This window comes from Bufo bufo, chromosome 2 (genome assembly GCF_905171765.1).
Source record: "Bufo bufo chromosome 2, aBufBuf1.1, whole genome shotgun sequence".
Lineage (NCBI taxonomy): Eukaryota > Metazoa > Chordata > Amphibia > Anura > Bufonidae > Bufo > Bufo bufo.
In genome coordinates, this window is record NC_053390.1 from 610,200,421 (window position 1) to 611,353,853 (window position 1,153,433).

At 43.6% G+C, this 1,153,433-nt stretch overlaps 6 protein-coding genes and 1 long non-coding RNA gene across 9 annotated transcripts; 5 read left to right on the plus strand and 2 right to left on the minus strand.

The window, feature by feature from the left end:
• Window positions 1–30,077: 30,077 nt before the first annotated feature.
• On the minus strand, window positions 30,078–40,422 carry LOC120989946 (caltractin). The gene is made up of 5 exons (XM_040418416.1): window positions 40,074–40,422; window positions 37,590–37,739; window positions 36,038–36,166; window positions 35,437–35,574; window positions 30,078–31,425 (listed from the first exon to the last, which is right to left on the minus strand). Exons 1-5 carry the CDS (start codon window positions 40,074–40,076, stop codon window positions 31,336–31,338), a joined length of 510 nt encoding a protein of 169 aa, XP_040274350.1. The 5' UTR covers window positions 40,077–40,422; the 3' UTR covers window positions 30,078–31,335.
• Window positions 40,423–40,608: 186 nt separating this feature from the next.
• On the plus strand, window positions 40,609–51,316 carry BBS12 (Bardet-Biedl syndrome 12). 2 transcript variants are annotated; one of them, XM_040418417.1, is made up of 2 exons: window positions 40,609–40,681; window positions 49,283–51,316. In XM_040418417.1, the coding sequence occupies exon 2, from the start codon at window positions 49,286–49,288 to the stop codon at window positions 51,284–51,286; it is 2,001 nt and encodes a 666-aa protein (XP_040274351.1). In that variant the 5' UTR covers window positions 40,609–40,681; window positions 49,283–49,285; the 3' UTR covers window positions 51,287–51,316. The 2 variants fall into 2 exon arrangements, with proteins under 2 accessions (XP_040274351.1, XP_040274352.1); XM_040418418.1 differs by lacking the exon at window positions 40,609–40,681 and adding an exon at window positions 41,910–41,972.
• Window positions 51,317–101,200: 49,884 nt separating this feature from the next.
• On the plus strand, window positions 101,201–111,216 carry LOC120991715. Its single transcript, XR_005776776.1, has 3 exons — window positions 101,201–101,212; window positions 101,781–101,784; window positions 111,081–111,216. It is a non-coding gene; the product is annotated as an uncharacterized LOC120991715 (long non-coding RNA).
• Window positions 111,217–147,492: 36,276 nt separating this feature from the next.
• FGF2 (fibroblast growth factor 2) lies at window positions 147,493–220,838 on the plus strand. Its single transcript, XM_040418421.1, has 3 exons — window positions 147,493–148,187; window positions 194,981–195,084; window positions 220,623–220,838. Exons 1-3 carry the CDS (start codon window positions 148,010–148,012, stop codon window positions 220,806–220,808), a joined length of 468 nt encoding a protein of 155 aa, XP_040274355.1. The 5' UTR covers window positions 147,493–148,009; the 3' UTR covers window positions 220,809–220,838.
• A 216-nt stretch (window positions 220,839–221,054) lies between these two features.
• On the minus strand, window positions 221,055–257,138 carry NUDT6 (nudix hydrolase 6). Its single transcript, XM_040418420.1, has 4 exons — window positions 256,968–257,138; window positions 252,629–252,684; window positions 223,183–223,237; window positions 221,055–221,464 (listed from the first exon to the last, which is right to left on the minus strand). The coding sequence occupies exons 1-4, from the start codon at window positions 256,993–256,995 to the stop codon at window positions 221,076–221,078; spliced, it is 528 nt and encodes a 175-aa protein (XP_040274354.1). The 5' UTR covers window positions 256,996–257,138; the 3' UTR covers window positions 221,055–221,075.
• Window positions 257,139–269,137: 11,999 nt separating this feature from the next.
• Window positions 269,138–673,640, plus strand: SPATA5 (spermatogenesis associated 5). Its single transcript, XM_040418419.1, has 16 exons — window positions 269,138–269,311; window positions 279,834–279,958; window positions 281,292–281,449; window positions 304,049–304,110; window positions 311,509–312,120; window positions 316,578–316,707; window positions 319,165–319,221; window positions 328,395–328,518; window positions 329,939–330,194; window positions 352,571–352,725; window positions 363,139–363,348; window positions 378,449–378,502; window positions 379,934–380,013; window positions 420,761–420,884; window positions 637,513–637,677; window positions 671,916–673,640. Exons 1-16 carry the CDS (start codon window positions 269,194–269,196, stop codon window positions 672,090–672,092), a joined length of 2,607 nt encoding a protein of 868 aa, XP_040274353.1. The 5' UTR covers window positions 269,138–269,193; the 3' UTR covers window positions 672,093–673,640.
• A 22,055-nt stretch (window positions 673,641–695,695) lies between these two features.
• SPRY1 (sprouty RTK signaling antagonist 1) lies at window positions 695,696–699,089 on the plus strand. Of its 2 annotated transcripts, none has more exons than XM_040418423.1 (2): window positions 695,696–696,172; window positions 697,005–699,087. In XM_040418423.1, exon 2 carries the CDS (start codon window positions 697,060–697,062, stop codon window positions 698,017–698,019), a length of 960 nt encoding a protein of 319 aa, XP_040274357.1. In that variant the 5' UTR covers window positions 695,696–696,172; window positions 697,005–697,059; the 3' UTR covers window positions 698,020–699,087. The 2 variants fall into 2 exon arrangements, with proteins under 2 accessions (XP_040274357.1, XP_040274356.1); XM_040418422.1 differs by lacking the exon at window positions 695,696–696,172 and adding an exon at window positions 696,227–696,583 and having other exon boundaries at window positions 697,005–699,089.
• Window positions 699,090–1,153,433: the final 454,344 nt, after the last annotated feature.

A 1,153,433-nucleotide genomic window follows, 5' to 3' on the forward strand; every position in this document is an offset into this window, starting at 1 on the left:
TAATTCCCCTGCTCAAACTAATCACCCTTTGGTCTGGGAGACACAGAAGGCCTATATTAGGGGCATTTTCATTTCCTTAGAAACCAGGACGAAAAAGAAACAGCAGAAGAACTCAACTCCCTCTTTAGGCCTCATGCACACGACCGTTGTGTGCATCCATGGCCGTTGTGCCGTTTTCTGTTTTTTTTCGCGGACCCATTGACTTTCAATGGGTCCGTGGTAAAATCGGAAAATGCACCGTTTTGCAGCCGAGACCGTGATCCGTGTATTCTGTCCGTCAAATAAATATGACCTGTCCTATTTTTTTGACGGACAACGGTTCACGGACCCATTCAAGTCAATGGGTCCGTTAAAGAACACGGATGCACACAAGATTGGCATCCGTGTCCGTGATCCGTGGCCGTAGGTTACTTTTTATACAGACGGATCTGAAGATCCGTCTGCATAAAAGCTTTTTCATAGCTGAGTTTTCACTTCGTGAAAACTCAGAACCGACAGTATATTCTAACACAGAGGCGTTCCCATGGTGATGGGGACGCTTCAGGTTAGAATACACTAAAAGAACTGTGTACATGACTGCCCCCTGCTGCCTGGCAGGTGCTGCCAGGCAGCAGGGGGCAGCCCACCCCCCTGTAGCTAACACATTCGTGGCCAGTGCGGCCGGCCCCCCCCTCCCTTGTAGTTAACTCATTGGTGGCCAGTGGGCCCCCCCTGTAGTTAACACATTGGTGGCCAGTGCGGCAGCCCCCCCCCCCTCCCTCTCCTGTAGTTAACTCGTTGGTGGCCAGTGGGCCCCCCTCCCTCCCCTGTAGTTAACTCGTTGGTGGCCAGTGGGCCCCCCTCCCTCCCCTGTAGTTAACTCGTTGGTGGCCAGTGCGGCCAGCCCCCCTCCCTCCCTTGTAGTTAACTCGTTGGTGGCCAGTGGGCCCTCTCCCCTTCCTCCCCCTCCTAATTAAAATCTCCCCCCCCTATCATTGGTGGCAGCGGAGAGTACCGATCAGAGTCCCAGTTTAATCACTGGGGCTCCGATCGGTAACCATGCCAACCAGGACACTACTGCTGTCCCGGTTGCCATGGTTACTTAGCAATTTGTAGAACCATTATACTTACCTGCGAGCTGCGATCTCTGCGTCCGGCCGGGAGCTCCTCCTACTGGTAAGTGACAGGTCTGTGCGGCGCACCAACGAGTTAACTACAGGGGAGGGAGGGGGGCCCACTGGCCACCAACGAGTTAACTACAGGGGAGGGAGGGGGGGCCCACTGGCCACCAACGAGTTAACTACAGGGGAGGGAGGCGGGCCCACTGGCCACCAACGAGTTAACTAGATATTGCTCCGGTAGAGATCAAACGATTGGCCCTCTTTGCCCACTGGAGCCATGTGGGAAACGCCGCCAAGACCTCAGAGGGAGGTCAGACCACCACCTCCAAAGACACAACGCATTACCAGAAGACAAGCTGAACAGTCCGGGTCGTCCATGGAGGAAAACGGACAAGAAACATAGATGAACGGTCCTACTAAAGATCTTTTTTTTTGTCCTTAGCGTGACATGCTTGGTTCAGATGACAAATCTGAGTCGGGCATGTTGTGTCCTATCTGATGTTATTGTATAAGTCTAGATAAGTAATACCTTACAATAGTATTCTATCTCCTCCATTTAAAAAAAAATATATATACTAAATAATTGTGCCCTCCTATGGAGGCTTGCTTGACGGGACCTGTTCCATCCGTAAGAGGAGGGGTGCTCGGCTGGTGACCTCCATGGGTATGGCGAAGTGTATCATTTTCATTTGCTGTCCGATGCTCCATCAACACGGTTTCTAATACTAGAGCCATCTAGCCTCTCTCACCGGGATACAACGGTTGGGTTTTGACTTCCATTCGGGAGGCGGGCTATTGGTTGGAGTAATCCGGTGGGCGCAGCACCATACCCCACATCGGTCTTACAACAATATGTGACCTGAACGACCCAACAGAGTTCTTAGGGGACAACCTTTTATCTAGCAAGTTTATTATAGCAAAACTCCTATACTCAGAGACCGACATAGTCCTCAACGACAAGATTATAATGTTAAGTTCCTGATTTGTTGTTTTTATAGGCTATATGCTTATCCAACAGTTATTATATGGTTCGATAAAATGACATCATTTTGGGACCTGTTGTGGACCCGATGCTTATAAATGTTATGTTATACATCTGACCTCCCTCGGCGCTTGGCTTCTAGGGGCCCAATTGCTCATATCTAGAGCTGGCTCATTGGATAGTCAGGCGCAAGGGATGTGGCACAAACTGATTTTATAGATGACGTTAACCTTTAATAAATACACTTGCTAATGGAATGATCTCACGATCAGAAATCCATAGACCTTAGATCTTTACTCATTAACAGTTACAGATTGGTGATGTTTGTATTACACTGTAGTTTTCCAGATTAATCTGTAGGATCTCCCCTGTAGCTCCCCTGTAGTTAGCACGCTTCCACATAGGGACTCACATCTCCCTTGATGTGAGATATTATCTTTCCCATCAACTATTCTCTGGCATCAATCTGAGCCCCTTGTGTAATCATCAGGTTCAAATTGGTAATCTTATAGTCTGATTTTCAACCCGCAACTTATCTACAGTTCTCTCTCTTCATCCATCTCAGCTCTCTTCCTAGTTTTTTCATAAATTTCCTTTTCTTCTTTCCTTGATTTTCCCCTCTTCACCCCCCCCCCCCCCCACCTCGCTCCCCCTCCTCCTCTTTTTTTTTGGGCATCCCCATTGTCCCATCCCATACCAAACAGAAATGACTGCTTTAAAGATAGGCTCCATAAATGTCCGAGGATTTAGCACACCCAATAAACAGTCTCAAATTCTATACCATATGCATAAACAAAAAGTACTTATCTTGCCACTTCAGGAAACTCATTTTAAAGAAGAACATGTGCCGACGCTATGTGACAGGTATTACACGCTCTGGCATCATAACCCAAGCTCAGACTCTCACTCGAGAGGAGTTTCAATAGGCCTACATAAATCATTACAGGGGTCGGTGGTGGATGTCCGAATGGATGGAGAGGGGCGCTACATCTTCCTTAAGATGAGGATAAACACAACGTTAATCACTGTAGTCAATTGGTACCTACCTAACCAAAGACAAATCTCTACTTGCAGATCCTTCCTCCTACAGCTAGCCGACTTTGCTGAGGGACAAGTGGTAATTGGTGGAGATTTTAACTTTACTCTGGATCCGTTGGCAGATTCCTCTTCCGTCTCGAGCGCAACATCCCGTCAACAATTGAAATCCTTATTCTCACACCTCCACTCCCTACAGCTAGTAGACATATGGAAGATACTTCATCCTCAAGGTAAAAACTACACATTCTATTCTACTCCGCACCAGTCCTATAGCCGCATAGATCTTTTCCTTGTTAGTCACCACACCTTAGCCTGGAATCCACAGGCCTCTATTGGAGACATATTGTTTTCAGACCATGCTCCAATCAACTTGAAAGTAAACTTACCTGACACACTTTCCAAACCTTGGAACTGGAGGTTAAATGACAACCTTCTTAAGGATATCGTATGCACAGCAGATATCCAAAAAACAACTGAAGACTTCCTTTTAATACACGCTACAGATAGCATCCCCTTACCCATGCAATGGGAGGTGTTGAAATGCATCCTTAGAGGGATCTTTATAAAACATGGAACAAGATTGAAAAGAGAAAGGGCACATAAACTAACTAACCTTCATACTCAGGCACACAACTTGGAAACATTACACAAACAAACACTTTCACCCGCCACACATATAGAATTAATCAAAGTCAGAGATTCCATCAGAACATTGATGGATCAACAATAAAAAAAAGTACCGGGATCAGGGAAAATGCTTCTTATACGAACATTCCAACAAGTGCGGTAAACCTTTAGCTCGATATCTACATCCTCGAACTTCTCAAACCTATATCTCTCATATCAAAAAGCTGAATGGTAGAGATACACATAACCCCAATTAAATACTAGAGGTGTTCAGATCCTATTACTCACAACTTTATAACATTAGAGGCCAATTTGCGGACATGGCACCCTCATGTTTGTCCGCACGCATAGATAAATACACAACCAAAACAGCACTACTCAACATTTCTGAACAGGATAGAGAAGGATTAGAAGATGACTTTTCTAAAAAGGGAAGTGATGACTATCATAAAAAATTCTCCATCAGGGAAAAGTCCAAGGCCTGACGGATTTACAACCGCCTTCTACAAACGCTTCAATGAACTCATTTCCCCCTTTTTAACCAGTTTTTAATAGCATTGGATCGAAGTCCTTGTTTCCCACCCAATCATTGGAAGCCCATATCAGCGTCTTACCCAAACCAGGAAAAGACATCACCATATCTTCTAACTACAGGCCAATTTCTCTGATTAACATAGACATAAAAATTTATTCCAAGATACTTGCAGATCGGCTAACCCCCATAATACCCAATCTAATTCACACAGACATGGTAGGCTTTGTACGTGGAAGAGAGGCTCGTGATAATACTATTAAAATCCTGATTCTCACCAACATAGCAAAAACGGATACCTCCCCCATGTGTTTATTATCGGTAGACGCCGAGAAGGCATTTGACCGCGTTCATTGGTCATTCCTGAACTCCACCCTACGACAAATTGGTCTAGGACCAAAGTTCCTCCATAAAATTAGCGCCCTCTACACCAACCCCACAGCCAAGGTTAGAGTGAATGGGCTTCTATCTCCTTCTATACCTATTGGAAATGGGACCAGGCAAGGATGCCCGTTATCACCGCTACTGTACGTTCTAGTGATGGAACATTTAGCCAATGCTCTCCGCGCTAACTCATCAATACATGGCCTCATATTTAAAGGATCCCATTATGAAACAGCCCTATATGCAGACGATCTCCTAATGTATGTTACTCAGCCTCATATATCCCTCCCTTCGGTTCTATATGAATTTGAACGATTCGGTCATCTAAGCAAGTTAACTACTCAAAATCTGACATTTTAAACATATCCATTCCCCGGAATGAATTCACCAGACTTCTCACAGCTTTTCCATTTAGACACCAAACATCATCACTTAAATATCTAGGAATCCTTATTCCTATGAATTTTGACCAACTTTTCAATCTAAATTACCTTTCTTTACTGGAACGAACAACAAAAGATCTTGCCACTTTTAATAAAAATAATCTATCATGGTTCGGTCGAATAAACGTTCTTAAAATGGACATTCTACCAAAATTCTTGTACATATTTCAAACCATCCCATTAACTCCACCTTCGTCTTTCTTTCGTAAATTGAGAACAGCAATTACTCGATTTGTTTGGGGACAGCTTAGCCCTAGGATTGGATACTCTACAATAACTAGACTTAAATCGAATGGAGGAGTTAGCCTTCCTGACTTAAAATTATATCACACAGCAGCCTCCCTTACGACAGATATACAGTACAGACCAAAAGTTTGGACACACCTTCTCATTCAAAGAGTTTTCTTTATTTTCATGACTATGAAAATTGTAGATTCACACTGAAGGCATCAAAACTATGAATTAACACATGTGGAATTATATACATAACAAACAAGTGTGAAACAACTGAAAATATGTCATATTCTAGGTTCTTCAAAGTAGCCACCTTTTGCTTTGATTACTGCTTTGCACACTCTTGGCATTCTCTTGATGAGCTTCAAGAGGTAGTCCCCTGAAATGGTTTTCACTTCACAGGTGTGCCCTGTCAGGTTTAATAAGTGAGATTTCTTGCCTTATAAATGGGGTTGGGACCATCAGTTGCGTTGAGGAGAAGTCAGGTGGATACACAGCTGATAGTCCTACTGAATAGACTGTTAGAATTTGTATTATGGCAAGAAAAAAGCAGCTAAGTAAAGAAAAACGAGTGGCCATCATTACTTTAAGAAATGAAGGTCAGTCAGTCAGCCGAAAAATTGGGAAAACTTTGAAAGTAAGGGCTATTTGACCATGAAAGAGAGTGATGGGGTGCTGCGCCAGATGACCTGCTCTCCACAGTCACCGGACCTGAACCCAATCGAGATGGTTTGGGGTGAGCTGGACCGCAGAGTGAAGGTAAAAGGGCCAACAAGTGCTAAGCATCTCTGGGAACTCCTTCAAGACCATTTCAGGGGACTACCTCTTGAAGCTCATCAAGAGAATGCCAAGAGTGTGCAAAGCAGTAATCAAAGCAAAAGGTGGCTAATTTGAAGAACCTAGAATATGACATATTTTCTGTTGTTTCACACTTGTTTGTTATGTATATAATTCCACATGTGTTAATTCATAGTTTTGATGCCTTCATAGTCATGAAAATAAAGAAAACTCTTTGAATGAGAAGGTGTGTCCAAACTTTTGGTCTGTACTGTACCTACCATGAGGGAATGGTACCAAGAAATGCTACACATTGCTAGAATGGAAGAAATCTCCTCAGATGCGAACAATCAGTGCTCTAAATATACGACCGTATGGTCAAGCTGGTTAGAATTTCAGTCCTCTCCGGATCTTCCAACATTGCTCTCTTCTTGAGTAATTCCTTATGGGATATAGTAGAACACTTACATCAGGCAGCCACCCCTTTATTTCCCCCCCTTTCCCCCTCCCCTTTTTTTTATTTTCTCTTCCCCTCTTTCTTCTTTCTCCTTCTTTAATCCCTTCCTTTACTCGTCTTCTCTCTTACCTCAATCACTTTACATTCTTTACTGGAAACCTAGAAGCGAGGTTTATTAACTTGCACTTTGCAATTATCATTTATACACCAGGTGGAATTGTAAAATGCACTTCTGTATATGTCTTTTGATGAGATATTAGACCCCTGCTGGGGATAACATGCTTTATTGTTATGTTAAACTCTAAAACTCAATAAAATCATTTAAACATAAGAAATTCCATGATGTCCTACTCCCACATCTGACTTTTACATGCAACGCTTTACTCCAGGGCAACTTCTTACCTAGACAGCCTCAGGAATCCAATGTCACTCTCATGCAAAAAGAGGGTAAGTACCCAAGGTATGTGGTAGTTACAGACCTATCTGATTATTAAATATAGGGGGTCATTTATCAAACTGGTGTAAAGTAGAACTGGCTTAGTTGCCCATAGTAACAAATCAGATTCCTAATTTCATTTTCCAAAGGAGCTGCCCAAAATGAAAGGTGGAATCTTATTAGTTGCTATGGACATCTAAGCCAGTTCTACTTTACACCAGTGTGATAAATGACCCCAAAGACTTAAAGATATTGGCAAAACGTATGACTTTCCTCCCACCGTCTGTGCCCCTCTCCTTGACTGGCATTCGTATCACCTCCTACATTCTATACATTTAGCACATAAGACGAACATGAAAACCCTAGCTGAACAACTACAGAAAAAAGGAAAGCTCTTTTGGAGTCATTTATCAAACTGGTGTAATGTAGAACTGGCTTAGTTGTCCATAGAAACCAATCAGATTCCACCTTTCATTTTTGACAACTCCTTTGGAAAATGAAAGGAGGGGTAACTAAACCAATTCTACTTTACACCAGTTTGATAAATTACCCCATTTGACTTTAAAGTCAACAATACCAAATCTAAAGTCCTGAATATTCCCCTGCCTTTCGCGCAAGCCAATTCTTTACAAACTGCCTCTCCTTTTCATTGGACAGTGGACAAATGGCCCCCTAAAATATCTGGCATTTCAAGTTCTTAGGCATTTAAATGATTAATACCCCTCAAATGATTTTGATCGTATCTAGTCCCATACAGAATAGCCAATGCAGTGTCAGGCTACCCTTCTACTGTTTTAGGGCAGCCTACTTTTTACGTAGCTTATCAGTCCCTTGCTGATAAGCTACCTATCTGGTGGGCCCCCAGGTTAAAAGACTTTGGATTCAGTTCTATTTCCTCATTAATTCGGTAACGGATAACAACCTCTGGAAGGGCCTTTGGGAGGTTCTCTTGAACAGAAGGATCTCAGAGGTCGCCCGAAATCTCAGAGATTATTTGTTTTTTATTTTCTGGCTACTAAGCGGCTTGGAAGAGGAATTCTCTGGATTTCTCTGGGGTCAAGTGATGATTATACTTTTATATGATTAATGAGAAGCTGACTTCTCATTAATTCTTGGAGATCTGGACCCCTTGAAATGACTACTCCCTTTCTGACCAGCAGAACAGGACATTGCTCTCCATTTAAGAGTGTGCCTACTCATGTTTTATTATAACCAGTTTCGGCCACCATCCTATAACAGAACCTTCCCCCCTTCTCATTTGTCTTGAGTGTCTAATATTGATCGTGGTTCACCCACGCCTGGTAGTTTTCCTTTTCTTTTCAGCTCAGCACTCATTTATCATTAGTCCCTCTTAAAGGATTTTTCTATTGTTCACAGTATTACATGTTTTTGCAGACCATTTATTGTTCATTATGCACTGGATGTCTTGCCTTTTATCTTTTGTACCATCTTATGTTTGAACAAAACTGGAAAACAATCAAAAAACTATAAAGATTATTGTAAATGGAAAAAAAAACTTAGCTTTTACATGTAATTAAAAATGTTGTATAGCTACTGAGTTATTCAATAAAATGTAGGAAAATGAATAAGCAGGCACACTCTAATTGGGTCAATATGTTAATTTATTTATATATATATGGTCGATGTGGAGTATATTAAAATATAGTCGATGCAGGGTGTATAATAAAGGTAAAAATGAAGTAAGTAAATTTCAGCTAAATGTCCTTTTGAGTAGGTAGAGGATAATGGATGTCATTCAATGGTGACCAGCTGGTATTGAGAGTATTGAAGAAATGACATATAGGAATGATAAAATGTGAAAAAATGAAAAAATAAAACAAATATATAAAAAATATATATATATAAAAAATGCGCTGGATAATGCGCTAAAAAAAGATGGGCTAAAAAAAGATGTCCTTCTATAAGAGAATAGTTCCGAGATTCTCTTATAGAAGGACATCTTTTTTTAGCCCATCTTTTTTTAGCGCATTATCCAGCGCATTTTTTATATATATATATTTTTTATATATTTGTTTTATTTTTTCATTTTTTCACATTTTATCATTCCTATATGTCATTTCTTCAATACTCTCAATACCAGCTGGTCACCATTGAATGACATCCATTATCCTCTACCTACTCAAAAGGACATTTAGCTGAAATTTACTTACTTCATTTTTACCTTTATTATACACCCTGCATCGACTATATTTTAATATACTCCACATCGACCATATATATATAAATAAATTAACATATTGACCCAATTAGAGTGTGCCTGCTTATTCATTTTCCTACTATTTACCTACTCCTGACTGGGTGAGTCAGTTTTAGCAGCCTTGCACCTCAATCATTTGCCTGAGCAGTAGAGCCGTCTATCCCCCTATTATTCAATAAAATGTATCTGCATAGTGCCGCCTGCTGTTGGTTATTATTTTTATTTATCCATCCACCTCACTGAGGTGGTTCAGCTGCCACCAGCCATATCTCCTGTTAGAAGCTGTGGCAGTTACAGGTAGAGCTACAGCAGAAAGGACATGCCCTCCGAGAGGCTCCGTTCGCCCACCTCTTTTTTCCACGCCCTTGTGCCTTGATTGACAGGGCCAGGCCAGCGTTGGTTCTCCTGCTGGCCCCGTATGCTGTGTAAATCTTGCGCCTGCACCGTCCCGTTCAGTATCCGGCGCAGGCATAGTGAGAAAGCCGGCAGCCGCCCCGTTCAGTATTCACTGTGCCTGCGCCGAATACTGAACGGGGCGGCACGTTCGCAAGATTTACACGGCAGACGGGGCCAGCAGGAGAACCAACGCTGGCCTGGCCCCGTCAATCAAGGCAGAAAGGTGTGGAAATGAGGTGGGTGAAAGGAGCCTCTAGGAGCAGGTGCAACGCCACCCCTGCTCCTAGAGGCTCATTTGCATATAATAAAAGTTAACATTACACAAAAAGTTACCCTTAATGGTAACTGGATTATACTATTGGGGTATATTGCTGTAGTACTACGGCAGATTCCTATCCGCTCTTATTAAGATGGTAACTGGATTATACTATCGGGTTATATTGTTGCAGTACCATTCAGACAGACTTTGATATTGTGATCTTTAATATACTAGTTATACAGCATTGCTTCCTTTATGTGTAATTTTTGATATGTAACCCGAATTTGACCATTATGGGATCTTTGGGATATGTCTTCTGGCGAAATGTGGAGTCTATTTAAGACGGTAGATATTTTAATGTAACAATCTATTATTATCTTTTATTATGTTTAATAAAAATGTACTATTTATGGATCCTGTGTGGTCTTCTGTTTGTTGCTGTCTATGTAATTCACCAAAATCCAAAAATCCAGTGTCTGTGTGCACCACTTATAAAACTTAGCAGTAGACTATATATATATATTTATATATATTTATATATATATATATATATAATGTATAGGTGCCTTTATGAACAGTAATAACTGACATAACAAATATCACGTCACTGATTAAAAAGCAACTCATTAAATATAATCCCTGAAGCAGTTTAGCGGTGTAGTTTATACAGATTTGCATTTTAACATGTGTTACTTGTGGATTTTGTTGCAGTTTGATAATTAGTTATAGTGAATCCCTTTGCCCAGAAGGTGGCGATGGTGCTTCACGTACATAGACACCAATGTTTATACAGTATTTACAGAGTATTTCCAAAATGTTTATTCTATTACTATAATCACAAGTTAATTACTTAGATAATAATGTTCTACATGTTGGGATGACTATTACCAGAAAGGCACTCCTTTGTGATTGCATCATTACAAATCAGTTTTTTGTTAGCACTATATCTCAGCTGCAGTGTATCTTTTTCTGGTAACTCTCGGGTTTGAAAATCTGCAGCTTGCTCTGTGCCACTTGTGGATGGCGTTTTGAAAAGGCCATCCACATGTCTTGTACAGTAGATTAAAACAGGTTATTAGTGCAGAACCGGCAATCTCCTTGTCTGAAGGTGGCGGACGTGGGGCGACTTCCCTTCTTAGAAAATTGTGTAAGCATCTTAATACCAATCCAATGCAAATCTGTTTCACAAGTGATCTAAACACTACTTCAATATGTTTTTGAGTATTTTTTGAGTCAAGGGTCTCACACAAAATACAAACAAATTTAAATGGGGGCTGTATACCTATTGTGATATGGATTAACAACCTAAGCATTTCGAGAATGAGGCCATAGTAAAAAAAAAAAAATAATTGTCATTTAACAAAGAGTTGACAGGACGGTGAAAGAAATAGCCAATAAACACAGACACTTAGTTTTTTATAGCCATTTTGCATCAGCATCAGCTTCTGGCCGTGTATCCGTTTTTAATGGTTGTTTTTAGGCTTGAGCAAATCGAGCTTCAGAACATATATCTGAAGTTGATTTGTTAAAAATTTTTGCTTGTAATGTTGTTTCTGTACAGCATTAAAATGTATGGGCTCTGTGTAGCCAAACTTTGTCTTGGCCGAAGTTGTGCGAGACTTCGGTGAATGACTTCGGTATTCCTATCTGTGTATTTAAAAACATTTTAAAATAGGAATCCGAAGTCGGGTTTGGTACTGGCTGGTACCTCGGTACCAAAGTCAACCTCAGATTCCTATTTTAAAATGTTTTTTAATACGCAAATAGGAATACCGAAGTCATTCACCGAAGTCTAGCACAACTTCGGCCGAGACGAATTTTGGCAACATGGAGCCAATACATTTTAATGCTGTACAGAAACAGCATTACCACTGAAGTTTTTTACCAAATCGACTACAGATCTATGATCCAAAGCTCAATATAGTTGTTTTGCATCCATTTTTCAATGGACATTAAAAACCGATGTAGTTCATTGGCTTTTTTTTTTCTTTAACAAACCCAACCCCTGCAGTGCCCTCAGTATACCTAATGTCCCCATAGTACTCACTGAACATCAAATGCCCTCCATAGTGCCCCCCAGTAAAATACTCACCTCAACCACTTGCATGCACCAGAACACTCGCTCCTTCCTGGAGGCTCTCCCAACATGATCATGTGATGTCACCCCGCTAGGGAGGATCAGGTCCTGCTGCCTCTAGTGAGGAGCGAGTGTCCACATTTGCAAGTGGTTGAGGTATTCATTTTTGTTTACATAGTGTACCCATTTTTAACAACAGGTTCATTGATGTCAAAATGGGTGCTAAGAATGATTTCAATAAGGCCCGCCTGGCCACAAAAATGGGCACATGTCCTATTTTTTTTAGAAAGCTGCATTTGATTGGCAGCTTAAAAAAAACGGCCATATGAATAGCCCCATAGGATTTAACTGGTTATAAAAACGGCAGTTTGACTGCTGTTTTTCACTGTTGTGTGAACACAGCTTTACTAGATGAGTCACTTCCCCCCTGCATGTCTACCATTTATTACTTCCGATTTGTCATGCCACCTGAATTAGCATGGTAGATGTACAAGTGCAGTTCTTTACTTTCTACCTCTTTTATGTAGCAGGGACCAGATTTATGGTAGTCATCATGGCTACCAAGGGATGGCAATGCTTTAGACTACCATATGCACACAGTAGCATTTTGTGGGCATCAAAATTCTGAGAACTTAGCAGCTCCAAGTTTGTCGGGACATTTAAATCCCACCTATTAGACCAACTGGGAACATCCTGAAACAGCTCACAAAACGTCAGCCAAGGGCAGATTGGCCATAGACCTTACCGGGAAATTTCACGGTGGGCTGATGCCCAGGGGGCCGCCTGAGCCCCGCTCACAGCCGGCCAGTGGAAGTTTTTGGGAATGTATTTTGTGCTGCTGGCGGCAGTATTTTGTGATGGGCTGTGGTATTTACACTGTTGGGGTGGTATAATGTGCCACGATATGGTATTGCTGGCCCTCTCCTACTTGTGTTGGCCCTGCCTTCCATGAATTTGGACAAACTACAAAACGGAGCAACTTTTAGTATTTTCTCCATGGTACGTCCACCCATGACGGCAGCTTATGCAAGCCACACCCCTGATTTGTGGCATGTGTGGAAAATGTGAATGGGCTGACTGACCTTTCCCCTGCTCCCGCTCTCACCACGTGGAACATCCCTTTTCGTATGCACAGCAGCTCTTAACAGGATAAGAAGACTTATTGCTGCTGCAGAACCTCTTAATACAGACTACTGGTGCTACAGAATCTTCCAGGTTACAGCAGTTGCAGAACCACAGCTCCTGCAAATAACCCGGGACTGGTACTTCAGCAAATGACATTTATTATGTAGAGAAAGTTAATACAAGCCACTTACTAATGTATTGTGATTGTCCATATTGCTTCCTTTGCTGGCTGGATTTATTTTTCCATCACATTATACACTGCCTGTATCCAGGGGTTATGACCACCACTGCAGTGCAGATACAAGGTGGCCGGTACAGGAGCTGCAGCGCTTGCGTGCCTATGTCCGCTCCCATGGTCCCGGCCACCAGAGGTGACCGCACATTTTTCTATACTGTGCAAGCACGACCCCCACTGCTGAATTGCAGGGTGGCCATAAACCCTGAATACAAGCAATGTATAATGTGAATAAAAAATGAATGAAGCTGGGAAAGGAGGCAATATGGACAATCACAACACATTAGTAAGTGCCTTGTATCAACTTTCTCTACATGATAAATGTCATTTGCTGAAGCAAGAAAACCCCCTTTAAAGGAACAGAGGAAGACCCTACCCCAAAGCCAGGTTGCTGGTTACCTTCCTTTCTCAAACCTGTCAGAAGGTGGAACCATGCAGCCAAACTAGTGAATGTCGAACCTGCGGCTCCTACGCAAAGCACTAAATAATGGCTCATGAAAAGAAATGACATGACAGTGTTCTGGAGATTTTTTGAATTGATTATACATTCTTCATATAAATTGACTGATTAATGCTGAAAAATAAATGTCAGCGGTCGGGTGTTACTTTCCTCTCAAAGCTTTTAGCAGGAACAGAGATGGCAGCTTGTTGGTAGGCCTCAAATAGCACAATGTCTCCTGAGGACTTCATCTAATGAGGTAGGAAAAACAGCTCATCACTGGAAACACGCCAGAGGATGTTATTGTCTACACAATACTTAGACCCAGGAGTCCTAAATTATATTTGGCTCCTCTTTAGTAGCCAGGCCCTCAGAGCTAACGTGTAGCATAGCATTGGACGTAGCAAAGCTATAACTCAAACCTGCAATTAATGGCAGTGATGCTGATTGTTTGGAGCTTGGCATCCCAGTGTGTTTAATGAAGAGCGGTATGTTATATCTCCTGGGATAACCTTCATTCACACAATAACACTTCTCTCTCTACTGAAAATTTTCCTCCAAATCATCATTTCTGCAAATTCGAAAAAGGACTGTGGGGGGGAAAGATTTCTGGTAAGACGTCCACCCACACAGATCTCCTGCATAAATTAGAAAGTGGATTATTCAGGCTTTCAGTCTGGTGAGTCACAAGCTTTTCTGTTGCGCTTCCTTCCTAATGCACCTTTATAATCCAGCTGTGTAAGCGATGGCCACCTTCGGCCATAACCGACCCTGAAATATGGCAGACGCCTTTACCATATCAGTGGTCTATAACCGTCAAACACCCTGGGAAACACATGCTGGGAGTTGTGGAGAGCCAGATATATCATAACACATTGCAATGCAGAAATGGTTTAGAGGGCTCCAAAAGACACTTCGAGATTTACTGAAGAGAGCACGGTATGGGGGAGATTTATCAAACTGGTGTAAAGGAAAACTGGCTTAGTTGCCCACAGCAACCAATCCGATTCCACCTTTCATTTTCTAAAGGGGCTGTCAAAAATGAAAGGTGGAATCTGATTGGTTGCTATGGGCAACTAAGCCAGTTCTACTTTAGACCAGTTTGATAAATCTCCCACCTATATTCTTAGGCCAGACACATACGAGGGTGCAAGGGTGTATCTGTCCCATTCTGACCTCCCCTTCTCTGACAGGATCGCAAGTCCGCAAAACAGGGATACCGGCCGTGTGTGTTCCATATTTTACGGAACGGAATGTAAAACAGACAAGAATAGGACATGTATTTTTTTTACAGGTGCAACGGAAGGGACAAACGGATGTGGACAGCACAAGGTGTGCTGTCCGCATCTTTTGCGGCCCCGCTTAAGTGAACGGGTCCACATCCAACCTACAAAACATGCCAACTAAAACAACGCTCGTGCGCATAAGCCCTTATATTGATTAAGGGCTCATTCAGATGACCATATGTTTCTGCTGCCCACAAATTGTGGATCCGCAGAACACGGATACTGGCCATGTGCGTTCCACATTTTTCCCGAATGGAATGGCCAGCCCTATAATAGAAATGCCTATTCTTGTCCGCAATTGCAGACAAGAATAGGACATGTTCTATCTTTTTTACAGGGCCACAGAACGGAAGTTCGCATTTGCAGAACGGATGCGGACTCAAATATACAGGGAGTGCAGAATTATTAGGCAAGTTGTATTTTTGAGGATTAATTTTATTATTGAACAACAACCATGTTCTCAATGAACCCAAAAAACTCATTAATATCAAAGCTGAATATTTTTGGAAGTAGTTTTTAGTTTGTTTTTAGTTTTAGCTATTTTAGGGGGATATCTGTGTGTGCAGGTGACTATTACTGTGCATAATTATTAGGCAACTTAACAAAAAACAAATATATACCCATTTCAATTATTTATTTTTACCAGTGAAACCAATATAACATCTCAACATTCACAAATATACATTTCTGACATTCAAAAACAAAACAAAAACTAATCAGTGACCAATATAGCCACTTTTCTTTGCAAGGACACTCAAAAGCCTGCCATCCATGGATTCTGTCAGTGTTTTGATCTGTTCACCATCAACATTGCGTGCAGCAGCAACCACAGCCTCCCAGAAACTGTTCAGAGAGGTGTACTGTTTTCCCTCCTTGTAAATCTCACATTTGATGATGGACCACAGGTTCTCAATGGGGTTCAGATCAGGTGAACAAGGAGGCCATGTCATTAGATTTTCTTCTTTTATACCCTTTCTTGCCAGCCACGCTGTGGAGTACTTGACGCGTGTGATGGAGCATTGTCCTGCATGAAAATCATGTTTTTCTTGAAGGATGCAGACTTCTTCCTGTACCACACAGTGTACAGTCGTGTGATTGGGCCCTTATAATGCTGTGTGACCATTAGGCCTCTTTCACACGGGCGTCACAAATTTAGGCTGGAAAGTATGCGGGTGCGTTGCGGGAAAATGCGAGATTTTTCCGCGCGAGTGCAAAGCATTTTAATGCGTTTTTCACGCGCGTGAGAAAAATCGGCATGTTTGGTATCCAGACCCAAACTTCTTCACAGAAGATCGGGTTTGGGTTAGGTGTGTAGATTTTATTATTTTCCCTTATAACATGGTTATAAGGGAAAATAATAGCATTCTTAATACAGAATGCTTAGTAAAATAGTGATGAAGGGGTAAAAAATTTTTATAAAATTTAACTCGCCTTAATCCACTTGTTCGCGCAGCCCGGATTCTCTTCTGTCTTCTTCTTTGATGCCCAGGAGGAAAAGGACCTGTGGTGACGTCACTGCGCTCATCACATGGTCCGTCACATGATCCTTCACCTTTTCCTCACAGATCATCAAAGAAAAAGACAGAAGAGAAGTCGGGCTGCGCAAACAAGTGGATTAAGGTGAGTTAAATTCTTTTTTATTTTTTTTTAACCCCTCCATCCCTATTTTACTAAGCATTCTATTATAAATAATAATGATCGGGTCCCCATCCCGATCGTCTCTTAGCAACCATGTGTGAAAATCGCACCGCATCTGCACTTGCTTGCGGATCCTTACAATTTTCACACATCCCTATCCACTTCTATGGGGCCTGCGTTGCGTGAAAAACGCACAATATAGAGCATGCTGCGATTTTCACGCAACGCACAAGTGAAAATCACCACTCATCTGCACAGCCCCATAGAAATGAATCTCGCCCGTGTGAAAGAGGCCTTAGAGTCCTGGAATCTGACAGCATAATGTGAGTAGAGAAAATTAGACCCGCTGTCGGGCTAGAACTCACAGCATCATAAATCATTTCAATTTAGCTCAAGTAAGCGGTGGTTGGTCTGGGAAATGTGGCATTCACACGGACTGCATTTCATAGAGAACATGCGGCCATGTGAAACCAGTTTAAAGGGCCCTTTACACGGAATGCTAGTCAGCAAATATCTGGCAGTGTAAATGTACCACAAGCAAAACGTTCATTCATCAGGTAATCCCATCGTTTGTGCACACACTAAAATCGTTGTTCGCCTGTGGACGATCGCGCTGTGATCTGCTGCTGGCAAACAATGAGTCAGTATGGGGAAGAGCGATACCATTAGCGATCGCTCGTCCCCATACTCTGGAGCAGATCGCTGCATGTGGCGGTCTCCTCCAGCAGCAAGCAGCAGATTGTTGGGAGGGAAGCTTCCTTCCCGACAATCTACTGCTCTGTTGTCCCGTGTAAAGGGACCTTAAAGGGTTTCTATCACTTCGTATGACATAATTAGCTGTCAGACACTAGCGATCCGCTAGTGTCTGCTCTGGCCAACCATCCTACTATAATCACTTGTGGGGCAGCGGTTTTGCTAAAAAACTAACTTTTATAAATATGCTAATGAGCCTCTAGGTGCTATGTGGGCGTCATTAGCACCTAGAGGCTCCGTCTACCTTCATACACAGCCGCCGCCCAGCGTGTCCCTCCAGCCCGCCCATGTCCTCCTCCGTGTGACGCAGCGGACGAGTTCTCGCGCATGCGCCGTGCGCGGCTGTATTCGGCGCATTTGAGATCTCAGCTCGGAGCGGTCAGACATTCAATGCGCATGCGCGGCTGTATTCGGCGCATGCGCATTGAATGTCTGACCGCTCCGAGCTTAGATCTCAAATGCGCCGAATACAGCCGCGCACGGCGCATGCGCGAGAACTCGTCCGCTGCGTCACACGGAGGAGGACATGGGCGGGCTGGAGGGACACGCTGGGCGGCGGCTGTGTATGAAGGTAGACGGAGCCTCTAGGTGCTAATGACGCCCACATAGCACCTAGAGGCTCATTAGCATATTTATAAAAGTTAGTTTTTTAGCAAAACCGCTGCCCCACAAGTGATTATAGTAGGATGGTTGGCCAGAGCAGACACTAGCGGATCGCTAGTGTCTGACAGCTAATTATGTCATACGAAGTGATAGAAACCCTTTAAGGCCTAGTTCACACTTCAGTGATTTGGTCAGTGATTTCTATGAGCGATTGTGAGCTAAAAACAGAAGTGGAGGCTCCACAGACATAAGGTATTGTGGCTTGTGCACACGACCGTTTTTCACAGATCCGTTCCATATCTGATTTTTTTTTCTCTGATTTAGTCTACATGCACACGAACATTTGTGTTTTGCGGTCCGAAAATTGCGGATCCGGCTAAAAAAAAACGGATGACGTCCGTATGGCATCCTTTTTTTTTTTTTGCGGATCCATTGTAACAATGCCTACCCTTGTCCGCAAAATGGACAAGAATAGGACATGTTCTATTTTTTTTGCGGGGCTACGGAGTGCTGTCCGCATCTTTTGCGTCATTACTGTAATGTACTGTAATGTTTGTAAACAGTAAACACATGGGCAAAGTGCACATGGATCCGCAAAATACGGATGACATACGGATGTGTTCCGTATGCATTCCGTATTTTTTGCGGACCACTTGAATGGAGCGACGGAACGTTATTTGCGGACAATAATAGGACAAGTTCTATCTTTCAGCAGAACGGACATACGAAAATACGGAAACGGAATGCACACGGAGTACCTTTTTTTTTTTTCAGAACCATTGAAATAAACGGTTACACATACGGACCGCAAACGGAAATTGCAAAAACGGTGCAGAAACGGAAATAAAATAAGTTTGTGTGCAAGAGGCCTTATTTTGAGGCTAATTTTGGAGTCCTCTTTGTTTAGTTCCTTATTTCTGATGTATTTATGTAGGCGCGCCTCTTTTTGAGTCTGAATTAGGTGCATAAACAGTCCTATTTCTACTCACCCCTGACAAGGAGGCTTATTTTTCCTGTCTGTTTTGAGGGGGAACTTGCACAATGTTTTTGCATTAAGACAGAGTTGGGACTTTTTTCCGGTCATTTGAGCCATTTTTTCAAGTGCAAAGCAATGAGACAAGTCTTTGTGAATATGAACCTGTCTCGCAAGAAAACAACCACTACAGGTCAGACTTAGGGCCCTTGTACACGACCGTATGCCCTCCGAGACATACGGTCCGTGAGCGGGCCATATGTCCTGCAGCGGGTGTGCACGGGAGTACACAGCATCATAGATTACAATGATGCTGTGCATGTCCGGCCGCCCGCGGGACTATTGTCCACACTCATAAGATCATATAGTCCCGCGGGCGGCCCGACGTGCACAGCATCATTGTAATCTATAATGCTGTGCTCACCCGTGCGCACGATCAATGCCGCTCTGGGACATATGGCCTGCTCACGGACTGTATGTCTCGGAGGGCATACGGTCGTGTACAAGGGCCCTTAAACCAAACATGATTAAGCTGATTTAGGGCTCATGCAAACGACCATTGTTTGGGTCTGCAATCGAGCCGCATTTTTTGCTTGGATATGGACCCATTCACTTCAATGGGGCCGAAAAAAGATGAGGGCAGCACTCTGTGTGCTGTCCGCATCCGCTGCTCCGTTCCGTGGCCCCGCAAAAACATAGAACATGTCCTATTCTTGTCGTTTTGAGGACAAGAATAGGCATTTCTATAATGGGCGGCCTGTTCTGCACTGCAAATTGCAGAAAGCACACGGGGTGGACCGCAAAACACAGTCGTGTGCATGAAGCAATTTAAAGACAGGCTTTTTCAACTCCTATAAAAAGGCGAGATTAATAAATTTGCCCAAGTATGTTTTTCTCTGTCACTGTCAGGCCTGTAAGGGAGGATGCTGTGCTCCATCGCTTCCTCTAGAGCGCAATAATTTATTACAATTGACTCCTATTCATTTCAACTGAAAGGAGGCACACTCTCTGCTGCACTATGGATACAGACAATACATGAAGGCATAAAGCATCCCTGATACCGCTGCCAATTTCTCGCCTACATACCTGCACCTAATTAAGAAAACAAAAACAAATAAAGGAGATATTTTTACAATAAGCCGTCTTTAAAAAAAACCCTAAAGGCTATGTTCACCTTTGGGGGCAATTTTTTTTTTAATTATTGCAAAGTACCAGGCACACAGTTAGAAAAACAGGTAACCCTTTGTGACAGAATGGCCCAAAATTTTTAATAAAGGCCAATTGAAAATACGATTTTCAGCCAAAAATAAGTTAAATTCAATCATAAAAAAATTGCATCCAAAGGTGTACATAGCCTTTAAGGTTATAAGGCTACATGCACACGACCGTGCCGTTTTTTGCGGTATGCGGAACGGAACGGGCGGCCATTGATATAGCTGCCTATTCTTGTCCGTTTTGCGGACAAGAATAGGAGTGCTGTCTGCATCTTTTGCGGCCCCATTGAAGTGAATGGGTCCGCATCCGAGCCGCCAAAACGGCAGCTCGGATGCGGACCCAAACAACGGCCGTGTGCATGTGGCCTTAGTGTGGCATCCTAATACAGCTTTACTAGCAAAGTTGCCCCCAATCTTTGAGGGATTGCTCTGAAAGGGTGCCTTCACAGATTTTGTGGCAGAAAATTCTAAGACTGAAAATCAGTTCCATTCATTTGAATGGGGCAGCAAGCGCATGGATTTCTGCAAGCAGGGGAGTAACCACAATAGCGGCAGACCATGCGACTGCTATGGGGCCCAGGGCAAGAGGGGGCCCAGTCTTAGTTGGTATCATCTCCTCTTCTACTGGAGGTGAAAACTTGGTCAGGACTCTACCCTCTAAAGGAACAACTTTTAGCAAATGAAGCTGTGAAAAATGGCCCAAGGGTCATTGAAAAGGGTTTAGGCAGATACCCTTCTGTCCCGTGTGGGGGGCCTGGTTTGATCCTAGCTATGGGGCCCTTACTTCTCTATGTACGCCACTGTCTGGAAGTCCCATTAAGATGAATGGAACTGATTTTCAGTCGCTAAATTTTCTGCCACAAAATCTGCCGTGTGTGAAGGCACCCAAAAAAGGTTTCAAAGTTGGCTCAAATGGCTTGTTTCCATGGTCTTCTGGGCACAGACATGCCATCAAGGTCGAACAACAAGTCCCAAAGGTGGGACCACACCGCCTATGTTCAGAACAAGGCCCCCCCAAAGTGAAGTAGAGCACACAGCGCATGCGCATCTGCTATTCATTGCTATGGTCTGTTTTTTTGAAGTCGCATAGCAGAGAATGGAAAGCACATCGTGCACACCACTCCATTCACCGCCATATGGCTGCCAAAACTCCCATAGCGGTGAACGTGAGGTGGCTGTGCATGCGCAGCTGCAGTCCATTCAATGTAGGGGACCCCTTTAGGGGATAGTAGCAGGTCTCAGAGGTGGGACCAACACCCATCTGCCATTGATGGCATATCCTAGGGACATACCATCTCTGTCCCAGATGGGCCGCTCCCTTTAAAGGTACAGACACACATGGCGTACACGCTGCAGATCTTCTACAGCAGAACTGAGTGAGGAAAATCCACAGAGTTTACAGTAGCAGCAAGGTGGCCGAGATTATAAAAATTACATTTACAGGTTGCAGCAAAAGAATCCACATAACTTGACATGCGGTGAGGGTTTCAGCTCTGCAGCATGTCCATCTATCCTGCAGATTCCAGCCACAAATTATTTTTTTACTCTTTGCAAAGCAGAGGGAAATCTGCATTAAATTCAGCATGTCAATTCAGATTTACTGCGGATTTTCAGAATCAAAATACGGAATATATGAAAGTGCCCTAAACGTCCAGGAATTTGGAATTCAAATGTTAGTAAGGCCTCATGCACACAGCCGTTGTGCGGCCGTTCCGTGTATTGGGGACCGCAATTGCAGTCCCCAATACACGGGCAACATCCGTGCAGCGGGCCGGACCCATTCAACTTGAATGGGTCCGTGGTCTGTCCACACCGCAAAAAAATGACATGTCATATTTATTTGCGGTGCGGAACAGAAAGAAACACCATGGAAGCACTCCGTAGTGCTTCCGGTGTTCCATTCCGTGACTCCGTTCCGCATCTCCAGAATTGCAGACCCATTCAAGTGAATGGGTCCGCATCCGTGATGAGTAGTGCACACGGCCGGCGGCCGTGGATTGCCGACCCGCCATGTGCGGGCCGCAATACGGCCACAGCCGCCCAATGGCCGTGTGCATGAGGCCTAAAAGTGATGAGCAAATCGATTCTTATGAATTCACATCATTCAAAAATAAACATCCGTGAGCAGTGAGGGGCTGGCCTGCTGCTCAAGAGACTCGTTCCTCCCCCTGATTGGCGGGGCCGGACATCTAACCTGGACCTGTCCAACTCATACCTGCGTCGTTGTGCAGTAGTAGTGCTGTTGCTACCTGACTGTGCATGTGTGGCTCACATCTGAGTAGACCACATGCCCTGCTGCAGCTACCTGACTGAGCAGGTGTGGCTTACATCTGCATAGACCAGAAAGTGTAGTGGTGTATGCACAGTTCACATCTGCACTGCTACTCGGAGTAACGGTGCATAATTTATCCCTCATCATAAAATAAGCACAACCTCTCCAGTGTAGCTTTTCATAGGTATCCTTACATTTAAAGGGGATTTCCAACCAAGATATTTTAACTGATGACCCAACCTCAGGATAGGCTATCAGTATTTGATTGTGGGGGTCTGACACCCAGGACCCCCCCCCCCCCCCCCCCCCCACCCCGATCAGCTGTTTAAGAAAGTACCGGCACTCAAGATAGCGACGTGGTCTTCTCTCCCCTCACCACGCACAGCACTTTACAATGTATAGCAGATGTGCTTGGTATCACACCCCATTCACTTCAATGGGGCAGAGCTGCACCTATGCCGATGAACATGACGTCACATGGCCTAGGCAAAGCTGCGAGAAGGCCGTCGCTGGTGTCTTCTCAATCAGTTGATCAGCTGGGGTCCCGAGTGTTGGACTTCCATCGATCAGATACAGTTAAAATATCTTGGAAAACCCCTTTAACCCTTTCACGTATTTGGACATAACTGTACTTCCAAAATACATGCAATGTAAGGCAATCGGGCGGAACAGAAACATTCAAATTGCTATGCGGGGCTGTGACACTATAAAGCTGAGACACCGGAGAGGCCGGCAAGGGACCAATCAGAGTGGTCTCTTGCCGGCAATCGCTCTGATTGGCCAGTCTCTGATGACTAACCAATCGGAGCATGGCAGTTTGAAAATGCCAGTTTCAGGCTTTGATCTCCACTCTGGAGATCAGAGCCTGAAATCAGGCATAACCTCCCCTGTGCCCCCTGTTCCGCAGATGCCCCACTTGTGTCCCCTACAGCCCTCTCTCTGCTATAATCTGATGGCAGCAGCTCAGGAAGGGAGCCGCTGCCATCATCAGTGTCAGCTGTAACATACAGCTGAGACTGCTGAAAGGGTCTAAATCGGTGCTGGCACCGATCTCGGCTGTTTAACCCCTTAGATGCTGCGGTCAGTAGCCACCCGCAGCATTCATAGGGTTAATAGTGAGAGGGGGGCTCCCTCTTTCCCCCATGGGACCGCTGCACTGGCCCGATGGTTACCATGGCAACCGAACACCTGAGAAAGGCATCCAGGCTTGCCATGTAGCTAAGCTTGATCAGACCCTGAGGGTCTGATTAAGCTTAGTGTTAGGGCACATTTACATCAATGTGGTTTGGTTCCGCATCCGAGCTGGATTTTTTGCAGCTCGGATGCTGACCCACTTACTTCAATGGGGCCGCAAAAGATGCGGACAGCCCTCTGTGTGCTGTCTGCATCCGTTGCACTGTTCCATGGCCCCGCAGAAATTATAGTTCATGTTCTATTCTTGTCCGCTTTGCGGACAAGAAAAGGCATTTCTATAATGGGCCACCCGTTCCGTTAATTGCGGAACGCACACAGGCAGCATCCGTGCTTTGCAGTTAATAAATTAATTAATACAAATTAAATAAAAATGTAAATAAAAATGTAATAGTTTTATCCCATATCCGTTCATCTATAAGTACTCAAAAAAGGAAATAAAAAAATAAAACTACACATAATTGGTATCGCCGTATCCGTAATGACCTGATCTATAAAAGGATCATGGTACTAAACCTGCGTGGTGAACACTGTAAAAATAATAAATAAAAACAATGGCGGAATTGCTGGGTTTTTTTCACCTCACCTCCCCAAATTTTTTTTATAAAAAGCAATATGTATCCCAAAACGATACCAATAAAAACTGCAGTCTGTCCCTCAAAAAACAAGCCCTCATACAGCTTCATTGGTGAAAAAATAAAAATGTTCTGGATGTTAATATACGGCGATGCAAAATATTATTTATTTTTAATACAAAAATGCTAAAAATAAATAAATAGCAAAACATAGATGAACTATATAAAGTTTGACGACTATAACCGTATCAACCCACAGAATAAAATTGTCATATCATACATATATTTCAAAAACTAAACTTTCCCTTTAAGTGCAAGGATGTGGTGTGTTAAATAACAACTCCTTACTACTAGTGTCCAATAGGACTAATTACACCTATTAATCCTGCACCTAACTGATTAACTAAGACTTAACTTTTAATAATTTTTACTAATAGTACTTAAATTAATAACTAGATCTTTAAAACTTCCAGCAATCACTGGCCTTGAAGTAACAATAGAATTGCCCTGTCAGGACGTCTCCTGTCCAGGTTGCCTGCTAGTGAGTAGATACACACTAGTGCCTAGCTGGCTGCGCGCTGCCAGTATAGTGTATAGGCACTGTGTGATTCATTGGCAGTGCCCTAACCCCTGAAGACGCCGGTACACGGCGAAACATGTCGGGGGGCAGCGTGAAGCTCTAATTTTAAAACAGTACATCACTGGAGCCTATTATTACAGTACCAATGAATCACACAGTGCCTATACACTATACTGGCAGCGCGCAGCCAGCTAGGCACTAGTGTGTATCTACTCACTAGCAGGCAACCTGGACAGGAGACGTCCTGACAGGGCAATTCTATTGTTACTTCAAGGCCAGTGATTGCTGGAAGTTTTAAAGATCTAGTTATTAATTTAAGTACTATTAGAAAAAATTATTAAAAGTTAAGTCTTAGTTAATCAGGTAGGTGCAGGATTAATAGGTGTAATTAGTCCTATTGGACACTAGTATCATACATATATACCGCATGAGGAACCCTATAGAAAATAAAAAACACTGACAATTAAAAATTTTTGCCCACCTTATCTCCCAAAATATGGTATAAAAAGTGATCAAAAACACATATGTACAAACTACAGACCGTCCCGCAAAAAACAAGCCCTCACACAGCTATATTGGTGAAAAAATATAAATATTACGGATGATAAATATTTTGCATCACCATATACTATTTTTAATACAAAAGTAATATTACGCTAAAAAAGTTGCAAAACATAAATAAACTATATTAATTTGGTACCGACATAACCGTTTTAACTCACAGACTAAAATTATCATACCATATATACCACATGAGGAACCCCATAAAAAACACTGAGGGCCAGATTTATCATTACTCCACTTTCACATATGGCTAAAGTCAGTTTTAGCCAAGTCAGATTTATGATCGGCCCTTTAAGACTGTAATAAATGTGGTTTGACGGTAGCAGTTTATCCGTCAGTAAGCAGCTTTACAAAAGTCGCACGTCTTTACGAAAAAGTCGCATGTTCTATTAAAAAGTCTCATAAGATAAGCATGGTCCTCACTGGAGTGAAATTGTGCATTTTTTTGCGACTTTTTAAATAGTCGCAATAGTAAATCTGTCTAGAGATTCATTTACATAAGAAACAACACCCACTTTCAGAAAACTGGCGAGCATAGTGCAGAGCAGAAAAAAGTCGCAGATTTTTGCGCAGTTTTAGCGATTGTGCAAAAATTTGCGACTTTTTCACTCCATTATTCTGACTTGAGCTAATGATAAATCTGGCCCTGAGAGAATTGCAATTTTTGCTGACCTCACCTAGTAATTTTTGCCTACCTACAGCTTGTCTTACAAAAAACAAATCCGTAGTCAACAAAAAAATAAATAAAAACGTTATGGCCCCTAAAAAACTATTTCAGCAAATTCCATGTTAGAAAATTCCAATGCTGCATTCCCAAACAGCAGTTTACGACGACATATGGGGTGTTACCGTATTCATCTCCTTTTCCGCCTTGTGAAAATGAAAAATTTGGGGCTAAAGCAACATTTTATTGGAGCTAAAATGCAATTTTTCATTTTCACAGCCAAGGGTTTCTAAATTCTATGAAAAGCTACTTGGGTCAAAACATTCACGTCACCTCTTAATCAATTTCTTGAGGGGTGCAGTTTCCAAAATGGGATAACTTTTTGTAGTTTTCTTTCTGTGCAGAAAGCGGTCAGACATTCACTGCGCATGCGCCGAATACATACGCTCACAGGGAGGATCGCATTCCGGAGGAGATGGGCGGGCTGGAGGGACGCGCTGGGCGGCAGCATTTTGTGAAGGTAGACCGAGCCTCTAGGTGCTAATGAAGCCCCCATAGCACCTAGAGGCTCATTAGCATATCAATATAAGTTGTTTTTTTTTGCGAAACGGCTGCCCCAAAAGCTATTATATTAGGATTGTTTGGTAGAGCAGACACTAGCGGATCGCTAGTGTCTGAAAGCTTATTATGTGAAAACGAAGTGGTAGAAACCCTTTAATCAATTGAAACCATCGTGTCCCAGGGTGCAGCACAACAAGCTCTTCCACAAATCCTACAACCATTTGATTTTCCTCTCTTTACTTTTACTTCTTATTTCATGGGATATCTCTCCTAACCCCGGCCCACCCTGCCCCCACATCAACCCCTCCCCCATCTCTCACAGAAACCTTGCAAACCTCATCAACATTTGCTGTCCACCTTCTTTCCCCTCTTTTAACTGGAATTCACGGTGGGTCTGCAACAAGCTCCCCTACATTCAAAACTTCTTTTAAACTAACTCTCTTAACCTGCTGGCCCTCACTGAAACCTGGATTCAGGAATCTGACACGGCTTCCCCTACTGCTCTCTCCTATGGCGGCCTACACTTCTCCCATACCCCCAGACCTGAGAACAGACATGGTGGTGGAGTTGGTATTCTCCTGTCCCCACAATGCACTTCCCAGGTCATCCTCCCAGTTCCATCACTCTCATTCCCTTCTTTCGAGGTTTACACCCTCAGGCTCTTCCATCCCCTCTCCCTCAGAGTAGCGGTTGTATACCGTCTCCCTGGCTCAACCACCCAGTTCCTGGATCACTTTGTTGCCCGACTGCCACACTTCCTGTCGTCAGAAATACCAACCCTTATCTTGGGAGACTTCAACATCCCCATAAACGGCCCCATCTTCCCATCTGCTTCCCAGCTTCTCTCCCTAACCTCCTCTCTTGGCCTTTCTCAACTCTAACTCTCAGACACACAAAGACGGTAACACACTTGACTTGGTTTTCTACCGGCTCTGCTCAATCTCCAACTTTAATCACTATCCTCTCCCGCTTTCTGACCACAATATCCTTTCCTTCACTCTCCCAAATCTGCACCCATCCCAACACTCCCCTACCTATTACATACACAGAAACCTACAGGCTATCGACCCTCATACACTTACAGACACTCTACATGCATCATTGTCCCCAATCTCTTCCCTTTCCTTCCCCGATAAGGCTGTAAATCACTACAATGACACCCTAAGACGCACCCTGGACAAAGTAGTGCCCCCTACCCTCAGAACCTTCAAACACAGACCAAAGCAACCCTGGCTTACACAACAAACTCGCTTCCTCCAGGAGTGCTGAAGGCCTATGGAGGAAAACGCGCACACCCGAGAATTTCCTTCATTACAAATTCATGCTACGGACCTATAACTCTGCTCTCAACCTCGCTAACAGACCTACTTCACCACTGTAATCTCCTCACTGTCCAACAACCCAAAAAAACTGACACTTTCCAATCCCTCCTCAGTCCTAAAGTTCAGGCACCCACCACAGACCTCTCTGCTGAAGACTTAGCCGCCTACTTCACAGAAAAAAAATAGAACATATCCGTCATGAAACCAGCTCCCAGCCACTAAGTGCTATTCATCATCCCCGCATCTCCTCTGGCTCACTGTCCACATTTGACCCAGTCACGGAAGAAGAAGTCTCCAGACTCCTATCTTCCCCTCCTCTTTCAAACACACTATCATTACTCCATTAATAAATAAAAAACATCTCTTGACCCATCCTGCACAACTAACTACAGACCAGTCTCCAATCTTCCCTTCATCTCTAAACTCCTGGAGCATCTGGTCTACTCTCGCCTTACCTGCTATCTCTCCGATCACCCTCTCCTCGATCCACTACAATCTAGTTTCCGCCCCCTGCATTCCACAAACTGCCCTCACCAAAGTGACAAATGACCTCCTGACAGCAAAATGTAACTACTCTCTGCTCATTCTCCTTGACCTCTCTGCAGCTTTTGACACTGTAGACCACCATCTCCTGCTCTCCATGCTCCAATCCATCGGCCTAAAGGACACCGCCCTCTCCTGGTGTTCTTCCTATCTCTCTGGTCTCTCTTTCAGTGTATCATTTGCTGGTTCCACTTCCTTACCTCTCCCCCTTGCTATTGGAGTTCCTCAGGGTTCAGTCCTAGGCCCTCTCCTCTTCTCCTTGTACACAGCACCAATTGGACAGACCATCAGCAGATTTTGTTTCCAGTACCATCTCTATGCTGATGACACAACTATACACTTCATCCCCTGACATCCAACCTGCTGTATTACAGAACAACAGTGACTGTCTTTCTGCCGTCTCTAACATTATGTCCTCTCTCTATCAAACTAAATCTTTCAAAAACTGAACTTCTTGTGCTCTCTCCATCTATTAACCTACCTAAACCTGATATCTGCGTCTCGTTGTGCAACACAGTCATCACTCCTAGGCAGCATGCCCGCTGTCTCGGGGTGACTTTTGACATGGATCTCTCTCCTACTCATTCGCCCCTTTCTCACTATGGAAACAAAAACTCTCATTGTTGCCCTGATGCTCTCCAGTCTTGATTACTGTAACTCACTATTAATTGGCCTCCCCCTCACCAGACTCTCCCCTCTCCAATCTATTCTTAAATGCAGCAGCCAGGGTCACCTATGTCAGTCACTGCACTGGCTACCCATACACTATAGAATCCAATTCAAACTGCTTGTCCTCACCCACAAAGCCCTCCACAGTGCTGCACGACCCTACATCTCTGTCTACCACCCTACCCGTGCTCTCCGTTCAGCCAATGACTTACGACTGACTTCCACAAAAATCCGAACCTCTCTCTCTCGGCTTCAAGATTTCTCCCAAGCTGCACCGGTTCTCTGGAATGCCCTACCCCAAGAAATCAGGCTTAATCACAACATGCACAGTTTTAAGCGTTTGCTAAAAACACATCTTTTCAGGGTGGCCTATCACCTCCCTTGATCTAACCTCCCCATAGCCCATTTATCATTCCCTGAAGCTGAGCCTCCACTGCACCCAGAAGCACTTCGTATATTGGCTGCTGACCGGCTCATGTGGCTTTATATCTGCTCCCCTATTCTCCCAAGATGGCTGGACTATCGTACATAACAAGCACTTCTACCTTTTATGTCACCCCTTTCCCCTCATAGATTGTAAGCTCTTGCGAGGAGGGCCCTCATTTCTCTTGTTGTAATAATCGACTTGTCTGTTGCTATGTTATTTATGACTGTTTGTACATGAACCCCTGAATTGTAAGGCGCTGCGGAATATGCTGGAGCTATATAAAGATTATTATTATTAAAGCTATAATCAGCATGCATACATGTGTGTGTAAATGTATGACAAAGCTGATGAGCTCCCCCTAGTGGAAGAGTGCAGGGGTTACAAGAAATGTAAAAGAATAGAAAAAGAAACGCATAGTTTACCAACCTAATGAAAATAGAATGCCAAAACTGAAGCAAAAAAACTTTGAAAAAATAGGTTTATTACAAAATATTCAAGTCCATATACTACAGTGCACTTTAACAAACACAAAGCCAAGAGTAAAGAATGAACCACCAGCCATTCATCCAACGCAAATAAATAAAAAACAGGTGGCAAGACACAACAGGGTAGAAAAAACTAAGCTATGCCCTATTTAAAGGGAAGAACAGGAGTAAAGATTAGTAAATCGATTCATACGTCAACAACAGTCTCTATCCGTTTCCTCAACAAACGTTCTTCATCTGCGAGGGGCTGTCCCTGCTGGTGAAGAAGAAACCCCTGACCCTTGATTGACAGGGCTGGACATCTCACCCGGCCCTAACAAACTTGCGCCTGTGTCTCTGCTCCGAGCAACGACGCAAGAGCACTGGCTTTGTTCCACAGCAGCGACTGTTGATGCGCTGCTATCTGGAAGAGTAGCAGCACACACAGTTACTGCTCCGGATGCTCTTGGGGCGCTGGTGCAAGATTGCCGATGCCAGGTGAGATGTGCAGCTATGTCAATCAAGCAGCAGGGGGAGCTTCTTCAGCAGCAGCACAGCCCTTTGTGGGTGAAGAACTGTTATTGAGGAGACAAATCGATACACTCATAGCATATTGCTAATGCTCATGTATCACTGTGTACATGTCAAAACACAGCTAATAACACAGATAAGTGGTACAGACATGCTCCGAGTAGTGGCACATTTCAAAGGATCCATTTAAAGACATGGCATATAACAGAACAATACACGTAGCTTTGACGGTCCAGATGCAAATCTTAGGACAGGCCATTCCAAATAGCTTTTTTTTTGGTTTGCTTTTCGGTATATATCTTCACAGTGTTAAAGGGGTTGTCCACTTTTTTTTTTAAATATTGGGATAGGTCAATATCGGATTGGTGTGGAGCCGACTCCCAGCACCCTCGCTGATTAGCCGTTTGAAGAGAATGCAGCGCTCTTACTAGAGCGGCCTCCTTTTGTTTACCTGCTCACTGTTGCAGACGCAGCAGTGAACAGGTGTAATTACAACCGCTCCGTCTCCATTCACGTCAATAGGACAGCTCCTTCCTGTTCACTTGAACAATCGTAATTACACCTGCTCACCGATGCAGTTGCGACAATGAGCAGGTAGACAGTGAAGAGAAGAAGGCAGCGCTCATACAAGCGGGGAGTCGGCACAACGCACATCTGATAATGATGACCTATCCTGAAGATAGGTCATCAATGTAAAAAAATTTAAATAAGGGGACAACCCCTTTAATATGTTTTCCGCAACCAGCTTAGTAAAGGCTCGTCTTCCTCATGATCCGAAGAAATTCCTGTTCATTAATTTCCCCATCTCCATCACGATCGGCTTCGTCAATCATTTCCTAAATAAAACAAAATGATGACATTTGTGAAAACCTGGACAGAAAGAGTCAGCACGATGAAGCATAGCCTTGTAGGATGCCTACACTCAGAACATAGATTGTGTATTTAGTAGCTTCTAAATTACCAGTGTGATGAGCTCATTTGTAGTCCCAGGTTAAGAAAAAGATTACATAAAAGAAATGTCAAAGGGGTTGTCTCATTTCGAGACAATAACCCACAGTAAGCGCCGGCCTGGCGTGGCGCTCCCATTATGGAAACGGCTTGCAGACCCATTAATTCCCATAGGGCCACAAAAAAAAAAAAAATGCAGACAGCACACAGATGTTTTCCATGTGCTGTGCCGTAAATGATAGAACATGTCCGTTTTTACAATGTGGCCAGCTAAAAGTGCGGGATGCAGGCGGACTGCATCCGTATTTTGCGATATGGATATGGACATGTGCAGGAGGCCTAACTCTGGCTCCGTGGGCCAGAGTTTTCTGTGGGTTATTCCCACCTTGGCCAGGAAAGTGTGAGATGGGACAACCCTGAGGTAAATGACATCTAAACATGCCCACTAGGTTTTTCAGGCGGTAGATGTTCTGCATGTTTCTAAAGCAAAAACATCAAGGAATCTAGCAGAGAACGTGAAAGGCAATTTCCTGCTGATCTCTTTCTGTAGGTGAAGCTCTAGAAAAAGGGTCAGGGCTCAGGGTCTCTGTTCTCCTGACTTTTAGTAGTCAGACAAGAAGAAATCCATGGGAACCATTAACAAGTTAGTTCTAGGCATATTGCCGAACTGGCCCCTACATTTCCCCAACCTCAAATTCACAAATCTACTGGTTGCTACTGCTTACCCACCCTTAAAGGGGTAATCCAGCTCCCCCAAGCAATCTAATAGTTATCCCCTATAGTGACAAGTCTGTTTTAGCAACTACTCATATTCCCCATAACAGTTCTGGAGCATCTTTTCTTATAACTGTGCTGTTCCACTCCTCTGTTATTCCTGCTAGAAATGTATGAATAAATGAAATTGCTATTATGCAGCTGAACAGAAAGAGAATGGAACAGGCCCGTTTGGGACCCAAGAGCCCGCAGCCTGTGTGAGTGCATCTGTGGAGCGAGGGGCAGGAGAGTATCATCTTTCAGGACAGTACGAAGGACTGATTTTCCTATAATACCCCTTTAATGGGTTAAATAAACAGTTGCATGAAATGTTTAAACTACAAGAAGACAGGATCATCAGCAGCAGTGAGCAGGTTACATAGTTAATACAGTTGAAAAAAGACATAAGTCGGGATGCAAATCCCAGAAGGAAGTGCAACTCAGATTTCTACACATTTTCATAAAGCATTAGGCCTCATGCACACAGACTTTTTTTTGCGGTCCGCAAAACGGATTTCCGTTGTTCCGTGATCGTTTTTTCCTCCGTGGGTCTTCCTTGATTTTTGGAGGATCCACGGACATGAAAAAAAAAAAAAGTCGTTTTGGTGTCCGCCTGGCTGTGCGTCGCCAAACGGATCTGTCCTGACTTACAATGTAAGTCAATGGGGACGGATCCGTTTGACATTGACACAATATTGTGCAATTGCAAACGGATCCGTCCCCCATTGACTTTCAATGTAAAGTCAGGAGTCTCTATTATACCATCGGATCGGAGTTTTCTCCAATCCGATGGTATATTTTAACTTTAAGCGTCCCCATCACCATGGGAACGCCTCTATGTTAGAATATACCATCGGATTTGAGTTAGATCGTGAAAACTCATATCCGACAGTATATTCTAACACAGAGGCGTTCCCATAGTGATGGGGACGCTTCAAGTTAGAATATACTACGAACTGTGTACATGACTGCCCCCTGCTGCCTTCGACCTCCTGACGAAGCCGTTGAGGTGAAACATGCGTCGAGGTCTCGCGCACAGGGTCTGACATTCTATCCACCACCATGTCCTCAGGTACGTCCTGTTATTAGTATCGTTTCACACTGCCCATAGGGATCTCTGCTTATATCCATAGTGAGTCCCTTATATATTTTTGTGCATACTGTTATCAACTTCCTTCTGACTGAGACATTGTTTCTTATTCCGAGTGCCCATTATTGCATCGGTCGGTCTAGATATTTATGCATTGTGGCATGTGTGGGATAGCTCATGGATTACCAGGTATGGTCATTTGCACTTGTTGGGCATAGCCTTATTGCGGCGACTTCAGTGTCCTGCTATCCTGGTTCTCCTTAAGCTCTTATCCTGATCCATAGATTGTACCTTTCTGTGTGCTATATTTCACAGACTTATTGGTGACTGTTTGGTGTCATTGACCCTGTGCTTCTCCGTATTTTTGTATACCATCCTGTAGTTTTTCCATATTTTATAATAAATAAATATTTTGATACATCTTTTCCACTTGTTCGTTTTGGTCTGCCCCCTGCTGCCTGGCAGCACCCGATCTCTTACAGGGGGCTGTGATCTGCACAATTAACCCCTCAGGTGCCGCACCTGAGGAGTTAATTGTGCGTATCATAGCCCCCTGTAAGAGATCAGGTGCTGCCAGGCAGGAGGGGGCACACCCTCCTCCTTCCCCAGTTTTAAATTCATTGGTGGCCAGTGCGGCCCTCCCTCCCCTGTATTACTGTACATTCATTGGTGGCCAGTGCGGCCCCCCTTCCTTCCCTGTATTACTGTACATTCATTGGTGGTCAGTGGGCCCCACCCCCCTGCCCTGTATTACTGTACATTCATTGGTGGCCAGTGCGCCCCACCCCCCTCCCCTGTATTACTGTACATTCATTGGTGGCCAGTGCGGCCCCCCCTTCCTTCCCTGTATTTCTGTAGATTCATTGGTGGCCAGTGGGCCCCCCCTCCCCTGTGTTACTGTACATTCATTGCGGGCCAGTGGGCCCCCCCCCTCCCCCAGTTTAATCGCTGGGACTCTGGTAACCATGGCAACCAGGATGCTACTGCAGTCCTGGTTGCCATGGTTACTTAGCAATTTTAGAAGCATTATACTTACCTTCGCTGTCTGTGACCGGCCGGGCGCTCCTCCTACTGGTAAGTGAAAGGTCTGTGCGGTGCATTGCTTATAGCACAGACCTGTCACTTACCAGTAAGAGGAGCGCCCGGCCGGTCACAGACATTGCAGGTAAGTATAATGCTTCTAAAAATTGCTAAGTAACCATGGCAACCAGGACTGCAGTAGCGTCCTGGTTGCCATGGTTACCGATCGGAGGGGGGGGGGGAGAATTTTAATTAGGAGGGGGGGCCGCACTGGCCACCAATGATATTCAAACTGGGGAGGGGGCAGTCATGTACACAGTTCGTAGTATATTCTAACTTGAAGCGTCCCCATCACTATGGGAACGCCTCTGTGTTAGAATATACTGTCGGATCTGGCGTAAAAAAGACGCAAACCCCAGGTTTGGGACCAATTAAGCACCACTAGCTGCGTTCCTACACCACCCTCACTTTATGAAAGAGGGGGAGTGGTAAACGACGCAGATTGTAACTATAGTTATCTATGTACTCTTCGCCGGGATCTGTATCCACAATAACGTAGAAACATTTCTTGGCATGGGGTTATAGCCATACACGCAGTGTGGACACTCTGCATGTCTCCAAGATGGGAGCATACACAGTGGGTGGAATTTATCATTCCCTCCACGTCAGTTTTCTGGCATAAAGAAAGTCAGTCATTGCATGCTTTCCGCATCAGTGCGTCAGCTCCGCAAAAAATAGAACTTTTATTTGTACTCAAAGTCAAGTCAAAGGGTCCGCAACAAAATGCTGCATGCACAAGGACGCATTCCCATTTTGTGGATCCGTGGTTTGCGGACTGCAAAATGGACATGGTTGTCTGCATGAGGCCTTACAGGTGGCACTGCCTAGTTGTGACTGCCGACAACCTGTTGTTGGGACATTTGGCTGCCATTTAGAGAAACCCCAGGCCAACCAGTGGAACACTGTCACTTATGAAAAACTATTTTACTGACAGGAACACTTAGAATTTTTTTATTATTATGGTGCCATAACATACCTGTAATTCTTCATCTGTCAGGTTTTCCCCCAATTCCTTGGCAACCCTCTTTAGGTTTTTGAAGGAGATCTTTCCTGTGCCATCATCGTCAAATAACCGGAAAGCTTTCATGATTTCTTCTTTAGAGTCTTTCTCACTCTAGTAGTAAATAAAGCAATGCAAGATTGGAGAAACAAGTTGTGCCGGCATCTTATAACAGAGAATGAAGCCAATGTGAGGAGATTTATGATGGGTGGAATTCTTCAAGGCAGCTTGGATTGGGTCTGCTTTGGTGTGCTTTGTGCCAAATGTGTCAGATGGCACATGTTGCCTGATAAAGGTTATATTTAAAGATTCAACAAATTTATCTATCTAAAGAGGTTACTCCAGTTTATACGCCACCCTCCTACTGGAGTGATTTTTTGCGAAATTTTAACAAAGTCACATTTGATCAATCTAGCTTATACCTACCCAACCATCCCCCCCACTTTTCAAAAGTGGTGAGAGAGTGTAAAATCACAAAAAAGCATCAACATTTTTGTGCAAACATTGTGTGCACCAAAAAAACTGAGAAAACCACCATACGGGGCTTCATAAATTGCCCCCAGTGTCTCCCACTTACCATCTTAAGCGTCATTAGAGATAGGAAATCCTCAAAGTCAATGGTACCAGAACCGTCTTTATCAATGTCAGCGATCATTTTTTTCATTTCTTCTTTCTTTGGCTCGAAACCTAAGGCACGCATGGCTACCTGTATGAAGACCAGCAAAAATGTATTCAATGCATCTATGGTAGTACATCATAAGAGCACAGCAATGCCTCTCTAAACAGCAGTAGTATGAGCACCAAGCTACACTGAAGAGTGCTGCCAATGTGTCGGGAAGGAAGGAACAGTATATATTTTATAGTAGGTCCATCCCCTTCTAAGCACTGTACAGAACAAGTCTGAGAAAAAGGATGCTACAGCAGACAGCCTTTCCATCATTAAAGGGACTAAAGCCGAGTGCTGGTAGACATGCATGCTCGACCACTCTCCCCAGAGCCAGGGCTCCGTATAGTGATAATAGAAATAGCTATCTGCTGCTTGTCTAGGAAGGAGCAGATCCCCAGCAGTACCATGGCTCTATAGCTCAGAAGGCTCAACACACTTTGTCAGGACTGTAAAACTGGATAGAAGCGTAAGAAAGGACTATATTGTCAGCTGCCAGAGGGGGGAGGAGTATCACAGCAGCAGCACCAAGAAAGACACATGAAAACTAAAGATTATAAAAACGGTATTTGTTATGCTAGAAACTGCCCGTTCTGCTCCTCCTGTCCTGGCTCTACAAGGACCCCTCAGCTAATCACCAGTAAGACCAGTGGCTTTTACTAGTGTTTTTGGCTTTGTCGAGCTGAGACAGGAAATGCAGAGCAACAGGGACTAAAGGCAGAAATGGGGGGGAGTGGAGGCGAGCACAAATTCTCGGCGGCTTTTCACAACTTCTGATCAGCTGTTTGAAAAAGCTGCGGTGCGTCAGGAGGATGCAGTGCTGCGTTCTCTTCAAACAGCAGATCGGTGGCAGTGCCGGATGTCAGACCCCCATGATCTGATAGTGAAGACCCATCCTGTGGATAACTCATCAATTTCCCACTCGGAAACCCCTTTAAATAAAATAAATAAATTCCCCTGGTAGAACTCTACATAAGAAAACACTTCTCAGCAGGTACATAAATCCAACTGAACTCAAATCTATAACAGGGCAGATACAGCAGGTACAATGGTTCTCCTCGTCTTAAAGGGAACCTGTCACCTGGATTTTGTATTTAGAGCAGAGTACATGGGTTGCTAGATGGCCGCTAGCACATCCGCAATACCCAGTCCCCATAGCTCTGTGTGCTTTTATTGTGTAAAAAAAACTATTTGACACATATGCAAATTAACATAAAAGAGTCATATCTTACTTGTGTGACCAGAGAAGAGTCATATTTTCCAGCTCTGACTCATCTCAGGTTAATCTGCATATGTATCAAATCGGGTTTTTTACACAATAAAAGCACACAGAGCTATGGGGACTGGGTATTGCGGATGTGCTAGCGGCCATCTAGCAACCCATGTCCTCAGCTCTATACACAAAATCCCGGTGACAGGTTCCCTTTAAGCGTCAGGTAAAGGTATGTTACATTTCAGAACCTACCTTCAGTTCCTTAACATCTATAGTACCAGACCCATCTGTGTCAAACAAATCAAATGCTTCTCGGATCTCTTGCTTTTGCTCTTCCGTTAATTCAGGTTTTGCGCCGGTTTTCTTACGCTGGGCAAGACCAGGTTTTCTCATTACAGATGCCTAATAAGCAATAGAAAAATGAGGAATTTTGTTTAGTTACTCTTATTGGTCATCATAGATACAGTATGTCTGCACCAAAGAAAAAAAAGAAAACGTGGTATGAAGTTCCAGACATGGATGTAAATCATTACAATGCACCAGTGAGCGAAGAGTCCATGTGAGGCCTCATGCACACGGCCGTTGTTTGGCTGTTCCGTGCTTTGGGGACCGCAATTTGGGGTCCCCAATGCACGGGCACTATCCGTGCGGCTTCCGTGACGAATCCAGGCCCATTCAACTTGAATGGGTCCGTGATCAGTCAGCACAGCAAAAAAAAAATAATAGAACATGTTCTATTATTCGCAGTACGGAGGCACGGAGAGAAACCCCACAGAAGCACTCAGTAGTGCTTCAGTGCCTCCGTTCCGCACCGACCTTCTGGATTGTGGACCTATTCAAGTACATTGGTCCGCATCCATGATGCGGTGAGGACACAGCCAGTGCCCGCATATTGCGGAACCCGCTGCATGCGGGCCGCAATATGGGCATGGCCGGGCAGCAGCCAAAGTGGTTTTCTCACTTCAGTAAGTGGCATTTATCATGTACAGTAGAGAAAGCTAATACAAGGCACTTACTAATGCACCTGGCAAATAGTTCTTCAATAGTGTTGTGCGAACTTGTGTTTTAAGTTCGGCGTCTAAAGTTCAGGTTATCGAAGAATCGCGTTATGGATTCCGCTACCACGGACCATAACGGAATTTAGAATCCATAACGGGATTCTTCGATAACCCGAACCTTAGACGCCAAACTTAAAACACAAGTTCGCTTAACACTATTCGTCGAGTATCCCTGCGTATTGTAAGGCACCTCAACCTCACCACGTCTAAATGCCATACAATTACAATGGCAGGCTAAATGGGACTTGTACAATCTGGTAGTCGTCATCTGGAGTTCATCCATCCTATAGTCATCCATTCAGAGGGCCCTGAAGCCTCCCTACACAACACACTTATCACCCAGGCTGAAAGGCGCTGTACATGAATTTAGGTTAGGAAATCTCATAGCTGGCATCATAAATGGCATTACCGTCAGGCCCGTCTGCAGTCTGAAAACAGGGTATGTTGGCTGGAGCGGTGGAAACAAACGTCGAGGCAGTACTGGACTGGAAGGATTAAGCACAGACGAGGAGGATCCCATACTGATTCACTACTCGCCCGGAGTGACTGATAGATACGGAAGCAGCGCGCTGGTTCCCCTCATCCCCTGAGGTTTGTAGGATCATGGTGACATCAGTCATTGTGTCGGCGCAGTGCACATGTAAAGGGGGTCCACCAATATTTTGGTTTCCTTTTCGGATGCCCACCTCATTAACAATATATACTATACAGTGACGTCTCTTACCTTCTAGAAAAGGGCCAGACCGCGTGTGTAAGGGGTGCAGAATAGATCCAGAGTAAAGCATTTGGCCGACATCTACCTCAGTTGTATGGTCATCTTTCAGGTCCTATTACACAGCACGATTTTCTGGCCAATTATTTGGAACAAGTATTCATAATAATTGGCCCATATAATGGAGCGGATGATCAGCCAATGAATGAGAATATGGTCGCTCGTCGACTTTAGGATGAGAGATGCCCGTTTATCGGCAGCACGGGGCTGCTGCTAGCCCACGTGACCAATGCAAAGCTGGGAGAAAGCTGCGGCACTACTGCCAGTGGCACTGCCTCCTCATACAGCTGATCGGCGGGGGTCTCGAGTGTCGGACCCCCACCGAACAGATAGTGGTGACCTATATATAGAGAAAAAACCCTCATCTGACCTCCAAACCAAAATGAATACCGCTGGGAATATGCATAAAATAAAGAAAAAAAAGCAGCTCTGTCCCAGCACTGAGGGTTCCTTCCTCACAGCTTCCGGCGCCCACAAGTGTGACATTGGGTCCATGGTGACATGTCCCCAACCAGCACGTGATACCCCTTAGGGTGACACCACCGCAGAGGCCAGCGGATGGCTGCCATGGTGCACCAGACCACAACACTGGACAGGATTCTTTTGGTTTGGGGATCACTGGTCAGACTACTCTTGACTCCACTAACACATTGTTACAACTGCATCTGTAAAGACATTTGGCATGGACAGGTTTTCAGCCTCATTCACTAACAGCAAGCAGAGGTCATGAAAACAGTAAAGGGATGGGGGACAGATATGCGCCATTCTGGGTGTATTGCACGTGCCCCAGATGCCTGATGGGTGGTCTTATGGCTGGACCCCCACTTATCAGCCTCTCTAAATGGCACTACAAGTCTACAGTAGCGCTGCTCCCCTATGTCCGATACAGCGCACACGACCACCTACCATTTCCTGGAGAGCCGCTAGTATGACGCCGTGCACACCGGGAGAAGTCCTGGAGCGCGTCTGTTACTGGGTAACGGATCTGCAGAGCTCACTCTCCCCCGGGAGCCGCCCAGTCCCTCGCATTGATGCCTAGAAGAACCCGCCCACCGTCGCCTCAGTGTCAGGACGGCGCCTGCAATGCCCGCCATTCAGCAGAACGTTCAACGTTGCCAAAACAGACGCTAATGAGAGCGTTTCCATGGCAACGCCACGCCCTCTCCATTGCAACCCGGATAGCCTCTAGAAACCCCGCCTTTCCCCCCCCAGGTTGTTACCAACCGGCAGGTATTATATGCGCAAGCGCAGTGATTAACGAGGCACCACGTTTAGCACAAGCGCAAGGATCTGAGGCGCACAGTAATAACATTACAGCAATCTGATTGGACACCGCAATCACTTCCGGTTTACCAGTGACACCAGCTAGGGATAACCAATTAGGTCGGCGTTTCTATCAACTTATTCCCTGGTTGGAGCGGCACCCGGAAGTGATTGATGCGCTATGGTTCTCATGACAACGGGGTAAACGCTTGGGTTCTGGAGAAGACAGTTACCCCTTGTAGGCTGATCGGGTGAGAGAGAGCAGAATCTCCTACTGCTGGACCTGCTTTGTCCCATGACTGGTTTGACTCCCCGTCTTGTTTTAAAGTGACATGCAGGGATAGATATTTGCCACTAGATCAGGAATCAGCACTCCAGCTTCTGTAAAACTACAACTCCCAGCATACACACTTTTGGCTGTTCTTGTAATTCTCCTCGAAGTGAAATGAGGATTCTGGGGGTTGTAGTTTCAGAACAGCTGGGAACCCAAGATTATTCCTAGGGCTGCCAGTGATGACAGTAGTGCCATGTGAACCTGTGCCATTGAATCCAATGATTGTCAGTGTAGACCTGCAGCATAATGCCACCACAACACCCAAGTCATGGGAATGGGACGACCACTACACAGTGCATGGGGCTGGACCCCCGGGATGGGATATTGATGACCTGTCCTAAGTATCGGTCATCAGTATTTAGGTCTAAGAAGAGCCTTGTAAAGCTCTTCTAATATATCTCATCAGGGTAAAGACCTTTAGTAGTTCCAGAATTGATAGCATGTATGGGGAGCTCCATTCCTTCCCATCAAGACCAGGTTCTCACTGATGTAGCCAGCCACTGGAAAAACGTTATAAGGGTTTTCTAGGATTTCACTACTAATGACCTGTCCTCTGGATAGTTCATCAGTATCTGATCGGTGGGGGTCCGACACCCGGGACCCCTGCCGATCAGCTGTTGGAGAAGACACCGGCGTTCCTGTGAGCACCGCAGCCTTCTCCGTGCTCATCAAACACAGCGCCGTACATTGTATAGCAGCTTTGCTTGGTATCGCGCTCAGCCCTATTTACTTGAATGTGGCTGAGCTGTGCCTAGGCCACATGACCCATGAACGTGACGTACCATGGCCTAGGGCAGTGGTCGGCAAAGTGCGGCTCGCAAGCCACAAGCGGCTCTTTAGACCCTTGAATGCGGCTCTTTGGTGCGGGCTCCCACGAAACCAACCCATCCTGCACTAGAGAGGAATCTTGCCTGTGGGACGCATTTGCGTTCCACAAAGCAAAAGAGGGCGTGTTGCTCCTGCATCGGGTCCAGAGTCCTGCCCTTGCACCTCTGTCACTGACCTGACATCAGTGACATTGCTCCGCCCCTCCCTCTCCTCAGTTCTTATGATGGACAGTGACCAGCAACAGGACGGACCGGTGTGGGCAGAGCTATAATAGCTCCGCCCCTTTTCTACCCGCGATTCTTGCAGCCTGATTGAACCTTCCAATCTTCCATGCCCAGCAAGCTGAACATCAGGTGTATTGCCACAACTGCACCATTGATGTGAGTAGCTGGGGAATTACTGCGGTTATATTCAGCTTTCCCAGACTGTGCACATGTGACCTGCAGTACAGTAGGAAAGCTGGGTGAATTATATCATGAAATGTCATCCAGCTTCCCTGCTATCCTGCATGGCACAAATGCAGGGGCATTAGAGTATGGGGGAGAGGCACAGCAGGAAAGCTGGGTGTCTATATACAGGGAGTGCAGAATTATTAGGCAAGTTGTATTTTTGAGGATTAATTTTATTATTGAACAACAACCTTGTTCTCAATGAACCCAAAAAACTCATTAATATCAAAGCTGAATATTTTTGGAAGTAGTTTTTAGTTTGTTTTTAGTTTTAGCTATTTTAGGTGGATATCTGTGTGTGCAGGTGACTATTACTGTGCATAATTATTAGGCAACTTAACAAAAAACAAATATATACCCATTTTAATTATTTATTTTTACCAGTGAAGCCAATATAACATCTCAACATTCACAAATATACATTTCTGACATTCAAAAACAAAACAAAAACAAATCAGTGACCAATATAGCCACCTTTCTTTGCAAGGACACTCAAAAGCCTGCCATCCATGGATTCTGTCAGTGTTTTGATCTGTTCACCATCAACATTGCGTGCAGCAGCAACCACAGCCTCCCAGACACTGTTCAGAGAGGTGTACTGTTTTCCCTCCTTGTAAATCTCACATTTGATGATGGACCACAGGTTCTCAATGGGGTTCAGATCAGGTGAACAAGGAGGCCATGTCATTAGATTTTCTTCTTTTATACCCTTTCTTGCCAGCCACGCTGTGGAGTACTTGGACGCGTGTGATGGAGCATTGTCCTGCATGAAAATCATGTTTTTCTTGAAGGATGCAGACTTCTTCCTGTACCACTGCTTGAAGAAGGTATCTTCCAGAAACTGGCAGTAGGACTGGGAGTTGAGCTTGACTCCATCCTCAACCCGAAAAGGCCCCACAAGCTCATCTTTGATGATACCAGCCCAAACCAGTACTCCACCTCCACCTTGCTGGCGTCTGAGTCGGACTGGAGCTCTCTGCCCTTTACCAATCCAGCCACGGGCCCATCCATCTGGCCCATCAAGACTCACTCTCATTTCATCAGTCCATAAAACCTTAGAAAAATCAGTCTTGAGATATTTCTTGGCCCAGTCTTGACGTTTCAGCTTGTGTGTCTTGTTCAGTGGTGGTCGTCTTTCAGCCTTTCTTACCTTGGCCATGTCTCTGAGTATTGCACACCTTGTGCTTTTGGGCACTCCAGTGATGTTGCAGCTCTGAAATATGGCCAAACTGGTGGCAAGTGGCATCTTGGCAGCTGCACGCTTGACTTTTCTCAGTTCATGGGCAGTTATTTTGCGCCTTGGTTTTTCCACACGCTTCTTGCGACCCTGTTGACTATTTTGAATGAAACGCTTGATTGTTCGATGATCACGCTTCAGAAGCTTTGCAATTTTAAGAGTGCTGCATCCCTCTGCAAGATATCTCACTATTTTTGACTTTTCTGAGCCTGTCAAGTCCTTCTTTTGACCCATTTTGCCAAAGGAAAGGAAGTTGCCTAATAATTATGCACACCTAATATAGGGTGTTGATGTCATTAGACCACACCCCTTCTCATTACAGAGATGCACATCACCTAATATGCTTAATTGGTAGTAGGCTTTCGAGCCTATACAGCTTGGAGTAAGACAACATGCATAAAGAGGATGATGTGGTCAAAATACTCATTTGCCTAATAATTCTGCACTCCCTGTATGTGTATTGTATATGTGTGCGTCCATGTATGTGGTGACTGTGTGCATGAATGCATCCATGTATGTGGTGACTGTGTGTATGACTGCATCCATGTATATGGTGAGTGCGTGTATGAGTGCGTCCATGTATATGTTGAGTGCGTGTATGAGTGCGTCCATGTATATGTTGAGTGTGTGTATGAGTGCGTCCATGTATATGTTGAGTGTGTGTATGAGTGTGTCCATGTATGTGGAGAGTGTGTGTATGAGTGCATCTATGTATGTGGAGAGTGCGTGTATGACTGCGTCCATGTATGTGGAGACTGCCTCCATGTATGTGGAGAGTGTCTATCACTGCGTCCATGTATGTGGAGAGTGCGTGTATGACTGCATCCATGTACAGTCATGTGAAAAAATTAGGACACCCTTTGAAAGCATGTGGTTTTTTGTAACATTTTTAATAAATGGTTATTTCATCTCCGTTTCAACAATACAGAGAGATTAAAGTAATCCGACTAAACAAAGAAAACTGAAGAAAAGTCTTTTCAAGATCTTCTGTAAATGTCATTCTACAAAAATGCCTATTCTAACTGAGGAAAAAGATAGGACACCCTTGCCCCTAATAGCGAGTGTTACCTCCTTTGGCTGAAATAACTGCAGTGAGACGGTTCTTGTAGCCATCTACCAGTCTTCGACATCGGTCTGAGGAAATTTTACCCCACTCCTCAATGCAGAACTTTTTCAGCTGTGAGATGTTTGAGGGGTTTCTTGCACGTACAGCCCTTTTCAAGTCACCCCACAGCATCTCAATGGGATTCAAATCTGGACTTTGACTTGGCCATTCCAGGACTCTCCATTTCTTCTTTTTCAGCCAATCTTTGGTTGATTTACTAGTATGTTTTGGGTCATTGTCATGTTGCATGGTCCAGTTCCGCTTCAGCTTTAATTTTCTAACTGATGGTCTCACATGTTCTTCAAGCACCTTCTGATACACAGTAGAATTCATCGTGGATTCTATGATGGTGAGCTGACCAGGTCCTGCTGCAGCAAAGCAGCCCCAAACCATGACACTTCCACCTCCATGCTTCACAGTTGGTATGAGGTTCTTTTCTTGGAATGCTGTGTTTGGTTTACGCCAAACATGTCCTCTGCTGTTGTGTCCAAATAATTCAATTTTGGACTCATCTGTCCAAAGAACATTATTCCAGAAGTCCTGGTCTTTGTCAACTTTATCTCTGGCAAATGTCAGTCTGGCCTCGATGTTTCTCTTGGAAAGCAAAGGTTTCCTCCTTGCACACCTCCCATGCAAGTTAAACTTGTACAGTCTCTTTCTGATTGTAGAGGCATGTACTTCTACATCAACAGTAGCCAGAGCCTGCTGTAGTTCTCGAGATGACACTTTAGGGTTTTTGGAGACCTCTTTTAGCATCTTGCGGTCTGCTCTTGGGGTGAACTTGCTGGGGCGACCAGTCCTGGGCATGTTGGCAGTTGTTTTGAAAGCCCTCCACTTGTAGACTATCTTCCGGACAGTGGAATGGCTGATTTCAAAATCTTTTGAGATCTTTTTAAATCCCTTCCCAGACTCATAGGCTGCTACAATCTTTTTTCTGAAGTCCTCTGACAGCTCTTTTGCTCTCACCATGGTGCTCACTCTCACTTCAACAGTCAGGAGCACACCAAACTAAATGTCTGAGGTTTAAATAGGGCAAGCCTCATTCAACATGCAGAGTAACGATCTACTAATTATGTGCACCTGGTGTGATATACCTGTGTGAGATCTGAGCCAATTTAAGAGGGAATACATGTGAGGGTGTCCTATCTTTTTCCTCAGTTAGAATAGGCATTTTTGTAGAATGACATTTACAGAAGATCTTGAAAAGACTTTTCTTCAGTTTTCTTTGTTTAGTTGGATTACTTTAATCTCTCTGTATTGTTGAAACGGAGATGAAATAACCATTTATTAAAAATGTTACAAAAAACCACATGCTTTCAAAGGGTGTCCTAATTTTTTCACATGACTGTATGTGGATAGTGCATTTATGACTGCGTCCATGTATGGAGAGAGTGCGTCCATGTATGTGGAAAGTGCGTGTATGACTGCGTCCATGTATGTGGAGAGTGCGTGTATGACTGCGTCCATGTATGTGGAGAGTGCGTGTATGACTGCGTCCATGTATGTGGAGAGTGCGTGTATGACTGCGTCCATGTATGTGGAGAGTGCATCCATGTATGAGGAGAGTGCGTGTATGACTGCGTCCATGTATGTGGAGAGTGCGTGTATGACTGCGTCCATGTATGTGGAGAGTGCGTGTATGACTGCGTCCATGTATGTGGAGAGTGCATCCATGTATGAGGAGAGTGCGTGTATGACTGCGTCCATGTATGTGGAGAGTGCGTGTATGACTGCGTCCATGTATGTGGAGAGTGCATCCATGTATGTGGAGAGTGCGTGTATGACTGCGTCCATGTATGTGGAGAGTGCGTGTATGACTGCGTCCATGTATGTGGAGAGTGTGTGTATGACTGCGTCCATGGCTGCAGTATGAAAGGTACAGAGGCTAAAATACTTGTGGATATGTAGAGGTAAATCAGACGGGTCTATTACAATTGCAGCGCATGCACTACTTTTTTGCGGTGCGGAGGCACAGCCAGAAGCACCACGGAAGCACTCTGTAGCACTCATATCCCGGATCCTGGACCCATTGAAGTGAATGCGGGCTGCACATGGCCGTGTGCAGCCCGCATCATGGACCCATTCACTTCAGCATGCGCTTCTGTCCTATATATTTTAGGTTTTAAAAATGTGGATCTCCAAAAAAAATTCAATCGTGGTTTTGGCGATATTTGGCTCAGTTGACAAAAAAGTTTGCCCACCACTGGCCTAGGGTAAGCTGTGAGAAGGCCACGGTGCTACTGCATGCGCTGCTGCCTTCTCAAACAGCTGATCGGCCGGGGTCCTGGGTGTCAGACCCTCACAGATCAGATACTGATGACCTATCCAGAGGATAGTTGAAGTAGAAAAGTCGCAGCAGCATCTCTGGTTTTTTCGCATTAAAAAGAAAAAAACAGAGATGCTGCTGCAACTTTTCTACTTCAACTTTCTGGTGTGACCGCTGTGGATCCGTGGTCCTCTTGGCGGCTGTTGCATTCTGGTGACCCGATGAGACCGTGTGTGCTGCTTTCATTCCTTTTTCTACTATCCAGAGGATAGGTCATCGTTAATAAAGTCTCAGTAAACCCCTTTAATTAAAAAAAAATAATTGTGGGAAGCTGAACTTCTGAAAGGCCTGCTTTAACTTTGCTGCTAGCTCTAGTGTGCATATGCACCAATACCTCCTGCCTGATCTAGCCCTGCTGTGTGTACAGTGCATTCAGAAAGTCTTCAGACCCTTTTACTTTTCTCACATTATGCTCTGTTGTGGCCTTGTGCTAAAAAAAAAAGTTTGCCCCAATCAGTCTGCACTCCATACCCCTTAATGGCAAACTGAAAGCAGAATTTTATAACAGTTTTCAAATTTATTAAGAAGGGAAAAACTAAAATTTTCCATGGACATAAGTATTCAGACCCTTTGCTATGACACTTGAAAGAGCCTCCCATATCAGAGCAAAAACCAAGCCATGAGAAAAGAACTGCTTGTAGAGCTCAGAGACAGGATTGTGTGAAGGCACAGGTCTGGAATACAAATAATGGGAAAAAAATTCAGCTCTATTAAAAGTTCCCAAGACCACAGTGGTCTCCATAATTCTGGAACAACTAGGACTCTTCCTAGACCTACCACACTAAGTAACCAGGGGAGAAGGGCCATAGTAAGAGAGGTGACTAAGAACCCAATGGCTGAGCTCCAAAGATCCTGTGTGCAGATGTGAGAAATTTCCTGAAGGTAGAACATCACTGTAGTCTCGCATCAATCTGGACTTTATGACAGAGTCCACATGAACTTTGCAAAAAAGGACTCTTAAACTGAGAAACAAGATTCCTTGGTCTGTTTAAACCATGATTGAACTTTTTGGCCTCAATTCGAAGTGTCATGTCTGGAGGAAAGCAGGCACTGCTCATCACCCGCCTCATACCATCCCTACATGCATGGTGGTGGCAACATCATGCTGTGGGGCTGTTTTTCAGCAGCTAGGACAGGGAGATTGGCCAGAGTTGAGAGAATGCTGAATGGAATAAATTACAGAGATAGTCTTACTGAAAACCTAATCCAGAGTGTTCTGGACCTCAAACTGGCCCAAAGGTTCAGCTTCCAACAGGACAAAGTCCCTAAGCACACAGCCAAGACAACACGTTGCTCAGCCAGAGCCCTGAATTTAACTCAATCAAACATCTCTGGAGAGACCTGAAAATGGCTGTCCACCGACGGCCCCCATCCAACCTGACAGAGCTTGAGAGGATCTGCAGAGAAGAATGGCAGAAAATCTCCAAATCCAGATGTATAAACCTTGTGACATCATACCCAAGAAGACTGGGGGCTGAAATCGCTGCCAAAGGTGCTCTAACTGAGTCGTGAGTAAAGGGTCTGAATACTTATGTCAGTGCAAGATTTTAGTTTTTCCTTTTGGATAAATTAGCAAAGATTTTAAACATTGTTTTCACTTTCTCATTATGGGGGATTGAGTGCAGAATGATGGGGGAGAAATGTGAACTTTTATTTTAGCCACAACATAATAAAATGTGAAAAAACTCAGAGGGTCTGAAGACTTTCCGAATGCTCTGTATACTTTGTTTCAATGTGATTCTCTTGTACTGATCTGTATGTAGATTAAAATAGCACGTTCATGAAAGCAGATCTCGGTAATATTAATCACTGCTGAGGAATAAAGGCGTGCACCGTGAAATATATGTCTTAACAATACAGGGATCGCTCTGAATCCAGTTGTTCCATAATCAGTCCTTGAGGTGTTTTCCAGTATTTTGATACTCATGACTAGGGATGAGTGAATCGACTTCGGATGAAACTTTCGAAGTCGATTCGCATAAAACTTTGTTCTAATACTGTTAGGAGCAGGAGCTACGTACAGTATTAGAATGTATTGGCTCCTATGAGCCGAAGTTATTGCTTCACAAAGTCTCGCAAGACTTCGCATAATAACTTCATAAATCAATTTCTACTGTAAAAAAACATTTTCCGAACTCGGGTTCAGTTCCAAGTGGATGTTTCATCCGAAGTCGATTCGCTCATCCCTACTCATGACCTATTCTCTGGATAGGCTATCAATATTTGATTGGTGGTGGTCAATCACCTGTTTCAGGTTAGCCCTGGAATGACTTGGCTCCGTCCATTGTGTAGTGAGTGGGCGAAGCTGTGTAGTTCTGGCTCCACCAATCTGATAATGATGGCCTATCCTAAGGATAGGCATTGCATATCAAAATCCTAGACAACCTCTGTACATGTAGCAGTTTACATGTGGCAAAAAAAGATGCACACAATTTACTGCCACTTGCCATGGATTCATCATATGGCAATGGCTAATGCCACTATATGTATGGACACACTTACTTGGTTCAGTTGAAGAACCTATTTACAGCTAGATATGACCAACACAATACATCTATTCTGTTTAACCTTAGGCCATGATGTCTGCTATGAAATTAAGAGGCCACTTGGGACTGATTGAATTAGTCAACATCTCATCTTCAGTGAAGACCTTCCTAGGACCAAGAAAATCATACAAGTTTATTTACGATCAAGATACTCAAGAAAGCACTTTGACTTGTTCCTCATTTAGACTTCTGGAGAGCCTCGATTTATCCAGTGCAGTTGGACAACTCTTCAATGAAACAATTCAAGCCCATCATAAAGCATATAAAACTGGTACGACAACTCTGTTTTTCCTTGTTGGAGTATGGAGTAAAGCTGTTCTGGAATGCCTTCACCAGGGAGTTCCTGTTTCATTGATTGTTTCAGTAATGATAGAAGGTCTAAACTCTTGTATTGACAGTGTTGAGGCTTTACACATACCACTCTTTAACATACTTGCGACAAATCAGAACTCAAGTCAAAGTTCATCAGTAGTGGACGGAAGGACTGGTTATGTTTCTAATAATCAAAATCATTTCTTCTCTTCAAGAGGAGAAAACTTTGGTCTTGAACGTCAAGGACACATTGCCAAAACCATAAAGCATGCCGAAATTACTGTGCCTAGTAAAGGAAATTTATATAGTCAAAAATTCCAAATGAGGAAACTGTCTAGTAGTAGACACTTCTCAAAAATAAGAAATTTTCAGAATCCTTCACAAACCAGTAGACACAGTTTAGAAAATCTGACAAAGTCTTTGAGTCATGGGAATGGGGAGATAATGGAACTTGTAGAGAAGGCTGCTACTCTTCTGTTTGAAAATGCTCATGAAATATCTGTGACCAAAGATCTCTTTCAGGCTTCCTGTCTTAATATTTGCTTTTTAAGAGGTCTATCAGATGTGAACTCAAACGCTACCTCTGGATATGTGACTTTTCTAACACCAGAGTATGCTACCATTGTCCAAGATTTAGAGGGCAAACCTTTGAAAGTTCTACTTTTGGATGGCGAACTGACAGAAAACTACAGACATCTGGGCTTTAATAAGGCAACTGGTCTAAAATCTGTATCTGAGTTTGCAAACAACGAAAGAAGAACATCTGAAGACTTATGGATAAGTACAGCATACCGGAGAATAGTTCAAGCCAATATAGACTTAATTTTAGTGAAGGGTGATGCCTGTCCACAGCTTGTAATGCAATGTATGCATAGAAATATTCTTATTATTACTCATATAAAGCCGAATATTCTTCAGGCATTTAGCGACTGCACAGGCGCAGAACAAGTGGCCTACCTCACACAGATAAGTCACCATAGCATAGGCTGTGAGGTTTATGCCAAAATATGTCCACAATGGAGTTCAGAATCAAGCCAAACAATTGCTGTCAGCCTCCTTGCACACAGGATGAATCTGGTTACTGTCATTCTAAGCTGCAGGCTGATGCCCAAAATGCAGGTGTTGGAAGATCAGTATTGGGCCTGCTCTTATAAACTACATAATGCTCTTCTTGACCAAAAAGTGTTTCCTGGTGGTGGCGCAGTTGAACTTTTCTGTCTTAATCATCTTAGAAAGCTTGAAGAAAGGCTAATATCTGTTAGCTCTGTGAACAGGGAACCACAGTTCTTTACATCATCATGGCTGTACACCTCTGCCATCCATTACAGATCTTCTGTCTATAGGTGCCTTGCCCAGGGCTGGATTAAATATCTTTCAACTCTTCTTTTCAACATTGGTGAATATTCTTCAGAATTCGAAGCCATGACTTTTATACAGAATGAAACCCAAAAGCTTGGTGCTTGCTCCTCTCCTTCTTTATACTTATTTAATGAGTACTCCAGAAACGTTGTATTTGTTGATGACCTAGAACATCCCCAATTTGCACCTAGAAAGGTCATGGTGTATGATAATGTTATTCCGAAGGTTGAGGCATGGCGTAGTGCTGTGCATCTCGTTCTCACTGTACTTCAGTCAGATGCAGAGATCATTACAGGCTCTACCACTCAAAAACAGATCATTACTGGAGAATCTGGACGTGGGGATTATGTGTTTCTCTGATGTGTATGTATTGTGATTAGACAAACGTAAGCTGCAATCATGTATATTTCAGGTGTTATTTTTCAGATTAAATAATTTATTACAGCAAATTACCTTCATCTTTGCCTTAAAAAAAAAAAGCAGTATAGTGTTATGCAAAAGTTTGGGCACCACTTGTCCAATTGCTTGTTCTGATGATTGCTGCGTTTATCACCGTAGAAAAAATGAAGCATAATATTTGACAAGTTAAAAGGTTTGGACAGAACCCCTTTTGTGCTGCAAAATTCCACTTTTCTGTTGCAGCGCAGGAACAGAAAACTGGTGTCGAAGTATGCAGCATATGGTGGATATCACCAGTGCCTGGCAGATGCCTTAAAAGGGTTGTCTCCAGTGTTCCCTCTACGCCTTGGCGGCTGCTGAGCGGGGTCGGCTCAGAGCTGGGCACAGCGCCATCAAAGGTGGGCGATAGGAAAAACCTAGGATAATTGTCACATCAAAGAGCATACAGTGTAACCCCTGTGCCATCCCGTACAATACAGTGTAACCACTGCACCATGCTGGGTAATATACAGTATAATTCCTGCACCATGCTATACAGAATACATTATAATCCCTGCACCATGCCGTACAATATATAGTATAGTTAATACACCATGCTGTACAATATACATTATAACCCCTACACCATGCTGTGTAATATATATTATAATCCATACACCATGCTGTGTAATATATATTATAATCCATACACCATGGTGTACAGTATACAGTATAATCCCTGCACCATGCAGTACAGAATGCATTATAAAATCCCTGCCCCATGCTGTACGATATACAGTATCGTTCATACACCAGTGGGCTTATGCCTTTTGATCAAAATGTACCCTAATGCCTTTTGTACAGCATGTAGTATGGGGGCTGTACACTTTATTATTGCACTGAGAATCGAGTTTAATTAGCTCTAAGCATAGCATTGTGGATGTGCGATCCAGTTCTGTTTCTCCCCTTGGTATGCACCATGCTGTACAATATACATTATAATCCCTGCACCATGCCGTACAATATACATTATAATCCATACACTATGCCGTACAATATACACAATAACCCCACAGTGTAGGTGTTATACTGTATATTATACAGCATGGTGTATGGATTATACTGTATATTGTACAGCATGGTGCAGGGCTTATAATGTATATTGTACAGAATGGTGTATGGATTATAATGCATATTGTACGGCATGGTGTATGGATTATACTGTAAATTGTACAGCATGGTACAGGGCATATAATGTATACTGTAGTCATCTATAGTGCTATTCGTTTTAGCACAGTAATCTATAGCGCCATCACGCTGTTGTTTTTGGCAAGATTAAATTACATGGTAGATGGTAATGCTATAGGTGATGGCCCTGTGGATTAAGGTGATATAGGTGATGGCACTGTATATGGGGTGCTATGGTGATGGCACTGTGGATGAAGGTGCTATAGGTGATGGCACTGTGGATAAGGGTGCTATAGGTGATGGCACTGTATATGGGTGCTATAGGTGATGGCACTGTATATGGGGTGCTATGGTGATGGCACTGTGGATGAAGGTGCTATAGGTGATGGCACTGTGGATAAGGGTGCTATAGGTGATGGCACTGTATATGGGTGCTATAGGTGATGGCACTGTAGATGATGGTGCTATAGGCGATGGCGCTGTAGATGAGGGTGCTATAGGCGATGGCGCTGTAGATGAGGGTGCTATAGGCGATGGCACTGTAGATCGGGTGCTATAGGTGATGGCACTGTAGATGGGGGTGCTATAGGTGATGGCACTGTAGATGGGTGCTATAGGTGATGGCACTGTAGATGAGGGTGCTATAGGCGATGGCACTGTAGATCGGGGTGCTATAGGGGATGGCACTGTAGATGGGGGTGCTATAGGTGATGGCACTGTAGATGATGGTGCTATAGGTGATGGCACTGTAGATGATGGTGCTGTAGATGAGGGTGCTATAGGCGATGGCGCTGTAGATGGGGTGCTATAGGTGATGGCACTGTAGGTGGGGTGCTATAGGTGATGGCACTGTAGATGGGGTGCTATAGGTGATGGCACTGTAGATGAGGGTCCTATAGGTGATGGCACTGTAGATGAGGGTCCTTTAGGTGAGGGCATCATAGCGGAGGGCAGCACCAGGAACCAAAAGGATGAAACAAGTGTAACCTGTAAATGTAACGCAGCCACAGCTGTGGACATGTTCGAGTGTATCAGCTAAACTAAATAACAAGAGTCTGTGAGAAGAAAAGCTAAGAAGTGTGAGGGGTTAATGTCTGACAACCCTGTGTGATCTGGGGTATCCCAGGGTATTATATTGCTGCAGTATGTGGGGTCCCAGACTCCCAGGGGTCCCTGGACCCCGAGCCTCAGATGGATACATTCCTGCGCAGTCTATTATGCCCTTTTGAAAACCCATGAGTTCAAATGTCTTTGCTGAGCTTTTACCAATGGGTTACCCTGACAGTAAAACCACTCTAGCCTCAGGCTCTAAGATGACACCGCTGACGTTACCTCGCCTGGCTGCTGCGTGCTCAGTCCAGTCCTCCTCTCCTCTTCCGGTCAGAAAAAGGAGGAGCCGCGAGCGGTAATATGTGTAGGCGGCGCCACGCTGAGCCGCACAGGTCGCATCATCTTGAGTGTGGGCATTAGTGTAGGCATTAGTGTAGGCATTTTGCCGGCGGCAGGGTGAGCGGACATGAGCGGGGTCACAATAATTGCTGCGCGGTCGCGCACCCGCACAGCTTAGAGGGAACACTGGTTGTCTCATCTAGCCATTACTAAGGCGAGATGAGAACCATTCCCGTCCGGGAAACAGCAGATCGCTCTGGTGCTCGCTGTTTCAGTAGCTCCCATTGCAGTGCATGAGAGCTACGGTGTCACAAATAATGGGAAGGGGAGGGACACCAGAATAACAACAGAAGGGGAAAGACAAAGAACTAGGCCTCAAAGCTAGGGAGAGGTGTACGGTCACCTTCTAGGCAGCCCCTAAACCTGGCCCTGACTCCTGTCAGTATGTATAGACCCTGAAGGTGTGAAAATACATACGCCGGAACCTAAACCCTAGGAGTAGGGTTGAGCAAATCCGAACTTTACAGTTCGGGTTCATATCAAACTTTAGGATTTTTGGACCCCGGACCCGAAGCCGAACATTTCAGTAAAAGTTCGAGTTCGGTGTTCAGCGATTTATTGGCGCTTTTTGAAAGGCTACAGAGCAGCCAATCAACAAGCGTTTAACTCTGTGCCCTTAGAAGCCATCACAGCCATGCCTACTAATGGCATGGCTGTGATTGGCCAGTGCAGCATGTGACCCTGCCTCTATATAAGCTGGAGTCACGTAGCGCTGCACATCACTCTGCTGTTACTAGTGTAGGGAGAGGATGCGGCTGCTGTGAGGGAGAGAATAGGAAAGAATCTTTAATCAGAACTGCAATTGAACTCAGCGATCTACATAGGTTTAGTTGTGTGGGTGCAGTGCACAATCTTTTTACCCAGCCCTGAGCCCAGTGACAGAGAAAAATAACTTTTGTCTGTCTGTTAGGTGGGTGGTGGCGGCCATTTTATGCAAGCTCAGTGCACCAGCACTGCATATGTGCTTTTGTGACATTGAAATCCAAGCTTGAAATACTGCAATAATAATCTGGGTTTAAAAAAACACCCAATATCCTAGATCTGGTGCCTTTGCAGCATTTGTCAGTGTGCCAATTATGCTAGAAATACAGCTATAATTTTCTGGGTTTTAAAAAACACCCTTTTTGGACAAAATACCAAATTTTATAACATCTGTACATATGAAATTCAAGCGTTATATACTGCTGTCATATTCTGTTAGTAAAAAAAAAAACACCCATTTTGGGCTAAATACACAATTTTACAGCCCTTGCTGCATCTGTACGTGTGAAATTCAAGCGTTATATACCGCTGTCATATTCTGTTATTCAAAAAACACCCATTTTGGGCAAAATATTTAATATTTCAGCCTTTGCTGCATCTGTGATTGTTAAAAACAAGCTTGAAATACTTCATTATTTTCTGGCTTTGAAAAAACACCAATTTTTGGCAATACCCTCCCTCTGGGGCCTCTGCCACATTAGTCAGTGTGCAATTTAAGCTAGAAATACAGCTATAATTTTCTGGGTTTAAAAAAACATCCAATTAGGGCAAGATACTTAAAGGAAACCTGTCACCAGGATTTTGTGCATAGAGCTGGGGACATGGGCTGCTAGATGGCCACTAGCACATCCGCAATATCCAGTCCCCAGCTCTATGCACAAAATCCTGGTGACAGGTTTCCTTTAATTTGCGGCCTTGTCAGCATCTGTCAGTGTGAGATACACACTTTAGATACTGCTGTGCTATTCTGGTATTAAAAAAAACACCCATTTTGGGCAAAATACTTAATTTGCGGCCTTGTCTGCATCTGTACGTGTGAAATTCAAGCGTCATATACTGCTTTCATATTCTGGTATTAAAAAAACACCCATTTAGGGCAAAAATCTTAATTTTGCAGTCTTTGCTGCATCTGTCATTGTGAGTTACACCCTTTACATACTGCTGTGCTATCCTGGTATTAAAAAAACACCCATTTAGGGCAAAAATCTTAATTTTGCAGCCTTTGCTGCATCTGTCATTGTGAGTTACACCCTTTACATACTGCTGTTCTATTCTGTTATTAAAAAAACACCCATTTTGGGCAAGATCCTAATTTTGAGAAATATGAGGAGAGCGTCAAATAAGGGACGTGGCCCCGGTCGTGGTACTGCTGGTGGAGCTCCTGTTGCAGGGAGAGGACGTGGTCGATCTGTGCCAGCTACATGCACAAGTGAAACACCTTCCTCAGGTGCGAGTAGGCGACAGAACCTGTAGCGGTATTTGGTCGGGCCTAATGCGGCTCTACGAATGGTGAGGCCAGAACAAGTACAGGCGATAGTAGATTGGGTTGCTGACAGTGCCTCCAGTTTCTTCACATTGTCTTTCACCCAGTCTCCTGCTGAAAGATCAGAGTTGGCACCTGCAGCCGATGTCCATCAGTCTTTCACCTCACCCGCTTGCAGATCAGCCAAGCAGTCTGAGCCCCAAGTCATGCAGCAGTCTCTTCTGTTTTTTGATGACTCTGTTAGCAGGGTTTCCCAGGACCATCCACCTAGACCTGCCCCAGAAGTGGAAAAGATTGAGTGCACTGATGCCAAAACACTTATGTTTCAAGATGAATACATGGGAGGACCATCGCAGCACATCTCGGATGATGACAAAACATAGGTGCCGCAAATAAATAACAGATGAAGGCTCCAGCACTCAGTGTGCTGGAGCCTTCATCTGTTATTTATTTGCTGCACCCCTTAAAGGAGGTTGAAAAGCCAGGCACCGTGCACACGGGTACATCTGATCCGCAAATTTGAGTGAGCTGGTATCTGCACTGTATTTTATTTAAAAACAGGTGCCAACTGCTGGGGCTTTCGAAAGTGTGCAGACCGACAAGGAGGGCAGGGGTGAAGACTGGGTGGAAGATAATGTGGAGGACGATGAGGTCCTCGACCCCACATGGAATCAAGGTCATGCCATGACCTGTGTAGTTCGGAGGAAGAGGCGGTGGTCGCATAGAGCCACCAGCACAGCAGAAGAGGGAGCAGGGTGCAAAAGCGGAGCGGCCGTCCCCATGACAGTACTCCTGCTACTGCCCACCGCAACAAGGGACCGAGCACACCAAAGCCAGCTCAAAGGAGTTCCCTGGCGTGGCAGTTCTTCAGACAATGTGCTGACGACAAGACCCGAGTGGATTGCATGCTGTGCAATCAGAGCCTGAAGCGAGGCATAAACGTTCTCAACCTGAGCACAACCTGCATGACCAGGCATCTGCAGTGAAGTAGACACCTCAAAAACCAAGAAAGGTCTCTGGCTCCTCCTGCTTCCTCTTCTGCTGCAGTCTCGGCCTCTTCATCCACCTCTGGAGTGACAGTGCCACCTTCCACCCCGCAAACAGAGGATCTGCCAGCAACACCACCATCTGGGTCACCAAGCATCTCCACAATGTCCCACGGAAGCGTTCAGCTCTCCATCTCCCAAGCACTGGAGCGGAAGAGGAAGTACCCCCCTATCCATCCGCGATCCCTGGCCCTGAATGCCAGCATTTCAAAATTACTGGCCTTTGAAATGCTGTCATTCCGTCTGGTGGAGACAGAGAGTTTTAATAGCCTTATGGCGGTGGCTGTCCCACAGTACGTCGTGCCCAGCCGCCACTACTTTTCCAGGCGTGTCATCCCTTCCCTGCACAACCAAGTAGGGGACAAAATCAGGTGTGCACTGCGCAACGCCATCTGTGGCAAGGTGCACCTCACTACAGATACGTGGACCAGTAAGCACGGTTAGGGACGTTTTATCTCCATAACAGCACACTGGGTAAATGCAGTGGCGGCTGGGCCTGAGGCAGATAGCAGTTTGGCGCATGTCCTTCCACCACCGAGGATTGCAGGGCGCTTCAGTTTGCCTCCTGTTGCTTCCTACTCCGCTTCCTCATCCGGTCAGCGTGACACCTTCACCACCAACTTCAGCACAGCTAGGGGTAAACGACAGCAGGCAGTTTTAAAACGTATCTGTTTGGGGGACAAACCCCACACCGCGCAGGAGCTGTGGACGGGCCTTGAACAACAGACCAATGAGTGGTTGGTGCCAGTGAGCCTCAAGCCCGGCCTGGTGGTGTAAATCTCGTAGCAGCTCTGGGACTAGCCGGTTTGACGCACATCCCTTGTCTGGCGCATGTGCTGAATTTGGTGGTGCAGAGGTTCCTTAAAAATTACCCCGATATGTCAGAGCTGCTGCATAAAGTGCGGGCCGTCTGTGCGCACTTTCAGCGTTCTCACCCTGCTGCTGCTGGCCTGTCAGCGCTGCAGCGTAACTTCGTCCTTCCCGCTCACCGCCTCATATGCGACGTGCCCACAGGGTGGAACTCCACCTTGCACATGCTGGCCAGACTGTGCGAGCAGCAGCAGGCGATAGTGGAGTTTCAGCTGCAGTGTCATTTATAAGGGAAAATAATAATGATTGGGTCTCCATCCCTATCGTCTCCTAGCAACCGTGCGTGAAAATCGAACCGCATCCACACTTGCTTGCGGATGCTTGCGATTTTCACGCAGCCCCATTCACTTCTATGAGGCCTGCGTTGCGTGAAAAACGCAGAATATAGAGCTTGCTGCGATTTTCACGCAACGCACAAGTGATGTGTGAAAATCACCGCTCATCTGAACAGCCCCATAGAAACGAATGGGTCGGTATTCAGTGCGGGTGCAATGTGTTCACCTCACGCATCGCATCTGCGCGGAATACTCACCCGTGTGAAAGGGGCCTTACAGGCATCAGCCGCCAAAAAGTGTTTGAACAAAAGGTACCAAATTCAGCAGTGCAGTGTGTTTCTGAGGCTACTTTCACCGTTGCGGCTGTTCCAGCTGCTGCAATCCCCAATTATCAACTGTCGTAGATGGGGTAGTTTCGTCAATAAGTACTAATAGGGCATGTGGGCAGTTGTCTTGAGACAACCTTTTTAACTCTTTGACTTTGTGAATTGCTTTAGAGCGCTGTATCAGGAAAACAAAGCTCCGACCCTGAAATAAATTGGCACTGAAGCTAGATGTGTTCTGCCACTAGATGGCACACTCTCTATGTTTGCCAGGCTGCTACAGTGTGTTGTGCCTAATTGGCTTTGCATTTTTTCAGCAGTTCTATTTTTACATTTATTTCAGTAATTAAGTGCCCTTTTTGTAAAATGTCTTTAATCCGTAGTGGACGAGTGCCATACATGTACGGCGCAGTGGACATTGCGTTTGCACACAGCGTCATACTGCACTCTAATTGGGCCACCAATCAGCTGTTTGAGAAGGTACTGGCGCTCCTGTGAACGCCGCAGCCTTTTCTATGCTCACCAAGCACAGTGTAATTTATAGTATAGTGGCTGTGCTTAGTATCGTGCTCAGCCCTATTCACTTGAATGAGGCTGAGCTGCGCCTAGGCTACGTGACCAATGAACGTGTCGTCACTGGCCTAGGAAAAGCTGTGAGAAGGCTGCAGCGCTCACACAATCGCTAATGCCTTCTCAAACAGCTGATCGGTGGGGGTCCTGGGTGTCGGATCCCCACCAATGAAATACTGATGACCTATCCTTTTCCCCTCTGAACCCTGCAGTGTACCCAAACAGCAGTTTACATCCACATTTATGGCATTTCAGTACACAGTAGAACCTGCCTAACAATTTAAAGGAAGTGGTGTGTCTCAGATGGCACCAGCTGGGCACAGCATATTGGGCACTCAAATGCGATATCTGTGGAAAACTCCATTTTCACTTCCACAGTCCATTGCGTATTAATTTATTCAAAACACTTGAATAATCAAATGATCATGAGGGGTGTAGTTGAGGGGGTGTAGTTTAAAAAATTGGGTCACTTCTTGGAGGTTCCATTTATTATTGCACCCCAGATCCTCTACAGTTGTCATTACAAGCTATGTAAGTCACCACATTGTGGCTCAAAATGCGCATGGTGCTCTTTTACTCCTGAGACCTCTCATGCGTTCAGGAAAAAGATTACGGCCACATGGAGGGTGTTTCTAAAACCAGGAAACACAGCATAATAATAAGGGGGCTTGGTTTTCACACTGGCACATGCTGGGCACAGCATATTGGGCATTGAAATGACATTTCTGTGAAAAAAAATTGCGATTTTCACTTTTCACAATCTGTTGTAAATAAATTTTTGCAAAACACCCTTGGTTATATACACTATTAACTGCCTGAATAAAGTACGTTTAAGAACATTTTATTGAAAACTAATTAAAAATTGGTTTTCCACCAAATTCACAAATCAGGCTGGGGGTGCGAGTTGGAGTCTGGAAACTTATATATATATATATATATATATATATATATATACCAGCTCTACAAGACTCACACCCCCACAAATATCTACTATGACAGATATAGGGACTATAAAAAGCCCACAAATTTAATGGGGTGGTTCAGTCCAGACCACTACAACTTGGTCTGTCCTAGTACAATAGATCACCCCAATAAGTATTAAAGGTACAGCCACTAGTGGTGTTATTGAAATGGACCCCCTCCCCACCGAATCAGCGGCTCAACATAGGTATGTATCTATTGAAACTGAACATAACAAGGTGCTCTGTATTGCTCAACGCGTTTCCCTGCCGCTATTGCGCGGTATTTCCTCAGGAGCAATGGCAACCTAATCATAGAGGGCACTGTTCAGATTAAACTACATCACTCTAATGGTGAGTGTGCAGTAACATATATTACATTGAACAAAACGCTACACGCCTCTAATGGCGTGCGTGCAGCAAGGTAGAGCCTCCGACACTATGACGGCCGTAGCGCATGCGATTCCAGCGCTGTTTAAATGGAGAACTCTCCGCCCCCCCGATCTGTCAAGCCTCCAAAACAGAAGCCAATGAGGTGTTATCTGTACTAACTGCCACGCCTCCTCCTGTCATCATACTTTTGCTATCGGCGTCCGGGGCCACTGTGTTATTGTGATCCATGCTTAAGTGACCTTACATCTCAAGGAACTGTAATCCTCTACAGGTAAAGACACTCCCAATCACAGCTATTCATAACATAAGGTATATATGTTGCGCTTTGCAGATGTACTTAAAAGGATACAAGCGCAGCATAGAAAAGACATAATGACATTCAGTGAGGACTAATACATATACATCTCTCTCGATACATAGAGATAGTGTACAGTACAGTCTGGAAGACACTATTGACATATGAAAAACGCCACAATCTCATTCCTGAAAGAACCGCATATGTTATGTGCCTATACGATAACTCAAGTGTGAACATTGCTCTGTGAACTCAGATTGTAACAGTCCACAAACATAAGAGCCCCACTATATATACCACATCAGTCATGATTATGTGGGATAAAAGTAAGATGGTGCCCCTCAAATAAAGCATGCATAAGTGTCATGCCCTGCCCTGACTATGTGCGGAGGTCGGCCAGAATAGCAGCACGAGTTTAGTGTTTTGTTTTGGAGCCGTGCTGGATCCGCCTCCCATCAGGTGCACTTGGTGGGGTCATTAGTTTAAATAGCACTCCAGCCCAGTGCTCTGAGCGGATTATAGGAATCACTTTGCTCTTGGAAGCTAGGAAGGAAGGTTGTCTGTTCCAGCTCAGAAAGATAAGTGTGGTTTCTAGTTTGATTGTTTTGTGTCATCTCTCCCATCCAGGTTCTGTGCGAGCAGGCTGCTCCTATTTCCCCTCTTCACCATCTCAGGGAATTTAGGGTGTTTTAGCCCAGGCACGGGGACACATCATACCTACCACCACAAAGGTGTAACAGGGATCCGGAGGGTAGCGTTCTGGACCAACAACCAGAGAACGCAGCAACACAGCTCCAGAGGGTCAGAATAGATGTACAGGCAGGAAGCTCTATATCTGGCAACCAGAGAAGTGTGAGAGGGGAATATAAGGAGGTTGGGAGTGCTGGACAAGGAACAGCTCAGGAGAAAGAGCTACGGATCCCTAAGTGAGCCAAAAGGGTTTGCAAAGCAAACCCAGAAAGCTACCATAAGGAAACAGCCCTATCTTACATAGAACACGCAGCCAACCGCTGCGACTTCCTGACCCCGGGTATAATGGAGTCAGGCGTGGTTCTAGACACCCTCGTGACAATAAGATATTGAATCATTGCGGCCCCTGGGCTTAATCGTGTCAAGGGTGAAGATCCATTGGGCCTCCTTTCTCAGGAGTAAGATGTCTATATCACCCCCTCTTGGTGATATCCTCACATGCTCTATACCCTGGAAAATGACACAGTTTCTCATTGTGGGATGGTTAACCGCAACATGTTGTGCAATAGGGGTATCACCACAATTGTTGATCTTTAATAGGGGCTCCCCTATTCGCCTCCTAAATTCACGTTTTGTTTTGCCCACGTATTGTAGGCCACAAACACATGTTGCCAAATACACTACTCCCACTGTTCTGCAATTGATGAAGGACTTGATGTCATAACTGCGTCCAGTGACAGAGCTTATAAACTGACCTCTTTTTCTAATGGCCTTACAGGCAACGCAGTTGCCACATCTATAAGTGCCATTAGGTTTTCTTGCGGTCAACCAGGTTTCACTAATCGGAGAGCTGAACGCACTGTGGACCAATTTGTCCCTCAAATTCCCTCCACGGCGATATGTCACCCTGGGGTATTCGCCCACTAGGTCACCCACATCTGGGTCAGATCTCAAAATGTTCCAGTGTTCTTTCAGAAGCGCATGAACCTCTCTGTGCTCTATCATAGGTCCCTATGATACGCACTTGGACATCATCTGATGCCCTGTTCTTAGGATGCAACAGGTCCTCCCTTTCACATGCAGACGCATGGAGGTAAGCTTCCTTTAAGGGTGCCCTCGGGTAACCTCTCTCCAGAAATCTCCTCTGGAGATCACGAGCCGATTCCTTGAAATCTGCCCACTGGGAGTAATTCCTTCTTACCCTCAAATACTGCCCCTTAGGAATCTCTCTTTTGAGTGGGTGTGGATGGCTGCTATCCCACTTCAAAAGGCCATTGGTAGCACCTCAAAAGGGCATTGGTAAACCCACTGCTACCAATGCCCTTTTGAGGTGAGATAGCAGCCATCCGCACCCACTTTTAAACGAAATGAGTTCAGAAGTACCAGACAAAGCTCGCTTCGCTCAACACTACTTGTAAAATATGTAATTTTTCATTTTCATGGCCAAGTGTTTCTAAATTCTATGAAACTTTTGTTAGGCCAATGTGCTTACTACACCCCTTGAAATATTGCTTGGTGGTTTAGTTTTCAAAATGGTGTAACTTTTTGGGGTTTACACTATAGGGGTACCTCAGGGTCTTTTCATGTGTGACATGGCACCCAAAAACCATTCCAGCAAAGTCTGCCCTCCAAAAACCATTTATTGCTTCTTCCCTTCTGAGCCCTGCAGTGTGCCCATACAGCACTTTACAATCACATATGGGGTGTTTATGTAAACTGCAGAAACAGGGTAATACATTTTGAGGTTTGATGGCTTTTAACCCTTGCTGTGTTACAGGAAAAATTGATTAAAATAGAAAACCTGCAAAAACAATCAGGGGAAATTTGGAAATTTCACCACAATTTTCCTTTAATTCTTGTGGTACACATAAAGGGTTAAAACCTAAACAAAGTTTGTAAAAATCTATTTTAATAATTTGAGGTGTGTACTTAGTTTCTAAAATAGGGTCATTTATGGTTGGTTTCTGTTATGTAAGCCCCACAAAGTGACTTCATAACTGAATTGATCCTTTAAAAAGTTTTGAAAACTCTCTTAAAAAGTTAAAAAATTGCTTCTAAAATTATAAGCCTTTTAATGTCCTAAAAATAAAATGACATTTATAAAATTATGCCAACATAAAGTGGACATATGGGGAATGTAAAGTAATAACTATTTTGTGAAGCTTCCCCAATTTTTTGTACGTTTTGGATTTTTTTTAAATAAATAAAGGTAAAACATATTGACTCAAATTTACCATTAACATGATGTACAATGTGTTACAAGAAAAAAAAAATCTCTGAATGGCTTGGAAAAGTAAAAGCATTCCAAAGTTATTACCACATTAAGTGACTCAGATTTGCTGCCTGGTCCACATGTCAGCCTGGTCCTTAAGGTGAAAACTGGCCTGAAGGAGTTAAAATCCTATTAGTATTATGTTTCCAAAGTGTTTTCCCAAGTAAATATTTTTTCTTATTACTGCTGAAGCAAGAAGCCGCAGACTGAGAAAAAAGGATGTAGAATAGCACATGTTGATCTGTCTTCACAGCACAAACCACCGGCTGCAAAAACAACTTGTTTGCTATATTTTGGAGAGCTTGTTAAATAATATTATCTTATTTTTTTTTTAATCTTCTATGAAATTATGGATTTTGTAGTAAAATTGTAACTATATTTACCTTTTAATAGATGTGTAACACTTCCAATCTAAAGAGCTGCAGAAAATGGATAACATTGGAAGAGCATTATTACAATACTTTAAAGAGCTCATCCTCAAAATAGAACCCTCCCCCCTCCGTCCGGTGATGAGCTCATGGAAATGGGTCCAACTTCTAAACCCAACAAAGTACACTGCTCAAAAAAATAAAGGGAACACTTAAAGAACACAATGTAACTCCAAGTCAATCACACTTCTGTGAAATCAAACTGTCCACTTAGGAAGCAACACTGAGTGACAATCAATTTCACATGCTGTTGTGCAAATGGGATAGACAACAGGTGTAAATTATAGGCAATTAGCAAGACACCCCCAATAAAGGAGTGGTTCTGCAGGTGGTGACCTGACCATTTCTCAGTTCCTATGCTTCCTGGCTGATGTTTTGGTCACTTTTGAATGCTGGCGGTGCTTTCACTCTAGTGGTAGCATGAGACGGAGTCTACAACCCACACAAGTGGCTCAGGTAGTGCAGCTTATCCAGGATGGCACATCAATGCGAGCTGTGGCAAGAAGGTTTGCTGTGTCTGTCAGCGTAGTGTCCAGAGCATGGAGGCGCTACCAGGAGACGTGGAGGAGGCCCTAGGAGGGCAACAACCCAGCAGCAGGACCGCTACCTCAGCCTTTGTGCAAGGAGGAACAGGAGGAGCACTGCCAGAGCCCTGCAAAATGACCTCCAGCAGGCCATAAATGTGCATGTGTCTGCTCAAACGGTCAGAAACAGACTCCATGAGGGTGATATGAGGGCCCGACGTCCACAGGTGGGGGTTGTGCTTACAGCCCAACACCGTGCAGGACGTTTGGCATTTGCCAGAAAACACCAAGATTGGCAAATTCGCCACTGGCGTCCTGTGCTCTTCACAGATGAAAGCAGGTTCACACTGAGCACATGTGACAGACGTGACAGAGTCTGGAGACACCGTGGAGAACGTTCTGCTGCCTGCAACATCCTCCAGCATGACCGGTTTGGCATTGGGTCAGTAATGGTGTGGGGTGGCATTTCTTTGGAGGGCCGCACAGCCCTCCTTGTGCTCGCCAGAGGTAGCCTGACTGCCATTAGGTACCGAGATGAGATCCTCAGACCCCTTGTGAGACCATATGCTGGTGCGGTTGGCCCTGGGTTCCTCCTAATGCAAGACAATGCTAGAACTCATGTGGCTGGAGTGTGTCAGCAGTTCCTGCAAGACGAAGGCATTGATGCTATGGAGTGGCCCGCCTGTTCCCCAGACCTGAATCCAATTGAGCACATCTGGGACATCACGTCTCGCTCTATCCATCGACGTCACGTTGCACCACAGACTGTCCAGGAGTTGGCAGATGCTTTAGTCCAGGTCTGGGAGGAGATCCCTCAGGAGACCGTCCGCCACCTCATCAGGAGCATGCACAGGCGTTGTAGGGAGGTCATACAGGCACGTGGAGGACACACACACTACTGAGCCTCATTTTGACTTGTTTTAAGGACATTACATCAAAGTTGGATCAGCCTGTAGTGTGTTTTTCCACTTTAATTTTGAGGGTGACTCCAAATCCAGACCTTCATGGGTTAAAAAATTTGATTTCCATATTTTTTTTTGTTGTGAATTTGTTGTCAGCACATTCAACTATGTAAAGAACAAAGTATTTCAGAAGAATATTTAATTAATTCAGATCTAGGATGTGTTATTTTTGTGTTCCCTTTATTTTTTTGAGCAGTGTATGATTGTCATTGCAAGGGGAAGCTGTGGGCTGTGAGTGACTTTGAAATACATTATCATTGGTGAGTTCTTCCACAGATAGAAAAAAGTTACTGCATTCTTTAGTACTAATAACTAAGCTGTATTCTTGTCCAGCTTTTATTAAGTAATGGCCGATCCTCATGATATGCCGTCACTAGCTAATTGGTGGGGGATCTGCCAACCCTCACTCAACCAATCAGTTGATCAGCAGCAGCTCCAGCACTAGAACTACACTGTTCCATCTGTGTGGACAAAGCTTGTCACTGCAGCACTGCTCCTGTAAGACAGACTCATGGTCAGACTTGTCCACCAGAGTACTAGAAGATCCTTCAGTGTGCCTAGGTTCTAATACCATAATGGGCCCCCGAAGATCCAGGGGGAAAAAAAAAACATTCGGCTATCTTTGGAGCCAATCACTTTCCACTAGGGTCTATTTCTTTTATTCAAAACTTATTACACTTTATTGATGATATAGGGGCTGGGCCTTGAGAATAATATCCTCTTGTGGGCCCAAGGAACTCCACTCCAACACTGGAGAGACTTAAAGGGAACCTGTCATCGGGATTTTGTGTATAGAGCTGAGGACATGGGTTGCTAGATCGCCTCTAGCACATCTGCAATACCCAGTCGCCATACCGCTGTGTGCTTTTATTGTGTAAAAAAACTATTTCATAGATAAGCAAATTAACCTGAGATGAGTCCTGTCCCTGACTCATCTGACGTACAGGACTCATCTCAAGTTAATTTGCATATGTATCAAATCGTTTTTTTTAACACAATAAAAGCACACAGAGCTATGGGGACTGGGTATTGCGGATGTGCTAGCGGCCATCTAACAACCCATGTCCTCAGCTCTATACACAAAATCCTGGTGACGGGTTCCCTTTAATAGAAAATCTATGAATCCATCTTCATTTCATCACCTGCAGCATGATTGCTCTCTGTTCCTGTCATGCAGCCAATCCAGGTGAACCCAGAATTAAAGACTCTTCAGCCTTCCATGAAGGGGATAGGGTGATATTACGGGCAACAGAACTCTCTTGCCTGTTGCTCACTTATTTTATTTAAAGCAGTTGCTATGCAGGTGCTTTAAAGGGATTATCCAGCAATTACTATTGATGATCTATCCTCTGGATAGGTCATCAATATCTGTTCATCGGGGGACAAAAAGTATCTTGTTTTTTTAGCTAGTTTGTGTCTTGTTAGTGTAGTTATGGTCTTGTGGTTATTATAGTCTAGTCCTTGCTTCTAAGTTTGTTTCTTTTTATATAATCTGTCTTGCTGTCATGCACTAGTGTGGGAGGAAAACCCCAAACCTAACATAGGAGGGAAAGGGGAAAGGAAATAAGGCCTGACAACTAGGGAAGGAAGATGGACACCTCCTAGTAAAAACCCTAACCAAAGCCCTGACTGACTACCAGTATGAACAGACCCCAGAGGTAGGTGAGTTCATACACAGGAATACCTAAAGTCCTATCTAACCCTAAAGGACCCTGGTACTAATGACAGGAATGAGACAACCTGTTCCTCCAAAAGGAAGGATGAACGGGAGTCTCCATAAGGCCTAATGCAAAACGACAAGGAAATGCAACAGACAGAAAAGCCAAAATACAAAGAAGCAATGGCAGCACCAGGAACTCAGCCCAGATCCAAACACCAGCTAGCCACAGGTCCAACTAAAGCTATAGCATTGTGGGAGAAATAACTATAAATAGGGAAAGTTAAATGACCACAATAGCAACACCTGGTGGTTAAGGGTGTGGCAAGTACCAGAAACAACACAGACGCCTATTGATCCACAAGGTAAACATGTCAAATTAAGCCACGTGTTGCCAATCTCAAAGATCTCATGCCGCTCACTGACGTGGGGACGTCCATATGTCTCGGTACGTCCGTCCATGACAGTACCCCCCTTCTACGATTGACCTCCGGGCACCAGCACCAACCTTATCCGGGTGAGACCTGTGAAAAGCTTTCACCAAACGACTGGCATTCATGTCAGATGCCAGTACCCACATCCTCAGGTCCATAACCCTTCCAGTGAAAGAGATCTACGGAGAACTCGAGAGTCAACTATCTTGGCGATCTGGAATTCCAAACTACCGCCCACCATGACAGGAGCGGGTGGCAAGGAAGACCGCTCCAAAGGTTCAACATATCTCTTCAACAAAGATTTATGAAACACATTAGGTATTGCCAGTCTCAAAGATCTTCTGCCACTCACTGACGCGGGGACGTCTGTATGTCTCGGTACGTCCGTGACACTTGCCTTGTTTCTAGTTCAGCTCTACTCAGTTTGGGTTTATTGTCTTAATACCCTTTTGTTGTTCACGTTATGGTCAGTATTACGGGGCAGAGTTTCCATTGGGGAAATCTTTAGGGATAGTGAGGGCCAGTCTATCGAGGTATTTATCGTTATGGTCAGTGTTTTGGTACAGATCTTGGGTCAGATTTAGGGAAATCTAGAGAAAGGGTCAGTTACTGCTGGTTTGTTCATCTGTTCACCACCTCAGGACCATCATTCATTTGCTCCACCCTCGGATAACCCTGTTCCAGTCATCTATTGGTGAGTTTCAATTGTCTTGCATTCTTGTTTCAATGCCTTCTAGTATTGATATTTACTCCATATTATTGTTTATACAACTATCCATCTGCTACAAAATTTATCCCTGCTCTTAGTCATGGGGGTATCTGACTACTGGAAAACAAGTCCAGATATGATGTCTAGTGTCAAGCCAGCATAGTTACACAAATATTGTAACTTTAAGGCCCACAATGACAAAATAAAAGTAAAATAAATAATTTTTAGCAAAAATACTTCTGCCAAACGAATCTGAAGTTTTGGTATTTTGCCTGCCATTTTAATTTAAATATTCAGTACACTAGCGATCACATGACCCGAGGCAGGGCCCCAGCCAGCAGACTTGCCCACAATGTTTTGCAGGCAGTCTGACAGCCAGTCAGGAGGGAAGATATTGGCCTGTCTATTAGCCTCTGTGCTAGCTTTGAAGAACAGATGCCATTGTCAGCTCAGCCACTGATATGAGAGGATATGTTTAAGGCTACTTTAACACTACCATTTGGTGCGGATCGGTCATGGATCTGCACCGATAATACAACCGCATGCATCCGTTCAGAACGGATCCGTTTGTATTTTCTTTAACATTGCCAAAACGGAACCGTCTTGAACACCATTGAAAGTCAATGATGGACGGATCCGTTTTCTATTGTGCAATATTGTGTCAGTGAAAACGTAAGTGACAATGCAAGTCAATGGGGACGGATCCGTTTGGCTTAGTTTCATCAGACGGACACCAAAACGCTGAAAGCAGCGTTTTGGTGTCCGCCTCCAAAACGGAATGGAGACGGAACAGAGCCAAACTGATGCATTCTGAGCGGATCCTTATCTATTCAGAATGCATTAAGGGCAAAACGGATCTGTTTTGGACCGCTTGTGCGAGCCCTGAGCGGATCTCACAAACAGAAAGCCAAAACGGCAGTGTAAAAGTAGCCTAGCATGTCTCTGACAGACACTAATTATAGACACAAGCTAGTCATTTTAGGGTCTTGAAGGGATATTTAGTTTACGTACATTGAATTACTAGTTAGAAAGTCAGTCAGTTTTATCAGTGGGGAGAGCATAGGACAGTTAGTGAGCATAGGACAGACTGGGTGTCTTTCAGTGAGGGCAGCTGCTGGTGCTGTCCATTACGGATGAGCGAATCGACTTCGGATGAAACATCCAAAGTTGATTTGCATAAAACTTCGTTCTAAGTTACCTTGGAACCGAACCTGAGTTCAGGAAATGTTTTTTTACAGTACAAATTAATTTATGAAGTTAGGGCTCTTTCACACCTGCTTTCTTTTCTTCCGGCATAGAGTTCCGTCGTCGGGGCTCTATGCCGGAAGAATCCTGATCAGTTTTATCCTAATGCATTCTGAATGGAGTGAAATCCGTTCAGGATGCATCAGGATGTCTTCAGTTCCGGAACGGAACGTTTTTTGGCCGGAGAAAATACCGCAGCATGCTGCGCTTTTTGCTCCGGCCAAAAATCCTGAAGACTTGCCGCAAGGCCGGATCCGGAATTAATGCCCATTGAAAGGCATTGATCCGGATCCGGCCTTAAGCTAAACGTCGTTTCGGCGCATTGCCGGATCCGACGTTTAGCTTTTTCTGAATGGTTACCATGGCTGCCGGGACGCTAAAGTCCTGGCAGCCATGGTGAAGTGTAGCGGGGAGCGAGGGAGCAGCATACTTACCGTCCGTGCGGCTCCCGGGGCGCTCCAGAGTGACGTCAGGGCGCCCCAAGCGCATGGATCACGTGATCGCATGGACACGTCATCCATGCGCATGGGGCGCTCTGACGTCATTCTGGAGCGCCCCGGGAGCCGCGCGGACTGTAAGTATACTGCTCCCCCGCTCCCCACTACTACTATGGCAACCAGGACTTTAATAGCGTCCTGGCTGCCATAGTAACACTGAAAGCATTTTGAAGACGGATCCGTCTTCAAATGCTTTCAGTACACTTGCCTTTTTCCGGATCCGGCGTGTAATTCCGGCAAGTGGAGTACACGCCGGATCCGGACAACGCAAGTGTGAAAGAGGCCTTATTGTGTGAAGTCTCGAATTAACTTTGGCTCATCGGAGTCATAAAACCTAGAGCCTAGCGTTAGGATCTCGCACAAACCCTTCATAGACATGACAGAGCCATTAGAGGGGTCATGAAAAGGCTAGCGTTCTCTCCAACCGAGGCCATACATAAAAACCCTACAATCTGATATACATCAAAGAAATACATGTGCATGGCCTAATCCATATTTGGGCAGCGTGCTTCCTCATGAGAACTCAGGCCATTATTCTGATTCTACTGTATCGAAGTCGAATGGATCACAGCTCGGTAACAGGGAGCAATTAAAGAATTTACCCAATATTGTCATTACTCCCTCCATGTTTGGCATGCATGTGTGTGGGAAATTATGAATGTAATATAAAGTTGCTAGGCGGCCCACATATCTTAATAGAAAGATTTTGAGGCAGAATCATTGTACAGCAGGTATCCTAAAAAACACATTAAGGGTCTATTCACACGTCCGTTTTTTCTTTCCTGATCTGTTCCGTTTTTTCAGGAACAGATCTGGACCAGATCTGGACCCATTCATTTTCAATGGGTCCTGGAAAAAAACGGACAGCTCAATGTCTGATTTTTTCCAGGACCCATTGAAGATGAATGGGTCCAGATCTGGTCCAGATCTGTTCCTGAAAAAACGGAACAGATCAGGAAAGAAAAAACGGACGTGTGAATGGACCCTTATATATTCACTGACCACTCTCTTGCATCAGAGCAGGGGGGCTAGTGGCGGGGCCTACATATCCTTTTTTAACACTTGTGTGCATTCTAGCAAACTGTCATTTCTTTTGGGAAAAACTAGCTTGATGAATCTCCTGCTTCCCCAGGCAACCTAACTTAAACCGTCGCGTCACAAATTAAGTTCTGTTTTTATCACTTTTATTTTGCATTATATGTATATGTCTGTATATTTTATGTTTTATTTTCTTATGATAACTACAATTTTTGTACGCACCGTCCTTTTTGATATTAAAACTTTACTTTAATAAGAGCCTTCTTGTGTTCTAACAAAGCCACGACCTTAGAAGAAGCGTTACCAATATTGGTGTGTATTGATCCTGGGATGCTAGAGAGCATAGAGTCTTAGGGCTCATTCAGACGGCCGTAGTGCTTTGCGGATCCGCAAAACACGGATACCGGCCATGTGCGTTCCGCAATTTGCGGACCGCACATGGCCGCAACCATAATAGAAAATGCTTATTCTTGTCCGCAATATATTCTTGACCGCGATTGCGGACAAGAATAGGACATGTTCTATCTTTTCTGCGGAGCCGCGGTACGGAATAACGGATGCGGACAGCACACGGTGTGCTGTCTGCATCTTTCGAGGGTCCATAGAAATGAATGGATCTGCAGACCTTCCACAAAATTGCGGAACAGGTGCGGATCCGTTTATACGGCCGTGTGAATGAGCCCTTAGAGTGTACTTGTGTGTTGTCTAATGCAAGGTGTCTCATCAGCCTGATAGGATGAGTGGTGGCAGCTAAAATCGCTTAGATTTGGATGACGGAGAGATGACAGAGGAAGGCCTAGTGTGACCCTGCACCTGCATGCTCCCATCCTGAGTCTAAGTCATGATCCTGACAATCACTAAAAAAGTACAGTGTGTTTGCAGCAGGGGATGTTTAACCACTTTCCTACCGCCGCAACGTATAAAGTCGTAGGTAGGCTCTTATCTGTAATCCGACGTATAAAAGCGTCGGGTCACATCGCTATCTGCCGGCGGTCTGTGCCGCCGCAGATCGCTGTGACTAGGGTTGTTTCGATACCAAAGTTTTGATTCGGTTTCGATACCATAAAAAAGTATTGCGATACTCAATATCATACGATACCACACAAAAAAAATAAAAACACAAAAAAAAGCTGCATGCGTTACGCATTTAATGGAACATCCGGTCCATAATCGAACAGTCCTATCCTACTTTTTGGGGGAACAAGACAACTAAAAAAAAATGGCGAATCACGCAGTTTTTATTAATTTTTTTCTGTTACAGCATTCACCGCATAGGAGATTTTTTCTATATTTTAATAGTTTAGACTTTTCGGACGTGGCAATATGTAATATGTTTATTTATTTATTGTTTATATATTTTTACTTTCTTTTTATTTTAAACTTTTATCTTAAACTATTTTCCCCCTTAGGGGCTAGAACCTGGGATCTTTTCATCCCTTGTCCTATTCACCCTAATGGAGGTCTATTAGGGTGAATAGGACTTTACACTGTCCCTGCTGCCCTGTGCATAATACACACAGCAGCAGGGAACTTACCATGGCAGCCAGGGCTTCAGTAGCATCCTGGCTGCCATGGTAACCAATCGGAGCCCCAGGATTACACTGCTGGGGCTCTGATCAGAACTGCCACTGTACCACCAATGAGGAGGAGGGGAGGGGACCCTGTGACCACTGCCACCAATGATTTTAATACTGGGGAGGAGGGGGGGAGGGCGCACTGTGCCACCAATGATTTAATACTGGGGAGGAGGGGGGGCGGGTGCACTGCGCCACCAATAATAATTAACGTTTAATACAGGAAGCTGGGTGCGGGCAGCAGAATCACATAGCCGTCACCCAGCCTCTATGACAGGAAGCTGCGATCAGCGGCACTTAACCCATAGAGGCTGGGCGACGGCTATGTGATTCTGCACCCAGCCTCCTGTATTTGTATTAAACATTAACTTTCATTGGTGGCGCAGTGATCCCGCCCCTCCTCCGCCCCTCTCTCTCCTCATTGGTGGCAGCAGCAGCAGAGGCACAGGGGGAGGGAGACAGTGACTCCTTCTCCCCTGTGCTGCTGAAGAGAACACAGAGCGTGCTGAGAGCAGCGCGCTCCATGCTCTGTGATACTAGACTGCGCAGTAGTGCATCCTAGTATCGAAAAATGTCAAATCCCGGTATCGAGGCCGATACCGGACAAAAGTATCGAATGGGTATCGAAAATTCGATACCCGAAACAACCCTAGCTGTGACCAACTGCTGGCTTTAAAATGAAATGTCAGCCTGCAGGCTGGGAATTAACCTCTTCCTGCCTTGACTGTGGCAGAAAGGGGTAATTCACAAAAAAAAGTAAATAAAATAAATAAATAAATAGATAGATAAATAAAAAATAATAATAACATTTTTTAAAGATATAGCAATAGTTACTAGTATTAGCAATAGTAATTAGACTACGTACACACCCATACAAACATCCCGCCCCTTTTTTGTTCATCAAAAATAAAATTTAAAATATATATTTGCTATATTTATTAGTTTTAGCAATAGTATAGTGGAATTTGTATATGTAAAATATGCAAACATACACACAGTTGTTTACTTAAAAATCTAGGCATTTGTTTTAGCTATATTTTGTATAGCAGGGTTTGTTTTCTGCGTAAAACGCACATAAAAATGTAAAAAAAAAAAAAAAGAAGAAAAAAGAAGAAAAACCCTTAACCACCTCAGCCCCCAGTGCTTAAACACCCTGAAAGACCAGGCCACTTTTTACACTTCTGACCTACACTACTTTCACCGTTTATTGCTCGGTCATGCAACTTACCACCCAAATGAATTTTACCTCCTTTTCTTCTCACTAATAGAGCTTTCATTTGGTGGTATTTCATTGCTGCTGACATTTTTACTTTTTTTGTTATTAATCGAAATTTAACTGAAATCCTAAAGGTGCTCTTTGGAATATGGGCCCCTTTGCCCACCTAGGCTGCAAAAAAGTGTCACACATGTGGTATCGCCGTATTCAGGAGAAGTTGGGGAATGTGTTTTGGGGTGTCATTTTACATATACCCTTGCTGGGTGAGAGAAATATCTTGGCAAAAGACAACTTTTCCCATTTTTTATACAAAGTTGGCATTTGACCAAGATATTTATCTCACCCAGCATGGGTATATGTAAAATGACACCCCAAAACACATTCCCCAACTTCTCCTGAGTACGGCGATACCAGATGTGTGACACTATTTTGCAGCCTAGATGCGCAAAGGTGCCCAAATTCCTTTTAGGAGGGCATTTTTAGACATTTGGATACCAGACTTCTTCTCACGCTTTGGGGCCCCTAGAATGCCAGGGCAGTATAAATACCCCACATGTGACCCCATTTTGGAAAGAAGACACCCCAAGGTATTCAATGAGGGGCATGGCGAGTTCATAGAATTTTTTTTTTTTTGGCACAAGTTAGCGGAAATTGATATTTTTAATTTTTTTCTCACAAAGTCTCCCGTTCCGCTAACTTGGGACAAAAATTTCAATCTTTCATGGACTCAATATGCCCCTCACGGAATACCTGGGGGTGTCTTCTTTCCGAAATGGGGTCACATGTGGGGTATTTATACTGCCCTGGCATTCTAGGGGCCCTAAAGCGTGAGAAGAAGTCTGGAATATAAATGTCTAAAAAATTTTACGCATTTGGATTCCGTGAGGGGTTTGGTGAGTTCATGTGAGATTTTATTTTTTGACACAAGTTAGTGGAATATGAGACTTTGTAAGAAAAAAAAAATAATAATTCCGCTAACTTGGGCCAAAAAAATGTCTGAATGGAGCCTTACAGGGGGGTGATCAATGACAGGGGGGTGATCAATGACAGGGGGGGTGATCAATGACAGGGGGGGTGATCAATGACAGGGGGGGTGATCAATGACAGGGGGGTGATCAATGACAGGGGGGGTGATCAATGACAGGGGGGGTGATCAATGACAGGGGGAGTGATCAATGACAGGGGGGGTGATCAATGACAGGGGGAGTGATCAATGACAGGGGGGGTGATCAATGACAGGGGGAGTGATCAATGACAGGGGGAGTGATCAATGACAGGGGGGTGATCAATGACAGGGGGGGTGATCAGGGAGTCTATATGGGGTGATAACCACAGTCATTGATCACGCCCGTGTAAGGCTTCATTCAGACGTCCGTATGCGTTTTGCGGATCCGATCCATCTATCAGTGCATCCGTAAAAATCATGCGGACATCTGAATGGAGCTTTACAGGGGGGTAATCAATGACAGGGGGGTGATCAGGGAGTCTATATGGGGTGATAACCACAGTCATTGATCATGCCCCTGTAAGGCTTCATTCAGACGTCCGTATGCGTTTTGCGGATCCGATCCATCTTTTAGTGCATCCGTAAAAATCATGCGGACATCTGAATGGAGCTTTACAGGGGGTTGATCAATGACAGGGGTGTAATCAATGACAGGGGGGTGATCAGGGAGTCTATATGGGGTGATAACCACAGTCATTGATCATGCCCCTGTAAGGCTTTATTCAGACGTCCGGATGCGTTTTGCGGATCCGATCCATCTATCAGTGGATCCGTAAAAATCATGCGGACATCTGAATGGAGCTTTACAGGGGGGTAATCAATGACAGGGGGGTGATCAGGGAGTCTATATGGGGTGATAACCACAGTCATTGATCATGCCCCTGTAAGGCTTCATTCAGACGTCCGGATGCGTTTTGCGGATCCGATCCATCTATCAGTGCATCTGTAAAAATCATGCGGACATCTGAATGTAGCTTTACAGGGGGGTAATCAATGACAGGGGGGTGATCAGGGAGTCTATATGGGGTGATCACCACAGTCATTGATCACGCCCGTGTAAGGCTTCATTCAGACGTCCGGATGCGTTTTGCGGATCCGATCCATCTATCAGTGGATCCGTAAAAATCATGCGGACGTCTGAATGGAGCTTTACAGGGGGGTAATCAATGACAGGGGGGGTGATCAATGACAAGGGGGTGATCCGGGAGTCTATATGGGGTGATAACCACAGTCATTGATCATGCCCCTGTAAGGCTTCATTCAGACGTCCGGATGCGTTTTGCGGATCCGATCCATCTATCAGTGGATCCGTAAAAATCATGCGGACATCTGAATGGAGCTTTACAGGGGGGTAATCAATGACAGGGGGGTGATCAGGGAGTCTATATGGGGTGATCAGGGGCTAATAAGGGGTTAATAAGTGACGGGGGGGGGGGTTGTAGTGTAGTGTAGTGGTGCTTGGTGCTACTTTACTGAGCTACCTGTGTCCTCCGGTGGTCGATCCAAACAAAGGGGACCACCAGAGGACCAGGTAGCAGGTATATTAGACGCTGTTATCAAAACAGCTTCTAATATACCTGTTAGGGGTTAAAAAAAACACATCTCCAGCCTGCCAGCGAACGATCGCCGCTGGCAGGCTGGAGATCAACTCTCTTACCTTCCGTTCCTGTGAGAGCGCGCGCCTGTGTGCGCGCGTTCACAGGAAATCTCGCGTCTCGCGAGAGGACGCGCCGGCGCGTCCACCCAGAAGAGCAGGGCCGCCGCAAAGACGCAATCCTGCGTACGGCGGTTCTGAGGAGGTTAAAGGGACACTGTCACATGGATTTTACTTACTGAGCTAATAACATCACCACATCAGTCTCCACGATTTACATTAAAATATAATAGTATTACTGCCCTGTGTCTTTTATTTGGTCTATGAAATCGGTTTTATTAATACGCAAAGCACCCCGTTTGTGCAGCTGGCGCATGTGCAATGAGTTCTGTGAGGCCGATGCCAGGACACCGCGCGGGCGCTGACATGTGTATCCAGGGCGCATGCGCGGGATTACGGGCGCTGCACAAACATTACGTCGGCGCTGAGCAGTGAATAAATTAGCAGTGGGGTGGTGCTGGGCTCCGAAGTAATGGGCGCGGCTGGGCTCCAACTGCCGAAGGGATGTCCCCTTGGGCTCCTTATTGAGGTTCTTTGCATATTAATAAAACCGATTTTATAGACCAAATAAAAGACACAGGGCAGTAATACTAGTATACAGTTGCAATAAAAAGTATGTGAACCCTTTGGAATGATATGGATTTCTGCACAAATTGGTCATAAAATGTGATCTGATCTTCATCTAAGTCACAACAATAGACAATCACAGTCTGCTTAAACTAATAACACACAAATAATTAAATGTTACCATGTTTTTATTGAACACACCATGTAAACATTCACAGTGCAGGTGGAAAAAGTATGTGAACCCCTAGACTAATGACATCTCCAAGAGCTAATTGTAGTGAGGTGTCAGCCAACTGGAGTCCAATCAATGAGATGAGATTGGAGGTGTTTGTTACAGCTGCCCTGCCCTATAAAAAACACACACCAGTTCTGGGTTTGCTTTTCACAAGAAGCATTGCCTGATGTGAATGATGCCTCGCACAAAAGAGCTCTCAGAAGACCTACAATTAAGAATTGTTGACTTGCATAAAGCTGGAAAGGGTTATAAAAGTATCTCCAAAAGCCTTGCTGTTTATCAGTCCATGGTAAGACAAATTGTCTATAAATGGAGAAAGTTCAGCACTGCTGCTACTCTCCCTAGGAGTGGTCGTCCTGTAAAGATGACTGCAAGAGCACAGCGCAGACTGCTCAATGAGGTGAAGAAGAATCCTAGAGTGTCAGCTAAAGACTTACAAAAGTCTCTGATATATGCTAACATCCCTGTTAGCGAATCTACGATACGTAAAACACTAAACAAGAATGGATTTCATGGGAGGATACCACAGAGGAAGCCACTGCTGTCCAAAAAAAACATTGCTGCACGTTTACAGTTTGCACAAGAGCACCTGGATGTTCCACAGCAGTACTGGCAAAATATTCTGTGGACAGATGAAACCAAAGTTGAGTTGTTTGGAAGAAACACACAACACTATGTGTGGAGAAAAAGAGGCACAGCACACCAACATCAAAACCTCATCCCAACTGTGAAGTATTGTGGTGGTTGCATTATGGTTTGGGGCTGCTTTTCTGTGTCAGGGCCTGGACGGACTGCTATCATTGAAGGAAAAATGAATTCCCAAGTTTATCAAGACATTTTGCAGGAGAACTTAAGGCCATCTGTCCACAGCTGTAGCTCAACAGAAGATGGGTGTTGCAACAGGACAACGACCCAAAGCATAGAAGTAAATCAACAACAGAATGGCTTAAACAGAAGAAAATACGCCTTCTGGAGTGGCCCAGTCAGAGTCCTGACCTCAACCCGATTGAGATGCTGTGGCATGACCTCAAGAAAGCGATTCACACCAGACATCCGAAGAATATTGCTAAACTGAAACAGTTCTCTAAAGAGGAATAGTCAAGAATTACTCCTGAAGTTATTGCTGCCAAAGGAGGTTCAACCAGTTATTAAATCCAAGGGTTCACATACTTTTTCCACCTGCACTGTGAATGTTTATATGGTGTGTTCAATAAAAACATGGTAACATTTAATTCTTTGTGTGTTATTAGTTTAAGCAGACTGTGATTGTCTATTGTTGTGACTTAGATGAAGATCAGATCACATTTTATGACCAATTTGTGCAGAAATCTATATCATTCCAAAGGGTTCACATACTTTTTCTTGCAACTGTATTTTAATTTAAATCGTGGAGATGTGGTGTAGTCCCTTTAAAATGTCCAAATTTCTCCAAGATGAATACCTTAGGCGAATAAGTCACTTTGAAAGGGCTTGTAGCGTTTTGGCGCTGTACAAAATTTTTCTGGCAGTACGGTGCTATAGAACCAGCAATAGAAGAATAGACCGCCAAAATCCAAAATGCGCTCCAGTCTTTTGAAGTCTTGCGGCGGGCCCAGCGAGTAGATAAATTAGTTAAATAGCACTTATTTTCAGAGTACAATAGTACGGTAATGGTTTTAGAAATGTTTTGTCTTGAAACCTTTTGTAATAGTTAGAAAAAAAATTGATAAGAAAGGGAAAAAAATAATTTTTCATAATTTTTACAGCTTTTCCTTCATTTTTATTTTTTTATATTATATTCATCATTTAATGGCACAAAAGAAAGATCTAAGGTGTCCCAGGAAAAATAATATCAAATACATGTAGGCTGGCTCAGAAATGAATCAGTTATTTGCAGTTAGATAGACGCATTGCTACAACTGAAAAACTGGCCTGGTAAGGAAGGGGGATAAACACTCCGGCAATGAAGTGGTTAATAGCATTTGTATACAAATAAACATATTTTCCAGCATCACCGGCCGCATATACCGTAGATTTGGCTGCAGACTGTGTCCAATTGCTCCCTTTTTTCAAAACAACTGCTGAAAATTGCATTAAAAAAAATCTACGGTATTTAGCATAGACTTGTGTACCTAACCTTACGTATTGGTCTGTTGGTGTAGGCTGAAAAGCTGTGTCAGACCTAGGGCAAACTTGGATGGTGGGAGCCGTAAAAGAGGTAATTTGTCTCCAGAATGCCGGCCATTATTTTATTGGAATCTGTCCAAATCCCAATTTTTTCTAAAAATAATTATGAAAATTGTCTGACAAAAACTCAGTGTATCAAAGTCGTGTACCTGACCTAACATTGTCCATTGTAATAAAAGTTATTTTCCAAAAACTGCTTGTATCGGAATTTATGTACCTGACCTAGCGTTCATTGGCCCAGATTTACTAATGTGTCTGTGGTGTGCCAAAAATAGTACATTAGTACCTCTGGCCAGCTTTTAAAAAAAATATTTTTAATTGATTAAAATTGTCTCGTTCTCCAAATATTTTTCAAAAATTGTCTTGCAGTTTCACACATTCATCAAAATATAGTTCTGGTCTTTGGTCTTAGTACTTCTGGCCAGCTGTTATTTTTTTACATTTTTTACCCTTTAGTGACTAAACTATTTTGGCCCTTACTAACCACGGGATATTTTCATTGTCGCCTTCCAAAAGCTATAACTTTTTTATCTTTCCCCATGTATGGGGTTTGTTTTTTGTGGGATAAGTTGTAGTTTTTACTGATGCCATTTTGGGGTACGTATAACTTACTGATTAACATTTAATAACTCTTTCTAGGAAGGGGATAGGAAAAACAGCAATACTGCCACTGAGTTTTTACGTTATAAATTTTGCGGCGCTCATTTTTTGCCATTAAATAACACGATAACTTTATTCTCTTGGTCAGTACAATTACAGCGATACCAAATACATATATATATTTTTTTACGTTTTACTACTTTTGCTCAATACAAACCCCTTTTTTTAAAAATGAAGATCTTTCTTTGCATAGTCGCATCCCAGTCGCTTTCAGCTGCAAGGGAGACCCTAAGGCCTCTTAGTGATCACCGTAAAAAAGTGTATGGGTGGTCACTAAGGGGTTAAAATTGTCTAATCCATGGTATTCCTGGAGCCAGGATTGGCTCTCAGGAATATGAATTGAATTTATTTGCAGATGATCTCCTTTTAACCCTCACCAAAACTTTAATCTCATTACCCAATTAATTGTAAGTCTTGGGCAATTTTACTAGGGTCTCGGGGTTACATATCAATGCAACTATCAAAGTGCAGAGGGCGCAGCAGCTGCAGAGAGAGCAGAGCCTCTAGGTGTAATGACAACGCCCCCGTTGCTCCTAGAGGCTCATTTACATATATTAAATTATAATTTTTCTCAGCCATGCAGGCACATATGAACATAGGACCAACACAGATGTCTTCAGCTGTCAAGTGTACAGGTAACAGGTCAGTCAGTTTCATAGGTACAAATCTGCTGACAGATGCCCTTTAGGCTACAATCCGAACTTTTAGCTCCTTATTCTTGGGCACTTAACTTGCTTGCTATATTTGTTCTCTTTTCTCGTGATCTAACTATATTCTTTGTTGGCATTGCTGCCTCCTGTGATGCAACATCACAGAAACAGTCCTATTGAAACTTCCATGTTTGTGCTGGTCTGGTTTCCACACCAGGTTCTTATCCACATCCTCCCTCCATGTCCGTCTCAATGAGCTTCCTCCCGTTGCTAACAGAAATAGGACAGATCGTTGCTTCCACCACTGCTTTGAAGAGCTGCAATGCCATCCTAGTACTGATGAGCGGGATGATGGGCAAGAGAAGCCACACAGTGGATCAGTTACTAATTTGCATCAACTATAAGGCTAAGTTCACACGAACGTGTGTGATCTGTGGCCGTATTGCGGCCCGTAAATCGCGGCCCGCAATACACGGCCACAGTTCCGTGTGAATTCCGCATCACGGATGCGGACCCATTCACTTCAATGGGTCCGCTAATACGGAATCGCGGAACGGCCGCACGGGACGGGACCCCTCGGAAGCACTACGGAGTGCCTCCGTGGGGTTACGTCCCGTACTTCCGTTCCGCTAAAAGATAGAACAAGTCCCATTAAAGTGAATGGGTCCGCGATCCGATGCGGCTGACCTACGGCCGGCGAACGAGCATTACGGCCCGCTATTTGCGGCCCGCTGCACAGGCACGGGTCACACACGTTCGTGTGAACCCGGCCTAAATGTCCTGCTAGATGTCTACCCGCCAACTACAACTGGGCAAGGTGGTCAGCGACAATGGCAGGAACATGGTGGCTGTGCTACATGCTGATGCAGGACACCACCACAGCGGGGAGCATGTATTATTTTCAGCTCAGTCATCATCAGGGCAGTATTTTGCACTCTCAGGCTCTTCAAAGAGGTCACCAGGTTTTTCAGTAGTTCTTACACATTCAATATGCCACGCATAGGGAGCATTCAGTTCAAAGAGTTTCTTAACAAACTTTGCCCCATACTGAGTAACTAATTTACTTCTACTGAGAAAGGATTAAATTTCACCCCAAAATGCATCTAGAAGCTAACATATCACCAACATAACATATTTTGCCATATACTGCATGCTACAAGAACAAATCAATGCTCATACAGTATATGCAAAAAATAACTTCACAATACAGTAATATGCATATAGTGAATTAAAATGCAGACTAGAAATTCCATTTTTTTACATATACATTGGAACAGGATGTATCATGTTTAGTGAAAGCAGTTCTGGCTCCTTGACATTTGCGATGCAGCTATTACAGCCAATTATCAGCTGTTGTAACAACTGTCTGTAAATCACAGGGAGACATACTGCATATGGCAGATGGGCACTAGCACAGCTGAAAATGTGACAACAAACGTGCTGCGAAGAGTAGCCCAGGCTTGCTTAAGATGTAGAAAGAGTCAAGTCTGTATGGAAAGGATATCTGTATATGAATTGGGAAATTATGCTCAAAAGTCAAACGCTATTGCATGTGACGATAATGATGTGGCAGAAAGCCTAATCACTACCACAACGAAACAAATGCGGCATAAAACATGGAGGAGAATGTTAACAAAATCACTACTATATGGCATGCCGCTGTTTACAACATCCTGAATCAGAGATGTAACTATGTAAGTAACTTAAAGCTCCTGGGCCCCAAATCTGTAACTGGCCCCTACATTCCATGGGCCATTTATAAAAAAAAAAGCAGCGTGCATTACACATTTTATGGAATGTCCGGCCCATAGTAGAACAGTCCAATCCATTTGTTTCGGGGGATAGGGTGACTAGCAAATGGCGAATTGCGTGGTTTTTATTTTTTTCTATTACGGAGTTCACTGCGTAGGGGATATTTTTTTATATTTTAATAGTTTGGACATTTACACACGTGGTGATACCTAAGGCTACTTTCACACCTGCGTTAGGTGCGGATCCGTCTGGTATCTGCACAGATGGATCCGCACCTATAATGCAAACGCTTGTATCCGTTCAGAACGGATCCGTTTGCATTACCATGAACAAAAAAAACACACTTTTTTTTTTTTTTTTTAATGATAATGTAAACTGATCCGTTTTGACTTACATTGAAAGTCAATGGGAGGCTGATCCGTTTTCAATTGCACCATAGTGTGAAAACTGATCCATCCCCATTGACTTACATTGTAAGTCAGGACGGATACGTTTGGCTCCGCATCGTCAGGCGGACATCAAAACGCTGCAAGCAGCGTTTTGGTGTCCGCCTCCAGAGCGGAATGGAGGCTGAACGGAGGCAAACTGATGCATTCTGAAACGGATCTCACAAGCGGACCCAGAAACGCCAGTGTGAAAGTAGCCTAATATGTTTATTTTTTTATTGTTTATACATTTTTATATGTTAAATTGGGAAAGGTTTGATTTAAACTTTTAATATATATATTTTTTTGTAACTTTTTATTTAATAACTATTAGCCACCTTAGGGGGCTAGAACCCTTGTCCTATTCACCGTAATAGAGATCTATTAGGGTGAATAGGATTTTATCCTACTAAACTTGAGTAGTCTCCAATTATCATTATGTAACTCTTTCATATGTCTTGCTACAGGGGTGTAATCTTTCTGAATGCCTGTCACATGGTCCCTGTATTATCGTGGGATCTGAGGTTCGGGAAAAATAGACTTAAGACAACTTAGGTGCATAAAAGGTTTTACTAAACTATGATAAAAGATATGTACAGCAAGATATACAAAAAATAAGTAACAGTCACTGCAGGTCATGAAACAGGTGGGCTGGCTCCAGGTCGACCAGCCCCCAACATGGCACTCGGCTAACTCCCATATGATACAAAGGTGATTGTAGCAAGATATCTTACCCTGATGATGTTGTCAATGGAGCTGATCTCTTTGTTACAAAGCTGTTTTCTATTCCCCTGGCCCCTCCTAGCCCTATCTAAAGGTTAGTACGCATGTACAGTTACCTCTTACTGCAGAAATGCAGCCACATATAGACATAACTAAACAACTACATGAAATTAAAGGGGAAGAACCACTTAAAAACCTTACTTTACACTCCCTAATGCTGAGTTTTAGCTCTCTGATGGTCTACCTTATGTAGTCACGGGGGCAGGTATATGTGGCCATGTAGATAACACCTAAGGTTCTGCTATTTATAAAGTCCCTTATTTGAAAGGTTTGGCCCGTTGAGGCACTAGTGTTTGTCTTACACAAGGCAATCAACTCACAGGCCTTACAGTTACCACATCTAAAAGGTTCAGTCCAGCCAGATACTGCCCGCCCTAGGGGCCACATAGTGTTTCCTAACCAGTTGATCTTTTAGGCTTCGGCCTTTCTTAGATATGCCAATAGGAGCTCACATAAGTCTCTATCATATAAGAGTACTTTCCAATACCTAGAAAGTATCTCGCAGATCTCACTTGAGAGATTGTCATATCTGCCAATCACTCAAGTTGGTCCTCCATTCACCTTTATTGTGTGTGTCTGAGCTTAGCATATCAATGCAATTTTGTCTGAGTGCAAATTCATAATAATTATGGAGGACCTGTTTGGGTACCCTCCTCTCTGAAATTGCTGTTCTAACTGTTTTATGAATAATGTAATTTGAGAGCAGTTTCTCCTTAAAGGGAGTCTGTCACCACAATTTGCCCTTATAGACCACTTACATAGCACTATAGCATAACTATAGATCAGTCAAACGGTACCTTTGTCTTTTTGTTTGGATGTTCACCAGGGGCAAAAACTGAGTATTATTCATATGTAAATGAGGGCTTGCAAGTGCCCAGGGGCAGCGTTCGGGCTGTAAGTGCCCAGGCCGCTCTGCCTTCTTCTCACATAACCCCTCCCCAGCCTGTTGCTTGGCCCGCCCTGTAAGCCTCTTACGTCATCCAGTGTACTGGCCGATATCCCTCCCGATATCGTTTTGTGGACAAGAATAGGCATTTCTATAATGGGCCACCTGTTCCGTTCTGCAAATTGCGGAAGGCACACAGGGGGCATCTGTGTTTTGCGAAGCCGCAATTTGCGGACCGCAAAACACGGCATGGTCGTGTGAACAACCCCTAAGTTGGAGCTCCGGAGCTGGTGGAAGATTACAGAAAGTAATTTCTATGCAACATAAAAAACACTACAATTGCAAAATGAGCTCATTATGTAATGTCTCCACAAAATTTTTAAGCTCTGTATCTATGTATATCCCCACATTTTGGGTCAATTAGTGTACGCTTCAGAGGATTCATCTTTTTATGGTGTGTTGGTGTGCACAAAGAGTTTTTATTTTACACTAATCAACTTATTTTGGAATGACATGTTTATTATATCCTCTATTTCTTTCATGTACTTAGTTGTTGGATCTTGATCCAAGATCTTATAACAATCTTGATCTCTGAGCATCCTCCAACACATGTCTCTATAGTCTCCTGAATCCAGGATTACAATGTTTTCTCCCTTGTCTGCCTGTTTTATTATGACGGAGTCATTTTTTCCAGCAATAACATTGTCTGGGTTTCCTGGCACCTGTGTATAGTCAAGTTGTTTCAGTTCCTCAGTCACTATATCCAAAAAGATGCCAATACAAGATAGTCCATCAATGTGGGAAAAACGGGGGTGGGGAAGGGATTGTACTTTTAAGACATAGTTGGGTAAAAGGTCCCTCTCCTCTTGGTGGTTCACTCTGTTCATTCAGTAATTCAAGGGTCTTTACTGTCTCTGGATGAGATAGCTCAATCCCTAATTCAACACATTGGTCATTCTACTTTGTGTAGAAGTTTTTTGCCTATTTTTAAGCTTTCATAGAAAAAGATTTATATCCTTAATCCATAAATGGTTTATATCTCACAGTCTATACAAATGAAATAACTTTTTTAATTAATGAGATCTCTGGGGTAGTCAAGGTGTAACTAGGTAAATTGATAATCTGTAGTTTATCTTATAACTAAGGAATTTGGCTGTTCGAAGCTGATATTTTAGTTTTAGTTAAAAAAAGATGTAGATAAAACAGAGGAGGAAGTTCCAGTGCCTAGAGGGGTTTGGGGGTTTGTCCTGATTGCTGAGTTGGACTGCTAGTTCCATGTTTGGTTTCCTCAACTTTGCTGGTTCCCTCAACTCCCAGCCCCCCCTTTTCCAATTTTGTTGGGGATTCCTTTCTATATTGGAGAATTCTGAGGAGGAAACATCCATCTCCATCTCCTTCTTCCTCCCCTGTCTAGTTCCTGCAGAGTAAGAATTCCTCTCTTTGAAATGTTGAAGATCTCTCACAAAGAAATTGTGTTTCTACTCCTTAATACTTGTTTGATGTTTAACTAATTTGTTTTGAAGATCACCATCTTTTGCTTCAAACTCTAGTTCTTGTTTATATTTTAATGCTACTTAAGTTTTTTAGCTCTATTTTCAGGCTATTTTTCTCTTCTAAAAGGTGGCGCATGAATCTAAGTTAAGATTTAACACCAAAAAAGAGAGACAAGGCTAGCACAAATAGTAATGGATGTAAACTTTATTATAGTCTCAACAAGAGACAAGAATGTATTAAAATGCACATAAAAAACAATACAATGGTAAGTGGGGAGCACTCAAGATGATGGAGCACCACTGAATAACAGAACATATCAAGGCTGGAAGAATGATACAAATATCCTACAATGTGTACGTATGGCGCAAAGCCAAATATCAAATATATAAAACCTAGCCAAGGCTAATAGGCCTGGATCAGAATGAAATACAATACATGCCAAGATATAAAGTGCATAGTGCAGAACATGACAAAGTGCATAAGTATATCACATGAAAGGGGCCATAGAAAAGCTATACAGAGGAAGGTCTAAATTGATAGAAGGTGGGGCCAACACAATAAGGGCCGATTCAAGTGAGCAATCCAATAGGCAGGGCCAGCAACACCATAGTCCAGCTTAAAATACCGCCCCAGTAGAACCAAATACACAGCATAAACTACCTCCCCAGAAGTAGATCTATTTTGGCCAACACCAATTGCCAAGTTCTATCCTGCTCCACCACTTATCTCTTATTAACATATGGAGGGGAGGCGGAGGAGGTGAGACCAGCATGCTGCCTGGTCTTTCAGTGTTTCCAAACACAGAAGAATATAGTATTATGTACCTATTACATTTAGTGATGTCTCCTTTGATCATCTTCCTCATCTTCTCCATTCGACCCAGACAGTCATCATGACATCTTTTAGCCACATCTCATCTTTCCCTAGGCATCGACTCACTGGGAAGTTTCCAGGTAGAGTCTCTGGTTAGTCCACCCCTTTACAGCTTTACGTGGTAGAGGAGCCTTTGTCCTCTCATGCACCAAGTTTGGCGACATCACAACCTACAGCTTTGTCTCTGTTGTGAAGTTTTCAATAGCACTATGTACAAAGGATTTCATAACATTTCATTCACAACAGTGTAACATCCAGCTGTAATTTACCATAGTAGAAATCAGATGGTAAGAACACTGAGGCAAATTTACTAATCCAAAAGCAGTGGCCGTGCTTGCACACTATAGGAAAAAGTCCCAGCTCCTGTGCTGATCACCTTGTATCTGCACTGCAGGGGTTGCTTTAACCCATGGAAACGAGTAGTGTGTGTAATGTGATAGAAAAATGAATCCTGCCAGCAAGGGAGGCAATATGGACAATCCCAATACATTAGCAAGTGCCTTGTATTAACTTTGTCTGCATCAGTGTTTCCCAACCAGTGTGCCTCCAGCTGTTGCAAAACTACAACTCCCAGCATGCCCAGACAGCCTTTGGCTGTGCAGGCATGCTGGGAGTTGTAGTTTTGCAACAGCTAGAGGCACACTGGTTGGGAAACACTGGTCTACATGATAAATTAGGACCTAGTTTTTTGTTTGTTGAGCTACCAAAATAGTTTTTGTGAATTTTTTACGTAACACATAGGGCTTTTATTAAAATGTTTTTAGAGAATTTTTTTTTCTTTTTTAGTTTCATTTGGCTTTGGGAAAAACTGCAAAAAAATTTAAAAAGTCACTTTTGTTCAAACTCGCTCTTTATTCTTTAAATATGCAAAATGACACCAACATAAGTTATTAAAATGGGTTCCCCTTGCATGAACGGGATGACAATTGCAACAGGGTTAGTTATGGTTTTTGTTTTTTTTTTGTTTTCGTTTTTTTCCCCTCATATTTGTATTTTATTATATATATTTTTCTGTTTTCTTATTATATTTTTGGAACACAATATGGGACATTATTAAAAGACCTCCAGGGGATATTGTCTTACTTTTCACTTTTCCAATGGGGGAGTTGATCAGGGTCTACTAAGACCCAGCTGCTCTTCTATGTCTTAGACACCCAGCGAGCATATGATTACTGAGACCAATAGAGGAAGCAGCATAACCACTTCCTCCATTCATTGGAGTAGCACAATGACAGTGTGGAGGTGGCAGCAGCATCAGGAGACCGCAAAGTGGCACAATGACAGAGTGTGGTGGTGACAGCAGCATGAGGGGACCACAGAGTGGTACAATGACAGAGTCTGGAGGTGGCAGCAGCATTAGGAGGCCACAGAGTGGCACAATGAGAGTGTGGAAGTGGCAGCAGCATGAAGAGACAACAGATTGGCACAATGACAGATTCTGGAGGAGGCAGCAGTATTAGGAGGCCACAGAGTGGCAGAAAGACAGAGCCTAGAGGTGGCAGCAGCATGAACAGACCACAGAGAGGCACAATGACAGAGTCTGGAGGTGGCAGCAGCATTAGGAGTCTGCAAAGAAAAGGGGGTTAGTCAGCACATCCCAATGCGCAGGTGCACGCTGCCATGGCTGAAAACAGAGGAAAAAAAGGGAATGCAACAGCACCCTGCAAACCAGATAAAGTACAATAATGCCATAGTCACAAAAAATATTATAGTGCTAATGCTACACTTATATAACAAGTGAGATGCTTGGCAAATGCATTTTGTGCAAAACAATTTGAGCCCGTCTGCCGAACGTCAAGGCGATCTCTTTAAGATGGGTCCTAACACTAAATACTACCTGTTATGCACCATAATGGCCACCATAAAGTTCAGGAAGTGTTGGATCCACATGCATGCTGGGTCCACTCTGCCTTTTACCGTTTTAGTGCCAAAATGGCCTCCATTACTTACAAGGGATGCAGGTACCAACATGCATGCTGAGCCTACTCCATACCTTTCCTTGTGCCAGACAGCTTCCAATGAATGTAGTGAAAGCAGGCCACAGCTTTATACTGAAAATAATCTAAATCAGCCTATGGGGCAGACAGGCTAATCAGGAGTGCACAACTCGCCGGAGTGCCACACTGGATCCAACACTTCCTGAACTTTATGGTGGCCATTATGGCGCATAACAGGTAGTATTTAGTGTTAGGACCCGTCTTACAGAGATCGCCTTGACGTTCGGCAGACGGGCTAAAATTGTTTTGTACAAAATGCATTTGCATACCATCTCACTTTATAAATAAGCGTAGCATTAGCACTATAATATTTTTTGTGACTATGGCATTATTGTACTTTATCTGGTTTGCAGGGTGCTGTTGCATTCCCTTTTTTTTCTCAGCAGCATTAGGAGGCCGCAGAGTGGCAAGGTGACATAGTGTGGAGGTGGCAGCAGCATCAGGAGGCCACAGAGTGGCAAGGTGACATAGTGTGGAGGTGGCAGCAGCATGAGCAGATCACATAGTTGCACCATGACAGAGTCTGGAGGTGGTGGCGGCATGAGGAGGCCACAAAGTGACAAGGTGACATAGTGTGGAGGTGGCAGCAGCATCAGGAGGCCACAGAGTGGCAAGGTGACATAGCGTGGAGGTGGGTGGCAATACCAGTACCCTCTGAAGATGGGGGTGAAAGAAGGAACACTTGGCATCAGATATGTGGCATCGAGCGGGTGGCAGCATCAGAATAGTAGCTGAGTCATGTAGCCAGAAGAAACCGGTCTCTTTTGTCAAAGTGTTGGTGTGGCACCATGGATGATCCAGTCTGATGCATCTTAAATTGGTGTGTGAAAATCCTAGCTGATCCACGCCTGATTCATCTTGACAAAGGTCATTCTCTCCACATTTTGGGTGGACAAGCGAGTTCTTGGGGTAACTATGGCCCCCGCTGCACTAAACACCCACTCTGATGCCACACTACTGGCCGTGCAGGACAGATTTTCCAGGGCAAACTCGGCCAGTTGTGGCCACAAATCCAGTTTGACTGCCCAGTAGTCCAGCGGATCTTCAATGATGGCTGGCAGGGTACACTCCAAGTATGCTTGTTCAGGTTCTGCTCCAGGTCTAGATGCTGCTGCTGGTGAGTAGTTTCTTCACTAGGCAGGTGAAGAAAGCTGCTCCTAAGTGACTCTAGACTAAGGCTGCTGCTGATGGAGCTGGTACTGCTCCTGCAACCCCACCCTTCCCCACCAGCCATGGCTGTGGCACGTGAGCGCAGAGGGACCCCGGTCAGACCTGCGAGAGGATGGACGATAGCACAGATAGGCAGCCGCCAACTGACTACATAGGATGTTTCTATAGTAGTTCAGTTTGTCCTCTCTCTCAGAGGGTGTAAAAAAGGCCCCCATTTTGGACTGGTAAGGAGGGTCCAACAAGGTGGAGAGCCAGGAGTCATCCCGCTGCCAAATGGTGACAATTTGGCTGTCACTACCCAAGCAAGTGAGCATGCAGTGGGCCATTTGCGCAAGTGACTCGGAGGGACTCCCTGCCTCCATCTCCACTGCATACTGCCACGGTGTGTCTGGGTCCTCTGCCTCATCTTCCTTATCTCCCTCTAGCTCCTCTGGCTACTCCTGCTCCTCCTCTCCTGTAACCTGTGTAGAAAAACCACCCATTTCGCTAAACATTGCTTGTGCTCCAATGTCCTCCTCCTGCTCCTCCAGTTCAGCCCTCACAAGGCTCATGTGGCCATGAGATCTAGGTGCCACGTTTCCAGTCCCCTGACCAGACACATTTAACCAGCATCTGTTCCAGGACATGAAGCAGTGGAATGACATCGTTCATCCTGTAGTCCTGGCGACTAACAAATAACGTGGCCTCCTCAAAGGGCCTGAGCAAACGGCAGGTGCTGCCACTGGCTGACATCGAAGTTACACAGGGGAGTACTCCTGTCCGCTTGGATCATCAAGAAATCGTTTATGGCCTTTTTCTATTCGTACTATCGGTCCAACATATGGAGGGTGGAATTCCAAAGGGTGGAAACGTCGCATATCAGCCTATGTTGGGGGATGCCATTCTGCCGCTGCAGCTCAAGAAGGGTGTGCTTTGCGGTGTACGAGTGGCTGAAGTGCATGCAAAGTTCCCTGGACATTTTTAGGATGTCTTACAGATGGGTGGAAGACTTCAGGAACCGCTTGACAACCAGATTGAACACGTGTGCCATGCAGGGCGCATGGCTCAGCTCTCCTTGAAGCAGCGCCGACACAATGTTCTTCCTGTTGTCAGTCACCATGTTTCCGATTTTTTTTTTAGTTGTCGCGGAGAAAGCCAGGATTCGATTTCTTGCTGAAGGACACAGAGCAGTTCCTCCCCTGTGTGACTCCGTTCGCCCAGACAAATGAGGTGCAGAACAGCGTGACACCGCCGCGCCCTGCACATGTGGTATGCTGGAGGGGCACTGTGAACTATCCCTGCAGTGGAGGCTGAGGACACAGTGGAGGATGAGGAGGCAGAGGCGGACATTATCGCAGGACCAACGGTGTGAGAACGTGGAGGCGGAAGCGGTGTCACCTGGCCAAGTTGCTATTGTGGCTGGGCAGGAACCACATTCACCCAGTGGGCCGTGAAGTACATGTATTGTACCTGACTGTAGTTACAGCTCCACACGTCGGCGCTACTGCGCACTTTGGCAGACACCGACAGGCTCAAGGACTGGCCACCTTCTGTTCTACATGTGTGTGCAGGGCTGGTACTGCCTTTTTGCCAAAGAAATTACGGCTTGGGACTCTCCACCTTGACTCGGCACAAGCCATCAGTTCCCTGAAAGGTGCAGAGTCCACCACTTGGAAAGGGAGGGACTGCAGCACCAGCAACTGGAACAGGAGCACGTTCAGCTTCTGCACAATTGGATGAGTGCATGCACACTGTTGTCTCTTCGGAATCGCTTCCGTGATTGATTGCTGATGGAATGACTGACGTGGAGTAGGAGGAGGAGAAGCAGGAGCATCAGGACCAGAACATGATGGGAAGGACAGACAGCTCCCTTCGGCTGAGGTGGTGGAGCCTTTACTGCCTGAAACCAGGTGCGTGCCACTGGGTGATGCAGCGGTTGCTGCGGCAGGCTGGACCACCACATCGGAGCCACGGTTCTCTCACGCCACTTTATGGCGATGCTGCATATGTTGACGCAAGTCCGTAGTGCCAACATTGGCACCCTGGCCACGCTTCACCTTCTGCCCACAGATTCTACATATGGCCATATTCACCTCCTCCGGCGGCTTAACAAAAAACTGCCACACCGCAGAGTAGGTGATTTTATCCGCAACACTACGCACTGACTGACTGCTACTGCCGCTGCCTCCGTGAAACCATGCACCGCTACCTTCCGGGCAGGTAGGCTCCCGCGAAGCATGTACTCTAACCCAGGCATGTTTTTCTCCCGACCTCGCACTGCTGCCACCCTGCTGACTTGCTGGCTCCACTGCTGCCTCATGGGCAAGCTGCCACCCTCTTCCCCTGATGATGATGAACTACCCTTCGTCACCCGGCTTCCAAGTGCGATCAGCTACATCATCATCATTGAGTACTGTCTGCATGTCACTGATGTCCTCCTCTACTGTCTCTGGGTCAGGAGCCTGACCACTCGCAACACCTGCTCCCATGACACTCTCTCCATCACTAATTGCCCGCCTAGTGGAGAAAGCGGCGGATGTCTCCTCCAGATCTTGGCTGGGCAGAAGCTGCTGACTGTCCTCTAGTAGCTCGTCCTCACTGTATAGTGGAGCTGATTCCACAGCATGCAATACTTCTCTGGCTGAGGGCACAGAAAAGGACAGAGGCAGGTTGAGGACAGGTGAGGGCACAGGGCCTGCTCCTGGGCCATGCCAACTAAGCATCGTGTCAGAGGAAACCACCGATTCTTGGCTGGGGGTGTCTGATGTCACTTGGGACGAAGTGGATGACCGAGTCAACCATTCAAGAACCGCTGGGTTGCTGGTCAAGACACGACCGCTAGATGACACCGGGAGCTCAGGCCTCTCGCTGCGACCCCTGCTGCCACGCCCCCTTACTCTGCTGCGAACTGTGCCTGCGCCAGAAACATTTAGTCCTCTGCCACTCCCCTGTGCAGGGCCTGGCTCTTGTCTGTCTCACATACTGTTAGATCAAATAACTAAATAAAAAGGAAATTTAAACACCCCAAAAAAAATAGTAATTTTCTCACTAAAGCACACAACGGCTAATAAGCCCCTTTTTTTTACCACTAATACACACCAAATAGGGCTGTAGTTTTCTCACTTCACCACACAACGGAAAATACTTTTTTGTGCCAGTAACACACGCCAAAAAGGGCTTTAGGACATATAACTGCATTGCTAAGCGCCAACTATATTTTTTCTTTTTCCGCTAATACACTTCACAAAAGGCTTTACCACAGATAACTGGACCGCTGAGTGGCAAATATATATTTTTCCCTGAACTGGTAAATCGCTTTTTCTGTACAATTAAATTGTTTTTTCTAACACTGTCCCTAGCGCCTGCAGACTTCTCTTTTGCACTCAGTACAATGGTAAATTGCAGAATCTAAGATGGCTGCCGCTATTTATAGGGCTATGACATAACAGGGATGGCTGGCTGCTGATTCGCTGCATGCATGCATGTCAATCTGGGTGATCCCGCCTTACCAGAGTTCCTTTCTCCATGTCCTCACACATGCAGCGCCCATTTTAGGAAAAAATGCGCTTCGTTACTGAAATTCGGCTTCAGCGTGAATCAAATTTTTCCTGAAATTGGGATCGAATTCCACTTCATCAGCTTCGATTTGCTCATCTCTACTGATAATGCTTGCCGCATTCTCGAGGTGTAGTACATTGTGTGGGGTGACCCACACCATAGGCCCCAGACCTTGTCAAATTTTTGAGGTTTATTCCGGTCTTTATTTTTTAAATCAAATATTTTTTTATTGATTTTATAACATTTTATAGTGAACAGTACAACAAAATAGGAAAAACCCCTCCCCGTCCCTCCCACAATCCCCTCCCATATCCACCCTCCCCAGCCCATTCTTGCAGCCAATATAATAAACAATATAGATTAAAGTTCAAAGGTCCATTTTTTTTAATGTCTTCTTATTGGTCACAGAACGTCCATGAAAGCAGGGTAAAGTCCTTCACTAGGTTCCCCACATCTCACCATCACAGCATTCATTACTCTCACATACATTTACTACAGCTTACTATAGCAATACTATGCAGGGTAATATTCAATTTTCAAAGATCCACTTTCCCGCTACATTGTAACATTTAGGACACTAGACTAAAACATTGTAATGATCTATCCACAAAGACCATATTTTATTAAATTTTTTATTGTTCCCTCTTTTCTGGTACACATAACTTTCTAGTTTGACTAGTATATGTATTTTGTTTATCAGTTGCGATAAGAGTGGAGGATCAGGAGCAATCCAATAGAAAGCTATCAGCTTCCTGGCTTGGTATAATATTCTCAGGATAGCCAGTTTCAATTCACTAGAGACTGGGATATCTCCCATATGACCTAGTAAATATACCAAAGGGGATAAATCAATCTGCACATGATATACAGTGTTAATTAATTCCCGAACATCTATCCAGTAGCGCCGAAGTCTCGGGCAATTCCATATCATGTGAACCAGGTCTCCGTTATGAGCTCCACATCGCTGACAGGTATCATCTGACCGATAACCCATTCTAAACAGCAAAGCCGGTGTCCTATACACCCTATGTAATAGAAAGAGTTGAGAGACTCTATGAGCCTCACTTACTGCCACATTTGGAAAGCTTTCTACTACCTCTTCCCACTGCTCTACTGACAAACCGGGAATATCTTGCTTCCATTTGTCATATAATTTTAACGGTTGAGATTTCTGAATTGCTTCCAAGAGGGTCAGATAATGAAGTGAGATGACTCCTTTTGTCGCCCCTCTAGTAGAAGCAAGGTCTAGTATGACATGCTTTCCAGCGGGAATTATTTCCTCCTGCTTCCCCTGCGCCTGAATAGCATGTCTAACTTGCAGGTAAACGTAAAAGAGAGATTTAGGTAACTCATATTCCTGTTGTAGTACTGCAAAACTCTTAAGGGACCTTTCTGTGTATAGCTTATACATTCGGTCAAGACCATATCGTTCCCAGGTCTTGGCAGACGGGATCTTATCCAGTTCCTTATAGGTAAAATTCGGCCATATCGGAGTAAAGTTCGTGTATCCACAAATTCCTGCTATATTCCTAGCTTTCCACCATACCTTATGTATAACACGCAGAAGGCTATATTGTCCTCCCATTTTGTCAAAAGTACCGTCTTCTAGGGCTGCCATTATACATCTACCACCAATAAGATGTTGCACAATCCTTCCTACTGTGTTAACAGTGTCATTTTCTCCCCAACCTCTGATATGTTGTAATTGGGCCGCTAAGTAATACACCCAAGGGTCTGGGACACCCAACCCTCCCTGGGTCTTGGATCTACATAAAGTCGCAAGCTTTATACGTGGAATCCCTTTCTTCCAAATAAGGTCACGGAATATCGCATTAACAGTGTGGAAGATTTTAAGTGGTATCCAAGTCGGTGCATTATGAAGGATATACAAAAGTTGCGGCATAAGTATCATTTTTAAAAGATTAGTGCGACCAATTAATGTCAAGGGTAATTTAGACCACACCTGAACCTTTTTCCTAAACTTATCTAGGAGTGGCAGTATATTAAGGTTAGCAAACTCGTTAATTTGTGCTGACACTTGAATGCCTAAGTATTTAAATGCTGATACTACCTGCAAACCTGCTGTATGACAGGGGTCAATCTCTAGATTTGGAGACAGTGCCATAATCACCGACTTGGACCAATTAATGGATAAGCCTGATAATTTCCCAAAATCGTTAATGATCGACATGGCCTTAGGAAGGGATGAACGCCAGCTCTCCAGAAACAATAATAAATCGTCGGCATATAGAGCGACCTTTTCAGTCAGTGTGCCATACACCATACCTTTCACCTCACTTGCCTTTCTCAGGGCAGCAGCTAACGGTTCCACCGCCACTGCAAATAGCAATGGTGATAGGGGACATCCCTGCCTAGTCCCTCTATATAATCTAAAGGAGGCCGATAGTTTTCCATTCACCTGAATCCTGGCAGTAGGACAAGCGTACAGTAGCCTAATCCATTGTATGAATCCTGCCCCTACCCCCATAGCCTTAAGCACCGATATTAAGTAGAGCCATTCCACACTGTCAAATGCCTTGGCCGCATCCAGAGATGCGACCACTGCATCCGAGGTGCGGACCTGGCCTGCCTGAATATTAAGGTATAACCTTCTAATATTCACTGCTGTCGACATATTGGGCATAAATCCAGCCTGATCAGTATGTATCAATGAAGTAATTACTGAGTTGAGGCGTTTGGCCAGGACTTTTGCCAAAATTTTTACGTCAACCTGCAATAGGGAAATAGGACGGTAAGACTCTGCTTCTAGAACATCTTTTCCCGGTTTTGGGATCACCGCTATGATCGCTTCGTTCATAGTTGCTGGGAGTTCGCCTAGTTGTTGGGCATCTTTCAGCACCTCTAGTAGCTGAGGTAATAGCACAGATGAGAAAGTTCTATAAACCTCAACAGGTAGACCATCACCCCCTGGTGATTTATTATTAGTCATATCACCCACAGCCATTTCTAATTCCCGCAGGGAAACAGGAGCATCCAATATGGCTTGTTGCTCAGTTGTGAGAGTGGGAAGGCCCAGTGGGTGCAGGAAACCTTCTATCTCCGATTCAATGGCTGTAGATTTGGATGTATACAGGGAGGCATAGAACGTATACATGATCTGTGCTACCTGCTCAGGTGAAGTATGTAACACTCCATTAGAATCTCGCAATGCTGCTATAAAGTTAGTCTGTTGTTGAGCCTTGGTCAGCAGGGCAAGTAATCTCCCTGCTCTTTCTCCTTCCTCATAATATTTCTGTTTCTGAAAGAATCTCCTGTTCTGTGCATTTAATAATAGTCTTTCATTTAACTTTTGCTGAGCCTCTTTCCATTGGCCTTCATGTTCTACAGAGGGGGTCATTACGTAATTAGTCTCAGCATTTTTAACCCTTAGAAGCAATTCCTGTACTTTAGCCCTACTTTCACTTCTCCTCCCATTAACTTTGGCAATCAATATGCCCCTTAAAAAAGCCTTCATGGCATCCCATACAACAAGTCGGGAGGAAGTATGTGTGTTGAATATGAAAAACTCATCCAACTCCTCCTTAATCTGAGATGTGTCAGCCAGGACAGTTAACCAGTATGGGTTAAATTTCCAGCACCTATCTCCCCGAATTAAAGGGGATACTAAACAGACAGTAAGTAGGATAGGGGAGTGATCGGATAGTCGCCTAGGGAGATTATTCCGGTCTTTAAACACCAACACTATATATGGTAGAATTTGGTTTATCTGTAATTTCCACATGGACAACTTCGGTGTATTGGGGTTGTACCATCTCAAAGCAATACATTTACGAGCCATAAATAACGACTCCTTCAAAAATGTTGTCATGTAGTGATCCCAGTTATCCTCTTCCAGTATTTCCAGCAGGTAGACCTTGGGGGTGCAGGCCACCCGAACTGGCAGCAGATTGGAGAGAAAAGCAGTCACTTCCCCCCAGAATGTAGCAATCGGGCTGCATCTTCACATCATGTGCCAGAAGTCTGCCCCCAGCTACCCACACCGTGGGCATGCCGTGGATGACGCTCTACCCATTCTATATAGTCTAGTTGGTGTGAGATATGTTTGATTAATGATGTACAGTTGAATTATTTTATTATTGACTGCTGGTGAAACCTTTTAAATGCGATTCTAATAAATCTGATATATATTCCTCTGTAAGTGTGGGTATGAGTCTTTTCCATTTATCTATGATCGTGAGGGGATTGGCTCTAACCCTTGCTTATATTAGATATGAGTAGATTATTGAAACTACTCGTCTAGGTCCCTGGGTTTTAACAATTCCTATGAGTGGGTACTTAGATACCATGGTATTGACGTTCGGGAATTTACTCTGTATGGCTGATCTTAGCTGTAAGTACGAAAATAAGTGGGTACGGGGAATGTTGTACTTCTGAGATAGCACCTTGAATGTCATTAACACTTCCTGGTCATATTTATCTCCGAGGGGTTTGACTTCTGCCGATTGCCATCTGTCCGCCCCCTTAACTACCTGCATATGCGGCAATGATTGATTTGGATGTCAGTTTTATGTAGCAGGAGAGGTAGTGTTTGAAGTAGAAAGAGTCATTTAGGGAAAGCAACCATCTTAATAAGGTGACATTTACCTGAGAAAAAAAGAGTGAAATGTTGAAAGGAGTGAATCATGGAAAGAATAGCTTCCAATATATGTTTGCATGTTGCTGCAAGGCACAGTGTTCTACACCACTATACAATCTCTGCAGCCAATAGCTGTTTTTTAACGTGATTCGCCATGAATTAATTCGGATCAAATCAAATCTTTTCGGAAAATTCGGCGAACCGACCGAATCAATTTTTTTTTAAATTCCCTCATCTCTAGTGGCAGCATCATGTTGTAGGGTTGTTTTGCTGCAAGAGGGACTGGTGCACTTCACAAAATAGATGGCATCATGAGGAAAGAAGATTATGTGGAAACACTGAAGCAACATCTCAAGACATCAGCCAGGAAATTAAAGCTTGGGCAGAAATGGGTCTTCCAAATGGACAATGACCCGAAGCATATTGCCAAACTGGTTACAAAGTGTCTTAAGGATAACAAAGTCAATGTTTTGGAGTGGCCATCACAAAGCCCTGATCTCAATCCTATTGAAAATTTAGGGAAGCCCTAATTACACTTATCCTGAAACCTGGGAAGGATCCTATTTTTCCGGACTCATACCGCCCTATTTCATTGATTAATACCGATAACAAAATATTAGCACAGATTTTAGCATCCAGACTTGGGGGGGTGATGTCAATGCTAGTTCATGGGGATCAGTCGGGTTTCATGTCGGGTAAAACTACAACTGAAAATATTATTAGATATTTTATGAATATCCAATTGGAACCCACAAATAAGGGAGAGCGCATGATCTTAACCATAGATGCCTCAAAAGCGTTTGATACTATAGAGTGGCCCTTTCTAATGGCAACATTGAAGAAAATGGGATTCGGCGATATATTTTTTTCTTGGATCAAGTTGCTATATACCGAAATCTCTGCAAGGGTGATTTTGAATGGAGAATACTCAGATAATATAGCTATTGGTAGAGGGGTTAGACAGGGATGCCCCCTCTCCCCCCTGCTATTCGCTATAGTTATGGAACCCTTAGCGGATATGATTGGACAAGACAAAGAAATTGTGGGTTTTAGGTTCGGATCCCATGAAGAAAAAATTGCTTTATATGCAGATGATATTATGCTGTTTGTGGGCTCCCATGGATCACTTGCCAAGATTTTCCAGATATTTGACGATTATAGTAAATATGCTGGATTAAATATTAATTGGTCTAAATAGGCCTGTATCCCGATTGATCCCCTGAATAATTTAATACCAGGGTCATTGGAAATTAAGAAACCAGATGAACCCTTAAATATTTAGGCATTCAGATAACCCCTAATTCCAAGGATTAGTTTCAGCTAAATGTGCTTCCTAAAATACAGGAAATTAGGAAGAAAATAGAGGTATAGAAAAAACTAGATGTTTCAATGGCAGGGTGCATCTCCCTAGTGAAAATGTGTATTTCACCTTCCTTGAATTATATTATGTGAAATGCTCCTGTATTAATTCCCAATTTTTTTTTAAAAAAATAGCTTCTCTGCTGGCGGATCTGATATGGCGAGGCAAAAAACCTCAAATACTGCATATTCGAGAGAGAGATGGTGGTTTGTCGGTCCCGAATCTGGAACTCTATTTTTTCTCCGGCCATATTAGAAATATGTTAATATGGAGTAACTCACAAAGATATAAGACTATGATAGCAGGGATCAATAAAAACTTGGACAAATGCAGTATCTTCCAATTGGTGGAGGCTGATATTTTGTCTCAAAGTAAACCCCTAAAATACCGCTATTTGGCCTGTGGGCCAAAATCTGGAAAGAGGTAAGAGAACTGTGGCCACAGACCAGATTACATACAGACACCCTACTGTGGGATAATACTTAACTTATAGAGTTAAAGTTAATTGAACAGGAAATCAGGTTGAAATATGGAATTTTTTGATTGGGTCAAATATGGAAGGAGGGAGATATTATTACATACCCTGACCTTAAAAATGAGTGTGGAATTGCAGACAGGGATAGGAGTTTCTTCTATCTACAATTGAAACATGCCTTGCGAGTGTCGTTGGGAAGGGGAGCACAAATTGTTACTCTCCCACGCCCCCTAGCTAATATTTCTAAACTAACAGTGGGGAAGAAACTGGTGTCCAGGATATATGAAGGCCTGTTACATCAAAAGACAGAAGTAGAAGGAGGGGAGATTTTTAATTTATTTAATTTATTTTTTTCCCCTAATGGGGGGGAAAGGGCAGCTGGGGAATGAGGGTGGTCAATATGTATAATTACATATATGTTTGTTTGTAATACATTTAAGTGATATGCTGATTTATAATGTAACGAAATTAAGTGATTGTTGAAGATGTATGGAACTTGAAATAATAATAAAGATTAATTTATAAAAAAATAAAAATAATAATAATTTATGGGCAAAGCTGAAAAGGCGGGTGCGAGCAAGGCGACCAACAAACATGGCTTAGTTACACTAGTTTTGTCAGGAGGAATGGGCCCAAATTCTGACCAACTATTGTGAGAAGCTTCTGAAGGGATATCAAAAACGTTTGACCCAAGTCATACAGTTTAAGGGCAATGGTACAAAATATTAATGAAATGTATGTAAACTTTTGACTTTACAGAAAGTAATAAAAATGCCTTAAAACTAGGGATGAGCGAACCCGAACTGTATAGTTCGGGTTCGTACCGAATTTTGGGGTGTCCGTGACACGGACCCGAACCCGAACATTTTCGTAAAAGTCCGGGTTCGGGTTCGGTGTTCGGCGCTTTCTTGGCGCTTTTTGAAAGGCTGCAAAGCAGCCAATCAACAAGCGTCATACTACTTGGCCCAAGAGGCCATCACAGCCATGCCTACTATTGGCATGGCTGTGATTGGCCAGTGCACCATGTGACCCAGCCTCTATTTAAGCTGGAGTCACGTAGCGCCGCACGTCACTCTGCTATGATCAGTATAGGGAGAGGTTGCAGCTGCGACGTTAGGGCGAGATTAGGCAGATTAACTCCTCCAAAAGACTTCATTCTGTGATCGATCTGCAGCTGTGGATCATTGAAGTGCTATTATTGACTTGCTCACTTTTTTGAGGCTGCCCAGAGCGTTTTTAGATCACTTTTTTTCTGGGGTGATCGGCGGCCATTTTGTGACTTGTGGTGCGCCAGCACGAGCTATCACCAAGTGTATTTAACCATCGATAGTGTGGTTATTTTGTGCTATATCCTACATCAGCTGCAGGCTGAGCCTGTGTCACCGAAGTGCATTTAACCATCAACAGTCTGGTTATTTTTTGGCCATATATTACATCAGGGGCAAGTTGAGCCTGTCACCCAGCGCCTAAAAAATAGACCTGACATTTCTATTCAACCAAATCTGCACAGTTTTAGCTGGTCAAGTTATTTGTAGTGACCGTAAAAGCAGACTTTTTGTTCTGGGTTGAAAAAGCATTCCCAAATTTGCCATTCTGAAAATAACTAGTTTGTGGTATTTGAGGCCTACTTGAAATCTATCCCAAAAAGAAAATCTTACATTGAAGGTATTGATAGTGTCATTCAGAAAAACCTAAGACACACGCTAGCGTGCTGATAGAAGTGTCATTCTGTGATTAAACCTATAACTGTCACACAGCGCAAAAAAAAATAGGTCTCACATCTCTATTCAACCAAATCTGCACAGTTTTAGCTGGTCAAGTTATTTGTAGTGACCGTAAAAGCAGACTTTTTGTTCTGGGTTGAAAAAGCATTCCCAAATTTGCCATTCTGAAAAAAACTAGTTTGTGGTATTTGAGGCCTACTTGAAATCTATCCCAAAAAGAAAATCTTACATTGAAGGTATTGATAGTGTCATTCAGAAAAACTTAAGACACACGCTAGCGTGCTGATAGAAGTGTCATTCTGTGATTAAACCTATAACTGTCACACAGCGCAAAAAAAAACAGGTCTCACATCTCTATTCAACCAAATCTGCACAGTTTTAGCTGGTCAAGTTATTTGTAGTAACCGTAAAAGCAGACTTTTTGTTCTGGGTTGAAAAAGCATTCCCAAATTTGCCATTCTGAAAATAACTAGTTTGTGGTATTTGAGGCCTACTTGAAATCTATCCCAAAAAGAAAATCTTACATTGAAGGTATTGATAGTGTCATTCAGAAAAACCTAAGACACACGCTAGCGTGCTGATAGAAGTGTCATTCTGTGATTAAACCTATAACTGTCACACAGCGCAAAAAAAAACAGGTCTCACATTTCTATTCAACCAAATCTGCACAGTTTTAGCTGGTCAAGTTATTTGTAGTGACCGTAAAAGCAGACTTTTTGTTCTGGGTTGAAAAAGCATTCCCAAATTTGCCATTCTGAAAATAACTAGTTTGTGGTATTTGAGGCCTACTTGAAATCTATCCCAAAAAGAAAATCTTACATTGAAGGTATTGATAGTGTCATTCAGAAAAACCTAAGACACACGCTAGCGTGCTGATAGAAGTGTCATTCTGTGATTAAACCTATAACTGTCACACAGCGCAAAAAAAAACAGGTCTCACATCTCTATTCAACCAAATCTGCACAGTTTTAGCTGGTCAAGTTATTTGTAGTGACCGTAAAAGCAGACTTTTTGTTCTGGGTTGAAAAAGCATTCCCAAATTTGCCATTCTGAAAATAACTAGTTTGTGGTATTTGAGGCCTACTTGAAATCTATCCCAAAAAGAAAATCTTACATTGAAGGTATTGATAGTGTCATTCAGAAAAACCTAAGACACACGCTAGCGTGCTGATAGAAGTGTCATTCTGTGATTAAACCTATAACTGTCACACAGCGCAAAAAAAAACAGGTCTCACATCTCTATTCAACCAAATCTGCACAGTTTTAGCTGGTCAAGTTATTTGTAGTGACCGTAAAAGCAGACTTTTTGTTCTGGGTTGAAAAAGCATTCCCAAATTTGCCATTCTCAAAATTGTGGTGAACGGGAACAATGAGGAAAACATCTAATAAGGGACGCGGACGTGGACATGGTCGTGGTGGTGTTAGTGGACCCTCTGGTGCTGGGAGAGGACGTGGCCGTTCTGCCACAGCCACACGTCCTAGTGAACCAACTACCTCAGGTCCCAGTAGCCAGCAGAATTTACAGCGATATTTGGTGGGGCCCAATGCCGTTCTAAGGATGGTAAGGCCTGAGCAGGTACAGGCATTAGTCAATTGGGTGGCCGACAGTGGATCCAGCACGTTCACATTATCTCCCACCCAGTCTTCTGCAGAAAGCGCACAGATGGCGCATGAAAACCAAGCCCATCGGTCTGTCACATCACCCCCATGCATATCAGGGAAACTGTCTGAGCCTCAAGTTATGCAGCAGTCTCTTATGCTGTTTGAAGACTCTGCTGCCAGGGTTTCCCAAGGGCATCCACCTAGCCCTTCCCCAGGGGTGGAAGAGATAGAATGCACTAAAGCACAACCACTTATTTTTCCTGATGATGAGGACATGGGAATACCACCTCAGCACGTCTCTGATGATGACGAAACACAGGTGCCAACTGCTGCGTCTTTCTGCAGTGTGCAGACTGAACAGGAGGTCAGGGATCAAGACTGGGTGGAAGACGATGCAGGGGACGATGAGGTCCTAGACCTCACATGGAATGAAGGTCGTGCCACTGACTTTCACAGTTCGGAGGAAGAGGCAGTGGTGAGACCGAGCCAACAGCGTAGCAAAAGAGGGAGCAGTGGGCAAAATCAGAACACCCGCCGCCAAGAGACTCCGCCTGCTACTGACCGCCGCCATCTGGGACCGAACACCCCAAAGGCAGCTTCAAGGAGTTCCCTGGCATGGCACTTCTTCAAACAATGTGCTGACGACAAGACCCGAGTGGTTTGCACGCTGTGCCATCAGAGCCTGAAGCGAGGCATTAACGTTCTGAACCTTAGCACAACCTGCATGACCAGGCACCTGCATGCAAAGCATGAACTGCAGTGGAGTAAACACCTTAAAAACAAGGAAGTCACTCAGGCTCCCCCTGCTACCTCTTCTGCTGCTGCCGCCTCGGCCTCTTCTGCTGCTGCTGCCGCCGCCTCGGCCTCTTCCTCCGCCTCTGGAGGAACGTTGGCACCTGCCGCCCAGCAAACATGGGATGTACCACCAACACCACCACCTGCGTCACCAAGCATCTCAACCATGTCACACGGCAGTGTTCAGCTCTCCATCTCACAAACATTTGAGAGAAAGCGTAAATTCTCACCTAGCCACCCTCGATCCCTGGCCCTGAATGCCAGCATTTCTAAACTACTGGCCTATGAAATGCTGTCATTTAGGCTGGTGGACACACACAGCTTCAAACAGCTCATGTCACTTGCTGTCCCACAGTATGTTGCTCCCAGCCGCCACTACTTCTCCAAGAGAGCCGTGCCTTCCCTGCACAAACAAGTGTCCGATAAAATCAAGTGTGCACTGCGCAACGCCATCTGTGGCAAGGTCCACCTAACCACAGATACGTGGACCAGTAAGCACGGCCAGGGACGCTATATCTCCCTAACTGCACACTGGGTAAATGTAGTGGCGGCTGGGCCCCAGGCGGAGAGCTGTTTGGCGCACGTCCTTCCGCCGCCAAGGATCGCAGGGCAACATTCTTTGCCTCCTGTCTCCTCCTCCTCCTACTCAGCTTCCTCCTCCTCTTCTTCCACCTGCTCATCCAGTCAGCCACACACCTTCACCACCAACTTCAGCACAGCACGGGGTAAACGTCAGCAGGCCATTCTGAAACTCATATGTTTGGGGGACAGGCCCCACACCGCACAGGAGTTGTGGCGGGGTATAGAACAACAGACCGACGAGTGGTTGCTGCCGGTGAGCCTCAAGCCCGGCCTGGTGGTGTGCGATAATGGGCGAAATCTCGTTGCAGCTCTGGGACTAGCCGGTTTGACGCACATCCCTTGCCTGGCGCATGTGCTGAATTTGGTGGTGCAGAAGTTCATTCGCAACTACCCCGACATGTCAGAGCTGCTGCATAAAGTGCGGGCCGTCTGTTCGCGCTTCCGGCGTTCACACCCTGCCGCTGCTCGCCTGTCTGCGCTACAGCGTAACTTCGGCCTTCCCGCTCACCGCCTCATATGCGATGTGCCCACCAGGTGGAACTCCACCTTGCATATGCTGGACAGACTGTGCGAGCAGCAGCAGGCCATAGTGGAGTTTCAGCTGCAGCACGCACGGGTCAGTCGCACTGCGGATCAGACCCACTTCACCACCAATGACTGGGCCTCCATGCGAGACCTGTGTGCCCTGTTGCGCTGTTTCGAGTACTCCACCAACATGGCCAGTGGCGATGACGCCGTTATCAGCGTTACAATACCACTTCTATGTCTCCTTGAGAAAACACTTAGGGCAATGATGGAAGAGGAGGTGGCCCAGGAGGAAGAGGAGGAAGAGGGGTCATTTTTAGCACTTTCAGGCCAGTCTCTTCAAAGTGACTCAGAGGGAGGTTTTTTGCAACACCAGAGGCCAGGTACAAATGTGGCCAGACAGGGCCCACTACTGGAGGACGAGGAGGACGAGGATGAGGAGGAGGTGGAGGAGGATGAGGATGAAGCATGTTCACAGCGGGGTGGCACCCAAAGCAGCTCGGGCCCATCACTGGTGCGTGGCTGGGGGGAAACACAGGACGATGACGATACGCCTCCCACAGAGGACAGCTTGTCCTTACCTCTGGGCAGCCTGGCACACATGAGCGACTACATGCTGCAGTGCCTGCGCAACGACAGCAGAGTTGCCCACATTTTAACGTGTGCGGACTACTGGGTTGCCACCCTGCTGGATCCCCGGTACAAAGACAATGTGCCCACCTTACTTCCTACACTGGAGCGTGATAGGAAGATGCGCGAGTACAAGCGCACGTTGGTAGACGCGCTACTGAGCGCATTCCCAAATGTCACAGGGGAACCAGTGGAAGCCCAAGGCGAAGGCAGAGGAGGAGCAAGAGGTCGCCAACGCAGCTGTGTCACGGCCAGCTCCTCTGAGGGCAGGGTTAGCATGGCAGAGATGTGGAAAAGTTTTGTCACCACGCCACAGCTAACTGCACCACCACCTGATACGGAACGTGTTAGCAGGAGGCAACATTTCACTAACATGGTGGAACAGTACCTGTGCACACCCCTCCACGTACTGACTGATGGTTCGGCCCCATTCAACTTCTGGGTCTCCAAATTGTCCACGTGGCCAGAGCTAGCCTTTTATGCCTTGGAGGTGCTGGCCTGCCCGGCGGCCAGCGTTTTGTCTGAACGTGTATTCAGCACGGCAGGGGGCGTCATTACAGACAAACGCAGCCGCCTGTCTACAGCCAATGTGGACAAGCTGACGTTCATAAAAATGAACCAGGCATGGATCCCACAGGACCTGTCCATCCCTTGTGCAGATTAGACATTAACTACCTCCCCTTAACAATATATTATTGTACTCCAGGGCACTTCCTCATTCAATCCTATTTTTATTTTCATTTTACCATTATATTGCGGGGCAACCCAAAGTTGAATGAACCTCTCCTCTGTCTGGGTGCCGGGGCCTAAATGTGTGACAGTGGCCTGTTCCAGTGGTGGGTGACGTGAAGCCTGATTCTCTGCTATGACATGAATACAGATTCTGCGCTGACATAAGGCCAGATTCTCTGTTACGGGACCGCTCTCCTCTGTCTGGGTGCCGGGGCCTAAATGTGTGACAGTGGCCTGTTCCAGTGGTGGGTGACGTGAAGCCTGATTCTCTGCTATGACATGAAGACAGATTCTGCGCTGACATAAGGCCAGATTCTCTGTTACGGGACTTCTCTCCTCTGCCTGGGTGCCGGGGCCTAAATGTGTGACAGTGGCCTGTTCCAGTGGTGGGTGACGTGAAGCCTGATTCTCTGCTATGACATGAATACAGATTCTGCGCTGACATAAGGCCAGATTCTCTGTTACGGGACCTCTCTCCTCTGCCTGGGTGCCTGGGCCTAAATGTGTGACAGTGGCCTGTTCCAGTGGTGGGTGACGTGAAGCCTGATTCTCTGCTATGACATGAAGACAGATTCTGCGCTGACATAAGGCCAGATTCTCTGTTACGGGACCGCTCTCCTCTGTCTGGGTGCCGGGGCCTAAATGTGTGACAGTGGCCTGTTCCAGTGGTGGGTGACGTGAAGCCTGATTCTCTGCTATGACATGAAGACAGATTCTGCACTGACATAAGGCCAGATTCTCTGTTACGGGACCGCTCTCCTCTGTCTGGGTGCCGATGCCTAAATGTGTGACAGTGGCCTGTTCCAGTGGTGGGTGACGTGAAGCCTGATTCTCTGCTATGACATGAAGACTGATTCTGTGCTGACATAAGGCCAGATTCTCTGTTACGGGACCTCTCTCCTCTGTCTGGGTGCCGGGGCCTAAATATGTGACAGTGGCCTGTTCCAGTGGTGGGTGACGTGAAGCCTGATTCTCTGCTATGACATGAAGACTGATTCTGTGCTGACATAAGGCCAGATTCTCTGTTACGGGACCTCTCTCCTCTGCCTGGGTGCCTGGGCCTAAATGTGTGACAGTGGCCTGTTCCAGTGGTGGGTGACGTGAAGCCTGATTCTCTGCTATGACATGAATACAGATTCTGCGCTGACATAAGGCCAGATTCTCTGTTACGGGACCTCTCTCCTCTGCCTGGGTGCCTGGGCCTAAATGTGTGACAGTGGCCTGTTCCAGTGGTGGGTGACGTGAAGCCTGATTCTCTGCTATGACATGAAGACAGATTCTGCGCTGACATAAGGCCAGATTCTCTGTTACGGGACCTCTCTCCTCTGCCTGGGTGCCTGGGCCTAAATGTGTGACAGTGGCCTGTTCCAGTGGTGGGTGACGTGAAGCCTGATTCTCTGCTATGACATGAAGACAGATTCTGCGCTGACATAAGGCCAGATTCTCTGTTACGGGACCGCTCTCCTCTGTCTGGGTGCCGGGGCCTAAATGTGTGACAGTGGCCTGTTCCAGTGGTGGGTGACGTGAAGCCTGATTCTCTGCTATGGCATGAAGAGACTGATTCTCTGCTGACATGAAGCCAGATTCTTTGCTATGGCATGAAGAGACTGATTCTCTGCTGACGTGAAGCCAGATTCTCTGCTATGGGACCTCTGTCCAATTGATATTGGTTCATTTTTATTTTTTTAATTTTAATTCATTTCCCTATCCACATTTGTTTGCAGGGGATTTTCCTACATGTTGCTGCCTTTTGCAGCCCTCTAGCTCTTTCCGGGGCTGTTTTACAGCCTTTTTAGTGCCCAAAAGTTCGGGTCCCCATTGACTTCAATGGGGTTCGGGTTCGGGACGAAGTTCGGTTCGGGTTCGGATCCCGAACCCGAACATTTACGGGAAGTTCGGCCGAACTTCTCGAACCCGAACATCCAGGTGTTCGCTCAACTCTACTTAAAACATTCTCTCTCTCTCATTATTCTGGCATTTGGCAAATAATAATAATTATGGTAATCCTAATTGACCAAAAACAGGAAAGGTTTATTCTAATTTCATGTCAGATATCGAGAAAAACATGCATATGTGTCTTTTTATATAGTGTATGTAAACTTCTGGTTTCAACTGTATGTAATTAATTCCGACCGCCATTGAAAAGGAAATGTATGCCCCCAATGTTATGTAGATGATTTCTGTTTGTCTTGCTATTTCAGAAGAAATGTCAGTGGTATGTGTACAAATATTCAGAATGTCAAAGTTAGAGTCAACCCAGTGAAGCAGTCTTAAACCATTGTGTCATAGGGAATTACTTTTCCACAACATGTAGCGTATGCCAATTCTACACGACTGAACTCCACCCGTTGTCACAGTACTGAGGATGTTAATGAAATCGTCCTTGATCTTCCACATCACTGCACATTTATTGTATTGCGCAAGGCTGTCTCTAAATGTTATTCATAATGTCTTCTGCAATCAGATGCAACAGTCATGGTCCAATATCATTGCAAAGAATAAAGGCACAATGTGATGTAATATGATTACAACCCTCTTACTTCATTGTCGGTGACATTAGGAACACACAGATGGCGTGACTAAGTCAAATCCCAAAGATGGGTTGTTAGACATTTAAGTGAGATCAGAAAAAGAACCTAATTCCTAAGAGGTGAGTGATCATCATGTTATGTGCAGTTTCATAGCTAATCAGAAAAGATGTTCCTGGGTTCAGCGCTTTCTGGAAGATAGCTTCCATAAAACGTCAGCCAGGAGACATGACTATGTGGACCTTGGGTCTGTTACCACCCAAGAGCTCCTCTTTCAGTTTCAATTAATAGGAAGAAAAAATGTGGGGGATTCAGTCAGCACAACCCTGTATGCAGGTGCACATCGCTATGGCGAAATACACATACAAAAGCAAAAACACAAATGCAATAGCACTCTGCAACCAGCACTCTGCCCTGCCTCTATGCTGGATGTTGAATGAGGCATTGGTGTACATTTTGGCCAAAGCGTAATAAGCCACTCACCACGTCAAGGTCGCCTCTATGAGTGGTCCCTAACACTAGTACCTACCTGTTATGGGCCATGGTAGCCACACAAAATCCAGGGAGCGCAGGTACAGCATGGACACCAGGCACACTCTGCTTTTAACCCCGTCCGGTGCCATTACAGCTTTCATCGGATCCAGGGATGCAAGTACCAACATGCATGCTGAGCCCACTATATACTTCTCCTGGAGCCAAATGGCTACTGGTAGGCGCTGTAGCAGTAGACTCAGTTTTATACTGACTTTAAAACCAACCTCCAGGGCAGACTAACTGGTCAGGTGTGCATGACTGCATGGAGATCGCCACGCCTCCAATATATACTACAAAGAAAAAATGTGGGGGATTCAGTCAGCACAACCCTGTATGCAGGTGCACATCGCTATGGCGAAATACACATACAAAGAAAAAGACACAAATGCAATAGCACTCCGCTTTGGCCAAAATGTACACCAATGCCTCATTCAACATCCAGCATAGAGGCAGGGCAGAGTGCTGGTTGCAGAGTGCTATTGCATTTGTGTTTTTGCTTTTGTATGTGTATTTCGCCATAGCGATGTGCACCTGCATACAGGTGTTTTTTAGGGGGAAGTGGGCCAAACTTGAACCAATCCAATCCCTTGCAAGCTTATCCACTACACAATCAGACCCAACCTCCTCCAAACCCTTAGGACCCCAAGTCGTCAATCTCTCCTTCCGCCCCCTAAGTACTGCTAAGACTCAAGTTCTTCAACTTGGTCTCTCCTTCGTACTGACTCCGAACTTCAAAAGATTTGATATTATTAAGGACCTTAAAGGGACACTGACAGGCAAACATATTTAGTTATTCCTATGCAGTCATAGGTCTATTAAAGTGGATTACAATCACATAAGAGTACCCTCTGTCTGCATTTTAAACCATGTAAAAACAACTTTATAATCATCTGTCAATCACCTTCCTTTATGCCCAAGGGGCGGTTTTTCACATCTCTTTATGCCCAAGGGGCGTTTTTACTCGTACCTTTGTAGCAGGAGACCCTGGCATTGAACTCACTTGTACCTTCTGCGCGTGCACCGGATAACTTGCCCGGCACCCTCACTCGCAGTGCGCCTGCGTCCCTTATTCAATGCCAGCGTCTCCTGCTGCGCCTGCGTCGGCTCGGGAGGATCGGGGACTGTAAAAGCCGCCCAGCCAGTGAATAATAATGAGCTGGGCGGCGCTAGGAAGCGACAGTTGAGGCGCGGCTGGGCACAAAGGTACGAGTAAAAACGCCCCTTGGGCATAAAGAGATGTGAAAAACCGCCCCTTGGGCATAAAGGAAGGTGATTGACAGATGATTATAAAGTTGTTTTTACATGGTTTAAAATGCAGACAGGGGGTACTCCTTTGTGATTGTAATACACTTTAATAGACCTATGACTGCATAGGAATAACTAAATATGTTTATCGGGCCTGTCAGTGTGCCTTTAACCTGTTTGTTCGCAAGCTTCGCTGGCACAAATTCTACAAACTGCAGGAGAAAAAACAGTGTCGCAAACTAGGTATTCCCCTGGATATCCTTTTAGACGTGCATCTGCTTTATGATCTCGAAAGGGAATCTGAGCAACAGGAAGGTTTGGGTCAGTTTACCAATTTAAAACTCAAAAGTAACAAAATGCTACCGATTTCTGCTGAATTATCCTGTGTGGATGTTTTTCTCAATACTGTCTCACAACATATCGAGGATCTATGCCCCCCTAATTTCTCTAATCTTGACCCGGTCCATGCCACTCTCATCTCTGATCTTAATCCGAACCCTCAGACAAGGGGGGAAATACAGTGGTCATGGACCATGGTCAATACAGGGAAATGTGTAAATCTCTGCTACATGATTCCTCTACATACGAAGTGCTAGCCTGGGACCTGATGATTTCAGAGTGGAACTTAAAGCAATTCTAGATGAGGCCAAACTATCACAAATCATTACTGATGATGAGTAAGATTTTTGTTACCTGTTTGCCCCCGCATGTCTACATTTTAATGCCTCCCCAAATTACACAAGGGGACGCACCCACTCAAAGGATGACCCATTGTGTCAGGGGTGGGGAACCTTTGCCAAAATCTAGGGATTTATGTCGATCAGATTCTGGCCCCCTTTGTGACTGCACTTTCCTCTTATACCCATGACACCACGGATTTGTTAAAACAGCTTGAGGGGATTCACATTGAGGAAGGTAGTTTACTAGCCAGCATTGATGTCGAGGCGCTGTACTCTAGCATTCCTCACTCCCTAGGTATCAAGGCGGTTGAGTATTTTCTGAGCACTCAAGGTTGCCAGTACTGCATCCACAGTCTCTTCGTCCTCCGTTTATTGGAGTTCACGTTGACCCGAAACGTGTTCTCCTTCAATGGTAGGGTCTACCACCAGCTCAGGGGCACAGCGTTGGGGAGCCCCATTGTACGCCAACTTGTTGCTGGGCTGATGGGAGGAGACCCTGGTCTTTACAGAGGCACCCCATGATTTATTGCCCGGAAGATCCCTTACTGTCTCCAAGATTGGAGGAGTAGAACCGGCGCTGCTCGTCGCCAAGGTCTATTTGGACTGGGGCGCCATTCGAAGAGTAAGGGAGGTGGGGGTATCCTCAAATATCCCTGCCAGTGTTTTGCTGGGGACGGATCTGGGGCGGCTTGTGTCTAAGTACGTGGCCGCTGACACACCGAGGTCGGATCACTCAGAATGTGATGTCATGTCCACCCCTGTTGATACTGTTAATGTACCTAACCTGCCTGTTGATGGGGATGTGGGGGATGTAATGTGTGCCTCTCCCCTCAGTGAGGAGGGGGTCATCCAAGCCCCAGGGTGTGGCCAGCGAGCATGCTGGAACCTGTTGTCCTCAGGTGTGGCTACTGAGGGGACAAACAGGGGGCAGACAGCTGGGGAGGAGGAGGATGCAAATAAGGTCAGGGCTGTCCTAGGAGAAGTAGGGCTCCCAGGTAAAGCCTCAGTGCAGGGTTCCTCCACAACTGGGATGTCAGAGGGCCAGGTTAGTCCGTCTGGACTGGCAACTTGGTCGGAAGTCGAGGGGAAGCAGGCACTACCAACGGTGGCAGCGGCCATAGTTGCTGTCATGTACAGTGGGAGTGCCTGGGCCCTAGAGGCCCCTCAGGGGTCTGATGGCTTTCCCCCTTCTGACCAAGTGGCTGCCGAGTCAGATGAAGGCCAGGAGACAGGTCCCGGGGACCTGACAGGGGACATGGCGGTCTCGTCTATTCTGGCCACGTCCAGTCAGGTGTTTCAAGGAGCAGACGGCACAGCCCCCCTCGGACTCAGACCTTGAGCGGATGGTCTGGGACCAAGGACGGCTGTACCTCGTTACGGTCCAGCAGGGCTCACCGGAGGCGTGGCCTAGGGACCAAAAGCTAGTAGTACCCTATCAGTTCAGGGCGGAGTTGTTGCGGGTTGCGCATGATATTCCGATGGCTGGACACCTAGGGGTCGCTAAGACAATGGCCAGATTAGCCCAGCATTTCTACTGGCCAAAGATGGGGGCCGATGTGGTTGCCTACTGCCGTTCATGTGACACCTGCCAGCAGGTGGGGAAGGCGGTGCCTGCGCCCCAAAGACCCACTGGTAAAGCTGGCCAAAATTGAAGAGCCTTTCAGGAGGGTTGCTGTGGATCTGATTGGACCGCTGTCCGGTAAACATTTCATATTAATGGTAGTAGACTATGCCACCCAGTACCCGGAGGAGGTAGCATTGTCATCCATACGGGCCGACAAGGTGGCCACCGCCTTGCTGGAGATTAACTCCAGAGTGGGCTTTCCCCAGGAAATGCTCACCGACCAGGGGACCCAGTTCATGTTGCAATTGATGGAGTCCCTCAATAGGTATACCCAGGTGCAACATCTGGTAACCAGCCCGTACCACCCACAGACCAACGGCCTGTGCAAATGGTTTAATGGCAACCCTTAAAGCTTAAGATGTTAGTAGACTCCCACAGGCGTGACTGGGAGCGGTACCTCCCACATCTGCTATTTGCCTACCGAGAGGTCCCACAGGCCTCCACAGGGTTCTCCCCCTTCAAGCTCCTGTACGGGTGATGTGGGGGGCCCCTGGCTCTGGTGAAAGAGGCCTGGGAGGGAAATATAGCCACCCCTAGAGTGCCGGTCATCGAGTATGTCATGCACTTCTGAAACAAGATGCAGGCCGCAACTGGTGCACTATAATATGGAGCGGGCCCTGGCTTACCAGAAGCGATGGTACGACCAGAACACCTGTGAGAGGACCTACCAGGTGGGTAAAAAAGTATGGGTACTAGTCCCCGTACCTCAGGACAAGCTTCAGGCGGCCTGGGAAGACCCGTACCTTGTGCATCAGCGCCTCAACGCAGTGACGTACCTGGTCACCCTGGACCACGACCGGGGAAGGCGGAAGGCCTTCCACGTGAACATGATGAAGGCACATCAGGAGAGGGAGGCATGTGCCCTCCCTGTCTGCAACCTTCCAGAAGAGGGGGAGGAGGAAACCCTCTTGGACATGCTTGCCCAAGTGAAGGCGGGTGGGTCCATCAAGGATGTGGAGGTGGGCCGACAGCCCTTGAAGGACCAACGGTCCCAGCTTTGGGCCACCCTTCACCCCACGGGAGTTGTTCAGCAACAAGCCCGGAAGGACAGAGTTGGCCGTCCATCACGTGGACACCAGGGATCACCCCCCAATCCGGCGTTCAGCAAATCGGGTTTCCTTGGAGGTGCAGCAGCACATGTGCCAGGAGATTGACGAGATGCTGAATCTGGGGGTCATCCAGGCATCCAACAACACTTGGGCATCGCCTGTGGTCCTAGTCCCAAAGAAGGACCGGACCACCCGGTTCTACGTGGACTACAGGGGACTCAACGATGTCTCGGTCACCGATGCGTACCCAATGCCACGCATCGATGACCTACTCGATCAGTTGGCCGGGGCACAGTACCTGACCATCATGGATCTGAGCCGGGGGTATTGGCAGATTCCCCTGACCCGTGAGGCGTGAGAACTCTCTGCCTTTATAACCCCCTTTGGATTGTACAAGTCCACTGTGATGCAGTCCGGCATGAAGAATGCCCCTGCCACTTTTCAGCTGATGGTCAACACGCTGCTTAAAGGGGTTATCCCACTTTGCATTTTCATACTTACCTGCTGCCTGCGCGCTGTTCACTTCCTGGATTCTGGCTGGGGGCGGGCTTCATCTTGATTGAAGCCCTTCTCCCGGCCAGGCCGCGTGCTGGACTGAACGCGCACGCCGCCGCGCATGCGCCATGGTGACTTATTTCTGGCCAGTATAGTACAGAGCCGGCGTGCGCGTTCGCAGCTCTGTACTATTCTGGCCGGGAAGAAGTCACCATCGCGCATGCGCAGCAGCATTCGTGTTGAGGACAGCCAGCGGCCTGGCCAGGAGAAAAGAAGGAGTCTTCTGCGCAAGCGCGGCCACTGGGATTCCGGAGAAGAGCTGTGGACGTAACCAGGGGAGACCGAATGACAACAATGAGGTAAGCGGGGATGAATTTTCTCGTAAACTGTGGGAATGGGTTAATCAAATATATTTACAAAAATTATCACTGTCAAATCATTAACAGTGATCATTATGATGGGATAACCCCTTTAAGGGACTTGAAGAGTACGCAGCCACGTACCTGGATGACGTTGCCGTCTTTAGTCCCACATGGGAGGATCACCTAAAGTACCTGACGCAGGTGCTCGGGCGGATCCGCCAGGCAGGCTTGACCATCAAGCCGGAAAAGTCCCAGCTGGCAATGAGCGAGGTCCACTACCTGGGGCACCGGGTAGGAGGGGGGACCCTGAAGCCAGAGCCTGGAAAAGTGGATTCCATTGCATCCTGGCCCACCCCCAGGACCAAGAAACAGGTTATGTCCTTCCTGGGCACCACCTGACAAAGCCCTTGACGGACCTCACCAAGAATAAATTGGCCTCCGCAGTCGATTGGACAAATGACTGCAAGACGGCCTTCCAGGCGCTGAAGGCCGCCCTCTCAACTTCACGCGGCCGTTTATAGTACAGACTGATGCCAGTGATTTTGGCCTCGGTGCCGTACTCAGCCAGGTCGACACTATGGGCCAGGAACACCCCGTTTTGTACCTGAGTCGTAAGCTCCTGCCAAGAGAGGTGACGTACTCCACCATGGAGAAGGAGTGCCTGGCCATTGTCTGGGCACTGCAACGGTTGCAACCATACTTATACGGGCGCCTCTTCACTGTAGAGATGGACCACAACCTCCAGTGAACTTCACAGGAGGGCCCTGCCTTAAAGCCCAGCCATATGGCAGAGAACTTCTTGCAGGCCACCTTTGGTTATAATTTCTCACCTCCATTGAGCCAGCCAGGAACCCAGCTAATGGAACAGGAAAAACCTCTCTGCAGGCATCTGGGCCATTCCCTAGTACAATCAAAATTTATCAGACATATTGGAGATGGTGGTTTATAAGGAATTATGAATCGCCCGGCCATCACAGGCACAAACCGGATACATATTTGTGTCCCTGTGGCCACGATGAACAGCCCCGTGGACATAGTCTGGCAGTGGGATGCCAGGGAGGGGAGAGATTCATATCTCCCCACAGAAACCACATAACGGTACCATGCTTGGACTCTACTGGTAGACGGAACCCAGGCGGATCCATTGTCCCCAGAACCATCTCCCTGCGACATTCTGGTCCGGAGCCATGAGCCCTAATCGCTTTTGTGGCTCATGTGCTGCCAGCCCAGCAGAGAGGGGGTGAACCCCTCCCAGAGCCGGGAGGGGAGGGGCCGGGTGCAGGTTAAAAGGCTTGTGCCAGCAAGCGAGTGTGTCTTTTCTCTGAAGGAGGATTACATTGTGCCATGTGTTTAGAGGGACCTGCAACCTGCTGACATCTCTGCCCTCCATGTCACTACAGCAAAGGACTCATTACAACCCAAAAGGACTCATCCATCTGTTAAACTGACTTTTGCTCTGTTTAATCCTGTTTGTACCATACTACCTGCATTTGTAACCTCAGACCACTGTATATATCCTTGTGTGTATAGTGTATTGTCTAGTGAGCCCTTAAGGCGATTAAATATACAAACCGGATTCCAAAAAAGTTGGGACACTATACAAATCGTGAATAAAAACTGAATGCAATGATGTGGAGGTGCCAACTTCTAATATTTTATTCAGAATAGAACATAAATCACGGACCAAAAGTTTAAACTCAGAAAATGTACCATTTTAAGGGAAAAATATGTTGAATCAGAATTTCATGGTGTCAACAAATCCCCAAAAAGTTGGGACAAGGCCATTTTCACCACTGTGTGGCATCTCCCCTTCTTCTTACAACACTCAACAGACGTCTGGGGATCGAGGAGACCAGTTTCTCAAGTTTAGAAATAGGAATGCTCTCCCATTCTTGTCTAATACAGGCCTCTAACTGTTCAATCGTCTTGGGCCTTCTTTGTTGCACCTTCCTCTTTATGATGCGCCAAATGTTCTCTATAGGTGAAAGATCTGGACTGCAGACTGGCCATTTCAGTACCCGGATCCTTCTCCTACGCAGCCATGATGTTGTGATTGATGCAGAATGTGGTCTGGCATTATCTTGTTGAAAAATGCAGGGTCTTCCCTGAAAGAGATGACGTCTGGATGGGAGCATATGTTGTTCTAGAACCTGAATATATTTTTCTGCATTGATGGTGCCTTTCCAGACATGCAAGCTGCCCATGCCACATGCACTCATGCAACCCCATACCATCAGAGATGCAGGCTTCTGAACTGAGCGTTGATAACAACTTGGGTTGTCCTTGTCCTCTTTGGTCCGGTTGACATGGCGTCCCAAATTTCCAAAAAGAACTTCGAATCGTGACTCGTCTGACCACAGAACAGTCTTCCATTTTGCCACACTCCATTTTAAATGATCCCTGGCCCAGTGAAAACGCCTGAGCTTGTGGATCTTGCTTAGAAGTGGCTTCTTCTTTGCACTGTAGAGTTTCAGCTGGCAACGGCGGATGGCACGGTGGATTGTGTTCACTGACAATGGTTTCTGGAAGTATTCCTGAGCCCATTCTGTGATTTCCTTTACAGTAGCATTCCTATTTGTGGTGCAGTGTCATTTAAGGGCCCGGAGATCACGGGCATCCAGTATGGTTTTACGGCCTTGACCCTTACGCACAGAGATTGTTCCAGATTCTCTGAATCTTCGGATGATGTTATGCACAGTTGATGATGATAGATGCAAAGTCTTTGCAATTTTTCGCTGGGTAACACCTTTCTGATATTGCTCCACTATCTTTCTGCGCAACATTGTGGGAATTGGTGATCCTCTACCCATCTTGGCTTCTGAGAGACACTGCCACTCTGAGAGGCTCTTTTTATACCCAATCATGTTGCCAATTGACCTAATTAGTGTTAATTGGTCTTCCAGTTTTTCGTTATGCTCAAATTAACTTTTTCCAGCCTCTTATTGCTACTTGTCCCAACTTTTTGGGGATTTGTTGACACCGTGAAATTTTGAATCAATGTAATTTTCCTTTAAAATGATACATTTACTCGGATTAAACGTTTGATCTGTCATCTACGTTCTATTACAAATAAAATATTGACATTTGCCATCTCCACATCATTGCATTCAGTTTTTATTCACAATTTGTTTAGTGTCCCAACTTTTTTGGAATCCGGTTTGTATTATTTAATCTGGTGCTGTCTTGTATCTCGATCACCAATTCCCACGACCCTGTTTCAGCCTAGTTATACCCTATCGCGGGTTGGTTTCTTACCCTATATAATCCCGTTAGCAGACCAGGCTTATATCAAACAAGAAACTCGTGGCAGTCTTCCCGGGCTGAGAACGCGCTGTTTCACTGGGGCAGTGAAAAGGCTCTCTCAGCTTGTTGCCTCTCTGTGCCCATGTGGACAGGAGGAGTCTGTGAAAACTGTACCAAGACTGACCTTACCCGCTCCTCCAGGAGGGCGTAATGTCACGCCTTGGTAACCAGTGACTATACCGTATCTTGCTGGCTCTACGTAGTTAACGTCTGACATCAGTTGGAGTACGGTATTCGTCACACTTGACATTACACTTTTTGTGATGTAAGGTAACAAAAAATTTATATATATTTTAAGTTAAATTTTATAGAGCAGGTCGTTATGAATGTGGCAATACCTAATATGTATACTTTTTTTCATTTATTTAAGTTTTACTCAATAATATTTTTTTCAACAAAAAACAAATCATGTTTTAGTTTCTTCATAGTCTGAGAGCCATAGTTTTTTTTTTTTTTTTGGGCGATTATCTTAGGTAGGGTATAATTTTTGCGGGATGAGATGGCGGTTTGATTGGCACTATTTTGGGATGCATATGACTTTTTGATTGCTATTACACTTTTCGTGATGTAAGGTGACCAAAAATGGCTTTTTTTTTTACACTATTTTTATTTTTTTACAGTGTTCACCTGAGGGGTTAGGTCATGTGATATTTTTATAGAGCAGGTTGTTACGGACTTGGCAGTACCTAATATGATAACTTTTTTATTTTACATTTTACACAATAAAAGCATTTTTGAAAGAAAAAAAAATCATTGTTTTAGTGTCTCCATAGTCTGAGAGCCATAGTTTATTTTTATTTTTTGGGAAATTGTCTTAGATAGGAACTCATTTTTTGCGGGATGAGGTGACGGTTAGATTGGTACTATTTTGGGGGGCATACACCTTTTTGATCGCTTGGTGTTGTACTTTTAGTGATGTAAGGTGACAAAAAAATGTGTTTTTTTTAGCACAGTTTTTATTTTATTTTTTTGACGGTGTTCACCTGAGGGGTTAGGTCATGTGATATTTTATTAGAGTCGGTGGTTACGGATGCGGCGATACCAAATATGTCTGTTTTTCAAATTTTTGGGGGGAAAGGGCCATTTATTTTATTTATTTTTAAACTTTATATTTTTCTTTGTTCTTTTTTTACTTTTTATTTTTGTCCCACTCTGGGACTTCAACTTCTGGGGGTCTGATCCCCTTTACAATGCATTACAATACTTCTGTATTGTAATGCATTGGCTGTAAATGTATTACCACTCTAATACACTTACAGCTTCCTGTCACGAGGGTATCAAGAGCCACGTCTGACTCCGTTATACCCGGGGTCAGGAAGTCGCAGCGGGTGGCTGCGCGCTCTATATCTAAAGATTACGTTGTTTCCTAGTGATTGTTTTCTGTGTTTGCCTTGCTATCCTTTTTGTCTCTCTCAGGGATCCGTAGCTTCTCCTCCTCAGCTGTTTCTTGTCTGCCACTCCCTACCTCCTTATATTCTCCCCTCACACTTCTCTAGTTGCCAGTTATAGAGCTTCCTGCCTGGACATCTATACTGACCCACTGGAGTGGTTAATCCTGGTTGTCGTTCCTGAGTGCTACCCTCCGGATCCCTGTTGGGCTTATTGTTGTCTCCTGTTGTCGCCCACCTGGGAATATATGTTGAGTCTGTGTTGTCTGTCCTCCCCTTGGTGTTTTCCCTTAGAGTTAGTGGTGCGGACTAGTGTTCCCATTGCCCTGTTCACTACCTAGGGCTCAGCTCAGGGAAATCCAGGGCTTTAGGCACGTGATCGGCGTATGGGTGAGGAACCCGTCTAGGGACGTCAGGGCAGCCAGGTGCCAGCCGCCAGGTGAGTCAGGGGTCACCATCTTCCCTCTCACTTGGGCAGGGCCTTCCTCGTTCCCTCCCTCTGTGTCACGTATGTGATAGCCACGCCGACCGTGATATTATAACTGGCCCTTACTTTTTGAAAAAAAAAAAAATATTTTAGAATTTTTTATTTGTTGTTTTTTTTTTTTTTTCTCTCTCTACTTAGAATCCAATATGGATCCTATTGATGCCTTGGCAGAACAGCTTCAAAGCCTGTCTTTGGAGGTGGCAGGATTGAAGGCGTCTGTTCTCCAACAACAGCAGCAAATGCAGCAGACCGCACCCCCAGCGGTTGCTATGGGTAACCAGGTTGTCACTGAACCCAAGGTTGCTCTTCCCGACAGATTTTCTGGGGGAAGGGAAAAATTTGCGACGTTCCGTGAGGCCTGCAAATTATATTTTAAGTTGCGCCCTTACTCCTCAGGTCATGAAGAACAGCGGGTAGGGATTGTCATTTCCCTGCTTCAGGGGGATCCGCAATCCTGGGCGTTCTCGTTACCCCTGGTTCTCAGGCTCTTCGGTCAGTGGAGGGATTTTTTGGGGCTTTGGGTCTCATATATGATGACCCTGACCGAGTCGCCCTGGCTGAGTCGAAGTTACGGAGACTCCTACAGGGAGATCGGTCAGCAGAGGAATATTGCTCAGAGTTCCGTAGGTGGGCTACGGATACTCAGTGGAACGACCCGGCTCTCAGGAGTCAGTTCTGCTCTGGGTTATCTGAAAGGGTTAAGGATGCACTGGCGCTGTATGAGACCCCCCTTTCCCTTGATGCTGTTATGTCCCTCTCTATCAGAATAGATAGACGTCTTAGGGAGAGATCGAAAATTCCGGAGCAATTGGTTACCTCTCCCAAGCAACAGTCAGCCTGTACTGACTTAGATGAGCCTATGCAGCTAGGCGGAACTTCTCGTCAGGTCCGTCCTCCCGAGGTTCGCCGTAGGGGGGGGGCTTGTTTTTTCTGTGGGGGGAGGGGTCATTTCATTAATGTCTGTCCCTCCTTTCTCAAAAACAAAAGACCGTCGGAAAACTACTAACCCCGGGCTGTGCGGAGGATGTCAGCCGGGGGGTATACGTTTCCTCCATACGAACATCTCAATTTGTGTTACCAGCGGTCATTGTTTTTGGTGTTAAGACGGAGTCTATTTCTGTTTTTCTAGACAGTGGAGCAGGGGTAAACTTGATTGATGCCCATTTTGCCCGCACTATGGGTTTGTCTCTCTGTACGCTGCAGAGACCTATTCCCGTATTCGCTATAGATTCTGCTCCTCTGTCTCAGAGAAACCTCACCCACATTGTTCGTAATTTACACCTTCGGGTAGGGGACCACCATAATGAGTGTCTTTCATGTTACGTTCTGGAGGGCCTTCCCTCTCCGGTGGTATTGGGTCTTCCCTGGTTGGTAGCGCACAATCCAGTGGTGGATTGGCAGGCCAGGGAGATATTGGAGTGGAGTGAGCATTGCAGAGAGAATTGCTTAAATAACAATTGCTTAATCGCCTCCATAGCTTCCCTACCTACATTTATTTCGGACTTTGAGGACGTTTTTTCTGAAAAGGGTTGTCAGAAACTACCACCTCATCGTCCTTATGATTGCCCAATTAACCTGATTCCCGGGGCAAAATTACCCAAGTCCAGGTTGTATAATCTTTCGGGTCCCGAGAGACAAGCCATGAAAGATTATATCTCCGAGAGTCTGGCTAAGGGACACATCAGACCCTCTTCTTCACCCGTGGCTGCAGGGTTTTTCTTTGTTAAAAAGAAAGATGGGGGCCTGCGTCCTTGCTTAGATTTCCGTGAGTTAAACCAGATAACCATCCGTGACCCATACCCTCTTCCTCTCATTCCTGACCTTTTTTAATCAGATTGCGGGTGCTAAGTGGTTCTCCAAACTTGATCTTAGGGGGGCCTACAATCTGATTCGTATCAGGGAAGGGGATGAGTGGAAGACAGCTTTTAACACCCCTGAGGGGCATTATGAAAATCTAGTTATGCCTTTCGGTCTGACCAATGCCCCTGCTGTCTTCCAACATTTCGTTAATGATATTTTTAGTCATCTCATCGGCAGGTTTGTAGTCATATACCTAGATGATATCTTAATTTATTCGGCTGATCTGAAAACACATGAGGTGCATGTCAGGCAAGTACTGCAGGTCCTACGGACGAATAAATTATATGCGAAAATTGAGAAATGTGTCTTCGCTGTTCAGGAATTACAGTTCCTGGGATATCTATTATCTGCTTCAGGTTTCCGCATGGATCCTGGGAAGGTCCAGGCAATTTTAGATTGGGATCTTCCTGAGAACCTTAAAGCCCTACAACGGTTTTTGGGTTTCGCTAATTTCTATAGAAAGTTTATTAAAAATTATTCAGTGATCGTTAAACCCCTTACCGACATGACTAGGAAGGGGACGGATTTTTCCAAATGGTCTGACGCCGCTAAAGATGCATTTTCCTCTCTAAAGGAGAGGTTTACCTCGGCACCTGTTCTAATTCAACCTGATGTCTCCCAGCCTTTTATTGTCGAGGTAGATGCGTCAGAGGTGGGAGTGGGAGCTGTATTGTCTCAGGGTCCGTCTCCTGGCAAATGGCGTCCTTGCGCTTTCTTTTCCAAAAAATTATCTTCTGCGGAGAAGAATTATGATATTGGAAATAGGGAACTGTTGGCGATTAAACTGGCGCTTGAAGAGTGGCGTCACTTCTTAGAGGGAGCAATCCACCCCGTCACGGTGATTACGGATCACAAGAACCTTCTGTACCTAGAATCGGCTAAGCGTCTCACCCCTAGACAAGCTAGGTGGTCGCTATTCTTTACCAGATTTAACTTTGTAATCACCTATCGTCCTGGGGCAAAAAATACCAAGGCAGACGCATTATCTCGTAGTTTCCCTGGAGGGGGTAATGTTTGTGATCCGGTACCTATTTTACAAAGAGGAGTGGTTGTCTCTGCTGTACACTCTGTTCTAGAGGGAAAGGTGTTAGAGGCTCAGGGGGACGCCCCGGCCTCTTGCCCCTCAGAGAAATTGTTTGTACCGTTAAACCTGCGTCTTGAATTATTAAAAGAACATCATAATTCGGCACTTGCTGGACACCCGGGTAGTAAGGCAACCTTGGAGCTTTTATCTCGTCGTTTTTGGTGGCCAAGGTTGCGTCAGGATGTAATGGATTTCGTGTCTACTTGTTCTACTTGTGCACGCGCGAAAGTCTCTCATACACGTCCAGCAGGGTCTTTATTGCCACTTTTAATCCCCAATAGGCCATGGACACATCTGTCAATGGATTTCATCACTGACTTACCGTTGTCGGCGGGTAAAACAGTTATCTTGGTAGTAGTAGACAGGTTTAGCAAAATGGTACACTTTATTGCGCTACCCGCACTTCCTAATGCTAAAACTCTCGCTCAGGTGTTTATCAGTGAAATCGTGAAGCTTCACGGGGTCCCTTCCGATGTGGTTTCGGATCGGGGAACCCAGTTTATTTCTAAGTTTTGGAAAGCTTTTTGTTCCCGTTTGGGGGTTCACTTGTCCTTTTCCTCAGCTTTCCATCCTCAGTCGAATGGACAGACTGAGCGTACCAACCAAAACCTAGAAACATATTTAAGGTGTTTTGTGTCTGAAAACCAAGAGTTGTGGTCATCATATTTACCGTTAGCTGAGTTTGCCATAAATAATCATTATCAGGAGTCCACTGGCAAGTCACCATTCCTTGGTGCATACGGTTTTCATCCCCAATTTTGTACTTTCAAAGAGGGGGGGGTCTTCTGGGGTTCCCGAAGAGGAAAGGTTTTCTTCATCTCTTTCATCGGTATGGCAGAAGGTGCAAGTTAACTTGAAAAAGATGAGTGGTAAATATAAATGCATGGCCGATAAGAAACGGTCGCCAGGTCCGGACCTAGGAGTGAATGACTATGTGTGGTTGTCTACTAGGAATATTAAGTTGAAGGTTCCTTCTTGGAAACTGGGTCCTAGGTTCATTGGTCCCTATAAAATAGTAGCCGTCATTAACCCTGTGGCTTTTCGCCTGGAGCTACCTCAGACTTTTAAGATCCATAACGTCTTCCATAAATCGTTACTCAAGAAGTATGTTCCACCTCTAGAAACATCGCCGCTGCCACCTCCTCCTGTCATTGTGGCTGGTAATCTGGAGTTTCAAATAGCCAGAATTGTTGATTCTCGTCGGGTCCGCCGCTCTCTTCAGTATCTGGTGCATTGGAGGGGTTACGGTCCCGAGGAAAGAATGTGGGTTCCAGCGTCAGAGGTAAACGCCAACAGGTTAATTCAGACTTTCCATGCCTCTCATCCGGAGAGACCTGGTCCTGAGTGTCCGGAGGCCCCTCGTGAAAGGGGGGGTACTGTCACGAGGGTATCAAGAGCCACGTCTGACTCCGTTATACCCGGGGTCAGGAAGTCGCAGCGGGTGGCTGCGCGCTCTATATCTAAAGATCACGTTGTTTCTTAGTGATTGTTTTCTGTGTTTGCCTTGCTATCCTTTTTGTCTCTCTCAGGGATCCGTAGCTTCTCCTCCTCAGCTGTTTCTTGTCTGCCACTCCCTACCTCCTTATATTCTCCCCTCACACTTCTCTAGTTGCCAGTTATAGAGCTTCCTGCCTGGACATCTATACTGACCCACTGGAGTGGTTAATCCTCGTTGTCGTTCCTGAGTGCTACCCTCCGGATCCCTGTTGGGCTTATTGTTGTCTCCTGTTGTCGCCCACCTGGGAATATATGTTGAGTCTGTGTTGTCTGTCCTCCCCTTGGTGTTTTCCCTTAGAGTAAGGGCTCATTCAGACGGCCGTATGCTGTCCGCAAAAATACTGAATGCTATCCGTTTTTTTGCGGATGCGCAAAAAAACGGATCTGTAAAAAAACAGATAGCATTCAGTATTTTTGCGGACCCATAGACTTCAATGGGGCCATGTCCTGATTTTCACGGACAAGTATAGGGCATGTTTCATTTTTTTTGCGGATCCGCAAAAAAACGGATAGCATTCAGTATTTTTGCGGACAGCATACGGCCGTCTGAATGAGCCCTTAGTGGTGCGGACTAGTGTTCCCATTGCCCTGTTCACTACCTAGGGCTCAGCTCAGGGAAAGCCAGGGCTTTATGCATGTGATCGGCGTACGGGTGAGGAACCCGTCTAGGGACGTCAGGGCAGCCAGGTGCCAGCCGCCAGGTGAGTCAGGGGTCACCATCTTCCCTCTCACTTGGGCAGGGCCTTCCTCGTTCCCTCCCTCTGTGTCACGTATGTGATAGCCACGCCGACCGTGATACTTCCTGCCTGCGAGATCCAGGAGGCTGGATCTCACAGGCTCTCACGGAAGGCAGCCACGATGCCTAAGGAAGGCAAGGATGCCTTCCCTGCCATCGGGTCCTCGTCACAGCAGCACGGGGACCCGATGGACACCCCGCACCCAGCAGGATACCGCACGTTCCGCGGGCAGCACTGACCGTGACAGTGCAAGGGTTAATGCGCCGGCATCTGTGTTTTCACCAATGCCGGCGTATGCACCCGCCCGATCAGCATGACGTACATGTACGTCACTGGACCTTAAGTCACGTCCAGCTATGACGTACATGTACATCATGGGTCCTTAAGAGTTTAAGAAAATGAAAATACTTAAATGTTACTTTATTATAAATATATTCTCAAATCCCTTTCATTATTTATAATGGCTCATTTTGTCTAGGGGGCAATCATCAGGGGAAACAAAATGGCCGCTGTCCCATTAGTTCACACAAAACATGTCCTGATCACACATGAGTAGGGTTGAGGGAACCCGAACTGTAAAGTTCGGGTTCGTACCGAACTTTAGGATTTTTGGACCCGAACCCGAACATTTCTGTAAAAGTTTGGGTTTGGGTTCGGTGTTCGGCGCTTTCTTGGCGCTTTTTGAAAGGCTGCAGAGCAGCCAATCAACAAGCGGTTAACTGTCTGACCTTAGAAGCCATCACAGCCATGCCTACTAATGGCATGGCTGTGATTGGCCAGAGCAGCATGTGACCCAGGCTCTATATAAGCTTGAGTCACATAGTGCTGCACGTCACTCTGCTGTTACAAGTGTAGGGAGAGGATGCTGCTAGACTGGTGATTTCAGGGAGAGAATAGGAGAGAATGTAACTCAGCAATCTACATAGAAATAGTTGTGTTGGTGCAGGGCACAATCTTTTTACCCTGCCCTGAGCCCATTGACAAAAATAAAATAACTTTTATCCGTCTGTTAGTTAGGTGAGCGGCGGCGGCCATTTTATGCATCTGAGCTTTTGGTACATTGAAAATCACATTTTTTTTGGCAATATACAGCATCTGGATTAGTCAGTGTGCAATTTAAGCTAGAAATACAGCCATCGTTTTCTGGGGTTTTAAAAACACACTTTTTTGCCAAAAAACTGCATTTTCCTGATCTGCAAGTGTTAAATTCAAGTTTAATATATGCAGCTTTCATATTCTGTTACCAAAAAAAAACACTTTTTTGGCAATCTACAACATCTGGATTAGTCAGTGTGCAATTTAAGCTAGAAAAACACCCATCATTTTCTGAGGTTTTAAAAACACACTTTTTTGCCAAAAACCACTATTTTCCTGATATGCAAGTGTTAAATTTAAGTTTAATATATACAGCTTTCATATTCTGTTACCAAAAAAACACTTTTTGGGCAATCTACAACATCTGGATTAGTCAGTGTGCAATTTAAGCTAGAAATACACCCATCTTTTTCTGGGGTTTTAAAAACACACTTTTTTGGTCAAAAAAACAGTATTTTCCTGATCTGCAAGTGTTAAATTCCAGTTTAATATATACAGCTTTTTATATTCTGTTACCAAAAAAAACACTTTTTGGCAATCTACAACATCTGGATTAGTCAGTGTGCAATTTAAGCTAGAAATACACCCATCATTTTCTGGGGTTTTAAAAACACACTTTTTTGCCAAAAAACAGTATTTTCCTGATCTGCAAGTGTTAAATTCAAGTTTAATATATACAGCTTTCATATTCTGTTACCAAAAAAAACACTTTTTTGGCAATCTACAACATCTGGATTGGTCAGTGTGCAATTTAAGCTATAAATACACCCGTCATTTTCTGGGGTTTTAAAAACACACTTTTTTTTGCCAAAAAACACTATTTTCAGGCCTTGCAGCATCATTATTTCATTAATAAAACACCCTTTTTGGGACAAAATACACAATATTTCAGACCTTGCAGCATAAGTACGTTTGAAATTCCTGGGTTATATACTGCTGCCATATTGAGTTATTAAACAAACACCCGTTTGGGCAAAAAAAGTTCATTTGGCAGCCTTTGCTGCATATGTCATTGTGAGATACACCCTTAATACATTTGGGTTAGATTCAGAGATTTGAAATACCGCCATTTGGTGCACCAATACTTAATTCAGGCCTACAGTGGGTCAGGCTGTGTGAGATACACCCTGTATATACAGGGGTTTTATTCAGTCATTTGAAATACAGCCATTTCAAATACAGCCATTTTGGGAAAAGAAATCTTTAATTCAGGCCTACACTGATTCAGGCCGTGTGAGTTACACCCTCTACATACAGGGGTTTGATTCAGGCATTTGAAATACAGCCATTTTGGGCAAAGAAATCTTTAATTCAGGCCTACAGTGGGTCAGGCCATGTGAGATACACTCTCTACATACAGGGGTTTGATTCAGGCATTTGAAATACAGCCATTTGAAATACAGCCATTTTGGGCAAAGAAATCTTTAATTCAGGCCTACACTGATTCAGGCCGTGTGAGATACACTCTCTAAATACAGGGGTTTGATTCAGGCATTTGAAATACAGCCATTTTAGGCTGTATTCATTTTTAATTCAGGCCTACAGTGGGTCAGGCTGTGTGAGATACACCCTCTACATACAGGAATTTGATTCAGGCAATTGAAATACAGCCATTTTGGGCAAAGAAATCTTTAATTCAGGCCTACACTGATTCAGGCCGTGTAAGATACACCCTCTACATACAGGGGTTTAATTCAGGGATTTGAAATACAGCCATTTTGGGCAAATAAATCTTTAATTCAGGCCTTCAATGGGTCAGGCCGTGTGAGATACACTCTCTACATACAGGAGTTTGATTCAGGCATTTGAAATACAGCCATTTTGGGCAAAGAAATCTTTAATTCAGGCCTACAGTGGGTCAGGCCATGTGAGATACACTCTCTACATACAGGGGTTTGATTCAGGCATTTGAAATACAGCCATTTGAAATACAGCCATTTTGGGCAGAGAAATCTTTAATTAAGGCCTACCACTGATCAGGCCGTGTGAGATACACCCTCTAACATACAGGGGTTTGATTCAGGCATTTGAAATACAGCCATTTGAAATACAGCCCATGTTGGGCAAAGAAATCTTTAATTCAGGGCCTACCACTGATTCAGGCCGTGTGAGATACACCCTCTACATACAGGGGTTTGATTCAGGCATTTGAAATACAGCCATTTTAGGCAAATAAATCTTTAATTCAGGCCTACAAGTGGGTCATGCCGTGTGAGATACACCCTCTACATACAGGAATTTGATTCAGGCATTTGAAATACAGCCATTTTGGGCAAAGAAATCTTTAATTCAGGCCTACCCTGATTCAGGCCGTGTGAGATACACCCTCTACATACAGGGGTTTGATTCAGGGAATTTGAAATACAGCCATTTTGGGCAAAATAATCTTTAATTCAGGCCTTCAATGGGTCAGGCCAGTGTGAGATACACTCTCTACATACAGGAGTTTGATTCAGGCATTTGAAATACAGCCATTTTGGGCAAAGAAATCTTTAATTCAGGCCTACAGTGGGTCAGGCCATGTGAGATACACTCTCTACATACAGGGGTTTGATTCAGGCATTTGAAATACAGCCATTTGAAATACAGCCATTTTGGGCAGAGAAATCTTTAATTAAGGCCTACCACTGATTCAGGCCCGTGTGAGATACACCCTCTACATACAGGGGTTTGATTCAGGGATTGAAATACAGCATTTGAAATACAGCCATGTTGGGCAAAGAAATCTTTAATTCAGGCCTACACTGATTCAGGCCGTGTGAGATACACCCTCTACATACAGGGGTTTGATTCAGGCATTTGAAATACAGCCATTTTGGGCAAAGAAATCTTTAATTCAGGCCTACAGTGGGTCAGGCCATGTGAGATACACTCTGTACATACAGGGGTTTGATTCAGGCATTTGAAATACAGCCATTTGAAATACAGCCATTTTGGGCAGACGAAATCTTTAATTCAGGCCTACATGATTCAGGCCGTGTGAGATACACCCTCCTACATACAGGGGTTTGATTCAGACATTTGAAATACAGCCATTTGAAATACAGCCATGTTGGGCAAAGAAATCTTTAATTCAGGCCTACACTGATTCAGGCCGTGTGAGATACACCCTCTACATACAGGGGTTTGATTTAGGCATTTGAAATACAGCCATTTTAGGCAAATAAATCTTTAATTCAGGCCTACAGTGGGTCAGGCCGTGTGAGATACACCCTCTACATACAGGAATTTGATTCAGGCATTTGAAATACAGCCATTTGAAATACAGCCATTTTGGGCAAAGAAATCTTTAATTCAGGCCTACACTGATTCAGGCCGTGTGAGATAAACCCTCTACATAAAGGGGTTTGATTCAGGGATTTGAAATACAGCCATTTGAAATACAGCCATTTGAAATACAGCCATTTTGGGCAAATAAATCTTTAATTCAGGCCTACACTGATTCAGGCCGTGTGAGATACACCCTCTACATACAGGGGTTTGATTCAGGTATTTGAAATACAGCCATTTTGGTCAAACAAATCTTTTATTGAGGCCTAGTCTGGTTCAGGCCGTGTGAGATACACCCTTTACATACTGTCGTTCTATTCTCCTATTAATTAAACACCCATTTAGGGCAAGATCCTAAATTCCAAAAATATGAGGAGAACGTCAAATAAGGGACGTGGCCCAGGTTGTGCTGCTGGTGGAGCTCCTGTTGCAGGGAGAGGACGTGATCGATCTGTGCCAGCTACACGCACAAGTAAAACACCTTCCTCAGGTGCGAGTAGGCAACAGAACCTGCAGCGGTATTTGGTCGGGCCTAATGCGGCTCTACGAATGGTGAGGCCTGAACAAGTACAGGCGATAGTAGATTGGGTTGCTGACAGTGGATCCAGTTCCTTCATATTATCTCCTACCTAGTCTCCTGCTGAAAGACCACAGTTGGCACCTGCAGCCGATGTCCATCAGTCTTTCACCTCACCCCCTTGCAAATCAGCCAAGCAGTCTGAGCCCCAAGTCATGCAGCAGTCTCTTCTGCTTTTTGATGAATCTGTTAGCAGGGTTTCCCAGGGCCATCCACCTAGCCCTGCCCCAGAAGTGGAAGAGATTGAGTGCACCGATGCCCAACCACTTATCTTTCAAGATGAGTACATGGGAGGACCATAGCAGCACGTATCGGATGATGACGAAACACAGGTGCCAACTGCTCTGTGGCTTTCGAAAGTGTGCAGACCGACATGGAAGGCAGGGGTGAAGACTGGGTGGAAGATGATGTGGAGGACGATGAGGTCCTCGACCCCACATGGAATCAAGGTCATGCGAGTGACCTATGTAGTTCGGAGGAAGAGGCGGTGGTCGCACAGACCCACCAGCACAGCAGAAGAGGGAGCAGGGTGCAAAAGCGGAGCGGCCGTCCTCTAGACAGTACGCCTGCTACTGCCGACCGCAGCAAGGGACCGAGCACACCAAAGCCAGCTCCAAGGAGTTCCCTGGCGTGGCAGTTCTTCAGACAATGTGCTGACGACAAGACACGAGTGGTTTGCACGCTGTGCAAATCAGAGCCTGAAGCGAGGCATAAATGTTCTCAACCTGAGCACAACCTGCATGACCAGGCATTTAAGTGCAAAGCACGAGCTGCAGTGGAGTAGACACCTCAAAAACCAAGAAAGGTCTCTGGCTCCTCCTTCTTCCTCTTCTGCTGCAGTCTCGGCCTCTTCATCCACCTCTGGAGTGACAGTGCCACCTGCCACCCCGCAAACAGAGGATCTGCCAGCAACACCAACACCTGGTCACAAGCATCTCCACAATGTCCCACAGAAGCGTTCAGCTCTCCATCTCCCAAACGCTGGAGAGGAAGTACCCCCCTACTCACCCGCGATCCCTAGCACTGAATGCCAGCATATCTAAATTATTGGCCTTTGAAATGCTGTCATTCTGTCTAGTGGAGACAGAGATTTTAAAGGCCTTATGGCGGTGGCTGTCCCACAGTACGTCGTGCCCAGCCGCCACTAATTCTCAAGGCGAGCCATCCCTTCTCTGCACAACCAAGTAGGGGACAAAATCACGTGTGCACTGCGCAACGCCATCTGTGGCAAGGTGCACCTGACTGCGGATCCGTGGACCAGTAAGCACGGTCAGGGCGGTTATATCTCCATAACAGCACACTGGGTAAATGCAGTGGTGGCTGGGCCTGAGGCGGATAGCAGTTTGGCGCATGTCCTTCCACCACCGAGGATTGCAGGGCTCTTCAGTTTGCCTCCTGTTGCTTCCTCCTCCTACTCTGCTTCCTCATCCTCTACCAGCTCCTCGACCGGTCAGCGTAATACCTTCACCACCAACTTTAACACAGCCAGTGGTAAACGACAGCAGGCAGTTTTAAAACTTATCTGTTTGGGGGACAAACCCCACACCGCGCAGGAGCTGTGGACGGGCCATGAACAACAGACCGATAAGTGGTTTGTGCCAGTCAGCCTCAAGCCCGGCCTGGTGGTGTGCGATAATGGGCGAAATCTCGTAGCAGCTCTGGGACTAGCCTGGCGCATGTGCTGAATTTGGTGCTGCAGAGATTCCTTAAAAATTACCCCGATATGTCAGAGCTGCTGCCATAAGTGCAGGCTGTCTGTGCGCGCTTTCAGCGTTCTCACCCTGCTGCTGCTCGCCTGTCAGCGCTGCAGCGTAACTTCGGCCTTCCCGCTCACCGCCTCATATGCGACGTGCCCACAAGGTGGAACTCCACCTTGCACATGCTGGCCAGACTGTGCGAGCAGCAGCAGGCGATAGTGGAGTTTCAGATGCAGCACGCACTGGTGAGTCGCTCGGCGGAACAGCACCACTTCACCACCAATGACTGGGCCACCATGCGAGACCTGTGTTCCTTGTTGCGCTGTTTTAAGTACTCCACCAACATTCAGCGTTACTATCCTACTTCTATGTCTACTTGAAAAAACGCTCCTGGCGATGATGGAAGAGGATGTGGCACAGGAGGAGGAAGATGAAGAGGGATAATTTCTTAGGGTTTCTGGCCAGTCATTCCCAAGTGGCTCCGAGGGTGGGTTCCTGCACCCACAAACCCAAGGTACACAATTGTCCAGCCAGGGCACAGTTCTGGAGGATGACGAGGTGGAGGATAAGGAGGAGGAGATGGAGGAGAAGGAACCATGTTCACAGCAGGGTGGCACCCAGACCAGCTCATGGCCATCACTAGTGCGTGGATGGGGGGATACAGAGGACACAGACGATACACCTCCCACAGAGGACAGCTTTTCGTTGCCTCTGGGCAGCCTGGCACACATGAGCGATTACATGCCGCAGTGTGTCCGCAATGACCGCCTAGTTGCCCACATTCTAACTTGTGCTGATTACTCGGTGGCCACGCTGCTGGATCCCCGTTACAAGGACAACGTACCATCCTTAATTCCCTCACTGGAGCGTGATCGTAAGATGCGCGAGTACAATCGCATGCTGGTAGACGCGCTGCTGGTGGCTTTCCCATCTGACAGCGGGGGCACAGTGGAAGCACAGGGAGAAGGCAGAGGACGAGGAAGAGGTAGACAACACAGCTGGGGCACCGCCAGCACCTCAGAAGGCAGGGTTAGCCGAAATGTGGATAAGCTTTGTCAGCACGCCACAACAACCAGCACCACCAGCTGATATGGAACGTCTTAGCAGGAGGCAGCATTTCACCAACATGGTGGAGCAGTATGTGTACACACGCCTACACGTACTGAATGACGGGTCTGCCCCCTTCAACTTCTGGGTCTCCAAATTGGGCACATGGCCTGAGCTTGCCCTTTATGCCTTGGAGGTGCTGGCTTGCCCTGCAGCCAGTGTATTATCTGAACGTGTGTTTAGCATGGCAGGGGGCGTCATCACAGACAAGCGCAGCCGCCTGTCCACAGCCAATGTGGACAAACTCACGTTCATTAAAATGAACTAGGCATGGGATCCCTCAGGACCTTGTCCATGCCTTGTGCAGAATAGACATGTATACCGGCACAAACCAGCCATTCTTATACCGCAGCGCAATTGCTCATTCTTGTATTTTGGATATTTCACACTCTTTTACAGTGTACCCTAATAAAAAAAAAAAAATTAAAACCAAAAACCTGTGGTTGGCTACCTCGTCCTCCTCACCGCCGCTTCTACCTACACCGCTACGTCCACCGCCTCCTCAAACTCCTACTCCATATGGAACTCCACCTCATAAATCCAATTTTTTTTTGTTATTTGTACGTATTTTATTTTATATCATTTCACTACTTATTCATTTACATTTTTGGGTAAAATTCACCAATTTTTGGGTGTATAGTACCACTGCTATACCTAGTAGGCCGGTTAAAAAAAAAATTGTCATTAACATTTTTGGGTGAAATTCACCAATTTTTGGGTGTATAGTACCACTGCTATACCTAGTAGACCGGTTAAAAAAATATAAAAAAATTGTCAGTTACATTTTCTGGTGAAATTAACAAATTTTTGGGTGTATAGTACCACTGCTATACCTAGTAGACAGGTTAAAAAAAAAAATTGTCATTTACATTTTCGGGTGAAATTCACCAATTTTGGTGTGTATAGTACCACTGCTATACTAGTAGACCGGTAAAAAAATAAAAAAATTTGTCAGTTACATTTTTGGGTGAAATTCACCAATTTTTGGGTGTAATATACCCCTCCTCTACCTAGTTGGACAGCTCAATAAATTTCAATAATTTTTCTGTTACATTCTTGGGTTGACATTATACAATTTTAGACATGAAGAAACACCTGCTATGCATAGGTGACAGGAATAAAATTTTATATATTATTCAGTAATTAATCCTTTCATTAAATGCTTAAACTTTGAAAAGTTTGTCACACTTTTATGCTTTAATAATTTCTCCCATATTTCAACTCTATAATTGTAAATTTAAAAAAATGAATCCTCCCTTGGATGTGGTCTCTCTTTCTCACGCTCCCTCTCTGCCTGGAACCCTGATCCCCGCCACCCGTGATCACATGGTAGGCGCATAAAAGAACATCAAAAGTTGATAGAGCAGATATCAAATTGGATCGTTAACATCACAGGGACGTGCGACATGGTGGGGCAGTAAGTGTGCACACGCCTACACGAACTGACTGACAGGGGTCAGCCCCTGCAACTTCTGGGTCTCCAAATTGGGCACATGGACTGAGCTTGCCCTTTACCCCTTGGAGGTGCTGGTCTGCCCTGCAGCCAGTGTATTGTCTGAATGTGTGTTTAGCATGATGTCATGCCCTGCTCTGACTATGTGCGGAGGTCGGCCAGAATAGCAGCACGTGTTTAGTTTTGTTTTGTTTTGGAGTCGTGCTGGACCCGCTTCTCATCAGGTGCACTGGGTGGGGTCATTGGTTTAAATAGCACTCTAGTCCAGTGCTCTGAGCGGGTTATAGAAATCAGTCTGGCCTTGGAAGCAAGGAAGGAAGGTTGTCTGTTCCAGCTCAGAGAAGATAAGTTGTGGTTTCAGTTTTGTTGATTGCTATCTAGGTTGTGTTTGTGTCATCTTTCCCCATCCAGGTTCTGTGCGAGCAGGCTTCTCCTTTTCCCCTTTTCACCATCTTAGGGAATCTAGGGTGTTTTAGCCCCAGGCACGTGGACACTTCATTCCTACCATCAAGGTCTGAATGTGGGCTGAGCAGTGCAGGAAAGAGGTCAGGGTTTAGCTAGGAGGTGACCCTTCCCCTGCTTCTCACCTAGAGCCTGGTCGTTGGTTATCTGTGTGTCTGAGTTCCCCGTCCGCCGTGACATTATAACCCGCCATACTGAGACTGCCATTACTCAGCGGTTTTTGTGATGGCGTCAATTGATGCACTGGTTTGACCGCATGCAGGGATTATCCATGGAGGTTGCGGATCTGCGTGGTTCGGTCACACGGTGTCAGAATACTCTGGATCAGGTGCAGGTCAAATTGTGTGGAGCCAAAAGTGGCTCTTCCTGATCGATTTGCAGGGGTACGGATGACTTTATCCGTTTTAGAGAGTCTTTGCAAATTGTATTTTCGGCTGCGTCCATCGTCGTCAGGTGATGAGAGTCAGAGGATAGGTATAATCATTTCTCTGCTTAAAGGGGACGCGCAATCCTGGGCCTTTTTTCTCTGCCGCCCGGATCTCGGGCCCCTCCGGTCGGTGGAGGAATTTTTTAAGGCCTTGGGATTAATCTACGATGACCCAGATCGGGTCTCAATGGCGGAATCGAGATTACGTAATTTATTTCAGGGTGAACACACTGCAGAGGCTTACTGTGTTGAGTTTAGGAGATGGGCTACCGAATCAGAGTGGAATGATCCCGCGTTACGTAGTCAGTTTTGTCAGGGGTTATCTGAGAGATTGAAAGATGCCCTTGCTTTTCATGAGTACCCAGATTCTTTGGAGAATGCAATGTCTTTAGCAGTACGGTTAGATAGACGTATTAGAGAAAGGTGTAGGGCTCCCTCCGCGCAAGGGATCCCTTCTGTGAGTGGTTTCGTCTCTACTGCTTCCCAGGGTGATGTTACAGGTAGCTCTGGGGTAGCAGAGGAACCCATGCAGCTGGGTCAGGTTTCTTGCCGTTCTGATAGTAGAGACTTTAGGAAATTGCACAAACTGTGTTACTACTGTGGGAAAAGTGGTCATTTTATTTTTGCTTGTCCTTTTGTTAAAAGCACAAGGTGGAAGAGAAAAAGAAAAAAAAAACTTTCCTGACTCTTGGTGGCGTGAATGGTGTGGTGGAGCAGGCAGGTATGCAAGCTCCCTGCAGTTCCCATTTTCTCCTTCCAGCTGTGGTGGCGCTAGAGTCAAGAAAGATTTTTGTTGAAGTATTCCTTGACTGTGGTGCTGGGGTAAACCTAATTGACTCTCTTTTTCTTAAAAATCTGGATCTAAGTACTTGCACTTTAGAAAAAGAGATTCGGGTTTTTGCAATTGATTCTTCCCCTCTTTCTCAAAGGAGTCTTACTCACATTGTTCATGGTATTCACTTAAGGTTGGGTGATTCACATGTTGAGATTATGTCTTGTTTTGTCATGAAGGATTTGCCAGCTCCTATAGTTTTGGGGTTACCATGGTTGACTAAACATAACCCAATTATAGATTGGCAAGCGAGACAAATCATTGGTTGGAGTGAGTTTTGTTCGGATAATTGTCTTGGCACATCTATCGCTGGTGTGTCCACTACGGCTTTACCGCAGTATCTCTCAGATCATGCGGATGTCTTTTCGGAGGGTGGGGCTCAGGAATTGCACCCTCATCGTGACTATGATTGTCCAGTTAATCTCATCCCAGGGGCTAAGTTGCCAAAGTCTCGGCTTTACAACCTTTCTCAACCCGAAAGAGAGGTCATGCGAAAGTATATCGCCGAGAGTTTGGCAAAAGGTTATATTAGGCCATCTAAGTCTCCGGTGGCAGTAGGCTTGTTCTTTGTAAAAAAAAAAAAAGGATGGATCGCTGAGACCGTGTTTGGATTTCCAGGAATTGAACCGTATTACGGTCCGGGATCCATATCCCCTGCCTTTGATCTCTGACCTTTTTGATCAGATTGTTGGAGCCAAGGTGTTCTCCAAGTTGGATTTGAGAGGGGCCTACAATCTGATCAGAATCAACGAGGGGGATGAGTGGAAAACGGCCTTCAATATGCACGAGGGTCATTTTGAGAATCTGGTTATGCCTTTTGGGTTGACGAACGCGCCAGCAGTATTTCAGCGATTCGTCAATGACATTTTTCATCATTTGGTGGGGAGATTCGTGGTGGTTTATTTGGATGACATTTTAATTTACTCTCCTGATCTGAAGACCCATCAGGATCATGTGAGACAGGTCTTGACGATCCTTCGGGAGAATAAATTATATGCTAAATTGGAGAAATGTTTGTTTTCGGTGCAGGAGCTTCCGTTCTTGGGATATCTACTTTCTGACTCTGGTTTTCGTATGGACCCCGAAAAGGTCCGGGCGGTTCTGGAGTGGGACCGACCAGAGAATCAGAAAGCTTTGATGAGGTTCCTGGGGTTCACTAATTATTATAGAAAATTTATTTGGAACTATTCTACCATTGTAAGACCCTCTCACTGATATGACTAAGAAGGGCGTTGACGTCTCTGTCTGGTCGGATGAGGCATTGCAGGCCTTTTCGGCTATTAAGGAGCGTTTTGCGTCTGCTCCCATTCTGGTGCAGCCCGATGTGTCTCAGCCATTCGTAGTGGAGGTTGATGCATCTGAAGTGGGGGGTTGGAGCGGTGCTGTCACAGGGTCCATCTCCTAGCAAATGGGTCCCGTGTGCCTTTTTCTCCAAGAAGCTCTCGGTCGCCGAGAGGAATTATGATGTTGGAGATAGAGAGTTGCTGGCTATCAAGTTGGCCTTTGAGGAATGGCGTCACTGGTTGGAGGGGGCGTCTCACCCTGTTACGGTATATACAGACCATAAGAATTTGGCTTACTTGCAATCTGCCAAGCGTCTGAACCCTAGACAGGCCAGATGGTCACTGTTTTTTTACCAGGTTCAATTTTGTGGTTACCTTTCGCCCAGGGGTTAAGAACGTCAAGGCGGATGCCTTGTCTCGCAGCTTTCCTGGGGGAGGTGATTCAGAGGATCCTGCTCCGATTTTGGCTGATGGGGTGGTGGTCTCCGCTCTGTACCCCGAATTGGAGATGGAGGTGTTGGGAGCTCAGGAGGTGGCTCCTGGTTCTTGTCCCCCAGGGAGGTTGTTTGTTCCTGAAGGCCTGCGATACAAGGTATTCAAGGAACATCACGATACTGTCCTTGCTGGACATCCTGGTGGTAAGTCCACCTGTGATCTGGTGTCTCGGAGGTTCTGGTGGCCAGGGTTACGTAAGAGCATTGAAGATTACGTGGCAGCTTGTGAGACCTGTGCTCGGTCAAAGGTTGCTTATACTCGACCGGCTGGTTCACTTCTTCCATTGTCAATTCCGTCTCGTCCTTGGACGCACTTGTCTATGGACTTTATTACGGATCTGCCGAGTTCCTCCGGAAAAAAAAACAGTAACTTTTGGTGGTAGTTGACCGTTTCAAAAATTGGCTCACTTTATATCTTTAACTAGTTTGCCTAACGCCAAGACTCTTGCGCAGATTTTTGTGGATAATATTGTGAGATTGCATGGCATTCCTTCGGATGTGGTCTCTGATAGGAGCATGCAGTTTGTCTCCAGGTTTTGGAGGGCGTTCTGTTCTCGGCTGGGCATTTAACTTTCGTTCTCTTCAGCTTTTCATTCACAGTCGAATGGACAGACAGAGCGTACTAACAAAGCCTGGGAGACCTACTTGAGGTGCTTTGTGGCTGAGAATCAGGAGGACTGGTCCTCATTCTTGTCCCTAGCAGGAATTTGCTTTGAATAACCGTAGGCAGGAGTCCACGGGTAAGTCACCATTTTTTGGATGCATACGGTTTTCATCCTCAGTTTGGTACCTTTTCTGGGACTGGTTCCTCTGGGATGCCAGAGGAGGAGAGATTTTCTTCTGCCTTGTCCTCTATCTGGCGGAGGATCCAAGGGAATTTGGAGAAGATGGGTGAGAGGTATAAGCGAATGGCTGACAAGAGACGTGTGACTGGTCCAGACCTGTGTGTGGGTGATCTGGTGTGGTTGTCCACTAAAAATATTAAATTGAGAGTGCCATCTTGGAAACTGGGTCCAAGATTTATCGGTCCGTACAAAATATCTTCCGGTAATCAATCCAGTAGCGTTTCGGCTGGATCTTCCGCAGACTTAGAGGATCCATGATGTGTTCCACAGGTCTTTACTAAAAAAAATATGTGAAACCGGTGGAACCATCGGTTCGATAAGTATTAAGCATACTCTTTGTTAGGATGCACATCTTAGGGCAGAGAGAGAGCGGGATCTCACGCAACCACAAAAGAGCATGTCTATGCACTCCCAATAGAGTTCTTTCTATATCTAAATAAGGGGCCTCTAATTGGTCATTGGCTAGGAGTGCCCATCTGGATAGCTGGATAGCCTTATAATATATTGATATATCAGGCAGAGAGATACCACCTTTACCCTTCTTTTGGGTTAAAAGTGAGGAGGCTAATCTAGGTCTTCTATTTTTCCACAAGAAGGATGTGAATAAGCTCTTAATTTGAGCATAGTAGGAGGACGGTAGATGTTCGGAATAGCCTGTAGGACGTATAGAAGTTGAGGTAAAACAAACGTGGACAATAAGTTTTTTCTACCAAACCATGACATGTATGGCACTCTTAAAGAGGACATAAAGGATCTAACCTTGGATAGTATTGGAGTGTAATTAAGTTTAAACAGCAGGCTCAGGTCGGCAGGGACATGCACACCCAGAAACTTAATGGCAGTTGGGGGCCATTTAAAAGGAGAAGAGCGTTTAAGTGGGGCTAAAATGGTGGGTGAAATGTTAATCGGAAGGGCCTCTGATTTGGAAAAATTGATCTTGAAATTAGAGAGCACACTGTACTGGCTGAATATGGACATGATAATGGGGAGGGCCTCAGTCGGATTGGATACTATAATTAAGAGGTCGTCAGCAAACGCCGCAGACCTATGATGGTACTGACCAAGGGTGATACCATGTATTTTATCTGACTGTCTAATTTTTAGGAGGAGCATCTCTAGGCATAAAATGAATAGGGAAGGAGAGAGGGGACAACCTTGCCTAGTCCCATTTCTGATGGGGAAGGCATCCGACAGGGTACCATTTACCAGCATTTGCTCCGTTGGGTATGTACATAGTGAGAAAATAGCTGTAACAAAAACAGAAGGGAAACCAAATTTCATCAATGTAGCTTTCATAAAGTCCCAGTTGACCCTGTCGAATGCCTTCTCCGCATCAGTACCCAATAACAACATGGGTGTATTCCTTACATGGGCATTGTGGATCAAGTGGATCAGTCTCCATATATTGTGTTTCCCTTCCCTTCCAGGAACAAACCCTACATGTTCAGGGTCAACAAGTTTGTTTAACAGAGGGGATATTCTGTATGCCAGTAACTTTGACCACCATTTCAAGTCACAGTTGAATAGAGAGATGGGTCTATAGCTCCCACAGTCCTCAGGGTCTTTCCCTTCTTTGTGTAGGATTGTTATATGTGCCCTCAAGGCCTGGGGAGCCAGAGACGACCCCCCCCCCCCCCCCCCCCCAACAGTGAGTTGCAGAGGTCCGTGAAATGGGGAAGTAAAAACTGTTTGAGTTTCTTATAGTAGACAATTGGAAGTCCATCTTTGACCTTACGTCTGAGTGTGATCAAAGCCTCTTTATGTACATCAGAATGTGTTAATTTATGCAATTTTTCTTGCGTTTGAATCTGGGAGAGTAACGACATCAACTCCTTTGTGGCTTTTCTCTTAACATAAGAACCTAAGGCTATCAGTTCGCCCCTTATGTAGGCCTTGTGAGCCTCCCAAAGTATTAGTGTGGATGTTTCCGGTGAGGTATTAGTTTTGAAATAGTTTTCTAACTTTTCTCCCAATGTCTTTAGGTGTGTCTGCGTATTAAGGGCTCTTTCACACCTGCATTCTTTTCTTCCGGCATAGAGTTCCGTCGTCGGGGCTCTATGCCGGAAGAATCCTGATCAGTTTTATCCTAATGCATTCTGAATGGAGTGAAATCCGTTCAGGATGCATCAGGATGTCTTCAGTTCCGGAACGGAACGTTTTTTGGCCGGAGAAAATACCGTAGCATGCTGCGCTTTTTGCTCTGGCCAAAAATCCTGAAGACTTGCCGCAAGGCCGGATCCGGAATTAATGCCCATTGAAAGGCATTGATCCGGATCCGGCCTTAAGCTAAACGTCGTTTCGGCGCATTGCCGGATCCGACGTTTAGCTTTTTCTGAATGGTTACCATGGCTGCCGGGACGCTAAAGTCCTGGCAGCCATGGTAAAGTGTAGCGGGGAGCGGGGGAGCAGCATACTTACCGTCCGTGCGGCTCCCGGGGCGCTCCAGAGTGACGTCAGGGCGCCCCAAGCGCATGGATGACGTGATCGCATGTCATCCATGCGCATGGGGCGCTCTGACGTCATTCTGGAGCGCCCGGGAACCACGCGGACTGTAAGTATACCGCTCCCCGCTCCTACTATGGCAACCAGGACTTTAATAGTCCTGGCTGCCATAGTAACACTGAAAGCATTTTGAAGACGGATCCGTCTTCAAATGCTTTCAGTACACTTGCGTTTTTCCGGATCCGGCGTGTAATTCCGGCAAGTGGAGTACACGCCGGATCCGGATCCGGACAACGCAAGTGTGAAAGAGGCCTAAGTGTGGTATTCACCCTCCACGACCATGCTTTATGTGGGAGACATTGTAGAGAGAGTGACAACATGACAGGGGCGTGATCTGATATCACCAAATTTCCAATATCTGCACTTTCACCAATGGTATATGGGAGTCAGGCAAGAGTAAATAGTCAATGCGGCTGTATGAGTTGTGAACATGTGAGAAAAATGTGTAATCCCTATCAGTGGGATGAATAGTTCTCCAAACATCAACCAGACGCATTTCCGCCAATGCCATAATCAATTTCACCATTTGTTTCCTAGGAATTTTGGAAGATCCCTGGAACGGGGTGTCCAAGGATATATTAAGGTCACCTCCTACTATCAGCATACCTTCAGTATAATCTCTAATCGTCTTGAGTGTCCCAAGTAACCAAGGGACTTGGTGTGAATTAGGCGCGTATACGTTAGCTATAGTAATTTTTTAATTAAAAATCGTGCCCTGTATAATGAGCAAACGGCCACCAGGGTCAATGTAGGATTTAACAAGACGAAAAGGGATGGAAGAGCTGATGGCTATAGACACTCCTCTAGAAGCAGATGAGTGTGTGGCATGAAACCATTGTGAGTATTTGGATGTGGATAGAGAAGGTATATGGCTATGGCGGAAATGCGTCTCCTGCCACAAGACTATATCTGTTTTATGTTTAAGTAGCAGGTTGAAAATCTGTCTCCTCTTTTGGGGAATATTAAGCCCGTTCACATTATGGGACCATACAGTTAAATTAGCCATACCCCATGAAAAGAAGTATATGTCGCTGCCTACTGCGAGCCTTTTAAGGGTGGTAACTAATAGGAACCAATTTTTACAACAAACAGTAGTAACAAACAGGAGATTGGTGGTGGTAAATGATATAGCCATTAACCGAGGTGCTTGTGTTTCAATGAGCTCACCCATGCCACCTCCAGTGTGTAAATGGAGAGGATGGATTCGGCCCGGAGGAACACAACACCCCTGCTAGGAAGGGAGGAAAACCATTATCAGCAAGACTAGCTGCTTTTTGTGAACAGCTAAAGTTACACATAGCATTGTATAACGGGTACAAACAAGGAGATCTCAATAGATCCTAAAAGGTGAAGAATCTATATAAAAAAGTCTTTTAAAACTTATTGGAAAAAAGTGAACTATAGATGCAGTTTTGAGTTCACCATCCACTAAAAGAATAATGGACTAGTGACCCAAGAGACATGAACATAATGCTGACCATATCAAGGTGAATATACGAACTGCAGTTATATATATAACTGAACTGCTGAGAAAAACAGTTAGAGGGTCGCCAGATGACCCATTAATGTCGCATCTGGTGTAGAAGGATAAAGGCGACTTTAAAGGTGTAGTTAAGGTGGACTCCAGTCGACCTTTAGGTATTCTTCCTATTTTTGGGGGACTTTGCTTTCTTGACCACTTGCCACTTTGGGATCACAGGTAAATCCGGAATTTGAAGTTCCTCAGGCACAGGCAACCACGGATGAACCTCCACTGGTGCAATATCTAGCTTTTCCCAAGCTGCTGTTAAGTCCTGTGGCGTTCTAATCACAATTTGCTGCCATGCTTTAGAGGTAGCCAGGCCAAAGGGGAACAACCACCGCACTGGGAGTTTGTGCGCCCGGGGGGCATCTGTGAAAGGTTTTAGGGCTCTGCGTTTCGCCAGTGTACTGGAAGCAAGGTCCTGGAATAGTTGTATTTGCGCCCCATTATAAGTGATGTCCTTAGTATCTCTCGCAGCGCGTAAAAGAGAGGCCGTGTCTAGATAATTTAGTAGGCCGCATATTATGTCCCTAGGTGGGCCGCTTTCAGACGGTTTCGGCCGCAGGGCTCTGTGGGCCCGCTCAATTATTATCTGTGAGGCCTTGTCTTCTCCCACAAGGGAGGCAAAGATGGCGGTGACCGCACTTGAAATCTCTCCAGGGGGAATGTCTTCTGGCACACCTCTGATGCGGCCATTTTTCCGCCTGCTCCTATTTTCCTGATCTTCCAGGTGGAGGAGAGCAGAGGTAAGGTATGAGTTGTGGTCCTGCAGGACCTTACGCATGGCCTCACTATGATTAACTAGGGCCGCTTGGGTCTCTTCTAGTGCGAGTACACGTTCCCCAATTTGCTTTACCTCAGTTTTGATGTCTGAGATGTCCTTATGCAGGGGTTGGAGAGCTTTGTATAGCGTCTTTTTGAAGAAGGCTCTTGATAGTGGTAGATCGGAGGCCTCTGCTCCCTCTGACATGGCGCAGGAACTTTCTCCATCTGAGTCTTCCGGCTGAGCGGCTGCTCTGGCACCCTCCGGCGCCATCTTGCTTCTGCATTCCGGGGAATGACCTCTCTTCTTGAGAAAACGGTCCATTTAAGACTGTGTGTGGCATGATCTTTGTGAGCCTGGGGTGTTCTCACTTCTTTCTTTGTTGGGTTTCACCATGTTAGGGGGATAAGGCACCCGTTAAGCTGGTAAAAGCAGCGGCGTCTGTGAGGAGCTCTGAGATCAGGTGTCCATCTCGGCTCGCGGCTAGCTCCGCCTCCCCTAGTTGAGGCATTTTAATGACTCCTTTAGTCATATGACAAGCTGGACAATATTTAACTACAGTTACACTGTTTTGGTAGTGTCTTCCTTTCATAGAGGGTTTATTAGTGTTAAATAACACCCTATAATGCGTTGTTGCAGTTCGGTTGCGTTATCTATACATTTCATGTGTAATTTCTTACTTTTGGGTACTTTTTGTATATTTTTAAATGTTTTGTTTTTTACACTGAACAAAAATATAATAACACTTTCAGTTTTGCTCCCATTTTGCATGAGCTGAACTCAAAGATCTATTTTCTACATACACAAAAGACCCATTACTCTCAAATGTTCACAAACATGTCTGAATCTGTGTTAGTGAGCACTTCTCCTTTGCTGAGATAATCCATTTCACCTCACAGGTGTGACTTATCAAGGTGCTGATTAGACAGCATGAATATTGCACAGGTGTGCCTTAGACTGCCCACAATAAAAGGCCACTAAGAAATGTACAGTTTGATCATACAGCACAATGACACAGATGTCGCAATGTTTGATGGAGCGTGCAATTGGCATGCTGACTGCAGGAATGTCCGTGCAATGAATATTTATTTCTCTACCATAAGCCGTCTCCAAAGGCGTTTCAGAGAATTTGGTAGTACATCCAACCGGTCTCGCAACCGCAGACCACGTGTAACCACACCAGCCCAGGACCTCCACATACAGCATGTTCACCTCCATGATCGTCTGAGACCAGCCTCCCGGACAGCTGCAGCAACAATTGGTTTGTATAACCAAAGAATTTCTGCACAAACTATCAGAAACCGTCTCAGGGAAGCACATCTGCATGCTCATCGTCCTCATCGCGGTCTGGACCTGACTGCAGTTTGTCATTGTAACCGACTTGAGTGGGCAAATGCTCACATTCAATGGTGTCTGGCACGTTGGAGAGGTGTTCTGTTCACGGATGAGTCCTGGTTTTCACTGTTCAGGGCACATGGCAGACAGAGTGTGTGGTGTTGTGTGGGTGAGCGGTTTGCTGACGTCAACATTGTGGATCGAGTGGCCCATGGTGGCAGTGGGGTTATGGTATGGGCAGGCATATGTTATGGACAATGAACACAGGTGCATTTTATTGATGGCATTTTGAATGCACTGAGATACCGTGAAGAGATCCTGAGGCCCATTGTTGTGCCATTCATCCACAACCTCATGTTGCAGTATGATAATGCACGGCCCCATATTGCAAGGATCTGTACACAATTCCTGGAAGCTGAAAACATCCTAGTTCTTGCATGGCCAGCATACTCACCTGACATGTCACCCATTGAGCATGTTTGGGATGCTCTGGATCGGCGTATACAACAGCGTGTTCCAGTTCCTGCCAATATTCTGCAACTTCGCACAGCTATTGAAGAGGAGTGGACCAACATTCCACAGGCCACAATCAACAACCTGATCAACTCTATGCGATGGAGATGTGTTGCACTGCATGAGGCAAATGGTGGCCACACCAGATACTGACTGGTTTTCTGACCCCCAACCCCCCCAGTAAGGCAAAACTGTGCACATTTCAGAGTGGTCTTTTATTGTAGGCAGTCTAAGGCACACCTGTGCAATATTCATGCTGTCTTATCAGCACCTTGATATGCCACACCTGTGAGGTGGGATGGATTATCTCGACAAAGGAGAAGTGCTCACTAACACAGATTATTACAGATAACAATATTTGAGAGTAATGGGTCTTTTGTGTATGTAGAAAATGTTTTAGATCTTTGAGTTCAACTCATGTAAAATGGGAGCAAAACCGAAAGTGTTACTTTTATATTTTTGTTCAGTGTATTTTAGTTTATGTTTTGTTTCTTATTCTTGTTTTTTTTTTTTTCATATACCTTCTTTCTAAAAGGCTATATAAGACCAAAACTAATACTGCTGTCATTGTACTACTGAACATCAGCCATTGTACATTTTATTCCAGTGTTCACAAGATCCACTTTGAATAATAGGTGTGCAGTACTTTTTTTCTACAAATAAAGCTTTTTAAAGCAATGCTTGGTAAACTGCGAGAAGGCCGCATCATGAGATGGCTTTGCTGATTTATTAGAGTCTACACAGCACAGCTGGAAAATGAGCTGATGAATATATTATTTCTCATAAAGTAAAAATATGTTTTGATATCAAAATCTCATTTGCATATTCTGAGTATTACTTTGTCTTTCCTTTTTAAACTTTCATACCATATAAAAGAACAGCCAAGCCTAGAAATAAAAACTAGTAAACATATTTATATTAGGGAATTACATACCGTATATAATAATAATCTAATATACTTCTATTATCGGATGGGAGCAAATTTATCATATATTAAGACAAGGGAGCAAGTACAGCAAAAAAAACATATTAAGTCATTTCTACAGATGCAATATAATCTCATTCTGTAAAAAAAAAAAAAAAACATTTGTAATTATTGAACAATTGTTCATTCAGTCCATATGACTTGGGGCCTGAACAGCTAGAAAAGAAGATATTGCTGGTAGTTTCATTGCTGTGACGCCTGCTGCTCCTCTCCAGAGTTCTTCTGAAAGTTAGCTGAATAATAAAAGTACTGGCAAGCTCCTGTTGCATAAACCCCCCCATCTCCTCTCCTGTCTTTCCCTCCTCCCTAGATTGCCCTGCAAAGTAACTCAGTGCTGGGGGGAGGGAGCCTAATGCTGAGAAGTGACTGGCAGAGCCTGTCTTAGAAAATACCCAGGAACACTACACTGCTTCTTATAGTCCATTCGCTTTCTGGCAATGTGCTTTCATGTAGCTTCCTGGGAAAATACAGAGTGCTCACAACATCACTAAGGAAAAGCAGCAGAAGTAGAAGGAAGAAAAAGAAGGAGGTGGAGGAGGCCTTCACCTACATAAATAAATAAGACATTTTGACAGAACAAGTCCTAATGGTAGAGGGCTGGACCAGGATGAAGAGCAGCCTGCACAGTGCCCCACGCTCCAGCCCTCATCACTGAGGAGCATGGGTGACACAATTTTAGGATATCAGGAGGCAGACGTATTGTTCCGGATGAAACATCCTCATACTTACATCATGCATCTACAGTAGAGTGACTCCTAAGCGTTAGCCTTACTTCCAGCTGCCAGTAATTGAATGAACAGTGACGAGGCCTTGCCGAGGAGAGACGGTGAACACAGGACATTTATCCGAGAAACACTACTACCTGCTGGACCTCTTCTGGATCAGTGCCATCCTGCCAAGAACCAGGGGAAAGCATTTAATTTTGGAGGTGGGGATGGCAGCAGGGAGTATCACCACTCTCCCAATAGGACCAGATGATGGGGGTAGCACTCCATTTCCCCCAGGAAACTTTAAAGACCCCAAGAGACTCTACTGTAAGAATGGAGGATTCTTCTTGAGGATTAATTCAGATGGGAAAGTAGATGGATCTCGTGAGAAGAGTGATTCACATAGTAAGTGTTTTATATTGAAGCCTTATTTTGAATTTGAATATGTTGGTAAGAAATGATGGAAATATAACATCTAGAACAGAACCACTGCTAAAATGACATATCCGTAGAGTTTGGTGCAACAAATTACAAATATGTCAGATTTTATGAAGATTGAAGTGCATTGTTAGGTTGTGGTTAGTGTGACAATTCCTGGGTGTCCCATGCTTCATTAACAGAATACTTCACATTCTCCTATACAAATGCTAGGTGACAACCACTAATGGCAGCCATTACAGTCACCGCACAGCTATTCAACACCAAATCTGCATTTTATATACTTACATCCCCTGCTGCCTACTGCTATATCTGTGTAACCTTTACTCTGCAATTATTATGATGAACGGTGCTATAAATCCCGTCCAGATGATTCAACATGTGAATTTCCTGAACTAAAGGTAAATGGTAAAACTTGTATTTTAATAGCACAAACATATTCTGCTGAAAACATACAGAATGACACATTCTGAAAGCCAAGCATCTGGCACTAATGAAATCCAGGACAGAGGCATCTGCCCTCAAGGGCTTACAATTGTAAGAAACCCCTTGTGACTAGCAGCCAATGATAAACCATTCCTGTAATCAACAGATGCCCCCTGGAGTAACTCTTTAATCGTGGCCTTCTTTTATGAAATTGTAGAAGTGCAACTTTTGTTTGCACCCATGACCATGTATGTATGCCATGTATTTTTCCATACTGTACCTACGTACCACCATATAAAAAGGATTTGCAGCATTATATCCTCCAATTTTGCCAACCAAATGGAGTACATGATCTTCATTGAAGTTAAGGAGGATTTACACCGCCCAGGTAAAGGTGCTGCCGATCACCTGATAAATGAGCGAAATGCTTAATAATTGGGTGAAAGTATCTTTCATGCAGCACATTAAATCAGACTGTGCTGAGGAGGAGAGATGGCAGTACCCTTACAGTCCCCATGCAGTGGAGGTAATCGCTCAATGTATATGTAGTTCTCCACCTCCACTGACGAGCAGGTAGTTATCGGGAAGGAACGGTCCCACTCCCTTACTGATAATTGCCTGCTCGCTCAGCACACCTACTGTAAATGAGTCATTAGTTGCTAACCTATTCTTGTGGTAGTAGGGGCAACGGGGCACCACCAAAGAGGCGAGGTGAGGAGACTGCCTCAGGGAGCACCAGGTAGGGGCAAGAGGGGGATTATCTGTTTCTGCAGTCAGGGCTGGCATTAGGGGGGGACAATCTGGGCAATTGCGCAGGGCCCCCATGGTCTAAGGGGCCCCCTGCTTCAGTGCTGCTGTTCAGCTGAATGTCCGTGAAAGCAAACGGGCGGACAGCTGAAAAGCTGCACTTTACAATGCAGTGTAAGGTCCCCTCCCTGTACACATAACACAAGTCATTACCACAGTGCTGCTCTGCAAACTGACAGCTCCGGACACCAGCAACACTCTTCTACTGGAGCTGTAGGACCTGCCATGATGTCACATGCAGGAGGCGGAGCTCAACAGAGAAGAGGGGGATGAAGGACCTGCGATGACCTCACCCTCATGTGACCAGAACAGGAGGCGGAGCTCAGCAGTGCATTAAAGTAATGAAGAAGAAGACCAGTGATGCATGGGAAGAAGTGAAGGATTCAATGTAAGTGCCAGGGAAGTGCTGGGAGTTGTAGTCCTCTCCTCTTATACCTCCTGTTATATAATATCAGAGTACATTACAAGATGAGGTATGAGGAGAGGACTAAAACTCCCAGCATGTCCAGCTTGTTATGTAATATCAGAGTACATTACAAGAGGAGGTATAACAAGAGAGGACCACAACTCCCGCTAGGCCTCAAGCCTGTGAGGCATTAGAACAGCGCAAGAAGCCGCAATGACATCAACACAACCTCCTGCGCTGGGTCTCGCATGATGACATGATCATGTGAGACCCGAAGCAGGAGTGGTGATGTCATTGGGACGACATGCATCAGGACCCAGCAACACAAGCAACAGATAAAACTGTGGTCTGCATCGCAGAGAGTGGCAGGGGATGGGAGGGAGGCGTTTATTTTATTTTTTATACTAAATGTCCCCACTGCTGGGGCACCGGGAAAGGGGGAAGGAGATCATAATATATACCAGGCACTACTGGGGAGGAATCGAGGAGCATTATATACTGGCACTACTGGGGAACATTATATTTACTGGCACTATGGGGGGGAGCATTATATATTGGAACTAGTGGGGGGCACTACAGGGGGACATTATGGTTATATTATTACTACTAGGGTACTGTAGGGGCACCTGGCACCCCATGCCAATCAGCTGTTTGAGGAGACGGCGTGCGCTGTGCGCATGTCCCGTCTCCCTTCTCTCTTCCTGCTCACTGCTGTATGTCTATGGGACAGCACCAGTGAACAGCACGTGCCGTCTGCTCAAACAGCTGATCGGCGGGGGTGTCAGGTGTCGAACATCAGACAAGATATTACAAGATTTGGGGCCCCACTTTTGATTTTGCCCAGGGCCATATTTTGTCTAAAACCGGCCCTATCTGCAGTATAGTATTGGGAAGCAGGGTGGGCACAGTATGTGGCGCTGTATGTAATGTTTTCCAAATATGTCTTTAACAGTAGAGCTGGAGGGAAGGGGTTAGGTTAAGAAATTGTCATTGGGGAGTTTAGGGTGCGTTTCAGTTTTTGCCTCAGGCAGCCTAGGTGCACCCCTGAGTAGGACGATATTCCCCTAACTCCTTAGCCTGCCAACCAAATTAAATCCCAATATGAATCACTGTTGTAATGAAAACTAAGGGCCCTTTTACGCAATGTGAGGATTGTGGCAATTATTGGGAATGAACGTTTGTACAACACTGACTCCCAATAATTGCCCCATGTAATGCATGTAAAAACGCTTGTGTGTCGGGTGATCATATCTTTCATATGTTACCACAGCACATTGCCCTGTGTAAATGGTTGCTGGATGTAAATACAACAAATGAGCAGGAAAAATCAGGAATAGACGTTCCGATCATTGTTCACTCTAACAGGCAGGGTAAAAGGGCCGTATACTAATAACTAGAGATACAGTTTCTAGTAATAAAGGAATCAAAGCATCTGTTCACACTAGTGACATAGCTTCCATTTATAATGGAGCCATAATAGCTAGAATCCTGACAGGTCCTCATTGACTCATATTGACAAAGTTATTGTGGATAGCTCACCCCCTTCCTCTGTGTGGCAACGGTGCTCTAGCCAGAAAACTGATCACCCAATCAGTCAAGAGCAAGAAAAAATGAGTAAAAAAGTGGCTGGCACTCACTAAATGGTTCACATCAACAGCATTTATTAGCTTCCTACTCAATGTTGGAGTGTGGACAGCATGGATAAAACAATATAAAATCAACACAGTACAATTGCAGTAATAAGAATATAAAATGTACAGTACACTGATAATTGGTGGAGAAGTGGTCCTCTTAATATCCAGCCACCTGATAATTTATCTGATGCTTGAGTATAATGTCAAGAGTTCACTGTTGCTGATAGCTAGTAATACAGGTATCTTCTCAACACAGCGAATGTAAATCCAGATCTATAATTGGGAAATGCTGGCTCTTTATGTAAGGCTGAATGTTAACATAAGAACCTCTAAATTTCCACAGTGAATGAGCGGTGGACCTTTTGCTTGATACTGATAGCAAATGGTACAGGTATCCTTTCAACACAGCGTGTAAGTCCAGATCTGTTATTGGGAGTGCTGGCTCTTTAAGTGACGCTGGATGTTAACATGGGAGCCTCTAGCTGCCCATAAAAATGAACGGTGAAACTTTTACTTATGTTGAAAAGTCTCCGGTCCCTCCGGTGTTCAGTGCTGTGGGGAATAGATATGCTTACCGGTATAGATGAAAATCCCCGGCAGTCCCGTCTCCCAGCTTACCGCACCGCTCGAAAATGCTTCCGGCGTCCGCGCTGCTTGGTATCTGTCACGTGTTTGATCCAAGGTATCGCAGGACTTGGTTGCTTAGTTCCGGGTTCCTGTGAGAGGTACTCACGTTGAATAGGAAAAAGTGGAGCGCTCCAACTTTTGAGACTTCTTACAAGATCTTGATCATGTCACTGTCCTTATGGTGAGCAGAGGTATGACGCCAGACGCGTTTCGGGGATTTCTCTCCCCTTCCTCATTGACTCATATTTTTGTTAAAGAGGTTTTCTAGTCCTTTTATATTGAAGGCCTATCTTCAAGATATGTCATCAATATCTGATTTCATTTTTTTGTGCATACACTTACAAATCCTACGCTACTGTACGTGTGACATACTTTCAAGCATATATAACATTTAATATGAACGAGCAGTAAGGGACAGGAAAGTGGCCGTGATGCTGATGGTGCACGCATAGGCCGTGGACCTGGGCGCGTTGAAACTGTGACTGCTGCCAGAGCACAAGAAAAACAATCATCCACGATATCTAGCTTCATGTCCCAGTTTGCAGGGCGGCGCAGGACACCACTCTCGAAGTCAGACCAGTGCGACCAGGTGGTCGGTTGGATTGCAGCAGATAATGCTTCCAGTCGGTTAAGCACCACCCTGTCTTCCACTAAGTCTAGTCTCAGTAGCCAAGAGATTAAACAATATCAGTCACAAAATACACATAGATTTGCGTTCACATATAGTGATCCTATGCGAAAAAGAACACCCTACAGTAACGTACCCACTCAGTGTACATAAACATACACAAACAAAACATAAACTGAGACTAAACAGGTTTAGTAGCAAAATGTAAATATACTTTATTCAATAATTCATAAAAGATATATGTATGATGTAATACATCAGATAAAAAAGTGGACTACACCTGAGGTGACATGACACAATCAAACAATAGGTGGAAGGCAATAAGGTAACCACAATTAACTAAAGTATACACCAAATACACTGATATGTAAAAGTATCACATAAATATCAAAAGTATCTAGATCATATAAAAGTGCAAGTGTGTATCTCTATAAATACATCTATACAGGTAATAACTATCGATATCCTTTAAATATCACAAATATCCAGATCGCATCAAAGTACAAATACATGTCTCCATAGGTACTCAGAGAACAACTATCAATGCCCTGAAAAAATTGAGCCATAAATGAAGGTATATACATGTATAAAGATCGGTCACTTGAATTGCCGTGTCCACTGTAAGTGAACACAAAATTCACAGAGATCAATCTTCCTGTAACATATATCAAATGACCAAGTGTTCCAAAAATAACATATGCCACTTATGCAAAAAACGACCTCACACCATAAAGTAACATAACCATGAAACAGTAGTGTCCAACTCAGGAGAGCCACGTACCCCGACGCGCGTTTCGGCTAGAATGCCTTCCTCTGGGGGATGTGGCTCACCCTGTACATGTGCCCATATTTAAAACGCCTAGCTCACCTGTGTATTGTTAAGTTAAATTAGCAGGCTGAAGATGACGTCCCTGGGGAATGCTGAAGATGCTGAAGATGACGTCCCTGGGGAATAGGTGGGATGTGCCCAGCCGCCCGATGGCCAGTCAGGCGACAGCGCACATAGACCCGCCTCATGACGCGGCGGTCACGTGATGGCCAGTCACATGACCGCTCGCGTCACACTCCGGGAAGGTCCTCAAACCATAAACTAAAATTTCTCTGGAATGGATAATAACAAAGAAAAGGGGGAAATATCTAAAGTATAATGGTATAATAGGCTCGATGTCCCAGATTACTTAAAGGCACAGCCCAATACCATTCTACATATATAAATATACAAACATATGTGAATTAGTGTACATGATTTATAAAATATATTAAACTAATAAACAAGACATATATCTCATAAATATAGAAAAATAACAACTCATAAATTGATTTAAAAAGTGAAAATACATAATTCATAAGTAGATACAATTATAATACATAAATATTATATAAAGTGTACAATTCATAAATAATTAAGGTGCAAAAAAGGAAAAATATACATAATATAAATAGTGAATATAATAAATATAATATGTATCTCTCATGTATACATAAAAATTATATATACAACTCAAGATATATATCTCTCATAGGTGTATAGAGAAATACTACTCATAAATAGATGAAAATAATACATAATGCATAGGTGAACATAATTATAATACATAAATAAATATCATATAAAGTGCGCAATTCATGAATAAAAAAAGTGCAAAAAATATATATATATATACTTAGTATTGTTAGTGAATACAATAGATATAATATATATCTCATATATAAATAAATAAATATATACACATATCCATGTATGCATACACACATCCATATATTAATATCAATAGTTCAGATTGACACAATCGACGAACATCCAATATATATTCCTTCCTGAGTTTCTCCAGGGGTCATCAAAAGATGACAACACATACACATGATGGAATAGGTGAACTAGGTAAAGATAAAAAAAAAATAGGCAAATATATACATAATTAAGAAAACATAGACAAAGACAAGCACAATATAAATAAATAAAAACGGAGAGCCTGCTAATTTAACTTAACAACACACAGGTGAGCTAGGCGTTTTAAATATGGGCACATGTACAGGGTGAGCCACATCCCCCAGAGGAAGGCATTCTAGCCGAAATGCGCGTCGGGGTACGTGGTTCTCCTGAGTCCTGAGTTGGACACCACTGTTTCATGGTTATGTTACTTTATGGTGTGAGGTCATTTTTTTGCATAAGTGGCATAAGTTATTTTTTGTACACTTGGTCGTTTGATATATGTTACAGGAAGATCGATCTCTGTGAATTTTGTGTTCACTTACAGTGGACGCGGCAATTCAAGTGACCGATCTTTATACATGTATATACCTTCATTTACGGCTCCATTTTTTAGGGCATTGATAGTTGTTCTCTGTGTACCTATGGAGATATGTACTTGTACTTTGATACGATCTGGATATTTGTGATATTTATAGGATATCGATAGTTATTCCCTGTATATATGTATTTATAGAGATACACACTTACACTTTAATATGATCTAGATAGTTGTGATATTTATGTGATACTTTTACATATCAGTGTATTTGGTGTATATTCTAGTTGCCTTATTGCCCTCCACCTATTGTTTGATTGTGTCATGTCCCCTCAGGTGTAGTCCACTTTTTTATCTGATGTATTACATCATACATATATCTTTTATGAATGATTGAATAAAGTATATTTACATTTTGCTACTAAACCCGTTTAGTCTCAGTTTATCTTTTGTTTGTGTCAGTAGCCAAGAGCCCTGATCCTCCTTCCCCCCACCATGGAGAGTCTTGCCAAACAAGTGATCCCACACTCGGATATTCCGAGGAGCTCTATTCAGCGCCATTCCTTCATTTGGGCCTCTCGACATTCCGCTTGAAGAGGGACATGAGATCTTGTGCCCTGATTTCCAAACTCTTGATCATCCACAGTCACAAGAAGATGACGGTGGGGAACGGCAATTAGTGTTTCACAAGGTGGATGATTAAGATGAGACACAGTTGCCAATAAGTCAACGGAAATTAGTGTCTGAAGAGGTTGATGATGAGGATGAGACACAGTTGTCAATAACTGAGGTTGTTATTAGGTCAATAAGTCAGGAGGATAAGCAGAGTGAGGAAGTGGAAGAGGAGGTAGTGGATGATGAAGTCACTGACCCAACGTGGGAAGGTGGCAAGCCGAGCGAGGACAGCAGTACAGAGAGGGAGGGACCCGCAGCACCGCAACAGGCTGGAAGAGGCAGTGGGTAGGAAAAGGGAGAAGGCGGGCCACACCAAACAGGCCACAGGCAACTGTTCCCCGGAGCACACCCTTGTGGAAATCTCCCTTGCCAAGGGGCAGGTGTTCAGCAGTCTGGCGCTTTTTTGAGGAAAGTGTGGAAGACAAAAGAATTGTAATTTGCAACCTGTGCCATACAAAAATGAGCAGGGGCGTGAACACTAGCAACCTCAACACCACCACATGGCATCACAGCACCATAATAGGTGGGCCGAACACCTGGGTCCACAATCTGTGTCTGCGGGTCACACCACTGCCTCCTCTTCCCCTGTGTTACATGCTGGCCAATCCCCTGTCGAAGGCACAGGCCCAGATGCCTCCCGCCCTGCACCTGGACCTTTGCAAGCACCATCAAAGACCGCATCCACTTCCGTGTCCCAGTGCAGCGTACAAATGTCCTTACCTGAGGCATTTGAAATGTTGCCATTGAGGCCTTCCGCAGCCTGATGTGGGCAGCCGTCCCTCGTTACGCAGTCCCCAGACGCCATTATTTTTCATGGTATGCCATGCCCGCCGTACACCAGCGTGCGTCCCATAACATCACCCGTGCCCTGACCTACGCGGTTACTGGGAAGGTCCACTTAACCACTGACATATGGACAAGTGCTTTCGGCCAGGGACGCTACATTTCCCTGACGGCACACTGGGTGAACATTGTGGAGGCCAGGAGCGAGTTGTACCCTGGGATGGCACAGGTGATACCGACGCCAAGGATTGCGGGCCCTACTTCCATCCCCTACATTACTGGCTACAACCCCCACTTCTCCTCCTCCGCCTCCTCCTCCACTTCCACCTCAGAATTATCCTCTTGCAGCACCAGTCAGCCATCAGTCGGTAGCTGGAAGCAGTGTAGCACTGCAGTGGGGAAGCGTGAACAGGCCGTGCTTAAGCTGATCTGCTTAGGAGACAAACAGCACACCACTGCAGAGCTGTGGCAGGGGATAAGAGACCAGACTGAGCTGTGGCTCTCGCCACTCAACCTAGAACCAGGCATGGTTGTGTCTGATAATGGCTGTAAGTTGGTGGCAGCTTTGGAGCTCGGCAAGCTCACACACATCCCATGCCTAGCCCACGTCTTCAACTTAGTGGTTCAGCGGTTTCTCAAAACCTACCCCAATTTGCTTGAGCTACTGGTGAAGGTGCGGTGCGTGTGTGCCCATTTCCGCAAGTCATCGACAGCTTCCATCGGTCTGTCAACGCTGCAGCAGCGCTTACAATTGCCAGCTCACCTACTGTTGTGCTCCTCCTGATGGCGACAGCGAAGTCTTGCCTGTTGGGACTCTGGCACACATGGCTGACTTTATGTTAGGCTGCCTTTCCCGTGACCCACATGTTTTACACATTTTGGACACCGATTACTGGTTGTTCACCCTTCTCGACCCCCACTACAAAGAGAACTTCTCATCTCTCATTCCTGTGGTGGAGAGGACGAGCAAAATGGTGCAATACTAGAAGGTCCTTGTGGAAAAATTGCTCCAAAAATTTCCAGCTGACAACGCTGGCGGCAGAGTACGTAGTTCCTTGGGCAACCGAGGAGGGGAGACGAGGGGAACACACAGCAGAGTTCCAACAGAGGCAGGGCAACACTTGCCAAAGCCTGGGACAGTTTCATGACACCTCGCCAGCACCCTCAACCTGATGCGTGGCCTAGTGTCACGAGGAGGAAAAAAATTTGGAAGATGGTGAAGAAGTACGTAGCAGACTGTGTCAGCATCTTCAATGATCCCTCTGTGCCTTAATGCTACTGGGTGTACAAGTTAGACACGTGGCATAAACTGAAGCTCTACGCCTTGGAGGTGCTGGCCTGCCCTGCCGCCAGCGTTTTGTCAGAGCGGGTATTTATTTAGTGCTGCTGGGGGCATAATAACTTATAAGCGCATCTGCCTGTGAACTGAAAATGCTGACAGGTTGACTCTTATAAAAATGAACAAGGCATGGATTGCCCCTGACTTCTCTACTCCATCAGAGGAAAGCGGCTGAACATAAAAGCACTTTAAATGTTTTTTATATAATGTACTGAATACACTGTATTTCCATGCACCATTTCCACCACAAAAAAGGTATATGGTTCAATCTTCCTTTTCTCGTCTTTCTCTTCCATCATATCAACATGCTTATTAGTCTGCCCTCGCTCCTAATGTTGTAGAGGGTCAGCGCACCTGCAGGCCCTTGCATATAATGTTTTAGAGGTTCAGCTCACCAGCAGGCCTTCACCTACAATCTTTTAGAGAGCCAGCTCACCTGAAGGCCCTCGCATATAATGTTTTAGTGGGTCAGCTCACCAGCAGGACCTCACCTACAATCTTTTAGAGGGTCAGCTCACCTGCAGGCCCTCGCATGTAATGTTTTAGAGGGTCATCTCACCAGCAGGCCCTCATCTACAATCTTTTAGAGGGTCAGCTCACCTGCAGGCCCTCGCATATAATGTTTTTGAGGGTCAGCTCACCAGCAGGCCCTCAACCATAATGTTTTACAGGGTTAACTCACCAGCAGGCCCTCGCCTATAATTTTTTCAATGGTTAGCTAAGCAGCAGGCACTCGCCCATTATTGTTTCAATGGTCAGCTCAGCAGCATGCACTCGCCGATAATTTTTTCGATGCTCAGCTCTGCAGCAGATCCTCACCCCTAATGTTTTAGAGGGTCACCAGCAGGCCCTTGCTCCTAATGTTTTTGAGGGTCACCAGCAGGCCATAAATCATAATTTTTCAACGGTGTATAATGCCCTCCTTTATCTGTAATAAAGGGTGTATTGGAGTGCCGGTTCCTTGTAATTTTTGGAAGCCCTTTCACTTCACATCGTTCCCAGCAGCAACCTGGGAGTCCAAGATGCATCCAGACATTCTCCCTATGCTGTTCCTGAACCATTTCAGTGGTGTTTCCATCAATTTCTGACCTTTTCCTATGAACCAGACACCCTCCCCTCTTCAGAGCAGGGGGTGCCTGGTTTATTGCTCGGGTTCGCCCGTTGACTTCCATTGTGCTCGGGTGCACCCGAGCATCCCGAGGTGTTCGACCCGAGCACCCGAACACCCAAGCACTTTGGTGCTCGATCCGCACTAGTCAACATCTACGTAGCAGTCCTCCAAAGAATTTTCTTTGTAATGGCCCAATAAACTAAACACTCTAAACATTGCATGACTTTATTATCACTGTCATTAATGATAAACATATTCATTCTTAAAGGCAATGGTACGTGAGGCAGTTAAAAGCACAGCGTTCAGTAATATAGGTCTCTTTCACACGTCAGTGAATCATGGATATGTGCTGCCACAATTGACACACATATCCATTGAGTTTAATGTGTATATAATAACACATCAGTGGTTTCCAATGACCGTGGGTCTGTGGTTACACTGCGGAAGTGTGCCCTATTTTTTATTATGGATCCCTCACACACACCATTGGTGTTTGGTCAGTGGTTTTCTTAGATTGTTGGTAGGAATTGCTCTGGAAATTATTTTTAAGCCTCATAGTGTCCAAGGAATATGGATGATGTCCATGGAATATGGATGATACAGGGAGAGTGTCCATGGAATATGGATGAAACAGACACATGAACCAAACACAAATTCTTTACGAACATCTTCACTGATGAACAATTGACCTGCTTGTCACAGATATCATGACAGACATGAGCACAAAAAATATTCATTTAAATTGAAGAGACCCCAAAAAATAAGTGAAAAAATATTTACTAGGAAACATATAATTAACGATAAGTATCTTTACATGCTCCTGCCTACAGCATGTACTATTTTTCACTCATTGTGGACAATAGCATTCATGACAAGGGGATGGCGTAATAGGTGGTTGCCTAGGGCACCTTTAAAGTTCTGCCTTTCAATTTCTTTATACAGTATCTAAATGGAAACTGTATATACATACTGTGTGTGAACATTACAACTAGGCTTGAGCGAAATTACCTTTGGATCATAGATCTGAAGTCAATTCTTTCAAAAACTTCGTTGGTAATGCTGTTTCCGTACAGCATTTAAATGTATTGGCTCCGTGGGGGAAAACTTTGTCTCACCCGAAGTTGCGCAAGACTTCGGTGAATTACTACGGTATTCCTATTTGTGGATTTAAAAACATTTTAAAATAGGAATCTAAAGTTGGCTTTGGTACTAAGGTACCAGCCAGTACCAAACCCGACTTCGTATTCCTATTTCAAAATGTTTTTAAATAGGAATACCGATGTTTACCTAAGTCTCGCGCAACTTCGGGGGCAAGACAAGGTTTTCCTCCACGGAGCCAAAAAATTTTAATGCTGTATGGAAACAGCATTTCAAATGAAGTTTTTGCACAAATTGACTTCAGATATATAATCCGAAGCTCGATTCACTCAAGCCTAATTACAACCAGGTACACTACATGCATGCTTAACACAGCCAAATGTTTATGTTACTGTGTGAATCAGAAGAGACTTCTTCAGAATCTTGCATTCTATTCTAGGGGTAAACTTGTTGGGGTGGTCTAATCTGGACCAGTTAGTAGTTGTTCAGAATTACTGATATTCAATTGTTTGTCAATCTTTCAAACTGTTTTCCAGACTTTTTTACTCTCGTCATTAAGTCTCATAATAGGCTGACATTTTTATGTTCTGTAGAGATCACTATTCAGCAGCCATCTCATTATCACCACAGGCATGATTACTATAGAAGCATACACCTTTATATAGATGACACAGGATCCACCATTGACAATAGACGATGGTCACTGCTCACATTGTCCCCCTCCCTGCACAATGATCTCTGCACAGTTCACAGAGTATTCTTAAAACTCTCTCCAGCCAGCAGTTCCTATGGTCCATGTGACTGCTGTAAGGCATATTGTTGAATAGTGCTAACAACAGCAGTAAATACAATAAAAAAAAACAGCAGTCAGAAAATAAAAACATATGAGAAAAAGGGAATATATTCCATTTCAGTGTTTGGTTTTAATTCTCTTTCTGCATGACTATAACCAACCAATTCTGGCAATGAGGACTAGGCACCCTGTCTAGCAGGGCTGTCCATACACTTGATCCTCTTTTGTCTAATGGGAATTTTTAGCTTTTACTACTTACTTTCTTACCTCTCTATTTTTGCTGAATTAAAAATATCAATTTCCAACACTGTGTCCTTACTTCCCTACAAACTATCTACTATTCATTTTATATGAAATTTGTACAAAACATTTAGGATTATTAGATGTATAACATATCTAAACGAAGCCTCCTTGAATTTAGGATGCTGATGATTCCATTAAGATTGAATTAAAGGGATTCTGTCACCTCTTTTTACCCTATAGAGCTGCGGACATGCACGGCTAGATGGCCGCTAGCATGTCCGCTATATACCTGTTCCATATCTCTGAGTGTTTTTTTGGAGGGTAAAAAATGATTTTATATATATGTAAATCAGCCTGGTAAGGAGCCCAAGGGGCTGTACTAACCGTTCTGGAGCACAGCACCGCCTGTATCCACGAATCTCCTCCTTGCTCAGAAAGTCAGATCGCCGTAATCTTGCGGTGCGCGAGCTCGCGCATGCGCAGTTCCTTCCCTGAGGCTGATGCCAGCACAGCGAAGGAACACTATGCCGGCACTGCGCATCGCGAGATTACGGCGATCTGACTTTCTGAGCAAGGAGGAGATTCCTGGTTACAAGGGGTGCTGGGCTCCTTCACAGGGGTGCGTGGCTGGGCTCCAGAACGGTTAGTACCGCCCCTTGGGCTGCTTACCAGGCTGATTTACATATACAGTACAGACCAAAAGTTTGGACACACCTTCTCATTCAAAGAGTTTTCTTTATTTTCATGACTATGAAAATTGTAGATTCACACTGAAGGCATCAAAACTATGAATTAACACATGTGGAATTATATACATAAAAAACAAGTGTGAAACAACTGAAAATATGTCATATTCTAGGTTCTTCAAAGTAGCCACCTTTTGCTTTGATTACTGCTTTGCACACTCTTGGCATTCTCTTGATGAGCTTCAAGAGGTAGTCCCCTGAAATGGTTTTCACTTCACAGGTGTGCCCTGTCAGGTTTAATAAGTGGGATTTCTTGCCTTATAAATGGGGTTGGGACCATCAGTTGCGTTGAGGAGAAGAAGTTATTCTGATAGAGGTTCTTTGGAATAAAGCTTCTCCTATGCATCTCAGTTAATATCATGTAAAGAAAAACGAGTGGCCGTCATTACTTTAAGAAATGAAGGTCAGTCAGTCAGCCGAAAAATTGGGAAAACTTTGAAAGTAAGGGCTATTTGACCATGAAGGAGAGTGATGGGGTGCTGCGCCAGATGACCTGGCCTCCACAGTCACCGGACCTGAACCCAATCGAGATAGTTTGGGGTGAGCTGGACCGCAGAGTGAAGGCAAAAGGGCCAACAAGTGCTAAGCATCTCTGGGAACTCCTTCAAGACTGTTGGAAGACCATTTCAGGGGACTACCTCTTGAAGCTCATCAAGAGAATGCCAAGAGTGTGCAAAGCAGTAATCAAAGCAAAAGGTGGCTACTTTGAAGAACCTAGAATATGACATATTTTCAGTTGTTTCACACTTGTTTGTTATGTATATAATTCCACATGTGTTAATTCATAGTTTTGATACCTTCATAGTCATGAAAATAAAGAAAACTCTTTGAATGAGAAGGTGTGTCCAAACTTTTGGTCTGTACTGTATATAAAATAATTTTTTACACTTAATAAAACCACACAGAGCTATGGGACAGGTATATTGCGGACATGCTAGCGGCGATCTAGCCGTGCATGTCCGCATCTCTATAGGGTAAAAAGAGGTGACAGAATCCCTTTAAAGTCAGGGAAACTCCTTATTCACAATCTTAGCAGATCAGGAAATGAAATGTTTTTCTGCTCTTAACAAACTCTTACTTATGCCTCAATCTCAGCACACAGTAGTGAGTACATCATTATGCGCACTAACATCCTTATTCATGAAACCTAGCTGAACCAGAAAATTGAGACATTGTCCATCCCACCCATCATATACCAATATTAGGCGCAACTCTTTCCCATTTATCCTCACTAGTTTTCATACTCAAAGCTTTGAATGGTTCAAACCACCTGCCTAATATTGTATAAGGCCACCTTATGCACATAGAAGAGATCTGAACCAAGACATGGACTCCACAAGACTTCAGAAGGTGTCCTGTAGCTACATGGTGAAGAATCCATGGACTTTTTTCCAGATCTTATAGATGACTGAGATCTGTAGAATTTGGAGGGCAGTCAATCCGTTTAACACTAACACTCAGAGGGACAGTCAGAGATGTACAGTCACTTATACTCATAAGAACAGTCCGGGACAGGCTTATACATATAGCAAGCAAACAAAACATAAAGCATATATACATACTGTATACACAAACTTTCATGCACACATATACACCTTACACACACATATACAGAATAGATAAATATATACAGAGCAAGAGCAGACACAGAGGATTACACCTAAGAACAGGAGAAGTGGTACTGCGCAGTGTTCAGATGTACAGAATAATCCAAATAATATCAGATATAGGGAATTACACACACAAGACTGATGAAGTTGTACTGTGCAGTGTCTTTATATATATATATATATATATATATATATATAATATTGGTAGATACTGAGAAATACACTCAGCATACAGGACAAAAGAAGTCTTGAAAGAGTGCCATCTGATGGAAGAGTGTCAACTTGCTTCATGGCTGATGCATCCCTGTATTATATGTGTCAAAATAGCTTCCATGTGCCAGGACCAGTTTTTCCAGCAGAACATTGGCCAGAATATCACAATGCTGTCGTTGAATTGCCTTTTTCCCATTGTGCATCTTGGCGCCATCACTACTCCAGGTAGAGATGCACACACGCCTGGGCATCCACATGCTGGGAAGAAAGAAAACATAATTCATAAGACCAGAACACCTTCTTCTATGACTCCATGGTTCATATTTGATGCCCACATGCATTTTGTAAGTGCTTCCATTGGTAGACATGGGTGAGCATGGACACTCTGATGCAGCCCAATATGCAGCAAGCTGTGATGCATGGTGCATTCTGTCATCTCTAACAGCCAGCATTAACTTTTTCAGAAACCTGTGCCACAGTAGCTCTTCAGTAAATTTGGACCAGACGGGCTAGCCTTTGTTCCCCATGCACCTCAGTGAGTAAAAAGCAGCAAAAACAGAACAAAAATGTTCTGTGTAAAACCAGACATAAAAGAGTTTTAGTAAGAACCTAGTCAACGCTGGGGAATGGTCTGCAATAAAAAGCACTGCTTACATATAGCAGATCCAGCGCCACCATTCTGGTTCTCCTGGCAAAGCTCTTTTTACCCTTCTGCTGTGATGACATCATGTCGACAACACATGACCACTGCAGCCAATCTCTGACCTCAGTGATACAACCAATCACTGACGTTTTCGGTTTAACAGTCATGTGTTGTAAATGCGATGTCATTGCTGCAGCTGGGTAAGCACAGACTAGCAGGAAGATCAGGAGCTAGACTCCGAAGGTAAGTACTGATCTGTTCTTTATTGCAGTCTTTTCCCCAGTGTTGACTGGTTTCTTACTAAAACCGGACAACCCCTTTAATGTTTTTGCTGATTGTGTATGCCCTAATAGGTTAGGACAATCACTTTATAGTTCTACTACAATGACAAACTGTAGACATTATTCGGGTAATGCACAAGTGCATATGTTTAGGGTCATTACATATCGACACACATATATAATATTATTTTACTGAATAGTTCCATGAGTCACATTTCCGAATGGTTTAACAATGAGTTCATTGATGAAAATGGTAAGTATACAGAAAAATATTAGATGACTTAAAGTACATGATTATGGAAGAATGTCGGTCATTTCCACTAAAATCAACTCCAAATAGCTCCTTAAACAAATTTCTTCTGTTTGGAATTACGAAAAAAAGTGTTCCAAAATAAAGTGAGGGGTGAAACGGTGAATAAATACATACTCACTGTTCTGGGTGACTATTCTGACAGGAAGCTCTTAAAAACAGAGTTCATGATGAGTGTTAGAAAAATAGAACACATCTATGAACTATTTTACTGAAAGACAAGGGGCCAGATTTATCATTAGCTCAGGTCAGAATAATGGAGTGAAAAAGTCCCCAAAAAAGTCCCAAACGCTAAAACTGCGCACAAATTTGCGACTTTTTTCTGCTCTGCACTATGCTCGCCAGTTTTCTGAAAGTGGGCGTGTTTTCTTATGTAAATGAATCTCTAGACAGATTTACTATTGGGACTATTTAAAAAGTCGCTAAAAAGTCGCAATTTCACTCCAGTGAGGACCATGCTCATCTTATGAGACTTTTTAATAGAACATGCAACTTTTTCATAAAAACGTGCAACTTTTTCGTAAAGATGTGGGACTTTTGTAAAGCTGCTTACTGACGGATAAACTGCTACCGTCAAACCACATTTATTACAGTCTTAAAGGGCCGATCATAAATCTGACTTGGCTAAAACTGACTTTAGCCATATGTGAAAGTGGAGTGAGCTGTCAGAGTAATGATAAATCTGGCCCTAAATGTGTTTTATGAAAGACAAATCTGAGATTTCTTCTTCTGTAAAATCGCTTCATATATTAATAATTTCTGAATAATTATGCTTAATTATAATTTTGGGTTTCAAAGATGATAAATTGTAACAGTGACGAAAACTGGTTATACACTGCAGACTGCTTTCAGCTGACCGTTCGTTCAGCCAACTGTTTTTCTGGATTCATCCCCTACTTCATATACATGCACTCTTGGCTCAGCCAAGGAAGGAGGGAGTAAGGGTCCATTCACACGTCCGTGGAATGAATCCGCATCCGTTCCGCAATATATAAAATGGGTGCAGACCCATTTATTCTCAATGGGGCAGGAATGGATGTGGAGAGCACACTATGTGCTCTCTGCATCCGCATTTCCGGAGCGCGGCCCCCGATCTTCCGGTCCGCAACTCCGGAAAAAAATAGAACATGTCCTATTCTTGTCCACAATTGCGGACAAGAATAGGCAGTTCTATGGGGGTGCTGGCCGGGTGCATTGCGGATCCGCAATACACTACGGACGTGTGACTGGACCTTGAGTGTTAGGTAATTTCCAGTGAAATCCAACTAATGCAGACCATTTACACAACAAAAAGGAAAAAAACACTGCAGTCATGTGTTTGCTCACATGATCGCCATGTCAGTCTAGTCCCGCCCCCACTAGGTGCTTTTGCCTCCACTGATTGGCTCTCAAGTACTGGGGCTCCAACTCCATTGGTGCTGGCGTCATTCAGGTCCTGCAACCTTAATTATCTTCCACACACCTGTGTGGGCACTATATAGGGGAGATGTTTTTATATGTTTCCATATCCCCGGAAGTAGCCAGGTCTACTGGCGAAACGGCGTTGGGTCAGGAGTCGGCCGAGAGATCTTTGCACTACTCAGGGTATGTCCAACTTTGTCCTTTTCATCTTAAACCTCAATCTCTACAATCGCCTCCTTTGCACTTTGTTTGGGGCGTTGCTGCCATGAGGTTCTGAGGTATGCTCTTTCAGCTAGTATTCTTTTTCCCTGTTATTTTGTGCACTGATCTCCCGGCCTCTCCTTGGGTCCTGCTCCTCATCTGTGTGTCCCGCCTTGTGCTGCCTGTTTTATTATATATGTATGTATTGTTTATATATATTTACAATAAAGCTTTTTGGATTTTCATATATACAAAAGTCAGTTTAATTTTTTGGTGGTTATTATGACTCCTTGGGGGTCCGTTTTTTCGATATTTATTCTGTCCGGTTAATATTGGTTGAACAACAAAAAGGAAAAAAACACTGCGGTCATGTGTTTGCTCACATGATCGCCATGTCAGTCCAGTCCTGCCCCCACTAGGTGCTTTTGCCTCCACTGATTGGCTCTCAAGTACTGGGGCTCCAACTCCATTGGTGCTGGCGTCATTCAGGTCCTGCAACCTTAATTATCTTCCACACACCTGTGTGGGCACTATATAGGGGAGATGTTTTTATATGTTTCCATATCCCCGGAAGTAGCCAGGTCTACTGGCGAAACGGCGTTGGGTCAGGAGTCGGCCGAGAGATCTTTGCACTACTCAGGGTATGTCCAACTTTGTCCTTTTCATCTTAAACCTCAATCTCTACAATCGCCTCCTTTGCACTTTGTTTGGGGCGTTGCTGCCATGAGGTTCTGAGGTATGCTCTTTCAGCTAGTATTCTTTTTCCCTGTTATTTTGTGCACTGATCTCCCGGCCTCTCCTTGGGTCCTGCTCCTCATCTGTGTGTCCCGCCTTGTGCTGCCTGTTTTATTATATATGTATGTATTGTTTATATATATTTACAATAAAGCTTTTTGGATTTTCATATATACAAAAGTCAGTTTAATTTTTTGGTGGTTATTATGACTCCTTGGGGGTCCGTTTTTTCGATATTTATTCTGTCCGGTTAATATTGGTTGAACAACAAAAAGGAAGGCAAAAATTATTCAGACTAAGGGTCCATTCACACCTCTGCAAATTGAGGATCCGCAAAACCCTGGGCCGACAGCCCAATAGAAATGCAGCTGCGGACAAGAATAGGACATGTTCTATTTTTTTGCGGAGCCGCGGACCGGAAGTTCGGAGCCGCAGACCGGAAATGCGGATGCGGACAGCAGACAGTGTGCTGTCCGCATCTTTTCCGTCCCCATTGAAAATGAGTGGGTCCGCACCCGTTCCGCATAATTGCAGAACGGATCCGGACCCTAAGTGCGGACGTGTGAATGGACCCTAATAGAGATTTCCCTGGTGCTCTGACATATTGGAAGGTTAATTTCATCATCTTTGGTGGACTAGTGCAGTGGCAAAGTTTTAATGCCTGCTTGCCTGGTCGTCTAGGGTAGTAAGAGGGTTAATAGGACAACCATTGGTTTTCCTACCTGGAGATCTAGGATAGTGTAAGGGTTATTATTTGCTTCCTTGGAGATCTAGGGTAATGCCTTCTTTGGTGGTCTAGACTACAAGGTGGAGTTCATACCTGGTTGTTCACTTGTCTCCTCAGTCTCCATTAAAGAGAACCTGTCATCAACTTTATGCTGACCTCACTGAGAGTTATTCATAATCTCCTGCTCTCCCTGCCCACCTGCTGATGATTGGCAGTTCTCTTCTAGACAGAAAGGGAGAAAACTAGGTAGAAGCCTGGTCAGTCATCAGCAGGTGGGCAGGGAGAGCAGGAATTTATGAATAACCATGACTCTTCTCAGGTGGCGTTACTCTTTTCCAGGCCTAGTCTGCAAGGATTGTGATGTTGGTTTTTGGCATCCACTTACTTTTAACTTATAAATGACAGACCGCTGAAATCAACTCATCTGTCTCTACTTTATTCTGCCGTTAGTATGGGTGCAATAACGGTGATGACAGGTTCCCTTTAATGTGTCCTGCTATGTCCTGTCACTGATCTGAATGTGATGTTCTCATGTCAGCTAGATTTCTCTGGTGCTCTGAAGTAGTGGAGGGTTAATTTCATTATCTTGGGTGAACTATTGTAGTGGCTGAAGGATTCTATTGCAGTCCAAAGCCTATTTTTATATTAGCTTATATTTCATCATGATCTGTACATTAATACATTACGCACGCAGGGACACGTAGCAGGTGAAAGTCCATATGAAAGCTATTACTAAGAGGTTTTGCTCACATGTTATGTATAGCCTTGGACTCTGGTAAAAAGATAAGATAACTAGCTGGCTAAAAACATGTGTTACTGGTTAACTTAAACATTATGTCATTTAGGACTATATATGTCTCACGAGATCAATAAAAACCTCAGAGTCATTTTGAACTGCACAGAAGTGTGTCTTGCTTCATTATCACTCTCTCTGGCGTCAGATAAGGATCAAATCAAGCTGAATACCGAAGTCTTGTACCTGGGGTACAAAATAAGGGAAAGATAAGGATATTTCCTTACAGTGGCAATGTGTTAAAGGGATTCTGTCACCAAGATTTGTGCTATAGAGCTGCGGACATGCACGGCTAGATCGCCGCTAGCATGTCCGCAATATACCTGTCCCATAAAGCTGTGTGCTTTTATTGTGCTTAGGCACGGCTGGGCTCCAGGAAGGTTAGTACAGCCCCTTGGACACATACAAGACTCATTTACATATATATAAAATAATTTTTTAAGCACAATAAAAGCACACAGCTTTATGGGACAGGTATATTGCGGACATGCTAGCGGCGATCTAGCCGTGCATGTCCTCAGCTCTATAGCACAAATCTTGGTGAAAGAATCCCTTTAAAGCCTGCTTGCCTGGTGGTCCAGGTTAGTAAAGAGGGTTAATAGTACTACCTTTGGTGATGTAGGGCAGTAGAGATGTTAAAGCTTTCCTACCTGGAGATCTAGGATAGTGTAAGGGTCATTATATGCTTCCTTGGAGATCTAGGGTAATGCCCTCTTTGGTGGTCTAGACTACTAGATGGGGTTAATACCTGGTAGTTTATTCACCGCCTCAGGATCCATTAATGTGTCACTAGTAGAGATCTGAATGTGATGTGCTCATATCAGTTAGATTTCCATCCTGCTCTGTGGAGATCTTACAGATTAGTGATGGGCAGAGGCAGAGAGAATTGAGTCAGTTGTGAACAGCTGCGCAGTTTTCTCTATTACCTGACACAGAGCTTTATGAGCAGGAATAGTGAGGGGCATCTGGCACAGTGTTCATGATGGAGACTTTACAGCATTACATAAACTATGTTCTTTATATAGAGTGTGTGTGTTGGCCAGTCTGAAATTTCTTTCAGATCTGCATGATTCAACAAACAATCAATGGAAACCCGCGCTGCCTTATTAAGTTGATAAAAAAGTGTAATATTGTTACTGAATAACACTCGCGTGAGTGCATCGCTGCTGGTCTATAAAAGGGATAAATTGCCTAAACAAATGAATCAATAAAACCAAAGGAAGTAAAGATAGATCGCGGCTGACTAAACAGTGTCAAATGGTAGATCTCGTGGTTGGCGCCACATCAAATGAATGATGTCCCCAACTATGTATACACCGCTGTGTTTAAATCTTCAGGTTTCCTCTGCAAGCACGCGCGGTCCCGGCCGGTGACTCGTGCGCGCGAGGGAAGCCCTAGCTGGTGATCCACAAGAGCGTTACTTCCGTGTGCATGATTATTATTTGATTACTTTGTCTTGGAAAAAGTATTCACACTTCTTTAAGAGGTTGTCCAGATTCTAGATATTGGTAATGTCACGACTGTGACTGATCCAGACAGGTCTGGGAGGAGAAGGTCGCAGCGACTTGCTACTCGCGATAGCTTGTGAGTTTGCTTCGTGGTTCAGGGTATGTCATCTGGGTTTTGCCTTGTGAACCTTTTTGTCCTGACTGGGAGTTTGTAGGCATCCTTCTCAGGTGAGTCCTGTCTGCCACTCCCAGGCTACTATATTAGTATTCAGGTTTCACTTGCAGTCATTGCCAGATATAGTCCTTACTTCCAGTGCTACTCTGACCTTGGAAGGAGATCTTTGATGGGTTTGCTGTGGAGCTCTTGTCCGGCGTGGACTGTCGTGTTTGGGATCGCCTTCTCTGCTCGTGACTGGATAAGTCTATCTCTGCTGTTGTTTGTTTGTTGCTGTCTTCCCCTGTTGTTTTCCTAGACGTGAGTGATGGTGACTAGCGCTCCCATCGGCCTTTCCCCAGTCCAGTGTTAGGGCGACTGAGGGTTTAGGCATCCTGCTCGCCGCACGGGTTCACACCCCGTCTAGGGTATCAGGGCAGACAGGTGCCAGCTTAGGGTTAGTCAGGGGTGGCCATTCTATTTCCCATCCGTAGATAAGGGTCCCCCTTCCCCTCCATCTGGTGCGACACGACTGCTGCTGGGATAGCGGTCGTGACAGTATATCTGGCCTTTTAAAAAAAATAAAAAAAGTGACATTTCATTTTTATTTTTTTTTATTTTTTGCTTGCTGTTTTGCTTTGTATTTTGTCTGTTCCACTATGGATCCGGTTTCGGCGAAACAATTACAGGGGTTATCCCTTGAAGTGGCAGGATTAAAAGCAACAGTGCTGCAGCAGCAATCCTTGGGTTCCACCGTTGCTATGGGAAACCAAGGTACTCCTGAGCCAAAAGTGGCTTTACCTGATAGGTTCTCAGGAGGGAGAGACCAATTTGTAACCTTCAGAGAAGCTTGCAAATTGTTCTTCAGGTTACGCCCTAGATCCTCCGGCGGTGAGGAACAACGGGTGGGCATTATAATTTCTCTCCTGCAAGGAGATCCGCAGGCTTAGGCTTTCTCCCTACCATCAGACTCTCCGGCCTTACGATCAGTGGAGGAGTTTTTTGAAGCCCTGGGTCTCGTATATGATGACCCGGACAGGGTCTTACTGGCTGAGTCTAAGCTACGTAGACTTCGGCAAGAGAACCGGTCTGCTGTACTATATTGTTCCGAATTCCGTAGGTGGGCTACTGATACGTTATGGAACGACTCGGCCCTTAGGAGTCAGTTCTGCCAGGGGTTGTCTGAAAAATTAAAAGACGCGCTGGCAGTATACGAGGTCCCTGGGTCTCTTGAGGCTGCTATGTCTCTGTCCATAAGAATCGACAGACGACTCAGGGAGAGACTATTAAATTTTACGGAGGCCTCTATAGGGCAGGGATCGGTCTGTTATGGTCCAGTCGAACCAATGCAAATAGGGTGTCACAAGCAGACAGCTGAGAAGCTCTGATATGAGCCGTTCAGATCCTCCCCCTTGAGTTTCTTTGTTTTGGTTTCTGTTCCTCACCTCGTTTGGCTATCTCAGCTGTCATGCAGTCAGACTCATTACCTCCCTTTATATTCTCCCCCATAAGGTAGTTGGGTGTGGCTGATACAACTTCCTGGATTGAGTGTGCATGCTGTCTTTAGCTCCCAGCTCCCAGCTCTCAGTTCACAGTCGTCTGCAGATCAGCTCCCAGCTTCCAGCTACCAGTTCGCAGTTCACAGTCGTCTGCAGATAAGTGCTGTTTTAGTATTTATGATTTTCTGTTGTCTGGATCCAGGTGACCCTGACTCCCTCCGTGTCTGTGTAGGGAGCCGGTGGTCGTGTCCCCTCACTATTGTAGGGCCTTCAGGTTAAGATAGCCGAGGTACGTGGATATGCGCCCATTCACCTTTAGAGTGGTCGCATAGGCTGAGCAATAAGGGAGAGCGGCAGGTCGATTGCAGGGGTCTCCCTTTTTGTTCCTTAGTTGTGGATCCAGTTAGTCATCGTTTGTTATTTGTATCATATTGTTTCCTGTACACCATCCGTGACATTATCAGCCACCAAAACCGTTTCAAGCATGGATCCGGTTACACTTTTGGCTGAACGCTTCCAGGGTCTTTCATTGGAGGTAGCTGATCTCCGTAAGACTTTTTCTCAGTTTCAAGTGACCGGTTCAGCTTGCGTTCATGGAGTTTGTGCTGAGCCTAAGATTTCGCTCCCGGATACGTTTTCCGGGGGTAGTGAGAATTTTGTACGTTTTAGGGAGGCTTGCAAACTCCATTTTCGCCTTCTTCCCCATTCTTCCGGTGATGAAGAACGAAGGGTGGGCATCATTATATCGCTGCTCAGGGGTAATGCTCAGTCCTGGGCCTTTTCGCTGCCAGAGGGGGCACAACCCCTCCGTTCAGTGGATGAATTCTTTTTAGCCCTGGGTCAGATATATGATGATCCGGATCGTATTGCTCTGGCTGAGTCTAGACTACGTCTATTATGCCAGGGTAAACAATCCGCAGAGATATACTGCTCAGAATTTCGGAGATGGGCAGCAGATACGGGTTGGAATGATGCTGCACTCCGAAGTCAATTTTGCTATGGTCTTTCTGAGGGATTAAAAGATGCATTTGCCTTTCATGAAAGACCTACCTCCTTGAATTCTGCTATGTCTCAGGCTGTTCGTATTGACAGGCGTCTTAGAGAGAAAGGAGAGATCTCTCCTTCCTGTCATACTCAGTCCCGGGACAGTGCACCGGTGTCATTCTGTGCACAGGGGTCTCAGTCGCTGTCAGCCCCTTCTGAGCAGGAGCCCATGCAGCTGGGGTTGATTGCCTCTGATAATAGAGGATTCAGCCCGCAGGGCAGGGTTTGCTTTTGTTGTGGAGGTATAAATCATCTGGCAAATGTTTGTCCCTCTAGGAGATTCAGGCAGTTTTCTGGGAGTAATAAAGAGACAAAAAGGAAGAAATCTTTTAAGAATATTCCGTCTGTTACTATTGGCAGGGTTGAGGCGGAAATTGAAGGTTTTCCGTTTGCTTGTAGTTCCCGTTTTGTCCTGCCTGCTAGGGTGGCGCTAGAGAGCAAGAACATTTTTTGTGAGATTTTTGTGGATGTGGAGCAGCTGTCAACCTCATTGATAACCAATTTGCAATAACTCATGGTTTCCAGGTATGCACTTTGCGAAAAAATATTCCTGTTTTTTCTATTGATTCAGCTCCACTTTCTCAGAAATCATTAAAGGGCATAGTTCACAATATCCGTTTAATTGTGAATGATACTCATGTTGAGGATGTGTCATGTTTCGTCCTTAGCGTTTTGCCTACTCCTCTAGTGTTGGGGCTACCCTGGCTCACTAAACATAACCCCACCATGATTGGCCAGCGAGGCAAATAAAGGGTGGAGTGACTTTTGCAGAGAGAATTGCCTCATAACATCTGTTTCTGAGGTTTCTACTAAGACTGTACTCACTTTCCTCTCTGAATTTTTGGATGTTTTCTCTGAGAGTGAGAGTTCAGGATTTGCCTCCGCACAGGAGTATGATTGCCCCTATTGATCTCATCCCGGGTGCCAAGCTACCTAAATCTCGTTATACAATCTTTCCCAACCCTGGGAGAGGGTCGCGATGCGTGCGTTATATCTCTGAGAGTCTGAGAAAAGGACACATACGACCCTCGAAGTCACCTGTTGCCGCTGGTTTTTTCGTTGTTAAGAAAAAAGATGGTTCTTTAAGAACTTGTCTGGATTTCAGGGAGCTGAACAGTATCACTATTCGAGATCCGTATCCGCTTCCTTTATATCCAGAGTTTGTTTAACCAGGTTGTTGGGGCGAAAATCTTTTCCAAATTAGACCTAAGAGGGCATACAACCTGGTTAGGGTTCAGAGAAGGAACGAATGGAAGACGCTTTCAATACCCCTGAGGGCCATTTGAGAATTTAGTTATGCCTTTTGGTTTGATGAAGCCCCAGCCGTTTTTTCAGCATTTCGTCAACAGCATTTTTTATCATTTAATGGGAAAAATTTGTATTAGTGTATGTGGATGACATTTTGATTTTTTCTCCTGATTTCAAAACTCATAAGAACACTTATGTCAGGTCTTACTCATCCTGCGGAGAAGAAATTATACGCGAAACGGGAAAAGTGTGTGTTTGCGGTTCCGGAGATCCAATTTCTGGGGTTTTCTTGTCTCCGCTGTCTGGTTTTCGCATGGGGACCCCGTGAAGGTCCGCGATGTGCTGTGAGTGGGAGGCTTCCTGAGAATCAGAAGGCGCTGTGCGTTTTTTGGCTTTGCTAATTATTACAGGAAATTTATTGTGAATATTCCTCTGTTGTTAAACACTCGACGGAGATGACAGAAAGGGGGTAGACTTTTTCTTCTGGTCGGCAGAGGCGGCGTAAGGCCTTTTCGAATATCAAGGAGAGTTTTGCTTCCGCTCCCATCCTAGTACAACCTGATGTTTCCTTACCCTTCTAGTGAGGTTGATGCTTCTGAGGTAGGGTGGGGCGGTCTTGTCTCAGGTTCCTCTCCTGCCAAATGGCAACCGTGGTGCCTTTTTCTCAAGAAGCTCTCCTCCGCAGAGAGAGAATTTATGATGTGGGAGATAGGGAATTGTTGGCCATCAAGTTGGCTTTTGAGGAATGGCGCCATTGGCTAGAGGGAGCCAGACACCCTATTACCGTGTTTTACTGGACCATAAAAATCTGGCCTACTTGAGTCAGCCAAGCGTCTGAACCCGAGACAGGCCAGATGGTCTTTGTTCTTTTCAAGGTTTAATTGTTGTTGTTACGTTCCGCCCTGGGGTTAAGAATGTGAAGCAGATGCCCTGTCACGTTGTTTCCCGGGAGGTGGGAATTTTGAAGACCCGGGTCCCATTTTAGCTGAAGGTGTGGTGGTCTCTGCTCTTTTTCCTGAATTGGAGGCAGAGGTGCAGGCAGCCCAGTCAGAAGCTCCTGATCTTTGTCCTCCTGGGAGGTTGTTTGTGCCTCTCGCTTTGAGACACAAGATTTTTTAAGAACACCATGATACGGTCCTTGCTGAGCACCCGGGGACAAGAGCCACACTGGATCTCATTGCTCGGAGATTCTGGTGGCCTGCGCTTCGTAAGTCGGTTGAGGGTTTTGTGGCAGCTTGCGAGACTTGCGCTCGTGCCAAGGTCCCTCACTCACGGCCATCAGGTCTCTCCTTCTTTGCCCATTCCTTCCCGTCCTTGGACACATCTGTCCATGACTTCATAACGGACTTGCCTCGTTCCTCGGGGAAGTCTGTGATTCTGGTGGTGGTGGACCGTTTTAGCAAAATGGTGCACTTTATCCCTTTTCCGGTTTGCCAATGCTAAGACGCTGGCGCAGGCATTTGTTGACCACATTGTCAAATTGCATGGGATTCCTTCTGACATAGTCTCTGATAGGGGCACGCAGTTTGTTTCCAGATTCTGGAAGGCTTTCTGTTCTCGCTTGGGGGTTCGCTTGTCATTCTCTTCTGCTTTCCATCCGCAGTCGAATGGCCAGACAGAGCGTGTCAATCAGAATCTGGAGACATATCTGCGCTGTTTTGTGGCGGAGAATCAGGAGGATTGGTGTTCGTTTTTGTCCCTTGCTGAGTTTGCTTTAAATAACCGTCGTCAGGAGTCCTCTGATAAGTCACCATTTTTTGGTGCATATGGGTTTCATCCGCAGTTTGGGACTTTCTCTGGAGAGGGCTCTTCTGGTTTGCCTGATGAGGACAGATTCTCCTCGTCTTTGTCATCTATTGGCAAAATATTCAGGATAATCTAAAGAAATGAGTGAGAGATATAAGCGTGTGGCGGATAAGAGACGTATGCCTGGTCCGGACCTGAATGTTGTGATTTGGTGTGGCTGTCTACCAAGAATATCAATTGAAGGTTCCCTCCTGGAAGTTGGGGTCCTAGGTTATTGGGCCTTACAAGATCCTGTCTGTCCTCAATCCCGTTGCCTACCGTCTTGATCTTCCTCAGACTTGGAAGATCCATAATGTTTTCCATAAGTCCTTATTGAAACCTTATGTTCAACCTATTGTACCTCACCTTTGCTCCTCCTCCGATTATGGTTGATGGGAATCTTGAATTTCAGGTCTCTAGGATTGTGGATTCTCGTCTTGTCGCGGTTCCCTCCAGTACCTCGTTCATTGGGAGGGTTATGGTCCTGAGGAGAGGATGTGGCTCCCAGTGACGGACATTAAGGCCTCTCGCCTCATCAGGGCTTTCCATAGGTCCCCATCCTGAGAAGGTGGGCCCTGAGTGTCCGGAGTCCACTCCTAGAGGGAGGGGTACTGTCACAAGCAGACAGCTGAGAAGCTCTGATATGAGCCGTTCAGATCCTCCCCCTTGAGTTTCTTTGTTTTGGTTTCTGTTCCTCACCTCGTTTGGCTATCTCAGCTGTCATGCAGTCAGACTCATTACCTCCCTTTATATTCTCCCCCATAAGGTAGTTGGGTGTGGCTGATACAACTTCCTGGATTGAGTGTGCATGCTGTCTTTAGCTCCCAGCTCCCAGCTCTCAGTTCACAGTCGTCTGCAGATCAGCTCCCAGCTTCCAGCTACCAGTTCGCAGTTCACAGTCGTCTGCAGATAAGTGCTGTTTTAGTATTTATGATTTTCTGTTGTCTGGATCCAGGTGACCCTGACTCCCTCCGTGTCTGTGTAGGGAGCCGGTGGTCGTGTCCCCTCACTATTGTAGGGCCTTCAGGTTAAGATAGCCGAGGTACGTGGATATGCGCCCATTCACCTTTAGAGTGGTCGCATAGGCTGAGCAATAAGGGAGAGCGGCAGGTCGATTGCAGGGGTCTCCCTTTTTGTTCCTTAGTTGTGGATCCAGTTAGTCATCGTTTGTTATTTGTATCATATTGTTTCCTGTACACCATCCGTGACATAGGGGGCGCCACTAGACGGGTGAATCCTCCTAAATTCCGCCGTAGGTCAGAGGTTTGTTTTTGTTGTGGGGGAGGGGTCATTTTGGTAAAGGTTTGTCCCTCAGAACCCAAGAGACCACAAACAAAGGAGCCGCCGGAAAACTAGAGTCCCCAGATTGTGCGGAGGAGGAACAGTCTGGGCGTATTCGTTTCCTCCATACGCATGTCTCAGTTTTTGTTGTCCGCTACCGTTGAGGCGGGCAATAAAACTGAGATCTGTTCCGTCTTTTTGGACAGTGGGGCGGGGGTCAACTTGGTGGATTCACGGTTTGCTCAGGCTCTGGGTTTTACTCCGGAACCGGTATGCAGAACTATTCCTGTTTTTGCCATCGACTCCTCCCCTCTTACTCAGAGAGAGTAAACTCAGATCATCCATAATATCCATCTGCAGGTAGGGGACCTCCATAAAGAGCATATCTCTTGTAATGTCCTGGACGGTCTTCCGGCTCCTATAGTATTGGGGCTTCCCTGGCTGGTGACTCACAATCCAGTGGTGGATTGGCAGGCCGGGGAGATTGTGGAGTGGAGTGAACGTTGTAAGGACAACTGCTTGAGTAGTAGGTGCTCTACACTCTCTGTAACATCTTTACCTGCCTTTCTGTCAGATTTTATGGATGTATTCTCTGAGAAGGGTTGTCAGGGGTTACCACCTCATCGTCCATATAATTGCCCGATTAATCTATTACTTGGGGCAAAACTACCTAAAACCCGGTTATACAATCTTTCCGGCCCGGAGAGGAAGGCTATGAAAGATTATATTTCGGAGAGTTTGGCTAAGGGACACATCAGACCCTCTTCTTCACCTGTGGCTGCAGGGTTCTTTTTCGTTAAAAAGAAAGATAGGGGCCTACGTCCTTGCCTGGATTCCGGGAATTAAACCGGATAACTATCCGAGATCCCTATCCTCTTCCTCTCATTCCCGACCTCTTTAATCAGGTTGCTGGTGCTAAATGGTTCTCCAAAATGGATCTCAGAGGAGCCTATAACCTGGTTCGCATCAAAGAGGGGGATGAGTGGAAGACGGCTTTTAATACTCCGGAAGGGCATTATGAAAATCTGGTCATGCCATTTGGTTTTACTAATGCGCCTGCGGTATTCCCAACATTTTGTCAACGATATTTTTAGTCACCTTATCGGGAGATTTGTTGTGATATATCTTGATGACATCCTGGTCTATTCCCCGGATCTGGATACACATAAGATCCATGTGAGACAAGTGCTGCAGATATTAAGGGCCAACAAATTGTTTGCTAAGTTAGAAAATGTGTGTTCGCCGTAAAAGAACTGCCATTTCTGGGGTATGTGTTGTCAGATTCAGGTTTCCGCATGGATCCAGAGAAGTCCGGGCGATTATAGACTGGGATCTGCCTGAGAACCTGAAGGCATTGCAACGCTTCCTGGGGTTTGCCAATTTTTATAGAAAGTTTATAAAGAACTATTCCTTGGTGGTCAAACCACTGACGGACATGACCCGAAAGGGATCCGATTTTTTCCAAATGGTCACATGCAGCCAAAACTGCTTTGCATCTCTGAAGGAGAGATTCACCTCGGCCCCTATTCTCGTACAGCCAGATGTCTCGCTTCCTTTTATTGTAGAGGTTGACGCATCAGAGGTGGGGGTGGGAGCGGTACTATATCAGGGCCCGTCCCCTGGTGAATGGCGTCCGTGTGCTTTCTTTTCGAAGAAATTGTCTACTGCAGAAAGGAACTATGATATTGGCAACAGGGAACTTTTGGCTATTAAGTTGGCTTTTGAGGAGTGGCGTCATTTTTTGGAGGGGGGCGGTTCATCCCGTCACAGTGATTACTGATCACTAAAACTTATTATATCTGGAGTCTGCTAAATGTCTCACCCCTAGACAGGCTCGGTGGTCGTTATTTTTTACTAGGTTTAATTTTGTAATAACCTATCGCCCGGGGGCAAAAAATACTAAGGCGGATGCATTGTCTCGAAGTTTTCCTGGAGGGGGTGATGTTGAGGTACCAGAGCCCATTTTGCAAAAGGGGGTGGTGGTCTCTGCATTACACTCAGGTTTGGAGGGGAGGGTGTTGGAAGCTCAGGGGGACGCCCCGGCCTCCTGCCCCTCGAGTAAAACGACTGGAGATACTAAAAGAACACCATAACTCCACACTGGCAGGACACCCAGGTAGTAGGGCAACCTCTGAGTTAGTGTCTCGTCGGTTCTGGTGGTCTAAATGGCGCCAGGAGGTGTTGAATTTTGTGTCTGCATGTGCTACCTGTGCTCGTTCTAAGGTAGATCATACTCGTCCGGCGGGGCGTCTTTTACCTCTGGCCATCCCCAACAGGCCTTGGACACACCTGTCAATGGATTTCATTACGGATCTACCAGTATCAGCGGGGAAGACTGTTATTCTTGTAGTTGTTGACAGATTCAGTAAAATGGTGCACTTTATTGCTCTTACCGCATTGCCTAATGCTAACACACTGGCTCAGGTTTTTATTGACCACATCGTGAAGCTTCACGGGGTCCCTTCCGATATTGTTTCGGATCGTGGTACCCAATTCATTTCTAAATTTTGGAAAGCTTTTTGTTCTCGTTTAGGGGTTCATCTGTCGTTTTCTTCATCTTTCCATCCACAGTGCAACGGTCAGACTGAACGTACCAATCAAAACCTAGAGACATATTTGAGATGCTTTGTTTCCGAAAATCAGGAGGAATGGTGATCTTATTTACCGTTAGCTGAGTTTGCCATTAATAATCGTCGTCAAGAATCCACCGATAAGTCACCATTTTTTGGTGCGTATGGTTTCCATCCTCAGTTTTGTACGTTTAGTGAGGGGGGGCCGTCTGGGATTCCCGAGGAGGAACAATTTGCGTCTTCACTTTCTTCAGTGTGGCAGAGTGTGCAAGAAAGTTTGAGGAGAATTGGTGGCAGATACAAACGTGCGGCTGATAGGAAGCGCTCTGAAGGTCCGGACCTTGGGGTGAATGACTTGGTGTGGTTGTCTACCAGAAATATCAAGTTGAAGGTTCCCTCGTGGAAATTGGGTCCGAGATTTATTGGTCCTTATAGGGTAATTAAGATCATTAACCCGGTTGCTTTTCGTCTGGAGCTACCTCAGACTCTAAGGATCAATAATGTCTTCCACAGATCTCTGCTTAAGAGATATGTAGAACCTCCTGAACCATTGCCACTACCGCCTCCACCGGTGGTTGTTGATGGTAGTCTTGAGTTTCAGGTAGAAAAGATTGTTGATTCACGATATGTTCGCCGCTCTCTTCAGTACCTGGTGCACTGGAAAGGTTATGGTTCCGAAGAGAGAATGTGGGTTCCAGCATCAGAGATAAAAGCGGACAGACTCATTCGGGCTTTTCATAGCTCCCATCCGGAGAGGCCTGGTCTTGAGGGTCCAGGGGCCCCTCGTAGAAAGGGGGGTACTGTCACGACTGTGACTGATCCAGACAGGTCTGGGAGGAGAAGGTCGCAGCGACTTGCTACTCGCGATAGCTTGTGAGTTTGCTCCGTGGTTCAGGGTATGTCATCTGGGTTTTGCCTTGTGAACCTTTTTGTCCTGACTGGGAGTTTGTAGGCATCCTTCTCAGGTGAGTCCTGTCTGCCACTCCCAGCTACTATATTAGTTTCAGTTTCACTTGCAGTCATTGCCAGATATAGTCCTTACTTCCAGTGCTACTCTGACCTTGGAAGGAGATCGTTTGATGGTGTTGCTGTGGAGCTCTTGTCCGGCGTGGACTGTCGTGTTTGGGATCGCCTTCTCTGCTCGTGACTGGATAAGTCTATCTCTGCTGTGTTTGTTTGTTGCTGTCTTCCCCTGTTGTTTTCCTAGACGTGAGTGATGGTGACTAGCGCTCCCATCGGCCTTTCCCCAGTCCAGTGTTAGGGCGACTGAGGGTTTAGGCATCCTGCTCGCCGCACGGGTTCACACCCCGTCTAGGGTATCAGGGCAGACAGGTGCCAGCTTAGGGTTAGTCAGGGGTGGCCATTCTATTTCCCATCCGTAGATAAGGGTCCCCCTTCCCCTCCGTCTGGTGCGACACGACTGCTGCTGGGATAGCGGTCGTGACAGGTAACCTATCCTCAGGATGGTCATCAATATCAGATCAAGTGAGGGTCCAACCACAGGCATCCTCTCCAATCACCTGTTCTTAGAAGCTGTAGGTGCCAGGAATAACACAGTTGATGGAGCCGGAAGCATACAGCTCTGTTCACACTGTGGTGATGGTGTTGGATTCCTGCAGCTCAGCTCCCATTTACTTGACCTCCACCAATCTGAAAATAGATCATCAATATCTAGAACCCGGAAAAACTCTTTAATGTCTTTCTGGTTTGATATAACTAATGTTTCATCCTAGATGAATTGTGTTTCTGTTTCTAGTACAGCTAGAAAGTAGACTTTGCTTAGACCCATTTCGATATCAAGCTTCTATCCCTGATTGTTTCGTCTGTGACTACTATGCCTGCTGTCTTTTGAAAAATGAGACAATGGGTGTGCCCACTCCACTTTGTAATACATCACAGAATGTCTGAATAAGAAATGGACTGAGGTGACACCTAGTCATATGGAATTAACATTATCCCAGGTTTTACTAGTGGACTGCTGTGTCTGGATATTAATAATTGGAAACCATTAGTAGTTGGTGGAAGTCTTCTACTAATCCTTACACTTACGTCTTCCTAGAATTCCATAAATAGGTTTGGCTCCATTCTTTTTATTCAGAATTGGCAGATCCTCTAGAAGCTCCCCACCTTAAATTGTTGTTGTTACAACAATATGGTTTATGTGAGATGAACAAAAAAGAAATCTATACCTTAAAGACTTTTGTTCAGTTTGGATAACTACACCTCTGTACTAGGTTTCCACAATATTTGCTGATTGCTTTGGGGTCCTGCTGGGTAAACACCCACAAACTCCAGTTATCCATGGGTAGTGCATGCTTATTCAAAGAAAAAGGGAGACACTCTTGAGTAATTTAGCAGGGTCTAGAGTGAAGGCTCACCCCGTATTATAGCTGCATGTCTAAAACAGACAACCCTTCTAAATAGATCCTATGACCACAAATGTAAAAGTGTAATCTGCATGTTGTAGAGCAGGAGGAGTTAAGCAGATTTATATATAGCTTTATGGGAAAAGATGCAGCAAAAGTTGTAATTTATACATTTAAATATCTACTCTTTTTGATTTCAGTTGTACACAGGAAGTTATAGAAAATGCTTTTGATTACTGATAAGGCAGCCCCTGTATACAACTGAGCTCAGAAAAAGCACAGACTTAAATGTATAAGTTACAGGTTTTGCAGAATCTTTTCCCATAAAATTATATATATAGCATGTTCAGCTCCTTCTGCTCTTTAACATGCTGACCTCAGATTGCACTGCATTTTGTGGTGACAGGTCCTCTTTAAGTTATGACCTACAGACAAGCCTCCTCATGCTTCTTCTCCATCAGATCTGTGGCAATTCTGTCTTGAGCTTTAAAGTTAGTTTACATCCTTAAAATTATTTTCTTAATAGGTTAAAATTTTGGAATCTGAGTTTTTTTTCTAATACTAAGGTTCAAATCCTCCACAAAGACACAGAACCGCATTTATGGCATTTGCACCTTTCATGGTGCATTTACTCCAAAATAACATCTGAGCTGTGGTGACATATTTCTAAACCATTTGCACCAGAATTTAGAGACATTTATATAAAACATACAGAAAAGTTAATTCAGAATTGATAACAAATGATGTACAGTATGTCCTACCTTGTGATATTTACTAATAAAATAAATAAATAATATTAGTAATTATTAAACCCTGACCACATTGTCTCCTTTGGTTTTTTGACTTTGTAAAACTGAAATAAAAAGCTTATTGCTTGGACAGTGTAACGGACCGTTTCAGCATACAAGGGGTTAAAATCCGTTCAGGCGATAAGCCCCTTTCTGAGAGACAGGCACAGCTACTGCAGGATACACCAAACTCCCGAACTGGATACAAAATAGCACTCCAAACTGGAACCTCACGAATAGCTGCTAGCAGACGAACAGGAATCAGCTTACACTCCTGGCAATCAGTCCCTAACAGCATACAGCGGATCCCCCCAATAACGAGACAAGGCTCCGTGTTGAGGGTCAAGCAGTGGTCTGACTGTACTTCACGTACAGCCTCTTTTATTCATAAACCACAAACATAGTACTGCCCACAGGGGTTTGAAATACAACCAATCAGTAATTTACAACACATACAATGTAACTACAGCAACCAATCGTTCACACCCCCAGAGGACCATAATGAAGACTGTGACATAGGACAGATACAACATATCCCCACAATGCATCATGGTCTCCTCCTCTCTGTCCCAGAGACAACCTGAGGAGCAATCCAATTATCTCTGAGGACAAAGGGAGATCGCCAATACACATGTGAGGACAACAGAACAGACATCACCATTTAAGCACACAATGGCACAATAGAAACACACCCAGCATTTTCCTCCCAAGCTGACAAGTTACACTTATTATAAATTGTTACAACTTTGTGAGTTTACATTGGCCATACATATAACTTACATCAATTTAAACAGTATAACTTGGGGACAAACCTATCCAAAATTCACTTGAATAGGTTCAGGGGTTTAAAAGTTAGTATATGGCCCATAATCCAGGGGCAAGAGGCCAGCAGCCAGTCCTCTCCAAAACCCAGTGGCGAGGTTGGTTTCGCCACACATCTCCCCCCCCCCAGGGAAGACTAACCAGATACCTGACCTCACGCCGGTCGGTACCTGAGTTAGTCTGGCAGCCCACCCACAACCCAATACAGGACCTGTTGAATTCAGTAGCCTGTCTCTGTCCAGTGAGTCCACCAAGGTTATGTTGGAAGCTGGTACTCCCGGTCTCTGTGTTGCTCCCTGGCTTGGAGTGGAGGTTGCTTTGTGGGCAGGGATCAGCGGTACTCTGCCCTGGTGCCAGCGCTACCACGGAAGAAGCCTGGTTGGAGCCTGGTTGTTGGAGGGGGAGACCGACTGTCTCTACCCCCTGTGCTGTAAGTGCAGAGACCACGGTCCCATCTGCACTGTTGTGGGGCTTACTGTCTCCCCCTAGTGCGTTAAGCTGCCGCTGGGGAGAGGGGGTAACAAGCTCCTCTCCCATACATACTTCCAGCCGCTGGGGAGGGCGACCGACCGTCTCCGCTCCCAATACAGTGTCCTGTTGCTGGGGAAAGGAGACTGGGCTCTTTTCCCTGCTGGACACTCTGCCGCTGGGGAACAGGACCGACTGTCTCTGCCCCCTGTAACTCCGCCTGCCGCTGGGGAATGGAGACTGGGCTCCCAATTCCCAAAAAATCATGCTGCTGCTGGTGGGCAGGAACAACTACCTCTGCCCCCTGTAACTCAGCCTGCCGCTGAGGAGGGAGGACGCTGCTCTCCTCTCCCTGCACTTCACACTGCCTTCCCGGCATATCACTCTGCTGCTGGGGGGCAGGAACAACTACCTCTGCCCCCTGTAACTCAGCCTGCCGCTGGTGAGGGAGGACGCTGCTCTCCTCTCCCTGCACTTCACACTGCCTTCCCGGCATATCACTCTGCTGCTGGGGGGCAGGAACAACTACCTCTGCCCCTGTAACTCAGCCTGCCGCTGAGGAGGGAGGACGCTGCTCTCCTCTCCCTGCATTTCACACTGCCTTCCCGGCATATCACTCTGCTGTTGGGGGGCAGGAACAACTACCTCTGCCCCCTGTAACTCAGCCTGCCGCTGGGGAGGGAGGACGCTGCTCTCCTCTCCCTGCACTTCACACTGCCGCTGGGGAATGGAGACTGGGTTTGTCACCTTACTGTCCTGCTGAGCCTTCTCACTGGCGTGGAACAGCTGCTGGTAGCCCTGTTCCAGCTCCATCTCCCGGGTCGCCAGGTGGACCAGGTCCTGCTCAATCTCATGAGTGTCGTCCCAGTCATACCTGCTCTCCCTCTATTCCAAGAGATCATGGAACCGGGCTTGTGTAGGGCTCCCAAACTCCAGCTCTGAAAAAGTCTCCCATAACAAGCCAGGACCATCAAACTCCTCTCCCTCCGGCTTTTCATGCTCAGCTGTCCTGGGTAGGTACTGTGCCCCATACCACCAGAGCGCCTGGTAGGCATCTTCCAGCCACAGCTCCCGCCATGCTAGGAGTTCCAATTCCTTTACCCATTCCTCCCGGGGCTGCTCTCCCAGGAAGGGCATCCGCAGGGCTACTCGCTTCTGCAACCGCTGGTCTTCCGTGGGGAGTCTCTCGTCCTGCATATACTCCACAATACCCAGTACCTGGTACCAGATGCCTTTGCGGACTGCATCTCGGTCATCCATGACACCCTCATCGTACTCCACTGCTGTTTCCATTCTGGTGCTGTCAGGGTCGCTGTACTGGGACATGCGTTGCCCTCAAATTGTAATTCCAGGGAATGATGTTTCTTTGTAGCTGTCCTTCTGGGCTGTGGGAACGATCCCGCTGCTGCCACCAATGTAACGGACCGTTTCAGCAGACAAGGGGTTAAAATCCGTTTAGGCGATAAGCCCCTTTTCTGAGAGACAGGCACAGCTACTGCAGAACACCAAATCCCCGAACTGGATACAAAGTAGCACTCCAAACTGGAACCTCACGAATAGCTGCTAGCAGACGAACAGGAATCAGCTTACACTCCTGGCAATCAATCTCTAAACAGCATACAGCGGATCCCCCCAATAACGAGACAAGGCTCCGTGTTGAGGGTCAAGCAGTGGTCTGACTGTACTTCACGTACAGCCTCTTTTATTCATAAACCACAAACATAGTACTGCCCACAGGGGTTTGAAATACAACCAATCAGTAATTTACAACACATACAATGTAACTACAGCAACCAATCGTTCACACCCCCAGAGGACCAGAATGAAGACTGTGACATAGGACAGATACAACATATCCCCACAATGCATCATGGTCTCCTCCTCTCTGTCCCGGAGACAACCTGAGGAGCAATCCAATTATCTCTGAGGACAAAGGGAGATCGCCAATACACATGTGAGGACAACAGAACAGACATCACCATTTAAACACACAATGGGACAATGGCACAATAGAAACACACCCAGCATTTTCCTCCCAAGCTGACAAGTTACACTTATTATAAATTGTTACAACTTTGTGAGTTTACATTGGCCTCACATATAACTTACATCAATTTAAACAGTATAACTTGGGGACAAACCTATCCAAAATTCACTTGAATAGGTTCAGGGGTTTAAAAGTTAGTATATGGCCCATAATCCAGGGGCAAGAGGCCAGCAGCCAGTCCTCTCCAAAACCCAGTGGCGAGGTTGGTTTCGCCACAGACAGGTTTTGGACAGGAAAAAAGTCATAAAAAAATCAGAAAACAAGCTGAATCTTTACTCCACACAGACATTGGCATAGAAAAAGAGGTACTATTTTAGCCCATCAGCAGTGTCTGTGCTTGTACACTATAGGAAAAAGCACCAACCTATGTGCACCTCCATGGTCCTGGCCACTAGAGAGTCCAGCGCTTTTTCCTATAGTGTGCAAGTATGACCACCGCTGCTGGATTGCAGGATGGTGGTAACCGTGGATACAAGTGTATAATCTGATAGGAAAATGAATCCAGCCAGCAAAGGAGGCAATATGAATAATAACAATACATTAGTAAGTGCCTTGTATTAACTTTCTCTACATAATAAATGCCAGATGCTGAAGTGAGGCAATCCCTTTAAAGGGGTTTTCTGGGACTAGAATGATGTCCTATCCTCAAGATAGGTCATGTCTGATTGGTGGACTTCCAACGCCTGGCACCTGTGCCGATCAGCTGTTTTGGAAAGGCCTCTTCGTAGACCAATGATGTCACATTCATCAGTCATATGGTCCAGGAGAGCTTATTCCCATTCAAGTAAATGAGCCTGGGTTGCTATACCAGGCTCAGCCAATATACAATGAATAGCGCTGTGCTTAGTATTCTATGAAGAGGCCGATGAGCAGCCTTGTCAAGCAGCTGATCGGTGGCTATGTTGGATCCATACAGATTTGATATTGATGGCCTATCGTGTGAATAAGTCATCAATATTTTTTGCCCAGAGAACCCATTTAAGTTAAAGTCTTGGGCTTACGTCTTTAGGTAACTAGCTTTGTATCATACAGTCAACATATCCCTAAAGCCAGACTGTACACTTACGAGAAGGATGAATGGATTAGTGGTTAATGTGCTGGCCTTGAATACACAAGTTTGTGGGTTTATGCTCGTCCTTAGCCACTTAGCCTCTGTATGATGTCGGGCAAATGCCTTTCACTCTCCTTTTCCTGGTTTAGCCACCTGCACTGGAGAATTAAAAATGTTTTCCTAACACCCTCTGGGATTTTACTGTACAAAGTGAAATGTGTAGCTTGCTTCCCATCCAGCAGCTGTGGCATCCTGAATTCTCTGTGGTGAACACCACCAACGTACAGTATCATCAAATAAATCTTATTATATTTACCATGTCAGGTGTGAGGTTACATTACTAAACTGCAAGTGATTTAGGATTAAAATGTTTCAACGGCATACAGCAAGCCAGCTGTTTTATTCCTGTACAGTTTGATAGCAAGTGGTCCATCTTCTGCCCCTTCTCTCTCTTGTGGCTGCAGTAGTCTGGTTAAACAGTGCAATGGGGTGGGGGGAAGGGGCAGATATTGACAATAATTAATCACTAAAATGGAGTTATGTTGGAGGAATGGAATGGTAATTATTAGACTGTTAATTTGGGGTAAAGTTACTACACTGATTTCAAGGACAGTTTTAGTAGATTTGTAAAAACACTTCAATACATACTGTAGGTTGTACTTATCCTAAATTACACCCAGAGCTGTATGCATAGTTCTGCTTGTCACTATAGGAAACAGATGACAAGCTTGCCTTTTGACTTTGGCTAAGATGATATAATTTAGGGGCAGACAGTTTTTTCTACAACAGATAACTGTACAATTTCTGCTTTAAAGTCTACATGTCCAAGTATAATAAAAACTAAAGTAAACTGTGCAGACACTGAACCAGCAGGGGATGCTGGTGATTTTACCTTTGAAGCTTGTAGAAATAGTGAATGCACCCTAGACCATGACGCAGACTGTATTGTAGAGTGCACACAGTGGCTCCGTTTTGTATGCAGATCACTTCTATATCCAAACTGTAAAAATGTCGTTGGTATGGATCAAAAAGGTATAGAAGCTTTCCCTCCAGAAATCACTACTCAGAACTGTTCAGAAGGAACTCAAGGTCAAAATATATATTTTTAAATATGTAAATGTTTTATAGCCATTCTGCATGGCCACATTCAGAATAAATTTAAGACCACTTCAAATACACTACCTGGTACCTGGAATGTGAAATACAGATGACATCCCCCCCCCCCCCCCCCCCCCCATTTGATTGACTTTGCACGTTATATAGCGCTATTTATCAAAAGACCATCCTTGGACTAATGGAATATTATGTACAGTTTTGTGCACCTGTGTGCAACGGGGAGGAGAAGAAGACCATGATCTGTCACTTGTGTACCCCTGGTGCAATCTGATATAACAGTACTGCCAGCATCAGAGAATATTCAGATGTTCAGTATACTGTCAAAGGGGCAACCCAGCAACATATCTATAGGGGGTACAGAGGTAGCAGTTGCACCCAGAGCCTGGTAGACCCCTAATAAACCTGACATACTGTAAGAAGATACTAATATTAAAGGCAGCACATGGCATGTGGTGGCTACTGCTACAGATTCCATAGATTTTGCATTTGGGACAAACAGCTGTTCTTGTTATAACATATCAGTAGTATGCTGAAACAGATGTCTGTGTATACTTCCACGTACCAGCACAGTATAGTGGCATACCTAAGTATTTATTTATTTCATGCACCTATATAGCGCTACTATATTCTGCAGCGCTTTACAGACATTAGCATCCAACTGTCCCCATTGGGGCTCACAATCTAAGGTCCCTATCAGTATGTGTTTGGGGTGTGGGAGGAAACCGGAGTACTCGGAGGAAACCCACACAAACACGGAGAGAACATACAAACTCCATGCAGATATTGTCCATGGTCGGATTCGAACCCAGGACCCCTGCAAGGCACCAGTGCTAACCAATGACCCACCGTGCTGCCCCACTGAGCCTCCGTGCTGCCTAATATGCCAGTTTATTGTAATTAAAAAATGAGCGCAAAATAGAAGTCTCCATGTGGGACAATAAAAATGCAGGGAAAAAAAGCTAAAATAAAGTACTGTAAAAAATGTACAAGAAAAACTCAAAGCGCAAATTACTTTTGATGGAACCCATACAGACCTTATTATTGTATGGCATCTATACGTTTCCTTCATAGAGACAAGCTCTCAATGTTATAGTTTAAAGGGGTATTCCTATCTTGGACATTTGTGACATATCCACAGGACCCCCTGGGACCCACACCTCAGATACTGTGACTGGAGAGGTCCCCCTGCACGCATGGCTCTCTCCATTCACTTTCAGTGTGTACTAAACAATGCCTACTGACTGATAATCTTGCTGTTTTAACTGTGGGTTCAGGTAATTACTTTTGAGGTCAGATGATTCAACGCGTTTTTGTAAAGTTTTATATAGTTCACTTTTTCCATCTGATGCCTGTCTAACTTTCATGACCGGAATAACACTTTATAAGGCTCTTCACTGTAATGCTGAACACATAGACTATTAGTGGTTTCCTTTGGCTGCTGGCTGGAGTTGTGGGGGCAGGATCTGCAGCACGCAATTACAAGTTTTGGAACCAAATGAATAACAATACTACCGCAGGATACTGTAGCTGGGGGACTTACTCATCTGGGCCTCTTTAACCCCTGGAAAGCTGGCGTGACTAGTCCTCAGCTAATTAAATCCTCTTGTGCAGTTCATCCTTTGCCAGCTTGGAGGGTGATGAATAAGCATGTTTTTTTTTTTTTCATTTTTAATAAACTAAGTGGTATCTGAGGCCGCTTTCAGTGTTTGATCAGTGATTTCCATAAGTGATTGTGAGTGAAAACAGGTGCGGATGAAAAACACAGAAGAGGTGCAGATCTTTTCCTTATACCTTATGTCTGTGTAGCCTCCACACCTGGTTTTGGCTTACAATCACTGATAGAAATCACTGATCAAACACTGATTATGTGAAAGTGGCCTGAGTAAAGCAGTATCATGCTTATATTCATTATTACTTATTCCATTACACATAAATACTGACATGCTTTAAAAAGGGTTAACCCTTAAAAATGTTTGCTATAAAATTATCAAAAAAGGGTTTTAGATCCTGCACTGTGGTGTATGACTAGACCACACTAAAGTTTTGTCTACTTCCAGGATATTGCTTTCATTTTATGCAGCGCTGTGAAGTATTGCTATCATTTTATGCAGCGCTGTGCAGAGATTGTCATCATTCACACCAGTCTCCAAATTTCTTTTTTATTTATTATGAGCATGAACAATAGGGTAACACTGAATCACAAAAGGAAAATTTTGTGGAATGTTTCCAAGCCATGTCCTGAAACTTCTCTGTCCAGTCATACAGAATAAAAAAAAAGTGAATGTCGTACAATGGTACTAATAATAAGGGAAAAACATATGTTAGAACTAATAGCATACGATTTGTAAAAAAAAACACAATGCAGTTACACAACACAATGCAGAAGCACTCTGCAAACACAGAATATTTGTACAATACTCACTATATGAATAAATGTGTGCCCATCCACCACAGCAAGGTGACCTATTTAGGACAGGAACTTATGATAAATGCTACCTCTTTTGGTGCCAATGGAACTCAAAGTTGCATTGTATTAGATTTTTCAGCCATGTTGATATACACCCGCTCATTAGGATGTTCGCTCATTAGGATGTTTCTAACTTTGTGTAAAAATGTTACCAACACATCTAAAAAATACCCAACACGTTCTGAATATTTTAAATGAAATAAAATGGGAATCGCACTACATCTTGGGGACACTAGATGTAAAATCGTTGTATACAATAATTGAGAACAAAAAAGGGTGTGATGCTGTTAAATTGTGTCTGCAGAATCAGGGAGAGTTAGCACAAAACCAGATTGATTTTATTGGAGACTGCATCATGTTTATTTTAATGAAAAACTATTTTATATTTGAGGACAAATTTTATATGCAGCAGTGGGGTACTGCGATGGGGACGAGATTCGCACCGGGGGGTCAGTGGGAACATCAGGTTATCCACCCCAATGGCGAGCTCCGGGCGAATCCTGTGGAAAAGATTCATAGATGACGTGATATTTATTTGGGGGGGGGGGGAGATGAATTAAAAACATTTTTTAAGGAAATAAATAAAAATGAATTTTATCTGGAATTTACACCGGTATTTAATAATAGGGAAATTTATTTTTTAGATCTCACAATTTACATTGAGGAAGGCAAAATACAGACAAAAACATATAACAAACCGACGGATGTAAATAGTTTCATTTCATGGGTTAGTTGCCATCTTCCACAATGGTTGGAAAATATTCCAAAAAGTAAATTTATGAGGATCAGACGGAATTGTACAAAAAAGGAGGAGTATGAAGTAGAGGCAGACAGATTACAACAAAGATTTGAACAGAGAGGATATAATAAAGAAAAATTTATAAAACAAAAATGAATTGGTAGGGAAATTAAATAGACAGCATCTAATGAACAAAAAGATCAAAAAACAGGAGAATAATAACAAAGAGGGAGAATTCTTTGAGATACCGCATATCATCACGCAATATAATTGTCAGACAGGAATATTGAGGAAGATCATCAAAAAACATTGGGAGACTTTGAAAGAAGACAAAATAATAGGGGAATATATTCCAAATAACCCCATATTCATATATAGAAAGGCAAGAAATGTGGGCAGTCTAGTAGCTCCTACAAATAAATGTGTGAGCAAAAAAAGCGAGAACTAGACAGTAAGTGGGGGCAAAAGAGCAAGACCACAAGCAGGCTTTTTTCAATGTGGCATATGTGGGGTGTGCAAAAAATAAAAACTAAGTAGAAAACAACATATAAATATGCAAATAAAAAATGAAAAGATAGCAAACTTAGTTACATATAATATACGAGACCACATTACTTGCAGTAGCCAGGGGGTTATATATGCAATAATATGCCCATGTAAAAAAGTTAGATATAGGACGCACAAAAAGAACCCTAAGTAAGAGAATAGGGGAACATATTTATAACATCCGGAGAAAATATGAAGGTCATCCCCTCTCAAGACATTACAAAGAGAAACACCGGGGAAATAGCAATGGTACCACATTTAGTGGAATAGAGATAGTTAATAAAGACGAAAGAGGGGGGACGTCATCAAAAAAATATAAAACAGGGAAAGTAAGCAGCTCTCACCCACCGTCCACCTGCCTTGAGCACGGATGGCAACCTCCGGACTTGATTGCTGTGAAATATTCAAGACCAAGAAAAATCCAGCTTCCAAGATGCAAAAGGTGGAATCTTTATTGTGCGTTTAAAATCCAAATGCAAGACATCACAGGTTACAGTAACGCGTTTCAGACCGCAAGTAAATCAGGGTCCTTCATCATGACAATAAACTTGTGTACAAAACTCAGTTTAAAAAGGCTAATCCACACCTGCCACCCCAATCATTGAGTCACATGACCTGATTAGACTAACTCAGAGCATGTGTCAATCATGAAGGGAGGGGAGGGAGGAAAAGACACTTGGAATACACATGAAAAGATACACATGAAATATATAGAAAAACATAATAACAATGTTTAAAATTGGCAATGTGTAAAAAAGCGTCATCAAAAAAATGTCCCGAGCAGAGACCCGGATTTTTAATCTGAATACATTAGTACCATCAGGATTGAACTCAGAAATCAAACAGTTTGCCTTTGAATGAATGAATGCTAGAGTGCAGAAGATATGAGGGGGTTAAATGAAGGAGAAGAAATGGACCTATATAAGCAGCATTAGGAGACCGAATTAGTATCCCTGACGAAGAATAACGTTTTATTCTAAACGCGTTGAAGTAACTTTGGTCTTCCTGACCATCCGTAGCTCAAATCGTGACGTCTCACAGCGCTCCGTGTGAGCGCGAGCGAGTAAACATTTGAACTAGAGCTGTGCCACCGGCCGGGGCAAGCTCAGTAAAAGTAATAGGGTCTAGCCTCCCGAATCCCTTTCATGTTGATGTGAGAGCGAGAGAAAAAGCACGAACATACAGTCGAATAAACAAGAACCTAGAAACAGGTAATTACCAATCTGGAGTTGTATAGCTATTGTATATTGTGTTTTTAGGGCACTGACAGATAGTGAAGGTGGACAGGGAGTGCATTGCGCAGTACCATAGTACAAAATATACGTGAATAGCAGCGGCGGCAATACCGATGCGGTATCGCAGCGTTGGTGATTAGGAGGTGCAAGCGCCTGTGTAACAGAGAAAAATAAGGAATGTTTCTAACTTTGTTTCCTTGTAACCTTGTCTTTGCAGTGTGCATTTGGAGATGTTGCTGTCTCCATTTTAGTCATGCACTCCTGACCAGCCCATCTTTCCCACATGCTGATTTTAATTAGCATAATATAAAGCTAAAGCCTGTTCTCCCTATATTCATTTAAGGCAAGCTGACACCAGAAAAGGTAGCATACAGTGTGGGTTTAGTATATATGTGGAACCTGCCTTCCCTAAATTCATTGGAAGCCAGGTGGCACCAAAAGAGGTAGCATTTAGTGTAGGTTTCTGTTCAAAAGAGGTTGCCTTGATGTGGTGGACAGGCACAAATGATTTTGTTCCCAATACATTTGCTAAGTACCTCATGTTTATTTATAGAGTGAGTATAGCATTAGATAACATAGATTCCGTAGTCATATGTTTTGTGTAGGAGCTATCGCAGTAACGAAGTTGTGTCATAGTGTTGCATAAATTGAAGCCAGGAGTTCCAAATCTGTTTCAATTTGTTGGGGGTCAGCAAAATCTCTTCTGATCTAGAGATATGAGTGACCTTTTGTATCCAGTGGGAGAACGACAGGGCAGTTGTATTCTTCCAGTACGGGGGTATGATGGCTTTGGCGGTTACTATTAATGGTTCCTACAAAGATCTATTGGAGAATGAGATGGGAATTGAAATTTGGGCGAAAGCCCCAGGAGTATAAATGTTGGGGTTAGCGTCGGAGCCTTAGGGCATATTTTGGAGATAATTCCCTTGACAGTCAGTCAGAAAGGTTTAATCGCCTCCAACTCCCACCAAATACGAATACCTTAAGATCCAACATAACATAAAGTGACCACAGTGAATTTTTCTTAACCATAATGACAACAATTTGTGGCCACCAATTGATATTTCAGTGTCTTGCTGGTCATATTGGTTGTTTTAAGGGTCACTGAGCTTTCACATAACTTTGAAAATGAGGAGAGAGAAGTACTCACATAGCGATATCTCTACTCTCGCTGCAGGAGCCTGTCTTGATTCTGTCTCCTGCAGCAAGTAGAGCGTGCTTCTCTCTCCTCGTTCTAGTGACCCGAGGGGGTTATAGCACTCAGACCCCACTAATGAAAACCTTTCATTTGCCACTATGATACAGCAAAAGTTTTTTTTTTAAACTCAGTGACCCTTTAAACATTTTTTGAGATCTATTCTTACAATTATTAAATTTTTTACAAAACAGGTGGGTGCAACCAAGCTTTTTTCATTGGTACTGTTAAAATGCCTTTACTTTATATTGTGTGGTTCGGAGCAGGAGGCAGAAGAGATCAGGGCAGCGCCTCTCAAAAAAATAACTGCAACATTTTTACAGGTACATTTTTTGTTTCTGAGAAAAATGATGATGAGATTGATGATTGTAAAGAGGTTAATATACTATACACAATTTTATTTTGTTTGCAGTAAAGTTGCAGCTTCAAGCAGAAGAGCGAGGCGTTGTATCAATCAAGGGAATCAGCGCAAACCGATACCTTGCAATGAAAGAAGATGGAAGATTAATAGCACTGGTAAGTTCTTCACAGAAAGTGTACGATATGTGAATGGGTAAGAACCAATTTTTGGTAAATGTGTAAAGTCATAGCCATATGCTTTATTGGATCTCTTACATATGTCACTCTGATATTCTGTCGATTGGAATAAAGGGCATCTGTCAGCAAATTTGTACCTATGAAGCTGGCTGACCTGTTGCATGTGCACTTGGCAGCTGAAGGCATTGGTGCTGGTCCCATGTTCATACATGCAAATGAGCCTCTAGGAGGCTCTGCTCTCTCTGCAACTGCCATGCCCTTTCCACTTTGATTGACAGGACCAGGCAATGAAAACGTTATCACACCTGACCCTGTCAATCAAAGTGGAGAGGGCTCGGCAGTTGCAGAACCCCCATTACTCCTAGAGGCTCATTTGCATATATTCAAACATTTTTCTCAGCAATGCGGGCACATATGAACATGCGACCAACACAGATGCCTTCAGCTGCCAAACGCTCATGCAACAGGTCAGCCAGTTACAAATCTGCTGACAGATGCTCTTTTAATGTCTTTTCAGGGGTCTTCCCTCCTTAAAGTATGCCCCTATCTCACTACACCCTCCTCCTCTGGCTTGGAGAGCCCACTCGAGTGCTGGCCACCGCCGGGCCCATTATGGGAAGAGGCACTGATCTTAACAGTGCGCATGCACAAGCGGTGACCGGCGCTCGCGTGAGATCTCCAAGCCAGAGGAGGAGGGCGGGCCAGAGGACTGCAAGAGGAGTGGTTATCTGGGAACATAGCTGAGGGGCCTGGGCACTTGCGGCTTTAACTCCGCCCCTGGGTACTTTATAAAGTACTTTTTTCAGAATCTCTACGTGAGACAGAAACAAGAGAGGTACTACTTTAATGGGGGGGAAACGTTCTATAGAGTGGGTGACAGACTCCCTTTAAGCCTTGGACACATTTATGAAGCCATTTAAACCACAAAAGTGGAGTTAGAAAGTCAAAAAATTATGGTGCACACCCTATTTGAGCCATAATTTGCAATTTTTTGAGCTTATTGGCAGTTTTTTTTTTTTTAAAGGGGCAGGCTTGGCAGGAGATGTCGGAACCTCCATAGCCCATCCAATGAGTTTCTGGCACACAGCAGGCCAAGCATGCACCTAATTTATTAAGAGGCAGCTGCACACTGAACAGTAAGACAGGAGAAAAAAACGCCAATCTTGATAAATCTCACCCATTGTTTTTGGTCATTACGTCTCAACATTGGCTACACGCATTCATGTATGTAGAGTTTCAAATACAGAGCAGTAGTAGTCATACAGAACTTGATTCAATGATGCCAACACAGCAAATAAAGTGATCAAATACAAGACATGGCAAATTTTCCCACAGCTAAATCGAGAGGCTGACGTCTACATTTCAGTATCCGGGGCACAATAGTCACCTTGTTTCACGGTAAAAAGATGGCAGATTTACAGCATTTAAAGCTCTGCTTAAGTGTGAACGTTTAGAATAATGCTAATGAAAGGCAGTTCTGTGAGAGGTTTCTATATATTTTATATACCGTATAACTTTTTTTTCCCTCTGGAATGGTATAGTTCGTATACTGAGAAGTAAATAGACTGAACAAAAAATATATATTTTTTGATAGACAGTGCAATGAAATCCATAGCATTTGACCAAAATACAGTGGAGGAGGATACCATCTGTGGCTAATGTGGGCTGTAATGGGGGCATCTGTGGTTGGTGCATACTGTAAAGAGGGGCACTTGAGCCTGGCACACTAAGAAAGTAACCAGCAGGGTCAATAATAAGGTCAAAATAAAGTAACATTTATAATATGATACATTGATTGCATTTTCTTTTCCCACTGTGGGGGCAGACCCATTTAGTCAGTTTTCTGTAGATCACTAGACTTTGCCCAAAGAGTAGTTGGCATACTATAAGAATCTGCCTACTCCTGCCATGATACATTGTAACAAACAGCTGTATGAGGAAGATTAGGTCAGGATGGATTTTCAGCCCACAAACTGAAACAAATGTTTCAATGCATTGACGGAAAGCAGACATTTTTGAACAGGTGAAGAACTGAAACCCAAAGTCTACTGAAAAGTCATGAATAGGTTGTATTAACAGAATAGTAGACTGTTCATTGACAGCATGGAGGGGCAAATGCTGAGGAATCCAAAAACGTTATCAAACAGTTTGGAAATCTGTGAAAAAGAACTATGATTATTGAGACAACCAAACAGTTCTGCAGACATGGAAATATCCAAATAGGCAATATTGAGGGCACAAAACCGCTGAAAGATTCACTTTACAGGATCTGCTGCTAATGTCTTAGTGCCAGATACCACAAAACAGCTTCAGATGTCTTGTGAAGTCCATGCCTTAACGGGTCGCAGCTGTTTTGGTTCCACGAGGGGGACCTACACAATAAATTAGGCAGGTGCATTTACTGTTACAGCAAATTGGCATTTAACGGGAATCTGTCACCAGCGGCGCCCTAGCAAACTGCTTGCTTAGGCACATAGCTGTAGTTCTTCTGATTAAAACGCTGTTTTTTGTTTTTGATCTGAGGGTCTGCTCAGGAGTTATGATACTTTTTCTTAATATGCCTTTGGTGCAATAAGGGAGTTACCATTACTCTTGTTGCACCCAAGCTCCACTCCTTTCTTTGTCCCGCCCCTCTCTGGGTGCTTTGCCATTGGCTTGGGTGCAACAAGAGCAATGGTGACTTTACATATTAAGAAAATGCATCATAAATCAGGTGTGGATCATAAAAGGAGTGAATGCATTAAGGGCAGATACTACTTTTCCTAATTTATTTGAATCAACTCCTAATATTCATTCATTATAGTTCATTACAAGTGCAGTGACTAATTGAAACGAAATCTGTTTAGTACATGGCATATGATGTTAGATACTTTGTTTAAAGGGGTTCTCCGGGAATTAAGAAAATGAAAATACTTAAATATAACTTTATTATAAATATATTTCCAAATACCTTTCATTAGTTATAATGGCTCGTTTTGTCTAGGGAGCAATCATTAGGAGAAATAAAATGGCTGCCGTTCTATTAGTACACACAAAATCTGTCCTAATCACACAGCAGCACAAGTTACTTCAGAAGTTATAGAGCTGCCTCATCCTCCTCTCCGCTCTACTTGTCAGGGATTATGATCCTGAATACAGTTTAATATGATCTTAAGCTAAATCTCTGTAGCAATGGAGTTCTTGAGGAGACATGAAGTACAGAGAGGTCAGACAGGACAGACTGGAGACTGCATAAAAGTGCTGATGCTTATTAGCCACATCCCCACCCTCCTCTCTGTACTTCATGTCTCCTTATGATCTTCATTCCAAGAGTGATTTGGCTGAACACCTTATAATCTGTATTCAGGATCATAATCCCTGACAAGCAGAGCAGAGAGGAGCATGAGGCAGCTCTTTAGCTCAATGATGTGAAGTAACTTGTCCTCCTGTGTGATTAGGACAGGTTTTGTGTGTACTAATAGGACGACGGCCATTTTATTTCTCCTAATGATTGCCTCCCAAACAAAGAAAGCCATTATAAGTAATGAAAGATATTTGGCAATATATTTATAATAAAGTAATATTCAAGTATTTTCAGTAATTTTTATTTTCTTAATTCCAAGGAGAACCGCTTCAAGCAGTTTTTGGCACACGGCATCATGCTGTTGGCAAACTAATGCATTTTTTTGGGGATGTAACAAAGAATGCATCTATTTAGAAGTAAAGTATATTGTTATGGTGAAAAATAAGATTGTATCATGGAAATAAATCTGCAATCTGGACTTGTACAAGCAAAGATGGATCAACCTCATGCGCTGGCTGCAAGACTCAAGGGAGCTTACTTGAAGGCTTTCCCAGCATTTCCTGTAACTGCTAATACACTGATGCTGTGACCTGCTGTACATGACATGGTTTTCCATTTAAAAAATTTACATTATTAATATTTCCATCAAATGAAAGTCATATCCTCATTGTAATATATTATTTCAAGGGAATGTGTCACCAGTTTTATGCTGACCTATCCAAGGGCAGCATAAACTGGTGACATATACCTATAAACAACATTGGGGGGTGAGCTGGGAGATCAGGAATATGAGATCTCCACGGTGCGTGCCGTGCATAGAACCGCTATAAAGCTTGGTTTGCTCTGGAGCATTTCAGTACAGATTTTTAGCAAAACAACTGGGTCAATCCAAGTAAGTGACCAAGTGTTTTGTGTCAGTAGTTTATTCTGCCCTCAGATAGGTCACATTCCCTTTAAAAGCGTTATTCAGAACTGAAAAAAAATGATGACCTATCCTTAGGACAGGGCATTAATATCACATTGGTAGTCTGAGTCCTGGCATCCCTGCTGATCAGCTGATTGAATAGGCCATGGTGCTCCGCTGAGTGCTGTGCCTCCGCAATTAGTTACCAAACAGATCATATCTGTCTCATATTAAATCAAATATATTCAATCAAAAGTGAGAAGTATAGTTCATCCAATCATTTATGTACCCAGATACCAATCAGCAGCATGAGATTTCAGTCACAATGTGCCTTTTTCAAGTTGCATCTGGAGAAAAATGAGATCTAGTCTTGTCATTTAAGAGGTTTTCCCATGAAAAATATTCTACAGTTTCCAAACCAGCACCTGGATCTGAATACTTTTGTAATTGCATGTAATTAATAATTTGATATAGCCACTGAGCTAGTTAATAAAATGTATTTGTATAGCGCCACCTGCTGTTTGTTCTTAATGTAATTTCTCTGTCCACCTCACTGAGGTGGATTCACCTGCTCAGTTCTATCCTTCAACTGCCACCAGCCGTAGCAGACAGGACCACCCCTTCCTCCTGAGAAACAGCACACCTTAGTCGGCTAATTAGAATATAAGGCGCCCAAATCAACGGGGGACAACAGCAGACGAACGGGGGGGGGGGGGGGGGGGGCACTCTATAAGGTAAGACCCTAATTAGACTAGGGTTAAACAGATGAAAGGTCCTCTTTAAGCATTGGATAACCTCTTCAAAGGGCATCTGTCAGCAGATTTGCACCTATATTCATAGGTACAAATCTGCTGACAGATGCCTTTTAACATAATGGTACACTTTAAAGGGTTTCTGTCACGAGAATTAACCCTAATAAAATGGCTGACATTAGCAGGGATCTCAAGTCTCCCGGAGGTTCAGGGAGTCTCCCGCTATTAGATAGCAGCTCCCTGACACCACATGTGAAACAATATATCCCGGAAAGGTTTACTGATAGCAGAGCAGAGAGATAAGAGAAGTGACAGGACACAGAGTTTAGATTGCAGGTTGAATTAACCCTTTAGGGTCAAATTGGCTTCTCAAGGAGATATATATGTTAAAGGCATCCCTTCTTCTGTCTCATTCAGTAGCTATATAACTGTTGAGAGAGATGTATTTTTTTTAAATACATTTACACATTTAACCCTCCATTTTAATTATATTATTTACCCCAGTGTTAAATTCACACCCCCTGGATGCTTGTTTTTTTTCCTACAGTGGGGTAGATAATTACACACAGGGTTCTAAAGAATAAACTTACTGACTCAGACCAAGAGCCGACTCAGCGAGTCAGCAAGTGAATCGAAGCGCGTGCGCACAGTGCAAGAAGAAGCCGATGCCAGCAGTCTGCAACAGCGCATCAGGCTGAGCCTGTGCGCACGCGCTGGATCGCAAAGCGGGAGGGGAGGGAGGGAGAGGCGGCACTGAGGAGTAGAAGGCGGCGCTGGGCACGAACGGCGATGCGTGCGGCCGGGCACCATGCATCCACAGACCTCCCCTGCTTGGGCACCTTAATTCAATGATTGACAGGGTAGTAAAACCAGTTTTTCTGCAGAATAAAGCCACAAATAGCTTTTATAAGGCCACCTTAGAAATCAGAATGCTGCCTGGACATGAGCATATGTTTAGCTTACAGGGCTTATAGGTGGTGACAGAATCCCTTTAATCATATACATAAATATGATAATTTGGGGCAGGGTAATGAGCCCAGTCCTCCACACCATAGAACAAAGTGTGCAGATACTGCATATGTTTGGAAAATGTAATAAAAAGTTTGTGAAAGAAAAAAAAAGAAAACCTCCCTGAAATGAGAAGTGCACCTCCCTGAAATGAGTTTTTGCAGGTTGGGATGTCTGCATTAGTGATGTGCTAATGTCAGCAGACCCTAACTCTCCTATTCTTATGCTTATTGATGCTCGCCTTACTGCACAATTCTAACTTTGATGATATGCGAATTAGCCTCTAAGAGCTGGGGAAGGAAGGGGGGGGGGGGGGGGTCGCTGCTCCTGCTCCTAGAGGTTCTCCCACCTCAAATCTGAGTGTGGATACATATTACCGAGAGTTTTGCCTGATATTTGAGTGACCCCCTATCCAAGCTTTTTACTATATAGATAATTAACTGACCTGCCAAGATGTAAAGGGCTATCCAGGTCTGAATTCACATAAAGAAAAGTAAGATGTAAGCAAAATATAACTGCTACCCAACGCCACCTAGGGCTAACATGCTGTTACAATGTGTAAACCATATGGCGCTCTGTGGTTCCGTTAAGTACATGCCGCGAGGGGTCAGAGCTGTTTTGCTAAATACGACCCTTCTTCATTTTGTAGTGTGCCAGGCAGACTCTTCTCTGGCTCTTTCAGGTACCAGACCAACTGCGCCAGCTCTGTCAAGTACTGAAGTCCTCTGTGATCTCATTACAACAGGTCTGTTCTATACAAACCAGGCGGATAAGCAGGGGTGCACCACCCATGAGGCCAGGTCTCAGGCAGCACCAGGTCGGGGCAAGAGGGGGGCAGTGGAAGGGCCATGGGCAATGAGCACTTGGGTTCGTTCAAGAAATTGGCATTCGCCATTTCAGTTTTCGCCTCAGGCAGCAGAAAGGCTAGGTGCACCCCTGCGGATAAGTAAACGAAAAAAATACATTTATCATCACAAACAACGCCTAAATGAATTGTATAAAAATAAGATTACATATACTGTAGTTATATGTTTCCACAAAACCCTGGACAGTCCTTTGGAAAAGAAACCTTAGTCATAGGTCTTGACATACTGTACTATGCATAACACGGTAGCTGTGACATCTTCCCATGACACTGAGGTTGAGTCACCAGAAGTGGCAGGAAAGTGGGCAGATTTGGGCTGGATGTAAAGTTGTAAGGTGGATGGAGCGACGACTCCTGCTTGTATTAGGGTCAGGGCTTAAGAGTAATCCACGTCAATGATTTTCCTGGCCCCTGGATTATCAGCGATGCATTCAGTCCACACAGTAAATGTTTCCATGATGTGAGCTACAATTATGTACTGAATATAACAGATCTTATTTGGCAAAGAAATCCTGGGCCCATGATAACTGTGCATCTGAGACTTGGAATATATTGGATGTACAGTAACAGCTATTACTACTTCTTACCTCATTTGTGTTTTAAACAGGGGCTGTATTGTTTATATGCCAATGCGTCTTCCGCTAAGCATAGACAAAAACTAAAGTCTCCAGAGGGTGAATCCCATGGGGATTTTGGACAAAGAGAAAAAAGGTTGCCATCAACCCCAAATTGATCCCTGTGCAGGGTCACCCTTGAAATGGTTAAAACTTAAAGGGGTTCTGCAGTTTGCTTAAACTGATGATCTATCCTCTGGATAGATCATCAGCATCTGATCGGCGGGGGTCCGACACCTGGGACCCCCGCCGGTCAGCTGTTTGAGAAGGCAGCGGCGCTCCAGGAGCGCCGCGGCCTTCTCACTGTTTACCGCTGGCCGAGTGACGTCACGACTAGTATCAAAGGCCTGGGCGGGGCTAAGCTCCATTCAAGTGAACAGAGCATAGCCTCGCTCAGGCCAGTTGATACTAGTCGTGACGTCACTGGGCCTGCGGTAAACAGCGAGAAGGCCGCGGCACTACTGCCAGCGCCGCTGCCTTCTCAAACAGTTGATCGGCGGGGGATCCCGTGTCGGATCCCCGCCGATCAGATGCTGATGATCTATCCAGAGGATAGATCATCAGTTTAAACAAACTGCGGAACCCCTTTAACCTTTAATGTTTATATTATTAAAAGGATATGACAAGAGTAGTCCATTAAAACTATCAGTGTGCACCTTGTTTTTTGTGGCCCAATATCAATGAATGTAATGGTGGAGTGCGTTGTTGGCTCTCCCCCCTTGCTCCTTTCTTACACCCCTAAGTGGAGGAAGGAGAGGGAAGACACCAGGAGTGGAAGAGGTTTCTCTCCACACTGAGTATAACTGCTTTGAATGTGAATATTCAGCCTCTGGATTCCGCAAGCAGCTTTAAACTACACTACATCTAGTTTGCCAGAGCTGGGACTGAATGGTCGGAGTGTCGTCTTTCTCCCCTCTCCCTCTCCTTCCCCCACTTAGGGGTGTAAGAAAGGAGCAAGGGGAGAGAGCCAACAACGCACTCTACCATTACGTTCATTGACATTGGGCCACAAAAAATAGTTTTAGTTTTAATGGACTACACTTGTCGTATCCTTTTATAAATATAAACATTAAAGGTTACGTTTTAACCATTTAAAGGGTGACCCTGCACAGGGATCGATTTAGGGTTGATAGCCCTCTTTTTTCTCTTCCACTAGGCAAACACATGTTTTTACCAATGGGTTAGTACTCATTAGGTACACATTGCCCTCCAATCCTCTTGGCATGTAAGAAATTATTGCTAGAGACAGCTGATTTAGGGCTGACATTTTGCTTATCAGCTCTCCGGCCAGACTTCTTTGGATCTGACATTGCCGGATGCTACCGGAACGCCCGCCGGCCCCATTGACTATAATTGGGTCGGACAGAGATTCGGCTGCTACCTGGCAAATATGCCAGGATTGGGCTGGACAAAAACCACTGAACGCAACGGTTTTAGTCAGGCAGATTCCCGGCATTCTATGCTGGAACAGCCTGTGCCGTGCCGCAATTGTGAAAGAAGCCTAAATTGCACCATTACTCGTGTGTTAAAAAAGGCATGTTCATATCATAATGTAGTGGCAATTCGAAATCACTGTTGTCTATGCCACTAGTGGTAAGCACAGGCTACACAAAGGATTGGAGTCTAAATAATAGGTTGGTCTACTGAGGTGCCAACTGCAGTCCCTATGTCCCTCAGTTTTGCCCCCCAACCCATTAGATGCCACGCAATAACAGCTGTGGCATGTAAGTGGTTAGATGAAGGGAGGGTCCCTCAGCTCTGAGCAGCTTCCATGGCAGCAGAGGCCTCACTGAAAGCTCCCTTGCCTGTCATTCTAGTACTATACAGCTCTGCTGAAGGCAGAACCTAATGGGAAGCTACAATAGGCACAACACACAGAAGTATTGCAGTGTATTATACAACTGATCTAACAATCACGAGTTCAACACAAACATCGTTTTTTTTTAATCCTTTCAAAATGTATAATACAAAAAAAAGCTATTGGTATTGCTACATACAAAAATGTACAAAATATTACAATCTCATGTTATTTATCCAAGCATACAAAGCTAAAAAAAATACTAGAACTGATATTTTCACCTCGCCTCCTGAATAAAATGAAATAACAAAAGATCAAAAAGTAACATGTTACAAATTAAAATTTCAGCTCATCCTGCAAAAAGAAAAAAAAAATAAGGCTACTTTCACACTAGCAGCACGGACCTCCGGCAGACTGTTCCGTCGGGTGAACAGCTTGTCGGATCCGTCCTGCCGCTAGTGAACGTGTGCCCCCGGAATGCCGCTGCGTCCACATTTACTATAATGGGGGCGGGGCGGAGTTCCGGCAGAGGAACGGCAGCGCACGACGAGAGGCTGCTGGAATAAATTAGTCAATGGGGACGGAGCGGCAGACCGGGGGCACACGTTCACTAGCGGCAGTACGGATCCGACAGGCTGTTCACCCGACGTAACAGCCTGCCGGAGGTCCCTGCCGCTAGTGTGAAAGTAGCTTACGGTAAGTCCTCACAATGCCGAGTCTAAATAAAAATGTTATGGCTCTCAGAATATGGTGACAATCCAAGCAAATGGTGCCCATGTAATATAAGAATGACTTTTGCCCCAGGAAGAAGCTCAGTTTTTTTTAGCAGCTCTGATTAATAAAAGGGATCCTGAGACCTTACAGATATGTTTCTAACCAACTACGGTAGTTTTGACAACTGAAAAAGCATTAAAAAATTATTACTTTTTGCTTCACATCCAAGTGATCTACCATACTTCCAAGTTTCTAATACACAATTAAATGTGTAATATTAATTAGTATAACAATGGAATTTGTAAAAATGTATTTATTATTGAGATATCCTATTTTTCATTTTCTAACACCGTCCCTTAGCCCCCACACTCCAAAAAAAACCTCTTAGGCCTCATGCACACGGCCATTGTTTTGGTCCGCATCTGAGCCGCAGTTTTGGCGGCTCGGATGCGGACCCATTCACTTCAATGGGGCCGCAAAAGATGCAGATAGCACTCCGTGGGCTGTCCGCATCCGCTGCTCCGTTCCGTGGCCCCGCAAAAAAAATATAACCTGTCCTATTCTTGTCCGCGCGTTGCAGACAAAAATAGGCAGTTATATTAAAGGCTGGCCGTTCCCCAAATTGCGGAACGCGCACGGACGCCATCCGTGTTTTGCGGACCGCAAAACACACAACAGTCGTGTGCATGTAGTCTAACACAAAGCAAATTAAGAATTCGTACAATCTGTCCATAATTTTCTGTGTAATATTGTAACATCCCAAAGTTATGTTACAAAACTCTTTAACCCCGCTACAACCTGTTAAGTGTATCTGCATTGTCATCCTGTGTAATTTAACATCACATCCTCACTAATGTGCATTGAAACCCTTGTTAAATGTATTTGCTGTAATTTCCATGTTCACCAGCAGGTGGCATCAATGTGTTTACCAGGGACTTAGTTCAGTTTAGCATTTCTAGACTGGAATAGTACATTCCAGTTTAGCTCCCCCTCTTTGAGGAGGTGTGGAATGTTCCCACATCCTGCCTCATGGGTGGGGAAGGAAGTTCAGTTAGTGGGCCAGCAACCCCGGCTCGGGGAAGGCTGTGCGAGTAGGAGCTCCCAGTTCTAGGGATCCAAGCCAGTCTCTTCTGAGACAAAAGATCATCATTCCCAGCCTGAGCCTTCAGCCTCAGCTGGTGGAAAGCAAGCAGCCACCTCCAGAACTCCAGGAAGAACCATACCCTGTGAGCACAACTGTGAGTACCGTCCAGAGACCAGGAGAAGCCAAATTCCTCCTCAGCTAGTCAGTCCCCAATACAACAGAAGACAGATAGCGCAGAAGATAGTAATTCCTGCCATATTACAGAGCCAGTAGCAGACGACTTATCCTGCAAGAGAGCTCCAGGAACATGATAGAAGCAGAAAAGATAGATTCCTGCTGAACAAAAACTATAGACTATTATACTCATATCCTGACCCACTGCATAATTGGCGTCCGTGTAACTGCACCCACGGTCCGGCTCATTGCAATATGTACGCCAAAAGAAATGACATTAGTCAAATAAACAAAAGTAACAACAACTGTGCACGCAAGATTTACCAGAGATGTGTGGAAATGTTCTTGTTCTATGAGAAATCATTGCTGCTCTTTATTTATAGTCAGTAACACGGCAATATAATTACTACTTCACACAAAAATTCCTTGTAAAATCTTAAAATGCTATTCTATCCAAAAATGTGTACTTACAGTGAATTAACTGTCCTTATTCTAAAGAATTGAATTTCTCAGACATTAAAGAGGTTGTCTCACTTCAGCACGTGGCATTTATCATGTAGAGAAAGTTAATACAAGGCACTTACTAATGTATTGTGAATGTCCATATTGCTTCCTTTGCTGGCTGAATTCATTTTTCCACCATATTATACACTGCTCATTTCCATGGTTACAACCACCGTGCAATCCATCAGTCGTGCTTGCACACTATAGTAAAAAGTGCCAACATCTCGGATGGCGGGGACCATGGGGACTGTACATAGGCTGGTGCTTTTTTTCTATTGTGTGTAACCACGGCCACCACTGCTGGATTGCCTTGTATTAACGTTCTCTACATGATAAATGCTATTTGCTGACATGACCCAACCCATTTAAAGAGGAACTGTCACTACAAATACCCTATCTGTATAACTTAAAAATTATTAGCTGTCACCAAAAGCAATCTTTTTCAATTTAAATTCTTGGTAAGGAGATTGTGGTATGTCCAGTGTCTTAACACAAAAATGCTAGGCACCTCCAGCATGATATAATAAATAAATACGCGGATGTACATGGCGACAGAAAAATGAGAAAAAAATAGAGAACATAACAGCACTCTCAAGGCACTAAATTCAAAATCTATATATAAACTAATACCACATTTGATATGATAAAAATGAGGTTCTTTGCAAATATATTTTGATCAAAAAATATCTGTGCCCACCCACCACAGCAAGGTGACCTCAATCCAGGCAGGAACCTACTGTATTTAATACCTATCTCTACGCTAGTGGGCATCTAAATTCAGTAGAGCAGATCCTACACATATATGTTGTTACCACAATTGTTACCTCTGTGTGCCATCAGACATCCAATGAGAGAAAGAGCAAACTTAGCTATATGTATCACACTTGTGCAATGGATGGGATAATAGAAGCGCATTCAGACTTGGAGGTGGCCGCAAAAGGTTTTTCTGACCCATTTTCACCATGTAAACATATGGACTCTGGTTTGTTTCCATGCTGTATGTAACACTTCCTGTTGCTTTATCCAGCCAAACTCATGATGCACTTGTAGTTTTCATTGGTACTATTTTGGGGTACATAACATTTTTTATTCTGTTCTTCTGACATTTCTAGTATAGTGGCACTTAAGAGGAGTTATCTCCCAGAATCATCTATGCACTGAATAGGTCAGGACATAGGGATGGGGGGGGGGGGGGGGGGGGGATCCCCGTTAGGTTCAGAGGGAGCGTGTGATATCACGCCACAGCTTCCACACTCTGAGAAATCTGTCATGTGTTCTACTGATCCAACTGGACATTTCCTCGAATTGGCAAATCTGATCAGTTTTGCTAGCCCATTTCTGCACTGAAGGGAGGCTCACATCCAGCCAGTGCAAGGGGATTAATGATCTTGCGACTGCTAATAAATGTGTAATAATATCCTTCTTAGAAGGTTTATATAGCTTATTAGGTCTTGCCAGGACTAACATATCCAGTGAGACCTGAAAGTCTGGGCATGTAAGTTTCCGTAACACATCCTGTACTCCGTCCCAAAAGGGGCGTATCACAGGGCAATGCAACCAAATATGTACCCACATCACCTCCGCATCTCCAACAGTGTGACAAGTCAGATAAACAACTTTTTAACACTTTTAACTCCCTTCTCCGTCCCCCAGCGCCCCCACCCTCTCCTCTCATCTCAGCTGAAGACTTTGCCAAATACTTCAAACAAAAGATAGTCAACATCAGAGAAAGCTTCAGTACACAGTCCCCACGGACCCCCTGCACAACTGCTCGGTCCTCTTCTCCCAAAACCCGCTTCTCCACCATTACAGAAGAAAAACTCTCCACTCTACTCTCCAGATCTCATCTGACCACCTGCGCACTTGACCCAATCCCATCCCACCTCATCCCTAACCTCACCACAGTGTTTATCCCTGCCCTAACTCATCTCTTCAACCTATCACTAACCTCTGGTGTCTTCCCCTCTGCTTTCAAACATGCTACTATTACACCCATCCTCAAAAAGCCTTCACTTGACCCATCTGCTTTGTCCAGTTATCGCCCCATATCACTTCTTCCGTATGCCTCAAAGCTACTTGAACAACATGTCCATTCATAACTGTCCTCTCACCTCTCCTCTTGCTCCCTCTTTGACCGCCTACAATCTGGCTTCCGACCCCACCACTCAACTGAGACTGCCCTTATCAAAGTCACCAATGACCTACTAACAGCCAAAACCAAGAAACAATACTCTGTCCTCCTTCTCCTTGACCTATCCTCTGCCTTCGACACTGTTGACCACTCCCTTCTGTTGCAAACTCTCTCATCTCTTGGCATCACTGACCTGGCCCTCTCCTGGATCACATCATACCTCACAGAACGGACATTTTGTGTCTTCCACTCCCGCACCACCTCCTCGTCTCATTCCCTCTCTGTTGGTGTCCCGCAAGGCTCTGTCCTAGGACCCCTGTCTTCTCTACACTTTTGGCCTGGGACAGCTTATAGAGTCCCATGGCTTTTAGTATCACTCCTATGCTGATGACACACAAATAACAAAAGATCTGGTCCAGACATCACCACTTTACTATCAAGAATCCCACAATGTCTATCTTCTATATCATCCTTCTTCACCTTTCGCTATCTAAAACTTAACATGGATAAAACAGAATTCATCATCTTTCCCCCATCTTGCTCAACCCCCCCAACAGACCTATCTATCACGATCAATGGCTGCACACTATCCCTGGTCAACCAAGTCCGCTGCCTTGGAGTGACCTTGGATTCTGCCCTTTCCTTCCGACCGCACATCCAAGCCCTTTCCACCACCTGCCGCCTCCAACTCAAAAACATCTCCAGGATCCGCGCTTTCCTTAACTTTGAATCTGCGAAAATGCTTGTACATGCCCTCATTATCTCCCGCCTGGACTACTGCAACACTCTCCTCTGTGGCCTTCCATCCAGCACTCTCACACCCCTCCAATCTATCCTCAACTCTGCTGCCCGACTAATTCACCTCTCACCCTATTACTCCTCTGCCTCTCCCCTCTGCCAATCCCTTCACTGGCTCCCCATTGCCCAGCGAATTCACTTCAAAGTACTAACAAATAAATACAAGGCCGTCCATAACCTGTCTCCTCCCTACATCTCTGAGCTACTTTCCCGATACATCCCCACAGGCACTTTCCGATCCTCACAAGACCTCCTTCTCTCCTCTCCTCTTATCACCTCTTCCCACAATTGCCTCCAAAATTCTACCGCGCATCCCCCATACTCTGGAACTCGCTACCCCAACATATCAGACTCTCACCTAGAGTAGAATCCTGAAAAGAAACCTGAAAACCCACAGACAAGCCTACAACCAGTGACCCTGCTGCCTCTATACCGCCATGACCAACTTCATCCGCACCTACTGTGTCCTTCTCCCATACCATGTAGATTGTAAGCCTCACGGGCAGGGCCCTCTCTCCTTCTGTACCAGTCTGTAACTCGTCTTGTTTATGATTAGTGCAATTGTCTGTATTATGTATGTGCACCCCTTATCATATATACAGCGCTATGGAATGAATGGCGCTTTAATAATAAACAAATAATAATAATAACCCTCTCCTATACAGCAATTCGGGAGTTCTATACCATCTATAGAGTAGTTTGTAATGACCTTCCTGGATGCGAATGCAAGGTGAAAAGCCATGTGATGATGCCAACACTGCCTTCGTCTCCTTGTCTGACAGCACTAAGCCCAGTTCTTTCTCCCCCTCCACCAGGAAAGGAGGTTTAACCTCTTCCCTGACCTCCCAACAGTGAATATAGAGCAGAGACTTTCTTGTGTTTCAGAATCGGGGAGGCAGTAAGCTTTTCAAAGGGGGTTAATGTAGTTCATATTTCCTCAAGGCACTGCGGCAGACCGTTTGAAAGTGAGACTGGTATAGAAAGAAGGAAGAAGATTGTCTGAGAGAAGCAGGGAGGGCTAGAAGAGGTGGAAACTTTCGTTCCTGAAAGAATTCCCCTAAAGTAGTAGAGGCAAAAAAGTTCCATAGTTCCCAGCTGGAGTTCCCATAAGGTCTGGAAGTATTCTGGCCGGCATTAGCGGGGAAGGCCCCTGAATAAGTGTGCTACGTACTTTGGACCATGTCTCCCACAGTCCAATGAACAGAGGATCACAATCCTCTGAGTCTGTAAGGTGCCAGTTTGGAAGCCAAAGGCGTCAGAGGAGGGAGGGGCCTGTAACATGTTCCGCTAATCTGGCTACATCAATCTGTCTCTTTGGATCCACCAATTCTAGCCATCTGTTTAATTGTATAGCCTGATATTACATATAGACATCTGGTACCCCCAATCCTCCCTCTTTTCTGTGCCTAACCAATACATTATAGGGGATTCTGGCCCTCTTCCTCTTCCACAAATAACCCAAGAAGGCCCGTTTTATGTCTGCAAAAAATCTAGAGGGTAAAGCAATTGGGACCATCTGGAGTGTATACATGAGCTTGGGGAAAACGTAAGCCTTCAGTACATTCTTACGTCCCACCCAGGATAGGAAAGGGATGTCATATTTTCATAGTAGTCCTTTCACACTTTCCAATAGGGGAGCATAATTAACCATGTAAAGCTCTCGCAAGTGACTGGGGAATTTGATTCCTAGGTATGTCAGGGGTCCCTTCGATAGTGAAAAAGGTGAAATGGTACACGTGTAGTTTCCTCCTTAGAAAGTGTAATATTTATTAATTCCAACTTTGAGAGGTGAACTTCAAAGTTAGAATGTGTGCTAAAAGCTTTAAGTTTGTTGTTCAAAGCCAGTAGCCCCGTCTCCGGATTGGTGACAAGAAATAGCAGATCATCAGTAAACGCTGTGCACTTAAGGTCCCTCTCGCCATATTGGATGCCCGTAATTAAGGGTTCCTGGTGAATTGATTGTATCAGCATTTCTGCCACCAAAACAAACAGAGAGGGGGATAGGGGGCATCCCTGTCTTTTTTCCATTTTAGATATCAAAGACCGGGAACATTGTCCCATTTATCCGCAGCCTGGCATGCGATTGTCCATATAGCGAAAAAAAATCGCTTGAATAAATGTGTCGGGGATGTCAAATTGATGAAGTGCCATCCTCATAAATGCCTAATTGACCCTGTTAAATGCTTTTTCAGCATCGATACTCAAAAACACTAAGGGAAGTTTAATATGGTGCGCCTCATAAATGGAGTGAAATATATACGATGGGCGTTTTCCCGACCCTCTCTACCTCTCACAAATCCCAATTGCTCACACCCTATGAGCAGCGGCAGGACAGAACCCAATCTATTTTAGCCCATATTTAAAAGTCAATATTTAAAAGGGAGATGGGTCTGTAGCTTCTACAGCACAATGGGTCTTTTCCTTCCTTAGGTATAGGTATGACAACGATTGTGGATTACTGCTCTCACCTCTTCCTGGGTAACTTGTCTAATCAAATGGGCTCCCATCTCTGATGAGAGAAGGCAGGTTAAGGGATTTTAAGAACTGTGTCGTTTGGTCTATTCTGTTAAAGGGTTTGTCCTGCCCTACTCCCTTATTAAGGCTGTATAGGGCAGAGTAAAACTCTTGTAAGTAATAAAGACCTGCAGTTCCTGATAGCAATGGACATGTTGTGTTAGACAACTGTTCACATGGTGCAGTACTGCGTGTGGCCTTTGTTTTTGTGGCGCTGTGCTGGTGGGTTGCAGAAATCTTAAAGTTGGCTGGATCGTCATCTTGCCTTGTGGCTTGACTGTCTGGGGAGATTTATGCTTAGCAACTTTGCTCCATGGGTTCAGGCGAGGGAAGGCGGGCAATTGGGTGGTGAGTGTCAGCGGCAGCCAGGAAGGAACCTCCATCGGTGGCAAATCTAGCGCTGGCCATGCTTTCTCCAGGTCCTCTGGGGTGTGAATGACGATACGTCTGCTCCGTTTAAGGATGGAGAGGCCGAAAGGAAAGAGCCAGGTACATGGGATCTTTGCGGCTTGGAAAGCCTCCAGTAGCGGTCTCAGGGGGTGGCTTTTGGCTAGTGTAGATGGAACTATGTCCTGATAAATCGCTAGTTCTGCCCCCTCGTATGTTATTTGGTTTCTTTCTCTGGCTGCAGTCAGAATACGCGCTGTGTCCACATAAGACAGTAGGCCGCAAACTACATCCCGCAGTCTCTCCGCGGGTTTTGGCATCGGTCTCAATGCCTGGTGAATACGTTCAATTATAATTGACTGAGCCCCCTCCTGGCCTACCAGGTTGGCGAACACTTCCATCGCTACCCTGTGTAAGGCTTCTGTGGCCCATGTTTTCGGGAGACCTTTGATACGGATGTTTTGTCTCCTGCTCCGGTTCTCCTGGTCTTCAATCAGAGTTAAGGCTCTGTTTATTTCATCAGTGTGGGTCACCACATGTCCTGCCAGGGCTGTGGAGTACGCCACAATCTCCATGGCCGTGTTCTCCAGACTCTCCACCCGGTGGCCCAGTTGTATAAGCTCCGACTTAATGTCCGATAGTTCACCGGTCTTAGTGCCTGCTCCAGAGCTTTAGTGAGGAAGGCCTTGGAGATGTTGGTGCTATCCGATCCCTCCTCCTCCTCTATCCCCGTCTCTGAGTCTTCAGCTGCAGTTGCCAAGGCCATTGATCCCGCGGCCATCTAGGATCCACCTCCTTGTGTCTGCACTCCTTTCTGATTTGAAGAATCTCTACATATCTTGTTGACCTTTGTGGGGTCTAGGGGTGTCTAGGGAGTCGGCACCTCTCTCTCTCTCCCATATTTGACCATGACGGGTCTGGTCACTTGCTTTTTTTTCGGGTCTATAGTGCTCAGGTACAGAGGAGCTGTGGCCCAACGCTGCCATCTTCTCCAGTGGCCAGGCTCCGCCCCCGATTTTTATTTTTAATAAAACTTTTACTACTTATTACTCCCACAAGGAGACTTTGACATGCGATCCTTCCATAATACACTGAACTACATGTAGTACAGTGTATTATGCTGCCAGTAGGAAACTGACAGGAAATCTATTAGGCCTTGCCTCTGGCACAGCCTAATAGGCATGCACTAAAAGACAGACAAGGGGGCCCCACAATCGTGTTGGTACTGATGGGTGATAGAGGAAGCCCGAGCTCCCACGGTCAATAGCATGGTTAAACGGTTTGGATCGGTTCTTCTGCCAATTCAGGTCATTAGAGCAGGGCTCCTTAGAATATTCATAACTTTTTTGTTTGTCCATGTAGCTGTATGACCACTATAGCTTATAGTTTTTAACTTGTATTAACTGACGGCCATCAGAGCGCCGGAGCCCTAGCACACAACAGTTCGGGTGTACTTCTCTTGATATAGGCATCTCTTTATTAAGCTCGAGCTGATGTTAAGTTTCAGGACACGGCTCTTTAGGCAGGGTGTGCATTAGATGTGGCATTTTACTGTTTAGCCACAGTATACTGACCGCAAGAGAGTGGATGTTTGAGAGGCTGGCCTGAGCACTGAACTGTATGAGGGCATGTGTGTGTCCACATACACTGAATAAACGCTACACGCTGTAGAGTAATCTGGATGAGTGATGCTACAGATAAGTGGCTCCAGGCATAGCGGTGTAGGGTATATAAGTGTGGAGCACTGGTCTGAACCATAGACCATACGTTTATTGCCTAGTACAGTCAGTGCGGCTAACATAACACAGCCCCATCCAGCCAATAACCAGCTGATGCAGCTACATTGGTCAGTACAATCCAAAAGGTTCACTTGCAGCACACCAGTGTCCATTAAAAGTTTGGACCGTGTCCTGTTATCCTGCTTGCAGTTGATTAGCAGCTACTTGCTAGCAAGTCAGGAATTTAGTCCAGACTTGTAACAGTGCAGAAGGTTATTGTATAGTCCCTTTCTGTACTTCTCAAGTCTGGTTGCCTGGTGGTCACAGACTGTGACATATAGGCCCTTTGCCCCCTTTTAAACAGACTTTATTAAAGTTTTTCTTTTAACGTTCATCAGGCTGTGATAACATTACAAACAACTAAACCTTCTCTGTAGTCTCATCCAGCAGTCAGGGGTGCACCACTAATGAGGCCAGGTGAAGCGATCGCCTCAGGCAGCAGCAGGTTGGGGCAAGAGGGGGTCAGCAGAAAGTCCATGGGCAATGAGCTCTTTCATTGTGGCAAAGGGGTTAGGTTTCAGGCAGCAGAAAGGCTAGGTGCACCCCTGCCAGCAGTTATGTGCTATTCCCCAGATTCTTGATAACCCACCCGAGAGCACTGCAAAACACCTGGTGAAAGGTCGGTGGTTCTCTTATAGAAATCATAGTCAGTATTAGGGAGATGGAGGGAAGGGGGACAAACGCATTCAGGTTATACCATTGAAAGGAAGATCCTCACTTCTGAATGCCCACCGTTCAGAGACAAGATGTCTTAAAGAGCACACATCAGCTGGATGTGTATTATATTAAATCAGACATATTGCCTGTTAGGGTTAACTCTGCTGATGTTTCTTGTGAAAATCACTTGTGCTGTTCCTGAGAAAAAAAAAAAAAAAAACTTTTATTCTTTATGCTGCTGGTGGTCCTCACTGGTGTTGCAGTGATGACATCACATACATCTTTCACATAACCACTTCAGCATTCATGTGCCACATACAGTGCCTTGAAAAAAAAAAAAATATAACATACCCCATGAACATTTACATATTTTTTTTACGTTACACCCACAAAATTAAATGTATTTTTTTGGGCATTTTATGTGATAGAATGAAAACCAACAAAAGATAATGGGTCACTTGAAGTACAAAAATGCATGTAAATCCACAGTAATCACAAAATAACATAATTTTTATTGAAAATCACAGAGACATGATTGACACAAATCACAATAAACAATTAACGCAAGCCACAATACATTTAAAATATTAAAAACCAAGAGGACCGATGGTGGGCTGTCGTGTATATTTCAAAAGCTAAGGTGAAATGTGCGTTGGGGAGCGGACTGGTGGTGGTCGTGTGCGGTGTACAAGCTTGGTTGGTTAGTATTTGCTATGTGCATATTTTACTTTGTTGCTTCCCTGCTCCAGTTACTCTTTGTGGTGTGTATCATCACCCACATGGTCAAGTGTTTGTTGTATATACTTGCAGATGAATTTTGTTATCATGTATTATTAAGCCATAGTGGTCTGGTTTAACCAACCTCTCTACTAGCGACCAACCACGATTATTGCACTTGCACTTTTTTCAATATACACCGACAGCCCACCATCGGTCCTCTTGGTTTTTAATATTTTAAATGTATTGTGGCTTGTGTTAATTGTTTATTGTGATTTGTGTCAATCATGTCTCTATGTGATTTTCAATAAAAATTATGTTATTTTGTGATTACTCTGGATTTACATGCGTTTTTGTACTTCAAGTAACCCATTATCTTTTGTTGGTTTTCATGACATAGTCAGGTGTGGGTCCTAGACTTTGATTTTGGGCAATATATAGGTCTCTTCCCATTTTATGTGATAGACCAATATAAAGTAGCAAGTATGTGAAGCAAAAGGAAAATGATACATGGTTTTCAAAATTTTTAAGAAATAAAAATCTAAAAGGTGTGGCCTGCATTTCTATTCAGCCTCCTGTACTGTAATACCCCTAAATAAATTGTGACCAATTGCCTTCAGAAGTCCCCTAATTAGTAAATAGAGCCCATCTGTGTGTAATTTATTCTCAGTATAACTACAGCTGTTCTATGAAGGCCTCAGAGGTTTGTTAGAGAACATTAGTGATTAAACAGCATCATGAAAAGCAAAGAACATACTAGACAGGTCAGGGATAAAGTTGTGGACAAATGTAAATCAGGATTATGTTATAAAAAAAAAAATATCCCAAGCTCAGAACTTCTCACGGAGGACTGTTCAATCCATCATCCGAAAATGGAAGGAGTATGGCACAGCTGCAAATCTACCATCTAAACTGTCAGCCTAGGCAAGGAGAGCACTAATTAGCAGCCAGGAGGCCCATGGTCACTCTGGAGGAGCTGCAGAGATCCACAGCTCAGGTGGGAGAATCTGTCCACAGGACAACTATTAGTCGTGTACTCCACAAATTTGGCCTGTATGAAAGAGTCTTAAAAAGAAAGCCATTCTTTAAAGCAAGCAATAAGTCCTGTTTGCAGTTTGCCTAGGGGACACAGCAAACGTGTGGAATAAGTTGCTCTGGTCAGAGACCAAAGTTTTGGCCTAAATACAAAATGGTATTCGTGGTAGAAAACTAACACTGCACATAACCCTACAAACACACATTGAAAATGGAGGTGGAAGCATCATGCCCTTGAGATGCTTATCTTCAGCAGGGTCAGGGAAGTCAGCCAGAGTTGATGGGAAGAAGGATGAAACTAAATAAAGGGCAATCCTGGAGGAAAACCTGGTAGAGGTTACAAAAGATTTGAGGGATGCTTTTCTTCAGCAGGGACAGGGAAGCTGGTCAGAGTTGATGGGAAGATGGATGAAGCTAAATAAAGGGCAACCCTGGAGGAAAACCTGGTAGAGACTACAACAGACTTGAGACTGGAGTAGAAGTTCACCTTCCAGCAGCACAACGACCCTAAAAATACAGCCAAAGCTATAATGGGATGGTTTAGATCAAAGTATATTCATGTGTTAGAATGGCCCAGTCAAAGTCCAGACCTAAATCCAATTGAGAAGCTGTGGCAAGACTTGAAAATTGCTGTTCACAGATGTTCTCCATCCATGAGGTTGAGCCATTTTGCAAAGAAGAATATGGAAAAATTTCAGCCTCTAGATGTGCAAAGTTGGTAGAGACATACCCTAAAAGACTGTAATTGCAACTGTAATTGCAGCAAAAGGTGGTCTTACAAAATATTGAGAGGGGGACTGAATACAAATGCACGCCACACTTTCCAGATTTCTATTTATTAAAAATTTGAAAACCAGATATAATTTTCTTTTTACTTTACACATACTTTCTACTTTGTGTTGGACTATCACATAACATTCCAATAAAATATATTTAAGTTTGTGGCTGTAACGTGAAAAAATGTGGAAAAGGGCTATGAATACTTTTTCAAGGCACTGTATTCTAGAGTTACCAGTGACAGGAAAAGTGGGGGCCACCAGATCAACAGTGCTCGAATGGACTGGGATTTAATGGGTAATTCATAGTTATTTTTATATTAATGGGGTTGTCCGCGTTTTTTATATTGATGACCTATCCTCAGAATTGGTCATCAATATCAGATTGGTGGGGGGCCCGATTGCTGACACCCCTGTCGATCAGCTGTTTGAAGAAAAGGCTGCGCTCATACAAGCGCTGCCTTTTCTCCACTGTTTACCTGCTTGCAGTTGCAACTGCAGCGGCGTGTAGTGTAATTACAGCTCCTCCATCTCATTCACTTCAATAGGACGGCTCCTTCCTATTCACTTGAGCGCTTCTTTCTCTTCAAACAGCTGATTGGTGGGGGTGCCAGCAGTTGGTCCCCTGCCGATCTGATATTGATAACCTATCCTGAGGATAGGTCATCAATATAAAAAAAGCAGACAACCCCTTTAAAGCATTTCCTGCAATGTCAAATTTCTTAAGATCCCAGACAACCCCTTTAGCTCTATTTGTGTAAACCAAAATTCTTGAATCACTGTTTACTATACGTTACCTCCTCTGGCATTCAACAATGTTTATACCATTTTAAAACAAATTTCCAAAGACCTAAATATTAGTTGACACAGGAAATACTGTAACCTCATTGATGTCATATGACAGAAAACAGCATCTGCTGTGGCAGCCATCATTGCTCTCTATTGAGTTTACCCTTTACAAACATAAGAGACACAGTTCTGAACCAATTAGCTAATCAGACCAGTGGGAATGGGCGATACCCCTGAGGTGAGTTAAAGTAGTATTCCTGAATCAGGATATTGATGGTCTATACTCAGAACAGGTCGGCAATATCAGATCTGTGGGGGTTGTACTCCCACATATCAGCTGTTTGAAGGGGAATTCTGTGGCCTCTTGTTGTTCACATGGCGCTGTTGACTTAAAGAGGACCTGTCACCTCTCCTGACATGTCTGTTTTAATAGCTTCATGCATTCCCCATGTAATAACAATTCTGGGGCATCTATTCTTATGGCTCCATGTCAGGGATGCCCAACCTGCGGCCCTCCAGCTGTTGCAAAACTACAACTCTCATCATGCATGGAAAGCCTACAGCTATCAGCCGACAGCCGAGCATGATGGGAGTTGGAGTTTTACAACAACTAGAGGGCCGCAGGTTGAGCATCCCTGCTCTATGTTGTGCCATTCCTTTATTATTTCCACTAGAAGTTATGGATGAATTGCTAGCAGTCTGCCGTAAGGGTACAGAGGGGAGGTAACCAGTTGGGGGTGTGTACCTGTGCAGTCTGACACCAGCAGCACTGATTGGATAGATTGAGACTGTGCAGGCACATGCTACAACTGGTTACCACCCCTCTGTACCATTACCGCAGACTGCGAGCAATTCATTCATAACTTCTAGTAGAAATAATAAAGGAATGGCACAACATAGAGACATAAGAATAGATGCTCCAAAATAGTTATTACACGGGGAATGCATGAAGGTTATTTTTTAAGGGGGGATGGTGCTATTAAGATAACTATGCATTTGTCTATTACTTAGGTTTGGGTTGAAACAGTAAAGTATTTGAAAACATTGCGCTCACCATGGGCTGTGCACTCATCTAGGATCTGGGCAATCTGGGAGCGAAATAGTACCCCCCTCCCCCCCCAGATCATAGAGGAAAATATGGCCAAAGAAGTCAGTGCACTTTCCTCCATGGAAATCCCACGGAAATCACCCTACTATATGATGTGGTCAGTACTGACTAGTTAAAGAGGTTGTCCCATGAAAAATATTCTACATATTTCAAACCAACACCTGGGTCTGAATACTTTTGTAATTACATGTAATTAGAAATTTAGCATAGCCACTCGGCTATTCAATAAAATGCACCTGTATAGCGCCACCTGCTGTTTGTTATTATTCTTATTTCTTTGTCCGGCTCACTGAGATGGCCGCACATGCTCAGTTTCATCCTGATCTGTGAAAGGGAGAGAGCTGCAGCAGAATGGACACGCCCCCTGAGCTGCAGCAGAATGGACACACCCCCTGAGCTGCAGCAGAATGGACACACCCCCTGAGCTGCAGCAGAATGGACACACCCCCTGAGCTGCAGCAGAATGGACACACCCCCTGAGCTGTGATAGGGAGAGCTGAGACACGCCCCCCTGAGCTGCAGCAGAAAGGATGTTCCATTTGAGCTGTCAGCTTGATACAAATCTAGCAGAGCAATGAATGGGGAGATCTCTGGATCCAAGTCAGGTACAGGGCTGGTTCTAGCTTTGTTAGAAAGAGATTGTCATGTGACTAGATGATGTCTGATTTTCATTTTTTACATAAGTCATAGTAAAAACTGGACATAACAAAAAAAAAAATAGGTCATGCTTATGCGGAGTTCAATTTATACAATATTCTGTGCCAATCAATTATGTCATTCTAGATAGGAGTTAGGTGTCGGACCCCCGCTGATCTAATATTGATCCCAGCTGCCGTGTCTTTTATTGAAGACAGGCCTGTTGAGAAAGGCAGATTGCCGAAACGCGTCCTGGTTTATTGGATGTGACTTATCAAGTGTGAAATAAAGCAGATATTCTTCAATACTGAGGATCGAGTGCTGGCCGGATTGCTACCTACCTTGATCTAATATTGATGACCTATCCTGAAGATAGGTCATCAATATAGGAAACCAGACAGCCCTTTTAAGACATTGAGGTGAACTACTAGATAAAATGTCATGATGATACAGTAATCCTAAAGAGTAACCCGCTTTAATTTCTCTTCCAGAAGTGCATAACTGACGAATGCTTCTTTTCCGAACGACTAGAAGCCAACAACTACAACACTTACCGGTCTCGCAAATACAGCGATTGGTACGTGGCACTAAAGAGAACTGGGCAGTACAAAAATGGATCGCAGACTTCACCAGGACAAAAGGCTATCCTGTTTCTTCCCATGTCTGCAAAGAGCTGATCCTACCAAAGAAGGAATTCTAAACAGGCTATATTGTACATATATTAAATGTGATCAGAAGGGATTTATATACGTTATTTTGGAAAAGTACATATAATCATGTTAAAATATACCATAATTACATTTAAAAATGCTGTAAATACGTAGCAAAACCTGTGTACATATTTGTCACACATAGGTTGCCCTTGTTGAGGTATTTTTCACTCCTGAAGAGTCAGTTGGGTATAGACTGACACATGTGTTGTTTAATGTGAAACTTGTCAGCGGTCATTTCGGAGTTTCATAGGTAGCTGGCAATTCTTTGTGGTACAGGGAGTAAGAGAGTCCAGAGTAAACCGCTGGAAAGGTCCTCCTAGTAAGGTCAATGTTGTGAAAGCCCTCCTCGTATCCATAAAGTAGCAGCTTAGCGATCCTGCTGGTGACGGGGGTGGTCTGGCTAGTGTATGCAAGTTCTTTAAGGTCCATCCATTCACACCTCAAGCATTCCTGGGGGCAGAAATGAATGTTGTAGGACAGTGGCTTCAGACGGCATATGATATACATGTCGGACTTCCCAAAGGCACCAGGGTGGTTATGCTGCTGCCTAATGCTCAAGAGGGACTGAAACTCTGACTTAATGCCAGTCTCTTCAAGGACTTCCCGTACGGCAGTAGCTCCTGCAGGGCAAAGGACAACAAGAACATATGTTAGGATTACTGGAGCAGCAGTATTCCAGTACGTCAGCAGCGGAAAGAGGACATGAAATGTCACTATATATTGTATCATGAGCTCACGTTACATCTGGACACAGCATTATAAGAACAGTGCATTTGTATGTATGAAGTATGCAAAAAGCTCAGAAACTTTGACCATGCATTGCTTTCTCTATCACTGGACAGCCCAGCGGTCAGAATTCTGCAGAGCCTTCTCCACACGGAGCTGCAGCACTTTACAATACCAGCATAGTGAATGAGATTTTAACAAAACTCATCCACATGCTACAAAAAACAAAACAAAATCCAGCGTAAATTGACCTGCGGTACAGATTTTAAGTGTGTAGTATGTCAGTTTATGCACTGGCAAATCCACAGCAAAATCTGCAGCTTAATTTCCTTGTGAAAAATCTGCCCGGCGTGGCCGAACCCTGTTGTAGTCTTTGCACCAGGTATAACCTGATGTGAGATAGATACAGTATATTATATACACACAGTTAATGATTTCAGGTTTGTTTTCAATCTTCAAAAAAGATTGGTCAGTAAACCCCAAGTGATTCCACAAATACAGATAAGAGAGGACTTTGTTAATTGGGACATACAGTAGGTCAATAATATTAGACTATATAAAGAGCTCCTGTCACCTATCTAGTTTTAATTCAACTATTTAAAGGGGTTATCCAGGAGTGTGGCTGGGGAAGAACCGAGGGCATGGAACAGGAAGGCGCTCCGTTGTGGCTGTGGAGATGAAAAGATGAAACTACCTGACCATCGCCCCCCGCTACGCTTATGCTCCTCTATTCTGGAAAGCAGAGAGGGGCTTTAAAAACGAGCCTTCAGAAAGCTGATCTGAGGGAAGGAGAGCTGCTTGCTATACTGTATATTATCAAACACACAAGTTGTAGAAGTAGTGGTTTGTTAATTCAGTGCAAGTAAAAAATGTCTGCAAAAGTGTCCATAACCTTTACCTACTGGACAGCCTACAGGTATTTGTTAGGCTACTTTCGCATCTCCGGTGTGAAACTCCGGCATGGCCGTTCCAGCAGACAGGCGGATGATCGACCTGACACAAACCGCAGCATGCAGCGGTGTGTGTCTGGCCGGTTCTCAATTTGTCTGCTGGAATGCGTATGGATCTGCACTGGACCCCATTATACTTAATGGGGCTGGTGGACATTTTGTCCACATCTGGCAGTGCCAGATCCAAAGAAGTCCGGTAATCTGTTCTCTGCTGGAATTCAAACCAGAGATGTGAAAGTAGCCTCAGTCTCTGAGCAAGGTGAATGTTAGAATGTTTCAAAAAGATAACCAGTTTTATGTTATTTCCCTGTCTGTACTGTATGGAAATGTGCTAGTGAAAGGACCGGGCAGACTGCTACTTCTACGGTGCCCACGGAGCACTGCTGTATTGAAAATAGCGGCAATAGGGGCTATTCAGTAAGTGCCGTCAGTGAGAGAGTATGCCCCCCAACTGGTAACACCCAGGTGGACTGCTGGTCATTCATGAACATTTAGTTTTAGCTTAGTAGGAATAATAGAGGAATGGCACAACATAAGAGTCATAGGAACAGATGCTCCAGAATTGGTATTACACGGGGAATGCAAGTAGTTCGTAAAACAGCCATGTCAGAAGAAACTCCTGTCTCATACATTTATCCTCTTACAAAGCAAAGGGTACTCACCGATGTCTTCACCGGGGTCCGACAATCCTCCTGGGAATTTCCATGCATTTAGAGTCTGAAATGTTAAATGACAAATGTTACACTTCTTTTTTTTTCTCTACATGTTGATTTATCAGACAAATTGTACTTGAGTAAATAAGAAAAATAACTACAATCCAGACATGGCGGGCATTTTTCCAGATTCTGCTACTGTATAGGCATACGTCACATGTAGTCCATAGCCACCAATGTTAACAAAGCTCACTATATGGGAAAGCACAGCCTCACTTATTCTACACTCAGTCCCTTCAACGCTGCTCCTTTAGTATATATAATGTAAATGTTGAGGAAGGATTTCTATCATTAAAATATTCAATCTTTTATTGGTCCCTATTAAAAACCATTACAGTGTATAAAACACAGGGGGAACCAGGGGTTGTGGTTACACTGTGGGTGATTTGTAAATAGTCCCTGTTGGGGTTTAGATATCTGGGGTATATATACAGAGTTACACCATTGGGGTCTGCCTATAGTAGACCCTAGTGTAGTAACAGTGTAGCCCTGAGTTGCAGCTACCCTTAGCTCTTGGTATTGTAGCTGGGCCCCCGTCCTTAGAAGAATGACCTCATGACCACTGGAACCTTACCCTGTTCTCCCTGCACTCACATTCCCTGGCTCGTCAGGGAGACATACAGGCACAATCAAGTGTGCAGGACAGACAGTGGCTTTCCACTCTTTCTAGGTTAAAGTAGGTATACCAACGCATGGCACACCAACAAAGGCCAAAACAACACCCTTTCAGCATCTGTTTGGTAAATGTGGGCCTATAGATAAATTTGACATATGCGCTGGGAGCTTTCTTGGCACATCTTTCAAACACTATGTGAACAAAGGCTATGCTTTCAAAAAGGGAAAGTTGTGTTGTCCTCCTCTTTCCTACTTACTTGACGCAGTCACCTATAGGCAGGGCCCCAGCTAGTCCGCAAAGTCTGACAGTCACTTCACCCTCACCCTAATTTGCCATGATGTTCCATAATGAACCATGGTTTGTGAGTACCTTGTATCATATTCATGAACAGCCACTGTCTATAAAAGCCTGGTAAAGGTGTAAAATCTCAAATACCCTATGCAGCCAGGAGTTCACGTTAGTGAGGCCTAGACTACAGGCATTGCCACGCGGGATGGATTTTCCACAGAGGAACTTCTGCTGTGGATTTTGCCATGATTCCATAGATAAATCGGCAACAAATCCATAGGAAAATCCACGTTACATGTGGATTTGTCCCGAATTCTACTGCATACCCGATATGGAATTCAACCTATTCATTGCAAAGCGTTAGAATTTGCAGCATGAATTGACATGTCGCGGATCTGTTCCTCGGGTCGAGGATATTATGCAGCATTACTGCTAGTGTAAAAGGTGTGGACCCGAACACAATGTTATGGCAGAAAATCTGCAGCATATTTGCCCCGTGTGGCAGTACCTAACCTCTTGGGGCAGATTATGGACTGTATTAAATAAGCAAAAAGTGTGGTAGGTGTATGGAGTCCTGTTATTTGTATCTGATGGGGGTATCACTTTCCACTGTATAAAAAAGCTAAAACACAAGATACTAGACATCTAGTACAATCAAATATGTAACAAATGGCACCAATCATTCTACCTTTAAAGGCTATGTACACCTTTGGGAGCAAAATTATTTATTATTGCATTGTACTCATTTTGAGCTAAAAAACATTTTTTCTATTGGTCTTTATTAAAAATTTTGAACCACTGTCTTTGTGCAGCACTGAGTTTCTCTAGTAGCGGATCTGAATTTTTACTCTGTTCCATCTGGAAGCTCTGCTGATGGCCCTCGTCTCACCTCCCTGTTTGCTGGCTGCCTTGCTGCTCTCTAAGATATAAAGCAAGGCATGCCGGGCAGGGAGGAAGTTACCCCTCCCCTTGCTTGTGTGTGCTCGCTTCCGAGGCTGTCACAGTAGAAGATTCTGTGTCAGCCTCTGGGATATCAGAGCAGATCGTGACATCCAATGGTAAGTTGCTCGTCACAGTCTGTTCTGTGTGCTGTGTAAAGGTTCCCCTTCTGTCATCAACACACAGTTTACTGCCCTAGTGTGACTGAAAACAATTACCTTTATATATCACAGTTGCAGGGCTGTAGCGCACGCCCTGTAACTGTGATAATGGTTCCTGCTGTATTGACAGCTCATACGAGGGGGATGGGAGTGAATGTGCATGCGCAAGTGGTAATGTGCGCTCACCCCCGTGAAACCCGGCCACATCTGTAACCGGAGCATAGGGGATTAGTGCGCTTGCGCGGCCACCACTACTAACATTAAAGCAGTGGCCATAACCCCTAGAAATGAGCATGCAGTTTGGGGGTATAAAAAGGATAATTACAGGAGTTACATCCAGATTAGAAAAGGGATGTATATTGAAGAAACCATTACTGGAGGCCAAGGAATTGATATACAGTGGATTAATGAGGCGAGACCACCCTTTAGATTTCTGACCTCTGACCTTATAAACACTAATCGTAGCTCAAGCCTTATCTTACTGATGTGGCTTAAATAGGTGTTTATGGCCTTCTAGTAATTTAGAGATTAGGTTTATTAGTTGACCAGCACAAAGTGAAAATACAAAGCACATTCACACAGCTAGAAAAACAGTTAAGCCTTTGTGACAGAAGGGCTCAATATTTTTAATAAAGACCAATTGAAAAAATTATTTTTAGCCCAAAATTAGTAAAATGCAATCATAAAAAATGCCCCCAAAAGGTGTACATAGCCTTTAAAGGGGTTCTCCAGGAATTAAAAAAATTTAAATACTTAAATATTATTTTATAATAAATATATTCACAAATACCTTTCATTACTTAGAATGGCTTGTTTTGTCTAGGGAGCAATCATTAGGAGAACTAAAATGGCCGCCGTCCTATCAGTACACACAAGTTACTTCACCACAATGAGCCATAGTGCTGCCTCATCCTCCTCTTTGCTTGTCAGGAATCATGATCCTGAATACAGGTGAATCTCTGTTGGAATGGAGATGAGGATAAGGTTTGGATAATGAGCAGCAGCACTTGTATGCAGTCTACATTACCACAGCAACACATTACCACAGCCTATTCATCCTCTCTGAACTTCATGTCTCCTTATGAACTAAATTCCCCAGAGAATCAGCTAAAGTTCTTATCATCTGTATTCAGGATCATAATCCCTGACAAGTAGGGAGGAGGAGAAAGAGGATGAGGCAGCTCTTTACCTCAGTGTTGTAAAGTAACTTGTCCTCATGTGTGATCAGGACAGGTTTTGTGTGAAATAGGACAGCGGCCATTTTCTTTCCCCCGATGATTGCTCCCCAGACAAAACAAGCCATTATAAATAATGAAGGGTATTTGAGAATATATTTATAATAAAAGTAACATTTAAAGTATTTTCATTTTCTTAATTCCCGGAGAACCCCTTCAACTTAAATAAGCTAATAATTATAGTGTACAAAAGTATGAGATGTTAATACTAGACGCATCATGCAGTTATTTATATACAGGGTGTACAATTATTGTACTGTAGTACCGCTGTCACAGTACTATGGGTTAGGCTGCCTGAAACATGGTATGCTTCTCTGAAATTAACAAAGCCGCTGCATGATAATAAGTGCAATACATGTACAAACCAAAAATCAGAGCCAATGAGGAAAAGTGGAGAAGTTTTTCAAGTGACTTTCCACACAGATTTACTATTCAAGGGTGTAGGAAAATAAGGTCTCAGGCAATACTTGTGCCTAAACTTGGTCAAACACAGACAGAAGTCACAAATGGCTCAATAGCATATAAGTAGTACTAAGTCAGAGCAACTGGACTTGTATTTTTAATCCCTGAAGAGGTTTTGCTAGTCATCCGACTGGCATTCTCAATTAGAATGGCTTGTACGAGAAATCTCCGGCACTAAATAGGGGTGACGTGCTTCAGTCATGGAGGTGTTGATGGCATTTGCATGACTGAAGCTATTCGGTGTGATTAAACTGCTTAGGAAGAAGTGTTAAAATAGCAATGTAAGTGGCAGACAACAGATGTCGCACCCCTCCAACTCCACTCAAACTTGGTTTCTCCGATTTAACATAAATAGCTTCTCTCACACTTCTTTTGAACCAGTCTTCTTCTGTGTCCAAGATGAGAACCTTGCTGTCATAAAATGTAGGTACACAGCTGTGTCTTGACCGCAGGTGTTGGCTCTTCTGTGCTGGGCTATATATTGGTTTAGGTGTTGTTGTGTCCCTCATGTACTATTCCTGGCACTGGACTACATACACAATGTTACTCTTTTTATGTTTTTGCGCAGGGTCTTTTGGGGGGGGTCCAGCTGCTGTCTCAGTGTGTTGCCAGGTTTAAAGAAAACAGGAAGGTGATGTTTATTAAAAATTCTACAGATACCCCCTGTCGGACACCCCAGCTACAGTATATACGGAAAAAAGCTAATTTTTCTGTCTGCCCTGCTACCCACCCTTATTGGCTCTATGACTGAAGCATGAATCACCGGTATTTAATGCCTGAGATTTCTAAGACAAGGCGTTCTAATTAAGAAAGCCAGTTGGAGGACTAGCAAAATGTTTTTGAGAAAAAAAATATAACAAGTCCAGTTGCTCTAACTCATTACAACTGATATACCATGACCTGGCTAAATGAGAACCTTCACAGAAGACCGAATAAAATAATCATCTTGACAATAGGCACATGACATTTTCTTTTTTTTTGGATTGATTTTTCACCTTGTGATACATTTAACAATATAGTATATAGAGCAGAGACACCCTTTATAACTAGATATATGCGCAAGTTTCACGGCCAATTAAACCAAAATGATTTATATACACACACACAGCAAAGCTATTTCCATGTAAATCTTAATTAAAAGGAACCTGTCACCAGTTTTATGGTGTCCTAACTAAGGGGAACAAACTAGAGACATTCCCCCTTAGATAAATGCTGGGTCACTTTTTTTTAATTGACCCAGCCCTTTTGCCAAAATCTTGTATTGAACAGCTCTAGCGCATACCAATGACTCCCCATATTCATTAGCTCATGGCTCTCCCCGCCCACCTGCTGCTGGTTCATATGGGAAAACTGTCAATCACAGGCAAGTGGGCGGGGAGAGTCATGAGCTCATGAATATGAGGACTCATTGGCATTTGCTGGAGCTGTTAGAACCTAGCAGCAGAAAACTGGTGACAGATTCCCTTTTAGGGCTTGTTCACATGAACGTGCCGTGTTTTGCCGTCCGTAAATTGCGGATCCACAAAACACGGAAGCCACCCGTGTGCCTTCCGCAATTTGCAGGACCGAATGGACGGCCCATTATAGAAATGCCTATTCTTGTCCGCAAAACGGACAAGAATAGGACATGATCTAAAATTTTTGCGCGGCCACGGAGCGGAGCAACGGATGCGGAAGGCACACGGAGTGCTGTCTGCATCTTTTGCGGCCCCATTGATGTGAATAGGTACGCACCCAAGCTGCAAAAAATGCGTCTCGGACGCGGAACAAAACCACGGCCGTGTGAATGAGCCCTAACAGTGCACAAATATACGTCTTTCTTCATACTAGTGCCATGGCTTGACGGCAGGTCTGTGCTATTCTTGCCTTAAAAAATACCAGAAAACACAGATGGACGGTCATAACACAAATGTGAACGGAGCCCAGCTGCTACATGTGAGAATATGATGGGAAAGCCTCGTCTTTAGAACACTGATGAAAACCTCACTGTGCACAGTAAAAAGACTTAAACTCACACTCTGGGCAAAAAATAAACTGGAATATTTTGCCTTTCCCTAAAGTCTTACATGTCAGGGTTCTTCTGCTCAGCTGCCCTCTGCGAATGACTACCATAGGGCCTAAAGCACATGACCGTGTCAGTTTTGAAGTCTGCAAAATGTGGATCCGCAAAATACGGATGCGCTCCGTGTGCTGTCCGCATTTTTTCTGCAGACCCATTGATTTCAATGGGTCTGTGGTCCGCATTTTACGGAGTGGACAAACGGAAGAGAAAAGCACACAGATGATCTGTCTTATTTCCGCATCCGCATGTCCATTCCGCAAAATGATCGAACATGTCCTATACTTGTCTGCAAAATAAGGACAAAAGACCCACTGAAGTCAAAGGGTCCGCAAAAAATGCTGAGGCAACATGGACAGTATCCGTATTTTGCAGATCCGCAATTGGCACACTGCACAATACATACAGTCGTATGCATGAGGCCTTCTTCTGAGATACCCATCAATCATGCCTATTCCCTCCATTGGAGTCTGTGCCATAGGGCAGGGATTATTGCTGGGTTGCTTATGGCAGTGGACACATTTTTACAGTAATTATATCACATTGCACTGCACCTTTAGAAGCAGACTGGTAGCCATGCTCCAGGGACAAACTGGAAAGGACAATGGCAGACATCTTTGTGGTACGGTAATTCAGGAAAGTAAGATTTTAGGAGTGAGCAGGAGATCCAACTCCAGCTCCAGGCATAATTCAACTTTTTTCCCTCGAGTTACACTATAAAGAGGTTTTTCAGCCTTCTACTATACAACTTATCAAAAGTTCTCATAGATTTAACTTTTCACCCTTTTTGGCATTTGTCGCAGCTGAGGGTTTGTTACAATTTATTAGTGTTGACAATGCTCTCGGGTTGGGGGGAGACTTAACAGCCATACATTTGTTACCTATACGAGTAGGTGATAACTTGCTTATAGGCCAACTGTTTTCATATAGCAGTGAAAGAAAGATGAGCAAGATTTGAGTATTACCAAGCTCCACTGAGTGTGTGTGTGTGTATATATATATATATATATATATATATATATATATACACATACACACACATACACATATATACACTCACATATACACACACACACACATCCCTAGAATCCTGTCTCAAAGGAAAGGCTGCTGACATGTCCTGGTCGCTCAGCTCAAAGTTTGGAAATAGCACTGTGTCCCTGGCAGAGCTTGATGGAGATTGCCTATTCCAGCTGGCACTAGTAATCAGATTTTTCTAAATATACATTAGGGAGATAATCTCTTTTATAATATGATAAACATACAGATGCTGCTATGGGGAGGGATACTTGTGCAGTGTAATAGCTTTTATTTAATCACAAATATATTTAATATAAGTGACTGTTTTAATCTATATGTAAGCGTGTGTTCACACCACGTTTTAGCCCTCTGCTAGGCTTTGAATATGTTTCAATAGCCCAAAACACTATTCAAATGTAAACCGCAATGGATCTATTCAGTTTAACGAGGCAAGCAAAGTCCAAAGGATTCAACTTTTGAACTTCGTTTGACCAGCGAAAAAAAAAAAAAAAAAAAAGGAATAGAAACGTACAGAAACCAGGTCAAACAAAATCAATAGTTCAATCCTTTGGACTTCGCTTGCCTCATTAAAGTGAATGGCGGTTTATGTTTGAAAAGTGTTTTCTGGTAGTGAAACATTCTCCCAATGGAAAGGCCAGCAGAGGGCTAAAACGTTCTTGCTTCATTAAAGTGAAAGGACCCGATGTAGTACGTTTTTGAATGTTGTATTCGGGTATTCAAATGTATTCTGATGGACAGCCCAACTGAAGGGTAAATGTGGTGTGAGCACATCCTAATACAGAAGTTGATTTGTAGTGTTGTTCTCAGTGCACTGATTTCAGTGATGTCACTTTGTACACTAATAAAATGTACCTACTGTATTTAATACAATGAACTAGTTTGTGGGCGCTTTATTTTTTCATGGTCTTTGTGGTCAGGGGTGAGGAGAGGTCATCAACAGATGGTTCATGTTTCATGAAGGGCTGTCAGAAACTCAAGCCTGCATGACTGGTGAGGATTGGAATGATAGCCAGCATTGGCATGTAATAATAATCTAGATCTACTGCAGTCAATTCTTGCATCGCATGATATGGTTGAGATAGTCTACAAATTCCGATCAAGGACATTTTCCAATATCTAGTGATGAGTGTTCTAGCAGCTCCTATAAAATGATGAAGCCACTTCAACCTCTGGATGGCCGGCAGTAGTGAAAGCAGCCTTCCAGAGTGGTTGTAGGGATTGTCAGTTCGACCAAATATGCCTACAGTACGTGTGCCTCTATCAGAAAGGTGGGACCAACAAGAATCTGAAGAGCTGGGAAACATTTCATGAAGAGCAGCTGGACACCTATACCGGAGGTTTCTCTCCACATGTGGTTGGCTTTCTTGTGGTCTTTTATAATGATCGTACTAATCAATCTGTCTGCTAGCTTTGTCTACAGTACAAAAAACCAACTAGAATGAATAAGTCAAGGTCACAGTGGCTCAACCAACCTAAAATTATGGTCCAGGTGCACACGACACACCCACCGTTGACCGAGTAATTTAGAAATGTATAAAAATGGAGGGCACTCTGCCTACTGGTGTTGCACAGATTGATCAAATGCGTATTTATAAACAAATATTTATTATCAACCAATAAAATGGACTAAAGAAAATATTATGATAAACTGAACATGTAGGTTAGTTCACAGTCTCACAGTGGCTGGTATGCTGGGAGGGTGTGAATCTGCATTAAATCTGATGGAATTACTATCTACATGGATAATTGCTGTGCTGTCATAATAGTGGGTAACACATCACTCCCTTCTATTGATGCATAAGGGTTAAAAATAAAATACAGATACAATATAAAAACTGTAAGTGTCCACAATTACGAGCATAGAATAAAAAACTTCAATCCTCCTTTTAGTTATCTTGCATCGCCAGATACTGGATAAATAGTGGATAGATAACCAGTCTGATATTGCTAACTATTAATCTTGAATTCTAGTCCCACTTGTAGAGGAGTTGGTACTTTGTTAGAAGTAGGAATAAATTTCTTCTAGAATAATAACAGTATGTCACTTGTATTTAGTTGGTTTAGAATTGTAGCAGTTACTTGTTATCTCTTTAGTCATGTCATGTTTTGGTTACAAATAAACTGTGTACGTTACCACTTCATATGGGCGGATCACCTCTATATCCAGACTGTGGCTTAGTTTAGATGTCCGCTGAAGGATCCCCGGCTCGGCTATAGCCGCGTCCCAGGTGTTTGGGAATCTGTAGCTTGAATCAGCCGCTGGGTGATGTTACATATGCGGCTGCGTTTAGGTCTCCTAGTTGAGAGATGTCGGCGTGGTTTCAGCCAGTCCCTGCTGTTGCACTTTTGGGCTATAGCGATCTGTTGTATTCAGTTCAATAATATAAATCGCAGTTTGTATACCGCATCCCAAATACACTGCTCCAGGCACCAGACGTGTTTCGGAGTAGTAGAGTGTATGCTTACCTGCTGCAATTTAAAGGGTGATTCCTTGATTAGGGGAGGAGAGACCTCTGTGATCCCCAAACATCTTAAAATCATGGACTGGATTATATAGACTGATCCTATTTTAGTCTATCACAGGGATGCTCAACCTGCGGCCCACCAGCTGTTGTAAAACTACAACTCCCACCATTCATTGCTGTAGGCTGTCCAGGCATGCTGGGAGTTGTAGTTTTGCAACAGCTGGAGGGCCGCAGGTTGGGCATCCCTGGTCTATCACATATAGAAAGCAATATCACATATAGAAAGTAATAATACCTCTAATAAACTTAATGCTGGATCTTTATGGGGATCTCTAATAGGAATGACATGGAACTAGATGGATGGAATTGTGAATAACACCAGAAAAAAAAAAAAAAAAAAAACGCATCTGTGTTATCTATGCTTTTTTGGTGCATTTTTTATCTTCTATATATATATAAGGATGATTAAACATAACAAAACACATTTACATCAAATCCATCAAATATATGTACATAAATAATTCTAAATGTACATTTTAATACTTTCCTAATTAAGTACCAGTACAACGTTTACTACAAATCCTTTAAAATTTAATATAGTTACATAGTATATATTATGAAATAGAAATATTTAATATATATTTTTTTATATATCTTTATTTTTTTTTACCAGCGACTTTTTTCACTTTCCATTGTTTTCTCATTTCTTTCTTTTCTTTGTATTTTGATGTTTTTTTTTTAAGATTTAGCCAATTTTGGAGCATTAAGTAATTGTACTAATCAAGCACAATTTGAAAATGAGGCCATTGAACTAAAACAATCATTTATAGAAAAAGATTATCCTGAGAGAATGGTGGACTCATCCCTTGACAGGGTAAAATGTATGAATAGAGCTGACTTTTTCATGACCACCAAAAAGTAAATTTATATAAAAGCATAAAAAAAATAATTAATAAACACTGGCATCATCTTCTAAGACATAACATTATAGGTTCAACATTAACTACTACCCCTAAAATAATATATACAAAGGCCCCTAATCTAGGATGAAAAATTGCTCCTACTATAAAGCCAAAGACCATTGGGATAAAATCAAATTGATTATCCCTAAAGGGCTCTACTCTTTATTAACATAGCATTACAATATGTTTTTGTACTTTATTTGTTTCACAGAGGGCTGTGCATTATATGGTGTGTTGTTTTATGTTTCCAGTCATAGCAGCGTGCACCTGCGCATTGGGATGTGCTGACCAACCCCTTTTGTGTTTCCCTTGTATTACAATGTCCATGTCGGAAACAATATATACTGTAGGTAGAACCAAACGTACACTAAAGAGAAGGATAGCAGAACATATTACAAATATCAGAAAAGGTGTCGAACAACATACCGTCTCTAAACACTATAGAGACTACCACAATAAGAAACCCACTCAACTTACTTTTGTTGCTCTAGAAAAAGTTAGAATGCAATAGAGAGGTGGCAATCATATAATCAATATGTCTAGAGCAGAATCAAAAAGAATCTTCGAATTTGATACTATAATACCTGCAGGTTTGAACGCCGAGATGGAATTATTTGGATTCCTTTGATTCGGGATGGGTGCCAATCCGGGACGGGACATCAAGGTCCAGCTGTATACCAGCACTTCGATCTCCCCTCCTGGGTAGGCCCCCATCCCCACATACCTCCATAGTTTATAATAGAATTTCTACATCTGAAAAAAACCCCCATCAAAATACAAAGAAAAGAAAGAAGGATAGATAAAGAATGATAAGAGAAAAAGAAAGAAATAAGAAAAGAGAGAAAACAATGGAGAGTAAAAAAGGTTGATGGTAAAAAAAATGATATGCATAAAAAAAAAAAATTCTATTTCATAATATATACTATGTAAATATATTAAATTTAAAGGATTTGTAGTAAACGTTATACTGGTACTTAATTAGGAAAGTATTAAAATGTACATTTAGAATTATTTATGTACATATATTTTATGTAAATGTGTTGTTAGGTTTAATCATCCTTAATATATCTAGAAGATTAAAAAAAAGCACCAAAAAAGCATAGATAACACAGATGCGTTATTTATTTATTTTTTCTGGTGTTCTTCATAATTCCATCCATCTAGTTCCATGTCATTCCTATTAGAGATCCTCCTAAAGATCCGGCATTAATCTTATTAGAATATTATTACTTTCTATATGTGATATTGCTTTCTATATGTGATAGAGTCTAGACTAACATAGGATCAGTCTATATAATCCAGTCCATGATTTTGAGATTTTTGGGGATCACAGAAGTTACTCCTCCCCTAATCAAGGAATCACCCTTTAAATTGCAGCAGGTAAGCATACACTCTACTACTCCGAAACACGTCTGGTGCCTGGAGCAGTGTATTTGGGATGCGGTATAGAAACTGCAATTTATATTATTGAACTGAATACAACAGATCGCTATAGCCCAAAAGTGCAACAGCAGGGACTGGCTGAAACCACGCCGACATCTCTCAACTAGGAGACCTAAACGGAGCCGCATATGTAACATCACCCAGCGGCTGATTCAAGCTACAGCTTCCCAAACACCTGGGACGCGGCTACAGCCGAGCCGGGGATCCTTCAGCGGACATCTAAACTAAGCCACAGTCTGGATATAGAGGTGATCCGCCCATATTAAGTGGTAACGTACACAGTTTATTTGTAACCAAAACATGACATGACTAAAGAGATAACAAGTAACTGCTACAATTCTAAACCAACTAAATACAAGTGACATAATGTTATTATTCTAGAAGAAATTCATTCCTACTTCTAACAAAGTACCAACTCCTCTACAAGTGGGACTAGAATTCAAGATTAATAGTTAGCAATATCAGACTGGTTATCTATCCACTATTTATCCAGTATCTGGCGTTGCAAGATAACTAAAAAGGAGGATTGAAATTTTTTATTCTATGCTCGTAATTGTGGACACTTACAGTTTTTATATTGTATCTGTATTTTATTTTTAACCCTTATGCATCAATAGAAGGAAGTGATGTGTTACCCACTATTATGACATCACAGCAATTATCCATGTAGATAGTAATTCCATCAGATTTAATGCAGATTCACACCCTCCCAGCATACCAGCCACTGTGAGACTGTGAACTAACCTACAGTTGTGGCCAAAAGTTTTGAGAATGACACAAATATTAGTTTTCACAAAGTTTGCTGCTAAACTGCTTTTAGATCTTTGTTTCAGTTGTTTCTGTGATGTAGTGAAATATAATTACACTGACTTTATACGTTTCAAAGGCTTTTATCGACAATTACATGACATTTATGCAAAGAGTCAGTATTTGCAGTGTTGGCCCTTCTTTTTCAGGACCTCTGCAATTCGACTGGGCATGCTCTCAATCAACTTCTGGGCCAATTCCTGACTGATAGCAACCCATTCTTTCATAATCACTTCTTGGAGTTTGTCAGAATTAGTGGGTTTTTGTTTGTCCACCCACCTCTTGAGGATTGACCACAAGTTCTCAATGGGATTAAGATCTGGGGAGTTTCCAGGCCATTGACCCAAAATGTCAACTTTTTGGTCCCCGAGCCACTTAGTTATCACTTTTGCCTTATGGCACGGTGCTCCATCGTGCTGGAAAATGCATTGTTCTTCACCAAACTGTTGTTGGATTGTTGGAAGAAGTTGCTGTTGGATGGTGTTTTGGTACCATTCTTTATTCATGGCTGTGTTTTTGGTTAAAATTGTGAGTGAGCCCACTCCCTTGGATGAGAAGCAACCCCACACATGAATGGTCTCAGGATGCTTTACTGTTGGCATGACACAGGACTGATAGTAGCGCTCACCCTTTCTTCTCCGGACAAGCCTTTTTCCAGATGCCCGAAACAATCGGAAAGAGGCTTCATCGGAGAATATGACTTTGCCCCAGTCCTCAGCAGTCCATTGACCATACTTTCTGCAGAAGATCAATCTGTCCCTGATGTTTTTTTTGGAGAGAAGTGGCTTCTTTGCTAACCTTCTTGACACCAGGCCATCTTCCAAAAGTCTTCGCCTCACTGTGCGTGCAGATGCGCTCACACCTGCCTGCTGCCATTCCTGAGCAAGCTCTGCACTGGTGGCACTCCGATCCCGCAGCTGAATCCTCTTTAGGAGACGATCCTGACGATTGCTGGACTTTCTTGGAAGCCCTGAAGCCTTCTTAACAAGAATTGAACCTCTTTCCTTGAAGTTCTTGATGATCCTATAAATTGTTGATTGAGGTGCAATCTTAGTAGCCACAATATCCTTGCCTGTGAAGCCATTTTTATGCAACGCAATGATGGCTGCACGTGTTTCTTTGCAGGTTAACATGGTTAACAATGGAAGAACAATGATTTCAAGCATCACCCTGCTTTTAACATGTCAAGTCTGCCATTTTAACCCAATCAGCCTGACATAATGATCTCCAGCCTTGTGCTCGTCAACATTCTCACCTCAGTTAACAAGACGATTACTGAAATGATCTCAGCAGGTCCTTTAATGACAGCAATGAAATGCAGTGGAAAGTTTTTTTTGGGATTAAGTTAATTTTGATGGCAAAGAAGGACTATGCAATTCATCTGATCCCTCTTCATAACATTCTGGAGTATATGCAAATTGCTATTATAAAAAACTTAAGCAGCAACTTTTCCAATTTCCAATATTTATGTAATTCTCAAAACTTTTGGCCACGACTGTACATGTTCAGTTTATCATCATATAGATGTGAAATATTTGTATTTATTTTTATCTGTAATTTTTTTATACTCAATTTTCATGTTTAGTCTATTTTATTGGTTGATAATAAATATTTGTTTATAAATACGCATTTGATCAATCTGTGCAACACCAGGTAGCAGAGTGCCCTCCATTTTTATACATTACAAAAAAACAACTGGCTCTGACTGGTGGAAGTCTGCTTCATTGGTTGAGCACTTGTCATCCAAGCTTCCAAATCCATCGAAGTGGTAAAAGCGCTTACTATTGGTGAAGAAATGCAAAGGCACAGTATTCTCAACTATAAAACTATTTTCCATGGAAAATATTGATTCATGTTGATCATTTAGAGATTCTCTCGTTACTGGTATGGTACTAAGGGACCGGTAAATGTGAGGCAAATGTGGCTCTAGGTCTTTCCCACACTATTATAGACCAGTAAGCTTAATTGTATTATAAGAAGAACATGGTTTTACTAAGGACTAAACTGCTTTAACATAGAAACATAGAATGTGTCGGCAGATAACTATTTGGCCCATCTAGTCTGCCCAATATACTAAATACTTTGGATAGCCCCTGGCCCTATCTTATATGAAGGATGGCCTTATGCCTATCCCATGCATGCTTAAACTCCTTCACTGTATTTGCAGCTACCACTTCTGCAGGAAGGCTATTCCATGCATCCACTACTCTCTCAGTAAAGTAATACTTCCTGATATTAGTTTTAAATTAGAGGGGCAAAGGTTTAAAACTATGTCCTCTTGTAGCAGTTTTTCTTCTTTTAAATATTCTCTCCTCTTTTACCTTGTTGATTCCCTTTATGTATTTAAAAGTTTCTATCATATCCCCTCTGTCTCGTCTTTCTTCCAAGCTACACATGTTAAGGTCCTTTAATCTTTCCTGGTAAATTTTATCCTGCAATCCATGTACCAGTTTAGTAGCTCTTCTCTGAACTCTCTCCAAAGTATCAATATCCTTCTGGAGATATGGTCTCCAGTACTGCGCACAGTACTCCAAATGAGGTCTCACTAGTGCTCTGTAGAGTGGCATGAGCACCTCCCTCTTTCTACTGGTAAATCCTCTCCCTATACACCCAAGCATTCTGCTAGCATTTCCTGCTGCTCTATGACATTGTCTACCTACATTTAAGTCTTCTGAAATAATGACCCCTAAATCCCTTTCCTCAGATACTGAGGTTAGGACTATCACCGATTTTATATTCTGCTCTTGGGTTTTTACGCCCCAGGTGCATTATCTTGCACTTATCAACATAAAATTTTAGTTTTATAAAAGGGTTGAGAGACCGGTTTTTGGGACTGAACTCGAATCCAGAACGGACTTTGAGAAAGACCTGAAACTAGTATAAAACACAATGATTTAGAGAGTCGGGGTATGCCACTGAGGAAGGGGATAGTATCTCCCCGAAACGCGTCTGGCGTAGGACCTTGAAAAATACCCCGCTTCTATGAATTTAAGTGCACTTTGAAGAAAAAGGAACTTTCTTTATCCCAGTAAAAAAGACTGGAAGACGTCATCTACCTGCGCCTGAAAGGTACGCGATTCCTACATCAAACCGGACCTTGAAACCAGAAGGTGAAAGACACGTGGGACGCGACCAACTCCACAACCGGGACGCCGGTATACTGTGTGGAGTACGGATTTATTCGCAAGCCCCCGCAAGTCACAGGCAAAGGTAAGCCCACATAATGGGTAAAGATCCTTGACGTATCATATAACAATAACGGGGAAATAACGAACTGTACTAAAAACATTACTAAGGACTCTCGTCATAGCGATTTAACCTGGACGTTAATATAGGAATTCCTAGAGCTACAAAAAAGATTGCTACAAAAAATACTGATAATATTTAGCAACAACCTTTTGCGGACAAATAAAGAGACCGGTTATTTTTCTCAAAGACTATCAAGCATAGAGGAAACCTCTTATATACAGAATATTATTTCTAAGCACATGAACAACTAAAACAGGACAAGCGGCAATACTTTTTTAGGACCATTTATATCACTATAGGTAAAGAATGTTTTTACAAGTATGTGATTATATATTCATGAAATTATAGAGTGATACTATTGAACGTAGCAGGGACTGATCACCTCATATATCCGACCCATTCTAATATCCAAATTCCCAGGACCTTATAGCCCTGAGAACATAAAGTGAGGATTTTATTGGGTTATCAGCCCCAGTTCTACAAAATATCACAACAACTGACCTTTTCTTATTGTATCACTCACCCTTTTACATATTATTCTATTTTATATTGTGATTGTACTTTTAATGTAAATCTTAATAATAAATTGTGTCCTATTTACCTCCATATACGAGTGCCCATCCATACATTTTTTCTACTATAAAATTTTAGTTGCCAGATTTTTTGACCATTCCTCTAGTTTTCCTAAATCCTTTTCCACTTGGTGTATCCCTCCAGGAATATCAACCCTGTTACAAATCTTTGGGTCATCAGCAAAAAGACACACTTTACCAGGCCTCCTTCTGCAATTTCGCTGATAAAGATATTAAACAATATGGGTCCCAGAACAGATCCCTGAGGTACCCCATTGGTAACAATACCATGGTCTGAATATACTCCATTGACTACAATCCTCTGTTGTCTGTCCCTCAGCCACTGCCTAATCCATTCAACAATATGGGAGACAACGCACAAAGACTGCAATTTATTGATAAGCCTTCTATGTGGGACAGTATCAAAAACCTTACTAAAGTCTAGATAAGTGATGTCTATTGCACCTCCGCCATCTATTATTTTAGTCACCCAATCAAAAAAATCAATAAGATTAGTTTGACATGATCTCCCTGAAGTAAACCCATGCTGTTTTTCATCTTTCAATCCATGGGATTTTAGATGTTCCACAATCCTCTTCTTAAGTATGGTTTCCATTAATTTCCCCACTATTGATGTCAGGCTTACTGGCCTATAGTTGCCTGATTCCTCCCTACTACCTTTCTTGTGAATGGGCACAATATTTGCTAATTTCCAATCTTTTGGGACGACGCCTGTTACCAGTGATTAACCTCCTAACAAGACCATCAAATTGGAAAAACCCTCCAGAAAATGTCACTTATTTACTGTAGATCTTAAAATTGTTCTCAATAAAAGAAAGCTGGTGCACAACTCGTGTTTTAAGTGTTTTTCTCGTTAATGTCATTGGAGGACACAGCACCATGGGTATACGCCCAGCTACCACTAGGAGGCGACACTAGATATGAAAAATATTGGCTCCGCCCAGGTGGGCTATACCCTCTCCATAGACACTAGGCTAATCAGTTTTAGTCTAGTGTCCGTAGGAGGCAGACATGACCTGCTCTTCTCCTGCAGGTCTTGCTGACCCTTTTCTTTTGCTTTTTTCTTTATTTTTTTAATTTTTCTCTTCACTTTACAGGTGCAGGTTTTATCTGCAGCAGGGGGTCTTCATCGTGGAAGTCCACTTTAGTAGCACCCTCTGCGGGAGTGTACCTCGCCGGTCACCCAGTCCCCCATTACTCAATCCGCAGTGGAGTACTGATAATCCCACTCTAGTGCGAGTTTACCAAAGGAGTGACCCTGCGGCGCCGGAAGACGCCAGATGGCGAGTATGCTCCCTACCCTAGTTAAGGACTCCTTCCCTCCCATCCATACTCCATCAGGGTCCCCTCCCCCCCTGGCAGTCCTTCCCTTCCTCGGCCTCCTAATTACTCTAGTCCCTGGCTTGTGCCTGGACTAGGCCGCGTCAGTTCCCGCCTTTTTCCTGGCATCTAGGATCTCTGTGTGGCCTTTTCTATCTTTATGGGGGTCACTATGACCCCCTTTCCCTCCCCCCTCAGGGCATTCCTTCCTCCCCTCCCCAGGTCCCACGGTGTCCACCCGTTTAGGGTGCTTCATTTTCAGCTGCGGCATCTACTTTGGTCCCCGGGTCCGACTGTGACAAGGACGCATCTGTTTTCCAATTTTTCCCTGCCATCCAGGGGTTGTATTGTGTCATTTTTCTCACCAATGGGGGTCGCTTTGACCCCCTTTCCATGCCTACCCTTTTTGTAGCATTTTTGGAGCTTTTTTCCACTTCCCAGCACCCTGCAAGATCAGTCTGCTGGGGGTGCCTCATTTTCGGCTACACTATCTACTCTAGCCCTCTGCTTCTGACGGGACTAGGCCAAACTCTTCCCCGCCATTTTTTTCTGGCTTCCTGTTTTTTCTAGGGGTGTTGCCTCCCTCATGGCCTTCTAGAGGTCTCTGCACGGAATTTCCGGTGGGAGGACGAGATGTACTTCATTCCAGAGGGTGCTTTCCCCATCTTCACAGTGCCCCCCGCCTGCATGTAGCGTCATTGGTGGGACATATTATTTTGGGCTCCTGTTCGGTGGTTCATGTTGTGGCAGGTCCCCTTGCCCTCCATGCCTCCCCTGGGTTGCATCTGCTCCTGCGGTGCCTGGGGGTTGCTTTGCTATCGGCCTGGTTTGACTGCATGCGGTGGCTGGATCCTGGGCTCAATCGGGTTACTCTAAACTTTGTTCAGGGGGTCACCTTCTCTCCACGTGGGTCCCTCACCTCCACCGTAGCCTGCGCGCATTCTCAGCTATGATGATATTATGGCGCTCTTCACTGCCCTCATGCGGCAGCATCGCCGCCCCCCCCCGGGAGTCCTTTGCTTCCTGCCTTGGTCCATATCAGAGTCCAATAGCGGCCTAGGGTCTCCCCTCATAGGTCCCGCTCATCCCCTGCATCCTGGTTTCCTCCAAGGACGGGACTAGCACTGAGGGAAACGCCTCAGGTTTCTTTTGCCTCATCGGGGGACTCCTCTGCACCGATTCTGACTTGGAACAGAGCATCAGGCGGTCTTCCACCATACAGAATCTCTCTGGGTGGTCAAAGACAAATGTCCACTGAGGAACCTCTCCTCTCCAGGGTTGGTATCCCCTTTAGTGGATTTTCAGATGGCATTCCCCTGTTTGCACAGGTAATTATTCACACAGGTAAGTCAGCTTGCCGCCTCTTCAGTAGGTGGTGCTTTAATTACCACTGTGTTTTGCACACCGGCACACCTATGTGGTGTCCCAAGTACGTACGCCTTTCCCTTCACAGGGGGGTACTTGTACTACTGCCAAATGCTGTATCCGGCAGACTTTCTTGGTTCCAATGTACCTCCTTTTCAGCTGGAGTAATTTCACTATTACCAGGGGCTATACTCAACACACCCTCCTAGTCGAAGAGTGTTCCAGGCCACCGTATTATTTCTCCAGACGCTGTAGCCAATACACCATCCTGGTGCTAGTGTGCACCACGCAACCATATTACTCCCTTATTAAGCGGAGTACCTGTGCCCTCTTCAGATGCTATAGCCACTTCACCTGTCTGGTTCTAATACGCCCCATGCACTATATTACTCCATTATTGGGTGGAGTACCTGTACCATCTCCAGAGGCTGTAGCCATTATACCTGTCTGGTTCTAGTGTGCACCATGCAGCCGTATTTCTCCCTTATCAGGTGAAGTACAGATGCCATCTTCAGATGCAGTAGCCATTGCACCTGTCTGGTTCTAGTGTGCACCATGCAGCCACATTGCTCCTTTCTTAGGTGGAGTACCTGTACCATCTCGAGATGCTGTAGCCATTACACCTGTCTGGTTTTAGTCTTCACTACACAACCATATTACTCCTTTATTAGGTAAAGTATCTGTACCATCTCCAAATGCTGTAGCCATTACACCTGTCTGGTTCTAGTGTCCATCACGCAGTCATATTACTCCTTTATCAAGTGGAGTACCTATACCATTTCCAGATGCTGTAGCCATGTCTCCACTCATTATAGTATGTACCATGCAACCAGATTATTCCTATTCGCAGGCAAAGTATTTGTAGTATCTCCAAGTGCAGTGCCCTATTGGTACAATCTATGGCCCATACGGCTCCTGCATTTCCCTTTCCTGGCTCTAATGTGTGCTAGGCAATCATGTGGCCCCTCTTCATGCGAAGAAATAGGACCATCCCCAGACACTGTATTCATCACTCTATTCTGGGTTCTAGTATGCATCTGGCACCCCATTACAGTCGTCCTCGGCGGTGTACTTGTACTATCTCAAGGCGCTGTATCCGACAAACCATCCTGGTTGTAGTATGTACCTGGTAACCATATGTTCCCCCTCTTCTTGGGCAGAGTAGAGTAGCAATTGTTAGATCCAGTATATGGCTGGCCTATTCAGATCTGACACCCAGTGCAGTACCTCCTGAACCAGGCCCTTTGAGTGCACCAAGTCTTCTCATTGCCCCTGTACTAGGCATGATTTTTACTTTATTGCTTGATGCACTACTTAACAGGACTTCAGTCCTGTTATGCACCAGACAACCACACTCCCTTCGCATGGGCAGGTTGTTGGCTATCATGCTAGGTTTGTTCGTTGTCAACCCTATAAAGTACTACTGTATTCCGCACAGCCGCGTTACCCCATTTCATGGAAGGAGTACTCGCGTTGTTGTTACTGCCCCTCTGCTTTGTTTTCACAGAGTTACATGGCCCAGTCCTGGATCACCACCATTGTGCGCACCAGTCGCTACTGCAGTTTTCGGGTCATCGCTGGACGTCCTCTCCGATATGGCTGTGACAGGAGTAGTGAGCGCCACACACCTACTTGGTGGCTGGAATTTTCCGCTGCTCGCTCTGGTATCTGACATGGTCCCGTAGTTCTTCCATGGTCCGGGCATTCTTGGTACTCCCTTATGTTCTCAGTTGTGCTACATGACAGAAGTGCCGTTTGCTTGGGCCTTGCTGTTGTCAGTTTCTTCTCCCTTCCTTGGGGGTTTCATTGTGCTCTGCTGGTAGCTGGTTTCTACATGCCAGTGTAGTCTCTCCCGGCTTCCACTGGCGAATTCTGCATCCTTTTCTGACATATGGATGTCTGGTGATTCTTGTACAAAATCCAGGGTGCTGTACTTGCCCCTTCCAGGGCAGTGTTATACAGTATGCTAGTCACTACACTTAGGATGGTTGTTAACCATGGCTGATTTTTTTTCCCCCTATGGTTGCTACATTTCATTTTCCTTTGATAATCTGGCTATTATTGTCCTCATGTGGTCCAGTTCTGTGGACCCTACTTGATTGCGCCTCTGACTGGGTAATCCTGCTTGAAGTCCCTGCCCCAATGATTCTTAGACCATCTAGCTGGCCGGTTCCCTCTGGGGAAGCTACTTATGGCATCTCTGACTGCATATGCTCTGTATGACAGCTGCTTCTTTGGGCCCGGTTTGGTTATTTTCCCTCCTGGGTCCCCATAGGCTTGACTCCCTCTTGAGATTCTAACCTCTCTTCCCGTCTCCCCAGGTTCAAGTCCTGGTACCTGGGAGTTTGTTGCTCCGGTTTGCAATTTACAATTATATTGGCCACTTCTGGGATTGAGCTTTCCCTCGATTTGAGAACTGTTCCTTCTTAGGCTGTTTGGAGTTCTCTCTCTTTCCACCTTCTCATAGGGTGTTTCTCTTTTCCCACCTGCCTTGCAGTAGGAGGCTTGTTCCCTTCCCATGGTGAGTCTTTGCTATTCTTTCTCTCAATCATTCAGCCTCCAGTGCTTCCTTGTTTCATCTCTACCCTGGCCTTCACATGGTTTTGCCACGGACAGGCCATGTTTTTGGGTTGAGACCATTTGGAGTTTTAATGGTCAGTTTCCTTTGCTTCCAGGCCTTGTGGAATCGCCTTCCTTTTGCCGAGGGGTGGTCCACAGGGTCTTCCTTTAGTTTGTCTACAGGAAGTTTTTTCCTTGGCTCAGGACTGCTCCTGTCCTTTTCCCAGGCATTTTCTCTCCTGCCAGGTTCCCTCATGGTCTAATTTTTCTTGTTGGGTCTGTCCTCTTATAGATCCTCCTCCTAGAGCATCCTTCTATATGCAGAATGCTAGGCCATTACCAACAAACACCTTTTGGTTGTGCTGCTCTCCTGTTTCTTCCAGATCCTTTCTCTGGCCCTCTAGTGCGCACCTGTTCAACTCTCGGTTCTTGCGCAGGACATCTACCCCTGCTCCCTATCCTCTAGCTTCTTTATTTTTCCTACCTTGGGTGAAGCTGGGTGTTTCCCTTTGTTCCTTTCTTGCATATGACCTTTTTTTCCCAGGCACTTGTCCTTGGGATCCTGGAGGTCTCCTACAATTTTTTTCTTTGGACTCTTCCTGGTCCTGGAGCCTCTCGGCTCACTTCCTTGGTTTTCTATCTACCATTTCATGTGGTTTGGCCTCTCCTGGTCTTGTTGGGTCACATGGTTCTCTTGCACCTTTGCGCCCAACTTTTTGCACGAGATTTCCTTCCCACCCTCGGGGACTGCTTTGGGACGTCCCATGGTGCGGTGTCCTCCAATGACATTAACGAAAAAATTTGATTTTTGTACTTACCGTAAAATCCCTTTCTCGTTCAATTCATTGGGGGATACAGAACCCACCCTTTGTTTTCATTTCTCCTTCTGTAAACGGGCTGCTGTTCTTGTTCCTTCCTCGGTCCAGGACATGTTGGTTCTTTGCTTTTATTTCTCTCTCCTACTGCTATTGGCACCACCTGATTAGCCTAGTGTCTGTGGAGAGGGTATAGCCCACCTGAGTGTCGCCTCCTAGTGGTAGCTGGGCGTATACCCATGGTGCTGTGTCCCCCCAATGAATTGAACGAGAAAGAGATTTTACGGTAAGTATAAAAATCCAATTTTTAACCACTTGGTGTAGCCCTAACGGCCAGGATAATTTTCCCCCAGTTGTGCCAGCAATGATAACTTATTTTTTCTTCAATGTAGCTGTATTAGAACTGTGCAGAAAGACCTGTAGCTTTTCTAGGAACCATTTTGGGCTACATATACCACACTGAATAATATTTTTGAGGGAGGTGGAAAATAAACAAACAATTTTGCCACAGTTTTTGGGGATTTATTTTTATGATGTTACACTGTGCAGTATAAATGTCAATTGTTTTTGCTATGGGCCATTATGATTACCACGATTTTATAGAGTTTTATGTTGTACTGCTGTTTCACAATAAAAACAAGACCTGTAACATTTTTATTTTTCCATTAATGTAACTGTATTAAGGCTTGTTTTCACAGGACGACTTGAAGTTTTAATTGGTGCCATTTTGGGCTACTTACCAATTTTTGATCACTTTCAATCTTGCTTTTATTTGGCACAGGTGTTTTTTTTTTTTTTACGCCATTTACGCCTTTTTATTTTCCAGTAATAAAACAAGGTATAGGAGGAAAAACATTTTATTTTTTAAAACATTTTACCGCTGCATCTAAGGGGGTTAAAAAGCTAAGTATTGAGCTTACAGTAGGTGCATAGACATGATTAGGTAAGCAGATGCTTATTTTTTTCCACTCCTCCTCTGGAAAAAAAAAAGGGTGACAATCAGAAATAAGCTGCTTTCTACTTAATAAGGGAGGTGATAAAATTTCAAGTCACCCCTCCACTTGGGATGATCTAAAGCCATACAGGTGGAGGGACAGGTGGAGAATCTGCAAGCCTCACTTTCTCGCTTAGCACATCTCATGCTCGTTTCCACTCAGCCACTCAGTTGGTCAAACTTTAGAAGTGGTGTGAAAAGTAGGTCAGGACTTCAGATTAGAATACCTTTAAGTCTCATTTATGATATATGTTTTTTTTTTTAAACAGTTGCATCTACACATAATGCAACCCCCTGATGTACTTTTACAGACATAAGCGTACCTTACATTGCACTAAATATATTATTACTGTGTGCCATTTCTTAAATTTGGCGCAACGTCATAAAACAAAGGCAGACTTAAAACCGATACCAAAACCATGGCAAATGATAAATTCTCGCCTGATGTTTTTTTCCTTTACTTTATTTTGGATCCATAGGTGTAAAAACAGTTATCTAATTTACCAATGTGCTTTATATGAGGGACATATCTTTTCCCAACTATTTTTAGACAACTTAAATGTTTATCATATTATGGCCAGATTTAGACGTTGTCCCTGTAACGTAGATGATATTGCTGAAGATCCACTTATTAGCCTTCAGGCTCCAGTACTGTTCCTATTCTTGATTGACCTTAATCTGTTACTGACGGATCCATTTCAGATTAATGAACTTGGACAGGTAAAAAATGGACGAGGAGTAGAAAGAAACTGTCATATGTCATGACATACATGAAATTTCCTGCCACTTATTTCGGGGAGGAAGGGGTATGCATATGCTCAAGCTGCTTGGCAGCCCTCTATATATCATACACATTTAACTAAGAGATTAGGACGTGTCTTTGGGTAAATTGGGTAGCATACTGGGTTGTAATGCAGAACTGGAAAGCCCTTTAAGTAAGTCTACTTTCACACTCGCGTTTTGGCTTTCCGTTTGCGAGATCCGTTCAGGGCTCTCAGAAGCGGTCCAAAACGGATCAGTTTTGCCCTAATGCATTCTGACTGGAAAAGGATTCGCTCAGAATGCATCAGTTTGCCTCCGTTCCGTCTCCATTCCGCTTTGAAGGCGGACTGCTTGCAGCGTTTTGGTGTCCGTCTGACGAAACTGAGCCAAACGGATCCGTCCCGGCACACAATATAAGTCAATGGGGCCGGATCCGTTTTCTATGACACAATCTGGCACAATAGAAAACGTCCTCCATTGACTTTCAATGGTATTAAAGACGAATGTCTTGGCTAAGTTAAAGATAATACAAACGGATCCGTTCTGAACTTATGCAGACGGTTGTATTATCAGAACGGATCAGTCCATGAAGGATCTGCACAAACCGCGAGTGTGAAATTAGCCTAATGAATAAGGACCCTTTAAAACATTTCTTTCCAACAATGAAAAGTACAGGATGATCATTTCCAATCTTATTGTGCCTTCAATTTAGTTTCCAAGACAAACGTTCTTTTCATTTTCTGCCAAGTATATCCCTCATCAGGAAAAATGGCCAGAGAGAGGCCTGGGGCCCTGCTCAAGGATTATGTTCTGCACACATTCAACAAATAAAGGGATGTCTGGTCGGCTCCAACCTCCATTGTGCTGTGCTAATGATGTGCTAGGCTGTGGTGGCCGAGTGTGGAAAAGATGGTGCTTATTAGATGCATCCTGCAGAGTTTTCTAAATGTTAATACTATATTTAGGTTTTTTTTCTTTGCTGAAGACATTATTTACCCAAATGGAAAAACAGCCACTGCTGTCAGTGTAGTATACAGGAGACCTTTAGAAAATAAAATATATATATATATTTTTTTTTTAACACCTTCATTACCAGGTCAAATATCTGCACCTGAAATATTAACTGCACATATTCAATCTGACCAACAATTAAAGGTTGGGCTTTTCTGTATTAAACAACTCACCTGGAAATACATATTTTACACTTTTTTAAGTTTTCTACCACTTTTTATAGTATATTTGCATTTGCTTTAACAACGAAGATTTGGCACAACATTGTCAGGGATTCATTATGTAGTAAGACTTTGATGTATGGAAAGCAAAGTGACCTAAAAAAAAAACTCATGAGAAGTGTACCTAAAATTTTTACCAAACTTTTTAAAATCCTATTCTAAATGTGCTAAAAATAATTTTTCTAATACACATTTTTTTTTTTTTTTTACTTTTCCATGCAAAATAGGTGACTGAAGTCAGGTGCCTATCACACTTCAGAATACGTGCGCCCATAAAGTGCTGTGTGCTGGAGTATGGATTCCCCTGTGGCCATACTAAGTGTTGTTCCTGCCTTTACCCACTCTGTTCTGCTAAAGCCTAGCACACATGGGCAATGTCAGGCTTTAGCAAAGCGGGCACAAGCAGGAGAGTGATGTCTTATGTGAGCTCTTGCTCAGCTCAGCTCTCCTTATAGTCTGCATACCACAACAGTACAAGCTATTAGCAGAGCTGAGAGGAACGAGGACAAGGCTGGAGCTCACAGGTGAAAAACCAATGACGGAATAGCTCCCCCCCCCATTACCACCCCAAAAATTGTGTCACCAAGAATACCATTTGTCCTGTAAAAAATAAAGCCCTCATGTGGCTACATAGACAGAAAATCAAAAAAGTTATGACCAAATAATTTAAAATAAATCAAGATTTTTGTTATTTTCCTTTAAAAAAATAAAAATAATAATACTGCCCAGCCCTAGTAAAGACACTGAATAAAAATTGTATGCAATGTCCAGAGTAGGTTGTTTTAGCCACTGAAAGGTTAAAGGGATTCTCCAAGGTTAGAAAAACATGGATGCCTCTTCCAAAACAACCCACGCCCGCATGTGGTACTGAAGACAGCTGAGCTGCAATACCAGACACAATCCATAAACATATGCTGTTTGAGGAAGACAGCAGCCATGTTTTTCTACTTTGGACAACTGCTTTAACAGAAGATAAAACTATTATTACACAGGACATCTGCTGAACACAAGGGTGAGTTCGTTTTTCTGCAGCCATAAAACATCTGTTATGAAGCGTTTGGACGCTTGTCTTGAATCAAGATCCACCATTCTGCAATAAGCCCTTTTTATTGGCTGCCAAAGAGAAAGTTGGGGGTTACTCTACAAATGCGAATAGATTTGTTCTCTCTCAGGCCATTTTAACAGTCTGATATGTATTTCATACAGATCGCCCACATAAGCAGTCACCTGTGAGCTTACATCTAGTGTATATGTATGCCTTAAAGGGAATCCGTCAGCTCCAGAACACCCCCAAACTGGAGTAAGTGGTGTATAGTGTAAGTGATGCGGAGCCCGGTTATGTAATTTTATTCTAAACTAAATGAGTTAATCAAACACCTTCAATCGCTTTTCAATGGCTTTTGTCTCAAGATAACGCGATGAGTTAAGAAATTTGAGCTTGAGTGCTAACCCTGCTACATCTGTAGCTCACCAAGCAAGCATGCTTTTAGTCATAAAGGAGTTTGTTTTATAGGAAATGGTGTCAAAGGTTTTTCTCAAAGCAAGTCAACCAACAGGCGGTATGAAATTGACAAAAGTGTCAGATGGCACACACTGGGCCCAACATATTGTCAGGTGCCGCACCTAAGGGGTTAATAGCGGCGGATCGCAGCGCGCAGTCATAGAGGCTGGGTGCTGGGTATGGGATATGTCCGACACCCGAAGCCTGCGATTGTATTAAGCATAAACTATATTCATTGGTGGCGCAGTGGCCACAGCCCCTCCCCTCCTCCTCCCTGCTATCAGCCCATTGGTGGTAGCGGCAGCAGCGGTGCAGGGGCTGCCTCCTTCATCCCTGTGTTGCTGAGAAGAACATGACACGCGCTGACAGCAGCGCATGCCATGTCAGATTGTGAAAGCGGCAGAGCAGCGACGGGTCTAGGCGCAAATGGCGACAAGACTACAAAGTCTTGTCGCCATTTAGCAACTCTAGGTCGCATTTGCGACCATTTTGGTCGCCACCTGGAGCCCTGAAAGATGTCTTTTATTCAGAAGTGACTGTACACATTTGTCAGTGACGTTTCGGTCTTTTTCAGATTAGTGCCGCTGGTAGAGTTAGAGAAAGTAGTAGGAAGATGCAGTCAAGTAAATGTGTGGGTTCACGCTGTAGGGAATGGCATGAACCTACACATGCACTTGAGCACATCTTCCTGCTACTTTGCCAACGACATTTGTCTGAAGAAGGCCAGAAGGCCGAAACATCACTAACTAATGTGTACAGTCGCTTCTGAATAAACCACATCTTTGACTTGCAACACTACTTCTCCGTACTGAAGTTATTTTAGCGTATTACGACGGAGTGGGACCCCTACTTCTAGCACCACCAGCAGTGTGCCACAAGCTTTTCATCAACCACATAGGGGATATTGTTGCACTCGGGAAAAATTATATAACAACATTTGGGGTGCTTTTTCTCCTATTACCACTTTTGAAAATGTAACATTTAAGGCTAACATTTTTTTAAAAATTCTATGAAACACCTATGGGTTCAAGCCAATCACTATACATCAAGGAATTCCTTAAAGGGTTTAGTTTCCAAAATGGGGTAAACTTTTGGGTTTTTACATTATACTCGTACCTCAGGGGCTCTGCAAATGTGGCATTGCACACGAGAACCATTCCAGTGAATTTTGCCCTCCAAAAGCCAAATGACGCTCCTTCCCTTCTGAGCCACATAAGAGGAGTTGCCGTATTCAGGAAAAAATGCATAACAAATTATGGGGTTCTTCTTCTCCTGTTACCCCTTGTGAAAATGAAACATCTGAGACTAAAGCAACATTTCATTGGAAGAAATTAAATGTTTCATTTTAACGGCCAAGTGTTATAAATTCTATGAAACGCTTGTTGGGTCAAAGTGCTCAGTACACCACTTAAAAATTCCTTGGGTGGTGTAGTTTCCAAAATGTGGCCACTTTTTGGGGTTTTCCACTCTATGGGTACCTAAGAGTCTCTTAAAATGCAACATGGCGCCTAAAGACCATTCCAGCAAAATCTGCCCTCCAAAAACCATATGGTGCTCCTTCCCTTCTGAACATTCTCTTGTGCCAATACAGCAGTTACGACCACATATGGGGTGTTTCTGTAAACTGCAGAACCATGGTAATAAATATTGAGCTATGAGTAAGCACTACATGAGCAAAACATGTCAGCCATGGAGTTTTAACATGTTAAATTAAAAGTTACGTTGTATTACGTTTATTTATTTTTTAATATTCTATGCCAGAGGTCTGAGGAAGGATCCGTGCCGCCCTACAGTGGCCAAGGACACAGTTTACACCATCTGCCTCTGGTTGAGCTGCGCTTATTTTCTTTTGTTCATAATAAATATTGAGGTTTGTTTTTTGTTACAGGGAATAATGGAATAAAACTGAAAATCTACAAACATTTTTTACATTTCACCTCAATTTTGCTTTAATGCCTGTGAAGCACCAAAGGGTTAACAAAGTTTGAAAAATCAGTATTGAATAATTTGAACAGTGAAGTTTCTAAAATGGGGTCATTTATGGGTGGTTTGTATTATGTAAGCCCCACTGAGTCACTTCAGAACCGAATTGGTCTTTAAAAAACTTGGAGGCACATTTATTAAGACCGGCGTTTTAGACCCCGGTCTTAATAAACCCCTAAGCTGGCGGTGGATCCGCCGAAGTTATGAAGAGGCGCAGATGTGAACCCGGCCTTAAGCCACATTCTTATCAGTAAGATAAGAATTGAGCTTTAATGAGTGTTTATGATGTTAGAGAGCAGAGATAAGGAGCCTGTCAGCTCCCTGCCTGACCAAGCAGAGAGAGAATACAGATCCTGCTAGTAGATAAACCCAAACCTGTGCACAGAAAACGTCTCATCATTTTATCATCATTTTTAAAGACCAACTGAAAAAATTTCTTAGCTCAAAATGAGTGCAATGCAATAATAATAAAAAAATTGCTACCAAAGGTGACCCTAGCCATTAAAACTGGCTGTACCTGGAAGGGGTTAATACATTTACATACCTTATTTCTGTCCTGTACAACCAATACTTTCCCAGAAGCTTCATCCAAAACAGCACCTAGAAAAGATTACCAATGATATTATGTTCCTAGATTGAGTAATGCAAGTAACAAACAAAACAGGCTGGCTTTTATTAAGACTCACAGTTGGATTATATTTTTGGGAGCTGTGCCATCACTTTTGGGTTCGGGCTGTGTTACACAGCTTGCACCCCACTCTAACAGCTCTGATCATAAGTTACTTTTCCACTCCATGGTACTGGCTCTACCATACTCTACTTTCCTCTACTTGGGTTTCGTACCAGGTACTTGGTTTTCCACAGTGGATATAGTACCCCTCAATGCAGCAGTGTATAATGAGTCTCTCAAACCAATCACTAGTGAGCAGTGTGGTCACATGACCTTTCATGGCACCGGACTGGCTAGCTTAGAACCTCCTTGGATGTGGTACCAAGGAAGTATAGCGTGTTCAACTGCCCTATTGGGCGTTAGAACAAAAAAAAAATAAAAAATTTAAAATTACCCTTTTCGCTTACAAACACCTTTAATTACGTAAATACACACACTATACATAATTGGTATTGACGCATCTGCAATGACCCATAAAATAAAATCATCACAATTTTTATCCTGTGGAGTGAACACTGTAAAAAAAAAAAAAAAAAAAACATAAAACATTTCAAAGTTGCAGTTTTTTTGTTCATTCCAGAAGATTGGGGATAACCGTTAGATCAGTGGAAGTTCAAATGCTGTAACCACCACTACTAACGAGAATGGGGGTCCTGTGTGGCCCACATGAATGGAGAGTAGGGTGGCCAGACATCCGGTGTTCTGGCTCCCTATCCTCCGTCTGGCGCAGGGCCTGGACGGACACAGGAATGTCCACCCTTTCGGTGGCTGACTGAGGGGGAGAGAAGCACCGGGGGCATGGCCGGTCAGGTCCGGCTTTCTGGGGTGGGTGAAGCCAGTGGCCAACCTAATGGTGAGGCAGTTGAGAACGATTGCTTCTTCTCCATTCATCTCTAGACTCTCTAGAGGACTGCAGGAATTAGCTGAGTACAAGAGCTTGGCTATCTCCAGGAGACCCATAGAGCTTATATGAAGTGGTAGTGCGCATGCTTAACTGCCAGTTCATTCATTGTGTAAGTTCTCGTGACCAGTGGGGATCCCAGCAGTTGGCCCTCCACCAATCTGACAGTTATTCTCTATCTACCGGATAAGGGTTAACTTGCTGTTACAAGAATACCCCTTTAGGTACTCTATGTCACTTAAATGTTGTTCTGAATGTGTGAGCAAAACCCAATTCTTAAAGACAGGATTACCTCATTAAATGTAATACATATGAAATGTATCTAGCACCATGGAAGTTCCCAGGATAGATTACTAAGTATAGTATAGATGTAGTGCCTTCCCCCCTCCATGAACTTGTATGTGATGATGTAATCTGATGCTTCAGTGAGCTGGTCCGTCCTGGACGGTTTCAAGAGAATTTTCAAAGAGAAAAGCATTTAGTAAGTGAGGGAGCAGAGGTTAAAGAGGTTGTCTGGGCTTTTAACATTATGACCTATCCTCAGGATAGGTCAATATCAGATTGAATTGACAGAATTGGTGGAGGTCTGACACCTGGCACCCCCGTCGATCAGCGGTATGAAGGGAAGGCGCGTTCAGTGTGCATGTACTCTCTCCCTTCTCTCTTCCAGCTCTGCTGCTACTTTGACATAGAGAGAAGGGAGACAGCACGTGATCAGCGGGGATGATGGGTGTCGGACCCCTGCTGATCTGATATTGATGACCTATCCTGAGAAAAGGTCACCAATAGTAAAAGCCAGGAAAACCCCTTTAACAACTCATAAGAGAACGACACATTTCTCTCTGATAAGATATATTACAAAGTTTCTTCTGGTCTCTTGTACTACTGATTTCTGCAAGGTTGTGTGAAAATGTAGTGTGCTAAGCCTTAAAGGGGTTGTCCGGGTTCAGAGCTGAACCCGGACATACCCTTATTTTCACCTAGGCAGCCGCTCCCTTGCCCTGCGCTAGATCGCGCAGGGCACTGGCTCTTTTGTTTTCAATAACACCGGCTCTGATGGGCGGGCTTTAGCGGGCTTCCTAGCAGCCCCATGGAGAGCCCCGGTACGTCACCGGATCTCCGATGCTCCTGTCAGGAGGGCTGCCGGGGTGAAAATGGAGGTATGTCTGGGTTCAGCTCTGAACCCAGACAACCCTTTAAAGGGAACCTGTCACCCGGGATTTTGTGTATAGAGCTGAGGACATGGGTTGCTAGAAGGCCGCTAGCACATCCGCAATACCCAGTCCCCATAGCTCTGTGTGCTTTTATTGTGTAAAAAAAACGATTTGATACATATGCAAATTAACCTGAGATGAGTCCTGTCCTGACTCATCTCACGTACAGGACTCAGAGCTATGGGAACTGGGTACTGATGTGCTAGCGGCCATCTAGCAGCCCATATCCTCAGATCTATACACAAAATCCCGGGTGACAGGTTCCCTTTAAAGCTTAACAGGGTCCAACATTTTCATATTGATGGCCTATCTCCTCTCACCCCTGGCAATCAGCTGTTTGAAGGGGTCAGCATTGCTCTGGTGCCTCTTCCTAGGGCAGTGCCATCATGTTGATCGGTCACATTGGCCTAGTGCAGCTCAGTCCCATTCAAGTGAATGGGGCTGAGATGCAATGCCAAACACAGCTGCTATCCAATGGACACTGCTGTAACTTGGTAAGCTTCAGTGAGCACCACAACCTTCTCAAACCAGCTGAGCGGCTGGGTTGCCGGGTATTGGACCCCTGCCTATCTGATATCAATGACCTATCCTATCCTGAGGATGGGCCATCAATATTAAACACCTGGAAAACCTCTAACTCACAAGAGCAAAATCTAGAGCTACAGTTCAGACAACAAAATACAGTTCAGAACATGTAGCAACATGTCTGTCATAGTGTTTTCTTGAGATGCTGCCCTCTGCTGGGCAGAAAAAAAATAACAATTTGCATTATATTCAGTTATGCAATCATAATCAGAGTTTATTCACAAGGCACGGTCAAATGGTTGCACTACAATATGCAAATATGCAATTCTCAGCCCCTTTTGTATACAGTCTTAGATGCCAGCTTCTGAATTTTACTTATTAGATGTTGTTGCTTTGGGTTTTACTATAGAAATGCAAATTCTATGTAAAACTGCATTACACCCATTCTCATGGGCACTATACATTGCTTCAGTCATAATGACTCCCTCATATTATGCAGGAGACCAAACACCTCTCACGACGTGACCAATTCACACAAGTTTACAGTGAAGGTGGAAAGGTAGGCGTCATTCACATACTGAGCTGACCTCAAAAGCCCTGAATGGGAGCCCAGGACGCTGATTAGTGGATACAGGAGCTCCCATTGGCATGTTTTACAAGTGACAGGTACATGTAAGTGCCAGGAAATGCTGCACATTTAAAGGGCATCTGTCAGCAGATTTGTACCTATGAGACTGGCTGACCTGTTACATGTGCACTTGGCAGCTGAAGACATCTGTGTTTTGGTCCCATGTTCATATGTGCCCGCATTGCTGAGAAAAATTATGTTATAATATATGCAAATGAGCCTCTAGGAGCAATAGGGGCGTCGCCGTTACACCTAGAGGCTCTGCTCTCTGCAACTGCTGCATCCTCTGCACTTTGATTGACAGGGCCAGGAAGTGAAAAAAGTGATCATGCCTGGCCCTGTCAATCAAAGTGCAGGGGGGGGCGGCAGTTGCAGAGATAGCAGAGACACCATTGTGAGCACGGCTGCCGCTGCATCTCCACGTCACGCGGATGAAAACATCTGGCTCCGGGACCAGAGCCACAACAGGGATGAGCCTCCCTAGCGTCACCCTCAATGCTAGGGAGACTCGTTCCCGTCGCAGCATGCTATTGGCTGCCCCCCAGACGGCGGATGTTTTGATCTGCGCGACTTGGAAAAGCAGCGGCAGCCATCAGAAGCGACGTGCTTGTTGGGGAGCGAGGTAAGTACTCTCTGTGTAAGGGGCCCGGGCATATGGGGGGGGGATGGGGAATTATAGGATAACCCCTTTAATATCAACTATAGCTGGCGGTGGAACCGCCAGAGTTATGTAGAGGCTCCGGCCTGTACATAGCTTTGGTGGATCCTCGGCCGCTTATAAATGTAAGAAATCCTAGACCGGGGCGTAGAAAATGGTAAATGAGACAGGCCTGCTGGCCCCTCCCCTTCCCACTTTTTTAGACCTGCCGTGAGCGGGAAAACGTCGCAAACCTGCGCCAGAAATATGCCTTCTTCCAAATTCTGAGCGTTAGGTGTTTAACTGACCTGCGACCCCCCACTTGGTGTGTGGCATACCCAGGCAGCTTGCTTGGCCCGTCCTTTAACCAGAGGGTCAATGTGGATGTGTCACTTTCCGCATGATGAAATGTGAATCCTTCTGAGGCCGCGCAGGTTATCAGCCAGCTTAGCGTGATCGGGATGTGCATCCACACCGCAATCCTGCCTTCTTCCCTCCATCTTTTAATGGAACCTAAAGTGGAAACATGCAGGTGGATTAGATTTGTCTTATTGCCCATTGGACATACACCAAGGAGAAACCCTTGAACATTGCTATTTCTCATTGTAATTCCATTGGAAAGCCTCTTCAAATGGGATGGTTAGGGATCGGATCTGACTTCAGGGACCCAATGGATAGCCCTCACGTGGACTGCAAATATATGGGCAAGTAATGGAAGCCCTGGCCAATGCAGATATATGGAATAGTAAAACATCCACATTTAGGAACCATTTAGTATCTTATGTCATCAGGGTTACATCACAAGGACCTATCTGAGGGAAGACAATCCCTGTGAAACATGGAGGTTTGAAGTTCTTTCATAGACCTCAATGTGCATTTTTTATCTACAAAACGAATAGAAGTGAGGAATTCTGCGTATTTCTAATATTTATTTGTTTCCTCTGCTAATGTAAAAAGATCACTAACTTAACTTGCATTTTCGTTTTTCACTCCCCGCCTTCCCATAGTCCTAACTTTTTTATTTTTCCATTCACATAGCCTTACGAGGGCTTATTTGTTTGCGGGACAAGTTGTACTTTCTAATGGCACCATTTACAAGTTGTACTTTCTAATGGCACCATTTCTAATGCATACCATGTAGTAGGGAGTGGGAAAAAAATTCCAAATGGGGTAGAATTGGGAAAAACGCAATTCTGATAAGGGTTTTTAATTTTTTTTTTGTTTTACACTGTACACTATGCAGTAAAATTGACCTTCATTCTCCAGGTCAGTACGGTTACGATACCACACTTTTATAAATTTTCTTGCGTTTTAATACAGAATTATTTTTTTTTAAACCTTTGAGGGAAAATGTTTTTTTTTTTTCATAACCATATTCTTGCCCCTATAACCTTTTTTTTTAGCTATGTGTACGGGGCTGTGTGAGGGCTCATTTTTTGCGGGACGGTCTGTTCTTTTCAGTGATACCAATTTTAAGTGTGTGCGATGCCCATGATGTTTATTTTTTTTTATTGGTTAAGTATTTTTTAGGAAAGGGGGGCGATTTCAACTTTTAGTTTTTTTTTAATATTTGTAAAAACTTTTTTTAAGTCACCTTGGGTGACAATAACTGGCAATCATTCGATTGCCCATAGTATTCAGTGATGGCTAAATAGCCATCATTGAAGACTTCATTTGCACTATATCAATACAAGGTTGCCACCTAGTGGCCTGTATTGATATATACATCTAATTGACTCTGAAGCCGGCTTGAGGCTTCTGTCAATTAGATCGAGGTAACAGGTCCCCCGATCTCAGCCGGGGAACGCTGTTACCGGACCGGAAGCACGTGACTTCCGGTTCCGGTTTGCGCAGATGCTGTGGTCACACTTGAAAGGTAAGATGTATGCTATCAGCCTTATGGCTGATCGCATACATGTGCTGGGGGTCTCTGCTATTTAAAATAGCAGAGACCCCGCGGCTAAGGCGCCCGCTGCACGCGCGAGTGGGCACCATGTTTAGGGATCGGACCCATGACGTACAGCTACATCATGGGTCCTTAAAGGGTTAACAGTGGCTCCGTGTGTGTGTGTGTGATCCTCCATTTGGGACTTGCAAAAGAGCATGGCATTGTCATCATGATTTATAATGATATGCGCCTCTGCTTGACCTTACAGATACAGAATTATAGTGGCATAAAGCTGTCAGTAGGATCCTGTAGAAGTAAGGTCAAGCAGAGGCACATAGCATTATAAATCAAGATAATGCTGTACGCTCCTGCAAGTCCATAACGGAGGACCGCGCGATTTCCAGACTGCACACGCTCGTGTGAAAGAGCCCTAAGGCTGGGGGTAGACGGCAAGCTTTGGTTGTGACACACACTGCACAGCCTAAGATTGGCAGCGGAGCCCTGCGTATATCGTAACTAATGATAAAGAGTTTTTCTGGGATCATAATCATGACTATCCTCAGGATAGGTAATCAATATGAGATTGGCAGGGTTCCAACTCCTGGGACCCCTGCCCAGAGTTCCGCAGCCTCCTCACTGCTTAGCCGGCACAGCGATGTCCATTTCATAGCCGCTTTGCTTGGTGTTGCAGCTCAGCCCATGCACTTAACTTGGACTGAGCCGCCCCTAGGCCAAGTGACCATGATTGTGACGTCACATGGCCTAGGAAGAAGCCTAAGCATTCACCGAGCGCTGATCGGAGAAGCAGCCAGGAGTTGGACCCCGACAATCTCATATTGATGACCTATCCTGAGGTTAGGTCATCAATATGATAATCCTGGAAACCCCTTTAAAGGGGTTAAATACTGATAACCTATCCCCGGGACCCCTGCCTATCAGCTGTTTGAGAAGGCAGTGATGGTAGAAGTAGCGCCGTGGCCTTCTCCAGCTTACTCTAGGCCAGTGACTCCCCTTTCATTGGTCACATGGCCTAGGAGCAGCTCTGCCCCATCGAAGTGAATGGGTCTGAGCTGCAATACCACGCACAGCCGCTATACAATGTGCGGTGCTTGGTGAGCATGGAGAAGGTCACGATGCTCTAAGGAGCACTAGTGCCTTCTCAAACAGTTGAGCAACGGGGGTCCTGGGTGTGGGACCCCCACCGATCAGATACTATACTAACCAGGGGATAGATCATCAGAATTTAAATCTCGGAAAACCCTTTTAGGCGTATGCTACCCACAACACCTCTCAAGGAATCTAACTGCAGGATTTCTTGCAGGTCACAACATGAAGCGGTTCGGTTCACTTCACTTACATTAGGTGCGGTTACTTGTGACGTACGCAGCGCTACTCTGCAATCCGTGCGACGTGGCCAAAGGCCACATGCATAAAGTGAAAAGGGATTCAATTTGCAAAAGACAAATGGGGAGATTGAGAGAAGGAGGGGGGACAGAAAATGTGAAAACAGGAGAAAAGAGGTTTGAGCAAATGCAAACATTGCACATAACCTCCAAGTCTGTACTAAGCCATATCACACCCGATATAATAATCATAATCTTTATTTATATAGCACCAACATATTCCGCAGCGCTGTACAATTCAGGGGTTCATGTACAAACAGTCATAAATAACAGTGTGGCAATGTGAACATTGAGGTGTTTCCCCAGGTTCCAGTCCGGCACTTAGGGCATGCTCATGTCCAGGGATCCTATTTAGTCCTGCTCCTGGATCTTGGGTGTGTCTCACTCTGGACTGTCCTGGGAAGGCTCTGTACAAGTGGTCTCAGCCAGGTGGGCTGAGGGGCCACGAGGCTAGGTGTTAGCCTGAACTTTGGGGGACTCCGCGAGGTCTTGGAATGGATGGTCGCTAGGCCAGAGTCAGGAGGACTTCTGGGCCACAATCCCCCAAAAGGTACTGGACTTTGTTACAGCCTGGAAGTGCTGGATTGTTAGGCTGGGAAAGCCGCATGTTCTTCCCGTGTGTGAACGGGGCTTTCAGTGAGGTAGGGAGTCCTCATGTTTAGTTAGAGCCCAGCCGGGCAGGTGTTTTATTTGTATTGTTTGTTTTGGTTTTGCTGAGGTGCCAAATAAAAGCATGTTTGGCCCCTAACCCTGTGGTCGATGAAGATCATTGTGAGAACGACCCCCGAATAAGAGGCGATCCCTTACAATAGCAACAGACAAGTCAATAATTACAACAAGAGGAAAGAGGACCCTGCTCGCAAGAGCTTACAATCTATGAGGAGATAAGGGTGACAGAAATGGTAAGAGTGCTTGTTTTGTGCAAGCGTCCAGGCATCTTGGGAATACAGGGGAGTGAATCTAAAGCTGCATGATGATAAATGGGCTATATATGGAGAGGAGTAAGACTATGGGATGTGATAGGCCACCCTAAAAATGTGTTGTTAGGGAGAGCCTAAAACTGTGTTTATTGTGATTTAACCTAATTTCTTGGAGTCAGGCATTCCAGAGAACTGGTGCAACTCAGGAGAAGGCTTGGAGCCGGAAGTGAGAGGTTCGCATTAAGGAGGATGTCGGTCTTAATTCATTTACAGAGCAAAAAGCATGGGTAGGGTGGTAGACAAAGATGAGGGAAGAGATGTAGGGGAGTGTAGCACTGTGGAGAGCTTTGTGGGTGAGGACAGATAGGTGACCCTGGCTGCTGCATTAAGGATAGATTGGTGAGGGGGAGGCCAATTAATAGTGAGTCACAGTAATCGAGGCGGGAATGGATCAGGGCGACAAGAGTTTTTGTTGTTTCCATAGTGAGAAAGGGGCGGATTCTAGAGATGTGTTTGAGGTGCAGGCGGCATGAGCGGGCGAGTTACTGAATATAGTCAGTGTCAAATGTAACACCGAGACAGTGGGCGTGAGTGATGGTAGAGCCATACACTGAGAGCAAGGTATCTGGTTTGGTTAGGTTAGTAGATAGAGAAAACACAAGAAGTTTAATTTTTGAAAGATTCAGATAAAGAGGACATGATGTTAGAGACAGCAAAGAGACAGTCACTGGTGTTCTGTAATACAGCAAGGGGGTGATGTTGGTGGATGAAGTGTACAGTTGGGTATTATCAGCATAGAGATGGTACTGGAAACCATATCTGCTGATGGTCTGTTCAAATGGGGCTGTGTAGAGAGAGAAGAGAAGGGCCTAGGACTGAACCCTGAGGAACCCCAACAGCCAGAGGAAAAGTGAAGCCAGCGAATAATACACTGAAAGAGCAGTCAGAGAGAGATGAAGAAAACCAGGTGATTGCAGTGTGCCTTAGGCCGATAGATTGAAGCATGATGAGTAGGAGATTGTGACCTACAGTGTTAAAAGCTGCAGAGAGGTCAAGGAGAATGAGGAAAGAGTAGTCACCGTTTCATTTTGCTGTCAGGAGGTCATTTGTCACTTTGATGAGGGAAGTTTATGTAGAATGTAGGGAGTGAAAACCAGATTGTAATGGAGCAAGGAGAGAGTGAGCAGAGAGATAGTGGATGAGTCGAGAGTAGACCAGACGGTCCAGGAGTTTAGAGATGAAGGGAAGATTGGAGACTGATCTGTAGTTAGTTGTGCAGGATGGGTCAAAAGACTTTTTTTTAAATAATGGAGTAATTATACAGTGTTTGAAACAGGAGGCGAAGATACCAGAAGAGAGAGGGAGAGGTTGAAGATTTTTGTTAGGTGAGTGGTGACAGCTGGAGAGAGAGACTGGAGTAGGTGTGAGGGGACGGGGTCAGAATTGCATGTGGTAGGACAAGAAGAAGAGAGGAGCCTGGAGACTTTTTTTTTTTTTGATCGCCAAGTGCCTGACTGCCATGACCCTAGAGTGTCCTGGGGTTGAAGGGGCCAGGAGGATAAATGGATCTGTGCTACAGTTCCCTATAGAGCAGTTCTACAGGAAAATGTGGGAGGGGGTGAAGCCAATTGCCTGGCTCCCCTTGTACTTGCCATTTTAAAAAACTGCCGGCAATCTACATGTGGATTCGCACAGTGTACAGGTGCCCTTATGGTGAAGCAACTTACATTAAAGTGAATGGGGTAAAATTTGCATGTGACCTGCAACACAAAAGCCATCAGGTCAGAACGTTTGTGACTGTTGCTTTGGGACACCATTGACAATCATCAGATGGTATGTGGCCATGTATAACCCCAGCCTTGTCTCTACTGAAGTAACCGTCATAAGGGTCAGGAGAGTTCCCTCATACATGTCCAGCTACTCTCCCTTCCCTCAGGTGTAATACAAGAATGTCAGAAGGAAACTCATGACAAAAAGACTTAAAAGTTTACTATGGGGCAGGGATGGCCAACCTGCGGCTCCCCAGCTGTTGCAAAACTACAACGCCCAACATGCCCAGACTGCCTACAGCAATCAGCCTACAGCAAGGCATGGTGGGAATTGTAGTTTTACAACAGCTGGAGAGTCACAGGTTGGCCATCCCTGCTATGGGGTAAGGTTTTCTGTTAGGACACAGAATATAAATGCTCTCCTCAGGAGATCTGAAGACCCAGCACGATGTGGCAGACGATAGTTGGGAAGGAAGCGTTCCCTCCTGGCAATCGCCAGCTCGCTAGCGGAGAAGACCGCTGCTATTACATGCAGAAATCTCCTCCTCAGTATAGGGAGTAGCGATCGCTATGCCATCACTCACCCTCATATTGTCTAGTGGTTTGCCGAAGGCAGATCGTTATTAGACACCACCATCTGCCGCCGGCAAACTATCATTTTTTAACATGTCAAAAGACCTAGATTGCCCGATGATTGAACATTTGCTCTTTCATCGAGCAATCGGCATCAGTATTACACCGCAAGATGATTGCTACCGAGCGTTCATATGAACGCTCAATAGTGATCTGCTGAAAAATTGCCAGGTGTAATACAGACTTGGGCCTCTTTCACACGAGCAAATTTTCCGCGCGGGTGCAATGCGTGACGTGAAGGCATAGCACCCGCACTGAATCCTGACCCATTCATTTCAATGGGTCTTTTTTCATGCATCAGTTCTGCGTTGTGTTCGTTTTTCACGCAGCCCTGGCCCCATAGAAGTGAATGGGGCTTCAGTGAAAAAGGCATTGCATCCGCAAGCAAGTCTGCATATAATGCGTTTTTCACTGATGGTTGCTAAGAGATGTTTGTAAACCTTCAGTTTTTTATCACACGCGTTAAAAAAGCATCAAAACGCATTGCACCCACGCTGCAAGAACTGAACACAATCGCAGCCAAAACTGACTGAACTTGTTTGCAAAATGGTGCGAGTTTCCCTGAACACATCCTGAGCCAATCCGTATTGTTCGTGTGAAAGAGGCCTTAGGCCCCTTGCAGACAAGCGTTCCTCCCGCATCAAGTCCGCATCGCAGCACCCATAAATCAATATAATGCTATGTGACCCCTGGCAGCGCTGGGAGGTCAGGGCGGGTGCTGCGCTGCGGGAGGAACGCTCGCCTGCAAGGGGACTTAAGGTTCTGCTCACACCTGCTGTGTGGCTACCTCTGTGAATGGTAGCCACAATGCTTAGCCAGATCCATCACATCATGGAGCTCATAGACTTCAGCTTAAAGGCTATGGACACCTTTTGGGGGTCATTTTTTTTTATATTATTATTGCATTTTACTTATTTTGAGCTAAAAGTCATTTTTTTCAATTGGCCTTTCTTAAAAAATATGGCGTCCTTTTTTTCTGTACATTGCTGACCTGCTCTAGTAGCACCCTTTGGATTTTCTGTCAGACCAGGAGCTGATGGGCTCCTTATCTCTGCTCTCTGACATTATAAACTCTCATTATAGCTCAGTTCTTGTCTTAGATAAGTGTTTATGAACACTCAGTTTAGAGATAGGTTTATTAGATTACCTGCACAAAGTGAACTGAAAGTACCAGTCACACAGAAAAACAGTTAACCCTTTCTGACAGATCAGCTTAATATTTTGGGACCTACTAAAAGGAATGACAGAAAGGAATGCCCATAGAGAATAATGGACCAGAGTGGAATGCCCATAGAGACTAATGGAAATGTAATATTTGAATTAGAGACAAAACCATTTGACATATCTAATAATTATTTAGCAGGCTTACTCTCCAAGTTCAGTGGGATTATTTAATGTTCAGATTAAGTGGAATTATCACTGTTTTCTGCAGAATGACGAGGGTGGATGACAAAGGAATGCCCATAGACTATAATGGGAAGTAAACTATGAGCTCATTTGCAGGTAAATCTGTGTTATGTAGGACATTACCCTTTACAGCAAGTGTTCCCTGGGTAGAGTAGCATATTGTAAAATGAAAATTACCTTGGATTATAACCGTTTTCTATAGAATGCAAAGCAGTGGCGGACCCAGGGGGGGGGGGGGGGGGGGGGGGGGGGGGCAACGGGGCAAATGCCCCCCCCCCGACCTGGCGGCGGCGGGGCACAGGGAGATGAGCGCTTCCATTGTGGAAGCGCTCATCTCCAGTCATCTGTATCGCTGTCCTCAGGACAGCGATACAGATGCCTGTGCTGCGGCAGGGGAGGGAGAGGCGTGTCCCTTTCCCTTCCTCTGATAGGCTGCAGGCCTGAGCCATACAGCGCAGGACACAGGCCGGAAGAGGCCTGCATCGCATCGCTGCAAGGAGGTAAGTATGTGTTATTTTTTTTATATATATACACAACGCTGTTATTAATACTGGCACATGGGGGGCTGTTATTAATACTGGCACATGGGGGGCTGTTAATACTGGCACATGGGGGGCTGTTAATACTGGCACATGGGGGGCTGTTATTAATACTGGCACATGGGGGGCTGTTATTAATACTGGCACATGGGGGGCTGTTATTAATACTGGCACATGGGGGGCTGTTATTAATACTGGCACATGGGGGGCTGTTATTAATACTGGCACATGGGGGGCTGTTAATACTGGCACATGGGGGGCTGTTATTAATACTGGCACATGATTGGGGGCACTATAGGGGCATCTACTGAGGCCACAAAGGGGTATTTATATTATATATATGTGTATATATACACATATAGCATACACTGTGTAGTCTGTTCAATAAGCACCATTGTTTTGTGGTGGCGGACAAAAAAAAAATCTGAAAGTGCCCCTTCCGAGACCAGGCTCTGGATCCGCCACTGATGCAAAGGTGATGGAATGCCTATAGACTATAATGGGAAGTAAAACGTGACTTTGTGCCTGAACCATTCAACATCTCAAATAAATCCGTAGCAGGCTTACTCTTCAAGTTCAGTGGGATTATTTAAAATTGAGATTATCATTGGTTTCTATGATATGAGAAGGTGAATGACACAATGGAATGCCCATAGACTATAATAGGAAGTAAACTATGAGCTCATTTGCAGGTAAATCTGTGTTATGTAGGAAATAAACATTTACCGCAAGTGTTCCCTGGGTAGATTAGCATATTGTAAAATGAAAATTACCTTGGATTATAACTGTTTTCTATAGAATGCAAAGGTGAATGACATAATGGAATGCCCATAGACTATAATGGGAGGCAAAATTTGATTTGGAGTCTGAACCATTTAACATATCAAGTAAATCTTTAGCAGTCTTACTCTTCAAATTCAGTGGGATTATTTAAAATTGAGATTAAGTGGGATTATCATTGGTTTCTATGAAATGACAAGGGGAATCACACAATGGAATGCCCATAGACTATAATGGGAAGTAAACTATGAGCTCATTTGCAGGTAAATCTGTTATGTAGGACATTAACCTTTGCCGCAAGTGCTCCCTGGGTAGAGTAGCATATTGTAAATTTAAAACTATCTGGGATTAAAGCTGTTTTCTATAGAATGACTGAACACAACATCAAAATACAGCATCAAATATGTGCAGGATACAATACGTTTGAATACACCCTTAGGGTAGGGTTACACTGAGCGCATACGCAGCGTATTTAAGGCTGCGAGAAAGGTCCCGGACAGCGGGAAATATACTGCGTATGCACTAGGAGCAGACAAACAGGGCTTTCCCTCCGCGGCCTTGTGTGTGCAGTAAGGTTCGGAGGCGGGCCGAGCGCACAAACGTAACTGTGACGCGCGGGGCCACTTCCAAACCTCACTGCAGACACAGCGGATTGAAGTCCTGTGTGTCTGCTCCTAGCACATACACAGTGTATTTTCTGCTGCCCTGCACATTTCTCGCAGCGTCAAATATGCTGCGTATGCGCTCAGTGTGACCCTTATCTTAAATTGTAAAAAAAAAAAAAAAGCCTCTGAAAAATTAACTAAGCAATCTGTTTGGTTGCTATGGGCAACTGTCAGCTGTTCCTCTGTACAGATTTTGATAAATCTCCCCCTCTTTTTTTTAGGTTTATCAATTTGTTGTAACATTGTTCTTGGTTTGTTCACCCTTTTCTCTGACAATGTACTTTGCTACTTCATACACTCCCTGCTCACTGCTGGGACAGAAATGTCAATGTTTATTTGTATACTTTTTATTTTGACCCCTCCCCACTTCCCATCCCTTCTTTGTTTTTGCCTCCCTCCTATTTTTGATAGAGCTGCAATACCACACACAACCTGAGGACAGGTGTGGTGCTGTTTTTGGAAGAAAACTGTAGTTTTTCTAATCCTGGATTACCCCTTTTAAATAAGAAAAGTTTTAAATAAAATATTTACACATTTTCTATAAACTTGTCAGTTTTCATTCTCAGTAATACCAACATGCTATAGGAGTTTCTTCAGTCCCCCCCCCCCCCCCCTACATTTTACGAGTAAAATTCTGCTCAGGAATTACACTTGGAAATGTTGATGCAGCCGAGTCCCATTGCAATCAATGGGATTCGGCTGCACAGTGCACACTACAGAATTTCAGCGGTGAAGCTTTCCACTGAAATTTCTCTGTGGAAAGAATGAACATGTTCATTCTTTTAGCGGAATATTGAGCGGAATGCACTGCCAGCTATAGGGAACGGCAATGGCTGCGCTGCCCAAGCACCGACTAAATCAGTTGGGGCGGGACGCATTTGGAATTTCCGAACTGAGTTTCTCCGCTTGGAAATTCCGTAGTGTGCATGGACCCGTAGTTGCCCCCATGTATCCTCCACCCCAAAATCGGAGCCCATTCCTAGTCCTGGGCCTATAGTTGGTGAGGGGGAGGAAAGCTGTTGTGTCTTTAGTTCAAAAATTTAATTGCCATTATTCTCTAGGGGTATTCCACTTCCCATTATACCCTTTGAACACCCTTTCATCTCCACTTTATTATTTGCCACTGAACTTGGAGATTAGGGCTGCTAAAGATTTATTTGATATGTTGAATGGTTCACATTTTACTTCCCATTATACTGTATTGGCATTCCATTCTGTCATTCACATGTTATTCCATAGAAAACAGCTTTAATCCCAGATAGTTTTAAATTTACAATATGCTACTCTACCCAGGGAACACTTGCGGTAAAGGGTAATGTCCTACATAGCACAGATTTACCTGCAAATGAGCTCATAGTTTACTTCCCATTATAGTCTATGGGCATTCCATTGTGTCATTCCGCAGAAAACAGTGATAATTCCACTTAATCTGAACATTAAATAATCCCACTGAACTTGGAGAGTAAGCCTGCTAAATAATTATTAGATATGTCAAATGGTTTTGTCTCTAATTCAAATATTACATTTCTATTATTCTCTATGGGCATTCCACTTTCCTGTTAGTCTATGGGCATTCCATTCTGTCATTCCTTTTAGTAGGTCCCAATATTTTTAATAAAATTTTTTTAGCCAAAAATGAGTGAAATGCAATAATAATAAAAAATTTGCCTCTGACAGTGTACATTGCCTGTTATGTCTGCCATTTTTTATAGGAAAATACTATGAATCTGATGCAGATGTGAAGAAAGCCTGAGCTGTACCATAGCTGAGACTACATACTCTAACCACACAGTGGGTATAGGATCAGCCAGCCTGGCACAGCTGCTACTGGCAGAAAACACTTGCCCTGTAACCAGCTCCTGAAGGCAGCCTCGTCTCTCTGGGGTCCCGGCTGCAATCGCACACTTACTCCCCCAAACCGGTCTACCTTGCCCACCGGCCAAAGATCCGTCTGAGAGGCGAGAGAACGACCCCACAGCCTTGAGGACCGGGCTCCTGCGCCCCAGTACCGGCGTGCTACCAGGGAGAACATTCCAAAACAAACTGAGTTATCTAATCCGCGGCTGCTCAAGCCGCCATGTTTACTACTGGCATGTTGTGCTCCAAACCTAAGCCCTCAAGGAAGGAGCACCGTTTTACACATGAAACAAGGCATGACCTATAGCGCGCACACTATGACACAGGGAGACCGAGCCTCGCATTCTGTAATACATCTATGACTATGCCGCAAAGAGCTCACACCCTAATGTAACATGGCGGAACAGGATTCACAAACGTCATCCACAAGGAGCCAATCAACTTGGCCGGGAGTTACAGAGTGACGTATTATCGTAATTTATGGAATACAGGCGCATTGTTTATTAGCGTGGTCGCTATACGGCGCATAAGGGAAGTTTTTAGGGTTCGTCAAAACCCCATGCACGGGCCAGCCTCCGACCCACGTGACCTAGGAATGTCACGTGACGTCAGCAGGGCCGTGCTGTGCATGGAGTTTAGACACTGCCGAAGTTGTTGCTGAGCACGCTGCGGCATGTCTGCGAGCAAGAAGAAGAGCAGAGGGAAGCCCGGCTCCTTGAGCGCTTCTCCGGGGCCCGCCGCTGCCGGCAGCCAGCCCTCTCTGTTTAACGTTACCGACTTCTTAGAGAAAGGTAGTAGCCAGCTCGCTGTCACCCCCCGACATCTAATGGAGGGTTCTACATGTCTGGTGTGAGTGACGTTGTGCTGCGGCATGTGAATCGCGCTGTGTGTACAGGACCCTGCATCATAGTGACCGCCCGCCAGACTGCATGTACTGTAGGCTCAGTCTGGGAAGGGCAGTGCCACCCGGAGTGTTTCATAGAGTCCACGTGATTGTGTAAAACTGTCTCATCTGGGACATTGATGGCATATCGCAATAGGAGCGGGCCCCACCCCTGGCACCCACCTCTATCTCTACAACATTGGGGGTCATTTATCAAACTGGTGTAAAGTAGAACTGGCTAAGGGCTCTTTCACACTTGCGTTGTTCTTTTCCGGCATAGAGTTCCATCAAAAGGGCTCAATTCCGGAAAAAAACTGATCAGGATTATCCCCATGCATTCTGAATGGAGAGAAATCTGTTCAGGATGTCTTCAGTTCAGTTGTTTTGACTGATCAGGACGGAGATAATACCGCAGCGTGCTACGGTTTTATCTCCGGCGAAAAAAAACCTGAACACTTGCCTGAATGCCGGATCCGGCATTTTTTCCATAGGAATGTATTAGTGCCGGATCCGTCCTTCTGGTCTGCACATATGCAGACCGAAAAAAATAAATGCCGGATCAGTCTTGCCGGATGACACCGGAAAGACGGATCCGGCATTTCAATGCATTTTTAAGACTGATCAGTCTTAGGCTACTTTCACACTAGCGGCAGGACGGATCCGACAGGCTGTTCATCCTGTCAGATCCGTCCTGCCGCTATTTCGCAGTGCCGCCGCTCCGTCCCTATTGACTATAATGGGGATGTGGGCGGAGCTCTGGCCGCAGCACGGAAGTTTGCGGTGAGACGCCGCCGGACTAAAAAGTCGAACATGCAGTACTTTCAGTCCGGCGGCCTTTCGCCATGCACTGCCGAGCTGCGCTGGAGCTCCGCCCCCGTCCCCATTATAGTCAATGGGGATGGAGTGGCAGGACGGATCCGACAGGGTGAACAGCCTGTCGGATCCGTCCTGCTGCTAGTGTGAAAGTAGCCTTACTAATGCCATCAGTTGGCATACATTTTGCCGGATCCGGCAGGCAGTTCCAGCGACGGAACTGCTTGCTGGATCACTCTGCCGCAAGTGTGAAAGTAGCCTTAGGCGTTTGGTGCGGATCCGTTCAGAACGGATCTGGTTGTATTATGTCTTCTATAGCCATGATGGATCTGTCATGAACACCACTGAAAGTCAATGGAGGACGGATCCGTTTTCTATAGTGCCAGATTGTGCCATTGTTCCCATTGACTTACATTGTGTGCCAGGACGGATCCGTTTGGCTCAGTTTCGTCAGACGGACACCAAAACTCTGCAAGCAGCGCTTTGGTGTCCGCCTCCAGAGCGGAATGGAGACTGAACTGATGCATTCTGAGCGGATCCTTTTCCATTCAGAATGGATTAGGACAAAACTGAACCGTTTTGGACCGCTTGTGAGAGCCCTGAACGGATCTCACAAACAGAAAACCCAAACGTAAGTGTGAAAGTAGACTAAGTTACCCAAAGCAACCAATCAGATTCCACCTTTCATTTTCCATAGGAGCTGTCCAAAATGAAAGGTGGAATCTGATTGGTTGCTGTGGGCAACTAAGCCAGTTCTACTTTACACCAGTCTGATAAATGACCCCCTTTGTGAACAGAGAGCAGCCCCCCTCCATTCACCTCTATGGGTGTTCCGCTGGCATGGCTATTTCCGGCAGTGCCACAGCATTGGTGGAACTTCTGAGCACGCTCACTCGGCTGTTTTCAGAACTCCCATAGCAATGAATGAAGAGCATGTAACGTAATGCTCTCCTTTGCTTTGGGGGGGATTGGTGTGAGTCCCACATCTGCGGCCAGTTGCCAGCGATATGCCATGAATGTCCCACATGTGCCAACCCCTTTAAGGTGATAAGTACTAGCACTCCCCGCATGTGGCTGCCTGCCATCTGTATCACATGTTTAGTACTTCCATCATCCCCCCCATTAAAGTTAGTAAAGAAAATGCTGCAGTGCTTGAGGGTCTCTAGTGCAGTGGACGCTAGTGTGAGGGGGATGTGCTCAAGAGTTTGTTGCCCCTGTAGAGACGGTGGGACAGATTGACTAAGGCCTCATGCACACAAACGTATATGCTTTCCGTGTTCGTTCCCTTTTTTTTGCGGACCGTATACGGAACCATTCATTTCAATGGGTCCGCAAAAAAAACACAAAAAAAACAGAAGTCACTCTGTGTGCTTTCCGTATGTCCATATTTCTGTTCTGCAAAAAAATGGAACATGTCCTATTATTGTCCGCATTACGGACTGTTCTATCAGAGGCCGGCTGTTCCGTTCCGCAAAATACGCAATGCACACGGACGTCATCCGTATTTTTTGCGCATTGCAAAATGCATATGGTCGTGTGCATGAGGCCTAAGCCTGTGGATGGTGTACGCTTAGACAAGCTGCCTAGACCTGCACCAGATTTAGCCCCTCTTTCATTTTTAAAGTTTAAATGGAATGGTGGTCGCATATGTGTCCTACCGCTCGGTTCAGTGTCTGTGGAGCTGATGGACAAAGCCCAGTGCTGATAAATATGCTTTATGGGACAACCTCTTTAAGGCTTCAAGCGCACGGCCATTGTTTTGGTCCACTTCCAAGCCGCAGTTTTGGCGGCTCGGATGCGGACCCACTCACTTCAATGGGGCCGCAAAAGATGGCGACAGCACTCGGCATGCTGTCAGCATCCGTTGCTCCGTTCCGTGGTCCGCAAAAAAAATATAACCTGTGCTATTCTTGTCCGGGTTTTGCGGACAAGAATAGGCAGTTATATTAATGTCTGTCCGTGCCATTCCGCAAATCGGCGGATCGCACACGGACGCCATCCGCGTTTTGCGGATTCGCAAAACACACAACGGTTGTGTGCATGAGGCCTAAGACTGTAGGTACTGAAAGGTGGTAGGGGTGCTGGTCAGTCCTACGGATCATCTGAAGTATGGCGTCCTGTGTGCCCTGCGTGATTCCTGGCAATAAACGCCTCCTTCATGAGACGGACGGATAACCTTTTGTTGGGTTGTGGAATGAATAAAGCCCGCTGATATCCATGGAGCTGTCTGCCTCTTATTTGTGGCTGTAATTAAAGGGGAATCACATCAAATGAGCTTCTTGGCAATTAGAAAAAAGAAAGCAAAAACCCAGCCTTCTGAACTTGGAATAGAAAGTGATCCCTTATTTCAAGTATCTGCAACGTTTAAATCATCTAATCCTTTTTTAAGCAACTTGACATGGTTTCGAAACATCTCAGATATTTGGTGAATTAAAGGGGTTGTCCGAGTTATTTTTTTTGTTCTTTATATTTTTCTAACTTATCAAATGTAACAGCTTTGCCATGCACTTATGCCTCTGTAGTTGCTCCTTTCTCAGATTTCACTGAGGGTCACATGACCTGTGATGTCAGCTTCTCTCCCTGCTCTGATAATGTTGGTGCACAAGCCTGAGAGATCTGTACACCAGTCACTGTGCTGGCCACGCCCCCCCTGCACTGCCGGCTGCTGCTTATTGCTCTCTCCCTGGATTCTTAACCCCTTCAGCTGCACAGACTCAGGACTGAAGGCTTTAGTGAATAGCTGCAGGCAGTCAGGAGACAAATGCTGAGCACAGGAGCTGACAGACTAGAACAAGAACAGGTAGGGGAAGATCCTGTGTGTATCAACAGTGTCATTGTACATCTGGTAGTCCTACACATACAACATGCTGCAGAGTCTCCCAGCAGGCAGACATGTCACTCAGGGCAGCTCTTGTATTCACTCTCTTAGCAGTGTCATTATACAGCTGGGACTTGTAGTCCTACACATACAACATGCTGCTGAGTCTCCCAGCAGGCAGACATGTCACTTAGAGAAGCTCTTGTATTCACTCCCTTTGCAGAGGGTTGATGGCTTGAGTCTAAGGGCCCTTTCACACTTGCGTTGTCCGGATCCGGCTTGTACTCCATTTGCCGGAGGTGCCTGCCGGATCCGGAAAAATGCAAGTGAACTGAAAGCATTTGAAGACGGATCCGTCTTCAAAATGCGTTCAGTGTTACTATGGCACCCAGGACGCTATTAAAGTCCTGGCTGCCATAGTAGTAGTGGGGAGCGGGGGAGCAGTATACTTACAGTCCGTGCGGCTCCCGGGGCGCTCCAGAATGATGTCAGAGCGCCCCATGCGCATGGATGATGTGATCCATGCGATCACGTCATCCATGCACGTGGGGCGCCCTGACGTCACTCTGGAGCGCCCGGGGAGCCGCACGGACTGTAAGTATACTGCTCCCCCGCTCCCCACTACACTTTACCATGGCTGCCAGGACTTTAGCGTCTTGGCAGCCATGGTAACCACTCTGAAAAAGCTAAACGTCGGATCCGGCAATGCGCCGAAACAACGTTTAGCTTAAGGCCGGATCCGGATTAATGCCTTTCAATGGGCATTAATTCCGGATCCGGCCTTGCGGCAAGTGTTCATGATTTTTGACCGGAGCAAAAAGCGCAGCATGCTGCTGTATTTTCTCCGGCCAAAAAACGTTCCGGTCCGGAACTGAAGACATCCTGATGCATCCTGAACGGATTTCTCTCCATTCAGAATGCATGGGGATAATCCTGATCAGGATTCTTCCGGCATAGAGCCCCGAAGACGGAACTCTATGCCGGAAGAAAAGAACGCAAGTGTGAAAGAGCCCTTATACTTCTGGCACCTACCAGGAATTTTGGCCTACCCCAGACATTGGTGCCGTCAGGCCCATTCAGACTATGCCACAGGCTCAGCCTAATAGCCTTTTACTGATAGGCTATAATCCATTGTTATACATGGTATACAAGTACTTTATAAAAGTTATGTTTCCTAGTGGGACAAAAAAAAAGGAATAAAGTTAATAAATAGTTAAACTTTATTAAAAAAAACTAATCAAAACTTTTTTTCCATAAAAAGTGGTTTAATTTTGTAAAAGAGGTTAAACACACCCGCACACGTGAGATCACACCATGTTTGCTGCAACCTGTATAATAAAGATAACGGGGGAGTTTATTAATGGAGTTCTACACGCAGGTTGTAAGTCCCTCTGTGCTGCTGGTGAAGGCGCCAAAGTTATGTGAAGGCGCAGGCCTCTTCATAATTTTGGTGCTTCCTCCAGCAGACACCAGCTCCCTGGATGGAAAATGATAAATGAGGCTGGCTTGCCGGCCCGCCCGCTTTCACGTCCAAGCCTCCTTTTTGCGGAACTCGGAAAAGTGGTGTGAGCGGGAAATGTTGCAGATTTTGCCACAAAAATCCTGTGCAACAAATTCTTCGACTTTCATATGCCAAAAAGTGGCATATATGTGATAATATATGACCCCCAATGTTATTTAAAGGCAACCTGTCACATTGAGCAGAGCTGAAGACCTCAGAACAGACCCCCAATGTTAATAAGACCCCCAATCAGACCTCAGCTCAGACCCAATGGTAATAAGACTACCATGTTATTCAGACGTTAGATCAAAAACATAAACAACAATTTAGGCTACTCTCACACTAGCGTTTCTATTTTCCGGTATTGAGTTCCGTCATAGGGTCTCAATACCGGAGAAAAAACGCTTCAGTTTTGTCCCCATTCATTGTCAATGGGGACAAAACTGACTCCAAAATGCACTCCGTTCCGTTTGGTTGCGTTCCCATACCAGAGAGCAAACCGCAACATGTTGTAGTTTGCTTTCCATCCTGGGATGCCGAGCAAGACGGATCCGGCATGACCCCCAATGCAAGTCAATGGGGACGGATCCGTTTTCTCTGCCACACTAGAAAACGGATCCGTCTTCCCTTGAGTTCACGACGGATCCATTTTGGTAATGTTAAAGATAATACAGCCGGATCCGTTCATAACGGATGCAGATGGTTGTATTTTCAGTAACGGAAGCGTTTTTGCTGAGCCCTGCCGGATCCAGTAAAAACGCTGGTGTGAACGTAGCCTAACCTCTCCTGCTCTGGATGCCGCTGCTCCTGAGATCCAGCTCCTGCTCTTCCTGCCCGCTGTGGTATGACCTGACGTCGCACAGCATGAGGTCACAGAGCGCACTGACGTCCTCATGCTGTGGGCAGGTCACAGCACAGCGGGCACCTGACAAAGACCAGGGAGCGGTGAGTGCATAGCCCTTGGTCCTGCTGTACTAATGGGCATGTCCGTAATGGAAGCACACATTATTCTTTCCCCCATAAAATGCACTCAAAATTTGGGGGAGGGGGGGGATGCGTCTTATAGGGCAACAAAATATGGTAATTTTGTAGGATAAGATCCAGCTCCTCCTGCTCTATAACATGCTTTTTCCAGAATACTTCACATTTTCACGCTCGCGTGAAAGAGGCCTTATCCGCATGGTGAACGTCGTAAAAACATTGGAAGGACTGATTTTTTTCCCATTACTACCCCAAAAAAATAATAATAAAAGTAAATATGTTTTATATACCCCAAAATGGTGTCACTAAAAATACAATTCGCCCTGCATAAAAAAAGCTCTCATACGGCTACGTTCCGGAAAAAATGTACTGCAACCTATGACCGCCACTATACAAGGTATGGCGTTGTGCCCGGTACTCTGCGAGAAGGCCTTCCAACGGCTAAGTGCGGGTGCTGGGAATTAGATGAGTATTTCCTTCTAGTAGCAGCCAGATCTCATCTTCCCCCCCAGCAGTAGTAACAGCCACCACAGGGTACTGCAGATCCTGTCCAGTGGGCTCAGCGCAGTGGAAGGCTCCATTCACACGTCAGCAACGTGTTTTGCGGATCCACGGAGCTGCGGATCCGCAAAACACGGAAAGCTGCAATGTGCCTTCCGCATTTTGCGGACCGCACATTGCCGGCACTAATAGAATATGCCTGTTCTTGTCCGCAATTGCGGACAAGAATAGGACATGTTCTATTTTTGTCCGCAATTGCGGACAAGAATAGGACATGTTCTATTTTTTTGCAGAACGGAAGTGCGAATCTGCAATTCCGTGTCCGGGCAGCACATTGTGCTGCCCCATAGGAATGAATGGGTCCGTAATTCCGTTCCGCAAAATGCGGAACGAAATTGCGGACGTGTGAATGGAGCCTAATAGTGCCAGCATCACTTTGTCCCCATACAGTAATGCTTCCCTGTTTTTTGGCACTGCGCCCTCTGCTGGCCATGAGCTACTTACAGCAGCCTAACCGTGCCTGTTGTATACTTATACCTATTCTGCATTGATGTCTGCTAATAGAGACTGAAACTATGGGGGCTCATAGCTGGTCATTATGTGACGGCCACTGTGCCACCAGTAACCACCTTTGCTGAGACAGCTGGTGCTGAAGGCTTCCGGTTATACTACCCATCCCCATCCTTTTGTACGGCATGTAGAATGTGAGTTTTGTCTGGTTTAGTGGCAGTTCTGAATAGTGCCATAAAAAATTTCTGTCTATATTTACAAAAAGAAACCATGTCGACATACTTCTCCATAGAAATCTATGGGATTGTTAGGCTGGTGTCATGCATACAGTACAGACCAAAAGTTTGGACACACCTTCTCATTCAAAGAGTTTTCTTTATTTTCATGACTATGAAGGCATCAAAACTATGAATTAACACATGTGGAATTATATACATAACAAACAAGTGTGAAACAACTGAAAATATGTCATATTCTAGGTTCTTCAAAGTAGCCACCTTTTGCTTTGATTACTGCTTTGCACACTCTTGGCATTCTCTTGATGAGCTTCAAGAGGTAGTCGCCTAAAATGGTCTTCCAACAGTCTTGAAGGAGTTCCCAGAGATGCTTAGCACTTGTTGGCCCTTTTGCCTTCACTCTGCCGTCCAGCTCACCCCAAACCATCTCGATTGGGTTCAGGTCCGGTGACTGTGGAGGCCAGGTCATCTGGCGCAGCACCCCATCACTCTCTTTCATGGTCAAATAGCCCTTACTTTTAAAGTTTTCCCAATTTTTCGGCTGACTGACTGACCTTTATTTCTTAAAGTAATGATGGCCACTCGTTTTTCTTTACTTAGCTGCTTTTTTCTTGCCATAATACCAATTCTAACAGTCTATTCAGTAGGACTATCAGCTGTGTATCCACCTGACTTCTCCTCAACGCAACTGATGGTCCCAACCCCATTTATAAGGCAAGAAATCCCACTTATTAAACCTGACAGGGCACACCTGTGAAGTGAAAACCATTTCAGGGGACTACCTCTTGAAGCTCATCAAGAGAATGCCAAGAGTGTGCAAAGCAGTAATCAAAGCAAAAGGTGGCTACTTTGAACAACCTAGAATATGACATATTTTCAGTTGTTTCACACTTGTTTGTTATGTATATAATTCCACATGTGTTAATTCATAGTTTTGATGCCTTCAGTGTGAATCTACAATTTTCATAGTCATGAAAATAAAGAAAACTCTTTGAATGAGAAGGTGTGTCCAAACTTTTGGTCTGTACTGTAGACATTTTCGAAGGGTTTTTGGTGCATTCTTGCTTGACATTTTTTAGTCAAGAAAACCCAGCCCCAAATGTTACATGAAAATCTATGGGAATTATTAAACGCAGCACATTCAAGCGTATTTTTTAGTAGTGTTTTTTCCCACTTGAGGTGCATTTTTCAGGTCATTGGCATTTTTTTATTTATTTGCAGCATGCTGTGGATCTGGCTTTTTTTTTTTTTTTTTTTTATCCCAGACATCCACAGATTTTTCTTTCTCGCTCTACTTGAAATACGCAAGTGCCAGTGTGTTTTGAAATTCCATTTTTTTCTCGTACCAATTTTTTCCCCGAATACTACTCTACAGAGGAAGTTGGGGTTCATATTTTTCTAATAAAAAAAAAAAAGCTAGGCATACAAAAAACTATACAAAAAAAACTGGTAGTAAAACTCTAAAAAAGGGCCTGTTCACATGGCATCTTTTGCCACTGGAAAAGTGGCGCGGCTTCCACACCATAATTCCGGTGGCGGCTACAAAGAAGAAGAAAGAACATGTCCTTGATGCGGTTTCTGAACAGATGCTAACGCCAACGTCTGCTCGTGGTTTAGCTACTTTCAGTGGGGCTAAACTGCGAGTGGTTCTGTGGTAGAAACCAAGGGGGTTTCTGCCGCAGAATAGGGGGTGGATTTTGCTGGGGTTAAACCTGCTGTGTGAACATAACCATATAAGCATAAACACCCAAAAATGCTGACAGCCAGAACCCTTAGGCTAAATGCACACAATCAGGATTGCGTGCGTAAAATCCGCACCATAGGTCATGTACATTGTATTCTATGAGAATTTGAAATTCTCAATGCACACGATGCAGATTTTTTTCCGCGCGGATTTTGACCTGCGTTGCGTATTTTAAAATCTGCAGCCAATGTCCAATTTTTTTTTTCCTTACTGGATTTTCTTCACTCACTTAGTAAAATCCGCATGCGGAAAACCCGCTAATTAATGCATATTGACCGCACAGATTTGCCTGCGAACACCTGCGGATTTCAGTGCGGATTCTCTGAACGTGTGCATGTACCTTACAGTCTCTGTCTGTTTGCGAGACCTTTGGAAAGGTTTTAGGCTGGGGCTGCACTGCCATCTTGGGCGTGACAGATGTTGCGTGACTAAAGATCCGTGTAGTAGTGCAGCCATAAAAATGAATGGGGTCAAAGTGGACGCGACCCCAGAATCGCAAAAAAATCAAACCCTGCTGGGGACATGGTCACGGCAACTTGTATGTTGCACTGTCACCCCATTCATTTTTACGGCCGTACTACTACACTGTGATCGTTATTTGTGCGACAGCTGTCACGCCCAAGACCAAGATCAATGATGTGTGGGGTGTTCCCTTTTTATAGCCCACCTATGTTATAAACAGTAACTGATTTTGCTGCTGTGCTCAGCCAGTCTCTCCAAAATCAGCAGATTCGTCCGACTTTGCACTAATATGGATGGTTGTCTGACCTCCGAACTGGCGCTCCGCTCCAGCGCCAAGGGTCCCATTCCCAACCGGCACGTGAGTGCTGAGGCCAGTGAATGGCTGCTGTAGTGCATGTGACCACGGGCTGGATGTTCCGATGCACAGGGGACCGGAAGCAGCTGGGACCGGACCCTTGGAGCTGCAGCAGAGTGCCAATAAAGAGAAAATTGGGTGGGTTCGTATCACGTTTTATGCCTCTATTTGACATATCCGTTAGGATATAAAAGGATAAAAAAATGCAGCACACCACATTCTTGTATTCTGCACAGTCTAGTAAAAAAATAAAATAAAAATTATTATAATTTTTTTTATATACAATGGAACTCTGTGGTGAACGGATGCCGCTATATGTTATCAGTCTGAGTATACGTTACACGGATGGGAAAAGCGTGATTTGAACTCGGCCCAACACTGCTCTTGATCCCAATGGACTGTTCAGCTACCTACAACATCTTCAATAACTTCCATCTGACATTTTTACATTACAGCACAAGCTATGATTAATGGTAAAGATAATTCGATCCTGTTCTGATTTTTCATAGAGGAGGACAAGGTGCCGAACGCTTACAGATGCTCCTTTCTACAGCTTGGAATCAGCAGCATGAGGTCAGCGGGTCTGTGCATCGGACGGCCTGCTCTACTCACCAGCGCAGAAGGCAGGCAGGAGGTATGCTGTACGTGCAATATTAATTACAATGCTATTGCATTAAAAGGGGGTCTGACACCTGGGACCCTCGCCGATCAGCTGCTGTGAGTGATGCGGCCTTCTCCGTGCTCACCAAGCACCGTGATTTACATTGTATATATATGTGGTGCTTGGTATCACTCTAAGCCTCATTCACTTGAATAGGGCTGAGCTGCTCCCAGGCGACGTGAATGATGAACGTGACGTCATTGGCCTAGGGAAAGCTGGAGAAGGCTGTGGCGCCGCCGCTGCCTTCTCACACAGCTGATCGGCGGGGGTCCTGGGTGTCGGACCCCCACTGATCAGATACCTGAGGATAGGTCATAAGTAAAAAAAAATGTCTGAAAACCCCTTTAATAACCCTTTAACGGGGTATATATTAGCTTTTAGATTGGTGGTGGTGTGATACCAGAACCCCCACTCATCAGCTGGTTTTGGGAGCCTAAACAGCAGATGGAGCCGGAAGCAGAGGGCGTAGTGACGGTGCCGGCTCCCATTTGCCAGAAATGTGGCATTACATGGCAGCTATTCAAGTGAACATGTAGACCAGGCATCCTCAAACTGCGGCCCTCCAGCTGTTGTAAAACTACAACTCCCACAATGCCCTGCTGTAGGCTGATACCTGTAGGCTGTTCGGGCATGCTGGGAGTTGTAGTTTTGCAACAGCTGGAGGGCCGCAGTTTGAGGATGCCTGATGCAGACCATGTAATTCTTGCACGAGATGGATCTGCCTCAGCGGCACTCCATTCTGTCCTCTATGATGTCCATATACCTTGACAGGGTGTTTAGACAGGGGTGGCCTTAATAGATGAACAGGGCAGGTTTTTAGCCTCTGAGTGCAAACATTCTATTCACTGACGTCAGTCAGAGATCTTGAAAACTGGGAGGGATTGAAGCACAAAGTATAGTAGTAAGTTGCATAACATTTCATTGTGCAGTGAATAAGTTGTCAAGTTTTCTGTATCTCCTATTAGTATACCTGGGTAACAAAGAGGGAAGTCTTCCAGCGTGGGACCCCCCTCTATAACCCAGGGGGCTAAGCCGGCCTGACCACACATTAAATCTTCTTTGCCGACATGTAACACTACATTTACCCCGTAGCAGACGCTTACTTACTCGTTTTCTGTACTTTATTGTAGTATACAGGAGATTAGAGTGCCAATAGTTTGCACCTGCTCTAGGCAAGAAACTGCCCTATGTACTGGTCATATGATAGGACAAATGTGCTCCATGTTTGTCATGTGGTGGGGTCAATGCACAAGTCCTATGTGTACTCGTGCGCTCTTTCTAGATGTCATGTTTGTACTTCCTCTAGGTGTGCACTGCATGGCCAGTCAGTGGCTTTCCTTCTGGAAAGGTTGGGATAGCTTCCACTGCTCAGAAGACTCTCAAGGTGAAGCCGGGTGATTCCCTTCACATTCAGCCTGTGACCGGACATGTGTTACAAGCAGAAGAGTTAGAAGTCACACTTAGGTATGAGATTATGCATACAGATTCATTGAACGTGTTACTCTACTGCATATCTGACTGAGCCTGTACATACGGGAGCATTGCTAGTGCTGGAAGGCACAGGGGGGGTGTCATTAGATTAAATGGTAAAAACTTAACTACATAAATAAAAACTAGCATAAACTTTGTTATATGTCTTATTAGAGAAATGTCTAGTTCTCATGTTATTATTCTTCCCCCTTAGGCCCCTTTCACACGGGCGAAAATTCCGCGCGGGTGCGATTAGAGTTGTTGCGATACCAAATTTTTGATTCGGTTTCGATACCATGAAAAAGTATTGCGATACTCGATACCATGCGAAAAAAATAAACAAAAAAAGCCACGTGCATTCCTCATTTTTAAAAATGGCGAATCGCGCAGTTTTTATTTTATTTTTTCTGTTCCGGCATTCACCACCTAGATTTTTTTTTTATATTTTAATAGTTTGGACTTTTCTGACGTGGCGATGTAATATGTTTATTTATATATTTTATATGTGAAATTGGGAAAAGGGGGGTGATTTATACTTCATATTTTAGTGTTTTTTTTTTTTTCACTTTTTATTTAATAACTATTTCCCCCCTTAGGGGCTAGAACCTGGGATCTTTCATCCCTTTTCCTATTCACCCTGATAGATCTCTATCAGGGTGAATAGGACTCCACACTGTCCCTGCTGCTCTGTGCTTTGTGCACACAGCATCAGGGATGTTACCATGGCAACCAGGGCTTCTGTAGCGTCCTGGCTGCCATGGTAACCGATCGGAGCCCCAGGCTTACACAGCTGGGGCTCCGATCAGAAGCTGCCACTGCACCACCAATGAGGGGGAGTGGAGAGGTCCCTGTGGCCACTGCCACCAATGATTTTAATACTGGAGGGTTGAGAGGGGCCGGCGCACTGTGCCACCAATGATTTTAATGGGATGGGGGGATTGAGGGGGGGGGCACACTGCACCACCAATGATTTTACCCCTTTATACAGGAGGCGGGTACTAGCAGATCAGCGGCAGTTAACTGCCGCTGATCGCAGCTCCCTGTCAGGGGCAGGGTGCCGGCAATGCGATTCTGCTGCCGGCACCCGCCTCCTGTATGTGTTAAAGACTGACTACTGTATATGAGTCCAGACTTTCACTATTAGGCCACACAGAGCGGCGCCCAGCGATGTCTCAGCACTCACCATTTAGTCCTGGGCGCCGCTCCGTTCGCCCGCAGTGCCCCATTACTGTCTCCTCTCCTGCTCCACATGCTGCTGATTACTATCGGAGCGATGGGAGGAGACATCAGCTTCACTAGTGGGCGTTCCTTCTCCCTGGCTGTAGTGCTGTCCAATCGCAGCGCAGGGAAAAGGAACGCCCACTAGTGAAGCTGATGTCTCCTCCCATCGCTCCGATAGTAATCCTATCATTGGTGGCGCAGTGCGCCCGCCCCTCCTCCGCCCCTCTCTTCTCATTGCCGCCCCTCCTCCACCCCCTCTCTTCTCATTGCCGCCCCTCCTCCGCCCCTCTCTTCTCATTGCCGCCCCTCCTCCGCCCTTCTCTTCTCATTGGTGGCAGCGGCAGCAGCACAGGGGGAGGGAGGACAGCTTCCTTCTCCTCGTGCTGCTGAGAGAGAACATGAGCGCGCCGATAGCAGCGCGCTCTTGTTCAGAGATACTAGACTGCGCAGAAGCGCAGCCCAGTATCGAAAAAACGGAAATCCCGGTATCGTATCGATACCGGGACAAAAGTATCGATTGGGTATCGAAATTTCGATACCCGCAACAACCCTAGGTGCGATGCGTGAGGTGAACGCATTGCACCCGCACTGAATCCGGACCCATTCACTTCTATGGGGCTGTGCAGATGAGCGGTGATTTTCACGCATCACTTGTGCGTTGCATAAAAATCGCAGCATGCTCTATATTCTGCGTTTTTTCACGCAGCGCAGGCCCCATAGAAATGAATGGGGCTGCGTGAAAATCCCATGGCATCCTCAAGCAAGTGCGGATGTGGTGCGATTTTTCACGCATGGTTGCTAGGAGATGATGTAAGTAAATTGATAACATGGTTATACAGGAAAATAATAGCATTCTTTAATACAGAATGCTTACTAAAATGTGCCTTGAGGGGTTAAAAAAAAAAATTAACTCACCTCATCCACTTGATCGTGCAGCCGGCATAGTCTTCTTTCTTTTTCTTTCAGGACATGCAAAAGGACCTTTGATGACATCATCGCACTTACCACGTATTGAGCATGGTGACGTCAGCGCAGGTCCTGCTGAATGAAGATAGAAGATTCTTCTATCTTCATTCAGCAGGACCTGTGCGTGACGTCACCATGCTCAATACGTGGTGAGCGAGATGATGTCATCAAAGTTCCTTTTGCAGGTCCTGAAAGAAGAAGAAAAACGACTATGCCGGCTGCGCGATCAAGTGGATGAGGGGAGTTATGTTTTTATTATTTTTTAACCCTCAATTGACATTATATCTAGCATTCTGTATTAACCACCTCAGCCCCCAGTGCTTAAACACCCTGAAAGACCAGGCTACTTTTTACACTTCTGACCTACACTACTTTCACCGTTTATTGCTCGGTCATGCAACTTACCACCCAAATGAATTTTACCTCCTTTTCTTCTCACTAATAGAGCTTTCATTTGGTGGTATTTCATTGCTGCTGACATTTTTACTTTTTTTGTTATTAATCGAAATTTAACGATTTTTTTGCAAAAAAATGACATTTTTCACTTTCAGTTGTAAAATTTTGCAAAAAAAAACGAGATCCATATAGAAATTTTGCTCTAAATTTATAGTTCTACATGTCTTTGATAAAAAAAAAATGTTTGGGTAAAAAAAAAATGGTTTGGGTAAAAGTTATAGCGTTTACAAACTATGGTACAAAAATGTGAATTTCCGCTTTTTGAAGCAGCTCTGACTTTCTGAGCACCTGTCATGTTTCCTGAGGTTCTACAATGGCCAGACAGTACAAACACCCCACAAATGACCCCATTTCGGAAAGTACACACCCTAAGGTATTCGCTGATGGGCATAGTGAGTTCATAGAACTTTTTATTTTTTGTCACAAGTTAGCGGAAAATGATGATTTTTTTTTTTTTTTTTTTTTTCTTACAAAGTCTCATATTCCACTAACTTGTGACAAAAAATAAAAACTTCTATGAACTCACTATGCCCATCACAAAATACCTTGGGGTCTCTTCTTTCCAAAATGGGGTCACTTGTGGGGTAGTTATACTGCCCTGGCATTTTAGGGGCCCAAATGTGTGGTAAGGAGTTTGAAATCAAATTCTGTAAAAAATGACCTGTGAAATCCGAAAGGTGCTCTTTGGAATATGGGCCCCTTTGCCCACCTAGGCTGCAAAAAAGTGTCACACATCTGGTATCTCCGTACTCAGGAGAAGGTGGGGAATGTGTTTTGCGGTGTCTTTTTACATATACCCATGCTGGGTGAGATAAATATCTTGGTCAAATGCCAACTTTGTATAAAAAATATGGGAAAAGTTGTCTTTTGCCAAGATATTTCTCTCACCCAGCATGGGTATATGTAAAATGACACCCCAAAACACATTCCCCACCTTCTCCTGAGTACGGCAATACCAGATGTGTGACACTTTTTTGCAGCCTAGGTGGGCAAAGGGGCCCATATTCCAAAGAGCACCTTTCGGATTTCACAGGTCATTTTTTACAGAATTTGATTTCAAACTCCTTACCACACATTTGGGCCCCTAGAATGCCAGGGCAGTATAACTACCCCACAAGTGACCCCATTTTGGAAAGAAGAGACCCCAAGGTATTCGCTGATGGGCATAGTGAGTTCATGGAAGTTTTTATTTTTTGTCACAAGTTAGTGGAATATGAGACTTTGTATGAAAAAAAAAAAAAAAAAAAATCATCATTTTCCACTAACTTGTGACAAAAAATAAAAAATTCTAGGAACTCGCCATGCCCCTCACGGAATACCTTGGGGTGTCTTCTTTCCAAAATGGGGTCACTTGTGGGGTAGTTATACTGCCCTGGCATTTTCCAGGGGCCCTAATGTGTGGTAAGTAGGTAAATGACCTGTGAAATCCTAAAGGTGCTCTTTGGAATGTGGGCCCCTTTGCCCACCTAGGCTGCAAAAAAGTGTCACACATGTGGTATCGCCGTATTCAGGAGAAGTTGGGGAATGTGTTTTGGGGTGTCATTTTACATATACCCTTGCTGGGTGAGAGAAATATCTTGGCAAAAGACAACTTTTCCCATTTTTTTATACAAAGTTGGCATTTGACCAAGATATTTCTCTCACCCAGCATGGGTATATGTAAAATGACACCCCAAAACACATTCCCCACCTTCTCCTGAGTACGGCGATACCAGATGTGTGACACTTTTTTGCAGCCTAGATGCGCAAAGGGGCCCAAATTCCTTTTAGGAGGGCATTTTTAGACATTTGGATACCAGACTTCTTCTCACGCTTTGGGGCCCCTAGAATGCCAGGGCAGTATAAATACCCCACATGTGACCCCATTTTGGAAAGAAGACACCCCAAGGTATTCAATGAGGGGCATGGCGAGTTCATAGAAATATTTTTTTTTTGGCACAAGTTAGCGGAAATTGATATTTTTAATTTTTTTCTCACAAAGTCTCCCGTTCCGCTAACTTGGGACAAAAATTTCAATCTTTCATGGACTCAATATGCCCCTCACGGAATACCTGGGGGTGTCTTCTTTCCGAAATGGGGTCACATGTGGGGTATTTATACTGCCCTGGCATTCTAGGGGCCCTAAAGCGTGAGAAGAAGTCTGGAATATAAATGTCTAAAAAATTTTACGCATTTGGTTTCCGTGAGGGGTATGGTGAGTTCATGTGAGATTTTATTTTTTGACACAAGTTAGTGGAATATGAGACTTTGTAAGAAAAAAATAAAAAAATTCCGCTAACTTGGGCCAAAAAAATGTCTGAATGGAGCCTTACAGAGGGGTGATCAATGACAGGGGGGTGATCAATGACAGGGGGGTGATCAATGACAGGGGGGTGATCAGGGAGTCTATATGGGGTGATAACCACAGTCATTGATCACGCCCGTGTAAGGCTTCATTCAGACGTCCGTATGCGTTTTGCGGATCCGATCCATCTATCAGTGGATCCGTAAAAATCATGCGGACGTCTGAATGGAGCTTTACAGGGGGGTAATCAATGACAGGGGGGTAATCAATGACAGGGGGGTGATCAGGGAGTCTATATGGGGTGATCACCACAGTCATTGATCACGCCCCTGTAAGGCTTCATTCTGACGTCCGTATGCGTTTTGCGGATCCGATCCATCTATCAGTGCATCCGTAAAAATCATGCGGACATCTGAATGGAGCTTTACAGGGGGTTGATCAATGACAGGGGGGTGATCACCACAGTCATTGATCATGCCCCTGTAAGGCTTCATTCAGACGTCCGGATGCGTTTTGCGGATCGGATCCATCTATCAGTGCATCCGTAAAAATCATGCGGATATCTGAATGGAGCTTTACAGGGGGGTGATCAGGGAGTCTATATGGGGTGATCACCACAGTCATTGATCATGCCCCTGTAAGGCTTCATTCAGACGTCCGGATGCGTTTTGCGGATCCGATCCATCTATCAGTGGATCCGTAAAAATCATGCGGACGTCTGAATGGAGCTTTACAGGGGGGTAATCAATGACAGGGGGGTAATCAATGACAGGGGGGTAATCAATGACAGGGGGGTGATCAGGGAGTCTATATGGGGTGATCACCACAGTCATTGATCACGCCCCTGTAAGGCTTCATTCAGACGTCCGGATGCGTTTTGCGGATCCGATCCATCTAACAGTGGATCCGTAAAAATCATGCGGACATCTGAATGGAGCTTTACAGGGGGGTGATCAATGACAGGGGGGTAATCAATGACAGGGGGGTGATCAGGGAGTCTATATGGGGTGATCAGGGGCTAATAAGGGGTTAATAAGTGACGGGGGGGGGGGGTGTAGTGTAGTGTAGTGGTGCTTGGTGCTACTTTACTGAGCTACCTGTGTCCTCTGGTGGTCGATCCAAACAAAGGGGACCACCAGAGGACCAGGTAGCAGGTATATTAGACGCTGTTATCAAAACAGCGTCTAATATACCTGTTAGGGGTTAAAAAAAACACATCTCCAGCCTGCCAGCGAACGATCGCCGCTGGCAGGCTGGAGATCAACTCTCTTACCTTCCGTTCCTGTGAGCGCGCGCGCCTGTGAGCGCGCGCGCGTTCACAGGAAATCTCGGCCATCGCGAGATGACGCGTATATGCGTGACTGTGCGCAGCGCTGCCACCTCCGGAACGCGATCCTGCGTTAGGCGGTCCGGAGGTGGTTAAAGAATGCTATTATTTTCCCTTATACCATGTTATAATGGAAAATAATAAAATCTACAGAACACCAAACCCGAACTTCAGTAAGGAAATCCGGGTTCAGGTCTGGGTACCACATTCAGTTTTTTCTCACACATGTGCAAAACGCATTGCATTCGCGCGGAATAAACTGAACAACAGAACGCAGTCGCAGTAAAAACTGAATGAAATTGCGTGCCTACTCGCGCGGGGTTCCCGCAATCCACCCTGAACGCATCCGGCCCTCTCCCGCGACACCCGTCTGAAAGAGGCCTTACTAATTGCTTTTCTCTTTGAAAAATGTTTTACAGTGTACCTAAACTTTATTAAATCATATTCTAAATATGCTATAAATAATTTTGTAATACACTTTAATACATTTTTTTTTAACTTTTCCATGCAAAATAGGCAACTGAAGATGCCTTAGAATTTGTAGTGTGTATGGGAGTAGAGAACCCCTTGTGGCCGCATTGCTGCTCCGCCAAAGACTGGCATACATGTACAGTCAGGTCCATAAATATTGGGACATGGACACAATTCTAACATTTTTGGCTCTATACACCACCACAATGGATTTGAAATGAAACTAACAAGATGTGCTTTAACTACAGACTTTTAGCTTTAATTTGAGGGTATTTACATCCAAATCAGGTGAACGGTGTAGGAATTACAACTTTTTGCATATGTGCCTCCCACTTGTTAAGGGACCAAAAGTAATGGGACAATTGGCTTCTCAGCTGTTCCATGGCCAGGTGTGTGTATTATTCCCTCATTATCCCAATTACAATGAGCAGATAAAAGGTCCAGAGTTCATTGCAAGTGTGCTATTTGCATTTGGAATCTGTTGCTGTCAACTCTCAAGATGAGATCCAAAGAGCTGTCACTATCAGTGAAGCAAGCCATCATTAGGCTGAAAAAACAAAACAAACCCATCAGAGAGATAGCAAAAACATTAGGCGTGGCCAAAACAACTGTTTGGAACATTCTTATAAAGAAGGAACGCACCGGTGAGCTCAGCAACACCGGAAGACCTGGAAGACCACAGAAAACAACTGTGGTGGATGAGTGAAGAATTCTTTCTCTGGTGAAGAAAACACCCTTCACAACAGTTGGCCAGATCAAGAACACTCTCCAGGAGGTAGGTGTATGTATGTCAAAGCCAACAATCAAGAGAAGACTTCACCAGAGTGAATACAGAGGGTTCACCACAAGATGTAAACCATTGGTGAGCCTCAAAAACAGGAAGGCCAGATTAGAGTTTGCCAAACGACATCTAAAAAAGCCTTCACAGTTCTGGAACAACATCCTATGGACAGATGAGACCAAGATCAACTTGTACCAGAGTGATGGGAAGAGAAGAGTATGGAGAAGGAAAGGAACTGCTCATGATCCTAAGCATACCACCTCATCAGTGAAGCATGGTGGTGGTAGTGTCATGGCGTGGGGATGTATGGCTGCCAATGGAACTGGTTCTCTTGTATTTATTGTTGATGTGACTGCTGACAAAAGCAGCAGGATGAATTCTGAAGTGTTTCAGGCAATATTATCTGCTCATATTCAGCCAAATGCTTCAGAACTCATTGGACGGCGCTTCACAGTGCAGATAGACAATGACCCAAAGCATACTGCAAAAGCAACCAAAGAGTTTTTTAAGGGAAATAAGTGGATTGTTATGCAATGGCCAAGTCAATCACCTGACCTGAATCCGGTTGAGCATGCATTTCACTTGCTGAAGACAAAACTGAAGGGAAAATGCCCCAAGAACAAGCAGGAACTGAAGACAGTTGCAGTAGATGCCTGGTAGAGCATCACCAGGGATGAAACCCAGCGTCTGGTGATGTCTATGCGTTCCAGACTTCAGGCTGTAATTGACTGCAAAGGATTTGCAACCAAGTATTAAAAAGTGAAAGTTTGATTTATGATTATGATTCTGTCCCATTACTTTTGGTCCCTTAACAAGTGGGAGGCGCATATGCAAACTGTTGTAATTCCTACACCGTTCACCTGATTTGGATGTAAATATCCTCAAATTAAAGCTGACAGTCTGCAGTTAAAGCACATCTTGTTCATTTCATTTCAAATCCATTGTGGTGGTGTATAGAGCCGAAAATGTTAGAATTGTGTCTATGTCCCAATATTTATGGACCTGACTGTATCTGCCAGCATCGCAAAAAATGCAGATGCCAGCATATTAACCCCTTTGATGCCACAGTCAATGCTTACTGCCACATCTAAGAGGTTTGCAGGGGGAGAGGGCTCCCTCTCTTGCTCAGTCTGCTCCCTACGCTGCGATGGCAGAGTGCCCATTGCCGATGGATGCTGTGGAATTAGAAGTCTAAAACTCTAAACCTCAGCAATAAAATGACATTTACACAATGACGCCAACATAAAGTAGTCATATGTTAATTAATAACTATTTTATGAGGTATCACTATCTGAAAAATTCTAATTTAGAAAATAGTGATTTTTTTTAAGAAATAAAGGTAAAACATGTCGACTCAAATTTGCCACTAACATAAAGTACGATGTGTCACGAGAAAACAATCTCAGAATCAGTTGAATAAGTAAAAGCATTCTAAAGTTATTACCACATAACGTGACATGTGTCAGATTTACAAACATTGGCTGTCCTTAAGGTGAAAAGTGACTTTCCTGGTAACAGACTCCATTTAACTCTTACTGCGTCTCTGCTGTACTGTTTGGAAGGGAGATTTTTGTGTTCACATTTTTTTCATTATTAACAAAAGAAAAATGTTGCAGGATTATAGCACCATCTAGTGGTGTAATTCAATATTTCTTTCAAGGTTTGTTTCTCAGCCCTTCTACTTAAAATGTCTGATATTTATTGTGGTTACAGTGTGTTTTATAGTCTTTCTCTGATGGATTTGTGAAGTACATTTATTTTCGAAACATTACAAGTTGTCTGGCAATTTCATTTTGAGCATGCCGCATCTTTGGTGCCAGATTGTTATCTGACTTTATGTTCCTTTGAGATGGTGAGATTGTACATTGTGAGAAAGAAATGTGTGTAGTCTCATAGGAGATCTGTGTATTTATTGTTCAGACTAGCTGTAGACGTAAAGTTTTGAGCATTCACTGTTTGTGCTTTGGTTACAGCTATGTACAGAAAGGTTTCTGCTATATACCGGTATACACTATACACTCACCTAAAGAATTATTAGGAACACCTGTTCTATTTCTCATTAATGCAATTATCTAGTCAACCAATCACATGGCAGTTGCTTCAATGCATTTAGGGGGGTGGTCCTGGTCAAGACAATCTCCTGAACTCCAAACTGAATGTCAGAATGGGAAAGAAAGGTGATTTAAGCAATTTTGAGCGTGGCATGGTTGTTGGTGCCAGACGGGCCGGTCTGAGTATTTCACAATCTGCTCAGTTACTGGGATTTTCACACACAACCATTTCTAGGGTTTACAAAGAATGGTGTGAAAAGGGAAAAACATCCAGTATGCGGCAGTCCTGTGGGCAAAAATGCCTTGTGGATGCTAGAGGTCAGAGGAGAATGGGCCGACTGATTCAAGCTGATAGAAGAGCAACGTTGACTGAAATAACCACTCGTTACAACCGAGGTATGCAGCAAAGCATTTGTGAAGCCACAACACGCACAACCTTGAGGCGGATGGGCTACAACAGCAGAAGACCCCATCGGGTACCACTCATCTCCACTACAAATAGGAAAAAGAGGCTACAATTTGCACAAGCTCACCAAAATTGGACTGTTGAAGACTGGAAAAATGTTGCCTGGTCTGATGAGTCTCGATTTCTGTTGAGACATTCAAATGGTAGAGTCCGAATTTGGCGTAAACAGAATGAGAACATGTATCCATCCTCTGATGGCTACTTCCAGCAGGATAATGCACCATGTCACAAAGCTCGAATCATTTCAAATTGGTTTCTTGAACATGACAATGAGTTCACTGTACTAAAATGGCCCCCACAGTCACAAGATCTCAACCCAATAGAGCATCTTTGGGATGTGGTGGAATGGGAGCTTCGTGCCCTGGATGTGCATCTCTCAAATCTCCATCAACTGCAAGATGTTATCCTATCAATATGGGCCAACATTTCTAAAGAATGCTATCAGCACCTTGTTGAATCAATGCCGCGTAGAATTAAGGCAGTTCTGAAGGCAAAAGGGGGTCCAACACACTATTAGTAAGGTGTTCCTAATAATTCTTTAGTTGAGTGTATATGAGTTATCTGATGGAAAATAGGTCTATACTAGGGTTGTTTCGATAACAAAATTTTGATTTGGTTTCGATACCATAAAAAAGTATTGCGATACGCGATATCATTCGATACCACGCGAAAAAAATAAAACGCCCAAAAAAGCTGCGTGCATCTCGCATTTTATGGAACGTCCGGCTCATAATCAAACAGTTCTATCCTATTTTTTGGGGGGAACAAGGTGACTGAAAAAAATGGCACCGTTTTTCTTTTTTTTTTTTTTCTGTTACGGCGTTCACCGCATAGGAGATATATTTTAATAGTTTGGACATTTCGGACGTGGCGATATGTAATATTTTATTTATTTATTGTTTAGATATTTTATATGTAAAATTGGGAAAGGGGGTGATTTATACTTAATAATTTGGTGTGTTTTTTTAAACTTTTTTTTTTTAATAGTTTAATTAATAACTATTTCCCCCTTAGGGGCTAGAACCTGGGATCTTTTCATCCCTTGTCTATTCACCCTAATAGAGCACTATTAGGGTGAATAGGATCTTACACTCTCCCTGCTGCCCTGTGCATAGTACACACAGCAGCAGGGAGCTGACCATGGCAGCCAGGGCTTCAGTAGCGTCCTGGCTGCCATGGTAACCGATCGGAGCCCCAGGATTACACTGCTGGGCTCTGATCAGAGGCTGCCACTGCCACCAATGAGAGGAGGTGAGGGGACTCTGTGGCCACTGCCACCAATGTTTTTAATACTGTGGAGGGGGGGCACACTGCGCCACCAATGTTTTTAATATTGTGGAGGGGGGGCACACTGCGCCACTAATGTTTTTAATATTGTGGAGGGGGGAAGGGCGCACTGCGCCACCAATGTTTTAAATACTGTGGAGAGGGGGGGGGGGGGGGGGCGCAATGCGCCACCAATCTTTTTAATACTGGGGACAGGGGGCGCACTGCGCCACTAATGTTTTAAATACAGTGGAGGGGAGGAGGGCACACTGCGCCACCAATGTTTTTAATACTGGGGACAGGGGCGGGAGGAGGGCGCACTGTGCCACCAATTATAATTAATGTTTAATATACAAATACAGCCGGTGGCAGAAACACATTTCCGGCACCCGACCTCTGACAGGGCGCTGCAATCAGCGGCAGTTAGCCCATCAGGTGCGGCACCTGAGGGGTAAATTGCAGTGGATCTCAGCACCCTGTCAGAGGCAGGGTGCCGGCAATGTGTTTCTGCTTCCTGTAATGTATTAAACGTTAGTGATCATTGGTGGAGCAGTGCGCCCTCCCCTCCTCCTCTCCTCTCTCCTCTCATTGGTGGCAGCGGCAGCAGCAGCACAGGGGGAGGGAGAGACTGCTTCCTTCTCCCCGTGCTGCTGAGGGAACATGGCCACGCTGAGAGCAGCGCGATCCATGTTCTCTGATACTGAGCTGTGCAGTAGCACAGCCTAGTATCGATAAAAGACAAATCACGGTATCATATTGATACCGGGCTAAAAGTATCGATTGGGTATCGAAAGTTCGATACCCGAAACAACCCTAGTCTATAGGTTGTTAAATGCATTCTGAAGGGATTCATTTCGTACAGATCAGTTATATTCTCTTTTGTATGAGATCTGCATCAAATAAAAAAATGATATATTTTTTAATACTTAGTATAACCTAGAACAATACACCAGTATGTCACTTAGGCTACTTTAACACTTTGCGGATCTGTCATGGATCTGCAAAAACGCTTCCGTTACAATAATACAACCACATGCACCCGTCAGGAACGGATCCGGTTGTATTATGTCTCCTATAGCCATGACGGATCCGTCATGAACACCATTGAAAGTCAATGGAGGATGGATCTGTTTTTTATTGTGCCAGATTGTGTCAGAGAAAACGGATCCGTCCCCATTGACTTAAATTGTTGTCCGCCTCCAGAGCGGAATGGAGACGGAACAGAGGCAAACTGATGCATTCTGAGTGGATCTTTTTTCATTCAGAATGCATTAGGGCAAAACTGATCCGTTTTGGACCACTTGTGAGAGCCCAAGACGGATCTCACAAACGGAAGCCAAAACGCCAGTGTGAAAGTAGCCTTAAATGTACAGCTGTGGCTAAAAATTTTGAGACCACATTTTGTTTTTCACAAATATTGCTGCTTCATTTTTATGGTGACAATTTGAATGAACTCTGGATTGTTATGAAAACTAATCAGATTAATTGAAAGTAATTGCAAAGTTGTTTCTTGCCATGAAAATTAGCTTAACCTTAACCCGTAGAGGACCCCCACCGTACATGTATGGCGTAGATGTCCGTGACTTAAGGACCAGCGCAGTACATGTACGGCGCGGTGATCGGGTGGGTGCAGGAGATGCGCTCGCAAAATCTGCGGCAGGGGTCCCGCAGTCACTGATAGCCGGACCCCTGCTGCATGCCCCGGCATCGGTGAAATCACCGATGCCGGCACATTAACCCTTGATGTGCTGCGGTCAGCGCTGACCGCGGCACACGCAATGTCCTCACGGGTATCGGAGCTGCCATCGGGTCCCCGTGCTGCTGTGACTGGGACCCGATGCCATGGAAGGCAGCGCGATGCCTTCCTTAGGCTTCAGGGCTGCCTTCCGGGGGAGAGCCTGTGAGATCCAACCCCCTGGATCTCACAGGCAGGAAGCTGTATGTGTAATACACACTGTATTACACTTACAGCCAATGCATTCCAATGCAGAAGTATTGGAATGCATTGTAAAGGGGATCAGACCCCCAAAAGTTGAAGTCCCAGAGTGGGACAAAACAATAGTGAAAAAAAAGAAAGTTTTCACAAAAAAAATGTTTCAAGTAAAATAAAAACAATAATATCCTTTTGCCAAAATAAAGGGAAAAAATAAGGGAAAAAAGAAAAGTACACATATTAGGTATTGCTGCGTCTGTATCGACCGTCTCTATAAAACTAACACATGACCTAACCCCTCAGATGAACACCTTCAAAAAAAAATTAAATAAAAACTGTGCTAAATAAACAATTTTTTGGTGACCTTACATCACTAAAAGTGCAACACCAAGCGATCAAAAAGGCGTATACCCCCCAAAATAGAACCAATCTAACTGTCACCTCATCCCGCCAAAAATGAGCCCCTACCTAAGACAATCGCCCAAAAAATAAAAAAACTATGGCTCAGAATATGGAGACACTAAAACATAGTTTTTTTTTGGTTTAAAAAATGCTGTTATTGTGTAAAACTTAAGTAAATAAAAAAAGTATACGTATTAGGTATTGCCGCGTCCGTAACAACCTGCTCTATAAAAATACCACATGACCTAACCCCTCAGGTGACCACCTAAAAAATAAATAAAAAAAAAACCTGTGTAAAAAAAACATTTTTTGTCACCTTATATCACAAAAAGTTTAATAGCAAGCGATCAAAAAGTCATATGCACCCCAAAATAGTGCCAATCAAACCGTCATCTCATCCCGCAAAAATCTTACCCTACCTAAGACAAACGCCCAAAAACTGAAAAACTATGGCTCTCAGACTATGGAGACACTAAAATATGATTATTTTTTTTTGTTTCAAAAATGAAATCATTGTGTAAAACTTACATAAATAAAAAAAAACTAGACATATTAGGTATCGCCGCGTCCGTAATAACCTGCTCTATAAAAATATCACATGACCTAACCCCTCAGGTGAATATAGTAAAAAAATTAAATAAATAAAAAAACGGTGTAAAAAAAGCTATTTTTTGTCACCTTGCCTCACAAAAAGTGTAATGGCAAGTGATCAAATAGTCATATGAACCCTATAATAGTACCAATAAAAACCGTCATCTCATCCCGAAAAAAAATGAGCCTCTACACAAGACAGTCACCCAAAAAATAAATAAAACTACGGCTTTCAGAATGTGGAGACACTAAAGTAGTCATATTTGGTATTGTCGCGTCTGTAACAACCTGCTCTTTAATAATACCCAGAAGCGGCTCTTCGATTAGGCCATTTAGGCCGCCGCCTAAGGCCTCGCACTGGTGGGGGCCTCGCCAGTGGCGACGTGAGGGGGGTGCGGCGAGCAGCAGTGGCGGCAGGGCACAGGGAGATGAGCGCTTCCATTGTGGAAGCGCTCATCTCCATAGTCATGTGTATCGCCGTCCTCAGGACGGCGATACAGATGACTGTGTTGCGGCAGGGCATGGGAGGGAGAGGCGTCTCCCTTCTCTGTTACTCTGATAGGCTGCCACCACAAGGCCTGCAGCCTATCAGAGGCCGGTTCAGGCGGCGCAATGACGTCTTCGCGCCTCCTCAGCTGTACAGCGCGGGACACAGGCCGGAGGAGGCCTGCATCACATCGTTGCCATAAAGAAGTAAGTATAGAGAGGGGGGGGAGGCACCTGTTACTGGCACATGATTTGGGGGGGGGGGGGGAGGCACTTGTTACTGGCACATGATTTGGTGGGGGGGGAACTTGTTACTATCACATGATTGGACACTTACTGGCACATTATATGGGGGCACTTCTTACTGGCACATTATTGGAGGGCACTATGGGGGCACTTTTTACTGCCACATTATTGGGGGGCACTATGGGGGCACTTTTTACTGGCACATTATAGGGGGGCACTATGGAGAAGGGGTGGAAGGATCACAATGGAGGCATCTACTGGGGGCCCTAAATACTGTCAAATATTATGGGGGGTTCTACTGGGGGCCCTATATACTGGCACACATTATGGGGCACTATGGAGAAGTGTGGGGGAAAGGAGCACTATAGGGGCATCTACTGGGGGCCCTATATACTGGCATGCATTATGAGGTGGCACTATGGAGAAGTGGGGGAGAAGAGCACTATGGGGGCATTATATAGGGGCATTTAATACTGGCACCCATTTTGGTGCCACTATGGGGAAGGGGGGAGAGAAGCATTATGGGGGCATCTATGTGGGCCAGTCTATAGGGGCATTTTATACTGGCACATTATGAAGGGCACTATGGGGAGGGGGGAGGAGCACTTTGGGGGCATCTTCTGGGGGCACTATATAGGAGTATTTTATGCTGGCACAAATTATAGGGGCACTACGGGCACCTTAGCTCAACTGAGGGCACTAAGTGTTTTTTGTTGTGGCACACAGTACGGGTCATTTGACCACATGAGGGCACTCTGGGGACATTGGGTCTACTGGGGCCACTAAGAGGAAGTGTTTTTTTTTTTTTTACTGCCACAACAGGGCATTTCATTTTTTCTACTGCTGCTCATTATAAGGGGGTTTATTACAACTGGGGGACTATGGGAGCATTATTACTTCTGGGACACAATTACTGTTGGGGGCACTGTAGGAGCACTATTACTACTAAGTGCACTCTGGCACAAAATTATTACTATTGCTGGGATTTTGGGGAGCACTATTACTGTGGGGGCACCCTGGCACAGTATCAGCTTAGCACAGTTATTTTTGGGGGACATTATGGTTACACTATTAGTGTCAGGGGCACTATTTGCTGGGTGCAGTTATTTTTTAGAGCATTGTGTTCCAATAATTATTGAAGGGGGCACTATCTTTGTGTAACTAGTATTTTCAGGGGGTTTATCTGTTTCTACACTATAGATTTGGGGGGCAAAGCATCTCAGTATTGGGGGTGCATGATGGGATGTTGAGAAGGTGGGAGGAAAAGTAGGAAACTAAGATGTCTGTCAAACTCTGCAGAGATGAGAGATGGCTGAAAGAAATCATCATGGCGGTCTGGTCTGAGTGGAGAAGATGAAGAAAGAGAACATCTATATCAAAGGAGACGTCACTGGATGTAAGAGGTATGTGGCGCTGTATTAGGCTGCCTTCACAGTTAGTGATTCTGGCAGGCTGTTCCAATTGAGAACAGCCTGCTGGAATTTACTGCATCCGGCACTGCTTTAACTTTGATTTCTTTCAACATATTTTTTGTTATATGGCAAAAAAATTATTGCTTGGGGGGGTGACTAAGGATACTATACCAAGTGTTTTTGTTTGTAGTTGATCTTTATTATCGCTTGCATATCTTGTGTTCGTGGGGGCCTCATGTTCGAGTTTCGCCTAAGGCCTCACAAAGTCTAGAGCCGCCTCTGAAAATACCACATGATCTAACCTGTCAGATGAATGTTGTAAATAACAAAAAATAAAAATGGTGCCCAAACAGCTATTTCTTGTTACCTTGTTACACAAAAAGTGTAATATAGCGCAACCAAAAATCATATGTACCCTAATATAGTACCAACAAAACTGCCACCTTATCCCGTAGTTTCCAAAATGGGGTCACTTTTTTGGAGCTTCTACTCTAGGGGTGCATCAGGGGGGCTTCAAATGGGACATGGTGTCAAAAAACCAGTCCAGCAAAATCTGCCTTCCAAAAACCGTATGGCGTTCCTTTCCTTCTGCGCAATGCCGTGTGCCCGTACAGCAGTTTACGACCACATATGGGGTGTTTCAGTAAACTACAGAATCAGAGCCATAAATATTGAGTTTAGTTTGGCTGTTAGCCCTTGCTTTGTAACTGGAAAAAATGGATTTAAATGGTAAATCTGCCAAAAAAGTGAAATTCTGAAATGTCATCTCTATTTTCCATCAATTCTTGTGGAACACCTAAAGAGTTAACAAAGTTTGTAAAATCAGTTTTGTATACCATAAGGGGTGTAGTTTCGTAAAATGGGGTCACTTTTTTGGAGTTTCAACTCTAGGGGTGCATCAGGGGGTCTTCAAATGTGACATGGCAGCTTAAAATTATCCCAGTGAGATCTGCTTTCCAAAAACCATATGGCGTTCCTTTTCTTCTGCGCAATACCTTGTGCCCATATAGCAGTTTACGACCACATATGGGGTGTTACTGTAAACTACAGAATCAGGGCCATAAATATTGACTTTTGTTTGGCTGTTAACCCTTGCTTTGTAAGTGGAAAAAATTGAATAAAATGGAAAATCTGCCAAAAAAGTGAAATTTTTAAATGTTATCTTTATTTTCCATTAATTCTTGTGGAACACCTAAAGGGTTAACAAAGTTTGTCAAATCAGTTTTGAATACCTTGAGAGGTGTAGTTTGTAAAATGGGGTCATTTTTTGGTGGTTTCTATTATGTAAGCCTCACAAAGTGACTTCAGACCTGAACTGGTCCTTTAAAAGTGGGTTTTGGAAATTTTCTGAAAAATTTCAAGATTTGCTCCTAAACTTCTAAGCCTTCTAACGTCCCCAAAAAATAAAATGTCATTCACAAAATGATCCAAACATGAAGTAGACATATGGGGAATGTAAAGTAAAACTATTTTTGGAGGTATTACTATCTATTATAAAAGAAGATAAATTGAAATTTGCTAATTTTTTTTACTCAATTTTACCACTGTCATGAAGTACAATATGTGACGAGAAAACAATCTCAGAATGGCCTGGATAAGTAAAAGCGTTTTAACCCCTTCCCGACTGCCATACGGCTATATACGTGCTATTTGCACATGCCCCGTGCAGCTAGCACATGTATAGACATCATGGCAGCTCTTTAATCCAAGCGCTGCAAAACGCTTGGATTAAAGCTTCTGTCCCTGCACTGCTGCATACAGTGCAGTAATGCCGGCAAGGGACCAATCAGAGTGGTTCCTTGCCGGAGATCGACCCGATTGGTTAGTCTGTGCAGACTAACCAATCGGATCGCCGCAGTGTAAAAGTGCCTGTTTCAGGCTCTGATCTGCATTTTGCAGATCAGAGCCTGAAATCAGGTTGTGTGTGCTCTATGCCCCCCGATCTGTGCCCCTTGCATCATCTGTCCATCAATTTCCCCCCCAACCCCCGTGCACCCTGCCTCCAACCTATTCGCCTGCCATGCGCTCTGTCCCGGCATCTGTCCCATTCGTGCCCCCTCCATGCTGGCGGTACCCCCTCCTTTCCGGCCCTGCCCCCATCTGTCCCCGCCTGCCCCTGATGCGCCCCCCCATGTATCCGGCCCCCAACTGTGCGCCTAATGCGGTCCCCCCCAATGTGTGCCCACTGCCCCCGATGCGTTTCCCTGCTGTATTTGATGGCGGCGGTTCAGTTTTTGTGCCGCCGCTATCAGCAGCGAGTGTCAGCTGTATGCTGACACTCTGCTGTAACCCCTTAGATGCTGCGGCATCGGCATCCATGGAGTTAATAGAGGGAGGGGGCTCCCTCTCTCAACCATCGGGACTGCGACTGCAGAGGCCGATGGTTGCCATGGCAACCGGACGCCCTGCAAAGGCGCCCTGTGTTGCCATCTACCTGATAGTACTATACTTTGCTATGGAAGAGCATTGCAAAGTATAGTACAGCCATCCCCACTGGATCTTCAAGATCCAAGTAAGACTTGATATAAAAAAATGTGAAAATAAGAAAAGTAAAAAAAATAAAATAAAATTGTAAATTAAAAATAAAATACATTGCCTTTTCCTATAAAAAATGAAGGATAAAAAAATAGACATATTAGGTATCACCGCGTCTGTAACGACCGACTCTATAAATATATCACATGATCCACCCCGTCCGATAAACACCATAAAAATATAAAAAAAGTGTCAAAAAAAGCAATTTTTGTCATCTTACATCACAAAAAGTGCAACACCAGGCGATCAAAAAGGCGTCTGTCGAACAAAATGGTACCAATAAAACCGTCACCTCATCCCGCAAAAAAATGAGACCCTACATAAGAAAATCATTAAAAAAATAAAAAAACTATAGCTCTCAAAACATGGAGACACTAAAACATCATTCTATTGTGTTAAAGTGAAATAAATAAAAAAAAGTATACATATTAGGCATCGCCGCGTCCGTAACAACCTGTTCTATAAAAATACCACATGACCTAACCTCTCAGATGAACACCGTAAATAATAAAAACTGAGCAATTTTTGTCACCTTACATCGCAAAAAGTGCAACACCAAGTGATCAAAAAGGCGTATGCCCCCCAAAATAGTACCAATCAAACCGTCAAACCTCATCCCGCAAAAAATGCGACAGTCGGTCAAAAAATAAAAAAGCTATGGCTCTCAGACTATGGAGACACTAAAATATCATTTTTTTGGTTTCAGAAATACTATTATTGTGTAAAACTTAAATAAATAAGAAAAAGTATACATATTAGGTATTGCCACATCCGTAACGATCTGTTCTATAAAAAAATATTTACAGGTGAATGCTGTAAAGATAAATAAATAAAAACTGTTCCAAAACAACCAATTGTTTGGTCACCTTTCCCCATAAAGTGTAATAATAAATGATAAAAAAATCCTATGTACCCAAAAATGGTACCGATAAAAACCTTAACTTTCTGCAAAAAATGAGCCCCTGCACAAGACGATCGGCAGAAAAGTAAAAACACAAAAACATCTTTTTTTTTTTTCAAAAATGCTTTATTATGTAAAACTGAAACAAACATCTCATAGAAAGTAGACATATTTGATATCATTGCGTCCGTAACATCCTGCTCTATAACAATGGCACATGATCTACACTGTCAGATGAATCTTGTAAAAAAATTAAAAATAAAAACGGTGCCAAAACAGCCATTTTTTTTGGTTACCTTGCCTCACAACAAACATAATATAGAGTAGGACTGCAGCTAACGATTATTTGAATAATCGATTAGTTGTCGATAATTTCATTGATTAATCGGGAAAAAACACCAAAATGACAAAAAAAGGGGTTTATATGATTTTACTTGAAAAATTATGTTCAAAGGCCATATTAAAACAAATTGTGGATGGCACTGTTATGGGGGATCTGTGGATGGCACTGTTATGGGGGATCTGTGGATGGCACTGTTATGGGGGATCTGTGGATGGCACTGTTATGGGGGATCTGTGGATGGCACTGTTATGGGGGGATCTGTGGATGGCACTGTTATGAAGGGGATCTGTGGATGGCACTGTTATGGGGGGATCTGTGGATGGCACTGTTATGGGGGGATCTGTGGATGGCACTGTTATGGGGGGGATCTGTGGATGGCACTGTTATGGGGATCTGTGGATGGCACTGTTATGGGGGGATCTGTGGATGGCACTGTTATGGGGGATCTGTGGATGGCACTGTTATGGGGGATCTGTGGATGGCACTGTTAAGGAGGGGATCTGTGGATGGCACTGTTATGGAGGGGATCTGTGGATGGCATTGTTATGGGGGATCTGTGGATGGCACTGTTATGGGGGAATCTGTGGATGGCACTGTTATGGGGGATCTGTGGATGGCACTGTTATGGGGGGATCTGTGGATGGCACTGTTATGGGGGGGATCTGTGGATGGCACGGTTATGGGGGATCTGTGGATGGCACTGTTATGGGGAGGGAGATCTGTGGATGGCACTGTTATGGGGAGGGGGACCTGTGGGTGACCATGCGGAACACACAACGCCGGTATCCGTGTTTTACGGATCCGTAATTTGCGGATCGCAAAACAACAATGGTTGTGTATAAGCCCTAAGAGTGAGAGATACAAACAGGTATTTATAGAGGAGCTTATCAGCTAGATAGTCAGCAGCTGGACAGCAGCACACAGAGCAATGAGAGAAAGAGTGGAACCCCATGCGGTGCTGAACCTGAGATGAGATACACTGGACTAAGCTCCTGTTCACACACACATACAGGACAGAAAGACAAATAGAGAGTGGAGCGGCCGCCAGCGTAACAAGTTTAGTAACGTTGGTTAGATAAAATCGCCATAGAATTAAAAAGAAGAGCCGCTAAGTGCTTAGAAGGAAATGGAGACTGGCAGGGACTGGAGTGTCTTTGTTGGATCGGTGGCGGGTATCGTTTTAAATTACTGGACGGCCTCCTAAGGCTGCTTTCACACTTTCATTGTTGTTTTCCGGCAGAGGATCTCAATACCGGAAAAAAAAAGGTTTCTGTTTAGTCCTCATGCATTCTGGGCAAAGAGATCCATTCAGGATGCATCAGGATGTCTTCTGTTCCGGCAGCACTCCATTTTGTGAGCGGACACAAAACTGCTGCAAGTCCCTGTTTTGTGTCCGGTCATAAAGGCGGAATAAAACGCATCCGGCAGCGAAAACAATGAAAGTCAACGGTGACGGATGCGTTTTTTTAGGAGCCTAAAAAAAAACGGATTCGTCACCCATTGACTTTCAATGTAGTTAGTCACGGATCCGTTTTTTTCCGTTTTGATTTCACACAACCGCATCCTAATGGAACGGATGCATCCTGATGTGCAAAATCAGTACGGATCCGTTTAATTCCGGTATTGAGATTCTCTGCCGAATCTCAATTCCGGAATTAACAACGCACGTGTGAAAGTAGCCTAATGCAGCCAGCAATGTATATTTCCACCCCGGCAGTCATGACTGTGTGTAGGCACGCGTTTATGTGTATAAATTCTCTTTTAGGTTGTACTAGATGCTTATTACTTGTGTCTTTTATATAGCGGCAATATTTCACCTCTACGTACAAGATCATTGACCTCGGTCCTTGCCCCCTCACTATCTAATTTCCCAATCTCAAACGCACGCTTCCATGGTTTACGGTGCTGCACAATGGAGAGAGCGGTTTATATTACACAGTGACTTTTTATTCTACGAGTAGATGGCTTTAGGTATAAAGCATGCAACCCCTTACTTACCATACAGTCTAAGCGTATAGCCATTCAACCTCATTTTAATATCCATTGGCATCTACAAAGCCATTAATCCACAAAAGTAAAAATATTAGTCTCCTATATTTTCACCCAAATCGTTCTGTGAAGAGAGGGGATCATTCAGCAAGCATTAATATACAGTAATACCCTCATACATAGCTCTTAGTGCAGTATGTTTACCTGGCTCCAGATGACCAGGCGAGGATTGGTCTTGTCTGAATGAATTCCTTTATTGGATATTATTTGTTCTACGTGAAACACAGGTCCCCTGTTGAGAGGGCTTCTGGACAAGTACATACACCATCCAAAATTGGGTTCAGTTTATTACTGCAAAGATTGATAAACCTTAAGTAGTTACATCTGGAAGCCCCCTGTGCCAGCCGGCATTACATGTGAGAAGCCTTTATTCACCATGCCGACTTGTTCTCATTCATCATCACAGGGAGAAGGATGCCAGTACTGTCAATGTTGAAGAGCTGTCTTCTTTTCTGCTGAGGGTCATGGGTAAGAGCACTTTGTATTTTTATGCAAGTTCATTTCTTGTAGTGTAAGCAATGTAAGACAATCGGGGGGAATTTGTGGTCTTAAAGGGGTTGTTCACCTTTTCTGCAGACCTCACAGCATAGTCGGAACTGCTGTACTAATGATACTTACCTGATCCCCGCCTCAGGGTTCTGGCTCCATCACTGTCCCACTGGCTCTGCAGGTCTTTGGTCTATCCTTGTCCGTATCCGGTTTGATGCCGGTTTACGTGACTGTTGCAGCCAATGACTGGCTGCTGCAGTGGAGTGTCACCCATGAAATCTCGTGTGATGCATGGGTGACACATGACCACTGTGGGCAGTCAATTCTGATGTTAATGCAGGGAGACCTCGGACCTGCAGAGCTGTCGGTTGGGATCAGGTAAGTATGATTACTACCCGGTCACACTGTGGGGTCTGCAATAAAAGATCCGCAAGCGTAAACAAACCCTTTAATCTGAAGTGCACTGCTAAATTCATTAAGAGTCACTTGACTCACAATAGATTTGGCTCTTGATTGCCTATCTGTGCTTTGCAAAATGAAATCTTAGCCACCTATGAGCTGTAGTGGATTTGTTCTATAGCTTACGCCAATCGCGGTCATAAATCATAGACAGATAGTCCCTGCCCTTTCCACTGGACCTCACCCTTTTTTCTTAGCTCTTTTAAAAAGTGTCGAGAGAAGCGTAGAAGAGCAGTATTGGCTTTGTAACACCAGAATCATGGTGCAAGGCTTTGATAAATTCCCCCATTGTGCATGTTTTCTGTAGAAGATTATACCTACCCACACATTTGGTGAGAAATGTCTGAGTGCTGGGTGTCCCACTACTGAGTCCCCACTGATCACCAGAGCAGGAGTCCTGAGCTCCCTGGTCCTTCTCACTCCACTACGGCTGTAAAGAGGAGTTTGACTGGAGGATCGGGTGAGCAAGCACTACAGCAGGACACTAAGTAGAAAGCCAATTTAAAAGCTGTGGACACCTTTTAAGGGCACTTTTTTATTATTGTATTTTGCTCATTTTAGGTTAAAAATCTTTTTTTCAGTTGATATTTAATAGAAAATTTTAACAGTTTTTCCCTCTGCAGCTTTCAGTTTTCACTGCATCTGTTGCTATTGCTTTCTGAATCCATCAGGAAGTTGCTCTGACAGCTGGATTTGTAGCCCTTTTCTCTGGACTCCTGACAGCTTCTAAACACTCATAGCTCAATTCTTATGTTTTCCGGTATTTACTTCCATCACAGGTGCTCTAAAAAACAATTAATTTACTGCAGCACTCACCTCCAGTTTTTAAACGAGTCACGAACTGTACTGGTCTAGACGCAGCCAGGTGAGCAATCCAGGAATAGCAAAATAACACCCAGCTCCTTTTCCTTAAAAACCAATGCTTTATTCTTTCACATACTCCATTAAAATCCATGTGTACAAACTGAGAAACTGTAGCACAATGTGACGCGTTTCGGGCCACTTGCGTATGGGCCCTTCATCCAGACATCATAGGTGCTCTATACTGGAAACAAAATGCTTAAGTTTTGTCCTAATGCATTTTGAATGGAAAGCCTTCCGTTCAGTATGCGTCAGGATGTCTTCAGTTCAGTCACTTTTACAGTATTTGGCCGGAGAAAATACCACAGCATGCTGCAGTATTTTCTCTGGCCAAAATTCCAGAACACTTGACGGAATGACGGATCCAGCATTAATTTCCATTGAAATGTATTAATGCCGGATCTGGTACCAAGTATTCTGGAAAAAATGAATCCGGTTTCCTGGTCTGCGCATGTGCAAAAATGTGAAAAAAAAAAATACCGGATCTGTTTTTCCGGATGACACCGGAGAGATGGATCCGGTATTTTAATGCATTTGTCAGACAGATCCGCATCTGTTTGCACACGGATTTCCCGGATCCGGCAGGCAGTTCCGGCAACGGAACTTCCTGCTGGAATCCTCTAGCGTTAGTGTGAAAGTACCCTTACCAATCTGATAACATTGGACCTTTCATGGATTATTTTTTTTTTAGTTTAATTAAATACCTTTTTTTTTTTATATCTGTCGTACGCCCCGCTGTGCCCCCCTGCTGTTTTCCCGCCCAGTATGTTAATACTGATCATCGGTACAGGGAGGAGGAGACGCCAGGGTTTCTCAATGGGCGTCTCCTTCTCCCTGGCTGTGACGCTCTCCGCTGTGATTAGATCGCGGCACAGCCAGGGAGAAGGAGACGCCCATTAAGAAACCCTGGCGTCTCCTCCTCCCTGTACCGATGCTCAGTATTAACATACTGGGCGGGAAAACAGCAGGGGGGCACAGCGGGGCATACGAGTGGTATTTGAAAAAAACAGGTGGGGAGGCAGCATCAGTACCCGGCAAGGAAATGTATTTAAATAAACTTTAAAAAAATCCATTAAAGGTCCTCTTTAAGTAAGTGTTTATGAACTGTTAGAAGTTCACAGAAAAGAGCCGTACATTCGCCATCAAGGCTTCCATCTGACAGGACTCACATGTACAGAAACCCCGTCACTCTGCAAATACATGGAGATTGACATCTGTACAGAGAAAAGGGCTGAAAGTTTTTAATAAGACCAATTGAAAAAATGATTTGTAGCCTAAAATAGGTAGAATGCAATAATTAAAAAAAAATCTCCCCAAAGGTGTCCATAGCTTTTAAATAAATGTTTATGATCTGTCAGGAGTTCAGAGATAGGGGCTGCAGATCGAGCTGTCAGGACAGCTCCCTAACAGATTCAGTGTGAGACAGAGAGCATTCGTCTGTAGATGTAGTGAAACTGAAAGCTGTAGAGGAAAAACTGTTAAGATTTTTAATAAAGACAGGAAAGGGGATAACTATTAGATCGGTGGGGGTCCTACAGCGTGGACCCCCACTGATCACGAGAACAGGGTTACCCGCATTACCCGTGGAGCCATCCGAAATGAATGGAGTCGGCCAGTCGGGCATGTGCTCAGCCACTCCATTCTTTTCTATGGGAGTTCTCCATTCAATTCAGGGAACTCCAAAGGGATAGGGCTTTCGCTCTCGTGATCAGCAGGGGTCCCAGCGGTAGGACCCCTAGATCTAATAGTTATCCCCTATCCTGTTTATTTTATTTATTTATTTTTCTCTCACTCACATTCAGACGCTGTGCTCTGCCAAACCAGCAGTAAAATGCATTGAGAGGACTCCTGAGCTCACACACATAATGGAGAGGACTAAGATGAGTCCTCTAAATGCATTTCCAGCTGACAGATTCACCTTATTATAGTGTGGAATTATATTTTATTACAGATCTATAGAAAACATCTGTGACACTGTGGTATTTTATATATATCATTCACCCTTAATCAAACATGACTTCTGTTCCTATCATTCTTAATACTGTTGTTGATATAGTTGCCAAGACTCACTTGCACGTTCTCTGCCCTTAGTTCAGTGGCAAGACCTGAGTAATGTGAAGCAGACTGGTAGCTAGAGATGTTCCACCAAACAGGCTCAATAGATAGACTGGTTGTTAGGGCCGTGTCCCTAGCAACCAGACTGTCAACCATGACTTGGCTGTCTGTGGACAACTTAATATAACCCCTTTAAAGTCACTACGTTAATCAAAGCTCCCCAAATCTCTTTGAGCTGTTAGTGGAACCTTCAATGCCACTGAGAACCTCCATTATAGTAATTTTAAAGTGAACCTGTCAGGTGATTTCTACTTCCATATTATATCCTGCTCCGATAGGGCAGAAGAAATCACCTGACACATTCAGGTTTACCATGTCAGAAAGTGGTTTTCTCCTTAAAGAAACCACAGTGCTCGGTTCTGTCTGGTACAGCACCCAGGGTGTGAAATGTACAGTCGTGGCCAAAATTTTTGAGAATTACATAAATATTGGAAATTGGAAAAGTTGCTGCTTAAGTTTTTATAATAGCAATTTGCATATACTCCAGAATGTTATGAAGAGTGATCAGATGAATTGCATAGTCCTTCTTTGCCATGAAAATTAACTTAATCCCAAAAAAACCTTTCCACTGCATTTCATTGCTGTCATTAAAGGACCTGCTGAGATCATTTCAGTAATCGTCTTGTTAACTCAGGTGAGAATGTTGACGAGCACAAGGCTGGAGATCATTATGTCAGGCTGATTGGGTTAAAATGGCAGACTTGACATGTTAAAAGGAGGGTGATGCTTGAAATCATTGTTCTTCCATTGTTAATCATGGTGACCTGCAAAGAAACGCGTGCAGCCATCATTGCGTTGCATAAAAATGGCTTCACAGGCAAGGATATTGTGGCTACTAAGATTGCATCTCAATCAACAATTTATAGGATCATCAAGAACTTCAAGGAAAGAGGTTCAATTCTTGTTAAGAAGGCTTCAAGGCGTCCAAGAAAGTCCAGCAAGCGCCAGGATCGTCTCCTAAAGAGGATTCAGCTGCGGGATCGGAGTGCCAACAGTGCAGAGCTTGCTCAGGAATGGCAGCAGGCAGGTGTGAGCGCATCTGCACGCACAGTGAGGCGAAGACTTTTGGAAGATGGCCTGGTGTCAAGAAGGGCAGCAAAGAAGCCACTTCTCTCCAAAAAAAACATCAGGGACAGATTGATCTTCTGCAGAAAGTATGGTGAATGGACTGCTGAGGACTGGGGCAAAGTCATATTCTCCGATGAAGCCTCTTTCCGATTGTTTGGGGCATCTGGAAAAAGGCTTGTCTGGAGAAGAAAAGGTGAGCGCTACCATCAGTCCTGTGTCATGCCAACAGTAAAGCATCCTGAGACCATTCATGTGTGGGGTTGCTTCTTATCCAAGGGAGTGGGCTCACTCACAATTTTGCCCAAAAACACAGCCATGAATAAAGAATGGTACCAAAACACCCTCCAACAGCAACTTCTTCCAACAATCCAACAACAGTTTGGTGAAGAACAATGCATTTTCCAGCACGATGGAGCACCGTGCCATAAGGCAAAAGTGATAACTAAGTGGCTCGGGGACCAAAACGTTGACATTTTGGGTCCATGGCCTGGAAACTCCCCAGTTCTTATACCCATTGAGAACTTGTGGTCAATCCTCAAGAGGCGGGTGGACAAACAAAAACCCACTAATTCTGACAAACTCCAAGAAGTGATTATGAAAGAATGGGTTGCTATCAGTCAGGAATTGGCCCAGAAGTTGATTGAGAGCATGCCCAGTCGAATTGCAGAGGTCCTGAAAAAGAAGGGCCAACACTGCAAATGCTGACTCTGCATAAATGTCATGTAATTGTCGATAAAAGCCTTTGAAACGTATAAAAAGCGTGTAATTATATTTCACTACATCACAGAAACAACTGAAACAAAGATCTAAAAGCAGTTTAGCAGCAAACTTTGTGAAAACTAATATTTGTGTCATTCTCAAAACTTTTGGCCACGACTGTATAGGTGTCAGTCTGACACTGAGTTGTCCCAAGTAGAGTGATCTGTGACATTTTTCTTTGGTCCACTCAACTACAGGATAAATGTAAAGATATAATTGTGATATATGTGAGCTGCTCCATTGCTGTGTGATCTACCATTAACGTTTAATGAGGTGTGCAGATTTGGGGATTGTAAAAATAAGTGATTTTCCAATCTCCGGCCTTCCTTAATTACAAATGTGCAAGGCAAACGGACCATGGCGTGGGTGAAGACCCGTTCACCATGCTGGATGTCTTTAGCCTCTGCAGTTGTGATCGCATAGTATGCTACTGTTGGAAAGTAGGACATCCTATGCAGTGAAGCATTAGACATTGCCTGCACTTGCCCCGATCGCTAGATTGTAACCATCGTCTGATACTTTTGGTAGTAAATTAAATATTGAGATGACCCTTGGCTATATTTATAGGGAATCTGTCACCCCCCCCCCCCCCCCCCCCAAACTAAAGTAACTGGGGAAAAGTGTAAGTCTGATTATGTATCGTAATTTTTATTTATTTTTTATTTTATTTATTTATTTATTTAATTTATTTTTCTCTTCATACTCACTTGCATTCAGACGCTGTGCTCCGACAAACCAGCCGTAAAATGCATTGAGAGGACTCCTGAGCTCACACACATAATGGAGAGGACTAAGATGAGTCCTCTAAATGCATTTCCAGCTGACAGATTCCCTTTATTATAGTGTGGAATTATATTTTATTACAGATCTATAGAAAACATCTGTGACACTGTGGTATTTTATATATATCATTAACCCTTAATCAAACATGACTTCTGTTCCTATAATTATTAAAGGGGTTCTCCGGGCTTTTAATATTGATAACCTATCCTGAGGATAGGTCATCAATATCAGATCGGCGGGGGTCCGACACCTGGCACCCCCGCCGATCAGCTGCTTGAAGAGAAGGCGCGCGCCATGCCAGCGCTGCCTCCTCTTCACTGTTTACCTTCTCGCCGTCGCCTCTGCAGCGGTGAGCAGGCGTAATTACACCCAATCCGTCCCATTCATATCAATGGGATGGATCGCTCGTATACAAGTGTATGGGAACGATCCATCCCATTGAAATGAATGGGACGGTTAGGTGTAATTACGCCTGCTCACCGCTGCAGAGGCGACGGCAGGAAGGTAAACAGTGAAGAGGAGGCAGCACGGCGCGCGCCTCTTCAAACAGCTGATCGGCGGGGGTGCCAGGTGTCGGACCCCCGCCGATCTGATATTGATGACCTATCCTCAGGATAGGTCATCAATATTAAAAGCCCAGAGAACCCCTTTAATGCTGCTGTTGATATAGTTGCCAAGACTTACTTGCTCATTCTCTGCCCTTAGTTCAGTGGCAAGACCTGAGTAATGTGAAGCAGACTGGTAGCTAGAGATGTTCTACCAAACAGGCTCAATAGATAGACTGGTTGTTAGGGCCGTGTCCCTAGCAACCAGACTGTCAAGCATGACTTGGCTATCTGCTGAAAACTGGATTTGCACTGTACTGACAGCAGAGAAAGGGAAAAGGAAGTTGCTCATCAGATTTTGTCTAGAAGGAAACTTAGGTTTGTTAATGATAGACACATCATCTATATAGGTGATAAATGTCTGATCACTGAGGGACCTACCGCTTGGACTCACTGTACGGAGGAGGAGTTTGAATACAGCAGTGGTCAAGCAGATACCCTGCCATTCCATGCAGTGTCAGTGGGGCTGACGGAATCTGCAGGGCCTCGTACTATGGTTTCCGTCATCCCCTTAGATTTTAAATGCAGAGGCACCATGCATGCTCGATCGCTGTTCCATTCAAACTCCTCCTCAATGCATTGGTGCAGTGTCGAGGAACGGGGTCCAAGCGGTAGGACCATCAGCGATTAGACATTTATCCCCTATCCTGTGGAAAACTCCTCCTTTAAGCAATTCCTTTCTGGAAAACCATATATTAATGCCTAATTTTTTTTTGCTGATTTTTAGATGGGAAAATAGTTTTACCTGGAAACCTCCTAAACCTGAGTTTCTACGGAAGATCTTGCAGCTTGCAAGTGGCCAGCATAAAAGGACCTGATGGTGGTGTGCAAGGACCATGCGACAGTAACACACACGAATCCACTGTTGACCACAGCAGTGTGGACTCTAGCAGTTTGGACTTGTCATTACAGCTCAGCTCACTAGATATTGAGGACCGGCAGGATATGGCTGTTACTAGTACACCAAGCAAAGCTGGGGAAAGCAAGTCTCCCCTTCCTTCTTCATATTCCGAGGCTCTAATGGAAGATCAGAGCATAGGAGAGCCTTACCAAGAGACTCCTCAGAGTCCCCTCTGTGTCATATCTGGTACCAGTGATGACCGTGCTGGAGTGTCTCCACATAGGAAAGCTGGACTTAGATGCAATACAGATATGTTTTATTATATTTCTCCTCTAACTCGAGTCAAATGTAAAAGTCCAAAAGTAGTTTCAGAAACAGAAGATGGTTCAAAGAACAAAATTACTTATGATATGATTGGTGGTTTACAGAGCCAACTGGAAGAAATCAGGGAAACAATAGAGCTGCCACTGAAGCAGCCGGAACTGTTTAAGACCTATGGTAAGTTTTTTCCGTTCACATAGCTGTATGAGGGCTTACTTTTTCTGGGACAAGTTGTACTTTTTTAATGCCTCCATTTAATATGGCATACAATGTAGTGGGAAGTGTAGGAAAAATGGGTTGGAATTGGAAAAAAACCCCTCAATTCCGCCACAGTTTTACGGGTTTTGTTACCACGGCGTTCCGTCTGCAGCAAAACTGCCCTTCATTCTCTGGGTCAGTACGATTACAATGATACCACATATGTATAGGTTTTTATGTCTAAATAGTGTAAAAATAAATGTAAACTTTGAAAAAATTCTTTTTTTACATCACTATATTCTGACCCCCATAACCTTTTTATAGTTATATCGACTCAGCTGTGTGGGGGCTCATTTTTTGAAGAACAATCTGTAGGTTTTATGGATACCATTTTGGAGTGTGTGTGACTTTTTTACTACATTTTTATTACATTTTTTTGGGTAAGCGAAGCAATGAAAAAAAAATCATTTATGTATTTTTTTTATTCTACGGAAAGGGGGGTGATTTTAAACATTTATATTTTTACTTTTTTTTATATATTTTTTTATTTTTATTTAAATTTGTTTAGTATTTTGAAGCTCACATTTGAGCCTACAAAATACATTTTTTTAAAATATTTAATTCTAAACAATCATGGATTTTTTAGATTCATGATTTGTACAGAATTGATCATTTTTTATAGTGGCCTGCTGGCCAAAATAAGAATTGCAGCTTCAATGCCCTGGGTCTCTTCAGAGAGACCCGGCGCGTTGAAATCAATTACCGGCATCCTCATTGGCCGCAGAGGATGCCGATAAGAAGCCCGGTTTTTCACCCTTTAGATGCCGTGATCTCACTTGATCATGGCATCTAAAGGATTTAATGACCGCGATCGGCATTATTGCTGGTCGTGGTCATTAGCCGGAGGCCTCTGCCGTTTGAAACAACGGAGACCCGCCGGCGATGACACCCGCTGCCCGTGTGTATGTACATGTACGGTGCTGGTAGTGAAGGGGTTAAACAGCTCTAGCGCTGAAGCTTTTCAATAGGGATTTCAGCAAAATGGTTGGGTCAGTTCACGTAAGTGACCCAAGCGTCTTGCTAAGGTTATCTGTCACCAGTTTATGCTGCCTTCAGATTACCTTTAAGAAACCATCTATATGTCTGTAATGAACTATGTTTTAAAGATCACTCCTGGCATGTGTGTGGTATTGCTGTGGAGATGAGCTGCAGTACCACACACAACCCATGGACTGATGTGGCGTCGATTCTGGAAGAAAGCGACCATGTTTTTTTAGAGGGGTTTTCCGAGAGCTCATTATTGATGGTGTATCCTCAGGATGGCTCATCAATATCAGATCGGTGGGGTTCTGAATTAACGGGACTGTGCAGCAAATAGGCCATGTGACCAATAGACAGTTGATTGTGGGGGTGCCCGGAGCCTGATCCCCCACTGATTGGATATTGATGACTTATCCTGAGGATAGGCCATCAGTATTTTACTTCTGGAAAACTCCCTTAATCCCGGAAAACCAATGTGATTGTAAAGTGGCTAAAAAGCATGTGACTTACTAGTAAATCTAGGTAGTATCAGTATCAAAATGGCCTTAACCCTTACATGCATCGGTACCCAGCTGCAATGACTTGAAGCTACAATGACGCTGATCCCGATCATTTAACCCCTTAGAGATTGTGGTCAATAGCGCCCGTGGCTTAGATATTGTGGTCAATAGCGCCCGTGGCTCGTCTGAGTAGTTAAGCAGAGGAAAGGGCTCCCTCCTTTGATTGGAGCCCCTGCATCGAAATCGCGGGGCCCTGATGGTTTGCCATGACAGCTTGGGGCCTTGTAAAAGTTCCCAGGCCTGTCATGGCTAACTGCCTGAAAAGCCATGACCGAGGCACGTCTTCTCAGACAGTGTTTCAGACTCCAATAGGTCGGTACCGAATTCTAAAAAAAATATTCATAACAGGTATTGTCTGAAAATATCCAAACTATTCAAATGTAAAAACATTTTTTGCCCAGTGTATGTCGTAACACCTTGCCCTCCCAAAAAATTTAATAAAAAGTGATCAAAAAGTCATATATATATATATATATATATATACCCCAAAATGCTACTATTAAAACTTCAGTTCGTTCCTAAAAAATCAAGCCCTCACTAAGTGTAGACTGTAGACAGCTATATAAAAAAAATTATGGGTGTCAGAATATGGTGATGCAAAAAAAAAAAAAAAGATGGTTTTATTCTCTTAAAAATAGCAAAACATCATGAAAACGATATAAATTTGGTATCACCATAATCATACTGATCCGCAGACTGAAGTCATGTCATTTTTTGGCCACACAGTGAACGTCGTAAAAACAAAACCCCAAAACCTTGGTGGAATTGCCTTTTTTTTTTTTCAATTTCACCACACAAAGAATATTTTCTTGTTTTCTAATACAAGCTATGGTAAAAAAATAAACAGTGCCGTTAAAAAATACAACTTTTCCTGCAAAAAAATCAAGCCCTTATTATGGCTAGGTGAAAAGAAAATGAGAAAGATTATGTGTCTTGGAAGGAGAGAAAAGAGAAAACAAAATGAAAAACAAAAATAGGCCGTGTCCTTGAAGGGTTGATTACATTTTTTTCTAAATAGTGATCATTATTAAATCATTTTATTTTTAGTGCTGCATCCTAACAGCTTTGAGGGGACGATTTTCATGAATGTGGGGGTATGCAGTGTCAGACTGGGGGGCCGACCCCTGTCTGCAAATCTCTAAAACTGCACCAACACATATTTTCAGTAGTAGCCTGCTGCTTAGGCCTCATTCATTTCAATGGGTCTGCAAAAAATGTGGATAGCACACCATGTGCTATCCACATCCGTATGTCCGTTCAGTAGACCCGCAAAAAGAAAATATAACATGTCCTATTCCTGTCTGTTTTAGGCATTGTTACAATGGATTTGCAAAAAACGTATGGCATACAGATGTCATTAGTTTTTTTTTTTGTGGATCCCCCTTAGTGTTCGTTCACACGACCGCATGGCTTTTTCTGTGTTTTGCGGGCCGTTTTTCCATTTTTGGTTTCAGTAGTGTTTCCGGGTTCCTTTTTTCCATATGGCATATACAGTATACAGTACTTACCGTACATAGAAAAAATTGGTCTGGGCATAAAATTTTGAATAGATGGTTCTGCAAAACCGGAACGGATATGGAAGACATACGGAGTACATTCCGTATGTGTTCCGTTTTATTTGCGGACCCATTGACTTGAATGGAGCCAAGGAATGTGATTTGCGGGCAATAATAGGACATGTTCTATCTTTGAACGGGACGGAAATACGGAATACAGAGTACATTCTTTTTTTTCCGGAACCATTGAAATGAATGGTTCCGTATACAGAACGCAAAAAAAGGCCCGTATGCGGAACGCAAAAAAACTTTCGTGTGAACGAGCCCTTAGGGTCCATTCACATGTCCGTGTGTGTTTTGCGGAGCCACGGATCCACAAAACACGCCACGGATCCGCAAAACACGGACACCGGCAATGTGCGTTCCGCATTTTGCAGGCTCTTAAAGCCTATTCTTGCCCGCAATTGCGGACAAGAATAGGACATGTTCTATTTTTTTCGGGATCGGAATTGCGGACCCGGAAGTGCGGGTCCGCATTTCCGGATCCGGGCCGCACATCGTGCGGCCCCATAGAAATGAATAGGTCCGCAATTCTGTTACGCAAAATGTGGAACGGAATTGCGGACGTGTGAATGGAGCAGTCTGTGCCTAGAAGTCATCTCAGCCACCCGATCTGGGTATAGCTTGTTAAATACTACCCTATTTTTATATGAAGACATAGGCAAGTTTAGATGCTGTACACTGAATACCTGTATGTAGTGAAGTCCGTGTGCTTTGCCGTATGCCACTTGTTCAGGGTATGGGAGAACTAAGGACCCACGCTGCCTCAGGGGCCCCCAGGGGGATTCCCTTGTTCCTCTGTGGGCCAGTCCAAGCCTGATGGTATAAGTGCTACTTCTTTTGTTAATGCACTTCATTTTTAATTTTTTTTTGTATAACATAGAAAACCAGGATAACATAACATAACATCACAAACCACAGGGTGACCAACGAAAAAGTAACCCGCCTCCAATATCTCCAGATCAAACTGCCTAATAGTAAATCTGTCTGAGTTGTCCATAGCAACCAATCAGAGCTCAGCTCACATTTTTTACAGGGCTTTGAAAAAATAAAAGCTGAGCTCTGATTGGTTGCTATGGACAACTCAGACAGATTTACTATTAGGCAGTTTGATCTGGAGATATTGGAGGCGGGTTACTTTTTTCCGTGAGCCACCCCGTATAATGTATGATCTGTAATGATATATTACCAGAGGCCAGAGCCACAACGCAGGCGGAAGTCTCAATACGTTTGTCATGTTGTTGAAGTGCCTATTTCTTTATTGTCTTTTACCTTGCAGGAATTCCTCCTCCGCGTGGAGTATTACTGTATGGGCCTCCCGGGACTGGCAAAACCCTGATAGCTCGGGCAATTGCTAATGAAGTTGGTGCTCATGTTTCAGTTATCAATGGTCCGGAAATAATGAGCAAGTAAGATGAGACCTATATAAAGCCTTTTGAATTACCGTCCTCTCGCATAATTTGAACATTGGATATTTGGTAGATGTAGTAGAGTTAAGGCCTCATGCACACGACCGTTGTTGTGTTCCGTTCCGCAAAATGGGGTTCCGTTGTTCCATGATCCGTTTCCGTTTTTGTTTCCGTGTGTCTTCCTTTATTTTTGGAGGATCACCAGACATGAGGGAAAGTAAAAAAAAATCAAGTTTGCTTTGCAAATGATAGGAAAAAAAGCAGATGCGCGGACGCGGATGACAATCTTGTGTGCCTCTGCGTTTTTTCGCGGACCCATTGACTTGAATGGGTCCGCGAACCGTTATCCGCGAAAAAAAATAGGACAGGTCATATTTTTTTGACGGACTGAAACCACGGATCACGGACGCGGATGGCAAACGGTGCTTTAGCCGAGTTTTCAACTGACCCATTGGAAGTCAATGCGTCCGCAGAAAATCACGGAAAACGGACACAGAACACAACAACGGTCGTGTGCATGAGGCCTAACACACATGCTTTGTGCACGACCACCTTATAAGATGGCAAGAACCCTTTAAACAAGGATTATGTAATCTAAATACTGTAGCTTCATTATCCCTATTGAGATTGGAAAAAAACATTCAAAAAGGTGTGTTTGGGTGAATCAGTGAAATCAGTGAATCGTCAGCATATACGTTTCTGGTATGTCATGAAGAATGAGTGCCTTCCAGTCATGATGGGGTTAACCTGCGTTTGGCTGGAGGTGAGAGGTGCATCTCTCTGGTTATGTTTCATATCGGTGCCTGTTTAGTAACAGCTCAGACTGTACAGCTAATTCCCTGCTTGGTAAAGTCCATATATCATTGTGTTAGCGAACTGTAAGCAGATAGTCTGACTATTGGAACAAGAACGCGCCTCTGCACAGGCTTTCCTACTCCCCCAGGAATGGCTTCAATAATTTGATATCCAGCCCAACAGGAAATTAGAAGAAAGTCCTACACGGCTGTGCTTATTGCAACATAAGGAGAAAAATCTTTTAAAAATGAAAATGTCATAGACTTAAAAGATTTTAAGCATGATTTTCATGTGAAGAGTCTGGTCTGTAGGCTCTTAAAGGGGTATTTCAATCTGGAACATTTATGGCATATTTGTCTGATAGGTGCGGAGCCCACCTCCCGGACCTACTTCTATCTCAAGAAGGAGAAAAAAAAAACTAAGACTTCTCACAATAGAATAACCAGAGAATAGGTGATAAATGATCAGTCACTTGAGGCCCCTCTGGCCCAGAATTTTATATAGAATATAACGGAATTGCGTGAAGTGCAATTCCTGTTTTATTGTTAATAAAGTAATCAATCTCGCTAGCATAAGCGGTGATCCGAGTAGTGTGCGGTGCAGCCTTGGAATTTTAGATACTCTTCTAGCTTATTAATAATGGGTTTCAATTGAGGGGTGTTCCCATCGTGCAGCATATCCACAGGATGTACCATAAATATTTGATAGGTGGACCCGAAAAACAGGCGTTAAAAAGTCGCAAAGCTGAAGTGTATGACTTTTTGACATCATTACACCTAAATTTAGGTTGCAAGTGGTGTTTCTACTCCGCCATTGCCTTTTTCTGAAAAGGAGGCATGGTGTGGGTGGGGCCATCATCGCCGACACATTCACAGTTTACCGGCGTAAGTGACTACTTAAATCTACTGCAGCTAAAGGAGTAGAATTCGGTCTAGGTGCTGTCACAGGATATATTTAATTTACGATGAGGCATGTGGCTCGTTGTATTCTCCAGCAGCAAGGAGGATATCAAAAACCATTGTAAAGCACTGATCTTTGATAAATGACCCCCCAAGTGAGTCTCAAGCAACTCCATGTTGTTGGTTATTATGGACCCGTCACCTCTCCTGACATGTCTGTTTTAATAGCTGCATACATTCCCCATGTAATAACAATTCTAGAGCATCTATTCTTATGTCTCTATGTTGTCCCGTTCCTTTATTATTTGTACTAGAAGTTATGAATGAATTGCTAGCAGTCTGTAGTAAGGGTACAGGGGGGTGGTAACAAGTTGGGGGTGTGTACCTGCACAGTCTGACAATGGCAGCACTGATTGGATAGAGTCAGTCTGTGCAGATACACGCCCCCAACTGGTTACCTCCTCTCTGTACCATTACTACAGACTGCTAGCAATTCATTCATAACTTCTAGTACAAATAATAAAGGAACGGCACAACATAGAGACATAAGAATAGAGGCACCAGAATTGTTATCACAGGGGGAATGCAAGTAATTACTAAAACAGAGAGACATGTCAGGAGAGGTAACAGGTCCTCTTTAACAGGATAGGAATGTCCACAGTTTGTGGAGATGGACGCAAACTAAAAAACATTAAAGCACTAGTTATGTATTAAACTATATACTAAACATTTTTTGTTTAGATTTATTTATTTTCTATTGCAGATTTTACGGAGAGTCGGAAGGCAGGCTGCGTCAAATATTTGCTGAAGCATCACAACGGTAGATATTTGGAAGCTTTTCTAATATTTCTTTAGGGCTCTTTTACACGAGCGGATGCCATGCGGGTAATCCGCTGCGTGAAAGACAGCCAAGCCCTGTTCCGAACAGCAGAGACACGGAGCAGTAACATGATTGATAATGCTCTTTGCCTCTCTGTGATCTTTTTACTACAAAATCACAGTGAGATAAAGTTGTCACCGTGATTTTGTAGTAAAAAGGTCACACAGAGCCACGGAGCATTATCAATCATGTTAATGCTCAGAAGCGGGGCTTGGCATTCTTTCACGCAGCGGATTACCCGCACGGCATCCGCTTGTGTAAAAGAGCCCTTAGGCCTCTTTCAGACGGGCGTTGCGGGAAAATGTGCGGGTGCGTTACGGGAACACCCGCGATTTTTCAGTGCGAGTGCAAAACATTGTAATGCGTAAATGCGTAACATTGTAAACTTCTTCACAGAAGTTCGGGCTTGGGATCGGTGTTCTGTAGATTGTATTATTTTCCCTTATAACATGGTTATAAGGGAAAATAATAGCATTCTGAATACAGAATGCATAGTAAAATAGCGCTGGAGGGGTTAAAAAAAATAAAATAAAAATTTAACTCACCTTAATCCACTTGCTGGCGCTTCCGGCATCTCGTCTGTCTCCTTCTTTGCTGAACAGGACCTGTGGTGAGCATTCATTTCGGGACCTGTGGTGACGTCACTCCGGTCATCACATGATCCATCACCATGGTAAAAGATCATGTGATGGATCATGTGATGACCGGAGTGACGTCACCACAGGTCCTGTTCAGCAAAGAAGGAGACGAGATGCCGGCAGCGGGAGCAAGTGGATTAAGGTGAGTTAAATTATTTTCTCGTTCATTCCATTGGGGGACACAGACCATGGGTATAGCTTAGAGATATTACTAGGAGGGACACTATGCAAAAAAAGAAGCTCCTCCTCCTCGGGCTATACCCCCAGGCACCTCCAGGAGAACTTCAGTCTTTGCTTAGTGTCCGTTCAAGGAGGTTGACATTTATTCTTCTCCTGTTTGTTATTTTTTTCTGGTTTCAGATGGGGACGCAGGTCAGCATTGCGCTTTCCTGGCCCCTGTGGAGGGTCTGCCACGGTCTTCTGAAGGTTCCTGGCTACCTCCCATTCCCCCACAGAAGAAAAGTGGATCCAGGCTCGACATGTTAGCTCTGGCATCCCACCAGCTGCTGGGACACCTGCTGCCTACCCTCCACCAGAGCACTGCTCTCCTTGATTGGAGTCAGACGTCTGAAGAGGTGAATCCCTGCTGGTCTGGACATCGAGGGAGCATGCTGTGCAGATAAGTATTGCCTGCTTCAATCTCCCTCCTTTCCCCCCCCTCCCCCCACCCCTTCATGTCGTCTGTCTGGCGCTCTGTGACCTGAGGTGAGCTAGAGAAGGACCGGCTGGGGGCATTTTTTCCCGTTGGGAGGGGGCCTTTCTGGGGAGGGCTGGTGATTCCACTGATACCTGCCTGCAGCTCAGACTATGGCCGCATCGGCGGCAATCTTGGCACTGAAGGAGTGTATTTTATCTTATGGCCGCTGCGCTCTCTGCAGCTCCCGCCGGCCTGCTCCTCCCGATATTAACCCCCGCTGCGCCGTTTCTGGCGAAGGGGTGTATTTGAAATGCGCGCGCGCGCTTATTTCGCGCCGCAATGACGCGTCCAAGGGGGCGGAGCCTCGGCGTCCAGCTCTGTCTCTCCCTACGCCGGAGACTCTGCTGGATTGCGGCCGTGCAGCTCCTCAGTTCTCGGTGCCGGAGACTTCTGCTGTTGCCTGGGTGGTAGGAATTGCAGCAACCTGGTAGGAAATCTTTTTTGGAATACCATCATGCCTAAACCTGGGGCCCCTAAGCCTTCCAAGGCTTCCTCTCAGGCTCCACTGGAGTCATGTAAAATATGCCTTAGGCCTTTTTCTGTCACTGGTTCCTGTGACTCATGCCCTGCTCCCGGACAGGATCAGCCTCCTTCTCTTGCTCAGCCCGGTCCTCCCTCTGCCCCTGCGGATCCAGCGGTACCCGCCTGGGCCTCCGCCATGTCTAATGCGGCAGCTGATCTGGCCTTAGTTGCCAAGGCAGCCATGTCCTTCATGGAGCGCATGGCGGCTACTACTCCAGTGGCATCCACCACTCCATCCCCTCTCAGCGACTCTCACAGAGGGCGTCTGACTTCTAAGAGGCAGCGTGAGCGGCAGCATTCCTCCTCGGATGACTCCGCTTCTCCCCCTCGCCTTGAGGCATGCCCGGTTGACTCTCCCCCTCGCAGGGAGCGCAAATCCGATGGGGAATTGTCCGGATCGGACGAAGTCACGGAGCGGGAACCCCTGCCTAAGCTTTCCACCATGGTAACCGAGTTGGTGGCAGCTGTCCGTGACACTTTTAATATACAAGGGGATTCTCCTCCCTCCACTAGTCGGGAGTTCTCCCTTTTTCCACCCAAGAAACAGGAGTCCGCCGTGTTCCCTATTCACGAGGAATTCACTGCGGTCCTATCAAAAGCTTGGGATCGACCTAATCAAAAATTTTCGGCCACCAAGCGTATGGATACGCTTTATCCTTTTCCAGCTGACACAGTGGAAAAGTGGACTTCTTCCCCTAAGGTAGATCCTCCGGTGGCCAGGTTAGCCAAGAACACGGCCCTTCCCGTCCTAGACGGTTCCTCTCTGCAGGATGCGGTGGACAGACGTTTGGATTCACTTTCCAAGTCCATCTTCTCGCTGGCGGGCGCTTCCCTGCGACCGGCCTTTGCGTCGGCTTGGGTCGCCAGAGCCCTTACAACGTGGTTGCAGCGCCACCACCAGGATCTGTCAGAGCAGGACGCCTCTGCAGATACTCTGGATTTTATCATCCAGATGTCTCAAGCGTCTAAATATCTCTGTGAGGCTTCAATGGACATCGGCTCCCTCTTTGCCCGTATTTCGGCCCTCTCTGTCATTCAGCGCAGGGAGGTCTGGCTGAAGGTGTGGGATGCTGATGCCTCATCCAAGCGATCCCTCGCTAACCTTCCCTTTGAAGGGTCCAGGCTCTTTGGGGCTCAACTAGATGAATTCATTTCTGCCGCAACAGGGGGCAAGAGCACTCATCTACCCCAGCCCAGGACCAAGCGTCCCTTTCGGTCTCGGCCTTCAGGTTTCCGGGGCCAGTCCTTTCGTCGCTTCTCCACTGCCAGGACGCCGTCATCCTCATCGGCAGGGGGGTCCCAGGACTCCCGCAAGAAGCCTTTCTTCAAGCCCCAGCCTTCTTGGCGGCCTCGGGCGCAGTCAGCCCGTCCTCCTGCTCCCAAGCAACCCTCCGCATGAAGGGGTGCCCCCACCCCTCGTGGTGGGGGGCCGTCTGCTCTCCTTTCAACAGGTCTGGAGGGCTCACGTTCAGGACGCCTGGGCTCTGGAAGTGGTGACGTCCGGCTACAAGTTGGAGTTCGCGTCCAGCCCGCCGGAACGTTTTTTCCCTTCTCGCGTTCCGGGGGATCCAGCCAGGGCCTCGGACCTCTTTTTTGCGGTCTCCTCTCTTCTGGACCGTGGTGTCATTTCCCCCGTTCCCCCAGAAGAGCAAGGGACAGGTTTTTACTCAAACCTGTTCGTTGTTCCAAAGAAAGAGGGGTCAGTGCGTCCAATCTTGGATCTAAAACTTCTCAACAAGTTTCTACGGGTGCGGAAGTTTCGCATGGAGTCCCTTCGCTCCGTTATTGCTTCTCTGCTTCCAGGAGAATTTCTCGCGTCTGTGGACATTCAAGACGCCTACTTGCACGTCCCTATTGCAGAGTCCCACCATCGCTTTCTGCGCTTTGCCATAGGGGGGCGTCATTACCAGTTCGTCGCCCTACCTTTTGGGTTGGCAACCGCCCCTCGAGTTTTTACGAAGATTCTGGCGCCTCTCATGGCGCTTCTTCGCACCAGGGGCATCTCTTTGTTACCATACCTAGACGACATCTTGATAAAAGCTCCGTCTCTTCCACAGGCCGAGGACAGCATCCGAATCACGGTTCAATCCCTGGAACGGTTCGGATGGCTGATCAATCTCCCCAAGTCCTCTCTGCACCCCTCCCAGAGACTTTCGTTCCTGGGGATGATCTTGGACACCTCGATTTCTCGGGTGTTTCTTCCAGATTCCAAGGCTTCCCAGATTCGTCTGGCAATGGTGCTCCTTCTACGCTCTCCACGTCCCACCATTCGGGAGTGCATGCGGGTGCTGGGCCTTATGGTCTCCTCTTTCGAGGCGATTCCGTACGCCCAATTTCACACTCGTCCGCTACAACAGATGATCCTTGCCCTCTGGAACAAGAACCCTCGGGGTCTAGACACTCCTGTTCGTCTGTCCCGGCAAGTTCGAGCGTCTCTCCCTTGGTGGCAGTCTCCCCTGAACCTATCGTCAGGAAAGTCCTTCCTTCCGTTCTCCTGGACGATAGTCACCACCGACGCCAGCCTCATCGGTTGGGGAGGTGTTCTCCGGAACCTCACAGTTCAGGGTGTCTGGTCGACGGAGGAATCCCGTCTCCCGATAAACGTTTTGGAATTGAGGGCGATTTTCCACTCCCTCTCCCATTGGACTCCTCTCCTGGCGACTCGCCCGGTGCGGGTTCAGTCGGACAATGCCACGGCTGTGGCTTATGTCAACCATCAGGGCGGGACTCGCAGTCGGGCAGTAATGCGGGAAGTAGCGAGGATCCTCTTATGGGCGGAGTCTCATGTTCCAGTATTGTCGGCAGTGTACATCCCGGGAGTCGACAATTGGACGGCGGATTTTCTGAGTCGCACCAAGGTGGATCCGGGAGAGTGGTCTCTCCATCCGGAGGTGTTCGAGGACATCTGCCACCGATGGGGCCGTCCGGACGTAGATTTGATGGCTTCCCGGCTCAACCACAAGGTGCCGGTGTATCTTGCCCGCGCTCGAGACCCACGGGCGGACGGGGTGGACGCGCTGGTATTTCCATGGCAGCGGTTCAGCCTCCTTTACGTCTTCCCTCCGATTCCTCTGTTCCCGAAGGTGCTGCGCAAGATCGAGGCGGAGGGGATACCAACCATTCTCGTCGCTCCGGATTGGCCTCGTCGCGCCTGGTTCTCCAGCGTCGCTCGTATGTTGGCGGACGTCCCGTGGCCTCTGCCCGACAGAGAGGATCTCTTGTCTCAGGGGCCGCTCTTCCACCAGAATTCACGGCAGCTGCGTTTAACGGCGTGGCTGTTGAGACCGCCATCCTGAGGAAGAGAGGCTTCTCTGATGCGGTGGTAAGAACCATGATCAGGGCTCAAAAGCCGGCTTCTTCACGAATCTATTATCGCACCTGGAAGGCCTTCCTGGTGTTTTGTGAGAAATCGGGCTACTCGCCCCTACGTTTCTCTGTCCCAGTGGTGCTGTCTTTTCTCCAGTCCGGCCTCGACATGGGTCTGTCGCTCAGTTCTTTAAAGGGTCAGGTTTCTGCTTTGGCTATCTTTTTTCAGAGGTCCATTGCCTTTTTGAGACCTGTAAAAACCTTCCTGCAGGGGGTGGCGCATTCGGTTCCTCCGTATGTGCCTCCCTTGCCCCCCTGGGATCTCAACTTGGTTCTGCGCGCCCTTCAGGCGGCGCCTTTTGAACCTCTGAGGGAGATCTCTCTGGTTTTACTCACCTGGAAGGTAGTTTTTCTGGTGGCCATAACCTCCATCAGGCGAGTTTCGGAGCTGGCCGCACTTTCCTGCCGGGAACCTTTTCTGGTCTTTCACCAGGATAAGGTGGTGCTCAGGCCGGTGCCTTCTTTTTTGCCCAAGGTGGTTTCTCCCTTCCACCTTAACGAGGATCTTGTCCTGCCCTCTTTTTGTCCTTCTCCGGTGAACCCCAAGGAATGTGCTCTCCACTCCCTGGACGTCGTCAGGGCCCTGAAGGTGTACCTGGGGGCTACCGCTTCCTTCCGGCGTTCAGACTCTCTCTTTGTGATTCCTGAAGGGTCCCGTAAGGGCCTGGCGGCTTCCAAGGTCACCGTGGCGCGGTGGATCCGTTCCGCTATTGCTGCGGCATATCGCGCTCGCGGCCACGTTCCGCCGTCGCGGATTACCGCTCACTCCACAAGGGCAGTGGGTGCTTCCTGGGCTAGACGCAATCGCGCATCCGTTTCCCAGTTGTGTAAGGCGGCCACTTGGTCGTCCTTACATACTTTCACAAAGTTTTATCAGTTACACTCTCTGGCCTCGGCTGATGCTGCTCTTGGGCGCAGGGTATTGCAGGCTGTGGTTCCGGTTTGACTACTGGACGTTTATTCCTGGCGGTGTTGGATTTGTTCTTTTTTCCCACCCCATGGACTGCTTTGGGACGTCCCATGGTCTGTGTCCCCCAATGGAATGAACGAGAAAAGGAGATTTTTGTGAAACTCACCTGTAAAATCTTTTTCTCGTAATTTCCATTGGGGGACACAGCTCCCGCCCCCTTTTTTGGTTTACGCCTTAGGGTGTGCTGTGTGATGGTTTCCATAATGTTTTGTTTCCGTTCTCCTTCTCCTACTGCTTTTGCAACGACTGAAGTTCTCCTGGAGGTGCCTGGGGGTATAGCCCGAGGAGGAGGAGCTTCTTTTTTTGCATAGTGTCCCTCCTAGTAATATCTCTAAGCTATACCCATGGTCTGTGTCCCCCAATGGAAATTACGAGAAAAAGATTTTACAGGTGAGTTTCACAAAAATCTCCTTTTTTATTTTTTTTTAACCCCTCCAGCGCTATTGTACTATGCATTCTGTATTCAGAATGCTATTATTTTCCCTTATAACCATGTTATAAGGGAAAATAATAATAATCGGGTCTCCTAGCAACCGTGCATGAAAATCGCACCGCATCCGCACTTGCTTGCGGATGCTTGCGATTTTCACGCAACCCCATTCACTTCTATGGGGCATGCGTTGCGTGAAAAACGCAGAATATAGAGCATGCTGCGATTTTCACGCAACGCACAAGTGATGCGTGAAAATGACCGCTCATGTGAACAGCCCCATAGAAATGAATGGGTCGGTATTAAGTGTGGGTGCAATGCGTTCAACTCACGCATCGCATCCGTGCGGAATACTCGCCCATGTGAAAGGGGCCTTAGGGTTTCAAATTACCGTCGTTTTTTCCAAACAAGTATATTTTTACAGCATATATGTAACACAGAGAAAATACATTTCTCTGCTCATACAAATACTCTCTACATTTGCAGTACAAAAGCACATAACAGAAAAAAGGCAAATATCAGTTGGGCAGGTACAAACATAATCAGCTATAAAAAAATAAATAACTGCTGCAAGCAAAAACGCACGTAAATAATGAACAGTAGAAGAACACGGAAAATGGGGGGGGGTCACTCAGTGTTATGTTACATGTATCAGTGGAAAATGTCATGTGACTAGTGTTTGGGGGTATCGTTTGGCGTTTTGTGGCAGATAAAATGGACATGAACCTGTAATGATGCTGCTTGTGCACGAGATCGCAGAACTGGACTTTACCTATAGCAGTTGCCTTTCCCAGGTCCTAACAATGGCGTTGAGTACTCAGACACCATCAGGACTTACAGTAGGACTGAACTGCACAACAACTGGACAGTTGCAAAGCAACATATGTGAAGCTTGTATCAACACTGGCAGAAAACAGGACTCTGAAACATGCTCACTGGTGGATGACGGGAAATGAATGTTGAGGGTCAGGGAAGGAGGAGATGATCCAGCAATGGAGTGGGTACCAAGTATATGGCATACACGTAGATAGTGAGTGAATAGAAACAGAGCAATACTAATCTGACCTTAGCTGCTCAAGTCAACCTGAACAATAAAATAGCACAGCATGAAACAAATCTTAAAAACAGAAAGAAAGACCATGGAACTCCAGATCCTAGAATACAAAACAAAGTGCAAAATAAGGGAATGCACCTAGAAAATACCTGCTATACCTGACAACCAGAACGATATACAAAGGCCCAACAATCAGCAATTCCACCCTGATCAACCAAGCAAAGCTAGTTGATAATCATTCCCAGATTCAGATTGTAACGGTCACGTCCACACACACACAGGGGGAAGGATAGTGACCACTGCGCTCCACTCTCACCCCTGGCCCTGCCTACTTGCCTCACGAGTCCTGATGACAGGGGACAACTGGACGACAGTCCCTAACTTAGGATACATGCAGGGAAGACAGACAAGACAAAATACGGAACATGAACAGACCGGGTCAGAACCAAGAGAGCTACGCAGTACAAAGGGTTAAGCAAAGAATGGTCAGGAGAAGCCGGGGTCAAATACCAGGAGAGTAGAGAAGTACAAGAGGAGTCCTAAGAGAGTAGTCAGGTGGGAGCCGAGGTCACAATACCAGGACGGATGTGCAGTACAGGAGGAGCAGGCAAAGGATCGTCAGGGAACAGGATCAGGTAAGTATTCAGTAGTCCAACAAATAGCCAGGAACCTAGAAATTAACAGGCAACCTGTGGCTAGCAGGCTGCCTGTATTTATAGTGGGGAGTGAGGGTCATGTGAAGTGGCCAGCGTCACATGACCGACAGACCAACCAGTTGAGCACCGAGTGATCAGCTCGGCGCTCAAGGCAGACTTAGGAGCAGGGAGCCACCCAACAGTAAAGCCGCCCTGGGAATGAGGTCAAACACAGATCCTCATTCCCAAAGCTAAGCAACAGTTCTGCGGGTAATAGGGGACCGAGTGCACCTTCGGAACCCCGTTACACAGATGCATAGCAACTACCCAAATCAAGTTAAAAAGCTAGGTGAACATGAAGCAACAGAGAGACCACTCACACTCGTAACTGAACCACAGTTCTAAGTGTTTAGCATAGAGACCGTTTGGAATTTATCTTTGTACAATGTCCATCTTGACCCAACTCTGTGTAGTAACTGCAACTCGGCTGTCTTTACACTTCTACTTTAAAGTCATTTTTTATCAGAATACTTTTTTTTTTTTATGGGGCAGAATTGGATAAAAATTACAAGTAATTATTACTCATCTGACCAATCACCCCACTGTTAGTGTTCCGATGCTGGTCCATTCCCCACTGCTGTCTACTTCTGTGTTCTAGGCTCGACTAACAGGAAATCGTTTGGGCTGCCTGCTCAACCGGTCACACACAAAAAAGCTTGTTCCCATCATTTCTTGTTAATGAAATATGTTACTAAATATAATAATACTTTTGGCCGTTCTTACCATTGTTTTCTTTTATAGTCTGCCTTCCATTATATTCATCGATGAACTTGATGCACTTTGCCCCAAAAGAGAAGGGGCGCAGAGTGAAGTGGAGAAAAGGGTGGTCGCATCATTACTCACACTTATGGATGGCATAGGCTCGGTAAGACCTATACATTCAAACTGGGTTGGGGCAGGAAGTCACACCATAAAATGAAGACTCTGATCCTGGTGGGGATATACCTAGAGTTGCCATGTGTCCTGTGAACCACTGGCTCAACTAGTAGACTGTTAAGGTGCCTTTACACAGGATGATATTACAGCCGATTGTCAGGATGGAAGAGTTCCTTCCTGACAATCTGCTGCTCGCTGGTGGAGGAGACCTCTGCATTTACATGCAGTGACCTCCTCCAGAGATGGGGCGAAGTGCTCTTCCCCATAACGACTCGTTGTTTCCCGGCAGCAAATCTGCTGTCGGGAAACAAGGATTTTTGTGTTTGCACAAATGATCTAATTAGCAAAATGCTCGTCGATCGGGTAATCGGCGGAACATTTACACCTCCAGACCATGGCTAAAGAGCATTCCTATGACAGATATAGCTATATACTTCCATGAATTTAGAAGTAGGATGCATAAGGGTCCATTCACATGTCTGCAAATGGGTCCACATCCGTTCCGCAATATCGGGAATGAGTGCGGACCCATTAATTCTCAATGGGGCAGGAATGGATGCGGAAAGCACACTATGTGACTCCTAAGATGAAGAGGTAAAATGTCACTCACCAAGTAGGATGTAGGTCCATATAGACAAGCTATGGCATGAGAAGACACAGGGGGAGATTTATCAAACTGGTGTGAAGTAGAAATGGCTTAGTTGCCCACAGCAACCAATCAGATTCCACCTTTCATTTTCCAAAGGAGCTGTGAAAAATGAAAGGTGGAATCTGATTGGTTGCTATGAGCAACTAAGCCAGTTCCACTTTATACACCAGTTTGATAAATCTCCCCCTGTGTCTTCTCATGCCATAGCTTGTCTATATGGACCTACATCCTACTTGGTGAGCGACATTTTACCTCTTCATCTTAGAAGGATCTAGCCTATGTCCTGTGATCATTCCAACGTAGGCAATGCCTGCATCAGAACGTGACATGAGAGAAGGTCAGCTGAATGCTGGGCATTATTATTACTACTACGAAAAACTAAGCAAAAAAAAAAAAACCTTGAACCTCCGCCAGCAAAACTGTACCTTCTTATTGTTCTGGTAAACCTTAATGGTATATTTTGATTAAAAAAAAGGGTGGCAACCGTTGGTACACCCCTGCTATTGTATTATTTACTGGATATCCAACAGACAAAGCTTACCATTACTTGAAATTGTGAATGAATATTTTCTTTGTATTAGTCCATGGATCTGATCTATTTCTGACTTACACTGCCCTTAAAGGGAGTTTCTCAGCAGCGTTGGCCTGCTAGGTGGGGGCCTGGGGAGAGCAGGACAAACATACCTTTTGCGGAGCTACTGTAATGTATATGTGCGATAACCTGAAAGATCCAATGTTCTTTTTTACCAAATTATTTTAGGAAGAAAGTCAGGGCCAGCTGCTGGTTCTGGGTGCAACCAATCGTCCTCATTCATTGGACCCTGCATTACGTCGCCCAGGACGATTTGACAAAGAAATAGAAATTGGTATTCCCAATGCTCAGGGGCGCCTGGACATTCTCCGACGTATACTCGTCAAAGTCCCACATCAGCTGAACGAAGAGGAACTTACAGATTTAGCCAGCAGTGCCCATGGCTATGTGGGTGCAGACTTAGCAGCTCTGTGCAAAGAAGCAGGTGAGTCGTGTGACAGTATGCATGTTTAATACAATATCTGCACTACTGGAAAATGAAAAACACCTAGAAAAAGTGATTGACAACTTATAAACTGCTAGTGGTGCTTGGTCAATGATCCCACAACCGAGGTGGTGCACCCTTTATTTTGGGTTCTGCAGCAGGGTATATGATGAGGTAGGGTCACATTAATACTGGGAGGCAACCATCTCCTCCTGTGATAGGTCACTCCATTCTCTTTCAACTTGGACACATAGTTCAGCCAAGGTTGTTGTTGGCTGCCATGCATGGGAGATCTGATTACCCATCCAGTCCCAGACAGGATCCATGGGGGAGAGATCTGGTGATTGAGGTGGCTGGGAGAGCTACTGCGTACCCTGAGGAGAACATCTTGTAGCGGTGAGGGGGTGTTGTTTTGATGGCACCCCACGTCTCCTGAGAACAAAAAAAAAAAGAGAGAAAGTAGGACTGAGATTACTATGTTCTACCAAAGGCTGGTCAATGTTCCCTCCACAAAGACCGGATGGGAATGGCCATGGTAGCTAATGGCACCCCACGCTATGACACCTGGTATTAGTCCTATGTGTCTCCGCACTATGCACAATCGTAGTAGGTGGTCTCCAGCCCTCCTGTGAACACTGATGTGACCATCAATGGCAAACAATAGTGTTCGGTAATGAGGGCATGTCCTGCCTTGGTGCGAATGATGGCCGCATCAGAGTCTACGGGAAGCCTGGAGATTGCCTGCTGCAGAACACAATATAAAGGGTGCACCACCATGGTTGTGAGGTCCTTGACCAAGCACCACTAGTTTATACTTAGTCATTCTCAGCTTAATCACATTAAGTTTTCCGAGAGTTCTGTTTTTTTCATTTTTCGGTAGTGCACATGTTTGTTAGGAAAGAGATTTAGGAGTAAGATGTCAGAAAGCCTAATATCTGTAGTCTTGTGAAGTCTTGTCTTTAGACTTGGTGCGTTGTAGATGCAAACAACTTGCAGGGCTGACATCTGCTTCTTCACAATGCTGTATTAATTTACAGACCTGATTCATCGTCCCTCTGCCCCTAAGCAGGATATTAGTCTCGTGAAGCGTGCACAAATTTTTAATGTTCTGAGAAAGATAAGCTTTTTTTCCAAAACCACTCGGAAATGTTAATAATTGAGCTGAGAACACGCCGCAGCGATGGCTGGTTGGCAATCCAGGTTTCCTAATATAGGGATTTATTGCAAGCGTGGCCTTCTAAGGCAGCCTGCGCAGCTGCATCAGGGTGAATGTAAATACTGCAAGAAGGGGATTCATGGGATTTGTTTAGAGTGGAAGGAAGTATTTAGTTTGTAATGCTTAAAATTAATCTTCAATATCCGCACGACCTGCACACCATTTTGGCGTGCGGTTCTAAAACCCTGGGCCTCTGATGTGATAGCATCATGGGGGCCAGAAAGGTTTGAAGGCATTGTTTAAAGAGTAAGACTAGACAGTGAAAGTCTAATTGAATCCAGACAGGACTGTATTACATGAAGGTTTATTATCATTTAGAGGAAGGAGGGGGAGGCAGCCTCGGGAAAATGAATGACTGAGCTCAGTTTTTTCTTTCCTTGTCCTTTTATATATCCTTGTGGTTACAAATCTCTACAATCGGCTTAAAGAAACACTAGCTTTGAAACATTCTGGCATTGATTTTCCTTGTGGCATTGGGTTATAATAAAGTGTTAACCTGCGTGCACATATAAGCAAGTAAAGCCTTTAAAGGGGTTCTGCACTTTGTTTAAACTGATGATCGATCTATCTATCTCTGGATAGATCATCAGCATATGATCGGCGGGGGTCCGACGCCCGGGACCCCCGCTGATCAGCTGTTTGAGAAGGCAGCGGGGGCTCCAGGAGAGCCGCGGCCTTCTCACTGTTTACCACTGGCCCAGTGACGTAACGACTAGTATCAACTGGCCTGGGCGCGGCTAAGCTCTGTTCAGTTGATACTAGTCGTGACGTCACTGGGCCAGCGGTAAACAGTGAGAAGGCCGCGGCGCTACTGGAGCGCCGCTGCCTTCTCAAACAGCTGATCGGATCCCGGGTGTCGAACCCCCGCCGATCAGATGCTGATGATCTATCCAGAGGATAGATCATCAGTTTAAGCAAACTGCAGAACCCCTTTAAGGATATTTCAGTATATTGTCCATGTAAGTGCCATCCACCATATTCCCTTCTATGATGCCTCAATGGCAATCTTTCAGGTTGTGAGCGGAACCGTTCCAATAATAAGGCAGGAAAGGTGCTGGGAAATGAACTTGTAAATGACAGCTTTTTGCGGACAGGCATATCTGGCAATTGTGAGGATCTTGATTTCCCTGCCAGTGCCCCATTACTTTTCATAAAGGAGTCATTTCCACAAAATATTACGTTAGATAGGGTATTGTGTTTATGCACTTCCTTGGTATACAAACATGGCTTCCTCTATGGTTCACTGAAATGGATCTAGAGCCTCAAATAATAATGAACGTATTCATCATCAGCAGGTTACAATTATATGATATACTCGTAGCATGGTATGAAAGCGAATGGAAATGAACACGGGGACTCTTAGTAACCAATAAATTGATATATTCATTTTCCAAAGGAGCTCTGAAAAATGAAAGGTGGAATCTGATTGGTTGCTATAGAAAACTAAGGCAGTTTTTCTTTGCACCAGTTTTGATGAATCTCCCCCATTCTATGCTAGTCTGAGGCTCTCATAGACTTGAATAGAAAGGTACTTCCAAATGTCACAGCAGAGGCTGGGGTGGTCAGACACCAGGTCACATGATGCAACAGCGGCCAGAGCGGAGGTAATATGATTTGCTGCAATACCGTATCCTTCTTGTAGTTTACAAATGGGGGCACAATGAAAAAAAGAACCCCAAGTGCTTCTTTAAAGGGGTTGTCTGGGAATCAAGAAAATACTTAAATGTTACTTTATTATAAATATATTCCCAAATACCTTTCATTCGTTATAATGGCTTGTTTTGTCTAGGGAGCAATCATCGGGGGAAATAAAATGGCCGCCGTCCTATTAGTACACACAAAACCTGTCGTAATCACACATTTCACCTAATGATTCCTCTGTAGACAAAACAAGCCATTATAGCTAATGAAAGGTATTTATGATGAAGTAATATGGGGTTGTCTCACTACAAACATTTATCCCCTATCCAAGTATAGAAGAAAAAAACACAATGCAACAGCACTCTGCAAACACAAGTAACGTACAATAATGCCATAATTGTAGAAAACATTCTGGTGCTCATGCTACGCTTATTTAGCAAATTTCTAGGTTCTTGGCAAATACATTTTGTACAAAATTATCTGAGCCCGTCTGCCAAATTTCAAGGCGATCTCTATCAGACAGGAACCTACCACTAAATACTACCTGATATCTATTCAGGGAGTGTTGGTTCCACACGCATGCTTGGTTCACTCTGCCTTTTACCATTTTTGGTGCCTTAACGGCCTCCATTAAATCCAGGGAATGCAGGTGCCAACATGCATGCTGAGCGCACTCTATACCTCTCCTGGTGCCAGACGGCCTCCAATCAATGCAATGAGAGGAGGCCACAGCTTTATACTTACTCTAATTAAAATCAGCCTATGGGGCAGACAGGCTAGTCAGAAGTTCACGACCAACTGGAGTCTGCCACACCTCCAGCTGAGTAAAACTGCAAAAAAAGGGGGTCAGTCAGCACATCCCAATGTGCAGGTGCACGCTGCCATGGCTAGAAACACAAAGAAAAAAAGGCAATGCAACACACACAAATAAAGTACAATAATGCCATAATTGTACAATACAATAAAGTACAATAATGCCAATGTTGGTACCAGCTGTAGGCATCGGCAGGCCTCCATAGGAAAACGCCAAACTCTTCATAATCTGCTGGGTAAAATGCAATTGCATGTTCAAGACCCCTAGGGGGTATATAAAAAAATAAAAAAATCTATAAAAATTAAAATCACCCCGTTTCCCCATAATATAAATAAATAATAAAAAATATACATCATAGGCAGCACCTCATCCCAAAATGCCAGAACTATTCTAATATACATGTATTTATCCTGTACAATGGACGCCATCCTGGAAAAAAATCTAAATAGCCAATTTGCTGGTTTTTCACAAAGTTTTTTCACTGTGCAAAAAATGACCCAGACAATGACATGGGGAACACTGTAAAAACAAAACACATAAAACGGTGGGGGAATTGTGTGTGGTTTTTCTCCCAATTCCATCTCATTTGGAATTTCTCCAGCTTCATTTTATGTAATATTAAATGGTGCCATTAGAAAGTACACAAAAAACAAGCCCTCATATGGCAGTTTGAATGGAAAAGTGAAAAAGTTATTGCTTCGGGAAGGCAGGGTGAGAAAAATGAAAACTGAAAATCGCTACGTCACAAGTATTTTTTATGTGCAGGGGAAGAGCTTAGGACCATTTTTGTAATATACTCTATCACGTGATTCTGAAGAAACCCATAATGAGCATTGCTAGGATAAATCCGGGGCACATTTATTAGGACCGGTGGTTTAGGCGTAGAAAATGGTCTAAATGTAAGACAGCGAGGAAGCTGTCTTACATTTAGAAGCGGAGGTGGATCTGCCGGAGTTATAGAGAGGCCTGCGCCTCTTCATAACTTCTGCCGATCCACCACCGCTTCTAAATGTAAAACAGCTTCCTCGCTGTCTTACATTTAGACCATTTTCCACGCCTAAACCAGGCGTAGAAAATGTTGAATGAGATGGGCTTGCTGGCCCGTTCCCTGCCCACGCCATGGCCACTTTTTTTTAGACCTGGCGTGAGCGGGGAGAAGTCATTGATTGCGGTACAAAGGACCTTTGCGCCGCAATCTGCGCCTGAAATTTCTGTTTAATAAATGACCCCCTCCGTCTTCAGTGTTCAGTGTGTACTCTAGATGGCTCATTGTCACATGTAGATGCAGGTTCCCAAGCCTGGCTCTTCTCTCTGTGCTATATACATCAATATAAATGTCTTCATATACAGTAAAACTTTTTTCCCTGCCTATTAGGGCACCCATACACATTCAGTAGCTTTCGACCAAATGATCATTGGCTGACAGCTATCTCTACCAACTCCCTCCTGGCCTCCCCCATACACAGATACATTTGGTTTGGATGAACATGTATGTTTATTCAATTGGTAGAGTGGAGAAGGTAGCTGCCAGACCTTTCTAGTGGTGGCTTATCTACCGGGAGAACAAGAGGATTGGTCAAAAATATTCATTTCTGTCAGGGAAGAGTTGGGAGTTGATGGTCACTGATTATACCTCCTCAGCATGCTCAATATCTAACCAGCCACCGGGGAGATAGAGGAGAGATGTGCTGTCACCGGTCACAAGGGCTTATCATCTGGTATTGTGAAGAGTATTGTTGGCCATACACATTAGATACGTGGGGTGTCCTGACTCTCCCACTGGGTGATAAGGATTGGATTGTTAAAGAGTTATTCTCATCTCAGACAATAGGGGCATATCGTTGGGACCCGCATCTATATAGAGAACGGAGCCCCAAAAGTGGTGGAGGGAGCACTGGTGGATGCGTAGCCACCATCCATTCATTTTCTATTGGGCCTTCAAAAATAGCCGAGCGCTGGCTTAACGATTTCCATTGGGCCCATAGAAGTGAAGGAGAGCGGTGGCCGGTCATGCGCGGTGCGCTCCCATTCACTTCTATGGGAAGAGCACTTGGTGGCCAGACTGGAGTCCTTCAGCCACCACTTTGCGGGGCTCCGTTCCCTTTGCGGGTCCTAGCGATATGCTCTCATTTTCTGAGATGAGACAACCCTTTTAAATGTCAGTTGTCTGATCCTGTAGTTCTCGAGGAGATAAGCTGCTGCCAGAGGAGTCTGACCGTGGCCAAGCCGAGCACTCGTGTGGATTAGAGGATCCGGAGTGATAGCCGCCGGCTGTCTTTAACCAATTTGACAAGGAATTCAGAGCAGATTCCACACCAAAATGTAGTCAAAAAAGTTAAAGGGGTTGTCTCATCATAGACAATCAGGGCATATCGCTAGGATATGCCCCCATTGTCTTAAAGATGTGGGTCCCACCGCTGGGACCCACACTTATATAGAGAACAGAGCCAGGGAGACAGGGATTCTGTCATGAGATTTTACCCCTATAACCTAAACATATGCCCATGTCTGTACTAATAACATGAATCCTAAGCTGGCCTTATTAAACCTGCTTGTGGCTCTATTAGCCCAAAAAACAGGTTTTTATAAGCTGTCAATCACCTACCTAAGGTGCCCAAGGGGACGTCCGTTAATACAGGGTGCCCGGCCGCATCCATCATCGTCTGGTGCCCAGCACTGCCTTCCCTGTCTTAATTGCCGCCCTCCCTGTCTACAGTGCCGCCTTCCTCACCTCAGCGCCGCCTCGCGCGGGATCTGGCAGAGGGACGGGAGGATTGCGGAGGCGGCACTGTAGACAGAGAGGGCGGCGATTAAGACAGAGAAGGCAGTGCTGGGCACCAGACAGCGATGGGTGCAGCCGGGCACCCTGTATTAACGGACGTCCCCTTGGGCACCTTAGGTAGGTGATTGACAGGTTATAAAAACCTGTTTTTTGGGCTAATAGAGCCACAAGCAGGTTTATTAAGGCCAGCTTTAGGATTCATGTTATTAGTACGGACATGGGCATATGTTTAGGTTATAGGGGTAAAATCTCATGACAGAATCCCTTTAACAACGTGTGTCATTACTGTGCCATAAAGACCGTTCCCAGTACAGTCGGACGGCATTTCTATTTTCTTTTATTATTTTCTTTGACAAAGATTCAAACATAAAAATGTAATGCAACCCAGTCATAATCTTTCCAGTTAATGAAAATAAGAAAGAACTATTGTCCCAGTTTGCAAATAGCATCGTTGGATATTTGCTGTCCAAGAGAAGACTGCATGCTTGATCTGCTAAGAAAATAAAGGAAAAAACATATATATTGATGTATATAAACTCCATAATGTAGTGATCTTTTTTATATCAAGAGAGCTTTGCAATATGTTGTTTATTAAAAAAAACATGTGATGTGCCTGCAGCCAAAACTCTCTGTGCAAGCATACATTGTACAGACGGGGGGCACCCATGTGTTGACTTTACAGGTAGGCTATTCTCCAACAACTGCTTTTGAAGGTTACGTCATATTTTTCATCCTTCTGTGACTTGGTAAGTGAATGGCAGATCTGCTCAAACTGGACGTTGCGGCCTTAAACCCTTCCTGACTCAGCGGTTTTCCAATTTGGTGTTATTGTTTTTCGCTCCCTGCCTTTCCAGAGCCATAACTTTTTTATTTTTCCGTTCACATAGCTGTATGAGGGCTTGCTTTTTGTGGGACAAGTTGTACTTTCTAATGCCACCATTTAATATGACATACAATGTAGAGAGAAGCTTTAATGAAAAAGAATAAAAACTTTTGAAATAATTTAATAATATTTTTGTCATTGCCATATTCTGACCCTATAATGTTTTTATAGTTTTGTCTGTGGAGATGTGTGGGGGCTAATTTTTTGCAGGATGATCTGTAGTTTTTGCTAATACCTTTTTGGGGTGTGTATGACTTTTAGATCACTTTTCATTTAAAAAAATTGGGAAGTAAAGTGATGAAAAAACGGCTAATTGGACACTTTTTTCCGCAATTCACCGTATGGGATGTTTTTTTTTATATTATACCAGTATGGGCGTTTTCTCACGCGGCAATGCCCATGATGTATTTTTTTTTTATTTGTTTATTTTTATTCTGGGGAAAGGAGGTAATTAGAATTTTTAAATTTTTTAAAACTTTTTTTTAACTTTTTCATTTTTTCACACTTTTTAGGTCCCCATGTGGACCCTAACTTGCAATCATGAGATTGCAATTTGTATAAAATAATGCAATTTGCTTCATTATCCTATACAGAAACTTCTATATTACAATTCAATGTTGCAACCTGATGGCCTGAATTGTAATATACATGTAATGAGCTTGGAAGCCTAGTACAGCTCATTACGTGCATAGAACACTTTCCCCCAATTTCCGCCCTTGAGGGCATCTGAGGGGTTAAATATCCGTGGTCGGCATTACCATCGATTGCGGACATTAGCCTCGGGTGTTTGCTGTATGAAACAGCAGGTCCCCGCTAGCTATCATGTTTGCTCCGCTAAGCAGTGGGCGCAATCTTTAAAGACCCAACATCAGCCGTACAAGATTGGCAGATATCGTGAAGAGGTTAAAGGGGTATTTTGGTTTCATTAAAGGGAGTCTGTCACCAGCATTTTGGACTTTTATCTGAGGTAGTATATGAGTAGTAGTACAGATAAAGAGTCTAATTACTATTTTATATTTTCTTACTGCCCACCCATTCCCACTCTGTCAGTTGTCAAAGCTGTACTAAAATACATTGTCAGGACTACTGTGCATGCGCACATGAGTCCTCTCCATAATGTTAGAACAGCACAGCAGTCCAGGCTGTGTATTTCAGTGCCTCTTTGAGAACTGACAGCAGGGGTGGGATTGGGGGCAGTTGGAAAATAAAAAATGGCGATCTGGACTCCTCATCTGTAGTACTACTCATATATTACTCCAGATAGTAATCCAAGATCATGATGACAGATTGCCTTTAAATTGATGACCTATGCTCAGTATAGGTCATCAATTTTAGATTGGTGATGGTCTCTCGCTTCCCCGGTGTTCAGCTGTCTGAAGGGGCTGTGATGCTACTGTTAGGCCTCCTTCAGACGGGCGTTGCGGGAAAAGGTGCGGGAACATGCACGATTTTTCCGCGCTAGTGCAAAACATTGTAATGCGTTTTGCACGCGCGTGAGAAAAATTGCGCATGTTTGGTACCCAAACCCGAACTTCTTCACAGAAGTTCGGGCTTGGGAGCGGTGTTATGTAGATTGTATTATTTTCCCTTATAACATGGTTATAAGGGAAAATAATAGCATTCTGAATACAGAATGCATAGTACAATAGCGCTGGAGGGGTTAAAAAAAAGTAAAAAATAATTGAACTCACCTTAATCCTCTTGATCTCGCAGCCGGCATCGCTTCTGTCTTCTTTCTTTGCTGTGTTTAGGAACAGGACCTGTGGTGACGTCACTCATGGTCCATCACATGATCCATCACCATGGTAAAAGATCATGTGATGACCGGAGTGACGTCACCACAGGTCCTGTTCCTACACACAGCAAAGAAAGAAAACAGAAGCGATGCCGGCTGCGCGATCAAGTGGATTAAGGTGAGTTAAATTATTATATATATTTTTTTTAACCCCTCCAGCGCTATTTTACTTTGCATTCTGTATTCAGAATGCTATTATTTTCCCTTATAACCATGTTATAAGGGAAAATAATAATGATCGGGTCTCCATCCCGATCGTCTCCTAGCAACCGTGCGTGAAAATCGCACCGCATCCGCACTTGCTTGCGGATGCTTGCGATTTTCACGCAACCCCATTCATTTCTATGGGGCCTGCGTTACGTGAAAAATGCACAAAATAGAGCATGCTGCGATTTTCACGCAACGCACAAGTGATGTGTGAAAACCACCGCTCATGTGAACAGCCCCATAGAAATGAATGGGTCGGGATTCAGTGCGGGTGCAATGCGTTCACCTCACGCATCGCATCCGCGCTGAATACTCGCCCGTGTGAAAGGGGCCTTAGAGCTGCGTTCTCTTCAGTGTTTACCTGCATGCCGTCTACATTGTAGTCGTGGTGCAGTGTAATTACAGCTGTTCTTCCGATTCAGGTGAATTGGAGAGCAAACTGTAATTATACTGCACCACGACTACAATGTAGACGGCATGCAGGTAAACACTGAAGAGGACGCAGCTCTCGCACTAGCGCCACAGCTGAACACCGGGGATGCAGAAGTCAGACCTTCACCAATCTGAAATTGATTGCCTATACTGAGGATAGGTATCAATATCACAAAACTGAAATACCCCTTTAAGCCATAACAGATGGACCGCAAACTGTAATTTGAAGCCTTTCTCCTTCAAGCACAAATTCATTCAGGAAATAACATGATGAAATATCACTCCCAGAAAGTTTTTTGTCTTATGTATTTTACTCCAGTTTATGCGTTCTTTTTCCCTTTCTTTTGTCTCCGCTCACCATGCTGACGGACATGACCAGGTCGTAATAAGAGGCCGCCAAAACTGTACTATATACCCTGCTCTTAAGTAGCCTGAGTAGCACCTGAGCAAAGTACAAATGTAGCTGGTTCCTACACTGCCCTGGAAATGTGGACTTGGATAAGTCCAAGAGAGGCGGTATATTAGTGATAGGGACCCGTCGGCGGAAGCCACCTGGACACCTGATAGATGGGCCCGACACAAGTTTGATCAAAATGTGCGCTAAGAGCTTCCATTGATCTGTTTTATAGTAGGTATAATACTATTAGAATTTAGAATCATCCCCATTTTTCAGCTTTATTGTTTGTATGTGTGTGCAGCCATTATTATTATTTTTATTAACCTAAGTAGCCAGTGACATGCCTACCATGAAGTGTAGAGGTATCTGGTAAACACTCTGCCAAGGGGTTGTCTGGTTCTCTAGTAGTAGATAGTGTAAAACACCACCACACCTAGAAATATGTTATCATTTCTATCTCTGTATTGATCCACCCAGAACAAAGCTTGGCCAACTTTTCGGTCCCGTCCTAAGACCTTTTTCACGGCCTACATAATTACATAAAAATTTGTATATAAATACAGTGCTGATCAAAAGTTTAAGACCACTTGAAAAATGGCAAAAAATCATATTTTACATTGTTGGATCTTAACAAGGTTCCAAGCAGAGCTTCAACATGCAACAAGAAGAAATGAGAGTGAGACAAAACATTTTTTGAGCATTCAATTAATTGAAAATAATGATTAAACTGAAACAGGCTGTTTTTCAGCTGATTCAAATTTTGTGGATTCATTTTCATTTTCTGTCAGGTAGTCACACGTTGTGATGGCAAAGGCAAAAAAACTCTCCCTTTTTGAACGTGGTCGGGTTGTTGAACTGCATAAGCAGGGTCTCTCACAGCGTGCCATCGCTGCTGAGGTGGGACGCAGTAAGACATGCAGTAATTTCTTAAATGATCCTGAGGGTTATGGAACAAAAAAGTCAAGTGAAAGACCCAAAAAAATGTCATCAGCACTGAGCCGGAGGATCCAATTGGCTGTCTGTCAAGACACTGGACGATCCTCGACCCAAATTAAGGCCCTTACTGGTGCTGACTGCAGCCCCATAACCATCAGACGGCATCTGAGACTGAAGGGCTTCAAAAACAAAAAACGTCTTCAAAGACCTCGTCTCCTTGAATGCCACAGAACTGCTCGTTTAGACTTTGCAAGAGAGCACCAAACATGGAACATTCAAAGGTGGAAGAAAGTTTTATTCTCTGATGAGAAAAAATGTAACCTTGATGGTCCTGATGGTTTCCAACGTTACTGGCATAACAAGCAGATCCCACCTGAGATGTTTTCTACACGCCACAGTGGAGGGGGCGCCATAATGGTCTAGGGTGCTTTTTCCTTCAGTGGAACAATGGAGCTTCAGGAAGTGCAGGGGCGTCGAACGGCCGCTGGCTATGTCCAGATGTTGGGTAAAAAATCGTAAATGAAATACAGCGGCTCACCCCTATCTCGTATGGATAGGTGCTCACCCTCCGGTCCTACCCACAGGACCTAAAAGGATTGTAAGACGTATAGAAAAGTGAGGGGGCACACACACAAGGGAAACACTGAATGAATGAATAAATGGTATTTAATATTCTAAAAACAAACCCCTAAAATATACATAAAACGTACAACAAGTACATATGGTGTAACAGCCTCTAATACACACTATCCCAATGCTGATGGCAATATCTATTGTGCACCGGCCTGCACACTACTATGGGTACAATGTGGTCACACAAAGTTCATACAAACAATGTCCCAATTTTGGTTGTAATATCTATAACAACCTATATAATGCTGTGTGGGGAATGTGGCAGCACAAAATGTCCCAATAGTGGTAGTGGTATTGGATATCCGGAAGGTAGCACCAATGAATCAATGAATTATGTCCAAGTGAGATGGAGCACTAATGGTGACTGGAAACAAATGTCCAGTGTTCAGAGATGCGTACAGGTAAAGCACATATGAACTAGCCTCCAGGTTACTTACAATGTCCAGCCGCTTATGCTCTCCCGGTCTCACCCCTCCTTGCTGCCTGGCCGCAGCGCTGGTTTCCCAGGTGGCCGAGCTCGGCCGATTGTGGCGTCCCACGTGACCTGGTGATCTGGGGTTCCGGGCAGACGCTTAGATGACGTCACTGCTGTGCGGCGGTAATTTCAAATTTAGAGGTAGATCTCTTGCGCTTACAGCTTGATATCCAGTTGCTTTATTCTTGTCTTGAATCCACGCTCACTCTGTAATGCCAGACGCGTTTCAGGGTCTTACGCCCCTTCCTCAGTGGCCACCGAGTGAGTGGATTCTCACTCCTTTTAAATGGTATTGGCCCACCCACAATTGTGCTTTTTTCTGCTTGTTCCAATATGTGGAGTGGATTTGGTTGCTGTTACATATCTATTACAATTCATACTTGAAACATAGTTAAATGAACATACTAATAATAAATATTACTCCCCATATAATTGCTACAATGTTAAAACATTAAAACAAAGTTCTTGGAGTAGGATTGCAAGGTCAGGGATACATTTTGAGGAAAACCGCATCAAAACCGCAACCGTTGTTTTCATTAAATTGAATGCTCAAAAAATGTTTTGTCTTACTACCATTTCTTCTTGTTGCATGTTGAAGCTCTACTTGGAACCTTGTTAAGATCCAGCCATGCTAAATATGTTTTTTTTGCCATTTTTCAAGTGGTCTTAAACTTTTGATCAGGACTGTATGTTTGTCCATAGGTAGTATATGTAAAAAGTAGAAGAAATAAACAAATGATAGTTGGATATGTGTATTACATTTGAGTAATATGTTTAATGTCATGGGGGACAAATGCAGATTCATTAAAGGGGTATTCCGGTTATAACAAGTTATCCCCTATCCACAGGATAGGGCAGGCATCAGCAACCTTCGGCACTCCAGCTGTGGTGAAACTACGACTACCAGCATGCACACTTGCTTGGCTGTTGTCAGAACTTCCATAGAAGTGAAGTGAGTGTCGGAGGTTGCTGACCCCTAGGATTGGGGATAACTATCAGATTGATGGGGGTCCTAACGCTGGGACTCCCACTAACCACAAGAACGTGGGCCTCTTGCCATGTGGAGCCCACCTGAAATGGACAGAGCTCGCTTTTCCGACCAACCGCTCTGTCCATTTCAGAGGGGCTCCTCAGGGTACGAGGCCCACGTTTCGGGATCGGTAGGTTTCCCAGTGGTAGGACCCCCACCAATCTGATAGTTAACCCCTATCCTGTGGATAGGGGATATCTTGCTGTGACTGGAATAACCCTTTAAAGAAATGTAATGGAGAAAAACAGGGAAAAATTAAAATGGAGAGGTTGAAAATTGCCCACAAAATCATATTTACGGATATTATTACAATGTACCATGTGTGTCCAGTTTGAAATAGCAGGATGTGTAAGAGAGATGTGTTGGGTGTGAAACGTAGTGAGGGGGCAGGGTTGTATTGCAATAATAGAGACTACTGAGGAAAATAGTTGTGTATAGTTATAGGGCTATCTTACTTATGGATGAAAAGGCAGACCATGCCTGTTTATGAACTGCCTCCCCTGTTCACAACATAAATTCGATGCATTAGCCAGCACTAGGAGAGGAAAGTGCAAAGAAATTATGTACAGCTTCCATTGATATCAATGGTAACGGTATACATTCCTGTGCACTGAGGCAGGCATATAAGGAAAGCAGGATATCAGTATATTAATTGCCGTTGTCTGATGTTACTGCATTGAGATGGTTTTCAGAATAAGCTTTATATTTATGAAGCATCTGTTTCACCTTTTCCAACATAGAAGTTGGATAAAGTGGGTGAGGAGGAGGGTGCCTTTTGACCCGGGGGTGTATGACACACACATATTGGGAAATTGGTTGGGCAGGGTGGCGCCATATAAAATTTTGCCTTGGGGCCCTATGACATCCGTGTAGGGAACATTTGAAATATGTGTTTTACCACTGTGTATTGGGAGATTGTTCAAATAGGCCTAACCCAGGATTTATTTGAATTTGTGTTCCAGTGTTTGGCTGCCTGTATGTAAATTCAGTCATTGTGCTTGTGTCCCTCCTCAGCTGCAGTACTAAATGGGTTAATCTGCTCTGCTGTGTGCGTGTGCACCTGTTTGACTAATTAGCTATCAACCTGCTATATATCCTGTGTTTCTGTTCCTCAACTTTGCCTGTGCAATTGAGATTTTGCTCTGTCTCCATACAGCCTGCCAAGACCTCTAGCCTTGCTAGAATCAGTAAAACGCTTTAATCCATCTGTTTGTGTGTGGCGGCTAATGCTCTGTGTCCCAGGCTCAGTTTGACTGTCTTCTGTGTGCCGGCTTCTTTCTGTCTGTCTGGGTACCTGAAGTCTGTCCGCCTGGGTTCCTGAAGTTTTTCTTTCTGCCTGGGTTCCTGTAGTCTGCCTGCCTGGGTTCCTGAAGTCTGTCTGCCTGGGTTCCTGAAGTCTGTCTGCCTGGGTTCCTGAAGTCTGTCTGCCTGGGTTCCTGAAGTCTGTCTGCCGGGGTTCCTGAAGTCTGTCTGCCTGGGTTCCTGAAGTCTGTCTGCCTGGGTTCCTGAAGTCTGTCTGCCTGGGTTCCTGAAGTCTGTCTGCCTGGGTTCCTGAAGTCTGTCTGCCTGGGTTCCTGAAGTCTGTCTGCCTGGGTTCCTGAAGTCTGTCTGCCTGGGTTCCTGAAGTCTGTCTTTCTGCCTGGGTTCCTGAAGTCTGTCTTTCTGCCTGGGTTCCTGAAGTTTTTCTTTCTGCCTGGGTTCTTGAAGTCTGTCTGCCTGGGTTCCTGAAGTATGTCTGCATGGGTTCCTGAAGTTTTTCTTTCTGCCTGGGTTCCTGTAGTCTGTCTGCCTGGGTTCCTGAAGTCTGTCTGCCTGGGTTCCTGAAGTCTGTCTGCCTGGGTTCCTGAAGTCTGTCTGCCTGGGTTCCTGAAGTCTGTCTGCCTGGGTTCCTGAAGTCTGTCTGCCTGGGTTCCTGAAGTCTGTCTGCCTGGGTTCCTGAAGTCTGTCTGCCTGGGTTCCTGAAGTCTGTCTGCCTGGGTTCCTGAAGTCTGTCTGCCTGGGTTCCTGAAGTCTGTCTGCCTGGGTTCCTGAAGTCTGTCTGCCTGGGTTCCTGAAGTCTGTCTGCCTGGGTTTCTGAAGTCTGCCTGCCTGGGTTCCTGAAGTCTGTTGCCTAGATTACTGAAGTCTTTTTGTCTGCCAGTGTGCCTAGTTCCGTTTCATGCCTGTATTCTGTGTTTGCCTTGGAATTGTACTCTTTCTGGTTCTTTCTGTGTGCATTGCCTGTTTCTCTCGTGCTTTGCACTGGTGTTTCTGACCTCCATGTGTCATCTGCCAACTACACCGGGACTATTCTAAGAGGTAGAGGTCTGGGGGCTGTCCTGCAGCAAAGAGCAGAATTGTATTTCTGTAGACAGTGTGCCTGACTTGCGTGATTCTGATGTCTACATCCTTACACGCTGGGGGCTGCTGGCAATCCTACATTATGGCTGTACAAACAGTAGAGCTTCCTGCCCCATAAAGAATTATAAAAGCGTGTACATCCACCCACATAACCTTTCAACAGCCAAAAATATGTCGCAGTTCCTAAGGACTTCTCTGCGTCCTCAAGAGTTGCATTCATATTTAACACACGGATAATTACATTTTGGGAAACCATAATTGTTCGGAAAAGAATTATGCCTCCTTACAAAACATATAACACATAACAGACATCCAAATAAATCTGAGGCTACCAGGAAAGAGAATGAACAAACCACAAAACCACATCCTCATTCAGTATGGTAACCTGGGGCAAATGGACAAGTATTAAAGGAAAGAGCTGATTTTCAAGTGATTGCAGCTAGCAAATATTAAATCCAGACCTGAAGAAAAACTCAGAGGAGGTTATTAAACTGCATAGTTTACTTGTCAGCTAATAGTGCTCTGTAAGTATCTGTATTTTGAGCATTGCACAGTTTCTGGCATACAAGAGGAAACTTTATTTTGGAGCTCCTTCTGCCTAATATGTCTGCAGCTTCATACTGTTGGTCTATAGCTGTATGAGTTACTGGAGCCCTTGGATAACCTTAGCAGATACCGTTCTGTTGGCATGGAGAAAAAGAAGACGTTACATGTAAATGATTAGCAAAATGGTCTTGGTCCTAGTATGTTCATGAACGTGGAAAGATGCAGTCACCTGGTTGTTTACTGGCCATAGGACAAGATGCCATAAAAGACTCGAGCTAGTAGAGACATTTAGAAAGAAGCCATGTTAGCACAACCTACAAAGTGGAATACATGCACAACTGCACGTACGCTGTAGCTGCTATACAAAAGCAAACACAAGATGCAGTAGCACTCTGCAAACATTGAATATGTGGAGTTTAAATTGCATCCAATATTATATTTACTAAACACATAAATGTGAGCTACGTGGTATACATTTTGATCGAAGTGTATGTCCTGGCAAGGGGACCTCTTATACATGGGACCTATGCACTAAAGCAGGCATGCTCATCCTGCGGCCCTCCAGCTGTTGCAAAACTACAACTCCCAGCTTTTCTGGACAGCCTACAGCTATAAGCCTGCAGCAGGACATTGGGGTAGTTGTAGTTTTACAAGAGCTGGAGGGCCCATAGGTTTAGCATCCCTGCACTAAAGCAACTCACCTCCTTTGGAGGCCCAAGGAGAGGTAAATCTGTTTAGTTTATAGATCATCTATAAGAAGTCACCTTGACTGGGCAGATGGGCTTGTACACTTTGATGTGCGCCATCTGTGTGTATAGTAAATATTGCAGTAGATGGAAATGCATTATGTGTGCATAACATGTATTGCCTTTCACTTTTTACCGTTAGTGTTTTAGAACAATTCCTAACTTCCAGAATACACAAAGCTTTCTGAGGCTGGACTCCGCAGCGTTTTCAAATGGAGTCTGACGCCAGGATATTCACTGTTGAACCAGGCACAATCGCCCAGATTTACTAATGTGTCTGCGCCCAAAAAGTGGCACAAATTGGCGCAGTGTGGCCTTTCGAGGGTTTCTGCATGCAATGGGCTGATTATTAGGAACCAACGTTCCTACGAATGTTCTTCCTGATAATCTGCCTGTCTAAAGGTGCCGCAGATCACCAAATGAAAGAGCGAAACACTCGTTCTTCAGATGAAATGGTGTGGACACCTCAATCATTGTTCTCGGGCAGCAGAGCGTGCTGTCTAAACCACACTCTGCTGCCCAGGACCTTCCCGACAATCGGCTGTACCTTTAACTTAGCAGTTCATTCCTTTCATCTAGAGAAAAAGTACTTTTAATGCACTTAATTGCACTGAGGGTATGCCCAAGCCACTCTGTGGACCCTTGCTCCTCCTGCTTCCTCTGCCAGCCCATGCCTCTCTTTCCTGATTAACAGGGCCAGGTTCCTGCATGGTCATCTCACATGGACCTTTGGCGAAGCAATGAGATTTGTTTCAACCTAAGTTGCATGTTGTGCATGGTAGATTTTGGCACTTGAGCAACATTTTTAGGGCCCATTTACTTGGGTCCAGGTGCACACATCTAATAGGATAATGTCCTAATTTGTATAAATCTTTTAGCTTCTCTAGCATTTAAGAGTCAGTGTCCAACTTTTTAAAAACCTTGGAACATAACAGGGGAAATTAGCCAAGCCAAATATCCAACCACAGGCAGCTGTTTTGGGGTGTTTGCCCCCTCATCATTACGGAGTAGGATTCAGAGGAATGGCTGAGTAAGATGGCTCGGACACAGCTTATGGGAGGTTTTCCCATGGAGCACTGATAAATGGCTGGTCAAGATCCAAACTGTGTGCACTGTAGAAAGTGGCGTATGCCAATCCCTGATCCAGAATTGGTGACCAGATGACATCACATAACGATATGCTGATTGATCTACTGAGAGTAAGAAGCTTGAGTGGAGGGTAAAGCATTCCTCTCCACTGACATTGTCAGCCAAGGGTCCTCTGCTAGGACCCTTTATCCAGATGAGTGATCCAGCACTGATTACAGTCTCTCCATGCCTTTAGCAGGGAGAGACACATGGCGGGTGAGGCTGGTAAAAAGAGGCTTTCTCTTGCAGAGACAAGACAATCATGCAAGTGTTTATCTATGAAATCCAGTGCCACTATGCCATGGCCGTAGCTACTCAGTTTTTTTTTTTTAAGCATTTATGCAAATACTAATGAGCGATCTGGCGAAAAACAAAATCTCGCTGATACCTGTAATTTTCACATATGCGGCCTGCACCAAGAGTTGTATTTTTCTAGTTGTCATGTGATAATAATCATAGTCCGAATAATCTCTGGAATTAGGCAGTCCCTTTGAAAACTCTAGCCACGGGACAGCCACGTCTGTATGCAATATTTAGGTTGTGCACGTGGAATCTAGTAGGATTACGGATCTTACAGTTGACATATGATTTTCCCTGCAGTGTGTGTCTGGGAGAGAAATACAATGGCACGCACATCGGCGATTCGCTGCAGGTTTGTTGTGGAATGCCGTAAAGCCCGATGCATCCTATTAGGTTTTGTGTGGTCAGGTTTCCGCACCGGAGTAATGTGGGAGGAGAGACTTATGATTATGAAAACAGCACAAGGAAACAGGAAAATACATGCTCTCACTGCCTGTCTGCTTTTTATTATCGCTCTATGTAGAAAGCGTTTCCAGCTCAGTGATGACCCCAGAAGTGGCTTGTGCACGCACATTTTACTAGAATGACTTCAGGCTTTGTTTGGAAAGCTTTGATCACTCATTCCCCAATTTGGGGAGAGGAAACTGGATTTTAGAAACATAAATAGATCAGATTTTTTTTTTTTTCTTTTCTGTGGGTTTAATAACAACCCAATAGGAATTCATCTCCCCCCTTGGTGATTTACAGTTCATATATGTTTATATGCGTATTGTGCATTGACTTTAACCATCATGTTCTTATCTTTTGGATGTCAATCAGTATTGAAAAACTTTTCCTTTTTAAAGGGGTTGTCTCACTTCAGAAAATGGCGTTTATCATGTACAGAAAATGAATAATTAAGACACTTACTAATGTGTTGTGATTGTCCATATTGCTCCCTTTGCTGGCTTGATTTATTTTTCTATGGCCTTATACTCTGATCATTTCCAGGGGTTATGGCCACCACTGCAATCCAGGAGTGGTGCTTGTGCTTGCGCACTATAGGAAAAGGCACCGGCCCCTCTGGTGGCCAGGACCGCAGGAGTGCGCATAGTCTAGCACTTTTTTCCTATAGTGATCAATCACGGCCACCACTGCTGGATTGCAGGGTGGCTGTAACCATGGAAAGGAGCAGTGTATGATATGATGGCAAAATGGATGAAGCCAGCAAAGGAAGCAATATGGATAATAACAATACATTAGTCAGTGATGATAAATGATAAAGGCCATTCTACTCCACTGTCAGCTGGATCTGGTAAGCGGCATTACTTGCGGCAGTGCATCTATGATATATCGGAGTTAATGTACTAGGGAAGCGAGGCACTCTCAGCTATCTGCTGTGCTGGGAAATTCCACTACAGAACCAGTGGTCAGAAGCACCACAGTGCTGGGAAAACTGAGGGTAGGTTCACACTTGGCCTAACTGGATACTGCCGTTTCCCTCCGGACTCCATTTATTATAATGGGATCCATGGAACCGTTGCACTTTCCGTCATAGGTGACGGTTTTCAGCCGGACAGCAACCATTGCAAGTGTGAACCTACCCATAGAAGGCAATGCATCACTAAACCAGCGCTACAGTCTCGTCATTCTCAGAATAGGTAGTGGTTCCAGAAATCTTCCCTGATCACAAAGTGATAGCATATCCTAGCAATATTCCATGGGTTGGTTTACACAAAGTTTTTTTTTTAGGAGGATTTGAGGCAGATTCTCCTGCAGGTTTTTTCAGAAGGCGATGGCACTTGCACCTAGTGGCATTATAAAAGTTGCAAATTGCAAGTTTGCGAGTTAGGTGAGTTTCTGGTGTAGGGTGTCACAGTAAATGACCCCTTCTACGTGCAGGAGGCAGTTTTTCTAGGCACAGGGTATTACATGACTAAAATAGTTTGGTTACTTTTCTTGCCATGGTCTTGTTCATAAATTTGCATTCATCTGTTGAACCCGATGTATCGTTAGAACTTGTCTGCCATTGCCATTGGGCTTCATGAAATAATTAGCTTCAAATATGATCTGCGGTCACAATAGGGAAGATATTTGTAGCATTTCCTTTGCCTGAAGACTGGAGCTCTCTCTTCTCCAGCTGGCCTCCTGGAATGTTTTTATTGATATTGTAGCGTATCCTGTTCATTATGAATGTGCCACATTACAGGAAGTCTGGATTGCAAATATTTGTGATCCTGTAAGAGAGCCTGGGGAGTTCAGGCAGGTGTTCATGCCCTTTTATAGCTCTCCAGCCTTTCTGTGTAGGCACCAGATGCTGCGTGGCGCAGCGTTATGTCAGGTTAAAGCATCTCTGGACACATTAAGAGTCTCTACACACATAGCTGTTTACCAAAAAACTGCCAGATTTAACCGCATGCATCATTTTTTTTCAGCCACTTGCTGTTTTTGCCACCTTTTTTTTGTGTGTTTTTTGTTTTTGTAAACAGTGGGTTTGCCTAGTAGCATTTTCTTCATGGCGTTTTTACTCTAGAGAAGGGGATGTGAAAACGCCAAAAAAATCTGAGAGCTACAACATGCTGGATTTTTGAAAAAAAGCCACACAGACTAAAAACACCACTTAAACAAATAGCAACTTTAAAAAAGTTCTCGTGTGTCCTGTGGTTTATATTTTTCATAGACCTTCAGCTGACATTTGGAGCTGGCCTTTTTACAGCAAAAAAAACACCACTAAAAATGCACAAAACCACCATCAAAAACCTACATGTGAAAGCCCCCTAACCCTACAAAGCACCCTAGTTTTTACATAACTAACTTTTCAAGAACACAATTGGCTGTAAGGCTTTGAAGCTTATCCTAGGCCTGTGATGGGTAACCTTCGGCACCCCAGCTGTGGTAAAACTACAACTTCCAAGATGTACACTTGCTTGGCTGTTCTCAGAACTTCACAGAAATGAATGGAGCATGCTGGGAGTCGTAGTATCACCACAGCTGGAGTGCCGGAGGTTGGCCATCACTGTAATATACCTTTATGAAAGCAAATACCAGCAGACAAATATACTTAAATACGGGTTTATGGTATGTGCAAATCATTAGGACTACTAAGACTGTGTGCGCGCATAGATTCGCCCCCCCCCCCCCCCCAAGTTTAACATATATGTTGGGGAAAACGCTTTCCCATCCTGCCAATCCAAAAAAGTATACGTTAATGGATACTATTATTATAATTTTTTTTTTACAATTGAACCCTATGATGGTGGATGCTTAGTATGGTGTCCATCAAAGGCATCTGTTTAACGTATACGTCATATATATATTATATGTTAAACGTGGGACAAAAAACTGATGTGAACACAGCCCAACACTAATAAATATAAAATTTTATCAGATTTCGTAATGGCAGGATACAGTACAAAAGACACAGCCCATCTCCAGTCACGTGAGCTCAGAAACAGCTACAGAAAGCAGTGACAAGTGTAAAGGAGGCTGCATCAGAATCTGTGACTTAAAGGGGTTGTGCAGTGGGTACATATTGATGACCTATCCTCAGGTTAGGTCATCAATATCAGATCGGCGGAGGTCGAGTGAATGGGACGAGTAGCTGTAATTACTCTGCGCTGCCTCTACAAGCAAGGCGACGCGTAGGTAAGCCTGAAGAGGAAGCAGCGCTCACACGAGTCTCCATTTTAAACAGCTGACCAGCGGGAGTGTCGGGAGTTTGACTTCCGCCAATTTGATTTTTGATGACCTATTCTAAGGATAGATATCAGTATGTTTCCGCTGCATAATCCCTATAATACTCACACCTATTCACCCACTGTGCGTCTGCAGATCGGCAGTGTAATGTAAAGAGGGCTGCCAAGAAAGCACAAATAATGCAGAGGATTCCTAGAGGAGTCCTCTCCATGTATTACACAGCAGGGAGTATTACGATAAAAATTACAGATTCTGATGCAACTTTCCTAATGCTGTTTACTATCCTTAAAAACTTTTTCCGGGCCAGTTCCCTTTAAATGCCTATTAATAAATTATATATATATTTGTGTATTATTTTCGTGTAGCAACATAATGCATGACTGAATGGCTTTCTCTGCAGGTTTGAAAGCTCTGAGGAGAAAACTAGAAGAGATGTGCAACCCATCCGACATTGAAGTGGCTGGCTCAGTGGTAATCACTCTGAATGATTTCCTGCAGGCGATGAATGATGTCAGGCCTAGTGCCATGCGGGAGGTGGCCGTGGATGTGCCTAATGTAAGTAAAACTTGTCCTCAATGCAGGGACTATGAATGTTGTCAAATGTATGCTAAAGAGTCTCACCGTTAGGGTCCATTCACACGTCTGCAAGAGTGGGTCCGCATCCGTTCCGCAATTTTGCTGAACGGGTGAGGACCCATTCATTTTAATGGGGCGGCAAAAGATACGGACAGCACGCTGTGTACTGTCCATCCACACTTCCGCTCAGCTGCACCACAAAAAAGATAGAGCATGTCCTATTCTTGTCCGCAGCCAAGGACAAGAATAGGCATTTCTATCATAGTGCCGGCCATGTGCGGTCTGCCAAATGCGGAACGCACATGGCTGGTGCCCGTGTTTTTGCGGATCCGCAATTTGCGGACCGCAAAACACTTGCTGACCTGTGAATGGACCCTTATAGATACATCATATTCCATCAGACTGAAAATGTGAAGGTAAATTCATTTTACTCACTTTTATAGTGCTGACATATTCCGCAGCGCTTTACAGAAGTTAGCATCACGCTGTCCCCAATGGAGCTCACAATCTAAGGCCGAGTTCACACGAACGTGTGTGATCCGTGGCCGTATTGCGGCCCGCAATACACGGCCACAGTTCCGTGTGCATTCCGCATCACGGATGCGGACCCATTCACTTCAATGGATCCGGAATTGCGGAACGGCCGCAGAACACTACGGAATGCTACGGAGGGACCCCTCAGAAGCACTACGGAATGCTTCCGTGGGGTTGCGTCCCGTACTTCCGTTCCGCAAAAAGATAGAACATGTCCTATCTTTTTGCGGAACGGGTGGATCGCGGACCCATTAAAGTGAATGGGTCCGCGATCCGATGCGGCTGACCTACGGCCGGCGATCGTGCATTGCGGGCCGCAATTTGCGGGCCGCAGCACGGTTCACACACGTTCGTGTGAACTCGGCCTAAGTTGCAGTATGTCTTTGTAGTGTGGGAGGAAACTGGAGTACCAGGAGGAAACCCACGCAGACACGGAGAGGACATACATACTCCATGCAGATGTTGTCCTTGGTTGGATTCTAACCTAGAGCTGCAAGGCACTAGTGTTAACCACTTGGCCACTGTTGTTATAATAAAAGCATATCTATAACAAGAAGTTCTCAAACCATTCGGAAAGTCTTCAGACCCTTTCACTTTTTTCACATTTTGTTATGTTGCGGCCTTGTGCCAAAATAAAAACAAATTAAATCTTTCCCCCTCAATCTGCACTCAATACCCCATAATAGGAAGTGAAAACCGAATTTTAGAAATGTTTGCAAATTTATTAAAAAGGAAAAACTAAAATTTTGCATGGATGCAAGTACTGTATACAGACCCTTTGCTATGACGCTTGAAATTTAGTCCAGTAGGGTCATACTCTGGTCCCGATTCCCTGGTACTCCCTTCGGGAAAGTCTCAATTCACCATCAGAGGTATCGTGTGAAGAACGAGGGGTGTCCTTAGACATCGCCCTCAGAGGGAGTCGGTCACGTAGGGCAGCGGGTTCTCACCCGCTGGTCATAACAGAAACAATTATGTGACGTCAAATACATGATATACCTCATGGAAAATTGCTCTCCTCATGGGGAATATTGGGGGTCACTGATCAAAGACTCCTGCGCCTCGTCATAAATTGTCCTCCACCAGTCCATATGTCTAGACTGAAATTTAGATTTCCGTGATTTACGCAAGTTTCTTGCCATAAAAGTTAGTTATTTGCTGAGGCAAATGGCCTCGCTTCTCCCCAGTGTCAAGGACCGCGTAAAAGCTGAGGCTTATGCCCAGATTTAGGCGCATGGGCGTTAAAAAGTGACATAATGGGACCGAGCAACTGTTGTATGGGGTGTTAATACACTGCTCAAAAAAATAAAGGGAACACTTAAACAACACAATGTAACTCCAAGTCAATCACACTTCTGTGAAATCAAACTGTCCACTTAGGAAGCAACACTGAGTGACAATCAATTTCACATGCTGTTGTGCAAATGGGATAGACAACAGGTGGAAATTATAGGCAATTAGCAAGACACCCCCAATAAAGGAGTGGTTCTGCAGGTGGTGACCTGACCACTTCTCAGTTCCTATGCTTCCTGGCTGATGTTTTGGTCACTTTTGAATGCTGCCGGTGATTTCACTCTAGTGGTAGCATGAGACGGAGTCTACAAACCACACAAGTGGCTCAGGTAGTGCAGCTTATCTAGGATGGCACATCAATGCGAGCTGTGGCAAGAAGGTTTGCTGTGTCTGTCAGCGTAGTGTCCAGAGCATGGAGGCGCTACCAGGAGACAGGCCAGTACATCAGGAGACGTGGAGGAGGCCGTAGGAGGGCAACAACCCAGCAGCAGGACCGCTACCTCCGCCTTTGTGCAAGGAGGAACAGGAGGAGCACTGCCAGAGCCCTGCAAAATGACCTCCAGCAGGCCACAAATGTGCATGTGTCTGCTCAAACGGTCAGAAACAGACTCCATGAGGGTGATATGAGGGCCCGACGTCCACAGGTGGGGGTTGTGCTTACAGCCCAACACCGTGCAGGACATTTGGCATTTGCCAGAAAACACCAAGATTGGCAAATTCGCCACTGGCGCCCTGTGCTCTTCACAGATGAAAGCAGGTTCACACTGAGCACATTTGACAGACGTGACAGAGTCTGGAGATGCCGTGGAGAACGTTCTGCTGCCTGCAACATCCTCTAGCATGACCGGTTTGGCATTAGGTCAGTAATGGTGTGGGGTGGCATTTCTTTGGAGGGCCGCACAGCCCTCCATGTGCTCGCCAGAGGTAGCCTGACTGCCATTAGGTACCGAGATGAGATCCTCAGACCCCTTGTGAGACCATATGCTAGTGCGGTTGGCCCTGGGTTCCTCCTAATGCAAGACAATGCTAGACCTCATGTGGCTGGAGTGTGTCAGCAGTTCCTGCAAGACGAAGGCATTGATGCTATGGACTGGCCCGCCCGTTCCCCAGACCTGAATCCAATTGAGCACATCTGGGACATCACGTCTCGCTCTATCCACCAACGTCACATTGCACCACAGACTGTCCAGGAGTTGGCAGATGCTTTAGTCCAGGTCTGGGAGGAGATCCCTCAGGAGACCGTCCGCCACCTCATCAGGAGCATGCACAGGCGTTGTAGGGAGGTCATACAGGCACGTGGAGGCCACACACACTACTGAGCCTCATTTTGACTTGTTTTAAGGACATTACATCAAAGTTAGATCAGCCTGTAGTGTGTTTTTCCACTTTAATTTTGAGGGTGACTCCAAATCCAGACCTCCACAGGTTAAAAAATTTGATTTCCATTATTTTTTTTTGTGTGATTTTGTTGTCAGCACAGTCAACTATGTAAAGAACAAAGTATTTCAGAAGAATATTTAATTAATTCAGATCTAGGATGTGTTATTTTTGTGTTCCCTTTATTTTTTTGAGCAGTGTATATGACCCCCATTGTTTCCTTGCATTGCCCCACATATATTATTTTAGACACTAGTGAAGTGAACAATGAGATTTGTAGTGGTTACTATTACTGAATGAGAGTAAAAATGATGGTAAATCTGTCTGGCCATGCAAAGCCATGCCCCCTCTCTCTAAGCCCTGTCTTGCCACTGCCAGAAAAGTGCAGAGAAGCCTAAAAAGTCGCAAGTTATGTCGCACATATGGCGTGTGCCGCAATGTGCATCTCTTTTACTCCACAATTAAGGCATAAACTCTTTAATAAATGTCCCTCTGTGTGTCCTGTCTGTTGCCTGCTGAGAATTGTTGACTTCTCCTGCCGTTGTCAGTGGTGGCCCTATTACACCGTGCGATCTTCAGCCATTGGCTTTTTAATAGATCAACTAATGAAAAGCTGTTTCCATCGGCCTGTGTAATCAGACCGGTGCAGACGAGTGCCGATGGATGTGTTATCATGTATCGGCGGTTGCACTGCCTGAACATTGGGTAGTTTAGTACAGCCCTAAGTTTGGCCTTTTTCTGTGATTTTAATTAAATCTGCTTCCATTCTGTGATTTGTTTGAATATTAAATGTCTTGACCGATGAAGCAGAAATGGAAACCTTCACTTTCATAGTTGCCTATCTGTAAAATTATTTGACTCATTCGGATATAGTCACACACAGTAGGTGAGGTGCAGTTAAAGCATCCGAAAACACATATTTCAAATAAACTGAACGTACATTTCATGTTGTACCGCAATGTGGTAATTGGCTGCATGTGATTTCCCAGTGAAACGCAGTGTTTTTTAGCCGCATATGGTTCTGGTGCAGTCTTAGTCCATCTTGGCCGTTACGGCTGTTCAATCTGCCCCTATACATATTCAGTGAAGCCGGGCGATGGACGAAAGATCTTTCTGGGAATATTCTTTCAAAGAAAGATCTTTTGTTCTTTAACGATCTTTCTTTTAACAAAAGATCTTTCCTATGTCTGTCAGACGGAAATATTAAACACGGCCGACATCTTTTTAGACGATAATGCTCTGTCATCGAGTGGCTAAAAAGACTATTGTTAAATTTTAGCCAGCGAACGTTCGTTTTGGTCAAAATCGTCCATTTCTCTCAACTTTAGACTAATCTGTATGCAGAAGACTAAGCAGTGATATGAGACTTCTCTGATTTAAAATAAAGGCACATCTAAGGGTACTTTCACACTAGCGTTAAAGTTTTCCGGTATTGAGTTCTAGGGGCCTGCCGGAATTTAACAACGCTAGTGTGAAAGGGGCCTAAGCAAGAGCTCTTTAACACCACTTTATTTTATATTTTTTTTACTTTCTGTTAAACTGATCAGTTAAAAAAACACTGATCAGTTTAACTGATGCATCTATATAAAAAACAGATGTCAGAACTGCATATATTTGGTCTCTAGTTTCTGTTCTTGTGTTTTTTTTGTTTTTATTTTTAAACTGGATAGAAAAGCACAAATACAGTTGCAAGCAAAAGTATGTGAACCCTTTGGAATTATATGGATTTCTGCACAAATTGGTCATAAAATGTGATCTGATCTTCATCTAAGTCACAACAATAGACAATCACAGTCTGCTTAAACTAATAACACACAAAGAATTAAATGTTACCATGTTTTTATTGAACACACCATGTAAACATTCTTAGTGCAGGTGGAAAAAGTATGTGAACCGCTAGACTAATGACATATCCAAGAGCTAATTGGAGTGAGGTGTCAGCCAACTGGAGTCCAATCAATGAGATGAGATTGGAGGAATTGGTTACAGCTGCCCTGCCCTATAAAAAACACACACCAGTTCTGGGTTTGCTTTTCACAAGAAGCATTACCTGATGTGAATGATGCCTAGCACAAAAGAGCTCTCAGAAGACCTACGATTAAGAATTGTTGACTTGCATAAAGCTGGAAAGGGTTATAAAAGTATCTCCATAGCTTTGCTGTTCATCAGTCCACGGTAAGACAAATTGTCTATAAATGGAAAAAGTTCAGCACTGCTGCTACTCTCCCTAGGAGTGGCCATCCTGTGAAGATGACTGCAAGAGCACAGCGCAGACTGCTCAATGAGGTGAAGAAGAATCCTAGAGTGTCAGCTAAAGACTTACAAAAGTCTCCGGCATATGCTAACATCCCGGTTAGCGAATCTACAATATGTAAAACACTAAACAAGAATGGATTTCATGGGAGGATACCACAAAGGAAGCCACTGCTGTCCAAAAAAACATTGCTGCACGTTTACAGTTTGCACAAGAGCACCTGGATGTTCCACAGCAGTACTGGCAAAATATTCTGTGGACAGATGAAACCAAAGTTGAGTTGTTTGGAAGAAACACACAACACTATGTGTGGAGAAAAAGAGGCACAGCAGAGCAACATCAAAACCTCTTCCCAATTGTGAAGTATGGTGGTGGGGGCATCATGGTTTGGGGCTGCTTTGCTCCGTCAGGGCCTGGACGGATTGCTATCATCGAAAGAAAAAATTGTTTATCAAGACATTTTAAAGGAGAACTTAAGGCCATCTGTCCACCAGCTGAAGCTCAACAGAAGATGGGTGTTGCAACAGGACAACGACCCAAAGCATAGAAGTAAATCAACAACAGAATGGCTTAAACAGAAGAAAATACGCCTTCTGGAGTGGCCCAGTCAGAGTCCTGACCTCAACCCGATTGAGATGCTGTGGCATGACCTCAAGAAAGCGATTCACACCAGACATCCCAAGAATATTGCTGAACTGAAACAGTTCTGTAAAGAGGAATGGTCAAGAATTACTCCTGACCGTTGTGCACGTCTGATCTGCAACTACAGGAAACGTTTGGTTGAAGTTATTGCTGCCAAAGGAGGTTCAACCAGTTATTAAATCCAAGGGTTCACATACTTTTTCCACCTGCACTGTGAATGTTTACATGGTGTGTTCAATAAAAACATGGTAACAATTCTTTGTGTGTTATTAGTTTAAGCAGACTGTGATTGTCTATTGTTGTGACTAAGGCTACTTTCACACTAGCGTTCGGGTGTCCGCTTGTGAGCTCCGTTTGAAGGGGCTCACAAGCGGCCCCGAACGCATCCGTACTGCCCCAATGCATTCTGAGTGGACGCGGATCCGCTCAGAATGCATCAGTCTGGCAGCGTTCAGCCTCCGCTCCGCTCAGCAAGCAGACACCTGAACGCTGCTTGCAGCGTTCGGGTGTCCACCTGGCCGTGCGGAGGCAAGCGGATCCGTCCAGACTTACAATGTAAGTCAATGGGGACGGATCCATTTAAAGATGACACAATATGGCTCAATCTTCAAACGGATCCGTCCCCCCTTGACTTTCAATGTAAAGTCTGGACGGATCCGTTCAGGCTACTTTCAGACTTAGAATTTTTTTTAAACTATAATGCAGACGGATCCGTTATGAACGGATACAAACGTCTGCATTATAGGAGCGGATCCGTCTGTGCAGACATCAGACGGACCCGCTCTGAACGCTAGTGTGAAAGTAGCCTTAGATGAAGATCAGATCACATTTTATGACCAATTTGTGCAGAAATCCATATCATTCCAAAGGGTTCACATACTTTTTCTTGCAACTGTATCTGCACTTTTTAATCAAGCCCAAAAAAAAAAAAGTCTGATCTGTTATATGTTTTTTTGTAACGCACTCTTTGTTCAAAAAGTCAGCCGATCACCAGTCACTTGTCTTGTTTTTAGGTAAAAATAGTAAAACTGAATCCGTTTTTGCCAACTCTGTGTACATTTTTGGAATTAAGGGTCCTCTTGCGGCAGAGTATTCCAGCAGGCAGTTCCGTCGCCAGAACTGCCAGCCTGATCCGGCAATCCGGACGCAAACGGATGCATTTGTGAGACGGATCCGGATGCGGATCCGTCTCACAAATGCATTGCAATAACCGATCCGTCTTTCCGGTTGTCATCCGTAAAAACGGATCCGGTATTTATTTTCTTCCTCATCTTTAAAGGTCTGCGCATGCGCAGACCGCAAAACCGGATCCGTTTTGCCAGAACACTTGGGGCCGGATCCGGCATTAATGCATTTCAATGGAAATTAATGCCGGCATTCCGGCAAGTGTTCAGGATTTTTGGCCGGAGAGAAAACTGCAGCATGCTGCAGTATTTTCTCCGGCCAAAAAAACGTAAGAGAGACTGAACTTTTCCGGTATTGAGCCCCGAGGACGAAACTTAATACCAGAAAACTTTAACGCAAGTGTGAAAGTACCCTAATCCAGTTTCTCTAAAAGAAATAAAAAATAAAAAACGGATTTCATGCCTGAAACAAAAATGTGATGTGAAAGACACCTTCTATTGAATGTGCTTTGGGTTACAATTCCTAGAAGTTCTCCACCCACACATTGATTTTATATACTTTTCGATGACCACCCAGTGTGCACATTAATCCTGGATTAAAGGAATTATATATGTATTTGCCATTTAACGTGTAGCAATACCAATATGTCCTGAGCAAGAAGAACAATCTAGTACCTGGCCCCCCAGCATCCCAGTATCGAGCTGAAAATATTAGAAACGGGAAAAATAATTTCCTCCCCTGGCTTGAGTTTTGTTTTCCTGTATAGTTTCAGATTCCAGTAACAGGACTCTGCAAACCCAAACCTTTTGGCTCTGAGGCCTGAACATCTGGAGATGCTGTTGCGTGTCTAGTCTTCTCTGAACAATTAATCCATGCAGACTTTTCTCCTGTAAACTCCTGTTGAGGAAAGACTCTTGAAGCTAGTTAAATAAGCAGGTGATCCCAATGTGTTGCGTTCTGGTAAAAGTAGGATTAAGTTTCCTTTGTGGAAGTGTGGAAGATATTCTATTTGACACACAAAACCCCAGGCTAAAAATATCACACAAGATCACATATGGTCTTAAGATTTAATGTTACCAGAGCTTGCCACTTATTGGCCCCTTATTGGTTGGATTCCAGATACATAACATCAAGTGTTCATAGTTTAATCGTTTCTATATGGGACTTGTTGAAAAAGCAACTGGGCAGGAAGTGGACATCTAGGCAGTATTGCCTGCGAAAAGTAGAGCTGTTTTTTTTTTTTTTTAAATATGTTTCTTTTATGAGGTGCTTGATGCAGATATGGACCTATTCTGAAACATATGATTTGCTGTTAACTAGTAATATTTTCTCTCCCTGAGTTTGAGATGTCTAATGCTTCTTCCAGATGAGCGTGTCTTGTGTGGGAACGTGATTTTTCGTTATGGACACTGCTGGTTACGCAGGAGCGCACAGCATTATAATGATTTATAATGCTGTGTGTCTCTACATGACCTGTATCTACTGAATTATGCTGACAGCATTTTGTCAGTATGATTCTGGGGAATGATGGTCATGGAGACACACGCAGCATTATAAATCATTATAATGCTGTGCGCTCCTGCGTAACCAGCAGTGTCCATAATGAGAAATCCCACTCCCATACAGGACACGCTCATCTAAAAGAGGCCTAAAGGGTCAGTAGTATTAAAAATGAATGGATACTAAAAATATAAGTGGCACCACTATGATGTCCTCCTCCCCGGTTGTGTCCTGACCCACACCCCAAGCGTGACCAATTAGGGAAAAAAAGTTCAATTCTATTAAAGGGGTTGTGCCATGAAACATATTCTACTTTTTCAAACCAGCACTTGCATCTGAATACTTTTGTAATTGCATGTAATAAAACATTTAGTATAGCCACTGAGCTATTCAATAACCTGTATCTGTATAGCACCACCTGCTGTTTGTTCTTTTCTTTATTTCTTGTCCACCACATTGAGGTGGTCGCACATGCTCAGTTTAAATCTTCAGCTGCCACCAGTCATATATTCTGTTAGAAGCTGTTGCAGTTACAGGGAAAGAGCAACAGCAGAAAGGATACGTCCCCGAGAAAGGACACACCTCCTGAGAAAGGACACACCTCCTGAGAAAGGACACACCTCCTGAGCTGCCAGCCTGAAGAGAATTTATCAGAGCAGTTGGAGCAATGAATGGGGAGATCTCCGGTTCCATGTGCGGTACAGGGCTGGTTTTAGCTTTCTTAGAAAGAGTACTATATGATGTTTGATTTTTATTTCTTACATCAGTGATGGCATAACCCCTTTAAGTGTCTCAGATGTAGTACATATTAGTCATTGCCCAGATGAAAATAGTGGAGACCAGGAGGAGATGGACAACTTTTATTTCCAGATCAGATTTTTCAAGACTATATAAATTGGCAGGTGTTCACTTTTATAATTTGGTTGTTGGTTTATTTTTCTTAAAGGGGTTGTCCAGCTATAAAAATATAATTTAGAAAACTGTGTAGAACAGTGTCAGCAACCTTTGGCATGCCTGCTGATGTGAAACTACAATTTCCAACATACACACTAAGGGTCCGCAAATTGTGGATCCGCAATACACCTGGCCGGCACCCCCATAGAACTGCCTATTCTTGTCCGCAATTGCGGACAAGAATAGGACATGTTCTATTTTTTTCCGGAGCCGCGGACCAGAAGATCGGGGGCGCGCTCCGGAAATGCGGATGCGGACAGCACACTGTGTGCTGCCCGCATCCATTCCTGCCCCACAGAGAATGAATGGGTCCGCACCCGTTCCGCAAATTGCAGACCCATTCTACGGACGTGTGAATGGACCCTTACTTGGCTGTTCTTGTAACTCCTATAGCAGTCAAAGGAGGATTCTGGGAGTTGTAGTTTCAGAACAGCTGGAGTGCACTGGGTTGCTGATCCCTGTGATTGGCTTGCAGTGGTCACATAAATTGTATTTTTTATGGCTGGAGGTCAGGAAGAGTTAATAGAGAACTATCTATATAAATTCAAATGCTTTTTGCTTTCATCCAAATCTTTTTCTAATCACAATTAACCGTTTAGTTTTCTCAGTCTCTCTAGAAGTTGAATCTTTCATGTCAGATCATTACCAGCGTAACATTGACTGGTATTGCCGTATGTTGCTTAGTTGTACTTTATCATTGTCATTTTTTTTAGGTATCATGGTCTGACATTGGAGGGTTGGAAAATGTTAAGCTTAAACTGAAGCAGGCGGTAGAATGGCCATTAAAGCACCCTGACGCCTTTACTAGAATGGGAATACAGCCACCAAAGGGAGTATTGCTTTATGGACCCCCAGGCTGCTCCAAAACCATGATTGCAAAGGCTTTAGCAACCGAAAGTGGACTGAATTTCCTGACGGTGAAGGTAAGTTGTCATATTATTACTGCATCTATTTGAAGAACAAAGGCCAATTTACATGGAACGACGAACATTCAAATGATCCATCTTTTCCCATTTCTTTCACAAGTATTGCCCATGTCCAGTGGCCCACCATCAAATGATAATTTGCTCATTTGTCATTCATCATTTCTTTTATGTGAGCCTAAAAATCTTTGGTGGCAGCATTTCCCCTCATGTACACAGGGGAATTGTTGCCTAAAATTATGAAAACTGTATGGAGTGAATGATCGTACGTCCGAACATATGCTCAATGATTGATAAACTTAGATGTAACTAAACAAGTGCTGATCGACTTGCGGTATCATTGTTCGGCGGATTATCTGCCCCTTCGGAGATGGCCCCTTATTCATGACTAGTAACGTAAAAGCTTTAGGCAAGACTTTCTCCTCCCCACAACCATCAGTCTAAGTTAGTGGGTAAACCTAGACTGGGTTCCAAAGAACAGCAAGAAAGTACTGTTGGGGTGACAAGATGATTTGGCATGTTGGCAGAAAAAAATCATGGGAATAACATATTGCTGGAAAAATTAGAGGTCGTCTTTTATCTCCCATCCTCTGGGGATGACTGGCAATAAAGCATATGTTCACAGAAAATGCACTCATTGACAAAACAAATAAAAAAACGCACCCAGATCAAAATGTCGGATAGCTGCAACACTCGGCATGCAGTTATGTCTCAGGCAGATACAGTCCTGATCAAAAGTTTAAGACCACTTGAAAAATGGCAAAAAATCATATTTTACATTGTTGGATCTTAAAGGATAACTGTCACATTTAGACCCTAATTTCAATTTTCATATATGTAGTTACTAATAACATGATATTCCAGAATCAGTTACTATTAGACTGACTTACCCCATATTTAATAAGATTCAGCAACCAGTCTGCATAAAACTGCAATTTCACTATTCAGTTAAGATGGCCGCCACTGCCCTCACCCTGAGGCTAATCCCGCCTGCCCTCACTAGCCAGTAACAATAGCCCCCCAAAAGTGTCAATAACCAGAGTTCTCCCCCCTAAAGGGTTAATCTCCTGCAGCACAAAGGGGTCCTCTTACCACATGTTGCTTTCATTTATACACTGAGCAGATGGCAGATCTCCCTTCCCTGCTCTGTGCTGCTTCCACTCTGCATTCTCCAAGTCTGCTGAGTGAGGGAGCGTCTGCCAAGCGCAGGGACAGGGAGAAGTGCACACAGCCCAGGCACTGTTATCAGCTGCTGGGGAGGACATGGCTTTAATCATTTACTTACAGTCCCTGGCTATCAGTAATGTGAGCCTGCACGCTGCGTGCTCCGTCCTTCAACAGATAGACGGACCATGCCTAGCAACCCTATTTTAAGCACAGGTAAAAGTAGTCAGTACAGGGAACAAAAATGTGGAATTAAGGGGTAATTGAATACACAGTGAAAAGTTGAATTAGGGTCACCAAGGTTATATTAATCACCACAATCCAATACTCCAAAAAAATAAATAAATACGACAGTTATACTTTAACAAGGTTCCAAGTAGAGCTTCAACATGCAACAAGAAGAAATGGGAGTGAGACTAAACATTTTTTGAGCATTCAATTTAATGAAAATAACGATTAAACTGAAACAGGCTGTTTTTCAGCTGATCCAAATTTTAGGACCACATGCCTTTAAAAGACCAAATCTGTGCAAAGATGTGGATTCATTGACATTTTCTGTCAGGTAGTTACATGTTGTGATGGCAAAGGCAAAAAAACTCTCCTTTTTTGAATGTGGTCGGGTTGTTGAACTGCATAAGCAGGGTCTATCACAGCGCGCCATCGCTGCTGAGGTGGGACGCAGTAAGACAGTCATTTGGAATTTCTTAAATGATCCTGAAGGTTATGGAACAAAAAAGTCAAGTTGAAGACCCAAAATAATGTCATCAGCACTGAGCCGGAGGATCCAAGTGGCTGTCCGTCAAGACACTGGACGATCCTCGACCCAAATTAAGGCCCTTACTGGTGCTGACTGCAGCCCCATAACCATCAGACGGCATCTGAGACTGAAGGGCTTCAAAAACAAAAAACGTCTTCAAAGACCTCGTCTCCTTGAACGCCACAGAACTGCTCGTTTGGACTTTGCAAGAGAGCGCCAAACATGGGACATTCAAAGGTGGAAAAAAGTTTTATTCTCTGATGAGAAAAAATGTAACCTTGATGGTCCTGAAGGTTTCCAACGTTACTGGCATGACAAGCAGATCCCATCTGAGATGTTTTCTACACGCCACAGTGGAGGGGGCGCCATAATGGTCTGGGGTGCTTTTTCCTTCAGTGGAACAATGGAGCTTCAGGAAGTGCAGGGGCGTCAAACGGCCGCTGGCTATGTCCAGATGTTGCAGAAAGCATTCCTCATGACTGAGGGCCCTCGTCTGTGTGGTAACGACTAGGTTTTTCAACAGGACAATGCTACAGTACACAATGCCCGCAGGACAAGGGACTTCTAGGAGAATAACATCACTCTTTTGGCCCATATTGCGTGTTCCCCTGATCTAAATCCAATTGAGAACCTTTGGGGATGGATGGCAAGGGAAGTTTACAAAAATGGACAACAGTTCCAGACAGTAGATGGCCTTCGTGCGGCCGTCTTCACCACTTGGAGAAATGTTCCCACTCACCTCATGGAAACGCTTGCATCAAGCATGCTGAAACGAATTTTTGAAGTGATGAACAATAACGGCGGAGCTACTCATTACTGAGTTCATGTTTGGAAGTTGGATTTCTGTTTTTTGGGGGGGAGGGGGGTTTGGAGGTGTGGTCCTAAACTTTTGATCAGCTGAAAAACAGCCTGTTTCAGTTTATTCATTTTCATAAAATTGAATGCTCAAAAAATGTTTTGTCTCACTCCCATTTCTTCTTGTTGCATGTTAAAGCTCTACTTGGAACCTTGTTAAGATCCAGCCATGCTAAATATGATTTTTTGCTATTTTTAAAGTGGTCTTAAACTTTTGATCAGGACTGTATGTAATGATTATACACTGGAGCATGCCACAGGGGGTATAAAAATTCTTACTCCGCTGCCCTATAAAAGTCTCTCAGATGCTACTTTTGGGTAGTGTACCTGCTGGTGACAGATCCTTATCTGCTAGATATTCCTCTACCACACACGGAAGACTTTTTGCCCAGTTGACAGACTTTGAGCTGGCGCATCATTGGACTGGGTGAAGCAGGATGGTCATTTCAATGAATTTTCCGCCATCTAGGCCATTCTGCCCTAGGTATTAGGAGGTGTTGGAAGCAGTGATTATGAGAGGGCATGCACACATGGCAAATGGGCTTCAGAACGGCCAGACACACCACCAGTAGAGAGGATTGTTTGATCCACCAGCAAACCCAAGCAGCTCCCACATTTTTATTGTCTATTATCCACAGGTGGCACCTTCATTCCACACCCCTATGTCTGCCTGGACCATTTCCAGGCACTTAGCAGACAGAATTTTGGTGTCAACGCGCCCATTACGTGTCCTGCCATTGACAACAAGACACTATTTATTTTTAATTTTTTTTTGCAATGGTGTTATGAGCAAGAAATCTGGACTTCTACAGACCAGAACCATATTGTCTTTAGCAACGAATCCGAGTTCTGCTTGGGATTCCACGATGGTCAGGTTCAAGTCTGGTCTAGTGGTGAGCACCTCAATCCTGCCTTTGCTGTGGAGCAACGTAATGCCCCAACTGCTGGTGTGAGGCTCTGGGGAGCCATCACATACAACTGTTGGTCACCCAAAGTGATACGAGGGTACTAACAGCTCAGCGATATGTGCAGGACATCCTACATGTGCCATCCTCATGGCAGGGCTTCTAACTGCTATTTTTTCCACAGGATAATGCTCAACCACTCACAGCAAGGCTTTCCCAGGAATGTCTCGACCAGATTTAAACACTTCCTTGACCTGCCCCGTCACCAGATTAATAGCCATCAAGCATTTATGTGCCCAGCTGGGATGCCAGCTTCAGTAACCTACAAATGTTCAGGATTTACAGGTCCAGATGCATCTATGCTGCAGGATACCATACAGAACCTGTGTGCCTCCCTACCCAACCTTATCTCATCTTGTATCCAGGGTAGAAGCGGCCCAACAGGGTACTGGAGGCTCCTTTCAATTGTATAGTTTCCCCAAGGAGCATCCTTTCACTCTAATATTCTAATCACTTACGTATATCATCATTACATTCACACATATAGGTTTCATTCAATTCCAACAACGTTTTGTTATGTTATTTTTTGTAAATGAGTGTATATCTAGTCAATTTGTATGGAAGAACAAATGAATTGATTCTGGACGATACTAGTCAGAAGTAAGTTTGAGACGTCTTGAGGTTTTAAAAAATGCATGTTACTGATTTCTATGTGTAATATATAATTATGTATTCATATAATATCTTTTGATACTCACACTGTAAATCGTCAGTTCCAAGGTGTTTTGCTCTGACCATAACTACCCTGCCTGCCAGATCTTTGAGTGCTAGTGTGAAACTAGCCTTACACTGTTAGGCTCCATTCACACATCCGTGTGCATTTTGCGGACCGCACATTGCCGGCACTTAATAGAAAATGCCTATCTTGTCCGGAATTGCGGACAAGAATAGGACATGTTCTGTTTTTTTCGGGAACGGAATTGCGGACCCGGAAGTGCGGATCCGCAATTCTGTATCTGAGCAGCCCATAGTGTGACCTCATAGAAATGAATGGGTCCGCAATTCCGTTCTGCAAAATCCGGAACAGAATTGCAGACGTGTGAATGGAGCCTTATAGTTATATAAATACTGTGAGGTAAGGAGGTAGACGTACAAGACAAGCTGGCCTCCGTATAGCCTGAAGAATGGGTACATTCAAATTTTCAGTTTCAGCTACAGGATCATTTTTTTTTTCTTTTTCTTTTTCTTTTGGGGGGGCAAGATCAATCATCACTACAAATATTTCCATAGGTGACGTTTTTGAAATGCTAAACAAGTGGATCTAGGTCTCCATTCTGTTTGGAGAGGGGGGGGGGGGGGGCTTACAGTTAATCGGTTTGTGATGGAAATCTATGATGGCAGATCACTGTACCGTTCTGATGGGATGCTACAGATGTTGGTTCACAGCATGTCCATGAGAATTTGTTGCCACAGTCGCTCTGTTTGCTCTTCATAGTTTACACCATTTAACATCTTATCGGACACATCTTTACTATTACGATTCTTCCTTTTTACCTTGATGTTTCAGTGGGTAGCTTTGTGTGATAATTGTTAGGTGTTCTGAAAGCTCGGATCAAAGGCTCTCTTCCATATCTCCATGTATCCTCGTATCCTGACCAGGCCAGTAATTATGATAGCTTTTTGATTGTCCCTCACCTGGAACTTCCCATACAGGCTCTTTTCTCTTTAATTACACTGGTGCACACCATACTTACTGTTAATTATAGCACTTGGGACTTTGCTGTTTATTGGTCTGCAGAGAAACATTGGTCAGAGTTGGGGAGAGGATGATGAGAATTAAAGTTGAATGAACATTAAAGGGGTTGTCTCACTTTATTAACCCCCAGGAAGCAAGCAGTGTATAATGCAATGGAAAAGCAAATCAAGCCAGCAAAGGAGGCAATATGGACAATCACAATATACAATACATAAGACAATCACAATACAATACATTTGCTGAAGTGAGACAACCCCTTTAATATATCTATGTTGTGAAGACATTTTAAAGAAATGCATAATGGAAATTGAACTGGTTTGTAAATATCTGGCTGAAGTGAGACAACCCCTTTATAGACGACCTGTGACTCCAGACATGTCAATTTTAGTAACTACATGCATTCCCCCTGTGATAACAATTCTGGAGCATCTATTCTTATGGCTCTATGTTGTGCCATCCCTTTATTATTTCTACTAGAAGTTATGAATGAATTGCTAGCAGTCTGCAGTAAGGGTACAGGGGGGAGGTAACCAGTGGGAGGTGTGTCCCTGCACAGTCTGAAAATGGCAGCACCGATTGGGCAGGGTCAGATACACCTGCTACTGGTAACACCCAGCAGTACCTGGCAATTTATTTTTTAAACTTCTAGCAGGAATAATAAAGGGATGGCACAACATAGAGTCATAAGAATAGATGTTCCAGAATTGTTGTTATGTGGGGGATTGCAAGTAGTTACTAAAACTGACATGTCAGGAGAGGTGAGAGGTCCTCTTTAAGCATGGAATCTATGAATGATTCAGGAGGTGGGTAATCTAAAATTTAACATTTATTGATAATGCGGATAAAATATAGAATAATTCCTAGATAAAGTGTGCAATAACAAACCTTGGGATAGAACAGATGAATGTACACTGGCTAACAGCCTAAGTGTCCATCCCAAATGAAAAATACATATAAACATTTAAATAGTGCACGGCGGCACCAGAAACCAGTTGTCCTACCGGTACCGCGAGACAGGATACAGAACGTTCACCCTTGACAATGCTCCTATGGCAGCTTCTTCATGAATGTTAAAAATGAAAAAGATAGTGTCAGGCAGTGATACACAAGAGTGTAGGGTCCCTGTATAGGCCCTATGGCTGACTAGCAAACAATACCCTGATTCTAAAATATGGGTAGCAGCCTCACCACAGGGCACTCGTCCTTACAAGGACGACCCCGTCCGGAACCTGTCCCTGTAAGATAAAACTAAATGTCCCTAAAAGGATCTAGAAAAAAAGCTCCCTACACACATGTTTCACTGCCTGCAAACAAATGTGTATATACAGCAAGCAGTTCATCAGGGGAGATAGAGAAAAGAGCACTAGGGATAAGTATAAGGTAAGTACTCAATCCCTAGAGACCAGCCTGAGCTAGATTCGTCGGCCAGTAATGGAGGTTTGACCAGATGGTGGACATCTCCTGGGGCGGTCTCTATAGATGGAGAGACTATGGTATTTGCAGCTAAATGATGCGCAGAGAGCTACACCTGGGACGCCAACTTTACTGGCGTGCCAGCCACCTTTAAATAATTACCTACTTGCCGCCTTCGCCGCCCACAGTATAGTCAGGCCAATGGGCGCATCCGTGCATTCGCACGTCAGCGCCGCGCATGCGCCCATTGCGGAGGCAGAAGCGAGGCTTGAGGCGCACGGAAGTGCCATGGATGCCGGCTACTTCCTGCGCATGCGCGGCATCGCTAGATCTCGCGATGCCGCGGCTGCCAGCTAAGTTAGCCGCAGCGATACAGACAGGTGATGATACCGGTCCTGCCTGTAATCACTATTGGGTAGCAGGGCGATCGGAACTCACCCCGCTCCCAAAGTGCAAAGGTCCCCGATCGGACCATCAGAGAATACACAGTATTTGGGCAACCGGTCAATATAGACCAAGATTAAATATCTGGACAATGACAAGCACTGGTACATAGGTATGTCGGCCAATAGATCGAACAGATTGAAAAGCATTGAATACAATACAGTTGAGGGAAAGATTCAATGTATTTGGAAAACCAGAGACAGGGTATATATAAATACACACGCTGTACCTAGCCAGTATACCGTCATGAATTGGCTAGGTGGACCTGAATGAACGCCGAAACCGTCTAAATAAAGCTAGACTCAGCTAGTCCCATCATAGGAAGCAGCTGAAATTCAACTGTTCATTCAGGCCCGTCTGTACGACTGTGCGTAAGAAAAAAATCCAACGGGCTTCTCGCTGTAATATGATTTTATCCCAGTCTCCTCCACGTTTTGGGGGGGGAAACTGCCTCAATACCAGTATACTGGCTAGGTACAGCGTGTGTATTTATATATACCCTGTCTCTGGTTTTCCAAATACATTGAATCTTTCCCTCAACTGTATTGTATTCAATGCTTTTCAATCTGTTCGATCTATTGGCCGCCATACCTATGTACCAGTGCTTGTCATTGTCCAGATATTTAATCATGGTCTATATTTCGGTTTGACCTCCCTAATCAGTCATTGTAGTATAATGGAATCTATGAACCATCTCCAGCTATACTGTAAATCCCCACTTAAAGAATGGTTGAATGCCAGCTGGCTAGAACTAAACCTGGACAAAACTGAAGTTCTCTAGGTAAGAGGACAGTGCCTAAATGCAACTTACACATCTAGCTCAGACCATATACATCATTTGGGTTTACTTACTGATAAAGGATCAGAGCTAGATATCCTCCTTTATTAAATCCTCATACCTCTCACGGCTGTACTGTAATTCCCTATATGTAGGCCTCCCAGACAACGCAGTATACCGCCTTCTGTTAGTCCACAATGCTGCAACTGAGTTAAGAACCCACAAACTTGTCATGCTATCATGACACTAATACATTGCTCACTGCATTGATTGCCTGTAAAATGGAGAATAAGGCTGGGTTCACTTTGTGTTTAGCACCCCCACTGGACTTTACTGCTGGGTTGTATGCTTAAAGGGGTTGTCCGAGTTCAGAACTGAACCCGGACATACCCATATTTTCACCCAGGCAGCCCCCCTGATGTTGGCATTGGAGCATCTCATGCTCTGATGCGCTCCCTTGCCCTGCGCTAGATTGCGCAGGGCACGGGCTCTTTTTTTTTTTTCAACAACACACTGTCGGGCGGAAGCTTCCGCTCGGCAGTGTGTTCGGTGACGTCACCGGCTCAGATTGGCATGCTTTAGCGCTGTGCTAGCCATTTTACTGGCTAGGGCAGCACTAAAGCCCGCCCATCAGTGCTGGTGACGTCACCGGGCTTCCTGGCAGCCCCATGGAGAGCCCCGGTACGTCACCGGAACTCTTGAAAATGCCTTTGCCCTGCGTGATTTAGCGCAGGGCAAAGGAGAGCATCGGAGCACAAACTGCTCCGATGCTCATGTCAGGGAGGCTGCCTGGGTGAAAATGGAGGGATGTCCGGGTTCAGCTCTGAACCCTGACAACCCCTTTAAGTACCCGAAAGCGGTATTCAGATGTTTACTGAGATGCTTACAATCACTTCAATCAGGCAAATTGAGTCCAAAGGATTCATCATTGGACTCCATTTGTCATACTTGCTATTCTTTTCCAACTTTTTTTTTATTGTAATTTTTATTTAAGATTTCCAAAGACAAAAAAATGTACTACACGGGAAATTTGACAGTAAAGAACAAAAAAAGAAGCATAGACAATTGGAGACCTTAGAGTGGTATAGTACTATAAGTGAGATAAGGTATGACTATGACCAACTGTAGAGAAGAAGACATAGATTGCACATCCACGTGCCCTGCATTGATTTATTTCTGCTAAACATAATTTCTAAATATGAACACAAGGCTCTTTGTATTTGTTTTATCAGAATGCATAGGCCCACTCCCCACATTATGTTAGACTCTTTTGATTGGGTCCCTACACTTATTTGACTTATTACCACAATGGTGACTACCACCACCGCTGGATCATAGGACCTGTTGGCAATGAGAGGTATGACTATACCATGTATATCATAAGATAAGCAAATAAGTCCGATAGAAGTCGAATAAGAAGAAAAGAGTTGAAGGTTGAGGAGAGATGGTAAAAACACGATTAGTGGAAGTAAGATAAAAAACAACAAAATAGAAAGCCCATGCAGATAATGGTTAAGTACAAAGTCAAATGTCCCAGAGGGTCTACACAGCATTATAAAGATCACAGGTGGTGTATATAGGGTTATATTCTATTGATTTAACATCCACACTACTGTCAATCAAATCCTGTAGACACCAGGCCCCAGTTTGTTTCCCTAAAACAGTCACCAAACACTTGATAGCAGTGCTAAAATGAAAGAACAACCTGGTGGCGTACAGGGGGATTACAGTACCCAAGACCCACTGGATAAGTTACTTGACCGTCAACTAAAATGATACGATCAGGGTACAATACCATAAAATATCAGAACTCGGGAACGGAGTCTTAGATCAACAAAAGAAAGACAGTGTTTTAATTGGGAGAACCACAGCCATGTGTCCATGCAAACCTATGGATAGGGAGGTCGCTGGTGGAAGATTCCCTTTAAGCATGTAGGAATGTTTACCAATGTGATAATTGTTGCGTATCTTGTATATATTTGAAATAAGGCCAGTCCTGCACAGACTAGAAGCACATATGCACTCAAATGCTGTAGGAGGTGTAATTTCCAGATAATTGATCTGGAAGTAACCATATTGCACAGTAGAGGGGAGATTATATTTAGTCTGCAATGGAAAGAATTACGAATCTAAATAGTGATGAATAAAACCAGGGTCTAATCTTAGACTAAAGCTGGATTTAGACGGCCTGACTGAGCAGAGAATTATTGGGAAGGGACCAGTACTACCCGATAACTACCTGCTCATTAGTGGAGGGAAAGAGTTGTATTTACAGTGAATGGTGATCGCTACTGCATCACTCGTCCTCATACAGTTTCATTGATTCTGGGCAGCAGATTGCTGTTCAATCAGCTGCCCAGAAACAGTGATTGAGGTGTCCGCAGAAAAGTTCATTTCACCCGATGAACAAGCATTTTGCTCATTCATCTGCAGCACCTTTACATTAGCAGATGATTGGGAACAAGCATTCGTACAAAGTTCATTCCCAATAATTGCCCCAAAAATTGGGTTGTGTAAATCCAACATAAGTAAAGTTCCCTTTACAGTGGAAGAAAGAGCAGCAGATTGTCAGGAAGGAAGTGTTCTGCTGCCAGTAAACGATAGCTTTTGTGTGTGCAAAAACAATCATTTATCGAGTAATCGGTGGTACACTTAGGCCCCTTTCACACGGGCGAGTATTCCGCGCGGATGCGATGCGTGAGTTGAACGCATTGCACCCGCACTGAATACCGAGCCATTCATTTCTATGGGGCTGTTCACATGAGCGGTGATTTTCACGCATCACTTGTGCGTTGCGTGAAAATCGCAGCATGCTCTATCGCAGCTGAATCACCATGGTAAAAGATAATGTGACGTACCATGTGATGACCGGAGTGACGTCATCACAGGTCCTTGAACTATAATTAATGCTCACCACAGGTCCTATTCAGTAAAGGGGACAGAAGCAGATGCCGGGCTACGCGATCAAGTGGATTAAGGTGAGTTAAATGATTTTTTATTTTTTTTAACCCCTCCAGCGCTGTTTTACTATGCATTCTGTATACAGAATGCTATTATTTTCCCTTATAACCATGTTATAAGGGAAAATAATAATGATCGGGTCCCCATCCCGATCGTCTCCTAGCAACCATGCGTGAAAATCGAACACCGCATCCGCATTTGCTTGCGGATGCTTGCGATTTTCACGCAACCCCATTCACTTCTATGGGGACTGCGTTGCGTGAAAAACGCTGAATATAGAGCATGCTGCGATTTTCACGCAACGCATAAGTGATGCGTGAAAATCACCGCTCATCTGAACAGCCCCATAGAAATGAATGGGTCGGTATTCAGTGCGGGTGCAATGCGTTCACCTCACGCATCGCTTCCGCGTGGAATACTCGCCCGTGTGAAAGGGGCCTTAGAAGTCAGAGAGTTGAATCCTTTGCACAAGCCGATCCTCGGCCAAATACTCACTAACAAGCATTCATTGGAACGCTCGTTAACGATTATCTGGCGGAGTAAAAGTGCTACTGATTACCCAATGAACAAGAGAAACGCTTGTTCATTGGGTAATATGCTTGTTCATGCTGACACCTAAATTATTGTTTACTGGCAGCAGATTGTGTCATCTACACACGCACTGCTGCTGGCAAACAATTATTCTGTATGTGGTCGAGCGATAGCATTAGCGATACTTTACATGCAGTGGTCTCCTTCAATGACCAGCAGGCGCTTGCCGGCAAGGAACGCTTTCTTCCCAACAATCGCCTGCTAAATTGTTCTGTGTAAAGGGACCATAAGTGTTGCAAGATATGTCTGATGGCTTTATATAGCACCATGTGCCATACACTGGAAAGGAGGTTCACAATACCAGATAATGTCACCTCCTGATGAGGACCGAGAGGCCACCCTCTTAAGAATGAGCAACAATTAATTTGGATTTGTTTCCTCAGATAAACCTTAAAAAGAGTCTCTGCACGTATTTCTGTGTACCATTTTGTTAAATTAGTTGGGCTGTGGAGGTCCCATCTCCTCCTGCCCTCACCAAACCTGCACAAAATTTGTGACTTTTCTACTCCAGAACACTGGCATCGAGCCATAATAAATGAGTTTTGTAACAAATAGGGGTCCATAAGATATACCCCGGATTTTACATTTTGAACTTAATAAAGATAATAAGTAAAAACACAGCACAGCGGAAACGATAAGAAGCAGACTCTTGTCTCATGCCAGATATACAGAACAGCTGCACAAATATTTTCGGACCATGAAACTTTGTTTTGACATTTTTGTAAACTCTCAATGTGAGAGACATTGATAAAAAGACAAAACTATGCAAGAACTAAAGGAACAGGAAAGGAATTATGGCCACTTTATAGCTGTGTTTTCTGGCACCTACCTGAAATCCAAACAGCCTGCAGTAAGTGATCCCTACCTGCTAAGCGCTTACAAGATGCCCATGTCCTGACAGTGACCAGGTGACATTTTCTTTGTACAGATACCGAAGACTGTTGGAGTAAATGTGTGCTGACCCGGACTTTCATATTATAGCAGAATTGCCTGTCCTGGGCTCTCAGAATATCCACATAAGTTTAAAGATTATTCATGAAGATGTGACCAACTTTGAACATTGACTAAAATATTGGGCATGACCTTAAACATATATGAACTACACAGTCCAATTCAATGGTCAAACCATAGGCCATCAATATCTGAACAATAGTCGAGCACGCTTGCTTGACTATTTTTGGAAGTTGCATAGAAGTACATAGAAAGGACACTGTGCAAAACATAAAAAAAAATTTGGGGTGACAGTGTGAAAAAAAAATGCAATTCTGGCATTGTTTTTAGGGGTTCATTTTTAGGTGTCCATGCACGGTAAAAAAGACATCTTGACTTAATATTTTTTATGTTCAGGGAAAATCTAAGTATCTGAACTTGCTTGCAGGGAGTTTGAATATAATGTGGTAAATGGGGATTATACCAAAAGGTTGTCATTGATGTGTCGCTTACCAGTTCATTTTGTGTCCCAAACCAACCCTAGCTGCTCATACACAAAAGCTACAAAAACATTTCTTTATGTTTTGAAAGATATCCACGCATTTAATTTTGTATAGTGGTCCATCTTATGACCACAAATGTATGGCCAAGGGTGCGTGAGGCTGGATGGAGCAGGGGCAGAGGTAGACGACATTTGAAATGTCATTTGTAGAGTTGGTTACTTGTTTGGTTTATGTAAACCTCATATTCTTTTCATGTCGAAGAGGTCATTGTTCTGTAATTTAATACATTTGGGGACTTTAAAACACGACTCCCTGGCCAGTGTTCATTTTTCATTCTTCTATGTCTTAACCACAGAAAATAATGTGGAAGTTTTCTTTGGCTTTGCACAACTTCTCATGACTCATTTTGAAATGATATTCCAAATGCGTACTTGGGTTTCTCATGCCACACTTAGGTCAACTGTGACACGGGCAGCTTTTGAAGGTTAACGTTATTTGCATCTACTTCTTTATATGAAAGGCTTATGTCCCAAAAAGAGTCCTACGATTTGCCTCCATGATAAAAAGAGCAGTGGACAATATAGTCATGATTTGAAAGGTGCATATACACATAACAATAATTAACAATGACATTTACAGGGGTATTACAATCTTCCACAGTTTATGCCATAAATGTCTTATATATGCCTTTCTACTATCTCCAGAATAGACATCCCTCAAGACGCCTTTGCTTTTTTCACATTTTGTTAAAGTGTAACTGTCATATATATATATTTTTTTGCTAGTTTATTAGAGCTAGGCATGTATACCTGAGTTAGTCTGTCAATGATTGCTAAAAGATCTGTAATTACCTTATAATAACAGCTTTCATTAATGTCCCTGGTCCAGTTCCACTGGTCCCTTAAAAGGCTGTTGCTATGGCTTGTCTGTCTCCAGTTAATTGTAAATAGAAGACGGAGGGGCGGTCCTTCACACTGCATGCCTGCATTAGGCTTCAGAATGAGGAGGCGTGTCTCTCAGCAATCCAATGTGATTGGCTGGCAGGAAGCTGCTGGCTACAGCAAGTGTGTATGTGAGGTGAGGGAAGGCAGTTTTGGCCTCAGAGAACTGGCAGAGGAACCATCTTAAGAAGATCCTCATATTGTAGAGGTTAAAACAGTCGTAACTACGGGAAAAACTCTAAGGAAATAGTGGTATGTGAAGAAACTAAAGATTGCTGTATGCATAATGCTGCAGCAGCAGTAACATATGCTAGCATTGATTTTTTGATGAAATCAAGACAGTTAAACTTTAAGCTGCTGCCTAAAATAAAAAAATTCAAGTTTTCCCCTATCAATCAACACTCAATCCCCCTTAGGCTGCATTCACACAAACGTATTTTGTTTCCGTGTCCTTTCCGTTTTTTTGTGTTTTTTTTTAGCGGATAGGATGCGGACCCATTCATTTCAATGGGTCCGCAAAAAAAAAAATGCGGACAGCACACCGTGTGCTATACACATCAGTATGTCCTTTCCGTAGCCCCGCAAAAAAGATAGAACATATCCTATTCTTGTCCGTTTTGCTGACAAGGATAGGCATTGTTACAATGGATCCGCAAAAAAAAAAAAAAAAAATGGATGCCATACGGAACATCATCCGTTTTTTTTTTTGCGGACCAGAACAGGCATACGGTTGTGTGAATGTAGCCTTAATGATAAAGTGAAAATAGAATTATAGAGCTGTTTTCAAATTAATTAAAAAGGGAAGAGATTTAGAAGGGACTTAATATAAAGCCCATGCAGATAGGGCACAATACTGCAGACAGGGTTGTCTAATTACAGCTGGTGATTAATCCAAAAAGTTTGGTACTTGTAAGTTGTACCGAATCTCTTCTTAGAATACATCATTCTATTCAGATCCTCCTACTACATAAACTACCACAGATTGACAACACCCTTAATATGTGCCCCTTTACTAACCATATGAAATGTGTATAAGCAGCTTAAGAGGATACCCTCTCTTTTTCCATAACGCCCATGAAAGTTTTTTCTTCCTTCATTTTAGGGTCCAGAACTGATGAATAAATATGTTGGTGAATCAGAAAGGGCGGTTCGCGAGGTAAGTGTAGCCAAAAATTTATTAATTTGAAGGTGTTTCCTGGAGAATATATATGATTTTTTTAAACAGGGACAGAATGATAGAAAAAAAATAAAATAATTCTCACCCTCACTGATCCACTGCTCCCAGGGTTCCTTTTGCTTCTCCGATCCTGGCTGCTCTCCATTTCCTGTTTCCAGGCATGACACCCAGGAATCTGCTTGTATTGTCCGTTCAACCAATCACTGGCTGAGGTGGGTCACTTACAGTGCTGCCCATAATTATTCATACCCCTGGCAAATTTTGACTTAAAGTTACTTTTATTCATCCAGCAAGTAATTTTTTGACGGGAAATGACATAGGTGTCTCCCAATAGATAATAAGACGATGTACAAGAGGCATTATTGTGGAAAAAAAAACATTTCTCAGCTTTTATTTACATGCACTTTATATATATATATGGTATAAAAAACTACTGGCAGCACCACCTTTGGAAAAGACGGGTGCAAAGTCCAAGTACGGTAACTGGAGCTTACCCACTAGTAGACAATAGAAAAAATCGGACAGCACTCCGGACGGTTTCTTCAGTAAAACAAGTAGTGTTTATTCACCCATATGGTGGCAGCAAAAAGCAACGTTTCGGCTCAACAGGAGCCTTTCTCAAGCCTTGAGAAAGGCTCCTGTTGAGCCGAAACGTTGCTTTTTGCTGCCACTATATGGGTGAATAAACACTACTTGTTTTACTGAAGAAACCGTCCGGAGTGCTGTCCGATTTTTTTCTAATATATATATATATATATATATATATATATATATATATATATATATATATATATATATATGTCATTGATTTGTGATTTCCAATATTAAAGATAAAGCTGAAATTTTGTAGAAAAAGTCTCTTCACTTCTTAGCGAAGCACCCTTGTTCAGTGTCCCCTGGTCTGTAGACATTGAGTCCATGGCAATCATTATGGCGGTGGTCACATGATTTATCCATGCAACCACTGACCTGGACACATCTTCATCTGCGCTTGTGCAGAAAATATTTGGCACTTGCACTTGTATTGAGTTTTGTCAGTGCAAGTACAGAAGAGGGTGCACCAGGGACAATGGTCATATGGGTAAATCATGTTAGCGCTACCATCTTCACTGCCATGGACACGCCCCCTGCTGTTAGAGGCAGTGAGGACACTGAACCAGGGTGCTTGGGTAATAAATGAGGAGGAATAGGGTTTCCTACATTAGTGGCCACAAGGTTAGGGTGTATTAGAGATTCTCTTAGAAAATGGCCAACCCGTTTTAAATATTTAAAACCTGTACTATTGGTAGGTAACATTTTACGTGTAGTCACATTTATTTCTCATATTTGTTTTTGTCTCAAAAAAGAAATCAAAGAAAAAATCTTTTAGTCTGTAGATGTTTGATTGCATTACATTGTTTTGACCCCTAGATATTCAGGAAAGCAAGAGCAGTTTCTCCAGCCATTCTCTTCTTTGATGAAATAGATGCTTTGGCTGTTGAGAGAGGAAGGTAAGACATTTGACCTTCATGCTCCTTGGTTATTTTTTCTGCCTACATTTTTATTTACCGTTTAATTCTGATGCAGAATCTATGAAATTACAGTGAAAAGGCTTTATAACATTTACTCAATTACATGCTTTCAATTATTATATTTACAAGCCATTTCAGGACTCTATTAAGTACAAAATCTGAATAAATTTTGCCTTTGTTTTCCCTGGGTAATATATATATATATATATATATATATATATATATATATATATAGACCAGTAGGCTTGACATATATACATATATTGCCGGCAGCATGGTGACTCAGTGGTTAGCACTGGTGCCTTACAGAGCTTGGGTAATAGGTTCAAATTTGACTTTGCATGTCTGTCATTGGCTTTAAATCACTATCACGTCATTAATCACCTATTTGATTAGCTACTCATCTAAATTCACAACTATTCTCTAACTCAGTGATCTGTATAACCAGGGCATCTGTGAGCAGACTTTTATCTATGCAACTGGCTGACCTGTTGCAGCTGAAGACATCTGTGTTGGTCCCATGTTCATATGTGCCCGCATTGCTAAGAAAATTAACATGCTTTAATATGTGCAAATGAGCCTCTAGGAGCAATGGGGGCGTTGCAGTTACACCTAGAAGCTCTGCTGTCTGCAACTGCCCGCCCAGTGTAAACATCATCACGCCTGGCCCTGACTGCTCCAAAAGTCAAAGTGGAGAGGGGGCAGCAGTTTCAGAGAGAGCTAAGAGCTGTAACGGCAATACCTCCATTGCTCCTAGAGGCTAATTTGCATATATTAAAACATCAATCATTCTTCTCAGCAATGCAGCCACATATGAACATATACCAACACAGATGGCTTCAGCTGCCAAGTGCACAGGTAACAGGTCATCCAGTTTCATAGGTACAAATCTGCTGACAAATGCCCTTCAACCCCTTCGCTAGTAGAGTCTTTAACCACCTCCGGACCGCCTAACGCACGGATGCGTCCGGAAGGTGGTTGATTCATTCCTCCTGGACGCATCCGTGCGTCATCTCACGAGACGCGAGATTTCCTGTGAACGCGCTCACACAGGTGCGCGCGTTCACAGGAACGGAAGGTAAGCGAGTGGATCTCCAGCCTGCCAGCGGCGATCGTTTGCTGGCAGGCTGGAGATGTGATTTTTTTAACCCCTAAAAGGTATATTAGACGCTGTTATGATAACAGCGTCTAATATACCTGCTACCTGGTCCTCTGGTGGTCCCCTTTGTTTGGATCGACCACCAGAGGACACAGTCAGCTCAGTAAAGTAGCACCAAACACCACTACACTACACTACACCCCCCCCTGTCACTTATTAACCCCTTATGAACCACTGATCACCCCATATAGACTCCCTGATCACCCCCCTGTCATTGATCACCCCCCTGTCATTGATCACCCCCCTGTAAGGCTCTATTCAGAGGTCCGTATGATTTTTACGGATCCACTGATACATGGATCGGATCCGCAAAACACGTACGGACATCTGAATGGAGCCTTACATGGGGGTGATCAATGACGGAGGTGATCACCCCATATAGACTCCCTGATCACCCCCCTGTCATTGATCACCCCCCTGTCATTGATCACTCCCCTGTAAGGCTCCATTCAGACGTCCGTATGTTTTTTACGGATCCACGGATACATGGATCGGATCCGCAAAACACATACAGACGTCTGAATGGAGCCTTACAGGGGGGTGATCGCCCCATGTAGACTCCCTGATCACCCCCCTGTCATTGATCACCCCCCTGTAAGGCTCCATTCAGATGTCCGTATGTTTTTTACGGATCCACGGATACATGGATCGGATCCGCAAAACACATACGGACATCTGAATGGAGCCTTATAGGGGGGTGATCAATGACAGGGGGGTGATCACCCCATATAGACTCCCTGATCACCCCCCTGTCATTGATCACCCCCCTGTAAGGCTGCATTCAGATGTCCGTATGTTTTTTACGGATCCACGGATACATGGATCGGATCCGCAAAACACATACGGACATCTGAATGGAGCCTTATAGGGGGGTGATCAATGACAGGGGGGTGATCACCCCATATAGACTCCCTGATCACCCCCCTGTCATTGATCACCCCCCTGTCATTGATCACCCCCCTGTAAGGCTGTATTCAGATGTCCGTATGTTTTTTACGGATATATGGATCGGATCCGCAAAACACATACGGACATCTGAATGGAGCCTTATAGGGGGGTGATCAATGATAAGGGGGTGATCAATGACAGGGGGGTGATCAGGGAGTCTATATGGGGTGATCCCCCCCCTGTCATTGATCACCCCCCTATACGGCTTCAGGAAGACGGAAAAAAAATGAAAATGAAAAAACCTCTGGTATCCTAACGGTTTAGCTACACTAGTCAAGCCACTGTGGAAGAGTCATTTTTTGAAGATGAGAAGTCTAATGAGAAAAAGAAATAATAACTCCAGAAATAGCATGCAGAAAACATATAACTAAGTCTCAAGGTACATTGCATTGGGCCTTTTTTCCATCATATCTAACACCTCAATCCAATAGTTTCTGCTATAGGGGAACAACCAAGTGTAATACATTTGTCTTGTCTTATTTGCATCTCCCATATTGAAAGGAAATTTAAAAAGGGGTTGTCCAAGGTAATAATATAGGCTCTATATTCACTCACACACAACCGACCTGACTCTAAAATGTCAAAAAAAATTGTCAGATTTTGATTTATCCCCTAAGTAAAATGATGAGTGTGTTGATCAGAGATGCTGGAGCTGAGAGGCAAGAAAGTAAAGGTTGGAAAACAAGAATCTCTCCTTCTTAACAGATTACGTTTTAGCCTAGATTTACATCCCCTCCAAATCAAACCATTTAAAGGGGTCCAAGATTTTAAAAAAATGTGCACAGAGCAAAGGGCAGTATAAAATAAAAAAGACTTAACTGACATTTTAAATGTCCTGCCGCACCAGCGCTGCCGCTTTAGCCCCATGGTTAGCAGCAAACTCTAACAGTTATGGGGACCCCTTTCCATGAAATCTTCTTTCAGTCACAGTCTACTGCCTCTCCGCAGTCTCTTTTTAGAAGGCTACAGACATCTAGAATATCTGCAGATGCCTGACTTTTCTACCAAAGCATGGACTTTCATATCTTTTAATAGAATGTGTTCTCTAAGGGTCCATCTATGTGTTTTCTTATTGTAAATACACATCAGAAAACCCATTGTTTTTTCTGTCTACCATTTTTGAAAGCTGGCTCTGAAAGTGTTAATCAGAAATGTAACGATTTAAGACCATGTTTCTCCACTAATGACAGGTAATCATTGGTAAATCTGGTCCAAGCATAAGAGCTCAATTTCTTTTGAAGAAAGTAGTGCGTATGGTCATGGCATACAGGGCAATAGAGAAAAATAACTTGTGAAGGGAGTTGAAGTTTGCTCTCATTTGTTCTCGTATCCATAACATTGTCTTTCAGTCTCCGTCCACCCTGCCTCCCGGCCTGCAGCATTGTTTTCTGTCCCTTTTGTCGACTTAATTCTTGGAATGTGCATGACTTCCCCTCCTGCCTGATGCAGACTACAGTATTTTACGTCAAACTGTCCTCTGCTTCTGGGTCTCCTCCATTAACTTTGATCCTGCCTCTTTTTCCAAAGCTTTATGAAATGAACCCAATTCAGCGGCGGTTGACATTATGTAACTTTCCTTCCCACCCACGCTAAAGAAAAATCAGAATGTACTTAAGGAATTTCCTGATAGAAAGGAGAACGGAATTTTAAGACTGGACTTGCTTCTCTCATTTATCTCCATAAAACCTGCTCTCGTTTTCATATTTGGAACAGTAAAGGAAGTAATAAAATGCTGGGCTGGTTAATAAAAAGTTAATTATTTCTGAGGGGGAAAAAAAAAACTTGCTGTCGTCATATTTTAAGAGGACACATCTGTTCTCCTTGCTCTAAAAATTTGGGAAGTACAAACACGTTCATTGTCAAATAAGAACCAGATGGGAGGTAAAATATGCAGCGTAGTTCTCATTAAAGTCATCTGAAATCAAACGGTGTAGGAACGTCGATACTGCCCTTGTTTGGAGTGACCTGGTTTTCCAAGCTGATTTTGCACAGTAAAATTTTAAAAATGCACAAGATATGCTAACAGTTTGCTGCCTCTGGAGATCAATTTCCTGTACTACTAGTGCTAACCATGCTGAGTTTTTAGGGAAACACCTGTCTACTCTGTCTCTGCCATTCAATCTCCTGTGCCTACTGGCTCCCCGCACCATAAATGAGTTTTTCAGACCTTAAACAAGTCTGCTGCAATTTGTAGGGAATTATTTGAAACTGTAGAAGTCTATTCAGCAGAAATCCTATCAGCTGAAAAGGATTTTCGGTTGAACTAAGGCTTTCTTACTTCAACCCTTTGCTTGTGGAGTCATTTTGGGGTTAGGACACTTTTTACCTGTATATCTAAGAAGTCAAAAATGAACGCACATATACAGTATATAATATTTTACAGAGTATGTCAGCATTTCTGCTACTGTGTTAAGAGCCGTTCATAATTTATTCATGTTGCCACAATATAATAAAGGCTGTTTTTTTGCCATGGTTTTCCCGAATTTGCAGCAAAAAAGCACCACCAAATTTTCACCTTTTATATAGAATAAAAACATGTCAAACTTAAAAAATTAGGTAATAAATATAAAGGTTATATCACCCTCAGGCATACTTCTACATAAAAATGGCCTATTCATTTCTGGTTTTAGTATTGGAAATGGGAACCTGGGAGACAATACTGGAAACGGCCTACGAGGCCGAGCAGGAGTTAGGAGTAACCCGCAGCACCGATTGCCAGACTTAAAGAGGGGGCGCATCATTGGACTGAGAGAATCGGGATGGTCATTTTGATGAATTGCTCGCCTGTTCTGACCTAGCTTTTGAGGAGGTGTTGGGAGCAGTGGTTATGTGAGGGCACACACGCACAGTGAACATGTTCCGGGTGGCGCAGACAGACCACCAGTAGAGAGGATAGTTTGATCTGCCACCAAGTATAAGCAGGTCCCACAGTTTCACTGGCCACCATCCTGCCCTTGCTGTGAAGCAATACACTGCCCCAACTGCTAGTGTGATGATCTGGGGAGCCATCGCATATGACAGTCAGTCACCCCGAGTAGTGCTACAAGGACATTTAGTGCCTGTTCATGCAGTGTTTTTTTCTCGTGGAATTTTGGTGCGAACACCCGTGCTAAAAATCTACCAGTAGCCGTGCCGTTTCTGCCTCCCATTCCTTTCATTCAATCGTCGCAATCTTTAGGGCTACATGGCTACCGGCGGAATTTTGATGCGAGTGTACTGCCCTGAAATTACGTGGGAAGAAAGCGCTGTGTGAACGGGCCCTAACAGCTCATTGTTATGTGTAGGATATCCTGTAGCCATTTGTACTGCTGTATAAGTACCGCGCGCTAACCGATTGCGCTACTGGAGCTCTATCCTGTAGCCATTTGTGTTGCTTCTCATGGCAGGGATTCCAACTGGCATTTTTCAGCAGGATAATGCTCGCCCACACACACAGTGAGGGTTTTCCAGGAATGTCTCCTCCAGATTGCAACACTTCCTTGGCTGGACTGGTTCCCAGATTTATCACCAATCGAGCATTTATGGGACAAGACAGGATTTACAGGCTCAGCTGCAAATGTCCTGCAGAACCTGCTGCAGAACCATTCGGAACCTGTATGCCTTCATGCCCAACTGTATCTCATGTTGTATCCAGGCTAGAGAAGGCCCAACAGGGTACTTTTCAATTGTACAGTTTTCTCAATAAATGTATCCTTTCGCTCTAATATTGTAATCACTTTATATAAGTTTAATTCGATTCCATCAACGTCTTCCTGGTGCGTTATTTCTTTTGTTAATGAGAATATATTAAAGAATTCATCAGCACAGAACTTTGAACCTAAAAATGACATAATGATAAAAGGTGCACACGCCGTTAATGACTATGGTTTGGTGGCAACTTTAGAAGAAAGTGTCTGGTGACTTGAAAGATTGCAAAAATTCCAATCATGTCTTCCAACTTTTTACCACAGCGAAATATCGAAGTTGAGTGCTGATTACTGTAATTTAAGCTTTTACAGAAAACAAAACTTGCTATTGAATGTGTGCGAGATAAAGATTTTTTAGGTACAATTTATGCACTTAAAATTTTTTGTAGAAAATAGCCATCGCGTTCCAAGATTACAAACATTACTGCAACCATTAACCATATGTGTAAAACTCAATCTAGCCAGTTCCAATTTTTTTATACACGTCTTTCAGTTGCTGTCTGTTGTTGCAGTTGCTCTCTTTCAATGTAGCTTTCAAACTGTTATTTTACAGTAATGCACATAAATAATATTTATCACAATCAAAATGATTTTCAGTGGGAAAAATTATTCTAATCTGTACAATATTACAATGTATGCCCCTTTAATAACCCGTGTCCATATAGTGGAAAAATACAATTCTGGTTGAATTAGAGGCAAGTTAACAGATGGTTCCTCAGGTCCAAAGTAAAAAACATAAAGCAGATGCAGTCATCAGATAAGACGCATGGAGATGTGAAAATACTTTGGCAGGAGCTGAAGATGCCGATAAGTACTCCTGAAACATGTAGACCACTCAGTCACTGAAGGGAGATTTATCAAACACTGGAGTTTTACGCGGGTCTTTGAAATCTCTGGTGCTTCTGGAGGATGCACCTATTTTATGACAAGGCAGAGTACTCGTCATACATTAAGCGCATCCTCCGGTAGTCTGTCCGCCACAATGAAATCTACGAAAGCTTGGAGCTGCTGTAGATTTTTGTGTTCGTTTCTTCAATGAAGATAAATGTGTCGGATCCACTGGCCCCGCCCCCACCTTCATCACACCCACTTTTTGGAAAGTGCCGAAGATGGCTCTTGGAGCAAAATTTGTTGCAAGTTGTTTGCGACTTTTTTATCACTATTTATGTAAGCTGGGCTAAGATTGCAGGGTAGGCTCAATGGTGCATTGCACTTCACTTTATTGGAAACACAAAAGATTACTCAAGTTGGTCGGGGACCTCAACCACATGAGAGTTCCACCTTGGACAGATAGTGTCCCGGAGTAGTGTATAGTCAGGCCACAATACACTACTCTACATCTCTCCTCAAAAGTAAGGATTACGCACTCTACTTCTGGCTACACCATTCTGTTGGTCTTCCTGGCAGGCAGTCGCTACTTTTTATGGTTGCTGGTCACTCATATAAGTAGATAGCAGATCGGTCATGGTATAACGCTGCTTGTGATTATTTTTCTGCATTGTAGCTGATGCTGAGACTGAAGCTTTAGGCTGCAGATGCACCTCTGTGTATTGCCTTGCCAGCAACTATTACCTTTGCTGAACAAGTGGCTCAGGTTGTGTTCTTTCATGCTTTTCCTATGTTCTTTCCTCATTCTCTTTTCAGTCATTTCCCCTGCTCCTGCGTGAGTAAAGGTGGCGAGATGTGGAGTTTTAGTAGTACTCATGGTTATGACGCTCCCTGGGCTCATGCAAGTGATGTGGAATGGCACACTTTTCTTCCCTTCAGGGCAAATGCAGCATGCTGCAGGGGCGTGCATGAGTGTGGGTGGCCGGATGCGAATTTTAGTAGTACTCTCAGTTCCGACCCTCTCTGTGCTTGTGCACTAATGTGGAAAGGCACACTTTTCATCCCTTTGGGACACACTTCGGTTCTGGGGTTCTCCTGCCTGATGATGGTTACCTGTGTGTTGCAAGGCAGGGTCCTGGTTTTCGTGATGCCAACACTTTACAGTGTGGTAGTAGTGTTTAGAATAATGAGGAGGCAATTGTGTAGCAGAGCAATTCTTTACAGAAGAATTCAAATGCAAACATGGCTCAGTGGTTAGCACTGGTGCCTTGCAGCGCTGGGGTCCTAGGTTCAAATCCAACCAAGGACAACATCTGCATAGAGTTTGTGTGGGTTTCTGGTTTCCTCCCACACTCCAAAGACATACTGATAGGGACCTTAGATTGTGAGCCCCATTGGGAACAGTTGGATGATAATGTATGTAAAGCGCTGCAGAATATAGTAGCGCTATATAAGTGCATAATATAAATAAATAAACAGATCAGAATAGTTCTTTAGCATGCAGTGGACTGGCAGGTGTTCACAAATGCACTTTTCAGGTATGTTACAGGTTTCACGGCAGCACAGGTAGTTAATAGGCCAAAGTGTCTCTATAAAGTAGTCTTCCTTACATTGTGCTTCTCTAGCTGACTCTGACATAAGCATCCAGGCATGGGGTGTACACTTCAGGCAAAAACTCTGCTCCTTTTTTGAAAAGATTGCTGTCTTTACAGTACACGTCTACAGAATCCACCTTGGGATGTGGGTATCCAAACTGTTATTTGGTATGTTCAGGCACTGGAGGCAACTCCTAAACATGTGCTGTAGAGTCAATACATCCTTTGTAGACAAGTTATCTCTACTGGGCTTTCTCTACACCTCTCCATTACATCAAGCCTGCTTTTTTTGTTGTCTCTGGAGCAGTATATGCACAACAATGTTCTCAAGTTATTTAGCGCTAACTCTGTATTGTACTCACATACATGTATTATATTTCATCATTCACTGTTTCTGACATTGATACTATAGCATAGTAAGAAGATTAAGATCCATTTAACATTAAAGGTTATGCTGCTTTGTATGACACTGACAATTCCTTGTCTATTTCTTGGATTCAGGGGTGAGGATTGTGTCCAATATTTATGTATGGCCTGCTTTTGTACCTCCTTTGTAGATTATTAATTGGTTCCCAGGCCTAGAACTCAATAGTTTATTCTTCTCTAGTATCTTATATCTGAAATTTAAATAAGATAACCTGGACTCCTGTATTTCGATAAGTATGCTGAGTGTATCCAAATCAGAATATAATCTTAATGTCTACAATATCTCATGGATCTGAAACTCAAACAATTGCAGGCGATAGTGTATACCACTTATCTGTTGGATATGCTTTCTTGATTGCAATAACCTAAAAGCGTGTATGGGCCCCTCTTAAATTTCTTCCCCCAACACATAATTTTGTTTCAATAGGTAATTTAGCCATTTTTATCCTTTAATCATAGATTCCATCTACAAGCGTTCCTAGGTTTCTCCCAAAGCTGTTGTAATTATGTGATCCTCCTGCTATAAATAACTTGAAAGTGTTTAGTCTCGGCACTTCATGATTAAGCTCATCTCGTGCATGACAAATGGAGTTGTTTTCTTAATTACTTTTTCCGCAGTCTGTTACTGCATGCTAACTGAATATACCTAAAGTAATGTCAGTACTTTAGAGCGACACAAAAGATGGAAAATATATGTATTTGTCACTATGCAAATATGCACTCTTGGTTCAGCTGTGTATGTATATGTTTTCAATGTGGAGAGAAGAGAAAGCTGCTGCCATACACCTCTGGCTGTGGCTTATCTCCTGTAGAACTAAATGAATTGGGGGGAAAAATTCAGTTTGCCCTGACCTTTGCTGCCCCAACATCATCTGACTGAAGAACCTTGTTGGCTCCTCATAAACATTAGATTATCGGACGTCCTGCTAAAAATGACAGGTTCAGCCCCTATACACTAACCACAAAATGCAATTCAATATGCAGGCAGCATTTTATAGAGCAGGAGAAGCTGAGCAGCTATATATAGTTTTCTGGGAAAAGATTCAGTAAAACTTGAAATTTATATCTCTGCAATTTCTGATTTCATTGTTCATGGGGGTGTTGTTAGCAGTGACTGACAGCTATGGCTGTATACACACACAGATGCTATCAATCACTCATAACACCTCCCCTGTGTACAAACATGACTGACAGCTATCTCTATATACACACTTACACAGAGAATGCTATCAATTACTGGTAACACCTCCCTATGTACAACTGTCAGTGACTGACAGCTATTTCTGTATACATACTTACACAGAGAATGCTATCAATCACAGATAACACCTCCCCCGTGTACAGCTATCAGTGACTGACAGCTATCTCTAGATACACACTTACACAGAGAATGGTATCAGTCACTGATAATACCTCCCCCATGTACAACTATCTGTGACTGACAGCTATCTCTGTATACACACACAGAGAATGTTATCAGTCACTGATAACACGTCCCCCGTGTACAGCTATCAGTGACTGACAGCTATCTCTGTATACAAACTTACACAGAGAAGGCTATCAATCCCCGACGGCTATGTTTACACACTTAAGCCTGTACTAGACTAGCCAGTTGTCGACCAGTTCATTGTTAATGAGCGTTTGCAGGAATGCTCATTATGGATGATATGACAGTTTACCACTGCCTTGCTTAAAAATCATCGTTTGCTGGCAGCAGATCCTGCTGTGTATTCATGATCTGCTGCTGGCAAACAACTGGACAGCATGGGAATGTGCGATGGCATAATGATCGCTTCTCCCCATGCTATTACATGCAGCGGTCTCCCTCGCTAGCGAGCAGGCGAGTGTCGAGAAGAAACACTTCTCTCCCGAGAATCACCTGCCTAATCTGGCTGTCTAATACAGCCTTTACATAGAGAATGCTATCAATCATTGATAACATCTCCCCTGTATACAACTATCATTGACTGACCGCTATCTCTGTATACACACTTACATAGAGAATGCTATCAATCACTGATAACACCTCCCCTGTGTACTACTATCAGTGACTGACAACTATCCCTGTATACACACTTACACAGACAAGGCTATCAATCACTGATAATCCCTCCCAGTGTACAGCTATCAGTGACTGACAGCTACCTCTGTATACACACTTACACAGACAAGGCTATCAATCACTGATAATCCCTCCCAGTGTACAGCTATCAGTGACTGACAGCTACCTCTGAATACACACTTACACAGACAAGGCTATCAATCACTGATAATCCCTCCCAGTGGCTCTGTATACACACTTACACAGAGAATTCTATCAATCACTGATAACACCTCCCTCGTATACTGAACTGAAGTTAGAAAACACAAAGATATAAATGTATAAATGACAAGTTTTAATGAATAAAGAAACATGTCAAATACATTTTCTGGTAGGTGAGACAGGTGAAAGTTCAGTGCAGATCATTTAGTTACCCAGTTTAGCATATTACTGGTTGGAATAGGGACCAGGAACCATTAGGGTATGGCAGATGTAGGAAGATTATGGAAAATTAAAAATAATTCTCTGGGTTTTGTTATGTATGAATATCTTCTACTATTTCAGGAGATTAGGGGTTAAAGGTACCATCTGTTATTCTTTTAAATATTATTGATATGAAAGAGAAAAAAAATCTTGGCTGGCCTTTGAGAAGAATGTGCAAAGGAAATAATGTCCAGTGTTGCCTGCCAGATTCCTTTCAGTTTGAAATATGGAAATCTTAGGCCCTGGCAGGAATGGCCTCGTACACCCGGGGCCTCGAAATGATTACATCAGGAAGCGAGGGGAAAAATGTGTTTTTCAGCACGTTTGGCACCAATTTACCAAGCCACTTTGTCCAAGAAATGTTTAAATTAAATGAATGCCTGAAAGCTACAAAATGTACTCCAAATGAAAGTAACTCTGGAAAAGAACTATTGCTGTAAGGCAGCCAAGACTATTTATTAGTGAGAGCCTTACTTGTATTTGCTTTCATTGCTTGAGAATGACTGTTAGAGCTTGCCTATAACCGTGTATACATTTAGGTCAGAGGCTTCTGCGGACCAAATGTAGATAGAAGTCCATTGTGTGATCTAGAGTCAACCTCTCAATTGTATGGCAGGGGTGTAGATCAGTTGTATTCTGATGCGGGCAGAGACAGTATGGTTGCCTAATAGCAAAAAGTCCTACCAGAAGAAAGAAGAGTGTTAGCTTGTATAAGACAGATTCTGATGAAATGATGCGTACTGAATTCCGTCAGGCACTGTGTGGTCAACAAATACATTAATATCATCTTCTTACCTGACTTGAATAGTAACAGCTATGTGTGTGTATATAGGGGAATCAATAGGTTTGGTGTGAGCCTAGGGTTTCGGACTTTCTCACTAGGCCTGTCTAAGTTTATACCATCTGCAGGGTTTGTAAATCTGGGCCATGGTCATTATGACAGCACTGCATATGGGAAAATCAGAGTCATTTCGTTGGGCTGCACTCGGTGTCCAAGGAAATTGAGGAGGTGCTAAGTGGAGTGGATACAATCACATCCCCCCACTCACTCACACTGCCCACACATACTATTACTCTCACTCACAGATCATCTTTTACACACACCACTTTCTCTCATGCACTTTTCCACAGGCAATCTCACACACAGAGCCTCAATCCACACCTTTATTATTTCATTCATTAGTTCATTGTCTCTTTTTTTTTTCATTTATCCCCCCTGGATCCATCATTTCAGTCTATGCTGAACGAGATCACGCTCAACCTCATGCTACCTTTCCCTGGCTAGCGCACGTAGTCTCTCGAGATCTCGCGAGACTTAGCATGCGGCATGAACAGACTATGTCTATTTAGACGCCACATGCGGCGTCTCCTCACAAATGGCACAAGCTTTGCGTGGCAGCGCTGACACGCTGTTCCACGGGGACTCCCTCCAGCATCCTCTTCTCCTCCTCCTTTGGTAAGTGCTTCAGGCCAGCATTGGGGTTGCCTCCCCCTCCTCCTCAATTATTTACCTCTCTGCCAGTCTCCCTCTAGCATATTCATCCAATTTTAACCCCTGGTGTACCATACACCACCCATACCTTATATTTTGCCTGCACTGTATATTTTGGATTGCTTATGCTTTATAGCAACTTTTTCTTTACCCAAATTGGCCTCAGACCCATATATATATATATATATATATATATATTTAGTCTTCCCCTTACCTATTCATCCTTTTATATGAACTTGTCTATATACTGTGTGCACCAAGCCAGACACGTGATACTAATGTCTTTTTTGTATTTCTTTTTATCATTAGTGACCAAGGTCTAGGATTGACTGAAACGTCAGAGATTTATAGTCACATATATATATATACGAAGGCATCTTTTCCTTTATTGCCATTATTGTATGGCGGATATGTCATAATTAAAGATTTTTTTATTTGCTTCTGACACGCAGTGTGCAGTGGTATCTTATTCGTACTGCAAAATCAGAACAGAAACTCTGGACTGTAGCTTCCAACTTTTAACCTATAATCATATGCTAGCATAGTAGTAAAATGTTTAAAGAGGTTTTTGTGTTGTTCAGTATTGATGACCTATTCTTAGGATAGGTCATCAATATCCGATCAGTAGGGGTCTGACTTCTGGCAACCCTGACGATCAGCTGTTGGAGGAGGCTGCAGTCTCTTTGCAGCTTACCAAGCACAGCACCATACAATGTATAGTGGCCGTATTTGGTATTGCAGCTTATTCACATGAATGAGTCTGAGCTGAGCTTAGGCCATGTAACTAATGAACGTGACATTTCTGGCCTAGGAAGAGACTTCAGCATTCACTGGAGCGCCGCAGCCTATTCAAATAGTTGATAATGGGGGTGCCGGTAGTTGTACCCCCACCGATCTGATATTGATGACCTATCCTGAGGATAGGCCATCAATATCAAAATCTCAGTTAACTCCTTTAAAAAATATTTTCAGGCACTTTCTTATTCCTTTAATCATGTTACTCCTTGAGGGAAGTTACAAAGACATTAAAAATATAATGTGTCACCAGAAATCTGTAAGATGCATGGTAAAGACAACTTCACATCTTCGTCATTTTTTAGTTCTTCTGTTCAGTTCTCGAATCATAAAAACAAAAAATGGCAGAATAACATCTGTGATGTAAAGGACTCCAACAGTGCACGATTTCCACCAAGGAGCCATTTACCGGACGAAATGTGAGGGCTGTTCAATAAGTTATCTACCCCAGCATGCTCTGTGTCAGTATTAGAGAGCTGAGCTGGTCTGTGCAGATTGAGACATGTCTGGACATGCAACACACACAGTAGTAGTTCAGTCTGACAAAAGCACTGGAAGTGACAGGATAGCAAGTGCAGTACAGTGCGGGTCTACAAAGAAAATGAGGGATTTAGAGCTTCGTTCCACGAATAAATTCTTTACAAAGGAAGAAAAGAAGCCTAAAGAAATCTATAAAAGGATGATATGTATATGGTGATGATTAGGGATCGACCGATTATCGGACTTACTGATATTATCAGCCGATATTCATGATTTTCAAAGCTATCGGTATCGGCATCTAACCTTGCTGTCAGCGCGCCATGTTCCCTCAGCAGCACAGGGGAGAAGGAGTCACTCTCCCCCTCCCCCCTGTGCCGCACTGCCAACGAGTAGAGACTGGAGGAGCAGGTGCGGGCGCACTGCGCCACCAATAAAAGTTAATGTCTAATACAAATACAGGAGGCGGTACCCAGCCTGGATGGGTAAGCTGCGACCAGCGGCAGTTAACCTCTCAGGTGCCGCACCTAACGGGTTAACTGCTGCCGCTGATCACAGCTCCCTGTCAGAGCCAGGGTGCCGGCTATGTGATTCTGCGCCGACACACCCGCCTACTGTATTAAACGTTAAATATCATTGGTGCTGCAGTGCGCCCCTCCCCCCCACCTCCCAGTATTAAAATCATTGGTGGCGCAGTGCACTCCCAACCCCCCCCCCCCTAGTATTAAAATCATTTGTGGCAGTATTCACAGGGTCCCCTCCTCTTCATTGGTGGCAGTGACAGCTTCTGATCGGAGCCCCAGCAGTGTAATCCCGGGGCTCCGATAGGTTACCATGGCAGGGACACTACTGAAGCCCTGGCTGCCATGTTAAGCCCCCTGCTGCCGTGTGCAGAAAGCACAGGGCAGCAGGGAGAGTGTGAAGTTCCTATTCACCCTAATAGAGCTCTGTCAGGGTTAATAGGACAAGTGATTAAAAGATCCCAGTTGAACGCATTGCACCCGCACTGAATCCTGACCAATTCATTTCTATGGGGCTGTTCACATGAGCGCTGATTTTCACGCATCACTTGTGCGTAGCATGAAAATCGCAGCATGCTCTATATTGTGCGTTTTCCACGCAACGCAGGCCCCATAGAAATGAATGGGGTTGCGTGAAAATCACGCACGGTTGCTAGGAGACGATCGGGATGGAGACCCGTCACTCCGGTCATCACATGGTCCGTCACATGATCTTTTACCATGGTGATGGATCATGTGATGACCGGTCCTGTTCCTGCACACAGCAAAGAAAGAAGACAGAAGAGATGCCGGCTGCGCGATCAAGTGGATTAAGGTGAGTTTAATTATTTAATTATTTTTTTTAACCCCTCCAGCGCTATTTTACTATGGATTCTGTATTCAGAATGCTATTATTTTCCCTTATAACCATGTTATAAGGGAAAATAATACAATCTATCCAGCACCTAACCCAAACCCGAACTTCTGTGAAGAAGTTCGGGTTTGGGTACCAAACATGCCGATTTTTCTCACGCGAGTGCAAAACGCATTACAATGTTTTGCACTCGCGCTGAAAAATCGTGCATGTTCCCGCAACGCACCCGCACCTTTTCCCGCAACGCTCGTGTGAAAGAGGCCTAAGAGGGGAAATAGTTATTACAGGGGTTGTCTGGGTTCAGAGTTGTCCGGAACCGATCATTCTCTATGGGGCAGGAATGGATGTGGACAGCACACAGTGTGCTGTCCGCATCCGCATTTCCAGAGCGCACGCACCGATCTTCCGCTCCGTGGCTCCGGAAAAAAAAAAAAACATGTCCTATTCTTGTCCGCAATTGCGGACAAGAGTAAGCAGTTCTATAGGGGTTCCAGCTGGGTGTATTGCGGATCCGCATTACACTACGGACGTGTGAATGGACCCTTAAGGGGGATTACATTGAAAAGTAGTAAGTTCAATGTACAGGGTGGGCCATTTATATGGATACACCTTAATAAAATGGGAATGGTTGGTGATATTAACTTCCTGTTTGTGGCACATTAGTATATGTGAGGGGGGAAACTTTTCAAGATGGGTGGTTACCATGGCGGCCATTTTGAAGTCGGCCATTTTGAATCCAACTTTTGTTTTTTCAATAGGAAGAGGGTCATTTGACACAAAACTTATTGGGAATTTCACAAAAAAAACAATGGTGTGCTTGGTTTTAACGTAACTTTATTCTTTCATGAGTTATTTACAAGTTTCTGACCACTTACAAAATGTGTTCAATGTGCTGCCCATTGTGTTGGATTGTCAAAGCAACCCTCTTCTCCCACTCTTCACACACTGATAGCAACACTGCAAGAGAAATGCTAGCACAGGCTTCCAGTATCCGTAGTTTCAGGTGCTGCACATCTCGTATCATCTGAAGGCAATTGTCTATGCTGTGAAGATACGAGATGTGCAGCACCTGAAACTACGGATACTGGAAGCCTGTGCTAGCATTTCTCCTGCGGTGTTGCTATCAGTGTGTGAAGAATGGGAGAAGAGGGTTGCATTGACAATCCAACACAATGGGCAGCACATTGAACACATTTTATAAGTGGTCAGAAACTTGTAAATAACTCATGAAAGAATAAAGTAACGTTAAAACCAAGCACACCATTGTTTTTCTTGTGAAATTCCCAATAAGTTTGATGTGTCAAAAGACCCTCTTCCTATTGAAAAACAAAAGTTGGATTCAAAATGGCCGACTTCAAAATGTCCGCAATGGTCACCACCCATCTTGAAAAGTTTCCCCCCTCACATATACTAATGTGCCACAAACAGGAAGTTAATATCACCAACCATTCCCATTTTATTAAGGTGTATCCATATAAATGGCCCACCCTGTACTCAGAAAATTTTGTTTTCATATTCAGGTAGATACCTTATTGAACACCGCTCGTATATTTTGTTCTGCTTTTTTACCAAAACCTGGAGGTTTAGAACAAAGCCTTCGATGCATATGCTTATTTCCTTTTTCTTTATTAACTGAAAGTACCAATTTGGATCACCCAGTATATGCACCATATGAAAATTTTACTAAAGCAGGCTACGTGTTTTCGTACGGACGCTTGGTTATGTGGTACATTTCCTAACAGTTCAGATATGTTGTGCTTGCTCAATCTTTTAATAAACAGCCGGATGTACTAAATTAACTATGTTTCCTGATATAGCACATGGGTCAAGTATTTAATGCTTGGAACTAAAGAAAGAAAGAAAAAAATCACAGTTGGGGTTATATATTAGCCTTGGTGCAACCTTTGTATACTCATCACTTTGTCTTTATGGACTGTCTTTAACTTTTGTTGATTTTATTCTGGACAGACACCTAATACATTATTCCATTAGATGTTATCACCAGTTTTTCTTACTGCACAAAGCAACAGTTAAATCATTTTTAGATGTACAAATTGATGACCAGTCACAATAAGTGGTTCATATGTATTATATAGTTTACAGTAGTTTTTGGTGTAAACTAAAAGAAATAAAAAAAATAGGCCAATTGTAGTCAATGTAGGACATTTTGTGGAAAAAAGACAGAATGCGTTCATTGGCATATGGAATATGTGGAGCACACAGCCATAGGAAATGATGAATCGCCTCAAATTAGACAAAAGTAAATGCCATATGTCATCATTTATTATTAAATCTCTTTTTTCAATCAGCTACAAAGGTTGACTTTTGGGACTAACATATTGATGACCTATCAATATGAGGTCAGGGTCTATCACCCCTCACCCACACTGATCAGCCGGGAAGTAAACAGTGTACGGATCCAGAACACCATAGCTCCGTACACTTTGTAGTGGCCGTTCTTGGGTACTGCGGCTGATGCTACTATTCAAGTCAGTGGGAAGTGAGCTGCAGCAACCTTAGCTGGGGTTTTCTGGCTCCGTACACTGTTAACCTCCTGGAACAGCGGACAGCAGATCAGTGGTGGTGCCGGATGTCAGACCCCCATGGTTCTTATATTGATGACCTATTATATGGATAGGTCAGCAATAGGGTAGTCTTGGAATACAACCCTTTGGCATAACTGAGCAATAAGTAATACAGTTGCAACTGTTCTAGAGCTAAGTACTAAGGTAAACTTTGTTAAAATGAGGAGGCAGCACACTGTTGAATGCGGGTGCAGGTCAGGCCAGTGTGGACCGGCACCTGGGTCCAATGTAGTAAAGAAGAAAAAAGGCCAGCAGCACACCAAGGATTTCAAAGGAAGCGTGTGGTTTATTCACCCAGAGTCAGCAGCGATGTTTCAACAGCTTGTTGCTGTCTTTTTCAAGCTATGTGCACGTGTTACAAACATGCAATTTAAAGGTGCATCAATCAAACATGTAATTAAATCGATTAATCCATACAAAGGTCAAAATTCATAAGGAAAATAGTTCATATTGGTAAAAAAACTCATAAGTGGTGTCACAACAAATTACAGAATACAGTACATATACGAAATATCTTATTAATTTAGATGGCGTTTCCAACATATAAAAAGTACTGTAATTACTTATAATAAGTGCAGGTGTGTCCCCTAATTAGTGTGACATTAAAACTCACGGTCAGCTGATAAACTGTATAGAGCCGGCATCACGGTCTTAGCGGCGTTCCCATTGACTCTCTGCACATGCGCGAGAGGATCGAGTGACGCGATTCCTCAAGCGCCGAGAGACTGACTACTGGCCACATCAAAGATGGCTGAACCTGCCTAACAGCCAGTGTGCGCATGTCCATGCTGGAGTATCGGCCTCCCTCCAGTGATCACGTGATCTATGTCACGTGAATGAATGACGTCAGGTGCAAGGAATAGGTTAAAAGGGGCTATTAGTTGACAAATGGGTCTGGATCGCGGCGATCCCGGGATCCCCACAGTATAATATGTGTGGACCTCCAGGGGTCGGCGTCCTGTCAACCCTATTGGCTGGCCATACAAAACATCCTAACGTGCACATAAAATGGAGGATTGGTGCCCCGCAGCAGCGATAGACCGCGTCAGCGGTTCCATCAGTGTCGGGTTAAGGGGGTGACGACGTCGCAAGGGGCCTCCCCCGCGAATCGTCGCCCACCTCAATGAACCACCTCACCTACCCAATTGTACACAGAGTGTCCGTGCCAGAGCTGGATATAGCAATACTGTTAATAATAACCAAAACTCATTAGGAAACATAAATATATATAAACTGTTTGGGTAGGCTCCAAACCAGCATGGATCAAACTTCACATCTGCGCTGAAGCAGCAGTCGAGCCATCCTGTATGTGGAAGATGCACAAAAAAACTGTGGGTAGCCGGCTGGACCAGTGATGCTCATCTCGCCATACAGAACCAGTCATGACCCTGATTGATAAGTAGATCTAAAAACAAAGGAAAGAATTTTTAGAAAAATCTTTTCATACAAAAACTAAGGTTAATTGACTTGATTAGTATATACACATGTGCATACAACCTACAGTAGGGAACATGGATAGAGCGGTACCCGGGGAGAGACACCACTAATCCACTCAAAAATCAACATTCAACCCCTTAGGTCTCAAAGTTTTCAAAGTAAAAATCCAAAATAGCTCACTCTTTTTGAGGAGAGCTTGTCTATCTCCCCCCCGCCTACCCAATTCTATCTGTTCCAATATACAGAACCTTAGATCATTTTGTGTGTGCCCTGACTCTTTAAAGTGTTTGGACACAGGCAAATCCATTTTTTCTTTTCTGATTGAGTAACGATGTTGATTTAACCGTGTCTTCACGTCCCACGTGGTCTCACCAACATACCACCTCCCACAGGGACATGCCAGCTGGTAGACCACGTAGGACGAATCACACGTCAAATACTGCATAATTTTAATCATTTTGTTGGTAGCCGGATTGAGAAATGTATCCCCTTTTATCATAAGTTTGCAATTAATGCAATGGTAGCACTGGTAGCAGCCAGTCTGAGTGGAGCCACATAATGCTTTCACGCTGGTCTTGGCACTCCCCACGTCAGATTTCACCAATCTGTCACCCAAATTACGCCCTCTACGATAAGAGAATAGAGGCGGTGTATCAAATTCCTCGACCTGGGGAAAACTATTCCCTATCATCCTCCAATGTTTCTGGATGACGGCCGCGATCTGCGGACTGTCAGCAGAAAACTGGGAGATGAAGGGAATACATGTTTTTTTGGGGGCTGCCTTGGGGCTAATTGTGGTGGAATTATTATCCACTCGCGCGATGGTTCCTCTGATCAATTTCTTGGGGTACCCCCTAGTAGAGAATTTTTGACCCATTTCATTAAATCTCATGTCCCTAGTTTGTCCATCCTTCACAATCCTCTGGACGCGAAGGAACTGACTAAAGGGCAATGACCGAATCATAGAACGGGGATGGTGGCTGTCATAGCGCAACAACGTGTTTTTATCGGTTGGCTTCACAAACAGATCAGTACTCAAACCCCGTCCCATGATCCGGACCTCCGTATCAAGGAACTGCAATCTATCGGTAGAGTGGACCACATTGAATTTAACTGTTGGATCGATTTCATTGAGAAATGCGTGGAACGCGAGGAGGCCCAACGTGTCGCCCGTCCACACCAAGAAGATATCGTCGATATAGCGCCACCACCCCAGAACTTGTGGCTAAGGTATATTTTTTTAAGAACTGGTGTCCTGCAGATGAGACTGCACTAATGTTTCTTCAGATGGTAATATTTTTCTTTGACTAATATAACAAATACTTTGCCCTGCCTGCTAGGATAGCCTTTTCTGGTCAGAAGCCCTTGCCATAATTATCCTAATAATTACAATAGAAATAATTCTTACTGTTTGAACTTTGTATAATATTACATATTTTTTTAAATGTCAGAAGCTATCCATTGTGATAAATAATTTCTGGAAGGGGCCAACTTCTTTTCTACTCAGCTGTCTATAGGGTGTTCCTGAAATGTCCATGTAGTACCTAACTTTCAGTAGAAATGAAAGAAGCGATAATAAGACTGCATGTTAGTTGTCCTCAGAAAATGGCAGATTGTCGTTATACAAGTTATTGTCTACAAGAAGCACCATTGCTTCCGTTCATAACCGAAGCCATGACTCTTACATACAGCGGGTCTAAACAGCGCGTGACTGACACCATTGACGGCGATACTAGTGCTGCATATTTTGCTATTCTTGCTATCAAAAGTGATGGAACCCCTGATGGAAGCTCCAAATGGCAATGTTAACAGAACCTAAGGGGGTATTCCCATCTTCTGTCTCGCAAGATATGATATTTATGGACCCACACATATCACTTGAATAGGCCCTTCCCCGACCCTGTGCCATCTAGGTGTTGCAGCCAGAGGTGTTCAGAACTAAAGGCCTCCATACTCACTCATGTCGGACAAACGATATCTCTTCCCACTCCCCCATCCACATGCAGTTCGGCCAAGTGTGTATGTGTATTCTATGAGGAGGGTGGAGAAAGCTACTGCCAGAAACTTCTGATGGTGGCTTGGATAATATTAATTTTGCCCAATTTTTCTCTCCCTCCAACATCATCTGTTGGTGGAGAGTCTTGAACTCCCCATACACATTAGACTGTCGGCAGGTTAAACCAACAATAGAGTAATGTGTATGGGGGCCTTTATAACTGATTATCTATCCTCTGGATAGGTCATCAGTATCTGATCGGTGGGGGTCTGACACGCGGGCCCCCGTCAATCAGCTGTTTAAGACGGCAGCGGCACTGCTGTGAGCGCTGCAACCTTCTTGCAGCTTACATTGTATACCAGCTTTGCTTGGTATCGCGCTCAGCCCCAAGCCACGTGACCGATGAATGTGTCGTCACTGGCCTAGGAAAAGCTGAGAAAAGGCTGTGGCACTCACAGGAGAGCCGGTACCTTCTCAAACAGCTGATTGATGGGGGTCTAGGGTCTCAGACCCCACCTATCAAATGCGGATGACCTATCCTGAAGACAGGTCATCACTTGTAACTTCTGAGAAAACCTCTTTAAGAAACAGGGAAGTAGGCAAGTGAATGAACTTCTGTAACTTGTGAGATGTGGAGACAGCATAGCTCATTGTGCTAGGTCCATAGAGATGGGACCTGGATCTATCAGACATTGATGGTGTGTCCTGTGAATATGCTGTAAATGTCTAAGAATGGTCTCTTCACAGGGTCTCTTGCCCCACACTTTCAGAATAATTAGCAATAGTAAGGATAAAAGTGGACCATAGCATTGACCTTGTTACACGTGCCTTTATACTGTCACTTCATGGGTATTACCACCTTTAGTGTTTTATTGATACATTCCACAGTTGGGGACAGGGGAAAGCCTATGCAACTTGGTGAACTTGTGATCACAGAATATATTATTTGTCTCATTCTCCATGTGACAACATACTGATCTACACAATCCCAGATCAATATCCTAACAAGATTTTATCCTTTTGAGGTTAGATGTAAGAAAAGCTGTCAAGACTGGAGAGGAATGGGAAAGGAAGCCTATTAATCACCTGGCAGGACACATTGCTACCTTAGGTGTACACTGCACTGACACAGTTGTCCATGAGAAGCAGTTACGGGAATTTTTCCTAAATATCTGCTGGCATTGTACAGTTTCACAGTAAGCCCAAAAGCTCTGTTTTCCATTAACTCACATCCAGCATTGCTTGCCTCGATTTTCTGGCACGGCAGCGACATATCTAAACAACGGATGTCAGGCTGTTCATGCGTCACAGATTCCTCGCATTTTGCTTGCTTGCGTTCATGTAATTTTTTTTCTCTTTGGAAATGTATGTGAATAGAAGGATGACATAATTTGTATATCCACTGAGCAGCTGCATGATCATTTATCAAGGCAATGGACACTTTGCAAGGCAGGCCATTGACCCTCCAGTTCACGTTGTTGTGTTTGAACTCCACTTTGTTTATCTGCTAGCTGGTGGACTTCACTTACTTGGACTTTTTTTTTTCCCTTCGACGTGCAGCTAAGGAGCATTACTGTTTGTGTCTTAAGACATTTTCTACTCGGTTTTCCATTGTGTGGGGCAGCATACTATCTGGAGGATTGTATATACAGGGCTAAAACCTGTAGACACAGGTCTTTGGGACCCATCAAGCCCATTAGTGATGCCTTTATATAAGCAGCGTTTTCAAGGTTAAAGATTAGGCTACTACTACTTAGTACTTATCCCTTCTCACAGCTTGGCCATGTTATGTCACATTCATCGGTCACATGGCCTGGCACAGCTCAGCCCCGCTGAAGTGAATGATACCAATTATATCCACTATGAAATGGATGGACCTGCTCGTCCTCACCCACAAAGCTCTCCACAGTGCTGCACCCCACTACATCTCTTCCCTCATCTCGGTCTACCACCCTTCCTGTGCTCATCGTTCAGCCAATGACTTTCAACTGACTTTCACCATAATCTGAACCTCTCCCGTCCGGCTCCAAGACTTCTCCTGAGCTGCACCAGTTCTCTGGAATGCTCTACCCAAGAAATTAGGTAAAATCACAATATACACCGTTTTAGGTGCTCCCTAAAAACACATCTTTTTAGGGTGGCCTATCGCATCCCCTGATCTAACTCCTCTCTATATACAGTATAGCTCATTCATCAGAATTTTTCTGAACCTGATCCTCCACCAAACACTCCACCGCACCCAGAATCCCTTCATATATCGGCTGGTGACTGGCTCATGCAGCTTTATATCAGCCACTCGGCCCCCCGCTGATCAAATACTGATGACCTATCCAGAGGTTAGGTAATCAGTGCAAAAATCTCAAAAAAAACCTTTTAAAATGCATGTAATGGAGACATCCTCTATGCATTACATGGTCAGATTGCAGACACACAGCAGGAAAATGAGTATAGAGACACAAGTTACTGATCTGAACTCAGCAGTACTATGCATCTAGGCAAAGAGCGTGCAGCGGTCTCTATCCATGTACAGTGCGTCAGCTGAATGAATGCTCATCAATCTTGTGACAGATGCCCTTTAATAGGGCTTATTTTAGGTGACAGAGTGCCTTTCAGCTTAAAGGGGTTGTCTCACTTCAGCAAATTACATTTATCATGTAGAGAAAGTTAGTACAAGGCACTTACTAATGTATTGTGATTGTCCATATTGTCTCCTTTGCTGGCTGGATTCATTTTTCCATCGCATTATACATTTCTTGTATCCAGGGGGTTATGACTACCCTGCATTCCAGAAGCTGTGACTGTGATTGCACACTACAGGAAAAAGTACCAACCTATGTGCGCTCCCAGAGTCCCGGCCACCAGACAGGCTGGTGCTTTTTCCTATAGTGTGCAAGTATGACCACGGCTGCTGGATTACAGGGTGGTCGTAACCCCTGGATACGCACATTGTATAATGTGATGGAAAAATGAATGAAACCAACAAAGGAGGCAATATGGACAATCACAATACATTAGTAAGTGCCTTGTATTCACTTTCTCTACAGGATAAATGCCAGTTGCTGAAGAGAGACAGCCCCTTTAAGTGATGTTGATTTACTTTCTTAGGTCTGTATCTCCTTTACTTACAGCGTATATACAGGGCTAGGTAGAAAGGAATATGGGAGCAGCACAGCGGCATAACTAAAAAAGACTGGGTCCCATAGCAAATTTTAAAATGCCCCCGCTCCTGTGCTTGCCATACAATTCCCCACCCTCTAGGTTATATAACAAATATGAAAATAAAATAAGTACCAGGGTTGGATTTTTATGCGATTCTGTGGTTGCTGCAACCTGCCAGCCACTCTGCAGCCCCATTCATTTGTATGGCTGCACTGCTACACTTCCAGCTCCAGCCTAAAACAGAACTGTATTGTGCACTGCCATAAATCAATACTGGAAGCTAGGCACTAGCAATCTTCAGCACTGCAGCTGCTGTGAGGCTACAACTCCCAGCATGCACACTTACTCAGCTGTTCTTGTACTCCCACAGAAGGGAAAAGAGAATTCTGGGAGTTGTAGTTGCAGAACAGCTGCAGTGGTGGAGGCCAATAATACTGATCATGGGGGTCTGAACTCCAGTCCCACACCAATCATGACAGTGAAAGGAGCTCCAAGTTCCTGCAAGTCATGCACCCCATTTTTTTGTTCACATAGGCAAAATGGCTGATCCATCTGACGGCTGTGCTGAACACATGTTACAACACAGATTACACAGTGATAAATCTCTTGAGTACAGATAATGTATTAGATGTCCCCTGCAGTCCTATGTAACATGACAGATAACACAGTGATAAAGCCTTGTTCACACGTCAGTTATTTGATCAGTTATTTCCAAATAAAAAACAAAAACAGGTGCGGGTCAAAAACACAGAACAGGTGCAGATCTTTCCATTGGACCTGATCTCTATGTAGCCTCCACTCCTGGTTTTGGCTCACAACTGATCAAATAACTGATGTGTGAACAAGGCCTAACTCTCTGAGTACAGGTAATGTAACAGATGTTACTTGCAGTCGAATGTAAAACCATAGATAGCACAGTAAAAACTCTGAGTATAGATAATGTAGTAGATGTCACCTGCAGTCCTATGTAACACCACAGATAACACAGTGATAACTCTCTGAACACAGATAATGTAGTAGATGTTACCTGCAGTCCTATGTAACATCACAGATAACAGTGATAACTCTCTGAGCACAGATTATGTAGATGTTACCTGCAGTCCTATGTAACACTACTGATAACACAGTGATAACTGAGCACAGATTATGTAATAGATGTTACCTGCAGTCCTATGTAACATCACAGATAACAGTGATAACTCTCTGAGCACAGATTATGTAGATGTTACCTGCAGTCCTATGTAACACTACTGATAACACAGTGATAACTGAGCACAGATTATGTAATAGATGTTACCTGCAGTCCTATGTAACATCACAGATAACAGTGATAACTCTCTGAGCACAGATTATGTAGAAGATGTTACCTGCAGTCCTATGTAACACTACTGATAACACAGTGATAACTGAGCACAGATTATGTAATAGATGTTACCTGCAGTCCTATGTAACATCACAGATAACAGTGATAACTCTCTGAGCACAGATTATGTAGAAGATGTTACCTGCAGTCCTATGTAACACTACTGATAACACAGTGATAACTCTCTGAGCACAGATTATGTAATAGATGTTACCTGCAGTCCTATGTAACACTACTGATAACACAGTGATAACTCTCTGAGCACAGATTATGTAGTAGTGTTACCTGCAGTCCTATGTAACACCACAGATAACACAGTGATAACTCTCTGAGTACAGATAATGTAGTATATGTACCTGCAGTCCTATGTAACACTACTGATAACACAGTGATAACTCTCTGAGTACAGATAATGTAGTAGATGTACCTGCAGTTGCTTGTTTTTGCTTGTACAGTTAACCCCTTCCTGACATCCATTGTTCACCTTCCTGACAGAGCCTATATTTTCCAATCTGACAAGTATAACTTTATGTGGTAATAACTTTGAAATGCTTTTACTTAGGCTAGTTCACACTAGCGTTACCGGTCTCCTGCAGGCTGTTCCGGCACATGTCCGGAAGGTGTTATAGTTCATGATGTTATAGCCTCATTACATCTCACCTCTTTGCAGATGTACACTGGGGGACATTTACTAAGACGCCAGTCTTAATTCCTCTGCGCTGCCAGTGGATTCGCCAGTTATGTAGATGCACAGGCCTCTAAACCACCTCGGCTCCTTCTGCCGCCGGTCGTGCGACATGCTTTAAACTACGTCAGCTCCCTTGCTTTGTAAACTGGAGTGAAAAATGATGAATGAGACGGGCGGCAGACTTACCCTCTTCCCTGCCCACAGCACACCCCCTTTTCTCACCATTTCCCAAAAGTGGTGGGATCGGGGTAAAGTCTCAGATTTTGCCTCCTAAATATGCCAAAAGTGGTGTAAAACAAATAATAAATGACTGCCACTGTCTTTTGGTCACTACTCAGTCTTTTGTGGATGATGTTTCATGCCAGGTCACATCTATCTCTGGCGTTGCCCACTGCTACAGAAAAGAGTTAAAGGGGTTGTCCGAGATTTTTTAAAAGCACAGACAACTTCTAGAATAGCTTCAAAGAAAAAGAAACAAGTGATACCTCTTTTTCCAGCACTGTGATCCGGTCCTCCTTGAGCTGTTTGCTTACAGACAGTACCAGGGATATGGCTTGATTTGGCAAATTACAACTGCTGTGAATCACTGTCCTCCTGAGGACAGCGATTGGCTGCAGCAGTCATGTGCCTTATCAAGGCATGTCACCATTGCTTTTTGAGAATGGGACCGGAGAAAGGGGTAAGCATGACTTGTTTTTTATTTTAAGCTATTTTAGGGGTTTTATCTGAGATTTTGAAAGGTCTTGGACAAGTCTTTTAAATTTTACATTTTTGAAATTTCAACCCCTGCCTGCTGTACCTGTGGAAACAAGTGCTCAATTCTGGTTTTCTATTTCCCTCCACTGGTCGTCTGATCCCTATCTGTAAAGTTCCTGATGGATGGGGTCACCTGCACCACTGCTTCCAATGACCGGCCACAGCAATGACGTGTCTTCAAGTGGTACTTGACCCTGGAGTGATTTGCTACTTGGGGACATGTCAGTGCTGGAGCCAATCATTGGCTGCATCAGCACATGTGACCCTTTCCATCCAGAAGTGTACAGAAGGGGACCGAACACCAGGGAAGGGAGCCTGGGAGTTGGAGTGGCGAGCAGGTGAGTATGGGAAGTAAATAAAAAAGCTGGACAATCTCTTTTAAAGGACTGATAACGTTTTCTATGAATAATACTAAAGAAGTGTATCACCTTGATTTTTTTTACTAATTAAAACCAGATAGCGAAGAATATTCTTTTCACCTAATGTTTTTATTTTTTTAATGTAGATTTATTGTAATCCCACCTGTGATGATAATGAGATGACTACTAAAATGTGATCTCTACAAAAGAGAAAGTATCAGTGAATTATGAGGATTAGTGGACCAGTATGTGAACTGCAAGATTTGAGTATTTTTAAATATAACTAAAGACATGGAAAAAAATCACCAGTTTCTTAAAAAATATGTTTAACCTCCTCAGCCCCTATAGCTTAAACACCCTTAAAGACCAGGCCACTTTTTACACTTCTGACCTACACTACTTTCACCGTTTATTGCTCGGTCATGCAACTTACCACCCAAATGAATTTTACCTCCTTTTCTTCTCACTAATAGAGCTTTCATTTGGTGGTATTTCATTGCTGCTGACATTTTTACTTTTTTTGTTATTAATCGAAATTTAACGATTTTTTTGCAAAAAAATGACATTTTTCACTTTCAGTTGTAACATTTTGCAAAAAAACGACATCCATATATAAATTTTGCTCTAAATTTATTGTTATACATGTCTTTGATAAAAAAAAAATGTTTGGGTAAAAAAAAAAAATGGTTTGGGTAAAAGTTATAGCGTTTACAAACTATGGTACAAAAATGTGAATTTCCGCTTTTTGAAGCAGCTCTGACTTTCTGAGCACCTGTCATGTTTCCTGAGGTTCTACAATGCCCAGACAGTACAAACACCCCACAAATGACCCCATTTCGGAAAGTAGACACCCTAAGGTATTCGCTGATGGGCATAGTGAGTTCATAGAACTTTTTATTTTTTGTCACAAGTTAGCGGAAAATGATGATTTTATTTTATTTTTAATTTTTTTTTCTTACAAAGTCTCATATTCCACTAACTTGTGACAAAAAATAAAAACTTCCATGAACTCACTATGCCCATCAGCGAATACCATGTGACCCCATTTTGGAAAGAAGACACCCCAAGGTATTCAATGAGGGGCATGGCGAGTTCATAGAAATATTTTTTTTTTGGCATAAGTTAGCGGAAATTGATTTTATTTTATTTTTTCTCACAAAGTCTCCCTTTCCGCTAACTTGGGACAAAAATTTCAATCTTTCATGGACTCAATATGCCCCTCACGGAATACCTGTGGGTGTCTTCTTTCCGAAATGGGGTCACATGTGGGGTATTTATAATGCCCTGGCATTCTAGGGGCCCTAAAGCGTGAGAAGAAGTCTGGAATATAAATGTCTAAAAAAATTTACGCATTTGGATTCCGTGAGGGGTATGGTGAGTTCATGTGAGATTTAATTTTTTGACACAAGTTAGTGGAATATGAGACTTTGTAAGAAAAAAATAATAATTTCCGCTAACTTGGGCCAAAAAAATGTCTGAATGGAGCCTGACAGGGGGGTGATCAATGACAGGGGGGTGATCAGGGAGTCTATATGGGGTGATCACCACAGTCATTGATCACGCCCCTGTAAGGCTCCATTCAGACGTCCGCATGCGTTTTGCGGATCCAATCCATCTATCAGTGGATCCGTAAAAGTCATGCAGACATCTGAATGGAGCTTTACAGGGGGGTAATCAATGACAGGGGGGTGATCAGGGATTCTATATGGGGTGATCACCACAGTCATTGATCACGCCCCTGTAAGGCTCCATTCAGACGTCCGCATGCGTTTTGCGGATCTGATCCATCTATCAGTGGATCCGTAAAAGTCATGCGGACATCTGAATGGAGCTTTACAGGGGGGTAATCAATGACAGGGGGGTGATCAGGGAGTCTATATGGGGTGATCACCACAGTCATTGATCATGCCCCTGTAAGGCTCCATTCAGACGTCCGTATGCGTTTTGCGGATCCGATCCATCTATCAGTGGATCCGTAAAAATCATGCGGACATCTGAATGGAGCTTTACAGGGGGGTGATCAATGACGGGGGGTAATCAATGACAGGGGGGTGATCAGGGAGTCTATATGGGGTGATCACCACAGTCATTGATCACGCCCCAGTAAGGCTCCATTCAGACGTCCGCATGCGTTTTGCGGATCCGATCCATCTATCAGTGGATCCGTAAAAGTCATGCAGACATCTGAATGGAGCTTTACAGGGGGGTAATCAATGACAGGGGGGTGATCAGGGATTCTATATGGGGTGATCACCACAGTCATTGATCACGCCCCTGTAAGGCTCCATTCAGACGTCCGCATGCGTTTTGCGGATCTGATCCATCTATCAGTGGATCCGTAAAAGTCATGCGGACATCTGAATGGAGCTTTACAGGGGGGTAATCAATGACAGGGGGGTGATCAGGGAGTCTATATGGGGTGATCACCACAGTCATTGATCATGCCCCTGTAAGGCTCCATTCAGACGTCCGTATGCGTTTTGCGGATCCGATCCATCTATCAGTGGATCCGTAAAAATCATGCGGACATCTGAATGGAGCTTTACAGGGGGGTGATCAATGACGGGGGGTAATCAATGACAGGGGGGTGATCAGGGAGTCTATATGGGGTGATCACCACAGTCATTGATCACGCCCCAGTAAGGCTCCATTCAGACGTCCGCATGCGTTTTGCGGATCCGATCCATCTATCAGTGGATCCGTAAAAGTCATGCGGACATCTGAATGGAGCTTTACAGGGGGGTAATCAATGACAGGGGGGTGATCAGGGAGTCTATATGAGGTGATCACCACAGTCATTGATCACGCCCCTGTAAGGCTCCATTCAGACGTCCGTATGCGTTTTGCGGATCCGATCCATCTATCAGTGGATCCGTAAAAATCATGCGGACATCTGAATGGAGCTTTACAGGGGGGTGATCAATGACGGGGGGTAATCAATGACAGGGGGGTGATCAGGGAGTCTATATGGGGTGATCACCACAGTCATTGATCACGCCCCTGTAAGGCTCCATTCAGACGTCCGTATGCGTTTTGCGGATCCGATCCATCTATCAGTGGATCCGTAAAAATCATGCGGACATCTGAATGGAGCTTTACAGCGGGCTGATCAATGACAGGGGGGTAATCAATGACAGGGGGGTGATCAGGGAGTCTATATGGGGTGATCACCACAGTCATTGATCACGCCCCTGTAAGGCTCCATTCAGACGTCCGTATGCGTTTTGCGGATCCGATCCATCTATCAGTGGATCCGTAAAAATCATGCGGAAATCTGAATGGAGCTTTACAGGGGGGTGATCAATGACAGGGGGGTAATCAATGACAGGGGGGTGATCAGGGAGTCTATATGGGGTGATCAAGGGTGAATAAAGGGTTAATAAGTGACAGGGGGGGGGGTGTAGTGTAGTGGTGCTTGGTGCAACATATTACTGAGCTGCCTGTGTCCTCTGGTGGTCGATCCAAACAAAGGGGACCACCAGAGGACCAGGTAGCAGGTATATTAGACGCTGTTATCAAAACAGCGTCTAATATACCTGTTAGGGGTTAAAAAAATCACATCTCCAGCCTGCCAGCGAACGATCGCCGCTGGCAGGCTGGAGATCAACTCTCTTACCTTCCGTTCCTGTGAGCGCGCGCGCCTGTGTGCGCGCGTTCACAGGAAATCCCGCGTCTCGCGAGATGAAGCGTAGATGCGTGACTGTGCGCAGCGCTGCCACCTCCGGAACGCGAATCTGCGTTAGGCGGTCCGGAGGTGGTTAACATAAAAACGTAAAGGGAACCTGTTACCGGGATTTTGTGTATAGAGCTGAGGACTTCCGCAATACCCAGTCCCCATAGCTCTGTGTGCTTTTATTGTGTATAAAAGCCGATTTGATACATATGCAAATTAACCTGAGATGAGTCAGAGCCTGACTTATCTCACATACAGGATTCATATCAGGTCATTTGCATATGGATCAAATCGGTTTTTTTACACAATAAAAGCACACAGAGCTATGGGGACTGGGTATTGTGGATGTGCTAGCGGCCATCTAGCAACCCTTGTCCTCAGCTCTATACACAAAATCCTGGTGACGGGTTCCCTTTAATTTAAACAATCGGTTATTTTCTGATGACATATTAATTTTAATGAGACGAATCTATGTGCAGCATTAATACGAAAATTTGAGCAAAGCGACTTCGCATACAGCATCCGATGCTCGCTTTGCTCATCACTAATTGCTACCGTAGCCGTTCCTCCCGCCTTCTGTTCTTCTGAATATGGGCAGCAGATCCCTGATTACATGGGATGATGTGCTGCCAGTTATCATGCATCTTCCATCCCGATGAAAGAGGCCAGTCGGCCGACAAATGGTCGTTTGCTCTTTCATTGGCTGGTCAGCTGCACGAGTAGGTTGTTGCCACATGTACATATGAATGCTTGTTTTTCCCGATAATTACCCTGAGTATTGTTTGGGCTGATAGGACCCTTAGTTTACTTCATCTATCTGTAGTATGCATCTGTATAACAGTGAGCCTTCCCATTAAAATGAATGGGAATGGTCACCGCTGCGATGTCCACGGTGAGCAGGTAAACAATGGAGGGGAGGCTCTGCTCCTGCGTATCGTGCGGTGCTACGACCCTGGGGACAGGAATATCCAAATAAAGGGTACCTTCAGTGCTGATTACCTTTACAATATATAAGGTACAGCTACCTAAAGCCGAATTCACATGAGCGTATACCGGATGTATTACTGGCATGATGCACAGCCTGAACTCACAGCATCTACCTTACTGTAGATCTCTATGATGCTGTGAGCTCAGGTCAGTGACATATGTCAGTAATATGGATGGCGAATACATCTGTCGTATGCTCTTATGAATTTGGACTTACAGTATATTTATTTATTACACTGACTTATATTTTCTTTATTCTATGGCAGTTTTTTTATGTGCCTCTGTCATGTGTATATTTGTATGTTTTACTCTGTGAGGTATAAATATTATTCAAAGTTCATAATATATCTTAATACTTTGACAGAGCTCTAATGCTTCTTCTTTTCACACAGCCATAGGGATTATTGATAACATTTCGGCTTCGTGCAGCGACCTCCCTTCTTCACCTTTTGCCCTCTTTGCTTACATAAACTTTTGTAATTCACTTTTGATCACCGGTTCCCCTATAACTCTGAAGTACCCTTCAAATATGTAGCCGTCGCTACTGTAGGTCACGCAATATTAAGACGTAATGAAATTGTAGTAACCTGTTTAATTCACTATAAGGTTGGACTCCTCAAATAGTGATTTGGATGTTTCCCGCCTGACGGATAAGTCAGGAATCTTTATGATTTTATATTGTGTTGTTGAAATTTAACAATGAATGATCGCTTTAGCCGACCGTTGAGAGTCCATTATTGTTTGAAAAGAAGCCAGCCATGTTCCGTATTTTTGTCTAATAGTTGGACGAAAGATCTTTCTTTAACAGAATGTTCCCAAATATTTGTTTCTTTGAATGAACATTCCCAGAAAGGTCTTTCGTCCATTGCCTGGTTTCATTGAATATGTATAGCCAGGTTGACCAACTGTAATGGCCGATATGGACTGTATGGTCGTGTCTGTGAAAAAAAGGTTCACAGGTCTTTGTTTAACTACTGTTCTACCATCAACATACTTGTATCTAATGTGTATGGCTACAGTATCTTTCCTCATACACATACATGCTTGATCTGGCCAATATGTGTTTTCAGTGGGGAGAAATGAAAAAATTTCAGAAATGAAAGCTGGAATCTGATTGGTTGATATGGGCAACTAAGCCAGTTCTACTTTACACAGTTTGATAAATCTACACATCAATTGTTCTAATTTAGAGCTCCCGATCCTTTTCTCCCTTAACATCATCTGTTCGGGAAGAGTGTGGGGGAGGCATACACATAAGATTATCAGTGGGTTGTGACTTTACTCTACAAGAAACACAAGAAATTGACTTTTAAATTGTACCTCTATAGAAGTAAACAACTTGGTATGTTAAAAGGGCTAGCCTGCAAACAGTATTTATTTTTTATCATCTGTTCAGAAGGTTTTGTCGCTTGAGGTCCAACCTCTGGGATCTCCAGCGATCCTGAGCATGAGGGTTCCAAGGTACCCTGTTTGAATGGAGAAAAAGTATATATATATATATATATATGTCCACCATTTTTTTCTATGGGGCTGATGTAGAAAGCGCTTTGTCAGTTCTTTATTAGTAAAGGAAGCAGGGACCACTGCTCTTATTTGCTGGAGGTCCCAGTGGTTATATCACATCCCCCCCCCCCCCCATGAAGTATCCTGTTGATAGTTGACAAATGAAATTAATGGGATAATCTCTTTACATGCATTTACTGGATTCATTTCATCAGGAAGTAATTTAAAGGAAGCATTTCGTAACTGGTACGTTAAACGGGTTCTCCGGGAATGATTTAAAATGGCCACCAGCAGCCTGTCCTAAAATGTAAGAAGGGCTGGTTGCCACTACTTACAGAGCTGCCAAGGAAGGTGATGGTAATGATGTGATCCTGCCAACGATATGTCATCATGGCTGAGCAGCCTGATAGGAAAACTCACCAATATATGGTATTTGCAAGTGTGTAATGTATAGTGAGGCCTTGGCCCCTCACTCCCTTGGTGGCAACCAGTGCTGCTCACATTCTAGGACAGATTGCTGGCGGCCATTTTAAATCTTTCTATGAGAACCCCTTTAAGAGCTACTCACAGATTGTGTAAATAATTTTTTTTTTCAACAGACTACAGAATGTGCTCGCACTTTGCATAATGTGTTGCATAATTGAATGTGGTCCATGAGTTCTGGGACTGAATTACATTTCCTACTGCTACCTGGGCTGCTATAGTTTACATGCAGCATGGTCAGGGCATGCACCCGTAAGGATCTATTACTGTTAGTAGACAAACACAATGACACCATGATGTCAGCATGTCCAGCTCTCTTCAACAAACTTTATTTATACAGACCTGGAGAGCCTGTCTATTGCTTTAAACGCAGAAGCACAAATAGCCTGTACTTAGGGTTAATCCAATGCATCATTGCAGATATGAACAGCGTGAAGCCCAGACTCTTAGCTGTATTGAACACTTTGGAGTAAACCCCTCAACTGTGAAAAGTGTTAGGCCCATACAGACTTCTCATGTAAGTAAAGATCATAAAAGTGGTAGAAATGGAAGAACAAATTAAATTGGAAAGTGGCATAAGTGTCAAGTGCTTGAAAGCTGAACTGCAGTACACTGGATCATGCACAGTGGATGGAGCCTTCTTCCTCCAGCTTCGTCCATGGTTTAGTTTCCGCTACCAGCGTCTGTCACAATCAGCTGAATGGCGGGGGTGGCTGGTGGTGTTCTCCCACGTATCTGATATTGATAGCCTGTCCCGACGATAGTTCCTCAGTACCGAGAGATTGGAAAACCCCTTTAAGATTTATTTACAGAAGCCCGGAGAACTTTAAGTTAAAAGGAAAGAACTTTTACATGGACGCTTGGACAGGAAAAATGCAGGGGGCGCAGAGTTTATTTTCAAAGTCAAAGTCCAGACTGTCACGCTTCAAATCTTCCTAACCAAGAAAAGTTAATGAGCAATCTGATTTGTGCTTGTTTAGGGAAAGATGTCCCCTTCTCCGACTTCTAATGCATCGTCATTCTGAGGCTGCTAAGAGCTGCTTAGCATTCCATGCTTCAGTGGAAAGAGACAGGATTACAAACCCCAGCTTCCTGCCATTCTATCTACACTGGATCACCATGTCAAAAACATCCTGCTTAAACTGTGATTCTTTTGCTTTATGGCTGATGAAAACCTCTTGGATATCAACCAGCAAACTTTCCAGACCTCCTGTCAAAAATGTAAATTACAAAAGGGAACACTGGAACAGACTCAAAGGATTTACAGTTCTCTATGTTCCTGTTAGACTAACTTAAACAATAGTCACACAAACAATATTCTGTATATGTTACTTTTCTGCTAAACCTTATATTTTTATTGGAACAGAACGCAGACCTTGTGTAGGGAGTCAGTCCATTTATATGCCTTTTTCTTATTAAATGTGTATAACATCTGCGCTCCCATTCACTTCTATGGAAGGGACCCCGGGAAATCCAGCCACAGCCCTCCCCGCTTCATTCTTGTTGTAGGTGCGGGTCCGAGCGGGGGAACCCGCACCTATCAGACAATGGGGGCATATCCTAGCAATATGCCCCCATTGTCTGAGATGGGAATACCCCTTTAAGACCCTTTTACATCGGCCAATTGACAAGCAATTATCGGAAAGGAGCAGAGGGGAGAACTACATTTACATGCAGCAATCATCCCATCTCTATGAGGACAAGGAAATCGCTACTGGGATCTTTTCCCCTTCCGATACAGTTTCATTTTTTGCTGGCAGCACGGCTTTGTTTACACTGGACGATCTGCTGCCGACTGAAGATGATTTTGTGTGTCGCATAGATTTTCCCCTACCTAACACAAGGAAAGTCCATGTTGTTTCTCCAGTAGAGTTTACTGTAAATTATACTGACCCTTCTGCAAGTTTTAGAACTAGAAATGTGGGGCAGATATAGGTTTACTTTACGCCTATATATTGTGCCTACACCATTTTTTTTAATGTCAACTTTATAACCTATATATGGGGGAGATTTATCAAACTGGTGTAAAGTAGAACTGGCTTAGTTGCCCATAGCAACTAATCAGACTCCACCTTTCATTTTCTACAGCTCCTTTGGAGAATGAAAGGTGGAATCTGATTGGTTGCTATGGGCAACTAAGCCAGTTCTACGTTACACCCCGTAAATCCCCTTCGTATGTATTTGGGATGTTAATTGAGTCTGATTCTAAGAGATACCTATTTATAACAGAATTTTACAATACCTTCAGACCACCTTGGAGCCGGTATAGTTTTTGGCAACAAAATGCAACAAAATCGGTCTGACTGCGACAAAAGTGAAAAAAATCCAGCTATATGATACAATTGATATAGTAGAGTTATATAGAGCGATAGTAGGTCCAGCAGAAAGAACAACTCCTAAAATTACATATATGAAATTGGCCAGTGGTATATACCTAAGGACCAGACAAACAAACAAATATGGGACCCTATAGGTGCATACCCAGGGAGGAGAAGGGGGAATAGTGTATGAAGATATGGGGGTTGGACCTCATTAGCCCTTTACTGCCCCTATCTATACCTTAGCCCAGGGAAGACCCTGGATGGTAGGGCCCCCTGTCCTCGTACCTAAAGCTATATATGCCCTGGTTGTCCCTAGACAAGATATAGCTCAATGATAGCCTAACCGTGTTGGATAGATGGGTCCCCTCCAGAATGAACTCACGTTAGACCAACCAACACCGGTGGATAGTACCTTTACCTCAACGCGTTTTGCCCTTTTAAAAGGGCTCCTCAGGAGGTCATATTAATAACAAACAAAATTATACATAATAATAAATCAATGAACTGATATCACAAACTCATATTAGTTGTGGCAATAACGAATCATAAATTCCACAACTGCGCAGCAATAGCAATATGTCGACGTCTTCCACAAGTTGCTCGCAATGTACAGCCCTCCATACACTGTCAGAATGAGGGGCTCAAGTGTGAACCCTCAGATACCGGTTCACTCTGTATCACGCTCAGCTGACCCCAATATGTGGTTGAAAGTAAATTATAATATGCATGGAAGGAACCACAATCAATAGAGAACTCCACTTCCAGGATGTAAGCCGTGGGGATCATAATAAAGCTTCCATAGGTGTGTTCTCCAAAAGATACATCATGAACACGTGTTTCCTTGTACTTTGATAACCTATAGATAAAAACCACATAATGACCTAGGGGCTCACAGACACCAAGATATTGGTATATATAAAAGCAAATAAACATGGGCCACACGGCCTTACATACCCGTCAGATGACGGTCCCACCTGGGGTACATCCACCTTCAAGGGTCCACTCCTTATAGAGTTAGGCTGGTGCAGTTGGAAAAAACTGCGGTCTTAAAAATTGACCGCAGATACACCGTCAATATTCTGACACAGTAAATGGTTACATAACATCCCATAAGGGTGATACATATATTACTTACAGTGGAAGACGTTAAATGCACTATGCTGATGATGCTGCTGCCACAATCGACCAGTTAGTCTGATGTCTGTTAGCCATATTTAAATAGACCGCCCAAATTAGCGCCCTGCAGATGACTCCACCCTTCGTCCGTGCGTCCCATTGTATGACGCTACCTTGTTGGTGGATTTCAGCCCTGTTCTGGTCACGTGGTGCGTATCTCATACGCCGCACCAGAATATTGGAACGCACCGGAACTTCCTATCCTTGGAATGCACCGTGATTCCTGCGTGTCAACCAAGACTTCCGCTGCGCCGTAACTTCCTGTCAATGGAACGCACTATCTCCATTACGTATCAGACAGGATTTTCTGTCGCTTATGCTTACAGTATACCCCCACTATGTATCTCTGGTGTCTCTGAATCACCTAACGACCCACTCTTATTATCTGGGCAGTACAATCATCGGAGATGGTATATATAACCGTATCAATGATATTAAGGACTTAATAATTCTCTTTAAAGGGGTTGGTTCAAGGAGATATGGCAACAAGCACATAGTGATCCATTGATGATGTATTAGGGCATATTGGGTGTTAATCTAGGTCAAAATAGATAGTATACATATTCTGGCAATAGATCCATCAGATAGAAAAAAGGGGGATAAATGACCATCCCCCTACAAGTATTGTAAATTCGGATGCTTCTCGATTATAGGAAAATTATTCACTGGTAGGTAAGACAAGTCAAACAAAAGACAACCCGGGTAAAAAATTAACCATAATAGAGCTCTCTATCAAAGAAAACAACCAAAAGTAAGCCTTTCATTCAGGCCTAGGGGGGATTGGGATCGAAAGCGATATATCCATTCGCATTCCCTTTGAAGAATTTTTCGGTCCCAATCCACCCCACTTGAGGGTGGAGACACCAGCTCGAGTACAGAAAACCTGAGACATCTAGGGTCACCATTGTGTGCCTCCAGTACATGGGATGCAACTGGGTGACCTTTTTCTTAAGGATATCATTAGCGTGTTCACAAACTATTCTACGTAACTCTCTGATGGTTTTTCCCACGTAGTCCTTTGGGCAAGGGCATTGGCAAATATATACTGCGCCTTTTCTTCTGCAGTTAATGAACTCCCTACTATTAATGACCTGACCAGTTGCTGAGCACACAATGGATTTGGATGTGGAGATGAATTCACAGGCTTTACATGACCAGCATCTAAACATGCCTATTGGTTTCCGCTCTAGCCATGTTCCTGGCTCCGAACCCGGAGGTATTGCCCTTTCTTTTTTGTGGTGTTGGGTGGTGGCTACTCCAATGTAAGAGAGAGTTGGTGGCTGTATCCTTCCGATACATGGTCGATCTTAACCTATCGCCCCACTTAAAAATCCTAACATCCAAAAAAGTGATGGCTTCCTGTTAGGGCTGCACGATATATCGCAAAAGTAATCGAATCGCGATAATCTGCAAATGCGATTTGGCGATTCGGCCGACCCGAAAATGCCGCGATTATATATGAAGGGGCCCCTATTGATAAAAAGTCCTCTATCCTATTGATAACAGGTCCAGCCTCTGTACTTACTTTCACGATGAATGCAGTGCAGCGACGAGCGGGAGCGAGCGAGGCAGCCGGCCGGCGCGTGACTGACGTCACTTAGTCACGCTCCTGCTTCCTGAATTAAGTGGGAGGAGCGTGACAGTGACGTCAGTCACGCGCCGGCCGGCTCGCTCTCTGCCGCTCTCTGCACTGCAGTGCATTCATAGTGAAAGTACAGAGGCTGGCCATTTTATGAATAGGAGAGTTATGTGCGCAGTTTAGGACACATGAAGGGACACATAGGGCCATGAGGGGGACCAGCATAAGATGCTATATGTGTGTCTTATGCTGGCCCCCCTCGTGGCCCCATGTGTCATAGCACACATCCCCTATAACAGTGTTCTCCACAGGTCCCCCATAACAGTGCCCTCCACAGGTCCCCCAAAACAGTGCCCTCCACAGGTCCCCCATAACAGTGCCCTCCACAGGTCCCCCATAACAGTGCCCTCCACAGGTCCCCCATAAGTGTCCTCCACAGGTCCCCCATAACAGTGTCCTCCACAGGTCCCCCACATAACAGCGTCATCCACAGATCTCCCACATAACAGCGTCATCCACAGATCTCCCACATAACAGCGTCCTCCACAGATCCCCCACATAACAGCGTCATCCACAGATCTCCCACATAACAGTGTCCTCCACAGATCCCCCGCATAACAGCGTCATCCACAGATCTCCCGCATAACAGCGCCATCCACAGATCCCCCACATAACAGCGCCATCCACAGATCCCCCATAACTATGTCATACCCAGCCGCGTCAGCGGCTCATATGGGAAAATCCAAGCAAATAGACCTCTAGCACAATTCCCTTAAAATATCGCATCGCACATCGTTATCGCAATTTTTAGGGCCCTAATCGCAATCGCACAAAATTCCCATATCGTGCAGCCCTACTTCCTGTTCAAGCTCAAAACTGAACTTCATACCTATTACATTATTGTTTAATACCTGAACAAACTCTATAAATTTGGCAACAGCACTCGCTGCGATTTTCACGCTTGGTTGCTAGGAGATGATAGTGATGAGCAACCCCGGACCCCATTAATGTAAATTCACTGTATTATTTTCCCTTATAACATGGTTATAAGGGAAAATAATAGCATTCTTAATACAGAATGCTTACTAAAATGTTGATTGAGGGGTTAAAAAATATATTTATTAACTCACCTCATCCACTTGATCGCGCAGCTGGCATCATCTTCTTTCTTCTTCTTTCCGGACCTGCAAAAGGACCTTTGATGACGTCATCGCGCTCACCACATGGTGAGCGTGGTGACGTCAGCGCAGGTCCTGCTGAATGAAGATATTGTACCTAATGCTAGATTCATGTGTACATGGATTTATTTGTGCTAGTAGTCATAGATAATACATATAGATCTGTGTTTCTTCCATAGCTCTGGAGCTGGGAATGTAACGGACCGGGTTATAGCTCAACTTTTGACAGAAATGGATGGAATAGAACAACTGAAGGATGTGGTGATATTGGCAGCTACAAATCGCCCTGATTTAATAGACAAGGTAAGATTGGATTTTACTACTGGAATCTCCAACATTTTGCAGTACATAATTCATGTATTCATGTACAGTATGCCGACATTAATTACACCGTACTTCCCTAGTTTCAGTCATAGCATCAGTGAATTTTGTCTCCAGGGCTGGAACTTTATGACATGCAGGTGACAACTACATCACTGTCACTTGGTCCTACACCCAGCACCTCAGAATACTTTGCATCAGTACATTTCTGTTGTCGCTTGTCATTTTCTATTTAGTTGCAGATTAGTTTATTAACACTTATTTGGAGTAAATCGTCATTGGATTCAATATATTTGAATTTCAGTAGGATTTTAATAGATTTGTTTCTATAATACCTAGTTTGGCTTAATAGCACGTTTTGTGTTTGAGCTAAAAAAAAAAGAGTAATCCCCTGTTTTATTTATACTATTGTTTTACTATGCTGTTATTGCACTAGATCAGGGGTCGGCAACCTTTTTTATACGGAGTGACGTTTTAAAAAAAAAAAAAATATATCAAAGTTGAAGCGCGCAGTGTGCCAATCCATACAGGAAAGTAATATAACACAAATATGTGACATAAACCAGGTATTTACTAGCTATGTCCTAAAATTCTCAACAACACGGCCTAAAGAGGTTTACAACATTTTAGAAAAATTCCCTTCTGGCAAATATACTGTCTGACATACATTGGTACCCCATATACTGGTGACCCCCACAGAGCTGCACTAATCACATTCTGACACCATCACCACAGCACCCCCCAAAGTAGTCAGATAGCTTGTCCCCCCCCCAGAAATTATTTTCATGCTAATCACTACTTCCACCAAAGTAGTCAGAAAGCTACTAGCCTCTCCTATCCCCCCAGCAATCACATTCAGAATTCAGGCTCACCAACCTCCCCCCAACCCCAATCTGATCACAGTGATCATTCCCCCATCCCCCTAAGCTCACAATCCTGCCCCCCCTCAATCTGGTCACATGCTTGTTCCCTCACCTCCCCAAACTCACCTTCCTCCCCCCCACCGCAAATCTGGCTATATGCTCATTCCCCCATCTCCAAAGCTCACCTCTCCCCCGCCTCCCCAACCTGGTGACATGCTCATCTCCCCAAGCTCACTTTCCTGCCCCCAGTCCCAATCTGGTCACATGCTCGTTTCCCCATCTCCCCCTCATTTCCCCACCCCCAATCTGGTCACAAACAAACTCTCAGTAGATTTAAATACCTTTGTTTATGGCAGTCCTGAGGAGGAGAAGACGCGCAGTCTTCTGTCGCTCCTCTGTGGAGTCCGGGCCGGGTCTAGCAGACGCGTCATGCATGACACTTCCTAAGATCTTCACTTTCAGTGTTACAGCGCGGCGGTGGGGCATCCAACAAATGGCAAAAAGGCTGAAAAGTCTTGCCATCATCTGGCGACAGCTGGCGTGCCAGCAGAAGGCGGTCTGCTTGCCACCTCTGGCACGCGTGCTGCAGGTTGCCGACCCCTGCACTAGATGTTGCTTTTTGACTTGATTTCTAACTAATGTATACATGATTGTTAAACAAAACAAGCAATGCAACAGCTCACTGCAAACCAAATAAAGTACAAAATTGCATCATAATTGCAAATGATGAACTAATAAGTTAGAGATACTTGGCAAATCGTTTTGTACAAAATTATTTGAGCCCGTCTGCCGAACGTCAAGGCAATCTCTAGTTAGATGGGTTCCTAACACTAAATATACCTGTTATGTGCCATAGCGGCTATCATATAATTCAGAAAGTGCAGGTTCCACTTACATGCTGGACCCGCCTGAATTTCTGTCATTTTCGGTGCCAAAATGGCTTCCATTATATCCAGGGAAAGCAGTTACCAGCATGCATGCCGGGCCCACTCCACACCACCCCTGGCGCCACATGGTCACCAAGGACTGCAATGAGGGTCCACACACTATCTCTCTCCTGGTGCCAGATGGCTTCAGTGAGTGAGGGGGAGCAGGCCAAGCTATATACTAACATTAATTAAAATCAACCTGTGGGACAGACGAGCTGGTCAGGAGTGCACGACTGGGGAGGCAGCCACACCTCCAGCATGAACTGCAGAGAAAAAAAAGGGGGTCAGTCAGCACATCCCAAAGCGCAGGGGCACGTTGCTATGGCTGAGAACAAGACTGTTAAACAAAACAAGCAATGCAACAGCTCACTGCAATGCAACAGCTCACCATAGTACTGCGGTAGTGGATAGCATCCCTCCAGAACAGTACCCCTGTTTACAGTGCAGTGTCTGCTGGCTGGTGCATTTGGGGGTTTCTGCTTCATTGTATGGTACTTTTCAATTCCCTAATAAAAACAGGGAAAACCAGCAATCTGTCATTGTAGGTGAAAGTCTTATTTATCTACTGGTTTATACAGTTAATGGGGGCTTGTAAAAACTTCAATTTCCTGCCATACTGGGAACTTGTCCACTCAGAATAAAGCATGTTTGATCTGATATCAGTTCCTCTTGAATCTTTTGGAAAAAAATTGCAGGAATAGTAAAGGACATCTATATTAAAGAATATTAACAGGCACTCAATCACCTGGGACTGCGTTAAGAGATGCGTTAAAAAATTTGTGCTTTAATATACCTAATACATCAAATACATAAACAATATAAATAAGAAAATAAAAATAATAAAAAAGTAGTTTTTTTTTTTAAAAACACAATGTAAACAGCATTCGTAGCGGAAGTTCATAGAGTAATTAGTCAACTGTCAATTCTATGCGTGAGTACATTTGACCTGTTATCAAATATTAATGCATGATCAAAAATATAGACATGATTCCTATTATGAAAATTATATAAATAATTGTATATCACTGATATATAAATATATTAAAATATGGAAATATATATATCCTGAAAGAAGTCAATAATGTTATGTAGTCCAGATATTAAATGATTAGTGATGGTACTCAGTCCAGAAGAAATTAGTGATATTACTTAATCCAAATAATTGATTGGTTACTGTTCATAATTCATCCAATGATCAATGTTCATGATTGTTAGTTTAAAATAGCGATGAGTGGTTAACAATGTTACTTAATCCAGATATTAATTATATTCTTAATTTCATTCAAGAATTAGTGTTCATAATTATCATGATATTCTATATTTATTAATCCCCTGGTAGAGATTTATATATATATATCTCATCTATTTAGATCATCCGTGTATCGTTGTGGATGGGAATTTCCTCAGGGTAAAACTTATCAGCGTTAGGCTACTTTCACACTAGCGGCAGCCTTCTCCAGCAGGCTGTTCCGGCGGGTGAACAGCCTGCCGGATCCATTCTGCCGCTAGTGCACGCGTGCTGCCGGAGGTCCGCTCCGGCCCCATTGACTATAATAGTGGCGGGACAGAGTTCCGGTGGCAGCACGACAAACAAGCCGAGAGCCGGCCGGAATAAAACTACGACAGCCGGAGAAGGCTGCCGCTAGTGTGAAAGTAGCCTAATATGTATGTGCATATATATATATGTATATACAACTTTCTTTTGCTGCTAGCAGCTCAACTTTACCGCATCGACGGTTTCCCAGGACTGGCCACCTGTGTGAGCGATCTTTCCTGCTCTCAGCCGAGTTTCCTGGTCCCCGTATATTGAGTCGTGTAACTCCTCTTTGCTTGGCATCCCACGTGCAAGTCTACTCACTTGTTCTCTGATACGGCGCGCTGTTTGCCAAGCTGCGCCAAACACTGTATCGGACAATTCTGGTTTACATTTGTTTATCTCGACTGTAGTATCACAGGGGGTTCTTTTGCATTACATCAATTTTACCAAACGCGTTTCGGAGCTACCAGCCTCATCTTCAGTGGCTCTGTGTGTAATCCATTAACCTCTGCTATTTAAACTTAGTAAACCCTCCTTTTATGGGGCCGTGTGACTCCAAAAGCAATCACATGGAAGTAAGCAATGGATATTCTAGAAAGTCACAACTGCTAGAATAACACTCGTTTCTAAGACCTCACCTTAAGAACACATCCTAAAGACTATAAAGTTATAAAAACTGTGTTCCAGTGGATTTAAGTACCGAAACTCAGTACATGATAGTTTCCCAAAATTGTACAATACTTTTCATAATGCCAAAAATGAATGAATAGGCATACAAAGGATTAAAGTAGCCCTCTAGTTGTGTCTGTATTCGTCTGACTGCAGCTTAGCTTACTTGGCACTTGTGTTCACATTTAAGGGTTTAAATTCCAGTGCCCAAACACACTGACGATAGGGAGAGTCATAGGACACTGAGATCCTCAATGTGAGTTTTAAAGGGAGCTGAGAAATGAGATTACTTTGTCTCCTGTAGAGCTGGAGGTTAATCTCAGACACATTAGCACAAGGCACTGATGATGGCACCCTGGGGCCCTTGACAGCCTTTTTCCACCTTATCACAGAGTGTAGAAAGGATACATCCTCAAGTGTTTAATTTACATAAGAATGACAGGATGTGATTGGACAAATGAAGATGAATGGAAGGCAGTGATGTCAGCCAGGGCTATTGTCTGAAGATGGATGGGGGGGCCTGAGTTCCATCAAGCTTCAGGGGCTTCCTCACCGCATAGAATAGCAGCAGAAAGGACACCAAAGCACAAAAGGGCTCATTGAATGCCAGACAGATGGGAGTTTATTTTTTCTTGGTAGCTGTCATTTGCTGTGATCTCGTAAGACTGGAGTGTCTTCATTAAAATAAACATTTGTGTGACAAGATCATGAAAGATTTATTTGGTTGCACATATAAAGGGTTGTAGAAAACACCTCTTCTTCTGTCACAGTCATGTTAGGTGGAAACCCATTACTTCTTCCTAATCAGGTGAATGCATGGCACAGTTACATATTCTTCTTTCTACTTCCATGTGAGTTTGTGTTAGATAGCGGGAGACAGTCTGGCAAAATGAGAACTGATGCCACTAGACACAGACGTAGATACAAAGCAGTGGAGAAGTATCAGTCTTTCCTTCTTTGTAGATCCACTCCTGGCTTCACTGCACGTGTTATTCCAGCCTTAGGCTGGCCATATTCTTCAAATGACTGTTGGCCGAATAGCTATCTTTGCCAACTCCCCATACACATACACGCTTGGCTCCGTCTTAATGAAAACAGTGAAGAAAGCTGCTGCCAAGCTCCTATGGTGGCGACTTATCTCTGGTGATTGTAATGCTGTGTGTCCCTGCCCAGCCTCGGATCTATTGCATTGCACCGACGACATTATGTCAATACCATTCAGTAGATGCGAGGTCAAGCAGGGACACACAGCATTATAATGCTGTGCGGTCCTGTCAAAGGAGTAGTGTCCATAATGGGAAATGACACTCTAACATGGAGTATGTTTCCCGCAGTGGACACACTCGTATGAAATTAGCCTAAGGGTCTGGCCACACGGTTAGGTTTTTGCATGCAGTTTTGTAAGCCAAAACCAGAAGTGAATTAAAAAAAAGAGTCAAAGTGTTAACTCTTTTTTTATTTTATTTCTATTGATTTTGGTTTCCTAATCTGCCTTGGGAAACCTGACAGTGTGGTGGTGCGGAAAGTCACTTGTGATGGTGCGGAAGAGAATTGCACCATTACGTCACAGCAATAAAGTGCAGCTGCGGTTTTTAAGGTCATCTTCCTACAACTGATTGAAATGTTTTGTGTTAGGCCTCGTGCCCTCTTTGTCAATTGTACAGACGTCCCCTGCAAAAGGAAAAAAGTAAGTATACCATGCTCTATATTTTTTTAGTGTAATGGGACTCAAATATTGACAGATGTCACTGTATGGCATCTGTCGCAAGCCTCTGTCGGATGAATACATTTGAATGCAATGTGTACAGTGCACAACTGCATATAGATCTGGTACATAGACCTGTGACCATAAAACTGGAGTGCCAACTTCACGAAGCACGTTATAGAGCAGGAGGAGCTGAGCAGATTGCTAAATAGTTTAAATATTTGGTAGAATTTTCAACATATTCATTTGAACCTCGGATTATTCTGATTTTAGGAGTCATGTGGGCGGTCTGAACCAGTGATTGACAGCTTTGTATGCAGAGTCAGGCAGAGTTAGCTGCCAATCACTGAATAGAGCCACCTACATGACTCCTAAGCGCAGAACGAGCAGAGATTTAGATGAATATTTTCCTATAGATTAACTATAGATTAATCTACTCCGCTCCTCTTGCTCTATAAGATGCTACCTGAAGATCACACTCCATTTCCACGTGATAGATTTCCTTTAAATAACTCCTTTCTTGAAAATATGACTTCATTCCTTATGATCAATTCCTGTGTATGGTAAAAGAAACAGACCATTAACATTCTGCCCTGTACTATTTGCTTTTTATCCTAATTTTATCATGAAATTCACAAACACTTTAATGTCCATGCATCCAGTCCGCTTGATATACAGTAGGTGTCAAAATTCTGTTTTTTATCACCACTAATATTAGCTTATGTTACATGTAGGCAGAAATGTAGCTTCTCCTTTTTCTCCTCAGTCATTTTTTACATTCTAATGCTAAAAGCACATATAGAAGAGAGGTTCCTAGCTTTAAATAAGGCTGTATTATTTTATCCGTCATAAAGATTTAAACAATTTTCTGGAAACAGAGCTTATGTAATTGCGTCAAGTGTTATTTGTTGCTGTCATGTACTCCACAAGCATTCTATTATGTGCACCCTCATTAAAGATAACTCATGACAGCCATAGTAAATGGTCTTCGAGTCACTGCCTGGCTGCTGACAGTAGGTGGCATTGCTGGCAGCTCGCCAGGGTTTTCTTGCTAAGTCAGTGAGCAGTTGACATTGCCTTGAACACCTATACGTCACAGGCATCCTTTGTCAGCTTTCTACTACGCCTATCTTCTAATTATTTCATTTAGGGATAAGAATGTTTTTATGCTTACTAAGGATCTAATATATCACCTTCTGTAAGTTATATAGCATATTCCTATTACAGATGTGCTTTTTACCTTGTTTGCGGCCACTTACTGTTGTACTTGTTGACACTGAGCATCTCTAATTTTGGAAGGGAAAACACAGGTAACCACTTTTTGTCTTTTTCAAGCCACGGGTACAGTAAGCCCAAATAAATAATTTTGATGCAAATGGCACAAAAATATATAATTTGGTTCCTACATTTTTAGCCAGAGACGTTCCACTGGTTTCCTGGCTGAAAATGCATAACATTATGTCAGCCTGCGGCTTCTACTAGAGAGAGCATAGGAGAGTACTACATAATGTGGGGCAAATTTGCTATTGAAAATGTGCCGCAATTTGTGCAAAAAAAAAAATAAAACTGGTGTACATGTATTGCACCACATTTATTAATGGTTTTAGATAATTTTTCCACCTTGCCTGACAAGAAGGTGTGGTTTATTGAAAAGAGGTGTATCTTAAAAATGTGACATCATGTGCCAAAAAAGTGCACCACAAATTTAGTGCAAATTTTAGAATAAGCTAAGCTAATAGGTGGAGTCCACCCAGTTCCCATTTTCTTGTTTCCATACCCCTTGCCATGCCTTTTACCTGTGCGTAGGTAAAATTCCCCTTAATGGAGGATCAGTTGCGGGAGGCATGAACCTACAGGGGATCTGTAGGCAAGTGAAGGAAGTGAGCCTGTGATCAGTGTCAGCTCAGCAGGTTATTGGAGTGCAGAACAATGAAACTGGGGGGGGGGGGGGGGGGGGGGGGGGGGGGGGGGGGGGGGGAGGGGGTATTTTGTGGACTGTTGATAGGAAGGGTCAGCTGGACTTGTGCACATATTTTCGAGGATAGTATACAACCAATATTTGTCTTTTGAGGAATCATTTTTTTTCTTCTAATCCTGATAGGTTTGGTGTTTTTTTTAGCTCCAAGGTACTCCATCGGAGATTTCACTGATGCAGGTTCCTGACCTGATCAGGCGAGCCCAGCTCCTGTGCCATGTTAATAAATGTTTAAACTATTACAATATATTGTTATTTATTCTGTGAAATGAATGACCAAAGCCAGAATTGCCATATTTTGGCCACCACGCATTCCACGATCAAAGCGCCAAAAAGGAGTCCTCACATAACTGCATTAATTGAAAGATATACAGTGCATTCGGAAAGTCTTCAGACCCTTTTACTTTTTTCACATTTTGGTATGTTACGTCCTTGTGCTAAAATATAAAAAAAACATTATTTGGAAACACACAGCCTCATAGCTGACAATGCATATCAGAGCAAAAACCAAGCCATGAGGAGGAAAGAACTACCTGTAGACCTCAGAGACAGGATAGTGTGGAGGCACAGATCTGGAGACGGGTACAAAAAAATTCTGCTGCCCTGAAAGTTCCCAACAGCCCAGTGACCTTTATAATTCCTCAATGGAAGAAGTTTGGAACAACCTGGACACTTCCTAGAGCTGGCAGTGATCGAGGGAGAAGAGCCTTGGTAAAAGAGGTGATGAAGAACCCAATGGTCATTCTAGCTGAGTTCCAAAGATCTTTTGTGCAGATGGGAGAATCTTCCAGAAGGGCAACCATCATTGCAGCACACCACCAATTTGGGCTTTATGGCAGAGTGGCCAGAAAGAAGCCTCTCCTCTGTAAAAGACCCACCTGGACTTTGCAAAAAGAGCACCTAAAGGACTCCCAGACTGTGATAAACAAGATTCTCTGGTCTGATAAAACCAAGATTTAACCAGGCACTGCTCATCACCTGCCCAGTACCATTGATACAGTGAAGCATGGTGGTGTCAACATCATGCTGTGGGGCTGTTTTTTTAGCAGCTGGGACAGGGACACTGGTTGGGGTTGAGGGAAAGCTGAATGGAGCAAAGCACAGAGATATTCTTACTGAAAACCTGATTTTCAGAAAGGTTCAGCTTCCAACAAGGCAATGACCCTAAGCACACATCCAAGACAACACAGGAATGGCTTAGGGACAACTGTCTGAATGTCCTTCAGTAGCCCAGCCTGTGCCCTGATTTGATCCCAATCGAAAATCTCTGGAGAGACCTGAAAATGGCTGTCCACCGACGGCCCCCATCTAACAGAGCTTGAAAGGATCTGCAGAGAAGAATGGCAGAAAATCCCCAAATCCAGTTGTCCAAACCTTGTGGCATCATACAAAAGAAGACTGGAGGCTTTAATTGCCGCCAAAGGGCCTGACTACTTATGTCAATGCAAAATTTTAGTTTTCCTTTTCAATACATTAGCAAGATTTTTTGCTGACTGGTTGCGGACCTTTTTGTTTCTACAGGTCTGTGTGTGCTGTCCACATCCACATGACCATTCTACAAATTATAAAAAAATTTACTATTCTTCTCTGTTTTGCAGACAAGAATAGCAAGTCCTAGTAAAAAAAAAATGCAGCATGTACCTGGCGGGTATCCATATTTTGCAGATCCCCGTTTTGCAGACTGCAAAATGGATATGGTCCTGTGCATGAGGCCTTATAGTGGATAGTTGGATCCTTCAGTCGAATGTGTGTTGTTGTTTTTTTGTTCAATTTGCCCCTTTTACAATAAGAATCTGTTCCTCTGATGGATCAGGATATACAGGGCCAACAGTCATATTATTGTCACTGGAAGCAAATGGCATCTAACGTAGCTTATGTGTGTTCCTGTGTGATGGAACATATATGGTTTTGCCTGTTTATTTCCATTTCCCTGTCATTGGGCACTGGGGGCTTTACTTATGTAGAACTTATTACAGCGCTCAAGAAAACGGAGGGCTTTTCCTGAAGTACAGCTAATAAATATTTCCCAGGTGTTCAACAGCAGATTTTTTTAACTGCTTGATTGTCAGAGCTTTAAAGAAGCGCAGTAAATCAGTGGCCCCAGCCTTCAGGCCCCGGTATAATAAAACCAGGTGGTGACAGCCAAAGTACAGTGCCACTTTTTGGGAGAAGATTTATTGCAGAGAGAAGAGAGCTTGCCTTTTTAAAGTCTCCTTATTTTAAAAATGATTCTGCTTCATTAGAGGGAAATGGAAGGCAAAATTATAAGCTGCTCTTATATGAAAGAACATCTTGTAAAATACAAAAGTAATATATATTTTGTTGTGAATGCAAACCAGAAAAGGACAATGTCCGGTATGGGGAACGGTTAGGAAAGCACAGACAAGTAACCAAATGTTATGTAGTTGAATATATTCTACAATGGTTATTGGTCAGTTCATCACCATTCATAATGACCTGTTTATGGAGTGGTATGTTTCCAACTTTTACATGCATATATATTAGGGTCTAGAGGAAGAAAGTTTCTCCTTGTGGAGACCTCCAAATTGGCATGGGGAGTCTTTATAGGCCAGGCAATGCTTATTGGGAAAAAGGGATTTTAAATAGACTCCTATTCAGGAGAACAAATGCTAGCTGTCTAGTGCCATCTATTGCATAGCTACTCTGTAAGTCAATGTCTGGCCCTTTAAATAGACCTTGGGGGTAGGCAATGGAAAGCCATCTTTTGTCCTCATGGATAAGAGCTTATATACAGTCATGGCCAAAAGTTTTGAGAATTACATAAATATTGGAAATTGGAAAAGTTGCTGCTTAAGTTTTTATAATAGCAATTTGCATATACTCCAGAATGTTATGAAGAGGGATCAGATGAATTGCATAGTCCTTCTTTGCCATGAAAATTAACTTAATCCCAAAAAAACCTTTCCACTGCATTTCATTGCTGTCATTAAAGGACCTGCTGAGATCATTTCAGTAATCATCTTGTTAACTCAGGTGAGAATGTTGACGAGCACAAGGCTGGAGATCATTATGTCAGGCTGATTGGGTTAAAATGGCAGACTTGACATGTTAAAAGGAGGGTGATGCTTGAAATCATTGTTCTTCCATTGTTAACCATGGTGACCTGCAAAGAAACACGTGCAGCCATCATTGCGTTGCATAAAAATGGATTCACAGGCAAGGATATTGTGGCTACTAAGATTGCACCTCAATCAACAATTTATAGGATCATCAAGAACTTCAAGGAAAGAGGTTCAATTCTTGTTAAGAAGGCTTCAGGGCATCCAAGAAAGTCCAGCAAGTGCCAGGATCGTCTCCTAAAGAGGATTCAGCTGTGGGATCGGAGTGCCACCAGTGCAGAGCTTGCTCAGGAATGGCAGCAGGCAGGTGTGAGCGCATCTGCACGCACAGTGAGGCGAAGACTTCTGGAAAATGGCCTGGTGTCAAGAAGGGCAGCAAAGAAGCCACTTCTCTCCAAAAAAAACATCAAGGACAGATTGATCTTCTGCAGAAAGTATGGTGAATGGACTGCTGAGGACTGGGGCAAAGTCATATTCTCAGATAAAGCCTCTTTCCGATTGTTTGGGGCATCTGGAAAAAGGCTTGTCCGTAGAAGAAAAGGTGAGCGCTACTATCAGTCCTGTGTCATGCCAACAGTAAAGCATCCTGAGACCATTCATGTGTGGGGTTGCTTTTCATCCAAGGGAGTGGGCTCACTCACAATTTTGCCCAAAAACACAGCCATGAATAAAGAATGGTACCAAAACACCCTCCAACAGCAACTTCTTCCATGTGATTTCCTTGAATAAAATATTTTATTGAAATTCATTTAAAAAGTGTACATGACACTAATACAAACAATATGTGTAGTGAGAATATCCAAAATTTACCACATCCGGAAATGCCCAGTTACTATAGCAATGAAAATACAACAATCATGTATTGGTGTCAAATGGACATACTATGTGCCTGACTATATGGAACTGCAGGATGAACAATCCTTGCTGTGTTCCACCGCACTGATGTCAATCTATTGGTCTGATTGAAATAAAGTGACTATTGCATGTGAGTAAACCACATCTAAAGTTCGTCAATACCTGTGTTTGGTGGGCGTTGTGGATGGGGGTGCCGCTCCTCGACACGCGTTTCGTCGTCTTTAACTTCCTTTAACTTCTTCCTGAGGAAGTTAAAGACGACGAAACGCGCGTCGAGGAGCAGCACCCCTATCCACAACGCCCACCAAACACAGGTATTGACGAACTTTAGATGTGGTTTACTCACATGCAATAGTCACTTTATTTCAATCAGACCAATAGATTGACATCAGTGTGGTGGAACACAGCAAAAGGATTGTTCATCCTGCAGTTCCATATAGTCAGGCACATAGTATGTCCATTTGATACCAATACATGATTGTTGTATTTTCATTGCTATAGTAACTGGGCATTATGGATGTGGTAAATTTTGGATATTCTCACTACACATATTGTTTGTATTAGTGTCATGTACACTTTTTAAATAAATTTCAATAAAAATATTTTATTCAAGGAAATCACATATACTCTTTTGTTGTTGTTGAATTGAATTGTTGAGTATTCCGGTCACATTAGATCCGTCTAACCGTAGACCTTGTTGTGTAACAAGTCAAATAATGTTTAATCACATATTCGTCTCCTGTCCGTGGATGTGTGAAAGTAGCACCCCTCAACATAAAGGGGCAATTCACGCATCCATGACAAGGGAAGCAACCCTTCCTTGATGCACCACAATACGTGCTAAATGAGACCTTTTTCGTACCGATGTCTGCCTGCACCAACTGATCCTTAATGTTACATGTGCGCCTGTAAGACATCAAAGGAGGATTAATCAGCTCAGGAATATGTTTAAAATTACTGCCCAAAATGGGCCAATGTTTCTTCAAAATACCACTGATCCTATTACTCAACAGAGAAAAACGTGTAACAAAGGGAATACGTTTAACATCATCTACCTTTGTTACCTCTTTATCCAATAAGGACTCTCTGGATTGCGATAGGGCCCTCACTGTATGTTGTTGAATAAGCTTTCTAGGATAGCCCCTCCTGACAAATTTAGTTCCCATCTCTGTCAGTCTAACCACAACATCGTCTTCCCCTTGTACTATCCTCCTAACTCTAAGCAGCTGGCTATACAGCAGTGACCTAACCATACTCCTGGGGTGACAGCTGTCATACCTGAGCAGAGTGTTCTTATCAGTTACCTTAGTGTGTAGATCAGTATGCAGATGATCACCTGATCTGCTCACTGTCACATCCAAAAACTGGATGTCCATCTCTGAGGCAACAAGCGTAAATTTAACCTCTGGGTCAATACTATTGAGGAAGTCACCAAATTGGTGTAGTTCCCCCATAGTGCCTGTCCATAGGAGGAAGATATCGTCTATGTACCGCCACCACCCCAGAACTAGTCTGAAGTGGTGGCTAACATAGACGTATCTCTCCTCCAAGTGTGTCATAAAAATGTTGGCATAATTCGGTGCCACATTTGAACCCATTGCGGTCCCGCGCAATTGAATAAAATATTCATCCTGGAACATAAAATAATTACACGTGAGCACAATCTGTAGGAGTGTGATCAAAAACTCCCTACATTGTATAGAGTAAGATGAGTCGGTTAGACAACCTCTTACTGCATCAATGCCCCTGACATGTGAGATCGATGTATATAAACTAACCACATCAAAGGATGCCAAAATTACATGTGTTGGAAGATGTATTTTGCCAACCTCATTAAGGAAATGTGTGGTATCCCTTAAATACGACTTGGCCCCTTGTACGTACAGTGACAGAATCCTGTCCAAAAAGATGGCAATCTGAGAGAAAAGGGAACCAATGCCCGACACTATGGGGCGGCCTGGTGGGGACACGAGTGACTTGTGGATTTTCGGTAATATATATATTACCGGAGTTCTCGGACGGTCCACATAAAGAAAGGAGTGCAATTTGTCATCAATTACACCCTCCTTCTTAGCAGAATCCAAGACCATCCGAAAATTCTAACTTAGGGTCACCTGGTAGTTTGCGATATACCTCTCCATCACTCAATTGGCGATTTAATTTCACCCACATAGTCAGTCGTGTCCATGACAACCACTGCCCCACCCATGTCTGACGGTTTAATGGTCAGACAAGGTTTACTAGAAAGCTCCTTCAGGGCATTGGTCTCACTGGATGTCATGTTTCTTTTCAAACGTATCCCATCATATCCAGACGCCTTCAGGGCATCCTAGTCTAGTCTAACTGCATTTATAAAGGTGTCAAGAGCAGCATGATTAACAGGTGGTATAAAATCACTTTTCAAATGTAGCTGAATGTAGTGTGCGCTCTGAACCACTCACAGGCCTTACAGATGTGACCTCAGTAGATTGCTTGTCAAACCATAATTTCAATCTTATTGCTCTAAAAAAAACTTATGCAAATCAAGCTCAAGCTGAAACCAGTCGATATTCCTAACTGGACAAAAGGATAATCCTTTTTCCAAAACAGACAGCTGTATAGGAGTTAATGTGGTAGATGACATATTTACCACTATTGTCTCTTCCGCATGGTTCTTTGGGGTTTCATCTGTTTTCCTCTTTTGCGGGACGTGGGGTTGTTCTCGCGTTCCTAGTATATATGCCAGCGCATGCGCAGTACTCCATTTAGGGCGCATGCGCGGGACGTGAGGAAATCTCGTCTTCCTATGTCATATGCCAGCGCATGCGCAGTATCCAGTATGGGACGCGGAGGTTATTATGAAAATGTGAGGATTTATGGCGTGGGTCTGTCCTTTTTTATTAATATATGATTTATTTCAGGATATCTGGATGGAGACTATTGTCTTGAGTATGAGGACATCGCCCGACATGAATCCTCCATGTGAATATGACCCACAAAAAAGGCCCTTTAACCTGCTTTTCCGTTGTTCTTGTTTCTCTATTAGAATGGTGTAAATTACCAGAACATTGGGGGATCCGACACTGATATATTATTACCATTGTGTGGTATGGCATGGGTATGTGAGCCTGGTGGGGAGTCGTGTATTGGTTGTCAGATGAGGGAGCGGGGGAGAGGAGATGTGGCAGCGTCCCTCCCCTCTGTTCCGCATTGGTTCTCGCATCCTTGATTGGATTGTGTGCACCTATGTGGAGCATTTGCGACCCTGCACCACCCCCGTACTCCACGCGACACCAGTGATGTAGTGGCTGGGGACGGGGTCAATGTATTGCCTCTGGTCCCCGACCTCGACGGGATTTGCGCTTAGGGTTTCTTAGTGCTGATCCCGTAATAGACATCCCTTGGTCCCGTGTAATTTCTCCCTGCCCCACGTGATAATGGTTACCATGGTTATTTGATGATAACAATGTCGATCCCTCGGCTGGGCATGCGCAGTGGTGTATACCATATGAACTGATATATTTAGAACGGACAGACAAGGTTGTAGGGGGCGCATGCGCGGGACGTGGGTTTTTTCTCGCGTTCCTAGGATATATGCCGGTGCACGCGCAGTTCTCCATCTAGGGCGCATGCGCGGGACGTGAGGAAATCTCGCGTTCCTATGACATATGCTGGCGCATGCGCAGTATCCAGTATGGGACGCGGAGGTTATTATGAACATGTGAGGATTCATGACGTGGGTTTGTCCTTTTTTATTAATATATGATTGAGCACAGATGCACTTTATATACGAATTATTGGCAATTATGTATTTGACACGGAATTATAGATATGAGAGATAATTTATTGTAAATTATGGTCACTTTGTAATAATGCTGTACTTTGTATACATGTAGCACATGGGAATTATGTTTTTAATCATGTTATCACTGTATATTCAAATTTATTTATTGATGACTAATTATCTATCACTGATGAGATCTGCCTGTTTAAAGATGTTGAGAGCACTGGATTCACTAGCTTGACAAAGGCTCCATTGAGAGAGCTGAAATGCTGCATTGCTGTTGGGTGTGATAAAATCCACCTTTTTTCACCACAAGACCGGAGTGCTGCCCTGATTTCATCGATGATATATATATATATAATGTGTGTAAAAAAACGATGTGCTGCTGAGCGGTTCCATCTTTGGCTGTTGGGCAGTTCAGGGGCATCGTTTAGCAAAGGATTGTGTTTTGACATTCTTTTTGTCAAACTGTTCAAAGAGCAGAGGGACAGAGTCTTCTTACAGCCAGACACAGGACAGTATGGAGGAGGCATAGGGCTGAGCTTGTGAGACACAAAGAGAAGATTGTCTAATTCTAGGAAGTGATTTTTTTGTGTGTTAAGTGTTCCTTTGTGTCTTCAGTAGTTAGAGCAGGTGAGAAACCAGCTGCGAAAGGAAACTAGACCAATACTTTGGCCACTGTAAAAGGGGAATGGAAGAGCAGTGACAGATACAGTTACTGCATTTGGAAAATTACAGGCAATTTGAAAAGTGTTTACTTGGTAGACTGTGATATAAAATACCATACTGTAAAATCCTGTATTTGTGCCTACTCCATTATAAGAAATGGGATCCGTTGGGCGCTGGCGGTGTATGGCATATGCCGGATCTGGCAATTCCGGTATTCTATTCCTATGCCAGAACAGAATACGGAACCTAAAACGGTAATATGAACCTAGCCTTAGAAAAAATTGGTGAAAGCAATTTTATGGTTCTGTACATTTGATATAGAACACAAGGTAGCAAAAAGGGTGTCACGGATTTACCGAGCCATACGGACGTCCCGGCGACACTGAGTGGCAGGAGATCTGTGAGACTGTCAACACGTGGTTTGATCTGACAGGTTTTCCTTGTGGATCAATAGGCGTCTGTGTTGTTTCTGGTAATGGTCACACCCCTTGCCTCCAGGTGTTGCTTATGTGATCATTTAACCTTCCTTATTTATAGTTGCTTCTCCCACTATGCTGTGCGGTTTATAGCTTCTGTGCCTGTGGATTGTTTGTGGTTGGATCTCGGCTGATGAGTTCCTGGTGCTTTCATAGCCCTTTTGAAGTTAAGTCTTTCCTTTCGCTTTTTGTATTTTGTTTGGGTTCTGTGTGTTGCATTTCTCTATTGTTTGTCTTAGGCCTGAAGTAGACTCCTGTTCGTCCTTCCTTTTGGAGGAACAGGTAGTCTCGTCCCTGCCATTAGTACCAGGGTCCTATAGGGCTTGATAGGACTCTAAGTATTCCTGCGTATGAACTCCCCTACCTTTTGGGGTTTGTTCATACTGGTAGTCAGTCAGGATTTTGGTTAGAGTTTTCACTAGGAGGTGTCCATCTTCCTTCCCTAGTTCTCAGGCCTGATTCCCGGTTTTCCCCTTCCCTGCTATGCTCGGTGTGGTGTTTCCCTCCCATACCAAAGCGTGACAAAGGGTTTTTTAAAGGGGTTTTGGCCAATTTTTTTAGCCCTCTAGAGTGGTACAGATACTCATCTGATCCTATCAACTGGGTTCCTCCTCCATCGCTACCCCACCAGGTTTTCAGGTCTGAGTCTCTCCGCATCAACATCATGTTTGACATGGGTGACGTCACCGCTTCAGGTAGTCATTGGCTGCAGCGGTCATGTGATCCATGTCAAACCAGATGTTGACGCAGGGAGACCTGGAATCTGCAGGGCCCACGGGCAGGGCTCCAGATGGCGACCAAAATGGTTGCCAATACGACTTAGAATTTACAAATGGCGACAAGACTTTTTAGTCTAGACCCGCCGCAGCTCTGCAGTTGAATACAGCGGCAGGGCACAGGAGATGATAGTTCTCTGCCCTGCCGCCGATGTTCTTCTCAGCAGCACAGAGGAGAAGGAGTCTCTCCCTCCCCCCTGTGCTGCTGCTGCTGCCAATGAGAATAGAGACGCGAGGAGGAGGGGAGGGGCTGTGGCCACTGCGCCACCAATGAAGATAACTGACCTGTTAATACAAATACAGGAGACGGGTGCCGGAATCAAATAGCCGACACCCGACCTCTATGACAGGGAGCTGCGATCCGCTGCAGTTAACCCCTCAGGTACCGCACCTGTGGGGTTAACAGTGCGCCCCCCCCCCACCCAACACCCCAGTATAATAAACATTGGTGGCGCAGTGCGCCCCCCCCCCCCCCCAACACCCCAGTATAATAAACATTGGTGGTGCCAATGAGGGTTAAAAAATTTAAAAAAATTAACTCACCTTCTCCAATTGATCGCGTAGCTGCCGATCTCCTGTTCTTTCTTTAGGACCTGTCAAAGGACCTGTTGTGACGTCACTGAGCTCATCACATGGTCCATTACCATGGTGTTGGATCATGTGACGTATCATGTGATGAATACAGTGATGTCACCACAGGTCCTTTGACAGGTCCTGAAGAAAGAACAGGAGACCGGCAGCTACGCGATCAATTGGAGGAGGTGAGTTCATTTATTTTTTTAACCCTCAATTGACCTTCTACTAAGCATTCTGTATTAAAGAATGCTGTTATATACAGTGAATAGACTTTCATCCTAGCAACCATGTGTGAAAATCGCACCGCATCCGCACTTGCTTGCGGATGCTTGCGATTTTCACGCAGCCCCATTAACTTCTACGGAGCCTGCGTTGCGTGAAAAACGCACAATATAGAGCATGCTGCGATTTTCACGCAACGCACAAGAGATGCATGAAAATCACCGCTCATGTGCACAGCCCCATAGAAATGAATGGGTCCGGATTCAGTGCGGGTGCAATGCGTTCACCTCACGCATTGCACCTGCGCGGAAATCTCGCCCGTGTGAAAGGGGCCTAAGAGTGAATAGGACAAGGGTTCCAGCCCCTAAAGGTAAGTAAAAAAACAAACAAAAAAACACAAACATTAAGGCTACTTTCACACTTGCGGCAGTGTGATCCGGCAAGCAGTTCCGTCGTCGGAAATGCCTGCCGTATCCGCCGATCTGGTTGTGACTGAAAGCATTTGTGAGACGCATCCGCATGTGGATCCATCTCACAAATGCATTGCAAGAACGAATCCGTCTCTCCGCTTGTCATGTGGTCAGACGGATCAGTCTTGTATCTTTTTACACATTTTTAAGGACTTATCCGGGATCCGATTCTGGTATTTTGAATGCCTAATACATTCCTATGGGGAAAAATGCCGGCATTCAGGCAAGCCTTCAGTTTTTTTCGCCGGAGATAAAACCGTAGCATGCTGCGGTATTATCTTTTGCCTGATCAGTCAAAATGACTGAACTGAAGACATCCTGATGCATCCTGAACGGATTACTCTCCATTCAGAATGCATGGGGATATGCCTGATCAGTTCTTTTCCGGTATAGAGCCCCTGTGACGGAACTCTATGCCGGAAAAGAAAAACGCTAGTGTGAAAGTACCTTAGGGCTCTTTCACACCTGCGTTGTTGTGTTCCGGCATAGAGTTCCGTCGTCGGGGCTCTATGCCGGAAGAATCCTGATCAGGATTATCCTAATGCATTCTGAATGGAGAGAAATCCGTTCAGGATGCATCAGGATGTCTTCAGTTCCGGAACGGAACGTTTTTTGGCCGGAGAAAATACCGCAGCATGCTGCGCTTTTTGCTCCGGCCAAAAATCCGGAACACTTGCCGCAAGGCCGGATCCGGAATTAATGCCCATGAAAGGCATTGATCCGGATCCTGCCTTAAGCTAAACGTCGTTTCGGCGCATTGCCGCATCCGACATTTAGCTTTTTCAGAGTGGTTACCATGGCTGCCGGGACGCTAAAGTCCTGGCAGCCATGGTAAAGTGTAGTGGGGAGCGGGGAGCAGTGTACTTACCGTCCGTGCGGCTCCCCGGGCGTTCCAGAGTGACGTCAGGGCGCCCCAAGCTCATGGATCATGTGATCACATGGATCACGTCATCCATGCGCATGGGGCGCTCTGACGTCATTCTGGAGCGCCCGGGGAGCCGCACGGACTGTAAGTATACTGCTCCCCCGCTCCCCACTACTACTATGGCAACCAGGACTTTAATAGCGTCCTGGGTGCCATAGTAACACTGAACGCATTTGGAAGACGGTTCCGTCTTCAAATGCTTTCAGTACACTTGCGTTTTTCCGGATCCGGAGTGTAATTCCGGCAAGTGGAGTACACGCCGGATCCGGACAACGCAAGTGTGAAAGAGGCCTTAAAATATTTTTTAATCCCCCCTTTCCCAATTTTACATATAAAATATATAAACAATAAATAAATAAACATATTATATAGCGCTGCGTCCGAAAAGTCCAAACTATTAAATTATTAAAAAATATCTCCTATGTGGTAAGCGCCGTAACAGAAATAAATAAATAAAAACCATGCGATTCGCCATTTTTTTGTCACCTTGTCACCCCAAAAAATAAGATAGGACTGTTCTATTATGGGCCGAACGTTTCATGAAAATGCGAAATGCACACGGCTTTTTTTGGTGGTTTTTTTCCCCGCATGGTATTGAGTATCGCAATACTTTTTTATGGTGACGAAAGTGAATCTAAATTTTGGTATCGAAACAACCCTACGCCGATCTGATCGACGTATCGTTGTCACGATACCAAAATTTTGATTCAATTTCGATTTGGCGACTAAAAATTTTATTTGGCTCCAAAAATTTTCAGTTCAGGAACCAATGGCTAGTAGGTATTTTTTTTTAGTCTGGAGCACTGACGGGGCGGCAACAAAGCCAGAACTCAGCGTTGGGGTCAGGCAAGTATGATTACCACTGCGGATTCAGGGGGTCTGTGGAAAACATCTGCAGGGATGAACAACCCCTTTAAGATTACTGATTGTGTAAGATAGACTTGATTTACTTGGACTCCACAGATAACTCCTGAAGTGATCATTGATCTCATGAGAGTATCTGCTTCTTAGCTGCTTGCCTATAAGTTCCAGTCTACTGTGTAGTGCAGAGCAGTGCAGGACTGTGAAGGAGATGTGCAGTGTATGATAGGGCCAATATGGCTTCCATCAGTTATATCAGACCTCCCATGATCATGATCCTTCCTGTTATTTTTTGTTCTGAAGGTAAAATTTATAGATTTTTAAATCCAGTGTCGTAGTTGTAAGGAGCATATATTTCATTATAGATATCTATCATTTCACTAAGAATTGGTTGAAAAGATAGGAAATGGGATGTTCATTAATATTATAAGCTGTCCTCTTATTCTACCATAAGAATTCTGGCTAAAGTTTTATTACTTCATACAATGTGCTTATTTCTCGTGGCATATTGTAAAAATATGTTTATATGGAAAATGTTAAAAACATGTAATACATATTTGTCCAGATTATTTTGTACCCATTACACTTTAATTTCCCTGCATTGTGAGTTGTTCTCGTTTTAAATTAAATCCAGGAACCATGAAAATATTTTAATTTGACTTGAAATATTGTAAAAACGGTTATTACAAGTATAAGGGGGATAATATCAATCCTAAAAAAAATGGTAGTTACAGCAAAAATACATTTGAATAAAGTTACGCTCTGACTTTTGGAAGCATTTTAAATGTTATTATTGAAATCCCTTCATTTTCAAGTGTGAAGTAGTCATAAAAGCCTGCATAGCTGCTGGGATAGTTAATTCCCCATTGCATCTATATGTGCCGTTAGCAGAACACATGCATTCATACTGTGTATTGTATAATCTGTAATTACTGAAAAATCTAATTTTATTTTTATTTTCACAAAAAAACTAAGAAATAGTACATATAAAGTACAAGTAACTGTGAACTGGATATGGAAAAGGGAGGGGGAGATGTTGCCAGGTGAATACCATCCTAATTACAAGCTATATGGTCGTAGTGATGAGCCCTGCTAGCCAGGTTTTAAGGGGCAAAGAAAAGAAGCAGATGCAGGCTTTAATCACTTATGGAACCAAACTTATCTTCTGTATCCTTGCCACTGCTCCCAAACGTTTAAGAATTGTGTTCTAGAACCATTTTACCAAATAGGCCAATTCCTCAAAGCGATACACTTGATCCACCATTGCTATGTGAAAGGATCTTATGACTTCCTTTGAAGAGGAATCAAGAATTTGGCTTCTGTGATGAACATTGTTGACAAATTATACATTTTAGGTGTAAAACCGGAATTAGGGCACCAGAGTAAAAAAGTGCTAAATCTAATTTAACAAAAGTGAAACAAATCTAGTTATTTGAATGCTCACTGTACTTTAAGACAACTTTGCATAAATCAATAGTGCGGGTGAATATAAGAAATTTTGTAATACATAATCTCGGAGAAAAATGTCTTGTTCTAGAGTTATCAGCTCTTTTCTTCCTTCTGTCTCTCTAAGGCCTCATGCACACGACCGTTGTTGTGTTCCGTTCCGCAAAATGGGGTTCCATTGTTCCGTGATCCGTTTCCGTTTTTGTTTCCGTGTGTCTTCCTTTATTTTTGGAGGATCACCAGACATGAAGGAAAGTAAAAAAAAGTCTAAGTCAAGTTTGCCATGCAAATGATAGGAAAAAAATGGACGAGGACGCGCGGACGTGGATGACAATCTTGTGTGCCTCCACGTTTTTTCACGGTCCCATTGACTTGAATGTGTCCGCGAACCGTTTTCCGTGAAAAAAATAGGACCGGTTATATTTTTTTGACTGACTGGAAGCACGGATCACGGGACGCGGATGAAAAACTGTGCATTAGCCGAGTTTTCAACGGACCCATTGAAAGTCAATAGGTCCGCAGAAAATCACGAAAAACGGAACAACGGACACGGAATAAAACAATGATCGTGTGCATGAGGCCTAAAAGAGAGAAATCCATTCTGTGAGACCAATATAGCTTGTCTGCTCACTGAAGGATCTCATTCCAGTCTATGAAGAGAGGAGAGGTAGGAAGTGCAGAGAGATAGACAGAACACAGGAATGATTCAGCAGAATTAGCAGCTAAGGGTCCAGTCACACGTCTGCAATTTCGTTCCGCATTTTGCGGAACGGAATTGTGGACCTATTCATTTCTATGGGGCAGCACGATGTGCTGCCCGAATACAGAATTGCGGACCCGCACTTCCGGGTCCGCAATTCCGTTCCAGAAAAAAATAGAACATGTCCTATTCTTGTCCACAATTGCGGACAAGAATAGGCATATTCTATTAGTGCCGGCAATGTGCGGTCCGCAAAATGCGGAACGCACAGTGCCGCTGTCCGTGTTTTGCGGATCCGTGGATAGACCGTGAATGGACCCTAATAGTAACTATTCTATCTCACCTAAAGTGCTTTATTCTCGTCCATACGGCTCAGTACTTCTCCACATTGTGCATCTGCATGATTCTGAATAAGTAATACAGTTAGAGAACACTATCTGTGTCTGTGTGTATTCTGTGGGCAGACATGATTAGAAACTAGTCTCCACCCACAAGGACAATCGAGAAGTAGAAATGCTGCCTGCAAAGGACAAAAATGCTAGAAATGCCAGATATAAGTCATATAATGGTCATGTATACACACATGGCAGCTTATTGTGACAAGTCATCTGAAACTTTAGGTACATATAAAGGTCTCTATGGACTCCCAAATTGTTATAATATTCCAGAATACGAATGCAACTATTAAAGCCACGCACATTATTTTGATTAAAATCCTTCTCACAGTCAGAGAAGAGGCAAGGTTTGTGCCACTGATAGTACTTATCCACACAACAGGGTATTAATGTTTGATTGCCGGCGGTCTGATCACTGGAACACTCAGAGATCATAAAAACAGGGGTCTGGAAGTGCAGCAGAGGTGCCCCATTAGAATGAAGTGGTAGTGTACCTGTGCATCCTCAGTTTCAATCACTTCTATGGCACTGCTGCGAGCCCTGTACTCAGCAGTCCTATAGAAGTGAAAGGAGCGGAGGACACACATGCGCACTATTGCTCCATTCTTATGGGACAGTTTGGTGGAACTTCTGGAACCCGTTCTCATAAATGCTGGGCATCCCAGCTGTCAGACCCCAGTCAATTAAACACTTATCACCTGTCCTGTGATGTTATTAGTGCCACTAAGTGTTATTAGTGGTAAAGGGGTAATTAGTGGTAAAGGGGTATTCCCATCTTAGACAATGGGGGCATATCGCTAGGATATGCCCCCATTGTCTGATAGGTGCGGGTCCCACCGCTGGGACCCGCACCTATATCGAGAACAGAGAGGGGAGCGCTGTGGCTGGAGGACCCCAGATTTCCTGGGGTCCGTCCACCACCAAGCGCTCATCCTCGCCTCTCCCATAGAAGTGAATGGGAGCGTGCCGCGCATGCGCGGCCCATGCTCCCATTTATTTCTATGGGCAGACGGCAATAGCTCGGCTATTTTCGGCGGCCCCATAGAAATGAATGGAGGGCCGCTGCTTTTGCGCAGTGCGCTCTCCTTCACTTTCGGGGCTCCGTTCTCGATATAGGTGCGGGTCCCAGCAGAGATGAGAAAACCCCTTTAAGGTCTTTTCACATTGCTCCTTGAGCAATTTACCATTCCCATTTACCGAATGCGCCAGGAAATCTCCCGATATATACATTAAAGGATCCATAGTTCCATATTACACCAACTGATGCCAAAAAATTATTATTATTTTGGCCTCTGTTCGGCAGCGTTTGGTAGGTCTGTTGTGTGAGAAAAGAGAAGCGAATAAAGCTGGCCAGAAATTATGCATAAACATAGAATCAGCTGATCTCTTGTATAGAGGTACCTTCACGCTGTCCACAAGTCACTGATAATACAGTGGTGCTTGAAAATATGTGAACCGTTCAGAATTTTCTATATTTCTGCATAACTTTCACCTAAAACTACATCAGATTTTCACATTAGTCCTAAAAGTAGATAAAAGTTATTGAGGAAAATGATCCAGTATTACGTTTGTGAGTGGCAAAAGTATTTGCTATCAGTATCTGGTGTGACCCATTTGTGCAGCAAACTAAACGTATCCAGTAATTGTTGAATAGTAGGGCCAGACTGGGATTGAGATTTAGCCCTGGCATTTTAAAACAGACAAGCCTTGTTGTGTAGTGAATGTGAAATGTTTGGATGGACATTACATTCACCACTACCAAATATACTGGAAAAGACAGTGCTACGTACCTTCAGGCTTAGCTGCCTTTGCCTATGTAAGTGAACTGTTCTGAGTATGGCGATACAGTTATACACTGCTCAAAAAAATAAAGGGAACACTTAAACAACACAATGTAACTCCAAGTCAATCACACTTCTGTGAAATCAAACTGTCCACTTAGGAAGCAACACTGAGTGACAATAAATTTCACATGCTGTTGTGCAAATGGGATAGACAACAGGTGGAAATTATAGGCAATTAGCAAGACACCCCCAATAAAGGAGTGGTTCTGCAGGTGGTGACCACAGAACACTTCTCAGTTCCTATGCTTCCTGGCTGATGTTTTGGTCACTTTTGAATGCTGGCGGTGCTTTCACTCTAGTGGTAGCATGAGACGGAGTCTACAACCCACACAAGTGGCTCAGGTAGTGCAGCTTATCCAGGATGGCACATCAATGCAAGCTGTGGCAAGAAGGTTTGCTGTGTCTGTCAGCGTAGTGTCCAGAGCATGGAGGCGCTACCAGGAGACAGGCCAGTACATCAGGAGACGTGGAGGAGGCCGTAGGAGGGCAACAACCCAGCAGCAGGACCGCTACCTCCGCCTTTGTGCAAGGAGGAACAGGAGGAGCACTGCCAGAGCCCTGCAAAATGACCTCCAGCAGGGCACAAATGTGCATGTGTCTGCTCAAACGGTCAGAAGCAGACTCCATGAGGGTGATATGAGGGCCCGACATCCACAGGTGCGGGTTGTGCTTACAGCCAAACACCGTGCAGGACGTTTGGCATTTGCCAGAGAACACCAAGATTGGCAAATTCGCCACTGGTGCCCTGTGCTCTTCACAGATGGAAGCAGGTTCACACTGAGCACATGTGACAGACGTGACAGTCTGGAGACGCCGTGGAGAACGTTCTGCTGCCTGCAACATCCTCCAGCATGACCGGTTTGGCATTGGGTCAGTAATGGTGTGGGGTGGCATTTCTTTGGAGGGCCACACAGCCCTCCATGTGCTCGCCAGAGGTAGCCTGTCTGCCATTAGGTACCGAGATGAGATCCTCAGACCCCTTGTGAGACCATATGCTGGTGCGGTTGGCCCTGGGTTCCTCCTAATGCAAGACAATGCTAGACCTCATGTGGCTGGAGTGTGTCATCAGTTCCTGCAAGACAAAGCCATTGATGCTATGGACTGGCCCGCCCGTTCCCCAGACCTGAATCCAATTGAGCACATCTGGGACATCATGTCTCGCTCTATCCACCAACGTCACGTTGCACCACAGACTGTCCAGGAGTTGGCAGATGCTTTAGTCCAGGTCTGGGAGGAGATCCCTCAGGAGACCGTCCGCCACCTCATCAGGAGCATGCACAGGCGTTGTAGGGAGGTCATCCAGGCACGTGGAGGCCACACACACTACTGAGCCTCATTTTGACTTGTTTTAACCACTTCCCATCTGGGCCCTTTGCCCCCTTCCTGACCAGGCCAAATTTTGCAAAACGGACATATCTCACTTTATGTGGTAATAACTTTGGAACGCCTTTATTTATCCAAGTCATTCAGAGATTGTTTTCTCGTGACACATTGTACTTCATGATAGTCATAAATTTGAGTCAAAATATTTCACCTTTATTTATGAAAAAATCCCAAATTTACCCAAAAATTTAAAAAAAATCGCAATTTTCTAAATTTCAATTTCTCTGCTTTTAAAACAGAAAGTGATACCTCATAAAATATTTATTATTTAACATTCCCCATATGTCTACTTTATGTTGGCATCATTTTGGAAATGTCATTTTATTTTTTTAGGACGTTAGAAGGCTTAGAAGTTTAGAAGCAATTCTTCAAATTTTTAAGAAAATTGCCAAAACCCACTTTTTAAGGACCAGTTCAGGTATGAAGTCACTTTGTGGGGCCTACATAGTGGATACCCCCATAAATGACCCCATTGTAGAAACTACACCCCTCAAGGTATTCAAAACCGATTTTACAAACTTTGTTAACCCTTTAGGCGTTCCACAAGAATTAAAGGAAAATGGAGATCAAATTTTTAAATTTCACTTTTTTGGCAGATTTTCCATTTTAATCAATTTTTTTCTCTAACACATCGATGGTTAACAGCCAAACAAAACTCAATATTTATTACCCAGATTCTGCGGTTTACAGAAACACCCCACATGTGGTCGTAAACTGCTGTATGGGCACACGGCAGGGCGCAGAAGGAAAGGAACTCCACATGGTTTTTAGATGCCATGTCCCATTTGAAGCCCCCTGATGCACCCTTACAGTAGAAACTCCCAAGAAGTGGAAACTAGGGGATAAGGTGCCAGTTTTATTAGTACTATTTTTGGGTACATATGATTTTTTGATCATTCAATATAACACTTTATGGGGCAAGGTGACCAAAAAATTGGTTGTTTTAGCACAGTTTCTATTTATTTATTTTTACAGCGTTCACCTTAGGGGTTCAGTCAAGTGACATTTTTATAGAGCAGATTGTTACGGACGTGGCGATACCTAATATGTATACTTTTTCTCATTTATTAAAGTTTTACACAATAATAGCATTTTTGAAACCAAAAAATTATGTTTTAATGTGTCCATGTTCTGAGAGCTATAGTTTTTTTATTTTTTGAGAGATTTTCTTATGTAGGGGCTCATTTTTTGCGGGATGAGGTGACGGTTTTATTGGTACCATTTTGTGGGACATACGCGTTTTTGATCACTTGGTGTTGCACCTTTTGTGATGCAACGTGACAAAAATTGCTTGTTTTGACACAGTTTTTTTTTTTTTTTTTTTACGGTGTTCACCCGAGGGGTTAGGTCATGTGATATTTTTATAGAGCTGGTTTTTACGGACGCGGCAATACCTAATATGTATACTTTTTTTTATTTGTTTCACTTTAACACAATAATAGCATTTTTGAAACCAAAAAAATTATGTTTTAGTGTCTCCATGTTCTAAGAGCTATAGTTTTTTTATTTTTTGAGAGATTTTCTTATGTAGGCGCTCATTTTTTGCGGGATGAGGTGACGGTTTTATTGGTACCATTTTGTGGGACATACGCGTTTTTGATCACTTGGTGTTGCACCTTTTGTGATGCAAGGTGACAAAAATTGCTTGTTTTGACACCGTTTTTTTTTTTTTTTTTTACGGTGTTCACCCGAGGGGTTAGGTCATGTGATATTTTTATAGAGCTGGTTTTTACGGACGCGGCAATACTAAATATGTCTATTTTACTTTATTTTTTCTATTTTAATTTTTTTTTTTTTATTCCTAACTTGGGAACTTTTTTTTTTTTTTACATGTGAAACTTTATTTTATTTTATTTTTTCAACCCTTTATTTTTTTTTTTTTTTTTTACACTTTTCGTCCCCCATAAGGTCATACAAGACCTCTGGGGGACATTTGCTTCACTTTTTCTTTTTTTTTTCACAGTTGATTTCTCCTGTAACTGGGGCTGAGATAGTAGCCCCAGTTACAGGACAAATGCACCCCTATAGAGGCTGTACAGCAGCAATCCTGCGCTGTACAGCCTCACAGCAGGGCTGATCGAGGTCTCTGAGAGACCTCACACAGCCCCTGCACTCTCCGGTCACGGCGGTCACATGACCGCCGGGCCGGAACAGGAAGCGCACAGCGCTTCCTGCTCTGCAGACACAGCGCTCGGTGAGCGCTGTGTCTGCAGCGATCGTGAAGGCAGGGACACCTGGGCACTGTCCCTGCCTCGTCTTAGGGTTGCCCTGCTGTCACTGACAGCGGGCAACCCGATCAGCAGCTGCACGATTAGCGTGCAGCTGCTATTTCTGACAGGACGTTTTAAAACGTGCTGTCAGAAATAGACGTCCACCCATAGGACGTTTATATCCTATGGGCGGACGTGAGGCGGTTAAGGACATTACATCAAAGTTGGATCAGCCTGTAGTGTGTTTTTCCACTTTAATTTTGAGTGTGACTCCAAATCCAGACCTCCATGGGTTGAAAAATTTGATTTCCATTTTTTAATTTTTGTGTGATTTTGTTGTCAGGACATTCAACTATGTAAAGAACAAAGTATTTCAGAAGAATATTTAATAAACTCAGATCTAGGATGTGTTATTTTTGTGTTCCCTTTATTTTTTTGAGCAGTGTATATGCGGCTGCCACTGATTTCGGGATCCTGTGTAAAATATCTGGGGCCTGAGCCCCAGATATTCTGGCCCAGCGACAGTTGGGGCGGCCCACTTTGGCTAGGCTCTTCTGGCATTTGCCAGAATTCCAGATGGGCAGTCCAGTCCACCAATCCAGAGTCAGACAGATTATGCACAAATGGAGGAAATTCAAGACCATTATTAAGCTCCTCAGGAGTGGTCAGCTAAAAAAAATCATGCCAAGAGCAGTGTGTAACAGTCTGAAAGGTCACAAAGCAACCCAAGGTAACCTCTGAGCTACTAAAAGCTTTCCTCACTTTAGCTAATGTTAATGTTCATTAGTTCACCATCATCAGGACATTGAACAGCTATGGTGTGCACAACAGCATTACAAGGAGAAAGACACAACTCTCTGGAAAAAGAACATTGCTGCTCATCTGCAGTTTGTTAAAGATCACCTGGACAAGCCAGAAGACTTTTGGAACAATGTTTTGGGGATGGATGAGACCAAAATAGAACATTTTGGTTTAAATGAGAAGCGTTCTGTTTGAAGAAAATTAAAACACTGCATTCCAGCATAAAAATCCCATTGCATCTGTGAAACATGGTGGTGGTAGTATGATGGTTTGGGCTTGTTTTGCTGCATTTGGGCCAGGGCGGCTTGCTATTATTGATGGAACAATGAAATCTGAATTATACCAGCAAATTCTAAAGGAAAATGTTAGGACGTCTGTCCGTGAGCTGAATCTCAATAGAACGTGGTTCATGCAGCAAGACAACGACGACGCTAGACACACAAGTCATTCTACCTAAGAATTCTTAAAGGGGTTGTCCAAGTTTTTAATGCTAATAGGATAGTTCATCAGTATGTGATCGGTGGGGGGCCAACTCCCGTCACCCCTGCTGATCAGCTATTTAAAGAGACTGCAGTCCCCTGGTGAGCACTGTGGCCTCCTCGCAGCTTACCAAGCACAACGCTGTCCATTGGATGGTGGCTGTGCTTGTTATTGCAGCTGCTGAGCCCCATTCTTTTGAATGGGTGTGAGCTGCCATATGACAGATGAACTGGAGGTCAATCGTGTAAGAAAAGGCAGCGGCTTTCTCGTAGTGCCGCAGTCTCTAAACAGCTGATTGGCAGGGGGGTTGGGAGTTGGACCCCACAGATCAGATAATGATGACTTATCTTGAGGATAGGTCATCAATATTAAACATGAATTGACAATGACATAGGATAGCCCTGAACTTTCTGTAACAAATGAAGTGACCTGCCACAGACATAGATATTCTCCAAAATGTCCACACTTCATGAATCACACTCTGTTGCAGACAGTGGTACCAGTATGGCAATGTACTGACACCAGTAGGAAAATATAGGTAGCGTTATAGGACGCAGTATTTTGAGACCAGATACTCCTTGAATCAAAGGAGTGACCATTTATACAAATATTTCACAGCTAGCAGTGTGCCAGTCCAGATTAGGGCGCCTAGACCAGATATTATTAGGCTCTGTTCGCATCTGCTTTATTTCCATTGTTTTGCTTCATTATGGGCACCACGACACCTGGCAGAACTCATTGACTATAAGGAAGGTCATCAGGTTTTAATCATGGTCTGCTGTTTTACTTGCCCAGTATTTTTTATGGAGCCTCCATTGCAGGTGTTAACCCTAAAATACATTATCCCAGGCAAACATTCCCATGTTTAGCTCAAAAGTTTTATCTCTAAGGCACTGCCGGAGATAGGTGAGTGCAGCACTCTATTGTCTGTGGCAGTCTCATTGAGTTGAATGAAGCAGCAGTGTCTATGCATTGACCACTCCATTCAAATGGTGGAACACGGGACAGCCCCTTTAATGAAGAGTCACTTATGAACCTTTGTGTGATATCTTTATAAATGCCCCTTATGTATACTGCATGGCTACTAGTGATGGTAGTTGCTTCGGTTTCTTTTGCTATATTTTACTTTTTATTTTTTTTAAAGAGGTATTTCGAGAGCCTAATGGAAAGCTTTCACCTAGATGATGGACAGCCTTATATCATTTTGTACTTTGCAGACAATGCTCTGGAGACATGGAGTCAACAGACCGTGCAAAAAACAAACACTTGGGTTGGCCAAGAACAGTGACATTTCTAGTTCAGAGTGAGCCACCACCTTTCCTATTTCAGGTCCACATGTTGACAGAATGCATCAGTGCAGGTTACTGATACCTGGCCTTGTGTGAAGTGTCACCTGGTTGTCTGGCCATCAGCTCAGGTTCATGTTGCCTAGTGGAATCTTCTTACATGTCTTATTACTCACAAGCCTAGCTTAACTAATTTATACTTTTTCACTTCCAGTGGAAGCTAGTATTTCATGTCTTTTCTGTGGTACACCCCCATTCCGTTTATCAAGCATGTTGATATATAATTATGCAGATTTGTATCTTAAAGGGGCTGTCCAGGATTAGAAAAACATGGCTGCTTTCTTTAGATACAGTGTCATTCCTGTCAGTGGGTTGTTTTGTACCATCTACGTAAGTATACTTACCTGCATGCAGCAAGTACAGGTGAAGCATCACAATTAACAGTAATTCGCTATGAAGCACCCAAAAGTCGCTGTTGACGCATGTTTTTGAAATAAAATTTTGGGGGAAAAAAGGTGTTTGAGATGAGGCCATGTGGCCAGTGGGTGGTCAAGACACAGCCAAAACCATGTGACCATACAAACTGCAGCTGATTTCTATTATACCCTTGCTTGCTTATTGATGCCTACAAAACAACCTAGCCATTAACCGCAAGGGAGTGACTGACAATCACTTTTTAAAGGGTCTGTCTAGCCTTGCAGCCGGCAACCCTCAGTGTCCTCCCCTGTTCCTCTGAACATAAAAAGCCTCAGAGGTCAAAAGACCTCAGTCCCACCACTGCTCCATTTCCAGATGTTACTGGTCCCAGAAGCGGCTTGGTTTTGTGACTGCTGCAGCCAAACACAGGCCTCAGCAGCTTTGATGGTACATCAAAGCTGTAAAGTAGTGTTCAGGCCACTGTGACTGCTGAGACCTGTGATTGGCCTCAGAGGACTCAGGACAAAGCCGCTTCCTGGTCCTGCAGAGGAATCCATCTGTGGCTTACATGGCTGCACAGTTTTTGGTTACATCTCCACTGCCTGCCAGCTGCCACATCTTGTTCTTCCCTAAAAGCTGTCATGATTAGGTTCAAATGATGTATAGGTGTATCAGAGCCCTTTGCTATGAGCAGCACCTGTGATATTTTAAACTCACTTTTAGTTTTGTCAGCCTAGCTATGAACAGTAATTAAACTGCAAGTTTCCTCTTTCGAAGATGCCCCCCCCCCCCAAATCTGAATTATCTAGACCTATTAACACTAGTAGATCTGGACCATGACCTGCATCATAATCTCAATAAACAAATGCATATCTTCCCAATACCTATAGAGTTTTGGACAACTCCAAAGCAGTTGAATGAGTTTTGTATCTTAAAGTTTACACATGAGATAGGGAGAATTATTGTCCCTATAATATTTGTTGAGTTCCTTGAGGCCAATTGAGTTTGGGATAAAGTATAAATTGTGTGAACCAGTGAGACACCTGATATGATCCAGGTTTAGCATTTCTTGAACTAGATGTCCAGATAGTACTGATTTTGGCAAAACCACTGGGTCGGTTCAAGTAAGCATCCCAGCATTTTGCTCAGTTTCTCCGTCACCAGTTTCCTCTGAGGGCAGCATGTTCCCTTTATAGTGGAACGATTTGACCATTCTTGTAGAATCCTCCTGGTCCGAAGTTGCAGCTTGTTCAAATCTCTTGTAGTGCTTCCTCGATTTCTGTATTCTGTTTTACGTCTGTTGGCTTTACTCTATTAACCTACGGTGTCAAGATCCTTCCAATAAATATGAAGACTTGGATAGACTAGATCAAGGGCATGTTTATTGAAAAGGAAATGAACATTTTAAGCATTAATTCATAATTATGTACACTAGTTTATTATCCCCTTTTATTTCTAAACATTTCCTGTGTGATTTATTCTAAAATTGTCGCTGACTCCACACAAATGTGTATTGATGTGGAGGATTCGGAGAACGAAATGTACTGGTTAATGGCAGTGTTCATTTCTTTTTATAGTGTGATTTTCGTTTATTCCAAGACCCCTAACCACATGAAGCATTGCTGTGTGTTCTAAGAAACATAGTTACTGGGAATCTGGCCTGAAATGAAACGTTTCTTCAGTGTTTTCTAGTAGTAGTGGTAGTTTAGACTTTACACAATGTTCTGATTTGGGGGATCGGTCTTTATAAAAAAAATGTATAGTAAATATTAGAGGGTTGCCTGAGTTACACAAATCCAAAACAGCGGTGGAATTGCTGTGTTTTTTTCATGCTGTGATCCAACAAAATGGTGGCTCTATCACTTTGCTGTATACCAGGGTATACAGTTGGTGAGGATGGATATATTCTGCACATCAGCTAGTTGGTTTAGTTATGACTGCTCTCCAATACTGATGTAATAGCTAAGAGGCTGAAAATATGCAGACCAAAATTTCCAACAATCAATCAGTGATCAAGCTGGGCAGGAGACAAGCATTGGAACTAGAGATGAGTGAAGCGATTTGTACGAAAGAAGAGTTCTTCACCAGCGAGAGGCTGTCCCTGCTGCTGACGAAGCTATGTCTGAAGCTTGATTGACGGAGCAGTGAAAATCTGGCGCAAGCACAGAGGCTTCGCTTCTGATACCAGAGCATACTTCTGGGTAGCAGCGCATGGTCAGGACCAGACGAGATGTCCAACCATGTCAATCAGCCGGCACAGACAGCCCCTCAAAGATGAAGAACTCTTGTTCATGAGAAGAACCGATTCACCAATCTCTAATTAGAACCTCTAGTGTATTCAACTCTATGGTCCATACATGGGGGGGGATTTATCTTGAGGGGAATATTTGAAGTCAGTTTTGTTTGAGTTTACTTTGGAGTACTTTATGCCACATTTATCAAATGTTGCATGCTGTTTGATAATTTAGTTTTATCTTTAAACCTAACACTTTTGTCTAGAAAAATTACTCTTAAATTTTCGTGAACTCCACCCTCTTAATTGGGTGAGATTGCGACTTTGAAAAACGTCTGATAAAATTGGAGTGAAACTCATTAACATGACTACCCATGCCCACTTTCATACACATCTTTCAAAACTGGAGTGATTGATGTAAAAATGCAAAAAGTCAGTGTTTTTGCGAAATTAAGCCTTTTTTTGTGACTTTTTGAAGCCAAAATTTTGGAGTAAAGGCATGATAAATCAGGGCCATAATGTGAATAGAGTCTCAGGCAGAAAACCTTTTCTGATCATGCACCGCGGACATAGTTGCACAAGATATTGAAGCAAGATATTTATATGCCGCTATATCGCTATGCCATCGCTCGTCCCCATGCTGTATAGTGGTTTGCCAGTGGCAGATCGTGCTGATTATCATAAAAATGATTAATGAATGAGCATTTATATTAATTATTTCTGTATTTATTTGTGATGTGTCAGTAATAACAAAAGTCGTTGCTGGCAGCAGAAAGTATGTAGACAATTCCAAATGTACATATCCAGAAAAATTTGAAACAATTTTTATTAGTTAATACAATTTCTGGAGTAATGTAGACACAAAACCAGCAGAGAAATACTGTACCCACACAAGGTAACATCCAGTCTATTGAGGTCATTTATCAAACTGGTGTAAAGTAGAACTGGCTTAGTTGCCCATAGCAACCAATCAGATTCCACCTTTTATTTTAGACCGCTCCTTTGGAAATAAAAAGTGGAATCTGATTGTTCGCGATGGGCAACTAAGCCAATTCTACAGGGTGGGCCATTTATATGGATACACCTTAATAAAATGGGAATGGTTGGTGATATTAACTTCCTGTTTGTGGCACATTAGTATATGTGAGGGGGGAAACTTTTCAAGATGGGTGGTGACCATGGCGGCCATTTTGAATCCAACTTTTGTTTTTTCAATAGGAAGAGGGTCATGTGACACATCAAACTTATTGGGAATTTCACAAGAAAAACAATGGTGTGCTTGGTTTTAACGTAACTTTATTCTTTCATGAGTTATTTACAAGTTTCTGACCACTTATAAAATGTGTTCAATGTGCTGCCCATTGTGTTGGATTGTCAATGCAACCCTCTTCTCCCACTCTTCACAAACTGATAGCAACACCGCAGGAGAAATGCTAGCACAGGCTTCCAGTATCCGTAGTTTCAGGTGCTGCACATCTCGTATCATCTGAAGGCAATCGTCTATGCTGCGAAGATGCAGTTCCCATTTTATTAAGGTGTATCCATATAAATGGCCCACCCTGTACTTTACACTGGTTTGATAAATATTTGCCCCATATTTTTTTTACATTGCCAGGTAAATATAACAATGGTAAAAACTATTAGCACAGACTTTTCTAAACACCTTGTTACACAGGTACATACATAGCCAGCAGGGCACTAAGTATACAGACTTAGGATACAGCACTGCACCCCAACACTTCATCGGGGTGTATATTGGGAATGCTCTTTTAGGAATGTGTTCTCATAGTTTCCCTGCAATACCTGTAAATATTTTGATACCTTTTTCTATATTTACCTCTCTGTAAAATATAGACCAGATATCACTGTGTTAGGCTACTTTCACACTGGCGTTTCTGGGTCCGCCTGTGAGATCCGTTTCAAGGCTCTCACAAGCGCCTCAAAACGGATCAGTTCAGCCCCAATGCATTCTGAATGGATAAGGATCCGTTCAGAATGCATCAGTTTGCCTCCGTTCAGCCTCCATTCCGCTCTGGAGGCGGACACCAAAACGCAGCTTGCAGCGTTTTGATGTCCGTCTGACGAAACTGAGCCAAACGGATCCGTCCTGACTTACAATGTAAGTCAATGGGGACGGATCCGTTTTCACTGACACAATATGGTGCAATTGAAAACGAATCCGTCCCCCATTGACTTTCAATGTAAGTCAAAACGGATCCGTTTGCATTATCATGAACAAAAAAAAATATATATATATTTATTTATTTTTGTTCATGGTAATGGAAACGGATCCGTTCTGAACGGATACAAGCGTTTGCATTATAGGTGCGGATCCGTCTGTGCAGATACCAGACGGATCCGCACCTAAACGCAGGTGTGAAAGTAGCCTTACATTGTGGGTATGTCTCTGCTTATTTTATGTCTATAATACTTTATGTGATTTAATAGAGATGATGGTATATTATATTTATATTTTCTAATTTTGTGCTGTGCTACTTATATTTTTGGCTTGGTTACCCTTAGGCTTTGTGCACACAACCTTATTTTTCATCTGTGTGCTTTGCACATTTTTTCCGGATAGCACACTGACTCATTCATTTCTGTGGGGCCACATCTGTATATTTGGCAGATCTGTGTGGCCGTTCTGCAAATTATAGAGCAGTTCCTATTCTTGCCCGTATTGCTGACATAGCCTGCTTGTCTGTTAAAATCTTTTGTTGTGGTTTGTTGCTTCTGTGGACACATCCTCTGCCGTTGCCTTCTGCTGCTATTATGTGGTGTTTGGGTATCATGCCTTGGCTGGCACTTGGTGGCACTGCATGCCCTTATAAAACAGGAGATGCTCTCTTTTCTGGAAGTTGCATGCACAGTGCAGCCCACTGTGTTATGTCAAACAGCGTCTACAATCATAATACTCACCCATTTCCGAAAAGCTGTGGAGAATGTTACGAATATACACAGTTCAGAAGAGAAAGTCAGGAGGGGGTGATAGTGGATAAGGAGGAAGCAGGAACACAAAATAAAAAGCTTTATCGGATTATGTGCTCTCATGTGTTCCATTCACTTCCGTATTGTATTGAAAACGTTAGGCCTCACACATCCCCATCAGACCTTCCATTACTGTCCTTTACATTGATAGTGTGTTGACTGGGACTTGTTTTATGTGTTGGGTTTAGTATCGGCAAATGTACAGAGAACTGATAACATATATTTGGGTCTAAGTGCAATTCTAAATAGGGATTTCTAAGCAAATATTAAGTTGATATTTTTCAATGATTGTATTGCCAGAGACATAACATTAATTTTCAATTAAATACCAATAAGTAATTATGGCAATGGTTTGAAGTCAGGACCGGCCTTTGGGGTGTGTGACCTGTCCAACTGCACAAGGCGCATCACTCCACCAAGGTGAAGGTACGTTAGAACAACTGACCAGCAGCACTCGACTAACCGCAGAAAGGGACTTACACGGAACCCTGCTAGGCACTGCTGTCAGAGAGTAGCTGTTCTCCCTCCCTGCTGCTAATATGCAGTCTGACAGGTCTTCTCACTGAAGAGAAGGTGACCAAGGACCAGTGATCACTTTGGCTGAGCTCCAAAGATCCTATGTGCAGATCTTACGTACAACAATGTCGCTTATAGGAGTTAAAGAGGACCTTTCATGGGTCCAGACATTATGAAATAACTAGCAGGATATGTAGGGCATAGTCCATGGACGTAATAATGCTTACTAGTTTGTCTGGGAGCCGCTCCGTTTGCCCGCTGTGCCCCCCTGCAGTTGTCCTGGCTGGTATACTAATGAATAGCATCGGTACAGGGAGGAGGAGACTGCCCTGTTTCTCAATGGGCGTCTCCTTCTCCCTGGCTGTAGCGCGGTCCAATCACAGCGGAGGGCGTTACAGCCAGAGGGGAAAAAAACTCACCTTCTCCCTGGCTGTGACGCTCTCTGCTGTGATTGGATCGTGGCACAGCCAGGGAGAAGAAGACGCCCATTGAGAAACAGGGCAGTCTCCTCCTCCCTGTACCGATGCTATTCATTAGTATACCAGCCAGGACAACTGCCAGGGGGCACAGTGGGCAAACGGAGCGTCTCCCAGACAAACTAGTAAGCAATATTACATCCATGGACTATGCCCAACATATCCTGCTAGGTTTTTCATAATGTCTGGACCCATGAAAGGTCCCCTTTAACAGACTGGGAAACTAAGAACAGGAAAAAATATCTTAGTACATGGCAACTGTGGCTGGCCTTTATAGCTGGAAGTACCTAAAAATTCTTATCAGTGTATAGGTTATACCCCAAAGAGTGAGGCTACTGTTGCCACAGGCATATGACGTTCCTGCTTTGTCTGTGCCATAGATTTACCAGTTTCGTTGTTTCCTGACCAGATGACTTGTGTTTGCTAGCCAGACCTTTGTTGTTTCAGTAGAATTTGTGTGGTTTTGTTGGACTCAATTATGGCAGACTCTCGGCGTCCTGCAACACAGCTGTCCAGCTTCAGTGGACTTTTGTATGCGCATCTGCTTTAGAAATTGTTACCACACTGTTGTGATTGTAATTTGTTTGTTCCATATTATTCTTATAATAAAAAGAGATTTCAGTAAATTAGCAAAGATTTATTTTTTTATGTAAAGGAAAAACCGAAATCCTGCATTGACAAAAGTATTCAGTCCTTTTACTCAGGACTGAGTTGGAGCACCTTTGGCAGCTATTACAGCCTCCGGTCTTCTTGGGTATGATCCTCAAAGGTTTTCACACCTGGATTTGGGGATTTTCTGCTATTCTTCTCTGGGACTGTCATGGAATATTAAGGTCTCTCCAGAGATGTTCAGTTGGGTTCAAGTCAGGGCTCGGGCTTACCCACTTAAAGACATTGTCCCTATGCCACTCCTGTGTTGTCTTGGCTGTGTGCTAAGGATTATTGTCTTGTTGAAAGCTAAGCTTTTGGCCCAGTCACACTGGATCAGGTTTTCTTTAATAATAACTCTGTACTCAACTCCATTCAGCTTTCCCTCAACCCTGACCAGTATCCCTACCGCTGAAAAACACCCTGAAAAACATGATGCTGCTACTACCATGCTTCACTGTAGGGATGGTAACTGCATACTGACTGGTTTCTTCCAAGCATGATGCTTACAATTCAGGCCAAAAAGTTAAATTTTCAAGAGACCAGATGATTTCTCAGTCTGAGAGTCCTTTAGTTGCTTTTTTTTTGCAAACTCCAGGCAGACTTTCATGTGTTTTTTGCTGAGGAGAGACTTATTTCTAACCACTCTTCTTGGTCACCTTTCTTATCAATGTCCTTCTCTCCCAATTACTTAGTTTGGTGGGGTGGAGAGCTCTAGGAAGAGTCCTGGTTGTTCCAAACTTCTTCCATTTAAGAATTCTTGAAGCCATTGTGCTCTTTGAAACTTTCAGTGCAGTAGAAATGTTTGTCCCCCTCTCCCAATCTGTGCCTTCACACAATCCTATCTCTGAGCTCTTTAGGCAGTTCTTTCCTCCTCATGGCTTGTCTTTGGCTCTGATCTGCATTGTCAGTTTTGAGGCCTTATGTAGACAGGGGGTGTCTTTCAAAATCATGTCCAATCAACTGAATTTACCAGAGATGGACTCCAATCAAGGTGAAGAAGCATCTAAAAGATGATCAAGAGAAATGGGATGCCTCCAGAGATACATTTCAACAGTCATATGAAAGGTTCTGAATACTTATGTCCATGCAAGTTTTTAGTTTTTTTCTTTTTACTAAATGTGCAAAAAATTCTCAAATTCTGTTTTCACTTTCTTATAATGGTGTATTGAGTGCAGAATGAGGGTGGGAAACTTGATTTTAGCACAAGGCTGCAACATAACAAAACATGAAAAAAGTGAAAGGCTCTGAAGACTTTCTGAATGTACTGTATATGTAATCCAAATGGTGTCACTGAAACTAATTCATGTCCTGCAAAAAAATCAGCCCTCACACAGATCTCTCAAAAGCAAAGTCCATTTTCCAGAAGACAAATAGCACTACTTCTTTTCTGAGCACTGATGTTTTCCCAAAAGCTGTGGTATTGCCATATTTAGGAGATATTTCATAAAAAACAATGTACTTTTTAATTTTCACAACCCAATTCTAATACGTTTTTTAAAGCAACTGTGGGGTCGAAACGATCACAGAGCCCCTAGGTCAGTTACTTGAAATGTGTTCTTTCCAAAATGGGAGTCTTTTGGAAGGGGGATGTTTTTATTTTATTTATTTATTTTTTTGCACCTCAAGGCCTTAGCAAACCTAATATGGCGCCCTAAAAAATCTTAATAAAAAGGCTAATCCACTAGATCCTCTTTCATTTGTGAGTCCTGTGTTTCAGTGAAGTTGCACAATAGGGTAAATATGGCATATGTCTAAAAACTACAGAACCAGTGTAATAAATATTGACTTGTGTGTCTCCATGTCCACTTTATTATAATTCTTGTGAAACACCTAAAGGGTTAACAAACTTCCCGATTGCTGTTTTGAATAGTTTGAGGGGTGCAGTTTTTCAAATAGTCATTCATGAGGAGTTTCTAATATTACAGGCACCTGAAAAGAACATCCTAAAACATAACAGGTAGAATCGAATTTTTTAAAAAAAGGTTTGTCTGAGTTTTAAGGTTATGCCCCAATTATTATAATTTAAAAAAAAAAACATTTAAAGGGATTGTGCCAAATTTAGAAGTTATCCCCTTTCCACAGAATAGGGTATAACTAACTTATCGGAGGAGGCCCAGCCACTTGGATCCCCACCGATTTTTAGAAGGAGGACCCTGTTCCCTGAATCTGATGGAGCAGCAGATGGAACTGCTGGAAATAGCTGAGAGCTGTACTTAGCCATCTCCACCAGTCCCATAGAGAATGAATGAAGCAATGACGCATGTCTGACTTCATGAGATGGGAGAACGGGATCGCCATTCTCGGGATCAGTGTCGATCCTCCACCCCCACCGATAAGTTAGTTATACCCTATCCTGTAGATAGGGGATAACTTGTAAACTTGGCACAACCACTTTAATGATAAATGCTCCGGTTATGCACAGAATTTAGGTAGGTAAGTACAACTTTACAGCTCAGAAATCTGTCACTCTCACCGCTTTTAATCTTTTATATAGTAGCACTGTTGCACTGCCATGTTATTTTCTTTTTGTTAGCCTGTGTCCTCCCTAACACCCCTAAGGCTGAATAGGTAATCCAGTAATACGTTATATATGTATATATATATATATTTCTTTTTTTTGTATATTGCCAAATATGTACACAGTACTTTGCAAGAGATACATAAGAAGTCCGGGAGTCATGATACAATACAGGGATAAGTGCATCCAAGCATGAAGACAAACACGGAGGAGAAGGAAGCTTACTGTCTGAGTGGTATATTGGAAAGCGCACAGAGAAACTTGGAGTGTGCAGAAGTGCATAGGTTTGTAGTGTTTGATCTGACTGGTGAAAATATGATGAAGAGGTTTGTTGAGTCTTGATATGAAGTAATTGAAATGCTTTGTTAACAAGGTGTGTTTTCAGTAGGTGAGGCAGTGACCATTGCTTGTCCTGTAATACGGAAGTTCTCCTGGCACCCGGACAGTTCAGTCAATGGAATTTTATAATGAGGAAAATCTGAAGCAATTGTATTATGGAAGGATAAGGTGGTTATAGTCAACGCTATTTATGAGCAACAGGATGTATTACATTATAAGCCCAAAGAGAGATGCCAAGGCAAATATTAGTAAAAGCATACTGCATTTAACTCCGTGCTACTGTCAGCATGTCGGGTAAGGAGACAGGCAACATATCATGGAAGATTGACTATACAGGTTGCCTGCAGCTGGGGTGAGGGTCTTCCATTCCAGGACATAGCTGTATTTTCAGCTTCTGTCTGGAGTACCACTTTAAAACTAAACTGAAGACTCCGTACTTACGTTCAGTATAAGAAAAATAGGTATCAACACAAGTAAAGGTTGCTCTTCAGCTAAAAATCAAACGCACATAAAAATAATGGCTATACGCTCGAGAGCCGTAGGCTTTGATCACAGCTTGGATGTGCGCCATATGAATATGGAAAGTACAGAAGTATATGTTAAAGGGGTTTTCTGAGTTTTTAATACCAATGACGTATCCTCTGGATAGCTCATCAGTATCTTATCGGTGGGGGTCTGACACTGGGGACCCCAGACGATCAGCTGTTTGAGAGGGCAGTGGTGCTACTATGAGCGCTGCGGCCTTCTCACAACTTTTCCTAGGCCTGTGATGTCACGCTACACTATACAATGTACGGCACTGTGTCACAGGTGCGCCGTTGCTTTCTCAATCAGCTGATTGGCTGGGGTCCAGGGTGAACACTTGAATAATGAATGAATCATTTTTTGCTGTTATTGCATAAGTTATGTAGTTTGTTTTTATGGGGTTGGCTTAAATAGGAACACAGTAGGTGTTACGAGCAGCAGGGATTTTCCTATTGTCTTGTCTTCTCCTGTTTACTAGCATTGTTTAGTTGCTACGCAGCTTACATTTGATCTCTTGGTCAGATGATAGGTTAGCCTTTCATTAAATGTTCATGCTTTCTGCTCTTTAGAAGCAAACATGAGTTCTGTGCATTAATATCCAGTATCTAGCCTAGATTTGTGTTTTGTCCAGGTAGCTTCGTTCTTATAGGCCTTCTTGCCCCTTCATTGCTGTAATGCTGTTAGCCTTGAAGTTTGTTGTTTTCATGTGGATTCATCTAAGAGGTTAAGTGGCTGGGATCGCCATTAGCACTGGTCTTGACCTTTGCACCTGGTGCCTGACTATATATTACAGCTGGCTGCCACTGTGGATGGTGCCGGCTTAGTTCCTGAGCCCGCACCATCACAACATTGTATTATTACGTCTCTTCACACTATGTGCCTAGTTGCTACAGGGTAATCATATGGTTAAAGGAATTAAATAGTTTTTACATAAAAAATATCATTTAACAGAGCACTAATTGTGCTCCATATTGCTGATGCATTTCACATTAACATTTGGTCACCAATTATAGATCACAAGGACCATAGCTGCAAAGCCATGAGCTGTTTATGTGAGCCACACTTCACTGTTTATTAAAGGGTTTTCCGGGATTTTAATATTGATGACCTGTGCTCAGGATAGGTCATCAATATCAGATTGGCAGGGATCTGACACCCGGCACCCCCGCCAATCAGCTAAGCAAGCGCCGCCGTCCCTTCATTGTTTACCTGCTCTCCGTCGACATCTCAGAAATGAGCATGTATATTTATAAGAAGTCGTCCTATTCATTTCTATGGGATGGCTCTTTCCTATACACTTTAATAGAAAGGAGCTGTCCCATAGAAGTGAATGGGACGGCTTCTTGTAATTACACCTGCTCTCTTCTGCGATGTCGACAGCAAGCAGGTAAACAATCAAGGGAAGGCAGCGCTCGCACGAGTACAGCCTTCTCTTCAAACAGCTGATCAGCAGGGGTGCCGTGTGTCAGTCCCCACCAATCTGATATTGATGACCTATCCTGTACCCTTACTGCAGACTGCTAGCAATTCATTCATAACTTCTAGTACAAATAATAAAGGAATGGCACAACATAGAGACATAAGAACAGATGCTCCAGAATTGTTATTACATGGGGAATGCAAGTAGTTACTAAAACAGAGAGACATGTCAGGATAGGTAACAGGTTCACTTTAAAATCTATGAATCAATTATTGGTCTAGTTATCCGTCATCAGTGTCCACCAAAGCTTTCAGTTTTACTCTTCTCTCCTTAATATACCTTCACTTACGGTCCTCGATCTGGATTCAAAAAAGGTGTTGCTACAGCCGCTGTGCATGCGGCATCTCATCTACTGCACAGGCAAGTATCAGATCGAGAAAGCGAAACGCACGTCGAGGCATTTCCTGGCCATTTTTGGGTCTCCTTCCCCTGATCATGTCTACTGGTGATTGGGACATTCCCCTCTTGAACGATTATGTAACTTGATATAGGCTATTTACATGTATATATTATGTGTATTACCACCAGGTCTCCCCTCTTTTTTGGACATTATATATTCTTTTCATGGGTTGTAAGGCCAGTGATTCAGTATAGCAGGGATAGTCAACCCGCTGCTCTCCAGCTGTTGTAAAACTACAACTCCCAACATGCCCTGCTGTAGACAGTGTGGGCATGCTGGGAGTTGTAGATTTGCAACTACTGGAGAGCCTCAGGTTGGCCATCTCTGCAGTATAGCATCAAGGTCACTGCCACCTATTTCTGACGCTGTTATCCCTTTTATATTTTTACTATGTATTCTTGATTTTGCTTAATAAATTGATATTATTTTGATGTATATATTTGGGCTTTTGTTCTGGAAACATATCTGTAGGTCATATTTTGTATATGTGCATGCACTTAGTAGTATTTGCCTAAGGGCTCATGTACACGACCATATGCCCTCCGAGATATACGGTCCGTGAGCGGGCCATATGTCCCAGAGCGGCATACATTGTGCGCACGGGAGTACACAGCATCATAGATTACAATGATGCTGTGCACATCGGGCCGCCCGCGGGACTATTGTCCCGCACTCATACGTTCTTATGAGTGCGGGACAATAGTCCTGCGGGCGGCCCGACGTGCACATCATCATGCTGTGTGCTCCCGTGCGCACGATGTATGCCGCTCTGGGACATATGGCCCGCTCACGGACCGTATATCTCGGAGGGCATACGGTCGTGTGCAAGAGCCCTAAGGCTTTTTGTTTTTCTAAGTATCAGATCGGTGCTTGCATGTACAATAGGACATATTTGAGTACAGTTTCCAACTATTTCCGGTAGTCCCTTAGAGAATAAATGGACTAACAGAGCACATGCGCAACTGCAACTCCATTCTGTGAACTCGGGGCCCCTGTTCTTGTGATCAGTGGGGGTCCCAACTGTCAGACTTCCACCTGTCGATAGGGGATAAGTTTATATCTTGAGACAATCCATGTAAGTTTCTAACTAGATGTCTGCACCAATACAAGCCTATGTAATTCTAATAAGAGAAAGGAAAAAAGAAAGTATTGTGCAATGAGCCTAGGGACAGTCTTGTGCCTGTGAAGCGTGCTCCCTTGGGCTAGTGCAGCTGAACAGCCTGTGAGCTTGGCAGCTTTTCCGTTTGCTTTCCCTCTTCCTTCCTTTTCAGACTCGATCAGTAATAGGTCCCTTGTTCGTGAAGAACAAAAACCAGAACTTAGCGGTCATTCAAATGAATTTATTAAAACCAGGAACAAGGTAATTGTACGCAGACAGCCATTCTACTACACCTTAGGGCACAGAGGCACATGTGTTTTATTCTATGGGAATTCTAAGGAAGGGGAAGCAACGTTATCCACAACAGCGATTGTGAAGTATGCGCATTGCCTTTTCTTCTGTGTGTATATGAAAGATTAGATTGTCATTTGGATGTTTTAAACCAAACGCTCAGTAGAAATGCAGTAATTGTACACAGATAAGGCCTCTATAAGGCGCCAGTAGTAGTGCACCATGCTGGCAAACAGCCTGTTGGTCAAGCCTATACTATTAGATCAGGTGGGCAATACGGAACCTGAGAAGTACCCCTCACAAAGTACTGACACCCCTTCTCCTCCAACTTCACCAGAAGGCACTGCAAGCTTGAGGGATTTGTTGATATTTTGGCTAAATTACACCAGCTGGCGACCCACGTCAAGGGTCCTCTTTGTCCTGCAAGTCCCTACACTAAGATCAGGAGTAAAGAGGCTGTTCATCCGTATGTGTCCTCCATATATCACCGAGGCTTGCCCACTGCTTATAGTAGTGTGTATGTGATTGGAAATCTTCGAGTCAAATGACTGGTGTAAAGTAGAACTGGCTTAGTTTCATTTTTCACAGCTCCTTTGGAAAATGAAAGGTGGAATCTGATTGGTTGCTATGGGCAACTAAGCCAGTTCTACTTTACACCAGTTTGATAAATCCCTATAAGTCGGCCGTCTCCTTCTCCCTGTACCAGTGGTATGGATTTCCATACAGGGCGGGAACCCAGAACGGAAGGCACAGCGGGGGGAACTGAGCAGCCCATCAATATGCCCTACACTGCCAGGTATTTATATGGTAATGTCAGGACCGGTGAAAGGTCCTCTTCAAGGTAAATGTAGCCAGATTTTGTGTATGAACACAGGAAAGTAGCATATAAAGCAAGCTGTATCCAGATTATCTCCTGATCGCCACTTTGATTTGCTATTAAGTGGGTTCACTTTCATCTAGTGGTTAATAGCTAGCAGTATAATCTGTAACATAGGATGTAAACCGGCTTGGCAAAGTGAATTTGTTTATTTGACAAGTTCCCCTGAAGAGTGCAGTTTCATCTAGCAGTTAGAGGGGTCGTCCGCCGTATTAAAGTAATGTCCCTCAAGGCAGCAATTAGGATAAAACAATAAGAGTGCATACGTGAAGTGATTGGCTGCAGCAGTGTCCGACATCACTGCAGCCAAGAAGGTGACATCATGGCTGCAGCGTCGAGCAGGATCAGAGAGGTGGTGCTGGAAGCATCGGGGGATAAAATGGATGAGTGTATATTCTTTTATTATTTTATCACAATAACTGGCTTGTGTTTTTTTTTTTATAACTACTTTACATCAGTCAACATGTTTAATTGGCAGATTTGCAACATAGATGTCAAGATGGCCTAGTTGCATGCTCTGGATTTTTTAAAATATTTTTTTGTAAATCTTCCCCACGGCCTGAACGGGATCATTTGCACTGCTGCAGGCAATGACTGGCTTCAGCAGTGACGTGTCCCCAAGCAGCACATCACTGCCGGGTGATATGCCACTTGGGGACCGTCATGGCTAAGACCAGTGATTGGCTGCAGCAGTGTGCGTGACCCTGTCCGTGAGTATTTTATAGACAAGGATTGGAAGACTTGTGAAGAGAAGCAGGGAGCTAGAACGGAGCACCGGTGAGCAGGTAAGTATGGATTTCTCCATAGGTATTCCAGGCTGGCAGGCAACTTAAAAAAATTGGATAGTGCCACCTGCTGTTTGTTCTTTTTTTTATTTCTCTATTTACTTGAGTACCATCGCTGAGGTGGACGCACAGGCTCAGTTCCACTTTTCAAGTGCCACCATCTTTATCTACTGTTAGAGGCTGAAACAGTTACACGGAAAGAGAAGGGACATGCCCCCTAAAGCATTGCCCCACTGGAGCAATGAATGGGGAGATCTCAGGATCCATGTAAGGTACAGGGCTGGTTCTAGCTTTGTTAGAAAGAGATTGTTATGTACTATATGAGGTCTGGTTTAAATTTTTTACATTAATAATAGGATACCCCCTTTAATTTCATCCACTGTCAAGAGACCTCATTGACGAATGAAACCTTAAAATTGTATTTGTGCATATCCAAATGTACAGGGTGGGCCATTTATATGGATACACCTTAATAAAATGGGAATGGTTGGTGATATTAACTTCCTGTTTGTGGCACATTAGTATATGTGAGGGGGGGAAACTTTTCAAGATGGGTGGTGACCATGGCAGCTATTTTGAAGTCGGCCATTTTGAATCCAACTTTTGTTTTTTCAATAGGAAGAGGGTCATGTGACACATCAAACTTATTGGGAATTTCACACGAAAAACAATGGTGTGCTTAGTTTTAACGTAACTTTATTCTTTCATGAGTTATTTACAAGTTGCTCTTTGTTTACAGCCATTGACATGTCGCCGAGGTTAACACGTGAGGAGCGGATAGAAATTATGTTGATGTCTGGTGAACGCAGTAACCGGGTCATTGCAGCAGATTTCAATGCAAGACACCCTACGAAACCACCCATCTACCATGCTACAGTTAGCAAACTGCTTGCTAAGTTTTGTGAAACTGGTTCAGTGTTGGATTTGCCAAAATGTGGACGCATGAAATCTGTCTCTAATGAAGAAACATCAGTGGCTGTCCTAGCTTCATTCAGCAAGAGCCCACAGCGTAGCACTCGCCGCATGTCACTGGAGAGTGGCATTAGACGAACATCCCTTCGGCGGATATTAGCTACTCACAAATGGCATGCTTACAAACTCCAGCTACTGCAGCATCTCAACGAGGATGACCCAGATCGGCGCACTGAATTTGCAGAATGGGCAAAACAAAAATTGGAACAGGACCCTCAGTTTACGCAGAAGATTTTGTTCAGTGATGAGGCAAACTTTAATGTGAATGGTGAAGTTAACAAACAAAACCACCGCTATTGGTCTGACACTAACCCACATTGGATAGATCCCTCCAAGACTGTTGGAACAAAAAAATTTATGGTATGGTGTGGTATATGGGGTACAAAGATAGTGGGGCCATTCTTCATCAATGGAAACCTCAAGGCCACTGGATATGCGAAATTGCTACATGATGATGTGTTTCCCTCTTTATGCACTGAAGCTGGCACGTTCCCTGAGTTTTTCCAGCAAGATGGGGCACCACCACATTATGGGTGTTAGGTCCGAGCATTCCTAGATGAACCAGTTTCCTGGAAAGTGGATTGGTCGTCGTGGGCCAGTTGAATGGCGCCCAAGGTCTCCTGATCTGAGCCCCTTAGACTTTTATCTTTGGGGTCATCTGAAGGCAATTGTCTATGCTGTGAAGATACGAGATGTGCAGCACCTGAAACTACGGATACTGGAAGCCTATGCTAGCATTTCTCCTGCGGTGTTGCTATCAGTGTGTGAAGAGTGGGAGAAGAGGGTTGCATTGACATTCCAACACAATGGGCAGCACATTGAACAGAAACTTGTAAATAACTCATGAAAGAATAAAGTTACGTTAAAACCAAGCACACCATTGTTTTTCTTGTGAAATTCCCAATGTGATCCCAGTGTGATGTGTCACATGACCCTCTTCCTTTTGAAAAAACAAAAGTTGGATTCAAAATGGCCGACTTCAAAATGGCCGCCATGGTCACCACCCATCTTGAAAAGTTTCCCCCCTCACATATACTAATGTGCCACAAACAGGAAGTTAATATCACCAACCATTCCCATTTTATTAAGGTGTATCCATATAAATGGCCCACCCTGTATATTAAAGAGAACCTGTCACCGGGATTTTGGGTATAGAGCTGAGGACATGGGTTGCTAGATGGCCGCTAGCACATCCGCAATACCCAGTCCCCATAGCTCTATGTGCTTTTATTGTGTAAAAAAAACGATTTGATACATATGCAGATTAACCTGAGATGAGTCCTGTATGTGAGATTAGTCAGGGACAGGACTCATCTCAGGTTAATTTGCATATGTATCAAATTGGCTTTTTTTACACAATAAAAGCTCACAAAGCTATGGGGACTGGATATTGTGGATGTGCTAGCGGCCATCTAGCAACCCATGTCCTCAGCTCTATACACAAAATCCCGGTGACAGGTTCCCTTTAAACAGCTTGATGGTTTATAATTGCACAAATTCCAGCTGTCTAAATAAAAAATAGCAGTTATTAAGGGCACAAAAGAGAGAATGATTTTTCTAATGCTAATGGCATGTGCTCTTGATTTGTTTTTGTTTTCTGTAAGCTATTTGGGCTTCAATAGCTTTTTATGTTCATGCTTTATAGTCTAATATTAAGCAAGACTTCTTTATTATAGCCATTTGTACTTTTCATCACCATGGGTGTCCTGTGTGGGTGTCATCCATGTAAAATGCTAGTCCTAAAACTAGTCCTGGCCAGACATGGTAGCATAAAGAGTGTCAGCCAATAAACAATGTCAGCGCTAGTGTGCCCCCATTAACCCCTTTGGGTGATTTACGATTGTTTTGATGGCAGGTACATGGATTTCTGCAAGTCCCGTTCATATGAATGGAACTGATTTTCAGCTGCAAAAATGTTTGCAACAACATTTGGTAAGGGTACCCGCACGTGGGTGCAGGTTTACTAACCGAAAATCCACACAGATTTCTATGCAGTTTTCTGCGCCTTTCCACACCGAGTGTTACTTTCGGTTTTTGCACGACATGTCAATATCCACGCGGAGGATAAAAGTGTAGATGAAGTTTGTCTAATCTCATTCACTTGGCTGGTATTGTAATCTGCAGCGTTTTTTCCGCACAGAAAAAACATGTGTAATCCGCACTGTGTGCAGGACTGTGGTAAGTCCTGATGCATGGACAATCACGATAAGAAACATGACCGGTAGGTGGGCCCTGAGGACTGGAGTTGAGGAACACTGGTCTAAAGGATAAAGCATAGTTTGGTACTTAAAGGGGTTCTGACCAGCCAGGGAGATCACCTCTTAACCACCTGCTAGCCAATCACAGAGTGCCATGTGTCTATTCCTCATAGGCCATATGATGATCCTAATCCCCGACACTTGTGCGGCCTTGGCTGGTCATTAATCACTTAACCCATGCCTGCCCTCTAATCTACTAGAGCTTATGTACAGGTATATTCCCCGTCAGCGGCCGGCGTAGCGAATAAGATGCGCGTACGTTCGGCCGCGTAACCCTTTGCGAACCTCCTCTCAAGCGTCCACGCGGACGCTCAAGCGGCCCAGCATGGATACGTGATCGCGTCGGCACGGACGCCGGAATCGCGTCCGCCCGCAAAGGAGTCGGAACCGAAGATTCCGCAGGCACATGCGTGACCTGTCCCGCCACTCCAATGGAGTCCCCCGCAGGCCGAGCCCCACGAGAATTCCTGGGGGCCCCAGTGGACAGGAGAGTGTCTTACAGAGACCTTGTTTTTTGCAGGATTAATTTTTTTTTTTTTTTATGGCATTTATACCTTTTAATGTATAACTTTTAGGCATTTTTTGGGGTGACGGTGTGGCAAAACAATCCAAATTGTGCCATTGTTTTTAGGGTTTAACAGTGTTCACTTCAAGGTGAAAATGAAGTGTTAGCTTCTGTGGTTCATTATGAGATACTAAATTTAATCAGGGTTTGTTATATTTTACTCCTTTTAATGATGATTCTTTGTTTAAATAAAGATTGCTTTGTGTCCCAATATTCTGACATCTGAAACATGTATATTTCTGCTGATGGAGCAGTGTGAAGGCTCTTTTTTTGTGAGACAAGCTAATACCATTTTGAGATCCATGCAACATTTTGATCATTTTTATTCAACATTTTATTTTGGGAGACGAAATGACCAAGAAGCAACAATAGTACCAATAGCAATTATTAATTTTTGGGCTGTTTGGGGCAGGCACAGGCGTCACTCGACTCTCCCTATGTGTATTGGGACTAGTGCTCATTGAACTTCCTTTCAGCACTGCTAAAGTTCCCTCTTGCTCTCTGTCCAGTTTCTGATTAAGGTGCTGATCAGCCTCCCTATTTAGCTGCGGTGTGAATCCTCATCTGAACTTAGAGGTTTTCTAGTCTCTAGTAACCAGCGAAGATGACATATATTGTCTGACTACCTGTCTACCGATTATGCTCCTTGCCACCTGTCCAGACCTTAGAACCGCTACCCGGACTGTGCATGTTCTCAGCCTGGTATATACAATCAGTAGGCTTTATAGTCACTCCTGGCATATACAATCAGTAGGATCACAGGCTTGAAACACACCAGTGTCCATTCACATGCAGTACCGTGCTCCATATTCTGACTTGCATACTATTGGCAACCACTCTAGCCAGCAAGTCAGATCCTTAGCCCAGTCCCTCAATTGCACAGAGGATTTATTTATTACCTTTCTCTGTGCATTTTTGAGACTCGTTGCCTGATGGTCACAGACTGTGACATATAGGCTTTTTGCCCCCTTTTTAAACGGACTTTAATAAAGGTTTTGTTTTGTTCATTTTAAACGTTCATCAGGCTGTGAATTTATTATTATTATTTAGGAACGTCTACTCACTAATTTGTCTCTAGTGTGAAATGTTCTCAGCCTGCCCCAACTTTGGAATTGCCATCTGGAATATGCACGCACTCAACCTGCTCTGACCTTGGACTGTGTTTGGACTATGCCCTTTGCCTGAGTCCTTGGTGCTTTGCTTCGGTGTCTCTGACCCTCGTGGGACAACAGCCAACTACACTAAGGGTACTTTCACACTATCGTGCAGGGTCCAGCAAAAACGCTTCCATTACTGATAATAAAACCATCTGCATCCGTTATGAACAGATCCGGTTGTATTATCTTTAACATATCTTTAACATTGCCATCGTCATTAACTCCATCCGTTTTCTATTGTGGCAGATTGTGGCAGAGAAAACAGATCTGTCCCCATTGACTTGCATTGGGGTAATGCCGGATACGTTTTGCTTCCGCATCCCAGGACGGAAAGCAAAATACAACATGTTGCGGTTTGCTCTCCGGTCTGGGAACGCAACTAAACAGAACGGAATGCATTTCGGAGCATTCTGTTCTGTTCAGTTTTGTCCCCATTGACAATGAATAGGTACAAAACTGAAGCGTTTTTTTCCGGTTTTGAGCCCCTATGACTGTCTGTTACAACTACGAGCAATGTAAATGAGATTTGTATAAATCTCCTTCACAAACCACAAACAAAATCTGCACAGTAAATTAACCTGAGCATATCAATTTATGCTGCAGATTTTTACCCAGGATTTCACCCTTTTACCATAAACTACCAGATTTGTGATAGTCCCTTCTTTATGGTTTCCAGAGGAATCACCCTTTTTTTTAATGAGACTTTTGAATAATAGATGAGGGTTGGAAAGTATACAGTTATTCTATAGTGCATGTAATGCAAATATTCAATGAATCTGTCCGTGTGATACTTAAAGATGTGACCTTTTCTTTTCTGAAGTTATTGTGACTACTCTTTGCGACATGGATATAGATTTAACTTCCTAAAGCAAGCCACTTTGAATGCTAAGCAGCAGACTGTTCTTGTTGAAATCTTTTTGGCTTTATAATTACCCATGATTGGAGTTATGGGATGGCGAGCCTCAGGCAGCTACACTGAACAAAAACCAAGGTTAATTAGGTCTATAGGAGGCTACTGGAAAGAACTGCAATTAGCGCTAAACATGTGCTCCCATCTGATTTGTCAAAGAACGTCATTGTTTCTACTCCATCTATCATGATGCATGCAATACTTAGGATTTATGTTTATGAGGGCTTCTAAATGACCCAAATAGGTCTAAGGATATAGAAGTTAACAGGATGAATTGCCTTTTTATTTTGTAGAAGATGAAGAAATAACTATCCTGTGATTTGGGAAATTAGTATCTTACACTATTATGTTTTTTAGTATTCATGATCTTTTATTTATTGCCACTGTAAAATTCCTCTGTGGAGACCTCACCTATGAGAAGGTATCAATCAGATCCGATAAAATGTTGAAGGCAAACATAATACGGTAAATTTTGATACAATATTCAATAAAAATAGTACATAGGGTAAATATACATCTAGAAAAGCAAAACTCGGTTGATCAAGCATTTTTGGCATAAAAAAGTCATAGATTATGGCACACAGTATAATTGCGCAACAATATGTGATTTGTCACACTTCTCGCCACTTTTCAAATGGGAGAAACGGAGCATGGAATAGCGGGAGGGGGCGAGACTAGATGTGCTATAACTTACGCCAGAAACTGCCATTAATAATTTATAGCTTAAATTAACACAATTTGGTTCACGGACTGCCAAAAGTTACACCAAATTTATTAAGAGTCTTGAGCCTCAATAAATTTGGTTCATTTTACTCCAAGAAAATGCAAAATAAGGGCCCATCTTGCAGCTGATTTAGCTGCTGTCAAAATCTGCTGCACAACTTAGTTTTTTTCCACGTTTGTTCACTTTTCATGTCACTGACCAACTATTGGCTTGACGCCACTAAATTGTGAGCAGACACTCGCTGTGGCTTCAAGCTGCATCACACCAATAAGTAACATATTCTTTCCTTGCGCGTAGGGGTGGGGGATATATAAACGATAAGCGATATTATCGTCATCAATTCGGCCGACGATATAGATTTTAGTTATATCACCATATCGCGATAGATAACCACAGAGTGGTAGTGAATTGAAGAAGCTTCGTGGCCTCCCGACTCTGCACCGCGCTGCAAGGCCTTGCATTCACACATCAAAGAAGACCAGTGCGACGTCGGTCATATGGACCTGGTTTGGTTTTAAGGAGTCAGATGTTGAGCAGAAAAATATAATCTGCAAATTATGCCGGGCGAGAATAATAGAGACGATGGGGAATACAACAAATTTGTTTTATCACCTCAAAACAAAGCATGTTTTGGAATACGAAGATAGCCAAAAACTGCGCCCTCCTCCACAAACGCCCAGTCAGTCAAGTGGAAACCAAAAAGGTGACCCTGCCCCTACACACCAGATTAATATTTTAAAAGCATTTTCTAAAGGCATTCCATATGACAAAAGAAATCGGCGGTGGATTGATATTACAAATGCCATTACCCTGTACCTGTGTAAGGACATGGTGCCGTTTCTAACAGTGGAGAAAAGCGGCTTTCCGAACATGATAAAGACACTCGATCCACGTTACGTGGTACCTAGCCGCAAACACTTTACCCAAACTGAAATGCCCAAACTGTATGACAAAGTCCGCGAGCAAGCGAAGAAAGAACTCCGGAGTATAAAACACTATGCAACTACTACGGACTTGTGGTCCAGTCGCACAATGGAGCCTTACATTAGTCTCACAGTCCACTTCATCAATGACGAGTGGAAGTTGTGCAGCAGATGCCTACAAACAGCTTATTTCCCCAAGGATCATACGGGTGAACTGATATCTCAGGGATTAAAGGAAGCGCTGGAGTCATGGGGACTTAAAGAAGAGTTACGAGTCTGCATAACCACCGACAAAAGCGCAAATATCGTGAAAGCAGTGGAAATGAACGGCTGGACAAGACTGCAGTGCTTCGGCCACAGGCTCCACCTCGCCATCGGTAGCTAAACGTTTCTTTTAGTCCTAGACTAGTTCAACATTATGCAGGGGTATTGTGCTAATAATATCTTAAAATTTTGTCCTTAGAGAGAAGTGTTGAACATGCAATTGGCAAATGCAAGAAAATAGTGAGTGCCTTTTCTTACACTTGGAAAAGGAAGAGAAAAACGGCTAATGCACAGGCAGAGCTAAACCTGCCTTCTCACCGCCTCATCACTGAAACAACAACATGATGGGGGTCTCGACAACAGATGATTCTGCGGCTGCTTGAACAAGAAAAGGCCATATCACAGGTCCTGAAAGCAGACTGGAAAACCAGGCACCCGGTACCAACTTGGCAGGACATTGATGTGTTAGAATCTATGAACAAGACCCTTAATCCCCTGTTGGAGTATGTGAGTGTGTCGTATGTCAAACCTGTGCTCCACCTTTTAAACTCCACAGTTCTTCCTCTAGCTGATGATGACATTGACACAGATCTGACAAAGGACATGAAGAGAGCCATCCTCAAGTATTTAAATGAGAAGTACTCAGACGCTGAAACTGAGGACCTCCTGGATATGGCCTCCTTTGTCGACCCACGCTTCAGATCATCATATATAGCAGATCACCGAAGAAAGTTCATCTTCACAAAAGCAGCAGCAGAAATTTAGGCACTGCTAGAGACGCAAGCTGTGTCTGCCACAGAGTCACCACCATCACACACAAGCACAGGAGCTGATGGAGAAGCTCAGAGAGAACCCAAGAGGAGTAAACAAAGTTTGGGCAGCTTTTTAAAAAATGCATCCGCTCAGCCTGGCCCAGCTGCCTTCACTGACAGAGAAGCAATTGAAATTGAGCTTAAGAGTTACCTGCAGGCACTGGATGTAGAAGGAGAAGCTGACCCACTGGTGTGGTGAAGGCTGCACCAGGCTAATTTTCCCAGGGTGGCAAGCCTAGCCAAGAAATACCTTTGCATACCTGCCTCGAGTGCCCCCTCAGAAAGGGCATCCAGCACCAGTGGCAACATAGTAACATGCCACCGATCTGCACTGAAGCCCGAGACTTGTCTTCCTGGCGAAAAACCTTGTCTTATGTGCAAGAAGTTTAATCACGGCACCCAAGGAGCATAAACACTGATGTTGTTCAGTCATGTTCGTATTTGTACTACATATTGCAAACAAAGTTTGAAATTTGTTGTATATTTACAGGGAACCTGTCATCAGCTTTTTGCTGACCTAGAGGGCAGCATAAAATAGTGACAGAAATGTATGAATAACCATGACTCTTCTCAGGTGGTCATGGCTCTTTTCCAGGCCCAGTCTCAATAATTGTGATGTTGGTTCTCGGCAACCACTTACTTTTAACTTTTAAACAACAGACCGCTGAAATCATCTCACCTGTCTCTACTTTATGCTGACGTTAGTATGGGCGGCATAACGGTGATGACAGGTTTCCTTTAATGGAAAAGAAACCTGTTGAACTTGAAGGGTTTTTAGTTCAAATGTGTGCAGCTTTATTTTTGTGCAATATAACTAAGTAATCAGGACAACAGGAAGAAATTTTGCACTTTATTTTAAACAATTTTGTGTTTTTACTACCACTTCACTTTACATTGTTTGGAAAAAGATCTGTTACACAATACACATCTTAAAAAATTCTTGAAAAGTTTAGTAATTTGTATACATACAGAAGAAAATAATATATTGTGATATATCGTTATAGAGAAAAGAAAAATTGCAGCTCTCACCTCTAATCACCCTTGTGAAGCACGGAAGATGTGGCTTGAACCCAGCCACGTTTAATATGTCCAAAAACAAAGGGTCGATTCCAGCTTCTGACGTATAAAATAATTTGTTCTTTATTCGGCTTTCAAAGTTTAAGATCCAACATACATCACATGCAGAGACACAAAGTAATTGTGACGCGTTTCGGGCTATGGTATTGAGCCCTTTATATATCGTTATATCGCACATGCTTCAAATTATATTGTGATATAGATTTTAGGCCATATCGCCCAGCCCTACTTGCGTGGTTGTGTCTATCAACTGCCCGCTTGCGAACTTCAGCACTGCTTCCCATTTAAAACAATAGGAGGCAGACACTACACGGCTGCTGCTCGACTCTTGTCCCGAGTAGCTAGAATGGCTGAACAGAACAAACAGCAAAAATATTGAGTGTCCAAAGAAAAAGTGAAGGTACGAAAAATACTAAAGAAATGTTCAAGTATAGGAAATGCTAAATAAAAGCAAGTGTAGCAAATTTGGGCACAGAAAAAAAAATTGGTTACAAAATGTTCTAAGCATATAAAATGTTAACAAAATGTAGGCTGTGGAATCCTTTTCAACACTACGCATGTCACATCTCCACAATCCTTGATTGGCTGTCATGGTCACAAATGATTGGTAAGTGATGCTGCCCCCTGCTGTCAGCACTTATTATCTACTCAGACACTAGAGGATGCATCATTATTGCAGATTCCTAAATGCCAGTGGGTCTCTGGCTTTCAAAATCTTTTGGGACTTGGCAGGAGAGGGGTGGACAGCCTGAAATAAAAATGATCTATGAACATTTGTGATTTATAATTCTAAAGAAACATCAATATATATATATATATATATATATATATATATATATATGAGAGAGATGAAAGAAGTCGGACTGCACTCCAAAATAATAGTGAAATACACGGTTTATTCACCCATAGTATGGCAAACTTGCTAGTTTGCCATACTATGGGTGAATAAACCGTGTATTTCACTATTATTTTGGAGTGCAGTCCGACTTCTTTCATCTCTACAATACTTGGGGTATTGCCGCTACCCTGTGCTGGACGTTGCACCCACACCGTGACTGGTGCTCCCGCCGGATTTTCTCCTCCTTCTATATATATATATATATATATATATATATATATATATATACACTCACCTAAAGAATTATTAGGAACACCTGTTCTATTTCTCATTAATGCAATTATCTAGTCAACCAATCACATGGCAGTTGCTTCAATGCATTTAGGTGTGTGGTCCTGGTCAAGACAATCTCCTGAACTCCAAACTGAATGTCAGAATGGGAAAGAAAGGTGATTTAAGCAATTTTGAGCGTGGCATGGTTGTTGGTGCCAGACAGGCCGGTCTGAGTATTTCACAATCTGCTCAGTTACTGGGATTTTCACGCACAACCATTTCTAGGGTTTACAAAGAATGGTGTGAAAAGGGAAAAACATCCAGTATGCGGCAGTCCTGTGGGCAAAAATGCCTTGTGGATGCTAGAGGTCAGAGGAGAATGGGCCGACTGATTCAAGCTGATAGAAGAGCAACGTTGACTGAAATAACCACTCGTTACAACCGAGGTATGCAGCAAAGCATTTGTGAAGCCACAACACGCACAACCTTGAGGCGGATGGGCTACAACAGCAGAAGACCCCACCGGGTACCACTCATCTCCACTACAAATAGGAAAAAGAGGCTACAATTTGCACGAGATCACCAAAATTGGACTGTTGAAGACTGGAAAAATGTTGCCTGGTCTGAGTCTCGATTTCTGTTGAGACATTCAAATGGTAGAGTCCGAATTTGGCGTAAACAGAATGAGAACATGTATCCATCATGCCTTGTTACCACTGTGCAGGCTGGTGCTGGTGGTGTAATGGTGTGGGGGATGTTTTCTGGGCACACTTTAGGCCCCTTAGTGCCAATTGGGCATCGTTTAAATGCCACGGGCTACCTGAGCATTGTTTCTGACCATGTCCATCCCTTCATGACCACCATGTACCCATCCTCTGATGGCTACTTCCAGCAGGATAATGCACCATGTCACAAAGCTCGAATCATTTCAAATTGGTTTCTTGAACATGACAATGAGTTCCCTGTACTAAAATGGCCCCCACAGTCACCAGATGTCAACCCAATAGAGCATCTTTGGGATGTGGTGGAACGGGAGCTTCGTGCCCTGGATGTGCATCCCTCAAATCTCCATCAACTGCAAGATGCTATCCTATCAATATGGGCCAACATTTCTAAAGAATGCTATCAGCACCTTGTTGAATCAATGCCACGTAGAATTAAGGCAGTTCTGAAGGCAAAAGGGGGTCCAACACCGTATTAGTATGGTGTTCCTAATAATTCTTTAGGCGAGTGTATGTATATATATATATATATATATATATATATATATATATAATTCTGTGACCACCTGAGTGACGGCTTGCAGTTTTTCTGCTGTTAGCATTTAATTTTTATGTTAAGTTAGAGATAAATATGAAATTACATTTGAGAGAAGTGGGTAATAGTCGCTGTTGAGGGGCAGTTCCACTCCAGGTCACTGGGAAATCCTTTCATTCTGCCAGTCTGGTTTTCCATAATTGACGTAATGTACCTTCAAGCCAAGTCCTCATGCCTGTGTATAGTGACAGGCCAAAATTTGTCGTAATCCCAGCAGCTTTCTGTAAGGAACAGCTCTATGTTAGGTAATTAGCTGCATAACTGGTGTTCGCTCGCATACTGATGAATGTGTATGCATGCAGCTTTTATGTCTGTAGACCATGGCAAATACATGTTTTTAGCGGTGCAATTTAGTCCGCACAGCCGGCGGTCCTGTGGTCCAGAACACCTGCCACTTTGGTGCTGCTGATGAGGACCATTGCACACACAGCCATTTCTTGCCAAATGTTGCAGTAAACTGGGGATTTTGTGACTCACTTCTGTGTGTCCTGTATTTTTATGGGAAGCTTTTACTTCACAGGTCGTGATAATAAGCTCCGAAACATTATAAAATATATTATCACCTCATCTAAGAGGCCAAATATTGAGCAGGTTAGACTGCTTTCTTAAAGGGTATGTGTCCTCAGAAAATTATTGTTTTCATGTTAAACACGTTTTAAAGAATGTTTGATGATGTTATTTTTTGTATTTCTTGTTACTGCCTATTTTGAAGAAAAATCCTGCAGTTTTCACCCTGGCTACTAGGCCTAATAACAGGCGCCACTTGGTCTGTACAGATAACTTTTCAACAGTCATCTGATTATCACCACAGGCAGAATTAAAATGACAGATATCATGTATAGATAAATAACACAGGATCTACCATTCACAATAGGTGATTGTCAAAGCGTATCTATTCTTTCCTAGTACAATGACCTCTGCACTGGTCGCAGAGCATGCCTATAAAACTCTACCATAGAAGTCAGCGGGGTCAGCTCCAGGCCATTGTGTCTATGGCCCACGGGGCTGCTGTAAAGCAATTCTCAGCAAGTGCTGTTAACAGGTGATAGAGGTAATGTATAGAGCGGGCTGCTGCAGTGAGCCCACTCCATACGTGGCGGGTGCCAGCTGTATCATACAGCAGGCATCTGGCCGCAATGACGGGGAATGGCGATCCCACTGAACCCACCCCTCAGGTGCCACAATCAACACTGAGTGTGGCACCTGTGAGGCAAGACAGAGGGATGCAGCTCCCTCTGCCTTCCAGTCAGAGTCCTCGCAGTTAAATAGCGGAGCTCCGATCGATTGGTTACCATGGCAGCCTGGACTCTTGTGAAGCCCTCCGGCCCTGCCATGGTAAGCACACAGCACAGTAGGGAGCATGTGAAAATCATATTCACCCTCATAGATCTCTATGAGGGTCAATAGGACAAGGGATCAAAAGATCCCAGGTTCTATCCCCCTAAGGAGGCTAATAGTTATTAAATAAAAAGTTTAAAAAAATATAATAAAATTAAAAGTTTAAATCACCCGCCTTTCCCTATTTTACATATAAAAATATATTACAAAAAAAATAAACATATCAGGTATCGCCACATCTGAAAATGTCTGAACTATTAAAATAGTTTTTTTTTATTCCTGTGCGGTGAATGCCTTAATGGGAAAAACATGAAAAAAACGAGATTCGCCATGTTTTAGTCACCTTTCCCTTCCCCCCAAAAAAATTGAATAACAGTGAAAATAAAGTCGTACGTACCTCAAAAATGGTACCAATAAAAACTACAGTTTGTCCCGCAAAAAAAACAAGACCTCATACAGCTCTATGGATGGAAATATAAAAAGTTACGGCTGTCAGAAAATGGTGATGCAAAGAAAATTTAGATTTTTTTTCAAATGTTTTTTTTTTTTTTTAAAAGTAGTAAAACAAAAAAAACCTATAGAAGTTTGGTAATTTTTACCACACAGTAATCGCCATGATGTCAAAACCCCAGTTTTCCAATACTAGACATGGTAAATTAAAATTTTCCTTACAAAATACAACTTATCCTGCAAAAAATAAGCCCTCATATGGTTATATGAACAGAAAATTTAAAAAGCTATGGCTATTGGAATGTGGAGAGGAAAAAACGAAAATACAAAACCAAAAATGGTCTCAGTACTTAAGGGGTTTAAGACGCACTAGTTTTCCATCTTCTTAAAGAGGCATACACTCTCAAATAATTTTGAAAACCCCTTTAAGTACGCAAAACATGAAGGACTATAATGGTGGGAGTAACAGAGGAAGACCACAATGAACAGTCTTAAGAAAAGATGTTTCAGAAATGTTATTTGATTAGGACTTGATTAGGACTTGTTTACTAAAACAACTGTGTCAGGAGAGCTGACAGGTTCTCTTAGGGTCCATTTACACGTCCGTAGAATGGGTCCGGATCCGTCTATGGGGCCAGAAGAGATGCGGACAGCACACAGTGTGCTGTCCGCATCCGCATTTCCGGAGCGCGGCCCTGATCTTCCGGTCCGTGGCTCCCGAAAAAATGAGAACATGTTCTATTCTTGACCGCAATTGCGGACAAGAATAGGCAGTTCTATGGGGGTGCCGGCCGGGTGTATTGTGGATCCGCATTTTGCAGATCCGCAATACACCACGGACGTGTGAATGGACCTTTATACATGATCACGAAATGCAGTGTGATCTGCAGGCAGCGTATCATAGAGCAGGAGGAGCTGAGCAGATTGATATATAGTTTTGTGAGTAAAGATTCACTAAAACTCCCTTTGCCATGGTTTGGGGAAAATGACCAAAGAAGTAAGGTTCACAGATACAGTACAGCGTTAGATTTCAAGTCTTGTTCACATGTAACAGCATCGATTTTTCAACAGACAAAAAAAAAACCTCAAAAACACTACAGAAAAAAAGCCCATTTAAAGGGGTTGTCCGGGATTGGGGACATTGTTGTATGTGTACAATAGTCCCCTAAATATTACATTCATGCCTGTCCTACCTTTAACAGACATTTCTGATGCCCCTTTTGCAATTCACAAAATCTCAGCCGAAAGTGCCGCTCTTCTAAGAGTCAGTGACGTACCGGGTCCCTTTCTGCAGGGAGCCCGGTGACATCACCGTTAGCCAAAGTAATTATTGGCAGCGCATGGATGGGCGGTAGCTAGGCGGCAATAAACCTCGCTAAGCCACGCCCCTCTGGTCCGGTGACGTCACCGGACAGGGCGCTTTATTATCCGTGAAGGAGGCAGAGTTTAGGGGGCGTAACTAAGAGGGAGGAATATGTGCGGCAGGAGGCGGCATATGGATCAAAGGGGCGGATGCACGGAGGAGCAGACAGACACCAGAAACCACGCGATGCTGCTCTGCGCTGGGATCCAGAAGGTAGTGCGGCAGGAAGTTACCACACATAAACATAGATGTCAACAATCAGTGGGGGACTCTCGGAGCACTGCTGATGTCGAAAAATACATAAAAACATCTGGGGGGACCTTGAAACAGCTATTAATAGTGAGTAAACTGTTTTGTAAAAAATATTTTGATCCCGGACAACCCTTTTAAGGCTTGGAGATCATCTCATACAAAAATAAACTTTCTGATTTTGTTCTGAAACTTTTGGCTGTGGACATGACATAGACCATGTCAACCCTGATGGTTCTCACAGTTGGATCGTTTGATGGATCCAGCTGTTTTTTAGGGGTGAAATGGCGAAATGCACTTTAAGACAAACTTCTAATAAATGAATAAAAATTGTATTAATAAAGCGCCAATATATTCTGTAGCGTTGAGGATACTAGGACATTGTTCTCTGCCAAAAACAAAAGACCCGTCTCATCTACCTGTAGGGCATTTATTTTGATTCCCAAAGCTGCTGTTATCTGAATTATGGGGACGTTTCATCAAAGGTTGATTCAAGGAGGCTGCTTGCTCCAGCTTGGAAGGAAAATAGTAATTTTCGAAACAGAGGCCTGTCATAATTATAAACACAAACCTACTTTTGAAGTGGTAAGTGCTGAACACATTAGCTGCGCTCTGTCTTTCTTCCATCATTACCAAACTTAAAAGTATAAACAGTGTACAGCTATGGGTGCCAGGTCCTTAAGAGGCACCGAGGATAAAGTTACATTGGGAGGGAAAAAGGCATCACATTAAGTGAGAATAAATAATGTGTGAATCCGAGGGAAATGCATCTCCTGTAGACCACAATGTGATGATAAAGCAGAGTCATTACCCCGAGTGCCGTGTTCTCCCCTTTGGAAACTCCTTAGCAAAAATAATCCACAGCCGGAAATTTCTGCACAAAAGCAGAAACATTTTTTATTTTTATATGAGATGTTCTCCGAGTCTTAAATGAGCTTTACGTAGGCTTAGTATGAGATCTAGGTTCATTTGTCAATGAAAATAAGGGTTGCCTTTTGCATTTTTTACTGAATTAAGGAAAATAACACAAAATACATCTCTCTTGAGAGCCTCCACTTTGTTGTCTTCAGGGACTTAAGACAGAAAAATAGTTACATATACTTGGAACTGCTTTAGATTTTTCTTTTTTTTATAGATGACCAATTGCTTGCTACCTCAGGTGATGTAAAGGAACCTTAAGTATAGACCATCAATTGTTCAGTCCTGGAGAACCTCTTTGATGACTAAATTGACAACTGCTTATTAATTACCTTCCCCCTTGTCAGAGTGGTAACACCCAGTTGTCAATTTGTTCATACATCTCCATGAGGATTAATTGAAATATGTCACAATGCATGATTTTAGGAAAGATGTTCCAGAATCGTTATATAATGAAGAACAAAAGTATCTAAAAAAACATGTATGTCAGGAGAGCTCTATGGTCTTTTAAAGTGTAACTCTCATTTTGGTTTACTGAGCATTACTAATGACAGTCTGTCTTCAGTCTTAGGTGTTTTTTTACTGAGCACTAAAGATGCCTGTGTGTAACATGTCAAATAGGCAGGATGATAGAAGGGCAATATACTACAAACACATAGGTCCATCACTGAATACACGTTAGGCATGTGGAAGGACTCTAACTGGACAGCTCATTTATTACCTAATTACCTCACCCTGATGCAAGTCCGAGAAGTCCTCTGCCACTCCTCTACCCATTTCTGGGAAACCTTGTCTGAATGAGCAAAAACCCTCTCCACCCCTGTATTGTCCTTATGCCCAGGCAACGACACCCCTACCTTCGTTGACTTGAAAAAGCATCCTATGTTGGCTAGCCTCTCCACTTTCCATATAGCTCACTTTATTCAATTTATGAAGTCCCACCTGAAAAATCTCTCTGGATCAAACAAACAATCTGCCTTTGAAAAACTAGCCCTCCAAACCAAAGAACCAAAAGGAAAGATATCCAAACAATACGGCCTTTTAATGACCCTATCACGCCCGGACAAGTACCCATTTATCTCACAATGGGAATCAGAACTGAATATCCAATTCTTTTTTTTTATTTTATTTTTTTATTGTAAATTTTCAAATATAACAGGAGGTAACAGGAATACCAAGGTATATGCTCGCAGGCTACGTCATAGTAAAATTAAGTACAGAGTGAAATCATAGTGAATAATTCTATATAACACAGTACATGAGTTAGCATACAAGTCATACATTAGAGGCTTTGAGACATTCCAGCAAAAGTTGAGAAGTATTTAATACTGGATACAATGCCGAATACACTGGAGCTGAATATCCAATTCTCATTAAAAGAATTACATATTGCTCTGATAGCCCCCTATAGGGTGTCCAGATGTGTCAAACTACAAGAAAACAGCTATAAAGTATTAACCCAATGGTATTACATGCCACAACACCTAGTCCTGACTGTTAGAGATGCGGTTCTGAAATAGGCACTCAAAGCCATATATGGTGGAAATGCTCTAAAATAACATCCTACTGGCAAAAAGTTTGCAAAGTCATATCTGATGTTTGCGGGATGAACATACCACTCTCACCGAAATTGTGTCTCTTTGGGGTGTTTGGGAATCTCAGGTGCCCTAAAGACACACAAACTCTAGGAAAAATTTTACTAGCTTCACCCAGACTACTCACAGCAGTGTGCTGGAAAAAACCAGATCCACCACCTATTCAACACTGAATTCAAAGGTGCGACCAACTGTACCGCCTTGAACAAATTGCGCACTGGGACTCCCGAACGCCCCATCGTTTTGAAGCTATTTGGAAACCCTGGAAAACTTTTAGGGATTTTTCAGACTAATAATGCTACATGTCATACATTATAGAACGTATAGTCCAATGTAATAGTTTAGACTATGACAACCTAATATGCTACTCTATATCAAGCTAGTTATATCAATATATACGCTTTCCTTATTCTTCTTAAACATGTACTAATAAGCGGCAGTTTCTCACTTCCCGACTTCCACTTTATCGATGCAATTCCTCTTTTGAACATAGTCTATTTTATATAAACAATACCGACTCCCACTCTACTTATGTTCATAACCAGTTGTTGTCATTCGATGTGTATGTTGCATCCTTTGGGCAAAAATCTTGTAATACTTTCCATTGTTAAAACTAATAAAAAATATAAAAAAATATATATATATCATAGGCAGGATGATAGGACACATGTATATAGTCAAGACTGGGGTAGTGACAAGAAGCAGGATTGCTTCAGCACTCACTAGAACTGAAGACTGAAGACAGACTCTCCTGAGCAAGGCTATTAGAGCTTTACTAAGCAGACTCTTCAGACTCCCTAATAAAGTATATTACAAACATGTTTATCCCTGCACTATATTAAAAAAACGGAATCAACAGTTACACTTCAAATTGTGTCTACCTAAACCTTGGAACTAATCTAACGGCCCTAAAATGTTTGTTTGCAATAAAATTTAATTATTTTTGTGAAAATAGTGCGACAGCACATCCCTGATTACACAACTTTATGTGCTGCTGACAGACAAGGATTTTATCTGCCACATTAACCTGCCGGGGGATGGGCGTCACATTTAGATCGGACAGTTATTTACCATGTAAGTGGGACCTAAGACTCAGGCGACTAGACATCACATGCTTTTGTCCTCCTCCTTGTCTTACTGCCTGCCTTCTTTTGAAACTAGATCTGTGGGCTAACAAAAGTGCCGATTTGGCTAGGGTTTATCTCGAAGAGCTGAATGGGTTTGTCAAGACCCTGTCCTATGTTTAAATAGTAGTTACAGTTATGGATAACACACAAGCAATATAAACAAGCTACAATAGTGGAAACTGGGAACCTTGCCATAGCACAGGAAAGAAACACACCGCTCCAGTATGCAGGAAGTAAGAATTAAAATAATAATGAAAAAAGCCAAACAAAGAGGATGATAATTTAACTTGGGCAAACATATGAATCAAATTATGATGGAGCATTTAACTCGTTAATAACTAGAGTTTCCATCGCCTGCTTATGTGTCTGCACCTCGGTTCATCATAGGTTATGTTATTTTTGTGAGAACATGGTGACAGCATAAGAGTAGTGAATGTCCAACATCATGTTTCTAGGTACAAAATTCTGTGCTGATTAATTTCTTATAGCCATTTTTCTCATAAAGACGTACAAATCCCCTGCATACACATATTGATAGAATTAAAGCTGCCCAAGTTCAGTGTATGGACAGTATGCAGTAAGCTCCCCTAGTGGTGGCTGTAAGCAACAAGAATGATGTCATTTAAAGGAACACTCCTATTATTTTTGTGAATATATCCAAATATTGTATGTCATTTTATTTTACAAAAGAGGGCTGGGTGTTTTCTGGATATAATTTTTTGAAGTTTTCCGGTATCGAAATCCGTCATTGGGGCTCAATACCAGAAAAAAAAAAAAGCTTACGTTTTGTCCCCATTCATTGTCAATGGGGACAAAACTGAACTGAACAGAACGGAATGCTCCAAAATGCATTCCATTCCACTTAGTTGCGTTCCCAGACGGAGAGCAAACCGCAACATGTTGTAGTTTTCGTTCCGTCCTGGGATGCAGAGCAAGACGGATCCGGCATGACCCCCAATGCAAGCCACAATGCAGGGCTGCCACAATAGAAAACGGATCCGTCCTCCATTGACTTTCAATGGTGTTTCATGACGGATCCGTCTTGGCAATGTTAAAGATAATACAACCGGATCCGTTCATAACGGATGCAGATGGTTGTATTATCAGTAATGGAAGAGTTTTTGCTGAACCCTGCCGGATCCAGCAAAAAAGCTAGTGTGAAAATAGCCTTACTCCATGTATTCAACTTCCTCTCCTGGCTCTTTAACTTCCTCTTTGTTTGGACTTTTAGCACAACAAAGGACTTCTCTTATCTTTTTCAGTCAGACCACCACTTCAGCTAGAGAGAGACTTCCTGTAGTGACTCAATTAGAGCATTACACTGATAAGTTTAACGCTATTCTGTGGGCATCTTTAGCCATATCAATGCCATCATACTGTTATCTCCGTTCTAAACATACCATTATTATGAGGATTACCCTGCAGATAACACATTCCCTCTCACAGCAGCATTAAGCCTCACGCAGACGTCTGTGGAACAGGGTCCGTGAGATACCGGACTGACATTGCAGGAGCGCACAGCGTAATTGGTTGCATGAGGCTTTAAACTGACAGTTTATTACCATTATTCATGCAGGAGTTTTATTCTAACTGCTACAGAAGGACAGTACTTTGTATTTCATTTTCAATGGTATAGTACTACTGAAATTTAACGAAAGACAAACATTCTAAAAAATGTTTTCTGTGAATATTGAGCTTAAAAATGTCCCTTTCTTATGGAAGTATTTCTTTATCCTGTGTCTATGCAGAGATTTGCAGAAAGGAACGGAGATATTTTTCAAATGATTCAGCACAAAGATTTGGTCCACATTATATTTAAAAAAACATGTTTGAGGCTAGACTATAGGTTGTTTGTGTTTTAAAAGGGTTCTCTAGGCTTGTGCCTAAAAAGTCACTTTCAGCTATCCTTTGGACACTTTGAGCAGTACTTAACCTTCCATTGCTCCAACAATTCTGCTATCCCATCTTGGAATCACGTGACCACCCGACTGGTTGTGGGCTCTTCCTCTGACTTCGCAATTTAATCTACTCCTCTTTCTTCCTGTCCAGCAGCATAATGTAGATGTGGCAGAACAGCAAGAAATGGGAGCAAATCTGGTCACAATATCGAAGGACAAGCCTGCAGCTAGTTGGATGGTCACATGAGCACAGCCACTAACGTGGAATTGTTGGAGCAACGGAAGACTAAGTATTGTGCAAAGTGTCTTCTGTCCACAGGTTAGCTGAAAATGACTTTTTAGGTACATGCTCAGAGAACACCTTTAAGTTTTGTTTGTTATAACAGAAAATTGAGCCTTTATTTGATTAAAGTGTAACTGTCATTCTTTTTTTTATTTTTGTAATGTTTAGGGGTAGTGATACTGATCATTTTTGTAATATACTTTAATTACTGAATTCACACATTTCTATTACAAAATAGCTGTAGAGTGGCCCATTTTGAGCCTTAGCGACCCTTCTCTGTCTTCTGTTTACATAACTGTGGAGACTTGCTCAACACTGATTGTTTTATGTAAACAGAAGAGGGTTGCTAAGGCTCAAAATGGGCCACTTTACAGCCATTTTGTAATAGAAATGTGCGAATTCAGTAATTAAAGTATATTACAAAAATGATCAGTATCACTACCCCTACACATTACAAAAAAAAAAAAGTTACACTTTAAGGCCATGGTAAAATTATTTCAAATGGTTTGCAGCAATGTTATCACCTTATACAGTATATGACATGCAGTAGATTGGTAGGTAGTCTATCAAATGGACTACCAAAGTTGTTGTTTTTTTGTATAATTATTCGTATCACATTCAGTGGTTATGACTTTCTGTGATGTTTTATGTGTCTCACTGCCTAAATGGACAGTTAAAACAAAATAACAAAACCACGCTGCACAACACACATGCAGTGTCTACCGCCGGCTCCCATTCAGAAATACACTACCGCTTCTCAGACCTTAAGCCCTTGCTCCTGATGAAGTGTCCAATGTATATGGGGCACAGAAACGCATTGAGCTGGCTGAGATAGCCTAGTTGGGTATCATCTGGTGGTAGTTCTTTTGCTAGTTCTTTTGCAAGTGGGATTTCTTGCCTTATAAATGGGGTTGGGACCATCAGTTGCGTTGAGGAGAAGTCAGGTGGATACCCAACTGATAGTCCTACTGAATAGACTGTTAGAATTGGTATTATGGCAAGAAAAAAGCAGCTAAGTAAAGAAAAACGAGTGGCCATCATTACTTTAAGAAATAAAGGTCAGTCAGTCAGCCGAAAAATTGGGAAAACTTTGAAAGTAAGGGCTATTTGACCATGAAGGAGAGTGATGGGGTGCTGCGCCAGATGACCTGGCCTCCACAGTCACCGGACCTGAACCCAATCGAGATGGTTTGGGGTGAGCTGGACCGCAGAGTGAAGGCAAAAGGGCCAACAAGTGCTAAGCATCTCTGGGAACTCCTTCAAGACTGTTGGAAGACCATTTCAGGGGACTACCTCTTGAAGCTCATCAAGAGAATGCCAAGAGTGTGCAAAGCAGTAATCAAAGCAAAAGGTGGCTACTTTGAAGAACCTAGAATATGACATATTTTCAGTTGTTTCACACTTGTTTGTTATGTATATAATTCCACATGTGTTAATTCATAGTTTTGATGCCTTCATAGTCATAAAAATAAAGAAAACTCTTTGAATGAGAAGGTGTGTCCAAACTTTTGGTCTGTACTGTATAGTAGGCTGGAGTCTGGGGGGTTCTGTTGAGTTTGAAAGCATAACCCCCTCCCAAGGGACCATTTTCGGTGTGGAGTGGGGTGATATAATTATTCAGTACTCCCCAACACATCGTTTCCCACAATCTGTCTATCTATACAACTAAGAGAAGGAATAGCCCTATTTTATTTAAGTATTTCTACAAACCAGATTCCAAAAAAGTTGGGACACTATACAAATCGTGAATAAAAACTGAATGCAATGATGTGGAGGTGCCAACTTCTAATATTTTATTCAGGATAGAACATAAATCACGGAACAAAAGTTTAAACTGAGAAAATGTACCATTTTAAGGGAAAAATATGTTGAATCAGAATTTCATGGTGTCAACAAATCCCCAAAAAGTTGGGACAAGGCCATTTTCACCACTGTGTGGCATCTCCCCTTCTTCTTACAACACTCAACAGACGTCTGGGGACCGAGGAGACCAGTTTCTCAAGTTTAGAAATAGGAATGCTCTCCCATTCTTGTCTAATACAGGCCTCTAACTGTCCAATCGTCTTGGGCCTTCTTTGTTGCACCTTCCTCTTTATGATGCGCCAAATGTTCTCTATAGGTGAAAGATCTGGACTGCAGACTGGCCATTTCAGTACCCGGATCCTTCTCCTACGCAGCCATGATGTTGTGATTGATGCGGAATGTGGTCTGGCATTATCTTGTTGAAAAATGCAGGGTCTTCCCTGAAAGAGATGACGTCTGGATGGGAGCATATGTTGTTCTAGAACCTGAATATATTTTTCTGCATTGATGGTGCCTTTCCAGACATGCAAGCTGCCCATGCCACATGCACTCATGCAACCCCATACCATCAGAGATGCAGGCTTCTGAACTGAGCGTTGATAACAACTTGGGTTGTCCTTGTCCTCTTTGGTCCGGATGACATGGCGTCCCAGATTTCCAAAAAGAACTTCGAATCGTGACTCGTCTGACCACAGAACAGTCTTCCATTTTGCCACTCTCCATCTTAAATGATCCCTGGCCCAGTGAAAACGCCTGAGCTTGTGGATCTTGCTTAGAAATGGCTTCTTCTTTGCACTGTAGAGTTTCAGCTGGCAACGGCGGATGGCACGGTGGATTGTGTTCACTGACAATGGTTTCTGGAAGTATTCCTGAGCCCATTCTGTGATTTCCTTTACAGTAGCATTCCTGTTTGTGGTGCAGTGTCGTTTAAGGGCCCGGAGATCACGGGCATCCAGTATGGTTTTACGGCCTTGACCCTTACGCACAGAGATTGTTCCAGATTCTCTGAATCTTCGGATGATGTTATGCACAGTTGATGATGATAGATGCAAAGTCTTTGCAATTTTTCGCTGGGTAACACCTTTCTGATATTGCTCCACTATCTTTCTGCGCAACATTGTGGGAATTGGTGATCCTCTACCCATCTTGGCTTCTGAGAGACACTGCCACTCTGAGAAGCTCTTTTTATACCCAATCATGTTGCCAATTGACCTAATTAGTGTTAATTGGTCTTCCAGCTCTTCGTTATGCTCAAATTTACTTTTTCCAGCCTCTTATTGCTACTTGTCCCAATTTTTTTGGGATTTGTTGACACCGTAAAATTTTGAATCAACGTATTTTTCCTTTAAAATGATACATTTACTCGGATTAAACGTTTGATCTGTCATCTACGTTCTATTACAAATAAAATATTGACATTTGCCATCTCCACATCATTGCATTCAGTTTTTATTCACAATTTGTTTAGTGTCCCAACTTTTTTGGAATCCGGTTTGTAATAAAGTTTTGTTATTTTGTTTTAGGGTACTTTCACACTTGCGTTGTGAAGATCTGGCAGCCAGTCCCGTTGCCGGAACTGCCTGCCGTATCCGGAAATCCGTCCATTTAGGCAGTGAGACACTTTGAGTTTTGGCACGGTATACTTACCTACTGTTTTTCTCTGAACTTACAATCTGTGGTGTTTTAGGGTACTTTCACACTGGCATTTCTGGGTCCGCTTATGAGATCGGTTTCAGGACTCTCATAAGCGGCCCAAAACGGATCAGTTTAGCCCCAATGCATTCTGAATGGATAAGGATCCGCTCATAATGCATCAGTTTGGCTCCGTTCCGCCTCCATTCCGCTCTGGAGGTGGACACCAAAACGCTGCGTTTTGGTGTCCACCTGGCGATGCGGAGCCAAACGGATCCGTCCTGACTTACAATGTAAGTCAATGGGGACGGATCAGTTTTCACTGACACAATATGGTGCAATTGTAAAAGAATCCGTCCCCTATTGACTTTCAATGTAAGTCAGGATGGATCCGTTTGACTTACACTTAGACTTAGAGTAATGCAAACTGATCAGTTCTGAACGGATACCAGCGTTTGCATTATAGGTGCGGATCTGTCTGTGCAGACACCAGATGGATCCGCACCTAAACGCAGGTGTTAAAGTAGCCTTAGCCATAGAGTTCCTTCTTGACAATTGCCTTCTTCTCAGAGGAGAAGAGTGAAGCAATCACCTCCCCTGTATGGGGACAAGCGGTCGCTGCTGCAATGGCTCGTCCCTATCCAGATTCATTGTTTCTGGGCAGCAGATCCTTTTTTACACAGGACAATCTGCTGACCAGGATCGATAATTTATACATCAGCATAAGCAATTATTTCACCCAATGGATGAGCATTGGTGCTGCTGATCGAGGATCAGCGGCACCTTTACATGAGCAATACAAAAGCTCGTTCTCGATAATCTGCCAATGATAGTCCCGTGTAAAGGGACTTTGCAATTACTTGGATTTTCACCTTGATTACTAATAAAACGTGGTCTGATTATTAAAGTCACAATTATGGACCAACACAACTAAATGAATAAAGGCATATGTAGACGCGTAGATAATCTTTACAATTGGAACGCTAACACTTCTTTTATGTGAACAAATAAATTATCATTAGTCATTTTTGAATTGTGGTATATAAGGTACATTGTGTGATCTTTCTTCAATGTGAACAATCTAAAAACAGTGTATTTTTTGTAAATTGTTGCGTTACTAAACCTGTCTAAATACAGGGAACGGTCCTCGATTAAGCAAGTAAAAGATCGCATGTGAAAGAATTATTTTTCCATGAAAATGCTTGTCTGTCATCCACATTAAGTTGCTAAATGCGATTGTGTTGTTAATCGCCGATATGATTATCCACCACAACACAAACAATTCTACCATTTATGTCTTTTAGTGGGCACATTGAGTACACATCAACAGTGCAGGGAGAAACAGAAGGTCAGACTTTGAGTTTAATAACCTGTAGATCCCCATTTAGCAGCAAGTTTGTCCATCAAACATTTCCTGTAGCTACAAATAAGCTACCACGTCTGATATGGCAGGTAACAGACGTGCGGTGCAGAGGGGAGGGAAGGAGAGTACCCTTCCACTAGGGAGAGGGAGGAGTGGGGACCCCTAGCTCATCTGGCTGTCCTGACGTCCCTAGATGGGCTGCTAACCCGTACCCCGATCACGTGCCTCGTCCCTGGCTTATCCTGAAATAAGCCCTAGGTAGTGAATAGGGCGGTGGGAGCACTAGTCCTCACCACTGACACCTAGGGTAACAACAGGGAAAGGACAAACAACACAAACAATCCCCAAAGGGAGACAACAAACAGGAGAGAACTGGAGATCCAACAGCTCCACAGCAACTTCAACTCCACCACAGGTCAGAATAGAAGATCTGGAAAGAAGGTCTTTATATGGCAACAAGGGAAGCAGAAAGGGAGAATACATAGTAGCTGTGAGTGGCTGACAGAGAACAGCTGAAAGGAAAAGCTACAGATTCCTAAATGGGACAAAAAGGATCGCAAACCTAAGCAGGAAAACCTGGACCGGAATCCAGTCCCATCACTAGGTCATGGAGCGATCTCTTGAAACCGAACGAGTAGCCACCCACTGCGACCTTCTGACCCCAGGCACAACAGGGTCAGCTATAGGTAGTGACACCCATGTGACATAAGGTTTGCAAAATGTTGAGGAGGAATTTTTGACTATTCCATCCCTGCAAATGTATTTAAGTTTATGAGTGTTTCTGGTATACATTGCACGCACAGCCCTCCAGTCCACAGCCTCTCGATAGGGTTAGTGTCAGAAGTCTGCTATTGTGTGCTTTGGGTCATTGTCATGTCTATTCTTCTTGAGGTCATGGACTGCTGCCCTTATATTGTTCTATACAATGTTTTCATTTACTTTAGAATTTATTGTTTCCTCAATGAATTTTGTCCAGACCTGGTGGCAGCAAAGCAGCCAAAATCATGATTCTCCCTCTACAATGCTTCACAGTTGGGATGAGGCTTTTTTCCTCCAAATTTTTTATTTTATTTGTTTAATGCAGTTGTGTCTTTCAATGAACACCATTCTTGTTCAGTGTTTTAGTGTTTTTCTAATGGTCTTCCGGAGTTCTTATGCTATTACCCTTGGGCTCTTTCTCATCTCTTTCAGGATTGCCCTTTGTGCTCATGGAGTGATCTTGACAGTAGCTGTAAACTGTAATAGTAACAGTGGATTCATGTGCACTCTGGTCTTCAGCAATGCTTCATGCTTCTGTATAACAAGTCTTCAGAGTTCTTTGGAAATTTGTTTGCATTAAGGACGTGGTTCATACTAACCAGTTTTTCTTTAGAAAAGCAGATTTGTCAGTAACCAGGGTTTCTGTTCATTTATCGTATTTTTCACCCTATAAGACACACCGGCCCATAAGACGCACCTAGGATTTAGAGGAGGAGAGTAAGAAAAAATATTTTTCATTAGACCTCAGATCAGACCCCCAATGTTAATAAGACCCTCAATAAGACCTCAGATAAGAGCCCCAATATAAATAAGAACCCCATTCAGACCTCACATGAGACCCCCATGCCTCAGATCAGCCCCTCATAATGGAAGTGTTCATTAGTTTTCGCTCCCCATAATATGCAGTGACATTTTTCCTCCACTTTGGGTCAACAAAAAGTGCATCTTATGGGGCGAAAAATACTTTATTTAATAGGTGAAGCACATATGAACCTCAAACTTCCAATCTCCATGTGTTTACTGAAAATATATTTTACCATTTAGCTCTTGGAGAATTAATTAACACAGAGGTCCACTTACATTTTCACCTTGCATTGTGGATGTTAAAAAGGATGTTCGATTTCAGGAGGAATTCGATCAACACATCTGCAACAAAGAATGAATAGGAAGGAGCCATGCCATTGAAGTAAATGGGATGGAGGAGCTGTAATTTCACCTGATCACCGCTGCAGTTGCGTTGGCTAGCAGATAAAAAGTGAAGAGAATGCAGTGCTCATACGAGCACTGAATTCTCTACATACAGCTGATCGGCGGGGGTGCCGGGATTCGGCCCCCCACCGATTTGATATTGATAATCTGTTCTCAGGATAGGTCATCAATGTAAAAAAAAAAAAGTGGACAAACCCTTTAACATAGCTTAAAAATGCAGCAGTCCACTGCAGTACATTCATATCAATGGCTCTCATACATATCATCAATGCATTATTATTCATAAGCATCACAACATCAGAACATTAATTTGCATAAGGGAAATTACACCTCTTGGTATGAAAGTATTTCTATTGTATTTCTTGATTTGGTGAAAGTTTTATATCATGTTTAGTACATGCATACATAATGTATTCTCTCAGGAGTCATATACTGTAACAATAGCCTTTGATCTTGCTTCCTTTGTTGATAAACTGAAAGAATATATTAGTTATAAAACATTCAAACCTATCAATTGCACAGATTTGCCACAATCGAATATATATCAACACCCTATACTAGAATGATCAATTAATCACATTAATCAATTATGTGGACGTCAGTACCAGTCTGGAGAGTATCTTGCTTTTCAGAAGGTCAGTATTACATATAGCTACACATAGCTAATTGTATTAGAAGACATTTCCTATAATTGATTACCAAAAAATCCTGTTCTCTACTACAAACACAAAACATTAGAATTTATATGCTTTTGGAGAAGTTACTGCTCACTGCGTTCTTTGAGGTAGAGATGGAAGATGTCTGACTAGAACAACATGGCCAACTGTCTGATAAGACCTCATTCTTCTACATTGTTACTTACCCAATCTATTCTTTACTGCTGTAAATGTTGAAGATATGTCGCACAAGAGTGACAGGGAATCAACTCGAGGTGCACCCACTGACAGATAGCACCCAATCTGATAAGAAGCAAAATATAATAAGTAAGTAATAGTGGGGCACTCTCTGCAGTATTGAGAACAGTAGGATTTATTAATAAATCTGAATATAAATTAAGTCGATATCCTAAAATCTATATTAGTTGATTATTTAGCAGCAATAATAGTGACAATAATGCATAGTATATTAAAACCAGTAGTGCAAATATTGCAAAGGATGACTCTTTCAATAGTCCATCAATAGCCTTCAATAGTTTCCAAATGGGATATTAATCATCCGGAACCACAGTAGTGCTGAATAGTCCGCACTATAAGGGATATATCAATATATTCAAGTAGTAGTCAGATATCTTCCAATTTAAAACAATATGTCAGGTAGTCTCCAGTCTAAAGCGCAAGCCAGCGCTGACCATATTCGGAGCTGCGTCCCGCTCACTTAGCTGAGACAGCGGCGTCCCGTATGACGCGAATGGAGTCTGCAGGATGGTGAATTCTACTCCTCCTTAGTTGGTAACTAATCGTGCGTCTGTATTCCAATGCTGGTGGGATAATACCAAACGCGTTTGGGTCATTTTCTTAAACCCCGAAATGCGTTTGGTATTATCCCTACCAACTAAGGAGGAGTAGAATTCACCATCCTGCAGACTCCATTCGCGTGTACAACGCCTTCTGCACGAGGGGAAGCCTGTATCCTCAGCGGGTCCACGTGGATTGCCACTCTTGGCGCGGGATCTTCTGGTAACTGAGAGCCCTTGAGACCAGAGCACCGAAACAAACAGGAGGCGCACCGCGTAGAGGGCAGGAGAATCCATTGAAGCCCTCCGGGTAAGATCGTATGTGTCTGCGAGAGTAAGCGATCGCATTCTTTGAAGTATACAGCGGGATGCCGCTGTCTCAGCTAAGTGAGCGGGACGCAGCTCCGAATATTGTCAACGCTGGCTTGCGTTTTAGACTGGAGACTACCTGACATATTGTTTTAAATTGGAAGATATCTGACTACTACTTGAATATATTGATATATCCCTTATAGTGCGGACTATTCAGCACTACTGTGGTTCCGGATGATTAATATCCCATTTGGAAACTATTGAAGGCTATTGATGGACTATTGAAAGAGTCATCCTTTGCAATATTTGCACTACTGGTTTTAATATACTATGCATTATTGACACTATTATTGCTGCTAAATTAATCAACTAATATAGATTTTAGGATATCGACTTAATTTATATTCATATTTATTAATAAATCCTACTGTTCTCAATACTACAGAGAGTGCCCCACTATTACCTACTTATTCTTTACTGCTGTCCGCATTCCTCCTGAAACAGGAAAACCTCTTTAAAGGGGTTATCCCATGAGTAATGTAAAAAATCAGACATCATATAGTACATGGCAATTTCCTTCTAACAAAGCTAGAACCAGCCCTGCACCTCACATGGATCCAGAGATCTCCCCATTCATTGCTCTGCTAGATTTATATCAAGCTGACAGCTCAAGGGGAGTGTCCTTTCTGCTGCAGCTAAGGGGGCGTGTCTCAGCTCTCCCTATCACAGCTCAGGAGGCAGTTGTAGGAGGAAACTGAGCATGTGCGGCCATCTCAGTGAGCAGGACAAAGAAATTAACAGCAGGTGGCGCTATACAGATACACTTTATTGAATAACTCAGTGGCTATACAAAATTTTAAATTACATGCAATTAAAAAAGTATTCAGATCCAGGTGCTGGTTTGAAAACTAAAGAATATTTTTCATGGGACAACTCCTTTAACTCAATGTGCTCAAAAAAACACATGAACAGTGATTGGTCATTATTAAAAAGTTGTCTGCGTTTCTTATATTTAGTGTTAGAGGGCTGCCTTCTCTTTAAACAGCTGATAGGCGGGGTTCCTGAAGTCGGGCCCCCCCTGCCGATCTGATATTGATTACCTATCCTGGGGATAGGCCATTAAAGCAGACAACCTTTTTAATTTTGTTAGATTGTGTTTCACTAGGATATGCCCCCAATGTCTGATATGTGTGAGTCTCTCTGGGACCCTCACCTATCTTTAGAACGGAGCCAACAAAGTGAACGAGAGCGGACCGCACATGTGCGGCCACCCCTCATTCATTTCTGTGGGACTGTAGAAAATAGCCGAGCGCTGGCTTTGCTGTTTCCATCAGCCTCATAGAAGTGAATGGAGCGGTGGCCGCGTTTGTGCAGGGCGCTTCCCATTAATTCCTTTGGGACTTCTTCAAATAGTCCAGTGCGCTGCTCGGCTATTTTCAGCACTCACATAAAATTGAATGGAGGGCAGCCTCCATCACTTTGCGGGCTCCATTCCAGAGATAGGTGCAGGTCCCACCTCTGGCATATGCTAGTGATGGGCCAACCACTTTAAGGCCCCTTTACACGACCCAATGAAGCTGACTTTCGTCCTGACAATCGTCTGCTCATTAGTGGAGGTGACAGCTGCATTTACATGCAGCGATCCCCTCCACAGTATGGGGAGGAGTGATCGCTAATGCCATCCCTCATCCCAATTCAGAATCATTGTTTGTGAGCAGCAGAGTGCTGTTTAGACGGCACAATCTGCTGCCAGAAAACAATGATTTAGGTGACCGCACCAACGATCCTATTACCCGATGAGCAAGTGTTTCACTCATTCATCGGGTAATCGGCGGCACCTTTAAACAGGCCGATTAAGGCTAGCGAGCGTTTGTACGAATGTTCATTAGCCATAATAATAATAAATGCTGAAATCCAGATAATTCCACAGGGTTCACTTATGTTTTCTGGCAACTGTACTCACCTATTTGGATTCCTGTTTAGCTATGGTTACCTTGCAAAAGCTGCTAGGATCTCTAGTATTCTCTAACCTCCATGTCTGCAGGGCAAAATATTTTGGTGTTCATTCTGGGCACTCTCTAAGGCCTATTGCACACGGACCGCATATGGCGGTTCCGCAATGCATCACGGATGCGGACCCATTCACTTGAATGGGTCGGCAATCACGGAGATGCAGAACGGAAGCACGGATCAGAACCCCACGGAAGCTCTACGGAATGCTTCCGTGGTGTTTCTGTCCGTACCTCTGCACCGCAAAGATGCGGACGGACCCATCTAAGTTGAATGGGTCTCTATTCGTCCCGGCCGCCACACGGACATTGCCTGTGCATTGGGGACCGCAAAAGGCCTAAGCCAGGGGTCAGCAAACTCTGCCACGCCAGCTGCTGTGAAACTCCAAGCGTGCTCTATTCACTTCAATGAGAGTTCTGGGAACAGCGAAGTAAGTATACATGCTGAGAGTGGTAGTTGCTGAAGGTTTTTGATCCCTGCTCTAAACTGTGAATAGTATTTCATTACAGTCATGTGGGCACTGGCTGCATGCCCACCCACAGACTGGTACTGCAGACAAAAAAATACTACCTGCCAGGGAGTGGCAGATGTGTATTAATTCAATTATAATACAAAGATGAAATAGAATGTACAATTTGCTGAAGAAACATCTCCCATTATCAAGGAACTTTTGCTCAGAACCCTGCGAACAAATAGTTTTTTTTTTCTAGTAATAAGCCTATATTTTTTATTGATCAGACTTGGGTCATCCAGATATTTATCTGTGGCATCATTTATCTTTTATATGTTATGTGCTTTATCTGACCTCCCTCACATGCTTCTGCTATTACCCTAAGGGCTCGTTCACACGACCGTAGGCCGTCCATGCTCGTATTGCGGATCGCAAGCTTGAATGGGTCTGCAATCCTCAAGATGCAGAGTGGAGGCACGGATCAGAAGCCCACGGAAGCACTACAAAGCGTTTCTGTGGGTTTTTGGTCTGTGCCTCCACTCCACAAAAAAATTGAACATGTCCTATTTTTTTTGGTGCGGACCATCTCTTGCGGATTGCGAACCCATTCAAGTCAATAGCTCCACAGGCGGCATGCAGACGGACGGTGCCCGTGCATTGCGGACTTGTGGTCTGCAGCACGGGGCACACACGCTCATGTGCATGAGCCCTAGGGGAGGAATGTTTTTCATACACAGCCTTTCATTTAGTGTCCTGTACTTAAAGGGGCTATCTCACAAACAGTATTACTATGCAATAAATAATGCATTTTAAATTAAGTATTATTGTAATATTCATGAAATAAAAATATCATTTACATTACATTTTCCTCTTTGGTAGCGCCCTCTGCTGTTTATCCCTCTTGTCCACCTTCTCCTGCATTTAGAGGTGGCTAACATGCTCCCCTCAGTGCTCAGAGATCTCAAAGTGAAGCAGTCTAGACATCTTTCATTCATCCATCCCTAATTCTAAATTCATTGAACTATGGGGGCCATTTACAATCATAGGTTATTTGTGCTGCAATCTGCGACTTTTCCTGCTCACTCCAGGTCTAGAAAAATGGCTAGCAGGCCTGTCTCATTCATTTACATATGCCTGTTTTAGGAAGCTGGCTTACATTCAGACCAGCGCTGGATACATCTTCGGTGGATCCACCATCAGCTATTAAGAATGGTGTCTAAGGGTACTTTCACACTTGCGTTAAACTTTTCCGGTATTGAGTTCCGTCCTAGGGACTCAATACCGGAAAAAAACTGATCAGTTTTATCCTAATGCATTCTGAATGGAGAGAAATCCGTTCAGGGTGCATCAGGATGTCTTCAGTTCAGTCACTGTACAGTGCTGCAGTATTTTCTCCATCCAAAATTCTGGAACACATGCCGGATCTGGCATTATTTTCCATTGAATTGTATTAATGCCGGAACTGGCCCCAAATGTTCTGGAAAAACAGATCCGGTTTTGGATCCGTCTACAAATGGTATCCGTTTGCATACAAGTTGCCGGATCTGGCAGGTAGTTCCGGCGACGGAATCCAGCAACTCTAAAACTCTCGTCTTAATAAATGGCCCTCCATATATCTATATCTCTCTAGACTGTGGAGAGAAAAATCTCTGGGGCGATATGTGAGGGGCTATTTTCTATGGTGGAGAGGATGGGGTTAACAAGAGGCAATTGCAGTGCATCCTGGGAGATGCAGTGCTTGATTAGCTGCTGCCCACCCAAAGAACGGCAAGCAAGCCCTCTAGAAAGCCTCATGCACACGACTGTATTTTGTATCTATGTCCGTTCCGTACTTTGCACACAAGTCCATTTATTTCTATAGGTCCTGTGTGTCCGTTCCACACAATATAAAACACTGCGGACAAGAATAGTTATATCCAGTGAAAAAAATGTGGATCACACATGGCAGATATCCGTGGTTTGAGAACCAGACTACAGACAGTCATGTGCATAAAGCCTAAAAAACAGTTTGAAATCAGTGCTGTTTTGCATCTGTGCTTAGGCTCTAGATTTTTGCTTTTCTTAGACAAAATGAAAAAAGAAGGCACGGGGCTTTACTTTTATTAAGGCCTCTATTACACGGGCGTGTGTGCCCCGTTGCCATTTCGCGGATCCGCAATACATGGGTGCCGTTCCGTGGGCATTCCGCATCACGGATGTGGACCCATTCACTTCAATGGGTCCGGAGATGCGGAACGGAAGCACGGAATGGAACCCTACGGAAGCACTACGGAGTAGTTCCCGTGCTTCCGTTCCGCAAAAAGATAGAACATGTCCTATCTTTTTGCGAAACGGCCGGATTGCGGACCCATTCAAGTGAATGGGTCCGCGATCCATTGCGACTGCCCCACGGACTGCACTCGTGCATTGCGCCCCGCATGTTGCGGGCTGCAGCACGACTACGGGGCACACAGACCCGTGTGAAAGAGGCCTAACTGCGTGTAAAACCCGTGTAATGTCACTTCTGGAGCATCTGTTCTTATGTTGTGCCATTCCTCTATTATTCCTGCTAGACTTTTATGAATGAATTGTCAAAAACTGAGCAAACACAGACGCCACCCGTGTTGTGTCAGTGGTTTTTCGTGAACCCAATGAGCATGTTTGGTCCACTTTTAGGGCCAAAGTGGTTCATCTCTATGTGATTTTTTTCACTGACGCGGTCAGTAAAAAACTACCGATATGTGAACAGACACATTAAAATCAATGAGTACATGTGCTGTCTGCAGAATGCCAGTCTGTGAAAAATGGAAATGTGAACAAGGCCTTAGGCTACATGCACACAACAGATACATTTAAACGGACACACTGTCGTTTTTTAATGGCCATGTTTCAATCATTTGCGCATTCATTTTCTGTCCGTCTGACTGTTTTTAATGGCCGTTTTGCATCAGTTTTTTATGGCCGGTAAAAATTGATGTGGGTCCCCCATTCTTGGGATCGGTGGGGGCCCCAGTGATCGGACCCCCAGCAATCAGTTACTTATCCCCTATCCTGTGGATAGGGCATCACTTTTATACTTAGCACAACCTTTTTAATAAAAAGTAAGAATGACTTGAGGCCCACAAAAGAGAAAAGTCATCTGAACCTGCTTCAGCTGGGTTGTTTAAATATTTTATGCGCTTGGAGGCTTCACAACTCTTCCCAACCAGAGAATGGAACGATTTGTCAAATTATCAAAACTGGTGTAAAAAAAAAACTGGCTTAGTTGCCCATAGCAACCAATCAGATTCCACCTTTCATTTTTCACAGCTCCTTTGAAAAAATGAAAGGTGGAATCTGATTGGTTGCTATGGGCAAGGGCAACTATGCCAATTTTGATTAATCTCCCCCATTGATTTTATCATGTCCAATCCATTTTTCCTCCCAGGAGACAGGTCGCCACCAGATGTCGCACTCCAGTGTCTGGAGCGCCTTTCTCCGCATGTGTACGCTCAGCACACCCGAGACTACAGTCGTGGCCAAAAGTTTTGAGAATGACACAAATATTAGTTTTCACAAAGTTTGCTGCTAAACTGCTTTTAGATCTTTGTTTCAGTTGTTTCTGTGATGTAGTGAAATATAATTACACGCACTTCATACATTTCAAAGGCTTTTATCGACAATTACATGACATTTATGCAAAGAGTATTTGCAGTATTTGCAGTGTTGGTCCTTCTTTTTCAGGACCTCTGCAATTCGACTGGGCATGCTCTCAATCAACTTCTGGGCCAATTCCTGACTGATAGCAACCCATTGTTTCATAATCACTTCTTGGAGTTTGTCAGAATTAGTGGGTTTTTGTTTGTCCACCCGCCTCTTGAGGATTGACCACAAGTTCTCAATGGGATTAAGATCTGGGGAGTTTCCAGGCCATGGACCCAAAATGTCAAAGTTTTGGTCCCCGAGCCACTTAGTTATCACTTTTGCCTTATGGCACGGTGCTCCATCGTGCTGGAAAATGCATTGTTCTTCACCAAACTGTTGTTGGATTGTTGGAAGAAGTTGCTGTTGGAGGGTGTTTTGGTACCATTCTTTATTCATGGCTGTGTTTTTGGGCAAAATTGTGAGTGAGCCCACTCCCTTGGATGAGAAGCAACCCCACACATGAATGGTCTCAGGATGCTTTACTGTTGGCATGACACAGGACTGATGGTAGCGCTCACCTTTTCTTCTCCGGACAAACCTTTTTCCAGATGCCCCAAACAATCGGAAAGAGGCTTCATTGGAGAATATGACTTTGCCCCAGTCCTCAGCAGTTCATTCACCATACTTTCTGCAGAAGATCAATCTGTCCCTGATGTTTTTTTTGGTGCTTCTTTGCTGCCCTTTTTGACACCAGGCCATCTTCCAAAAGTCTTCGCCTCACTGTGCGTGCAGATGCGCTCACACCTGCCTGCTGCCATTCCAGAGCAAGCTCTGCACTGGTGGCACTCCGATCCCGCAGCTGAATAATCTTTAGGAGAGGATCCTGGCGCTTGCTGGACTTTCTTGGACGCCCTGAAGCCTTCTTAACCAGAATTGAACCTCTTTCCTTGAAGTTCTTGATGATCCTATAAATTGTTGATTTTAGTAGCCACAATATCCTTGCCTGTGAAGCCATTTTTATGCAACGCAATGATGGCTGCACGCGTTTCTTTGCAGGTCACCATGGTTAACAATGGAAGAACAATGATTTCAAACATCACCCTCCTTTTAACATGTCAAGTCTGCCATTTTAACCCAATCAGCCTGACATAATGATCTCCAGCCTTGTGCTCGTCAACATTCTCACCTGAGTTAACAAGACGATTACTGAAATGATCTCAGCAGGTCCTTTAATGACAGCAATGAAATGCAGTGGAAAGGTTTTTTTGGGATTAGGTTAATTTTCATGGCAAAGAAGGACTATGCAATTCATCTGATCACTCTTCATATCATTCTGGAGTATAGCAGCAACTTTTCCAATTTCCAATATTTATTGTATATGGAGAAGTCAGGAGATAAAGCTATCTGCCGCTTGCTCAGCCGGCCCAAGACTGCATCTGTATGGAGAAGTTATATGCCGCTCGCTCGGCTGACATGTACGGCGCTGTGGATGTGACCTAAGGACCAGCGCCGTACATGTACGGTGGGCTGATCGGGCGGGTGCAGAAGCTGCGCCCACCCGATCAGCAGCACGGATCCAGCAGTCACTGACAGCCGGGCCCTTGCTGCATATGCCGGCATCGGTAAAAACACTGATGCCAGCGTATTAACCCATTGTATGCCCCTTGACCGCGTCATGCGGAGGGTACAGGTGCCCTCCGCTTTCCCTGCACTGCAGTGGCGGGGACCCAATGACAGAGAAGGCAAGCTCGATGTCTTCCATAGTCATCGGAGCTTGCCTTCTACGGAAGCCTGTGAGATCCAGCCCTTAGGCTGGGTCTCACAGGCAGGCTGTCAGCATAAAATCTGACAGCCAATGCATTACAATACAGGTTGTATTGTAATGCATTGCAGAGGGGATCAGACCGCAGAAGTTGAAGTCCCAGAGTGGGACAAAAAAAAAAAAGTTGGGTATTGCCGCGTTCATAAACAACCGGCTCTACAAAAATATGACATGATCCACCCCCTCACCTGAACGCTGTAGAAAAAATAAAATGAAAACTGTGCTAAAACAATAATTGTTTTGTCACCTTACGTCACAAAAAGTGATCAAAAAGGCGTATGCCCCCCAAAATAGTACCAATCAAACCGTCACATCATCCCGCAAAAAATGAGACCCTATCTAACACAATCGGGCAAAAAATAAAAAAAATATGGCTCTCAGAATATGGAGACACTAAAACATGATTTTTAAAAAAAAAAATGCTTTTATTGTGTTAAAAGTGAAAAAAAAAAAAAAAAAAGTAGACATATTAGGTATCGCCGTGTCCAAAACAACCAGGTCTATTAAAATATTACATGACCTAACCCCTCAGCTGAACACCGTAAAAAAAAAAAAAAAAAAAAAACGGGGTCAAAAATGCTATTTTTTGTCACCTTACATCACAAAAAGTGTAATACCAAGCGATCAAAAAGTCATATGCAAATTCAAATAATACCAATCAAACCGTCATCTCATCCTGAACAAAATGAGCCCCTGCATAAGACGGTCGCCCAAAAAATACGGCTTTCAGAATATGGTGACACTAAAAAAAATGTTAAAAAAAAAATGCTTTATTGTCGTGTCCGTAACAACCTGCTCTACAAAAATAGCATATGATCTAACCTGTCAGAAGAACATTTTAAAAAACAACAAATAAAAGCAGTACCAAAACAGCTATTTGTTACCTTGCCTCACAAAAAGTGTAATATAGAGCAACCAAAAATCATATGTGCCCTAAAATAGTAACAACAAAACTGCCATCTTATCCCGTAGATTTTTTGGAGTTTCTAATCTAGGGGTGCATCAGGGGTTCTTCAAATGTAACATGGCAACTTAAAATTATCCCAGTGAAATCTGCCTTCCAAAAACCATATGGCATTCCTTTCCTTCTGTGCCCTGCCGTGTGCCCGGACAGCAGTTTCTGACCACATATGGGGTGTTTCTGTAAACTACAGAATCAGGGTAATAAATATTGAGTTTTGTTTGGCTGTAAACCCTTGCTTTGTTACTGAAAAAAATGGATTAAAATGGGAAATCTGCCAAAAAAGTGAAATTTTGAAATTTCATCTACATTTTCCTTTAATTCTTGTGGAACACCTAAAGGGTTAAAAAAGTTTGTAAAAATCAGTTTTGAATACCTTGAGGGGTGTAGTTTCTATAATGGGGCCATTTATGGGTGGTTTCTATTATTCTATTATGTAAGCCCCACAAAGTGACTTCAGACCTGAACTGGTCCTTAAAAAGTGGGTTTTGGAAATTTTCTGAAAAATGTAAAGATTTGATTCTAAACTTCTAAGCCTTCTAATGTCCCAAAAAAAGAAAATGTAATTTACAAAATGATTCAAGCATGAAGTAGATATATGGGAAATGTTAACTAATAACTTTTTTAGGAGGTATCACTACCTGTTTTAAAAGCAGAGAAATTTAAATTTAATTTTTTTTAAAATATTTTGTCTCAAATTTACCACTTTCATGAAGTACAATATGTGACGAGAAAACAATCTCAGAATGTCTTGGATAAGGAAAAAGCGTTTTATAGTTATCACCACATAAAAGTAAAACATGTCAGATTTGCAAAAAATGGCCTGGTCCTTAAAGGGGTTTTCCCACCTTAGACAATGGGGGCATATCGCTAGGATATGCCCCCATTGTCTGATAGATGCGGGTCCCACCTCTGGGACCCGCACCTACAAGGAGAACGGAGCGGAGAAAGTTGAGGAGGGCGCACTGCGCATGCGCAGCTGCCCTCCATTAATTTCTATGGAGCCGTTGAAAATAGTCGAGCGCTGGTTCGGCTATTTCTGTCGGCCCCATAGAAATGAATGGGAGTGGTGGCCGCGCATGTGCGGTGAGCTTCCATTTAGGGGTGGGCGATATGGCCTAAAATCTATATTGCGATATAATTTTAAGCATGTGCGATATGCGATATATATTGCGATATATTGTTTTCTATATTTGGGGGGGCGTGTTTAAACTTTTTTTTACTTTTTATTTAATAACTATTAGTCTCCTTAAGGGCTAGAACGTAGAACCCTTGTCATATTCACCCTAATAGAGCTCTATTAGGGTGAATAGGACTTTACACTCTCCCTGCTGCCCTGTGCTTTGTGCACACAACAGCAGGGAGCTGATCCCCCTCCCCTAAATGGTGCCATCCACAGATCCCCCCCTCCCCTAAACGGTGCCATCCCCAGATCCCCCCCCCTCCCCTAAACGGTCGGTGCCATCCCCAGTTTCCCCCCCCTAAACGGTGCCATCCACAGATCCCCCCCCCCCTAAACGGTGCCATCCACAGATCCCCCCCCCCTAAACGGTGCCATCCACAGATCCCCCCCCCTAAATGGTGCCATCCACAGATCCCCCCCCCCTAAACGGTGCCATCCACAGATCCTCCCCCCCTAAACGGTGCCATCCACAGATCCCCCCCCCCCCCCCAAACGGTGCCATCCACAGATTCCCCCCCCCTAAACGGTGCCATCCACAGATCCCCCCCCTAAACGGTGCCATCCACAGATCCCCCCCCCCTAAACGGTGCCATCCACAGATCCCCCCCCTAAACGGTGCCATCCACAGATTCCCCCCCCCCCCCCCCCCCCGACGCTCACAGGAATACATTTAAAAACTAATCAGTAACTTTAACTTTATTCATTGGTGATCTCTTTACTGTATACCTTACTAAGTCTTAGCTCCGATAACAGCAGGCAGTGCGGGGGGCGGCGCTCACTCACTGACGTCACGCGCCTGCGCCGCCTAGTGGGAGGAGCAGGCGCGTGACGTCAGTGAGTGAGCGCCGCCCGCCCGCACTGCCTGCTGTTACCGGAGCTAAGACCTAGTAAGGTATACAGTAAAGAGATCACCAATGAATAAAGTTAAAGTTACTGATTAGTTTTTAAATGTTCTACTGTCAGCGGCGTGGCCCTGTATATTCTAACCCCCAGGCAAGCGTCCCTGTCACCATGGGAACGCCTGGGGGTTAGAATATACCATCGGATTTGAATTTTCACGCGCTCACTGAGATCGTGAAAACTCAATGATTTACTGTCAGTCCCTCCCCTCCTCCTCTTTTGTCATTGGTGGTCAGCGGCAGCCGCGCACAGTGGGGAGGGAGAGACTCTCTCCTTCTCCACTGTGCCAAGTGTGCCGGCTCAGGAGAAGATGGTGCGCGCAGAGAGCGCGATCATATCGCGGTCCGGCGATATAGGCGATATGCTCAAAATCCATATCGTGGCACAAATTTATATCGCATATCGACTATATCGTCTATATCGCCCACCCCTACTTCCATTCACTTCAATGAGAGAGGTGGGGAGCTGCGCGTGGTGGTGGACGGACCCCGGGAAACCTGGGGTCCTCCAGCCACAACTCTCCCCGGCTCCGTTCTCCTGGTCCTAGCGATATGCCCCCATTGTCTAAGATGGGATAACCCCTTTAAGGTGAGAAATGGCAGTGTCCTGAAGAGGATAAAGGTCCCTTTACACGGGATGAAACACAAGGCGATTGTCGGGAAGGAAGCGTCCCCTTACAGACTCATTATTTTCTGGCAGCAGTGGCTGTTTAAACACATGATTTTTGTGCCGGATCCTATGAACGCTCGTTAGCGATTATCTTGCGGAATCTCGGCCCATATAAAAGGCCCTTAACAGTACGGTAATGTTGTAAAATAACATTGCATCTTATACGTGCTGTGAGGACTGTTGTGTCAGCTTGTTACCCATATGGTGCCACATAAGTCCTGGGACAAATAGAAGAAAATTGAAATTGCAAGACTTAGGTCAGTGATGGCGAACCTATGACACGGGTGCCAGAGGCGGCACTCTCTGTGGGCACCCTGGAAAAAGTCTATGGTGTACCAATAAGCCTTAGACTTTTCCCGTCATTCATCAGCGAAGGGCGCGCTATGAACGGCACAGTGAGAGGCAGTTATAATAGCTAAATGATAAAGTACATGGAAGATACACTATATTGGTATTCAGGTTAAATTGCCGTGTTGGCACTTTGTGATAAATAAGTGGGTTGTAGGGTGCAGTTTGGGCACTCAGTCTCTAAAAGGTTTGCCATCACTGACCTAGGTGATTAGCAGTTTGTGAGGAGCTGATGCAGAGTGATAATGTGGAGAGGGTCGGTGGTAATTGTCCTCTTGTCTGTCTCAGGAAGAGGTGTGTCTGTCTCTTGCCTGCAGTAAAACTGATGACACTGTCTGATAGACAAGTGCTACACAAAGACTGAGGAATTTATGGGCACCTGAAGGCAATACAAGTCAGTGATGAAAGGCGTTCTCAATGTTAGACACTAATTCATAGTGGAATGAAACCCTCACCAGCGCTTTGTGTCTGCTGAGCAGCCTGCATGGATGAAAGCCATCTGAGGACTCTAAAATGCCAGGTCATAACTCAAGTGTGGCTCGGTGCCACTATAAAGTTTATAGTGGACAGTCAAGTAGTAATTAGAGAGTGGTTGAACTCCATGCTGCTCTTCAATCTGTCTGCAAGGAAAAGCATACCACCGTTATTACGAATGAGTAGAATAAAACACCATCAGAGGCAACCGAGATGTTCAGAAGTACCAGAAGATCAAGTGCTCACAAAATAAGCTAAATTGAAGGCATTTTTCAACTTCTTTGCTTATCTTGGGGGAATTGCCCAATGAAACCCATCACCTTTCAGCTTAGACTTCTTAGACGTAAAGACATAACTGGATTGTATGTACTACTCTTCCGTGCACGCTCTACTTGTGATCAGCCATACTCCCATGTAGGAATCTGCTCTGCTTCTATGCTGTGAATGCTGGACCTGGGGTACATGCCAGTATGCAATAGGTTTTAGCAGCATTTCACAACTTTGTAATGGAGTTTTTATGTACTTTTGCATTGTTATGCTACTTTCACACCTGCGTTTGGTGCGGATCCGTCTGGTATCTGCACAGACGGATCCGCACCTATAATGCAAACGCTTAGATCCGTTGAGAACGGATCCGTTTGCATTACCATGAACAAAAAACAAAATTGTTGGTTTTTTTTTGTTCATGATAATGCAAACGGATCCGTTGTGACTTTACATTGAAAGTCAATGGGGGACGGATCCGTTTGAAAATTGCACCATATTGTGTCATCTTCAAACGGATCCGTCCCCATTGACTTACATTGTAAGTCTGGACGGATCGGTTTGCCTCCGCACGGCCAGGCGGACACCCGAACGCTGCATCTGCGTTCAGGGGTCCGCCTGCTGAGCGGAGGACAAACGGAGCCAAACTGATGCATTCTGAGCGGATCCGCATCCACTCAGAATGCATTAGGGCTGGACGGATCCGTTCGCGGCCGCTTGTGAGAGCCTTCAAACGGAACTCACAAGCGGAGCCCCGAACGCTAGTGTGAAAGTAGCCTTAGTGGGGTTTTTTGCCCCCCGCTTTCGCTTACACAGCTATGGATGAAAGCCCAGCACCAAGCGATATGCACATATGGTGGCGGGGCTAGTCGCAAATGGTAACAAGACCGTAAATTCTTGTCGCCATTTGCAAATTCTTAATCACATTGGCGCCCATCTAGGGACCGTGGCGGGTAGGTCCACGGGTGACTGAAATGCTGCAGATTTTCTGCAGCAAAAAATCTGCAGCAGAAAGAGAACGCACCAGATGGTTGCCAATTTCATTGTAGAAATGCTGCTGATTTTACACAGATTTCACTCTTTGCATTAGGCTACGTGCACACAAATGTTGTTAGGTTCCGTGTCCATTCCGTTTTTATTGCAAATAGTATGCGGACCCATTCATTTCAATGGGTCTGCTAAAATACAGACAGCACACCGTGTGCTGTCCGCATCAGTATGTCCGTTCTGTAGCCCCGCCCAAAAAATTGAACATGTCCTATTCTTGTCCGTTTTAGGCATTATTACAATAGATCCGCAAAAAAAAAAAAAAAAACGGATGTGCATGTAGCCTTAGGTAAGAGTACAATATGCGCAGAAAATCTGCTGTATAAATTGACAAGCTACAAATAAAAAATAAATAAATTCTGCAACATGTGGATGAGAATTGCTAAAAACTCTACAAAGCGGCAGCTGCAACTCCTAGAATGCTTCATTCACTTCTATGGTAGTTAGAAGAGCAGCCAAGCATGTCTGCATGCTGGGAGTTGTAGTTTCACAGCAGCTGGAGTGCCGAAGGTTGCTGATCCCTGCCCTATCATGTGAATAGTGGATGGCTTCATATAAGGACTCCTGCACACAACCATTTTTTTTTCCCCGTGCACCGGCCGTTTTTTGCGTTCCGGATACGGTCCGTATACGGAACCATTATTTCAATGGTTCCGCAAAAAAAACGGAATGTACTCCGTATGCATTCCATTTCCGTATTTCCATTTTTCCATTCCGTTTAAAGATAGAACATGTCCTATTATTGCCCGCAAATCACTTTCCGTGGCTCCATTTAGGTCAATGGGTCCGCCAAAAAACGGAACATATATACGGAAATACATCCGTATGTCTTCCGTTTCCGTTCCGTTTTTTGCAGAACCATCTATTGAAAATGTTATGCCCAGCCCAATTTTATCTATGTAATTACTGTATACTGTATATGCCATACGGAACAGAAACGGAAACAAAAAACGGAACAACGGATCAGTGAAAAACGGACCGCAAAACACTGAAAAAGCCATACGGTCGTGTGCAGGAGGCCTAATTGGAATATTCCTTTAACCCTTTCATGACTGGGCCTAAAAAAGGCCTGAATGTCCAGGCAATTTTTCGTGATTTTGAGCACGTGGTGGTTTAGTTACCCTAACTTTTTTATTTGTTTGGCTACCAAAATAATTTTTGCGATGTTTTTTACTTGACACTGAAAAAGCCATACGGTCATGTGAAAGAGGCCTTATTGAAAAGTAATTTTTTTAAATTGTAGTTTTTTATTTCTTAGATATTAAAACTGACAGAATGAGTAAATGGGGTGATTATGGTGACGGTGTCCATTAACAATGGCATTTAATTATTTTTTTTTTACATTTTTTTATTTGTATTTTTTATAAAAATTTTTTTACTTATATTTTAATTTCTTTTTGGCACATAATTAAAAGACCTCTGGAGGACACTGACTTTTTTTTACACTGTAACTGGGGCATCCACAGGCAGGGCTGATTAAGGTCTCCTTAGACCCTGCAGCTCTACTCCTGCCCCGAGACACCCTGCTGTCACGTGACTGCCGGGACCAATAGAGGAATCGGTTCGGCTGCTTCCTGCTCTACCTCCCTGCGTTACCCCACGATCTCCTGCCGGCACAGGAGAAGACAGAAGTGGTAATAAATCGATCCTGTCTTCTCCTCAGGGTCCCCGCTGTGTCTGACAGCCAGGACCCGACCTGCTCCTGCTAGATTGCAGGAGCTCTTATCCCAGCGCTGAACAGCGCATGGGATTAAAGCGCTGCCTGACCGTTTATATATGTGCTATCTGCACAGGGTATGTGCAGATAGGACGTATATAGTCGGTGGGCAGTTGGGAAGGGGTAAAGACATTTTCAATGCTAAATAGCTCAAAGATGTTGTTTTCTGGGAAGAGGGATATTTTCTTATCCCCCGAATATCAATACTAAGGCCTCATGCACACAACCGTATGTGTTTTGCGGCCCGCAAATTGCGGATCCGCAAAAAAAACTGATGGATCTGTTTTTCTTGCGGATCCCTTGCAACAATGCCTATCCTTGTCCACAAACTAGAAAAAAATAGGACATGCACTATTTTTTTTGCGGGGCAACGGAACGGACATACTGATGCGGACAGCACACGGTCCATGCACACGACAGTTGTTTTTTGCGGTCCGCAAATAGCGGATCCGTGTTCCTGTTTTTTTTTACCTCCCCATCCGTCCCGTTTGTCCGCAAATTTTGTAGGTTGTGTTTCTGTGTGTCTTCAGTTTTTTTTTTTTTTTTTCAGTTTCCCAGCAACCATCCGCAAAAGAAAACAAATGCGAATGACATACGGATGGCTTCCGTTGGTCATCCGCATTTTTTTGAGGACCCATTGACTTCAATGGGTCCGCAAAACGTTTATTGCGGACAAGAATAGGACATGCAATACTTTTTTTGCGGACGTGAAACATGGACAGCGGACGCGGACAAGAAATGGATGAGTTCACCGCATTTTTAACGGATCCATAGAAATGAATGGGAAACCATCCGATGCGCAAAAAAAAACGGAACGGAGGCCGCAAAAAAACACTGCCGTGTGCATGTAGCCTAACTCTGCTTTGACTGGCGTAGGACACACACTTCGCTGTTTAAATGTTTCTGCATTACAGCATATCATTTAAAGTGTTCCTGAAACTGTAAACAATTTTTAAACTATTACAAATGCCCTAAAAATAATTTTTGTAACATATTCTGTTAATTGATTTAATTGAAGTTCAATAGTGAAACAGGCCCCAAAGTTCAGGCCTTACTCTAGAGCTTTTTACTGCAGCGCATACAGAATCCATACATTGTAGCCACATATGTGATGTACAAATTCTGCTTACTGCAATGCGCTCTGCACTGTGCACCGCACTAGAAAGGAGCACACATCGCCACTCCTGCCTGTACCCGCTCCGCTCAAACCTCTGCCATCGAACCCCTGCACCGATGTGCGATGCCAGGCTTTAGCGGAGCAAGGACAGGCAGGAGCAGCAGTGTGCTATGCAGAGCTCCTGCCTGTCCTCGCTCCGCTGTACTATCACCTAGACGGCACTGTTTGTCATGGAGCTTAATGTAGGTCTATACATGAAGTGCACTGCAAGATTTCAGTCCAATTATCAGAAATTCCAACCCTCGTTCCCGATAATTTGCTCATATAACCAAGCAGCCGATCCGCCTATGAACCTTCATCGGCTGATCATCATCTTTTATCGGGATGAAAGATGCCCGATAAGGCCCCTTGCAGATGAGCGTCTATCACGCTGCGAGTCCGCAGCGCAGCTCCCGGCCTGACCTCCCAGCTCTGCCGGGGTCACATAGCATTACATTGATTTATGATGCTATGTAACCCTTACAGTTCTGGAATGTATTAGATGACACTGACATAATGCTGCCAGTGTTATCCAATACATTCCAGAACTGTAAGGGTTACAGAGCATCATAAATCAATATAATGCTATGTGACCCCGGCAGAGCTGGGAGGTCAGGTCGGGAGCCCCGCTGCGGACTCGCAGCGTGACAAACGCTAGTCTGCAAGGGACCTAAGGGTCCATTCACACATCCCCATTAATGAGTCCACAATTTTCAAAACAGATAGCGCATGTCCTATTCTTGTCCGCAGCCACGGACAAGAATATGCATTTCTATCATAGTGCCGGCCATGTGCAGTCCGCAAAATACGGAACGTACATGGCCGGTGTATGTGTTTTGCGGATCTGCAATTTGCGGACCGCGTGAATGGATTCTTATCGGCAGCACATCTCTTTGTGTAATCAATGAATAGAACTGAATTAGGCCTCATGCACATGACCGTTGTTTTATTCCGTGTCCGTTGTTCCGTTTTTCGTGATTTTCTGCGGACCCATTGACTTTCAATGGGTCCGTTGAAAACTCGGCTAATGCACCGTTTGTCATCCGCGTCCGTGGTTCCAGTCCGTCAAAAAAATATAACCTGTCCTATTTTTTTTCACGGAAAACGGTTCGCGGACCCATTCAAGTCAATGGGACCGTGAAAAAACGCGGAGGCACACAAGATTGTCATCCGCGTCTGTTTTTTTCCTATCATTTGCATGGCAAACTTGACTTAGACTTTTTTTTACTTTCCTTCATGTCTGGTGATCCTCCAAAAATAAAGGAAGACACACGGAAACAAAAACGGAAACGGATCACGGAACAATGGAACCCCATTTTGCGGAACGGAACACAACAACGGTCGTGTGGATGAGGCCTTAGGGAGGAACGAGTGTGGTAGTGATCCTTCCTCCCACATTCAGTATGGATCGGCCTATATAATCAGGCTGGTGCAAACGAGCGCCGATGGATGTGTTATCTTCCATCGGCGCTCCCACTGTCTGAAGATCAGGCAATGTATTGCCACCCTTACATCACAGAGGCTTATGGGGTTCATTTCAATCATGATCTCTGCTTGCTCTCAGTGAATGGGAGCTTTCTTGTTTATAACCAGAGGCTGAAAATCAAAGGCCTAATCCTTCTCAATGATAGGCGTCTGGTACAATCTGTGATTACCTAGTTTGCTTCCACTGATATATTGTTACAGAGAGTTTATGCTGCTAATGTATTTAGCTTACAGAGGATTGCCTGTACGGGATAGGGGATCAGGTGTGAACGTTTTTGGATATTTTTTTTTTTTTTAAGTTCACAATGTAAACTGGAATATTTCCATTCACTGACAGCAGACAGACGCCAACATGGTAAGGAAATAATGCAAAATGCAAGCTAGAAAGTTGCAGATTTTTTTTTTTATAGTGATTTATCTTTGGCGAAGTAAAGTTGCAACAAGATGTCATGAGATACGTTGGCCAGTAGGACCAAGCGATCATTCCTGGCAGTGCGTAATTATTAGGAGCACGTACCATGTAATGGTAACCAGGCCCATGCGGGCAATGCAGCTCCCGGGATTAGAAAAGGGGGTTTGGAACACAGGAAAGGAGTCTGTCGGTTTCCATATTCTGGGAAGTATTTAGGGCTGGCTTTTCTTGTCTTTGTAGAAGTGCATGTTTGGATCAAAGGGACATTTTTATCTTTGTAATGTGCTCCTTACAAATGTGGGCTTTGTCTTGCTGTTTGTCCTGCAGCGAGCGCCTGTCTGAAGCTGCGGCCCCCCTTTTGTTCCAGGGCCTGTAAACAGATACTGTTTTGTGCTGATAATTGTTGTGCTCCTGAACAGATGTTACTGCTCGCACTTGATAGATATGACAAGTTCATTATGTACAGAAGGAAACCATAGCCCTCAATTCTCTACATTATCTTATCAATCAATGCAACAATGCACGTGCTTTTACATCTCTTATGGGATGGGGGGGGGCACATGCAATGATCTTTCATAGAGACCGACTAAAAGTGGCCATACACGTTAGTAAAGGTCCCTTTAGACTGGACAATTTAGCAGGCAATTGTCGGGAATGACGCATTCCTTCCCTGGATTCGCCTGCTCTCCAGTGGAGGAGACCACCACATTTACATGCAGCGGTCTCCTCCACAGTATGGGGAGGAACGATCATCCCCATACAGACTTGTTGTTTGCCCGCAGCAGAGCGTGTTTAAACGCCATGATCTGCTGCCGGCAAACAAATTTTGTGTCCTCACAAGTGATCTATTAACCAATGAACGAGTGTTTCGCTCATTCATCGGGTAATCGGCGGCACCTTTACCCCCAGGTAATCACTAACGAGCATTCCTATGAACGCTCATTAGCGAGTATCTGGCGGATTCTCAGCCCATGTAAAAGGCCCTTTAGAAGCAGCTTGATGGTTGACCAATCAATGTAAGTCAGTAAAGTCCATTGAGGGCTGCTAGTATCCATCATACAGAAACCACAAAACGAGTGTGAATATCGCCTTAGTCTCACTGCATGAGCCAAAAGTTGGTACTCCAAAATGTCAACTATCAAATGATGCCACGATTGTTGTAACAAAATTTATGTCAAAAAATTCTTACCCTTTCAGCCCCTCACTAATCTATTGTAGGTGCTCGGGTTCTCCGGTCTTTGTTTACAGCTGCAGTCAGTCAGTGACCACTGATTGGCTGCAGCAGTCACGTACCATATCGGGGGGACAGCCTCTTTCTCCATTTTATCGGCAGAAGATTGAAGAGATGAGTAGTGTGTGTGTGTGTATATATATATATATATATGACCTTAAGAAAATCCTGAGGATCACAAGCTATTTCTTACAGTTAGGGTCCATTCAGACGTCCGCAAATTTTCAATGGGACCGGAACGGATGCGGACAGCACACTATGTGCTCTCCGCATCCACACTTCCCGATCCGCAATTCCATTCCCGAAAAAAATAGAGCCTGTCCTATTCTTGTCCGCAACTGCGGACAAGAAAAGGCATTTTCTATTATAGTCTGAAATGCAGAACGCACATTGCCGGTGTCCGTGTTTTGCGGATCCGCAATTTGCGGACCGCAAAACACCTACGGATGTCTAAATGGACCATTACACCATGAAGCACTGCAGGACAGATAATAGTGCCACCACCACAATAACATCAATATAGACTAGGGCTGCAGTAAACGATTATTTCAGTAATCGAGTATTCTACTGATTAATTTTTACAATTAATCGAGTACTCTAATAAGGAAAAATGAATTAATAGACTGTTTTTCTTTATAAAAACACATCAGATCCCCTGCCATCAGTCTCCAACACCCTTCGTTCCCCCCCTGTGTGATCAGCCCAAGTGCATGATGCATCAGTTCCCCCCAGTGCCATCAGCCGTTCCCCTAGTGCCTTCAGCGCTTCCCCACCCCAATGCCATCAGCTTGCCCCCCTAAGTGCCATCAGCTTACCCCCCTAATTGCCAGTCCGAGTGATGAACCAGGCGGCAGCGGTCCAGAGTACCCCGGACAGCAGGAGGTAAGTCATCCAGCCATAGAGCATGACTCAGTGACATATATTACAGAGAAGAAGCGGTGACCCCCCTGACACGTGTCAGTCTTTACTGTAGTTCCGACATTCTGTTCATGAAGGCACTCTCTCTCAGGTTCAGTCACAATCCGCCTGTGATGAGGACTTCACCCCTGAGCACGTATTTATGGGGGGCTCCCTATAGTAGTTTCCATTCCTATTATTGCTGTGCCTGCAGCTCACACCCCGGTGTTTATTACATACGCCCCCTCCATGCTGACTGTGCCCTTCTCCAGACTCTTCAGCTTCTTGCTAATCGTCCCATTGACTGCGGAGTGTTAGTGCCGCTCGTTCGCATTCCCGCCGCCCATTCAGGATGCTTTTCATAGATTGTCTGTCCGGGCTCTGGAAGCCCTGAGCTCAGCAGTAATGAAGTTCGCAAGTGCGCATCGTCTGCAGTCCCCGGCCGCCCGGATCCTCCTTGCCCGCACCATGTCACCCCAGATCTCTGTAGTGTGCTCTTGGCAGCGTCCTCACTCCTACTTTGCGGTTTCTTGCAGTGAGGTTGTGGACATAGAGTGGCGAGTACTTACCTTTCCTGTAGGGGCTCCGCTCCACAGCTCCTCCATCTTCTTCTCTGCGCGCTGCACTGCTGTCCTGACGTCACACAGCGCCAGGTCATAGTGCACGCATACGTGCACATCAGGGCTGAAAGTGCAGCGCGGTACGGGCCGGCGGTTGACCACAGAGCGATAAGTAATAGCAAGCGCTTCACTCCCGCTCCGTGGTCACATGACACAAACGAATCCTCGATGCAAAAAAAATTTGCATCGATGATTTTTTGGTGTCGAATTACTCGATTCAATCGAGTAATCGTTTCAGCCCTAATATAGACTTCCCTATACTAGCGTGCCCATCACTCATTGTTATTCCTAATACTACATAGCAGTGCAATAAAATACTTCCAGTCACATAGCACATAGGATAGTTACTGTACATGTACAGATGTGCAGGCTAGATAACTGCCCAGTCACACTTAATGGTTCCATGGCCCTGCAGCGGTGAGCAACCAGTCTGCAGCCACTTAATTGTAGCTGTCTCTTCCTGCGTAAGAGATGAAGCTTTACACGCTGCCATTTCAATTAAAGGGATTTTACAGGGAGATAATTTAAAAAAAGGGTTAGGAAGGTTTAACGATAAAAAAGAAGACATATTAAGTGCCCATAACTATTAGACAGATGTTGGTTGATGATTGAACAGCAGAAGAAACAAACATCTGGTGAACGTTCCTTTCAGACACGGCCTTACACATTTTAGTCCATATTGGCCATTACAGTTGTTCACACTGCCCATACATGTTCAATGAAACCGGGCAAAGGAAAGACCATTCTGGGAACGTTTTTTTCAAAGAAAGATCTTTCATCTGCGAATGTTCATTTTTTGAACGAAAGATTATTAAACCCGGCCAACTTCTTTTCAGATGACAATGATCTGTCGTAAGTCGTCTAAAATGATCGTTCATTGATTGTCTTGGTTTAAATCGTCCATTGTGAACAACTTTAGACTGTCTATGGCCACCTTAAAGGAGCTGTCCCATCTGATGCTAGGATATGCCACCAATGTCAGATAGGTGCGGGTCCAACTTCTGAGATCCGCACGTATCTCCAGAATGGGACCCCCAAAGTGTGCAGAGTTCAGAGAATAGCCGAGTGCTGGCTCAGCTATTTCTGGCAGTCCAATAGAAGTGAATGGACCGGTGGCCAAGCTCTACATTACAATAGTAATCCCAGATAGGGCATATGGACAGGAGTTGTCTAAAGCAGACAGCATCTTTTAAGGGAACCTGTCAAAGCTTCATGCTGCCCGAACCAGCTCCCAACAGAAATTCATTGCCATGTTGATCCAGATGCCTCATGATAGGTACATTTTACTGAACGCAACAAGATAGAAGAGGTATCGCATGAAAAGCCACACTAGGCGTACTGAAGTAAAGACGCCATGTAATGGAAGGCACTCTTATCCATGTAAGTATGGATCAATAAGACAGGGGGCGCACATCGACTTTGGTGGCACGACCAGAGGTCACTATGTAGCACTGCCTGTTTTGCAAGCAATTTAAGTGAATGGAGTCACAAGTCGCCATGACCCCACTGTTACAAAAAATTCCAGCAACGTTGGATTATTTGCAACAGTTCTTTTGTTGTTGTGGTTGCAACAACTTCCGGGTCACAGCGTGACCCCATTCACTTACGATATAGGCAGTGCTACACAGCGATCTTTGGTTGTGTGATGCTTGTCCTGGCCAAAGTCGCAGTGTAGCCTCAGATGGTGATCTTTGGATGTTTTTAGGAAATTTAGCAATTAAGATAATTTGACTGTCTAAGAAGTGTCTCTAAAGTGTTCTTTGGGCATAAAGTAATAATGTGTTATGTTCAACTCGTTGAAATTAGTATCTTAGTTGTTTGAAGGCAGGAGCCATGAGCAGCATCATAGACATTAGATAGTTGGTAAATTCTGTACAGGGTCAATATCTACAATGATGACTCCTGCCAGTAGAGGGCAACAGTGGACAGAACCTTCTATCCTCAAAGCACTCCAGAGGTGAGGACTCCTATTAAGATCAAAGATCAGGCATCTATTCTGAATTGTTCAGGTATATTCACATCTGCCAAGACCACTCCATACTAAACAATGCATGTGAATGTATTTGGTTGCAGTTTTTCCTCAGTCTAGGTGTGAATACGTATACAATTGTACAAGATTGTGTATTGTGTCTCTGGTAATACTTGAGGTGCCTCAAGCAGATGAAAGAAGTGGTCAATGTCTAATAAAACATAGTCAATAAATGTATAATAGCTCTGCGCTGCTCCAGGGGACAATCAAAATACATTAGTAACTGCCTTGTATTCACTTTCTCTACATGATAAAGGCCATTTACTGAAGTGAGACAACCCCTTTAAGACTGGCATGTAAAACTGGTCTTAATAACTGCCCACTATGTGTGTTAAGGCCTGTACTAATATTATAGACGTGTTCTTATATACCGTATTTAATGTTACACAGTACTGATGTATTGTAATCTATAGGGGCATTCAAGCAGATGACTAATCCCTGTGGGTTCACAACGTATATATATTACCCTGAACATGAAATTTCTTACTGAAAACTTTTTGACTTAAGAGGGGTTAATTTTAAGGCTTTGATTTTTATTATGAAATATTACAACTTTGTCAAAACCGCACCATGAAAATATTTCTTTATTAGTTTTCTGTAACTAGCAAAATTAGTTTCAGGCAGCCCCTCACTTTTTTGTCTTTAATATTAGTTGGCTTTTTATATATAAAATTGCATTTCCCAATAATAGGATCATAATTTAGAAGATCGCAATGCCTGATAAAAAAAAAAAACTTTTTTGATTTCTGTTATATTGTTTTTGAACTGTGCAGTAATTGCGCATTTCTCTGTCTTCTTTTTTCTTCTTCTTCTCCCTTTCTACCTATGACCCAGTAGTTTCAGTACTGGACTGAATCTCGTTTATGTCCTCCAGAAAATGTTCCTGTAACAGAATAAGAAAGTTCCTTTTCATTCTCTGAAACTGCCTGCTAGGTACATATTTAATCCATGAGGAATAATGGCAAAGACTATTGTCTGTGTACAATTTCACATCTGTAGGTAGATTCCCAATGAGAATTGTTAAGACTGTAACGGGCCAACCATCTGGGGCCAGATTCCAGAAGACAATATGGTCTGACAAGCAATGGAACTTCTCATGGCGGGTTTACATGGTCCAATAGTCAGGCAGATTATCAGGGACAAATGTTCCTGCGAAGGGTTATTCCCAACAATCTGCCTGTGTAAAGGTGCAGCTGTTCACTCTATGAACGAGTCAAACGTTGACTTCAATGGGCCCGCGATCCGCATGTTGCTGCCAAAGATAGATTGTGTCCTATCTTTCGCGGCGTGGAGGCATGAACCCGGAAGCACACAAAAGCCCTTCCTGTGTGCTTCTGGGTACAGTTAGCCGCACAGCAAAAGATAGAACATGTCCTATCTTTGGTGCAAATTGCAGTCCCTTTAATATCAATGGGTCCACATCGCGATGCGGGGTGCACACAGCCGATGTCCATGTTTTGCTGATCCGCAGTTTGTGGTCGCGTGAATGGGGTCTTACACATTTTAATGGGGCCTTACACAAGTATGGAATTCTACTTTTTTTATTTTATCATTTTTATATGGGTCATGGGTTAGGATTACTCTGATCGCCATTCTGGTTCTGAGCTTAGCAGAAGAAATCTAGACCAATATAGGAAATGTCTGTACCAAACTAAGAAACATGCTGTGCGCTTTCCAGTTAAATTGTATTTTCATATTACATTCAGTTTTATAGTCTTTATGAGGCTGTAAAGATGTCAAAAGTGAATTTGATATTCATGCACACACAATGCATGCTTAATTAGAATATTGTTTTTTAGAAAGGTACTTATTTAGCAAGTATTTAATAAAAAAAATGTTCTCCAGCTTTTTTCCTGACTGGCGGCTTGGCTGTGTGGCGTGTTCCTGGCTTCTTGCCATGTGTTTTGAGTGCATTTGGTTTAAGAGTTGAACTAATTAGTGAATAAACATTTTGCTACTGAACAGCTCCAATTAGTGCCACTTGGCCTAGCATAGCACTGAAGAACACCGAAACAAGGATATTGCCATCTCAAGTATTTCAAAAAGATAGAAGAAATATTAAAGGGATTATCCCATCATAATGAACACTGTTAAATCTGTTAATGATTTGACAGTGATCATTTTTGTAAATATATTTGATTAACGAATTCCCATTTTAGGATAAAATTTATCCCCACTTACCTCATTGTTGTCATTCAGTCTCCCCTGGTTACGGCCACCGCTCTTCTCCGGAATCCCGGTGGCCGCGCTTGCGCAGAAGACTCCTTCTTTTCTCCCGGCCGGGCCGCTTGCTGTCCTGAACATGCACGCCGCCGCGCATGCGCGATGGTGACTTCTTCCTGGCCAGAATAGTACAGAGCCGCGAACGCGCACGTCGGCTCTTTACTATACTGGCCAGGAATAAGTCACCATGGCGCATGCGCGTTCAGTCCAGCGCATGGCCCGGCCGGGAGAAGACTTCAATCAAGATGAACCCCGCCCCCAGCCAGAATCCAGGAAGTGAACGGCGCGCTGGCAGCAGGTAAGTATGAAAAGGCAAAGTGGAATAACCCTTTTAATGGGCTTGTCCGAGCATTGAAAATTTGTAAAAAGCTTCCACTGGTGTAAAATAATAAAATCCATCATACTCCTCTTGCCGTTCTCCCGTGGCTGCTGGTTTGATGCTTCCTATTCCTTTTGTCCCTGTCAACACACAGGAAATGACCTCCCAGCCAAAACTTGTAAGCAGCTGGACAACCCCTTTAAGGAATTATATATATGAAGTTGCTCCATTTAGACTTAATGGAACAAAATAACATATTAAATTGAGGACTAACACTCTAGACGCAGGTTGATCTAGTCATTTTTATGTAGCTAGGGTATTGGTCAGTGGGCTGGTATACGCTAACTACTCTGTGCTCAGACATGCCCATTGAAGTCTGTGGGTCCATAAAAAGCACTGACAGAACACAGGTGGCATCCATGTTCTGTGATCCACTTCAGTCGGCACTACATACATCCTTATGCTGTGCTCGCATCTAAGGAAGACGTCCCAAATCCTAAGGCACAAAAAGACTGGCACTCGCGTCCATGCAGCTAATGACTTTATTGTCACTTCAGAATGAATGTGTGTGACGCATTTCAGCTCAGTCATGAGCCTTTTTCAAACATACACACTCCAAAGTGAACACACACGGTTTAGATAGCCAGCCTGTCATCAGTCAGTGCCGAGCGGGCTATTTAAGCGGTGTGTGTTCACTTTGGGAGTGTGTATGCTTGAAAAAGGCTCGTGCCTGAGGCGAAACGCGTCACATGTATTCATATTGATGTGACAAAGTCAGAAACTGCATGGAAGCGAGTGCTTGCCTCTCACTGACCATTGGTAGGAGATGCTCTGGAATATCCTTTTTCAGCCTAGCAGTGCATGTGGAAAATGAGTAACCGATAGACGCCAGAAAAACAGAAGTAAATACCAAAAACAGACCTTTCACGGATATGGTCATGAATGAAACACTGACCATGTCTGTGAAAAAGAACATGTAAATAAAGTCTTAAGGATATGTAAACTATTGCAAGTATTTTTTTATTGCTCCAGTGAATCTAAAACAAAAGTAAAGCATCTTTTCAGATTGTCCAAATTAACAAAAAAAATCATCATTATGTCATAATCATCATATGTTTTGTAGACCCGCTGTATATGTGGCTGTGTCTGGTAGTTTATTAGCAGAATATTGCCTCCTCGTCATTTTACACGCAGCTGTTGACTTCTAAGTGTGAACAGAAGCTTTTGCGCAGATCCATGATGGATCCGTACCAAATGCGGGTGTGAAAGTAGCCTTACTTGTCGTCTTGATAACCTGTACACAGTCACAGAGGAAGTTGGAAGTCAACAACTGATTGCCTAATCAGACCACTGTGACACAGTGAGAGGTTTGGTCTGGGAAAACAGGTATTTTCTATCCAGCATGTGCTGCTGGGCTGATTTACAGCCAGGTGAGGTCAAATACCGGACCGGATTTTAAATGCCGGTCCGGGTTTTGGCAGCACCTGGCTGTCCTTAAATAGGCAGCTGGGCTCATAAGCCATGTCTCTGTGTTGGGACCTGGGAGCCTTGTGTCTGGATGAAGGCTTGTTAACTGTTTGGCGTGAAAACAGGTTGGACTCTTTGAGGCAGAATTGCCGCATGGTGTAAATTACCACCAACACCGCAAGGTGACTTTTTTGTTTGAATATGACTTCTTGTTTTGTCACTTGCCTAAAGTGTGAATAAAACACTGAACTGTTTGATCCAAAGAACTTGTTGTTGCCTCTATACTGCGTCCGCTATTCCTGTCTACCAGAGCGAGTCCCCACACCACACATAGGACTTGTTTTTATGCACAAAATTATATAATAAGGACTGTTTTCAAAGTTAGTTTATTCTTTAAGATGCACTCAAAAAATGGTTCCGTGCTTGCAAAAGGTTCCATGGAGTGAACCGAAACGTCGTATATTTGGTGAATAAAATACATACAGATGTAGTAGAGTTAACACACATGCTTTATGAGACATGTTATCTAAACTGAATGCGTTAAGCAAACACCTTCAATTTCTTGTCAATGGCTTTTGTTTAAAGATAACGCGATAAGTTAAGAAATTTAAGTTAAGAGTCTATGTGTTAACCCTGCTACATCTGTGTGTGTGTGTATATATATATATATATATATATATATATATATATAATTAGTATCTGGTGGGGATCCGACATTCAAGACCATGGTAGCGCCACGGCCTTCTCAAAGCTTTGCCTAGGCATCGGTGACGTGGCCTAAGCGCATGTCAACCCCATAGAAGCGAATGGGGCTAAGCTGCGATACCAAACACAACCGCTATACAATGTACGGCGCTGTACTTGTTCAGCTGAGAAAACCCTTGGAAAGACCCTTTAATCACTTTAGGGGATGCCTAGACACAGCTTCCTCGGTGATCAGCTGTAATTGCTTTGGGGAGCTGTATCTAGGCATATATATTTCCAATACAAGCCTGACGCTTCAATGGAGTAAGCAATGGTAAAAGAAGCCGGACCAGTGGTATTCAGCCGATCATTTGTTAAAGAGGTTCTCTGGGCTCTCCTGAGGATAGGTCATCAATATCATATTGGCGGAGGTCCGACACCCAGCACCCCCGCCGATCAGCTGTATGAGGAGACAGCGCGCGCAGTGTGCACGAGCCGTCTCCCGTCTTTTCCTTCTCTTCTGCTGTATGTCTATGGCATAGCAGCTGCGAACAGGAAGAGAGAAGGGAGACGGCACGTGCACACTGTGTGCTCAGTCTCCTCATACAGCTGATCAGCGGGGGTGCCGGGTGTCGGACCCCCGCTGATCTGATATTGATGATCTATCCTGAGGATAGGTCATCAATATAGGAGAGCCCCGAGAACCCCTTTAATTTGAATAAGATTGTCTTAATTGGAGATCACCTGTTATCACACAGGTTGGACATTTCACACAAAAACTATAAGGAAAAAAATAGAACATGTAAAAAACAAATAAAAGCGGCCAAACTAGAGACCGAGAGATTAATTGCCAAAGAGAGTAAAACTAACCCTAAAATGTTCTTCAATTATATAAATGTTAAAAAGTATAAAGCTGAAGGTGTTGGCCCTTTAAAGAGTAATGCGGGGGGAGTCGCAGAGAGCGACGAGGAGAAAGCAAAGCTGTTAAATATTTTTTTCTCCAATGTATTCACTGAGGAAAATAAATTGTCAGATGACATGCAGAATGCAAAAATAAATTCCCCATTAAAAGTGTCCTGTCTGACCCAGGAAGAAGTACATCAGCGGCTTAAAAAGATTAAAATAGACAAATCGCCAGGACCGGATGGCATACACCCCCGTATCCTAAAGGAATTAAGTAATGTCATAGCCAGACCCTTATTTCTGATATTTGCAGACTCTATACTGACAGGGAATGTCCCACAGGATTGGCGCGTGGCAAATGTGGTGCCAATATTCAAAAAGGGGCCAAAAACAGAGCCTGGAAACTATAGGCCGGTCAGTTTAACATCTGTTGTGGGTAAACTGTTTGAAGGTTTTCTGAGAGATGCTATATTAGAGCATCTCAACGGAAATAAGCAAATAACGCCATATCAGCATGGCTTCGTGAGGGATCGGTCATGTCAAACTAATTTAATCAGTTTCTATGAGGAGGTAAGTTCTAGACTTGACAGCGGCGAATCAATGGATGTCGTATATCTGGACTTCTCCAAAGCATTTGACACTGTACCGCATAAAAGGTTAGTATATAAAATGAGAATGCTCGGACTGGGAGAAAACATCTGTATGTGGGTAAGTAACTGGCTGAGTGATAGAAAACAGAGGGTGGTTATTAACGGTACACATTCAGATTGGGTCACTGTCACTAGTGGGGTACCTCAGGGGTCAGTATTGGGCCCTATTCTCTTCAATATATTTATTAATGATCTTGTAGAAGGCTTGCATAGTAAAGTATCAATTTTCGCAGATGACACTAAACTGTGTAAAGTAATTTACACTGAAGAGGACAGTATACTGCTACAGAGGGATCTGGATAGATTGCAGGCTTGGGCAGATAAGTGGCAGATGAGGTTTAACACTGATAAATGTAAGGTTATGCACATGGGAAGGAAAAATGCAAGTCACCCGTACATACTAAATGGTAAAACACTCGGTAACACTGACATGGAAAAGGATCTAGGAATTTTAATAAACAGCAAACTAAACAGCAAAAACCAGTGTCAGGCAGCTGCTGCCAAGGCCAACAAGATAATGGGTTGCATCAAAAGGGGCATAGATTCCCGTGATATGAACATAGTCCTACCACTTTACAAATCGCTAGTCAGACCACACATGGAGTACTGTGTACAGTTCTGGGCTCCTGTAAACAAGGCAGACATAGCAGAGCTGGAGAGGGTTCAGAGGAGGGCAACTAAAGTAATAACTGGAATGGGGCAACTACAGTACCCTGAAAGATTATCAAAATTAGGGTTATTCACTTTAGAAAAAAGACGACTGAGGGGAGATCTAATTAATATGTATAAATATATCAGGGGTCAGTACAGAGATCTATCCCATCAGCTATTTATCCCCAGGACTGTGACTGTGACGAGGGGACATCCTCTGCGTCTGGAGGAAAGAAGGTTTGTACACAAACATAGAAGAGGATTCTTTACGGTAAGAGCAGTGAGACTATGGAACTCTCTGCCTGAGGAGGTGGTGATGGTGAGTACAATAAAGGAATTCAAGAGGGGCCTGGATGTGTTTCTAGAGCGTAATAATATTACAGGCTATAGCTACTAGAGAGGGGTCGTTGATCCAGGGAGTTATTCTGATTGGAGTCGGGAAGAAATTTTTTATTCCCCTAAAGTGGAGAAAATTGGCTTCTACCTCACAGGGTTTTTTGCCTTCCTCTGGATCAACTTGCAGGATAACAGGCCGAACTGGATGGACAAATGTCTTTTTTCGGCCTTATGTACTATGTTACTATGTTACTATGATATTCTTACATCAATGGTGCACTGCTAAATGTGTGCAGATTCCTGAAGTGACAGACAGGGTTGTCCTATTCACCTCTAACTTTCAGGGAAATCTTGCGGCAGAACTACAGGGTAAATGAAGCAGTTCAAGATTCAAAATGAAATTAGTGCTGTGTCCTCTGGAGAGAGAGATGCTCCAGAAAATAACTGATTTTTTTCGTCTAATTTCAAAGTCTTGCACATAAGTCAGCGGTAACACAACATTTTAGTTAAAGGGGTTCTGCAGTTTGTTTTAACTGATGATCTATCCTCTGGATAGATCATCAGCATCTGATCGGGGGGGGGGGGGGGGTCTGACACCCGGGACCCCCGCCGATCAGCTGTTTGAGAAGGCAGCGGCGCTCCAGGAGCACCGCGGCCTTCTCACTGTTTACCGCTGGCCGAGTGACGTCACGACTAGTATCAACTTGCCTGGGCGGGGCTAAGCTCTGTTCAAGTTGATACAAGTCATGACGTCACTGGGCCAGCGGTAAACAGTAAGAAGGCCGCGGCGCTGCTGGATCGCCGCTGCCTTCTCAAACAGCTGATCGGCGGGGGTCCCTGGTGTCAGACCCCCGCCGATCAGATGCTGATGATCTATCCAGAGGATAGATCATCAGTTTAAACAAACTGCAGAACCCCTTTAATTACTTTCTTTCACAGTCTTTATTGTTGGATTTTCTTCTGCTGACATGAAATTATAGTTTCAGCATTACTATGTGTGTTAAATATATATTTTTTTCTTATTTTGGTATTTCACAAAGTAAAACTGAGTAAAAACTGCGAGCCGCATTAAAATGAGCATGTTTAATGAGCTAACATAAAAATGGAAACCATACATTTCTAAAATGTACCAAGTAAGGCAGCTGGTATTCTTATTTACTTACAAAGCTGCTATACTTACCAGAAAGTGTTACTGAAACGTGCTAAAAGGTATTCACGGATTAGAAATTGAAAATATTTCTTCTATTAAGTAGTAAGCATAAAATTAATGTTCATAAATAGAAATAAGCTAAGCTAGAAATATGATTAGTGGAAATAAAAAGCATATAAAAATTAAATTTCCGTTATTAATGTTTTAAAGAAATATTGGTCTAGCGCGAATGAATAAAATAGTGTATCCTGAAAATTAATAAAACTATTTATTGGAATAATAATATTTTATTGTATGCATATTGTGTGTTTCTCAGCACATGATTCATTATTGCAACATTTTATGCAGCTGTCATGTAATTCCAATTAAGCTAATAATAATTGTATTCATTCCTGTTTATGATCTCATATTTTCATACCACACACTAAAAGTATGCCTATTACCTACACATAGAGGTGGTATCATCACCACAAAATCACTCATGAGTTTCTCTAAATGTATAAGATATTTTTGCATGTAAGGCTCTGTTCACACCACGTTAAGTCCTGTGTTTGGCATATGCGCTGGGCGTCAAATGCATACATAATGCTCACTTTACCTGATGAAGACCTCATCGGGCCAGCATACATTGTATTCCTTTTGTTGTTGTATAGAATAGTGTATTAAATTACGTTTTTCCATATAAAGGTATAATATTAAAATGAGTATACTGTGCAGTATGTTTATTTTACAATGGGAACCTATTAGTGATGGGTCCCATTGTGCAGCCATCTGTTGGTAGTTTCATTTAGGAGAATCTGCCTATTTATACCTTGTTAGGGCTCTTTGGGATATTTATATTGATGGCCTATCCTCAGGTTGTCTGGGCTCTGACACCTTGTATCCCCGCTGATCAGCTGTTCAGGAGTAGCTTCCTTCCCAATCCCATCCATTGTGTAGAGGACAGACCTGGTTACTGCAGCACAGCTCCCATTAAAATGAATGGGAGCTGCACTGCTATAACCAGCTCCATCCTCTACGCCAGGGGTCTCCAAACTTTTCAACAGGAGGGCCACATTGAAGATTTTACAAGTATTCGGGGGCCGGAAAAAAAAATCAGTTATGTATTAAATTAAATGTATATATTTTACATGGATCGTTTTTGTAATCAGCATGATATGACTGAGAACAAAAGAGAAAAAACTTTAGCAAAACAAGGCAAAGACACCCGTGTCCCTATCAGCGGTGTCCCCATCAGCACAGCAATGTCCCCATCAGCACAGCAATGTCCCCATCAGCACAGCAATGTCCCCATCAGCACAGCAATGTCCCCATCAGCACAGCAATGTCCCCATCAGCACAGCAATGTCCCCATCAGCACAGCAATGTCCCCATCAGCACAGCAATGTCCCCATCAGCACAGCAATGTCAGCATCAGCACAGCAATGTCAGCATCAGCACAGCAATGTCAGCATCAGCACAACAATGTCCCCATCAGCACAGCAATGTCCCCATCAGCACAGCAATGTCAGCATCAGCACAGCAATGTCAGCATCAGCACAGCAATGTCAGCATCAGCACAGCAATGTCCCCATCAGCCGTGTCACCCTTAAGCACAGCAATGTCCCCATCAACGATGTCCCCATCAGAACAGCAATGTCCCCATCAGCGGAGTCCCCATTAGCAGCTGATAGGGGCCACCACTGATGGGGACACTGCTGTTGGGGACGCGGCTGATGGGGACACCATTGATGGGGACACCCGTGTCCCTATCAGCGGTGTCCCCATCAGAACAGCAATGGCCAAATCAGAACAGCAATGTCCCCATCAGAAAAGCAATATATTACCATAAAAAAAAAAATATTCCCATCAAAAAAACAATATTCCCATCAGAAAAACAATATTCCCATCATGGGGACACCCACTGATGGGGACGCTGCTGTTGGGGACATTGCTGTGCTGATGGGGACACCACTGATGGGGACGCTGCTGTTGGGGACATTGCTGTGCTGATGGGGACACCACTGATGGGGACACCATTGATGGGGACACCCGTGTCCCTATCAGCGTTGTCCCCATCAGCACAGCAATGTCCCCATCAGCGGTGTCCCCATCAGCACAGCAATGTCCCCATCAGCGGTGTCCCCATCAGCACAGCAATGTCCCCATCAGAACAGCAATGTCAGCAAACTCAGAATACATTTTATTTTGCCCCCTCTCACTCAGAATACATTTTATTTTGCCCCCTCTCACTCAGAATACATTTTATTTTGCCCCCTCTCACTCAGAATACATTTTATTTTGCCCCCTCTCACTCACAATACATTTTATTTTGCCCCCTCTCACTCAGAATATATTTTTATTTTGCCCCCTCTCACTCAGAATATATACAATGTGAGAGGGGGCAAAATAAGATATATACAATTTTGCTCCACAGGTGGGGAAAGTGGAATATCGATAAAGAGGGGAAAATGGAATATATACAGAGGGGGCAAAATGGATATAAATAGAGGGGCCCTGTATATATCCATTTTGCCCCCTCTGTATATATTCCATAATCATTTATCCCCTGTGTGTATATATTGCATTTTTGCCCCCTCTGTTATCTGTTTAATTTTTTTTCCATTTTTTTTGCCTTTTTTTCTTATTGAAATATATTTTTGTTCCCCATTGGTCCCCTGTGGAGGATTTCTTGCCTGACATTTAGTTCCATGCCAGGTGCCCCCCTGTGAGTTATAGCCAGGCAGTGGTGGTGTGCACATTTAAAAAAAAAATACTTACCTCGTCAGACTGCTCCGCTCCCGCCTTCTTGCTCTTGCTTGCAGCCCACAATCCTGTCTTCCAGCGTGCGTTGTGTGATCCCGCGAGACCTGGCTGGCGCGATATCACAGCGCCACCAGGCCTGAATGGGTGGAGGCGGAGCCCGAATGGATGGAGGCGGAGCCCGAATGGATGGAGGCAGGGCTGGGGTTGGTGGGGCGGCGCAACTACTCACAGAGGCCGGGGGCCCAAGCGACCAGCCATTTACATAAAAATGTTAAAATTACTTGCGATGGGGCGACGGAGCTGCGGGCCCCCCCCACCGCCGGGCCCGGTCGCGGTCGCATCCTCTGCGACCGCGATCATTACGCCCCTGGGCGGTTGTGCGGATTTGGTTCCTGCAACCTGCCAGCTGCGGGCGGGCCGGATCGAACGCACAATCGGGCCGGATGTGGCCCGCGGGCCGGGGTTTGGAGACCCCTGCTCTACGCAATGGGCAAAGCTGTGTAATTACAACGACTGTTTCTGGCACCTAGCTACTCCTGAATAGCTGATTGTTGAGGGTGCAGGGTGTTGGATCCCTGTCGATCTGGGATCTAACCTTTTTTTCTCTGCCTGACGTAAACCAAATCAGCAGATATCTGTTAATAAATTAGGCACATCTCCGTGTGCCAGTAACTCAAATCTACGCCGGCTAGGGCCTGGACTAGACTTGATTTATAACATAACCTGTATCCGTCCTCCTTACGTATATATGGGTCGGTGGTCGGATGCGATAGCCCCGGGTGTCTGCTGTTTTAAATAGCAGTCACCCGGGGCTCATGTCTGCGAACGGCAGTAACGTCGATCATGGACTTTTAACCCTTTAGATGCTGTGGTCAAATGTGTGCGCTTCTGGGTGTGTTCCCCCGTCGGAGATCAGGGGAGCAGGAGTGTGTGTGCAGAAGCCCCTGGCCTCCTGTGTGACAGGAGGCTGCTGCACATTAGTTCCGCTGGAGCCCCTGCCTGTGGCAGAGCTCCATAAGAACATAGTATAATTCTCATAAACTCCAATGCTAATGCATTGGAGTCTATGAGAAAATAATTCTAATAATTGCTTGCTATAGTTCCCTAAGGGAACTATACAAAAAAAAAAGTGTAAAAAAAAAAAAAAAGTTTTTAAAGATATAAAAATTCTTATCGCCTCCTTTCCCTAAAATTAAAATAAAATTTCATAAACAATGAAAAAATAAAGATCTGGGTATTGCTGCGTGTGAAAACGTCCGTACCATTAAAAAGTCAAAATGGCCGATTCGCAATTTTTTTGTCTCTTCAGCTCCCACAAAAAAATTAATTAAAAGATTTCAGAAAGTCATACACACCCCAAAATGGTATGAAAATACAGATCACCTGGCAAAAAATGAGCCCTCACACAGCTCCATACACATAAGAATAAAAAAAGTTATGTGGATAACAATATGGTGATTAGTGTTGATCGGTCGAACACCAGTTCAGCTCGAGCATCTCGATGCTTGGCACATGGCAGCATTCGTCCGAATACCGCATGTACTCGAGCGCAATGCTAGAGTCTCCCTCCCGCACGTTGTTTGGCTGCTACACAGCCAATAAACGTGCAGGTAAGTACTGCCCTTCACTATAATGCCGTAGCCATGTTGGTTACTGGCATTACAGTGATTGGCTAGCTGATGACACATGTTCGGCTCAGTGTTAGTCAGGGAGAACTGTGCTGAAGAAGGGAGTGAAATATTTTTTTTGTAAGTTTGAAAACTTGTCAGAGACCCAAAAGTCCTTTTAAGGACTATTGCTGTGTGTGGCAGCAATATCTATTTTTAGCACATCCTGTAGTAAATAGCGTGTAATAGGCCGCTGCAGACAACGACATCTCCTGTGTAACGTGTGCGCATCCCAAAAATATCTGTGACATCGAGTGTACTTTTTCCATAGACGGTGTCTGCTGCGGACAGTGACATTACCTGAGGTACATCTCCTGTGTAACGTTTCCACATCCCAAATACCTGTGACATTCCCTGTAATTTTATATAAGCCGCTGCTGACACGAGCGACATTATCTACGGTATTTCCCCTGTGTAACGTGTGCACATACAAAAAATATCAGTGACATCCAGTGTACTTTTTGCGTAGACTCTATCCTCTGCGGACAGTGACATTACCTGGGGTACATCTCCTATGTAACGTTTCCACATCCCAAATACCTGTGACATTCCCTGTAATTTTATATTAGCCTCTGCTGACAACAGCGACATTATCTGCAGTATATCTCCTGTGTGACGTTTCCACATCCCAAATACCTTTTTAATTTTTTTTTGCAAACACTTACAGTAGCGTAGGATTTGTAAGTGCATGCACTTACAAATCCTACGATACTGTACGTGTGACATACTTTCAAGCATGTGCTACCTCTGGAATCACAGAGAATCCACAATCGAAGCCAGCAAGATATTCACAAGCATGGGGAAGCAAACAGGCCAGTCAAAACCTCTCCTCCTCTCCTTTCCAGGCTTCTATGGAACACCAAAATTGCATCCAATAGTGAAGTACCGTCATGCAAGTCGGAGTAAAAACGGTTTTATTATACTCACAATGCACACGTATAAACAAGCAGTATACAATGGATCAAATCACCCGACCCGGGTTTCGCTCGGTTGAGCTTCGTCAGGGGTATTCATCCCACCCACTTCAGGGCGGTCTTATAACGGGTCAGGTTGGTTTGCACCCGCCTACCCACACACATATGATCCAATCAATGGTAAATTAAATCATGCACATATACATCCTTTTAAAACAATATAAAATGCATAAAATACAAATACATAAAATACATAAAACAAGGACATCTCAAAATGAATCTATCATATGTCAGTATATAATCATTTGATCTAGGACCTGTGAGTGTGGTGTTGTATCGAGCAAGGACCTTCCGAGGTTGTAGAACTGGATTGGCTGGACAGCACCATGTGATATGGGGGAGTTGCTGTTTTTATGAATGAAGTAGGGCGGGCCTAGGCGTATTTGATCTGTGACTGGCTAAGAGATATCATGTGGTATGGGAGTGTTGCCATTTTTTATGAATGGAGAAAAGAGGGTGAAGGATAATGTGGTCTGTGATTGGTTGGGAGGTTTAGAGTATAGTAAAGAGGAAGTAGCATGAACGGAACTGACAGTATAGAAGTAGGCATAGATCGCCACAAATGATTATATACTGACATATGATAGATTCATTTTGAGATGTCCTTGTTTTATGTATTTTATGTATTTGTATTTTATGCATTTTATATTGTTTTAAAAGGATGTATATGTGCATGATTTAATTTACCATTGGATCATATGTGTGTGGGTAGGCGGGTGCCAACCAACCTGACCCGTTATAAGACCGCCCTGAAGTGGGTGGGATGAATACCCCTGACGAAGCTCAACCGAGCGAAACCCGGGTCGGGTGATTTGATCCATTGTATACTGCTTGTTTATACGTGTGCATTGTGAGTATAATAAAACCGTTTTTACTCCGACTTGCATGACGGTACTTTACTATTGGATGCAATTTTGGTGTTCCATAGAAGCCTGGAAAGGAGAGGAGGAGAGGTTTTGACTGGCCTGTTTGCTTCCCCATGCTTGTGAATATCTTGCTGGCTTCGATTGTGGATTCTCTGTGATTCCAGAGGTAGCGCGGTCCTATCCAAAGAAACACTTTTACCTGTGTGAACTGTACCCACTTCACCGTCGGGACCTGCGACACCACCAAGCAACGTATTTTTGAGGCTTATTTATTTATTTTTATAAATACTTTCAAGCATGTATAATATTTAATATGAAGAAGGCGAGCAGTAAGGGACAGGAAAGTGGTCGTGATGCTGATAGTGCACGCAAAGGCCGTGGCCCTGGGCGCGTTGAAACTGTTTTTCTTGTGCTCTGCAGTCACAATCATCTACAATACCTAGCTTCATGTCCCAGTTTGCAGGACAACACTCTCAAAGTCAGACCAGTGCGACCAGGTGGTCGGTTGGATTGCAGCAGAAAATGCTTCCAGTTGGTTAAGCACCACCCTGTCTTCCTCCTAGTCCAGTCTCAGTAGCCAAGAGTCTTGTCAACAGAATCCTTACCCTGATCCTCCTTCCTCCCACCATGGAGTCTTGCCAAGCAAGTGATCCCACACTCGGATATTCCGAGGAGCTCTTTTCAGCGCCATTCCTTCATTTGGGCCTCTCGAAAAGCCCGCTTGAAGAGGGACATGAGATCTTGTGCCCTGATTCCCAAACTCTTGAACATCCACAGTCACAAGAAGATGATGGTGGGGAACGGCAATTAGTGTTTCACGAGGTGGATGCTGATGGTGAAACACAGTTGCCAATAAGTCAACAGCAATTAGTGTCTCAAAAATGTTGATGATGAGGATGAGACGCAGTTGTCAATAACTGAGGTTGTTGTTAGGTCAACAAGTCAGGAGGATGAGCAGAGTGAGGAAGTGGAAGAGGATGTGGTGGACAATGCAGTCACTGACCCAACCTTGGAAGGTGGCAAGCCGAGCGAGGACAGCAGTACAGAGGGGGAGGGATCCGCAGCACCGCAATAGGATGGAAGAGGCAGTGGGGTGGCAAAAGGGAGAAGGCGGGCCACACCAAACAGGCCTGCAACTGTTCCCCAGAGCACACCCTTGCGGAAATCTCCCTTGCCAAGGGGTAGGTGTTCTGCAGTCTGGCGCTTTTTTTTTTTGGAAAGTGCAGACGACAAAGAATTGTAAGTGTCAACCTGTGCCATACAAAAATGAGCAGGGGAGTGAACCAATCCCCTGTTGAAGGCGCAGGCCCGGATGCCTCCCTCCCTGCACCTGGACCTTCGCAAGCACCATCAGCGACCACATCCACTTCCGTGTCCCAGCACAGCGTACAAATGTCCTTACCCCAGGCATTTGAACGCAAGTGCAAATACCCAGCCACCCACCCACAGGCCATAGCACTAAATGCGCAACTTTCCAAATCTCTTGGCCTGGAAATGTTGCCATTTAGGCTTGTGGACACTGAGGCCTTCCGCAGCCTGATGTCGGAGGCTGTACCTCATTACTCACTGCCCAGTCGCCACTATTTTTCACGGTGTGCTGTGCCTGCCTTACACCACCATGTGTCTCGTAACATCACCCGTGCCCTGACCAATGCAGTTACTGGGAAGGTCCACTTAACCACTGACACATGGACAAGTGCTTTCGGCCAGGGATGCTACATTTCCCTGACGGCACACTGGGTGAACGTTGTGGAGGCCGGGAGCGAGTCATACCCTGGGATGGCACAATTGCTACCAACGCCAAGGATTGCGAGCCCTAATTCCATCAGGGTTTCCGCCACCACCTACATTAGTGGCTCCAACCCCCACTTCTCCTCCTCCACTTCCACCTCAGAATTATCCTCTTGCAGCACCAGTAAGCCATCAGTCGATAGCTAGAAGCAGTGTAGCACTGCAGTGGGGAAGCGTCAACAGGCCGTGCTTAAGCTGATCTGCTTAGGTGACAAATAGCAAACCGCCGCAGGGCTTTGGCAGGGGATAAGAGACCAGACTGAGCTGTGGCTCTCGCCACTTAACCTAGAACCAGGCATGGTTGTGTCTGATAATGGCCGTAACTTGGTGGCGGCTTTTAAGATCGACAAGCTCACACACATCCCATGCCTAGCCAAAGTCTTATACTTAGTGATTTAGCGGTTTCTCAAAACCTACCCCAATTTGCCTGTGCTAATGGTGAAGGTGCGCCGCGTGTGTGCCCATTTCCGCAAGTCATCGACAGCTTCCGCTGGTCTGTCAATGCTGCAGCAGCGCTTACAATTGCCAGCTTACCGACGGTTGTGCGACGTGAGCACGCGCTGGAACTCCGTGTTCCACATGTTGGCCAGGCTTTGTGAGCAGCAGAGGGCAGTAGTGGAATACCAGCTGCAACATGGTCGTCGCCTTTCCAGTCAGCTTCTGCTCTTCACAAGCGAGGAGTGGGCATGGATGTCTGACCTTTGTCAGGTTTTAAGAAACTTTGAGGAATCAATACAGATGGTGAGCGGCGATAACGCTATTATCAGCGTCACCATCCCACTTCTGTGTCTACTCAAATGCTCGCTGCTCACAATTATGGCCGGTGCTTTGCATGTGGAACAGGTGGAAATAGGGGCAGACATTACACAGGGTGATAGCCAGACCACCCTCAGTTCGTCTTCTCAGCGCAAATTGGATGATGAGGAGGAGCAGGAGGAGACGGTTGCCTCCATTACAGAGGGTAGTACCCATGGAAGTTTAATTCCATCTGTTCAGCGTGGATGGGCAGAAGAGGAGGAAGAGGATGAGGAGATTGAGAGTCATCCTCCTGATGATGACAGCGAAGTCTTGCCTGACTCTGGCACACATGGCTGACTTTGTTAGGCTGCCTTTCCCGTAATCCACGCGTTTTACGCACTTTGGACAACATCGATTACTGGTTGTTCACCCTTCTCGACCCCTGCTACACAGAGAACTTCTCATCTCTGATTCCTGTGGTGGAGAGGACGAGCAAAATGGTGCAATACCAGAAGGTCCTTGTGGAAAAAGACGAGGGGAACACACAGCAGTTCCACCAGAGGCAGGGCAACACTCTCCAAAGCCTGGGACAGTTTCATGACACCCCGCCAGCACTCTCACCCTGATGCGCGGCCTAGTGTCACAAGGAGGGAAAAATTTTGGAAGATGGGGAACGGGTACGTAGCACACCGTGTCAGCGTCCTCAATGATCCCTCTGTGCCTCACAACTACTGGGTGTCCAAGCTGGACACGTGGCATGAACTGGCGCTCTACGCCTTGGAGGTGCTGGCCTGCCCTGCCTCCAGCGTTTTGTCAGAACGGGTATTTAGTGCTGCTGGGGGCATAATAACTGATGAGCGCATCCGCTTGTCAACTGAATATGCTCACAGGTTGACTCTTATAAAAATGAACAAGGCCTGGATTGCCCCTGACTTCTCTATTCCACCAGAGGAAAGCGGCTGAATATTAAGGCACTTTAAATATGTTTTTTTTATGTACTGAATACACTGTATTCCCATGCACCCTTTCCACCACAAAAAAGGGTATATGGTTCAATCTTCCTTTTCTCGTCCTCCTCCTCCTCTTCCATCATATCAACATGCTTTTTAGTCTTCCCTCCCTCCTAATGTTGTAATGTTGTAGAGGGTCAGCTCACCTGCAGGCCCTCGCATACAGGGAGTGCAGAATTATTAGGCAAGTTGTATTTTTGAGGATTAATTTTATTATTGAACAACAACCATGTTCTCAATGAACCCAAAAAACTCATTAATATCAAAGCTGAATATTTTTGGAAGTAGTTTTTAGTTTGTTTTTAGTTTTAGCTATTTTAGGGGGATATCTGTGTGTGCAGGTGACTATTACTGTGCATAATTATTAGGCAACTTAACAAAAAATAAATATATACCCATTTCAATTATTTATTTTTACCAGTGAAACCAATATAACATCTCAACATTCACAAATATACATTTCTGACATTCAAAAACAAAACAAAAACAAATCAGTGACCAATATAGCCACCTTTCTTTGCAAGGACACTCAAAAGCCTGCCATCCATGGATTCTGTCAGTGTTTTGATCTGTTCACCATCAACATTGCGTGCAGCAGCAACCACAGCCTCACAGACACTGTTCAGAGAGGTGTACTGTTTTCCCTCCTTGTAAATCTCACATTTGATGATGGACCACAGGTTCTCAATGGGGTTCAGATCAGGTGAACAAGGAGGCCATGTCATTAGATTTTCTTCTTTTATACCCTTTCTTGCCAGCCACGCTGTGGAGTACTTGGACGCGTGTGATGGAGCATTGTCCTGCATGAAAATCATGTTTTTCTTGAAGGATGCAGACTTCTTCCTGTACCACTGCTTGAAGAAGGTGTCTTCCAGAAACTGGCAGTAGGACTGGGAGTTGAGCTTGACTCCATCCTCAACCCGAAAAGGCCCCACAAGCTCATCTTTGATGATACCAGCCCAAACCAGTACTCCACCTCCACCTTGCTGGCGTCTGAGTCGGACTGGAGCTCTCTGCCCTTTACCAATCCAGCCACGGGCCCATCCATCTGGTCCATCAAGACTCACTCTCATTTCATCAGTCCATAAAGCCTTAGAAAAATCAGTCTTGAGATATTTCTTGGCCCAGTCTTGACGTTTCAGCTTGTGTGTCTTGTTCAGTGGTGGTCGTCTTTCAGCCTTTCTTACCTTGGCCATGTCTCTGAGTATTGCACACCTTGTGCTTTTGGGCACTCCAGTGATGTTGCAGCTCTGAAATATGGCCAAACTGGTGGCAAGTGGCATCTTGGCAGCTGCACGCTTGACTTTTCTCAGTTCATGGGCAGTTATTTTGCGCCTTGGTTTTTCCACACGCTTCTTGCGACCCTGTTGACTATTTTGAATGAAACGCTTGATTGTTCGATGATCACGCTTCAGAAGCTTTGCAATTTTAAGAGTGCTGCATCCCTCTGCAAGATATCTCACTGTTTTTGACTTTTCTGAGCCTGTCAAGTCCTTCTTTTGACCCATTTTGCCAAAGGAAAGGAAGTTGCCTAATAATTATGCACACCTAATATAGGGTGTTGATGTCATTAGACCACACCCCTTCTCATTACAGAGGTGCACATCACCTAATATGCTTAATTGGTAGTAGGCTTTCGAGCCTATACAGCTTGGAGTAAGACAACATGCATAAAGAGGATGATGTGGTCAAAATACTCATTTGCCTAATAATTCTGCACGCAGTGTATAATGTTTTTGAGAGTCAGCTCACCAGCAGGCAGGGGCGTACATAGAAATCATTGGGCCCCATAGCAAGAATCTTAATGGGGCCCCACTAACTCCGTCCACTGGCCCATCCCACCACCTGCCCTGGCTTCTCCCCTGCCATACCCCCAGAAGTTGCAGCCGTGTAGACATTAGGAGCTACTTTCACACTTGCGTTTCTATTTTCCGGTATTGAGATCCGTCATAGGGTCTCAATACCGGGAAAAAACCCGCTTTTGATTGTCCCCATTCATTGTCTGAGGGCACTGTCCACTATAAGCAGCACACAGGCACAGCTCATTGGGGGTGCTATGGTGGTGCTGGCATAATAGTATACCAGTGCCACCATAGCCCCCCTTGCCTTATGAACTGTCAGAACCTCCTAATGCATACCTCAGCTGCTGCAAAACATATAAAGCTTCGTTCACATCTGTGTTGGGGCCTCATTCGTGGATCAGGTCATAAATGCTGGACACAATTTTATAGCCTGGAAGATGGAAACCTGACAGATCTCATCATAGTCAGCGGGATCCGTCAGGTGTTGTCGTCCATGAAGTGCCAGATCCGGAACTGCAGTGATTTTCGTTGTTGTGCTCCTATGATGGCAGAACAGCGACCGTCACCAGCACAGAAGTGAACAAGTAATACACACCTCAGCTGCTGCAGAACATTATAATAGTGACAAGAGAACTACAAGTCTCATCATCACCAGATTATTATTGGAAATTAGGGAGCAACACAGGGAGAGGTGAAAGTGGAGAGAACTACAATTTCCAGCATGTCCAGGCTGTTATGATCAGATACAAGTAGATATTACAGAGTATAAGGCCGGGTTCATATCACCGTTTAGTTTTCAGTTCTTCTGATCCGTCAGATAAACAGAAAAAGAAAGGGAAAAAAATGATCCTGTATTTCAAGCATCAGTTCTGCACATTTGGCATCCGTTTATGCCATTTCTGTCGGAGATCCGTTATTTTAGACAGAAAAAAGTCCTGCATGCAAAACGGAAAACTAAACTGTGATGAGAATCCAGCCTAAGAAAAGAGAACTACAACTCTCATCATGTCCAGATTATAGGACATCATCTAGTTGTACCAGGTAAGAGCTTTAAAAAGAAATAACTATAACCCCCAGTATGGCCAGACTTATTATGGGTCATCAGTATACATTCCAAAGAGAGGGTATAAGAGGAGAGAACTACAACTCCCAGCATTACCAGCCTGTACTAGGGCATACGTTTAAATTACATTGAGAAACATATAATACGACAAAACTACAACTCCCAGCTTTTCTAGGATGTTATGGGTTATCCCAGAACACCACTAACCTCTCCTTCAGGCACCACACAGAAGCTCCGCCCCCTCACAGTGATATGCCACAGGTCTTTCACCAGTCCTCTGCACTGGTCACATGATGATGACATCACCAAAGGTCCTTTAGACTTCTGCTGCTCTGCTATTCATTGGCTTCCTGCACTGGTCACATGGTTGATGACATCACCAAAGGTCCTTTAGACTTCTGCTGCTCTGCTATTCATTGGCTTCCTGCACTGGTCACATGGTTGATGACATCACCAAAGGTTCTTCTCCACCTCTTACTTTCTCAGGTAGCCATACAAGTGTAATTAGTGGGCGGGGCCTATCCTCCACTGCGGGCCCCCTTCCCCCAGGGGCCCCATAGCAGCTGCGTGGTCTGCCTCTATTGGAGGAACGCCACTGCCAGCAGGCCCTTAACCATAATGTTATACACGGTCAGCTCACCAGCAGGCCCTCGCATATAATGTTTTTGAGGGTCAGCTCACCAGCAGGCCCTCAATCATAATGTTTTACAGGGTCAGCTCACCAGCAAGCCCTCGCCCATAATTTTTTTTAATGGTTAGCTAAGCAGCAGGCACTCTCCCATAATTTTTTCAGTGGTCAGCTCAGCAGCAGGCACTCGCCCATAATTTTTTCGATGCTCAGATCAGCAGCGGGCACTCGCCCTTAATGTTTTAGAGAGTCAGCTCTGCAGCAGACCCTCTTCCCTAATGTTTTAGATGGTCCGGTCAGCAGCAGGCCCTCGTCCGTTATTTTTTTAGAGGGTCACCAGCAGGCCCTTGCTCCTAATGTTTTTGAGGGTCACCAGCAGGCCATCAATCATAATTTTTCAAGGGTGTATGATGCCCTCCTTTATTTGTATTAAAGGGTGTATTGGAGTGTCGGTTCCTTGTATTTTTTGGAAGCCTTTTCACTTAATACATAGACTTTGAGTGTAGGAGTCCCACTACCTGAACAATTGTACCACAATGTGAATCAGGCCCTCCATTATGTGATATATAGGTTGTATCGGATTGCCTCTTCCTTGTAATTTTTGGCAGCACTTGCACTTTATATACAAGTAAATATTCAGGAAAGAATGTTTCCTAATAATTTTTCCTCTAAAATCGATTTTATCTTCGGTTTTGTGCATATTATTGTAAAAGTGGCATAGTTTTCGGACAACATCGTTCCCAGCAGCGACCTGGGAGTCCAAGATGCATCCAGACATCCTCCCCATGCTGTTCCCGAACCATTTCGATGGTGTTTCCATAAATTTCTGACCTTTTCTTATGAACCAGAAACCCTCCCCTCTTCAGAGCAAGGGGTGCCTGGTTTAATGCTCGGGTTTTCTCATTGACTTCTATTGTGCTCAGTAGACCCGAACACCCGAGCACTTTGGTGCTCGATCAACACTAATGGTGATGCAAATAAAAAAATAGTTTTTTCCAAAGTTTTTTTATTTCAGCATTAGAGCATAAGAAAAACTATACTGTCATGGCCGTAAATGTTGGCACCCCTGAAATTTTTCAAAAAAAATAAGTATTTCTCACAGAAAAGTATTGCAGGAACACATGTTTTGCTATACACATGTTTATTCCCTTTGTGTGTATTGGAACAAAACCAACATGGAGGGAAACATGCAAATTGGACATAATGTCACACCAAACTCCAAAAATGTGTTGGACAAAATTATTGGCACCCTTAACTTAATATTTGGTTGAACACCCTTTGGAAAAAAATTAACTGAAATCATTCGCTCCCTCTAACCATCAATAAGCTTCTGACACCTCTCATCTGGAATTGTGGACCACTCTTCCATAGCAAACTGCTCCAGGTCTCTCTTATTGGAAGGGTGCTTTTTCTCAACAGCAATTTTAAGATCTCTCCACAGGTGTTCAGTGGGATTTAGATCTGGACTCATTGCTGGCCACTTCAGAACTCTCCAGCGCTTTGTTGCCATCCATTTCTCAGTGTTTTTTGACGTATGTTTGGGGTCATTGTCCTGCTGTGAGACCCAAGATCTTTGACGCAAACCCAGCTTTCTGACACTGGGCTCTACAGTGCGACCCAAAATCCGTTGGTAATCCTCAAATTTCATGATGCCTTGCACACATTCAAGACACCCAGTGTTAGAGGCAGCAAAACAACCCCAAAACATCAATGTACCTCCACCATATTTCACTATAGGTACTGTGTTCTTTTCTTTGTAGGCCTAATTCTGTTTTCGGTAAACAGCAGAATGATGTGCTTTACCAAAAAGCTCTATCTTTCCACAAGACGTTTTCCCAGAAGGATTTTGGCTTACTCATGTTCATTTTTGCAAAATGTAGTCTTGCTTTTTTATGTCTCTGTGTCAGCAGTGAGGTCCTCCTGGGTCTCCTGCCATAGCGTTTCATTTCATTTAAATGTCGACGGATAGTTTGCGCTGACACTGATGCTCCCTGAGCCTGCAGGACAGCTTGAATATCTTTAGAACTTGTTTAGGGCTGCTTATCCACCATCCGGACTATCCTGCGTTGACACCTTTCATACATTTTTCTCTTACTTCCACGCCCAGGGAGATTAGCTACAGTGCCATGGGTTGCAAACTTCTTGATAATGTTGCGCACTGTGGACAAAGGCAAATCTAGATTTCTGGAGATGGACTTGTAACTTTGAGATTGTTGATATTTTTCCACAATTTTGGTTCTCAAGTCCTCAGACAGTTCTCTACTCCTCTTTCTGTTGTCCATGCTTATTGTGGCACACACAGACACACAATGCAAAGACTAAGTGAACTTCTCTCCTTTTTATCTGCTTTCATGTGTGATTTTTATATTGCCCACACCTGTTACTTGCCCCAGGTTAGTTTAAAGAAGCATCACATGCTTGAAACAATCTTATTTATCCACAATTTTGAAAGGGTGCCAATAATTTTGTCCAGCCCATTTTTGGAGTTTGGTGTGACATTATGTCAAATTTGCTTTTTTTTCCCTCCCTTTTTTGGTTTTGTTCCAATACACACAAAGGGAATAAACATGTGTATAGCAAAACATGTGTTACTGCAATACTTTTCTGTGAGAAATACTTAATTTTCTTTCTTGGGTGCCAACATTTACGGCCATGACTGTACATGTGGGGTATCATCCTAATCGTACTGACCCAGAGAATGAAAGTTTCGAGGCAGTTGTACATCTTAGGAAATTTTGTAAAAATGAAACCTATAAAACTGTGGTGGAATTGTGTTGTTTTTTTAATAATTCCACCCCATTTGGAATTTTTATCCCACTACATTGTATGCAACTCTAAATGGTGCCATTACAAAGTACAACTTGCCACGCAAAAAAAGCGCTCATACGGATATATGAATGGAAAAATAAAAAAGTTATGGCTTTGGGAGGCTAGGAGTAAAAAATGAAAAAAATTTACATTTCCTGGTCATTAAGGGTTTAATTAAGAGATTTGAGGTCTGCCCACTTGTGGAGTATGGATGCATGTGAAGGACTTAGTCAGTCAGTCTGTCTATATCAAAATAAATATCCACTGCACTTCCACAGAATTATCTGCAGAGGAAGTTCCATTAGGACTGAAACGTCCAGTACTATAATTTGTGGCTTGTAAATTGATTCTCAATAGCATTTTGGATATCTGATTTTGCATATTAAAACATGAACTAATTGCATCAAATCTATTTGGAATGAGCTATAACTGCCCTCCTACTAACCTCCACCCCTTTTATCACCAGTTTAGAAAAGTGTAGAGATGTTCAAATATTCACAAAGTACAGTACAAAAATCATTGTGTGCCATAATTTGCGCCTTTTTAACCCCACAGTAATGACACAATACCTTTGATAAATCCCCCCATTGTGTCTTTTATTAAGATTCCCTTCAGTGGCTTATCTGTTTCCTTTCTTTCAGTTTTTCAGGTATGGTCACTTCTAAAAGTCCCTTAGGGTTTGTTCCCAATTCTTTTAAAATGCCAACCATGCCTACTGATTCAGTGATACATAGGCTGGTGTGCTAATCAGGACTTAGACCTGGCCATAGATATCCATTCTTTATTGACAGACTCTGTATGAACCTCAGTTCTTGACTTTTTTTGTCTATTCCATTTCTGCTGGGATAAGTACTGACCAAGGTACTAGTAGCCACCTAGTCTTGTTCTTACAAAAATGATGTATTAACCAGAACAGACATATTTATGATGAAGTCAAGAGACAGCCAACAGTTATCTCAAGTTTATGGCTGGCTTAAAATTTTCCCAGAATAGATTTCTGCCATTATTAGTTACTGGACCTTGAATGATTATGTTCAGTGGATCTAGTCCTGTGTACTCCATTATCAGAACTCCAATCCTTAGTAATCCTCATAGGTCAAGGATATCTCATTTGGAGAACACATGTAGCAATTGCTGGACTTAGACAGCATAAAACTGGTGACAGATTTCCTTGTGTTCAGTCGGGCCATTAAGGCAGCTATATAGGCATGCTTGTATTTAGAAAAACAGCATGTCCACAGATCTCAGTTCAGGATCTGAATTTTAAATTCTTTTATATTGAAAAGATTCAGCACCGGAACCTCAAGGTATAAAAATGAAGATAGTGACAGTCAGTTACTTGAGGCATTACTAAGTAGTACTTTAAGACATTTGGATGTATTGATGATTCACTGTGATCTGGGTGTGCCCGGCACTGTTTATGCTTTTCATTTTGGAATGCCAGGTAGTTACCATTCAAGCCTGGTTAAGACTCAAGAGATTAATGACTAGCTAAAAGAGAGGAACCCCTTCATTTATTCCTGTTCAGTCTATGAGTAAGCTTGCAGCACCAGTGAATGTGGTGGCCTGTCTTTTACAGCTGTGTCGTGTGTCATTCATTCTTACAAAATATGGCAATGTTATGCTGGTATATGACTTGTTTGGTGTCCTCATATGACAGCTGTTGTTTTCTTTTTCTAGTCTTTCCTAAAAATGTAGGCCTTACCCCTATGGAGAAAGCTTATGTTATGATAGCATGCCTGAGCTCGTTGAAATAAAACATGCCCGCCAGTGTGAAATGAGACCATTAATATTTCATGCAGGATCATGAATCTGACTTTTAAATGACTCAGGGGCTTTGGGGAAAAAGACCCATAGGAATACTATTTTTGTTAATGTGTTATGCTTTGTGCAGCCATAGTTCAAATTATAGTGGGACAATCTGCCCCTATTCAGCTGCTGCTCAACCACTGATTCAAGGTAATGTGATGCTCCAGTACACACAAAAAGGACGTAAATCTTGCTGTAAGTTCTTCAGCGTACACTTTTCTTTTTTTTTTTTTAAGGATGATAGGTAAAAGTGCTTACTTACTGTATGGGAAGCACTAAACTTTTTTCCAATGGTCATATAGGTATGTGCCAAAATGTTGTTATACCTTCTGATGAGTAGGATCCAGGGGCATGAGCAGTGAAACATGCTCATCTCTTTTAGTTAAGGTCTCAAGGGGTACTGGGAAGAGTGGCAGAACTGGTGTAGGGAGTCTTATAGGCCAGGCAGTGTTTCCTGGGAAAAACCAAGAGGCAGTAAGCTGTCTCTGTAGTACCACCTAGTCACCCTGTAGTCAATGTCTGACCCTTTGAAATTATATTGACTATAGGGTAGCCCCCACAAGGTGCCACTACAGAGACAATGACCCTTCTCTTGGAAGAGACCTAATCTCGGTGCTCTCTTTTAATGGAAAAACACAAGATTAGTTTTCACTGCAATCTTCATATATCACAGGCTTCCAAGAAAAGTTGTCCTTGTCTGTGGTTGTCAAGTTTTAGTGTATAGCTAGCTATACCTGACCTATCTGCTGATATTCCAGAGCAGCAGAATCCACACAAATGGCAGAAATTTGGGCAGAAATGGTGCTGATTTGCTGTGGATTTCACCCTCTGCGCTGGAAATCTGCAGCAAATATACACAACTTAAACTGAAAAGCTGCAAAATGTTACAATCAGCACCACTTGTAAAGTTATAGGCAGATGTTGTTGCGGAAAATGACTGCAGTGTGTAGATGAGATTTGTGAAATTTGTAATTTGTGTGACCATACCCTTAAATGGGTTGTCCAGGATTTTTTTTGTTATTATTATAATAATTCCCTCCGACCCGCTCAGCAGTACTTGTGAAGAGATATATACTTAACTGCTCCCTGTCAGCTCTGTGGCTCCTGGGCTGTCTTCACTGGACTTGCTCCTGTCAACTACCACATGGACGGGGTCATGTGCGTCACCGTTAAGGAACCCATCCATGAGAAAGTTGACAGGCAAAAACTGGAAATACAGTTCTCGTATCGATCATAATTATGTATAAAATCCTGCAGTGGACAAATTCATACAAGTTGAAAGCCTTGTGAGGCACAATTATAAAACATCTTTAAATGGGTTCTTCGGGAATTAACAAAATGAAAATACTTAAATATTAATTTATTATAAATATATTCCCAAAAACATTTAATTAGCTGTAATGGTTCATTTTGTCTAGGGAGCAATCATTAGGAGAAATAAAATGGCTGCCGTCCTATCAGTACACACAAAACCTGTCCTAATCACACAGGTGGACAAGTTACTTCAGAGCAGCATGAACTCCATTCCCACAGAGATTTAGCTGAAGATTTTATTAAACTGTATTCAGGATAATACTATCTGACAAGTAGAGCAGAGAGGAGGATGAGCTCTTTACCTTAGAGTTGTGAAGTAACTTGTCCTGCTGTGTGATTAGGACAGGTTCTGTGTGTGCTAATAGGACGGCGCCCATTTTATTTCTCCTAATGATTGCTCCTCTAACAAAACGAGCCATTATAACTAATGAAAGGTATTTGGGAATATATTTATAATAAAGTAATATTTAAGTATTTTCATTTTCTTAATTATCGGAGAATCCCTTTAATGTAGATATGGATTAAAGGGGTTCTCTGGGCATTTTACAAAACCTGATCTTTCTTCTGTCCTGTGGATATTAATGTTTTTAGGCTAGGAAGTACAGCATTTGTTCCATATGGCATCTACAATGGAGTGAATTCTTGCACTTTACATCATGATTAATCTGAGCTGTACGGTTCAGCTCCACCGAATACTAGATACTAGGCTTATTGTATGAATGTCAAAGGATTTGTTTTAATGCATATCATCTATCTCTATCAGTAGCAATTTACTGGTACTGTAAAAAAGCCAGTGCTTTTGTTTGTACAGTGCTGAAGAACGTATAGGTAGAGTTACAGTGAGTGGCAATTTATGGTTAGAGAAAACCATAAATGCTGAAAGCTTTCTCCAGGAAGGTCCTGCTTGGGACTGAGACATTGATGATGTTGATTTATAAAATAATAGCATTCTGGTGGTGTCTACCTGTGAGCCCTTATATCTCATTACACTCATATCATAAACCTGAAAACAAAGCCAGAGGTTTTAGTTTATAGCAGCCTCCAATATGCCTCAGCAAATTGGACTCTTGGTTATGGTGCCTGACTGTCTGTCTCTACCTGGACACTAGACACTGCGGAGCTGAGAATTTCCTCTCAATATTTCTGCTCAATGTGGCATGTAAGCTTAAGTGGTCAGAGGTGTAACCCAAGGAAGGTTTACTCTTAATATGAGCTAAGCCTTAGCTTTCAGCATTCTTTGAAAACAGACATGGAATTTGTTTTAAGATAAAAAAGTATTTATGTTTAAGTACTTTTGCCATGGTATGCAATTCTATAGAAGAATACATACAGGCAGAAGACAGAAGCTTCCAATCATGGTACCAAACAGAAGAGGAGATGAAATGACTTGCTCATGCTCACACAGAGTGAGTAGCTGGATTAGCAACTCAATCTCAGTGATAATACCTCCCAGCATCAAAAGTAAGAATGGGTTCAAAGAGTGTTTTTAGCACTCTGATGACACCATGATCTACAGCAACGGGTATTTTGGTTTCCTCTTGAGTCTGTCTTTGATGCTTGCTTCCTCCATACTCCCACATGAAATAGAACAATTATTTGGAGTGGTGAGGTTGGCGTTTACATGAAGACACCCCATGGCTAAATAAGGGGAGCAGCTTTAGAGAATACAGTGGTCCCTCAAGATACAATATTAATTGGTTCCAGGACGACCATTGTATGTTGAAACCATTTTAAGTTGAGTAATCCGTTCCAAAGCCCCAAAATGTCATCCAAGATAAGAGAAAATTAAGATTTAAGAAAAATAAGCGGATAACGAAGACAGATAAAACAAGTCCTTACATATAATAGTCAGGAATAGCTGATAACTAGCAACTAATACAGCGATTTTACCAGAGAAGTGGCCTTAATTGGATGGATCTGAGACTGAGACATTGTATGTTGAGTCTGGTTTCAACTTACGGTGGGTCAGAAAAGACCATTGTATGTTGAAAATATTGTATCCTGAGGCCATAGTATCTTGAGGGATCACTGTAACTTGTTGCCCTCTGGACATAAGTTCAGTGTTACAATGTAAAAGCATTTGTCCAGGTTTTAAAATTTTTTGGATAATCTATATTAGATTGGCGGGTGTTTTTACTCCCAGGACTCCCACCAATGCAGTGTAGTGCATAATGCCATACTTTTCGTAGCGGTCGTGCTTGGTATTGTATTATGTCCAGTTTACTTGAAAGCAGCTACGGTACTACAGTAGGAGCCTAGCTGTCAGTCACAGACAGGTTATACGGTGACTGCAAGGGCTCAGCTCCTGTACCTTCGTAATCACAATGACATACATATACAGCATTTTTAGGGAAATAAACCCGACAGATGACATGTATGTAAATTTTAATTAAGAGGTAAAAAAATAAAAAAACTTTATTCAGCGATTACAGCTTTTCCAGGCAAGTCCATGTAGTTTTGCAGTGATACATGCTCCTTCTGTATCACTTTATAACTTCTGCAGAGTTGCCATTCAGGACTCCATTCCTAGTGAAGATATGTAGATCCTCACAAGACCTCCTCCTCTGTTTTCATCTCATCTCTTCTTCACACAATCGACTACAAGATTTCTCACGTGCCTCCCCCCTACTCTGGAGCTCTCTACCCCAACACCCAAACCTTCAAGTGTAACCTGAAAACCCACCTTTTCAGGAAAGCCTACCACTTGCAATAACATGCTGCCACCACACAGCCACATGAGCAGCCTGTACCCTTACCTACTGTGTTCTCCCCTTCCCTTGTAGGTTGTAAGCTCTTGTGGGCAGGGTCCTCTACCCCTGTGTACCAGTCTGTTAATAGTTAATTGTATTTTTTATCTTCGTGTAACCCTGTCCTTGATGTCCAGCGCCATGGACTTAATGGCGCTTTAAAATACATAATATATATCTTTATGCAGCAAAAATGTTTTACTAATGTGCAGAAAAGGTTTGCATTGCACCACGCCATACATGTACACAAGGCGAACGGCTTGTCCACATGAATTACGTACCCACAGCTGCTCAGTTGGTATTGTAGTTGTGACGAGTAAATGAGAATGCTCCAAGCAGCTGTCACATCTGTCTAAGGAGGAGCAGCTGCAATACCAAACATGTTTTACCATTAGTGTCCAGTGTGATTTCAGATAGCACTGTCCACATTGACAATATTATTGCATCTGGAGACTATGGAGACACTGCTGTATAAACAGTCATGACATTTATTGCGCCGGTGGGATTTGTCTATGCGATGTGTAGAGCAGGTAATATGGATGCACAAATTCTGCTTTTCACTTGGTGGATGGGGTGTGACCCAGTGCTGTTATACACCTTTGTAATCAATTTTATTTTTTTATTGTTCCAATGAAAAATGAAGTAACATTGTAAATAGCCTTGATTATATTTTTTCTATTGTTTTATTTCTATAGCTTCTGTTTACATCTGTATGTCTCCATGGTAACAGACAACAAGCAAATCCTGTGTAGTCTGATCCGGCATTCACAATTTCTTCTGTCTGTCCCCCGTTTTCTTGCTAACCTACTCAATGTAAGTAGGTCCGTGAGGAAGGGATAATGGCTGTAGGGTTAGACTACATAGTGACTGTGGAGTTCTACATACGAAATGTAGATGACAAAAAATAGGACTTGTTTCGGCTGCTGCGGTGCTGGTAACTAACAGTGTATGGAGTGGAAGCAGAAGGCTATGTACACTGTATAGCAGGGATGCTCAACCAGCGACCCTCCAGCTGTTGTAAAACTACAACTCCCGCCATGCCCTGCTGTAGGCTGATAGCTTTAGGCTGTCCGGGCATGCTGGGAGTTGTAGTTTTGCAACAGCTGGAGGGTCGCTGGTTAAGCATACCTGCTTTATAGTTTCCAGCGCTGGTGTACTGAAGCACAGCTCTCATTAAAGGGTTTCTACCATCAGAATTTCTGTTATGTGGCTGACTGACATTAGCGATGCGCCAATGTCAGCACTACATAACAGTATGTTTCTAACATTTCTCCCTGCAGCCGTTCTGATAAAATAAGCACTTTTACAATATGCTAATGAGCCTCTAGGTGCTATGTGGGCGTAGAATCAGCACCTAGAGGCTCCGTCCACTCACCCTTTATCCCGCCCAGGTCCCCCGTTCTGCCCGCCCCGCTCCTCTTGATTGATGTCACGTTTCGCAGCATCGCTGACGAAATCCCGGTCCGTTCACTTCTGTATTCGGCGCAGACGCAGTGAGTGATGGCCGCTCTCCTGATGCCGGCTTCCTCACTGTGACGTAGTCGGCGCAGGTGCAGTGAGGAATCCGGCACCACGAGCGCATCATTCACTCACTGCGCCTGCGCCGAATACAGAAGTGAGTGGCGCAGGCACGGGATTTCGCCAGCGATGCTGCGAACCGTGACATCAATCAAGAGGAGCGGGGCAGGCAGAACGGGGGACCTGGGCGGGATAAAGGGTGAGTGGACGGAGCCTCTAGGTGCTGATTCTACGCCCACATAGCACCTAGAGGCTCATTAGCATATTGTAAAAGTGCTTATTTTATCAGAACGGCTGCAGGGAGAAATGTAAAAAACATAGTTATGTAGTGCTGACATTAGCGCATCGCTATATCAGTCAGCTACATAACAGAAATTCTGATGGTAGAGGCCCTTTAACTTGAATCAAAGCTGAGCCGCAGCATCCTGGCATGGCCAATACACGTTGTACACCCCCACCATTCTGATATTGTATATATTATATACTATCCTGAGGATAGGTCATCAGTACACTAGAGCTCTGCTTCCCTTTGAACGGAGATGTCCCACCTCGCCGTTTCAAACTTCAATTGCAGTGAGAAGGGAGCTTCGTAAACAGTGTAGAACAGGCATCCTCAAACTGCAGCCCTCCAGCTGTTGCAAAACTACAACTCCCAGCATGCCCGAACAGCCTACAGGTATCAGCCTACAGCAGGGCATTGTGGGAGTTGTAGTTTTACAACAGCTGGAGGGCCGCAGTTTGAGGATGCCTGGTGTAGAAGAACAAGCCACGCTGCTTTCGTAACTCCTGAGTTGCTGTGCTACACTCGTTAGGTACCTCCTATTCACTGCAATGGGTCCTATGGGAAACAGCGGGAACACTGGCCCGCGCACACTCGCCATGGAAGAGGCAAGGTGGGACAACCCCGTCAAGATAATATATTGCTATCTAAAAATTACATCTATTCTAAAACCTTACTACTTGGGCTTTTTGATGTTGATTGTGACCAATATGTAGCTTTACATTGCTGTAGTATGTCATGTATGGTTAGTTTCTGTGTATTAATTTATCTGTGAGATGTGTCAGTCATCACCAGGACGGTAATGTTAGTGATTAGCACTTTATGAATCACTCCTCCTTCTACTCTGAATGGAAACTAGAAGCTTTTGGTAATGCTCCTGGAGACAGCTAGGAGGGATTAGAGCTCTTGTCCTGTTTTGGCTTAAGAGCTGTGTTTGCTTTAAATAGCCCCACTAATGTGATAGCTTTTCCAACTCTTAAGAAAGCAATTTTCAAGGAAATGTCAACAGTTTTTCTGAAAGTCAGTTGAACTGTGTGAATACTCCACTTGTTGACTGCTCAGAGAAAGTGAACGTCTTCAGCATACTGACTATAAATGCTCATGGAAGCATTGATGGGGAAATTCTCCAGTCTAATTGCCTTTTTTTATTTGCTTCCTCTCCTTTAATAGCCTATTTAAGTTTATTGATGTGGAAATTAAATACATACATGTTTTTCTGCTGCTATTATGTTTGTGAAACATGGAAATATACTGTAAAAATAGGATAGCATCGGACCAGACAGGTGGAGTATTATTCAGTGACATGAACATTTTTAAAGAAAAAGATAGGAAAAAAACTTCCTCTAAACAAAGACCCTAAAGTCGTCGGCAGGGCTGGTTTTGTAGAAAGTGAGGTTCTCAGCGATAAGCGAAGGACCCCCTCCCCGCCGGCTAATTGAAATCATTTGAAAATCCCTGGTCTAGTGTAGTTAAGGGGTTACTTGTACAATCCCTGGTGGTCTAAGGCTGTGAAGGAGTTAATTTAACATTCCCTAGGTAAGGGTACTTTCACGTTAGCGTTGTTAGAATCCGGCATAGAGACGTAACAGAGGCAAACTGATCCTTATCCATTCAGAATGCATTAGAGTGCACTGATCCGTTTTGGACCGCTTGTGAGATCCCTAAACGGATCTCATAAACGGAAAGCCAAAACGCCAGTGTGAAAGTAGCCTTAGGCTCAATTCACACCTGAGCGTTTTACAGCGCGTTCCTACGCGCTGTAAAACGCTCAACAAGGAGAAACCAATGCTTCCCTATGGGAATGGTTCTCACCTGGGCGTTTTACAGCGCGTACGATCGCGCTGTAAAACGCCCGACGCTCACACAAGTACAGGAGCGTTTTTTTGGGCGCTTGTCGCGCGTTCCCGTACATAGACTTTCGGGAACGCGCGACACTGTGTGCACACTTGTCTCTGTATGCGCGCTTGTAAACGTCCGTACAATCGCGCATACAGAGCGCTCCTTTCAGAACGCTCAGGTGTGAATTGAGCCTAACAGGTTTTACAGAATTTTTTTCCAATAAAACAATATATCAATCTTCTCAGCTCCTCCTGCCCTATAATATGCTGCCTGCAGCTTACATTGAAATTTCATGTCGTCAGGTTTCCTTTAACTGTTTTAATTACAACTGTGTCCGCGTTAGGAGTGGTCTTAGGCCTCTTTCACACTAGCGGCACGGACCTCCGTCGGGTGAACAGCCTGTCGGATCCATCCTGCCGCTAGTGAACGTGTGCCCCCGGACTGCCGCTCCGTCCCCATTGACTATAATGGGGTGGGGCGGAGACACGGCGAGAGGCTGCTGGAATAAATGTCGGATATGTCGTAGTTTTATTCCGGCAGCCTCTCGCCTTGCGCTGCCGTGCCTCCGCCGGAACTCTGCCCCGCCCCCATTATAGTCAATGGGGACGGAGCGGCAGTCCGGGGGCACACGTTTACAAGCGGCAGGACGGATCCGACAGGCTGTTCTCCCGACGGTGTAAAAGTCGCCTTATTCAGAATATTTCATACTATATCTTCTTTGGAAGTTCATTTTTAGGATTGATCACTATTTAACATGAAACATAGAAACATAGAATGTGTCGGCAGATAAGAACCATTTGGCCCATCTAGTCTGCCCAATGAAGATAAGCAAAAAAGCCAAACACTGAGTTAGAGAGAAACGTGAGCTTTTCTTGGCCATTATTCAATAAAAGGCTCTCCAGACTCACCAATAAATAATTAGGCTCATTTGGATCGATGCCATTGGCACTACAAGTCCCAAAAGTGGCTACCAAGATGTCACAGATCATTTCATAGGACCTGCAAATGTATGAGATTCATCTTCATTAGGTTTGTGGAGTTGGAGGGTGCAAAGTTTCTGTAGGAAGCGTGACCCATAACAGTAACCATGACCCGCAATGACCTCTGGATGTCTACAGGGCTATGATCAAAGAAATCTTTTGGGCTAGTGTGAACATAGCCTAAAGGTTCCCATACATAGTAGAAGAATGTCAGTCAAACCCACCGATTTGTCTATAACTGTAAATTCAGGGTGGTATTTTACCAGTATACAGGGCATTAGTGTGATAAATTTCATTTTGGGATGTGTTGTCTGTGTTTGAATCATTTTTTTTGTGCACTGGTCAGTGTCGGTTCACCTTTGAGGACGATCGCTGGACAAAGTATTAAGAATGTTTTAAGACATCTAATACAATAGAGGAAATCCTCAATTCAGGATCTCAACGGCCAAAGTGGAAAATGACTGCAAAAAGCATCTTACTTTCTACAGAAGCCAGTATGTCCATGCATCACACTGTCCATTGAATTAAGGCTACTTTCACACTCGCGTTTTGGGTGGATCCGTCATGGATCTGCAAAAACGGATCAGTTACAATAATACAACCGCATGCATCCGTTCAGAACGGATCCGTTTGTATTATCTGTAACGTAGCCAAGACGGATCCGTCATGAACTCCATTGAAAGTCAATGGGAGATAGATCCGTTTTCTGTTGTGCCAGATTGTGTCAGAGAAAACTGATCCGTCCCCATTGACTTACATTGTGTGTCAGGACGGATCCGTTTTCTATTGTGCCAGGTTGTGTCATAGAAAACGGTTCGTCCCCATTGACTTACATTGTGTGTCAGGACGGATCCGTTTGGCTCAGTTTCGTCAATCGGACAGCAAAACGCTGCAGGCAGCGTTTTGGTGTCCGCCTTCCAGAGTGGAATGGTGACTGAACGGAGGCAAAGTGATGCATTCTGAGCGGATCCTTTTCCATTCAGAATGCATTAGGGCAAAACTGATCCGATTTGGACCGCATGTGAGAGCCCTGAACGGATCTCACAAACGGAAAGCCAAAACGCCAGTGTGAAAGTAGTCTAAGTGTAAACAATGTAATGCTTCATTTCACCTATGGGGGAGCTGTAGGTAAACTGAGTACTTAGTGTCAGGCTTCCTCACCAATAACAGCTGATTACTGTAAGTTCCTGCACTCAGTCGTCCTATGATTAGCATTTTTTTTTAGGTGGGCCTGTGTTAGAAAAAAAAAGAATAGTATGATCTATAAGTGGAAAATTCCTTAAATGGCCAACAGAGTAGACAATCCAGGAGGTAACTGTACTCAACACATGACAGTGGTCACTAGCTGTAGTGGTGATATCAGTATTGATGGAACATTACTATCAGCTGCTGCTTTCATGTGTCAAGTATGTCGATGGCCTTCAAACACCAGCACATCACCTTGCGGCCTTCAAGTGTTTTGTGAAGTGCACCAGTCCCTTCTGCCACAAAGCACCTCTAAAATCTTAACAGTATGATGGCTGCATGATTCCATGGTGTTTAAACTTGCAGATTGTTTGAAAAGATGAACTTGGTACCTTAAGGAGTTTGAAAAATGCTGCCAAGGATGTACCAGACGTGTGGAGGTCCACAGTTCTTTTTCTGATGTTTTGGACAATTTATTTCGATTTTCCCATGACACAGAGTAGGCTGTGAAGGTAGGCCTTAAAATACTGGCACACGTACACTTCCATCTAACTCAAATGATGTAAATTAGCAGAGGTTTCTAAAGTCATGACATTGTTTTCTGGAATTTTTCACACTGTTCACCCTGTCGGATCGGTCCTGCCACTATTTCGCCTTGCCGCCGGACCGCCGCTCCGTCCCAATTGACTATAATGGGGACGGGGGCGGAGCTCCGGCGCAGCACGGCAGTGCATGGCAAAAGGCCGCCGGACTAAAAGTACTGCATGTCCGACTTTTTAGTCCGGCGGCCTCTCACCGCGAACTGCCGTGCTGCGCTGGAGCTCTGCCCCGTCCCCATTATAGTGAATAGGGACGGAGCAGCGGCACGGCGAAATAGCAGCAGGACGGATCCGACAGGGTGAACAGCCTGTCAGATCCGTCCTGCCGCTAGTGTGAAAGTAGCCTTAGGCTACTTTCACACTGGCATTTTGGCTTTCCGTTTGTGAGATCCGTTCAGGACTCTCACAAGCGGTCCAAAATGGATCAGTTTTGCCCTCATGCATTCTGAATGGAAAAGGATCCGCTCAGAATGCCTCAGTTTGCCTCAGTTCCGTCTCCATTCCGCTTTGGAGGCGGACACCAAAGCGCTGCTTGCAGATCCATTCATATAATATAACCGCCTGCATCCGTTCAGAACGGATCCGTTTGTATTATGTTTAACACAGCCAAGACGGATCCTTCTTGAACACCATTGAAAGTCAGCCTCATCTTGTCTCTCCGTGCCTGCGCCGGATAAGGTCCCCGGCACCCTCCCGCTCCAGTAGAAGATAGTACTGGGCATGCGCGGGATTTCACTGCGTCGGGAGAAAAAAAATGCCGCCCAGTGCAGTGAATACTAATGAGCTGGGCGGCACTAGGAGACGGCAGTTGGGGCGCGGCTGGGCACACAACTGAAGGAGGGACAGCCCCTTGGGCACAAAATAAGGGTAATTTGCATATTGAAGAAAACACTTTTTATAAGTAAAGAAAAGGCAGCGAGGGGTGATAATGGTATAGTTTAATTAAGCATATTAAGACCAATAAAAGAATATGTCACTTTATATGCTCTATCGGTCTGTCAGTGTCCCTTTAAAGGTCCAGTGTGCACATGTCCTAGTTTCCCCCAGCCAATGGCTGGGCATTTACTTAAGACACCTTCCCCTTGGGGAGAGTGTCTGAGCTTTAGGTTTTCGTGCTAGTATCAAGTTTAGTTGTGCTGTTCTGTTTGTATGCCCCTGTAACAACTTCTGCCTGTCTACCGATTTTGACCCTCTGCTGCCTGACCTTATCCCATTTACTGTATTGACCCTTTGTTGCATCTCTAATGCCCTGACCCTGGACTAGTTTCATGGATTCACACATAATCTGCCTGCCCTGACCTTGACCTGTTTTCTGACTACAGATATTTGTGCTTTGGATCGGTGTCTCTGACCCTATGTGACAGCTGGCAGCCACACTGGGACTATTCCAAGAGGTAGCAGCCTTGTGGTTCCTCTGCAGCGAAGACCAAATATGTGTATAGGGATATAGAGTAAAAACAAGGGACTACTAGGATACCACCCTTTGGTCTAGCCCAGTGATAGGCAAACTGCAGCTCTCCAGCTGTTGCAAAACTACAACTCCCACCATGCCCTGCTGTAGGCTGAAAGCTGTAGGCAGTCTTTGCATGCTGGGAGTTGTAGTTCTGCAACAGCTGGAGAGCCGCAATTTGCCTATCACTGGTCTAGCCCAAAGTGAAACCAGTTGGTTGGCGCAGTGGTGCCACACCCATTGCCCGTAATGCTTATGACTTCATTAAACGCAACTACAAACTATTATGTAGGCTTTTTTGAGGATGAATCATTCCTGGCATGTTGTGATTTGGTGGCCCTTGAGGTATTATGTAAGCTTAATTATGTAACCAGTAGTTATTATCTTTGAAACATTACCTATGCAGCAGTCTGGGCTATGCTGGAACACTGGTTCATTTCCATTCCCTTTTGTGTAAGTATTTGAAAAAAATATTTGACATTATAAAAATAAATGCTCCCACTTAATAGCAGTGTAATTAAATAAAAGTGTTACTGGAAAGGTAAGCTCTTGCTTATTTAAGTGATATTAGGAGCTGGCTGCTCATACGTAAGTATCAATCTGATTTTGAAGGGCATCACTACTAATGACAAGTTTGTACTCCTAGTTCCTGTTGAGAATAGACAGAACAGATGTGCTCCTTGGCTAAAAGGGCTTTCAGCTTTACAGGAAATGCTAAGGGTGGCGTAATGATATGAAATCCTTATGTTTCCATCAGCTTTGGGGCCAAAACAACAATTTGGGTGAAATCTGTGTTAAACTAATACATGTATGATGATGGAAAATCTGTTCTCTACTTATACTTTTGACAGGCTCAGTAATAAACCACTTGATTTATTTAGCAGAAAGCCCTTATTCCCTGACGAGGGAAACATCTAATCAAGTAGGCACGTCTTACCGCCGCTATGCACTGAGCAGTAATGGATCACTTTAGTTGAACACACTTTTGGTATTACTCTCAGTATTATTTGTATATATCTCACAATCATCCTACCAACAATTCATAATCTAATAGTGTCACTTATACACTGCGTGCAGAATTATTAGGCAAATGAGTATTTTGACCACATCATCCTCTTTATGCATGTTGTCTTACTCCAAGCTGTATAGGCTCGAAAGCCTACTACCAATTAAGCATATTAGGTGATGTGCATCTCTGTAATGAGAAGGGGTGTGATCTAATGACATCAACACCCTATATCAGGTGTGCATAATTATTAGGCAATTTCCTTTCCTTTGGCAAAATGGGTCAAAAGAAGGACTTGACAGGCTCAGAAAAGTCAAAAATAGTGAGATATCTTGCAGAGGGATGCAGCACTCTTAAAATTGCAAAGCTTCTGAAGCGTGATCATCGAACAATCAAGCGTTTCATTCAAAATAGTCAACAGGGTCGCAAGAAGCGTGTGGAAAAACCAAGGCGCAAAATAACTGCCCATGAACTGAGAAAAGTCAAGCGTGCAGCTGCCAAGATGCCACTTGCCACCAGTTTGGCCATATTTGAGAGCTGCAACATCACTGGAGTGCCCAAAAGCACAAGGTGTGCAATACTCACAGACATGGCCAAGGTAAGAAAGGCTGAAAGACGACCACCACTGAACAAGACACACAAGCTGAAACGTCAAGACTGGGCCAAGAAATATCTCAAGACTGATTTTTCTAAGGTTTTATGGACTGATGAAATGAGAGTGAGTCTTGATGGGCCAGATGGATGGGCCCGTGGCTGGATTGGTAAAGGGCAGAGAGCTCCAGTCCGACTCAGACGCCAGCAAGGTGGAGGTGGAGGTGGAGTACTGGTTTGGGCTGGTATCATCAAAGATGAGCTTGTGGGGCCTTTTCGGGTTAAGGATGGAGTCAAGCTCAACTCCCAGTCCTACTGCCAGTTTCTGGAAGACACCTTCTTCAAGCAGTGGTACAGGAAGAAGTCTGCATCCTTCAAGAAAAACATGATTTTCATGCAGGACAATGCTCCATCACACGCGTCCAAGTACTCCACAGCGTGGCTGGCAAGAAAGGGTATAAAAGAAGAAAATCTAATGACATAGCCTCCTTGTTCACCTGATCTGAACCCCATTGAGAACCTGTGGTCCATCATCAAATGTGAGATTTACGAGGAGGGAAAACAGTACACCTCTCTGAACAGTGTCTGGGAGGCTGTGGTTGCTGCTGCACGCAATGTTGATGGTGAACAGAACAAAACACTGACAGAATCCATGGATGGCAGGCTTTTGAGTGTCCTTGCAAAGAAAGGTGGCTATATTGGTCACTGATTTGTTTTTGTTTTGTTTTTGAATGTCAGAAATGTATATTTGTGAATGTTGAGATGTTATATTGGTTTCACTGGTAAAAATAAATAATTGAAATGGGTATATATTTGTTTTTTGTTAAGTTGCCTAATAATTATGCACAGTAATAGTCACCTGCACACACAGATATCCCCCTAAAATAGCTAAAACTAAAAACAAACTAAAAACTACTTCCAAAAATATTCAGCTTTGATATTAATGAGTTTTTTGGGTTCATTGAGAACATGGTTGTTGTTCAATAATAAAATTAATCCTCAAAAATACAACTTGCCTAATAATTCTGCACTCCCTGTAGTGAATCCGTGAGGGAGAGCGCTCCCCTCATGAATACAGCAGACTTGGAACTTAAAGTAGCTATAAAGCCTCAGGCAGGGGCAGATTGGGAACTTAAAGTAGCCCTGAAAGAAAAAACTAAAAGTAGCCCCATATTGTAGGTGGACAACAAACGTAGGCGGATCAGCAATACCGTAGAGCAATATACCATCCCAACAAAACCATATACCACCATTTTCTGTCCTTCTCCTCCAGTTGTGCAGGGGGCTCCCTGCATTACAGTATAGGCGGTTGCGAGTGTCATTGCGACCTCCTGCTCCAGGTCTCTGGTGGCGTGATGATGTCATCATGTCCCCTGTGACTCAGTCCAGGAGGTCACAATGATGTCATCATAACCATCCTGCACCTTAGCACTACCTCATAGGCCTCCGGCCTAGCGGCTTTCAGCCTATAAAGCTAAACAGTGGGGCACAGGAGCCAATAGTTCCTGTCCCTGCCGTTCAACTCCAGCTCTCCCCTCGGTCCAGTACCAGATAATCCACAGCACTGGTTTGCAGCCTGGTGGTAGGGGACATGAAATAGACTAGTCTCTAGTTGGAAACAGGGAGGAAACAAGACTCTTACTGACTTTTGAAATCTAGAGGAACGTTGATGTTTCATCAAAAGTTCCAAGTCTCCCTGCATAGTCAGCTACGATATGCACAACTTAAAACGTTTTGTTGGAAAAAGTTACAAGATCAGTCAAAGGAGCTTGTGCTGAATCCTTTTGATGAATATATTAAATGTGGACAACTTGGACGTTCGGTATCGCTGCTGTACAATGGTTTGATGTCTTATTTACTGAAGTCTACTTCCCACACGGCTTTCAAGTTGCTGGGTGATGTGGATATGACGGAAAAGGTTATTGAGGGCCTTTTGAGCATTAGAAGGGCGTTGGTCAATGAACAATGGCGAGAAACTCACTGCAGGTTTATACACAGGGCGATTTACACCTTTAATATCCCACCACATCTGGTGGCACCAGATAGATTGGTGGCATGCCTGAAGAGTTCCTTACCTGTGGCGGACCTCCTTCATTGAATGTGGTAGTGCTCCACAGTACAGATATTTTGGAAAGCAATAATAGCCTACATACAGTAAAAGAGATTGGGTTATTACACTTACATTAGAGGCTCAAGTAATTTTATTCTACTTTACTCCTCCTGTGGGCTGCGAAACAGTGCCTATTACAACATTGGCTCCAACCAGAGACTCTGTCTAAGGAGAAGGTAACTGTCTAACTCAAAAAAGGTCCTATCTTTGGATCCATTGGATGTTCTTCAGCACAAAGACTCCAGAACGGCTATTTATCTATTTTTTGTAAGTGGCGGAAGTTTATTTTGGTGTCATACACTAGAGAGGAATTAATAACACTGGTGTCTCCATTCAGATATACCAATCGGTACCAGTCAGCGGATATAAATGCTGGGACCACCATGCATACTATGAGATGATCATTATATGTGTATATATGTTGTTGTTTTTCTCAAGTTTATCTCAGCGGAATACGGGGGCAGGATACCAATTGCATTTTGTCATGTGTGTTGTACTCTTATGAAGAAGATCATCTGGGCCAATTCTCTGGGAATTATTTATAGGCAGGGATGGGTTGGAAGGTGGGGTTGGGAGGGTTTCAGTTTTTGGAGTCAATGCCACTTTCACAGATCATTGTGATAACTGTATGTCATCTCTATATATCTTTGACTTTGATGGGACGGCAAAATGCTAGTCCCCCTTGTCTATTTCTTTATATGAAAAATTCAATAAAAATAAAAGCTTTCAAGATGTCATAAAGTAAATATTCAACCCAGACTAGACATGTTCTGGTCTTCCTTGTATTTGTGTAAAAGGCTGCTGCGGTCATACCTCTGCCTCACCAGTGGAGGTTTGTACACAAACACCGCAAAGCTCCGGTGCTGGAAATGAAGGGGGCGAAACAGGTAAGTATAGGCTGATTATTTTATGACATTCTGTGGCATCTCAAATGTTTTTAATTGACTCGGACAACCCTTTAACTGCCAAACCCTGTAAGACATATTGATATCATAGAAGTCCCCTACTCCTGGACTTCCTCTATTGCACAGATTGACAGTCACTACAAAATACATTTCCTACCCTGGAAAACTTGGAGTGCCTATTCATTTGGATGAAATACATGCATCTTAAGGAGCACCGGAGAGCTCTCCTGTAATGTCTCTTAAGAAATAGTAATGTGTAGGATCTTTTCTTAGAATTTTGAGCTGTGCTGAATATAAATAATATGAGCAGCAGGCAATAGGTGATGTAAGTGCTACTACTTTTCTTTCTTTTTTTAAACCATTTCTCAGCAATTTTTTAGCATTTTAAATGGTTGGACAATGTATAATATTCTCATAGTTCACCTTCTCAGAAATACAGAGGAGGTTCTCTGTGATGCACCAAGCCTCAGAAGACGGACATTTATTATTTTCCCAATTTTTTGTGATTTGTCTCCTGGCAATGTATTAAAGGGAACCTGTCACCAGGATTTTGTGCATAGAGCTGAGGACATGGGCTGCTAGATGGCCGCTAGCACATCTGCAATACCCAGTCCCCATAGCTCTGTGTGCTTTTATTGTGTTAAAAAAACTTTTTGATCAATATGCAAATGACCTGATATGAGTCCTGTATCCGGAGATGAGTCCAGCGGAAAGGAGCCCAGCACCGCCCCGCGTCCTCCGAATCTCCTCCTTGCTGGCTGACGTCACAGAGCTGGACCCCCGAAATCTCGCGATGCGCGAGCTAGCGCATGCGTAGTTCGTTCCCTGTGCTGATGCCAGCACAGGGAATGAACATGATGTCGACACTGCGCATGCGCTAGCTCACCCATCGCGAGATTTCGGCGCTCCAGCTCTGTGACGTCAGCCAGCAAGGAGAAGATTCGGAGGACGCGGGGCGGTGTTGGGCTCCTTTCCGCTTGACTCATCTCCGGATACAGGACTCATATCAGGTCATTTGCATATGGATCAAAACTGTTTTTTAACGCAATAAAGGCACACAGAGCTATGGGGACTGGGTATTGCGGATGTGCTAGCGGCCATCTAGCAGCCCATGTCCCCAGCTCTATACACAAAATCCTGGTGACAGGTTCCCTTTAAGCTGTATATTGCCCTTTTTCCAAATTATGCCATTGTCATTACCAATTATCAGGTCTATCGGGTCAAAAGGAATTACAATCTGAGAATTATTGTTTACCGTTGTAATAATTCTAGACCAATAAACATGAAGCTTGGGATACCACCAAATCATATGAACCAGATCTGCATCAATCACATTAACAATCTTACACCTAGGACAGCTCTTTTCCTGCCCTACGAAATACTTTTGGTATTAGTTTCAAAGCATTCGTCCACAGCTCCTGAGATAGCAAAACCGAGCTTTCCCCCCCACAACTCTATATAATACTCCTCTTCTGTAGATATATTTATCTCACATGTATGTGAGTATATAAAAATGTCCTACTTATCCATGGACACAAAAGAAAGCTATCATTTCGGTTTTGAGTAAACAGTAGATGACTTCTGGTTCTGAAGGGTTTTCTTCACCTGCGGTTGGGTAGATTTTGGGTCCTCGTTTACTTATGCCAGGTTGTGTCAGATAGTTTACTGTAAGACAGCAGGTTGTCATGGCTTGTCCCGGGGTTCGTCCAGGAAGGGGATGCTCTGAAGCTGTCACTTGTGCACCTGGATTCTCAGCACCATGTGACAATCTCCTGCAGATGGAGATGCCTTTGTCTGCTGAATTCATTGAGTCGTATGCACCTTGATCTCTGTGGGTAGTTTCCTGTGTTATTTGCTATTTGAAGCTAACGGTAAAGCCAGGCAGCTTACTAGGGCTTCATCTCTCTGTCCTCGAGCACAGCAGATTTGTGCTAGCGAAGTGAAAGGACTCTGCAAACATTGGATTTACCCAAGAGACCACCTGTAGAGGAGATTTCATTGTTTAGAAAGCTGTGCTTACACTTTTTAAAACTCCACAAAGCAAGTTCATTGTAAGAATACAAAACGGCAATCCATCCAAGAGCTTCTGCATCTCACTGTTACGTATGTACCTACCAGGAAGGGGATGGGAATTAGGGGTTTAGGTGTGCGGCTTTTGGGAAGCGTGAAAAATTGGACTTTGGAACTGCAGCCTGTGTGGCTCCATGGAAAGTTGGGAGTTAGAAGCAGCACATATTCATCAAGGTGTAATTGCTTATTACATGTCATAAAACACTATTTTGAGAAGTTGTCACTTATAAATTTTTTATAAATTCTTTTATATTTATGGCTAATCCTTGGGACAGGACATCAATATCTGATTGGTGGGATCTGGCACCCCTCACTCCTGTAGATCATCTATTCTGCAGTACCTCAGGAGCTGGAAATAAACGCCAGAACCACACAGCTTCATCCATTGTGCAGTGAACTGATCTAGTTGCTTCAGCAGTGCTCACTGCTCCCATTCAGTTCAGTGGGAGCAGCGCTGCAGTAACCAGCTCTGTGCATTACACAATGGATGGAGCTGTGTAGTTCTGGTGCCTACTACCAGCATCGGAGCTACTTTGGAACAGTTGATCTGTGCAATGTGACAAACCCCTGCCGATAAGATATTCATGGCCATCAATGTAAAAACACAGTGCAACTCCTTTATCCCTTCCAGTCCTGGATGTTTTTTCTTCTTTGCGTTTTCGTTTTTCACTCCCTGCTTTTCTGGGGCCATACCTTTTTATTTTTCTGTTCACATAGCTGTATGAGGTCTTGTTTTAGTTTTTTTTGCGGGACAAGTTGAACTTTCAAATTCTGCCATTTAATATTGCGTACAATGTAGTGGAAAGCTGGAAAAAAAATTCAAATGGGGTGGAATTGGAAAAAAACGCAATTCCGCAACAGTTGTATGGGTTTCATTTTTACTGCGTTTCCTATGCAGTAAAACTGACCTGTTATTTTCATTCTCCAGGTCAGTACAATTACGGTGATGCCACTTATTTATAATTTTTCTTGCGTTTTATTGCAGAAATAAAATAAAAAATTTCCTATTCGTTGCCATATTCTGCATATTCTGCCCCATATTACTTTGTTCTAGTTATGTTTACGGAGCTGTGTTAGGGCTAATTTTGTTTATTTTTATAACATTTTTTAAAACTTTTTTAAAGTTTCCATAGAAAACTATATCAAGCAATGATCAGATTAGGGTTGTCACGATACCAAAATTTTTATTCAACTTCGATACTATAAAAAAGTATTGCGATACTCGATACCATTCGATACCACATAAAAAAATAAAACACCAAAAAGCAACGTGCATTCCACATTTTATGGAACATCCGGCCCATAATAGAACAGTCCTATGCTATTTTTTGGGGGGACAAGGTGATTAAAAAAAATGCAAATCGCACATTTTTTATTTAATTTTTTCTGTTACGGCGTTCACCGCATAGGAGGTCTTTTTAAATATTTTAATAGTTTGAACTTTTTGGATGTTGCGATATGTAATATGTTTATTTATTGTTTATATATTTTATATGTAAAATTGGGAAAAGGGGTGATATAAACTTAATATTTTAATGTTTTTAAAAAAAAAAAATTATTTTTTTTATTTAATAACAGTTAGCTCCCTTAGGGGTTAGAAGCTGGGATCTTTTAATCCCTTGTTCTATTCACCTTAATAGAGCTCTATTAGGGTGAATAGGACTTTACACTGTCCCTGCTTCCCTGTGCCTAGTACACACAGCAGCAGGGAGCTTACCATGGCTGCCAGGGCTTCAGTAGCGTCCTGGCTGCCATGGTAACTGATCGGAGCCCCATGATTACACTGCTGGGCCTAGGATCGAAACTGTCACTGCACCACCAATGAGGAGGAGAGGACCCTGTGGCCACTGCCACCAATGACTTTAATACTGGGGGGGTTGGGGGGTGCACACTGCGCCACCAATGTTTATAATACTGGGGTTGGAGGGGCGCACTGCACCACCAATGTTTTTAATACTGGGGTTGGGGGGTAGAGACTCCCTCCTTCTCCACTGTGCTGCTGAGGGAACAGTCTAGTATCGGTAAATGGGAAATCCCGGTATTGAATCGATCTGGCTACAAAAGTATCGATTGGGTATCGATAAATCAATACCCGATGCAACCCTACATCAGATCACTATTCTCATAGACTCCAATGCATATGAGGATTTTACATATGTGCGGCAGCCTCGTATCATTGAGGAATACAGAGGCTGCAGCACACACACTCAGCGCTCGCTTCCAGGTTGTTGCGCATCTAGATGCCATGGTCACGTTTGACCATCTATATGGCACTGGTTGGGAAGGGATTAAAGTGCCTAGTTAATTCAAACTCATTATTCTCGAAAGCACTGAACAAAGTCAATAAAATAATAGATCTCTGAAATATCAAAGTTACCACTATAGAAAAAATCAAACATATTTTTATTGCCCCACAAAAAGATACAATGTTCTTGCATCTGACCGGGCCCCCTCAACCTTTGGGACCCATGGCAAGTGCTATGGCTTTAGTTTGCCATGGGCCACTTACCAAGCCGTATAGCCATGATGCACTTGACTTGGGTTAATAAAATGCATATCGAGCATTGCAACATTAAAGGGTTCTCCTGGAATTAAGAAGATAAAATTACTTAAATATTACTTTATTCTAAATATATTACCAAATACCTTTCATTAGTTATAATGGCTCCTTTTGTCTAAGGAGCCACCATCAGGAGAAATAAAATGTCTGCTGTCTTATCAGTACACTGAAAACCTGTCCTAATCCATAGCTGCCAACTGTGCCTAATTTGCTGGGACTGTCCCTGATTTTCAGAGACAGTCCCAGCAAATTTGCACTGTCCCAAATTTGTGGGCAAATTTGCAGCCACTGATATGGGTGGAGCTAACACAAATCCCGCCCACAATCAAGTTTTTTTAAAGTCAGTTTTGCCTAATATGGACCAAATTTATATAATGCCACACAATGTTTCATAAATTTGATGCATCATTAAGGCTACTTTCACACTGGCGTTTTGGTTTCCGTTTGTGAGATCCGCTCAGGGCTCACACAAGCGGTCCAAAACGGATCAGTTTTGCCCTAATGCATTCTGAATGGATAGGGATCTGTTCAGAATGTATCAGTTTTCCTCTGTTCTGCCTCTATTCCGCTCTCCACGTTGTGGAGTCAAACGGATCCATCCTGGCACACAATGTAAGTAAATGAGGACGGATCCGTTTTCACTGACACAATCTGGCACAATAGAAAACTGATCCGTCCCCCATTGACTTTCAGTGGTGTTCATCATGGATCCTTTTTGGCTATGTTACAGATAATACAAACGTATTTGTTCTGAACGGATGCATGCGGTTGTATTATCTGAACGGAAGCGTTTGTGCAGATCCATGACGGATCCGCACCAAACGCGAGTGTGAGAGTAGCCTAAGTCTAACACTTCTGTGTTGAGATGTTACTCCACTTTCTATGTGAAGGGCAGGGCTTGATAAAATCCCACCATAATTTTTAGGAATTGGACATAGTAACACAGTTTGGAAGGCTGAAAAAAGATATATGTTCAGCCTGTTATCCTGCATCCAGGGGAAGGTAAGAAACCTTCATGAGGCAGAAGCCAATTATCTTTATTTTAAGGTTTCTTGCCTTCCCCTGGATCAACTTTGCAGGAAAACAGGCAGAAGTGGATGAACGTATCTTTTTTTTAGCCTTACAAACTATGTTACTATGCACAATTTCTAAAAATTATGGTGGGATTTTATCAAGCCCTCCACTCCAGAATTGTGGCTTCAAAAAGTTGCAAAAACAAACACAGGACAAAGGAGGAAAGCACAACTTATATTATTGGGTAGTACTTTTAAATGGACGTGCCCTGATCAGCCATAGTAAAGTTAGATCATGAGAAAAGCATCTTACTGGCAAAGGAAATCTATTGAGTGATGTTTATCCTATTGATATGCCATAAATGTGCCCTAGGTGGAGGCGCCACCTCTGGGACCAGACCTATTGGGAGAATGAGGGCTTGTTTATAGGTGGGTCAGGGTTTTCATAACCTGGATTACGCCAGACATTAAGAAACTCCTGCTGCCCCTTTTTGGTTTAATACTGCTCATCATGGGCAGGAGGTTATGAATTCAATAGGAAAGTGATTAGCAGAGGGGGAAGTTTGTTCACTTTATGACCCGGTAACTGGGATTTTGCAGATGCTGAAATAAGTATAAGCCAAAATAATAGACACAGTTGTCATGACATTCTGTAGTATTACTCTGGCATTTTACATTTCCTGTCATTTCCACATAGGGTAGGATATGTCTCTCTGAAAACGACTTGTTGCCTCTGGGCCTGAGCAAACTGTCAGGTGCATTGTTATTTATATTTCTCCATTTTCCAGAAGGGATTTTGAGCCAAGACTTTTGCAGGGGACTGGATAACATTAACCTTCTCTGCTTACTTTGCTTGGAGGAAGAAATTAAGAACCTAACTAGAACTAACTTTCTGGCAAAAGGAGATTGCTTGTGGAATGCTCACATCTGCAGGCTGCTCAGCTCAGAGGAAGCAACGTCCGCCGCCATAAAATGTGCTCATATGCTTTATTGTTTCATAGGCCCCTTATTGTTTAGTTCCTGCTTTATTATTTCTTGTATTATTCAATGTATATATAGAAAAAGCAATAGAGACAACAGCAAATAAGCAGTTAGACAGAGGAAGGGGTCTCTATCACCTTAACGCGTTCCCTGTTGACAACTCGTCTGCGAGTTGCTGATAGGTTGTCAATGATGGCCAGGAGCCTAAAAATGGCACCTAAGTCTGCCATCTTACTGCACCTATGAAGCGATGCTAGAGGGAGGGCCTGACAGGATGCTTGTCAAAATTTGGCATGCGACACTGCAATACAGAAGTATTGTAGCGCATACAATCAGGGATTAGGCTTATAGGAGTTCCCTAGTGGGATGTAAAAAATTTTTTAATAAATCAATAAAATTTTTCAAAATATTTGTCATCAAAAATTCATTTGTTATGTCCAAAAGTAAAAAGAAAAAATATATATAATTAGTACAACAGGCAGTATAAAATTACCACATTACTAATAATATAATGAATAAAAAACAATGGCAGAATAGCTGATTTTTTTTCATTGTGCTTTCTAAAACCTGTAATAATCAAAAAGTCATATACAGGTGAAACTCGAAAAATTAGAATATCGTGCAAAAGTCCATTTATTTCAGTAATGCAACTTAAAAGGAATTGCATTAATGCAGCTTAAAATTAGAATTTTGTGAAAAGGTTCAATATTCTAGGCTCAAAGTGTCGCACTCTAGTCAGCTAATTAATCCAATTAACTCAGCAAAGGGGACCTGAGATTGTGACTTTGTGGTTTTCATAAACTGTAAGCCATAATCATCCAAATTATAACAAATAAAGGCTTGAAATATCTCGCTTTGCATGTAATGAGTCTGTCTCATATGTTAGTTTCACCTTTTAAGTTGCATTACTGAAATAAATGAACTTTGCACGATATTCAAATTTTTCGAGTTTCACCTGTATACCCCAAAAAGATGCCAAGGAAAAAGTCACCGCATCCCACAAAGAACAAGCCCTCACAGCTCCATCGACAAAAAATTAACAAATTTGAATACTCATGCACACAGCTGTCTCTATTTTGCGGTCCATAAACCTTGGGCCGTGTGTGCCTAACACTTCCCTGTTCTGCACATCCTGTACTATTGTAGAAATACCTATTGTCTACAGTACAGACAAGAACAGGGCACGTTCTGTCTTTTTTGCGGAGCTGCAGAATGGACATATGGCATAGACCATGTGCTGTCCACATTTTTTGCGGCCCCATAGAAATGAATAGGTCCACATCAATCCACAGAAAATGCAGATCCGATGCGGACCAAACAATACGGTCACGTATGAGACCTAACATAGATGTTTTCTTTTTAATGTTCTTATAGTGCTTAAGTAGTTAAATATTATCTCGTTCACATTGCACAGTGAATGTCAGAAAAAAACAAACCCCCAAAAAAACACAAAACAAAAGGCAACATATTGCCTAATTGCTGTTTTTCTATTTACACCACCCCAAAAAAATAATAAAGGTCTTTTATTACAGATATTTGTACATCTTGTCCTGTAGCAAACATGCCCCTCATAAAGCTACGTCAATGGAAAATAAATGTTATGTCTCGGAAAGCAGAGATGAAAAAAAGGAAATACAAAACATGTTATAAAGCTCAAAATTGGCTGTGGCAGCAGGTTCTCAAAGCCATCTGCCTGATATTCTGTTGGTGCCCCCCAAACTCTTACCTTTGAGGCATGGACACAAAACTTCTGAGGGTGTTCTGTGGTATCTGGCATCAAGATGTTAGCAATAGATCCATAAAGACATGTGAGTTGCAAGGTGAAGCCTCCATGGATCATGCTTGTTTTCCCAGCACATCCTAAAGTTGCTCAATCAGATTGAGAATTGGAGAATTCGGAGGCCAAGTCAACTCCTTAATATATTTTGAAATCATGTCCCTCAGACCAGTTCTAAACAATTTTTGCAGAGTGGCATTGTGCATTATTCTGCTGAAAAAGGCCACTGACATAAAGGAATACTGTTACCATGAACGGGTGTACTTGTCTGCCACAAGAGGCCTGAGGAAGCACAATAGCACTAAACAGCCGTCACCACTAGCTGGTTGCCTGTACTGTACATTTGTCCACCCCTCCTGTATTTACGATTACGTTATGTCCGAATAAAAGAAGAATACACTTAAGTGGTGGGTGCCGCCTATTTTTACTCTAATGCCATTGTATTGTTGAAGTTCTATACAAGGTTGGAGCACCATCATTAGTGGGAGGAGAGGACCGGGTTCTGGAGACACACGGTCAAGTTATTGGTTGGGGAGATTAGCAGTGCCACCCCGACTGTGATCTACTACATCCTTGTCTGCCACAATGTTTAGGTAGGTTTTATGTGTCAAAGTAACAGCCACATTTGCCAGCAGAACATTGCCAAGAATATGACACTGCTTTTGCTGGTTTACTTTCTTCCCATAGTGCATCCTGAAGCCATCTCCTTTCCTGATAAGCCATGCACACACACCTGGTTGCCCAATGGTGTAAAAGGAAATTTTATTCATCACACCAGGCCACTTTTTTCCACTGCTCCATAGTCTGGCTCTGATACCCATGTGCTTTCTGCAGTAGACAGGAGTCAACATGGGCACTGTGACCAGTCCCTGGGTAAGCAGCCTCCTATGTAGTATGCACTGGGTGTTCTAACACCTTTCTGTCATGGCCAGCATTAGCTTTTTCAGTGGTGTTGGGCTAGCGAGAACTGATTGGTCACTTAGATACTGTGAAAATAAATCAGCTTTGCTTTAAAAAAGACGAAATATCTTTTAGGGACAAAGGGAGGCATTTATTAAATGTGTTACACTACTTTGTTGGCGTAAAATTGTCACATCTTTTGGCTCCTGTTTTTTGTGACTTTTTTAGATTCACTTTCAAAAATGGAGTAGGTTTTTGGCCAAGTGTTGTGTAGGTCACTTTTATGTGTCCTTTAACTTTTGCTACTTTTTGAAAAGGCGCAACTTCACGCCAGACAACCCTCAGGCGTACCTTTACTGATATAGGCATAATCCACATTGCACAACCGCACCAAATTTATTATTACCGTGTGCCAATTTTCTAAACAGCAACTCCAGTCTATGCTCCTGCAATGCTAAATCCTCCCAAAGCCTCCTGGGGATTTTTATTGTGTTTATTTTATATAGCACCAACATATTCCACAGTGCTTTAAAGACATTATCATCACTCGCTGTCCCCAGTGGAGCTTACAGTCTAATTTTCATATCTGTATGCCTTTGGAGTGTGGGAGAAAACCCACAAAAAATGGGAGAAACATACTAACTCCATGCAGATGTTGTCCTTGGTTGGATCCAAACTGAGGACACCAGCGCAGCAAGACCACTGAGCCACTGTGCTGCCCATGGTGTATTACAATTTTAAAAAGTGCATCCAGAGCTCTTTAACCTGGGCTACATTAATCATATACAGAGACCAGTTTTATTCCCTATACGGTGTAGAAGAATAACCAGAGGTAATGTAATATGTTCTTGAAGGCCCCATATATCAGCTGAATTTTGATGAAGAACAAGGCAGTAGAATACAGCATCCTAAAACAGTGGTGCTCAACAGTGCTCGATGACTTTTTGCAGTTGGTGTACTTTAGGTTGCTGTTCGTAATTTACAGGCTCCATATACCATGAGGGATTGGCAAATGTATAATGAACTTCTATAAATAAGACTGTTGCTAAGAAAAAAAATCCTGTCTAAAGTTGAAGCGTTTCAAATAATTGTGGTTGACACCTGCCTTACTGTACCATCTCCTTGTACATCAAAGTGAAGGCTCATTAACAAGCTGCTACCTTGAAGAGCTGTTTTGAATTCCTGTGGCCAACATGCAGTGCTTTTGAGGAATGAATTTAGCCAAGGTGTTATGGGGTATCCTGCATGATGTAGACTTTGCTTTGTTTTCACAGGTGCCTTTCATAATCTCTGCTTTTTAGAAGAATATAACCAAGAGATCCAGTTATTATTTCAAATAGGAAGCAGTTTAAGTTAGTCACTATTGATATTTAAGAATATGTCAAATAACAGATTTTAGAGGGGCAACTGACCATGCAAAATTGCTGGCAGACCTAGGTAGGGGCCTAGGAGAGCAATACAAGCATTTTTGTAGAAGGGGATTTTATTATCAGAAGTGTGAATATAACTTTTTAATCTGCCAGGCTCTGCTCCTGTTAATGCAGTGGAGGAGGTGCTACACCGTGAAGTGCTGTCTTTATTGAGTTGTTTTCTAGCCCCTCCCCTCTGCTCTGAGTGACAGCTGTAGCATCCAATCAGGAGACCAGTACAGCTGTGACTCAAAGCATAGCGGATGGGCGGTAAAGAATATCTAAACTTTATTTTTATTTTTTTTCACTCAGCCTGTGTAAGTGCATAGTTATAACTTACTAATATACTTCATTCACCGGTTCGTTTCTTTTCCCTTTGTAAATTCTGCACAAAGATCATGTGGTACAGTCCTTAAACTTGTCATCCATTGCTAAGTGAATTTCGTCTTTGTCTCCAAAGATTATGATTTTTAAACTAGATTGGGCAGCTCTAGCTCATCTCCAGTACGATCACATGGTATACCTGCACTATTTCAACAGCATCTATACCATTTGACCGCATGAAACTGGGAACATTTGACCTTAGGAACATTACAAGTGTAACTATAATTTAATTTTTCCCCTAAACTAATAGTAGAAATTATGATAATATACCTTTTAACATAAAAATGCAGCTTTCTCCGCCTACAAAACTCAGACCCCCCCCCCTCGTCCCCGTCCCCCCGTTCCCAGAGCCACTGCTTCCTGCACTGACTCACTCATCATTCACTGGTAAAATCCATCTTCAAACACAATTACCTGATCACTAAAGGAACAAGGTATACCTGCTGCCCATTGAAGTCTATTGAGAGGGGAGGGAGAGGAGTAGAAGAAAGCAACTGCAAAGAGAAAGAAGCAGACCCACAGATGGTGATACTGTTTCTAGTAAGTGTTTTATTGTCTCGTCCCAGTGCAGGATTCACAGCTACACTCATGATTTTCTGTGTAATGTCTGCCATGCTGCTGCTTTTGAATATATGTGATAAAGGAGACCAGGATCTTGTCTGTGTATGTGAGACATTATAGCAGCTAGACTCTATCCACTTTGGTGCTGAATTCAGGGAAAACTGACAATTAGAAATGGAGCCCGCAAAGGGGAGAAACTGTTAATAAATGTAGAATACAAATCAGGCATACTGCACTCAGTGATGTCCAAGCAGAAGATAATGCACATAGTAATGCCATATTAACTCAATAGTAACTCAGAAAAGTTAATGCACAGAAATGTTAAACATGATGATTTTAAGACATAATTATAAAGCCGCCACTGACCTGGATAACAGGTTGGTGGCAGTTTGGGAGCCTACATCCTAATGATAGGTTGCCTTTAACAGGAAACTCTCCATGCTGTGATCCACAATAGACTGTTGGCTTGATTTCACGGTGAAGTATTGATTATCACAAAATGAATGTCGTACATTGTGGTATCATCTTACCATTTTGCAGCACACCTCTGGCAACTGTCTATACTGTATGTGGGTTTACGGTTAAGAGGCAAATTAAGGACAGATCGACATTTCTGGGAACTAGGATCAAGGCCGCTTATTCATGATCACTTCCCATAATACAGGAACTCCTAAGCATTTACAATATTGTTTTTGCAGATTTTCAGATTAGTGAAGCATTTAATTATATGGTTCATACCAGAACTTATGTGGTTTTTGGCCAGCATGTTCACACTTTGCAAAATATTACAAAAGCTCTTCTTATCATTGAGCAAGACATGGGACTATCTCTTACGTCTAAGGCTACAGAAAGCCATCACTGGCGGACGCAAGGACAGAAAGATGCCCTGGCAGTGCTATAAAATTTGGTGCTATCACACTCTTTAAATGGCTGTCGGAGAGAGTTGGGGTTAGTTTAAGAGGAGCATGCTGCTATGCTATACTGGATCTTTCGCCCACACCCTGTACCTCCACTAATAGAACTCTTAAAGTGTAACCGTCATGTTTTCATCAAAAAATATATTTTAGTATATGTTACTGCTGCAGCAGCATTATGCATAAAGCAATCTTTAGTTTCTTCACATACCACTGTTTTCCTTAAGTTTTTCCCTTAGTTACGGCTGTTTAAACATTTACAATATGAGGACCTTCTTAAGATGGCTCCTCTGCCAGTTCTCTGAGGCCAAAACTGCTTTCCCTCACTTCACATATACACTTGCTGTAGCCAGCAGCTCCCTGCCAGCCAATCAGATTAGATTACTGATAATTGCCCTGTAATGGTGCAGCCGATCAGCCTGCAAACTAGCAAATGTTCATTCAAGGTGATTGTATCTTTTAGGCGCCGGATAAAATTATTGTCTGCAGTACAGTGCCCTGTGTACACGAGGAATTCCTGCTGGCAAACATTGACTCTGACTGTATGTGGACGAACAACGTAGGGGATAGTTGCCACATGTAACTGCAGATATCACCTTGGCTCAGTATGGTATAATGAAAATTTATGTGATGGGGCCTTAGTTGTAGTGTAGGGAAGTGTTCTTTTATAAAATGTACATCGTAACTCCAGGGAAATATCATTCTTCAGACTTCTGCTAGAATTATGGTGTTCTAAAGGTCGGCAGAGTTTCATCTACTGGTTTGCTCTTCTAAGCTGCAGCAGAAACCTGTGCTTGCCTAGATGACATGACAGACGAGCGGAACTTTCATGACCGAAGTAAAAGTCAGCAGAGTATTTCATAAATAAAATCATGGATAGCTGATGACAGAGCTGCTTGGTTGTCATATCGTCATGTCCAGCAGAACAAACAGAGCTCTATAATTCTAACCTTACTTTGAATTATACATTTTTGACTGGAGTCATGCTTGAGATCAGATGTCCCATCATCTAGCAATAAGTCAATATACACAGAGATCTGTTATGTTTCCCATCATAATTGTAAAAACTGCTTAAAAGGCAATGCAATGTGTGCTTTGACATTAATCTACTGTAAACAGCAATCCGCGTTGCTCATGGATTTTGAAGGCTGCATGGATGATTTTATTCAGTACTGAGTATATTATACATTATAAGGATGTAGTATCTAGATATACAGGGTAGCCCATGAAAAAGTAGCCCGCCTCCGAATCAAACTGCCTAATAGTAAATCTGCCTTAGTTGTCCATAGCAACCAATCAGAGCTCAGCTTTCATTTTTACAGAGCCCTGTAGGAACACGAATAGTGAGCCTAACTTTTTTCAAATCAACTGTGAATACCGTAATTTACCTAGACATCTTTGAACAGTTTTACAACTAACACCAGAAGGAAAAAAGTCCTGCTTTTTCCAACAAGATGAGGCAACATGAACTGGCACGGGTTCATGAACTGTTTATGGAGGAGCGATCTGTAAGCAAGGGGTTATGGCCACCACGCTCCCCAGATTTGTCCACATGCGATTTTTATCTGTGGGGAAATTTTAACCAGAAAGTGTCCGCTAACAATCCACATCCCCTGGATGAACTCAAGGAAAACATCCCAAACACTATCCGCAGCATCACTGCTGAAGAGCTGCAAGCAGGATGAGCCAACATAGTCCGACATACCTAAAGATGTATAGACGTGAACAGAGACCACTTTCAGCATCTTTTGTGACTTCTGGGTAATTAAAAAAAAAATCCACTTGCTTGTCTTTTTTCGGCCTTATGTACTATGTTACTACTATGTTAGTAGTTATAATGGCTTGTTTTGTTTAGGGAGCAATCGTTAGGAGAAATAAAATGGCCGCCATCCTATTAGTATACACAAAACCTGTCCTAATCACACACACAAGTTACTTCACAACACTGAGCTAAAGAGCTGCCTCATCCTCCTCTCTGCTCTACTTGTCTGGGATTATGATCCTGAATGCAGATGATAAGATCTTCAGTTGTATCTCTGTAGGAATGGAGTTCACGAGGAGATAGCTGAATTAAAGAGAGGACAGACCAGACAGACTGTGGTATGGGGCTGAGGTAACGTACACTACATACAAGCACTGCAGCTCATTAGCCACATACCCACCCTCCTCTCTGTGCTTCATGTCTCTTCATGAACTCCATTCCTACAGAGACTCATCTGAACATCTTATCAGCTGTATTCAGGATCATAATACCTGACAAGTAAAGCAGGGAGGAGGATGAGGCAGCTCTTTAGATCAGTATTATAAAGTTACTGGTCCTGCTGTGTGATTAGGACAGGTTTTGTGTGCACTGATAGAACAGCAGCCATTTTATTTCCCCTGATGATTGCTCCCTAGACAAAACAAACCATAATAACTAATGAAAGGTATCTGGGATTGTATTTATAATAAAGTAATATTAAAGTGTTTTTCAGTAATTTTATTTTATGAATTTCCAGAGAACCTCTTTAGCCCCTTAAGGACAGGCGCCGTGGACGTGACTTAAGGACCAGCGCCGTACATGTACGGAGGGCTGATCGGGTGGATGCAGGAGCTGTGCTCACCCAATCGGCAGCACGGACCCGGCAGTCACTAACGGCCGGGCCCCTGCTGCATACGCCGGCATCGGTGAAAACAACTAACCCCTTGTATGCCGCGGTCACAGCTGACCGCGGCATGAAGAGGGTTTGTGGAGGGTACGGGTGCCCTCCACATCTCCATCGGGTCCCCGCGCTGCAGTGACTTCCATAGGCATCGGGGCTTTACTTCTACGGAAGACTGTGAGATCCAGCTCTTAGGCTGCGTCTCACAGGCAGGCTGTCAGCATAAAAGCAGACAGGCAATGCATTACAATACAGTAATGCATTGCAGAGGAGATCAGACCCCAGAAGTTGAAGTGTTTTTCATAATAAGTAAAATAAAGTTTCAAGTAAAAAAAAGCCCCTTTCCCAAAATAAAACACATAAAATTGTAAAAAAAAAAAATAGAAAAAGAAAAACATACATATTGGGTATTGCCATGTCTTAACGACCGGCTCTATAAAAGTATCACATGATCCACCCCCTCACCTGAACACCGTAGAAAAAATAAAATAAAAACTGCTATTACAGCCATTCTTTTTGTCACCGTACATTGCAAAAAGTGCAACACCAAGCAATCAAAAAGGCGTATGCCCCCCAAAAAAGGACCAATCAAACTGTAACCTCATCCTGCAAAAAATGAGCCCCTACAAAAAACTATGGCTCTCAGAATATGGAGACCCTAAAACATGATTATTTTTTTTGTTTAAAAAATACTTTCATTGTGTTACAAGTGAAAAAATAGACCTATTAGGTATCTCCATGTCCGTAACAACCAGCTCTATTAAAATATCACATGACCTAACCCCTCAGGTGAACACAGTAAAAAAATAAAAACTGTGTCAAAAAAGTAATTTTTTTGTCACCTTACATCACAAAAAGTGTAATATCAAGCGATCAAAAAGTCATACGCACCCCAAAATAGTACCTATTAAACCGTAATCTCATCCCACAAAAAATGAGAGCCTACCTTAGACAATCGCCCAAGAATAAAAAAAAAACTATGGCTCTCAGAACTTGATTTTTTTGTTTCAAAAATGCTTTTATTGTGTAAAACTTAAATAAATTAAAAAAAGGTATACGGTACATATTAGGTATCGCCACATCCGTAACGACCTGCTGTATAAAAATATCACATGATCTAACCCCTCAGGTTAAGGCTACATACACACGACCGTGTGCCCCCCCGTGGCCGTATTGCGGCCCGCATACAGCGAGTCTTCAAAACACGGCACCGGCCGTGTGCATTCCGCATCACGGATCGCGGACCCATTCACTTGAATGGGTCCGCAATCACGGAGGCACGGATCGTAAGCACTACGGAGTGCTTCCGTGGTGCTTCTGGCCGTGCCTCCGCACCGCAAAAAAGTAGCGCATGCACTACTATTTTGCGGTGCGGACCGTCGGATGCGGATCGCGGACCCCATTCAAGTGAATGGGTCCACGATCCGCATTCAGCTGCGCCACAGTCTGTGCCTGTGCATTGCAGACCCCAATTTGCGGTCCGCAGCACAGGCACGGAACCCTTATGTTCGTGTGCATGTAGCCTAATGCTGTAAAAAAAAAAAGTGCTAAAACAATTTTTTGTCACCTTACATCACAAAAAGTGCAACACCAAGCGATCAAAAAGGCATATGCCCCCCAAAATAGGACCAATCAAACTGTAACCTCATCCTGCCAAAAATGAGCCCCTACATAAAACAATCGGGCAAAAAATAAAAACACTATGGCTCTCAGAATATGGAGACCTTAAAATATATATATATATATATATATATATATATTTTTAAATGCTTTAATTGTGTTAATAGTGTAATTTAATTTAAAATAAAAAAGTTGACATATTTGCTATCGCCATGTCCATAACAACGAGGTCTATAAAAATATCACATGACCTAACCCCTCAGGTGAACACCGTAAATAAATAAATGTGTCAAAAAAGCAATTTTTTTGTCACCTTACATCACAAAAAGTATAATATCAAGCAATCAAAAAGTCATACGCATCCTAAAATAGTACCCATTAAACCGTAATCTCATCCTGCAAAAAATGAGAGCCTACCTAAGACAATCGCCCAAAAAATAAAAAAACTATGGCTCTCAGAAGAACATTATTTTTTTTGTTTCAAAAATGCTTTTATTGTGTAAAACTTAAATAAATAAGTAAAAAGTATACACATTAGGTATCGCCACATCCATAACGACCCGCTATATAAAAATAGCACATTATCTAACCCCTCAGGTAATGCTATAAAAAAAAGTCAAAAATCAATTTTTTGTAGCCTTACATCACAAAAAGTGTAATACCAAGCGATCAAAAAGTCATACACACCCCAAAATAGTACCAACCAAACCGTCATCTCATCCTGCAAAAAATTAGATGCCTACCTAAGACAATCGCCAAGAAAATAAAAAAACAATAGCTCTCAGAATATGGAGACACCAAAAAAAAATTTTTTTTCAAAATTATTCATTATGTAAAACTTTCATATAAAGTATTCATATTTGGTATTGTCGCGTCCGTAACAACCTGCTCTATAAAAATAGCACATAATCAAACCTGTCAGATGAACATTGTAAAAAACAACAAATGAAAACGGTGCCAAAACAGCCATTTTTTGTTACCTTGCCTTACAAAAAGTGTAATATAGAGCAGCCAAAAATCATATGTATGCTAAAATAGTACCAACAAAACTGCCACCTCATCCTATAGTTTCTAAAATGGGGTCACTTTTTTAGAGTTTCTACTCTAGGGGTGCATCAGGGTGTCTACAAATGTGACATGGCAACTTAAAATTATCCCAGTGAAATCTCCCCTTTAAAAACCACATGGCGCTCCTTTCCTTCTGCGCCCTGCTGTGTGCTTGCAGCGTTTTGGTGTCCATCTGATGAAACTGAGCCAGATTGTGTCAGTGAAAACGGATCCGTCCCCATTGACTTCCCTTGTGTCCCAGGACGGGTCCGTTTTCACTGACACAATCTGGCACAATAGAAAACGGATCAGTCCTCCATTGACTTTCAATTGTGTTCAAGACGGATCCGTCTTGGTTATATTAAAGATAATACAAATGGATGCAGACGGTTGTGTTAAAGTAGCCTAAAAAACTGAAATAAAGAAACTTTTGCAGGAGCAAGAGAGACTGAGGAGAAGCTGTGATGGCAGATCTGACTGCAGGCTCTGCCACCTCTGTTTCCCCTGTACTGAGAGGATCCTGCCAATATGTGAGGATGTAGCAGAGCCAGGGAAGTGCTGTGGACCACAAACTGTGAGCAATCCCAGTGTCTGTCCTGTTTATGGCCCCTCTGCACTGTGTTCTTATCACAGACATGATATTACAGCCAGACCAACAGTTCAGGAGCTTAACCCCTTGTGAGCTGTCAGTATGGCTGAGGTCAGTGATATCAGCAGCAGTCACTGGTCTCACCATCTATAATTGTGTGCCCTCTCCTTCCTGCACTCTGTATATGGTGATATGTGACCCCCACCACTGCATATAGAGATCCATGACCCGCTGTACACAGTATACAGTGATCCGTGCTAACAATAACCCACGAGTGCCGCCGGAAGTTCGCTCCGGCCCCATTCACTTTAATAGGGACAGGTCGGAGATGCGGCCGCAGCGCGGCAAACATGCCGAGAGGCGGCCGAAGAAAAAAATGAAGCGTGCTGAGCATCAGTGAATCTGAATGGGGCCGGAGCGGATTTCCGACGGCACTCGTGGGATAGCGTTAGCACGGGTCCGGCAGGGGAACATCCTGCCGGACCCTGCTAACGCTAGTTTGAAAGTAGCCTTAGTTGTGTGATGATAGACAGGATGCTCCTTTCTATGTGACCAGATCGATTTGTACAAATTTATTCATCAGAGCTCTTGTGCAACAAAGGTCTGTCCCCCCGCTCAACAGCCCCCTCCTATGGCAGTCCATGCACCTAAACAGAAATCTATGACGGGATTTCTGGCTTCATTTGAGTCAGAAAACTGGCGGAAATTAACATAAATTTGTTTGGGTGACTGGTCACTCCCCCTCCCTGCCATTGTCACTCCCTTTTTTTTTTTTTAGGCACAGTTAAAAAGTCGCAAACACATAGTTTGCAAAAAAAAAGGGGGTTAGTCAGCACCTCCCAGTGCGCAGGTGCACACCGCCATGGCAAAGACCTAGAGGAAAAAAAGAGACAATGCAGCAGCACCCTGCAAATCAGATAAAGTACAATAATGCCAAAAATGATAGTGCTAATGCTACGCTTATTTATAAAGCGAGCTGCTTGGCCAATGTATTTTGTACAAAAACATCTGAGCCCGTCTGCCCTACGTCAAGGCGATCTCTGTAAGACGGGTCCTAACACTAAATACTACCTGTTATGCGCCATAATGGCCGCCATAAAGTTCAGGGAGTGTTGGATCCACATGCATGCTGGATCCACTCTGCTTTTTACCATTTTTGGGGCTATAATGGCATCCATTACAAGGGATGCAGATACCAACATGCATGCCAAGCCCACTCTATAGCTTTCCTTGTGCCAGACAGCTTCCAATGAATGTAGTGAGAGCAGGCTACAGCTTTATACTGAAAATAATTAAAATCAGCCTATGGGGCAGACAGGCTAATCAGGAGTGCACGACTCGCTGGAGTGCCACATCTCCAGCATTGTAAATCTGCAATCCTCTAGGTCTTTGCCATGGCGGCGTGCACCTGCGCACTGGGAGGTGCCGACTAACCCCCAGTGCGCAGATTTACAATGCTGGAGATGTGATCAAAAATCCCAGAACCACACGGGGGTACCTAGTGAATGACCTGCAGAGAGCTGGGACCAAAGTAACAAAGGCTACCATCAGTAACACACTACTCCGCTAGGGACTCAAATACTGCAGTGACAGACGTGTCCCCCTGCTTAAGCCAGTACATGTCCGGGCCTGTCTGAAGTTTTCTAGAGAGCATTTGGATGATCCAGAAGAGGATTGGGAGAATATTATATGGTCAGATGAAACTAAAGTAGAACTTTTTGGTAAAAACTCAACTCGTCATGTTTGGAGGAGAAAGAATGCTGAGTTGCATCCAAAGAACACCATACCTACTGTGAAGCATAGGGGTGGAAACATCATGCTTTGGGGCTGTTTTCCTGCAAAGGGACAATGACGACTGATCCGTGTAAATGAAAGAATGAATGGGGCTATGTATCGTGAGATTTTGAGTGAAAACCTCCTTCCATCAGCAAGGGCATTGAAGATGAACCGTGGCTGGGTCTTACAGCATGACAATGATCCCAAACACAACGTCCAGGCAATGAAGGAGTGGCTTCGTAAGAAGCATTTCAAGGTCCTGGAGTGGCCTAGCCAGTCTCCAGATCTCAACCCCATAGAAAACCTTTGGAGGGAGTTGAAAGTCTGTGTTGCCCAGTGACAGCCCCAAAACATCACTGATCTAGAGATCTGCATGGAGGAATGGGCCAAAATACCAACAACAGTGTGTGAAAACCTTGTGAAGACTTACAGAAAACGTTTGACCTCTGTCATTGCCTACAAAGGGTATATAACAAAGTATAAAGATGAACTTTTCTTATTGACCAAATACTTATTTTCTAACATAATTTGCAAATACATTATTTAAAAATCAGACAATGTGATTTTCTGTATTTTTTTTCTCATTATGTCTCTCATAGTTGAGGTATACCTATGATGAAAATTACAGGCCTCTCTCATCTTTTTAAGTGGGAGAACTTGCACAATTGGTGGCTGACTAAATACTTTTTTGCCCCACTGTATATGTGCAGGGGTGTAAGGGTTGGGTGAGACAACTGTCAAGAAACCCTAAGGTATGTCAAATATAACTTTGAAACCATTCATCAGAATGTATTTATGTGTGGAAGTGATTCTGCTGTTGTTCCTCCTGTGTCAGTGATCTTAAGAAAGTCACTCAACCATTAATCTACCAGGTATTGTTCCCTGATTGTTCCCTTTGTCTTATCGTTGCAATAAGTCTACAGTATGTTTACATTCTTTCATCACCATGTTGGCAAGAAAAGTGTGGATCTCAAAATTTCTGGAACTGTGTCCATGTGTTCTTTATATAGGATCCAAATATTCAACAGATCTGTAAAGAATGCAGTTATAATCTTATTTTCCAGACAACCCACATAAGCCATTTCATTCTGGAGCAGACCCACTGGAACAGTTTACTAGAATATACAAACGCCATGCAGATGTTGCCCTGATGTTATTTTAAGTCAGGATCCAAATTCTGGAAGGCTGCAGTGCTAGTTACACAGAGACTGTGTTGTCCATGTTGCACGGTATCAAATTAGAAAAGTATCTGAATTTAATTGCTTTTTGTTGGTCTTTTGGCTTCCAATTCACATAACTTCCCATAGTGGAAAAACTCCCTTTAAATTATTGAGTTATTCCAGTGAGTACTGTTAATAAAATAAATTTTTCACCAAGTTATTAAGATGCCCCTTAATAAATTAGGTGCATCTTTGGTCCTTTGTGTGCCATAAACTGCAGCTAGAGGCTGCAACAGGCCGAGTATAACTTACACCCGTTGTGGACATAAATTATAGTAAATCCAATGGTTTGTGGCAGGCCCTGTCCTCTCCCACTAAGTCCCATTACCTTTTCTTGCCACTTTGCCACTTTATAAAGTGGCAAAAAGCTTAAAAGGTCTGAAATTATGGTGCAGCTATGGCATGTGGCATAATTTGCAACTTTTTTATGCCATTTTTGTGCCAATAACGCTTGTTAAATCTCTCTCAATGTTCTGATCTGAAGGTTGCTTCTTCTGCTCATCCAGTTGGCAGTTCAGTAGGACATTTGGTAGAAGTATACAATGTACAATAAACTAGGCTTGTAGCATTCTATGTAACCCTACTGTATGCTACCAAATTGTTGCACAGGAATACATAGGGGTGTCATATTCCAGTATTCCCCGTGGATGGTGTATCAAACCAGGCACATTGTGAGTCATTTGCCATCCTAAGGCCCTTGCTGTGATCTTTGGGTTCAATTTCTAGTGTCCCCTGTAGAAAAAATCAAGACTTGTTCATCAGAAACACATGCCATAGCCCATACATTGCTCGATTATGACTTGATTGTTGGGGTGGGCATAAACAGATTACCTATGGTCAGCAATACTTGGGTAAATCATATATATTTACTTACAGAACTGCATGTCTAAAAATTGGCTAGCTATATAGATACTAGAAATTGAGCTAATATCTATATATAAGTTATTTGCCCATCACTGGATTTCTCCTGTGCTAATTTGTCACATATAATGATGATATAATAGTATAAAGATCATCCAACAAATTTTATTATAAGATATAGACAACACAAGTAAATTCAAAGGGGGTTATTTATCATACGCAAAGTCCTTCGTGCCCCAATCTGCGACTTCGCACCGCTCACACCAGGTCTAAAAAGTGGGCGTGGCGTTGGCAGGGAAGTGGATGGGCCGGCAGGACCGCCTCATTTACCATTTTCTATGCCTTTTTTATTCATAGAAAATGGTCTAAATGTAAGACAGCTAGGAAGCTGTCTTACAGTTAGAAGTGGCAGAGGATCCGCCAAAGTTATGGAGAGGCCTGCGCCTCTTCATAGCTCTGGCAAATCCACCGCCAGGTATAGGGGTTATTAAGACCGGCGTCTAAAACTCCAGTCTTAATAAATGTGTCCCAAAATGCCTTTTTAATGATCTTTCCATTTATTGAAGATGATTTATTCAAAACTTGCAACCTGCAGCCAAATGTTTGTGAGTCCTTTACATCGCTGTGGAAGAATTTTTGCCCAATCTTATGATTTTTTAATTTTTTATTTAGCTACATTGGAGGGTTCCTGAGCATGAACTTCCCATATAAGGTCTTGCCACAGCATCTCAATGGGATTCAAGTTAAGACTTTGAATCGACCACCCCAAAACTTTTATTTTGTTTTTGAGCCATTTGGAGGTGGATATGCTTTTGTCCTTAAAGAGGACCTTTCATCGGTCCAAACATTGTGAACTAAGTATCATGACATATACAGCGGCGCCCAGGGATCTCACTGCACTTACTATTATCTCTGGGCGCCGCTCCGTTCTCCCGTTATGTCCTCCGGTATGTTCGGGGACTTGGTTATAGTAGGAGGAGACTGCCCTTGTTCTACTGGGCGTCTCCTTCTCCTAGGCTGTAGCGCTGGCCAATCGCATCGCAGAGCTCACAGCCTGGGAGAAAAAACCTCCCAGGCTGTGAGCTCTGCGCTGCGATTGGCCAGCGCTACAGCCTAGGAGAAGGAGACGCCCAGCAGAACAAGGGCAGACTCCGCCTACTGTAACCAAGTCCCCTAAGTCTCCGCCTACTATAACCACGTCCCCGAACATACCTGAGGACATAACGGGAGAACGGAGCGGCGCCCAGGGATAATAGTAAGTGCAGTGAGATCCCTGGGCGCCGCTGTATAGGTCATGATACTTAGTTCACAATGTTTGGACCGATGAAAGGTCCTCTTTAGGATTATTGTCCTGTTGCAAAACCCAACTGCACTTGAGCTTTAAGTCACAGATTGACGGCAGACATTTTCCTTCAGAATTTTCGGATACAGAGCAGAATTTATAGTTTCATCAATTATGACAAGTCATCCAGGTCCTGCAGAAGCAAAGCAGCCCCAGACCATAACACTACTACCGTTTGACTGTTGATATGATGTTGTTATGTTAGAATGTGGTGTTCGCTTTACCTCACACATGTCTTCCAAAAAGTTCCATCTGTCCCCAAAATATTATCTGAAAAGTCTTAAGGGTCATCTGGATGTTTTTTTGCAAATGCACAACAAGCCTTTGAATTCTTTTTGGTCAGCAGTGGTTTGCACCTTGCAACTCTCTCATGGGTGCCATTTTGTTCCAGTGTAATTCTTATTGTGAAATAGTGTACATTGATCTTTACTGAGGCAAATGAGGTCTGCAGTTGTTTAGATGTTTATCTGGGTTCTTTTTTGACCTTCTGAATGAGTCTTTGATGCTCTTTTGGTAAATTTTGGTAGGCCGACCACTCCTGGGAAGAAGGTTCACCACTGTTTCAAGCTTTTTCCATTTGTGGATAATGACTCTCACTTTGGTTCACCAAGTCACAGAGCCCTAGCAATGGCTTTATAACCCTTTCCTGTTATATCTCAGTGACTTTGTTTCGCATCCTATTGGAATCCGTCAGCTGTTTCGGTGTCAGTGAAGTGAACTTAATAACCGTCGGCCGCTGCATCCACAGCCTTTAGGATGGGGGTGACCTCTTCATCTGGCTGCTTCTATTCTGAACATAAGCTGCATATACAAAGGATGTTTCTGGAACATACAAAGATGCAGGTGATTTTGCTGCCTGCATCTGTGCATGCATGAGATGTGTACATTTGCCATTCAGCAACAAGAAGGTGCCCAGGATCGGCCAGAGGAAATGGTCACTGCCATATTGTAGGCCGTGGAAACGGCAGGTGACAGCTAAGTAGGTTTACTTCACTGACACGGGGGCATCTGGGGGCCTCCCATTTATCAGCCGGGGGACAGAACACAGTCATAACTGCTTGCATGGAGCATACATGGCTGAATGTGGTATTTTGAGGCATTAAATCAGAAATCGGCCAACCCTTTAAGTGATGTTTTGATTCAACAGGCCTGGCTACTGAAATTGAGCCCAGGTGTCAATTGAATTTGGAGAACAGGTTGGTTTAGTACCTAAGGGGGCAATTCACATTTTGTGTTTAGCTGGGTTATCTTTCTCTAATATTAAAAGTAGTTTGATGATGTGAAACATTCACGTGTGACATATATGCAAACATAAAAGAAACTGGAAAGTGGCAAATACTTTTTCATAGCACTATATCAGGAGAGTGCTTCTGTGATGGATCTTCCAGGGTCTTTACTAAACCTCTGAAGACATTTTGCCCCCCGTGAGTGCATCTGACAGCCTCTTGTTATTTCATGTATGTGCTGTCAGTAAATTCGCAGCAGATATCACGCTTAAAATAACTTACATTTTGTATTTTGCAATAATATGTCATCACTGTCTAAATATGTATTTCATCTGTTGCTGCTTAGTCCATTGAATATGAAAGCTGCATCCACTAGTGATCACAGTGGTCTGCTGCCATACATTGTGCAACTGTAATGCCTATCCAGAAGGGTTTATTTTCGGAACCTGGGCACTATACCGTTGATATATATGCGGGCTGTGCTTTGCATGCTGCTATCTTTGACTGGCCACAAGCCTGTGCTGTTTTTGTGCCTCTCACTCATCGTTGTGTACGGAGTCATCATGCTCACTCTCCTTGTCAGCATCTGTGGCGGCAGCCAGTCTGACCTGGAAAGAAGCCGACACACTGGAGGTCTCCTTTAAACCCGGAAGTGTCAGTAATCCAGTGCTTTCTTACAAGCTGGCTCTGTTTCTAGTGGATATCAAGTGGCTCCCTCACCTGATTCTGCTGTCACCAAGTATCCTGAGGCTGTAGTACCATGGAGTCTGTAGGTGATCTACACTGTCTGACCATTAGTATGGGGTCTCTCATCTGTCTGTTCCCAGAAATACGTTTTATATATAAATAGATGGCCCTAAGTTATTTGCTTTTCCCTTTATTCCTTTTGTTAAATCAATTGTCATTGTTAAATAGATTTACAAAGGACTAAGTAAATCCGCACTGACTTGAGGCCAAACAATAAAGTATGTCGGCGCACCTATTTAGAAACATTGCTAGATTCCTTATAGCAATACTAAATGGAGAAAGATAGCATTTCACTCCTGCTGGACATTGTTGAGCTAGTATCAGTACTATATCAATATATTAAAAGTATAATATAAGCTAATCAGCAGCTTCTGTAATGTGATTCAATTCCTTATTATTATCCGGATCTCTGCTTGTCAATGAATGGGAATATTTTGTTTATGTCTCGTTTGAATCAGTCATGAACTATATGATGTAAACGTAAGCTTTTAGTAGGGGTAGCTTCAGGCAGCCAGTTTTGGCGCTCTGGGGGATTTGGACAAAAAAGCTCTGAGCAATAAAATAAAATAAAAATATTAGATTGACATTAATTAGCACATAATTTTGAACCCAAAACAACATGGTATTAAAGGCTGGACATTTGCTTTTTGGGTAAGACAAGGGACCAAGATGCACTATGGGAATAAGGCAAGTTGGCAGAGGCAATCTGATACTCTGGCAATGGTATGCTTGGAAACCTTTAGTATTTGACCTGTACCAACTACCTAAACATTGTAGTAAACCCAGTACAGTATTACCTAATGCCAATGGCGTCTTTCATCAGGAAGATACTCAGTGTCACACTGTAAATTTTGTTCAGTAATGCCCTAAAGAAGCATGACAAAGAGTTCAAGGTGTTGACTTGGCCTCCAAATTCTCCAGATCTCAATTTGATCAAGCATCTGTGGGATGTACTAGAAAAATAAATCTGATCCATGGATGCTCCACCTTGCATTATACTGAACACTATGGACACCTTTGGTTCATTTTCTGATTTGCGCATTGTACTTATTTTTGAGCTATAAAATATATTTTTTACAGTTGGTCAACAGTTTGTCTTCTAGTTTTAAGGTTTCACTGACTTTGTTGTTTATTAGCTGTCAGGAATGAAGCAATAAGGGCTACAGATCAATTCATCAGAGCAGCTCTCTGATGGATTTCAGTGCAAATGGAGAAAGAACTATATCTAGAGCAGGGATACTCCACTGGGGTACCCCGGTGTAAATCTGAACCGTGGATGCCAGTTATCCAGACTCCTGCATGTCTTCAGGACTCCGATATAGTTGAATACAGTTGCTACGACAGGAGCGGTCAGCTTCACCATTTCCCTGCCATTGGTGGTTGATTGCATGCAGTTGTGATCAATTGACATCATTGACCTGCTGCACTGAACCACAGAAGTCACAGCAAAGACTGGAGAAGACCTGCTCAGCTATCTTCTTCAGGGGAATGTGGGGTAGATGAGTTCAAATTGGAGGTAATAAGGGATATTGTGGGGGGCATCACTCTGTGGGTGGCTCACTTAAGGGGCATCATGGTATTTAGGGGACATTTAAAGGGCATTACTAGGCCACTTAAATGGATATCATACTGTGTGGTGGACGCTTAAAGGGTATAAATCTGTGAGGGGACACTTAAGGGGACATTATACTGTGTGGGGGCATTATGCAGACATCATACTGTGTGGGAGGGACTTAATAACCCTCCGTTGCAGTGCTGTGTTCCCAGCAATTTTTTTGCGCCCATATATTAATTCAGAGTATGGCCTGGTTTCTCAATGGGTGTCTCCTCTCTCCCTGGCTGTAGTGCGGTCCAATCGCAGTGGAGAGCACGTAAGGGGCATTGTACTGTGTGGGGAGACACTAAAGGAGCATCATACAGGGAGTGCAGAATTATTATGCAAATGAGTATTTTGACCACATCATCCTCTTTATGCATGTTGTCTTACTCCAAGCTGTATAGGCTCGAAAGCCTACTACCAATTAAGCATATTAGGTGATGTGCATCTCTGTAATGAGAAGGGGTGTGGTCTAATGACATCAACACCCTATATCAGGTGTGCATAATTATTTGGCAACTTCCTTTCCTTTGGCAAAATGGGTCAAAAGAAGGACTTGACAGGCTCAGAAAAGTCAAAAATAGTGAGATATCTTGCAGAGGGATGCAGCACTCTTAAAATTGCAAAGCTTCTGAAGCGTGATCATCGAACAATCAAGCGTTTCATTCAAAATAGTCAACAGGGTCACCAGAAGCGTGTGGAAAAACCAAGGCGCAAAATAACTGCCCATGAACTGAGAAAAGTCAAGCGTGCACACAAGCTGAAACGTCAAGACTGGGCCAAGAAATATCTCAAGACTGATTTTTCTAAGGTTTTATGGACTGATGAAATGAGAGTGAGTCTTGATGGGCCAGATGGATGGGCCCGTGGCTGGATTGGTAAAGGGCAGAGAGCTCCAGTCCGACTCAGACGCCAGCAAGGTGGAGCTGGAGTACTGGTTTGGGCTGGTATCATCAAAGATGAGCTTGTGGGGCCTTTTCGGGTTGAGGATGGAGTCAAGCTCAACTCCCAGTCCTACTGCCAGTTTCTGGAAGACACCTTCTTCAAGCAGTGGTACAGGAAGAAGTCTGCATCCTTCAAGAAAAACATGATTTTCATACAGGACAATGCTCCATCACACGCGTCCAAGTACTCCACAGCGTGGCTGGCATGAAAGGGTATAAAAGAAGAAAATCTAATGACATGGCCTCCTTGTTCACCTGATCTGAACCCCATTGAGAACCTGTGGTCCATCATCAAATGTGAGATTTACAAGGAGGGAAAACAGTACACCTCTCTGAACAGTGTCTGGGAGGCTGTGGTTGCTGCTGCACGCAATGTTGATGGTGAACAGATCAAAACACTGACAGAATCCATGGATGGCAGGCTTTTGAGTGTCCTTGCAAAGAAAGGTGGCTATATTGGTCACTGATTTGTTTTTGTTTTGTTTTTGAATGTCAGAAATGTATATTTGTGAATGTTGAGATGTTATATTGGTTTCACTGGTAAAAATAAATAATTGAAATGGGTGTATATTTGTTTTTTGTTAAGTTGCCTAATAATTATGCACAGTAATAGTCACCTGCACACACAGATATCCCCCTAAAATAGCTAAAACTAAAAACAAACTAAAAACTACTTCCAAAAATATTCAGCTTTGATATTAATGAGTTTTTGGAGTTCATTGAGAACATGGTTGTTGTTCAATAATAAAATTAATCCTCAAAAATACAACTTGCCTAATAATTCTGCACTCCCTGTATTGTGTAGAGGCACTAAAGGAAACTCATACTGTGGGTAAGAGATCACCCTGCTGTGTGGAGGGCACTAAGGGAGTGTGATATTGTGTGGAGGCAGTAAGGGTCATCATACAGTGTTGGGGGCACTAAAGCGGCATAATTACTGTCTATGGGGCACTAAGGGGCCATCCTTACTGTTAGAGGGCCACTAAAAGACATCATTACTGTCTGAAGGGCACTAAGGGGCATCATTACTGTCTATGAGCACAAAGGGGCATCATTATTGTGAGTGGCACTAAGAGGACATTCTTGTTGGGGCACTAAGGGAGCATCCTCACTGTGTGGTGAATCAATAAGCATTAGGGCTCTTTCAGACGTGGTGTGTGTGAGCGTTATTCTCCGTTATGGACACTGCTCATTTCTCAGGAGCGCATGGCATTATAATGATCTGTAATGCTGTGTGTCTCTACATGACCTGTATCTACAGAATTATACTGACATAATGCTGTCAGTATATTGTAATTCTGTAGAAGTAAAGTCATGCAGAGACACACAGCATTGTAAATCATGTGACTTTTGTAAAAAACAAAGCAAAAAAAAACTAATTAGGGAAGCATACCACTGGTGTTGTACCGCCTTACAATTTTCCTACTGCATGGCTGTCGTCCCAGAAGGAAGCCTCTTCTAAAGATGATGCACAAGAAAGCCTGCAACAGTTTGCTGAAGACAAGCAGACTAAGCACATTGATTACTGAAATCATGTCCTGTGGTCTGATGAGACCAAGATAAACTTATTTGGTTCAGATGGTGTCAAGTGTGTGTGGCGGCAACTAGGTAAGGAGTACAAAGACAAGTGTGTCTTGCCTACAGTCAAGCAAGGTGGTGAGAGTATCATGGTTTGGGGATGCATGAGTGCTGCCGGCTGTGGGGAGCTACAGTTCATTGAGGGAACCATGAATACCAACATATACTGTGACATAGAGTAAGATTCCCTCCCTTTGTAAACTGGGCCTCAGGACAGTATTCCAATATAACGGCCCCAAACACATCTCCAAGATGACCAATGCCTTGCTAAAGAAACTGAGGGTAAAAGTGCTGGGCCGGCCAAGCATGTCTCCAGACCTAAACCCCATTAAGCATCTGTGGGGCATTCTCAAACGGAAGGTAAAGGAGCGCAAGGTCTCTAACATCCACCAGATCTGTGATATCATCATGGAGGAGTGGAAGAGGATCCATGGCCAAAAAAGTTAAGGCAGTCCTGGAAAATAATGGTGGCCACACAAAATATTGTCACTTTGAGCACAATTTGGCCATTTTCACTTAGGGATGTACTCACTTTTGTTGCCAGCGGTTTAGACATAAATGGCTGTGTGTTGAGTTATTTTGAGGGCACATAAAATTTACACTGCTATACAAGCTGTACACTAACTACTTTACATAGTATCAAAGTGTCAGATCTTCAGTGTTGTCCCATGAAAAGATCTAATAAAATATTTACAAAAATGTGTGGGGTGTACTCACTTTTGTGAGATACTGTACGTGGACCTTTACACTATGTTGGTACCCCTGCTCTACAGTTAATGAAACTAGGCTGAGGCTGTAGAAGGCAAACTGTTGACATTTTTTAACAAGGAACAATTGGAAAAATGATTGTTAGTCTACAATAAGTCCAATGCAACAATAAAAAAAAAATGCCCCCAAATATGTCCATAATCTTTAGAAGACCTGCTGCTAACATCTTGGTGCTAGGTACCGTAGGACACCTTCGGAGGTCTTTTGAAGTCCATGTCTCGATGGGCCAGAGCTGTTTTGACAGCACAAGGGTGACCTACACACTTTTAGGCAGGTGGTTTTGTTATGGCTGATCGGTACGTAATTTGAACATTAGCTGTTGTAAATTCTATCAGCCAAAATATTTTTCATGTTAACTTATATTTTGTTTAGAATTTAGATCAGATGTCTGTCATTGCTGGTGCATATATAAAATAAAGATTGTCATATCTATGTAATTTGACTACAATAGTAACATAGGCTTATTATTAGGAGAGTGCACCCAATAGTGGGCATTTGAAATGTTATTTTTTTTAACATGGCTCCTAGTTAAGGCATGTCATTTGTTTATAATACTACTCTTTTGGCTCCCTCTGTCTACAGCACCCAACATCTGCACCACTTACAGTTACACCTCTAATTGAAACCAAGTAGCACCATTTTGGCCCAAGGAAAAGGCCTGTTTTAGCGATGTCAGTACATGGTTTGAATATCAATGAGTGGATCCATTTTGCATGGCAGCTTCACTTTTATGTAGTATCATAAAGGATCTGTTTACATTGATACTACGTGGATATTCATTAATTGCTGCTAATGTAATTCCGCACTCATTGTCATGCTTTCTCCAGGCTTGTTGTCCTCTGGGCTGGATGTCAGTGTTTGCAGCCCAGTGAGAAGTTGGTTGAGTTATATTAGTGTCGAGCAATGTGCACAATTTTGTATATAAACTTCCTTATTTTTCTTTTAATTTTTCTACCCATTCAGCCTCCTGGCATGTGCCCCCCTTTGTCAACAAGGCATCTTTCATCACTCAATCAACATCCAGAAGCTTTTAATTGGTCTTTAGCCCTGTTTTTCCCACAATTCGCCTTGTAAAAATGTTCAAAATAATGTTGCCAAAAGACCTTTCCTGAGTGAAACAGGATTATCATAAATACTGGTACTGAAAAGAGGGGGATTACTCCAGCCCACTTCATTTCACAGCTCCGAGTGAAGAAAAAAATGCCTTCTAATTATCTTCTCTCCTCTGAATAGGCCTGCCTGACAGGAAAGTCTACTTCATAAAGGTGTCTTAAGCCAGCATGCCCCAAGCACAAGTTCCTTGGAACTAAAGGCCTCTGGAGTAATGAGCATGTTAATTAATAGGTTATGGAAAGAGACTTATTGTTGAGAAGAAAGTGCGAACCATTTTTATTTGAAAAGAAGGAAGCTAATGTTTCTGTTCTGCCCCTAGGTCTGTGGTCACAGTAACAACAGGTACACTCATTGGATAAAGCCATGTAGACGTCTGAACACCAGTAACAGTTTGGTGCAATGCAGCACCAAAAGTCCAATGTGTTCTTCTGCTGTCGTTCAATTATACTTTAGGACAACTTTTTTAAAGGGGTTGTGCAATGCTAGTATATTAGTGACCTATCCTAAGGATAGCTAATTGGAGGGGGTACAGAGAGTTTGACCCCTGACGATCTCATATTGATGACCTATCCTGAGAACATCCATGCATTAGCGCTGCACAACCCCTTTATGAAAGTTAGCCTAAAGTATAATTGTATGACAGCAGGAGAACACATTGGTGCAAAATCTGCATTACCTGCCCTCTCCTATATCAGATAGTTCAAAATGTGGTCGAAAGCAATTGGAAGTAGCAGCCGTCTTCACCTGTAAAATCAAAAGAGTAGTAAAACTGGTCGCCCATCAGTATTTGTATTGAAATAGAAGGTCATTAAACTGGTCTCCACTAGAGACCTAAAAGATCTAACAGGATTACCTCTACCGCTAGCGGCACAAAATCATTCATTCTAGCAAGCTTGGCATTAGTAGTGATTATTTGTTGGGGAAAGAATGGGAAAATTGTTAAATACAGGTGCTTATGCATATAGAAGAGTATCCCTTGGACTAGACAATACCCGTTGCACCAAATTTTAGGCACTAAGAAGAGAGAAATTACCGTACTGTTGGAACCTAGGGTGAATACCAGCGCATTGTTTCAGAAAGTACAAAAACACGGTGATAGCAAGAGATACTCAGTTCTCAAATGGACCACTTATACAGAAGTGTCAATGCAACCTAAGGCTCATTTCAAATGGCTGAATGTTGCTGTATTAAACTGGCTTTAGAGAGTCTTATAAACTATCAGTTGACTTAAAGGGGTATTCCAGTTTACACTGTTATCCTCTATCCACAGGATAGTGTATAACTATTCGAATGGTGTGGGTACAACCACTGGGACCACCACTGGTCACGAGAACATAGGGCCACTGAAATTAATGAAGCGGCAGGTGGAGCATGCACACTGCCTTTCCATTCATCTCTGTGGAACGGCTGGAAAGAGCCAAGTGCTGTACTTAGCTAACTCCAGCAGTCCCACAAAGATAAATGGAACCGCAGTGCACATTCATGACCTACCACTCAGTTCAAGGCTTAGGACAGCTACTTTGAATATCTTTCCCAGAAACCCAGAGGGACTTAGCCTGGGGAGATTTATTAGGTGTATATCCATTCACTTGAATGGAGTTGGGCTGCAGTGCCAGGCACAAGCCACCTATAAGTGGCACTTTTGCTGTTTTTAAAAAAAAATCGGATCTCAGACAAAACCTTTGAAAATGTGCGTTCTATCATTTATTTGATAATATACAAAATACAAAGTAATTTATTCTTACAATAGTATCACTGTATTACTATATACTGTATATGCCCTAGTATATCCTGTTGATGGCAGTCAAGAGGAGTAATATTCCCCCTCAACTTTTGATGATTTTGATAAAAGCATTAGATTACAAAATTGGTAACTAGCACAATATGTCTCTAAACATTTACTCACTCCAACATGCCTGTATCACAACACATACTATATATTTCATCAATATAAGCTCTAGCGTAAAGGATATTTTACATGTCACTTCATTATAGCACCTTGATGAATACTAGAAATCTTTATACTTGTGACGTCACGCATTTCAATCCCTTGTAACTGGAAGACTCAGGTAATGATTTGTAAAAGCTGTCATAAAACATTGCTGTATTTGTGCAGCTGCCTATAGATTCAGGAAGAGCGCATAAACGTGCAGAGCGTAAACCTTTCTTTCGGATTTGTTTCTAAAATCAGAAACAGCAGGAGCATTTCCTGCCACAAAGGTCAGACAAGTCAGCTTTTGTTTGCATTTCACATAAGCTCAAAAACTGGCATGACTGCACATTAATACTCCTTCATTCCCTTAATGTACCTGTTTGCAGTGGGCTCTCCAGATGCTGGTTTGGAAGGATGGAGACAAGGTTTTTATATGCCCTCCTCTCCAATCACCCACTTTCATTTATGATGGCCATTCTGCGAGGGTTTGTCATCATTATAGTGATGCCACTACATTGGATCAATCACTTAAAGAAGCACTCCTGATTTTTTTTTGACATCCAATCAACAGTGTCATTTGTGTCTTCGCAGCTTACTTGCATCCTTACATTTTGAATCCTTTCATTATTGGCAGCTTTGTCCTGGGACAACCTCCCCCAATCTGACCACCAAGCCAGAACATGCCCTCCTGTGTTGACAGGAGGTCCGTCTCCCCAGTGTGGCTACCTTCCTGTGAACTACAGGACTTCATCAATCCACATTTGGTAGCTCTCAGATTCTTCTCTTCCCCACCAAGCTCCACACTTCTTGTTCCTCTGCATTTTCTCATAGAGTGATGCTGTATATATTACTGCTAAGGGACTAGAATGCAATGATATAGTAGGTGACTTGCACAATGATAAGCTGCAGAGATGTAAAACTACCCTGGCTCACTCGGCCTTTCTCTGCTATCTGTATTTGTGTGTGCACAATCTCTGTATTTGTGTATTTCTCTTAGATGCTGCTTCACTCTGCTCCTCTCAGCTGACAGAGAGAAACCTATCACAAGTGGAAGACAGGGGTGAGCAGTGTGAAGCTACATCATAAAGGATTTACTGAACTTTGCAGTGGGAATTGTGAGACAAAAGTTCTGTCTCATGTCACTTCTCTATCAATTGCTTCCATTTGATAGCATTCAGAGCAAGTAGGAGTAGACTATTATTACTCTGTCTCTGAAGAGCCAGAGGCATAATGGAAAATGTAGGTTGCGTTGGGTGAACCATATCAGAGGGAAATAATAAACTAAGATGGCAGACAACTCATAATTGGCACATCAACTAAAACAGGTATACACACCACATACACAAGAAACCCTACATTATTTATCAAAGGGGCGTTCCTGCTGTAACATATTGATGATCTTTCCTTACTATAGGCCATTCGTATCAGATCATTGGAGGTCCGACACTTGGCACTTCAGTCGATAGTTTGAAGGGCTGTGGTGCTCATGCAAGCCCTGCAGCATCTTCAGCGTTTACCTCGGTCTGTCAACCTGCACGCTGTACATATAGCAGTAGCCGTGCAGAAAAGTGCAACTTCATCCCACTTAAGTGTATGGAATGAAGCTGCGGTTCCCTGCACAGCCACTACTAACTAACTGCAGCCCCCTCAAACAAGCTGATTAGCGGGGGTGCCAAGAGTCAGACCTCCACCGATCTGATATTAATGTCCTATCCTATGGATACCTGAATACTGCCATACAATACAAAATAATACTTCACACAGTGGCCTCCTAATACAACCATTCATTCCCCAAATATACTCCCATTCACTAACCATATATGGTCCACATGGTACTTCGATTCAAAGTAGTACAATTTGGGGTATGGAGCAGCACAGCAAAAAGCTACAATATAGCTGGGTGCAAGACAGTTTGATTCAGATCCTTCACACAGCAAAATCCACAAGAAGCTTGAAAATGGTTCCATAAAGGAACTAAAATGTTACACCTAGAAAACAAGGATCCTGGGCAGTTGCCCAGTTTGTCAATCCTTTCAACCTGTCATGTTTCTCATGAAAGTGGTGTCAACGGTAAATACTTTAATTATTTATATTACAAATTTACTTTAATTATTGGTAATTATTAACACATTACATTATTTCTTTTTTATATTTTGTAATATTTGAAATATGAACAAAAAAGCCAGCAATGTATTTCCATTACTCATAATTACAGGGATTTTTTTTAACCAAAATGACTTAGGAATGATAGACCCAAATTAGAAACGGTAGACCCTCAATTCTTGCCTTGCATCAGTGTTAGCTCAATTATTTTAAATGTCATGATCATGTATAACCACTGACATACGATGTCACCATTACAAATTACCTATATAATATTAACAACTTAGTAAAAAAACTTTGTGTATCTTCTGATGATCTTGATTTACATTGTTTCTTATAGTCCATTACCATCCATGTCCTCTGTTGGTTCCATGTGTTAACAGCTTTTGTCTGCTGATTGGCATTCTTGGCGATGTAGTGTTAGTGCAGCTGCATACAGAATACAGAGGCCCAGATTTACTAATCCTATAGATGGCGGAAGCTTAGACCGGCTGTCTAGACTTGCACCAGATTTATCACAGGGGCTCAGGCTGGATGATATATCTGATGCATGGATAAACACTTTATAGACTTTATGCTATCTATTGGTTGGCTTACTTTGAAACCTATTTTACGCCTGAATTACACAGAAATTTTAGCACAAAATGGCGCATCTTGGGCCCCACCGCTTTCCTGTAAAACTCCTCCTATTTTTTGCTAAGCTCCATTACCTTGTCAAGCACGTTGGAAAAAAAGTGCAATGTGCCAATTCACGCCACTTTGTTAGACAGATTGTTGGTGCCGTAAATCTTGGCCTGAGTTCCCAGAATGCAGAGCAGTACAGAGTTTGACTTTATATGTAGCAGCCAGCAGAAATATGAATGCATCATAGAATGTAAATGGACTGTAATACGTATTGTAACTCAAATAGCAAATCAGAGTGTGTGCAAACTACTCAACATTATAAGGGGAATTTATCAAGCCCTGCACACAATAATTCTGGCAGCAAAAAGTTGTAAAAGAGGGATTTTGTAAGTTTTTGGACTTGCTTGCACAGACATTTGTGACTTTACACCACTCACTTTATTTTTGAAAGTCGGCATGGTTAGCTATGTTACTGAGATGTAGGCCAGATTTCCTAAAATAAAAAGTCACACAAATATTGTAAGAGGTGGAGGTATTGTGGAGGTGGTATAAAACAGGAGTAACATATCTAGGCATATTTAAAGATGAACCGAACTGATGAAACAACATGCGACATTTGATAAATCTGACAATGCAGACTCAAGCAAAGCTGACTGCAGAAAGTACCCTTGTGATAAATCCTCCCTATGTGTACATAAAATCTAGAGGGAGACTGTAAACTGGGGCCCAGAGGTGAACCCTGTGCTGTTCTACCTTTGGGTAAAATGTTAATCAATCTACTAGCACCTGTTTACATATTGCCTGTAAGGCAGAGTATTATGTAAGATGTATATGTGACAGTCGGAGACAGTGAGGCTTAAGGGGGCATTAATACGACCGTATGTATTTTGCAGTTTACAATACAAAGTGTAAAGCTGGGTTAGATTTGCAAAACACGGACCCACTGACCAATGGCTCTGTGGTCCGCATTTGCAGCCAAGAATAGGACATGTTGGTGGTCATTTATTAACCAGAAATATGCCTAGGTTAGGAGTATTTCTGGCGCAGATTGTGGCGTGGGTGTGGAAGGGACAGGCCGGCAGGCCCATCTTATTTACCATTTTCTACACCTGGTTTAGGCATAGAAAATGGTCTAAATGTAAGACAGCAAGAAAGCTGTCTTACATTTAGAAGCGGCGGGTGGATCCGCCAAAGGTATGAAGAGGCCGGCACCTCTTCATAACTCCGGTGGATCCACCGCCAGCCTTATTAGGACCGGCGTCTAAAATGCCAGTCTTAATAAATGTGCCCCATTGTATCTTTTGAGAAACAGACATACAGAAGGGCACGGAAGACCGCAAAATACATACAGTCATGTGAATTTACCCTAATTCTGATGATTTACTAGAACACCACTGTTTTTAATCCTTATCAGTAGGGAAAGTTTTTAGAAACCAAAAAGATATAAGGCTACTAGCGTTTATGTTTTCCGGTATTTAGATCCGTCGTAGGGGCTCAATACTGGAAAAAAACGCTTCAGTTTTGTCTCCATTCATTGTCAATGGGGACAGAACAGAACGGAATGCTCCAAAATTAATTCCGTTCCGTTTAGTTGAGTTCCTAGACCGGAGAGCAAACTGCAACATGCTGTATTTTGTTTTTCATCTTGGGAAACTGATCAAGACGGATCAGTCATGACCGCCAATGCAAGTTTTCTCTGCCACAATCTGCCACAATAGAAAACAGATCCGTCCCCCATTGACTTTCAATGGAGTTAATGAAGGATCCGTCTTAGCAATGTTAAAGATATGTTAAAGATAATACAACCGGATCCGTTCATAACGGATGCAGACACTTGCATTATCAGTAACGGAAGAGTTTTTGCTGGACCCTGCCGGATCGCTAGTGTGAAAGTACCCTAAAATATGAGTTCTGTATGGCATCTTTCAATAGCAAGCCTTTAGAGAAGGTACATCAAATCCTGTGTTACAGGAGGTTAAGTGGAGCACGCAGTACAGGAAGCACTCTGCCACAACTGCAAACATTTACGTGTTAGTGGGACTGCTGTTAGTAAACATTTGGAAGCAGGTATTGGATGGAAAAATATTATTACAGATAAAGCTCCTTTATAGATAGGGAGATGGATGAATATTGAGCTACAGTGCCTTGAAAAATCATTTATACCCCTTGAACTTTTACACATTTCTTTCACGTTACACCCACAAACGTAAATGTATTATTGTTTATTTATTGGGATTTTATATAATAGACAAACACAAAGTAGTAAGTATGTGTGAAGTGAAAAGAAAATAATATATGGTTTTCAATTTTTTTTTATAAATAAAAGTCTGAAAAGTGTGGTGTACATTTGTATGCAGGTCCCTGTACTCTGATGCCCCTAAATAAAATCCAGTGTGACTAATTGCCTTCAGAAGTCACCTAATTAGTAAATATACCACCTGTGTGTAATTTATTCTCAGTATAGCTACAGCTTTTCTGTGAGGGCTTCAGATTTTTTTTTGTGAACATTAGTTATCAAACAGCGTCAAGAAAGCCAAGGAACACACCAGACAGGTCAGGGATAAACAACACCAATTAAAGAAACTAACCCCAAGGGGTAGTAGCTGTGAGGTTAAGTGTTAAAACATAAACACCTATAAATACTCAACACAGCAGCATAAGATATAGAATAGAAAATCTTTATTGTTACTGAAACAACATACTAGTAAAAAACACATATGTGCGTGGCAAAACAGACACAGGAATAATTGAGACTAAGATAGCATGGTATACAGTAAATGCAGTAACCCATACTGACTCCTCCAAGGTACCTAGGGAGTCACACTCCTTAAAAACATGGTAAAGTGCTAAGTGCATTGAAACAGAAGTAAACATAGGAGACACCACTGCCCGATGTATACAGACCAGAATAGTCCTGACCCCGACGTGCGTTTCGCTGTCACTTCTTCAGGGGATCAGCAAAGGCATAGGCTGCAAGACCTTCCCAAGCGGGATAATGTACAGAATTACACACCATACAGCAATACACCCCTTCGCTGACGGAGGTACTGCAACAATTTCCCACTACTGAAAAACCAGCGTCAGGCACTTTATTTAAAGATATGATATTAGCTTTTAACCAGTCTATGGCGGCACATTTAACTCAACTAATTGCACCAATCCAATCCTCAGTAACAGAGTTGGGGAATAGGGTACATCATGTAGAATTTAGGATGGGAGAGTTCGCGACTTCCCACAACAATCTTATTGACTCTCATGACTTCCTATCGGAAGAAGTAGCGCAACTCAGACAGGGCTCCAGATGGCGACCAAAACGGTCGCCAATGCGCCTTAAAATTTGCAGATGGCGACAAGACTTTTTAGTCTTGTCGCCATTTGCGACTGTACCGCCGTGATCCTGCGCAGCCTAAGTTCTCTTCAGTAGCACAGCACAGTGGAGAAGGAAGGAGTTCCTCCCTCTCCACTGTGACGCGGCCGCCACTACCACTAATGAGGAGATAGCAGGGAGGAGGAGGGGAGGAGCTGTCGCCACTGCGCCATAAAAGAATGTAAAACATAAGTATAGGCAGTGGTATCACTGACCCGGCATCCGGCCTCTATAACAGGGCATGCGATACGCGGCCATTAACCCCTCAGGTGCCCCAGATCGCATGCCCTGTTATTGAGGCCGGGTCTGTGATACCGCTGCAGACAATTGTATAAAGGAGTTAAAGTGGACCTTTCATGGGTCCAAAGAATATGAACTTAGTAGCAGGCGGCATAGAGTGGCGCCCAGGGATCTAAGTGCACTTACTATTATTCCTGGGCGCCGCTCCGTTCGTCCGCTGTGGCCCCCGGTATTTTCAGCATTCAGAGCAAGGAGGAGGAGACGCCAGTGTCTCTCCGTCTCCATGACAGCAGCGCTGTCCAATCACAGCACAGAACTCAGAGCCAGGGAGAAAAAAAAACTCCCTGGCTCTGCGCTGTGATTGGACAGCGCTGCTGTCAGGGAGAAGGAGAGACACTGGCGTCTCGTCCTCCTTGCTCTGAATGCTGAAAATACCGGGGGCCACAGCGGGTGAACAGAGCGGCGCCCAGAAATAATAGTAAGTGCACTTAGATCCCTGGGCGCCGCTCTATGCAGCCTGCTGATAAGTTCATATTCTTTGGACCCACGGAAGGTCCTCTTTAAACATTCATTGGTGGTGCAGTGCGCTCTCCCAAAGTCTCTCCCCCCCCCCCATTATCACTGGCCACAAGTCGTCGCCCCCCCCCCCATTGTTATATGGTGGCCACAGGGTCCCATCCCCTTCATTAGTGGCAGTGGCAGATTACACTGCTGGGGCTCAGATCGTTACCATGGCAGCCAGGACGCTACTGAAGCCCTGGCTGCCATGTTCAGCTCCCTGCTGCTGTGTGCACAGGGCAGCAGGGAGAGTGTGAGGTCCTATTCACCCTGATAGAGCTCTATCAGGGTGAATAGCACAAGGGATGAAAAGATCCAGGTTCTAGTCCCTAAGGGAAGAAATGGTTATTAAATAAAAAGTTTAAAAAAAATTAAAAAAAACACCAAAATACTAAAAGTTTAAATGGCCCCCTTCCCAGTTTTACATATAAAATTTACAAACAATAAAGAATAAACATATTACATATCGCCACGTCCCCAAAAGTGTGAGCTATTAAAATCTTAAAAAATATTTCCGCTCGGTGAAAGCCGTAACAGAAAAAAAAACTCTAAACCACGCAATTCGCCTTTTTTAGTCACCTTGTCCCCCAGAAAATGTCCCTGTATGTGAGAGGTATGTGGTGCTGTTTTCTCCTATATGTAGTGCACCTGCGTCTCATCTTCTCAAAGTCCTTTTTTTAAAATTATATGCATTTTAAATTTGGCGACTAAAAAATGTAATTTGGCTCCTAACTTTTTTAGTTTAGGAGCCAATGGCTCCTGGTCATTTTTTTTTGTCTGGAGCACTGTCAGAGCAAAAGTGCCGGATCTGGAGGACCGCTCCTGCCGGAACAACCTGAAACTGCGGGGGGTACCAGAGACCATATCACCAGCGGGACTTCAGGAATATATTCAGGGGCTACTCAAACTGCTTTTGCCGTCGTGCACAGAGCAAGACATCATTATAGATAGAGCTCACAGGATAGCCAAGCCGAAAAACCTGTCTGAGGATATCCTGAGAGATGTGTTGGCGAGGATCCACTTCTACCATATAAAAGAAGGAGTTCTGGCGAATACCAGGAAACTGGAGGTTCTCCCGGCTCCTTATCAGTCAGTTAAGCTCTATGCTGATCTCTCAGTGGCCACCCTTCAACTACGCTGCACTCTGGCGCCTATCACATCAGCCCTGAGAGCGAATTCCATTGCATACCGATGGAGATTTCCAGTTAAGCTCCTAGTCCACAGGAATGGCTCCTTCGTGGTGATACGATCTGTGGAGGAAGGGAAGGCGGCGTTGGCTTCCTGGAATGTCGCAGTGGATGATACACAGTTCCCCAATAGTCTCCCACGCATCACAGCAGAAAATGAGTGGCACCTGGTGGAGAGCAGACGCAAGAAGAAGACCCGCTGAAGGGTTCTGCAATTCAAGAAAAATTTGGCACTACGCGAGCTGATGATTATTCCCTCTCTCAGTGTTCATAACTGAACTTTCCCCACAAGTTCATAGGAGGCACCATCATAGGCCTCCCATTTTTTCTTTAACCTGTCCTCTTACTTGGGCAGTGGGTGTTTTGCATTTTATGTTATCTGTGTTTTATGTTTCTCTATGCCTTCTCTTTCTAACTTTTCACTTTATGTGTGCATACTTGCTACAGCAGTATCTCTTTTACCATGGTGCTAAAACTTGGTTCTTTGAATGTTCGTGGCTTAAACAGTCCTTACAAGCGCCATATGATGTGGAAGGAAGCCCTCTCTCTTAAATGTGACATCTTTTGTGCTGAAGAGACACATATAATTTCTGAAGATGCTGGTAGGATAAAACACCACTGTTTCCCTTTTGTTCTTCAGGCTCATGGTGTGGGGAAAAGGCAGGGGGTCCTCCTGGCAATCAGGAACTCTGTAGCTCATACAGCTGTTTCTTCCACAATTGACCCTCGAGGTCTGTATATAATTCATATATGCTATTTAAATAATGTACTTTATACACTGGTAGGAATATATGCTCCCAATGTGAGGCCACAACACTTTCTGAATAGATTATTCAGGAAGGTGCAGACACTGCAGAAGGGTAGAGCGCTCATATGTGATTTTAGCGCTCATATGTGATGATTTTAATATGGTCCCTGACCCTTCTCTAGATTCTTCCACCTCTTCTAGAAACAACCCCTATTCTCTAGCACATACACTACTAAAATACTCTCTATTTTATGTTTGGCGTATACATCATGCCTCTTATTCACGTATCGACTTAATTTTAGTGGATAGGGGTACTCTCTCGGCTGCAACGAACTCCAGCATAGGTTCGATCACCTGGTTGGATCATGCGCCGATACTAGTAGATATTGCAGAACTATTTCTAAATCCCCCAAATCCAATCTGGAGAGTAAATGAATATGTGTTGGCAGAAACCAATTATCAGGTAGAAGTGTCTCAAGCACTAGAGGAATATTTTCAGTTTAATGCCGCATCAGTGTCTGACCCCTCAGTGGTGTGGGTGGCACATAAGGCCTTCACCGGGGTATACTCATTAAAATAGGGCATAGGGATAAAAAAAAAACTCAGAGAGAAGCACCAACTCCTTTCACAAATTAACGCAATTGAGTCTTTAAACAAATCCTCCCCGTCACCAGTATTATCTGAAAACCTTGGGGCTCTCAGACTAAAACTTAGATAAAGTATGCTACAAAAATATAAACTTTTACTGAAGAAAGTGAAGACTATGTATTACTCACAGGCAAATAAGACTGGTAGTCTGTTAGCGAAGAGAATAAAAACCAGCGCCCTGAAATCACGCATTGCCTATCTCTGGGACTCCTCGAAGACCCAGAAGATTTATGAACCTAAATCTATAGCTAATAGATGTCTTACTACTCTCAACTCTACAACCTAGCTGATGAACTGGACTTTACTCTGGCATCACCTAAAGAGATTGAGGATTTTCTTCAGTACTTATCTTTGCCCTCCCTGAATGAAAGACGTGTGTCCCTATATAACCCTATAACCCCAGAAGAGATCTCCCGTATAATTAGTAAACTACCTCATCAGAAAAGCCCCGGCCTGGATGGCATCTCAAACTCCTATTATAAATGATATTTTAAGATTTTAACCCCTCACTTTCATGCATCCCTGTCTCGTGCCATGACGGAGGGAAACACGCCCAAAGAAATGTTGGAGGCGGTCATAGTAACTTTGCCAAAACCAGGGAAGGAACCATCGGTCCCACAAAACTTCCGACCAATCTCCTTGTTAAATACTGACCTTAAGATCTACGCAAAACTACTAGCGAACAGATTAGCCAGGATCATACCATCATTAGTAGCCCCGGACCAGGTCGGATTTGTACAGGGCAGACAGATCACTGATAACTCTAGACGAGTATTAAACCTAATAGATTATATCAGCAGAGCATCGGTATCTGCAGTGTTTGTCACCTTGGATGCTAAGAAGGCATTTGACCAGGTGAATTGGTCATTTGTTTTCTCGGTGCTCCACACTATGGGCTTTCCGGAACAAATGGTAACCGCAATTAAGGCCCTATATACTATGCTGTCAGCCTGTGTATTGGTCAACTGAGTACTATCAGATTCATTCACTTTATCAAACGGCACGAGACAGGGATGCACCCTTTCGCCTCTCATATTTATCTTATCATTAAAGCCCTTACCTCAAGCAATCTGCCAGGCAACCGACATAGAGGGAGTACAGATTGGTGACAGGCAACACCGTCTTTCACTTTATGCAGATGATATAATTCTTACTTTAACAAATCCCACAGTATCCCTAACATCAGTATTGAGAATCATCCGTTCATTTGGAGCCCTCTCGTACTATAAAATTAACGAGAAACCTTTGTAGAGGTTCTTTAATGTTTTCTTATTGTTGATGACAATTTTTGTTTAACTGTATTTTGAACAAAAACTTAATAAAAACTATTAAAAAGTTTAAAAAAATTGCACACTCGCTCCACTAAGGAGCTGGAGTAGAAAAAATGGAGTAGAATTTTTAGACAAGAGTGGAAGTTTTATAGGTGTGCCAAATTTAAAGGGCTTCTGTCACCCCACTAAAGTAATTTTTTTTTTTGGGGCTAGTTAAATTACTTATCCTGCGATATATGAAAATATAATGGTGTTACTTACTTTGATCCAGCAGTTTCTTCTAAAAACGAACTTTTATAATATGTAAATTAGGTCTCTACCAGCAAGTAGGGCGTCTACTTGCTGGTAGCAGCTGCAGAAAACCGCCCCCTCGTCGTGTTGATTGACAGGGCCAGCCGGGATCTCCTCCTCCGGCCTGCCCTGTCAGCATTTCAAAAATCGCGCGCCTGTGTTCATTCGGCGCAGGCGCTCTGAGATGAGGAGGCTCGTCTCCTCAGCACTCCCTCAGTGCGCCTGCGCCGATGACGTCTTCTATTTCGGTGACGTCATCGGCGCAGGCGCACTGAGGGAGTGCTGAGGAGACGAGCTTCCTCATCTCAGAGCGCCTGCGCCGAATCAACACAGGCGCGCGATTTTTGAAATGCCGACAGGGCCGGCCGGAGGAGGAGATCCCGGCTGGCCCTGTCAATCAACACGACGAGGGGGCGGTTTTCTGCAGCAGCTACCAGCAAGTAGCCGCCCTACTTGCTGGTAGAGACCTAATTTACATATTATAAAAGTTTGTTTTTAGAAGAAACTGCTGGATCAAAGTAAGTAACACCATTATATTTTCATATATCGCAGGATAAGTAATTTAACTAGCCCCAAAAAAAAAAATTACTTTAGTGGGGTGACAGAAGCCCTTTAACAAACATTGTGCAACATTTGATAAATTTAGCACAATTTAGTACAGCAACGCAGACTTACCCTCGTAATAAATTTCCCGCTACCTATCTACATAATATGAGCATAGAGAATACTATATGATTTTCTTACAGTATGGAAGAAAATCATAAGTATGGATCCATTTCTTGTATCCTGATGTTGCATCCATACTCATGATTTTTCTGCTAAATATACTAGTCTGCCAGCACCCCCACCAATCAGCTGTCTAAGAAGGCAGCAGTGCTTTTGTGAGCGTTGCAGCCTCCTCACAGCTTACCAAGCTCACTGGCATGCATTGTATAGCAGCTGTGTTTGATATAGCAGCTCAGCCTCATTTACCTAAACGTTATTAACGTGACATCACATGGCCTAGGAAGAGGCCTAAAGGTGATTGTCGGGAAGGAAGCGTTCTTTCCCGGCAATCGCCTGCTTGTCAGCGGAGGAGACCGGTGTATTTACATGCAGCGATCTCCTCCGCAGTATGGGGAGGAGTGATCGCTAATGCCATCGCTCGTCCCCATACAGACTCATTGTTTGCTGGCAGCGGAGTGTGTTTAGACACGGGCATTCCTATGAACGCTCATTAGTGATTATCTGGCTGATTCTCGGCCCGTTTAAATGAGCACCACAGCCTTTTCTTACAGCTGATTGTTGGGGGTCCCGGGAATCGGATCACTGCCAAACTGATATTGATGACCTGTCCTGAAGATAGACATATAGAAAAGAAGATGGCTTCGGCAGCATTCCGCAATATCAAAACGATCCTTTATTCGTACCTCCAGACACAATTGGCAACGTTTCGACTGTACACCAGTCTTTGTCAAGCCTAATGACATACATTCTGGTAGGCATATATATACCCCCCACATAAAAGACACACCCCGTTACATCATCAGTACAAATCACTGCACAATAGTATACACATGTTGATATTACAACTCACAGTTAATGATATGTCCACCCCGCTCGTGTTGTTCACCTCGGCGTTCCAATATCTGTAATGCGCAGCCGCATCTCAATGTATTTGCATATCGGAAGTGTCATACGTTGCCATGACTCCCGGCGGCGCACGTGTCTCCAGCCAATGTGCTGCAGGACGCACTCACTGACGTCACAGCTTGTGCGTCCACCCCATGACCCACACTCAAGTGCGCACAACAGTGCGTCAATAGCGTTAGTCACGTGGGGTACGCAGCCAATGAAGACACGGCGCGAACATCGGCGCCATGGCAACGATGACGCCACGGTCACCACTACTTATTACATGTGTGATCTGTATCTAAAGTGGCCGGGTCTATATATTACAGAACCTCCGCTCACAGCGATAATCACATGACTATAGAGGGAAATTAATCCTGACCCCACATATACACGCACGTAACAGCAAATGGAAAAATACATAACCTCATAAGTGTGGTGCACAATAACCACACATAACCATCATCTGGATGGTGTATCCCATATATACATCACATATGGACCATCAACATGGTCCTTTGACATATAGACTAAAGACTGTTACACCAGGGATGTGCCACATATATATTTAAAAACATGATGTCACTATACTGAGAGGACAAAGCAGTGACAATCATCAATCGATGGATGCGACATTAAACTCTAAATTCAGGCCAAAAGGTTGGAGGGACCTGAGGGTATGGATCCATTTAAGTTCCTTCTTCCTCAGGATTCCCTTCCTGTCCCCACCCCTTCTCAAGTATCCTACACTGTCAATAACTCGAAATCTCAATTGATTAATGGAATGTTTACAGTCAATGAAGTGTTTTGCAACCGGTTTGTCAAGTGCACCTGTTCTAATTGTGCTTTTGTGTTTGTTAATTCTTTCCCTCAATTCCATCGTGGTCTCCCCCACATAGATCAAACTGCATGGGCACTGTATCATGTAAACCACATCCGTGGATTTACATGTAAAATGACCTTTGATCTTAAACCGTTTACCACTGTAGGGATGTGTAAAACCATCACCTTTCATGATGCCACCGCAGTTGCAACATGAAAGGCAAGGGAAATTACCATTCCTCAGTGGTGCTAGCCTTTTCTGTCTTTCGATGTCCTTCCCCCCTATATCCGCCTTCACCAATCTATCGCGTAGGTTAGGGCTCCGTTTGTATGCCATCATTGGGGGAACTGAAAATTCAGTGACTGCAGGCAATCCTTTCTGTAGGATCCGCCATTCCTGTCGTAGGATGTTGGCTATATTGCCGCTATCACCCCCATAGATGGATACAAATGGAATGCGGGGGGTCTCCTGTTTTTGGGATTTCCTTACCAGAGTGGCACTACGTTCCATGGATGTAATCCTATGCTTGGTACGGTTGATCAATTTGATGGGATATCCTCTCCTGCTGAACTTATTACACATCTCATCTACCCTAATACCAAAGAGGGTGTCATCCGATACGATACGGCGTACCCTAAGTAGCTGACTCCACGGGAGGGAGCTCACCATGTTCTGAGGGTGACTACTGTCATACATTAACAAGGTATTCCTGTCTGTAGGTTTTTGGAAGAGATCAGTACAGATCCTTCCATTGTGCACCTGAATTCGGACGTCAAGGAACTGCAGCTCACGGGCAGAATGCATCACGGTGAACTGCAGGTCCCGGACCCCAGAATTCAGGTGCGCATGAAACTCATCCAGTTCAGGCACGGTGCCAGTCCAAATCAAGAAAATGTCGTCGATGTAGCGCCACCAGCACAGGACTCTCTCAAAAATTCGGGACCTTGTGAGTATTGAGGATTATACAGTATACAAAGAAAAGACCACTCAACACATTGCCCGACACAAGTTGGAAGTGGAACACATCAAGAGAGATAAGTGGCATAGGGACTTAGAGGATTACCAGTCTGGTAAAATATATAACTGGCAGGCATCTCAACCACAAAGGTTTAATAGGCGTAGACGCGGCAAACGCTTTGATCAAGGTAAATTCGGCTTTAGTACTGGTGAATCCGATTCTGCTGATGAATCAGGTGCGTCCAATTTTTTAGGCCCAAGCAGGAAAAGAGGGGAGGGCGATACAGAAGGGGTGGTAGGAAACACCACCGATCCAACAAGGACCCTTCCCCCAATACCAACAGAGGCCTGCACCCACATTCAGGGGAGAGTAACGAGACGCGGACAGCGGAAATGATGAATCTGGTAGTGAACATCTCCTCTTTTCAGCTTGATAAAGCACAAATTAGTGTACTAAGCCGTGGCTTGACATTCTGCCCTACAACCTCACGGGACTGGTTCGAATTTGAGCTCGACTTACAAAAGTTTTTTAGACGCTTGAGATTAAAAGCTTTCTTTTCAGCTAGAAATACTGATGTATCTGCCAGTCAGTCTGATGTATCCACTGTTGTATCCACTGATACTTTGATGTGTAGGAATTTCGAATTACGCAATAAAAGTCATTTTCTTCCACCACAAAACAACCATGTGGTGGAAACATATATCAGTTTTGTCGGAAAACGTATCGATCAATTGAGGGTGGAGGGTACCCACCAGTTCAGACACAACCTATCTCAAGATGAGAGACGGGCTGTTCTTGAACTGGAACATAACAAACAATTGACGATTAAACCAGCTGACAAGGGGGGTGCCGTGGTCGTGATGGACACATGTAAATATACTGATGAGATCACAAGGCAGGTAAGGGATGACAATGTCTATGAGATGTTGAGTAAGGATCCAAGGTGGGACATAGCAGGTGTCATAGGGGTGCTATTGGATGAGGCTCTCAGCCAGGGAATCATTGATGATGAATTAAACAGCTTTTTGCGTGTAAGCCATCCAATCACCCCTGTGATATATGTCTTACCAAAGATCCACAAGAGCCTTGTGGATCCCCCTGGCCGACCCATAGTGTCGGGCAGGGGCTCCATCTTCAATCCTGTATCCATCTTTCTGGACAAGGTATTACGGATCCACGCGACCACGGCCCCCTCCTATGTCAGGGATACTGGCCATTTCTTGACTAAACTGAATTCACTTGACTTGCCGGCGGAATTTTTACTTGTGAGTTTTGATGTTGTATCCCTGTATACATCCATTGATCACTCCTATGGTTTAAATGTCGTCGATGTGGCCCTGGCCGGCACGGGGCTCTCTCTTGGGGCGCGCCGGCTGATCCTCGCCCTCTTGGAGGTTGTCCTGAGGAGGAATTACTTTCTCTTCGGTGACACCTTCTACCAGCAAAAGCGGGGTGTGGCGATGGGGTCCAATGTGGCCCCCACCTACGCAAACATCTTCATGGCGGAGGTCGAGGATCGGCTGGTGTATCGCTCCATATTTTTTGAGAGAGTCCTGTGCTGGTGGCGCTACATCGACGACATTTTCTTGATTTGGACTGGCACCGTGCCTGAACTGGATGAGTTTCATGCGCACCTGAATTCTGGGGTCCGGGACCTGCAGTTCACCGTGATGCATTCTGCCCGTGAGCTGCAGTTCCTTGACGTCCGAATTCAGGTGCACAATGGAAGGATCTGTACTGATCTCTTCCAAAAACCTACAGACAGGAATACCTTGTTAATGTATGACAGTAGTCACCCTCAGAACATGGTGAGCTCCCTCCCGTGGAGTCAGCTACTTAGGGTACGCCGTATCGTATCGGATGACACCCTCTTTGGTATTAGGGTAGATGAGATGTGTAATAAGTTCAGCAGGAGAGGATATCCCATCAAATTGATCAACCGTACCAAGCATAGGATTACATCCATGGAACGTAGTGCCACTCTGGTAAGGAAATCCCAAAAACAGGAGACCCCCCGCATTCCATTTGTATCCATCTATGGGGGTGATAGCGGCAATATAGCCAACATCCTACGACAGGAATGGCGGATCCTACAGAAAGGATTGCCTGCAGTCACTGAATTTTCAGTTCCCCCAATGATGGCATACAAACGGAGCCCTAACCTACGCGATAGATTGGTGAAGGCGGATATAGGGGGGAAGGACATCGAAAGACAGAAAAGGCTAGCACCACTGAGGAATGGTAATTTCCCTTGCCTTTCATGTTGCAACTGCGGTGGCATCATGAAAGGTGATGGTTTTACACATCCCTACAGTGGTAAACGGTTTAAGATCAAAGGTCATTTTACATGTAAATCCACGGATGTGGTTTACATGATACAGTGCCCATGCAGTTTGATCTATGTGGGGGAGACCACGATGGAATTGAGGGAAAGAATTAACAAACACAAAAGCACAATTAGAACAGGTGCACTTGACAAACCGGTTGCAAAACACTTCATTGACTGTAAACATTCCATTAATCAATTGAGATTTCGAGTTATTGACAGTGTAGGATACTTGAGAAGGGGTGGGGACAGGAAGGGAATCCTGAGGAAGAAGGAACTTAAATGGATCCATACCCTCAGGTCCCTCCAACCTTTTGGCCTGAATTTAGAGTTTAATGTCGCATCCATCGATTGATGATTGTCACTGCTTTGTCCTCTCAGTATAGTGACATCATGTTTTTAAATATATATGTGGCACATCCCTGGTGTAACAGTCTTTAGTCTATATGTCAAAGGACCATGTTGATGGTCCATATGTGATGTATATATGGGATACACCATCCAGATGATGGTTATGTGTGGTTATTGTGCACCACACTTATGAGGTTATGTATTTTTCCATTTGCTGTTACGTGCGTGTATATGTGGGGTCAGGATTAATTTCCCTCTATAGTCATGTGATTATCGCTGTGAGCGGAGGTTCTGTAATATATAGACCCGGCCACTTTAGATACAGATCACACATGTAATAAGTAGTGGTGACCGTGGCGTCATCGTTGCCATGGCGCCGATGTTCGCGCCGTGTCTTCATTGGCTGCGTACCCCACGTGACTAACGCTATTGACGCACTGTTGTGCGCACTTGAGTGTGGGTCATGGGGTGGACGCACAAGCTGTGACGTCAGTGAGTGCGTCCTGCAGCACATTGGCTGGAGACACGTGCGCCGCCGGGAGTCATGGCAACGTATGACACTTCCGATATGCAAATACATTGAGATGCGGCTGCGCATTACAGATATTGGAACGCCGAGGTGAACAACACGAGCGGGGTGGACATATCATTAACTGTGAGTTGTAATATCAACATGTGTATACTATTGTGCAGTGATTTGTACTGATGATGTAACGGGGTGTGTCTTTTATGTGGGGGGTATATATATGCCTACCAGAATGTATGTCATTAGGCTTGACAAAGACTGGTGTACAGTCGAAACGTTGCCAATTGTGTCTGGAGGTACGAATAAAGGATCGTTTTGATATTGCGGAATGCTGCCGAAGCCATCTTCTTTTCTATATGTGTATTTCATGGCCTGATGGATCAAGGGCCTACGGCTAGGCTGTTGCATTGATATAGACGCATTATCTGGATACCGTATAGTGCTGCCTCTACACTACTTCTTGCATCTGTCCTGAAGATAGGTCATCAATATGTAAATCCTGAATAACCCTTTTAATCTAGGCTTATTTCACGCCTATATATTGTGCCTGCACCATTTTTAGTTTTTGACGAATTTGTGTGTTGTTTTAGAAAGCCACGCAGGGCGCCACAAAAATCCTTATTTGTGGTGCACTATAGAGAGCTTTATATTATTAAATCTGTGATGCATACACATCATATATTTGATGAAGCAAGCATGCGCCACACATTCTGGTGCAATGACATTGATATATCTCCTCCCCATTGTGCCATGTCTTGTATGTTTGTTTAGTAGTGTCTGAAGAAGGTCCAGTATGCAGGAACGAAACGTCACACATGGTTATAAAGTTTTATGGATTGCTTCAAAATAAATTCACAAGCAATGTACTTTTGAGAGTACATTTAGAACTTTTAGTGTTAGACCTTGGTAGGAGCTGTGGTGTATTTACATTTCTGTACATCAGTGGAATGTGGGGTGCGAGTGGGAGATAGAAAGTGAGCTTAATTGACTTTTATTCAGCTTGCTCACTATGTTACTATATTGCCGTTCACTGCTATCTATTTAATTAGTCACTCAAGTGTCATGATGGAATTTATGAGTCAATTAAGTAGAAGAATCTGTTTTTCATAATGGGGGATTGTGTTGAATAGTCTGTACTTTTTGTCTAGACAGAATAGATTTCGGTCAATTGATGACATTATGACTACGGTATATGGAAAAGTTGTGATGAATTCCCCGTATTGTGTTGTATAGAAAGTTCCAATGTTAATGGCGGAAATATACTTAATGCAATGGAGATTCTTTTTTTTATTGTAACATGAACTCAAGTGTAAACGTGATAATGACATTAACATTGCTATCACATGAATGCTAGTAAATCTTTTGGACATGATATTAGGATAAACCTCCATTTACAGCAAATTCCTAATATACTTTTATTTTTGGAATTGGTTTCTTTACTATCAGGATTCCTCTCATAATAAGCTGCCAGCGCTCTCATCAGCTTACAAACCGTTTGTGCCCAATAATTGCCTTTTTCGGTCTGCCTATGTAAAAAGGTCTATAGGCGGAGGGGAGAGCTGCATTTACATGCAGCAATCATCCCCTGTTTATGAAAAAGGAGCAATCTACTACTAGATCTTTCCCACAGGATGATTGACGGCCTTCACTATACATGAACTGATACACGGAGAGCTGCGCACTGAGTGTGGCGTAATCCGGACTCTCACTGTATCCCCTAGGAGTCCTGCCAGGATTACAAACAAACCCTGTATAAGCTGATCCTGCAGTCATTATCTCCTTTTTCTGCCCCCTACTTCAGCAGGGGACAAACTGAAGATAATATAAAGGTAGGAGCAGACTACACCGTTTCTAGAATGTCACCATGGAGACACATAGGCCTCCATATGATCTGTAAGCACAAACTGACGAGAGTTGCTTCATTTGTCATTGTGGATGCATTAGCACAATATCAACAACTTGGTTGCCTAGGTAGACGGAACCTTTAAATAGTATTATTTGGAAATGAAAGGGGTTTCCAAGCTGTGACATATTCTGATTTGCTTGCCATGTTGGTAAGGGCTTCTATGGACACTGTATTGATAATAGATTAAGATGATGCAGAAATTGTTTCGCCAGGTAAGCAACTATATTATTAGAAGAAGGATGAAAATGCTCTGGTAGGCTGACAGTCTCATGCTTCATATTTTCTGTCTTCAGGAATAACTCAGGATAAATCAGGAGTTTTAGTCATTTACTAATGGCAGCCTGACTGATGTAAGAATTACCACGTTTCTCCGTTTTCAGTGGTACCCGTAGCTGAAGATTCTGCATGCTGGCTTTCCTACGCTGTCTATGATAGCTGGGGCAGATAAGAAAACAAAGCCGTATTGTCTCCTCAGCCCAACATCTGCATTTTAAGCAGCCTCTCGCCATTACTTCTCCTTCACTCCAGCTTGTTTTCCAGGATGATTTTCGTTAATTATCCTTCTGGAAGAATTCTTCTTGTTCTCCCGAGACGACAGTTTTTTTTTTTTTTAAGGCATGAAAACCACTAACACATGTTTGTGTGCATACAGAATGTTTCAAAAAAGAGAGATTTTTTCTTCTTCCTATATTTAAGAAGTTCCAGCCTTTTCACTGGAGACAGGATGAAGCTGGACAAGATGTTTCCTATTAGTAATGAGGTTAAATCTTGGATAAGAATCATTCAGCATTGCTTGAAAGGCGTAGAATACAACCCAAGAAGTCCGCTGCATACAAATTACTTACTAATTCAAATGCTTTATGATTTGCATGCAAATGCCCTCAGTTTGCTGTTTTACCAAGAAAAGAATCCCCCTACAAAAAATTTTATGTTGACTGTTCACACTGGCACTATGGATTACTTTTATATAGGCAGATACGTTAAAACCTGTTTTGTAATGGATCTTATCAGGTCCTTATGGCTTACTTTGACTTGAAAGGGTCCATCAAGTCTCCTTGTTTTATAGTACTGGATAGACTAGTTAGGGCTAACTCACACAACTGCATCTGGTCCGAGAAACACAGGCCATGTGTCAGACGCATCTCCCGGACTGACCGCTCAGATACTATCTGATTGTAGCTCTATTGTACTGTTCTCACATCATCATTGTGTACAGTACAATGGAGCCACGATCAGAAGGAACTGACTGCATCATAAATTACAGGTCAGGTCTAAAGAGCTGCAGTCGGTCCAGGAAGATTTGGCCAACACAGAGCCCGTGTTTCCCGAACCGAGTGCATTCGTTGAATCAGCCCTTAGGCATACTACTCCATTATAGATGTCAAAAAGCAAAGGAAACCTGCTGAAGAGTGTTGTTGAAGCCTTAATGTAATAGATGCGTCTCCAAATCTTACAGGTGTACGAATATTCACTTGAAGGCAAAGCTCCAACCTCTACATGTGGGTTTACAACACTAAAGCAGGCCATACACATTAGGTCCACAATAGATGGCTCGTCTAGCTGACAGCTATCTCTACCAACCGGCCATATACAGCCGGTGTGCATGTGTTTTCAATAGGAGGATTGGAGGAAGCTGTTGACAGACACTTATGGCATTTTGTGCAATGTTTAGTCGCCACTCCGTTTCTTCTGTGCGGTGCTCGTGTCTAGGGAAGGCACCCCATGTAATATTGAAGAAAATAGACCAGCGCTCGCTATATTTGTAGTAATGCTCTTAGGTTTAGGTGGAAATTCAGCAGCCTGATCCTTTTCTCCTCCTAGATCTGACATCAGGGGAACGTTAAGAGGCCCGCATATATATTGGGCTACTTTCACAGCTGCAGTTTTCTGTCCTGCATGGGATACGGAGCTAAACGGATTTGGCATGTCAATGGTGCCGGATCTCGGTTCTCGGACACAATAGAAAACGCATCCGGCACCCATTGACTTTCAATGGTGTTCATGCCAGATCAATCATTTCTATTTTAAAGATAATAAAACCGGATCTGTTTATAACCGTTGCAGCTGGTTGGATTATCACAAACGGAAGCGTTTTTTCTGATCCCTGCCAAGTATTAAAGTAGCTTTAGATGGTTGGCTTCTGTTGTTGCCTGGTTTGCTGCTAAGCAAACAATTTCTCAGAAATTGTTCACTAGAGTGAAGTCCATAAGATTCCTTTCAAGATATATATTAGTGAAGTGAGTTCCCTTATAGATTTTGCTTATCAGAACATTTCCATTTTTACTTTGTATCCCCTTCATACCCAATATTGAGAAGGCATAAAGTGTGAAATGTGCAGCACAGAAGTTTCAGAGATTTTTTTATGCTAAGCATGTAGGTGAAAATGTGTCTAAAAGGTAAGTGCACAAAGGCTCTTCAGAGGTCCCTTACCATGAGTTGAGTTTTAGCAGAAAACAGGCTGAAGAGCATTCATAATCCATTTGTGTCCATTGTTGCTGCCTCTCTGGGCTGGGTGGACATTGTTTGACAAGCACTAAGGGCCTGTAAAGTGCTTTGTTGTGCGTTGCTAGGGCTAGTGTGAAAGGATTACTGTTTAATACGTATATTTCAAGGTGTACTAAAAATGAATTATTCATAGCCTGAATACATGATGATCATTGCTCATCTGATTAAAGAGAAATCCAGTCAATAAAAAAGAAAGTTTTGAGATGCCATAGATAAATGTGAGGAGATCATAGTCTGTATTCGGGGACTGCCACTGATTTCCCGACTGAAAGGCCTCTATAGGGAGCTCAATCCTGTTTGTCACTGCGTCATAAATCTTGAAGAGGTTTGAGTCCTTTCAGTCTGGCTTGAAGGATCTTGGTGATGCTAGATTAGATACCTCACCACTATTGTCCCTCATATCTATGACATTTCGGATGATGATTGTGACTGGATTCACAAGGTCATGTTTCCCAGCCATTTTGTGACTGCTTTATTTTCCTGCTCATGTTATTGTTCCTTTAAATTAGTTAATCCCTGTCTGTCGTCTTTTTGTTTGCTTGCACATACCCAGAAATCACCCACAGGTAAGAAAGGAAGCAGGTGTGAAAGGAAATAGCTAAGTAAACAAACTAAACAAACACTTGGCTATACTGGTAGCCCATATATATCGAATGGGGAAAAAACAAGGCAGACATTTGTAGCATTGTGCATCCAGTAGTCCCACAAGCCACGTTTCCTTTTATATTTCCCATTTCTTTTGTATCCATTTCAGCCTTTGGCTCCATAAACTACATGAAAAACTGCCATAGCACTACAGCATTTTTTATGAAACTCCCCTTGTTTTTGTATAGTCCTAATCTGACAAGGCCATAGACGAACAGATGGGAGCAGATATAGAAAATGCAAAGACGGAAGTTGCACCCACCCTTGTGGGTGAGAAAGACCTTCTGCTACATAAGAAGATACCAGTAATACATACGCACATGATAGGTGGGGGTCCTGTTGCATTGAGGCACAGAAGCTTAAAGTTCCACCGCTGGACAGACTTACACATGTTGCATAAGATTTTCATAATTTTCTCATAGGCAGAGAGCTGAATCTCTTTAAAGAGACCAATCGTTTATGGAGACTTACTGGAAGTTCTCCATGGCATGGAGACTTATTGGCAATGCTCCATGGAAAACGAATAAGCAGGTATCTCCCAAGAAAGAGAACCATCTCACCAGCACCACCTATAGGAAGTGGCTCCATATGAGTTAAGATCCAACTTTCCGACAAGCCTTGGGCTTTGACAAGGGAATATAGCCAGGCCAGATATCCATCTGTAGACTGCTGTTTCGGGGTGCTTGCACCTCGTCAGTACAGAGTAAGATTCTGGCAGGCTCAGTGTGATGCCTTGGAAGCGGCTTAAGCTGGGTGCTGAATCTCCTTAAAGACACCAGTCCTGTAGGGAGACTTACTGGAAGTACTCCATGGTATGAAGACTTATTGGGAATGCTCCATGGGAAATAATTATACGAGGTATCTCCCAAGAAAACTCCATACTGATGTGGGGCAAGTAGCCTGAAACAGCTGTCTACAGATGGATATCTGGCCTGGTTATATTCCCTTGTCAAATCCCAAAGCTTGTTGGAAAGTCAAATCTTGACTCATAGGGAGTCAATTTCAATAGGTGGCGCTGGCGAGATGGTTCTCTTTCTTGGGAGATACCTCTTTACATATCATTTTCTCATAAAACTAACTAGTGTTGCAATACGTGAACCAGAGTGATAAAGGGAAATGCTGTGCCCCCGGCTTCCCTAATACCCATGTCTATGTAAATTGCTAATAATAATGAAAGAGTAGCTGATAAAAATGCAACAGAAGTTTCCTAGCGTCGCTGATTATAAAGAACTAATTTGCATTCACGTGATGTGACAGAAGCTGTTGTGGGAGAAAACCAAAAATGTATTTAAAGTGCACACTTCTTCCCCTCCATTAATAATGTAAGACTTTCTCCATGCCGTGCTCTCTATACATTCTTCTCTGAAAGCCTGAGCCTGTTTTGCTTTGGCACTGCTACCTGTATTTCGCAATCAAGGGGCTTCCTTGGTAACTGCATCTGGCTGTTCCTTGAGATTTTTTTCAACGCTGAAAGGAAGGAGGTGATGAAAAGGATCTCCTCAACTCGATGGTCTGGTTCCAGAGACTTGCTACAGCTTGCCCTCCTCCTCCTATACACTGCCTGGCTCTTGGCAGCCCTGTCTGAGGCATTACATAAGCATGTTTATTCTTATTCCCCTCAGCTCTTCCTTCATTGTTAACATGAAAGTGAGAATTTCCTTAATGAAAACAAAGACAGAAATAATATCTTGATAAAGTCATAAGCCTACTGCTCCTGCACGAAAATAGACATTAGCATTAGGCCTTTTCAAACACTCTGCACGTCTCCTTTTATACCCTCTTACTCGTGTTATGTTACTCTAAAGAGGAACTTCTTGAATAATTTGAAGGAGATTTATGCAAACTAAAACAGAAGAACTGCCCATAGCAACTGACCCACAGACCCACAAATGCAGATACATTAGCTACAGACAGCTTCTCTAGAACGTCCAGCTGCATCAGCTTAGCTACATCTGGACCATACTTTTTGTCCTCCTCATTCATACACCTCTTACTCTCTCAGGTGCTTCCAAATTAAAATGGCAGTCAGGATTTATAGGGCTGTCCATAATTAGAAACATGGCTGCTTTCTTCCAGAACAAGAGTTCATGGGTTGTCTCTGGTACTTTAGTTCAGCTCCATTGGTCATTGTACTTTCAGATAACTTTGCATAACTGAATAGTACATGTGAGTATACAGTAAGAAATATTGTAATATTTTTCATCAGAGAAAATGCCTTGTTCCAGAATTATCTACTGCCCCCTCTTCCAAAATAACTTTCTCTATGAAATACATGACACATCTATCTTGTCAGGCTAAGACAGACTGCCTGCTCAATGGAGGATCAGATTACATCATACCGTAGAAGTCTGTGGAAAGGTGAAGTGGCAGGAGGAAGAAGCAGCACATCTTTTGTTAATTTTCTGTTAATGACACATTCAGCTTATAATTATGGAACTTTTCAAAAAAAAAATGCGGTCGCAGAAACTTGGCAACTCTTTTATGTAGCTCAGTTTACTCAAGGCCCCAAGACAAGTTAATATATTGTTGACCTAACTAGATTTCGGAGGACAATCTGATATTCTAACGTGTATAGGGAGCTCCTGGATTGAATACCGTTTACCCAATCCTTTTGTTCTCCGATGAGATAAGTTGCCCCCAGTTGTGTCTGGCAGCGGCTTTCTTCATTGACAACACATATGCGCTTGTCCAAGGGTGTATGTACATGGGGGAGTCAGGAGAAATAGCAGACAGTTATTAAAGATTTATGGGCAACTTTATTAATTTAAAGGGGTTTTCCAGGCTCTTGATGACCCTTCCTCAGATTCGGTCAGCAATATCTGATTACTGGGAGCCTGACACCCCGCACTCTCTTGATCAGCTGTTTTCTGCAGTCTCTGGAGCTGGAACTAGTACTTTGAATGGAACAGGAAGCACAGCTCCATTCAAAGCCTAGTGGCCGTCCTGGGTTACTGCAGCTCCACTTCTATTCACTTAAATGGGAGCAAAGCTGTAGTAATTTTGAACAGGGCTGTGCGTCCTGCTCCTTTTAAGGCCTCATGCACACGGCCGTTGTTTTGGTCCGCATCCGAGCCGCAGTTTTGGCGGCTCGGATGCGGACCCATTCATTTCAACATCCGTTTCTCTGTTCCGTGGCCCTGCAAAAAAAATATAACATGTCCTATTCTTGTCCACGCTTTGCGGACAAGAATAGGCAGTTATAATAAAAGGCTGTCCGTGCCGTTCTGCAAATTGCGAAACGCACACGGACGCCATCCGTATTTTGCAGATTTGCGGACCACAAAACACACAACGGTCGTGTGCATGAGGCGTAAGTGCTAGTTCCAGTGTTAGAGAGTGCAGGAACAGCTGATTTGTGGGGGTGCAGGGTGTCAGACCCTCCCCAATCGGAATATTAATGACTTATCCTGAGGAGAGGGTGGAAAACCCCTTAGACCCACAGCTAGTAGATTAACAAAATTCTTAGTTGTTAATTATTCAACCAATGCTTAAAAAGTTTGACCACTTTGAATCAAAATGTTATCAGCACGTGCAAGTACTTAAGGTTCCTTATTTTTCTTCATATCGGCAACTAGTGTTGATCGCGAATATTCTAATTGCAAATTTTTATTGCGAATATTGGCACTTCGAGAATTCGAGAATATCTAAAATATAGTGCTATATCTTCGTAATCGTGAATATTTAAGATTTTTTTTAATCAGTACCCATGATCCCTTACTGCTTCTTGCTTGTGGGCCAATGAGAAGGCTGCAATATCTTTGACTTTAGGAGTAGTGTTCATCGCTAATTTTCGTATCGCTAATTTTTTTTATCGAAAATTTTCCGATTGCCGGTTTTCGCAATCAAGAAAATAATGACAGGAGATCAAGAATTTGCGAATATTCGCCCCAAATTTTGTGAAATATCGCAAATTTGAATATTGCCCCTGCCGCTCATCACTGCCGGAAATCTGAAACATTGCTGTATGGTTCAGATATTATATCATATGCAATAATAGTTATTGGAGCAGACTAACTGAACATCAAGGAACATCAAGTCCTTTTGTTTTCGAATCTGCCTTAAGGTGGATTTAGACGGGAGGATTCTGCATCTGATTGTCCGTAAGGAAGCGTTCCTTCCCGACAGTCGAACGCACATTTACATCCAGCAATCTCATTCACTATATGAGGACAGGGGATCACTATAGCCATCCCTCGTCCTCATACAGACTCATGGTTTCTGAGCAGCAGATTGCTGTTTAGACCACACGATCTGCTGCCCAGAAGCCATGTTCGGTGGGTGGTGCCTGCACAAACGTCAGGATTACCCAATGAACAAGCGGCACATTTACATGGGCAGATTGTCGGGAAGGACCGTTCGCAGGAATGGTCGTTCCCGATAATCTGGATCATAATTGGCTTGTGTAAATGCAGCTTTAGAATCTGCTCTCTCTTCAGTGAATGGGTCCTCCAGCATTTCCTATAAATGGAAGCCATGCCACTAGTCTGAACAGAGCCTAAGTATTATTAAAAGAATTGCGGTACGATTGTGTGGTTTGTGCTTGTTCTGAAAGGTGCTCTGTTGACATCTCTTCCACAGCAATAGAACAAACACACAACCATTGTTTTGCATGAAGGGAAGAACATGCCTACGTAAAGCATTCTCCGAGTAATATCTCAGTTGTTCAATAGCTGCAAAGTATCCAACAGCTGTCAGTAGTCGTAAATTCATGTAAGCTTCATTTCTTCAGTAATGTGCACATCGTTTAATGCTAACGCGTTTCGGACAATAGCATAGACTAAGCGCTACGCTATAGTCCAAAACTCGTTAGCATTAAACAATGTGCAAATCGATTGAAGAAATAAAGCTTACGTGCTTTTACAACTTCTGATGGCTGCTGGATATTTTGCCTGTGCAACTATTGGATTCACTGCATCTGGGAGTTGGCCCAGAGTTCCTGTGTATCTCTGCATTACACAGGGAGTGCTGTTTAAGGAGGTGAGCTATGAACCTGGCTTTCTCATAGAGTTTTCAAGAATATTTCAGTTGTGTTTGAGTTCTGAAGCAATGCCATGTGATGTCACATACCATTCTGATGTCATATAACAGTGTCATGTGATGTTGTGTTGGGGCCAAAGAAATTTGTAAATTACCCGGGGAGCTCCAAGACGATGCTCAATACAGCTTGCGGTTTTCATTGCCGAGGCATTTCTACATTTTCAAGTCAGTGGTTGAAAATTTATACGACTTCAGATTCTCAAGGAATAGCTTCTTTTCCAGGCTTAAAGGGATTATACGTACCACAAATTTCAAAAAGAACATAAATATCTGAAGAAATGCACAAAATTATTTTAACAATATCGATGCAAAAAATGATGCTTTCCAGTGTATTGTTCACCTTGTTTTCCTTTTACTCACATCTGGAGGCTTTCTCTGTTCCCTTTCTGTGGATGGGCAGTAGCTCACACCTGCTTCTCCCAGGAGTGCATTGCACGCTGCTCATGTTAGCCTCTTCTACTCGGTATACAAAATAGTCTCAAGGATCCACTAATAAGTCGCACTATAATGTGTATCACCCCCCCCACACACACACACACACACACACACACACACACAGTTTCTTTCTGTTCTATGAATTTAGAAGTACATATGGATGAATGAAAGATGTATGGGCTGCTTCATCCTCTTCACTAGAAGATCACTACACCAGCACTGAGGGGAGGAAGAGAGCGCTGAGCATGTCAGTCCACCACTGAATGTGAATTTAGGCTATAGGGGAAACAGAAAGGGAAATGTGCATTAAAAAAAATCTAACAATATTTTTATTGCAATAATACTTCATTTGAAATGTCCTATTCATTGCATATACTTGTATGAGATTTAGATTTTTACAATATAATTTAACCAGTCATCTGCTCTAGAGATGCTTATAAGCTGCCATTTATTTTCATCAAAAACATCAAGATAAATCCACTCCACAACTTTACAATTATTAAGATACTATGGGGGACATTTATCAATAATGGCGACTTTTGTCTCAGACTCGGGATGTTTTTGTTGAATGTCAATTTACTGAGAAAATCCTAGCTCATTTATATTAGTAGAAATCAGTGCATCCTGTTTTAATACTCCTATCACTTGTTCCCACATTGAGTTTATTTTTTTTTCAGAAATGTGACTTTTTGACACCTTATGTCTTAAATGCGACATTTTACACAAAACACCACACTACATAAGCTGGCTTCTTGTCTCCAACAATTTGAGCCATTTCTGCCTATAAGAATATGATAAATGCGCCAAATTGATAGCCTCACCCACTTTGACTTTTAGAACTCATTTCTGGTGTGATGCATTCTTTATGGTGAAAATACTGGAGAAAACAGTTAATATATTTGGCGTCATTCTTATTAAATGTCCCCTATGAGTATAGCATGGAGCATAGCAATAGTGTGCTATTACAGGGGCAGTGCTCATCTACAACACAAGCTGTGCACGTTGTAAGTAAATGCAGCGACACAGATATTGTTATAGCCAGCTTAGAGAATTTTCTTTCCAAAAATGAGCAGATATTTTTGGATAAGGACCAACTTTTTTTCCCCTGTAATGTCATTTTGAGGTTATCGAGTAACATCTGTCCGAAATACCGTAAGTTCTGTCATCCGTCTTTTGCCGCAGTGGCATTTTCATTCAAGTCTGCAGATCTGCAATCTACTCCCCTCTTTGGTTCCTCCTGCAAACATCTGCCCTATCTCTGAAATTGTATGAAAAAAATCAGGTGGAATGAAGTGGTTAGAAAAGCATCTATCAACACATGTGGAGCCTGCCAAGTCAAGTATTTGGGTTGGAAGTCATGCCTTCCCAACTGCTTGAAAACAGGAAGTATCTCTGTTAAGTGATGGATAGCCTTACTTTTGCTGAGAGCTGGAAGATTAAAAAAAAAGAGAAACCTCTTACATATGTGCAGCACAGTACAATGCCACACGTGTGCCGTAATCAAGTGATGCAATGGGATTGGCATTCATTACTGGTGACAAGTTTGCCATGGCAAGTCAGACATTCTAAACAATAAGATACAAATGATAGTTCGATTTTTTTTTTTTTTTTTTACTGTGTATGTTTTTTAGAGGTTTTTAAGAAGCAGAGAGCTACACCCTTTGTGGTCAGTAGAGCTACGACCAGCAGCGCCTATCTTGTTATAGAGATAGATACTTGGCAATGTAAGTAAAAGAGGTAAATACGACATGAAAAGCAAGTCGGTTCTGGCTGGAATCTGCTTTCTGATGGAGTTTTAGGAGATAAGCTCAGTTTCGATCACCACTTGTAATGCAAATGTAGGTGCTGAAATCAGTTTCAGACCTGAAATAACCTTAGCAACAAGTTCTTGCAGAAATCAAGATGCCTCATAAGAGGAAGCATTCCAAGATTGTGTTTTACTTTCAGATAAGGCACACTGGCTTTCCTTACAAGCCTCTGCAGGGACCTTGGACTCTGCGTCAGCTTCAGTTAGTTGTCTTTATACTGGATTTGTGTGAACTGGTTACACACTGGAAAGTTTTTATTCGTTCACTAGTAATAATTTAGAAATGATGAAATTGTGTTTGAAACTAATGTACCCAGGGAATTTTGCCCCTTCTCTCTAGGAATGTTGGCAAAGGTGTTGGAGGGCACGTCGTTATAGGGATCCTACTAGAGGGCACGTGGGTGTCAAAGATCCTACACTCAGGGCCCCTAGTGGAAAGGCATTGCAAAGAGCTGAATCTCACTTTCCGGACTTCACAGCATATAAGATCTTCACCTATTGATAATGTAGGCAATAGTAACTTCGGCCAGCAATAAGTATGATTGCCAGGGGTTCCAGCTGTTCATGGAGCTGAAAGGAGTTTTGCAGTGGCATAATACTGATGACCTATCCTCAGGACAGGTCATCAATATCAGATCAGCGTAGGGTTGGCCATTATCAAAAATATTCCCACAATAACAATATTAAGAAATTTATCGCGATAAATACCCATTTAGAAGAAAAAACAAACGGAGACATTAAACTGTATGGGGGCCACAAGGAGACATTATACTGTATATTATTCTCAGGTCAATTGACCATGTGACGTAAGGGGAGCAGGTCCCCACTGCGGCCAGCGATTGACTGCAGCAGTGTCAAAGCAGATATTGTGAGCTGCAGATAGATGGGAACCCGAGAGAGGCAGCAGAGGCTGGGGAGCCAGGGTGCTGGGATCTAGCAGTGGGGAGCAGGTAAGTATGCTTCCCTTTGCAGGTCTGATCAGGAGAGGGGTCGAGTAAATCCTGCATATAATATACAAGCAGGAGAGCCCACACAGCTATACCCAGCATACACGCACCTGCCTTTCATTTTGAGGGGACGTGTACGGAACACATAATTCCCGTTCATACTTAGTTATTACTCATTCATTTTCGCTCGCATGCACGAGAATCTGTACGATATTCTCTCCATGTAATAGGGCCTTTTACCATCTCACTATGTTGCAGCGCATGCGTCAGTCATAATGTGCACCCAGGCACACCGCACATGCGAGGTGTGACTTTCCAGTTCAGCCCTCTTCTCGCACTCTGCTGACAGGACTTAGGAGTGAGAGCAGCTGAATGAAGGCAGGAGCATCTAACCACAGCTGGCTTCTTGTGGATCCTCCAGCTGTGGTCTCACTGATGCCGGGTGTTTTATTTTACACCACAGCCTGAGCCTTGTATAGGAGAGGGAGAAGCTGGCCTGACATCACTTATATACCGCGTTTCCTAATACTGCGATACATCACTAATACCAGTGTATCGCCCTACACTAGATCAGCGACGTCTGACGTCCATTCTGGGACGAGCAGTTGTAATTAGAGTGCAATTAGAGTCGGAACAAGAGAGACACTGTGCAAGTAAATATTAGAGCAACGCTTCTCTTCTCTTCTGAAGGCTGTGACCCCTTCAAACATCTTGTTGTCAGGGTGCCGGGAATCAGACCCTTGCCTGTCTGATATTGATGACCTATTCTGAGGATATGTCATCAGTTTTAAGCCACTGCACAAGCCCATTATACAGTATAAAGGAATTGACTTAAGAGGACAAAACTCTGTTAGAACATACAGTTGTGTTCAAAATAATAGCAGTGTGTTTAAAAAAAAGTGAATAAAGCTCAAAATCCTTCTAATAGCTTTTATTTCCATACACACCAATGCATTGGGAACACTACACATTCTATTCCAAATCAGAACATGAAGAAAAATATATCAAACTTGTGTTGTTCCTCTAAAAAAAATTAAGAAAAGTGAATATTAGACTGATAAAAAAAATTGCAGTGTTTGTATTATTCTTTACAAACTCAAACATTCACTATATAAACTGAAAAATGTTTGAAGATTTTGCTTTCCTTTGAATCACTTCACTAATATTTAGTTGTATAACTACTGTTTCTGAGAACTGCTGTACATTTGTGTTGCATGGAGTCAACCAACTTCTGGCCCCTGTGAACAGGTATTCCAGCCAGGATGATTGGGCTACATTCCACAGTTCTTCTCTATTTCTTGGTTTTGCCCCAGAAACTGCATTTCTGATGTCACCCCACAAGTTTTCTATTGGCTTAAGATCGGGGATTGGGCTGGCCACTCCATAACGTCAATCTTGTTGGTCTGCAACCAAGATGTTGCACGTTTACTGGTGTGTTTGGGGTCGTTGTCTTGTTGGAACACACATTTCAAGGGCATTTCCTCTTCAGCATAAGGCAGCATGACCTCTTCAAGTATTCTGATGTATTCAAACGGATCCATGATCCCTGGTATGCGATAAATAGGCCCAACACTGTAGTATGAGAAACATCCCCATATCATGATGCTTGCGCCACCATGCTTCACTGTCTTCACAGTGTACTGTGGCTTGAATTCAGTGTTTGGGGGTCGTCTGACAAACTGTCTCCGGCCACTAGACCCAAAAAGAACAATCTTACTTTGATCAGTCCACAAAATGTCTCTTTAGGCCAGTCAATGTGCTCTGGCAAATTGTAACCTCTTCAGCACATGTCTTTTTTTTTCAACAGTGGGACTTTGCAGGGGCTTCTTGCAGATAGCTTGGCTTCACATAAGCCTCTTCTAAGTGTAACAGTACTCACAGGATACTTTAGACCTTCTTTGATCTTCCTGGAGCTGATTGTTGGCAGAGTCCTTGCCATTTTGGCTATTCTTCTATCCATTCGAATGGTAGTTTTTCGCTTTCTTCCACGTTTTTCAGGTTTTGGTTGCCATTTTAAAGCATTTGCGATCATTTTAGCTGAGTAGCCTATCATTTTCTGCACTTCTTTATATGTTTCTCCAATCAACTTTTTAATCAAGGTACGCTGTTCTTCTGAACAATGTCTGGAACGACCCATTTTCCTCAGAATTTCAGAGAGAAAAGCACTGTAACCAGCATATACAACATTTGCTGCCTTCCTTCCTTCCTTAAATAAGGGCAATAATTGCCACCTGTTTTTCAAAGAATGAATGACCTCACTCATTGAACTCCACACTATTATTTTGAACATGCCCCTTCCAATTAGTGATTCAATTACACAGAATCAGCAGCATGCATGTCATGACTGTTGGGTCTGTTGGATTTCTTTTACTCTACTACACCCGCTAGTAAATTATTTGCTATGTAGAAATATCATTTCTGCCAAAAACAGTGATTGATCAGGTTAGTGATGTCTGACTGCTATTATTTTGAACACAACTGTATCACCAACGCTTCTGTAGACCAGCCAGTGATAATTAAACAGGGTTTCTAGGCCTTAAGCATTGATGACTTATTCTCAAGATAGGTCATCAATATCAGATGGGTGAAGGTCTGACTCCCCATGCCCCGCCAATCAGCTGTTATGAAGGGGCCTCTTCATTTTATACCAGGTACAGGTAATTACCATTGGAAGCTTTGGTTTTACCGCCATCTTCTCTTAATAAACACCATGAAGACTGCATTTTGTCACATAATTCCTGTGTCTGTTCATTGTGTTGCACGCTTTAAGAGCAATGCGTTTTTGCTGGCAGACCCTGATAAGGACAATCCAAGAAAAATGCTGAGAGGACATTTCTTAGAACAGACTATATTAGTGTATAGTAATATTTAGTGCATTAGTAAGACATTGAATATTTCAGCTTCGGATCCCAAATGGGGCCAGGTTTGTGTTTTTAGGAACATTAAGTCTCTGGAGTATGTGAGGATAGACTTAAATCAGATGCAATCATTCTCCAAGAGCAATTTAGGTAATTTATCTCAGTTACCTGCATAAACTGAGAACATGCTTTATGAAGACAATATGCAGACAGCATTAGCTTCCCCTAGAAGAGAGGCCCCAGGAAGGACAGCTAGCAGAATGCACAATCATGCTTTCTCTGGGATGTAAATGTAGAAGTCTTGTAAGCACAAATGACCAGATTCCCCATGAACTGTGATTTTAGACTAATTACAAGCAGCCTATTGCTCTGTATTTTATCTTGATGTCCATCGATACAATAACTCTCATTATTGAATGTCTCATTGACTATTATAAAAAAGTTTCCAGTGAAATGCTAGGATAGAGCTGCTTCCACTGTTGTCCATGTGTACGTCTCTGTCTTGAGAGCTATGAGTATCTAGGTGGCTGTATGTAAACTCACAGCACACTTTCTTCATTTTATTTCTGATTTCTTGTAGTAACTCATGAAAGCAATTATTTAACTAAGATGCTCACACCATGAAGCCGGCCATACATAAGAAGTTCGGCCGACATCTGTTGCTTTCAACCCACCTCACACACGCTATTCACAGTCAGTATACAGTGCCTTATTGTCCATGAGAGCAAGTCTTGCATGCCCAATCCTTATTTCCCCCAACATCTGATGACAGAGGAAATTAGAGACACTCCCATACCCACCCGTGGGTTCAGCTACCATTCTTCTAAGAAGTATGGGTACCTTTAGATATTATTGACGATTACTGTAGTAGTTAGTTTATGGTGGTACTGCTAACTGGGTGAGGGGTATTGATGGGTGGTGAAGTGATAGTATGTGGCAGATAGTATGTCAATTTATGACTGGATATAGGCAATACCTGGACCAATACACAGGGCAGTGATCAGGACAGCTTATTGCCCATTTGTTTAGGGGGGGTTGGCCAGTTTATAAAAATGTTACCCCAGACAGGTTTACACAGTGCAATGATAGGGACCAGAGGGCTTCCAGCTGTGTGGTCGTGGTAAGTTATGGTGTGACATACAAATGTTATGTCACACAAAAATAGATGATGGGGTAATAGGTGGTGATGTGGATGAATCACATCAACATTTCCATCTTGCGACCTATGGATGCAGAGCTTGAGGAGCTTGAGTTTGCATAACCCACAGATGGGGGGACTGGTGGTGTTCTGCAGCATGGCAGAGATAAGTTATATTGTGAGTTGGGAAATATTTTACACATTGGCCAACCTCTTTCATCTGCATTTACGGTCCATTCAGCTATCAGCTTCTCCGTATGGGATGGAAGAATCATTGCTACGATGGATTATCCCCATATAGATTCATTGTTTGTTGGCAGGATGCCCCGCCTTCCCGTTTACACAGGGCGGTATGCTGCCGACAAACAATGATTTTATGTGGCATATAACGATGAAACCCTCAATAACCAAGTTTTTTTGTTCATTTGTTGGGCTATCCGTGACACATTTACATGGACCAGTTATTGGGAACGATTGTGCGTAGGAGTGTTTCGCAACTGGATGATCTTTGGCCGGTGTAAAAGGGCTTCTTCAAGTGTGCAATACTTTGGTATTATTCACTCTGTCAGACATTTAAAAGTAGGAAATATGGAGACATTTCATCTACATAGAGCCTATTCCCTGGAAAATAGTCCAGTAAATAGTGGTATCTGTGATGATATTATCACGTTTTAGAAACCATCTGTGGGATGTAAAACTTCCTCGAACACTCGCTATGGATTACTGTAGCTATGCACAGGAGAATAGGGTTAATGTAACAGGCAGATGTGTGCGAGAGCCCAGTAGATAGCTGGGGGATTTCCATTTTCCAATCTTCTGTCTACAGTTGGCCAATAGAGGCTTGTTAGTGCTCAACCACTTGGCAAGGACTTGGTTTCCATTGTGGCTAAACATCAGTCTCACAAACTAACAAATGGCAGATGCTTTTGACTAGCGAAGCCCTAGGGTTCAATCTCGTTGAGGAATTAGTTTCTATCACTGTAACATAAGCCACAAGTAGTTTTGTTGAATTGTATTGGCATAACTGTAAGTGTTGTGGTTAGTCTTCTACATAGGGGAAATATTTTAATGGCGATTGACAACGTTTGGGGGTTTTTCTACAACTTTATTAAGCACAACAATCAAACATTTTATATGAATGATATATTGTGAACATGGTTTAGATTTTATCAGCATTGTAATGTGTAGAATAAGCAAAGTCTACATGTGCAATAAGATCTTTGTTGTCATTAATACCTTATGTCATGTTGTGCTTTATGTCACTTCAAAGAAGTTATTTATATGCCAAAAACTGATAGACTAGCCATAGAAAATTATGAATGTGGAAGTTTTAAATTTTTTTCACCCTCCCTGTATTATTCCACAAGAAGACTTTCATTGGTTTCTTGTCCCAGGAAAGACACCATATCCCAGGTGTTGAGGAGAGAGAGGATCGGGTCATATCAGTTGGATATGGTAGCTAGCCATGACTGTGATAATACATCAAAAAAAATAAACCTGCCTTCTGTTGCCTACCGATCTGATTGCTTTCTGCTGTCAATTCAGTTGACCCCTGGGGTAGCCGGAAATGTAGATCATTCATTTTTGAACTAGATGGCTCCTACAGTTTTCTATTTTAATAATGAACCAAGACCAGAGCGTTCTCATGGACTCAGCTTATAAGATGGTAACATGACCTTGTGGCTGTATATGATGACCCTTGAGGTCCTGCAGGCAACAAGCAAAATACTTCAATCTCATTGCTTTTAAAACGTTGGCCGAAAATATGCAAAGTGGATGGGGGTCAAACGTGTGTACTAACGATCGTTTGTCCTCCTTTCACTTTGCATAAGGCTGTGTAAAAGGGGCTTTAAACAAATGGTGGTTGACTTGTATCTCTTCAATTGTCGCTCATTATTGGTCCAGTGTGAGAGGACACTAACGAGTGCCAATTGATGAAAGATTTGGAGCTCATTTATAGTCCTTTTCATATGATCAGATGCAAAGTGAATGGGAGATGAAGGACTGTTATTATGATTGTTCATCCCCTACTTACTTTGGATATTGTCGGCAGCACATCCTCTTTTCCATCAGCAAGACTATATTACTACTGATGATATGGCCTATGGAAATAACATAATTTACTACGCAACTGAACGTGGACATTTGTTCTATATATCTGGAGAGTGGACCCTCAGGATAATGCCCAATGTATTCTATTCCCACCTCTGACAGTGTATAACTGGATAGTATATGGAACTAGTTAATACCTGGTTCAATAACCCTGTGGTTTACAATATTTGTAGTAAGCTGTTGTCATGTAGGTGCTGAAAGGTCTCTCTGTGTGAAGGCAAAAAGTAGATTGATGGAATTGAACAAACCCCTTTTTTCTAGAGGCTGGCATTTCAGAAGTGCTCACTTCCAGGGTTGGTGCCATGTTTAGGTAAGGGTACACTGAGTACAGAATGAGTAAGGGATGAGGTCACTTCTGAATTAAGTACACAAGAATGGCTTTTACCTGTTTGAAGACCATTTTTTAGTCTAAGACGCCTTTGTTCTTTATGCTCACCAATATTACATATGTGATGTCAGAAACATAGGGAAAGGATATATATTTGCATGCCAGCAACCCCCAAGGGCATCTTCATTCACCTCTGAGAAGAAAATCTGTTAGATGAGCCTGACAAAGGAATCCAGAAAAGTTTAGCTGTGTTTTACGATGTAGAAAATGAGTTCAAAGGCGTATGGCTGACTTCACCCTGCATATGAAGAACCCTCTGTGAAAAGGAGTGCAAACTGTTTGTATTAATACTAGCAGAGCGAATCCTAGTGAAACCCGAGACAGCAGCCTCTCAGACCTGTCTGAACATATTCCGAATTTTAGCATAGCAGAAATATGTAGGTGTCCCTGGGAATGAGAGCACTCCGAGGATGCTCTGATTTCAGTCTTGGCCAATACAAACAGTCTGTGATGGAAACAGTCAGGAGCAAGGACAAACATCTTGAGTTGCTTGGTGCATTCATGTTATTTATTGCATAGTTGAAACGAGTTATAAAAGGTCATAGGCAATAGTTTCCAGCACAACAGCCTTTATAAAGAATCATCAGGAAGGGTGTTAGCTATATTGGTGTGTTACAGGAAGGAAGGCTCTTTCCTTCCATTTTTCTGCATGACTTTCACTGACATGATGAAGCTGGGAAAACTCTCATTGGCTACCGGCCCAAGGCAAGCATGCAATATTTCTGATTGATGGAAACTTATATTACCCAGGGGGCACCTGGAACATGGCTCTTACTAGAAATATCTGAAGCTTTTGTTGCTCAGGGTCACGCATCAATGACTTCAGCTCATATAGCTTAGTAGTAAATATCCTAGACAGTCTGTTGTATTCTTGTAGGGCTTCCATCTCATCGTAAAGTGAGATGAAGTAGTAGAGGGGAGGCAACAACCCCAAGATCTCAGTGGGCTTTGGACAATGAGAAATGGTCTCATCTTTGGTGGTGAGTTAGCTGGAGAATCTTTTTAAAGTGTGTTACTTGCCAAAACAGTCCAAGGCACTGCCAAATGGAGTAGAATTGCATTATTTGGAGCATATAAGTCAAAAACAGCTGTCTTATGTGTTCAAAATAAAACAACTTGTCCTCCATTTGTCAGTATCTTGGACTCTTCTTGCAAGTTGGATTTCCTGGGTGGATTTAGATGGAACTCACTCCCCAAGAAAGCAGACCACAAATGTACCTGGTTCACATATTACTCATTTAGATATACTAAGCCTGTCCTAACCTATGATGACCATCTTATAACTTAGATACAGGTAGACCCTCATTCACAACTTCATTCACAATTCTGCAGTCTACTGAGCTGAAATCTTATCAAATCTGTTCCGACTGACATTCTGATGTGTAGTCCTTTTACACTAGACACTGTTCAGCCATCTGCTGAGTTGTTCGGGGTGTGTCTGTCGACAGGATTTTTGACAGTTTCCAGTAGTAACCAACTGAGATATGACTGCAGTTCTGAAAAATAAAAGGCATCAGGATCGTTCATATTTTTTTTAGATGATGAACAATTTAAACCAATGGCATGTCATTGTACTCACTTTCGTGTAATTGACAGACTTATTGGCAGTGAGTAGAGGTACTAAATGTATAGATCAGTGTCTTATTTAAGCTACTAACCATTACTGCCCTATTTCCTTACTGATCTTAGATGTGTCAGGAGGTGCTCCATATACTCAAGACCTTACATCTGATTATCTAGTAGAGTGCCAAACATTATGTAAGAAATTGCAGGAGATTAGTGGAGAAGGGAAGATGGCAACACTAGTACAGAATAACTTATGTAGGATCTTAGTTAAGATTCTTCCAGAAATCGAAAGAACATGTTTATGTATATTATACACTGTATATGCAATGGCTAAGAACAGCATAATCACAATGACAGGTCCAAAGATTACTGACCACTATCATGATTGCATATATATTCAGCGATCTAATGTTCATCATAGATCAGGATCGGTCTTGGCATCTTTTTTGCAGTCTGATTGCTGCGGTATTTTACCGCATCAGACAGATGTTACATGTTAGTAAGTAGGATTTTCCCCACTGACGTTAAAGAAAAATTTCACAATCGCAGTTTCCTATGTCCTAGAACTGCTGTCTTATGGGTGGTCCAGGATTAGAAAGAAGGATTTGCTTTGCTTTTTTTTTTTGTCTAGAAGCAGCGTCATGTCTGACCATGATTGTGCCTGGTATTGCAGTTCAGCCCCAATACTTAAATGAGGACAGACTGCAATATTAAGCCCAGCAAATGGAGAGAACTTTTTTTTTTCTAATCCCGGACAACCCAGTTTCATAGTACACACAGGCACTGAAATATTCATCATAAAACAGAATATTATTGAAAAGTGTCTGTTAATAGGCAGCAAATGAATATGTATTTTTTAGGTGGCCCGGATGTTGGTAAATGCCGCCTTCTTCTTTTTTTTTCTTTTTCGCCTTGTTCTCCGTCATCCCCTATTTGGGGTTGAGGAGAAGGAGGGTTGGGTTAGAGGAGTAGGCTCATTGATAAACTGATGTTGCGATATATTGATTTTTAGTTATTTTTCTTTTTGTAATTTGACAGATTTTTTTTTTGTATTAGCAAGGAAAAAATCTCATAACAAAACAATAACAAGTGCCATTGGGTCGTCGTAATGTGGTACCACTTTTCATACTGATTACTATGAAGTGAAATCTCCTTTATTTGGCCTACATTGCAAACCTGGAGAGATCACAGGCCTGTGTTTTGGTCCTACTAGATAGAATATTCAATGTATTTTACACATCTTTGACTCATTTGTGCTGCCTTCTCGTTTCTATGTAATGTGCACTGATCAGCTATGGTAATAGTTTCCTATATACAATTAAAACTACTACACAGGAGCCACAGTTGGTTCAAATTGTAGGAGGCCATCTCATATGACATGGCCTACATCTACCAACAGCCTGGCTACTGCATTTTAGTCTGTTTAGTATACCCATAGCTGCGGCAACATGAAATGACTGTAGCATACAGTGACATCTGGACTCCATTTATGTCCATTATTGTAACTTTGTAAAGCATGTATAGAAGTAATCAGTAATTCTGAGCCGATTACATAGGACTCATTACATAGGACATATTTAAGGTAGTTGAGCGTCTTGCCTTGACTTTATCACACATTTTTTGCTTTGCTTCTCTGTTTCAGGCTCTCATGCGTCCAGGACGTATTGACAGAATCATTTTTGTGCCATTGCCGGATGCTGCCACCCGCCGGGAAATCTTTAGACTCCGTTTCCAGAGTATGCCTATTGATCAGGAGGTCAATTTAGATCATCTTGTGTTACAAACTGAGAAGTATTCAGGAGCAGAGGTAAGCAGTGGACATGTTGGAGTACTTATAGGCGCATTCGACCAAGATTTACATGTCCATTTTGGAGCTGAGTGACTTGATCCATACATTTCTATACTTTGTACTTAACCTGAGGTCTTCTTCAGCACCCAGAGCTACATTCAGACTGAACAAAAAATAATTGGGGGCAGTGTAGGATGCAGCTTGCTTCTGGTGTACAGGAAAGGCAAGATGGCACTTGCCCTAAAATGGTGGACATGAACTGGCTGAGAGGAACAATTAGGTAGTTGATGTTAGAGACTTCCGATGAATGTTCTGTGCATGAAAAACAAATTGTGAACAGATCATATATAGATGACGGCCGTGTGCTGTCAGTTTTTCTGACCCTTTCACTTGGATGGGCAAAACTAGTGGGACCAGAATCCAGCTTGCTGCAATTACCCCTAAGTAACATAACATTTCACTCACCTTTGTGAATGTAAAGGGAATGTGGAGGTTGTCTGCAGCTAGGTTCCTGGGTCAGACAATCCCTTGTCCGATGGGGGTTAGGGGTTGCATTAGGTAGTTTGCCTGTGTTTTGCCAAAAATAAGTGCTCTTCGCTTCTTTACTTTTAGGGTACTTTCACACTTGCGTTGTTTGATTCCGGCAGGCAGTTCCGTTGCCTGAACTGCCTGCCTGATCAGGCAAACTGTATGCAAACGCATGTCATTTTTTCTGACTGATCAGGCATTTTTCAGACTGATCAGGATCCTGATCAGTCTGAAAAATGCCTGATCAGTCAGAAAAATGCATTGCAATACCGGATCCGTTTTTCCGGTGTCATCAGGATAAACGGATCCGGTATTTATTTATTTCTCATTTTTAAAGGTCTGCGCATGCGCATTCTGGTATTTTGAACTACCATTTGCTCGGCACTAATATATTCCTATGGAAAAAAATGTTGGATCCGGCATTCAGGCAAGTCTTCAGTTTTTTTCGCCGGAGATAAAACCGTAGCATGCTACGGTTTTCTCTTTTGCCTGATCAGTCAAAATGACTGCACTGAAGACATCCTGATGCATCCTGAACGGATTACTCTCCATTCAGAATGCATGGGGATATGCCTGATCAGTTCTTTTCTGGTATAGAGCCCCTGTGACGGAACTCTATGCCGGAAAAGAAAAACGCTAGTGTGAAAGTACCCTTAGAAGGCAAAACGTTACTTGTCTCTGCAGCCCATGCAGTTTTTGTGTCTCTACATAGCATGCTGTGTTGTGGTACAGTAAATGGGTTAAAGTAGCTTAAAATATAACTTTAAATAGCTATATTAAAAATGCATATCAAGAATCAGACAAATAGCTATATAAAAAAATCAATCCAATAAAGCTACTTTGGGCAAAAGACCCAACACAAGCAAACCTCCCGAGGTATAAGTATATTAGTAACTGGAACAGTGTTCACAGTTGGTGTCACTCAATGTTTCAAAACATGGCAGAGGGTTGAGGGACCTTATCTGTCCCTGGTAGTCCTTGTTAATTCTGCTCCTTCCTTAGATAGCCTAAAACAGTGGTCCCCAACCTTTTTTGCACCAAGGACCGGTTTCATGCAAGACAAACAATTTTCCCAGGGACCGGTTGGGGGGGGGGGGGAGGGGGCCGAGTTCTGGGCCAGGGCTTAGGGGGTGGGCGGGACCGACTGATTCACGCGCATAACAAAACACAAAGGTGCATATTAAAATATATAACACTATATAATGACTATATAAACTGACTATGGTCTCTGCTGCACTGGTCTCTGCTGCACTGTACCGTATTTTTCGCCCTATAAGATGCACCTAGGTTTTAGAGGAGAACAATAAGAAAAAAATATTTTTCATTACACCTCAGGTCAGACCAGCAATCAGACCCCCAATGTTAATCAGACCTCAGATTAGACCCCCAATGGCTCAGATCAACCACCAAACCTTTAGCCATCTATCAGCCCCCAATGTCAGCCATACACCCCCCCCCAATGTCAGCCATAACCCCCCCCAATGTCAGCCATAAGCCCCCCATTAGCCCCTCATGTCAGCCATAAGCCCCCCATTAGCCCTTCATGTCAGCCATAAGCCCCCCATTAGCCCCTCATGTCAGCCATAAGCCCCCCATTAGCCCCTCATGTCAGCCATAAGCCCCCCATTAGCCCCTCATGTCAGCCATATGCCCCCATTAGCCCTTCATGTCAGCCATATGCCCCCATTAGCCCTTCATGTCAGCCATAAGCTCCCCATTAGCCCTTCATGTCAGCCATTAGCCCCTCATGTCAGCCATAAGCCCCCATTAGCTCCTCATGTCAGCCATAAGCCCCCATTAGCCCCTCATGTCAGCCATAAGCCCCCATTAGCCCCTCATGTCAGCCATAAGCCCCCATTAGCCCCTCATGTCAGCCATAAGCCCCCATTAGCCCCTCATGTCAGCCATAAGCCCCCATTAGCCCCTCATGTCAGCCATAAGCCCCCATTAGCCCCTCATGTCAGCCATAAGCCCCCATTAGCCCCTCATGTCAGCCATAAGCCCCCATTAGCCCTTCATGTCAGCCATAAGCCCCCCATTAGCCCCTCATGTCAGCCATAAGCCCCCCATGTCAGCCAGCCCATAAGCCCATGTCAGCCAGCCCATAAGCCCCCCATGTCAGCCAGCCCATAAGCCCCCCATGTCAGCTAGCCCATAAGCCCCCCATGTCAGCCAGCCCATAAGCCCCCCATGTCAGCCAGCCCATAAGCCCCCCATGTCAGCCAGCCCATAAGCCCCCCATGTCAGCCAGCCCATAAGCCCCCCATGTCAGCCAGCCCATAAGCCCCCCATGTCAGCCAGACCATAAGCCCCCCATGTCAGCCAGACCATAGGCCCCCCATGTCAGCCATCAGTGCAAATCAAATAAAATAAAAAAAAACACTTACCTCTCCTGCTCCTGGTCACCATTGCGATCCTCTTCATTCTGCTGTCGGCTCTGGCTGTGTATAGCGGCGCACAGCGTGACGTCACAGAGCGACCTCACGCTGTGCGCAGCCCTGCACAGCCGATAGCCGAGCCGAGGACCAGGAAGCGGTGAGTACAGATCCTTCACCGCTCCCTGGTCCTTCTGTACTAATGAAGCGCTTCCATAATGGAAGCGCTTCATTAGTACAGAGTTAAAGACTGCCCTGATCGCCGCGGCCCGGCTAACAATCCTCCACGGCCCGGTCCTGGGCCGCGGCCCGGCGGTTGGGGACCGCTGGCCTAAAACACGGGGTATCTGTCTTGATAAGGGCGATTGAGTCGGGAACCTCTCCCTTACAGTTAAAGGGAATATCCTTTGATTAAGGTTAAAAATTAAAATGAAACATCATATAATACATGACAACCTATTTCTAACAAAGCTAGAACCAGCCCTGTACCTCACATGGATCCAGAGCTTTCCCATTCATTGCTCCAATTGTTCTGGGGGGGGTGTCCTTTCAACTGTTGCTCTCCCAACCAGAGCACAAGGGGTGTTTCCTTTCTCGGGGGCATGTCTCTTCTGCCAAAGCTTTCTCCACGTAACTGTCAAAGCTTCTAACAGTAGATACGGCGGGTGGCCGTTGAAATATGGGTATGTGCATCCACCAGAACAATGTTACTTGGATAGAGAAATAAGGAAAAGAGCAAACAGCAGGTGGTGCTATACAGGTAGATTTCATAAAAAAAACAACTCAGTAGCTATAGTATAAAAGTATTCAGATCCAGGTACTGGTTTGAAAAATTTAGAATATTTTTCATGGGACAACCCCTGGAAAAGCCATGGAAATAACACTGGCTGTGATTAGAACATATAGTCATATTAATACCCACTATCCTTATGAGTGCCACGTCACTTGGCGTGGATAAACAATGCCACGTTATCCCGCTTATTAGTGTATTCATTATGCTACAGGTGTTTGTATGTAAATTTGTTCAGACGGATTTGGGTTTCAAACCTTACATAAATTGGCAGACAGCTTATCCTTCACTACAGTTAGCTACAGGCAAACCCGGGAGAGATGTTTCCAGAACACTGTGTGCCGCCCGGACTCTGTCGGCATGCCAGCTATTTGGATGGGCTCATAAGCCATTTTACATTCCAGAGTACTCCATAATAATACAATTGGTCCCAGATCTGTGTGATGTGCACAAACATGGTGTCTTTCTGTTAGATTGCAGAAGTGTATATGTATTGGATAGTGGCCATTCATAGTCAGTGAAAGCATTGTTTCTGTTGTGCATGTTCCAAATCCATTAATCTCGGCAGCTGACAAAATCAGCAGTTCTCTCATCTGATTGAAGGCACTATGAGTGTAGTGTTTGTGCATTGTGCTGAATGTCCAGCCTTCCATGTTTTACTGATCAATGTTTTGTTTGTGCGGGAGACCCGTCCACCTCTCTCCGAGCATCCCACTTAACATCTTTGTCTAGGAGAATTCCAAACAGGCTTTGTATTTTCTGGCAGATGATCATTCTCTTTGCCAGCGTGCACTCTTGTTATGTTGTATACATTATAATCCAGCAAAAAAATCTAGTCGATGCATATAAGTCCTTCATGCAATACCTGACATGGTCATGGCAATGGTAAAATCTATGAAGGCACATGTACTTGGACTGCAAAGAATCCTCCCTCCTTGAAGTTATATCATGGTTGATTATGGAGCAAACTTGCCTCTGTGTTGTCAATCTGTCTTGCTGCATAAAATAAGTATACTTCTGGAACTTATCAACCAGTACAACCTCCTCTGGCAGAGATTTCCCTAATCTTACTGCTCTTACAGTAAAGAACCCCTTCTATGCTGATGGTGAAACCACCGTTGTAGTAGATGCCTCAATTAGGCCATGTTCTCTCCTTCAGGATTCTGTCAGAATTTAGGCAAGGATTTCACCAATAGATGTAATACTTTAAAATCCATGTTCATGAGGCCTCATGCACACGACCGTTGTTTGTCTCCGCGTCCGTTTTTTGCCGATTTTATAATTTCAGATATGGACCTATTCATTTCTATGGAGCCGTAGAAAATGCGGATAGTGCACCGTTTGCCATCCGTGTCCGTGGTTCCAGTCCGTCAAAAAAAATATAACCTCTCCTATTCTTGTCCGCAGAAAACGGTTTGCGGACTCATTCAAGTCAATGGTACCGCTAAAAAACGCGGAGGCACACAAGATTGTCATCCGCGTCCGTTTTATTCCTATCATTTGCATGGCAAACCAGTCTTAGACTTTTTTTTTACCTTCCTTTATGTCTGGCGGTCCTCCAAAAATAAAGGAAGACACACGGAAATGGATCACGGAACAACGGAACCCCATTTTGCGGAACGGAACACAACAATGGTCGTGTGCATGAGGCCTTATTGCCATGGATTTTAAAAGCCACATGACTATATGTATTTTATTTTTGCAGACCCATGCCCTAAGAGTTTTTACTGTAAGCGAAATAGTCAGGAGTATGGCTGCATGGCATGTAGAGGCAGAAGTCACACTTGGGCCGTGGTGCTGGAGGAGGCCCAAAGGCTCTTCTGCCTCATATGAAGAGATCACATTGGAGCCCAGGAGCTTCAAGTTACACCTTTGTTCAGACAGTCCTAATTTTGCTAATATTTCTTGGTGCTGTAGTCCACCCATTCCATTAATTGTTCTTGTAAAAGTCATTGGGATTTGAACTAGATAAAAAAAAAAAAATCTTGAACTGCTGTGAAATACAAGAACATTACAGTTTCTTTGTATTCCTGTGTATTCGTGGTATGCACCTTGGCTGATTGACTTGAGCAAACCATGCCATTGGATTACAGACAGCAAAGAAATCACTCACAAGTTGCGTGACAAGAGTAATGAAATGATTAACAGCTGCATATTTGTTCCTTTGCCTGGGGGGCTTCATATTTCCTATGCGATCCTATCTTTGTATTGTTAGAAGACGTTGTTTAATCCTTCCATGTTCCGTCTCTTCTGTCTCTCTGCCCTTTATGACTTTCTCACCTCCTATCCTCCCAGGCTAAATCACTTTGCAGATTCCTCCATCTGCTCCATGTGTGCAGTAAAAATACAGTCTAGTGAATCCATGGTGCACACATTCTTGCACAGAGATGTTCGAGTTTTCCTGTGAGACAGCTTACACTATAAGGGTTCCTACATGTATCTTAAAGCAAGATGAATATTGATTATTTTTTTTTTTTTTTATACTCACTTATATAGCGGTACTATATTCCGCAGCGCTTTACAGACATTAGCATCAAGCTGTCCCCAATGGGGCTCACAATCTAAGGAAACCCACCAAACCCGGGGAGAACATACAAACTCCATGCAATTGTTGTTAATAGTTTTCCCTGCCAAACCACGGTACCCACCAGGCTGCCCAAACTAGGTATGGTCTATCAGAGTAATCAGATTTAATGCCACAATACAGATCAACTCTATCAGATTAGTGCCTAGTGTATAAATGACTATAAATGCACAAACTACCGAATAGTTGCACCCACTGGACAGAGCGCAGCTCCAAACATGCCCTGGTCTACTGACCAGTAAGCATCAATACCCAATCTCCCTAAATAGATATTGGGTATGTATCACTGGCACTACTTCACTGGATGAATCCCTCATCCAGTAAAGAATGATGACATGTAATGAGCACACTAGGGCATTTCTGTCTAGGGCAAGGATTTTGTTTAGGGTAAGGCTTTTAGGCTCACATAGGTCTCCCCTTAGTAGGGTATAATAGAAAGAGACCACTACCGGACGTGGGTACTCCTACCCTTCATACCACCCAGGATTTATCATTTTGGACTTTGACTGAACCCTGGACACGAGAGGGCACTGCCCAGTGGTGACCATAACTGGTAAGAGTGTTCTATTTTTTACTGTTTAGGAATACACTGGTAATGTTGTCATGGTATGGTTAGGTGGTAGTTATCTAATCGTGTTTGGCAGGCATCTTGTACACAGTCGAGCCACAATATTTTGACCACCAGCTAATATCTAGAGTAACCGCCGTATGCAGGCTGAGAGTGACTCAATGAGGTCCTAGTAGATTGTCACAAGTATCCGGAGCCATGCTGACTGCAGTGCTTCCCACAGCTGCTGGAGAGGGCATGGGGGAGGATCCATTGAGTGAACACGAGGATCGAGGAGGTATCACAAATGCTCCATTGGGTTCAAGTATGGGGAGGTAGGGGCCAGAGTAGTACTTGGAAGTCTTGGTCACTGTCAGGACTTGAACCTGTGGCCAGTCATGTCCCAGGCGGTAGCTCTACACTAGGCTACCGTCTCTCCCTGGACTGTTCTCTAGCTAACTTCTAACTACCTCTCTTGTCCTTGCCTTGACCTGCTGATTTCTGTTAGGGAATAGTGTCAATCGAGGCTCACCTGAGTCTGAGGACACCCGAGCTGGAAGTATGGAGTCCAGTGGCAGAGGCCCACAGAAGCAGGAGGCAGGTAGCGCGGTCGATCAGTCCGGGTCGGCAGCAGAGATGGCAGCGAGGTAACAGCAGGAGTAGACGGAGGCGTGGTCGGTGGTAAGCAGTAAGTCAATGCAGGCGGCAATTCAGCGAGGTCAAAACGGTCCGGGTTGGCAACGATGGTAAATCAGCAATAGCGGTGGAGGAGCAGAGAGGAAGCTTGCTACAGGCTTGGAGGCACAATAACCAGCAAAGGGCTGTGTTCAAGGGCTGGGTTTTATAGGGAAGTAGCAGGTGCAAGAGATTGGAATAATCAGCAGGTCAAGGCAAGGACAAGAGAGGTAGTTAGAAGTTAGCTAGAGAACAGTCCAGGGAGAGACGGTAGCCTAGTGGGTAGAGCTACCGCCTGGGACATGACTGGCCACAGGTTCGAGTCCTGACAGTCATGCCCTTCCAACCAGTATAAGACATTTCTAACATGTCACATTGCCTTGATGGAAGATACCTGACATGCCAACATCCGTCTGTTCGATCACGCAGAAAACATGACTCATCGGAGAAGGCAACTCTTTGCCAGTCAGCAGAGGTCCAATTCTGATAATACTAGGAAACATAAGGCCTTTTCTGCTGATGCAACTTTGTTTGTAGAATTTCAGTGACCATCCATCTGCTTTGGGGCCCCATACACAGGAGGGTTCACTGAACTGTAGTTTTAGACACATGTCTGGTAACCCCCTGGTTCATTTTGGCAGTGAGCTGCTCCACTGTAGCAAGTTGGTCCAATAAAAGTTTGATTTTGATTTCTTCTATACTCTGAGATTGTCCAGAGTGTATATAAATCACAGTTACAGTACCTGAATGCAGATCTTTACACTGAGCCAGCAAAAAATGCTGCAAAATTTCAGCTTGAAGCCTGAAGAACTGTGAATGCAGCTCTGGACTATATTACAGGACCAGTGTATTTACAGTGTCCAGCTTTTCACATTTAATGTGATAACTAACTGAAAATTCTTCGCTAAGGGGTACATTCTTGGGCTACATTCACACAACAGTTGAAAGAAAAACAGCCATTATAAACAGACACACTGTAAGTTTTTTATGGCCATTTTTCAACCATTTGTGCATCTATTTTCCAGCCGTCTGTCCATTTCTAATGGACATTTTGCAGCCATTTATAACGGCCGTCAAAAACTGCCATTAAAAGCAGGTGATTTTCATTCTGTTTTTAAGTTCATACCCCAACCCCTGCAGGGCCCTTACGATATATATTATGCCCCACCATAGTGCCCCCAGTATAAATAATGCACACCTTTGTGGCCCGAGCAGTTATAATAGCCCCCAGTTGTGCCCCCAGTATAGATAATGGTCCTTTTAGTGCCTCTTAGTAGTTATAATAGCCCCCGATTTGTGCCCCAGTAGAGACATTAGCCCCCAGTTGTGCTTCCATACATATATAATGTCCCCCAGTTGTGTCCCTATACATATATATATATATATATATATCCAAAAGATGGCAGGGCAGCACTCCTCACTTCAAGTGATGCAAATGATTCAGGTGCCAGCGTTTTCCCCTGGGTCCTGGGGTCCAAACACAATTCAAATAAATGTAACGCAGCACTCCTTAGATAAAAAGTGAAAAAATACAAAATGTATTCAACACATGTTGATATAGGCCTGTATCAACATGTGTTGAATAAATTTTGTATTTTTTCACTTTTTATCTAAGGAGTGCTGCGTTACATCTATTTGGATTATATATATATATATATATATACACTAACCTAAAGAATTATTAGGAACACCATACTAATACGGTGTTGGACCCCCTTTTGCCTTCAGAACTGCCTTAATTCTACGTGGCATTGATTCAACAAGGTGCTGATAGCATTCTTTAGAAATGTTGGCCCATATTGATAGGATAGCATCTTGCAGTTGATGGAGATTTGAGGGATGCTCATCCAGGGCACGAAGCTCCCGTTCCACCACATCCCAAAGATGCTCTATTGGGTTGAGATCTGGTGACTGTGGGGGCCATTTTAGTACAGTGAACTCATTGTCATGTTCAAGAAACCAATTTGAAATGATTCGAGCTTTGTGACATGGTGCATTATCCTGCTGAAAGTAGCCATCAGAGGATGGATACATGTTCTCATTCTGTTTACGCCAAATTCGGACTCTACCATTTGAATGTCTCAACAGAAATCGAGACTCATCAGACCAGGCAACATTTTTCCAGTGATCAACAGTCCAATTTTGGTGAGCTCATGCAAATTGTAGCCTCTTTTTCCTATTTGTAGTGGAGATGAGTGGTACCCGGTGGGGTCTTCTGCTGTTGTAGCCCATCCGCCTCAAGGTTGTGCGTGTTGTGGCTTCACAAATGCTTTGCTGCATACCTCGGTTGTGAAGAGTGGTTATTTCAGTCAACGTTGCTCTTCTATCAGCTTGAATCAGTCGGCCCATTCTCCTCTGACCTCTAGCATCCACAAGGCATTTTTGCCCACAGGACTGCCGCATACTGGATGTTTTTCCCTTTTCACACCATTCTTTGTAAACCCTAGAAATGGTTGTGCGTAAAAACCCAGTAACTGAGCAGATTGTGAAATACTCAGACCGGCCCGTCTGGCACCAACAACCATGCCACGCTCAAAATTTCATAAATCACCTTTCTTTCCCATTCTGACATTCAGTTTGGAGTTCAGGAGATTGTCTTGACCAGGACCACACCCCTAAATGCATTGAAGCAACTGCCATGTGATTGGTTGACTAGATAATTGCATTAATGAGAAATAGAACAGGTGTTCCTAATAATTCTTTAGGTGAGTGTATATCATGGCCCACAGTTGTGCTCCATATATAATGCCCCCTCCTTTCCCCCATCCCACTAATGCGGAAATAAAAAAAAATACTCACCTCATCAACTTGCGTTGGATGCGTGAGGACACTCGCTTCTCAAAACCTTGCGATTCACTGGATACAGCAGGACTTGATGTTCCCAGCATCATTACGTCTCAATACTGGGAGCACAGGTCCTGCTGCATTCAGTGCATTTCAACGGTTTGAGGAGCGAGCGTCCTGTCACGTTCAAATGGATGTTTTTGTTTTGTTTGTTTTTTATACTAACAACAGAAAGACTCTTCTAGCCATTTTTAACAGCCGTTAGACAGCTGCATTCCTGTCTATGTGGCCGTTAAAAACATGCCTATTAATTCCAGTGAGGTCCATCTGGAGGTGAAAATGGCCAAAAATAGGACATGTCCTGTTTTTTGATGGCCACCGTTCACTGGCCATTAAAGGGGTATTTCCATCTTAGACAATGGGGGCATATCGCTAGAATATGCCCCCATTGTCTGATAGGTGTGGGGAGCGCTATGGCTGGAGGACCCCAGATTTCCCGGGGTCCGTCCACCATCAAGCGCTAATCTCCACCTCTCCCATAGAAGTGAATGGGAGTGTGCCGCGCATGCGCAGCCCATGCTCCCATTCATTTCTATGGGGCAGACGGCAATAGCCGAGCCAGCGCTAGTCTATTTTTGGCGGCCCCATAGAAATGAATTGAAGGCGGCTGCGCATGCGCAATGCGCCATCCTTCACTTTCGGGGCTCCATTCTCGATATAGGTGCGGGTCCCAGTGGTGGGACCCGCACTTATAAGACAATGGGGGCATATCCTAGCGATATGCCCCTATTGTCTGAGATGAGAAAACCCCTTTAAAAAAAAAATGGCCATGTCAATAGCTCCATGGACTTTAATTGGCTCTGAAGATGGCTGTGTGACCGCTGTTACAAAAATGGCCCTCACAGAGCCGTTTTTGTGTGAATGTAGCCTAAAGAGGTAAAAACCCTTCCATCTACCCGCTTCCTTTTTTTTTAATGGTTGGTGCTTGCTCCTTCTCAGATGGGAGATCCATGGCCAACAAATCGCTGCCGCTCAGTGTCCTCACACAAATCCAGGAGAGTGACATCACAAAAGGCCATTTGCGCTGTTCTTTTACATTTATGCTTGTCGCTAATGACCTTTTCAGCTTCTCGACTGTGCTTTGTGTAAACATTCATTCATGATCACAAGACCTTTACTTCTTTTCATCCTGTTCAACTTTCCCAGCTGTTTCATTGCTTCCTTCCTGTGGCTTTATTTAGTCTTTGTTACTTAATCAACCGTTCCCGTCCCATCTCCCCATCTCCCATGCTTGGTTATTTCATTACTGTGTCTGGGCAGCCGTTTGAAGACTAAACTTTTCATCGGATTCCCTCACAGCCCATTTCATATGAGTCAATAATATTCTATTGTATTTCCATCTTTCTGCTGGATGGATGTTCATAATAGTTCATGTGATACTTGTGACCTCCATGGGTAGAAAGTGAGGCCCTGTGGTGCATTGGAAGATTTACATCAAGGGATGCTCATTTTCTGCAAAAAGGGAATATTCCTTCTAACAAAACATGGCTGCCGTAGAGGACATATGGGGACTTCCAGCTACTATGTCTCACACAGCAGACACTTCCATCCCGGACAGCTAGATAAATCCTAAATGCCATAAGAGGGTAGAATAGACATAATTGTATACTCATCTAATTAACATGTATGCCAGTTGTGTATTGCACGTAAGAGCACGGCATCCAGAGCAATGTTAATATTCAGCCTAATAAGCATCCATATAACCAGTTTCAAAATGTAGCCTAGTCTTTTTGAGCTTTAGGAGGCCATGCAACGCCATTGTGAAGGGTCTAAAGGGGAAACCTGCTTTTATCCCTAAAATGCTGTGTGTCTTGTTGCAGAGTGTAAAGGACTTGTCTGTTAGGGTATCTGTACTCAGTGCGGTAATATCAGAACATTGGTGCGATTACTACATAAATACATCAAAACATTGTGTTTTTTGCATAATCGTTGCAAATCCACTGAATTTAGCAGTAATTGTAGCACTACACCATGTAACTATACCCCTGCTTCTTCCTTAAGGTGAATGTAGATGCCTAGCACATGAAAGTTAATTGGCTGGCTTGGAATTTAGCTGTCCTGGTCTAGTGCCATGAGATAACTCGTGCGTTAATAACAGTATTATAGGGAGTTATTAAGGAGGTTTTCCATCGCAACAAAAATTGGTGGCAGTTAGGCTTGGGGTGGCTGAACACATAAAAGAATCAATACCTCCGCTGTTCCACCACCACTATCAAGTCCCCTGCTGTTCTCTAGTTCCGGCTCCTGTTTCAGCACACAGGAAATGCATGCTCAGTCAATCGCTGGTTGAGGTGGGTCATCATTGCGGGGAGTGATTGAATCAGCAGAAATTACAGCCATTTCCTGCCATGTTGAGAAGGAGGAAAAAATGGACTGCTGTGAGGACCCTGGCAACATTGGAACAGCAGGGGATCGGCAAGGTGAGTATAAGGCCGCTTTCAGACGAGCGAGTGTCACGCTCCGGACTCTCAGCGCAGCACCCGTCCTGAACTTCCAGCACTGCCGGGGTCGCATAGCATTATATTGATTTATGATGCTGTGTAACCCTTAGAGATATGGAATGTACTGGATAACACTGACATAATGATGTCAGTGTTATACAATACATTCCAGAACTGGAAGGGTTACATAGCATCATAAATCAATATAATGCTATGTGACCCCCGGCAGTGCTGGAAGTTCAGGACGGGTGCTGCGCTGAGAGTCCGGAGCGTGACACTCGCTCTTCTGAAAGGGGCCTAAGTTCTGTTATTTTGCAGCCTGTGGGAACATTTTTGCTTGTGCTGGAATACTCCTTTAAAGCTTTGTTCACCCTAGTGTCAGGGCGTCATATAGCAATGCCGAATTTGTTCATGAACCGATAACTTGACAGGCCCCATTGACGCTAATAGGATCCATTAGCTTTCTGGCTATTTTGACAGCAAAAACAGACTGCAGACTGCACTACTCCTGGTGTTGAAATTACTGGAAAACCCTGTGGACCCCTTTAAAACAATGCCACCAGTGCATTGCCCAAAACAATGGAGCTGATATATTTTGCTCATTTTCTGTGCTCCCTGTCTTTGGCTTTCAGTTGAGGTTGAGGATTTGTTTTTATATCTTGGCACATTGGCTTTGGTCTGCGGTGTAATAGAAAGGATCAGCCTGCTGTTGATTCATCAGTGGTAGATGTGCTTTGGCTCCTAGTTGAGCTTTCCTTTTTATGTTCAATAAATAGACCATGCTTGTTGTACAATAGTTAACAAGCCCTGTGTATATGTGCTCTTCCTGTCCTTACTAAATATCCTAATCCCGCTCCCAACTTTATGCAATATACTGTATTTTGCAGAGCTTGGCTGATGTTCTCCTGCAGGTATATGTGTGTGACACTACTACAACATAACTTGGCTAGCATCTTAAAGTGGTTGTCCCACGAAAAATATTCTACAGTTTTCAAACCAGCACCTGCATCTGAATACTTTTGTAATTGCATGTAATTAAAAATTAAGCATAGCCACTGAGTTATTCAATACAGTGTATCTGTATAGCGCCACTTGCTGTTAGTTTCTTTGTCCTGCTCACTTTTTCCTGAGATGGCCACACATGCTCAGTATCGTCCTTCAACTGCCTCCTGAGTTGTGATAGGGAGAGCTGAGACACGCCCCCTTAGCTGCAGCAGAAAAGACACTCCCCTTGAGCTGCCAGCTTGATATAAATCTAGCAGAGCAATGAATGGAGATCTCTGGGTCCATGTGAGGTACAGGGCTGGTTCTAGCTTTGTTAGAAATAGATTGTCATGTACTATATGATGTCTGATTTTCATGTTTTACATTATTCACGGGATAATCCCTTTAATAAGTAATACTGAAAGATTTTGGCTAACCTTTTTCTTATTGGGAGATCTGTTGGTGCAGTTCATCATACCATGAAATGTTTGGTTTGCCTAGAGCAAGTAGTGTCGTGAAAACTAAAAGTCACAAGCGCGCCATGACCATCTTAAGGCTGGGTTTCCATGTTCAAGTTTATTGATGCTTGATTTTTGAAGGAAAGGCCAAGAACGAATCATAAATTCATAAATCATAAATACTACTATTATACTGGAGGAAATATAATGCTGCAATTTGAAATATAATTTGGATGGATGGAGTTAGGCACTGTTCACATTTGCTCTTTAGGATCTATTGCACTTACCGTGTGGTCCACTGAGTCCTCTGTTGTAGTCAAACCTGACAGAATATGCAACAGAGGCCTTGACCCAGATTTGACCAGTGAAAGGACTAGTAAATGAACAGCACTCCCAAATATCTTTGAAAGATAGTTGTGTGTGCCTTCAGGTGGGCTTGTTCTGTCTCATCCACACAAGAAAACCAGACAAAAGTGCAATAATGGATATAACAGCCCTCATCTATCATGGGAGAAATCAAATGTATCGGTAAATGTTTATCCAAAAATGCAACATTTTAGTCAGACAGCCAACTTCAAGCATGAAGAAGACTATGTGTACCTGAAACATTTCAGGTTCAGATTGAAATTAAAGAAGATTTCCAGGAGGATAGGTCATCAAAAACCCTTTAACCTTTGATTTTACATACAATATATGAGTGTCGCTATCTACTATTGGACTTTGATTGGTCCAGATGTGAACCAAGCCTTAACCACATTTCAATGAAAATATAAGGTTGGTTACTACTGCTTTAGCAGAATCATCTACAAATAAGTCCTACTCAGTTCCTGCCTTTTGCCTTTGATCAAAACTTTTTTGGTCTATTTGACTGGTGGACACAATAGCATTACAGTCATACTGCTGATCATTCAGTGACCCTATCTGCGAGGTTTGAGATGACGTTCCCTTGGTTTTTGAAGGCTTTTGGTTACTTTGTGGACTTGTCAGCTGACTGTTTGAGTAACTATCTGTATTCCCCAAGAAATAATTCTTAAAGGGGTTGTCTCACTTTAGCAAACAGCATTTATTATATAGAGGAAGTGAGTACAAGGCACTTACTAATGTATTGTGATTGGCCATATTGCTTCTTTTGCTGGCTGGATGCATTTTTCCATCACATTATACACATTATTGTTTCCATGCTTGCAAACTATGGGAAAAAACACTCCTGTGGTCCCGGCCACCAGAGAGGTCGGCGCTTTTTACTACAGTGTGCAAGCACAATCACCACTGATGGATTGAAAGGTAGTTGTAACCATGGAAAAAAATGAATCCAGCCAGCAAAGGAAGCAATATGGACAATCACAGTATATTAGGAAGTAGCTTATATTAACTTTCTCTACATGATAAATGCCACTTGCTGAAGTATCACAACCCCTTAAAGCATATTTTTTTAAAACTCTGCATTGTGCCATTCCTCTGAATGGGGTGTGTCTCCTCACTGTCCAATCAGTGCTGAAAGTATGCAGTGACACACCCTATTGGCAAAGGGAATGGCAGTGCCCAGTTGTTAATGTAGGACTGGCACAATATAAGGATCTGAGAAAAGGTGTTATGATGACTGTCTCTGCCCACAGTCACACCACTCCTCAGGGTGTGCAAGGCCACCCAACTTGGGGGACTTAACCCTTAGAATACCGGAGGTTTTTTCATTTTTGCGTTTTCATTTTTCTTCCCCATCTTCCTTGAGCAGTAACTTTTTTATATTTTCATTCACATAGCTGTAGGAGGGCTTATTTTTTGCGGGACAAGTTGTACTTTTAATGCCATCATTAATTATGGCATAAAATGTAGTGGGAAGCGGTAAGAAAAATTCCAAATGGGGTAGAATTGGAGAAAAACTTTTGCAGCAAAACCTACCCATGCCCTTCATTCTCTGGGTCAGTATGATTACAACGATACCCCATATGTATAGGTTTTTTATGTCTAAATAGTGTAAAAATACATTTAAACTTATGTCTCCTGAGCTGTATAGGGGCTCATTTTTGGCAGGACAATCTGTAGTTTTTATTTGGAGTGTGTGTGACTTTTTGATCACATTTTATAAAAAAAAAAAATTGGGTAAGAGAAGCAATGAAAAAATTTTGACCTTTTTTTCCGTTATGCCATTGGAATTTTTTATTTTTTATTTTAATAGTATGGGAATTTTTGGTCGCGGTGATACCCATCATGTTTATATTTATTGTTATTTAGGTTTTGTTTTTTAATTATATGGAAAGGGGATGATTTAAACTTTTATATTTTTTTATATATTTTTTTTTTATGATTTTGAAGCTCATATATGTGCCTATAAATTCAGTTTTTTTTATTTTCATTTTGTACAATCAGGTATTTTAAAAATTAGTTTATGGCCAAAATAAGGATTTCAACATGAATATTATGAGCCTCGTCATCGAGGCTCAAAGTATTCACAGCAACTGCCAACATCCCCATTGGCCACAGAGAGTGTCGGTAGGAGGCCCAGAAGCACGAGCTTCCGGATTTTGCGCATTTAGATGCCGAGATCTCACTTGATCAAGGCATCTAAAGCCTTTTACATATACGGTGCTGGTAGAGAAGGGGTTAAGGCATCTTCCCCATGGAAGGGTACCTGAGCAATAGATTCTAGTACTTTAGTGTCCTGTAGAGGTCTGCCATTAGCTTCTTTGCCTATCTATGTACCGACTTCTGTCTGGCTTCTGGATTTGACTCTTTGCTGCCTAACATGACCTCTGCCTGTTCTCCATACTGACTCTGACCTGCTCACTCTGATGTCAGACTGTTTATTGAATTGCACAAACTCTATCTGCCCTGACCTCCGCCTGTCCCTGACTAAAGTTTTGACTGATCACTTGGTTCTGTGCTCCAGTTTCTCTTGACCCCTGTGGGTCAGCAGTCACTTGAACAGGCGCTAGTCCAAGAGGTAGCAGCCTGGTAGTTCCCCTGCAGCATAGTCCAGATCCCTGTGCAGAAGTGAAAGGGTGAAGACCAAGGGGGCTACATAGACAACACCCTTAGGAGTAGCCCCAAGCCAAATCTGTTCAAATCACAATTAGGGACGAGCGAATCGACTTCGGATGAAACATCTGAAGTCGATTCGCATAAAACTTTGTTCCTATACTGTACGGAGCAGGAACTCTGTACAGTATTAGGATGTATTGGCTCCAATGAGCCAAAGTTATTGCTTAGCGAAGTCTCGCGGGACTTCGCGTAATAACTTCATAAATTACCGTATTTTTCACTTTATAAGACGCACCTGATGATAAGACTCACCTAGGTTTTTGAGGAGGAAAATAAGAAAATAATTTTTTTGAACCAAATGGTGTGCTTTTGGTGGGTTTTGAACTAATGGTGGATGACACTTATGAGGGATCTGTAGATGACACTGTTATGGAGGGGATCTGTGGATGACGCACTGTTATGGGGGATCTGTGGATGACACACTGATATGAGGGGAGCTGTGGATGACACTGTTATGGGGATCTGTGGATGATACTGTTATGGGGGATCTGTGGATGATACACTACTATGGGGATATCTATGGATGACACTATAATGGGGGGAATCTGTGGCTGGTCCCCTCTGTGTCTTCTCATGTCCCTGTGTAAATAGTGACCCCCATTACACCGGGCCCTGATCACAGCAGTCTTCATATGTAAAGTCTAGTCATGTAATCCTTAACCAGTGGCTCTGCTTTGTTAAGTGACGTTACACTGTCGGCCTGCCTGCTAGTTTGATAGTGAGTACTACTACAGACTATTACAGTAGTTTAACAAAGCAAGATTGAGGACTACATGACTAAACTTTACATATGAAGACTGGTGTGAGCGGGGTCCGGTGTAATGGAGTACAGTACAGTTACTGCACCGGGCCCCGCCGCGAGTGCAACAGCAGTTGCCGGCCTCCAGCTCCTTCTCCCACCCCGTGTGATAGTGCTCTGATACATCGCAGGCCGCGCTGTGCAGCATAGCGGCCGGTGATGTATCAGTGTCAGCAATGTAAAAATTGCACCATTCGCTTTATAAGACGGACTACAATTTCCCCCCCAAAAAAAGTGCGTCTTATAAAGCGAAAAATACAGTAATTTTTACTGTAAAAAAAAAACATTTCCCGAACTCTGGTTCGGTTCCAAGATACCATTTGGACCCAAACCAGAGTTCAGGAAAAGTTTTTTTACAGTACAGAGACTTCGCGAAGCAATAACTTTGGCTCATCAATGCCAATACATTCTAATACTGTACTGAGCTCCTGCTTCATCCGAAGTCTATTCGCTCATCCCTAATGACAATACAGATCCACATCCGCTTTGTTATATAAGGTGCTCCAGAATAGTTAATTCATGGAGAATACAGATGGTACTAAAACAGGCGTGTCAGCAAATTCAACAATTCTTGTTAAAAGTAGTTTTTCCACAAACCGTTATCCCCTATCCACAGGATAAACAGCCAGTATCAGTACTTACCTGTAAGTCCAGCTTCAGAAAGGATTAACACAAACAGGGCATTTCCTTTTTAAGAAACTATAATCAGCCATGTTCATAACAATAAAAATAAATGGCTTTGTTTTTCTGTGAGATCTTGGAAATAGGCTGTAAAATTCACTCCAGGGGACATATTTTGTATTTCTTTTGCTAAAATGGATTACAAAGGAAAGTGAACAAAGCACAGTTAAAATGGACCAACGGATTTATGAAAAAAGGCTAAAATTAACTTCAAAACGTAAAAGTTTGTTTCAAAACAAACCAAATATCTGAAAATTCTGTTTTCTCTACATAAATCTCCTGCAATGAATTCTGAACAACCATGTCCCATTTGGGCTTGGTATTTTTGGAAATAGACAAATCCAAAGTTTTATCTGACATGCTGACTGCTCACACACTTAAAAACAAGTCCCTACTTTTAATAGTATATCAGCATCTAGTAGTAGTTTCTTAGTGATTACTCTCAATAAGTTCTGTACATACTGCAAAGATTTCAGTGTACTGGCTGCTGTAATCAACATAACATGTTCTAAAAATGAAGCAACTCTAAAAAGTCACTCTATCTGGTAGACCCTGCACTAATGGTAATTGGAGTAACAAAGCAGATCTGACGAATAATTTTTGGCCAATGTGTCAGTTTAAATGCACTGCATACAATATAAGGCCATAGTTCACACTTCAGTGTTTGATCAGTGATTGTGAGCCAAAACCAGGAGTGAAGCCTACATTGAGATAAGGTATAATGGAAAGATTTGCACCTACCATAGCAACATAGTTTGTAAGGCTGAAAAAAGACATCTGTCCATCCAGTTCAGCCTGTTATCCTGCAAGTGCTACTTTGAGGTAGACGCCAATTTTCCTCATTTTAGGGGGAAAAATATCCTTTCCGACTCCAATCAGGCAATCAGAATAACTCCCTGGATCAACGACCCCTCTCTAGTAGCTATAGCCTGTAATATTATTACACTCCAGAAATACATCCAGGCCCCTCTTGAACTCTTTTAGAGAATTCACCATCACCACCCCCTCAGGCGGAGAGTTCCATAGTCTCACTGCTCTTACCATAAAGAATCCTCTTCTATGTTTGTGTACAAACCTTCTTTCCTTTAGACGTAGAGGATGTCCCCCTTGTCACATCACAGTCCTGGGCATAAATAGATGATAGGAGAGATCTCTGTACTGACTCCTGATATGTTTATACATAGTTATTAGATCTCCCGTTAGTCGTCTTTTTTCAAAAGTGAATAACCCTAATATTGATAATCTTTTGGGGTACTGTAGTCCCCCCATTCCAGTTATTACTTTAGTTGCCCTCCTCTGAACCCTCTTCAGCTCTGCTATGTCTGCCTTGTTCACTGGAGCCCAGAACTGTACACAGTACTCCATGTGTGGTCTGACTAGCGATTTGTAAAGTGGTAGGACTATGTTCTTATCACGGGCATCTATGCCCCTTTTGATGCAACCCATTATCTTATTGGCCTTGGCAGCAGCTGCCTGACACTGGTCTCTTAGTTTGCTGTCCACTAAAATTCCTAGGTCCTTTTCCATGTCAGTGTTACCCAGTGTTTTACCATTTAGTATGTACAAGTGACTTGCATTATTCCTTCCCATGTGCATAAGCTTAAATTTGTCCTTGTTAAACCTCATCTGCCACTTATCTGCCCAAGCCTCCAATCTATCCAGATCGCTCTGTAGTAGTATACTGTCCTCTTCAGTGTTAATTACTTTACACAGTTTAGTGTCATCTGCAAAAAATTTTATTTTTCTGTGCAAGCCTTCTACAAGATCATTAATATATTGAAGAGAATAGGGCCCAATACTGACCCCTGAGGTACCCCACTAGTGACAGTGACCCAATCTGAGTATGTACCGTTAATAACCACCCTCTGTTTTCTATCATTGAGCCAGTTACTTACCCACTTACAGATGTTTTCTCCCAGTCCGAGCATTCTCATTTTATATACTAACCTTTCATGTGGTACAGTGTCAAATGCTTTGGAGAAGTCCAGATATACGACTTCCATCGACTCACTCTGGTCAAGACTGGAACTTACCTCCTTACAGAAACCGATTAAATTAGTTTGACATGACCGATCCCTCATGAAGCCATGCTGATATGACGTTATTTGCTTATTTTCATTGAAGTTTTCCAAGATAGCATCTCTTAGAAAACCTTCAAACTGTTTACCCACAACAGATGTTAAACTTACCGGCCTATAGTTTCCGGGGTCTGTTTTTGGACCTTTTTTAAAAAAAATATTGGCACCACATTTGCTAAGCACCAATCCTGTCAGTATAGAGTCCGCAAATATCAGAAATAAGGGTCTGGCTATGACATTACTTAATTCTCTTAGGGTACGGTGGTGTCTATTTTAATCTTTTTAAGATGTTGCAGGACTTCTTCCCAGGTTCTACAGGCCACTTTTTAATGGGGAGTTCACTTTGACACTCTCTATTACATCTGACAGTTTATTTTCCTCAGTGAATACAGTGGAGAAATAAATAATGGCTTTGCTTTCTCCTCATCGCTCTCTACAACTCTCCCCTCAGTACTCTGTAAAGGACTCTTCACCACATAGAACCAACACTACGTTAGCAGCACTCCTCGGATCCTGTGGATACGTGGTTTGCGGACTGCAAACTACATATGGTCGTGTGCATGAAATCTAAAAAGGAGTAACTGATGTGTGTTCTAAGTTATATGGCAAAAATAGCAGTGTTGCCACTCAATATCTAGATACAAATCCATGATTGGTCCCCCCCTGTGACATAAGCATTTCACCTGCTTATACCCTCATATATCCCTGGACAGAGGGCACGTGAATATGAGCCCTGGATGTATGTTTTTTTGCTCACAGTTAGTATGTGGTCCTCCTGTGTGCAGCCTCCCCCGATTATCTCAAATGACTTTCACATGGAGCTGAGGTTAGATGTTATTTCTCTTGGCTTGTCCCCACTGCAACAGACACTTCCTCTCCGCCTTAAAAGGACCAAGTGATGTTCAGCTGACTGGGCTCGAGCCCAGCACTTGATTTATACATTATTTCATTTCCTTCAGAAAATTGAAAACAGTGCTTTTAGGAATGGAAGTTGATATTTTTCATTTGCTTCAGAACTCTTTTAGGGCTAATATAATCAGTGGTTGCGCATATCAGCTTGTTTATGGAGGCTCACAGTAATGGAACATGGAGCTAAAGGGCGTTTTATCCGAGCTCGGTAAACACAGGAACAGAACGACTCAGACACAGAACAGAACGTTGAGTCTATGACTCCATGACTGGGGAGACTATGCTGCACTGTGCGCAGAGACAGCTGAGGAGCAGGGGTGTCATCAAGGCAAAGCTTTCATCACATGTTAATAGATAGAAGTGGTCCATCGGTTACAGCAGCCTACCTCTGCCCTGCACTGGGGTTTACCTCATTTTGCCTTCAGAACATGGTTATGGCATGGATACTGCTGCTGAATGTTAGATGTCGGGTTATTTTTATGGCACACAGCCTCCACCACATCCTGAAGGTGATTGATGGCTTGTGGTCTAGAAACTGTACAGTCCATTAAGCCAAAGTGACTTATCATTATGTCCATCAAAAAATTGTTAGGTAAAGATATTAACCAGTGTGCATCATTACACAACAACCAAACCCTTGTACACTAGATAGGGTCCAGCGATTTGGTATGTTTTAACTATAAACATGATCAGAAGGAAACATAAGTTGTTTTCCCAAGGTTTAACGGTCCAGTTTTGATGCTCGTATTCCTGTTGAAGACAACTTTCTTGTTTTACATTGCATGTCCCTGGAACATGATGACTCATCCGTGACCACGACTAGTGACATATGCAAAACAGAAATTCTTTTCATTTCCTATTTAGTGGTTAGCTCCAGCCTACACATCTTCTATGGCCTCTCTCTCTCTCTGACAGCTTTCTTTCACCTACGGCACATCTGCCTATTTGCTTTGGGTATAATTTCACTGGCTTACAAGTAGGTCTACCAATAATAGAACCATCATTCTAACACCATATCCAAAGTTGTTCATACTGCTACTTATAATGTGCAGATTTCGTATGTTTTGTACCAAATTTATCAAATGTCGCAGGTTTATTAAAGGACATCTGTCAGCAGATTTGCACCTATGAAGCTGGCTGACCTGTTACATGTGCACTTGGCAGCTGAAGGCATCTGTGTTGGTCCTATGTTCATATGTGTGCGCATGGCTGAGAAAAATAATGTTTAAAAGATGCAAATGAGCTTCTAGGAGCAACGGGGGCGTTGCCGTTACTCCTAGAGCCTCAGCTCTCTATGCAAATGCTGCACATCCTCCACTCTCCTACTGGATAAAAAAAAGTCTCCATGATAAATCTGGAGTGAAACTAATTTACATTGCTCACCACATCCCCTTTCAAACAAAAAGTTTGACAAAAATTCGCAACGCCTTATTTTGGGACTTTTTGAAGACAGAATTCTGAGGTGCAGGGTGTGATAAATTTCCCGTATTATGAGATCATAATGGAATAAATATGGGCAAGGTTAAAACGTGTGAGCAACCTTCAGAGCAGCACAGAGCCGTACACATGTCACTCGATGCAGCGCTGGAACATTTTTCACAGTGTCATTTTACAGAGATTGTTTATCTGGCCTGGTTGTTCCCTCTTGGGCTGACTCTGCTTTCACTCCTGCAGTAAGGTCCACATATGTTGTGAAAAAGAGCCAAGATTGCTTGAGCATTGCAAGTAGGTCAGGAAATTAAAAATGAACTCTGGAGCACAGATATCACAATGTTTGAATAATGTGTCCATTAGGAACTGAATTCTTTCTGTGCACCCTTTGAGGAAACATGAAAAAAGAGTGGTGGTTGAGTAACACAAGTATCTTATGGCATACATGACCTCTTGAGAGGAAGACACTTCCCTGGAAGACCCTCTCAATTTAAAGGGGTATTATGATAATGGACATTGATGGAATATCCTGTAGATGTGCTATAAAAGTCTGGGAAGTGCGGATACCGCCTTCGGGATCTGGACATATTTCCAGAGCAAGGGCTTTGTAGATTGTGCAAGATACTTGTACAGTCATAAGAAAAACTAAGTACACCCTCATTGAATTCTATGTGTTTACATATCAGGACATAAAATACACATATGGTCCTTAGAAGGTCTTACAGATAGGTACATACAACCTCAGATGGACAATACACAACAGATTCTACCATGAAGCTAAAATGGAAAAGCCATGTGTGAAAAACTAAGTACACCCTATAAATTAACAGCATGTAGAGCCACCTTTAGCAGCAATAAATTTAAGTATTCTTAATCTCGCCATGCGAGAGCTAGCGCATGCGCAGTTTGTTCCCTGAGGCTGATGCCAGCACAGGGAAGGAACACTATGCCGACACTGCACATGCGCTAGCTCGTGCATCGCTAGATTACGGCGCTCTAGCTTTGTGATGACGGGGAGCAGGGAGGAGATTCGTAGGATGCAAGGCAGTGCTGGGCTCCTTCACGCTGGACTCATCTCAGGGACAGGACTCATCTAAGTTAATTTGCATGTCTATCAAATCGGTTTTTTTTACACAATAAAAGCACACAGAGCTATGGGGACTGGGTATTGCGGTTGTGCTAGCGGCGATCTAGCAGCCCATATCCTCAGCTCTATTCACAAAATCCAGGTGACAGGTTCCCTTTAAGGTCCCGCCACAGCATTTCTTTTGGGTTTAGGTCTGCGCTTTGATTGGCCTTTGCAACACCTTGATTCTTTTCTGCCATTGCTAGTGTGCTTGGGATCATTGTCCTTTTGCATGACCCAGTTTTGGCCAAGGTTTAGCTGTTGGATACATGACCTTACATTTCAGTCTAGAATATTTTTGTATACAGAGGAGTTTAATTCCATGACTGGAAGGTGTCCAGGTCCTGAGGCTGCAAAACAAGCCTAAATTGCCACCACTCCACCAATGATTATTGCCACCACTCCAATGATTATTTTGCCCGTGGAACCCGCAGCAGAAATCTGAGGCTGGGTTCTGGCACAGGTATGCATGTTAGACCCATTCAGTAGGACTGATCTGTTAATGGCCACCTGCTGTGGACTCAGCATTGTTTCTAGTAAGCTGTTGTTATAAAAAAAAGCAAGCGATCACTGCTTCCTTTTGAAAACAGTTGGAAGCAGATGTGAGTAATTTTCCATGCAAATTCCGACGCAGTTTCCTCATCAAAATAAGCATCAAATAAGTCCATGTGAACAAGCCCTTAGGTGTACAAAGTTTATAAAAAGTGATCGAGTACAAGGAATGCAGGAAAGCTCTGTGGTGATGCCAGAAATGAAGGAAGGAAGTAGCTAACTTCTCCTCTTGATTGTGTTTAAAAAGATTCCATGTAACAATATAAGGGCTCATGCACACAGTCATTGTTATTTTGGGATCTGCAAATTGTGCATCCGCAAAACACGGATACTGACCTATAATAGAACATTTATATCCTTGTCTGTAATCCAGACAATAATAGGACATGTTTTATTTTTGGGGGGAACGGACACGGAACGCACACAGAGTCATTTCCTTTTTTTTGCAGCCCCATTGAAGTGAATGGTTGCGCATACGGGCCGCGAAAAAACAGGAACAGACACGGACAAAAAATACATTCGAGTACATGAGCCCTAAGGGAACCCCCAGCCGCTTTCCCTGCCTACTTGCAGTACAAGCCCTAGGTAGCAAGTCTGCAACTGGTCGACGTTCCCTACTCTGCTAAGGTACGAGACAAACAACACCAAGTGACAACACAAGACACAAAGACAGAGTCGTACAGAAATGGGTCGAAACCAGGAGGACAACAAAGCACCAAATCGAGAGTCAGAGAGTAGTCAGAAATCCAAGCCGAGATCAGAACCAGACGGGAAGCTCAGTACCAAAACGTGAGACAGAGAGTGGTCAAAAAGGCAAGCCAAGGTCAGGAACACAAGCATTCCAAAAATACACGAAACAGGAATACGGCTAGTGAGTCAGCCTGCAGCTAACTGCACACACCACTTGCAAATAGCAGCATCTGATCTCCCCAGCATACGAACGCTGTGGCTAGAAACAGAGCATTGTGCTCTGTTGCCAGGGAAGCGTCCGCATCACTGGGGGGCTTGGCTTGGCAGCCCGTCTCTCCAGGCACGGCCGCATCGAAGCAGAGAAACGTGCCACTGGAGCCTGGACAGGTGAGTTTCTAACACCATTGTAGAGGTTTTATTGAAGACCCTAAGACACATGCCCTAAGGGGAAGTATCAGTTGAAGCTCTGGACCCCAGTGCAGACCTGTAAGGCCACCTGCACATGGGTGCAGGTCAACACACTTAAGATCTGTTTGAATTTCCGTGTGGATTTATGTGTGTTTCTGCAGCGTATCCATTTCAAAATTTCTAATTGCAGATTTTGATGCGGATTAGATGCGGTTTTGCCATCCATAGCTCTCATCCTTCCTTTAAAAATCTGCAGCTAACACCACAAAGATAATTGACGTGCTACATACAGGACTATTTCGGCATGGAAATAATCTGCAAAGTGTACATGAGATTTCTGTGATCTCATACACTTTGCTGGTACTGTACTATGCGGTGGTTTTTCCGCAGCGGACTCTGTGCGGAAAAAACATGCGTTTTCTGCAACTTGTACAGGTGGCCTAACAAGCCCAGAACTACCCCTATTATTGCCCGCAAATCAGGTTCCGTGACTCCATTCAAGTCAATGGGTCCGCAAAAAAAAAAAAGGAACACATACGGAAATGCATCCGTATGTCTTCCGTATCCGTTCCGTTTTTGCGGAACCATCTATTGAAAATTTTATGTCCAGCCCATTTTTTTCTATGTAATTACTGTATATACCATACAGAAAAATGGAACACGGATCCGTGAAAACGGACCGCAAAATACTGAAAAAGCCATACGGTCGTGTGCAAGAAGCCTAACACTGGTGTCTTCTTCTGTGACAGAGGAACCCTCAGGAACCAGGTACTAGTTAAGCCCATTTTTTGTTTAGACTGGGGTTTTCCCTGCTTTCAGAGAAGTCAGAGGAAACTCTTACTGTGTGCCCGCTCGACACGACTCTCCCAGCATTAAACCATTTGCCAGCTGGAGCACTTTAGAGGCTCTCAGAAGAAGGAAACACTGCGCTAGCACTGTGTACAATCTGCAGCATAATCTACTGGATCCTGTTTGGTGCAGCTCCGCTAATAGTCAGCCTGCGCCAGCTTCATTCACCTACATTATGCACCAAGTAAAGGGTATTGGATGTTTATGCAAAGTTTGCGGCTCCATTTCCTCTCTGCCTTGTTTCTGTATAGACGGACATTTGTTTGCTGCCTTTTTACATGCAGATGTTACTTCCTTTTACAATTCCATGGCATATTCCCCTACATGGCAATCTTCCCCTTCAGCTTTGCATCTAAAAATAGGATTGATTTTCATGGCATGTGCTGCTGCGACCAGAGATCTGAAAAACTCAAATGATTTATGTTTTGTCCTGTCTCTGAAATCAAGGTTGCTTACATAGAAAAAGCACCTAGAGCTCTGTAAGATGTATACCCAAATACCAGGCGAAAGTATTAAGATTGTGCCGTAACTTACACATGCACGCACATCCGCACTGTATACCCTTACATGTTCTATAGTGTAATCCCAAATTCGGAATGTACTGTTGTAGATTGTATTATGGAGTTGTTATATAGACTGTATTTTGTGACATCACTGAGTCGTATTCTTGTGCTTTTGCTATTACCCATGTACTGTGATATCACTTATCCTTGTATAGTTATACCCTGCATATGGTTTCTGTTTTCGTTTTTCATCCGATCCGTATCAGTTTTTTTGCGTTTTTTGAGTTGCATCCGAGCGTATTCAGTTTTTCACTGATCTGAGACTTTAATAGGGGGCGCACGTCAGTGAAAACGGACATGAATAGGACATGAGATACACAGATCCATTTAAATAACTGGTGTACATTATGCTATTGAAATGCATTGATTCTATTGGTATCCAAGTGACATCATTTATAAAAACGGATGCCACTTGGGAAAAAAAATTGGTCGTGTGCAAGGGGCCTTAAAGGGTTGTCTGACTTAGGCCTCTTTCACACAAGCGATATGGATTGTGTCAGTATCTGTTCAGGATAAGGGGGCATTCACATTATCGTATTTTTGGTCGACATCCGATCCATATTTTTGACGGATCGGATGATGACCTATTAATTTCAATGGGGCCACAAAAAATGAGGACAGCACTCCATGTGCTGTCTGCATCCATATGTCCGTTCAACGGTTCCACCAAAAAAATAGTACATGTCCTGTTCTTGTCCATTTTGCAGACAAGAATAGGCATTTCTAACAAAGGGTGGGGCATGCTGATCCACAAAATGTGGAACACACACGGCCAGTATCCGTTTTTTGTGGATCCGCAATTTGCGGACCACAAAACGGATATGGTCGTGTGAATGCCCCCTAAACCAGATGGTTTTGCATGCAAATTCAATCAGTTTTTCCTGCAATAGCGTTGCGTTTTTTTCCTCCAGATTGTGTGTTTTTTTTCTTGTGAGTGAAGAAAAACGGAAGAATAACGCTCTAATTCTCCTTCAATGGGGCCGCAAAAGATGCGGACAGCACTTCGTGTGCTGTCCGCGTCCGTTGCTCCGTTCCGTGGCCCCGCAAAAAAAATATAGCATGTCCTATTCTTGTCCATTTTGTGGACAAGAATAGGCATTAATACAATGGGCCGCCCGTTCCGTTCCGCAAATTGCGGACGGCACACGGGCGGCTTCCGTTTTTTGCGGACCGCAAAAACCGGAACGGTCGTGTGCATGAGGCCTTACACAGAGGTGAAAAAGTGAGAAGACATCCCAGAGAGGGGCACAGCATTCTGTTCCTATAGAGATGAAGCTTTAGGTCAGATGTGTCTTGCAGGACATATATCTACTGTCCTTGAACATGGACAGGATAAAGACAGCTTTATTTCCCCATGCTATTCTTCACCTGGCTGTTCCCTGGTGCTCAGCCCAGAGTCTTCTCCCGTGCTTGAGTGCTTTCAAATATTTTTCACATACCTTTCTATGAAAGACATAAAATTTGTTATAATTTGTACATTTTTGGAAAACGGTTTATGTTAGAGGAGGAAACAAATCTTCCCGGCAAGTTAGAACCGGCGACAGGAACCTCTGGCCTGAATCCTCCCCACCTGTTGAATGTGAACTTAAAACATTGCTCTGTGTGAGATTCCTCAGTTTAACTCATTCAGTGTAAAGCACTGCTGCGCGCTATATGGTAATTATGTATTCACTGCATATCTGAGATTGACCCCAGTGCAGACCAGGAGACAGACCACACAGCAGAAGCAGTTTCTTATTTGGGTGTTTAGATAGAGAGGGTAAGTTATCACTTTATCGGAGGTATGTACATATAGGGGGACATTTATCAAATTTTGTATGCCAGTTTTTTGGCATGTAAATGTCGCGAGCGCTGTCGCACATGTCGATTTGTGCAAATTTTTGCACCATTTTGAGAGCTGCACTTTCAGAAGTGGAGTGAAATGTGTGTCAGGATTTCAGTGTAAATCACCTTTGTCCCACATTTAGGCCTCGTGCACACAACCATATCCGCAAAATATGGATGCGGTCCATGCGCGATCCACATTCTTTTGCAGACCCAGTGGGTCTGTAATTCTCATCGTGTGTTCTGTCTTTTTGCCGAACAGACACCCAGACGCTGAAAGCACACGGCTCATCCGTGTGCTTTCCGCATTCATATTCATTGACGTCTATGGGTGTGCGAAAAAATTTTTGGACAGCACACGGGCCAATCCGCAGTTTAGGGACCCCAAAACATATATGGTTGTGTGCAACTTTTTGAAAATTCACAAACCAGTCACAGGTATCCCCCAGACGCACATCTAAATTGCACTTGCCCCACGTTTATTAATAACCATGTGCCATATTCATAAATTTTGGCGCAGTTGCACATAGCAACTCCGATGTGAAGACTAACCTCAAATGCACTCAAGAATGATAAATCGCCCCATAGTACTTGCACCAAGTTAGTAGTGAAGAATGTCACACATGACGCATGCTGCTTGTATTATATAAAGTATGGACGCCAGGTTTTATCTCGGTGAATGTGCACCTGGATATATTGTATAGTACTTGCACCAAGTGGTTGTATGCAAAAAGAAACTGTCAGCAAAGTGAAACTTGTAGGGTGTATTTCATTGTGTCTCCAGAGCCAGTATATGTGGGAAGCTCTCCTAGGTATATGAATAGTAGCAGTTCTCGGTGGAAAGCGTGTTTACAATTGGCTCACTAATCATCCTTGTGTATTTCATTCATATTCATCACCACAAAGGAATTTCATGCTCCTCACCTCATTTTCATCCACGTTCTTTACAAACAACAAGCTCCAACATGGAAAGACTGGAGCGAGTTAAAAATATGCAGTAAGCCCGGGATGTTGTAGGCACGCTACCTCGTTCACCCTCTTTCCAGCATGGGCATGTGGCTAGATTTGCAATTAACACCTGTTTATGGAAAGCCTACCGCCTGTATATGGAGACAGCCATCTTATGAACCAATATTTACACAAAGACCAGCCTGTCATTTCAGTAGTAACTAGTAAAATAAATCACTCAGGAAAGTCACCATACGTAACTCTTAAATCTGTGGGCAATTATACATTTCATTTACAGTATTTTGCATTGCGTTTTTCGGTAAATTTTGGACCCCCTATTACATGGATTGAGGATCAGGCCAGTTATTGGGAACAAACGTTTGTATGAACACTCATTCCCAATAATTGCCCCATGTAAATGTGCCACTGATCACCCAAAAAATGAGCAAAGGTGAGTTTGTTGGGCGAGTGATCTTTCTGCTCTATGGGGATGAATGATCATAGTACTGATTGTTTATTCCTAATAAAGTAGCGATCATTGCTGCTTGTAAGTACAGCTAACAAGCGGGTAGTGATTGGGAATCAATCATTGCCCAGTCTATTGGCCAACATAAAAGGGCTCTTAGTGCTACTGGATTGTTAATAGTGGGGTCAAGAGTGATGAGCAACATGGCTGCCATGTTAAGGTCTTTTTACACAAGTCTATCATAGGGAATGAATGTTTTTAGGAAACGTTCGTTGGTTGGCTGATCAGGTCTTCTGTGCAAGCATAAAAATGTTCAGTAACTGCCGCACAAACGATCGTAAGTATAAATGATTGGTTATGTGACCTATTGGCATTTATCTGCCCTTCTAAAGGTCTTTTAAGGGGTAGTCTGGTTATATTAAGTTATCCCCTATGCACAGGATAGGGGATACCTATTAGATCGGTAGGGCCCTACTGCTTGGACTCCCACCAATCAAGAAAATGGGGGCCCCATGACCCGTGGAGAAAGGAATGACCCCATACCCCCCGAAATGAATGGAGCGGCCGGTCGTGCATGCGTGCGGCTGCTTTATTCATTTCTATGGGAGTTCCAGAGGTAGCCTGGTACAGCACTACCTGGCTATGTCATTTACGGCACAGGCGTGAGATTATAGGGCATTCTGTAATCTCGTGTCTGCACTCATAGATACTATTGACACATGCGCAGATGACTGCATTGCTGGGGAAGTAGAAGTATATGCTCTGTGCATGCGCAGATAGTGTTATCCACTTCTCTGGTGCAGGGCCGACTAGAAGCTTGGCCAGTCAATCAAGAAGAGGGGAGGGGGGTTCTGGGGGTCTAGGTCCCCCCATCCATACTTTACATATAGTTAAAAGGTCGTATATATTGGGATAGATAGATAAATTAGGACGTTTTCTCGCCAGGTGCCAGGACTGCCTAGTTTATGAGGAGGCACGCGCCTCACCATTAATTAGACAAATCTAATGGCATCACAAGGGGGAAACTAAAAACCGTCTTAGTAAATGTGCCCCATTGTGTTTGATCTCAATATATGCCCAAACTGCTATAGTCATCACCTGATACTGTGGGGAGATTATAGTGACAGGCCGAGTCAGAGCTGAGTTGTGGAGCACTCATGTAAGACGGGAATGTTACCACATCTTTCAGAGACCTAAAACATTGAATGAATGGAGGAAGAATCGGGAGGGAAAGGCATTGAATGGTATAGAATTTCCCGAGCACTGACAGGAATTCAGTGTAGATTTTTAGCTTCATTGGCCATGTAAAAACCAGCCACATGGCACTAAGTGTAATATTGTTGCATGACAAAGCCACCTAAAGCCGCGCATGTTTTTGTGAAAGCTTCCTAAACATGCTGCTAAATCCTCTAAAATGCGACTTAACTGCTTTGGCTTCCATCAGCATGGCATATGCAGGGCAACAGCAAATGAACAAACAGAAAAAAATATGCTGAATGGGCAAACAAATAGGGTTCAGCTGGTCCTTTGGTTCACAGAGATGGGCGCACCGTGAATACCAATCACTGTATTCTCTGCTGTACTGAAAACTCACAATATCTCTTTTCATCCCGCAAGCCCTTCTCACAACAGCAATGTGTCTTTATGTCTGTAGAATGACACCAGTCTTGGCCTGCTTCCGCTGTCTAAAAGAGGGGAGCTGGAGGGGAGGAAGACACTCAGAGCTTTTAGCTGCTTAGTTTTCTGCACTTATTTATCAAACCAACATGTAGCCCAAAACCTTTATTCAGTTATACGGCCGGTAAGATGGAAATGACTGATAATGCGAAAGTGTAATGGCGTATGTATACCACACAATTGTCGGGCAGATTATCAGGAACCAGCGTTACTATGAACACTTGTTCCCAACGATATGCACATGGCCGTTGCCCGGCCGTGGCCGTATTGAGGCTCGCAAACAGTGGGTCCGCAATATGCGGGCACCGACCGCGTGCTCCCCTCATCACGGATGCGGAATGGGTCTGCAATCCGGAGCTGCGGTGCGAAACACTGTGGAGTTCTTCGCTCAACCCTAAAAATAATGTTTACATGGTGAAAATGAGTCAGAAGAGTCCTGTAGTATGTTTCAAACACCTTTTGTCTGCAAAAACAGACAAGAATAGGACATGATCTATCTTTTTTGTGGGTCCACGGAACGGACATACAGATGCTGTGTGCTATCTGCTTTTTTTGTGGCCCCGTTGAAATGAATGGGTCCACATCTGATCCGCAAAAAATGTTGATCGGATGCGGACAAAACATACGGTCGTGTGCATGAGTGCTTAGAAAGTATCAGATGATCACACCATGATGATAGACGTGCAGTAGTCTGTTTACTAAGATGGAGGCTTGTAGCAAAGAGAGCTGGTGCGGACATTTCAGGTAAACCTTCAGTTCCAAAAATATTGGTCCAATAATGGCTTTATCTGAAAAAACTGCTGCTGTAATAAATCATTATTTTTACATTACACTCTGTCCATGGTAACAAGGTTTATCAGTCTCTACCATATGGTATACAATATTTCCATTCCCCCTAAAGCTGACCATACACCATGCAGCTGATCTTTTGTATTAATGACCATCAACAAGCCAGACTGAACTGACAGATCAGTGACATGGCTTAAAAAAATGTGGTCAAAAAACTCAAAAATAAATCACGTGAAAAATGGCAAATGGTCAAGCGTAATATTTAAATACGATAGATGCCTGAAATGGTTGAAATTGGCCATTGTGGTTGACTTTCATCTAATGTATATGGCCAGCTTTACTGTGTGTCAATTGCACATGGCTGTTATTCAATGGTACTTGATTTACATGGCCTGATTATCAGGAAGGAACTTTCCTGCGAATGCTTGTTCCCAATTATAGTCCCATCTAAAGATGCCTCAATACCTCAATCATCGTTCCCGGGAGGCAGGTCGTGCTGTCTAAACAGCAATCTGCTGCCCAGGGACAATTATTTTGTATGGGGACGAGCAATAGCAGCAGCCATCACTCATTCTCATACTAAGGAGGTGATTGCTACATGTAAATGCAGGGCTTCGTCTCCACTTAACGAGCAGCCTACTGTCGGGAAGGAACACTTCCTTCCCAACAAGCGGCTGCTCCTTCCAGCATCTAAATGCGCCTAAAGAGTCATACTCAGCTCACTGATCCCGCGCTGCTCCTATTCCAACTATTCCCGATTCCCCTGTCACTCTCTGCTTCCTGGTCCCTCTCGACACATAGGAAATGACCACTTAGCCAGTCACTGGCTAGGGAGGGTCACAAGCAGCAGGGCCAGGAAGTAGAGGTCGGCAGGACACCCGCAAAGTGCCAGAGCGGGAACAGCAGGGACAGGTGAGGATGACTTTTTTTTTTTTTTTTTTGGCATTCTGACACTAGGTTCACAGTAGCGTTAGGAGATCCAGCAGTCTGTTTGGGTGGCCTGTTCTGGCATAAATGACGGCGGTCATCTGGACAAAAAACACTGCAGCTATCGATGGACACCCCATGTTTTGTATGACATTTACGCCAAAAATTTGGGTTAGGCCTGTTTTCACATCTTACTCTTTTCCTCATACTCTACTCCAGTTTCTGCTTTCCACTTGACATATTGATATATATTACCTTTTATTTTTCTTTGCAGATCACTGCTCTTTGTCGAGAGGCCGCATTATTGGCTTTGCAGGAGGATATACATGCTAATTGTATTACGGGAAAGCATTTTGATCAAGCTTTGACCATCGTGACACCAAGAATTCCCGACTCCCTTCTCCAGTTTTACGAGACTTACCATCGGAAAAGTGGACAGCATAATTTATAAGTTGCCTTTTGTATGTGGAAAGCGTATTAAACTGTCGTGTCGTCAGCATTCTGGAAGTAAACGGCTAATAACAGATCAGCGGCTTGTGAAAATGTTACCTAATGAAACCCAATCTGACATGTCATATAGCAAAATGCTCATGAAGCTAAATCCATACACAGTACATTCATCTGCCAGAGGAGCTGCTGAAATGTTACCTCAGGAGGTGAATTTCAAGATGGGTGATGAGAGAACGCGCTTGACAGACAGTGAAGGATAGCACATTCCTAAAGTACAGACGCTTAATGAATACGAGCCAGAAACGGGAAGGAAGTGTTATCTCTAAGGTAGTCTGTTCGAAGGAAAATTTAGTTATATCATGTTAGAGACTAAAAAAAGCGCATTTCCTCCAGGGCAAATTCTGACCTGATTTTTAGTTTTGTTGTTTTTTTGCTATTTCTACATACTACTTGCTCAGAGAAGAGAAGCTCCTGAAAAGTTGGAAAATTTAGTGAAAGCATTACAATCCTAACATGCACTTACAATACAGCTATGTGAATTCAGCCTAGGGCGTGATGCTCACAGCAGAGCCACTCATATGGAATCTGATGGTGGTCTCTACGAAAAGCACTGCTGCAGTGGAAGACCGTATCCTGTAGTCTGATCCAACGGGCTGTTCCAGCATAAATGCCGGCTGTCGGCCGGACAAAAACCGCTGTGGTATTTGACCAGCCCAAACCCTGCATTTATGATGGAAAAGCGGCCAAATCACCGTCAGATCCCATTATGGTCCATGGGGATCTAGCGGTACATGGTCGTATCTGGCAATGCCGGATAGCGTGAGCTTCGGTAGCCTCATCCTCAGCTGGATCAGGCCACCAGAATTCAAACGTAACCTTTGAACAGGGGCTAATACAGTGCCATACAGCGTATCATATGGCAATACACAGAGAATACATATTCCAGCCGTATTAGGGGAGGAGAAGATAAGGCTGGGTTCTCATGTGACTGAAAATCTATCAGAAAAATCTGCTCCGGTTTTTGCCGTGTTTCCTCACCAAAAACCGTATGTTACATGAAGTCTTTGCAGGGGACTTCACCTTCTCCCTTTCTAAGGGTGAAACCCGCAGCATAAATTGATTTCAAATCCACACCTAAGGTCGAGTAGGCTGCAGTTTTTGGATGTGAATTCAGAAATTCTCATCTATTTGCTGGTACTGTACAACACCTTCACAAATCTGCAACAGATCCCGCCTATGTTATAACAGCCTGCCTCTGCTTTGCCATATTACAGTCCGCCATAAAAGATGACTGATAGATTTTCAGAACAACTGCTGGGAATTCATTTGTAAAGATCAATTCCAACAGAAATAGATTAGGAAATCTTTATTTATTTCCCGGATATAATTGTGTAGGTTTAGTTTCTAGTTTCAGCATATAACATGTGCACATGGCTGTTGCAGGCTACAACGCGAATCTGATCGGTTGCTATCAGTGTTGAGCGAATCGAAGTCCACAAAGTGATCCGAATTTCAGGGAAAGTTTGATTTGCCGCAAATCCGAATTTCCTGGTGCTTTGTGGTAACAAATCAATTTTTCCCTGAATGGCGGTAAAAAATAAAAAAAATGTCATACTTACCTCATCCATTTGAGCGCAAAGAGCCGTCCGCCGCCATCTTGATTGAAGATCCCACGCAAAATCTTGTGCGTGGTGACATATGAGCCGATGTGGTGACGTCATCATGGGCCGCGCGCCATTTCGGATCTTCAATCAAGATGGCGGCTGGCTTTTTGCGCTCAAACGGATGAGGTAAGTATGATTTCTTTTTATTTTACACTTGTACATGGCATCTCAGGGGTACAATGATGGGGAGCTGAGCAATCGCCACTCCCTGTTATTGCACCCACTACTTACAAAGAAATGCGCTTTGTGGCAAAGTAATTAGTCAGAAAGCAAATTTTTTTTTTTGTAAAATTCGGGAAGGCTGCCAAATTGAATTTCCCAAAACTTCACTTAATCTCTAGTTGCTATGGGCAACTGAGACAGTCTTCCGTTCAGGCAGTTTTCATAAATGAGGCCTATTACATCTTGATGCCTTCCGTTTTTCACACAAACCCCATTCTGTGAAAAAAGTACAATATAGAACATGGTGCGATTTTCCGTGAACGCAGAGATGATCCGTGATGAACGACGCTCGTGTACAGACATCCATTGAAATGAATAGGTCAGGATTTATAGCACGCTCCACATCCGGACAGAAAACTTGCTCGTGTGAAAGAGCCCTAACTGAAGGAGACTGTGTGCATTGTCTTGAAGTCGATCCACTTGTAGCACAAACAAGGAACAGAAATGTGATTACTTCCTTTCTCTCTGCTGATCAAGTGTGTAAATGATTAACTTTTTATTTGTTCTTTCACTTTTTAGTTGTCATTGTGTACTCATGGAGATGTTTTATAATAGTTGCGTAATACAGCTTCTTCCATACCCACAAAATGTTTTCATCCCGGCGGCATATTACGCAAAGAGATAAATAGCTAATATGTTCTCTAGGGTAACAAATCTGTCAGCATTCACATATGACATAGGCTGCTGCTATATTAACAGCCAGTAAAGCAGGAAGCAGAAGTGGAGTATAGGCCGTGCCTTTACTGGCAACCTTTCCACATCTATAGACACAGTCATGTTATAGAGAGGTTTGCCGTAAGGGAAAATCTTTAGAAATTCTCTTTTCTCACAGTATACCCAACTTGTTACATTTTTCTGTTCACTATAGCGCGCTACCTATTGGGGTCCTTTGCTTAAAATATGTCATTTTCCACGTCACATTTTTAAAGGGTCTGTCCAGGATTAAAAAAGTATGATTTTCTTACTAAAACAGCTCCACTCTTGTCAATTGTGTCTGATAGTACCGCTCAGTCTGTCAACGGGGGAATTCTGTGTTTATCCCGGCACAACGTCTTGTAGGACTAGCTCAGCTGAACATAATGATACCTTTCACTTAGTGATCCATTGCTTCACTCTGGAGAAAAAGTATGTTTAATCTATATCGAAATGAGCAGTTGAGGGCGGGCCCAAGACACTGTGCTGCCTTGCTCCTCCTCCTTTCTCTTCTAGCCTCTCCACCCTCCTTCCTGATCGACAGGGTCAGGCGAGATGACTGTGCAGAAGGCATCATTAAATTCAGCTGAGCTAGCCTTACAAGTAGGAGCATCACCAGGTCAAAATAATCAGGGCTTGAGCCCTGGATGTTTTGGCCAGGATCCTAAATGTTGTGGCCACAGACCATACAACTGTATCACCGTCCTTAGGATGGCCATCAATAACCCCTGCTCCGTTGTTCACTCTCATGGGCCTCAGGTCTATGAGAGAGTAGAATGGTGCGCAGGAGGTCTTAAACCAACCTCCTGTGTCTCAGGCGGCACAATGATGTCATCACACATGCCAGCACTGAGACGCAAGCAGTTGACTTCAGCATGACCACCAGAAGCTGGCAACTCAGACCACAGGCTGAAAAAGGACAGTGGCCTGCATCACAGACAGCTGTGTGAAGTCAGGTGAGCATTTATTTTTTTTGCTGACATTGGGGGAAGATTGTACTGTGGGCTCTACAGGGGAAATTATACCTACAGGGGCACTACAGAGAGGCATTATACATACTGTGAGCACCACGGTGGCCATTATAACTATTTGGGGCACTATGGGGGGAGTTATACTTACTGAGGGCACTACAGGGGCATTATTACTACTAGGGGCACTTTGGGGTGTTATTACTACTGCGGGTTCTGTCAGGGCATTATTATATACAATTCACAGACTATGGACTAGGGTAGCTACTCCTGCAGAAATGTCCTATTCTTGTCTGCAAAATGGAAAAGAATAGGACATGTTCTATTTTGTTGCGGGGCCACTGAACGAATTACGGATACAGACAGACATCTTTGAGATGAATGGGTCCGCAACCAATCCGCATAAAACGTGAATTGGATGCGGACCGAAACTACGGCTGTGTACATGAGCCCTTAAGCTGCAGAACCTCACAGCTCCCTTCAGACTTGGTTCAGTTTTTGTGCCTTTCTACAAACCGGATTCCAAAAAAGTTGGGGCACTATACAAATCGTGAATAAAAACTGAATGCAATGATGTGGAGGTGCCAACTTCTAATATTTTATTCAGAATAGAACATAAATCACGGAACAAAAGTTTAAACTGAGAAAATGTACCATTTTAAGGGAAAAATATGTTGAATCAGAATTTCCTGGTGTCAACAAATCCCCAAAAAGTTGGGACAAGGCCATTTTCACCACTGTGTGGCATCTCCCCTTCTTCTTACAACACTCAACAGACGTCTGGGGACCAAGGAGACCAGTTTCTCAAGTTTAGAAAAAGGAATGCTCTCCCATTCTTGTCTAATACAGGCCTCTAACTGTTCAATCGTCTTGGGCCTTCTTTGTTGCACCTTCCTCTTTATGATGCGCCAAATGTTCTCTATAGGTGAAAGATCTGGACTGCAGACTGGCCATTTCAGTACCCGGATCCTTCTCCTACGCAGCCATGATGTTGTGATTGATGCAGAATGGGGTCTGGCATTATCTTGTTGAAAAATGCAGGGTCTTCCCTGAAAGAGATGACGTCTGGATGGGAGCATATGTTGTTCTAGAACCTGAATATATTTTTCTGCATTGATGGTGCCTTTCCAGACATGCAAGCTGCCCATGCCACATGCACTCATGCAACCCCATACCATCAGAGATGCAGGCTTCTGAACTGAGCGTTGATAACAACTTGGGTTGTCCTTGTCCTCTTTGGTCCTGATGACATGGCGTCCCAGATTTCCAAAAAGAACTTCGAATCGTGACTCGTCTGACCACAGAACAGTCTTCCATTTTTCCACACTCCATTTTAAATGATCCCTGGCCCAGTGAAAACGCCTGAGCTTGTGGATCTTGCTTAGAAATGGCTTCTTCTTTGCACTGTAGAGTTTCAGCTGGCAACGGCGGATGGCACGGTGGATTGTGTTCACTGACAATGGTTTCTGGAAGTATTCCTGAGCCCATTCTGTGATTTCCTTTACAGTAGCATTCCTGTTTGTGGTGCAGTGTCGTTTAAGGGCCCGGAGATCACGGGCATCCAGTATGGTTTTACGGCCTTGACCCTTACGCACAGAGATTGTTCCAGATTCTCTGAATCTTCGGATGATGTTATGCACAGTTGATGATGATAGATGCAAAGTCTTTGCAATTTTTCGCTGGGTAACACCTTTCTGATATTGCTCCACTATCTTTCTGCGCAACATTGTGTGAATTGGTGATCCTCTACCCATCTTGGCTTCTGAGAGACACTGCCACTCTGAGAAGCTCTTTTTATACCCAATCATGTTGCCAATTGACTTAATTAGTGTTAATTGGTCTTCCAGCTCTTCGTTATGCTCAAATTTACTTTTTCCAGCCTCTTATTGCTACTTGTCCCAACTTTTTGGGGATTTGTTGACACTGTGAAATTTTGAATCAACGTATTTTTCCTTTAAAATGATACATTTACTCGGATTAAACGTTTGATCTGTCATCTACGTTCTATTACAAATAAAATATTGACATTTGCCATCTCCACATCATTGCATTCAGTTTTTATTCACAATTTGTTTAGTGTCCCAACTTTTTTGGAATCCGGTTTGTAGTTATCCCATTGAAGTGTCCTGTGTGCTGACCCAGCACATATATGTCATGTAACACTGTTGCTTACTGAATGCCAGTGGGGTGTCACATGACTGATGCCATGTTTCAATTAGGTCATGGATGCATTACACAGGACTGACTGATTCATAGGTTATATCATTCCACTGTGCAGATAGGGATCAACATCCTAATATAACAAAGGTATGTAAGCAAATTTTTAAATAAATATATATTTTAAAATTGTATAATTTCCTGTTATATAAACAAATAAATACATTTTAAATATGGTATACCCCTTTAAAGTGCAATTCAGATATCTATTGGTCCATGCACAAGAAATTGCAGCGTACACCATTCCTGTCTGATATCTGTCCAAGGCTTATTCATTTAAATGAATGGGTCAAAAAAAATAATAAAAACATTTCGTACCAATATAGAGTCAGAGGATTTTTGGACCAGGAGTTATGATGCACGGTACACCAAAAAGTGAATATATTAGGAAGCACAAGAACGTGAGAGCAAACCTTTAAACTCTTCCCAGTTGTAAGCCTTGTGTGAGACAGTCAGGAAGAGGCAAATTTGTGGTCTTCCCGTTTTTGTTTCGTCTACAGTTCACAACCCAATGGGAATTGTGGTTCCTCAACAGCTGTTTAGGTACAGGTTGCCTAAGCCTGGTGTACGGAAAGTTCCATTCACAGTGCGGTATTGAGTAAGGCCAGACAGAGGCGGCCTTCTGTTTAGAAGCACACCTCGAGCACCCGCTTCCCTTCTACCTGCCTCATTACTTTTTGTGTGTGTACGGAAACTGCAGGTTCACTTCCGTCACTCCTTCATTTTTAACCTTTCAGTACGAGGCACTGAAAGGAGCTACTATGCTTCCAAAGCGTTATGTGCATGGGCTGCTTTCATTGGAAGGTTTAAGGAAAAAACAGCTAATTTTGCTCTTAACTTTTTCCCCCTGTGTTTCATGACTGTAACAGTATAATTCAAGTTTAACAAAACAGCTCTGTAATAAAGTAACATTACCTCTGCCCATGCATTAGCAACAGTATTTTTACAATAACCACAACCATGGTTTCCCTGATTACATGCAATTTAAATGTCACTGGTGTTTTACTATGTGAGAGATACATCTGTATATAGTAGGGGACATAGTCATGTTAGAAATCACACAAATATCCCAACTTAGAATTACAATCTCCATGTTACTATAAAAATGAAGTACTGGTCAGAAGAAAGGAAGGAAAGGAGATCTAAAAGCCTGCACCACTAACATCTTTCATTCATCACGAGTATTAGCAATAATCTGTTACATGCAATAACTGAAGAATACAGAATTAAGCCTCATTCACACGTCGGTGGCCGTGCTCAGATCTGTGAGAAGGTGGTCAGTGATGCATCCGTGTTCGTTTTTTTTGCTGTCCATGTGCCATCTGTGTTTCACTGACACTGAACAACTGAAAAAGACATTTTCAAAGCATCTCTTCCTAATGATCCGTGAAACACGGATGGCATATAATGGGCGTGATGGATCCATGAACACGGACAAAATAGAGCACACATCCGTGCAAAAAAAAAAAAAACGGAGCGTGGTAAAACACTTTAATGTCTGAATACACACATTAAAATGTGCTGTCCGTGGAGAAGCCGTACAGCACACGTCTGTGGAACACTGATGTGTGAATGAGGCTTTAGGCTTGTTCCCCTTTCATTAGGTTCTGGTGTTTTTGACAGACACAGTAGTGTAGTCTGCATCAAATGTCCTGAATCTCGACATACAGACCCATCATACATGTCATGAATGGAGGCCATGATGATGGTTCAAACAGACTGTACTCGTTTATATGACAAGATCAGCTAACTAGTATGTATAGGGCCCTTTAGATTGTCCTCTGACGGGCAGATGTTGAGATGTGGACTATGTTTCTATAATGCCAGCAGAATGCTTGGATGTATAGAAAGAGGAATTACTAGTAGAAAGAGGGAGGTGCTTATGCCGCGCTACAGAGCACTAGTGAGACCTCACTTGGAGTATTGTGCTCAGTACTGGAGGCCATATCTCCAGAAGGATATAGATACTCTAGAGAGAGTTCAGAGAAGAGCTACTAAACTAGTGCATGGATTGCAGGATAAAACTTACCAGGAAAGGTTAAAGGACCTTAATATGTATAGCTTGGAAGAAAGAAGAGATAGAGGGGATATGATAGAAACTTTTAAATACATAAAGGGAATCAACTCGGTAAAGGAAGAGAGCATATTTAAAAGAAGAAAAACTGCTACAAGAGGACATAGTTTTAAATTAGAGGGGCAAAGGTTTAAAAGTAATATAAGGAAGTATTACTTTACTGAGAGAGTAGTGGATGCATGGAATAGCCTTCCTGCAGAAGTGGTAGCTGCAAATACAGTGAAGGGGTTTAAGCATGCATGGGATAGGCATAAGGCCATCCTTCATATAAGATAGGGCCAAGGGCTATTCATAGTATTCAGTATATTGGGCAGACTAGATGGGCCAAATGGTTCTTATCCGCCGACACATTCTATGTTTCTAATATGTGGAAATCCAACATGCCCAATCCTTTGTTGCGACAAGAGATAAGCTTCTGCCAGAGGGGTATGACATCAACTTATTCCCCACATCCCATTAAGAGGAGAATATAGATATAGGTGTAATAAGTTTATGGTGGAGTTAGGCTTTAGGCTACATGCACACAGACATATTTCACTGATGCCTTTCTGAGAAATGGACGTTAAAATTTGACCCATTCAATTGTATGGGGGCAGTCTGTCAGTGAAAAACGGACAAGATAGAACATGTTCTATTTTTTTACATCCGTTTTTCACTGACAGTCAAAAAAACTGCAGTGTGAATAACCTTCTAGACTACCATGTACATCACATGTCTGTTTTTCACTGTCGTGTGCACGTAGCCTTATTCAGACGTCAGTGAATCACAGACACGTGCTGTCCATGTTCTCCATGGGCAGCACACGTACCCATTGATTGTAATGTGTGTATTTATCATGATTCAGGGTTACACCATGGGAGCATGCCTTATTTTGTTTGTGTTTACGGATCTATCACGCCCATTATAATCTATGGGTCCAACACGGATGTCATCTGTGTTTCGTCCATGTTTCATGGATCGTTGCTAGGAGATGCTCCTAAAATTCATTTTCAACTGAGCTCTGTCCGTGGAATAGAGATGACACACGGATCAAACACAGACATCTTCACAGATGAACCACTGACCATCTTGTCACTGATGTCATCACGGACACAGACGTGTGAATGAGGCCTTAGGTGAAACAGTGCTCAGCATTTGGCTGACAGATATCTCAAGTGTATGGCCCAACACCTCTACTTAGAGATCCTTACTTTGTAGCTAGAGCACACTTATACAATGTTGTGGGTTGAAGGGGTATTCCCATCTGAGACAATGGGGGCATATTGCTAGGATATGCCCCCACTGTCTGATAGGTGCGGGTCCCACCACCGAGAACGGAGTGGGGAAGTTGGTGGCCGATCAACAAGTGCTCTCCCCATAGTAATAAATGGGAGGGCACCGCTCCCATTTATTTCTATGGGGCCGATAGAAATTTTCGGCAGCCCCATAGAAATGAATAGAGGGCGGCTGTGCATGCACAGTGCGCCCTCCACAACTTTAAGGGCTCAGTTCGCGGTGTAGGTTCGGGTCCCAGAGGTGGGACCTGCATCTATCAGACAATGGAAGCATATCCTAGCGATATGCCCCCATTGTCTGAGATGGGAAAACCCCTTTAAGTCTCCTTCTATAAAACAGCCTCAGTTTATTGAAGTTTAAAGATAACCTGTCAGATGGCAATTACGGATTGTAACGTCTGATTTACCACCGGCCTTGCATAGATCCATTTTCTCTCATGTTGTGCTTCTCAGAAAGCTTAATGGCATAGAAATGGGGGGACTAATTAGTTGTTGGGTTTTTCTGTACTCAAAATTATCTTGAAGGGTAGTTTTTTCGTTCCTTTAATAACCATCTGGTCCCTACTTGAAAAGCTATTGTGCCATTGTGAAGGATTAACTTTGAGAAAACCTTTGCAGACAAGACTAGAAAGAAAGACACCAGGGCCGATACCTTGTTAGTAGAATGAAATCTTCTCCAAAAAGGTTATTGAATGTCTACGGTGGGCTTATATTTTCGGGCTGATTCCTGCCAGCTATCATGATCTCACACAATATGTGATGGAATTTCACCACCTATACATATACAGTATCTCTCTTTTATTTCAGCATAGTATGGCAAGGTAATATAAGCTGGATTTTGTATTAGTCAAAAGAAGGTCACTGGTCCTTAGTGTCTAAGTATCTTAGAGGATGGAGAACAAACCTTATACGTTCTAGTTAAGCTACTTTCACACCTGCGTTCGGTGCGGATCCATCTTGTATCTGCACAGACGGATCCGCACCCATAATGCAAACGCTTGTATCCGTTTAGAACGGATCCGTTTGTATTATTCTTTCAAAAATAAGTCTAAATCAAAACGGATCCGTCTTGACTTACATGGAAAGTCAATGGGGGACGGATCCGTTTTCAATTGCACCATATTGTGTCAGTAAAAACGGACCCAGAAACGCCAGTGTGAAAGTAGCCTTAACATAATCATATATACAGTAAAAAGCCCCTCAGTGAACCTCAGCTTTAGGGTACATTCACACGACCGTGTGTAATCCTTTCTGTTTTGCGGTCCGCAAATAACGGAACCGTGTGTACGCCTTTTGCGGCCAAAAGACTTCCGTTTGTGTTCTGTATGTATTCCGTTTTTTTACGGTCCACAAAAAAACGGAAGGAAAAAAAAAGAGAAAAAAAAAAAAGAATTATTAGGGTCCATTCACACGTCCGTAATTTGGGTCCGCATTCGTTCCGCAATTTGCGGACCCATTCACTTTCAATGGGGCTGGAACGGATGCGAATCCGCAATTTCGGGATCCGCATCCGTTTTTTCGGGATCCGTTTTTTCGGGATCTGCAATTCCGTTCCTGAAAAAAATAGAACATGTCCTATTCTTGTCCGCAATTGCGGACCAGAAAAGGCATTTTCTATTATAGTGTCTGTGATGTGCGGTCTGCACATTGCAGGTGTCCGTGTTTTGCAGATCCGCAAAACACTTATGGACGTGTAAATGGACCCTTAAGACCTTCAAAAATGCGGAAACGGATCCGCAATAAACGGATGACATTTTGCGGATCCATTGACTTCAATGGGGCTGCAGACCGATCTGTGCGGACAATAGTAGTACAAGCTTCATATTTTTGCGGACTAGAAATGCGGAAACGCGGACAACATACTGAACGTTGTCTGCACATTTTATTCACCCATAGAAATGAATGGATCCGCATCTATTCCGCAAAATGCGGATTGGATGCAGATAAAATGATACGGTCGTGTGAATGCACCCTTACACTGCTGGCCACAACCCTCAGTGTGCTGAAGCCCTCATTTGCATAAATGATAAAAGCCTTTCTTCTCAGGAGGGCCATAACTAATTTTCAGGTATAATATTAACGGCAAGGATCAACCCTACCAACATGACTAGTTTAATGGGGTCAATCCTGCTGACAGGCGCTCTTTAATGAGACAACTGCCCCCTGACCACTACTTCCTATCATATATCTCTAGTTCTGTGACACGTAATGTTAATATATCTATTTGCACATGGTATTAATGGCTCTCACTGCAAGCTACACCTTAGGTTAGGTGCCCCTTTGGGCTGGAATCACATATGGACTTTTTGTGGCACTTTGATGCTGTTTCCTGAGCCAAACACAAAGGAAGATACAACAGAGAGAAGCAGTATCTGTCCTTCACATTTTCCTTAGTTTTTTCATCTGCTCCTGTGATTCCAGCCTTATAATCAGCGTTGAGTGTTGTAGGTTTGGTATTGCGTGAACTAAGAGCAGAGCGGAGAGGATTCATTTGAATATAATGTGAAGTTATTAGCTGGAGGCTAGGCGTTTCTCTCCTTGAATTTGTGTTCTCTTCCTTTGTACTCATCTGTGTTTGTTAGAAGTTGGAATTTGATATGCCTGCCTTGTGCGGCCACTTCCTGATCGTCACGCTCCTCTTACTGAATGCTAAGCACCTATTGTTATTAAACAAAGAACACAATTTTAGAATACTTCCAGAGTGCATTCACAGGATATTACTCAAAAGCACAGTAGCGGTTTGAAAGGTGGAATATATTCTTCCCATATCTAAACGTCTTGGCGTTAAAATAGCCTAGACCTTAATATAGTTCAAAAGCATTTTATGTATACCTGTATGGTGCTGCTCCAGAGAAGGGTGTTCTATTACTGCACTCGCAGGGTTTCATATGTGGGTATTTATGGGAAGCCTGCTGGAGGAGCACACCTCTAAATACATTTGGTGCATCTTTAGTTCTTCTGAAATCTATGCCAGATATCATATACATAGTTGATACGGTTGAAAAAAGACATAAGTCCATCAAGTTCAACCAAGGGATAGGTGGGGACACGAATCCCAGAAGGAAGTGAGACTCCGATTTCTACACGTTTTCATAAGCATTAATGTGGTTTACTTTTAAGAATTCAAAACCCTTTTTAAAACTGTCCACTGTTCCTGCTGTGACCACGTCCTGAGGAAGTCTATTCCACAGATTCACAGTTCTTACAGTAAAGAAGCTTTGACGCTTCTGGAGACTGAACTTTTTCTTCTCCAGTCGGAGGCAGTGCCCCCTTGTCTTTTAAAGGGCATTTTACATGGAACAGTTTTTCACCGTATTTTTTTTATGGCCCATTTATATATTTGTATTGGTTAATCATGTCCCGTCCCCTATCAGAGGCCGGCGTAGGCGGCGCGATGACGTCATCGCGCCGCCTGAGCCGTACAGCGCTGGAGTCGGGACACAGGCCGGAAGAGGCCTGCATCGCATCGCTCCAAAGAGGTAAGTATAAGTGTTAATTTTTTTTTTTTTTTTTTTTCACTGGCAGTCTGGCACATAATGGGGGGGCCCTGGTATTATACTGGCACATGATTGGGGAATTTGGGGGGGGGGTCTGGTATTACTAATGGCACATGATTGGGGGGGGGGTCTGGTATTACTACTGGCACATGATTGGGGGGGTCTGGTATTACTACTGGCACATGATTGGGGGGGTCTGGTATAGTGGCACATGATTGGGGGGGTCTGGTATTACTACTGGCACATGATTGGGGGGGTCTGGTATTACTGGCACATGATTGGGGGGTCTGGTATTACTACTGACACATGATTGGGGGGTCTGGTATTACTGGCACATGATTGGGGGGGTCTGGTATTACTGGCACATGATTGGAGGGGGGTCTGGTATTACTGGCACATGATTGGAGGGGGGGTCTGGTATTACTGGCACATGATTGGAGGGGGGTCTGGTATTACTGGCACGATTGGAGGGGGGTCTGGTATTACTGGCACATGATTGGAGGGGGGTCTGGTATTACTGGCACATGATTGGGGGGGTCTGGTATTACTGGCACATGATTGGGGGGGGGGGGTCTGGTATTACTGGCACATGATTGGGGGTTCTGGTAAAGGTAAATTAAATATTTTAATTAGCAAAAATATATTTTACATTGTTAAGTTAAAAAGTCCTTTTTTTCTTCAGATTGACAGCTGACTGCACGATCCTGTATATAGCATTAAGGTAAGAAACAATATATGCAGTGTTATATTTGTTTTAAATGTCGCAATGGTTTTGCGGCTCCCATTATTTTTTTCCTTCGGAAACGGGTCCAAGTGGCTCTTTATGTCTTAAAGGTTGCAGACCCCTGACCTAGGACATATGATGCACGGAGATTATTACTACCAAAATGCATAACTTTACATTTATCCACATCTGATCTGCTCTATATAGAATGTGCTTCTGGGAGATATATTTGGAGGAAAAAAAACAAGAGAAATATTTATCAACTACGACAGTTTTGTGGAGTAAAATTGTCACAAGCGATTCCTGCTTGCAACATATGGTGCATATTTTTCTGGCATTTTGTGAGCCTCACCTCTTTTATAAGTAAAAAGTAGGTCAGGATTTAAGATTACAACACCTTTATGTCTCATTTAGAAAGTCACATTGCACTTGAGCCAAATATTATTATATTACTGTAAGCCATTTCATATATTTGGCGCAACCTCACAAAGGAAAGACACCAAAACCACCGCTAATGATAAATCGACCCTCTACCCAAATGCATATCTAACAGGGCACTTCTTCTCAGGTATTATCCTCAGATCCTTCTCCAATTTAACTTTATCAAAATGTAATTATCTGGTGTAATCATAGCAAGCATAGGAGACCACAGGCAGCCTCTGAGAATGAGACTGTGCGCAGGCGCGATGCGATGCGATCCCGGCCAGTGAGGGTGCCGGGCGCATGCGCTGAAGATGGCCGGGGACACTAGTAGCCGCCCAGCGAAGTGAATATTGATGAGCTGGGCGGCGCTTCAAACGGCAGTTGTGGCGAGGCTGGCTGGGCGCAAGCTGAGGTGAAACACCGCCCCTTGGGCAGATTGAACCCGATTCCAGCAGGTTATAAAACTTCACATTACTGTAGTTATAAGGTGGACAGGGGGGATACTTACATGATTCTAATACACTTTATACCTGTACGGTCATATATATACCTTAATATGCTTTTTGGCCCTGTCAGTGTTCCTTTAATGAATGAGCCGATTTATTTATTTTTATTATGATCCTCTTTACTTTGTTTCTAACATTTACTGCATTCATATTTTTAATTTTCTATTATACACATTTATACCATACAAAGTGGATTTGCCATTCAATCGGTTGAAGTCCAACTGCTGGAACTAACACAGATCATGAGAACGCCTTGCTTTAGTGAATAGGAGCACTTAAAGCACTTACGGTACTTGGCTATTTATCCCTGACTGCTCATCCACCTTTTATTAGAGAACTGGAGTTTCTGCTCATCCCAAAGGCTTGGCCAAAAACTCCAGCATGGCCAATCTTGTTTTGTAGGCCAAACAGTGACTATAAGAATGTGCACTGATACCCGTCAGAAATACATGCATAATTCACAAATCCATACTTAGTAGGTCCTCCTTCTACCATATTGTATGTGTTTGACCTTGATGATCTTTGCAGTTTGAGATGTATATTTATAGCTGTACCATACAAAAATAAGAAAACAATTAAGATATTATTATGCTTTAAGGTAATACAACTAAAAAAGAAAAGTAAAAAACTGGCTCTGAAATCAGCCAAACTGGAATTACAAGTAGGCAAGCACAAGTCAGGTATTATATTACTGCCAGTTCAGAACCAAGAAAATAGAAGTACTGATTACATGGTAAGAGTGTACCATCAACGAATTACTTCTCAGTGTCACACTGGTAGCAATCTGACCTTACTACAGGTATATGCCACCAGAAAACATGGAAGCGCTGCATAATCTTCTTATGTCCGCAGCACCCAACTCCATTACATTTCCATATGTATGGGAGTGTAGATGTGTAATCTGTTGCACAATTGCAGTGACTGTTGTGGTACTAATACCTGGGCCTCCCTGAACACTTACCAGTTCAGAAGAAATAATCCAGTATTCAATAATGATACTAAACACGTCTATGTGTAATGAGTTTTTACATTTTTGAGACCTTTTGTGGCAGAGGAGCCTTTAGCATCCTTGGTAGATGATACCTCGGACTGTTGAATAGCACAAAGGGAAGACACAAAAATCTGGGGCATGTCGTACCCATTTCACAACCCATTCTTATGCTGATTACTCATGTTTTTGGATGTCAATACATTGAAAACATGGCGCAATGTGATGGAAAAAGTTGGTGGGGCTTGATTCCAATAGCCTGAGATAAAGCCCTGACAGACTTCTCTAGTGCCGCTTACCTCTGGCAAAATGGATTGAACAGGTAAAGCCTTGAAGGGACTGAATCAAATGTCTATGGCCAGCTTAACTGCAAAACCTAATGGATTAGACCATAAATCAAAGTTATCTGTCCAGTTTAGTATTGCGTACAATATTTCTAAATATCAAATATATTAACCCCTGTAAGTCCCTATTTCACATTCCGCATGTAGCACGAAGACAAAGAAAATATTCCCCTTCACAATATACCCAAGAGGTGAAACATTGTTCCGTGCACAGGGGCATTAGTGACCCCTGGTAAAGAAGGGTAAAGTATAACTGTCATTATTTTTATTTATTTTTTGTAATGTATAGCTGCAGTGCTACTGACCATTTTTTTAAATATACTTTAATTACTAAACCTGTACATTTCTATTAGAAAAATAGCTGTTAAGTCGCCCATTTTGAGCCTTAGCAATGGTTCTGTCTTCTGTTTACATAACTGTGGAGACTTGCTCAACACTGAATGCGTTATGTAAACAGAAGACAGGAGCGTTGCTAAGGCTCAAAATGGGCCACTTTAGAGCTATTTTTCTAATAGAAATCTACTGTTTCAGAAATTAAAGTATATTACAAAAATGGTCAGTATCACTGCCCCTACACATTACAAAAATTAAAAAAATAATGACAGTTACACTTTAAGAAATGAAAATACTCTATGCCACTCTGCCTGGCATGACACCCGTAGTGAAGTTATTTACAGCAGTTACACAGAGAGCCTAGTGTGTTAGTTTTGGCCCTGTCCTCGCCTTCACTGTGTAAATGGATTGTTTGCCTGTATCACTTTGGTTAGATTTTCTATTAGTGAGTAGGTGCAACATTTTCATATACAATTCAGCAAACAAAAACATGCAAAGCGGGATCAATTGAATTTCTCGAAAGTGTACAGATCTAAATGGCCAGAGATTGCCCTTACAGTTCACTCTCTAAAGCAGTGGTTCTCAACCTTTCTAAAGCCGTGACCCCTTAATACAGTTCCTCATGTTGTGGTGACCCCCAACCATTACATTTTTTTCCTTGCTACGTCATAACTAATTTTGCTACTGTTATGAATTGTAATGTAAATATCTGATATGCAGGATGTATTTTTATTGCTACAAATTGAACATAATTAAAGCAGAGTAATTAATCACAAAGACAAATGTTATATATTGTCAAATATTTATTTCTAATTACAAATAAATGAAATTTTGTATTGAAGCATGGTGTATAAATCATTGGTGCTTCAAGTCCCCCCCAAATAAATAAATCAGAAGTGCTCAGGGTCCCCCAAATAAATAAATCAGCGGGGCTTCAGGTCTCCCCCAAATAAATAAATCAGCGGTGCTCAGGGTACCCCCAAATAAATAAATCAGTGGTGCATCAGGTTTCCCCCAAATAAATAAATCAATGGTGCTCAGGGTCCCCCAAATAAATAAATCAGCAGTGCTTCAGGTCCCCCCCAAATAAATAAATCAATAGTGCTCAGGGTCCCCCAAATAAATAAATCAGAAGTGCTCAGGGTCCCCCAAATAAATAAATCAGCGGTGCTTCATGTCCCCCCAAATAAATTAAGCCCTGCTCAGCCAAATAATTAAAATAAAATTAGCCAGGCTCAATTAAATCATTGGTGGCAGTGGTGCTCAGCGGCGGTGTCATTAACGAAAAAACTCGGACCTCAGCAGACAGGCGGCCCGACTTACCCGTCCAGACGTCAGGCGACCCACAATAGGAAGCCTCAGGCGACCCCCTGGAAAAGGCCGATCGACCCCCCAAAGGGGTCGCGACCCCTAGGTTGAGAACCGCAGCTCTAAAGGGTAGACATATCATGGCCCCTTATGCCAGCTTTTAGCGTAAAAAAAAGTCACATTTGTGCGTTTATTTAAATAAACGCACTACAGGGATACAGCTACAGATTAAGACCGCTGAAGAAGGCCCTGACAGGCCGAAACGTCCGGTCGCCATACTGATTTGTACATGCCTGCTCTATATACCCTGTAATTGCACTGCATCATGATGATATGATGATACAAGATTAAAATCTAACAAGCAAAGAAAAATACAGTGTGCTGCAATTTTCTACTACTTTAATGAGGAGAGGCTTTTTTCATATACACACAGCATTTTTGGAGTTCAGCCAGAGTGACCACTGGGTCCTTCGTCACCTCTCTTACCAAGGTCCTTTTCCCCCAGTTACTTAGTTTGGTGGGGCAGCCAGCTCTAGGAAAAGCCTTGGTTTTTCCAAACTTCTTCCATTTAAAGGGATTGTCCAGGTTCAGAGCTGAACCCGAACATATCCCCTTCTTCACCAAGGCAGCCCCTCCGAGATTAACATCGGAGCATTTCAAGCAAGGGCTTTTAGGCTTACAAACTTACACTGCTAGATGGAGGCTTCCGCCTAGCAGTGTTCCTGGTGATGTCACCAGCACTAATCAGCAGGATTTAGTGCTGCTCTAGCTGTTTTACAAGAAGAAGCCTCCGTCTAGCATAGACCTGAAACTTCACCGAATCAGGGCAAGGGAGAGCATTGGAGCATAAAATGTTCTGATGGTCATCTTAGAGGGGCTGCCTGGGTGAAGAAGGGGATATGTCCGGGATCAGCTCTGAACCCGGACAACCCCTTTAGGAGTTATGGAGGACACTGTGGGAACTTTCAGTGCAACAGAAATTTTTTGTACCCTTCTACAGATCTGTGACTTCGCACAATCCTGTCTCTGAGCTCTACAGGCAGTTCTTTTCTCCAAATGCCTTGGTTTTTGCTCAGATATAAATAGTCAGCTGTAAAACCTTATATAGGCAGTGGTGTGTCTTTCCACATCATATACAATCAACTGAATTTACCACAGGTGGACTCTAATCAAGGTGTAGAAACATCTCAAAGATGATCAAGTGAAATGGGAGGCCCCCAGAGCTAAATTTCAAGTATCATAGCAAAGGGTCTAAATCTTTATGTCGAGGGATGAGCGAACTTCATATATTGAAGTTCGAGTTTGGGTTGTGGTATATGCTAAATTGCGTTATGGATTCGTTACCACTGACCGTAACCTTTAGAGGCATTCCGTTATTCATTCCGTCATAATAGAAGTCTATGGCCAGCATTACGGATCCGTTATGCAGGCAATAGACTTCTATTATGACGGAATGAATAACGAAATGCCTCTAAAGGCATTCCGTCATGGAATTGCGTTATGGTCCATGGTAACGGAATCCATAACGCAATTCAGCAAAAACCACAACACGAACTTCAAAATATGAAGTTCGCTCATCCCTACTTATGTCCATGTGAAATTTTTGTGTTTCCTTTTTAATAAATTTATAAAAACATTTCTAAAATGTAGTTTTCACTTTCTCATTATGGGGTATTCAGTGCAGAATGAAAAACGTTTTTTTTTTTAGCACAAAACCATAACAAAATATGAAAAAATGTAAAGGGTTTAAAGACTTTCTGAACACATTGTAAATCAATACTGCAACCCTATGTCACATTACATTGTATACTTTGTGCTTGAAAATGAGCAGACCTGACAATGAGAAGGTACACCACCTAGTGGACATGTTTGTACTGCTCTCATGTCTTACATAACATTCACGAAGCTCTTCATACAAGCAGAGGATTTTAACAGTGCTGTATTAGCTGAACTCTTAAAGCAGTGCCTTTTATCTACCATACTACAGAGCTGTCCTACTTCATTAGTCGCCATATGCTGCTAATGCTTCTATGAGATCTCAGTAGTATGCTAACTAATAGAGCATGCCCTTATTTTTTTTCTCTAATAATTCATAGGGATCTAATAGAACAGGGCTATGTATACCTTCATATATTACCGACATAAATATGTACACTGTGCATAGACTTCTAAAAAGGGCTAAGATGTTTAGGATATGGGATAAACGTCTGATGAGGCCCACCCCATAGCAAGAGTGGGGGCACGTGTTCCAACATGTGAATGGAGTGGACAAGTGCTTATACAGTCCCATAAAGCCGAATCGATTGGCGGACATGCATGCGTGTCTCCCGCTCCATTGAAACGGGGGGGGGGGGGGGGGGGGGGGAGCATGGCCTCGTGATTGACGGGAATCCCAGCCATCCAGATGTTACTTTAACATTTTTAATAAATAATGCTTTACAATTCTTTTATCCTGGTGTATTTTGTGTTGCATTTACATGTTTGTCGCTTTACTTTCTCCCGTTTTTCCCATATAGGAACTGAAAAACACTGGGGGGGGGGGGGAGAACATTTAAAGTGTTACAATAAAAATGGAAACTTCTGTAAGCTGCTAAAAAAAACACATCATTTTTGTTTGATGCAAGCCTTAAGGCTGGATTGACACTCAGGCCTAGATTCACTATGCCTTAAATCTGACTATTAAGTGCAAAGGGGACTTAAAAGTGGCCCTGGAACAGAAAAACAAAAAGTGGCCCCAAATTGAAGGCGAGTCCAAATTGACAGAAGGCGAGACAACAGAGGTAGTGCAGCACTAAATACCACCCCAGCAAAACCAAATACCATAGTGCAGCATAAAATACTGCCGTATCACCATCCTGAGGATACAGTTGCATTCCAAAGGGCACCTGCTGGCCAGGTACATAATACATTAGTTAATGCTGAGAGCATCAGATTGTTATGTACCTGGCCAGCGGTTGTAGGGAGGGCTTGGGCGGCCCCCTGGGCAATTTCCCTGTAGGGTATATAGCCAGTCTGCCCCTGAATAAGTAATGCAAGTTGAAGCAATTTTGGTGCAAATAGGGTTTTTTTTGCTTGAAAGGGGGGGGTGTGCTTTAAGGGAAGATGGGTGTGATGCTCTGTTTTGTGTCAAAATTGCACAATGATTTTGGCGTAAAATTCTGTCTCGAAGTAAGCCAACCAGTAGCTGGTATATAAGTGTCAAAAACACTGTGGCCAGATGTAGCGTTACTATAAGACAGGGGTCAGCAACCTTTCGGCACTCCAGCTGTTCTGAAACTACAATTCCCAGCATGCTCCATTCATTTCTATGGGAGTTCTGAGAAGAGCAAGTATGCATGCTGGGAGCTGAAGTGCCCGAGGTTGCCTACCCCCGCTATAGGAAATACAAATAAGCCATACCATTGTGTCCGCAGGATATAGTCAGGGCAGGTTTTTCAGGAGACAAGACTGTCCCCATTTATGGGCAGCAATCAGAGATTTTGAAATGGTTAGAAAGTTGTAGAACTTTTCCTCAGATAATAAAGAAGATGTATATGCGTACAAACCAGACACCAAGGTCTTGGCAGAGTTGCTTTACATATTCTACCGGTGCAAAGAATATTGTGCGGTGATTGAAAGCATCTACGTAACATAAGAACTGCAGTGGGACTGACGATGAGAGGACAACCGCCTGAACCTGGTCTCACAGGTGTCACCATGCGGCGAAGCCTATGGATCATGTAGGAAGTGAGGCAGGAACTCTTGTGCAGTGATTAATCCCAATTGTGGCTTCCTCTATAGCTAAGAATAGGATTTCACATTGAAACGTAGCCGGATGTGGCGCTTCCTCTTTCACAATGAGAGCAGACAGCTGGGTCTGGCTCAGCCATCTGTCCAGCAGTATGTGCCGCGTCCTCCTGGGGACACTCCTCACACATCCACTTACTGCTCGGTACAGCGAGAAGAACTTGACCAGGACCTGAAAAATACTAGAGAAAAACAGGCAGCGGTTATCTGGTTCTGATCAGCACTGGAGGATGTGTCATGTGCAAATATGTACCGGGTAAACAAGTCTCTGTTAACCGCTTCCCCTCCGGGGCTCTGTGTAACACTACCGTCATGCGTGGAGAAAGTAGGGAATTGTCCAGTAGTGTTTTCTAGCCAGCAGACAAGACCCCCTGGGCTGTATAACCCCCGCAGCTGTCATGTCCCATAGACATGCGGAGCTGCACTCATTTGACCTTCCTGGGAACAGAGGGACAGATTCATCACAGCGTTGGAAGGGGGACCTGACGACCGACTCTGGCAAATTGTGGGGGTTTTTTTCATTTTTTTTATATTTTTTACTTCAAGCAGACATGTGGCCTCTTAGGTTCACACCTGCATTGAAATCTCCAATTGGGGCCTCCGTCGCAGGTTCTGTCAAAAAGCCCCGAGCAGACGCCATTCTAATCACTGGAGCTGGTGGCCGTTATGTACCGGATCCAGCACTTCCGTTACTTTCGTTGTTCTGCTCCTCTGTACGTTGGGGGACATTTATTAATACCGGCGGTATTTCTCTATCCCCCGCTGGCGTCAGGTTCTCCACAATTATTGAGAGGCGCACATCTCTTAATAGATATAGCCAATCCGTGCAGGTCCATGCACCAGAACTGAGCTGTAGCCTCCAGTATAATCCACACAGATTAGAATAAATGTGCTGCCCCCTCACCACCACCATTTTTTGCAGGGCTCTAGACCCCCCCCCCCCCCCCCAAAAAGTCAAAGTATAACGTGCGCCAAACTTTGTGACGACAGTTTTCTGTCTCACACAAAAACGTGTGCGACAAATCTGCCATATGGGAGTAGACCATAACGGAAAGGATAACGTCAATGTATGTTTTATGAGAGGAAAATATCCATGAACATAGAAAAACACTCCATGTTCTATGTCTTCTTGGGCAATGGATGGCGCAGTGATCCCCAGCGACCAATAGGATTACAGCTGACATTTCTCTTATGGAAATTAAAATCTGAAAGAAGAGACCCGATTGGTTGTCATCACAGTGACTAGGAGCCATGCAGCAGGCTGAGCGGCGGCTCATTGCTCGGCTAGCTTAGCAGGGAGCTGTGGGGTTAATTAGCATGTGGCACTTTGATGGTAGGAAATGAGCAGGGCAGGTGAACACGGGCTCTCCTTCCGCCCGGCCCCGGGCAGTGTGTGCTCAGCAGCAGGGGGGCTATTATGGCATTCACACACATGCGGAGGTGTTCGCTCATTTCCGTTGTCCTCCCCGGGGACAGGCGCGCTTAACCCCCTCCCTGCCGGCCACGCACATAAGGTAAATGTGATGATAAGCAGCCATGTGCAGGACCCTTCCCCCAGGGACAGGACACGGCTCTTCCTTCCCTCAGGAAACTATGGAGTGCTACTGACAGGACAAGCGCGCTCCTAAAGTAACAGGCCTACGGGCTCTGCACCCACACACGGCGGTGTACTCCGGGGAGAGCTCTGCACCCACACACGGCGGTGTACTCCGGGGAGAGCTCTGCACATACACACGGCGGTGTACACCGGGGAGAGCTCTGCACCTACACACGGCGGTGTACTCCGGGGAGAGCTCTGCACCCACACACGGCGGTGTACTCCGGGGAGAGCTCTGCACCCACACACGGCGGTGTACTCCGGGGAGAGCTCTGCACCCACACACGGTGGTGTACTCCGGGGAGAGCTCTGCACATACACACGGCGGTGTACTCCCGGGAGAGCTCTGCACCTACACACGGCGGTGTACTCCGGGGAGAGCTCTGCACATACACACGGCGGTGTACTCCGGGGAGAGCTCTGCACCCACACACGGTGGTGTACTCCGGGGAGAGCTCTGCACATACACACGGCGGTGTACTCCGGGGAGAGCTCTGCACCCACACACGGTGGTGTACACCGGGGAGAGCTCTGCACATACACACGGCGGTGTACTCCGGGGAGAGCTCTGCACCCACACACGGTGGTGTACTCCGGGGAGAGCTCTGCACCTACACACGGCGGTGTACTCCGGGGAGAGCTCTGCACCCACACACGGTGGTGTACTCCGGGGAGAGCTCTGCACCCACACACGGCGGTGTACTCCGGGGAGAGCTCTGCACCTACACACGGCGGTGTACTCCGGGGAGAGCTCTGCACATACACACGGCGGTGTACTCCGGGGAGAGCTCTGCACCCACACACGGCGGTGTACTCCGGGGAGAGCTCTGCACATACACCTTGCAGTCTCCTCTCCGCTCCCACAAACTTCAGGCCGCGCCACTGCAGCAAGCGCGCCCCCTCTTGTCAGCCAATCAGCAGCGGCGGAGCTGCTCCGACTTCCTCCTCCAGCCAATCAGAAGGCTCCCCTTGAACAAACCCTGTGTTCCAGGAATCCATTCATTCAGAGGCTAGAGAGCGCCAGGCGTGGAAGGTTGTACCGAGCGCTGTGAGTGATCGCTACGGGGTGACACCCTCATTCATCACGCCAGCCTGGACTCTGCTGCTGCTGGCTTTTAAGGAAAGGAACGATCGTGTGTTGCGCAATCGGCCGCGCTGTTCTACTTCTCGTTGGATTGTACTCTGCGCTAAGGAAAAGTATCGCCGCGGAGCCTTCCCCTCCATGCAGCTAACACGGAGCCTGGCTTTACCTCTGACAAGTACTGTGCAGGTTGACAGCCATTGCTGTGCACAGTGATCGGGGGGAGCCGTGGATCTACGTCCCCCGCTGGCAGAGCCGGAGATAATTTGGGTTGTAGTAGTATGAAACGTCTCATGTCCCATGCTTAATCACCACTGCACCGCCCGGGTCCTCCGCAGCGCTGCTTTACATGGGATTGTGCCTGGATCCTGCTCGCAGCTAGGTAAGTGTACTGGTGCGATCGATCCGAGCAGGTGGCAGGAGATCTACAGGTGTTGAGAGGAGGGAATGATCGCGGGGAGGAAGCACGATGGCTTTACCTGTGGAAGAGGATCTGCATTGTGAGGGCATGTGGTACAATGCCAGGGCATTACCTAGGGCATTGCTGCATGCTGAGCAGTGTGAAGTCCGCCCCCCTGCGGTCATGATCACCTTTCCCTCCTCCTTCTCCTCCCAGCCAGGGATTGTTTTCATTCATAACTTTTTCCTTCCTCTGTCTCCCCCATCCTGGGATCTCCCACCCCCACCTTCCCTAAACCTTACCATTCCCCTGCTCTGGAGGGCAGTCATTGCAGGAACTAGGTTCCCATCTGTAAACTATTGAGATTCCTCTCTGGATAGACTGCCCCATGAGGTATACATGGATTGTTCTGTAGTCTGTGTGCACCTCTATAGACTTTACAGGCATAACTGGGGGGGCTGCTTCTTTTATTATAGCGTGGTCTATTGCTTTATATTGTTTGATTCACATTTGGATTTACCTTACATACTTCTCTTCCTCCATTTGTTGGTGCTGATAGGATTTGGATTCTTTAGCAGCAGCAGTGTATTCCCCAGAGCTGTAATCACACTGGGGTCGGATTATTGTAGATTTGTATTACTCTCTTGGCTCTTTATGTCGTTGACATCTGTAACCCTAGAGAGGACTGTTCAGATTGTCCTACAGGTTCATGTCGTGATATTGAACAATATTTTGCATGCTACCTTCTACGTGTTTGTTTGGTTTGTTTTTTCCCCTACCCTTTATACTTATACCTTTACCTCTTCTCTTGCAGATTTTCAGATGCATGCCAAGTTCCTGTTGAATGCCAGAAGTCGAGATCACTACAGATGGAGCTACATAGTCAACATGGCCCTAGCGGTTCATTAGCTGTCATCCAGCAGCCTTCTTTAGACAGCAGGCAGCGGTTGGAGTATGAACGAGAGGTTCCACCAGCCACTATCTTGTCTCTGGACCAGATCAAAGCTCTCCGGAGCAGGAACGAGTACACAGAGGGCCCATCCATGGTGAGGAAACATGGGCCCAAAACTGCTCCACGGTACAGTAAGCAGGAGAGGACTCACGAAATCCTACCAGTCAATGTGAATAATAACAATGAGCACAGACCCCCTCACTTGGCTCACACGGGACATGTGTACATGGCAAGGGCCCCTGTGCTCAGTAGGTCAACCAGCACAGGGAGTGCCGCAAGTTCTGGGAGCACAAATAGTGCCTCTTCTGAACAAGAACTTTTGGGACAATCTCCACCAACCAGACACAGCTCTGGCCACGGGACGGACAGGGTAGTTCGGATGCAGCCGAAGGCATCTGCATTGGTAGTAGATGACTTAAAGAGCTCTTTAAAAGTGGACTCAACGCAGCACAGGTTTATTTGTGAACAGTGTGGAAAGTGCAAATGTACAGACTGCACCGCTCCAAGGACCCTACCGTCATGCTTGGCTTGCAATCGTCAATGTCTTTGCTCTGCTGAGAGCATGGTGGAATACAGCACTTGTATGTGTCTGGTGAAAGCGGCTTTCTACCACTGCTCGAATGACGACGAGGGCGACTCGTGTGCGGATAACCCTTGTTCTTGCTCCCAATCACACTGCTGCTCTAGATACTTGTGCATGGGACTCATGTCCTTGTTCTTACCCTGCTTACTCTGCTACCCTCCTGCCAAGGGATGCCTGAAACTGTGCCGTGGTTGTTACGACAGAGTGAATCGCCCAGGTTGCCGGTGTAAGAACTCAAATACTGTATACTGCAAACTGGATGATGTTCCTCGAGGTCAGGGCAAGCCCTCCTGACTTTGAGTGGAGGGATTTTTCTGGACAACTTATGGATCCATTTGCTGTGTAGGCTCTGCGTTTATACATGTGTGTTCATAAGGTCATCCATGAATCCTTTCGATGTTCTACTTTGCCAGATTTCCACAGTAATAGGCCTAGAGGAGTTGTCGGCTTAGGCATGTATGTGCACATTAACACCATATTTTGGCTTGAGGAACAATGATAATACCTGTCCTTTGTACTGGTCTGTTAGCTAGTTCTTAGAAATCACACGAGGGGTAGTTTTCTTAAATTTGACAATGGTAAGATCTTATCATTATGCATTTTATCTTTGAGTAAGATAGGCATTCCCTGCAAGTTGCCTTTACGTTCCTGGTATTGGGTTCATTCAGTATGTGCATTAATGCCCACCCCTTCTATCTTGTGTATGCGTTGGCATCAGACACGCTTGTGTATGTTGAAGGACATCTATTTAAATCCAGTCCACCCTCCAATCTTCCTTATCTTGTTCCTGTTACTAATGTGTTATTTTTCAGGTGCCAGAAAATCCAGTAGCCTTAATGAAATAAGCTCTTTCCTCCAGGGATCTGATATTTTGTGCTTCCTGGCGGTGACCTGTTTTTTGTTTGTTTTTTGTTTTTTTTTAGTTTTTTACGTCTTCTGTGTTTCAATTGCCTTAGCCACAGCCTGGCTTTTTTTTTTTTTTTGTACATTTTATGTATAAATCACAAAAAATGAATATTGCTTATTTTTTAAGACAAAAGTCTGTTAAAAAAAACTTTTTTATTGTAAAGAATATTTATTATGTGAATCTATTATTTTATGATATTTATTTCAAAGGACTGTTTAAAAAAAATGACATGTCTGACTATAACAAAGTATCAATACTTACTGAAAAAATAAGGGTGACACAAAATACCTATGCTAACTATAATGCAGAAAATATAATTATTAATGAATATGTGTCTGTTATTTCTTTATTTTGTCAGAAGTCAATATCCACACCATTATGGTCTGTTCCACTCTGTAGCATATATTTCAGAATGATTTTTTTTTATTTTTTTTATTTAATTAAAAATGTACTTTTAACTTTAAAATGGCTTTTGCTTTTGCTTTAGCGTTTAGCTCTTTTCTTTTTATGTATTTTTTTTTTTGTGTCTTGGTAAATTCTCATTTGACTGGACACTTAGCAAAAAGTCATTTAAATGTAACACTTTTCATGACCGTGTACATTTAGCAAATTTTATTAATTTAATTTATTTTTTTAATTTTCTGCACATAAAATGCTAAAAATCAAAAACGTCACAACCTCCTATGTTAATTATAATTTTTATTTTTCTATATTTTTCTCCCCTTACCTTTTTAACTGTGTCGGTGAGTTAAGCTTCATCCATATCACACGTTTTTAGATCCATTAATGTATCCATCAATGTTAAGTTGTTCTTCCCTCACTGTTTGTCTTATTCTGACACGTTTCAAACCAAACGCACCGTCTTCTTTTTCTGTCCTGGTGAACAAACGGATCCTGACGGATCCGTTTTTTTTCTGTACAACTCGAGTCTGTGTCCCATTGCACCATCCTGTTTGACGTCCGCTTTTATTACTTGGGGACCTTCTAACAGGATGTGAACCTAGTTTTACAGTCGCAGATCTCTTTAGATATCTTTTAGACGTTGCATCTATTCACTGACCGGGCTACCCCACTGTCGCAGCTGTGCCCGTAGACCTGGCTTTTAAATTGGCGTTTTTGTAATGTCAAGAATGTGTGCTCTCCAAACCGAGAGGAAAAATGTAATTGCTCATTTTAGAAGTGGGAGCTCGCACTTGAGCCAAAGAGCCTTGTGACTTTGGAGTGTCTCAGATGGTTATACTGGTATGTCTGAAGCATTCTGTGACATGGTTTATGTTATTTCTATTACTTTACGCCGTTTTCTTCTTGGTGGTTTTGATTTTGTTTTTGTGCCTAGCACTTTTTATCACTGTGACCTTGAATAATTCTAGCAGTGCATTAATCATCCTTTAATATTTGGGGTTGAGATTTGGTTTTGTTCAGTATTGACTTTTTTGTGGACTTAAGGCTTGTTGGGGGGGGGGGGGAGTACTTGCAGCCCGAGCCCATGTGCCTTTTTGAAGACCTTTGCAAGTCAGGAGATCTTGACTCCTGTGTGGGAGGAGGGGGATATAGGAGGTCGGGGATTTAAAACGCAGGCTGTTGCCAGTAATTGTTCCCAAAGGTTATAATTTCAGTGGTTTTCTTTGCATTGCTATTGAATTTCAAGGAAGAGGCAGCTGCCCCGGTGATTCCACAAGCCGACAGAGCTGTTTGTGGTGGACTGTTTGTTTTCTGGACGGCATGTCCTGTTCTACCTTGATAACTGCTGTTAGCAGATGGTAGCTATAGATGTAGCAGAGCTCAGTTGGCTGTAGTACTGCATTGTGAGTCAAGATTATGCAGGAGATTTCCTCGTGGTCCTGTTTGAAACCACAGATAACGCATTGCGATGTGGTGCCAAGCTTGCCTCTGCTACTCTTGCGTGATTTAATAGTATAAACCACCGACTTGACATTGAAGTCACTTGTAAATGATGACCTTTTACATGTAGGGAACTAAAAGTGAAATATACATTTATTTTTTATTTATTTTTTTGACGTCTCCCACTAATCCGTTCTCTTGTCGCAAACCGTTTCTGGATTTGTTGATTCTAGATGCTGGGTGGAACGGCTTGTGTCAGATTGCTAGTACTGGAGACGAGCTGAGCTCTGCAAGAACTGCTTGGGTAGAGTTAAACCTCGGCAGCTTTGTCCTTTATGAACATATACAAATACCTGGTCCTGAAAGGATTCTGGGAAGATTTGTGAGCGGACGTAGAGCAGAGGAGCCTGTCAGTACTGGGCACAGCTTGTACCGGAAAGCTGGATTTCCTTAAACTGGCCATTTCTAAGCCATGTCTGTCTTCACTGCGTCAGAACGGGTTATACGCTTTATTACTTACACATAGGCCTCTTTCACATGAGTGATATGGATTGTGTCAGGATCTGTTTAGGAAAAAAAACGGATGTGTTTTGCATGGAAGTTAAATCAGTTTTTATCTGCCATGGCGTTCTGTGTTAGCGTTTTTTGTCTTGATTTATATCCAGATTGCAAGTGTTTTTCATGAAGAAAAAAACTGAAAAATAACAAATCTACACCTCCTAGCAACCATCAGTGAAAAAAAAACGCATTGCATCCGTTTTTTCATGCAAGCCCCATTCGCTTCTATGGAGCCAGGGAGGTGTGAAAAATGCACAATATAGAACATGCTGCAATTTTTTATTTTTCCCCCCTGAACATAGAGATCATACGTGAAAAACTACGCTCATGTACACAGACCCATTGAAATGAGTGGTCACTCTGGGTGCTATGCATCTCATCTGGACGGAAAACTCACTTGTGTGAAAGAGGCCTAAGTTTATGCTTGTGTAAGATACATTTGTGAACAGGACAATAAGCATTACTACGTACGGTCATGCTGATTCTGTTTCGCCATGCACTTTCTGCTGTTTTTACTCACTTATATGGCACTGACACATTCCCCAGCGCTTTACAGACATTATTATCACTCATAATCTAAGGTCCGTATCAGTATGTCTTTGGAGTGTGGAAGGAGATCGGAGAACCCGGAGGAAACCCATACAAATCCCATGCGGATGTTGTCCGTGAGACACCTAGATACATGTGTATCTGCATGGCGAGGCACACTCTTGGTTTTGTGGCACACCATCTCCTTCTATTTAGTCTAACTACATTGCTAAACTTTTTTTTTTATCCTTTGAAATCAGCAGTTACCTCCAAGTTAGGCTACTTTCACACTCGCGTTTGGTACGGATCTGTACAGACGGATCCGCACCAATAATACAACTGCATGCATCCGTTCAGAACGGATCCGTTTGTATTATCTTTAACATATCCAAGACGGATCAGTCTTGAACGCGATTGAAAGTCAATGGAGGACGGATCCGTTTTCTATTGTGCCAGATTGTGTCAGTGACAACGGATCCAGCCCCATTGACTTACATTGTGTGTCAGAACGGATCTGTTTGGCTCAGTTCCGTCAGACGGACACAAACGCTGCAAGCAGCGTTTTGGTGTCCGCCTCCAAAGCGGAATGGAGACGGAACTGATGCATTCTGAGCGGATCCCTATCCATTCAGAATGTATTAGGACAAAACTGATCCGTTTTGGACCACTTGTGATGGCCCTGAACTGATTTCCCAAGCTGAAACCCAAAACGGCAGTGTGAAAGTAGCCTTACAGATGGCATTGTATTAGTGATACAGACTGGACATTACTTTAAACTGGATAATGACTAGCTTTTTTCTTTTTACTTTTTATTCTGAATTTCTGATCTGTAGAAGATTTCATTTGTGAGAGAACTTTATACAGCTTGTGCACCGTAGTATTTTATAGAGCACGGTATAGATGTGTTTTTTTCGTTGTGATGTAAGCAGTGTAGGTTGTGGGTTTATATTAGTTGGCCCTGTGCCATATGTTTTTAGTGTATATGAAAGCGGGCAGATTGAATTTTAATAGAGACAAAATGAGTTCATGGGCGGCCATCAGAGCTAGAGCAGTTGGGTCTAACGCATTGAATATTGCTAGACATTACGAAACCCACTAAATGTAGCAGATGACTTGGGTCCACAGTCCTTCACTATGAAGTAGCCTGCAGATATCTTACTACTCTGTGCTCACTTCATTAATTCCCACCACTTGAACCTTACAGAGGAAGTACCCCACCAGAGGGGAAAAGCACCCTTGCCCTTTTTGCCCAAATTGAACAGGAGGCCAGTTTTAGGGAAAAGGAATACCTTTTTGGCATAGTATCATAAGTGTGCAGTAATGCTCACTGGACTTGTCTGCTTCTTGAATGGCCTGCAGTTCATCCTGCAAGTTCTTCTGAGATGTTCTATGGCTTCCTGGATGAGTTGTATGTGTCACTGCAGTCAGTATAGTAGGTTGGTCTCTTTTTAAAGTTCATCTGTGCCCCAGGGCATCTCTGTGTGGAAATAATTGCTCTCCCAAATTACTTTCCAGACTTGTACAGTATGTTTCTCTTCCCTTTTGATTGTGTTCTTTATTCTCATGGTAAGTTCCCCTGCTTCAAGAGAACCAAACCTGCGCTACTTTAGGATTTTACGGGAGTAATAGATTAGGTTTGGCTGATGGCTGTACTATGGAACCTACAATTTGGCTGCATACCAGGCATCAAAATGTGATAATACAGGCATCATAATGAAGATTAGATTTTTCTTTGACTGACTGCAAACAAGTCTTCTTGTGATGTTCAACTAGCTTAATCTACCAATGCCCCAAATGTATCTGATAAACTAAAGATGGCCAAACGCATTTAATTGCTGTTTGCCTACATCTCCCATCTCCCCCACAAATAATACTATTAGCTGAGCATGCCTATAGGCATAGTGGGTGTAAACTGCTTCCAGGCCACTCTAGTGCTACATATCGCCAGAGGGGCAAAAGCTTAGGTAGAAATCTTTTCCACCTCCCCCTATGAGACATCAGAGAACAGACTGTGCCTACACACGAGGTAGATCATGTCAATCTTTTCCACCTCCCCTATGAGACATCAGAGAACAGACTGTGCCTACACACGAGGTAGATCATGTCAACGGTCCCTGTTTTTATTCTTCTGTTTCTCATGCCATATTCTGGTATAGGAGTTTGCTTTGAGCATTATATTTAGCACTTTTTGTGACCGAACGATAACCCTTTCCGTTCCCGGTCACAAATTGTCAGCTAAAAACTGTTTAACGCCATAACATACATAGTAACAGTTTATAAGGCTGAAAAAAGACAACTGTTCAGCCTATTATCCTGCACGTTGATCCAGAGGAACGCTCTATCTTGTACTATTATGTGTCAGTAGCAGGGTCTGAATTTGGGGGTGCTACCACTCCTTACGGAGAGTGCCTTAATCGCCATGAGGAGGCTTATAGGCCATACACACTCCTCTGGAATTCTGGCAAGAAGGGTGTGCAAATGAGATCTTAGCAAGCTCTTCCAATGTTCGACCCTTTAAATAGGCCTTGAGACATGACTTGGATAATAAATAAGCCAGCTCCTTATCTGAAGACAGCTGTTTCAGGATGATAGGTGCTAGGATCGGAGAAAACTCTGATCTGTACAGTTTAACCCCCTCAGATGTCACGGTTAATAGCACAGCTGAGCAGTTAGAGAGAGGGAGCTCCCTCTGTCCTATGATCAGCACCCTGCATAGGGTGTGCTGGATACTGATGGATGATGGATCAGACTCTAAAGAACTAGGTTGGGGGGGGGGGGGGGGTGATAGGCCGCCATAATAAGATGTGTTTTTAAGGTGTGCCTAAAAGTGTGGATGTTGTGAATTAACCTAATTACTTGGGGTAGGGCATTCCAGAGAACTGGTGCAGCTCGAGAGAAGTCTTGGAGACGGTAGGGAGAGGTTCAGATTTTGGTGCATGTTAACAGAGTGTAGAGGTGGTAGACAGAGATGAATTCACATATGGGGGAGAGCTTTGTGGGTGAGAATGAGCAGTTTACTGTACTGTATGGGCTACCAGTGCAATGACTGACTCTGGGTGGAGGCCTCAGAGTAACGGTTAGACAGACAGATGACCCTGGCGGCTGCAATCCAGATGATTTGGAGAGGGGAGAGTTTAGCAAGGGGAAGAACGATTAATAGTGAATTACAGTATTCAAGATGACAATTATCAGTTGTTTCCAGGGTAAGAAAATGGCAAATTTTATAGGTGGTGAGAGATTGAATACAGGGGATAAAGGAGAGATCAGTGTTAAACATGATATCGGGCATGCTGTCTAGGAGTTATGATGCTGTTATGAGATGAATTGTATATTTGAGTGTCGTCAGCACCGATAACTAAATCTACTGATAGCCTGTCCAGTAGGGGCTGAGTAGAGACAAAAGAGGAGAGGACCTAGGGCTGAACCCTAAGGAACCCCAAGAGAAAGAGGAGAAGAAGTAAAGCCAGCCAATGACACACTGAAAGAGCAGCCAGAGAGAGGGAGAGAAAACCAAAAGAGAGCAGTTAGATTAGAGCATACAGGGTGTACGCTGGTGGTTTTATAGTGTCAAAGGTGGTAGATAGATCAAGGAGAATGAGTACAGAATAGTTGCCGTTACATTAATCACTTTAGCATGGGCAGTTTAAAAATTAAAACGTCATAAGCAGAATTAGTATTATCATGCCCACAATTAGTCAGTCTCAATCCCAATATTTAATCTGCACAGTGAATGTCTTAAAAAATCCCCAATGCCAGAATTGTTTTTTAGTCACCTTGCTGTCCCACAAAAATTGAATAAAAATATATCAAAAGATGCCATGTATGCCAAAGTGGTATCAATAAAGTCCTATAGCCTGCCCTACAGAAGTAAAATAGGCCCTCACATTGCTCCATTGGCAAAAAAATGAAAAAAGTTATGAGTCTCAGAATATAGTGGCACAAAGCAATGTTTTTTTTTTTTTTTTAATGGTAAAACATAAAAAAAATATGTAAACTTGTTATCTCCATAATTCTACTGACCCGCAGAATAAAGTTAAAATGCCATTATTACTGCACACGGAACACCATATAAATACTTTTTTCACATTGTCCTCCCAAAAAGATTTTTTTAAAGTTCTACAATTCACCTGATGTACCTCAATATCGTGCCATAAAATACAGTTTGCTACTCCTAAAACAAGCCATCACATGGCTATGTTGATGGAAAAAAGCACCCAAAAAGTTTTGGCTTTTGAAATGCAGAGATCAAAAAAGCCTTATGAAGTGACATTTATGTTGTTTAATTACCTAATACAAGTAACTTACCAGTATACTGTGTTACAATATTGCCTTCTTATCATAATTTTCCTTGTTTTTATGCACTGCTCATCTCTAGGGAGTTGAGGCCACTACTGCAATACATCAGCAGTGGCCGCATGTGCGCTCTGAAAGGAGGCTGGGATAGCAGGCGCAAGCGTGCATAGTCTGCTGCACATGCGCATTAGCTCCCATCCACCGCCACCTTGTATTGTCTGTATCTGAACCGCCCCCTCATATGTCCAAAGGATCTGCCACAGTGCTGGACCGAGGCTGCTATTGTTCCACTGAGCTGACCAAGGCTCCTATTGAATCATTAGCAGCATTGTGAGCATGCACACAGGTTCAGTGGGAGGGTAACTGTTTCCTAGTGCCGCTGGCCTGTTTTGCCAGTCATGTTAGCAGGCACCACCCCTCCTCTAGAGCACTGGAAGTCCGGGCCGGCCACAATGAAGGCGCTAAAGACAGGAGGTGAGACAACCCCTTTAAGTACCAAGCTAGGTCACATCCTTAGGGCCCTTACACACGATCGTATGCCGTCCGAAACATATGGTCCGTAACCGGGCCATATGTCCCGGAGCAGCATTGATCGTGCGCATGGGAGTACACAGCATCATAGATTAGAATGATGCTTTTCACGTTAGGCCACCCGCGGGGCTATTGTCCCGCATTCATATGATCTTATGAGTGCAGGACAATAGCGGCCTGACGTGCACAGCATCATTGTAATCTATGATGCTCCCGTGCGTACGATCAATGCTGCTTCGGGACATATGGCCCGCTCACGGACCGTATGTCTCTTAGGGCATACGGTCGTGTGCAAGGGCCCTTAGGGAGTTAGGCCTCTTTCACACGAGCGAGTATTCCGCGTGGGTGCAATGCATGATGCGAACGCATTGCGCCCGCACGGAATCTGGATCCATTCATTTCAATGGGTCTCTGTACATGAGCATTGGTTTTCACGCATCACTTGTGCGTTGTGCGAAAATCGCAGCATGTTCTATATTCTGCGATTTTCACGCAACACTGGCCCCATACAAGGGGATGGGGCTGCTTGAAAATCACATCCGCAAGCAAGTGCAGATGTGATGCGTTTTTCACGGATGGTTGCTAAGAGATGTTTGTATGGCTTCAGTTTCTTATCACGCGCTTGCAAAACGCATTAAATCGCATTGCACCCGCGCGATAAAAACTGAACGTGATCGCATACTAAACTGAATGGACTTGCTTGCGAAATGGTGCGAGTTTTCCTGAACGCATCCGTACCAATTCCGCTCACGTTCGTCTGCAAGGGGCCTTAATGGTGTATAGCAATTTGCCATTGTAATGGACATAGAGGAATCCTAGCTGCACACCGCATCGAGCATTAAAGTATAACGTTGGACGTAAAGAGGAGAAAGAAAAAATTGTATATTTAACTGGGATTTTCAGATGTCGGCCTAAGGGTCCATTCACACGTCCGCAAAATGTGTCCGCATCCGTTCCGCAATTTTGCGGAACAGGTTCGGCTCCATTCATTTTCAATAGGGCCAGAATGTGCTTTCTGCATCCACATTTGCGGATCCGCAAAAAAATAGAACATGTCCTATTCTTGTCCGCGATTGCTGACAAGAAAAAGGCATTTTCTATGAGAGTGCCGGCGATGTGAGGTCCGCAAAACACATGAACGTGTGAATGGACCCTAAGTATATAGGAATAGTAAAAAAAAGCCATGATCCAAAAGGAGTTAACATTTAAAGCAGGCTAGACATGGAAATAAATGGAAATTCTTTTTAATATTTATCCCTGCCAAGATGTCTGTTTCTTCACATTATGCAAATTTGCCCAGTGCCAGTATATAATCCTATTTCTCATTTCGATTATTCTAAGCATTCCAGTGAATTCAGTGTTATGACGTCACTTGGGTGAGAGGGGTAGGCTTTGAAAGGACTATTTTAACACACATGCACCTGAAGAACCTGCACCATCGTTACAAAATACAGCTGGACTCAAGGTCCCCAGAAGAAATGTGGAAAAAGTGATATAATGACGGAGTTACACAAGTTGCCAGTAGCGCACATTGCTACTCAATGTAAAGAACAGACCTAAAAATAAAATCTAATAAAAGTTTACTAAGTGTTTATAGAATTCACTTCATTTTTTTCCATTTTTCTCTTTTCGGTTTAGCAAAAAGGGGTATATTCTTCATAGGCTGTATATAGCCGGTGTATTTTTGGCAGCCGGATTGCCAAAACATTATGTGGATAATCTTAGATTATCTGCATGTTTCTGGTCAATGATGGTTTAGTTTATTTCAAACACATGGTTCATCCAGTATGTGACGAGAAAGAACCCTGTTAAGGTGCTCACACACATTCAGGCTTTTTTATGTGATTTTTGAAGCCAGAATCAGGTGCGGATCATAGAAGGAAAGTATCAAGGACAGATAGTACTTCTCTGCTTTTTTCAATCCACTCTTGAACGCGTGGCAGCACCCTTAGGCTAGGGCTACACGACGACATGTGTCGCACGACACATAGGCCACAACTACACTGCAAATATTAAATATTTTTTTCTCCACTGTATTCACTGAAAAAAAATAAACTGTCAGATGAAATGCAGAATGTAAAAGTAAATTCCCCATTAAAAGTGCCCTGTCTGACCCAGGAGGAAGTACATCGGCATCTTAAAAAGATTAAAATAGACAAATCGCCAGGACCAGATGGCACCCCCCTCCCCCGCCGTATCCTAAGAGAATTAAGTAATGTCATAGCCAGACACTTATTTCTGATATTTAGGGTCTCTATAATTACAGGGAGTGTTCCACAGGATTGGTGCATAGCAAATGTGGTGCCAATATTCAAGAAGGGTCCAAAAACAGAGCCTGGAAACTATAGGCCGGTAAGTTTAACCACCTCAGCTCCCCTAGCTTAAACACCCTTAATGACCAGACCACTTTTTACAATTCTGCACTACACTACTTTCACCGTTTATTGCTCGGTCATACAACTTACCACCCAAATTAATTGTACCTCCTTTTCTTCTCACTAATAGAGCTTTCATTTGGTGGTATTTCATTGCTGCTGACATTTTTACTTTTTTTGTTATTAATAGAAATTTACAGAAATTTTTGCCAAAAAATGACATTTTTCACTTTCAGTTGTAATTTTTTTTTAAAAAAAACGACATCTATATATAAATTTTTCTCTAAATTTATCGTTCTACATGTCTTTGATAAAAAAAATGGTTTGGGTAAAAGTTATAGCGTTTACAAACTATGGTACAAGAATGTGAATTTCCGCTTTTTGAAGCAGCTCTCACTTTTTGAGCACCTGTCATGTTTCCTGAGGTTCTACAATGCCCATACAGTAGAAAAACCCCACCAATGACCCCATTTCGGAAAGTAGACACCCTAAGGTATTCGCTGATGGGTAAAGTGAGTTTATAGAACTTTTTATTTTATGTCACAAGTTAGCGGAAAATGATGTTTTTTAAAAAAAAAAAAATTTTCCTTACAAAGTCTCATATTCCACTAACTTGTGACAAAAAATAAAAACTTCCATGAACTCACTATGCCCATCACGAAATACCTTGGGGTGTCTGCTTTCCAAAATTGGGTCACTTGTGGGGTAGTTTTACTGCCCTGGCATTTTAGGGGCCCTAATGCGTGAGAAGTAGTTTGAAATCAAAATGTGTAAAAAATGCCCTGTGAAATCCTAAAGGTGCTCTTTGGAATGTGGGCCCCTTTGCCCACCTAGGCTGCAAAAAAGTGTCACACATGTGGTATCGCCGTACTCAGGAGAAGTTGGGCAATGTGTTTTGGGGTGTCTTTTTACATATACCCATTCTGGGTGAGAGAAATATCTCGTCAAAAGACAACTTTTCCCATTTTTTTTATACAAAGTTGCCATTTGACCGAGATATTTATCTCACCCATCATGGGTATATGTAAAATGACCCCCTAAAACACATTGCCCAACTTCTCCTGAGTACGGCGATACCACATGTGTGACACTTTTTTGCAGCCTAGATGCGCACAGGGGCCCAAATTCCTTTTAGGAGGGCATTTTTAGACATTTGGATCCCAGACTTCTTCTCACGCTTTAGGGCCCCTAAAATGCCAGGGCAGTATAAATACCCCACATATGACCCCATTTTGGAAAGAACGCACCCCAAGGTATTCAATGAGGGGCATGGCGAGTTCATAGAAGATTTTTTTTTTTGCCACAAGTTAGCGGAAATTGATATTTTTGTTTTTTTCTCGCAAAGTCTCCCTTTCCGCTAACTTGGGACAAAAAGTTCAATCTTTCATGGACTCGATATGCCCCTCAGCGAATACCTTGGGGTGTCTTCTTTCCGAAATGGGGTCACATGTGGGGTATTTATACTGCCCTGGCATTTTAGGGGCCCTAAAGCGTGAGAAGAAGTCTGGAATAAAAATGTCTAAAAAAAATTACGCATTTGGATTCCGTGAGGGGTATGGTGAGTTCATGTGAGATTTTATTTTTTGTCACAAGTTAGTGGAATTTTAGTGAACAACAAACTGAGCTGTAAAAAACGGTGTCAGGCAGCTGCTGCCAATGCCAATAGGATAATGGGTTGCATCAAAAGGGGCATAGATGCCCGCGATGAGAACATAGTCCTACCACTTTACAAATCGCTAGTCAGACCACACATGGAGTACTGTGTACAGTTCTGGGCTCCTGTGAACAAGGCAGACATAGCAGAGATGAAGAGGGTTCAGAGAAGGGCAACTAAAGTAATAACTGGAATGGGGGGGACTACAGTACCCTGAAAGATTATCAAAATTATGGTTATTCACTTTAGATAAAAGATGACTGAGGGGAGATCTAATTAATATGTATAAATATATCAGGGGTCAGTACAGAGAACTATACCATCATCTATTTATCCCCAGGACTGTGACTGTGACAAGGGGACATCCTCTGCGCCTCAAGGAAAGAAGGTTTGTACACAAACATAGAAGAGGATTCTTTACGGTAAGAGCAGTGAGACTATGGAACTTTCTGCCTGAGGAGGTGGTAATGGTGAGTTCACTAAAAGAGTTCAAGCTGGGCCTGGATGTATTATTGGAGTGTAATAATATTACAGGCTATAGCTAGTAGAGCGGGGTCGTTGATCCAGGGAGTTATCTGATTGCCTGAATGTAGTCGGGAAGGAATTTTCCTTTGGTGTCCTAACAGTCTGTCCCTGCTCCACACAGCAACCTCTCCCCACACTGGCAAAAAACCAGAATGTAAAATGGCTGCCAGATCGGGTTTATTTCTAGGGTAGGGGGTTTGTCCATGTACTTAAAAGTCTCAATTGGCTGTCCTGTCCCACCTGATGGATGTGTCATGGGTCAAAGTTCTGCAGAATGCAAAGAATATGGCGCCGGTGGACATCGCCATATGTTCACCTTTTCGGCGAACCGCGAACAAGCTAAGTTTGCCGTGAAACTACCGCCGGGCGAACCGCAAGGCCATCTCTATACACAAGCCCTGATGAGAGTGCATAAGGCTGGAAGCACAGAGATAAATTTCTGCATACCAATATAGTGGCCTGTGCAGAGGTAGTTGACAAACCCTATGGTGCAATGCAATGGCGACCATTAGTACAGTGGTGCTCGAGAATTTGTGAACCCTTCAGAATTTTCTATATTTGTGCATAAATTTAACTGAAAACTACATCAAATTTTCATACAAGTCCAAAAGTTAAAGCTAACCAAATAAAACAAATGAGTCAAAGATATTAGACTTGGTCATTCATCTATTGAGGAAAATGATCCAATATCACATGTTTGTGAGTGGCAAAAGTGTGAACCTTAAGGATTAGCAGATAATTGTCAGGTGTTCAATCAATGGCATAAAAATCTGTTGTGTTTGGGTGGCCTATTAAAACATGGATCTATCAAAGTCTGATCTTCACAACACATTTGTAGAAGTGTATCATGGCATGAACGAAAGAGATTTTTTAAAATGCTCATCAGGCTGGAAAAGTTTACAAAACCATCTTTAAAAAGTTTGGACTCCACCAATCCAAAGTCAGACAGATTGTGTACAAATGATGGAAATTTTAGATCATTGTTACTCTCCCCAGAAGTGGTCAACCAACAGTGATCATGCCAAAAGCAGGGCGTGTAATGGTCCGCAAGATCACAAAAGAACCCAAGTTAACCTCTAGGCAACTAAAGGCATTTTCATGTTAGTCAATGATAATGCTCATGAGTCCACCCTCAAGAGGTCAATGAACAACATTAGTATGCATGGCAGGATTGCAAGGAGAAAGCCTCTGCTCTCCAACAAGAACATTGCTGCCAATTTACAGTTTGCTAAAGATCAAGTGGACAAGCCAGAAGGCTTTTGGAACAATGTTTTGTGGATGGATGAGACCAGAATATAACTTTTTGGTTTAAATGAGAAGCGTTATGTTTGGATAAAGGAAAACACTGCATTCCAGCATAAAAACCTCATCATCCCATCTGTGAAAAATGGTGGTGGTAGTATCATGTTTCCATCCAATTTTGCTGAATCTGAGCCAGGACTGCTAGCCATAAATGAAGGAACAATGAATTCTGAAATATACCAGCAAATTCTCAAGGAAAATGTCAGGCTGAAATGTTTGCCCATTCTTCTTTGCAAAATAGCTCAAGCTCAGTCAGATTGGATGAAGAGCTTCTGTGAACAGCAATTTTCAAGTCTTGCCACAGATTCTCAATAGGATTTAGGTCTGGACTTTGACTGGGCGAGTCTAACACATAAATTTGCTAAACAATTCCATTGAAGCTCTGGCTGAATGTTTGGGGTCGTACTTCTTATCCGGCTGGAAGGTGAACCTGCACTCAAGTCGCAAGTCTTTTGCAGCATCTACCAGGTTTATCTCCAGGATTGCCCTGTATTTAGCTCCATCCGTCCTCCCATCAACTCTGATCAGCTTCCCTTTCCCTGATGAAGAAAAGCATCCCTCCAGCATGATGCTGCCACCACCATGTTTCACGGTGGGGATGGGGTGTCCAGGGTGATGTGCATTGTTAGTTTTCCGCCACACATAGCGTGTAGCATTTACGCCAAAAAGTTCAACTTTGGTCTCTTTTGACCAGTGCACCTTCTTCCACATGTTTTCTGTGTCCCCTACATGGCTTGTGGCAAACTACAAATAGGGCTTCTTATGGCTTTCTTTCAGAAATGGCTATTTTCTTGTCACTGTTCCATAAAAGCCAGCTTTGTGGAGCACACGACTAATAGTTGTCCTGTGGACAGATTCTCCCACCTGAGCTGTGGATCTCTGCAGCTCCTCCAGAGTGACCATGGGCCTCTTGGCTGCTTCTCTAATTAGTGCACGCCTTGCTTTAGCTGTCAGTTTAGGTGGACAGCCATGTCTAAGTAGGTTTAAAGTTATGCCATACTTCTTCCATTTTTGATTGATGGATTGAACAGGGCTCTGTGAGTTGTTCAGAGTTTGCAATATTTTTTATAACCTAACCCTGCTTTATACTTCTCTACAGCTTAATCCCTGACCTGTCTGGTGGGTTCCTTGGTTTTCATTATGCTGTTTGATCACTGATGTTCTCTAACAAACCTCTGAGGCCTTCACAGATATTCTGTAGTTATACTGAGAATAAATTACACACAGATCAACTCTATATACTTATTAGATGACTTCTGAAGGCAATGGCTCACACTGGATTTTATTTAGGTGAATCAGAGTTCAGGGGGCTGAATACTAATGCACGCCACACTTTTCAGATTTTTATTTATTAAATTTTTTTAAAACCATGTATCATTTTCTTTTCATTTCACACATATTTTCTACTTTGTCTTAGTGTGACACATAAAATCCCAATAAAAGACATTTAAGTTTGTGGGTGTAATGTGAAAAATATGGGGGTATGAATACTTTTTCAAGGCACTGTACTTTTGCCACTCACAGACATGGGATATTAGATCATTTTCCTCAATAAATAAATGACCAAGTCTGTTCATTTTGACTCATTTATTTGATCTGGTCATCTCTATCTAATTTTAGGACTTGTGTGAAAATCTAATGTAGTTTTAGCGGATTTGGACAACAATAGACTAAGGGTGGGGCTACATGGCGACAAACCCCTTGTGACATCTGATGCATTGTATATAATTATTGTCAATGGTCTTGCAGTACAACATGCACAAGCTGTGACTGCAACACGAAAATTGCGGAAAATCCAACACTGTTGGATTTTTGATCACAGGTCACTCGTCACATATCACTTTGCTATCACCACAATGCAAATCGTGTTCATCATGCAACTTGCTATCAACTGTTCTGAGACTTGCTTTGCATGACACATTGCCTTGTAGCTTCAGCCTAATTTGTATAATGACCTTAGTTGGAAGATGCAAACAGCTGCATTCATACATCCCTAACATTATCAACTGCACAAACAGGCTGCAAACTGCCACCACCGTTTGGTCATTCATTTGTTTGACCACCTAGTCCTAGAACATCAGTAATGCTTAGTGGCTAAATTGGTTTGTGCTTGTTAAACACTAGCTGGTGTTTCGAATGTGTATGGTAGAGCAAAAGGAGATATGCTGATCCTATTATTTCCTATCCCTGAGATAAGCGGCACCAGAGGTGTCTGCTGACAGACGCTCACTCTCCCTGGCTCTATATAGAGCTGAGAAGGTAGTGCATAAGGGCTCATGCAGACAAACGTATTTTCTTTCCATGTCCGTTCATGTATTTTTTTTGCGGACCGTATACGGAACCATTTATTCAATGGGTTTGCAAAAAAAAAAAAAGGTACTCCGTGTGCATTCCGTTTCCGTATTTCCATTCCGCAAAAAAATAGAACATGTCCTATTATTGTCCGCATTACGGACAAGGATAATATTGTTCTATTATGGGCCAGTTGTTCAGTTCTGCAAAATACGGAATGCACACGGACGTCATCCGTATATTTTGCGGATCCATTTTTTGCGAACCGCAAAATACATATGGTCGTGTGCATGAGGCCTAACTGATGGAGTTGCTGGGCAAAACTATTTAGGTCCAGCAATCTATGGCTACGTAACCAGCAACCCACCACAATATGCTGCAGGAGTAGAGAATGAGAGTGGTGGAGAAGAGGGAAAAGTATTGTGAGCTGTAGTCTGTCAGATGCTCTCAGCCATCACTAGGGGTTTCCTCAGTGATACAGACGGACTAAAAGCAGCTGACAGCTATTGCTATCCTCACATGGAGGATACACACATATCTACTAGTATACAGTTGCAAGAAAAAGTATGTGAACCCTTTGGAATGATATGGATTTCTGCACAAATTGGTCATAAAATGTGATCTGATCTTCATCTAAGTCACAACAATAGACACACAGTCTGCTTAAACTAATAACACACAAATAATTAAATGTTACCATGTTTTTATTGAACACACCATGTAAACATTCACACTGCAGGTGGAAAAAGTATGTGAACCCTTGGATTTAATAACTAGTTGAACCTCCTTTCGCAGCAATAACTTCAACCAAATGTTTCCTGTAGTTGCAGATCAGACGTGCACAACGGTCAGGAGTAATTCTTGACCATTCATCTTTACAGAACTGGGCCACTCCAGAAGGCGTATTTTCTTCTGTTTAAGCCATTCTGTTGTTGATTTACTTCGATGCTTTGGGTCGTTGTCCTGTCGCAACACCCATCTTCTGTTGAGCTTCAGCTGGTGGACAGATGGCCTTAAGTTCTCCTGCAAAATGTCTTGATAAACTTGGGATTTCATTTTTTCTTCGATGATAGCAATTCATCCAGGCCCTGACGCAGCAAAGCAGCCCCAAACCATGATGCCCCCACCACTATACTTCACAGTTGGGATGAGGTTTTGATGTTGGTGTGCTGTGCCTCTTTTTCTCCACACATAGTGTTGTGTGTTTCTTCCAAACAACTCAACTTTGGTTTCATCTGTCCACAGAATATTTTGCCAGTACTGCTGTGGAACATCCAGGTGCTCTTGTGCAAACTGTAAACGTGCAGCAATGTTTTTTTTGGACAGCAGTGGCTTCCTCTGTGGTATCCTCCCATGAAATCCATTCTTGTTTAGTGTTTTACGTATCGAAGATTCGCTAACAGGGATGTTAGCATATGCCAGAGACTTTTGGATTCTTCTTCACCTCATTGAGCAGTCTGCACTGTGCTCTTGCAGTCATCTTTGCAGGACGGCTACTCCTAGGGAGAGTAGCAGCAGTGCTGAACTTTCTCCATTTATAGACAATTTGTCTTACCGTGGACTGATGAACAGCAAGGCTTTTGGAGATACTTTTATAACCCTTTCCAGCTTTATGCAAGTCAACAATTCTTAATCGTAGGTCTTCTGAGAGCTCTTTTGTGCGAGGCATGATTCACATCAGACTTCTTGTGAAAAGCAAACCCAGAACTGGTGTGTGTTTTTTATAGGGCAGGGCAGCTGTAACCAACACCTCCAATCTCATCTCATTGACTAGACTCCAGTTGGCTGACACCTCACTTCAATTAGCTTTTGGAGATATCATTAGTCTAGTGGTTCACATACTTTTTCCACCTGCACTGTGAATGTTTACATGGTGTGTTCAATAAAAACATGGTAACATTTAATTCTTTGTGTGTTATTAGTTTAAGCAGACTGTGATTGTCTATTGTTGTGACTTAGATGAAGATCAGATCACATTTTATGACCAATTTGTGCAGAAATCCGTATCATTCCAAAGGGTTCACATACTTTTTCTTGCAACTGTATGTGGTTGTATAGGTTACTTTCACATCTGTGGCAGGGTGATCTGGCTGCCAGTTCCGTAAGGGATTGCCAGGAATCGGACGGACACAAACCGCAGCACACAGTAATCTCTGTCCGGCCAATTCTCTTCATTTTTTCCGGATTCTGGCCAGATCTACACCGGACGCCAATATAGTTAATGGGGCCAGCGGTCCTTCTGGTTGCTGCCGCAGATGTGAAACTAGCTTTGCAACCCACTAGCTTAATTCTTTACAGAGGCTTTCTTTCATTAAAAGGGCACTTTAAGGGAATCTGTCACCAATGACCGCCATATCAAACTGTTTGCATTGATACATAGCTGTGGTTCACCTGATTAAAACTTTGTTTTTATTTTGTTGCTCTAAGGCTCAGTTCCCAAGTTATGATAGTTTTTCTTAATATGCAAATTAGTCCTTTGGGGCCAGGAGAGCGTAATATTGCACACAAGCTCCACTCCTTTCTGTGGCCAGCCCCTACTTGATTGCTTTGATTGACAAGCAATGGTAGTAGGAAAGCATTAAGGGAAGGGCTGACCACAGAAAGGAGTGGCGCTTGGGTGCAACATGATGCCCTCTTTGCACCAGAGGCTTCATTTGCATATTAAGAAAAAGTATCATAACTCGGGAACGGAGCCTCAGATCAACAAAAGAAAAACTGTGTTTTAATCAGGTGAACTACAGCTATGTGTCTATGCAAACAGTTTGACAAAGAGGTTGCTGGTGACAGATTTCCTTTAAAGAGGTTACATAACTGTGCAAATAATCCTCTAATTTATACTCTGTAACATATACGAAAAAAGTGTCTTTGTTGCTCATTTAAGCCAAAAGGAAATTAAATATGTATTAAAAAAGTATTATTAATTATATTTTTAATATTCTTGGTTTATCATGAATATTATGTACTGAAATAACAGAAGTGACAATTCTGTAAAATCATGAATTCTGCTCTGTGTGTGTGTGTGTTTGGGGCAAATACTTTAGTAAGCTGCTGAGTGATTGAGGGTAGGGAAGCATGGACATGAACCGCTCAGGTGCAGAGAAAGTGTCTATTTTATGTCAAGGGGCTGCCTTCCTGTCACTGAGTTTATTTGAAGCTTATGTGACACGGAACAGCAGCTGCAAAGCAAAATGAATACGAGCCCTAGAACAGTCTTGTTTGGACGTGCCGATAATAGGAATGAAACTGGCACCGCTCAACGGAGAGGTCTACACGTGCTTTCTGAACTGCTAAGTAGTAACCCATACTAACATGGTAGCCTTACTGATGACCAGTGATGGACGAACATCTGCCGGGACGATTCGAGAATGCGATCGCACGATCGCTATCAAATGTTTAATGGCAGGCAAACCTGAAAAACCTTCAGGTCATTATTGCAGTCACCAAATACTTACAAGAAGTGCACAAATCGTCCCACAACATGGACAGTGACATACCAGAGGGGGATCAATGGCAAAAATTCCCACAAAAAAATATGTATTTTAATCAGGGGCCATTTTTTATGTGTCTTAAAGGGAAACTGTCAAAAATGTGGCCTGCTGGAGCCTAGAAATTTTTTATTTTAGGCCCCACGGGAGTACAGGCCCCAAACATTAGGCATTGACCGAACAGAAAACATCAAGTGATTATGTGGCTGGAGGTATAGTAGATGGTCAATGGATAACAATTTTTCTTCAGGCTAGTGGAGTACAGGCCCCAAAATTTATTCATTCAATGTACAGAAAAGAACAAATGATTATGTGGCTGGAGGTATATTAAACGGCCATTGGATATCAATTTTACTGCAGGCTAGTACAAATAAATGTCAAATACATTTGTTTAAAAGAACTAAAAATATAAAATTTGATTAAAAACATGGCTAACAAAATCCCCCCTCTTGTATAAACTCCAAATGATAATAGGTTAAATTCGATAACACGTGGTCGTCACAGGTGTTGAATTCCTCAGAGGCCCCAACAATTAGGCCACCAATGGATATCAATTTTACTGTAGGCCAGTGGACTACAGGCCCCAAAAATTATTCATTTACCATACAGAAAAGAACAATTGATAATGTGGCTGGAGGTACATTAGGGGGTCACCGTATAACAATTTTACTGTTGGCCAGTTAGATTACAGGCCCCAAAAATTATGCATTCACCGTACATAAAAGATCAAGTGATTTTGTGGCTGGAGGTATATTAGACAGTCAATGGATATCAATTTTACTGCAGGCCAGTGGACTACAGGCCCCAAAAATTATTCAGTCACCGTACAGAAAAAAACTATTGAAATTGTGGCTAAAGGTACATTAGGCGGTCACCGTATAGCAATTTTACTGTTGGCCAGTTAGATTACAGGCCCCAAAAATTATGCATTCACCAGACTGGCACCATTGTTGCACACCACTTTACCAACTGCCAAATTGAGCGGGGTTAGCCACTGATCGGCCTGTGACCGCAGAGCTGAAAGCAGTGCAGGATCGGTGTGGCTTTTGGCTTCCAGGCACAACAGCTGCAGCACAGCATGGCAACGTCTCACCTGGCACATCGAATAGGTTCTGGGGAGCTGGGGGGGGTGCAGCGGAAGAGGCAGTACCAGTGGAAAAGGAGGAGTCAGATAAGGAGGAGACGGAGGATGGAATAGGAGGAGGAGAAGAAGAGGCAGGCCTGCATGCAATCCGTAGTGGTAACACCAAATCTACAAGGGTGCCAAGGGTTGTATGCTTGAAAGCCGTCAGAAGGTTCACCCAGTGGGCAGTAAAAGTTATGTACCTTCCCTGGCCGTGTTTGCTAGACCACGTATCTGTGGTCAGATGTATCTTGACACCGACACTGTGTGCCAGAGATACATTCACTTGCTGCTGAACATATAGCTCTGGGATGCCCTTCTGGGAGAAATATTTCCTACCGGGGACCTTCCATTGCGGTGTGCCAATGGCCACAAATTTTCTAAAGGCCTCAGAGTCCACCAGTTTACATGGCAGTGGTTGGCGGGCTAGCAGTTCCCACAAGCCGGGGGTCAGCCATTCGGCAAGAGGGTTATCCGGCGTCATCAACTTTTTATGTTCGAACATTTGGGCCACACGATGACGGCACAGCGGAAGGTGGAGTGGAGGACAAATGGGAGGATAGAGGAGAAGGAGAAGAGGCAGGACGTGGAGTGCCGGGAGTGTGGCTTTGTGGGTTCTGACGGTGTTGCTCCCACTGGGCTCGGTGATGGGAGGCCAGGTGCCTTCTTAAGTGGTCGTCCCTCGGTGAGTGTTGAGCTTACTGCGACTTATGCATTGACAGCACAGGCTGCAGATGGCAACACTATTGTCAGCAGCTGACACGTTAAGAAAAGCCCACACTGCAAAGCTATGTGCCGTCATCCTGGGAGCGCCAAATGTGACTGTGCATGGTGGATGGCTCGCTCCAGATACATTTGCAGTCTGCTTTTTGTTTCCTGTGCACTGCGAGTTCTGCCTGCTTCCCCTCATGCTTCTCCCTATCTGCTGCTCCGTCTCTCCCTCTGAACTCCCCTCCTCTTCCTCTCTTATGGGCACCCACTTGATGTCCATCGACACGTCATCATCGTCACCTTCACCACCACTGACATTAGAGATCTCAGAGTAGGCAGCAACAGCGGGGACCACCCTCCTTGGGCTGATCTGGGTACTGTCGCTGGGTGGTGGCCATTGCTACCTCTTCTTCCTGATCCGATGCCAAGAATTGCTGCACATCAGTAAGGTCTGGGAATGGATGGGAAAATAATTTGTCTGACTCGAGTGGAGGGCCTATGGTGATGGTGGTGTCTTTGGGGGTGCACACAGCAGATAGTGAGGAGGGTGCTGATACAGAGGATGAGGAGGGTGCAGAAGACTTAGTTAGCCACTTAACCATCTCTGGTGCGTGCTTTGACGTAATCGAAATGCACCTTCTCCAACTTCCCACTTAGGGTCCGACCTGGTGCACCTTCCTGACCCCTACCACCCCTGCGGAATGGCCTGCCTCTTCCTCTGCCTGTCATTTTCAAAATGACCCTGTGACAAAGTCCCTATAGAAGAGCAGTATTTGTGGAAACAGGTATATAGAACCCCTAAATGAGTATTTGCTGGAAGTAGGTATATCAAACCCCTTATTTTGGGGCAACAGATATATCACCCCATTTGCAATTAGTTATTCCAATTGCGCTTGTCCCTCTGTATAGCTGCGGTATCTCAGCAGAACCACACACGAATGCTGCAGAATACAAATGCACTATATAGAAAGTATATTATAGGTATATCACACCCCTGCCTAAATCAGTATTTTTTGGGGGGCAACTGGTATATCACATCAGTTGCAATTAGTTGTTCCAATTGTGTTTGTACCTCTGTATAGCTGCAGTATCTCAGCAGAACCGTACTCAAATGCTGCACAATCCAAATGCACTATATAGGAAGTATATGATAGGTATATCACAAACCTGCCTCAATAAGTTTTTTTGGGGGGCAATTGGTATATCACACCTGTGTGTATTTGAACTGGCCTGCAGTAAAATTGATATCCATTGACCATCTAATATACCTCCAGCCACATAATCACTTGATTTTTATGTACAGTGAATGCATAATTTTTGGGGCCTGTAATCTAACTGGCCAACAGTAAAATTGTTATACGATGACTGCCTAATGTACCTCCGGCCACATATTCATTTGATCTTTTATGTACGCTGAATTCATAATTTTTGGGGCCTGTAGTCTACTGGCCTGCAGTAAAATTGATATCCATTGACCATCTAATATACCTCCAGCCACATAATCACTTGATCTTTTCTGTACGGTGAATGCCTAATTGTTGGGTCCTCAGAGAAATTCAACACCTGTGATGACCACGGGTTATCGAATTTCACCTATTATCATTTGGGGTTTATTCAAGAGGGGGGATTTTGTTACTCATGTTTTTAATAAAATTTTATATTTGTAGTTCTTTTAACCCCTTAAGGACTTAGAACGTACCGGTACGTCCTAAGTTTAAAAGTACATTGCGGCGGGGGTTAATAGGAACAGGATGCCCGCTGAAATCATTCAGCGGGCATCCTGTCACAACGCCGGGGGGGTCATGTGACCCCCCCGTATCGATCGCCGCAAACCGCAGGTCAATTCAGACCTGCGGTTTGCGGCTTTTACCTGCGGTTTGCGGCGGGCGATGCCATCGGGTCCCCATGCGGATGTGGGGGGGACCCGATGGCATGGAAGGCAGCGCGATGTCTGAGGAAAGCATCGCGCTGCCTTCCGGTGAAGAGCCTGTGAGATCCAGCCCCCTGGATCTCACAGGCCGGAAGCTGTATGAGTAATACACACAGTATTACTCATACAGCCAATGCATTCCAATACAGAAGTATTGGAATGCATTGTAAAGCAGCGGTCCTCAACAGCCGGGCCGCGGCCCAGGACCGGGCCGTGGAGGATTGTTAGCCGGGCCGCGGCGATCAGGGCAGTCTTTAACTCTGTACTAATGAAGCGTTTCCATTATGGAAGCGCTTCATTAGTACAGAAGGACCAGGGAGCGGTGAAGGATCTGTACTCACCGCTTCCTGGTCCTCGGCTCGGCTATCGGCTGTGCATGTCTGCGCACAGCGTGAGGTCTCTCTGTGACCTCATGCTGTGCGCCGCTATACACAGCCAGCCGACAGCAGAATGAAGAATGAAGACGATCGCGATGGTGACCAGGAGCAGGAGAGGTAAGTGTTTTTTTTATTTTATTTTATTTGCACTGGGGGCTGATGGCTGACCTGGGGGACATGGGGCTGACATGAGGGGCTAATGGGGGGCTTATGGGCTGGCTGACATGAGGAGCTAATGGGGGGGCTTATGGCTGACATGTGGGGCTAATGGGGGGCTTATGGCTGACATGAAGGGCTAATGGGGGCTTATGGCTGACATGAGGGGCTAATGGGGGGGCTTATGGCTGACATGAAGGGCTAATGGGGGGCTTATGGCTGACATGAGGGGCTAATGGAGGGCTTATGGCTGACATGAGGGGCTAATGGGGGGCTTATGGCTGACATGAGGGGCTAATGGGGGGGCTTATGGCTGACATGAAGGGCTAATGGGGGGCTTATGGCTGACATGAGGGGCTAATGGGGGGCTTATGGCTGACATGAGGGGCTAATGGGGGGCTTATGGCTGACATGAGGGGCTAATGGGGGGCTTATGGCTGACATGAAGGGCTAATGGGGGGCTTATGGCTGACATGAAGGGCTAATGGGGGGCTTATGGCTGACATGAGGGGCTAATGGAGGGCTTATGGCTGACATGAGGGGCTAATGGCTGACATGAAGGGCTAATTGAGGGCTTATGGCTGACATAAGGGGCTAATGGGGGGCTTATGGCTGACATGAAGGGCTAATGGGGGCTTATGGCTGACATGAGGGGCTAATGGGGGGCTTATGGCTGACATGAGGGGCTAATGGGGGGCTTATGGCTGACATGAGGGGCTAATGGAGGGCTTATGGCTGACATGAGGGGCTAATGGAGGGCTTATGGCTGACATGAGGGGCTAATGGAGGGCTTATGGCTGACATGAGGGGCTAATGGGGGGCTTATGGCTGACATGAGGGGCTAATGGGGGGCTTATGGCTGACATGAGGGGCTAATGGGGGGCTTATGGCTGACATGAGGGGCTAATGGGGGGCTTATGGCTGACATTGGGGGGAGTTTATGGCTGACATTGGGGGGGGGGTGTATGGCTGACATTAGGGGCTAATAGATGGCTAAAGGTTTGGTGGTTGATCTGAGCCATTGGGGGTCTAATCTGAGGTCTGATTAACATTGGGGGTCTGATTGCTCGTCTGACCTGAGGTGTAATGAAAAATATTTTTTTCTTATTGTTCTCCTCTAAAACTAGGTGCATCTTATAGGGCGAAAAAAACGGTACAGTGCAGCAGAGACCAGTGCAGCAGAGACCAGTGCAGCAGAGACCATAGTCAGTCTATATAGTCATTATATAGTGTTATATATTTTAATATGCACCTTTGTGTTTTGTTATGCGCGTGAATCAGTCGGCCCCGCCCACCCCAAGCCCCGCCCCCAGAACTCCGCCCCCTCCCCCCCCCTCCCTGGGAAAATTGTCTTGCATTAGACCCCCAAAAGTTCAAGTCCCAAAGTGGGACAAAAAATAAAGTGAAAAAAAAAGTTTAAAAAATAAAGTTTTCCCCAAAAATTTAATGTTCCCCAAATAAAGTAAAAAGAAAATTGGTAAAAAATAGGGGGGAAAAAAAAGTATACATATTAGGTATCGCCACGTCCGTATCGACCGGCTCTATAAACATATCACATGACCTAACCCCTCAGATGAACACCATAAAAAATAAAAAATAAAAACTGTGCTAAATAAACAATTTTTTTGTCACCTTACATCACAGAAAGTACAACAGCAAGCGATCAAAAAGGTGTTTGACGCCAAAATAGTACCAATCTAACCATCTCCTCATCCCACACAAAATGAGCTCCTACCAGAGACAATCGCCCAAAAAATTAAAAAAACTATAGCTCAGAATATGGAGACACTAAAACATAATTTTTTTTGTTTTAAAAAAGCTGTTATTGTGTAAAACTTACATAAATAAAAAAAACGTATACATATTTGGTATCGCCGCGTTTGTATCGACTGGCTCTATAAAAATATCACATGACCTAACCCTTCAGATGAACACTGTAAAAAATAAAAAATAAAAACTGTGCTAAATAAACCATTTTTTGTCACCTTACATCACAAAAAGTGTAATAGCAAGCAATCAAAAAGTCATATGCACCCCCAAATAGTGCCAATCAAACCGTCATCTCATCCCGCAAAAATTGAGATCCTACCTAAGATAAATCGCCCAAAAACTGAAAAAACTATGGCTCTCAGAATATGGAGACACTAAAACATTTTTTATTTTCTTTTTTTAAATGATATCATTGTGTAAAACTTACATAAAAAAAAAAGTATACATATTAGATATCGCCGCATCCGTATCGACCGGCTCTATAAAAATATCACATGACCTAACCCCTCAGATAAACACTGTAAAAAATGTAAAATAAAAACTGTGCTAAATAAACCATTTTTTGTCACCTTACATCACAAAAAGTGTAATAGCAAGCGATCAAAAAGTCACACGCACCCCAAAATAGTGCCAATAAAACCGTCATCTCATCCCGCAAAAATCATACCCTACCCAAGGTAATCGTACAAAAACTGAAAAAATTATGGCTCTCAGACTATGGAAACACTAAAACATTATTTTTTTGCTTCAAAAAAGAAATCATTGTGTAAAACTTACATAAATGAAAAAAAGTATACATATTAGGTATCGCCGCATCCGTGACAACCTGGTCTATAAAAATATCACATGATCTAACCTGTCAGTTGAATGTTGTAAATAACAAAAAATAAAAACGGTGCCAAAACAGCTATTTCTTGTTATCTTGCCTCACAAAAAGTGTAATATAGTGCAACCAAAAATCATATATACCCTAAACTAGTACCAACAATACTGCCACCCTATCCCATAGTTTCAAAAATTTGGTCACTTGTTTGGAGTTTCTACACTAGGGGTGCATCAGGGGGGCTTCAAATGGGACATGGTGTCAAAAAAAACAGTCCAGCAAAATCTGGCTTCCAAAAACCGTATGGCATTCCTTTCCTTCTGCACCCTGCTGTGTGCCCGTACAGCTGTTTACAACCACATATGGGGTGTTTCTGTAAACTACAGAATCAGGGCCATAAATATTGAGTTTTGTTTGGCTGTTAACCCTTGCTTTGTTACTGGGGAAAAATGGATTAAAATGGAAAATTTGCCAAAAAATTGAAATTCTGAAATTTCATCTCCATTTGCCAATAACTCTTGTGGAACACCTAAAGGGTTAACGGCATTTTTAAAATCTGTTTTGAATACCTTGAGGGGTGCAGTTTCTTAGATGGGGTCACTTTTATGGAGTTTCTACTCTAGGGGTGCATCAGGGGGGCTTCAAATGGGACATGGTGTCAAAAAAACGAGTCCAGCAAAATCTGCCTTCTAAAAACCGTATGGCATTCCTTTCCTTCTGCGCCCTGCCGTGTGCCCGTACAGTAGTTTACGACCACATATGGGGTGTTTCTGTAAACTACAGAATCAGGGCCATAAATATTGAGTTTGGTTTGGCTGTTAACCCTTGCTTTGTAACTGGAAAAAAATTATTAAAATGGAAAATCTGCCCAAAAAGTGAAATTTTTAAATTGTATCTCTATTTTCCATTAATTCTTGTGGAACACCTAAAGGGTTAACAAAGTTTGTAAAATCAGTTTTGAATACCTTGAGGGGGTAGTTTATAGAATGGGGTCATTTTTGTGTGGTTTCTATTATGTAAGCCTCGCAAAGTGACTTTAGATCTGAACTGGTCCCTAAAAATTGGGTTTTTGAAAATTTCAGAAAAATTTCAAGATTTGCTTCTAAACTTCTAAGCCCTGTAACATCCCTAAAAAATAAAATATCATTCCCAAAATGATCCAAACATGAAGTAGACATATGGGGACTGTAAAGTAATAACAATTTTTGGAGGTATTACTATGTATTATAGAAGTAGAGAAATTGAAACTTGGAAATTTGCAATTTTTTACAAATTTTTGGTAAATTTGGTATTTTTTTATAAATAAAAATTATTTTTTTTTACTTCATTTTACCAGTGTCATGAAGTACAATATGTGACGAAAAAACTATCTCAGAATGGCCTGGATAAGTCAAAGCTTTTTAAAGTTATCAGCATTTAAAGTGACACTGGTCAGATTTGCAAAAGTCCGTAAGGTGAAATAGGGCCGAGTCCTTAAGGGGTTAAACATATGTATTTGACATTTATTTGTACTGGCCTGCAGTAAAATTGATATCTAATGACCGTCTAATATACCTCCAGCCACATAATCACTTTTTCTTTTCTGTACATTGAATGAATAATTTTTGGGGCCTGTACTCCACTAGCCTGAAGTAAAATTGTTATCCAATGACCGTCTAATATACCTCCAGCCACATAATCACTTGATGTTTTCTGTTCAGTGAATGCCTAATGTTTGGGGCCCGTACTCCCGTTGTCACGAGGGTATCAAGAGCCACTTCTGACTCCGTTATACCCGGGGTCAGGAAGTCGCAGCGGGTGGCTGCGCGCTCTATATCTAAAGATCATGGTGTTTCTTAGTTATTGTTTTCTGTGTTTGCCTTGCTATCCTTTTTGTCTCTCTCAGGGATCCGTAGCTTCTCCTCCTCAGCTGTTTCGTGTCTGCCACTCCCTACCTCCTTATATTCTCCCCTCACACTTCTCTAGTTGCCAGTTATAGAGCTTCCTGCCTGGACATCTATACTGACCCACTGGAGTGGTTAATCCTGGTTGTTGTTCCTGTGTGCTACCCTCCGGATCCCTGTTTGGCTTATTGTTGTCTCCTGTTGTCGCCCACCTGGGAATATATGTTGAGTCTGTGTTGTCTGTCCTCCCCTTGGTGTTTTCCCTTAGAGTTAGTGGTGCGGACTAGTGTTCCCATCGCCCTGTTCACTACCTAGGGCTCAGCTCAGGGAAAGCCAGGGCTTTAGGCACGTGATCGGCGTACGGGTGAGGAACCCGTCTAGGGACGTCAGGGCAGCCAGGTGCCAGCCGCCAGGTGAGTCAGGGGTCACCATCTTCCCTCTCACTTGGGCAGGGCCTTCCTCGTTCCCTCCCTCTGTGTCACGTATGTGATAGCCACGCCGACCGTGATATTATAACTGGCCCTTACTTTTTGAGAAAAAAAAAAATAAAAATTTATTTTTTTGTTTGTTGTTTTTTTTTCTCTCTCTACTTAGAATCCAATATGGATCCTATTGATGCCTTGGCAGAACAGCTTCAAAGCCTGTCTTTGGAGGTGGCAGGATTGAAGGCGTCTGTTCTCCAACAACAGCAGCTAATGCAGCAGACCGCACCCCCAGCGGTTGCTATGGGTAACCAGGTTGTCACTGAACCCAAGGTTGCTCTTCCCGACAGATTTTCTGGGGGAAGGGACAAATTTTCAACGTTCCGTGAGGCCTGCAAATTATATTTTAAGTTGCGCCCTTACTCCTCAGGTCATGAAGAACAGCGGGTTGGGATTGTCATTTCCCTGCTTCAGGGGGATCCGCAATCCTGGGCGTTCTCGTTACCCCCTGGTTCTCAGGCTCTTCGGTCAGTGGAGGGATTTTTTGGGGCTTTGGGTCTCATATATGATGACCCTGACCGAGTCGCCCTGGCTGAGTCGAAGTTACGGAGACTCCTACAGGGAGATCGGTCAGCAGAGGAATATTGCTCAGAGTTCCGTAGGTGGGCTACGGATACTCAGTGGAACGACCCGGCTCTCAGGAGTCAGTTCTGCTCTGGGTTATCTGAAAGGGTTAAGGATGCACTGGCGCTGTATGAGACCCCCCTTTCCCTTGATGCTGTTATGTCCCTCTCTATCAGAATAGATAGACGTCTTAGGGAGAGATCGAAAATTCCGGAGCAATTGGTTACCTCTCCCAAGCAACAGTCAGCCTGTACTGACTTAGATGAGCCTATGCAGCTAGGCGGAACTTCTCGTCAGGTCCGTCCTCCCGAGATTCGCCGTAGGGGGGGGGGGGGCTTGTTTTTTCTGTGGGGGGAGGGGTCATTTCATTAATGTCTGTCCCTCCTTTCTCAAAAACAAAAGACCGTCGGAAAACTACTAACCCCGGGCTGTGCGGAGGATGTCAGCCGGGGGGTATACGTTTCCTCCATACGAACATCTCAATTTGTGTTACCAGCGGTCATTGTTTTTGGTGTTAAGACGGAGTCTATTTCTGTTTTTCTAGACAGTGGAGCAGGGGTAAACTTGATTGATGCCCATTTTGCCCGCACTATGGGTTTGTCTCTCTGTACGCTGCAGAGACCTATTCCCGTATTCGCTATAGATTCTGCTCCTCTGTCTCAGAGAAACCTCACCCACATTGTTCGTAATTTACACCTTCGGGTAGGGGACCACCATAATGAGTGTCTTTCATGTTACGTTCTGGAGGGCCTTCCCTCTCCGGTGGTATTGGGTCTTCCCTGGTTGGTAGCGCACAATCCAGTGGTGGATTGGCAGGCCAGGGAGATATTGGAGTGGAGTGAGCATTGCAGAGAGAATTGCTTAAATAACAATTGCTTAATCGCCTCCATAGCTTCCCTACCTACATTTATTTCGGACTTTGAGGACGTTTTTTCTGAAAAGGGTTGTCAGAAACTACCACCTCATCGTCCTTATGATTGCCCGGTTAACCTGATTCCCGGGGCAAAATTACCCAAGTCCAGGTTGTATAATCTTTCGGGTCCCGACAGACAAGCCATGAAAGATTATATCTCCGAGAGTCTGGCTAAGGGACACATCAGACCCTCTTCTTCACCCGTGGCTGCAGGGTTTTTCTTTGTTAAAAAGAAAGATGGGGGCCTGCGTCCTTGCTTAGATTTCCGTGAGTTAAACCAGATAACCATCCGTGACCCATACCCTCTTCCTCTCATTCCTGACCTTTTTAATCAGATTGCGGGTGCTAAGTGGTTCTCCAAACTTGATCTTAGGGGGGCCTACAATCTGATTCGTATCAGGGAAGGGAATGAGTGGAAGACAGCTTTTAACACCCCTGAGGGGCATTATGAAAATCTTGTTATGCCTTTCGGTCTGACCAATGCCCCTGCTGTCTTCCAACATTTCGTTAATGATATTTTTAGTCATCTCATCGGCAGGTTTGTAGTCATATACCTAGATGATATCTTAATTTATTCGGCTGATCTGAAAACACATGAGGTGCATGTCAGGCAAGTACTGCAGGTCCTACGGACGAATAAATTATATGCGAAAATTGAAAAATGTGTCTTCGCTGTTCAGGAATTACAGTTCCTGGGATATCTATTATCTGCTTCAGGTTTCCGCATGGATCCTGGGAAGGTCCAGGCAATTTTAGATTGGGATCTTCCTGAGAACCTTAAAGCCCTACAACGGTTTTTGGGTTTCGCTAATTTCTATAGAAAGTTCATTAAAAATTATTCAGTGATCGTTAAACCCCTTACCGACATGACTAGGAAGGGGACGGATTTTTCCAAATGGTCTGACGCCGCTAAAGATGCATTTTCCTCTCTAAAGGAGAGGTTTACCTCGGCACCTGTTCTAATTCAACCTGATGTCTCCCAGCCTTTTATTGTCGAGGTAGATGCGTCAGAGGTGGGAGTGGGAGCTGTATTGTCTCAGGGTCCGTCTCCTGGCAAATGGCGTCCTTGCGCTTTCTTTTCCAAAAAATTATCTTCTGCAGAGAAGAATTATGATATTGGAAATAGGGAACTGTTGGCGATTAAACTGGCGCTTGAAGAGTGGCATCACTTCTTAGAGGGAGCAATCCACCCCGTCACGGTGATTACGGATCACAAGAACCTTCTGTACCTAGAATCGGCTAAACGTCTCACCCCTAGACAAGCTAGGTGGTCGCTATTCTTTACCAGATTTAACTTTGTAATCACCTATCGTCCTGGGGCAAAAAATACCAAGGCAGACGCATTATCTCGTAGTTTCCCTGGAGGGGGTAATGTTTGTGATCCGGTACCTATTTTACAAAGAGGAGTGGTTGTCTCTGCTGTACACTCTGTTCTAGAGGGAAAGGTGTTAGAGGCTCAGGGGGACGCCCCGGCCTCTTGCCCCTCAGAGAAATTTTTTGTACCGTTAAACCTGCGTCTTGAATTATTAAAAGAACATCATAATTCGGCACTTGCTGGACACCCGGGTAGTAAAGCAACCTTGGAGCTTTTTTTTTTTTTAAATATAATTTTTTATTTTCTCCCACAATCCAAAGAGTAACAGGTTGACATCATATCACAGTGTACATGAAGATGGTTTTGACATGGAAAGTACATGCTCGGCACGTTACATCATTTGGAAAGTTAAAACAAAACCCCCCAATATAGAACACAATTCTCCCCTCCCTCCCTTCCCCGCATTAGCTTAAGCACCATACCTGGCTACACATCAGTACGTATGTATCTGGTAACATCTATGTCACTTTTAACATTCCCAGTCTATCCTTGAGGTCCTCCAACAAATACCACTCCGTCAATTTGAAGGGGGACATAACCCGGCTATATTCACCTTGATCAATATGACCCAGGATAAATTTGCGCCACGTTAGATATAATTTTTTCCCTCTAACCTCTTTTTGTTGTGTCGCTTCCAACCATTCCAGATGGAATATACGTCTGAGACACGCGATGACCATGGATATCGAGGGAGTCTGAGATTGAAGCCACATGTTTAATAAGCATTTTTTTGCCCCAAGCACAATTTTATGCTCCATTGGCAGTAGAGACGACGTTGTGTAACTATCGGATCGGTCATCGTTGTGGTATTGGACATGCAAGATCACCACTACAGGAGTAATCTCCGTCTCACTCCTACCACACTTTTTTAGTAAGTCAGAGACTTCTTCCCAATATGATTTCAATCTCGGACAGCTCCACAGTCCATGGTATAAATCCGTTCTAGGGGAATCACATTTTGGACATGCCACTATTCTGTCTAGTTTTAAACCTGCCTTTGGAACATCAAAACCGTATATTGCGCGATGTAGAATTTTGAAGTGAGTCTCACGCCAGTTTTCATCCGGAACAGCCTGATGTAGCGTCCCTATGCCCGTCCAGACCAACTGGTGCACATCCTTAACCTCCAATAGTATTCCCCACTTCCGAAACATGTTCTTGGAATCTACTCTCTCCCATCTATTTCTCAGGGATTGGTAAAGAAGTGAGATTGTCGGTCTAACCTTTTGCCGTAGAAAACTGTCAAAATCATTTGTCCTCCATTCTTTTGTCAGATCCCTGCATAATCCCTTGCCATATGACATAAGTTGCATGTATGTCAAGAATGTCGAACCTTGCAATCCCCACCTCTCCCTCAACTCTTCCTGTGTCCTCCACCGAGGTTCTGTCTCATGAAATACGTCACCCATCGTTCTTATCCCTTTGCTTAACCACATTGCTATACTCTTGCTATTCCTTCCTGGCTCAAAGCTAGGGTTGGCTGCTATTGGGAGATGCTTAGATATTTGATAGGGCAAATCATACATCTTCCTCAGTATTTTCCACACTACAATAGTATCCCTTAACAGCAGTGACATTTTAATTGATCTCGGCAAGTTAGGTATACTGGTGTGCAATAATGCCATCAGGTCCCAAGGTTTTGCTAGCTGTTTCTCCAGACTTAGATTTGTATAATAAGAGGTCTGATTTGCCCAATCCAATATGTACCTGCTGTTACATGCTATATTATAACCCCTGACGTCCGGGAAGTTGATCCCCCCCACCTCCCTTCTCAGTTTCAATTTGTCCAGGGCCACTCTCGGCTTTTTGCCTTGCCATATAAACCGTACAAATCTGCTTTCTAAGAGTTTGACATCAGCATGTCTTAGCAGTAATGGAATAGTCTGCATTGGATATAACAGCCTGGCGACTCCCATCATCTTCACCAAGCAACACCTCCCCATCAGGGAGAGAGGTAGGCCTTGCCATCTAACCAGGTCGGCCCCTATACGGGACAGTAATGGTGGAAAATTTAATTGATATAGAGAGTGCGGGTCCCTCCCTATTTTTACCCCTAGATATGTTATGCTGGATTTGGCTATGCTAATTCCTTGATCTCTTTTTACTTTTTGTGCAATGTCATTCATGGGCACTAAAGGCAAGAGTTCACATTTTGAAATGTTCACCCTGTACCCAGAATAGCTTCCAAAAGCCTCCAAAGCCTTGAAAATAACTGGGACATGTACTCCCGGTCTAGCCAGAAATAATACCACATCATCGGCAAAGAGCGCCGCCTTCACTTGTTTTGTTCCCACCTCAATCCCTGTATACAGGTCCGAAGTGCAAAGGAGCCGTGATAGTGGCTCTAGTGCTAGGTTGAAGAGTAGGGGTGAAAGCGGACACCCCTGTCTTGTACCCTTTTCCAGTTTAAAAGGTTTGGAGAGATATCCCTGGGTATATACCCGTGCTCTTGGGTTACTGTACAAATTTGCAATAAACGTCCTAAAAGCCCCCTTGAATCCCAATCTGTCCAGTACCGCCTCCAGCCAAGCCCACCGTACATTATCGAAAGCTTTTTCTGCGTCCAAGGTGAGCATGGCTGGACACTCCCCTGGACGAGGGTCATGTCTGACTCTATCTAACACTGCTAAAACCGTCCGAATATTCTTGACCGCTGAGCGGCCCTGGACAAATCCCACCTGTTCAGCACCTATTAAAGATGGCAAAAAAGAGGCTAACCTGTCAGCAATAATTTTAGATAGGATCTTTGTGTCTACGTTTATTAGGGATATAGGCCTATATGAACTAGGCATAAGTGGGTCTTTCCCTGACTTAGGTAGGAGTTTAATATAGGATACATTTTCCTTATCTGGATGGGACTTGCCCTTCAATACGTCATTATAAAGCTGTAACATTATTAGGGAAACCTGCGAGATTAGCACCTTGTAATACTCTCCCGTGAAGCCATCAGGCCCTGGGGCTTTTGCGTTTTTCAGCCCTTTAATGACCAGCTGGAGTTCCTCCACAGTCACATCCGCATTTAGTTTCATAAGCTGTTCAGATGTCACTGTGGGCAACTCCACCTTATCTAAGAGGGTATCAACTAACGACATTGAAGAGTGATCCTTATATAAGGTCTCATAATATTGACCTACTATTCTGCTAATGCCCGCCGGGTCAACGACTATCTTCCCGTCACCATCTTTCAAACTAAATATATATTGGGGCTCTCTTCAGCCTTTCGCTAGGTTGGCCAGCAAACGACCCGCTTTATTACCAAAACGATATAATTTAGCTTCAAACTGGGTTTGTCTGAGAGATTCTTTATGCTTTTCAGTAGCTTCAAAAGCCTGACGTGCTTCAACCCATTTTGCCTTATTATCCGCTGTGGGCATTTCCGTGAACTGCCTGTACATTTGTCTGACTCTATTACTGGTTCTTTCCAATGACCGCTGACAAGCTTTTTTCCTACCAAAAATGTAACTCATAATGCGCCCCCTCAAAACTGCTTTTGATGTTTGCCAAAAAAGTTCCGGGTTGTCTATGTGGACCTGATTATCCTCCCTATATTCTTCCCACCAGCCAATTAACTTATTCTGGAAGTCCTCATTTCCCACTAGCCCCGAGGGGAATCTCCACAGGTAATCTGATCCCTTTGGATAACTGTCCCTCAAGGTCAGGGACACCGGAGCATGATCTGACACCATAATATCCCCCACCTCAGCGTGTTCTACCAACCCCGCTAGTGAGCCTTGGACAAAGATGTAGTCAATGCGTGACCAGGAATCCTGAGCGTGAGAGTAAAAGGAATACTCTCTGTCGTCAGGGTGTAACTGCCTCCAGGGATCTATCAGACCCACTGATTCTGTCAGCTGCCCCAAGACTACGTCATGAGCTACCGTAATTCTGCCCCCTTTCGCCTCAGTCTTTCTATCCTCCTGCCCCATCATCACTGAGTTGAAGTCACCTCCTACAATCAGGTTTGAGGTCCTGTCCAACAATAACTTACTTTCCAGCGCCCTGAAAAATTGTGAATTATTAGCATTCGGACCATATACATTGAATACAGTGTATTCCCTATTTTGGACCCGTATCGACACCTTTACCCACCTCCCGTTGTCATCCGTTACTGAACTCAGCAAAGTGAAGTTGAAAGCTTTGTTGAACAAAATCAGGACCCCCGCTTTCCGCTCTGAGGAGGAGGACCCTATCACCTGGCCCACCCACAATTTTTGCATCCTGCCAAAATCTCCTGCTGGTAAATGAGTTTCCTGAAGTAGTGCTATATCAGGTTTTAATTTTTTTAGATGGCGGAGAATCATCCATCTCTTCTGCGGAGAGCGGAGGCCCTTAACATTCCAACTCACTATCTTCATAATTTAGGATATTGACTAAAATGATGACTGGAGAAACATATCCCATTACCCAGATACTTCCAGGACAGGTGCCAGCTGATGCACAGAAATCAACATGAACATTTTCACATACAATATTGTAAACTACCCCCTTCCCTCCCCCATCCCTGTTAGGCAAAACCCCTAGAACCAAATTGTCTCTGTGACACATATTACCCAACTAACAACCTCCTCCCTTATTCTCGACTTCCCTTTTTTCTAGGCTGCAGCACTCAATCACCCGTCCCCCATACTTTACACTTTTCTGATCGCAATGCTCTTTTCTTCAAAACATATATCCATGCAATCCCACAGATAAATTTTTAGACAGTACTGCTATGCATAACCACACTCCCGTTGTACATGTTAAACCATGTCCACTTTCCATTGCTGGTAGAAAAATGACTCAGAACAGAACTAAACTAAACATAGCTACCAGTAATGTCCCCCTCATCTTGACCAAGAGTCCCTTCTTCTGGAAGAGCGAAGCCCTCTCTTATCAACTGGAACCATCTCCCAGTCTCGTCCGCGTCTGTCTGCTAGAGGTGAGCGTCTCCACTCCGGGCTTCTTGTCCTCTCCCTCCTCCGCTGTTGCTGTCCCGGCGACCGTCCTCTGTGCCTTGGCTCACCCTCCGTGCTATTATTCCGCAGGAACTCTTCTGCTGCCACCGGATCTTGGTAGGTTTTGACCTCGCCATCCTCCGTTGAGATCTTTAAAATCGCCGGATACAATAGCTGGAACCGTATTTGTCGCCTATACAGTTCCGAGCAAACCGCGCTGAAATCACGCCTCTTTTTCGCCACCATTGCAGAGTAGTCAGCAAACATTAGCAAGGTATGTCCTCTGACCTTCAGTGGCCCTTTGCGAGCTCGAAAAGCTCTCAGGATGGCTTCCTTGTCGTTATAGTCTAGGAACCGCATAATAATTTGCCGCGGCCTAGACTGGAGATTCTGTGAAACATTGCGTTCTTGTGACTGAAAGTCCACTGCAGGGCCTACTCTGTGGACCCGCTCCACAATGCGTCTTCCGGACAGGTTCAGTGCTTGAGGTATTTCTATCTCGCAAATCTCTTTCAAGGCAGGCTGTTTCACACTCTCTGGCAGGCCCACTATTCTTAAATTATTCCGCCTGGACCTATTTTCCAGGTCCTCCAGGCGGTCTTTCAGAACGATGTTCTGCTTATAAAGATCTTGGGCTTCATGAGTACATCTGTTCACATCATCCTCCATCGCCGCGACCCTTTGCTCCAACTCCTCTATGCTTGCCTCATGTCTTGCCACCGTGGAGTGCAGTTCATGTAGAGACTGTGTGAGGGTCTTGGCAAGAGTCTCTTTTATATCTGGGGCCAGATAGCGGGCCACTTCGATAGCCAGCGTCTTGTAATCGATATTGCTGAGATCCCCTGAAGGCTTGCCTCCGCTTTCCACCACCTCTGTGGCCTCTTGGATCGCTATCAGGGAGTGTGGGCGAGAATCCGCCATCTTGCCCTGCGCAGCACTTGCGGTCATTTTCGTCCCGCTCACCACTTGTCGTCTGCCGCTCCTCAGCAAGTATCGGTCCATGGACCGTCGGCCAATACTTAGCGGGAACCCCCAGGTGACTTTCGGGGTCCCTTTTCGTCCACTAGGTCGGAGCGCAGGAGGATTTATAGGGGCAGGTGCCGGAGCTCACTCACTCCGCGTCCTGCATCCCAGCGCCGGAACCGGAAGTCACCAACCTTGGAGCTTTTATCTCGTCGTTTTTGGTGGCCAAGGTTGCGTCAGGATGTAATGGATTTCGTGTCTACTTGTTCTACTTGTGCACGCGTGAAAGTCTCTCATACACGTCCAGCAGGGTCTTTATTGCCACTTTTCATTCCCAATAGGCCATGGACACATCTGTCTATGGATTTCATCACTGACTTACCTTTGTCGGCGGGTAAAACAGTTATCTTGGTAGTAGTAGACAGGTTTAGCAAAATGGTACACTTTATTGCGCTACCCGCACTTCCTAATGCTAAAACTCTCGCTCAGGTGTTTATCAGTGAAATCGTGAAGCTTCACGGGGTCCCTTCCGATGTGGTTTCGGATCGGGGAACCCAGTTTATTTCTAAGTTTTGGAAAGCTTTTTGTTCCCGTTTGGGGGTTCACTTGTCCTTTTCCTCAGCTTTCCATCCTCAGTCGAATGGACAGACTGAGCGTACCAACCAAAACCTAGAAACATATTTAAGGTGTTTTGTGTCTGAAAACCAAGAGTTGTGGTCATCATACTTACCGTTAGCTGAGTTTGCCATAAATAATCATTATCAGGAGTCCACTGGCAAGTCACCATTCCTTGGTGCATACTGTTTTCATCCCCAATTTTGTACTTTTAAAGAGGGGGGGTCTTCTGGGGTTCCCGAAGAGGAAAGGTTTTCTTCATCTCTTTCATCGGTATGGCAGAAGGTGCAAGTTAACTTGAAAAAGATGAGTGGTAAATATAAATGCATGGCCGATAAGAAACGGTCGCCAGGTCCGGACCTAGGAGTGAATGACTATGTGTGGTTGTCTACTAGGAATATTAAGTTGAAGGTTCCTTCTTGGAAACTGGGTCCTAGGTTCATTGGTCCCTATAAAATAGTAGCCGTCATTAACCCTGTGGCTTTTCGCCTGGAGCTACCTCAGACTTTTAAGATCCATAACGTCTTCCATAAATCGTTACTCAAGAAGTATGTTCCACCTCTAGAACCATCGCCGCTGCCACCTCCTCCTGTTATTGTGGATGGTAATCTGGAGTTTCAAATAGCCAGAATTGTTGATTCTCGTCGGGTCCGCCACTCTCTTCAGTATCTTGTGCATTGGAAGGGTTACGGTCCCGAGGAAAGAATGTGGGTTCCAGCGTCAGAGGTAAACGCCAACAGGTTAATTCAGACTTTCCATGCCTCTCATCCGGAGAGACCTGGTCCTGAGTGTCCGGAGGCCCCTCGTGAAAGGGGGGGTACTGTCACGAGGGTATCAAGAGCCACGTCTGACTCCGTTATACCCGGGGTCAGGAAGTCGCAGCGGGTGGCTGCGCGCTCTATATCTAAAGATCATGGTGTTTCTTAGTTATTGTTTTCTGTGTTTGCCTTGCTATCCTTTTTGTCTCTCTCAGGGATCCGTAGCTTCTCCTCCTCAGCTGTTTCGTGTCTGCCACTCCCTACCTCCTTATATTCTCCCCTCACACTTCTCTAGTTGCCAGTTATAGAGCTTCCTGCCTGGACATCTATACTGACCCACTGGAGTGGTTAATCCTGGTTGTTGTTCCTGTGTGCTACCCTCCGGATCCCTGTTTGGCTTATTGTTGTCTCCTGTTGTCGCCCACCTGGGAATATATGTTGAGTCTGTGTTGTCTGTCCTCCCCTTGGTGTTTTCCCTTAGAGTTAGTGGTGCGGACTAGTGTTCCCATCGCCCTGTTCACTACCTAGGGCTCAGCTCAGGGAAAGCCAGGGCTTTAGGCACGTGATCGGCGTACGGGTGAGGAACCCGTCTAGGGACGTCAGGGCAGCCAGGTGCCAGCCGCCAGGTGAGTCAGGGGTCACCATCTTCCCTCTCACTTGGGCAGGGCCTTCCTCGTTCCCTCCCTCTGTGTCACGTATGTGATAGCCACGCCGACCGTGATACCCGTGGGGCCTAAAATAAAATTTTTCTAGGTTTCAGCAGGCCACATTTTTGACAGTTTCCCTTTAGGACGCATAAAAATGGCCCCTGATTAAAATACATTTTTTTTGTGGGAATTTTTGCCATTGATCCCCCTCTGGTATGTCACTGTCCATGTTGTGGGACGATTTGTGCACTTCTAGTAAGTATTTGGTGGCTGCAATAATGACCTGAAGGTTTTTCAGGTTCGCCTGCCATTAAAGTGAATGGGGCCCACCGCGAACTTGCGATTCGTGAACATTTGATTGCGTTTGCGTGATTGCGTTCGCGAATCGTCCCGGCTGATGTTCGTCCATCACTGCTGCCAGGGGCTCTCGCAATGTGTTTCTGTTTTTTTATTACTGATTTTATTACTCAACTCTATTGTTTGCATCTGTAAAGTTGTGCAGCCATTTTTTTTTATCAACCATGTTTGCTTGATGGATATGCACCTGTGACTATGTATATGAATGTGCTAGTCTAAATTTTCTTGCGGTGTGTTTTTATTACTGTTATTAAGTGGCAGTCACACTATTCCTTGTCGTGCTTCAGCAGCAGCACCTATGGAGATTTCTAATCCTCCTGAAACATAGGACAGGAAATGTCAATTAATCAATCAATGGTCTAGCTATCACCCTGTTTACTGTCTTCCTCCACATACACCTCTTCCACATGCAAAGCGTCCCCCTTCATTGTGAGCGGCGAGCGTTTGAGTAGACACAGAAGTGGGATGGTTACGCTGATAATAGCGGCATCGTCACTCACCATCTGTGTTGATTCCTCAAAGTTGCGTAAAACCTCACAGAGGTCAGACATCCATGCCCACCAGTCGCTTGTAAAGAGCGGAAGCTGACTGGAAAGGCGATTACCATGTTGCAGCTTGTATTCCACTACTGCCCTCTGCTGCTCATAAAGCCTGGCCAACATGTGGAACGTGGAGTTCCAGAGCGTGCTCACTTCACACAACAGTCGGTGAGCTGGCAATTGCAAGCACTGCTGCAGCATTGCCAGACCGGCAGCAGCTGTAGATGACCTTCGGAAATGGGCACACACGCGGCACACCTTTACCAGTAGCTCAGGCAAATTGGGGTAGGTTTTGAGAAACCGCTGAACCACTAAGTTGAAGACGTGGGCTAGGCGTGGTATGTGTGTGAGCTTGTCGAGCTCCAAAGCCGCCACCAAGTTACGGCCATTATCAGACACAACCACGCCTGGTTGTAGGTTGAGTGGCGAGAGCCACAGCTCAGTCTGGTCCCTTATACCCTGCCACAGCCCTGTGGTGGTGTGCTGTTTGTCACCTAAACATATCAGTTTCAGCAGGGCCTGTTGACGCTTCCCCACTGCAGTACTGCACTGCTTCCCACTACTGAGTGATGGCTGGCTGGTGCTGCAAGATGAGAATTCAGAGGTGGAAGTGGAGGTGGAGGAGGAGAAGGGGGGGGGTTGCAGCCACTATTGTAGGTGGTGGCGGAAATCCTGATGGAAGTAGGGCCTGCAATCCTTGGCGTCGGTAGCACCTGTGCCATCCCAGGGTACGACGCGCTCCCGGCTTCCACAATGTTCACCCAGTGTGCCGCCAGGGAAATGTAGCGTCCCTGGCCACAAGCACTTGTCCATGGGTTAGTCGTTAAGTGGACCTTCCCAATAACTGCGTTGGTCAGTGCACGGGTGATGTTACGGAACACATGCTGGTGTAAGGTGGGGACGGCACACCAGGAAAAATAGTGGCGGCTTGGGACTGAGTAATGAGGGACCGCCGCTGCCATCAGACTGCTGAAAGCCTCAGTGTCCAAAAGCCTAAATGGCAACATTTCCAGGGACAGCAAATTTGGAAAGATGCGCATTTAGTGCTATGTCCTGTGGGTGGGTGGCTGGGTATTTGTGCTTTCGTTCTAAGGCCTGGGGTATGGACATCTGTACCCTGCGCTGGGACACAGAAGTGGATGTGCTAGTTAATGGTGCTTGAGAAGGTCAGGTGCAGGGCGGGAGGTATCTAGGCCTGCGTCTTGGACAGGGGATTGGCCAGCACGTAACACAGGGGAAGAGGAGGCAGTGGTGTGACCCGCAGACACTGATTGTGGACTCAGGCGTTCAGCCCACCTATTAGGGTGCTTTGATGCCATGTGGCGGATCATGCTGGTGGTGGTGAGGTGGCTAGTGTTCACGCCCCTGCTCATTTTGGTACAGCAATAGGAGAAAAGAAAAAAGAGGTTGAGTGATTCCACCAGGGCTATAGGCCCTGGGGAAAAGGCGCCAGAGGGATGGAGAAGATGCTAGTGTAGATAGAGAAAAATAAAATAGCACCACAGTCTAAGTGCCGTTCAGTAACTATTTAGGGAAGGCAGCACAAGTGTTGTGGGGAGATGAAAAAATATTTTTCATTCCCAATAGACAAATACCAGTAATGGGTGAACCTAGTCTGGTGGTTCCAAAATAGCTAAATGGATCCAACCGGATGTGATTAAAAAAAAAAGAGAACACTATAGGAGGCGCCACTCCCAAGAGTATAGTGGAGATAGGTGTGGTAAGTAGTACCCCCTTGTACCAGAGGATGGTGGTAATACAGAATAATCTCTTAAAGAGAGTTTATAATTCTGAAAGTTAGAGTACTCACTTCACAGGGGGGGTAGTCCCAGGATAAAGCTCAAGACACCCGTGACTAACTGCCCCCCTGGCCAGGATCGCATGTCAGATGGTATCATCAATATCAATTGATGGCAGCCAACGACAAGGCTTCTGATCAATGCAGTTTATTGCAGTAGAAAATATAAATATATACCAACGCGTTTCGGAGGTCTCACAACCCTCCTTAGGCGACGTCTCGACAGATCTGTTGGTTCACTTTCCTTATCGTTTCAGTTAGTTTCCAGAAGCTCATGAGTAGACGTCTTCGGGCGGGGGGCGCAGCCCCCTCTGATGGAAGCAGTCAGCAGGACACTGGAAGCTGCTGATGTCCTCTTCTAATGGAAAGTGTGCCATTACGACTCCCAGCATGTCCTCCCAGTGTCTAGTATTGCAGTGACCTGCAAAGTGCTCATGGTGATCAGCACCTGGGTCACAGGAACAGCTCAGCATTTGTGAGAGGTGCCTGCTCTAACCAATCAGAGGCCTCCTTACTGCAGGGTGGTAGAAGCTCCTGGCACCAGCACTTCTTCCTCTGCTCCTGCTGATGGCTCCCTACACTTTCCATTAGAAGAGGACATCAGCAGCTTCCAGTGTCCTGCTGACTGCTTCCATCAGAGGGGGCTGCGTGGTGCAGCACAGGTTGCAAATTCAAATTCTTTTCCGCACTTTCCTCAAAAAAGCGCCAGACTGCGGAACACCTACCCCTTGGCAAGGGAGATTGCCACAAGAGGGTGCTCCGGGAACAGTTGCGGGCCTGTTTGGTGTGGCGCGCCTTTAACCTTTTGCCACCCCACTGCCTCTTCCAGCCTGTTGCAGTGCTGCGGATCCCTCCCCCTCTGTACTGCTGTCCTCGCTCGGCTTGCCACCTTCCCAGGTTGGGTCAGTGATTTCATCGTCCACCACCTCCTCTTCCACTTCCTCACTCTGGTCATCCTCCTGACTTAACAACAACCTCACTTATTGTCAACTGTGTCTCATCCTCATCACCAACCTCTTGAGACACTAATTGCTGTTTACTTATTGGCAACTGTGTCTCATCATCATCATCCACCTTGTGAAACACTAATTGCCGTTCCCCACCATCATCTTCTTGTGACTGTGGATGCTCAAGAGTTTGGGCATTGGTGCGCACAAACTCCTCATGTCCCTCTTCAAGCGGGCTTGGCGAGAGGCCCAAATCAAGAAATGGCGATGAAAAGAGTGGGATCACTTGTTTGGCAAGATTCTCCATAGTGGGAGGAAGGAGGATCAGCGTGAGGATTCTGTTGACCAGATTCTTGGCTACTGAGACTGGACTTTGTGGAAGGCAGGGTGGTGTTTAACCGACTGGAAGCATTATTTGCTCCATTCCAACCGACCACCTAGTCGCACTGGTCCGACTTCGAGAGTGGTGTCCTGCGCTGCCCTGCAAACTGGGACATGAAGCTAGGTATCGTGGATGAGTGTGTTTCTTGTGCTCTGGCAGCAGGCACAGTTTCACCGCACCCAAGGCCCCGGCCTCTGCGTGCACCATCAGCAGCACAGCCACTTCCCCGTCCCTTACTGCTCACCTTTTGCATATTAAATGGTATATATGCCTGCAAGTATGTTACACGTACACTAGCGCAGGTTTTGTAAGTGTATGCTCAAATAAATTAAACAGAATGTCACTGATATTTAGGATGTGAAAACATTATACAGGAGATGTAGCGCAGGTAATGTCGCTGCCACTAGCAGCGAGAAAATTAGACTGAATGTCGCTGATATTTAGGATGCACAAATGTTATACAGGAGATGTAGCGGAGGTAATGTGACCAGCGGTTAATAAAAAAAATTACAGGGAATTTCACAGCTTTTTGGGCTGTGCAAACGTTATACAGGAGATGCAGCGCAGATAATGTCGCTGTCACCAGCAGCGAAAAAATGAGACTGAATGTCAGTGATATTTAGGATGCGCAAATGTTATACAGGAGATGTAGCGCAGGTAATGTCACTACTGTCACCAGCGGCTAATAAAAAATTTCAGGGAATATCACTGATATTTATGATGCGCAAACGTTATACAGGAGATATACAAACGCAAAATACAAATGCAATAGCACTCTGCAACCAGCATTCTGCCCTGTCTCTATGCTGGATGAGGCATTGGTGTACATTTTGGCCAAAGCGTAATAAGCCACTCACCACGTCAAGGTCGCCTCTATGGAGTGGTCCCTAACACTAGTTCCTACCTGTTTATGGGCCATGACAGCCACACAAAGTCCAGGGAATGCAGATGCAGCATGCACGCCAAGCACACTCTGCTTTTAACCCCGTCCGGTGCCATTACAGCTTTCATCGGATCCAGGGATGCAAGTACCAACATGCATGCTGAGTCCACTATGTACTTCTCCTGGAGCCAAATGGCTACTGATAGGTGCTATATAAGCAGACTCAGTTTTATACTGACTTTAAAACCAGCCTCCAGGACAGATTGACTGGTCAGGTGTGCATGACTGCATGGAGATCGCCACGCCTCCAATATATACTACAAAGAAAAAATGTGGGTGATTCAGTCAGCACAACCCTGTATGCAGGTGCACATCGCTATGGCGAAATACATATACAAACGCAGAATACAAATGCAATAGCACTCTGCAACCAGCATTCTGCCCTGCCTCTATGCTGGATGAGGAATTGGTGTACATTTTGGCCAAAGCGTAATAAGCCACTCACCACGTCAAGGTCGCCTCTATGGAGTGGTCCCTAACACTAGTTCCTACCTGTTTATGGGCCATGACAGCCACACAAAGTCCAGGGAATGCAGGTGCAGCATGCACGCCAAGCACACTCTGCTTTTTAAATATTGCATTTGTATTTAGCGTTTGTATATGCATTTCGCCATAGCGATGTGCACCTGCATACAGGGTTGTGCTGACTGAATCACCCACATTTTTTCTTTGTAGTATATATTGGAGGCGTGGCGATCTCCATGCAGTCATGCACACCTGACCAGTCAATCTGTCCTGGAGGCTGGTTTTAAAGTCAGTATAAAACTGAGTCTGCTTAAATAGCACCTACCAGTAGCCATTTGGCTCCAGGAGAAGTATATAGTGGGCTCAGCATGCATGTTGGTACTTGCATCCCTGGATCCGATGAAAGCTGTAATGGCACCGGATGGGGTTAAAAGCAGAGTGTGGTTGGCGTGCATGCTGCACCTGCATTCCCTGGACTTTGTCTGGCTGTCATGGCCCATAAACAGTTATACAGGAGATGTAGCGCAGGCAATGTAACTGTCAGCAGCGGACACCGTCTACGTATAAAGTACACTGGATGTCACAGATATTTTTAGTATGCGCACACGTTAACAGGAGATGTAGCGCAGATAATGTCGCTGTCCGCAGCGTCTACTGAAAAAGTACACTGGATGTCACAGATATTTTTAGGATGTGCAAACGTTATACAGGAGATGTAGCGCAGGTAATGTCCCTGTTCGCAGCGTCTACTGAAAAAGTACACTGGATGTCACAGATATTTTTAGGATGCGCAAACAGTATACAGGAGATGTAGCGCAGGTATTGTCACTGTCCGCAGCGGACACCATCTACGGATAAAGTACACTGGATGTCACAGGTATTTTTAGGCTGCGCACACCTTACACAGGAGATGTAGCGCAGATAATGTCGCTGTTTGCAGTGGCCAAACAATTGCAAGCTATTTAGCGCAGGTTGCGCTAAAAATATATATTGCTGCCAGATACAAAAATAATGCTTAAAAAGACTTTTGGGTCTATAACAATTGCACGCAATTTAGCGCAGGTTGCACTAATAATATATATTGCTGCCAGATGCAACAATAGTCCTTAAAAGGACTTTTGGGTCTCTAATCGCATGTAATTTAGTGCAGGTTGTGCTAAAAATATATATTGCTGCCAGACACAACAATAATCCTTAAAAGGACTTTTTGGGGGTCTCTAACACCAACCCTGCCTAACAAAAAAATAAAATTCAATTCCCTACGCTATCTGTCCCTTGTACAGCACACCTCTCCCTGACTAAAACTGGCCAAACTACGTGTCATCGGGTGCTTTATAGCACCCGATGACGCGTTCCGGCCAGCCAATCACTGCAATGACAGTAACCAACATGGCTACGGCATTACAATGAGTGGCAGTACTTACCTGCACATTTATTGGCTGCGTAGCAGCCAACAAACGTGCAGGGACGAGATTCAGCCGAACACCGCGATGTGCCGAGCATCGCGATGCTCAAACCGAACTGGGGTTCGGCCAAGCATGCTCAATCAAAACTACTCACTTGATCGCACGGCCGTTATCGTCTTCTTTCTTCTTCTTGCAGGACCTGCAAAAGGACTTGCGCTGACATCATCGCGCTCATCACGTGTTGAGCGTGGTGACGTCAGCGCAGGTCCTGCAAGAAGAAGAAAGAAGACGATAACGGCTGCGCGATCAAGTGGATGAGGTGAGTAATTTTTATATTATTTTTTTAACCCCACAATGGACCTTTTACTAAGCATTCTGTATTAAAAAATGCTATTATTTTCCATTGTAACCTTGTTATAATGGAAAATAATAAAGTAAATGGACTTTAATGGAGTCCCGGGGCTTCTCCCTATTTATTAACATTATCTCCTTAGCAACCATCCGTTAAAAATCGCATTGCATACGCATTTGCTTGCGGATGCAATGCGATTTTCACGCAGCCCCGTTCACTTCTATGGGGCTTGCGTTGTGTGAAAAACGCAGAATATAGAACATTCTGTGCTTTTCACGCAAAGCACAAGTGATGCGTGAAAAAAATTGCTCATGTACACAGATCCATTGAAATGAATGGGTCAGGATTCAGTGCGGGTGCAATACTCGCTCGTGTGAAAGGGGTCTTAGGCTTTCTGCTTATTTAATATCTATGTCCTCCAGGGGCGTAGCTAGAAATGCATGGGCCCCATAGCAAAAAAAATTTATGGGCCCCCCCTTCATAACAGTGTCCCTGACAGTGACTGACCCCCAACAGGGGGTGGAGGCCGACAACTATTGTAAGACGGACCCCGCGTTCCTTATGTAAGTGAGCTTAAAGGGAACCTGTCACCAAAAAATCACTTATTAAGCTGTTAATAGTACCTTTTAGTGCTGCATAGTAGTTTCCTAATGCACTTTTTCTTCATTTAGCCTCCTTGAGAAATCAATGTTTTATTCAGTCGCTGCCCCGTGCTTCAAGTCAGGTTTGAAGTCAAGGGGGCAGCGGCCTAGGCGTCTCCAATCCTGCTCTTCCCGCCGCCTTTATTGACACGCCGGATCTCAGTGCCGGGACCGCGCTCCCAGCCCGCATGCGCAGTAAAGGGCTGCTGTATCCTGTAGCGCGATCCCGGCTCCGGCTCGTACACTCAGCCGGCTTCAGTTTCGCTACTGCGCATGCTCCCGCCAGCCTTACATACTAGCGCAGTTACAGAAGATGCTGGGCGCATGCGCAGTAGCGAAACTGAAGCCGGCTGAGTGTACGAGCCGGAGCCGGGATCGCGTTACAGGCTACAGCAGCCCTTTACTGCGCATGCTGGCTGGGAGCGCGGTCCCGGCACTGAGATCCAGCGTGTCAATAAAGGCGGCGGGGAGAGCAGGATTGGAGACGCCTAGGCCGCTGCCCCCTTGACTTCAAACCTGACTTGAAGCAGGGGGCAGCGACTGAATAAAACATTGATTTCTCAAGGAGGCTAGATGCGGCTAAATGAAGAAAAAGTGCATTAGGAAACTACTATGCAGCACTATAAGGTACTACATACTAGTACATACTTTGCACAAGTTTATTATTTACAACTTAAAGGGAACCTGTCACCAAAAAAATCGCTTATTAAGCTGTTAATAGTATTTTTTGGTGACAGGTTCCCTTTAAGTTGTAAATAATAAACTTGTGCAAAGTATGTACTAGTATGTATACTACTATCTAATAATCCTTATCTATCACTTGACACTTCACTTACTTACTGGGGACAGTCAGGACTCCTCTCCACGCCAGACTTTTTCTTTTTACTGTGGCAGACTGCTGGCAGTGCACAAAAGATCAGAATCCATTCACTTCTGTATTGATGACACATCCTGAAGATCAATTAGGCACACTGGGCGCGGGGGGTTGGGCAGGCAGGCTCCCGCTCTTCACATTCAAAATAGGCAGCCGGCGGCAGCGTAACGTGACGTCATTCACTCCGTCACGCCGCACGTGCATGGCTGGCAGTGCAGGAGGCGGAGCACAGGGGTGTGATTAGGCTGTGCCCAGGCACACCCCGTGCGCACGCCTATGGGTACGCCCCTGTTCCGGCCCCCTCCACCACCTACCTCATCTTCTGCCCCGGGCCCGCCTGCTCCAGTCCTGAGTCCTGACTTGACGCAGCTTCCCCCCAGCCAGGCCTGAGCGGGCGGGCGGGCCTGGCTGCCAGTGCCTGCGTGTGTGTTAATAAAAAAAAAAAAAAAAAAAAAAAAATGCGATCCGGACGGGCCCCCAGTGGCGTAGGGCCCCATAGCCACTGCTATGGTTGCTATGGCGATCCCTACGCCACTGATGTCCTCCTTTAGTTTCTAGTGGATATTGCAGGTGCTGGATTCTGTGTAATCTTCTCAAATTACACCTGCCTGTATGCTGTGCTCTCCTGGGTAAGAAGGAGAGGGAATAGAGAGAAAGGCAATCTTTCTCTGTTCCATTTGCAGTTTTCTTCTGTTTATTCCTTAGAAGCTTCTCAAAAAATAAAATAAATGGGCACAGTGAGGTTTACACTGTAGGTGCTCCTGCTATAGATGGAGGTTGTTATTCAGATCTCTCACTTGTGGTGTTATCCGTTAAGTCTCTAGTACAATAAAGCAGAATAAACGGTTATTCTGGGTCGAATGTACCTGTGACTCGTCAGATCGCAAGGGATGCATAGCTTAGGGACTGGCAAGCACTGATGGTCAGTTCGCAGTGTTTGCCAGCGAACACATGCGGGCTGCCATCTTGACTCACCCATCCAGCGATGCACAGGTAAGAACTTACCTGTGACGGGAGCCGGTCTGAAATCAAATGCGGTCACCGGGAGCAGGCAGTTCGGAAGACAGCCGCCGGGGGCCTTTATCGGGCTGTTCTCGTAACTGCCTGCTCCCGGTGACCGCATTTGATTTCAGACCGGCTCCCGTCAAAGGCACAGGTAAGGGCTTACCTGTGCATCGCTGGACAGGTGAGTCAAGATGGCAGCCCGTATGGGTTCGCTGGCGAACACTGCAAACTGACCATCACTGCTGGCAAGTACCAGCTTTGGAGTTTGACTGTGAAACCCTGATTCAAAAAAAAAATAATAATAATCCATGCTTTACTCTGCTCTATTGTAGATGTCGCTGAGTTCTGAAGACAGAAGCTCCTCCGCAGGGAAGTCTGCTGGGAAACGGAAACACATGTCCTGCAGATCATGTAACACCTCCCTGCCGGATAGCAGTGAGTTCTATTTCGGCTCAGACTGCAGTGCAAACGACTTTCCTGTGGAGGATCAGCCCGTATACAATAAGGATGTATTGTGGATGAAGGATTTTGTCCATGATGCATTTAAACAATTCAAACAATCATCAGCTAAAGATAATGAAGCTGCTTGACATTGGCATTTGGGCTGAGCTGACGGCTGGGTTCGAGTCCTCCCTATGCCCTGTCAGTTCTCAGAAATACGGACAGGACATGTGTGTAGTTTAAAAAAAATAAATGTTCCAAGATCGCAATGGCTCAGCGGGTGGAGGATCCCTTGCCACTGGCGTTTGGGCTGAGCTCACGGCTGGGTTCGAGTAAAGTTCTAAGATGGAATTAAGGCCAGGTGCTTTTTCTGAAAGAATATATTCATCCCCCAGGGAATCTGACATGACAAGGTTATAGATGAGATTGACGAGATAGACTTCTGAATCGGAAGATAGTGATCAGGAACTGAATCTATCTCCATTGCAGAAAATGTCAAGGTTATTTAACTCTTTTGAGCCCAAGGCTGAGATAATGGGGGACGACAGTACCCCTAAAAAATCCAGAGCTTTTAAGGTAGACCCTATGGTGAAGAGGCTTATGGTCAATGAGTGGAAAGCGCCAGATAAGGGACCAATATTTAATAAAAGGTTTAAAAACCATGTGTAAGACGGAGCAAGACGAGGAAAAACAGTAGGGAGAACCCCCTAAAGTAGATGTTGCCATATCAAAATTGTGGTAGGGGCAGCACTATGAAGTGCCTTTTGCGCTGTGGCATTAGAAGAATTTTGATATCTCTGACTTTTTAGTCTAACCAGACTGTCTATTACTCTGCAATTCCTCTAGCGCTGTTCTATGGAAGCAGTAGGTTTAAAGAGCACACCAAATGCTTCAAATAACTTCTTTATTAACTTCAACTTTTCTTCATATAGAACACTGCCGCCTCCGCAGCAGATAGTCCATGTACAAAACACGTGTTGAATAAAGCATCATAAAATGGCGGTATGCATAAGATGGTGGTTTAACTGTTCAATCTTGTCATTCAACATAAAATGGTGAATATACTTCTCTCTTGAGTATCTGTACTCTCACTTTAAGTTATTTAAGCACTTTATGATCTCTCTGAGAGGTATATCTGAGGTTATCCAATAGTTCACTTGCTCTACTTGGTTTGCAGTTTGCTCTATACAATTGCTTATGATCTGGTATGAGCAGTTCGCATTTGTATGCAATTTGTTTGGATTGTATGGCTCAGTAGTTTGTTTGTATGCAATTGATGGAACTGTAAGTAAACACACATATAACTGGTTCAGTATACAGTTCTAATCACTATATTAACAATAGGAACATTACGTAACTGTTTTAAATACCTATTTTGGCATCTCTGCTTCCATAAAACACAGCTCTTATCGGAGTGAATGTCTGTTCAGCTTCTCTCCTCTGGTGTAATGATTCCAGCAGCTCCTACTATGGGAATTTCCCACACAGGATGTGTGTCAGGCTGTCTGTGATTGGTAAAAACTCCTGCTGTGTGTGAGGCTGGCTGTGATTGGTCTATACTCCTGCCCAGCAACAACAGTTTAACTCTATGCTTTCTGTTGTTTTTACTGTGTCACTGAGCTTACCTCACATCCATATAATGAATCTTAAAGGCATATTATCTTTTCTGCTTCTGTGAACACAATATATAACAGTTATATGACATCCAAACATGAAGGCACTGTAAATAACTCTGCTTTTGTCTTTAGCACACAAACATAGGAACTGTATTAAGGTTATTGGCAGGTTTAGCTGTATAAACATATAAGTATAAACATATAAGCCATATTAGCAACCTAGAACAGGTCCTAGCTGGCCAGCTACAAAAATTATTTAGACGCACTTTGATCCCTAGTGAAGATGGGTCTAATTTTGCAGATGGAAAGAAGGTTGGATAATGCTTTGTGCAGAAGTTACCTCTCAGCCTCAGGCCAGGAGAAGGCAGCTCTATCCTCTGTGCATGGCTTCTCCAGATAGAGGAAGACATAGATAGAGGTGTACCAAGAGATGATATATTATTATCTTTTAAGAAGGTCGCTCTGGCTTCGGATTTCCTCTGTGATGTCTCAGTGCAGCAGGCCATATTTACAGCCTGGTCCATGGCATTATCTGCGGCGGGTAGAAGATCTTTATAGATAAAACCTTGGGGGGCAAAGGTCTACTCAAAGAATACATTCTGTGCAACGGAATTTCGTCCGAATAGGGTCTTTGGACCAGAGCTGGACTCGCTCATGGAGAATCTGTCAGATAAAAAAGGGAAGTCTCTTCCTTATGCTGCTAAAAAGAAGTGGGATTCTCCCTTTCGTTCATCCAATAGAGGTGCGGAGTGCAGAAGATCAAAGAGAGGAGAGACATCTGCGGCAAGAGGCGGTATCTCCAGAGGATCCACCACACTGCAAAGAAGAGGCCATGATAGAGGGGTCTCTTCCTCCAAACAAAAATTGGACTTCTGACGCCGGAGGTATGCCTGTGGGGGGAAGGTTAAACTATTTTTATGCAGAGTGGGAAGAGTTGCTTAAAGACCTATGGGTCCTAGAGACTGTAAAAAAAATCATATAGAGTTGTATTCCAGCCCCCAGACAGATATGTCATAACTCACAGGTTACAGGGTCACAAACGGCCTTATAAAGCAAGCCATAAGGGAGTTCATTCAAATGAATGTACAGTCGTGGCCAAAAGTTTTGAGAATGACAAAAATATTAGTTTTCACAAAGTTTGCTGCTAAACTGCTTTTAGATCTTTGTTTCAGTTGTTTCTGTGATGTAGTGAAATATAAGTACACGCACTTCATACGTTTCAAAGGCTTTTATCGACAATTACATGACATTTATGCAAAGAGTCAGTATTTGCAGTGTTGGCCCTTCTTTTTCAGGACCTCTGCAATTCGACTGGGCATGCTCTCAATCAACTTCTGGGCCAATTCCTGACTGATAGCCACCCATTCTTTCATAATCACTTCTTGGAGTTTGTCAGAATTAGTGGGTTTTTGTTTGTCCACCCGCCTCTTGAGGATTGACCACAAGTTCTCAATGGGATTAAGATCTGGGGAGTTTCCAGGCCATGGACCCAAAATGTCAACGTTTTGGTCCCCAAGCCACTTAGTTATCACTTTTGCCTTATGGCACGGTGCTCCATCGTGCTGGAAAATGCATTGTTCTTCACCAAACTGTTGTTGGATTGTTGGAAGAAGTTGCTGTTGGAGGGTGTTTTGGTACCATTCTTTATTCATGGCTGTGTTTTTGGGCAAAATTGTGAGTGAGCCTACTCCCTTGGATGAGAAGCAACCCCACACATGAATGGTCTCAGGATGCTTTACTGTTGGCATGACACAGGACTGATGGTAGCGCTCACCTTTTCTTCTCCGGACAAGCCTTTTTCCAGATGCCCCAAACAATTGGAAAGAGGCTTCATCGGAGAATATGACTTTGCCCCAGTCCTCAGCAGTCCATTCACCATACTTTCTGCAGAAGATCAATTTGTCCCTGATGTTTTTTTGGGAGAGAAGTGGCTTCTTTGCTGCCCTTCTTGACACGAGGCCATCTTCCAAAAGTCTTCGCCTCACTGTGCGTGCAGATGCGCTCACACCTGCCTGCTGCCATTCCTGAGCAAGCTCTGCACTGGTGGCACTCCGATCCCGCAGCTGAATCCTCTTTAGGAGATGATCCTGGCGCTTGCTGGACTTTCTTGGATGCCCTGAAGCCTTCTTAACAAGAATTGAACCTTTTTCCTTGAAGTTCTTGATGATCCTATAAATTGTTGATTGAGGTGCAATCTTAGTAGCCACAATATCCTTGCCTGTGAAGCCATTTTTATGCAACGCAATGATGGCTGCATGCGTTTCTTTGCAGGTCACCATGGTTAACAATGGAAGAACAATGATTTCAAGCATCACCCTCCTTTTAACATGTCAAGTCTGCCATTTTAACCCAATCAGCCTGACATAATGATCTCCAGCCTTGTGCTCGTCAACATTTTCACCTGAGTTAACAAGACGATTACTGAAATGATCTCAGCAGGTCCTTTAATGACAGCAATGAAATGCAGTGGAAAGGTTTTTTTGGGATTAAGTTAATTTTCATGGCAAAGAAGGACTATGCAATTCATCTGATCACTCTTCATAACATTCTGGAGTATATGCAAATTTCTATTATAAAAACTTAAGCAGCAAATTTTCCAATTTCCAATATTTATGTAATTCTCAAAACTTTTGGCCACGACTGTACTATAGCCCGTCCCAGAAGGAGAGATCTTTCATTTAAATAAATGGGATCCCATATCCATCGGGATGTGTTCACATGGTGCGGTTTCTGTATAGGATGTATAAATAGGGCCAAGGAAGACAAGAGAAATACCACTACAAGTATGGTGATATCAACATCGAAACATAAGGAGTGTAAAATAAAAGGGAATCTTTCATGTGAAACAGCGGGGGTAATCTACTTGTTAGAGTGCCCCTGCAAGACACAATATATAGGCCGTACTCTGAGAAAATTAAAAACCCGCATTGCTGAAAATGCTCGAAACATTAAGAAGGGTCTGGAGACCCACAGTGTTTTGTCACATTTTAAAAAAGTGCACCAGAAAAATCTGAGTGGTTTAAGATTTTGTACCATTGAACTGGAGAGGGGGAGATCCTGTTAAACAGATAAACAAAAGAGAAGCAGAGTGGATATACGAGATGGGCACCCTCCTACCACACGGCCTTAACATCGAATGGGATATCAAGGCAGCTTGCATGTCATAATCGCAGGCTGCACAGTCCGCGTAAACTCTGTCATATTTTAACTTCTTCATATTGCCCATGTGAAGCGCATGTGGATAATGTTTGTAATGTTGTTTCTATTTGATATTTTTGTATTATTGATTTTTGTATTATGGATGTTTTTAGTGTTGTTTGTATTAAATATATGTCACCCACCCTCCGAATAAAACGGAAGTTGGGCATTGCTCCAGAGCAATCTGGGAAGGATATTTAACATCGAGTCTGAGGGAATTCAGTTCCTTAACCCCTGACGAAGCCTAAGGCGAAACCCGTGTCGGGTGCGATTTTATGAAATGCTTTTTACTATATGGACTTTGTAAGTACAATACATTAGATACTTACTTTTACCACTTGGGTATTGCGCTATGTGTTTCTTTTCCTTGTGAAGGAACTGGTGCCGTATATTGAAGTTTTCGGTTGGTATCAAGACGCTGCAGGAGACGTCCATAGGAGTGGATTGATAACAGCTGCCTGCTGGAGCGTGTGCTGAAGTCTGCATTGTGTCTATTACTGCTGGTATCAGCGCGGTCCCTGCAATTGCTTGTGGATTTGAAGGTCTTACTAAGGACTTTGCCAGCTTTTCAGTGTAAGGTTCCATCTTTTGTTAATCTAAATCAGCATATTGAGTTACCTTTTTTTCCCCCCGGATTAGTCTTCAGAGGAAGAAAGTAGACTTCACTCACTGGACAGGGGCAGAGCCTTAGGCCTCATGCACACGACCGTTGTGTGCATCCGCGTCCGTTCCGTCATTTTTTACAGTTTAGCGGAGGTCCCATTCATTTCTATGGAGCTGTGAAAAAAAACTGATAGTCCTCCGTTTTTTCTCCGCGTCCGTGATCCGTGATTCCAGTCCGTCAAAAAAATATAACCTGTCCTATTCTTGTCCGTGGAAAACGGAGGACGGACCCATTCAAGTCAATGGGTCAGTCAAAAAAAATGGATGCACAACTGGTATGTCATCCGTGTCCGCGTCCGTTTTTTCCTACAAAACCTTGGTGCAATAAAATTACACTTTTCATTAACCTTCCTTTTTTTCCCCCTGTCAGACAAGAAAAAAGGAAGACACAAGGAAACACAACTGAAGCAAAATCGGACACGGACCACTGAAGCCAAATCACTGACAGTGAAAAAACATTGTCGTGTGCATGAGGCCTTAGAGATATATGTCCAAAGAACAAATGCGTTCAGGAAGACAGACCACCTATTTGTTTCTCATTCAGGAAAAACAAAAAAGGGAAAAGCTGACAAAAGCCTCCTTGTCCAAATGGATAAGGGAGGCTATCACTTTTGTTATGAGCAGAAGGGTCTTGAGGTACCTACCCTATAAATGCTCATTCGACTCGTGCGATGGCTACATCGTAGAGAGAAAAAATTAGGTCCCCATAGACCAGATCTGTAAAACAGCGTCATTGGGCTCTTCCAACACGTTGGTGCAGCACTACAGACAGCAAAAGGGAGAGGCGGCTTTTGGCAGAGCGGAAATTAATTGCTAAATCCCCATGGGTGCTGCTGCTGAAGGACGAAAAGGAAAGTGTAATTTTTACCGTAAATTCTCTTTCCTTTAGTCCAAAGCAGCAGCACATAATTACCCACACAATAAAACAATTTTTAAAACAGACCACAGTGGTTTATTGTCTCTCTTAGGTTTATTTAGAATTACACAGTGGGAGGTTCTAGGCTAGGGAGTAATATAGGATCTGCTATTAATTGATTAATTGACATCTCCTGTCCTATGTTTCAGGAGGATTAGAAATCCCCATGGGTGCTGCTGCTTTGGACTTAGGCCTCTTGCACACGGCCATTGTGGGTCCGTTCCGTGCATTTGGGACAGCAATTTGCGGTCCCCAATGCACCGGCAATGTCCGTGCGGCGGCCGGGATGGATCAAGACCCATTCAACTTGATCAACTTGACCCATTCATTCTTGATCCATTTTTGCGGTGCGAAGGCACGGACAGAAACACCACGGAAGCACTCCGTAGTGCTTCCATGGTGTTCCGATCCGTGCTTCCGTTCCACAAAAAAATAGAACTTGTTGATCAAGCGAATCAAGTGAATGGGTTCGCATCCGTGATGTGAAGTGCACACGGGCTGGTGCCCGTGTATTGCGGACCCGCCATATGCGGGCCGCAATACGGCCACGGGCACACGAAGTTCATGTGCAAGGGGCCTAAAGGAAAGAGAATTTACGGTAAGAAAAATTATACTATATACTGTAGATGGTCATTATCTGGTATGTTGGCTCCAAGTTCCTGCATCGATAATTACACTTATGGGTGAAGCAGAGAACATCTGTACGGATATTTGCATGTGTGAACTTACTGGTGCATATATTTTAGTATATGTGTGTAACGGATCTCCTGGCAGTTCGTTACAATGTGGTTCTCAAACAAGTTCTGAGCTGTATTAGGCTACTTTCACACTAGCTGCTGGATCCGGCAGTGTTCAACAAAAACGCTTCCGTTACTGATAATACAACCGTCTGCATCCGTTATGAACGGATCCGGTTGTATTATCTTTGACATAGCCAAGACGGATCCGTCATGAACTCCATTGAAAGTCAATGGGGGATGGATCCGTTTTCTATGGTGTCAGATTGTGTCAGAGAAAACGGATCCGTCCCCATTGATTTGCATTGTGGGTCATGACGACTTGCTCCGCATCCCAGGACGGAAAACAAACTGCAGCAGTTTCCCTGTAACTGGGGCTCCTTTGGATGCTCCAGTTACAGTGGAAATAGTGCAAAATAAAAAAAAGTCTGTGTCCCCAAAGGTCTTTTATGGACCTTTTGGGGACAATTTAAGTGGCAAATATATACACTGCTCAAAAAAATAAAGGGAACACAAAAATAACACATCCTAGATCTGAATTAATTTAATATTCTTCTGAAATACTTTGTTCTTTACATAGTTGAATGTGCTGACAACAAAATCACACAAAAATTAAAAAATGGAAATCAAATTTTTCAACCCATGGAGGTCTGGATTTGGAGTCACCCTCAAAATGAAAGTGGAAAAACACACTACAGGCTGATCCAACTTTGATGTAATGTCCTTAAAACAAGTCAAAATGAGGCTCAGTAGTGTGTGTGGCCTCCACGTGACTGTATGACCTCCCTACAATGCCTGTGCATGCTCCTGATGAGGTGATGGACGGTCTCCTGAGGGATCTCTTCCCAGACCTGGACTAAAGCATCTGCCAACTCCTGGACAGTCTGTGGTGTCTCGCTCTGTGATGTCTTGCTCTATCCACCAACGTCACGTTGGTGGATAGAGCGAGACATGATGTCCCAGATGTGCTCAATTGGATTCAGGTCTGGGGAACGGGCGGGCCAGTCCATAGCATCAATGCCTTCGTCTTGCAGGAACTGCTGACACACTCCAGCCACATGAGGTCTAGCATTGTCTTGCATTAGGAGGAACCCAGGGCCAACCGCACCAGCATATGGTCTCACAAGGGGTCTGAGGATCTCATCTCGGTACCTAATGGCAGTCAGGCTACCTCTGGCGAGCACATGGAGGGCTGTGCGGCCCTCCAAAGAAATGCCACCCCACACCATTACTGACCCAATGCCAAACCGGTCATGCTGGAGGATGTTGCAGGCAGCAGAACGTTCTCCACGGTGTCTTAAGACTCTGTCACGTCTGTCACATGTGCTCAGTGTGAACCTGCTTTCATCTGTGAAGAGCACAGGGCGCCAGTGGCGAATTTGCCAATATTGGTGTTCTCTGGAAAATGCCAAACGTCCTGCACGGTGTTGGGCTGTAAGCACAACCCCCACCTGTGGACGTCGGGCCCTCATATCACCCTCATGGAGTCTGTTTCTGACCGTTTGAGCAGACACATGCACATTTGTGGCCTGCTGGAGGTCATTTTGCAGGGCTTTGGCAGTGCTCCTCCTGTTCCTCCTTGCACAAAGGTGGAGGTAGCGGTCCTGCTGCTGGGTTGTTGCCCTTCTACGGCCTCCTCCACGTCTCCTGATGTACTGGCCTGTCTCCTGGTAGCGCCTCCATGCTCTGGACACTACGCTGACAGACACAGCAAACCTTCTTGCCACAGCTCGCATTGATGTGCCATCCTGGATAAGCTGTACTACCTGAGACACTTGTGTGGTTTGTAGACTCCGTCTCATGCTACCACTAGAGTGAAAGCACCGCCAGCATTCAAAAGTGACCAAAACATCAGCCAGGAAGCATAGGAACTGAGAAGTGATCTGTGGTCACCACCTGCAGAACCACTCCTTTATTGGGGGTGTCTTGCTAATTGCCTATAATTTCCACCTGTTGTCTATCCCATTTGCACAACAGCATGTGAAATTGATTGTCACTCAGTGTTGCTTCCTAAGTGGACAGTTTGATTTCACAGAAGTGTGATTGACTTGGAGTTACATTGTGTTGTTTAAGTGTTCCCTTTATTTTTTTGAGCAGTGTATTACCGTATGTGGCAAAAATAAAAAGTGATGATAAAAAAATTTAAAAAATACAAAATAAATAAAATACAAACAAAAGAAAAAAAAAAAAAAAGACAAGTGTGCAAAATAAAAAAGCCAGTGTCTTTTTGTAGCAGAAATATATTAAATAAGTAAAAAAAAAAAAATTGTAAATAAATAAAAGATAAAAACGGCCACACCAATCAAAACCATTGCAATTATCACCCCATACATATTGTAACGGTCGCGTACACACACACACACAGGGGGGAGGGAAGTGACCACTGCGCTCCACCCTTACCCCTGGCCCTGCCTACTTGCCTCGCGAGTCCTAATGACAGGGGACAACTAGACGGCAATCCCTAACTTGGAATAAGTGCAGGGATGACAGACAGACAAACAACAGGACGTGAACGGACCGAGTCAATACCAGGAAAGCTACAAAGTACAAATGGAGCAAGCAGAGAATTGTCAGGAGAAGCCGGGGTCATAAATACCAGGAGAGACGTGAAGTACCAAAGGAGTCAGCAGAGGAACGTCAGGAGGAGGCCGGGGTCAGAATACCAGGATAGCAGCAAAGTACACAAGGAGCAGGCAGAGGATCGTCAGGAATTCAGCAGGAGGTAAGTACGCCAGGAAAGACCAAATCACAGGTGGAACCTAAACTAACAGGCAACCTGTGGCCAGCAGGCTGTGGGGGGCCTGGTTTGATCCTTACTATGGGGCACTTACTTCTCTATGTACTCCACTAGGAGTAGGTAATGCCATCGCTTGTCACCATACAAAATCATTATTTGCCGTCAGCAGAGTGTGATTAGACGGCATGATCTGCAGCCAGCAAACAACTATTTTTTAGCCTGCATTGAAGATGCAATTCCTCTTTCATAGGTTAATTGGCGGCTTTTACACAGGCAGATCATCACTAATAAACGTTCCTACAAACGCTTGTTAGTGATGATCTGGCCAAACCCTCGGCCAGCTTAATGCAGGCCTTAAAGGGGTATTCACATCAACAGTTTTCCTACTTACCTGCGGCGAACGCGACGTTCACTTCCTGGATTCGGCTGGGCGGGCTCAGTCAGCTTGATTGACGTCTTCTCCCGGCCGCGCATGCGCCATGGTGACTTATTCCTGGCCTGCATAGTACAGAGCCGGTGTGCGCGTTTGCGGCTCTGTACTATACTGGCCAGGAAGAAGTCATCATGGCGCATGCGCGGCGGTGTGCAGGTTCAGGACATTGCGCGGCCCGGCCGGGAGAAAATCTTCAGTCTTCTGCACAAGCGCGGCCACGGGATTCGACAGACGAGAGGTGGCTGTAACCAGGGGAGACGAAAGACAACAATCAGGTAAGAGGGGACTTATTTTCTCAAAAAGGGTGGGAATTGGGTAATAAAATATATTTACAAAAATGATTACTGTCAAATCATTAACAGATTTAACAGTGATCATTGTGATGGCAATACCTCTTTAAGGTGGATTTAGACGGGAGAATTCTGCAGGAAGGAAGTGTTCATTCCCGACATTCGCTGCTCGTTCAGTCAAGGAGACCGTACATTTACATGCAGCGATCTCCTTCGCTGTATGATCGCTATTGCGATCCCTCGCCCTTATACAGAATCATGGTTTCTGAGCAGAGGCCATGATCGGTGGTGCCTACATGAACGACACGATCACCCGCAATGAACAAGCGTTTCGCTCATTCAACTCATTCAAAATGGTATTATGACATATAGCTGCCATCAATGTTATACAGTTCTATGTGCTTAAATTCAGGACCTGACTTGGGCAAGGTTAACCACAACTGTATTTACAAATGCCTATAAGGGCAATAGAAACCTATCTTGGGCCAAGATAGGTTTCTATTGCCCTTATAGGCATTTGTAAATACAGTTCTATGTGCAGTGCATGTGCCGGGAGTATCTGCACTAAACATGCACAACAAGCATTGTTTGTATATGGACTTGGCCAACTTTTATCAAAGACCAGAAGCCTTAAAGGGGCTGTCGCACTTCAGCAAATAGTATTTATCATACAGAGAAAGTGAATACAAGGCACTTACTAACGTATTGTGATTGTCCATATTGCTTTCTTTGATGGTTTGATTCACTTTTTCATCACATTATACACTGCTCATTTCCATAGTTATGACCGCCCTGCACTCCACCAGTGGTGGTCATGCTTGTACACTGTAGGAAAAAACGCCTACCTCTTTGGTGGTCGGGACCATGAGACTGTACATAGGCAGGTGCTTTTTCCTATAGTGTGCAAGCATGTCCACCGCTGCTGGATTGCAGGGTGGTCGTAACCATGGAAACGAGCAGTGTATAATGTGATGCACAAATTAATCCAGCCAGCAAAGGAAGCAATATGGACAATCACAATACATTAGTAAGTGCCTTGTATTAACTTTCTCTACATAATAAATGATGTTTGCTGAAGCGAGACATCCCCTTGAAAGGAGTTGGCCAATTTGTAAAACAATTTTGCAATAGCCCCTAATCTATTTATGGTGCGATATACATCTTTATGTCCCACCATAACTTACCAGCAGTAGTAGCCACGCAGTAGAAGGTGCCCAGGTGACCATCAGTGGGGTTTGTAAACTGCTACAATGTTCAGCCACTGCATCCATAGGCACAAAATGGCAGCAGTGATGTGATTCACCCACGTCACCATTTTCTGTGTTGTCCTTGGATGAATCCTCTTTATATGCTGAACAATAAATGAACAAGTTTAGCGTACGCACAGAAGAGAATCCATGCAGGGATAGCAGAAGTATCCGTCTAAGATGGATGCTGCTGGCAACGATTGTAGCAGTGTACACAACTCACTAATGGGAACCTGTGGTCCATCTGCTGAGTGTCTGGGGTATGTTATGGTACGACATACAGATGGTATGTCACACCAAAATATTTTTACATTCATTTTACCAATTGGCCAACCTCTTGAAGGCACACGGGCATATTTTTTCTCCATACAGCCTCTGAGTTTTATGGAGCTGTAATACGGCACCTATAGCAGTATATAGGGCCCTGCTGCACCTTAATATGCCTATATTTTCATGCAAATGAATACAGAGGTTTTTTTTATCTGTTAGATACCAATTGAAAATGTATTTTAGCAGGTGGAAATATCTCCATAATATGGTGCTCTATGGTGGCCACTATGTGATGGCATGTGTAGCACGCAGCACTAGGGACTCTACTGTCCACAATTCTGGTACCATACCCATACCTCTGCCATATGCATGTTGTGTTATACAACATGTAATTGTAATAAAAATTATTGATGATTGTATTTATTTTTGGAATAACTGTAAAGAATTCCCATGTTATAAAGTTTGGCTATGCCATCACTTTATGATTGGTAAGGGTCTGTCCTCTAGGGTCCTCACCGATCCGGAGAATTAAGGGTCCACAGTGCTCATTGATTCATTTAAATGAATGGAGTTGTGCTGCAGTCCCCTGGAGCTGTGTGGCAGGGAGCTCCATTGTGCAGAGAAGAGGCTGTAGCTAAATCAGAACTCTGATCACTCAGTTTTGTAGTTGGTCCCAGAAGCTGGTCCCTCACTGATCCTAAAGTGATGGAATATTGTAGAGATACACAACTCACAAAAAGTTAGGGATAGTTGGCTTTCGGATGAAATTTATGGAAAACGTAAAAGATATATCATGAAAGAAGGGCATTTAAGTAGAAGCATGCAATGGTGATTTTCTCATCTGAAACAATTTTTTGGAAACAAAAGCCAACAACAGTGGTGGGTATACCCCTACAAAAAATGTCAATGTCTCAGTAACTTGTCATGTGGCCTTGAACATCAACTACAGCTTGACAGCGATGTCTCATGCTGTTCACAAGTCGACTTATTGTCTGCTTAAGCATGGCATCCCACTCATCTTGAAGGGCGGCCCTCAGGTCATTGAGGTTCTGGTGTACAGAGTTACGAGCCTCTAGACGGTGACTCAGCTGATCCCATACGTTTTCAATGGGATTCAGGTCTGGATAAATTGCAGGCCACTCCATTTGAGGTACCACAGTCTCCAGCAGCCGCTCCTCGATGATGCGACCTTGATGATCTGGCGCATTGTTGTTCACAAAGATTAAATTAGGCCTGTGTTGTTCATGCAGAGGCACAATGACTGGATTAATGATGTTATTCAAGTAGTAGGGCAGTTCTGCATTGACTAGACACACCTGCCCCCACCACCACCATCACCGGCTTGTCTGGTGACAATGGTGACTGATGCATAGCGCTCCCCTTGACGTCTCCAACATCATTGGTGTCTATCATTTCTGCTCAGCATGAATCGAATTTCATCAGTGAACAGATGCTCCCTAGCCCATGCAAGATGATGTTGCCTGTGCCTAGTAGTGTGGTCAGTTACCCTTGCAGGTCATCAAGCATGCAGACCACAATGATGTAAATGGTTTTCGAATGGTCTGATGTGAGACTTGGGTGCCTCTCACCTCACTTAAATGTGCCTGGAGTTGTGTGGCATTCATCATCTCGTTCCACAGGGCATTGTTCACAATGAAGCCTTTCTGTGACTCTTCCAGTCTCCCTGTATCTCTGTTTCAATATGCTGATGACACTCTGTGATACTCTAAGCTCAGTGGCCACTTCCGTCTGAGAACATCCTGCTTGAAGCCTCGCAATGGCAAGGTACTATTGATCAATTGTTAGGTGTCGTCTTGGTCTCATGATGTCAAAATGTGACCAGCATTATGAGGAGGACTGTTTAAATACCAATTCTATTTGAACCAGGAAATGTATTGGGCGATTCATAAATCAAACACCTGTTGTGAATTTAGGCATTAAGCTCCTTGTTAGAGAACAGCAAGTTGTGCACAAAGTACTATAACACTGAACAGTTGGACAGGAGCATTCAAAAGTTTAGAGAAGGTCACATTAAGTTCACCTGTAAAGGTTAGAGTGCATTTTAGGTTCACCCTGAAATTGCACCCACAAGCCAAATATACCAAACTTTTTGTGAGTAGTGTATGTCATCACTTTCCAAGTTGTGAAAAACCTTGTAAAGCTGCTCTAACACACATTACTTAATCTCTTGTTAAAGTGTGCACAGGTTGTTGACTACTGCAGCTAGGTCAAGGTCGTTATTCTGCAAGGCCCAGATGTCAGTTATATAATGAAAATGATTACCGTACATATTTTATATTAATATTTACATACCACAAGATACATTTACTTCTTGGTCCACCCATAGTTCCATAATTCCCTACCCTGAATCACTCTTTTAACTGGGAATGACCTTTACGACTGTTCTTCTTGGGCTTTCTGGTTCATTAATCGAATGCCACTACTGCTATGACCAAAGGTAAAGCAACAATAATGAGGTGAAGGAAGGTAACTTTGCATAACAATGTAGACGTATACGCCTTTTAGGATCTGTGGAAAATTCTGTAACACCTCCTGTGGTCACTGTAATGACTGTAATGGCTGCCATTAAAGATTGACACCTTTAGAAATCCAGCATCTGGAAGATGACTTAGAAAAGGCTAGCATAGGTCTGTGTGTGTGTATGTGTATGTATGTATATATATATATATACACTCACCTAAAGAATTATTAGGAACACCTGTTCTATTTCTCATTAATGCAATTATCTAGTCCACCAATCACATGGCAGTTGCTTCAATGCATTTAGGGGGGTGCTCCTGGTCAAGACAATCTCCTGAACTCCAAACTGAATGTCAGAATGGGAAAGAAAGGTGATTTAAGCCATTTTGAGCGTGGCATGGTTGTTGGTGCCAGACGGGCTGGTCTGAGTATTTCACAATCTGCTCAGTTACTGGGATTTTCACGCACAACCATTTCTAGGGTTTACAAAGAATGGTGTGAAAAGGGAAAAACATCCAGTATGCGGCAGTCCTGTGGGCAAAAATGCCTTGTGGATGCTGGAGGTCAGAGGAGAATGGGCTGACTGATTCAAGCTGATAGAAGAGCAACGTTGGCTGAAATAACCACTTGTTACAACCGAGGTATGCAGCAAAGCATTTGTGAAGCCACAACACGCACAACCTTGAGGCGGATGGGCTACAACAGCAGAAGACCCCACCGGGTACCACTCATCTCCACTACAAATAGTAAAAAGAGGCTACAATTTGCACGAGCTCACCAAAATTGGACTGTTGAAGACTGGAAAAATGTTGCCTGGTCTGATGAGTCTCGATTTCTGTCGAGACATTCAAATGGTAGAGTCCGAATTTGGCGTAAACAGAATGAGAACATGTATCCATCCTCTGATGGCTACTTCCAGCAGGATAATGCACCATGTCACAAAGCTCCAATCATTTCACATTGGTTTCTTGAACATGACAATGAGTTCACTGTACTAAAATGGCCCCACAGTCACCAGATCTCAACCCAATAGAGCATGTTTGGGATGTGGTGGAACGGGAGCTTCGTGCCCTGGATGTGCATCCCTCAAATCTCCATCAACTGCAAGATGCTATCCTATCAATATGGGCCAACATTTCTAAAGAATGCTATCAGCACCTTGTGGAATCAATGCCACGTAGAATTAAGGCAGTTCTGAAGGCAAAAGGGGTCCAACACCGTATTAGTATGGTGTTCCTAATAATTCTTTAGGTGAGTGTGTGTATATATATATATATATATATATATATATAGAGAGACGGAAGAAGTCGGACTGCACTCCAAAATGATAGTGAAATAAACAATTTATTCACCCATAATATGGCAAACTTGCGACGTTTCAGCTTACAAGAGCCTTCCTCAAGCCTGAGGAAGGCTCTTGTGAGCCGAAACGTCGCAAGTTTGCCATATTATGGGTGAATAAATTGTTTATTTCACTATCATTTTGGAGTGCAGTCCGACTTCTTCCGTCTCTACAATACTTGGGGTATTGCCGCTGCCCTGTGCTGGACGTTGCACCCACACCTTGGCTGGTGCTCCCGCTGGATTTTCTCCTTTTTCTATATATATATATATATATATATATATATATAGTCGAGTCACATTATTATGACCACCATCTAATATCCAGAGTAACCACCATGTTCAGCATTGAGAGCAGCTAGAAGGGCTGGAAGTGACTAAATAAGGTCCTGGTAGGTTGTCACAGGTATCTGGAGCCATGCTGACTGCAGTGCATCCCACAGCTGCTGGAGGGTACGTGGAGGAGGGTCCATTGAACGAATGTGTTGATCGAGGTGGTCCCACAGATGCTCAATTAGGTTCAAGTATGGGGAATTAAGGGGGCTTAAGTAGTACTTGGAAGTCTTGATCATGCTCTTCCAAGCAGGTCTTTCTGGAAGATCCCATCGATTCGCCCGAGGGAAGACAATCAGCATGCATGGGTGTACGGATCTGGAAGGATGGATTCATACACAAATTCGTCGAGAGTGTCTTCCACATGGATGGGTGGGCCCAGAGAAGGACACAAAAACATTCTCCAGACCATAATGTTGCCACCACCAAGCAATGGTTGCAGGGTATTTGTTCTCTGATGTTTCTTGCCTGACATACCAACTTCCATCTGTTTGATGAAGCAGAAAACATGACATGACGGCCAATTCTGATACTGCGAAAAAAATTAAAGCCTTTTCTTCCAATGCAACTTTGTTAGCAGAGGTGCAGTGACCATCCGTCTGCTTTGTAATCCTATACGCAGTAGGGTTCGCTTAACTGTTGTTTTTGACACACATCTGGTAGCCCCCTGGTTCATTTTGGCTGTAAGCTGCTCCACTGTCACATGTTGGCCCATCCTGACACACCTTCATAGTTGATGTTTATCTCTCACATCAGCAACATGTGATGCTGTGCAGTTTCCATATCACTTATTTGCAATGGTAACATTTGTCCACTTACTATATACGTTCACCACAACAGCACACAAACAGTTCACAAACTGTGCAGTTTCAGAAACACTGCCACCCTTGGCCCAAAAAACAATAATCATCCCTTTTTGCAACTCTGATAAAGCACCCCTTTCACCCATAACAGCAATGGGGGATACAGTTGTGTTCCAAATTATTCAACCCCCAATGCTGTAAAGGGTTTTAGGGAATTTAGTGTACATTTGTAATTGTGTTCAGAATGAAATCTTACAGGGACTTTTTAAAGAACCAAATGCAACTAAAATGACATCAATTGTTTTTGTAATACAGTATTAAATGTTTTTTTTTGTGATTTCTTCATTGACACAATTATTCAACCCCTTAAAGACTACCACTCTTAACCACCTCAGCCCCCAGTGCTTAAACACCCTGAAAGACCAGGCCACTTTTTACACTTCTGACCTACACTACTTTCACCGTTTATTGCTCGGTCATGCAACTTACCACCCAAATGAATTTTACCTCCTTTTCTTCTCACTAATAGAGCTTTCATTTGGTGGTATTTCATTGCTGCTGACATTTTTACTTTTTTTGTTATTAATCCGAAAGGTGCTCTTTGGAATGTGGGCCCCTTTGCCCACCTAGGCTGCAAAAAAGTGTCACACATCTGGTATCTCCGTACTCAGGAGAAGGTTGGGAATGTGTTTTGTGGTGTCATTTTACATATACCCATGCTGGGTGAGAGAAATATCTTGGCAAAAGACAACTTTTCCCATTTTTTTTATACAAAGTTGGCATTTGACCAAGATATTTATCTCACCCAGCATGGGTATATGTAAAAAGACACCCCAAAACACATTCCTCAACTTCTCCTGAATACAGAGATACCAGATGTGTGACACTTTTTTGCAGCCTAGGTGGGCAAAGGTGCCCAAATTCCTTTTAGGAGGGCATTTTTAGACATTTGGATACCAGACTTCTTCTCACACTTTGGGGCCCCTAAAATGCCAGGGCAGTATAAATACCCCACATGTGACCCCATTTTGGAAAGAAGACACCCCAAGGTATTCAATGAGGGGCATGGCGAGTTCATAGAAAAAAAAAAATTTTGGCACAAGTTAGCGGAAATTGATTTTTTTGATTTTGTTCTCACAAAGTCTCCCTTTCCGCTAACTTGGGACAAAAATTTCAATCTTTCATGGACTCAATATGCCCCTCAGCGAATACCTTGGGGTGTCTTCTTTCCAAAATGGGGTCATTTGTGGGGTGTTTGTACTGCCCTGGCATTTGAGGGTCTCCGCAATCATTACATGTATGCCCAGCATTAGGAGTTTCTGCTATTCTCCTTATATTGAGCATACGGGTAATGAGATTTTTTTTTTCCGTTCAGCCTCTGGGCTGAAAGAAAAAAATGAACGGCACAGATTTCTTCATTCGCATCGATCAATGTGGATGAAAAAATCTCTGCCAAAAAAAGAAAAAGGAGGGGAAAGGCGTCTGCCAGGACATAGGAGCTCCGCCCAACATCCATACCCACTTCAGCTCGTATGCCCTGGCAAACCCGATTTCTCCATTCACATCAATCGATGTGGATGAATAAATCATTGCCGGGATTTTTTTTTTTATATATACAAAGTGTTTGCCAAAGTATATGAACACCGCCACCTCCTCAGCTCATATGCCTCGGCAAACATATCTTTTACTGAAGAGGAGAAAATCTCGTCTTGCAGCGCCGCATACACCGACTTGCGTGTAATCTGACAGCAGCGCAATGCTTCTGTTCGAATGCACATCAGTGCTGCAGCTAGTCGATCGGTTGGTCCACCTGGAAGGTAAAAAAAACAAAACAAAAAAGAAAAAACCAGGCCGCAAAGCAATAACTTTATTAACTTTAGAACAGAACATATTAACTTTTTTTAAACTTTTTAAACTTTTTTACTTACCGGTAATTTTTTTTTTGTTTCGTTTTTTTTACCTTTATAGAACAAACCTCTCCTTCCCCATGGGACAATGTGCAAAGCGCAAATCGCCCAAAGATGTGGCGAAATACGTTATGCACTTTATCCCAGGTGAAAGGAGAGGTTTGCAGCAGCTGTGAGTAAAAGGGCCCTAATAGCCCTGTGTGCCTGTCCTGTGAGATGCAATCCCTATGCTAGGTGTACCTGTGTGTGGTACTTCCGGAAACACTCACCTAAGCATAGGGCAGGGAGGTCAGGGCAGTCAGGACAGAAATAGCGGGTGTCACGCCTTATTCCACTCCTGCTACAGACACAACATTTTTTTCGGGGTGGCGGTTGGGTTGAGGTACCAGCAACGACACTGGGGAAATGTCGCTCGTGTAGACGGCTAACTACACTGGTGGATGGGGCCACGGAACCTCCTGGGTAAAGGAGGTTCGCGATGATCTCTTCCTGGAATTTGAGGAAGGATCCTGTTCTCCCAGCCTTACTGTAGAGAACAAAACTATTGTACAGCGCCAATTGAATTAAATATACAGACACCTTCTTATACCAGCGTCTGGTTCTGCGGGAAACTAAATAGGGAGCCAACATCTGGTCATTGAAGTCCACCCCTCCCATGAGCGCATTATAGTCGTGGACTGAGAGGGGCTTTTCAATGACACGGGTTGCCCTTTCAATTTGGATTGTCGTGTCTGCGTGAATGGAGGAGAGCATGTAAACGTCACGCTTGTCTCTCCATTTCACCGCGAGCAGTTCTTCGTTACACAAGGCAGCCCTCTCCCCCCTTGCAAGACGGGTGGTTACAAGCCGTTGTGGGAAGCCCACGCGACTAGTTCGCGCGGTGCCACAGGCGCAAATCCGTTCTAGAAACAAATGCCTAAAGAGGGCCACACTTGTGTAAAAATTGTCCACATAAAGATGGTTCCCCTTGCCGAATAAGGGTGACACCAAGTCCCAGACTGTCTTCCCACTGCTCCCCAGGTAGTCAGGGCAACCGACCGGCTCCAGGGTCTGATCTTTTCCCTCATAGATCCGAAATTTGTGGGTATAGCCTGTGGCCCTTTCACAGAGCTTATACAATTTGACCCCATACCGGGCACGCTTGCTTGGGATGTATTGTTTGAAGCCAAGGCGCCCGGTAAAATGTATTAGGGACTCGTCTACGCAGATGTTTTGCTCAGGGGTATACAAATCTGCAAATTTCTGGTTGAAATGGTCTATGAGGGGCCGAATTTTGTGGAGCCGGTCAAAAGCTGGGTGGCCTCTGGGACGGGAGGTGGTGTTGTCGCTAAAATACAGAAAACGCAGGATGGTCTCAAATCGTGTCCTGGACATAGCAGCAGAGAACATGGGCATGTGATGAATTGGGTTCGTGGACCAATATGACCGCAATTCATGTTTTTTTGTCAGGCCCATGTTGAGGAGAAGGCCCAGAAAAATTTTAAGTTCGGAAACTTGGACTGGTTTCCACCGGAAAGGCTGGGCATAATAGCTTTCCGGGTTTGCGGTTATAAATTGTGTGGCATACTGGTTGGTCTCTGCCACGACTAAGTCCAAGAGCTCCGCAGTCAAGAACAGCTCAAAAAATCCCAGGGCCGAACCGATTTGAGCCGTCTCAACCCGAACTCCAGACTGGGCGGTGAAAGGGGGAACTACAGGTGCGGCTGAAGTTGGTGACTGCCAATCAGGGTTTGCCAGCACCTCAGGGACTCTAGGGGGTCTACGGGCCTGTCTGCGCGGTGGCTGCGACGGGGTAACTACTGCACGTGCCACCGTACCAGCTTCAACTGCCCTTCTGGTGCTCGCTACTTCACCATGTTGTACGGCAGTGCTGGTACTAGGTCCAGGAAGGGCTGCGCTGCTGGTGTATGCCTCACCACGTGATCCGGCAGCGACAGCCCCACTCTGCTGCTCTTGAAGCGGATCCTGCGTAACCTGTGGTCTAGCGACACGGGGCCGGGTACGCCTGGTGCTGCCAGGGACCTCCACCTCCTCGTCCGAACTTTGGGTCAGAGAGCCACTGCTTTCCACAGGTTCATATTCTGACCCGCTAGATTCGTCAGATGAGGGTTCCCACTCCTCATCCGACTGGGTCAGAATCCTGTAGGCCTCTTCAGAAGAATACCCCCTGTTTGACATTTTGGACTACTAAATTTAGGGGTATTCCCTGAGACTACCCAAGAAAAAAAGCAAACCTGTCTTACAAAGGGGAGGCTAGCGAAGTACCGGAGGCCGCTGCGGTTGATAAAAAATATCAAAACAGATTTTTTTATCGCCGCAGTGCGTGTAAAGTGAATGTGCAGTGATCAAAAAATAATAATTTTTTGTCACTGCGGTGGGGCGGGTGTGGGTGAACGCACGTGTGGGCGACCGATCAGGCCTGATCGGGCAAACACTGCGTTTTGGGTGGAGGGCGAACTAAAGTGACACTAATACTATTATAGATCTGACCGTGATCAGTTTTGATCACTTACAGATACTATAAAAGTACAAATGCTGATTAGCGATACGCTAATCAGCGAATAAAAGTGACTGCGGTGCGGTGGGGTGGGCGCTAACTGACGCTAACTACCTAACCAAGGGGCCTAAACTTTCCCTAAAACCTATCAGTCAATACCAGTGAAAAAAAAAAAGTGACAGTTTACACTGATCACTTTTTTTCCTTTCACTAGTGATTGACAGGGGCGATCAAAGGGGTGATCAAAGGGTTAATTGGGGTGCAGGTGGGTGATCTGGGGCTAAGGTGTAGTGTTTGGTGTACTCACAGTTCATTCTGCTCCTGTGCTGGATCCAACCGACGAAAAGGACCAGCACAGGAGCAGACAAGCCATATAACAGATCATATTTACTAATATGATCTGTTATCTGGCTTGTGATTCGATTTTTTAAAAATCAGCAACCTGCCAGCGACGATCATTGGCTGGCAGGTTGCTGATGCAATTCTCCTCGAACTTTTGCCGGCCCGCGATGCGCATGCGCGGGCCGGCTGTGACCGAAATCTCGCGAGAGGACGCGCCGGCGCGTCCACTCGGAATAAAACAACCACCTCCAGGACGCGTCTGTGCGTACAGCGGTCCGGAGGTGGTTAAGAACAGAGGCTCATTCAAGTGTTTTCGATCAGGTATTGAAAACACCTGTGGATGTCAAGGAGCAGCAATCAAGCATAATAAGCAGGGCCGGATTAACGTAGGGGCGGATGGAGCTGCAGCTCCAGGCCCCTGCATGAAAATAGGCCCAGCAGCCCGCATACAGGGCCGGACTGGCCTACCGGGATACCGGGAAAATTCCCGTTAGGCCGGTAGCCTTGACTGCTGCACGGCCGGCCGTGCCGACAGTGAGGAGGCTCCTTTGCTGGTGCAGTATATTACACAGAGTGACTGACAGAGAGAGGAGCCCATCCCCCGGCCCCGCCCCCAACAGCAGGCTCAAGCACGGACATTGCCCGGAGCCTGACTCCTCCCACACATGTGACTGATCACATGATCATGACATCACGGAAGGTCCTTTAGCCTGCTAGCTGCTGCTTGTGCAGAGCTGTCATCCGGCTGTTCAGGGCTGTGTATTAGGTAGGAGGCTGTGTAGAGAGGCTTGTGATTTTCAATATCAATAGGAGTTTCGATAGGAGAGCGATTGTTTCAGCAGTAAAGAAAGACTTTGCATACAAAGACAGTTATGTGCGTGGTTTAGGACACATGAGGGGACATTAAAAAAGTAATTCTGTGACACATAGGGCCATGAGAGGGGCCAGCATAATATGCTATATGTGTGTCATTCACACATATAGCATCTTATGCAGGCCCCCCTCATGGCCCTATGTGTCATAGCATACATCCCCTAAACCAGTGCATCATCCATAGGTCCCCCGTAACAGTGCCATCCACAGATCCCCATAACAGTGCCAACCACAGATCCCCATAACAGTGCCAACCACAGATCACCATAACAGTGCCAACCACAGATCCTCCATAACAGTGCCATCCACAGATCCCCCATAACAGTGCCGTCCACAGATCCTTCATAACAGTGCCATCCACAGATCTCCATAACAGTGTCATCCACAGATCCCCCATAACAGTGCCATCCACAGATCCCCATAACAGTGCCATCCACAGAGAACCATAACAGTGCCGTCCACAGATCTGCATAACAGTGTCATCCACAGATCCCCCATAACAGTGCCATCCACAGATCTGCATAACAGTGTCATCCACAGATCCCCCATAACAGTGCCATCCACAGATCCTTCATAACAGTGCCATCCACAGATCCTTCATAACAGTGCCAACCACAGATCCCCTATAACAGTGCCATCCACAGATCTCCATAACAGTGCCATCCACAGATCTCCATAACAGTGTCATCCACAGATATCCTTCATAACAGTGCCATCCACAGATCCCCTCAATAACAGTGTCATCCACAGATCCCCTCGATAACAGTGTCATCCACAGATCCCCCATAACAGTGCAAATAGACCTCTAGCACAATTCCCTTAAAATATTGCATCGCATATCGTTATCGCATCCTGTTTGGGAAAAGCTGGTCTACTGTGATAATATAAACAATGGGGGTTCTACAAAAGAGCTATTGTGGGGCAAAATTCATATTCGTGTTTACACACGTGTTTTAAAATGAATGCTTTCGCCTTTTATAAACAAGTAAATAAGGACACAATGCTGTGGGGCTGGTGTGCAACTTTTTCCAGGGCTGGTTTTTATCCCCAGTCCGGCCCTGCCCGCATAGGCCAACCGGAGCTAGGCCCGCATAGGCCGCCTCGCTGAGGTTGCCTGGCGGCAGCGCCCCGCGACCCTTTAGTAGGACCGAACCGTGCCGACTGTGCCGCGCAAGGAGAAATCTCCCAGGCCGGCCCTTTACAGAACTTCCCCAGGACAGTGACAGCTGACAGATCAGGTCAGGTGACAGGTCAGCTGTGCACGCCGCGCTGCGTCGTCACGTCAGATTCCTCCCCTGGGGCCTAGGCCATGCCGTAAAGTGAAAGACCGTGACGGCTGCTGCGCACGGGAAGTTCAAAATTCTTCCTGCGTGGAGTCAGGGGTGCTGCCAGCGGTGAGTCGCGTTCAGCAGCCTTCAGTGTACTGCCCAGAAAACAACTCATAGGCGGTAAGTAAATCAGCATTGGCTCACCTCACCTATTATACTGTATAATTTATACATGTCATTCAGGAGCATGGAAAAGCTGGGTGATGATTTTTTTCACCTAGCTTTTCCATGCTCCTGAATTGCATATCTGCTTATAGCCAGGCTCCGTAATGGGGGGCTCGTTCAGGGCCGGCCTTTGGGGTGTGCGGGCTGTGCGCAAACTGGCCAAAACACTCAATTTCAGTGGGGGTTGAATAATTTTGAAAACAACTGTATGTATGCAGACAGCCTATCGCATACCTTATATACTTACCAAGTCAGCTGACGACACGTCTTCCTTTTCTTCATGAGCTATGCGCTGCCGACGTCGAAAGGGGGTGGTCACAGCATTGAAAGTGCAATACCAAGAAGGAAAAGTCATGGAATTATATAAAATTATTGGATCTCTAGACATGTTAATGATATCCAAATGATAAAAAATGGAAGCAAAATAATTAAAGCATCTCAATTTATTCAGTATTGAGTATGAGAGCCACATAAAGAAACACATACAGTTACATGCCTTGGCATGCTATCAATGAGGTTATTAATGGTTGTCTGAGGAATCTTCTGCCACTCTGAAATTGTTAAAGGGACTCTGTCACCACTTTCTAACCCCCCCTTTTAAAAGTATTGTTCTCTCCATGGCGCCCTTGTGATTACAAAGGTGTTGTTATAACATAAATTCGCCGTCTCGTTTTGATAAAAATACCTTTTATCTAACCTGTCAATCTTGTGGATAAGGTGCCCAGGGCGTTTCTGAAGCTGCCGCCCGCCGCCGCTGCTGTTGGTGCCCAGCTCCTCCCCTGATCCTTTCAGCGCCGCCTGAATGTGAAGAAATCCGGCTCTCGCTCAGTGCCCCCTCCTCCTTTTCAAAGATCCCGCGCGTGCGCACAGGTCTGTGCCTGATGCGCCCGTGCGGACATTTAGAATCAGCCTCATTGAGCGAAGTGCGCATGCGCGCACTTCGCTCAACCTCCTCATAAGACGAGCACAGGCCTGTGCGCACGCGCGGGATCTTTGAAAAGGAGGAGGGGGCCCTGAGCGAGAGCCGGAGCCGGAGGCGGATTTCTTTACATTCAGGCGGCGCTGAAAGGATCAGGGGAGGAGCTGGGCACCAACGGCGGCGGCGGCGGCGGGCGGCAGCTTCAGACCTTCAGAAACGCCCTGGGCACCTTATCCACAAGATTGACAGGTTAGATAAAAGGTATTTTTATCAAAACGAGACGGCGAATTTATGTTATAACAACACCTTTGTAATCACAAGGGTGCCATGGAGAGAACAATACTTTTAAAAGGGGGGGTTAGAAAGTGGTGACAGAGTCCCTTTAAGAACCACTGCTGGCAGCTCCTTTCAACCAATGAATGATGTTCCAGATGGGCTCAATGGGAGACAAGTCTGGAGATCCTGCAGGCCATAGCAGCATGTTTAGGCCAAGCAGGCAGTAGCATGAGCATAATGTGACCTGGCATTGTTCCCTTGATTCAATGGCTCCTTGGATACTTTGGAGAAATGGCCGTACCACTGGTTTCATGACCAAATCAATGTAATGCTGAGCTGTTTGTGTACCTGAAATTAAGACTAGAGGGGTCCAGCTACCATACATTATGCCATCTCACCCCATAATCCCAGGATTAGGACCAGTGTGACATTCCCCCTGTAAAGGCCTCTTCATGGCATTGGCTACATAGTTTCCAGTTCAATCTCTGGCTATCATTGAATCCAAGACAAAATATTCAATGCTGAAGAGGACAGACCTCCATTTCACCACAGCTGTAGCTGGACATCTGTCTCATAGCCCAGTGTCGTGCAAATGCTTCTCATGGTCTGTGTAGCCACTGTTTATCGCCCTAGGATTGGGATGCAATGTTCAATTTTACTTTCAGTACAGAATGGATCACTATGTAACATTCTTCTAATCAGATGATCTGTCTGTGCAGAGGTTTGCCTCTGTGCACCTCTTCCTGTCATTCCAATTTGTCATTATACTCCCAACCACTGGGACACACAATGTCGAACAGTGCTGACATTTCGTCCTTGGCACGTAGCGATCTGCTAGAGGGATAAGCTAAGGTCTCTCTGTGCAAGGATTCTGTCCCTCTCGGTTTACGACAAGTGGGGGTAACTGGCACGTTGAGAAGTAGGAGGCAGTGCACAATTATCCATATTATTTGATCCGATTTTTGGGGGTTTCATGTTGCTAAAAAACTTTGCTTTCAATCTAGCTTTTATTCCTGCCCCACATGCCACAGTTTGGTGCTAGGTGCTTGAAAATTTGAACATCTACAGATCTTACCAACATCTGATACTTCCTCGATTTGCATACCCTTACTGCTTGTCCTTCTTGGTGCTGCAATTTCAATGTTGAGAAGTGGATATATATATATATATATATATATATATATACAGGGAGTGCAGAATTATTAGGCAAGTTGTATTTTTCAGGATTAATTTTATTATTGAAAAACAACCATGTTCTCAATGAACCCAAAAAACTCATTAATATCAAATCTGAATATTTTTGGAAGTAGTTTTTAGTTTGTTTTTAGTTTTAGCTATTTTAGGGGGATATCTGTGTGTGCAGGTGACTATTACTGTGCATAATTATTAGGCAACTTAACAAAAAACAAATATATACCCATTTCAATTATTTATTTTTACCAGTGAAACCAATATAACATCTCAACATTCACAAATATACATTTCTGACATTCAAAAACAAAACAAAAACAAATCAGTGACCAATATAGCCACCTTTCTTTGCAAGGACACTCAAAAGCCTGCCATCCATGGATTCTGTCAGTGTTTTGATCTGTTCACCATCAACATTGCGTGCAGCAGCAACCACAGCCTCCCAGACACTGTTCAGAGAGGTGTACTGTTTTCCCTCCTTGTAAATCTCACATTTGATGATGGACCACAGGTTCTCAATGGGGTTCAGATCAGGTGAACAAGGAGGGCATGTCATTAGATTTTCTTCTTTTATACCCTTTCTTGCCAGCCACGCTGTGGGGTACTTGGACGCGTGTGATGGAGCATTGTCCTGCATGAAAATCATGTTTTTCTTGAAGGATGCAGACTTCTTCCTGTACCACTGCTTGAAGAAGGTGTCTTCCAGAAACTGGGAGTAGGACTGGGAGTTGAGCTTGACTCCATCTTCAACCCGAAAAGGCCCCACAAGCTCATCTTTGATGATATCAGCCCAAACCAGTACTTCACCTCAACCTTGCTGGCGTCTGAGTCGGACTGGAGCTCTCTGCTCTTTACCAATCCAGCCACGGGCCCATCCATCTGGCCCATCAAGACTCACTCTCATTTCATCAGTCCATAAAACCTTAGAAAAGTCTTGAGATATTTCTTGGCCCAGTCTTGACGTTTCAGCTTGTGTGTCTTGTTCAGTGGTGGTCGTCTTTCAGCCTTTCTTACCTTGGCCATGTCTCTGAGTATTGCACACCTTGTGCTTTTGGACACTCCAGTGATGTTGCAGCTCTTGGCAGCTGCACGCTTGACTTTTCTCAGTTCATGGGCAGTTATTTTGCGCCTTGGTTTTTCCACACGCTTCTTGCGACCCTGTTGACTATTTTGAATGAAACGCTTGATTGTTCAATGATCACGCTTCAGAAGCTTTGCAATTTTAAGAGTGCTGCATCCCTCTGCAAGATATCTCACTATTTTTGACTTTTCTGAGCCTGTCAAGTCCTTCTTTTGACCCATTTTGCCAAAGGAAAGGAAGTTGCCTAATAATTATGCACACCTGATATAGGGTGTTGATGTCATTAGACCACACCCCTTCTCATTACAGAGATGCACATCACCTAATATGCTTAATTGGTAGTAGGCTTTCGAGCCTATACAGCTTGGAGTAAGACAACATGCATAAAGAGGATGATGTGGTCAAAATACTCATTTGCCTAATAATTCTGCATGCAGTGTATATATATATATAGCAAGTGTTCAGCAGCTGTAAACGGCACAACACTGATCTGTGATGGCGGGTGCCCGCGGCTGATGAAGCAATCCAGGCTTCAGAAAACAATATAAATCCAGGAGATCCACGGCACTTCCTTCAGTAAAAAAGTATTTATTCACCAGAGATACAACGTTTCGGTTCGCACACTGGAACCTTTTTCAAGCAGTGCTTGAAAAAGGCTCCAGTGTGCGAACCGAAACGTTGTATCTCTTGTGAATAAATACTTTTTTACTGAAGTCAGTGCCGTGGATCTCCTGGATTAATATATATATATATATATATATATATATATATATATACTTCCCAAAAAACGAGGCAGCACTTCCAAATTTCGGTGAAAGGGTGAAGACCCCAAACTTTATTCCCCAGCAACGTTTCGGCCTACTCAATGAGGCTGCTTGTCAAGCTGCTGAACAAAGGCCTCATTGAGTAGGCAAAGGCCTCATTGAGTAGGCCGAAATGTTGCTGGGGAATAAAGTTTGGGGTCTTCACCCTTTCACCGAAATCTGGAAGTGCTGCCTCGTTTTTTGAAAGTATATATCGTGGAGGAGAAGCCGACCTCCGTGAGGAATTGCACCCAGTGCAATCTGTCTGGCTGTGCTGCTGCGGTATTTGCTAATATATATATATATACAGACCCTTTCGCTTTTTTTTCAAATTTTGAGGCCTTGTGCACTCAGTAGCACTTTAATGACAAAGTGAAAACAGAATGTTAGAAATCTTTGCTAATTTATTGAAAAGGAAAAACTGAAATATTGCATTGACATAAGTATTCAGACCCTTTACTCAAGACTTAGTTGAAACACCTTTGGCAGTGATTGCAGCCTCCAGTCTTCTTGGGTATGATGCCACAAGGTCTTCTCAAGCTTCAAAGTTGTGCAAGGATCCCCTTGCATCATGTGACATAAGGGGAGCTGGTCACCGCCGCGGCCAGTGATTGGATGCAGCGATGTCAAACTGGATGTGGACATTAAGGAAGACCAGCAAAGCATTGCAGGCTTGGAGGAGAAGGAGCGGGGAACCAGGAAACAGGTAAGTAGTCTGTCTTTTCAGGGCCGGCTAGGAGAGGTTTGCCAACTTCCCCTGTTCTTGTACAACCTCTTTAAGAATATCTATATACTTTTCTCCATTCAGCTTTCCCTCAGATGACCTGTCTCCCTGTCCCAGCTGCTGAAAAACACCGCCACAGCATGATCATGCCACCACCATGGTACACTGTAGGGATCGTATTGGGCAGTCCCTGGTTTCTTCCAGACATAAAGCTTCAAGTTGAGGCCAAAAAGTTCAATCTTGGCTCATCAGACCAGAAAGTCTTGTTTCTCACAGTCTGAGAGTCATTAAGGTAATTTTTTGCAAACCTTCATGTGCCTTTTACTAAGGAGAGGCTTCTTTGTGGCCACTTTGCCATAAATTCCAGATTGGTGGCATGCGGCAGTGATGGTTGAGCTTCTGAAAGTTTATCCCATCTGCACACAGGATCTTTGAAGCTCAGCCAGAGTGACCATTTGGTTTTTGGTCACCTCTCTTACCAAGGCATGTTTCTCCCAATTACTTAGTTTGGTGGGTCGACCAGCTCTAGGAAGAGTCCTGGTTGTTCCAAACTTCTTCCATTTAAGAATTATGGAGGCCACTGTGCTCTTGGGAACTTTCAGTGGAGAAGAATATTTTTGTACTCTTCTCCCGACCTGTGCCTCCTCACATTCATGTTTCTGGGGTCTGCAAACAGTTCTTTCCTTTCCATGACTTGGTTTTTGCTCTGATTTAAATTGTCAGCTGTGTGACCTTATATAGGCAGTGGTATGTCTTTCCAAATCATGTCCAATCAAGTTAATTTACCATAGGTGAACTCCAATCAAGGTGTAGAAGATGATCAAGAGAAATGTGAGGCCACTAGAGCTATATTTCCACCAGTGCCATAGCAAAGGGTCTGAATACTTATGTCCATTCAAAATTTTTGTTTTTCCTTTTTAATACAAAGGACAAAAATAGGACATGTTTTATTTTTTTGCAAAATGGACATGTGGACACATATGGGCCGCAAAAAAATAAATAAACGGAATAGACACAGACGAAAAATATGTTTGTGTGCATGAGCCCTAAGGAGGATTGAATATATTTTAGCACAAGGCTGCAAGATAACAAAATGTGAAAAAGTGAAAGGGTCTGAAGACTTTCCAAATGCATTGTATAAAATATAACACAATGAGTCATAGACTTATTTCACTATCTCAGATGCACACAAACAGAAGCAGATTTCATAGGAAGATAATTTGTTTCCATACAACAAAAAGTTCAAGATCCATCATGTTGCAACATTGATCTCCTTGCCATCGCCATCCTCAGATCATTCCACAGATATTTATGTGTTCAAGGTTCAGGTTTGACTAGGCCTCTTTAAGGCCTCTTTCACACGGGCGTCGCGTGTGAGGGCTGGATAGGATGCAGGTGCGTTGCTGGAAAATGCGCAATTAAAATTTTTTTTAATGCGTTTTGCACAGGCGTGAGAAAAATCGGCATGTTTGGTACCCAGACCCGAACCCGGACTTCTTCACAAAAGTTCGGGTTTGGGATCGGTGTTGTGTAAATTGTATTATTTTCCCTTATAACATGGTTATAAAGGAAAATAATACACATTCTTAATACAGAATGCTAAGTAAAAGGTCCATTGAGGGGTTAAAAATAATAAACAAATTTAACTCACCCCGTCCACTTGGTCGCGTAGCGGATCTCCTCTTCTTTTTTCTTTCTTCAGGACCTGGGTAAAGGACCTTTGATGATGTCACTGCGCTCATCACATGGTCCATCACAGGGAAAATAATAAAGATCGGGTCCCCATCCCGATTGTCTCCTTAGCAAACATGCGATTTTCACGCAGCCCCGTTCACTTCTATGGCGCCTGCGTTGCGTGGAAAACGCACAATATAGAGCATTCTGCGATTTTCACACAACGCACAAGTGATGCGTGAAAATCACTCATGTGCACAGCCCTATAGAAATGAATGGGTCCAGATTCAGTGCGGGTGCAATGCGTTCACCTCACACATTGCACCCGCGAGGAAAACTCCCCCGTGTGAAAGAGGCCTAAGACTTTGACCTTCCTTTCCTGAAATGTTCCCCAGCTAACTTGGATCTTATAATTATGTGAATTTGCACTATATTTGACATTTTATGGGGCCTACAAGTTAGAATGTCATGTTTATCACCTCTGTCTTAACTAGAGCCCTTGTCCCAGCTGAAGATAGGCTCTGTGCTTACGACACATGGTCACTGAGGGAGGGCTATTTAAACAGATAGCTGATGGCCACAGCAGCCTGTGATTAGTTAGTTGATTGTTTGCTACTTGGGATCACTGACTTTTGCCTGTTTTTTTTACATTGCCTTTGATTACTGATTTTGCCTTTGACATGACTTGCTGGTTTTTAACTCTGCTAGTTTGTGACCTTGCCTTTGCCTGCTGACTTTGTCTCTGATGCTTTTCTCCTGGTTTCTCTTTAGTGTGTATTTGTATCAAATCTTGAATTCTGATCCGGTCCTGGTTTTGACTGCCTGTTTTTTTCCCCCCATCTTTCTGTCTGACTACTACTTTTCCATTTTGTTTTAGGCCCCTGAACTTAGCTAAGAAGAGATTTTCGTGCAGTTTTGGGCCTTCACTTAGGACAGATCATGCCGTAGGTAGGGACAGTGGTGGTGGTGGAGTACAGGGCTGCACTGTTCCCTACCCTTTCATGACATTATGTTTTGCTTTACCTCCTTGTAGCCTGCAAATGAGCAGAATGTTGGAGGTTCTGGCAGAATTTCTTTAGCATGGTATTGGCATCTTGTTAGCCTCCCTCTGTCTTTGTGGTGCCAGTTGAGTTATTCTTTCCTTATCACTTCTTCTCAGTAGTAAAGTAATGCTTTGTTCGTAAGCTCCTCATCTTAGTAGAATGCAACCATGGAAACTTTAAGGAGAAATCAAAAGTAATCTGGGTTGATCTTTGATTAATAAATATGATTTCAGTATGTGATCCACACTGAACACCAATACAATCCAATTTTAAAAGGGCATATGCAGAATTTTTAATTAAGTAGTTTTATTCTGTTGATTGCAAGGTTATATTACAGATGGAAAAAGGTCTGTAATGATATATCTCAATTTCAGGCTGCACATCCCAAAAAGTTGAATGTTCAGTAAGGTTGTATAGATGTTTTATATCTACTGTAAACATACAGAGTTTAGAAAAGAATCTCTGCTATGAGGACCTTGGAAAAAATGTGTAAGTAGTAGACATCTGGTTTAGCCTGGCATATACTAATGCCTTGTCCACAAAAAGTTGGTTAGGACTATCAGTCCATCCGCCCTTTTCTGTTGTTCATCTGTCTCCATACACAGGACGATGCACTTAGTTGATATACTTCGGTTGCAAAACTGGTTAAGGGTACTTTCACACTAGCGTTTTTCTTTTCCGGCGCTTAGTTCCGTCCTAGGGGCTCAAATCCGGAAAAGAACTGATCAGTTTTATCCTAATGCATTCTGAATGGAGAGTAATCCGTTCAGGATGCATCAGGATGTCTTCAGTTCAGTCTTTTTGACCTCCGGCCAAAAATCCTGAACACTTTGACTGAACACTGGATCCGGTCTTTTTACCATTGACTTGCATTAACGCCGGATCCGGCGCTGTGTGTTCAGTCAAACCGGATCCGTCTTTTGCATGTTAAACCCGAAAAATGTGAAAAAAAAGTTAAAGTCCATAAATGGCGGATCCGTTTTTTCCAATGCATTTTTTCATTGTGATCAAAATCCTGATCAGGATTCAAATGTAATCCGTTTTTCCGGATCCGGCGAGCAGTTCCGGTGTTGCAATTGAACGCCGGATTAAAACAACGCTAGTGTGAAAGTAGCAGGCTACTTTCACATTAGCGTTTTTCTTTTCCGGCATCCTGATCAGTCTGAAAAATGCCTGATCAGTCAGAAAAAATTACATGCGTTTGCATACAGTTTGCCTGATCAGGCAGGCAGTTCAGGCAACGGAACTGCCTGCCGGAATCAAACAACGCAAGTGTGAAAGTACCTTAATCCAAACAGTAAACTCATCCCAGCATCATGTCCTAAAATTCTCAAAAGTTTATTGGGCCATATTAAAATGATGGTACAAATTCATTTCCTACGCATTTCGAACAGTCACTTGACATAACTAAGGATGGCAAGTGACTGTCCGAAACACGTGGGGAATGAATTAGCACTTTTGCAATTTTAGAATGTGATGTGGGAATTATTTTACTGTTAGGCCCCTTTCACACGGGCGAGTATTCCGCGCGGATGCGATGCGTGAGATGAACGCATTGCACCCGCACTGAATCATGACCCATTCATTTCTATGGGGCTGTGCACACAAGTGGTGATTTTCACGCATCACTTGTGCGTGAAAATCGCAGCATGTTCTATATTCTGCGTTTTTCACGCAACGCAGGCCCCATAGAAGTGAATGGGGTTGCGTGAAAATCGCAAGCATCCGCAAGCAAGTGCGGATGCGGTGCGATTTTCACGCACGGTTGCTAGGTGACGATCGGGATGGGGACCCGATCATTACTATTTCCCCTTATAACATGGTTATAAGGGAAAATAATAGCATTCTGAATACAGAATGCATAGTAAAATAGGGCTGGAGGGGTTAAAAAAAATGTTAAAAAAATTTAACTCACCTTAATCCACTTGTTCGCGCAGCCGGCATCTCTTCTGTCTTTAACTGTGAGCAATAGGACCTTTGATGATGTCACTACGCTCATCACATGATCCATCACCATGGTGATGGATCATGTGATGAACCATGTGATGAATGCAGTGACATCATCAAAGGTCCTATTGCTCACAGTTAAAGACAGAAGAGATGCCGGCTGCGCGAACAAGTGGATTAAGGTGAGTTAAATTTTTTATTTTTTTTTAACCCCTCCAGCCCTATTTTACTTAGCATTCTGTATTCAGAATGCTATTATTTTCCCTTATAACCATGTTATAAGGGGAAATAATACAATCTACAGAACACCGATCCCAAGCCCGAACTTCTGTGAAGAAGTTTGGGTTTGGGTACCAAACATGCGTGCTTTTTCTCACGCGAGTGCAAAACGCATTACAATATTTTGCACTTGCGCGGAAAAAATCGCGCATGTTCCCGCAACGCACCTGCACCTTTTACCGCAACGCCCGTGTGAAACCAGCCTTAGTTTTACCCATGCCTTTTCCCCTTTTCATTTTTTCACTATTTTTCTTGTCATTTCTTTTTGGTTTCTAATCCTCTATGTCACATGGCAGCATATCGCAGTGTTCTATCCTCAGCGCCGCAGGCTCCTTGTATGCATTCATGTGTATGTAAGCAAGAAACCTCCAAACGGTTACATAGAATCAACTCCCCTTTCATTACAATGACTCCGAGGAGTATTTCTAGCTCCTGCAAGTCACATGCCAAGGACGTAAAGAGCGATTTCCTGGGACCCTCTAATTAAAGGACTTCTCCTCTTGCGGATTTGTTCTGTCCTACTTGCTAAGACAGATCTGCCTAGGATTTCCAATGGTGAATATTTTAGCAGGAATGTAGCCTTTGTTACTATGAATAGTTCGCTGCAGATTAGCAGTATGCCAATTTCCTGTTGCCTTTCAGAGCTGCTATTTGAGCCCCATTTGCTCCTAGCTCTTGCACAATTGAAAACAATGGCTAACTTCATTCAGGTTTCACTCCAGAGCTCTTTAGAAACAGTGGAAGTGGCTAAAGCCCTACTTTACAGCTAATTAACAATAGATAATGTTTGCTCTGCATTTTTTTCCAGATCTGATAAAAGGTAGAACTACATATACTGCTACTGCTGCAGATACTGCGACTTTATGGGTACAATAACTGTATTAGCATTTGCAAGTAGCATTGAATATGTAGGACAAGTATGTCTGTGATAATGTTACAAATGGTTACTTCACCTTGTAGCTGCCCCTGGGGCCTGCGTAGCATTGTTAAAGCCAGACATACTTGGAAACACAAATCGCACATTCACAACTCTTTCCTTCACAGTTAGTTTAGGTTTTTATCAGACAAGTAGTTCATTAAAAGCTTTTTTTTTTTTTTTGGGCTACTTTCACACTCGCGTTTTGTGCGGATCCGTCTTGTATCTGCACAGACCGATCCGCGCGAATAATGCAAACGCTTGTATCCGTTATCGACGGATCCGTTTGCATTATTCATAAAAAAAAAAGTCAAAGTCAAAACGGATCCGTCCTGACTTACATTGAAAGTCAATGGGGGACGGATCCGTTTTCAATTGCACCATATTGTGTCAGTGAAAAACGGACCCGTCCCCATTGACTTACATTGTAAGGCTCTGCATAGTCAGACAGTCACCAAAACGCTGCACGCTGCATTTTAGTGACCGTCTAAAAAACGTAACGGAGACCAAACACAGCCAAAGTGATGCATTCTGAACGGATCCTTATCCATTCAGAATGCATTGGGGCTAAACTGATCCGTTTTGGGCCCCTTGTGAGAGCCCGGAAACGGATCTCACAAGCGGACCCAGAAACGCCAGTGTGAAAGTAGCCTTACTTTGTTTCTTGAGTCATAGGCCTCATGCACACGACCGTTCCATTTTTTTTGCGGTCCGCAAAAAGCTTAAGCCTCCCGTGTGCCTTCCGCAATTTGCGGAACGGAATGGGCGGCCCATTGTAGAAATGCCTATTCTTGTCCGCAAAACAGACAAGAATAGGGCATGCTAAAAAAAAATTGCGGGGCCTCGGAACGAAGCAACGGCTGCTGTCCGCATCTTTTGCGGCCCCATTGAAGTGAATGGGTCCGCATCCGAGCCGCCAAAACGGTGGCTCGGATGCGGACCAAAACAACGGCGTGTGCATGAGGCCTTAATGAAATGTATATTTCTGGCTAGACAGAAACAGCTGGACATCGTAAGGTCACTTACTATAATTGACCCGATGTGATAATTAGGAGTTTATCCCCTTTAAAGGGGTTATCCCACTTAGCAGTTTCATACTTACCTGCTGCCACCGCGCGTTCACTTCCTGGATTCTGGCTGGGGGCGGGCTTCATCTTGATTGAAGTCTTCTCCCGGCCGGGCCGCGCGCTGGACTGAACGCGCACGCTGCCGCGCATGCGCCATGTGACTTATTTCTGGCCAGTATAGTACAGAGCCGGCGTGCGCGTTCGCAGCTCTGTACTATTCTGGCCGGGAAGAAGTCACCGTCGCGCATGCGCGGCAGCGTGCGCGTTCAGGACAGCGAGTGGCCCGGCCGGGAGAAAAGAAGAAGTCTTCTGGGCAAGCGCGACCATCGGGATTTTTCCGGAAGAGCGGTGGTCGTAACCAGGGGAGACCGAGTCACAACAATAAGGTAAGTGGGGATGAATTTTCTCCTAATCGGTGGGAATTTGTTAATAAAGTATATTTACAAAAATGATCACTGTCAAATCATTAACAGATTTAACAGTGATCATTATGATGGGATAACCCCTTTAAGCAATAAAAAAACAACAACAACATGCCTGTGTACTTTTCAATGTCCTTATTATGGACGAATTGTAGAATCTTTAGTTTCCCATCTACTACCTTTTGACTTGCATTTTTTTTCCACCTAAAGAACATTTTCCACCTACAATTGGACCTCATGCACACGACCGGATGTATTTTGCAGTCCGCAAATCACGGATCCACAAAATATGGATACCAGCCATGTGCATCACCAGTTTCCTTGGTCCCTGTTATAGAAATGCCTATCCCTGCCTGCAAACTGAACGAGAATAGGACATGCTATATGATTTGTGGAATAGCCGCTCTGATGCGGACAGCACACAATATGATATTGTACATAGAAATGAATGGGTCCATGTCTTAACTGCAAAAAATGCGTTCTGGACGTGGACCGAAAATACGGTCGTGTGCATGAGGCCTAAAAAGTTACCAGTAAATGCAATTAGCTAACATTATTTCCTGGAAAAGTTGCATGTCAAACAGTATGCTGACCATTACAGCGTCAATAGTGTTTCTCAACCTATTTAATCCAAGTACCCACTAGTGACAAGAAGAGGTTCTCCCAAGAAAGCGATCAGTTAGAAATATTAATAAAATAAGGTCATTCTAACACTGCTGTGATTTGTTGGTGATGGACCCAGCATTCACCAGTGCCTCACCCTTTTATATAGGAGATGCACCCAACCAATGCCATTCAAATTACAAGTAGTACAGACCCTGTATGTATACAGATGTCCTAAAAACTACAGACCACACATTCAGATCCCCTGAAAATGACAGACCCCAGATCAGTCCACCTTGTATATACAGACCCCCTATATATATATATATATATATATAGACCCACTCAGAACACCAGATCAGAACCATCCTCCCCAGTTACAGACCCCCTTAACAATGTGATTGACTGGAAGAGAATCATGATGATGCTAATGCTGGAGGTGGCAGCAGGGGGGGCATGCACACCACAGGTGGCTGTGGGACAGGCAAAGCAGAGGCAGGACAGGCAGATCATGGAGGAGAGCAGGCTTCCTGGGCTGATCCAGCTTTAATTCTGTCCTTGTAAGCTCATCAGCTTTCTCTTCAGTGACCTATGTTGCTGGATGCTAGAGCAGTATCATGTTTTTTTCCCCCATCCTGGTACATCCCTGGTTGCAGTGGATACCCTCTAACTTGGGCTAACTGCCAGTTGAGAACCACTGTAACAGAGATAGTCATCCAGCTTTACAGAATGGAAAGTCTGTTGAGCCATACAACCATCCTTAGTGGGACATGACATATTTAAGTTTTTTTCACAATGGACAACTAGCAGAGTGTTGTGCAATCACATGCAGTAGGTGTCCATAAGTGATCATTTCCTGGCTATCATGATAAAAAAAGAAAGAAAACAAAACGAGCGGCACTCACCGTTGATAGGCAGGTAACTTTATTCCATGGCAGGAGGGGGGTGCAAGGGTTGCAGATACAGCAGCAAGTAAGCAACAGCCGTTTCGCGCGTGTATGCGCTTCTTCTGGCCAGAAGAAGCGCATACACGCGCGAAACGGCTGTTGCTTACTTGCTGCTGTATCTGCAACCCTTGCACCCCCCTCCTGCCATGGAATAAAGTTACCTGCCTATCAACGGTGAGTGCCGCTCGTTTTGTTTTCTTTTTCTTTTTATCATATATGCTCACTGCAGCTACAAGCTGAGCACCTCCGTGAGGCACCACTCCTCGGCAGTCGCATCCTGACAATTTTAGGTTTGGTGTAGTGCCACTGGTTATCTGCTCTATATTTTACATGAACATTTCCTGGCTATCATATTGGGAAGTGGCCACTATGAAAGTGGACTCTTCAGTTATTCCCATATTTGCACAAAACATCTGCACTGTCATTCTGCAGGTACGGATTCATCTTATTAGGAGGAGATTGGTTTGCTTAAAAGCATAGGGTATGAAGTAACCATGTTGTCTTGATCCAGTGTGAGAAATGAAAATAATTCGGGAACAGTGACCTCATTTATGGGTCAAGTATCGTAATTTGCATGTGAACTTCCTGTTTCACACTTTTGTGTAGACTCACTTCTATTTTCTTCTGAGAAGGGTTTAAGATAAGGAATTTATATGATTCCAGATGTCTTTTGTCACTGAGATTAATGGGCAGAAGTGTCCATATGGATGTTCTTTCAACTATATCAGAGGGGTCTTACCATCATAATACGGACCTTCCTAGGAGCTCTTGGCTGACCCTTCTGAGAGAGCCACCCCATTCTAGGCCCCTGGTGAGACTCAGCCAGGGAGATCCCAGGGCATAATATCTCACGGTGGTTTTTTTTTCATTTAGGAACCAGTGGTTCTACAACGATGTGGTTCTATAGTTATATTTTATACCACTGGTGCATTTCTACCCAATATTTAGTATATATACCATACATATCGTGGTGATTTGTTGTAGAAACAACATTTGGGAAAGGCAAATTAATCAACAGCTTTTTGCCTGTGCTTGCCAAAAGTTTAAAAAGTGGAAATGGTTTACTTGGGGACAGTCCACAGTTCACCAAATTTGTTAAGAACCATGCATTTTTCAATAAATTTGGTGCTATTCTTATTGCAGTCTGTGGCTCCCTTGCGGATAAAATCGTGTTTTTTGCAATGCATGTTTATACTAATGATTAGGGATGAGCAAATCGACTTCGGATGAAACATCCAAAGTTGATTCGCATAATAATTTGTTTGAATTGTATCTTGGAACTGAACTGAGTTCGGAAAAAGTTTTTTTTACAGTAGAAATTAATTTATGAAGTTATTATGCGAAGTCTCGCGAGACTTCGCGAAGTAATAACTTCGCCTCATCTGAGCCAATACATTCTAATACTGTACGGAGCTCTTGCTTCATACAGTATTCAAATGAATTATTATGCGAAACGACTTCGGATGTTTCATCCGAACTCGATTCGCTCATCCCTACTAATGATGCCTTTAGTGCAATAAAGGCAGCACTGTTGCTCTCTCTGCACAGAAGTGCTGTTCATTCTCTGCCCAGTCCCTCCCTTGGACCATTGATTGACAGGACCAGGCGAGATTACATACCTACTGCCTGGCCCAGTCAATCAACTGTCCTAGAGAGGGTTTGGTAAGTGAACACAGTGGAGCTTCTGTGCAGAGAGAGCAACAGCACTAATGTTGGACTGGGGTTCTTGGGCCCACCAGAGGATATTATTCTTATGGTCCAACACGCATATCATCAATAAAATCTAATAGTTTTTGATTCGAAATTAAACCCCAGTGGCATGTGATTAACTTTAAAGGAATGTCCAAATGTTTTCTTTTGGGGTCCACAATAGCATGAGAGTCTGGCCCACTGGAGAATCCTTTGGTACTCTGGTGGGCCAGTCTGATGCTGATGAGGCATTATCTGCATATTTCAATGAGGCCGAATTTATCTGCAAGGGAGCCACAGATCACTATAAGAATGGTACAGTTGGAATCAGGTGGGCTAAACCTATCTGGCACTATGTTTGGTAGCATAAAGAACATTTAGTGATAGATCTCAGTGATGGAGTTTAGTTTTATAGAGCTCCCACTGATTCAAATACTAAAACGGTATGCCGTCAGCTAGTGGTGACTTCAGTCATTAAGAATTTTATCATTTAACTCTGTGTTTGAAAGGAAGCAGATGATTTAAAGCTCAGCATTAGAAACATTTACAAAACAAATTGGACATATGGACATGAAAAAACTACTTAAAGGGAACTTGTCACCAGGATTTTGTGTATAGAGCTGAGGACATGGGTTGCTAGATGGCCACTAGCACATCCGCAATACCCAGTCCCCATAGCACTGTGTGCCTTTATTGTGTAAAAATTTTTTGGGGGGATACACACAGCAGTCACATGACAAACCAGGAAGTAAGATTCAAGCATGGGGGATAAGAGAAAACTGCAAATGAAGTAACATAGTTTGTAAGGCTGAAAAAAGACATCCATCCAGTTCAGCCTGTTATCCTGCAAGTTGACCCAGAGGTAAAGTTGAAAAAAATTAATAAAATAAAAGCAATCCAAGGAGGAATGAGAGCTACAGTACTTGATAAAAATAAACATTAGAGTGAAAAGTAGTTTATGGCACAACTTCTTTAAGGACCTAGGCAAATATATATTTTTTTCATTTTCTTTCTCTCCACTTTGCAAGAGTCTTTACTTTTTTACTTTTCTGTTCACATAGCTGGATGAAGGCTTTTTTTTCAGGACAAGTTGTGTTTTTTTAATGCAACCATTTAATTTTCCGCAACATCTAGTGAAAAATGGAAAATACATTCTTCGGCTTCATGCACACGAACGTATTTTATTTCCGTGTCCGTTACGTTTTTTTTGGCAGGACGTATGCGGAATCATTCACTTTAATGGATTCGCACAAAAAACTGAAGTTACTCCGTGTGCATTCCGTTTTCATATGTCTGTATTTCCATTTTGCAAAAAAAAAAACATGTCCTGTTATTGTCCACATTACAGACAAGGATAGTACAGTTCTGTGAAGGGCCAGCTGTTCCATTCCGCAAAATACGGAATGCACACGGATGTCATCCATATTTTTTCTGATCCGTCTTTTGCGAACCGCAAAATACATACAATCGTGTGTATGAGCCCTTAGTTGGGTGAAAATGAAAAAAAATGCAACTCAGCCATCATTTTTTGGGTTTTGATTCAACGGACTCACTGTGAACTAAAAATAACATACCCTTACACTGCGGGTCGGTACGATTACATCAATATCACATTTTTATAGTTTTATTATGTTCTATTAGAAAATAAAGACCTTTGAAAAAAAAATCCCATGACACTTTTATATTTCTCCCTACAGAGCTGTTTGAGGGCTTGTTTTTGGCGGGCGAGCTGTAGTTTTTACTGGCATCATTTTGGGGCTACATACAACTTTTGATCACTTTTTTTTTGCAAGAGAGAAACACACGCTTCATGCGTATATCATTGTTTTAAAGAAGCAAGGGTAAGACAGCACTACTTACTGAGACATCTGAGAGGGGCCATTTGGTGGCGGTGCCTGCAGTGTTAAGTCCCAGCCTGCCGGACTCCCCAGTATCAAAAGAATAGAAGAAACTGCGACACTCCAAGTCTTCAGGAAGTTTCCGTGTTTATTTTCACCAAACAAGCGACGTTTCGACTATGAGTCTTTCTCAAGCTCCAAAAAGACTACAAGAGTTGAATGTCGCTTGTTTGGTGAAAATTAACACGGAAACTTCCTGAAGACTTGGAGTGCCGCAGTTTCTTCTATTCTTTATCATTGTTTTAAGCCATTCTGACCCTGTTTTAAAAAAAAAAAAAAGCTTACTAGATGGTCAATCCCTTTATCTCTATTACTAATATTAATAACCTTTTCCATAAAGATGACTGCCTATTAGAGAAATTGTTTAGAAGAAGATTTGAAACTATGTTATCCATAGGCATGTATCAATACCATTCTGAATGGTAGTAGTCAAGTAAGGTGGTAGAGTGACACCCCCAGCCATGTTTGGGACTATTGCTACCTGTTTATTTAGTTATAGCAGACTGTGTTTTAATGTGCCTGACAAGTTTTCAACATCTGGCTCAGGTTTGACTCAAGCAAGCAACTGCTATTGTTTTAGTATTGATATAACTTTCTATAACCATACAATTCTGGTTTTGGTGGCTGTCCTGGAAGTGGTAGATGGCCCCATGCCCAATCTTAGATGGTGATGGAGAAGTCACTGCTCAGCTCACCTGCCCTTCTGTTCCCGCTTTTAATGCACAGACTTTCCTTCCACTCTCCTCCTCTTTCCGGCGGTCGTAGCCACCAGGTTATCTCTGTTGTTCCATGCAGGCTGCAGCCTGCTTGCCACCAGGAACCCTCCTCCTGTGCCTGTAGGATGCACGCCTGTGCTCCCTCTGGCTCTTAAAGGGCCAGAAAGTGCACCCTAATTCACACCAGCCAATCACTGGCCAATTTTAAGTATTTATGGCTCCACACTCTATCGGAGGGCACCTAAGCAATAAGTTGCCTAATTTTCTAGTTCTCTGCAAAGGTGCACCATAGTTCTGTCTGTTGCCTATGTACCTACCACTGCCTGATCTCCATACTGACCCTGAGCTGCCCACCCCGACCTTGTACTGTTTATCGGATTGCACATACTCTGCCTGCCCTCACCTTGGTCTGTTGCTAATTACGGTTTTGCCTGATCCCCCAGTGCTCTGCAGCAGTGTTTCTTGAACCCCCTAGGTCAGCTGTCAATCAAACAGAGACTAGCGCAGACATTGAGAAAGTCTGAGCAGTGGATGGAGGATGGAACCTTTCCACAAACAGTACTAGGAGGCTGCATGTTAGACCCATGACTAAGTGGCAGTGCAGACCTGTGTAGAGGATGTATCAATCATGTCAAGAGTACACCTATAGGATAGTTGCCTTACATCTAGTGGCATTAGAGGCAGAGCATGTTAAGAGCTCATTTGCATCCCTTTTTTCCCAGAACTCCAGAGGAGCGTGTATGGCCTATAAGCTTCCTCACGTCGACTAAAGCACTCTCCCCAAGAAGAGATAGTACCCTCCAAATCCTGACCTAGGTCTCTCACCCAGTTAAACTAGTATTCTCTGCTCTGCACTGATGAGGGGCAATCACCCTGAAACAGCTTTCTTCAGATGAGGTGTTGGCTTATTTAATATCCGAGCTGTGTCTCAAGGCCTAATTAAAGGGTTGAACATTGACTTATAGGATAGCTGCCTTACATCTGGTAGCATTAGAGGCAGAGCTTGTTAAGAGCTCATTTACATCCCTTTTTTCCGAGCACACCCTTGTATCAGGGAAGATTTACAGACAATGGAGCAAGTACTGTATTTCTCATTTTAGAAGAGTTTATTTAACTCCATCTTATGCCATACCCATATACTTGTGTTTTTGGTAAAGACTGTTGTATCTCATCTGAGCCATGTCTGTGATTGTGACTCATCCTCTCCAGCCTTCTGCTTAACTACAATCATAGCTCTCACATCCCACGTTTCCTGATTCAGTTATTTCCTAATTATCAACCTAATTTAGCCCAAGTGTTCATGATAATTAAGTACAATGTTACATCACATTAGTAGGTGTTTGATTGGAAAGAGAAGCTCATGCGCCTACCTACTTTAGCTAATGTATAAACTGCCTAAAAACTACACCTAAAGATTCCTGTGACCCCTGCCTATGTTTTAATAAAAAGGGGTCTTGGAAGCTGAGACTTTCATTGCTGTTTAGTGGTGTCCTTGTATTGTAGAATTGCCTCAGCTTTTCCTTTGCCTCTATGCTATATGAAACTACAAGGAATACGATTTTGTTTTCACAGGGCCACTGAAGGTAGCTCTACAAAATGGAGACAAGAGAGTCTACTCAGCTATGGTTATTGGGTTCTCTTCTATTAGAACCACTGTAAGTAGGACATGGTGAAGTGGAGAAAAGTAAGTGAGAGATTGGTGTTAAATCCACACAGTTACATATTCGGGTTTTGAGTGGCCTTAGGCCATCTTTCACAGAAGCCAAAGATTATTATTATTATTTATTTTAAAGCGCCATTCATTTCAGGGTACTGTACATAGAGAAACGGTTTTCAGCATATAACAAAAGCTAAAAAAAACAAGTATAATCTTGGGGAAGATACAGATTCAGGTGGAAGATTCAGTTCCGTCACCCTAGCTCTCTAGCTAAATAATATGGCCAAAACAGAGAGGCTTTCATCCCTCCACTCACGCTGGCACTTGATGATTATAAATTTCCCACCAGATATCCCAAGCTATCATCCTGCTTTACCTTGTTATAAAACATGTATAATACTAAACAAATACTGATGAAATAATTCAATAAAAAGAAGTTTAGGTACATGTGTCGTGTGCAATCAAATTGTCTTTACCATCCCTGGCATAGTGGAAGATGAGAACATTACACAGAGATTCTCTGGTGTAGTGGTAAATGACTTCATATGTTGAGCTTGAGTTATTTTTTCTTGTTGCTGATTTGTGGCGTACATTCTTGCCCTTAAAGGGGTTATGCCATGATTGATGTAAAAAATGAAAATCAGACATCATATAGTACATGACAACCTCTTTCTAACAAAGCTAGAAACTGCCCTGTTCTGTACCTCACTTGGAACCAAGTTCTCACCATTCATTGCTCCAAGTTCTGCTAGATTTTTTTCAGGCCTGCTGCTCAGGGTGTGTGTCTTTTCTCAGAACATGTGTCCTTTATGCTGTAGCTATTTCCCTGTAATCGCAGTGATCGGTGTCGGCTATGGCAACTCCATGAAGAGTCCTTCACAAAGGAATGTCACACTGATCCTCCTCCCAAGATTAGGGTGTGGGTGGCATAAAGTATGGTAGCTGGACCCCGCTAGTCTTCATTTTAGGTACACTAATAGATTGGTGTTATATTGACTTGGTTGTGGAACCAGTGGTACGACCATTTCTCCATAGTGTCCCAGGAGCTGTTTTTTAACAGGACAATACCAGGCTGTGTGTTGCTCAGGCTGAGTGTTGCTCATGCTACGGTGCTCAGTCTGCTTGGCCTAAACATGCTGCCATCACTTCATCAGCAGCATTTCCAGACTTGTCTCCCATCGAGAACATCTGGAACATCGTTGGTCGGCATTTGCAAAGAGAACTGTCAGCAGTGAATCTTGATGATTTGCGTGCCCAAGACCCTTGAGAAAGCGACCGCGAAACACGTGTCAGGATCCAGGACTGTCTTGGTCTGTATACATTACTGCATTTTCTCCCTTATGTACTTATTTATTCTAAGGCGCTATGCACTTCATTCATTGATCTAGGGCTGGGGCTCATTGACACCCACAGCTTGGGGGAGTAATTGTAATTTACATGTACTAATAGTGACAGATCTGTGGATTTAATGCTGCTAATATATATGCGATCTCAACAAATGTTTTAAAAACTATATGTTTAATGAAATTTATTACTTTGTGCTATACAATTGCTGTCCTGACTTCTAGTTTTTGGTTATTAAGTCCATTCAGTGTGGCAGAAAAATTCCTCAGATACCCATTATTAACCTCATTGATAGCATGCCGAGGTGTGTAAAGATTTGCATTCTGCATATGGCACTCATACTCAATACTAAATAAATCAAGATGTTTTAGATATTTTGTTTCCATTTTTTTTTATCATTAACATGTCTATCGGTCCTGTGATTTCCATTATTCCACGACTTTTCCTTCTTAGTGTTGCAATTTCAATGTTGAGGAGTGTATATACCACCCATTGGTTGGCTTAGATTGAGACTGAATTTTACACCAGAGCCGTGGCACAATTTTGGCACTAAATGTCACATATTAGTCCATGCCCCTTTCCAGTTAAGCCCCACACCTTTTCTTCTAATGCCTCTTGTTGAGCTAGGTTCAGAGGATTTCTCAAGAATCGGCCGTGCAAAATTTTGAATTTGTTATTGTCTAGGTGCAGTAAATGTGCGCTCTTATGTTCTTTACATTCTTCTGTCCTGTGATTGTAGGAGGTCCAAGGTATAGGAACTCAGCATGGGAATTTTGTGGTTTCCATGCCATATATTTTCTGTTTTCAATATAACGATGACCTTGTCATAACATTAACAAATGACAGTTGGCAGTATCATAAAATTAACATTTTCTATTCATATGTTCCGTATGTTATAGACAAATATTAATCTTTTTCTTAACGCTATATACTTTAGAAATGCTTCATGTTTTCTCATCACAGTGTAATGATTACTTTCTTAGTAGATCTACTGCATACAATTACATTTTTTTTTCTGAACTCTCACATTATGTTCCTGCTTTTATAGTTTGTTGACATTTATACAAGACAGTTAAATATTTTTTTAGACTGCGTGTATCAAGCGCCAGAAACCACCTGTTCATTCAGAACTTATCTCAAATGATCAACTTTTCTTTGTGTCATAAAATGTTAACCATTACACATAGTTCTGCATGACTATTAAGGGAGAGTTGCACATCGAGAATGTACAAAGAGGTTTTCATCTGTTCAGGTCAAAGTTGCATAGTGGGGGTTAAAGGAGTCCTTAGGTTGTCCACATACAACAAAATATGGATTGATAAGTCTGAAAATCCATTTTTTCTGCCTGGCTGACATGTTTAACAGATGTCTACTACTTAACAACTGCTATAAATACTTTCCAGTATTGAGTCACAGTGTGGAAATTGTATTTCGAAGAGATGTTCTAGTAGATGGAGATAATTGTCTCAAGAAATATTCATGCACAGGAGACTCTGACACAGAATGGAACCAGCGGCTGTCACATTGTCATTTATAATTGTTGGTACAAATTATATACAATAATAAAATAATTTTATGGAATCGTATGGATGGGTCACTGTGCCGGCGTAAACAATGAAGAACATTTCTTGTTTGGTTCAAAACTCGGATTACCATACTCAAACATTGGTGGCCTATTCTAAGGATGTTATGTTGTGCGGTCCTGCATGGTTGCTGCTGTGATACTGTGCCGATGAGCTAGTGGGGCTCAGTGCAGTGGGGGCATTGCCTAATAGGATGGGTGTTGTTGGGCTGCTAACCAGAGAGGGAAAGGAGATGAGTGACTCAATTAGATCATCAAAGATTACACTGATAAGTGCAATATTCTTCTGTGGACATCTTTATCTAGGCCTATCAGCAACAATTTTAAACTCCATAATCATCACTCACTTTTTGCAATTTTTTGGCTGTTTTTATGCTTTTCATTTCGTAGTACTATGTCACTGAAAATTAAAGGGGTTGTCTCACTTCAGAAAATTGCATTTTTCATGTAGACCAGGAGTGCAAAACCTTTTTTGCTCTGAGGGCTGCATTGTCACATCGCTCTATTTCGAGGGACAACAAATAAATAAATGTCGATCGGCGCTCATTTGTATCGGCCTATTACACAAGCCAATGCAAAGTGAGTGGGGAGGAATGATCACTACCGCAGTCATTACTCCTTCATTTAGTTATATTGATTATAGGTAGCCCATCCCTGATTACACAGGGAGATGTGCTGAAAATAATTGTACATCTTTCATCTTGATAAAATATGCAAATCAGCCGACAAATGAGTGATTCCTTGTTTATCCCCAGGATTATGACTGTGACGAGAGGACATCCACTGCGTCTGGAGGAAAGAACATAGAAGATAATTATTTGCAGTAAGAGCAGTGAGACTATGGAACTCTCTGCCTGAGGAGGTGGTGATGGTGAATTCACTAAAAGAGTTCAAGAGGGGCCTGGATGTATTTCTGGAGTGTAATAATATTACAGGTTATAGCTACTAGAGAGGGGTCGTTGATTCAGGGAGTTATTCTGATTGCCTGATTGGAGTCGGAAAGGAATTTTTTTTCCCTAGAGTGAGCAAAATTGGCTTCTACCTCACAGGGTTTTCTTTTGTCTGCCTTATAAACTAGGAGACTATGTAAACTATGTTACCTGCTCCCCACCGCTCTGGTGCATCCATCTTACGGTTCTCGCGTTGTTTACACCTGGCAGTGCATGGGCACAGTGACATGCGCCTCTCCAGCCAATTACTGGTGTCAGCGGTGATGTGGCTACAAGCAGCATGTCAAGGCTGAAGCCAATCATTGACTGGAGTCGTGTATGTGACTATGCCCATGTACCGCCAGATGTAAACAATGCAAGGACCAGAAGATGGTGGCAGCGAGGGCAGTGCGGAGGACCAGAGCGGCGGGGAGCAGGTGAGTATGAATCTTTTATTTCAGGGGCCATGCTGCAGGAAAAACTAATAGTTACCAGAAAAGTGGCGACATGTTCTTCCATTCTGCCTCCTATTCATAATTCTGTGTTTTCCTTCACTGCAGAGAATGGTGTTTACTGGTTATTACCGCCTCCTGCCAATCCAGTTAGAGGCGCCATGCAATAACCAGTAAGCACTGTACCTTATTAGCAGGGAGAGCACTCAACACTTTAGTGACTAGGCCTGAAAAGGCCTTAATGACCAGACACTTTTTTGCGATATTTGTGGTGGTTCAGACGGTTGTAACTTTTTTATTTTTTAGACTACCAAAATAATTTTTGCAACTGTTTTTTATGTGACACATAGGGCTTTATAATTATTTTTATAATTTCTATAATTTATTATTTTTTCATTTTATTTGTGGGAAACTGTCACGGTCCCTCCCATGACAGAGGTGAGAAGATCTGAGAGACTGGCGGCATATGAGGATATCTGACAGTCTCTCTGTTTTCTCCTTGTGGTTTTGTTGTTTGGTAATGACCACACCTCTTGTCAGGTACAGCTTGTGGTCATTATGAGGCTCTATTTAGTTCTGACTCACACTGCTTACCATGCAGTTGATATTTCCTGCTGGAGTTGGTTGAGCTGGTGTGTTGTTCCTTCGGATCTCCTGCTCCTCCATTCTTCTTTAAGCTAAGTGCATTTTCTTTTGCTTGTGTTTGTTGTTTTCTAGGCCTCAGGGAGACACTGGTTCCTTCATCTGGGAAGGGACCAGTAGTCTCATTCCCTGCCACCACTCCTAGGGATTTCCGGGGTCTCCAGGGATAAGGTTCCAGTGTATGAGTATTTCCACATTCAGGGTCTACTCATATTGGCAGGAGTCAGGGAGAGGTCTAGGGATTCCTAGGAGGTCACCATCCCTCTCCCTTAGCTTTGAGGCCTAGACTCCGATCTATTTCCTTCTGTGTGTTATCTGGTGTTTTCCCCTCCCCATTACCTGTGACAAAAACTGTAAAAAAATAAATTTTTAAGTAATTTTTTTTTTAAACTTTTGCTCCTTATTCTTTAAATATGCATACTGACACCAAAATAAATTATTATATTAGTTCCCTATTTTGTGTCTCTCTCTGTTGGCCGGACTGCAGGATTCTGCATAAGTCAGTGCTTTTTTCTATAGTGTGCAAGCACAGCCACCGCTACTGGACTGCAGGGTGGTCGTAACCCCTGGATACAAGCAGGGTATAATGTGATGGAAAAATGAATCAAGCCACCAAAGGAAGCAATATGGACAATCACAATACATTAGTAAGTGCCTTGTATTAACTTTCTCTACATGATAAATGCCATTTGCTGAAATGAGACAACTCCTTTAAAGAGGTCACAACTGATCGGCAGGGGTGCTGGGAGTCAGATCCCCGCCAATCTGCCATTGATGACCTATCCTGAGGATAGACCATCAATATACTATCAATGCACAATCATTTTAATAATTAAGTCTATTTCTAATATTACTGAATGATTGAATGTGGTCTTATGTTTTTTCCTACAACAAAACATTACCAGTTCATTATACAAATTACTTCATATTTGCACATTTGCTAAAGTGAGACAACCCCTTTAAATACAAAATATTATCCTTCTGTAGAAGTCAACAAAATCTCCTCTATAGATAGATAATCCATAGTCAGTTTACTGCTGCTGTTAGAGGAAGATCTTATCTGCAAAACAATCCTCATGATATCAGTATTTGCAGAAAATGTAACAAGCTGGGTTTTATACCCCCAAAAAGTTGCAAAATTTGACACAAGTGGCGCGTGCACCAAACATTGCAACTTTTTTATCTCAGTTTTCTGGAGTACAGAGAATGATAAATGTCCCCCATAGTATTTAGGAAAGGAAAATAGGAATCATCCTAATTGCTTATCCTACATAAGGTGAGTAGAGGGTAAGAGTTTATAGGAATTGGCCCCTTCAAATCTAGGAAATTATGTTTTGGTAAAGAAATCCCTTGGGCCCTCCACTTTATATGCCGCTTTCTTTAGAGTATTAACGTTCCTAAGTTAAGCATGAATTTAGCTTGTGTAGTGACTTTATTTACTGCATGATGGACAGAAAAGGCTATCTATTATACAGATCTGTCATTCACAACTCTTGAAGCACAGGATGTACTGTTGCATCTAGCTCATTAGTATGCGTGAAGATAAATATCTGAAGACAAATATGTTTGTATATAATATTCATCTTCTGATAAAATGAGAGTTATAACTGGTACAATAACCATGTCGTTTTTTAACTCCGTCCTGACCAAGTGATTTTTCATTTTTGCGTTTTCGTTCTTCAATCCCTGCTTTCCTGGAGCTATGACTTTTTTATATTTCCCTTTACATAGCCGTATGAGGTCTTGTTTTTTGCAGGACAAGTTGTACATTAATATTGCATACAATGTATGGGGAAGCTGGAAAAAAAACTCCAAATGGGGTGGAATTGGAAAAAAATATGCATTTCTATCATAGTTTTATGTGTTTTGTTTTTACGGAATCCCCTTTGCACAAAACTTACTTGTTTCTTTCATTCTCCAGATCAGTACGATCACAGCAATACCTTGTTTATATAGTTTTTCTTGTGTTTTAATACTTAAAATAAATACAAAATATTATACTTCTGTAGCAGTCAACAAAGAAGTTAAGATCTCCTCTATAGATAGATAATCCATTGTCAGTTTACTGCTGCTGTTAGAGGAAGATCTTAGGCTACTTTCACACTAGCATTTTAGTTTTCCGGTATTGAAATCCATCATAGGGGCTCAATACCTGAAAAAAAAAAACGCTTCAGTTTTGTCCCCATTCATTGTCAATGGGGACAAAACTGAACTGACCGGAATTGAATGCTCCAAAATGCATTCCGTTCCATTTAGTTGCGTTCCCATACCGGAGAACAAACCGCAACATGTTGTAGTTTGCTTTCCGTCCTGGGATGTGGAGCAAGAACGGATCCTGCATGACCTCTAATGCAAGACAATGGGGACGGATCCATTTTCTTTGCCACAATCTGCCACAATAGAAAACTGATCTGTCCCCCATTGACTTTCAATGGAGTTCATGACGGATCCGTCTTGGCAATGTTAAAGATAATACAACCGGTTCCGTTCATAACGGATGCAGATGGTTGTATTATCAGTAACGGAAGTGTTTTTGCTGAACCCTGCCGGATCCAGTAAAAACTCTAGTGTGAAAGTAGCCTTATCTGCAAATGAATCCTCATGATAACAGTATTTGTAGAATATGTAACAAGCTGGGCTTTATACCCCCAAAAAGTAGCAAAATTTGACGCAAGTGGCGCGTGCACCAAACATTGCAACTATTTGATCTCAGTTTTCTGGAGTAGAGGGGATGATAAATGTCCCCTATAGAACTTGGGGAAGGAAAATAGGTATCATCCTAATTTCTTATCCTACATTAAGTGAGAGGGTAGGAGTTAACAGGAATTGGATTTACCATTGCAGTCTATGGGAGATTCCCTATCTTCTTATGGAGCCCTACTACAGGCAAAGCTTGATAGGAACATCGCTGTGGCAGGCCTCGGATTCTTCCGATGGTCCGAGGCTGCCACATCAACTAAGCGGCTCCCTCAATCTCAGCACGAGGGAGCCGTTTGGACCCTGGAAGTGCAGTGCTCCCTGGGTTTCACTGCTAAGATACCGTGGTCAAACTTGACCACAGCAACGGAGGTCTTAACTGAGGGGTTAAATATCTGTTATCGTCAATCATGGATTTTGCCTCTGGGTGTCTGCTGTTTAAAACACCAGAAAGCTGGCATCTATGGCCCCGCTCAGCTCCTTAGGGGGCACCATGTTTAAAGTCCTCATTTTTGCCGTAAATGTTCAGACGCTGTTGGTAAAGGGTTAAAAGTCTTTTTAGCTGTTATTTTTGTAGCCATCTGTTGTAACATTAGTGGCCTGGTGGTCAAACATACTTCATACCAGATATATATCATGTAATGTATAGTTATTGATCACAGTCACACATCAACAAACATACACTTATAGGATGACTGCCTTAAAACTGGTCACATCACAGACAGAGCGTACTTTTCTTTCTTGGAAGAGAGCTAAGTTGCATATCATAGTCAGCGATAACATGCATAGTTACACAGTAAGTTTCAAAAAGAAAAAACATAAGTCCATCAAGAGTATAAGTTCTGAAAATGGAGTAAATTTTATAGGTATGTTCACCATATTCTCAGATGGAGCCATGAGAACTTAGCGCAAGTGCTACACACATACAAACATGCATTATGTCTACTACTCATTGAAACGTATGGTTTGGTTGTGTAAGCAGGGGCCACAGGTAAATTTCCCGGTTGGCCGATGCCCAGATAGCTCTCCTTATGACTTCTGGCTGGGTACATAATGATCTGATGCTCTCAGTATTCATTTATGCTTGGAGCATCAGGTGCTTACGGTTCTGGCAGGCATCCACAGATGCCCTCCTGAATTCCATTGTATCACCATCTTCAGGACAGTGATAAAGTTGAATACTGCGACATGGGTGGTAATATTTTATGCTGCACTGTGGTATTTAGTTCTGCTGGGGCAGTATTTTGATCTGCACTAAGGTACTGCTGGCCCCCACAAACTTCTATTGTTCTTGCCTACTTGTGTTGCCCTGGCCTTCTGTCAATCTGTATCCACCTACAACATGGGGCCACGTTTACAGTTTTTCCAGGGCCACTTTAAGTTCCATTCTGACCCTATGTGTAAGACAAGGCAAGCTGAGTCCTCCAAAAGGAGAGATGCTCTTTGTAGCGGTTATGTACTTTGGTTAATTTATAGAGTTCTCAACTAAGATGGCCCCCTTTGTTAACTCTGAATTCTCTAATAGGGTTTTCTGAGTAAGAGGACCCATTGAATCTTTCATATTTAGTATAGTAGTATATCTTTAAGTTGAATTGTAGACACCCGTTTCCCTGCAGCATGCTAAAATGCACGTATTTAAGAGTGACGTCGATTTTATTTCAGTGTTGACAACTTTGTAATGGGGAGGATGAATATATTTATCCTATCTTGTTTTGTAGCGTAGCATAAAATCATCTCTCATCTTGGTAATAACTCTGACTCAAAGTTATGACATAACAGTACCAGAAAAACATATTTATGAATGATTCCAGTGCCATAACGGTTCTTCTTGCGTCCGTGTCTCTAAAAATAGAGGTGGCAAGAGAGAGGAAATGAAGGAAGAAAAGGAAAGCGTGAGTGACATTCAGACAACACACTTTCTGACATGAAGCTACTGACGTCATAGTTTCCTGCTAGATATTTCTATTTCACATAGTTATTTTAGTGAAATCACTTGGAGAGGAAGGCAGATAAAATACCAGAAGAACTCTCGTATCCACTTCAAAACAGAACGAGAGGAAATATTTACTGAACAAAGAGAACATTTGCAGAAAGCAGCAGAAATGCCTCATCTTTTGGTTCATATCATATTATCAACCATTTAAAAAGGTTTTCCCCACATCTGGGGAAAAAGATGTTCATGTAATAGTCTCAGCTCTAGATGACAAATTCAGTATATGTCAATTGGTCATATGCAGTGTACATTTAAACAATTCGAGAAAGATGGCTGATGATAGGTAATGGTGGTAGGGGTTGTGGAAGTCCTGTATTAGTCAATATGTCTATAAATATTCTCATAGCCTCAAGATAATTGTTGTGGAACCACTGAGTCAACCAACATTTGGCTTTGGTCTAAAACTAAAGGTGTAATCCTGGCAGTCCCCTGGTATTCACCCTTTACCCCTATACAAGGATCTAGATTTTGCTGCAGGGGAGTCACCAGGCTGATACCTCTTGGAGTAGCCTCTGTGTGGTTGACAGATGATCCATTGGGGTCAGAGACACTGGTGCGGAGCACTGACGGGTCAGGCAAAATCGTGGTCAGGGACAGGCCAAGGTCGGGGCCAGCAGGGATCAGAAGCAAGGGCAGGCAGCAAAGGGTTGATACTGAGGTCAGACATGGTTCAGGGCAGGCAGTAGAGGGTCAGAATCCAGGAGTCAGGCAAAAGTTGGTATACGGGTAGACAAATCGATACAAAACACCTTTGCAGTGAACTAGCAAGCTGGATAACCTATTGTTCAAGTACCTTCTCACAGGGGAGGGTACCTTAAGTACCCTGACGTAAGCAGCGATTTGGTAGAAAGAATTAGAGAGCGCACATTGGCCCTTTTAGAGTGGAGGAGCCGATGGAGAGGCCTAGCCGGCGGGGATGGGGGAGGGGGCCTGTAGGGGAACCAAATACACATTCTGCCAGGCCCACTGCAGCAAAACCACTCAGTTTGGGCCACCGGGCATGATAGGTGAGTTAGATATTGCCCATGCCCAGCTGGGAGAGCGGGATGGCTGCGATGGCCACCAATGTAACAGTAATGAGCATTGATGCTAAATACTAACATTTCACCATTAGTATTAGTATATTAGTATTAGTAGAGTCTAACAAGCACACACACACACAGAAACAGACTTCTACATAAGCACATGATGGTATGTCTAGTAGGGGTTGTGCCTGATTTTCCATATGGAACAAGAGGCCTATACTTATGGAAAAGGTCAATGCTAGAATATAGTTAATGCACTGGGAGTGCCGTAGTTTTTTTCTTTCAGGCCACGGGAACTGATTTGCTGCTTCCTGCGCAAGTGGTTGCAATGACATCACTTCAAGCTCCTGCGATGATGTCATCTCTACTGCCTGCACAGTTCTACTGCCTTATAAGCTTCAGTGGCAAACTGCCTCCCCCCTGAGAGGCAGGTTGGCTGCAGCTTGGGGCGAGATTCTCATCTCGCCTCATGGCAGAAGTGGGACTTGTGTAGCCCTGCCCCTCCATTATTATCCAGCCCATGTATTTTGGCCCTGTTCCTTGGTTCACAGGGAACAGAACACAAAGCCTGGATCACAGGATGAAAAGAGTTCTGAAAGGTACACATCTGGCCGATGCACAGCAGGACCTCACCCTGCAAATTCATCCAATTATGTGAGTACTGTCCAGTTTGAGACAGGAGTGTGGTGGATGCAGATGATGTGCATGGTGCTGGGGAGGATTGCTCGTGCTCAGTATCACTCTCGATATTGACGAGTATTGCTCAGTACCACTTCTCTGTGTTGGTGAGCAGTGGTACTAAGTTGTACGTTAGCTGTGTGTCTAGATACATAGATATCTGTAGTCCTCCATGTAATAATATTTTGGGAAACTACAACTACCAGCATGCCATGACAGTTAAAGAACTGCTTTGGGAAAGGGTTAGGTGCTTGGTGGGGCATACTCATTTGGCTCCCTTGACATTCTTTAAATGTTGGGACTTGGGAGGTAGGATGTATGGAGGGCTTAGATGAGCCACTACCAGAGTTGTCATCTAGAAAATTTCATATAAATGAATTGCTACAGAATAAAAGTGTTCAAACAGCTTGTGTCTTGTGACCACGTGTACATACTTTTATATAGAACATAAAGCACAAATTTGCCTTGAAGGGGTTGGCCACTTTCGGGTTTGTGTTGACCAATGTGTTTTTATTATTATCATTATTATTTATCATTAAAGCGCCATTCATTCCATAGCGCTGTACATATGATAAGGGGTATACATACATAATACAGACAATTGCACTAAGCATGAACCAGACGAGTTACAAACTGGTACAGAAGGAGAGACGGCCCTGCCCGCAAGGGCTTACAATCCACGTGTTTGTAAGATTATCATATGACATATGGCACTACTATAGCTTTTTTGAAATGATGTGCCGTTTTCTATATTTCATCATGTATGCCGCCTTGTTTGCCAAGTCTTTTGTGCTATCCACAGGAAGGTCCTGTCCATAAAATGAATGTTGATGGAGGGTCATGTGACCAGCAGATCACCTCCATGTGATATCTTCTCCATTCAAAAACTCTGCACCTGCCACCTGCACTAGCACTGTGGAGAGTTTAGTGGAGGTGTAGTGTGTTTGGAGGAGGCTGAATGATATGTCTGGTCACATGACCCTCCATCAGCGGCCACCTTATGGACAAGACCTCTGTGTGGACAGCACAAAAGACTTGCCAAACAATGGGGCATACCTTATGAAATATTGAAAAATACAGAATTTCAAGAAAGGCTATATTAGTGCGTGTCATATTACTACACATCTGTCAATAGTAGCAAAAAAGTAGCCAACCCCTTTAACCAGTTAATTTGCACTTCTACTATTCATCCACCTTGGTAGATGTATGTGACAAAGTATCTTATATTTTCTGAGTGACATCCCTGCAGCGATAACAGATTATATAACCACGCACTCAACCAAGATTTCTTTGTATTTGTCCTGGTTGTGTAATATACAGCTTTTCAGAGATTTCACAAGGTTTTGTAACGTTTATTTGACATGGTTAATTGCTCCATAAGAATATAAGATGACAACGTCTCGCCCTCTTGATTAATCTCAATTACAGTGACATGCCCCGCAATGTATTTAGCCGTGATGGCGTACAGGATAATCATGTGTCATATCAACCACATGCTAATTACTTAAAACACATTGATAGACAATATGAATCAGGGGATGTCATCATCTGCTGTGTGCCAAGCATAACAGGTTCATTTTTTTATGTTTTGCACATGGACACGTTCTTATGGAATACGTTTCATCAGAACCTTGGACTAATATTAATCCCTCAGTTATATAAAAACCATACAAGGGAAGGAGCCATGCATATCATTGTATTATGGCTTTATACAAACTGCGAGCCGGAGGGAAAGCGTCTGCTTTGGAACCCGAACTTAGAAGGGGCCCACCCAGGAGGAGGACTAAAGGATTTTATTGTCAGGGCTCCCTCAACGGTATTATAAAATGACATTATATACAGAAACACGGTAGGAAATGCACGGAGCGGCTGCCGCGCCTCGTCTGAGAGAGCGATCTTGACTAGCCACAGATGTGGGAGTTGCATTAGAAGAGGGGTTGCGAAGAAGTTCCCGAGGTGGAGTGCCAGTTCAAAAATTTGCTGTGGGGCCCAGTCATTTCTAGCTTCGCCACTGCTCTGAGCGTAGACATGGCACCCATGGAAGTATATAGGCCCATAACTATACCTCTTTATGCCTCTCATTTCATGTGGAAAAAATGTACCATGCTGCAATGTGATGGATGTATTCTCCCCTAGAAGCAATGCCTATACCTCTACAACACAGTGACATACATAGGCAGTGTATGGCAGCACGTGGAGCGCCTGTGGCTTGCACTATAGAGCCTTAGGCACTCTGAGATGTTCAGACACAGATTTTGTTTGGAACCTAGGTTATCAGTTTGTAGTACATGCTATGCCCCTATTGCGTACTTGCCCTCTCCTCATGCTCTGCTTTTGGTAGGAGGCAGATGTGCCCCCTACTGGTAAACAGGCCAGAAAATTACATCTACACCAGAAAGGAGCTGGCATAGATTTCAAGAGTAATGCGCACAGTTTTCTGACGCACACATTGTCAGGCTGTGGAGGCTCCGCCTGTGGCCTGCCACCTCCCTCCCATGCCCCGCCCACTATTGGTAAAATTGCAAAAGTGTTGGAAAACGGCCAAAAATAAACTCAGCCATGAAATGGCAGACCACATAAAGTTACAGAATTGGTTCCCCGAGTGCAGACAAAGAGGGATATTTATTAAAACTGGTGTAAAGGAAAAGTGGCTTAGTTGCCCATAGCAACCAATCAGATTCTACCTTTCATTTTTCAAAGCTTCAGGTGGGTTTTGATTGGTTGTTATGGGCAACTAAGACAGTTTACTTTTACACCAGATTGATAAGTCTCCTCCATAGTGCATAATACTCAGTGCTGGCTCAGTAACTGCAGAGTTCCAAACCCCCTCGGGCATCAATATCAGTGCACCAGGAGCTTTATGGCCGGGGTTTCCATGGTCGAGCAACCACATGGAGTGGTGTAACGCATGGCGCTGGAGCAGTGGAAAATGTGAGGAGTGACGAATCATGCTTCTCTGCATGGCAGTCTGATGGATGAGTCCGAGTTACCTACCTGACTGCATTCTGCCAACTGTAAAGGTTGGTGGAGGAGGGCTAATGCCATGAGGCTGTTTTTCAGGGGGTTGGCATAGGCCCCTTTGTTTTGGTTAAGGGAAAACTTAAAGGCTATTAATATCTTTAGGGGTAAATTTTATGATTGCCTTTTACTCATTTAGGACTCAAAATATATTTTTTTCAATTGGTCTTTATTACATGCCGTCATGTAGTTGTTCTGACAGCTAGGTATAGCCCTTATTTCTAAACTGACGGCACATAAACACTCATATAAGATGTACTCTTCCCCATCATGCTTTTTATGCTTTTCTCACTTTTGCTGCATTTTCTGGGTACATCCTGTTTTGTTTTTTTTACCAAAATGCAGCATGGTCTAGGTATGCTGTCTTTTTCAAGTGTTTTCCCATAGATTTCTCCCCCCAAATATTCTTCAAGAATGTGTGACCAAAAAATGAACACTGCAAAAACAAACGACTTATCCCCACCCACAAGACAATCTGATTTGTGGGGGTCTGATCACTGGGGCCTCCACCGATCACACAAACGAGGGCCTGTGCACTATGTTTTAATGGAGCTGCAGATGTCCATGCTTGGCTGCTACTCTCTCCAACTCTATGGGACATCAGAATGAGTGGCAACGACCACCGTTCCATTCAAAAGCGGGAACATGGGCCCCAGTTCTCACAATTGGCGGAAGCCCTAGCAGACACCTGCCGATCAGACACTTATCCCCTACCTTGTGTTTTCTTAATCAGACAACCCCTTTAATGGCTTCTTTTTTTTTGGGGGGGGGGGGGGGGCTATTTGATATATTGGTTTATACTATGATGTATGTGTACGTGATGTTATATGTCTAGTTAAAGTCTCATTAAATCAGCACGTTAACTGAATAGTATAGCTAGGTTTTTTTTTGCATGCTTTTGTGTTTCTTCCCCTTGCTGTCAGAACAGAGGAGACGGCTTGGAAGAGCTGGGATCATTGCTGAGAGTTTGTAGCTCAGTGTGAAGGCTTTTTCTCTCTTCTTCAGAGCAGACCACTCACAGAGCCAGATGGTTCCTGTCTGCTGGCTTTCTTCAATGCACTTCCTCCCACAGAGGGGAGGGGTGTGGGGGTTCTTTTGCCCTCCATTCCCCTCCCCATCTAGGCTCCTCTGGCCCTTTCTGTTCTGAGGTTAGACATAATCTTTTATTGCCCAGTTGTTCGGAAGTGACCTTTTGGCCTTGATTAGATAGCACCAGGCTCTATCACTGGATTGCTTTTGAGCTGGCAGTTGCTTTTTATGTGTTTGCTGATCCGGTGTCAGAACAATGCAAGGCTTTGCAAAATTTTAGTACAGCAAAGGCCTCCTTTGGGATAGCAGGGGGCTGGGAGAATCTGTTATATAAGGCTTGCTGCTCTTCCCCCTTTTTCCTTCTCAGCTCTTAAACTGGTTAAATATTGGAAGAAGATTTCTCAATGATGCCAAATGTAGTTTTTTTTTTTTATTCAGCCATCTGTAAACTGCTTCTCTTTGTGTAATGTCGTTTTCATTTTGTATAGTATGCAGCTGTTATTTTAATACACATTAGGGATTTTTCCAGATTTTCAGAACTTAAAGCATTTTACAGATTCCTTACTACTCACTGACGGCTGCAGCACAGCACATGGCAATGGCACTAGTAAGAGCGGGTGTAGCATCAAGTGCACAATGTGGTCTTGACTGTGTCATGTGCTTCATTTTAGGGACCGTGTTTTTCTTCCATGTCCGTTCTGCGTCCGTTCCGCAATTTTTGCGGACAATGCACGGACCCATTCATTTCCATGGGTCCGCAAAAATTGCGGAATGCCTTTCATTGTCATCCGTGTGCTGTCCATTCGGTGTGTCCGTTCCTTTTATTTTAGAACATGTCATATACTTGGCCGCAAATTGCGATCCGTGGCCCCATAGAAAGTCATTGGGTCCGTAAAAAACGTATAGCACACGGAAATGCACCCGTATGTCATCCGTGAAAACATTCTAGGAAACCCCATTTCAGTCCCATTTCAGTATTTTGCGAACCGTGAAAAACGGATGACACACGGAAGCACCACGTCCGTATTCTACGGACTTACGGAACGGAAACGGAAAGATAACTGAAGACATATGGAACACACGGATCCGTGATTTGCGGACCGCAAAACCAACACGATCGTGTGAATGCTCCCTTAAGATGTGATGCTTCCAAGTTATTGTTAACCATATTGTAATTATCTAAATTGTTTTCACTTTCTGCAGACAATATGTTACTTTTACATTAGTGTTCAAAAGAATAGCAGTCCAACCAACGTCATTAACCTGATAAATCACTGTTTTTGGTATAAAGTGATATTTCTATATAGCAAATAATTTACTTAAGTAAGTGTAGTAGAAAAAAAAACAGACCCAGGAATTAGGACATGCATGCCGCTCATTCTGAGTAACTGAATCATTAATTGAAGGGGCGTGCTCAAAATAATAGTAGTGAGGAGTAAAATTGATGAAGTCATTCATTCTATGGAATAACAGGTGTCAATTTTGGCCCTTATTTAAGGTAGGGGGGTGGCAAATGTTGCACAAGTTGGTTATAGTGCATTTTCTTCTAAAATACTGGAGAAAATGAGTTGTTAAAGACATTGCTCTGATAATTTGATTAAAAACTTAATTAGAGGTGGAAAAACATATAGATAAGTGCAGCAAATTATAAGCTTCTCAGCTAAAATCATCTCAAATGCCTTGAAGTGGCAACCAAAACCTGAAAGGCGCAGAAGGAAGCAGGGAACTACTGTATCGAAGAATAGTCAAAATGGCTCAGCCAATGATCACCTCCAGAAAGATCAAAGAAAATCTGAAGTTACCAGGGAGTATTGCTACAATCAGAAGACGATTAAGTGAAACCAGCAAGAACTCCCGCAAAGTCCAGTTGTTAACAAACCGATATGCCCTGAATAGGTTCAAATCTACCAATCAACACATTGACTGGCCCAAAGAAAAATGGTGCAACATTTTGTGGACTGATGAAAGCAAAATTGTTCTTTTTGGGTCTATTGATGTGGGACAGTATGTCAGACAACCCCGGGGCACTTAATTCAAGCCACAGTACACTGTGAAGGCAGTAGAGCATGGTACAAAAATCATGATATGGGCATGTTTCTCTTGCCATTCATTATATATGAGGGATCATGGATCCTTATGTATATATCAAAATACTTGAGGAGATCATGTTTCCCTATGTCAAAGAATAAATAGGTGTTTCAACATGACAATGACCCAAAACACACCAGTAAGCAAACATCATCTTGGTTACAGACAAACAGGATTGAAGTAATGAAGTGGCCATCCCAATCCTCTCACCTCAATCCCATAAAGAACTTGTGGGGTGACATAAAAAATGCGGTTTATGAGGCAAAATTCAAAAATGCTGGAAAACTGTGGAATGTCGTCCAATTGTTTTTGACTGGAATACCTGCTTAGAAGTGCCAGAGCACTTACATCCATAACACAGCCCCTGGGCACTTGTGAGACCCAATTTGCATTCGTTCATAATCTCGTTTTTTCTGCTTGTCTACATGGGACAAATACATCAAAGGTACTGTTTTATCCATGTGTATGTGTGCAATAATGCTATATGAGCAGTTTAAAACATGAAAACCTGGTGACAGACACCCTTTAATATGTATGGCCAGCTTTAGTCCTTTGCCGTTTCCAGCATTGCTGCTCCGGTCTGCACTTCCTGTTTATGTTTACAGGCTGCAGCAGTGACATAGACATATACAGCACATGACCACTGCAGCCAATCATTGACCTTAGCAGTTTTATGCCGTATACCGCTGAGGCCAGTGATTGACTGCAGCAGTCATGAGCTGTATATGGCTACGTCAATGCGTCAAGGCAGCGTTGCGAATGGCGAGGGATTAAGTTAAGTCGCGAGTATATGTTCTTTTATTATATTAATGCATTTAAGGGCATTTGAGAGGTTTCCATCTGATATTGATAACCATCATCAATATGAAAATCTTGACAAACCCCTTAGATGCATAACGCATCAAAATGCTTACAGGTCATCATTTAGGCCACTTTCAGAGGTAAGTATTTGGTCAGTATTTTGCATCAGTATTTAGTCAGTATTTGTAGGCCAAAAACACTTGTGGAACCTACAGAGAAAAAGCATAATGGAAATATTTGTGCCTCTTCTGAGGTTTGGACCTTGTGTTGGTTTTGGCTTGTGGGCTTTTTTAAAACTGGGCAGAATGGGAGGCATAGAATACAACTTCAGTTATGAAAATTTCCCTTAATTAAAGGGGTTATCCCATGAATAATGTAAAAAATGAAAATCAGACATCATATAGTACATGATAATCTCTTTCTAACAAAGCTAGAACCAGCCCTGTACCTCACATGGGTCCAGAGATCTCCCCATTCATTGCTCTGCTAGATTTATATCAAGCTGACAGCTCAAGGGGAGTGTCTTCTCTGCTGCAGCTAAGGGGGCGTGTCTCAGCTCTCCCTATCACAGCTCAGGAGGCAGTTGAAGGATGAAACTGAGCATGTGTGGCCATCTCAGTGAGCAGGACAAAGAAATAAGAAAAAGAACAAACAGGAGGTGGCGCTATACAGATACATGTGGAGAGATAGCTGTTGGTTGAATGATCATTCGGCTGACATCTACTGAAGGTGTATAGGGTTGGGGTTGGTTTTGCAGCAGGTACATGGATGTCAGCAAGCCTCATTCAGATGAATAGTACAGTTTCAGAAATGTCTGCAATAAATCTGCCACATGTGAATATACCTTTAAAGTGCCAACACACATTAGATAAATGTCAGTCAAACTCTCCAATTCAGCAGGATTGGCCAACTATCTATCCTGATGACAGATGCTACAAGAAAGAAGGACTGGATGTGTTGGAATTCAACACTTCCCCCTCCTCTTGAATAAAATCTGCATGCTTATGAAGGAATTGGAAGGAACAGCTGTCGGCTGAGCTAGCAACTCATAATATAGATATGTACAACACGAATCTGTAGTACGGTTGTGTGCACGAACTCTTGATGGGAATCTGTCACCAGTTATATGCGGCTGTATCTGAGGGCAGCTTGAATACCCTGAGCAAAATGCCGGTTCACGTTTCTGAATAGAGACAGTCGTTATGCTAAAATCAGAATTGAGCAGCTCCAGCAAGAGCCGAGAGTCCACTTAATACAGAGCACATGCTCAGGAGTCCTCATATTCATCAGCTCCTAGCTCTTCTTGCCCCTGCCGCTGGTTGCTCTAGGAGGAGAACTGTCAATCAATGCTGGGTGGGTGGGGAAAGCCAGAAGCTCATAAATATGAGGACTCTCTAGTGCACTGTACTGAGCAGACTCCAGTTCTCAGCTCTTGCTGGAGATGCTCATTTTTTATTTTAGCAGTAAGAATGTGACCCAGAGTCTTAATCAGGGTCTCAGATAGGGAAGCATCAAACTGGTGTCAGATTCCTCTTAACAGAAGTCTATCTAAATTATTCATGTTTATTTTGCTTGCCTTTGTGTCAAGGGCTTTGCACATGATCGATGAAGGGTTAAAACCTCTAATTTCACTGCACACAGCAAGCAGACTGAAAAATAACCTTCTGTGGAATTCTGTTTTTTAAGTTCCTGGAATTAACCACAATGGATACCCGATACTTCCTAATGTCAGATTCCAGACTCCCAGATTTGTATCAGTAAAGTTTGACCTTGAAATGCTTCTCAGCCCCCTTACTGGCTGCATGCACACATGAGATGGTTAAATCAGACAATTTGGCAGTTGTTTGTCATGGTGTACATTTGGCAGTCTTTTACATGGCCCGATTCAGGCCTGAACAGCAATATATTATAAGATAATAATAATCTCTTAGATGCGCTGATGAACAATCCTTAGTACGATCCTTCATCCCCATTCAGTTTACGTACTGTCAGCAGTAAAATTCCTCTTTACACTGTGAGCATTTTTATGCCCACATAATAGAACAAATGTTTTCGTTTTTTGTGAATGAAGGATTAAGGGGATTTTATATTACTTTCATGAGGCAGTATAAAATCCATTCCATAGCAAAGGTAAAAAATAAAGCATAGAAGCCCTGAAGATAAATAAAAATTTCAATGGTAATGAGCAGCAAAATTTTTTATAAAATCAATATTTGATACTGTAGTCCAGGTTCAGCAGATGCCCCCCTGCTATTTTTTTCATGATCCGGTCCTCCGTTGCCCTGTTATGTCTCTGTTCGGTTTTAGTATTTATGCAGGCTATGCAAGCGAGCATAGTACTCGCTGTACCTGCATACATAGACTGTTCTGATTTTCCAAATCTCACAAGAACAGCTAGTCTTCTCCCGAATGGGGCCGCCATGGCCATCATAGCACCGATTCTGTTGCACACTAGCACGCCTCCCCTCAGTTTAGAGGTGGACGGCTTAGGCAGGGTCGTATCACACTAGAGGATCCGGCCATGGGCAGGTTATCCTACGTCTGTCCTAGGTTCCAGCTTTAAGCCATACCTCACACCAGAGGTTATTGGCCCAAGCAGGTTTCTGCTTCTGTGTATCACCACGCCGTGGTATATAAACTAGTGACACACGGCGTGAGTGTACATAATATTGCCAGGCCTCGGTTTTGGAGGCAATTGCCTGTAGTAGGTTGACGGTGCACTCTGCTCCTGATGAAGTGCACTTAGGTGCACAGAAACGCGTTGAGCAATTACCATATGTGGCGGTGGCCGTGGAGTCGGTGTCTGTTGGCACACTAGCCATAGCAGCGGCTCTTCTGTGTGCCTTAGCCCAGTACCTCAATTTTATTCCATGCAGGGGCGGCAATGCGCGCTGCCACCCACTGCAACTGTAGTCCTAGCACCACCGTTCCTTCGTGCTAGGATATCCTGCTTTATCTATTCCCACATTAGTCAGCATCATGACCATGTGGGTGTAGCCCTTCAGTGCTGGTGGCTTTAGTTTTTGGGACCCACCGTTTACGCTACTGTTACATTTACCTCTCTTTCAGTGGCGTTATTAGTTTCCTTTTTAGGTGAGGGCCCATAATTAAGTGATGCCTACCTTCTCTATCCAGGTGGTAGTTGGCGTTTGGGTATATACCCCTCTATTTTACCTTAGTACTACATTAATAAAGATTTGTTATTTTGTTTTAGCGCTCCTCTTCATGAATATAAATTATTCTGTTAGTATGGGCAGCATAAAGTGGATGACAGGTTCCCTTTAAATATGACCAAGGGCAATATCTGCCTAAACCTTCTATGTTCCCCCATACTTCAAAAGCATTTGCTTTCTATGGAAATCAATCTTAGGGCCCCTAAATACCTGAATAAGCTCTGGCATTTTTCTACCATAGAAACGTATTTATTTTTTTTAAACCGCATGCGGTTTTTATGGAGGTTTTTGAGAAGGGTTTTTCGGCAAACAAATGTGTGGATGGTGTTTTTTTTTTTTGTTCAGGACTATAGAGATAGGGATGAAAGGACATCTGGAAAAACTCCAAAAGCTTCAACATGCTGAGTTAGGAAAACAGCAAGACAAAAAAACACCTCTAGGCAAGAAAAAAAACTAACTATTTCCCATAGACTTTTACATAGACTTTCCAAAAAACCTCATGTACATAAAACAGGGAACCCACAAAAGTGGCGAAAAGCGCCAAAAAATACCCATGAGTGTTTGCACATTTCTGTGTCAGTTTGACATCCGTGGAAAATCTGTCCAAGTTTCATCCGTGACGATGTCTATGAAGGATCCATGTTTGGTCCATGTGTCGATCTTCTGCACTCCCTGTCACCTGTATGCCCCAGACACTGCTGAAAATTCCTATCTGTGGTCAGTGAAAAAAAGGACCAAACATGGAAGCCATCCGTGTTCTGTCAGTGATATTTCATGGACCCATAAACTTCAATGGGTGTGTTGGTCTGCATCATGGACCAAAGTAGTGCATGTTCATGTGATTTTTTTTGTGTGTAATCCCGTGTAGAGAAACGCAGCTTATTACAGTATCAGCAAACTGTATGTGATAACACTAATCTCATGTACACTTGCGGATGCAGATTTGTTCTGTGTGGAAATTTACCTGCATTGCGGTTTTCAAATTAAATAGAGTGTCAATTATGTTTGCGGTTTTAGATCTGTTGCAAGGGTGAGATCTGTGGCAAAACCACATCATATCCGTACCAAAAACCGCTGTTAGACATTGCGGATTTTGGTGAGGATATGCTGCACAGTGACGTAGCTAGAAATGACTGGGCCCCACAGCAAATTTTTGAATGGGGCCCCCCTACCCCAGTAATTTTTTCGCAACCCCTTCCTTTCATGCCGCCCCCATTCCTGTGGCTAGTAAAGACCGCTCTCTCAGACCAGGCCCGGCTGCTGTTCCATCTGTTTTATACACTGTCTATACTGTCACTGTATAGGATTTCATTGTGTAATACTGTTGAGGGGGCCCTGACAAAATCTTGTAGTCCTCCTCCTCCTGGATGGGCCCCTTCTGGGTCAGGGCCCCAAAGCAGCCTCTTCCCCTGCTTCCCCTATAGGTACGCCCCTGATACTGCAGAAACACACAGAAATCGTTTGTGAGATTGTGCGGATCTTATGTGCGTTCACTCGCACTCATGTGCCGGAGGCTTTAGTGTCCTATTAGACCAAACAATTTTCAGGCCAATTATTGAGAAGGAGAGTTAGGCCCCTTTCACACGAGCGAGTATTCCGCGCGGATGCGATGCGGGAGGTGAACGCATTGCACCCGCACTGAATACTGACCCATTCATTTCTATGGGGCTGTGCACACGAGCGGTGATTTTCACGCATCACTTTTGCGTTGCGTGAAAATCGCAGCATGCTCCTCTTTGTGCGTTTTTCACGTAACGCAGGCCCCATAGAAATGAATGGGGTTGCGTGAAAATCGCAAGCATCCGCAAGCAAGTGCGGATGCGGTGCGATTTTCACGCACGGTTGCTAGGAGACGATCGGGATGGAGACCCGAACCTTATTATTTTCCCTTATAACATGGTTATAAGGGAAAATAATAGCATTCTGAATACAGAATGCTAAGTAAAACAGGGCTGGAGGGGGTTAAAAAAAATAAAAAATCATTTAACTCACCTTAATCCACTTGCTCGCGATGCCGGGCATCTCCTTCTGACTCTTTTACTGTATAGGACCTGTGGAGAGCATTAACTATAGTTTAAGGACCTAGGATGACGTCACTCCGGTCATCACATGGTACGTCACATGATCTTTTACCATGGTGATTCACCATGGTAAAAGATCATGTGACGTACCATGTGATGACCAGAGTGATTGATTGATGACATCACCGCGCCCGTCCAGTGTGATCACATGATGAAGTCATCACATCACTGCGCAAGATTTTGTGAGATTTCTTCAATCAAGATGGCCGCGATTGCCTCTTCGCAACCAAATGGTATGAGTATGTATTATTTATTTTTTTAACCGCATTAACCCCTGAAAGGCCTTAATTTTAATCTCAGACACTGCGATCAGCGATGAACTTGGCATCTGAGGGGTTCAATAAAGGGTGGGGTGCGCCGTTCCCCCATCATTGTACCCACTACATACAAATTAATGCGCTTCGTCACTAATTTCTTTGTGAAATACGGCGAAGCAGACAAATCTAATTTTTCATAACTTCGCTCATCACTAATTACAACCATCAAAACTGCTAACTACAGCTCTCGTCCATGGACTATAATATGGACTGGACTGTAACTCAGAATCTGTACAAGAGAAGTAGTACAATGTATTTATAAAATTAGTAGCTATGCATGTAGTGGGCGCACAGGTATTCCATACAGACATTCATGAGCCACAATCCCTGAAATTTCAGGTGGGGACCATATTTTATAGTGGCCGCTTAGACTAATTTCACTTGAGTGAGTTTTCTATACAGTTGTGTTCCGTTTTGCAAATGGACCGAACTGAATCCTGACCTAGTCATTTCAATTGGTATATGCACATGGGCATTGTTTTTCACTGGCCATCTTTGCGTTCAGAAAAAAATCACAGCATATTTTATTTTGTGGGTTTTTAACATAGCCCTTGCACCATAGAAATAAATGGGGCTGCACGAAAAAATGGAGGGCATCAATGCATTGTGTTTTTCACTGAGGGTTGCTAGGAGATGTTAAATTCTATTCTTCAATTTTTCTTCTTGTAAGTGAAAAACGGATGCAAACTGCATGCAATCCTGACTCAAAAAACTGAAACAATAAACAAAATTGCAGACAAAACTGATTGACCTTGCATGAAAAACCATCAGTTTTCCCTCAACAGATCCTGACACAATCTGTATTTCTCAGGTGACTCCTTAGCAGGGGGGTCATTAAGAACATCCATAGAAAGAAAAATAAAAAAGTTATGGTTCTTGGGAATCGGCAATGCAAAAACATTTTTTCTTTAAAAAAAAAGGGGTTTAAGTCCACTTTCATCCATGTTTGTTAATGGTCCCATCAGTGTGTTACACTATGGGCCCATTAACTGCTTCTAGGAGCTGTGCATACATACTGTGGGTGGAGGAGCTGTGCATATATACTGTATACTGTGGGTGGAGGATCTGTGCATATATACTGTGGGTGGAAGAGCTGTGCTTATACTGTATACTGTGGGTGGAGGATCTGTGCATTTATACTGTAGGTAGTGGAGCTGTGCATATGTACTGTGAGTGGAGGAGCTGTGCATATACTGTATACTGTGGGTGGAGGATCTGTGCATTTATACTGTAGGTAGTGGAGCTGTGCATATGTACTGTGAGTGGAGGAGCTGTGCATATACTGTATACTGTGAGTGGAGGAGTTGTGCATTTATACTGTGGGTAGGGGAGCTGTGCATATGTACTGTGAGTGGAGGAGCTGTGCATATACTGTATACTGTGGGTGGAGGAACAGTGCATATATACTGTATACTGTGGGTGGAGGAGCTGTGCATATACTGTATACTGTGGGTGGAGGAGCTGTGCATTTATACTGTGGGTAGGGGAGCTGTGCATATGTACTGTGAGTGGAGGAGCTGTGCATATACTGTATACTGTGGGTGGAGGAACGGTGCATATATACTGTATACTGTGGGTGGAGGAGCTGTGCATATACTGTATACTGTGGGTGGAGGAGCTGTGCATTTATACTGTGGGTAGGGGAGCTGTGCATATGTACTGTGAGTGGAGGAGCTGTGCATATACTGTATACTGTGAGTGGAGGAGTTGTGCATATATATATATATATAGATATAGATATATATACTGTGAGTGGAGGATCTGTGCATATAGACTGTGGGTGGAAGAGCAGTGTGTATATACTGTGGGTGGAGGAGCTATGCATATATACTGTGGGTGGATGAGCTGTGCATATATACTGTGGGTGGAGGAGCTGTGCATATATACTGTGGGTGGAGGAGCTGTGCATATAGACTGTGGGTGGAGGAGATGTGCATATACTGTATACTGTGGGTGGAGGAGCGGTGCATATAGACTATGGGTGGAGGAGCGGTGCATATATACTGTATACTGTGGGTGGAGGAGCGGTGCATATATACTGTGGGTGGAGGAGCTGTGCATATAGACTATGGGAGGAGGAGCGGTGCATATATACTGTAGGTGGAGGAGCGGTGCATATAGACTGTTGGTGGAGGAGCTGTGCATATAGACTATGGGTGGAGGAGCGGTGCATATATACTGTGGGTGGAGGAGCGGTGCATATATACTGTGGGTGGAGGAGCTGTGCATATAGACTATGGGTGGAGGAGCGGTGCATATAGACTATGGGTGGAGGAGCTGTGCATATATACTGTAGGTGGAGGAGTGGTGCATATATACTGTGGGTGGAAGAGCTGTGCATATAGACTGTGGGTGGAGGAGCAGTGCATATAGACTATGGGTGGAGGAGCTGTGCATATATACTGTGGGTGGAGGAGCAGTGCATATAGACTATGGGTGGAGGAGCGGTGCATATAGACTGTAGGTGGAGGAACAGTGCATATATACTGTGGGTGGAGGAACGGTGCATATATACTATATACTGTGGGTGGAGGAGCTGTACATATACTGTATACTGTGGGTGTAGGAGCTGTACATTTATACTGTGGGTGGGGGAGCTGTGTATATATACTGTGGGTGGGGGAGCGGTGTGTATATACTGGGGTGGAGGAGCTGTGCATATAGACTGTGGGTGGAGTAGCGGTGCATATATACTGTGGGTCGAAGAGCAGTGAATATATACTGTGGGTGGAGGAGCTGTGCATATAGAATGTGGGTGGAGGAGCGGTGCATATATACTGTGGGTGGAGGAGCTGTGCATATAGACTGTGGGTGGAGGAGATGTGCATATACTGTATACTGTGGGTGGAGGAGCTGTGCATATAGACTATGGGTGGAGGAGCTGTGCATATAGACTATGGGTGGAGGAGCGGTGCATATAGACTGTTGGTGGAGGAGCTGTGCATATAGACTATGGGTGGAGGAGCGGTGCATATATACTGTGGGTGGAGGAGCGGTGCATATATACTGTGGGTGGAGGAGCTGTGCATATAGACTATGGGTGGAGGAGCGGTGCTTATAGACTATGGGTGGAGGAGCGGTGCATATATACTGTAGGTGGAGGAGCGGTGCATATATACTGTGGGTGGAGGAGCAGTGCATATAGACTATGGGTGGAGGAGCTGTGCATATATACTGTGGGTGGAGGAGCAGTGCATATAGACTATGGGTGGAGGAGCGGTGCATATAGACTGTAGGTGGAGGAACAGTGCATATATACTGTGGGTGGAGGAACGGTGCATATATACCATATACTGTGGGTGGAGGAGCTGTGCATATACTGTATACTGTGGGTGGAGGAGCTGTACATTTATACTGTGGGTGGGGGAGCTGTGTATATATACTGTGGGTGGGGGAGCGGTGTGTATATACTGGGGTGGAGGAGCTGTGCATATAGACTGTGGGTGGAGGAGCGGTGCATACAGACTGTGGGTGGAGTAGCGGTGCATATATACTGTGGGTCGAAGAGCAGTGAATATATACTGTGGGTGGAGGAGCTGTGCATATAGAATGTGGGTGGAGGAGCGGTGCGTATATACTGTGGGTGTGGGTGGTGTGCATATAGACTGTGAGTGGAGGAGCTCAGTTTTGAGGGGGGTTGGGGGTAGACATATGCCTTGGGCTTGTGCCCCTGATGTTTTAAGACCCTAGCAATAGAGATGTCGCGAACATAAAATTTTCCGTTCGCGAACGGCGAATGGAAATTTACGCAAATGTCCGCGAACGGGCGAACCGCCATAGACTTCAATAGGCAGGCAAATTTTAAAACCCACAGGGACTCTTTCTGGCCACAATAGTGATGGAAAAGTTGTTTCAAGGGGACTAACACCTGGACTGTGGCATGACGGAGGGGGATCCATGGCAAAACTCCCATGGAAAATTACATAGTTGATGCAGAGTGTGGTAAGTTGAATTCGCAATGCTATTAATATAACCTGTATTAATCGCATTGCGATTACAACTTAGTCAAATTTGGGACACTGCAGCTTCAGAATGAATCTAAAATGGATGCTGTCCTTGCTTTTTGATAGGAGGTGGGAGGGTCTGGGAGGGAGGGTATGCTGATTGGCTGGAATGTGTCTGCTGACTGTGAGGTACAGGGTCAAAGTTTGCTCAATGATGATTTATAGGGGGCGGATCGAACATTGCATATGTTCGCCCGTCGCGGCGAACGCGAACAAGCTATGTTCGCCGGGAACTGTTCGCCGGCGAATAGTTCGGGACATCTCTACCTAGCAACATCCCTGGGCCTTGTTAAAACTATAGAGTACCTTTAGGCCTCATTCATTCTCCATGGACAGCACACAGATTTTTATTGTGTCTGTTCACACATCACTGGATTTTCAGTGGAAAAATCACGGGAGCATGCGCTACTTTGGTCTGTGATGCAGACAAAACACACCCATTGAAGTCTATGGGTCAGTAAAAACCACATGGCTTCTGTATTTTGTCATTGTTATTTCACAGAACATTAGTAGGAGATGTCTTTGAAATACAGATGACACACAGAGGGCAAAAAATGGACACACGAATGAAATATGAATTCTTCATGAATGAATTTTCCACACACGTCTAACAGACACTGAAATGTGAACGAGGCCTTATCTGTGTGCATTTGAGACCATGTTACTCAAAGCTTCAGCACTGAGTAAAGATCATCTGTCACAAGTCAGTGATCTCAGTTAATAATCTACTTTACTGGTAGATGTGTATGTTATTACACCCCTTTATGTTTTTTCTTCTTACTGATTTTGACAGATTTTATTTTATTTTTTAAAGCCTGAGGAGCGTGCTTTCCACATCCGTGCAACAAAATTGTGCAGCGTGCCACACAAAAACGTGAACAAGGTTACCGTCCATCGCAGGGCCTCTCCATAAGAGAAGGGCCCCCCATAAACCTTTCCCAGTCCCTCCGGGCCAGAAGGCTCCTGCAAGGGATTGAGACAAAATAGGCAACTCCCAGCCAAAGCCGGGAGTACGCCAAATCTGTGCTCTGGCCTTCACCTAGGCTGCCACCCAGAGCTTCGACTACTAGGTCTGGTCTCTCCCCAAAGGGAGAGACCAAGGGGTTTTGCAGGGTGGTGAGAAACCAGGATGGCCACACACACCCAGACCTCTAGGGGGGTATCCGTAACGGCGCAGCAACCCAAGAAATCCTTGTGACAAACAAACGTGGAAAGTAAACACACAGTGAACAAAAAAAGTTAACTAAATAGTGAATATGTGCTGAGACTCAGCCCTGACATCCGTTCGGAATTATAAAAATTCTTTCTCCTTACACCAGGCCTGACAGCCGGGCAAAGAATAGAGGTGTGTGCGCTCAATATGTGAGAAAGTGAAGTGCGTGCAAATGTGCCATCAGTCAGTGGGTTCAGGCACCCCAGGGTCACCACTCCTGTGGCACTTTTGCACCTCAGGCTTTCAAACATCTCAGCCCCTGGCTTATATCCAGTAGAGCCCTTGGTCACCTAGCATTGGGCACTAATGGCCCAAGCCGTACACCCTAGGGATGCTGTGTGGTTCTCTGTTCTACATCCTGGCAGGGCTCTGTCCACCAGAAATCAATAAGAACAGATACTACACTTGATACAGTAGTGTAGATTTAGTTTCATTTGCTGTGTGTATAAATGACATGAATTGTGGGGAATATTCATTGTCCGAAGCTACAGGTCTAATACGAGGCCCAGACTCAGAAGGGGCCCACCCAGGAGGAGGATTTAAAGATTTTATTATCAGGGCCTCCTTAACAGTATTATACAACAACGTCATATATAGTGACAGTATATGCAGTGACATGACATACAGTACATACATGTAGGAATCAGAGTGATCTTGGCTAGCCACAGGAGAGGGTTTTGCAAAGTTGTTGGGGGTGGGGTGGGGGCTGTTAAAAAATTTGCTATGGGGCCCAGTCATTTCTAATTAAGCCACTATACTTACCTTCTCATCTAGTGAATATTATGTCATATTGACATGTCATTTTCTGGCCTGAAAACAAGCACTCAACTTTTAACAACTTAAAGGGTTTGTCTAACGTCAAATAGTTTTTTAAATACTTCCTCAGCCACCAGGGCCTGTTGAGGGAAGCGTACTTACTTGATCCTAATGCTCAGTTGCAGTTCTTTGGGTCAACCGCTGTCTTCATTAGTGATGAACGAACATCGGCAGGGACGTTTTGTGAACTCAAACGCGCGTTCGCGATCAAATTTTCGCGAACCGCGTGTTCGCGGCGGGCCCCATTCACTTTAATAGCAGGCGAACCTGAAAAACCTTCAGGTCATATATGCAGCCACCAAATACTTACTAGAAGTACACAAATAGTCCCACAACATGGACAGTGACATACCAGATAGGGATCAATGGCAAAAAATATGTATTTTAATCAGGGGCCATTTTTATGCGTCTTAAAGCGAAACTCTCAAAAATGTGCCCTTCTGGAGCCTAGAAATTTTTTATTTTAGGCCACGGGAGTACAGACCCTAAAAATTAGGCATTCATCTGACAGAAAAGAACAAGTGATTATGTTGCTAGAGGTACATTAGGCGGTCACTGGATAACAATTTTACTGTAGGCCAGTGGAGTACAGGCCCCAAAAATTAGGCATTTACCTGACAGTAAAAGAACAAGTGATTATGTGGCTGGAGGTACATTAGGCGGTCACTGGATAACAATTTTACTGTAGGCCAGAACAGGCCTCAAAAATGAGGCATTCACCTGACAGAAAAGAACAAGTGATTATGTGGCTGGAGGTACATTAGCGGTCACTGAATAACAATTTTACTGTAGGCCAGTACAGGCCCCAAAAATTAGGGATTCACCGGACAGAAAAGAACAAGTGATTATGTGGCTGGAGGTACATTAGGCGGTCACTGGATAACAATTTTACTGTAAGCCAGTACAGGCCCCAAAAATTAGGCATTCACCTGACAGAAAAGAACAAGTGATTATGTGGCTGGAGGTATATTAGACGGTCACTGGATAACTATTTTACTGTGGGCCAGTACAGGCCCCAAAAATCAAGTGATTATGTGGCTGGAGGTACATTAGGCGGTCACTGAATAACAATTTTACTGTAGGCCAGTGGAGTGCAGGCTCCAAAAATTAGGCATTCACCTTACAGAAAAGAACAAGTGACTATCTGGGCACCACAGTGGCTCAGTTGCTAGCACTGGTGCTTTGCAGCGATGGGGTCCTAGGTTTGAATCCGACCAAGGACAACATCTGTATGGAGTTTGTATGTTCTCCCCGTGTTTGCGTGGGTTTACTCCGGGTTCTCCAGTTTCCTCCCACACTCCAACGTCATACGGGACCTTAGACTGTGAGCCCCATTGGGAACAGTTGGATGCTAATGTCTGTAAAGTGCTGCGAATATAGTAGCGCTATATAAATGCATAAAATAAATAAATAAATAAGTAAATTATGTGGCTGGAGGTATATTAGACGGTCACTGGATAACTATTTTTCTGAAGGCCAGTACAGGCCCCAAAAATTAGGCATTCACCTGACAGAAAAGAACAAGTGATTATGTGGCTGGAGGTACATTAGGCGGTCACTGGATATCAATTTTACTGTAGGCCAGTACAGGCATTCACCTGACAGAAAAGGCCTTTTATGCCGCTGTATATACATAAGACACGGACCATTCTTTGTTCTGGGTGGTGGCGGATATGTGTGGGCTCGCATGAGGAAATTCAATTATACGTGGTTGTCACAGGTGTTGAATTCCTCAGAGAACCATGCCTCATTCATTTTTAGAAATGTGAAGTAGTCCACACTGTTGTGAGCTAGGCGAGTGCGCTTATCTGTCACAATCCCCCCTGCTCCGCTGAACGTCCTTTCGGACAGCACACTCGCCGAGGGGCAAGCCAAGAGTTCCATGACAAATTGTGCCAACTCTGGCCACAGGTCAAGCCTGCACACCCAGTAGTCCAGGGGTTCCTCGCTTTTCAGAGCGTCCACATCGGCCGTTAACCCAATGTAGTCGGACACCTGTCAGTCTAGGCGTTCCCTGAGGCTGGATTCGGAGGGCGGCTGTCGATGGGTTGGCTGCAAGCATGATCTCATATCCAAAGTGACCAACACATCTTCAAACCGCCCTCTTCCTGAAGGCACGGTAGGATTGGTACCCGCACCTGTTTCGCTGTGGGTGGAAATTCCTCTGCCAGCGCCGGCAACAGCGGAATGTAGTATCTCTCGCAGCAAGGCCTGGAAATGCTGCATTCTGACAGCCCTCTGTGATGCTGGTAACATGTCCGCCATTTTGTGTTTGTACCGGGGGTCTAAGTACATTGCCACCCAGTACTGGTCCTTGCCCTTTATGCTTTTTATACGGGGGTCCCTCTTCAAACACTGGAGAATAAAGGCCCCCATTTGCACTAAATTGGAAGCGGTGGAGTGCCCTTGCTCCTGCTCATCGCCCAGGAGAATGTCGTCCTCGGTCTCCTCCCCCCAGCCACGGACACCAGGGATCCCCAGAAAGTTTAAACTCCCCCTCAATGCTTGTTCTTCTTGCTCCTCCTCCCCTCAGCCACCATCCTCCTCTGACTCCTCTTCAGACTCCTTCCTACTTGTCTCAGATGGAGTAGCCCCCCTGGGAATTCATTCAGCATTGCGACTTCCTCATCTTCCAGCTCCTGCTCCTCGACGGCTTGATCAAAGACACGACGCAATGCACGCTCCAGATAGAAGGTGTAAGGTACTATGTCGCTGATGGTGCCCTGTCTGCGACTGACCAGTTTGGTGATCTCATCAAATGGCCGCAAAAATCTGCATGCGTCGCGCTTGAGCAGCCACTGGCACGGTAAAAAATAAAACAAGCTCCCAGAACTTGTCCTGCTGCAGAGTTCGTACAGGTAGTCGTTAATGGCATGTTGCTGCTGGAGAAGCCTATCAAGCATATACAAGGTGGAGTTCCAGCGCGTCAGGCTGTCACAAAACAGAGACGGGCAGGTGGTGTCGCCGGTGAAAGTCAGCAAGGCGAGCCATGGCCGTGTACGATCTTCTAAAATGGCCAGAGATTTTCCTGGCCTGCCTCAAGATGTCCTGGACCCCGGTGTATTTGGCAACGAATCTCTGCACGACTAAGTTCAGGATGTGTGCCATGCACGGCACGTGTGTCATTTTGCCCTGTTTCAGTGCTCTCAGCAGATTGGCACCATTGTCGCACACCACTTTACCAACTGTCAAATTGAGTGGGGTTAGCCACTGATCGGCCTGTGACCGCAGAGCTGAGCAAGACCATTGTGGCTTTTGGCTTCCAGGCACAACAGCCGCAGCACAGCATGGCAACATCTCACCTGGCACGACTAATAGGTTCTGGGGAGCTTGGGAGGTGCAGCGGAAGAGGCGGTAGCAGTGGAAAAGGAGGAGTCAGCTGAGGATGGAGTAGGAGGAGGAGAAGAAGAGGCAGGCCTGCATGAAATCCGTGGCTGTAACACCAAATCCACACGGGTGCCATGAGTTACATGCTTGATGGCCGTCAGAAGGTTCACCCAGTGGGCAGTAAAAGTTATGTACCTTCCCTGCCCGTGTTTGCTAGACCACGTGTCTGTGGTCAGATGTATCTTTGCACTGACACTGTGTGCCAGAGATATATTCACTTGCCGCTAAAAGTGGCCATATAGCTCTGAAATGCCCTTCTGGGAGAAATATTTCCTTCCGGGGACTTTCCATTGCGGTGTTACAATGGCCGCAAATTTTATAAAGGCCTCCGAGTCCACCAGTTTATATGGCAGTAGTTGGCGGGCTAGCAATTCTGACAAGCAAGCGGTCAGCTGTTGGGCAAGAGGGTTATCCAGCGTCATCAGCTTTTTACGCTCGAACATTTCGGCCACGGAAGCCTGCCTTCTGCCAGATGAAAGCGACGATGGCACGATGGAAGGTGGCGTGGAGGACAGATGAGAGGAGAAGAAGAAGAGGCAGGACGTGGAGCACCAGGAGTGTGGCTTTGTTGGTTCTGAAGGTGTTGCTCCCACTGGGCTCGGTGATGGGAGGCCAGGTGCCTTCTTAAGGCGGTCGTCCCTTGGTGAGTGTTGGGCTTATTGCGACTTATGCGTTGACAGCACAGGCTACAGATGGCAACACCATTGTCAGCAGTTGACATGTTAAAAAAAGCCTACACTGCGGAGCCATGTGCCAGCGTCCTGGGAGCACAAGATGTGACCATGCATGGTGGATGGCTTGCTCCCGATACATTTGCAGTCTGCTTTTTGCCTCCTGTGCACTGTGAGTTCTGCCTGCTTCTGCCCCTTCTCCTCCCTATCTGCTGCTCCGTCTCTCCCTCTGAACTCCCCTCCTCTTCCTCTCTTGTGGGCACCCATGTGACATCCATCGACACGTCATCATCATCACCTTCGACACCACTGACATTAGAGATCTCGGAGTAGGCAGCAACAGCGGGGACCACCCTCCTTGGGCTGATCTGGGTACTGTCGTCAGACCGCTGGGTGGCGGCCTTTGCTACCTCCTCTTATTCATCTGATGCCAAGAATGGCTGTGCATTGGTAAGGTCTAGGAATGGATGGGAAAATAACTCCTCTGACTCGAGTGGAGGGGCTATGGTGGTGGTGGTGTCTTTGGGGGTGCACACAGCAGAGAGTGAGGAGGGTGCAGATATAGAGGATGAGGAGGGTGCCGAAGCGAAAGGCTGAGTGAGCCACTCAACCAACTCTGGTGCGTCCTTTGACATAATTGCACGCACCTTCTCCAACTTCCCACTTAGTCTACAGCCAGGTGCACCTGCCTGACCCCTACCACCCCAGTTAAACGGCCTGCCTCTTCCTCTGCCTGTCATTTTCAAAATAACACTGTGCCAAAGTCCCTAGAGATGAGCAGTACTTGTGGAAGCAGGTATATCGCAGGCCTCAATCAGTATTTGGTGGAAGCTGGTATATCAAACCCCATAATCAGTATTTTGTGAAAGCAGGTATATTGCACCCCTCAATCAGTATTTTGTGGAAGCAGGTATATCGCACCCCTCAATCAGTATTTTGTGGAAGCAGGTGTATCGCAGGCCTCAATCAATATTTGGTGGAAGCAGGTATATCGCACCCCTCAATCAGTATTTTGTGGAAGCAAGTGTATCGTAGGCCTCAATCAGTATTTGGTGGAAGCTGGTATATCAAACCCCTTAATCCAGTATTTTGTCGAAGCAGGTGTATGGTAGGCCTCAATCAGTATTTGGTGGAAGCTGGTATATCAAACCCCTTAATCCAGTATTTTGTCGAAGCAGGTGTATCGCAGGCCTCAATCAATATTTGGTGGAAGCAGGTATATTAATGCCTTAATCAGTATTTTGTGGAAGCAGGTATATCGAAGGCCTCAATCAATATTTGGTGGAAACAGGTATATCGCACCCCTCAATCAGTATTTTGTGGAAGCAGGTGTATCGTAGGCCTCAATCAGTATTTGGTGGAAGCTGGTATATCAAACCCCTTAATCCAGTATTTTGTGGAATCAGGTGTATCGCAGGCCTCAATCAATATTTAAGGGGTTTAATATACCTGGTTCCTCCAAATATTGATTGAGACCTGCGATACACCTGCTTCCACAAAATACTGTTTAAGGGGTTTGATATACCTGCTTCCGCAAAATACTGATTAAGGGGTTTAATATACCTGGTTCCTCCAATCAGTATTTTGCGGAAGCAGGTATATCAAACCCCTTAAACAGTATTTTGTGGAAGTAGGTGTATCGCAGGTCTCAATCAAAATTTGGTGGAAGCAGGTATATCGCACCCCTCAATCAGTATTTTGCGGAAGCAGGTGTATCACAGGCCTCAATAAATAATTGGTGGAAGCAGGTATATCAAACCCCTCAATCAAGATTTTGCAGAAGCAGGTATATAGCACCCCTCAATCAGTATTTTGTGGAAGCAGGTGTATCACTGGCATCAATCAATATTTGGTGGAAGCAGGTATATCAATCCCCTTAATCAGTATTTTGTGGAAGCAGGTATCTCGCAGGCCTCAAGAGTATTTGGTGGAAGCAGGTATATGAATCCCCTTAATCAGTATTTTGTGGAAGCAGGTATATCAATCCACTTAATCAGTATTTTGTGGAAGCAGGTAAATAGAACCCCTTAATCAATATTTGGTGGAAGCAGGTATATTGCACCCCTCAATATGTATTTTGTGGAAGCAGGTATATCAAACCACTTAATCAGTATTTTGCAGAAGCAGGTATATCGCAGGCCTCAATCAATATTTAGTGGAAGCAGTTATATCAATCCCCTTTGTGAGGAATATGAATTATTGTTCAATGTCACCCATGTTCCCACACCAGCCATCTGCTGTCAGATAGCAGAGGTAGTGAACTCCACAGGGGGGCCCTGCTTCAAAGCCCAGCCAAATGGCAGAGAACCTTTTGAAGGCCACCTTCGTTTACAATTTCTCACCTTTATTCATCCAGCCAGGAACCCAGCTAATGGAACATCTCTCTGCAGGGGTCTAGGCCATTCCCCAGTTCAATGAACATTATCAGACATCATGGAACTGGCGATTCATAAGGAATTATGAATCGCCCGTCCATCACAGTCATACACCAGATACATATTTGTGTCCCTGTGGCTACAATGAACATGCCCATGGTCATAGTTTGGTGGTGGGATGCCAGGGAGGGGAGATATACATATCTCCCCACAGAAACCAAATAACGGTACCATGCTTGAACTTTACTGGTAGCCGTAACCCAGGCGGACCCATTGGTTCCAGAACCACCTCCCTGCGACATTCTGGTCTGGAGCCATGAGCCCTAATCGGTTTTGTGGCTCATTTGCTGCCAGCCCCATCAGAGGGGGAGTAGACCCGTCCCAGAGGCCGAGAAGGGAGGGGCCGGCTACAGGTTAAAAAGCTTGTGCCAGCAAGCGGGTGTGTCTTTTCTCTGAAGGGAGGTCACATTGTGCCATGTGTTTAGAGGGACCTGCAACCAGCTGACATCACTGCTACCCATGTGACTACAGCTAAGAACTCATCACAACCCAAAGGACTCATATACCTGGTAAACTGACTTTTTTGTTCTGCTTAACACTGTTTGTACCACGCCATCTGTATTCACCACTCAGACCACTGTATATATTGTCTATGTATATTGTGTTACGTCTAGTGCGCCCTTAAGGCAATTAAATATATAATCTAATCTTATGCTGTCCTTGTATCTCGATCACGAATCCCTACGTCCATGTTTCGGCCTAGTTAGACCATGTGATCAGGAGTCTTTGAACACTGTACTAAGCTGAACTTACCTGTTCCTCAGGGGCGGCGTAACGTCATGCCTTGGTAACCAGTGACTATACTGTATCTCGCTGGCTCTACGTATTTAATGTCCGACGTCAGTCGGGGTACAGTATTCGTCACACCCTTAATCAGTATTTTGTGGAAGCAGGTGTATCGCAGGCCTCAATTAATATTTGGTGGAAGAAGGTATATCAATCCCCTTAATCAGTATTTTGTGGAAGCAGGTATATCGCACCCCTCAATCAGTATTTTGTGGAAGCAGGTATATCAAACCCCTTATTCAATATTTTGTGGAATCAGGTATATCGCACCCCTTAATCAGTATTTTGTGGAAGCAGGTATATCACACCCCTCAATCTGTATTTTGTAGAAACAGATATATAGAACCCGTTAATCAATATTTTGTGGAAGCAGGTATATGGCACCCCTCAATCAGTATTTTGTGGAAGCAGGTATATCGCCCCCCTCAATCTGTATTTTGTGGAAGCAGGTATATCACAGGCCTCAATCAATGTTTGGTGGAAGCAGGTATATCTCACCCCTCAATCAGTATTTTGTGGAAGCAGGTATATCAAACCCTTTAATCAGTATTTTGTGGAAGCTGGTATATTGCACCCCTCAATCAGTATTTTTTGGGGCAACAGGTATATCACTCCCGTTGCAAATAGTTGTTCCAATAGCTCTTGTCCCTCTATATACCTGCGGTATCGCAGCAGAACCGCACACAACTGCTGCACAATACAAATGCACTAAATACTTTCTATGTTAGAAAGTATATTATAGGTATATCACACCCCTCAATCCGTTTTTTGGGGGGCAACAGGTATATCACCCCAGTTGCAATTAGTTATTCCAATAGCGTTTGTCTCTCTATATAGCTGCGGTATCGCAGCAGAACAGCACACAACTGCTGCACAATACAAATGCACTATAATATACTTTCTATGTTAGAAAGTATATTATATCACACCCCTCAGTATATCACACCTATTGATATCACACCTATACCAGTCCTTAAAAGGGCTTTTGTCGCCCTATTAGCTAGCATTTGGTGTCACTAACAGTCTGTCCCTGCTCCACAAAGCAACCTCTCTCTACACTGGCAAAACACAGAATGCAAAATGGCTGCCTGATCATGTTCTGTGTGTTTATGTAGGGGTGTGTCCATGTGGTGAAATGTCTCAATTGTCTGTCCTGTCCCACATGATGTGTGTGTCATGGGTCAAAGTTCGGCACAATGCAAGAGAATATAGTGCCGGTGAACATAACCATATGTTCGCATGTTCGGGAATCGCGAACGTGCAAAGTTCGCCGCAAAACGACCGCCGGGCAAACCGCAAGGCCATCTCTAGTCTTCATTGAGCTTTGTTCCCCGCATGTAAATTTCCAGCATGGACGGGGCCACGTGTGCCTTTCAGCCAATGATTGACCACAGTGGTGGCGTGTCCCCAAGCTGTCACTTAGGAACACTTCAATACTATGGCCAGAAATTGGCTGCAGCAGCGCATGTGCATGTGGCCTCGTCCATGTCAGAAGTTTACATGTTAGGAATGAAGTGCAGGGAAGACAGCGCTGGACCCACAGACCTAAAAGCGAGCATCAGGGAGAAGGTATGAATGACTACCTCGAAAGTTTCATTTAATTCCAACAACTACTTCCTGGTGCGGTCAGTGAGTGTATAATGTATGTACATAAACCCCAATATTAAGGTATATAATACATTGGACAAGACAAGTTAGTCTGGTTATATACATTAGATAAATGTCAGGCTCTTGTTTGACCGACAACTATCTCTCCTGACCTCCCCCACCCACATACTCATGAATCATCCGGCGGCTGGTTATCTACCTGAGAAGACAAGTATAGGCGGTTCACATCCAACTGCCTGATCTCTTCTGACTTTTGCTGTGGAGGGAGAGTCTGTAGGCCCCCATACACATTAGCATGATGCTTATGTCCAGCTTTAATTGCATATTTTCAGTTTGATAAAACTTTTATATTTATGCTCCACCACATGAAAATATAAATGAGCAATAATTTAAGATTCAACCCTAAATTCAACAAAAACTGTTTGGCACAATTAGAACTGATTCCACGAGTGTCTAAGGTTACTCATTATCATTCATTATTCTTTATGTATGGCCAGTTGTAAGAAAAAAAACATGAATTATTTCTTCAGATACATAAATCAACGCATTATTAACCGCAATAGAACTCAGCATGGAACGAAGCGATTCTTAGTCATCCAGAGACGTCATGGGAAATGCTCTGTCCAAAGGACCATTCTCCGCACATTAGCATTTCCTTTGGAGATGTCAGGATTGACCTCCCTTTGTCTGAATCACTAGTGACATTTCAAACCTTCCTTTCCCTTTTATTCTCCTACAGAAGGTCAGTGCTCTTTGGCTCGGAACAATTACAGCTACCATGCTCTTCAGACCCGTTACTTTAACCCATTTAGCCCTCTTGCTGCCAGAGGTGTGATGCTTTGCTGTTCTTTTTTCAAGAGTACGGTTTAAGCTAATCACTGAAAGCAGATTAGAGCTACTAGACTGGAAATGATGGATTCCGGGTTATTTTATACTACTGTATAAGGTGATTGTATTATGTGTCGTATTGTTACAGTATTTTCCCTTTTTTACAGAAACACCTTGTCCATGTGCTGTGTCTGGTATTGCAGCTCAGTTCCCAGAGATCATAATAGAACAAGACAGTAAAATTCCCCTTGTCTTTTCTACAACCAAATTAAGACAGGATACAGTCTAGTGTAAACTGAAGCCTTGATAATACATTCTCATACACATAATAGTCAAGTTGGTCAAACCGGCCAGAAATGAAAAAAAAATAAAATAACTGAAAAATACTTAAATATTACTTTATTGTAAGCAAATTCGTAAATACCTTTCATTAGTTATTATGGCTTGATTTGTTTAGGGAGCAATCATCAGGGGAAATAAAATGGCCACCGTCCTATCAGTACACACAAAACCTGTCCTAATCACACAGTAGGATGAGTTAGTTCAGAACACTGAGATAAAGAGCTGCCTCATCTTCCTCTCTGCTTTCAGTGATTTTTATTATCTTGAATACAGTTTAATATGATCTTCAGTTGATTCTCTGTAGGAATGGATTTGATGAGGAGTACAGAGAGGAGGTGGGGATGTGGCTAATGAGCAGCAGCTATTGTATGTAGCCTCCATTACCACAGCCCCAGATTACCACAGTCTGTCCTGTCTGTCCTCTCTGTACTTCATGTCTCCTCATCAAATCCATTCCTACAGAGATTCAGCTGAAGACCATCTGTATTCAAGATCATAATCCCTGACAAGAAGAGCAGGGAGGAGGATGAGACAGCTCTTTACCTCAGTGTTCTGAAGGAACTTGTCCTGTGTAATTAGGACAGGTTTTTTGAGTACTAATAAGACGGTGGCCATTTTATTTCTCCTAATGATTGTTCCCTAAACAAAACGAGCCGCTATAACTAATTAAAGGTATTTGGGAATGTATTTATAATAAAGTAATATTTAAGTATTTTTAAGTAATTTTATTAATTTTCGGAGAACCTCTTTAAGGCATGATGAATTTAAACAACCAATTATTTTGTTCTAATTGTAGATAAGCCACTGCCACAGGTGTCTGACAGCAGTCTACTCTCTCTTCATACTGAAAATACATGCATGCTCATTCAAGTGTGCATGTGTATAAGAGAGTTGGGAAGAATAGCTGTGAGCCGACAGCTATTTTATGTGTATGGGTACCTTTACTTAAATTTGGGAATTTTGCTTTCCTCGCTGCTCTATCTTTATCATTTCTCATTGCCTATACAGGGTTGCCCATGAAAAAGTAGCCCACCTCCAATATTTCCAAATCAAACTGTCTAATAGCAAATCTGTCTTAGTTGTCCATAGCAACAAATCAGAGCTCAGATTTCATTTTTTTCAGAGCCCTGTAGGAACTGCAAGATGAGCTCTGAATGGTCGCTATGGGCAACTAAGACTGATTCATTATTCAGTTTGATAAAAGTGGCCTATTGTGTCAGAAAGATGGTGTTCTCCCTGGAACAGTGAATAGTGATTGTGGAAAGCTATGTGCGAAGCAGATTGATTAAGGAAACGCAAGAGACCTTTGCTGACAAAGTCTTCTGATGCCGTTCGGAAATGGCATCAGAAGATTGTCTCAGCAAGTTGGTGTATCATGAACGACATGTCAACCAGTGCTGAAATCTCTGAACCTGAAACTGTACCAAAAAATGTGTGCGCAGGAACTGAAATCGTCTGACAAAGCTAAGTGCGTAAATGACCGGACTTGGTTGCTGACTATGATTGCTGACAGACATTTGAACCCATTGCTGGGCTTCATGACGGACGAAGCTTGGTTTAATTTATCAGGTCACGTAAATTCCCATATTATGAGGTACTGGTCCGCCGAAAATCCCCATTTGACTCACGAAACACCACTTCACAACCAGAAAATTTGAGTTTGTTGAGCAGTGTCAAGAACATGAATAGTGGGCCCAATTTTCTTTAAATCAACTGTGAATACCACAATTTACATCTTTGAACAGTTTTACAACCAACTAACATCAGAAGGAAAAAAGTCCTGCTTTTTCCAACAAGATGAGGCAATATGCCGCACCTCAAAGAACTCACTGGTACGAGTTCATGAACTGTTTATGGAGGAGCGATCTGTGAGCAAGGGGTTATGGCCACCACATTCCCCAGACTTGTCCACATGCAATATATTTTTTTCTGTGGGGAAATTTAAACTAGAAAGTGTCCGCTAACAATGCACATCCCCTGGATGAACTCAAGGAAAACATCCCAAACACTGTCTGCAGCATCACAAGCAGTATCGGCCAACATAATCCAACGTGCCCAAAGATGCCGAGACATGAACGGGGACCGCATTCAGCATCTTTTGTGACATGTGAGTAATTAAAAAAACACAATCCATTTGCTGGTTCATCTTGTCATACCATCGCTGGAGGTAGGCTACTTTTTTGTGGGCCACTCTGTATACTACCAATATGTTCCATGATACAAGTGCAGGGAGAACATACCAAATTTATGCAGATCCCCAGGGCTGCAGATCAATGCAGATTTTTTTTTTTTTTTTTTTTATAATTGTATATTTATTAAATAATATAGAAATGAAAATGCACATTTACAATAGATGAATGCACAATAATACAAGGTAAAGGATAAAATATGAAGTACATCACATTCATATTAGTTGAGCACTTGTAACACTCGGTAATAATCAATGATGAAAAATGAGAGACCGAGCAGAAATATAACAATAAAGTGTACTAAGGGAGACTGTGTCTATCTGTAATCAGTCCAAAGTAGGACTACTTAGCGGTATATCCTAGACAAGAAGACATCAGGTAGTAGCGAAAGAGTCATAAAAACCGAAAAGCCCAGGGCTTCTCAGCTAGTAATGCTTTACCTAACAAATAACCAAAAGACAAGACAAATAACATTGACAGAGACACAAGGGGGAGGGGGGGGGGAACACCTCTTTCTCATGAGGTCGTTAAGGTTGATTTGTGGCCCAGTAATTATCCCACAGGTCCCATATGGCGTTGAAGAGTACTATTTTGTCCTGAAACATGGCAGTGAAATATTCCATTATTCGGACCTCCATCACCCTAGCATACAAATCAGAAACCCGTGGCGGTTCGGGGCTTTTCCAAGCTCGGGAGATTGGAAAACGAGCTGCTGTTAGTATCAATAGTAATAACTTGAGTGAGTGTTTTTTAACTTGAATGGGGACCATGTTAAGCAGGAAGGACATAGGATCAGGTCGGATTTCTACTGCAAAGATATCACTCAGGAGGGTGCCTAATCCGGTCCAATAGGGGCGTATCTTGGGGCAGTCCCAGAAAATATGAGGCAATGTACCCCTATGTAAGCCGCATCTCCAGCAGTCTCCCGGGACTACTGGATTCATTCTATGTAGGAGGTCAGGAGTGTGGTACCAGTACATTAAGATTTTATATTGGTTCTCCTGATGAAGTACCGACAGGGAGCGTAGGGTGATACAAAAAGGAGGTCATGGCGGAGTGGTTAGAAACCAGAGGGAATTTGCCACTGCACTGCTGCCATATGCGTCTGGTACAAGCCATGGGCCCTAGGAGATCCTTAGCTGGTAGAGTCTTGTCAGATCCAGACCATAGCATGGAGTTAGGATGTATAGGAGCCAGCCAGAGTCTTTTTACTTGCATCCAGACAGAGTATGGGTGCAAGGAAGCCTAGGTTTTGACAGAACGTAGCTGGGCCGCCTAGTAATATTTGGACAGATCCGGTACCCCTAGTCCACCCTGATGCCTTCTAGATAGAAGGACTGACCGTGGGATTCTATGACGCCTTCCCGCCCATATGAATCTAAGGAGGTGAGATTGGATGGATCTCAGATCATTTGATGGGAACTATAATCGGTAAGGTCTCAAAAAGATACAGAAGCTTGGGCAAGATCGTCACTTTAGTCACAGCTATATGTCCCATGAGAGAGAGTTTGAGAGCGTGCCACTTATCCAGGAGACCCCTGATCTCCGCATATATGCGTGGGAAGTTAGCTTTATAAAGCTCCCCATATCGGGGAGTGAGGTCAACACCCAAATATCGCAGGGAGTCTGTCTTCCAATGGAAAGGGAAGTTAACCCTAAGAGAGCCCAGGGCCATCTGAGAAAGATTAAGAGGGAGGGCCTCAGTTTTTTGGGTGTTGACCTTATACCCCGAGAGTCGACCAAACTTCTGCAGGATGGAGTGGAGGTTTGGTAGGGAAATATGAAGCTTGGTAAGGGTAAGAAGAATGTCGTCTGCATATAGCGAAAGCTTAAACTCCCTGTCCCTGACCATAACACCTCTGATGTCTGGACATGCCCTGATTTTGGCCGCCAGGGGTTCGATACACATGGCAAATAATAGCGGAGATAGGCGGCAACCTTGTCTCGTCCCGTTAGCAATGCGTATGGGTCGAGATTGAGCATGCGGTAGTCTGATTGTCGCTGTCGGGAGGAGTATAGGCTACGAATGTCCCTAACAAAGGGACCAGAAAGGCCATATACCTCCAAGGTAGCAAAAAGAAAAGGCCAACCTAAACGGACAAACGCCTTTTCAGCATCTAAACTAAGAAGTAGCGCCTCCTCACCCGAGCGAGATATGACATCTATCAAGTCAATGTTTCTTTGTGTGTTGTCGGCCCCAATGCTAATTTCTTAAGGCCCCTTTACACTGCCCAAACATTGGGCAGATCATTGTGGGAACTCTCGTTAACGATAATCTGCTGGTGTAACGATGCCGCAGATTACCTGATGAACGAGTGAAACACTCATTCATTGGGTGATCAGATCGTTTGTGCAGACACCTAAATCTTGATTTGCTGGCGGCAGATCATGCCATCCAAACAGCCCTCTGCTGCCAGCAAACAATGACTATGTATTGGGACGAGCGATTGCATTAGCGATCCTCCTCCCCACACTGTGGTGGAGATCACTGCATGTGAATGCAGCAGTCTCCTTCACTGATGAGCAGGTCATTGGTGGGAAGGAAAGCCAAAGGGTCCTTTGTTCACCAAGCTCTCAGAATGACCATATCTTATAAAGTGTGCATTTGTTACTATACATTCCTAGTTAAGGGGGAAATGCACCCAAAAAGACCACAAGTAAAGTTGTGAACATCAAACTAGTTTACAGAGAAAAGGGTGTGCATAGCAGCAGATTTAATAATGAGACGGTGTAAATTTAGACTTAAACTGCACCAGGTTTATAAGAGTGGCTAAATATGGATGATAAATCTGGCGCATCTTTAGACTGTCTAGTCTACATCGCCTATTTGTTGGAGTACAGCAAAAAAGGCATCAAATTTTTGTATGATGTTGCATTTTAAGACACACCCATTTTCCATTAAGCCACACCCAGTTAGATAAATCACGCCTCTTTGTCAGAAGAGATGTGAGTAGTGTCTTAATAAGTCTAAACAAGGCATGTATCCCTAGTTTTGTCTGTGAAAATTGGACCAGAATTCTGGTGCATTTTCAATAGTATATCTGTCCCACAATTTTATTTTTATTTTTATTTGTGGCGTTATTACTGGCCTTTTTTTGTGTTATGTTGATAGATGTTTTATTCAGTTTAGATTAAAAGTTAAGTTTTATATTTGCTACTACCCCTAATTGATTGAATTGTGGTAGCTGAAGGGGAATACATTACTTTACTTCCCTATTTTGGGCACTTTTTGATCAATAACTGATAACACCTCCCCTGTGTACAAATGGAGTCAGAAATAGCAAAAATTTAAATGTATAAAATAAATGTTTTACTGAATATTTTCCCATAAAACTATATATTAATCTGCTCGGCTTCTCCTGCTCTATAATATGGTGCCTGCAGATTGGGTTCTGTTTTTGGTGACAGGTTCTCTTTAAAGATTGTCTTATGTCCCATAAGGAGATATAGGCATGACGAGGAAGGGTGACACACCACTTACTAGTTGGCTGGCTGCAGGTGATATATATGGCTCCCCTTTCATTGACAGGGTGTGTCTTCATTTTAAAAAGGAATTGTTTTGATGAGAAAAAAAGTTTTTTACTTTTAGCTGTTCACTTTCTTTTGCAAACAACATAAATATTCACAAAAAAGAGCATATATACAAAATATGCCCAGTGCTTGCCCATGGCTGATAAAGACATACAACCCCCCATGCTCAGTGTGCCTGCAAGATAAACAGGTTTTACTTGTCTTCTACACGTTAGACAATACAAGCACATTTCTTATTGCTTTTTTATGTTTTTAGTGTCGATGTATAGCTAATTTTCCCAACTAAGGCCTCTTGCACATCACAGTATGGCTTTTTCAGTATTTTGCGGTCCACAAAAAACGGATCCGCAAAAAATACGGATGACGTCCGTTTGCATTCCGTTTTTTGTGGAACGGAACAGCTGGCCCCTGATAGAACAGTACTATCCTTATCCGTTATGCGGACAATAATAGGACATGTTCTATCTTTGAACGGAACGGAAAAACGGAAACGGAAGGCATACGAAGTACCTTCTGTTTTTTTGCGGATCCATTGAAATTAATGGTTCCGTATACGGTCCGTATACGGAACGCAAAGAAACGGAATGTAAACGGAAAAAACAACCGTTCGTGTGCAAGATGCCTAACCCTCACTGACATTCGGTGAGTGACCGCAGCCTGAACTCTGTTTGAGAAAGCCCTATAGACAAATAGGGGGAAAAACCTCAACAAATAAGCAAATGATGAAACAAATGAAATGCATACAGGAAAAGAGATGTTTTATGACCCAATGTGTTCCCCCACCTTCAGCCAAATAAAATAATCTCTACCAATCGCCCCACACTCACTAATGATGTCTTTGCTTAGTGTGACTATTAAGTTTTATGTTGCTGAGTGGCTTACAAGAAAGGGGATACAGAAACATAGTAATTACTTGTGTACACCTTCCTGTTCCTAGTGGCCTGCGAGTTATTCACTGTAGCAAATGAATATGGACAATTTAAATAGGTGCAAATGGCAGGAAATCCACATGCTTATTGCCACTGAAAGACAATGCTAAAATAAATCTGCGTTGCCAATCAATGGAAATGTTGACAGTTCCTTATTACAGGAAGCACTTGGGTAGTAACTGGAAAGTTACGCTGTTGGAGATGTTTAAAAAAAATGACAATAGTTTTTAGGTACATGTCACCTGGTAGCATTTATTTTTCACTATGCTAATAGAAAACACATGTGAATACATTACTGTGTACAAATATATAATCAAAAGCTCTTGGCCCTCTATAGTATAGTTATCATATACAAATAGCTAAGACATAACACAGACATAGAGGTCATATTTCATACTGTACTTACTGCTAGCCAGGAGAAATAGGGGCTATATGCAGTGTTTTACTGTACGGTTACCCTGAAATTACTTTTTGATCATCTAGTTACAAGCAGGTATGTGGTACCCAGACCCGAACCCGGACTTCTTCACTGAAGTTCGGCTTTGGGTTAGGTGTTCTATTCATTTTATTATTTTCTCTTATAACCTTTGATGACATAATCACGCTCACCACATGGTGAGCGCAGTGACGTCAGCGCAGGTCCTGCTGAATGAAGATAGAAAATCACCGCTCATCTGCACAGCCCCATTGAAGTGAATAGGTCCGGATTCAGAGCGGGTGCAATGCGTTCACCTCACGCATTGCACCCGCACGTAATTATTGCCCGTGTGAAAGGGGCCTAAGGGTGCCTTCACACATAGTGGAAAAATCCCCCATAAAATCCGCAGCAGAAAGACTTGCTCTGCCCTCTATTATTAACCCCTTAGTGACTACCAATACACCTTTTTACGGTGGTCACTAAGGGGCCTTAAGCTGGGCTGCCGCCTAAGAAAAAAAAAAAAGTTAAGAGTCTTTGGAAGCAGCGATTTCAAAAAAATATTCTTCCTTTAAAAAAAAAAAGGGATTTTTAGTAGCACAACGCAAAATAAAACAATATGTATTTGGTATTACCGTAATTGTACTGACCCAAAGAATACTGGAAGAATGAATGCCGCAAAATTTATAATGCAAAAACTCAATGGCAGAATTGCTGTTTTTTCCCATCTTCTTCCCAGAAAGAGTTAATAAAAGTTAATCAGAAAGTTATGTGTACCCCAAAATGACACCATTAAAAACTACAACTTGTCCTGTAAAAAAACAAGCCCTCATACAGCTACATAGACAGAAAAATGTAAAAAAGTTATAGGGCTTGGAAGGAGATGATAAAAAAAATGAAAAAAAAAAACAACAAAAAAAACGCTTGGTCAGTAAGGTCCAAAACAGGTTGGTCACTAAAGGGTTAATGATGTCTCCATTCATTTCAATGGGGATGTCATCCGCACCGAAATCTGCAGAAAAAAAACCTCCCCTTTGTAAAAATCCGCGCCTGCATATTTTCTGGCAGGGTTTTCTGCCATGTCCTAGGCTAGGTCTACACGACGACATTTGTCGTGCAACAATTTTTATAATGGCAGTCTATGGTGTCGCACTGCAACATGCTGCGACGAGACAGTCTCAGAAAATCCATTCGAGATGGATTTTTCTGCGACTGTCGCAGTCGCAGCATGTCGCATGTTGCAGTGCGACACCATAGACTGCCATTATAAAAATTGTCGCGCGACATTGGTGCAACAAAATGTCACGCGACAAATGTTGCAGTGTAGTTGTGCCCTATCTGTCGCGTGACTTATTGTCGCGCGACAAATGTTGTCGTGTAGACGTAGCCTAAAGCTACCATAAAGATACCTGCGCACGTTGCCGATTTATATGCAGAAAACCTGTTAGAAATCAGCACCAAAAACTGTACAAAAAAAAAACCGCACACAAATACACATTATTTATTGCGGTTTTGGTGTGTTTTTGTAGTTTGTGGTGCAGATTTTCAGTTTTGAAGTCTATGTGGAAAACCACACTACAAAAGGTACGGAATTTAACAATTGAAATCCACGCGGCAGGTCAATTTCCACGCGGGATAAAAGGAAAGTGTATGTGTGATTTGTCAAATCTCATTCACTTTACGGGTACTGCATTACGCACGCTGTGGTCTTTCCTCACAAAAATCTGCATGGAAAAAAAAAACGCACGCTGCCTAAAGATAAACATATTTTGCCTCCACATGGACACCATATCTGCTGCTCCTATGGTGTGCGTACCCTTGATAGGTTACTAAGTATTCCTAGAAGCAACAATGTTATTTCCAATACATTTAGAAAAAAAACTGAAGGCAATCTGGCATATTCCTTACATTTTTTGTGTAGAAAGGATACAGTTTAAGCTCTTGAGCTATGGGCAACTTCAGTTATTTGATGATAACTGGTGGATGCTGGAGAACCATTGTAGCCAAATATTTAGTGGACCTGGACGAATGGGGTCCGCGGTGTTTGAGAAAACAGTGCGGGGTATTAGATAAAATAAACATGCAAAGCTTGACAGTTTTTCCAAACTCTTCCTTTTTGTGTTCTAGAAAGGGAGTGATTTCAAACATATGTGGTTAGAAACTTATCAGATCTGGAATAAAAAGCCAAACCTTCCTTAAAACTCACACTGGGCCCCTGCGCTCTGTTTTCTTCCATTATTTTTAGACAAATTGAAAACAAATGTGTACAGGATATCACAGGAAACTCAAACCATCTGTTTGTGAATGGCTCTGTTACTTCTTCATTTTAATAGCTTGCAACGTGCTGCGCAATAAAAAGCTTTTGTTTAATCCATTTAATTACTTAATTGCGATCACTTTTATGCCAGAAGGGACCCCGCAACACCGGAGACGCTATTTAAATGGGAGCCAGAGAGGTAGAGGCATTTTATCATGTGTCCTGCGCTTTTTATTGTTTTTTTTTTTCTCTCTCTTTTGTTTCCATTTGAAGCTCAGAGCTTTCCAACTTTCATCAAGCCGATCTCTGACCCCTAAGTGAGACTTCTTCTTAAATTAGTATAGGCTGAGATAATTTGGTTGTGCTCCACTACATGCCATCAAATTAGCCTTGGAAAGACAAAACCTAAACGTAAAATCAGCTTTTCGATATCCCAATAAGGCATATCATTAGTGTCAGATCATCCAGCTGTCCTGGGTTACCTATGAAGGCTTCTAGGCTCTACTACTAATTAGAATGCAGATGCCATGAAGTTTTAACTCTTTTGGGTTGCACAGATGTGCACTTTGAAACTCATGGGTCCCAATGTAAAGTTTGTAATCATGCCCCTTCACCTACCATGATATGAAGGGACATACTGGTGTCGTCTTATGTGGCATAAGGCCATCTTAGCCCCCCATCCAGGACCAGAATCTGGTTGCGACTAGTACCTGTGCACAGGGGAGAACTGGAAAAAGAAACAAAAAGTGTCCCCATGTTGTAGATGGGTCCAAATGGACAGAAAACGGGGCAACACAAGTAGTCATGGACAATAGAAGTAGGAGGGACCAGCAATACCATAGTGCAGCACAAAATACCGCCCCAGCGGAACCAAATATCACAGTGCAGCATAAAATACTGCCCTATCACCATTTTTGAGGACTGTGATACAGTTGAGTTCAGAAGGACACATGCAGTCGTTGGTCAGGTGCATAGGTATCTGAGGCTCCTAGCATTAATTAATGCTGAAAGTATCAAGTCATTATGTACCCAGAGGACGTGAGGAGGGCTTGGCTGGCCCCATGTGCATCGGCCCACCAGGAAATTTCCCTGTAGGGTCTACGGCCAGTTTCCCCCTGCCTGTGCACCACCTAAAGCTATGCCTTTAGCCAGTATTATTTGGGCAATGTGGTAATTATATTGAATGAAAAAAAAATACCATGATATGACATTGAAATGACAAACAAACCTCTCCTACATCCAACAAAAGCAGTGTTCTACATCTAATACTAAAGGGCCTGTAGTGAAAGTCTGTGTGGCTTCATACTAGGGAGCAATAGGTACTCCATTTGTCTCTGTATGGTGGCTTGATTTTGCACTGTATTACAGAGGTTTTACAGAATTTTTTTTTAGAAAAAGGATATATATATATTTTTTTAAATGCTATACTTTCCTGAGACAAATTTATATGACAAAACCTTTTGCAAGGAAGCTTTAGGCCTCTTTCACACGGGCGTTGCTGAAAAATGCGCGGGTGCGTTGCGGGAACACCCGCGATTTTTCCGCGCGAGTGCAATACATTGTAATGCGTTTTGCACTCGCGTGAGAAAAATCGTGCGTGTTTGGTACCCAAACCCGAACTTCTTCACAGAAGTTCGGGCTTGGGATCGGTGTTCTGTGGATTGTATTATTTTCCCTTATAACATGGTTATAAGGGAAAATAATAGCATTCTGAATACAGAATGAAAAGTAAAATAGCACTGGAGGGGTTAAAAAAAATAAAAAATAATTTAACTCACCTTAATCCACTTGATAGCGCAGCCGGCATCTGCTTCTGTATTCTTTTCTTTAGGACCTGGCTAAAGGACCTTCGATGACGTCACTCCGGTCATCACATGGTACGTCACATGATCTTTTACCATGGTGAATCACCATGGTAAAAGATCATGTGACGTACCATGTGATGACCGGAGTGACGTCATCCCAGGTCCTTAAACTATAGTTAATGCTCTCCACAGGTCCTATACAGTAAAAGAGTCAGACGGAGATGCCGGGCATCGCGAGCAAGTGGATTAAGGTGAGTTAAATGATTTTTATTTTTTTTTAACCCCTCCAGCCCTGTTTTACTTAGCATTCTGTATTCAGAATGCTATTATTTTCCCTTATAACCATGTTATAAGGGAAAATAATAAGGTTCGGGTCTCCATCCCGATCGTCTCCTAGCAACCGTGCGTGAAAATCGCACCGCATCCGCACTTGCTTGCGGATGCTTGCAATTTTCACGCAACCCCATTCATTTCTATGGGGCCTGCGTTACGTGAAAAACGCACAAAGAGGAGCATGCTGCGATTTTCACGCAACGCAAAAGTGATGCGTGAAAATCACCGCTCGTGTGCACAGCCCTATAGAAATGAATGGGTCGGTATTCAGTGCGGGTGCAATGCGTTCACCTCCCGCATCGCATCCGCGCGGAATACTCGCTCGTGTGAAAGGGGCCTTAGTCCACCTGCACACATTGCGAAATATGTGCAGTTTTTCTGTGCAGATTCCTCTGCAGAAAAAACGCAGCGTATTACAGTACTAGCAAAGTCTATGAGATTACTCAAATCTCATGTACACTATGCCGATTTTTTCTCCATGGAACTTGACCTGCCGTGCGCATTTGTAAATCTCCAGCATGTCAGTTATGTTTGTGGTTTTAGCTGCGGATTACACCCTTTTCCAATGAAGGGTGACCAAACATCGCTGTTGGAAATTGCGGATTTTGGTGCAGATATGCTGCAGAAATGCACATAAATCCACACGGAAATTTGTGCAGATCTTATGTGCGTTCACCTGCGCTCTTGTACAGGTGGTCTTATGGTGGAGCTGCAGGAGCTCTCTGTGCCATGGTGTGATGCCTCTTATGTTGGATTTTTTAATGCCTATATGCCCCTGCGTGAAATCAGGTGCATGCAGAGGAACTGTAGAACCCACACACTTCACTCTACAATCCTCAAGATACGCAGTGGGGAGCGGAGGCACGGATCGGAAGCCCACGGAAACACTACGAAGGACTTCCATGAGATTTCAGTCCATGCCTCCGCACCACAAAAAAATAGAACATGCCCTATTTTTTTTGCGGTGCAGAGCTTATTTGGCGGATTGCGGACCCATTCAAGTAAACAGATCTGCATCCACAAATGGCATGCACTCGACCAGTACTCGTGCATTGTGGACTGCTATTTGCGGTCCATAGCACGGGGCACGCACACGCTCAGGAGCCCTTATTATGGTGCCTTGAAACTGGAAGGTTGTATGGAGCTATAATAAGTGATGCACATAAGCCCTAATCAGTGTTAAAAATTATTTTATAAAAGCATCATGTTCAGAAAAATTGGGAGAAGGGAGATTTTGCCTAGAATTAAAAGGAAATCTGTCACCTCCCTGGGCACTTTTAGGAGTAGTAGTACATTAATAGTATGGCTCCTAATTTTTATCTGTAAACTCTCTCCCGTTCCCCTGATGTGCTCCCCTAAACCACACTGTTATTCATTGATTGAGAGGACTTATACTTGAGTCCTCTCTGTTATGAGAGCACACTCAGAAGTCCGGGCAATGTATTACAGTGCCAGATTGTGGGCATGCAGTGGGAGAACCGGGGGGGGCAGAGGAAGTATTTACTTGTATGTATGTATGTATGTATATATATATATATATACACTGTTCAAAAAAATAAAGGGAACACAAAAATAACACATCCTAGATCTGAATTAATTAAATATTTTTCTGAAATACTTTGTTCTTTACATAGTTGAATGTGCTGACAACAAAATCACACAAAAATAAAAAAATGGAAATCAAATTTTTTAACCCATAGAGGTCTGGATTTGGAAAAACACACTACAGGCTGATCCAACTTTGATGTAATGTCCTTAAAACAAGTCAAAATGAGGCTCAGTAGTGTGTGTGGCCTCCACGTGCCTGTATGACCTCCCTACAACGCCTGTGCATGCTCCTGATGAGGTGGCGGACGGTCTCCTGAGGGATCTCCTCCCAGACCTGGACTAAAGCATCTGCCAACTCCTGGACAGTCTGTGGTGCAACGTGACATTGGTGGATAGAGCAAGACATGATGTCCCAGATGTGCTCAATTGGATTCAGGTCTGGGGAATGGGCGGGCCAGTCCATAGCATCAATGCCTTCATCTTACAGGAACTGCTGACACACTCCAGCCACATGAGGTCTAGCATTGTCTTGCATTAGGAGGAACCCAGGGCCAACCGCACCAGCATATGGTCTCACAAGGGGTCTGAGGATCTCACCTCGGTACCTAATGGCAGTCAGGCTACCTCTGGCGAGCACATGGAGGGCTGTGCGGCCCTCCAAAGAAATGCCACCCCACACCATTACTGACCCAATGCCAAACCGGTCATGCTGGAGGATGTTGCAGGCAGCAGAACATTCTCCACGGCGTCTCCAGACTCTGTCACGTCTGTCACATGTGCTCAGTGTGAACCTGCTTTCATCTGTGAAGAGCACAGGGCGCCAGTGGCGAATTTGCCAATCTTGGTGTTCTCTGGCAAATGCCAAACGTCCTGCACGGTGTTGGGCTGTAAGCACAACCCCCACCTGTGGACGTCGGGCCCTCATATCACCCTCATGGAGTCTGTTTCATACCGTTTGAGCAGACACATGCACATTTGTGGCCTGCTGGAGGTCATTTTGCAGGGCTCTGGCAGTGCTCCTCCTGTTCCTCCTTGCACAAAGGCGGAGGTAGCGGTCCTGCTGCTGGGTTGTTGCCCTCCTACGGCCTCCTCCACGTCTCCTGATGTACTGGCCTGTCTCCTGGTAGCGCCTCCATGCTCTGGACACTACGCTGACAGACACAGCAAACCTTCTTGCCACAGCTCACATTGATGTGCCATCCTGGATAAGCTGCACTACCTGAGCCACTTGTGTGGGTTGTAGACTCCGTCTCATGCTACCACTAGAGTGAAAGCACCGCCAGCATTCAAAAGTGACCAAAACATCAGCCAGGAAGCATAGGAACTGAGAAGTGGTCTGTGGTTATCACCTGCAGAACCACTCCTTTATTGGGGGTGTCTTGCTAATTGCCTATAATTTCCACCTGTTGTCTATCCCATTTGCATAACAGCATGTGAAATTGATTGTCACTCAGTGTTGCTTCCTAAGTGGACAGTTTGATTTCACAGAAGTGTGATTGACTTGGAGTTACATTGTGTTGTTTAAGTGTTCCCTTTATTTTTTTGAGCAGTGTATATATATATATATATATATATATATATATATATATATTAGACCTCTGAATTCAGCAGTAGCAGTACATCTTTCCCAGGGTGGAGCAGGAGAACTGAGCTGCAAAGGATGTGATGGATATCAGATACACTATGTATGCATTCTGGAAAGCTCACTGTGATTTTCTTGATGCTGCCACGTTATCTTGCTCTTTCTCATGTTTCAAATAAGTTTTATCATGTTGTTATTTGTAAACTAAAAATATGTATTAAATATATTATGCCAATGTTTTTATGATTTATTCTTTGATATCCATTTTTGCTAATTTAATCAAAGGGAATGTGTCATCAGAAAATGACCTATTGTTTGAATGAATTATGTCACCATCTATGTTTGGGGAAAAAGTATATAATGTATTTTTTGCATTATAAGACACCTGATGATAAGACACACCAAGGTTTTAGAGGAGGAAAATAAGAAAAGAAAAATTTAAACCAAAAGGTGTGCTAAAATATGTGCAGTACATGGGTGCATTCTTATGAATGAGGGGGCTATAGTCATATTTTATACATATTTAATGTCCAGGTTGGCCCCTGAGCTCCCCTTCTTGATATCCTGGCTGTCACTTTCCCAGGATTTTCAGGTGGAGACAGTCCAGCAGTCCCAGCGGACAGCAGTACTCCTCCTTCCTCTTATGTTACAGCGTGGTTGAGCGGCCAGTCAGGTGACTGATTCAGCTGATTGGTAGAGGCGGTGGAGCAGCAGTTGCCACCAGAGCTCATCACCAATGAGCTCAACATGCAGGGCGTCAGTGCAGAGGAGAAGGAGAATTGCTCTCCTCTCTCCTCCTTTGTCTTGGAGCAAGATCCTGGCAGCAAAGCACAGCTTCAATAGACGCCGCCCACCCGACAGTTGCTCCTAGAAGGCGCTGCCTCAATTCTTTATGCTGGCAGTGCACACCTGGATATCAGTGCTGCCTATGTTTCTCGGCAGATTCACTTTATAAGATGCACTTTTTAAAGTGCATTTTATAAAGCAAAAAATACAGTAATCCTACAATTTTTACACTGGCAACTAGACCTAAAATATTTTAAGACTTCCTGTCTTTTGAGAGTTGTTACATGGACACAATAGACAGAAGGGGATCCCATTGACTTACATGGGAGAGTTCTCTAGGCATACTCCTTGCAGAGGTCAGGAGGGAGTAGATAAGCTGTGATATCACCTATTGTGAATGGTGAATTCCGTGTTATCTATATAGAGGTGTTACTTATCATTATAATTCTGCCTGTGATGATAATGATAATGGCTACTGAAAAATTACTTGTAGAGAACAGGAAATCATGACCTATTATTGGACCTAGTGGCCAGTGTGAAAATTGCAGGATCATATACATTATTTTAAAATAAAGATAGTGACAGAAAAATGAACGTAAAAATTCACCAAAAATTCAAAAAAAACCCATAAAAACGTGATTTAAACAATAGCTAATTTTCTGATGAAATATTTAGTTTAGAATGTGCATTCTAAATGTGTAGAATCTACTAATGGGTTTAGGCTTTCATAGAGCATTGGGTCCCTAATACAACAGGGGTCCAAAGATGAAGAAGATGGTCCCATTTGAATTTCAAAGAGACACTTGCCATTAATGTATGCCACTAGGGAGTTGAGTCACAAGTAAATAGAGTATAGATCCCGTGTGCAGTGATAACAGCAATGATTAAAATGTAACTACATTGAATGTCTGCTGTTTCTGTATAGATGGGGGGGGGGGGGGGGGGGGGGGTAGGACCTCAGGTTTATGTCTTATGGTTGGTCCATAGATCCCCAGTCTAACAATTCACCTGACCCATAGCATGCTGTTAATTTGGGCTAAATAAGCTCTCTTATAAAAGGAAATAAATATTCTTTCTAGTCCCTCCTATAAGTACAGTTGCAATAAAAAGTATGTGAACCCTTTGGAATGATATGCATTTCTGCACAAATTGGTCATAAAATGTGATCTGATCTTCATCTAAGTCACAACAATAGACAATCACAGTCTTCTTAAACTAATAACACACAAATAATTAAATGTTACCATGTTTTTATTGAACACACCATGTAAACATTCACAGTGCAGGTGGAAAAAGTATGTGAACCCCTAGACTAATGACCTCTCCAAGAGCTAATTGGAGTGAGGTGTCAGCCAACTGGGGTCCAATTAATGAGATGAGATTGGAGGTGTTGGTTACAGCTGCCCTGCCCTATAAAAAACACACACCAGTTCTGGGTTTGCTTTTCACAAGAAGCATTGCCTGATGTGAATGATGCCTTGCACAAAAGAGCTCTCAGAAGACCTACTATTAAGAATTGTTGACTTGCATAAAGCTGGAAAGGGTTATAAAAGTATCTCCAAATGCCTTGCTGTTCATCAGTCCATGGTAAGACAAATTGTCTATAAATGGAGAAAGTTCAGCACTGCTGCTACTCTCCCTAGGAGTCGCCGTCCTGTAAAGATGACTGCAAGAGCACAGCACAGACTGTTCAATGAGGTGAAGAAGAATCCTAGAGTGTCAGCTAAAGACTTACAAAAGTCTCTGGCATATGCTAACATTCCTGTTAGCGAATCTATGATACGTAAAACACTAAACAAGAATGGATTTTATGGGATGATACCACAGAGAAGCCACTGCTGTCCCAAAAAAACATTGCTGCACGTTTACAGTTTGCACAAGAGCACCTGGATGTTCCACAGCAGTACTGGCAAAATATTCTGTGGACAGATGAAACCAAAGTTGAGTTGTTTGGAAGAAACACACAACACTATGTGTGGAGAAAAAGAGGCACAGCACACTAACATCAAAACCTCATCCCAACTGTGAAGTATGGTGGTGGGGGCATCATGGTTTGGGGCTGCTTTGCTGCGTCAGGGCCTGGACGGATTGCTATCATTGAAGGAAAAATGAATTCCCAAGTTTATCAAGACATTTTGCAGGAGAACTTAAGGCCATCTGTCCACCAGCTGAAGCTCAACAGAAGATGGGTGTTGCAACAGGACAACGACCCAAAGCATAGAAGTAAATCAACAACAGAATGGCTTAAACAGAAGAAAATACGCCTTCTGGAGTGGCCCAGTCAGAGTCCTGACCTCAACCCGATTGAGATGCTGTGGCATGACCTCAAGAAAGCGATTCACACCAGACATCCCAAGAATATTGCTGAACTGAAACAGTTCTGTAAAGAGGAATGGTCAAGAATTACTCCTGACCGTTGTGCACGTCTGATCTGCAACTACAGGAAACATTTGGTTGACGTTATTGCTGCCAAAGGAGGTTCAACCAGTTATTAAATCCAAGTGTTCACATACTTTTTTACAAAAATCTGTATCCTTCCGCTTTTAATTTTATCCCTGTATTTGTTGATATGCCTTCTAATTAAGTACCTTCCATGTCCTAGGTTATCTAATTTCTTTCATGTACAGTACAGACCAAAAGTTTGGACACACCTTCTCATTCAAAGAGTTTTCTTTATTTTCATGGCTATGAAAATTGTAGATTCACACTGAAGGCATCAAAACTATGAATTAACACATGTGGAATTATATACATAACAAACAAGTGTGAAACAACTGAAAATATGTCATATTCTAGGTTCTTCAAAGTAGCCACCTTTTGCTTTGATTACTGCTTTGCACACTTTTGGCATTCTCTTGATGAGCTCCAAGAGGTAGTCCCCTGAAATGGTTTTCACTTCACAGGTGTGCCCTGTCAAGTTTAATAAGTGGGATTTCTTGCCTTATAAATGGGGTTGGGACCATCAGTGGTGTTGAGGAGAAGTCAGGTGGATACACAGCTGATAGTCCTACTGAATAGACTGTTAGAATTTGTATTATGGCAAGAAAAAAGCAGATAAGTAAAGAAAAACGAGTGGCCATCATTACTTTAAGAAATTAAGGTCAGTCTGTCAGCCGAAAAATTGGGAAAACTTTGAAAGTAAGGGCTATTTGACCATGAAGGAGAGTGATGGGGTGCTGCGCCAGATGACCTGGCCTCTACAGTCACCGGACCTGAACCCAATCGAGATGGTTTGGGGTGAGTTGGACCGCAGAGTGAAGGCAAAAGGGCCAACAAGTGCTAAGCATCTCTGAGAACTCCTTCAAGACTGTTGGAAGACCATTTCAGGGGACTACCTCTTGAAGCTCATCAAGAGAATGCCAAGAGTGTGCAAATCAGTAATCAAAGCAAAAGGTGGCTACTTTGAAGAACCTAGAATATGACATATTTTCAGTTGTTTCACACTTGTTTGTTATGTATATAATTCCACATGTGTTAATTCATAGTTTTGATGCCTTCATAGTCATGAAAATAAAGAAAACTCTTTGAATGAGAAGGTGTGTCCAAACTTTTGGTCTGTACTGTATGTTTGCTGCTCAAATAAGGGAGGTACCTTGACCTTTTGCACTTATTCACCCAAGAAATGAAGAAGAAAATGTAAAATGCAATAAAACCATATTATTAGTTATATATTTACATATAGTTGGTTTAAATAATAATAATAATAATAATAATAATAATATTTAAAGTGTTTCCTCTGCATCCGTATTTTAAAGCCATGCAACAAGTACAGAAAGGAAATGTGACAAAAAAAGGCTGTTTTGATGTATCACTGGCCGTTCCAGTAACAATGCTTGAGTCCTTCTTGCTGTGCTTTGTTTTCTTTGCCACAGTGATAATGTCACAACTGAGGCCAATAATTGTCTGCAGTGGTCATGTCTAGTGGATTCAAAGTCTGGTAGGGAGAATCGGAACAGCCCTGTTCATTTTATAATGTTATGTCTGGAAGAGTTAACATATGTTGGAACAACTACAGTAGTTCACTTTACGGTCACACTAGTCCATCAAAGTACCCCGGGAATCCTATAGAAGGGCCCAGGTTATAACAAAACAATGAGTCCCTGTTGCAGTGGTGGCTCGTTGACACCGCTGTTCCTCTTACCTGCTAGTTCCCCACTAAGATGTGCCAGAGTTTGGTTTGTTGCCTATGTACCTGACTTGACCTCTGCCTGATCTCCTTACTGACCCTAAGTTGCCTGCCCTGACTTTGACCTGTTATCGGGTTGCATGTACTCTGCCTGCCCTGACCTTAGCCTGACCCCACTACAGTTTTGCCTGACCAGGTCTCTAACCCTTGTTAGTCAGCTGTTAACCACACAAAGACTACTTCAGAGGTAGCGGCCTAGTGGTTCCCCTGCAAAGAAGTACAGATTCCAAAGGATTAAGGTGCAGATTGGTCATAAATAGGGATGAGCGAACCCGAACTGTATAGTTCGGGTTCGTACCGAATTTTGGGGTGTCCGTGACACGGACCCGAACACGAACATTTTCGTAAAAGTCTGGGTTCGGGTTCGGTGTTCGGCGCTTTCTTGGCGCTTTTTGAAAGGCTGCAAAGCAGCCAATCAACAAGCGTCATACTACTTGGCCCAAGAGGCTATCACAGCCATGCCTACTATTGGCATGGCTGTGATTGGCCAGTGCACCATGTGACCCAGCCTCTATTTAAGCTGGAGTCACGTAGCGCCGCACGCCACTCTGCTATGATCAGTATAGGGAGAGGTTGCAGCTGCGACGTTAGGGCGAGATTAGGCAGATTAACTCCTCCAAAAGACTTCATTCTGTGATCGATCTGCAGCTGTGGATCATTGAAGTGCTATTATTGACTTGCTCACTTTTTTGAGGCTGCCCAGAGCGTTTTTAGATCACTTTTTTTCTGGGGCGATCGGCGGCCATTTTGTGACTTGTGGTGCGCCAGCACGAGCTATCACCAAGTGTATTTAACCATCGATAGTGTGGTTATTTTGTGCTATATCCTACATCAGCTGCAGGCTGAGCCTGTGTCACCGAAGTGCATTTAACCATCAACAGTCTGGTTATTTTTTGGCCATATACTACATCAGCTGCAGGCTGAGCCTGTGTCACCCAAGTGCATTTAACCATCAACAGTCTGATTATTTTTTGGCCATATACTACATCAGCTGCAGGCTGAGCCTGTGTCACCCAAGTGTATTTAACCATCGATAGTGTGGTTATTTTGTGCTATATCCTACATCAGCTGCAGGCTGAGCCTGTGTCACCCAAGTGCATTTAACCATCAACAGTCTGATTATTTTTTGGCCATATACTACATCTGGTGCAGGCTGAGCCTGTGTCACCCAAGTGCATTTAACCATCAACAGTCTGATTATTTTTTGGCCATATACTACATCTGGTGCAGGCTGAGCCTGTGTCACCCAAGTGCATTTAACCATCAACAGTGTGGTTATTTTTTGGCCATATATTACATCAGGGGCAAGTTGAGCCTGTCACCCAGCGCCTAAAAAATAGACCTGACATTTCTATTCAACCAAATCTGTACTGTTTTAGCTGGTCAAGTTATTTGTATTGACCGTAAAAGCACACTTTTTTTTCTGGGTTGAAAAAGCATTCCCAAATTTGCCATTCTCAAAATAAGTAGTTTCTGGTATTTGAGGCCTACTTGAAATCTATCCCAAAAAGAAAATCTTACATTGAAGGTATTGATAGTGTCATTCAGAAAAACCTAAGACACACGCTAGCGTGCTGATAGAAGTGTGATTCTGTGATTAAACCTATACCTGTCACACAGCGCAAAAAAAAAACAGGTCTCAAATCTCTATTCAACCAAATCTGCACTGTTTTAGCTGGTCAAGTTATTTGTAGTGACCGTAAAAGCACACTTTTTGTTCTGGGTTGAAAAAGCATTCCCAAATTTGCCATTCTCAAAATAACTAGTTTCTGGTATTTGAGGCCTACGTGAAATCTATCCCAAAAAGAAAATCTTACATTGAAGGTATTGATAGTGTCATTGAGAAAAACCTAAGACACACACTAGCGTGCTGATAGAAGTGTGATTCTGTGATTAAACCTATACCTGTCACACAGCGCAAAAAAAAACAGGTCTCACATCTCTATTCAACCAAATCTGCACTGTTTTAGCTGGTCAAGTTATTTGTAGTGACCGTAAAAGCAGACTTTTTGTTCTGGGTTGAAAAAGCATTCCCAAATTTGCCATTCTCAAAATAACTAGTTTCTGGTATTTGAGGCCTACTTGAAATCTATCCCAAAAAGAAAATCTTACATTGAAGGTATTGATAGTGTCATTGAGAAAAACCTAAGACACACACTAGCGTGCTGATAGAAGTGTGATTCTGTGATTAAACCTATACCTGTCACACAGCGCAAAAAAAAAACAGGTCTCACATCTCTATTCAACCAAATCTGCACTGTTTTAGCTGGTCAAGTTATTTGTAGTGACCGTAAAAGCAGACTTTTTGTACTGGGTTGAAAAAGCATTCCCAAATTTGCCATTCTCAAAATAACTAGTTTCTGGTATTTGAGGCCTACTTGAAATCTATCCCAAAAAGAAAATCTTACATTGAAGGTATTGATAGTGTCATTCAGAAAAACCTAAGACACACGCTAGCGTGCTGATAGAAGTGTGATTCTATGATTAAACCTATACCTGTCACACAGCGCAAAAAAAAACAGGTCTCACATCTCTATTCAACCAAATCTGCACTGTTTTAGCTGGTCAAGTTATTTGTAGTGACCGTAAAAGCAGACTTTTTGTTCTGGGTTGAAAAAGCATTCCCAAATTTGCCATTCTCAAAATAACTAGTTTCTGGTATTTGAGGCCTACTTGAAATCTATCCCAAAAAGAAAATCTTACATTGAAGGTATTGATAGTGTCATTCAGAAAAACCTAAGACACACGCTAGCGTGCTGATAGAAGTGTGATTCTGTGATTAAACCTATACCTGTCACACAGCGCAAAAAAAAACAGGTCTCACATCTCTATTCAACCAAATCTGCACTGTTTTAGCTGGTCAAGTTATTTGTAGTGACCGTAAAAGCAGACTTTTTGTTCTGGGTTGAAAAAGCATTCCCAAATTTGCCATTCTCAAAATAACTAGTTTCTGGTATTTGAGGCCTACTTGAAATCTATCCCAAAAAGAAAATCTTACATTGAAGGTATTGATAGTGTCATTCAGAAAAACCTAAGACACACGCTAGCGTGCTGATAGAAGTGTGATTCTGTGATTAAACCTATACCTGTCACACAGCGCAAAAAAAAACAGGTCTCACATCTCTATTCAACCAAATCTGCACTGTTTTAGCTGGTCAAGTTATTTGTAGTGACCGTAAAAGCAGACTTTTTGTTCTGGGTTGAAAAAGCATTCCCAAATTTGCCATTCTCAAAATAACTAGTTTCTGGTATTTGAGGCCTACTTGAAATCTATCCAAAAAGAAAATCTTACATTGAAGGTATTGATAGTGTCATTCAGAAAAACCTAAGACACACGCTAGCGTGCTGATAGAAGTGTGATTCTGTGATTAAACCTATACCTGTCACACAGCGCAAAAAAAAACAGGTCTCACATCTCTATTCAACCAAATCTGCACTGTTTTAGCTGGTCAAGTTATTTGTAGTGACCGTAAAAGCAGACTTTTTGTTCTGGGTTGAAAAAGCATTCCCAAATTTGCCATTCTCAAAATAACTAGTTTCTGGTATTTGAGGCCTACTTGAAATCTATCCCAAAAAGAAAATCTTACATTGAAGGTATTGATAGTGTCATTCAGAAAAACCTAAGACACACGCTAGCGTGCTGATAGAAGTGTGATTCTGTGATTAAACCTATACCTGTCACACAGCGCAAAAAAAAACAGGTCTCACATCTCTATTCAACCAAATCTGCACTGTTTTAGCTGGTCAAGTTATTTGTAGTGACCGTAAAAGCAGACTTTTTGTTCTGGGTTGAAAAAGCATTCCCAAATTTGCCATTCTCAAAATTGTGGTGAACGGGAACAATAAGGAAAACATCTAATAAGGGACGCGGACGTGGACATGGTCGTGGTGGTGTTAGTGGACCCTCTGGTGCTGGGAGAGGACGTGTTCGTTCTGCCACAGCCACACGTCCTAGTGAACCAACTACCTCAGGTCCCAGTAGCCAGCAGAATTTACAGCGATATTTGGTGGGGCCCAATGCCGTTCTAAGGATGGTAAGGCCTGAGCAGGTACAGGCATTAGTCAATTGGGTGGCCGACAGTGGATCCAGCACGATCACATTATCTCCCACCCAGTCTTCTGCAGAAAGCGCACAGATGGCGCATGCAAACCAAGCCCATCGGTCTGTCACATCACCCCCATGCATATCAGGGAAACTGTCTGAGCCTCAAGTTATGCAGCAGTCTCTTATGCTGTTTGAAGACTCTGCTGCCAGGGTTTCCCAAGGGCATCCACCTAGCCCTTCCCCAGGGGTGGAAGAGATAGAATGCACTAAAGCACAACCACTTATTTTTCCTGATGATGAGGACATGGGAATACCACCTCAGCACGTCTCTGATGATGACGAAACACAGGTGCCAACTGCTGCGTCTTTCTGCAGTGTGCAGACTGAACAGGAGGTCAGGGATCAAGACTGGGTGGAAGACGATGCAGGGGACGATGAGGTCCTAGACCCCACATGGAATGAAGGTCGTGCCACTGATTTTCACAGTTCGGAGGAAGAGGCAGTGGTGAGACCGAGCCAACAGCGTAGCAAAAGAGGGAGCAGTGGGCAAAATCAGAACACCCGCCGCCAAGAGACTCCGCCTGCTACTGACCGCCGCCATCTGGGACCGAGCACCCCAAAGGCAGCTTCAAGGAGTTCCCTGGCATGGCACTTCTTCAAACAATGTGCTGACGACAAGACCCGAGTGGTTTGCACGCTGTGCCATCAGAGCCTGAAGCGAGGCATTAACGTTCTGAACCTTAGCACAACCTGCATGACCAGGCACCTGCATGCAAAGCATGAACTGCAGTGGAGTAAACACCTTAAAAACAAGGAAGTCACTCAGGCTCCCCCTGCTACCTCTTCTGCTGCTGCCGCCTCGGGCTCTTCTGCTGCCGCCGCCGCCTCGGCCTCTTCTGCTGCTGCTGCTGCCGCCTCGGCCTCTTCCTCCGCCTCTGGAGGAAAGTTGGCACCTGCCGCCCAGCAAACATGGGATGTACCACCAACACCACCACCTGCGTCACCAAGCATCTCAACCATGTCACACGGCAGCGTTCAGCTCTCCATCTCACAAACATTTGAGAGAAAGCGTAAATTCCCACCTAGCCACCCTCGATCCCTGGCCCTGAATGCCAGAATTTCTAAACTACTGGCCTATGAAATGCTGTCATTTAGGCTGGTGGACACACACAGCTTCAAACAGCTCATGTCACTTGCTGTCCCACAGTATGTTGTTCCCAGCCGCCACTACTTCTCCAAGAGAGCCGTGCCTTCCCTGCACAAACAAGTGTCCGATAAAATCAAGTGTGCACTGCGCAACGCCATCTGTGGCAAGGTCCACCTAACCACAGATACGTGGACCAGTAAGCACGGCCAGGGACGCTATATCTCCCTAACTGCACACTGGGTAAATGTAGTGGCGGCTGGGCCCCAGGCGGAGAGCTGTTTGGCGCACGTCCTTCCACCGCCAAGGATCGCAGGGCAACATTCTTTGCCTCCTGTCTCCTCCTCCTCCTACTCAGCTTCCTCCTCCTCTTCTTCCACCTGCTCATCCAGTCAGCCACACACCTTCACCACCAACTTCAGCACAGCACGGGGTAAACGTCAGCAGGCCATTCTGAAACTCATATGTTTGGGGGACAGGCCCCACACCGCACAGGAGTTGTGGCGGGGTATAGAACAACAGACCGACGAGTGGTTGCTGTCGGTGAGCCTCAAGCCCGGCCTGGTGGTGTGCAATAATGGGCGAAATCTCGTTGCAGCTCTGGGACTAGCCGGTTTGACGCACATCCCTTGCCTGGCGCATGTGCTGAATTTGGTGGTGCAGAAGTTCATTCGCAACTACCCCGAAATGTCAGAGCTGCTGCATAAAGTGCGGGCCGTCTGTTCGCGCTTCCGGCGTTCACACCCTGCCGCTGCTCGCCTGTCTGCGCTACAGCATAACTTCGGCCTTCCCGCTCACCGCCTCATATGCGACGTGCCCACCAGGTGGAACTCCACCTTGCATATGCTGGACAGACTGTGCGAGCAGCAGCAGGCCATAGTGGAGTTTCAGCTGCAGCACGCACGGGTCAGTCGCACTGTGGATCAGACCCAGTTCACCACCAATGACTGGGCCTCCATGCGAGACCTGTGTGCCCTGTTGCACTGTTTCGAGTACTCCACCAACATGGCCAGTGGCGATGACGCCGTTATCAGCGTTACAATACCACTTCTATGTCTCCTTGAGAAAACACTTAGGGCGATGATGGAAGAGGAGGTGGCCCAGGAGGAAGAGGAGGAAGAGGGGTCATTTTTAGCACTTTCAGGCCAGTCTCTTCGAAGTGACTCAGAGGGAGGTTTTTTGCAACACCAGAGGCCAGGTACAAATGTGGCCAGACAGGGCCCACTACTGGAGGAAGAGGAGGACGAGGATGAGGAGGAGGTGGAGGAGGATGAGGATAAGGCATGTTCACGCGGGGTGGCACCCAAAGCAGCTCGGGCCCATCACTGGTGCGTGGCTGGGGGAAACACAGGACGATGACGATACGCCTCCCACAGAGGACAGCTTGTCCTTACCTCTGGGCAGCCTGGCACACATGAGCGACTACATGCTGCAGTGCCTGCGCAACGACAGCAGAGTTGCCCACATTTTAACGTGTGCGGACTACTGGGTTGCCACCCTGCTGGATCCCCGGTACAAAGACAATGTGCCCACCTTACTTCCTACACTGGAGCGTGATAGGAAGATGCGCGAGTACAAGCGCACGTTGGTAGACGCGCTACTGAGAGCATTCCCAAATGTCACAGGGGAACCAGTGGAAGCCCAAGGCGAAGGCAGAGGAGGAGCAAGAGGTCGCCAACGCAGCTGTGTCACGCCCAGCTCCTCTGAGGGCAGGGTTAGCATGGCAGAGATGTGGAAAAGTTTTGTCAACACGCCACAGCTAAGTGCACCACCACCTGATACGGAACGTGTTAGCAGGAGGCAACATTTCACTAACATGGTGGAACAGTACCTGTGCACACCCCTCCACGTACTGACTGATGGTTCGGCCCCATTCAACTTCTGGGTCTCCAAATTGTCCTCGTGGCCAGAGCTAGCCTTTTTTTTTTGCCTTGGAGGTGCTGGCCTGCCCGGCGGCCAGCGTTTTGTCTGAACGTGTATTCAGCACGGCAGGGGGCGTCATTACAGACAAACGCAGCCGCCTGTCTACAGCCAATGTGGACAAGCTGACGTTCATAAAAATGAACCAGGCATGGATCCCACAGGACCTGTCCATCCCTTGTGCAGATTAGATATTAACTACCTCCCCTTAACAATATATTATTCTACTCCAGGGCACTTCCTCATTCAATACTATTTTTAATTTCATTTTACCATTATATTGCGGGGCAACCCAAAGTTGAATGAACCTCTCCTCTGTCTGGGTGCCGGGGCCTAAATGTGTGACAGTGGCCTGTTCCAGTGGTGGGTGACGTGAAGCCTGATTCTCTGCTATGACATGAATACAGATTCTGCGCTGACATAAGGCCAGATTCTCTGTTACAGGACCGCTCTCCTCTGTCTGGGTGCCGGGGCCTAAATGTGTGACAGTGGCCTGTTCCAGTGGTGGGTGACGTGAAGCCTGATTCTCTGCTATGACATGAATACAGATTCTGCGCTGACATAAGGCTAGATTCTCTGTTACGGGACCTCTCTCCTCTGCCTGGGTGCCTGGGCCTAAATGTGTGACAGTGGCCTGTTCCAGTGGTGGGTGACGTGAAGCCTGATTCTCTGCTATGACATGAAGACAGATTCTGCGCTGACATAAGGCCAGATTCTCTGTTACGGGACCGCTCTCCTCTGTCTGGGTGCCGGGGCCTAAATGTGTGACAGTGGCCTGTTCCAGTAGTGGGTGACGTGAAGCCTGATTCTCTGCTATGACATGAAGACAGATTCTGCGCTGACATAAGGCCAGATTCTCTGTTACGGGACCTCTCTCCTCTGCCTGGGTGCCTGGGCCTAAATGTGTGACAGTGGCCTGTTCCAGTGGTGGGTGACGTGAAGCCTGATTCTCTGCTATGACATGAAGACAGATTCTGCACTGACATAAGGCCAGATTCTCTGTTACGGGACCGCTCTCCTCTGTCTGGGTGCCGGGGCCTAAATGTGTGACAGTGGCCTGTTCCAGTGGTGGGTGACGTGAAGCCTGATTCTCTGCTATGACATGAAGACAGATTCTGCGCTGACATAAGGCCAGATTCTCTGTTACGGGACCTCTCTCCTCTGCCTGGGTGCCTGGGCCTAAATGTGTGACAGTGGCCTGTTCCAGTGGTGGGTGACGTGAAGCCTGATTCTCTGCTATGACATGAAGACTGATTCTGCGCTGACATGAAGCCAGATTCTCTGCTATGGCATGAAGAGACTGATTCTCTGCTGACATGAAGCCAGATTCTTTGCTATGGCATGAAGAGACTGATTCTCTGCTGACGTGAAGCCAGATTCTCTGCTATGGGACCTCTGTCCAATTGATATTGGTTAATTTTTTTATTTTATTTTTTTAATTCATTTCCCTATCCACATTTGTTTGCAGGGGATTTACCTACATGTTGCTGCCTTTTGCAGCCCTCTAGCTCTTTCCTGGGCTGTTTTACAGCCTTTTTAGTGCCCAAAAGTTCTGGTCCCCATTGACTTCAATGGGGTTCGGGTTCGGGACGAAGTTCGGATCGGGTTCGGATCCCGAACCCGAACATTTCCGGGAAGTTCGGCCGAACTTTTCGAACCCGAACATCCAGGTGTTCGCTCAACTCTAGTCATAAACCTTACAGGGAAATTTTCCAGTGGGCCGATGCCAAGGGGGCTGTCCAAGCCATCCTCACTGCCGCTGGCTGGGTATATAATGAGCTTTCACCAGTAATTAACGCTGTGAGAATCAGGTACTCATGTACCCACCCAGCTACTGCACATGCTTTCCTGAATTCAACTGCTGTGGCCCAAATCTCTCCTCCTAAGCCCCCTGCTCCATATCTTAATCAGACACAAACCGAGGAGGAGGGAAAGCTTATGGGGCAGTATATTGTGCTGCACTGTGTTATATGGTTCTGATGGGACGGTATTTTGCGCTATGGTATCACTGACCCCACCTACTTGTGTTCCCCCTTCCTTCGTCTACAGCATTGGGTCACTTTTAGTTTTTTTTTTTTCTCAGGGCCACTTTAAGTTCCCAGTCTTCCCCTGTAGGGATTAAAGAATGAAAACCAGGGGACTGCCAGAATAGAGTAGCCCCAAGTCAAATCTGTTTGATTGACACAGTGGTTCCACACCCAGTGCATAACATCCACATTGTTTCAGCCATAGACAACCTCATTTGGAGCTAATGTTGGAGTCAATCATCTGCCACAAGGGTCTATTTAATATTTATAACAAATATCCTGTTAGTTCTAATTGATTATGTCCTACGCATGTAATGATAACAGTAACAGTTACGATGCAATTAAGTAGTATATTGAATATACTGTATATACAATTTCATGTGTTATTTTTCTTTCTTTTAGTTTCTTTCATTTTTATTGGAATTTTTAAATCTCTATATTGTAATGATTGATACACACTCACCTAAAGAATTATTAGGAACACCTGTTCTATTTCTCATTGATGCAATTATCTAGTCAACCAATCACATGGCAGTTGCTTCAATGCATTTAGGGGTGTGGTCCTGGTCAAGACAATCTCCTGAACTCCAAACTGAATGTCAGAATGGGAAAGAAAGGTGATTTAAGCAATTTTGAGCGTGGCATGGTTGTTGGTGCAAGACGGGCTGGTCTGAGTATTTCACAATCTGCTCAGTTACTGGGATTTTCACGCACAACCATTTCTAGGGTTTACAAAGAATGGTGTGAAAAGGGAAAAACATCCAGTATGCGGCAGTCCTGTGGGCAAAAATGTCTTGTGGATGCTAGAGGTCAGAGGAGAATGGGCCGACTGATTCAAGCTGATAGAAGAGCAATGTTGACTGAAATAACCACTCGTTACAACGGAGGTATGCAGCAAAGCATTTGTGAAGCTACATCACGCACAACCTTGAGGCGGATGGGCTACAACAGCAGAAGACCCCACCGGGTAGCACTCATCTCCACTACAAATAGGAAAAAGAGGCTACAATTTGCACGAGCTCACCAAAATTGGACTGTTGAAGACTGGAAAAATGTTGCCTGGTCTGATGAGTCTCGATTTCTGTTGACACTTCCGGTGTGTCACTTCCAGTCTGAAGTTCGCGGCATCCGGTCTCGCGTGCGCAGCTCAGAGTACTGCCCGGCGTCCTACCTCCCTCTCGACTGTGGCTGGCTGGGTATATAATGAGCTTTCACCAGTAATTAACGCTGTGAGAATCAGGTACTCATGTACCCACCCAGCTACTGCACATGCTTTCCTGAATTCAACTGCTGTGGCCCACATCTCTCCTCCTAAGCCCCCTGCTCCATATCTTAATCAGACACAAACCGAGGAGGAGGGAAAGCTTATGGGGCAGTATATTGTGCTGCACTGTGTTATATGGTTCTGATGGGACGGTATTTTGCGCTATGGTATCACTGACCCCACCTACTTGTGTTCCCCCTTCCTTCGTCTACAGCAGACATGCTCAACCTGCGGCCCTCCAACTGTTGTAAAACTACAACTCCCACAATGCCCTGCTGTAAGCTGATAGCTGTAGGCTGTTCAGGCATGCTGGGAGTTGTAGTTTTGCAACAGCTGGAGGGCCGCAGGTTGAGCATGCCTGGTCTACAGCATTGGGTCACTTTTAGTTTTTTTTTTTTCTCAGGACCACTTTAAGTTCCCAGTCTTCCCCTGTAGGGATTAAAGAATGAAAACCAGGGGACTGCCAGAATAGAGTAGCCCCAAGTCAAATCTGTTTGATTGACACAGTGGTTCCACACCCAGTGCATAACATCCACAATGTTTCAGCCATAGACAACCTCATTTGGAGCTAATGTGGGAGTCAATCATCTGCCACAAGGGTCTATTTAATATTTATAACAAATATCCTGTTAGTTCTAATTGATTATGTCCTACGCATGTAATGATAACAGTAACAGTTACGATGCAATTAGGTAGTAGAGGGTATACCTTAATTTCATCTTGTGGGAACCCCAGTCCAACAATGGTTTTCTTTATAATAATCTCTATAAAAATATCCAGTAAAATGATATCAATATATTCAGTTATTGTAGTGGGTCTTAAAATATGCATTATTCTAGGAGAGTTGGATACAATCTTTTCTGTTCAGTCTCTTGTCTCTAACCCTGGTATTTTCTTCACCTTGTCATTGTAGGATGATGATTATTTACATAGGAATTGTAGTGATTATCCGTTACAGCAACCTACCTCCTCCCTCTTCGAAGACTTGTGATTAGTAAACCTCTCATCTTCTTTCTTTTCCTTTGGTAAGCTGACTGATAGTATCCTTACCCTTAAGGGAGATATACTTATGTGTAGGAAGATAAATATAGACTGGAAGGATATTGGGATACAGGGATATTACTGTTATTTAGGAAAGAGGATGATGTTTAGTAGCCTTTCATTATTAATATGAGAATAATATATTATATATTGGAACAAGATCCAAAATTACATGGTAGGTATATGGCCTTAGGTGCTCCTACAGTCCTTATACAGTAATGGAGGCCATCTATGGGGATTAATTTAACATAATTAAGAAATAAGAATAAAGAGCCTTTTTTCCCTATACCAACATGGGGCCAAACGGTTACTATATTGAATATACTGTATATACAATTTCATGTGTTATTTTTCTTTCTTTTAGTTTCTTTCATTTTTATTGTAATTTTTAAATCTCTATATTGTAATGATTGATACACACTCACCTAAAGAATTATTAGGAACACCTGTTCTATTTCTCATTGATGCAATTATCTAGTCAACCAATCACATGGCAGTTTCTTCAATGCATTTAGGGGTGTGGTCCTGGTCAAGGCAATCTCCTGAACTCCAAACTGAATGTCAGAATGAGAAAGAAAGGTGATTTAAGCAATTTTGAGCGTGGCATGGTTGTTGGTGCAAGACGGGCTGGTCTGAGTATTTCACAATCTGCTCAGTTACTGGGATTTTCACGCACAACCATTTCTAGGGTTTACAAAGAATGGTGTGAAAAGGGAAAAACATCCAGTATGCGGCAGTCCTGTGGGCAAAAATGTCTTGTGGATGCTAGAGGTCAGAGGAGAATGGGCCGACTGATTCAAGCTGATAGAAGAGCAACGTTGACTGAAATAACCACTCGTTACAACCGAGGTATGCAGCAAAGCATTTGTGAAGCTACATCACGCACAACCTTGAGGCGGATGGGCTACAACAGCAGAAGACCCCACCGGGTAGCACTCATCTCCACTACAAATAGGAAAAAGAGGCTACAATTTGCATGAGCTCACCAAAATTGGACTGTTGAAGACTGGAAAAATGTTGCCTGGTCTGATGAGTCTCGATTTCTGTTGACATTCAAATGGTAGAGTCCGAATTTGGCATAAACAGAATGAGAACATGTATCCATCCTCTGATGGCTACTTCCAGCAGGATAATGCACCATGTCACAAAGCTCGAATCATTTCAAATTGGTTTCTTGAACATGACAATGAGTTCACTGTACTAAAATGGCCCCCACAGTCACCAGATCTCAACCCAATAGAGCATCTTTGGGATATGGTGGAACAGGAGCTTCGTGCCCTGGATGTGCATCCCTCAAATCTCCATCAACTGCAAGATGCTATCCTATCAATATGGGCCAACATTTCTAAAGAATGCTATCAGCACCTTGTTGAATCAATGCCACGTAGAATTAAGGCAGTTCTGAAGGCAAAAGGGGGTCCAACACCGTATTAGTATGGTGTTCCTAATAATTATTTAGGCGAGTGTATGTAGCAGGCTGTGTGCAGCCTGCTTTTGTTCGAGGGGCGCAGGGCTTCTTAAACCCTGCTGCCTTATTCCTGGGTGAGCACAAACTTCCGGTGTGTCACTTCCAGTCTGAAGTTCGCGGCATCCGGTCTCGCGTGCGCAGCTCAGCGTACTGCCCGGCGTCCTACCTCCCTCTCGACTGTGGCGTCCCGGTAAGTGCGAGAAAGCCCCAGCGGCCGCAGCTCGTGGCTGGCTGCAGGCTGCTCTCCACATCACGCTGTACAGGCCGGATACAGACATGCCCTGCACGTGTTCCACTGCAAGGCTTCACAAACCCTCAGCGGCAGGAGCGCTCCCCTGCCTAGCGCCAGGAGGGTTTCCTGTTCAGCGTCATACGTTGCCATAGATACGCCCACAGCTGCCGGCCGCAGTAGTGAGAGCAGTAGACGTCCAGCCAACGATTGTCCAGCTCGTCAGTCTTTTTTAGTGACATGACTGGGGCACTCCTTGGTGGCAGCAGGTCCAGCCATCTCAGGACCTTTAGTGGGGGATCAAGGTTCATGAGCCTAATAACTTAATGCTAATTCATCTCCCATTGCCTTACCACCCGGCCGGCGCTTCAGGGCAGCTCATCACTTATAGGAGGAGTCACACATGCATTTAGGGCTCCGACCCAGGGGCAACGGCATACATAATTCGTGGTATACATGTATTCAGCATTGCAGCTCTCCCGTACCTCCACTTCTGACTCACGAGGGTCACGATTCTCCTCGCCAGGCCATTTAGGGCTCATGTCAGATTGATGTTCATCCCGTCTGGTATCCCCGGGGGGGTGCACATCACTTGTCATACACATTTTTGTCGTCTCAGCTTGTCTGGTGTCACGTACGTCCCTGCGTCCTTTCGTTATTTTCTCATGTCTGTTGAGTCTGATACGCTCAGGCCACGTTATTTCGCCTGATACGCTCAGGCTGCATGTCTGTTACCCTATTCATCTCATATGTAAGGCCCGCGATACCCACCAGGTACGCCCTGGCGTTTGCCTGCCAATATGTCAACATTTTGTCTGCTTGGGTACCTCCGTTATTATCCCAGCGTATCTGCTGTCATGTATGTCCACGTTTCTCTTTACCAGTTACGTTTGTTGGGTCTGATACGCTCAGGCCACGTTTATTCACCTGATACGCTCAAGCCGCATGTCTGTTTGTCCAGTTTGTCTCGTCTGGTGCAATCTGGTTTCTCTGCTTCATCACGTCTTCTTCACCATTCTGGCTATCCCTCTCAGGTGTATAGGTTCCCACGGGCCCGGCAGGATCCACTTGGGTCTTATCTCACCTGTCATAATTCATGCCTTTCTTCTTCCTCTGGTTGTTCAGGTCTTTCGCCTGCTCTCGCGTTGGTCTTCTTCCAGGCGGCGCTGCTGTGCCACTCCTCACCCGGTACGCCCAGGCTCAGTCATAGCCTATGTCTTTATTCCGCATCCCAAAGTACGGGGTATTCAAAAAAGCTCCACGAAATCCGAACCCACTAGGCAGCCCATATCCGGGGAATTGTTTAGGAGAATATCTTCCTCCCTAGACAGGAATCCTTTCGGGCCATTTAAAAGTATACTCAAGGCCGCCCTCTATCTGAGTTTCTATGGTTTTTTAAGACCCGGGAGTTCACCAGTACCCCTGCTCAGCGTCCAGGCCCAGCCTTTAGTCAACTCATACGCAAACATGATCATTTCATACTCTCACTTCCTATATCCAAGACCTCACAGTTAGGGCCTCCGGGCCAGATAGAGTACTTCAAGACCAGTAATCCATGGTGTTCAGTGGCGGTCCTCCACAAACTCATACTCACGCTAGGTACTCGGGCCCCAGACAGCCCCTTACTTTCTTTCCTGTCACGTCCCCTCACGACGTCACAATTCACCAAGCATATCCGTAACTGTAACCTGGATCCGGGTTAGGATATGACCCTAGACAGATTTCTGGCCACTCCTTTAGAATCAAGGCAGCATCTGCCACCTCCAAGCATGGGGTCCCGGCTCACATTATCCGCAAGATGGGACGTTGGCAATCATCCTGTTTTTCACGCTACATTCTGCATCCCAAAGTCGAAATTGCTAGAGCCTTTTCCAGTTTGGTATTGTAAATAATTCCTCAATAAACCTAATTCCTACACGTTGCTTCTGCCCCCTTTATTGCCTACCCTCGGCCGTGGCTAAAGGCACGCCACTAGCCAAGTTAGCTAGATAAGGTAGTCAGTTCTTGTAGGTTTCAGGTCCTACACCACCGGAGCCAGGACCACAAATATATATATATACAGGGAGTGCAGAATTATTAGGCAAGTTGTATTTTTGAGGATTAATTTTATTATTGAACAACAACCATGTTCTCAATGAACCCAAAAAACTCATTAATATCAAAGCTGAATATTTTTGGAAGTAGTTTTTAGTTTGTTTTTAGTTTTAGCTATTTTAGGGGGATATCTGTGTGTGCAGGTGACTATTACTGTGCATAATTATTAGGCAACTTAACAAAAAACAAATATATACCCATTTCAATTATTTATTTTTACCAGTGAAACCAATATAACATCTCAACATTCACAAATATACATTTCTGACATTCAAAAACAAAACAAAAACAAATCAGTGACCAATATAGCCACCTTTCTTTGCAAGGACACTCAAAAGCCTGCCATCCATGGATTCTGTCAGTGTTTTGATCTGTTCACCATCAACATTGCGTGCAGCAGCAACCACAGCCTCCCAGACACTGTTCAGAGAGGTGGACTGTTTTCCCTCCTTGTAAATCTCACATTTGATGATAGACCACAGGTTCTCAATGGGGTTCAGATCAGGTGAACAAGGAGGCCATGTCATTAGATTTTCTTCTTTTATACCCTTTCTTGCCAGCCACGCTGTGGAGTACTTGGACGCGTGTGATGGAGCATTGTCCTGCATGAAAATCATGTTTTTCTTGAAGGATGCAGACTTCTTCCTGTACCACTGCTTGAAGAAGGTGTCTTCCAGAAACTGGCAGTAGGACTGGGAGTTGAGCTTGACTCCATCCTCAACCCGAAAAGGCCCCACAAGCTCATCTTTGATGATACCAGCCCAAACCAGTACTCCACCTCCACCTTGCTGGCGTCTGAGTCGGACTGGAGCTCTCTGCCCTTTACCAATCCAGCCACGGGCCCATCCATCTGGCCCATCAAGACTCACTCTCATTTCATCAGTCCATAAAACCTTAGAAAAATCAGTCTTGAGATATTTCTTGGCCCAGTCTTGACGTTTCAGCTTGTGTGTCTTGTTCAGTGGTGGTCGTCTTTCAGCCTTTCTTACCTTGGCCATGTCTCTGAGTATTGCACACCTTGTGCTTTTGGGCACTCCAGTGATGTTGCAGCTCTGAAATATGGCCAAACTGGTGGCAAGTGGCATCTTGGCAGCTGCACGCTTGACTTTTCTCAGTTCATGGGCAGTTATTTTGCGCCTTGGTTTTTCCACACGCTTCTTGCGACCCTGTTGACTATTTTGAATTAAACGCTTGATTGTTCGATGATCACGCTTCAGAAGCTTTGCAATTTTAAGAGTGCTGCATCCCTCTGCAAGATATCTCACTATTTTTGACTTTTCTGAGCCTGTCAAGTCCTTCTTTTGACCCATTTTGCCAAAGGAAAGGAAGTTGCCTAATAATTATGCACACCTAATATAGGGTGTTGATGTCATTAGACCACACCCCTTCTCATTACAGAGATGCACATCACCTAATATGCTTAATTGGTAGTAGGCTTTCGAGCCTATACAGCTTGGAGTAAGACAACATGCATAAAGAGGATGATGTGGTCAAAATACTCATTTGCCTAATAATTCTGCACGCAGTGTATATATATATATATATATATTCATACAGTGGTGCTTGTGAGTTTGTAAACACTTCAGAATAAATTTGACCTAAAACTATATCAGATTTTGTAAAAGTAGATAAAGATAACCAAATAAAAAAAAATGAGCCAAAGATATTAGACTTGGTCTTTTATTTGTTGAGCAAAATGATCCAATATCACATTCTGGGAGTGGCAAAACTATGTGAGCCTTTGCTTTCAGTATTTCAGTATCTGCTGTGACTCCCTTGTACAGCAATAACTGCACCTAAACATATCCAGTAATTGTTCATTAGTCCTGCACATTGGCTTGGAGGAACTTTAGCCCATTCCTCTTTACAAAATAGCTTCATCTCTATGTTGGTGGGCCTCCGCCAATGAAATGCTCACTACAGGTCCTCCCATAACATTTCTTTTGAATTAAAGTCAGGACTTTGACTTATTCAAAAACATTAATGTTATTCATTTATAATCATTCTTTGGTAGAACGTGTGTGGTTAGAGTTGTTGTCTTGCTGCATGACCCATGTTTTCTTGAGATTTAGCTCACAGACAGATTTTTCTTTAGAATTTGTTGGAATAATTCAAAATTCATTGTTCCCTCAATGATGGCAAGTCATCCAGGCCCAGATGCAGCAAAACAGGCCCAAACTATGATACTACTGTAACACCCCAGAGTTGTGTTACGAAACTCTTTTACCGCCCTACTATCTGTTAAGAGCATTTACCTTGTCATCGGATATGATTTTACATTATGTCATTCACAAATGTGCATAATCCATGTTAAATGTAAATTAATGTTGTAATTTTCCATGTTCACCAGCAGGTGGCAGCAATGACTTGGTAGGGAGTTAGTTTCAGTTTAGTATTTCTAAGCTGGAATAGTTCATTCCAGCTTAGCTTCCCCTCTGTGAGCAGAGTGGGCTGTGCCCACATCCTGCAGCTTGGGTGGAGAATGAAGTTAGAGTCAGTGTCCCAGCCACCCCTGTTGGGGAAAGCTGTGTGATAGAGGTGAGGAGTGCAGCTCACACCCTGCTTGGGGTAGCGTGTGCGTGTTAGGAGCTCCTGATATAGGGAACAAAGCCAGGACCAAGTCTCATGCTGAGACATTGATCAAATCCCCAGCCTGAGCCCTGCAGCCTCAGCTGGATGAAGCAAGCAGACAACCCCCAGTTCCAGGAAGAAAGTATTCCCTGAGACGATAACTGTGAGTAAAGTCCAGAGACCCAGGAGAAGCCATATTCCTCCTCAGCTAGTCAGTCCCCATGAAGCAGAAGATAGAAAGAAAGTGCAGAAGCCAAATTCCTGCCACATGTTTAGAGCTACAAAGCAGACATCCTTTCTTGCAAGCTCCAGGTTGATAGAGCAGAAGATAAATTCCTGCCAACCATTGCTGAAAACCTGCTGGGACCTAAGACCAAAGCTGTACATTGCTTGGATGAAAGTTACTCTCAGTAACGACAAGTTTGAACTTTACCAAAAGTCTGGATATCAGTTTCTGCTATTACTCTATTACTCCTCCTATCACTACACTCTATTTTATTGCAAGTGAGCCAAGATCCAGGAGTCCAGCCGTACCCAGGTAGGAGACACCGTTGACACCACTATCATCACCCTACAGAGACATTATAGACATTACACAACTCTGGTATTCCTAAACTGGGACGTGAGTTATAACACTTTTGAAGGGCTCTGTGATTGTACCCTGTGCACGCTGCAATTGGCGTCACGACAAATACAGAACATTAAACAACCTATATCCTGACCCACTGCATAAGTGGCGTCAGCGTACCCGTTCCTGGTCACTGCACTACCACCGCGTTGTTTCACTAATGGAATGAGATTTTTATGCTGGAATGCATTGTTTTCTTTTCTCCAAACATAATGCTTTTCATTTAAACCAAAATGTTCTATTTTGGTCTCATCATCCGCAAAACATTGTTTCAATAGCCTTCTGGTTTGTCTAGGCTATCTTTAGCAATCTGCACATAGGCATCAAAGTTTTTTTGGAGAGCAGTGGCTTTTTCCTTGCAATCCTGCCATGCACACCATTATTGTTCAGTGTCTTCCTGATCTCATTAACATTAAAAGGCATCTGTCAGCAAATTTGTACCTCTGAAACTGTCTGACCCTCTAGGTGTAACAGCAATGCCCCTGTTGCTCCTAAAGGCTCAGCAATGCGGGCACATATGAACATGGGACCAACACAGATGCCCTCAGCTGCCAAGCACACATACAGGTCAGCCAGTTTCATAGGCACAAATCTGCTGACAGATGCCTTTTAATGGGTATCACTTTGCAAGGGGACATCATACTGTGTAAGGGCACCTAAAGGGCATCACTCTGTGAGGGGCACTTAAGCAGACAACAGACCCAGGTATTTTAGGAGATCTTGTTGATCATGGAAAACATTGTTTTTGTGCACAAGGTACTTTATTCTAAGCAAAAGCTAAAAATAGTTGCGTAATTGACTTTTCATTTTTTCCCCCAAATTTCTGTTACGTAAATAGTGCAGCAGAGGCTGTAGGCCTAAACTTTATATTGGGCACTCTCTGATATCTCGACCAATACTGAGTTTATTACATATACCTAGTACTACCCAATTGGGGGGTCAACTAAGAACAATAAAATATTGGATAGAACATAAAAATCGAGAACATCTACAATAAAATAATATCACAATAAAATCGATAACATAATCGATAAAAAAATCGCTGTATAAAACAAAGTGCATATACTGATACTCGAACAATTGGTATAACTGCATACACAATAACAGCAATCAATGGTGTGGAATGCAAAACCTCAAGATCTTGAGGATCGATGTTTGTTCAATTATGAATTAAAGCATGAAGATAAAAGTCTGAATCCCATATGAATCGCTTTGGATCGAATGAGGTTGGTTAATGGGAACTCAATCGCATATACAACTTGTATTAAGCTATTCCCCAACAAGCAGTACTAGCGGCCTCCCGCTATGTTAAAATCTCAGCAGCGTCCCGCTGAAGCAATTAACTGTGTGTTGCCAGCACACATAAGCCGGCATAAAAAATCAAACGATCTTACCATTCGATGGAGCAAGTGCCCAAAAATTGCTCTGGACGTTGGTCTTTAAGTATAATCGACCGTAGTCTTACGAACTTTCTTCCGTCTAAACTCCCACGCCGGCGACCACTGAGGAAGGGGTTATTCAATACCCCGAAATGCGTCTGGTTTTAATCCCCCAAAGGATTTCTTGCCAAGTGTGATGAAGAAAATCTATACGAAAGTGCCCACCTAATACCATTTGCCGCGCAGTAGGTGACTAAAATCTTGTCGAATTTAAGACCGTGCACAACTATCGAGGTCAAACAAGTCGCCGGCGTGGGAGTTTAGATGGAAGAAAGTTCTTAAGACTACGTTCGATTATACTTAAAGACCAACGTCCAGAGCAATTTTTGGGCACTTGCTCCATCGAATGGTAAGATCATTTGATTTTTTTATGCCGGCTTATGTGTGCTGGGAACACACAGTTAATTGCTTCAGCGGGAAGCTGCTGAGTTTTTAACATAGCGGGACGCCGCTAGTACTGCTTGTTGGGGAATAGCTTAATACAAGTTGTATATGCGATTGAGTTCCCATTAACCAACCTCATTCGATCCAAAGCGATTCATATGGGATTCAGACTTTTATATTCATGCTTTAATTCATAATCGAACAAACATCGATCCTCAAGATCTTGAGGTTTTGCATTCCACACCATTGATTGCTGCTATTGTGTATGCTGTTTTACCAATTGTTTGAGTATCAGTATATGCACTTTGTTTTATACAGCAATTTTTTTATAGATTTTTTTTTTATTGATTATGTTATCGATTTTATTGTGATATTATTTTATTGTAGATGTCCTCGACTTTTATGTTCTATCCCCAATTGGGTAGTACTAGGTATATCTAATAAATTCAGTATTGGTCGAGATATCAGAGAGTGCCCAGTCCATTTTGTTCTTATTGTCATTTAATTGAGTAGATAGGGTGAACCTACTCTACTGAGAGCACCTCATATGATCTCTGGTTCCTCCTGTGCATCACAATATTTTATATTCTAAACTTTATATTGTTCACAAATATCTACAGTCAGTGCATCAGCTAGGGTTTCCAGTGGCTACAGATAAAGCATGGCTAGTAAGGTAGTAAGGTGTTGCTGAGTACAATGGCTTCATTTGCATTTCAATTTCTTTATTTGTTGATTCAGTGACTAGCGTTTCGAGAGCAGCCACCAGAAACATTTGTTGGTTTTAACACTGGTCAAGCCTATTTGCCACAACAGGAAAGTTAGGGCCTTTTGATTTGGTTAGCCAAGCATACCATGGAAGGAATCCCTCTGCAAGGTATTGTCTGGGCAACTGCATTTAACCTATTTTCACATTGTGAAATAAATCTTGATAGCTTTCAATCGCAAACAATTCTGAATGGTTTAGGAAGACAAAATAACTTTGTAGGCTTCCTGTGAAGTCTTGATACTTTACCATTCCAGCAAAGGTAAGAAGAACACAAAGGCTATTATACAAAATTTTGACTGCAAGACTATGCTTTTATATTGAAAACAATGGCCCTCATTTATTAATCATTTTTCACCAGTTGTTTGCATAAGCTGAACTCCCAAAAAGTTGTAAATTGCGCAGAATTATATTTTTTGCTCTCTGCTTGCCAGAAACTTTGGGTGTGATTTGCAGGACATGGTATACAACTTTTAAACTGGTTTACCAATACTAAACCTGAAAAATGGTTCAAATTTTGGTGCAGATCTCCACTTTCTATGAATATTTTTTTTTAACTGTAGGACAGTTCAAAATGTGTCAAAGGCATTTGCCTTTGTGCAATTTACTACAATGATTTTATTTTATTTTTTTAGAATCCTACATGAAAAGCCAGTCTCAATAAATCTGGCCCAGTTTGGAGGCAAACCTACAGAATTTTATCTCAACTAATAATAATAATAATAATAATAATAATAATAATAATAATAATAATAATCATACAGTATTAATAATAATTAATAATAATGTTTATATAATGCCAACATATTCTGCAGCACATTACAATATGAATGCACATGAAAACAAGACAAACATCTAATTAACAATTCAGACAATATGAGGCTATTACTCGCAAGAGCATACAGTCTATGAATATACATATGAAACTGATTACAAATTCTGCAGTGCTGCATCTGTATATGTTACAGATGCAGTTACCCTTAGGACATCAAATACTTTAACATGCCATGGGATTTTGTTGATGCTCCATCCGGTACAGAATAATATAATAATAGTCTTTATATAACGCCAACAGATTCTTCAGCACTTTTTTATTCAGGTGGTACATGTACAGAGAAGACCAGACATTACAGAGTAACAAACTAATCAACAATTCATTCAAAGCCTAGTAGTGAGGGCCTCTCTTGCAAGAACTTAGAATCTATGAGGATATAGGGGTGACCCAAAAGGTAAAATTGCTTGCTTTCTATAGTGGTCCAGCCATCTTTGTACTAATTAGAGTAGTGCAGATAAAGCCACATGAGCCAGTGCTTTGAGTGTAGGGATTACTGTTGGAGGATGGCATCTGGTTCTGAAGAATGAGAGGTGGAACAGGGGTTGAATTTAGTCAGATTGATAAATATGATAAGCCTGCCTCAAAAGTTGTGTTTTTAGGGCATGTGTAAGAAAGTCAGGAATTATCCTGATTGCCCCGGGTAGTGCAATTCAGACAGCTAGTGAGCTCCAGAAAAATCCTAAAGATGGGAGTGGGAGGTTTGAATTATGAAGAATGTTAATTTTTAATCATTGTCAGAATGTAATGCGCTGGTGTGTGGTAGATACAGATCAGGGAGGAGATTTTGGGAGGTGCAGCACTGTGGAGAACTTTGAGGGTGAGAAGTTTGAACTGCATCTTGTGGTGGATGGGCAACCAGTAAAGTGTCTGGCACAGGCTATGGGTAGCAGTGTAGTGGGTGGACAGATAATAGGCCCGGTTGCTGCATTTAGGACAGACTGAAGGGGGGAGAGTTTAGTGAGGGGTAGACCGATTAGTAATGAGTTACAGGAGTCAAGACGAGAATAAATCAGAGCAACAATAGTTTCGCCATTTTTCCACCATGAGAGACGTTCTGGATATCTTCATGAGAGCAAGGTGACATGACCAAGCCATTGATTGACCAAGCAAAGGAAAGATCTGACTCAAAAATAACCTCAACACAGCGGACATGCTGCCAAGCAGTTATGATTGTACCACAGACTGAAATTGAAATATCAGATTTAGGTAGTTAGTAGATTTAGATAAGACAAGAAGTTCAGTTTTTGAGAGATTTAGATAGAGACAGTAGGCAATCCCTGGTGTTTCGCAGTAGTGATATCATGGGATGACGTTTATAGTTGGATATCATTAGCATATAGATGGTACTGAAAACCAAATCTGCTGATGGTCTGTCCAATAGTCTAATAGTATGTCCAATTATAAGCATCGCCGTCCTGAAGAACAGGTGCTTTGGTGTAGCTGTGCCAATAAGCCTCACCCAAAATATACTTTTTATAGAAGCTGTGTTGGATAATGCAGCCTGTGAAGTGAATAGGACAAAGCTGGAGTACCTGGTACAACCACTGAAATGTGCAACCTTGTGCAGTATGGATGGACCAATGTAAAGAAAGAATAGGGAAATTCTTCCCAACATATATACTTGTCTGTGTGCATGTGGTCTGCTTGTGAACAGAGAAGTAAGGTGTTTCCAAAAACTGCTGGTGGAATTTTATCTCCCTTGAGAACCAAAGGTTTGAAAATTGAAATTCAGTATGAAATTCAGTAGGCCCAATCCTTCTTTCACCTGATATTATCTGTTCTGTTGAGAGTCAGCAAACCCCCATACACATAAGACTACTTTCACACTGGCGTTTTGGCTTTCAGTTTGTGAGATCCGTTCAGGGCTCTGAAACGCGGTCCAAAACGGATCAGTTTTGCCCTAATGCATTCTGAATGGAAAAGAATCCGCTCAGAATGTATCAGTTTGACTCCGTTCCATCTCCATTCCGCTTTGGAGGCGGACACCAAAACGCTGCCTGCAGAGTTTTAGTGTCCGTCTGACGAAACTGAGCCAAACGGATCCGTTCTGACACACAATTTAAGTCAATGGCTATGTTAAACATAATAGAAATGGATCCGTTCTGAACAGATGCAGACGGTTGTATTTTCTGAACGGATCTGTTTGTGCAGATCCATGATGAATCCGCACCAAACGCGAGTGTGAAAGTAGCCTAAGAGAGTTTACTGGTCCAACTCGAAATTGACATATTTGGCCAACTTTGGAAACTTTAAAGGGGTTATCCCATGATTAAGGTAACAAAATGAAAGTCAAACATATAATTCATGACAATCTCTTTCTAACAAAGCTCGCATGGATCCAGAGCTCTCTTTTATTGCTCTGCTAGATTTATTTCAAACTGGCAGCTTAAGAGGGGTGTCCTTTCTGCTTCAGCTCTCTCCCTGTAACTGTCACAGCTTCTAACAGAACATACAACTGGTGGCAGGAGAAGGATGGAACAGAACATGTGTATCCACTAGAGATGAGCGAATCGAATCCCACAAAGTGGAATTCGATCTGAATTTCAGGAATTATTTAATTCGCCTAGAAGCCGAATTTCCTCGTGCTTCGTGTCAGAGAATCGATTGATCCTGAAAATCAAACTTACTGCCTCACTTTTTGTGCACGAAGGGCCGCCAGCCTCCATCTTGCTTGAAGATCTCGGCCGAAATACCGTGCGGCCGGCGTGATGATGGCCGGCGTGATGGCACGTTTTGTTTAATGTTAATTTCACACTGTTTGTGCAGTCAGATGCCGCGATCATGTATGAACGCGGAATCTGAGGGGTACAATGAGGGGGCTGCGCTATCGCAGCTCCCTGTCATTGCACCCGCTACTTACAAAAAAAGCGCTTCGTGGCGAAGTAATTCATCACAAAGCGAATTTTTTCATGAAATTCGGCGAATCAGCCGAATCGAATTTTCAAGAAATTCGCTCATCTCTAGTATCCACCTCAGCGAGGTGGACAGAGAAATAAAGAAAGAGCAGGTGGTGCTATATAGATAGATTTTATTGAATAACTCAGTGGCTATACTACATTTTGAATTATGTATAAAATAAAATATTCTGATCCAAGTGCTGCTTTGAAAAATGTAGATTTTTTTTGTGGGACAGCCCCTTTTTGTCATCAAATCAGCAATTGGAAAAACAGACACCTGACACAAGCATACGCATTTCAGCTTTATATTTTACCTACTATGTTAAATGTATCAATTTCTCCCTTTTTTCATTTCTTAAAATACAAAAAAGAATTGGTAGGGGACATGAGCCTAAAGCCATCTGCACTTACATGCATATATTTCAAATGTATATAAATGCAAGGAGACAGAAGTAATTATTGTGCTACATAATTATACCACAGCTTATTTTCTGTAAATAATGTAATCCTAGCATCACAAGACCCTTTCATGACATGCAGTTAAGTATAGTTTCCATAAATTACTGTTCTTAGATTAAGTACAGCAGACATTGGTAATATATGTATAATGTACACGCTCAACCCCTTTACTGCCTGCTGCTCAGAAACATCTTCTTGCAGAAATATTATCAACAATATTTAAATGCTTTTTGATGATTTCTGATATACATGAATAGTATTCATTTTGAGCATGTGAGCCCCAGAGATGTAGCTTGAGGCTCCTGGGCCCAATACATAATCTTTAACATGGCCTTCTACCTACCATTTATAATACTGGTGCTTATATGGTAGAGGGGTCTTTATGAAACTGCTACCATTGCAACCATTATATTTATGCCCCTGGGGAGCCCTGTGATAAAGTCTTCCTTATAGTTTGGTCTTTATTAGGGTGACATTCACAGAGTTAGGGCTCATGCTTATGATCATATGAGTGCAGGACAGTAGTCCCGCAGGTGGCCCAATGCGCACAGTATCATAGTAACCTATAATGCTGTGCTCTCCCGTGCGCACGATGTATGCCGCTCCGGAACATATGGCCCGCTCACAGACCGTATGTCTTGGAGGGCATAAGGTCGTGTGCATGAGCCCATACAGTTAAAATTGGAATCACTCGCTTTACAAGTGGAGACAAAGTGATATTTAGATGACTTGATGCAGAATATTTCAGCTGCTTCCCTACTGGAGCCATTAGCACCATGTACAGCCATGTGAATCTTTATCTATTAAGACATGAACTACTGCAGGTGAAGCAGAAATTTCCCTACCGGCTTGCAGAAATATTGAAATATTCCTGGGAAAATACCGATAATACAGCCCCCTATTATATTTAAAGGGGTATTTCGTCTCCTGATTGATGGCCAACAACATGCTATTGGTCGGAGTCTGGCACCCAGCATCCCTATTAATCAACTGTTCCCTGCAGCCACCAGCTCTGAAACAAGCGCTTAAAACAGAGCGGGAAGCTCAGCTCCCATTCACGTAAATGGAAGCTAAGCTGCAGTAACCCAGCATGGCCACTGCACTTTAAATGGAACTGTGCTTCTGTTTTTAGTTCTGGTGCTGGTGGCTTCAGGGAACAGCTGATCGGTAGGGATGCCAGGTGTCAGACACTCAGCAAGGGCAGATTATTGATCTACCCTAAAGATATTGGATATTGATGACCTATCCTGAGGCTAAAAGATAAAAAAACACAATGAAACAGCACTCTGCAAGCACAAATAACGTACACTACAATAATGCCATAATTAATATGGTCACATCATTAGTACTTCCGAGACGGAACTATCTTCAGTTTTACCTCTCCCTGTCCCCAAATCTTACTATATAACTCTAACCAAGCATATACAAACTTTTATATGGGATAAAAAGAAACCCTGTTTGGCCATAACTGTCCTTCAGAGACCTAGGACATTTGGAGGTATGGGTCTACCTGACCCATTACTCTACAATAAAGCTATCCTTCTGACAAGAGTCATAGATTGGTTTAGACAAACACCTCATAGGTCTTGGGTTGGGATGGAGGCATCACTCTCACAAACAACTTTCAGAGGTCTGCTGGCTGAAACCCAAAATAATCTCATCAATACACAAAACCTCAGCCCAACAGTTAAAGCCACTCTTGAGGCATGGAGATGGTTCCAAAACTCGGCCTATGGAATCCCACCACCCTCCCCACTTATACAAGTCAGAAATTTGATTGATTTAACCCCAATCGAATTGTTTAATGAGAATGGGAAGGTGTTGGAAGGCGAGGCTTTCTTTTCTGTGTTTCCCGGTTCTAGAGCTTATCCCTTTCTTATCTCATTTCTCAACTCATACATTTCCAAGCATGTCCCATATCAGTCACTAATCAGACCACTCACATGGTTCGAAAGCTTGGTGAGCAGTCACACTCCCCCAGCTAAACTTATTTCACAACTTTACAAAAGACTCAGCTTTCCAATTATGATGTCAAAGCTAGCTTTTATTGGGCGTTGGGAAAGGGACTTGAAAGTTTAATTCTAATATGGAGATCAATCTCGCCTATTCCTGTAGCCTCATATTTCTTTGCAATGTGTGAGGATACAGGAAAATGGGTATAAATTTATTATGAGATGGTACAAGACACTAGACATCCCTTGTAGGTATGATGGGACGGGATCGGATGTCTGCTGGCACTGTGGAGGAGGAAGTGGCACTTTTTATCATATACGGTGGACATGTCCATTAATTTACAAATGACGGAAAGAGATTTTTGAAAGAAACAATATGATCTGCAAAACATCTGTGCCTATCTCACCCCAACTAGCCTTTTTTAGGCTTGCCTTCTCCTGACAAAGCAGCCAGGGCTCTATTTTTATTCATGAAACTTCTGGTGGCGGCCCGCCTCCTTGTGCCCTGGAGTTGGCTTCCTTCCAACCTTCCTCCCATCGACCATTGGATTAATAAAGTTGATACTTTGTACCGATTTGAAGAAATAGCTGCCTGGGAAAATCGGACTCACACTAAGTTTAGAGAAAGGTCTAGGGAATCTGAGGATTATAGAAAATTTTAAGGATGGATGGGGTTTAGTTTTGGCTACTCAGACCTGAAAACTATCATATTGGTGTAAAGCAGCTGTAACATCTGTTTTTTTTTTTTCTTTGTCTTTGTATAGCTTTTGTTTATATGCGCTGTACGGCATGTTTATCTATATGTACTTTTTGATTCTTCAATAAAAAAAAATAATGCCATAATTATAGAAAAAAGCATTCTGGTGCTAATGCTCTGCTTATTTTGTAAATTTGAGCTTCTTGGCAAATACATTTTGTAAAAAATTATCTGGGCCCGTCTGACAAATGTCAAGGCGATCTCTATAAGACAGGAACCTAACACTAAATACTACCTGTTATGCACCATACTTGCCACCATAAAATTCAGGGAGTGCAGGTTCCACATGCATGCTGGGTCCACTCTGCCTTTTACCATTTTTAGTGCAATACCGGCCTCCATTAAATCCAGGGAATGCAGGTACCAACATGCATGCTGAGCCCACTCTATACCTCTCCTGGTGCCAGACGGCTTCCAATGAATGCAGTGAGAGCAGGCTACAGCTTTATACTTACTCTCATTAAAATCGGCAGACAGGCTGGTCAGAAGTGCATGACCAACTGGAGTCTGCCACACCTCCAGCTCAGTACACTGCAACTATGCAAACACATAACGTACAATAATGCCAGTTATAGAAAATATTTTAGTGCTAATGCTACACTTATTTTGTAAATTTGAGACTCTTGGCAAATACGTTTTGTATAAAATTATTTAAGCAGAGTGGACCCAGCATGCATGTGGAACCTGCACTCTCTGAATTTTATAGTTGCTACTATGGCACATAACAGGTAGTATTTAGTGTTAGGTTCCCGTCTTATAGAGATCGCCTTGACGTTTGGCAGACGGCCCCAAATAATTTTGTACAAAATGTATTTGCCAAGAATCTCAAATTTACAAAATAAGCGTAGCATTAGCACCAGAATATTTTCTATAACTATGGCACTATTGTACTTTGTGTTTGCAGAATGCTGTTGCATTGTGTTTTTTTTTTTTCTTCGTTTTTCTAGCCATGGCAGCGTGCACCTGCGCATTGGGATGTGCTGACTGACCCCCTTTTTTTTGCAGTTGTACTATCCTGAGGCTAGGTCATCAATATTACTAGTCCAGTAAGCCCTTTTTAATGTGCTTTTAAGGTTTCATTGTGTAGTTGCCTTACATGTGTAAGAAGTAACCGCAGGGAGATTTTTTTTTTTCATCTCAAATATGTGCCATGTCAGATAATGTCACAATAAAAGGAGAATTATTTTACTGAGAATCATTCACACAGTGATGTCATAGCAAATGGACATTGTGCAAAATGATGTCACAGTACAGAGATAAGTCACAAAGTGATAGCACACAAGAGAAATAATTCAGTGATGTCAAGAGTGCAAGGATAGTCTACTCTGTGAATTTACAGCTCTGGAATTATACAAACAGTGATGTCACAATACAGGAATAATGCACACAGTGGTGTTACAGTGCAAAGACAATCTACTCAGGGAAGTCATAGCGCAATAGTGCTCTCAGTATAAAGACGACAGATAAAATGCACAAAAATTTAACTATTCACATGGTAACATCATACACATAGCACATAGTGATGCAACCATGCGGTTAAAATGTACACAATGATGTGATGGAATTAATAAGCGGTGTCACAGCACAGGAATGGTGCACACAAAGGGTTTGCAACATGTAAGTCTAGGTTTCCATAGCAAAGTTTTTAATGTTCTCATCACACCATTCATAGTGACCACCAACTGAGCAAAGTTGTTGCTGTTGGACCCAGTAATAGTTGTAACTATAAGGCTGGCAGGCAGAGCAGCTAAGAAGTATTTTGCATCAAAACTAAGGATTTTAGTGTTTCTTGCTGGATCCATAGGCATTCCCAAAGGTGTTCCTCACAAATCATGCAATATGTTGGCTTTTGGACTTCCTTGAACACCAGCAACTGGAAGCGATTGCAACATCTGTACATTTATTAGTTCCACTTTGGAACTTTCTTGATAAATTCCTACAAATTACCATTAACTGTTGAATTCAATAAAAAATAAAATAAAATGGACTGTAGGGAAGCTAAGAAATGTCACCTGTGTTTTCTGTATGAATATATAACATATAGTGCAATAATGGAACAGAGACCATTTATACAGATAACAGTGTAGACCCTGAATCAAGCCATTGTTTGCATGCATTTGAGCGTGGTTGCAGTTCATTTTGGGCTGTGCACCTCAACCAACTAGCTAAGCACTAATTATGTAAAACATTAATATTCATAAGTATGAATAGGATTTCCGGAAAAGTGGTTGGTACCAAGGACATTCTCCATGTAATGCCAGGGGCTTGATGGAGACCACTGAACCCTGACTACTGGTAAAGTTTTGAACTGGCAATTAGAGTAATTCAACAGAAAATGAAGGCAGTGAAACATAGTCATAATTTGCTGAATAAGTGTAAGTAGTTCAATACACTGGAATTTTACAAAGCTACTATATACCCAGAATGCAAATATACACCGGATAGGATCAGCAGCACTCGCAGTCATTTATTTCTGAACACCCACAAAGAAGTGTTCATGGCCCCAGAATTGTGGACTGTGATGCACCAGAGCACAAAATAACCTACGTCTGGAGATGTCATTGCCATGTGGGGGAAGAAATTGATAACCTCTACCATTTACGGTTTTACTGGATCTTGCATGTTTGAACTGTTGTAGAAATAAAAACTACCATTTTGTATTCACACAGACTTTCTAGATGGATGTTAAAGGGGCTGTCTGCTTTGGCCATTCCCTTTCTGTTCGAAGGTTATCTTGATAATAAGCAGATCACGATGTCCCTCCAGCAGTTACACTTTCTAGTAACACTTTGTCTTATAGCCTAACTGCTATAGGACCTTTTACATGATTTATGTGGCCATAAATAGGCTTGCTCGTCTGCAGCACATCTCCCCGTGTAAAAGGGGGTGTGCTGCCGGCATAGTGTAAAATGAATGAATGACCAGTTTTATAAGCTGGTGTGAAACCTCTTTTTTTTTTTTTAAAAGGCTTTATTTTTCAATTTTCATAGAAATATAAACTTTAAATAGGGGAACAACCCCCTCAACAAGGTACAACCTTGAACATCACATTCAATTGACAGGCAAAATAATAGGATTACATATAAACAAATATGTCTACAGATGCAAAGATTATAATGTAGTTCACATCAGTCATAGAGCAGCATCCTTGTCATGAAGTCAAATTGTTTCATTAAGACCTGTCACCATCCACACACACATTCATACTGGCAGTGACCTGGACATCTCAAAGAAACCTCTCCAGCCCCATTACTCAGTGACCAAGCTTGCACTCAGCCAAATATCCCAGATTTTCCCAAATTTTTCCGGTACACCCCTAGCTTCGTAAGTTAACTTGTATACTGGTGTTGATAAGCTGGATCCAATGAGACAATGTTGGTTTCTTGGGGGGCTTCCAGTTTAGCAGAATTGACTTTCTCGCGTAAAACATCAGCAACCTGTAAAGGATTTTGGTATGCCTAGTTGGAATAATATTGTTAACAAGACCTAGCAGACTAACTTCAGGTGCCACAACTGCCGGGAGTCCAAGACGATAGTCATGTACCTGCGTCCAGAATTTAGCAATAACCGGACACTCCCATACCATGTGCATTAGGGTCCCCTGCCATTTCCACACCTTGTACACGTATCTGAAGCAAGTTTATGCATGCGTACCAGTCTCACTGGGGTATAGTAGACTCTATATAACCATTTCGTCTGAATCAGCTGATCCCGTGCACAAATCACCATCCCCCTCCAAGAGGCCGACAGCTCCTTCTCATGACACTCTTCCAATGCGGGAATATCAGCCCTCCACTTAAGAAAAGCTTTTGTCATCGGGGAAGGCTGGGAGGATAGAAGGAAAGCATAAAAAGACGACACCATTTTAGTATGGTTTGCCCGTCTGGCAATTTTCTCTACTGCATTATATTCCAACCTCAAAGGACCAGCCCCAAACTGGGATTCGCAAGCATGTCTCAGTTGGAAAAATCTAAAAAGAGATGCTTGTGGCAGGTTATATTCATTTTGCAAGGTTGAAAAGGTCTTAAAAACCCCATCTTCATACACTTGAGTCAGGTATTTGACGCCCTTCCGCGGCCAGAATTCAAAATCAAGCAGAGAAGTTAGTTCCACCAGCTTGGGATTCCCCCACAAGGGCATTACTGGGGGCATAATTTAGTTGCGTCGCAATGTAGTATAGGTACATGTCCGGAAGTGCCAGGCCACCTCTCTCAGTAGTAGCTTTCAAAGTATCCCTAGCTATGCGGGGAAATGAGTTGTTCCACAAAAAGGGCGTTAGCAGGTGATCTAAAGTCTGAAAATGATATTTCTGTAAAGTTAAACGGGTTGCTCTATATATGTACAGTAACTTGGGAAGAAGGATCATTTTAAAAATATTGATACGTCCTATCAATGACAGTGGTAGCGCCTCCCAAGCTTTCAGTTTTTGCGAAACATATTTCACTACCGGGTTTATGTTTAAGTCTATGAACTGGGTGACATCTTTATGTATGACTATCCCCAGGAAGGTGAAGTTGCTCACCACCTGGAGCGACGACAAGGGTGATACAGTCTGAGGGGAAAGCTCATCAACTAAATATAGCGCCGATTTGGCCCAATTGACCCGTAGCCCTGAAAAAGTTCCATATACAGTCAGGTCCATAAATATTGGGACATTGACACAATTCGAAATTTTTGGGCTCTATACACCACCACAATGGATTTGAAATGAAACGAACCAGATGTGCTTTAACTGCAGACTGTCAGCTTTAATTTGAGGGTATTTACATCCAAATCAGGTGAATGGTGTAGGAATTACAACAGTTTGCATATGTGCCTCCCACTTGTTAAGGACCAAAAGTAATGGAACAGAATAATAATCATAAATCAAACTTTCACTTTTTAATACTTGGTTGCAAATCCTTTGCAGTCAATTACAGCCTGAATTCTGGAACGCATAGACATCACCAGACGCTGGGTTTCATCCCTGGTGATGCTCTGCCAGGGCTCTACTGCAACTGCCTTCAGTTCCTGCTTGTTCTTGGTGCATTTTCCCTTCAGTTTTGTCTTTGGCAAGTGAAATGCATGCTCAATCGGATTCAGGTCAGGTGATTGACTTGGCCATTGCATAACATTCCACTTCTTTCCCTTAAAAAACTCTTTGGTTGCTTTTGCAGTATGCTTTGGGTCATTGTCCATCTGCACTGTGAAGCGCCGTCCAATGAGTTCTGAAGCATTTGGCTGAATATGAGCAGATAATATTGCCCGAAACACTTCAGAATTCATCCTTCTGCTTTTGTCAGCAGTCACATCATCAATAAATACAAGAGAAACAGTTCCATTGGCAGCCTTACATGCCCATGCCATGACACTACCACCACCATGCTTCACTGATGAGATGGTATGCTTAGGATCATGAGCAGTTCCTTTCCTTCTCCATACTCTTCTCTTCCCATCACTCTGGTACAAGTTGATCTTGGTCTCCTCTGTCCATAGGATGTTGTTCCAGAACTGTGAAGGCTTTTTTAGATGTAGTTTGTAAACTCTAATCTGGCCTTCCTGTTTTTGAGGCTCACCAATGGTTTACATCTTGTGGTGAAACTGTATTCACTCTGGTGAAGTCTTCTCTTGATTGTTGACTTTGACATACATACACCTACGTCCTGGAAAGTGTCCTTGATCTGGCCAACTGTTGTGAAGGGTGTTTTCTTCACCAGGGAAAGAATTCTTCGGTCATCCACCAAAGTAGTTTTCCATGGTCTTCCGGGTCTTTTGGTGTTGCGGAGCTCACCGGTGCGTTCCTTCTTTTTAAGAATGTTCCAAACAGTTGTTTTGGCCATGCCTAATGTTTTTGCTATCTCTCTGATGGGTTTGTTTTGTTTTTTCAGCCTAATGATGGCTTGCTTCACTCATAGTGACAGCTCTTTGGATCTCATCTTGGGAGTTGACAGCAACAGATTCCAAATGCAAATGGCACACTTGAAATTAACTCTGGACCTTTTATCTGCTCATTGTCATTGAGATAATGAGGGAATAACACACACCTGGCCATGGAACAGCTGAGAAGCCAATTGTCCCATTACTTTTGGTTCCTTAACAAATGGGAGGCACATATTCAAACTGTTGTAATTCCTACACCGTTCACCTGATTTGGATGTAAATACCCTCAAATTAAAGCTGACAGTCAGCAGTTAAAGCACATCTTGTTCGTTTCATTTTAAATCCATTGTGGTGGTGTATAGAGCCCAAAAATTTAGAATTGTGTCAATGTCCCAATATTTATGGACCTGACTGTAAATCCACTATTTCTAGTAAAGCTTCCAAAGAATGGTCTCCGCACTGCTGGCATCTTGCGGTGAGACGAGGGTATTGTTGGGGACACTTTCCCATACCCTGGTAGGGACGTGTACCACTGACCATCCATACTGCCTCGTACCTACAAGGAAAGAAACTTTCTCCTGAAGTAAAACCTTCTGACTTTAATAAGCCCCTGACGAGTTCCAATTCTAATGGAACGAAACATGGCATGTAGGGCTATACAGTAAGGGATTTACAGGGAATAGGCCCCATTTAGGGACAGGTTCCGTATGGGGTCGCCCCTGTCGGGGCGGGTGCTCTGTGTCGTTGAGGCAGGTCTATGAGGATAGCCCCTAACCATCCATATAGGGAGGGCTCTAGACCAGGGCTTTATAGGAGTGTCCAGTTTGCCATACGCACAGAAGCATTTGGTCACCAGTGCCCATCATTACACCGGGGCACTGACGCCATCCACCATCTATCTGATCGTGTGTCTACAGGACGGGGTAAGATCTAACCATTACTATCTTACCGCGGTCCTAGATGGTGGCAATATATGTGTTTATATGTATGTATGTTATTTTGTCTTTCGTCCCACTGCAACCACTTACGTATGCTTTTAGTGAATATATAGTAAAGGTTATTTTTTATATATACTCAGTCCTCATGTGGTAAATAAGTTAATTAGAGGTGTGACATATTTCTGCACATATATACCTGGTGCATAGAGATACTTTTTTGTATATAAACTTCCAAAGAATGCCCAACATCTCCTAAGTATATCAGCATATCGTCTGCATAAAGCGAGATCTTTTCGGATATACATGCAATGTCCCATCCTTGTGTTCTACTGCTACCTGCTATGTACACCGATAGCGGTTCCATTACTAAAGCAAACAGAAGGGGTGACAAAGGACACCCCTGTCTGGTGTCCCTTTACAGAGCAAATGACTTGGACAAATATCCATTGACTCTTACCCTAGCCGTCGGTTGCAAATACAGCAAGTGCAACCACTGGAGGAACCCCCATTTTCTTTAGGACCTCCCACATAAATCCCCATTCCACCGAATCGAATGCCTTCTCATTATCCAATGAAGCAATCGCTCTGCTGCCAGTATTATCATGTGTGATTTGTAAGTTTGTGAAAAGGCGTCTGAGGTTTATGTCCGTCGTTTTCCCGGGCATGAAACCGGATTGATCCATGCCTACTATCGATGAAATGACTGATGCCAATCTACTAGCCAACACCTTAGCCAACAGCTTAGCATCCGAATTTATCAATGATATGGGCCTATATGATCCACACTGATCCCGGGGCTTCCCTACCACACCCTCCAGAGCATACATAAATAATTTGCTGAGCCTCTGACTCACTTCCTGAATCTGGAAATTGTACCACTCCACAGGGAAGCCATCCGGACCAGGAGTCTTACCTTTTGCCATAGATAATATGGCATGTTGGATTTCCTGCGGGACTATGGGGCCATCTAATAACTGCATTTCTGAATGAGCTAGCTCCGTCACTGGGATAGTATCCAGAAAAAGTACTATCTCCCCTTCGGTTATAGTAGTTTTAGAGGAATATAAGGAGGTGTAGTAACTAGCAAATTGGTCACATATTTCCTCTGGTGCAGTAAAGAGTACACCCTGCCCATCCATAATAGCTGGTACAACTGTTAGTGGGATTTCTGTTTTAGCCAGATACGCCAAAGTTCTCCCACTCTTTTCCCCTTCAGAAAAAAATTTCTGCTTCTGAACCATGAGGCGTCTCTGGGTAAATTCAGTTAAGTATAAGTTGTATTGTCTTTGAGCTAATAACCAAAGTGAATGATGCTCTGGCGAGGGGTCATCTACATATGCTTTTTCTGCAAAATCTAATCTCCCCTCTAGGTGTGAAACCTCTTTAAAAGAAAGCAGAACCACAGGTTTTATTGCAGGCTGTGCTTATTATGACCTCCTATAGGGCCATTTAAAGGTACCCTAACTTGGTTTGCTATGTTGAACAAGACTGTAAAGAATAAGTTCTCTGCTATGTGACCCCAGCCCACATACAAAAAGCTTTCATTTTTCTTGGTCCAGCTAGTGCCAACAATCATGTGGAACCCTTCATGACCCAAAGAAATATATCTTTGAGGAATCCCAGTCATCACTGGGCATCTATCATCATCCTATATTCATTCTTCAATCCCTTAACAACCTTTCCCTGTCTTCTGACGGTGGGTGTTGCTTGTCCTCAGTCTGCACTTCAGATGAGGGGGTTAAATGGCTGCTGGAGCACTCCAGCGTTAAGAACTGAGGGTTGCTAACAGCCTCTGTTCTTAGTGCTGGCCAGGGTTGGACAAAGCTCTGATCCTGGCAGTTAACACTTTGATCATGCCATGATCCAAATCTCAGCACGATCAAAAGAACTCCTGCAATCAGGTCACCAGATTTCACAGGGACTTTATTGTAGCTGGAGGAGCAATGCACGGTGAGCCTTGAGGACCTATGAGGACCTATCTGTGCAGTAAGCCTGCTGTTAGGGCAGAGCACACTAGTGCTGTCGTAACAGCACCCTGTGCGATACTGGCACAGAGCATAATATATTAGCATACAGAATAGTATATATTTATATATATATATATATATATATATATATATATATGTCTTAGCGTGTCCTGTGTCGGTTTGTAACCCTAAGGCATTTATATATGTGGGCTAATAGAGGACACCTAATTGTTTAATTGACCCCTAAAAAAAAGTCGGTTTTGAAAATTATATAGAAAATTAAAAAAATGGCTTCTAAAATTCTAAGCCTTTTAACATTCTAAAAAATACAATGACATTTACAATATGATGCAAACATAAAGTAGACTTATGGTGAGAAATTCTAATTTAGAAAATAGCATTTTTTTCCAAATGTTCAGTTCAGTGGATTTTTCGATAAAATAAAGGTAAAACATATCAGCTCAAATTTACTATTAACATGAAGTACAATGTGCCATGAAAAAACAGTCTCAGAAATACTTGGATTAGTAAAAGCATTCCAGAGTTATTACTACATTAAGCCACACGTGTCAGATTTGCAAAATTAGGCTTGGTCACTAAGGTGTAAAAGGGCTTGGTCCTGAAGGGGTTAAATTGACACATTACTCAACAAATGCCATTGAAAGTCAAGATGGTATATACTGCAACTGGTTACTGAATGCACTGTGAGTGTCAAGTTAACCAATGATTCATATGTACTTATTTCGACCTAGCAAATTCAGAATTCCAAAGATGGCAACAATTAAAGACAATGGTCACAATGCCCACAAGCGATGTCATCCATTTTCTCAAGACCTTGAGGAGTGTGACAGTGGTTCTGATTATCATCCATGGCTTCAAACTATAGGGGCCTAATGGAATATCACATTTCATATTTCTTTACAAGGTCTGTACGAGCTCTGTGGGTACCAGAGCCTTGGACATCATCCATCATTCCAATAAATGTTACGGAATTCCTTAATTGCATTCTTTTCTATTGAAATCATTGACTCTATTTCTGTCTGATTTAGTGAAATCATCATTTGTTTTAATAGCGGTCGGTTCAAATTTCCTATACCATGATGCAATGCAGTGGCTTACTGCTTGCTGAAGAAATAGGTACAATTTGTAGAGCGGGCCCTCAGGGAAGAACACCCCCACCCATCTTCCATGGCTTAGCTACTAAGCAACACAGCTCTACCTGCCAAATGCTACCATTTCCTTTTCATCATATTCAGAGCTCAAGACTGGCATTTAGTGCAGAGAAATTGCTGCCATTATGTGAACTAGCTTCCTCTAGAAGTAACTTATTAACCTTAGTTATGTTACTTTGTGATTACAATTACCAAATGCCACAGGCTTGGAAAACCTTCAGCTTCTAAAAAGCATAATGCATGCACCGTAATTGCTGCAATTTTGTGCCTTGCCAAAGGTGATTGTGTATCTTGAAGTCTTCCCAAAGTGTTCACACCCAGTGGCATAAAACTCCTCTGTACACAGTCATTGTCAGCAACGTGATACATCTACAATTAGATATACCCACCTATTCAGGAGCTCAGATATTTTTTCAGTTTTTTAATTCCAGCACTTTAACCAATAAATCAGCCAGTCTTCTATAGAGCCATGGAAATAGCCACAGTCAGGATTAATTGCCTATGTGTATTGCATTCTGTATGTGCACATAATTGGTCCAGATGCTCATAAGATGTTTGTGACTGTTCAGAGCCATTAGATGTCATGTTGATCGCATAAAAAATAACTCAAAGTAATTATATAAATTAATTATTCTAACAAGTCCAGAGATGTAAAACAGCTAATAAAAAGCCTATAAAGCTCTGTATACTGTACCAGGCTCTCCAGGGTAAAGATTAGTGTTGAGCGAATTGAAGTATCCGAAGTGGACTTCGATATGAATTTCAGAAATTATTGGATTCGCCACGAACCCCGAATTTCCTCACGCTTTGTGGTACGGAATAAATTTTTCCTAAAATGTTGGCTGAAAATTAAAAAATTATACTCACCTCATCCACTTGCTTGCGGCGAGGCCATCCATTCTCGTCTTTCTCTTGATTGAAGAAAAACCCTCCAAAGGTCCTGTGGTGAGCGTGATGACGTCACCACGTGATCACACTGGGCGCTCGGTGGTGTCAACGGAGATGACGTCACAGATGCCATGATAATGCATTGAATGTTGTATCTTAAGGGTTAAAAGACAGGGCAGCGCGATGACTGTTCTCTGCCATTGCACCCGCTCCATACAATGGAAAGCTATTCGTGGCGAAGCAGGCGAATCAAATTTTTCAAGACTTCGCTAAAAAACATCTTTGCACCTATATTGGGAGTGCCCCTTTGCATAGAGTGTGTTGGATCTTACATCTACCCTTTCAATTTGCTTCTCATCTCCCTGCATGTGACGTCTAAAAGACAAACAGTTTCTTCCCCATAGTAAACAATCTTAGCAAAGCTTTTATTTTTGCCAATAGCAGCCAATCAAAGCTCAAATTTAAGCTTTCATCTAAAACGGTTCTCAATCTGCCTCTTGATGCGTGTCGTCAGAAAATTTGTTGTTTAGAGGCAGACTGAATACATGGGATTTTAGAGGCAGTGAGAAGGAATGCCTCAACAGTTACAGTTACATTAGTGTATACATTTTAATGCATGCTGCATCAAAAGCACATTAATTTAGAACCTTCCAGAACCTTGTTGGATTGACTTCACAACCCAGTTGGATAATGAAGAGTATATGTACCAAGTTTGGTTGAGATAGATTAAGGCATGCAGGTGCCTATATATATATATATATATATATATATATATATATAAAATAGAAAAATGTATTTTCAAGTTATGTAGAGATCAGGTTACAGCTAATGTATAAAAGGCTATGGAGAGGGGAAAAGGGAGCAGCTGCAGTGAAAGGGAGAGAGGCATGGAAACACAGATACTGCAGGTTTTAATAAGTGTTCTGTCTCATCCTTGTGCTGGATTCACAGCAACACTAATTAATGAATTATAATGTCCTCCATACTGCTGTTTCTGAGAGTGTGCTACAGAGATATAGGGGAGCAAGGTCTGCTCTTCTCTGTGTGCTGTGTATAGAAGACATTAGAGTAGCTAGCTTTTGCCAATTCTGGAACTTACATCAGGTACCTCTGAATTTAAAAAAAAAAAAGCCCATAGAAGGGGGAACTGCTGAAAATGCAGGATATAAGACTTATAGTTGGCAGAAATACTGTTATTCTTCATGTATATTCTCATAACAGCTTAATCTGAAAGGGTATGAAGACTTATATGTGTCATGTGTTTGCATGTAGTTGGCTATGAAATCATATAGGTGTGCCTAATCTCAAGCAGAAGCTGCCACCTTGTTTCTTAGGCCAGGTGGACACAACTTAGCGTGCAGCCGTATGATACCATTTTATGACAAGAGTAGTACAAGGTATTGTTCCCTAAAAACAATACCCCTAGGGCATAATACCTCTGTAATATCATATTTGATGAAGCAATCTGTTGTTGTTTTCTGTCATATCCTGGAGGCACAGTAGGACCCCACAGATTGCTATAGGTGCCCTATTACAGCTACAACTTAGAGAGCTGTAATATTCTAATGTGAATGAGTCCTAAATCCTCTATGCATCAACTAATTTACATTTGCCAAAAGATTCACAATCTGTAAAACAAAAATAACTTGGCATTCATAAATAAAAATTAACTAGCACCAAAAAAAATTATCCAAATGAAAGTCTGAAAACATGCTTGTTCTTTCATGATTAGTCTATTAGACAAAATTACTTAAGTGGAATCTTTACTCTAGACCCACATGCAGAGCATTCCTCCACTACTGTATTACATATCGCCTTGTTTCTGTGCAAACAACTCTGATTTCCAGCTTCATCGGGACATTATTTAGTCTAGCAGAATGCCTGCGTTTCCACAATGTCATCTCAGAACAAAGAAATACTGATTGGAGAGCTTTGTTGGAAAAAAAAAAAGCTTTTTCTTTAACCATTTACCTGCTCCGAATGCCATTCAACTATCTCCTTGTTTATTCTGAAATCCTAGCAGTGGAAAAAAGATTGTAAGAAATGCTCCAGTTAGCTATAGGCTGGATTTTGTTACAGTCTTAATTTAGGTTCTATTAGCTGATTATTTCCTGACTTTTCTCTAATTATCCAATACAAACTCGAAACTCTCCAAAAGGCTCCCATGGCTAATCATCATTTCCTGTCCCTGCATCATCTTCGCCTGCTTTAGAGCTTGATATGTTTACAAATCATGTACAGAAGAGAAGGGCCATCACAGAATGCTTTCAATCTTCCTTTGACCAAAATAATTAGACCACTGTGTAGCTCCAGCCATGAAACGGCTCTTACTATAAAAGAAGTAAAGTAGCTGTGCCAAAGTAATTTAATGGTGAAAGCCGAAGATATGAATTCATTGTTTCTGACCTTTACATTGCACTGAATACTAAATAACTAAGACACAGATGTGGCTTTTTATTATTAAACCTCTCATTCCACATACAGAAAATACTCAGCCAATTAGTTATGTATGTGCCACCATCTCATGTATCAAGTAAGTAATAAAAAAGAAAAGCTCTGGTAAGGGTATAGCACGATTTACTGTCTGCAGACATGATTAACAGGACAGTGGGGAAAAATCTCTTACTATATATTTACTCCCCACTTCTATTGCTAAGCTAGTTCTCCTCCATACATATGCACTGATAGGAATTTTGGAAAGGGTTACAATGCATTTGCATTTGGAAAGTCTTTAGACCCTTTCACTTTTTTCACATTTTGTTATAATGCAGCCTAGTTTTTCCCCATCAATCTGCACTCAATACCTCATAATTAGAAAGTAAACACAGCATTTTTGAAATTTTTCCTAATTTATTAGAAAGGAAAAACTAAAATGTTGCATAGACATACATATTCAGACCCATTTGCTATGTTTCTGGGGGCCTCCCATTTCTCTTGTTCCTCTTTGAGATGTTTCTACACCTTGATCGGAGTCCACTTGTGGTGAATTCAGTTGATTGGACATTATTTGGAAAGACACACCCCTGTCTATATAGGGTATTACAGCTTGCAATGCATATCCGAGCTAAAAACCAAGCCATGAAGGGGGAAAGAACTGCCTGTAGAGATCAGAGACAGGATTGTGTGGAGAATCTGAGAAGATTAGAGAAGAACAGATCTGAGAAGGGTACAAAGAATTTCTGCTCCACTGAAAGTTCTCAAGGCCACAGTGGCCTCCATAATTCTTAAATGGAAGACATTTAGAACAACCAGGACTCCTCCACCGATGGTCCCCATCTAACCTGATAGTAATTGAGAGGATCTGCAGAGAAGAATGGCAGAAAATCCCCAAATTCAGGTGTGCAAATCTTATGGGATCATACCGTGGCAAACAGGAGGCTCTAATCATTGCCAAAGGTGCTTTAATTAATAGCGTTGGGTGCGAATATTCGAATTGCGAATATTAATCGCAAATATCGGCACTTCGAGAATTTGCGAATATTTTGAATATAGTCATATATATTCGTAATTTCAAATATTCTAGATTTTTTTTCATGAGTAGCCTCCCTTCTTGCTTGTGGGCCAATGAGAAGGCTGCAATGTCTTTGTCTGAGCTTAGCAACATCCCTAGCAACCAATAGGAAAGTTGCCTACCCCTTACTATATAAGAACCTCCCCAGCTGATACCCTGATGCTGTTCTGCGTCCCGGCCACTTGCCCGCTTATGGTCTGTCTGCCCTGACGAGTGGGGGTGAACTGCCTGGCCGATCCTTGGACCTGGAAATTGCGAACTTGCCGTCACAGCTGGACCAAGGCGCCGGGAGACGGATCGCTGCAAGTGGGAACATCTTGAGTTTCACACACCCCCCCCCCCTTGCCCATCGCACTTACCCCCCCCCCCGGTCATTTGGGGGCTGGTGCCAAGGTGAGATGTATGGGGGCTGGGTCTGAGGGGACCCTGGCTGGATCCCTGGCCGTTGAGATGGGAGGGCATGCGTGTGGGGCATGTGGAGGGGTTGAGACGACTAAATAATCGGTTCTAAGTGGGAGTATTGGTTGGTTCTCACCTCTATCCCCGGAACGGCGGGCAGCACACAGGGAATTGGGAGCAGTAAAAAAGGGGAGACTGTTATTGCAAATAAAAGACATAATATACTCAGCATTTTCTGCTTCCAAACGACATGTGACACCAGGCCGATTCTCTTGGACTGAGAACCCAGTGCTGAGCAGCAGAGTAACTCTTTTGAGGTCCCTTTTTTCCCCCCGGTAATATTTGGTTGGGGCCCCTGCGATTTGGAGATTAGCTGAGCCCTTTATTGGTGGTGTACGAGCCAGGCTGTACCCCTGCGCCCCGTGAGGGGTTGAACGAGAGGTCACTGTGGCATGCTGGAGGATGAAAAATTATTATAAACAGCAATCTACACGTTGCCAGGTTGAGATGGACTGAACAATTCACAGCCGCTGTATGATTTAATCTAACTAACTGCTGTATGTGAGGCAACCATATAAGTCGTTATTTTCCAGAAGGACGGTACTATTGGGATTGCTTAACAGAACTAATTACCCCAACTGATCAATTTAACCAGCTGTTTTGTCCATCTTATAAATGGGAAAAAAAAAAGGAAAGGGAAAAAACAAAAAGGGGAGGAATAAGGAGGGAGAAAGAAGGAAAAAGACAAAGGAAAAAAAAAGGAGAATACTGATATTTTCCACTATAGCAGAGATGCTCGGGTATGGTTTAAGTGCTCATATGTGCTAGTATACTAACCGGTCTGAGACATTAATCTGGCTAACCGAACTATCTGGACTGCCAACCTAAATGTGCTAATTACACTAACTGCATGCTATTGGGGACGGTTTCAACGGTATTGACTGCATTTACTAGAGTACACATCAACAGGAGGGCGGTCACTGTACTAAATGGACTGTGTGTGGGGCTGCTGTGAAAAAAAAAATGTATGATCTTAACCCTTTGCTGCGGTATTGTTACCTGTTTGAGCCCTTTTGTGACTGGCCGACCAATAACTGAAAAGAGCATTTTTTTGTATTTTTTTTTGTATTTACACACTCTGACGGAGAGTTATGTTTGTCTGTGGATGGCCTGACATGTACAGGGCTGAAGGAGGAACCTTGGCTTAGAGCTAAAGGGCGGTGGGGTTGAATAATTTGATTTAAAGCAACAAGCTAACCGCCTCTATAGCGTGTTGAATTACTTCTGTCATACTGTAAGGAATTTTTAGATTTAGTTAAATGCGGAAGATAAAATGGCTAGACAGGGAGTAGGAAAAAAGAGGAGGGGGCAACTTGAGTTGAACACTTAAATTTCCCCAATGTTCAAAAAAGCTGAAAGGTCCAAGCAACAGTTTTTGACCAATATGCGAGGTCAGATTAGTTCCCCTAAGAAGAAAAAGGATGATACACCCCAAGATAAGGAGGGGGAATCATTTGGCTCAGTAGAGAATATTACCTTGAAAAAGGCAGAGGAGGACTCCGAGTCTGGGGAGAGAGGCACCATGCAGCAAAAAGAGGCAGAATAAAAATAAATAAATAAATAAATAAAGGGGAACAGGTGCCCAGCCAGCAAGACATATTTCATATTGGCAATAAAAGACCTCTCTCTCCAGACTGGAAATATCAAGGAGGCGGTTGGACTTCTCAGAGTAGATCTACAAAAGTATAAATATAGGCTTTCAGAAGCAGAGAAAAGAATATCAGAGTCGGAGGACCTTCTGCAAATAATGGCCAAGGAAAAAAATATATTAAAGGAAGATAACAGAGAACTAAAAAATAAATTATTAGAATTAGAAAATAGGTCCAGAAGAACTAATTTGAGATGTTTAGGGATTCCAGAGGGGGTGGAAGGACGAGACCTCCGTGGGTTTATACAAAAGTGGCTGAGGGAGCAACTGGGCCAGGATATTTTAGACCACAAAAACTTTGTTGAGCGGGCCTATAGGGTACCAGTAAAATGAACCCCTCCTGGAACAAGACCGAGACAGATAATGATTAATTTACTATCAGTCAGGGACAAGGAGGAAATAGTCAGCAGGTCTAGGACAAGGGGTAGGCTGGAGCACTCAGGTGCAGCAGTAATGTTATTTCCCTAATTTTGCAAATGTCATGGCGGACAGGATCTCAGATATACAGACAACCAAATAAACAAGTGTCTAGGCGAGATACTGGGGAATGGTCACCTCCTAGCATGTCCCTGACTTCTCTCCCTATGCTGCTAAGCCCACATTCAGACCTTGATGGTAGGAATAATGTGTCCTCGTGCCTGGACTGCAAACAACCTAGAATCCCTGAGATGGTGAAAGGGGAGAAGGGGCAGAAGACACACAAACAGCCTAGACCACAAATAACACAAACAGAAACCAAACTTATCTGAGCTGGAACAGACAATCCTTCCTTCCTTGAATCCAAGGCCACACTGAATTGTATAACCTAGTGATGTCCGGATCATGAACGAATCGTTCTTTTGAATCGATTCAGTTCACTGAACCGGAAGAGTCGGTTCCTCTGACTGAGCTGATCCGAATGAAACAGCTCAGTCAGATTAGCATAGAGGCAGCAGCAGGCAGTGTAATAGGAGCCTACAGTGGAAGCTAGCCCCGCCCCTCCCTGCCCTCTAACCAATCAGAGGCAACCAGCACTGACTCACAGCACAGGGGGAGTCGTGCAGGGACTCAGAGAATCGTCTGACAGTTTATTAGTTAAAAGAATCGAATGAGTCAGAGACTCATTTGATTCTTTGAGTTTAAATAATCGTGTCACCGAGTCCCTGCCAGGCTTCCTGCTCTGCAGCTCCCTGTCTCCCGGGGGGAAGGGGGGAAAGGGGGAAGTGGGGCATTAGTATAGCATGTAGCAGAGCTGCGTGTGTACAAGGTGCATGCAGCAGTGTAGCATGTAGCAGAGCAGGAAGCCTGGCAGGGACTCGGTGACAGTCTCTGACTCATTTGATTCTTTAAGCTAATAAACTCTCAGTCCCTGCAATAACTATACATTGTAATTACATCACAGTCTGCTCCACTGCATTCACTGCAGCAGAGCTGTGTTTGCCAGGAGCGAGTCCCTCTTGACCTTCGGTTCACTTGAGAGCCGACTCAGCAAGTGAACCGAAGATTCGATGAGCTGAGCATGCGCACTGATCTTCAGTTCACTTGCTTCTGCCGGCTCAGGAAGTGAACCGAAGATCCGATTCATGAATCGGTTCTTATGAATGAACTGATTCGAATGAACCGATTCATGAAAAAGATCCGAACTTCCCATCTCTAGTATAACCCGCACGGCCCTCTGGGAGAGAAGGCAATTTAAGCCAATGACCCCACCCAGAGCACCAGAAGGAAGGCGGATCCAGCATGATTCCAAAACAAAACAAAACAAATGGTTAGACACGTGCAGCCAATCTGACAGACCTCCGCACACCGTCCGAGCAGGGCATGACAGCAAGGGAAACGGTAAAGGAAAGAAGTCAGTTTATTGATGTAAACAAAATGTTGCGTCTGAACAATTTAAAGTATTCAATGATGTTTCCAGCTAAACTATGGATTGAATGGGAGAATAGAACTTGGTTCTTTGATTCTGCAGAGGCAGCCAGAGAGTGAATTAAAGAAAAGATAAAGAGCTGATGTGCAATTGGGCTGGGGTCCGGCTGGGAGGGAGTAATGCTAAGTAAGAGAGCCAGGGCTTGATGCCATTCTGGGTCATAGGAAGGGGGGTGGGTAATTCGGTAAAGCCTGTGCTTTTTTTTTCCCTTTTGGACCTCCCCCGGCCCCCGCGCTCCCCCTCCCCCCTTCGACCCTCACAAATATGGACATGAGCTGGGTACTACTATAGGCCTTTATGAGAATAATTTCATGGAATATTAGGGGCTTCAGTAAGGGTATAAAAAGAGTTGCTGTGTTCGACGCTATACAAAGGTCTCTCCCCGCCATAGTCTGCTTGCAGGAAACCCACTTGACAAGCGAGACGATGGGGGGGATGATTAGACCATGGATGCAGCACTCTTTTCATTCGGTTTTCTCATCTTATGCGAGGGGAGTGAGTATATTAATTCACCGCAATATCGATATCAAAATAGTAAAAACAGTTATGGATAAAGAAGGCCGCTATATTCTCATGGATTGTATATTAGAAGATAGAGCATGGATAATAGCAAATGTTTATATACCGCCTCCTTTTAAAATAGATACTTTATTAAAAATTCATGACTTTACGCTTAATGCAGGGATAAATCACTTTTGGTGATAGGCGAGTTTAATAATGTAATGGATGGGAAAATATATAGGTGTAGAATAGGGAACACTCAAGTAAATGGCACGGGTTCTAATTTAAAAAGCACCATACAAGAACTGGGCTGGATTGACATTTGGAGGGTAATGCACCCAAAACTAAGGAAATACTCGTGTTTTTCTAAAACACACAAAAGTCTATCACGGATCGATTTAGCTTTCACAAATAATAAAGGTTCACTGGACATTGAACGAGTTATGTATGGACAACGGGGGATTTCGGATCATAACCCCTTTGTCATAAATACAAAAACGGGTGGTGGGAACAAAACAAGAGGGATGAATATTAATATAGGCTGGATAAATATAATGGGTGTACACGACAAAATTTTGAAAGAGATTAAGGAATACTTTCTTATAAATGAGGGCTCAGCGGAAATTAGCCCGGTCTGGGAGGCCGCAAAGGCCTTTATTAGAAGAATTATCATAAAATACACGGTAATACGCAAGAAAAATATAAGGGGGAAAATATTAGAATTAGAACACGAAGCGGAAAAATATGAAAAAAAATATGTTGAAAATCCCATAGAGCAAAACTATAATGAATGGTTAGATAAAGTTACCAAAATGGAAGACGAACTGTTTTTGATGGCGGAACAACAAAAAGAGAACTTTGTGAGAAAGCAACTATATCTATGCACATATATCTGGTAAAAAGTTAGCCGCCTTGCTGGCAGCCGAGAAAAAAAAAAAAGAGTATATACACTGCCTGGTAGACAAAGCCGGACATAACATTATTGAACAAGCGGCTAAAATGGATTTGCTCAAAGAATACTTTGAGAACATATACAGTAGCAAAATAAAGAAGAATATGGTGCAAATACAACAATTTCTGGAAAAAACTACTATTATCACACTAACAACAGATCAAAGGGATAGTTTGGAAATCCCCTTAGACCCGGTAGAAGTGGATAAAACACTACTAAAGATAACTGAGAATAAGACCCCAGGCATAGATGGTATCCAGTTCGAAGTCTATACCCAATGCAGAGAAACATTGACCCCGAGTTTGCTTAAAATGTGGGCGGCCTCCAGGGAGTCGGGGAAATTGCCCGACTCCTTGAGGGAAGCCTTAATTACTCTAATTTTAAAACCCGGGAAAGACCCAATTTTTCCAGATTCATATCGCCCCATCTCACTGATCAACACTGATAATAAGATACTGGCAAGGATATTGGCGTCTAGGCTTAGGGAGGGGATGCCGGTGCTTGTACATGAGGATCAGACGGGATTCATGTTGGGTAAAACAACAACTGAAAATATCATTAGATATTTTGTAAATACCCAAGCGGAACCCACAAACAGTGGTGAGCGTATGATTTTAACCATAGATGCTTCAAAAGCTTTTGATACCATAGAATGGCCCTTTCTAATGGCAACATTAAAGAAAATCGGACTTGGCGATATATTTGTCTCTTGGGTTAAATTATTATATACTGAAACATCTGCAAGATTGATATTGAATGGAGAATATTCAGATAATATACCCATTGGCAGGGGTGTTAGACAGGGTTGCCCCCTTACCCCCCTGCTATTTGCAATAGCTATGGAACCCTTAGCGGACATGATTAGGCAGGATAGGGAAATTGTGGGGGTCAGGTATGGATCCCATGAAGAAAAAATTGCCTTATATGCAGATGATATTATGCTGTTTGTGGGTTCACATGGCTCACTCCCTAGGATTTTCCAGATATTTGATGATTATAGCAAATATGCTGGACTCAAAATAAACTGGGCTAAATCGGCCTGCATTCCAATTGATCCTCTAAACAATTTAATACCGGGCCAACTGGAAATTAAGAGATTAGATGAACCTGTAAAATACCTAGGCATTCAGATCACCCTTAATCCTAAGGACCATCTTCAATTAAATGTGCTCCCCAAAATACAGGAATTAAGGAAAAAAGTTGCGGTATGGAAAAAATTGCATGTATCAATGGCAGGTCGCATTCCAAATTTTGCATATCCGAGAGAAAGAGGGCGGTTTATCGGCTCCGGATCTGGAACTCTATTTTTTCTCTGGCCATATCAGAAATATGATAAATTGGAGTAGCTCACAAAGATACAAAGTTATGATAGCAGGGATCAACAAAAATCGGAATAATTGTAGTATCTTTCAAATGGTGGAAGCTGATACTCTGTCACAACATCAAACTAATAAAATACCATTATTTGTGTTGTGGACTAAAATCTGGAAGGAGGTAAGAGATATGTGGCCCCATACTGGAGTACACACCGATACTCTACTATGGGACAACACCTGCCTTAGAGAATTAAAGTTAATTGAACAAGAAGTTTGGTGGAATAGTGGAATTTATAGGCTGGGACAGATATGGAAGGAGGGAGATGTAGTCGCATATCCAGACCTTATAAATACGTGTGGAATCGGAAATAGAGATCTGAGCTTCTTTTACTTACAACTGAAACAAGCCTTGCGGGCGTCGCTAGGAAAGGGAACACAACTACCTACTGTCCCACAACCTATAGCAAATATATCTAAGCTAAGTGCGGGTCAGAAACTGGTGTCCAAATATTTGATGCAGTTATTCCAGGATGGGGTCTTTCGCTCCTTTGAGGGTTTGCGGTCGGATTTCCTGTTACCTCGGACGAGTTTTTACCGGTTCCTCCAACTGAGACACGCGTGTGAGAAACAGTTCCACTCCTTGTCCCTAAGCTTGGAGTGTGGTCCTCTGGAATCGGTAGCTAGGAGGAAACAACCATATAAACCAATTTCTTTCTTTTATGGTGAAATCATTAAGATGCAGGACTCTCCTATCCAGCGATCATTTGTTAGATGGTCGGCGGATATCCCAGAGTTGGAGGACTCTCATTTGGAGGAATGGCGTCTGGGGTGGAGGAGGTCTGTCGTGAGCTCTCGAGATCAACTCATTCAGGTCAAATGGATGCATAGGGTATATCTGACTCCGGTGCGTCTATATCAGATGCGGCAGATACCAAATCCTGGATGCGACAGGTGTGGAAGCGACAGAGGATCCTTTTTCCACATGGTTTGGTCGTGTCCGTCTTTACAAATTTATTGGAAGGGGGTGTGTAATTTCATTAATGTTAAACTGGGTCTACCAGGGATCTGTGATCCTATTGTTTGTGTTATGGGGCTAGTTGCTGATGCGACTCCTTCCAAATATTGTAGAATACTGCTACGACTCTTAATGTTCTATGGTAGGAAGAACATACTCTTGAACTGGAAACCTCCCAAGTGTCCCACGGTAAACCAATGGGTACAGCTTATTAACAATGATCTTCAGATGTACAAGTTGACCTATGAAGCAAGAGGGACCCCTGGTCGGTTTGACAAAATCTGGGCTATATGGGTGCAGGCGGAGGGTACAGTTTGAGGTCCATTACTGGTTGGGACTGTGTCACCCAAGTGTGTGTTTGTGTGTGCGGATGTGAGTAAGTGTGTGCAGACCTCTATTTCCCTTCTTTTTTTGCGACAACAAGAATGTTTTGTAACTAAATACATTTATGTCTCTTACTGTCATATGTTATGACATTGATGGAATTGTCTGGTCGTGCTTACGTGTGTGACTGTTTTGCAGAATTGTTTTTTCCCTATGGGATTGTTGTATTACCTTTGAAAATGTTAAATAAACGCTATTAAAAAAAAAGAAACTGGTGTCCAGGATATATCAATGTCTGTTACATCAGAAGACAGAAAAAAGAGCAATTAATTGTCTAATGTATAAATGGCAAGAGGTGTTTAATTCTCAACAGATAGAGTTCTGGGAGAGGGTGATACACGCAAAAAAACGGGGTTTCACATAACTTCTCCCACAGGGTTACCCAATTTAACATACTATTTCGATTATACTATTCCCCTAAAAGTCTTGATGAAATTTTATAAGTCCAAAGAATTTAACTGTAAAAAATGTGGGCAGATAGGACATGTATAGAGATCCAAGATTTCTGGCGGAAGGTAAACGAAACAATAGAGGCATATCATGGGTTTAGAGTCCTGGTAGAGTTTGAAATATGCATTTTTGGAGTGATGGATGGGATAGAGAACTCAAATCCTCGAGAGATAGCAGTTAAACTACTATTCCAGGCAAGGAAGTGTATAATTGGACACTGGGGTAGTAGTGTGTCACCAACGGTTAAGGAATGGGAGAACCTTGCCAGGTTCTCGATAGTCAGAGAGAAATTCCATTTGGTATCGACAAAGAAAAAATTCTGATTTACTAGATTGTGGCAGAAGTGGTTGAATTGATTGAGAATCGAGGGATATCTGGGAGGGGATGGGAGTTGGGGGAGTATGGGGAGAGGTGGGAGGCAAGGTGGAGGTCCCTTTTCCTTTTCCTTTTTTTATTTTTATTTTTATTTTTTTTCTTACCCCTGGGAAGGGAGCAACAGGCATCGGGGTAAAATTGGGGGGGTATATGTAACTGTATTTATGCTGTTTTACACTGTAAAAAGAATACTGTGAAGTTGTAATGGATTTTCAAATAATAATAAAAATTAATAAAAATAAAATAAAAAAAAAGAACCTCCCCAGCAGCCATTTTCTACAGTTTTATGCAGTTCTGAGAGAGACAGCAGTGTCATTGCTGTGCTCTGTGCTTTCCACACTACATTAGATAGATAGTTAGATAGCTTATATATAATACAGATAGTTAGTGGGAGATAGTCAGTGTAGGTTATATCCTGATATAGTGTAGCTGATGCACTGCAGTGTGTTAGGTAGTGTGATAGGTTCTGCTGTCCATACATACATGCAGACCTGCTAAAATGTGAAGTTTCACGTATTGCGCCAAAATATTTGCATCATTAGTGCCGATTAGCGCAATCACGAACATATTGTAGCACTCTAACTACATATAATGCCATTTTTAATGTTCTGCCATGCCAACCATTTTCTCCAGTCTCAGGAAACTTATAGCAGCTTGGAAAATGTAGCAAAAGTGACCCACACCTGTATTTCACGCGCATTACGCGAATATTACATGGCCGATTTTTCGCAATCAAGAAAATAATCTCGAATTTGCGAATATATGATGAATATTCGCCCAATTATTCGGGAAATATCGTAAATTCGAATATAGCCCCTGCCGCTCGCTCACAATTAAGTGCTGAGTTCAAGGGTTTGAATACTTATGTCAATGCAGTATTTTAGTTTTTTCTTTTCAATAAACAAAGATTTCATACATGGGTTTCTTTCCATAATTTCATCTGATGAAAGTGTACATCATGGTCAGGTGCTGCACTAGTTCCCACTCTGCAGCATACATTTTTATCATGCTGATCTTGCATGTGCTAAGAGTGTTTCCACAAGATCAGAAGCTAGAGTCGGGCTTTAGCACAAACATAGAATGTGTTGGCAGATAAGAACCATTTTGCCCATCTAGTCTGCCCAATATACTGAATACTATGGATAGCCCCCGGCCCTATCTTATATGAAGGATGGCCTTATGCCTATCCCATGCATGCTTAAGCTCCTTCACTGTATTTGCAGCTACCACTTCTGCAGGAAGGCTATTCCATGCATCCACTACTCTCTCAGTAAAGTAATACTTCCTGATATAACTTTTAAACCTTTGCCCCTCTAGTTTAAAACTATGTCCTCTTGTAGCAGTTTTTCTTCTTTTAAATATTCTCTCCTCTTTTACCTTGTTGATTCCCTTTATGTACAGTATTTAAAAGTTTCTATCATATCCCCTCTGTCTCGTCTTTCTTCTAATCTATACATGTTAAGGTCCTTTAATCTTTCCTGGTAAGTTTTATCCTGCAATCCATGTACCAGTTTAGTAGCTCTTCTCTGAACTCTCTCCAAAGTATCAATATCCTTCTGGAGATATGGTCTCCAGTACTGCGCACAGTACTCCAAATGAGGTCTCACTAGTGCTCTGTAGAGCGGCATGAGCACCTCCCTCTTTCTACTGTTAATGCCTCTCCCTATACACCCAAGCATTCTGCTAGCATTTCCTGCTGCTCTATGACATTGTCTGCCTACCTTTAAGTCTTCTGAAATAATGACCCCTAAATCCCTTTCCTCAGATACTGAGGTTAGGACTGTATCACTGATTTTATATTCTGCTCTTGGGTTTTTACGCCCCAGGTGCATTATCTTGCACTTATCAACATTAAATTTTAGTTGCCAGATTTTTGACTATTCCTCTAGTTTTCCTAAATCCTTTTCCATTTGGTGTATCCCTCCAGGAACATCAACCCTGTTACAAATCTTTGTGTCATCAGCAAAAAGACACACCTTACCATCGAGGCCTTCTGCAATTTCGCTGATAAAGATATTAAACAATATGGGTCCCAGAACAGATCACTGAGGTACCCCATTGGTAACAATACCATGGTCTGAATATACTCCATTGACTACAACCCTCTGTTGTCTGTCCCTCAGCCACTGCCCGATCCATTCAACAATATGGGAGTCCAAGCCCAAAGACTGCAATTTATTGATAAGACTTCTATGTGGGACAGTATCAAAAGCCTTACTAAAGTCTAGATAAGCGATGTCTACTGCACCTCCGCCATCTATTATTTTAGTCACCCAATCAAAAAAATCAATAAGATTAGTTTGACATGATCTCCCTGAAGTAAACCCATGCTCCTGCTGATAGGATTGTAGATAACTTAGATAATCTCTCGGCGGACAGTCGGGAGCTCCCTATACACTTCCGACTTTTGGCCAAGCCTGCCATTCTCATTCTTGGTGGGTTCAGCCGACAATACACTAATGTGTATAGGGAACTTAAAGGGAACCTGTCATCAACTTTATGAAGCCCGTACTAACTGCAGCATAAAGTAGAGAAAGGTGAGTTGATTTCAGCGGTCTGTCATTTAAAAGTTAACAGTAAGTGGTTACCGAGAACCAACATCACAATCATTGCAGACTGGGTCTGGAAAAGAGTCACATCCACCTGAGAAGAGTCATGGTTATTCATGAATTCCTGTTTTCCCTGCCCACCTGCTGATGATTGACGGTTTTCTACCTAGTTTTTTCCCTTTCTCTCTAGAAGAAAAAAGCCAATCATCAGCAGATGGGCAGGGAGAGCAGGAGATTATGAATAACCATGACTCTTCTCAGGTAGATTTGACTCTTTTCAAGGCCTGGGCTGCAATGATTATGATGCTGGTTCTCGGCAACCACTTACTTTTAGCTCATGAGTGACACACCGCTGAAGTCAGCATTTCTGTCACTATTTTATGAGGTCAGCATAAAGTTGATGACAGGTTCCCTTTAAGTTACATTGTCCTGTTTGTGGAAAAGCTACAGTACTTGACAAGAAATATGATCACAATTACAGCTTCCATAGGATCGTTATTTATATATCTGGCATTCCTTAAAGGGGTAGTCCCATTTCAACAAGTTATTTCCAATTGCAACAGCGGCTGCTGTGCACCGCTGTTCCCCTCCTTACCACTGCGGACCCGGGCGCCGTGTTCAGCAGTGATCTGCTGCCAGTGCGTCCCAATTCACTGCTGCAGTCCTGGGCTTTGTTCGTGTAGGTACTGTTCTGGGATCTGCTCCATAGTTTCCCCTCAGCCCTGGCCACAGTATGCTCGCTGCTTGTTCCCTGCAGCACTTCCTTTAGGGCCGGCACGTGTCACTTCCTGTGTTTTATGGGTTAGATCATTTGACCTCGCTGACCAATCCTAGCCCTCCTGCACAAAATATAAGTGGCTCAGCCCCTTTCCCAGATGCCTCAGTGTCAAGGTCCTTGTGTCCTGCTAAGGTTGCTGTTATCTCTGCTTGTGTTCCTGTGTACCTGACTCGTGCTTGTGTTTCTAGACTCCACTACCTGTTTGATCCCTGCCTGCTTGCCTTGACGCTCCTGTTGCCGACCCAGATTGCCTGACTTGTACCTGTGCCGCATGCCCGGACCTATTGCTTGTTTGACTTCTCCTCTGCCTCATCCTTCAGTCCTGCACTGTTGCTCCTGGTTACGACTCGGCCTGCTGACTACGTCTGTACCTATGGTACCTCGCTCAGGTACCTCCTGGTCAGCCTGTACCAGCTGCCTCGTGTGCCAATCCTCCTCAAGAGGTAGCGACCTGGTGTTCCTCTCTGGAAAGCCTATATCCACCATCAGGGGCACTGTGAAGATCGAGGGGTTCACTTAGACAATGCCCTCAGAGGAGGTAGGACATGTGGCACATTGGGTTTACTCCCGCTGGTTCGTGACACCTATCCACAGGATACAGAATAAGGGGGGAGATTTATCAAAGTGGTAAAAGTGTCTGATAGTCCGGAATCCAACTGCTGGAGGCCAGGCCAATAATGTTTCCTTGCTTGAATGAAGCATGTCACTCCATTTAACTCTATTGGGCTGCCAGAGATAGCTGAATGGAGTGGCGCTCCATTCAAACAGGGGAACATGTTTCCTGGACTTTTGGAAGCCCCAGCATTTGGGTTCCTGCCTATCAGACATTTAACCCCTATCCTATGGATGGAAGATAAGTTGTAATGGGGCAACCGTATTAATAACAGGTATGCCTAGTTATACTTTACATCCTCTGTTCACTGCCTAACTAGGCAGATTTGTAGTTCAGAAGTCTAAGAAACTTTTGTGGGAGTGTAACGCCCCAGAGTGGCATTACCACTTTTGCACCTTGCTACTGTCTCCTATAGTTAACCATGTGTCATCCTATGTATTTATTTCCAGGTTCTTCATAATGTGCATATTTCTTATTTTGCAACTGTTTATGTTTACATGTAATATGCCTGATTCACCAGCACGTGGCAGCATAAATGCCAGAGCTACAGTTATATAGAATGGAGCTTTCCATTCTATTCTAACCGCTTCTCTGTGCTGTGGTGGGCGTGCCCCACTTGCTGCAGTTTAGGGTCAGTTTAGCTTACCCCCTTCTAGGGGAAAGTCTAGCTTACCCCCTGCTAGGGAAAAGGAGCAGGAGCACATCCCTGCTGGACATGCTACTGTATGTCTAGGCCAGCTAGAGCACCTTCAGCTCTGCTAGACATGGAGGCCACAGTTGGAGCCTTAGAAACCAGGAGGGGAAAAACTTTCCCTAGAAAAATCTAGAGACAGCCCTGTGCCCTTGTTGCTTCATTGCAACTGGCATCACAAAACAAGTACTAGTACTCTTAAAGAGCCCTGGGGGGAGGCGCCCTCTGCAGGAGCTGTAATGGCATGCATAAAGGTTGTTTCTTAACAGGAGTGGACTGGGAACTTAAAGTGGCCCTGGAAGAAAAACTAAAAGGGGCCCCATGTTATAGGCAGATCCAGATTGACAAAAGGCTGGGCAACACAAGTAGGCAGAGACAACAGAAATACAGTAGTACCTTAGTGCAGTGTAAAATACCACTGCAGCAGAATCAAATACCACAGTGCAGCACAAAATACTGCCCAGAAACAGGATTCAACTATATTACCTTCCTGAGGAGGGCAATACAGTTGATTTCAGAAGAGCACCTGTGGCTGCCAGCCAGGTGCTTGACTGCCTGATGCTCCTACATTAATTAATTAATTCTGAGAGCATCAGATCGTTATGTACCTGGCTCGTGGCCATGAGGAGGGCTCAGGTGGCCCCTTGGCATCGGCCCACCAGGAAATTTCCCTGTAGGGTCTATGGCCAGTCCACCCCGGTTTCTTAATGTTCAATTTTCAAGCATTATCTTTTTTTTAGGGAGATACTGGCTATTTTTGTTTAAATTAGGTAATGTCACGGATGAGGTATAGGAGGAAACACCACACTGGCAACCAGGAGGGAATGGGAAAGCCACTAGGCCTCAACGCTAGGGAAAGGAAAAGGTCACCTCCTAGAGAACCCTACTCCTTGCCCTGACTCCTAACTGTATGGGCACCTCTTAAAGGTAGGAATGCCAATACCCTGGAACCTGGGACCCTGGAGACCCTAAAGATCCCTATGGATATTGGCAGAGCTGAGACAACCCATTCCTTCCCAGATGAAGAAATGAGCGTCTCTCTGAGGCCTAGTAACAACTAACTAGGAAGGGAAAACAAAACACAAACAAACGCAACACTTTTTTTTTCAATTTCAACACCTTTATTGATATACAAAACAAGTACACAAAGGAACTTCAGGCTTAGTGTAATTAATACCACTTTACCACTAACCCCCTTTACCCCCCCCCCCCTGTATATTAGCAAAAAGCTGGTGAAGATTGTGATGAGTACCCTTATTTGGGATGAAACCGTTCTGGTCCGCATGGACAATGGAAGAGATGACCCCGGCGAGTCTTGTGGCCAAAATTCTTGCCAGGAGCTTTACGTCCGCGTTCAACAGTGAAATCGGTCTGTAGTATCCCAAATCTATGGGGTCCTTACCTTTTTTTGGAATTAATATTATTACAGCTTCCGACATTGAACCCGGTAGGGTCCCTTCCTCCACCGATTCAGCAAAGACCCCCAACAGTTTAGGAAGAATAACCTCCTTATATTTACTATAGAATTCCTATGGGAGTCCGTCTGAACCGGGGGTGGATTAACCCGAGCAAAGTTTAATTGCCCCTTCAAGCTCCTGAATTGAGAGATCAGCCTCAAGTACCCTCCTTTGAGCCAAGTTAATAGTAGGAAAAATAATACCATCAAGATAGACATCCTTCATTTCATCCGTAATCCTACAATCGGCTCTATAAAGTTCTGAGAAGTAGTCCAAGAAGACTTTCTCTATAGGATTTTGTCCAGTAACTATCCTCCCATTAGCCAGACGGATATTGTCTATGTTTCTCTTGGGTTCCTGACTCGAGATAACTCTAGATAGAAGTTTCCCTGGTCTACCCGATTCGGTGAAATATTTTTGACCCTTAAAGAATAGACTCTGTTGTGCCTTCTCCAGCAAAAAATTAGAGTATGATTGTGTGGTCTTCTGCATAGTTTCCCTATTTTCCTCTGTCCTATTTATATAAAAGGATTGTGTAGCTAAGAAGCTTGTTCTTTTAAGTTTTCCTCCTTTTCCCCATACTCTTTTCTCAGGTTGGCGATATTAATAACCATTATTCCCCTCATGTAGGCCTTGAAGGTGTCCCATACTACTTGGGTTTTTGCTGAAGTATAATTAGCCTCCCAGAATTGGTTAATTTCCTTTTGTATTGTATCATGATTCTTTATTACTGATAACCAATAGGGGTTGAGTCTAAATGGAGACCTCCCTATTTGTTTATCATGGGTCAGGGAGAGCTCGAGGAGCAGGGGGAGATGGTCCGAGAGTGACCTGGTCTCATACTTCATTTGTTTAACATATCGCACATATTTTTTATTCATCAGAGCGTGGTCTATTCTAGACATAGACCTACCTAGTTTACTAATGCATGAGAAAACCCTTCTCCCCTGTCCCACACTTCCCCAAACATCCTCAAACCCGGCCTCCAAGCAAAAGCGTGCCAAGGGGGACCCCTGAACAGAGGCGTCCCCCTTGACACCCATAGAGACCCTGTCGACCGCGGGATTGATAATGCAGTTAAAGTTTCCCATAATCAATGTAGGACATTCTGGCCATTTATCCATAAATTTTAGCAGAGAATTGAGTACTAAAAAAGAAAATGGAGGTGGAATATAGACAAAGGCCAAAATACACATCTTCCCTGCCAACTTACAGTATAGGAAAACAAACCTCCCCTGGTGGTCAACAGAGGATACCTCGCACGTAAAATCAATCGTTCTATGAATAAAGACAGTCACTCCCCTAGAATGACTAGAAAAGGTGGAATGGTACGTGTGCGCAGCCCATCCCCTGGTGGCCACCCTGGAGGTCTCCCCAGTGAGATGTGTTTCTATCAAACATACAATGTCTGGGAGATGTAAACACATCAGGTCAAAAAACGCTTGTCTCTTTCTTCTATCCCCCAGGGCCCTGACATTCCAGGAAAGAATTCTAATTAACATTATGAAGAATATTTAAATAAAAAATAAAAAAAGGAAAAACATCTCTTCCCCACACAAGACACATCACAGCCCCCATCCAAGCCCCCAATCCAAATAATTCACCGCATAAAGCAGCAGATCTCTCGCCTATGACCACCCCCCGCCCCTCCACTCGACAGCCTACCCGATAATTAAACAGAGAAAGGGAAAAGTAAAAAACAACATCTGCCAACTATTGATCTATTGTTCCCAACAAAGCCCCAAGCAATTAGATCACATATCGTTTCGTTCAAGCCACTCCGCAGCTTTGTCCCGCGTATCAAAAAATAAAGTTGTATCATTAAAAATAGTCCGGAGTTTAGCTGGGAAGACAAGTGAATACTTGATATCCCTTTCTCTTAATCTCTTTTTAACAGTTATAAACGAGTGTCTCTTTTCTTGAACATCTTTTGAAAAATCTGGGAAAAAAGCCAGTCTATTTCCATCGTAAAAAACAGGGGGACATTCCCTCGCCCTTCTTAGTACTATATCTCTGTCTCTTGAAACCAGCATTTTTGCAAGGAGTGTCCGTGGTTGTCTCCCAGGAATTAATTTACCGCCTGGGACGCGATGGGCTCTTTCTACTAAAAACGAAGGCGAGAAGTATTCTCTCCCAAAATTTTCAAGGATCATCGTCTGTATGAATTGAGTAGGGTTTTTATCTTTCGCGCCCTCTGGGATCCCCAGGATTCTTACATTGTACCTTCGTGATCTGTCTTCCAGATCCACCACCTTTTTTTTAAGGAGATTAAAATCTGTCTTCAACGTGGACATCTCAGTATTTATTTCTTTATATTCATTCTGCATAATCGCCATAGAGCTCTCCACCTAATTAACTCTGTCACGGATTTTGGACAGATCATCCCTAATCAGTCCCACATCAACTTGAATTGCACCAAGTTGGCTTGTAATAGCCTGTATTAGGTCCCCATTCTGTTTTACTACCAATAGAGTTTCTTTTAACGGTGAGGGGTTGAGGTTAGTAACATCTTCTCTGTCTATTCCGTCCTCCCCTAGGGGATACCCATGAGCTTTTTGTGGTTCAAGCTCCATCACTTCAGAGTTATCGTTCTTTTTAGAATACTATCCTTTTGCCCACCTCTATTATTGACCCTTGGGGACCTCAAGAATTGGTCTATTATTCTTCCTTCAGAGAGTTTGGCGGACGATTTCTGACCAGAAAGGTCCACAGAACGCCTACTAGCCTTGGGTGCCATTTCCTTTTTTTTTTTTTTTTTGGTGTCTTTCCTTCTCCTTTTTTTTTTCTTTCTTTCTTCTCTCCTTTTTCTTTCCCTTTCTTTTCTTATTATTTTTTTCCCTCCCTCCTCCTTCACTCCTTTTTTCTCTCTCTTTTTTTCCCCTTTCTTTCACTTCTCTATAATATTTTCGTCACCGGGCGCCTCCCCCTCTCTCTCTCTCTCTCTCTACCCCCATGAGCAGATATATATATTTATTTTTCACAAAGTAGCTCAATTCCTATGGGTACACTATCCCATATAGAGTATAGGTTGAGACATTAATGTCCTTTTAGTTAGCTGGTTAATAATTTAGCTGGTTAGAGAATTAGTTGAAGTAGTTGATTGCTCAGATGCTCAGTTAGTTCCTCAATTAGTTAATATTAATGGAAAGAGAAATACAGGAGCAGTCTCACCAGTCTTCACTTCGCTGTAAAGATGCCCAGCTGGTGAAAACGATGGGGCGCACTCCGGAGGACCGCAAGCTGCGGACAGGCGAAGAATCAAACGGAGACCGGAGAGAAACAAACAGAGGAGCAGCCACTCAGCTCCGATGTCACAATAGGGCGCGGAGCACACGGCACCAGGAACCATCCAGAGGAGCCGAAGTGTCAGCCCAGAACGCCGGGAGACGCCGGTAATCCCACAGGGACTAGCTCAAGAGGTGCCCGGGCAGCAGTAGACAGAAGGAGGGAGCAGGAACACCTCCACCGCTCGTTCGGATCCGCGGTCCAGGCAAGGAGAGAAAGGAGGCAGCAGGAAAGGAAAGCGGAGGGGGCAGGAGACATCAAAATCAGCGGTCAGTGAGGCAGCCGAGCAGAGGGGAGGAGAGGCGGACATGACGTCCTTACGTCATGACGTCATCACCCTCCCTCTTCCAACAAACGCGACACTTAACTTCTGTAGTGAGATGGATGAGCAGGAACTGCAGAGAAGACCACACACCAGCTCTTCCAAAACCAAAATGAAGCTATCTTACTGCACAGTCAGAACGGTGGGGTAAGACTAAATAGGGTAGAAGTAATGACTACTAAGCTACACCTGAAACAAGGGGTGTGGTCATAAACAACAACACTGAATGAACAATAATCAAAGAGGCTGTTAGATTCCTCGACGTTCCGTCAGTCTCCTTGATCTCCTGACATCTGTCACGGGAATGAACGTGACAGGTAAACACACACAGCTTATGGTGTAGAGCAGTGGTTCTCAACCTTTCTAAAGCCGTGACCCCTTAATACAGTTCCTCATGTTGTGGTGACCCTCAACCATTACATTTTTTTTCTTGCTACGTCATAACTAATTTTGCTACTGTTATGATGACCCACCAAAAACACGCACAGACACCAATACACCAAATGTTAATTCAAATACACAAGTATTCATTCATAACCACAGAACTTTAGCATAAATACAAAATATTTGTAAACCAAATAAATAACTTTTAAATAAATAATAAACAACAAATACCCCCTAAAAAATAAATCAGTGGTGCGCCCAGTACCCCTCAAATAAATAACTCAGTGGTGCTCACAGTACCCCCCCCAAAAAAATAAAAAATAAATCAGTGGTGCTCAGGGTACCCCTCAAATAAATAAATCAGTGGTGCTTCAAGTCCCCCCCAAATAAATAAATCAGAAGTGCTCAGGGTCCCCCAAATAAATAAATCAGCGGTGCTCAGGGTCCCCCAAATAAATAAATCATTGGTGCATCAGGTTTCCCCCAAATAAATAAATCAATGGTGCTCAGGGTCCCCCAAATAAATAAATCAGAGGTGCTCAGGGTCCCCCAAATAAATAAATCAGTGGTGCTTCAGGTCCCCCCCCCCAAATAAATAAATCAATGGTGCTCAGGGTCCCCCAAATAAATAAATCAGAAGTGCTCAGGGTCCCCCAAATAAATAAATCAGCGGTGCTTCAAGTCCCCCCCAAATAAATAAATCAGAAGTGCTCAGGGCCCCCCAAATAAATAAATCAGCGGTGCTCAGGGTACCCCCAAATAAATAAATCAGTGGTGCATCAGGTTTCCCCCAAATAAATAAATCAATGGTGCTCAGGGTCCCCCAAATAAATAAATCAGAAGTGCTCAGGGTCCCCCAAATAAATAAATCAGCGGGACTTCAGGTCTTGCCCAAATAAATAAATCAGCGGTGCTCAGGGTACCCCCAAATAAATAAATCAGTGGTGCATCAGGTTTCCCCCAAATAAATAAATCAATGGTGCTCAGGGTCCCCCAAATAAATAAATCAGAAGTGCTCAGGGTCCCCCAAATAAATAAATCAGAAGTGCTCAGGGTCCCCCAAATAAATAAATCAGCGGTGCTTCAAGTCCCCCCCAAATAAATAAATCAGAAGTGCTCAGGGTCCCCCAAATAAATAAATCAGCGGTGCTCAGGGTCCCCCAAATAAATAAATCAGTGGTGCATCAGGTTTCCCCCAAATAAATAAATCAATGGTGCTCAGGGTCCCCCAAATAAATAAATCAGAAGTGCTCAGGGTCCCCCAAATAAATAAATCAGCGGTGCTCAGGGTCCCCCAAATAAATAAATCAGTGGTGCATCAGGTTTCCCCCAAATAAATAAATCAATGGTGCTCAGGGTCCCCCAAATAAATAAATCAGAGGTGCTCAGGGTCCCCCAAATAAATAAATCAGCGGTGCTTCAGGTCCCCCCCCCAAATAAATAAATCAATGGTGCTCAGGGTCCCCCAAATAAATAAATCAGAAGTGCTCAGGGTCCCTCAAATAAATAAATAAATCAGCGGTGCTTCAAGTCCCCCCCAAATAAATAAATCAGAAGTGCTCAGGGTCCCCCAAATAAATAAATCAGCGGTGCTCAGGGTACCCCCAAATAAATAAATCAGTGGTGCATCAGGTTTCCCCCAAATAAATAAATCAATGGTGCTCAGGGTCCCCCAAATAAATAAATCAGAAGTGCTCAGGGTCCCCCAAATAAATAAATCAGAAGTGCTCAGGGTCCCCCAAATAAATAAATCTGCGGCGCTTCAAGTCCCCCCCAAATAAATAAATCAGAAGTGCTCAGGGTCCCCCAAATAAATAAATCAGCGGTGCTCAGGGTCCCCCAAATAAATAAATCAGTGGTGCATCAGGTTTCCCCCAAATAAATAAATCAATGGTGCTCAGGGTCCCCCAAATAAATAAATCAGAAGTGCTCAGGGTCCCCCAAATAAATAAATCAGAAGTGCTCAGGGTCCCCCAAATAAATAAATCAGCGGGACTTCAGGTCTCGCCCAAATAAATAAATCAGCGGTGCTCAGGGTACCCCCAAATAAATAAATCAGTGGTGCATCAGGTTTCCCCCAAATAAATAAATCAATGGTGCTCAGGGTCCCCCAAATAAATAAATCAGAAGTGCTCAGGGTCCCCCAAATAAATAAATCAGAAGTGCTCAGGGTCCCCCAAATAAATAAATCAGCGGTGCTTCAAGTCCACCCCCAAATAAATAAATCAGAAGTGCTCAGGGTCCCCCAAATAAATAAATCAGCGGTGCTCAGGGTACCCCCAAATAAATAAATCAGTGGTGCATCAGGTTTCCCCCAAATAAATAAATCAATGGTGCTCAGGGTCCCCCAAATAAATAAATCAGAAGTGCTCAGGGTCCCCCAAATAAATAAATCAGAAGTGCTCAGGGTCCCCCAAATAAATAAATCAGCGGTGCTTCAAGTCCCCTCCAAATAAATAAATCAGAAGTGCTCAGGGTCCCCCAAATAAATAAATCAGCGGTGCTCAGGGTACCCCCAAATAAATAAATCAGTGGTGCATCAGGTTTCCCCCAAATAAATAAATCAATGGTGCTCAGGGTCCCCCAAATAAATAAATCAGAAGTGCTCAGGGTCCCCCAAATAAATAAATCAGCGGGACTTCAGGTCTCGCCCAAATAAATAAATCAGCGGTGCTCAGGGTCCCCCAAATAAATAAATCAGCGGTGCTCAGGGTACCCCCAAATAAATAAATCAGTGGTGCATCAGGTTTCCCCCAAATAAATAAATCAGCGGTGCTTCAGGTCCCCCCCCAAATAAATAAATCAATGGTGCTCAGGGTCCCCCAAATAAATAAATCAGAAGTGCTCAGGGTCCCCCAAATAAATAAATCAGCGGTGCTTCATGTCCCCCCAAATAAATTAAGCCTTGCTCAGCCAAATAATTAAAATAAAATTAGCCAGGCTCAATTAAATCATTGGTGGCAGTAGTGCTCAGCGGCGGTGTCATTAACGAAAAAACTCGGACCTCAGCAGACAGGCGGCCCGACTTACCCGTCCAGACGTCAGGCTCCTTCAAGCACAGGGAGTGATAGGACATCACTTCCTGTGCGCGAGGATAAGGGGCCGCTGCCGTTGTGCGGGCGACCCACAATAGGAAGCCTCAGGTGACCCCCGGAAAGGGTCGATCGACCCCCAAAGGGGTCGCGACCCCTAGGTTGAGAACCGCTGGTGTAGAGCAAGGATTCCCAACCTACTACCCTCCAGCTGTAGGCTGTCCGGGCATGCTAAGAGTTGTAGTTTTGCAACAGCTGGATGGCTGCAGGTTGGGCATCCCTGGTGTAGAGGCTTTTCATGTTCCATAGTGATTATATCACATCAGATAGAATGTATATACAGTAGTATAAAACAAAGTAGTAATTTAGCGAGGTAGCTCTGTATAGAATGATCAAGTCTGTATAATTAGCATGGTGGTAAATGATAGTACTCCATATCACCTGTGTTCACTGCTCCCATTGCATCCACTGCCTATGGGTGTGGACCAGTGACTGCTATCCTTCATCAATCATATCACAGTTGGAGTGTATTTGGCAGCATGTGCACAGGGTCATTTAAAGTTTAGAATATGTTGCTATAATACATGTCTATCCATGCCAAGGTTTTCTAAGACACAAAATGGCCTATCACTTTTCCATATTCCAATGAGACATTGACAATGTCACTGTACTGTAGTCGGTTGTTTGTCCTTGTCCATCTAGAAAGATTGTAACTGATTGTGTCACATCAATCCACATAGTATTTAGTGCACATGAAATGCACTTGTTTTTCAGTCTCCTTCTAGGATTTCATGTCCATTGTGTGCATAGATTTTTCCATAATATACAGTACTAGCAGAAGGACCCCGCTTCGCACGGGTATATTTCATCTATTTAATTTAATGTTTGTGTGTGTTGTTAAAATATATCGACAGTATCCACTATAACAGTGACATCTACAGTACCCCGCTCTTTAACAGTGACCTCCACAGCGGCCTGCCCCTTAACAGTAACATCCACAGCACCCTCCCCTTTAACAGTGACCTCCACAGCAGCCGCCCCTTTATTAGTGACCTCCACAGTACCCTGTCTCGTTAACAGTGACATCTACAGTACCCCTCCCCCTGAACTGTGACCTCCACACACTCCGCTCTCTTAACAGTGTCATCCACAGAACCCTGCCCCTTTGAAGGAAATCTGTCACCAGGATAATCATTATTGAAGTAAAGCCATGGCCTAATAGCACTTAGTACCTTATTTCCAGCAGGCACGCCCACTGCCCAAGCCCACCCTCATGCTGGGAGCAAGCAAAAGGGGGGAAGAGTTATGGCTTGAATGTGATGTAGGAGGAGTGGGTGGACACATTGTGGCAGGGGGCATGCCTGGACTCCTTCCTGCAAGATTGATGCCCCTCTGGGCACCTTACTAGCTAATTTGCATACCAAATGAACTGGATTTTCAGAGGATAAAAAACATCTATTGCTGGAACAAAGGCACATCTGGAAATAAGGTACTAAGTGCTATTAGGCTATGGCTTTACTTCAATAGTGATTATCCTGGTGACAGATTTCCTTTAAATCTGACCTACAGCAGTGAAGAAAAATGGCTGGGTTGTTATGGAAACCTGGTGTAAAACTGTGTGTATGTGGAGACCAAGGGCTCGCGAGCTTCTATCGGCTGATAAGGGTCATGTGACCAGGCTTCTATTGGCTAATTCATTTTTTGGGAATATCTCAGGTACGTGCTATAGAGCTGGGACCAGGTCTAAAACCTTCCCGGACACCTGATGTACCTGTGTGCCAAATTTCATGATTGTAAATGTGACAGTGCAGATTCCTTTAGCGGACAAACATACACACACACATACATACACTCAGCTTTATACTGTATATTAGATTGCACCAATGTACACTGCACACATGGTACACAATCCTAGACCCAGCATCTATTTGTTACCCATTAACAGTTAAGCTGGTTACTTTTGTTAGTTTGCAGTTGCTTCCTGTTGACCATCTTGCCATAGTTAGGGGATCGATCCCTGCTGTGTGACCTTCCCTCATTGCATGACTCAGATTTTTGCTTTTCTTCTAGTGATGTTGTCCATTGCTTTAGATGTTGTCTCTCTGTGTATTACATTCATTTGTCCAGCTTAAAGAGGACCTGTCACCTCTCCTGGCATGTTTGTGTTAGCAACTACTTGGACACTCCCAAGGATAAGGATACATGCTGCATAATTAACACATGGGATATGGGGGATGCAAGTAGTTGCCAAGACAGACATGTCAATAACAGATACAGGCCCTTTTACATTTGCTGACACAAAAGGCAATTATTGGCAATTATTCCTTCTCGATAATTGCCTGCCCATCAGAGGAGGTGAGAGCTGCATTTATATGCAGCAGTCACATTAATTGTATGGTGATGAGCGAATGCTAGATTGATTGCTTATCTGCATACTGAAACTGGGCAGCAGAAATAATTATTTAGGTGTTTGCTCCAACGATGCTTTCACCTGATGAATGGGTGTTTGCTCATTTATCAGTTCAGCGGTGGCACCTTGTTACGGGTCAATTATCGGGAGCAACAGTTCCTAGAAACATGGCTTTCTGATCATTGCTCAGATTGTTGGCCTGTGTAAAGGGGCTTTAGACTTACACATACACACTCAGTTTAACTGAACATGCATATGATTCTCAAGACTTAAAAGGCTAGGATTACCCCTGCAGTGGAGGTTCTGGTAGATTTTAGCACAAAAAAGCAAAACAAAAAACAGGACAAAATACTGCTGTATTTTGTACAACAGAATCGATGTTCTCCATTGACAGCATATGGATCCATTAAAATTAGTCTTGCGTGAATCGAGCATAGATTCGAAGTCGATTTATTCAAAAACTTCAATTTTCTCCGTACAGCATTAAAAAGACTTTGGGGAATTAATTCGGTATTCCTATCTGCATCTTTAAAACATTTTAAAATAGGAATCTGAAGTCGGGTTTGGTACCGACTTTGGATTCCTATATTAAAATGTTTTTAAAGACGCAAATAGGAATACCGAATTAATTCACCGAAGTGACACGCGACTTTGGGCGATACGAATTTTGCCTTCGCACAGCCCATACATTTTAATGCCGTATGGAGACAGCATTAAGCTCGAAGTGTTTGAACAAATCAACTTCAGATCTATGATCCGAAGCTTGATTCGCTCAAGGCCAATTCAGCCATCCGATGGCCATTTTCCATTCAAGTCTACGGGTCCATGAAAACCATGAACGGCACCCGGATTCCATCGTGTGTGGTCTTGCCTAGTAGTGCACAGCAGGATGCTGTTCAGTGCAGAAAGAACCACCTTCCAATTTTATTACATGCATGAGAACACACACAAAGGTAAAAAATACTGACAAACGGAACAGAAACAGATGCAACACAGAACATGTCACAGATGGAAAACTGACCACTTTTCCACAAACGGAAAATGAATAAGGGCTTATTTTTGTGTCAGATCCTAAACCTACTAGAAGTTCCTCTGGTCAGTCAGTCCAACCCTGATCATTGCCTTAGTACCAGTCTATATTTACAGTCGCCTGGTAATCTTACTGGATGATGGCATAAGGAAAATTTCCAGGTAATATCACAACTCGCCTTATATAAGAATATTGCTTACTGAGTTTTCATATATATCCTATATGTGACATTTTATATTATTTCTAACGGTTCTAAAGTTTCTAAATCTGTAAACGTATTCAAATTTCATTGCCACATGTTCTTAAGGCCTGAAATAATATTCTTTCATGCTACCACGAGCAGTAAAGTTAGGCACCCAGTGCTTTTGTTGCTTTTAACAACTGAGTACATATGGAAGCTTAATTAACACTTTAAGTGCAGGAAAAACTCTCCATACACATAAGGGATTAAAAGATCACCATGGGGTGAAAGGGTAAGGCATGTCTGGAATACCAACAAGCACGGAAAGATTTGTAGTAGGAAGTTCAATGATCACTAAAAGGCCTCTGAGATTCTTTGAGAAAAATCCCTTAAGAATAAGTTGATGATTCCAAAGCCAGCTGTCCTTCTCCCCCAGCACATTCCTCCTCCATATCCTCCTCCACCTTCAGTGCAAGTATTTGAATTCTTGGATTTAGTACTTCCTCCTCTGGATCACCTGTGTTGCAGCATAAATAAAGGCTTGTTTTTTCAGCTGTCTAACCTTTGGTTCCATCTGCCTTCTGCAGACCCTTTGTTTTCTTAATGAGAGCCAGCCTACCAGCAGCTACTTCTGTCGATGAAGATGTGGTCCCACAACAAGTGTCTAGTAATGCTAGTTTTGCTGATCAAAAATAAACATTTCTTACAATGTGTACATGTCAAGGTGAGCCCTTTTATTTTTTTACATGATCTAATTTTCTCCTTTTTTCAAAAAATGTTTGTAGATGAACCGACCAATTCTACTGTATATAAGCTATCAGTATTAACTATTTTAATTCTAAAATCAATTAACTATGGAAAATATTTGTACAGAAATGTATCAAAGGTAAGCGTAGTTTCACAACACATTTGAAGGGGATTTCAGGGAATACAACCAGCGTTGGACTGGCCCACCAGAGCGTCAGAGGATCCTCCAGTGGACCCAGGCTCTGATACTATAGCGGGCCCCAAAGGTCCAGAGAAAAAAAACATATTTGGAACTGCCTTTGGAGACAATAAACTGCCCCTAGGGTCTATTTCTTTTAAGAAAAACCTATTAGACTTTATTGATGATATGGGAGTTGGGCGCCTGAGAATAATTTTCTCAGGTGGGTCAAAGGAACCCCAGTCCAACATTGATTAACTATCCTCAGGATAGTTCATCAGTATCAAATATCAAATCGGTGGGGGTCTGATTCCCAGGACTCCTAGTGATCAACTGTTTGAAAGTGATAGAGCACTTGGATGAGCACTGTGGCCTCCTCACAGCATACCAAGCAAGTAATATGTTGTATAGTGACTATGCTTGGTATTGCAGCCTAGACTCATTCACAGGTATTGCAGGCAGTGGCATAGCATGGGTTGCAAGCACCCGGGGCAAGCCAAGTATTGCCCCCCCCCCCCCCCCAGCCTGTGACCACGCCCCTTTTTGCAGATAATGTAGTAGATGTCACTTTCAGTCATATGTAACACCACAGATAACACAGTGATAACTGAGTACAGATAATGTAGTAGATGGGTGGGAGGCTCTAGAATTCAGAACACGCACAGTGTGACCTAAAGTCTGGGGCCTGGCTGCGGCTGTGTTTGCCAAATTCTATATACACCCCCCACCCCACCCTACCATGAAATAGATATTTGGATGGACATTACATACATTGCTAAAAAATATAGAATACAGTAGAATACAGCACCACATGCCTTTTACATCCAATGACATCTCCTGTGATGTAGACTTTCCTCAATGTCTTCATTCGGAGATTAGACCACCATGATACCTTCTTTCAGTTGTGTCTCGTCTCAGAGTTTCACAGATTTTTTTTTAGATTCCCCACTTTACTATCGTTCCCTCCCTCCTGGTGCCTCAACACTGTCATCCTGCTGCTACCCCCAATACTGAGCTAGTTCCATACAGCTAGTCCCCTATAATAACATGCTTCAAAACTGTCCTCAATGGTAATAGCGTTCCCTACAGCAGGGTTTCTCAACTCCAGTCCTCAGGGCCCACCTGTCGATCATATTTTCAGGAATTCCTTAGTATTAAGCAGATGATATTATTAGTGTCAGTGCATCAGGACTTACCAAAGGTATTCATTCTGTGTGATATTTTCAAATAATGACCGGTAGGTGGGCAATGAGAACTGGAGTTGAGGAAAACTGCCCTACAGTACCTCCAATAGCATCCCCATTAATATGTGCTAAATAATAATCCCCCCAGCAGTAACAAGGTCCCTCTATAAGATACTCATATAAGAGCATGCAGTAGTAATAAAGTCCCCTATATTGTCTGCAGTAGTTATAATGCCTCCTATAGTGGTCCAAAGATTTATAAAGACCCGCTGCAGTGCCCCATGTAGTTACAATGACCCTCTGTAGTGCCACTAGATAAAAGACCTCCCCCCCCCGGTAGTGCCCATATGTATAACGCCTTCTGTATTATTAAAATACATAATGGCCCCTCTGTATTATTTTAATATACACTCACCTAAAGAATTATTAGGAACACCATACTTATACAGTGTCGGACCCCCTTTAGCCTTCAGAACTGCCTTAATTCTACGTGCCATTGATTCAACAAGGTGCTGATAGCATTCTTTAGAAATGTTGGCCCATATTGATAGGATAGCATCTTGCAGTTGATGGAGATTTGAGGGATGCACATCCAGGGCACGAAGCTCCCGTTCCACCACATCCCAAAGATGCTATATTGGGTTGAGATCTGGTGACTGTGGGGGCCATTTTAGTACAGTGAACTCATTGTCATGTTCAAGAAACCAATTTGAAATGATTCGAGCTTTGTGACATGGTGCATTATCCTGCTGGAAGTAGCCATCAGAGGATGGGTACATGGTGGTCATGAAGGGATGGACATGGTCAGAAACAATGCTCACGTAGCCCATGGCATTTAAACGATGCCCAATTGGCACTAAGGGGCCTAAAGTGTGCTCAGAAAACATCCCCCACACCATTACACCACCACCACCAGCCTGCACAGTGATAACAAGGCATGATGGATACATGTTCTCATTTTGTTTACGCCAAATTCGGACTCTACCATTTGAATGTCTCAACAGAAATCGAGACTCATCAGACCAGGCAACATTTTTCCAGTCTTCAACAGTCCAATTTTGGTGAGCTTGTGCAAATTGTAGCCTCTTTTTCCTATTTGTAGTGGAGATGAGTGGTACCCGGTGGGGTCTTCTGCTGTTGTAGCCCATCCGCCTCAAGGTTGTGCGTGTTGTGGCTTCACAAATGCTTTGCTGCATACCTCGGTTGTAACGAGTGGTTATTTCAGTCAACGTTGCTCTTCTATCAGCTTGAATCAGTCAGCCCATTCTCCTCTGACCTCTAGCATCCACAAGGCATTTTTGCCCACAGGACTGCCGCATACTGGATGTTTTTCCCTTTTCACACCATTCTTTGTAAACCCTAGAAATGGTTGTGCGTGAAAATCCCAGTAACTGAGCAGATTGTGAAATACTCAGACCGGCCCGTCTGGCACCAACAACCATGCCACGCTCAAAATTGCTTAAATCACCTTTCTTTCCCATTCTGACATTCAGTTTGGAGTTCAGGAGATTGTCTTGACCCTAAATGCATTGAAGCAACTGTCACGAACCGGCAGGACAGGTAGTGAATCCTCTGGACCAGAGAGGCGATGGCGCGGGTAGTACTAGAGCATTGAAGCAACTGTCACGAACCGGCAGGACAGGTAGAATCCTCTGGACCAGAGAGGCGATGGCGCGGGTAGTACTAGAGGACCGGTTCTAAGCAGTTACTGGTCTTCACCAGAGCCCGCCGCAAGGCGGGGTGGATTTGCCGCGGCGGTAACTACCAGGTCGTGTCCCCTAGTAACAACTCGACCTCTCTGGCAGCTGATAAGGCGTGGTACACAGGGAGAAGGTAAGAGCGTAGTCGGACGTAGCAGCGGTCAGGGCAGGCGGCAAAGGTTCAAAGGCGAGTGGACGGTAGCAACGGGTACGGCAACAGGTAAGGCAAACTAACATCGTAGGGAACGCTTTCTCTGAGGCACAAGGCACAAAGATCCGGCAAAAAGCTGTGGGAGGAGAAGGTATAAATGGGCAGTGCACAGGTGCAGCCTAATTAAGTCAGCACTGCCTGTCACAACCTTAACGCTTAATAACCCCTTTGGACCAGGCACCAATCACTGGTGCACTGGTCCTTTGAATCTAAGAGTCCCGGCGCGCGCGCGCCCTAGAGAGCGAGGATGCACACGCCGAGCAGTGGAGTGCTGCCTGGGGGCATACGCTGTGAGCGCTCCAAGACCAGCAGGGGACCCGGACCGCTCAGCGTAACAGTAACCCCCCCTTTGGTCTCCCTCCCTTTTTGCTACTGAAGAACTTGCGAATGAGACTGCGGTCCAGGATGTTCTCCTCCGGCTCCCATGACCTCTCCTCAGGACCGCAGCCCTCCCAGTCGACCAAAAAAAATATTTTCCCCCGGGAGATCTTGGTCGCCAAGATCTCCTTGACAGAGAATATATCGGAGGTACCGGCGACAGGGGTGGGAGAAACAAGCTTGGGAGAAAAACGGTTAAAGACAGCAGGTTTAAGAAGGGAGACATGGAAGGAGTTATGGATTCGGAGGGAGGGAGGAAGATGGAGCTGATAAGAAACTTGATTGATACGACTCTTGATTTTATAGGGTCCCAAGAAACGAGGGCCCAACTTGTAACTTGGGACCCTAAATCGGATGTACCTAGAGGAGAGCCACACCTTGTCACCCGGACGAAATTCCGGTGGAGATCTGCGTCTCTTGTCAGCTTGAACCTTCATATGGGCGGAAGCCCTGAGGAGAGCAGCGTGGGTTTCTCGCCAGATGGAGGAAAAATCCTGTACAAGACTGTCAACGGCAGGTACAGAAGAAGGAGTGGGAGACTGCGGCAGAGGTGGAAGAGGATGACGGCCAAAAACTACAAGGAAAGGAGACTTGTTAGAGGCAGAGGATTGTTTGTAGTTGTAGGAGAACTCCGCCCAGGGAAGTAGATCAGCCCAGTCTTCATGGCGTGAGGATACAAAGTGACGCACATAGTCACCCAAAATCTGGTTCACCCGTTCTACTTGGCCGTTAGACTGAGGATGGTACAAAGAAGAAAAGTCCAATTTGATCCCGAGCTGAGCACATAGAGCCCTCCAGAATTTGGAGACGAATTGTACTCCACGATCCGAGACAATATGTTTGGGAAGGCCATGGAGACGGAAGATGTGTTGGAAAAATTGTTTGGCCAACATGGGTGCAGAGGGTAGACCGGGCAGGGGTACAAAGTGAGCCATCTTGGAAAAGAGATCCACCACGACCCAAATAACGGACTTGCCATGGGAGGAGGGAAGATCTGTAATAAAGTCCATGGAGATGTGAGACCAGGGAACTTCAGGAACAGGTAGAGGCAAGAGGAGACCCGCTGGTTTCTGGCGAGGCGATTTATCCCGGGCGCAAATCGTACAGGCCTGGACGAAGTCCGAGACATCTTTCTCCAGAGAAGACCACCAGTACCTTTGGGAGATTAGTTGGAGAGACTTTAGCACCCCTGGATGACCGGCAAAAGGGGAGGCGTGGCCCCACTTGAGAATTCGCAGCCGCTGACGTGGAGGTACGTAGGATTTGCCAGGAGGAAGAAGGCGCCCTCGAGTAAATGTCTCCATTCCTCCAGTGCCAATTTAATAGCCAGCAGTTCCCTGTCCCCAATGGAGTAATTTCTCTCTGTGGAAGAGAATGTTTTAGAAAAGAAGCCACAAGTTGAAGTCTTGCCCCGGGAAGACTTCTGGGTGAGGACAGCTCCGGCTCCCACCGAGGAGGCATCCACTTCAAGAGAGAAGGGCTTGGTGGAATCTGGTCTAGAGAGAACGGGTGCAGAGGCAAAGGCGGATTTCAGGGACTGGAAGGCTTCCTCGGCTTGGGAAGGCCAGGATTTGGGGTTAGCTCCTTTCCTAGTGAGGGCCACGATAGGAGCTACCAGAGTGGAATATTGAGGGATGAATTGCCTGTAGTAACTCGCAAAGCCCAGAAATCTTTGTAGGGCTCGGAGACCAGAGGGACGTGGCCAATCCAGAACCGCCGAGAGTTTGGCTGGGTCCATTTGAAGTCTTTGGGCTGAGATAATGTATCCCAGGAAAGGCAGGGAGGTCCGTTCAAAAATACATTTTTCAAGTTTAGCATACAGGTGATTTCTCCTAAGACGAGTAAGAACTTGTTGCACATGGACCCGGTGTTGATCCAAATTGGAGGAAAAGATGAGTAAATCATCCAGGTATACGACCATGCAGGTGTAAAGTAAGTCCCTGAAAATATCATTGACGAATTCCTGGAAGACAGCAGGTGCGTTGCAGAGGCCGAAGGGCATCACCAAATACTCGAAATGGCCGTCCCTTGTGTTAAAGGCGGTCTTACATTCGTCTCCCTCACGGATACGGATCAGATTATAGGCCCCTCGAAGGTCCAATTTAGTGAAGATCTTAGCCCCTCGGAGATGATCAAATAGCTCAGAGATTAGAGGCAGAGGGTAACGGTTCTTGATGGTAATTTTATTAAGACCTCTGTAGTCAATGCAGGGGCGGAGGGAGCCGTCTTTTTTAGTCATGAAGAAAAAACCGGCCCCAGCAGGAGAAGAAGATTTTCTTATGAATCCTCTCTGTAGGTTCTCACGTATATAGTCGGACATGGCAAGAGTCTCAGGAGGTGAGAGAGGATAAATTCTGCCCCGAGGTGGAGTAGAACCGAGTATCAGGTCGATCGGGCAATCATAGGATCGGTGAGGAGGAAGAACCTCAGCTTGTTTCTTGCAGAAGACATCCGTGAAGGAATGGTATGGCTAGGGCAGCCCAGAAGGCGGAGAAACTTGCGGGTTCAGTTTGACCAGAGCAGGCTTGAGACAGCGGTCCGAACAGGAGGAGCCCCAACGCAGAATCTCACCGGTGGACCAATTCAGGACAGGGCTATGACGTTGAAGCCACGGCAGACCCAGGAGGAGTTCGGAGGAACAGAAGGGAAGGACAAAGAACTCTAAAGTCTCGGTATGAAATATTCCGATGTCCATCTGCAGAGGCTGTGTACGGAACTGCACGGTGGCTGAGAGTCTCTCACCGTTAACAGTAGAGATGAAAAACTGCTTGGGTAGATGGATTACTGGAATACGGTACTTGTCAACCAAGGTGGCGTAAATGAAGTTGCCAGCTGAACCGGAATCCAAGAAGGCGGCTGCAGAGAAAGAGGACTTGGAAGAGATGATCAACTGCACGGGTATGATGAGACGTGGAGAGGAAGAATCCACACCTAGCAACGCCTCTCCCACGCTTACTAGGTGCGAGCGTTTCCCGAACGCGGTGGACGGAGAGGACAATCTCTAAGGAAGTGCTCGGTACTGGCACAGTACAGACACAGGTTCTCATTTCTGCGGCGGCTTCGTTCTTGCGGAGTCAAGCGTGACCGATCCACCTGCATGGCTTCCACGGCGGAAAACCCAGTAGCGGGTTGAGGTGGATGCGGAAAAACGGGAGCCAGACGAGGAAAGCGTCTAGGACGAGCTTTTTTCCTTTTCAAGGAGGAGTTCCTCTTGTCTTTCGGCGAAACGTTTGTCTATCCTAGTGGCCAGCAAGATGAGGTCACTAAGAGTGGAAGGAAGCTCACGTGCAGCTAGAACGTCCTTTACTTCACTGTTAAGTCCTTTCTTGAAGGTGGCGCAAAGGGCTTCATTGTTCCAGTTTAGCTCAGAGGCCAGGGTGCGGAACTGAATGGCATAGTCACCCACGGAAGAACCTCCTTGGGTCAAATTTAGTAAGGCAGTCTCTGCGGAGGTAACCCGGGCAGGCTCCTCAAAAACATTCCGGAACTCTAGGCAGAAGCTCTGGACGGAAGCGGTGGCAGGATCTGCGCGGTCCCATAGTGGTGTAGCCCAGGCCAGGGCCTTCCCGGACAGTAAACTGAGTATAAAGGCTTCCTTGGCTCGCTCAGAAGGAAACTGGTCGGACAGAAGCTCTTGGTGGAGAGAGCACTGCGACAAGAACCCACGGCACTGCTTAGGATCTCCGTCATATTTGTCTGGTAAGGACAAACGGATTCTGGAACCGGTGGTAGATGCAGGCGGAGGTGATGCAGCAGGAGCAGACGGGGGAGCTGGCTGTTGCAGAGAAGGCAGGAGCTGCTGCAACATAGCGGTCAACTGGGCCAGCTGTTGACCCTGCTGGGCCACAATGGTGGTGAGGTCCTCCAGGCTTGGCAGGGGAACATCAGCGGGATTCATGGCCGGATCTTACTGTCACGAACCGGCAGGACAGGTAGTGAATCCTCTGGACCAGAGAGGTGATGGCGCGGGTAGTACTAGAGGACCGGTTCTAAGCAGTTACTGGTCTTCACCAGAGCCCGCCGCAAGGCGGGGTGGATTTGTCGCGGCGGTAACTACCAGGTCGTGTCCCCTAGTAACAACTCGACCTCTCTGGCAGCTGATAAGGCGTGGTACACAGGGAGAAGGTAAGAACGTAGTCGGACGTAGCAGCGGTCAGGGCAGGCGGCAAAGGTTCAAAGGCGAGTGGACGGTAGCAACGGGTACGGCAACAGGTAAGGCAAACTAACATCGTAGGGAACGCTTTCTCTGAGGCACAAGGCACAAAGATCCGGCAAAAAGCTGTGGGAGGAGAAGGTATAAATGGGCAGTGCACAGGTGCAGCCTAATTAAGTCAGCACTGCCTCTCACAACCTTAACCCTTAATAACCCCTTTGGACCAGGCACCAATCACTGGTGCACTGGTCCTTTGAATCTAAGAGTCCCGGCGCGCGCGCGCCCTAGAGAGCGAGGACGCACACGCCGAGACGCTGGAGTGCTGCCTGGGGGCATACTCTGTGAGCGCTCCGAGGCCAGCAGGGGACCCGGAGCGCTCAGCATAACAGCAACTGCCATGTAATTGGTTGACTAGATAATTGCATTAATGAGAAATAGAACAGGTGTTCCTAATAATTCTTTAGGTGAGTGTACAATGGCCCCTCTGTCAAAACAGTAGAAAAAATCCACAGCAGGCTCAGGATAAAATTCAATTTCTTTATTTTTTTCATTATAAAATTCATAGGCTGACCAAGGTCTATGCGTTTCGACTGTAATGACCACATTGTGTTATCACATACTCTGGTTTAAAAATCCTCTCTTGCCATGAGGTGTGCCCCCAGCCAGGTGCTGATTAATAATCAGCTCCAAGCTAGAGCTGCCTCCAATGGCTTTCTTAATATGCATGCAAAATGCTACTCAATTATAACAAAACAAAAAAATAAACTGGAGCGATTCAGTACTCATAGATCAAATCATATCGATTATTCATACCTTTCGGATTTCTTGTATTAAGTGTAAAAATCCAAAAGGATTCTCTATTTAGCAATCGCCTGTTTATTAGTGTTGATCGAGCATGCTCGGCCGAACATCAGTTTGGCTCGAGCATCTCGATGCTTGGCACATGGCGGTATTCGGCCGAATACCTCATGTGCTTGAGCGCAATTCTCGAGTCTCCTCCCCGCATGTTTGTTGCCTGCTACGCAGCCATTAAACGTGCAGGTAAGTACTGCCCTTCACTGTAATGCCGTAGCCATGTTGGTTACTGGCATTACAGTTATTGGCTAGCCGATCGCATCATCAGGTGCCCCCATAACAGTGCCATCCACAGATCCCCCTCCCATAACAATGCCATCCACAGATCCCCCTCCCATAACAGTGCCATCCACAGATCCCAGTCAGTTCCCTGGACTGGAGAAGATCGTCTTGAAGACAGGGAGGGCTGGGCATTCAGGGGTAGTCTTATATGGCGAGTATAGCCCAAACCCTATATTTTAAATGGAAAAATTGGGGGTCGTCTTATACACCCAGTCGTCTTATACGCCGGAAGATATGGTAATACAGAGGGGGCAATAATAATAATACACAGGGGGCCATAATAATATTAATAATTATAATTATAATACAGAGGGGCCACTGCTGAACATCTCTATGCTATCTAGACATTTTTGAGATGTTCATCAGGGTGACCTGACAAGCGTGAGTGTCATGGGTATAAAAAGGGTATTTAAATCCACACGAGAAGACATAAACAATAGTGTTGATCGAGCACCAAAGTGCTCGGGTGTTTGGGTGCGCGGGTCAATCACCTCGGGATGCTCAGGTGCTCTACCCAGCTCCCAAGCACAATGGAATTCAGTGAGTGAACTCCAGCATTAAACCAGGCACCCCCTGCTCTGAAGAGGGGAGGGTGTCTCGTTCATAGGAAAAGGTCAGAAATTGATGGAAACACCACCGAAATGGTTCAGGAACAGCATGGGGAGGATGTCTGGATGCATCTTGGACTCCCAGGTGACTGCTGGGAACTATGTTGTCCGAGTAGTCCAAGAAGACTTTCTCTATAGGATATTGTCCAGTAACTATCCTCCCATTAGCCAGACGGATATTGTCTATGTTTCACTTGGGTTCCTGACTCGAGATAACTCTAGATAGAAGTTTCCCCGGTCGCCCCCATTCGGTGAAATATTTTTGACCCTTAAAGAATAGACTCTGTTGGGCCTTCTCCAGCAAAAAATTTGAGTAGGATTGTATGGTCTTCTGCATAGTTTCCCTATTTTCCTCTGTCCTATTTATATAAAAGGATTGTGTAGCTAAGGAAGCTTGTTCTTTTAAGTTTTCCTCCTTTTCCCCATACTCTTTTCTCAGGTTGGCGATATTACTAACCATTATTCCCCTCATGTAGGCCTTGAAGGTGTCCCATACTACTTGGGTTTTTGCTGAAGTATAATTAGCCTCCCAGAATTGGTTAATTTCCTTTTGTATTGTATCATGATTCTTTATTACTGATAACCAATAGGGGTTGAGTCTAAATGGAGACCTCCCTATTTGTTTATCATGGGTCAGGGAGAGCTCGAGGAGCAGGGGGAGATGGTCCGAGAGTGACCTGGTCTCATACTTCATTCGTTTAACATATCGCACATATATTTTATTCATCAGAGCGTGGTCTATTCTAGACATAGACCTACCTAGTTTACTAATGCATGAGAAAACCCTTCTCCCCCGTCCCAAACTTCCCCAAACATCCTCAAACCCGGCCTCCATGCAAAAGCGTGCCAAGGGGGACCCCTGAACAGAGGCGTCCCCCTTGACACCCATAGAGACCCTGTCAACAGCGGTATTGATAACGCAGTTAAAGTCTCCCATAATCAATGTAGGACATTCTGGCCATTTATCCATACATTTTTAGCAGAGAATTGAGTACTAAAAAAGAAAATGGAGGTGGAATATAGACAAAGGCCAAAATACACATCTTCCCCCCTAACTTACAGTATAGGAAAACAAACCTCCCCTGGTGGTCAACAGAGGATGCCTCGCACGTAAAATCAATCGTTCTATATATAAAGACAGTCACTCCCCTAGAATGACTAGAGAAGGTGGAATGGTACATGCGCGCAGCCCATCCCCTGGTGGCCACCCTGGAGTTCTCCCCAGTGAGATGTGTTTCTATCAAACATACAATGGCTGGGAGATGTAAACGAATCAGGTCAAAAACCGTTTGTCTCTTTCTTCTATCCCCCAGGCCCCTGACATTCCAGGTAAGAATTCTAATTAACATTATAAAGAATAATTAAATAAAAAATAAATAAATAAATAAAAAAAAGGCAAAACATCTCTTCCCCACACTAGACACATCACAGCCCCCATCCAACCCCCCAATCCAAATAATCCACCGCATAAAGCAGCAGATCTCTCGCCTATGACCACCCCCCCCCCTGCCCCTCCACTCGACAGCCTACCTGCTAATTAAACAGAGAAAGGGAAAAGTAAAAAACAACATCTGCCAACTATTGATCTATTGTTCCCAACAAAGCCCCAAGCAATTAGATCACATATCGTTTCGTTCAAGCCACTCCGCAGCTTTGTCCGGTGTATCAAAAAATAAAGTTGTATCATTAAAAATAATCCGGAGTTTAGCTGGGAAGACAAGTGAATACTTAATATCCCTTTCTCTTAATCTCTTTTTAACAGTAATAAACGAGCGTCTCTTTTCTTGAACATCTTTTGAAAAATCTGGGAAAAAGGCCAGTTTATTTCCATCGTAAAAAACAGGGGGACATTCCCTCGCCCTTCTTAGTACTATATCTCTGTCTCTTGAAACCAGCATTTTTGCAAGGAGTGTCCGTGGTTGTCTCCCAGGAATTAGTTTACCGCCTGGGACACGATGGGCTCTTTCTACTAGAAACGAGGGCGAGAAGTATTCCCTCCCAAAATTTTCAAGGATCATCGTCTGTATGAATTGAGTAGGGTTTTTATCTTCTGCGCCCTCTGGGATCCCCAGGATTCTTACATTGTACCTTCGTGATCTGTCTTCCAGATCCACCACCTTTTTTTTAAGGAGATTAAAATCTGTCTTCAACGTGGACATCTCAGTATTTATTTATTTATATTCATTCTGCATAATCGCCATAGAGCTCTCCACCTTATTAACTCTGTCACGGATTTTGGACAGATCATCCCTAATCAGTCCCACATCAACTTGAATTGCACCAAGCTGGGTTGTAATAGCCTGTATTAGGTCCCCATTCTGTTTTACTGCCAATAGAATTTCTTTTAACGGTGAGGGGTTGAGGTTAGTAACATCTTCTCTGTCAATTCCGTCCTCCCCTAGGGGATACCCAGGAGCTTTTTGTGGTTCAAGTTCCATCACTTCAGAGTTATCGTTCTTTTTAGAGCTACTATCCTTTTGCCCACCTCTAGTATTGACCCTTGGGGACCTCAAAAATTGGTCTATTTTTCCTCCTTCAGAGGGTTTGGCGGGCGATTTCTGACCAGAAAGGTCCACAGAACGCCTACTAGCCTTGGGTGCCATTTCCTTATTTTTTTTTTCAATTTCAACACCTTTTTTTTTTATTTTATCCTTTTGGTGTCTTTCCTTCTCCTTTTTTTTTTCTTTCTTTCTTCTCTCCTTTTTCTTTCCCTTCTCTTCTTTTTTTTCCCCTCCCTCCTCCTTCACTCCTTTTTTCTCTCTTTTTTTTTTCCCTTTCTCCTCTATAATATTTTCCTCACCGGGCGCCTCCCTCTTTTTCTCTCTCTCTACCCCCACAAGCAGATTATTATTATTTTTTCACAAAGTAGCTCAATTCCTATGGGTACACTATCCCATATAGAGTATAGGTTGAGACATTAATGTCCTTTTAGTTAGCTGGTTAATAATTTAGCTGGTTAGAGAATTAGTTGAAGTAGTTGATTGCTCAGATGCTCAGTTAGTTCCTCAATTAGTTAATATTAATGGGAAGAGAAATACAGGAGCAGTCTCACCAGTCATCACTTCGCTGTAAAGATGCCCAGCTGGAGAAAACGAGGGGGCGCACTCCGGAGGACCGCAAGCTGCAGACAGGCGAAGATTCAAATGGAGGACCGGAGAGAAACAACCAGAGGAGCAGCCACTCAGCTCAGATGTCACAATAGGGCGGGGAGCACACGGCACCAGGAACCATCCAGGGGAGCCGAAGGGTCAGCCCAGAACACCGGGAGACGCCGGTAATCCCACAGGGACTAGCTCAAGAGGCGTCTCTCTGAAGCATCCAACAGTAGTCTGCCATCATTGTAATGCTCCATTTTCCCTGATATCTCCTTTCCATCTCTTTAATGTTTTGGTGGAATCGTTCACCTTGTTCCTCACGAACAGCTCCCAAATTTTCAGGAAAGTAGTCAAGGTGGGACTGGAGGAAATGCACTTTCAAACTCATCAGGCAACCTAAAGCTTGAAATGCTTTCAGCATTCATCTGACAATCTTTTTGTAGTGAGGATCTTTGTTATTGCCTAAAAATTTCTGTATGACTTCTTTAAATGCAATCCACCCTTCTTTTTGAGGATCCGTCATGGTATTGACAAACTCTTGATCAACTATAAGCCTTCTAATGTCTAGTCCGACGAACGCACCTTCCTTCAATTTTGCCTCCGACAGTCCTGGAAACTTGGTGACCAAGTATTTGAAGTATTCTCCATCTCTTGGAAGTAATTTTACGAATTGCTTCATCAATCCCAATTTTATGTGAAGAGGTGGTAAAAGAACTTTATGGGAAGGTACCAAAGTTTCTCAGAGGACATTTTTTTCATCGACTATTAGTACCCTTGGCTGCCAACTCTTCTTGGTCCAGTGATTTTGTTGGTCCCGACTGTCCCATGGACACAGAAAACAAGGGTATTTGGTTATACCCAGCTTTTTGCCCGAGCAGCATGCACAAGACCTTCAAGTCCCCACACACTTGCCTACCATGGTCTGCTTTTTGAAGAATCTATAAAAAGACGCCATTGCTCTGAATTATATTGGATTTTAAATTGACCCATCAGACCTTCGACATCGATGCAATAAACCAAATTGTCTTCCTGGGCGAAGTAAGGAGCAAACTCCTTTTCACAATGTCTGAACCATGAAGATTACACTCCTGACAATAATAAATACCTGCTTTTCAGGCTTGATCCGAGTAACTCATCCCAGTAGCATCTTTGGGAAGATTTAAGTCTCTTACCAAATCATTCATCTCCTCCATCAGAAAACAATTTTGGTCTTGTATCATCTTCAAAGTCAGATTCTTCAGGAAAGATTAACCCCTTCTACCATTAAAAGCACAGACTCAGGGCTGAGGCTTACACATACAGCATGCTGCTGAGTATCCCAGTAGTCAGACATGTCACTCAGAGCAGCATTTGTATTCACCCCCTTTGCAGGGGGGGGGGGGGGGCAGAGATTTTTTACCTGCAAATAACAACAAAGGGCCAAGAAGAGAACTAGGGAAATGAGGAAATAGAATATTTTCCCCCTAAAACTTGCTTAGCTTATAATTATATTGCTGACTAGAGATGGCCTTGCGGTTCGCCCGAAGGTCGTTTTGTGGCGAACTTTGCGCCTTCGCGATTCGCCGAACACGCGAACATATGGTGATATTTGCACCCGCCATATTCTTTTACATTCTGAAGAACTTTGACCCATGACACATCCATCAGGTGGTACAGGACAGCCAATTGAGATATTTCAGCACATGAACACACCCCCACAGGCAAAAAAAACCCTGAGCTGACATTTTACATTCAGTCTTTTGCCAGTGTAGGGAGAGGTTGCTGTGTGGAGCAGGGACAGGCTGTTAGGGACACAAAACGCTAGCTAATAGGGCCACAAAAGTCCTTTTAAGGACTGGTATAGGTGTGCTATCGATAGGTGTGACTTACTGAGGGGTGTAATATACATATAAAATACTTTCTAACATAGAAAGTATATTATAGTGAATTTGTATTGTGTAGCAGTTGTGTGCGGTTCTGCTGCGATACTGCAGCCACACAGAGTACCAAACGCTATTGGAACAAATAATTTCTGCTGGTGTGAATTACCAGTTGCTCCCAAAAAAAACTGATTGAAGCAGGGGTGTGATATACCAATTATATACTTTCTATATAGTGCATTTGGGTAGTGCAGCATTTGTTTGCGGTTTTGCTGCGTTACCACATCTACACAGAGTGACAAACGCTATTGGAACCAATAATTTCTTACGGTGTGATTTACCAGTTGCCCCCCCAAAAAATATATTGAAGCAGGGGTATTATATACCAACAATATATTTTCTATATAGTGTATTTAGGTAGTGCAGCATTTGTTCGCGGTTTTGCTGCATTACCTCTGCTACACAGAGTAGTACGCCACTTTTACAGACTGACAATAATACGCACAAAACCGTTAGGAAACATTCTTTCCTGTATTTTTACTTGTATATAAAGTGCAAGTGCTGCCAAAAATTACAAGGAAGAGGCATTCCGATACAACCTGTATATCACATAATGGAGGGCCTCATTCACATTGTGGTGCAATTGTTCAGGTAGTGGGACTCCTACACTCATAAAGCCTATGCACTAATTGAAAGAGCTTCCAAAAATTACAAGGTACCGGCACTCCAATACACCCTTTATTACACATAAAGGAGGGCATCATGCACCCTTGAAAAATTATGATTGATGGCCTGCTGGTGACCCTCAAAAACATGAGGAGCAAGGGCCTGCTGGAGAGCCTCTAAAACATTACGGGCGAGGGCCTGCTGTTGAGCTGACCATCTAAAACATTAGGGGTGAGAGTCTGCTGCAGAGCTGACTCTCTAAAACATTAGGGGCGAGTGCCTGTTGCTGATCTGAGCATCGAAAAAATTATGGACGAGTGCCTGTTGCTGAGCTGACCATTGAAAAAATTATGGGTGAGTGCCTGCTGCTTAGCTAACCATTGAAAAAATTATGGGCGAGGGCCTGCTGGTAAGCTGACCCTGTAAAACATTATATGCGAGGGTCTGCTGGTGAGCTGACCCTCTAAAAGATTGTAGATGAGGGCCTGCTGGTGAGCTGACCCTCTAAAACATTATGGTTGAGGGCCTGCTGGTGAGCGGACCCTCAAAAACATTATATGCGAGGGCCTGCAGGTGAGCTGACCCTCTAAAAGATTGTAGGTCAGGGCCTGCTGGTGAGCAGACCCTCTAAAACATTACATGCGAGGGCCTGCAGGTGAGCTGACCCTCTAAAAGATTTTTCCACAAGCACCTTCTGGTATTGCACCATTTTGCTTGTCCTCTCCACCACAGGAATGAGAGATGAGAAGTTCTCTTTGTAGCGGGGGTCGAGAAGGGTGAACAACCAGTAATCAGTGTTGTCCAAAATGCATAAAACGCGTGGGTCAAGGGAAAGGCAGCCTAACATAAAGTCACGGTAATGTAGGAAAAAATGAAATAGCGGCACTCACCCGTGTGGAGTAAAACCAGCGACTTTATTATTCAAAAGCTACATCAGGCAGGGGGCGGACAATTCAGTACACACGCATTGATCAGCGGCGGCCGTTTCGCGCAAAATGCGCTTCTTCTGGCTGTGCGTCAATGGTCCTTGTGGATCCAGCCGGAGCATTGGTGCCGCCCCCTCTCTCTCTCTTGTAACATAAAGTCAGCCATGTGTGCCAGAGTCCCAACAGGCAAGACTTCGCTATCGTCATCAGGAGGATGACTCAATCTCCTCATCCTCTCTCCTCTTCTGCCCATCTACGCTGAACAGATGGAATTAAACTTCCATGGGTATTACCCTCTGTAGCGGAGGCAACTGTCTCCTGCTCCTCCTCCACATCATCATCATCATCCAATTTACACTGAGAAGACGAACTGAGGGTGGTCTGGCTATCACCCTGTGTAATGTCTTCCCCAATTTCCACCTCTTCCACATGCAAAGCTTTGGCCTTAATTGTGAGCAGCGAGCTTTTGAGTAGACACAGAAGTGGGATGGTGACGCTGATAATAGCGTTATAGCTGCTCACCATCTGTGTTGATTCCTCAAAGTTTCTTAAAACCTCACAGAGGTCAGACATCCATGCCCACTCTTCGCTTGTGAAGAGCGGAAGCTGACTGGAAAGGTGACGACCATGTTGCAGCTGGTATTCCACTGCTGTCCTCTGCTGCTCACAAAGCCTGGCCAACATGTGGAGAGTCGAGTTCCAGCGTGTGCTCGCGTTGCACAACAGTCAGTGAGCTGGCAATTGTAAGCGCTGCTGCAGCATTGACAGACCGGTGGAAGTTGTCGATGACTGGCGGAAATGGGCACACACCAGTAGCACACACCAGTAGCTCAGTCAAATTGGGGTAGGTTTTGAGAAACCGCTTAACCACTAAGTTGAAGACGTGGGCTAATCATGGGATGTGTGTGAGCTTGCCGAGTTCCAAAGCCGCCACCAAGTTACAGCCATTATCAGACACAACCATGCCTGGTTCTAGGTTGAGTGGCGAGAGCCACAGCTCAGTCTGGTCTCTTATCCCTTGCCACAGCTCTGCGGTGTTGTGCTGTTTGTCACCTAAGCAGATTAGCTCAAGTGCGGCCGGTTGCCGCTTCCCCACTGTACTACACTGCTTCCAACTACCGACTGATGGCTGACTGGTGCTGCAAGAGGATAATTCTAAGGTGGAAGTGGAGGAGGAGGCGGAGAAGTGGGGGTTGGAGCCACTAACGTAGGTGGTGGTGGAAACCCTGATGGAATTAGGGCCCGCAATCCTTGACGTCGGTAGCACCTGTGCCATACCAGGGTACGACTCGCTCCCGGCAACCACAACGTTCACCCAGTGTGCCATCAGGGTAATGTAGTGTCCCTGACCGAAAGCACTTGTCCATGTGTGGGACACGGAAGTCGATGTGGTCGCTGATGGTGCTTACGAAGGTCCAGGTGCAGGACGGGAGGCATCCGGGCCTGCACCTTCGACAAAGCATTGGCCAGCACGTAACAGGGGAAGAAGAGGCAGTGGTGTGACAGACACAGATTGTGGACCCAGGTGTTCGGCCCACCTATTATGATGCTTTGATGCCATGTGTGGTGGATTATGCTGGTGGTGGTGAGATTGCTAGTCTTCACTCCCCTGCTCATTTTTGTATGGCACAGATTGCAAATTACAATTCTTTTGTCGTTCGCACTTTCCTCAAAAAAGTGCCAGACTGCGGAACACCTACCTCATGGCAAGGGAGATTTCCGCAAGGGGGTGCCCTGGGGAACAGTTGCGGACCTGTTTGGTGTTTGGTCCGCCTTCTTCCTTTTGTCACCCCACTGCCTCTTCCAGCCTGTTGCGGTGCTGTGGATCCCTCCCCCTCTGTACTGCAGTTCTCGCTCGGCTTGCGACCTTCCCAGGTTGGGTCAGTGACTTCACCGTCCACCACCTCCTCTTCCACTTCCTAACTCTGCTCATCCTCCTGCCTTGTTGACCTAACAACAACCTCAGTTATTGACAACTGTGTCTCATCCTTATCATCAACCTCTTGAGACACTAATTGCCGTTGACTTATTGGCAACTGTGTCTCATCATCATCATCCACCTCGTGAAACACTAATTGCCGTTCCCCACCGTCATCTTCTTGTGACTGTGGATGCTCAAGAGTTTGGGAATCAGGGCACAAGATCTCATGTCCCTCTTCAAGCGGGCTTGTCGAGAGGCCCAAATGAATAATGGCGCTGAAAAGAGCTACTTGGAATATCCAAGTGTGGGATCACTTGTTTGGCAAGACTCTCCATGGTGGGAGGAAAGAGAATCAGGGTGAGGATTGTGTTGACCAGACTCTTGGCTACTGAGACTGGACTTGGTGGAAGACAGGGTGGTGCTTAACCGACTGGAAGCATTATCTGCTGCAATCCAACTGATCACCTGGTTGCAATGGTCTGACTTCGAGAGCGTTGTCCTGCGCCGCCCTGCAAACTGAGACATGAAGCTAGGTATCGTGGATGATTGTTTTTCTTGTGCTCTGGCAGCAGGCATATTTTCAAAGTCCCCAGGACCACGGCCTCTGGGTGCACGATCAGCATCATGGCCACTTCCCAGTCCCTTAGTGCTCGCCTTCTTTATATTAAATGTTATATTTGCTTGAAAGTATGTCGCATGTATAGTAGCGTAGGATTTGTAAGTGTATGTGCAAAAATAATTAAAAAAGGTATTTGGGATGTGGAAACGTCACACAGGAGATATACCGCAGATAATATCGCTGATGTCAGCAGCGGCTAATAAAAAATTACAGGGAATGTCACAGGTATTTGGGATTTGGAAACGTTACACAGGAGAAATACCGCAGATAATGTCGCTGATGTCACCAGCGGTTAATACAAAATTACAGGGAATGTCACAGGTATTTGGGATGTGGAAACGCCACACATGAGATATACCGCAGATAATGTCAATGCTGTCACCAGCGGCTAATAAAAATTACAGGGAATGTCACAGGTATTTGGGATGTGGAAACGTTACACAGGAGAAATACCGCAGATAATGTCGCTGATGTCAGCAGCAGCTAATATAAAATTATAGGTAAATATCACAGGTATTTTGGATGTGGAAACGTTACACTGGTGAAATACCGCAGATAATGTCGCTGATGTCACCAGCAGCTAATCCACCTCCCCCCATGACAGTGCCATCCACAGATCCCCCCCCATGACAGTGCCATCCACAGATCCCCCTCCCCATAACAGTGCCATCCACAGATCCCCCCCATGAAAGTGCCATCTACAGATCCCCCTCCCATAACAGTGCCATCCACAGATCCCCCTCCCCGATGCTCAGAGGAGTAGACATTTATAAACTGTAATCCGTAACTTTAACTTTAAATCAGCGCTCATCTCTTTACTAGGATACTTTACTCTCAGCTTCGGTAACAGGCACTGCGGGCGGCACTCACTCACTGATGTCACGCGTCTGCGCCGCCTAGTGGGAGGAGCAGGCACGCGACGTCAGTGAGTGAGCGCCACCCGCACTGTCTGTTACCAGAGCTGAGAGTAAGGTACCCTAGTAAAGAGATGAGCGCTGATTTAAAGTTAAAGTTACGGATTACAGTTTATAAATGTATACTCCTCTGAGCGGCGGGGCCCTGTATATTCTAACCCCCAGGCAAGCGTTCCGTCACCATGGCAACACCTGGGGGTTAGAATATACCATCACGTAGTATTATTGCAATAATTATGGCCCCTTCTGTAGTATCATTGTAATAATTAGGCCCCCCTCTGTAGTATTATTGCAATAATTATGGCCCCTGTGAGGAATATGGATTTTCATTTATTGGCAGCCCTGATTGTCATTTGATTCACCTTTTGGCATGTACACAGTCAGTGTACATGCAAAATAAGTTCTCACCCCCCAGCCATCTGATGTCAGCTAGCAAGGGAGGAAGCCCCAAGGGGCCAGGCTTCAAGGAAGCCCCAGGTGGAAAAAAAATCACACCTCAACCAGCCAGGTTGGAGGAAAGCTGATCCTGCAGGAAAAAACCCCAGCAGGAGGTCTCAGCCCTTGCCCAGGATCAATGATACCTCCCAGACATGTTAGAACCTACATTTCATAAGGAATTATGAATCGTCCGTCCACCCCAGATATAATTTGTTTATCTTTTTGCGATCCTGGGGCAAATCCGAACATCCACGTGGGCCTGGCTTGATGCTAGGATGCTTGGGAGGGGAGATATACATATCTCCCCACAGAAACCAAATAATGGTACCATGCTTGGACTCTAGTTTTAGCCGGAACCCAGGCGGATCAATTGGGCCTGGAACCATCTTCCTGCAACATTCTGGTCTGGGGCTATGGGTCATTTGCTGCCAGCACTAGAGAAGGAGGGGTGGACCCTTCCTAGAGGACAGCTACAGGTCATAAGCCCATGCAAGCCAGCAGGCGGTGTCTTTTCTGAAGGGGGTCACATCATGCCAATGTGTTTGGATAGACCGGGAACCTGCTGACCTCACTGCCCCCACGTGACTGCAGCCAAGGACTATTCAACCATTATAACCCAAAGGAACTTTCATCTTACCCGGTAACTGACTTTTGCTCTGCTTAACCCTGTTGTACCTATATCGCCTGTATCTGTAACCTCAGACCACTGTATATATTCTGTGTGTATAGTGGTATATCTAGTGTGCCCTTAAGGCGATTAAATATATAATTTAATCTTGTGCTATCTTGTATCTCGATCACGAATCCCCACGTCCGTGTTTCGGCCTAGTTATAAGCTACCGCGTGTTGGTTTCTCACCCTATATAATCCTGTTAGCGGACTGGGCTTATATCAAACAAGAAGCTGGTGGCAGATTTCCCGGGCTGAGAAGGCGCTGTTTCTCTGCAGCAGTGAAAAGCCTCTCTCAGCTTGTTGCCTCGATGTGCCCCTGTGGACAGGAGGTGTCTGTGTAAACTGTACCAAACTGACCATACCTGCTCCTCTGGAGGGCGTAACGTCACGCATTTGGTAACCCGTGACCATACTGCGTCTCGTGAGCTCGACGTAGGTGACGTCAAGCGGGCACGAGGCGTGGTATTTGACATAGCCTCCCTATGAAGTATTATTGTAATAATTATGGCCTCGTGTGTAGTATTATTGTAATAATTATGGCCCCCATTCTTTCTATATATAATTGCCCCCTTTGTATAATGTCCCCACCGCCATAGTGCCCCCAGTACAGCCTGCTTATTAAAAAAAAATAATAATAAATACTCACCTCTCTTCCTCACTCCATCACAGCTTGTGGCCTTTCTTCAAGCGTTCCGGCGCAGGCGTTCACAAACACATCACTGTGCCTTCCTGCGCCACGTCATCTTGCAAGACCCGGCGCAGGAGGTCACAGTGAGGTAATCGCGATCTCCTTACCCGCCATAGGCTCCCGTGGCCCTCGCTGAAATTCCTGCTGCCCCTCAATTTCAAACCTGGGGCAACCCCCCCCCCACGCTACGCCACTGCACTCAGGTCATGTGACCAATAAAGGTGACGTCACTAGTCTAGGAAGAGGCTTCAGCACTGACCAGAGCTCCACGGCCTCTTCAAACAGCTGATTGGTATGTGTACTAGGAGTTACAGTTGCAAGAAAAAGTATGTGAACCCTTTGGAATGATATGGATTTCTGCACAAATTGGTCATAAAATGTGATCTGCTCTTCATCTAAGTCACAACAATAGACAATCACAGTCTGCTTAAACTAACAACACACACAGAATTAAATGTTACCATGTTTTTATTGAACATACCATGTAAACATTCACAGTGCAGGTGGAAAAAGTATGTGAACCCTTGGATTTAATAACTGGTTGAACCTCCTTTGGCAGCAATAACTTCAACTAAACATTTTCTGTAGTTGCAGATCAGACGTGCACAACGGTCAGGAGTAATTCTTGACCTTTCCTCTTTACAAAACTGTTTCAATATTCTTGGGATGTCTGGTGTGAATCGCTTTTTTTGAGGTCATGCCACAGCATCTCAATCGGGTTGAGGTCAGGACTCTGACTGGGACTCCAGAAGGCGTATTTTCTTCTGTTTAAGCCATTCTGTTGTTGATTTACTTCTATGCTTTGGGTCGTTGTCCTGTTGCAACACCCATCTTCTGTTGAGCTTCAGCTGGTGGACAGATGGCCTTAAGTTCTCCTGCAAAATGTCTTGATAAACTTGGGAATTCATTTTTCCTTTGATGATAGCAATCCGTCCAGGCCCTGACGCAGCAAAGCAGCCCCAAACCATGATGCCCCCACCACCATACTTCACAGTTGGGATGAGGTTTTGATGTTGGTGTGCTGTGCCTCTTTTTCTCCACATATAGTGTTGTGTGTTTCTTCCAAACTCAACTTTGGTTTCATCTGTCCACAGAATATTTTGCCAGTACTGCTGTGGAATATACAGGTGCTCTTATGCAAACTGTAAACGTGCAGCAATGTTTTTTTTGGACAGCAGTGGCTTCCTCTGTGGTATCCTCCCATGAAATCCATTCTTGTTTAGTGTTTTACGTATCAAAGATTCGCTAACAGGGATGTTAGCATATGCCAGAGACTTTTGTAAGTATTTAGCTGACACTCTAGGATTCTTGTTCACCTCATTGAGCAGTCTCCGCTGTGCTCTTGCAGTCATTTTTACAGGATGGCCACTCCTAGGGAGAGTAGCAGCAGTGCTGAACATTCTCCATTTATGGACAATTTGTCTTACCGTGGACTGATGAACAGCAAGGCTTTTGGAGATACTTTTACAACCCTTTCCAGCTTTATGCAAGTCAACAATTCTTAATCGTAGGTCTTCTGAGAGCTCTTTTGTGCCAGGCATCATTCACATCAGGCAATGCTTCTTGTGAAAAGCAAACCCAGAACTGGTGTGTGTTTTTTATAGGGCAGGGCAGCTGTAACCAACACCTCCAATCTCATCTCATTGATTGGACTCCAGTTGGCTGATACCTCACTCCAATTAGCTCTTGGAGATGTCATTAGTCTAGGGGTTCACATACTTTCTACACCTGCACTGTGAATGTTTACATGGTGTGTTCAATAAAAACATGGTAACATTTAATTATGTGTGTGTTATTAGTTTAAGCAGACTGTGATTGTCTATTGTTGTAAAATAGATGAAGATCAGATCACATTTTATGACCAATTTGTGCAGAAATCCATATCATTCCAAAGGGTTCACATACTTTTTCTTGCAACTGAAGATCCCCACTGATCTGATATTGATGACTTATCCAGAAACCCCATTAATCTCTATATTCAGTGCATAAACTAGAAAATTGCCCTGATGTATACAGCTAATGTGCCCTTAAGGCTACTTTACAATGGTCGAATGACCAGGCAATTATCGTGAGCAAACCTTTTTCTCCTGGCAATTGTTTGATTGTGATCATCTGATTGTGATTGCTTATCCGCACCAGATTCATTATTTCTGGGCAGCAGATCCCTGTTTAAACAAGATGATCTGCTGCTCAGAAACAATGAGGGTCATTTATAAAGACCAGCGTTTTTAGATGGCGGTCTTAATAAAGCCTCTCCTCTGGCAGTGGATCGGTGAAGTTATCCAGAGGCTCAGGCCTCTCCATAATTTCAGTGCAACCAGCGTTGCTTCTAAATGTAAGCCAGCTTCCTAGCTGTCTTACATTTTAGATCATTTTCTATGCCTCAAACAGGAAAATCCATGTTCTCTCTTTACTAAAGTGCAGACTGGGAGTTGTAGTACATCTATGGATTTAAAAACAACTTTCCAATAATTCACTGTGCAAATCTTCTCAGATAGCAATGTATGGTTTTTAGAGGTGGGACGAATCCAATTTTTTTCGAATCCGAATCCGAAAAGGTTCTTGAATATATTGAATCTTTCAAATCTCGAATCCTACGAATCCTGTACATAATTGTGTGAACGCACGGTGTAAGAAACAAAGTCAGACCGCGTCAGTTTGTCTGAACCTCCACCTCTCAGTCACGGTCACACCCTATATGACCGCGATGACCCCTGCTATGACCCCTGCTCCTATCACTACAGAACATACAGGGTAATACAGCGCCACATACCTCTTACATCCAGTGACGTCTCCTTTGATGTAGATGTTCTCTTTCCTCATCTTCTCCTTTCAGACCTTCAGACCAGACACCATTTTTTGGCCATTTTTCGTCTCTGCAGTTTGACAAAAAAAAATCTTAGTTTACTACTTTTCCATCATCCTCCCATCTTCTGGACAAATCATCCTAACACCCCCAATACTGTGCCGCTGTGCTCCCCAATACTTTACTGCAGAAACAGATAATACCCCTGATAATACTAGTACCACACAGAGCCCCCCATATAAAATACCCCTTTTTTGTGGCCTCAGTAGATGCCCCCATAGTGCCCCCCAATAATGTGCCAATAAGAAGTGGCCCCACAGTGCCACCCAATAATGTGCCAGTAAGTGTCGCCATAGATGCCCCCCTAATCATGTGCCAGTATCAAGTGCGGAGTGCCTCTCTCCTCCCCCCCATGTGCCGGTATCATAGTGCCATCTCCCCCCCAATGTGCCAGTATTATAGTGCCATCTCCCCTCATAATGTGCCAGTATCATAGTGCCTCCCCCCCCAATGTGCCAGTATCATAGTGCCTCTCACCTCTCCCCCTGGCATCCACAGATCCCCCATCCTATAACAGTGCCATCCACAGACCCCCCCACCCCATAACATTGGCATCCACAGACCCCCCCACCCCATAACAGTGCCATCCACAGACCCCCCTCCACCCCATAACAGTGCCATCCACAGACCCCCCCACCCCATAACAGTGCCATCCACAGACCCCCCCCACCCCATAACAGTGCCATCCACAGACCCCCCCACCCCATAACAGTGCCATCCACAGACCCTCCCACCCCATAACAGTGCCATACACAGACCCCCCCACCCCATAACAGTGCCATCCACAGACCCCCCCACCCCATAACAGTGCCATCCACACCCCATAACAGTGCCATCCACAGACCCCCCCACCCCATAACAGTGCCATCCACAGACCCCCCCACCCCATAACAGTGCCATCCACACCCCATAACAGTGCCATCCACAGACCCCCCACCCCATAACAGTACCATCCACAGACCTCCCCCCCACCCCATAACAGTACCATCCACAGACCCCCCCACCCCTTAACAGTGTAATCCACAGACCCCCCCATTGCCGCTCCAGTACAGTTATAAAGTGTGTAATTTAATTAATAATGAATGATTCATGCTGCCCCCTCTGTCTGTAGTACATTCAATATATCCGACTTACAGGGCTACTGACATCGTAATGCAGGCAGGGCAGACGAGTGGCAGAGTCACTGACTGACGTCACCTGCCTGCGCCGCCTGCTTTATGAATGAAGCAGGCGGCGCAGGCAGGTGACGTCAGTCAGTCACTCTGCCGCTCGTCTGCCCGGCGGGCCTGCATTACAATGTCAGTATCCCTGTAAGTCGGATATATTGAATGTACTACAGACAAAGGGGGCAGCATGAATTATTATTATTAATAGAATTACACATTTTATAACTGTACTGGAGAGGAGGGGCCGGAGCACAGTGAACGCACCGGCCCCCAGCTCCTCCTCCCAGTCCCTCCCACAGTATTCGTATGAGGTAAATTACGTTGGGATTCGAGTCCACGAATCCCACGAATCCAGCAAGATTCGAGGGATTCGTGGATTCGACGAATCCCCCGTCCCATCTCTAGTTTTGAGCAAGGATGGGAATTGTAGAACTCTTTCCCTCCTTTCTCCCTCTGCGCAATGTGTGGTTGGCCATTGTACTCTTGCAATTTTGGTTGTAATTTCCAACTGAGGGGTACAGGTTGGCCAGACCATGTCCAAGTGTGAGGGGTGTTTTAGCATGTCCCTCTCACTGCAGTAATGTCTATCAGGAATTGTAGAACTCTTTCCCTCCTTTCTCCCTCTGCGCAATGTGTGGTTGGCCATTGTACTCTTGCAATTTTGGTTGTAATTTAAAACTGAGGGGTACAGGTTGGCCAGACCATGTCCAAGTGTGTGGGGTGTTTTAGCATGTCCCTCTCACTGCAGTAATGTCTATCAGCTTTAAACAGTAAATACAGTGGGATGCGAAAGTTTGGGCAACCTTGTTAATCGTCATGATTTTCCTGTATAAATCGTTGGTTGTTACGATAAAAAATGTCAGTTAAATATATCATATAGGAGACACACAGAGTGATATTTGAGAAGTGAAATGAAGTTTATTGGATTTACAGAAAGTGTGCTATAATTGTTTAAACAAAATTAGGCAGGTGCATAAATTTGGGCACTGTTGTCATTTTATTGATTCCAAAACCTTTAGAACGAATTATTGGAACTCAAATTGGCTTGGTAAGCTCAGTGACCCCTGACCTACATACACAGGTGAATCCAATTATGAGAAAGAGTATTTAAGGGGGTCAATTGTAAGTTTCCCTCCTCTTTTAATTTTCTCTGAAGAGTAGCAACATGGGGGTCTCAAAACAACTCTCAAATGACCTGAAGACAAAGACTGTTCACCATCATGGTTTAGGGGAAGGATACAGAAAGCTGTCTCAGAGATTTCAGCTGTCTGTTTCCACAGTTAGGAACATATTGAGGAAATGGAAGACCACAGGCTCAGTTCAAGTTAAGGCTCGAGGTGGCAGACCAAGAAAAATCTCGGATAGACAGAAGCGACGAATGGTGAGAACAGTCAGAGTCAACCCACAGACCAGCACCAAAGACCTACAACATCATCTTGCTGCAGATGAAGTCACTGTGCATCGTTCAACCATTCGGCGCACTTTACACAAGGAGATGCTGTATGCGAGAGTGATGCAGAGGAAGCCTTTTCTCCGCCCACAGCACAAAAAGTGCCGCTTGAGGTGGGCTAAAGCACATTTGGACAAGCCAGCTTCATTTTGGAATAAGGTGCTGTGGACTGATGAAACTAAAATTGAGTTATTTGGCCATAACAAGGGGCGTTATGCATGGAGAAAAAAGAACACAGCATTCCAAGAAAAACACCTGCTACCTACAGTAAAATATGGTGGTGGTTCCATCATGCTGAGGGGCTGTGTGGCCAGTGCAGGGACTGGGAATCTTGTCAAAGTTGAGGGACGCATGGATTCCACTCAGTATCAGCAGATTCTGGAGACCAATGTCCAGGAATCAGTGACAAAGCTGAAGCTGCGCCGGGGCTGGATCTTTCAACAAGACAACGACCCTAAACACTGCTCAAAATCCACTAAGGCATTTATGCAGAGGAACAAGTACAACGTTCTGGAATGGCCATCTCAGTCCCCAGACCTGAATATAATTGAAAATCTGTGGTGTGACTTAAAGAGAGCTGTCCATGCTCGGAAGCCATCTAACCTGAATGAACTAAAGATGTTTTGTAAAGAGGAATGGTCCAAAATACCTTCAACCAGAATCCAGACTCTCATTGGAACCTACAGGAAGCGTTTAGAGGCTGTAATTTCTGCAAAAGGAGGATCTACTAAATATTGATTACATTTTTTTTTTTGTGGTGCCCAAATTTATGCACCTGCCTAATTTTGTTTAAACAATTATAGCACACTTTCTGTAAATCCAATAAACTTCATTTCACTTCTCAAATATCACTGTGTGTGTCTCCTATATGATATATTTAACTGACATTTTTTAACGTAAGAACCAACGATTTATACAGGAAAATCATGACGATTAACAAGGTTGCCCAAACTTTCGCATCCCACTGTACCTTACTGACTAACTCCAATGCTCGGCCATGCAGATTCTGGACCTTCTTGGTTCTCTCTTTCTTTCTTCAGTACTGTAGAAAGGACAAGGTCTTTCTTTTGAGTAGATAATCCTGAGAGAAGGTGATTCTCTAGATCTTTGGCCTAGTGCTGTGAGGAGTGAGCACATGTTACAGCTCTCACTTCCTCTTCTAACTCTAGACTCATTAGACTGACTGACGGAGCGATGCAAAGCCCACACCTAACTTCTTTCATTGGTGTCAGAATTGTTAACCCCAACCGATCCATACAAAAGCTATACCAATATCATTAAATACCAATAAAAATTTGCATGTACCCTGGTCTGAGGTACTGCCGTAACAATTCTGGAGTATCTATTGTTATGACTCTATGTTGTACCATTCCTTTAGTATCCCTGCTAGAGGTCATGTATAAATTACTAGCAGTTTACAATAAAGGTCCAGATGGATACCACAAATGGTAACACCCAGATAGATCTTTATTGTAAACTGCTAGCAATTAATTCAGAACTTCTAGCAGGAATAATACAGGAATGGCACAACACAGAGTCAGAAGAATAAATGTTTCAGAATTATTACATGGGGAATGCAAGTAGTTACTAAAGCAGACATGTTAGGAGAGGTTACAGTTTTTTTTATGTGCAAGTTATACAGAATTTTTTCTCACAAAACTATACATCAATCTCCACAGCTCCTACTGCCGTAACATGAGGCTGGTAGATTGGATAACATTTTCAGGACAACAGCTAATTTTTTTATATTAAGGCTTCAGATGCGACAAGAATGCTTCCTCAATGTGGACAGTCTGCTGCAATATAGCTGAGCAAACTAAAGGCAGACATGCCAAGGGATCTCCTCTAATAAACAACGGAGGCTGTAGGAAATAATACTAGTCAGAGCTTGTTTTCCTGACCTGGGGCCTCATTCTAACCTGCTGCAACTAGCTATGGAGAGTCTATAGGGACACCCCGTGCAGGAGGCCCCACAGAGGAAGCAAATCTTTATATTTTGTTTAACTGGGATACATGCCAGTGGCTAAGTTCAAAGTGCAGTTTCCAGTAATTTGCTGTTACTATGCAGTGTATTTGAGAGACCGGGACAGAAGCATGCAACCTGAAGTAATATTTCCTGATTCCTGTCATATTTTGAGTTGTGAATGAAGGTTGCTGTAGGACCTTGCTGTGAAGAAATACTTCTTGCATCTACTGTCTTTCTACATGTTCATTGCAGAACTCTAATATTGTTATTCAATCATAACATTTCCATCGATTATACTTATTAGCGCAGTATCATACCGACGAGTGATTGTCTTATTGTATAAGCATGTGTAATACGGAGACCAAACAATCATCCCCGTAACTTTAGATCAATAATTTGTAGATTATTATTTCATTCACTTCTCCTGAGATTAATGCTCTTAACTAACAACTTCCTGACATGCACATACTTGCACTCAGAGGTTAGATATACATCAGCTCTACAAATATATGGATTTCAGTGTTACATCATCCTCACATAAGTATCGCCATTTCACCAAATGATTTCTTTATTAGCTACAGGGTGCAAGATTCTAACATGCGTCTTTCCCTATTCTTCTGTCTTCTACCAATCATGGGCTTGGCGAGGGGGCAGTAGTGGAGACACTTCTGCTATAGAACTACCATTGCTCCCCACCCAGTGATGAGTGTGGGGATACAGAGCCAGAATATATATATATATATATACAGTATAGACCAAAAGTTTGGACACACCTTCTCATTCTAACAGTTTTCTTTATTTTAATGACTATGAAGGCATCAAAACTATGAATTAACACATGTGGAATTATATACATAGCAAACAAGTGTGAAACAACAGAAAATATGTCATATTCTAGGTTCTTCAAAGTAGCCACCTTTTGCTTTGATTACTGCTTTGCACACTCTTGGCATTCTCTTGATGAGCTTCAAGAGGTAGTCCCCTAAAATGGTTTTCACTTCACAGGTGTGCCCTGTCAGGTTTAATAAGTGGGATTTCTTGCCTTATAAATGGGGTTGGGACCATCAGTTGCTGTCACGGCTGTATGTGAGCAACAATAGTATACACAGTAAAAGAGCTACTGACCGGACCCAAACTAGGGAGGATAAAGGGTGACCCCTGTCAGACCCTCAAAGCTCTCCCTATGCTGCTAAGCACATGCCCAGATCCAAATGGCGGAACGAGGCATGCCCACGTACCTTAGACTGATGACCACTGTAACCGCTACAATAGTGGAAGGGGCACGGCCACCGGTGCCCTACTCAGTATATGGAGGGAACCGTGGCCACCTCAGATCCAGTCAGAAAATAATCTGGTACACAACAATGTCTGTACACTTAGCTGAAGGTGTTGCAGCCGCAGAGAAGACGGATCCAAGGACAGCTGGCAATATCCGGAGTGCTTGCTGCAGCAGAACACAGGTCCAGTGAACTGATAGCTACAAGTGAAGATACTAAAGCAAGAGCTACAACTGAAATGAGAACTATAATCCACGCCCTACAATAGGAGGAGGGGTGATATAAAGAGAGGGAAATCAAACGCATGAGGAACAGCTGGGAGGAAGGAAACCAAAAGTAAACAGAGCAGTGAGAACTCCTCCCAGCTCTAGTAGTGACATCATCACAGGGGTGGAGAAACAGAGCTGTGAGAACGTCCCAAAGCTCTGGTAGTGACAGTTGCGTTGAGGAGAAGTCAGGTGGATACACAGCTGATAGTCCTACTGAATAGACTGTTAGAATTTGTATTATGGCAAGAAAAAAGCAGCTAAGTAAAGAAAAACGAGTGGCCATCATTACTTTAAGAAATGAAGGTCAGTCAGTCAGCCGAAAAATTGGGAAAACTTTGAAAGTAAGGGCTATTTGACCATGAAGGAGAGTGATGAGGTGCTGCGCCAGATGACCTGGCCTCCACAGTCACCGGACCTGAACCCAATCGAGATGGTTTGGGGTGAGCTGGACCGCAGAGTGAAGGCAAAAGGGCCAACAAGTGCTAAGCATCTCTGGGAACTCCTTCAAGACTGTTGGAAGACCATTCAAAGGGACTACCTCTTGAAGCTCATCAAGAGAATGCCAAGAGTGTGCAAAGCAGTAATCAAAGCAAAAGGTGGCTACTTTGAAGAACCTAGAATATGACATATTTTCAGTTGTTTCACACTTGTTTGTTATGTATATAATTCCACATGTGTTAATTCATAGTTTTGATGCCTTCATAGTCATTAAAATAAAGAAAACTGTTAGAATGAGAAGGTGTGTCCAAACTTTTGGTCTATACTGTATATATATATATATATATATATATATATATATATATGTATAATGAGAACTTTAATATTTGTGCCCTATGGTGCACAATTTTAAGGAAGAAAAGAACTCATGTGAGGGGATTTTCAGTTTTAATTTGCCAAAATCATATAAATCCGGCTAAACTGGCATAGTGAATAGTTACTGTTTAGAGAATCTCAAGCAAAGTCCAGTCAAGGACACTAGATTTTACCCAGTCCATGTGCCTCCGCTAGTCCATGCGCCTAGATTATAATCTACTCCAGCCCCAAGTAGAGTTCAATTGTCATTTACACCACTTTCTTAGTATAAATGTTGAAATTTGCCGAGGCTGATGGCCTCACCCCCGCCACTACTCAATGTCGAGGGTGGACTAAAAACGCTGCGTGCTCTTAACTTTAGGTGCATGGGCTTTTACAATGTTGCATAACAGGGCAGTACCACTTTTTTATGCCAAAAACTGGTGCAGGGAGCCTTAATAAATGACTATGAGTGCCTACTGAGTATCTCCCGACAGCTGGTGTCAGGGGAGATAAGCATAAATGCATTGACGCCACTATTGTCGCATAAATGTCCCAAATTATCCTGCATGCTATATGTGTACTGTAACTTGCGACTTTGTAACCTTCTCGCCACTTTCCTGAATTGATGAGAACAGGGGCAGGGCTTAGCAGTGGGTGGGGATTCACACGACCCGCCGGATTTACTATAATTTACGCCAGCTTCTGGCATGAGTTACAGCTACATTCTGCGCCAGCCGTTAGCTGGCGTAAACTTCAGTTTCTGGTACATGGTGTGTACAAGGCTTGGGATGTAACGTCCAATTACGACGTCACTTACCGTACAGAATAGATCACTATGTGCCATTCTTCTAATCAGACAATCAGTCCGTGCAGAGGTTCACATCTGTGCACCTCTTGCTGTCATTCCAGTTTGTTTTTCTCCCAAACACTGGGACACGTAATGTTGAACAGTGCTGACATCTCAGGCAAGGTGCTTAGTGATCTGTCATGCTACTCAGCTTGATCTGATTTATGAGGTATCATGTAGCTTTTGTACCCCTTCATATGCCACAGATTGGAGCTAGGCGCTTGAAAATTTGATCATTTGCAGATCTTGGCAACACCCATTACTGCTTTGATTCCCATAAAGTTTCAGCTTGTCCTTCTTGGAGCTGCAATTTCAGTGTTAAGTAGTAAAATTTAGGTCTACGACATCTGATAGTTGATGTAGGTATCAGTTTATGGTGCATGGTAATCACAGATGTGACAAATTTGTTAAGAGGCTAGCACCTCTTAATAAATTGGATGACTCCCACTGAATTTTCACTTTGTTACCATCTCCAAAGATCTTACCAACATCTTTGCTTGCTGTCACTTTGTAGAAACATTCTTGTTCACATTCAGTGGATAAAAACTTCTATTCATGAGAATGTACAATAATGTACAGCTGTATTGGGGCAGACAAATGAAAATAAAGGAGCATGCTGCACTATTTTCTCCACCAAATATGATGGATAGAGATGAGCAAAGTTTAAAAAACTTTTATTCGGCTGCTTCGCCGAATTTCACAATTACTTTGTCACAAATCACATTTCTTTGTAAGTAGTGGGCGCAATGATCGGGAACGGCAATTGCACCGCACCCTGTCATTGAACCCCTCACTGCTGATCGCGGCATCTGAGATTAAAAATTAGGGCTTTCATGGGTAATCAGTGAAAAAAACATCACCTTATCTATTTGTATGCGAAGAGGCTGCAGTGGCCATCTTGATTGAAGATTCCGCGCATCTTCATCTTGCGCATGATGACGTAAGTACAAATTCTTTTTACGGCCATTTCAGGAAAAATTGATTAGTTACCATGAAAAATTCACGAGGAAATTTGACTCAACACTAATGTTGGAATTTTGGATGGAGGCTCCTAATGGAACCTCTAAAAAACGTAAACAGAGAAGTGTTGGGTCTGTTCAGGTTTTCAGTTTCTGGACGGAAACAAGAATGTTCACTATTGTACTCTTTTACTGTCTTTAATATTTCTATACTATTCATTTTACTTTATTAAACACCTTGCTATAATTTTGGTGATGTTAAATATGTATACATTTTAACCTTTTTGCCCTATCTGGGGACTTTTACTTTTTTATTACTTTTCATTACTATTTTTATAACATTGTCTTCAAATACCTAAGTATTTATATGCATTTTAGCTTGTGCATACAAAATGCTTAGGTATTTTTTAGGGAATACTTATTTGTCAGATCTTGGCCATTGCTGTGTGACAGAGGGTTGTGAATTATAGCTGCCTGCATAATAACAGTAGTGATGAGCGGCAGGGGTCATATTCGAATTCGCAAAATTTCACAAATATTTTGTAGAATATTCTGCGAATATTTGCGAATTCGAATATTCGTTATATTCCACATTTTTTTTACTTGAAAAATAGGCAATATAATGATCGCGTTATATGTGAATATTACGCGATCAATACAGGCGTGGGTCAAAAAGGAATATATAGCACTATTCGTTTTTTTAGAATATTCAGCATTTTTTTCCATCTGAAGTCATCATTTCTCCCTGCTTAAGTTGCTTGTCAAGCAATTTAAGCATGGAGAATCATGACTTCAGATGGAATTTTTTTTTACGAATATTCTAAAAAACAAATATATAGCACTATATCGAATATAGTGCTATATAATCCTTTTTGACCCATGCCTGTATTGATTGCATAATTTCTGCATATTACTCAATCATTACATTGCCGATTTTTCGAGTAAAAATGTTGAATATTCGAAAAAGGAATAGATAGCACTATATTCGAATTCTCGAAGTTGCGATATTCGCAATAAATATTCGTAATTTGAATATTCGCGCTCAACGCTAAATAAAAGCACTAAAATGTATGCCGCTATAGAATAATGCACAGTCACAAGCAATGAACAATTATGGCACACGGCAGTAATGGGTTACAAAAGAAGCATGCATTGTGAGTAGAGATGAGTGAATCGAAGCTGCCAAAGTCAAATTCGTTCTGAATTTCAGGAAAAATTATATTCTGAATGAATGCGAATTTCCTTGCACTTGGTGGTAAAGAATCACAATTTTTCCTAACATGGCGGCTAGCCGGCTACAATGGCAGCTAAAATGGCGGCTACACATGTGAGGACATGGGGCAAGGAACTCTGGAAAGGCGGGATGACCCATAATACCATGCATGCAGCCACTCAGCAGCCAGCCAGCCTGGTGATGTCACAGCCCTATAAATACGGCATCCATCTTAGATGCTGCCATTCACCATCGTACATTGGTCAGGGACAGACGTGTATGCAGGCGCTAGGGAGAGTGAAAGAAAAACTAATTGTTAAAAAAAAATAGGAAAGAAGCAATTTACTAGTGCAGTGAAAGAATAGTGAGAGGAATAATTTCATAGGCAGGGAGAGACATGTGCAGATTCTAGGGAGAGTCATAGGAAAATCCTCATTGTGAAAAAAAGCGATTTACAAGTGCAGGGAAAGGACAGTGAGAGGAATCATTTCACAGTCAGGGAGAGACGTGTGCAGATGCTAGGGAGAGTCATAGTAAAATCCTCATTGTGAAAACAATCGATTTACAAGTGCAGGGAAACATTACATGGGGATCCAGATAGTCTCATAATACCTCTCTGTTATTCCAGCAATAAGTTATTGGGGTGCAAGTGCTATGTTGAAAAGCATTTAGTGTCTTTTATCTGTGGAGAAAGATAAATATATACGCAGGTCACTTTTGTTGTTAACCTCTCTGATATAATTTAGCAGCCTATTTCAATACAATACGAGAAATATTACGCAGGTCACTTTTGTTGTTATTTGCGCTAAAAGGGTTTATTGTCATATTTCTAGAGACAAATAGACTAAGTTCATATTAGCTGTTATTTGCGCTAAAAGCGTTTCTTGTCATATTTCCCTACAATACGAGAAAAATAGACGCAGTTCGCATTTGGTGTTATTTGCGTTAAAAGAATTTATTACCATATTTCTAGAGAAAAAGAGAAAAATATTTGCTGTTATTTGAGCTAAGGGTGCTTTCACACTTGCGGCTGCCTGCCGGATCCGTCAAAACATATGCCAACTGATGGCATTTGTAAGACTGATCAGGATCCTGACCGTATTAGAAATGCATTGAAATGCCGGATCCGTCTTTCCGGTGTCATCCGGAAAAACGGATCCGGCATTTTTTTTTTATTTCGGTCCGGAGGACGGATCTGGCATTGCGGTATTTTGAATACCGGATCCGGCACTAATACATTCCTATGTAAAAAAAATGCATTCCAGCAAGTGTTCCGGATTTTTGGCCGGAGATAAAACCGTAGCATGCTGCGGCATTATCTCGGTCCTGAACAGTCAAAAAGACTGAAATGAAGACATCCTGATGCATCCTGAACGGATTGCTCTCAATTCAGAATGCATGGGGATAAAACTGATCAGTTCTTTTACGGTATAGAGCCCCTAGGACGGAACTCTATGCCGGAAAAACGCTAGTGTGAAAGTACCCTAAAAGTGTTTCTTGTCATATTTCACTCCAATACGAGAAAAATAAACACAGTTAACATTTGGTGTTATTTGCGCTAAAAGCGTTTATTGCCATATTTCTAGAGAAAAATAGAAAAACAGACTTAGTTCATATTTGGTGTTATTTGCACTAAAAGCGTTTCTTGTTATATATCACTCCAATATGAGAAAAATAAACGCAGTTCACATTTGGTGTTATTTGCGCTAGAAGCGTTTATTGCCATATTTCTACCGAAAAATAGACTTAGTTCATATTTGGTGTTATTCGCGGTAAAAGCATTTATTGCCATATTTCTAGAGAAAAAGAGAAAAATAGACTAAGTTCATATTTGCTGTTATTTACACTAAAAGCATTTCTTGTTGTATTTCACTATAATACGAGAAAAATAAAAGCAGTTCACATTTGGTGTTATTTGCGCAAAAAGCGTTTATTGCCATATTTCTAGAGAAAAAGAGAAAAATAGACTTAGTTCATATTTGCTGTTATTTGCGCTAAAAGCGTTTCTTGTCATATTTTACTACACTACGAGAAAAATAAACGCAGTTCAAATTTGGTGTTATTTGCGCTAAAAGCGTTTATTGCCATATTTCTAGAGAAAAAGAGAAAAATAGAATTAGTTCATATTTGGCGTTATTTGCACTAAAAGCGTTTCTTGTCATATTTAACTACAATACGAGAAAAATAGAATTAGTTCATATTTGGTGTTATTTGCACTAAAAGCGTTTCTTGTTATATTTCACTATAATACGAGAAAAATAGATGCAGTTCACATTTGATGTTATTTGCGCTGAAAGAGCTTCTTGTCATATTACACTACAATACGAGAAAAATAGATGCAGTTCACATTTGGTGTTATTTGCGCTAAAAGCATTTATTGTCATATTTCTAGAGAAAAAGAGAAAAATATTCGCTGTTCACTTTTTCTGTTATTTACTTAGAAATCGTTTAGTGGCCTATTTCAGTCCAATACGAGAAATATATACGCAGTTCACTTTTGCTGTTATTTACGCTGAAATCATTTCATTGCCAATTTCAAATCCTTTAGTGCCTATCTCAGTAAAAAAAATATGTATATTTGGCGCTTTTAGGGGTGTTTTAATTTGCTTTTAATTTATTTAGTTCGGCTAAAAATATGTCAGACAGAGTAGTGACAGGCCCTGCACAGGGGAGTGATTAAATGATTCTGGCATAAATGATTCTGGCACAGGCACAGGTCGCAGCAGAGTAAGGGGGCGTGACAGTAGTTTTTTCCCCCCGAGGCATCAGGTCCACATGTCAGCTAGTGGTCGTGTCTTGACCAGCAACCCAGCTGTTCTTGATTGGTTGACTGGATCTTCGACTTCGTCGCAAGTGACAGCAGCAGCAGCACAGAAGACATGCAAATATTACCTTCACGTGTCATCTCTGTTTTAGATCCATTCCTGTTTGTTTTGGCATTACCAATACTCATGGATTACTGAGCAAATGCTGACTGAGTGAAGGTGTATGCTACCCAGACAGGATCCGTTTTTTGTGGGTTATTGCTCTGACAGATCCGAGGAAGGGCAAATTAATCAGTGACGTCAACACAAACTTGTGTAATAGAACAGGTTCTGTAGACATCTATGTGGAATCAGCTGACGAGGGTGTAAAAGGAGTGCACTTCTTCTTGACACTAACATGGACCTGTAAGGCTGAGTTTATACTTGAGTTAATTGGTCAGTTTTGGCGGATTTAAGTATACTTTCTTAGAATTTTTATCAAGTTTTGGTTCAATTTAATATTAAATATTGAATGAATTTACTAATAAACATTACATGTTGCCTAAGACAGGAGAGAATCGGCTAGTCTTCTGTTTACTTAACGATGTGGTGTTGCGATGGAGAAGGCATGCAAAGAAAACAATTCCTCTCCACCTGGAGACAAATCCTGTTAAGGTTGCTGCAAGTGCGGTATTGGCTGCTCATCGACCAAGATACTTCTGGGGGAATCTGCCTGGCATGAACAGGCCTCTAGTAGCTACAGACAATGAGAAGACAAAGCTTAAAGATAGCTTGGAGCCCGGAAGAGTTGCGAAGTTACTCAAGGTTTAAACCAACCAAACAGGTCCCGGTCTCTTCGTCCAGTGAAAACATATATATATATTTAGATCAAAGCAAATTTTTTCAGAAAATTCGGGGAACCAGCCAAATCAAATTTTTTAGAAATTCGCTCATCTCGAATTATGAGAGTATAGTTTGGTATTTGAACATTGGTCATAGTGCCATACCAGTTCATGAACTTATGAGCATTTACTTATTCTATCGGTATTGAGAGCTGTTCATACTAGCATTTTTATATACATTTTTACTATTATTTTTTTTATCATATATACTTTATTACAGTTAAGGCTGGGTTCAATCCAGTGCTTGTAATTTCTGTTTTTCTTCTCTGTTAGAGTAGTAGAACAACGATAATAGTGGAAGTGCCATATTTGGCAGATAACTGAAAAGAACGGTATAGAACAGACCCCATTGACTATAACTCTCTATCCAAAATTCAGCTGAATTGAATCACCAAAATTATTTTTTTTTTTTCTGGACAAAAAAAGTCATGCACTTTTTGTTGAAATCTGCAACGGTGGTCCGAACGCAGATATGAACCTAGCCTCACAAACATTAAAAGGGTTGTCTCATTTCAGCAAATGGCATTTATCATGTAGAAAACGTTAATACAAGTCACTTACTAATGCATTGTGATTGTCTTTATTGCCTCATTGCTGGATTTATTCATTTTTCCATGACATTATACGCTGCTCGTATCTATGGTTACAACCACCCTGTAATCCAGCACCGGTGGCCGTGCTTGCACACTATAGGAAAAAGCACTGGTTTCTCTGGTGGCTGGGACCATGGAAGCACAAATATGCAGCAGCTCTTGTCCCTGCCACCTCGTATCTGGACTGCAGAGATGGCCATAACCTCTAGAAATGAGCAATGTATAATGCGACAGCAAACTGAATCAAGTAAGGAAAGGAGGCAATATGAACAATCACAATACATTAGTAAGTAATTGTATCAAAGGATAGGTCATCAATATGTGATCTATGTGAGTGCTGCTTCCTCATCTTTACACTACGTGTCGTCTCCCCTGGAGCGGTGGTAGTGTAATTACAAGTACTCATTCCATTCCATTCCAAGATGAAGCCTGTACTCCAAAAAGCTGATCGGTGGGGGTACCGGGTGTTGAACCCCTGCTGATCAGATATTGATGACCTATCCAGAGGATAGGTCATCAATGCAAACAGGATGCACAACCCCTTTTAACTTTGTCTACAGTCGTGGCCAAAAGTTTTGAGAATTACATAAATATTGGAAATTGGAAATGTTGCTGCTTAGGTTTTTATAATAGCAATTTGCATATACTCCAGAATGTTATGAAGAGTGATCAGATGAAATGCATAGTCCTTCTTTGCCATGAAAATTAACTTAATCCCAAAAAAACCTTTCCACTGCATTTTATTGCTGTCATTAAAGGACCTGCTGAGATCATTTCAGTAATCGTCTTGTTAACTCAGGTGAGAATGTTGACGAGCACAAGGCTGGAGATCATTATGTCAGGCTGATTGGGTTAAAATGGCAGACTTGACATGTTAAAAGGAGGGTGATGCTTGAAATCATTGTTCTTTCATTGTTAACCATGGTGACCTGCAAAGAAACGCGTGCAGCCATCATTGCGTTGCATAAAAATGGCTTCACAGGCAAGGATATTGTGGCTACTAAGATTGCACCTCAATCAACAATTTATAGGATCATCAAGAACTTCAAGGAAAGAGGTTCAATTCTTAAGAAGGCTTCAGGGCGTCCAAGGAAGTCCAGCAAGCGCCAGGATCGTCTCCTAAAGAGGATTCAGCTGCGGGATCGGAGTGCCACCAGTGTAGAGCTTGCTCAGGAATGGCAGCAGGCAGGTGTGAGTGCATCTGCACGCACAGTGAGGCGAAGACTTTTGGAAGATGGCCTGGTGTCAAGAAGGCCAGCAAAGAAGCCACTTCTCTCAAAAAAAAAAAAAGTCAGGGACAGATTGATCTTCTGCAGAAAGTATGGTGAATGGACTACTGAGGACTGGGGCAAAGTCATATTCTCCGATGAAGCCTCTTTCCGATTGTTTGGGCCATCTGGAAAAAGGCTTGTCCAGAGAAGAAAAGGTGAGCGCTACCATCAGTCCTGTGTCATGCCAACAGTAAAGCATCCTGAGACCATTCATGTGTGGGGTGCTTCTCATCCAAGGGAGTGGGCTCACTCACAATTTTGGCCAAAAACACAGCCATGAATAAAGAATGGTACCAAAACACCCTCCAACAGCAACTTCTTCCAACAATCCAACAACAGTTTGGTGAAGAACAATGCATTTTCCAGCACGATGGAGCACCGTGCCATAAGGCAAAAGTGATAACTAAGTGGCTCGGGGACCAAAACGTTGACATTTTGGGTCCATGGCCTGGAAACTCCCCAGATCTTAATCCCATTGAGAACTTGTGGTCAATCCTCAAGAGGAGGGTGGACAAACAAAAACCCACTAATTCTGACAAACTCCAAGAAGTGATTATGAAAGAATGGTTTGCTATCAGTCAGGAATTGGCACAGAAGTTGATTGAGAGCATGCCCAGTCGAATTGCAGAGGTCCTGAAAAGGCCAACACTGCAAATACTGACTCTTTGCATAAATGTCATGTAATTGTCGATAAAAGCCTTTGAAACGTATGAAGTGCGTGTAATTATATTTCACTACATCACAGAATCAACTGAAACAAAGATCTAAAAGCAGTTTAGCAGCAAACTTTGTGAAAACTAATATTTGTGTCATTCTCAAAACTTTTGGCCACGACTGTACATGTCAAATGTCATTTGCTGAAGTAAAACAACACATTTAAGTATAGAAATGTATATAGTTCTTAAACATTAAAATAAATAACCATATTTTTCATACTTCACAACACGCTCCACCAGCGATATAAGGTGAGTTATATTTGGTACCCAGTTAAATAACCATACCCATGTTATTTTTTGAGCCATGATGCCGTGCACCTAGCCAATCGGCAGATAGCCATCCCCTGTGATGTCACAGCCCTATAAAAAGCCTCATCCTGTGTGGTGTCTGCTATTCCACTGTGAGCTGAGCATAGGGAGAGACATGGCAATTTCTTATGGGATAGGGACAGTGTTGCAGAAAGCTTTTAATTGTGGAATATTGGATAGTGAGAGTTCAGGGACAGTGCAGGAACGGTGTAGGGATATTGTAGAGAGAGTTTTTACTTGAAATGCTGACACAATTGCAGTTAATCTCTTATTTTATATATAGAATTACTGTGCTGCAGTATTAAAGGACAGTCTAATATATAGCTGTATGCATCTTATTCAACTGCTGACATAATCCCTGTTAATCTTTTAATTGATATATAGAATTACTGTGCCTCAGTATTAAAGGATGGTCTAATATATCACTGTCTGTATCTTGTTGAACTGCTTGCACATTTGTAGTTAATCTCTTATTTTATATGTAGAATTACTGTGCCGCAGTATTAAAGGGTGGTCTAATATATCGCTGTCTGCATCCTGTTGAACTACTAACACATTCACAGTTAATCTTTTATTTTATATATAGAATTATTGTGCTGCAGTATTAAAGGGCTGTCTAATATATCGCCGTCTGCATCCTGTTAAACTGCTGACACATTTGCAGTCAATCTCTTACTTTATATACAGAATTACTATGCTGCAGTATTAAAGGGCGGTCTAATATATTGGTATGTGCATCTTGTTCAACTGCTGACACAATACCAGTTAATCTTTTAGTTTTTAGATAGAATCACCATGCCTCAGTTTTAAAGTGCGGTCTAATATATTGCCATCTGCATCTTGTTGAACTGCTGACACATTCGCAGTTAATCTCTTATTTTATATATAGAATTACTGTGCCCCAGTATTAAAGGGTGGTGTAATATATCGCTGTCTGCATCTTGTTGAACTGCTGACACTTTTGCAGTTAACCTTTTACATTACTGATACAATTACTGTACACTATGGCCAACAGACAGTCACCTGGGCCCTCCAAAGGAACGGGCAGTGGCAAAAAAGTTGCTGTAGCCAGCACAAGTAGCAGCAAAAGGGTTGGTGGTAGCAAAAGCTGCAGCAACAGACCAGGTCTGCCACTGTCATTCACTGGTCATGTTTTGACCAACAACCCAGCTGTACTGGAATGTTGACTCACTCTTCAACATCATCTCAGGTGACAACAGATACATACAGCCAGAAATCGGTGGGTTCCTCTGACACCACGCTTAGTTGGCATGGCCCAGGAACTGACTCTATGCCCTCACCTGTCCTGAATCTGCCTCTTGCTTTTGCTGCTCCTTCTGCTAGACGAGTAATGTATGCCACCGACTCTGCTCTGCTTTTAAGCAAGGATGAGCTTTTTGAAGATCGTTAGCAGTTACAGGCCAGCAAAGATTTTGAGGAGAGGTCCACTGCGGACTCCTCTGGGCGTGCAATTACAGATGATGACAGTCGGGTGGGAACACATGTTGTGAGAGGTCAGGGATGTGCGCAAGAGACAGGTGAGGGTGAGGAACAAAGTGATGTAGATGTAGTCAATCGCATGTGGGAGCCGGGTGAAGAGGGTGGAAGTGTGCCCGTGACACAGCAGGGTGGAAGCAGTGGGAGATACACTGTCTGCTATTCAGGAGACTACTTGTGAGGAACCCACTAGTAGTGCATGGTTTGATAAAAGCAGCGGCAGACAGGCATCATGCAGAGGTGGAGGGAAAATGGCATACTCGGCAGTGTGGGAATTTTTCAGCAAGTCACTGGGGGATGTTAGTGTGGCGGCATCAGGGCTGTGGAGTCGGAGTCGAGGAGTCGGAGTCGGAGGCAATTTTGGGTACCTGGAGTCGGAGTCGGTTTATTTTTGCCTCCTTTGACTCCTACTAAATTTAAATTGGAATAAAAAAAAAAGCACGTTTAAATGTCCCAATTCACAAAAAGTTATAATTAAAGGGAATTTGTCACCTGCTTTTAGCATTTTAAGCTTTCAACATTGCCATGTTCAATAAAGTACCTTATTTCCTGCAGTGGTCTTCTTACTTTATTTCATTTTGTCATTTTGCAAAAAAAATTAATAAAATCTGATATGCTAATGAAGCTCCAAAGTGCCCAGAGGGGCGTTTTTTTCCTCCCCTCTCTGGATCCCAGTGACGCCCCCCTGCAGTGCCCAGCCCGCCTTAATTTGAAACCCAAGAACGCCTCCTGATCCTGAAATAACCTCCCACAGCCCTGGCCAACGGTTCCGCCCCCTCACCACATCATCTTCTACCTTCAAGAAATGCCCCGTTCTTCTTCCTGTCGGCCACCAGAAATCTCGCACAGGCGCAGTACTGCCTGCACGATCATCAAGCTCCTGAGGCAACAGCGCTCAGATTACGTCACTGGGCTCGGCACATGCCCAGTGAGACTTTTGAGGCTGTTTCCCTCAGGAGCTTGATGATCTCTGGCGACCGACAGGAAGAAGAACGGGGTATTTCTTGATGAGGAACCGTTTGCCGGGGCTGTGGGAGGTTATTTCAGGATCAGGAGGCGTTCTTGGGCTTTAAATTAAGGCGGGCTGGGCACTGCAGGGGGGCGTCACTGGGCTCTAGAGAGGAAAAAAAAATGCCCCTCTGGGCACCTTGGAGCTTCATTAGCATATCAGAAAAAGAGCTTTTTTTATCAAAATGACAACGAAATAAAGTAAAGAAGACCACTGCAGGAAATAAGGTACTTTATTGAACATGGCAAACTTGAAAGCTTAAAATGCTAAAAGCAGGTGACAGATTCCCTTTAATTACTTCTCTACTGTAAGAATAAAGGCCAATGCATGCAGTGCGTCACGTTACCGCAAAACGAACACGTTAAGTGACCATGAAGAAGCATGCTTTTCATATGCTTCACTATATGGCACGCAACGCACAGTTAAGGAGTGGCAATACTTATACTTTCCATTGTGTTGTGTTCCGCTGTTACAGGGAATGCAACGCTCATGGTTAACCTAGCCTCTCACTGATAACTGATTAAGTAAATATGTTTTTTGCAGGACTAGAGACACTTGTATAAGTGAAGGGAATGGATAGTCAATAGTTCAAGACAGAAGCTGCAAACCATTTGAAAAACTGCTGCCATTCAGCTAAGGCTATAAAAACTTGTAAACTTAGATTGTTAGCTTAAATTTTAAACATGACTATGGGATTCTACTAGATAAATCATGTTTTAAAATAAATGCCCCTTCCCCTGCCCCTTCCTGGATCCTCCCACTGCCCTATCTTCAGCAGAAGATCAGCACACAAAGGAGAAGGCAGCAGCTTCTGCCCAACTACCTCTCTCTGCTATAAGAGCTTAGAAGAACTTGGTGGAACAGCCGTATGTTGCCTTTCTTTCCTTCAAGGAATGTATAAAATACATTTGCATATTAAATACAGAGTAGTCAGAGTCGGGAAATCAGAGTCGGAGTCGGAAGTACCAAAAACGGAGGAGTCGGAGTTGGAGTTGGGGTCGGAGCATTTATCTACTGACTCCACAGCCCTGGGCGGTATGCAGGATATGTGGGCAGGAGGTGAGCCGCAGCTAGGGTTCTAATGTTGGCACAACAGCCCTGTGTTAACAATAATGTTGAGCTAATCAAAGCAGGCGAAGTGGAATTCGATCTGTAGTTTAGGTAAAATTCGATTTGCCATGAATCCGAATTTCTTCTTGGGGGTAATTTTCTCTTCGGGGTAACTAATTAGTTTTCCCTAAAATGGCGGCTGCACGTACTACAAAGTGAAAGTACGTGATAGGACCCATAATGCCCTGCAGCCAGCCAATCCACTGATAGCCATACCCCTGTGATGTCACAGCCCTATAAAAGCCTCATCCTGCGCAGTCTCTACCATTTCACTATGAGCTGAACAAAGGTAGAGACATGGCAAGCGGTCATGCACTAGGGACAGTGTGACTGAAAACTGGTTTAAAAAAGGATATTGGAGAGGGCGAGTGCAGGGAAACTGTTTTGAGACTATTGGGAGACAATAGGGAGACTGCAAGTTGAGTGTATTGTCATATTCATGACGTTGGTGTAATGTAAAAACAGCTTAGTTGCCCATAAGAAACAATCAGATTCAAATTTTTATTTTGCAGAGCTCCTTTGGAAAAAGAAAGGTAGAATCTGATTGGTTGCTATGGGCAACTTAGCCAGTTGTCTTTTATGCCACTCCCCTAGTGTGCATTAGTATACACTGACAAGCAAATAGGGTAAGAATGTTTTGAGCTTTTGACTATAAGGCTCCATATCTCATCATTCACTACAGCTTAGAAAGTGAAACAACCATCATTTTATAGACAATCATCTTGGCTATCTATAATAAATTGGACTTGCAACTATTTAGCATATGATTAGTTTTGCAAATTATTGTCATGTCACTGCATTATTACTGTTTTGCTCCTAAAATTCTAAATTTTTATTTTTATTATTTTGTTAGTAATTTATAAATCCACCTTTGGCTCTCAACACTGCCTGAATTCTTCTGGGCATGCTCTCAATCAGATTCAAGCATGTCTCGACCAAAATCTATTCCCAGGTCTCTTCTAGATGTTCTCAATGTTAGTGCATACTGGTTGACGATCTTGGGTACGAATACAGCTTTTTCTTCAATTCTACCCCCAAGTGTTCAATAGGGTTGAGGTCTGGGGACTGTGGGGGCAAATCCAGCACCTCTTGCATGCATGCATGGACATCTGTGATCTAACTATTATGAAGCATATGAGCCACCTCCACTGCCGTGTTTGTCGTGCCAGAACTGATAGACCTTGTGATGAGCCGACTTGTTGAGTCCAATATTTTGCCTCTTGGCTTTGGAATGGATGGATTTCAATTTGTATTCTTCCAACTGTCATGGCATTCACATGATGCCGTATGTCAATTTTCTTGGCTGAGATAGCACTATCAATGAGCTGGATGATGCTGTTTCTCTTTTCTTGGGAAATCTTCTTCGTGGCTGCTCCTCAATTCAAACCATTGACCTTTCGCCTGAGAATCCACCTAATAACACACTGAGCTATTAGAGAATGTGTGAACAGGTTGTAATTTGTAGTATATATATTTAAAAAAGATTGTTCCACCACCAGGAGCAAACCATTAACAATGCAGTTGCATGACAAGAATCTGAATAACTTATCATATGCTAAATAGTTGCAAGTCAAATTTATTTATGAGATAGCCAAGATGATTGTCTGTAAAATGATGGTACTCTCGCGTTCGAAGCTGTAATGGATGGTGAGAAATGAGCCTGAAAGTCAAAAGTTCAAAACATTGTTAGCCTTTTGCTTGTCAGTGTATATGTGCTTGTGTTCCTGTATACCTGACCCGTGCTTGTTTTTCTGGACTTGGCTACCTGTTTCATCCTTGCCTGCTTTGCCTTGACTCTGCTGTTGCTGACCTAGATTGCCTGTGCTGCCTGCCCTGACCCATTGCTTGTTTGCAGGACTGAAGGATGAGGCAGAGGCGAAGTTACTGTCGCTCCAGGCCTGCTGACTATGACTGTAACCTCTGGTACCTTGCTCTGGTACCTTGCTCTGGTACCCACCTGGACTAGCTGCCTCGTGTGCCAATCCTCCTCAAGAGGCAGAAACCTGGTATTCCGCTCAGGAAAGTCTATCCCCACCATCAAGGGTACTGCAAAGAATGAGAGGTTCACTTAGACAATGCCCTTAGAGGAGCTTGGCCATGTGGCACAGTGGATTCACACCCACTGGTTCGTGACACAGTGGAGCAAAATGTATTATAGCGAATGGCTTGTGTTAGCTGTTGCGCTACAAACAGGTGAAACTTGAAGAATTAGAATATCATGCAAAAGTCCATTTATTTCAGTAATGCAAATGAAAAGGAATTGCGTTAATGCAGCTTAAAATTAGAATTTTGTGAAAAGGTTCAATATTCTAGGCTCAAAGTGTAACACTCTAATCAGCTAATTAATCCATACCCCCTGAGCAAAGGGTACCTCAAAATTGTGACTTTGGGGTTTCATAAGCTATAAGCCATAATCATCCAAATTATAACAAATAAAGGCTTGAAATATCTCGCTTTGCATGTAATGAGTCTATCCCATATGTTAGTTTCGCCTTTTACGTTGCATTTCTGAAATAAATGCACGATATTCAAATTTTTCGAGTTTCACCTGTAGCATCAGTATTAGACCATGGTTAAAGATCCAACTACAAGCTTCTTAACTTCATGAATCTTTAATACACGCTGGAGCTTTTAATACTGTGGCTGCAGGTGTAATATATCAGCGAGTGCATTACATTCTATTACACCAACAGTTAAAGTTAATTAAAGGGAACCTGTCAGCGGCAAAACCCATCCCAAACCGCCAGCAGTACCTTCAAATAGCCGGCAGTGAGTTTCGAATGATGATTTTCTTACTGTATTCTGATGAGGCAGAAGTATGAAAAACATTGTTTTATCCCCCGTCTGCGCTATTTTCCAGTCAGGCTTGAAGTCAAGTGGGCAGCGGCCTCTTTGCTTGAAGTCAAGGTAACCACGCCCCCTTCCTTGCCCCTTCGCTGTGACTGACAGCCGTCTGTCGTGCATAGGCTTGACTTCAAGCCTGACTGGAAAATTATGTGGACGGGGGATAAAACAAAGTTTTTCATACTTCTGCCTCATCAGAATGCAGTAAGAAAATCATAATAATCGAAACTCACTGCCGGCTACTTGAAGGTACTGCTGGCGGTTTGGGATGGGTTTTGGCTCTGACATGTTCCCTTTAAATATTTTGCCCTGTACAAGTGTGCAGTGAACCCAAATTCATTATCTCTAATATGATCTGCTTCGGTATAGCAATCCCCGATCCCTATGACGAACGGTGTTGAGTGGGTTACCTTAGCCTGTCGGTGAAGGGTAGACACACGACGATCCCTGCAGTGTAGCGCGCATGCAGCCCTGGACATCTAAGGGCATCATAGACCTGTTATTGCTGAACGCCACTTGTCCCTCACTAGATGTTGGACGCGGACTGCCTGCTTAACATGGAGTAGTTTCGTTGGTTATCAGAATGAACCACACGAGTTGCTCCACCAACTCGACCCAAATTTATCGTAGCTAATACGTTCTTTTAGCCAAAACATTAGTCTGCGTCGTTATTGCAATTGTTTATGATCTGAACTACGACAATATTACCAGACAAATCTTTCAACACCAACTGGACCCGAATTCATCATTCCTAGCTAACATATTCTGTTACCCCAAAAAATTTCTGCATCACTCTGACAGCCACAACAAGTTTTAAACAAATTGTATGTCACTGTGCATTGCAACAAACCCATGTAAATCCCTCCATAAGGTCTGGGATCCCTCCATACTATGATCCTAATTGTATTTTGCTTTCAAAATGTATTAGGGTTAAAACCACATGGGTCGAACATGGTGGATGGATCAAACATGGCCGCTGGATTATTGCCATAAGGGACAGGAGACTGAAAACTAGCTGCTATATAAGACAAAACAGGGGCTGTTGCTGGTATGGGGTAATGACATCCGAAGGGTTAAAAGGTTGCAATCGCCTTTACCATCAGTCGCAGACATAAGTGCCAGGTGTCTGCTCCTTAAAAGAGCACACATCCGGTGGTCATTTGTAAATGCCTGGCTCATGTCTTCACACTGAGAGGTCGGAGTATACCTGATTTATAGTGACTCGTGACAAATTAATTTTTAACTATTCGAATTTCATGCCGAAGTTCGGCGAATTGGCCGAATTGAATTTTTCAAAACTTCGCTCATCTCTACTTATAACATTTGGATATGGCTATTTTCATAATTTTTAAACCCAATAACAAAGATGAGTTCATATACAGTGCATTTGGAAAGTCTTCAGACCCTTTCACTTTTTTCACATTTTGTTATGGTTCGGGTAAAATAAAAAAACAAGTCCCCCCCCCCCCCATCAATCTGCACTCAAAACCCAATTCTAAGAAAGTAAAAACTGAATTTTAGATGATCAAGAGAATTGGAGGGCCTCCCATTTCTCGAAAGTAAAAACTGAATTTTAGATGATCAAGAGAATTGGAGGGCCTCCCATTTCTCTTGATCATCTATCTTTTAGATGTTTGTACACCTTTATTGGAGTCCACCTGTGGTAAATGCAGTTGATTGGACATGATTTGGAAAGACACACCCTATATAAGGTCTCACAGCTGGCAATGTATATCAGATCAAAAACCAAGACATGAGTGTAACGGGGAGCCGGCGACGCGATTCCTCCTTACGGCTCGCCGGCATACCACATCTGTGCAGGAGCGGGGACGTGGCCTGCGTCCTCATCTCCATGGGGACCAGGGGCAGGGAGGATCTGGCCACGCATGCCTCCTTAGCGCGGCCGTCATCCTCCTAGCTGAAAGAGGTACTGAGCGCCGATCTCGATTTATCCGCGCTCAGATGGTTTGGCTGGATTTGGATCACGTGACGCTGGCCATGTCATGTGACCCACTTGTTCTGCTATTTAAACAGGCAGCCTGCTGGCCACAGGTTGCCTGTGAATGGTCTTGAAACCCTCACCAGCATTTTCGTATTTTGCCTTCTGTGTGTTTCAGACCTCGGCTCTGTTTTTGACCTTGTGACCTCCCTGGAATTGACGTGACCTCTTGGCTTCAGGCTCCGGATTGTGTTTTGAATTCATTATCGGATTGCTCCCTTTGTACCTGCGTGACTTCCTGGTTTTGACTTTGGCTTGTCTGACTCTGTTACGGTACTTCTGTTATCATCTTAGGCCCCTGCGCATATCTAAGCAAGGGACTGCTGCCAAGTTGTACACCGTCAGTTAGGATGGGCCGTGCAGGTAAGCAGGGGCAGAGGGGGTGGAGTTTAGGGCTGCACTTATCCCTACCCTCTGTTGTGACAATGAGGAGGAAAGAACTGCCTATAGTGACCAAAGACATGATATTGTGAATGCTCAGATCTGGTGAAGGGTATAAAAAATGTCTCCTGCACTGAAAGTTCCCAAGAGTGGCCTCCATAATTCTAAAATGGAAAAAGATTGGCACAACCAGGACTCTTCCTAGAACTGGCTGTCCCTCCAAACTAAGTAAACAAAGAAAAATGGCCTTGCTGTAATGACCGGCGTCACGCACAGGGAGGAAAAAGGGAAAGCCCTGCCCAAGGGAGAGGGAAAGGTGGTGACCCCTAACTCACCTTGTGGCTGGCACCTGACTGCCCTAACGTCCCTAGACGGGTTCCTCACCCGTGCGGCGATCGCGTGCCTAAACCCTGGCTTTCCCTAAAATAAGCCCTAGATAGTGAACGGGCCGGTGGGATCGCTAGTCCGCACCACTGTCACTAAGAGGGAAACACCAGGGAGAGGACAGACAAAACAGACAAACACATACACCCAGGTGGGCGACCACAATAGACCACAAAGGTCCAACAGGGATCCGAAGGGTAGCGTTCTGGACCAACTACCAGAGAACGCAGCAACACAGCTCCAGAGGGTCAGAATAGATGTTCAGGCAGGAAGCTCTATATCTGGCAACCAGAGAAGTGTGAGAGGGGAATATAAGGAGGTTTGGGAGTGCTGGACAAGGAACAGCTGAGGAGAAGGAGCTACGGATCCCTGAGTGAGCCAAAAGGGTTTACAAAAGCAAACCCAGAAAGCAACCATAAGGAAACAGCCCTATCTTACATAGAGCGTGCAGCCAACCGCTGCGACTTCCTGACCCCGGGTATAACGGAGTCAGGCGTGGTTCTTGACACCCTCGTGACACTTGCTAAGAGAGACTAAGAACCCAATAGTCACTCTGGCTGAGCTCCTAAGATTCTGTGTGCAAATAGGAGAAGCTTTCAGAAGGTCAACCATTATTGCAGCACTCCACCAATCTGGGCTTTATGGCACAGTGGCCATTAAGAAGCCTCTAAAACACACATGAAAGCCCGTCTGGAGTTTGCAAGAAAACACCTGAAGGCTCTCAGACTGAGAAACAAGATTCTCTGGTCTGATGAAACCAAGATTGAACTTTTTTTTTTAAGTGTCATGTGTGGAGGAAACTAGGCACTGGCAGTGAAGCATAGTGGTGGGAGAATCATGCTGTGAGGGTGTTTTTCAGCAGCTGGGACAGGGAGATGGGCTTAAAGGGGTATTCCCATCACATACAATGGAGGCATATCGCTAGGATATGGCTCCCATTGTCTAATAGGTGCGGGTCCCACCTCTGGGACCCGCACCTACAACGAGAACGGAGCGAGGAGAGCTGTGGCTGTTGGACCCTCGGCTATTTTCGGTGACCCCATAGAAATGAATGGAGGGCGGTTGCGCATGCGCAGTGCTCCCTCCGTTCATTTCCCAGCTCCGTTCTCATTGTTAACCTCTGGGACCCGCATCTATCAGACAATGGGGGAATATCCTAGCGATATTCCCCCATTGTCTGATATGGCAAAACCCCTTTTAGGCAAAGCTGAATGGAGCAAAGTATAGAGATATTCTTAAAAAAAAATCTAATCCAGAATACTGGGCTGAAGATTTACCTTTCACCAAGACAATGACCCTAAGCACACAACCAAGACAACACAAGAGTGGCTTAAGGACAACTCTGTGAATGTCCTTGAGTGGTTCAGCCGAGCCCTGAGTTGAATTCAACTGAACATCTCTGGAGAAATCTGAAAATGTCTACCCATGATGATCGGTCACCATCCAACCTAACAGAGTTTAAGAGGATATTCAGAGAATAATGGCAAAAAACTCCACCCGTTTTTCACTTTCACTTTTCCACTCGTGAGTGTCTTCTATTTTCCTAAACTCTTTAATTGTGATTATTCCAGATTGGTGACTGTGCGATCATCCCAGGAATGCCCCAAGAAAATATTTAGTCCAAAGCCAAAGTTTTTGTAGTGCATAGCATGATTAATATTTTCAAAAAGTGTTCTATGCCCATGACCTTGAAATAATTGATTATTTGAATATAATGCAAAGAGAAATGTAAATCAGCACTGTATTTGTTTACCATGAATCAATTTTGGAATCAGTTTTGAGCCTTTAAATAAGAAATACTAATGTGAACATAGGATCAGCTTTACTTATTAAATGTGTTATACGGTAAATTATTGCATTCTTTGTAAATGTTTTACTGGACAAGTACTATGCACAGTATTAAACAATGTCATAAATAGCTAGAATTTAAAAGGGTTGTCCAAGTTATTTTTTTGTACTTTTTATGTTTCTAACTAACCAAATGTAAGGGTTTTACAGTTCACTTACTTCATCGGCAGTGGCCCCTTTAATATTTCACATATGTCACATGACCTGGGATGTCAGCTTCTCTCCCTGCTCTGATGATGTTTCGTGCACAAGCCTGGGGTGCAGGTCTGTGTACGAAAAAAAAGTTGCAAAAGATTTATTTTGAGAGAACCATTATCAAATTGCCTCAAGTAAAGCATTGAGAGGATAAGAGACAGCAAATGTAAAGTAAAATGCTATATCCAGCTTGTGCAGACCCTGCTGTAAAGTGAAGGAAAATGGTCCAAAGACACCCAAAACATCAAACAACCACTAGTCCAGTATCAGCTAAGTGCTTAATTGCTACCAACCAATCTGCCTGAATATCCTTGCTGGTGCAAGAAGAGAACTGCACTAAAGCCTGCTGCTACTGTTTGTATTTTCAAGTTCTAAGTTGCACTTAGTAAAAGGATTTTGTTACACTGAATGCTGGCCTCATTCTTTAGTGCTACAACTTTCCCTGCAATAGACCCTAGGGAGCGACGGCCTGAGGTTGGACACACTACATCAGGGCCACTACCACTCCCATCCTCCACATCGTATCCTACAGGAGCTCTCTGCAGTAGCAGCAGGCTTTAGTGCATTTTTTCTCTGGCACCAACTAATGAGTTATGGTGGAAGGTTGGATGGCTGCAGTTTCACACTGATGATACTGGCCTAGTAGTTTCTTGGTGATGGGTGGCTTAGCTGTATTCCCTCATTTCACAGCAGTGTCTTCAGTATGATTCTGGGGAGTAGGTGCTCTATGAGCTACTTCTCAATTGTCCAACAGGTTATTGAGAATGGGTGTCTAGGAGACACTTCCCAACTCTTTGGCAGGGGAAAGATATCTGGATCCTGACTCTTGGATACGGTTCCTAGGAATGGGTGCTCTGTAAGGCACTTCCCAAATACCCCATTATCAGGACAGGGCCTCTCACGTCCCCTCTCCAACCTGCACTCATCTAGACTCACTCACTACTCTAGATTAGGGTTGGGAGATTTCAAAAATATCCCCACGATAACAATATTAAGAAATGTATCATGATAATAATATATATCATGATAAATACCCATCCAACAAGGAGACATTATACTGTATGAGGGCCACAAGGACACATTATACTGTATGAGGGCAACAAGGAGACATTATACTGTATGAGGGCCACAAGCAGAAATCAAATATGAGATTTTTTAATTAACCACTAAACAAACTCAGGCTGAGAACATTGCAATGCCACTGCCACAGACGCCCCCTAGAAATGGAAGATGGGTTACTGTAGGTTCAGGTAGACTGAGAGTTGTGGATAGAAGGCATGTCCCACAGTCTGTGGCTCTCCATAATTCATTTGCAGCACTTTCAGAGTGCAAGAGCAACATGGAGGATGGCTCAAGCACAGTGGGTGAGAAACAATCATCTCCCATGCCTAAAGTATGTTAGACTGCAGCCAAAGACAAAAAGAAGAAGGTGAGGATTGATAGTAAGCAGTTGTTGGTGGGCGATTCCATCATAAGAGGTGTGAAGTTTGAGGAGAATGGTGTTGTGAGATGTCTCCCTGGTGCTACCGCTAGCAGGGATAGATGACGGATCCTAAATATTGTTAGGCAAGCAAAGCAGGAAAGGGAAGTGGATGTTATTCTTCATCTTGGGACAAATGATCTGGCTTGCAATGAGGTTTCAAAGGTGAAAGAAGCTTTTCATACACTTGGAAAGGATATACGGGAGGTTGCATCAACTGTTTCATTCTCTGCAGTTTTGCCTGTGCATAACCTTCAGCATGACAGGAAGATGCGCATTAAGGAATTCAATGTATGGCTTGGTGAATGGTGTCTGAACCAAGGGTTTGGCTTTGTGTCTCATGATAGCTCTTGTTGGAATGGAAAAGAACTGTACAAGAAAGATGGTTTGCATCTTTCTCTCAAGGGAACGAATGTCCTCGGTGAACAGTTCCAAGTATTTGCTAAGAAGCATTTAAACTAGGAAAGGGGGGCAAAAGAGTGATAATCCAGCAGTCCGACTGCCCCCCGGAACAATGCCAGAAGAGGCCAGTAGCACAAAGGTTAAGAAATGACAAGCTCAGAGTCTTGTCTACAAATGCTCGCAGTCTAGGGAATAAGATCAATGAGCTTGAGGCTATAATGGCATCTGAGAATATAGATGTAGTGGCTGTTACTGAGACGTGGTTCAAGGGGAGTAATGACTGGGATATATCAATACCAGGGTTCTCTCTATACAGGAAAGACAGAGAAGGCAAGAAGGGGGAGGGGTGGCCCTGTATGTGAAAGATAGCATAAAATCTAATTTGATACAAGTTAGCGAGAACAATTTAGAGTCAGTTTGGGTTACCTTGCAGCTTGATAATTATAAGGTAACTCGTGTAGGTGTTATATATAGACCACCTACCCAAGTCAAAGAATTAGATGATCTACTAGTTGAGGAAATAGCTAAAATGACATTGAAGGGGGAAGTTATCATTATGGGAGACTTCAATCTTCCAGATGTAAACTGGAAAACCAAAATAGCTAGTTCTGCCAAGAGTACAGATATTCTAAATTCCCTACTGGGATTATCTCTACAGCAAGTAGTGGAGGAGCCAACCCGGAAGGAGGCCATTTTAGATTTAGTATTCACAAATGGGAATTTGGTATCTGATATTACTGTAGGGGAAAGCTTGGGATCTAGTGATCACCAGTCAGTGTAGTTTACTATAAGTACAGTGACTGAGTCACACCACACAAAAACAAAAGTTTTAGATTTTAGAAAAACTGACTTTTCTAAAATTAGATTAGTGGTATACGAGTCCCTATCAGACTGGAACAGTTTAATTGGAGTCCAGGAGAAATGGGACTACTTAAAAGTGGCACTATTGAAGGCAACAGAAGATTGCATTAGGCTTGTCAGTAAAAGCAAAAAAAGGAAAAGACCACTGTGGTACTCAGCAGAAGTGGCCAAAATCATTAAAAACAAAAAGATAGCATTTAGGAATTATAAAAAAAATCAAAACGAGGATGACAGACAAATTTATAAGATTAGGCAGAGAGAGGCCAAACAAGTTATAAGAGCTTCTAAAGCACAGGCAGAAGAGAAATTAGCTCAGTCAGGGAAAAAAGGCGATAAGGCATTCTTCAGATACATAAATGAAAAAAGGAAACTAAAACAAGGAATTACCAAATTAAAAACTAAAGAAGGAAGGTATATGGAAGATGATAAAGAACTAGCTGACTGCCTCAATGAATACTTCTGTTCAGTTTTTACAAAGGAAAATGAAGGAGAAGGACCTCAGTTGGGAAAGAAGACTAATGAATCTTTTGAAGCATGTGTCTTTACAGAGGAAGAGGTTCTAAGTCAACTGTCTAAAATTAATACAAATAAGTCACAGGGGCCTGATGGGATACACCCAAAGCTATTAAAAGAGCTCAGCGGTGAACTAGCAAAACCATTAACAGATTTATTTAACCAATCACTGGCAACAGGAGTCGTCCCAGAAGATTGGAAATTAGCAAATGTTGTGCCCATTCACAAGAAAGGTAGTAGGGAGGAATCGGGCAACTATAGGCCAGTAAGCCTGACATCAATAGTGGGGAAATTAATGGAAACCATACTTAAGGAGAGGATTGTGGACCATATAAAATCCCATGGATTGAAAGATGAAAAACAGCATGGGTTTACTTCAGGGAGATCATGTAAAACTAATCTTATTGATTTTTTTGATTGGGTGACTAAAATAATAGATGGAGGAGGTGCAGTAGACATCACTTATCTAGACTATAGTAAGGCTTTTGATACTGTCCCACATAGAAGGCTTATCAATAAAGTGCAGTCATTGGGCTTGGACTCCCATATTGTTGAATGGATTAGGCAGTGGCTGAGGGACAGGCAACAGAGGGTTGTAGTCAATGGAGTATATTCAGACCAAAGTCTTGTTACCAGTGGGGTACCTCAGGGATCAGTTCTGGGACCCATATTGTTTAATATCTTTATCAGCGAAATTGCAGAAGGCCTCAATGGTAAGGTGTGTCTTTTTGCTGATGACACAAAGATTTGTAACAGGGTTGATGTTCCTGGAGGAATACACCAAATGGAAAAGGACTTAGGAAAACTAGAGGAATGGTCAAAAATCTGGCAACTAAAATTTAATGTTGATAAGTGCAAGATAATGCACCTGGGACGTAAAAACCCAAGAGCAGAATATAAAATCAGTGATACAGTCCTAACCTCAGTATCTGAGGAAAGGGATTTAGGGATCATTATTTCAGAAGACTTAAAGGTAGGCAGACAATGTCACAGAGCAGCAGGAAATGCTAGCAGAATGCTTGGGTGTATAGCAAGAGGAATTACCAGTAGAAAGAGGGAGGTGCTCATGCCGCTCTACAGAACACTAGTGAGACCTCATTTGGAGTATTGTGCTCAGTACTGGAGACCATATCTCCAGAAGGATATTGATACTTTGGAGAGAGTTCAGAGAAGAGCTACTAAATTGGTATATGGATTGCAGGATAAAACTTACCAGGAAAGAATAAAGGACCTTAACATGTATAGCTTGGAAGAAAGACGAGACAGAGGGGATATGATAGAAACTTTTAAATACATAAAGGGAATCAACAAGGTAAAAGAGGAAAGAATATTTAAAAGAAGAAAAACTGCTACAAGAGGACATAGTTTTAAAAGTAATATCAGGAAGTATTACTTTACTGAGAGAGTAGTGGATGCATGGAATAGCCTTCCTGCAGAAGTGGCAGCTGCAAATACAGTGGAGGAGTTTAAGCATGCACGAAATAGGCATAAGGCCATCCTTCATATAAGATAGGGCCAGGGGCTATCCATAGTATTTAGTATATTGGGCAGACTAGATGGGCCAAATGGTTCTTATCTGCCGACACATTCTATGTTTCTATGTTTCTATGTTTCGACACATTCTATGATACTGTATGATGGTCACAAGGAGACATTATACTGTAAAAGACCCAAAAGGAGATATTATACTGTATGGTGTCAACAAGGAGACATTATACTGTATAGGGGCAACAAGGAGACATTAGACTGTATAGGGGCAACAAGGAGACATCATACTGTATAAGGGCAACAAGGAGACATCATACTGTATGGGGGCAACAAGAAGACATCATACTGTATGGGGGATTATACTTTCCATGGGACGCATGACCTTTGTATTCCTCTTGGGTCTAGTACATCCCCCACCTCCTGCATACACATCTATGTGCACTGTACTGAGAAGTAACTTGTGGGATAGCGGTTGCTATCGCTCTATACTACGTTAGACTTCCCCCTCCTGGCAGGAAGTCGGATTATCCCACTCTACTAGGAGGGGTGCAGCAGGGTGGTTAACCCTTTTATAGCCAGCCATTGCCAACCAATACCTGCTGAATAAAATAACATGGTACAAATTATATTACATAAGAATGCAGCAATTAAAGAACCCAATAGTATTACTCCCAGGTCTGGGGTACTACAGATTTTGTAGGCCTGCCACAAATGTTATTCTTTGCATTGCAACATAAATTCAAATGCTACTGATTTATAATCCACACGAGTTAAAAAAATATATATAAAAAAAGAAAGAAAGAAAGAATACTCACTGGTTCAATGTAATTGGTTCCAGGGCGACCATTATACATTGAAAATATTATATATTAAAGGAGTTGTCCAGCCATATATATTGATGACCTATCGTCAGGATATGTCATCAATATTGATCAGCGGGGGTCTGACATCCGACACCCCTGCCGATCAGCTGTTTGAAGAGGAGGCGGCACTCCATGTGAGTGAGCGCTGCTTCCTCTTCATTAAGGGTCCATTCGCACGTCCGTAATTTGGGTCCGCATTCGTTCCGCAATTTGCGGACCCATTCACTTTCAATGGGGCTGGAATGGATGCAAATCCACATTTCCTGGATCCTTATCCGCATTTTCGGGATCCGCATCCATTTTTTCGGGATCCGTTTTTTCGGGATCCGCAATTTCGTTCCTGGAAAACATAGAACATGTCCTATTCTTGTCCGCAATTGCGGACCAGAAAAGGCATTTTCTATTATAGTGTCTGTGATGTGCGGATCCGCAAATTGCGGATCACACATTGCAGGTGTCCGTGTTTTGCGGATCCGCAACTTGCGGGTTCCGCAAAACACTTACGGACGTGTGAATGGACCCTTACACTGTACGTCGTCTTGGAAGCACAGAATAATGACAAGTTCTTGCCCAACTCAAGTACTTGTAATTACACTAAGCCACTGCTCCACAGGAGATGACGTGTAGTGCAATGGACCAGAAAGCGGCATTCAGATGGAGCACTGCCTCCTCTTCAAACAGTTGATCGGCGGGGGTGTCGGGTGTTGGAACCCCACTAATCAGATATTGATGACCTATCCTGACTATAGTTTATCTATGTATGGCAGGACAACTCCTTTAAGACCATAGCCCTATGGAAAGCTACTAATTGGTTCTAAAGACCCCAAAATGTCAACCTAAAAATAAGAAAAAATTAAGACCAAATAAAAGAAGGGAAATAACTAACAAAGATAAAACAAGTCTTTATATGTAATAGTCCAAAAAAAACTCCTGGAGGATGTAAATAACTTTCTTGCTACTATGCCAGAAATATGGTACATACAGTGCTGCTCATAATTATTCATACCCCTGGCAAATTTTGACTTAAAATTAGTTTTATTCAACCAGCAAGTAATTTTTTGACGGGAAATGACATAGGTGTCTCCCAAAAGATAATAAGACAATGTACAAGAGGCATTAATGTGGAAAAAAAAAACATTTCTCAGCTTTTATTTACATTTGAGCAAAAAGTGTCCAGTCCAAAATAATTCATACCCTTCTCAATAATCAATAGAAAAGCCTTTATTGGCTATTACATCAATGAAACGCTTCCTATAATTGCAGACCAGCTTTTTGCATGTCTCCACAGATATTTTTGCCCATTCATCTTTAGCAATAAGCTCCAAATCTTTCAGGTTGGAGGGTCTTCTTGCCATCACCCTGATCTTTAGCTCCCTCCACAGATTCTCAATTGGATTCAAGTTTGAACTCTGGCTGGGCCACTCCAAAACGTTAATGTTGTTGTCTGCTAACCATTTCTTCACCACTTTTGCTGTGTGTTTTGGGTCATTGTCATGCTGAAATGTCCACTGGTGCCCGAGGCCAAGTTTCTCTGCAAACTGCCTGATGTTGTCGTTGAGAATCCTCATGTATTGCTCTTTTTTCATGGTGCCGTTTACTGTGATTAGGTTCCCTGGTCCATTGACGGAAAAACACCCCCAAAGCATTAGGTTCCCACCACCATGTTTGACAGTAGGGATGGTGTTCTTTGGGTTGAAGACTTCTCCTTTTTTACGCCAAATGAAGGAAACATCATTGTGACCAAACAATTCAATTTTTGTTTCATCTGACCATAACACAGAAGACCAGAAGTCTTCTTCTTTGTCCAGATGAGCTTTTGCAAAGGCCAAGCAAGCTTTTGTGTGCCTTATCTGGAGAAGTGGCGTCCTCCTTGGTCTGCATTGTGCAGTGTCCATTGGATTGTCTGCCTTGAGACATTGCCACCAGCAGAGCCCAGATTCACCAGGATGGCCTTGGTGGTGATCCTTTGATTCTTTTTCACCTCTCTAACTATCGTCCTGGCCAGCACAGGTATCATTTTTGGCTTCCGATCACGTCCTCTGAGATTTTCCACAGTGCAGAACATCTTGTATTTTTTGCTCAAATGTAAATAAAAGCTGATATATGTTTTTTTTTCCCCACAATAATGCCTCTTGTACATCGTCTTATTATCTTTTGGGAGACACCTATGTCATTTCCAGTCAAAAAATTACTTGCTGGTTGAATAAAAGTAACTTTAAGTCAAAATTTGCCAGGGGTATGAATAATTATGGGCAGCACTATACATCTGATGGACAAAGGAGCAGCTCATCCTGGCAAAGCGAGCACTACAGTACATGTAGTACTGGTCTGTATTGTGGAAAGATGCTACTGCCTCTGGATGAGCATGCCATTTTTTTTTTATTCCTACGGTATGAAAGACTCTGTATAAAGTAGAAGCATATGCAGTTACAGCATTGGTCCATAGCTTGGGCAGATCTGTAATTTGCTTGCATGAATGATGCCTAAAATAGAAAAAACAAAGAGTAAGTAAGCAGAAAAATATATTTTTTATCAACTACTGAGTTCCTAATTTACGTAGCACTCAATGAATTAGATTGTATACACTAAAGCAAAAAAAAATAAAAAATTTAATGTAGAGAGCGCCAAGCATAACCTACTTCCTAGAATTAATAATTCAAAGGAAACAAGTTTAATCAAGAACCTTGTATATACCCTTAGGAGAAAATACGCTAAATAATAGAAATTGCAATATGCCTTTGCTTAAAGAAAAAAAATCTGCTTTTGCCTGCACAATCTCTTAGTTTGATAAGTGGGTTGAAGGATATTAGGATTGTACCTAATAAAAAATTTGCCAGAGGGCTATGTGAATATTCAGATTACTTTCTTCACTTACTATAATGTTTCTTATCTGAGCAGCAATTTATGCCACAGGCATTTGTAATACTTTAAATTGTCTCTCTGATACATTATTATATTTTCAGGTTGTAACAGCAAAAGCAGAGAATTTATTAATATTTAAAAATATCTTTTTGAAGACTGCTCTTTATGTAAAATTGCAAATGAATATATTCCTAATAGCCTCAATTTTAAAGGAGGAGCACAATCCGCCCTAAGAAGCATGTCAAGAAAACGATTACAGTTACACACAAACAGGGATAGTGCAGCCCTAAACTGCCTGGACCCACTATCACTACTTACTTGCACGATCACCCTAGGCAGTGACCCACAACTGGACGACAGTCCCTATACTGCAATATGTGAAGGGCGACACACAAACGGGAACAGACACAAACACAATAAGAGTAGTCATACGAAAAAAGGTCAAAAGCTAGATGGTCAGCACAGTACAAATACGCCAGAGACAAAGAGAAAACAAAAACATGCCAAAGAGTCAGAAAGAGGCGATCAAATACAATACCAGAGCGCCAGAAGCCAAAACCGTAGTCACAAGTCCAATCCATAAATAAGAGTCAGGGGAGTCTGCAATAAAAAATATCACCAGTAGGGGGAGCCAGATGATAAAAAATTCACCTTCAAATTACCCAAGCGGTACTGCCGCCAACGTGTCCTGATGCTCAGGAGCCCCAGCGCACATCCTCATGAGGGCCGGCCTGCACTCCTGGCTCCCCCAGTAACTGGTTGCTGCTGCCACATGGAGGCAGCAGCAGCTGGGGGAACCATGACAGTACCCCTTTCAGGATAGGTCACTGGACCCTCAGTAGGAGCAGGTTTATCAAGGTGTAACTTGTGGAACCTTTTAACCAACCAATCAGCATGGCCCTCATGAACACTCATGACTCATCAATACTCTCTTGAGGACCATAACATTTCCAGTGCACAAGATTTTCGGGATGGAAACCAAAATTCTTTCAACCTCATAAACCCGACTCACCTTCTACAACCACCGGACCAGGAGGTTCCTGTGAAACCAGAGGATGTAATGTATTGTATTTTTACCTTATAAGACGCACCCCCCCCCAAAGTGGCGGAAAAAAATGACTGCGTCTTATAAAGCGAATCTGTCGAAAATCAGCCCGCACGTCCATAGTACGTAGCTGCTGCCTGGGTCTGCTCCATAGAAGAGGAAGTGGGAGGAGAGCAGTTCTCCTTCTCCGCTGCACTGCCGCCTGCACATACTGCTGATTGGTGGTTTGTGCCGGTGGGAACTGCCGCCTCCACCAATAAGCTCCCCCCCAGTCAGTCCAGCCTCCCTCCGGCCATGAGCAGACTGGACTCTGCTATATCCCAGCCTCTCAGTCCACACACACACACACACACACACACACACACACACACACACACACAACAGCCCGCTGTGCTCCAGCACTTCTCCAACTCTCCAGGACTTCTCCCCTCTCGTTGCTCACCTTCTGCTCTGCCTCGTCAGTGCCCGCAGCCCCGGATCCCCTCACTCAGCTGTGGCTGCCTCCACTCCAGTGACCCCACAGCACGCGCGCTCCAGACACTGACCCTCAGCATCGGGAACCCGCAACTTTCACGCAAGCCAACACTTCTCCCCCTAAGATTGGAGGATTCCAGCAAAAAGCATACCCACTCACTCTCAGCCTTCTTTCTTTGGCCAAAAACATGCCTACTTTTCCTTCGTAGCCCTGCCCTTTCCCCGAGGTGATTGTCTCTGCTGTCATACTTTGCTCATTTCCTCCATAGCCCTGCTGATTGATGGTGTAATAAGCTTCCCCCCTCTCCCTAGTCCCGCCAGCCTCCCTCCGGCCATGAGCGCCGCTGCCACAGACCACCAATGGAACTGCTGTGAAATAGGGGATAAAACCTGGTAAGTGACCGCTCAGGGGCTGACCTAAAAATTAACTGTGTGTTAAATAGGACTTTAACCCCCCTCATCCATAAGAATGCACACATGTATTGCAGTAAATAGATGCATTCTTATGAATGAGGAGGGTTATAGTCTTTTTTATATAAAGACAGGCCACTTACATTATAGTCTCTGGACAGTGCTAATATTAAATGTGACTATAACCCCCCTCATCTTTAAGAATACACCAATGTATGGGTGTATTCTAAAAGATGAGGGGGGTTATAGTCACATAACAGTGCGTCATCTGAAGATTTCCCAAATATCCTCATAACATTGTGTCATCCGTAGATCCCCCATAACAGTGTAAACTATTATTGTTATTTTATTAAATATTTTAGCACCCCTTTCGGGTCAAAATATTTTTTTCCTATTTTCGTCCTCTAAAACCTAACTGCGTCTCATCATCAGGTGAGTCTTATAAAGCGAAAAATCCAGTACTCTTTGAAATAAAGACTAATTGAAACACATTATGGATTTTGAATGACTCATTTAATTTCAGATGGAACGACACAGAATTGATAACTTCAATAATCTCATAAGGACCAATAAAGTTCAGTGCAAATTTTTTGGATGGAACCTCAAGACAAATATTTCTAGTGGATAACTACACCTTGTCACCCAGTACAAAATTAATTCCTAGAGACCTCTTTCTGTTAGCGATTCTGTTTTGAACCTCTTGGGAATTCCTCAGGTTCGTGTGAACCTGGCCCCAGACTGTGCACAGTTTTTCAGACATCGCTTCTATCTCAGGATTATCAGAATTTGACGATTTAAATAAACCCATGCAATGATGGAAACGATAATTGCAGAAAAACTGTGAGGTATTAGTAGAACTGTAAGGACGATTATTGATGTCCAGTTCAGCTAATGACAGATGGGGAAACAGCTCTTATTGTCTGAATACTGTTTGTATAGATTAAATTAAATGATCTGGACTGACATTCTGATGTTTGGCCACAAGATGCCGCTGTTTACAAAACACAGCTAATAGACTGCATATATTTTCATATTCATGAGAGGTGGAGTTTCAGAGCCTAGAGAAAAAAAGGAAGCAGCCATCTTAGAGGAAGCTGAGACTGAGGAACTGTGTGAGCACAGAATCCAATGGCATCCAGGTGTGAGAGCATCCATCAGTGACCAGAGCTGCAGCTAAGTGAAGCTGATCGTGTTCAAGACCCTGATTCTGTCCAGAGGAACGAGGATTGCCTCCAGGAATGCTGATGAGAGCTGAGGAGCAAAGCTACATACACTGCGGTACCGCATGCTTTTTGGAGAGGCATTTGTTCTGTTCAGAGTCACCAGCGGATGCAGAGCAGACCCGGGTCGGTAAAATCGTGCACGCACCTCATCACAGTGTTGGAGCCTAGAGACTGAGACCAGGACTGTAGTTAGTTAGTTAGGGTCCCTGTTTGTGTAAGGCCAAAGTGTTACTACTGTTCATTGGGACTCCATAACTTAAAGTGACATTTCACATTGGAGAGATGACTTAGGCACGTGCTACAGGACCAGTTATGGGAGGGGGAATACTGTAGAGCTTTGTAAGATTGTAAGCTGCTGTGCTGCACGGCAGGCTAGCCCGTACCACACACCCATACAGTGGTTCTTGTTTTTTTAGGGTAATAACAGGTAAGGTGTGGCAGTTTAGTTGTTCCCGCCAGTAGGTAAATTACTGCACTTTCCTCCTGCATCCATCGGAGGGCACCGTGCTGTGCAGCACAAAGGTCCCAGCCTTCGGGATGGGTGTATGTAAATTTATTGTATGTTCCCAGCATTCGTGGTTGTGTCTATTGCCACATTTAAGTAAAATTCTGTTTTGGCAAAAGCTGGTTTTGGGGTTGCTTTCCCCGTTCATGACTTTACTGTATCCTGGGTAGCCCTACCCCGGTACATGGCTTACATGATACCCAATCATTTTGATTGTCAGTCACATAGCACCTCAAAAACTGTTTAGGGCTCTGATTCAGCCTTTTATTCTGCCAGTTCTGGGTGAAAGGCTGAGGAGAATGAGAGATGAGAGTGACATCCAAATGATTGCAAAATGATCCCCAGAATTTAGAAACTAATTGAACAGATACAATATTTTACAGAATACCATGGATTTTAATAATATGATCTAAAAATACCAAGGAGAATTCCTTAGCTGAAGGAATTTTGCTTAAAGGAACAAAATGTGACATTTTCAAAAATCTGTCTACAACCATCCAGATCACAGTCCTCCCTTGGGAGCGAGGAAGATCCATGATAAAGTCCATGGAGATATATGACCACAGCCTCTTCGAAATAGGCAATGGACACAGGTCTCCAGCTGGACGAGACCTGGGTGTTTTGGACCTGGCACATGTTTCACGCGCCAAAAGGTAAGTCTGAATAACATTGCAGGCCACCAATAATGCCTAGCAACCAACATACAAGTGCCCTCAATACCTGGATGACCGCTCAAAACATAGTCATGAAGTTCAGACAATAAAGCATTCCAAAAGCCCGCTAGAACAAAAAAAACTATCTGCAAGAGTACCTTCAGGTACCTGATTCTGATTGGTGGAGATCTCAAAGGCCAGATCAGGAGAAATGGCGTAAACAACAGTACCTGCAGGTAAAATTGGAACCAGCTCGGATCTTGAAGCTTGACTGGCACATAAGCTTCTTGACAAGGCATCAGCCTTGATATTCTTGGAACCCGGCCTATAAGTGACAACAAAACTTATGTGAAAAACAACTCCCAACCTACCTGCCTAGGATCGAGTCTTTTGGCAGCATCTAGAAATGTCAGATTTTTGTGGTCTGTGAGAACCACTACCTGGTGTCTAGCCACCTCAAGAAAATGGCACCATTCTTCAAAGGCCCACTTAATGGCCAAAAGCTCACGATTGCCTATATCATAGTTAGCTTCAGCAGAGGAAAATTGTCTAGAAAAATGCACACAAGGTTTCAAACAGGTAAAAGTGGATGTACCCTGAGACAACATCGCTCCTACTCCTAGCTCAGAAGCATCGACCTCCACAATGAAATGTCTATTCTGATCCAGTTGGGTAAGAATGGAAGCATCAGCAAAACAGTTTTAAAGGCAACCGTAGCTTCAGGTTTCCAACTGACCGTGTCAGCACCTTTTCTGGTAATGTCAGTAACAAGTTTGGCGATAACAGATTTTTTTTTACAAAATACATTTTCTATAATAAACCTCTTCAGGGCCTTAAGAGATTTAGGTTGAACCCAGTCATTAATCTCTTGAACTTTTACTGGGTCCATGCAAAAAGAGTCTGGGGATATGATATATCCTAAGAATGGCACCTCTTTGACTCTAAACAAGCATTTTTTTAATTTCACAGATAGAAAATTATTGTGCAATATCTGCAAGACAGACTTAACATGTCGAATATGAGAACTTAAATTAAGGGACCATCAGGGTTAGACTCTGCATTTATTCCACTAAATCACGGACTGGATTCATGAAGCGGAACAACCGGCAGAGTTAGGCCTGGCTGGTGACTATATCAGTATAATGACTACCGTCACACGCAAACAGGGATAGTACAGCCCTAAACTGCCCGGACCCACTATCCCTTCCTACTTGCACGGTCAACATAGGCAGTGATCCACAACTGGATGACAGTGCCTATAGTGCAATATGTGAAGGGCGACATACAAACAGACGCACAAACACAATAAGAGCAGTGATGAGCGGCAGGGGCAATATTCAAATTCGCAATATTTCGCGAATATTTGGGCAAATATTCGTCATATATTCGCGAATTCAAGAATTCGTGATCTCCAGTCATTATTTTCTTGATTGCAAAAATCGGCAATCGGAAAAATTTGCGATACAAATATTCGCGATCAACACTACTCCTAAAGTCAAACATATTGCAGCCTTCTCATTAGCCCACAAGCAAGAAGCAGTGAGGGATAATGGGTACTGATGACATTGTTTTTTACAATATTTGCGACTACGAAGATATAGCACTATATTCTAAATATTCACAAATTCTTGAAGTGCCAATATTCGCGATAAAAATTCGCGATTAGAATATTCGTGATCAACACTAAATAAGAGTAGTCGTACAGAAGAAGGGACAAAAGCCAGATGGTCAACACAGTACAAATACGCCAGAGGCAAAGAGAAAACCAAAACACGCCAAAGAGTCAGAAAGAGGAGATCAAATACGATACCAGAATGCCAGAAACTAAAACTGTAGTCACAAGTCCAATCCAGAAATCAAAGCCAGAGGAGACTGCTTTAATAAATATCACCATCAGGGGAAGCCATAAGATGAAACATTCACCGCCATCTGTACTCTGCAGACGCTGGCCTTTACACTGGGGAGAGGCAGCTCACGTCGGCATGCCTGCACGCTGGGCACAGCTGCTGCCAACGCCCCCTGACGCTTGGGAGCCGCAGCGCACATCCTCATTGGCCCGGGACTCCGAGGACCGGCCAGCATTCTTGGTTCCCCCTGTAGAATGGACAAACATGGCAAACCAGGAGAGAAAAACAAAACTAGGGAGCACAGGGAGCTCCCTGCTTGTTACTCTGACAACTGGACGCTGGCAGCACTGTTTGCAGAGAAGTGCGCCTGTTGGCCCCGGACCAGGATTGACACATCGATTGCATTATACTAGAATAGGCCATTCATTTCCAATTAGTGGGTACTCCTCTTAATCACTAGGGGTAATGGTGTTAAGAAAGCTTCATGCCACTTAGTATTTTGTTGGTAAAAAGACTATAAGGAAGAGCCATAAGAATCAATTATTATAGTCCAGAAGAGAAAAAGTGACATGGTATTTTCCTAGCACTGTAACAGTTTTATTCTAGTCATTAGTGATGAGCTGCAGGGGCAATATTCGAATTCGCGATATTTCGCGAATATTTGGGCGAATATTTGGGCGAATATTCGCCATATATTCGAGAATTCGTGAATTCGTGATCTCCAGGCATTATTTTCTTGAAAAAAATCGAATATTCGCGATTACGAATGTATTTTGGGATATTCTAAATACTCGCGAATTCTCGAAATGCTTATATTCACGATTAAAATTCGCAATTCGAATATTCGTGATCAACACTACTGGTCATAGTTTCATATAGGGGGTTGTAGCTTGTCAAACACATAAAGAACCAACATTGATGGTACACCCTTGTAATACACCATCAATGTCTGTAATGAGACAACTACTTTGAACTCTTCAATCACCCTAAGAAACTCATAATCAAAAGGTCATCAGTAATGCAAATTATTTACTGTCTATTGTCAGGAAGAATACAAGATTATAGGCTGAAAAAAAAAAACAGCACTGCTGATTGATGTTGTTCCCAATAATAAATGGCAGATGATGACCATAAGATCTATATTCATTTATAAACTTTAACGTATATGGGCAGCAACAAATTTGAATCAATCAAACGTAGGAACGCAAAAAATACAAAATTCTTTTGATCCTTAAAGACAAAAAGAGCTTGGCCCTTTACGGTTAAATTGCAAAGGAATGTTATCCTAATTTTGCCCATGATATGGATATAATTTGTGATCCTTTACCGTAGAAAGGATGAATGTACAGCTGCATTCAATAAACATACTGTAAATCTAGCCATAACCTCTTTGTTAATGCGTACTGATAAACATCTTGGCCACACACTTGGTTCCAGATACACAGATGCAGTCACAATTATTAGCATTTTTGACAGATGGATGAGCGGTACTTTTTATACATTAACCAGTCAATCGGATGCATTAGATGGGATACAATAATTCCATTGTTAGAAAATATTTCCACTATTATAAGTGAAATTCACAGCTGAGACAATAACCCGTCACAGGGTCCAATTGCTAGAAGTAGTACCTAATCATTAAGGTCTCACAGACTACTACCCTGTTAAAACATAGTCTTGAATATAAATCCATTAAAAATAACCCTGGAATATAGATAATAATGTAGAGAAAATAACTAAAGAAATCAACAGTCGTGTATAGGCAAGGCTGCAGGTAAGTTGATGAATGGGGTAATATCTCTAACTCTCACCCTATACTGTAGATCCTGCCTATAAAACAGAATGGCCGCCCCGATAGGGGCGATCCCGTATCAGGAACCTCCTGAACGCCCTAGGATGGCCCTGATTGGGGATAAGTGGGATAGGTAGCCCACTAGATCGGTGACCTCTCACTAAATCATAAATAATCTACCACAAGCACACAAAAAATTATAAACAAGTGTAAACAAAAAATGATAAACCCAGTGTGAATAAGGAAATACACACTACTCCAGATCAGACACCATTACTACAGTTGCCAAGTTAATGGTATAAACAATGATACAGTATCCTATATGATATTGGTGTATCAATACCAAATTCTCGTAGTCCCTTTCAGTCCCAACACGTTTTGCCCAACTTAGGGGGCTCATCAGGAGACAGAACGGTGCACTTAGAATAGTGTCACCAGCGTAATTTTTTTTTTTTTTTTTATGAATTCTTTATTTTCAGAATTTTTCAAAACAAACAATGACCTTTTGGCCATATTTAGTAGTATACAGAGTTGATATTACAGGTCATATACATTACATTACATATATTAACTACTTGACTTATCTTTATAGATCCATGAGTTATATTATGCGGTATATCAATGATCATAATCCCCTATTATCCTAAAGGTGTTAAATAAAGACTTAATGGGGGACCATGGTTGTCTGGACCATATGCCATTTATACATAAAAGGTAAGATAGAAACAGGGGGAGAAAGGTGATAGAAAGAGAGGAAAGATGAAGAAGAGGAGGGGGGGGGGGTGAAAAAGGGGGGGGGAGATAATGAGTAAGGTTAAGCTATTTCAATGCTCAGTAGAACTGTATATGAGTTAAGGAACTAGGGAACTATGTTCAAGATCTAGGTCAGGGTGTCGGTTAGGTCAGCTATTTTCATTGCCTATCACTCCATAGCCTCCAAGGGTGCCAGGTTTTCAGAAATTTATCGTGGTTTCTGTTGATCCAGCTTGTCATTTCTTCGAAACTACAAATTTGATTTACCTTGGTAATCCATTCTTTTATTGTGGGGGCGTTTGCGTCTCTCCAGTGGAGAGGTATGATAGATTTGGCAGTCGCAATAAGGTGGGTTACTAAATTGCGTCTAGCATAAGTTTAACAAACACGGTGAATGGTTATTTAGTAATATATTCAACATTAATATCCCCCATCATGGTTACTGAATTAAGTGTGCTGCCTTACATGAACATCAGATAATATAAATATATTTGCCACAATCATGATTCATGTATAAACTGTCAATCAATATACCTCCTAAGGACTGCACAATACGGTAACAAGATAAATGTACTATCTATGGCAGATAGTCACAAACTACTTGCGTATTGCCCATTATTAGTGGCTGGTGAGAAGATGGACCTCGGGGTGACATGGCAGCAGTGTCCAGATGGAGGAAGAAGTCCGCACGTCGGTGATGTCCGTGATGGAGTGGCAGATAAGTATAGTGCAGGCCTGCCGATTTAAATAGGCCGTTGGACATGCCAACAGGTCACGTGAGCTACTCAGTCACCTGATCCTACCCCGAATTCACGCTGGTCGCGCAAGAGTTTCTCGGTCCATGTGACCTGGACCACGTGATCCCGCTCCGTATCACATGGCCGGAACTAGCTGTGTTCTAGCAACCACTGAACATATAGTGATGTTAAGGGCCAGTCATGTGATCGGGCAGCCAAGGGGGGACAGGTTGAAGATAGAAATCAAATGGCAGCACATAAAAAAATGAATAAATATGGGAGATATAGGTATCAATCATGGTTGTTTTAAACATAGAGCCCATAGTTGAAGTTTTTTAATCAACTAAACTATTAGGTTATTTAATAACATTAGGGGGGGAAATGCTCGGTGCTAGGGGGGATGGCTACGAATTCCCAATATTACCATGATATTAGACCGAGATAATAAGGCATTTGTGATACTGGCCCATTTAAATAGTGGTTGGCTGGTCAATTAAAGGAAGCTTGTGTAGTCAATATTTTCATTAAGACCAAAAGGTAGAGCAGTATTAAGGGTGTATGTCCATCTCAAATCCTTTTGTCTCAACAGCCTATGGAAGTCGCCACCTCTAATAGACTGTTTAATTGTCTCAATCATTGAGAATCGTATCGTTTTTATATTACCAGCGTGGTGAAGCAAAATGTGTCTTGACAGGGGTTTGTCACGTTTGTTGCGAATGTCACCTATATGTTTAAGGATCCTCTTTTTAAACATTCTGCACGTCTTTCCCACATATTTAAGTCCACAGTCGCACAGAGCCAGATATACAACCCCAACCGTGTTACAGTTGGCAGAGGAACAGGCTTTATAGATCCTGCCTTTTTGTATTATGAGTGAAGGTGTCACCCACTGCAATAAACGGGCATGCTCTGCATTTACCGCATTTGAATGTGCCTACTTTTCTGTTGGACAGCCATGTGCTTTTCAGAGGGGTTTCAAAATGGCTATGTACTAAAGAGTCCCCTACACTGCGTCCCCGTCTAAAGGTGACGGCTGGATAATCAGGGAGAACCTTTCCCAGATCAGGATCCGTTTTTAAAAGGGACCAGTATCTACCTAAGATGTCACGGACTTGATGAGATGCGGTATCATGCTTCATATAAGCAGGAGTCCGGGTATCCCCTTTGTTTAAATCGATGGAATAGCTGAGAAGCCTCCTGAGTAAAGCCACTCTGATCCGAGCAGTTTCTATGGATCCTAAGAAACTGCCCCTTAGGTATGCCTTTTTTGAGTGATTTCAGGTGAAAGCTATCCCAACTTAGGAGACTGTTTGTTGAGGTCTTTTTGTGGTACAAAGTGGTCTTGATGAAGTTATTTTCACCTCTTTCGACTCATGTTTTAAGAAACGTGATAGAATCATGTTGAAGCTCAAACGTAAAATATAGGCCTATGTGGTTCATATTTTATTCACCCATAAATAATCTGAAGTTCTCTTCAGCACCAGACCACAACAGAAGGATGTCATCTATAAATCTGGACCATAACATAATATGTCTGGTCCAGTGGGTCATGGATTCGGAGAAGACAACAGTGTCTTCCCACCAGCCCAGGAATACATTTTTGTAAGTTGGCGAACAGGGGCTGCCCATTGCGGTGCCCCTTAGCTGATGGTAAAAGCGACCATCAGGAACATCACCGATGTGCGGACTTCTTCTTCCATCTGGACACCGCTGCCATGTCACCCCGAGGTCCATCTTCTGCACCAGCCACTAATAATGGGCAATATGCAAGTAGTTTGTGACTATCTGCCATAGATAGTACATTTATCTTGTTACCGTATTGTGCAGTCCTTAGGAGGTATATTGATTGACAGTTTATACATGAATCATGATTGTGGCAAATATATTTATATTATCTGATGTTCATGTAAGGCAGCACACTTAATTCAGTAACCATGATGGGGGATATTCATGTTGAATATATTACTAAATAACCATTAACCGTGTTTGTTAAACTTATGCTGGTGACACTATTCTAAGTGCACCGTTCTGTCCCCTGATGAGCCCCAGACTAAGTTGGGCAAAACGTGTTGGGACGGAAAGGGACTACGAGAATTTGGCATTGATACACCAATATCATATAGGATACTGTATCATTGTTTATATCATTAAGGGTGGGTTCACACTAGCGTTATGGAGTCCGTTATGGCTTTCCGTTATAACATGGTTATAATGGAAAATAACGGAATTCATAAGACGGAAGGACGGATCCGTTTTGCTGCCTATAGACTTGCATTATGACGGAATGCAAAACGGAATCCTTTAAAAGGCTTTCCGTTTGCTCTCCGTCGTAATAGAAGTCTATCGTAAAGCATAGCGGATCCGTCTGGGTCCAGTTACGCAAGACGGAAAGCAAAGTCCTGTCGACAGGACTTTGTTTTCCATCTTGTGTAACGGGACCCAGACGGTTCCGTTATGTTTTTCCATAGACTTCTATTAGGACGGAGCAAAACGGAATGCCTCTTAAAGACTTCCGTTTTGCATTCCAGCCTATGGATTCCGTTATTTTCCGTCATAACCATGTTATAACGGAAAGCCATAACGGACTTCATAACGCTAGTGTGAACCCACCCTTACTTGGCAACTGTGGTAATGATGTCTGATCTGGAATAGTGTGTATTTCCTTATTCACACTGGGTTTATTATTTTTGTTTACACTTGTTTATTATTTTTTGTGTGCTTGTGGTAGATTATTCATGATTTAGTGAGAGGTCACCGATCTACTGGGCTACCTATCCCACTAATCCCCAATCATTGCCATCCTAGGGCTTTCAGGAGGTTCCTGATACGGGATTGCCCCTATCAGGGCGGCCATTCCGTTTTATAGGCAGGATCTACAGTATAGGGTGAGAGTTAGAGATATTACCCATTCATCAACTTACCTGCAGCCTTGCCTATATAACTGCCCGTTACACGATTGTTGATTTCTTTTGTTATTTTCTCTACATTATTATCTATATTCCAGGGTTATTTTTAATGGATTTATATTAAAGGCTACGTTTTAACAGGGTAGTAGTCTGTGAGACACTATAATAAGTGGCATAAAAAGACAGTACAGGGTGATAGTTATCTATATCAGCATTTGTAACGTTACGGAATTTTTTTCTAGTTAAAAACAACAGCTGGACAAATCATTTCCCTTTTGTACATATGCCCCACATGCTGAAAACATGATCACATAACATTAAGAAGTTGAGAGATTTCCCTGATGTTCCATAAAGGTTTGAGTAAACACCGGCTGAATCATTAACAGCCGCAGCACCGAGTTGACATCTGTGGCACTGGGCTGGAATTTAAGTAATAAACTCACTGAAAAATAATGGCCCGTTTTTAATTCCTCTAATGAATCCTCTGGACAGATATATGTCAGGTCCTATCAGTTTCAGTGGTATAATGCCTCAATATGAAAAATACATGCATCTATTTTGAAATCAGTACATTAATATCTAAATTGTAGCTCACAATACATGTGAAAGCTTGATATTTTAACAGAAAAATCTCAAGAAAACTCCAGGAAACTCCAAGAAAAAAAATTAAACAGTTATGTGCCAAGTATTGGGCCTCATGGGGCAATGAAGAACATGAAAAGGCACGGAAAGTCATACCAATGCACTAGTCATAACTTAGCATAACTTAGGCATAACTTTACCAAAAGTGTTTCTTCAAGGGACTGGCCATCCCATTCCATCTACACGTGATCTTTGGATAAACTGTAATATAAATGTTTGAAGACAAAATTGGTGTCCACATCATTCAGTGGAATTAATCAAACCCAACCTCCATTGTTCCGATAGATGTGACTTTAATTGAGAGGGGGAAAAAGAACCTTTTTAGTTAGGTCAATATGTCTTAAAGGAATTGTCCAGGATTTTGATATTAGTGACATATCCGCAGAATAAGCCATCAATATCAGATCAACGGGGGGCCAACAGCCCAGACCCCTGCTGATCATCTGTTTTGTTGTTGTAGCTCAAGTGCTGGAAATAGGTGCTGGAACTTCATTGCTCCCTCCATTGTGTAGTGGACGCAGCTGGTAACTGCAGTGCTGCTCCTGTTGAAGTTAATTGGAAGTAGTTACCAGCTCCGTCCACTACACAATGGATGATAATGTGTAGTTCCGGAGGTTCTCTGAAACAGCCAGTAAGCAGGGATTCGGAGTGTTGGACCTCTGCTGATCACATATTGATAGCCTATCCTGAGAACAAGACAACAATATCAAATCCTGAACAACCCTTAATATAAAAGGTACCCTTGCTAGAATTTTATTTACCTGGGGTAATGATTCAGTTTGCTGCCATAGAACTCTAGCTAAACAACCTGGGCAAAGCTTTGTAATAGTAGACCTGCAAATAATAATAAAAAACCCTTACACAATTAGCCCCTTCCAAGGATGAGTCCTGTATCTGGGACTTTTGTGTCCGGTCAGTAGCATGCTACAGGTAGTGCAATGTGGTGATATTCATGTCCATTCTGCATCTAACCACCTAGAGCAAAGAATGACAGCACCCCAGTGCAGTCAGTTAGTGGCAGTGATGTCATTTTGCTGCCTGCTGAGGATATTCAATGTGTTATGCAGGGCAGCACTATGATATCACTGCTTTTCTTACAGAGAATGGCATGGCAGGGGCCTGCTCCACCATAGTGTTTACTTGCATCCAGATCCTAAAGATGCAGATATAGTTGATAGTGGTGCTGCCACCAACAGGCCACTTCCTGAAGCTCATTTAGCTCTACGGTTAAAGCAGCAATAAAAATTATTTCATGGCAAAAGCAAATTTTTACAAAACAGAGGGGAGGCTTACTATTGGAAATTCCTGTGATCAGAAGGCCACAATTCTTATTTTTCTTTTTAAACTAGATAAAGTTTATTGAATATAAAGGGCAGCATGTTGGCTTAGTGGTTAGCACTGGTGCCTTGCAGTGCTGGAGCCCTAGGTTCAAATCCGACCAAGGACAACATCTGCATGGAGTTTGTATGTTCTCCCTGTGTTTGTGTGGGTTTCTTTCGGACACCCCAGTTTCCTCCCACACTCCAAAGACATACTGATAGGGACCTTAGATTTTGAGCTCTATTGGGGACAGTTGGATGATAATGTCGTCTGTAAAGTGCTGGGGAATATAGTAGCGCTATATAAGTGCATAAAATAAATGAATATAAACTGGAATGACATCACAAGACTACATTAGGGTCAAAGAAATATACTTAACACATAAAAGTCACATGTCAAAAAATATCTGAATAGACCAATAAGAGGTACATAGATTGATGCAGGTTATCGTATGAAAACCACAGACAAATAAAGAACAAAGACATAGAATACAAACAAAGCTCACATAAAACATGGTCTAAAAGACAAGTATTTCCCCAAAAAAGGATCTACAGGTTCTGGGGGGAGAGGTTTACAGAGGGCACATTAGTGTTCAAAGGTTTTAACAACATGTATCGAACATATATGTTAAGCCATAACATTAAAAATATTGACAGAATAAATGAATAACATTGATTATCCCCTGACAATGTCTCCTGTTATGGGGTGGAATATATTAGGCAAATTGTGAACATCCAGTTTTTAAAGTTAATGTGATGCAAGCAGGAACAATGGGCAACCATAATCATCTGAATGATAACCTCAGAGGCAGCAGCACCATGGAGCTCACTATACAGTAGCACTGAGCAGTGTGGCTGTAAATCCAGCAATAGGGTGAGGTAGAGAACTTACTAGAGCCATCATCAATGTCTTTGTGTGTGTGCCTCTGTGTTCCTCCAGAAGCTCACTCCTGCTCCATTCCCATCCCCTGTACGAACACTTCTGTTGGCAGTGTTGTAATTGCAGTTGAGGTCACTTTTGGGTCTTGGATCACTTTTATGATATATTTACAATTTTCTTTATGAAATATTCTTGCTCTGGTTATGAATGACCACTGACCTGCATGTGTACAGAAGAATTATGTAGCTGAAGAGATGAAATGATACCTAACAGAGAGTACACGCTTATGTTTCCATTAGGGTGAGTTTATATGCAGCTAATTTTTGCAAGTCAAAGACAGGGGAGCACCTAGCCTTTCTGCTGCCTGAGGAGAAAACCGAAACGGTGTCCCTCCCTCCCCAATGGCAATTTCTTAACCTAACCCCTTTCCTTAAGCCTATGGCCCTTCGGCTGCCCCTCTCTTGCTCCTACTTGGTGCTGCCTGAGGCGATCACCTCGCCTGGATATTTTTCCAACATGTTCATCACATATGAATTATAATATTGCAATTAAACAGATTTTCTGCTACTTGGATTTTGATGATCTATCCTGAAGATAGGTCACTAATATCAGATCAGTGGGGGCTGACCTCTCCACCAATCTGCTGTTCACATTCCATCTACTGTATAGTTTCTAGCACAAGAGGCTTCTCCAAACAGCTGATCTGTGATGGTGCCCGGTGTTGGACCTCCACCGATCTGATATTGATGACCTATACTAAGTACTAGAAACCACCTTTAAGCAGTTTAATTTCTGGTGTAATAATTTAGATGGCATTATTTTGCACTGTATACATGATATCACTAGTCATTCGCTGCCTATAGACATTCTTTAGGGATTAGATAACATATTACTTACAATGAATGGAGTTTTGGGTATGGCGTATAGTAAATATCTCTTTGTGCACTGAGATTACCAAGGTAATTTATATAGCTGTGGCACCAGAAACATTGACTTACCTCATTTGTTTTCCTCTTCAGGTAGCGGGCAGGAGAAGGCAAATAAGTTTATAAGTAATCAGATCTAGGCGATGATGGAATGCTTTTAGATAACAGATAATTGTGCACTGTATGATGACTTGCTTTTCCATACTGCCTGCTTATCTGGAGTGTTTACATCCTGGGTAAACTGTGCTTTATGAGAAAATGTGGGTTTCCTGAAAGTCCCCCATAGGCTTTGCACGGGAAGTGAAGAGATGGTGTAGACAGTAAGATACTTTATTGCAGAGAAAATTGTTCTCTTAGGAATGAAGAGTCAACAGTTCAGTGAGCAAGAATTTATGGTGTGTAGGGCCTTTATTAAGATTTAGAGAACCTTTACACTATCCCATTATAATTACTGGGGCGTTAAATCATACAATATAACTCTCTAGCTTTATTTTCATCATTATAGGCGACATTTATCATCCAGAAAAATGTCAGCAAAATGAGGCGAAGTTTGGCACACACCCCACAGGGTTTGAGTACCTCTCCAAAAAATGGGCAGAGTGGGTTGGAGAGTGGTAGATGAGGGGCCAGGCATAGCTAGCTCAGCACATTTATAGTATAAGTAATCGATACCAGGAACCTGCTATAGATTATACCTGAAATCTACACAAGCTCCCTTGCTGGTGGAGATTTCAGTTCTGCTGCACAGGCCTGCACAGACATGCTACAATTATTAAGAGACACACTGCTCTTATTAATTGTGAAGGATCTGAAGCCAATGGGAAATAAATTAAGACTGCCATGTAGAACGCTCGTCTTCATAAATGTCCCCCTATGTATTTATTGAAAATTGTTTATATAGCACCAGCACATTTCACATCAGTTCTTGTCATTTTCCTGTCTTACACACACAAGGACCAAGTTCATAAGAGGCCAATTAAACCAATTTTTTTTGCCCTAAATTGCCTTTCTGGGGCAAGCCCATGCAAAAGTGGAAAGCACATGCAAACCTCACGCGCATGCTACCCTTGCTAATTGCTTATCCACAATGGTTGAGAAAATATTCACAATTTAAACGGCTAGTGATTAACTCATAGCAAGCTCTTGAGGTGTTTTCAGATATCATGATTTTCAGACGAATTCAGATCTATAAAAAACCCAAACCAACCAGTAATTATGCATTAGCATAAATTTTTGCCTTTTGGTATATATGTTTTGACACCTATTCACATGGTGCAGTTTTGGGTCATTTCTCTAAGCCAGGAGTGGATCCAAAAAGGACGACTACATGTGTCTCTCCTGGGGAACAGTTGGGTAGGTTGAAATCCAACATTTTCTGCAGCCCCTATAGGTCATGACTGGATCCTGCCTATAATGACACTTGGCTGTGAACCAATCTGTATTTTTTATTATTATTATTATTATTATTATTATTATTATTTATTATTAAAGCGCCATTCATTCCATAGAGCTGTACATATGATAAGGGGTGCACATACATAATACAGACAATTGCAATAATCATAAACAAGACAAGTTAAAAACTGGTACAAAAGGAGAGAGGGCCCTGCCAGTGAGGGCTTACAATCTACATGGTATGGTAGAAGGACACAGTAGGTGCGGGTGAGGTTGGTCATGGCGGTATAGAGGCAGCAGGGTCACTGGTTGTAGGCTAGTCTGAAGAGGTGGGTTTTCAGGTTTCTTTTGAAGGATTCCACTGTAGGTGAGAGTCTGATATGTTGGAGTAGCGGGTTCCAGAGTATGGGGGATGCACGGGAGAAATCCTGGAGGTGATTGTGGGAAGGGGTGATAAGAGGAGAGGAGAGAAGGAGGTCTTGTGAGGATCGGAGAGTGCGTGTGGGGGTGTATCGGGAAAGTAGCTCAGAGATGTAGGGAGGGGACAGGTTATGGATGGCCTTGTATGTTTTTGTTATTACTTTGAAGTGAATTCGCTGGGCAATGGGGAGCCAGTGAAGGGATTGGCAGAGGGGAGAGGCAGAGGAGTAATAGGGTGAGAGGTGGATTAGTCGGGCAGCAGAGTTGAGGATAGATTGGAGGGGTGAGAGAGTGCTAGATGGGAGGCCACAGAGGAGAATGTTGCAGTAGTCCAGGCGGGAGATGATGAGGGCATGTACAAGCATTTTCGCAGATTCAAAGTTAAGGAAAGCACGGATGCGGGAGATGTTTTTGAGTTGGAGGCGGCAGGTGGTGGAAAGGGCTTGGATGTGTGGTCGGAAGGAAAGGGCAGAATTCAAGGTCACTCCAAGGCAGCGGACTATTTCCAGCTTTAAACTTGTTAATACTTTAAGAATATTTGCTTAAATATGTAAGATATGATCAGGGGCATAACAAGTAGCATTCGGACCCTATAGCAAAACTTGGAATGGGACCTCATTACACCATAACCACTTCCAACATGTTCAGAAAAGCTTATGATTAGTCTCCTTAATGCATAAGACTAAGACACAAATTGACGTCATAGTAAAGTAATGCAGATTGTGATATCACAGCATAAGGATAATGTACAAAGTGATATCACAGTACAGGATGTAATACTAGTGGAATAATATGCACAGTGAAGTCACAGTTTAGGGCTAGAGTACACATTGATGTCACAATATTGGCATAATGCACCTGGTGATATCACAGTACAAAGATAATAAAGATAGTGATGTCACAGGACAGGAATAATCCAATCTAATCTAATTGTACAAACTGTGATGTCACATGCAAGTATAATGCACAGATGATGTCACATACAGGAATAATATAGTGATGTCACAGCACAAGAAAAATGCTAAAAGTAATGCCAAGCAGAAGACTTAATGCAAACAGAAGTAACCTTGGAGCTCCATAGTAAAACTTTGAATGGTGCTATATACATTTTTTATAGTACCTTACAGGGGCAAAGCTTTAGGGGGTTCAGAGGTACTGTAGCCGTCGCTACCAGGCCCAGGAGTCTGAGGGGGCCCAAATGCTAGTCAAGTTACACCTCTGCCTGGGGGGAAGGGATTAGGTCAGGAATTTGGCATGGTGGTGGTGGCGTTTACATTTTTTGCCTCAGGCAACACGAAGGCTATGTGCTTCTCTGTCCCTGGCCACAAAGCACTGAGGGAAGGGAGCCCAAGCTGAACTCTTGCACCAGGGCCCATGAGCCTTTTACTACGCCCCTGGTACCTTATATACATTTTTTCACTAACTAACCTTATATCTTAGGGCCACACAGAAGTTGCAATGACTCCTATCCTGGTAGTTACATTCATGGATGTGATATCGAAAAAGAAAGAGACATAACTTAATTTAATAAGTCAAGACATTATTCAGCAGTTTCTTATTCTGTAAATGGATATCTTCTGTGTGGTCCTTGCAATAAACAGGGAATTCTGCTAGAGGATACTCATAAGCCTGTGTTACTGCATTGTGTTTCCTGTAGAATATATAACATCTTGCCATCAAAGAAATCAGCCCCTAGGTACACCAGGGTGTGACATGTGGTGTTACCTTAGAAAAGATTACAGATACAACATGTGTCACCTGTAAAGATTAATCGCTGTGTTTTCTGAACTCTGCAAGCCACACGCAATGAAGCTTGCCCTGCTAAACCTGTGTATGTTTAACATCAAAAGTGTGATTTTCTTACCTTCCTCACAACTCTGAGTTAAGAATGTTCAAAGAAAAACATTATATTTGCGTGTCAAGATAGTGCTCTTTTAAGATATTGTATTACAGGCAATTTAAGTTCTTGTTTTACTGTCATTGCATTGGGGCTCTTTCACATCAGCATTCTTTTTTTCCATTGTTCCGCTCCGTTATAGGAGAACAATTAAAATAACGGAAGTGGGGTCTCAACACATAACTGAAAGGAATGGAGCCAAACAGATCCCGTTGACTATTATGAGATCCATTCGGTTTCCGGTAGGGAGAACTCATTTTTTTAGCAAAGAAAAAAGTCCTGCTTGCTACTTTTGATAAAATCTGCCACGGAGACTCCAAACGGAACCTCAAATGCAGATGTGAACTTGCCATTAAAGAGGTTATCTCACTTCAGAAAACTGAATTTATCATGTAGAAAAATTTAATACTTGCCATTTACTAATGTATTGTGATTGTACATATTGCCTCCTTTTCTGGCTTGATTCATGTTTCCATCACATTATACACTTCTCATTTCCAGGGGTTACAACCACCCTGCAATCCAGAAGCCAGACCTTGTTTGCACTAGGTGCCGGCTACAAAAAGGTGCCAGCCTCTTTAGTGGCCAGGATCGTGTGACTGTTTTTTTCTAACACGGCCACCATTGCTGGATTGTAGGGTGGTCATAAGCCCTACATATGAGCCGTGTATAATGTGATGGAAATATGAATCAATCCAGCAAAGGAGAAAATATGGACAATCACAATTTATTAGTAAGTGCCTTGTATTAACTTTGTCTACATGATAAATGTAATTTACTGAACCTGAGAAAACATCTTTAACGAAGTCTCTAATGTTGTAATTTAAAGACAAACTAAAGGCATTAATATTTGTAATATAAATCATACTAGCATACCCTTAGCAGGCTGCAATTCAGAACACAACCACTTGGTGGCCGCACATAGACGCATACAGTGCAGTAAAAAAGTATTTGCCCGCGCATCCAATATTTTCTATAGTTGCAAAATTGTCACATACTGTATAATGATGTAATGTTTCACACCATCTAATTGATTTTAATATAAGATAAAGACAACAGGAGTAAACACAAAATATGGCTTTTACATTTTCATTTTATTTATTGTAGGTGAAGATTTATTTATAACCTATATCAACCGTGTGGAAAAGTAATGGTCCTCCTAAACCTAACAACTGGTTGTGCCACCCTTGACAATAACAACTGCATTAAGTGTTTGTAATAACTTGCGAAGAGTCCTTTGCATCCCTGTGGAAGAATTTTGGCCTACTCTTCTTCGCAGAAATGTTTTTTTTTCCAGTTACATTGTTGGGTCGTTGAGCATAAACTACCCATCTAAGGTCTTGCCACAGCATCTCAATGGGATTTCAATTTAAGTTTGAATTTGAATTTGAGTTTGGAACTTTGTATCAACCACTGCAACTCCTTGCTTCTGTTTCTTTTGAGCCATTAAGAGGTGCACTTGCTTATGTGCTTCAGATCATAGCCCAACTGCGCTTGAGCTTTACGTTAAGACGTGATAGGTGGACATTCTCTTACAGGATTTTATGATATATAGAGAAGGATTTAATGGTTCCATCATTTATGACAAGTCATCTAGGTCCTGAAGAAGCAAAGCAGTCCTAGGCCATCACACTACTGCCACCATGTTTGTCTGCTGGTATGATGTTCTGATTGTGAAATATGGCTTTAGCTTTCCCCTAGATATAGTAAGACCTATATCTTCTACAAAAAATTCCATCTGTCCGGCTTTTGTGAGCTCCTGGATGAGTTGTTCTTGGAGACATTTTGATTGGTCTGCCACTACTGGTAAAGGTCCTCCACTGTTAGAAGTTTTCTTAATTTGCAGATAATGTCTCTCATTGTAGTTTGGTGGAGTCCAAGAGCCCTACCAATGGCTTTGTAACCGTTTGCACACTAGTAGATTTTAGAGGCTTTGTTTCAGATCTATGTTTGAATCTTCTTAGGATGTGGCTGTATTATCTTTTGCTTTTTGAGAATCTACTTTACATTAGATTCAACTGGTCTGGTAGTAATCATGCCTGGGTGTGGCTAGTGAAAATGAACCCAATTGTCAATTGAATTTGGATAACTGGTTGATTAAGTAATCCAAAACACGAAAACAGAGGCAGCATTCCAAAGTAAAATGAAATGGGTGGTGGACCCGTTAATGGGTGAGTGAATGAGCCCACCTCCCATTTCACTTTACTTTGGAATGCTGCCTCTGTTTTCCTGTATTTGGATTACCTATTGTACCTACAGCCTATGCTGTAGGAGGGATTGCACCTTATGTCGACCATTTGACAGTGCTTTTTTCCCCATTCTTTAGCTGGTTGATTAAACCCTTTCTGCTGCCATGATGTACATGTATGTGTAACGGGGAGCCGGCGATGCGCTCACTCCCTGCAGCACCGACGGCCTCCTATCCCTGAGGAGGAGCGAGGACGCGGCCGGCATTCTCGTTTCCATAGTAACAAAGGGCAGGGAGGACCCATTAATGGGTGAGTGAATGAGTGAATGAGCCCACCTCCCATTTCACTTTACTTTGGAATGCTGCCTCTGTTTTCCTGTATTTGAATTACCTATTGTACCTACAGCCTATGCTGTAGGAGGGATTGCACCTTACGTTGACCATTTGACAGTGCTTTTTTTCCCATTCTTTAGCTGGTTGATTAAACCCTTTCTGCCGCCATGATGTACATGTATGTGTAACGGGGAGCAGGCGATGCGCTCACTCCCTGCAGCACCGACGGCATCCTATCCCTGAGGAGGAGCGAGGACGCGGCCGGCATTCTCGTTTCCATAGTATCAAAGGGCAGGGAGGACCCGGCCATGCACGCCTCCTCAGCGTGGCCGGCGTCCTTCATCCCCTAGACAACAAGCAGGGGGGGAACTGAGCACCGATGGCAATGAGTTGGCGCTCAGGTGTTTAGATCTGATGGACATGGGTCACGTGACGCTGGCCAGGTCACGTGACCCATCAATTAGACATATTTAAACAGGTAACTTACTAGCCACAGGTTGCCTGTGATTGGTCTTATTACCTCACTAGTGTTCTCTGCATGTGTGACTTTGTTTGTTTGACTTCGGCTTGTATTTGACCTTGACCTGATGTTATCCCTTGTACTGACGCAATCTTTTGGCTCCTGACCTCAGCTTGTATTGACTTTGATTTTTTATTAACCCTTTGTGCCTACTTGTGGTACTTTCCCAGCCTGGGAAACCTTGCGCCGCCCAGTTGTACCCCGTCATTTAGGACGGACCGTGCCTAGCTACTGTCAAAACATTTTTTCAGGCCTTAAGTGTACTCTATGATGAACTTGGTAGGTCGGCTGTGGCAGAGTCTCAATTAAAATCTCTTAGCCAGAGATACAGACCTGTGGAGAAATACTGTACCAAATTCCGGAAATGGTGTGCTTCCTCTGGCTGGAACAATCTAGCACTTAAAGGGCTTCTGTCACCCCACTAAAGTCTTTTTTTTTTTTGGCTAGTTAAATTACTTATCCTGCGATATATGAAAATATAATGGTGTTACTTACTTTGATTCAGCAGTTTCTTCTAAAAACGAACTTTTATAATATGTAAATTAGGTCTCTACCAGCAAGTAGGGCGGCTACTTGCTGGTAGCAGCTGCAGAAAACCGCCCCCTCCTCTTGTTGATTGACAGGGCCAGCCGGGATCTCCTCCTCCGGCCAGCCCTGTCGGCATTTTAAAAATCGCGCGCCTGTGTTCATTCTGCGCAGGCGCTCTGAGATGAGGAGGCTCGCCTCCTCAGAACTCCCTCAGTGCTCCTGCGCCGATGACATCACCGAAATAGAAGACGTCATCGGCGCAGGCGCACTGAGGGAGTTCTGAGGAGGCGAGCCTCCTCATCTCAGAGCGCCTGCGCAGAATGAACACAGGCGCGCGATTTTTAAAATGCCGACAGGGCTGGCCGGAGGAGGAGATCCCGGCTGGCCCTGTCAATCAACGCGACGAGGGGGCGGTTTTCTGCAGCTGCTACCAGCAAGTAGCCGCCCTACTTGCTGGTAGAGACCTAATTTACATATTATAAAAGTTCGTTTTTAGAAGAAACTGCTGAATCAAAGTAAGTAACACCATTATATTTTCATTTATTGCAGGATAAGTAAGTTAACTAGCCCAAAAAAAATAAATGACTTTAGTGGGGTGACAGAAGCCCTTTAAATGTCAGTTCAGGGTAGGGCTCTCTGAAGACTTGAAGGATATGTTGGTCAGTTAACCCGTCCCCGACACCTTAGAACAGACTATGACTTTAGCTGTTAGACTGGAATGACGAATAAGGGAAAGACAAAGAGAACAACTGACGTTTCCACAGGTGGTAGCTAACGCTGACTCCTCACCCTTGAGAGTCAAATTGGAGGATCGTCTAGAAGAGCCCATGCAGCTCAGAATGACCATGAGGGATCAAAAACGTCAGAGGGGTGCCTGCTTTTATTGCGGAGAATCGGATCACTGGTTACAGAAATGTCTTAAAATCCCTCCCTCCAGGAGATCTCTGCATCCTGACGCCCAGACGGATAAGGTACTCCCCAAGGTGGTTAAAGAGAAAGAATTGTTACCTGTGGTTATTTCTTTTGGCACTTGTAAGGGTTCTGGAAAGGCATTTATTGATTCTGGGTCAGCCTCAAATTTTTTTTACCACAATTTTGCTCTGTCCCTTGGTGTGCCCATTTTGTCTCTTGTCTCTTGCTAACCCCATTCATATTATTGCTATTGACTCCACTTCCTTGGTGGGTGGAACAGTAGAGTATTGTACCCCTGAGGTGACCTTGACTGTGGGGCCCTTCATACAGAGTATCGTTCTTTTTTTATTTTAAAGAATTTACACGTGGAGATAGTTCTTTACATGCCTTGGCTCCAGGTTCATAACCCAGTCATCAACTGGTCCATGGGTGAATTAGAAAAAATGGGGGTTAAAATGTGATTCATGCTGTCTACCTATTATTCAGGCTGGAGTCACTACGGAGTCGAAAACTCTTCCCACGTATATCAATGACTTTGCTGATATTTTTTCCATGTCCGATGCTGATTTACTTCCCCCTCATAGACCATGTGATTGTGCCATCAATCTTGTTCCGGGGTCTAAGTACCCTAGGGGTATTTATAATTTGTGCGGTCCGTAACAGAAGTCTATGAGGGATTACTTGAAGGAGAGCTTACAAAAAGGACATATTAGACCCTCGGTGTCTCCTATGGGTGTGGCGTTTTTCTTCGTTGGAAAAAACGGATGGTGGACTGAGACCCTGTATTGATTATAAAGAGTTAAATAAGATTACTTTTAAGAACCAGTACTCTTTGCCTCTAATCCCAGACCTGTTTATTCAAGTTTTTGGAGCTCAGTGGTTCACTAAGCTTGATCTCAGCGGAGCCTATAATATTATTCGAATTAAGGAGGGGGGTGAGTGGAAAACGGCCTTTAATACCCCTGAGAGTCATTATGAATATTTGGTGATGCTGTTTGTTTTAAGTAATGCTCCGGCGGTTTTCCTAAATTTTGTCATGACATTTTAGGCAATTTATTGGAAAATTTGCGATATTTAGATGATATTCTAATTTATTCATCTGAATGGGATTCTCACGTTATTCCCACTAGACAGGTACTGTAGGTTCTTCGAGAGAACCGATAATTCGTGAAAAGGTGAGAAGTGTATATTTGGAGCGCAGGAATTTTCATTTTCGGGATATTCTTACACCCCAATCCTTTAAGATAGATCCAGGGAAGATACTGGCTATTTTTGAATGGGTGAGACCCTCCACTCTTAAAGCATTACAACACTTTCTGGGTTTTTCTAATTATTACCGGAAGTTTATTAAAAAAAATTCTATTATTGCAAAGCCTCTCACTGACCTAACCAAGAAGGGGTCGGGTCTAGTCAATAGGTTGCCTGAGGCCATAGAAGTGTTTGAAACACTCAAGAGATGTTTTGTTAACGCCCCAGTGTTGGTTCAACCAGATCAAGAGAGGCCATTTTGTGGTTGAGGTTGATGCCTCCGATGATGGGGTAGGGGCAGTACTATCCCAAGGGTCATCAACTCTCACGAACCTGAGGCCTTGTACTTTCTTTTCTCGTAAGTTCTCTTCTACTGAGAGCAATTGGTCTGCGACTAAAAAGCTGTTTCCATGTATTTTGTTGTGCTGAAAACAAATAGAATATTAAAAAACTTCTAGATGCCATGATTTGCCACAAAATGCAAAATTGTCTTCAAATTTATAATTTTTTAAAATTTTTTGTATTTTTTTATATTATGGGTTTTTAACCAAATTTAAAGTCCAAATTACTATTAATTAATTCACATAAGTGCATTTAAGATATAAAATGCCCAAAAAACCTTAAAGGGCTTGTGCAAGTTATGTAAAAAAAAAAATAGCACTTTAAATCTGATGGTCAGCAATAGTGATGGACGATCATTGGCCGGGACGCTCAAATGTTCGCGAACCGTGTGTTCGCAGCGGACCCCATAGACTTGAATGGCAGGCGAACCTGAAAAACCTTCAGGTCATATTTGCAGCCACCAAATAATTACTAGAAGTGCACAAATAGTCCCACAACATGGACAGTGACATACCAGATGTATTATTCGAATTTGCGATCTCCATTCATTATTTTTTTCAATGCAAAATATTGGCAATGTAATTTTCACATATGCACAATCCACAAAATAGGCGCAGCCTACTACAACAACTGATTTCCACCAGACCGAAGTTGGATGCGATCAAAAAAGATGGTTGGCAATAATTTTCGCGACGTTGAGGAAGAACTTCTGATCACTGTAAGTAATTTGACATTAAAGTAGTGTATTTGATTACATTTCACATGCATGTTAGAACAATCGCTGTAAATGCAGATCAAGTGTTTAAAAAAAAGCGCCATTGCGAAAATCCCTAATGATTAGATTTTTTTTTTTTCGCGGTACACACAACCTCACATTTTATAAGGTCTCATGAGATATTAGTGATTGGTGCATTAAGTATTTTTGTGAGAACTTGTGACATCACAGCACTATGTCTGTAGCATGTATGTATTGACAGCAGAGAAATATCTATTTTTCTGCCGCACACTATATACCACATACGCACACACACAGTCTATAGATTATAGTTTGTGTCATGTTGGTCAGGACTCAGGAGAAGCTTTATTTGTCAGAGCGCCAGTATTTTCTGGTTCATTTAGAGTTACCCAGGGTGCACCACAGGGAGGCAAACCAGCTTTACACCCCATACCGTACCGTACCTTCACTAGACAGGTACATCTCTGCTCAGCTTGACAATATCCGATTGCTCACTCAGACCCCCCGCACATACAATCGCAATACAATCCGATCTTCTAACCGTAACAGTAAATCTAATATTTCCCCTTCAAAGACTTAAATACGTTTTGCTGTTTTGTTGAGGACATTATTTTCAATACTAGTATTTTAAAAAATTGGGATCGTGCGTGAACTATGCGACGAGCTGTTGCTGAAATAATTGGTTCCAATAGTGTTTGGCACTCTGTGTAGCAGAGGTAACGCAGCAAAACCGCGAACAAATGCTGCACTACCTAAATGCACTTTATAGAAAGTATATTATTGGTATATAACACCCCTGCTTCAATCTATTTTTTTGAGGGGCAACTGGTAAATCACACCATAAGAAATTATTGGTTCCAATAGCGTTTGTCACTCTGTGTAGATGTGGTAACGCAGCCAAACAGCAAACAAATGTTGCACTACCCAAATGCACTATATGGAAAGTATATAATTGGTATATCACACCCCTGCTTCAATCAGTTTTTTTGGGGGGCAACTGGTAAATCACACCAGTGGAAATTATTTGTTCCAGTAGCATTTGTCACTATGTGTGGCTGCAGTAACGCAGCAAAACCGCAAACAAATGCTGCATTACCTAAATGCACTATATAGAAAGTATATTATTGGTATATAACACCCCTGCCTCAATCAGTTTTTTTCAGGAGCAACTGGTAATTCACACCAGCAGAAATTATTTGTTCCAATAGCGTTTGGTACTCTGTGTGGCTGCAGTATCGCAGCAGAACCGCACACAACTGCTGCACAATACAAATTCACTATAATATACTTTCTATGTTAGAAAGTATTTTATATGTATATTACACCCCTCAGTAAGTCACACCTATCGCTAGCACACCTATACCAGTCCTTAAAAGGACTTTTGTGGCCCTATTAGCTAGCGTTTTGTGTCCCTAACAGCCTGTCCCTGCTCCACACAGTAACCTCTCCCTACACCGGCAAAAGACTAAATGTAAAATGTCAGCTCAGGTTTTATTTTGCGCGTGGGGGTGTGTTCATGTGCTGAAACATCTCTATTGGCTGTTCTGTACCACCTGATGGATGTGTCATGGGTCAAAGTTCTTCAGAATGTAAAAGAATATGGCAGGTGCGAATATCGCCATGTGTTCGGCGAATCGCAAAGGCGCAAAGTTCGCCACAAAACGACCGCCGGGCGAACCGCAAGGAGATCTTTAGTCAGCAATATAATTATAAGCTAAGCAAGTTTTAGGGAAAAAAAAATCTATTTCCTCATTTCCCTAGTTCTCTTCTTGGCCCTTTGTTGTTATTTGCAGGTAAACAATCTCCGCCCCCCCCCCCCCCCGGCAAAGGGGGTGATTACAAATGCTGCTCTGAGTGACATGTCTGACTACTGGGATGCTCAGCAGCATGCTGTATGTGTAAGCCTCAGCCCTGAGTCTGTGCTTCTAATGGTAGAAGGGCTTAATCTTTCCTGAAGAATCTGACTTTGAAGATGATACAAGACCAAAATTGTTTTCTCAGGAGGAGATGAATGATTTGGTAAGAGACTTAAATCTTCCCAAAGATGCCACTGAGTTACTTCGGATCAAGCCTGAAAAGCAGGAATTTATTGTTGCCAGGAGTGTCATCTTCATGGTTCAAAAAAGAGACAATGCAGCAGCACTCTGCAAATCAGACAAAGTACAACAATGCTTACAAAAATTATGGTGCTAATACTACGCTTATTTATAAAAGCGAGATGCTTGGACAATGCATTTTGTACAAAACCATCTAAGCCCGTCTGCCGAACGTCAAGGCGATCTCTGTTAGACGGGTCCTAACACTAAATACTACCTGTTATGCGCCATAATGACCGCCATAAAATTCAGGGAGTGTTGGACCCACATGCATGTTGGATCCACTCTGCCTTTTTCCATTTTTTGTGCCAAAATGGCCTCCATTACAAGGGATGCAGGTACCATCATGCATGCTGAGCCCACTCTATACCCTTCCTGGTGCTAGACAGCTTCCAATGAATGTAGTGAGAGCAGGCTACAGCTTTATACTGAAAGTGATTAAAATCAGCCTATGGGGCAGACAGGCTAATCAGGAGTGCACGACTCGCTGGAGTGCCACATCTCCAGCATTGTAAATCTGCAAAAAAAGGGGGTTAGTCCAGGGCCGATCCTAGGGTCACAGGCGCCTGGGTGCAGAAATATTTCTGGCGCCCCCACATGGGCGTGGTTATCTTACTAACTCCTCCCCTTTACAATGTTTCTATGGCAACAACTTCAGCCCCCAACTTCAGCCCCACCAATTTGCTTTGACAATAACTTAGTCAACGGCTTTGACAAGTCAAAATAAATGTCATGTGCCAGTAGCTAGAGCCCCCCCATATCATGTGCCAGTAGCCAGAGCCCCCCATATCATGTGCCAGTAGCCCCCCTTATGTGCCAGTAGCCCCCCTATGTGCCAGTAGCCCCCCTTATCATGTGCCAGTAGACCCCCTTATCATGTGCCAGTAGCCCCCTTATCATGTGCCAGTAGCCCCCCTTATCATGTGCCAGTAGCCCCCCATATCATGTGCCAGTAGCCAGAGCCCCCCCCTTATCATGTGCCAGTAGCCAGAGCCCCCCCCCCCATATCATGTGCCAGTAGCCAGATCCCCCCCATTATCATGTGCCAGTAGCCAGAGTGCCCCCATATCATGTGCCAGTAGCCAGAGTGCCCCCCCCTTATCATGTGCCAGTAGCCAGAGCCCCCCCCCCCCTTATCATGTGCCAGTAGCCAGAGCCCCCCCCCATATCATGTGCCAGTAGCCAGATCCCCCCCATTATCATGTGCCAGTAGCCAGAGTGCCCCCATATCATGTGCCAGTAGCCAGAGTGCCCCCATATCATGTGCCAGTAGCCAGAGTGCCCCCATATCATGTGCCAGTAGCCCCCCATATCATGTGCCAGTAGCCCCCCTTATCATGTGCCAGCCCAGTAGTCCCCCCTTATCATGTGCCAGCCCAGTAGTCCCCCCTTATCATGTGCCAGCCCAGTAGCCCCCCTTATCATGTGCCAGCCCAGTAGTCCCCCCTTATGTGCCAGCCCAGTAGCCCCCCTTATGTGCCAGCCCAGTAGCCCCCCTTATCATGTGCCAGCCCAGTATTGTACCTATATAAAAAAATTAAAAAAAATAATACACTTATACTTACCTCCAGCAATGCGATGCGATGCAGGCCGCCTCTTCCGTCTGTGTCCCTCGCTATACGGCTCAGGCGACGCGATGACGTCATCGCGCCGCCTGCACCGGCCTCTGATAGGCTGCCAGCACTAAGCCGGCAGCCTATCAGAGGAACAGGAGGGGACACACCTCTCCCTCCTCTGCCGCAGCACAGGCATCTGTATTGCCGTCCTGAGGACGGCAATACAGATGACTATGGAGATGAGCGCTTCCGCAATGGAGGCGCTCATCTCCTGCTCTGCCCTGCCGCCGGCCGCGGCCGCCCCCACTTGTCACCAGGGCCGCGGCCTTGCGGCACTCAGGCTTGCCGGCCCACCGGGAAATTTCCCGCTATCCCGGCAGGCCAGTCCAGCCCTGCGCTCGGCGCCTTTCGGGTGACAGCGCTGGGGTGCGGGGCACCCACTGCACCCCGTGTAGGATCGGCCCTGGGTTAGTCAGCACCTCCCAGTGCGCAGGTGCACGCTGCCATGGCAAAGACCTGGAGGAAAAAAAGAGACAATGCAGCAGCACTCTGCAAATCAGACAAAGTACAACAATGCTTACAAAAATTATGGTGCTAATACTACACTTATTTATAAAAGCGAGATGCTTGGACAATGCATTTTGTACAAAACCATCTAAGCCCATCTGCCGAACGTCAAGGCGATCTCTGTTAGACGGGTCCTAACACTAAATACTACCTGTTATGTGCCATAATGACCGCCATAAAATCGTGCACTCCTGATTAGCCTGTCTGCCCCATAGGCTGATTTGAATCACTTTCAGTATAAAGCTGTAGCCTGCTCTCACTGCATTCATTGGAAGCTGTCTAGCACCAGGAAGGGTATAGAGTGGGCTCAGCATGCATGTTGGTACCTGCATCCCTTGTAATGGAGGCCTTTTTGGCACAAAAATTGGAAAAAGGCAGAGTGGATCCAACATGCATGTGGGTCCAACACTCCCTGAATTTTATGGCGGTCATTATGGCGCATAACAGGTAGTATTTAGTGTTAGGACCCGTCTAACAGAGATCGCCTTGACGTTTGGCAGACGGGCTTAGATGGTTTTGTACAAAATGCATTGTCCAAGCATCTCGCTTTTCTAAATAAGAGTAGTATTAGCACCATAATTTTTGTAAGCATTGTTATACTTTGTCTGATTTGCAGAGTGCTGCTGCATTGTATCTTTTTTTCCTCTAGGTCTTTGCCATGGCAGCGTGCACCTGCGCACTGGGAGGTGCTGACTAACCCCCTTTTTTTGCATCTTCAGGGTTCAGACATTGTGAAAAGGAGTTTGTTCCTTACTTCGCCCAGGAAGACAATTTGGTTTATTGCATCGATGTCGAAGGTCTGATGGGTCAATTTAAAATCCAATATAATTCAGAGCAATGGCGTCTTTTTATAGATTCTTCAAAAAGAAGTCTCAAAGCAGTTTTACTCCACAACGGTGGTTTTTACGCATCCATACCTGTAGGTCATTTCGTACACTTGAAGGAAACCTACGAGAACTTGGAATTGGTTCTTCGTAAACTTAAATATGAAGACCATGGTAGGCAAGTGTGTGGGGACTTAAAGGTCTTGTGCATGCTGCTCTGGCAACAAGCTGGGTATACCAAATACCCTTGTTTTCTGTGTCCATGGGACAGTCGAGACCGACGAAATCACTGGACCAAGAAGAGTTGGCAGCCGAGGGTGCTAATAGTCGGTGAAAAAAACCTTCCCATAAAGTTCTTTTACCACCTCTCCACATAAACTTGGGATTGATGAAGCAAATCTGTAAAATCACTTCCAAGAGATGGAGAATGCTTCAAATACTTGGTCAAGTTTCCAGGACTGTCGGAGGCAAAATTGAAGGAAGGTGCGTTGATCAAGAGTTTGTCAATACCATGACGGATCCTCAAAAAGAAGGGTGGATTGCATTTAAAGAAGTCATACAGACATTTTTAGGCAATAACAAAGATCCTCACTACAAAAAGATTGTCATATGAATGCTGAAAGCATTTCAAGCTTTAGGTTGCCTGATGAGTTTGAAAGTGCATTTCCTCCAGTCCCACCTTGACTACTTTCCTGAAAATTTGGGAGCTGTGAGTGAGGAACAAGGTGAGTGATTCCACCAAAACATTAAAGAGATGGAAAGGAGATATCAGGGAAAATGGAGCATTACAATGATGGCAGACTACTGTTGGATGATTCAGAGAGACATTCCAGATGCTACTCACAAGCGTAAATGCACCAAGAGGAGCCTCACAGGGAAAAAGAATCGAGTTTAGTGTGTGTAGATGAGCTCAATTCAGTTCAAAAACGATATTCATGAAAAAAATTGTAATAAAACTTTAATTTTATAGGTCTATTTCCATTTATTTTGAGGTATTGCCTTATTTAACATAGTTACTTAAATTGTCAGGAAACGTGATGTCCTATGACAAAATGGAGGTAATTTTTGGATTCAGCGCACCAAAAAACATAAAGATTATGTGGAATAAATGGCAATGGAGGCTGAAATATGGCATTGGGGGCTAAAATATGGCCATGGAGGCTGATATAAGGGCTGAAATGTGGCAATTGGGGCTGAAATATGGCAATGGGGCCTGATAATGAGGGCTAAAATATGGCAATAGGGGCTGAAATATGGCAATGGGGCTGATATGGGGCTGAAATATGGCTATAGGGGCTGAAATATGGCAATGGGGGCTTTTATGGGGAGTGAAATATGACAATGGTGGTTGATATGGGGCTGAATAGAGGCATGGGGGCTCATGAGAGGCATGGGGCTCTTATCTGAGGTCTGATTGGGGGTCATTCACATTGGGGTCTGAGCTGAGGTCTGATTGGGAGTCTAATCTGAGGTTTTATTGGGGTCTAATTAACATTGGGGGTTTGATTGGGGCTGTTATCTGAGGTCTGATTAACATCGGGGGTCTGACTGGTGGTCTCAACTGAGGTCTAATGAAAAATATGCCTAGAATATTGAACCTTTTCACAATATTCTAATTTTAAGTTGCATTAATGCAACTCCTTTTAAGTTGCATTACTGAAATAAATGAACTTTTGCACGATATTCAAATTTTTAGAGCTTCACCTGTGTGTGTGTATATATATATATATATATATTTCATTATTCACGTTTCATATGACATAGTTTGCTGTTTGTAATGGCGATTACACTTACATATAATAAGTAATTTAGCTCTTATTAATGTGCTATAATGCACAAATTTGCTATGATGCAGAAAATTTGTATAATAAAACAAAATCTAGCAATCAAATAGCGGTATGTAAAATAAATAAATGTTCCTTGCAGGTTTTATTTTTTCATGTCTTTACCTGTTAGCACCTCATATTACAAATGTTCCAGTAAATATTCTCATTAAATGTAATTTAATAATCATTTCTGCTTTCAGGAGAAACTGAACTGAAAGAGAAATGTTGTAAGGTCTTAGAAACCTGCAAGGAATGCTTAAATGGTTTTCCTCATTTAGTTGGTCTTTATTCACAGCACTACTGGCTTTTAAAACCAAGACTCATTTTACTAAGCAAAAAATGGCTCTTTTGTTGCTAGTTTCCCCCTAGTGTCATCTCGTATGGATGTCATGGTAACTAGTGTATGCTCTCAGCCTAGGAGGTTATTGGGCCTCCGGAAGGAAGTGCTCCAGTTGCTAGACTGCTATTTTTATAGAACTGTTACATAATACAGCCTATGAAAGCTTCCTCTTAGGGTTTTATTGCACAAAAGGGAAATTAAGTTTGATGACTCTAAATGTTTGATGGAGGATGTAGAATGACTTTGGTATTGTGCTTTTTGCCTGGCCAGCAACAAGACTTTTTAAGAGCAAAATTGTGCAGGGTGTTATATTAGTATAAGGTTATTTAACATCTTACTATTATATATTATTATAGTATTGTTTTGAATGATTCAGCAGTACCACCCTATATGAATTTTCACCAGCGAAACCAGTACATTTTTCACTGTAGTTTTGTTAAGTAAACTAAGTAGTTAAATTTTTTTACTTCAGTTTTAGTAAATTATTTATTGATACATAGAGTTCCATATTTTTTTCTTGCTGATTATACACAGAATTATCTTATTGTCTTCCACAATGTACAGTGGTGCAAAAAAGTATTTAGTCAGCCACCAATTGTGCAAGTTCTCCCACTTAAAAAGATGAGAGAGGCCTGTAATTTTAATCATCAGGTACACTTCAACTATGAGAGACAGAATAGGGGGAAAGAATACAGGAAATCACATTGTAGGATTTCTAATGAATTAATTGGTAAATTCCTTGGTAAAATAAGTATTTGGTCACCTACAAATAAGCAAGATTTCTGGCTCTCACACACCTGTAACTTCTTCTTTGTCCTCCACTCGTTACCTGTATTAATGGCACCTGTTTGAACTTGTTATCAGTATAAAAGACACCTGTCCACAACCTCAAACAGTCACACTCCAAACTCTACTATGGCCAAGACCAAAGAGCTTTCGAAGGACACCAGAAACAAAATTGTAGACCTGCACCAGGCTGGGAAGACTGAATCTGCAATAGGAAAACAGCTTGGTGTGAAGAAATCAACTGTGGGAGTAATTATTAGAAAATGGAAGATATACAAGACCACTGATCTCCCTCGATCTGGGGCTCCACACAAGATCTCACCCCATGAGGTCAAAATGATCACAAGAACGGTGAGCAAAAATCCCAGAACCACACGGGGGATCTAGTGAATGACCTGCAGAGAGCTGGGACCAAAGTAACAAAGGCTACCATCAGTAACACACTACGCCGCCAGGGACTCAAATCCTGCAGTGCCAGACGTGTCCCCCTGCTTAAGCAAGTACATGTCCGGGCCCGTCTGAAGTTTGATAGAGAGCATTTCGATGATTCAGAAGAGGATTGGGAGAATGTCATATAGTCAGATGAAACCAAAGTAGAACTTTTTGGTAAAAACTCAACTCGTCGTGTTTGGAGGAGAAAGAATGCTGAGTTGCATCCAAAGAACACCATATCTACTGTGAAGCATGGGGGTGGAAGCATCATGCTTTGGGGCTGTTTTTCTGCAAAGGGACCAGGACGACTGATCAGTGTAAAGGAAAGAATGAACGGGGCCATGTATCGTTAGATTTTCAGTGAAAACCTCCTTCCATCAGCTAGGGCATTGAAGATGAAACGTGGCTGGGTCTTTCAGCATGACAATGATAATTTGCAGATAAATTCTTTAAAAATCAGACAATGTGATTTTCTGGATTTTTGGTTTCTCATTATGTCTCTCATAGTTGAGGTATACCTATGATGAAATTACAGGCCTTTCTCATCTTTTTAAGTGGGAGAACTTGCACAATTGGTGGCTGACTAAATACTTTTTTGCTCCACTGTATATAATAACCTACAGTGAGGAACAGAAGTATTTTAACACCCTGCAATTTTGAAAGTTCTCCCACTTAGAAATCAAGGAGGGGTCTGAAATTCACATTGTAGTTGCATTCTCACTCTGAGAGACAAATTACATTGTATGATTTTTAAATAATTTATTTGTGTTGCACTGCTGAACATAAGTATTTGAACACCTGAGAAAATCAGTGTCAATATTTAGTACAGAAGCCTTTGTTTGCAATTACAGAGGCCAAACTTTTCCTGTAGTTCTTGACCAGGTTTGCACACACTGCAACAGGGATTTTGGCCCACTCCTCCACACAGATCTCCTCTAGATCTGTCAGGTTTCGGGGCTGTCGCTGGGCAACACAGAGTTTCAGCTCTCTGAAGACTGGCTAGGCCTCTCCAGAACCTTGATATGCTTCTTACGGAGCCCCTATTTGGTTATCCTGGCTGTGTGCTTCTGGTCGTTGTCATGTTGGAAGTCCCAGCCACGACCCATCTTCAATGCTCTGACTGAGGGAAGGAGGCTGTTGCTCGAAATCTCACAATAAATGGCCCCATTCATTCTATCCTTAATACAGTGCAGTCATCCTGTCCCCTTCACAGAAAATCACCCTCAAAGCATGATGTTACCACCCCCATGCTTCACAGTAGGGATAGTGTTCTTGGGATGCAACTTATCCTTCTTTTTCCTCCAAACACGACAAGTGAAGTTTAGACCAAAAATTTCTACTTTCATCTCATTTGACCACATGACTTTTTCCCATGCCTCATCTGGATCATCAAGATGGTCATTGGCAAACCTCAGACGGGCCTGGACATGTGATGACTTGAGCAGGGGAACCTTCCGTGCAATGCATGATTTGAAACCATGACAGCATAGTGTTCTACCGACAGTAACCTTTGAAACTGTGGTCCCAGCTCTCTTCATGTCACGACCAGCTCCTCCCTTGTAGTTCTGGGCTAATTCCTCACCTTTATTATCATCAGTGATACCCCACGAGGTGAGATCTTGCATGGAGCCCCAGTCTGAGGGAGACTGACAGTCGTCTTTAGCCTCTTCCATTTTCTAACAATTGCTCCAACAGTTGATCTATTTTTATTAAGCTGCTTGGCAATTGCCCCGTAGACCTTTCCAGCCTTGTGGAGGTCCACAATTTTGTTTCTGGTGTCTTTTGACAGCTCTTTGTTCTTGCCCATGGTAGTAGTTGGCGTCTGACTGACTGTGGGGTGGACAGGTGTCTTTAAAGAGCTCAGACAGGTGCTACTAAGTTAGATTAATGAGTGGAGTAAAGGTGGAATTTTTAAAGGCACAGTAACAGGTCTTTAAGAGCCAGAATTCTTGCTGTTTCTCAGGTGTTCAAATACTTATGTTCAGCAGTGCAAGACAAATAATTATACAATGTGATTTCCTTTTTTTTAAATTTTTTTATTCTGTCTCTCAGAGTGGGAATGCACCTACAATGTGAATTTCAGACCCCTCCATGATTTCTAAGTAGGAGAACTTGCAAAATCGCAGGGTGTTCAAATACTTCTGTTCCTCACTGTAGTACTCAAGGAATTAGCTGGAGATGTTAGGTGTAATGGGTGGGGCATGAGAATAAGCTGATGATGTGGTTTGCTACAGAGAAATTATTTAGAAATTTTGATTGTTACCTTGAGAAGAAATAACCATATACTTTATCAATGTAGTAGACAAAGCACTGGCTAGTGTTTTTGAGTTGACAAGTTCCCTATTTAGTCTCTTGTGATCTCCAAACACTGTTTTAATATAATTGTCATTGGGTCTCTGACTAAATTCATTTGACATTAGACAGAAATAAAAACTTTTTATGGTGCCCGTTTCTTGCAATACAAACACTTCTTGAAGTAATGTTTGCAAAGATAAAGGTGATAAAACAAGCACACTTAGCCCTACAAGTAGCAAAGTTGTCCTGCTAAACCAAAAATTCAACCTCTGCATAAGAGAAGAGAGATCTTTACTGTAATTACCTACTGCCTAGGGAAACTGTAGCCCAGTTTTTATGAGATCCCCTTTTTTTTTGAAGGCTGAGTGTTAAAAATCTGTTGCTCATAGACGGAGCAGTAGGGGAAGGGTCCTTAAATATCCATAAAGCTCAGTGCTGAAAGAGTTAAATGGGTTGTCCCATCTGTCCGAATTAGTCCTCAGGAGTGAATAGACAGCTAAATAGTTGAGTGTTGGCTTGGGTACTTTCGGAATTCCCATAGTGGTGAATGTAGGGGTGAACATGCTTCTGCAGTTTGCTTTCCATTCATCGCTATGGACTTCCAAAAATAAACCAGAGTGCTAGCTCAACAATTTATGGAAGTCACATAGCACTGAATGGAGAGTAAGATGGAGGTAATACTGACCATGTTGAAGACCATAGATGCAGTGGTCAGCCAAGGAAACTTAGTGCAGCAGATGAAAGAGACAAGATGTGAAGTCACAAGATGTCCAGCAGTGCCATCAGCTCAGAACTAGCAGAAACCAGTGGTACCCAGGTACACCAATCTACTGTTTCGGAGAAGTCTGGCCAGAAGTGCTCTTATGGAAGAATTGCGGCCAAAAAGCCATACCTTTGACACATAAACAAGTCCAAGCAACTCAACTATGCATAACAGCATAGGAACTGGAGTGCAGAAAAATGGCAGAAGATGCTCTGGACTGATAAGTCAAAATTTGAAATACTTGGCTGCAGCAGGTCACAGTTTGTTTGCTAAATGGCTGGAAAGTGGTTCAATAATGAGTGTCTGCAAGTAACGATAAAGTATGATGGAGGTTCCTTGGAAGTTTGAGGTTGAATTTCAGGAAATGAGGGAGATTTATAAATACTGGCACTTTCTGCACCGGTCTTGATATGTACTGCTCTGCTGGAGGAAGCGCCTCATGTCGAAAGATGTGCCTCATCATAAATTAGGCGTATTCTCCATCAGTGTGTCAAAACAAAAATCTAGGGCAGCTCTGAGCTGTCGTACATTTCTGGCTTTATTTGCACCAGAGAACTGGTATAAATGAAGATACATTTTTCTCTGGTGTTGGCCACGCCTATTTTCCACCCTTACCACACACCCTTTTGGAAAAGTGGTGAGGCCGGCATAAAAAGAGGCACTTGCAACTTTTTTTCTTCAAAAAGTCTCATTAAAAAGTCACAAACATACAAAGTTTGTTTTCTGGCACAATAGAGATGATAAATCTCCCCCAGGGAATTGAGAATTTGGACAGGATTAATGGTGTCCTCAATGCTGAGAAATACAATACAGGCAGATACTTAACCATCATGTTTAATTTTTAATTAAACATGATGGATTTATTCTGCAGCAGGACAACAAGCCCAAACATTCAGCCAATGTCATTAAGAACTATCGTCAGTGTAAAGATTAACAAGGAGTCCTGAAATTGGTGATATGGCCCCCACACAGCCCTGATCTTATTGAGCTTGTCTGGGATTATATGAAGAGACAGAAAGATTTGAGCAAGCCTACATCCACTGAATATTTGTGGTCAATTCTTCAAGATATTTGGAACAAACCCCCCCCGCTGAATTAGTACTCATGTTGCTTTGACTACAAAGACATGTCACACCAAATATATATTTAATTTAGATTTCACTTTTGTTCATTAAAAACTTTTGCACAGTATGATTTCAACCAGTCAAACCAGCATTGGATTAGAGATTCTGCAAATTGCAAGTGGTGACAGAACAGAACATAATTGCAGCAACTCTATCCTTTTGGATATCAAAACGTATTACTTAAAGAGTAACTAAGCTTTTGAGTAAAATTTTAATAACATGTCCCTAATGTCCTAATAATAGTTTTTCTAATATACTTTATTAATGGATTTTCTATTTTTATTACAGTTTCCACCCTCTAAAGCACACGTTTCGCTGTGCGCTTAAAACAGACATTTCTGTATATTGCTGATCAGCAGTGTATAGAGTACAGGCTGTAGATATTTTATGAATGAGGCCGCAGCAGCAGTGCACACGGGCAGGAACACATATTGATGCTCCTGCCTGCACCCCCTGGAGGTTTAATAACTCCTGGCATAGCACATGGGTACCCTGTACCCATGTACTATGCCAGGATTAGCTGAGCAGAGCGGCTCCTGCTTCTGCCTGCTCTGCTAAGCTAAGAGTCCTGCATGTCAGCTCTTAGCTTAGCGAAGCAGGCAGAAAGGGCCCCATTCATAAAGTGTCTACAGCCGGTACTACATACACTGCTGAGCAGTCAGCGATGTATAGAAATGTCCGTTTTAAGTGCACAGCAAATGGTGCTCTTTAGGGGGGAAAGTGTAATAAAAATACAGAATACATTAATGAAGTATATTAGAAAAACTATTATTAGGGCATTAGGTACATGGTATTAAAATTTTACCCAAAAGTTTAGTTACTCTTTAATGTCAATAGGTTTTGTAAATAGGTATGAGTCCTGCTCCAACAATGAAAAGTTGAACATATGGATTATTAAAGAAACTCAATAAAGAATTTAGGCAACTTGAAATAAAGTTAACATAAATGCACTGCATCATGTAGCCCTCTGACATCATCTAGGTTGAGTACTGTTGTTTAAACTCACATATTCTTCTCTGCTTACATATTCTACATGACCACCAAAAGTTAAAATGTCACCGTATCTACATAGAGATCCTGTAACTTTTAGACTCGTAAAGACTGGATTTTAACTCACCTGGTGATATATATGGTTCCTTACTGGTAAAGATAAATGTGCCTACAAAGATAATCATACCTATAAAAGGAGGTGATTCACTAAAGGAGTTTGCAGACTCTCCTAATCTGGATGATGTAAAGACCAAGCATGTACAGTATATAGAGTACAGCATCTTGGAATAGAAAATACAGTGGACCCTGAAGTTACAATATTTTTTTTTTTATGGGACCAATTGTATGTTAAAACCCTTGGAACTTGAGACCATAACTCTATGGAAAACAAGTAATTATTTCCAAAGCCCAAAAATGTAATCCCAGAATAACAAAAAGTAAAGTTTTAAGAAAAATAAGAAGATAATCAAGATGGATAAAGCAAGTCCTTACATATAACAGTAGGAATAGATGCTTAGAGCTGTAAATCAACTTCTGTGATGACAACAGAAGTTTCTTCAGGGTCTTACATAGTACATACAAAATGAAGCTACTGCTCATCTGGTGTCCAGAGCAGCAAAGCAGCAACTCACCCTGGCATAGACAGGAAGCAGTACAGATTATTTAGTAACACAGAGGAGCAACTAGACAACCAATAAAGGTGTTTTACTATTGAAGTGGCCATGTTGATTGGTTGGGTCTGATTCATTGTATGTTGAGTCTAGTTTCAACTTACGATGAACCAGAAAAAGCTATTGTAAGTAGAAAATATTGTATCCTGATACCTCCGTATCTTGAGGGATCACTTTACTTATCACTGACCTCTCCTGGGTGAAACAAAGTTATTCAGGAAAATCTTTACTTTTAGGAGCATTACATATAGTTTTCTATTGCTCCTCCTAGAGTGCCAGATGGTCAGAATTTACAAAGATTATCAACACTGCAACTTAGTAGTACATTACTGAGGGAGGTGTATTATTGATGTTCTGGAACTCTCAAGATAATGTTCTGAGAACTCCAAAACTAATTATATACAGGCCTTGGTTGCAAAGTTGGCAATTGGCACACCAATCCAGCTGGGACAGATCTCATAAGTAGGTATTTAACCTTGGAAGGATCCATTCACTCAAGTATTAGCGTATTCACTCTTTTTTTGTTTTCCAAACATTAATCATAATTCTGAAGCTGCAATAACAAAATCAAGCAAATACAACATTCCGATGTAATGGGAATATCTGTAATTTTCATTTGAATAAGTCTTTGTGTATTTCAGATCACTTGCTCACCAGGTTTAATTATTTAAAATCTAACTGTAAGTCCATGGCTTCGTATACAGCATAAAAATATGTTCTGATTTATGAACATTCAATTCAAGATGTAGACCCTATATTCAACCCAGGATATATTCAATTTGATAGATCAAAAAGCCAAAGGCTATTTACCGGTAGTTCCGGTTTCAGGTCATTTTTATATTTGTTATAAAACTTAACATTTAATAAACATAAACTTTAAATAAAAAATGTCTATTGCCCAAAATACTAACACTAAAATACTAACACTAATAAAAATTTGTAAGTGATCATCTGAGTGTATTTTTGTCTTTTTCAGTGATTTTTTTTTTTAACAGGTGTGAGGGATCCACTGGGATATTAACTTCATATCCGTTATAGTCACTATGCTATGATTTTGTTCACTTTGTATTGCTTTGTAACAGATAGTATCAAATAGTGTCAATATTGGCTGCTATTGCTGCCACCCAATTAGCAGCCTAGCTATCTAGTAGCCTCTAGCTCTTATGTAGGAATTAACAAGGTAAGTATTATAATTGTTAGCACTATACCATCCTGTTACCTAATATTATAATTGTGACTAACTATCCCTCATCAATCTGTCCACTTTCTCATGTAATCATTCCTGTGGGTAGTCAGGGTGTCTGCAGTACACCCCACCACATATATTCATTCATTTAGTCGCTTAAATTAAAAAGCAAATTACGCAGCTCCCCCAACATGTTTCCTCAGGGGAAAATGGAGCTACAGTCCTCCACTCACTGAATCACTGAAAAATCACTGAAAAAGGAACTAGATAGCCTTTGGCTTTTGGATCTATCAGATTTATAAACATTCCACAAAAATTGTCTATTTTTCTTTCTTATTCCTAGTTTAATAATGACTGCTAGTAGCTGCCAGTAGACAAAGAATGCAACCACAGGAGCTGGCTTCTCCACATATCTCAATATGTAAGAGGAAATACAATTTGTATAATATGTTCAGCCAGTGGTTTTGTTTAACTTCCTTTCTTTTACCAAAAAGAAAACCACTTTATGACATTTTAATAATTCTGCCCAGGCTTATTGAAAGAGTATAAAAGGGCAGTCTTACTCTTTGTTCTCCATTTCATCTAATATTACAGTCAGTAAGCATTCTGTAACATGTGGCTTGTAAAGAATGCTTCATGTAAGTAGTCCAACATAACAATATAATATGAGTAGCCTTAAAGTAGATTCTCAAGTTACTATTCTAAACATTTCATTACACTTTTCTAGAAATCTCAAATTATATTGCAATTGACAACAACATAGAGTACCGTATATAAGGAATATCAAATGTATATAAAGTCAGGTACGTTTCTAATTATATGTAAAAAGACCAACACCATTCTCCAAATTGAATGTCACCACAAATGTTTTACATAATTGGGTGAGTTTCCTTGAGGAACTCTGGATTTCTTCTTTTCATGTGTGTTTGCTTTCCTATACCCTAGTCCCCTAGTATGTGTGCTTGAATATTGTAGAGAAAGGAAATCAAATGTTTGATTATTTTTTTTAAAGACAATGCCTAATGATATTGCACAATGAATACAACGTTTTGACATTTCGCTTTGGCCTAATTGCGCGAAACTGCGTCAGTACAATTTTACTATGAAAATTGGGAGAAACAGCAAGGAGGATGAATATGGAGTATCTCATGAACCTGAGATTTATTGCCCAAGGGCCCACATGAACCTGGAGCTGGCCCTGGGTTTCTCCCTATGGTCCCCTCCTCTGATCGGGGGCGTGACTCGCTCAACTGCCTGAACTACCAAGATGGAAATATTGACTCTATGTATATTGGCAAAAAGTAAAGTGTCGCTGAGACATTTCTAGTTTGTCTATACGGAATATCAGATATGTGTTTCCTGATCCTCGATTTAATATCCATCGTGGTGCAGCTGTCATATTGCACAGTGCACACTGCAGCTCTTGCAGGTAATCACATAAATTGCATAGCTAGTATTACAGTTTATACAGTATGTTGTCTAAAAGCAAATGAGTTACCATTAGAGGTTATAACAAATGCAGATTTTATGTCCACATTTGTAACTTCCTATGTGGCATAACCATGTGGGTTAGGTGGATGCAGTGTCTCTAAATAAACTGGGACTGACACTTTGTGACAGGATGGGACCTCTTTTTGCTGCAAATTTAATCCCCTCTGCCACATTCCTCCAATCCTCATCATACTGTAATAGTTAGAGATGAGCGAATTTCAGGTTAGAACTCCCCTGCATAACGGAAACAGAACAGATCCGTTTTTCAGCCTATAGACTTCTATTATGACGGAATGAATAACGGAATATCTCTAAAGGCATTCCGTTATGCATTCCGTCATCGAATTGCGTTATGATCCGTGGTAACGGAATCCGTAACGCAATTCACCTTTTATCAGTAAACGAAGCGTGAACGAATTTCAAAATATGAAACTCGCTCATCTCTAGTAATAGTAACCATTGCGCAGATGATTGCGCACATTTTTCCATATTCTATAGTATATTGTGTAGTAAGAAAAATATCATCTTTTGTGCAGTTATTGAGATCCTTCTTAGCGGGAAACAACAGGTCTCGTCTGGATTTTTTTTTAAAGCTGTCTCCTTTGCTTTTTTATTAAGCTTTTATTGTACCTACGTGCGTTGAGCTGTCAGCCAAAGATTTCTGCTTCTCTTAGAAAAGAACAATCATCAGAACAATTTCTTCGTGCTTTGACCATCTCACCTAAAGGAATGTTATATATAACATGTGGTGGATGACATGAGGTTGATAAAAGAGTAGTGTTACCAGATATGTACTTTCTAAATGTAGTAGTCTGAACAGAGGGCAACCTTATATTCCCAAACAGAGACAAATCTAGGAATGCAATTATTACATGCATTATTATTGAGATAATCTCCAAAAATATCTCTGTGCCAAATAAATAGCAAAGAGTAATCTGTGTACAAAACCTATGACTTAACATTTATAGGAATCACAATAAAATGTCTGGTAAATGGACATGTGATGTGCTGGAGGGCTTTTAAATTGTGATGCCTCTTTTGCTAAATTATTCCCATGTTTAGCAGAGGGGGGTACACAGGGCCAGCTCCAGGTTCATGTGGGCTCTTGGGCGATAAATCTCAGTGGGCCCCCTTGTGGCATTTGTCAAATGTCACTATGGCATCTGACAGTGTTAAAAAACAGAAGCGCGGGCTTCCTACTCAGACGCGCCTTCCCCCAGCAGAGATCAGGGAAAGCAACCTTTTCTAAAAATTAGCCGCAGCCTGTACTAGGCTTCCAGGCTCATTGTTAGTATATCCCAGTTCAGACCATTAGGTGGCAGCACTAAACTGTGATATAGTGATTTCTATAGAGAATAATGGAGCAATTTCCATTATTCTGTATAAGTTACAATCTGATGAAAAGTAATTTAAAAAAAGTAAAAAAAAGTTTTTAAAATATATAAAAAAAAATTAAATGTAAAATCACCCTTTCCCTAAAAAATAAAAATAAAAGAATAAAATTATGGGCATCGTCACATGAGAAAACACCCATACTATTAAAATATAAAAAAAGTTAGCCCATATGGTGAAGGATGTAACAGAAAAACATAAAAAAGGCTGATTTGCCGTTTTTTCATCACTTTATCTCCCACGAAAATTGAATAAAAATTGATCAAGTCATACACACCCCAAAATGGTATTGCAAAAAAAGACAGATTTCCCTCAAATGAGCCCCCACACATCTCTGTAGACATAACTATAAAAAAAGTAATGTGGGTCACCGGGGAGCAGGGGTTCTGTTAGGGTTGCCACCTTTCCCAACAAAAAATAATAGTTACACAAATTAAAAAGGTTGGTTTTAAGTTTTATTTAGCCTCTATGTTTGAAATGATTATGCTATGATTTGAACTCACAGCCTTCTACATTAAAGTCAAGAACCTTAAAAAATGGGCTATAGAGCGTAATGTTAACTTGCTGCACATATATTATGGCTAAAAACCTCAGTAGTAGTTTCCCACATATTATGCATTCATATATATCAGAAGTATGATTTGATATATATAAATATATATACATTTTAGTAATTGCATATTTATTTTGTGCCATACATTTTTTTCACAATTACTAAAAAAAAAATATAAAATTATACTTCTGCTGTATAGGAATACCTAATACATGAGAAACTACTATAATGTTTTTCTAGCACAGTTTATCATCGAGATTCATAGCTCAGTTAAGGTTCTTGCCTCTAATGTAGAAGGTTGTGAGTTCAAATCCCAGAAACATTTCAGAAATAGAGGCTAAATTAAACTTACATACACTGGGTGTCCCCAAGCATGCTTCATGTTCATAGCACTGACTCTATATATGGACATAGCCATATATGGAGTCAGAGCGGGAACTAGAGTCCTGACTTTTCAGTAACACTGGGGGATTCCCTGTACAGTGATCTTCAGCATAGACCTGAGTGGCCCCCTAGGAGCAGTGGGTCCGGGTTTGCTGGGTGCTGATGCTGTCCCTGGGTATACATACTGTATAATTTTGTGTTTGTACCAGGGGTCTAAGTACGTTGCCACCCAGTACTGGTCCTTGCCCTTTATGCTTTTTATACAGGGGTCCCTCATCAAACACTGGAGCATGAACGCCCCCATTTGCACTAAATTGGAAGCGGTGGAGCGCCCTGGCTCCTGCTCATCGCCCAGGAGAATGTCATCCTCGGTCTCCTCCCCCCAGCCACGGACAACACCAGGGATCCCTGAAAAGTTTAAAGTCCCCCTCAAAGCCTGCTGACTTGTCTCAGATGGAGTAGCCCCCCCCCCCGGGAATTCAATCAGCATTGCGACTTTCTCATCTTTCAGCTCCTGCTCCTCGATGACTTGATCAATGACAAGACGCAATGCACGCCTGGCTGCAACTGACCAGTTTGGTGATCTCATCAAAAGTCTGCATGCTTCGAACATGAGCAGCCACTGGCGCGGTGAAAAGAAACCAAGCTCCCCAGAACCTGTCCTGCTGCAGAGTTCGTACAGATAGTCGTTAACGGCACATTGCTGCTGGAGCAACCTATCAAGCATATACAAGGTGGAGTTCCAGCACGTCGGGCTGTCACAAATCAGACGTGTGACAGGCAAGTGGTGTCACCGCTGAACGTCAGCAAGACAAGCCATGGCCGTGTAAGATCTTCTAAAATGGCCAGCCGCAAGACGTCCTGGACCCCGGGGTATTTGGCAATGAATCGCTGCACGACTAAGTTCGGCTTGAGCATTGTGATGCTCGACACATCGCGGTGTTCGGCCGAATACCGCGTGTGCCCGAGCGCGATGCTCGAGTCTCCTCCCCGCACGTTTGTTGGCTGCTGCGCAGCCAATAAACGTGCAGGTGAGTACTGCCATTCACTGTAATGCCGTAGCCATGTTGGCTGCTGGCATTACAGTGATTGGCTGTCCAGAACGCGTCATCGGGTGCTATATTGCACCCGATAACACGTGTTCGGCTCAGTATTAGTCAGGGAGAGCTGGAGAGCAGAAGTGAGAGATAGTGTAGGGATTGAAATAGCAATATTTTTGTTTTTATACTTGTTATAGACCCAGAAGTCATTTTAAAGGGGTATTCTCATCGTAATGATCACTGTTAAATCTGTTAATGATTTGACAGTGATCATTTTTCTAAATACATTTTATTACCCAAGATTCTCTCCCGGCCGCGCACGCCGGCTCTGTACTATACAGGCCAGGAATAAGTCACCATGGCGCATGCGCGGCGGCGTGCGCGTTCAGGACATTGCCCGGCCGGGAGAAAATCTTCAGACTTCTGCGCAAGTCGGGAGAAGAATCCAGGTGAACGTCGCGGTAAGTATGAAAAGGTAAGATGAGAATACTCCTTTAAGGACTATTGTGTGTGGCAGCAATATATATTTTTAGTGCAACCTGCACTAAATTGCTAAAACTTGTTAGAGACTCAAAACTTATTTTAAGGACTATAGTTGTATCTTGCAGCAATATATATTTTTAGCGCAACCTGCGCTAAATAGCTTGCAATTGTTTGGCCACTGCAGACAGCGACATTATCTGCGCTACATCTCCTGCCTAACGTGTGCGCAGCCTAAAAATATCTGTGACATCCAGTGTACTTTTTCAGTAGACAGTGTCCGCTGTAGACAGTTACATTACCTGCGCTACATCTGCTGTATAACGTTTGCGTATCCGAAATATCAGTGACATTCAGTCAAATTTTTTTATGCTGGTGGCAGCGACTTTACCTGGGCTACATCTCCAGTATAACGTTAGTGCATCCGAAATATCAGTGGCATTCAGTGTCATTTTTTTGGTCGCTAGTGACAGCGACATTATCTGCACTACATCTCCTTTGTAATGTGTGCGCAGCCTAAAAATTTTAGGATGTGCAACCTAAATATCAGTGACATTAATTCAGTGTAATTTTTTATTAGGCGGTGGTGACAGCGACATTACTTGCTCTATACCTCCTGTTTAACGTGTGTGCATGCTAAATATCAGTGACAATCATTCAGTGTAATTTTTTATTAGGCGGTGGTAACAGCGACATTACTTGCGCTATACCTCCTGTATGATGTTTGTGCAACCTAAATATCAGTGACATTAATTCAGTGTAATTTTTTATTAGGCAGTGGTGACAGCGACATTACTTGCGCTATATCTCCTGTTTAACGTGTGCGCATCCTAAACATTAGTAACATTCATTCAGTGAAATTTTTTATTAGGAGGTGGTGACAGCGACATTACTTGCACTATACCTCCTGTTTAACGTGTGCGCATCCTAAAAATATCTGTGACATTCTGTGTACTTTATTTGCGCATACACTTACAAAACCTGCGCTACTGTACGTGTGACATACTTTCAAGCATATATACCATTTAATATGCGCAAGGCGAGCAGTAAGGGACGGGGAAGTGTCCATGCTGCTGATGGTGCACGCAGAGGCCGTGGCCCTGGGTGCGGTGAAACTGTGCCTGCTGCCAGAGCACAAGAAACACACTCACCCACAATACCTAGCTTCATGTGCCAGTTTGCAGGGCGGCGCAGGACTCCACTTTCGAAGTCACACCAATGTGACCAGGTGGTCGGTTGGATTGCAGCAAATAATTCTTCCAGTCGATTAAGCACCACCCTGTCTTCCACAAAGTCTAGTCTCAGTAGCCAAGAGTCTGGTCAACAGAATCCTCAATTGACTGAAAAAATACTGATTTGGTAGTTGTATAAAGAAACTGAGTCACAGAGGCCAACTACCTAAAACTTAACTTTTATTCTTATACCATAAGATAGACAATATCCCTCTCTGGGGAAAAAATATATATACAACACAGACAAACAACAAAACAGCTGTAAGCGGCCGACAAGAGACAGATGAAGATACTCAATTACTGACAACGGGTGCTGGGCAACCATATGGGGTCCCTGGTATAACCCTAGGGTGTCCCTGGTCTATTCTCTGCCCAGAGATGCCCCCAGATGGTAGAGGCACTCTGTCCCCGTGCCTAAAGCTGTCTGTCCTTGAAAAGGCCCTTACCACAAAGATTGGCCTAAATGGATGCCCGGGTCATTCAATGCGTAAATAAATATCCAATAGATGATGTTGGTCTCCCTTCCAGTCTCGACGCGTTTCCCCTATTACATATAGGCTCATCAGGAGACAGTGAAGGTAATGAGGTGGCCCACCCTCAATGCTAGGTGGCCACACACCAATGGTTTAAAACACATAAACCAAAATCAAGAGAGAAAACAATAGAAAATAATAACTGGAGCAACCCCAAGGTCGCATATAACCGCCAAGGATCTCACAATGATGTATTATAACAATTGCCAGCAAATTCAAATAAGAACAATGATACAGATTAATACTTATCTTATGCTGTATGAGTCCCGGACGGCGACCTGCAGATTGGGGTGCTCCAGGGGGCACTGAAAATGAGGCTCCAATTTGTGAGCTAGTCCCTAGCTGATTTAAACCCCCAGGTGGGGCGGTACTTAGTAGTGACTCACCAATCACCGGGGTGGTAGGGCATCATGTGGTCCAGTCTCCACATCGCCCCTTATGTTCACAGGTGTCATAATAAAGATATATACAGATGTAATCCTATGAATCCGTGCCTAAGCCTTCCCCCTTACCTGTTACAACTTCTGTATGTAAAAATCGCCATAATGCCCTCATGTTATATACATTTTAATATCTTGAATAATGCTAGGTGGAACGCACGCCGAGGCTCCAAGATGGCCGTGCGTTCCACCATAGACCGGCCAATCCAGGCCTACGACGTCAACAGAAGAGCGCGATGCCCGGAATTGTTATAATACATCATTGTGAGATCCTTGGCGGTTATATGCGACCTTGGGGTTGCTCCAGTTATTATTTTCTATTGTTTTCTCTCTTGATTTTGGTTCTCTCCTGATGAGCCTATATGTAATAGGGGAAACGCGTCGAGACTGGAAGGGAGACCAACATCATCTATTGGATATTTATTTACGCATTGAATGACCCGGGCATCCATTTGGGCCAATCTTTGTGGTAAGGGCCTTTTCAAGGACAGACAGCTTTAGGCACGGCAACAGAATCCTCACCCTGATACTCCTTCCACCCTCCATGGAGAGTCTTGGCAAACAAGTGATCCCACACTTGGATATTCCGAGGAGCCATTTTCATCGCCATTCCTTAATTTGGGCCTCTCGCCAAGCCCGCTTGAAGAGTGACATGAGGAGATCTTGTGCCCTGATTTCCAAACTCTGGAGCATCCACAGTCAAAAGAAGATGACGGTGGGGAATGGTAATTAGTGTTTCACGAGGTGGATGATGATGATGAGACACAGTTGCCAATAAGGCAACTGCAATTAGTGTCTCAAGAGGTTGATGATGAGGATGAGACACAGTTGTTAATAACTGAGGTTGTTGTTAGGTCAACAAGTCAGGAGGATGACCAGAGTGAGGAAGTGGAAGAGGAGGTGTTGGACGATGAAGTCACTGACTCAACCTGGGAAGGTGGAAAGCCGAGCGAGGACACCAGTACAGAGGGGGAGGGATCCTCAGCACCGCAACAGACTGGAAGAGGCAGTGGAGTGGCAAAAGGTAGGCCACACCAAAAGGCCCGCAACTGTTCCCCGGAGCACCCTCTTGGGACAATCTCCCTTGCCAAGGGGTAGGTGTTCCGCAGTCTGCCGCTTTTTTGAGGAAAGTGCAGACGATAAAAGAATTGTCATTTGCAACCTGTGCCGTACCAAAATGAGCAGGGGCGTGAACACTAGCAACCTCACCACCACCAGCATGACCCGCCACATGACATCAAAGCACCTTAATAGGTGGGCCGAACGCCTAGGTCCACAACCAGTGTCTGCGGGTCACACCACTGCCTCCTCTTCCCCTGTGTTACATGCTGGCCAATCCCCTGTCTAAGACGCAGGTCCGGATGCCTTCCGCCATGCACCTGGACCTTTGCAAGCACCATGAGCTAGCACTAGTGTTGAGCGCGAATATTCAAATTTCGAATTTTTATCTCGAATATCGCAATTTCGAAATTTTGTGAATATTTTGAATATAGTTCCATATATTCGCGAAATCGAATATTCGTATTTTTTATATATTTTTTTTTCATCTGAAAATATATGATTCCTCCCTGCTTCTTGCTTGTGGGTCAATGAACCATTGGCCCACAAGCAACTGAATTGAAGCTGGAAGGAATCACGTTTTCAGATGGACCGGAATATTAGAAATAAAGAATATATTGCTGTATATTCAATTTTAGAATATTTGTCCTATTCTAATCGAAACCAATAATCTCGGTTATAATATTCGAGTTCACGAATATTACAACAGAAAAATCGTAATGGTTAATATGTGTGCCCGAGCGCATGACAAAATCGTTATTTAATCAACTTCAGCATACAACAAACACCCCGACAAGCGTCCCCGTCACCATGGGAACGCCTGTGGGTTAGAAAATACCATCGGATTTGAGTTTTCCCTGAGATCATAAAACCTCAGATCCGATGGTATATTCTAACCCACAGGCATTCCCATGGTGACGGGGACGCTTGTCGGGGAGCAGTATGCCAAAGTGGAATATTATTGCTCTAACTTCGTATTTTAGAATATTCTTAATATTGCTCTAACTTCGTCTTTTAGAATATTCGTAATATTCTAAAAGACGGAGTTAGAGCAATATTACGAATATTCTAAAAGACGAAGTTAGAGCAATATTAAGAATATTCGTAAAATACACATAGATTGTAATTTAGCTAATATAGTGCTATAATCCTTTTTTTTTTAGTCTAATTTTTTTTGCCTCTTCTGAACTTCAGTTTTGGAAAATATGTACACTATTAAAAAAATTACTTTAGCAGTATATTAGCTAAATTACAATCTATATGTGTATTTTACTTCGTCTTTTAGAATATTCATAATATTGCTCTAACTCCGTCTTTTAGAATATTACAAATATTCTAAAAGATGAAGTTAGAGCAATATTAAGAATATTCGTAAAATACACATATAGATTGTAATTTAGCTAATATACTGCTATAGTAATTTTTTTAATAGTGTACATATTTTCCAAAACTGAAGTTCAGAAGAGGCAAAAAAATTATAGAAAAAAAAAGGATTATAGCATTATATTAGCTAAATTACAATCTATATGTGTATTTTACAAAAAATTCGTAATATTGCTCTAACTTCGTCTTTTAGAATATTACGAATATTCTAAAAGACTAAGTTAGAGCAATATTAAGAATATTCGTAAAATACACATATTAGCCTAGCCATAGTCATAGGAACGTTGCCTTATACAGAAAAAAAAAAATCGTGCGATTAATTTAATCGCATATTATTCGCGATAAATGAAATAATTACGAATATTCGATTTCGACGAATATAATACGAATATTCAATCGAATATTCGCGAAATATCACAAAATCGAATATGGCACCTCCCGCTCATCACTAGCTAGCACATCCACTTCTGTGTCCCAGCGCAGCGTACAGATGTCTATATCCCAGGCATTTGAATGAAAGCGCAAATACCCAGCCACCCACCCACAGACCATAGCTCTAAATGTGCACCTTTCCAAATTGCTGGCCCTGGAAATGTTGCCATTTAGGCTTGTGAACACTAAGGCTTTCCGCAGCCTTATGGCGGCAGTTGTCCCACGGTACACTGTCCCTAGCCCCCAATATTTTTCATGGTGTGCAGTCCCAGCCTTCCACCAGCATGTGTCCCGTAACATCACCCGTGCCCTGACCAACGCAGTTATTAGGAAGGGCCACTAAACGACTGACACATGGACAAGTGCTTTTGGCCAGGGACGCTACATTTCCTGACGGCACAGGAATGAGTCGTACCCTGGGATGGCACAGGTGCTACTGATGCCAAGGATTGCGATCCCTACTTCCATCAGGGTTTCCGGCGCCACCTACGTTAGTGGCTGCAACCCCCCCTTCTCCTCTTCCACCTCCTTCTCCACTTCCACCTCTGAATTATCATCTGGCAGCACCAGTCAAACATCAGTCAGTAGCTGGAAGCAGTGTAGCACTGCAGTGGGGAAGCGGCAACAGGCCACACTTAAACTGATCTGCTTAGGTGACAAACAGCACACCGCCGCAGAGCTGTGGCAGGGAATAAGGGACCAGACTGGCAAGCTCACACACATACCATGCCTAGCCCACGTTTTCAACCTAGTGGTTCAGCGGTTTCTCAAAACCTAACCCAATTTGCCTGAGCTACTGGTGAAGGTGCGCCGTGTGTGTGCCCATTTATGGAAGTCATCGACAGCTTCTGCCGGTGTGTCAACGCTGCAGCAGCGCTTGCAATTGCCAGTTCACCGACTGTTGTGTGACGTGAGAACGTACTGGAACTCCACGTTCCACATGTTGGCCATGCTTTGTGAGCAGCAGAGGGCAGTAGTGGAATACCAGCTGCAACATGGTCGTCGCCTTTCCAGTTAGCTTCGCTATTTACAAGCGACGAGTTGGCATTGATGTCTGACCTCTGTGAGGTTTTAAGAAACTTTGAGGAATCAACACAGGTGGTGAGCGGCGATAACGCTATTAACAGCATACCTGTCACGGTCATATTGGTGTCGTGCAGTCTGGTTGCCGGGGGCAACGTGTAGTTTTCAGTTTGAACGTGCACTTCCCCCTTAAATTGTCTCCCTGCTGTGTGGTGTGCGTGGGGTTAATATCCTGACTTGGTTAGATCAGGGTGTGGTCCTCTAGCCATTTAGCCTTTGCTTGTAGCTTGGAGGTGAGTTGTGCTCTAGCCTTGCTGTGGGCTGGAAGCTATGCTCCATTCTTGGGCAATTCCATATGCCCAGTCATTGAGGGCCACCTTGTTGGACATCGAGGTCTCTTTGCAATGTCATTCCTTTTTCTCCCTTGTATCCTCTATGTACCCAACCTCACTTGTTGTATGTTTGGTGTGGGTTTATGTTCAGGGTTTGTTGTACGTCTTGTTGGTTGTTACATGTCTGGGATGTTGTTGGTGTTTGTCCCTGCATGAGTGTAAGACGTTTCCCTGTGTGTGTTATCCCTCCGGTAGGGGGTTGGTTTCCCGGAGGGGTGAACCATTTTCCTAGGATGTGCAGTTGCTGGAGTCCTGTTTCCTGTGTCAGTACGGACTGCATCCGGAAGGTGTTTGGATGGCAGTGCATCTGTTTGGATTCCAGGTTACTTCAGCTGTGTTCTTCTTTGGTGTCTTCCACCAGCTGCAGCAGGTAAGTGACCAGATTTACTTTTGTTGTTGGTTCAGTTGTCTCTGGCCACTGGTTACTTACCTGTCATTTCCTTGGTGTTGTTGTCCTTTGTTGCTAGGCCTGTGGGAGACTCTGGTTCATCCGTGTCGTGGATGAAACAGTTGGTCTCTTGTTCATTTCTCCTTAACTTAGGGTAATTTAGTGATTTCAGGGTTCTGAGGTTCCGGCGTATCGGGCCCTCCTACCATCAGGGTCGGCTCATACAGATAGGAGATTAGGGCCAGATTTAGGGATTCTTTAGGAGGTGACCTGCTCCCTGATCCCTGCATCTTGGCTTAATTGCTACCTTATATTTATGATATTGTATGGTAGGGGGTTTTCCCCACTCCCCGCCGTGACAGTACCCATCCCACTTCTGTGTCTACTAAAACGCTCGCTGCTCACAATTAAGGCGGACGCTTTGCATGTGGAAGAGGTGGAAATTGGGGAAGACAGTACACAGGGTGATAGCCAGACCACCCTCAGTTCGTCTTCTCAGCGCAAATTAGACGATAAGGAGGAGGAAGAGCGGAGCAGGAGACGGTTGCCTCCGCTACAGAGGGTAGTACCTAAGAAAGTTTTATTCCATCTGTTCAGCGTGAATGGGTAAAAGAGGAGGAAGAGGATGAGGAGATCGAGAGTCATCCTCCTGTTGAGGACTGCGAAGTCTTGTTTGTTGCGACTCTGGCATACATGGCGGACTTTATGTTAGGCTGCCTTTCCCGTGACCCTCGTGTTGTACGCATATTGGCCAACACCGATTACTGGTTGTTTACCCTTCCCGACCCCCGCTACAAAGATAACTTCTCATCTCTAATTCCTGTGGTGGAGAGAACGAGCAAAATGGTGCAATACCAGAAGGTCCCTGTGGTAAATTGCTCTAAAAATTTCCAGCTGACAACGCTGGCTGCAGAATACGTAGTTCCTTGGCCAATCGAGGAGGGGAGATGAGGGGAACACACAGCAATTCCAACAGAGGCAGAGAAACACTCTCCAAGGCCGGGGACAGTTTCATGACACCCCGCCAGCACCCTCAACCTGATGTGCGGCCTAGTGTCACAAGGAGGGAAAAATTTTGGAAGATGGTGAAGGAGTATGTAGCAGACCATGTCTGCGTCCTCAGTGATCACTGTGTGCCTTACAACTATTGGGTGTCCAAGCTGGACATGTGGCACAAACTGGCGCTCTACGCCTTGGAGGTGCTGGCTAGTGTTGCTCGAGCACCATATTGCTCGAGTGCTCGGGCCAAACACATCGGGATGCTCGGGTGCTCGGTAGAGCATAATCGAAGTCAATAGGAGAACCCGAGCATTAAACCAGGTACCCCCTGCTCTGAAGAGGGGAGGGTGCCTGGTTTATAGGAAAAGGTCAAAAATTGATGAAAACACCACCAAAATAGTTCGGGAACAGGATAGGGAGGATGTCTAGATGCATCTTGGACTCCCAGGTCGCTGCTGAGAATAATGTTGTCCAAGTAGTACGCCACTTTTATAGACTGACAATAATACGCACAAAACCAAAGATAAAATTGATTTTAGAGGAAAAATTGTTAGAACACATTCTTTCCTGTATATTTACTTGTATATAAATTGCAAGTGCTGCCAAAAATTACAAGGAAGAGGCAATCCGATACAACCTGTATATCACATAAAGGAGGGCCTCATTCACATTGTGGTACAATTGCTCAGGTAGTGGGACTCCTACACTCATAAAGCCTATGCACTAAGTGAAAGGGCTGCCAAAAATTACAAGGAACTGGCACTACAATACACCTTTGTTACACATAAAGGAGGGCATCATACACAGCCTTGAAAAATTATGATTGATGGTCTGCTGGTGATCCTCAAAAACATTTGGAGCTAGGGCCTGCTGATCTGACCATCTAAAACATTATGGGCGAGGGCCTGCTGCTGCTTTGGTGACTCTAGATAACCTGGGCCCGATCTCACGTCCCCGTGACAGCAACGATCCATTCGGATGTCTGCCCTATCAACTTTCGATGTTATTTTCAGAGCGAACCACGGTGACCATGGGTAACGGGAATCAGGGTCTGATTCCGGAGAAGGAGCCTGAGAAACAGCAATGGCTACCACTTCCAAGCAAGGCAGCATGCGCGCAAATTACCTATTAGGTATAATTAGGTGAGGGCCTGCAGGTGAGCTGACCCTGTAAAACATTGTAGGTGAGGGTCTGCAGGTGAGCTGACCCTCTAAAAAATTATGGGAGAGTGCCTGCTGCTTAGCTGACCATTGAAAAAATTTACAGTGTTCAAAGCAGGCTAGGTCGCCTGAATACTTCAGCTAGGAATAATGGATTAGGTCTCCGGTTCAATTTTGTTGGTATTCAGAACTAGGGCCATGATTAAGAGGGACGGCCGGGGGCATCCGTATTGCGCCGCTAGAGGTGAAATTCTTGGACCGGCGCAAGACGAACCAAAGTGAAAGCATTTGCCAAGAATGTTTTAATTAATCAAAAAAGAAAGTTGGAGGTTCGAAGACTATCAGATACCGTCGCAGTTCCGACCATAAACGATAGAGACCGGCGATCCGGCGGCGTTATTCCCATGTCCCGCAGAGCAGCTTCCGGGAAACCAAAGTCTTTGGGTTCCAGGGGGAGTATGGTTGCAAAGCTGAAACTTAAAAGAATTGACGGAAGAGCACCACCAGAAGTGGAGCCTGCGGCTTAATTTGACTCAACACGGGAAACCTCACCCGGCCCGGACACGGAAAGGATTGACAGATTGATAGCTCTTTCTCGATTCTGTGGGTGGTGGTGCATGGACGTTCTTAGTTGGTGGGGCAATTTGTCTGGTTAATTCCGTTAACGACCAAGACTCCTCCGTAATAACTATTTACGTGACCCCCGGCGGTGAGCATTGTGTTGACCAGTCTTTTGGATAATGAGACTATATTTGTAGGTGAGGGCCTGCTGGTGAGCTGACCCTCAAAAAAATGATATGTGAGGGCCTGCAGGTGAGCTGACCCTGTAAAACATTATATGTGTGGGCCTTCAGGTGAGCTGACCCTGTAAAAGATTGTAGGTAAGGGCCTGCTGGTGAGCTGACCCTCTAAAAAATTATATGCGAGGGCCTTCAGGTGAGATAACCCTGTAAAAGATTGTAGTTGAAGACCTGCTGGTGAGCTGACCCTGTAAAAAATTATATGCGAGGGCTTGCTGATGATCTGACCCTGTAAAAAATTATATGCGAGGGCTTCCTGGTGATCTGACCCTGTAAAACATTATATGCGAGGGCCTGCTGGTGAGCTGACCCTGTAAAACATTGTAGGTGAGGGCCTGCTAGTGAGCTGATCCTGTAAAAGGTTGTAGGTGAAGGCCTGCTGGTGATCTGACCCTGTAAAACATTATATGAGAGGACCTGCTTGTGAGCTGACCCTCTAAAAAATTATATGAAGGGGCCTGCTGGTGAGCTGACCCTGTAAAACACTATATGCGAGGGCCTGCTGGTGAGCTGACCCTCTAAAAATTATATGCGAGGGCCTGCTGGTGAGCTGACCCTGTAAAACATTGTAGGTGAGGGACTGCTGGTAAGCTGACCCTTTCAAAAATTTTATACGAGGGCCTGCAGCTGAGCTGACCTTGTAAAACATTATATGCGAAGGGAATATATGCGAGGGCATTATATGCGACAAATAAGCATGTTGATATGATGGAAGAGGAGAAGAAGGATGAGAAAAGGAAGATTCAACCATATACCCTTGTTTGTGGTGGAAGGGGTGCATGGGAATACAGTGTATTCAGTACATTATAAACAACACATTTAAAGTGCCTTCATGTTCATTAGCTTTCCTCTGGTGGAGTCGAGAAGTCATGATCAATCCAGGCCTTGTTCATTTTTATAAGAGTCAACCTGTCAGCATTTTCAGTTGACAGGCGGATACTCTTATCTGTTATAATGCCACCAGCAGCACTAAATACATGCTCATACAAAACGCTGGCGGCAGGGTAGGCCAGCACCTCCAAGGCGTAGAGCGCCAATTCGTGCCACGTGTCTAGCTTGGACAAACAGTATTTGTAAGGCACTGAAGGATCATTGAGGACGCTGAAACGGTCTACTATGTTCTCCTTCACCATCTTCCAAAATTTTTCCCTCCTTGTGACACTAGGCTGCACATCAGGGTGAGGGTGCTGGCGGGGGGTCATGAAACTGTCCCAGTCTTTGGAGAGTGTTGCATTGCCTCTGTTGGAACTGCTGTGTGTTCCCCTTGTCTCCCCTCCTCAGTTGGCCAAGGAACTACAGAATCAGCCGCCAGCGTTGTCAGCTGGAAATTTTTGGAGCAATTTTTTAACAAGGATCTTCTGGTATTACACCGTTTTGCTCGTCCTCTCCACCAGAGGAATGAGAGTTGAGAATTTCTCTTTGTAGCGGGGATCCAGAAGGGTGATCAACCAGTAATCCGTGTTGTCTAAAATGCATATAACGTGAGGGTCGCGGGAAAGGCAGCCTAACATGAAGTCAGCCATGTGTGCCAGAGAACCAACAGGCAAGACTTCGCTGTCCTCATCAGGAGGATCACTCTCAAACTCCTCATCCTCTTCCTACTCTTCTGCCCACCCACGCTGAACAGATGGAATTAAACTTCCATGAGTACTACCTCCTCCTCCTCTTCATCGTCCAATTCGCACTGAGAATACGAACTGAGGGTGGTCTGGCTTTCACCCTGTGTAATGTCTTCCTCCATTTCCACCTCTTCCACATGCAAAGCGTCATCCTTAATTGTGAGCTGTGAGCGTTTGAGTAGACACAGAAGTGGGATGGTTAGCTGATAATAGCGTTATCGCCACTAACCATCTGTGTTGATTCCTCAAAGTTTCTTAAAACCTCACAGAGGTCAGACATCCATGCCCACTCGTAGCTTGTGAATAGCAAAGCTGACTGGAAAGATGAAAACCATGTTGCAGCTGGTATTCCACTACTGCCCTCTGCTGCTCACAATGCCTGGCCAACATGTGGAACGTTGAATTCCAGCGCGTGCTCACGTCGCACAACAGTCGGTGAGCTGGCAATTGTAAGTGCTGCTGCAGCGTTTATAGACCGGCTGAAGCTGTCGATGACTTGCGGAAATGTGCACACACGTGGCGCACCTTCACCAGTATCTCAGGCAGATTGGGGTAGGTTTTGAGAAACCGCTGAACCACTAAGATTAAGACGTGGGCCAGGCATGGGATGTGTGTGAGCTTGCCGAGCTCCAAAGCCACCACCAAGGTACGGCCATTATCAGACACAACCATGCCTGGTTCTAGGTTAAGTGGCGAGAGCCACAGCTCAGTCTGGTCTCTTATCCCATGCCACAGCTCTGCGGCGGTGTGCTGTTTGTTCCCTAAGCATATCAGCTTCAGCATGGCCTGTTGCTGCTTCCCCACTGCAGTGCTACACTGCTTCCAGCTACCGATTGATAACTGACTGGTGCTGCACACAGATATTTCAGAGGTAGTGGAGGAGGAGGCAGAGAAGGAGAAGTGGGGGTTGGAGCCACTAACGTAGGTGCTGGCGGAAACCCTGATCGATGTAGGGCCCGCAATCCTTGGCATCGGCAGCACCTGTGCCATCCCAGGGTACGACTCGCTCCCGGCCTCCACAACATTCCCCCAGTGTGCCGTCAGAGAACTGTAGCGTCCCTGGCTGAATGCACTTGTCCATGTGTCCGTGGTTAAGCAGACTTTCCCAGTAACTTCGTTGGTCGATGTTACGGGACACATGTTATTGTTGGTGTAAGGCAGGCACGGCACACCTTGAAAAATAGTGGCGACTGGGTAACGCGGGATGGCCACCGACATGAGGCTGCGGAAGGCCTCAGTGTCCACAAGCCTAAATGGCAACATTTCCAGGGCCAGTAATTTGGAAAATTGCGCATTTAGTGCTCTGGCCTGTGGGTGGGTGGCTGGGTATTTGCACTTGCGTTCAAATGCCTTTGGTAAGGACATTTGTACGCTGGGCTGGGACTCGGAAGTGAATGTGGTTGCTGATGGTGCTTGCGAAGGTCCAGGTGCAGGGCGGGAGACGTCCGGGCCTGCGCCTTCGACAGGGGATTGGCCAGCACGTAACACAGGGGAAGAAGAGGCAGTGGTGTGACTCGCAGACACAGATTGTGGACCCAGGCGTTTGGCCCACTTATTAGTTTGCTTTGATGCCATGAGGCGGATCATGCTGGTGGTGGTAAGGTTGCTAGTGTTCACACCCCTGCTCAAATTACAATTCTTTTGTCGTCCGCACTTTCCTCAAAAAAGCGCCAGACTGCAGAAAACCTAGGGAGATTTCCGCAAGGGCGTGCTCCGGGGAACAGTTGCGGGCCTGTTTGGTGTGGCCTGCTTTCTCCCTTTTGCCAGTGCCACCCCACTGCCTCTTCCAGCCTGTTGCGTTGCAGCAGATCCCTCCCCCTCTGTACTGCTGTCCTTGCTTGGCTTTTCACCTTCCCAGGTTGGGTCAGTGACTTCGTCGTCCACCACCTCCTCACTCTGCTCATCCTCCTGACTTGTTGACCTAACCACTACCTCAGTGATTGACAACTGTGTCTCATCCTCTTCCTCAACCTCTTGAGGCTGTAATTGCCATTGAGTTATTGGCAACTGTGTCTCATCATTATCCACCTCTTTAAACAGCTAATGTCACTGTCCACAGCGGACACAGTCTATTGAAAAATACACTGTATGTCACAGATATTTTTTGGATGCGCACACTTTACACAGGAGATGTGGCGCAGCTAATGTCACTGTCTGCAGTGGACACCGTCTACGGAAAAAAAGGACACTGTATGTCACAGATATTTTTTGGATGCGCACACTTTACACAGGAGATGTGGCACAGCTGTTACTGTCCGCAGTGGACACCGTCTACGGAAAAAGTACACTGAATGTCACAGATAATTTTTGGAAGCGCACACGTTACAATGCAGATGTGGCGCGGCTAATGTCGCTGTCAGCAGCAGACACCGTCTATGGAAAAAGTACACTGTATGTCACAGATAAATTTTTGAAGCGCACACTTTACACAGGAGATGTGGCACAGCTAATGTAACTGTCCGCAGCAGACACTGTCTACGGAAAAAGTACACTGTATGTCACAGACAAATTTTTGAAGCGCACACGTTACACTGCAGATGCGGCGCTGGTAATGTCACTGTCCGCAGCAGACACCGTCTATGGAAAAATGACACTGTATGTCACAGATACATTTTTGAAGCGCACAAGTTATACTGCAGATGTGGCCATGGTAATGTCACTGTCAGAAGCAGACACCGTCTATTGACAAAGTACACTGTATGTCACAGATACATTTTTGAAGCGCACACGTTACACTGCAGATGTGGTGCTGGTAATGTCACTGTCTGCAGCAGACACCGTCTATGGAAAAAGTATACTTTATGTCACAGATAAATTTTTGAAGCGCACACGTTATACTGCAGATGTGACCCTGGTATTGTCACTATCAGAAGCGGACACCGTCCATTGAAAAAGTACACTGTATGTCACAGATATTTTTTGTATGCGCACACTTTACACAGGAGATGTGGCGCAGCTAATGTCACTGTCCGCAGCGGACACGGTCTACGGAAAAAGTACACCGTATGTCACAGATAAATTTTAGAATTGCACACGTTACACTGCAGATGTGGAGCTGGTAATGTCACTGTCTGCAGCAGACAACGTCTACGGAAAAAGTACACTGTATGTCACAGATAAATTTTTAAAGCACACACGTTACAGTGAAGATGTGGCGATGGTAATGTCACTGGTCTGCAGCAGACACCGTCTACGGAAAAAGTACACTGTATGTCACAGATAAATTTTTGAAACGCACACGTTATACTGCAGATGTGGCCCTGGTAATGTCACTGTCAGAAGCGGACACCGTCTATTGAAAAAGTACACTGTATGTCACAGATATTTTTTGTATGCGCACACTTTACACAGGAGATGTGGCGCAGCTAATGTCACTGTCCGCAGCGGACATCGTCTATGAAAAAAGTACACCGTATGTCACAGATAAATTTTAGAAGTGCACACGTTACACTGCAGATGTGGCGCTGGAAATTTCACTGTCCGCAGCAGACACAGTCTACGGAAAAAGTAAACTGTATGTCACATATACATTTTTGAGGCGCACACGTTACACAGGAGATGTGGCACAGCTGTCACTGTCCGCAGCGGACACCGTCTACGGAAAAAGTACACTGAATGTCACAGATAATTTTTGGAAGCGCACACGTTTCAATGCAGATGTGGCGCGGCTAATGTCGCTGTCAGCAGCAGACACCGTCTACGGAAAAAGTACACTGTATGTCACAGATAAATTTTTGAAGCGCACACGTTACACTGAAGATGTATCGCTGGTAATGTCACTGTCCACAGCAGACACCGTCTATGGAAAAAGTACATTGTATGTCACAGACAAATTTTTGAAGCGCACACGTTACACTGAAGATGTATCGCTGGTAATGTCACTGTCCACAGCAGACACCGTCTATGGAAAAAGTACATTGTATGTCACAGACAAATTTTTGAAGCGCACACTTTACACAGGAGATGTGGCACAGCTAATGTAACTGTCCGGTGAGCGCTACCATCAGTCCTGTGTCATGCCAACAGTAAAGCATCCTGAGACCATTCATGTGTGGGGTTGCTTCTCATCCAAGGGAGAGGGCTCACTCACAATTTTGGCCAAAAACACAGCCATGAATAAAGAATGGTACCAAAACACCCTTCAACAGCAACTTCTTCCAACAATCCAACAACAGTTTGGTGAAGAACAATGCATTTTCCAGCACGATGGAGCACCGTGCCATAAGGCAAAAGTGATAACTAAGTGACTCGGGGACCAAAACGTTGACATTTTGGGTCCATGGCCTGGAAACTCCCCAGATCTTAATCCCATTGAGAACTTGTGGTCAATCCTCAAGAGGCGGGTGGACAAACAAAAACCCACTAATTCTGACAAACTCCAAGAAGTGATTATAAAAGAATGGGTTGCTATCAGTCAGGAATTGGCCCAGAAGTTGATTGAGAGCATGCCCAGTCGAATTGCAGAGGTCCTGAAAAAGAAGGGCCAACACTGAAAATACTGACTCTTTGCATAAATGTCATGTAATTGTCTATAAAAGCCTTTGAAACGTATGAAGTGCGTGTAATTATGTTTTACTACATCACAGAAACAACTGAAACAAAGATCTAAAAGCAGTTTAGCAGCAAACTTTGTGAAAACTAATATTTGTGTCATTCTCAAAACTTTTGGTCACGACTGTACACCGTATGTCACAGATACATTTTAGAAGTGCACACGTTACACTGCAGATGTGGCGCTGGAAATTTCACTGTCCGCAGCAGACACCGTCTACAGAAAAAGTAAACTGTATGTCACAGATACATTTTTGAGGCGCACACGTTACATTGCAGATGTGGCGCTGGTAATGTCACTGTCAGAAGTGGAGACCGTCTATTGAAAAAGTACACTGTATGTCAGATATTTTTTGGATGCGCACACTTTACACAGGAGATGTAGCACAGCTAATGTCACTGACTGCAGCGGACACCGTCTACAGAAAAAGTACACTGTATGTCACAAATTAATTTTAGAAGCGCACACGTTACACTGCAGATGTGGCGCTGGTAATGTCACTGTCCGCAGAAGACACTGTCTATCGAAAAAGTACACTATATGTCACAGATAAATTTTTTAAGCGCACACGTTACACTGCAGATGTGGTGCTGGTAATGTCACTGTCCGCAGCACACACCGTCTACAGAAAAAGTACACTGTATGTCACAGATAACTTTTTAAGCGCACGCGTTACACTGCACATGTGGCACAGCTAATGTCACTGTCTGCAGCCGACACCCTCTATTGAAAAAGTACACTGGATGTCACAGATTCTTTTTGGATGCGCACACTTTACACAGGAGATGTGGCACAGTTAATTTGTCCCTGTCCCCTGTCCCTGTTAATTTGTCCCTGTAGACACCGTCTACGGAAAAAGTACACTGGATGTCACAGATATTTTTGGGATGCTCACACTTTACTCAGGAGATGTGGCGCAGCTAATTTCACTGTCTGCAGCGGACACCGTCTATTGAAAAAGTACATTGTTTGTCACCGATATTTTTTGGATGCGCACACTTTACACAGGAGATGTAGCGCATTTAATGTCACTATCCGCAGCAGACACCGTCTACGGAAAAAGTACACTGGATGTCAGATATTTTTTGGATGCGCACACTTTACACAGGAGATATGGCGCAGCTAATGTCACTGTCTGCAGCGGCCTAACTATTGTGCGCTATTTAGCGCGGGATGCGCTAAAAATAGATTTTTTGCTGCCACACACAATAGTCCTTAGAAGGACTTTTGGGTCTGTAAAGTTTTAGCTATTTAGCGCAGGTTGGGCTAAAAATATAGATTGCTGCTGCCACACACACAATAGTCCTTAACCACCTCCGGACCGCCTAACGCAGGATTGCGTTCCGGAGGTGGCAGCGCTGCGCAGAGTCACGCATATACGCGTCATCTCGCGAGACGCGAGATTTCGCTCAAAGCCGGCCCGCGCATGCGCATCGCGGGCCGGCAAAATTAAAAGAAGTATTTCGTCACCAGCCTGCCAGCAACGATCATTGGCTGGCAGGCTGGCGATTTTCAAAAAATCCAATCCAAAGTCATATAACAGATCATATTAGTAAATATGATCTGTTATATGGCTTGTCTGCTCCTGTGCTGGTCCTTTTCGTCGGTTGGATCCAGCACAGGAGCAGACTGAACTGTGAGTACACCAAACACTACACCTTAGCCCCAGATCACCCACCTGCACCCCAATTAACCCTTTGATCACCCCTTTGATCGCCCCTGTCAATCACTAGTGAAAGGAAAAAAAGTGATCAGTGTAAACTGTCACTTTTTTTTTTTCACTGGTATTGGCTGTTAGGTTTTAGGGATAGTTTAGGCCCCTTGGTTAGGTAGTTAGCGTCAGTTAGCGCCCACCCCACCGCACCGCAGTCACTTTTATTCGCTGTTTAGCGTATCGCTAATCAGCATTTGTACTTTTATAGTATCTGTAAGTGATCAAAACTGATCACGGTCAGATCTATAATAGTATTAGTGTCACCTTAGCTCGCCCTCCACCCAAAACGCAGTGTTTGCCCGATCAGGCCTGATCGGTCGCCCACACGTGCGTTCACCCACGCCCGCCCCACCGCAGTGACAAAAAAATTATTATTTTTTGATCACTGCACATTCATTTTACACGCACTGCGGCGATAAAAAAATCAGTTTTGATATTTTTTATCAACCGCAGCAGCCTCCGGTACTTCGCTAGCCTCCCCTTTGTAAGACAGGTTTGCTTTTTTTCTTGGGTAGTCTCAGGGAATACCCCTAAATTTAGTAGTCCAAAATGTCAAACAGGGGGTATTCTTCTGAAGAGGCCTACAGGATTCTGACCCAGTCGGATGAGGAGTGGGAACCCTCATCTGACGAATCTAGCGGGTCAGAATATGAACCTGTGGAAAGCAGTGGCTCTCTGACCCAAAGTTCGGACGAGGAGGTGGAGGTCCCTGGCAGCACCAGGCGTACCCGGCCCCATGTCGCTAGACCACAGGTTACGCAGGATCCGCTTCAAGAGCAGCAGAGTGGGGCTGTCGCTGCCGGATCACGTGGTGAGGCATACACCAGCAGCGCAGCCCTTCCTGGACCTAGTACCAGCACTGCCGTACAACCTGGTGAAGTAGCGAGCACCAGAAGGGCAGTTGAAGCTGGTACGGTGGCACGTGCAATAGTTACCCCGTCGCAGCCACCGCAAAGACGGGCCCGTAGAGCCCCTAGAGTCCCTGAGGTGCTGGCAAATCCTGATTGGCAGTCACCAACTTCAGCCGCACCAGTAGTTCCCCCTTTCACCGCCCAGTCTGGAGTTCGGGTTGAGACGGCTCAAATCGGTTCGGCCCTGGGATTTTTTGAGCTGTTCTTGACTGCGGAGCTCTTGGACTTAGTCGTGGCAGAGACCAACCAGTATGCCACACAATTTATAACCGCTAACCCGGGAAGCTATTATGCCCAGCCTTTCCGGTGGAAACCAGTCCAAGTTTCCGAGCTTAAAATTTTTTTGGGCCTTCTCCTCAACATGGGCCTGACAAAAAAGCATGAATTGCGGTCATATTGGTCAACGCACCCAATTCATCACATGCCCATGTTCTCTGCTGCTATGTCCAGGACACGATTTGAGACCATCCTACGTTTTCTGCATTTTAGCGACAATACCACCTCCCGTCCCAGAGGCCACCCTGCTTTTGACCGGCTCCACAAAATTCGGCCCCTCATAGACCATTTCAACCTGAAATTTGCAGATTTGTATACCCCTGAGCAAAACATCTGCGTAGACGAGTCCCTAATACATTTTACCGGGCGCCTTGGCTTCAAACAATACATCCCAAGCAAGCGTGCCCGGTATGGGGTCAAATTGTATAAGCTCTGTGAAAGGGCCACAGGCTATACCCACAAATTTCGGATCTATGAGGGAAAAGATCAGACCCTGGAGCCGGTCGGTTGCCCTGACTACCTGGGGAGCAGTGGGAAGACAGTCTGGGACTTGGTGTCACCCTTATTCGGCAAGGGGTACCATCTTTATGTGGACAATTTCTACACAAGTGTGGCCCTCTTTAGGCATTTGTTTCTAGAACGGATTTGCGCCTGTGGCACCATGCGAACTAGTCGCGTGGGCTTCCCCCAACGGCTTGTAACCACCCGTCTTGCAAGGGGGCAGAGGGCTGCCTTGTGTAACGAAGAACTGCTCGCGGTGAAATGGAGAGACAAGCGTGACGTTTACATGCTCTCCTCCATTCACGCAGACACGACAATCCAAATTGAGCGAGCAACCCGTGTCATTGAAAAGCCCCTCTGTGTCCACGACTATAATGCGCTCATGGGAGGGGTGGACTTCAATGACCAGATGTTGTCTCCGTATTTAGTTTCCCGCAGAACCAGACGCTGGTATAAGAAGGTGTCTGTATATTTAATTCAATTGGCGCTCTACAATAGTTTTGTTCTCTACAGTAAGGCTGGGAGAACAGGATCCTTCCTCAAATTCCAGGAAGAGATCATCGAGAACCTCCTTTACCCAGGAGGTTCCGTGGCCCCATCCACCAGTGTAGTTAGCCGTCTACACGAGCGACATTTCCCCAGTGTCGTTCCTGGTACCTCAACCCAACCGTCACCCCGAAAAAGATGTCGTGTCTGTAGCAGGAGTGGAATAAGGCGTGACACCCGCTATTTCTGTCCTGACTGTGCTGACCACCCTGCCCTATGCTATGGAGAGTGTTTCCGGAAGTACCACACACAGGTACACTTAGCATAGGGATCACATCTCACCAGGACAGGCACACAGGGCTATTAGGGCCCATTCACTCACAGCTGCTGCAAACCTCTCCTTTCACCTGGGATAAAGTGCATAATGTACTTCGCCACATCTTTGGGCGATTTGCGCTTTGCACATTGTCCCATGGGGAAGGAGAGGTTTGTTCTATAAAAGGTAAAAAAAACTAAACAAAAAAAAAAATACCGGTAAGTAAAAAAGTTAAATGTTCAGTTAAAAAAGTTTAAAAAAAGTTTCTATGTTCTGTTCAACAGTTAATAAAGTTATTGCTTTGCGGCCTGGTTTTTTCTTTTTTGTTTTGTTTTTTTTACCTTTCAGGTGGACCAACCGATCGACTAGCTGCAGCACTGATGTGCATTCGGACAGAAGCATTGCGCTGCTGTCAGATTACACGCAAGTCGGTGTATGCGGCGCTGCAAGACGAGATTTCTCCTCTGCAGTAAAAGATACGTTTGCCGAGGCATATGAGCTGAGGAGGTGGCGGTGTTCATATACTTTGGCAAACACTTTGTATATATAAAAAAAAAAATCCCGGCAATGATTTATTCATCCACATCGATTGATGTGAATGGAGAAATCTGGTTTGCCAGGGCATACGAGCTGAAGTGGGTATGGATGTTGGGCGGAGCTCCTATGTCCTGGCAGACGCCTTTCCCCTCCTTTTTCTTTTTTTGGCAGAGATTTTTTCATCCACATTGATCGATGCGAATGAAGAAATCTGTGCCGTTCATTTTTTTCTTTCAGCCCAGAGGCTGAACGGAAAAAAAAAATCTCATTACCCGTATGCTCAATATAAGGAGAATAGCAGAAACTCCTAATGCTGGGCATACATGTAATGATTGCGGAGACCCTCAAATGCCAGGGCAGTACAAACACCCCACAAATAACACCATTTTGGAAAGAAGACACCCCAAGGTATTCGCTGAGGGGCATATTGAGTCCATGAAAGATTGAAATTTTTGTCCCAAGTTAGCGGAAAGGGAGACTTTGTGAGAACAAAATCAAAAAAATCAATTTCCGCTAACTTGTGCCAAATTTTTTTTTTTTCAATGAACTCGCCATGCCCCTCATTGAATACCTTGGGGTGTCTTCTTTCCAAAATGGGGTCACATGTGGGGTATTTATACTGCCCTGGCATTTTAGGGGCCCCAAAGCGTGAGAAGAAGTCTGGTATCCAAATGTCTAAAAATGCCCTCCTAAAAGGAATTTGGGCACCTTTGCCCACCTAGGCTGCAAAAAAGTGTCACACATGTGGTATCTCCGTATTCAGCAGAAGTTGGGGAATATGTTTTGGGGTGTCATTTTACATATACCCATGCTGGGTGAGATAAATATCTTGGTCAAATGCCAACTTTGTATAAAAAAAATGGGAAAAGTTGTCTTTTGCCAAGATATTTCTCTCACCCAGCATGGGTATATGTAAAAAGACACCCCAAAACACATTCCCCACCTTCTCCTGAGTACGGAGATACCAGATGTGTGACACTTTTTTGCAGCCTAGGTGGGCAAAGGGGCCCACATTCCAAAGAGCACCTTTCGGATTTCACAGGTCATTTACCTACTTACCAGACATTAGGGCCCCTGGAAAATGCCAGGGCAGTATAACTACCCCACAAGTGACCCCATTTTGGAAAGAAGACACCCCAAGGTATTCCGTGAGGGGCATGGCAAGTTCCTAGAATTTTTTATTTTTTGTCACAAGTTAGTGGAAAATGATGATTTTTATTTTTTATTTTTTTTTCATACAAAGTCTCATATTCCACTAACTTGTGACAAAAAATAAAAATTTCCATGAACTCACTATGCCTATCAGCGAATACCTTGGGGTCTCTTCTTTCCAAAATGGGGTCACTTGTGGGGTAGTTATACTGCCCTGGCATTCTAGGGGCCCAAATGTGTGGTAAGGAGTTTGAAATCAAATTCAGTAAAAAATGACCTATGAAATCCAAAAGGTGCTCTTTGGAATGTGGGCCCCTTTGCCCACCTAGGCTGCAAAAAAGTGTCACACATCTGGTATCCCCGTACTCAGGAGAAGTTGAGGAATGTGTTTTGGGGTGTCTTTTTACATATACCCATGCTGGGTGAGATAAATATCTTGGTCAAATGCCAACTTTGTATAAAAAAATGGGAAAAGTTGTCTTTTGCCAAGATATTTCTCTCACCCAGCATGGGTATATGTAAAATGACACCCCAAAACACATTCCCCACCTTCTCCTGAGTACGGAGATACCAGATGTGTGACACTTTTTTGCAGCCTAGGTGGGCAAAGGGGCCCATATTCCAAAGAGCACCTTTCGGATTTGACAGGTCATTTTTTTCAGAATTTGATTTCAAACTCCTTACCACACATTTGGGCCCCTAGAATGCCAGGGCAGTATAACTACCCCACAAGTGACCCCATTTTGGAAAGAAGACACCCCAAGGTATTCCGTGAGGGGCATGGCAAGTTCCTAGAATTTTTTATTTTTTGTCACAAGTTAGTGGAAAATGATGATTTTTTTTTTTTTTTTTTTTTTCATACAAAGTCTCATATTCCACTAACTTGTGACAAAAAATAAAAACTTCCATGAACTCACTATGCCCATCAGCGAATACCTTGGGGTGTCTTCTTTCCAAAATGGGGTCACTTGTGGGGTAGTTATACTGCCCTGGCATTCTAGGGGCCCAAATGTGTGGTAAGGAGTTTGAAATCAAATTCTGAAAAAAATGACCTGTCAAATCCGAAAGGTGCTCTTTGGAATATGGGCCCCTTTGCCCACCTAGGCTGCAAAAAAGTGTCACACATCTGGTATCTCCGTACTCAGGAGAAGGTGGGGAATGTGTTTTGGGGTGTCATTTTACATATACCCATGCTGGGTGAGAGAAATATCTTGGCAAAAGACAACTTTTCCCATTTTTTTATACAAAGTTGGCATTTGACCAAGATATTTATCTCACCCAGCATGGGTATATGTAAAAAGACACCCCAAAACACATTCCTCAACTTCTCCTGAGTACGGGGATACCAGATGTGTGACACTTTTTTGCAGCCTAGGTGGGCAAAGGGGCCCACATTCCAAAGAGCACCTTTTGGATTTCATAGGTCATTTTTTACTGAATTTGATTTCAAACTCCTTACCACACATTTGGGCCCCTAGAATGCCAGGGCAGTATAACTACCCCACAAGTGACCCCATTTTGGAAAGAAGAGACCCCAAGGTATTCGCTGATGGGCATAGTGAGTTCATGGAAGTTTTTATTTTTTGTCACAAGTTAGTGGAATATGAGACTTTGTATGAAAAAAAAAAAAAAAAAAAAAAATCATAATTTTCCACTAACTTGTGACAAAAAATAAAAAATTCTAGGAACTCGCCATGCCCCTCACGGAATACCTTGGGGTGTCTTCTTTCCAAAATGGGGTCACTTGTGGGGTAGTTATACTGCCCTGTCATTCTAGGGGCCCAAATGTGTGGTAAGGAGTTTGAAATCAAATTCTGAAAAAAATGACCTGTCAAATCCGAAAGGTGCTCTTTGGAATATGGGCCCCTTTGCCCACCTAGGCTGCAAAAAAGTGTCACACATCTGGTATCTCCGTACTCAGGAGAAGGTGGGGAATGTGTTTTGGGGTGTCATTTTATATATACCCATGCTGGGTGAGATAAATATCTTGGTGAAATGCCAACTTTGTATAAAAAAATGGGAAAAGTTGTCTTTTGCCAAGATATTTCTCTCACCCAGCATGGGTATATATAAAATGACACCCCAAAACACATTCCCCACCTTCTCCTGAGTACGGAGATACCAGATGTGTGACACTTTTTTGCAGCCTAGGTGGGCAAAGGGGCCCATATTCCAAAGAGCACCTTTCGGATTTGACAGGTCATTTTTTTCAGAATTTGATTTCAAACTCCTTACCACACATTTGGGCCCCTAGAATGCCAGGGCAGTATAACTACCCCACAAGTGACCCCATTTTGGAAAGAAGAGACCCCAAGGTATTTCGTTATGGGCATAGTGAGTTCATAGAAGTTTTTATTTTTTGTCACAAGTTAGTGGAATATGAGACTTTGTAAGAAAAAAAAAAAAAAAAAAAAAAAATCATCATTTTCCGCTAACTTGTGACAAAAAATAAAAAGTTCTATGAACTCACTATGCCCATCAGCGAATACCTTAGGGTGTGTACTTTCCGAAATGGGGTCATTTGTGGGGTGTTTGTACTGTCTGGGCATTGCAGAACCTCAGGAAACATGACAGGTGCTCAGAAAGTCAGAGCTGCTTCAAAAAGCGGAAATTCACATTTTTGTACCATAGTTTGTAAACGCTATAACTTTTACCCAAACCATTTTTTTTTTACCCAAACATTTTTTTTTTATCAAAGACATGTAGAACTATAAATTTAGAGCAAAATTTCTATATGGATGTCGTTTTTTTTGCAAAATTTTACAACTGAAAGTGAAAAATGTCATTTTTTTGCAAAAAAATCGTTAAATTTCGATTAATAACAAAAAAAGTAAAAATGTCAGCAGCAATGAAATACCACCAAATGAAAGCTCTATTAGTGAGAAGAAAAGGAGGTAAAATTCATTTGGGTGGTAAGTTGCATGACCGAGCAATAAACGGTGAAAGTAGTGTAGGTCAGAAGTGTAAAAAGTGGCCTGGTCTTTCAGGGTGTTTAAGCACTGGGGGCTGAGGTGGTTAAATGGACTTTTGGGTCTCTGAAAAGTTTTGGTGTTAATAATATTCTTAAATCACTCCCTACACTGTCTGTGCCTTCCTCAGCACAGCCCTACCTGACTAAGAATGAGCCGAACATGCACCATTAAGTGCTATATCAGCCAACATGGCTACGGCATTACTGTGAGGGCAGTACTTACCTGCACGTTTATTGGCTGCTCAGCAGCCAAGAAATGTGCTGGGAGGAGACTCTAGCATTGTGCTCGAGCACATGCAGTATTCGGCCGAGCATGCTCGATTATCACTAGTGCTGGCCTGCCCCGCCCCCAGCGTTTTGTCAGAGTGGGTATTTAGTGCTGCTGGGGCAGGGGCGTAGCTAAAGGCTCATGGGCCCTGGTGCAAGAGTTCATCTTGGGCCCCCCTTCCTTCAGTGCTTTGTGGCCAGGGAAGCACATAGCTCTTGTACTGCCTGAGGCAAAAATTGTAATGGCAAAAGATACATTCTTGACCTAACTCCTTACCTCCAGCCAGAGGTGTAGCTTGACCAGCATGCACTTTCTGTAGAACTAGTGTTTTCTTATGTGGCACAAGGGTGTTTGGGCCCCCTCAGGCTCCTGGGCCCGGTAGCGACTGCTACCTCTGCACCCCCTATACAGGGTGCACAACCTGCGGCCCGGGGGCCACATGCGGCCCTCAATACCATTCTATGCGGCCCCCAGCCATCTGGTAGCAGACATGTATGTGTATGTCTTGTGGCTGCTCACATGAATCTTTCATGTATTGTCCCATTAGATGGGAGTACTAGAAGTGTAACTAGACATTTATAATAATATATACTGTATGTTCAATATGCCATAAACATAGTATTTCACTTGATAATACCCCTTTAAAGTTTATTTTCGTCCCTTGGAATTGGTTCAGGTTGACAATGTGGCCCCCAACCAGAAAAGGTTGTGCACCCCTGCCCTATAGCTATGCCCCTGTGCTGGGGGCATAATAACAGATAAGCGCATCTGCCTGTCAACTGAAAATGCTGACCGGTTGACTCTTATACAAAAGAACAAGGCCTGGATTGCCCCTGACTTTTCTACTCCACCAGAGGAAAGTGGCTGAACATAAAGGCACTCTAAATGTGGCTTTTATGGTGTATTGAATACACTGTATTACCATGCACCCCTTCCACCACAAAAAGGGTAAATGGTTCAATCTCGCTTTTCTCGTCCTCCTCCTCCTCCTCCATCATATTAACATGTTTATTAGGCTGCCCTCATTCCTAATGTTTTAGAGGGTCAGCTCAGCAGCGGGCCCTCACCCATAATGTTTTAGAGGGTCACCAGCAGGCCCTCACCCATAATGTTTTTGAGGGTCACCAGCAGGCCCTCAACCATATTGTTTTAGAGGGTCAGCTCAGCAGCAGACCCTGACCCCTAAATTTTTAGATGGTCAGCTCGGCAGCAGGCCCTTGCCCACAAATTTTTTTAGATGGTCAGCTCGGCAGCAGGCTCTCGCACACAAAATTTTTTAGATGGTCAGCTCGGCAGCAGGCCCTCGCCCACAATTTTTTTTAGATGGTTACCTCGGCAGCAGGCCCTCACCCCTAATGTTTTAGATGGTCATCTCAGCAGCAGACCCTCACCACTAATGTTTTAGATGGTTAGAACAGTAGCAGGCCCTCCCCCCTAATGTTTTAGAGGGTCACCAGCAGGCCCTTGATCTTAATGTTTTTGAGGGTCACCAGCAGGCCATCAATCATAATTTTTCAAGGGTGTGTATGATGTCCTCCTTTATGTGTAATAAAGGGTGTATTGGAGTACCTGTTCTTTGTCATTTTTGGCAGCCCTTTCCCTTAGTGCATAGGCTTTATGAGTGTAAGAGTCCCACTACCTGAATAATTGTACCAAAATGTAAATGAGGCCCTCCTTTATGTGATATACAGGTTGTATCGTAGTGCCTCTTCCTTGTAATTTTTGGCAGCACTTGCACTTTATATACAAGTAAGTATACAGGAAAGAATGTTTCCTAACAATTTTTCCTCTAAAATCGATTATATCTTCGGTTTTGTGCGTATAATTATTGTCAATCTGTAAAAGTGGCGAACTACTCGGACAACATCGTTCCCAGCAGTGACCTGGGAGTCCAAGATGCATCCAGACATCCTCCCCATGCTGTTCCCGAACCATTTCAGTGGTGTTTCCATCAATTTCTGACCTTATACTATTAACCAGACACCCTCCCCTCTTCAGAGCAGGGGGTGCCTGGTTTAATGCCCGGTTTCTCCCATTGACTTCCATTTTGCGTTTGGTAGAGCACCCAAGCACTTTGGTGCTCGACCAACACTATTCAGGATGTGTGCCATGCATGGCACGTGTTTCATTTTGCCCTGTTTCAGCGCGCTTAGCAGATTGGCACCGTTGTCGCACACCACTTTACCAACTGTCAAATTGAGTGGGGTTATCCACTGATGGGCCTGTGACCGCAGAGCTAAAAGCAGTGCAGTACCGGTGTGGCTCTTGGCTTCCAGGCACAACAGCCGCAGCACAGCATGGCAACGTCTCACCTGGGATGTCGAATATGTTCTGGGGAGATTGGGAGGCGCAGCCGAAGAGGCGGTAGCAGTGGAATAGGAGAAGTCAGCCGAGGAAGAGACGGAGGATGGAGTAGGAGGAGGAGAAGAAGATGCAGGCCTGCATGCAATCCTTGGCGGTAACACCAAATCCACACAGGAGCATTGAGTTACATGCTTGACGGCCGTCAGAAGGTTCACTAAGTGGACAGTAAAAATTATGTACCTTCACTGCCCGTGTTTGCTAGACCACGTGTCTGTGTGCCAGAGATATATTCACTTGCCGCTGAACGTGGTCATATAGCTCTGAGATGCTCTTCTGGGAAAAATATTTCCTTCCAGGGACCTTCCATTGCGGTGTGCCAATGGCCACAAATTTTCTAAAGTTTATATGGCAGTAGTTGGCGGGCTAGCAGTTCCAGCAAGCCAGTGGTCAGCCATTGGGCAAGAGGGTTATCCGGTGTCATCAACTTTTGGGCCATGGAAGCCTGCCTTCTGCCAGATGAACGTGGTGGAGTGGAGGGCAAATGGGAGGAGAGAGAAGAAGGAGAAGAGGCAGGACGTGGACTGCCGGGAGTGTAGCTTTGTGGGTTCTGACAGCGCTGCTCCCACTGGGCTCGGTGATGGGAAGCCATGTGCCTTCTTAAGGCAGTCGTTGCTAGGTGAGTGTTAGGCTTACCGCGACTTATGCGTTGATGGCACAGGCTGTAGATGGCAACACTGATGTCAGCAGCTGAGACATAAAAAAAAGCCCACACTGCTGAGCCATGTGCTGGCATCCTGGGAGCGCCAGAAGTGACCGTGCATGGTGGATGGCTCGCTCCAGATACAGTTGCTGTCTTCTTTTTGCCTCCTGAGCTCTGCCTGTTTCTCCTCCTTCTCCTCCCTCTCTGCTGCTCCATCTCTCCCTCTGAACTTCCCTCCTTTTCCTCTCTTGTGGGCACCCACGTGACGTCCATCGACACGTCATCATCATCACCTTTACCACCACTGACATTTGAGACCTTGGAGTAGGCAGCAACAGCGGGGACCTCCCTCCTTGGGCTGATCTGGCTACCGTCGTCAGACCGCTGGGTGGCAGCGGTTGCTATCTCCTCTTCCTCATCCGATGTCAAGAATGGCTGCGCATTGGTAAGGTCTGGGAATGGGTGGTAAAATAATTCTTCTGACTCGAGTGGAGGGGCTAAGATGGTGGTGGTGGTGTATTTGGGGGTGCACACAGCAGAGAGTGAGGAGGGTGCAGATACAGAGGATGAGGAGGGTGCAGAAGCAGAAGGCTGAGTGAGCCACTCAACCAACTCTGGTGCACCCTTTGAAGTAATCACACACGCCTTCTCCAACTTCCCACTTAGGCTCTGGCCTGGTGCACCTGCCCGACCCCTACCACTCCTGTGGAACGGCCTGCCTCTTCCTCTGCCTGTCATTTTCAAAATGACCCTGTACCTAAGTCCCTAGAGAAGAGCAGTATTTATGGAAGCAGGTATCTTTCAAGCCTCAATCAATATTTAGTGGAAACCGGTATATCAAACCCCTTAATCAGTATTTTGTGGAAGCAGGTATATCGCAGGCCACAATCAATATTTGGTGGAAACAGGTATATCGAACCCCTTAATCAGTATTTTGTGGAAGCAGGTATATTGTAGGCCTCAATCAATATTTGGTGGAAACAGGTATATCGAACCCTTTAATCAGTATTTTGTGGAAGCAGGCATATTGCAGCCCTCAATCTGTATTTTGTAGAAGCAGGTATATCAAACCCCTCAATCAGTATTTGGTGGAAGCAGGTATATTGCAGGTCTCAATCAATATTTGGTGGAAGCAAGTGTGTCAAACCCCTTAATTTGTATTTTGCGTAAGCAGGTATATCGCAGCCCTCAATCAGTATTTTGTGGAAGCAGGTATATCAAACCCCTTAATCAGTATTTTGTGGAAGCAGGCATATTGCAGCCCTCAATCAGTATTTTGTAAAAGCAGGTATATCAAACCCCTCAATCAGTATTTTGTGGAAGCAGGTATATCACAGGTCTCAATCAATAATTGGTAGAAACAGGTATATCGAACCCCTTAATCAGTATTTTGTGGAAGCAGGTATATCGAAGCCCTCAATCTATATTTTGCGGAAGCAAGTATATAAAACCCCTTAATCAGTATTTTGTGTAAGAGGGTATATCGTAGACCTCAATCAATATTTGGTGTAAACAGGTATATCGAACCCCTTAATCAGTATTTTGTGGAAGCAGGTATATTGTAGACATAGTAACATAGTAACATAGTAACATAGTACATAAGGCCGAAAAAAGACATTTGTCCATCCAGTTCGGCCTGTTATCCTGCAAGTTGATCCAGAGGAAGGCAAAAAACCCTGTGAGGTAGAAGCCAATTTTCTCCACTTTAGGGGAATAAAAAATTTCTTCCCGACTCCAATCAGAATAACTCCCTGGATCAACGACCCCTCTCTAGTAGCTATAGCCTGTAATATTATTACGCTCTAGAAACACATCCAGGCCCCTCTTGAATTCCTTTATTGTACTCACCATCACCACCTCCTCAGGCAGAGAGTTCCATAGTCTCACTGCTCTTACCGTAAAGAATCCTCTTCTATGTTTGTGTACAAACCTTCTTTCCTCCAGACGCAGAGGATGTCCCCTCGTCACAGTCACAGTCCTGGGGATAAATAGCTGATGGGATAGATCTCTGTACTGACCCCTGATATATTTATACATATTAATTAGATCTCCCCTCAGTCGTCTTTTTTCTAAAGTGAATAACCCTAATTTTGATAATCTTTCAGGGTACTGTAGTTGCCCCATTCCAGTTATTACTTTAGTTGCCCTCCTCTGAACCCTCTCTAGCTCTGCTATGTCTGCCTTCTTTACAGGAGCCCAGAACTGTACACAGTACTCCATGTGTGGTCTGACTAGCGATTTGTAAAGTGGTAGGACTATGTTCATATCACGGGAATCTATGCCCCTTTTGATGCAACCCATTATCTTGTTGGCCTTGGCAGCAGCTGCCTGACACTGTTTTTTGCTGTTTAGTTTGCTGTTTATTAAAATTCCTAGATCCTTTTCCATGTCAGTGTTACCGAGTGTTTTACCATTTAGTATGTACGGGTGACTTGCATTTTTCCTTCCCATGTGCATAACCTTACATTTATCAGTGTTAAACCTCATCTGCCACTTATCTGCCCAAGCCTCCAATCTATCCAGATCCCTCTGTAGTAGTATACTGTCCTCTTCAGTGTAAATTACTTTACACAGTTTAGTGTCATCTGCGAAAATTGATACTTTACTATGCAAGCCTTCTACAAGATTATTAATAAATATATTGAAGAGAATAGGGCCCAATACTGACCCCTGAGGTAGACCTCAATCATTATTTTGTGGAAGCAGGTATATCGAACCCCTTAATCAGTATTTTGTGGAAGCAGGTATATCGCAGCCCTCAATCATTATTTTGTGGAAGCAGGTATATCAAACCCCTTAATCAGTATTTTGTGGAAGCAGGAATATCGCAGGCCTCAATCATTATTTGGTATAAACAGGTATATCGAACCCCTTAATCAGTATTTTGTAGAAGCAGGTATATCGCAGCCCTCAATCAGTATTTTGTGGAAGCTTGTATATCAAACCCCTTAATCAGTATTTTGTGGAAGTAGGTATATCGCAGCCCTCAATCAATATTTGGTGGAAGCAATTATATCAAACCCCTTAATCAGGATTTTGTGGAAGCAGGTATATCGCACCCCTCAATCAATATTTGGTGGAAAAAGGTATATTGAACCCCATAATCAGTATTTTGTGGAAGCAGGTATATCACACCCTCAATTATTATTTTTTGCCACAACAGTTATATCACTCCACCCTGTTTATTTGGGGCAACAGGTATATCGCAGCCCTCAATAAGTATTTTGTGGAAGAAGGTATATCACACCCCTCAATCAGTTTTTTTTGTGGCAACAGGTATATCACACCCGTTTCAATTAGTTGTTCCAATAGCGCTTGTCCCTCTATATAGCTGTGGTATCGCAGCAGAACCGCACATAACTGCTGCACAATACAAATTCACTATAATATAATTTCTATGTTAGAAAGTATATTATAAGTATATCAGACCCTTCAGTATATCACATCTATCGATAGCCCAACTATCCCTACACTGGCAAAACACAGAATGTAAAATGGCTGCCTGATCTGGTTCTTTTATAGGGTAGGGTTTTGTCCATGTGCTGAAACATCTCAATTGGCTGTCCTGTCCCCCCTGATGGATGTGTCATGGGTCAAAGTACAGCGCAATCCAAAAGAATATGACGCCGGTGGACATCGCCATATGTTCGTATGTTCGGCGAATCGCGAACGTGCAAAGTTCGCCGTGAAAGGACCGCCGGGCGAACTGCAAGGCCATCTCTACTTGTCTGTTCCATGCTGGGCTGCTACTGCTGCCACATGCCAGTATTACCTCTATATACCTTACCCTTTCCCCATCCACACTTTACTGCTGCTGCTCCCAAAAAAAGAGATAATTTTTCCAGGCTTGTTCAAAACAGGCTTCTGTTTCCTCTGACTTTAATACTTGTATATGTATAAACAGGGCAGGCTTCTGTCTCTATTAAAGCATCATTTTTGGACACTTGTTCAGAAAAAGTGACTGTTTCTATAAACATGGGCAAGTATCTGCTCCCATTAAGGCATAATTTTTGTAATGCCTGTTGGGAACAAGACTCTGGGTTTTCCCATAACACAGTATGTGCATAAACTTTATCTTCCCTCAGTAAGGGACAATTTTTTGAAAGTTTTTAAATTATTAATTAAAAAGCATAACAAATCCGATGATGCAGTGTGTTTTTAAGCAGGCTCTGTATTAACACCATCAACCATGCTTTTACCCATAGCTATATATGTAAGTGTCACTCTGATATTATTTGCTTTTGCAGTTATTGCATTTGAAAAGGTTAAAGGGAAGGCGGGGGACGGGGGAGCAAAGAGAGCAAAAATAAAGACAAGAGAAAAAAAGAAGATCCCAGGAGACCTTAAGGTATCATATACCAATTTTCAGGCCAAATGGAGCACTTTTGTATAATCAGTTTGGACCCAAATCAACCTTTTGGATAAATTCAAGAAATTTGTTCATCCCTATTTTCAATATCCTAAGTCTAAACCCTGCAAACCTCTTTAAGAAAATCCAGGAATATTTATATTTTATTATCCAATACAAGACCTATTATAGATATGCTTGGGGTTCATTATACAGAATTAGTGGATCTCAATTGCTTTTTGTTCTCCTTTCTCTATTTTTTACTCTACTGCAGGTCATCCACTTTCCTAAGTGTTTGCTATGTTAGGCTACTTTCACACCAGCGTTTGGGCTGGAGCCGGCAGGGTTCAGCAAAAACGCTTCCGTTACTGATAATACAACCACCTGCATCCGTTATGAATGGATCCGGTTGTATTATCTTTAACATACCCAAGACGGATCCGTCAGGAACTCCATTGAAAGTCAATAGAGGACGGATCCATTTTCTATTGTGTCAGAGAAAATGTATCCGTCCCCATTGACTTGCATTGTGTGCCATGACAGATCCGTCTTGCTCCGCGTCCCAGGACGGAAAGCAAACTACAACATGTTGCGGTTTGTTCTCCGGTCTGGGAGCGCAACTAGGCGGAACGAAATACATTTTGGAGCATTCCATTCTGTTCAGTTCAGTTTTGTCATTGACAATGAATGAGTACAAAACTGAAGTGTTTTTTTCCGGTATTGAGACCCTATGACAGATCTCAATTCCGGAAAACTAAAATGCTAGTGTGAAAGTAGCCTTACTCAGATATAATGTAATACTGTGTATTGGTTATATTTTATACAGACATTATATAGTGTCACTTTCAAAGTGAGAATGCACCTATCATAACTTGAATAACTGTTTTAATTCTGTGGGTCATTGCTGGTCTTTCTAACTAATTATTAATTATTTTGGCTTAACAATTAAAGCAACATGTCACTAGAAAGACACAAAACATGCTCTTGTTAAGATTAGTTATATGAGCTATTGTATGGACAGGAAACATCCCTGTAATTCTAAGACTTCTAGGAAAGAGAATATGATTTGTAGAGTAGGCTTTGCAGTTTTAGTAGATTATCTGGAAAACGTCCGCCTTATACCTAGGAATGTTTCATTATTCCATGTTGATCTTATGAAGTAATTTGTATAATGAACTGGTAATGTTTTGTTGTAGGAAAAAACATAAGACCACATTCAATCATTCAGTAATATTTGAAATAGACTTAATTATTAAAATGATTGATACTATATTGATGGTCTATCTTCATTGGCAGGGGTCTGACTCTCAGCACGCCTGCCGATCAGTTGTGGCCTCTTTAAAGGAGTTGTCTCATCCCTCACCTACTGTGTCCTTCTCCCATACCATGTAGATTGTAAGCCCTCACGGACAGGGCCCTCTTTCCTTCTGTACCAGTTTGTAACTAGTCTAGTTCATGCTTAGTACAATTGTCTGTATTATGTATGTATACCCCTTTTCATATGTACAGCGCTATGGAATGAATGGCGCTTTAATAATAAATAATAATAATAACTTCAGCAAATGGCATTTATCATGTAGAGAAAGTTCATACAAGGCACTTACTAATGTATTGTGATTTTCCATATTGCCTCCTTTGCTGGCTTAATTCATTTTTCCATCACATTCTAAACTGCTCATTTCCATGGTTACAGCTAGTGTTGAGCGAATCGAAGTATTCAAAGTGGACTTAGATCAGAATTTCAGGAAAAATTCAATTTGACGCAAAGCTGAATTTCCACGTGCTTAGTAGTAACAAATCCATTTTCCCTGAAATGGTGGTAAAAAAAATACATACTCACCTCATCTGTTTGAGCGCAAAGAGGCTTCCGCGGCCATTTTGATAGAAGATTTTCAAAGTTTTATGGCTGGTGATGTATGGTATCTCCATGCTGGCAAGCGTGATGAGTCATCTGATGACGTTATTATGCACCAAGCGAGATTTCGTGTGGTGTCTTCAATCAAGATGGTCATGGTGGTCTATTCGCGCTCAAATGGATAAGGTGAGTATTATTATGATTATTATTTTTTTGACAGGTTAACCCCTGAAAGTCCTCACTATTAGGCCTCTTGCACGCGGACCTTGTGCATCCGTTCCGTGCATTGGGGACCGCAATTTGCGGCCCCCAATGCACGGGCAATGTCTGTGCAGCGGCCGGGACGGATCGAGACCCATTCAACTTGAATGGGTCCATGATCCGTCCGCACGGCAAAAAAATAGAACAAGTTCCCATTCCCTGTCATTGCACCTGCTACTTACAAAGAAATATCCTTCATGACGAAGTAACTAGTCACAAAGCAAATTTTTTTGTAAAATTCTACTAAGCAGCCGAATAAAATTTTTCAAAACTTCGCTCATCTCTTGTTATGACCACTCTGCAATCCAGCAGCGTTGGCAGCATTTGCACGCTATAGAAAACATTTCTGGACTATGCACACTACTGTGGTCCCAGCCACCTGAGAGGCTGGCACTTTTTTCTATATTGTGCAAGAACGACCACCACTGCTGGATTGCAGAGTGGTCATAACCATGGAAGTGAACAGTGTATAATTTAAGGGAAAAATGAATTTATCTAGCAAAGAAAGCAATATGGATAATAACAATACATTAGTAAGTGCTTTGCAATAACTTTCTCTACATTATAGATGTAATTTGCTAAAGTGAAACAACCCCTATAATACGCCGTATTACTTGTAGAAGCAGTGCAGTACAATTAAAATTGCTTTGTCATAGTTACATAGTTAATACGGTTGAAAAAATATATCTATTAATAAATTAAATAATAGAGGGCCCAGCACTGAACCTTGGGGTACACCACTTATAACCTGGGACCATTCTGAATAGGAATCATTGACCACAACTCTCTGGACACGGTCCTTCAGCCAGTTTTCAATCCAATTACAAACTTATACTTTCCAAGCCTATAGACCTTACTTTACTTATTAAGTGTCTATGAGGGACAGTATCAAAAGCCTTTTCAAAATCCAGAAACATTACATCCACAGCCGCCTCTCTGTCCAGGCTACTACTCACCTACTCATAAAAATAAATCAGGTTAGTCTGACAACTTCTGTCCTTGGTAAATCCATGTTGGTTATCACTTATAATAGTATTTACAGTCACATACTCCTGCATATAGTCCCTTAAGAGTCCTTTCAAACATTTTTCCCACAACAGAAGTTAAACTACTGTAACAGCTCTATAATTACCTGTGGAGGACCTTGATCCTTTTTTGAATATGGGCACCACGTTTGCCTTGCGCCAGTCACTTGGCAGTGTACCAGTCCCTAGAGAATCCTATTTAAGCAAACAGGATGAGCAGTTAAACTGTACCACCGCTACAAGTTCAATGGCGTACAGTTAAACAGTGAAGAGGCCACATTGCTCGCACAAGAGGTGTGGCCTCTTCAAATAGCTGATCAGGGGTCTCGGGAGTTAGGCCTCTTTCACACGAATGTATTTGTTCTGTTCCGTGCAATTTGCGGTCCCCAGTGCATGGGCAACTTCCGTGCAGCGGCCGGAATGGATCCAGACCCATTCAACTTGAATGGGTCCGTGATCCATCCATTCCGCAAAAAGATGGAGCAAGTTTTATTTTTTTGCGGAACGGAAGCAAGGATCAGAACCCCACGGAAGCACTACGCAGTTCCGTTCCGTGCTTCCGTTTTGCACCGCACCGCATCTACAGATTTACTGACCCATTCAATTGAATGGCTCCGCATCCGTGATGCAAAATGCACATGGCCGATGCACATGGCCATGGGAGCACTACGGTCGTGTGAAAGAGGCCTTAGACAACTGATAATCTGCTTTTTTTAGTCCGTGTTGATAAGCTGTTTTCACTGAAAGAATTTCATTCTTGTCAGATATTTCCCCTAAAGTAAAACCAACAGACCCCATTATAGTCAATGCGGCCTGTCTGGCTCCATTAGTTTCAGTTATGTGCTCGATCTAGCACTTCCGTTATTTTCATTATTTATTTCTATAATGGATCAGAACAGCAGAAATCATTAGTACTAATGTGACAGCAGACTAAAGAGTAAAAAAACTTTATGCATATCTGGTGATACCAGATCATCAGCCCATAGAATAAACTTTACATATTATTATTACAGACTGGTAAACGGCAGGAGAAAAACAATGGTGAATTTGATTTTTTACTTCACAAAAAAAGTAATAAAAAGCAGTCAATAAATCATATATACCTCAACATAATACAGCCTATCCTCCCCCAAAAAACAAATTCTCATACAGGTACATCAGCAGGAAAATAAAAAAAATATGGCTCTTAGAATCTAGGGATAAAATTTTGGTAAAAAAAAAAATGCTACATCCTTAAAAGGGTATTACAGTTTTAATGATTACATTTATTTGTTTAGAGAGTAGGATGTTGAACAATTTTATAATATAGATCTATTTACAATTTTGCCCGCAGACCTTATTATTATTATATCCCCGCTTTAGTCCTATAAAATAAATCCATAGTAGGGCTAAATAAGACTAAACCTGGCATGTCATGTGCCCCTCACATGCGTCATGTGATCTCTGGAATTCAGTTAACTGCCCAGGTATCTAACAGGTGAATAGTAATGTTTAGAAGAGTAGGAAATATAAAGTATATAAAGTATTACAGCAGCAGCTCATCATGTCACTAAATGTTATTATCAATGTGACAACATAACCTAGAGGTAGGCAGGCATTTTCCAAATGACTAGAGAATAGACACATTGATATAGTTACTATAATAACCACAATAAATATGATTCCTCCACTTTTACCACATGGATGCGTCCTGTCTGCTGACTCAGCACATGTATGTCATGTAACGCTGCTGCTTACTGATCGTCAGGGATTATATGATGTGAAGGGTGTCACATGACTGATGCCATGTTTCACTTGGACATGGACTATGCTATTCTACTGCATATCGGGGTCAACTGCTTAATATAAGAAAGGTATCTATGGAGAATTTTAAATACATGTATATCAGAAAATGAAGGAAATGTATGATTTCCTTTTATATAAACAAATAAATAGAAAAAAACAAAACTAGAATACCCTTTTAAGGTGTTAATATTAATATTTAGCAATTTTCACAAACTCTTTTGACATAAACAATTTTACATACCATGGCTATCACCTTAATTTGTAACAAATCATAAATTTAGCTATTTATTTTCATCTGTATATAAGTAGAGTTGAGCTGACACCTGGAAGTTCGGGTTCGATGGGTTCGGCCGAACTTCGTAAAAAAGTTAAAGTTCGGGACCTGAACTTGACCCGAACTTGACCCCAAACCCGAACCCCATTGAAGTCAAGGGGGACCCAAACTTTGGAGCACTAAAATGGCTCTAAACAAGTCACGTAAAAAGGGCTAGAGGGCTGCAAAAGGCAGCAAAATGTGGTTAAGAGCATGGCAAGTGCTCTGCAAACAAATGTGGATAGGGAAATGACTTAAAATAACATAAAATACGTAGAAATAAAAAATAATAATCTTGATCTAGGAGGAGGTCCATATGGAGTAGGAGGTTGAGGAGGCGGTGGATGTGGCCGTGTAGGTGGAAGCGGCGGTGGAGGAGTAGCCTACACTGCTTTTTGTTTTTGTTTTTTATTTTATTTATTTATTTTTGTTTAAATTTGGGTAGACCCCAAAACATTGGGAAATATAGAAAATAAAACAAAGAGAAAGTGCGCTGGAGTACAATAATGGCTGGGTGAGGCCGGTATACATGACTATTCTGCACAAGGTACGGACAAGTCCCGTGGGATCCCTGTCTGGTTCATTTTAATGAACGTGAGCTTATCCACATTGGCTGTGGACAGGCGGCTGCGCTTGTCTGTGATAACGCCCCCTGCCGTGCAAAACAAACGTTCAGACAATACACTGGCTGCAGGGCAGGCCAGCACCTCCAAGGCGTAAAGGGCAAGCTCAGGCCATGTGCCCAATTTGGAGACCCAGAAGTTGAAGGGGGCAGACCCGTCATTCAGTACGTGTAGGCGTGTGCACACATACTGCTCCACCATGTTGCTGAAATGCTGCCTCCTGCTAAGACGTTCCATATGAGCTGGTGGTGCTGGTTATTGTGGCGTGCTGACAAAACTTTTCCACATTTCGGTCATGCTAACCCTGCCTTCTGCGGTACTGGCGGTGCCCCAGGTGCGTTGGCAACCTCTTCCTCCTCTTCAGCCTTTACCTTGTACTTCCACTGAGCCCCCGCTGTCAGGTGGGAATGCCATCAGCAGCGCGTCTACCAACGTGCGCTTGTAGTCACGCATCTTCCGATCAGTAACAGACGTTTTTACTAAATTTAGTTCCCTGTCAGCAATGCAGAGCAGGGGTTTTTCACCGGCAAAAATGGGTTATTGTCAACCATCAATGTAACAGACGAATTTTAGAAATTTCGGTCCCTGTCACCTATGCAGAGCAGAGGTTTATCCACGGCAAAAATTGTAAAATGTCACCCAAGAATGTAACAGACGCTTTTGCACCCTGCTCCCTCTTTTGCTGTGCTGGTGCCTTTGTGTGACCACTGCCTCTTCCTCCAAACTGCACACGCATGACCTTGATTCCATGTGGGGTCTAGTACCTTATCCTCCACATCATCTTCCACCCACTCTTTACCTTTGCCATCCTTCTTGGTCTGCAGACTGCAGAAAGCCTCAGCAGTTGGCACCTGTGTTTTGTCATCATCAGAGACGTGCTGCGGTGGTCTTCCCATGCCCTCATTCATTCATAAAGTGGGCAGCGCAGGCGCATGACGTAGTGAGTGACGCGCCGCCCCCCTGCTTTCCCGGCCTGCCTCCTCCCTCCTCTCTGCTACGGAACTTAATGTTGCAAGTAATACAGATGGATTACACATGATTATTATATCTTAACAATGCCTACAGGTTAGATAAGGTCCCCGCTGTCATTCCTAATACAGATGCCGGCCCCCAGCCCCTCCTCCCTCTTAGTTGAGACACCCGCCGACCACGCTGTGTGGCATCGCGGCGGCATGTATCATTGTAAATTGCAGCATTCGCCCCATAAGACGCACTGCTATTTCCCCCCCACTTTTGGGGGGAAAAAGTGCATCTTCTAGGGGGGCGAAAAATACTGTACTTTTTTGCCCCCCAAAAAGTTTTTTTCCTAACCCTATATGAAACAGATGGATTTAACTGAGATTATACAGGGAGTGCAGAATTATTAGGCAAGTTGTATTTTGGAGGATTAATTTTATTATTGAACAACAACCATGTTCTCAATGAACCCAAAAAACTCATTAATATCAAAGCTGAATATTTTTGGAAGTAGTTTTTAGTTTGTTTTTAGTTTTAGCTATTTTAGGGGGATATCTGTGTGTGCAGGTGACTATTACTGTGCATAATTATTAGGCAACTTAACAAAAAACAAATATATACCCATTTCAATTATTTATTTTTACCAGTGAAACCAATATAACATCTCAACATTCACAAATATACATTTCTGACATTCAAAAACAAAACGAAAAGAAATCAGTGACCAATATAGCCACCTTTCTTTGCAAGGACACTCAAAAGCCTGCCATCCATGGATTCTGTCAGTGTTTTGATCTGTTCACCATCAACATTGCGTGCAGCAGCAACCACAGCCTCCCAGACACTGTTCAGAGAGGTGTACTGTTTTCCCTCCTTGTAAATCTCACATTTGATGATGGACCACAGGTTCTCAATGGGGTTCAGATCAGGTGAACAAGGAGGCCATGTCATTAGATTTTCTTCTTTTATACCCTTTCTTGCCAGCCACGCTGTGGAGTACTTGGACGCGTGTGATTGTCCTGCATGAAAATCATGTTTTTCTTGAAGGATGCAGACTTCTTCCTGTACCACTGCTTGAAGAAGGTGTCTTCCAGAAACTGGCAGTAGGACTGGGAGTTGTGCTTGACTCCATCCTCAACCCGAAAAGGCCCCACAAGCTCATCTTTGATGATACCAGCCCAAACCAGTACTCCACCTCCACCTTGCTGGCGTCTGAGTCGGACTGGAGCTCTCTGCCCTTTACCAATCCAGCCACGGGCCCATCCATCTGGCCCATCAAGACTCACTCTCATTTCATCAGTCCATAAAACGTTAGAAAAATCAGTCTTGAGATATTTCTTGGCCCAGTCTTGACGTTTCAGCTTGTGTGTCTTGTTCAGTGGTGGTCGTCTTTCAGCCTTTCTTACTTTGGCCATGTCTCTGAGTATTGCACACCTTGTGCTTTTGGGCACTCCAGTGATGTTGCAGCTCTGAAATATGGGCAAACTGGTAGCAAGTGGCATATTGGCAGCTGCACGCTTGACTTTTCTCAGTTCATGGGCAGTTATTTTGCGCCTTGGTTTTTCCACACGCTTCTTGCGACCCTGTTGACTATTTTGAATGAAACGCTTGATTGTTCGATGATCACGCTTCAGAAGCTTTGCAATTTTAAGAGTGCTGCATCCCTCTACAAGATATCTCACCATTTTTGACTTTTCTGAGCCTGTCAAGTCCTTCTTTTGACCCATTTTGCCAAAGGAAAGGAAGTTGCCTAATAATTATGCACACCTAATATAGGGTGTTGATGTCATTAGACCACACCCCTTCTCATTACAGAGATGCACATCACCTAATATGCTTAATTGGTAGTAGGCTTTCGAGCCTATACAGCTTGGAGTAAGACAACATGCATAAAGAGGATGATGTGGTCAAAATACTCATTTGCCTAATAATTCTGCACGCAGTGTATTTCACTCTCACAAATGAAGCACAGGGTTTTTTTTTTACATAAAAATGGTGGATATGTCCCCCCTACAATGGAACAGATGGATTTGCTAAATTTATGTGCCTGCCTGTCACATGTGCAGGTGTAATGGTCGTGTACACACACACACAGGGGGAAGGGAAGTGACCACTGCGCTCCACCCTTACCCCTGGCCCTGCCTACTTGCCTCGCGAGTCCTAATGACAGGGGAAAACTGGACGGCAATCCCTAACTTGGAATAAGTGCAGGGATGACAGACAGACAAACAACAGGATGTGAACGGACCGAGTCAATACCAGGAAAGCTACAAAGTACAAAGGGAGCAAGCAGAGAATTGTCAGGAGAAGCCGGGGTCATAAATACCAGGAGAGCAGCAAAGTACACAAGGAGCAGGCAGGGCATCGTCAGGAATTCAGCAGGAGGTAAGTACGCCAGGAAAGACCAAATCACAGGTGGAACCTAAAATTAACAAGCAACCTGTGGCCAGCAGGCTGCCTGTATTTATAGTGGGGAGTTAGGGTCATGTGACGTGGCCAGCGTCACATGACCGACAGACCAACCAGTCGAGCACCGAGTGATCAGCTCGGCGCTCAAGGCAGACTTAGGAGCAGGGAGCCACCCAGCTAGTAACGCCGCCCTGGGAATGAGGTCAAACACAGATCCTCATTCCCAAAGCTAAGCAACAGGTCTGCGGGTAATGGGAGTCCGAGTGCAGCTTCGGAACCCCGTTACAGCAGGCCTTAGAGGTACTTTACACCCAAAAATGGGAATTTGAAGCCCAAAAATGCAACAGCGGTATTTACTGGTTTTATTTGACTGACAGGAATAAAGCGCAGGCCGCAAATGTACTTTCTAGCAACAAAAATTTGAATTTTTCAACAAAAAATGTAACTGCAGTATTTGGCGGTTTTATTGGACTGTCAGAAATGCAGTACAGGGCAAAAAGGTACTTTATTGCCCCCCAAAAAGGGTTTATTTAACCATAAATGAAAAAGATGGATTTAACTGAGATCATATTTCAATCTCACAAGTTAAGCACAGGGTTTTTGTTACATAAAAAATTGTGGATATGTCACCCCTACAATGGAACAGATGGATTTTCTAAATTTATGTGCCTGCCTGTCACATATGCAGTGCAGGCCTCAGAGGTACTTTACAACAACAATGGAACATATGGATTTAACTGATTATATTTCACTCTCAGAAATGCAGTACAGGGGTACTTTACAATAAAAAATGGGGATATGTCACCCCCTGGGTCCCTGAACTCACAGTTGGTATTATTTTCCCTTCCCCTGGCACATATGCAGTGCAGGTGCACTTTAAAAATGGGTAAATGTCGGCCACTGAACTACAAGAACAGGATTAAATGATTGTCCCTGGCACATATGCAGTGCTGGTGCACTGCTGTTGCACAAAATAACCCACCTAACTAACAGATAACTAACAGACAGATTAAAACTTTTTTCCAGTCTCACTGGGCTCAGGGCAGGGTACAAAAATGTTGCATTGCACCCCCAAACAAATACGCTGTAGATTGCAGACTTCACATCAACTGTAGATTGCAGACTTCACACCTAATCTCTCCCTCACAGCAGCAGCATCCTATCCCTACAACTAGTAAGAGCAGAGTGACGTGCAGCGCTACGTGACTCCAGCTTATATAGAGGCAGGGTCACATGCTGCACTTGGCCATTCACAGCCATGCTATTAGTAGGTATGGCTGTGATGGCTTCTAAGGGCACACGAGTTAAACGCTTGTTGATTGGCTGCCCTGCAGCCTTTCAACAAGCGCCATTAAATCGCCGAACACCGAACTCGAACCCAAACTTTTACAAAAAGTACAAAAAAACCTAAAGTTCGGAACGAACCCGAACTTTACAATTCGGGTTCGCTCAACCCTATATATAAGCACATTTTTAAAAATAATTCAACAACATTAGTATAAAAGTGCAGAAACACACCCTTAGCTTTTACATATTCCTGTAAATCACACTATTTTCAAAAAGGCTATTGAGCTTTCTAACATAGGACACACCTGGATCAAGCTATCAACATTATTAGTGTCTGAAAGAATTCATTATGGTCCCAGCATGACCCTAATGCCAAAAGAACACTGCATGAAGAAAAATCATACATATACCTCATGTGTATGTGCATTTATAAAACCATAATAGCTTTTACAGTACTAAGAAAAAACTGACAGTAGTAAGGTAAAAGGAACTCGTGACCAGGAACGTGCAGTGCAACCTGCAGACAGCATGTTATAGAGCAATTTTATTATGCCTTGTAAAATATCCATTTAATCTTTGCTCATTCTGAGCTCGGGAGTCATGTGGGTGGTCTCAACCAGCTTTATATGCAAAGTCATGCGGAGTTAGCAGTCAGTCACTGAATAGAACAGACCACATGACGTCTAAGCTCAGAACGAGCAGAGATGTAGATGATTTTTACATATTATAGTGAATCTTTTTCTATAAAACTATATATCAATCTGCTCAGCTCCTTCTGCTCTATGACATGTTTCTTTCAGTAAGAAGACCACATGTTTCTTTCAGATCAAGTACTGAAGCCGTACAGTGCCATGGGGAAAACAAAGGTGTGGTACAAAAAGCTGTCCATGCAATTTTTACAGATCGCATTCCTTCAGTTTCAAGAGGTGATGATCATTGATCAAGCCCCTCATTTTTCAAAACCAGGAATGGGAGGGTCTTGGTACTTCTGGAAGTTATCGTTCCTGTGTTGTGCTAGGCAACATTTCCCTAGAGAAGTCCCCCAAACAGCAAGGAAGGGAAGGGCGCAAAAAAAAAAAAAGCGGAATTTGTTCCAAAAGAAGGATAAAAAAGCAGTATCAGAGTGGCCCAATGGAGCATCCTCTGGTGGGCTTTCTAACATGCTTTCATGATCGTCTACCATTCACATTGCTGTGAGCACAATGATTAGTTATAATTCTCAGGACCTGCAGTCTACTTGCCAGTGTGTATATGCACAACTGTATCTTTGCTCTCTGAGAGCGAGCAGAGAGAGTGAGGGATGGAGTAGAGGCCTAGCTGGTCAGCAGGGATGAAATCACGGCAGTACCGGTAGTACTACAGTATGGGACTTTTATGTACGTGCCGCCCTAGCACGTGAGGCAGGTGTGACTGCAAGGGGTTAATTTTCTCTACTCAATCTTGCACTCACCTTTTAGGCTGCAAATTGAGTATAAATCACAAACCAACTCAGTTTACACACCTCAGATACACGCTCCTCATAAATTAAACAGCAAAATACACTTTACAAGACAATGGATCCGTAAAGCATAAATGGACTAACATTAATGTAAACACTTCATAACCAAAAAAGGAATCATTGCTTACAAAAAAAATACAAAAAGATACTAAATAAAATGACATACAGTCAGGTCCATAAGTATTGGGACATCGACACAATTCTAAGGGTTTTGGCTCTATACACCACCACAATAGATTTGAAATAAAATGAACTAGATGTGCTTTAACTGCAGATTGTCAGCTTTAATTTGAGGGTATTTACATCCAAATCAGGTGAACCATGTAGGAATTACAACAGTTTGCATATGTTTCTCCCACTTGTTAAGGGACCAAAAGTAATGGGACAATTGGCTTCTCAGCTGTTCATGGCCAGGTGTGTATTATTCCCTCATTATCCCAATTACAATGAGCAGATAAAAGGTCCAGAGTTCATTTCAAGTGCGCTATTTGCATTTGGAATCTGTTGCTGTCAACTCTCAAGATGAGATCCAAAAAGCTTTCACTATCAGTGAAGCAAGCCATCATTAGGCTGAAAAAACAAAACAAACCCATCAGAGAGATAGCAAAAACATTAGGCGTGGCCAAAACTACTGTTTGGAACATTCTTAAAAAGAAGGAACGCATCGGTGAGCTCAGCAATACCAAAAGACCCAGAAGACCACGGAAAACAACTGTGGTGGATGACTGAAGAATTCTTTCCCTGGTGAAGAAAACACCCTTCACAACAGTTGGCCAGATCAAGAACACTCTCCAGGAGGTAGGTGTATGTGTGTCAAAGTCAACAATCAAGAGAGGACTTCACCGGAGTGAATACAGAGGGCTCACCACAAGATGTAAACCATTGGTGAGCCTCAAAAACAGGAAGGCCAGATTAGAGTTTGCCAAACGACATCTAAAAAAGCCTTCATAGTTCTGGAACAACATCCTATGGACAGATGAGACCAAGATCAACTTGTACCAGAGTGATGGGAAGAGAAAAGTATGGAGAAGGAAAGGAACTGCTCATGATCCTAAGCATACCACCTCATCAGTGAAGCATGGTGGTGGTAGTGTCATGGCGTGGGCATGTATGGCTGCCAATGGAACTGGTTCTCTTGTATTTATTGATGATGTGACTGCTGACAAAAGCAGCAGGATGAATTCTCAAGTGTTTCGGGCAATATTTTCTGCTCATATTCAGCCAAATGCTTCAGAACTCATTGAACTGCGCTTCACAGTGCAGATAGACAATGACCCAAAGCATACTGCAAAAGCAACCAAAAAGTTTTTTAAGGGAAAGAAGTGGAATGTTATGCAATGGCCAAGTCAATCACCTGACCTGAATCCGATTGAGCATGCATTTTACTTGCTGAAGACAAAATTGAAGGGAAAATGCCCCAAGAACAAGCAGGAACTGAAGACAGTTGCAGTAGAGGCCTGGCAGAGCATCACCAGGGATGAAACCCAGCGTCTGGTGATGTATATGCGTTCCAGACTTCAGGCTGTAATTGACTGCAAAGGATTTGCAACCAAGTATTAAAAATTGAAAGTTTGATTTATAATTATTATTCTGTCCCATTCATTTTGGTCCCTTAACAAGTGGGAGGCACATATGCAAACTGTTGTGATTCCTACACTGTTCACCTGATTTGGAGGTAAATACCCTCAAATTAAAGCTGACAGTCTGCAGTTAAAGCACATCTAGTTTGTTTCATTTCAAATCCATTGTGGTGGTGTATAGAGCCAAAAATTTTAGAATTGTGTCGATGTCCCAATATTTATGGACCTGACTGTAAAACAAGCAAAACTGTTATAAAATATATGGGAGAAAAAAGGAAAAACCTAACTTACAAGCTAGTCCTTCTGAATCCTTGGGGGGGCGAGGGGTACAAGGAAATATCTTTTTATGGTGGGCTATCACACCCCCTGATATAACTGCTCTCCATACATGGCCCATTTATCATCATTTTCTGAACCTGATCCTCCACCAAACTCTCCACCGCACCCCATGCACCCAGAAGCACTACAGATATCGGCTGGTGACTGGCTCATGCAGCTTTATATCTGCTCCCCTATTTTCCCAAGATGGCTGGACCATCGTACAAATCAAGCACTTTTGCCTTTTGTATTACCTCTGTCTCCTCATTGATTGTAAGCTCTTGTGAGCAGGGTCCTCATTCCTCTTGTTGTAATTATTGACTTGTTGCTATGTTATTTAGATGAACCCCTGAGCTGTAAAGCGCTGTGGAATATGTTGGTGCTATAGAAATAAAGATCATTATTATATGGAAACACACTCAGATCTTGACTGACCCACCCCCCTGCATATATTACCCTGTTCAGATGGTCAGCCTCATATTTTATAATTTCGGCCCTTGGTAGGGTTTCAAAGCTGCCCTTCTGAATCAGTATTCAAGTCTCTTGTTGATGACAGGTAGCAGATTAATAAATAATGAATATCAATGAATATTAATTTATATATATTTCAATAATTTACCTCCCTCATGGGGTTAGGGATACTAAACTGGGGTGTCCATTTGTTCATTCTTTGTTGCTTATGCAAGACAGGCCCAGGTGTCATAAGTCACGCTCTTCCTTCTCCAAGGACTCCAGCTCACACTGGCATGCTGTAATAAAAATTCCCCTGAGCAGTACAAAGGGTGTTTTTACAAAGTCACACTAAACACGTATACAGACAAAATTACAATGAAATCCCCTTGACAAATATATACAGTCATGTCACCTTTTCATGACAGGGCCTCGGCCAGAAATGTAATAGATAGACCTTCTTGCCACAGCCAGCAATTACACATTCCGGGCCCATATGATTTAATCTTTAAAAGTACAGGCCTCATTGCTGTGCAGGGGCTCATTCTTTCACAAGATTTAAAACACAAGGGCCCATCTGAAAGCTCGCTCGGCCCACCACCCTTAAACATACAAGACTGCTAGCACCACCACATTACACTACTTAGCTACTAGTGCCGGTCCACTTCTTCTGTTCTCCTCCACAGCGTTGTTGGTGAGTGGCTGCATGTAAGGAGGAGGCGGAGCTATTTACACTGCAGCTGCAGGATCCAGACTCAAGCCAGTAGGAGCAGCAGCAGACACAGTGAATGAGGAATGCCTTGGTCAAATTGCTGCAATTATTCTTCTAGACCAGGTATCAGCAACCTTCGGCACTCCAGCTGTTGTGAAACTACCATTCAATTCTGTGAGAGTTCTGAGAAGAGCAGAGAAAGTATGCATGCTGGGAGTTGTAGTTTTACAACAGCTGGAGTGTCGGAGGTTGCCTACCCCTGTTCTAGACTGTGTTGGAAGGAGGCTAAGAAAAGCTCAGAAAGCTGTAGCTCTGCTCTGTGTTCGCTATAGGCAGGCTGCAGCTTCAATTAGTCTGACTGCCAAAAACTGTTCCGCCACCCCTCTCCACAAAGCCTAAACTTCTTTTTGTAATCTTCCATGCCCCATCTCATGTCATTTACATTGTGCCATCTGTGCCACCATGTCTTGTTCCAGCCCCCTGTCCCCACAGATTAACTTTGTCTTTTGGTCTCCGTCTTGGACACCCTCTGTGGTGTTACGTATGACCGCAGGTAAAGTCTCCCTGTTTCTCTGCTTCCTTTACATTGCTGTGGCCCTCAACTCATGATCTTGCTGCACAACGGATCAATTCCTGTTGGTATTTAAGCCCTAAAAAAAGAACAGGCGAGGGTACGTCCACATGTAAATCTGCTGCAGCAAAATCCACCTTAAATCCAGTGATGAGCGGCAGGGTCAATATTCGAATTTGCAATATTTCGCAAATATTTGGGCGAATATTTGTCATATATTTGGAAATTCGAGAATTCGTGATCTCCAGTCATTATTTTCTTAATTGCAATAATCGTAAATTAGAAAGTTTGGGCTAAAATTTGTGATACGAAAATTCGCGATCAACACTACTTCTACAGTATAGGCAACTTTCCTATTGGTTGCTAAGGATGTTGCTAAGTGCCGATATCTGCGATAAATTCGCAATCAATTTGCGATTAGAATATATGTGAATACGAACATATAGCACTATATTCTAAATATTCGTGAATTTTCCAAGTGGCGATATTCGCCATTAAAATTCGCGATTCGAATATTCGCGCTTAACACTACTTAAACAATGCTTTTGATTTAAAATCTGCACCGCGGTCCAATTTATGCTATGAATTTTATTCAAAGTATGTAGATGAGATTTCTTAAAATGTATCCACTTTGCTGGTATGTAAACACTGTAGTGGTCAGAATGATCACTACACCCCTTAAAAAATATTTCTAAAATAGGGTCACTTCATGGGAGCTCTTTTTTATTGCACATCAGAGCCTCAGCAATTGTTAGCCAATACTGTGTAAATCACCTAATTAGGCCACAAATATGTATGGGGCACTTTCAGTTTGGAGCCCTTTCCTACATCCAGACTACAGTTTAGGGACATATGTTGGGTGTTTCTACAATCAGGAAATGCAAGAAAATAATTAGAGAGCTGACTTTTCACAGCTGCTGAAATTGGCCACAATATACTTAGCACCAAAATGGCATAAATATGGAAAAATTTCAATTTTCATTTTTCACCCTCGACTGCACCAGGGATCAGCAACCTCTGGCACTCCAGCTGTACTGAAACTACAACTCCCAGGATCCTTCTTTCACTTCTACGGTAAGTGTGCATGTCGGGAGTTGTTTCACAACAGCTGGAGTGCTGAAGGTTGCTGATACCTGGACTGCACAGTCATTTCTGTAAAACACCTGTCGGGTCAAAATACTCACTCCACCCATTGAAAAATGTACTCCTTTATTTATTTTACTCACTTATATAGAGCTGACATATTCCAGATTGCTTCACAGACATTATCATTACTTACTGTTTCAAATGGAGTTCACAATCTAAGTTCCCTATAAGTATGTCTTTGGAGTATTGATGGAAACTGGAGAACCCGGAGGAAACCCACACAAGCACAGGGGGAAAATCCTCATTCAGATGTTGGTTGGATTCAAAGGATCCCACCGCTAAAAAGCACAGGTGCTAACCACTGAGCCACCATGGTTTGAATCACCTTATTAGAAAGTAAGGTCATATTAAATTGATTCTGAGGTTACGGTGCAATTTGCCTACTCAGATTAGGTCACCAAAATACCATACCCCAGCCCTGGCCTGCCTTGCCTCTCCTAGTGCTGGAAGAGAATTCTAGCACACTACTACTATTGTTAGTGTTGTTTCCCAGCACAGTGGTACTAGGACAAGCAGATCGATTAGGCTAGTTTATTACCAATCAGGTGGCAACCCTACTAACAGCTATCTCTGTGTACATACTTAAGGCCCCTTTACACAGGCCATTGATGGGAGCAATATTCAGGTAGGAACTTTCTTAAGAATACTGGTTCCTGACAACTGCCCTGTGTAAAGGTGCCGCCAATTACCCAATGAATGAGCAAATGCTTGTTCGTCAGCTAAAAGCTTCACTGGTGTAGACAGTTAAGGGTCTATTCACATGTCCGCATAATGGGTCCGCATCCATTCCGCAATTTTGTGGAACGGGTGCGGACCCATTAATTTTTAGTGGGGCCACAAAATATCCGGACAGCACACTGTGTGCTGTCCGCATCCGCACTTCCGTTCCGCGGCCCCTCCAAAAAAATAGAACATGTCCTATTCTTGTCCGCAGCCATGGACAAGAAAGGGCATTTCTATTATAGTGCCAGCCATCTACGGTCCGCAAAATGCGGAACACTCATGGCCGGTGTCCGTGTTTTGCGGATCCACAATTTGCGGATCGCAAAACACTTGCGGACATGTGAATCATCATTTCTGGGCAGCAATGAGAGACTATCTGAACCATGATTACAACCATGAGTTAAGCAGTTGAGGATCAGTGTACATATGGGATGTATAACAAAATGTGGAGTTGCTGCCTTGGTTTTGAATAAATCAATCAATCAATGGAAAACATTTGATAAATGAGAAAGTAATTAAACAACAAACTGATAATGGCATTCATCTGTTATCACTGGGGTAAAGCCACATCTGGCGCACAATTAGAGAATTGTCTAGACCTGCTTTAAATTTATCATCCCCTGCCAATAAGCTGTATGGTGAGCACTGCTGGCTCTTGGCAGTTTACCAACCACAAGGCCGTACATTGTATAGTGGCTGTTCTTGGTATTGCAGCTCAGTCCCATTGACTTGAATGTGGCTGAGCTGCAACTAGGCAATGAGACCGATATACAGTAATGTCACATGGCCTAGTAGGAGGCCACGGCACTCATGGAGCACCCAGCCTCTTCTAACTGCTGATCAGTGGGGGTCTGAACTGATATTGATAACCTGTCCTGAGGATAGGTCATTAATATTATTTCCCGGATAACCCCTTTAAAGTCTGTAGTGAAATATAAAACATGCTAGAAACATTAGGGCACATTTATTAAGACTGGAGTTCTAGACTTAGTCTTAACATCCCCTATAGATGGCGGTGAATCGCCAAACTTATGTAGAGGCGCCGGTCTTTCCAAAACTACGGCTGATCCGCCACCACTTCTAAATGTAAGAGAGCTTCCTCACCTAAACCAGGCGTAGAAAATGATGAATGAGACTGGCCTGCCGGCCCGTCCTCTTCCCCGCCCACATCACGTCCACTTTTTTTAGATCCACCTAGCTATCTATTGCACTTTTGCAGATGCTTTATCTGATACTGCTGTGTTAATGCATACAGTTTTTGGCACAGCTTTTAGCAAAATAGTTCAGAAACATAGGCGTCGCTACCCTGCTGATTCCCCTTTAAAACTCTGGCCGCCGCCGCTAGAACAGCGGCGATCTGTCCAAGGCTGTCTTTAACACGGGGCAAAAGGGGCAGCTGCCCCGGGGCCATTTGCCTCTGGGGGGCCCAAGGCAGCTGCCTCTTGAGCCCCGCTGGCCACTGGTGACGTAGGGGGCAGGGGAGGGAGATGATGTCATCGCGCCGCCTGAGCCGTACGGCGAGGGACACAGGCCGGAAGAGGCCTGCATCGCATCGCTGCCAGCCTGATGGAGTTAAGTATAAGTGTTTATTTTTTTTATATGGTACTACTACTGGCACATGATTGGGGGGCATCTATGGGGGCACTTGTTACTGGCACATGATTGGGGGGCATCTATGGGGGCACCTGTTACTGGCACATGATTGGGGGGCATCTATGGGGGCACCTGTTACTGGCATATGATTGGGAAGCATCTATGGGGCACTTGTTACTGGCACATGATTGGGGGACATCTATGGGGCACCTGTTACTGGCGCATAATTGGGGGGCATCTATGGGGGCACTTGTTATTGGCACATGATTGGGGGGCATCTATGGGGGCACTTGTTACTGGCACATGATTTAAGGGAATCTATGGGGGCACTTGTTACTGGCACATGATTGGGGAGCATCTATGGGGCACTTGTTACTGGCACATGATTGGGGGGCATCTATGGGGGCACCTGTTACTGGCACATGATTGGGGGCATCTATGGGGGCACATGTTACTGGCACATGATTGGGGGCATCGATGGGGCACTTGTTACTGGCACATGATTGGGGGACATCTATGGGGGCACTTGTTACTGGCACATGATTGGGGGACATCGATGGGGGCACTTGTTACTGGCACATGATTGGGGGGCATCTATGGGGGCACTTGTTACTGGCACATGATTGGGGGGCATCAATGGGGGCACTTGTTACTGGCACATGATTGGGGGGCATCTATGGGGGCACTTGTTACTGGCACATGATTGGGGGGCATCTATGGGGGCACTTGTTATTGGCATATGATTGGGAAGCATCTATGGGGCACTTGTTACTGGCACATGATTGGGAGACATCTATGGGGCACCTGTTACTGGCGCATAATTGGGGGGCATCTATGGGGGCACTTGTTATTGGCACATGATTGGGGGGCATCTATGGGGACACTTGTTACTGGCACATGATTTAAGGGAATCTATGGGGGCACTTGTTACTGGCACATGATTGGGGAGCATCTATGGGGCACTTGTTACTGGCACATGATTGGGGGGCATCTATGAGGCACCTGTTACTGGCACATGATTGGAGGGCATCTATGGGAGCACCTGTTACTGGCACATGATTGGGGGCATCTATGGGGGCACTTGTTACTGGCACATGATTGAAAGGCATCTATGGGGGCACTTGTTACTGGCACATGATTGGGGAGCATCTATGGGGCACTTGTTACTGGCACATGATTGGGGGGCATCTATGGGGCACCTGTTACTGGCACATGATTGGAGGGCATCTATGGGAGCACCTGTTACTGGCACATGATTGGGGGCATCTATGGGGGCACTTGTTACTGGCACATGATTGAAAGGCATCTATGGGGGCACTTGTTACTGGCACATGATTGGGGAGCATCTATGGGGCACTTGTTACTGGCACATGATTGGGGGAATCTATGGGCACCTGTTACTGGCACATGATTGGAGGGCATCTATGGGGGCACTTGTTACTGGCGCATATTTGGGGGGGCATCTATGGGGGCACTTGTTACTGGCACATGATTTGGGGGCATCTATGGGGGCAATTGTTACTGGCACATTGTTGGGGGGCATCTATGGGGGCACTTGTTACAGGCACATTATTGCGGCCATCTATGGGGGCACTTGTTACTGGCACATTGTTGGGGGCATCTATGGGGGCACCTATTACTGGCACATTATTGGTGGCACTATGGGTGCATCTACTGAGGCCACAAAGAAGGGGTATTTTATATGGGGGAAGGAGAGAGAGGAACACTATGGGGGCTTCTACTGAGGCCACAAAGAAGGGGTATTTTATATGGGGGGCTCTGTATAGGGGCATTTTATACTGGGCCAAATTATGGTGGGTACTATGGGGAAGGGGAGAGAGGAGTACTATGGGCTCATCTATGGGGGGCACTAAGAAGGGGTATTTTATACTTGCACATTCTACTGGGGCACTATATATAGGACATTTTATACTGGTACATTATAGGGGCACTAGGAAGATGGGGGAAAGGAGCACTATAGGGGCATTTACTGGTGGCACTATATGGCACATTGTGGGGACATTATGGGGACATTAGCTAAACTGGGGGCATTAAAAGGGGGTATTTTTTGCACTGGCACATTATAAGGAGAATTATTACTACTGCTGGGCATTATTATGGGCTTTATTACTACTGGGGGTCTATGGGGAACATGATTGCTAGTATGGGCACTATGGGAGCATTATTACTTCTGGGGCACAGTGAGGACATGTTGGGGGCACTGTAGGAGCACTATTACTACCATGTGTGCTCTAGTAGAGAATTATTTCTATTGGTGGGACTTTTGGGAGCACTATTACTGTGGGGGCACCTTGGCACAGTATCGGCTTACCACAGTTAGTCTTGGGGGACATTATGTTTACACTATTAGTGTCAGGGGCACTATTTTCTGGGCTCATTTATTTTAGGGCACTGTCTGTATGGTACTACTATTATCAGGGGGTTTATCTGTTTCTGCAGTATAGTATTGGGGAGCAGAGCGGCACAGTATTGGGGGTGGTAGGATGATTTGTCCAGAAGATTGGAGGATGATGGAAAAGTAGCAAACTAAGATTTTGTTTGTCAAACTGCAGAAATGGCTGAAAATGGTGGTCTGGTCTGAAAGGAGAAGATGAGAAAAGAGAACATCTACATCAAAGAGACGTCACTGGATGTAAGAGGTATGGGGCTGTATTACCCTGTATGTAGGGGTGGATGGAGGGGTTATCCCTGCATCCACCTGCATACCGCAATACTCTCGTATTTTGTAATCTTATTTATATATATTTATTTTGTTTTTTTCAGTAGTATGATTAAGTGGTGAAAATTATAAGTGCCCCCCCCCCCCCATTTTTTGATTGTGGTATCTTATGTTCTCCCCCTATATATTGTTCCTAGAGTCACCACTGTTCAGAAATGCAATATCCTGAAAAACAGCCTTGCTTTTCTAGGTTTATATCACATCTTGGTTCATTTCCAGGGAGGAATCTTGGAGGAATCTTACTCCCTCAGGCTGTCTCTCTCTCTCCTTTCAGTGTCTTGTGATGTGTTGCAGTTCATGACCAGTGATCTATGTAAAAAAAAAAAAAATAGGCTGAATTAACTAGTGCAGATTAAAATGTACTGAGGAAAACTGAGATTTCTTTATAGGCAAGAATGATAAACTTTCTTCCTTGCAAAATCAGAACCTTCATGGTGAAGACTTATTTCATATTTTATCCCTATAAAATGTGAAACCGGAAAAGTAATTTTGCCTGTGAAGTTGCAATAATCATCAGTACTGTCTAGACGGCAGTTATGTTATTTCAATTATCGTATCAATGTTATATGTTTTATAGGAAAAACAATTATATATGAGATATAAATTACACTTCAAATACACATGTGCCCAACCTAGAAGATTTGATTGTTTTATGTATTAATTTCTTCCTGGACATATTTTCCTTTAGAAATAATTGGCCATGATTATGGGTACATCCACACATTCCGCTGCAGATTCTAATGCAGATTTTTCTAGGCCTTGCAAATGGTAAAAATCTGCAAAAGATTTGATATGCTGTGGATTTAAAATCCTGTGTATGAAATGTGTTAGGCCTATTGCACACGACCGTATGGCTTTTTCAGTGTTTTGCGATCCGTTTTTCACGCATCCGTTGTTCCGTTTTTTGTTTCCGTTGTGTTTCCGTTTCTGTTCCGTTTTTCCGTTCCGTTTTTCCGTATGGCATATACAGTATACAGTAATTACATAGATAAAATTGGGCTGGGCATAACATTTTCAATAGATGGTTCAGCAAAAAACGGAACGGAAACGGAAGACATACGGATGCATTTCTGTATGTGTTCCGTTTTTTTGCGGACCCATTGACTTGAATGGAGCCACGGACTGTGATTTGCGGGCAATAATAGGACATGTTCTATGTTAAAACGGAACGGAAAAACGGAAATACGGAAACGGAATGCATACGGAGTACATTCCGTTTTTTTTGCGGACCCATTAAAATGAATGGTTCCGTATACGGACCGTATACGGAACGCAAAAAACGTCCAGTAAACGGGAAAAAAAAATGTCCGTGTGCAATAGGCCTTACAGCTCATCCACTTTGCTGCCACTGTAATTCGTTACAGACTTTCCACCGGCAAATCCAAATGAAAAATTTTTGTTTCCCCACCTTATGTCAATTTAGACCCACCTACGACTTTGGGGACACTTTTAGATTCTTTTCCAGGGCTACTTTAAGTTCCCAGTCTACCCCTGAACATGCTAATAGAAATCTGGGTGATCACAGGAGAGGTAGCCATATTTAACAGTCTAATAATTACTAAATAACATTCAGTTCCAACCCAACTTTGTAAGGCGGTGAGGTTAAAGGTTTCTGGCAGTATATCTCCACCATGCCCTTACAGGCATTCTTCCACAGATCCACTCTGGTTACACTCATCTCCCACAATACCAACACGTTTAGGCCTACCAGTAATGTTCAGGATTAGGGATGAGCGAATCGACTTCGGATGAAACATCCAAAGTCGAGTTCATTAGAATACTGTACGGAGCGAATGCTCCGTACAGTATTAGAATGTATGGACTCCTATGAGCTGAAGTTATTACTTTGCGAATTCTCGCGAGACTTAGAGTCATAACTTCAGAAATTAATTTCTACTGTAAAAAAACTCTTACCGAACTCGGGTTCGGTAAAAGGCTTGTAACAGTAGAAATTAATTTCTGAAGTTATTACCCAAAGTCTCGAGAGACTTCGCAAAGTAATAACTTCGGCTCATAGGAGCCAATACATTCTAATACTGTACGGAGCGCTTGCACCGTACAGTAGTCTAACAAAGCTTTATGCAAATTTACTTCGGATGTTTTATCTAAAGTCGATTTGCTCATCCCTAGTCAGGATATATACAGGCTCCTTAGTCACCACATTCAGATTAAACAATGCAAATTCCATGGTGCCAAGAGTGTAACCTCTTATGCCTCTCCCAACAACTCTCTCCTAACAAGCGCCTCCTTACCGGCATCAGACCCTTATAGCCTACTCCATCGCTAGGAATCTCCTCCAATCAGCTGAGTAACAAATTGTTTCCATTGCAAGTCCAGGTAGCAGACTCTTGTGGTGTCATGGTCCACCAGCCCCATCCTGCTGCAAAAAGGGGTTATTTACATGGGGCAATAGAGCATATTCATATAATTACAAAGAGGGACATACAAAGATTGCAAGTGTCCACAGTAGTAGTCTGATTGGGAAAAGTTTAACTAAACCCCTAAAGAGTCATGTGTAAAATACATGTCACTGTAATCAATCTTTTATTTGTCTGAATCTAATTAGAATCACTTCCAGTTTTTGCTTAAATTAATTTCCAAAAATGAAGCTCTAGTATGGTTAACCTTATATCCCTTCTCATTCTTTTGAATAAAATATGAAGGCATCCTATGCAAAAATGGAAAAATCCTCACTTTGACAAAGACCTTAGTCATAATAATCTGCAGCTGCAATTTGATCAATTGTTCCATAGAAGTGCAACAAAATGGAAATCTGTACATTCTTGACCAGCTGTCCTGACATCTAGAAACTATACAAATGTGATTTTTTTCTAATAATTTTCTAGTAACATCTGCTGCTAAAGTTGCTGACAGCCAGATGTTGAGGTTTATAATCACAGACAGTGGAACGAGGCTACACATCCTGTAGTTTAAGCACTCCACTAACCAAGCATGACTTGTATGTTCATCAATTACTCATCTATTCATAGTTGTTCCTTTTTTTGTTGTTGAACTGGCCTTGTTTTCCACATTCCGGAGCTCAGACTGGCTGGGAACATTTATGTGTACACCTGCTCATTACATGCTATGGTCCCAATCTGTTTCGGAATTATTACTCATGGACTGGTCATAATTGTTTACTTAATATAATTGGTAGGTCTTTAATCTAAACTTCTCTTTAGGGACTTCTTATATAAAAGAAATATCATATGATTGCAGATGTTTCTTCTTATTGGAATTACTCAGTACAACCATTATCTAAGTTTTGAAGATTGGTAATCAATTTAAGATAGCTGAAAGTCTGGCTGTAGCTTATCTCCGTTAGAAATGTAGAAAAGTGACAGCACAAGTTTTCCCTCATATTATTTCCTTTACATTTTTTTCATAGGATAAAAAATGTTCCCTTTCAGGAGCGAGACATTTTTCAACTTAAAGACCAGGCCAAATTTTGGAAATCAATTTATGTAGTAATAACTTTGGAACACTTTTACTCATCCAAGCTACTGTATTAGGAGATTGTTTTCTTGTGACACATTCTACTTCATGATAGTGGTAAATTTAAGTCAACAGAAATCACTTTTATTTATAAAAAAAGAAAATCTTACATTTACAGAAAATTTCGAAAAATTATCAATTTTCTAAATTTTAATTTCTCTGCTTTTAAGGCAGATAGTGATACCTCACAAAATAGTTATTACTTTACATTCCTGATATGTCTACTTTATGTTGGCATCATCTTTTTAAATATAATAAAAAAAATTAAGACATTAGAAGGCTTAGAATTTTAGAATCAATTCTTAAAATGTTTAATACAATTTCCAAAACCCACTTTTTTAAGGACCAGTTTAGTTATGAAGTTGCTTTGTGGGGCTTACATAGTAGAAACCACCCATAAATGACCCTATTTTAGAAACTAAACCCCTCAAGTTATTTAAAACTGATTTTACACTTTAGGTATTCCACAAGAATCAAAGAAAAATGGGAGATAACATTTAAAATTTTACTTTTTTTGTCAGATTTCCCATTTTAATCCATTTGCTCCTATAACGCAGCAAGGGTTAACAGTCAAAATGTTTATTACCCTAATTCTGCAGTTTACAAAAACACCCCATGTGTGTTCCTAAACTGCTGTATGGGCACACAGCAGGGCCTAGAAGGAAAAGAGCACCATATGGTTTTTGGAGGGCAGACATTGCTGGACTGGTTTTTAGGCACCATGTCACATTTGAAGATCCCCTTAGGCATCCGTACATGAAAAACTCCCAAAAGAGACCCCATTTTAGTAACCACAGGATACGTTATCAGTTAAATTGGTACTATTTTGGGATTCATATGATTTTTGATCGCTCCATATTTTACTTTTTGTAAGGCAAGGTAACCAAAAAATGGCGGTTCTGGCACAGTTTTTATTTTCTGTTTTATACAATGTTTTATATGATTGCTATTTTTATAGAGTAGGTTGTTACTGAAGCATAATATGTATTTATTTATTTATTTTAGTTTTAAACATTAAAATAATTTTTTTGAAAAAATGTATGTTTTTGTGTCTCCATTTTCTGATATTCTTTTATTTTTTGGGTGATTATCTCATGTAGGGGCTCATTTTGTGTAGGATGAGGTAAAGGTTTGATTGGTAGTATTTTGGTCTATATTTTACTTTTTGATCACTTAGTAATTCACTTTTTGTGATGTAAGGTGACAAAAAATGTTTTTTTGTCAGTTTTCATTTAATTTTTTTTATAAAAGCATTCCTGGAAAAAAAAATCATGCTTTGTGTCTCCATTTTCTAAAAGCCATTTTTTTTTCTTGGGGCGATTGTCTCATGTAGGGGCTCATTTTTTGCAGGATGAGGTGATGGTTTGATTGGTACTATTTTGGCGTATATTTGACTTTTTTGATCACTTTTTTGGGAAGTGAGGTGGACAAAATTGTAATTGCATCATAGTTTTTCTTTTTTTTATGGCGTTTTCTGTGCAGGAAAAGTATAGATCAGTGCGTTATGGACGATGCAATACCAAACATGTGTAGTGTTTTTATTTTTAACCAATTATAAATATTCAAATATAGAAAGAAGATAGAAGATTTTTTTGTTTTTACTATTTTAATTTTTTTTAATACTTTTTGTACCCTGACCCACTTGGATCTTGAATGTACAGTGGGTCTGATGGCTGTACAATACACTGCAATACACTGTATAGTGCATTGCAGTGTATTTTTATTTACACTAAGCCTGATCAGGCTCCTGCCTCTGGCAGAACCTGTCAGGCGCAGAGATACCATGGCAAGCCGGGATTTCTGTGAAGGTGTCCAGTTGCCATGGTAACCATAGGGACACTGCCAAAGCTCCCTCTCTGTTAACCCCTTTCATACATTGGTCCGTGGACCCCGGCATTGATGGGGTTAAACGCCCGACATTGGTGCACCGATGTCAGTTGCAGCAGCAGAGTGTCAGCTGTACGTTATAGCTGATCAGAACCTTTCAGCCAGCATTACTATGCTCTCATTGGCTAGTCTGTACAGACTAGCCAATCAGAGCCATCACCGGCCCGGCATTGGTCCCGGCTCGGTTAGCTGAGATCCCTGGCTGTGTGTAACAGCCGGGATCTCAGAACTGTTACCATGTCTGTAGACATGGTGACAGTTTGCAGCCATGACAAGCCTGTACTGTACATCATGGAGGCTTAATGCAGTGCAGTCCATGACGTACTGGTATGTCATGGTGGCTTAAGGGGTTAATTCACTTACTGTTGCATTCTTAACTATATCTACTGGAAGCTTTATTCAAGGATCTACTACTCTTGCAACACAATAATATTTCTGATATTGCTCCTGATCTTACACTGAATTATTTTCAGATTGTACCCCTTAGTTGTTGCGTTCAGTTTCTTATTAAAAACACATCCCTCCTTAATCTTTTAAAAACCTTTAAAATAATTTTATTGTGTTTAAAGGCTATGAACAAGTTTAGAGACATTTGTTATGATTGCATTTTACTCAATTTGGGCTAAAAATCATTTCTTCATTTGGTCTTTATTAAAAATGTTCAGTTGTTTCTTAGAAATAAGGGTTAAAAAATCAGTCTGTTTGCAAGCTCTGACTTTCTGTTTCTTTGAATCTGTCAGCTGACAACTCATCTAGAGCTCTTATCACTGCTCTCTTGACCTCATAAACACTCATTATCTTATCAAGAATCACTGATAAGAATATGGCTTGAATAATTGTTTCTGAGGTACTGATCCTTCAAATCATGATTACCTTTCCCTTCTTTCCTTAAGGCTACAAATTAAGTTCTTTAAGTAGTTTTTTTGTTTAAGACCCTCAAACTTTTTCTGGATGGGAACCTACTGTATATGATAATTCTCTCCGTGCCAACTAACAGCCTCAAATTAATTCCGACAGAGCATGCTCCACATACAGTCCTGATCAAAAGTTTAAGACCACTTGAAAAATGGCAAAAAATCATATTAAGCATGGCTGGATCTTAACAAGTAGAGCTTCAACATGCAACAAGAAGAAATGGGAGTGAGACAAGCCATTTTTTGAGCATTCAATTTAATGAAAACAATGAAAAAAACTGAAACAGGCTGTTTTTCAGCTGATCAAAAGTTTAGGACCACACCTCAAAAAAAAAAAAAAGAAACCCCCACCAAACAGAAATCCAACTTCCAAACATGAACTCAGTAGTGAGTAGCTCCGCCGTTATTGTTTATCACTTCAAAAATTTGTTTCGGCATGCTTGATGCAAGCGTTTTCATGAGGTCAGTGGGAACATTTCTCCAAGTGGTGAAGACGGCCGCACGAAGGCCATCTACTGTCTCGAACTGTTGTCCATTTTTGTAAACTTCCCTTGCCATCTATCCCCAAAGGTTCTCAATTGGATTTAGATCAGGGGAACACGCAGGATGGGCCAAAAGAGGGATGTTATTCTCCTGGAAGAAGTCCCTTGTCCTGCGGGCATTGTGTACTGTAGCGTTGTCCTGTTGAAAAACCCAGTCGTTACCACACAGACGAGGGTCCTCAGTCATGAGGAATGCTCTCTGCAACATCTGGACATAGCCAGCGGCCGTTTGACGCCCCTGCACTTCCTGAAGCTCCATTGTTCCACTGAAGGAAAAAGCACCCCAGACCATTATGGCGCCCCCTCCACTGTGGCGCGTAGAAAACATCTCAGGTGGGATCTGCTTGTCATGCCAGTAACGTTGGAAACCATCTGGACCATCAAGGTTAAATTTTTTCTCATCAGAGAATAAAACTTTCTTCCACCTTTGAATGTCCCATGTTTGGTGCTCTCTTGCAGTTCTGTGGCGTTCAAGGAGACGAGGTCTTTGAAGAAGTTTTTTGTTTTTGAAGCCCTTCAGTCTCAGATGCCATCTGATGGTTATAGGGCTGCAGTCAGCAGCAGTAAGGGCCTTAATTTGGATCGAGGATAGTCCAGTGTCTTGACGGACAGCCAATTGGATCCTCCGACTCAGTGCTAATGAAATTTTTTTGGGTCTTCCAATTGACTTTTTTGTTCCATAACCCTCAGGATCATTTAAGAAATTTCAAATGACTGTCTTACTGTGTCCCACCTCAGCAGCGATGGCGCGCTGTGAGAGACCCTGCTTATGCAGTTCAACAACCCAACCACGTTAAAAAAGGGAGAGTATTTTTGCCTTTGCCATCACAACGTGTGACTACCTGACAGAAAATGACAATGAATCCACATCTTTGCACAGATTTGGACTTTTAAAAAGGCATGTGGTCCTAAAATTTCGATCAGCTGAAAAACAGCCTATTTCAGTTTAATCGTTATTTTCAATTAATTGAATGCTCAAAAAATGTTTTGTCTCACTCTCATTTCTTCTTGTTGCATGTTGAAGCTCTACTTGGAACCTTGTTAAGATCCAACAATGTAAAATATTATTTTTTGCCATTTTTCAAGTGATCTTAAACTTTTGATCAGGACTGCATGTACTGAACCTACCCTATATGCTACCTCTGTTTGTGTTAGCCGGTCTCAAACTAATTAAGGGAAAGCAGACTACTGCTATATATTGCACTAATTAAAAACAGCCGTCGAAAAGATGGGTTTCATAGAAGTGCACAATAAAAATGGAGGGAGTTACACCTCAAAATGCATACTACAAAAACAAAAATTCAAATTAGTCAGCAAGTCCTGTAAAATGAAATGAATGTTCAGGTGCACATCACAATGGCTGAAAATATTAAAGTACAAGAAAACACAATGCAACTAGACTCTGCAAACATAAAATATATGAACTAATGCTGTATACACTATAAAATTAATATGACGTACTTATCAAATATAAAAAACGTCAAAGTAGGGAGGCTCAACACCTAGATGGAAGGGTAACGGTGGGTTCACTGCTCACTGGGTCACCCACCCAGTTGAAGGTAAGAAAATGTAGCAAGGAAAAGAGCAGGCACAACACCTTCTGGAAAATAATGTAAAATAATGTATTTGACTGTTTATTCAGGCTATAATGCTCTATGCATGATTTAAAACTCAATAATACAGGATATCACATAATAAAATTGTAAACAATAAAAATCACTCAATAAAAGTCACTAAATAAAAGTCACTATGTGACAATTCAAAGGGTGTTCAGAGGTCTGACGCCCTCATAATATACGGACTCCAATGTATACAGTCTCCTGAAACGTGCCACAACTGTGGCAAAAAAGGGTATCCAGCTGTAACACAAAGGTAAGCACCACTTTTCTCATAGACCGCCCGATATAGTCTGATAAATAGTTACCAAGCTTATTAGATTGTCTCAGTGAGACTCTTACCACTCTGTAGTGTTTGTAGTGTCCGTTCGTGTGTCAGCAGAATCGCTTACTCACGTGTCTGCACGGGCACCTTCCAAAGAGTGGGGAGTAGGATGTTATCACCGAGACGCTGAATACATGTGTTTGGAGCGCTTGGCTCCGTTGCTTGGGGGGCGTGTCCAAGGCAGGTGATCTTGATAGATCAGCCGGTGCAATAGTTAAGTCATGTGGTACACAGGTCCTACACCACAGCAAGAGTCTGTATCACAGGTGCACAGGTCCTATACCACAGTAGGAGTCTGTATCAACGATGGCCACTTCAAGAAATTTCTTTTATATCCACAGAATTCTTCTGTACTCTAGGTCCGGACCAGTACTGGATGTGGAGAGGGCGTAGTTCGCTAGACGCGTTTTGAGGCGACTTGCCTCTTCCTCAGTAGGTAGACACCTACTAAAATTTTACCCTCACAGCAGAAGTAAACTGACCATTTATAGGAAGTTTTATGAATTGTGCTGACAGCTAAGGAAGGACAATGTTTTGTATTTAATTTTCATATGCATAGTCCTGCCAAAATATAAAAGAAAGCGATAAAAAAAAGAGTAAAAAAATGTTTTCTATGGTATCAAGTTTAAAAAAAAAATACTACTTGAAACCTCTTGAAGTGTCCCTTGAAACAAACGCCTAGCGCAGGGGACTGGTGGGGGGAGGTTGGGGCAATTACAGCATAAGTGGGGGAGTTAATGTGGATAGCTACCCATGTACTAAGTATTAAAACACTAAGTAGAGCTGCCACTAAAACAGGCATGGAGATATTGGTGAACAGTAAATGAATGTAACTTCACAGGCCAGTGCCAGGCAGCTGTTGCCAAGTCGAATATAAAATAGACCAGCGTCTAAAATGCCGTACTTAATAAATGACCCCCATGCATTGGAGCATATGAGAGAAACAATCTGATGATTGCTTTTTATAGTTATATGGAAACTATAAAAAGTATTAAAAAAATAAATATTTTAAAATTAAAAAATAAAAAATATAAAAATCAATTTTTTAAAAAAAGTTTTAATTTTTTTCAGTATTACAAAGTAATACTATAAATATGTGGAATGGCCATAATAATACTCACCTGGAGAATGAAAGTAACAAGTCAGTTTTACCATATAGGGGACGCCGTAAAAACAAAACCTATAAAACTGTTGGAGAATTGTGTTTTTTTCAATTTCACCCCATTTGGAATTTTTTTTCCAGCTACCCACTACATTGTATGCAATATTAAATGGTGAAATTAGAAAGTTCAACTTGTCCTACAAAAAACAAACCCTCATCCGACTATGTTAATAGAAAAATAATAAAGTTAAGGCAGGGAATGAAAAAGAAAAATGCAAAAACAAAAAGCCCGATAGGACTGAATGGATTAACTTCTCATTATACAATTAATTTGCTGAAACCATACCTGGGTGAAGTAATTGATCATATCACAAATTATGGGTAGTAGACTGTTGGAGATGGGTAACTGATTCAGGAATTTATTCTGAATACCTTTTTTGGATTCGGTAAGGAATTTTAACTCTAATATGATGCAACTTGCCAATGGGTTAAAGAGATTTTGTAGTTTGTGTCAACTTCATTTAAAATAAGGTAGCTGTAATTTTATAATATATTGCTTTTACCTTTATTGTTTCTATCTTCCGTTCTGGGCTGTAGTCATACGTCCATCCAGCTCTTTCTTATTTCTTTCTTATTTCCTGTGATGTTATGTCCATAAGCATGTCAAAGCAGCAACAGCGGCAGTGATAGGGGAATGTCTATGTAGCTTGCTGGGTCGGACGAGTTATACACTAGCAGGGCAATTCTGGAGCTGTGGCAGAGAAAGGAGAAGTGCCTCATGGGTTTGGTTGGATACAGCAGCAGGAACTGCTACATGTAACATGTGAATAAACAAGAGTTATTGGTTTACATGGTAAAAACAGGTCAGGACTTGAGATGAGCAAATTTCTATAAATTTTTATTTGTTCGGTTAGCCGAATGTTCCAAAAAGATTTGATTTGATCCAAATTTATTCTTGGTGAATCTCGTGAAAAAAAAGCTATTTCCTGGCTACAGAGAGCCTGTATAGTGGTGTAGAACACTGTACCTTGCAAAAACACGTATAGGGAGTCTGCTGTGGTAGTGAAATAATACTGTGTCAGTGTGACACGCAGATGACAGGCGTCGCTCTTAGAATCACTGCACAGTTCATGGGGCCAAAACTGACCAAATAAATCAAGTGTGAACTCAGCCTTACAGGTCAATATTAGCGCTAGGTACAATAAACCGTGCAGAGGCCCCAGATCCTACTATAGCATAAAAGACTGTACTCCTTTTACGTCAGCTGATTTCACATAGATTTCTACAGAACCTCTTTTATTGTTCCATATTTGTGTTGACGTCATTGATTTTGCCCTTCCTCTCATCCGTCAAAACAATAACCCCCAAAAAACAGATCCTGTCTGTTGAGCATCTGCTTTCTTTCGGTTAGAATTTGGTCAGTAATCCATCAGTATTGCTAAAAGCCAAAAAAAAAAAAAAAAAAAAACAGGAGTGGATCCAAAACAGAAATGTTACGTGAATGGTATATTTGCATGTTTTCTGTGTGTTGTACCCACTCTGCTAAAAAATCATAAGCCAATTCTGATACAAAATAGGGACCATGTTATACAGGCCTATCAGCTGCTACATAGAGAGAATCCGTTGTGTGTCTCATTTTTCCTTCCTTCTGACAGATCAGAAGAAGTGTCAAATAAATGGTGATGTCATCCAGGCCAAAAAGGTGGCCCAGTCATGGAGTGGGGATAGTGGGAACAGCATGAGAACTCCATAGCGTGGCCCAGTCACAGAGTGGTGAGGTAGCAGCAGCATGAGGAGACCACAGAGTGGTGAGGTGGCAGCAGCATGAGGAGACCTCAGAGGGGCACAGTGACATAGTGGTGAGCTGGCAGCAGCAGTAGGAGACCACACAGTGGTGAGGTGGCAGCAGAATGAGCAGACCACAGAGTGGCGCAGTGACATGATGGTGAGCTGGAAGCAGCATGAGTAGAACACAGAGTAGCCCAGTGACATAGTGGTGAGGTGGCAGCAGCATGAGGAGACCAAAGAGGGGTCCAGTGACATAGTGATGAGGTGGCAGCAGCATTAAGAGACCACAGAGTGGTGAGGTGGCAGCAGCATGAGGAGACAACAGAGTGGACCAGTGACATAGTGTTAAAGTGACAGCAGCATGAGGAGACCACAGAATGGCCAAGTTACATAGTGGTGAGCTGGCAGCAGCATGAGGATACCACAGAGTGGCCTAGTGACATAGTGGTGAGGTGACATCAGCATGAGGAGACCCCAGAGTAGTGAGGTGGCAGCAGCATGAGGAAACCACAAAGTGGCCCAGTGACATAGTGGTGAGGTGGCAGCAGAATGAGGAGACCACAAAGTGGCCCAGTGACATAGTGGTGAGGTGACAGCAGCATGAGGAGACCACAGAGTGGTGAGGTGGCAGCAGCATGAGGAGACCAGAGAGTGGCCCAGTGACATAGTGGTGAGGTGGCAGCAGCATGAGAAGATCAGAGTTGCCCAGTGACATAGTGGTGAGGTGACAGCAGCATGAGGAGACCACAGAGTGGTGAGGTGGCAGCAGCATGAGGAGACCAGAAGGTGGCCCAGTGACATAGTGTTGAGGTGGCAGCAGCATGAGGAGACCAACGAGTGGCCCAGTGACATAGTGGTGAGGTGGCAGCAGCATGAGGAGACCACAGAGTTGCCCAGTGACATAGTGGTGAGGTGACAGCAGCATGAGGAGACCACAGATTGGCCCAGTGGCATACAGTAGTGGTGAGCTAGCAGCAGCATGAGGAGACCAGAGAGTGGTGAGGTGGCAGCTTCATAAGGAGACCACAGAGTGGCCTAGTGACATAGTGGTGAGGTGGCAGCAGCATGAGAAGATCACAGAGTTGCCCAGTGACATAGTGGTGAGGTGACAGCAGCATGAGGAGACCACAGAGTGATGAGGTGGCAGCAGCATGAGGAGACCACAAAGTGGCCCAGTGACATAGTGGTGAGGTGGCAGCAGCATGAGGAGACCACAGATTGGCCCAGTGACATAGTGGTGAGCTAGCAGCAGCAGCATGAGAAGACCACAGAGTGGCCCAGTGATATAGTGGTGAGCTGGCAGCAGCATGAGGAGACCAGAGAGTGGCTCAGTGACATAGTGATGAGATGGGGGGAAACTCCAGTAGCAGCTGAAGATGGTGGGTTGCATCAGGCAGGTGGCAGCATCAGAATAGTAGCTAAAGCAGGTAGCCAGAAGAAATAGGTCTCTTTTGAGAAAGTTTAGGTCTGGCACCATGGATGATCTAGTCTGATGCATCCGGCACTGGTGTGTGGAAATCCTGGCTTATTCACACCTGATTCATCTTCACAAAAGTCAGTTTCTCCACATTTTGGGTGGACAGACTAGTTCTCCTTGGGTAACTACTGCCCCCGCCGCACTAAACAACCACTCTGAAGCCACACTGGCAGGAAAGCTTGTCCAGGGAAAACTCGGCCAGTTGAGGCCACAAATCGAGTTTGGTTGCCCAGTAATCCAGGGGATCTTTGATGTGGGGTGGCAGGGTGCTCTCCAAGTATGCCACAACCTGCTGGTTCAGGTTCTGCTCTATGTCTACCTGCTGCTTCTGGTGAGTAGTTTCTTCAGTAGGCGGGTGAAGAAAACTGCTCATGGCTGCTGATGGAGCTGGTACTGCTCCTGCCCCCCTCCCCCCAGCAGCCATGGCAGTGGAACGTGAGCGCAGACCTGTGTCAGAATGGGCGATGGCGCATAGGCTGTAGCCAACTGACTACATAGGATGTCTTGATAGTAGTTCAGTTTGTCCTCCCTCTCAGTCCCCCATTTTGGACCGGTAGTAAGGGTCTAACATGGTGGAGAGCCAGTAGTCATCCATCTGCTGAATGGTGACAATTCAGCTGTCACTATGCAAGCAATTGAGCATGCATCGGGCCATCTGCGTAAGTGACTCATAGGGGTTCCCTTCCTCCATCTCCACTGCATACTGCCATGGAGTGTCTGGATCATCTGTCTCATCTTCCTTATCGCCCTGTAGCTCCTCCGGCTGCTCCTGCTCTTCCTGCTCCTCCTCTCCTGTCACCTGTGTAGAAAAACCACTCATTTCTCTACGCGTTGATGTGCTCAAATGTCCTCCTCCTCCTCTAGCTCAGCCCCGCAGGGCTCATGTGGCTGTAAGATATAGTTGCCACGTCTCCTGTACCCTGGCAAACCAGATTTAGCAGCATCTGTTCCGGGACATAAATCAGTCGAATGACGTTGTTCATCCCGTATTCCTGGCGACTAACAAATGAAGTGGCCTCCTCAAAGGGCTCAAGCAAATGCCAGGTGTCACGCATGAGCTGCCACTGGCTAACATCGAAGTTACACAGGGGAGTACCTCTGTCCGCCTGTATTATCAAGAAATCTTGATGGCCTTTCTCTGTTCATATAATCGGTCCAACATATGGAGGGTGGAATTCCAATGGGTGTAAACGTCACATATCAGCTTATGTTGGGGGACGCTGTTCTGCCTCTGCAGCTCAAGGAGGGTATGCTTTGCGGTGTATGAGTGGCTGAAGTACATGCAAAGCTTCCTGGCTATTTTCAGGATGTCTTGCAGATGGGGTGAAGACTTCAGAAACTGCTTTACAACCAGATTGAACATGTGTGTCATGCAGGGCACATAGCTCAGCCCTCCTTGACGCAGAGCCGACACCATGTTCTTCCCGTTGTCGATCACCATGGTTCCAACTTTGAGTTGTCGAGGAGAAAGCCAGGATTAGATTTCTTGATGAAGGCTGTGGAGCAGTTCCTCCTCGTGTGACTCTGTTCACCCAGGCAAACTAGGCGCAGAACAGTGTGACACTGCCGTGCCCTGCACATGTGGTATGCTGGAGGAGCACTGTGAATTGTCCCTGAAGTGGGGGCTGAGGAAAAGCCATCAGTTCTCTGAAAGGTGCAGAGTCCACCACTTGGAAAGAGAGAGACTGCAGCACCAGCAACTTCACCAGGAGCACGTTCAGATTCTGCACCGTTGGATGAGTGCACGCATACTGTTGTCTCTTGGCAATCGCTTCATTGATTAATTGCTGATGAAATGACTGATGAGGAGTAGGATGATGTGGGCAGGAGCATCAGGACCAGTAGATGATGGGAAGGACAGACAGCTCCCTTCAGCTGAGGTGGTGTAGCCTTGACTGCATGAAATCGGGTGCGTGCCACTGGGTGATGCAACGGTTGCTGCGGCAGGCTGGACCACTACATTGGATCCACAGTTCTCCTAGGACACTTTATGGTGACGCTGCATGTGTTGACGCAGGTGCCAACATTGTCACCCCTCACCTTCTGCCCACAAATTCGGCAAATGGTCATGTTCACCTCCTCCGACGGCTTAACAAAAAATTGCCACACCGCCGAGTATGGCATTTTCCCCCCAACACTCCACGCTGACTTCCTGCTACTGCTGCCTCTGTGAACCCCTGCACCACTACTTTCCAGGCAAGTAGGCTCCTGCGAATTGGGTGGTATACCCCGGGCACGTTTGGCTCCCGACCTCCCACTGCTGCCACCCTGCTGACTCTCAACCATGATACCACTTTGCTGGCTCAGCCGCTGCCTCAAGTGCAAGCTGCCACCCTCTTCTCCTGATGATAATGAAGCCCCTTCTTCACCCGGCTCTCAAGTGTGATCGGCTACATCATCATTATCATCCGCTACTCTCTGCGCATTGCTGATCTCCACCTTAACAGTCTCAGGGCCAGAAGCCTGACTGCTCGCAACACCAGCTTTCACGCAACTCTAATCATCACTACTTGCCCGCCTACCAGAGGAAGCGGCGGATGTCACCTTCAGATCTTGGCTGGGCAGTAGCTGCTGACTGTCCTCTAGTAGCTCGTCCTTGCTGAAAAGTGGAGCCGAGCCTACATATAATACTTCTCACGCGGAGGGAATAGAAAATGACAGAGGCAGGTTGAGGACAGTTGGGGGGCACAGGGTCTGCTCCTGGGGCATGGCAACTAAACGTTCTGTCAGAGGAACCCGCTGACTCTTGGCTGGGGGTGTCTGATGTCACTTTCGATGAAGTCAAAGACAGATTCAACCATTCAAGCACCGCTGGGTTGCTGGTCAAGACACGACCGCTAGATGACACTGGGAGCTCAGACCTCTCACTGTGACTCCTGCTGCCACTTCCCCTTCTTCTGATGCTACTTCTGCCTGCGATAGAAACATTTTGGCCACTACCCGTTCCCTTTGAAGGGCCTGTCACTTACTGTAAAATAAAATAATTTAATTAAAATTAAAATAATACACCCCAAAGAAGGCTGTACAATGTAAATTCACTACATAATGACGGCAATTAAGACATATTTTTATTCCTATTAATACACCCCCCAAAATTTTTTATAACAATCTAAATTCACCGCAATAGGACGTACGCATATTTCCTATTAACACACCCCGTAAATGGCTGTAGTACAATGTAACTTCACCGCAGAACAACAATTAAGATGTATTTTTTTTCCTAGTAATACACCCCCCCAAAAAAAGTATAACAATCTAAATTCACCACAGAACGGCTAATAGGACGTACGTATATTTCCGATTAATACACCCCGCAAGTGGCTGTAGTACAATGTAACTTCACCGCAGAACGGCAATTAAGACATATTTTTTCCTATTAATACACCCCCAGAAAAATGTATAACTATGTAAATTCACCAGAGAATGGCTAATAGGACATATGTATATTTCTTATTAATGCACCCTGTAAATGGCTGTAGTACAATGTAACTTCACCGCAGAATGGCAATTAAGACATATTTTTTTTCCTATTAAACACCCCCCAAAAAATGTATAACAATCTAAATTCACCACAGAATGGCTAATAGGATGTACGTATATTTCCTATTAATACACCCGTAAATGGCTGTAGTACAATGTAACTTCACTGCAGAATGGCAAATATGATGTTTTTTTTTCCTATTAATACACCCCCGAAAATAATGTATAACAATGTCAAATCACTGCAGAACGGCTAATAGGACGTACGGATATTTCCTATTAATACACCCCATAAATGGCTGCATCAAACAGCACTTGCACCCCAATCACAAGCAAGGTTTGCTGGAATTACTGAGCTATCATATAGTGCAATTTGGATCCCCAGTTAGTGCAGAAAGGTGTAAAAGAATAGCTCCTATTACCCAGGCTGTACTCACCCCTATTGGACCCTGTTCTCCTTTTATAGTGTAGATGATGCTTCCCTATCCTTTCCCTACACTATGAATAATCTTTCCCTAAAGTTCTAAATTGTTTTTTCAGCACAATAAAGTCTTTCCTAGCACTGTCCCTAGCGCCTGTCACATCTCTCCCTGCAGTACAGTACACTGGAAAATGGCTGAATCCAAGATGGTTGAGGCTATTTATAGGGCGGTGACAACAAAGGGGCTGGTTGGCTGCAGATTGGCCGCATGCATGGCATTGTGGGTGATCCCTCATTACCAGAGTTCTTTGTTCCATGTCCTAACAAATGCAGCAGCCATTTTAGGAACAAATTTGATTCGTTACCACATAGCATGAGGAAATTCGACTTCGGTGTAAATCAAATTTTTCCTGAAATTCGGATTGAATTCCACTTCGTCAACTTCGATTCGCTCATCTCTAGTCAGGACAGTCCAAATTGTAAAAAGCATGGGGGAGAGATGTACACGATATAAGCAACTACACAAGCATATTTGTTAAAAACTATAGTAATCCCAGAAAACCATTTTAAAGCGGTTGCTGTCTTCCTCTGGATCAATATTATAGACTTATATGTTGGACTTGAAGGACCTGTGTCTTTTTTCAACCATATCAAGTATACAACTATGTAAAAACTAATGTATATAATGGTGTTAAATGGAATCTAAAAATAACAAAAGATAAGCAGCACTACAGATTCCAGCAATTGAAAAAGATGTATCTACCTTTGATAGGAGAGGTGGTGCTCGCGGGTAGAGATCCTGGATGAGGGTCCCGGCATGTACCAATAATACGTAAAAATCCGCAGCACTCTTCCATTTATGCAGAATCCAAACTTGTTTATTTTAAATCAGCAGCATAGTGACAGCAACGTTTCGACCATCTCTGGTCTTGATAAAGTCTCAGAAGACTTAGTTGAATAACTTCTGGGTTTTATTTTTGGACTTGAAAACTGGGATCATAAGCCGACTTCGGACCCCAGTTTTAAAATGGTTTTCAAGTTGAATAATTGAAGTCTAAAGTTATTCAATGAAGCCTTGCAAGACTTCGGACATAACAAATTTCGCCTCCGCGAAGCCCCTATATTTAAATGCTGTATGAAGACGGATCTCCGTACAGCATTCAAAGTAAGTTTTGAGCTAAGCGAGTTTGGATCTATGAACCGAAGCAAGCAAGCTTCACTCAACACTAGCTATGATACTTTTTTTAAATACGCAAATTTGTCTTTTGGTGCAAGAAGGACATCATTGCTTTCCTGGCACCCAAGCTCCAGTCCTTTCTGTGGCTAGCCCCTCTCTGGCCAGGATGGGGCTGGCCACAGAAAGAAGTGCTTGGGTGCAAGGAAATGAATGATCATGTTTTATTGCACTACAAGCCTAATTTGCACATTACGAAAAAGTATCATAACTCGGATCAAGAAAAGACGAGACCAATCTCGCCAAATTGCATTGGAGAAGCCTGGGCCCGCCTGCTTCCTTTAGACTATGGCCCCATGTTGAAATGCTTGATTTTCCCCTGCAAAGACTATGTGAAAGAATTTGGCTCCATGGCAATTGAACTGTATTCGTGTAGTCTGAGTGCCATTCACCTAATAAAATGCAATCAGACCGGAGCTATCTGGGGATATGTTAAATGTCTATGTTTTATGCAATAGCTGCACAGTTAAATATTCTTATGTCTTTGATTGTCTTTTGCTACCATGTGGCTAATGAAGTTTTGCCTCTGCCCTTGGAGATAAATTGTATTACTTCCCAATTGTCTCCAGGACAGAAGACATTGTGTAAAACTGTGTATTCTCCTGCCTGTGATAATTACATTAACCCATTGTGTAAGGTAATTGTATCACAGGCAGAGGGGAGGATTTTGTGTGGGAGTGTCTGAGTGTATTGTATGGGGTTACTGGTTGTTTTACAAAACCCTGTGGGTAGTACTAATGTGTAAGAATGTGTATATAAGAACAATAAACACACAGCTCTGGCTGACCACTTCTTGACCCTCAACACAGAGCTTGATCGTTCTTGGGGGAATTCACTGTATGCTGTTATAGACTGATTGCTAGGAGTGTAAGCCGCTTGGGTGCGTTTCCTATTCGTCTGCTAGCAGCTATTCGTGAGGTTCCGTTCAGGAGTTTGGAGTATTCCCAAAGAGGCCGGCGTAGGCGGCGCGATGACGTCATCTCGCTGCCTGAGCCATACAGCGCTGGAGTCGGGACACAGACCGGAAGAGGCCTGCATCGCATCGCTCCAAAGAGGTAAATATAAGTGTTAATTATTTATTTTTTTAACTGGCAGTCTGGCACATAATAGGGGGCCCTGGTATTATACTGGCACATGATTGGGGAATTTGGGGGGGCCCTGGAATTGCTGGCACATGATTGGGGGGGGGGGGGGGCTGGTATTACTACTGGCACATGATTGGGAGGGGGGGTGTCTGGTATTACTACTGGCACATGATTGGGGGGGGTCTGGTATTACTACTGGCACATGATTGGGGGGGGTCTGGTATAGTGGCACATGATTGGGGGGGTCTGGTATTACTGGCACATGATTAGGGGGGTCTGGTATTACTACTGGCACATGATTGGGGGGGTCTGGTATTACTACTGGCACATGATTGGGGGGGTCTGGTATTACTACTGGCACATGATTGGGGGGGTCTGGTATAGTGGCACATGATTGGGGGGGTCTGGTATTACTGGCACATTATTGGAGGGGGGTCTGGTATTACTGGCACATTATTGGAGGGGGGTCTGGTATTACTGGCACATGATTGGGGGGGTCTGGTATTACTACTGGCACATGATTGGGGGGGCTGATATTACTACTGGCACATGATTGAGGGGGGTCTAGTATTACTACTGGCACATGATTGGGGGGGGGTCTGGTATAGTGGCACATGATTTGGGGGGTCTGGTATTACTGGCACATGATTGGAGGGGGGTCTGGTATTATTGGCACATGATTGGGGGGGTCTGGTATTACTGGCACATGATTGGAGGGGGGTCTGGTATTACTGGCACATGATTGGGGGGGTCTGGTATTACTGGCACATGATTGGGGGGGTCTGGTAAAAGTAAATTAAATATTTTAATTAGCTATTAATTTGCAAAAATATATTTTACATTATTAAGTGAAAAAGTCCTTTTTTTCTTCAGATTGACAGCTGACTGCACGATCCTGTATATAGCATTAAGGTAAGAAAAAATATACAGGTCCTTCTCAAAAAATTAGCATATTGTGATAAAGTTCATTATTTTCTGTAATGTACTGATAAACATTAGACTTTCATATATTTTAGATTCATTACACACAACTGAAGTAGTTCAAGCCTTTTCTTGTTTTAATATTGATGATTTTGGCATACAGCTCATGAAAACCCAAAATTCCTATCTCAAAAAATTAGCATATCATGAAAAGGTTCTCTAAACGAGCTATTAACCTAATCATCTGAATCAACTAATTAACTCTAAACACCTGCAAAAGATTCCTGAGGCTTTTAAAAACTCCCAGCCTGGTTCATTACTCAAAATCATCATGGGTACGACTGCCGACCTGACTGCTGTCCAGAAGGCCATCATTGACACCCTCAAGCAAGAGGGTAAGACACAGAAAGAAATTTCTGAACGAATAGGCTGTTCCCAGAGTGCTGTATCAAGGTACCTCAGTGGGAAGTCTGTGGGAAGGAAAAAGTGTGGCAGAAAATGCTGCACAACGAGAAGAGGTGACCGGACCCTGAGGAAGATTGTGGAGAAGGACCGATTCCAGACCTTGGGGGACCTGCGGAAGCCACCGTGTACAGGCGTGTGCAGGAAATGGGCTACAGGTGCCGCATTCCCCAGGTCAAGCCACTTTTGAACCAGAAACAGCGGCAGAAGCGCCTGACCTGGGCTACAGAGAAGCAGCACTGGACTGTTGCTCAGTGGTCCAAAGTACTTTTTTCGGAAGAAAGCAAATTTTGCATGTCATTCGGAAATCAAGGTGCCAGAGTCTGGAGGAAGACTGGGGAGAGGGAAATGCCAAAATGCCTGAAGTCCAGTGTCAAGTACCCACAGTCAGTGATGGTCTGGGGTGCCATGTCAGCTGCTGGTGTTGGTCCACTTTGTTTTATCAAGGGCAGGGTCAATGCAGCTAGCTATCAGGAGATTTTGAAGCACTTCATGCTTCCATCTGCTAAAAAGCTTTATGGAGATGAAGATTTCATTTTTCAGCACGACCTGGCACCTGCTCACAGTGCCAAAACCACTGGTAAATGGTTTACTGACCATGGTATTACTGTGCTCAATTGGCCTGCCAACTCTCCTGACCTGAACCCCATAGAGAATCTGTGGGATATTGGGAAGAGAAAGTTGAGAGACGCAAGACCCAACACTCTGGATGAGCTTAAGGCCGCTATCGAAGCATCCTGGGCCTCCATAACACCTCAGCAGTGCCACAGGCTGATTGCCTCCATGCCACGCCGCATTGAAGCAGTCATTTCTGCAAAAGGAGATTCCCGACCAAGTATTGAGTGCATAACTGAACTTAATTATTTGAAGGTTGACTTTTTTTGTATTGAAAACACTTTTCTTTTATTGGTCGGATGAAATATGCAAATTTTTTTAGATAGGAATTTTGGTTTTTCATGAGCTGTATGCCAAAATCATCAATATTAAAACAAGAAAAGGCTTGAACTACTTCAGTTGTGTGTAATGAATCTAAAATATATGAAAGTCTAATGTTTATCAGTACATTACAGAAAATAATGAACTTTATCACAATATGCTAATTTTTTTAGAAGGACCTGTATTTGTTTTAAATGTCGCAATGGTTTTGCGGCTCCCAGTTTATTTTTTCCTTCGGAAACGGGTCCAAGTGGCTCTTTATGTCTTAAAGGTTGCAGACCCCTGGCGTAGTCTGAGTGCCATTCACCTAATAAAATGCAATCAGACCAGAGCTATCTGGGGATATGTTAAATGTCTATGTTTTATGCAATAGCTGCACAGTTAAATATTCTTATGTCTTTGATTGTCTTTTGCTACCATGTGGCTAATAAAGTTTTGCCTCTGCTCTTGGAGATAAATTGGATTACTTCCCAATTGTCTCCAGGACAGAAGACATTGTGTAAAACTGTGCATTCTCCTGCCTGTGATAATTACATTAACCCTTTGTGTAAGGTAATTGTATCACAGGTAGAGGGGAGGATTTTGTGTGGGAGTGTCTGAGTGTATTGTACGGGGTTACTGGTTGTTTTACAAAACCCTGTGGGTGGTACTAATGTGTAAGAATGTGTATATAAGAACAATAAACACACAGCTCTGGCTGACCACTGCTTGACCCTCAACACAGAGCTTGGTCTCGTTCTTGGGGGATTCACTGTATGCTGTTAGAAACTGATTGCTAGGAGTGTAAGCCGCTTGGGTGCGGTTCCTATTCGTCTGCTAGCAGCTATTCGTGAGGTTCCGTTCGGGAGTTTGGAGTATTCCCTTATATGCCGTTCGGGAGTTTGGTGTTCTGTAAGTAGCTGTGCCTGTAGCTCTGGAAGGGGAAGATCGCCTAAACGGTTTTAACCCCTTTTATGTCCGGGGGTGCCGTTACTATTAACATCAGGTGAATTGCAGCTATGTGCCCATACAGAGAGTTGGATAGGGAGGTCTTTGCTGACAGACTCCTTTTTGGCTAGCCAACAGTTGTACTGACCTGCTAGACTGCCAAAGGCTCCTATGCGGGCTTATGTTCTAAAACAATTATGAGCCAAAGATAATCCTGTTCAGAGCCAATCAAAGTTCTGGATTTTCTATTTGGAGCCAATTAACTTGGGTACATTTCTTATTAGCTGTTTCACAAATTACATTTGTTGGTGATGTCCTGTGTGGGCATTAATAAAAAAATTCACAATGCACTTACTGGTTCTGTATAAATAAAGGATGTGGCCTAAGGAACATTTCTTCTGCTGGGCCCAAGGAAGTTGTCATGTTCTACCAGGGGTCAAATGGACCCCTTAGAACATCTCTCAGGCAAACATCACCAAGGAAAACACACATATAACAAGCAAGGACCAAAAACAAGTACTTTATTAACATACAATACGGACATGACAGGAAGATGGACCAGCAGATTAGGGACTACTGGTAGGTAATACCACTGGACCAAGTGCACCGGTTTGACTTGGGGCCAAAACCAGAGGGCATAGACTCAGTGAGCCCTGTTTTTTGCAGAGCCCCTGATGGTGGAGATGAACTTAGCCGAGGGCTCACCGGTCGCACCTCCTGGATGGTCCCAGTGTACTTGGACACTTACCCGCCAAGAGTGACGTTGGTGCAATATCTAGCGGTCCAGATAAACAAGAGATAGACTGGAACCTAGGCACAAGAACATGAACCCAAACATAAACACAGGACACAGTTCATACAAGACATAACGTGAAACAGAAAACAAGACAGATGCCTGGACCCCATGTGGAACGAAAGCATCGTGGTCACAGACAGAACTGCTAAGACTAGACAGGCATATGTCTGAACCCTATGTGAAACAGATGCATGGCGGCCACATACAGAGCTGCTAAGACAAAACAGAAAAAGCATATGACTAGACCCTATGCAAACCCTGCTACATAGCGGTCCTAGTCAGAGCTGCACACATAGACTAAATGTCCTTCCTCTGGAGAACCCAGAAGCCCTCTCAACAAAGGCCAAGCAAAGACAAAGTACTACAGACTAAAACATGAATACGAGGGAAACAACCAAGCAGGGTCCAATCAGGAGATAATGACAAGGACAATGACCTTGATGTTTCACTAGGTGACTACACAGACAGGGCAGATGGCAATAAACCACGTCCGGTACCAGGGCTGGACTGGCCATAGGGCAGACCGGGCCGCCTCAGGGCTCGAGTCGAGGGGGAACGGGTGGGAACCATGGGTGTAGGAAGCGGATCCCCCCAGGAAATAATGCGGGGGCCGCGGGGGACAGGTTTGGTCAAATCCCCCCCAGTGGCAGTGTGTGCGGCGGGGCAGGCACTGAGATGAGCGCTTCCATTGTGGAAGCGAAGCGCTCATCTCCATAGTGATCTGTTTGTATCGCCATCCTCAGGACAGCGATACAAACAGAAGGCTGTGCGGAGGAGCAGGGCAGGGAGGTGTGTCCCTTTCCTGTTCCTCTGATAGGCTGCCGGCACTACTAGGCCGGCAGGCTATCAGAGGCCGGCGTAGGCGGCGCGATGACATCATCGCGCCGCCTGAGCCGTACAGCGCTGGAGTCGGGACACAGGCCGGAAGAGGCCTGCATCGCATCGCTCCAAAGAGGTAAGTATAAGTTTTTTTTTTTTTTTTAACTATATACAATACTTAGTTTTTTTACTGGCACATAATGGGGGGGGGCCCTGTTATTACTGGCACATAATGGGGGCCGCCCTGGTATTACTGGCACATGATTGGGGGGCCCTGGTATTACTGCCACATGATTGGGGGGGCCCTGGTATTACTGGCACATGATTGGGGGGGCCCTGGTATTACTGGCACATGATTGGGGGGGCTTGGTATTACTGGCACATGATTGGGGGGGCCTGGTATTACTGGCACATGATTGGGGGGGCCCTGGTATTACTGGCACATGATTGGGGGGGCCCTGGTATTACTGGCACATGATTGGGGGGGCCCTGGTATTACTGGCACATGATTGGGGGGGGGGTCTGTTATTACTGGCACATGATTGGAGGGGCTGTTATTACAGGCTGATGAGAGGCGCTGGGGGGGCTGATGAGAGGCACTGGGGGGGCTTATGAGAGGCACTGGGAGGGCTGATGAGAGGCACTGGGGGGGCTGCTATGAGGCATGGGGCTCTTATCTGAGGTCTGATTGGGGGTCATTCATATTGGGGTCTGAGCTGAGGTGTGATCTCAGGTCTCATTAACATTGGGGATCTTATTGGGGCTGTTAGCTGAGGTATGATTAACATTGGGGGTCTGATTGGTGGTCTGACCTGAGGTGTAATGAAAAATATTTTTTTCTTATTGTCCCCGTCTAAAACCTAGGTGCGTCTTATGGGCCGGTGCGTCTAATAGGGCAAAAAATACAGTACTTGCTTGCTCCAGCCGACCTCCCCTGCCCTTTGCGAACGCCGCGCACTGTGACATCATGCGGAGGCACTTGGGTGAGTTCCCACTTTTTCCCCAGGACTTGACCCCTGGTTATTCCCGGGCACGGCCGCTATTCCATTTCCCGGGCACGGCCGTTATGCCCGATGCACATGTTGAGGTAGCTCCTCCCTCTCATTGCCCTGCTCAGAGGCCGAGCAGGCAGATGTAAACGAGCGTTGGTCATCTGAGTCGGCTGATGCATACTGCACTAGTACCTGACAGACCGGCGCTCGTTTACGTCTGTCTGCTCTGCCTCTGATAACATTTTATTACCTGTATGCTAGCTCCACATTCTGCAAGCATCCACCTGAGTGTCAGCATTCTCTGCTACCAACAAAGCTTTCAATTTGGAGAGGAAATCACAGCAGACTTCCCAGCCAATAGAGTATTGTCTTTGACAGACCAGGAAAAAGCTGTCAGTGATGTGGTGTTGTGGTTCGCCTGTGTACGGAATTGGTGGTATTTGCCAGAGTTGCTGGAGAACTGTGAGTGCTATTTCGGGGGCACTGACCTGTACAGGGTGTGAAGGATGGGGAGGTTGAGATCCACTGAGGATATTATAAGACTTTTCTGTAGCTTCCTATATTGTTGCAAGGTCTGTATGTTGGTTGTTGCAAAGCTTGTGTGTTGGCTGAAGCCTTCCTATCTTACTGGTGGCTGGCCCTGCCCCTCAATTGCGCTTACGGGTTTGGCTCTGCCCCTAGACTGCAAGGGGGTGGGGCCTGTTGGGGGTCATGTGATTGGGCTGCTCAGTCAAAAATGCCCGGGCCTATTTTTTGTCCCAGTCCGGCCCTGTCAGGTACATAGATCCTGCACCCAGCAAAGCTGAAGACAGACTGACCCCCAAACCCACAGCTCACAGGAAAATATAGCAGGTTAATGAGATTATCTGAGAAACCACACCCAGGCCCAGACCAGGGAATGTTAACTCCACAAGAACTGGACAAACAGGGAGAGGAGCAAGAATATACAAGGAGCTAATCACACACAGGCCACCACAACTACATTTTGCCCAAGGCAACCAGCCTACACAAGAAGCCTTTAGCCCGTACGCCAGAGAAACAAACATGAGCAACACGGCAACCCGTGTCAGAGTGAACCACACTGTGACAGAAGTCCAGTCTGAAAATGTTTGCCAGTAGATGAATGGCAACAGTTAACAGTAATGATTGTCTAGACACTGAAACCTACTGATTTGGTTAAGTAGAAACCTGCTCTCTATTTCAGAACAAAAAATAAAAAATGTTAGCATAAAAAAAAAGCATCTATAAAATTCTGTACTTTACTATTATCAGATCCAGTTAGGAAAATTGAACGATATAATATTTCCCATTCTATGAATGAAGGGAAAATTGTTTATACTGGGGTAAGGTGGCAATATTTACAATTGCAAAAATTTACCGAGATCTATGACCAGCTCTAAATCCAATCCTTATTCAGACATAATGTAATCGGCCAATGCCTGCTCGCTCCACAGACTGAAATGACCACTTATTGTGAAGGAAGCCATTCTTGTAATACAATGTCTATGGCTACAAGGTGGCGTTTCACTTAATTTTTAAAATTTTTTGCACAGAAATATTATTTTACTGTGGGGCGTACTGTATAATGTAATATGAAAAACATACATGCTATAAAACCACAATATATCACCAGGTCTCCTCTTAAAATGATTGTGCACTTGCATTAAACATTTTCACAGTGATATTTTGTTCCGCAGTAACACTGAAAATAAATCTACTTTCCCTGGCCTCAGGTTCCTCAAACACTTTTAAACTCTGCTTTAATGCACAATAAACTTGCACGCACACCAAGCCCTGTTCTCCATGTTAATGTGACAAAGTGATGCGAAATCTACTGCTTGGCCTGTCAGAACTTGATAGCTCTGTAAACAGAGAGCGCCTGTTACCATAGCACAAGGAAAAATAAGATGAGATCCTGCTTATAAATGAAACAGAAGCCTGGAGGAATGGGAACATTGCAGAATGACTCGAACATATTTCACCAAATCATCTTTCATGAATAAACTAGAGCATTACACACACGCTGGATATCTGTCTGCAATGTTCTGATTTGTTCTGAAGTTTAGACAAATGTCCTTATCCGGTTTAAAGCAACCTCCAGTCACTACATGAAATTTACTATATAGTCTGTGAATATAGTATTTAAAAATGAATAATTAGAGATGAGTGAATTGATTGTAAAGGAATCGGATTTGTCATGAATTTCACAAAAATTCTTCTTCCAAACGAATTTGAAGTTTTAGTGAATTCACTTTGGCAAAGCGCCTAATTCAGTAAACGGGGTATGGAAACAGGGAAGGAAGGATAAAGAATGAGAATCACATGACCCCAGGCAACGCTCCTGCAAACGAGCTTGCCCACAATGCTTTGGAGTGAGACTGACAGCCAATCAGGAAAGAGGTCTGTCAGGCTGTGTGTTAGCTCTGAAGCACAGTCGCCACTGATGTAATAGATGGGATGTATTTTGATAGATACCTACTAGTTATACAAGACAGTGTATTGATTGTGAAGAAGATATATTTAGTTAGGTAGATTGAATTACTAGGTAGAAAGTCAGGTTTTATCATTAGGAACAGCATAGGATGAGTTAGGCCTCTTTCACACGGGCGTTGCGGGAAAATGTGCGGGTGCGTTGCGGGAACACCCGCGATTTTTCCGCGCGAGTGCAAAACATTGTAATGCGTTTTGCACTCGCGTGAGAAAAATCACGCATGTTTGGTACCCAAACCCGAATTTCTTCACAGAAGTTCGGGCTTGGGATCAGTGTTCTGTAGATTGTATTATTTCCCCTTATAACATAGTTATAAGGGAAAATAATAGCATTCTGAATACAGAATGCAAAGTAAAATAGCGCTGGAGGGGTTAAAAAAATAATAATAATAATTTAACTCACCTTAGTCCACTTGATAGCGCAGCCGACATCTCCTTCTGTATTCTTTCTTTGGGACCTGGGTAAAGGACCTTTGATGACGTCACTCCGGTCATCACATGATCCATCACCATGGTAAAAGATCATGTGACGTACCATGTGATGACCGGAGTGACGTCATCAAAGGTCATTTACCCAGGTCCTAAAGAAAGAATACAGAAGGAGATGCCGGCTGCGCTATCAAGTGGACTAAGGTGAGTTAAATTTTTTTAAATTTTTTTTTAACCCCTCCAGCACTAGTTTACGATGCATTCTGTATTTAGAATGCTATTATTTTCCCTTATAACTATGTTATAAGGGAAAATAATAATAATGATCGGGACTACATCCCGATCGTCTCCTAGCAACCGTGCGTGAAAATCGCACCGCATCCGCACTTGCTTGCGGATGCTTGCGATTTTCACGCAGCCCCATTAACTTCTATGGGGCCTGCGTTGTGTGAAAAACGCAGAATATAGAGCATGCTGCGATTTTCACGCAACGCACAAGTGATGCGTGAAAATCACCGCTCATGTGAACAGCCCCATAGAAATGAATGGGTTGGTATTCAGTGCGGGTGCAATGTGTTCACCTCACGCATCGCATACGCGCGGAATACTCGCCCATGTGAAAGGGGCCTTAGTGTTGTGTATCAGGGTGTGTCATGTATATAGGGTGCTGCATTTCTGCACAGATGTCCTTACAGAGACAGTACACTATTTGTTTTTATGTGCAGATGGAGGAGCCAACTTTTCCACCAAAAAACATGTTGCAACTTTTCTACAGTTTGTATGTGTGCAATAAGCAGAATTTAGTCCGTCAACAGCATCCTAATAGCATATATTTTTATCGCTCCCAAGGTACATCCTTTTTCTGTTTCCCAAACTTGTTGCAATTTTACTCCCATTTATTAGTGCCTAAATAAATACATGTATTTTAGTGTAGCAATAAGGCTTCATGCACACGACCGTTGACTTTCAATGGGTCCGTTGAAAACTCGGAAAATGCACCGTTTGTCATCCGCCTCCGTGATCCGTGTATCCTGTCCGTCAAAAAAATATGACCTGTCCTATGGGTCCGTGAAAAAACATGGATGCACACAACATTGGCATCCGTGTCCGTGATCCGTGTCCGTAGGCTACTTTCATGCAGACGGATCCAAAGATCCGTCTGCATAAAAGCTTTTTCAGAGCTGAGTTTTCACTTTGTGAAAACTCAAATCCGACAGTATATTCTAACACAGAGGCGTTCCCATAGTGATGGGGACGCTTCTAGTTAGAATATACTACGAACTGTGTACATGACTGCCCCCTGCTGCCTGGCAGCACCCGATCTCTTACAGGGGGCTGTGATCCGCACAATTAACCCCTCAGGTGCGGCACCTGAAGGGTTAATTGTGCGTATCATAGCCCCCTGTATGAGATCAGGGGCTGCCAGGCAGCAGGGGGCAGACCCCCCTCCCTCCCCAGTTTTAATTTCATTGGTGGCCAGTGTGCGGCCCCTCCCGGCCCCCCTCCCTCTATTGTAATATCATTGGTGGCCAGTGTGCGGCCTCCCCCGGCCCCCCCTCCCTCCCTTTATTGTATTATCATTGGTGGCCAGTGTGCGGCCCCCCTCCCTCCCTCTATTGTAATATCATTGGTGGCCAGTGTGCGCCCCCCTATTGTATTAATATCATTGGTGGCCAGTGTGCGGCCTCCCCTCTCCCCCACGATCATTGGTGGCAGCGGAGAGTTCCGATCAGAGTCCCAGTTTAATCGCTGGGGCTCCGATCGGTAACCATGGCAACCAGGACGCTGGGACTCCGATCGGAACTCTCCTCTGCCACCAATGATCGGGGGGGGGGGGAGAGGGGAGGCCGCACACTGGCCACAAATGATATTAATACAATAGAGGGGGGGGCGGGGGGGGGGCACAAACTGGCCACCAATGATAATACAATAGAGGGAGAGAGGGGGGGCCGGGGGAGGCCGCAACTGGCCACCAATGATATTACAATAGAGGGAGGGAGGGGGGGCCGGGGGAGGCCGCACACTGGCCACCAATGATATTACAATAGAGGGAGGGAGGGGGGCCGCACACCTGGCCACCAATGATAATCCAATAAAGGGAGGGAGGGGGGGCCGGGGGAGGCCGCACACTGGCCACCAATGATAATACAATAGAGGGAGGGAGGGGGGCCGCACACCTGGCCACCAATGATAATCCAATAAAGGGAGGGAGGGGGGGCCGGGGGAGGCCGCTCACTGGCCACCAATTAAATTAAAACTGGGGAGGGAGGGGGGTCTGCCCCCTGCTGCCTGGCAGCCCCTGATCTATTACAGGGGGCTATGATACGCACAATTAACCCCTTCAGGTGCCGCACCTGAGGGGTTATTTGTGCTGATCACAGCCCCCTGTAAGAGATCGGGTGCTGCCAGGCAGCAGGGGGCAGACATGTACACAGTTCGTAGTATATTCTAACTTGAAGTGTCCTCCCTATGGGAACGCCTCTGTGTTAGAATATACTGTCGGATCTGAGTTTCAGGATCTAACTCAAATCCAATGGTATATTCTAACATAGAGGCGTTCCCATGGTGATGGGGACGCTTCAAGTTAAAATATACCATCGGATTGGAGAAAACTCCGATCCTATGTTATATTAACTCCTGACTTTACATTGAAAGTCAATGGGGGACGGATCCGTTTGCAATTGCACCATATTGTGTCAACGTCAAACGGATCCGTCCCCATTGACTTGCATTGTAAGTCAGGACGGATCCGTTTGGCTCCGCACGGCCAGGCGGACACCAAAACGTCTTTTTTTTCATGACCGTGGATCCTCCAAAAATCAAGGAAGACCCACGGACGAAAAAACGGTCATGGATCACGGAAAAACTGAACCTGTTTTTGCGGACCGCAAAAAAAAAAAACGGTACATGAGGCCTAATAGTGTATATTTTTGTCACAGCCAGGAGACATCCCATTTCACCTTTTTCTATTTCCCAAAAACCTGTTCGCAATTTTTCCACCATTTATAAGTGTACAAATAAACATATTTTGGTGTGTGAATAGCAGTGTGTATTTTGCTTGCACACAGGAGGACTTCCTATTGTTCCTGTTTTTTTTTTTACTAAAAAGCTGTTGCAAAGTTTCTACAATTAGTATGTGTATAAATAAATGTATTTTCCAGCATCCCCCACAGCATGTACTTTGGCCGCAGACTTTGTCCAATTGCATATTTCGTTAAAAAAAAAAAAATTGAAAATGTAATTACAAAAATTCTATTTAGCACAGCCTAGTGTACCGAACCTGATATATTGGTCTCTGCCACAGTTGCCATATATCATAATAGTGGACTCTGTTGGTGCAGGCTGAAAAGCTGTGTCAGGGCTAGTGAAAGCTTGAGTGGTAGGAGAGGTCATGTAGTCCTATGTGGTCATTTGTCTCTAGAGTGCTGGCCATTGTTGCAATGTCCAAGTACAATTCATGAAAATTTCCAAAAACTCCATGTATGATTCGTGTCCCTGACCTAATGTACATTGTATTGGACACTGTCCAAGTAGCATAAAAAAAATAAAAAAAATAAAAGTAATGAAAATTGTTTTCTAAGAAATCCATATATAAGTCTTGTACCTGACCTGTCATATATAGTGCTGTAGTTTGTCCAGTTGCAATTTTTTATTCTAAGAAATATAGAAAATTGTCTTGTCTTGCAAAAAAATTGGATGCCTTGATACCAAAGTGTTGCCACATCATTGCCATCTGTAAACTCGCCAGGCAGAGCGTAAAATATGTCCATTTAGGCACAAAGGTACGCACTATGGCTCTCCTACATGAAACGGCATTACAGGCTCTCAAGGGAAAATCTATTTAACAGAGTTGAGTGCCTGACCTAATGTTAATTGCATTGATGAAAATTGTCCTTGATTTTCAGGTATTCACAAAAACTGATTAAAAGTGTCTTGTCCTCAAACAATAGATGAAAATTGTGTTGAGTTCCAGGTTTTGACCAAATTTGTTTAAATTGTCTTTCTTGACCTCAAAAAATTGATGAAGGGTAGGTTCACACATCACTGAAATTCCACACATGCAGCAACAATACAGTAGGGAACATGATGGACATGCAGACAGTGTCTGCGGCATGATTGGGCAAGCGATAAATAGCCACTATCAGCAATGGCAGATCTATTAATTGGCTTCAGCCAGAGGTGTGGAAAATCCATGCCACAATTTTGTCAGCTTGGGTATGATGATTCCATCTACTGTGCTAAATGCCCAGTTCACTGGAGGCTGTTAAAGACAATACACTGATAGCAAACTGGGCCTGTTCCAGTCACTGTTCAAATCTACCTGCGCAAAAGTGCACAGGTTCAGGAAACAGGGTATGTCAGGGGCGTAACTACCATAGCGGCAGACCATGCAACTGCTATGGGGCACAGGGCAAGTGGGGGCCCAGTCTTAGTTGGGAACATTTACTCTTCTACTGGAGGTGAAAACTTGGTCAGGAATCTACCCTCTAAAAGAACAACTTTTAGCAAATGAAGTAGTGAAAAATGGCCTAAGGGTCATTCAAAAGGGTTTAAGCAGAAACCCTTCTGTCCTGTGTGGGGGCCTGGTTTGATCCTTCCCATGGGGCCCCTACTTCTCTATGTATGCCACTGGAGTATGTGTCAGAGAAATGGTACAGTGCATATTAGTTTGCTGATGTGCATCAGCTTGATGCTGTCTTTTTGCATCATTTGTGAGCATATGTTCTAATAATATCAGGGCGATGACATCTTTGATGTTCAACACCTGCCCCATACCTTCCCTACAGTGAAGTATGGTAGCAGCATCATGCTATGAAGGTGTTTTTCAGCAACCAATAGATGGAGACGGATCAGGCTTGAGAGAAAGCACAAAGTACAGAGATATTCTTTATGAAACCCTGGTGCAGTGTGCTCTGAAACTCAAACTGGTCTAAACGTTCACCTGTCAAAATGACCCTAAGCACACAGCCAAGACAACACAAGAGTGGCTTAGGGACAACTCTGTGAATTTTCTTGAAGACAATCGAATATCTCTGGAGAGACCTGAAAATGGCTGTTAACCGATGTTTCCCATCCAACCTGACAGAGCTTGAGAGGATATGCAGTGAAGAATGGGAGAAAATCCCTGAATCCAGGTGTGCAAACCTTGTGGCATCATAATCAAGAAGACTAGAGGCTGTCAAAGGTGCCTTAACAAAGTACTGAATAAACGGCCTGAATACTAATGCAATAGTTTAATTTTAGAGAATAGAAGGAGACATCACCTGTAAAGTCACAAAATATAACTTTACACCTATTCAGGCTATACTAAGAGCTGTTGCTTCATGCCAAACAAAGTTATATCTCAGATATTAACCTGACTATGGAAATAGTATCTGCATTAGGCCTCATGCACACGACCGTTGTTTTATTCCGTGTCCGTTGTGCCGTTTTTCGTGATTTTCTGCGGACCCGTTGACTTTCAATGGGTCCGTTGAAAACTCGGCTGATGCACCGTTTGCCATCCGCGTCCGTGATCCGTGGTTCCAGTCCGTCAAAAAAATATAACCTGTCCTATTATTTTCGCGGAAAACGGTTCGCGGACCCATTCAAGTCAATGGGACCGCAAAAAAAACGCGGAGGCACACAAGATTGTCATCCGCGTGTCCGCGTCCGTTTTTTTCCTATCATTTGCATGGCAATCCTGTCTTAGACTTTTTTTTACTTTCCTTTATGCCTGGTGGTCCTCCAAAAATAAAGGAAGACACACGGAAACAAAAACGGAAACGGATCACGGAACAACGGAACCCCTTTTTGCGGAACGGAAACAACGGTCGTGTGTATGAGGCCTTAACCTGTTTTTGATCTGGTGATGTATATATGTACCATGCTTGGTTCTGGTGCTGTATTTATCCACTGAACTTACTTGCTTCTGGTTCTGTATATATGCTCTGAGGTACTGGGTCTTGCTACAAGAGAGCCTAAGAGTGGTGCCATATAAAATGGCTTTCAGAGGCTACTTTTGGGTAGAATATCTCTTGGGGATAGATTGTTGACTGCTAGACATTAGAGATGAGCAAATTTCTTAAAAGTTCGATTCGGCTGTTTCACCTAATTTCACAAAAAAATTCCTTTTTTTGATGAATTTCTTCGACAGGAAGTGCATTTTTTTGTAAGTAGTGGGTGCAATGACAGGGAGCTGCGATAGCGCCGCCCCCATAATAGTACCTCTCAGATGCCATGTTCATACATCATCGCAGCATTTGATGGTAAAATTAACAATAAAAAAAAATTTAATCAAGCTTACCGCCTCCATTTGCTCACAACGGGCCGGCCGCCACCATCTTGCTTGAAGATCTCGGCCGAAATCCAGTGCAGTGCGAGATGACGTCATCACACCAGCTGGCGTGATGATGTAATCTCGCACCGCACGGGATTTCAGCCGAGATCTTCAAGCAAGATGGAGGCTGGCGGCCCGTCATGAGCAAATGGAGAAGGTAAGTTAGAATTTTTTTTGTTTTTTATACTATCTCAGGTTAAATCCATTCGCTGACACAAAACACAAGGAAATTCGGCTTCTAGGTGAATCAAATTTATCCTGAAATTTGGATCGAATTCCACTTCGTGGGATTCGATTCGCTCATCTCTACTAGACATGCCTCCAACATAGAGGCCACATTAGACTCATGGAAGCATGATGGTTATTTTGACGAATTGCTCGCTATCAAGGCCATTTTGACCTAGCTGTTAGGATATCTTGAGAGAATTGGTAACGTGAGGGCATGCACTGGAACTGTATCATCTTTAGTGACAAATACCGGTTCTGTTTGGGATCCAATGACAGTTGGTATTGATGGGAAAAACTTTTCTGTCCCTTTTCTCCTTTTCTGTGGAGCGACACATTCCCCCAACTTCCGGTATGGTGATCTAGGCAGCCATATGCCACTTCTATTAGTAATATGAGGGACAGTAATAGCTCATCGACATATGCAGGACATCCTCTACCACATGTGTTGCCTCTCATGGCAGCACTTCCAACTGGCATTTTTATTATTTATGTATTAATACTTATATTAGTATTTATGTATTAATACTTGATATTTTATATCAATAATTGATTACTATTTCAAATCACATTTTCAATCACCTCAGAAAATCACTGGATGTGATGCAAAAGGTGCTTGTTGTCCATTTTGTAATACTTTATGGATATTTTTTTCAGCGAGTCTCTCAGCACAGCTGTTCAAGAATCAACTCTTCACCTCAAACCAGCGAAGCTCTAATGCTTATGTTCACCTATGGGAGTATTTATTTTTGCCCTTTCAGCGTCCAGTGGAATATATGGTAGGTCTAAAGTTACAGTAAGCTGATTACAGTTCCTTAGCAACTCTAATGCTTACATGTGTTTTTATATTGTTCCCATGATGCCGTTTTTCCTTATTGTACATCTGGAGATGCTAGTTTTTGTTCACAAACATCTTTGTGACCCATTCCTGGGAAGGCCAGACATAAAGTGTGTGACTTATGAGAAATCAAACCTGTTGTATGTAATAACACAACTGCAGTGGGATATAACCTAACAGTATGTTTTCTAAACCTAATGATTATAGATGAGCGAATTTTGTAATTTGCTGATTTGGCGAAAAAAAAAAAAAAAAAAATTGGTTTGATCCAAATTTATTTGCGGTGAATCGCATTAAAAATGTCTGTTTCCTGACTGCAGAGAGCCTTTATAGTGGTGTAGAACACTGTGCCTTGTAGTAACATGCATAGGGAATCTGCTTTCGTAGTGAAATAATACTGTGAGTCCATATGACTGCAGATGACAGGCGACGCACTTAGAATCACTGAACACTTCTCTTATATGGGCAATCACGGGGCCAAAAAACTGACCAAATAAGTCAAGTATGAACTCAGCCTTACAGGTCCATGTTAGCACCAAAAAGAAGTGCACTCTTTTTACACAGTCGGCAGCTGATTCCACATAGATGTCTACAGAACCTGTTATATTAAGCGCTTATGCAAGTAGAGGCCCCCGACAGAGTGGAGAGGGTGTCAGCAGTAAATTTCTGCAGACATCACTGATTATTTTGCCCTTCCTCTGATCCGTCAGAGCAATAACCCACACAAAACGGATCCTGTCTGTGGAGCATCCGCCAATTCTGATGGGACCATACAGGCCTTACAGCGGCTACACAGAAAGGATCCATTGTGCATCTAATTTTTCCTTCCTTCTGACAGATCAGAAGAAGGGTCAAATAAATGATGATGTCAGCCAGGCCGAAAGGCAAAATAGTGGCCCAGTCATGTAGTGGGGAGGGTAATAAAAGCATGAGAAGGCCACAGAGTGGCACAATGACAGTGTGGAGGTGGCGGCAGCATCAGGAGGCCACAGAGTGGCAAGGTGACATAGTGTGGAGGTGGCAGCAGCATGAGGAGGCCACAGAGTGGCAAGGTGACATAGTATGGAAGTGGCAGCAGCATGAGGAGGCCACCGAGTGGCAAGGTGACATAGGGTGGAGGTGGCAGCAGCATGAAGAGGCCACATAGTGGCAAGGTGACATAGTGTGGAGGTGGCAACAGCATGAGGAGGCCACAGAGTGGCAAGGTGACATAGTATGGAGGTGGCAGCAGCATGAGGAGGCCACAGAGTGGCAAGGTGACATAATGTGGAGGTGGCAGCAGCATGAGGAGACCACAGAGTGGCAAGGGGATATATTGTGGAGGTCGCAGCAGCATGAGGCCACAGAGTTGCAAGGTGACATAATGTGGAGGTGGCAGCAGAATGAGGAGGCCACAGAGTGGCAAGGTGACATAGTGTGGAGGTGTCAGCAGCATGAGGAGGCCACATAGTGGCAAGGTGACATAGTGAAGGTGGCAGCAGCATGAGGAGGCCACAGAGTGGCAAGGTGACACAGTGTGGAGGTTGCAGCAGCATGAGGAGACCACAGAGTGGCAAGGTGACATAGAGTTGAGGTGGCAGCAGCATGAGGAGGCCACATAGTGGCAAGATGACATAGTGTGGAGGTGGCAGCAGCATATGGAGGCCACAGAGTGGCAAGGTGACATAGTGTGGAGGTGGCAGCAGCATGAGGAGGCTACAGAGTGGCAAGGTTACATAGTGTGGAGGTGGCAGGATCATGAGGAGACCACAGAGTGGCAGGGTGATATAGTGTGGAGGTGGCAGCAGCATGAGGAGGCCACAGAGTGGCAAGGTGACATAGTGTGGCAGCAGCATGAGGAGACCACAGAGTGGCAAGGTGATATAGAGTTGAGGTGGCAGCAGCATGAGGGGGCCACATAGTGGCAAGGTGACATAGTGTGGAGGTGGCAGCAGCAGCTGGAGGCCACACAGTGGCAAGATGACAGTGTGGAGGTGGCAGCATCCTGAGGAGTCCACAGAGTGGCAAGGTGACACAGTGTGGAGGTGGCAGCAGCATGAGGAGACCACAGATGGGAAAGGTAACATAAAGTGGAGGTGGCAGTAGCATGAGGCCACAGAATGGCAAGGTGACATAGTGTGGAGGTGGCAGCAGCATGAGGAGACCACAGAGTGGCAAGGTGACATAGTGTGAAGGTGGGTGGCAATACCAGTTCCCGCTGTAGATGGTGGGTGAAAGAAGGAGCACTTGGCATCAGATGTGTGGCATCAGGTGGGTGACAGCATCAGAATAGTAGCTGAGGCAGGTAGCCAGAAGAAACTGGTCCCTTTTGTCAAAGTGTTGGTGTGGCACCATGGATGATCTAGTCTGATGCATCAGCCATTGGTGGGTGGATATCCTGGCTGATCCACGCCTCATTCATCTTGACAAAGGTCAGTCTCTCCACATTTTGGGTGGACAGGCGAGTTCTTCTTGGGGTAACTATGGCCCCAGCCGCACTAAACACCTGCTCTGATGCCACACTACTGGCTGTGCAGGACAGCTTTTTCAGGGTAAACTCGGCCAGTTGTGGCCAAAAATCCAGTTTAGCTGTCCAGTAGTCCAGCGGATCTTTAATGACGGCTGGTAGGGTGCACTCCAAGTATGCCACCACCTGCTGGTTCAGCTTCTGCTCCAGGTCTAGATGCTGCTGGTGGTGAGTAGTTTCTTCACTAGGCGGGTGAATAAAGCTGCTCATCAGCGACTCTAGACTCAGGCTGCTGCTGATGAAGCTGGTACTGCTCCTGCCACCCCACCCCTCCCCAGCAGCCATGGCAGTGGAACTTGAGCGAAGAGGGCCCCCCCGGTCAGACCTGCAAGAGAATGGACGATGGCGCAGATAGGCAGCGGCCAACTGACTACATAGGATGTCTCTATAGTAATTAATTTGGCGTCTTTCTTAGCGGGTGTAAAAAGGCCTCATTTTGGACTGGTAGTGAGGGTCCAACAAGGTGGAGAGCCAGAAGTCATCCCTCTGCCGAATGGTGACTATTCGGCTGTCACTACGCAAGCAGGAAAGCATGCATGGTCCTCTGCATCGTCTTCCTCATTGCCCTGTAGCTCCTCTGCATGCTTCTGCTCCTCCTCTCCTGTCACCTGAGTAGAAAAACCATCCATTTCGCTACACATTGCTTGTGCTCCAATGTCCTCCTCCTCCTCCAGTTCAGCCCCCACAGGGCTCATGTGGCCATTAGATCTAGCCGCCACGTCTCCAGTCCCTTGACCAGCCACATTTACCAGCATCTGTTCCAGGACATGAAGCAGTGGAATGACATCGTTCATCCCATAGTCCTGGCTAATGACAAATAACGTGGCCTCAAAGGGCCTGAGCAAACGGCAGGTGTCACGCATGAGCTGCCACTGGCTGACATCGAAGTTACACAGGGGTGTACTTCTGTCCGCTTGGATCATCAGGAAACCGTTTATGGCCTTTCTCGGTTTGTATAGTCAGTCCAACATATGGAGGGTGGAATTCCAACGGGTGGAAACGTCGCATATCAGCCAATGTTGGGGGATGCTGTTCTGCAGCCGCAGCTCAAGAAGGGTGTGCTTTGCGGTGTACGAGTTACTGAATTGCATGAAAAGTTTCCTGGCCATTTTTAGGATGTGTTGCAGATGGGTTGAAGACTTCAGGAACCGCTTCACAATCAGATTGAACACATGTGCCATGCAGGGCGCATGGCTAAACACTCCTTGACGCAGCGCCGACACAATGTTCTAACCGTTGTCGGTCACCATGGTTCCGATTTTGAGTTGTCACGGAGAAAGCCAGGATTTGATTTCTTGATGAAGGAAACGGAGCAGTTCCTCCCCTGTGTGACTCCGTTCGCCCAGGCAAACGAGGTGCAGAACAGCGTGACACTGCTGTGCCCTGCACATGTGGTATGCTGGAGGGGCACTGTGAATTGTCCCTGCAGTGGGGGCTGAGGACACGGTGGAGGATGAGGAGGCAGATGCGGACACTGTTGCAGGACCAACGGCGTGAGAACGTGGAGGCGAAATCTGCGTCACCTGGCCAAGTTGCTGGTGTGGCTGTGCAAGAACCACATTCACCCAGTGGGCCATAAAGGACATGTATTGTTCCTGACCGTAGTTACAGCTCCACACGTTGGCGCTGCCATGCACTTTGCAGACACGGACAGGCTCAAGGACTGGCCCACCTTCTGTTCTACATGTGTGTGCAGGGCTGGTACTGCCTTTTTGGCAAAGAAATGACGGCTTGGGACTCTCCACCTTGGCTCGGCACAAGCCATCAGTTCTCTGAAAGGTGCAGAGTCCACCACTTGGAAAGGGAGGGACTGCAACACCAGCAATTTGAACAGGAGCATGTTCAGCTTCTGTACAGTTGGATGAGTGCACTCATACTGTTGTCTCTTCGCAATCGCTTCGGTAATTGATTGCTGACGGAATGACTGATGAGGAGTAGGAGGAGGAGAAGCAAGAGCATCAGGACCAGCAGATGATGGGAAGGACAGACAGCTCCCTTCGGCTGAGGTGGTGGAGCCTTTACTGCCGAAATCCGGGTGCGTGCCACTGGGTGATGTAGCGGTTGCTGCGGCAGGCTGAACCACCACATCGGAGCCACGGTTCTCCAACGCAATTTTGTGGCAACGCTGCATATGTTGACGCAGGGCCGTAGTGCCAACATTGGCACCCTGTCCACGCTTCACCTTTTGCCCATAGATTCTACATATGGCCATATTCACCTCCTCCGGCGGCTTAATAAAATTCTGCCACGCCGCAGAGTAGGTAATTTTACCCGCAACACTACGCACTGACTGATTTCTACTGCCTCCGTAAACCTGTGCACTGCTACTTCCTGGGCAAGTAGGCTCCCACAAATCGGGTGGTCTATCCTAGGAACATTTGGCTCCCGACCTCTGCTGCCACACTGTTGACTCCCAGCCACACTAGCGACTTGCTGGCTCCGCCCGCTGCTGCCTCACGGGTAAGCTGCCACCCTCTTCTCCCGATGATGATGAAGCCCTTTCGTCACCCGGCTCCCAAGTGCGATCAGCTACATCATCATCGAGTACTTTCTGCATGTCACTGATGTCCTCCTCAACCGTCTCAGGGTCAGGAGCCTGACCGCTCACAACACCAGTTCCCACGCCACTCTCCTCATCACTGCTTGCCCGCCTACCGGAGGAAGCAGCAGATGTCTCCTGCAGATATTCGCTAAGCAGTAGATGCTGGATTTCCTCTAGTAGCTCGTCCTCACTGAAAAGTGGAGCCGAGCCTACGGCATATAATACTTCTCATGGTGAGGGTACTGAAAATGACAGAGGAAAATTTAGGACAGGTGGGGGCACAGAGTCTGCTCCCAGGCCATGCCAACTAAGCGTTGTGTCAGAGGAACCCACCGACTCTTGGCTGGGGGTGTCTGATGTGACTTTGGACGAAGTGGATGACCGAGTCAACCATTCAAGAACCGCTGCGTTCCTGGTCAAGACACGACCACTAGATGACACCGGGAGCTCAGGCCTCTCGCTGCGATCCCTGCTGCCACGTCCCCTTACTCTGCTGCGACCTTTGCCTGCGCCAGAAACATTTAGGCCTCTACCACTCCCCTGTGCAGGGCCTAGCACTTCTCTGTCTGACATACTGTTAAATCAAATAAATAAAAAGGAAATTAAAACACCTAAAAAAAAGTCTGTAATTTTCTCACTTCAGCACACAACGTCTAATAAGCCCTTTTTGGTTTACCACTAATACACACCAAAAAGGGCTGTAATTTTCTCACTTAACCACACAACGGCAAATACTTTTTCGTGCCACTAATACATGTCAAAAAGGGCTTTAGAACATATAAATGCACAGCTGAACAGCAAATAGGCCCTTATTTTTTTCCACTTATACACGACACAAAAGGCTTTAAAACAGATAACTGCACCTCTGACCAGCAATATATATTTTTTGTTTTTCCACTAATACAGGCCACAAAAGGCTTTACAACAGATAACTGTACCGCTGAGCGGCAAATATATTTTTTCTTTTTCCACTGATACACGTCACAAAAGGCTTTAGAACAGATAACTGCACCGCTGAATGGCAAATATATTTTTTGTTTTTCCACTAATACACACCGCAAAAGGCTTTAAAACATATAACTGCACCGCTCACCGGCAAATATATTTTTTGTTTTTCCACTAATAAGCACCACAAAAGGCTTTACAACAGATAACTGCACCGCTGAGCGGTTAATATATTTTTTGTTTTTCCACTAATACACGCCACAAAAGACTTTAAAACATATAACTGCACCGCTGAGCGGCAAATGTATTTTTTGTTTTTCCACTAATACACGCCACAAAAGGCTTTAAAATAGATAACTGCATCGTCGAACGGCATATATATTATTTCTTTTTTCACTAATACAAGCCACAAAAGGCTTTAAAACAGATAACTAGTGTTGAGCGAAACCGAACTTTAAAGTTCGGGTTCGTACCGAAATTTAGAATTTTTGGACCCCGGACCCAAACCCAAATTTTTCTGTAAAAGTTTGGGTTCGGTGTTCAGCGAGTTAATGGCGCTTTTTGAAAGGCTGCAGAACAGCCAATCAACAAGCGTTTAACTCGTGTGCCCTTAGAAGCCATCACAGCCATGCCTACTAATGGCATGGCTGTGATTGGCCAGTGCAGCATGTGACCCAGCCTCTATATAAGCTGGAGTCATGTAGCTCTGATTAGCTCTGATTAGTGTAGAGATAGGATGCTGCTGCTGTGAGGGAAAGGATAGGAAAGAATCTTTAATCATAAGTGCTTGTTAACTCAGCGATCTACATAGACTAATTTTTGGCACAAAACTAAGTTTGCAGCCTTTGCTGCATCTGTCAGTGTGAGATACATGCGTTAGATACTGCTGTTCTATTCTGTTATTACAAAAACACCCATTTTGGGCCAAATTCTAAATTTGCGGCTTTGGCTGCATCTGTCAGTGTGAGATACAAGCTAGAAATACTGCAATAATATACTAGGTTTAAAAAAAACACACATTTTGGGCAAAAAATAAATTTGCAGCCTTTGCTGCATCTGTCAGTGTGAGATACACGCGTTAGATACTGCTATTCAATTCTGTAATTAAAAAAACACCCATTTTGGGCAAAATACTTCATTTGCAGCCTTTTATGCATCTGTCAGTATGAGATACAAGCTAGAAATGCTGCAATAATATTCTGGGTTTAAAAGAACACCCATTTTGGGCAAAAAACTAAATTTGCAGCCTTTGCCGCATCTGTCAGTGTGAGACACACGCGTTAGATACTGGTGTTCTATTCTGCTATTAAAAAACACCCATTTTGGGCCAAATACTAAATTTGCGGCCTTGGCTGCATCTGTCAGTGTGAGATACAAGCGTGAAATACTGCAATAATATTCAGGGTTTAAAAAAACACCCATTTTTGGCAATACCCTACATCCGGGGCCTATGCTGCATTTCTTAGTGTGACATACAAGCTAGAAATACTGCAATAATATTCTGGGTATGTAAAAACACCCATTTTGGGCAAAAAACTAAGTTTGCAGCCTTTGCTGCATCTGTCAGTGTGAGATACACGCGTTAGATACTGCTGATCTAATCTGTTATTAAAAAAACACCCATTTTGGGCAAAATACTAAATTTGCAGCCTTTGCTGCATCTGTCAGTGTGAGAAACACGCGTTAGATACTGCTGCTATATTCTGTTATAAAAAAAAACACCCATTTTGGGCAAGATCCTAAATTTGAGAAATATGAGGAGAGCGTCAAATAAGGGACGTGGCCCCGATCGTGGCTGCTTGTGGAGCTCCTGTTGCAGGGAGAGGACGTGGTCGATCTGTGCCAGCTACACGCAAAAGTGAAACACCTTACTCAGGTGCGAGTAGGTGACAGAACCTTCAGCGTTATTTGGTAGGGCCAAATGCGGCTCTACGAATGATGAGGCCAGAAAAAGGACAGGCGATAGTAGATTGGGTGACTGACAGTGCCTCCAGTTCCTTCACATTGTCTCCCACCCAGTCTCCTGCTGAAAGATCAGAGTTGGCACCTGCAGCCCATGTCCATCATTCCTTCTCCTCACCCCCTTGCAAATCAGCCAAGTAGTCTGAGCCCCAAGTCATGGAGCAGTCTCTTCTGCTTTTTGTTGACTCTGCTAGCAGGATTTCCCAAGGCCATCCACCTAGCCCTGCCCCAGAAGTGGAAGAGATTGAATGCACTGATGCCCACAACCACTTATGTTTCAAGATGAGTACATGGGAGGACCACCGCAGCACGTCTCGGATGATGACAAAACACAGGTGCCAACTGCTGGGGCTTTCGAAAGTGTGCAGACTGACAAGGAGGGCAGGGGTGAAGACTGGGTGGAAGATGATGTGGAGGATGATGAGGTCCTAGACCCCACATGGAATCAAGGTCATGCGAGTGACCTGTGTAGTTCGGAGGAAGAGGCGGTGGTCGCACAGAGCCACCAACACAGCGGAAGAGGGAGCAGGGTGCAAAAGTGGAGCGGCCATCCCCTAGACAGTACGCCTGCTACTGCCCACCGCAGCAAGGGACCGAGCACACCAAAGCAAGCTCCAAGGAGTTCCCTGGCGTGGCAGTTCTTCAGACAATGTGCTGACGTCAAGACACGAGTGGTTTGCAGGCTGTGCAATCAGAGACTGAAGCGAGGCATAAACGTTATAAACCTGATCACTCAACCTGCATGACCAGGCATCTAAGTGCAAAGCATGAGCTGCAGTGGAGTAGACACCTCAAAAACCAGGAAAGGTCTCTTTCTCCTCCTGCTTCCTCTTCTACTGCAGTCTTGGCCTCTTCATCCACCTCTGGAGTGACAGTGGCACCTGCCACCCCGCAAACAGAGGATCTGCCAGCAACACCACCACCTGGGTCACCAAGCATCTCCACAATGCCCCACGGAAGCATTCAGCTCTCCATCTCCCAAACACTGGAGCGGAAGAGGAAGTACCCCCCCCATGATCCCTGGCCTTGAATGACAGCATTTCAAAATTCCTGGCCTTTGAAATGCTGTCATTCCGTCTGGTGGAGACAGAGCTTTAAAAGCCTTATGGTGGTGGCTGCCCCACAGTCGCCACTACTTTTCCAGGCGAGCCATCCCTTCCCTGCACAACCAAGTGAGGGACAAAATCAGGTGTGCACTGCGCAACGCCATCTGTGGCCAGGTCCATCTAACTACCGATACGTGGACCAGTAAGCACGGTCAGGGACGTTATATCTCCCTAACAGCACACTGGGTAAATGCAGTGGCGGCTGGGCCTGAGGCGGATAGCAGTTTGGCGCATGTCCTTCCACCACTGAGGATTGCAGGGTGCTTCAGTTTGCCTCCTGTTGCTTCCTCCTCCTACTCTGCTTCCTCATCCTTTACCTGCTCCTCATCCGGTCAGCGTAACACCTTCACCACCAACTTCAGCACAGCCAGGGGTAAACGACAGCATGCAGTTTTAAAACTTATCTGTTTGGGGGACAAACCTCACACCGCGCACGAGCTGTGGACGGGCCTTGAACAACAGACCAATGAGTGGTTGGTGCCAGTGAGCCTCAAGCCCGGCCTGGTGGTGTGAGATAATGGGCGAAATCTAAGTAGCAGCTCTGGGACTAGCCGGTTTGATGCACATCCCTTGCCTGGCGAATGTGCTGAATTTGGTGGTGCAGAGGTTCCTTAAAAATTACCCCGATATGTCAGAGTTGCTTCATAAAGTGTGGGCCGTCTGTGCTCACTTTTGGCGTTCTCACCCTGCTGCTGCTTGACTGTCAGCGCTGCAGCGTAACTTCGGCCTTTCCGCTCACCGCCTCATATGCGACAAGGTGGAACTTCACCTTGCACATGCTGGCCAGACTGTGCGAGCAGCAGCAGACCATAGTGGAGTTTCAGCTGCAGCACACATGGGTGAGTCGCTCTGGGGAACAGCACCACTTCACCACCAATGACTGGGCCTCAATGCGAGACCTGTGTTCCTTGTTGCGCTGTTTCGAGTACTCCACCAACATGGCCAGTGCCGATAACGCCGTTCTCAGCGTTACTATCCCACTTCTATGCCTCCTTGAAAAAACGCTGCTGGCGATGATGGAAGAGGATGTGGCACAGGAGGAGGTGGAGGAGGAGGAAGAGGGATAATTTCATAGGGTTTCCGGCCAGTCATTCACAAGTGGCTCTCAGGGTGGGTTCCTGCACCCACAAACGCCATGTACACAATTGTCCAGCCAGGGAACAATTCTGGAGGATGACGAGGTGGAGGATGAGGAGGAGGAGATGGAGGAGGAGGAAGAACCGTGTTCACAGCAGGGTGGCACCCAAACCAGCTCATGGCCATTACTGGTGCATGGCTGGGGGGATACAGAGGACACAGACGATACACCTCCCACAGAGGACAGCTTGTCGTTGCCTCTGGGCAGCCTTGCGCACATGAGTGATTACATGCTGCAGTGTCTCCGCAACGACCGACGAGTTGCCCACATTTTAACTTGTGCTGATTACTGGGTGGCCACGCTGCTGGATCCCCATTACAAGGACAACATACAGTCCTTAATTCCCTCACTGAAGTGTGATCGTAAGATGCGCGAGTACAAGCACACGCTGGTAGACGCGCTGCTGGTGGCATTCCCACCTGATAGTGGGGGTACAGTGGAAGCGCAAGTCGAAGGCAGAGGAAGAGGTCGCCAATGCAGCTGGGGCACCGCCAGCACCTCAGAAGGCAGGGTTAGCATGGCCGAAATGTGGAAAAGCTTTGTCAGCACGCCACAACAACCAGCACCACCAGCTGATATGGAACGTCTTAGCAGGAGGCAGCATTTCACCAACATGGTGGACCAGTATGTGTGCACACGCCTACATGTACTGAATGACGGGTCTGCCCCCTTCAACTTCTGGGTCTCCAAATTGGGCACATGGCCTGAGCTTGCCCTTTACGCCTTGGAGGTGCTGGCCTTCCCTGCAGCCAGTGTATTGTCTGAACGTGTGTTTAGCACGGCAGAGAGCGTTATCACAGACAAGCGCAGCCGCCTGTCCACAGCCAATGTGGACAAGCTCACGTTCATTAAAATGAACCAGGCATGGATCCCACAGGACTTGTCTGTACCTTGTGCAGAATAGACATGTATACCGGCCTTACCCAGCCATTGTTATACTAATATTATTATTAACACTACTATTATTGTTCATTGTTGTATGTTGGATATTTCCCACTTTTTTGGAGTGTTCCCTAATAAAAATTAAAATTAAAACCAAAAACCAGTGTTGGCTACCTCGTCCTCCTCCACCGCCGCTTCCACCTACACCGCTATGTCCACCGCCTCCTTAAACTCCTACTCCATATGGACCTCCACCTCATAAATCAAGATAATTTTTTAAAATTTGTACGTCTTTTATTTTATGTCATTTCACTAATTTGTCTGTTACATATTCGGGTGAAATCCACCAATTTTTGTGCGTGATATACCCCTACTCTACCTAGTAGACAGGTAAAAAAAATTCACTAATTTGTCTGTTACATTTTCGGGTGAAATTCACAAATTTTTGGCTGTGATATACCACTGCTATACCTAGTAGACAAATTAAAACATTTCAATAATTTGTCTGTTACATTCTCGGGTGAAATTCACCAATATTTGGGTGTAATATACCACTGTTATACCTAGTAGATAGGTAATAAAATTTCACTAATGTGTCTGTTAAATTTTCGACCGCCTCCTTAAACTCCTACTCCATATGGACCTCCACCTCATAAATCAAGATAATTTTTTAAAATTTGTACGTCTTTTATTTTATGTCATTTCACTAATTTGTCTGTTACATATTCGGGTGAAATACACCAATTTTTGTGCGTGATATACCCCTACTCTACCTAGTAGACAGGTAAAAACATTTCACAAATTTGTCTGTAACATTCTTGGGGGACATTTGACCATTTTTGCTGTGAATAAACCCCTGCTCTGCATAGGTGACAGGGACATAAATTAAAAAAAATCGTCTGTTACATTTTCAGGTGACATTTTTCCAATTTTGCTGTATACAAACCCCTGCTCTGCATAGGTGGCAGGGATATAAATTTCAAAAATTCTTCATTAATTGACGTGCGCCACCTCCTGTACTTTAAGCAGAGTTGAGCGGTCACCTGGATGTTCCGGTTTGACGGGTTCGGCCAAACTTCAGAAAAAAGTTCGAGTTTGGGACCCGAACTTGACTCGAACTTGACCCCGAACCCCATTGAAGTCAATGGGGACCCGAACTTTTGAGCACTAAAATGGCTGCAAAAATGTCATGGAAAGGGCTAGAGGGCTGCAAATGGCATCAAAATGTGGTTAAGAGCATGGCAAGTGCTCTGCAAACAAATGTGGATAGGGAAATAACTTTAAATAACAGAGAATACGTAAAAATAAAAAATAATAATCTTGATATAGGAGGATGAGGTCCATATGGAGTAGGAGGTTGAGGAGGCGGTGGATGTGGCGGTGTAGGTGGAAGTGGAGGAGGAGGAGGTAGCCTACACTGCTTTTTGGCTTAAAATTTATTTTAATTTTTTTAATTTAGGGTACACCCCAAAATATTGGGAAATATAACTCTCCAGTTGTGCTAAACACACGTTCAGACAATACACTGGCTGCAGGGCAGGCCAGCACCTCCAGGCCATGTGCCCAATTTGGAGACCGAGAAGTTGCAGGGGCTGACCCCTGTCAGTCATTTCGTGTAGGCGTGTGCATACTTACTGCCCTACCATGTCGCACGTCCCCGTGATGTTCACGATCCAATTTGATATCTGCTCTATCAACTTTCGATGTTCTTTTATGCGCCTACCATGGTGGTCACGGGTGGCGGGGAATCATGGTTCCAGGGCGGAGAGGGAGCGTGAGAAAGAGAGACCAAATTTAAGGGAGATTAATTTCTAAAAAAAAAAATTGTGATCGAGCAGAAATGTGGGAAAAGCTATTGAGGCGCAAATGTGGGATAAATTACAGAATCCCAGATGTGGGCCAAAAGAGTCAAGCGGAAATGTGGGAAAAGCTATTGAGGCACAAATGTTGGCCAAAAGAGTATAGCGGAAATGTGGGACAAATTATTGAGGTGCAAATGTGGTACAAATTGTTTAAGTTTAAGCATTGAATCAAAGGAGGTGGCGCGTATAAATTAAAGAAGCATTTCAGAAATTTTATTCCCTGTCACCTATGCAGAGCAGGGGTTTATTCACTTCTAAAAATGTATAATGTCAACCCAAGAATGTAACAGAAAAATTACAGACATTTATTAACCTGTCTACTTGGTAGAGCAGGGGTCTATGACAGAAAAAAATTGTTTATTGTCACCCGAAAATGTAAAATAAAAATTATTGAAATTTATTAAGCTGTCAACTAGGTAGAGGAGGGGTATATTACACCCATAAATTGGTGAATTTGACCCTAAAATGTAACTGACAAATGTTTTTTTTTTTTTTTTTTACCGGTCCAATAGGTATAGCAGTGGTACATCACACCAAAAAATTGCTGAATTTCACCAGAAAATGTAACTGCCAATTTTTTTTTATTTTTTTTTAACGGTCTACTAGGTATAGCAGTGGTACTTCACACCCAACATTTTTTGAATTTCACCAGAAAATGTAACTGACAATTATTTTTTTTTTTTTAACCTGTCTACTAGGTATAGCAGTGGTACTATACACCCAAAAATTTGTGAATTTCACCTGAAAATGTAAATGACAAAGTAGTGAAATGATCTAAAATAAAATACGTTAAAAAAAAAAAAATAATAATTTGATTTATGAGGTGGAGTTCCATATGGAGTAGGAGTTTGAGGAGGCGGTGGACGTAGCGGTGTAGGTGGACGAGGTAGCCATCACAGGTTTTTGGTTTTAATTTTATTTTTTATAATTAGGGTACACTCTAAAATAGTGCGAAATGTCCAAAATACAAGAATGAGCAATTGCGCTGCAGTATAACAATGGCTGGTTAGTGACGGTATACATGTCTATTCTGCACAAGGTACGGACAAGTCCTGAGGGATCCATGCCTGCTTCATTTTAATGAACGTAAGCTTGTCCACATTGGCTGTGGACAGGCGGCTGCGCTTGTCTGTGATGACGCCCCCTGCCGTGCTAAACACACGTTCAGATAATACACTGGCTGCAGGGCAGGCCAGCACCTCCAAGGCATAAAGGGCAAGCTCAGGCCATGTGCCCAATTTGGAGACCCAGAAGTTTAAGGGGGCAGACCCGTCATTTAGTACGTGTAGGCGTGTGCACACATACTGCTCCACCATGTTGGTGAAATGCTGCCTCCTGCTAAGACGTTCCATATCAGCTGGTGGTGCTGGTTGTTGTGGGGTGCTGACAAAGCTTTTCCACATTTCGGCCATGCTAACCCTGCCTTCTGAGGTGCTGGCGGTGCCCCAGCTGCGTTGGTGACTTCTTCCTCGTCCTCTGCCTTCGCCTTGTGCTTCCACGGTGCCCCCGCTGTCAGGTGGGAATGCCACCAGCAGCGCGTCTACCAGCGTGCGCTTGTACTCGCGCATCTTACGATCACGCTCCAGTGAGGGAATTAAGGACGGTACGTTGTCCTTGTAATGGGGATCCAGCAGCGTGGCCACCCAGTAATCAGCACAAGTTACAATGTGGGCAACTCGGCGGTCGTTGCGGAGACACTGCAGCATGTAATCGCTCATGTGTGCCAGGCTGCCCAGAGGCAACATCCCCTGTGGGAGGTGTATCGTTTGTGTCCTCTGTATCCCCCCAGCCACGCACCAGTGATGGCCATGAGCTGGTCTGGGTGCCACCCTGCTGTGAACATGGTTCCTCCTCCTCCATCTCCTCCTCCGCATCCTCCACCTCGTCATCCTCCAGAACTGTGCCCTGGCTGGACAATTGTGTACCTGGCATTTGTGGGTTCAGGAACCCACCCTTGGAGCCACTTGTGAATGACTGTCCGGAAACCCTACGAAATGATCCCTCTTCCTCCACCTCCTCCTGTGCCACATCCTCTTCGATCATCGCCATGAGCGTTTTTCAAGGAGGCATAGAAGTGGGATAGTAACGCTGAGAACGGCGTTATCGGCACTGGCCATGTTGGTGGAGTACTCGAAACAGCGCAACAAGGAACACAGGTCTCGCATGGAGGCCCAGTCATTGGTGGTGAAGTGGTGATGTTCCGCCGAGCGACTCACCCGTGCGTGCTGCAGCTGAAACTCCACTATCGCCTGCTGCTGCTCGCACAGTCTGGCCAGCATGTGCAAGGTGCAGTTCCACCTTGTGGGCACGTCGCATATGCGGCGGTGAGCGGGAAGGCCGAAGTTACGCTGCAGCGCTGACAGGCGAGCAGCAGCAGGGTAAGAACGTCGAAAGCACGCACAGACGGCCCACACTTTATGCAGCAGCTCTGACATATCGGAGTAATTTTTAAGGAATCTCTGCACCACCAAATTCAGCACATGCCAAATCAATGTAACACTAAGCTGTTATTGCACGCAAAAAAAAAAAAAGACTACATGGGTATGGCAACCGAATATAATGCCACTTCACACCATCCTAGTCCTACCCACAGCAACCATCTATGTACATCCAATCTGAAGCTCTCAGCACTAATTAATGTAGGAGCATCAGGTACTTTTGCACCTGGCCGGTGGTCACAGCTGCACTCCTGAATTAAATTACATTACTATCCTCAGGGGAGTGATACAGTTGAATACTGTGGTGGTAGTTTGTGCTGCACTGTATTATTTGGTTCTGCTGGGGTGGTATTTTGTCCCTGCCTACTCATGTTGTCCAGCCTTCTGTCAATTTGTACCTGCCAACACGAGGATACTTTTAGTTTTTTTTCCATGGCTACTTTAAGTTCCTAGTCCACCCCTTTGTACATTCATATTCTATAAAAGGAAATAGTAAATTTTCTAAAAATGTCTCTTCATATCATTTAAATACTTATGCAGTCTATAGACACATTTAATCAAACCAACAATGAAATCTATTATAAAATTGTAGAATTTTGGATTGTTCTTGGCGGGCATGGCTATTCTAAGAGTGAATCTACAAAAAAAATGCAGACTGCTTTATCCTGAGCAGGTTAATGATGAACCTTTTCCAAATATTTGCAAACTGTCCCCATCCTGGTTACAAGGATCAACAAGTTAGAAAGCATTAGGTTTCATAGAAGTTAAATATTAACTAGCAGCATTCTCAAAAACACTGTCTCTCTCATTCACAAATCTAAAGAATTATACAGCATTATTTATGTGAGATGGCTACAATTTAACCCACTCAAAAACAAGGTAATTGTTTTTATTTTTTAATCCGCACGTGCTTCAGTACATGGAGGCATGGAGGCAGATCTGTACACTTTGACCTGGTACATTTATAGAAAGTGATCTGTGAACTATAAGATGTTTTGTATTAAGTTCTGTAATTGATGGTGTTCTTATGTAACTTCTAAGGTAAAAAGAGACATGAAGACATACAATCCATTGTTAGACAAATTATCTCTAAATGTAGAAATGTAAGGATTGATACTTTAACTAGTGGTGGGTATCCTGTTCAGTCCAAAAGCACAACAAGCAATCCTGAAAGAGTTGAGAAAGAGCCCAAGGGTGCCAGCAAAATATCACAGAACACTCTGCAAACTGCAAAAAAACCTCTGTTCACGTGTCCAGTATAAAAAAAAAAACACTGAACAAGAATGGTGTTCACAGGAGGACAGTACAAATGAAGCAGCTGCTGTAAAAAAATAAAAATAAAGGGGTATTACGATTTTTTTATTTTTTATTATTTATTAATATAATAATAAATTATACAACTTTTAAAGGGAACCTGTCACCTGGATTTTGGGTATAGAGCTGAGGACATGGGCTGCTAGATCGCCGCTAGCACATCCACAATATCCAGTCCTCATAGCTCTGTGTGCTTTTATTGTGTAAAAAAACAATTTTATAAATATGTAAATTAACCTTGTTTTTTTGACACAATTAAAGCACAGAGAGCTATGGGGAAAGGGTATTGCGGATGTGCTAGCGGCGATCTAGCAGCCCATGTCCTCAGCTCTATACCCAAAAATCAGGTGACAGGTTCTCTTTAAATATATGTACATTCTTATATATGTATATTCTTAGATCAAGTTGTTGACCCTTATCTGCACAGCAGAAAGGTATAGCCCATGAATCAGTTAGTCCTGTGCAATCCATCCATGACCAAACTGAAAATGGCATCAATCATGTGATATCCCACTGACATTCACTAAGCAACAGTGTTACATGACATACAGTGGCGGAAATAATTATTTGACCCCTCACTGATTTTGTAAGTTTGTCCAATGACAAAGAAATGAAAAGTCTCAGAACAGTATCATTTCAATGGTAGGTTTATTGTAACAGTGGCAGATAGCACATCAAAAGGAAAATCGAAAAAATAACTTTAAATAAAAGATAGCAACTGATTTGCATTTCATTGAGTGAAATAAGTATTTGAACCCTCTAACAAAAAAAGACTTAATACTTGGTGGAAAAACCCTTGTTTGCAAGCACAGAGGTCAAACGTTTCTTGTAATTGATGACCAAGTTTGCGCACATTTTAGGAGGAATGTTGGTCCACTCCTCTTTGCAGATCATCTCTAAATCCCTAAGGTTTCGAGGCTGTCTCTGTGCAACTCTGAGCTTGAGCTCCCTCCATAGGTTTTCGATTGGATTAAGGTCCGGAGACTGACTAGGCCACTCCATGACCTTAATGTGCTTCTTCTTGAGCCACTCCTTTGTTGCCTTTGCTGTATGTTTTGGGTCATTGTCGTGCTGGAACACCCATCCACGACCCATTTTCAGTTTCCTGGCAGAGGGAAGGAGGTTGTCGCTCAGGATTTCACGCAACATGGCTCCGTCCATTTTCCCGTTTATGCGAATAAGTTGTCCTGTGCCCTTAGCAGAAAAACACCCCCAAAGCAAAATGTTTCCACCCCCATGCTTGACGGTGGGGACGGTGTTTTGGGGGTCATAGGCAGCATTTTTCTTCCTCCAAACACAGCGAGTTGAGTTAATGCCAAAGAGCTCTATTTTGGTCTCATCAGACCACAGCACCTTCTCCCAGTCACTCTCTGAATCATTCAGGTGTTCATTGGCAAACTTCAGACGGGCCTGCACATGTGCCTTCCTGAGCAGGGGGACCTTGCGAGCCCTGCAGGATTTTAATCCATTGCGGTGTAATGTGTTTCCAATGGTTTTCTTGGTGACTGTGGTCCCTGCTAATTTGAGGTCATTAACTAACTCCTCCCGTGTAGTTCTAGGATGCTTTTTCACCTTTCTCAGAACCATTGACACCCCACGAGGTGAGATCTTGCGTGGAGCCCCAGAGCGAGGTCGATTGATGGTCATTTTGTGCTCCTTCCATTTTCGAACAATCGCACCAACAGTTGTCACCTTCTCTCCCAGCTTCTTGCTAATGGTTTTGTAGCCCATTCCAGCCTTGTGCAGGTCTACAATTTTGTCTCTGACATCCTTGGACAGCTCTTTGGTCTTTCCCATGTTGGAGAGTTTGGAGTCTGCTTGATTGATTGATTCTGTGGACAGGTGTCTTTTATACAGGTGACTAGTTAAGACAGGTGTCCTTAATGAGGGTGACTAATTGAGTAGAAGTGTCTAACCACTCTGTGGGAGCCAGAACTCTTAATGGTTGGTAGGGGTTCAAATACTTATTTCACTCAATGAAATGCAAATCAGTTGCTATCTTTTATTTAAAGTTTTTTTTTCGATTTTCCTTTTGATGTGCTATCTGCCACTGTTACAATAAACCTACCATTGAAATGATACTGTTCTGAGACTTTTCATTTCTTTGTCATTGGACAAACTTACAAAATCAGTGAGGGGTCAAATAATTATTTCCGCCACTGTATATGTGCTGAGTCATCACGCAGGACACTTCCATGGGATAAATACATAGAACTATTGTGGATATTACAACTACGTCACTGTATGTATGTTTTCATGGCTGCATGTTTTCAGGTGATATGTAAAATGGCTGCCTGTCTCTAGGTGATATTGTAATGTTGTTAATAAAGTAAAGTGTAAATTAAAAAAATAACACATACAGGGGAGACAGGAAGAACAATGTTAGATTTACCTCTACACTGACAGACATGATGGAATGCTGCTGCAGGCAGTCATACCATATATACTGTATACATATGGTCTGAATCTCAATAAACTACTATTACCTGTTAGATATTTGGACAGTTAACTGAATACCAGATGTGTTATGACAGGATTGAGGGTCACATGACTGCAGCCATCTTTAGTCCTATTCAGATCTCCTAATGATGCATTTTACAGGACTAAAATGGGCCATACCATTTTTTTCTTTAGAGAGAGGCTATTGTGCAGAAATAGTAAAAGGTATGCGAGTAACATTTTAAATGAATCTACTATATATTAGAAAATTGCATAATTGCCTATTACCTAGACAAATAAATATAGTCATTAAACATTTGGATAGTGATGGACGAACATCGGCTGGGACGACAAATGTTCGCGAACCACGCTTTCGCAGCAGGCCCCATTCACTTTAATGGCAGGCAAACGTGAAAAAACTTCAGCTCATATTTGCAGCCAGCAAACACTTACTAGAAGTATACAAATTGTCCCACAACATGGACAATGATATACCAGAGGGGGATCATTGGCAAAAATTCCCACGAAAAATATGTATTTTAATCAGGGGACATTTTTACGCGTCTTAAAGGGAAACTCTCAAAAATATGCCCTGCTTGAGCCTAGAAAAATGTTATTTCCTATCGGTTTGATGTATACAAATGTGCAGCACTCCACGTTTTTGTATCCTGCAGAGTCCATTAAAAAAATGCATACGTTAACGTAATTTTTTTTTCTACCATGGAACTTTATGGTGAACGGACGCCACTGTACGGCATCAGTCTGAGGCATCTGTTAACGCATACATTTTTGGTATGCTTTAAATGGTTGGCAAAAGGATATAAACCCAGCCCTAGTGTCAGAATAAGCACCAGTACACAGCAGAGCAGCGTGGCGGAGAGGGGAGGCCGCCATGTACTGACAGAGCGCTACCTGGTCCTATTGGTCAGGGATGAGTACTGTGTTTCCCAAGGATCATTTTCTACTGGGAAATACAGGGCACAGTGTAATACACTAGAATCTACAGTTGCAAGAAAAAGTATGTGAACCCTTTGGAATGATATGGATTTCTGCACAAATTGGTCATAAAATGTGATCTGATCTTCATCTAAGTCACAACAATAGACAAACACAGTCTGATTAAACTAATAACACACAAATAATTAAATGTTACCATGTTTTATTGAACACACATTGTAAACATTCACAGTGCAGGTGGAAAAAGTATGTGAACCCCTAGACTAATGACATCTCCAAGAGCTAATTGAAGTGAGGTGTCAGCCAACTGGAGTCCAATCAATGAGATGAGATTGGAGGTGTTGGTTAGAGCTGCCCTGCCCTATAAAAAACACACACCAGTTCTTGGTTTGCTTTTCACAAGAAGCATTGCCTGATGTGAATGATGCCTCGCACAAAAGAGCTCTCAGAAGACCTACGATTAAGAATTGTTGACTTGCATAAAGCTGGAAAGGGTTATAAAAGTATCTCCAAAAGCTTTGCTGTTGATCAGTCCACGGTAAGACAAATAGTCTATAAATAGAGAAAGTTCAGCACTGCTGCTACTCTCCCTAGGAGTGGCCGTCCTATAAAGATGACTGCAAGAGGACAGCGCAGACTGCTCAATGAGGTGAAGAAGAATCCTAGAATGTCAGCTAAAGACTTACAAAAGTGTCTGGCATATGCTAACATCCCTGTTAGCAAATCTACGATACGTAAAACACTAAAAAAAGAATGGATTTCATGGGAGGATACCACAGAGGAAGCCACTGCTGTCCAAAAAAAAAACATTGCTGCACATTTACAGTTTCCACAAGAGCACCTGGATGTTCCACAGCAGTACTGGCAAAATATTCTGTGGACAGATAAAACCAAAGTTGAGTTGTTTGGAAGAAACACACAACACTATGTGTGGAGAAAAAGAGGCACAGCACACCAACATCAAAACCTCATCCCAACTGTGAAGTATGGTGGTGGGGGCATCATGGTTTAGGGCTGCTTTGCTGAGTCAGAGCCTGGACGGATTGCTATCATTGAAGGAAAAATGAATTCCCAAGTTTATCAAGACATTTTTCAGGATAACTTAAGGCCACCTGTCCACCAGCTGAAGCTCAACAGAAGATGGGTGTTGCAACAGGACAACGACCCAAAGCATAGAAATAAATCAACAACAGAATGGCTTAAACAGAAGAAAATACGCCTTCTGGAGTGGCCCAGTCAGAGTCCTGACCTCAACCCGATTGAGATGCTGTGGCATGACCTCAAGAAAGCTATTCACACCAGACATCCCAAGAATATTGCTGAACTGAAATAGTTCTATAAAGAGGAATGGTCAAGAATTACTCCTGACCATTGTGCATGTCTGATCTGCAACTACAGGAAACATTTGGTTGAAGTTATTGCTGCCAAAGGAGGTTCAACCAGTTATTATATCCAAGGTTCACATACTTTTTCCACCTGCACTGTAAATGTTTACATGGTGTGTTCAATATAAACATGGTAACATTTAATTCTTTGTGTGTTATTAGTTTAAGCAGACTGTGATTGTCTGTTGTTGTGACTTAGATGAAGATCATATTTTATAACCAATTTGTGCAGAAATCCATATCATTCCAAAGGGTTCACATACTTTTTCTTGCAACTGTATATAATATAAAGATATTAGCCCTACCTCCGAATAATAATACAATTAGGTGGTCATTTATTATATAGAAATACGTCTATATTAGGCTACTTTCACACTGGCGTTTTGAATTCTGTTTGTGAGATCCGTTTCAGGGATCTCACAAACGGTTCAAAACGGATCAGTTCATCCCCAATGCATTCTTAATGGATAAGGATCCGTTCAGAATGCATCAGTTTGGCTCCGTTCCGCCTCCATTCCGAGGACAGTGGCAGGTGGGGAGTTTGACTGGGGCAGCACACCTGTAAAACCGTAATGCAGGTGTCCTAAGGCGAGCTCAGGGAGGACAGAAACCTCCCGTGGAGCAGAAGGGCTTGCAGCGTTTTGGTGTTCGCCTGGCGATGCGGAGCCAAATGGATCCGTCCTGACTTACAATATAAGTCAATGGGAGCGGATCCGTTTTCACTGACACAATATGGTGCAATTGAAAACGGATCCGTCCCCCATTGACTTTCAATGTAAGTCAGGACGGATCCGTTTTGACTTTGTTCTTCATAATGCAAACGGATCTGTTCTGAACGGATACAATCGTTTTCATTATAGGTGCGGATCCGTCTGTGCAGATACCAGACGGATCCGCACCTAACGCAGATGTGAAAGTAGCCTTAGGCGTATTTTATGACACATATTGTGGCGCAAAGGTCCTTAGCACCGCAATCTGCATATTTTTCTCGCTCATGCCAGGTCTAAAAAAGGATGGCATGGGCAGGAAAACAGATACAGTTATGGCCATCCAGTTATTGGATACCACCGCCATACATTGACCGATCAACACCTCAGTACAGTGACCGGATAACACCGCCATACCGTTCGCCGCTATGCAAAAAAATATGGTGCGTGCAAATATCGCCATATGTTCACATATTCGGCGAATCGCGAAACGACCGCCGGGCGAACCGCAAGGCCATCTCTACATTTGGATGTTCCTCAATACTTCGGGGAAAATGTTCTATGGACAGATAAGACAAAGGGGGAACTGTTTGGCAGTAATAAACAATGATATGTTTGGTGGGAAAAGAATACAGCATAGTAACACTAAATCTTCGTTCAAACTGTGAAATATTTTGGAGGAAGCATCATGGTTTTCAGCTGCTTTGCTATGTCAGGGTCTAGACAATTTGCAATCATTGATGGAACAAGGGATTCTAAGGTGTATGAAAGCACTGCACAGTAGTGTTGAGCACGAATATTTGAAAAGCGAATTTTTATCTCGAATATCACCACTTTGAGAATTCGCGAATATTTAGAATATAGTGCTATATATTAGTTTTTCGAATATTCGTATTTTTTCCATCTGAACACATTATTCCTCCCTGCTTCTCGCTTGTGGGCCAATGAGTCATTGGCCCACAAGCAACTTAAGCAGGGAGGAATCATGACTTCAGATGGAAAAAAATTACAAATATTCTAAAAAACGAATATATAGCACTCTATTCAATAAAGTGCTATATATTCGTTTTTTTAGAATATTCGTAATTTTTTTCCATCTGAAGTGAATACTGAACACTGTTCACTTCAGATGGAAAAAATGATGAATATTCTAAAAAACTACTATATAGCACTATATTCAATATAGTGCTATATATTAGTTTTTTTAGAATATTCTTCTTTTTTTTTTTCATCTGAAGTGAACCTTGAACACTTTTCATTTCAGATGAAAAAAGGACGAATGTTCTAAAAAGCTACTGTATAGCACTATGTTCAATATAGTGCTATATATTCGTATTTTAGAATATTCATAATTTTTTTCCATCTGAAGTGAACACTGAACATTGTTCACTTCAACAGGAAAAAAATGACGAATATTCTAAAATACGTATATATAAAACTATATTGAATATAGTGCTATATATTAGTTTTTTAGAATATTCTTCTTTTTCTTTCCATCTGAAGTCATGATTCCTCCCAGCTTAAGTTGCTTGTGGGCCAATGACTTATTGGCCCACAAGCAAGAAGCAGGGAGGAATCATGTGTTCAGATGGAAAAATGACGAATATTCTAAAAACAAATATATAGCACTATATTCTATAGTGCTATGGCGCATATTACGCGATCATTACCTTCCAGATTTTTGAGTAAAAAAAAAAAAGTGTAGAATATAACGAATATTAGAATTCACGAATATTCAACAAATATTCTAGGAAATATTTGCAAAATATCACGAATTCGAATATGACCCCTGCCGCTCATCACTACTGTACAGGAGAAGGCAAAGGCAGCAGTCCATGGCCTCCTCCTAAAGTGACATTGGGTGATCCAACAAGACAATGAACCAAAACACACAAGTAAATCTTCTAAAGCAGGGCTTAGCAACCCTTGGCACTCCAGCTGTTGTGAATCTACAGTACAACTTTCAGCATGCTCCATTCACTTCTGTGGAAGCTGCAAGAACAACCTACTAAGTCTGCATTTTGGCAGTTTTAGCTTCAAAGCGGCTGGCTTGCTGGAGGTTGCTGACCCCTAAACTAAAGAATAGTTGAAAAAAAAAAGAAGATTTCTGTTTTGGAATGGCCAAGTCAGAATCCTGCCCTAAACCCTATTGATATGCTGTGACAGCCTGAAGAGGGCCATGCATGCAAGGAATCCCGGAAATATTGATGAACTGGAACATATTTTCAGGGAGGAATGGTCCAAAATTCCTGTTCAATATTGTGCAAATCTTCTTTGCAGCTACAGTAAGTGTTTAGTGGATGAGATTGTTGCTAAAGAAGGATCTACAGGTCATTAAATTCAAGGATTTTTACTGGCATGCAAAATAAAGACTTGAATGGGCAATAGTGTTATGATTAAAGTGGAACCACTGTGCCTTGAAATGGAAAAAACACAAGGGTAAATTTCAGATAGAAGATAGCTGACCAAGACAGACTAGGAATACATGCAGACAGAGATAGCTTCTGGAACCCAGACACACAGAGACATACCAGATAATAGTAGACAGACATGGAACTTCAAGAACCCAGGCATATCACAGAAGACCAGTCCAAACAGTAACAACTGCAGGGACCAGTGCAAACATGGCAGTACCTTTAGGAAGCCAAACATATTGGAATGGCACAGGCTGACATAGAGCTTCAGGAACCCGAGCTTACTGTAATGACACAGACAGAAATGGAGCTTTGGGAATCCACACTTGGCAGGAACCTGCACACACAAGGCAAGGCTATGGGAACAAGGCTTCAGGATACCTGCTTCAGGATATATGCTTCAGGATACATGCTTCAGCATACAGGCATAGGTCTTTGGAACAGGCTTTAGTACACAGGAGCAGGGTTCGTTGCACGGCTAGGGTCTGAACACACACTTCAGACAGACCAAACTGAATTCCAGACCCAAAACTGACCCCACTCAGAAACTAAATAGCAGACTAACGAGCACATGGGTGACAGGTGCAGATTCAGACACAAACTGGGGAAATTAACCCCTAAGATTTAGAAAACATCAGACACAGACTGGGGAAAAACCCCTAAGGAAACAGTCACAATAGAGCTATTTACACCCACCCAATACACACAGAACAGAGAGTAATGTGCACTGCCACACCAACATATGGCCCCCGATACACAACCACAAGTATTTGGCAAGCAGCCCACATGGAAAGAAACATGTAACAAATTGTTTGTGTGTTATTCATTTACTTAGATGGTGTTTGTCTATAATTGTGACTTAATTTGTGACTATATAATTGTAACAATCAGACCATGATTTATTAGTAAATTCAGTTTATTTAGAAACCAAACCAAAGGGTTTATTTACTTTTTGTTGCCATTGTGTAAACTGAACCACACAGATAGTGGAAAGGGGGAAATTATACAAGTGCTTTATGAAAACCATTTATTAGTGCTGATAAAATAAAAAATATGTCCATGTAATGCCTACATAGAATTTATTGCATGTTCGCTTTAAATTACAGTAGGATGTAAAAGACATCTGGGCTATTTAAGGCCCTCTGGGAAATATAAGGGTCATACCCTTGTAGGAAGGCGCAAGGGTCTGTAGTTGACGGAAGATATGTGTCACTGAGCTTCCTGGCCTCGGTGAAGTAAGAGACAGTATTTTCAGGTGTCAGCGGCAGCTAATGCTGATTGCCACTTTACTATTTTAGTATGGCTGTATAGCTGATCCGGGACACCTCTTACTGGGAGTAGTAAAAGTGCTGGGTGGGTGAATACTCCCCACGTTCCGTGCCGGGTCTTGACTGGCCTATAAAAAACCCAGCCGGGAGTGTCAGCTGGAAGTGATAACCTCTCTCTGACAGAGGAGCTCTGGCAATCGCTGGTGTGGGAACTGAGCTCTGTGCTGGGCTGGAAAGCTGAGACCTGTGTGTTGGGAGTGCAGGCCACCTAAAGCCTGCATTTGGACTGCTGGAGGCAGAACCGCCGACAAGGTGACTTTTTTAATAAACTTTCTACTCGGTGTGAACAAACACCAACCTTGCAAAGAGTGTTTTTGTTTGACCTCATGTGTGAATAAACACGGACATTTGAATTACGAACTTGTACTTTGCCTCTGTACTGCACCCGCTTATCCCAACTACCAGAGCAAATCCTCACAATTGGTGGAGGATGTGGGTACTGCAGTGAGGCTGGCGTAAAGGCCTAAGTTTTTTTATTTTTGTGTCCCTCGACAAAATGGAAACTGTCGTGAAAGCTCTCGTGGAAGCTAACCTGCGCGAGGCCAATAAGCAACAGCTGGAAACAAACCAGCTGCTGTTACATGTGATGGCTTTACAAGCAGCAGGAGCATCCCAGATTCCGCGATGCCCGTAAAGCGGTCCATGCTGCTATACCCGAGATGACCCCCGTAAATGACGTTGAGACCTATTTGGCGGCGATCTTGGAGAAGGTAGCCGTGAGAGAGAAGCTACCCCGGGAACAATGGGCTGAGTTTGTCGCTCCTTTCCTGCCGTCTGGACCCCATCAGGTGTATTTTGACTTACCGGATGATCAAGTGGCTGATTACCCGACAGTAAAGGGTGAGATCCTGGCGAGACTGGGGGTGAATGTATTAGTCCGGGCCAGCGGGTGCATCAGTGGGAGTTTAACCCGGCTGAGCCTGCAAGGCCCCAGTATTATACCCTATTACACCTGTTGCAAAAATGGCTGTAACCTGACGTGATGAGTCCCACTGCTATGTTGGATGTCTGTTGGCTGATGTGTTCTGGAGGGTTTTGCCATACTGCCTCCAGCACTGGTTCAGGCAGGTGTTTCCTGGTAATGCCCTTGAGATAGTGATTCTGGTGGAACGCTATGAGGCTACCAGGAGTTTGAAAGGGGGTTCATTTGGGAGGGGAGCAGCCAAACCCCAGCAATCTCCATCCTAGACCCAGAGACTTGTGCCAACCAAGCCTGCCCGGGGTGTACCCCCTGTAGACCCGGCTCCGATAGTATGCTGGTGGTGTCAGGAGCCTGGCCACGTAAGGGCTGACTGTCCCCATCGGGGCAAACCCATGGAGACTAACTATGGATACCGCAACTCGTTGTATGCCAGGAAGCTGTGTGCATCAGGTATCCCAGAGACTATAGACAATAACCACTTATGCCAGGTAGAAGTGGGAGACACTCTGGTAGTGGCTTAGCTGGACTCAGGGAGTCTGGTGACCCTGGTAATAGCTACGCTGGTGGGGCACGGCGAGTATACTGGCCTAAAAATCGGGGTCGTGTGCATTCATGGAGATTTAAAGGATTATCCCACCGCCCTGGTGTCTCTATCCACGGGAGGCGGCAAGTGGACCTACAAGGTGGCCATTGCCACCACTTTACCTTATGAACTAATAATAGGGAGAGACTCTCCGGGCTTCCTGGCTCTGTAGCCGGCTGTGAGAGTTGTTGATGCCCCTAAATCAGGGGTAACTTCAGCAGAGTGGTCTGGCTTGGACGGGAGGCCAGAACCCTGGGATCCCAAGGCTGAAGGGCCAGCAGTAGGGGTGACCACTACTTCGGTGGAAGAGGGGGAGACAACCCCGCTGAGTGTGTTGGTAGGAGATGTTGAGGACTTGCCGCCGGGTCCTGAATTGGCAGACCTCAATGTCTCTGGTAAAAATTTCAGAACCGCACAACACCGGGACTCAACCTTATCCCAGGCCTGGGAGAATGTTGTAATAATTGATGGTGAACCACAAAAACCTGGGGCCAAGTCGATGTTTCCCGTTTTTTTTCTTCACCAGGAAATGCTGTATCGGGAAAACCAACTACAGGGTGAGCATATTGAACAGCTGGTGGTGCCCAAAGCATATCACAAGCTCGTATTGGAGCTTGCCCAGCAACATGTTCTTGGGGGTTACTTGGGGTGGCAGAAAATGCAGGACCGGATACTACAGCGGTTTTACTGGCCCAGTGTGTTCAGAGAGGTAGAAGAGTTTTGTAAGTCTTGCCCAACGTGCCAGATAAAAAGCCCCCAGCCACATTTCTGGGGTCCCCTGGTTCCTCTCCCGATTATCGAGGTCCCGTTCGAGCGAATCACTATGGATCTCATAGGCCCAGTACCGAAGTCCGCTACGGGGCACCAACACATCTTGGTCATCCTTGACTATGTCACTCGGTACCCGGAGGCGGTGCCACTGCGACATACATCAGCCAAACTCATAGCTAAGGAGTTAATGGAGATGCTTTCCCGAGTGGGTCTACCTAAAGAGGTTCTGACTGACCAAGGGACACCGTTTATGTCCCAAGTTATGAGGAAACTCTGTAAGTTGCCCCACATAAAACAGCTACGGACGTCCGTGTATCATCCGCAAACGGATGGTCTGGTAGAGAGATTTAATCAAACATTAAAAAACATGTTAAAAATAGTGGTGTCTAAGGATGGGAGAGACTGGGACCTTCTTCTGCCCTATCTCATGTTCGCAGTACGAGAGGTGCCCCAGGCCTCTACTGGGTTCTCACTCATCAAACTACTATATGGCAGACCCCCTCGCGGTCTGTTGGACATAGCCAAAGAAGCATGGGAACAACATCCCACACCGCACAAAAGTGTTATTGAGTACGTCACTCAGATGCAAGGACGGATGGAGACAGTGTTGCCTCTGGTCAGGGAGCATATGGAGGCAGCGCAGCGAGCCCAGAGTAGGGTGTATAATCGGCAGGCTCGGGTCCGGAACTTTAACCCGGGTGATTAGGTTTTGGTTCTGGTACCAACCGTGGACAGTAAGTTCCTAGCCAGGTGGCCCTATGAGGTACTCGAGAAAGTGGGAAAGGTAAATTACAAGGTACACCAGCCAGGGCGGCAAAAGCTGGAGCAGGTGTACCATGTGAATTTACTAAAACCATGGAAATATAGGGAGTCCTCTACTGAAGACAGCTTGCGGCCAGGTTTTGTAGGAGAAAAGTTCAGGCTAATGGGTCTGATGCAAGAGAAGCAGTTGCCACAGTAAAAATTACTGACAGCCTCTCCACTAAACAGGCTCAGGAAGCCAGGGAGTTCATTAGTTGGAACACGGATGTGTTCTCGGACCTCCCTAGACGCACTTCCATAATCCAACATGACATTGTCACTGAGCCTCAGGCAAAAGAATGGTTAAAACCATACCGGGTACCCGAGGCTCAGAAACAAGCCATCGCAGAGGAAGTGCAGCTAATGCTGCAATTAGACGTCATTGAGGAGTCCAAATATGAATGGGCCAGTCTGATAGTCTTAATACCCAAGCCGGACGGGACGTTACGGTTCTGTAACAATTTGCGTAAACTAAACTAAATCTCCAAGTTCAATGCGTATCCCATGCCCCGGGTAGATGAGCTTATTGAGAGGTTAGGACAAGCCCGATATTTTTCCGTTTTGGACCACACGAAGGGCTACTGGCAGGTGCCCTTAATGGAGGCTGCCAAAGAGAAAACTGCTTTTGTCCCCCCTGAGGGGCTGTATCAGTATAAAGTGTTACCCTTTGGTCTGCATGGTGCCCCCGCCACATTCCAACGACTCATGGACATTGTACTTAGTCCACACAGTCGGTACGCGTCAACTTACCTGGACGATATCGTCATCCACAGTACTGACTGGGAAAGTCATCTTCCCAAAGTGCAGGCTGTAGTGGACTCCCTTAGGAGGCTGGACTGACCACTAACCCAAAGAAATGCGCAATAGTGTTAGAGGAGACTAAATACCTAGTGTACATCATTGGACGTGGAATTATCAAGTCCCAAGTAAATAAAATAGAGGTGATTCGGTATTGGCCATGACATGTCACCACAAGGCAAGTTAAGTCGTTCCTGGGAATGGTGGGCCATTATATGAAGTTCGTCCCTATTTTACCACTTTAGCGGCTCCGTTGACAGGGCTCTTGAAGGGACGGAAGTCTGTGATGGTCCGCTGGAATGACCAGACGGAAGAGGCTTTTTCCGCGTTGAAGTCGGTCCTGTGCGGTTCACCGGTTTTGGTGACGCCCGACTTTAAGAAGGAGTCTACCAATGCCTCTGAAGTAGGCCTCGGAGCTGTACTCTCTCAGGAAATCGATAGGGAGGAACATCCCGTTGTTTTCCTGAGCTGCAAACTCGCCCCAGCCGAGACTAGGTACAGTACAGTGGGGTGAGATTGCCTGGCCATCAAATGGCTACTGGAGTCTCTCCGCTATTATCTGTTGGGGAGAAATTTCCGTCTGGTGACTGACCACTCCCCTTTCAAGTGGATGAGCCAGGCCAAAGAGAGGAATGCTCGGGTCACTAGATGGTTCTCATCATTACAGAACTTCAAGTTCTCAGTGGAACACAGGGCAGGCTGCTTGCAGGGAAACGTGGATGCCCTGTCCCGGGTACACTGTCTGGCAAGTGTTTACCCCCTCAGGGTTGAACAAAGTGGGGAGGTATGTAGGAAGGCACAGGGGTCCGTCGTTGACAGAAGGTATGTGTCACCGAGGTTCTTAGCTTCGGTGAAGTAAGAGCGGGTATTTTCAGGTGTCAGCGGCAGCTAATGTTGATTGACACTTTACTATTTTAGTATGGATGTATAGCTGATCCGGGACAGCTCTTACTGGGAATAGTCAAAGTGCTGGGTGGGTGACTACTCCCCAGGATCCAGGCCGGGTCTTGACTGGCCTATAAAAAACCCAGTGTCAGCTGGAAGTGATTACCTCTCTCTGACAGAGGAGTTCTGGCAATCGCTGGTGTGGGAAATGAGCTCTGTGCTGGGCTGGAAATCTGAGACCTGTGTGTTGGGAGTGCAGGCCACCTAAAGCCTGCATTTGGACTGCTGGAGGCAGAACCGCAGACAAAGTGATGTTTTTTTTATGCACAAACTTTCTACTCGGTGTGAACAAACACCAACCTTGCAAAGAGTGTTTTTGTTTGACCTTATGTGTGAATTACGAACTTGTACTTTGCCTCTGTACTGCACCCGCTTATCCCAACTACCTGAACGAATCCCCACACCCTGTATTATCTTTATATGAAAAAAATTGAGGGCATTTTGCAAGTTCGAAAAATTCAATTCGGCTGCTTCGAATTACTTCGTCACAAAGCGCATTTCTTTGTAAGTCATGGGTGCAATGACAGGGAGCAGCGATTGCGCTGCTCCACGTCATTGTACCCCTCAGATGCCACGCTCATAGCTGATCGTGGCATCTGATGGTAATAACACATTGTAAAATAAAAAAATAAAAAATGTAAATCATACTTACCTCATCCATTTGCTCACAAAGGACTTGGTGCCAGCATCTTGATTGAAGATCTAGATTGAAATCTCGCGCAGCCCGTGATGACGTCACCACGTCGACCAGCTTGGACGTCATATGTCACCTCACACAGGATTTTGTGCGAGATCTTCAAATCAAGATGGTGGCAACCTGAACGTCACGAGCAAATGGATGAGGTAAGTATGATTTTTTTTAATTTTTTACCGCCATTCAGGGAAAATCACTACCACAAAGCACGAGGAAATTCAGCTTCACAGCAAATTTCATACCACCAAGCGACATTACACACCACCAGTAAGGAATGCTAGATTTTTTTCTTTTAGTGCAACCGCACTGGATGGGGCATTCTCCCTAGAACCAATGGGTTTTATCTAAATAAAGTACATGAGAATCAACAGCAGCCAAACTAAAAACCCACCAGAAGAACAACACACAGTGGATAAATACTAAGCAATGCAGCTCAGAATAGCACTGGCATAGATGAAGTTTTATTGTCTTTCATTACATATTTCCTGTCCTTACTTTGGCAGGTGTATTTGAACTGTGGTACTTGTTTTGTACTTATATTAAGAAATATCACCTCAAGTAGGATTTAGTATAGGTTAGAAATTTGCTGAATTTTTACATACATTTCTTTACATACATAGCACCCCTTTAAAACTGGAGCAAAATAAGAAGTTAAGTGACAACACAATGCTTTTTGCAAAGTGGCAGCAGCCTAGCACTCCAGTTGATGATACCTTTGAGGAGATGCTACAGTAGTCTGCCATACTAGAGAATATTCACATTTATTTAAATGTAGAGAAAGACAGAGGTGATGTGTATATATATATACAGGGAGTGCAGAATTATTAGGCAAGTTGTATTTTTGAGGATTAATTTTATTATTGAACAACAACCATGTTCTCAATGAACCCAAAAAACTCATTAATATCAAAGCTGAATATTTTTGGAAGTAGTTTTCAGTTTTTTTTAGTTTTAGCTATTTTAGGGGGATATCTGTGTGTGCAGGTAACTATTACTGTGCATAATTATCAGGCAACTTAACAAAAAACAAATATATACCCATTTCAATTATTTATTTTTACCAGTGAAACCAATATAACATCTCAACATTCACAAATATACATTTCTGACAAAAAAAAAAAAAAAAAAAATCAGTGACCAATATAGCCACCTTTCTTTGCAAGGACACTCAAAAGCCTGCCATCCATGGATTCTGTCAGTGTTTTGATCTGTTCACCATCAACATTGCGTGCAGCAGCAACCACAGCCTCCCAGACACTGTTCAGAGAGGTGTACTGTTTTCCCTCCTTGTAAATCTCACATTTGATGATGGACCACAGGTTCTCAATGGGGTTCAGATCAGGTGAACAAGGAGGCCATGTCATTAGATTTTCTTCTTTTATACCCTTTCTTGCCAGCCACGCTGTGGAGTACTTGGACGCGTGTGATGGAGCATTGTCCTGCATGAAAATCATGTTTTTCTTGAAGGATGCAGACTTCTTCCTGTACCACTGCTTGAAGAAGGTGTCTTCCAGAAACTGGCAGTAGGACTGGGAGTTGAGCTTGACTCCATCCTCAACCCGAAAAGGCCCCACAAGCTCATCTTTGATAATACCAGCCCAAACCAGTACTCCACCTCCACCTTGCTGGCGTCTGAGTCGGACTGGAGCTCTCTGCCCTTTACCAATCCAGCCACGGGCCCATCCATCTGGCCCATCAAGACTCACTCTCATTTCATCATTCCATAAAACCTTAGAAAAATCAGTCTTGAGATATTTCTTGGCCCAGTCTTGACGTTTCAGCTTGTGTGTCTTTTTCAGTGGTGGTCGTCTTTCAGCCTTTCTTACCTTGGCCATGTCTCTGAGTATTGCACACCTTGTGCTTTTGGGCGCTCCAGTGATGTTGCAGCTCTGAAATATGGCCAAACTGGTGGCAAGTGGCATCTTGGCAGCTGCACGCTTGACTTTTCTCAGTTCATGGGCAGTTATTTTGCACCTTGGTTTTTCCACACGCTTCTTGCGACCCTGTTGACTATTTTGAATGAAACGCTTGATTGTTCGATGATCACGCTTCAGAAGCTTTGCAATTTTAAGAGTGCTGCATCCCTCTGCAAGATATCTCACTATTTTTGACTTTTCTGAGCCTTTCAAGTCCTTCTTTTGACCCATTTTGCCAAAGGAAAGGAAGTTGCCTAATAATTATGCACACCTAATATAGGGTGTTGATGTCATTAGACCACACCCCTTCTCATTACAGAGATGCACATCACCTAATATGCTTAATTGGTAGTAGGCTTTCGAGCCTATACAGCTTGGAGTAAGACAACATGCATAAAGAGGATCATGTGGTCAAAATACTCATTTGCCTAATAATTCTGCACGCAGTGTATATATATATATATATATATATATATATATATATACAGGGTGGGCCATTTATATGGATACACCTTAATAAAATGGGAATGGTTGGTGATATAAACTTCCTGTTTGTGGCACATTAGTATATGTGAGAGGGGAAACTTTTCAAGATGGGTGGTGACCATGGCGGCCATTTTAAAGTCGGCCATTTTGAATCCAACTTTTGTTTTTTCAATAGGAAGAGGGTCATGTGACACATCAAACTTATTGGGAATTTCACAAGAAAAACAATGGTGTGCTTGGTTTTAACGTAACTTTATTCTTTCATGAGTTATTTACAAGTTTCTGACCACTTATAAAATGTGTTTAATGTGCTGCCCATTGTGTTGGATTGTCAATGCAACCCTCTTCTCCCACTCTTCACACACTGATAGCAACACCGCAGGAGAAATGCTAGCACAGGCTTCCAGTATCCGTAGTTTCAGGTGCTGCACATCTCGTATATTCACAGCATAGACGATTGCCTTCAGATGATACGAGATGTGCAGCACCTGAAACTACGGATACTGGAAGCCTGTGCTAGCATTTCTCCTGCGGTGTTGCTATCAGTGTGTGAAGAGTGGGAGAAGAGGGTTGCATTGACAATCCAACACAATGGGCAGCACATTGAACACATTTTATAAGTGGTCATAAACTTGTAAATAACTCATGAAAGAATAAAGTTACGTTTTGTTATGTTTTTCTTGTGAAATTCCCAATAAGTTTGATGTGTCACATGACCCTCTTCCTGTTGAAAAAACAAAAGTTGGATTCAAAATGGCCGACTTCAAAATGGCCGCCATGGTCACCACCCATCTTGTAAAGTTTCCCCCGTCACATATACTAATGTGCCACAAACAGGAAGTTAATATCACCAACCATTCCCATTTTATTAAGGTGTATCCATATAAATGGCCCACCCTGTATATACACTGCGTGCAGAATTATTAGGCAAATGAGTATTTTGACCACATCATCCTCTTTATGCATGTTGTCTTACTCCAAGCTGTATAGGCTCGAAAGCCTACTACCAATTAAGCATATTAGGTGATGTGCATCTCTGTAATGAGAAGGGGTGTGGTCTAATGACATCAACACCCTATATTAGGTGTGCATAATTATTAGGCAACTTCATTTCCTTTGGCAAAATGGGTCTAAAGAAGGACTTGACAGGCTCAGAAAAGTCAAAAATAGTGAGATATCTTGCAGAGGGATGCAGCACTCTTAAAATTGCAAAGCTTCTGAAGCGTGATCATCGAACAATCAAGCGTTTCATTCAAAATAGTCAACAGGGTCGCAAGAAGCGTGTGGAAAAACCAAGGCGCAGAAAATAACTGCCCATGAACTGAGAAAAGTCAAGCGTGCAGCTGCCAAGATGCCACTTGCCACTAGTTTGGCCATATTTCAGAGCTGCAACATCACTGGAGTGCCCAAAAGCACAAG

Bases quoted from the DNA above. Each gene is read 5' to 3' on its own strand.
- LOC120989946 (XM_040418416.1), bottom strand. The intron at 36,167-37,589 runs GTAGGTTCTGAA...GTCTTCATACAG, and splicing joins TAGATGTTAAGGAACTGAAG to GTAGCCATGCGTGCCTTAGG. The intron at 31,426-35,436 runs GTATGTTATGGC...TGTTTTATTTAG, and splicing joins TGACAGATGAAGAATTACAG to GAAATGATTGACGAAGCCGA.
- BBS12 (XM_040418417.1), top strand. From the start codon at position 49,286: ATGATGTCTGCTATGAAATTAAGAGGCCACTTGGGACTGATTGAATTA.
- FGF2 (XM_040418421.1), top strand. From the start codon at position 148,010: ATGGCAGCAGGGAGTATCACCACTCTCCCAATAGGACCAGATGATGGG. The intron at 148,188-194,980 runs GTAAGTGTTTTA...TTTTGTTTGCAG, and splicing joins TGAGAAGAGTGATTCACATA to TAAAGTTGCAGCTTCAAGCA. The intron at 195,085-220,622 runs GTAAGTTCTTCA...TTTCTCTTCCAG, and splicing joins ATGGAAGATTAATAGCACTG to AAGTGCATAACTGACGAATG.
- NUDT6 (XM_040418420.1), bottom strand. From the start codon at position 256,995: ATGCCACACACCAAGTGGGGGGTCGCAG. The intron at 223,238-252,628 runs GTATGTAAATGT...TTAACATTTCAG, and splicing joins TTGTACAGGACAGAAATAAG to ACTCTAAATGCATGGAAATT. The intron at 221,465-223,182 runs GTGAGTACCCTT...TTTGCCCTGCAG, and splicing joins GGACCCCGGTGAAGACATCG to GAGCTACTGCCGTACGGGAA.
- SPATA5 (XM_040418419.1), top strand. From the start codon at position 269,194: ATGTCTGCGAGCAAGAAGAAGAGCAGAGGGAAGCCCGGCTCCTTGAGC. The intron at 328,519-329,938 runs GTAAGACCTATA...AAATTATTTTAG, and splicing joins TTATGGATGGCATAGGCTCG to GAAGAAAGTCAGGGCCAGCT. The intron at 378,503-379,933 runs GTAAGTGTAGCC...TTTGACCCCTAG, and splicing joins CAGAAAGGGCGGTTCGCGAG to ATATTCAGGAAAGCAAGAGC.